General features: G+C 39.5%; 2 protein-coding genes and 1 non-coding gene across 3 annotated transcripts; 2 read left to right on the top strand and 1 right to left on the bottom strand.

The window, feature by feature from the left end:
- Positions 1-366,221: 366,221 nt before the first annotated feature.
- SOX8 (SRY-box transcription factor 8) lies at positions 366,222-373,653 on the bottom strand. Its single transcript, XM_043975097.1, has 3 exons — positions 373,200-373,653; positions 369,618-369,856; positions 366,222-368,589 (listed from the first exon to the last, which is right to left on the bottom strand). The coding sequence occupies exons 1-3, from the start codon at positions 373,646-373,648 to the stop codon at positions 367,853-367,855; spliced, it is 1,425 nt and encodes a 474-aa protein (XP_043831032.1). The 5' UTR covers positions 373,649-373,653; the 3' UTR covers positions 366,222-367,852.
- Positions 373,654-414,894: 41,241 nt separating this feature from the next.
- On the top strand, positions 414,895-1,125,745 carry LMF1 (lipase maturation factor 1). Its single transcript, XM_043976446.1, is given in 12 exon segments — positions 414,895-415,133; positions 469,464-469,773; positions 510,409-510,419; positions 657,961-658,109; positions 752,278-752,343; positions 948,503-948,670; positions 1,063,531-1,063,593; positions 1,063,595-1,063,715; positions 1,068,503-1,068,656; positions 1,078,525-1,078,708; positions 1,098,633-1,098,745; positions 1,125,500-1,125,745. Coding segments are annotated over 12 exon segments (1,725 nt in total). The 5' UTR covers positions 414,895-414,922; the 3' UTR covers positions 1,125,675-1,125,745.
- On the top strand, positions 909,413-909,524 carry LOC122737584. Its single transcript, XR_006354408.1, has one exon. It is a non-coding gene; the product is annotated as a U6 spliceosomal RNA (small nuclear RNA).
- Positions 1,125,746-1,153,433: the final 27,688 nt, after the last annotated feature.

Genomic DNA, 1,153,433 nt, shown 5'->3' with positions numbered 1-1,153,433 from the left:
TTTTCCCCTTTTATAGATGAGGAGACATAGATGTGACAGTGACTTAACCAAGATCATCACACAGTGAGTTGGCAGCAGAGCAGCAGAGGCAGGACCTGGTAGAACTCAAGCCTTGTAACTCCAAGCCCAGTCTGTGCTTATTTCCCTAGACCACAATATCTCTCATCCAGGAATAACTTGGGTACAAGGGAGATGTGATAAGGGTCATGAGAGAAACATAAAAGTGCCAATGAGGTTCAAAGGAAGACAAGGCCACTTTCAGCTGAGGGAATTAAAGTCTACTGTATTTAACAAGCATCTACTTGAACACCAGTGGGGAAGCTTTAAGAAGGAGAGACCATAGAAATGGTGTCTCAAGCATTTGCCAGCATGGATTCAATTGTGAAGTCATACACTATGCTGTGGGTGCTTCCTACACTAGCATGACTCCTCTGTATGACCCACCTAGTGGGTGGTTTTATGGGTTATTGTGGCAAGACAGACAGACAAAAAGGCAGAAACAGACAGAGACAGAGGAAGTGACAGAGAGACAGGGGTGGGAGGGGGGAGAGAGAGAGAGAGAGAGAGAGAGAGAGAGAGAGAGAGAGAGAGAGAGAGAGAGAGAGAGAGAAGAGGGGAGAAAGAAAAAGGGTAGAGAAGAGGAGAAGAGAGGAGAGAGAGAGAGAGAGAGAGAGAGAGAGAGAGAGAGAGAGAGAGAGAGAGCGCGAGCGCTCAATTCATCAATTCTGAATGTCTGTGACAATCTCCCAATTTATCTAGGCTGGTTCTTGACCCTGTCCATATTTAAATGAATTGCTAGTTGAGTTTGTGTTCCCCTGTAATAGCTTTTTAAAAAATTCATTCATTCATTCGTTTGTTTGTTTATTTATTTTGGAATAGCTTTTAACAAGAGCGGCATATAGTAGTGTGGTAAAGGGTTGGACTTGGAATCAGGAAGATTTGTGTTTGACCCTCAGGCTCAAACACAAACTGTGTGGCCCCCAGCCTGTACCTTAACCTCTCTGGGCACTCTTTTTCGCATTTGCAAAATGAGGGGGGATGGATTTAATTTAGCCTTAAAATCTTCTCCAACTCTAGGATCCCACAACCCAGTGTTGCCTACACAGCACAACAAGGCATTGGAGGATGACTTTTGTAGACGTTTAATATCCATGCATCCATTCATTCATTTCTTTGCTTTGCACAACACCTGCAATTTCACTGGGGTAGGAAAGTATTGGTAAGGAAACTCCCTCCGAGCATGCAAACTGGCAGGGCCACACCACCAGCATGTACGTGACAGCCTGGACCCTGAATCCAGGTTTTCCTAATTCCAGGCCAGCTCTCTATCCACCATACCACTAATAGATACATCCTGGAAATTTAGCCCTACTCATTCTTTTTTTTTTTACACTAACAAATAAGGAATGTCATTTATTAAGGCTATGCTTCAATAAAGAGGAAATTTAGGGGCTGTCTTAATCAAGACACAGAATCAGAAGAAGTGAGCAGGCTCTCTCTAGGAGAGGACAAGATATGTCTAATCACTGATGAGGTATGCATACATGTAAACACAATTTAAAACTGCTTGTTGGTCTTGGTAGGAAAATCGAACCGTTAAAATGAAATGCTGTGGCGTTAGCCCTACTCATTCTGTCCTGGATTTCTGGCTGGTTACAGTAGAGAGGGACCCCAGTTAGAGTAAGGAGTCCCAGTATAACATCCCAGAGAAATAGCATAGATTGGGATTTCTCTTCTATCACCAAGACTGACATTTTGAGAAGCACCCGCAGCTCCTCCAGGGTCCAAAAGTATGTGACAAATGGTTTATCAGTGTGACGTGATGAAAAACCTGCTGCCATCACAAACTGACTGGTGTTCACACCCCCCTCGCCCTTCCTCCGAGCATCCGTTGGTTTCTCTGCTCATTAAGATAATGAGAGAATGGAATTCATCTGCCAGCACCTCTGAATGGTGCCAAGTACCACTTTGTCTGGAGGAGAGGAGGCATCGCAGACTCACAGACTCTCAACACTGGAAGGAACCTGAGAGGTCACCTGGTTTGACCCTCTCCCTACTGAGTCACTCTTTTCTGTGGAATCCCTGAAAGGATGTCATCCGGCCTCTTTAGGAATGCTATCAGTGATGGTGAGCTCACTCCTTGAAAGTAGTTAGGCACTATGGGGGACAAAGTGCCGGGCCTGAAATCAGGAAGTTGTTGCTTTGTTGTTGTTCAGTCGTTTCAATCATGTCCGACTCTGTGACCCCTTTTGGGGTCTTTTTGGCAAAGATACTGGAGTGGGGGGGGGCAGCTAGGTAGCACAGTGGATACAGCACCGGCCCTGGATTCAGGAGGACCTGAGTTCAAATCCAGCCTCAGACACTTGACACTTACTAGTTATGTGACCCTGGGCAAGTCACTTAACCCCAATTGCCTCAACAACAACAACAACAACAACAAAAAGATACTGGAGTGGTTTGTTATTTCTTTCTCCAGCTCATTTTTACAGATGAGGATAAACAAAGCAAACAGGGTTAAGTGACAAGCCCAGAGTCACATAACTAGTAAGTGTCTGAGGTCACATTTGAACTCAGGTCTTCCTGATTACGGGACTGGTGCTCTATCCACTGTGCCAGTTCAAATCCAGTCCCAGACATTTACTAGTTGTGTGTCCTTGGACAAGTCACTTAGCCTCTGTGTCCCTCAGTTTCCTAAACTGTAAGATGAGGATAATAATAAGCACCTACCTCCCAGGGTTGTTATGAAGATTAAATGAGATAATATTTGTAAAGTGCTTAGCAGAAAGCCTGCTACATAGTAGGCACTTAATAAATGCTTGTTTCCTTTCTGCCCAATGCTCTTGTCATTAAAGAAAGGCACAATACCTGGCAGAGACAATGTACTTAATAAATGTTTGTTGAATGGAATTTTTAGTATTCACATGGTGCCCTAAGGTTACAAAGCACTTTCTTCCAGACAGTCATTACACCCATTTTACTTCTGGGGAAACTGAGCTTCATAGAACCTAAGTGACCTGCTCATGGTCACTCAGCCTTGTCAGAATCTGCCCTAAGATCTTTCCTGATTCCTGGTCTAGAGCTTTCTGTTGTACCCCATTCCCATTGAATGAATGAATGAACTAATGAATCAATGAGTGAATCAATGAATCAGGATGAATGAACAAATGAATCAAAATTATCCTTTATGCTGAGCCCAACGCTGCCTCTGATATTTTAGGAGCCTATGTTCTCTGTTTCATGTGTGCTAGCTTTGTCTCCCCCACTTGACTGTAAGCCTATCAAGGGCAGGAAATGGGCCTTCATGGGGGGCAGCTAGGTAGCACAATGGATAAAGCACCAGCCATGGATTCGGGAGGACCTGAGTTCAAATTCGACCTTAGATATTTGACACTTACTAGCTGTGTGACCCTGGGCAAGTCATTTAACCCTCATTGCCCTGCAAAAAAAAAAAAAAAAAAAAAAGGAAATGGGCCTTCTCTTTTTCTCCAATCTCCCACCCTAGGTAAGGGAGGTACTGATTAACAACTAAGTTTGGGCTGCAAACATCCTTCCTCACTACAAGCTATGTAGCAGTACATCCACTGTATCTAGGCCTCCTACAGAACAGACCAGAGACAATATCAGTGCTTTGTCAAGCTGATCCTCATTTATTTCAAAGGGGGTTTGAGACTCTCGGATACAAGGTGTAAAGTCCTGTTAACATCCTTATTAGTAACGGCTGCCAAGGCCAGGGAGCTATTTCAGATGAAACAAGATCTTTATTCAGAACATCCCCCAGTCACTGTTTTTCATAACTTGCAGAGCTCCCCCCGCCCCACCCCCGCCGGGGTGGGCTTTGCTCTTTTTTAGTTCCCCTGAATTCTCTCCAACCCTTGCCAAAACCTGAATAGGTAACACACTGCACATATGGGGATCCTACCAGTGTGGGAGAGGGTGGGGGACACAACCAGCCTCTGGAGTGGGGGAAGGCCTCCTACCAATGTGGTGGCTGCAGGAACAGAGGGGGAGCTGACATTTCATTAAAGGGAATAACCTTATAGAAAAATCTAAAAGGATCACAAAGTATGTCATGGGGTCAGAGGAAAGAAATAGCCTCCCTGACCAGAACAATTAGAGAGCGGACCCTAAAGAATGTGATATTTGAGTTGGACCACAAAGGTTAGGTGGGATTTCAAAATGTGAAAATTATAAAGGGAAGTTCATTCCAGGGAGGGTGACTGGTAAAAAAAAAAGCACCAGGAAGGCAAAGTGCCTGATGTGAAGTGGTGAAGTAAAGATGGATGGGTGAGAGATACATCTAGAAAGGGTGAATGACTCCAGATCAGGAAGGCCTTGCATGTCAGGCTAAAGAGCTAGAACTCATTTTGGTAAGCCCTGAGGAGTCACCAAAGGGTTTTGAGCAAGGCGGTGGGGTGGAGGTAAGATATCTTCAGAGCTGGACATCAGAAAGATTACCCTGGCTGTCCATGCAAGACTGATTAAAAAGTCAAGAGACTAGAAGCAGAAGGACTATTATCAGCAGCTTGGAGTATAGGCTGAAGGGGGTGATAGAAACAGAGAAGAGGAGAAAGATGACAGAAAGGGAATATGAGGCATTGGTACATTGGGATGCTGGAGATAAGAGGGGAGGAGATAAATGATCAAAGAAAACTGCTGTGTGTTCAGAGCAGACTCAAGCCTAGAAAGTCATAGACTCTCAATCAATCACTCAATAGGTAAAGGGACAAGTCTGTGGAGTTAGAAGGAACCCACCCTTGTACCTTCTACCAAAGGGCTCTACTTCTTAGACCAAATAAAGCCAATTTCTCTCCAAAGTGACAACCTCTGAAATATTCAAGGCCAATAATGACATCTCCCACCCACAAAGTCATCTCTTCTCCTGGCTACATATCCCTAGTTTCATCACCAGATCTTATTTACACAATTTCTTAACCATTGGGGTGGCCCTCTGGAGTAACTCCAGCTAATTGTGTCTTTCCTAAAGCCTAGACTTTAACACAATAATAACAATAAAACTCATGTTCCCATAGTGCTTTTTTTGGTTTTTGTTTGTTTTTGTGGGGCAATGAGGATTAAGTGACTTGCCCAAGATCACACAGCTTGTAAGTGTCAAGTGTCTGAGATCAGGTTTGAACTCGGGTCCTCTTGAATCCAGGGCCGGCGCTTTATCCACTGCACCACCTAGCTACGCCCCCATAGTGCTTTAAAGGTAATAAAAGTTAGGGGCAGCTAGGTGACACAGTAGGATTCAGGAGGACCTGAGTTCAAATCCAGCCTCAGACACTTGACACTTACTAGCTGTGTGACCCTGGGCAAGTCACTTAATCCTCATTGCCCCAGAAATACACACACACACACACACACACACACACACACACACACACACACACACACACAAGGTAATAAAGTCCTAGTGTCCCGACAACACGGTGAGGGAGATACAAGTATTATTTCTTTTTTTTTAGGATGAAGTAAGGTAGTGTGGTATGGTGAAAAGAAAACTGGCTTTAAAGTCAATAAGATCTGGGTTCCAGTCCTACCTCTGACCTCTATTGGCTGTGTGATGCTAGATAAGTCACTTAACCTCTCAGTGTCCCAGTTAATTCTCGAAAATAATAATTTTAAGAGAAGGTGACAACTTGCCTGGATAGAGGGAACTTCCCCAATTAGGGATTCCCTACACCAATGATTTCTGCAGTGCCTACCCCTATACCTTTACAATGCAGAATCTCAGTTCAGAGAGCATATATGTTATTCATGGACTTATAGCTAAGAAGTGTCAGGAACAGGATTTGAACCCAGATCTCCCCTAAGTTAAAATGATGTTACTATTTTGGCTAATTCTAAAAAATAACTCATTGGCATTGTGATTGATTTAGCATTAACTATGGGGACTAATTTGGGTACTAATATGATATTTACTATATTAGCATGGCTTAGGAATGAACATTGACTATAAATAATAATCCATTGTCCTTCTATTACTCCATGTTGCCCCTCAGATTTGTCCTGAACATAACAGAGATGAACTGTTTCTGACCTCTCTTTCTCTGGATCCTATATCTCTCTTAAAGCAGCCTATAATCACTTTAGCTTCTGTAGCTGTCATATCTCACTGTCAGTTCATTTTGAACTTAGCATCCACTAAGACCCTCAGACCCTTTTCACACATACTTCACCATACATCACCCATCCTGTACATTTGCAGACTATTTTTTAACCCAAGTGAGTTTGATGCCTTTTAATTTTCATATTATTACATTCAGTCCATCATTCCAGCCCAGTGAGTTCTTTTTAAATTTTTTAAAGCATAAAATGCATTGTGATTGTTTGTGCCATGCATAGAGAAAGGCATATCCAAAGATGGAGCAGGTATTGACAGAAAGCTCACCTTTCCCAATGACAGCACCTACTTCCTGTGTTACCATTCACCTCATCCTTCTTACGTGAAAGGCTTAAGCCAACACTCAAGAATTCACCATGCTGCTCTGAGCCCTTCAAGACACTTAGACTCTATAATCCCTGGTCCTCTGTAATACTGCTTTCATCCATTAATCACATGTTCCTTTACAATGTTTGCATGTCTCCATCGCATCTTCTGAGAAACTGTGAGCTCCATAAGAACAGGATTTCCTCTTTCTTCATCTCCCTCAGACTGTAAGCTTCCCTCCAAGAGAAAATTTAGGTGTGCTCTCCTTCTGTCTCCTTCCAGAGGAAGAACTTCCTCAGGGCAGGTCTACTTCTGTTCTCTCTCTCTCTCTCTCTCTCTCTCTCTCTCTCTCTCTCTCTCTCTCTCTCTCTCTCTCTCTCAGAGACCCTCAGAGATCATCTAGTCCTTTCCATTGTCCCACACTGCTTCCTCAGACAGACACAGACATACACAAAGACATAGACACAGACATACACTCACTCACACACACACACACACCCCTTGAAGGATCCCTCCAAACTTACAAAGATGAAGTCCATTAACTACCTGCCACTGTGTGGTACACAGAAATACTTTTTTAGCATGGTCAAGAGTGTCAAATATGGGCTGAAAATTGCCTGATCTGAAAATGAATGGAAGAGGGCTTAGAAACTGACCATGTTATCTGTATCTTTGTCCTGTCACTGTAGTCATTTGTATCCCAGGCCCCCAGTACTGACCAGCCCCACCTAACATAAGACCTTCCCCAGATATCACAGAGCCTTCAGAAAATTCCTAAATCCCTCCCTCTAAAGAATTCCTGGGAAATGTGGCCTTTCTCCAACATCACCACTCCTGTAGAGGTCTATCAGATATTTGTCTAGTTGTCTTGAGGGAGAAATCATTGAAACCTCACAGTGCCTCACACATAGTAAGCACTAATACATGTTTATTGAATTGAAATTTTTAAAACTTTGAGTGTTTGAGATCATGAGGACATCTAGCAAGACTGGGCAACAGGTTGGATATCTGGCGTATGTGAGTGAAAAGTCAAGGATGACACCGAGGTTGAACTCCTGGCTAATTGCAAGGATGGTGGTACCCTAAACAGTAATGGAGTAGTTTAGTGGAGAAAGTTGGGCAGGGGGCATTAATGAGCTCTGTTTTCGGATGTTGAATCTGACAAGTCTATAGGACACTGGTTCAAAATGTCCAAGATGTATTTGGTGATGCAAAACTGGAACAGGAAAGAAGTCAGAGCCGGATATGTATATCCATGAATCATCTGTATAAGAGATGATCACTGAACCCATGGAAATTGTTAAGATCAGCCAAGGAGGAAGATCCAAGACATACCATTAAAGAACATTCATGGTTAGTGAGTGTGACCTGGATCAAGATTCAGCAAAGGAGCCTGAAAAAGAACACTCACATAGTTAGGAGAAGAACCAAGAGAGAATAGTGTCACAAAAACCTAGAAAGGAGAAAATATCAAGAAATGATCAACAAAGACAAAGACTGCAGGGAGATCAGAAAGGATGAGGATTAAGAAAAGGCCATCAGATTGAGCAACCAAAATGATGGCTATCTTTGGGAAGAATGATGAGGTTGAATGATGAGGTTGAAAGGCAGTAAATAGACAAAGTTTAGAATCAAGTGACAAGAAAGGAAATAGAAGCATCTAGTCTAGATGACTTTCTCAAGGAGTTTAGCAACAAAGGAAAGGCAAAGGACTATAACTAAGGGATTGTCAGTTCAAGTGAGGGTGGGGGGGGTTGTTTGTTTGAAGTATGAAGGGGATATGGGTGTGTTTGTAGGAAGCATGCAATAGTAGGGGAGAGTGAAGATTAGAGAAAAAGGATGACAGAGACAGCAATCTGTTAGAGAAGGGAGAGAATAGGATCAGGAGTGCATGTGGAGGTTTGCCATGGAAAAGGACCAACCCTTTAAGTAAGATAGGGATAAAAGACATAGTGGAGGAAGACATCTGATTGATGTGGGATGAGCAGAAGGGGAGAAGAGGGAGCTCTTGGCAAATGGCCTCAAGTTTTTTTGGTAAAATATGAGGTGAGGTCCTTAGCTGATTAAGGTGGGGGGAAGATAATACCATGGAAGATAAGGAAAGATAAGAAGATTTGTCATAGCTTCCCAGGTAAGGAAATTCCCTCTACTAATGCAGATCAGCAACTTTCCACGAAATAATAGCTTTTAGGGAGTTGCAAAAGAAATTAAGAGAATTTAATTGTTGTTTAGTCATATCCAACTCTCCATGACCGTGGCAGAGATACTGAATTTGGCAGTTCCTTCTCCAGCTCATTTTACAATTGAGGCAAACAGGGTTAAGTGACTTGCCCAGGGTTATATAGATAGTAAGTGTCTGAAGCTGGAGCTGAACTCTGGTTCTCCTGACTCCAGGACCAGTGCTCTATCCATTGTACCTCCTAACTGCCCTTCCTATATTTCTTTAATTTCCATGTATTCAATATTCCCTATGGCTCTATGATATTATACTATATTTATATAATGCAATTTATTCAACCATTCACTAACCATTAGATGCATAATTTGCTTCCGATTTGTATAACCAGGTCTTTTTTTACCTCTCAATAATGTCCTTGCAATATAAGCATAGTAACTGGATCATTGGGTAAGAGGCTCTGAACAGTAGTCTAAATTCATATTGCTCTCTAAATTGGTTGAACCAATTCATGATCCAATCAGCGGTGAATTTGCACAGTGCTATTTTACCACTGCTTACAAACTCTGAATTCTTCTGTATTTGTCCAATTGGATGGATGCCTCAGAGGTTACAATAATTCTCGGATTATTCACTATTTTGAATATGTTTTCAGATGGGTATTGATAGTTTGCATTTATTCTCCTCAAAAGTCTATTTGACCACTCATCTTTTGGTAAATGGCTCTTTATTAACAAATTTGTTCCAATTACTTATTAATTTTAAAATTTTATGAAAAACAATTTAAATTTTTCCTCCTAGTCTTCTTATTTTATCTTTATTTTTTATTTGAAGCATTTTATTTTTATGTAATCAATATAAAATATTTGTCTTTTTTATCTTCCTCTATCTTGTAACCAGGCAGCTAAGTGGCACAGTGGATAGAACACTGGGCTTGTAATCAGGAAGACCCATCTTCATGAATTCAAATTCAGCCTCAGACACTTACTAGCTGTGTGACCTTGGTCACTTAACCCTGTTTGCCTCAGTTTTTCATCTGCAAAAATGAGCTGGAGAAGCAAATGGCAAACCATTCTAGTGTCTTTGCCAAGAAAACCCCAAAATGGGGTCACAAAGAGGAAGACATGACAGAAAAACAACATCTTATAGTGAGTGGAGAATTTTCCCCCATCCATACTTGTATTAAAAAAAGAAAGAAGCCTCCCATCTTTCTCTAATTAGTTCATGGTGTGACTAGTTATATTTAGATAGCTTTATATATGGAATTTATTGTGGTATATGGTATAAGAGTCCGGTCTAATACTATTTCTCCATTTGGAAGCTGATATCTAATTTTCCTGAAAGTTTTTGTTGGAATACATTCCTTCACCGGTAATTTATGTTCTTGAGTTTATTAAACTCTGTACTACAATGTGTATTTGCTTTTAAATCTTGTCTATCTAATTTATTCCGTGAATCTACTTTTCTATTTTCTTAATCTGATATCAGAAAGTTTTGACAAGTACTGCTTTCTAATTTAAAATATAGTAATATCACTCTCTTTCCTACTTCTTTTCATTGTTTCCTTTGATAGTGGTACTTGAACTTGTATTCTTTCATAAAAATATCATTATTTTGGCTAATTCTATAAAATAATCCATTGATATTGTGATTGGTTTAGCATTAAATATAGGGATTAATTTGGGTAACATCATATTAACTATGTTTGCATGGTTTAGCAATGTGAATATCTCTCCAATTATTTATATCATCTTTTATTTCTATAAACATTGTTTCATGGTTCTTTTTATGCATCATAGGTCTATTTGGTAGTTTAGCTCTAAGATATTTAATGGATTTTATTATTTTAAATGGCATTTTTTCCTTTTCATTATTCCTATCTTTCTTAGTAATATATAAAGGTGGTAATTACTTTTGTGAATTTATTTTATATTCTACTACTTTTCTGAAGTTGTTCATTAGCTTGATAGGTGTTTATGTTGATATTCTTGGATTTTCTAAGTAAACCAGTATAAAAGGTGTTTGACAAGTAAAGATTTTTTTCCCTTCTCTTTGTTAATGCTTATTCACTTTATTGTTATTTTCTTACTTCAGCTAGAATTTCTAGTACTAGGTCAAATGAAAAGATGAATAGTGAAAATTCTTGCTTCACTTTCATTTTATTGGAATGATTCCAATGTTTCATCATTGCAATTTTTAATATATTCTTATGTTCATCCTGAAACTTTTATTTAATATTAAGCATCAGTATTCATTAGTTATATTGGTCTACAACTCTCTTTCTCTATTTTATCTATTCCTGGTTTCAAAATTATGATCTAGGTTGTTTGTTTGTTTTTCATAGAAGAAGTTTGGTAGAATGCCTTCTTTAGCATTTTAAAAAATGGTATCTGTAACATAGGGGCTCTTTTTGCCTTAAGTGTTTGCTCAAATTCACTTGTTAATCTGGTTGGTCCTGAAGTTTGTGGTTTTTCTCCTGAGGCAGATTATTTATTTCTTGATCTATTAATCTTCTTGAGATTGGATTTATTAGATTATCATTTCCTGTTCTTATAGATTTTCATCCATCTCATTTCAATTTTTCTGTTTTGTAGGCATATAACTGCTTATAATAGTTTTTGGTAATTGTTAAATCTCCTTTCCATTTATTATTATTATTTTTCCTCTCTCATTTTTTAAATTGGGTCATTTTACTTTCCTCTCTTCCTCAATCTTTTTTTTACTAAATTAGTTAACAGATTGTCAATTTTATTGGTCTTTTAAAATACCAGCTTTGGTATGTTTTTAGTACAACTTTTTAAAAACTGTTTATGAGACTTTTAGTCTCATATTTTTTGCTCATATTTTCTTTACTGATAGTCATTCTTGATTGTCTTCTATGCTATAAGTGATAACTTTAAGATCCCTTCTCCATTAATGTAATAGTTCTTTATGCCATAAAACAAGATCAATTATTAGTCTGTTATATCCCTATAAAATAAGTACATTTACTAAGATTTGCATGATGTATTCTAATATCATGTTCAAATTTCTAATTTCTTTCTTTACTTTGTGATAAATTTGTTAAATTGGGATATTAAAGAACACTAAAGTTTCTTACTATTAAGTTCTTATTATCTAGGTCTTTTTTGCACTTTAGTTAATCTTTCCCTTAAGTTCTTAGTTGATACATATATAATTACTATTGTTATTGTAAGCCACACTATTGCTTATGAACTATCAAGCATAACATGGTTTCCTTGTTCATCTCTACTTGGACTTCTGCCTTATTGGAGATCAAAGTTTCTACTGTTGTTTTTTTGGAATCATAATAATTTTTTTTCAGATTCTTGCTAAATATCTGTATGTGTTCCTATAGTTTCCATGTTTCCTGAAGGTAAAGTTTCCTGATCCATTTTGCAACTCTATTCTTTTTTGTGTGTGTGTTGGGGGAGGGGAGGCAATGAGGGTTAAATGATTTGCCCAAGGTCACATAGCTAGTTAAGTGTCAAGTGTCTAAGGCTGGATTTAAACTCAGATTCTCCTGAATCCAGGGCTGGTGCTTTATCCACTGTAGCACCTAGCTACCCCCCCCCTCACCTTTTCTTGTGAGACAATAATGGTTAAGTGACTTGCCCAAGGTCACACAGCTAGTAAGTTTCAAGTGTCTGAGGCCAGATTTGAACTCAGATCCTCCTGAATCCAGGACTGGTGCTTTATCTACTACACACCTAGCTGCCCCCAACTCTATTCTTTTTTATAGGCATCTTAAAGCCTTCAAGATTGTAATGATTAAATTTCAGGTTTTTTCCATCGTATCTTATTATATTTATTTGTTTTAATACCACAAAGTTGTTTTGCTTTTATCAGTTCAGTTCAAGATTCTGGGCACATGCATGCATGTGCACACACACACACACACACACACACACACACACACTTTCCCACCATACCAAACATAGATATCACATGATTCTACTTTTACTGATATTATCTTCTCTAAATTTCCCCATCTTTCGACTAGTTCCAGATAGAAATATAGCTTAGTGGCTCCAGCTCTGTTAGTTTATAATTTGTCAGTGTCACCCAAATTCAGGCATAGTCCTTCCCCCCTCTTCACCATTCCCTTCTATGGGAATTCTCTTCAATTCCTAGGGAATGTTTCCTCAGAGACTGTCTTGCAAATTGGGACTTCCAAGAGAAAATAGCCTTTCTTCTCTATATGACATATAAAATCATTGTTAGCCATTGCTTATTCATTCCTTAATTAAAGGAAAAAAGGACTTTGCCATAATATTGTCAGAGATTGCCAGTTTACGTCACAATCCTCCTTTATTTCTAATATTATTTTAAGGCTATGGAAACTGGACAAGGGCCAGGAGGCATGATGGAAATCGAAAGGAAAAAATAAAAGGGGTAAGTGTGTTCATCTCCAGACTTCGCAATACTTAGAGAAAGGTTTTAATCATGGAAGAAGGTGGGCAATATGGTGTCTGTATTCTGAAAGTGGGAAAAGATTAATAGCATTCATTCAACCTAACTCATATTGTACTAAGGGATAGGAAAATAAAAGTATTCTCAAGAGCTGTCTGAGTCACACTTTTGTGCATCACTGGAGGGAGGTTATGAGGATATTAAAAGATACAGAAGAAGGCATATTGTCTCATCCAAGGCATGTGGTCCAGGATGTCTCATCCAAAATATGTAATAATACTCCTCCAAGGCAGCAACAATGATGGTAGTAACAAGAGAAAAGGTTGAAAGTAAGATAGACAGAGCCTCATTAAACTACACTATGGGACCAGAAAAACAACAGAGAAGTGGGAAAAACAGTGGAATGCTCCATAAGATGAATGACATTCAGCAAGTAACAACTATGGTAACAGAGCAGACTGTAACTAACAATAGATCATCGGATTTCCTAGCCCTAGAAGCAGCAGATGAGATCCTGAACTAAAATGCCACAGAGTTCCTCTACCACGCCAAGGGCATATGAAAGGTAGGGTCATGCAGGATCACGAAGTAATTTTCCAGTTGCAATGCAAGGTGGATCAATCAATCAATCCATAAACATTTCTTGAATGCTTACTATGGGCCAGGTACTTTGCTAAGCAGAGGCAAATGACACAAAGGCCATTTTATCCCAGAGCACAAGCTTCCTAGGGTGTTTCTTCCTCTCCCCAGTGGTGTATGATTCTGCAAGAGACTCTATACATTTATGTATGAGTACTGAGAATGATTCCATTGCTTGATTTTACACTCTAAGGATTTTGCTCTTTGATTTATAGAGTCTGCTTGGTCTGCTGAATAAACAAGATGGGGTCATAATCTGAATTTCCCATTGAACCCAAATAACTATGTGATCCAAGAGTTCAGTGATATACATACAATATTGCTTAGCGAATGCTTGTTGATTGATGGATGGATGGTTTTGCCACCTTGAGGGTTAGCTTCATGATTGGTTTGCATGTCAAATGCTCTAATCAGAATTAGATTGTTCTTTTCTTTTTAAAACAAAATTGTAGGAAGCTACATAAATATTTTTAAAAAAACTTCTCATGAAAGCATATATTGAGGTTTTCTAGAAAGAATTTAGGTACGATGGCAATCAATCAACATTTATTAACTGCCTACTCTGTGCCACGTACTGTGCATGGGGGGGGAAAGAGGGTGATGACGTCATCTTATAGACTAGGGGTCAGTAAACTACAGCCTATGGGCCAAATCCAGCCAGCCACTACCTGTTCCAGTACAGCCTGCAAGCTAAGAATGGGTTGTATCCCTTGTTAGAGACACTCTTTTTCCTTTTTCATTCTTGAGAAATGCTGCAAAATTGAAATTGATGCTGTTTGATATGGGGTTTGCTTCTTCCTAGCTTCTCAGAAAAGCTTCTCTCTTACTAAAGTTCTGGAGTTTGATGACTATATTGAATGAGTTAAATATGGGATTCCTCTCTAATAGGGCCCTTCATATTTTATCAGCATAATGCTTTCGCCAAACTATATTTTCAGCACTTCCAAGAAAGTTTCTTGTATAATTTAATAACATGATATTACATGATTTAGGGCTTTTTTTTAATAGTTTAGGTAGAAACCAATAATTCTCAGGTTATCTTGCCAACTCTTTCCTCTAGCTCCATTACCTTCATTTGCATGAATCTCAAATCCTTTTCTAATGCTTATCCTGGTAGGTATTTAATAAACATTTATTAATTGATCAATTTATTGAGTTGTATGATTTAATTATTTTTGTTATTTGTTCTAACACCTTTGCATTTTTGTCTTCCATCCAGACCATTCTAATCCTCAGAGAATCCACTGATTTATGAAGATTATCCAATAACTATTCCAAGTTGTCATTTCATGCAAATTTGTTTTGTTGTTCTTCTTTCATTGATGTATTGATCTGTATAGATGACAAATATTGCTCCATTTCATTTACTCAGCTTCTTTACCACTCTGAAGTTTCTTGTGGTTGGTCCAGTTTTACTTCTGGAAGTCTCCATTTTCATTATATAATTTTTTTTCCTTTTAGGGATTTCTCCTCACTTTCTTTTTCACCACAATATGTATTCATTGCCCATAATATGAATTCATTGTCTTTTTTTGTTTTCTACTCATTGTTCCAGTCTCTCTTTTCTTTTATCTATAGTGTAAAAGGGAAGCAGTGTGACACACAATAATTATTGCTGTATTTGGAAACAAAGAACCTAGGCTTGAATCCCAGACCTGCCATTTCCTATTGTAGAGACCAATTTTTAATTGGGGAGTGTTAGCTAAGCGGCTCGCTGCAATATTGGGGTAAGGAAGGAGACCGGCAGCCTCCCTCAAAACAGAACAGGATTTATTTTAACAAGAACGAACTTAAAAAAAAAAAACCCACAGACAGGATCAGTAGGATCAAGGTAAAGGAAATAAAATGGGGAAAGGGAAATTATACAACCTCAAAAGTTACCACCGCCCAGGAATCAGCTGAGAATACGCAGCAGACCTCCAGTCATTCCAGCATCCAACTAGAATGCCCAATTCTCCTCCCCCAATCCCAGAAAAACCCCACACAGCCCCAGCCAATGGGATGGCTGCTCTGACAGTCACGTGACTGCCCTCACTAGGCTTCCAATCATTATAATTTTGCCAGGCCTGTGTAGGCGTCAGGGAGTGGTGATGACATGAGGTGCCAGCGCCATGGCAACTGCTACAACCAGTGGGTGGAGCATGGTGCGGTTTGTGGAGCCCCAGGCCAGTGCGCACTAAGGCATAAAAACCTCAAATAACAATTAATTCTTTACACTATCTCCTTAACTTGGGCAAATCATTTGTCCTCTTTGGGCCTCAGTTTTCTCAAGTACAAAATGACGGTGTTGGGTTGGATAACTTCTGAGATCCCTTCCACCTTGAAATCTGTGATCCTATTCTTTTAGCTTTGAGAATTTCTTTCCATTCCCCCTTTTTTAATTTTTTAAATTTAATATATTTGTTACTTATGTAGTGATAGAGAAAGCTAATCAAGACATCTCTATTGTAATTGATTCCACAACCACTGTTTCCTAGTCAGTTGAAAAAATATCATAAAATTTAAGGGAATAGTAATAAAGAAAATGACATATCAAAATTGTAAAGAAATGTAAAGAGGTGTGTATGCCCTAATAAATAAATAGTATGTACTATTTTATGAGATGCAAAGAAGTTCTATGATCAAAATAAATGGAATCAGAAGAAGCTGACCATTGACTGACAAAAGATAGCTTCATCCCTAAGAACCATTTAATTATTATTATTTTTTATTTTATTGTGAGGCAATTGGGGTTAAGTGACTTGCCCAGGGTCACACAACTAGTAAGTGTTAAGTGTCTGAGGCCGGATTTGAACTCAGGTACTCATGAATCCAGGGCCAGTGCTCTATCCACTGTGCCACCTAGCTGCCCCCCCCCCCCAAGTATATATTTCTTGACTGAGTAAGTGGTATGACTAAAACTTGGTTTCTTTTCCTCACCTCAAAACATTGTTCCATACTTTCTGGGGTGATACCAGACTTGTACTAGAAGGTTGCAATTTGGATTCTTAGGGAAGTGACTACCTTATATTCAAGGTACTCTGTGTTTCTGCACTACAAAAGAATAGCTTATGAGCCCCCACTGCTGTGTATACCTTTAGTAATCACTCAATAAATATAATTAGCTCAAAGCAAAGGCATTTACTGTGATGGAATCTTTTAGACTAAGAGTAAGAAAACCTTCCCTCCATAAATCAGGGTCTCTCTCTCCTAGTGTCAGTGGGAAGAGTTGGCACATATGCACAGTAGGGAACACACCCTTAAGGAATGCGTGTCACAAAGGCAACTGATATCTTTGGCACTGATGCTTTATGTCCTTTCCCTTCTTGTAGTGTACTTATGCTGATCCCTTGGGCTCAGTTTTTCTTCTGAAAATGTTGCTCAAAGAGGTTCCCTGGGTCTGTTCCTCTCTTTACCTAAATTCTAATAGTCAGAGGTGGCTCTCGTTTCAACTCACAGAGGTTATATTCCTCAGATCTATCTATCTCCTGCCTTGACCCTCAACTTCTTGGGCCTCTTCCATACAATGTCTCCTGCTGGGTAAGCAACCCTATTGTGAAATGTTAAAGCCAATGGTGGTGGTGGTGGGGAAGGGAGAGAGAAAATCTCCGCACTCTAAGAGTTGAAGAACAATTCTGTCTCAAGGACTAGACTCTTCCTGCATAGCTGGTTCTCTTTTACCTAAAGTCATATTCCTTGAAGACACATTAGCATCTTCCTTGACTCTTTAAGAAGGTGCTTTTGTGTGTGTGTGTGTGTGTGTGTGTGTGTGTGTGTGTGTGTGTGTGTGTGGCAATTGGGGTTAAGTGACTTGCCCAGGGTCACACAACTAGTAAGTGTTAAGTGTCTGAGGCCGGATTTGAACTCAGGTACTCCTGAATCCAGGACCGGTGCTCTATCCACTGCACCATCTAGCTGCCCCTAGCGATAATATTTCACATTTATGACTGCAAGGCAAATCATTTGTCCTCTCTGAGCCTCAATTTCCTCATAAGCAGGAGAACAATAATGCTTGAAATACCTACCTCACGGTTTTTCAATCCATCAACAACATTTATTAAATGCCTGTTATATGCTGCCCTCAAGAAGCTTACATTCTATTGGGTAACACAACACATTCATGTATAAGTAAGCATATATGAGACATACAAAATAGAAATAAGGCAAGTTTGGGTGGGAAGGCACTAGCAGCAGAGGGAACCAGGAAAGGTCTTGTGTAGAATGAAAGGACTTTGTAAAACTTAAAATGATAGAGCTTGGATTTGTGATTTCACTTGTGTAAAGAACTCCCAGAAGAGGAAACTTCCTCTACCAATACAGGTCAGCACAATCTTTAAAACTTAGAGAGTTTTAGAGCACTGAGAGGTTAAGTGACTTGCCCAGGATCACACAGTCAGCATGTGTTCAAGGTGGGATAGGAACCCATATTTTCTTGGTTCTAATGCCAGCACTATATCCACTAAGCCACATAGCCTTCGTTGATCTTAAAATGTTGTAGAAATGTTTGTTTTTATTATTTACATAATATCTTATGGTTTGACAAAGAAACTTTATAACATTATCCCTACGAGGTAGGGAATAAAATTATTATTAAAGATGGGGAAACTGAAGCTCAGAAAGAGAAGTTATTTTCGTAACGATTGGAATGACGCCACCTGCTGGAGACTTACTGTAGGAAAGCTCCAACATGAGGAGAGGACCTCTGAGGGCAGGACCATGCATCTTTTCTTTGGCGTCAGGAAGTGATGTTTGCTTGTGGGAGGAAGAAGGGGGAGCCTGGCGCTCTGACTCTCTCTCTTTCCTATGGACTCTGGCGGAGAGCGGAGCTGGGAATGCTCTCTCCGTTTAATAGATAGATGAATCTAGGCCTTTCTCTCTTCACCAAATTCTTATTCTCCTTAATAAAGGCTTAAAAGTCTAACTATTGTTAAAGCTTATAATTTATTGGCGACCACTCATTAGATATTTTAGACAGTGTAGCTAGAATTTTAGCTCTCACATTTTTCTAAGATCACACAGATAGCAGAAAACAGATCTGAACTCAGGATTTCTGGTTCCAAAACCCAAGGCTCTTTCTCTTCAAGATATTTATAAATAGGGCAGCTAGATGGCAGAGTGGATAAAGCACTGGCCCTGGATTCAGGAGGACCTGAGTTCAAATCCAACCTCAGACACTTGCTAGCTGTGTGACCCTGGGCAAGTCACTTAACCCCTATTGCCCTAAAAAGAAAAATTAGAGCCTCCCAAAACTGGAAAGGACTGTCTTGGAGAGGAATCATCTCCCCATTATTAGAAGCCTTCTAAAGGAGTCTAGATGAAGCTCTCAAAGATGTTCCAGGAATCATGGACTGAGTAGGGAGTTGGACCAGATAACCCTTAGTGGCCCTTGCAGCTCTGAGGTTCAAAGAGTTTAGATTTGTTATTTTGATGACTTTGGGCATGGCATTTTCCCACTCTGGGTCTCAGTTTCTTCATCTGCAAAATGAGAGCTGGACTCCATGCTCTCTGAGGTCCCCAATTCCAGCCCTAAATCCTATGATCCTAAGATTCTTTGAGCCATAATCCACCTCGGCCAAACCCTTGGCGACATCCCTCTGACCATTTGCCAAGGTCCCAGCTGCCCCAGCCCAAGAGGGGAGGGAGAAGAGGACGGAGTTCAGGGAGGGACTGGCCCCTCCTCTCCTGCCTAATCTGCACCGACTCAGCTGATTTCATTTCTAATTTCCTCCCACATGTGTGCAAGCACAGCTGTGGAACATGAGCTGAGTCTGCAGAGGAAATCCTGAGCTTTGCACAAGCCCCAGCAGATTAGGAAAACCTGGAAAGTGGACAGATAACACTCATGTAGCAGACTAGAAACATGCTGAAGGGGAGAAGGGAGGGGGGCAGCAGGCAATTAAAACCTGCTGTTGCCTATAGAATATACACAGCTCCCTTCTCCCACCACTTTGAACTGGGGTTCTGAGTGGTTTCCCCAAAACTGATGTTTCCAGCCCATCATCTAGGGAAGGTGGTAAATAGGGAGATGAAAAAAGCATTTGGGAAAATTAGGCAAAAAAAAAAAAAGTGACGCCCATCCCCTGTTCCAGACCTAAGCAATCTTTTTCCTTCATCTGAAGCTGCCTCCAAGTCCTGGCTTATGTGAGCTTTGATAACTCTCAGTGTGACCCTTCCCAAAGACATCAAACCTGAGGGAGGTGAAAGGAGTCACCAAAATAATCTCACATTTTCCTAGCAATATATGTGTGTATACATATATACATATACATACATGTACATATATATATAGTGCTTTGAAAATGTGAGATTATTTATATATATTTTATATGTAGCACTTATATATATTCATTTATATTCATGTATATTCACATATTCATATCCTCTTTTTTTTGGGGGGGGGGGTTGCAGCATTTGGGGTTAAGTGACTTGCTCAAAGTCACAAAGCTAATAAGTGTCAAGGGTCTGAGGCTGGATTTGAACTCAGGTCCTCCTGAATCCAGGGCCAGTGCTCTATCCACTGCACCACCTAGCTGCTCCCTATATTCACATATTCATAACACATATATAACACTTACAGCAGCATATGGCTTAGAGAGGGAAGTTCCTTAAAGGTCACTGAGCCCAGGCCCCTCATTTTACAGATGACAAAATTGAGACCTGAAAAGGAATGTGCCTTGTCCAAGGACACACAGATTAAAAAATAAAAGAGGGGCGGCTAGGTGGCTCAGTGGATAGAGCACTGGCCCAGGAGTCAGGAGGGCCTGAGTTCAAATCCAGCCTCAGACACTTAGCACTTACTAGCTGTGTGACCCTGGGCAAGTCACTTAACCCCAATTGCCTCACCAAAAAAAAAAAAAAAGCTTGGATTCAAACTCATCTCCTCTGACTCCAGATCCAGTATTTTTCTGATGATACCAGCCTACCTTCAAGGCATGAAAATTTCCTCCCTCACAACAATCTTGTGAGGTAGGTCATAGTAATATGAATTTATGACCATTTTACTGATGAGGAAACTGGTCAAAGAGGTTAAGTGAACTTGCCCATGGTACCACACACATCTATTAAGTGTCAGTGTCAGGACTCAAATGCAGATTTCCTGACTCAGGGTCCAGTGTTGTCTCTATTGGAGGTTGCAAGTTTTATAACATACCTCAGGCTCTTTGCTGGGATAGATTGCTCCAGATTGAGAGTTTCCTAACTTCCCACACCCCACCCCACCCCACTCCTCATAGATCAAGAGTTCTTAAGCTTTCCTTTTGTTTTGGGGGTGGTTTGGTTTTTGCTTTATGGGTCCCTTTTCAGAATAATGTTTTAAATGCATAAAATAAAATGCATCAGATTACAAAATAAACTATATTGACATGAAGGTGTTATTTGTCTTTTCATGCAACTTTATAGACCCCAACAAATTCCTCCTCAGACCACCTGGAGTCCTGAGGAGCCCTTAAAGGTCATTTGAGCCATGGCTTCTCTTCCTTCTCTGCTCCCCTGCTTATATAGAGCATAATAGAAAGGGAAGCCCCTCTCTAACTCCTGAAATTTCTTGTGACTTGAAAGTGTTGTATAAGGAAGTGTTCTTTAGTCTGCCATTACTGCAGCCCCTTGTTTGACCTCAAATATTATAATATTCTATTATTATAATTATAAGAATATATAGTATATTATAAGAACATATAGTATATACTAATAATAATAATAATAGTAGTAGTTTACAGGACAGTGGTGGTTGCTGTGCTGAGCTGGTGAACAGGCATGTAGGGCTCAGACCCTCTTACTTCCACATTTTTTGTGGGCCAGGGTAATCTCTTTTCAGTTGACTTTCTCAATAGATGTTCCTTTCAAATTAGGGAGGGAGGAAATAATGGATACTTGACTAAAGGCTAGTGGGGTAGCTAACCATAACTGCTGACTCATTTACCTAGAGAAACCCCAGTAAAGGATTCTCTCTACTGTGGGAAGTTGCAAAATTGAATCAATAATTGGGCAGCTAGGTGGCGCAGTGGATAGAGCACCGGCCCTGGAGTCAGGAGTATCTGAGTTCAAATCCAGCCTCAGACACTTAACACTTACTAGCTGTGTGACCCTGGGCAAGTCAGTTAACCCCAATTGCCTCACTAAAAAAAAAAAAAAAAAAAAAGAATCAATAACTTTCTCTCCTTAACTCTGAGCCCCCAGAATCTGCTAACATAATAGCTTTTTTTTAATCTCTCTCTCTCTCTCTCTCTCTCTCTCTCTCTCTCTCTCTCTCTCTCTCTCTCTCTCTCCCTCTCCTGTCTCTATTTCCCTCTGTCTTTCTTCCCTCTCCTCTCCCCCTCTCTCCCTCCTTCCATTATTTCCAATCATCCTCCTCCTGTACAATCTAACAAAAACACATACAGTTTAGCAAGTATGGTTAGTTAACAGCTTTATCAAATGTTGCTGATTTAAGAGACAAAGTAGATTTGAAACACAAAGAAGTAAGCAAACCTTATGAAGATAAGCATCTGATGCCCTAGGGAAATGTCAGGTAAATTCATACCTAACCAGAATAGAGGGTAGGAAAACGGGAGGAAAGACTATAGAATCACCTTCTCCCTCTGTAGCCCTAACTGATGGCACTGGGATCTGGACTGGAGTCAATCATTGATGGCCCCAGACCTTCCCCTACTTCCATGGCGGGCCCCCCTCCACTTTCCACCTCGTTTCTTCCCTTGTAACTTTTCTCCTTCCCACAACCCAAAGAGTTGGACAAGGTGACCTTGTCAGCCAGTCAGACTCTCTCTGCCAGCCCCCAAATTAAGGGAAAACTTCCCAGTGAATCAAAGAAGGGGGCAATAGGAGATTTCTGCCTGAAACAAACAAGCATCTTTCTCTAGAGTCCTGACCTTCTTGGGATGGCTGGAAGAGATATGGGCAAGATAAGGCTACATATATATTGCATTACCCATATGGTATCCCCATAGGATCCTCACAACAATCCTCAGAGGTAGATAAGAAGAGCATCATTATTCCCACTTTACCAAACAACTGATTCCCCCAGCCCCCCAAAAATGATATTAAATACCTACTATGGGCTACTAGTTGCTTCAGTGGATAGAGCACTGGGCCTGGAGTCAGGAAAACCTGAATTCAAGTTCAGGTTCAGGCACTTACTGGCTGTGTGACCCTAAGCAAATCACTTAACCCTGTTTGTCTCAGTTTCTTCATCTGTAAAGTGAGCTGGAAAAGGAAATGGAAAACCACTCCACTATCTTTTCCCTCCCTCAACAAAGAATTGAATACAACTAAAATAACTCAACAACAACAACTATTTGCCAAACTGTTTTAAGAGCTGAAAATGCAAAGACAAAAGGGAGACAATCCTTTACTTCAAAGAGCTTATATGCTACTAGGAAGAAACCACATGGGAACAGAGAAGTAAGCATGGATTGCTTCAAAAAAAGGAGGGACAGGATGGGGGGGGGGACTAACTGAAAGAATTAAGAAAGGTCTCTTGGATGAGGACACACTTGAAATGAGCTATGAAGGGAGCTAAAGGGTTCCAGAGGAAAGATGAGGAGAAAGATTCCAGACATGAAGGATCGCCTGGGAAAAAGCAAGGAGGAAGGAGATGGAATGTTGTGTATTGAGAATAAGTAGGGGCAGCTTGGTGGCACAGTGGATAGAGCACCAGCCCTGGATTCAGGAGGACCTGACTCAGACACTTACTAGCTGTGTCACCCTAGGCAAGTCACTCAACCTCAATTACCTATTTTAAAAATAAAAAAGCAAAACAGCAAGTAGACAGGGGAGTAATGCATAATAAGTCTAGAAAGAGAGGCTGGAGCCAGACTATGAAGGGCTTTAGATGTCAAAAGAATTGGTATTTTATCCTAATACCAAAGAGGAAACACTGATGCTGATGTAGGAGGCAAAAAAGGGGTTAATAGAAAAACCTAAGACCCAAGCTTTAATTCAGATATTAGCTCCAAAAGGGAGTTAGTCCCCAGTTAATGGATAACGTACAAGTCAGGATGCTAGGTTATCATACCCACAGTGATCAGTACCCATAACAGGACCATAAAGGGTCAGGTCATATAAAAATAAGACACAAGACCGGGTATAAAAATTGTAATGAAAAATGTGAAACTAGCCATGGGAAGCAGAAAGAGACATGCGCAGAAAAGGCCCAATTTGTCCCCAGATTCACCTTATGACATGTAAACCTCAAAAACACACCTCCACTGAAAAGGGTACACACCTCAGGGGTTGGCTTAGGACCCCAGGAACTCCAAATTAGGATAAACCCTCCCCTGTACCTCCACAAGGTGGAGATTATTATAATGAGACTGATAAATCAATTTATCTATACTATAAATATAACTGTCTTTCCTTTCACTATTTAATAGTTACCTTTCCACTATTCTGGTTCTCTCCCCGTGGTCACTCACAGTATTGCAATAAAACCTGGGAAACTGAGTCACTGAGTCTTGTAATTCTTTTGGGACGACCCACGATCAATTTGACCCCAAATTCCACCCACATTATTTGGCACCCACATCAATGCTTCTTGTGCAAAGGAGTAACATGAGCAGACTCTCCCTTTAAGAATATCCATATGGGGCAGCTAGGTGGTGCAGTGGATAGAGCACCGGCCCTAGATTCAGGAGGACCTGAGTTCAAATCTGGCCTCAGACACTTAAACACTTGCTAGCTGTGTGACCCTGGGCAAGTCACTTAACCCCAATTGCCCTGCAAAAAAAAAAAAAAGAATATCCATATGGCAGCTTCATGAAGGATAGATTCTATTGGGGAAAGCCTGGATACAAGGAGACCATTTAAGAAAGTGTAAATCCAAGCGATGAGGACCTCTACTTCAGATGTGGCCGCATGAGCAGAGAGAATAGAGTGGCTTTGCGAGATATCGAAGATAAGAAATTAACACTATTTGGCAACGGATTGACTATAGGACATAGTGAGAATCTTATATAAGATGACACCTAGGTTGGGAGCCCAGATGAGTGCTCTCTACAAAAGTAAGGATGTTGTACAGAGAAGGCTTAGAGAGAAAGAGGCTTAATTCTTTTCAGGACAAATTGAGTTTTAGATGACGATGGGACATCAAGGTAAAGATGTTCAATAGCCATTTGGAGATCCAGGACTGAAGCTCAGGCAAGCAAGAGGGATGGATATGTATATTTGAGTCACCAGCATTGGGATGATAGTTGAATTTATGGGAGTTCATGAGATCACCAAGAGAGAGAAGAGAAAAAAGGTCTAGGACAGAGCTCTGTCACTCACACTGAGAAGGTAGGATATGGATAATAATCCCAAGAGAAATATTGGTCCAGCAGATAGAAAGGGACTCAATGAAACATGGCCATAACCACCTAGGGATGAGAAAGTATAAGAGGGGAGGGGATGGGCAACAGTGTCAAATAGTTGAGGGAGGGGCAGCTAGGTGGCACAGTGGATAAAGCCCTGGATTCAGGAGGACCTGAGTTCAAATCCAGCCTCAGACACTTGACATTTACTGGCTGTGTGACTCTGGGCAAGTCACTTAACCCTCATCACCCTACAAAAAAAAAAGTACTTGAAGGAGGTGAATAAAGCTGAAAACTGAGAAAAGGCCATTAGATTTAACAATGAAGAGATAGCTTTGCAGAGTACCATTTCTATCAAGTGGTGAAAATGGAAACCAGTTTGCAAAAACAAAGTAAATAGAAAGAAAGAAAATGGAGCCAAAACATAGGCTTGCTGGGAGAGATATTGGATGTTAGCTTAAGGGGATGGTAGTCAAGTGAAGTTTTGTGGCGGGGATATTAGGTGATAACTTGAAGGATAGTAGGGTCAAGTGAAGGGGTGTGTGTGTATGTGAGTGTAAGTTTGGGGATTTGTGTGGGGTTTTTGTTTTCAAGGGGGGGTGGAGATTGGGCATGCCTGAAGACAGCAGAGAAGGAGCCAGTGCATAAAGATGGTTTGTAAATTAGGGAGAAAAGAATGATCAAAAAGGTAAGCTGTCGAAGGAAAGATAAAATTAATAAAGGGCACAAGCTGAGAGGTTCTGTTGGCAAAAATAGCCACCTCTTCCTTGGATCCTGAAGCAAATGAGGAATGGAGGAGAGATGATGCAGAGACAGTTTAAAGTGTAGAATTGGCGGGTAAAATGAATTTGTGACAGATGGCCTTCATTTTTTTTTTCAGCAAAGTACAAGGCAAAGTCCCCTGGTTATATAGTATAGATAGCTGGAGAAGAGAAGACTTCGAATGAGCCATTGTGGAGAATGCAAACGAAAAGAGAAAAAAACTGAAGTTTCAGGAAGTGAAGCTCTCTAGCTAATCAATATCAGGGTTGGTCCTCAAAACCTGGTTTTCTGATTCCAAGTCCACTGCTCACACCACCAGACCAGAGGGTCTGAACTTAGATGACCTCGAAGGTCTCCTCCAATTCTGACATTCTAGGTTTTCTGTACTCACAGAGTCCCTTCCTGTTCTGTGCTCTGGTGAATTAAGGAAATGCTGATATCCTGAATACTGTGTTCTATGTTCCCTGCCAGCTCTGACATTCCAGGTTCTGTGATTTCTTCCCCTGCTGGTCTTGCTGAAAGCAGATGGTAAGCAACTGGAGAGCCATGGTAACATCTTTCATCATTCTGTGTCCCCACATCAGAATACTTAGGAAAGGAAATTAAACAGCAGGGCCTGAAATCTGGATGACTTAGTTTGGACATTTAACCCACACTTAACCCAGCATTCCTGCTCCCCTTATTTGCAAGTACCCACGTCCCAGGCACAGGAGGCAGCCAGGAAAGCAGAGCTTCTCAATACCTCGAGCATGTGGCCCATGGTCTGAAACATGCCCTCTGCTTCCCCCAGTGACTTCAGCGCATGGTTTGGCGGAGTCTCTCAAACCACTTTCTTAAGCCTTCTGGTGTGGTTACTAAGTCGAATAAAATCTCATTTTAATCAAGCTGTGACCATGAGAAATTCTAGATGACTAATATTAGCCAGCCAAGACCAAAGGCACTCTGGGAGAGAGACAGTCACAAGGGCTGCCCAGCAGTTCACAGAGTAATCCAATCCCTGATTCCCCTAGGCCCAGTTGTGCTAGATTTGTTTGCTACTTGCACTATTCCTAAGTGTCCCTCAAACCCCATTCTCCCTCTTTTGTTCAGTTTCATCACATGGGTTAATGTTGCCAGGATTGGGCACAGGCACCATCTGGGCTGCAGAGTTGGCACACATCCCAGATACCTACCCCCGCTCACATTCCTCCTCCCACCATCAGAGAGGCCCAGGTCTTCAGGCCCAGCAGTAAGGGGGCAACGAGGCAGACGAAGGGCAAGGACTCCCCTCCTCTCCCTACAAATGCCCACAAGGGTCAGGGAGGTCAAAAATACCATCCCTCCTTTTTAAGCTTTTTCTACTCCAGGATCATGCCTAAGTCACTAGCACTCCCACCCACATTATGGCCTTCCATTTGCCCTGCTTCTGCCCTGAATACTGCATTCTGGAGTCCTTGGCAGGGCTGGACATAGAACAGGCTGCCCACATTCTCAAGGAGGAAGACTGAGCAGCAATTCTTTGGGGGCAATTCTTTGGGGACAGTCAGACAACTGCTGTTTATTCCACCCTAGTCCCACTCCCCCGGGAGAGAGAGAGAGAGAGAGAGAGAGAGAGAGAGAGAGAGAGAGAGAGAGAGAGAGAGAGAGAGAGAGAGAGGAAGGAAGGAAGGAAGGAAGGAAGGAAGGAAGGAAAAAGAATAGGACTAGAATAGGGCAACTAAAGTCCATAAGTTGCAAAGAAGGCACTCACCTGCATTGGTAGCAGTCTCCTCATTTGGAAGTTGGAAGTTTCCTCTATCAATAAAATAACAGATCCAGTCTCTATCCCTATCCAATACATAGCAACAATCATGATACCATAATAATAAGAATGAGACTAATACAAATACTTTGAAAGAGCTACTGCATGAGTTCTTCAGGGTAGGGAGTCTCTCCAAAGACTGCAAACACTCCACATCTGCCCATTCTGTACGACTTTTGTAGAGCGACCTGAAAGGATTCGACCAGCATTATGGGAAGAGCCTTCTTGGATCTCCCTTGATGTTGAGAGGACACTAGGGAAGCACATAGGCTGCCCACAGTTATCCTTCAATCTCACCTCATGACTAGCCCATCTTCTTTGCTCCATACGTTTCTTAGATAATTTTCCCCCGTTTTTGCCACTCCTTCAGGACCCCTTGTTTGCTGCCCCATCACATTCATCATGTACTTTTCAGTTGCCTTTAGATTATCCACAATTTCAATTTTCAGAGACTAGAGTCCCATGGTCTGCATCCTTGCAGTAACTTCTAAAGAATATTGGTATTAAAAAATAAAGGATTTGTTTCAGGGAGAATCTTGTCATGGGGAATCCAAGGCAGGGTCCAAGTCAAAGTGACATTCCCAGTAATTGGTACTCTAGATATGCTTGTTTGAGGGAGGATGAGAGCAATCAGCCCGATACCATCAGGGAGCCTCTCGGAAGAAGAGAATCATAGTTAAGCCCAAAAGAGTTTGGCCTTACTATCGACATAAGAAAAACCGAGAGGACAAAGAATGTCGACCACCCTAACAAGAATATTAGGTTAGATCCAGAATGTATAGTCTATATCTATAGATCAGCAGTGAGTTGGACTCAATTGAAATAGGAGGAAATAAGCAGGTTGAATTGTCTGAAGACAATTCCCGAAGGAAACTGCAAAGAGTTTTTGTTGGGGGGGGGGGGGGGCTGTGGGGCTTTTATTTGTTTTTTAAATACATTTTATTTTTAATTTATAGACTAAAACAAGCATTTTCATGACATAGTGTAATAAAACTATTTAATAATAAGTATTCTTTCAGACTCTTCGTGACCCAATTTGGGGTTTTCTTGGCAGAGTAGTTTGGAGTAGTTTGCTATTTCCTTCTCCAGTTCATTCTACAAATGAGGAAATTAAGGTAAACTTTGCCCAGGGTGACACCACTAGTAAGTACCTGAGGCTAGATTTGAACTCAGGTCTTCAGGATTCCAGGCCCAACACTCTATCTAACACATCACCTTGCTGCCCTTGCCCTCAATTTAGTCATGTGCGAAATGGGATAACAATGCTTGTCCTACTTAACGGAGGTACTGCAAGGAAAAACACTTTGTAAATCTTAAAGCACTATAGAAATGTGAGCTATTATTGCTATTATGATTATGATTATTAAGTGTTGTAAAAAGGGCCAGAGAAAGGTCTGTGGATTGCTCCAACCCCAACCTGCAAATTTATTCTGCAGCCACCATCCCTGGAGAGGAAACGGAGTCCACACTTAATCATCTGAGAAACCAGGCACATCTGTTCTGTAAAGGTACCGGCAGCAATCTTTGCCAACATCGACCAGACAGTCTGCCCCTGTTTCTTCTCAAAATTAAGCATCTGAATAAACTCAGACTCTATAAGCCAATGGGGATATTTCTTTATTCCTTCTGTCATTTTCTCTCTGGGTAGAGCAAGGTTCAGAGTTCTCTGGTTTAACAGGGACCAGCCCAGTGGAAGAAGATCTTAACAGAATTATCAGAGACAACTCCCACCCTCCCTCCAGGGAGCCCAGATGCCTTAATTCATTTAGATCTCTGCCTTTCCAGTTTTCCTAGAGATCGGCTTGGGCTATGCTGTGAGCTTAGGTGTAAGCATCATCCGCTAAGAGCTCTCTCAGCCAGCCCCCCTGTCCTGTACCAAGATGGACAGCAAAACAAGGAAGAAGGGTTTGCAAAAGGTTAGCCCTGTTAGGGTTTGCAAAGGGCTTCCTTTTAGTAAAAAAAAGATAGCAGTCATTTGTGCCAACCTTCCCTCCCCACCCGCACCCCCTTTACCCCCATCCCCAGGGTCACACAGCTGGTAAGTTTCACTGTCAGGTCTCCTCACTGCCGGGTCCTGAGCTCCAATCCCTTGCAGGGGCAGCTGCCCACCCAGCTGTGCAGAAGAATACAAATATTCTCTCCTTTGGCTGTCACCACTCAAGGACTTAGAATTAAAAAGTCATCGAATGTCAGAACTGGAAGGGAACCATAGAAGTTTTCTAGTCCAGTCACACAGTGAAAAACAAAGTCACACAGAATGTAAGGAGTACATGTGGAAATCAAACCAAGGACTAGAGATATGACAGCCTCCCCTTATCCTCTTGATCTCATAGGGGTAAGGGTCTGGTGTTGTCATTGTTGCTCAGTGGTGTTCAACTCTCCGTGATCTCATTTAGGAGTTTTCTTGGCAAAGATACTGGAGTGGTTTGCCATTTCCTTCTCCAGCTCATTTTACAGATGAGGAAACTGAGACAAATAGGGTTAAGTGACTTGCCCAGGATCACACAGCTAGTATGGGTCTGAGGCTGGATTTGAATTCAAGTCCTCCTAACTCTTCTATCCACTGCACCATCTAGCTGCATGGGTAAGGAGAAGGAAGGTAAAATAATATTATTCCTATTTGATATGTAGAAGATAAATCAGGGAAGATTGATGGAGTTTTGAGAATGTTCTCTCCCTCTTCACCTCTGCCTCCTAACTTTCTTGCAGATTTAGCCCCCACTTTCTACAGGAGGCCTTCCCCACTCCCCCACAGCCCATTTATAGTGCCTTCCCTTTAAGAATACCATCTATCTTCTCAGCATATATTTTGTATGTAATTTTTTTTTTGCATGTTGTCTCTTTCATTAGAATGTAAGCTCTTTGAGGACAAGCACTTTTTTTTGCCCTTCTTCATGTCTCCAGGGTTTAGCACGGTGCCTAGCACACAGTAAATGCTTAATAAATGTTTCTTGCCTGACTAAGAGATGAGACTCTGATCAGGACTTCAATTGTATCTCCCTATGAAGCTTGTGAGGGATCCCCCTGACTCCTCACTGGGAAGGCAGAGGACAGACATCCTCTGGTACTGGGTACTTAGCAGAGATGTAGAACTAAAGAAGTCTCTGGAGGCTGTCCAGTGCAGAAGCCTCATCTTACAGCTCACAGGGATGATTGCCCAAGGCCAGGCAGGCAACAAGCAACAGAAAAAGGTTGTAAACTGAGGTCCTCAGACTCCAGAGCCAGGGCGCCTTCCATCGTACTCGGCCATCATCCACCTTTCACTGAGGATGTTTCTGGGGATGACTCGGGTGGCTCGAGCTATCGTGGGTCAGATCCGAATCTTTGCACGAGGACTACAAAAACCAGTTTTCTACCTCTTGGGAATATCCAGAGAGAGCTGAGCAACAGTCAGAGATTAGAGAACAAAATATTGGCATATAAAAAGACTGAGGAGGCAGCCAGGTGGCACAGTGGATAGAGCACCAGCCCTGGAGTCAGGAGTACCTGAGTTCAAATCCGACCTCAGACACTTAACACATACTTACTAGCTGTGTGACCCTGGGCAAGTCACTTAACCTCAATTGCCTCACTAAATATATATATATATATATATATATATATATATATATATATATATATATATTGGCATAGCTCCTTAAGGACTTACCACTCCCCCACCCACCTACCTACCCAGAAATGCAGAAGCTTGGGGGTTAGTCAAGAAATCATAGGAGCTCCTTGGACCCACCTATGGAGAGGAAGCCACAGAGACACCTTGCAGGTACACAACCACATTGCCCTACCTGTGCGGGCAGCGGGAGTCCCTGAACTCCCAGACTTTGGGGGGAATAGCAAGAGTTCTTGGACCCAGGACCAAGCTCTGTGGGTCTAGAGCTGGAGGAGCAGTTAAGGATCGAGAGTGAAAATCTGGCATCTCCCAAGACTGAGCGTGGCCTATGTAAACCCAGAGCATGGGGTACTGAGCCACGAGTCACATACAGATGAGGAAATTGAGGTCTCAAGAGGCAAAGCCATTTGTTTAAGGTCATGAGACTGGTATAAGGCAGAAGCAGGACGTTAACCAAAGTCTTCTTTCTCCAACTTCAGCAATCTTTCCCAATAAGATGATTACTGCCCAGAAGGGCACTGCCCCCAGGGAACAACCAGGGGAGAGGGCTTGTGTGAGCAAACATTGTGCAGGAAATCCCCAAGAATAAAGGGGAACTCAGCACTGGGCACCCTTCTCCCGCCCGAGAAAATCCAGCATACACAGACACCATTGTAGCCCGGGCCAAGCTGACAGCCAGTACGGCAGGTGGCCTGCCTCTGCCTGTGGAGTTAAAGCCTGTGCTGCCCACCATGCTGTGCAGAAGAGGAGACAACAGCAGAATAGTTAGCATGGTGGCCCAGGGAGGGGAAGGAGGTGTGGGGAGGGGAGGGGAGGAGATGGGGAAGGGGAGGGGGAAGGAGATGAAGGGAGGGGAGGGGAGGAGGATGTGGGGGGGAGAAAAGGGGGGGAGATGAGGGCAGGGAGGGGAGGGGAAGCTGGGGGGAGGGAAGGAGGGAGGAGATGGGGGAGGGGACGGGGAAGGAGATGAAGGAAAGGGAGAGGGGAAAGGGGGGAGGAAAGGGGAGGGGGAGATGGGGGAGAGACAGGACCCTGGCTCAGGCACAGAGATGACAGAATGAAAGAAGATTATTCTCCACATCACCAACCCCCCAGCCCCAAAGCCTAGCCCAGCAACTGTCAGGGGGACCATGGCCAACATCTGGCCCTACCATACTCAATGCTACAGCTGCATGCCAGACTGAAGCAGGTGCCAGCAGTGTGTGTGATGGATCCTGCAGGGCTTAGGGACTGTTGGGGGGGGGGGACATGGGGGGGGGTCAGTTAAAGAGGACAGGGAGAAGAGGAGAGGCTGGTTTCCAAAGATATGAAAACTAACTGCCAGATCTTTACCCTTTGTTGTTGTTCAGTCATTTTTCAGTCACATCCAACTCTTTGTGACCCGATTTGGGGTTTTATTGGCAGAAATGCTAGAGTTGGGGCAGTTAGGTGGTGCAGTGGATAAAGCATCAGCCCTGAATTCAGGAGGACCTGAGTTCAAATCCAGCCTCAGACACTTGACACTTACTAGCTGTATGACCCCGGGCAAGTCACTTAACCCTCATTGCCTGGCAAGAAAGAAAGAAAGAAAGAAAGGAAGGAAGGAAGGAAGGAAGGAAGGAAGGAAGGAAGGAAGGAAGGAAGGAAGGAAGGAAGGAAGGAAGGAAGGAAGGAAGGAAGGAAGAAAGAAAGAAAGAAAGAAAGAAAGAAAGAAAGAAAGAAAGAAAGAAAGAAAGAAAGAAAGAAAGAAAGAAAGAAAGAAAGAAAGAAAGAAAGAAAGAGAGAGAGAGAGAAAGGAAGAAAGAAAGAAAAAAGAAATGCTAGAGTGGTCTACCATTTCCTTCTCTGACTCATTTTACAATTGAGGAAACTGAGGCCAACAGGGTTAAGTGACTTGCCACATGTCACATAGCTAGTAAACGTCCAGGGCTGGATCTGAACTCACAAAGATGAGTCTTCCTGACTTGAGTCTGGCGTTCTACCCACTTCACCACCTAACTGCCCAGATCTTTGCCTAGAGACTCTTATAATACCAACTAGCATTTCTATAGCTTTTTAAAGGTTCACAAAGTGCTTTCGTACCAGGAACCCCATATTGTAGAAAGTAAAAGTATCCTTATTCTCATTTTATAAATGACAAAATAGGAATCACAGAGCTGCAGTAAGTAGCCTGCAGTCACACAGCTGTTGTCTATCAGAGGTAGGATTCATACCAAAGTCTCCTGAATCCAAGGGCAGCAGCAATCTCTCCATTACACCACATCACAACCCACCCCCACCCTCATGTTATTTTTTTTTGATGGAGCAATGAAGGTTAAGTGACTTGCCCAGGGTCACACAGCTAGTGTCAAGTGTCTGAGACTAGATTTGAACTCAGGTCCTCCTGAATACAGCACCTGTGCTTTATCCACTGAGCCACCTAGCTGCCCCCTAAAACCAATATAAATCAATAAACATTTAAGCCCCTCTGTATGCCAGACACTGTGTATACCCAATCCTTTGCTCTGCTGGCAGAAGACATAGCTACATCCCTCAGCAGGACTCATCTTCTATCCAGAGATTCACAAATGTGTAGTGACAAATGACATGATCTAAAAAAGAGACTTCTTCAATACTAGAAAGATTTAAGTAGCAGGGATATATCTCCTTCCACTGGCCCAGATCACAATGGCATCCATACTTGAGGAGACAGTTTTGTGAGTTTCTGTAGGCCAATAAAAATTCATCATCTGGCAGCCAACACAGCGAGGTTAACAAATAGCATTATACTGTCTTAAATCCTTTACATGCGTCTGATTTTATCCTCACAACAACCTTGTGAGGTAGGTGGTATTATTGTCCCCATTTTATAGATGAGGTAACTGAGGCTGAAAAAGGCTAAGTGACTTACTTGGGTGTGAATGATTAAGGTGGGATATGAACTTAGTCCTTCTTGACCAGAAGTCCAGCACTCTATGCACTGTGCCACCAAACTAACAGGTAATAGAGTTGAAGCTTCTCTATAAACTAGAAAGCTGTATGTAAGATGTAACCTATTAGCTGGATTCCCATGGCCTCAAACTGAACCCTAACCCAGAACCAGGTTAATTCATTACCCCTAACTCTGGGCATTAATCAACCATCTTGAAACATGTGCCATTGATCACAGAGGAGGTGGAGAAGAGAATGTAGCTGATGACTCAATGGGACCGAGCAGAGAGGTGGGGCCAGCCATTCCCACTCATTACCAATGAGGGAGTCATTGGAAGTAGTCTGATGGTCAGTAAAGACAAGCGGATTGATTCTAGGTGAGCCGGAGCATTCTTTGAATCCTTGGGGTGCTTTTCATAAGCGGCAAATTAGGATGCATGTGAGGATACCTGGGGAACTGCTGAACTCTCAGTGGGCTGCCTAGTGCTATGTTTTCCTCTTGTGTGAGACTGCATATCTATTTCACCGGAGTTTCTACTCACGGGATTAAAATCTCAGGGAGCTAGGGGCAGCTAGGTGGTGCAGTAGATAAAGCACTGGCCCTGGAATCAAGAGGTTCTGAGTTCAAATCTGCCCTCAGACATTTGACACTTACTAGCTGTATGACCCTGGGCAAGTCACTTAACCCCCATTGATCTGGGAAAAAAACAAACACAAAACCAAAAAATCTCAGGGAGTTGTTACATTCTGTGTATTTTCTGGAGAAAATCTATCTATAGGGAGAGATTGCACCGATTTCTGAATGTCTGTGATTAATGGGATTAAGCCAGAGACAAAACCCAAATGATCATGTTCACATAGGAGTATCATCCAGGGGTATACTGGCAAATGTTTAATAACCAGCTCTCCCCCCAAAAAGAAAAAAAATGTACAGGGGACATACTTTTTAAGTTTAATCTGCTAATTAGCATTTTTCTCCATCACTTTCTCAAGTCTAGAGAATCAACAAAACAATAAACCAAATCCTGATCTGTAGCATTTGGAGATTTCCAAAGTGCAAATGCTCACACTGAAAATTTAACAACCAGCTTTCCAGGAGCTGGTTTGAGCTAGCTCCAGCACACTCCTACAATCAGTTTTTAATGGTACCTGTCCCCAGGATTTACTGGGTAAGGGTGTGCCCAAGAATTATCTGTGGCTCACAATTCCTCAGGATTAAGGAGTTGAAGCAAGAAGGGAGGCCAACACACAGAAACTCAGTTGTGGTTGGCTGTGGTGGTTGTGCTCTCTCTTCCTGAGGGTAATCCTAGGGATCATGAAAGGTCTAGATCATCGTGATCCCCTTCTAGTGTCCCCTCATCCCCAGTAGCTAACCCAGGCAGTAGGACTTGACTGCTGCTCTGGGCCTGGACCCTTCAAGGGAAGGAGGGGACCCAAAGCAGACCAGTTCCTTCCACACTGGCCCCCTTGCCTTTCTTCCTACTCAAAACTATCCAAGTTTCTGACCTCCCTGCTGCACGTGGCTGGAGCTGACGCCACTGGCAGGGAACAACCCATGGTGGGGAGGATTCTGGGCTGCCTTTGGCATCTTGTTCTCTCCTTCTGCCTTGAAATGGGCGCACCTCCCCAGAACCCAGCACAGACTGTATCGCAGCCTGCAGGAAGGATCTGCCGAAGTCACCTTGTTAGCACCAAGCTTCCTGATCCTTTAGGTAGAATACAGCCTCTCCAATCTGAGGCTCTCTGAGGTGGAGGAGAGCTGGGTTACCTGTGTAGATCGCCCTTGTCCTTGGTCCAGTTCTCCCCATCCACCCTGGAGGGTCCCCCGTGTTTTCATGGGGCCAATGAACACAAAGCCTAGCCTTAAACCAAACTCCCACTCCCTGTTCCAGATAACAACAAGCAGCAGCCACAGCTGGCTAAGGACATCTGTGTGCGAGTGGATTCGAGTCACCAGAGCAGGACCAACCCAAGGCACAGCGAATCGCTTCTCCTTTGACAAAGACAAGGTTAAGCTACTTCACTGCAGCTTATCCAAATCCTTTTGCTGACTTTATAAGAGGGAGGGATGAACATGGAAATCTCCCCCCGCCCCCCCCCCCCCCGCTACACACACACACACACACACACACACACACACACACACACACACACACACACACACACACATATATATATATATATATATATATATATACAAACACACACTTCTTTCCAACACTGTAGCCAGAAGGAGTATATGCCCTGCTGAATCGACAACCCCAGAGCTCCCCCCACAGACCTTCAGGGAAAAGGATGCTCCTGCCTATTCCAGACATCAGCTGAAGCACCCAGCATTGACTGAACAGGGAAGGGGAGAGACCAAGAAAGGCACAAGGATGCTGGTAGTTGTGTGTTGGGAGGGGGGCGGGTTTGACTGTCGTGTGGCGGCCCAGTTCTTAGAAACAAAAGGTTTGAATTAATGGTATTTTAATGTACAGGATATGACAGAAATGAGATGCAGAAACAGTTGGCTTGAACAGCAGGATTCGAGTCAAAATAAAATTTGGCCCTCAGCCTACCGAGTTCCTCTGGGATGCCCGAGAGGGGTGTGAACATTAAGTCATACAGCAATTAGACTCAATCAGGGCAATGGCTCCAGTTTCTTGTGGCTCTAGTGCCTGCTGCCTCAGCCATCTTCAGCAGTCCCATTAAGGTTATCCTGATCACCAGATAAACACATAACTGCTTGCTCCATAGGACTCAATACAAACCAACTATGCTAGCCAAGGGAGAAAAAATGGAAACAAAATGGGTTCAAAACCTTATCTCTCTTATTTACTAGCTGGTTGACCTCGACTGGGCAATTCATTTAATTTCCCCACGTCTCAGCTCTTTCTCTGTGGAATAGAGAGACAATAATACTTGTATGGCCTACCTCTTTGTTTGTTGGGAGGTAAATTGTAAAAATTTTATAAACTGCAATGGGGATCTGTGTGTGTGAGTGAGTGTGTGTGTGTGTGTGTGTGTGTGTGTGTGTGTGTGTGTGTGTGTGTGTGTGGAGAGAGAGAGGGGGGGGGAGAGAGAGAGAGAGAGAGAGAGAGAGAGAGAGAGAGAGAGAGAGAGAGAGAGAGAGAGAGAGAGGAGACAGAGAGACAAGAGACAGAGAAACAGAGAGATTACATTGGGAGAGGCCTGGAAACTTGTATTCAGGTCCTAGATAGCTGTATGACTATTACACAAACCATCTAAACCTCTCTGAGTCTCAGTTTCCACATCTATAAAATGAGAATTGTGAAACCTCAAACACATGTTGTTAGGAAAGTCATTCGAAAGCCTTAAAATTGCAGTGTGTGTGAGTTATTATAGATAGAGAGACAATTATCTCTTTCACTATCACTATTCACTAGAAGAAGAAAACACACATGATTTCATCCTCGGGGTGCCCCCCTACATCATTACAGATCATAACCCTTCCATATTTCAAAAGATACTCTTTGTGGATTGTCATAGCTAAAGAAAGTTATGCCCTGCTGATGGATTTTCTCCCTGGTGAGGAGCTCCGCACACAGTACGGCAAGCACAGAGATATAGGCTCTCACCTCGCCCCTCCCTAGGTGCCTAGGACCAGCAGAGCCTGGGTCCTGCTAGCTAGAACAGCCTTCCAGACACTGGGGTAACTTCTGCACTGTGAAGAGAACAATGAAGGAGGATTTTTTTCTAATGAAAGATATCTAAGTCCTAGCTTCTTAAACTGTGGGTCTGTAACTGAATGGGGGAGTCACAAAAAATTTGGCAACAATAAAAGGTTACATATACCTATTTTATATACCTATATACCTAAGATTGCATAAAAATGTCTTGGTAGAAAAGAGGTCGTGAGCGGAAAAAAATTTAAGAAGCCCTGATCTAGTCTAGATGAAAACTGTAAATCCTTTCTTTTCCTTTCTCCCTTCTCTTCCTGAGTAAATCAGACATTGGATATTTTCTCTCTCCAGTGGTGCGACATCAGCCTCTGCTTCTCTCTCCTTCCCTCCCCACCTCCATCCTGTTCATGGAGCAGGGCCAGGCGGCCCTGGAGGAGACAGCTCCAGGGGGCTGGGCTGTGCAGGCTAGTGCCTCCCAGCATGCCTGGCGTACAATGCACTCTTGTTCAGATGACCCTCCTCACACAGAACAGGCGGAAGTTTGGGTGTCAAAGTGGGTGACTGTTCCACACAATTTAGGCTACCTAACCAAGCATGAAACAGAATAAAAGCCACCTTCTGGTTCTGACCTTCCCATCAACATCCATTGTTTGGAGAAGCCTGTGTGATTTATTTAAACTGCAACCAGGTTTGTATGCCACGTCTGTTCCAGCCCTGTTTCCTTGCCTCCGTCATCTCCCTCTAATCTGTCTTCATCCTCCCTGTCACCACTGGAGTAGAACCCCTCATTGCCACCCACCTGGACTAATGCAACAGCCTTATACAGTCATCTAGTCCAACCCCCAACTTACAAATGAGGAAACTGCTTCCTGGAAGAGTTTCCCACCTCTGCTTTCTCCTCCTGCCAACCTGTCCTGCACATGCTGTCACATTTCTCATCCTTATTTTTTATATCTGGTCATATTATTCCTCTGCTTAAAACCAAAGGATCAAAGATGTGAAGCTGGAAGGAAGGGACCTTGGGGGGGGGGCATGACTGAATATAACTTCCTTCATTCTACAAGTGAGGAAACTGAGACCTAGAGAGGTTGAGAAACTCGCCCAGATTCATACAGTGAGGACTGAGCTAGGTTGGGAATGCAGGTCTTTTTCTTAGTACCATGCTCTACTGATTACACCAAGCTGCCCCATAGCACCCCCAATGGCTCCCTGTTGCCTTCCAAGTAAATGTCAAACTCCTGGCATTCGTTCAAGTGCTTTTAGGATCTAGTATCACCCCACCTCCCCAAATCATTTCAAACCAATTCCATTCACATAAATCTCCAATCCAGTCGAAATGTACTCCATGATATCTGCCCAGTACAACCTATACTTGTCTTCTATCTATGTCTTAGCTTGTGCCCCTATATCTGCAATGCCACACTCTAGTCTCTCAATTCTTAGCCATTTTTAAAGCCTACCCCAAACGTCACCTCCTTCAGACAACTTCCCTGTTCCTCAGTCTCCAATCAATCAACAAATATTTTTAAATCCCTACTATGTGCCAGGCACTAGGGAAATGAAGAAAGAAGATGGAAGAAAAAAGAAGGAAGAAGAAAGAGAAGGAGAAGGAGAAGAGAAGAAGGAGGAGGAGGAGAAGGAGGAGAAGAAGGAAGAGACGGAGGAAGAAAAACAGAAGGAGGAGAAAGAAAAAGGAAGAAAAAGAAGCCATCTCTGTTCTCAAGGGGGTGACATTCTATCAGAAGAGACAACATGGATATGCCTACAACACTCACTAGTACAACCTAAACCAGATTAAAATGTAATTGGGGAAAAAACAGACAAAAATAGAATAAAATATAGGTAATATTACATTTTAAAACTAAGTCAATGTGCAGTTCACAGGGATCTTTACATTTGATTTAGTTTTCTACTTGACCCTATTATTATACAAGTATTTGCAAAAACCATACATGGGGGGCAGGGCAGCTAGGTGGTACAATGGATAAATCACCAGTCCCAGATTCAGGAGGACCTGAGTTCAAATCTGACCTCAGACACTTGATATTTGTTAGCTGTGTGACCTTGGGCAAGTCACTTAACTCTCATTGCCCTGCCCCCCCCAAAAAAAATACATAGGTACATGATAATGGGGAGAACACTAGCAGTTGCAGGGATGAGAAGAATTTCATGCCAAAGATGATGCTTGAGCTGAACTTTGAAGCAAACAAGGCAAAGGCAGAGGTAAGGAAAGAGCACGTTCCAGGTCTGGTAGACAGACTATGCAGAGGCAGGAAAGTGGGAAATGGGATGCCATGTGTGAGGGATGGCAAGAAAGCCAATCTGGTATGACATTTTGTCTCCAGCTCATTGGGCTTCAGCTCCCTCAGTTGTAAAATGAGGGTCTGGACTCAATGACTTCCAAGGTCCCTTCCAGCTCTAAATGTAGGATGCTAGCCTTCTCAGGACTCCAGGAGGCTAGGAAAATTACAAAATGGAACACAGTTGGCCAGGCCTGCTGATCGCTCACTGCTGATATACGGCATTTGGCTGAATGATGCCGTTCCCAGTCACTAAAGCCTCATTGCCATCCTCTACATGAGAATATATTCATATTTTCCTACTCTTCCAATTTTCTTCTTTTTCTTTAAATCCAATTTATTCTTAGAAGCTCAGCTCAAGTCTCACCTCTTCCATGGAGTCTTCCCAGACTGCACCAGTCCCTACTAAGCTTTGCCTGCTTTGATATTGTAATGATTGGAATGATGCCACCTGCTGGAGAGCTACTGTAGGAAAGCTCCGCCATGAGGACAAGGCGTCTGAGGGCAAGCCATGCGGTCAGGTCCTTGGCATCAGGAAGTGACATTAGCTTGTGGGTGCTGTCTATCAAGGCTACCAGCCAATTAGCTTGGAGATATGTGTGCATGTGGATGGGATGTTGCCAGTTTCACAGGAGGCTTGTGGGATGAAGGAGGTGTGGCTTGCTCTTTTTTGTCTGGATTCTCATGGAGAGTAGAGCTAAAATGTGCTCTCCCTTTGATAGATGAATCTAGGCCTCTCTCTCTCTCTCTCTCTCTCTCTCTCTCTCTCCCCCTCTTCACCAAATTCTTATTCTCCTTAATAAATGCTTAAAAGTCTAAACTCTTGCTAAAGCTGCTAATTTACTGGTGACCACTCATTAGATATTTTAGACAGACTAACTAGAATTTTAGCCCCTTATAATATCCCCTGTCATACAATAAGAGGAGGACCTGGGCTTGTGGTTTCCTGAGTAAAGGGACCTCCTAGAAGAGGAAATTCCCTCTACTAATACAGGTTAGCACCTTCTCAACATTTTAGAGAGTTGCCTAGGGCACTGAGAGGTTATTAACCAGCCCAAGGTGACAGAGCCAGGCTGTGTCAGAGATCAGACCTTCCTGGCTCTGAGGCCAGCTTTCTACCAATGATAACCCAATACCTCTTCTTCCACTCAATGTAGCATTAAATTATTCTAACCTAGCTGTCTTCTGGTTATTGGTCTTGTCTAGTCAACTAGACCACAGGCTTTGTGAGATGACTTTTCTTCAGAAAAGTTCTTTTCTTCCTCTAACTTCTCAGTTTCCCATTCTGAAAAATGAGGTGGTTGGTCCGGATGACCTCTAAGGTTTAATATTATGTGTTCTGTGGAGCAGGTACCACTTCTTGACACTATTCAGCCCACTTCAACAAAGATTTGTTAAATACATACAATGTTCAAGAAACTGCATTGAGTTCTAAAAATAGAAAAGCATAAATAAACAGCTCCTGCTTTCAAGGAACTTACAATCTACTCTTCCTTTCTAGTTATTGTGTTCCAACTGTAGAGGGAAAGAAATACCTCAATAGGGAATAATTAGATATATGCAATTAAGCCCAATCTAGGATTTCTCTAGAATAGAGATGATAGATAGATAGATAGATAGATAGATAGATAGATAGATAGATAGATAGATAGATAGATAGATAGATGATAGAGATAGGTAGATACATGTAGATACATATATACATACATACAATATTAAGTTCTTACTAGTGACAGGTATGTGCTAAATATTGGGAATACAAATACAGACAAAAAGCAAGGTGGTACAAGGAGCCTATTCTAATGGGATAAGACAATGCCTAAAAGTAGCTCAAAGAGGGAAAGGGGAGGAGAGGAGGTGGGAAGATCCAGGAGTCCAGGAAGTCAAGGGCTGAACCAGGTTTGGAGTAAATATTGCTGGTGTGGGTGTTTTCTCAAATGGAGTTTCAAGGACAAATTCATCAGCAGAAGAGAGATGATGAAGGTGGAGGTGATGCCAGCATGAAAAATGGCCACTAGGGTGGAGATCCAGAATGAATCTCTGTAGTGATAAGCTGAAACAGGCTGGCTTCCTCAAAGATTTGAACTGAAGTCTCTTGCCCAGGAAAACTCCCACCACCTACAGAAGGAAAAAAACAAAACAATAAAACAAAGACAGAGTGGGGGTTTCCAAAAGACCCTTCATCTCCCTATCCTATACAAAGACAGAAGTAAAATCCCTGTGATTTAAATTTCATAGAGAGTCACACATTTAAAAGTTAAAAAGTTAAAAAGAACAGTGGATAGAAACTGATACTATTGTAGTAGCCATGCTGTACACGTAGAACACTTAGATTTCTAACAAAGCTCTTGACCAAGTGCCTTGTGATGACCTTATGGACAAAATTAAGAGACTCGGGCTAAATGAGAATGCAATTAAGCAGATTCCAAACTGATTGACTGACTGGACTCAAATGGTAATATTAATGATTTGGTGTCAGCTCCAAATGATGTCTCTAATGGAATAACCAAGACTCTGCCCTTGGTCCTGTGTTGGCTTAGTCTAGATCAGAGGCATCAAATACAACCACCAGACTACCTTCCAGAACAAGGTCAGAACCATATAAAAATGTAATTGGGAAATATTGAACAAATTAGGTAAAAATACAATAAAACATAGATAATGTTACTTTATGATTTGGTTTTCTAAGTCAATGAAGCCAGGAGGGTTCCTTATATCTGATTTAACAATTCCTTTCTTTCTACTTGAGTTTGACACCAGTCATCTGAATCAGGGCTTCTTAAACTTTTTCCACTCGCAACCCCTTTTCACCAGAGAAATTTTTATGAGACCCCAGGTATATAGGTATATAAAACAGGTATATATAACCTTTTACTGTTGCCAAATTTTTCACAACCCCCACATTCAGTTATGAGACCCCATACAGGGTCATAACCCATAGTTTAAGAAGCTTTGGTCTAAATAATCCCTGAAAGTCTTTCCCAACCAGAAGTCTGCTGATAAATAACTGGCTCTCCAAAAAAATTCATGGCTAACAAACACACTTTTTTTTTTTTTTTGGTGAGGCAATTGGGGTCAAGTGACTTGCCCAGGGTCACACAGCTAGTAAGTGTTAAGTGTCTGAGGTCGATTTGAACTCAGTTCCTCCTGACTCCAGGGCCGGTGCTCCATCCACTGCGCCACCCAGCTGCCCCAACAAACACACTTTTAAGTTTAATCTGCATTACTAACATTTCCCCATCACTTTCTGAAGTCTAAATAATCAGCAAAACAAGAAACTGAGCCTGGTTTGTAGCATTTGCCAATTTCTGATACTTTTACAGCCATCTCTCCTGGACCTGTCCTAGCAGGCTTCAGCACAAACCTGCTCCCAACTCTAAGATTCTATGATTTTGTGAGTTTGTCTCACAGTGAAGCCCCAGACCAGTTCCAACATCAGCTTTCCTAAGAAGCACAGAAATTATATTCCCCCATGTTCTGTGGCATCATTTCACTAGAAGTGGTCCTGGTGGGTTCTCAGCCCCACCTTCTCTATATTTCTGGTGATGGCTTCCAAGAGGTATAATCAGCCATTTTGGGCATCATGCTGATATTAAATGTTTCCCATGCCTACATACTTGTCTTAAGAGCACAGACATAGAGCCAGAAGAGACCTTAGAAGTCAACAAGCCTAATTCCTTAATGTTGTTATTGTTATTCAGTCATTTCAGTTGTGCCCAACTCTTTGTGACTCCATTTGGGGTTTTCTTGGTGGAGATAATGGAGTGGTTTGCCATTTCCTTCTCTAGCTCATTTTACAGATGAGGAAACTTAGGAAAACAGAGTTACCTGACTTGCCCAGGGTTACACAGCTAGGAAGTATCTGAGGCCAAATTTGAACTCAGGTCTTCCTGACTCCAGGCCTAGCCCTCTATCCACTGTGCCACCTAACTACCCTCTCTTAATTTTACAATGGAAGAAACTGAAACCCAAAGAGAAGCAACTTGTGCAAACTTAAAGTTAGCTAGCTAATTGGTACAATGGATAGAATGCTGAATCCTGATTTAGGAAGAACTGAGTTCAAATCCTGATTCAGTTACTTGCTTTGCTGTATGACTCTGGGCAAGTTATGAATTCTTCCTCTCCTATTTCTATATCTCTAAAATGGAGATAATAATGCTACCTACCTCTCTCTTGTTGTGAGAAGAGAATGATATTTGTACAGCATTTTGCAAATCTTAAAGCACTATATAAATGTTAGCTCATATTAGCTATTTGATAGCTTGCAAGGGGCATTGACTGGATTTGAATCCAGGTTCTCTGATATCAAATCATATTCTTTCCATTGTAACACACTCATGGAATATCCTGATTGCAGGGGTGTACTGGTAAATGTTAAACAGATGGCTAGAAAGGAAGGAAGGAGGGAAGGAAGGAAGGAAGGAAGGAAGGAAGGAAGGAAGGAAGGAAGGAAGGAAGGAAGGAAGGAAGGAATAAAGAAAGAGAGAGAGAGAGAAAGAAAAAAGAAAGAAGGAAAGAAAGAAAGGAAAAGAAAAAGAAAGATTCACAACACACTTCTAAGTTTAATCTGCATTATTAACATTTTCTCTATCACTTTCTTAAGTCTAAACAATCAGCAAAACAATAAATCAAGCCCTCCATTGTAGTATTTGTGATTTCTGAGGTATAAATTCTCATATGTGAAATTTACCAACTGACTCTCCTATACAAGACATCTATCCAGCTCCTAACCCACACACCCCTGCCTAGTTCTATGCTGCTGTGTTAACTGATGACCATGTTCTTACCATACCTGGATGGGGAGGAAATACCAATCGATCAATTAAGTGTTTCATGCCCTTTGATAGTGACAAAGGAAATGTAGGCTTAGTTCAAGGGAAATGTACATTGTCTTCCTGACTCAGGAGAGATCTCACTCCAAAACTCTATTAAACTTTTCTGATGTCTCTCTAGGTCTTCTTTTTCCTTTGCTGCCAGGAAAGCTCCATCTTTCTGGGACATTTGGCCCAGCTATTAAAGTCCAAGACCGCTATGTATACAGATATTCATTGTAGAGAGAGAAAAGTCTGACTAGGACTACTTCAATCCCTCTTCCCCCCCAGCATTCTCCCCACCCCCACCCCCATATCTCAGTGGTGCATATTCTGCTTAATTCACTAGGCTCTGTAATAACCTGAAACCGAGGACAATTTTATCCATAAACAGACTAAGAAACCCCCAAACAGGTATTCTGGGAAGGAGGGATAGGCCCATCTGTCCACAAATATCTCCCCTCCAGTCTTCCTTGATGCCTGAAATGCCACGGATAGAGAATCATTCTTGTGGGTTAATAAATATAGTTTACATTTGTAGGGAGCCTAGTGATTTGGTTGGGAGGAAAAGTAGACAAATATTATAATCCCTTTTCAGTCTTCCCCACCTGGCCCCTGTGATTTGCATAGACCAGGCTTATATCTTGGGAGTGGAAGGTAGTTGAAAGGAATTATCTCCCTCTAAGTCAAATAATAATTTAGACTGAGAGACAACTCCCTTCTCCCCTAGAAAAAGAAAAAGAGTTCCAAAAAGAAAACTTGACTTAAATACCTAGTTAGCCTTCTAACTACAGTTGGCTTGGGTTTGAATCTCAAAAGAGCTGAAATAGCCTAAGGCTACTAATTTACCAAAAAAAAAAAAAAAATCTAGATCCAATATAGAAGTTCAACACAGAAGCTACAAGAGAGCTGAAAACTAGCAGATGGTAGAAGAGACTAGTGGCAAGCTTAACAGAGATCCCAGCAGAGTGCAACAGAGGACCATACAATACTATCACGAGAGGATGTGGTGGATCTGTACATTCAGAGGTATGGGCTATCCTAGGCACAAATGGTTCTATGTGTTTGCCCCTTCATATCTCTTCCCTAGTCACATGTATTCTTTGTGCATGTCCCCTTTTCTACATTATGGCATCCTGTGTGTATGAAGAATCTTTCTTTTTATTTGTTTGGTTTTTTGAATTTTTCCCCTCTACACTAATTACAATGCATTACAGATGTAGGGCAAGAAGAATGTAGTACATAGAAAGCATCTAATCCAACTCTCATTTTTCAGATTAAAAAAAAAAACAAACCTGAAGTATAGTGAAATTAAATGGATTGCCCAAGATCACACAAGGAGTCAAATGCTTTTTGTGCTTTGAATTGTGTCCTCTAGTTGAATGAATAAAAAATACATTGATGCAGACTGGTGAAGCTATAGTTTTAAGTCAATAATCACAAAGTGCTTTGAACTCAAGGAAGCTTTCCAGAGACCCTCATGTTGGAGGTAGTGGATGGAGGTGGATCTAGATGCTATTTGCCTTATACAGATTAATTGATTTGATCTTTCTCTAAACCCTGTGGTGTCATCGTGCAAGCAAGTCCTAGTATTTCTGTTTTACAAGATAAGAGAATTGAGGCTTAGAGATGAAATGACATAGTCACACATGAAATAAATAGTACATAGTAAGGACTTAATTAATGTTTTTAATTACTAATTGATTGGACTTGAACTCACGATTTCTGATTCCAATTGTTTCCACAATTCCTCTCTAACATAAAGCCTCTCCAAGAGGATCTTTTAAAAATGCAAAACTTCCTATGAGAATTAAGAAATTAAGCTATCAGCTCAAATTCTTGATGTCAGCAACAGCAGCAGCTTCAAAAGCTCTCAGCCCAGAGACAGTAAGGTGGTGGAAAAACTCTTAAGAAAGAGACCCTTTGCTGGCACTGGGTACAGCTGATACTCATTGGCATATCTATTGACCATACCCAGTTCTGGATCACAGTTCCAGGGAGAAGAGCAGCATTGGGGGTTGGTCACAAAGGAGCAGGGACATGGTGACAGTTACAAGGCAAAGAGAAGAGCTAGTATGTGAAACTGCAGGGAAACAGGGGCCCTTCCTGGGAGAAGACCAGGAGAACAGTGACCACACATCTCCCAGGACCATACCACCTTGGAAACATAGAAAACCTGCAGATTCCCCAGAATTAGTTCTGAAAACAGCAGCACAAAAATGTTTCAAGCTTGGGACAGCACCTCCCCAACCTCAGGTGAGCAGAGCACAATTTCAAAGCCAAGAAGTACGCTGGAGAGGGGCAGCTAGGTGGCGCAGTGGATAGAGCACTGGCTCTGGAGTCAGGAGTACCTGAGTTCAAATCCAGCCTCAGACACTTAACACGTACTAGCTGTGTGACCCTGGGCAAGTCACTTAACCCCAATTGCCTCACTAAAAAATAAATAAATAAATAAATAAATAAATAAATAAATAAATAGATAAATAAATAGATAAATAAATAAATAAATAAAAGAAGTATGCTGGAAAAGTGAGCAAACAACAAAAATATAATTTGACCATAAAAAACTACTATAGTGGCAGGGAAGACCAAGACATAAATTCAGAAGACAACAATGTGAAAACACCTACCAAAAAAGCCTCAAAGAAATATGCTAATTGAAGCCAAGTCAATAATAATTTCTGGAAGAGTTTAAAAAAGAGATTAAGAGTGGGGGAAAATTGGGGAAAGAAATGAGAGTGATGCAAGAAAATTATGAAAATAGACTTAACAGTCTGGTAAAAGATGCACACACACACACACACACACACATGCACACAAGAAAAAAAAAACCACTGAAGAAAATAACATCTTAAAATGCAGAATTGACCTAAGGGTAAAAGAAGTATAAAAATTCACTGAATAAAAAAACTCTTGAAAAGCAGAATAGAATAACCACCCCCCACCCCCAAATAGAATTGGGCAAGTAAAAACTAATGACTATAGGAGTTATTAAGAAACAATAAAACAAAGTCAAAACATAAAAAAATAGAACATGAAATATCTCATCAGAAAAATAACTGGGGCAGCTAGGTGGCACAGTGGATAGAGCACCGGCCCTGGATTCAGGAGGACCTGAGTTCAAATCTGACTTCAGACACTTAACACTTACTAGCTGTGCGACCCTGGGCAAATCACTTAACCCCAACTGTCTCACCAAAAAAAAAAAAAAAAAAGAAAGAAAAAGAAAAAGAAAAGAAAAAGAACTGACCAGGAAAATAGATCAAGAGGAGTTAATTAAATAATTATTAAACTACCTAAAAGCCATGATTTTTTAAAAGCCTAGACATTATATTTCAAGAAACCATAAAGAACTGCCCTAATATCTTAGATCAATAGGGTAAAATCAAAATTGAAAGAACTCACTTAGCATTTCCCAAAAAAGATCCACAAATGAAAACTCCCAAGAATATTATAGCCAAATTCCAGGGCTCCCAGGTCAAAGAGAAAGTACTTCTAGTAGCCAGAAAGAAATAATTCAAATATTATAGAAATACACAAGATTTAGTAGCTTCCTTGTTAAAAGAGCAGAGAGTTTGGAATATGATATTCTGGAAGGTAAAGGAGCTGAGATTACAACTAAGACTAATGTTCATGGGAGAGAAAGGATATTTAATGAAATAAAGGACTTTTAAGCATTCTTGATTTTTAAAAAACAGAGCTGAATAGAAAATTTGACATTGAAACACAAGACTCAAGAGAAACATAAAAAGGTCAACATGAAAGAGTAATTATAAGGGTCTCAAAAAAGTTAAGCTGGTTATATTCCTATACAAGTAGATGATACATGTCACCCCTAAGAACTTTAACAGAGTTTACATAGACAAAAGCTATGGGTGTGAGTCAATTATGTTGGAATGATCTCCAGAAAGAAAGAAAGAAAGAAAGAAAGAAAGAAAGAAAGAAAGAAAGAAAGAAAGAAAGAAAGGAAGGAAGGAAGGAAGGAAGGAAGGAAGGAAGGAAGGAAGGAAGGAAGGAAGGAAGGAAGGAAGGAAGGAAGGAAGGAAGGAAGGAAGGAAGGAAGGAAGGAAGGAAGGAAGGAAGAAAGGAAGGAAGGAAGGAAGAAAGGAAGAAAGGAAGAAAGGAAGAAAGGAAGAAAGGAAGAAAGGAAGAAAGGAAGAAAGGAAGAAAGGAAGAAAGGAAGAAAGGAAGAAAGGAAGAAAGGAAGAAAGGAAGAAAGAAAGAAAGAAAGAAAGAAAGAAAGAAAGAAAGAAAGAAAGAAAGAAAGAAAGAAAGAAAGAAAGAAAGAAAGAAAGAAAGAAAGAAAGAAAGAAAGAAAGAAGGAAAAGAAAATGAAGGGGTGAGAACAGGAAATGCACTGGGAGAAGGGAGAACTAGAATGGGACAAATTGTCTCACTCAAAAAAGGCATGCAAGGAAGAGCTTTTATAATGGAGGTGGGGAATGGGTATAGGGTGGGAATGGTGGGCAATATTTGAACTTCTTTCTCATCAGAATTGGCTCAAAGAGAAAAGAATATATATATTCACACTCAGTTGTTTATAGAAATGTAATTTTCCCAGTAGAGAAAAGGAGGGAGAATGGGCAAGAGATATGGGGGAGAAGAATAACAAAAGGGAGAGAGTTAAGGGAGGCAGTGGTCAGAAGCAAAATAAGACTATTGAGGAGGGACAAGATAAAAAGAGAAAAATCAGGATAAACAGAAGAAAATAGGATGGAGGGAAATATACAGTTCATGATCATAACTGTAAATGTGAATGGGATGAGCTCACCCATAAAACAGAAGCAGATAGCAGAATAGATTAGAAACTAGAATCCAGCAATATGCTTTATACAAGAGAAAAACCTGAAACAGAAAGACATACACAGAGTTAAAATAAAGTGGTGGAGCACAATCTATTGTGATTCAACTGAAGTAAAAAAGGTAAGGGTAGCAATCATGATCTTAAACAAAGCAAAAGCAAAAATAGACCTAATTAAGAGAGATAATGAGGGAAACTACATTTTGCTAAAAAGGTACCATAGAAAATGAAGTAATATCAAGAATTTTTATAGCAAGTTTCTCTGATAAAGCCCTCATTTTTCAAACATATACTGAATATACTGAGTCAAATTTATAAAAATAAGAGCCATTCCCCAATTGATAAATGGTCAAAGGATAAAAACAAACAGTTTTCAGAAGAAGTCAAAGCTATCTATAGGGTTTTTTTTAATGCTCCAAATCACTAATGATTAGAGAAATACAAATTAAAACTACTCTGAAGTAATACCTATCAGAAATGACAAATACTGGAGAGGATGAGGAAAAAATAATGAATTATTGACAGAGTAGTGAACTGGTCTGACTATTCTGGAAAAGAATTTGGAACTCTTTCCAAAGGATTATAAAACTATATCTAGCCTTTGAGCCAGCAATACCACTACTAGGTGTGTATCCCAAAGATATTTTTAAAAAAGGAAAAGGACCAAATGTACAAAAATTTTTATAGCAGCTCTTTTTGTGGTGGTAAAGAATTGAAAATGTAGGGAATGTCCATCAATTGGGGAATGGCTGAACAAGGTATAGAATATGATCCTATTTCTGTCCTCTAAAGTCTCATAGAATAAATCTAATCCCTATTCTATATGCCTTCAAATATTTGAAGACCACATTGAGTCTGCTTCTTCACTTATTGAGGTGAATAGCCCCAGTTCCTTCAACCAATCCTTGAATGATATCTCATCCAGCCACCACCTTTATCCCCAGACATCTCCTCATATGCCCCCTCCTTCCCTTTACCTAGAACAGCACCCTCCAAATCAGACCTCCAGTGACTACCTTCCCTAATCCTCTAAGAAAAAATAACCCAATCAATTTTGGTACTCCACCCTGGAACTCAGCTGAAAGCGAATGAGTGAATTCAAATATCTAGGGAGTCCCAGACCATACTGCATATCCCATCCAACTATCATCCATTCTGTGTATCCCTTCTATACACCCTGCCACAGCACACCCCACCTCTAATACATACAAAACACTGTCTACTGCTAGCCGTAGGAACAGTAATCAAAATAATGCGGACAGTGCTTTTGAAATGTGTGTGACATTTGACTATTTTATAGCCCCACTCACCATCCCCTGCCTCCCACATCTGAATTTGAGCTCCTTGAGAGCAGGGAGTGTCTTGCTAGTATCTATACCCCCAGCATCTAGTCCAGTGCTTAGCAAATGTAAGTACTTAATAAATTCAATTTCATTCATTCATTCATTCATTCATTCATTCATTCATTCATTGATGGTATGGCTTTGAACCATCTCACTAGCATAGTCATCCTCTTCTGGACATACTCTAGCTTCCAGGACCCCTCCTAAAAATGCAATACCCAAAAGTGAGTAACACACAAAAATTTAATTTAACTAACATTTCTCAAATACTTACTAAAAGGGACTTTGAGGAGGGGAGGTGGGGGCTGGGAGAGGAAGCTAAATCTAGTAGAGAGTAGAGAACATTGCCCTAGAGCAGGAGTTCTTTTTTTGTGTTTTCTACATCCCTTTGATAATTTGGTAAAGCCTACGCCCTTCCCAGAATAATGTTTCTAAATACATAAAATAAAATACACAAGATTGCAAATGAAATCAATTGTATTTTTTAAAGTTATCCGAAAACATTTTTCAAGTTCATAGATCCCCCCAAGTTAAGAACCCCTGCCCTAAAGGGATATGTCTGGGTGCCATACGGGGGGTCTCTGGACAAACAAGAGGGGATATAAGGTGAAGCAGATGGTACTAGAAGGAAAAACAGGAAAGCAAGACAGATAGGTTCATGTCTTCTCAAATTCTGTCTAATACTTCTAGAGACCTCTTGAGAGAAAAGGATGGATAGCATTAGTAATTGATAAATTACTGCATACCATCTGTGGAGCTTATGACCCAGTAAACCTCCACCACAAAGAAGAGGTCCCTGTGGTTGGAGGTGGCCAGGATACTAGGGGTAGGGGCGGGGAGAGGAAGGGTCTTAGGAGACTAGCAGGAGGTGAGGACAGGAAGAGTAAGAAAAAGGCATACTCTTTGAACAGACAAGGACCAGTAAAAGCACAGCCAAGGAGCAGTTAGATGGGATGCTGGTGGGAATCTTGAAGACAACAGGGTGCAGGATGGAATGGGGGGTGGGAAATGAAAGGGTTCTGTCCTTCGAGGCAGGACAAGCTGGCTCCAGCAGCTGCCTTGTGTCTGTCAATAAGGGATTTGCTGCCCATAACATGGTACAAATCAATTCCCTCTCAATTTCTTCTTGGGCCAATCCTGGACCCAGATCAAACAGGGAAATCCACAGTCAGCAGGAGTGGAGCCAGCAGCTTAATCCAGAACAAACTGACTCTCTCTCTCTCCTGGCTCCAGCAGCAATGGTTTCCATACATTTTCTATCAGGCCCGGGAGTGGTTGGTGTTTTATGCTTATATGTTGTTGGTTTGTTTTTTTTTTTTTTAAATCATGATCATTATTAGAACATAATTATCTCTATCTCAGTTTGTCACGTTTGTCACCTTGCAAGCAGCATCAGCCCTGACGGGTTCATCTCTGGGTGTGCCTTAAAAGCTTGATTTTGAGGGCTGGGGGTCAACAGATTTAGCTATTTCATCATGAAGGACCAAGAAAGAAGCAGGGTGGGGGAGCTCACTACTCTGATTAACAATAGAGCTGGGAAAGTCAATCTCTTTACTAGGCTAGGCCCAGGATATATCAATCATTTAACAAAGATATAATAAGCACCAAGACTATGGTCCCCAAATTATAGTCTTAGATGCCTGGGGCACTGATGGGTTAAGTGACTTTCCTAAGGTCACAGGGCAATCTATCAATCAATCAATAAACATTTATTAAGTATGTACTATGTGCCAGGCACTGTCTTAAGTACTAGATATATGTCAGAGGGATAACTTGAGCCCAGGTCATCTTGATTTCAAAGCAGGTCTTATCACTTAGACATAATATTCTTATAGTGAACTAAAATCTGTCAGCATAACCTTAACCCTTAATATAAATGGCATTTGCCACAAGTGTCAAGCCAGTGGTATAAAAAGGCAAAAGAGAGGGGGAGAGAGAGAGAGAGAGAGAGAGAGAGAGAGAGAGAGAGAGAGAGAGAGAGAGAGAGAGAGAGAGAGAGAGATCACTTAAAACCAGGCTAATTAAAGAAGTCTTTAGAGGAAGTAGGATGGGAGCTGAGCCTTGAATGATGAATAGGATTTTGATAAACCAGCCTTCAGGGTGATGAGGGGGAGAAAGATCTAGGAAGAGGAAACAGCTTGTTCCAAGGCAAAGAGGCAGAAAAGTACAGAGTGTAATTAGGGGGCAACAAATAAATGAATGTTGCTGGAGGGAAGAGATATTATCAGAGGGTGTAGATAGATGATAGATAGATAGATAGATAGATAGATAGATAGATAGATAGATAGATAGATAGATAGATAGATAGATAGATAGATAGATAGATAGAGATAGAGATAGCCAGTTGCGCTGTAGTAGAGAGCTGACCTTGAAGTCAGAAACCCCAGATTATGTCTTACCTCTGAAAGGTACTATTTCTGTAACTCTGGGCAAGTCACACACTGAAGTTAACCTCTCAGGGTCGTAGGAGACTCTATTAGCTGTGGAGGAGGTGCCAGCCTGCAGCCGGCAGACAGAGTTCCTTATACCGATGACATCACAGGTTCGATCTGTCTCCCTCTACTGTAAGATAGGGAGGCTCTAGCTAAAAGGGAGTATTAATTGATCTGTTAAATTTGGTCTTTATCCTTTAGGCAGGAAGGAGCTACTGAAGATATCTAAGTAGGGCAGAGTCATGAACTGGGAAGATGACTCTGGCTTATGGTGGAAAATAAATTGGAGAAAGACCAAGTGGAGCCGGCATTGAGGAGCCTACAATAACAATCCAAGGGAGGCATGATGAGATTCAGGGTGGCTAGGGTGGTGAAAGTGGAAGTGGGAATTGGGAAAGGAGCCGAGGGAAGAGATATTTCAGAGATAAAGTTAATGGCTCATTGACCAACTGATTGTGGTGATCCAAATAGAAGAAAGAATGGAACCTTAATATAAAAAAATCATGCTACCAAAAAAAAATTGAAGAAAAACAAATCATATACCTCTCACAGTTATGGGTAGAAGATGTATTTGAAATCAAACAAAAGATAGAATCAATTACAAAATATAAAATAGACAACTTTGATTACATGAAACTGAAAAGCCTCAGCACAAAGATTTGACTGTGGTCAAATGGAGGAAAAACACTTGTATAAAAATTTTCTGAAAAAGTTGGCATCCAAGATATATAAACAATTAGCATATATGTATATACATGGCATATGCATGTATATATACAATATTTACAAATATACATTTGTGTGTATATATGCCATGTATACACATATCATTATATGCATTTATATGTATAAAACCAAAAGCCATTTCTCAATAAATAAGTGGTTAAAGAATATGAACAGTTCTCAAAAGAAAATTGCAAATTATTAACAACCAAATTAAAGAATGCTTCAACTCACTAATAATAAAAAGAAAGCAAATAAAAATAATCTTAGTTTAACCTCACATTCTCACAAATTGTCAAGAATGACAAAAGATGGAAATAGTAGAAGCTCGTGGGGTTGTACAAAGCTATATATGCACACTAATGCATTGTTGGTAGAACTATGAATCAGTATGACCATTTTGAAAACCAATTTTTACTATGCAAATAAAGTAACTAAAATACCCGTGCTCTTTGACCTAGAGAGTTCACTATTAGTTTTATACCTCAAAGAGATTATTGATAAAAAGAAATTCCTCATATACACCAACAGTTAGCCCAGAATTGGAAACAAAGCAGATAACCATCAAGGAGAAGGGCTAAATAAATTGTGGTATATTAACATAATGGGATATTTCTGTGCTGTGGGAAATACGGTGAATACAGAGAAGTATGCAAGGTGAAGCAAGCAGAGCCAAGAAACCAATTTACACAAAGATTATAAAAATATAAGTAGAAACAATCACAACAACAAAAAAAATAGTGAATGATGCAAAACTACAAAGAAAAAGTCTGGTTCAAAGAAAAGACAGGAGAAAACACTTTTTTACCCCACCGCTTTGCAGAGACGGGGCAACTAGATGTCACAGTGGGTAGAGTTTAGGGTCTGGAGTCAGGAAGATCTGAATTCAAATCCAGCTGCAGACACTAGCTGTGTGACCCTAGGAAAGTCACTTAACCCAGTTTACCTCAGTTTCCTCATCTGTAAAGGGAGCTGAAGGAGGAAGTGACAAACTATTTCAATATCTTTGCCAAGAAAACTCCATATGGGGTCACAAAGAGCTGGAAACAACTAAAAACAACTGAACAACTACTTAACAAAAGTGAGAGTGTGGTAAATTGCACATATTTTCAGACTTCTTCAATGTGTTGATCACATGCTGATTTTTTTTCTTTTTGTCTTTAAAAATATCATTTGTTATATGGGATAGATTTTTGAGAGAGGGAGGAAGAAGGATGACAAAGGGAAAATATGTCTTTTTTTTAAATACCTTAATAAAAGCATATTTCTTTAAAAAAAAAAAAAGAAGAAGAAGAAGAAGAAGAAGGCACTGAGGATGACCCTGAGGCTAGAAGCTTTGACGATTCTGAAGATGACAAGACCATTTCATTGCTCAAGATAACAAGTGACTTTATTGAATTCCTACTTATATGATTAAGGATATCTGATTGTTGTTGCAGGCGCCCGGCTGAGGCTGTCTCTGATCCAGCTATGAAAAGTGAGTTTATTAAATAAATATATTTCTATTAATAATACATGAAGGGTGAATGTTTCTCTAATTAAAATGAAAAACTGTTTTCAACCCCCTCCTGGCATTACTTTATGACCAAGAGACTTACTCAGTGGTTGGGACCCTATATTTCTTTCAGAAGGTAGTATTTTGCAGAGAGGGGGAAAAGGGAAGAGGAGGTTGATCAGAAAACCTCAAGTCAATTAATTTCCTTCCAGTCAAGAAGGTAAAGGACAGGGGCAGCTAGGTGGCTCAGTGGATAAAGCACCAGCCCTGGATTCAGGAGGACCTGAGTTCAAATCCGGCCTCAGACACTTGACATTTACTAGCTGTGTGACCCTGGGCAAGTCACTTAACCCTCATTGCCCTGCAAAAAAAAGAAAGAAAGGAAGAAAGGAAGAAAGAAAGAAGGTAAGGGACAGGTAACAGAGGTAACTGGGGTGTTGGGGTCATAAACAGAAGTGCAAAGAAGTTTCTATATTTTGTTACTCCTTTATTAGGTGTGAAGTTCTTTAGTCAAGCTTGATAGAATTAGAGAGCAGCTAGCCACTGGCTGGCTAAAAAATGGTCCATGCTCCAGGGGGCAGCTAGGTGGCAGAGTGGATAAAGCACTGGCCTTGGATTCAGGAAGACCTGAGTTCAAATCCAGCCTCAGACATGACACTTACTAGCTGTGTGACCCTGGGCAAGTCACTTAACCCTCATTGCCCCCCCCCCAAAAAAATGTCCATGCTCCTAATGGACCTTTTAAAAAGCAAGTCATACTCTCTAAGATATGAGTGATTCAGGAAACAGCTCTGAGGAGTGAGAGCCCTATGAGGAGAGCCAGAAATGGAAGAATGGATGGGAGGGGGTATTTCTCTCTGTGTGTCTCTGGGTGTCTCTGTCTCTCTGTCTCTGTCTCTGTCTCTCTCTCTGTCTCTGTCTCTCTCTGTCTCTCTCTCTCTCTCTCTCTCTCTCTCTCTCTCTCTCTCTCTCTCTCTCTCTCTCTCTGTCTCTCACCTCTTGGCCATGGTATCTTGCATCAAAACTACTCACCCACTAGCAGACACTGAAATAAGAAGGGAAAGAATATTAGTTCTGGCCATTAGGCAGTTAAAATATGTGGAAGAATAGGCCCAGGACACTCAGCTGAGGGACCTGCACAGCCAAAAAAAAAAAAAAAACATGCCTAAGGGGAGCAATTTCAGGACACCATGAAGGAAAGGATATGAGGATCCTCAGTGCTGAAGGATTGGTGGCTGAATAGCCAAGACTCTGTAGGGCTGTATATACATGACCTCCTATTAGTGTATTCCATGTGTGTCTACCCTTCCCACTGATCTGTTTCTAACTCCAAGAAAGTACATCCAAGGTTTATGGTAGAAATACTGTTATAAGTAAATTATGTCAACTGCCTGACTATTAAAGATAAACACATCTGGGCAGAGAACTATTGAACAAGTATTGGAACATAATGATAAAAAAAAAATCTTATCACTTTCTTGGTGGTTTCCTGTGCTTGATCTTATGATCTATCAGGCAATTGATAGGATATTTTTTTGTCACCAGAGGCAGTAAGGAAAAGTGGAAAGAGCACTTAACATAGTAAGTTTTAATTCAATTCCCAGCCCTGATCTAGTTCGGTGACATTGGATAAGTCACTTGCTCCTTCTGGGTCTCAATTTCTTCATCTGTAAAATGAAGGGGTTAAAAGCCCCACATACAAGGGAAAAAAATACTTAGAACCACTTTGCATGTTAACAAAGAACTAGAAACAAAGTAGATGCCTATCAGTTGAGGGAATGTCTAAATTCTGATACATGACTGTAATGGAATATCAATGTACTACACAATAAATATTAAGAATTCAAAAAAGCAATTAAAGACACACATGAACTGATTCAGAGTGAAGTAAGCAGTCCTAATTATATGAATCAGTCAATCAACTAGCATTTATTAAGCACCTACTATGTGCCAGGCGTCATGCAAAGCATAATATAAAGGCAAAAAAAAAGTTCCCTGCTCTCAAGGATCTCACAGACTAATGGGGGAGAAAACATACAACAACTATATGCAAACAGGATATCTACAGATAAATTGGAGATAAGCAACAGAGGAAAGGCACTTAGTACTGAGGGGGAGTAGAGAAAGGCATCTTGTAGAAGGCAGGACTTAAGCTGGCACTTAAGGGAAGCCAGGTGGCAGAGATAACGACAGAGAAAATTCTAGGCCTGGGAGAAAGCCAATAAAAATGCTCAGACTGGGGGCAGCTAGGTGGCACAGTGGATAAAGCACTGGCCCTGGATTCAGGAGGACCTTAGTTCAAATTTGGCCTCAGATAGTTGACACTTACTAGCTGTATGACCCTGGGCAAATCACTTAATCCTCATTGCCCTGCAAAAACAAAACAAAAATGCTCATACTGAGGAGATGGGGGGGGGGGAGGAAGGAAGTGTCACTGGTTTGCAAAAATGGGAAGAGTAAAGTGAAAGAAGACTGGAAAGATAGGAAAGCATCTGGCTATGGAGGGCTTTGAAAGCCAAACAGAGGTCTTTATATTTGAACCTAGAGATAACATGGATCCACTGGAGTTTATTGAGTGGGGTGCTCATATGGTCAGAAATGTGCTTAAAGAAAATCAGTTTGATTGCTGAGCAAAGGTGGACTGGAGTGGGGAGGGACCTGGAGCATGGAGGACAACCGGAAAGCTACTGAAATGGATCAGGTAGGAATTGGAAGGGCCCTGAACCAGGTGGTAGCAGTATCAGGGGAGAAAAGGAGGCATACTGGAGAAATACTATAGAGGTAAAAATCAACAGGACCTGGCAACTAATTGGATTTAGGGGGTGATAGAAAGCGAGAAATCAAGGATAACACCTACCTTGCAAGTCTACATGACTTGCATGACTAGTGCCCTTTGTAGGAATAGGAAAATTAGAGAGAAGTTTGGGGGAGGGTAGGAAGATGAGTTCAATTTTGGACATTTTGAGGTTAAGATGTCTGGGATATCTGGTTGAAAATGTCTTAATAGGCAGTTGGAGATATGAGATGAGAAGTCAGGAAAGAGGTTAGGGCTATATCAATACATATGAGGATCATTAGCACAGAAATAATAATTAAATCCTTGGGAGCTTAGGAGATCATTAAGTGTTATAGATTGAAGCAGAAATTAAAAGGGCTCAGGTCAGAGCTTTGGGGATACCCAAGGGGGAGTAGGTGTAACCTAAAGATCCAGCAATGGAAATCTAGTGAGAGTGGTCAGATTGGGTGGGAGGAGAGGAATAGAGGAAGGATAGAGGGAGTGTCACATAAAACTAGAGAGAAGAGAATATCAAGGAAAAGATGATGATCTGCTCTAATTAAAAGAGATAAAGAAGGAAACTACATCTTGCTAAAAGGCACAATGGATAATAAAGTAATACCAATACTAAATAGGTATGCACCAAGTGGTATAGCATCCAGATTCTTAGCGGAGAAGTTAAATGAGTTACAAGAAGAAATAGACAGCAAAACTATACTAGTGGGGGATCTGAACCTTCCCCTGTCAGAATTAGATAAATCTAACCACAAAATAAATAAGAAAGAAGTTAAAGAGGTGAATAGAATGTTAGAAAAGTTAGGTATGATAGATATCTGGAGAAAATTGAATGGGGATAGAAAGGAATATACCTTTTTCTCGGCAGTACATAGAACATACTCAAAAATTGACCATGTATTAGGGCACAAAAATGAATCAAATGTAGAAAGGCAGAAATAGTAAATGCATCCTTCTCAGATCATGATGCAATAAAAATTACATGTAATAAAGAGTCATGGAAAGATAGACTGAACATGAATTGGAAACTAAATAATCTCATCCTAAAGAATGAGTGGGTCAAACAACAGATCATAGAAACAATCAATAACTTCATCCAAAAGAATGACAATAATGAGACAACATACCAAAACCTATAGGATGCAGCAAAAGCAGTGCTTAGGGGAAATTTTATATCTCTAAATGCTTACATGAATAAAAAAGAGAAATAGGAGATCAATTAATTGGGTATGCAACTAAAAAAGCTAGAAAAATAACAAATTTAAAATCCCCAATTAAATACTAAATTAGAAATCCTGAAAATCAAAGGAGAAATTAATAAAATTGAAAGCAAGAAAACTATAGAATTAATAAATAAAACTAAGAGCTGGTTTTTTGGGGAAAAAACAATAAAATAGATAAACCTTTGGTTAATTTTATTTAAAAAAAAGGAAAGAAGAAAACCAACTTACCAGTATCAAAAATGAAAGGGGTGAATTCACCACCAATGAAGTAGAAATTAAAGAAAAGAAGATGATCCTCAATGTCAAAGGTTACAGAAAGTTCAAGAAGGATAAGGCTTGAAAAAAGGCTGTTAGATTTAGCAATTAAGGGATCATTGGAAACTCTAAAGTGATCACAACAGTGTAAAGGGGGGAGGAATGAAATTCAAATCTGTGTAATAATATTAGCTAAACTTGGCCCCAGAAAAGAGTTGAGAAACCATACCCTGTCCACCCACCTTCTCTGCTGAGGTTAGGGAACTATGAGTTTGGAACATTGCAATACTCTCAGACTCAGTTGATGTGTTAGTTTTGTTGAACTGCCTTTTTTTTATTCTCTGCTACAAAGGATGATGTGATAGATAAGGATGTTTGTTGTTGTTCAGTCTTTTCGGTCATGGCCAACTCTCTGTGACCCCATCTTGGGTCTTCTTGGCCAAGATGCTAGAGTAGTTTGCCATTTCCTTCTCCAGCTCCTATCACAGATGAGGAAACTTGAGGCAAATAGGGTTAAGGGATTTGCCCAGGATGACACAGCTAGTAAGTGTCTACATTTGTATGAGGAAGAGGAATCTTCCTGACTCCAGGCCACTGTGCTACTTTAGCTGCCCAGATAGGGAGGAGGAAGGGCTATAAATGAAGGTGATGTAAAAACAAAAAAAGGCAATAATTTTTTTTAAACTAAAAAAAAAAATGAAAGAGTTGGTTCTCTTGGGTCCCTTCTAGCCCCAACATTCTGTGATTGTTTCTAAATCCTCAATGCAAACCAGCATTCTGGGTTGCTCATAACAATTAACCCAATTAATCACCAAACAGCCAGGCCTCTGGCACCCTCCTAGGGTTTTCTCTCCAGTGAAGACTGTCAGGGAGAAGATTTTAGCTTTCCTTGTCATGAGTGAAGCCAGTTTTCCAAGAGCAACCTCTGGAAGGCCTGGGAATGGCTGCTTGACTGGCCTGTAGTTAGTCCCACATGTCCCTGGGAAAGGGCCCCACCAGCTCTGAGTCATGGGCGAAGGGGCCATCCGAGGTGCCCTGAAGCTCCCAGCTGAGGCTGATGTAATCCTTTGCTTCTCTGCCTCCTAAATGCCTTCCAGCTCTGGCTGTCTTATCTGACCCTTGGGAGTCGTCCATCCTCTCTCCCACCCTCTTCAGCATCTTAAACACCCTGGAAGACTGAGAAGCCAAGGCAGCCAGCCAGGGGGAGAATCCCAGACACAGCCCAATGTCCTTTCCTTCAGGAGCTCTTTGGGAAGCTGACCCTGGGGAACTCTTTAGAGCTTTTTGGTTGGCAGAGTTCCAGGCAGGAAACCAAGAGTGAGGCAGCCAGATCTAAGCTCTGCTCTATACTGGTGGGGCAGCCAGGTGCACAGTGGGTAGAATTCCTGGCCTGGGGTCAGGAAGACTCATCTTCCTGCATTCAAATCTAGCCTCAGACACTTAGTGGCTGTGTGACCCTAGGCAAGTCACTTAACCCTGTTTGCCTCAATTCCTCATCTGTAAAATGGGCTGAAGAAGGAAATGACAAACTACTTGGGTATCTCTGCCAAGAAATTCCCAAATGGGGCTTTGACTGAACAAAAACAACAATAACAAGTATACTATGACCATGCTGTGTGGCCCATTAAAAGGATCTTTGTCCTCTCTGTGTCTCCACTGCTCTGTTTCTTTCCAGAGGAGGAAACAGCTAGCTTAGAGAAGATGCAGCCACTCAGGTAATAACAGAAGGAAGAAATCACTTGAAAAATAAACAAAATGTTGCATCACTGCTGAATCAGCAGCTCCCACCTTAACTTTCCTTATTTTTACATTTTTTTCCTTATTGCAATTATTAGACATAATTTACAGGTGATATATTATATTACCTCGGGTGATACAGTGGATAGAACACTGGGCTTGGAGTCAGAAAGACTTGCTTTTAAATCCTGCCTCTGGCACTTACTACCTCTATGATCCTGAGCAAATCACTTAATATTCTTCAGGCAATTCCTTAGGATGTATCTATTAAGTCATAGCCAGGTTGCAATCTGCACTGGTGGAGAGATTTTCCACATTCCCATACTAAGAAGTCTCTATGCTGATAGAATGACAGATCCTTCCTATTTCCCCTAAGAGCATGGATTCCTAGCCCAGGTCCTAAGGCCTCTTTCTAGTACAGCAAAGAGACTGTCTTTTCTCCCAGATAATTGAGAATTTGCCACAGTTGGAGGAAAGCTCTCCTGTTGCTATTTAAAGCTAGGATCAGTAGGAGAGGTGGTCTCACAGGTGACTCCAGGTTGATGAGGTTCAGCTGAGGTTCACACTATCAGGGGGTTGAGGGCAAATGGAAACATCCTTGGTCAGTGCTGACATTCAACCAGTTCCAGTAACTGCCACATTCTCCTTCCTAATTCTGCCTGCTGACATTACATGCATTTCTTCAAGGCCTAGTTCAAATAATGCCTCCTCCCTGAAGTATTTCCAGAATCCCTCTAACTTTTAATCCTCTTAAACATCTATTCAGTTCTCAAATGATTTTATTTTTATCTATGAACATTACTAATCACACCTGATATAGAATACGCCCTTGGGGGCAGGGGCCAGGTATAGATTTCTGAATTTCTCCAATATGGAATAGGGCAGTTGTACACACTTATACCAGCTAGGTGGTATAGAGAATAGCACATTTAAATCCGGCCTCAGATACTTACCAAGACTGTAATCCTAGGCAAGTCATTTAACCTCTCTTGGACTCAGTTTACTCATCTGTAAAATAATAATAATAGTAATAATAATAATAGTATTTATGTAGCACCTACTATGTGCCAGGAACTGTGCTAAGCAGTTTGCAAATATCATCTCCTTTGATCCTTACAACAATTGTGAGAGGTAGCTGCAATTATTTTTCTAATTGTTAGTGGAGGAAAGTAAAGCAAACAGAGATGAAATGACTTACCTAAAGTTGCACAGCCAGTTAAGTGTCTGAGGTCTGATTTGAATTCAGGTCTTCCTAGCTCCAGGTCCAGCATTCTATCCACTCTACCACGCAGCAAATGGGGATGCTAATAGCAATTATGTCACAGGGTTGTTGTGAGGATCAAAAATAAGAACATATGTAAAGTATTTTGCAAACTCTCCATTGCTATATGAATAGGAATCCAAATATTTGTTGGATGAAGGAATGAAATGAATGAACAATGATGGAAATGAATGAATTATACACGATTATTTAATGATAAATGACAATTGTTAATGAATAAAAGGGGAATGAACAATGAATAAGGAATAATACATGAAAGAAGAATAAAGAATGAATGTCCATGAACTCCCTTAAACTTCCTTGCCAGACCTTTCAATGTCTCCTAACTTAGTGTCCAGGACTGGGATAGCTTGGACTATTGTAGTTAATGACCCAGACTGAGGGATGCTTACTACTCCAAGGTAGTAATGGAAGAGAAAGAGTAGCCACAAGGCCCCTCCCATATACTCAGATGGTAGTCCAGGTACTATATAGGATTGCTGCCTGGAAGGGTTATTAGAAGAGATTTATTGTATGTCTAGTTATGAGTCAGAGGTTGGGAAATGTGATCCTGCCATGCTTTCTCCAACTCATTCCTCTTAAGGACACCACCTCATTTCCCACCCAAGCTGAGCCATTACAGTATGGAGGCCTGGATCAGCCTGTATTCTGAACAGCTCAGACCAGCTTTCCACAAGAAAGAGTTCCCCACACCCCACCCCAGCCTACCCAACCCTGCCAAAGGTCTCTGCTATATTGTTCCCTTGTACTCTGATTTCCAAGTCTCAAACCCGTTAGGGAATCAAATACTAGAAAAGGCAACGAAAGGAATAAAGGCAATTGTTATGAGCTGTCACTAGTACCTCCCAGCTGTCTGCAGTACTGTTGTCTACCTTTGCCCAAAAGCCAATAACTCATGAAGAATCAATATATGTGGTTTACCACATATTCTGCCAAAACAGAGGAAGACACAACCTGAGGACACAGAACTAGAATTCCTCAGGCTTACTTTCAGTTCTATTAATAAACATTTATTAGGCACCTATTACATGCTGGCCACTGTGATAAGGACTGGGGACATAAGAATAAAAGTGAAGGTATCTTTATCCTCAGTAGCTTCCAAGGACATCAATAAGTAAATACCAGATAATTGGAGGAGGTAGCCAGCACAAACTTGGGAGAAACAGGAAATAGATCCTATGGGAGGGGGCATCTGAGCTGACCTTTGAAGGAAGCTAAGAATTCTCAGAGGCAGAGGGAGTACATTCCAGACATGGAGCAATGTGTGCAAAGTTATAGCTGGAATGTAAAATCCAAGGAAGAGCTAGCAGACTGGAAAGTATCACAGACTAGTATAATCTATGGACTCTTTCTCAGAATAATATTTTTAAAGGCACAAAATAAATACATAGAATTACAGAGGAAACTAATCATATTGAAATTCAGTTACCAAAATACTAAACAAACAAACAAACAAACAAACAAAAACCTAACAACAACCCAACAAAAAACAAACCCAATTCACAGCTTAACCCTTGCAATAGGGAGTCTCTGAAAATGTTTGAGCAAATCTGTGACTTAAGAAGATTTTTTTTGCCTGCTACAGAGAGGAAGAGAAAAGAATGGAAGCAGGGAGATCAATTAAACAGCTATTTTACAATCATCTAGGTCAGAGGTGATAAGGACATTAAGCAGTAGATAATTGATTAGAAAAGAACTGGGAAATGGTGGGAAGGTAGAATTAACAAGACTATGATTGATTGGTTATGGGGGGTGAGGAAGAAGGGAGAGTTGAGAATGATCCCAGGGAACCTGTTCTACCAAAAAAAACCCTACCCCATTGGTCACTTTCACACCCAGTAGGGAGTCTTCATTAATGCCAACAAATAATAACAAATATCCTGTGGGCCTGGGATTCAAAATAACAGACAAAATATCCTTTCAAGGACCGACAAAGGATTTCCCACCCATCTCTAACACTACCTGCCTGCTAAGGGCCTGTTACAGGTCTTAAACCTTGGTGCTTTGGGAAGCCTTGAGTCCTCCACTAACGAACTTCTTTCCAAGGAGTTATTTACTGAAATACACATTTACTGATAGTAATCATTTTTGCAGTAGCAAAAAACTGTAAAAAAAGTAGGTGCCCATCAATCAGGGAATGGTTGAACCAATTATGGTACATGAATGCAATGGAATACCACTCTGCACACAAAAGAAATGATGAATATAAAGAATTCAGAGAAGCATGGGAAGACGTGAATTGATGCATTGAAATTTAGTGCAGGAAAATTGAGCAGCTATGGCAATGTAGAAAGGGGTTAAAATGAAATCAAAGGCTATGTGATAGTAATGAGTAAGTTTAGCCCCAGAAAAGAGCTGAGAAAATCCATTTCCCTCCTTTCTTTGAAGAAGAGGGGGTTTATGGATGTGCTACATTGGATGTTTGGTTGATGAATCGTTTCATTTTGATGAGTTGCTTTTCCCCCTCTCTCTCCAGAGAGGGGATGGGAAGAGATGTGGTCACAAAGGAAGGTGATGTAAAAACAAAATGTCAGAATCAGACTTGAAATTTCATTATTATTACTGCACGGAGCTCCCCATGAGAACTTTTTCTGCTAATGCAGGTGGGCACTTTCTCTGTGATTTAACAGCCTTAGAATTGTCTAACGCACTGAGGTGGGGTAAGTGACTTAGAGAGGGTTATATGGCATATGTTTCAGAGACAGGGCATGAACACAGATTTTCCTAGCTCAGAGACCAGCTAATCTAGTCACTGCTCCAGGCTGCCTGTTACAAAAGATGCTGATAAAAATTAAAAATTAAAAAATCACATGTTTACTGAGTAATTACCATTAAGTACTTTGCAGGGTCTGTTTTGGGCTTGGCTGGGGGTGATACCAGGATGCAGAAATGAGAGGAGGCATGAAGTAGGGGAAAGATCATTGAATCCAGTGTCAGAAGAACCAGGCTCCAGGTTGCCATAGTGACTGCCAGGCTCTGAGTCACGCGGAGCACAATCTGCCTTTGACGAAAGGGCTACCCAAGGACCCCTCAGCTTCTGGATGAGTTTGGGATCTGGATCCCAAGGGCTAGGCCAGAAGCAGGATTAGACCTTGTCTTCATAAATATAAACAAGATGTGCAGAAAGATGACTACTGTATAACTCAGAGGCAGAAAGGTCAATCCTCCCAATGGTGCTCTTTCTTAAAAGCTGAGGGGGGTCATCCCCAGCATTAGGTTTGGGGAAATGAAGAGTTCTTCCAAGACCTCCATCCCCTGGGCCAAGGATAGGGAACAGTTACAAAGAGGCAGCAGGAGTCGGAGGCCCTGGGTTTGAATCCCAGCTCTGTTAATGGCTGTGTGACTTTAGGTAAATCACCTTACCTTTCTGTGTCACTGTTCTCTGATCTGTAAAATGAAGGGGCTGGAAAAGAAGAAACTTCTATGGGTGACCCCTTCACTTCTGCTTCCTTAGTCTCTGTCTCTGCCTGCCCTGTCCTTCCTCTCCAGTATTTGGGAGGGGAATTGCGCTGCTTTGTTCAGTTTTTCTCTTTAGGGGGCAGCAGCATTCTGGGAGTGAGCTCAACCCTCAGCCATCGAACATCCTAAAACCTTTCTCCAAGAAAGGAGCAAATTCAGGAAGAGTCACAGGCTCAAATAAGGGCATCAGAGATCTGTGAAAAGCAAATTATCATACTTTTTGAAAAAAAGTCACTGGACTATACCTATGCTTGGATCCAGCCATACCATTACCTGAAGCAGGTCAAAAACAGGAAAAGGTCCCTTGTATAAAAATATAGTATTTTTTTTGTAGTAACAAAGAACAGTAAGGAAACTAGATTTCCCCCAATTAAAGAACAACCGGACATTTAAGCGGTCTTGAACAACAAATGTAATGGAAGATTATTGGGCCAAAAGGAATGATAAATTCAAAGCATGCACAGAACTTTAGGAAAGACTTATATGAATGGATGCAGCCTAAAGTAGGCAAGACCAGGAGAACATTTATGGAGTGACCACAGTGATGTCATGGGAAGCATCACTGAAAGATCGGGGAACTTTGATCATTCTAGTGATTTCAGATGACTGAAGCGTGCCTCCCACCTCTCTGAAAATGCACATTCAGACATGTCCCTTGTGTTCATTTGTTTTGGTTGACTGTGCTTATTTGTTACAAGGGAGAGTTCTTGGGGGCTTAGGGAACATTAGGAAATGCAAGAATGCCCCCAAAAGACTATCAATAAAATATTTTAAAAGAACATCACCCTGCTCTCCCCCCCACCAAAAAAAATGGATTAACCATCTGTAGCTTTAGTTTTGATAGGGATAATCAGAGACTTGGGATGTACCATTCTCTCCCATTATACCAAATTATAGTTGCCCTCTCCTATATCTCCCCTTCCCCAAACCTTTTTGAGAGTTTCACATACTTTCAAGAGGAAGAGTTTCTTCCAGGCCAGAAAAAGGAAAGGGCTGAGATTGAAGAATATTAACTAACCAGTTCAGCAACTTATTTTCTATGACTTTACCTGACTCATTTGCCCCTCTCTGGGCTGTCAGTTTTTCCATCTTTAAAATTAAAGAGAGGGGGCGGCTAGGTGGTGCAGTGGATAGAGCACCGACCCTGGATTCAGGAGTACCTGAGTTCAAATCCAGCCTCAGACACTTGACACTTACCAGCTGTGTGACCCTGGGCAAGTCACTTAACCCCCATTGCCCTGCAAAAAAAAAAAAATTAAAGTGGGGGGGGGCAGCTAGGTGACACAGTGGATAAGTCACCAGCCCTGGATTCCGGAGTACCTGAGTTCAAATCCAGCCTCCGACACTTGACACTTACTAGCTGTGTGACCCTGGGCAAGTCACTTAACCCCCATTGCCCCACGAAAAAAAAATTAAAGGATTGCATCTCAAAGGTCTTTTCCAGCTCTGAAAACTCTTTAGCCCTATGACTGGCTACACTGATTGTTCTTTCTGTATAATTATTCAACTTTCATTTTTCTTCAGTCTGTGTAAACATAGATTCTGTTCAATTAATTGTGTAGCTTGTTTCAGGTCATGTTAGTTACTAAGCAAGAGCAATTGACCAGTGGCCAACCCTATGTTATCATTTTCATTTATTATCAAATTATAATCATCATCATTATTACTAATATCTAGCCATTACATAGCACATTAAGATTTGTAAAGAACTTTACAATTATCTCACTTGATCTTCACAACAACCCTGTGTGGTAGGTGCTAAGATTATCCCCATTTTACAGATAAGGAGACTTAATGGCTAAAAAGCCATTAAGTGGCTCACCCAGAGCCATACAACTAATAATTATCAGAAGCAAGATTCAAGATCAGATTCATCCTGACTTGAGGTCCAGCATTCTATCAACTATGCCACTTGGCTGCCTCATTTTGATTGATATTTGTTATTAAGGAACTTGTAGAACATAACCCTAACTAGACTTAGATGGATGTCTCTATGTAAGTAGAGTAGAAGCCTAGCTATTCTTGGCCTACCCTACAGAGGGAACTGTTCTGATTGAAGGCTAAATGAGTGACTGATTAAAAACTCATGGAATCTATTACATCTACGATACCTGACTTCAGAACTTGCTTTACAACTATCAACCCCAGATATCTTGCCATGTTCCCTGTACCCACAAGGATAGTCCTCCCCACCATTTCCTGAATCCTTTTCACTCACATATTTACTGCCTTAATTCATGTTCTTATCACCTCTGACTTGGATTATTATAATAGCCCCTAATTTAATCTCCCTGCTTCTTGTCCCCTCCTCCACATAGCAGCCACCACCACCATCCAAAAAATTTTTTTCCTAAGGCATAGGTTTGACTATATATCACCTGCTCAAAAATCATCGGTGACTCCCTATTGCAGAGGTTCTTAACCTGGAGTCTTTATTAAGCACATCCTATGTACTAGACACTTTGCTAAGGGTCTCTATGTTTACCTATGTAGTTAGTTCCTCCACTGATACAAATTGTAACCCCTTTTAGCTTTTATAAAGGGTCTTTAAGAAATGCTCTAAGGGCAGCTAGGTGGCGCAGTGAATAAAGCACCAGCCCTGGATTCAGGAGGACCTGAGTTCAAATCCAGTCTCAGACACTTGACACTTACTAGCTGTGTGACCCTGGGTAAGTCACTTAACCCCCATTGCCCCGCAAAAAAAAAAAAAAAGACATGCTCTAGCCAAAAAACTATCATATCCAGCTGGCCCCAGCCATGTTCACTTTACAGCCAAGCCATCTCCTTGCCATCTACCCTACCACTGACCAAGAATACCTCACCTCCTACTTGCTTTCCATCTCTGGAACCATAATCAACCCAATATTCCATTTCCCCTAGAAAGGACACATCATCAATCTACTCTCCTATCACTCCATTCACCATCCCTGTGATTCTCCAAGCCAAAATACCTACTCCTTGGCTACCACTAACCTAGATGTGTTGTTTGTCCAGTTGAAATGTAATCTCCTTGCTAGCCCTTGAAATCTGCTGGTTTAGCCTTCAAAGACTAAGAGTTCCATCTTTTTTTTTCCCCCGAGGGGAAATGGGGGTTAAATGACTTGCCCAGGGTCACACAGCTAGTAAGTGTCAAATGTCTGAGGCCGGATTTGAACTCAAGGTCCTCCTGAATCCAGGACCGGTGCTTTATCCACTGTGCCACCTAGATGCCCCAAGAGTTTCATCTTGGCAACACAGGGAGACATAGGTGTCAGACTTCTGATCTTCCTCTAGTAAAGGGACAAGTGTCAGCACACAACTCAAATGTAAATCTGAATTCCCCTGAGAACATTAAGTCGGCATTGTCACCTAAATCAGTTGGAATTCAGGTTGTGTTGAGCTGATGCTTAACATCTATTTGAAAATGTGGAAGGGAGAAACACTGATTGTGGAACAACAATTATGGTACATGAGATGATAGAATATTACTGAAACCTAAGAAAAATATGAATATGAAGAACTCAGAAAAGCATGGGAAGATTTGTAAGGACCAACACAGAGTGAAGTAAGCAGAAACAGGAAAACAATGTATCTTCTGACTACAACGATGTGAATGGAAACAATGACCAAAAAGAAGATACCATCGTATTCTTCCCCTGTAATTACCACTCATTTATCCTTCTGCCGTGTGGGAACAAGTAAAAACATTTTTTTTTATCTCTCCCACATGGCATCCTGTCAAATATTGAAAAGTACCCCTTCTATCATCTCTTCCTTTTTATTATTTTTTTCTTCAGAGCCTAATGCCAAAAAAGCATATTTCCATGTACAAAGTAGAAGAAAAAGGAATCTATTAAATACAGCTTGCTTTATTTTTGAGGCATGCAATAAATTTATCCTTTTACTTTCAAAGCTATTCTGCTTATCTGTTTCTCCTTCTGAACTTCTTTCTGCTCTTTTGTGTACATTTTAAAATGTTTCAATGGTCCTCTTTCTTTTTTTACATTATTGCTACCACCATTTTCTCCTCTAAATTCCCATCTCCAACCGAAAGAAAAAGAATACAATAATGATAACAAGCAGAGTCGAGCAAAACAAACCCATATATTGTCCACATCCAAAAATTGCATTCTGTACCTCCAGTCCATCACTCTTCTGTCAGGAGGTGGGCAGTATGCTTTATCATTGGTCCTCCAGATTTGTGGTTGGCCATTTCATTGATCAGAGTTCCTAAATCTCAAAATTCTTTTTCTCTAAAATGTTGTTGCTACTTTATAAACTGTTTTCCTGGTTTTGTTCACTTCACTGCATCAGTTCATCCAAGTTATTTTAGGTTTCTCTGAAACTATCACTTTTGTTATTTCTTATAGGACAATTACTATCCCATCATATTTACATATTCAGTCATTTCCCCAATTTGTTGAAAACTCCCTTTGTTTCCAGTCCTTTACCCCTTCAAACAATGAGATGGTCTAAAACAACCAAGAGAGAAGGGGCAGCTAGGTGGCACAGTGGATAAAAGCACGGGCCCTGGATTCAGGAGGACCTGAGTTCAAATCCAGCCTCAGACACCTGACACTTACTAGCTGTGTGGTCCTGGGCAAATTTGCCCCACAAAAAAACCAACAAAAAAACACACACCGAGAGAGAAGAGGAAACCAGGACCACCACAACAATGAACCACTGTAACAATGAGGAGTCTCAAGCTGTTGTCCCCTTTCCCACTTTCCCCCACACTGTGCTTCCGAGGGCCTGGTCTTGTCAGAGTACACCAGCACTGAAGAAGTCAATTCTGGTGTGTGGCTCCAGCTGTCTTCTTCCACCCACATCTGTACCCATCACTAACAAACTATTTCTAAATGGCCCCAAGTCATGAAGAGATGTCGCATTTACCCCCCAGGAAGGAGAAACATGCAGATACCCCAGATAGAAAATCCAGGCCCCAGGTGTGTGTCAGAGGAAGAGGAAGTGGTTTGGCCTGAGGTATCTGGTTTGGCTGTACATGGAGCACAGGAACTGGACAGTGACCAGCTTTCCTCAGCAGTATGTGGACACGGCCGTTCGAGCCCATGAGACTGCAGGAGACATCACTTCAGGTTTCCACTGAAAACATTTCCTACGAGAACCACAGTTACAGCTTCAAAATAAACATCTCCATTTTGCCTCTAAGCCATTTGGGGAAAAAATAAAACGGTGAAGTACACATCCACACAAATCCACCACCCCAACAAGCACCCCCAAGCCCCGGAGAGTCAACTGGATGAATAAGTAATTGGCTGCTCTCCTTTCTCTGTCTCAGACAGCTCAGGAAAACCAAGATGAAGATAGCCGCCCAGAAGGAAGAGGTCACAGACATCATCAATCTGTCTCTCCCTGGCGACACTAGGCAGGTGCTCTGACCCTGGAGACCATCCATTCTGAGTTCTGGCACCTCTGTTTGATCAGGCACGCTAGCTTTCATGTCCGCTAATGACTGAATGATGAATGTCCCCCTAAGTTACCTTAACTTACCCCCCAGCCTAGGCAGAGGGAAGGGCCAAGGCTGGAATCTGCCAAAGCCATTTTTATTCGTGGCTCAGAAAGCATTCCAGTTCCCATTAAAATACAGAAAACTGGGACCAACTCAGATGAGGTTATGAGAGCTAGGATAAAACAACGAATACAAGGGTAAAGAGATCACTCAGCCTCCAGAACTGATTAATGGGACAGAATCAACACTGGGGCCTAAACAACCTCATTGATTTGCTCTCCTTTTCATCATGGAAACCAGACAACAGAACGAGAGGAATCTGATGAATGATGGCTATGCAGACAGAGCAAATTTAGGTGCGAAGAAGGCCAAAGGAGGTTAATTTCACTCTGAGTAACATATAGTAGAGGGAATCTTAGATGGGAAAGAGAACACAGCCATCCTTGATTTAAATGTTTGTTGCCTATTTCTACCTCCCACCCGGGGCAGGGAATCATGTATATGGTGCTCCTAACAGATGAGCATCCACCCTCTATTTGAAGACCACCATAATGGGGGAATCACTCCGACCTCAGGTTCCTGGACAACTTTCCTTGAGCTCTTCCCTATGTTGTATTAAGATTTGGAAGGGAAGAAGGAAACAAGCACTTATTAATCCCCCATGGAAGTACCAGGCACAGTGCTAGGCACTAGGAATATAAATATAAAGAAAAAACAAAGTCAGTCCCTGACCTCAAGGCACTTACATTATACTAGAGAATTCAGCATGTCCATAAGTAGGTTTATAAAATACAGGGTAGATACATGGTAGGCTAAGAGCCCAAGGCCTCCTGCTAAAGGTGACATTTGAGCTTAGTCTTAAAGGAAGCCGGGGTTCTAAGAGGCAGAGATGAGGACTAAGAATAATTTGAGTAGGGCAACTAGGTGGCACAGTGGATAGAGCACCGGCCCTGGATGCAGGAGGACCTGAGTTCAAATCCAACCTCAGACACTTGACACTTACTAGCTGTGTTTCCCTAGGCAAGTCACTTAACCCTCATTGCCCCCCAAAAAAGAAGAAGAAGAAGAAGAAGAAGAAGAAGAAGAAGAAGAAGAAGAAGAAGAAGAAGAAGAATTTGAGTATAGGGTTTAGCCAGTGCAAAGAAACAGGGAAGGAGCATTGTGTGTGAGGAACAACAAATAGGCCAGTATAGCTAGGCCATACAGTGCATAGAGGAGAAGACTGGAAAGAAAAGATGGATTATCAAGAGCTTTAAACTTCTTATGCTGCCCCACACCTCTCTTTGTCCCCAGATGTTTTTGTCCCAGGGGACAACATACCTAGACAGGGCTCTGCTGTTCCCTGCATCTGTCGTTGCGGACAGTCCCTGGAAGGCTTAAGTGACAAACTCCTATATCTACAATGGATCCTTCTAATCAATCCCCTCCCCATAAATTTCCATTATATACAGAGATATAAACTACATATAGGTACTTAGATTGCTATTGTTCAGTCATTTTCAGTACTTTCTGACTCTTTGTTGACCACATTTGGGGTTTTCTTGACAGAAGTATTGGAGTGGTTTGCTGTTTCCTTCTCCGACTCATTTTACAGATGAGGAAACTGGGTTAAGTGGCTTGCTCAGGATGATATAACTAATAAGTATCTGAGGCCATATTTGAACTCAGAAAGAGGAGTCTTCCTGATTCCAGGCCTGGCACTCTATTCACTATACCAGCTAGCTGTCCCGACATTTAGATTCATGTGCCCTAAATACTTCATGCTATATATGCAAAAAGGATGCTCTGACTAGCTATCCCAATCAGGATGCACAATTTCCCCTTAAGAGTCCTACAAGTACCACAAGAGGTTGAGGTAGCTTCTCTAATGCCATTGGCTTGAGTTCCAACTGGCTGTGTTAGTTGCCTCAGTTCTATTTACCTAATTAACATCAATTAGCTTTTAAAATGTAATATACCAGGAACAAAAGAACAAACATTTCCTCCCCTACCTCAAACACCTATAGAGGCATACTCTCCCCTATACCCTCTAGGTCTATGTGAAGAGCAGGCTCAGACTTAGCACCATTTCTACCTCAAGTTCATGTTCCAAGAGACTCATGATGGAAAATGTTTTCCACATCTAGAGAATGAACTATGGAGTCTGAATGCAGACTGAAGCATACTATTTTCACTTTATTTGTTGGGGAGTCGGGGGATTGTTTTTTCTTTCTTGTGGTTTCCCCCTTTTGTTCTGATTCTTCTTTCTCAACAGGACTAATGTAGAAATAGATTTAACAAGATTGTACTGTATAACCTATATTAGATTGCTCACTGTCTTGGGAAGGAGGGAGGGAGAAAAATTTGGAACTCAAATCTTACAAAAATAAATGTTGTAAACTATCTTTACAAGTAATTGGGGGGGAACACTATTAAGAAAAACAAAAACAAAAAAACACAAAGTGCCCCCCCCACAACTTTCAATAATAGATGCATTCCTCACTTTCAGACCGCCACACCTTTGTTCACAATATTTCCAATACCTACAATGCTTTGCCTCTCAGCTCTAACCATTGACATCCTTCAAGGCCTAGCCCAAATATTACTTCCTCTATGGAGCATTCCCTGATACCCACAGCCGCAAGCAACTTTTCCCTCCTTCAATCTCCAACATTTTTCCCACTCTTCTTGTGTTTTAATGTATATTTTATTTACCTGCATACAGGTCTTACCTTTCCTCCTCCCCAAATACCCTCCTCTCCCCGCTCTCCCCGTCCCCCCATATAAATGATTTTAAACTCCCTGAAGTCAGGACTGTGCCTCCCATATTTTACACCCCTCCCCACACACCCCCTTAACAGAAAGCTCCACATGTACTAGGCTTAATAAAGGTCTGTGGAATGAATGAGTGCTCTAATAAATCTCCTACTCTGTGGGATCTCCCAGGTCACAGTTACTCTGTCTTTCATATGCACATTTAAGCTGCCCCCAGGCTGTCCCTTTACTGCCAAGAAGAGGAGGGCAGAGAAAATATTCCAGAGAGAAATCCATCCCTCCAGACCTTTCTTTGCTATTCAACTCTCAAGCAGAAAATGGGTTTCTCACTGGAGTAATTAAAAGCCAACTGAGCCTGCCAGTGAAAAGCTATAACTTTCTGAAATGTTCCTGAAATTTGTCCTATTCCCTTACTTCTTCCCCTGAATTAATGTTGCTTTTCTAGTCTCACCTCCTCCACCTTTGTCTTTCTAAATTTTGGATCGGGATGCATAATCAAGGTATTCCTCTGTCAACAGCAAGCTCAATTTTAAAGGGGCTTCCTTACTTTTTTAAAACAGCAAGGCTACAGGATATTCCCTCAGGTATGCTGGGGACACCTACCTCATGTTATTTCTGCATAATTTGTCCATTCCCAGCCCAGATCTCAAATATATAAAATTAAATTAATTCCTTGGGACAGAACAATGTAGTTTAATGGAAAGCAGCCCCAGGCTGGAAATCAGGTGACTGGAGTCCTTCCTAGTCCTTTCTCAGCTATTAACTCTTTGTGTGACCTTGGGCAAGTCTCTTCCTTTTCGCTCCGCTTCAGTTCCTCTTTCTGTATAATGAGGGGCAGGGGTTGGAAATGGACTGTGATTTCATGGATTAGAGAGAACTGTCTGATGAAAAAACTCCCTCTGCCAATGTAGGAAGTCATTACCCTTCTTGCGCATTGGCTTCCTCATGACATTTTCATTACTATCCCTCACTCAGAGAATGGGGAAAACATTTTGTAAACTGTGAAACCCTATGCAAATGAGGTCTGAGTGTTTAAGATCAGTCTAGTGAAGTAGAAACTGGAGTTGGGCTATTGGGATTCATCAATACTGCAACTCTTTCTTGCCCTTTTATGGGGACTGGATTGTTTTGATGGGTTTAGTCCTTTCACTGAAAGCCAATGAAGGGGAGTAGCTAGGTGGTACAGTGGATAGAGCACCAGCCATGGAGTCAGGAGGATCTGAGTTCAAATCCAGCCTCAGATATTTATTTGCTGTGTGACCCTGATTGCCTCAACTGAGGCACTGAGAAATTAAGTGATTTGCCCCAGTTCATAAAGCAAATCTGTGTCTGAGACAGAATTCAAACCCATCTCTCCATTCACATTCCAGGCACAAAACCTGCCTATACAGAAAGAGGTGGAATTGAACTAAGGTCCCCTTCAGCCTCTGACATTGTGACTTCACAATCCTCTTTACAAGTAGAGATTGTTTTGTTCTTTATACTTGTACCCTCAGCTCCCAACACAATCCCTGACACATAGCTTGAGGAAGCACAGTTATCCCTTCCACATTGAAGGGGTTAGGGGCACAGCAACCCCTCGATCTCATTCCTACCAAGAAGTTGGCATTTTTTCATTTTCATTTATGGTGTTTACAGTACCTTACTGTAAAATCTGGCTAAGTATTTGGCCATGGGCTCTGTGTCATCCGCTGGCCTTCATATTTCATCTACGACTTCCACAAAACTCCCAAAAAATTCCCATTTAATTTCTTATGCCAACCTGCCATAATGTGTGGAAACCATTATGGGGAAAGTCTCAATGTGGAAGGGATACCTGTGTACCTCCCTCAGGGCTGCTAAGTGGAGCCAATAGAAACCTAAGATTAAAGGTGTTAAAGCTGAAAGAAATTTTAGTGATCATAGATTTAAATCTGGAAGAGACTTTAGAAGTCTAGTCTAATCTCATGTTGTCGTTATTGTTATTGAGTCATTTCAGTCACATCTGACTTTCCATGAGCCCATTTGGGGTTTTCTTGGCAAAGATACTGGAGTGATTTGCCGTTTCCTTCTCCAGCTCATTTTACAGATGAAGAAACTGAGGCAAACAGGACGAAGCGATTTGCCCAAGGTCACATAGCTAGTAAGTGTCTAAAGTCTAACTCTGAATTCAGGAAGATGAGTCTTCCTGACTCCAGGCCCAACACTATATTTCCACTGTGCCTCCTAGTCGCCCTCAATCTCATTTTTCAGAGTAGTAAAGTCATCTAGTCTACCACATAGCTGCCCTCTGAAACATCACATACAGGTAAGTGGTCATCCAGTGCTGTGGAAGAGCTTGGCTGATGTCACCATTTTGTTTTGTTTAGGAGTGGGCACAAGTAGGAATACTCAGCTTCCCCCTACCCACACATACACACCTATAAAACAAGGTGTCAGTTGAAGTATCCTCATTTTACAGATGAGGAAAGTGAGGCCCAAAGAGTGACTTGTCCAGGGTTATGAATGACAGAGGTTGAGTTTGAATGGACTCTTGTCTTCTGACCTCAAATCCTACACTTTCCCACTCTACCAAATTGCCTCCACTAGACCTGAGGAACTAAGATTTCCTTTGAAGATGTAGCACAAACATTGGGGATGGGACCCCCAACAGTATAGTTTTCCCCTAACTTCAGGATATCGGTCAAGCTCTTCCAAGAGGATGCATTTCATCCATAGAGTTCAGGTTTGAGGTGGGTTATGTATTAATTTCTCCTCTGTAGGAGAGGATTAGGTTAGATGCCTTTAAAGTTCCCTTCCATCTCTAAAACTGGGATCCTATGAGACTACAATCTCTGAGATCCCTTCTCACCCAGAGATTCACTGGCTCTTTGAAAGAAAGCAATCTATGCTACTCTACTAGACAGTCCCTATCTCAACTCCACTGCTTCTGTCCACATTTCTATTAAAGTTGGGGAAATTTCTACTTGCCTGAGAAAATTGGTACTTCCCATGAAAGGGGAAGAAACTGCCCTGTTTCCCCTCTTACTTTACCCTCTCAAAACTAGTCCCTCCACAACCTTGGAGAAAGTCTCAAAATGGGTAAGAAACATTGGACTCCTAAGGGCCCCAGTTGGAGCAATTTTCAGATGTTAGATCAAATCATTAAATAGCAATGTAACCCTTGGACAACGTATCCCTACATTCTTCCTTGATTCATACAGCTGTGCTCAAGTAACCATGGCAACAATTTGGGTACTAGCCTGTTGATGGGAAGAATATTGAAATAACAAGGATTTGATTTTGCTATGGCCCCAAATCTTATTTGATCCCGGGGCTGAAGTTTGCTTCTAGGGGTTTCAGCAAAGAATCATTTCTATATCCACCTCCCTTATTCCAATGCCAGTTAATTGTTGGGGGTGGGGGAGAAGGGAGGTGGGAGGAAAGGAAGAAGTAGAGGAGAACTGAAGAGGACTTATATGATAAAGTTATCTCCAGGCCTAGAACTGAGGGTAGGAGAGTGAACTGAGATGTCATTCATTCACTTCCTTCTTTTTTCTTTTTTGAGGTAATCAGGGTCACAAAGTTAGTAAATCTCTGAGGCTGGGTTTGAACTCAGATCCTCCTGACTCCAGGGCTGGTGCTCTAATCACTGTAACACCTAGCTGCCTCCCTTCATTGGCTTTCAGTAAAAGGACTAAATCCATCATAACATTCCATCCCCATAAAAGGGCAAGAAAGAGTTGCTGAATTGACACATCCCAATAGCCCAACTCCAGTGTCTGCTTCACTAGAGTGACCTTAAACACTCAGACCACATTCTCATAGAATTTCACAGTTTACAAAATGCTTTCCCCCATTCTCTGAGTGAGGGATAGTAATGAAAATATCATTAAATCCCCCTTATATAAGGAAGCAAATGCCCAAGAAGGGTAATGACTTACCCACAGCTAATGAATGGCAGTGCCTCACCCAAAGGCCAGGACTGCTTCCATTCAAATTAAATTCCAATTAAAGCTATTAGAGCTTAAAATTCCACTAAGGCTTTTGGTACCTTCTGTATAATACTTTAAAGTTTGCTAAGCACTTTACACACATTATCCCACCTGATCGTCACAATAACCCTGTCAGGTAGGTATGATAGGTAATATTATCCCCATTTTATAGATGAGGAAACTGAGGCAGAGATCAGTTCAATGACTTGCCAAAGGTCCCAAGGCTAATAAGTGGAATTTGAACCCAGATTTTCCAAACTCCAAGTCCAGTGACCTATCCATATTAAAAGTATGGAAATTGGGGCAGCTAGGTGGCATAGTGGATAGAGCACCGGCCCTGGAGTCAGGAGTACCTGGGTTCAAATCCGGCCTCAGACACTTAACACTTACTAGCTGCGTGACCCTGGGCAAGTCACTTAACCCCAATTGCCTCACTAAAAAAAAAAAAATAGTATGGAAATTGATGTTTTGATTTTGTCTTGAATTCCAATCTATGGAATTTGGAGGAAGCCCTAATAAGAAGGAGCAAGGATCAAGATGGAAAAGAAAAGGTGAGACAGACAGATGTATTCAGAGAATAAGACCATTGGATGGAAACAGGTCTGCTGGGAGCCTGAGGCATCAAAACCAGGAAGAGAAGGACAAAGCAGATAGAAAGCCGAAGGGTCTGTGTAGCCACAACCATTTAGTTATAAGGAAGGCAAAGGAAGCTCCCCCCAAAGAACCAGAAATTTCCCTGGGGAAGGAAAAGTGTCTGTAGAAATCTAAGACATTCGTTATAATACATAACCATCATTATGGTGTTTTTTGGGTTTTGGGGGGTTTTTTTGCATCATGTGGAAGAATCTAATGGAACACTTCAGAACCTTTTGGGAGAGTTTGGCTTAAAGGTTTATGTTAAAAATAGTCAAAGCCTTTTAAGGGAGGGAGAAAGTCATGTGCACATAAGGAGGCGACATATTGTAGTAGAAAGAACACCAGACTTTTAGTCAGATAATCTGAGCTGAAATCCTTTTTCTCAGGAATTCATAGACTCTTGGCCCTAAACGAGGCCATAACCATCACCTACCCCAAGTTCTTCATCTTACTACTCCCTAGCTCTGTGACTGAGGGCCAAGTCACCTCTTTTCTGAACCTCAGTTTCCTCACTTGGTCAATAAAGATAATACTAATACTCTTACTCACGTGATAGTTTTGAGAAAAGCCTTTTATAACCTATAATGCATTACAAATATGGGAGCTGCACATTCCCTGGTCAATGTTAGATAGGCTACAGAAAGATAGGTACACTAACATATTATTGGTAGAGCTGCAAATTGGTCAAATAATTTTGGGAAAAAATTTGGATTATATGGGGGGAAAGTGATTTAAATGCCCACATACCCCCAAGGTCAAAGGCTGAAAGTTCCCTTATACACCAAAATATTCATAGCAAACCTTTTGTATGATAACAAAGAACTGGAAACAGAAGCAGCCCACTGATTGAGGAATGGTTAAACATGTGCTACATGCATGGGGTGAATAAGCACGTACTATATGATAGACGCTATGCTAAGTACTTAACAAAGAGTATTATATTTGATCCTCACAACACTGTGAGGTAGATGTGTTATTATCTCCATTTTACAGTGAAAGAAACTGAGGCAAGCAGAGATTAAGTGACTTGTTCAAGGTCACACAGCAAGTGTCTGAAGTAGGATTTGAACTCGGGTCTTCCTGACTCCAGGTCCAGCATTCTATCTATTGTGCCACCTAGCTGCCTCAATGGAATATTACTATGCCATAAGAAGAATTCAAGAAAAGTATAAGAAGATTTGTATGAATTAATGCACATTAAGGTAATAATGATCAAATTTGGTCCCAGAGAAGAAGATGCACCTCGCTTTCTTATTTGCAGAGTGGAGAACTAAGGGTACAGAACCCTGCAAATACCTCCAGACTTGGTTGACATGTAGGTAAGTTTTGCTGAACTACTTTTCTTCCTCTGCTTTTTTTTTTTTATTCCTCATCACAAGGGATAGCCTATAAGGTAGAGGAAGGGGAGGTATATATTTGGAAAATAAGGTGATATAAAATATCAATTTAAAAGCTTTAAATGCATATTCCCACAGATATTCACGCTTCCCACACAAATTTTGAACCACTTTATTTGACCCGTCTGGACCAAATTTGAAACAAGTAAAATGAAGGTTTTAAGGTTAACGACCAAAAGGGGCAAAACATTTTTGACAAGGGAAGGTCAGACACAAATGTGTGCACATATGTACAAACACACATACACTCACCCCCAAAACAAGTGATCCAACCCTTCTGAAATGCCACATTTCTTTCCCTGTCACCTGTCTGTCCCCTAGCCGATATATTGCACAAAGGCTCTGAGCTCACGAGATGATTCCAAAGGGAGTGTGGATGCTCCCAAGCGAGTCGTTTGAATTTATGTCTCTCTCCCAAGCCTCCAGGGGGCTTCTGGGGGAATTGACAGCTCTGTCAGTGAAGCGCACTAATGACAAGATGGGCTGGGATGTGGTGTTTGGGGACAGTGGCTCAGGCATATGATAATGAGAAACTGCCACCTTTTTCATTTTCTTCCCTTAATGATGTTTTTTAATTCCCCTTCTTTCCCCCACCCCACCCCCCAACACCTTTGCTTGGCATTCCTCTTGGGAATTGATGTCACGGGAATGGATAGAATTTCAGTCCCTCCTAAGAGATCAGGTGCCTGGCATTGATGCCCTAGGAAAGAAGAACAGGGAAAACTGAATGAGGTGTGTTTTTTTTTTCCTTTCTAAAGGTCTCCCCCCCCTCCTCAGAGAAATTGACATGACATATAAACCCAGCCTGTTAACAGATATAACTGGGAGACTGGAAGAAGGAGGTACTTATTGCCTTAGCCAGTCACAGAGCCATAAAGTTGTAGACTACCAGAACTCAAAGGAATCCTAGAGGTTATATAGCCTCTAGCTTCTTAAACTATGGGTCTTGGCCCCATATGGGATCGCCTAACTGAATGTGGGGATTGCAAAAAATTTTGACAACACTAAAAGGTTATGTATACCTATTTTCTATACATATACTTCTCTACTTCACATAAAAATTTCTCTGGCGAAAAGGGGTCAGGAGTGGGAAAAGTTTAAGAAGCCCTGATCTAGACCCACTCTTTCACATTTTAGATCGGGAGATAGGCTTAGAGTTGACTCAGTGCCTAAGCAAGGACCAGAATCCCCTTTTCCTAATCAGACCAACAACTAGGGCTTTGCATCAAGGCTACATTTGTATTTCATCAAGTAGAAACAATTTAGCTTAACACCTAATTAGCAAAAATAATTAGCTAAAAGAGGAAGCAAGAATAACCTACTTCCTACTTCAAGGGAGTGAGTCCCACTCCAGACAAAGCCCCACTCAGCTACCTCTAACAGTGAATTCCTTGGTTTCTGACCCATGGAGATAGTATTCTCAGGACCTCTGCCCATCACCCCACTATGGTACTAGCTAGCATCTCTCTCCCCATAGAGTCTTGTGTCCCAATGTCTAAGATATCTCTTATTCTTCCATACACGACCACAGCACTACCTCAATTGAATTTACTCTGGGTGCCTGAATTGTTAGTTTGGATTCTACTCCTAAACTCTCAGTTCTTGCTTCTTTCCACTACCCCACAATTCTGAGATTACTAGCAAGAAATTTCCTTCCCAGGGGCAAGGGACAGGGTCTCACACTCTTGTCCAAGCTGCATAAACAGTCTCCCTGTTCTTTCTTTCATCCTGAGGTCCTCTTGGTTTCTATATCCTCACATGCTTCAGGAAACATTTCTTTTTTAAGAACATCTAAGAGTCCACTTCATCTCTAAATCCATTAGCCTATGTCCTGAGGGGTCAGGGTGGGGAGGGGGAGGAGGGGGAGATTTTCTAAAAATAGAACCAGGTCATTGCAAAGAGAGGTATAAAATATCTATCAGTGGGAAAAGGAGAGAAATTAAGTAGTAGAATTTAATTAAAGACTAGCTAATAATCAGATTCCTGCCTGAGACTCTGGCACAGAGAACAGCTGAGAACAATTTCTGTTTGAATTAGGGCTTGGCAGGAACCTGCTAATTGCTAATCAAAGGCAGCTGAGCAAAGTAGTTTCCCATTGGAGAAAAGGTGGGAAACCAGTGATAAATAAATGAAGCCTTGGACAGTGCCCCCAGAGTACAGTAAGCAGACTGTTTACCAAGGCAGTTAGCATAAGAGTTATCAGCAAAAGCAGCAAGGAGCTCACATACACAGCAAGTGTGGAGGTCAAGAAGAAATTTGGAATGAGCTCAGTACCTTCAGGGTTTGCTTCTGCCACTGGTGAGTAATTGCCACACAGAGGCATGGAAGTACAGGTTTGTTTCTCTACTAAGAAAGAAGGGGAAAGAATTAGTGGAGCAACTCTCTCCTCTTCAAAGTCCCAGAGACAATGAAGTTTTCCTTGAAACAATAATGGAAGAAGCGTTTACAAGAAAAAATAAAGGACAAAGGGTATGAAGAGGCTGATAGCACTAATCAATAGGTGAGAGTTTTGTCCCAGAAAGGAGGGAACTGTTCCTTTTCTATGTGAAGCTAATTGAGTATATTATAAGGAATTAGGATGTAACTTGATGGTTGCTATCAGGAAGGAAGTCATCAGATAATAGTCAGTAGAAGAAGAAACAAGAGGTGGTGGTTGGTGACTACCTGCTGAGGACCACAGAAATATTTGTTAACCAAACATAGACAATAGGTTCATCTTCTATCTTCCTGAGGCACATATCTGAGATGGGACAGAAAGCCTCCTAAGAAAGACCTGGTGACTATTACTAGCTAGGCCGAACAGTGGATAGAACAACAGGACCAGAGTGAGGAAAACCCAAATTCAAATGACTTAAGAAACTTGGGAGCTAGGTGACCCTGGGTAAGTCACTTAACCTCTATCTGCCACAGTTTCCACATCTGTGAAATGGGAGTTAAATAATAGCACCTACCTCCCAGGTCTCTGTGAGGAGATAAAGTGCTTTGCACAGTGTCCGGGACACAATAGACAATATATAAATACTTATTCTCTCTGTTTACAACATGTTTAGCCTTCACTCAATCAGGAGGGTATCTATTCTGTTTCCAATTCTTTATAATCATAAAAAAGAGCTGCTATGAAAATGTAGTATATATAAAGGAACTGTCTGGCACATAGTAGGTGGTTTAGTAAATGCTTGTTTCCTTCCTTCCTCAAGGTAAGTAAGGTGGAGACAAAATGATACCATTAGGAGGAACCTAGAAAACATGTAGAGGAAGTACGAAGACTGGGACAAGGACACAGGTGATATTTACATCACTGCTGCCCACTGAAGGTACATAGGGACTTCTGAAGAGGTGAGGATTCTTAAGGACTAACGAACTTTTTAGGAAGATAGTATGTAAGAACAAAAAAGGTTTCTTAACCATGGGTTAAAGGATAGGAGTGAATTAGCTCTTAGAGATGAAGGATCTAATAAAGGATGGCAAGAATATATTTTCTTGTGATTGTACATATATAACCTATATCAGATTGCTTTCTGTCTTGGGGAGGGAGGGAAGGGAGGGAGAAAAATTTGGAACTAAAAATCTTATGAAAACAAATGTTAAGATATTTTTACACGTAACTGGAAAATAATAAAATACTTTATGATTAAAATTTTTTAATTTAATTTTTTTAAAAAAAGAATGTATTTTCTTGATAGTCCTGTGAATCTGAGGGTGATGAGTCTAGGGAAAGAAGGAGGGGGAAAAGTAAGAAGGAGGGGGAAAATCTCAGGGTTCCATGACTTAAACAACCTGGCACTCTGAGTTCTAGGGCACCAGCTGCCAGAACATTCACCATCATGATTCCCTCAGACATAAGGCTGACTCTCCAGCCCAGCTTTGTACAAATGATCCCAACTCTTAAAGGGCCAAGAGTACTATTTCCATAAGCTGAGGATGGGACAACCCAGCAGCAATCTGGTATTTGGGCAGAGCCTCAAAACAACGTTTTAAACCTCTGGAGCATGATGAGCCCCCAGCGCATATTCCAAGAAGGCTTTTCCGCTTTGGTTTAAGACCCCAGTGCATGGCAAGCACAATGTATTCCATATGTTCCTGGCTCCCTTACACTGAACTCATGGAGATGTTCCACCCTAACAACTTGGGAGTATCAGGAAGCTCTTGTGGATGAAGGCTTACTGAATAAAGTCCCTTTTCCAGGTTCCCTAGATTCCTCAGGTTTTATCTCTGCACCTGTAGCAAGAGCAAGGCTGTTCCATCATTCCCAGCTACCTGAAAACTCCTCAGAGTGTCCTGTCAAGCTACAGACTACTAATGCTGGGACTTGGGTTGGCCATGACAGTCGTCCTACTGTGGCCCTTAGAAAAGCAATGAAAAGCCCTCCATAACTGGAGTGGGGAGACCTGAGTGCAAGTTCTGCTTTTGCCATTTGCTAGTTGGGTGGGCAAGGGCAAGTTGGCCACCCTTCCTGTACCTTGGTTCACTCATCTACAAAATGGGGGAAATGTTATTTGCAGTACTTTCATCACAAAGTTGTCACAAAGGAAGCCCCTTGTGAACCTTTATACTCAGTAATGATGAGGGCTAGCATCCTGTCTCTGACACTTGCCAGCAATGTGGCCTTGGATAAGTCTCTTCACTGCTTTGAGCCCCATTTTCCTCAGCTGTTAAATGGAAAATAATATTTGTACTGCCTACCTCGTGGGGTTGTTGTGAGAAGAGTGCCCTGAAGACCTGAAAGGCTCTGGAAATGTGTTATCATTATTGTTGTAGTTGTTGGGCAGCACTGCTAACGAGTCTTTCTCCTTATTCACTTCCCTTTCCCTCCCCCCTTTTGTTTAACTTATAAAAGTATTTTATTATTTTCCAGTTACATGTAGAGATAATTTTCAACATTTATTTTTTATAAGATGTCTAGTTTCAAATTTTTTCTCCCTCCCTTCCTTCTCCCCTCCCCAAGACAGCAAGTAATCTGATATGGGTTATATATGTACAATCACATTAAACAGATTTCTGTATTAGTCATGTTATAAGAGAAGAATCAGAGCAAAAGGGGAAAAACCTCAAAAAAGAAACAGCACCAAATAAATAGTATGGTCCAATCAGCATCCATATTCCACAGTTCCTTTTTTTTCTGGATTTGGAGAGTATTTTCCATGATGAGTCCTTTGGAACTATCTTCAACCATTGTATTGCTGAGAAGAATCAAGTTTATCACAATTGATCAACATATAATGTTGACGATACTGTGTTCAATGTTCTCCTGGTTCTGCTCATCTCACTCAACATCAGTTCATGTAAGTCCTTCCAGGTTTCTCTGAAATCTGCCTGCTCATTGTGTCTTACAGCACAATAGTATTCCATTACATTCATATACCACAACTTGTTCAGCCATGCCCTAATTGAAGGGCAGCCCCTCAATTTCCAATTCCTTGTCACCACAAAAAGAGCAGCTATAAATATATTTGTACATGTGAGTCCTTTTCCCTTTTTTATGATCTCTCTGGGGAAAAAGACCTAATAGTGGTATTGCTGGGTCAAAGGGTATACACAAATTTATAGCCCTTTGGGCATAATTCCAAATTGCTCTCCAGAATGGTTGGATCAGTTCACAGCTCCCCCAACAATGCATTAGTGTTCTAATTTTTCCACAGCTTCTCCAACATTTATTATTTTCCTTTTTTGTCATATTAGCCAATCTGATAGGTGTCAGGTGGTACCTCAGAGTTGTTTCTTCCCCTTTGCTTATCTTAAACATCCCTGCCCTGCTGCTTGTTCCTAATCCTCAGCCTTGCCCAAAACCAGGCACGGAAGACTCTCCACTCCTTTCCTTCATTCAACATTTCACTGAACATTTAAATACTTACCATGTTGGTAGCCCTGTGTTAGGCACTGAAAGATAGATATGGCTGTAGCCTTGCCCTCAGGGAGCTTACAATCTAGCAGGAAGAGAGATGTGTATACCAATAAATACAAGACAAAATAGAAAATGATAAGTACACAAGAAGACTTGACTGTTATGGCAAGAAGGCTGGGGGAAGGGGCAGCTAGGTGGTGCAGTGGATAGAGCACCAGCCCTGGAGTCAGGAATACCTGAGTTCAAATCTGGCCTCAGACACTTAACACTAGTTGTGTGACCCTGGGCAAGTCACTTAACCCCAAATGCCTCACTTAAAAAAAAAAAAAAAAAAAGGCCGGGGGAGAGGGAGACACCCATACTTCCAGCTGAAGTGTTGTTGTTGGTTTTTTCCAGAGGGAGGAAGTGCATTTGAATTGGACCTTAAAGACTGGGTAGGCCATCAAAAGGAAAAAGAAGAGACTTCAAAGGCTAGAAAATGTATGGTGTTTGGGGAGTCTGAGGAATAGTTAAGTGTGTTGGAGCACAGGAGCAGTCAAGAAAATGAGGATGAGAAGTCTGGAAAAGGAAGCTATTCCCATATTGTAGAGGAATTTTTAGTTGATTCCTCTGGGTGGGGCTAAGGGAGAGATTGGTGTTAGAGACAAAATGAAAAAGACTTGACCACTGATTGCACATGGGGTACAAGAGCGGAGATGAGCTCACCCAACGTTTCAGGGTAACTGAAAGAATAGCGATGCCATCGACAGAAATAGGGAAGGGGAAATGGTGGAAGAGGGGCAAATCATAAGATCATGGAAGGGACTTCAGAGGCCATTGAGTGCAACCCCCTCTCTTTTAAAGGAGTTAAGTGACATGCTCAGGATCACTGTTAGTAAGCATCCGTGAGCTTTGAACTCAGATCTTCCTGGCTCCAAGTCCAAAGGTCTATGGACAAGACCATTCTTCGTTGGTGGTGATTTCAAATCCTACCTCAAACACATATTAGCGGTGTGACTCTGGGCAAGTCACTTAACCTCTCTGTCTCAGTTTCCTCATCTGTAAAATGGAGATAATAATTGCACCTACCTCACAGGGTTATTGTAAAGATCCAATGAGATAGCATATGTAAAATGCTTAGCAAATCTTAAAGTACTAAATAGCACTATTATTATCTCTTTACTATCAATTAAACCACACTTAAATCCTCCTCTCCATAAAGCCACTCCCAGGTAGACTAGATGGCTGACTGTCTCTTCAGTCCACTCAGTGTGGGTATGGAATTCCATCAATGACATTCCCTGCTCTTCAACTTGGTCATACTCTTCCTGAGAAGCACCTCCTTTTCATTTGTAAGATTGTAGATTATAAGCTCCTTGAGGACAGGGACAGTCTGTCACCTCTTTGTATCCCTAGGACTGAGCCCAGTGCATGCTGGATCATAGAAGGTACTTAATAAATGTTTATTGAATAAATTGGATGGATTTGTATGTTCTATATTTGTATGTTCCACTTATTGCATATCTGTATATCTGTCTGGATATGTGTTGGTATCCCTCTTAGACTAAAAGCTCTTAGCAGGCAGGAGCTAGGTTGTTTTGCAGAGTACCACACACAGTTAAATGATGGTGGTGGTTTCCATGGGATTCCACAGCCCTAATGTGGATCCCCCACAAGACTCCCACAGTGGGGCACAATAGGGAAGAGCAAGAATAAGAAGGCATCACTATCTTTAGAAACTACCCTGGCATTGTGAGAAGCTGCGCAAATAATGTTCTTGGGTCCAACTACTGTTGGATCTCTAGGGAGGCAGTGTGGAATCGGTCCTAGATGAGAAAACATTTTGGCCCATTGACATCATATCTATTCTTCAAGACTCAGCTCAAATGTCACCTAGGTCCTAGGACTTAGACTTTATAGGTCATCCAGTTCAACCCGTTCATTTTTGGAGACCCAGAGAGGTTTTAAGTCACTTGCCCCAGAACACACAGGTAGTAAGTAGCAGAGCCACACCATGATATCAGTTGATAGAATCTCTGTAGCAGAATGGTGGCTGTCAGTGTGATTTTTCTAAGGTGAAAAAAAGGTTGCAATCCACTTCCCTTCTCTGGGCCTCAGTTTCCCCACCTGTAAAAGGACAGATTTGACCTAAATGATCTCTAAGGCCCTTTCCAAATATTATATTCTTTGAATCTAAAGAGATTTAGGGACTTGTCCAACATCTTACAGGTTCTAAGGAACAAGCAAGATTTGAATTCGCATAATCTGAGTTTCCTTTCCAATACAACATAGTGCCAGCACCTATCTACTCCATGAAGTCTTTCCTGGAAATCATCTTTTCTTCCTCTGACCTTTGTATGACACTTTGTACTCCTGCCATACAATTATGCATTTGAATGTGTCCTATCTCCTCCATTCCTTAAGAGCTGGCACCTCTTGTTATTAGAGTAGTTCAGTCATATCTGACTCTTCATGACCCTACTTGGGGTTTTCTTGGCAAAGACAATGGAGTGGTTTGCCATTTCCTTCTCCAACTCATTTTACAGATGAGGAAATGGAGGCAAAGTTAAGTGACTTGCCCAGGGTGACACAGTACGTATCTGAGGCTAGATTTTATCCCAACTCCAGAGCTGGAACTCTCCTGTGCCACCTAGCAGATAGATACATACATATATGTATTGTGTATATACATGTATGTGTGTGATGCCTCTCTCCCTGTAATGCCTTGTAGAATCAGAAGTTTAATGTGGTCTGAAGGACCCAGCCTTAATGTTTAAACTAAGTCCAGCTGGCTCTCTTCCAGGAATCCTCTACTCCATAGTTTAACACAAGCTTCCTGACTATAAATTCTAGATGGTTTTGTAGACTTATAAGTGAGTGGGAAAGAGGTACAGGGAAGAGGTAGGGAGCATGAAGATGAGAACACTACCATACTGAAGCACTGAGTCAGGATGCACAAACTTGTGACCAATACCCAAATGACACTTTTCAAATGGGACTCCAGGTATTCTTAAAAAGAAAATGAGAGGGGGCAGCTAGATGGTGCAGTGGATAAAGCACCAGCCCTGGATTCAGGAGGACCTGAGTTCAAATCAGGACTCAGATATGTGACACTTACTAGCTGTGTGACCCTGGGCAAGTCATTTAACCCTCATTGCCACCCCCCCCCAAAAAAAAGAGAGAGAAAGAAAAAAGAAAAGACAAGCATTGTCTGCTTATGATTTCTTAACCTAAGGTCCACAGACTTCCAAGTGAGCATGGATAGAATTCAGGGGGTCCATGTACTTGGAATGGGGAGGGGTGATATCTTTATTTCAAATATTTCCTTTATAATTCCATATATTTTATTTTACAGCTAAGTGGCATAGGAGGTAGAGTCCAGCCTGGACTTTGGTTGATGTCATCTCTGCCCATGTCCCAGAAAACCACTCACTCTGTTTCTCTCCCTGAAGTTCAACATTGAGGCAATCTTAGCCTACAATTCTCATCCTCCCTCTCCCCCTCCCCCTCCCATCCCATCCCAGAGAGCCTGCAGAGTTAAGAAGCAATGGTGGCTAGAGCTGGGTCTTGGCCAACCTCAGCTGGGGCCAATCACTGAATTTCCTTTTATTAGATTGGGGCTAACCCCCTGCTGGTATGGGCTTGGCGTCTGGAACTGCTGCCTAGGCCTGCCCTCTCCATGTCAGCAGCACTTGGAGAATGCGGTTGCTTAGCTATCTGGCTAATTTCTGTGTTTAATTAATGCGCATAATGAGAAGCCCTGTTTGTTTCCTTTGCTGGGAGGCCTTTACAACAAGACCCTTAAACATCCCTGTTGAGCTACTCCAGGCTGGGGCCTGGACCAGATGGCCTCTCTCAGGAGGTTCCTCCCAGAATTATTCCTTATCATCCTTTGGCCTCTGTCCAAGGTACCAGGTTAATCAATTGGCCTCGAAATAAAGGGTTTCTCTGATCATTAAAACTATAATTCATTGTATTGAAACAAAGTAGAAACAAGTTGCTACCATTCTCAAAGTCCCTCAAACCACAAAGATGTCCTGATTCTCCAAAGTGACCATCCAATTTTTAAGGGAGCCACAGTCATGTCTCAATGTCTGGGTGAGAAAAAACCAGCACAAAACTGGACTGACTCCCACGCTAGTCTCCCTGGTCTTTGTGGAAGACTTCTGAGTCTCTTGTCATGCTACCTAGTCAGTTTGAGATCAAAAAAGCAGTCACCTTTTTTCTTTTTTATATCACATTAATTTCCTAATATAGTCCTCACCAAGAGAGTCATCCCTGATTTAAAAAAAAAAAAAAAGAGGGGAAAAGGCTATTCATTCAAATCAATCTACACATCAACTGAGTTTAAAAGTATATGCTGCGTTCCACATCCATGGACCCTCTCCTCTGTGAAGAAGGGACAGAAATACATTTTCATAGCTCTTATTCAGGACCAAGCTCAGTCATTTAGCTAAGTAGTATATATGTTATATATTATATATTTAATAATACACATATATAATATTTAGCTAAATGTCATAGCTAAATAACATTCCGTTTTTATTTTCTTATGGTCGATATCCTTTCCATCGATATTGTAATTATTGGGTATATTGTTTTCCCGATTCTACTTCATTTTGAATCAGTTCATATAAGTCTTCCCATACTTTCCTGAATCCTTTATATTCACCATTTCTTATGTCATAGTGGTATACTATTAGTTAACCCATTCTCCATTTACTGCAAAATGAGCTGCTATAAATATTCTCATGTATATGGTACCTTTACTTCTGTCTTTGACCTCTTTGGCATACAAAAATGTTTTCATAAAGACACGAAAAAAGTTCATTAGAGGCTACCTATCCCAACTTCCCACCCAGGTCAGGAATTCAGTTATCATAAAATATTAGAATTATAGGGTAATTAGAGATTATAACCTCTACTTTACAGAAGAGGAACTGAGAACTTTCTGACATCCCTGTCAGGTGGCAGGAACTCTGTTTGAATATCTCCCAGTGGAGAACTCACTTCCTTACAAAGCCACCCCTTACATGGATTCTTGGGAGTGGTACCACCCTCAGCTTTCCAAGCTACATAGGTCTAGGTACAAGTCACTGGTCAATCAGTAATTCAATGACAGTTGGGCACGGAGATCAGAGATTTAGAACTCAAAGGGATGTGAGAAGCTATCTAGTCTAACCCCTCCCTCATTTCATAGAAGAGGCCCAGGTATTTAAATAACTTGGCCCAGGTCATATGGGCAGTAGGTATTGTAGAGAGAATCTGAACCTAAGTCTATTTCTAGAGACAGTGCCCTTTCCATTGAACCACACTGCCACCTGCCTATAAATAATGTCTTTCTTTTGGGTAGAAAAGGAGGCTGCGATATTCATAAAGTATCTATGCAGAGCTCAAGCTGATCTTAGCCATCACCAACCCCACCACCACCCACTCCCTGTGATGATGGGGCTCCCTAGTACCACATGTGGGTATGAAGCAAGGACAAGCAGGGATAAAGCCATTATTAAAGACATTTCTGGCTGTCTGGGTAATATCCTACAAGTTCCTTTAATTATGATTCTCTGGGGGGCAGCTAGGTGGCTCAGTGGATAAAGCACTGGCCCTGGATTCAGGAAGACCTGAGTTCAAATCCAACCTCAGACACTTGACACTTACTAGCTGTGTGACCCTGGGCAAGTCACTTAACCCTTATAACCCCACCAAAAATAAAAAAGGGGGGGTTATGATCTCTAACCAAATCATTCTAAGTCTCCTGCTGGATACCCAAATACATATGCAGGCAATTGTTTTAGACACCTTTAAGGGTCATAAAACATAAACCATTATCCAAGGTATCTCAAAAGTTTCAGTGCATTTTAAGCTAATACAGCTTAAAGATGGGGTGTCCCTAAAGTCTCAGTGTAGTGTTAAATTACTAAAGTTTAGAGATTTGGGGGAAACTTTGTATATTGGAGCAGGAAAGTACTTGAGAGGTAAAGGGAGGGAAGTAGCATAGTAGAAAGAGTAATAAATTGGTGGCCCTTGGCTCCAGTCTCAGCCCTGACATTTTTTTTTTTTTTTTAGTGAGGCAATTGTGGTTAAGTGACTTGCCCAGGGTCAGATTTGAACTCAAGTCCTCCTGACTTCAGGGCCGGTGCTCTATCCACTGTGCCACCTAGCTGCCCCAGCCCTGACACTGACTACAACTGATAAAGGAACACCATCGATAATAGAAACTGAGTACTTCCTTAGCCGTTTGCTAACAAAGACCTGTTCCTTGCCCGTGAATGCCTTCACTTTCAGAAACCACAGATCGTCACAGCATGCCAGACTGAAAGGAACCTTAAAGATCACTCAGTACAAACCTTTAATTTTACGTGTAAAGGAAGCTCAAAGGCTGACAAAGCTTTCCTGGTACAAATATATGTAAAAGGCCAAGAATGTAATTAGATAGAAGATAGTCAAAGATTGCCCCTTGGGCTTAGTTTTTGAGCTTGCTTAGATTCATTTTGTTTAATAGCTGGTATTAAGTGGGGGAGGGAATCCCCAAAGATATGGCAAAGAGTCAAACCCATGCAGGTCTGTGCTGTATCAGTGGCAAAGCCTTCCTCAAATATAGGATCTCCAAATGGAAATTAAATAGGGAGCCACACAGACTTTTCTTTTTTTTTTTTTTTTGGTGATGAAATTGGGGTTAAGTGACTTGCCCAGGGTCACACAGCTAGTAAGTGTTAAGTGTCTAAGGCCGGATTTGAACTCAGGTTCTCCTGACTCCAAGGCTGGTGCTCTATCCACTGCGCCATCTAGCTGCCCCCGCAAAGACTTTTCTAACCCTAAAATACATTTTAGTGTGAGAGAGAAGAATTCAGTGTCCCCAAAATACAGTTTAAAAAATAATTAAATGTAAGGACACTAAAAGCTGGGAGTTACCATAATCTGTGTCCCAAAGAACTTGACTCCTGAGGCAAAGAATCTCCTTCTGGAGATGAAAGCCCTTTCTAGTCAAGGCTCTGGAAAAAGACTCATCAATCATTTTCCTATGAAGGTTCCTCACCACCACCCCAGTCCAATTAAATCTCCTTTTTAAAAGGAGTCTCAGGAAAAGCCTCAGGGCTTCAAACTAAAAGGGCATGGCAGAGCCCACTTTTCTTGTAGTGAAGAAGAGATAGCACCCCAACTAAGACTCCAGCTGAACCTACATGCTGTAAATAGAGAGAAACTCTTCAACCATATGCCTAGCAGAATTGATCCTGTAAATAACCAGCAGCAATCATAGGACCAGTAGAGCAATACAGAGAAATAGCCATACAAGATGAACAAGGGAGGCAATGGCCAGCAAAGATGATACATCTGAAATAGACAACGTGCCACATGAGAACAAAGGGAAATGGATCTGGCAGGAGTGGCACAATGGCATTAATAGCCCTGAAGAGTTAGAGGTGTAAGTTTTCCCTCCATGTGTCCCTTCCAGGTATATGCTGTGGTCACATATATTCCCTCCATGTGTCTCCAATAACCCTAATGATAGCATGTATACTGGTGGAAAAGAATATTCTAGATATCTTGTTATGCTATTATAGTAAATATCTCTCTCTTGAGCTGCTCAACTAATAAAGGTACTGGTAAACACATTGATGAGAGCTTGTGATCTGTGTTTTTTTGTTTGTTTTTTTTTGCTTTTGTGAGGCAATGGGGGTTAAGTGACTTGCCCAGGGTCACACAAATAGTAAGTGTCAAGTGTCTGAAGCCAGATTTTAACACAGGTCCTCCTGAATCCAGGGTTGGTGCTCTATCCACTGTACCACCTAGCTGCCCCGTGATCTTTGTTTTTGAATGGAGATATATCCACAGAGTATTTTGCTGTTGTTGTTGGGTTTTTTTTTGTGGGGCTATGGGGGTTAAGTGACTTGCCCAGGGTCACACAGCTAGTAAGTGTCAAGTGTCTGAGGCTGGATTTGAAGTCAGGTCCTCCTGAATCCAGGGCCAGTGCTTTACCCACTGCACCACCTAGCTGTCCCTACCCACAGAGTATTTTGAACCTGGCATAGCATGAATGAATGAATGAATGAATGAATGAATGAATGAATGAATGAATGAATGAATGAATGAAGTGTGCTATAAGCACTTACTATGTGCAAAGCACGGTGCTAAATTTGGTGGATACCATTAGAAAATTAAGTTCCTGTTTTCAAGGAACTCACATTCTAAAGAGGGAGACAACACATGGAAGATTTTAGCTGCCTGTCAGATGGAAAGGTCCCATGGTCCTTATGAAGCAGCAGCAAAGGAGATGGTAATGCCTCTCCTTTAAGGTCATTTACACCGATAAAATCATATCCCTTTTTTTTTTTTTTGCGGGGCAATGGGGGTTAAGTGACTTGCCCAGAGTCACACAGCTAGTAAGTGTTAAGTGTCTGAAACCGGATTTGAACTCAGGTACTCCTGAATCCAGGGCCGGTGCTTTATCCACTGCACCACCTAGCCGCCCCCTATATCCCTTTCTTTTGTTGAATCATCTGATACTGGTCTGCAAGCACAACTATTCCCAATGTTCTTGGATTCAGGGTCATGGACTATCTCCATCAGGGTTTGAGGAGAAATGATGGTCAAGGTGGTGGCAACAGTTTGATTTAACTGGCACATGCTGCATTCTGTCTCCTCTCCACCCCTTGTGTGCCTTGCTGGATGAGCTAGGCTGGCTTACCTGCTAATGGTAGTTGCCTGGCAGTTGATAGGAATGGCTGGCCCTTTCTCCATAGAAGCTGCCTCATCAGATCATGGCTGGGAGGACTGGGCTGGAAGCAGCAATAGTGGTATACATCGAAACTGCCATTCACAGGGCTCCTGTACCTATCCACCTGTTAGCAGCAATTGGTCAGCAGTTGTTACTGGTGGGTCCCTTTGCCTCAGTGATTTTTCCTCTCAATAATGGCTGCAGAGAACAGGCTAGAAGTAGGGCTGGTAGCCTGGTAGATACTACTATTACCAGGGATCATTCTTCCCCCTCGGTTTATTTATTTATTTGGAATTCTTCCCCACCTTACATGTAAAAAACAATTGTAACATCGATTTTTATAACTTTGTGTTCCAAATTCTCTTTCCCCTCCATCCCATCCAAAACATACACACACACACACACACACACACATACACACACACACACACACACATACACATGCACCTTAAGAACTCAAGCAATATATAGTACTTTAAAGGGAGATTTCTTTACCCAGGATCTTGAGTTCAAGATCCTGGGCTGTTTCCACCAAGGTTTGTGGGGAGATGGTGATCAAAGTGATAGTGGTGGTAGGCTTGTCTATCAAATGCTGTCTGTTGTTTCTCCCCCCCAGGGAATATGTGGAGGGCTCACATAGAAGTTGGGACATGTCCCCAGGTACTACATCCAGAAGATGAATCTGGGAACCAGAAAAGGAAAGTGAACAACATGGCCTAGTAGATAGCATCAGACCTAGAGTCAAAATGACTTGGTTTAAACTGTGATTTTAAAACTAACTGATCGGGGCAGCTAGGTGGTGCAGTGGATAGAGCACCAGCCCTGGAGTCAGGAGTACCTGAGTTCAAATCTGGCCTCAGACACTTAACACTTACTAGCTGTGTGACCCTGGGCAAGTCACTTCACCCCAACTGCCTCATTAATAATAAAAAAAAATGGAGATCTAAAGTAAATAGATTTGCCTGAGGTCACTCAGGTAAATGCCACTAGAATGGGGCATTTTTGTTTTGGTTTGGTTTTGGTTTTGGTTTTGGTTTTTTTTGCCAGGCAATGAGGGTTAAGTGACTTGCCCAGGGTCACATAGCTAGTGTCAGGTGTCTGAGACTGGATTTGAACTCAGGTCCTTCTGAATCTGAGGCCAGTGCTTTATCCACTGTGCCACCTAGCTGCCCAGAATGGGGTGTTTTTTAAAATTATGGGACAAGACATAGGTGTAAGAGGAGAGAGAACATACATTCATGCATTCAGCTAAGGCTGAGGTGATTCCCCTCCACCCCATCCAACACACACACACACACACACACACACACACACACACACCACCACCACCACCACCACCACCAGTCCATGAAAACATCCGCCCGTGCTGCCATTGAGGAAACACGGATTTGGCTCCCCTGCTGGCCGGGAGGTAGAGATCAGTGCAAGAGAATGGGAGGGATGCAAGGAGGAGCTGGAGCTTAGTGAAATAAGTTTTCCCTTCCCACCCACCTTGGAACTCTGAAATCAAACAATGTTTGGCAAAAGGCATTTGGGTGTACCTAAGTCTATGCTAACAGTGAGAGTCAGGGAGAGAACAGTAGAGTAGGGTGTCATACTCTGCCCAGAAGCAGCCCTGCTGCTCCAGGATTTTCACTCTGTCTATTTAATTTCACATCATTGATGTACTTGAATCTCTCTTGAATGAGTAGTTCTGGGATGATGCTGACACTAGGAAAGAAAACAGGATCCAAAGTGATGAGGGCAAACATGAGTCAAGATAGTTATGAATGAACCATGATGGGGATTAATCATACCTACCCTTAGAAACCTGGGTAGGCACTGAAAGGAAAAGCTGGGGAGATACGGGAACCAAATAGGTCCTGTGATGGTGGGAGGGTCTGCTTGATTCAAAATAAAGAGGCTAGGTTAAAGTGGGGGAGGGATGGATAACAATGTATATTATGAAGATATACCCAAGTGAAGAAGTCCAATAACCAGAGAAGGGAAGCCCAGTGGAAGATATTTAGATGAAAAGAGATATGGTGTCCAGAACTAAGGAACAGTCAAACCAGGGCTGGAACATTTTTTTTTCACTTCTGGATGCTACATTTTGGGAAGGATGCTGTTATTCTGGAAAGTATCCAGAAAGTGTCTGGGCTAGAGAAGGATCTCAAAACCATTGCCGTATGATGATCAATTGAAGGCAACCAGGCTACTTATCCTGGAGAAGAGAAGATTTAACAGGGACTTGATAACCAACTTCAAGTGTCTGAAGGGCTGTCACTTGGAAGAAGGACCCGAGAGGGCAGAACTGGAAGCAAGGAGTAAAAATTGCAGAGAGGCAAATTTTGAAATAACTTCCTGACAATTTTAGACACCTCAAAATGTAATATGCCACATGAAGTTGTGGCATAGCCCTTGCTAAGAGTCTTCAAACAATGATTGGATGAATGTTGTGTTTGTCGTAGGGGGGATGTTTATTCAGGTATGGTTTGGACATGTGACTTCTGTGACACCCTCTGATTCCGATGTCATCTGTCTATTCAGTAGGGTTCCTAGTTCCCTCTCCTCTTGGCAAACAGGCTGGATTCAATTCAATCTTTTTTTTTTTTTGCAGGGATATGGGGGTTAAGTGACTTGCCCAGGGTCATACAGCTAGTGAGTGTCAAGAATTCAATCTTGAAGAAAGTTATTTCTAATAACACTGATACAGCTCATTTGTAGCCATCGACATGTCTGTCTCTGGTAACAGCTGAATGAGTCAACTCATTCCCAACTCTGCTCCCCAGGAATATTTGGTTCACTTGGGAGTAACAAACTCCTAATAAAGATATGAACATAAAGCATTCATTACAAATGGAACTCAGTTCCAAATCCTATTTTGATTGTTGTTTTTCAGTCATGTCTGACTCTCTGTGACTCTATTTGGGGTTTTCTTGGCAAAGATACTGGAGTGGTTTGCCATTTCCTTCTCCAGCTCATTTTACAGATGAGGAACCAAGGCAAACAGAGTTAAATAGCTTGTCTAGGGTTACACAGCTTGTAAGAGCCTGAGGCTGGATTTGAACTCAGGTCCTCCAGATTTCAGAGCTGGCACTCTATCCACTGTACCACCTAACTGCCCTAAGTCCCATGAGCAAGGGATAAAAGTCAACATGCTTGTCCTAGTAATATAAGCAGAGTTGAGAACTTTGACGAGGCCAGTGACCATATAGTCCCCTTTCCTTTGGGTTTCAAATGGCCTCTCCCAGCATTCACTGTCTTTTCCTGCCTTCATCTCATTGCCTGTCCTACTTGCCCAGTACATCAGCTCACCACTCAAGTCATTTCATAGCTCCTCGCTTGCCTCAAGTATTCTAGGCACTAGTGGGGTTGGCCCCACTATTTACTTTTCTCCCAGCTCAGTTTGCCTCCAGCTCATCCCCATATCTTAAGACCCTTCAGCAGGCAGATTGCTCTTTTCTTGGGACACTCATCAGCATATCATTGATATCTGTTGCTCCAGCAGCTATCACCTTATCCTCTGACCTCCAGTAAACCCAGCCATCCCTGATGTTCCTGCATGCGTCTTTCCATCTTCCCTTCAGCAAGCCCGGCTCTCTGGTGATAAGCCCCCTGTGCCTTGGGGCCGTGCCATTATGAGAAAAATGGTGTCTTTCCCTACTTTCCTCCAATTTGCTGAGATTCTATGATTCGGTGAAGGTGCTTTATAAACCTTAAGCTGCCTTGGAAATGTGAGCTAGTTATATGGTAAGGGGGACCTCACCAGCCTCCATACTCAGCCTTATAGTTCCTCTGAGTTTGAGCAAAAGAAGGAGGGAAAAGAATAGAAATAGAAGATAGGGAGAGACGGGGTGAAAAAACAAAACATCCTTAGAACATCCTGCTGAGCGTCAGTGGATTCCAATCTTCGTGCACAGGCCTCTCTGAGAAGCTCAGAGCCTAATCCACAGAGCTCAGTGAATGGCAGCCTGGGTAGAATTGTCAGAGCCAGAGCAGGGTCTCTGGCCAAAGGCACCCTCCCTGCCCCAGCAGGAAGGAGGCAGCCATGTGACACAGCTTAAGCTGGGATGTGTGTGGGTTTTCATTCAGTCCCAGCCCCGGCTGCCCCCTTTATTTCCCTTTTATGTTGTCCGTTTTTTCTTCTTCCCCTTCCTCTAAGCAGATGAAACTTGAACACTCTGAAAGACTCCCTGGCGGACCCTCCCCGGCTGATAATCTCCTTTTCTATCAGACTCTCTCCCTCAGACCTGCTGTGCCTGCCAGATCGATAATGTATTTGCTGTGCTTTTTCCCAAGCCTCAGTCCTTTGGTGAATAAACCTCAGCTGCTCCTGAGCCAGGGAATGCACATGGATCAGTGGCAACAGGAATCTGTTCCAAACCCTGGCATTCCCTCAGTCATGGACCAACAGGGAGAGTTCAGCCTCTCAGACGGCCCACTGGTGGCCCCTGTCCCTCAACCAGTCTCCCAGCTCTCCCTACCTGAAAACCAGACCTGCTTTGCTTCCCCTGCATGAGATAACCAGCTCCTCTGCCAAACACTAGGTAGAGGACACGGTATAAGGCATGGAAGAAGGCCATAGAATGTAGTGGAAAGGGGACTGAATTGGCATCAGTTAAATTCCCAGTTCTGTGACTTGCTTCCTGCATGACCTTGGACAAATCACTTTCCCTCTCTAGACTTTGGTTTTTCCTGCTATTAAAAGACATTGAATTCTTTGTTTGTTTGTTTTTGTGGGGCAATGAGGGTTAAGTGACTTGCCCAGGGTCACACAGCTAGTAAGTGTCAAGTGTCTGAGGGCAGATTTGAATTTGGGTCCTCCTGAATCCAGGGCCAGTGCTTTATCCACTGTGCCACCTAGCTGCCCCTATTCTTTGGTATGTTGCCTGAGGCCTTTACCCCCAAGCTATCATAGTGGGATTTTCCCCTCCCATATTTAACTTCTTCCCCCTTTTGTCCTTATGCCCCCCTTTAAGATTCCACTCTTAACTCCTCATTCAGTTGGATGGAATGCTGACTTGGAGTCAAGAAGATCTGAGTTCTAATCCTCTCCCAGACACTAGGTGTGTGACTCTGGGCCAGTCATGTGACTGCTTTCAGCCACAGTTTCCTCATATGTAAAAGGAAGATAACTGCCCCTCCTCCAAGGGGTCATTGTAAGGATCCAACTAGGTCATCCATATAAAGAAATTTGCAAACATTAGTCACACGGAGGCAAGAACAACTTCTTCACCCCCGGACAATCCAACACGTAGAATCACAGGCAACAAGCAGACTCAATATGATCACAGCCTTTGCCGGATTCCATGGCAACACGCTCTCAATGGAGGAAAAAGAGCAGGAAGGGAAGAATACCAAACCCTGGATATATCCCAATTCAGTCAGAAAGTGTTCCGAGATTAGAAGCCTCCCAAGACTAATCCCACAATGAAGTGATTCATGCACAAGAGTACAATGAACACAATGACCACAATAACTTAAAACGACAACACTAATGAGTAATCAATCCAATTTGGATAGAACACTGGGCCTGGAGTCAGGAAGATCTGAATTCAAACCTGACCTCAGACAATTCTTAGCTGTGTGACCCTGGACAAGTCACTTAACTTCTGTTTGCCTCAGTTTCCTCAACTGTAAAATGGGCATCATAATAGCACCTTTCTCCCAGAATGATGAGGATCAAATGAGATCATATCTGTAAAGCACTCAGAGCAGTACCTGGCACATAGCAACTACCGTATAAATGCTAGCTATTATTATATAAGGAAGATACTTATTGTAATGTTGATTGATATTAGGAGAGAAAACACCAGAATGGGGACTTGAGCTAATAGTTCATCAACCAGAATTTATGTGTTTACTCTATGCTGGGCACCATGCTAAGTGCTAGGTAGACATATAAAAACAAAAACACAGTGCCTACCCTCAAGGAACTCAAATCCTTTTTTTTTCAGGGCAATGAGGGTTAAGTGACTTGCCCAGGGTCACACAGTGTCAGGTGTCTGCGGCTGGATTTGAATTCAGGTCCTCCTGAATCAGGGCTGGTGCTTTATCCACTGTACCACCTAGCTGCCCCCAAGGAGCTCAAATTCTAACGGGCATGACAATATGTAGAAGAGTATACCACAGCATTCAAGAAGGTCCTTCTAACTCCCCAGAGACACCCCCAGAATTCTGAGGGAAAAGATGTAGACTGGGAGACCTGACTCATCAGTGAGGGAGGGGAAGAGATAAAGATCCCCAGGACTTATAAAGGCTACACGTGCACACAAGCACACACTACTGTGGTGTGCTGCGTAGAAATTTGCGGGGTTGTTATCTAGTCTTTGGTTTCCTAATTAACTGTGAACTAGTTTCTTGGTCTCTCTGGGTCTCCTTCTCAGCCCCTATAGAATAAGATTTAAACTGGGTGACTCTTCTGCCTCTGACTTTCCACATTTCACATTCCAAAATTCTATGTCCTCATGTCCCTCCAAACTGTCACATTGTGTTCTAAGACTCCTTCCTGGTTTGACATTCTGTCTTAGAAACTTTCCCTTTCTCCTCAAGCCCCCAACTTATCACCACCCTCTTGTATACTCTTTTTTTTTTTTTTGCGGGGCAATGGGGGTTAAGTGACTTGCCCAGGGTCACCCAACTAGTAGTAAGTATCAAGTGTTTGAGGCTGGATTTGAACTCAGGTCCTCCTGAATCCAGGGCCAGTGCTTTATCCACTGGGTCACCTAGCTGCTCCCCCACTCTTGTATATTCTTTCCTTTGATGATGTCATCCACTTCCACAGTTACAGCTATCACCTCTATGCAAAAGGCCTTGCTTTATATTTTCCTTTTTTTTCTTTTCTTTTCTTTTTTTTTTTTTTTTGCAGAGTAATGAGGATTAAGTGAGTTGCCCAGAGTCACACAGCTAGTAAGTGTCAAATGTCTGAGGCAATATTTGAACTCAGGTCCTCCTGAATCCAGGACCTTTTATCCACTGTGCTACCTAGCTGCCATATTTTCCTTAAATTTAAGCCACCCATCATAAGCTTTTTCGTCTCTTCTCTACCTCTTAGAACTCATGTCTTTACTCTCCCTCTTCTGGGGTCTCATAGGATGAGGTAGCTCCTCCTATCAAAGAAGTTACCTCTACTTGTACCTTAGATACCATTGCCAACCTCACTTGTTTTCTCCAAAATTCTCATTCTCATCCTCTCTCTCTGTCTCTCTCTCTCTGTCTCTCTCTCTTTCTCTCTCTCTCTCTCTCTCTCTCTCTCTCTCTCTCTCTCTCTCTCTCTCTCTCTCTCTCTCCTCCTCCTCCTCCTCCTCTCCTCCCTTCCCTCCCTCCCTCCCCTCTTTTCTCTCTCTCCCTCTCTTTTCTCTCTCCTCTCTCTTCTCTCTCCTCTCTTCTCTCCCCTCTCTTCCCTTTCCTCTCTTCTCTATCCTCTCTCTTCTCTTCTCCTTCTCCTCTTCCCTTCTCTTTTCTTTCTCTCTGTCTCTCCTCCCTTCATTACACTCAGCTTAAAAACGTGCTCAACTGACCCTTATCCTAAATTTTAAAAAAAAACCTTCCTTTTACCATGTCCTCTCTCAAACTATCATCCTCCCTATATTTCCCAATGACTTCACTGCTTAACTTATAGAAAGAGTAGTTTACAGTCACATTGTCAACTTCCTCACAACCCACACACTCATCAGCCTCTTGTAATCTGGCATCTCTCCCTATGACTCTACAGAAATGCCTCTCTCCAAAGTCTCCAGTGACCTCTTAAACACAAAATAGTCTTTTCTTGCTCCTCATCTTCTTTGACCTTTCTGCAGGATCTGACACTGTCAAACACCCCCTCCTTCGAGCTCATGTTATCTAATTTCTCTTCAGCAACTGTTCCAAACCTCCTCCTCCTCCTCTCTTCTCAAGACAAGAGTATCACCCCCATCCTCCTGTCTCTTTGCAGATGACTTCACCTCCTGCTTGACTGAGAAAATCCAGACCATCAACCTTACTCCCTAGACCCAATTAATTGCCAAGTCTTGTGGATTCTTCCTCCACATCTGTCAGCCATCCTTTTCTGTCCACCCACATGGTCACCACCACAATTGAGACCCTCATCACCTTTTGCTATTATAATAACCTCAGATTGCTATAATAACCTTGGATTTCTACTGTCGGTCTCTCTGGACTCCAATCCATCCTTCACACTGCTGCCAAAATCATCTTCCTAAGACATAGATCTAATTATGTTACTTGCTAAAAAACTTTCCATGGCTCCCTATTGCCTTTAGGAAAAATACAAATTCTCCAGCCACAATCTGGCTCCAAGTGACCTTTATAGTCTTGTTTTCATTACTTCCTTTTACACATTCTACATTATAACCCATGTAGATCTTATGTTTCTTATACTCAGCACTCCATTTTCCATACCCAAGCTTTTGCATAAGCCAGCCAGAAGTGCCTGGCATGCACTTCCTCCTCATCTCTTCCTCTCAAGTTATTGTCCTTGAAGGTTCAGTTAAAATGCCACCTTCTCCATGAAACAGATCTTATCTTCCCCTCCCCCATATGTTAGTGTTCATCCCCTGCTCAAATTATTTCATATTTACTCTCCAGAGACACAATCCATCCCTTAGTACAACGTACTGTCCTTGAGAGCAATAACTGGTTGATGTTTTGTTTTTTTAACCTTTTAATCTCTAGCATCTAACACAGTGCCTTGCACTTAATATGCAAATGTTTTGAGTTAAGTTGTATTGAGTTAATGCCCTCTCCACCTCTGACTTCAGTGAGACTATTCTCTCCTGTTTCTCATTCTACTTACATGACTATTCCTTCTCAGTCTCTAACACAAATTTATTTTCTTTCCCTGCCTCCAAAGTATATGTTCCCCTAATCCTATGTCTTGAGCCTGATTCTCTTCTTTCTCTATGTTTTCTTTATTCATGAGCTCATCAATTATCATGGCTTCAATCATTACTTCTTTGGAGATGACTCTCATATTAATATCTGCAGCCCTGGGGGTAAATTAGAGGAAGCAACTAAACTAGACTTTTTCAATATCACCTCAAAACAACTTTAAAATAATACCTCACATTATTTGACAAAAACTGCTGGGAAAAACAGTATGACAGAAACTAGGTATAGATGAACATCTCACACCATATACTAAAATAAGGTCAAAATGGGTACATGATTTACACATAAAGGATGATATCATAAGCAAATTAAGGGAGTATGGAATCATTTATCTGTGAGATTTATGGGCAAGGGAAGAATTTATGACAAAAGAAGATATGGAGAATAAAATTAAATGTAAAATAGATCATTTTGATTATATAAAATTAAAAAGCTTTTGCACAAACAAAACTAATGTAACCAAGATTACAATGGAAGTAGAAAACTGGGAAAGAATTTTTGAAACAAATATTTCTGATAAAAGCTTCATTTCTCAAATATATAGATAACTGAGTCAAATTTATAAAAATACAAGTAATTTCTCAACTGATAAATGGTAAAAGGATATGAACAGGCAGTTTTCAGACAAAGAAATCAAAGCTATCTATAATCATATGAAAAAAATGCTCTAGATCATAATTGATCAGAGAAATGCAAATTAAAACAACTCTGAGATACCACCTCAAATCTATCAGAGTTGCAAATATAACAAAAATGGAAAATATTAGATGTTGGAGGGAATGTGTTAAAGCTGGGACACTAATCCACTATTGGGGAAGTTGTGAAAAGATGCAGCTATTCTGGAGAGCAATCTGGAACTATGCCCAAAGGACTATACCCTTTGATCCAGCAATACCACTGCTAGGTTTATATCCCAAAGACACCCCCCAAAAGAGAAAAATACCTATTTGCACAAAAATATTTATAACAGCTATTTTTTTTTGGTGGCTAAGAATTGGAAATCAAAGAAATGTCCATCAATTGAGGAATGGCTAAACAAACTGTGGTAAATGATAGTGATGAAATATTATTGTGCTATAAGAAATGACCAGCAGGATGACTTCAGAAAGGCCTGGAAAGACATGTATGATATGATGTATTGTGAAGTGAGCAGAACCAAGAGAACATTATACACAGAGACAGCAATATTGTTTGATAAAGAACTGTGAATGACTTCACTATGCTCAAAAACACAATGATCCAAGACAATCCCAAAGGACTATTGATGAAGCATACTATCCACCTCCAAAGAAAGAACTGATATTGATGGAACAGTCTGAAACATGCTATTTTTTCCTTTTAATCAAGTTTCCTTGCACAAAATAACAAATGTGGTAATGTTTTACATAATCATACATGTATAAAAAATAATACCTCAAATCAAATTTCATAGTGGCAGAGTGAACAAAAGGTCAGAGTGACATGTTTTTCTGGTCGAAGAAAACTTGGGAGGTCTATAGGAGAAGTCTATAACACTAGTTTGGAGTACACAGAGACAGAAGAAGCAATAGCAGCTGCAACAGCAATAGCAGTTTGGGGAGCTTTTGGCCCAGAGATGGTATGGGGATTGTGTAATTTAAGATTCTAAATGTGGATTCTAATGTGTTCCCCCAGTTTGGGGGAAACTGACTAAAAATCACTGATAAAACGAGTTTAGGTTTTTAAGGGTTTATTGGAAAATAGAAAGAAAAAGATTGAGAACAGAATTCTAACAGCCTGGCATTCCTATCTTTCCTCAAATTTCCTGTGAAGTCCTCTGCCGCCACCACCATCAAGTCCGGAAGCCAAAAAAAGGCCAGCGCTCTCTGCGCAGGCTCCCTTTCCTCCTTCCTGTCTCCTCCCAGACCATAGGAGGCTCCTCCAGTTGATTGGCTGGTAGACTTGATAGACAGCACCCATGAGCAAACGTCATTTCCTGATGCCAAGGAAAAGCCACAATGCCTCTGAGGCATTTTCCTCATGGTGGAGCTCTCCACAGCAAGTCTCCAGTAGGTGGCGTCATTCCAATCATTACAGGATCAGACAACCAGTCAGAAAGATATTACAGGTGACCTGTTGCTGGCACAGGATGTAGCTAGCACTGATTGGCAACTCTATTGCCCATATGCATTTCTGGGTTACAGTTTCAGGGTAGAAGGGCATGCTGATGGTCAGTCACAAGGGGGTAGGGACCCTGGTCCTAGTTCCAGGGCCAAGAGGAGCACTTGTGGCTGCAAGAGTAAAGCCTCAAAGAAAAATACTAATTTGAATGACTCCCGATGAGTTCCTAGAAGAGTTAAAGAAAGAGATAAGTGATAGAGGAAAAACTGGGGAAAGAAATGAGAGCAATGCAAGAAAATTATAAAAAAGAGAATTAACAGGGGGCAGCTAAGTGGCACAGTGGATAAAGCACTGGCCCTGGATTCAGGAGGACCTGAGTTCAAATCCAGCCTCAGACACTTGACACTTATTAGCTGTGTGACCCTGGGCAAATCACTTAACCCTCATTGCCCTGCAAAAAAAAAAAATGTATTAAAAGAGAATTAACAGCTTTCTAAAAGAGGAACAAAAAGAATACTGAAGAAAAGAAACCCTTAAAAAAAAGAATCAGCCTAATGGTGAGAGGAGAGGGGTGAATCTACTGAAGAACTCCTTAAAAAGCAGATTAGGACAAATGGAAAAGGAGGTACAAAAGTTTTCTTAAGAAAAGTTCTTAAAAAGCAGAAAGGAAAAAAGAGGTGCAAAAGGAAATGATTCCCTAAAAATCAGAATTGGGCAAGTGGAAACTAACAACTTCATGAGACATCAAGAGACAAAGTCAAAAGAGTGAAAAAATTGAAGAAAATGTGAGGTATCTTATTGGGAAAACAACTAACCTGGAAAATAGATCAAGGAGAGAAGTATTAGAGTACCTGGAAGCTATGATTTTTAAAAATCCTAGCCATTATATTACAAGAAATCATAAAGGAATAATGACCCAATATCTTAGATCCACAGGGTAAAATAGAAATTGAAAAAAATCCACCAAATACCTCCTGAGAGATCCCAAAATGAAATCTCCTAGGAATGTTATAGCTAAATTCCAGAGCTCCCAAGTTAAGGAGAAAATATTACATGCAGCCAGAAAGAAACAATTCAGATATCATGAAGTCACAATCAGGATCACACAAGATTTACAAGTTTCCATGTGAAAGAAGCAGAGGGTTTGGAATACGATATTCTGGAAGGCAAAGGAGCTAGGAATACAACCAAGAATAACCTACCTAGCACAACTGAGTATAGTCCTTTAGAAGGGAAAAGGATATTTAATGAAATATAATATTTTCAAGTATTGCTAACAAAAAGACCAGAGGTAAATAGAAAATTTGACATTCAAACACAAGACTCAAGAGAAACATAAAAAGGTAAATGTGAAAAAGAAATAACAAGGTACTCCATAATGTTAAACTATTTACATTCCTATATTGGAAGATGACTCATGTAACTCCAAAGAACTAGGGCAGTTAAAAGGAATTTACATAGACAAATTATGGGTGTGAGTCAGTTATGTTGGAATAATCTCAAAAAAAAATAAAGGGGTGAGAAAGAGGGGTGGGAGAAGTACACTGGGAGAAGGGGGGAAGGGAAACATAGAAGGGAGAAATTTTTTATATAAAAGCATTATTCAAGGAAGAGCTTTTATACTGGAGAGGAAAATGGGAGAGGATAATGCTTGAATCTCATTTTCATTGGAATTGGTTCAAAGAGGGAAGGAATGTGTATACATATTCAGTTCAGTATAGAAATTTATTTTACCCAATAGGGAAATAGGTGAGGAAGAGAAGAGAAAGTGGGAAAGGGGCTAATAAAAAATGGATTAAGAGTGGCAGTAGGGGGCAGCTAGGTGGCGCAGTGGATAAAGCACCAGTCCTGGAGTCAGGAGGACCTGAGTTCAAATCTGGCCTCAGATACTTAACACTTACTAGCTGTGTGACCCTGGGCAAGTCACTTAACCCCAATTGCCTCACCAAAAAAAGAAAGAAAGAAAGAAGAAAGAAAGAAAGAAAGAAAGAAAGAAAGAAAGAAAGAAAGAAAGAAAGAAAGAAAGAAAGAAAGAAAGAAAGAAAGAAAGAAAGAAAGAAAGAAAGAAAGAAAGAAAGAAAGAAAAAAGGCAGGAGTGGCAATAATGATCTCAGACAAAGCAAAAGCAAAAATAGACCTAATTAAAAGAAACAATTAGGGATCCTACATTTTGCTAAAAGGTACCATTAACAAATGAAGTAATATAAAAAAAATTACAGCAAGTTTCTCTGAAAAATGCCTCATTTTTTCAAATATATAGAGAATTGAATCAAATTTATTTTAAAAATAATAAAAACCATTTCCCACTTGATGAAAGGTCAAAGCACATGAGCAGGCAGTTTTCAGAAGAAGAAATCAAAGCTATCTATAGTCATATGAAAAAAATGTTCCATATTACTATTGATTAGAGAAATGAAAATTAAAACAACTCTGAGGTACCATCTCATGCCTATCAGAAATGACAAGTGCTAGAGGGGATGAGGGAAAATAGGTACAATCATGAACTGGTGGGGGGGTAATAAACTGATCCAACCATTTCTGGAGGACAACTTAGAACTAGACCCAAAGGGCTATAATGCTATGCATACCGTTTAACCCAGTAATACCATTACTAGGTCTATATCCCAATGAGTTTTGTGGGGGTTTTTTAATGAAAAGACTCTGTGTGACCCTGGGCAAGTCACTTAATCCTCATTACCCTGTAAAAATAAACTAAAAAATAAAGGAAAGGACTTATATGTACAAAAATACTTATTTGTTGTTGTTGAGTCATTTCATTTGTGTCTGACTCTTCATGACCCTATTTGTGTTTTCTTGGCAAAGACAATGGAGTGGTTTGTCATTTACTTCTCCAGTTGATTTTACATATGAGGAAACTGAGGGGGAAAGGGTTCAGTGATAAGCCCAGGGTCATACAACTAGTAAGTGTCTGAACTCGGGAAGATGAGTCTTCCTGTCTCTGGCCCTGGTGTTCTATCCACTGTGCCATCTAGCCGCCAAAATATTTATATCAGCTCTTTTGTGGTGACAAAGAATTGGGAATCAAGAGGATGCTCATTAATTGTGGAATGGCTTTAACAAGTTGTGGCACATAATTGTAAGAGTACTATTGTGCCATCAGAAATGATGAGGGGAATAGTTTCAGAAAAACAGGTCAAGATCTATTGGACTAGAGCAAAGTAAGTAGAACTGGGAGATCATTGTGCACAGTAACAGCAACATTGAAATGATAATCAACTGTGAAAGACATGTCTTCTCTTATCAATACCATGATCCAGGGCAATTCCAAAGAACTCATGATGAAAAAATGCTATCTACCTCCAGAGACAGAATTGATGAAATGTGAGTGCAAACTGAAGTATAATTTTCTCACTTTTTTTTTGCTTTTTTATTGCAATACGGCTAATAGGGAAATATGTTTTGCATGATTTCACATGTATAATTGATATCATATTGCTTGCCTTCTCAGTGGGTGGGGGAGTGGGTGGGAAGGAAAGAATTTGAAACTCAAAATTTTAAAAGAAAATAATGTTAAGATAAATTAATAATATTTTTTAAAGAATGTCTCCAGCCCTGAACTTTATTCCCACATTTCTAATTTCCTGCTGGGCATCTCTACGTGGGTGTCCTAGTAGCACTTCAGACCCAACACATCCAAACTGAACTCTTCATCTTCCATCTAAAACTTCTCCTTCTTCCTCAATTTCTCCTTTCTGGTGAAGGTACCACCATCCTTCTAGTCACTCAGTCTCGAACTCTTAGAGTCCCTCCACTCTTCTTTCTCCTTCACTGCCCATATTCTGTGTGCCAAAGTCTGCCATTCCCCCCACTACAACATTTTCTGTACCCATTCTCTTCTTGCCCTTCCCTCTGCCACCACCTTTCAGGCACTCCTTAGCTCTTAGAGAAACTACTGTAACTGCTTCCTAACTGATCTCCCTGCCTCTAGTCTCTCCACCCACCTCTTATCCCTCACACAGCTGCCAAAATAATTTCATAACATATAAGTCTGACTATGTCACTCCTTTTCTCAAAACCTACAGCAGCCCCAGTTGCTTCTAGGATAAAATATAAATTCTTTTTTTTTGTAAGGCAATTGGGGTTAAGTGACTTGCCCAGGGTCACACAGCTAGTAAGTGTCAAGTGTCTGAGGCCAGATTTGAACTCAGGTCCTCCTAAATCCAGGGCCGGTGCTTTATCCACTGTGCCACCTAGCTGCCCCATAAAAAACATAAATTATTTATCCTGCCATTTAAGACCCTCTCCAATCCCCTCTTTACCTTTTAAACTTTATTTTACACTGTTCTTCTTAGAGACTCCCAAGTCCTAGCCCAACTAGACCTGTTCCCAATCTGTTCTTAGAGTTCTCCCACCTCTGGATGTGAACAGGCAGTCTCCCCTACCTGGAGCATATTCCCTCCATATCTCTACCTATTGTAATCCTTTTCTTCCTCCAAGGGCCAACCTGTGTGTTATATTCCTATGAAGTGTTCCCTGAATACACCCTCCTTCCTGCCCTCCAGCTGAAAGTGATGTTTGCTCATATTTCTTACAACCCTTCTTCTAGGTAGTCTGATCAAATTTTAGCTTATATACTCCTTGAGGGCAAATACCTGGGTATTTTTTTTTCATCTTTTTAGCTTAGTGCATTTCATTTAGTAAATGTTTAATTGAATTTAATTCACTAGAAGATTTGGGGTCCTTTCCATTAATGCCACTGTACATCTTATGATACAATGAATGAATAAGGTATTTTGCCACACCATAGATACGAAACTCAATTTGAATAAATGAATTAGAGATTAACCATTCTTCCAAATCTTTCCAATTCTTCACTCCACTCCTTCTATACAGAAGGCAGAGTTTCTCAATGGACACTGAAGCCCAGGTACCTACTGGGAGAGGAGATTTATAACACCCACTCGATTGGAATAAGATAAACTGGCAGTTATCTGAATTCATGCTCTTTTTCCCCTACCTGCTGATCCTCCCATTCTCCTTCTCTGTTCTATCCCCAGGATGTGTATCCTTTGAGTGTTAAGTCCCCAGGGATACCATGGAGATCAAGTGATTCTTAGGAGGAAAAAAATGCTTAATAGTGTCCAAAGATCTTTGCTATAGAGTAAGAACAGTACTGAGGCTCAGAAGGGAGATTTAGATACATTTAACACTTGGCTAATATATACCCCCCACAAAGATGACATGGCTCCTGCCTCCACAGAGCCATTCTACAGAAAAAGAACATAGACTTGAAAATGAAAAAATGTATTTTAGCATATGACATCAAGATTTTTCATTTAGTATTTTATGTTCCCCAATTAAATGTAAAACCAATTTTCAACATTTATTTTTTGAAATTGAGTTCCAAATTCTCTCCCTCCCTCCCCTACTCCACCCCCATTGAGAAGGCAAGCAATTTATATAGGTTATATATGACATCAGATTTTTTAGATGTGTTCATCAGTTTTGTTAAATTGTTTTGATCTTTGTCTTTTTTTTAAATTTTAATAGGGATGACACTCTGGGAGGTGGGTGGGATATAGAGAGAAATCTGGATGTTATAAAAACAAACAAATAAATCAACATAAATCTGGGTTTTGTTTTGGTTTTCTTTTTTAAAGAAAAAAGTATTTTTATCCCAACACGAGGAAAAGGGAATTGGGGAGAGGAATAAAAGCCAAGTTTGGCTTCCAGTCCACTTTTGAGCATTCAAGGTAATGGGGGAAAATCTTGGTCTCAATTACCTAGACCACAGAAAAACAACAGGATATGCAGATTAGGCACTGGATATGGTTTTAAAAATGGTTTTTTAGAACCATGGGGGAGTAGGGAAAATAATGTAGCTACTACTGTGGAGTTGAAATGTAACTGAGAGGCACAAGGGAGTCTTTCTGCTGTTCTCAGTAGCCCAGAAAGATGATCCACCGGTTAAGAATGGAAATATAACCATACAGGATTCAGGATTGACCAAACTGAATTTCATATCTATGTCATGGCTAAAGACCTAGCACTAGCCAATATCCACAGCAAGAGACAACAAATAGCAAGGAAATCCATGAGTTATGATTCTGTTTACACTTCTTTTGTAGAGGTAAATTACTTATTTCTCTAAGCGAAGTCTTTTCCCTCCCCAAAGGACTCTGACATTCCTCATATCTCTAGCAGTCTGTGAATCCATGGGATTTGGGCTCCATCTGACTCCACCTCAGTTTAATTTTAATTTCAGCCTTTCAATGTGATCTTGCAAAAGTCATCTCCTCTCTCTGGGGCCTCAGTGTCTTACTCTATAAAAAAGAGTTGGCCTAGATCAAAAGTGCCCTGCCACATTCCCCAATGTGGGAACCAGATTAAAATGTAATTGGGAAATAATTAACACAATAAATTAAAATGCAACGGAACATTGTTGTTGTTGTTTAGTTGTGTCTGACTCTTCATGACCCCATTTGGGGTTTTCTTGGCAGAGATTGCTGTTGTTGTTCAGTCGTTTCAGTCGTGTCCAACCCTTTGTGACCCCATTTGGGGTTTTCTTGGCAGAGATACTGGAATGGTTTGCCACTTCCTTCTCCAGTGGATTCAGTGGATCCATTTTGTCAGGCAATCAATCAGAGGTTAAGTGACTTGCCCAGCATCACACAGCCAGGAAGTGCCTGAGGCCAGATTTGAACTCACAAAGAATCTTCCTGACTCTAGGCCCAGTGCTCTATTCACTGAGTCGTCAGCTACCTCTTTGGCAGAGATACTGGAGTGGTTTACCACTTCCTTCTCCAGCTCATTTTACAGATGAGGAAACTGAGGCAAACAGAGTTCTGTGATTTGCCCAGAATCACATAACTACTAAGTGGCTGAAGTCAAATTTGAACTCAGGAAAATGATTCTTCCTGACTCCAGGCCTGCCAGCCACTCTATCCACTACACCACATAGATAATGTTAATATGTGGTTTTCTTAGTCAATATTCAGCCAGCAGGGATCCTTACTTGTGGTTCATTGGGCCCCATTTTCTACTTTAGTTCAAAACCACTGGTCTACATAATCCCTAAAATCCCTTCAAGCTATAAAATTCTAAGGACATTTTGAGGATTTGGGGAGGAGATTGGCTTCCAGGCTTCCCCAAAAGCAACAATCTTATTACTATAGGGACCCCCCACTCCCCAGGAATCATGTTTTTTGAATGCTAAGGATAAAGAAACAACGCAACACTCTAGTGCCTAGTGATTGACTGTAGTTAGAACTTGAGTCTTCCAGACATCCTACTTTTTCTTGCTGGGGGTAGTTATCCTTGAAAAGGCAGTGTAGGATCTCGGGACCCCCATCTCACGAAGCTAATATCCTCCTCCTCCTTGGCTCCCACCCCTGGTTGACAATGCTCTTTCCCTCAGGCACTCTGTGGTATACTTTCTTTTTTTGCAGGGCAATAGTAGTTAATTAACTTGCCCAAGGTCACACAAATAGTAAGTGTCAAGTATCTGAGGCTGGATTTGAACCCAGGTCCTCCTGAATCCAGGGCTGGTGGTTTATCCACTTTACCACCTAGCTGGCCACCAGTATACTTTCTTAAGACACAAAACTTCTAGTGAGAGTTCCCCAGTCAGAGGACCTGAGTGAGAATCTCCACTGAGTTACTTTCTCCACCTCTTTGTTTTAATTCTCTCTTAAAAATGGGTACTGCCCTAGATGATTACAAAGTTCTCTTTCAGCTCTAAATCCTGTAATCCTAGTCAACTGAGACCAAGAATCAGTACTTTGAGGGAGTGGGAGAGGGGCAAGAGAAAGATTCCTGGAGGAGAAGCCAGCAAAGGGGGACAAATGGAAAAGATAGGAGGGAGTCAAAGATAAGTCCACCTATTCTTCCCAAGTCCCTCTTCCAAATGATTCCATATTTTCCTTTACCCAAACTACTTTTGACTGGTCTTTTAAAATTCTGTTTTATTGTTGTCTTTTTTTTAAAACATAGACAGAGTTTCTACCAATACCCTCACTCTCCTTCCCCTCCGAAAAGCCATCCCATATGATAACTAATTTTTTTTCGGTGAGGCAATTGGGGTTAAGTGACTTGCCCAGGGTCACACAGCTAGTACGTGTTAAGTGTCTGAGGCCAGATTTGAACTCAGGTACTCCTGACTCCAGGGCCAGTGCTCTATCCACTGCTCTACCTAGCTGCCCCTCCATATAATAACTTATTAAGACAACAAAGAGAGGAACAGAACAATCAGCTTAGCCAATTGATGTATGAAAATAATCTGAAGATAAGTGCAAAATGTACAACATTGGAGAACCTCTTACTTCTGCAAAGGGGTAGAGTAAGTGTTTTCTCATCTCTCTCCTTTCAAGCCATGCCCATTCCTTATAATTTTGCTTCTGACTGTTCTTTACCGAGGTTTATCACCTTCTTCATACAGACCAGAAAAGTGGCGCCCAAGGTCATTGTTAGTAATTGCTTATCTCCCCCAAACGCTAAGCTGACCATGGGTTCCTTGGTGCTGCCCACCATGGTACTGCTTCAAGGGCTGAGTCCTTTTCTAGATCAGTCATTAGGGACAAGACCTTCTTTTTATCAGGTACATTCCAAGTTCTGCTCACTTCTAATTAAACACCTACCATGTGCCAGGCACTCTGCTAGGAACCTGGAATATAAAAATGAAACAAAGCAAGATGAAATGGCCCCTGCCCTTCTATTGGCAGGAAACAATATGTATACAGATCACTAAATAAAAGACAGCTACAAATAAATACAAAATAACTTCCAAGGGAGGGCATAAGCAACAAAGGTAAAGACCTTGAGTAGACAGTAGCCCTTAGGCTTAGCCTAGAAAGAATATAATGGGGGGGCAGCTAGGTGGCGCAGTGGATAGAGCACCGGCCCTGGAGTCAGGAGTACCTGAGTTCAAATCTGGCCTCAGACACTTAACACTTACTAGCTGTGTGACCCTGGGCAAGTCACTTAACCCCAATTGCCTCACTAAAAAAAAAAAAAAAAAAGAATATAATGGGGGTCAGCAGGTGGCAGTGGATAGAGCACCGGCCCTGGAGTCAGAAGGACCTGAGTTCAAATCCGGCCTCAGACACTTAACAAGTACTAGCTGTGTGACCCTAGGCAAGTCACTTAACCCCAATTGCCTCACCAAAAAAAAAAAAAAAAGAATATAATGACTGTACAAGGCAGACATTGATGAGGAGTGAGTGTATTCCAGACATGAGAGACAGACACTAGGGGCAAAGGCACTGAAAGGAGATGAGTAGTTAAAATGTCTGTATGTACATAACAATGGGGTTGAAAACCTCCATCTTGGCTGTGGTGCCTTGACCAGGTAAGAACACTATTTGATTGTATCAGACGATCAAAGTCGAGCATAACTGCCACCAGTACACCACCTCAAACCAATCAAATCCATCTTATATATAAGCAATTTGTATAAAAGGAAGGAGCTATCTCAAAACCAGGAAAGAGATCATTGAGAGTATGGATTCTAGAAGTTTGAGCAAACATGCTATTCCCACTATACCTTTGAGGACCAAAGGAAAGACAGAGCTGCCTCAGAGAAGGTCCCAGGGGGAAGGAAGTCCCAAGAAAAGGTCAGTTCTTTCCCCAAGGTCCCCTGCCAATGCTCGTCTATCCAAAGCCACTATCATATAATTGGTTATTGCATTACCCAAATGTTTCTGGTAAATTGAATTTAGTCTCAATTATAAAGAGGCTGCGAGTTAACTAGAGATAGATTTAAATATAAGGTTAGGCAAAGAGCCCAACCCCTGCCAAGGTGTTAGGAATTTTATTGATGGGAAGCTCAGAGCTCTTGTGATGGAACTCCAAACTTTCCATCTAAAATAAACTCCCTAAAGCCAAACTGAGGGAACTAAGGAAGCTAAGGAAGGAACTAAGTAGACCTTCAAGGGTTATCATATGGTTCCCTGGGCTGAAAATTAGCTAATTATTGCAACAGGGTATTACACAGGGAACAGAACATAGAACACCTAGGCTGGAATGTCGAATATAAAAAGGAGAACAATGTATGTAAGCCTGGAAAGGTGGACTGCAACCAGACTAGAAAAGGCTTTGAATGCCAGACAGAATAATTTGTATTTTATCCAGTGGCAAGAGGGGGCCACTGGAGTTTCTTGAGTAAGAGAGGGACATAGAGAATGCTTCAAGAACCTTAATAGAACCACCCATTTATAGGGTCATCAAGCTGTGCACACTAAAACTGACAGAGACCTTATTGGTCACCTCTCTTATGCTTCCACACCTGCAATAACAAATGATGGTATGATCCCCATAAGGACATCATGTGGCTTGTAGAAAGAGTCCTGAATTTGGAGTCAGGAAACTGGTTTTTCAGTTCCCAGCTTGGTCGCTTACTGCTACATGACTATGAACAAGTCATTTAACCTCCTTAGTCCCTCATTTCATTATCTGAAAAATAAGAAGCCTCTAGATGGTTATAAAGGTCCTTTCCAGCTCTAAACTCTATAATACCATGAATTAGAGATGCTCCTGATGACAACTGGAATGACGGGGGGAATGGGATTGATTCTAGATTATGGTGGCTCTCCAGTCTAGAGAAGCAAAGGACAAGGTTAAAATCTATAAAAATCAGGGCAGCTAGGTGGCACAGTGGATAGAGCATTGGCCCTGGATTCAGGAGGACCCGAGTTCAAATCTGGTCTCAGACATTTGATACTTACTAGCTGTGTGACCCAGGGCAAGTCACTTAACCCTCATTGCCCCACCAAAGAAAAAACTAAAAAACTAAAAATCACACCCCCCCCCCCCCCATTATACATTAGAGAAAACCAAGGCACAGAGAAAGGAGGAACTTGTCCAGAGTCCCACAATATGCTGGTAGCAAAGCTAGGGCAACTATCCACACCTCCCCACTCTGGACTCTTCCTACCACATAGTTGTCTCTCTCCTGTCTACTCATTGCCTAGCCTAGAAAGGAAAATTGTTATCCCTCCCCAGACACAATGCAGTAAATGTCATTCTACCAGATTAAAGTCATTGGATCAGAACGTCCCAGATCCAGAGCTGAAGGGGACCTCATAGGTCCCCTAGGGCAGTGCCCTCACTTTACAGATGAGAAAACCAAGGCCCAGAGAATTCAAATAACCTGCCAACCGTCATATTGTTATGAGTCGGAGGGAAAGAGTAATGGTTTAGGAGTCAGGTGACTTGGTTTGGAGTCCTAGTTGTTAGTGCTTATATCTCACATTTATCTGGCACATTAAAGTTTGCATATTTTATTTCTTTTGTTTGTTTGTTTTGTTTTGTTTTTCAGATATTTTATTTCAATGATTATCAGCTGTACGATCTTAGGCACAACCCTTACCTTCTACATTTCCTTATCTATAAAATGGATCTAATAATACAGACACTAGAAAAAAACAACAACAAAAAAACCCCCTGAACACCTTGTGATTATGATGACCAGGCTTGGCCCCTGGAGAAAACTTGAGAAAAATACGCCTTCCTCTCTTTTTTTTGTAGAGGCTAGGAACTTTGATCATGGAATACTGTGGTTGATGGGATGGTTGGTTTTGTTAAACTGGCCCTTTTCTTTCTCTTTCTTTCTTTCTTTCTTTCTTTCTTTCTTTCTTTCTTTCTTTCTTTCTTTCTTTCTTTCTTTCTTTCTTTCTTTCTTGTTAGAAGAGAATGGATAGAAAATGGCCTCACTGGTAGGAGAAGGAGGAATGTATTTGCAAATGAAGATGATGTAAAAAAATGAGAGTGAGAGGGAGGAGGGGGGGAGAGAGAGACAGAGAGAGAGAAGGAGGAGAGGGACAAGGAGAAACAGGGAAGAACAAAGAGGGAGAGAGACAGGGAGACAGAGAGAAAGAGAGACAGAGAGAGGAGGAGGAGAGGGACAAGGAGGAACAGGGAGGAACAAAGAGGGAGAGAGACAGAGAAAGAGAGATGCATTTGGAAAGAGTACTGGAATTGGAATAAAAAGACCTGGGTTAAATCCGGACTTTGAAACTTATGTGAACCTCAGTTTCCATATCTGTAAAATGAGCGATTAGACTAAATGGTCTCTAAGGGCTTCTCTGCCTTAAAAATCTATGACAATATACATTAAAGGGCTTTTGTGAGGGAAAATGCTTTGTAAATTACGAACTGCTAAGGAAATGCAGGCCAAGCTGATTGATCAGGTCCCAAGTGCCATCAACAGCGAGAAGGGGCCTATCCCACCAGGAACAACCCCACCCTTCTCCACTCCCCACCCCTATCCCACCCCACCCCCAGCTGGAGCTCAGGGGAAAGGACTCATGGAAAAACCCTCATGGCGCAACAAATGTGGGTTGTTTCTCCTTCCTCTGCCTTCTCCTCCTGCAGCCCCCCTCCCCTCGCATTCATGGGCTGTAACCAGCAATTACACAAGAAAAGCCACAAGTTAATGTATATAATCAATGTCCAATCCCCACAGCAGTAAACAGGCAAACGCCCCCTGCAGAAAAGGGTTTAAGGCTCAAGGCGCGTGGTTAGCTGTACCGGCTCCATGCAGATCCCGCGTCTTTCAGCGCTTGGGATTCCCAGAGCCGCACCCCAAGCCCGACAGGCCCCCCAAGAGGCAGATTCCCCCGAGCCCGCCCTGTGTGCAGAGGACACACCAACCTCATCTTCCCTCCCCGCTTTCTCGCTCCCCTTAATTAATTCTTGGCTCCCCTTCTCATTTCAGAGAGGACCCCCGGCTTCTGCGGCTCTCCTGCAGGAAGCCAAAACATTTCCCCCAGCCTGGTCGGCTAATCTCTCCCAAGCCCTGGGAAGAAGGACAAGCGCTACTTTCGGAAGTTGTAAGCTGGAGCCCTGAGGTTAGTGAGAGAGGGAAGAGAAGGAGGACGAGGAGGAGGAGGGGGTGGGAAAAAAACCTTTCCTAATTATAAGTGTGCAAAAAAAAAAAAAGTTTGACTGTAGGAAATGGGAAGATTACATGCTCAGAGAATTGGCAAATCGCTGCAAGACATACGATCAGAAATGAATTATAGCCAGGCCGAGAGACTTCCCACTTGTAGCTATTTTCATTTGAAATCCTTATTGTTCCTGTCTTATTTCTTCAGCCTTCCTGTCTTACAATTGTTCAGGGAACTCCAAATCACAGCCTGTGGAAGGAATAACTTGGAAATTCCCCATTGAATGGGGAAATGATGTGTTAGAGGGAAAACAGCTCTCGTTTCCAAGTCAAGCTCCTTTCCACATTGTCCTGAGGTTAAGAGGACCACTCACTTTGAAGGACAGTGGTCCCTAAGGGAATACTTACTGTGCAGGCCACCCCAGTAGGTAGTTTAGTGGCCCTAGAATGGTGGGTGGCCAAAAGGACAAACCCTGTTCAATACTCAGAATGGTCTAGGTCAAACTATGTATAAATATCTAGGACCAAATAATATCCACCTGAGAGTTTCAAAGGAACTCAACGATGTAATTGACTTTTAGTCAAAATTTTCAGCCAGTCTAAAGAACCATAAGTAGAGTATCTATCAGGTCAAAGATGTGGTCCCTTATCATAAGATGGGGTCCAGAGAAGATCCCAGGAAATTGCAAGCCAGTGAGTCTCAAGCATACTGGTGGAGTTGGTCATAAAAGATAGGATCATATGATTTTCACCAAGGGAAATCATTTTGGGTCTTAGGAGCAGAGAAGAGGAATACATATGTAGATAAATGGGGACTGGTGGGTCTAATCTTTCAAAGGCTTTGACAAAGTTTGATGCTAGAAATTCTCATTAAGTAAAATTGAAGTGCTATGGAATTGGGGAATGGAGAGGTTAAAGTGACGTTCTATAATAAATAAGTAACAAATTCAGAAACCAAGAATTTTGGATAGGGATAAATTCACATTTTTCTGGATATGAAAGGATAAAGAATACGGTTCTTTGGGTCATGGTACTGTAACATTATTATTTAACATCTTAATAAGTGTTAAGTTAATGGGAAGAAGTGCAGAGTGAATGTTTAAGTCAGTAGATAACCCGAAGTTATTCTGAGGCAGCTGGGTAGAACAGTGTGTAAGAGCACTAGATCTGAAGTCAGGAAGACTTGATTTCAAATCTCATCTCAGCCACTTACTACCTGTATGATCCTGGACAAGTCACTTAACTTTTTCCAGACTCCTCAGTCTCCTGATCTGTAAAATGGGAATGATAATAGCACCTACCTCCCAGGGTTGTTGTGAGGATCAAATGATACAACATATTGCTATTGCTAGCCTTTCAGGTTAGTGAGGTCCCAAACAATAAGGAATAGACTACAGTAAAATCTTATGATCCTGTATTCATGGGCAAAAAAGTAGGGCAAATATATCTTTGTGTGGACGAGTGTGAGAAAATACATTTGGTGATGATCCAAGATACATATACAGAGTAGGGCAGGGTCTAGAACATGGTAGGTACTTAATAAATACCTATTGTGGGGCAGCTGGGTGGCGCAGTGGATAAAGCACTGGCCCTGGATTCAGGAGTACCTGAGTTCAAATCCAGCCTCAGACACTTGACACTTACTAGCTGTGTGACCCTGGGCAAGTCACTTAACCCCCATTGCCCCTCTAAATAAATAAATAAATACCTATTGAACTGGATTAATTCTAAGTTAGAGCTCTTTGTGTACATGTCTTTTTCTCCTTTATTAGTTTGCAGGCTCCTTGTGGGCAAGAAACATATCATTTTTCACCTCTGTATTTGCTGGATCTAGGAATATGCTTTGAACATGCTAAGTGTAAAATTGAATTGACTCCATCCTTTTGATTGGTCTTAACCAAGGAAAGAATACTGGGAGTCATAGACACAATGACCCAATGAATTCTTGAGGCTAAAAGAAGGCAACACAATATTGGGCATGTTCAAGGAGAGTCCTGGAAACAAAATAGAGTATTATTTACCCTTATAGAAAACTGTAGAGTGTTTCTACCTGAAATACTTTGTGTAGTTCTAGTTACAGAACCTTTCAAAAGTGTCTAATGGAATTGAAGGAGGATGCCCAGCAGTGCTGATGAGTGGAAAAAAAACTTACTCTGCCACCAAGTCACTGTGAGTCCCTGGACAAATTTCTTCCCTTTTACAAGCCTCAGCCTCCTCCTCTGAGGGAGTTAGACCGGATGGTCCCTAGAGTCTGTTCCAGCTCTGACAGTCTATGAATTAACTATGGTATCTTGAAAGGAAAGATAGGGGTTCTGGAGACCATTTTTTTACTCTTCTCCATCAGGTTTTACCATTGACCTAGTAGCATAGGGTCCCTAGTTATATGCTGCTTGGTACCATACTGTGGTTGTTTCCTGTGCATTAATCTTTTTTCCCCAGTGACTCTCAAAACAATTCAAAGACACCAGCCAGATATTCTCCTGTCTGCCACTCCATTTCCTTAGCATCTTTTACTGGAATGGCTATCCAATAAACAAACAAATAAATAAATCCACTCATTAATTCATTCAATATTCATTGAATACCTAGCACTTGTGACAACAGTCCTCAGTTTGTGAATTAATTTATATACTAGTGAAGATGGAAGCCATCTTCTTCTCCAGTGAAAAGAACAGTGGAACAGCTATCACAAGACCTGGGCTCCATTTCCATTTCTGCTACTTCCTAGCCTGTGACCTTGGGCAAGTCACTTCCCCTCTTTGGGCTTTGGTCACTCTAATGTTTCTTCTTAGTTTCTCTAAGATCTCTTCCAGCTCTGACATTCTATGATTCTAAGTGAACTTCCCTCTCTGGGTCTCGGTTTCTATCTCTGTAAAATGTAAAGAATTTCTCAGTACCCTTCTAAATCTCACATTCTATAATCTAAGTTCTAACTTTCTTTGTTCTAAGGCTACTGCCCACCCCGACATCACAAATTCTATGTTCTAATATCCCTTCTACCTTCAACATTCTACAGTCTATATTTAAAATTTTTATATTTTAAAGTTCCTTTCATTTAAAATTTTTATGTTTTAAGGTTCCTTTCAGCTCTGATATTCTGGAATCCTATTACTCACCTAGAAAGAAATGGAAAACACTGTTCTCAGTTCATCTGGGGCAGGGTGGGGGGAGACTGGAGGAAGGAAGACATCCCTATTTCCCTACAAATTTTTTTGAGATTTCATAATGAGGCAGCACAGTAAACCCAGTTGCAACATGATCTCCTTTGTAAGCATCACTACCAGACTCCAAATGAAGAGATCGTGTTCAGTTGCCACAAGGGCCTGGTAACTCTATGAACTTCAACACGTGTTTGAAGAAAACAGACATTTCAGTTTCACTCTACCCGGAAACTTCTTGGAAATCCACATTGTTTAAATCCCAATTTCCAGACTTGGAAATTTGATCTTCAGGTGCTGAATGACAGAAGGGAAAATGGGACCCAAGGTCTGTGAAATGTTTTTCCTAATTAGAGTCCTTGCCTCTCAAAACGTCTGGAGTGTAGAGGTGGGCTTTGGGTCCCAAAATGGATCTGTCTGTCTTAGAATCTGAGTTCATATGGAAGCTCCAACCCCTGCTCCTCTTCTGAGAAAAACCACAATGGACAGGCCCCACTCTATGCACCTCATACAATTAGGCAGGCCATGTGGATGAGTGGAAGGATCCCTGAGCTTGAGTGCAGAGCTCTGCCACTTACTTGATAAGTCATCTCTAGTGATTTCCCTTCTCTGAGCCTGAATTTTCTGTAAAATATGTGGCTACCTCAATGGATAAACTATTCATTCCATAGATACAAAGCCCAAGTCATCTATGCCCTTTTATCCTGTGTAACCATCAACCGGGGACTTCCCATAAATCCCCTTCAGGACATAAGAGCTTATACCTAGCCCTCCTGACAGTTTGTTATTATCAATAGAACACATGGTTGACCACTTAATAGAACACAGGGGTTGGTTATCCCTTGTTCTCACCATGACAATGACCCATTGTATTTTCCAGTCATCCATCTCTCCAATGATATCAGTTATGCCACTTTTTTCAGACTTTGTTGTTGATAATGTTTTGCCTATTTATATCCACTGCATGGATCTCCATTGCCTTTTGAGTAATTCTCAATTTTAATTCTTGAAAAACTGTGGCATTCTATGACTTCTATAGCATTGCCAGAAGTCAAGACAATGCTTTAAATTTAGTGGAGGGGATATTATTGCAATAGGTTCATTGGAATTTTGAAGAAGGATGAACAAGGGGACTCACTTCTCACTCATCATCAGTTCATGCAAGTCCTTCCAGGTTTCTCTGATCTCCTCCTGCTCATTGTTTCTTACAGCACAATAGAATTCCATTACATTCATATACCACAACTTGTTCAGCCATTCCCCAATTGATGGGCATCCCCTCAATTTCCAATTCCTTGCCACCACAAAAAGAACAGCTATAAATATTTTTGCACATGCGGGTCCTTTTCCCTTTTCTAAGAACATAAAATATTGAATGTCCCACCAGGCCAAACTGTATTTCTCCATCGTGTTCCAGCCAACTTCTTCATTAGAGATTCTTTCAGCCCTTAAACCATCTCTTCGGGCCAGGCCAGCCTTCTCTTCATTTCCCACCAGGCTGCTCTCCCCAGCACTTCTCCATCATTTTACACACATACACACACACACACACACACACACACACACACACACACCTTTACAACCCACCTCCCTTTTTCGGCTTCCTTTCCTGTGTTGTCTTCCCCATTAGAATGTAAGCTGTTTGAAGGCAAGTCCATAGAGGATATGAATTGCCTCAAATCACACATGGAAGAAATAGCTTGTCCAGGATTCAAATCTTGGTCCTCTCTTGTCAATTCTAGTATTCTTTCCACTACACTACATTGACACTAAACTAAGAAACGTTCTTGCCCACATCATCCTTGCCCTTCCAAGATCTCTTTTTTCTTTTTAAAAAATTTGTATTGATGTCTTTTGTTTTTATATCACCTCCATTTCCAAATATATCCCTACCCTGTCTCCTACCCAGGAACGCATCTTCTATAACAAAAAATAAAAGTGAAAGAGAAAAACAAAAGCAATTCAACAAAATTGACCAATAACAATCAAGTTAAATAGCATATACAGTGTTCCATCCCCATAGTCTCCCACCTCTGCAAAGAAATCTCCTCTGGTTCTTTAAGATATGTGTGGTATGGGGGAAACTTGACACCTACCATATGATAGCCAAGGAAAAAGTCCCCAGTCCATGGCCCAGACACCATCACCAAACACCTGTTCCTGTCTCCATTCAATTAGTCACATTTTCTAAGTGCCCAGTCTTAAGAACTGCTTGTCTTAAGACCAATGAGTATCCTAAAGACTCCTTCTGTCTAGAGTTAGAAGAGGCCTTAGGAATCACCTAATGGTCTAACCCCTCAGTTAAGAGGAATAAACTGAAGTCCAGAGAGGAGTGACTTACCCAGGGTCACACAGCAGCAAGGTGGTGGAAAAATAGGGACTAGAACCCAGAGCTTCTGAGTCCCAGCCTCAAGTACCCTTACCCTGCCTTTCTGCCTTTTCATTCCACAGCTGGAAGGGGTAGAAGGTGGGTGGGAAGAAAAGGGTGGAACATTCCAACCTCTCTGGCCAAGGAAACCAACAGCTGTAGCCAGGAGTTAGGCTACAAACCCCTGGGGTGAGAATACACCTGGAAAGGCAACTCAGCATGGGCCATTCTCTTTCCTGAAGGGAAGCAAAGCAGCTGGAATGAGTTCAGAGAAGAGCCACAGGAATGAAAGTTAGGGAGAGACTGATTTATGGGGGAAGATTAAAAGAACTAAGTAGGTAGGGTTTAGCTAAGTCATAGGGAAAGAGACATGATAATAGCCTACAAGTATTTGAAGAGGATAATCCCCAGGGGAGTGATAGAAATGACTTATCCAGGTACAAGGGAAAAGAACCAGGAATCCGAGAATAAAATGCCGGAAAGGAAAGATGCCGACCGAGCCCCAGGCTGCTTTCCTGAGCTCTGGGTCCACAGACTGTCCCAGGGACACACGGGAAGTATGTTCAGCTCATTCTGGCTTGGGACGAAGATCCTTCACAGACGACTCACAGAGAGCAAAAGCTGCAGACCTCCACTGTTCTGCCTCTGGGGGAATCTTCCTAGCAGCCCTCTCTTCCCTGAATAACTATGAAATGAGGATGCTCTCTGTCCAGGGGGATCTAGTTAATGATCTCAGTCCGACCTTTCCCGAGCAAAGGCAGCATCTCAGGCAGTATTGTCATCACTAATAATAATAATTATCATTATTATAATTGACATTTATAAAACACTTTAAGGTTCTATGATTTTTCCATATCTTTCTTCTCAGATAGTTTGTACATACATAACCTCACTTAACTCATGTAATCCTGGATCCTCACGAAACCCTACCCTTTTTTTTTTGGTGAGGCAATTGGGGTTAAATGACTTGCCTAGGGTCACACAGCTAGTAAGTGTTAAGTGTCTGAGGTCGGATTTGAACTCAGGTACTCCTGAATCCAGGGCCAGTGCTCTATCCACTGCACCATCTAGCTGCCCCCACAAAACCCTACTCTTATACCCATTTTACAAATGAAGAAAATGAGACACTGAGAAATTAAGTGACTCAGCCAGTGTCACATAGCTAGTAAGTGTCTGAGGCAAGATTAAACCCAAGTCTTCCTAATTCCAGGTCCCATGCTGTATCTGCTGTGCCACCAAATAAATGTTGACCCAAGGGAGCTTGATGATCCAAATGAAGAGGCCAGACTAGTTATTCTCTAAAGCCTCTCTTGGCTTTTAATCCTCTGATCCTATAAGACCAAGAGGCTAGAATCAGAGTGTTTCATGCAGGGAGGATGCAGTCCAGCAACTTTATAGATGCAGACGGGAGCAGTAAAGAGTTTTGGCCAAGGTCATGGAAAGAGTCAGTGGCTGAGCAACGATGGGAACTAAAGCTCCCAGCTCAAGTGCTCTTTCTCTGAGGTATCACACTGCCTGTAAAGTGTTATCCTCTTTGGAGACTCTACCAAACAGCCCTTATAAATGCTTCTATGTGTCTAGTACTTGACAGGGCACTAGAGAAAGAAAAGTCATTTAAGATGAGTTCTTTGCCTACCACCTAATTCATAGACCAGCATCATGGACGTGTATGAAAGCATATGTGTCAGGGCAGCTAGATGGCACAATGGATAAAGCACCAAGCCTGGATTCAGGAGGACCTGAGTTCAAATCAGACCTCAGACACTTGACACTTACTAGTTGGGGGACCCTGGGCAAATCACTTAAACCTCATTGCCCCACAAAAAAAACCAAACAAACAAACGACAACAACAAAAACCATTCAAGTAGTAAGTTTTATAGAATTTTGAAGCTATAGAATGAGCTTTGGAGAATCACGTCATAGTGTGATGCAATAAGGCATAGTGGAAAGGACCCTGGCTATAGTGTTGGGAAGGCTGGGTTCAAGTCCTAGTTCTAATACTTACTCAACTATGTGACTGTGGACACATCACTGAACTTCTCAGAGACCTGGTTTCAACAACTGTAAAATGGAGACCATAATACTTGTACTACCCAAGGGTGGAAGGGTTACCATAAGAATATTATTTTGTAAACCAAGTGCTATTATAGAAAGTTATCATTCTAACCTATTCCAAGCCCCTCATTTTGCAGATAAGGAAATCAATGAGAATGGAAAGGATTTATACAGTTCTATATAGTTAAAGCAACATCCTCACACACACAAGCCTGGCACACAATAGATGTTCAAGAAATATTAATTGATGGATGTTGTGTGACATTATTTAACTCAATTATGTATATAACCCTTGTGTCCTATAGAAAAGGACCCAAGTACACTTTTTTTTTTCAGGGCAATGAGGGTTAAGTGACTTGCCCAGGGTCAAGTGTCTGAGGCTGGATTTGAACTCAGGTCCTCCTGAATCCAGAGCCGGTGCTTTATCCACTGAGCCACCTAGCTGCTCCCCCCCAAGTACACTTTGGGGACATCTTGTGTGTCTTTTCCATTGCCTTCATTCATATGATCTGGGAATTTCAGTCTCTAATACCCTCCCAAAGGTATTCACCAGCTCCCCTTACAAGCACATAGATTCACAAGACTCAAAATGTAAACAATTTTATTTGCAAGTCAGTGGAATCCTATTTAAGCTTATAAAAGATAACAAAATTTATCAATGAGCAATCTTCTCTCTCTTGCCCCCAGCTATCTGTATAGTCTCTATGACTTAGAACAGTGGTATTAAGCTCAAATAGGAACAGCTGTTAACCTGTACACAAGGATCCCTGCTGACAGATATTGAGTTAGAAAACAACAAATTATCTGTTTTGTTTTATTTTTATTTATTTTGTTAAACATTTCTCAATTATATTTTAATATGATTCAGACCAGACTCACAGCCCAGTCTTTAACATCTCTGACTTAGAGTATTGCCCCAGTTATGATTCCAACAGGGGGCAATCAAAATTTGATTATCCACATTAGTGCTCCCCTCCATCCAATGTTTGCTTAGTATTACTTGCTTTCTGAAACTCTCATCTCCTATTTTTCCCTTTTGCTCTCCCCAATAGCTCTCCTTCTTGTAGTTCTCCTTCTTAAATCTCTCTACTCCAAACAGAAAGCCAGCTTTGTTCACTTTCCAAGACCATTCTCTCTTCTTCAGACCCCAAAAGATCCCACTTGTTTTTTTTTCCCCCCCAGGAGACTAGCATTTAAACAACTAGTCCAGGTGGACTAGTGGATTTTGTACTCAGAATGTACCTACATTCTTCTCAAGCCTTCTTTTTCATATAGCTCCCAGAAGCCCAGACCTCATATTCAAGAGGTATATTGGAGCTATAGAATGTTCTCTTTTCCTATCTCAGTAGTAAGGCTTACTAACACCCTAAAGATTCATAGAAAACCATTGCTATTTGCCTCCTCTCTCCCTTGGGTGCCCTAGCAGTGAATCTCCAGTTAACATCAATGTTTTCTTTATCTTCTGTCTTCTCAATTGTTCCTTCATTACTCTCCTTAAGGCAGCTAGACCAAGTTATTCAAATTACTTGATTCTGCTTGACAAAAAGGGAGGGGAAAGAGAGATGACTTCTCCCAGAATAGGCACTCCTATAATAGGGAAAGGGAGATCAGTAGTGCCTGGTATTATATGTGTCTGTCAAGTTATATTAAGTAGATGGAGCCTCTGGAAAGATTGTGCCTAGCACACTTAATTGATACTTAATGAGTGATTGCCTGAATTGGATTTGTGCATCAGCCCCAAAATTGTTTCTATTTTTTGTTTGTTATTATTCTATACTTGATAAACATGATCAAACATAATCATCTTCATATACCTAGAAGCATAGAAAAACAGGATCATACATGAAACCACGAATCTCTATTACATCTATCTTGATTTTTCAAAATATATATATAATAAATTCAATGTGTTACTTTCAAAGCTGTCCTGTTTGTCTGTGTCTCCTTCCAAACTTCATTTTGTTAATTTTCTGTGCATTCTTTAAAATGCTACCAGGACTCTCTTCTTTTTTTTTCTTTTTTTTTTTACATCCCTCTCACTAGTTCCCCTTTTCCAAAATCTTCCTAATATTTTTAAAACCCTTCCCTTGTAACAAATAAGCATAGTCAAGCAAACAGACCCACACTCTCAGCCACATAATTCTTGAAAATAATTGTCATGGGGGGAGGCAATCCCCTACCTGTAAAGTCTTTCCCCTAATCTTTGCCTAGTCCAATGCAATGGACTTTTCACAGCTTGGCTCAGACACCACCTCCTCCTTCTTGGTCCTCCAATCAGAGTGACTCCTCCCACCTCTGAAATCCTCTGAACACCATTTTTGTTCCCTGTTTATGATATGAATCACAAAAGTGTCTTCTGCTTTTGCTATTTTATCTTTTGTTATCTGGACTGTCAACAATTTGAGGATGTCAGCTCTTCCAATTTTGTACTCAGTGCCCAGAATACTGTGTCTTGCGCATAAAAGGCATTCTTGGAATGTTTTAAATTGAAAGGTACCAGAGACCTACTCACTTCATGGGACAGTTGAAAGGGAAGATTTTTTTAAAATATATATTTTAAAGTACTATAAAAATGAGAGCCATTATCATCATTTCTCAAAAACTGAAAAGATTACCTTAAGGGGTTAATCACTAGAACTGTTTCCACCCAGGCAAAGTCTCATTTCATAACGTATCCCACTGGCATCTTAAGGAGGTGCCCTTCTTCCCCCTCCCTGGCCTGGCTGAGACCCACTCCCTCCAGGCTCACAACAATGGCTCATTGTGGGAAACCCATTGATGCCAATGCTGGTGTGTGGTGGGCAGTGCCCAGTCCCCGCCCACACCTCAGAGAGGAAATGTCAAGAGCTGTGCTTTTCAGCAGTACAGACATAGGGGCATTTGGCAAAGGGCCAGGGTCTCCTAGGCCCCTGGCATGGCTGAAAAACAGCAGCTTTGTTTGCAGTCTGGAAATCCATGTCCCTGCCCTACTCAATACAAGGATACAATACACCAACCCTGCTGAACCCCAGGAAGAGGAGGTTTCCACTGAGGAGAAGGGGCACAGAGGAGGCATTAAGGTAAGACTGAGGGCTGAACCAAAGCTGCCTCCCCTTAACTTTCTATCTCTAGGTACCACCCACTTTCAGAGCAAACCGGAATGTAAGTTCTATGAGGACAGGGATTGGATTTCAGTGTCTGGGCAGCATGGGATAGCCGGATTTGGAATCAAAGAAAATCTGGGTTCAAAAGTTGCCTCTGATTTATACTCGCTGTGTGACCTTGAGGATAAGAGGGTCCAGAGGGCCAGTCTTAGATTCTGGAAGACCTGGGTTCCAGTCCTACTTCTGACTCACACTACCTGTGTGACCTTGGGCAAGTTATAACCTTGCAATACCTCCAAGGAGCTCACTAAGACTCTAAGTCACTGAAAAGCTGTCCAACTTCTTTGGTAGGGGTAGTCTGACATCAAATATGAGGATAATTATGTCTATAAAAGATGTTACATGGGGTTTTCATGGCTTTGTCAACTTTCAAGTGCTAAATAAGTTCTAATTGTCACTATTTGAGCTATACTTTGAATTTCTCCAAAAGACCCAGCATGATGTTTTGCTCACAGCAAATGCTTAAACATTGTAAATATTTGCTGAATTGGATTTAATTTAATTTATTTTCCCAGGGATTAGTCCAATGCATGTAATCCAAAAGGCCATACCAAGTATATGATATAGCCAGTTCTTCCCATTTTATTCCATCTCTGGACTTCAGTTTTCCCAAATAAAGGGATTGGAGCAAAGAGTCTTTAAGGTCTCTTCCAGTTCTATGAAACTATGATTCTCAATCCCCTTCAGAGTAATGACCAACCACTCTCTCCATGACCCAGAGGAAGGTCACGTGTATGTTGTGATGTTTGGTCCTGGGAAGGAGGAAATGGGAATTGCTGACTTCCTACTGACCAAGGAAGCCCTCCACACTGCCCCTTCCTGCCCCCCTCTGGAATCCTTCAGGACTCACCTGAGGTTAAGGCTACTCAAAATGAAGTTGGATAATCCTGACAATGAACTAGCATCTGTTGAGCACTAATTATGCAGGAGTATGGGGTAAGCTTACCTCATGGAACTTAAAGCCTAGTTGGAAAGACAAGACACAGAGGCGTGTCAGGGTCACTTATCACACTAGGCAATCACTGATAAGAACCAAATAAATGGCAAAGCACTATGTGTTGGAGTGTGGAAGGGCACAGAGGCGGCTGGTAAGAACATTTGGTTAGGGAGAGCTTCTCAGAGGAGGTGATATGTGAGTCATGCCTTGAAAGCTGGGTAAAAAGCAAAGAAGTAGAGAATAAATGAGAGGACATGGGGAAGAGAAACAACCTTAGTCTCCTCAGCAAAGACAATATTGAAAGAGTGGATAGCACACTGGGCTAGGAGTTAAGAAGATCTGGCTTCAGTTTCTACCTCAGATGCCTACTAGCATATGGCCCTAGGCAAGTCACTTTAACTCTCTGTGACTCAGTTTCTTCATATGTAAAATGAGGGGATTGGCCTTGATTATCTCTAAGGTCCAGTCCAATTCTAAATGTATTATCTTTATTTCACCATGTCATGCCCCACCCCACCCCCAACCTCCTATTGCATTTCCATGCTTTTGCTCATGATTTTCTGTACACCAAAATGTCTTCCCCTTTTCTTCCCACCAGCCAAGCCCTGCCACCTCCAGGAAGCCTTCTCTGGCCACCTCAGCAAGTAGGCTCCAGCCTGTGAGATCCCCAGGGACCTTCACATTCACACTGCATGTCATGGCAGCTAGATTAGAGCACTGGCCCTGGAGTCAGGAGTACCTGAGTTCAAATCTCACCTCAGACACTAGCAGTGTGACCCTGGGCAAGTCACTTAACCCCAATTGCCTTAAACATCTGGGGCCATCTCCAGTTGTCCTGATATATATATCTTGCCCCTGGATCCAGATGGCTCTGGAGGGGAGAGTGAGGCTAGTGACCTTACACAGCCCTCCCTCACTTAAATCTAATTCACTGCAAGTCATCATATCATCCTCTTCAAGAACAAAGGATGAACAACAATAGCATGTGTTGGCCCTTCTATGTAAAAAGTCTTGCAACAATTGTTCTCTGTTCATTGTGTGTAATACCTGCCTTCCCCAGGCAGGGTGGGGACTGAAGATTCCTTTCCTCCACCTTCCCCAGCACAGGACTAGGCCCACAGTCGGTAGTCAGTAAAGACCTGCTTGATGGAGGGGCTGAGCCTAGAGGCCCAATAAACAGAGAAGTGTGCTCCTGCCCATAACCAACTTGTGTGTCTTTGGGCAAGTTTCTTCCCCTCTCTGAGCCTCAGCTTTGTCTTCTTTTTCATCCTCTACAGAATGAGAAAGTTGGGTTTAGATGAGCTCTATGATCCTAATACTCTGTTACTCAGCCTGAGCTTATCCCAGAGTATGTCAGTGGCTTGAGCCCTTTAAGGAAACACCACAGCCCTCTTACCCCCACCCCCACCTGAGTCCTGGGTCCAATCCATCCTTTGCTTTTGTCTTGTTTGTTTGTTTATTTTTAATTGCTCTGAATCAGCTTGGATGGGCAGGCACATTTTCTGTCACTGAGGTTTTCCCCCTCCTTGTAAAAGGATGAATAATTATGTCTCTATGAACTGGAACTAGCTCTGAGCCGCAGTTCTTAAAGCCAGGGAGTCCAGACTCCCACGCAGCCCCTCAGCCAGCTGCTGTGTACCCAGCCCAAGAGGGAGCATGGCGCAGCAGGGAGGGCCCATCCATTAGAGCATTCCCTAGGCTCAGGCTGGGGAGCCTAGATTACCGGGGTCAGTGCCCCCTTCTCTCCTCTCAAGCCCTCTGATGGGCAGCCAACTTCTCTGGGGAAATAAAGCTCACTCAGTCCTGGGGGCCGGCCAGGAAGCTCACTCAGGAAGAGTGAACATTTGGATCAGGGACTACAACCACTTTTCAGGTCTGAAAAGTGCTGAATTCAGGACCTCCGAACTTTTCCAGAGTGGTTTCCCTCTGGGAATAGAACAGATGGGTTTTTCCCTCAGTAATATGAAAGCAGGGCAAAATCAGTCTGTTCTTTGGGGGGAAGGAGGCGGGGAGGGGGGGGTAGGAAAGGGATTGCTGGTTTATATCACTGAGCATAAAGGGAGGTGATCTGAAGCTGCATTTGTGTAAGGCAAAGTGAATTTAAAGTGTCCTTGGATAGATCACTTCCCCTCTGGGCCTCAGTTTATCCATGAACCAAAAAGGAAGGTTCAAAATGATGATGATGACAACAATGATGATGATCTCTGGAGCTCCTTTCCAGCTCTGTGATTCTAATTATGAGTCTGTGCTTCTAATCTAGGCTGACAGCCCCTCAGGAGAAACCAGACCCACTGTGCATGTGCTGGTTTGAATATTATGTGGAGAGTTGATCAAAGGAGCCTGATGAGGTTACAGAGAGGTGAGCCTTTGTTTTCAAGTAGGATTGGGAAGATGAGTACTTGCCCATTACCACCTCTTCAGGAGTATTGGGGTCCTCTCCTGGGCCTGGGTACTTGCCAACCCATCCATACCATAGTGGGGATGAGCAACTGCTGATATGATTGGTAGAGTCAATTGTCCATTAGAACTACCCCCTTTGTATTATAGGTATACAAACAGGAACAGACAGATCACCACTGGCCTTGGGAGAGATCCAGAGAGAGTTTGAGACTAGCAGACCTGAAAATAGATTTTTGGTTTCCTGGGCTAGGGCGGGTTACAGCCTGTGTTCCCCATGGACCAACCACTCCCCACTCCTAGCCCCAGAGCTGGTAGCCAAAGAGAGACAATAAAAGAAGTTCTCAGGCTAAGTCTTGGTAGCAGCCAGAGAAGCTAGAATTGCTGGCCCTAACTGTGAAGTAGAGATGGTGGACATTCTAGTCCCCCAGACACAGGAACTGTGAAGACAAGAACCCCACATGGCCAGCAGGAGTAGTTGCTGAGTCCCAGATTTCTGCAGGAAAGTCAAGAGAAGACCAAGCATGTGGTCTCAGAGCTGGAAAAGAAGCTAGAGACTGAACCATGCTGAATATGGCAAAACTATGCCCCCATCCAAAAAAAAAAAAAACTTTGATGACCTCAGAGTTATTTAAACAGAGCAGGACCAATGGGAAGAGGTACCCCTCTGTAAGCAACCTCAAACCTGTTTCCTTCAAAAATGGGCATACTCCCCCTGAGGGAAAAACTGTAAGATGAGAAACCTGTTTAGATAGGTCCCTGGGTATAAAAGTAGGATTTATCAGCATAGGTGGGGTTGACTCTTGAAATTCCAAGTTCATTTCCTTCTGACAGTCAGGAAGGATTTATTAAGCACCTTTTATGTGTCAAGCACTATGCTAAATCCTGGGAATACAAAGAAAGGCAAAAATAGTCTATGCCCTCAAGGAATTCATATCCTAATGGGGGTTGAAAAAAACATGAAAATAACCAGTACATATAAGACAGACAGGCAGACAGATGATAGATACATAGATAGATAGATAATGAAATGTAATCTCAGAGGGGAAAGAACTAGCATCTGGAGGAATTGGGAAAGGACTCCTACAGAAGGCAGAATTTGAGTTGTCTTGAAGGAATTTAAGGAAGCTAAGAGGTGGAAATGATTGGGCAGAGATCAAATGCAAAAACATAGAAACAGGAAATGGAGAATGGTGTACAAGGAACATCAAATAGCCTGGGGTGGAAGAAATCAAAGCTATTTATTGCCATGTGAAAAAATGCTCTAAATCACTATTGATTAGAGAAATGCAAATTAAAACAACTCTGAGGTACCACCTCACACCTATGAGATTGGCTAATATGACAAAAAAGGAAAATAATAAATGTTGGAGAAGCTGTAGAAAAATTGGAACACTTATGCATTATTGGTGGAGCTGTGAACTGATCCAACCATTCTGGAGAGCAATTTGGAACTATGCCCAAAAGGCTATAAAGCTTTGCATACCCTTTGACCCAGCAATACCACTACTGGGTCTTTTTCCCAAAGAGATCATAAAAAAAGGGAGAAGGACCCATGTGTACAAAAATTTTTATAGCTGCTTTTCTTATGGTGGCAAGAAATTGGAAATTAAGGGATTGCCCATCAATTGGGGAATGGCTGAACAAGTTGTGGTATATGAATGTTCTGTAAGACATGATGAGCAGGCAGATTTCAGAGAAACCTGGAAGGACTTACATGAACTGATGCTGAGTGAGATGAGCAGAACCAGGAGAACATTGTACACAGTATCAACAACATTGTGTGTTGATCAGCTGTGATAGACTTGATTCTTCTCAGCAATACAATGGTTGAAGATAGTTCCAAAGGACTCATGATGGAAAATGCTCTCCAAATCCAGAAAAAAAAGAACTATGGAATCTAGATGCAGATTGAACCATACTATTTCTATTTTTTTTTTGTTTTTCTTTTTTAAGGTTTTTCCCTTTTGTTCTAATTCTTCTTTCACAGCATGTCTAATGCAGAAATATGTTTAATGTGATTGTACATATATAACCTATGTCAGATTGATTGCTGTCTTGGGGAGGGCGGGGAGGAAAGGAAGGGAGGGAGGGAGAAAAATTAGAAACTAAAAATCTTATAAAAACAAATGTTCAAAACTATCTCTACATGTAAGTGGAAAATAATAACATACTTTTATGATGAAAAAAAAACTGGGGGCAGCTAGGTGGTACAGTGGTTAAAGCACCAGCCCTAGACTCAGGAGGACTTGAGTTCAAATCTGACCTCAGACACTTGACACTTACTAGCTGTGTGACCCTAGGCAAGTCACTTAACCCTTAATGCCCTGCCTTAAAAAAAAATTGCCTGGGGTGGCTAGATCATAGAGTACATAGAGTGAGAAGTAAAGTATAAGAAGACTGAAAAGGTAGAAGAATTTCAAAAGGTTGAAGAACTTCAAATGTGAAATAGAAGAATTTCTATTTGATCATTAGTGTAATAGGAAGACAAAGGAGTTCATAGAGCAGAGGTGTTACAAAGTCGGGCCTGCTCTTAAAAAATTACCTTGGAAGTTGAGTGGAAGATGGAGCAAAAGTGAGAGACTTGAAGCAGGGAGGACTGTTAGAAGGCCATTGCAATATAATAAAGGCCTGAACTCAGGTGGTGACTCTGGGTGTAGAGAAGAGGATCTATACAAAAGATGCGAAGCTAGAAACAAGATTTGACAATAGATTAGATATGTGAGGTGAATGATAGTAAGATTTCAAGGATGACAGGAAGATTACAGGTAAGTTCTGAAAAGGAGAAAGTTTTGGGGGGGAAGGATATTGAGTCCAAACCTTTAGAGTAGTATTGTGAGGCTGGAAGCCTATAGAAGCCTCTGGGATAGAAAGTGAGATTGCTTAGAAAAATTAGGTGGATTGTATGAACTGTTGGTGGTTTTGCATTTTCTGTGGGGTAAAATAAAGGCTGTTTTGTATTTAATGTGTATTGCTGCTCTAAGTGTTTGCATGCATCCTAAGGACCTAGACATGACCTGCATAGCTTGGGATTCCTAATATGGGAGCAAAATGAGCCAAAGAGATATGATTTGGCTGGCATCTCCCAAAGTGAACCCAGGCTCTGTCAATCCAGAGTCATAGATTACTTCTAGATTATCTTGTTAATATGTATATCACGGTTTCACTATCAACACCCTAGCTCAGATCTTCATCACCTGTCTCACACCTGGACTATTAGGATAACTTCCTATCTGAACTTTTTGCCTTCTGTCTATCCTGCCCTAATCTATCCTAACAATGCTCCAAGGATCATCCTCCTAATGTCTAACTTTGACTATATCACCCCCTTACTCAGAAACTATACAGCTTGGTATTCAAGGCCCTCCACAATTTGGCTTCCACCGACCTTTTCAGCTTTGTTTCCCATTGCTCCCCTCCATATACTTTATGATTTGGGAAAATTAACCACTTCATGCCCCCTCAGACACATGTAACATTTGCCTAGCTTTATTGCATTTGCTCATGCTATTTATTATGCCTGGAATGACCTCCATCCAAGCGTAATCTTTGGCATCCTTCAAAATTCAGTCAAAATGCCCACTTTGTTAGGAAGTCTCAGAGGTCACTTCCACCTTAACATCTATGATCCTGGAGGCATTAGAAGAGCACTACAATGAGTTTCCATTCAAAATAATAAAAGGGAGAGAACAGAGCCAAGATGGCAGTCTAAAGGCAAGGATTTGCCTGAGCTTTCCCAAATTCCCCTCCAAACCACTTTAAAATATCACCTCCAAATGAACTCTGTAGTGGCAAAATCAACAAAAGAATGGGATAAAATAATTTCCCAGGCCAAGACATCTTAGAAGATCAACAGGAAAGGTCTGTCTCACTGGGGGTGAAAGTGGCATGCAATCCAGTGCAGGCTGCCCCCAAAAAGACAACAATGAAGCTGGAGCCTTGGCAAAAGCCAGCAGCAAAGCCCTTGGCCCCTACATCAGGCAGCCAGTAGCAGACCACACCAAGTAGCAGCAGGCCTTGGGGATGATTGAACAGGGAGTAGCAGTTTCCAGAGTTCTCAGCCCACTGACTATAAGGGAGTTGGACAACTAGTCAGAAAGACATTACAGTGGACCTTTTGCTGGCGGTGGGTGCAGGATTCTGTTAGGAGCACAAGCACACTAGAGCTCACCGCTGTAAGCTACAAGCTACAAACTGCAAAGGAAAGGGGAACCTTGGTCACAGTTCCAGAGGAGAAAAGAATGTTTGTGGACACTCACTGACCAGAAAAGCAGTGACCACACCCAGAGCTCAAAAAAACAGAAGCAAGCTTGGGGACAGTGGTCTCTTCATCCCAGGATCTGAGTTCAACTTTAACACAAAGTTAAAAGTCAATCAATAGGCTGGAAAAAATGAACAAGCAACAAAAGAACCTGATCATAGAAAGTTACTATGGTGACAGAGAAAATCAAAACACAAACTCAGAACAAGACAACAAAATAGCTTCATCCAAAGCCTCAACCAAAAATTGTGAATTGGTCTCAGGCTAAAAAAAAAGAATTCCTAGAAGAGCTCCATTTTTTAAAAATCAAATAAGAGAGATAGAGGGAAAATTAGGAAAATAAATGAGTTGCACAAGAAAATCATGATAAAAGAGTCAAAAGTTTTATAAAAGAGGCACAAAAATATTTTTAAATAATACTTCAAAAACAGAATTGGCTAAATAGTTAAAAGAATCCAAGAAAATCTACTGAAGAAAAGAACTCCCTAAAAAGCACAACTATCCAAATGAAAAAAGCGGTATAAAAATTCAAATCAGGGAGGGGAGGCAGGAAGGTACAGAAGTTCACCAAAGGGAATAATTCCTTAACTTAGATTGAGCAGTTGGAAGCTAATGATTCTATGAGATATCAAGAAAAATAAAACAAAATCAAAAGAATAAAAAAATAGAAGAAAATGTCTACTACCTCATTGGAAAAACAACTGACGTAGAAAATAGATTAAGGAGAGATTATTTAAGAATTGTTGGACTACCTGAAAGGCATGATCAGAAAAGAAACTAGTCATCATCTTTCAAGAAATTATCAAGGAAATCTTTCCTGATATTCTAGCACCAGAGGGTAAAATAAAAATTGAAAGAATCCACTAATCACCTCCTGAAAGAGATCCCCAAATGAAAACTCCCATGAATATTATAGTCAAATTCCAGCGTTCCTGGGTCAAGGAGAAAATATTGCAAGCAGCCAAAAAAGAAACAATTCAAATACCATGGAGTCATAGTCAGAATAACCATAGGTTTAGCAGCTTCTATATTAAAAAATCAGAGGGCTTGGAATATATTCTGGAGGACAAAGGAGCTAGGATTGCAACCAAGAATCACCTACCCAGCAAAATTGAGTATTATCCTTCAGGGGGGGAAATGGATATTTAATGAAATAAAAGACTTTCAAGTACTCCGGATGAAAAGACAAGAGCTAAATAGGAAATTTGACTTTCAAATAAAAGACTCAAGAGAAGCATAAAAAGGTAAACAGGAAAGAGAAATCATAAGGGATTTAATAAGGTTCAACTATTTGCATTCCTACATGGGAAAATAATATTTGTAACTCTTAAGAACTTTCTCATTATTGGGGCAGTTAGAGGGAGTATACATAGACAAAGGGCACAGGTGTGAGTTGATTATGATGAAATAATATCTTAAAAAAAATAATAATTAAGGAGTGAGAAAGAGGGATGCACTGGAAGAAGGGAGAAGGATGAGGTAGAACAGGGTAAAATATCTCACATAAAAGAGGCACAAAAGCTTTTATAGTGGAGGGGAAGATGAGGGGGTGAGATGGTAGACAATGCTTGATATATGATATAGTTGGCATCTCCCAAATTGAACCCAGGCTCTGTCAATCCAGAGCCTGGAGTTGTGGGTCATAGACTACTTCAAGATTATCTTGTGAATATGTATATCATGTTCTCACTATTTACACCCTAGTTCAGACTCTCATAACCTCTCTCTCACCTGGATTACTAGAATAACCTCCTAGCTGATCTTTCCCTCAATGAGTCAGAATTATACTCCTGTCTCATTGTGGGAAATGTTTTTAGGTTATGTCTTTAAAATATTTATCCCTTTATAAAAGCTAATATGCCATTAAGTGGTTAAATGGAGCTGGAGTGCTAGTTACTATGTCCCTAAAGTAGGAGGAACACAATTTATGAGGGTTCTGTCCAGTGGTAGAGAAGAGTCTCCCCAAGTCCAATAGGTTGCTAGAGAATAAAGGTGGGTCACAAAGGGTAACAGGCCTGTCTCTGAGAGAGTGGGGCCAGTGTCCATTATTCATCTAAGTACACATGTTATCATTGCCTTCTCCTAACAAGATTATATGAACCCTGAGGGCAAACACTATGTCCTATCAAGTAGTCAACACAGGCCTTTGCTTTCAGTAGTCACCCTAATAAATGAATGAATGACGGATAAATCATTTCCACATGCACCAAGGTATCAGTCTGAATAACCACAGTCCTTTGCCTCCCTGAATACAATGCCTTCCAACCTCAAGTGACTTAGTCAGGCACTTGGGGACACTCTGGATCAAAATGTTAGTTTCCACTCTGTCTGATTTTCCCATTCTGAGCACTGGTAAGGCACTTCCCTGATTTATTCCCTTCAGTTCTATTATTTATTGGGCATTTATGAGGCACAGGGCCCTGTGTTCAGAGTAGCAGGAAAGACAGATAAATAAGCTATTGTCCCTGTCCTCACAGAGCACATAGTCTAGTGGCAAAGACACATATAACTTCAGTATAAAGCAGGAGATCATTAGACTCCTGAAGGAGACTGCCGTAAGCATTCAGGGGAAACGGAGCCCTTCCGACACAGCAGGGACAGTCTTGGCTAGTTCCTGCTAGTATTCGGAGTGGAAATTCTATCTATTCCTCTTCTAAGGCCTCCAGGTTTCATTGAGCTAGAGCTGGATGGTCTCTCAGAGACCATCTAATCCAAAGATTCTTAATCAGAGGCTGGTGAACTGGTGGGTTTTTGGTTGTTGTTTTTTAATCATAAAAGTATTTTATTATTTTCTAGTTGCATGTAAAGATAGTTTTCAACATTTTTTTCATAAGATTTCTATTTCCAATTTTTCTCCCTCCCTCCCCCCTCCTATGACAAGTAAAATTAAATGTGGTTGCCTTATTTCTGTCCCAGGTGTAGGGAAAATTAGCTGGGGGTTATCATATATTTGTTACTTAGAAATTAGAAGCTTTAGCACCAGTTTGGGGGCATTGAACATTTATTAAAGTATATCAGATATTAGTAAAGAGAGAACAAGGGCAGCTAGGTAGCACAGTAGATAGAGCGCTGGCCCTGGATTCAGAAGGACCTGAGTTCAAATCCGGCCTCAGACACTTAACACTTCCTAGCTGTGTGACCCTGGACAAATCACTTAATCTCAATTGCCTCACCAAAAGAGAGAAAGAGAGAGAGAGAGAGAGAGAGAGAGAGAGAGAGAGAGAGAGAGAGAGAGAGAGAGAGAGAGAGAGAGAGAGAGAGAGGGAGAGAGAGAACACATTGAGTTCAGAAAGTTCAGAAGCCCTACATACCTAAAACCACATGCTTGCCCACCACCTCGGAATCTCAGGCCAAAAAGAGGAAGATCCTGTCCCTGTCAGAGCAGAAGCTACCTCTGGGTCCACGACTCCAAGCTAATTGGCCAGCATCACCCAAATCCATTGGTTTACTGGATTTGAGGGCAGTCCATGAGTAGAACATGCTGAGGTCAAAGTTCAGATCCTCTGGCAGGAACAAGGCTTTCAAGGTAGGTGTGGTTTTGAATGAGGTAACTTCCTGACTCTGGGCTGACCTTAAGAAAGGTCAGCCAAGCTCTCTCAGCAGGAGGGCCCCTGGAAGTCCCAAAACCCCTATTATTAATAATTTTCTCACACTCCCCAAGAAGAAAAGCAATCTGATATAGGTTATATGTGTACAATCACATTAAACATATTTCTGCATTAGTCATGTTGTGAAAGAAGAATCCAAACAAAAAGGAAAAACCTCAAAATACAAAAGTAGAAACAGTATGGTTCAATCTGCATTCAGAATCCACAGTCCTTTTTTCTGGATGTGGAGAGCATTTTCTATCATGAGTTCTTTGACATTGTCTTGGATCATCATATTGCTGAGAAGAGTTAAGTCTATCACAGTTGATCCATTGCACAATGTTGCTGTGACTATGTACAACGTTCTCCTGGTTCTGCTCACTTCACTCAGCATCAATCCACTTAAGTCTTTCCAGGTTTTTCTGAAATCTGCCTGCTCACCATTTCTTATAGTACAATAGTATTCCATTACATTCATATACCACAACTTTGAACTTGTGGTTTTTAAAAATAGTTTGACAAGGGGCAGCTAGGTGGCACAGTGGATAAAGCACTGGCCCTGGAGTCAGGAGGGGCTGAGTTCAAATCCAGCCTCAGACATTTGACACTTACTAGCTGTGTGACCCTTGGCAAGTCACTTAACCCCAATTGCCTCAACAAAATAAAATAAAATAAATAGTTTGACAGCTGTATTTCAGTATAATTGATTTCCTTTGTAATTGCCAGATCTGGAGTCAGAAAAACCTGAATTCAAATCTGGCCTCAGACATTTACTAGCTCTGTGGTCCTGGGTAAGTCAATTAACCTCTGTTTTCCTCATTTTCCTCATCCATAAAATGAGAATAACAGCACCTATCTCCCATGGTTGTTATGAAGATCAAATGAAATAATATTCATAATGTGCTTAGCACAGGACCTGGCACTTGGTAGGCACTATGCAAATGCTTATTCCCTTCCCTGTATTGAGTGACTACTAAATGGCTGATCCTCTGCTAGGCTCTGGGAATACAAGTACAGAAAAAGAAAGAATCCCTACTCACAACAAACTTGCATTCTAATGGGAGAGACAACAAATACATTCAAAAGTATATAAAATACAAATGCCAGGCCTGAGGTCAGGAAGGTTCATCTTCCTGAGTTCAAATCCAGCCTCAGAGCTGTTTAGGAGCAGAGACAATTCAAAGCTAAGTCCCCCTATTTTAAATTCTTTCTTCATGGAGCTTGCAGTCTACTGGGGTTGGGGGACAGGGGGCAGGCGGGGTGAATGACACAACTAGAAAAAATTATGATACAAAATAAGACATGATAAGCATACTAACAGGATACAGAAGAAAAGTGCATATTACACAGTGGTGCCTGGTATCTTGCATGCTCCTTCAGCATTTCCAAGAGCCATCTCAACAAACATATTCACTGGAAAGCAGGCTTTGCTGAGGTGTACACAGAATCAAATGGTAAATTGCCATTATAGTCCATTAGATCTCCAGCTCCAGTTTTAAAAGCTAACTGGGGGCCAATAAACTAGAAGTCAGAGTCAGAAAATGCCGAGTGAGTTTGTTTATGTGTCCCACCATCCCACCTCCCTTTGTCAGTGTGCTCCTACCTTTCCTCCCCTGCTGAATTGTAAATTCCTTAAGAGCAGAGACTAGGTCTCATTTAACTTTGTACTTCTCCCATCCTAGGCATCCCGTTCAATGCTCTGAACCCAGTAGATTTCTTGAATCTAATTTGTGGTCCTTTATCAGGTCTGAGGATCCCTATGCCAACTACCACTCCCACATATGTGGTCATTGTCATTTGTCCTTTGTTCTCGAAGAGGACCATGACAGATGTCATGACTTGCACTGATTTGGATTTTAAGTGAGGAAGGGCTATGCAAAGTCACCAGCCTCACTCTCTCTTCTGGAGCTATCTGGGTCCAGTGGCAAGATATATTATCAGGATGACTGGAGATGGCCCCAGATATTTAAGGCAATTGGGGTTAAGTGACTTGCCCAGAGTCACATAGCTAGTAAGTGTCTGAGGTGAGATTTAAATTCAGGTCCTCTCAACTTTAGGGCCAGTACTCCATCCATTATGCCACCTACCTGCCCCCACCCCCCACATGAGTTGGGATTTAAACAAGGCTATATCTACCCTCTCAGGGTTCAAGGAGGTATCCCCTGAATGGTTGGGGTGATTTTTCCCTAATATTATCAGCTTGAGTTTCTATTTCTGTGTTTTTCCCCAATAGCAATCACCAATGAGTATCACCTTTTATATCATTTAAACAATTAACTTTTTTTCAGGGCAATGAGGGTTAAGTGATTTGCCCAGGGTCACAAGCTAATAAGTATCAAGTGTCTGAGCTGGATTTGAACTCAGGTCCTCCTGAATCCAGGGCTGGTGCTTTATCCACTGTGTCACCAAGCTGCTCCCTAAATAATTAACTTTTGCAAAGAGATATTTACTGAGAAGATATCAGTATCAGAAAAGGAGTACAATATATTTCTTCCTTACACTTTTGGGGGCACTCTCTCCCCTATACTGCCTCAGTCCCTGGGGAGAATGGGCTCAAACTTAAATCTGTTTCTACAAAGCATTTGCTCCATCATGTCATTTCTGAATGTGACTTGGCTATTGTAGCTCCCTTTTGATTGCCTTTGGCCCATTTCTATTCTGGGTAGAACAGGCCACTGGGGACTTCACTACTTACCAGGTTAATATGTCTGAAAAATCTGGCACTGGAACTGACACCTAGTCCTCTTGTGGCTCATTCTCCAAAAATTTCAAAGTTTACCAGGTCCAACCATTCTGAAGAACAATTTGGAATTAGAGCCAAAGTGCAATCAAACTGTGCATACTCTTTGACCCAGTAATACCACTACTAGGTCTGTACCCCAAAGAGATCAAAGGAAAAGGAAAAGGATCTATTCATATAAAAATATTTGTAGCAGATCTTTTTGTGGTGGCAAAGAATTGGAAATTTAGGGGATGCCCATTAATTGGGGAACGGCTAGAAAAGGTGTAGTATATGATGGTGATGAAATACTATTGTGCTATAAGGAATGATGTAGGGGGTGGTTTCAGAAAAACCTCAGAAGACTTATATGAATTGATGCAGTGAAGTAAACAAAACCAGGAGATCATTGTACATAGTAACAGCAATATTGTAAGGATGATCAACTGTGAAAGACTTAGCTATTCTTATCAAGATGATGATGTAAGACAATTCCAAAGGGACTCATGATGGAAAATGCTATCCACCTTCAGAGAGAGAACTGATGAATTCTGAGTACAGATTGAAGTATAATTTTTTCATTTTATTTTTCTTGCTTCTTTTGCAATATAGCTATTATGGAAATATTTTTGCTTGATTTCATAAGCATAATTGTTATTACATTCCTTGCCTTCTCAATGGATAAGAGGACTAGAGAGAATTCAGAACACATTTTTTTTAAAAATGAACATTTAAAATAAAGTAATTAATACATTTGTTTTTAAAAAAAAAAACTTTCAAAGTTCATAAGGACAAAGAGCCAACACAACCAGAATAGAAGCAACAGCGGGATCATGTGCCCATGGTTCTATGTTAACCAAGGTGGCAAGACTAGGTTCCTGGCACCAGTTCTCCCCCCTCTCCACCTAGAGGCTTACATCAATCTTTACCTCCTCCTTCAAATGCAGCAGCACTCAGCCTCAAACCCTAGAGTCACTCTGCCCTGATTCTGCAATCTCCCCCCATACACACAATGTCTTTTGTACCCATCCTCTCCTTCCCCCTCCCTCTGCTACCACCCTTTCAGTCATTTCTTAGCTCTTAGAGAAAGTACTGTTAACAGCTTTCTAACTGATCTCCCTGCCCCCAAACCAATCACTTAGCACCACTTCCTCCTCACCATACTGTCCTGAGCAAAGAAAGCTTTTTGAGTAGATTAGTGGATCTTTCCCATTAGGTTGGATGGAGCAGTCTCAGAGTTCTTTACTTGCCCAACAGGCATGTATGCATGCTATATGTGCAGAAGCCAACTCTGTGACCAACCCATCAATCAAGAAGCTTTTTAAGTACCTATGGAATTCAGGCACCATATAGGCACTGGGGATACAAAGACAAATATGGAGTCATTCCCTGTCCTCAAGGAGTTTACAATCTATCAAAGGAGACAACAGTACACATATAATCAGCTTCTACTGATTATTCCTAACTCTGACCTTGGAGTCAAGCAGACAAACCTATTCCCTACTCCACAGGTGAGTCCTTCAGATCCTTAAAGATAACCCTACAGTTGCTCCTCACCCTTCATGATGCCTAGTCCCAGAGCAGGTTGGCTCCTTCCAGGAGAAGGAATAGGGCAGTTCAAAACAGCAATGAACTGGGAGTCAGAAACATGGGTTTGCCATGTGTGTGACCTTGGAGAGGTTATTTCCCCTCTCCAGGCTTCCGTTTATCCTCTCTAAAATGAACAATTGGTCCAGATGATCTCTGATGTCCCATCCAGTTTGGGGTTTCTTTTTTTAGTTGTTGGGAAGTTGTGTGTGTGTGTGTGTGTGTGTGGTGTGAGAGAGAGAGAGAGAGAGAGAGAGAGAGAGAGAGAGAGAGAGAGAGAGGAGAGAGAGAGAGAAAGAGAGAGAGAGAGAGATTGATTGATTGATTTGGGTCCTCCCTCTTCTCACTCAGGCAAGAAGTGCAGTGACCACTCATTGTCTAATCTTGGTCCTGATAGGGTTGTCAACAGAATCTTTAACCTGCTCTGCTTTCCTGTCCGTGGCTGATTTGCCCCTCCTTAGGCAGCCTGGTGGCCCTTTTCCCAGGAGTTCACCACACTGACGCTGGACTTAGCCCAAACACCCTATCAACTTCAGCCCTAAAGCAGTTCATAATTCCTAAACCCCAGGGATCCACCAGCCTCAACCTCCCCCAGTAGTGAGGCTTAGAGGTGTATACCACCACATGGGCTTCCATCCAATTGTGATAGCCCAGAGCCCTGAAAGAGCTAACACCCCCCCCCCCCCCCGACAAGGTGACTTCATCACTACATCATCCTTTGCAGGAGGATCAGGTAGTAGTAATTCCATGTAACATCTGTCTTATATTCAAGCCTCCCTTTCCTGTATCAGAAATACTGGCCTTGTGGGGCTGTTCCCTCTAGGTTGAACTTAAAAAGGAATATGACGGGGTGGTAAGTATTCAAGGTTCACAGGGATGCTGGCCAGGCCATCAAAGGGTCTGGGGTCCAATTACTAGCTCTCCCATAGGCTTGGCTCATAGCCTCAAAGAATCGCTTCCCTGTTCTGGGCCTCCATGCTCCATATCTCTAAAAAGGAGATTGCAGCGGCTGGCCCAGACCTCTTTTTTCCAGGATGTCCTAAGGATAAATGAGATGTTCTATGTGAAGAGCCCTGAACTCCTCAGAACAAGGTGCTATATAAATTCCAGATGTGGTGTTTAATACAAAGAGGAGGGTCTATCTAAGGGAGTGTGCCAGGGCCAAATTGAATAAGGAAACAAGACTTAAATGTGACTTTTCACTTATCTCCATGGAAGAAGGCGAGGCCTGATATGAAAAATTCTCTAAAAGCAATGATCGGAAGGTCTTAATTTTTCTTTCTTTGGAATCATCCACTGGATTTCTGTTTTCAGTGGATTTACCTTCTGGGGCTCTAACTATATTAAAATGAATTTGCATATCCAGGTGCAAATGTGGAATATTGGCTCGAGGATGGGCCCTCCAGTAGTCACAGAGGCAGATAATTGAGAGCTGACCATATCTTCCATACCCCTAGTGCCCTAATTCCAGGCAACCATTTATAAATGTCAGACAACCTATGAATCTGGAGGTGCCATACAATGGAAAGAGTAATCACTCTGGAGTAAGAAAAAAAAAAAAACCTGGGGTTCAAATCCTAGCTATGATGCTGTTTATGTGCCTGGTATAAAAAATACTTTCTAATTTAACTAACACCTTGGGCAAGTAACCTTAATCTCCCTGGGATTCAGTTAACTCATCTGTAAAATGAAGAGGTTAATAATAGCTAACATTTATATATCACTTATGTGCCAAGGTACTGTGCTATGGGCCATTATATTATTAGCTCATTTGGTTCCTCACAACCACCGTGGGAGGAAGGTGCTATTATTATTCCCATTTTGTTGGATTAAGGAAACTGAGGCAAACATGGATAAGTGACCTGACCAAGGTCAATAGCTAGTGAGCATCTGAGGCCCATATTTGAACTGGCCCAGATGGCCACCAGAACTATGATACTATAATGAAAGTCTACCTGATTGGTCATTCCTCTTAAGGCCAAAGTTCTTCTTGAGGATAGGACTTGAACACAGATTCCAGGTTCATGATTCTCCTTTCAATGGGGGCAGAGAAAGGAAGGCGGTCGTGACAAATCTGGGAGGCAGCTGCAGTCACAGTCGACACATATCAGGAGGAAATCAGGGACAACCCCTTGAATGCTCATCCTTGATAGTCTTGCAGTGATCCAGGTTTGGGGAGCGGGCACACTCATCCTGTGCAAGGCCTCTGGCTGGGGCTGACAGTTCAGGTATATTACAATGTGGGAACAGATCTCCTGAGCCATCTTCACACTCCCCACACTGAAACTTAGGCAAGCAGTTTGGTTTGGCTCTTTTCCAGACATGCTTCCTTCAGCAAGGGCTTCAGAGCATCTGAGATTGAGTTGTTCAGGGCCAGGTTAAATGCAAAAGTTGCATAATCGTCCTCTAGTGGAGGAGTTAATTCAGAGGCCAGACAGTTTGGGGAGATCTGTGCATCCCCTTCTCCATGGTGACAGTGACTTCTGAAGGCTTCTCTTCTCCATCCTTGGGGAAGAACAAAGTTTATCCCTGGTTTGCATCCATCGCTCTGAAAAACCTTCTAGTTGTACGGGAACGCATCCTGTCATCGTGGGATACATCATTCGAGCTCAGTACCCCTGGCTTTCCCAACCACCCCACCCCTCTGTAAGTCATTTTTCCACCCGGGTAATCTCCGTGTGCGCCCACACCCTTGGAAAAAGCCACCAGGAAACACCTAAAAAAAGAGCCAGAGGTCTAGTTTTCCCTCTGAGTAGCCAGGGCTTTGGTTAATGGAGAAACTGAAAGGGAAGCTCTCATTCTGTGGGAGAAAGGGAATTAGACCAAAGAGAAATTTAAAACAGGAGTCGATCTTATCGACAGCCAAGGGAAGCAAGCTGTCATGTGACGCTTGAATCAAGTGGAGCAGGATAGGGAGAAATTCAGCAGTTTCCTTTTTGTCCTTCATCCAATCCACCCTGCATGAGAATGGTCCTGCTCAAGGAGGAAGTCATTAAATGCTATTAGCCCATTCCATGGGGGTGACAACATTGAGAGTAGGGGCATCCTGAGCTCTTAGTGAGACACCCAACAGCCTTCTATGTGTCTTCCTGCCCCAGTTCTATCCTTCTTCTGCACAAATTTTCTCAAGTCACTTCCTGAGCTCAATATCCTTCTGAGGCTCTCCTTGCCTATTGAATTAAATCCAAACTCCTCAGCCTGGCTTTATTAATCCAAGAACTACCCTACATTACAGCTTTATTTCACACTGTGCCCTACCACAAGCTCTCTATATACACTGGCCAAATTGGAATATTAATCACCCTCTATTTATATATAATAGACTGACGGATCTACAAGTTGGAAGGGATGTCAAAGGTCATTTAGCCCAAACCCCTTTAATTTATAGATAAGGAAATAGAAGCCCGAGAGGTTAAGTAATTTACTCAAGGTAGGGCAGCTAGGTAGTGCAGTGAATAAAGCACCAGTCCTGTAATCCAGAGGACCTGAGTTCAAATCCGGCCTCAGATACTTGACACTTACTAGCTGTGTGACCCTGGGCAAGTCACTTAACCCTCATTGCTCTGCGCGCGCGCGCGCACACACTCACAAATAATTTACTCAAGGTCACACAGGTAGTAAGCAAGAGAGATGGGATTTGAACCCAAGTCCTCTGTACCCAGAGCCAGTGTTCTTTCTATCATGCCACACTGGTTAACCACTCTCTAATTCAATGCCTTTTGCTCACACCACTCCCTATTTCCTTATAATGTTCCTCCATAGGCCCTCATTTAGACCAGGTTGGAATTTCTACATCCTTCAAGGCTCACAAATAAAGACAAAAAATGGCACATCCTGTAGGAAGACTCACCAGTGTGTCTGGTGGATAATGTTCTTTCCCTGCCTCAGACCTGACTTTGTTTGCACCTCTAGGCTCACCAATTACACGGAGGGACACTTCAGGCTCTGGCTTTGCTAGAGGAGGAAGAGGAGGAGCAGGCCTGCTTGGCAACGCATCCTCAAGTGGACACGCAAAATGGGTCCAGGGCAGCCGCAGCCTTAGCGTCAATGCACTACCGAGGCCCCGCTGTCGTCATTGCGAAGGAGAGGCTGTGTATGAGTATTCACAGATGGGCTGCTAGAAATGCACAGTTAAGCAGTATTCCTGTTTTAGCCGCTGTGGTCCTGTGACCATTCCAGTCTCAGTGTGTGGCCGCTTGTGTGCAGTCTCCAGGTTTCTTTTCCCACCATATCCCACAGCCTCCTCAGCCCAGAAGATGCCTTCTTCACCACTGGTCTCCAAAAGCCTTCTCGCTCTTGAATCTCCATTTTAAGGAATAGTCCAAGATAGCCGTGTTCACCCTTTCATTCTGTGCTCCCAACTCTCCATGCTACACACACACACACACACACACACACACACACACACACACACACACACACACACCAAAAGGGATGGATCGAGTCTATTTCCAAAACCCATATTACATAATCCATCCAGGGCCGAGCCAGGCCAGCCCAGGAGGATCAAGAGCGGGCTTCAAAACCAAGTGGTGAAAGGGCAAAGCTTCCCCTCCCATGTCTGGTGGGATTGTGGAGACAAGAACTCAGCCAGTGAAACAGAGAAGTAAAGAAGGAACTGCAACAAACCAAAAACCATGCCCCCTCCCTATGGGCCCACAGGAGCAGAATGACTGCTGAGAGTCAGGGGCACTTGGGTCTGAGTGATGCCATAGGCATCCGGGCCACAAGTCCAACAGCAGAGGCAGGAAGAGACTCAGAAGGAATAAACAAAGAAAAGGAAAGAAAGAAGGAAGGGAAGTAAGGCAAGTTAAGAGAAGGCAAGGGAAAGGAAGGGGAAAAGGAAGGAAGGGAGAGGTAAAGAAGGGAAGGGAAAGGAAGAGAAAAGGAAGGGAAGAGGAAAGGAAGAGGGAAGGGAAGAGAGAGGGAAGGAAGCATCTTGTGAAAATAAGGGAAAGAGCACTGAAAATTTTGATGTCTATAATCTATCAATCAATAAGCATTTATTAATTGTTCATTACTAAGTGTCTAGCACTATGCAAATACCTACCCTGAGACACTTATATTGGATTGGTGGGAACAAGCTACACATATATAATTAAGTAGAAAATAGCTCCAAAATAAATCCAAAGTCACTGACGGGGTGGACAGCAGTTTCAGGGATCAGGAAAGACCTCGTGTAGGAGCTGTGGGGACTGCATTCCAGGCCAGAGGTACAGTCTGGACAAAGATACAGCCATAGAAGATGAAGTGTCATGTATCAGTAACAGCAAGCAGGCTAGTTCGACTGGAACATAGAGGAGTAACAGATGGGAGTAACAGGCGATGAGCCAGGAAGGGTCACTTGGAGGCAGAGAAATCTGCCCAAGGCCCATATCAGAACCAGGACAAGAACCCAGATCTGAGGCCCCACCTAATGCTCTTTACACAAGAGGCTCTAAATGCCAGAGGAGTCTGCATTTTATGCTTGGAGCAATAGTGAGCCACTAGAACTTTTGAGCAAGGGAAGTAACATGGTCAGAATTGCACTTTAGGAAGATCCATTTGGCACCTGTGTGGAGGATGGAATGGAGAGGGGAGAGGCCAGGATGGCCAGTGGAGTGAGTGGAAAGAAGGGTAGGATGCAAAAGACATGAAGATCAGATCAAAGGGACTTCTTGGCTAATTAGAGCTGGACTGTGAGGGTGGGGGAAGAGTCAAGGATGACCCAAAGATTGCAAAACTGAGTGACTGGAAAGACGGTGGTGGCCTTACAGAAACAGGGGCATTACAAAAAGAAGCGGATTTGGAGAGAAAAGATAAAGTTTTAGGGGCAGCTAGGTGGCATAGTGGATAAAGCACCAGTCCTGGATTCAGGAAGACCTAAGTTCAAATCCAGCCTCAGACACTTGACACTTACTAGCTGTGTGACCCTGAGCAAGTCACTTAACCCTCATTGCCCTGCGAGAGAGAGAGAGAGAGAGAGAGAGAGAGAGAGAGAGAGAGAGAGAGAGAGAGTTTTGTTTAGGATTTGTTGAGTTTAAGGAGCCTGACTCAGTGACAGTTGTTAAGTCCCTTTCCCTCTCTGGGTCTCAGTTTCTCCCTTTTTACAGTGAAGAGGTTCGACTAGGTAATAATAATAGCTAACATTTAAATAGCTCCTACAATGTGCCAGGCACTGTGCTAAGAGCTTCACAACTATTTGATCCTCAGAACAATCCTGAGAGATAGGTGCTATTATTATCCCTATTTTGCAGTTAAGGAAACTGAGGCAAACCTTAAGTGACCTGCCCAAGGACATACATCTAGTGCATGTGCGAGGCAGAATTTGAATGCAGTTCTTCCTGTTTCTCAGAGATGCTCTCTGAGGTCCCTTCTGGCTCTGGTACTGTTTGATTCTAGGAGAAGCAGGGGAGTGTGAGAAGGGAAAATGAAAAGGTAGAATGGAAAGTGAAGGGGAAGAAAAGTGAAGGGAGAGGTGAAAGATGATTTTTTGGAAAGGGAGTTCATAGTAGGAGCCATCATGTTCCTTTATTGGCTTGTCAGTTTTCTCCCAACCTGGGTTAGCATCCGGGGCATTCACACAGCACAGCTGAGCCTACCCAGCACACAGGAGTGAGAATGTAAAAGCTACTGCCTCCGCCCCCCCCCACCCCCAACCAGATTCCTGAGGAAGGCAGAGGGTGGAGGAGGGGAAGGTGCTACAGTGAATGAGCAGGAAGCCTTCTGTCTCCACCAGCTCTAATCTAGATTAAGACGAACTTCCCTTAGACAGTCCCAGTGGTAAAGCCCAAGTCTGGCTCTTCTCCATATCACTGGCCTCACCCCATCGCTGCCAAAAACACTTCCCACCTTCACTTCTAAACAGCATCAGGGCTGGGCCCCTACAACTGAAAGGTAGTATTAGGCCTGGGTCTGTTGGTGCTTTCTCAGGTCAAGTCCCACATCCCCTGTGAAACCTAACATACACTATGTGCTTAATAAATGTTGATTGATTGATTGATTGATTGATTGATTGATTGATTGATAACACCTACCTGGATAACTCCAGCCAGTACTGATTTCTCTCCTCCCTGATAGTCCAAGCCATATTCAGTGCCTGAATTACCTAGATTGCCCCGGATCTATGGTCCTCAATTAAGAATGAATATTACATTTTGTTTGTGGTTCGGTGGTAGGTGATCTCATACTATTGCCAAATTGTTTCTAAAGAGCAATTGTGGAATGGCTAAACAAATGTGGAATATTGTTGTTCTATAAGAAATGAGAAGCAGGATGATTTCAGAAAAACTTGGAAAGACTTGTATGAACTGATGTATAGTGAAGTGAACAGAACCAGGAGAATATTGTGCACAGAAACAGCAATATTGTTCGATGAAGAATTGTGAATGACTTAGCTATTCTCAGCAATACAATGACCCAAAACAATCCCAAAGGACTAATGATGAAGCAAACTATCCACCTCCAGAGAAAGAACTGATATTGACTGAACACAGACTGAAGCATGTTATTTCTCATTTTATTTCTTTCATTTTTTCTTTCATTTGAGTTTTCTTATATAAGATTCCTAATATGGAAATGTTTTACATACTTTCACATGTATATCCTATATCTGATTGTTTACCATCTCAGGGAGGGGGGAAGGAAAGGGAAAGAGGGATGGAATCTGGAATTCAAAACTTGAAATGAAAATGCTAAAAACAATTTTTTAAAAAGAACAATTGCATTTCTGTGTCTCATCCATCCACTGAGCCCAGACAATAGAGCCTGTCTTCTTCTGTCCCTGATCTAGCATAGGGCTAGAGGCTCACAAGAGGTAGTCAATGAATGTCAAAGCTAGAAGGGTCTTCAGATATCATTGGATCTAACCCCCTCCTTTATAGCAGAAAGAACTGAGACCCAGAGAAGGGGTCACTTGTCCAAGGCCAGTATCAGAGCCAGGACTGAAACCCACATCTCCTACCAGGTGAATGTTCTTTACACAAGAGGTTTCCAAGTATAATGTAAAATGCACTGAATTTGGGAGTCAGAAGACCCAGGTGTAAGTATCTCTAACACTAAGTGACTGTGTGACCCTAGGGTAGTCACTTCACTTCTATGAACTTCTGTAAAATAAATCTAATATTTATATTACTAGCTTCACAGATTTGTTGTGGGAAAACGGCTTTGGAACCTTAAAATATTCCCCACCACACACTCTTCAACCCAGTGACACTGGTCTCCTGTATTTTGTCCCTTTTTATATCCACAGAGGTTAGCACAATGCCTGACACATGGCGGGTGCTTAATAAATGCTTATTGACCAACTATAGAAATGTCTGCTACTGTTATTAGCGAATGTCACATTGCTTCCTGTCCCTTTCCCCTCCCTGAAGTCTGGAGACACAATGAAAAGAAAGGATAAACGTTGAATCAAGGAGATGTCTTTAACATCAAGCACCATATCCCTCAACTCCCACAGAATCTGGATAGAATGTACCCAAAGACTCCATGCATAATCACCTCTGATTTGCCCAAGTGGAGGAAATTTCTGCCTCTAAGCAGACAACCCAGTATGCAATTAGGAATTCTGGTACCTGGGGAAAATTTATTTGGAGCCCCAATGGATATCAGCAATATCACAGAGGCCAGACAGTCCCACCAGGAGAAAGGCTTCGAGAGAATCTTTCTAACACTCTTGTGGTGGTTGGGTAAAAGCCTTGGACGTGACAGCCCAGGAGGCCCAGGAGGCAAGTAACAAGGACAGTGGCACCATGGAAAAGAAACTTGAACCTCCAGCCCCCATAGATGCCAGTGACCTGGTGAATCGTTCGACTTGCTCCTAGTTATAGGTCTGCCATTGGCTTCTACTGCTCCTAAGTGCTCTGTGTTATTCTCCTGACTATATCCAAACATTCTCTCTAGAGGTTGGGCCTTCCTCCCACCCCCAAAGTATACCAAACAGATGATTAAAAACAAATGACCTAAGTATGCTAGATGTCAGCCAGTTGGATTTAATGGGTGAGTTATTGACTATTATTAGCTAAATGTCAATTAATGGTTAGAAATTAGTTCCTCCAGTTTTCAGACACTTGCGTTATTGTGTACATGTCAGGAGCCAAATCTGCGATTTGTTTTTAATGACCAGTGAGCAGAGAATGAGCAACTTGTTAAATTTTAAAAGGTCAGACAATCGTCTCACATTCAGGGCAAGATGCCTTTGTGACAACTTGGTTTGAAGCAAGGCGGATGGAAATATTTTCTAGGAAAGGTGTTTTGTTTGTGGGAGTTATTCTGGGATATGCTTTGGTTGTTTTTTTTTTTAATAGAAAAATCTCCATCCGGACTGTCAGGAGCAAAATAAACTATCTTACACAGAGGGAATGATTGTCCAAGGGGTGTTGCTGGCCTTAGGAAGGCCAGGTCTTTTGCCTCAGCTAGTGCTAAGATCCCAGACTCCACTCCATTGCCTCCTCCCCTCTCCTGACTTTCCCTACTCACCTTGGGAGACAGAGTTGGGGGACAATTCACCCACTGTCCTCTGCCACACCCTCCTTATCAGCCTGAAAAAATAAAGTTTGAATTGATGCAAACTTTCTATCTTAAAGTTTGACCAAAGGCCTTTAGGGCCACAAGACTAGCTACACACTTATGAAAACTCACGCATGTGACAAGAGTGGGTATTCTGAGTCTTCCTTGTATCTAGAATGAGGACAAGATTTAACCCACCCAGTTGTCCCACTGACTCTCTGTATAATCTTAGGGAATTTATTTAAAGTCTCTTGGCCTCCATTTTTCCATCTGTAAAAATGAGAGGTTGGATGAGAAAATCTCTAAGTGTGCTTCCAAATCTACCAAGTATCAGGATTCATTGCCCCCAGGTTTCCCTTTCTTCCCCCTTTTATCCAGCTCTGCACCAGCCCCTTCTATCTTTTTAGGCTTTCTGCACCGTAGCTTTGCCCAGGAATGCTGAAATTTTGCAGGCACAAACACTAATTCCATTAACAGCAAAGAAACCACTATACTAATTAAATGCCCCTCCTCCTGCCCAGCTGAGCTTGTTTGACATACTCTTTGTATTATTTTCTAATTATGAATTAGAAAGTTGACTTGAAGGCAAAGTTCGTGTTTTCACCCTCATTACACATTTTTGTGCTACTCATTAAAATGACCAGTCACAGCTCTATTCAGCACCCACAGGCTCATTGACTGACTGACTGACTGACTGACTGACTGACTCTACCTTTTCTCCAATCAAACCCTACTCTCAGAAAAGGCTCTGAGATCAGGCTTGATGCCTCAAGGTGAATTTAACTCACATCAATGTATTCCTTCTTCTTAGGAGTTTTTACTCTTTGAGTCTATTTTATAATTGGGAGGGCTGGGTGGGAGGGGTAGTTGTTTGGGGCATCTTGGAAAGGAAATTTAGGCAGTGGCCAGGAGGAGAACCTTCCCAACGCCTACAGTCACACCACTAATCTCCGTCTGTATGAAGCCAGACCAACTGGGTTCACTCCAACTTTAACCTTTGGTGGAACTGGGAGTAAGGGAGTCAGATGGGGGAACCTGACCCCCATCTGCCTCATAAGTGATACTAAGAGGATCCCACCATCACTTCAGAATCTCAGTAGAGGTCCTCTCCTTAAAGCTATTCCAAAGCCAAACTTGATTATTTTTCTGAGTTAGAACCAGGGAATGTCAGAATTGGAAGGAATTCTTAAGACTCATCAGTTGCCAAATCAGAGCTCCTCATAGATAAAAAGGGACCTCAGAAGTCATCTATTGGTGGTGGTGTTAGTTGTTGTTGTTGTTGTTGAGTCGTGTCTGACTCTACATGACCCCATTTGGGGTTTTCTTGGCAAAGATACTGGAGTAGTTTGCCATTTCCTTCTCCAACTCATTTTACTGGTAAGGAAACTGAGGCAAACAAGGTTGAGTGATTTGCCCAGGGTCACACAGCTAGGAAATGTCTGAGGCTGGACTTAAACTCCGAAAGATGATTCTTCCTAGCTCCAGACTGGGCACCACCTAGCTTGGGGTGCTTGGTTGAACTGAAAACATTTGAAGGAAGAGTAGAGATGTTTCCCTGGACTTCACAGTTAGGGATACAGAATGATGACACTTCTGTTCTTGCTGTATCTCCAAAGCATATTTCTCATTAAAAAAGTTAATTAATGTTAATTGTTTAAATGGAACTGGGGAATTATTCACTGATGGTTTAGAGTGGGGAGAGGACAGACCAGAATGGGGCTGAAGCTGGTAGCATCAGAGACAGGACACCATACTTCTCTTCAGGCATCCCCCTAGATTCCAGAGGAGACTTTGAGTCTCCCTTGCTCTAGGAATGTGAGTCCAAAGTATTTCACAACATACAAAATAAGCACAAGGGAACTGAGGGAGGGAGGGGAACCAGTATTAGGAGAAGAAAGGAAGCAAGTATTTATTAAGTGCCTACTATCTACCAGGCACCGTGCTAAGTTATATACAATTACTTCATCTGATCCTCATAACAACCTTGGGAGGTAAGCGCTATTATTAATCCCCATTTTTACAGTTAAGGAAACTGAGGCAGACAGAAGTTAATTGCCTTGACCAGGGTCATACAACTAGTAAATATCCAAGTCTAGATTTGAGTTCAGATCTTGCCGATTCCATTGTATCATCCAACCTCCTCTAGCTGGAGGTCTCTGTGGCATAATGCAAAGAGCACTGGATTTAGACTCAGAGTTCAAACCCTGACTTTGTTACATATTACCCATGTGACCTTGAGTAAATCAATTCATTTCTCTGGATTCAATTTCTTCAACTGTAAAATGGACTAGACTAGATGATCTCAAATGTTCCTTCCATTTCTAAATCTATGATTATGTGAATTAGGAAAAGCTTCATGTAGAAAGAGGCACTTAGGCAGAGTTTTGAAAGAAAAGAAGTATTCTAGAAAAGAGAGTACATTCCAGGTAAGGGAGACAGCTAGGGCAAAGGTGTGGAGGTTGGAGATGAAGTGGCTGGTGTGAGAAACATCCAAGAAGCTCAGTTTGGCTGGACCCAAGAGCGCACGAAAAGAAATCACATCTAATGAGGTTGGATAGGTAAGTTGGAGCCAGATTGCAAAGGGCTTTAAAAGCCAAGTTTTACTATTGAGACAATAGTCTATTGGAGTCCATTGAATAAGGGCAAGACATAGATTGCCCGTTAGGAAAATTTGGCAGCTGCATCTATATGCTATATTGGCCCCAGAAAGATCCATGCACCCCATACACATTTACCAAGCAAGACTAAAATACATAGTAAAAAGATTTGGAATCCGAGGGAATGGGCTACCATCTATTTACTATCTATATAACCTTGAGTAAGTCACTTAATCTGTCTTGACCTCAGTTTCCCCATCTGTAAAACAAAGAGGTAGTACCAGATAGTCTTTTTTTTGGGGGGGTTTTGGGTTTTTGGGTTTTTTTAGTGAGGCAATTGGGGTTAAGTGACTTGCCCAGGGTCACACAGCTAGTCAGTGTTAAGTGTCTGAGACTGGATTTGAACTCAGGTACTCCTGACTCCAGGGCCAGTGCACCATCCACTGCGCCACCTAGCCGCCCCCAGATAGTCTTTAAATTCCCTTCTGGTTCTAAATCCCATGATCCCATTGGGTTTGGGAACAGAGTGCTGGACTAGGCATGACAACAAAGAAAGAAATGGACAAGATGCGAGTCTTCAAAGAACTCAGGGTGATCTCAGCCATTCCCAGCACTTCTTGTTTTCCTTGCATATATTCTAATATGCATTATGCTTATTGCTATTGTTCTCTGACTACACACACACACACACACACACACACACCATGGAGGCAGTACAGCATCATGAGAGAAGCACCAATCTTGGATTTAGATGACCCAATCCACTATAACACCTATAAGTCTTAGACTTTTCACCTATGCATAATAATATAATAATAATATAGTCACTTTACATTTGCTAAAGTTATTTTGAAGAAAGTGATTTTTTTCTTTTTTTTTCTTTTTTAGTGAGGCAATTGGGGTTAAGTGACTTGCCCAGGGTCACACAGCTAGTAAGTGTTAAGTGTCTGAAGCCAGATTTGAACTAAAACTAAGGTACTCCTGACTCCACCTAGCTGCCCCCGAAGAAAGTGATTTTTAAAACTTAAAAAGTGCTATGGAAATGCAAGTTATGATTGTCCTTGCTATTCTTACTAGAAGGTAAGCTTTCTAGGGGCAGAGCTTGGGTCTTATTTTTTTTCATGCCCTATACCGGTTTGTTGGATCAATGAATCAATGAATCAATACATTTCAATACTAGCATCACAGATAGGGGAGAGGGCAGGGTGCTGGCTGGAAACTCCACAAGGTCCTCATTTACAGAGAATTAGAGGGAAGGTGGCACTCTCTTCTGTCTGGTTTAGAGCAATATTTTTGGTGTCTTGATCCCAAAATGAGCTGCAAATTTTAAATTGGACCATTTGTTCTGGGAGAGGCCAGATCAAGTTGTAACATACCCCCCCAAGGGAAACTGAATCATTTAATTGGCCTAGAGCATGGCACCATGTCCGAACAGTTGTCTGGCAAAAGGATTTCTGGCATCCGGGCTCATGCCTCGGCATGGAGAACTATTGGCTTTCTCCACACTTTTTTTTGGGTAAAATTCCTCACACATGCAAAATGAAATAGAAGCCAATATTAAAAAAAAAAAAAAAACAGGAACATTTTTATTCAAATGCTATGGGATTTCCACCATAGGGACAAAAGAAGGATTTGGACTTCTTTACAAAATAGAAATATGGTTTAAAGGGATAAACCTCCCAATTCCCTTCTGTTTTGAGGCAAGTCACGTCCCCTCCCCAGGCCTCAGTTTCCCCATTTGTAAAATTAGAACATTGAAATAATCTCTTATGGTCTCTTGCTAGCTCTGATAACCTAAGATTCTAATTGGGGCTGGGGATCGTGAAGCTATTTCAAGAGTTGTTCTGTGATTTCCACCAGAGGGTGAAGTTAATTGCCAAATACTGGGAAGCATACTAGGAAGCAAGTACCCAGATATACAGGTACACATGCACATATAGAGAAGCATTCTGGGGGATCTACACCCAGATTGGCACTGTTCTCAGCCCCAAAAAAGGGTTAAGCATTTAAGATCACCCCCAACATGGACTATGGAAAGCTGGCTTCCTTCAGCATACTGACAGATTTTCTGTAACATATTTCTTCTCCTTGAGGAATTCAGGAGGTTTTCTAAGAATTAGAGGGAATGGGAGGGGGGCAGAATTTCATATTTATCAATTTTCATTTCCATCTTCTCCATTGCCCTATCCCTGAGGGATGAGGGATACATCACTGTATCTACATACTTCAGAAATGTTTGCCTCCTTCATGCCTCAGCTAACTTTTCAAAGTGTTTTCCTGTCCAGTCCTCTCATTTGATCTGCACAAGCCTATGAGAAAGGCAGGGTGGGTAGGGATTATTCTCCCCATATTACAGAGGGGAAAACTGAGGCTCAGAGAGAAGTGGGCTCTTAAGATTGGCAAAGCAAGTTTGTGGCAGAGTCAGCACTTTAACCGGAGCTATAAGTAGCACAGCACAAACAAGGCTTGGCCTAGTGCACTAACATGAAGGGGAGTTTGGGAGGGAGGTGGGACTTCTGCCCCACAGTCAGAAGGTGGTTATTCCATGCCTTGCCTTGCAATCTTCTACTGCTCTGTATTTCAGACCTCAGGCTGTCACTCCTGGAGGCCCATCACCATGGTGCCCTGCTCCTAGGGCCCAGCTTCCTTCCTAACCCCAAAGGGGCAAGGGCCAGACTCTCTGAAAGACCCACACCCCTCTCCCATTATGACTGCACCTACAATTGGCCTGCCTTCTGCCTTTCCACTACCACATCTGTCACCCACCCCCACACTGAATTTGCCCCAGGCACAATGAGGGCCAGTTACAGCTGTGACTGAAACCCAGGTCTCCGGCCTCCCAGTTAATTTCCCTTTCCTCTGTCCTGCATGGCTTCCAGTCGCTCATCCATTCCCCCAAATTAAAAATGAACCCTTCTAGGGCAAAGGTTGCTGACCCCTGCTCCAAGGAGGAGACAGGCTTTTTGGCTTCCCAAAGCCTTATCTCTAAAAGATCTGACATGGACAAAGACAATGGGACTAACCTACTGTCACGAGCATTGTGTGACTGACCTATCCCCTTGTGGTTTTGTTCTTTGAGTTCCGTCTCTACCAGAAAGGAAAGCAGCTCAAAAACCATCCACAGTGTCTTCCTTGTGAGCAAGGGCACACATTTGTAAGATGGCAAGGCAGGGCTAGGGCTACATTCTGAACTTATAGATGTTTTTGCCGTGCAAAGCTTACCAGGCCACATGGGAACCACCCTGGAGCTGGCCTCCCTTGGTAACATGCTCTGGCCAACTAAACCCTAATCAGAGAATTTTCATGCACAACACTGATCATGAGGAACTACATTTTAAATGAGGTGACTCCTGAAGCATATTTTTAGGATTTATGAGCAAGGTCCTGTATCATAGTGGAAAGAGCACTGTAGTGCTAGCCAGGAGACCTAGGTTCCAAGGACTGTGTGGCCTCAGGTAAATCACCTAAACTCTGTAAAAATTCACTTACTTCATTTCTTTAAGATGTTATTGAGTCATTTTCAGTTATGTCTGACCCTTTGTGACCCTATTTGGGGCTTACTTGGCAAAGACACTGGAATGGTTTGCCATTTCCTTTTCCAGCTCATTTTATAAATGAGGAAACTGAGGCAAACAGCATTAAGTGACTTACTCAGAGTCACACAGTTAAGAAGTGTCTGAGACCAGATTTGAACTCACAAAGAGTCTTCCTGACTCCAGACCTAGCACTCTATCCACTGTGCCACCTAAATGCCCTCTTTAAAATAAGAACATTAGACAATGTTATATGATGACTCCAAAATGCCAGGGAATAAACTGGGTTTCTGGATTTTTACCTCCCAGTTGGCCCCAGAATCAGAATAGGAGATTCTGAGCAGGGAGCAGGGAGACAGAACAGAGGAACACTGACAAGATGAGATTCCCTTCTGATGTCCAATAGCCAATTTAACTGGGAAAGGAATCTAAGAGAAACTCACAAGACAGCGGGATGTAGTCAAAATATTCCTGGACAGGGAGTCTGGGGTCTGAGTATCATATCCCATCTTTGCCACTAACTCTCTAGATAACATTGGATAAATTACTTCCATTCTCTGAGCCTCTGTTTCCTTTGTAAAAGTAGGGGGTTGGATGATCTCAGAAGCGCCTTCCAGGCCTCATATTCTGTATTCTGTGTTCAAAGATCAAAGCATTTCCATCAGTAAGATCACAGAAGGAGGGTCATGAATGACTTGTTGTGAAATCTGAGCTTCCAGATTCTAGGGCACATGTCACATTATACTCAACTTTACTCTTTTTCTCTGTCACAGAGTCTATAATGGTACAGTAACTTACCTCTAAAGTTTCTATCATTTCCATTTGAGCAATAAGTTACTCCAGGATGATTATAACATTTCCCCTTGTCCTTCTAATCCTACACATTTTTGAAAAGGAAAATTATCATGAAGACAAGTTATAAATTTATTAATTCCTATGTTTTTGTTAAAGAGTTCCAGTAGCTGTCTAGATAGTTGAAATCCCCCATAACTCTAACATCATAATTCTACACTAGATTTGTGATGTTTCCCAAACTCCTCATCGAACTCCTCCTTCTGTCAAGGTGGTTTGTAGTCTACCCACACAACAGCATTCTTGTCTTCTCCACTTGTTGACTCTTAACCTAAATGCTTTGCACCAGATTTCCACGCACACCCCTTCCTATAATTCCTCACACATTTGTCTTCTTTCTTTCTTGTTTTTAAATGGGGCAATGAGGGTTAAGTGACTTGCCCAGGGTCACACAGCTAGTTATTGTCAAGTGTCTGAGGCAGATTTGAACTCAGGTCCTCCTGAATCCAGGGCTGGTGCTTTATCTACTGCGCCACCTAGCTGCCCCTCTCTTCTTAATAAACTATACTACTTCACACCCTCCATTCTCCTCCCCATCATTTTATCTAGGTGTTGTTGTTTTTTTAATTTTGTAAGAGATACCCTTCTAACAAAATATTTTCATTATGAATTCCATCTCAACAAGTGTCAGTGATACTTATAAAGTCAAATTTTCTTCCTTGTACAAGATCTAACATGCCCAACCAATTATATCTAGGTACATTTGTACCTAGATATAATAACTCCTGTATATTACTGGCCTTCTTTTCTACAATTTTTCTAATGCCATAGCTACTGTTCTCTCTTATCAGATTTGTCACATGCAGTTTTCTCCCTCCTCCTCCTTTGTAAGTTCAAAGCCCTTTGGATTCCATTGTTGACTTTGTTAAAAATAGGTTATGCTGAGGTAGCTAGGTGGCACAGTGGATAAAGAACTGGCCCTGGTTTCAGGAGAACATGAGTTCAAATCTGGACTCAGACATTTGTCACTTACTAGCTGTGTGACCCTGGGCAAGTCACTTAACCTTCGTTGCCCTGCCCCCCCCCATTTTTTATTTAATTTTTTTTTAAATAGGTTATGCCAGCTTAACTTAATTTGTTCTTTTTTGATAGGGCACTAGGAGTACATCACTAAAAGAATATTAATATTAAAAATACTTTTCACACAAACAAAAAATACTTTTCTCCAAGAAGCTGCTTGCCTTTATTACAAGAAGTTTATGATTTCCCAGAGGTAATATAAGTCTCATGTTTAATTCTGTGCCCAACTCATTCACCATATGCACCCTCTGCCCAAGATCTCTAATGGCGCTGGACTGACCAACAGGGAGCTAGTTCCTAAAGCATACACAGATATTTCTTGCTTGGTTTCAGTACAACAGATGACTGGGTGATTCAGAACTTTGTATTGTGTGAAGAAAAGTCTTCTAACTGGCTGAGGAACTAACTGGAAGAACTGATGATTCAAGGGTTGCTGAGCTGGAACTATGCGGGTGCACAAGAAAAGGATGACCTGCCCCTTTGTTACTCTGTCTTTTCTGGCAGCAAGTGAGATCAGACTACTGAGCTGCCAGGTCAGGAAGGAACAGCCAGCCACATTCCCCCAACTGGCCACAGTGGATCATTCAGCATATGTCCCCTTATTCTTTCCTGATGTTATAAGAGTGAATAGTCCAAGACAGGAGTGCCCCATTGACCCGATGAGTTCAGCAGTTCTAGAGGTTGCACCAGCAATCCCACCAGAGACTGGAGCCAAAAGCAGTGGCCAAAGACATTAGGAGGTGACTGAGGAGCAGGCTTGAAATGGTATTCCCAGGCAGTGGCTTTGTAAGCATTGCAAGGTCTGGAGAGAGTACAGGGTAATAGCTGGTATCTTCTCCCTCAGCATCTGAGCAGAGGCAAAGGATGAGAGTACGACCAACTAAAAGGTTCAATGCAGAGTAAAACTGGCCCATCCCAGGAGAGGAGAAGGCAGCTAGGTAGCACCATAGTGCATAGAATGCCAGGTCTATAGTCAGGAAGACTCATCTTCCTGAATTCAAATCCAGCCTCAGTCACTGACTTAATCCTGTTTGCCTCAGTTTGCTCATCTATAAAATGAGCTGGAGAAGGAAATGACAAACCATTCCAGTATCTTTGCCAAGAAAATCCTAAATGGGGTCACAAAGAAATAGACATGACTGAAAAGACTCAACAACAACAAAAGGAGAGGAGAGTCCTAGCCCAGCAGTAGATTGGCTCAGCCCAGAAGAGATGCTGTTTCTTTTTCTTTCTTTTTGTTTTTTTTTGGGGGGCAGGGCAACGAGGATTAAGTGACTTGTCCAGGGTCACACAGCTAGTAAGGCCAGATTTGAACTCAGGTCCTCCTGACTCCAGGGCCAGTGCTCTATCCACTGCACCACCTAGCTGCTCCCTCAGAAAAATTTAAGTTGGCCAATCACCCAAAAGGCAATGGAAGGACAGAGGGCAGGCATAAGCAGGCCTTCAACATATTAGCAACAAGGAATTATGAAGGAGAAATAGTATCAAGGGCATCATCCATATAATAGAAAAAGAAGTTGGGCTGGCCATAGGACTAGAGCAAGTGATAACCTGTTCTCCACTAACATCCTTGCAATATCAAGGAAAGTTGAGGAAGGCCCTCAGTACGTTGGGTGGACTCGCTGTGGCAAACTTATAGGAGGACATGTGTCATAGTCACACAATAGGAGCGTGAATGGGTTGCAAATGGCATCAATGAAGAGAATACAACCACACCCATGAGCCTAACTCCCAGTCTAGTCATACTCCACTATACCAATAGGAGACCCATCGGTGTATTGGAGTACAACCAGACTAGAGCAGGGTAATGTCATAGTCAGGGTATGCTCAGATTTCTGCAATGCACCAACAAAACCTCTAGTACTATCTTTATAGAAAGAGGAAGAAATATTGGCCAGATGATAGTACTGTTTTGTGGATTTGGAACTGGTTAAATGATCACTTAACTAAGACCAAATATTAACAGGTCAACAGCAGCTTGGAAGGAGCTCCAGAATGGATTGCACCAGAGATCTGGCTTTGGTCCTTTACCATTCAATGGTCTTGTCAATGACTTGGATGTAGGCATAGGTGGCGTGTTTGCCAGATTTTTTTTGGTTTTTTGGTTTTTTGCAGGGCAATGGGGGTTAAGTGACTTGCCCAGGGTCACACAACTAGTAAGTGTCAAGTGTCTTAGACCAGATTTGAACCCAGGTACTCCCGAATCCAGGGCCGGTGCTTTAACCACTGCACCACCTAGCTGCCCCCGCCAAATTTTAATATGATATGAAACTAGCACACTTTAGGGTAAATACAAGATCCAAAAAGACCTCAATTCATTAGAATGATGAGATGGATCTAAGAAGATAAAATTGAATAGAGATAAGTGGAAAGTCTACACTTGCTTGGCTGGGAGTCATGAAGTCCTGAGTTCAAATCTAGCCACAGACAATTACTAGCTGTGTGACCCTATGGACAAGTTGCTTCACTTCTTTGCCTCAGTTTCTTCATCTGCAAAATGGTGATAAAAATAGACTCTTACCTCCCTGGATAAAGTGATATAATATTTGTAAAGCTCTTTGGAAATCTTAAAGTTCTATATAAATGGTAGTTATTATTATCATCACTATTTAAGAAGAGCTCAAACAACCTTTTGTTGGGCCTGTTGTAAAAGGGATTGTTAGGCAGTTACCAATTGGATGAGACAGCCTCTGGCTCTCAGCTTCAAAGATTCTGTAATGTGAATCAAGGATCCCTTCAAAAAGATGGAATCTTCTGACCTCTGCCTGAATACTTCCAGTGACATAGAAATGTGGCAGCCAGTGATATGCTGGAACCAGTTTATACCAGCTCATGAAAGCAGATTGTTAAATTTTCAGTGTAGACCCACACACCTTGGAAATCAGCAAACGCTACAAATCAGGGTTTGATTAATTATTCTGTTGATTGCACTGACTTTTAAAAGTGATGGAAAGAATTTTAATAATGCAGATTAAACTCTAAAGTATGCCATGCATATATATGCATACATATACATATATCTCCCCCTCCCCAGAGAGCCAGTTGTTAAACATTTACCAGTACATCCCCCAGAGGCAGCCTACCTCATGGTTAGACAGCTCTTATTTTTAAGATGATTTTCCCCATCTTTAGTGAAAATGTCTTTTTCCTACAACTTCCACACATTGTGTGTAATTCCATCCTCCGGGGCCAAGCAAAGCAAGACTGATCCCTTTGCCCTTCTAGTATTTGAAGACAGCAACCATTCCCCTCCCCTTCTCAAATCTTTTCTTTTCCAACATAAACATGCCCAATTTCTTTCACCATCCCTCACATGACATTGTTTCTAGTCCCCTCGCCATCCTGGTTATGCTAATCCAAGTTCTCTCCAGCCTGTCAGTTTCCTTCCTAAAATATGGCACCCACAGCTGGGCACAGTCTTCCAGATGTAGTCTGAGCAGTACAAAGCACAACGGGACTATCACTTTCCTAGTTCTGGACAATATTGCTTCTATTACTGCAACCTAAGATAGCAATAGCTTTTTGGCTGTTAACTCATATTGAACTAAAACCCACTAAAACCCCTAGGTATTTTGCACATGAACTCTCATCTAGTTCTAGTCTGTGTCTCCCCAGTCCCTTACTTGGGCAATTAATTATTTTTAAGCTTAAGTATAGTGCTTTAAACTCATCCCTCTTAAATTTCACTTTTATTAGATTCTGCCCCATCATTCCTGCTGATGATCTCTTATAATCCCAATTCCGTCGTCCAACATATCAGCTAGCCCTGCCTTCCCAAGCTTCTTGTCGGCTGAAAATTTGATCAGCTTTCTATTTATGCCTTCATCCAAGTCATTGATAGCAGGGCTAAACAGACAAAGCAGAACAAGAAGAGAATCCTACGGTTCTCCACTAGGGACCTTTCTGTAGACTGACGTTCATCAAAGAATCCCCCACTTCTAAAACTGGCCTGTCAACAAGGTCCCCACCAACTTGATTCTTCAAGCCACATTGCTCTCTCATGGCCAATCCACCTACCTACCCCTCATTCTACTGATGAGGAAATTGTGACCTAGATTCAAGAAGTGACTTGCTGGCGATCACATAGTAAGTCAATGACAAAAACGAACTAGAACTTAGATTTCCTAAGACATAGACTCTGTTCATTTCCAGGAAGAAAAAAAAAGAATGCTCCCAAATGCAGGTTATACACACCTTAAATAATTGGATGGACATTCATCTATGATTATTACCTAAAACTGACCCTGCTCTTCAAAGATGCTATTGATCTCTTAATTCTCAAATCCAATGGTCTTTTCTCAATCTTCATCCTTTTTGACCTCTTTGCATGCACCCCTTCATGCTTCATCATCCTCTTTTCCCTGCTCTAAATTTTCAGGATTTTCCTCTTTCCTGGTTCGAATCCTACCTATCCAACTGCTCCTTCTCAGTCTCCTTTGTTGGATCTTCATTCAGGTCAGAACTGCTAACTGTGGGTGTCCCTCAGGGCTCTGTCCTGGGCAGTCTTTTGCTTTCCCTCTATACTGTTTTACTTAGTGATCTTATCAGTTCCCATGGATTCAATTCTCTCTATTAAGATGATTCTCAAATCTACATATCCAACCCCAACCTCTTTCCTGACCTCCAATCTCGCATCTCCAACTGCCTATGAACATCTCAAACAGGATGTCCAATAGAAGTTTTGCCCCCTAGCTCCTCCATCTCCCCAACTTTCCAATTATTGTAGAGGGCACCGCCATCTTCCCATGATCTAAATGTCATCATCAATTCTTCGTTCTCTTCTTGCCCCCCAATATCCAATCAGTTGCCAAATCCTGTCAGTTCTACCTTTGTAATACCTCTTGCATTCATCCTTTCATTTTTTTCTGAGATAGACACCACTGTGCATCCCCTGGTTGCAGGACCTCATCACCTCATACCTAGACCACTGAAGTAGCCGACTGATTGATCTCTTTGCCTAAAGTCTTTCTCCATTCCACTCCATCTTCCACTCAGTCGTCGAACTGCTTTTCCTAAAGTTCAGGTCTGACCATATCATGCCTTATGCAGTAAAATCCAGTGGATCCCTACTACCTCCAGAATAAAATATAAATTCTTCTTTTGGGCTTTCAAGGACCTTCAGAACCTGGCCCTTCCTACCTTTCCAATGTCCTTACATCTTACTCCCCCTTCCACAAACTCAGCAATGCAGTGACTAGACTCCTTGTATGTAATACTCTACCTCCTGACTTCATGATTTTTTTTAACTATCCCCATGCCTGGAATTCTCTCTTTCTTCATCTCCATCTCCTGGCTACTCTGGTTTCCTTCAAATCCCAGCTAAAATTTCACCTTCTATAAGAAGCCTTTCCCAATTCTCCTTAATCCTAGTGCCTTCCTTCAGCAATTATCTCTCTTTTATTATATGGAGAAAGAGGGAGAGGGAGGAGGAGAAGGAGAAGGGGAGGGAGAAAAGGAGAGAGAGAGGGAGAGAGAAAGACAGACAGACAGACAGACACAGAGACACAGAGAGAGAGATCTTTGTAAATGTTTGTTTGCATGTGGTCTCTAAACGGTGAGATCCTTGAAAGCAAGAGCTATTTTTTGCCTTTCTTTGTATCCCCAGCACTTAACACAATACCTGCATATAATAGATGCCTAATAAATATTTGTTGACCTGATATAAAATACACACACATAATCTCTGTTGATGCAGGAGGTCATCATTCCATGGTCTACAGTTGCTCATTCTTGATGCCCACTTCCCAAACCAAACTCTGAGTTGTACACAATTGTTTGCCATCTTGAAGTGATAAATAAATACATGAGTGCATACATATACACACATGCATACATATGGGGTATTCTCAGAAGAAAAGAACTAGCGGGGCAGCTAGGTGGCGCAGTGGATAGAGCACTGGCCCTGGATTCAGGAGTATCTGAGTTCAAATCTGGCCTCAGACACTTTACACACTTACTAGCTGTGTGACCCTGGGCAAGTCACTTAACACCAATTGCCTCACAAAAAAAAAAAAAAAAAGAAAGAAAGAAAAAGAAAAGAACTAGGACCAATAGAAGTTAAGTTAGAAAGACACACATGAGAAAGGATCTCTAAACAAATGGAGCTGTTTAAAAGTGAAATGAGCTGTCTTGAGAGTTAGATAGCTATCACTGGAAATGGTTAGTCCCAGGCTGGATGACCATCTCTCAAGGGATGTCATGAATGGTATTCCTGTTTCAGGTGGAGCAATGGATAGAATGCTGGGCCTGAAGTCAGGAAGATAGATTTTCATAAGTTCAAATCCAGTCTCAGACACTAACTAGCTGTGTGACCCTGGAAAAGTCACTTAACCCTGTTTGCCTCAGTTTCCTTATTGGTAAAATGACCTGGAGAAGGCAATGGCAAACCACCCTAGCATCTCTGCCAAGAAAACCCCAAACGGGATCATAAAGAGTCAGACACGAGTGAAACGACTGAACAACAACAACAACAACACTCCCTTCTTCAGAGAGAGGTGGGATTAGGTCTCTTTCGTCTCTGAGATCCTAGGATTCTATGCTAGAAGCTTGTCTTTGCTGGTATAGGCTCTTGGCACTATACTGCTTTACATCTTAGAGCTGCCAGACAGAGCATCATAAGGGTCATAAATTGAGAAATGAAAGGAATTGTCGAGGTCATGTAATCTTACCTTATTATACAGATGAGGAAACTGAGGTCCAGAGAAGTTAAGTAAATTGTCCAAGGGCACATAGATCTTACATAGAAGATCTAAGACTCAAATCTAGATTTCGCCAACTCTAAATCTGCTATTCTTTCAACTATATCACACAAGCCTCCTTAGCCTACCCTTTTTTTAGAGCAGATCTGTGGTTTATTAAGTGTGGGAAGATGCCAGTGAGTAATTCCTTCTATCCATAAGGATCAGCATCTCTGCAATGTAGAGATGTGACATACAGTAACACTCAGATTATATGACTTGCCAAGTCTCAAAGAGTCAGGATATGCCAAAGGTAGGATTTGAATCCAGATCTTCCTGACTGTAAGGCCTCTAGCCACTACGTTAGGCTGCCTCTCTATCCAAGAAATTAAAATAAATCACTTTCCCTTTCCTCTTAACTATAGATCATGGATTTGGAATTCTTGTTGAATAACAGATCTCACTTCTAAATGGGGCTGTTATCCTTGGAAATAGATTTAATCAGATGCTGGGAATTTTACATAACAAAAAAAAACCCAATAAATCTTCAGCTATGTTTTGTTCACCTGTCTGGAAAGCCAGCAGCATCAAAGGAGACCACAGGGTTACAATTAAGATAATTACAATAAATTAGATTTTTCCCCCCTTCACATAATGGCAGGTCATTACAGTTAATGGCTAGTATCACATTTGTACATGTCAGTAGAAAGTAATCAGGGCATCTCCCACCTGCATGGCTGAACTTCTCTTCCCCCAATCCCTTGCCTGCCTCTCAACCCCACCAAAACCATATTGTGATTGTTAATGTAAGAGTTTCCCTCATTGATAAGCCTTTCTTGTCACATCAGGGTGTGCGGCAATGGGCAAATCAAGTCGCCCAGTGAACAGGTCGCTGGGTGAGAAGCGTTCTCGGGAAAGGGTAATATTTCTTAGCCAGGATTATTTTTTTCTGAAAGAAGTTCACAGATGATAAAAGCTGGAAAGGACCTTAGAGACTACCCAGACAATCCCATCACATTTGCCAAGGGTGGCACCTGAGGCCCAGAGAGGGAATGATTCTTGCTCAAGGGCACACAGCAAGGCAATGGCAAAGTTAGGACTAGAATAGAAGTCTCCTTTTTCTAGGCCAGGACACTGTTCCTCTACATCGGACCCTACAGTTCCAATATTGAGGTGCACAAGGGTAGCAAGAGGCTTCACAAATGCCTCTTAGTTGCTTGGTTACCATAAACTTGGGCACTTGTAGGTGAGGCTCTCTTGCACCAGCCGCATTCCTGCCCTGTGACCTCCATTCAAGCTTCCTTATGATCTGGGGGGAAAGAAGACTTTCACAGCCTGATGAAATGAGTCTCTTGGTATAATTGAAAGAAACAAGCAAATATTTATTAAGCATTTGGTATATACAAGGTATTGAAATGTTGGGTTAGAGATACCAAGACTAAAATTAAAAATCCTTGTCCTCAGAGAGCTTACATTCTACTGTTATTGTTCAGTCATTTCACTTGTATATGACTCTTCATGACCCCATTTGGGATTTTCTTGGCAAAGGTACTGGAGTGGTTTGCCATTTCCTTCTACAGATGAAGAAACTGTGGCAAACAGGATTAAGTGACTTGCCCAGGTAGTAAGTGTTCAGATACTGAATTTGAACCCAGGTCTTCCTGAATCCAGGCCCTGAACTGTACCCACTGTGCCACCTAACTGCCCTATATTCTACAAGGGAAATACAAAATGCAAGCAGATAAGTTAATATGATGTTTATCTTGTGTCTCAAATTTGTTAGCTGTGTCCCAGGACAAATTGGGGATGGAGGGGCACGGGGCAATGAAGGTTAAGTGACTTGCTCAGGGTCACACAGCTAGTAAGTGTCAAGTGTCTGAGGCTGGATTTGAACTCAGGTCCTCCTGAATCCAGGGCTGGTGCTTTATCTACTGCACCACCTAGCTGCCCACCCCCCCAGGACAAATTTAACCTTTCTGAGCCTACATTTCCTCATCTGTAAAATAGGAATAAAAATGTATGAACTTATCTACCTCACAGCATTATGGAGAAAACATCTTGTAAGTATTAAAGTAACCATAGGAATTTGAGATTTTAAGGTAGCCCACAAGCAACTGGGAAGAAGGAGAGAGGAAAGGAGAAGAATTCTGCCAAAGGGATTTACCTGGCTCTTGGTATATCAGCTTAATGATAGACAAGCCCAGTCATCCTCCAGTAAAACTGAGTAAATTCAAAAATGGTATCCTTTTTCTTTTTTCTTTCCTTTCTTTCTTTCTTTCTTTCTTTCTTTCTTTCTTTCTTTCTTTCTTTCTTTCTTTCTTTCTTTCTTTCTTTCTTTCTTTCTTTCTTTCTTTCTTTCTTTCTTTCTTTCTTTCTTCCTTTCTTCCTTTCTTCCTTTCTTCCTTTCTTCCTTTCTTCCTTTCTTCCTTTCTTCCTTTCTTCCTTTCTTTCTTTCTTCCTTTCTTCCTTTCTTTCTTTCTTCCTTTCTTTCTTCCTTTCTTCCTTTCTTCCTTTCTTCCTTTCTTCCTTTCTTCCTTTCTTCCTTTCTTCCTTTCTTTCTTTCTTCCTTTCTTTCTTCCTTTCTTCCTTTCTTTCTTTCTTCCTTTCTTTCTTTCTTTCTTTCTTTCTTTCTTTCTTTCTTTCTTTCTTTCTTTCTTTCTTTCTTTCTTTCTTTCTTTCTTTCTTTCTTTCTTTCTTTCTTTCTTTCTTTCTTTCTTTCTTTCTTCCTTCCTTCCTTCCTTCCTTTCTTTCTTTCTTTCTTTCTTTCTTTCTTTCTTTCTTTCTTTTTCTTTTTTTTTTTTTTTGCAGGGCAATGAGGGTTAAGTGACTTGCCCAGGGTCACACAGCTAGTAAGTGCCAAGTGTCTGAGGCCGCATTTGAACTCAGGTCCTCCTGAATCCTGGACTGGTGCTTTAACCACTAATGGTATCCTTTTTTATGTCAATTCACCACATATGTCAAGAGGCCTATAGAGTGAAGCTCAGAAATGCTAGGTCGACCCCAGTCAGGAAAAGGAAAATCCTCTGGGTTGCCATAGTTTCCTTATCTGTAAAATGACCTGCAGAAGAAAATGGCAAACCTTCTCTGCTTCTAGCTACGGGTCCTAGCAAAGCCCCTGGAGCCCAGGGACTCCATCTCCATATTTGTACAAAGAGAGTAATGGAAAAGAAAGAATTGATTCAAGGTCACTAGTGGGTTAGTGAACAATCCAGGACTAGAGTTGGTGTCTCTTGCCTCCTGGCTCTAAGTTCTTTCTAAGAGACTAAGTGTGTCACAGTAAATCTCAGAAGGACCTAATATCATACCTAGCTTCATTAAAAGTTTTCATCATAAAAGGAATGGGAGTCGGGGGCAGCTAGGTGGTGCACTGGATAAAGAACTGGCCCTGGATTCAGGAGAACCTGAGTTCAAATCCGGCCTCAGACACTTGACACTTACTAGCTATGTGACCCTGGGCAAGTCACTTAACCCTCATTGCCCTGCCAAAAAAAAAGGGAATGGGAATCAAAGTTGATGAAGAGCATCATCCCTTCCCTACCTCCCAAAGCTATGTTCCATACAAAAAAGAGAGATATCACTCATACCTGGGGATCAAAGGAAGTTTCTTGAAAGCAATGGCCTTTGAACAGGGCCTTCACCCAGGGCAAGCATATAACATAAACTCTAAGGAACTACTCCTTTCCTTCCTAGAGTAAACAAAAGGACTTTCTTTCATCAATATCTTAAACCTTTCTTTATGAAGAAAGGGTGGCTTGCAGGGCCAATTTTCCAAAGTGGGGAGACAATTATGTGAAGAAAACAGTAGCTAAGTCTGGTTATCATCTTTGATTCATTTCCCTAAGAAAAGCTTTTATGTCCTCCACTTATCACACATCTTTCCAAGGGGCCTGTCCAGGCACTTTAGAAAGGGCTTTTTTTAGGGAAAAAATGTTAGCTTTTAAAATATTTCTAGAGAAACTAAAATTGAAGTTTTTGTTTGTTGGTTGGTTTGTTTAATATGCTTCCATACTTGAGAATTCTCACCATCTGGCTTCTAGCAAATCTTAGCATGAACTCGTCTCCCTGTTTCTAGCACTCACTATTCCAACCTATTGGAGCTCATAAAGTCACAGACATCCCCAAATCTCCTTCCCCTAGAACAGGAAAGAATAGAGAGTGTTCACAGGCCTCATGCAGGCCTTAGCTATGGAGAACCTCTGCCCATCCACAGGTTTCCAGCATGTCTCTCTCCCAGAAGAGCAGTCAGATAGGAAAGATTCTCACTTTGGCAAGTTAGTGACTTTGGAATGTTCCTCAGATCCAACTCAGCAGCCAATCAAAAGTCTATATGATTAAATGACCAGAAACTTGCCTAAGTTCAGGGGATAGAACTGTGGTTCAGGCCCCTGTTACCCAAAGACCTTGAGAACAATTGAATAGCCACTATCCTCCAGATACCAAACATTCTCCTTTGGATGGATAGGAAGACAGGCAATCCATGGAGGTTTTTCTTTTAACCACTAAACTTTTGAACAATATCTTGAGGTCATACGGTCTTAAACCAGGAGGGAGAAGGGAAATACTGTGGCAGTAGAATGTACTGGTTGGAGATGTCAAGAGCTGAACACAACACTCCAGATATAGGCTGAACAGGGCAATATAGAGGGGGACCATTGCCTCTCTAGGCCTATGAGGCCCCTTTTGAATGAGTTGAGTTTGAGATACCTATGGAATTGTCAGGTAAAGATGTTGCTTAGGTTTTGTGGGGCTAATTCCAAGGGCTAGAAATGTGATCAGACTCTCTAAATCACTTCCCAACATTTATTAACTAACGCTCTCTAAGGATTAACTTGGGTCAGTGGGCCCAGTGGGTTCATGGATAGATTTCAGGGGGTCCATACATTTGGAAGGGAAAAATATATCTTGATCTTCACTAACCTCTCATTGAAATTCAGCTTTTCCTTCAATTATTTAAGAATATTGTTCTTAGGAGGAGTACGCAGGCTTCACCAGAGTGCCAATGATTAAGAACTTCTGCTCTAAATGAAGTTATATAGTAATCATTGCCTCTGCACCCCTAAAGAGTGAGAGCAAAACCCAACACATGACTCACATATATTCTGCTGGGATTTATTGAAGGAAACAAGTTATTACAAAATCAAATTACAGCTGGCCAGACCTCAGATATATAGCAAATCCAGAGAGTGTGAAAGCAGTCAGCAACCTCATCAGGTGTTTCCAGATGAAGAGCTAAAAGCAGTCCAGACCAATAATTGGGGGGGGGAGCGATTATAAGCCCAAGCTAGCTTTCTCCATTCCAATACCAGTGCCATTATTCCTGTAAGGATCAAAGGATTGGTCTTCAACAGCAATGCTGAAGCAATGTCATTTGAAACTTGATCACTATTGCTTATATAGTAGAAAATTTTCTGCTTCCAACATGAGTCCTTCTCAGTTAGGCCCCCATTATTTAAGCATTCTTGAAGATTTAAGAGCATTAATTGGTCACGGAACACATACCTGAGCTTATGGACAGTATTTTCTGAGTGCTAACCGGCCTATTAGCTAGCCATCATTTATGAAGAGATTTATGATTTGTAAAGCACTTTATAAATATTATCTCACTTGATCCTCACAATTCTGGGAGGTGGGTGCTATTATTAACCCCATTTAAAGATGAAGAAACTGAGGAAGACAAGTTAAATGACTTGCCAAAGATCATATAGTGAATGGGTATCTTAGGCTGAATTTGAACTCAGGTCTTCCTGATTACAGGCCCAGTACCCTAACCACTGTACCACCTAGCTGACTCAACAATAGTCTACTTATACTTAAGAAAGGAGTCTCAAATTAGGGGGTATACTTGCAGCTATAGTAGATTATTATTATTTACATTGATAATAATGTACTAAAAATAATGTATTATTTGTTAATGATATATCTTAATGATATAATGTTAGGTATCAACATGCTAAATATTCATAACCTTCTAACTATGTAGAATGAAAAGTTTTCAAAATATAGGGGCCTTGCAGAGGAGATCTAACTTATGTGGAAACAGGGCAAGGTAGACATTATCCCATTGTCCTCTGTGCTACTAGAGTTGTTCCAAGGATGCTTACAGTGAGCCTATAGAGATTACAAAGTTGAAATCTAACACTTTTACACAACTATAAAAAGTAGTTATTTTATCTACATGAGCAAAGTCAATTTCTGACCTATTTGGATAAAATAATAGGACAATGACTTGTCAAGTTGTCAGGTTAATTTTCCTCATCAGTAAAATGGAGATAATAATACCACTTACCTATGAAATGATGTATTGTGAAGTGAGCAGAACCAAAAGAGCATTGTACACAGAGACAGCAATATTGTTTGATGCAGAAACTTGACTATTCACAAGAATACAATGATCTAATATAATCCCAAAAGACTATTGATGAACCATACTATCCTAAATCAATTTATAAGAATCCAAGTCATTCCCCAATTGAGAAATGGTCAAAGGATATGAACAGGCAGTTTTCTGATGAAGAAGTCAAAGCTATCTATTGCCAAATGAAAAAAAAATGCTCTATATAATATTGATTAGAGAGATGCAAATTAAAACAACTCTGAGGTACCACCTGACACCTATCAGATTGGCTAATATGACAAAAATGGAAAATAATAAATGTTGGAAAAGCTGTGGAAAAATTGGAACACTTATGCATTGTTGGTGAAGCTGTGAATTGATCCAACCATTCTGGAGAGCAATTTGGAACTATGCCCAAAGGGCTATAAAGCTGTGCATACCCTTTGACCCAGCAATACCACTATTAGACCTTTTTCCCAAAGAGATCATAAAAAAGGGAAAAGGACCCACATGTACAAAAATATTTATAGCTGCTCTTTTTGTGGTGGCAAGGAATTAGAAATTAAGGGGATGCCCATCGATTGGGGAATGGCTGAACAAGTTGTGGTATGTGAATGTAATGGAATACTATTGTGCTGTGAGACACGATGAGCAGGCAGATTTCAGAGAAACCTAGAAGGACTTACATGAACTGATGCTGGGTGAGATGAGCAGAACCAGGAGAACATTGTACACAGTATCGTCAACATTATATGTTGATCATTTGTGATAGACTTGACTCTTCTCAGCAATACAATGGTCGAAGATAGTTCCAAAGGACTCATGATGGAAAATGCTCTCCAAATCCAGAAAAAAAGAACTGTGGCATCTAGATGCAGATTCAACCATACCATTTCTATTTTTTTGCTTTTCTTTTTTGAGGTTTTTCCTTTTTGCTCTGATTCTTCTTTCACAGCATGACTAATGCAGAAATACATTTAATGTTGTTAAGGGCTAAAATTCTAGCTAAACTGTCTAAAATATCTAATGAGTGGTCGCCAATAAATTATAAGCTTTAGCAAGAGTTAGACTTTTAAGCATTTATTAAGGAGAATAAGAATTTGTTAAAGAGAGAGAAAAAGGCCTAGATTCCTATCTATTAAAGGGAGAGCGCATATTTAGCTCCGCTCTCCACCAGAGTCCGAAGGAAAAAGAGCCAGAGCGAGCGCCAGTCTCTTCCTTCCTCCTCCCACTAGTCCGCGTCACTTCCTGACTCCTGGTCTTGCCCTCAAAGACCTTCGCTTCATGGGCAGAACTCTTCTACAGTAAGTCTCCAGCAGGTGGCGTCATTCTAATCGTTACAATGTGATTGTGCATATATAACCTATATCAGATTGCTTGCTGTCTTGGGGAGGGGGAAGGAGGGGAGGGATGGAGAAAAATTTGAAACTAGAAATATAAAAACAAATGTTGAGGGGCGGCTAGGTGGTGCAGTGGATAAAGCACCGGCCCTGGATTCAGGAGTACCTGAGTTCAAATCCGGCCTCAGACACTTGACACTTACTAGCTGTGTGACCCTGGGCCAGTCACTTAACCCCACTTGCCCCACAAAAAAAATAATAAATTAAAAAAAAAACAAATGTTGAAAACTATTTCTACATGTAGCTGGAAAATAATAAAATACTTTTATATAAAAAAGAAACATACCATCCACCTCCAAAGAATGAACCAATATTGATGGAACAGACTGAAGCATGCTATTTTTCACTTTCTTTCATTATTTTTTCTTTTAATCAAGTTTTTTGTACAAAATGACAAATATGGTAATGTTTTACATAATCATACATGTATAACCTATATCTGATTGTTTGCCGTCTCAGGGAAGGGGTAGGGGAGGGAGAGAAAGAAAGATAAAAATTGGGACCCAAAACTATAAATAAAAACGTTTATTATTTTTTTAAATACCACTTACCTCCCAGGGTTGTTGTGAAGATAAATGAGATATTTGTAAAATGCTTAGAATAATGCTTAGAACATAATACTTGGGTTTTTTCCTCTTCCTTCCATCTTCTTTCCTTCTTCCCTTTTCTTCCTTCTTTCCTCCCTTCCTCCTTCTCCCTCCTTTCCTTCCTTCCTTCCTTCCTTCCTTCCTTCCTTCCTTCCTTCCTTCCTTCCTTCCTTCCTTCCTTCCTTCCTTCCTTCCTTCCTTCTTTCTTTCTCCCTTTCTTCCTTCCTTCCTTCCTTCCCTTCCTTCATGGTGTCATTTCTATTTATGCAAAAGTCAGTAAAACATTATGTTTAAAGGAACAATATTTCTACCCATGCAGTAGTCAGTCAAACATTTCAGACTATGCAAAAGTCAGCAGAAAATTAAAGGTAATAATGTTTCTGTTCAACGTGTGCAAGAATCAACAACACATTAAATAGAAGAGGATAATAATTCTACCAGTGCAATTGTCAGGAGAATGTTTCTACCTATAAAAGTCAAATACACGTTATACATAAAAGAATGATAGGACAGTACCTCAGGACCATCAAAAATAATGAAAAGAATGAAATAATAAAAACATTGACAGCAACAATACTATTGGCTTGATCTCTCGCTTAGCTTCATTTCTACAGGTAGAAATTCATATATCGGTATCCATTTTAACCATGAAGTGAGCCATAGTACTTGAAATAAGGTTTTGGCTAATGAAAAAAGACCACCTAGATGATGTCTAGCAGGCAGCTGATCGTGTGAGATGAGAGAGGAGGAGAAGAGAGGAGAGGAGGGGAGTGGAGGGGACAGGAGGGGATGGGACAGGAAAGTACAGGAAACGACCAGACAGGAGGGAAGGGGATGGGAGGGAGAGGAGATGGACATATCAATTTGGGAATCATGTGCATAAAGATGATAATGGAATCCACAGGAGCTGGACCTAGTTTGGAAGAGATTTCCCCCACTCGATAGATAGAAATATGATAATGATCCAGCAAAGGCAAAAGAAAAGGCAATAAGGAAGGAAGGCAGAGAGGGAAGGAAGGAAGGAAGGAAGGAAGGAAGGAAGGAAGGAAGGAAGGAAGGAAGGAAGGAAGGAAGGAAGGAAGGAAGGAAGGAAGGAAGGAAGGAAGGAAGGAAGGAAGGAAGGAAGGAAGGAAAGAAGGGAGGTTTGGTTCTGGGTCTCCTTATTTTGTGTTGTCATCATGGTGAGTAGGCATGTCCAGTGGTATCTAAGAATAATTCCATAATTAGAACTAAAAGGGGGCCAGCTAGGTGGCGCAGTGGATAGAGCACCAGCCCTGGAGTCAGGAGTACCTGAGTTCAAATCTGGCCTCAGACACTTAACACTTACTAGCTGTGTGACCCTGGGCAAGTCACTTAACCCCAATTGCCTCACTTAAAAAAAAAAAAAAGAACTAAAAGGAAGAGGAAACCAAGATACAGAGAAAAGACTTCCCTAAGGTCACACAGGTCATAGGGATCAGAACCAGTAATCTAACCCAAGTCCTCTGGTGCCAAATGCAGTGCTCTTTCCCTGATATCACGCTGTCCAAGGTCATAGCTCATGCTGCTCTGATCCAGTAAGCATTTATTTAGGACCTACTATGTGTCAGATAGGCAACAGGGATACAAATTGCCCTCAGGGAGCTTACTTTCTACATGGTGGAGAAGAGTGGTAAGTGTAAGATGTTCACATTTTATTTAAATTTTCAATAATTTTTTAATTTAATTTTTTAGAAATTTAAATATTATTAAAAAATAAGTAAATACAAAGAAATATGGGGAGCAGCAGAATAAAATAAATAAGGGCATCAGCAAAGGCCTCTGGCAGGAGGTAGTGCTAGGCTGGAGGCTTCAAGGGACTTTGGAATTCTTAGAGGTTGAGGAAATGAGGGAAAGTCTCCAGACAGGAGGACCAGCCCCATGGGCAGTGGATAAAGTCAGATCAACAAGGAAGACTCAGGGGCCTGATCCCATTTGAACTCCACCTCCCAATCCAATCTGATAACTTCATATAGACAAAGATTGTCAGAGCTGGAAAGGACTTTGGAGATCCTCTAATATGACCACCTCATTTTCGTTGTATTTTTGTAATTGTTTGGTCATTTTTCAGTCACTTCCAACTCTTTGTGATCCCATTTGGAGTTTTCTTGGCAAAGATACTGGAGCAGTTTGCCATTTCCTTCTCCAGTTCATCTTACAGACAAGGAAACGGAGGCAAATAGGGTTAAGGGACTTGCCCAGGGTCACACAGCTAGGAAATGTCTAAGGCCAGATTTGAACTCAGGAAGATGAGTCTTTCTGTCTCCAGGCCCTCGCTCTGTGCACTATGGCGCTACCTATCTGCCCTCCACCTTATTTTAAAAAGCAGTAAATGGGGGCAGCTAGATGGTGCAGTGGATAGAGCACTAGCCCTGGAGTCAGGAGTACCTGAGTTCAAATCTGGCCTCAGACACTTGACACTTAACTAGCTGTGTGACCCTGGGCAAGTCACTTAACCCCAGTTGCCTCACTTAAAAAAAAAAAAAGCAGTAAATGAAGATCCAGAGAAGGAAAATGACTTTTCTAAAGACATACAGGTTGTAAGATACATAAGTTTCAAATTGAGCCCAGGTCTTCTGAGCAAAAAGACAAGTATATTTGGGAGTCGGAGAACTTTTTTTTTTTGGTAGGGCAATGAGGGTTAGGTGACTTGCCCAGGGTCACACAGCTAGTAAGTGTTAAGTGTCTGAGGCCAGATTTGAATTCAGGTCCTCCTGAATCCAGGGCCAGTGCTTTATCTACTGAGCCACCTAGCTGCCCCGGGAGTCAGAGAACTTTGATTCAAATCCTAGCTCTCCTATTTCCCTCCACTGTGACCATGGACAAGTTATTTCACTTCTATAGGTCTCAGTTTCCTCATTTGTAAAATGAAGGGATTGGACTAAATGACTTTTAAGTCCTCTTGCAGCTCTTGATACACGATTCTCGGCTTGACCGGATTTCTTCCCCTTCCTTTTAATGTTCTACTTTCATGTCTGCACATTTTTGACTTAGGGAGAAAAATCATCTGTGCATTGGAATGCCTCTCGCAGACATTTGGCTATCCCAAACTATTCAGTCCAGAAATGCAACTGAAACCCTCATGAGAACAAACTTTCTTCTAACCTCTCCAGCAGTTCCTGCATTTGGCTGGTTCAGGGAAAGTCACGAGACTCCACTGGTAGCTCTCATTCTTAGTGTAAGCAAGGCCACCAACACGCACGGCAGTCACAATTCCTGTCACCTTTGCTCCAGCCTTCTACCCCTGGGATCCATTTGTAGTTCAGTAGCAGATTGCAGCTTAGTCAGGAAGATTGCAAAAGACCCTAAGCTTCCTCAGGGCAGGGCCTATTTCTTTTCTTTTCTTTTCTCTTTGTTGTCTCCATACTTAGCACAGTGCCTCCACATAGTAGACACTTAATATATTCTTGAACTTATTTGAATCCTGAAGGGGAAGATGCTTCTGGAAGCCTTCAGGACTGCTCTAAATAATCCTACAGGCATAGCTGTCGATTGCCACAGGTTCTTTGAAGGGGAGTCATCAAGGTCTCCTCAACTCTCATTCATTTTTCCTTTCCTGGCTATGCAGTAAGAAAAAGATGGTATTTTGTATTATCAATCAACCCTCATGGGCATATCATCAGTACATATGCATTTCAGCTGAATCAGTAAAAGCTTGAGGACTTTTTTACTGGAGAACTGTAGTTCCAGGTCCAGTAAAATCTAGTCAGTTCTTACCCAGGCCATTAACAACCAATGGGGGGGGGGGGCAGCTAGATGGTGCAGTGGATAAAGCACTGGCCCTGGATTCAGGAGGACCTGAGTTCAAATCCAACCTCAGCCACTTAACACTTACTAGCTGTGTGGCCCTGGGCAAGTCACTTAACCCCAACTGCCCTGCCAAAAAAAAAAAAAAACACCCCAACAACCAATGGGGTATCCCAAAAATCTTAAATACAATTTTAAAAATTAAAAATAAAAAAAAATAAAGAAGCTTAAATAATTTTAAACTGCACTGAGACTTTGGGGATATCCTGTACTTAACTTATTATGAGCATGTCAAAAAAAAGTTGTTCAGTATCAATTAAACTTAGGCACAAAATAGCAACCTTAGTTCTTCACTTGCCAGTTTCTATCAATACCAATTGTGTATGTAATCTGACAAACATTAACTACAACTAATCATAGCTTACATTTATGTAGATCCCTCTCCCTTGAGGTACTACCCTGCCCAACTAATGTACAGTTTGGGTATGGGGGGGTTGCCCCCAGGTTTAAGGTACTTTATGTATCTACAATCCTAAAAACTATATCTTATAAGCCCCTACCAGTGCACTTACCTTTAATAGTCAGCCAAAGAACATAATTAATTCAAAGCAAAAGGTATTTACTGAGATGGCATAGCATGAATAATAGTAGCAAATATTTCTCCTCATAAACCTGAGGTAATTCTCCCACAAATATACACCAGTGAGGAGAGTGGGAAAACATAGGATATACTAGAAGAAAGGTACACATGTGAGGAAGAGAGGAAACACAGGTGACTCAGACCTCCAGCACCACCTGATCCCAAAGTCCTTTCCCTTTCCCTTTCCCCTTCTCATGGTATCATGATGCTCCTTTTGCCTAACTCCTAACAATGGCCAAGGACAACTCCCTCTCTAATCCCAGAGCTGTTCTTATCTTATATTGTGACTCATTGGGCCTAGCCTACTGGGCATGGAGCTCTGCTGCAAGACTCCATTAACTAGCCATTCCCCAACAGATAGATGATCAAAAGACATGACATTTTCAGATGAAATAATCAAAGCCACCTTTAGCTATATGAAAAAAAATGTTCTAACTCACTATTGATTAGAGAGATTCAGGTCACAACAATTCTAGGTACTACCTCATACCTATTGGATTGGATAATAGGACAGAAGAGGAAAATGAGAAATGTTGTGCGGGACATGGGGAAAATGAGACATTAATACACTCTTGGTAAAGTTGTAAACTGATTCAAACATTCTGTAGAGCAATTTGGAACTATGGCCAAAGGGCTATAAAACCATGCATACTCTTTGACCTAGCAATACTAGGTTGGTATCCTAAAAGAGATTTTTAAAAAAATAATAATAATAATAAAGCTAGAGTCCTCCTCCATAACCCGTTCTCTTCTTTCCTGCCAGAAGTCACACTACACAGAGTCATCTCCTACAAACTACCCCCTAGAGTTGGCCTTACTTTTTTGTTGTTGTTGTTATTGATTTTTTTGGTTTGTTTGTTTGTTTTGTGGAGCAATGAGGGTTAAGTGACTTGCCCAAGGTTACACAGCTAGTAAGTGTCAAGTGCCTGAGGCCAGATTTGAACTCAGGACCTCCTGAATCCAGGGCCGGTGCTCTATCCACTGCACCACCTAGCTGCCCCCTCGCCTTACTTTTTAAAAGGTCTTAAGGGCCAACCCTTTGGTCTTCTGATGTCCAGTCCCCTCCAATTCCACCAGGCTTGACTGAAGAACTTCATAATTTACAAAGCGGTAACAGAGTATAGATACTTCTTTATATTTTTTAAAAGACCTTAACAGCTCATTATTTTTATTATCTCCCCCCACCATAACTTTATCAACTGAACTATAGGGAAATCAACTGTCTTCAAGTAACTGAAGGGTTGTCCTATAGAATGAAACCCCCAGAGGTCAGACCTGTCTGCTGGGGGGAAGTTACAGCTCAAGGAAGAACTTTTTAACAATCAGAGATGTCAAAAAATGGAACAGGCTGCCTTTACAGGTAGTGATCCCCCCATCTGGAAGTATTCAAGAAGAAGCTGGATAACCTTCTGTCATAAATGCCAAAAATTCTTACATTAGATAGGATATTGAAGTAGACAATCTTGGCATACTTTTCCAACCTTGGGATTAAGGAATACCTGGATTCTGTCTGGATCTAGGAATCAGTCAATCAAACATGTATTAAGTGCCTACCATGTACCAGACACTATTCTGATCACTGGGATACAAAGAAAAGTAAAAGACAGGCCCTGCCTTCAAAGAACTCATATACACATATACATAAACAAGGAATATTTACACATATACATTTATATACATATTTTTATAAAACTGCGACATCAAAAAATAATTACTATAAACACAAGTTTTAGAGAAGTTTATATTAATTTATCAATATTATATCAGATGACAATATTATACCAACTATTATATCAACATTATACCAATATCATAGCAATTAAGGGATTGACCACACGTCTCCCTAACTTCTTATGGTCCCAGGCTGCATGGTAGAGGAGGCTGAGAGAGATCTTCAGCATTCCAGTTAGCGCAAGCAAGAGAAAAATCCCCAAAAAGCTCCAAGTGGCATTTTCAAAGGGTTTTTAATCTTTTTTTTTAAATAGAGGTTGGTCATTATATATGAAGAAAAGCTAATTGGATCATTATACATCAAACAAATCTATTTGGTTAGCATTATTTAAATCTAATTGGTTGATATGACTTGAAGGCAGGTTATATTAACATGAAGTCCAAAGATGACTTCAGAGAAATGAATACAAGACCCCCACTCAAGTTGTTCAGGGCAAAGTTCATTCATCTGGGTGTGGTTTCATCTCATCAGTAAATCCTTAGGCTAATCTAGACAAAAAGATCAGTCTTTACCCTAGACACCTTTGTGAGTTTAAGTTTGACCTAGATAAGATTTGTTGAAGTCTCTCAAGAAGAACTTTTTGGAGTGGGGAGGAGAAAAAAACTTAAAAAGAGATCTCTGGGTCATCCCAAGAAATAAATTATTAATGATTATTTTCTCACATATATACAGGAAATATATAGCTCTATCTGTGAAGTTTCAACATTGATGTAATTTCCTAATCTGCTCTCTCTTGGTAGAAATTAGCTAAATGACATATTTGAAATGAGACCAATACATAAAAGAGTTTTACTGGGTTTCTGTTGTGATTATCATTGTTGAACTTTTACTTTAAAAATAGCTCTTAAATTTAGATCGAGTTTTGTGAACAAACTCTGGAGAAAAAATAGGTTATGTTGAGAAAGAAACAACAGTCATGATGATTTGATTATTTTCTTTCTTTTAGTTTTTCATCTTTTTATATTAGTAATAAATATGATAGAAACATTTTGTTGAAAAAATAGCCCTTATTTTAAATTGAAGGCAGTGTAGACAGGTAAAATCCTAGTTTAACTCAATGCCTACTTTTCCCCAATGGACTAAGCAAGCCAAAGTTCTATCCAGATTCTTAATATTGTAAAAGCAAAGAAAATGAAACCAGCATGGAGAGTGATCAACAAGAGAGTAGTCAGTCATTAATTATCCTAATAAGCAGAGGACCTGCCCATGTACTTAAATTCATCAACCCATCAAGATGGTAAGATACTAGAACTGGAAGAAACCTTGGAAATGAGCTGGTGCCCAACTCCCACCCAGTGTGACTCTTCCCCACGGTATCTAGAATAAATTGGTCAAGAGGCAGCTAGACAGACTCTGTTATGAACTGAGGATGTCCTTCCTTGTTTTGAGCTGAGATTTGTCCTCTCATAATTCCCTTAAGGTGCTAGTTCTCTAGGCAACTGGATGGCTTTGTGGGTAAGAGGGTTTAATTTAAAATTAGGAAGAACAGAGTTCAAATTCTAAGCCATTTACTCGTGGTAGTTAAGGTTTTGCTTCCTTTTCCTCATCTATAAAATGGAGATGATAATAACACCTACCTGGAAGGCTTATTGTGAGACTCCAATGAGACAATGTATGAAAAGCACTTTGTAAACTTTCAGGCCCTACATAATTCTAGCCATCATGACTGTTCTAAAGCCACACAGGAAAAAATCCTCTTCTTCCATAAGACAGCCTTTCAAATATTTGAAAACAGTGACCATATTCCTCCCACTCTATTCTTCTAGTCTCCAGAATAAACATCCTCACTTCCCACTTAAGAATCTTGTGACTCATTATACAGTGACATCAATTCAGAAGGATAGATCAGATCTCTCTGAAAGATACATGATCTTTCCAAAATACTAGATTCGTTATTGTTTTTAGAAATATTTTTATTTGCACAGAAAGAAAGATTATGAATAATGCATATTTTCCTTTTCCTCCCTAAAAGTCCTCTTTCAGTTTTTCATAGCCACATGGAGAGGACCCTTAAGTCTTAGAGGCTTTGCCAGGGGGAGCTCTAGATGGAGTTAGCGTGGTACAGTGGAAAGAGTAAAGACTTTAGGGGCAGCAAGGTGGCGCAGTGGTTAAAGCACTGGCCCTGGATTCAGGAGGACCTGAGTTCAAATCCGACCTCAGACACTTGACACTTACTGGCTGTGAGACCCTGGGCAAGTCACTTAACCCTCATTGCCCCACAGAAAAAAAAAGGGGAAAAAAAAAGAGTAAAGACTTTAAAGTCAAAAGACCTGAATTCAAATCCTTCCTTAGCTTACTATCCGCGTAGAAGCAATATGATAAAGTGGAGGCAGTAGACAGAGCATCAGAAGCTGTGGGCTCACATCCCACTTCTGACACTAACTACCTGTGTTCCCTGGGCCTCAGTTTCCTCATCAGCAAATGGAGGGCATTGGACTACATGGCCCCTGAGGTACCTTCTAGTTCTTTTTGTTTTTTGCGGGGCAATGGGGGTTAAGTGACTTGCCCAGGGTCACACAGCTAGTAAGTGTTAAGTGTCTGAGGCTGGATTTGAACTCAGGTACTCCTGAATCCAGAGCCAACACTTTAACCACTGTGCCATCTAGCTGCCCCCTGGTACCTTCTAGTTCTAACTAATCACCCTGTGACCTTTTAGGTCCTTGTTCACTGATGAGCTGCCCAGCCCCACAAAGTTTAGAGAGTCTTATGGGTAGGCTATTAACCACCAATTCATTTTTTTTCAGCCACAGCAACTAGTGAAATAACTAAGTCACAGAGTGATGGAAGGAAGGAAGATATACGTCAATGAAATCCTTGGATATTTGAGTTCTGTACTCTAAATCAGAATTACAGAATTAAGTCAGAAATCTAACCTCTACTTTCTATCACCTCTAAGTCAGAATCATATCATGTAAAGGACTTTAACCTTTGATTAGTCCTGCAGTGCCTGAACCAAGGGGTCTGTGAATGGATTAGAGAAAATCTGTGAACTTGGATGGGGGGAAAAATTACATCTTTATTTTCACAAACCATTGATTCCCTTTGTAATCCTCTGTATTTTATATCATGAATTTTAAAACATTATTTTGAAAAGGGGTCAATAGGCTTCGCAAGACTGCCAAATGGGTCCATGCATGGCACACAGAAGGTTAAGAAGCCCTGTGCCAGCCCAATCCCCTTCTCTTTAGAGATGAGGATGCTAAGATCCAACATTCCTCGAAAGGCCAGGATTTGAATCCATACTTTTGGACTCTAAGTCTCCCACCCTTCCTACTATACCACACATACCACACAGCCTTACTTGTTGTGAAATTAAATTCAGACTACCTCAGAGGTACCTGATTGTTCCCATAGGTTGAGAACTCAGTGATAATGAAAGAATATTCTGATCATTTCAATAAACACTTGGATTCCTTGGTAAAAAAAAAAATCATCCTAATTGACATTATTAAAACAGCCTCAAAATGCACTGTCCTCAGAAAGGAAACTCAAGTTATGCCCTTTGAGCCCACCCTTCAAGATTTGAAATTTAGGTTTGACGTAAAGACTTCCCAACCATTAGAAGAGTGCAAGGGTGGAATAGGAATGCCTGGGAAGACCCTCCCTCTCCACCCCTGCCCCCACCTCACTAGGAGTCTTCCAGCAAAGGCAAGATCATTTGTACTTGTCTGTTATGTTGTGGTTGAGATTCTTATTAAGGTACTGGATAGACCAGGTGGCCCCCTGAGGTCCCTTCCTAGGAGGGGGAGTGAGAGGATGTGTGTCCTTGTACAATGCCTTCCAGGAAGTCACAAGCAAATGCAGTAGGTGTGGGATAGTCCCTCCCACCCCGCACTCCAAACTGGCCCAGGTCACTGACCTTCAAGTCCCTACTGACTACTCAGGCCCTAGTGTTCTAACCCTGGGCCGGGCACAGTACTCTGGGTCCCTGTCCCAGTAACCAATAGCAATAACAAACAAAAGGCAACATAATCCCATTGTCATGTAAATTTAGCAACCATTCAGAAATGGGGACACAGCCACTCAGAACTCCCTTGGTGTCCTACATAAACAGAGCCATTTAACAAACTGAAAACTTTTGGGAGTCCACAAATTTTTCAGCATTCCTTTTTTTGGATACCAACAGGACTAATATTCATTCAACAAATCTTTGCTCAGCTCTCGCTAGATTAGGGCCCTGTGCTCAGTGCTGAAGGGGAACAGAGATGAGTAAGACAGGGAGGGCCCTTCTGCTCTAGAGGCTGGCAAACACTGGACAAATCATTCTGATATGAATCAGAATGCTTACTTAAGAGAGGTACAAATAAAATTAAATTAAATTAAAAACAAAAATTAAATTTAAAAAATTATTATTTTTTACATTTTTTAAATTTTAAATTTTAATTTTAAAAAAGAGAAAGGTATTGGGGCCACTAGATGGCGCAGTGGATAGAGCACTGGCCCTGGATTCAGGAGGACCTGAGTTCAAATCCAGCCTCAGACACTTGACATGTACTAGCTGTGTGACCCTGGGCAAGTCACTTAACTCCAATCGCCTCACCCCCCCCCCCCAAAAAAAAGAGAGAGGTACAAAGAAAGAGCTAGCAGTCCTAGGGAGGCTGCCTCACCTCAGGGAAGCCTTCCCTCCTTGAGGAGGTAGCATTTCATCTGGGTCCTAAAGTAGCATTTCATCTGGGACCTAAAGAACTTGACCTATTTCCACAGATGGAGATATGGTTTGCAATTTACAGTTGAGGAAACTGAGATCCAGGGAGGTCAAGTCAGGTATTTGGTGTCAGAGATGGGATTTGAGCCCAGGCCTTCCTTTTCTTTTCTTTTTTTTTCCAGGGCAATGAGGGTTAAGTGACTTGCCCAGGGTCACATAGCTAGTAAGTGTCAAGTGTCTGAGGCCACATTTGAACTCAGGTCCTCCTGAATCCAGAGCTAGTGCTTTATCCACTGCGCCACCTAGCTGCCCCCCTGAGCCCAGGCTTTCCTAATAAAGGAACTGTCAGAACTGCTGCTTTTCTGAGGGTCTAAGGTAATTAATTGTCTACTAAGATTTTTCCAAGTGCTACATAAAACAACAAGGAGAACCATAAATGCCCTTCCACATTGACCAAAGATGTCACATAAAACTGTGAGGCCTCATATCTATATATTTTCAAATTAAAATTTAAATCTTGTTCTATATTTCTCTATTTAGCCTAGTCCTTGTTTAAAATGTTATTTTTAATTTATGGAATAAAACAAGCATTTCCATAACATAGTACAATAAAAAGATGACTGCAAATGAAACTGCGACTCTACTATGCGCACCTTGCTTTTCCTTTCAAAAATACAACAAAATCATCATGTCAATTTCTTTTTTTTTTCTTCCCTCCCCTCTCCCTACCTCCTTAGAGGATTACTACCATTAACCACCATCGCCACACTCCCTAAGGGACCACCCAGGGCAAGACTTTGTCCATTAAGATGTTTGTTGAATAAAATGATTATTTTATAAAAGGAAGAAAAATTTCACCCTGGGACCAGCCCTGAGCCCATTTGCCCAGTTCTATGGTAGACCTATTTCCTGAACCAAAAAACAAAAGAAATCAATCCAGAAGACATCATCTGACAAAGACCATTCCTTTTTCAAAGCTTTATTAAAAAGTATATGTCCATTTCTGGATATCAGGACTGTCTCAGAAAATCTGGGTCACGTATTATCAGGGCACTTCTTCCCCAGCCTCCCCAACTCCCAACCAGAATAATGGAACCAAAGCAAAGGGATTAAAAAGAAGGTGTGAGGGCCAGGACAGGGTAACCTGAAATGCTTGCTAAGACTGAAAACCCAGGGTCAGAGATGACAGTGAGATAAAGAACCAGATGCTTCAGTGAAAATCCAATGTCACCAGACCCCTCAGAAATGTTTGCAGTGGCTCCCTCCAGAGCTTTGCAGCCTCTAAGAGCCTTGGGAAACTCCATCCTGCATTACCATCCAGACAAATGTAACTAGGCATTTGATACCAACCAGCATCTTTCATGCTTTCTTCCCCCATAGTTTTTCTCCTCTTTCTCTTTTCCCTTCTCTGTTTTCATCCTCCCGTTCTTCCTTCCCTTCTTCCTTACATATTTCCTTCATTTCCTCATCTTCCTTACATCTTTCCTCCTCATCTTTTCCCTCCTGTTTTCCTCCTTCTCTTCCTCCTCTTCTTCCTTACATCTTCCCCCTTCTCCTCCTTCTTTTTCCTTACATCTTTCCACCTTATCCTCTTCCTCCTTCCCTTCTTCCTTACATTTTTTCCTCTTTTTCCTTTCCCTCCTCCTCCTGTTTTCCTCCTTCTCCTCTTCCTCCTTCTCTTCTTTCTTACATCTTGCCCTCTTCCTCCTTCTTTTCTTCCTTACATCTTTCCTCCATCTCCTCATCTTCCTTACATCTTTCCCTTATCTGTTCCCTCCTCTGTTTTCCTCCTTCTCCTCTTCCTCCTCCTAGTCTTCCTTACATCTTTCCCTCTTCCTCCTTCTCTTCTTCCTTACATCTTTCCTCCTTCCATCTCCTCTCCTAGGTTCTCTCTGAAGTCTGCCTTGCTGGGCCAGTTTTCTCTCTGACTGTGTAACTACACTCTGAGGAAGATTTTAATTACCTTCTCTTCAGACCAAATGACAATGTAAGTAGAGCTTGTCATTTGTAGCTAGAGTATCACTTGAAAATGTAAAAGCCCTTGGCTTTATCCGGCTTAAAAGCTTTCCTGGAATATGTTCAAAAACTGCTGACTGGGCAAGATGAAACATCACATTGTTGAATCAAAGATCTCTGCATGTGGTATTCTTTTATTCCCCTGGGAGATCAAGTTAAACTGGGATGTGGTTGGAAATTTTTTTTTCCTTCTCCTTCCCCTTCCTCCTCCTCCTCCTCCTCTCTCATGGGGATGGCTTTCAGGTTGGAGCAATATGGATCATAAAAAGTGTCTGAAGCACAAGCAGATGGAGCTCTAAGATACTTCTGAAAGGCCAACACCGGCAGCAATTTGGTCTGAGTTGGACCCAAGGAAATGCCTTCTTTTGATTTGCTCTCTCCCCACTATGGCCATCACCACGGTCCTAGGCTGAGCCAGGCTGACAAAGAGACAAAGGAGGAAAGTGGGAAAAGCATTGGATTTGGAGTCAGAGGATTGGGTTTCAATCCTGGCTCCCATCACTGATTCCCTACGTGACCTTAAGCAAGTCACTTCCTGCCAGGACCTCAGTTTTCTCATCTATAAAACAAAAGACTTGGACTAGATCAGAAGTTTTTCGTGTGTGTGTGTGTGTGTGTGTGTGTGTGTGTGTGTGTGTGTGTGTGTGTGTGTGTGTGTGTCTGATGGACCCCTTTGACAATCCGGAGAAACCTCTGCATCCCTTCTCAGAATAATGTCTTTTAAATATTTTTTAATGCTCTATTTCAGATAGAGGTTAGTGAAAAGAAAGATGTAATTTTCCCCCATCCACGTATATGGGCTCTATGAAATCCACATTCACAGACCTTTAAAGGTGACTCAGGTGACCCCAGAAAGAACCCCTGGGCTAGATGCTCTATGAAAGTGGCTTCTAGGTCATGATCTTGTGAAGCAGGACGACAATCCCATGGGACAACTCCAAAGAGCAAAGACTTAGTCTTAGCACAAAAAACCTGCCCCAAAATTCCACAGAGACTGTGTATCAGAGCCAATGCCCCAGATAAGGGTTTAGCAAACCCACTGTGGAGGAGAGAGCTGGATGTTTGGTTTTGTCCAAATAAGAATTAATATTTATGCCGCACTTTACAAAGTGCCTTCGTAAGATCATGGAATTTAAAGTTGAAAGGGGCTTTAGAAACAGTCTGGTCCAACCCCATCCTTTTACAGAAAAGAATTGATTTACCCAAAGTCACATGAATAGGAAATAGCAGAGCAAAAGCCTCGGTCTTCTAATTCCAAATCCAGTGCTCATTGGCTACACCATGCTGTTTTTCTCACCAATATCCTTCAAGCTAGGTGGTGCACTCAATTATTATTATTTCTATTTCACGGATGGGGAAACTGAGGCTCAGAGACATGAGGCAAATGACCCACAGTCACATGATCAGTAACCTCTCCAGTCTTCTGACTGCAAGTACAGCATTCTTTCTGCTAATGCCAGGCTTCCTCTCAAGTGAGCTAAATGAACCATTTCCTCTGAGTAAATTCACTTAACACTTCACCTCTCCACTCACCTTTAGTCCTACTTAATGATGGCTTAACTGCAGTGTTAACTGACTGACTGACTTTATCAGCCTAGTCATGGATAACACTAGATAACACATGGACTTCTGTCTGGTTAAATGAAACTGGCTGTGTCCCTCCATATCTCTCCTCTCTGCCACTGTCCAGGAACCACTTCTCCATGAAGCTCCCAGTCCTAGGTTAAGATGATTCGAGAAAATTGAACAATTGCCAGACTCCACCCTCATAAGAAAACATAGAAGCTACAAAAATTAAGCACCTACTGTGTGTCAGGCAATATGGTGGCCCTTGAGAGACAAAGACAGAAACAAAATCTCACAATTGGATGGAATATTACAAGTTACCTAGCCCAACCCATACCAGAATAGCAATTCCTTTTTATAGTATCCTTGATGGATGGTCATTGACCTTTAGGTTAACAACTAAGTGATCTGAGGAGCTAATAAAATAGTAGAAAGTCTATAACTATTTTTTTACATTGAAGTACTAGAAACTTGTCATGTATGAAATTCTTAAATTATCTTCAACTCTTAGAATAAATAAAATATTGCTCATTTTACAGGCATGTTTTATGAATGATACCAAAAGTCAGGATTAAAAAATGCTCATCATTGAAAACATCCATTTTGCAATCTGCAATGTAAGGGAGTTCCAGTCAGGGATAGAAACTCATTTATGTTTTTCATTTATTTAAATATTTATCAAACATCTACTGTGTGCAGGGTTTTGTGTTAGATGCTAAAGAAGAGAAATCAATGACTAAGACTTAGTGTCTGAACTCAGGAGGCTCACTAGAAAGCAGGTTACAAGCTTTGTATTCAATATAATTCTCATTTAGGTAAAGGTGCTCCTTAGCAAAGTAAGCAATTATAAACTAGACTCCACCACTCTAATTTCCACTTGTCAATGCACTCTGAGGTCTATCTCAGGGGACTTAAGCCCTGTGTGTGTGTGTGTGTGTGTGTGTGTGTGTGTGTGTGTGTGTGTGTGTGTGTGTGTGTCTGTGTGTGTGTGTGTCTGTATGTGTCTGTGTGTCTGTGTATCTCCGTGCTTCTTTCTTGTGTCTGTGTCTGTCTCTCTCGTATCTCTCTCTGTCTCTCTGTCTCTTTCTGTCTCTCTGTCTCTCTCTTGTATCTCTCTCTGTCTCCCTCTGTATATCTGTCTCTGTGTCTCTGTCTCTCTCACACTCTCTTTTTCCCTTTCTGTCTGGAATCTTCCACCTTTGACTCAATATAGGAGATGCCATCCAGAATACACCTTTACACACACACACCCCAAACACTCACATATCACAAGCACATAATCTCCTCCCACATCATCATACTTATAGTGCCTAGACCTGACTTCATACAAAGCCATGCACCCCAGCACTTTTCCTACTTTCCAACCCTTCTAAGTACTGCGATGACACATAAAGTTCACTTCCCCTTGAAGTTTGACCCCTACCAGTCAAAGCAAATCAACAAACATTTGTTAAGTGTTTACTATGTACAGGGTACTGTGCTAAGTTTTGGGGAAACTAAGACAAGCAAAATATCCCTGCCCTCAAGGAACTTAAAGCCCAGTGGGGGAGACATCCCACAAACAACTAGGTAAAAACAAGTTATATACTTGATAAACCCAAGAAAATATCAGAGAAATTTTTAGCTGAAGAGAAATCTTCCCCAGAAAGAGGCAACACTTCATATGTCTTCCCCACTCAGCCCAGCAACGTCCCAAGCTCCTGAAACCAAGTAGATGGTGGTATCATTGACAGAAATAAAGAAGACCAGAGGAGGAATTGATTTGGGGAGGGAGGGAGGGAAGGGTGTAAGGGAAGCAGGGAAGGAAAAGGAATGCAAGTCTTTCTGGGATAGCTTTACTACAATGTGTCTAAGATGGAATATCATTTTGAGATTCCTTCCCAAACCAGGATATGACTGCATCTATTGCCAGGGGAGATGGGGAAGTGTGGTCTGGACCCACTACTTCATCCATATAGTATGTGGAACTCCTCTTTAGGAACTTCCTCTACTGATGAGGACCAGCAACTCACATCTAACTTTTAGCCTTCAAGCATTTTCTGGGACACCAAGAAAGTCAGTGATTATGGGACCATGGCATCATAGATGTTACCTTGGGAGGGACCTTACCCTTCATTCAATCTAATTTATAGGTGAGGAAACTGAGGCACAAGGAAGTCATGTGATTTGCTCAAATTCACACAAGAGGCAATTGGCAAGTGTGGGATTTGAATCCAGGGCCACTGACTCCAAACCCCTCTTTCTTTTCACCATGCCATATAGCTTCTGTCTCAACTCCCCCACCCCACCCCATGACTCACCCAGTAATGTGGGCAGTAGGTGTCCTCCTGACTCTAAGGCTGACCCTCCACCCATGCTGCCTCTTAAAACCAAATCTCTAAAACAGACTTCTAAAGAAGTTTCCACTCAAAATTTCTGGTACTTTCTGGGTTGGGTGGATTCTGACTTAGTTGCAGAAACACTTTTCTTAAAGTTCTCAAAAAGTTGTCTTTGGAGCCAAATTCCATCCAGGAAGTGCAAAGACCCAAAGAGCAGCAGCTTCACTGAAACACACGTGTTTACAGACAGGGGATGGAGAATGTGGATGAAAATTCATGGAAGATCTGTTTAAAAAGGAATTGTAATCTGGGGCAAGGAGGCACATACACCATTATGTCTGATTCGTCATCCACCATACAGGGGGAGAGACATTGTGATCAGCCAGAAGCTTCCTTCCTGAATATGATATACAGGAGAATCCTGAGGTGATGAAGAGAAGCAGTCCTGATTTTTTTTTTTTAAGCAGGATGGGTTTCCGGGCCCCTCCAGATCATCTCTGAGCTGTCCCCAGGGTTCCTGGGCTCCTCATGTTTAATACCAACAGGAACCATCTGCCTACTGTCAAATGGACACACTGTCTGTTACTTTTCAAATGCAAGCCCCAGGATCCTAATACTCAAATATTTTGGCCAAATACTTTGTCAAGGGATTATCTTTCAATATTTTTTTAAATCAATTTACAGGAAGAAGAATACTTTTCTTACCAAATCCTTCCCCCGCCAAACATCAATATCAATCTCTGTCTCACAAACTATGACCTTTGATTACCAATTTGGGGAAAACAATATCTCAGGGTTCTGCCATGTCTACTTGTTCCACCTGATTCTTTTCATCAGTCTGAGGTGGCAGTACAGGGTAGTGAGAGCCAAGGGTTTGGGCTCAGAGGACCTAGATTGAATTAGTGCTCTCTTACCTTCCTAGCTGTGTGACCTTGGGCACATCTTTGAACTTCTCTGGGTGTCATCCATAAAATGAGAAGGTTGGATTATATGACCTTAATGATCATTATGGTTCTTTTATAGTATAGGAACCCACTGGTTCCTAACCTACTCTGGAACCCTTCAATACCTTTGAGGCAATTGGGGTTAAGTGACTTGCCCAGGGTCACACAGCTAGTGTCAAGTGTCTGAGGCCAGATTTGAACTCAGGTACTCCTGATTCCAGGGCCAGTGTTCTATCCACTGCACCACCTAGCTGCCCCCTTCAATACCTTTTTGGTTCAGTGTATTCCAATCCACAACCCCAAGCCCCCATTCCAAAGAATTTCTATGACAGATTGGGAGAGCAAATGAAATAGCACATGAATTCAGAGAAAGGGGATGTTAATTAAAATAGTAAGGTAAATATACAAAGAGGCACACTCTCCTGCAGATTTCAGCACTGCCAGTGTTAAAGGAAATACTGCCTGGACAGCTCCCTATCCTAGGATTGTGTCTTGGCTGGAACATGTCTAATTGCTCAATGTACGTCAGTCTCTTAGCAACTCATTGTACCTTACTGCTGCTGCACTCTGCCTCTGATGTGGTCGTTCTTCTCTCCTCATGAAACTGCCACTGGCTACTTTTCTTTTGGGCTTCTGCTGTCATCTGCTGCTGGGCTTCCTGTGTTCCCATAAGCTACTGCTGAAGCTGCCTTCAGTTTCTGGAACTTCTTCCTCAAAATGAGTCTTATGTCTTTTGTCTTGGACAAGCCTATGGGTCAATCAACACACTTTCAACTCTTTTTTTTTTTTTTTTAGTGAGGCAATGGGGGTTAAGTGACTTGCCCAGGGTCACACAGCTAGTAAGTGTTAAGTGTCTGAGGCTGGATTTGAACTCAGGTCCTCCTGACTCCAGGGCCGGTGCTCTATCCACTGCGCCACCTAGCTGCCCCCTCAACTCTTTTGCTAGTCAGGGCCATTGACAAGGGCACAAGAGGCATAACAAAGGATCCTCAAGTCATAGTCTTTTTTTTTTTTAAGTCTTGCTCTCCCTTTTCAAAAATTCTTCTAGATCCACTTGATATTTTTAGATTAAGGCAGGGAGGGGTGTGCTAGAGCCAGCTCAAATGGCTCATAAGAGCCAATCGTTAAATTTTCAGTGTTCATAATTACACATCGGAAATTGGGAAACACTACAAATTAGGCTTGATTTATTGTTCTGTTTGTTTAGATTTAAGAAAGTGATGAAATGTTCACAATAGAATAAAGAAAATACATAAAGAAAAAAAACATAAAGAAAATGTCCATGATGAAATTGAATTTAAAGGTGTGTCCTGCATACTTTTTTTGGTGGGGAGAGCCAGTTGTTAAACATTTACCTGCACACCACTGCATCAAGCTGAGTAAATTCTTTTCAATTTCCATCCTATCCCTGGCAAGTAGAGCTAAGACTATGCAAATTACCCTGAGGCTCCAACAAACCTGGAGGAGACACTCAGCAATCCTGGAACTGATGACCTTCACCCAACATTCCATCTACTCTACCCAGGTCTCCTTTAACTTTATATTATGATACCCACTAGCCTCTACCATGCATGAAAAAGCAGACTTTCTTAAAAGCAAAGGGCCCCAGAATGTCTATTTATAGAAATGAGGGAGGGGAGTAGGGAGAGGTGGAGTTGGTAGGTTGGAATAACTTCTCCATGTCACAAAGAGGAACAATGATACCATAACTCATCAGGTTGCCACTACTATAATGCTGTGACCATGGTTATATGCTAGGTTTATACTTAATGCACACTCACACATACACATGCACACAAACACACACTCCCAAAGGATGGAGCCTGGAACCAGGACAAAGGAGAGCATATGGGAAAATATCTCATTTAAAACATTCTGGGCTTACTGGGGAGAAATTAAAATTCAATATATACTTATAAGGCATCTGCTGTAGGTACAATATTGTCCTTGGGTGTGGGGGGAGTTACAGAGGATCACAGATTTAGGGCTGGAAGAGACCTATGAGATTATCAATTCCCATTCCCATATTTTATATATGAGGAAACATATCCAGAACGGTTGCTTACACAGTTAGTGAGTTTCTGAGGCAGGATTTCAACTCAGGTCTTCTTCACTCCAAATCCAGTACCCTGTCCCTTGTACCATATTGCCTCAAATTATGCAATGTTGTCTCAAGATCCTTGACTCTATTGAGCTCTAGGTAGAGGGTACCTATATATAGTTGATGACAATACAAATTAGCATATAAAGAATGTTTTAGCAGTGTATGGAATAAAGTGCTCTGTGAATTCTTTATAAGATAAAAAATCATTACAAAATAAAGGGACCAGAGCAAGATTCCTATGAAGGAGGTGGTATCTATCTAAGGTGAGCTTTTAAGATAGATAGAATCTCAAGCAGCCAAGCAGTGAGGCAGTGCAGTAGAGTCCAAAAGACTCATCTTTGTTAGTTTAAATCTGGCCTCAGACACTAGCTGTGTTACCCTAGGCAAGTCACTTAATCCTATTTGCCTCAGTTTCCTCATCTATAAAATGATCTGGAGAAGGAAATGGCAAACCATTCCAATATCTTTGCCAAGAAAGCCCCAAATGGGGTCACAAAAAGTTGGACATGATTGAACAAAAAGAAAACCAAGCAAAGACAGGGAGGCAAAACACTCCAGTCATAGGAAGCAGTGTGATCAAAGAAATAGACATAAAGGTGGGAAATCCTAAGGTGTTTTCAGAGGGTACAAATTAGGCCAGTTTTGAACTGTCCAGAATTCAACTTACCAAGTAAAACAATCCAACCCAGACCAACTGTCCCCAAAATTAGCTTCTCTGAGAGCCTTCTCTGTGAGCTGTATGAAACATATACAAAAGTTTGGTCCCAGACCTAACAGAAAAAACCTCATGAACTCCTGTGGTTGAGGTTAGGTGCACTGGGAAAGAGTTGGTAGAATTTTTCCTGGATTCTTTCCCAGCTGTGCCTCATTAGGTTTCAGACATGACAATTCAGACCCAGACCAGGGCACTAAGGGGAGAGGAGAGAGGCCTTGGGGGCACTTCTAAGTATCTGAATTTCCTTAGCACTCCCATTCTCCCCATGACTCAAGCTTGAACCATCAGTCATGTTTCACTCCTCCTTCTCCCTCATCCCTCACAACCTATCTGTGGCCAAAATCCTACTGACTGTTTCTCTGTGTCAATCAGCTCTGTGCCCTCTTCTCCATTCCCACTGCTACCTGTTACTCCAGGTCCTCATTGTCACCCACTCAGGCTATTGCAACAGCCCCTTCCCAAGTCTTTTAGACTCCTCTGTCCCCTCTCCAATTCAACCTGCACACACTACCACACTATAGTGCCTCCACTATAGACACTCTATGTTCCAGTCCAAATTGGGCATTTCCTTGTCCCTATGCCTTTATGTATACTGTCCCCTCCATTTGAGACATTTGCTGTGCAGCTAGGTGGTGCATGGGCAGCTAGGTGGCGCAGTGGATAGAGCACCAGCCCTGGAGTCAGGAGGACCTGAGTTTGAATCCAACCTCAGACACTTAACATTTACTAGCTGTGTGACCCTGGGCAAGTCACTTAACCCCAATTGCCTCACTAAAAAAAAAAAAGTGATATGAGACATTTGCTACTATTCCCAGCCCAACCTATTAAAAGCCTAGCTATTTCCTAAGGCCCAGATCAAATGCTACATAAAGTTTTCCCTGATCTCAACAAGATAAAATCTTTCTTCCTCTAAACTCCCATAGTCCTTCTCTATAAAGTAAAATGTTTTACTTTGTATTATAGTTACTTCAGTGCATGTTTTAACTCTACTGGATGGTCAGAAACACCTGAACAACCATAGGTGAGGTGGGCCTGAAGAACAGATGACTCCCAGCAATCACAGGATTTAGAACTGTGAAGAACTTTATGGGTCATAGGGTGCTTGTTTTTGTTTTTAACTGATGAGAGGTCTGAGACCCCAAAAAGGTCAAGTGACTTGTCCAAGGTAACCCAGGTAGCGAATGGCAGAGCTGAACTTTGAACCCAGGACTTCTAACTCAAAACCCAAAGCTCTTTTTATTACCTTGTTCCCTTTCTCTCTCTTGCCCAGACAATCAAGGGTTCTGTATTGGTACCACTTAGAATACACTAGTCTCAATCCATTGTATTTCAAAGTTCCTTGATTTAGGAGATCAGCTAATGCCCCTGGTTTCCTCCTCCTCTCTCCCTTCAACCTGAAGTTTCTACCCTTCTCCAGTCTATATTCTTGATTATGACCCAAGAATTGAATCCTGGAATATTGTTGTTTGTCCTTCATTCTCAAAGAGAACCATGACATCAGGAGGTGATGTCATGACTTGCAGTGAATTGGAGGGAGGGCTGTGCAAGGTCACCAGCCTCACTCTCTCCTCCAGAACCATCTGGGTTCAGTGGCAAGATATATATCAAGATGACTGGAGATACGGGGCAGCTAGGTGGCACAGTGGATAAAGCCCTGGATTCAGGAGGACCCAAGTTCAAATCTGACCTCAGACACTTGACACTTACTAGCTGTGTGACCCTGGGCAAGTCACTTAACCCTCATTGCCCCACAAAAAAAAAAAGATGACTGGAGGTGGACCCCAAATCCTGGAATATAATATTACTTTGGAACTGGTAACATCCCAACCTTGCTTCCTACTTGGAACCTCTGTTACTTATGCTCTCCTACTACCATTGGCCCTTGTGGGCAGCTTTCCTCCCAAACTAGGTCTCTCAAGGCAACTTGCCTATTACCTAATACTCAGCAGTGAAAGGCAACAAGGACCATCCATAGCTTATTTAAACATTGTACCTCCCCAGACAACTAACACAGTGGTCTACACTGGGGGGTCCATAGACTTGTCTTTCTAAATATTTTGATAAATGTATTTCAATATAATTGGCTTTCTTTGTAATCCTATATTTTTTATTTTTTGAATTTTAAAACATTTTCTTTTTCCCCGTTAATTGTCCTATGGATTGTGAGCTCCTAGAGGGTAGAGGTCTTTTACATATGCACATAAATGTGTTTTCGGACTCTATTTCCTATTGTGCTTGAAGTTGAGACTGTCAATGAGGAATATTCTTTGTACTACATTTCCCAGAAGGCTGTGTACAGACCCACAGACAGCATTGTGATGCCACCTACCTTGGAATCTGATTGGATAAAGGCACTGTGTAGGTTGGAGACTTTTTTTTTTTAATGTGCCATAGTTTTGTATGAGTGGGACAGAAACATGGGACACTGGAGATGTGGGTGGCAGAGATAGGATTGGAGAAAAGGTCAGCAGCATGGAGAAAAAGAAAGCAATGTGTCCTGAGCCTTAGCATTTTGAACTCCAGCTTCTTCTTTGGTCCATGCTGAGGCAGCTGGTAAAGATGCATCGAAAGGGGTTTCAGTATTCATCTGACCCTGGCCCTAAGGACACAATGCTCTCCATCTTACCATGCTGAGATTGATGGTGAAGTCGACTGTACAGAGTAGCTTTGGACTCAGTTTCAACCCTGGTGACATGAATTTGATTTGACTATATTCCTCTCACTTTATATTGGGAATATATTTATATTCCCTGAGTCAAAAGCACAAGCATTTTTTTTGTGTGGGGGGCAATGGGGGTTAAGTGACTTGCTCAGGGTCACACAGCTAGTAAGTGTCAAGTGTCTGAGATCAGATTTGAACTTGGGTACTCCTGAATCCAGGGCCTGTGCTTTATCCACTGCGCCACCTAGCTGCCCCCACAAGCATTTTTTAATGATAAGAAAACTATTCTGAACAGCCTACCAAATATCATACCCCACTCTGGGTATTGTTACTGTCATAGATTCTCCACAAGTGATTGTTATATCCCATCTGGTATGAAGGAGAAAAGACACCAAACCCATTCATTGCTTCAGTTAGAATTGGCTAATAAAAAAAAAAAAAAGAATTGGCTAATGACACTAGCAGAGGGGCTAAAAACTATGACAGACTGGAAAGTTTGGCCAACTTTGGAACAAGAAGGACCACGGAGTCCATAAAATACTATTCCTTCATTTTAATAATAACTCTCATATCTACATATATGTATACATAGTATTTAAGATTTGCTAAGCTGTTCATACATATCAACTCATTCTAGGATGACAGAATGAAAAACTTGGAGGTTAAGAGGATTTAAATATGGGAGTGCACAACAACTCTGAAAACTGATGTTATGATTAGCCCCTTTCACAGATGCGGAAACTGAGGCTGAGAGAGTTGTGACTTGCCAAGGGAAATACAGATAAAAAGTATATGGGGGGGGGGGGCAGCTAGATGGCGAAGTGGATAGAGCACCGGCCCTGGAGTCAGGAGTACCTGAGTTCAAATCCGGCCTCAGACACTTAATACTTACTAGCTGTGTGACCCTGGGCAAGTCACTTAACCCCAATTGCCTCACTAAAAAAAAAAAGTATATCGGGGGGGCAACTAGGTGGTGCAGTGGATAAAGCACTGGTCTTGGATTCAGGAGGACCTGAGTTCAAATACAGCCTCAGACACTTGACACTGACTAGCTGTGTGACCCTGGGCAAGTTACTTAACCCTTGTTGTCCTGAAAAAAATAAAAAAAAAATTTAATTTTTTTTTTAAATGGGGGCAGCTAGCTGGGCGAATCACTTAACGCTCATTGCCCCACCAAAAAAAGGAAATTTTTTAAAAAGGTATATGAGGCAGGATTTGAATCTAGATCTTCCTGACTTCAAATTCAGCATTTCATTCTACCACACTGCCTCTCATTTTATAAGAAAACTGAGGCACAGAGAAGGAACACTAGTCAGTGGCACAGATCAAACAAGAACCCAGGTCTTTCAGTGCCCATCCTAGCACCTTTTCTGCTAGCCTCTCTCCCACCAATCCAACCAGCAACCACATCTTTGTGTTGACTTGTGAGTAGCAGAAACCTGGAAAGTTGCCATCCCATTACTGCAGGTCATAATTTCCATTTTTATTATCATTTGAATCCCAGTTTATGTGACCCTGGGCATGTCACCTCTCCATGTTGGAACTCAGTTTCCTCATCTGAAAAAAAAAGGGGGGGGGGTTAAACTAGGTGACCTCGAATATCCCTTCCAGCTTTGAATCCTGTGATCCTACTTTTCCTTCCCAACCCAGTACCCTGCCCACTGAATTTCTCTACAACCAAGCCTAATCTCTTCCCATCTGTCTGATGGTGCTCATTTGCATAGCTGGGTTAGGGGGTGGAGCTCCAGTACCATGCTGTCAAAGTAGCCCTATTCATCCTCCTCCGATATCCTTATCAAAACAATTCTAAAGGGAGCAGCAGAAAGTGCTACCTTTAAAACTTTCCAAGGGTGGGGGGAAGAGAATAAATACTTTTAATTCAAGAAACAGGAAGGCAGGTGGTTCCTCAAAGATGTTTTCCAACCAGTTAGTTTAATTTGATTTTCAAAATGCAATGAACTCTGATATTTGGGAGTGGGGGTGGGGGGACAGAGGGGAAGAAAAGAGAGAAGAGACCTTTCAAATCCTCTTTGGATGATACAAATAAATACTGCCCACCATTATGTTGGGTTTTCAAAAGAAGGCCCAGGACCATAGAAGTCATCTTCATTTTCAGGCCAATTTCCTATTGTTTTGAGTCCCCAAACAAGCAAACAGCAGCTCTGCATCTTCAACATCTTTTCTCTCTCTCTCTCCCTGGGCTCTCCCCCAAGCCCCCTCCTTTCCCCTCCAGTCTGAAAGTGGACCTTTTGTGTTTCTGGCCCAGAGAGGGTTTCCATGGCAACTCCCAGCTCTCTTCAATGAGGGCCTCCAAGCGAATGTAGCCTTCTCAGGGATATCACACAACAAGGCCTGTAAAAGCCTTTCATGAGAGCGCTCACCTCTGATGGGATAATTTTACCTATCGGATCACATAATCTCTTCCCCTGATGTCGAGCCAGGAAATGGGGAAGAAAAAAAAAGAAAGAAAAAAGGGGGGGGGGGAGAGACCCAGTGGTAGAGAGATTTGGGCCTCCAGTGATGACAGGCCTGATAATTTTGTCACAGCCAGAGCAAGAGACAATGGCAGAATTACTAAGTACATTTAGGGCAGCCTAAGATTACCATTCACTGGGCAAAAGAAGGGGGAGAAGAGGAAGGGCAGAAGACCAGAGAGGCCCACTGACCAGAACAGTTCAACACCACTCTGTCTGGACACTCAGAGCTAGTCTCCCTGGGGCGAAGCCCTTTTCTTTCAGCACCAAGGACCAAGGCTCTCTGGTTAACCCAAAGACAGAGGGAGGAACCATAGCTGGACTGCCTGGCATTTGTCAGCACCAGAACATTCAGGGCAAGAATGAAGGGATGAGAAACTTGGAGGTTAAGAGGATTTAAATATGGGAGTACACCAAAACAAAAAAAGTCTGAAATGTCAGCTGCTCACAGACCTTGATGAGACAAGTTACAGTGTATCCTTTTTCATAGGATTTTGAGAGGGGGGTAACCTAATCGGAGGGGAGGTGAAAAGAGATGAACAGAATACCAGGGACTCAGCTAACAAATATCTGTTCTGCGGATAAATTTGGGCAAAGAATACACCTGGCTGCTTCCATTCTGATAAAATACATCCGGAATCTCAACTAAACTCTTGTTAAACAGACAACTGGTTTTAAAAGAGCCGTGTTGTTAGAAGAGCCTACACGGGCCAGGTGCCAAACAGGAAACTGTCAGAGAAACTCGATTTTTCCTCCCAAGGGCAGTTTTCAAATTGATAATGACTAAGAGCTAGAAATATGGGGGAGGGGGCGGGAAGGGGTAACTTGTATTGTATAATACAAACAGAATTCTATGGACACCCAGAAAGCGTCTAGGGAATGTGGTATCATGGCTAGAATAGACATTATAGACCATCTACTCTAACCCCATGAGTGTACAGAGGAGGGAAACTGAGGCCGAGGAAGGCAAAGGAACTTACCTAAGGTCACACAGGCATTGAGGCTTCTGAACCTGTTTCACCTTTGCTCAACCAAAGGAGCTAAAATTCCTCAAGAGAGAGTCTTGGTGACCTAACCAGAAAAGGAATTGGAAAGAAACAAAGTGGGTGATTACTCACAAAACACCAAACTCCAGCCCTCCAAATGAAACTTCCTTTACATTTTGAATCGATAGAGCCGGCTTCCTAGAGCTAAAACTGACCACCTGTGGCCATGGAGACAGACACTGAGGAAGCCTTCTGCAAAACCGGGAAGTCAGCAAAGTCTTTAGAAGCCCCAAAGACCCCTGGTGTACTCATGTGACTCTGGGCCTCCTATTGAACAACCTTGCCAGGCTTTGGAATTCATCCAACACACACCTCCTCCCCCTTCCCCACAAAAAAATCTTCACATCTTATAGTCTCTCCCCTTCAGATCCTGCTCTGCTTCCCCAGACAACTGCTAACTAATCTGATAAATTATATCCCGTCTGATGTATTATGGGACATCCCCACTCTCCTACCAAACACACACTTTAACAAAGGCTTTGTGAAGATGATGCCTTCACCCAGAGGCATTCCCCTATTCCACACACATAGAAGCATACTAACTAGCTGTGTATCCATTGGCAAACCACTTGATTGTCTGTGCTTGAGTTTCCTCCTTTTTTTTTTTTACTTGAGGATAATAATTCTTGGACCACCTGCCTCACAGAGTTGTCCATTTTTATTCAGCAAGTATTTATTAAATGCTGACTGTGTGCAAAGCACTTGTCTAGGCACTGAGGGGGACAAAAGTTTAGATAACACTTGGTGTCTGCCCTCATGAAACTTTGTGTGTACATTTGTGTCTTATAAAAGACACAAAGGGGCAGCTAGGTTGCACAGTGGATAGAGCACCAGCCCTGGAGTCAGGAGTACCTGAGTTCAAATCCGGCCTCAGACACTTAACACTTACTAGCTGTGTGACCCTAGGCAAGTCACTTAACCCCCATTGCCTCACTAAAAAAAAAAAGAAGACACAAATATGGATGTTGTTTAAAAAAATGACAGGTTATCTCTACATGTAACTGGAAAATAATAAAATACTTTCATAATTTAAAAAAAATGACAGGTCCATAGACCTGAAGGACACTGGAGACCACCTAGACCAGCCCTCTCATTTGATAAAAGAGAAAACTGCATCACACACTGCTGACCAGAGGTGGGATTCAGTCCAGAGCTCGTAAATGTGCTTTGCACTGTCCCAAACTGTCTTTCTCATGCAAGTGTGAGTAAACATCATTACTGACATTAATAGTAGTAGTGAGATCTTACTAGAAGATGTATGACTATGTGCTTGGGACAATAAATAAGATGCCATCCCTGCCTTCAAGAAGCTTACAGTCTAATAGGGAATAAAACACATACATAAACAATAAATCATAGTGAGTCATATTGGGATCAGTGCTTCCTATCCCAGAGTTCTGACTCTTGTCTTTTAAAGACAGCTTGATAGGGCAGCTAGGTGGCACAGTGGATAGAGCACCGGCCCTGGAGTCAGGAGTCCCTGAGTTCAAATCCGGCCTCAGACACTTAACACTTACTAGCTGTGTGACCCTGGGCAAGTCACTTAACCCCAATTGTCTCACTAAAAAAAAAAAGAAAAAAAAAAGAAAAGAAAAGACAGCTTGATAGAATAACTGTTACTGAAGTCTAATAATGCTTAGGAATATAATTCTAGTAAACCAACAACCTTCTAAAGTGGTTTTCATGAGGCCTTCATCTTTTGTTAAGCTCCCCTTCCATTCGCTCCCAAGTACTTGGTCTTCAAATGTTGAGTGGTTATTTTTGAAGGCTGGAAGCTCCCAGAAGACCTTTATCTGTGTTTAGCTAGAGGGGCCTCCCACAGTGACCACATTCACTCCCTCTATTAAGAGCCACCTAGAGAATTGGAAGTAAATGTTCTTGCCAACTTCTCTCCCTAGTCATTCTTCATTTTTTGGTCTATAAAATAGTAATAGTGACCCCACTCCAACCAGACTATGACAGGTGAACAAATATAGTCTGGTACCATTTACTCATTAATGGATTACAGGGACAAGTGTGTTGATAAATGAAGGAAGAATCTCATTTTACTCTACATTTGGGTAGTGGCTTGTATAAATAAAGAATATTGTTCAAATTGGGGGGTAAAGGCACCTTATATGCCTTCAAAGAGCTCAAACCAGGGGCAGCTAGGTGGCACAGTGGATAAAGCACTGGCCCTGGATTCAGGAGGACCTGAGTTCAAATCCAGCCTCAGACACTTGACACTTACTAGCTGTGTAACCCTGAGCAAGTCACTTAACCCTCATTGCCCCACAAAAAAATAAAGAGCTCAAACCACCAGATTCAACCAAAATATATCCCATTGGGAAAAACTGCCAAATGTGCTTGTAGCCCTGGTCATTTGTCTTTGAAACACCATGGAAAATAGCAGAGATACCACAGGAAGACTAATGCATAAATGTTGTCCTTATTTTCAAGAAAGAGAGTCAATTCTGCAAGTTCAGCAAGGTAACAAGCATTCTTTAAGTACTTCAATTCCTGAAAAAATTCTGCAATCTAGCCAAATTGACCTTCTCCCTGTTGTTCACACATGATATTCCATTTCCCATCTCCTTGCCTTTGCAATAGCCATCCCACATGCCTGGAATGCATTCTCTCTTTACCTTTCCTCACAGAGTCCCTCCCTTCCAATTTGGGCTCAAGCACCATTTTCTATGTGAAGCTTTTCCTTGATTGACCTCAATAGCTAGTACCTTCCACCCAAAACTACCTTGTATATAATAACTACTTGGTAATATTTTTATTTATCCATTTTATGTTTATAAGTACTTCTTGTCTCACCCATTAGAATGTAAACTCACTTCAAGTAAGAATTGTTTCATTCTTTGTTCGGGCACACCAGTATATAGCATAGTAAGTGCTTAATAATACTTATTGATAATTTGATTGTCTATTAGTAGCCAGGAAAGGTAGAAGTGATCACTGTTTTTTCAAGAAGAGGTCATGCCATATTGATCTTACTTCCTTTATTGATAGGGTAATTTGATATATGAGGAGAATACGGTATTTATAATTAATATACTTAGATTTTTAGGAAAGCATTTAACAAAGTCTCTGTTGTCCTTAAGGGCAGGATGGAGAAATGTGTGGTAGAGGACAGTTGATTGAATGACCAGATCTAAAGAGTAATTGTTAATGAGTTGATACCAATTTAAAATGAAATCTCTATTACCCCAAGCATCTGCCCTCTATCTTGTGCTGGTGAACATAGTTAGCTATGACTTGGATGAAGGCAAAAAAATTGCATCCTTATCAAATCTGCAGATCATCCAAAACTGGCAAAGATAACTAGTATGATGTACAATAGAATCAAGATCCAAAAATATCTCAACCATCTAGAATGATGAAACAAATCTAGGAAGATGAGATTTAACGGAAATAATTAACTGCCTCCTTGTCTTCTAGGAATCTTCTTACCCTGCCCTGAGGCAGAGTTCTCTCCTATTTCAGGAATGCCTAGCCCTAACCTCCAACATTTCATGAGGGACCCCTGCTAACTTCACTCCAAGATCAACTCACTCTTTGGGCTTCTCTACCTCAACTGTACACAGCTCCAAAAGTCTCCTTCTCAACATCCTTCCTCCAACTTCCAGATTTCCCATACCCCTCAAATGTTGTCTTTCCTAACTAGAATATAAGCTCTTTGAGGACAGGGACTGTTTTTCTCATTTGTATTTGTATCTCCAATGGTCAGTACAGTGCCTGGTACATGTTATCATTCAGTCACGTCCTATTCATGACCCCATTTGGGGTTTTCTTGGCAAAGACACTAAAGTGGTTTGCCATTTTCTTCTCCAGCTCATTTTACAGATGAGGAAGCTAAGACAAACAGGGTGAAGTGACTTGTCCAGGGTCACACCACTAGTAAGTGTCTGAGGCCAGATTTGAATTTATGAGATAAGCTTTCCTAAATCCAAGCCCAGTGCTCTAACTACTAGACCACCTAGCCTGGCACATAGTAATGACTGAATAAACACTTTTATCTAGAATGATGAAATCCCACACCTGAGAATATAAAAACAACACAAATAAAAGATAGGGAAGAGTGGCTAGGCAATAGTTTGCTGAAAATATTCCAGAGCATTAGTGGACTACAAGAAGTGTGACCTGGCAGCTAGAAGAGTTATTTAGAATTTAGGAGAGACATTTTCCGCTAAGAGGGGAACTGATAATCCCACAATACTCTGTCTCAGTAGGAATATATCTGGGGTATGAGCTCTGCTCTGGGTGCTACATGTCAGGAAGGACACTGATAAGCTAAAACTCATCATGAAAAGGGTGATCTGAGAGTAAGGAGAACTTGTGGGAGGAATGAAAAATGTTTGGTGTGGCAGAGATTCAGCATATCATGGTAGCTACAATCTTCAAGTATTTAAAAGGTTGTCATCACAATACTGCTTGGTGGCACAGTGGATATAGTGCTAGGTCTGGAGTTAGAAAGACCTGAGTTCAAATCCAGCCTCAGACACTTATTAGCTATGTGACCCTGGGCAAGTTACTTAACCTCCATCTATCTCAGTTTCCTCAACTGTAAAATGATGATTATAATAGCACCTACCACACGGGGTTTTTGTGAGGATTGAATGAGATAATATTTGTAAAGCACTTCACACAGTGCCCAGCATGTAGTAGGTACCATATAAATGCCTTTTCCCTTCTTTTCTGCTTTGTCCTCAGAGGTTAGAACTAGAAATAATGGATGGAATATATCAAGTGGTAAATGTAAACTGGATATAAGGTGAAATTTCCCAACAATTAGAGCTGTCCAAAAATGGAGTAGATTGCTTTGGGATGTAGTGTGCTCCTTCTCAGTAAAGGCTTTCAAATGAAGATTCAATGCCCACTTATCAAGGATATTGTAGAAAAGATTCCTGTTCAGATACATATTAAAAGAGACGTTCCATCAGAGTCTATAATACAAAGAAGGCAGTGTGGTACTCATTTGATACTCCCCTTCCTCTCAAGATACCTCCTCTCAGTGCCTCTCTCTGCTTATTGATGAGTCTCTAGCCTAGATCACCGTATCATGTTCATTTCCCATTTCACTCTTTGGACTTTTCTACCTCCTTCACAACACCTTTGTCCTGTCCTCACTCCCAGTTTTCTTTTATATATTGACTTCCTTCATTAGAATGTAAGCTCCTATGGGGCAGCTAAGTGGTGCAGTGGATAAAGCACTGGCTCTGGATTCAGGAGGACCTGAGTTCAAATCCAGCCTCAGACACTTAACACTTACTAGGTGTGTGACCCTGGGTAAGTCACTTAACGCTTACTAGCTATGTGACCCTGAGCAAGTCACTTAACCCCCATTGCCTGCAAAAAAAAAAAAAAAAAGAATGTAAGCTCCTTGAGGGAATCAACTATCTTGCTTGAGTATCCTTGTATCCCTAGCACTTAGCACAACTCGTGGATCATAAGCACTTGATACATTCTATCTAGAAAGAGTGGGCCATTTGGAGTGAGAAGACATGGCTTTAAATCTTCAGTCTAACCACTTATGACATATGTGATTTTGAGCAAGTCCCTTAACCTCTGTGGACCTCAGTTTCCCCATCTGTAAAATGAGTGTTGGATAAAGAGAGACTAAGGCCCCACCAAGTATGGAGCTATGATCCTAACATCCCATGGGTAGCCATAATATAGACTTAGGGGAATGCAATATGTGAGCAGACCCCCAAAGAGGCATGACCAGGGGCTGGCCTGATTAGAAACACCCAGGTAGAGTAACATCATTCTCTTGCCCAGATTCTAGGCCCTTCTACAGAGCCATAAGGAAGGATTTTTACACACAGGACAACCACTACAAACCACACTCAGGGTAAGCAGCATGAAATGGGTCATTAGTAGAGAAGGGGGACAGCACAAAATTCCACGAAGGGAAACTGGCACAAGGCCACCGCTGAGGAAGCTTCCAGACTGAGGGGCACAGAGCCAGACAAAGGAAGAGCCCAGATGAAGTACACGGTAGCATCCTACTTTAACAGATCATTCTAGCAGATGTGGATGAGGGATTACAAGTGCTGGGAATGGCCTCTAAATTCTTTACCCTAGGACAGAACCCCAATCACTCTACCCTACTTGTGCCTGTGCCCTTCTGCACTGGCCAGAGAAGAAAACTGACCTGCCTAGAATGAGTGAAGCTTTCTTTTTTTCTCTAGGTATTATATGAGGTCAAAGCCAGCTTCCATGAGACTTCCCAGGGAAGACCCTACTCTCCCACCATTTCTACCCCTCCAGAAACTTGGACTCTTCTCTTAGATTCCCCAGCTCTAATTTATCTTGATGAAGCCAAGACTACAAACACTTCCCAGCACTGTCCTTCCCAAGCCAGCCTTCAGGTATCCTCCATCCCATCTTTATACTTTGTCTTCCTCTATTAGAATGGAATTTCCGAAAGCACTAACCTTCTTACTGGGTTATTCTATTTTGTATCCCCATCCCATTTAGCACAGTGCCTGACATATAATATTTTTTTATTCAGTTAATATATCTTACTCTCTACCTGTGATTGTTGGTTATTCTGCCCAGGCTAAATCACCCCTGCCAAGCGGCAGAATATCAGGAAAAGGGTAGATCATTTAGGGAATGATGCTTATATAACATCCTCATATAACAGAATAAGAAACTGAGAAAAAAGAAAGATTAGGTGACTTGTTCCTAACCTCACACAGAAAAGTTCAGGGGAAAAAAAAAAGGTTTCCACCAGTGCAGAGCTCAAGGCCTCTTGGGAGTAACAACATCATTCTGTGTTTTGTCCATGACCCCGAGCTACAATTAGTAAACCCAGGCTTGTTTGGGCCAGATGAGAAACACAGGACAGGCTATTGCTCTTTCCCACAGTTATGTCTCTGCCCTCCATATCACCCCCCAAAGCAAGAATTGGAATGCAGAAATTGTAATGTCACCCGGTTTAGTCATTGCCATTCCTTCACCTTCCTATTACCCAACAGAAGTCTGAGTCATCAGTGGGGATATTTACCCCTAGAAGTCATATTTAGGACAAAGGCTTACTTGGCTGTGGGCAATAAGAACAATGATTTGGAAGTTCACTGGAGCTAAGCACGGGGACTTAGGAGGAGAAACATCCCCTTTTTGGTTAAGTACACATTAGTTACTGCAGGGAATTCCACTTACCGTTTGGGGCCCATCTCCTCCTCTGCAACTGTGTTTGCTCTCTTCTTACAGGGAAATAACGATAATGGTGAGGTGCACACATTCCCTTGCCAAGTGAATTCCAAGGGTATTTTCCAGGCAGATCAGGAAGTGAAAGTGGCCACTGGATGACATCATCTGCTTCTGGATTCCTCTCTGATAGGAACGAATCAAAGCATGTTTTCTTCCTACTTAGTTCCTTTGGGAAGTGAATCCATGAAAGAGTCTGCATTTCAGGCAGTAGCTAAAAGATATTTCTGCATCCTCCTTCTGAATCTCTTCTTCAGGAATTACCTTGTTGGAGAAATCAGGTTATGGTTCTGCTAGATGCTAGACTTTTTTCCCTAGACAATGGTAATGGACCTTTGGATTTACAGGTCAATTAAACCCTGGAAAATCAAATAGCTTAACTGAGGATCAGGTGTGAACATGACATTACAGAGCATTTGTCAGAGGAACCAAGGCACCAAATCCTTTAAATATTTCTACAGTTAAGTTATCAGAGAGAAGAATAGAAAAAGTAGAGTAGAAAAGGCACAGAAGGTGGGGGAACAAAACTTCAGAATGAATTCTAGTTGACTGATTCCTTGCTCCCCTGAACTGTGGAAAGGGGGAATGTATGATAATTTGGTATCTTGCTTTCTGATTCTTCATCAGCAAGGCTATTTATTCTAGGAGTTACTAGAATACCCCATGCCACAAAGCCAACTCATCACTTTCTCTAAGTATTGTCCTTAATTAACCAAAGAAACAGTGAGCAAGCCTAGTCTACTTTAGCATCCTTACCTCAATCAAGAAACAAGAGAAGTCAGCCTGTGGGAGCAAGAAGGGAGCAGACACCAGGCTCTTTCTCATTCTGAGGGACCCTGTAGGCAGCGTATAAAAGGATGGTGGTTAGGATGATCTGTTAAGTGCAATAATGGAAGTTTGGGTGTTGATGTTGTTTGTCATTTGTTCTCAAAGAGGACAAGGTGATATGTTGATTCACGAGTGAACTGGATTTAAGTGAAACGAGGACAAGGTGATATGTTGATTCATGAGTGAACTGGATTTAAGTGAGACAGAGTGGCACAAAGTCATCGGCTTCCCTCTCTCTTCCAGAGTCATCAAGTCCAGTGACAAAACAAAAGTCAAGACAACTCACAATGGCCTGAGATGCAGTGGATGATTGATGTTTTTTATGTCTGTCCAAGCTCTAAGCACTCCACAATGCCTGCTTCAGCTGCCTTCATGGCTGTTGGAACACATTGTTCTCATCCACCCATTCCACTGGGGGAAGCCTTCACATGCTTGGGAAAGATACACCTCTAACTCACCAACAGGTTAAAGACCTGTCGGTTACCCTCAACCTGGTTTAGCCCATCTGCCAAGGTAGTTTTACCAGGGTGTGGCTACTACACGTGCTATTGCTTCTTGGAGCCATAGGTGAAAATTGAGTGACAAGTAAATACCAAAGGTGGATGAGAAGCCCCAAAAAGAACTCAGCAAACCCTCACACTGGAAATGCTAGTCCTTCTTGAAAGCCCCATACACCCCGTGTATTTATAGGGCAATGGACAAAGGGTTAAGTGAGACTCTTCATGAGAAAAGTGAAACTTTGAGTATGGCATCCTTGTGTGGCTTTCTCTTGGGGGAAAGGTATGCTGGGCTAGGCTGAAAACTGCCTGGAGTCTTGGCCACAGAAAACATTCAAGATTTGGACAATAACAACATTTCCCAAGGTCAGCAATAGCCAGATTTTGAACAATGTTCTGAGATCTTATCCTTTGTCTTAGCATTCTTACATTGGGTATTCCAAGGCCCTCATGGTCAGAGTTCAAAGGTCAACTAATAATAACATTAATACAGTACGTATGTGCTTTACAATTATTAGCTAAAAATAATGTTGTTTGTTCAATCATTTTCCAGGCACATCTGACTCCTCGTAACCCCATTTAGGGGCAAAGATACTGGAATAGTTTGTCATTTCCTTCTCTAGATTAAACTGATGAAAATAAGGTTCAGTGACTTGCTCAGGGTCACACAGCTAGTAAGTGTCTGAGGCCAGATTTGAACTCAGGGAGATGAGTGTCCCTAACTCCAAGACTGGCATTCTATTTACTGCCCCTAATCATAATAATAATAGCTAGCAGGTGCCTACTACATGCCAGACAGTGTATTAAGCACATTTATCTCATTTGATCCTCCAGGCCCATTGCTCTATCCGCTATACCAACTGGCTGTCCATCTTCCATGAGAACAAAGAAGGTTGAATTCAACCTTTATCTCCAGGTCTCCTTCTTGTTCTGTGCCTCCTTCCCTATATAGAGGCTGCATTGTATAATTACCAGGATGCTGGTCTTGATGTCCTGAATACTTGGGTTCAAATTATACGTCAGACACTTACTAGCTGTATGACCCTGGTAGAGTCACCTTAACTTGTCTGAGCCTTACTTTCTTTCCTCTATAAAATAAGGGCGTTGAACTAGTTCTAAATCCAATATCCTAAGATTCTTCCCCACCCTGCCCTACAATGCCAGGTTAGAAAAGGGTATCTAGGGAACTGGCTCACCCTCACCACCATCAAAGCAAAAGTCAAAAGCATCCAGGTTAAATCTATTTGTCCCCTTCATATAGTGTGCCTGTGATTCTTAGTGTGCTATGCCAGATTCACTGAGAAGCCCAGTTCTAGCACCTCCCATATTTGCCCTCCCTCTCACACCACTGGAAATTCCCTGCCCATCCTGTTTCCAGCATTAACAGTGCCACCCACCCAGAGAATATTAAAGGTCAGAGCTGGAAGGAATCTTAGAACACAGAACATAGGATGTCAGGGCTGGGAGATTGCCAGGTGCACCCCCACCCCACCCCACCCCAGGCATTCTCCTTTGGGGATAGGAACAAGGAGGTTCCTAGCTAGGCCAGCGATTGAGATAAGACATAATCAGACATGACCGAATCCCAAGGATGGTCATGAAGTACTCCATCCTTGTGTGTTCTAGGATGTGTTTTGGGGGGAGGGGGACAGGAGAGAAAATAACCAGGCCACAAGCCATCTAACCTTGCACATAGCCCACAACAACTCTGCTAAGGAAAGAGAGTCCAGTCAAGTGCCCCAGTGCTGTGGGCTCTCCCCAGCCTCCACATTCCTCCCAGATCATCCTCTCAACTCAAACTGAAATGCCCAAATGAAACAAACACATACTCACCACAACCACTGCCTCTCCTATCACACTTTCATGCTCATAGCACCCAGGTTAGCATCAAGCCACCTCCAGCCCCGCCCCATCACCAATCCTTTGCCCACTTCCTAATGCCCCCTTAAAAATCTCCCGTGGTACCATGCTCAAAACCACTGTCCCACCACCCCCAACAACCTCCCCCAGAAGATTGTGAGCTCCTTGAGGGCATCACCTTGGTTCTTTCTATCCCCAGTGCTGAGTATATACGAGCTGGTTAATAAATGCTCATTAACTTGAATTGTTCACTCAGTTGGAAGGGCCATGTCTGTCTCCTCCTCTCATCCCCCTGGCATCCCAAATCTCTTGGCACTTTTACAACCATAACATCTCAGACCTGGAAGGTCCAATGACCTCAGAGGTCATCTAACCTTTCTAAAAATTTAACCTTCCCAGCCTCAGTTTTCTAATCTATATAATGGGGATCATAACACCTATGGTATCTCTCACAGAGTTGTTGTGAGGAATAAATAAGATAATGTAAGTATTTTCTAAACCTCAGAGCCCGAAAAATGTCAGATTCTTGTCTAGTCTAACCCTATCGCTCTAAGTATGAGGAATCTGAGGCCCAGAAAAGGAATGTCATCCCATGTCGCACAGTCAGTAAATTGCAAAGTCAGGACTATAATCAATGTCACCTGAGTCCTAAATCCAATGTATTCCCTCCCACATCACAACAGCTCCCTTGAAAGACTAAAATAGTATAAAAAGAAAGAAACAACCTTCCCACTTTGTTCAATAAATTTAAAAATTATTTATTGTTATCCTTTGTTTTGTTTTTTGTTTTGTTTTTTTTGGTGAGGCAATTGGGGTTAAGTGACTTGCCCAGGATCACACAGCTAGTAAGTGTCAAGTGTCTGAGGCCAAATTTGAACTCAGGTCCTCTTGAATCCAGGGCCAGTGCTTTATCCACTGTGCCACCTAGCTGCCCCTACCCTTTGTTGATGATGCTAGTGAATTCTTAAATTTACTATGTAGTGCTTTGATTTAAAAAAAAACAACCTCTTTCTCCATCTCCTCCAACTCTCTTTCCCAATATACTGTGAGCTCTTTGAGAGTAAAGACTGGTTTTGCCTTTCTCTGTGACCTGAGTGCTTAGTATAGTGCCTGGCACATAGTAGGCACTTGATACATGTTCATTGACTGACTTAAATGATGAATATAACAAGCAAGTAAGAAAGATACCAAAGTCCTATGTCCAAACCTGAAAGTGAAGCAGGCATGGGAGACTGGAGCAGGTCCATGATGAATCCAGGGCACCCCCAAGAAGGTGCTTTTTGTTGTTGTTGTTGTTGTTTTTTGTTTTTTGGGGGGGGGTTTGGTTGGGCAATGAGGATTAAGTGGCTTGCCCAGGGTCACACAGATAGTAAGTATTAAGTGTCTGAGGCCGGATTTGAACTCAGGTACTCCTGACTCCAGGGCCGGTGCTCTATCCACTGCACCACCTAGCTGCCCTCAAAGGTGCTTTTAACAAATTTATTTAAAAAAATTAAATCCTAGAAGGAGACCATGGGACCTTGAGTTTATAGCCCTAAAGGACATTAAAGGGCCATCAGTCCAATCACCTCATTTTGTCTATGAGGAGACTTGGCTCAAAGAGGAAGAGATTTGCCCAAGGTCACACAACTCTTAAGTGGAGGAGCTGAAATTATAGGGAAACGAAATCCTCATTACAGTGAAGGTTCTCTACTGAGATACGTTGTGGTCACTGAAATGTTGATATGTTTAGTGTAGGAGCTGATTAGGTAAAAACAAACCAATCCTCTAACGTAATATAAATTCCTTGAAGGCAGACTAGCATGTTATTGTTATGGTGGTGGTAGTAGTGGTGGTTTATTCTAAGCACCTAACACAATGCCTGGTATACAGTTGGAGCTTGATAAATGCCAGCTGATTCATTGGCTTCCCCTTCCTCCCACTTCAGAATTTCAAAGCTCTGTGATTCAGCCTGTATGCTTAAACCTATGTGGCTTAAGACATTTTCCTCTAGAATTGCCAGGACCAAAAAAATCATTGCCATACAATCAACCTGGCAATGGGTCATTAGAGCCTTACCTCACTTGTTCCTAGGTGTCACTGCCAATCCACACCTGAGATTTTTGCAGCTCAGTTAGACCTTTCCAGAGCTCAAGGTCACTTCCACCCCATGATGAGACCTCAGAGAAAGCTTTTGGTGTGAAGCCTTCTGCCTATATATCTCTTATTCTCCTTGCTTCCTATCTCTTTATTCTAGCAGAGGCCATAGTGAAGAAGAAGGAAGAAGAGGAGGAGCATGAGGAGGAAGAGGAGGAAGAGGAAGAGGAGGAAGTGTAATTTAAGATTCTAAATGTGGATTCTAATGTGTTCCCCCAGTTTGGGGGAAACTGACTAAAAATCACTGATAAAACGAGTTTAGGTTTTTAAGGGTTTATTGGAAAATAGAAAGAAAAAGATTGAGAACAGAATTCTAACAGCCTGGCATTCCTATCTTTCCTCAAATTTCCTGTGAAGTCCTCTGCCGCCACCACCATCAAGTCCGGAAGCCAAAAAAAGGCCAGCGCTCTCTCCCCAGGCTCCCTTTCCTCCTTCCTGTCTCCTCCCAGACCATAGGAGGCTCCTCAAGTTGATTGGCTGGTAGCCTTGATAGACAGCACCCATGAGCAAACGTCATTTCCTGACGCCAAGGAAAAGCCACAATGCCTCTGAGGCATTTTCCTCATGGTGGAGCTCTCCACAGCAAGTCTCCAGTAGGTGGCGTCACTCCAATCGTTACAAGGAGGATGAGGACGAGGAGAAGGAGGAGAGGGGGTAGAAGGAGAGAGAAGGGGAAGGAACAAGTACAATCAGAAAGACAATTAATTCCTGCCCTCAAAGAACTTATATTCTAATGGAGGAAGACATCACATACAAGGAAGCTGAAGAGCTTGGGGGTGGGGGTGGGGGTGGGGGTGGGGGTGGGGATGGGGTGGGGTGGGGAATGAAGTTGCCTAAAGTGAGATCCTTCTAGAGAAAGTGCATGAGAATCAGAAGTACAGCCTGAAGAGGAACAAAGATATGGGGCTTGGGCTTTCTCCTTAAAATGGAGGTTCTGGGAGAAACCAACCCATCATGAGAAGCTCCTTCCTCCTGAATGTTCCACACCACCTCCTCCCCTCCCCACCCACCCCCCAACCTCCTGGAAAATCTGTGAAAACTGCTTTTTGTCTCCCCAGAGTTTAGCACAGTGACTGACACAGTAGGTCCTTGATAAAAGCTTACAGATTGATTGATCCTTCCCAGGCAGGTGCTTATACACCCTCAACTAGACCTCTCCCAGAATACTTCCTGCCCAAGAGCTGGTTGGGAAGGTGCTTTCCATTTTACAACTTCCTGATCTGGTCCCATCGAGCTTTTAGTGTGATACAGGCAGAAACAGCACGGGTCTAGGCACAAGAGGCCTGGATTCAGGCTCTGCCACTTATCGGTTGTGATGCTGAGCAACTCGAGCCTTCTTTCTGGGCCTCAAATGTCCCACCTATAAAATGAAGTTGAACTAGGTCAGAGGTTTCTAACCCAGGACTGTGATCTTATATTTTTAAATATATATTTTAATCATTTCCTTTGTCATGCTGTATATTTTATTTAATGCATTTTAAAACATGATTGAACCCAATAATGGTTTATTAGACTGCCAAAAAGGAAAGAGAGAGAAAGAAAAGAAGGAAGGAAGGAAGGAAGGAAGGAAGGAAGGAAGGAAGGAAGGAAGGAAGGAAGGAAGGAAGGAAGAAAGAAAGAAAGAAAGAAAGAAAGAAAGAAAGAAAGAAAGAAAGAAAGAAAGAAAGAAAGAAAGAAAGAAAGAAAGAAAGAAAGAAAGAAAGGAGGAAGGGAGGAAAAGAAAAGAAAGGAAAGAAGAGATTAGGGGAGAAGAGAAGAGAAGAGAAAAAAAAGAAAAAAAAAGGTTTAAGAACCCCTGGCCCAGCTGCTGGTCTCCATCCCTCCCAGCTCTGACATTCTCTGAATGGATGAGAACAGCAAAGGCAAAAATGTTCCTGGTTTTGTTAAATTCCTCCTCTTCAGAACATTGAGCATCTATCCTCTTCACACCTGCACAGCAACCCAACTCAGGGAATAGAGAAAGACAAATAAAAAAGGCCAGAAATGGTCTGGATTGTGAATGATGTCACCAGTCGTGACATGCTGTATTGGAGTGCCTTAGGCCTTTTTATTTTATCCCCCCCCCCCCTTTTTTGTAATAGGAAAGAAAAAAAAATGACAAGCGGTCAGTGTGAGTGGGGTTGTGACATCAGTACTTCCCTTGTGATTAGCTCTCATTCAGAATGTGCTAATGAGTTTGAACTCTGACCTCCCCCCTCCCCTGATTTACATAACTTCTATTCCATACTGGGGGAATCTGCCTGGGAAGAGGCCTAGTTATCTGTTTTCCTGAAAGCTCTGTTTGATTATTAATTGGTCCTTTTGCTTCTTGGTATCATGACACAAGCCAGCTGGGAAGAGGGCAAGGAGGCTGGCACCCGGGTCCCAACCAACACCAGGAACTAATAGATTAATGCAACAACTGTCTTGGGGTTAACTCTTTCCCAGCAGGTTGAAGTTAAGAAGAAGGCACTGAGAATCTTAATAGGGACCTTAGCATTCAATCTAGTCCAAAGGTTCTTAACCGAGGGTCCACAGACCCCTTGAGGATTTATGGATAGATTTTTGGGAGGGAGGGGAACCTGTGAGCTTGGACGGGGGAGAAATTAATTTTAATCTCTATTTTCACTGGCCTCTAACTGAAATTTAGCATTTTCTTAAGTTATTTTAAAATGTCATTCTGAGAAGGGGTCCATAGGCTTTACCAGGTTGACAAAGGGATCCATTCTTTAACTTAAAAAAAAAAGAGCCTCTTAGTCTAATTTTCTCATTACAAAGTAAGAAACTGGGGCAGCTAAGTGGCATAGTAGATAGAACACTGGCCCTGGATTCAGGAGGACCTGAGTTCAAATCCAGCCTCAGACACTTAACACTTACTAGCTGTGTGACCCTGGGCAAGTCACTTAACCCCAATTGCTTCACCAAAACAAAAACAAAAACAAAAAACAAAGTAAGAAACTGAGGCTTGGAGATGGGGAGTAATTTGCCTAATGGTGCATAATAAATCAAGGACAAATAATCAATACTAAATAATAAACCAAACACCAGAGCTGATGTTTCCCTGCCAAGAACTGTATTTCTGAAGCTCTGGGTAAGAGAGGATAGTAAGCCAGCCTCAGAGCCAGAAAGGCCTGGGTCCGGAGCACCAGCCTCAGGTATACACTTTCACTGGCTGTCACCTACCACCACCACCACCACCACCACCACCCCCACCAGAAAAGAGTACTGGGGACCTACAGAGATCCACAGACTTTGAGGAATGCAATTCTCTAGTCTAATCACCCCATTTTATTATTTGAAAATGGAGCTGAATGACTACTCACGTATAACTTATTTTGAATTGCTTGAGTTCTTGTGAGTGGGGGGTAGGAATGGAGGGGGGAAGAGAAGTTGAAACACAAAATTTTTAAAAAATTGATGTTAAAATTTTGTTATTACATATATTTCAGAAAATAAAATTCTATTAAAAAAAAGAAAAGAAAAAAAGAAAATGGAGATGAGGGTGAGGGTGAGGAAGGAACCCAAGCTCATACAGTATGTGATGGAACTGAGACTTGAATCCAAGTCAAGAAGGTCATAAGATTTAAAACTGGAGGAGATCCTGTAGTCCAAACCTTTCCTTTTATAGAAAAGGAGACTGAGGTCCAGAGAGAGCTGACTTTGTCAAAATTCAGTAAGAAATTAATATTAGGACAGCTAAGTGGCATAGTGGATAGAGCACTGGCCCTGGAGTCAAGAGTACCTGAGTTCAAATCCGGCCTCAGACACTTAACACTTACTAGCTGTGTGACCCTGGGCAAGTCACTTAACCCCAATTGCCTCACTTTAAAAAACAGAAAGAAAGAAAGAAATTAATACCACCTTCAGGATTTAAATTTCAGGCCCTTGGACTGCAAATCCAGTATTCCAGTACGACACAGTAGAAAGAACAATAACAGTGGAGTCAGAGGGCCTGGATTCCAAACATCTTACTGTTTGTGTAACTTTACGCAGATGACAACCTCCCAAGGTTTCAATTTCTTCCTCTCTAAACTATGGGAGCTGGATTATCTATCTGCTGAGGTCTCTTCTAGCTCTAGACCTAAAATTCTATATTACATACATGCTGTTGATTGTTCCAGTTCCCAATAGGGGCAGAGAGCACCAACCTCATAGACGCCTTGCCAGCCTTGGCCTGTGAGTAGCCTGGGTTGGGGACAATCATACGTCGACAATTCTAGTTCTTGCCAATAACCAGCCACATAGACAAGCAAGAGTTGGCTCTAATATAGCCTCATCCATCTTGGGGTCCTTGCAGTATTTGCTCATATCTAAAGGTGGCATGGGAGTCGGACTCCACACCACCCAAGAGATGTCAGCACCCGTCTCTCAAAGGGGCAGGTGGAAGGAAGATGGGGGTCTGAGTGCCGCTGGAAGGGTCCATGGTAGGAGAGGCCTCCAGTTCAGTCAGTCGATGAGCTTTTACCAAGCACCTACTATGCATCAGGCACTCTAATTCCCCACTGACTGCCAAGTAAGAAGACAGAAATCCAACAACCATAAACAATACTCACTCCCCTTTTCCCAGCAGCCAAACAAAATGGCCTTTCATTTCTAAACTGTCTTTTTCCTGAGCCCACCCTCATATCGGTCCTGCCCCCTTTCATTTCATTCTCTGCATTCACATTTTTTCCTTCAGTACTGTTTCTTTTCCCCCGTTGTCTTGCCTTTTCTTTTTTGTTCTGGTTTGCAAAGGTGCTAGTCTAGGGAACTTAAACCTCTCCTCCTTGTCTCCAACCTGAAGGCTTGACCTGGGGAATCTGCATTTCAGGTAGGCCATGAGATACTCTGTTTGGATCCTCTGGTAGGGAGATTTGCTTGGGGAAGAGAAGGGATATGAGTTGCTTGAGTTTTGAACAATGTCTCCCTCTGACCAGGCCTCGAGATACCCTGAAGTTCCCTTTCTGAAAGCTCCTTCTTCCCTGGCACCCTTGTCTCCAGACCTCCCCTCTCCTGGTGACCCTCCTTTCTGTTGAAGGCCTATGATGTTACCGCTGGCTGGCTGGGGCTCTGAGCATTCACCACGCCTGATTGGTCCGGTGAGTTGGAACAAGCGAAGAATGTGTGTTTAGCTGAGTCGGCCAGCAAGGCCGCTTTGATCTCTGCTGTCCAAGAGCTGATGTAACACCTGTCGAATTATACAGTAACAAATGAAAATGATCCTCTGAACAATTAAAGATCATCCAGCCTGGCTTTCCTTCTCTCCACAGTCCCAGATCAATGGATTCTTCTCTCCTTCCTCCTTGTTCCTCTTAGAAAGCTTAAGTTTACAAGACCTAGATGAGGTAGCAAGGGCAGAGATAAGGGCCTTGGCAAAGAAGATCACAGCCCCATTGCGGCAGGGTCACCCTTGAGGCCTAAGGCCAGAATTCTTAACCTTTTCTGTGTCACAGACCCCTTCACAGTCTGGTGAAGCCTGTGAGTGCCTTCTTAGAATAATGCTTTAAAATGAATAAAATAAACTACATAGGATTAAAAGGAAACCAATATTGAAGTATAGTTATCAAAAGAAATTTTTTTAAACAAATTCAGAGACCCTAGTTTTAGAACCTCTGAATTATAGGAACTCTAGGATCTTGCTTCTCCTAACTCCTATTTCAAAAGGGGTAGAGGGATCCAGACCAAAGTCAGAAGTCACTGTAGTCATATGAGGTATCATAGCTGAACCAGGAGTTGGGAAGGCCTGTATTCAAATTCTGACTCTGACATTTACTAGCTATGTTATCATGAATAAATCACACAACTTCATCTAAAAAAATATACCCATAGGACTTGCCTCACATTGTTGTGGGACCCAATTGAGAATATGCTCTACAAATGTTAATTATTATTTTCCATTAGTTGGTGGGTGAGCTTAATCTGATGCTGAAATGAGTTAAGAAGGAGGCAGAGCCAGGCTTCCAGTCAAAGGGCCAGGATCCAAAGCATCCAAGCCATGTATGTTCGGTGTGCTCTGACCCTTCACAGAGAGAAATGCTAAGGAGTCCAGCCACTTAGGGTGATTTGTAGCTTCTATCCATGACGCTTGAGATAGGGCAGAAGGAGAACTGGATTTTAAGTCAGGAGACCCAGGTTAGGGTCCCAGATCTCCCATGTACTACCTAGAGCACTTGTGTGAGAAAATTCCCCATGATGCCGAGGATCCCAGGTATACTTCTGTGACCTCTCACTTCTCTGGCTCATTTCCTTCAACCCAAATGAAACTTGAGAATTCTAATATCTAGGGTAGATATTATTAATCTTTTCTGTACCTCTTTGGTACTCTGTGTACCTTTCTCAGAATGATGTTTTTAAATGCATAAAATATGGAGTATTACAAAGGAAATGAATTAAATTGAAAGTTATCAAAACATTTTTTAAAACAAATTTGCAATCCCTAAATTAAGAACCCTTAATCTGAAATTTTTCTTATAAGAACCTACAAAGCTCGCAAGAAAAGGTTTTAGGTAAAGTCATAGAAAAGGTTTTACATGGAAAAGGACTTATACAATAGTGGGGTCAAATTCAAATAGAACTGGATCCCTGGTACCACATGTTGACTTAGAAAACCACAAATTACCATTATCTTTGTTGTACTGTATTTTTATTTATTTTTGTTAAATATTTTCTAACTACATTTTAATCTGATTCAGACTCCATTTGGACGTGTTAGCCAGTGGGCATCAAGTTTGGCATCTCTGTTGAACAGTATCAGAGTCTGAACCACTTGTCCTTCCTACCCCACCACCATCACTACCACCAAGAAACCTGGAGAGTATGACTCACAGTCCCACCCTAGGTAGGGCTTCCAAGGAGGAAGCCAAAGTTTGTTCCTCCTCAAGCCTCACTCCTGTAGATCCCCAGTCTTTTGTTCATTATTCCAACTTTCCTTCTGACATTATGTGAGTCCTTCTCACTTGTCTTTAACCCTAAGAATTGGTGTTAGCATTAAGATCAGGAGTTCTCAAGGTGTGGTTCAGGGACTAGGCAGTCCACTATTGCTGGTAGATAATTTCAGGGGGTTCATGAGGTCAAAACTCTTTTCATTATAATACTAAGGCACCTAAATATTGATAGCTCTAATTTACATAAATAAAAGATCTTTTAGGTCCTTAACAATCTCTAAGAGTGAAGCTAGGTGGCGCCATAATGCATAGAGAGCTGGGCCTGGAGTCAGAAAGACTCATCTTCCTGAGTTCAAATCCAGCTTCAGACACTTACTAGCTGTGTGAGACTGGGCAAGTCACTTAACCCTGTTTGCCTCAGTTTCCTTTTCTGTAAAATAAGCTAGAGAAGGAAACCCCAAATGAGGTCACAAAGAATCAGACACAATTAAAAAACAACTGAAACAGTCCTAAAACCAAAACATTTGAGACTCCCTAGCCTAGGTCACTAGCAAAAAACAATAAGATGACTGTGTAAGTGCCTCGAATGGCAACCTTTTAGCTCATTCCTAGCTCTAGGTAGCTGGTGGTGCAGCTGATAGAGCCCTGGGACTGGGGGCTAGAAAACCTGAATCGAAATCTGGTCTCAGACACTTACTCTGTGATCCTGGGTAAGGCCCTTAACTTCTGTTTATTTCAGTTAAATGGGGCAGCTAGGTGGAGCGGTGGCCCTGGAGTCATGAGGACCTGAGTTCAAATCTTACCTCAGACATTTACTATCTATGTGACCCTAAACAAGTCACTTAACCCTGAATGCTTTTAAAAGAAGAAAAAAAAATTACTGTTTTCTTAGACCTCAGTCTCTGTCCCCTACACCTAAAGTGTTTCTTCAATGACTTCAGGAACGCTTTATACTTGTTTTCCTTCATAGTCTATATGTTCTAATATTGGTCAGTTTGAGCTGTCTTAATTCTGTTTATCTCCTCCATCCCCTATCGCAGAGGTGATATATATTCTAGTCAGGGGTCATTGAGTCTCTCTAAGTCTCCCTCTCTCTCTCTCTGTCTCTCTGTCTCTCTCTCTGTCCCTCTGTCTCTGTCTCTCTGTCTCTCTCTCTCTCTCTGTCTCTCTAGTTCTGAAGGGCATTGGTACCCTATTTCTATTTGCCCTTCTACATTCCCTTGGGATAGGTACACCAAGTTATGCAAAATACCCTGCCTGGGCTGTTTCTCCTAGTTCTCTAAGAGGAATGAGGGAAGGGTTGTCAGTACAAGCCTGGATTACTCAGAAAAAGAAGGAAAAACTTGCTCCAACCATGAAGATTTGTGAAGTAATTACATTTCTCTGTGACCCTGAATAAGTCACTTTCTTACAATGAGCCTCGGTTTCTTCATTTCTACAATAAGAGAACAAGAATGGATCAGAGGTTCTTTTTTTTTCAAGTTTTATATTCTTTTCCAATTATATGTAAAACAATTTTTTAACTTTTTTGGGGGGGCAGGGCAATGAGTGTTAAGTGACTTGCCCAGAATCACATAGCTAGTTAAGTGTCAAGTGTCCGAGGCCAGATTTGAACTCAGGTCCTCCTGAATCCAGTGCTTTATCCACTGCGCCACCTAGCTGCCCCCAACATTTATTTTTTAAATTCTCTCCCTCTCTCCTTCTCCTCCTCACTCTTTGAGAAGGCAAGCAATTTGATATAGATTATACGTGTGCAGTTATGCAAAACATATTTCCATATCAGCTGTGTTGTAAAATAGTAACAGGCAAAAAAAAAAAAACACAAGAAAAGTAAAGTTTAAAAAAAGTATGTTTCAATCTGCATTCAGACCCCATCAGTTCTTTCCCTGGAGGAGAATAGCATTTTTCATCATAAATTCTTGGGAATTGTCTTAGATCATTGTGCCTCTGAGAATAGCTAAGTTAGATCAGAGGTTCTTAACCCAAGGTTCATGCCTGTAACCCAGGGAGGCCTGTAAACTTGCATGGGGAAGAAAACCACACCTTTATTTTTACTAACCTCTCACTGAAATTCAGCATTTTCTTCAGTTGAGAATATTATTTTTTAAAAAAAACTTATTCTGAAAAAGTATCCCTAGACTTTACCAGACTGTCAAGGGGGCCCAATGCACAAAAAAGATGAACTCCCCCTCCCCCCAATAGAAGACCATTATGGTCCCTTCCAACTAGTTCTCAATTCTGTGACTATACAAATAGAACAACCCATGAATTTTCCCAGAAAACGTAACTCCTCTAAGAACAAACTCCTCTCTTTCCTTCTAAAAAGGAGATCTTATTTCAGAATTAAGGAAAGAAAGTGGAAAAGTTAATTCCATCAGAAGATAACAGCCTCTGTCTGTGGTCACAAGATCATACATTTGACTGGAAGGGTTCTTATAGGCTATCTAATATAACTCCCTCAATTTACAAATGAGGAAACTGAGATATAAGAACTTAATTGACTTGCCCATATGGTAGGATTTTAATCAATCACTCCAAGTCCAATTCCCTGTCTACCATACTATCCCAAAGGAGAGAGAGCCTTGGCAAATAAGGATATGTTTACTTTAGGGCTAGTCTCCAGGATAACCTTTGAGTCACACCTGCTCACTTGAGCATCCTATGCACACATGCACTCTCTCTCAGCCTGGCCAGAATCATTGCCAAGTCAGAATCACATCTCCTTTCCCTATATCAGCAGAATCCCATCTGCACAGGTCTCCCTGGTGGATTTTTATACTCACTACTGATGGAAGAAGCAGAGAGAACAGGGATTGTTGTTTTTTTTCACCTTAACCCTAGTGATTCCAGGACATAGGGTGTGTTTTGTTGTTGTTGTTGTTGTTTTTTAAGATAAGCTATACCAGCAAACCTTACCTCACAATGAAGAAGGACTTTTAAAACATCTGGCCTAGAAATAACAAGTCTTGAATGATGAATTATTCACCAGGACTATCATGAATAATAATTCAATAAACATTTAAGTGCCTACTATGTGCCAGTCACAAAAGATACAAAGACCCCCCCAAAAAAAGAAAGAAAGAAGAAATGAAGGAAGGAATGTGATCAGTAAAATCTAATGTGTGTGTCCTTACCTGCCCCCCCGCCCCGCCCAGTATGGGAGTGGGAAACTAGCTAGGATTTACTTATAAATTATAAACTTCAGCAACAGTGTTTGGGCCTTAAGCATTTATTAAAGTATATTCGAAGTCAGTAAAGATAGAACACGTGGAGTTCAGAAAGATAGCCAAAGCCTATCTACCCTAGGGTTCAGAATTGACTCTTTCTTCTTCTTCTCTCAGCTACCAACCAGAGGTTTCAGAAAGAAAGAGGGCAGACCCAGGGAGCCAGCCTCCTTTTGTACTCCTGTCTCCCTCCCCTGGAAGGGGAGGCTGATTGGTTGAGGTTGGTCTCCTGTTGATATCATAGTCCACAGCCACTGAGAACAACACTCACTCAGGGCCAGCCAGGTGTGGTCTTGATTTAATCAACCTTAAGTAGGTTCTCAGTCAGTCTCACCCAATTCAATCAGTTCTAAATCTATCTCCAGGTGAAGCCTTTGGGCATCTGCCAAATCCCATTATTTTCGGAAGGAAGGAAGGAAGGAAGGAAGGAAGGAAGGAAGGAAGGAAGGAAGGAAGGAAGGAAGGAAGGAATGGTCCCTACCCTCAAGTGCCTTACATTTTATAGGGATAGTGTGGCAGGATATGTGACTTTATTGGCTTGCAGTGATTCTCAAACTTTTTTGGTCTCAGAACTCCTTTACATTCTTAAGGATTATTGAAAATGCCCCTCCCCCAAAGAGCTTCTGTTTATGTGGGTTATATCTATAGATATTTTCTGTATTCAAAATTAGAACATCTTAGTAATATTATGAAAATAATGTAAGGGTAAGAGAGACCCCCCCCCACCCCTGGAGTACCCAGACTACACCTTGAGAACCATTATTAGAATATATCAGGGAAGACAGTGTGTGTGTATATATATGTAGACACTTCCACACAATAAACATGAGGTATTTTTTTTTTGGAAGAAAGGGTCCTAGCAGCTAGAAAGAATCAGGAAAAGCTTCGTGTATTAGGTGGTGTTTGAACTTAGTTTTGAGGTGCCACTAGGTATCATCCAAGTCCCAGGGAATGCATTCCAAGCATTAAGGACAGCCAGTGTAACAAAATTAGATGATGGAATACCACGTGGGAGGGACAGTACAAGGGCCAGTTTGGCTCAGTTGTAGTGTGTGAAGGCTGAAAAGGTAGATTGGGGCCAAGTTGTTAAATGACAGAGGAATTTATTTTTTATCCTAGAGGCAATAGGGAGCCACTAGAGTTTATTCAATAGGGGAGGGAAATCATGAGACCTATGCTTTGGGGAAATCGCTTTGGCAGTTGTGTAGAGAATGAGAGAAAAGAGGCTTGAGGAAGGGAGATCAGTTAGGAGGTAAGAGATGGTAGGAACCTAACGTAGGATGTGAGTAAAGAGGAGAAGGTAGACTTGAGAAATGTGGTGTATAATTAATTAATTGACAAGACTTGGCCACTTCTTGGATATGGGGAAGTGACAGCTAACAAGGAGTCCAGGAAAATATCAAAGTTCTAGACCTGAGTATCTAGGAGAATGATAGTGCCATGTAAAGAAATAGAAACAGTTGGGAAAAGAGGAGATTTCAGATGAGAGATAACAAATTCTGTTATGGACATGTTGAGTTTCAGATGCCTATGGGACATCTATCAGGCTGAGGACACAGGACATGAGTATCAAGGAAGGGGGAGTCCCAGCATAACCCCGAGAAAAAGTTTAATCCAACCTGGCTAAGTGGTTCCTCTCTCTATGAGTTACAGCTGTGGCCCTAATGTAGATGTAATTAAGGATAGGGCCTTCCCTTTGACTCGGCTAGGCCATGAGATCACCTGGTAGAGTTTTTGAAGTTTGTTTTCCATATACTCTGCATTTCTTCAGACAAAAGCAAAAACAGTTGTAGCTCAGCTGTCCAACTAAGACTAACAGGATTGCCAGAAATCCTTCCTTTTTCCTTTCCTTTCCTTTTTTTTTTTTAAAGGAAGGCTCTCTGCATGTTTCTCTGCCCCAGACCACAGCTGCAAAAATCAGCTTCCAACATGAAGCTCAGCTTTTGGTGACCCCTCTCCATTTTCACCAGCCTGGGTCATCCGACCTTGAATCGATTCACCGTTTATTAAAGTGTGAAGGTGGGAGTGTGTCTGGGGGAGGTGGGGGTGGAGAGGGCCGCAAGGGGGAGAAACAGAGGGAAATGAAAACGAGGCCTTGGAGGGATGTTTTCAAACCATATGTGCTCCCTCGGTTAGCGTCCAGCCTGGTATCCTGAGCGAACACTCTGCTCTAACTAACACTTGTATTGTCAGACAGTTGGCCCTGGACTTCCCTGGTTCTGGGATTTCATTTTCTTTTTTCCTAAGAGGCAGTCCCATTCTTGGTGATTTGTGGCAGAGTTAATCCCGCACTAATTAGATTTCTGTGGGGGCGATGAAAGGGCCAGGGGAAATCATGGCTTGCTCTGCACATAATTTTAATTGTTTCATAATTAATCCCCAGAACTGTATGAGCTCAGAACAGATAAGGCAGTCACAAGGAAGGAGAAAAAAAATAACCTAGACATCTTTCAAAGAAAGAACTTCCCGCCCCCTCCTCTGGTCTGGTCTGGTACCAGGAAGGTTGTACTTGCTGATATTACAGCATCCCTCAGAAATGTGTTCAATGCTGTCTGCTTTCATTGAGTCAGGGATCGGAGCTATGCCGCCCCACACTTTGGGAGTTTTAATTCTGTTTGCTCTTGGCTAAACTCCATTCCTAATCCTATTTTCACCAGTTTCTATCCAATTTAATACAGCTTCTGTAAGTCAAAATTAATTACCCCATGTGCTTCCCAGGGCATGTATGGTCTCTCTACTTCATGGCTAACAGCAGCTTGTGCCTGAGCTCAGACAGCAAGAGCTTTAAGAAAGAAGAGGGAGAGAAAAATCAGAACATTTGAGTCCTTTTCGGTTATGACACTTCTGTCTCAGGGATTCTTTGTCCCACTATGCTGAAGGATGAAGGGCTCTACTCTTGTGTACTTTAAGGCCCAGCCCCAATCTCATGGTATCTAGAACCAGGAGGGGCTTTAGAGATTATCCGGTCAAACCCCTCTCATTTTACAGTTAAGAAAACTGAGGCCAAGAGCCCAAGGTCACATAGATAGTGAGTAAGCAGAGTGTTTGAATAGATGAAAGAATGATGAAAAATGCTGGATCTATTCAAAGGATGGTGAATAGTCCGGTATAGCTAATCCATAGAATATGTGAGAGGAAATAGTGAGAGGATGTCTAGAAAGATAGATTGGAACCAGATTATTGAAAGCCTTGAATGCCAGGCTAAAGAATTTGAATTCAGTAGGCAATGGAGAGCCAGTGAAGGGTCTTATCAGTGAAATACAAGCTAATATCTGTACAGGAAAGTTAAAAAAAATGTCACTAACTTTGTATGAAATATTCTTTTTCTCTTCCTGCTACCTGGATAATCTGACTTTAGCTATTATCCAGCCATGGCTACAGTCAAAAAATTGAGGCAATTTTCCCAGGCTTAAAATTTATATTATTATTATTATGTTAAATCATATCATTTATGTTATAATATATAGTATATCATATTATATCATATCATACCATATCACATTAGATCACATCTTATCATATCATAGCAATCATATCATAGCATGTTATATTATACTATGGTATGTTATATTAGTATTATATTCTATATTATGTATGTTGTATTTCTATATAATACATAGCACATAAATAAAATAATACACATATATAAATATATGTGTACACACTGATACATATGTGCATATATGTTGTACTGTGTATGCAGATTATATACAATGCCTATATTGTATATATTGTAATATACAATATTTGTTTATATAATGCATGTTGTATATATACATATTTAAATATATGTATGTATATACATATATCTAATACATACTCTATATAGATAAGTACTATCGATATATTGATTTTCAAGACTTTGGGTTTTCTTCTAACTCAAACAAAAGCAAAGCATGGATCTAGGCCTTAATTCGACTCAAAAGCCTCTGCTGAATTCCTACTATGTTCAAGGCTGGGGTACATATAAAGATCAATGTGAGGGGGCAGCTAGATGGCACAGTGGATAAAGCACCAGCCCTGGATTCAGGAGTACCGGAGTTCAAATCCAGCCTCAGACACTTGACACTTACTAGCTGTGTGACCCTAGGCAAGTCACTTAACCCTCATTGCCCTGGAAAAAAAAAAGCATAAAAAAAAGATCAATGTGAGACAGTCCCTGCCCTGCCCAGTAGAAGAAAAAAGACACATACAATAAACATCAAGTAAAAACAGATAAATAAGGTATAAAGAACTAAGATTTCACAGGACCGTGTATTCATGGGTATCTGGGAAGGCTTCCAGGAGGAGATGGCATTTAAACTGAGCCTTGAAGGATGGAGAGAATTTCAAGAGGCAGAGATTGACAGACAGTGGATGTTTCATAAGGCACACACTCTCTGTCATCTACCTAATGCTCTTCAGGGACACCTGGTCTTGAATCAAGAAATTAACCTCTTCCTACCTCCCCCCCCCCCAAAAAAAAAGATAAATCAGACATAAACATGCTGAAGACATCTAACTTCACAATATAGTCTTTATCATTAACCCTTTCTGAACATTCCCTATACAGTAGACACTTAGATGCAAGAAGACCTAAGGAAAGCAAACATGCATGTCTTTTCTTTAGGAGTAGCTATGTGAGAGTGAAGAGCTGGAATTGGAATCAGGAAGACCAGTTTTCAGATCCTACATCTGACACTTACTAGCTGTGTGACCCTGGGCAGGTCACTTGATCCCCCTACAGTCCCCAGCTCCCTTATTTTATAGATGATGATGTTTAGACTACATGGTCCCTAGGTTGCCCCCTCCAACTCCAAATATGTGATCATTGCTCTCTAAAATGGGTAAGCTAAGCAGACCCACGCAGGACCATACAGACATTAGAACATTTTAAGACAGATCCACAAATAATATAAGATTTGGGACCCGTACCAAAGTTCAGGCATACAACAGGTGATGTATGTTTAATGTGATAGAAATATATGGCCTAGGAGTAAGGGTTCTAGACTCACTTCTGCTGTTGTTTTGCTGTATGACCTTGTTTGTGCATATCCTGTCTCCTCTCAAGATTTCTGTTTTATTCCCATTCAATGAGGAAGTTGGATCGGATGGCTTCTGAAGTCCTTTTCTAGCTCTGATGTTCTCTGATCCCAGAATTCTTTTTCTCCCTAAATCTCTAAGCCAGGAAGCAAACTGGACTTTGAGTCAGGGTGCCAACATCCATGGATGAAGTTGGGGAGGATGTTTCCTCCCTATAGCAACCACTGTCCCCCACACCTCCCTTCTCTTCTCCTCCCCTCCCCAGCCTTCGGCCCATCTTGCCTTACAGCCCTGACAAGGACAAAGGCAAGAACCTTTAAAAGAGGATGGCTTGCTCACTTCCTAATGAAGCTACACCTACAAGAGTGACTGATCCCTATGCTGTCCCCTTTAGAAAGTCTTCATTGCAACCACTCACCCTCAACCAGTTGAACTTCACCCCAGATTAAAGAGATCTCTGGCTACATGCCACATGGAGTCAGAATTACAGAACTCCAATTCTGGAAGAGACCTCAGTGGCCTGCACCCAAAAAGGATCCCCTTCAAAAACAAACCTAGACAAATGGTCAGCCAGCCTCTGCCTAATCGTCTCCAATGGGATGAGAACTTTACCTACAAAAGCAGAGCACTCCACTTTGGGAGGGCTCTCACTGTTAGCAAGTTTTCCTTACATCAAGCAGAATTTTGCCTCTTTGGAATTCTCATCTCTTTCTCCTGGTTCTGTCCCCTGGGCCAAGTGCAGTAACTCTGATGCATCTTCCAAACCACAGCCTTTTGAATGGTTAGTGACAGCAACCATGACCCTTACTTGAGAGCATGCACCTCCAAGAACTTGGGATTTTCTCTTTTCCAGACTAAATATCTAGAGTTCCTTCAACTGTTCATTTGACCTTCACTATACTGATTGTCCTCCTCTGGAAACTTTCCAGCTTTAAGTGTTTTTCCTGAAATGGCACCCAAAACTGAACATGATGTTCCAGATATAGACTGCTACTTTCTGAGACCTGGATACTATGCATATTGATCAAAAATTGATTTGAGTTTCTTGGTTGCCATATAAAAAAACTATTGGGGGGCATCTAGGTGGTGCAGTAAATAGAGCACCTCCTGGATTCAGGAGGACCTGAGTTCAAATCTGGCCTCAGACACTTAACACTTACTAGCTGTGTGACCCTGAGCAAGTCATTTAACCCCAATTGCCCTGCAAAAAAAACCAAAAACAAACAAAAAAAACCTATTGACTCGTATTGAGCTTGGAAGTCCACTAAAGCACCCAATTCTTTCTTCAGATGAACTTTCATGTACCTATGTTTCCTATATCTTAAATAGGGGAAGCCCGTTTTTTTAAAACCCAAATCTAAGACTTTGCATTTTTCCTTGCAAAATTTCATCTTAGCAAGGCAGTTGAATATTCTTGCCCATCAAGATCCTTTTGAGTTCTGACTGTAACATTAGCTATTCCTCACTTCTTCCTCCTGGCTTCCTTTAAGTCTCAGCTAAAATCTCATCTTCTGAGTAAGTTCAAATCCTGCCTCAGACACTTAACAATGTGTGATCCCAGGCAAGTCACTTAACTCCAATTGCCTCCCCCCCAAAAAAAAGTCTTTTCCCAGTCCTCCTTAAGGTTAGTGCCTTGTTTCTGAGATTATTTCCAATTTACCTTGTCTACATCTTATTTGTACAAAGTTATTTGTGTGGGTCTCCCCAATTAGACGGTAAGCTCCTTGAAGGCAAGGACTGTTTTTACCTTTCTTTCTTTTTTTTTGGCAGGCGATGGGGGTTAAGTGACTTGCCCAGGGTCACACAGCTAGTAAGTGTCAAGTGTCTGAGGCCGGATTTGAACTCAGGTCCTCCTGAATCCAGGGCCAGTGCTTTATCCACTGCACCACCTAGCTGCCCCTTTACCTTTCTTTATATCACCCATGGTTAGTACAGTACCTGGGACATAGTAGGTGTGCTTAATAAATGCTTCTTGATTCCCAACTTTGTGTCATCTGTAAATCTAATAAGTTATCTGCACCTTGATCCAAGACCTTTTTTTTTTAAAAAATGTCTAACCGCCTGAGGCATTGAAAAGGTAGGATAATCCTGAGATGTTGCCGTTTGACACTAGGACCAGAAATTAATTTCAGCTAATATGAACTAAGGCAAAGTGAAATAAAGAGAAGCAGAAAAATAATGTACATGACTCTAACAATATAAATATAATGTTATAATATATTATTGTTATATAATATATATTGTTATAATATATAGTTATATAACTATAGATATATAGTTACATATACAATAAAAGAAATAGTGATTCAGGACCAGGAAAGAACAACCATAAAGCAATCAACATTGAACACTATTACATTTAATGACCCCAAAGAAGAGATACAAAAGAAAATGCAGAGATGGGAGACTTTTCAGAGATGGGAGACTTTGGACATGGTGCTGTAACGATTGGAATGATGCCACCTGCTGGAGACTTACTGTAGAAAAGCTCCGCCATGAAGTGAAGGTCTCTGAGGGCAAGACCATGCATCTTTTCTTTGGCGTCAGGAAGTGACATTTGCTTGTGGGAGAAAGAAGGGGGAGGCTGGGGCTCTGTTTCGGGTCTCTTCCCTGAGGACTCCGGTAGAGAAGAGAGCAAGAAATGTGCTCTCCCTTTAACAGATAGATGAATGTAGGCCTTTCTCTCTCTCTTTACCAAATTCTTATTTTCCTTAATAAATGCTTAAAAGTCTAACTCTTGCTAAAGCTTATAATTTATTGGCAACCACTCATTAGATATTTTAGACAGACTAGCTAGAATTTTAGCCCTTAACAGTACATTGCATGCAATTTAGATCTGATTCATGTGTTGGTTAGTATTGTTGAAATGTGCCTTCCGACATCCCCCAAAAGAATAAAAAGACCTATTTGTACAAAAATATTTATAGCAGCTCTTTTTGTGGTGGCTAAGAATTGGAAATCAAAGGAAAGTCCATCAATTGGGGAATGGCTAAACAAGCTGTGGTATATTATGGTGATGGAATATTATTGTGCTATAAGAAATGACAAGCAGAATGATTTAAGAAAGGCCTGGAAAGACTTGTATGAACTGATGTATACTGAAGAGAGCAGAGCCAAGAGAACATTGTGCACAGAGACAGCAATATTTTTTGATGAAGAACTGTGAAAGACTTAACTATTTTCAACAATACAATGACCCAAGACAATCCCAAAGGACTATTGATGAAACATACTATCCACCTCCAAAAAAAGAACTGATATTGATGGAACACAAACTGAAACATGTTTATTTTCACTTTCTTTCACTTTTTTCTTTTATTCTTATACAAAATGACTAATATAGTAATGTTTTACATAATTGCACATATATAACCTATGTCTGATTGCTTACCACCTAAGGGACAGAGACGGGGAGGGAGGGAAGGAGGGATAAAAATTGGAATCCAAAACTATAAATCAAAATGTTTATTACTTAAAAAAAGAAATGTGCTTTTCTTTTAAAAATTCTTTATTAGATGCCTCTCTGGAAGGAGTAGGGGGAAATATTGGGGAAAGTAAATGATGTCAAAACAAAAGATATCTTTAAAAAAAACTCATGGTACAGAATAAGCCATACATTTTCAGACATGGCCAACATGGACTCTGTTGTGTTTAATTATGTATATTTGGTGAAAGGGTTTTGTTTTGTTTTCAACTTTGGAGGAGTAGCTATAGTGTTACCCAAATGTTCCCAAAAATTAAGAAAAGAAATAAGAAAAGAGAGCCATTAAAGTTGAAAATGCGCAAAAGAGAATAGAAGGCAGATCAATAGGAAACAGAGGCAAGCAAGAAAGCTTTGAAAATTGAATTTATTATATTTTTTAGTTTCAAAAGGTTTGTTTTAATTTTTATTGGTTTAATTCTATTTCATTTTGTTTTCAGGTCTGAATCTTCTCTCTTCCCTACCCATTTGAGAAAGCAATAAAAATAGAACCTATTACAAAAATGTATATCCATGCAAAATAAATTTCCATGTTAGTCATGTTCCTCCTCCCCCACCCCCCCCCAAAAAAAGCTAGAAGAAAATATACTTCAATGTGTACTCTTCCTCCATCTGTTTCTATTTGAAGGTGGAGAGCATGTTTCATAATGAGTCCTTGCAATTGTGGTTGATCATTGTTCTGATCAAAGTTACTTAGTTTTTCAAAGTTGATTAACTTTATAATATTGCTGTTACTGTATAGATTGTTCTCTTGGGTTATGCTCACTTCATTCTGTATCAGTTCATACAAGTCTTCCAAGGTTTTTCAGAAACCCTTCATCATATCTTATAGCACAATACTATTCCATTCTATTCATATAGCATAACTTATTCAACTATTCCTAATTGATGGACATCCATTTAAGTTTCCAATTCTTTGCCACCACAAAAAAAAAGAATTGCTATAAATATTTTTGTACATAAGTGTCCTTTTCCTCTTTCTTTGATGTTTTTGGGGTTTAGAGCTTGTAGTAATATTGACATTAGAGGATATGGTCAGTTTATTAGCTTTGGGGGCATAGTCCCAAACTACTTTCCAAAATATTTGGACTAGTTCACAGCTTCACCAACAGTGCATCAGTTTGCCTTTTTTCCCACATGTCCTCCAATATTTGCCCTTTTCCTTTTCTGTCAACTTAGCCAATCTGATAGATGTCAGTACCTCAAAGTTGTTTTAATTTACACTTTTCCCAATATTAGTGATTTAGAGTTGTTTTAATTTGCATTTTTCTAATCATTAGTGATATTTTCATATGACTATTGATAGCTTTGATTTCTTCCTCAGAAAACTGCCTATTCATATCCTTAGCCCATTTATCTATTGGGAAATGGCTCTTATTCTTATATATTCTTATATATATATATATATATATATATATATATATATATATATATTTCAGAAATAAGACCTTTATCAGAGAAAGCTGTTACAAAGATTATTCCCAGTTTCCTGCTTTTCTGCTAAACATACCTGCACTGGTTTTTGTCTGTGTAAAAATGTTTTTAATTTTATATAATCAGAATTATCCATTTTACCTCCTATTAACAACTGTATCTCTTGAGTGGTCTGGAACTCTTCCCTTATCCATAGATATGTCAGGTGATTTCTTCCATGCTCCACTAATTTGCTTATGATAGATATCACTCTTTATGTCTAAATCATGTACCCATTTTGAGCTTATCTTGATATACACTGTGAAGTGTTGGTCTCTGCCTAGTTTCTTCCAGACTACTTTCTAGTTTTCCCAACTAGATCAAATAATGAGTTATTGCCCCAATATCAAGGATCTTTGTGTTTATCAAACATTAAGTAACTGTTTATTTGCTTCTGTATATTTTATACCTTGTCTGTTCCACTGATCAATTTCTCTATTTCTTAACCAGTACCATTCTGTCTTTCTGATTACAGCTTTGTAATATAGTTTGAATTTCTGCTAGATGCCCTTTCTCCCCCCACCCTTTTTGCATTGATTCACTTGATATTCTTGGTCTTTTGCTTCTCCAGAAAAGACATTTTAAGAATCAACAGACTCTGGATAAAGCACCAGCCCTGAATTCAGGAGGACCTGAGTTCAAGTCCGACCTCAGACACTTAACACTTACTAGCTGTGTGACCCTGGGCAAGTCACTTAACCCTCATTGCCCTACAAAACAAACAAAACAAAACAAAGAATCAACAGACTTCCTGAAAACCTTGACTTAAGAAAAAAGATTCTAGATATTATATTAAAAAATAATAAAACTACCCAAATCTATTAGAACCAATGGATAAGTAAAGATTGAAAGAATCCTCTGGTAACCTTCTGATAGGAAAAATTCCAAGAACATCATAATCAACATTCAGAATTTTCAAACTCTTAAAGAAAAAATACTGCAAGCATCCAGAAAGAAACAGTTTAAAGTACTGAGGAACCAGAGTCAGGATGACACAAGATCTGGAAGCTTTCACTAAAAACCACAGGGTATCTTAGAATACAGTAATCCAAAAGGCAAAAGATACAGGCTAACCACCATGAATAACCTACCCTACAGTACTGAGTATAATCCCACAAGGATTAAAATGATCCTTTAATGGAACAGAAGACCTTTAAACATTTCTAGTGAAAAGACCACAGCTGGGTAAGAACTTCAAAATATAAATTCAAGAGTCTGTAGAAACTTAGAAAGGTACATTTATTTGAGCAATTGGAAGGAGCTATATAACGATGTAATGATAACATTTTAACAAAGAGCAAAGAAATGTGTCCCCTCAGAACCATATGTCTTCAAAAAGCCATTAAAGGAATTAAATAAGAAAAAACAAAGGTCCTAGGGAGTAGATTGGTTCATTTCTGGGAGCTGAAAGGGGGAAATAGAAAATAAAATAAAAGGAGGAATAGTGTAAAAAAAAAAGAGGAAGAAGGGAGTGGAATATGCTGTTTCTCATTATTGAAATATGTGAGAAGAAAATACAATCATCATTTTATGGCATTTTTTTTGAAAGTATGTAGATGGATCATGTTGGGAGCTCTGAAGGTTACAGTCTTTCCTCTGTCATCTTGGCTCCGCCCCCCTACAATCATCATTTTTGTTGTTCAGTCATTTCTGTCATGTCCAACTCTTTGTGACCCCGTTTTGGGTTTTATTGGCAAAGATACTGAAGTGGTTTGCCATTTCCTTCTCCATGTTCCATTTTGCAGATGAGGAAACTGAGGCAAACAAGGTTAAGTCACTGGCCCAGGGTCACACAGCTAGTAAGTGTCTGAGGCCATATTTGAACTCACAAAGATGAGTCTTCCTGACTCCAGGTATGACACTCTATACACTGTGCCACCTAGCTGCCCACAAACATGATATTCAAACAATATACAAACAAAAATGGAGGGTGTGGGCATCAGATCAACCTTACTTATTCGAAACAGACAAAAGAGGGTTGAATATATGTATATGTAAGTATGTATATAAATATGGGTATATAAATGTGTGTGTATATGTGGACATATTTTTATATGTATAGTCAACAAACAGGGATGGGAGTGGGTTGTCCTAAGAGGGAAGATAATACCCAGAGGGAAGAATCCCAAGGGAAATAAACATCCTGGTTGAAAGGGAGGAAGAAAAATAAATAATTAGACTGTAAAAGGATGCTTTAAGATTAACTCTTAGATAATGGACAAATTATGGCATATGAATGTAATGGAATATTAATATGTTGTAAGAAATTACAAAAGAGATTTCTAAGAACCCTGAGTAGCACAAATTAACACAATGACACAATGAAGTAAGTGGAACCAGGAGAACAGTTTATAAAAGGACAACAACATAGTAAAGATAAACAATTTTTAAAGTGACACCTACCTCAAGACAGAAAAGTGATGGACACAAGGTGAAGAAGAGACATATATTTTTTAACCTGGCCACAGTGTGAATTCATTTCATTGACTATGCTCATTTTTGCAAGGATTTTTCCCCCTCGGTTTGTTTTGTGGGGTTTTTTTTGGTGGGGGGGAGGGGGAGAAACATGAGTGGGGGGAGGACAGTAACATAGTGAGGCAAAAAAAAGAGAGGGATACATTGCAATATTTCTTAAAAATACACAGAAGAGGATAGAAGAAAGCATAGATTACAGCATAGACAAGCAGGTGAATTTTGAAGAAATAACCAGTAGAATGTATTATATACTTGGGGGGGTGGGGCAATGAGGGTTAAGTGACTTGCCCAGGGTCACACTGCTAGTATGCATCAAGTGTCTGAGGCCGGATTTGAACTCAGGTCCTCCTGAATCCAGGGCCGGTGCTTTATCCATTGTGCCACCCAGCTGCCCCCAATGATATACTTTTTTAAAGTAAGTAGTATGAAAGGGAGATTTACAATTTCATATGGAATACTCTTTCTATATTCCGTTGTGGATATGGAAATGCTATTTTTATTGTTGTTTTTTAAGTCAAGAATTTTTTTCAATTTTTAAAGAAATTTAGCTTTGCTACTTACTCCCTGTATGCCTTCAGGCATTTCACTAGACCTCTTGTCCTCAGTCCTACCTGTAGAATGAACAGGTTGTCCTAGATAGTCTCTTAGATCTCTTCCATCTCTAGATCCTCTTATGCTATTCAATGCTGGGTCCAGTTTCTTATTCACCTGCAGTGCCTGTCCAAGACAGGCATATATTTCTTGATTTTTGCTGTTCATTTTTGCCTTGGTGTGATTTCAATGGTTTGGGAACTCCCAGCATGGAAATTTTTATCTATGCCTATCAGTAACAAGTCTGTCATTTATAGTCTTAGAGAGATGCCTCCAGTGACTTGCCCAAGGTCACACAGTCAATATGTTGTAGAGGAATTAATCCCAGGTCTTCTCGAATCCAAAGCTGTCCCTGTGTTCATTGTGGCATGCTGTCTCTCAGTCTTAAACCTAGGTGGCACTTAATTCTCAAAATGTTTTTTATCTATGTGATCTCATTAGATATTTTCCCAAGGGTATCCTGGAAGGGTGCCAAAGAATCTATCTAGTTCTCTGGGTTTTTGACCTTTTGATCCATCAAATATGTAAAAGATAATTATGGGAGCTGGAGTTATTTAATTAAAATTCAAGAAACACTGTGCAGTTTCTTTAGGTGTCTTCTATTTCATTTCTTTCTTTTGACTTTGTTTTATAGTTTCTTAATGCCTCATAGAGTACTTAGCTTCCACTTGACCAATTCTATTTTTTAAGGAATTATTTTCTTCAGTGAGGTTTTGCACCTCTTTTTTCCATTTGGCCAGTTCTGTTTCTAAGGAGTTATTTTCTTCAGCATTTTTTGTGCATCTTTCATCAAGCCGTTAACTCTTTCTTAATAATTCTCTTGCATTGCTCTCACTTCTTTCCCCAACTTTTCCTCTACTATTTTGCTTTCAAAGACCATTTTTTGTTCTTTTTATCACTTTCTTTAGCTCTTCTAGGAATTTTTGTTGGGCTTATGTCTAATCTGCATTTTTTTTTAATTTGAGGCTTTGCTCATAGATGTTTTCATGTCACTTTCTTCCAAGTTGGTATCTTGACCTTCCCTGTCATCATAGGAGCTTTCTATGGTCAGGCTCTTTTTTGTGGTTGTTTTGCTCATTTTTCTATCCTATGTCTCAACTTTGGACTTTATGTTAACATTGTACTCTGGTTACCTGGATGGGTGGGAGAAACTTCAGGTTTTTTCATGCTGTTGTTTTCATATCTAATTCTTCAGGTATGTTTTTGGTGCTTCCAAAGTGATGTGATCCAGGGAATGTTATATTCACTACTCTCCAAGTCTGGAGTTAAGCAAAGAGTTATTTGGGTGATGGAAATGCAAAAAGATCCAATGGAACTTCCAAGATTCAAAATTAATAAACTTAGTTTGTACTCTGGTCCTTACTCAGGTGGGGCCCCTACTCTCTCAATACCATAACTCTTCTCCTCCCTGGAACTAAAGCTCTTTGGGTAAGGGGCAATGGAGGTATCAAATGGTTCCTGGGTGGTCCTACACCCAGTGCTAATAAAGGGGTCTCTTGTAATTTCTTTCTGACCAAGTGTTCAAACCCCTTACCTTTTCTGGGTAGTGAGTGCTCCAGGGAGAGCTGCTATTGCTGTAGCCAAAGCCACTACCTCCAAGACCTACAGGTGGTGTAACCACCATGCTTCACTCTCTGCCAATCACCCATGCCAGTGCACAAACCTCCTCTTCCATCCTCCTAAGTTATCCTGGGCTGAAAAAAATTTCTTACCCCAACCTTTTATTGGTTATACCACTTTAGAATTCAATTCAATTCATTATTTTAAAGTTCTTTAGAGGAGAATGTTAGGAGAGCTCAGCTAGAATACTACCTTTACTCTGCCATCTTAGCTCCACCTTCCTCTTTAGGCATCTTCAATGAACATTTGATTCAAATAATTTTTTTAAATGTATTAAGCTAGGGCAGCTAGGTGGTACAGTGGATAGAGCACCAGCCCTGGATTCAGGAGGACCTGAGTTCAAATCCAGCCTCAGACACTTGACACTTGCTAGCTGTGTGACCCTGGGAAAGTCACTTAACCCCAATTGCCTCACCCCCAAAAAATGTATTAAGCATCTACTGTGTGCAGAGTCCCAGCTTGGACAAAATTCAAAGATCAATAGGGCATGGACCCTGCCCTTCTGGATCTTACAATCTAATAAGGGGAATAAGCCATGTACAAATAGCTACCACGCCAAAAGTATGATAATTAGATGAGAGACACAAAGTGCTATATGTGGTCCCAGTGGGAAAAAAATAATCACTCCACCTTGAGGTGGACAGCAGAGAGGAGTATAGGAAGTAGTCATGGAAAAGGATGCATTTGTGCTAGATCTTGAATGATAGGTAACATTTCAACTGGTGGAGATTTAGGATCAGGTTAAGAAGTGGGAAGGGTCTTCCAGGGATAAGGAATGATGTGAGCAGGTATGGAAAGACAGGAAAGCATGGGGCATGAACATCCCAAGTAGCACCTTTAGCCATTTGTTGGCTACATAAGTAAGTCATCCCTGTGCACTGGCCAGTGTCCAAACTCAGTACTAAGGGGACCTCTCATAAGCAGGGGCGGGGTGGGGGGGTAAACTAGACAGTTTCCAAGAGGCTACATTCATAAAGTGAAGGAATTGATAAATATTGCTTGCATATATGACACAGCTGAAGCACACAGTGTGTTGTGATGGAACGAGCACCGAATTTGGAGCCAAATGACCTGGGAACAAATCCCAGTGCTGCTACTTTATTAGCTGGGCGACCTTAGATAAGTCTCTTAACCTCTCTGAGTCTCAGTTTCTTCCTCTGTAAAATGAAGAGGTTGAATGAGATGATCCTTAAAGTTCTTAGTTCCACTTTTAAATCTACAATTCTTCCTGAGAGATTTGGAAATGGCGATTCTTATGGAGTGTGAACAAAGATCATTTTTCTTTCCGGTTAGTATCTCTTACATAGTCTAGCTGCCTATTTTACTTGATTCTACATGCTTCATAAATGCCCAGCCTAGACACAGGAATTATAGTGCCTATAATTCCACAAAGCATTCTAACGATATGCCTCTCAGGGGAAAACATGATCTGAGGGAGCTCTGTGGAGACGGGAATTACTTCTTGGTGCAAGACAGACTCAGGAATTTGCAAAGGTCCACAACTTTGTGCTTCTATGTTCACCCTTCCTTTTTTTTTCTTCACCCTTCCTTTTTTAGTGATCTCCTTTAAGGTGGTCAGTAAAGATAAGCCCCTACATTCAGCCAACAGCTTTTGGATGTTTTATTGTATAAGTCTACAAGGAAATTCAATGTCAAATAACCCTATTAGGCACTGGGACCATAAATTAGAGCTATTCACTGCAGTGACTTGAATGAGGGCTCTCTGTGTGAGTTGGAAGAGTTTTAAAATGAGAAAGAACTTGATCAGTTTCTCCTACCCGTTCAGATTTTTACCTTTGGAAGCAAAAGTTTTTTCGTATTAGAAATAATGAGGTAACTCAGGGGTCCAAACCAAAAAATGAAAAAGAAAAAAACCCAAACACAAAGCTTTTGAGTCCAAATGATAATCTATTAGTGGATATTCTTTACAGCCATCTAAAGATGGGAACAAGGTGCTATACTCCTCCAAATCTACATTCAAATTAGGGTGGGGACATGGCAGCTCTCAAAGATGGCTTCTTGGCCATCTCTTTTGGTACAGGAAATGTTTCATCTGTGATATGCATAAGGATGTTTTCTCTTTTTGAAAGGTTTAAGATGTTGATTGGTAAGGAACAAGGTATCATCTGTTACATGATCACTTCCAGATCCAGCCTTTGGGATCTTTGAGTAGAGGAAAGGTTAAAGGGGATAATAATATGGAATTGGAATGATTCCCAAATAACTCAGCTAAAAAAGGAGATGGGAGATCTTACCAACAATCCCAGGTGCTATCGGACCACTTAGGTCCAGGTGGATACTTTTCTATGAAATTATGATTGCAGAAACTATGGGAGACCCAGCTAGTTTTAGGGATGAGAGGAAAAGAAATCGAAGATCAGTGGAATAGAATAGATAGAAACAACACTATAGTAAATAACTATAGTAATCTAGTATATGATAAACCCAAAGGTCCAAGCTTTTGGAACAAAAACTCATTATTTAACAAAAACTGCTGGGAAAACTGGAAAACAGTATGGCATAAATTAGGTTTAGACCAACATTTCACACCGTATATTAAAATAAGGTCAAAATGGGTACATGATTTACAATCTTTTACCATAAGAAAATTAAATGAGTATGGAATTGTCTATCTGTCAGATTTATGGATAGGGGAAGAATTTAGGACCAAAGAAGACATAAGAGAATAAAAATATATGTAAAATAGATCATTTTGATTATATAAAATTAAAAAGCTTTTGCAAAAACAAAATTAATGTAACCAAGACTACAAGGCAAGTAGAAAACTGGGAAAGAATTTTTGAAACAAATATCTCTGATAAAGGCCTTATTTCTCAAATATATAAAGAACTGCATCAAATTTTTAAAAATATAAGTCATTCCCAATTGATAAATGGTCAAAGGATTTGAACCCAAAGTTTTCAGACAAAGAGTTATCAATATTCATATGAAAAATGCTCTATATCATCATTGATCAGAGAAATGCAAATTAAAACAACTCTGAGATATCACCTTACACCTATTAGAATGGCATATATAACAAGAATGGAAAATATTGGTTGTTGGAGGGATTGTGGGGAAACTGGGACGTTAATCTACTGTTGGTGGAGTTGTGAAAAGATTCAACCATTCTGGAGAGCAATTTGGAACTATGCCCAAAGGGGCTATAGAATTGTGCATAGCCTCTGATTCAGCAATACCACTAACTAAGGAGGTATGGTCATTGTTCTCCACCCACCTAGGTTGCATCCCTACTTTTATTAAATATATGTCAGAGCCTGGTGCCATATTTTAACCAGTGAAAAACTTTGCTGACTCCCTACATCACATTTGAGCCTTACAATAAAACAACCCTGTGAAGGAAACTCTAACAGTTCTTCTTATTCCCATTTTACAGATGAGAGAATCTCAAGAGAGATTATGTGACTTGCTCAAGGTCATGCAGTTAATGTGCCAGTTCTGAGATTTAAAGCCAGATTTTTCTTGATGCAAAATCCAAAACTATATCCATTATGCCATAGGGCTTCCCAATAATCTAGAAACCCACAAAGGCTTCTTTCCATAGGCAAATGTCACTTGATCCCTTGAATGAAGGGAGGCTTTGTAGCCTGGAACCTCTTCACTACACCAACCCATTCTCAACAATACAGAAATTGAGACCCACAAATTTTCCTGCTGCTTTTTCAGGATCAGGACTCCCACAACTCTAGGAGCTTCTTCCCTCAAAGGGAGCCCAGAAATTTCCCTAGTGTTGGCGCCAGAATGTCAGAATGGTGTTGACCTCTGCAACCACACAAAATTTAGTGGTTGCTGCATTTCCACAGTAATGAGCCTTTGGAAACCACCAAATGCCAACTGTTTTCTTCTTGTTTAACTCTTCTTGTGAAATCCATCCAAGCGCCACCACTCTGTCTGTCCTAGAGATGTCTCTTTGATGAGGAGGGGGTTGAATTGGAGGGTTAGGGCAGAATAAGGTGAGGAGTGGGGACCAGACAATTCCACAAAGTCCATTCCTACCTGTAATAAATCAGGTGCCCAGAGAATTGTGAAGAAGTTGGAAGCACTAAACAATTTAGATTTGACTTGCAACAAGTCTTGACCCTTTCCCAACAAGCTGTGTTTTGCTGAAGTGGGCTCCTTCTCAGTCTACCACATCATTTCTGGGGGCAGACTGATGGGGGATAAGGATAGCGATTAAGGAACTCTCCTGCAACCCCTGTGACCCAGGAAAAAGGGATAGTAGAAAAAAGAGAAAAAGACTAGGGGGTAGAGATGACAACAGGCTTGAAACTCAAATTTATTAGTTATTCTATTTATTTATTCATTCCTTTGCTTCATTCATTCATTCAGTTTAGAACTCCCAAAGTGGAAACTCCTTCCACTAATTTAAATGGGCAAGTTATCTTCACCTTAAAGATTAAGAAAGTTGCCTGGGCCACTGAGAGCTTAAATTACTTGCCCAGAATCACACAGCCTAAATACAACAGAGAAGGAACACCAATGCAATTCTTGCTAAGTCCACCACTGGCCCTCTGGACACTAATGCCACACTGCCTCTAATGACTGTTAATTCACCTAGATAAATGAACTGGGCTGCCTGCAATCTGAACTTTTCCGGCTCCAAATAGAAATTATGGCATCCTAAAATCATAGAATGATATATTTACAGCTGAAAGAGACCTTAGAGGCCATAAAACTCAATCCCTTAATCTTTTTACAGATAAGGAAACTTCACTAGAAAACTAGTCAGCTCTGTCTGCACATGAACACTTCATCATATCTGTGACTGTATCTGTGCGGGCTCTTTCTCAACTGACAGGATCTCTCCCATTGCCCGAGTGGACAATTTGCAGAGTTGCTATAACCAAAAATACACCAAATCATATGGCATTCAACCTTCTGATGAGAAGACTTGCAACATTTAGCCAGACTGATTCCCAGACAACAGACACATACCTAATCTGTCATGGGACCTATATTCAAAGCCTTTCCCGATTGGTAGGGTTCACCAAAACTCTTGCTCAGTTGACATAGCCATTGAGAACCCAGGGTCAGTGCCACATTCCAATGAAACATCTGAAGACTTGAGCAAAAATTCAAGTTACAATTTGCCCTAAATATGGACATGTACTTATGGGTTATCATTCCTATTTTATTATTAACAATAACCAAAGGCAGTTCATGGACCTAGAAGTTATAAAATTGGCTTGGGACTTAGGAAGACCCAGGTTCAAATCCTCCCTCTGACACATACTGGCTCTGTGATAGTCAGCTCTTTAAAACTGTAAGTTGCTCACCTGTGTTGATAAAGAAACTCCTCACAGCAGTTCCCTCCAGTGACGCAATCATAAGTTAAGTCAAAATGTAAAATAACTTCTACATTTTCATAAAGCTTTAAGATTTGAAAAGTGCTTTCCTCACAACAGCCCCATGAGGTAGGTAATGCAAATATATTTATTCACATTTTACAAGTGAGGAAGGTGACCTTACTTCCCAGGGTCACACAACTTAGATCTTTTGGAGGCAGGATTCCAATCCAGGGGTCTCCCAATCTCAGGGTCTCCACACTTCCCATTGTGCCTCAGTAGTGTTTCCCACACTAGGTCCTAAAGACCTCATTGCTAAGATCACAAGAAGCTAGCTATGAGGAGCCATGTCTATGGACAGGGTTTGCAATGAGGTCCTGAGGCTGATTGCCATTTTGAGTGATGGGTGATATCTCCAGTGAGTTCCATCCTTTTAGAGAAAAAGTTCTTTGATGTTTTTATTCCCAGTCTTCCAAGATCCTAAAATCACGAACTCAGTGGTCCCTTACTTTGAAGGGGGTTTACACTGATCTCTGTGGGACTTAGTGGGGCAAAGGGGTCATTAAAATACACAAAGACATGCATAGACATACACAAAACTTCCCCTCATGTGTGTCCTAATTAACAGCAACTTTGTCCCACATGGCCTTATTGACTTGAACTTGTACTCCTTCCTTTCAAAATCCCATGTGACTAGAGGCATCACACTAAGGCCTTTTCACTTCTCACAAAACTCCTCTCTTGTTCTGTGGGCCTGACGGTGCTTATTTGGGTGAATATAAGTAGTTATTGGAGATCCGGTTTGTCGTGGTAGAAAATGTTCTGGCCTTGGAGCCAAAAGAACACCAGATTAAAGCTCTATGGCATTAGGATTCAGAGCAGGAAAGACCCTTATAAGTCATCTAGTCTAACCCTTCTCCTACAGATAAAGAAACTGAGACCCAGAGATATAACCTGAGAGACCCGACAGACCAAGTCCCATTTCCATTCCTCTAACTTCAAATCCACTGCTCTTCCCATCACACCAAACTGCCTCAAGGAGACCTGTGTTCAAATCTTGGCTCAGACACTTGCCAGCTATGCACCCATATACAAAGAAATCACTTGGGCTATCTGGGTCTTACAAATATATGAATATATACAAATACCTATGTGTGCATGTAACTGAGGACTTCAGCATTCTATGTACAGTTTACTAAACCAGTTGTCTCATTTTATCAGAGGAAAGGAGTTTTAGACAGCAAGCTGGCAGAAGCCAAGATCACATTTCCCCCAAGGCAGCAGGAACTGGCTCAGGGCGGGGGGACTTGGCATACATTAGTCCTGACCCACAGGAGCCCCCCTCTCCTGAGCTGGCTCTGGAGTAGCAAGGTCCTCAAAGCTTGTATCACATGTTGCTGCCTCAGCCTCCCTCTCCCCCCAGCTACAGAGTTCAGGAATGTTTTCGAAATCCAGCAGTGGCTTCTCGGCAGCTGCCAGCCGCCCACGAGGGACTGACCTTGGACCCCCCCCCCCCCCAGCCTCCATTCCCCACCTCGGCATCTGCTGCCCTGGTTTGCAAAGAACAGAGGCCATCTTTTCAAGGGGAAGCTCCCATTCCTTCTTCCTCCTCATCCTCCTCCTCTCCCCACCCTCCCGAGGTAGGATCTTGGTCGGAGTTCAACTAGATGGCAGCAAACTGGCTCCTTTCCTTTCTCACCCCTCCAGTTTTCTGGATTTTCTTCAGAGTGCTATAAATGCAAAACCCAAGTCTCAACCTGGGTGCATACACTATAGATAGATGGTCCAAAGGAGGAGGAATAAGAAAAAGCTCAAGATGGGAGATCCCTGCCAAGGAAACGCAGTTATTGAAACCTCATCATTATTTTTGCTCAAAACCAACTTTGCTCATGTGTGAAATGAGGGGGCTGGACTGGACAGTCCCTAAGGTGCCTTCTAGCTCTGACATCCCATGATCCCTGTGAACTTCAATTAAAATAAAGAGGGGAAAAGAAAGAATCTAATTAAATTCACTGAAAAGTAAATTTTTTAAAAACACACACATTTTCAGTCTTGATTTCAGCTTTCTTTACTACTCAGCCAGCTGCAGGAGCTACTCACAAATATCACGGCTTTAGCAAGGGACATTAGAGGACATCCAGTCCAATCCCCTCATCCTAAAGATGAAGAACTGAGGCCCAGAGAGGTTGAGTGTTTTGCCCAAGGCCACACGGCAGATAAGTGACAGAGGGGCAGCAAGGGTACAATAGAATGAGCCCTGGATCTGGAATCACAGGACTTGCATTCAAATTCCAGCTCTCCCACTTAAGACCTACATGGGTGATCTAGAGAAAATCATTTAGCCTTCTTGGCTCTGTTTCCTCATCTATAAGATGAGGGGATTGAACCAGATGACTTGTGGGGTCCCCATCAGCTTGAAGGCTATGACGCCAGGTCCTCCACTCTGTTTACCCTTTAAAGATATAGGCTTCCCTATACCTTCTTCCCCCTATTTCAAAATCTAGCTCAAAAACTCACCTCAAGAACCATACACCACTCCCACCACCACCCCATAACCTTTCCCTTCCCAAAGTTCTGCTGTTTACAGGCCATCTCCCTACACTTCCCATCTGTAGTTCAGCTTGGCTTCAACCCCACAGAACAAGAGGTTCCACATGAGGTACTCCCTGGTATCCCCCTCCTTCCTGCCCCTTTCTAGCTTCCTTTTGGATACTGCCTTCCCCTGTTAGACAGTAAGCTCCTTGAGGTCAGGGACTCTGTTATTCTTCTTTGTATACAGTGCTTAGCATAGTGCCTGCCACATAGAAGGCATGTCATAAATGTTAATCGAATTGAAAATGAAGTTGAATGGTTTCTTGATTCAGCATCCTCTTGGACTTAAGTATTCTTTCTCTTGTCATCCTCTAATTAGAACCAGAGACTCCTGACCTATTAGAGCTGGGAAGGGCCTTTAGTAGTCACCTAGATCAACCCCCTTTCTCAGAGAAGAAAATGGAGGCCCAGAGAGAAGTGACCTGCCCAACTAGTTATAGTATAGTTGGGGGGAGAACCAAAAACTTTAAACTGGGACCAAGAAGGTCGGTGTGTAAGTCCCAGCTCTTCCATCAGCTCCTTATGTGACCTTGGACAAGGCATTTAATCCCTCTAGGTCTCCCTTAGCTCCTCTATAAAAAGGGTCCTTTCCATTTCTAACACAATGACTAGAATCCACTTATTTTACATCCCCTCCTGCCTTGTGTTAAGGTAATTTGAGTCCATGTCTTATATCTCCTGTTATACTGTGAATCCCCCTCGGGCAGGGACTAGCACTGTCACCTTGGACTCCCCTATATCTTCCCAGCCAGGAATATAGAAGGCTGCATACAGCATGTGCATAATGAATGCACAGTGGAGCAAAATATTCTCCCTTCCCCTCCCCGCCATTGCACCATCTTTTACCCCCTTCCTATACTTGCAATGTCCCAACTCTACTGCCCCTCTTCTATTTTCAGGGAGAGTGGGAAGGTCATTTGAGCTAGGGTTTCAAAAGTGCTCAGAGCCCCTCTGGAGAAAGATGCTCTGTACACACAGAAGTGTAATTTATGGACTGAGTGAGAGTTAGACCTTCCCATCCAGCATCAGTGAGCTCACCAGGGGTGGTAGGAATCTGTCACACATTCCATACCAGCTCCACTGAATGGAATCCCACGTGGCTGATCTAGCTGCAACAAAACCCAGAATTCATATCTCCCTCCCTGGTCCTCACCCAGCCTCACTCAAAGCCTCACCCTTGGCCCCACACCTGCTCTCAATCTCACCTCTGGCCCTGTCTGTGTCCCTGACCCCACATCTGCTTCCGGCCTATTGCTGTTCCTTCCATTGGCCCCAAACTGGTCTCCTGGCCTTTTTTGCTTCCTTCATCACCAGCCTTTTTTTCTCCTAGTGTTGGTCTCTTGCACAGAACCTCTCTGGGCTTACCTTCATCACACACACACACACACACACACACACACACACACACACACACACACACATCCCAGCCCCTAAAACCTTGTCCCCACCACACCACCACTGGGCATACTATTCAAGCTGAGTGAACTCAAGACCAGGTCTTGGTGAGGCAAGAAGGCATGTTCTTCTAAAGCCTCGGGAAAGAGAGACAGAGACAGAGACAGAGAGAGACAGTGAGACAGAGAGAGAAAGAGACACAGAGAGAGAGAGAGTGAGAGAGAGTGAGAGGGACTGACTCCTGGGCCACTTTGTCTGGGAAACAGCAATTGGGACAGGAGTTCCTAGCCCGCAAAGTTGTCAAACTATAAAGTTAATGAGGTAGAAATGAGAGTTCGGAGCAAGGGTCTAAAATTTTAGAATGACTCCCAAATGTGCTCCCGCCCCAGCAGACTCTCCCCCACAATCATGTTCACCTTCTTCTCTGGTTGCAGTCCCAATAAATGAAGTGACTGACTATGGTCTGGGGCTTGGCTCTAAGCCAGACAGCTCCTGCACTGAGCACTGTGTAGTTTAATAGACATACAGGCTCTGGTGAGGGAGGGGCCTGTGAGCCCCCACACTGGGAGGGGTGGGGGGGAGAGAACAAGCATCTGTTAGGACTTCGAGAACAAGCAAGGGACCTATGAGCTGATTTTGATTATGGAGAAAACATAGTCTCAGACACAGGAAACCCCAGAGCCCGGGCCTGAAGTTAGAGGGTGAAACTTGCTGCAACAGATTTGGTCTAGCCAGCTACAGGATGGAGTGGAAAGAGCCCTGAGCCTAAGTCAGGACTCTAATCATTTCTTCTCCTCTCTACCTCAGTTTCCTCATTTGTAAAACAAAGGGATTAGACTGGATGATCTCTAAGGTCCCTTTCAGCTGTGATTCTATAAAAATACTAAAGAAACTTGAGATTTTTCTGTAAAGGAAGAAGAGGGACTGAGGAGAAAGTTCTCTGAAAAGCAGGAACCTTACCCATTTGGGGAGGGAGGGGTTATGGACCTATGAGTTCATTAGTCACTAATTCATCTGCAACTTGGAGTCTTAATAAGTGGTATGGGACACTGAGATAAATCCAAGTGAGGGAGCTGGAGTGTGACTGAGGGGGAAAGGAAGTAGGTTGAAGACAGTACATAGAAGGTCATGAATGCCAAACTATTAAAATTTGAAGTCTAGATAATGGGGAGCCACTGAGAGCTTTTTATCAGGGGACTGATTGCAGAGCTATATTTTAGGAAGGCTAAGCATCAGGATCAGTCTCTGAAAGAATACATTACCGGGGAAGCTAGGTGGAGAAGTGGATACAGCACAGGCCTTGGATTCAGGAGGACCTGAGTTCAAATCCAACCTCAGACACTTGATACTTACTAGCTGTGTGACCCTGGGCAAGTCACTTAACCCCAATTGCCTCACAAAAAAAAAAAAAAGAATACATTACCAAGGGGATGCCCATCAATTGGGGAATGGATGAACAAGTTGTAGTATATGAATGTAATGGAACATTATTGCGCTGTAAGAAATGATAAGCAGATGGATTTCAGAAAAAACCTGGAAAGACTTACATGAATTGATGCTGAGTGAAATGAGCAGCACCAAGAGAACATTGTACACAGTATCAACAACATTTTGTGATGATCAACAGTGATGGACTTGGCTCTTCTCAGCAATGCAAAAAAAAGACGATGCCAAAAGACTTATGGTGGAAAATGTTCTCCATATTCAGAAAAAGAACTATGGAGTCTGACTGCAGGTTGAAGCATACTATTTTCACTTTTGTTGTTGCTTTTTTTTGTTATTGTTCTTGTTTATTAGAAAAAATAAATTTTCCTTTTGTTTTGATTAATGTAGAAATTGCTTACTGGCTTCAGGAGCAGGGAGGGAAGGGAGAGTGGGAGAAAAATTTGGAGCTCAAAATTGAGAAAAATTAAAATAAATAATTTTTAAATTTAAAAAACACATTACCATATATATTGATGTAATGTAATATTATTATACCTTAAGAAATGATGAATGTGAAGTATTCAGAAAAGCATGGGAAGGCAATTATGAACTGATACAGAATAAAATAAGCAAAATCATAAGGATGATGATATACACTAGAAGTGTCAATCAGATTCCATGAGACACATTGCCTGATGGGGGAACCAGATTAAAATGTGATTGGTAAGTATTTATTAGTTTTCTAAGTCAATATGTGACCCATAGGGCTTCTTATGTATGGCTTAGTGGTCCCATTTCTATCTGCTTCTGACACCACTGATATACACAATGATTATAGCTATATAAATGAAAAGACAGAGTCAACTAGGTGGCTCAATGAATAGAGCACTGGACCTGGAGTCAGGACAAACTCAGATACTAGCCATGTGACCCTGGCCAAGTCATTTAACCTCTGCTTGCCTTAATCCACTGGAGAAGGAAATGGTAAACCATTCCATTATCTTTGCCAAGAAAACCTGTCCATGGGGTCACAAAGAGTCAAATGTGACTGAACAGCAAATGAAAAGAGGGGGGGAAAAGACATAAAATTCTGTATAATTACAGTGACCAAGTTTGTTCCCAGAAAGAGTTGATAAGATGCACTTCCTTTTTCTCAGAGGTCAGAGGTCTCAGGGTGTGGTATGTTGCATATACTTATAGACTTCACTGATGTATTAAAATGCTTTTTTTTCTTCTTTTATTTTTCTTTGTTACAAGGAATGGATCACTGGGTAGGGAGAAGAGAGTAATATATTCAGAAATAAAAGTGATGTAAAAAAATCTTTTTAAAATAAAAGAACATATATGGGGCAGCTATTTGGCACAGTGGATAAAGCTCTGGCCTGGATTCAGGAGGACCTGAGTTTAAATCCGACCTCAGACACTTGACACTTACTAGCTGTGTGACCCTGGGCAAGTCACTTAACCCCCCCATTGCCCCTGAAAAACAAAACAAAACAAAACAAAAAGAACATATTACCACAACCAGGAAGGTAGTGGTTGCTACCTCTCACCCCAATAAATTGTCTTTCTCATTTTTTTCCCTTTCTGAAAATGTAGGCATTACACAGAAGCAGCAAGAGAACAAGCCTTTAGACTGGTGGTCCCTAAGAAGGGGTCTTCTAATATGGAGTAGGAGAGAGAGACAGGAACTAGACCTGATATTTCAGTGGTCTTGGGAATTCCCAAGTAACTAAACTCCCTCTGCCAATCGAAGTCAGCATCTTTTTTACAACACTCAGTCTTAGAGAGTCGATTAACACAGTGAGAGGTTAAAAAAACTGGCCCAGGCTCACCCAGCCCAGGGTATATTGGGGTAGGACTTGAACCCAGGTCTTCCTTCCCTCAAGGACTGCTCTCTCTATCTTCTCTTCCACGCTGCCTCTCCTACTTGAGTCAGGGCACAGATTCTACATCTGTTTTCTGAAGACCAGCCTAACTAAATACAGATAGGCTCAGCATCAATAGGCTAGCCACATGAGATGAATTCTTTGGCCATGGCAACCCATGCAACAAAGAAAAGTATAAAACAGCCCTCAGCCCTGGGAGGCCCCATTCTCTTTCTTCAGCAATGGTGGCAGGAGTGAGGAAGAGGGGGAAGAGAGTGCTAGGCATCACATCATTTGTATACTATCAGCACTAAGCATAATTGTTGGTGCTCCAAAAGTGAGAACCGACTCACTTGGTATCCTCTCCATCGATCAAAAGTTAATATACTAAAAATAAATAAATAAATATTTTTTAAAAAGTGAATAGACTATTACATCCATCTTGACCTTCCCACTAAGCATGAAACTAGGAGACAAAGGAAGTTACAACTAAAGGGAAGCATGGCTCCCAGGTTCTTCTCCCAGAGGCGGATAAAGGAATTGGCAGGATTAGATTTATTGTGCATCTAGAGGCAACAAGACACATCATTTTGTGGGACATTTGTTCATCTTGTATTGCCGTGTTCGTGATAAGCATACTAAAAAAAAAGACCACCATGAAGATCATTACAGCTTATGACCCCAACATATAGGGGCAGAGAATGGGGGAGTATAGAGAAAACCTAGAGAGAACATGATTAAAATCTCCCAAGTTAAATAAGTATATATTTTAATAATTGTTAATAGTAAGGCAAGGATGGTTTTAGGAGAAGATGAGCGAAAAAGACATTGAAAAAATATGATTTAGAAGAAATGAGGGAGGCAGGTTCACACCTATATACCATGATTACTTTCTTCAAAAAGAGAGTCAAGGGGACAGCTGGGTGGTACAGTGGATAAAGCATTGGCCCTGGATTCAGGAGGACCTGAGTTCAAATCCGGTCTCAGACAATTGACACTTACTAGCTGTGTGACCCTGGGCAAGTCACTTAACCCTCATTGCTGAGAGAGAGAGAGAGAGAGAGAGAGAGAGAGAGAGAGAGAGAGAGAGAGAGAGAGAGAGTCAGTAATATGAAGAATTCACAACAGCATAGGAAGCAGAATACTGAGAGGAGGCAGGTATACTTCATTATCCATTTTCCAGGCCTAAGATTGTTCGTCAAAATTCATCAGCATTAGATAGTTGTGATCATTTACATTATTATAGACATTTTGTATTTTGTCTTCTTGGCCTTGCTTTCTTCATTTTGAAAGCCTTACTCTCCTATGCCCATCATTTCCTTGATGTCTGCTTTCAGACATAATTGTTATATCACTTTGATATAACACAGTTCTAGCATTGCATCTGGGGCCATTGCCAGTCCATGCTGATCTATGTCTTGCCACTGGACTCCTATGACTGGAGGAGAGAGTGAAGCTGATGACTTTGCACAACCCTGTCTCACTTAAATCCAAGGGACTTGCAAGTCAAGACATCACCCTCCTGATGTCACTAGTCCTCTTTGAGAACAAAGGATGAACAACAACAACACATCACTTGGGTTTGTTTAAATGTTTTTCTTTGTTACAAGGAAAGGTTTGATGGAGAAGGGGGCAGGGAGCAGAATTTAAGTGAAAATAACTACATTGCAACACCAAATAACAAACTATCCCCATTTCCCAATAAAATTGAATGAATGTAATTCATTCACCACAACAAGGAGACCAAAAGATACTTGAAAATGACTTAGCAAGAATCACCTGATCTCCTTGCCAAGCTGAGAGATATAGTAGACAAGGGCAACACTGGTTTAGAATATAAATGTGTCTGGAAATTATACAAAGGAGGATGGTAAATTATGAGCAAAATCACCTAATAAAAACATCAAAAGGACTAAAGAGACAATCAAGCTTGGAGAGCAAGGTGTAAAAAGACCGGAAAGGTAGGAGGTGACAAGGTTATACAGGGCTTTGAATGCCAAAAGGAGCATTTTGTATTTGATCCTGAAAGCATTAGGGAGCCACTAGAGTTTATGCGGTGTTGTGTGTGTATGCACATATGTGATGTGTGATACATAATTGGACCTTTATTTTAGGATAATCAGAGTGAGAGGTAGCACCCTTAGAGACCTGCTTTTCACTGATGATGCTGCACTAGCCTGTCACTCAGAGCATGAATTGCAGACCTTGATGGATCGCTTCTCCCAAGCGTGCATAGACTTTGGCCTAACCATTAATCTTAAAAAGACGAAAGTCATGTGTCAGAGTGCTATGTCACCTCCATTGATACACATCAGTAGCTACCAGTTGGATATTGTAAGTCAATTCTCGTATCTTGGCTCTATTGTCTGTCAGTGACAATTTGTCACTTGATTCTGAGATCAATCAGAGGATTGGGAAAGCTATTTCAACCATGGCTAAGCTTGGTAAACTGACAAGACAAATCAAATTTGCCATCTATAGAGCATGCATCCTGAGTACCTTACTGTATGGCAGCAAAACATGGACTACGTATAATAGACAAGAGAAGAAGCTTAACAGCTTCCACATGCGCTGCCTTCAGCGCATCCTTGGCATATTTGGTCAAATAGGATCACCAACACAGAAGTGCTCCAACGCACACAACTTCTGAGCATCTACAAGCTACTGAAACAAAGACAGCTGCGCTGGCTGGGTCATGTGCACCTCATGTGCATTGCATGCAAGACAGGTGCATTCCTAAAGACCTACTCTATGGCAAGTTAGCCTCAGGCCAAAGACCTGCTGGACCCCCCGCCCCCATCCCAGCTTCACTAAAGAGATGTATGCAAGCGAGACTTGAGGACTCTGGGAATAGACATCGGCAGCTGGGAGGAGATGGCCAAGGACCGTGCCCAGTGGAGTTCAGTACTCAGGAGCAGCTTGCACATAGCTGAGATGGGCCTTCAAGCTCTGGAGGAAAAAAAAACGAATGAGACACAGGAACCGACGGGCAACAGAGAGCACAGTTTTCTGATGTCCTCGTTGTGGCAGGAGCTGCGGCTCCCGTATCGGACTTCACAGCCACACTGTGGCCTGTGGCTCTTCAAGGCACTGATCCATGGTCATCCACGACTACTATTTTAGGATAATCACTTTAGTAACTGAATGGAGGATGAATTGAAGTGAGGAGAGACTTGATGCGGGTAGATCCACCAGCAGGTTATTGCAATGGGCCAGGTGTGAGATGATGCACTAGAGTGGTGGCAATGTCAGAAAGAGAAGGGAGAATATTTAAGAGATGATGCAAGGTGAAATTGACAGGCCTTGGCACCATATTGGATATGATATATTTCAATCGATCAATATTGAGCAAGTACCTACTATGTGTCAGGCTCTGTGCTAAGTACTATTTATGTATTCATAGTATGTTCCCCACAGAATAATAATAATTAAAGTCCAACATGTTATTTGAGGAAAGGAATAGTTTTGGTTTTGTCCTTACATTCCCAGCTACCCAGAACTTTCACTTATACATTGTTGTTGTTGTTTAGCCCATCAGTCCTGTCCAATTCTTCATGACCCCATGAACCATAGCACACAAGTCTCTTCTATCCACCACTATCTCTCAAAGTCTGTCCAAGTTCATGTTAGTTGTTTCCATGACACTACTTATCTACCTCATCCTCAGCTGTTTTCTTTTCCTTTTGTCTTTAATCTTTCCTAACATCAGGGTCTTTTCCAATGAGTCTCCTCTTCTCATTAAGTATTTCAGCTTCAGCTGAAGTATTTGACTTCCTAGTGAGTAGCCTGAATTAAGTTCTTTAAGTATTGACTAATTTGATCTCCTTGCTCTCCAGGGGATTCTCAAAAGTCTTCTCCAGCACCACAATTCAAAAGTGTCGGTTCTGTAGCACTCAGCTTTCCTTATAGTCCAACTCTCATAGCCATACATTATTTTGGCAAAAACCAGAGCTTTGACTCTACAGACCTTTGTCAGCAAGGTTGATGTCTCTGCTTTTTAGCATATTGTCCAGATTTTCCATAGCTTTCCTATCAAAGAGTAAGCATCTTTCAATTTCATGGCTGCAGTCACCGTCTGCAGTGATCTTTGAGCTGAAGAATATAAATTGGTGCTACATCCATTTTTTTCTCCCTCTATTTACCAGAAAATGATGGAACCCATGGTGTTTAAAATCTATGTTGTGTGATCGCCTTAAATTAGAAGCTTCAGCACCAGTCTTTGGGCATTAAACATTTATTAAAGCATACAGGTATTCACATGGAGTTCAGAAAGTTAAGAAAAAGGCCTATATAGCCTAGAGTTCCAGCCTGGTTGGGTTCTTCCTCAAGTCCTCCTCCATGAGCCTGCTTTAATCAGGAACTCTCTAGCAAGCTGATTGTGGAAGCTTTTTATAGGTCTGAAACAGAGGCGGTCCTTACACACTGCTTCAAGCTGATTGGTTGGCGTCATCCAAATCCATTGGTTTTGAAGGTGTTCTCAAGTTGAGTTCACAGTCTAGCTTCTGAGAACAATACTTTCTTAAGGGATAGCCAGGTGTGATTACAATCCAGTTAACTTGAAGTAGACTAATCAGCAGTCAATCACTGTCACTTGATTCAATCAGTCTAGATTAATCTCCAGGTGGGTCTTTGAGCATCTGCTAAATCCCCTTATTTCATCACATCCCCCCCTTTGTTTCTTCTAGGAACAGATGTTCCTTGATGAAACAGTAAAAAAAAATAAATAATTAAGTCTTTTAAAGTCTTTTCTCAGTTCTCTTGTCTTCTTGGAGTGGTAAGATGTCATCAGGAGGAAGCTGGATTCTGGTCTGGAAAGCTGGGCTCTGGATTCTGGACTGGAAAGCTGGATTCTCTTCTTTAACTGTTTGAATTGCTGGATTTTTTTTTACTAAACCTTAGCATAACGTTGTCAATGATTAAATTTAATACATTCCATTACATTCCCTCCTTTATATAATAGAGGGTTGAGGTAGTTATGCAATCTATAACACTTCTTACCACCATGTGTCTGGATCAAAGCCAAATTTAGTAACGTGTTCATGACACCTGAAAATGTTATGGAAAGGTTATTATACCACATCTCATGGTTTCGAGACATCCAGTAATTGTGCTAGGCCACAGGTGAGTGGATTCTGACCATTCCACCAGACTTAGTGAAAGAAAAAGAAAACTTTTAGAAGGGAGAGGGGAAGAAACTGGACTGTGTCCAGCAATTGTGGTCTATATAGTTGCCATCATAAGCAAACCATGAACTTACATGTACCTGTCTCTCCTGTTGTATATATATTCTCTACATGGCCTATATCGAATTCATTGTAAGAGCAGTTAGTCTCTGAGATGATAAGTTTCCATAATTCATAAATCTCATATTAATTTCACCAAAGATAGCATGATGGTAAAAATGCATGTTATGCTGCATAACTGATGATATACTTGTAATATATACAATAATTCCAAACCATACCCAGAGTACACATAGTCACAATGACATGTAAATGATAAATGAATGTAAATGACTGATATTAGACATTATTACATAATCTTCTTTTAGCAAGTAAACACATTATCTTATACATGAATTCTCTATCTAGTATGACAGTAACAGATACTTAAAGTGATAAACAATTTATCAGAAAGAAATAAGACTCAATATTCAATGTCCATTGATAAATCAAGCAATAGGTTTCAATAACCCTTCTTTAAAAAAAAATAATACCATAAACAGACTCATTAAACTCATGGTTCTCTTCAGCTTCTGAGGCCCAATGACCCCACAGCATATACTTAAAATGTCTTTGAAATTCACTCAGTTTACAAGATTGAGTTAAAAGGAAAACAAAAGAAACAAAAATAAAAAGCAAAACAACAAAACCAGAACCCAAAACAAAAACAAAGACAAAAAAGCAAAAGGTTTGCTAAGTATTCTTTTGTGTTCATGAGGAAAAGCATGAGGAAGAAAAAATATTCAAACATGTTGCCCTTTAAAATGGACTGGTTTTTCTCCTGAAGCAAGGCTTTTAGAAGCTTAAAGGAAGGGAGATTAGGCAAATGAGGGGAAGTAAGTGAAAGTCCACCAAATTAGTCAGCTGGTGGCCAAACTAGGGAGGGTGGGAGGGTCCTTAAGATCCCTTCCTGGTTGCCAAACTGTGATGTTTAAAATCTATGTTGTGTGATCGCCTTAAATTAGAAGCTTCAGCACCAGTCTTTGGGCATCAAACATTTATTAAAGCATACAGGTATTCACATGGAGTTCAGAAAGTTAAGAAAAAGGTCTATCTATCCTAGAGTTCCAGCCTGGTTGGGTTCTTCCTCAAGTCCTCCTCCATGAGCCTGCTTTAATCAGGAACTCTCTAGCAAGCTGATTGTGGAAGCTTTTTATAGGTCTGGAACAGAGGCGGTCCTTACACACTGCTTCAAGCTGATTGGTTGGCGTCATCCAAATCCATTGGTTTTGAAGGTGTTCTCAAGTTGAGTTCACAGTCTAGCTTCTGAAAACAATATTTTCTTAAGGGATAGCCAGGTGTGATTACAATCCAGTTAACTTGAAGTAGACTATCAGCAGTCAATCACTCTCACTTGATTCAATCAGTCTAGATTAATCTCCAGGTGGGTCTTTGAGCATCTGCTAAATCCCATTATTTCATCACAGCATATTGTCCAGATTTTCCATAGCTTTCCTATCAAAGAGCAAGCATCTTTCAATTTCATGGCTACAGTCACTGTCTGCAGTGATCTTTGAGCCGAAGAATATAAATTGGTGCTACATCCATTTTTTTTCTCCTTCTATTTGCCAGAAAATGATGGAACCAATTGCCAAGACCTTAGTTTTTTCTATGTTAAGCTTCAAGTTTGGATTTTATACTCTTCTCTTTCACCCTTATCAAGAGGATTCTTAATTCTTCTTCACTTTCTGCCATCTGAGTAGTAATCATCTGCATATCTGAGATTGTTGATATTTCTCCCAGCAACCTTAATAATAGCTTTTGATTCATCCACCCTGGCATTTTGCATACTAGATGTTTAATAAGTGTTTGTTGAATCAAACACAATTAAATTAATTTGGATACAGACCTTATTGTGCTGACAAGGGAAATTCAGTTAAGATTTCTTCAAGTCATAGTGGGAAAGCTTTGGAGAATCTAATTATCTCAGTGACTTTACCTATGTGGCTATGTTTGTGCTCCCATCTGCTATGTATGTGATCAAAAAGCCTTTCATTCATCTGTTCCATAAGCTGCCTGTGGTCTTAGGTACAGAGAAAGACAAAAGGCTAGGAACTAATGCCTCTTTATCACAAGGATTACAAGATATCACAGGGTACAGTCAATGGAGAAAGGCCACCAATACCTGGCTCTCCATTCATAACCATGTGATGTCAGTTACCACATCAGTATCACATACAGAACAGGCATGCATCAAGCAGATTACTGATGTTACTCCACCATCAAAATTACTTCCCTTCAAAATTCACAAAGATACCCCTATTCCTTCACAGTCTTGCCCCATGCAATGAAGACCTAAGTCACCAAAGCCACTGCCCCCAGATACCAGCAGAAATAAGGAGGGGAGAACCAGAAGCAGACCAAGAACATGAAAGATTTGTTTTCTTTCTTCTTCCCAGAAGCCAACAGGCATTATTGGTTTCAAATTCCAGGAGAGGAAATGGAAGCACAAAGAAAAGTAATAAGACCTGCAGGGCCCCTCCTCAAGTGATAACATACATGTGAGTATTATCTTTGCCTCTATATCCTACAAGCACTGGTGGAGAGACGGTAGGAAGGAGACTAACAACAGACATGAGGATCATTCTAGACCCATATAATCTAGGAATAGAAGCACCCACATACAGCCCAATGTAAGGAGAGAAACATTGGATTTGAATGGAGAGGAGCTATGTTTGAGTCCCAACTCTACCATTTACTAACTGTGTGACCTTGAACAAGTCATCTTCCTGTTTGAGCTTCAGTCTCCAGATCTGTAAAATGAGGATAGTAATATTTATACTCATAGGGTTGTTTTGAGCATTAAATGAGGTCAATTTTGAAGAGTATTTTGGCAGTATATAAATGTTAGCTCTGATTATTGCTATACACTGGTAAAGACACCTAGTTCTGGAAAATCTCAGTCTTTAGAAAAGAGGGGGGCTCAATGAAGGTGAAACATAGGCCAAATGGTCTCTAACATTGATTCCATCTCTAAATCTTGTGCACAGTCCCATCATCCCAGACAGGGAATGCTTTCTAGAGGAGGACGAATGAGAACAGTTTCCATCTCTACTACAGCTTACAAAAAGCTTTCCTCACAACCCTCTTATAACATGATCACAAGATTTTTTAAATGGAAGGATCAAATGATCATAGATTTAGGTGGGAAGGGACTCTAGAGATCATCTGATCCACAGCTCTCATTTTATAAATGAGGAAATTGAAGCCCAGAGGGGTTAAATGCCCGGATCATATTCACATAGGTAGTCAAAGACAGAGCCAGGAACAGAATGTAGGCCCTCTTCAACTATAAAAATTCATTGTGTTTTCCAAGCTGCCTCCCTAGGCTCTTATGCTTCACCTAGGCCTTTTATAGATGAGGGAAAAGAGGCTTAAGAAGTTAAGTGACTTGCCCAGGATCACACCAATTATTCAGGCCTTCTGACTCCAGATCTTTTCCATTATACTCTATATGTGTAAGTATTGTTATGATTACTTTGTCAAATGGGGAAAGATGAATCTTAGTAAAATTAAGTGACTTGGCCAAGGACCTTTGAGGATGGGCGGGAAAGACGTAAGTAGAAGAGAGGAAGCCATGTGTATTGGGTGAAAGGAACAGTATGCTCAAAGTCAGGAAGTAGAGGCTGAGCAGTCTGCATTTGGGAGACAGTAAAGAGCCAGATCATGACATCTAATTATGCTATCTGCAGCAAATCTCCCACCAGCCTTTGGGCAAGATTAGGCATTTGTTTCCCTCTTCCTCTGAAGTAGATTGCCATTTTGGCAGTAAATCAGTAGAGCCTTTTCATAGCATTTCTCTAGTTTGATCCTTTGTTCCTGTTCCCATTTTATTTCAATGTGGCTATGTGGATATGACATCACATGTGGCAATGCAGGGGAGATGGGATGACAAGCCCTGTGCAATCCACTCTTTCCTAGTGACATAGACATCAACTGCAATGGGGAAGTAAGGAAGATTCATTTTACACCCAATTTAACATCAGGTTAGTAAGTATACCAATGAAACCCAGTCTGCTCAGGGCCATCTGAAGCAATTGCTTCCTAGTCCAAAGCCCAGGGTACTTTCCAATTCTTTCTCAACCATATGTGCTTACCATATTAACTCCTTCCTACCTGGAAATCTATATGTGCATGCATATCTTCTATAATCATATTACCCTGACTCCCTATTTAAAATCATTCCTACAAATTAAAGTCCAAACATATTAGCCTGCTGTTCAAGGTCCTTATAATCTGGGGGATGGTGCTGAGTGATACTGAGGTGTAGAGTAAGGGAAAAGAGGGAGCTCACAATGAATGGCCTCAATTTTTTTTCATATAAAGTCATTTCTCTTTTTGTGGTGGCAAAGAATTGGAAATTGAGGGGTTGCCCATTAATTGGGGAATGGCTGAACAAGTTACAGTATATGAATGTAATGGAATACTATTGTGCTATAAGAAACGATGAGCAGACAGATTTCAGAGAAACCTGGAAGGACTTGCATGAACTGATGCTGAGTGAGATGAGCAGAACCAGAAGAACATTGTACACAGTATCAACAACATTATGTGTTGATCAACTGTGATAGACTTGATTCTCCTCAGCAATACAATGGTACAAGATAGTTTCCAAGGACTCATGATGAAAAATGCTCTCCAAATCCAGAAAAAAAAAAAAAAAAGAACTGTGGAATATGGATGTACATTGAACCCTACTGTTTCTTTTGGTTTTGGTGCTGTTTTTCTTTTTTGAGGTTTTCCTTTTTGCTCTGATTCTTCTTTCACAGCATGACTAATGCAGAAATACGTTTAATGTGATTGTACATATATAACCTATATCAGATTACTTGCTGTCTCGGGGATGGGGGAGGGAGGGGAGTGAAGGAGGAAGAAAAATTTGAAACTAGAAATCTTATAAAAACAAATGTTGAAAACTATCTCTACATGTAACCGGAAAATAATAAAATACTTTTATTTTTTTTTTAAAGTCATTTGTCTGGCATTTAAAGCCTTTAACAACCTGGTTCCTTCCCACCTTTCTAGTCTTCTTGTTGTTGTGAGGCAATGAGGGTTAAGTGACTTGCCCGGGGTCACACAACTAGTAAGTGTCAAGTGTCTGAGGTCGAATTTGAACTCATGTCCTCCTGAGTCCAGGGTCGATGCTTTATCCACAGCACCACCTAGCTGCCCCCCTGTCTTTCTAGTCTTAAGCAGTATAAGATTAACTGCTGGGAAAACTGGAAGATAGTATGGCAGAAATTAGCATCACTGCTCTGATTTTTTCTCTTGTAACAGGATTAATGCAGAAATAGGATTAATGTTATTATGTGTATATATATATGTGTGTGTATATATATATATATATGTATATGTATAGAGATATATAGATATAACCTATATCAGATTACCTGCTGTCTAGGGGAGGGGGGGAGGGAGGGGAGGGAGGGAGAAAAATCTGAAATTGTAAAGCTTGTATAAACAAAAGTTGAGAACTATCTTTACATGTAATGGAAAAAATAAAATACCTTATACATAAAAAAGTATAAGAAGTATAAGATTATATCCACTATACAGTACAAAATGGAGCATGCACTGGAATGGCAAGAGTGGTGAATCATTTATACACATATGTATATACAGAATAGAGATGTACTCATTTCCCAGTAGCACTTACTATCTGAAGTTTTGGTCCTTTACAGGGTTTTGGCCATGAGAGACCTTGATAGCTGATGTTCAATGATGGCAAGGAGCTAAAAGGCTTCTCTTTGTCTCAGCTGGTCTGGTAAAGCAGACTAAAGACTATGTACATCTCTAACTGAATGTATCAGACAATCTAAGTTCAACACATCCAAAACTGAACTCATCTTTCCACCAAAAACCTCCCTTCTTCCAAACTTCCTAACTAACTTCCTAAAGATACCATTATCCTCCTAGGCACCTGGACTTACAGTCTGAGTGTCATATCCTCAACTATCATATTCTCATTCTATCTCATCCCCATGTCTAATCAGTTGCCCAGATCCTGTTGATTCATAACATATTTTTCAAATTTTTAAAAATGTATTTCATTAAATGTTTCCCTAAGTAAGGTTTTGAGGTTTTTGACACATGGTCACTTTTTGTGAGGGTGCCATGTACAACTAAGAAAAGGGATACTCCTATTTAATTCCACTCAGTTTTCTCCAAACATCTCATATCTAACTTTTAAAAGATTCTATTCATCTCCTTGACATCTTTCTTATTTATTTATGCTTAGATTTATTTAGCTCTAAGAGAGGAAAGTTGGAGTCCTCCCCCACTAGTATAGTTTTACCATTTCTTTCTGTAATTCATTTAAATTTTCCTTTAAGAATTTGGATGCTATGCCATTTACTACATATATATTTAGTATTGATAGTGTTTTCATTGTCTGTGGTTCCTTTTAGCAAGATATAGTTTTCCTGCTTATCCCTTTAAATTAGGTCTATTTTTGTGTTTGCTTTGTCTGAGATCATGATAGCTATCCCTGTCTTTTTTACTTCAGCTGAAGCATAATGGATTCTGCTCCACCCCCTTACTTTAACTCTGTGTGTGTCTCTCTGTTTCAAGTGTATTTCTTATAAACAACATATTGTTGGATTTTGATTTCTAATCCATTCTGCTGTATGCTTCTGTTTTATAAGTAAGTTCATTCCATTCATATTCACAGTTATATTGACTGTGCATTTCCCTCCATGTTATTTTCTGTCCTATTCTTCTCTCTCTCTCTTTCCTTTAAAGTCTATTTTGTTTCTGACCACTTTCTTCTTTTATCTGTCCTCCCTTTTATCATACATGCTCTTTCTCTTATCCCCTTCCTCTCCTACTTCCCTATTGGGTAAGATAGATTTCTATTCCCAGTTGAGTATGTACATATACTTTCCCTTTTTGAACCAATGTAGATGTGAGTGAAGTTCAAGTATTGCCCACTACCTACCACCATTTTCCCCTTTATTGTAAAAGCTCTTCCTTCTGTGCCTCTTTTATATAATTTTCCCCATTCTTCCTCTCCTTTCCTCCTTTCTCCTAGGGTATCCTTCTTTCTTACCTATCCTTTTTTTATATCATCCCAACATAATTGACTCACTCTGACATCCTCTTTCTATGTATACTTCTAACTGCCCTAATAAGTTCTTAGACGATGCAATTATTTTCTTCCCATATAGAATGGTATGAATGTAACATTATTGAGTCCCTTATGATTTCTCTTTCATGTTTACCTTTTTGTGCTTCTCTTGAGTCCTGTTTTTGAAAGCCAAATTTTCTATTCAGTTCTAGACTTTTCATCAGGAATGCTTAAAAGTCCTCTATTTTATTAAATATCCATTTTTCCTTGAAGAATTATATTTAGTTTTTCTGGGTAGGTTATTCTTGGTTGTAATGCCAGCTCTTTTGTCTTCTGGAGTATCATATTCCAAGCCCTTTGATGATTTAATGTAGAAACTGTTAATCTTGCATGATCTTGAATGTAGCTCCACAGTATTTGAATGATTTCTTTCTTGCTGCTTGTAGAATTGTCTCTTTAGCCTGAGAACTCCAGAATTTGGCTATATGTAATTTTCCTAGGAGTTTTCATTTGGGGATCTCTTTCATGAAGTGATCAATGGATTTTTTTTCCATTTCTATTCTACCCTCTCTTTTGAAGATATGGGGGCAATTTTCCTTCACAATTTCTTGAAATATAATGTCTAATGTACACAATGGATAAAGCACTGGTCCTGGATTCAGGAGGACCTGAGTTCAAATCTGGCCTCAGACACTTGACACTTACTAGCTATGTGACCCTAGGAAAATCACTTAACCCTCATTGCCCTGAAGGAAAAAAGAAAAAGAAAAGGAAAAGAAATATAATGTCTAGGTCCTTTCTTTGATCATGGCTTTCCATTAATCCATGTAATTCATTAATTCTTTTTTATTTTTTGGTGAGGCAATTGGGATTAAGTGACTTGCCCAAGGTTACACAGCTACTGTGTCAAGTATCTGAGGCTGGATTTGAACTCAGGTCCTTCTGAAACCAGGGCTGGTGCTTTATCCACTGTGCCATCTAGCTGCCTCCTAATTCATTAATTCTTAAGATACCTCTCCTCAATCTATTTTTCAGGTCAGTTATTCTTTTCCAATGAGATATTTCTTTTTTCTATTTTTTCCATTCTGTTGACTTTATTTCATTGTTTCTTGATGTCTTGTAGAGTCATTCACTTCCACTTGCCCAATTCTAATTTTTAAGGAATTGTTTTCTTTAGTGAGTTTTTGTACCTCTTTTTCCATTTGGCCAATTTTGCTTTGTAAGGAGTTATTTTCATCAGTGAATTTTTGTATCTCTTTTTCTATCAGGTCAATTGTATTTTTAAGGTGTTATTTTCTTCAGTATTTTTTTTGCCTCTTTTACCAACCTGTTAATTGTCTTTTCATAATTTCTTCCTTCCTTTCATTTCTTTACCTACTTGTTCCTCTATGACTTTTATTTGATTTTTTTTTTTGGTGAGGCTATTGGAGTTAAGTGACTTGCCCAGGGTCACACAGCCAGTAAGTGTTAAGTGTCTGAGGCCGGATTTGAACTCAGGTCCTCCTGACTCCAGGGCTGGTGCTCTATCCACTGTGCCACCTAGCTGTCCCTCTTATTTGGTTTTGAAAATCACTTTTTAGGGCAGCTACTTGACATGTACTGGCTGTGTGACCCTGGGCAAGTCACTTAACCCTCATTGCCCCTCAAAAAAAAAGAAAGAAAGAAAATAATGTTTTAGCTCTTATGAGAATTCTTGTTGGGCTCGTTCCAAATCAAAATTTTCTTGGAGGCTTTGCTTTTAGCTATTTTGACTTCATTGTCCTCTTTTGAGTTTGTGTCTTGATCTTTCCTGTCACCATAGTAGCTTTTTGTGGTCACATTTTTTCCCTAGTTTGCTCATTTTCCCACCCTATTTCATGATTTGGAACTTTATGTTAAAGTTGGATTCTGTTCCCAGTGTGAGGGTTGGGGAGGGGCCAGAGCTATTGAGCCAGATCTCAAGCTTCTGACTTTTTCAAATTGGTGTTTTCAAAGTTAGTTCTGGGGGTTTGGAAGTTTTCAGTGCTTCCAAGGTGCTGTGATCTAGGAAATGGTATGGTCACTGCCCTCTTGGTCTGAACTCTGATTCAGAACCTAGGAATGACCCCTTATCTCTTGGGATTACAATCAATATTGCTCTTCAGGGTCTCTGATTCCTTGGAGCCAAATCCCCTCAGGGCTTCCACTCTCTTTTGAACAAATATGCTTCTCTCTGCCCTTGACCCAGAAGTGAGTATAGACAATGTAGCCAAACATCATCTGGCCCTGTATCCAGTGCTAGCACAGAGATACCCTGTAATCTCTTTTTTGACCATTTGCCAGGTCCTCTCACCATCTCTGGCATGAGAACTCTCAATGCTGCTGCTGCTTCTATCATCAGCATCTACACCCACAACTGGTGTTTCATCCACTGGGTTCCAGGCCTGCCTCTTCCCCCATGTCATAGATGTCTCTTTTTGACCACCGATGTTGTCTTGGGCTAGAAGAATGCTTCACTCTGTCCTGCTGTTGTCTCTACATTACAGAATTCAATCTGAGATATTATTTTTAAATTGTTTGGAGGAAAATGTTGGGAGAGCCAAGCTGAGTGCTTCTCTACTCCACCACCATACCTCCACCTGTGCTGATTCATAACATCTTTATAGAATCTCTTATATGACTCTCCTTCTGTCCTCTGATACTATTCAATCAACTTCAGAAGCAACTCCCTGTTGCTTCCAGAATTAAACATCAAATGTATAAAGTCTTCCATAACCTAGACTCTTCCTAACTTTCTAGTCTTCTTGTACCTTGCCCCTCATATCTACCCCCCTGCCATGTATTCTGCAATCCAGTAATACTGGCTGCTTCTTAAATGTGACACCTCATCATAAAACTTGAAGCATTTTCATTAGCTGTCCCCCATGCCTGAAACTCCTCATCTCTACCTCCTCAATGTCCCTGCTTCTCTCAAGTCTCAGCTAAAGTCCCACCTTCTACAAGAAGCCTTTCCCACTCCTCTTTAATGCTAATGCCTTCCCTCGGTCAATTATCTCCAATTTATCCCGTATATTTCTTATTTATACATAATTGTTTATATGTTGCCTTCCCTATTAGACTGTGAGTTCCTTGTGGGGCAGGGACTGTCTTTTCTCTTTCTTTGTATCCCCATCACTTAGTTCAATGCCTGGAATGTAATTGGTTGTTGTTGTCTTTTGTTCTCTCAAAGGACCAAAATGACATAACTATGTTGGAGTCGAAGCATAATGTGTCCAACTGCGGATCATTAAATCCCCATGAGCTAGGAAAGCTCTACCACAGGTCTGACACAAATAGTCTACATGAACAGTTGGAGTAGAGATATCAACAGGCATTGAATAAATGCTATTGGACTAACTGTGCAAGCAAAAACAGACTCCAGGATATGGAAGCCTCCAAATACACTCCCTAAGAGGTCCAGGCTTGAGGGAGAAAGAGATTGATGTCAGTGGAGGCCAGTATCTATCTGGGTACTTAGTGGTTACAGAGGGCTGAAGCCTTTTTGTTTTTTCAGCTGGTTAAACAAGACCCCCACTAAAAAAAGGAGTGCCAAAGTTTAACATCCAAGGACATGCTACCAACATTTACCCAAGCTTAGCCTTCCCTTTATTCATTATGGAGGAATGAATCCAATCCCCAGAATCTAGAAATTAATGCATGTCCATCAAGGGCCTTTCACATATACAACTAATTTTATTTTAAATCAAGTCACAAGGCTGAAGTTAAGTCAGAATGCTGCAGCATACAGCACCCTTCATCCTAGAAGGAGGCAGTGTGGTGAGGTGGATGGAGCAATGAGCCTTGGAGCCCAGAGGCCCAAGGTCTGAACCCTAGTTCTTAATCCCTCGCAGCCTCAGTTTTCTTATCTGTAAAATGAAAATAATAAGAAATGCCATACTTATCCCACAGGGTCACTGTAGGGATCTTGTCAGTTCTACCTTCTCAATAGCTCTTATATGTTAATATAATCCCTTTATTTCCACTCACACAGCCACAGCTCTAGTTTATCAAGAGTCATCATCATTCCCTAGGACTATGGCAATAGACTTCTCCCTGATCTCCCAACTTCCAGTTCCTCCCCACTTTAATCCATCTGACACTTAGCTACCAAGGTAATACTTCTAACACATATGTCTGAACATGCTCTACCTGTGCTCAGTGATCTCCTGTGACTCCCTATTTCCTCCAAGATCAAATATAAAATGATCTATTTGGTGTTTACAATTCACTATACACTGGCCCCTTCCTACTTGTCTAGTCTTCTTTACTCCCCTCCACAAATTCTACCATCTAACAACACCAGCCCACTTAGACTTCCTTAAGCACAACATGCCATCTCTCCCTGGGGTCTCACATGCCTGGAACACTCTCCCCCCACACACCCCATCTTTGCATTGTAGCTGCCCTGCTTCCTTCAAGATTCAGCTCAAATCAGAGAAGCAAGAGAACTTCCCCAGGCCCCCCCAGCTACTAATCCCTTCCCTGTTCAGATTGCCTTCTATTTATTCCACACATAGCTTGTATATACCTAGTTCTTTACAGATTGTCTCCCTCCTTAGAATGTGAGCTTCTTGAGGGCAGGGATTGTTATTATTTTTCTTCTTATCCCCCAGCTGCACTTACAGCAGTGTCTGGCCCCATAGTAAAGGCTTAATAAATGCTCTTGGACTGCCCAACAAATGAAAATACTATGCATAAAGTTATTTTTAAAACTTAATGACAGTCAATGAACAAACATTTATTAAGTGCCTACTATGCGCCAGGCATTGGGGATACAAGTAAAGAAAGAAACCGTCCCTACCCACAATGAGCTTGCATTCTAATAGACAAGTACCTATAAAAATGTATACAGGGGCAGCTAGGTGGCGCAGTGGATAGAGCACCAGCCCTGGAGTCAGGAGTACCTGAGTTCAAATCCGGCCTCAGGCATTTAACACTTACTAGCTGTGTGACCCTGGGCAAGTCGCTTAACCCCAATTGCCTCACTAAAAAACAAACAAAAAAAAAATGTATACAGCATGAGGGTATAGACAAAAATATAAGTATGAAGGTCAGTTATTAATATTATCCTGTTTCCCAAAACTCACAGTCCTGGGGGGTAATAGGACTTCTACCCAAGGGATCCCTCGAAATCAAAAAGAAAATCTTTCCCTAGAGCAAAAGGTGCCTGACTGAGGGGACAGATTTCACTTTAGGACCCAGAAGGGAAAGCCCTTTCCAAAGCCAAAGGAACCTGGGGCAGAAGAAAACATACTGAAAAAGAAAAATGTAGATAGTCAACTGCCTCACTTTCCTTAAATAGTATGGGGGGGAGGCAATGTTTGTTTTGGGGTTTTCCCCCTAGGAGAACACCCCCCCCCCCATTCAGTCAGAATGGCCAGGAAGAATTTGATCTGCCTCCGGCTGCCTAGCCCTGTCATATGCATGCTGGGATTATATTGCAGATGTTGCCTGTGGGGAATGTGTAGGATACAGCAGTGTGGTGTCACAGCTGGCTGTCCCATTAATGTGAACAATATTAGCCCGGACTTTTTTTAATTGAAACCACAACTGTGTGAGGAACTAGCCTTTGCATATACATCCACATACAGATATATGTATATATACACATACATAGATGCATAGTCTTTAGACAAACGTGTTCCCTTCCCCCCCTCCCCCTTTCCCCTCTCCTGTCAAATGGTTATTACTTTAAGACATCTGGTTTCACAGTTTCACAAATACAGGCATATTTCCCCCATGTAGTTTCTTGCTTGTTGACAGGGTAGAATTTTTTAATATGGGGTTACTATCATCCAGACTTCCTCCACCTCTTCATTTATGTGAATGATACCTTTAAAAAGTCCCTCAGCTGCTCCATCTCCAGGCCCCTGGGCCAGTTTTATTAGCTCCCATACAAGACACCTAGATGTTTGATTTCCCCTGCCCCCATCACCCACCACCATAGCCCGGGTGGAAATTTAAATCTGGAGCCTGAACAGCATAAAAAAAGGGGGGTTATGGCCTGTGTGTGTGTGTGTGTGTGTGTGTGTGTGTGTGTGTGTGTGTGTGTGTGTGTGTTTCCAGAGGAAGTGACTTGGGATTTCCCAGGTTTCTCTCCTCGTTCCAGATTGGGGAACTCTGAAAGGTTCTCAGGTCAAGGCCTCAGGGAATCATGGACTCCTGGAGCCCCATAGCTAGAAGGGATCTTATCTAGTCACTCCTCTTTTATAACTGAGAAACAGAGGACCAGAGGAGAGAAGGGACTTTTCCAACTTCTACACTGAGTTAGTTTACACTGAGACTTTTCCAACAATTAGACACTGAGTTAGTGGAAGAACAGAGACAAAATAGGGGGTCTTCTGGCTGCCAGGCCAGTTTTCTTTTTCCCTTTTCACCTGCTGTTTCTTTGGCCCTGGTCAACCCAAGTCACACTATCTCCTTCCACTTCTTTATCACTCCTATCCTCATAGCTTGAAGCCATGCAGCTTTGTCTAAGATACCTTTGAGCTTCAGCTTCCTGGAACCACAGATAATTAACCCCAAGAAGAAAACCTCATGTCAGAAAACTCAAGCAGCCCTCAGTTCCCCACCTGCCCTATCTCTGGGTCTCATTTTTTTTTTTTTAGTGAGGCAATTGGGGTTAAGTGACTTGCCCAGGGTCACACAGCTAGTAAGTGTTAAGTGTCTGAGGCTGCATTTGAACTCAGGTACTCCTGACTCCAGGGCTGGTGCTCTATCCACTGTGCCACCTAGCTGCCCCAGTCTCATTTATTTTTAAAGCCCCAAACCCAACATTTTCTGTCTCCTTGCAATAATAAAATTAAGTCAATGAGTTACAGGGATCGATAGCAACCATACAGTCAACAGTCCTATTTTACAACTAAGGCCTAGAAAGAGAAAATCTTCTCTGGCTCTTGCATGTGAGAGTGAGAGGACCCCTGCTCTATCTACTACCCTGGGGAAAGGTGGGCTGTGGTTACTCAAATTTAGCATGTGATCAGTACTTGAGAAGAGCATTGCCCTTAGTGGAAATCTGAGCCCCAGGTGCCTAAAGCAGCAGCAGTTTCCTCAGCGTGGAGCCCACACAATCACTGCCTGCCTGCATAGACTCTGGTGATCCCTGCAGTTCTATTCCCACTGAGCTGACTCAACTCCTCCTCAAGGGACCACAGAAGACAAGCAAGGGTGGGAAACCCCCTGTGTTCCCAGGCAGGACTCTTCAGCACATCACCAGGAATTCATTCCCTCATCTCTCTAATCATCAAAACAGCCCCAATCCGGACTTTGCTATTGGGGGGGGTGGAGGGCATTCGCTACCATCCAATTCTAGATTGTGTAAGCAATCCCCAGCTCTGGAGGGAAGGAGGACTTGCATGAGGGAGTCTCCAATGCTATGAGACCACTAACTCAGGCTCCATGATATTCCTCCTCATCCGATGCTCCATCCAACCATACTATGCCCGTTATCCCCTGCCTCCAAGCTGCAGAGGCAGCAAATTGCCTGAGGAAACACCGTGCAATAGAATGAGAACTGAACTCGGTGTCCCAGGTCCTGAATTCAAATCCCCCATTCTGCCTATTTTGTATTCTTGTGACCTTGAGCAAGTCACTTAGTCCATTAGTCTGGGAGCTTCCTGAGAGCGGAGTCTTTTGCCTTTCTTTGTATCCTAGCATTTAGCACAGTGCCTGGATATAGCAACTGCCCCTCTTGGCCTCTGTTTCCTTATATGTAAAATTATATGGTTGGGCCAGATGAGCCCTAACATACCTTTTCTATGAGCCTATATAACCTTATCTGAAAGAGATGCAAAAGAAAAGTTGAGCTAAACTTAGCCACAATTTATTAAAGTTATAAAGACAAGCACCTTTCTAGTGAACAGTATGCAATGTTTCCACAGCTATTCTATCATTTATCTTTGCTGACTTTTTTTTATTCTAACTTTCCCCCCTGGATAGGCTGGCCTATAATTATATTTCTAAATGCTTCAGAACTTTCAAAACACAAGCTCCTTCCCCTCTCATCTTCCTACGTTACCAGTCTTAGGAGATTTCCATTTCCATCCATTATCTTCTAATCTTTCCTTTAAACTTCACATTTCACAATTGTACCACCCCCTTCTTCAATTTCTTTGGCTCCCATCCTTCTTCCTACTTCCCCTTGGTAAGGTTCATGTTCCTTCTCCCCATCAGTCACGACTCCACATCACAGCCCTCCTGACAGGTCTTTTATGGTGTCAATCTTGTCTCTGAAAACATTTCAGGCTGTGGTCGTCCCACATGTCCCAGTTCCAGCCCACTGAGAGCCAGGACCCCTACTTTCCTGTCTTGGTGGTTTTATACAATCCAGATGCCCTTTGGTTCTCCTCAACTTAGAGATTTCTTCATCTCCTCCCCAAAGTTTTGCCAATAGGCATCCTACCCTCTATCTCATCTTTCCATCTATGCCCCTCCCTGCTATGCACTATAGTTCTCATACTCCCCATAGCTTCAAGAATTCAAGCCAGGACTGGGCTAAACTTTACCTTTATTTACTTATTTCTTTTTCGTCTGTGCCTGTGATTTGTCTCTGATACAAATCAGCAACTCTGTGACTTGGAATCTTAAAAAGTCACCTAGAGCAGTGAGAGGCTGAATTACATGATCACTATCGCACAGCTAGTAAGTGTCATGGGCTGGATTTGAACCCAGGTATCCCTAACTTCAAGATAAGCTCTCCATGCCATGCTGCCTCTCACCTTCATTTATATCATCTATACCCCCCAAAAAAGATTTATATCAATAGTGTATTTAAATACAATTAATAGTCTAATTAATTAATAGTGTAAGTCAAGTGGGCTGAGGAGGGAAAGTCTACTTAAAAAAAGAAAATCATTACTATTTTTCAATGAAAAATCATAGGATGTTGGAGCTGAAAAGGATCTTAGAGGGCATCTCTAGTCCGTCTCCTATATTTTACAGATGAGAAAATTAAGCCAAGAGAGATGAAAGTAGTCATTCAACTAGCATTTATTAAGTTCCTTCTATATGCCAGACACTGTTCTGGGATTTGAACTCAGGACCTGTGACGCCACACTCAGTGCTCGATCCACTGCACTGTTTCCTCAGGCAATCAGTCAGTTAATAAATATTTATTAAGCACCTACTACAGGTCAGACATTGTAATAAGTGCTGGGGATACAAAGAAAGTAGAGAGGAGGGAAAAATAATAACAATCCCTGCTCTTGAGGAGTTCATAGTCTAATAGGGAAGTTGACGTGCAAACAAATGTGCAAAAAAGCTGTATACAGGATAAGTTGTAAATAACCAACAGATGGATGGCATTAGAAGTAAGGGGCATTGATAATGGACCCTCTCTGAATCCATTTTGTTTGTTTGTTTGTTTGTTTGTGGGGTTTTTTGCCAGGCAATGAGGGTTAAGTGACTTGCCCAGGGTCACACAGCTAGTAAGTGTCTGAGGCTGAATTTGAACTCAGGTCCTCCTGAATCCAAGGCCATTGCTTTATCCATTGTGCTACCTACCTGCCCTCTCTGAATCCATTTTTCAACTCATTTTTCAGGTGAGGAATTTTTTTTTTTTAATTTTAGCAGGGCAATGGGGGTTAAGTGACTTGCCCAGGGTCACACAGCTAGTAAGTGTCTTAGGCCGAATTTGAACTCAGGTACTCCTGAATCCAGGGCCGGTGCTTTATCCACTGCGCCACCTAGCTGCCCCCTCAGGTGAGGAATTTTAAGCCCAGAAAAGGGAAGTGATTTGACCAAGGTAATACAGCTCATGGGTGGTAAAAAAAAAAAAAAAAAAAAAAACACCTGTTCTGGAATCAAGTTGTCTGACTCCAAGTTCAGGTCTCTTTCTACTATCCCCTAATCTCAATGTAGCCACACTGATTTGTGGGTAATCTATGTTCTAGTTACAGATCATTATCAATTCACTAAATCAGGTCTGGCAGGGCCCCCCACGAGCCATCACTTTATAAGCCCCAAACCCAACGGAGTAGTAGAATAGTTTGGTAAAAAGAGCACTGGGCCTAGAGATAGGAGGTGTGAGTTGCAGTCTTAATTTTGCCACTTACTAGATGTGCAACTGTGGGCAAACTCTGTGAAGGCTCTAAAATGAGCATAATGAGAGTTACATGTCAATATTGTACAGCTTACAGGAAGTGCAATGTGTTGTGTTATTTCTCTAGGCACTTGAAAACCAAACACTTTTTTTTATTAAAAAACATCTGATGTATAGTCTTCCCTTATTCATACAGATCTTGTCCCTAGTGACTGAAGCCAGTCCAGAAGCATTAGACTGGGAGTTCCTTTAGAGCAGAGGTTGTCTTTTGCCTTTCTTTGCACCCCCAAGTATTAGCACAGTGCCAGGGACATAGTAGGTAATTAATAAATAATTACTGACTGGCTGACTATGTGTCAGACACTGTGCCAAGCCCTGAGGATACAAAGAAAAACCAAAACATGGTCCCTGCCCTCAAGAAGCTCACATTCTAATGGGAAAGGCAACATGCCAATATCTAGACATGTCCAGGCTAAATGGAAAGTAATTTCTTCTTTTCTTTTTTTTTTCCAGGGCAATGAGGGCTAAGTGACTTGCCCAGGGTCACACAGCTAGTCAAGTGTCAGAAGCCAGATTTGAACTCAGGTCCTCCTGAAGCCAGGACCAGAGCTTTATCCACTGAGCTACCTATCTGCCCTGGAAAGTAATTTCAAAAGAAAGGCAGAGGGTATGGGGTGTGATAGTGAAGCCGTTTTGCAGAAGGTGGGATTAAAGCTGAGTCTTTAAGGAGGCCAGGGACAGAGGTAAGGAGGGAGAGCAGTCTAGTCATGGAGGACACACAGTACAAATCCTTGGAAAGGGGAGATGGAGAGTTTTGTTAATGGGACAGCAAGTGTGCCAGTGTAGCTGGGTTGCATCATGCTTGGAAGGGAGCAAAGTATAAGAAGCCTGGAAATGTAGGAAAGGGCCAGGTTGTGAATTACTCAGGGTTTTTTCCTAGACTTCCCTTGACTCTTAAAATGTGAGGTAAGCGGGGGGCAGCTAGGTGGCGCAGTGGATAGAGCACCGGCCCTGGAGTCAGGAGGACCTGAATTCAAATCCAGCCTCAGAAACTTAACACTTACTAGCTGTGTGACCCTGGGCAAGTCACTTAATCCCAATTGCCTCGCCAAAAAAAAAAAAAAAAAAAAAAGTGAGGTAAGCCAGTATATTTTACTTTCTTTCTCTACAAAACAAAACATTTTGGATGACGTACAAGTGCTTGGCATAATGTCTGCCACATAGTAGCCGCTTAGTAAATGAGATTTATGGATTGATTGATATGATTGATGAGGCCCCTTCCAGCTCTAAACACAATGATTCTATGATTGGGGGGGGAGGGGGACAATTTTGGGTTTTTAAACATTCTAAGTTTCTCACATCTCCTTCAAACTCCATTTGGTTCCCCGTCAGACTCGCAGAATCTCAAGAGTTAGAAGACACCTTAGAGACCACCTAGCCCAATTCACCCAGTGCAGCGGCTGGAGGCAGCCGCTTCTAGGGCCCACAGGAGCTCAGGTTACCCATTTCTGTCCACTCTGCCCCAGCCATTTCAGTCTGCCCAGGGTCATTGTGGGGGAAGCCTGGAAAAGGCTCCATATTGGTCGCATCAATTTGCTCATCACCTCCTTCTCCTGTACCAGAAAAAAAAAAAATGATCAATTATAGAACTAGTCATGGGCTCAAAAATCTAAAGGGATTTTTCCCTCTTTCTGGTTGGAGGTAGGGAGCAAAAAAAGTACCCAATTTACACAGATACATAAAGTACTGGACAGATAATTTATTCCTACACTGCCTAGATGCAGATAAGTGGTTCAATGATGAAGAGCTGGGCCTGGAGTCTGGAAGACCTGAGTTCAAATCCAGATTCAGACATTTACTAGCTATATGACCCAAATGTCCCGAGTTTCCTTGTGGTTTGCTGAAATAGTGGTTGACCATGGCAAGTCGGGGAAGAAGGAAACCCTCAACATATGCATGAGCTCTAATCCCCTTTTAAAACATGACCAATGAAGTTCTTCTGCCCTCTGTTTAAAGATTCCCAGAGAGAGGAAATCCACTACCTCTGGAGGCAGTCCATTCTACTGCTAGATAACTTTTGGGGGGGAGCAAGGCAATGAGGGTTAAGTGACTTACCCAGGGTCACACAGCTAATAAGTGTCAAGTGTCTGAGGCTGGATTTGAACTCAGGTCCTACTGAATCCAGGGCTGGTGCTTTATGTACTGCACCACCTAGCTGTCCCTGGATACCTTTGATTCATAGAATGCTTTTATGGCACCTGAAACCACCTGCCTAGAGCTTCTATCCATTCTTCCTAGTCCTACCCTCTGGAGCCAAGCAGAATAAGTTTAAACTGTTTTCCCCAAATACTTAGTCTTAGGAAATTTTCTGACTTTCAACTCTTCTTCTTCCCCTTTCTGTCTCTCTGTCTGCCTATCCCTCTTCTGCATGATCTAATTTTCAAACCCTGTACCCTTTTTGGTTCTGATTCTCTTTCTCTGGACAGGCATTGACCCTCTTCGACCTCATTTCAGAAGGGGAAGTAGGAATATGAGACTTCTTCACTCGTTCTTCCCCCCTTTATTAAAATTATAACCTGAAAACCAGCGCCTTCCAAATGAAGTCTGGGTTTGTCATTCCCAGTTCTTTCCCCCGGGGACACCAGAGGCTACCTTTTCTTCTCCTATTGCATTGTTCTAGAAGACAATAAAAAGACCTGTCTCCTCAGAGACATGAGGCATCCAGACAAAAATAGCCAGATGGAACTCAGGTCGAGAAAAGCCAGGATTGAAAAACATTTGATGAGGTCCACTCTATCTCTCCTTCTTACCTCCTTCCAGACTCTCTTTTCAATTCTGTTTTATATCACCCTTTCAACCAAATATGCCCTAAGGAATTAAAGAGCTCATGATTACAGAATCACATAATTTCAGAGTTGGAAAAAAGTTCAGTAGCCATCTAGTCTCGCCCATACCTGAAAAAAAGAATCCCTTCCACTACATATCCTACAAGCATTCATCTAACCTTTGCTTGATAGGATCTCTTATTGGGCCTACTCTAGGCTTGCCTTTGCCCAAACCCTTCTCATTGTATTTCCTTTCTCTGCTGCCTCTAGAAAGGGTTCAAGTTCCAGTTATACTAACTATGTAACCTTGAGCAAAAGAAAAACAAATCCCCTTCTCTAAGCCTGTTTCCTCATTTGTACAAAAGAGTTGATAATACCACCCTGCCCATCTCACAGATTTGCTGAGAGAATCAAATGCAATCATAGTATTAAAATCCAATATTTAGAATTTAATATATTGGAATCCAATCATTAGAATTAGAAGGGATTTTAGTAAAGGAACCTTAGATCATTTAGCCCAACCTCTTCATTTTGCAGTGAAGGAAACAGGCCCAGCAAGGTAAAGTAGCTTGCCCAAGGCTACACAGAAAATTAGTGGCAGAATTAGGGTTAAAACTCAGGACCCTTAACCCTAGGTTCAATAACCTTCTCACTATATCCACTGACTCCTCTTTGTAAACATGCAAGTAATAGAGTAATACATTAATGTGTCATAAATTTTTTGTGCGTATAGAATCTTTTCCTTTATTAAAAAATCTCTTTTGGGGCAGCTAGATGGTGCAGTGGATAGAGCTCCGGCCCTGGAGTCAGGAGGACCTGAGTTCAAATCTGACCTCAGACACTTAACACTTACTAGCTGTGTGACATTAAGGAAGTCACTTAACCCTCATTGCCCAACCAAAAAAAGAAGGAGGAGGAGGAGGAGGAGGAGGAGGAGGAGAAGAAGAAGAAGAAGAAGAAGAAGAAGCAGAAGAAGAAGAAGAAGAAGAAGACGAACAAGAAGAAGAAGAAGAAATCTCTTTTGGGTATAGGCCTAGCAGTGGTATAGCAAGGTCAAAGAATATGAAATATTCAGTAACTTTTTGTGCATAATTTCAAATTGCTTTCCAGAATAGTTATGCCCATTCACAGGTCAACCAACAGTAAATCAATGTGCCTGCTTCCCATGGACCCTCCAATATTTGTCATTTTCCCTTTTTGTTTCTTTGCCATGAGGTGGAATCTCAGAATTGCTTTAATTTGCATTTCTCTAATTAGTAGTGACTTGGAGAATTTTTTCATATGGCTATAGATAAGTCTGGATTTCTTTCACTGGGAACTACCCATTCATACTCTTAGGATATTTATAAATTGAATAAGTTCCTTATACATTTTACAAATTACACCTTTATCAGAGAAAATTGATGCAAAATATGTTCCCCTTTCCCCATCTTTTTGTGATGGCAAAAGAAAAAAACCCTGGAAACTAAAGGGAAGCCTGTTAATTGAAGAATGGCTGAGTAAGTTTGTAGTATATAAATGTGAAGGAATATTATTGATTTGTAACAAATGAGGAAATAGATTATTTCAAAAAGACATAGAGAAATACATGAAATGACACAGAGTGAAATAAGCAGAAACATGGGAACAATTTGTACTACAGCATTAATATTATAAAAATGAAGAATTTTGAAGACTTTTGTAAACTGATGAAGAATGAAATGAGCAGGGCCAGGGGAAAATTTAGACAATAACAAAACTGAAGAAAACAAACAACTTTGAAAGCTGTAAAAATTATGATAACTACAAATACTATCCATGACTCCTAAAAACTGATGAAGAGACATCCTCTTCATCTACTGATGAGAAGTACAGAGATTTAAGGTACAGAATAACATTTTTTGTAAACAGCTGATTAAGGAATTTGTTTTTCTTGACTGTGCATATTTGTTACATGAAATTGATTTCTTTGCTTTTTTAATAGAATGGGAGGTGAGGGAAAATATATTTCTGCTAATTAAAAAACAAATTAAAAAATAAACAAGGGGGATGTTACATATATGAAATGTTGCATGCACTTTCAGGTGAGGTCACTATATTGTTAGTTTTACTTAATCATTTTACAACTCACTTGTAAGTATAAAAAATAAAACACATCAGTAATTTCTTTTTTAAAAAACATCAGTAGGTCAAGGATCTATAATTTCATTGATGTGGTGGTCCTTTCATCAGAACAGATGATAGAACTTCCATTTCATAATAAACAATATTCATGAATTTCTTTAGCAAAAATAAAATATATAGTAGTTATCCTTCTAAAGATAAGTTTCTCTGCATTTAGCTAGAATGATCTTTGTCAAACACTTTGTTAAGACTCTACTATGTTTTTTTAAGTTGGCAGAGAATAATTTTAATGGAGGATGTAAAATAACTTCCTATGTAACAATAAGACCTTTCTGAAAGTAGAATAGGATGATTTCATTGAGTTCTTCACCACCAGAAATGATTAAGCAAACACTGGGTGACCATTTGTCCAGATCATTGGAAAGGGATTTCTGACCACAAATATGTTAGACCAGATGAGAAAAGACAGTCTGGTAGAGTCAACAGAGAGAACTTTGGATTTAGATGTAAAAGACAGGTTCAAATGCCATTCCTGCTACTTTCCCCTTGAATAATTTTAAGCAAATCATTTAGCTTCTCTGAGTCTTAGTTGTCTATAAAATAAGAGGCCAGACTGTTCAATTCTTAGATCTCATCCTAAAGTAAGAGCATTCTGAGATGACCTGTATTCTGTCACTCTACCTCTAAGACCCCTCCCAGGTCTGACATTCCAAGAATTAAATGAGATAAACAAGTAATATGCTGAGATAGACAAACAGACAGACATGTACATACATACATACACACATATATAAGAGAGAGATAGTGGAAGAGTATTGTATTTAGAGTCAGAATACAGACACAGACAGAAAGAGAGATAAGTATAAGGCATCTAACTATATAAAGATATCTAGATATATAAAACCATATCTATATATAACTATATATGATATGTTGTTATTGTTGAGTCATTTTAGTCATGTCCAATTCTTCATGATCTCATTAGGTATTTTCTTGGTAAAGATACAGGAATGGTTTGCCATTTCCTTCTCCTGTTCATTTTACAGATGACGAAACTGAGGCAAATAGGGTTAAGTGACTTACCACAGATCACACAGCTAGTCAGTGTCTGAGACCAGATTTGAATTTAGGAAGATGTCTTCCTGACTCCAGGCTCAATGCTATATCCACTGTACCACCTAGCTGCCCATATATAGATACATGAATATCTATATATGATTTTATAGAGCTATATACGCATGTATTATTAATGTGTTATTAATAATATATTATTCTATTTTCTATTTGGAGTCAGAAGACATATAGAGTGACATGTAAGTTTATATACTTTCCACTATGCTACACTGGCCCACCTTTGTGGACTGCTTTGCTTATCCATCACTTATCTCCCCCATGTACCCATAAGTGTCCTCCACAGCTTTGTCCTGGGCCCTTCTCTCTTCTCCTTCTATATGTTCTTCTTTGGAGATCTCCTCTATTCCCAATGATTCAATAATTACTTCTATGCAATTTACTCCAGAATCTCCTAATCTCTCTCCTGAATTCCTATCTTGTGTAGAGGGATTACTGTACATCTTCACCTGGATATCTGTCTAGCACTTCAAATTCAACATGGCCAAACATGAATTAGTCATCTCTGCCCCTTTCCAACTTGTCTTGCCTCCAAACTTTGCCATTTCTTTCAAGGCAGGGTAGAGAAGACTATCCTTCCAGTCTTGCAGATTCACTGCTTCAGAGTCAATTTTTATTCAGCCCACTCCACCCACCCCACAAATCCAATCAGTAACCAAGTCTTAATGGTCATGCCTGTGCATTTTGCACACCCATCCCCATCTCTCCACTGATATAGCCACCACCATAGTTCCAGGCCCCATTGCCTGGACTATCAGGACAGCCTCCTAGCTGGTCTTCCTACCCTAAATCTACGCCCTTTCCATTACACCCTTTACACAACTACCAAAATAATCTCCCTAAAGCACAGGTCTGACTGTGGCACTTCCCTACTAGGGGGTACTTCCCCTACTTGCCTCTAGGGTAAAATGTTAACTTCTCAGCCTGGAATTTAAAGACCTCTGCAATCTGTCACCAACCTACCATTCTAACTTTATTTCAGACTAGTTCTATTTATTCACTTTCTATTCCAAGTAAAATGGACTATTAGCTGTTCCCTGAGAACAATGTTACTCTACCACCTCCATGCATTGACAAAAGCTATCTCTGGTGTCTGCAATGCACTTCCTGCTCATTATCTCTGCTTCTCAGAATTTTGTTCTTTCTCCAAGGCTCACATTAGGCTCCACCTCTTCTGTAAAGTTTCCTTAACCTTCCAGCCCACCCCATTCCCAGTAGTTAATGCTGTCTCAAACCTCAAATTTCATATGTGTGTATGTGGGTGTGTTCATATATGTGTGTGTATATAAACACACATGCATGAACACACACATACAGAGATGCATGTATTTATATGTGTGTGTTGTGTATGTGTGTATATATACACGTGTGTACATATGTGCATATACATATATAAACACACATACAGGGTGGGACAAAAGTCATGAATATTTAATAATTCCTTTTTTTTAAATTTATAATACCATAGCATCATATACAGTATATATATATATATATATATATAGGAAATGAATTTGAATTACATGTGAAAAATCTCATAAATGATGAAAAATAAAGAAAAAATAATTTTCAAAAAGTTATTAAAACATCATGACTGGGGCATCTAGGTGGCACAGTGGATAGAGCACCAGCCCTGGAGTCAGGAGTACCTGAGTTCAAATCCGGCCTCAGAAACTTAACACTTACTAGCTGTGTGACCCTGGGCAAGTCACTTAACCCCAATTGACTCACTAAAAAAATAAAAGAAAGTAAAATAAAACATCATGACTTTTGACCCATATACATATGTGTGTATGCATGTGTATACTTATCTGTATATAGCAAAACTCAAGAAACTCTAAATTCCTTGCAAATAGGCGCTATTTCATTTTTACCTTTGTATTTCCAGTGCCTAGTACGTTGCCTTGCACATAATTGTCATTTACTTTGTTTGATGATTCAAACCCCCTCAGAGAGGTTTTAATGACTTGCCTACAGTCACAGAATAGTATATAACAGAGTTGAGAAATTACTTACCCAAGTTCCCACAGACAATAGATAACAGAGTCAGGATTTGAGCCTGTGTTCAGGTGCTCTTCCTCTCCCCAATCTCTTACTACTTCCTTTTCTGCAAAGGACCCACCTTCACTCTTACCTACAAGATCATTGCTGTAAGGAAGGATGAACAGTGATTGCTCTGTCCTTTTTTCTCTTTTACATTTGACAAAATTGTGCTACAGGGGTAACTTTTCACTAAAGAAACCCAACATATTGTATGGGTCCAAAAACAGGCTACTGCCAGGCACTCATATGTATGTACAATGAAAAAAATAATATTGGTTCTATATAAGATTGGGGATGGTGTGGCAAATGCACAGAAAACAACCTTAGTTGGAAATCTTTTAAAAGAGGATGAATTCAAATCAATTCAACGAATATTAAGCAATTCCCTTGTATAAATCCCTATGCCAGGTTTAAAGATAAAATTAGGTTGTTTATGCAGTGGAGTGAACTAGAGCAATGATTCTCAAAATGAAAACCTTTCAAGGTCAAAACTATTTTCATAATAATACTAAGATGTTTTCAGTTCTAATGGAGTAAACATTAACAGATATGACCCACATAAACAAAAGCTCCTTGGAGTCCTCAGTCATTATTGAGACTGTAAAAGTCCTGAAATCAAAAAGTTTGAGGATGGCTAAACTAAAGAAAGCCACAGTGAGAAAGGCAGCATGATACAATGAAAAGAACTCTGGGCAATTCAGGAAAGCTTGGATTTTGTATGACTCGGGAACAGTCACTTAATTTATCTGTCAAATGGAAGTAATAATACTGAGACTTCCATCAGTAGCTGTGATAAAAAGATTTTAAAAGTTATAAAACTTAGAAAGAGAGGGACGGCTAGGTGGCACAGTGGATAGAGCACTGGCCCTGGATTCAGGAGGACCTGAGTTCAAACCCAGCCTCAGACCCTTGACACTTACTAGCTGTGTGACCCTGGGCAAGTCACTTAACCGCAATTGCCTCACCAAAAACCAAAAAAACAAACAAACAAACAAAAAACCCAAACAAAACTTAGAGAAATGTGTTAACATTATAATAGCTATTATTTATAAAGGGCTTTAAGGTTTACAAAACACTTTACAAATATTATCTCATTTTATCCTCAAAACAACCTATTTTATAGATGAGGTAACTGAAGCAGAGGAATGTTATGTGACTTGCCCAGGGTCACAGGTAGTAAGTCTAACCTCGAGTCTTCCTGACTCTAACTCTAGCTCTCCCAGCAATACCTAGGTTGTATCTGTGGTATACTAGGGTAAGAGAGGCAATGGTCTAGATGTAGCTATTGTTATTGTTGTTCAGTCATGCCTGACTCTTCCTGACCCCATTTGGGGTTTTCTTGGTAAAGATACTAGAGTAGTTTGCCATTTCCTTCTCCAGCTCATTTTATAGATAAAGAAACTGAGGTAAATGGAGTTAAGTGACTTGCCCAGGGTCATACAGCTAGTAAGTGTCTGAGGCCAGATTTGACCTCATGAAGATGAGTCTTCCTGACTCCAGGTCCCACACTCTATCCACTGCACCACCTAGCTGCCCAGTAATTCATAAAAAAGGTCGTTACCTCCACTGAGTCACTCTAGTGTAGCTAAACAAAGTTCCAAGGTAATCTTCATGGTGGGCATATTGGAAGCTGAAAGGACTTTATTCACTCTAATCCAAATATCAACTAATCCTGGAGGAGTTCCCACTGAGGAGTAATCAAAGTAATCAAAAAGACAAACTTGACTCTTTGTTGGCTGGGTATAGTTGTGGGTCTGACTCATAAAAGAGCTATGAACACTCTCCCATTGCTAAGAAGCATAGCCTGCCACACTTCTGGAAAGAAGCAACAAATAGCAATAGAAACTCAACAGGGAAGAAACAGGAGGCAGAAAAACATAGAAAATAACCCAGCAGATGACATTAATAACTCATAACTCAAGAAAGAAAGAAGCCCAGAAAATGCCATCAGTAGGCCTGCTGGGAACAAGAAGTGTCACTTTCAAAATTATAAAGGTATTCTATCTGGGGCACAAGCCTAGTGGAGTGAATTGTCCAGCATATAAATATTTCCCCTCCCACCTGTGGTATGAGAACCTTTGGAAAATTAGGACCTTCTATGTAGGGGTAAATGTTTTCCTTGCTATTCCTTGTTATTCTGTTTAATTAACTGTTTCTGCTTTGAATAAATATATGCCCTGTTTAATCTGGTAAGAGGGAAATGAGACCACTGATTTTGAGGCCATCCCAAAGTGTATTTAAAGCTGCATGTAGCTTTTCAAGAGGCACCACTGAGCTAGAATTGAAATGTTCTGAGCCTAAAATTTTATAACAATTTAGTATAAAATTTCAGATTTGCTTTGTTCTAAAAGAAATTAGGAGGTATTTGTTACTTTACAAAAAGAGTCTTGCTTTCTGAAATAATTCACAATACTTGTTGAATTGGATTTTACCTGTGAGACCCTGGTAACATTGACTTTAAAGGCAGGAAATCTGGGTTCAAATTCCTTCTCTTATTAGCTCAGGGATCTTTCTTCTTCTGTAAAACAGGGATAGTTACTTATACTATTTACCTCACAAGGTCATTGTGAATTTTAAATGGAATCATTATATTAACACATTTACTTGGGGCTTTAGAGCTTAAGATGCACTTTTTCCACTCTAAGACCCAGTGGCAGATACACTATGCATTATTATTACCATTTTACAGATTAGGCAATTGAGGCATAAAGCTAGAGGTGTGCTGGAGCCTTCTCTAACTGACCAGAGAGAATTTACACCTCAGAAATCTATAAATCTGGGCTTAATTGATTATTTGCTTGATTATCTGGGGTTTAAAAAGTGTTAATAATAAAGATTAAACTTAAAAGTGGGTCCTGAATACAATTTCCTCCCCAGGGGTCATTTGTTTAACATTTACCGACACGCCCTTGTTTAAAACAGTGGAGAGACTTGCCTGAAGTTATATTGCTAGTAAATGGCAGGCCCAGTACTTGATCTCAGGTCTTCTAGCTTTGAAAATGATGATCGTACCATTTCCCCTGCCCACTGGGTTTGGGTTTCCTTACCTGACAAATAAAGGAGTTGGAATCAAAGACTTGTAGGTTCCCTTCTAGCTCTGAGAATCTAGAGGCAGTCAGGTGGTTCAGTGGGTAGTGCTGGGCCTGCAGTCAGGAAGACAAGTTCAAATCCAGTCTCAAACATTTACTAGCTATGTGACTGAGCAAATCACTTAACCTCTGTCTGCCTCAGTTTCCTCAACCATAAAATGGGGATGTTAATAACAACTACCTCCCAGGGGTTGTTGTGAGGATCAAATGAGATAATATTTGTAAAGCTCTTAACACTGTGCCTGGCACATGGTAGGTGCCTCATATAAGATATTTTCTTCCTCTGATTTTGCAGGTTGCAATGAAGGCATGGTGGATAGAGTGTTGGGCCTGGAGTCTGGAAAACCCAAGATCAAATCCTGCCTCATATGCTTACTATGTGTTACTGAACAAATCACTTAACCTGTCTAACTCAGTTTCCTCAATTGTAAAATGGGGGTAATAATGCTTATGCTATATACTTTTCTAGGATGTAGTTAGAAAATCACTTGAAAATCTTAAAGCGCTGACATAAATGATGATGGTGATTATAATCTATGGAAGATGTAATCACACTCTTCAGCACCCTGGTGACCCGAAGTTGCTAATGCAATTTCCAAAGTTCTCTCTCAGAGGCAGGGAGAAGCCCTGACCTTGGAAGAATTAGCTCATGATTCTTTTCTTTTCTTTTTTTTTTCATGATTATGGTCAAAGTTCTTGAATGTTAAGAGCAAAACCAGCAAAAACCCTTTTTTCCCATTTTAAGTGCCTTAGCAGACTTGAGAGGAGGTGGGGGAGATGACCCAATGCGTTTTCTTGAGGGCTTTCTGCATCTCCCTTCCAGTTCAGTGGAAGAGAGATCAGATACACCCTATCATAGCTATTCTCATCTGGTTGAAAATGATGGGGGGGGGGCGGCTAGGTGGCGCAGTGGATAAAGCACCGGCCCTGGATTCAGGAGTACCTGAGTTCAAATCCGGCCTCAGACACTTGACACTTACTAGCTGTGTGATCCTGGGCAAGTCATTTAACCCCCATTGCCCTGAAAAAAAAAAAAATGATGTGTCACCAGTTAGTATGTTGGTTAGCATTTCTGAACTTATTTCTTTCTTCCTTTTGAAATCTTTATTACAAAGATGGCTCACTGGGTAAAAAAGAAGGGAGGACTGCATTCTGAAATGAACACTATATAAAAATAAGTTGGAAATGCCTTTTAATAAATAAAATAGGTTAAAGATTTTAAAAGAAAGAAACCTATTTCCCTATACCTTAGCTCGTATTATTCCCTAGGCCTACACCACTCCTCCAGTAATCCAGATTCACAACCACAAAGTCATCCTTTGACTATTGCCTCCTCCTCACTCCCCTATCCAAGTAGCTGCCAAGTACTGTAATATTGATTCTACCTCCACAGTTCTACCTCCTGTAACCATCCCCTTCTCTCCACTCATGTGGCCATTACTCTAATTCAAGCTGTCATCGCCTCTAGCCTGGACTGTGGTAATAACCTTTCTTAGTTGATCTCCTGGCATCCATTCTCTCCTTTCTCCAACATTGTCTTCCACACAGTTCCAAAAATAAAATAATCTTCCTAAAGCACAGTTCTGAACAAGTCGTTTCTCTGGTAAAAATAAAAATAAAAAACAAAGTCTCTTCAGTGACTCCCTATGACCTTTAGGGAAAAAAAAAATTTAAGATCATCAGTCTGGCACATAAACCCTCCACGATCTGCCTCCACCTACCCCATTCTAGCTTTATTTCCCTTTATCACTTTCCTTATTCTTCCTGGCAGGCAGACTCTTTCCCAAACTATTTCCCAGTCTTGTTTTATTGTTTTGGTTTTGGGGTTTTTTGCAGGACAATGAGGGTTAAGTGACTTGCCCAAGGTCACACAGCTAGTAAGTATCAAGTGTCTGAGGTCGGATTTGAACTCAGGTCGTCCTGAATTTAGGGCCAGTGCTTTATCCACTACAACACCAAGTTGCCCCCCTATTTCCCAGCCTTAACACAGGCTGTTCCCAATGCCAGGAAGTCTTTTATGTTTTTACTTCCCTACCTATAATACTTAGTTTCCTTTAAGTTTCAGCTAAAGTGACCCCTCCTCACAAAAGCCTTCAATGTCCCTCCCCTTCCCCACAGGTTGTTATGCTTTCTCCTCACCCAAATGACTTTGTATGTTGTTATCCCTAGAGCTGTTGTATAGTCCACCCCCAGTAGAATGCAAGCTCTTTGGGGGCCAGGGACTGTCTTGTTGTTTGCCTTTGTGCCCCGAAACCTTGCTCACCATACCCCAAATATGTTTGTTGAATTGAATTGAAAGAGGGCTCCAGGGGGCAGCTAGGTGGCACAGGAGTCAGGAGGACCTGAGTTCAAATCTGGCCTCAGACACTTAACACTTACAACCTGTGTGACCCTGGGCAAGTCACTTAACCCCAATTGCCTCACCAAAAAAAAGAAAGAAAGAAAGAAAGAGGGCTCCAGTCCCGACATCACTGTGGAGAGGCCTCATCCCAAACACTGCCTATTCAGATCCAGAGATCCATTAGACAGTTTACATTAAGTAGCTCAGAGGACCAGAACTCTCCTTTGCTTCTTTTTGTATCCCTAGTACAGTACTTGGCACACAGTAGGCACTTAATAAATGTCCCAATTATCTTAATAATAATTTGTACTCTTAGTAGGCTCCACACCATCTCTGCTTCCCTTCACGATGGCACCAGTGTCGCTGATCCCTCCATGTCATGCTTGGTTCCATTATTCTTACTCACTCATTTTGTTAGTATTTGAGAAAATGGTTTTCAAAGAAGTCTTGATAAATAAAATCAATCCAATGCCAAGAATATGTATTAAGCACCTTTATTTTTACTCTCTAGGTAACTAAAGACTTTATCTCCATGAAACTTAGTTTCTTCATCCATAAACTAGATATAATAGTAATCTGGGAGGGGAAGGCACTAGCCTATAGTCATTGAATGGGCATTACCTCAGCCAAACCGAGGCCTGGGAAAGATTGTAGCCAAAGTCACAAGAAAGGCCAAGCTCATCCACTGAATCTCAGGCCGCCACCAGTCATCTTGACTTTTGCTTTGCCTCACTGGACTTTGATGACTCTGGAAGAGATATTGAGGCTGAGACTTTGTGCAACTCTGCCTCACTTAAATCCAATTCACACAAAAGTCAAGACATTGTCTTCATGATGTTGTTGGTCCTCTTCAACAACAAAGGACAAATAACAACAGCAACAATAATAGCATTTATTCTCCCTAGCTTATAAGTTATTATCAGGAAAGTACTTTGTAACCCTTACAGTGCTATAGTAAAGTAAGTTTTATCATCACCCACCACCACCACCATCATCACCATAATGTGCACACTTTGCTGAATGGGAGGATAAAAATAGGTATTTAGACCTGTCTGAAAGCAGAGGAATAGACTAGTGAAACATTCTAGAAATATTCCCAGTCCATGATCAATAAAAAGAATGCTAGGGGGCAGCTAGGTGGCGCAGTGGATAGAGCTCCGGCCCTGGAGTCAGGAGTACCTGAGTTCAAATCCAGCCTCAGACACTTAACACTTACTAGCTGTGTGACCTGGGCAAGTCACTTAACCCAATTGCCTCACTAAAATTTAAAAAAAAAAATTCAATTTACAAAAATTAAAAAATAAAAAGAATGCTAGTCCAGGACCCAGAAGACCTAAATTCTAGACATAGCTCTGAGGGACAAATGAGACATAGATGCTCTTTGTGAACTTGGGAAGTCACTTAACCTCTCTGGGACTGTTTCTTATTCCACAAAATGAAGACATTGTACTAAATGAACTGGATTGCTTTCCAGTTCTAAAATTCTTTACATCTCAGTCCAACACCTTTATTTTACACATATAGAAACTGAGTCTCAGAGTCTCAGAGGGGAGATGACTTATAGAAAATAAAATGAGCAATAGAGATCAAATCCCTTACTCTACAGATGGTAGAGGGAATGAAGCCCAGAAAAAGTAGGTGATACTCTTCATTTGCAGGCTAAAATTCATCAAATCTGCATGATTGTTCAGAATTAATATCCCCATTTTACAGATGAGTGAACTGAGGCAGAGATAGTAACTCACAACATTAGGCAGGAATTCTAGTTTTCAAGCTTCGGCTTTTGTCAAGCAGAACTTGCACATCCCCCAAGAGCGCCCATTTGCTCACACTCTCGTTTTCTTTTTTTCTTTCACTAAACCAGACCAGCCAAATGTGAGGAAAATAAAATTATCACTCTCCATTTAAAATTCAAATTCCTTTTCTTTTCCCCCCAATTTATTGGCTACTGGAAAATAAGTTTTACAAACTATTTTTTTTATAAAGGACTTGTTTCAGCTACTCAATAAACAGCTATTGTTCACATAAAAGCTTAGCTGCCTCTTTTTTTCTCCCCCTTTAATACTTAAGGGAGGTATTTCTGGGTGAAATATATCTACATTGGCAAGACCTCATTCTGAGGCTAAAATGAACACAGTAAATTCTGAGAAGGAATTTGTTTAACCTCTGACCTTAAAGTAATAAGTGCAGTGCTAAATGTTTTGGCACACTCTGATATATTTTTATAACACTTGGCAAGACGACTGGGAAGGCTGAAAGCAAAACTTAAGATGCTGAGGAACAGAAGGGTTTGCTCCATCTCTCTGCTCTTAGAAAAAGTCCTAAAGCTGCCACTGGCCCACACAACACATTCATTTGTTCATCCATTTACATTGCCTACCCCAGGGCTGTCAATGTAAGACAGAAATGGGCTCAATGGCTGTGTTGGGCAGAAAGAATAGAACCTTCTAGCCTGTAACCAGTCTCTCACACCCTGCTCCCTAACCTCCCCTTGGGCTTCCACTAAAATGGAAGGGCTGGGCAGGTATCAAGAACTTTAATAGAGTAGGAGCTAGCAATTTTTGTGCCTGGGATAAAGAGCAAGGGGTAGGGAATGAATGAGAGAGGGACTGGAAGAACCTATCATCATACTGGAGGTAAGGCTGGGGAAGTAAGGAGTTCATGAAATAGTCTGGACCCTCTCTATTATCCTGCAACGATGGGGGGAGAAGTTTCTGTCTCTACATGCAAAGTTATGGTATCCTATAAATTCCCACCCCATGACAAAGTTGAGGAAGCCTAACTCTAGATATGGCTCACTTCCTATATGATATAACCACCACAATAACAATAAAAGCTGATATTTATATAACACATTAAGATTTTCAAAGCATGGGGCAGCTAGGTGGCATAGTAGATAAAGCACCAGCCCTGGATTCTGGAGGACCCGAGTTCAAATCTGACCTCAGACACTTGACACTTACTAGCTTTGTGACCGTGGGGCAAGTCACTTAACCCTTATTGCCCCACCAAAAAAAAAAGATTTGCAAAGCACTTAACATAGATTGTCTCACTCAAGAGGCAGTGTGGTATAATGGATAGACCACTGGACTTTGAGGAAGACCTGGCTGTGAGTCACTTAAACCCTATGGACCTCAGTTTATTCATGAGGAGTTTGGACTTATTGACCTCTATGATTCCTTCCAGCTTTAAATCTATGGTCCTCTGATACAACAAACTTTTATTAAATACTTACTGTGTAGAGCATCATGTCTTGTGCTTGGATGAGGTGAAAAGATTAGGAGAAAGAAAAAGAAAACCAAGCTCCTGGCCCTCATAAAGTTTACAATCTAATAATAATGATATGAGTTATACAAGATTAATTGTGAATGAATAAATGAATGAGCAAATGAATGAAAAGATATTAATTGGGGCAGCTACGTGGTGCAGTGGATAGAGGACTGGCCCTGGATTCAGGAGGACCTGAGTTCAAATCCAGCCTCAGATATTTAACAAATGCTAGCTGTGTGACCCCTGGTCAAGTCACTTAATCCTAATTGCCTCACCAAAGAAAAGAAAAGAAAAAATATTAATTAAGCTCCTTGTGTCCAGCACTGTGCTAAGCTCCAAGGATAGAAATAATAAGTGAGACTATCCTCAGCCTCAAAACTTCATTTCTAACCTATAATTTTTGTTTAAAATGCATGAAAATGATAGTACATGTATAACCTATATCAGATTGTTTGCTGTCTTGGGAAGGGAGGGAGGGAGAAAAATTTGGAACTCAAAATCTCATAAAAAATGAATGTTGAAAATTATCTTTCTGTATCATTGGGAAAAAATAAAATACTATTTACATAAAAATTAAAATAAGATGCACAAAAAACAAACAACAGACATGGCAAACAAAATACTATGCAAAGTTGGAAGAAGTAATGGTCATTTCTAATTGAGGGAATCCAGGACATTTATATGAAAAATGTCTCTCCGTGGAAACTGAGTTGTGGGATCCTGCAGGATTAATAAGATCAAAAACCTTGTTAGATCACAGATGAGGAAATTGAGACCCAGGGAGATGATGTAATTTGTTCAAGGTAACACATAGTAAGTAGCAAAGCTTGGATCCTGAACCAGGCTCTCTAACTCCAAGAAGGGTGGAAGTCACAAGGAAGCCATTTGGTAGAATCACAGATTTAGAACTGGAAGGGACCTTAGAGAACCCAACCCCTCATTTTACAGATGAAGAAACTGAGGCATGGGCCAGAGCAGAGGGAGGGAGTGTGGATTTGTTAAAGGCCATAGATGTAGAAAATGGCAGAACCAGGATTCGAATCCAAGGCTCTGACTCCAAACCCAGTATGGTTTCTACAGAAATTGTTATTGTTGTTGTTGTTGTTTTTCCTTTGCTTCCTTTCACTAGGCTTTTGGAAGGGTAGTGGTTAGCAGTGCCAGCCATAAAGTCAGCAAGTTCCCAAGGTCTAAATGGAAGCACCTATCGATTCAGAGAAGAGGTTCAAATTCATGCTGAGTGTTCCTGTCATTTTTTTTTAAGACTGCGTTTCTCTGGCATAGAAAGAAGTTTTCACCACCTCCTCCTGGCAGGCAAACCCACACCCTCTATGGATCATTGCACCTCTAGTCACCAGCTTTGAAATAGACATAAGTCACAGCCTTAGATGCTCAGTCTTCCAGGATGAACAACAGCTCAGGAGCCAGAACTTCACATTACCATCAATCCCTCCCTCTCTGGGGCAACATAATCTGTTGGCCAGGGGAAATAAAGCCCATCAGGAATTTACATTAACCTTCTGGGTCAAACGAGGCACCATTCAAGAGGCTAAAATGTCCAAATGCGATCACTCAACCAACAACAGCATGGGGCATACATACAGAGGAAAAATTATTGGAAGTGGAGTCAGAACACCTGGATTCAAACCACATCTCTGCCATCAGTTCTGCTTGTGACCTCGGAGAAGTCTTTTTATTTCATAGGATCCATGGAATTGAAAGGAACATTCCCTAGAAACCATCAAGTCCAGCTGCCTTATTTTACAGATGAGGAAACTGAGGCACATAGAGTTTAAGTGACTGGACCAGAGTCACAAAGATGGTGCCTGAGGTGGAATTTGAACCCAGGTCTTTTTTACTGCAAGTCCAGTGCTCTTTCTTTTTTGCCTCTCAATAATAATAGTTTGTCTATGTAGTGAGAACATATATGTATATATGTGAGTATAGTGCTTTAAAGTTTGAAGAACGCTTTACATATAAAGATCTCATTTGGATCCTCACAATTACCCTTTGAGGTAGCTGCTATTCTACTGTTATCACCACTTTACAGATTAAAAAAAAGGATACTGATAGAGGACAAGTGGTTTGCCAAGGATCACACAGGTAGTATCTGAGGCAGGATTCAGACTCAGGTCTTCCTGACTCTAAATCCAACAGTCAGCTACCTCTCAATTTCCTCTTCTGTAAAAAATAAAAACAAAGCCCCCCCAAAAAAGAACCCACTTTAAACTCAAAGAAATGAAAATACTCACTAAAGGTCACAGAGGAAGTAAATATCAAAGCCAGAATTCACAGCCTCTGTCTCCAAATCCAGCATTCTTTTGTTTAAATTTCTAAAGTCTTTTCCAACTTGGAATCTTATGACTTAGTAAATACCTAAATATGTACAAGGCTCAGTGTTACTGATTATGGAAGAGCCAGAAATGAAGGAGACCCCAGACAAGTCACTTAACCCTGATTGCCTCCCCACCCCCCAGAAAAGGAAGGAGACATAGTATCTGCCCTGCTCTCATGGAACTTACAATCTAACTGGGAATACAAGATATATGCAAGTGGAAAGAGAATTACAACCACGGCATTTGATGCTCAGGATCAAATGAAGGGTATAGGCAGTCAGAGTGGTCTGAGCTTAGAGGTGTCCTTACTATAATATACCCTACCAGGAATCATCCTGTGTCTGGTTGTAGACCTCCAGTAGTGCTGAGGCTACCAAATCTACTTTGGGACAGCTCTGATTATTAGAAAGTTTCTCCTGACATCAAAACTATGTAAGGAAGTAAAGGGTTAATTGCTCCATGGGTAGTATGACCATTTGTCTCAAAACACAGGGTACTCTACCCCTAATAAATATGAGAAGCAGCCCTGGGTCAGCAGAGTACAAATACTCCATGGGATGTTAGTATTGCCCAGTTCACCTCTGCCCCAAGGACATATCTCAGTTAGGTCTTGGGCTATAAATACAAAATTATTTCTCTGCTTGTAGGTTCTCCTGTCTATTGGAAACTTGTACTTACCAATGGCTAGGATACTACCATGTCTCTCATCTATATGGGACTTCAAAAGAGGTTCAATATCCCCTTCTCCTAGCTGTCCTTCACCCCATGCTAATCAAGGAGGGATTTCCCATCTCTCTAAAGAGATCAAAACCTCTTCCAGAAATCCTCCCCATGCCAGCACTAATCATACCGGACAAGGACTAGGAGTTGCCAAGTTGTTATTTTATCAGGGAGGATAAAGTAATAGCAATGAAAGTAGAATAAACAATGGTGGGGGGGAACAGTTCATTTGAATAGGAGAGAGTAAGCAGCTTTAACTGCTCATTTACAGAGGCAGAATCAACTTCTCACTTCAATTCTTCCCTTTGTCTGAAAAGAGGAAAGACAGAATGTGGATGAACCAGGCAGTTGATAGGATGCTTAGCCCTCACCTGGAGGGGCAGGGGGCCAGGAAAGGGAGGTACATACAGAATCCCCTGTTTCCTCACAAGACTTATCATTCCATCCTGACATATCAGCCAGCAAGAGTCTTAGCGCACTGGGGCCCACGGAAGATGGGGGAGGGTGGCTAGACATGCTCCCTGTATCACCCCAACCCAGTCCGCACTTCCTTGTGGTTTTCCAGATAAAGGTCTCTTCCCAGAAGCCTCCAAAGCTGGGTTCAAAGACCTCACGCAACTAGTAAAACCCAGTTGAGAGGGCAGCTAGGTGGCTCAGTGGATAAAGCAACAGCCCTGGATTCAGTAGGACCTGAGTTCAAATCCAGCCTCAGACACTTGACACTTACTAGCTGTGTGACCCTGGGCAAGTCACTTAACCCTCATTCCCCTGCTCCCCCCCAAAAAAACAAACAAACACCAGTTGAGCATCTGCCTGACTGGGTCTTCCATCTCCATAGCTACACTCCCAGCTGTTTTTTGCTTCTGACTTCCCTTCAAATACATGAAGATAGATTCCATCTTGGTCCCCACTCCCTTTAAAGACCTTCAGTCTTTTCTTCTCTGGGATAAACATTCCTAGCTCCTTCAACAAATCCTCATATGATATGGAACCAAGGCCCTACGTCCTAGTCGACCATCTCTGGATATTCTCTATCTCATCAAAATCCTTCTTAAATTGTTCCAGGAGGGCCTTGCTTGACTCCACATTCTATTCTGTTCCATTCAAGAAACAACACACCCTTTTAAAAAGCAAGAGTAGGGGCAGCTAGGTGGCCCAGTGGATAGAGCACCAGCCCTGGAAGCAGGAGTACCTGAGTTCAAATCTGGCCTCAGACACTTGACACTTACTAGCTGTGTGACCCTAGGCAAGTCACTTAACCCCAATTGCCTCACTAAAAAAAAAAAAAGGCAAGAGTAGTGTTCAGTTGATGGCAGTTCTCAGTGCAAGAGGTGGAAAGCTGAGACAGAATGATGCCAGAGAAAATGGCAAGGCCAAGAGGGAAACTACATGGTACTAGGAAGTGCCTGGGCATGGCTCTTCCTACCTGCGGCCATTGGAGGTCCAATTGCGCAGGGAGAACTAGCAGTGAGGAAAACAGCTAGGTGAAAAGAGACTGTATCATTCTGGGAGTGCCTCTTGGAGAATGTTCAGATACATTATAAGATGTGATCTCCATGTCCATTGGTTTTAACTGTTTTTCCTTGTTTTAAAGGAAGGCTCTCTGAGTGGGGGCATGGCACATCTGAAAACAACCATGATGTAAAAACAGAAGGCAATGATAATATTAATAATTCATTTTAAAAAAGGAAAAGTGCCTAGACCAGGGGAGCCTCCCCTGAGTCCAATCTTTTGAGAAGCAAAGTCTTCTTTGGGAATGAGAATAAGCATGCCTCATCTGAACTGTTTTCTCAGTTTGGTTTCTTGCGGATCTGGGCCCACTCTTCTTAAGGATCTGCTGATATTCATATTCCATAGTGTGAATGCCATCTGTGACACCAGATCTCCTGGATGGGAATATGATCCAGATCCCCAGTCCTGGGCTTTGTGCCCACCCCTAACACTTTCATGATGAAGGACGAGGAGCTGCTGATTCAGTAGGCGTCCCATTCCCCTCTGAGTCAATACCAACCCAATATGCACATGACAGGGGAGGGAGCCTTTGGACTGCAGAGGTGCAGGCTTTGAGCTGAGCCAAGGAAGCTAAATGACGGTCAAGGGAGCTTTTCCTACTCCTGAAGGAACCCATCCCACGTGCCCACGAGGAGCCAGAGCCTTCCACGCTGCTTCCACCAAACATTGTTTAATTGACCCTGCTCTCTTTTCCCTGCCTCCAAGAGCACTTTGGCTTCTCCACATGACATATGGTTTTCAGACTTTCCCCAGGAGCATGATGAGACATTAAGTTGAACTCTGTAAAGAGTCTGAAAATACCCTACACCAGACGAATGTTCCCTGCATTTACATTTGGAAAAATCATTCTTTTTCATGAAGTGGTCATTAATGACTTCTAGTGTGGGGAAAGTAAAGGAGGGGCGTAGGGACTAAAACACTGAACAAGTGTGTGAGACTCCCTTTTAATTTTTTTTCTTGTCCCAGTAGGCATTTCCAAAGAAGGGGTAGAAGCAATATCATGGATTAGGAATAATGTTTCCCTGCTCCATTCCCATATCATCTTCTTGTTTTGTGAATATCTCCCTTGGCCCCCTGCCCAATATCCTATAGGCATCTCAAACTCAACAAGATTGAAATAGATCTCATTCGCTGTCCTCTTAAGCCTACTTCCTGCCACCAAAGTCTGGAAGCTCAGAATCTTCATCAACTCTTTCTAGTTCCGCAACCCCTACATCCAATCAGTTATTGAATCTTGTTAATCATATCTCTACAACAGAGGTTCTTAACCTTTGGCAGTCTGGATCAAACGGACCTTTTCTCAGAATAATGTTTTTAAATGCATAAAATAAAATACACAGAATTACAAAGAAAACCAATTATGTCGAAATATAATTATCAAAATAGTTTTAAAAAAAACAACCTTGGTTTACAGACCCTGATTAGGAACACTTCTCTCCCATCTGTCCTTTTCTCTCCGCTCACAGTCACCAACCTAGATCAGGCCCTTGGCATGTTAACTCACCTCCAGTCTTTCTTCTCTCTAATCCATACTGACATGATTGCAAAAGTAATCTTCCAAAAGAATAGATCTGGGGGGCGGCTAGGTGGCGCAGTGGATAAAGCACAGGCCCTGGATTCAGGAGTACCTGAGTTCAAATCCGGCCTCAGACACTTGACACTTACTAGCTGTGTGACCCTGGGCAAGTCACTTAACCCCCATTGCCCTGCAAAAAAAAAAATAGAAAAAAAAAAGAATAGATCTGACTTCATCACTGACCTGCTCAATATCTCTTAGTGGCTCCCTATTGCCTTGAGAATAAAATATAAACTCTTCCTATGTTCAGCATTTAAAGCCCTGCACAATTCAGTTCCAGCCTACTTTCCCACTCTATCTTACATTATTCCATTCCCCAAACTACCATTTCCTATGCATGACATTCCATCTGCCATCTTTGGGCCTTTGCATATACTATTCCCCATGTCTGGAATGCTCTTCCTCCCTCTGCCCTTTGGAATTCCTAGTTCCTAGGAATTCCAAAATTATTCTGTATTTACTCAGCTGTGTCTGTTGTATTCCCCACTCAGTAAACATAAGGCCCTTAAGAGGAGAAACTGCATTCTTCCTTCCTAGCTCCATCCCCTACACATAGTTTGTGCTTATCCAATTAAATGGCATTTACATCCTACTTTCATTTGATCCCCATAAGAGCCACCAGGGGCATACAATCATCAGCAGCAACATTGTTCCCATTTTACAGATGAGGAAACTTAAACACCAAGAGGTTTGATGATTTGCTGAAGGTCATATAGCTAAAGAACGGGATAAGAATTATAATCCAGGTCTTCTAGTTCTAAATCCCAAGCTATTGTCCATTATGGAGGAGGAGCAGGAGGCAAGATAGGACGGCAAAGAAAGAACATTGACCAGGGAGTCAGGCTTGGGTTCAACTTCCAGCTCTCTGGTGTCTGGCCCTGACTTGCTCAATAACCGTGGACAAGTTCCTTCCCCTCTCCAGATGTCAGTTTTCTCTTCTGAAAAAAAAAAAAAAAAAACCTGAATGGGTTGAATTAGATTCAATTGGGGGGGGGGGCAAGGAGGGTTAAGTGACTCACCCAGGGTCATACAGCTAGTAAGTGTCAAGTGTCTGAGGTCGGATTTGATCTCAGGTCCTCCTGAATCCAGGGCAGGTGCTTTATCCACTGCGCCACCTAGCTGCCCCCTAGCTTCAAATTTAACAAACATTTATTAAGTACCTACTACGATGAGTTAGGGTTAGCGATAGAGATGCAAAAAAACAAAAACAAAAACAAAACACAAAGGGCATTAATTAAACAATTAAAAATACACCCCAAAATAGACAGTTCAAAAGGAAGCACAGGGGGGCGGCTAGGTGGCGAAGTGGATAAAAGCACCGGCCCCGGATTCAGGAGTCCTTGAGTTCAAATCCGGCCTCAGACACTTGACACTTACTAGCTGTGTGACCCTGGGCGAGTCACTTAACCCCCATTGCCCCTCAAAAAAACAAAACAAAACAAAAGGAAGCACAAATGGACCAAGTTTGTTCCTACCTTGCTAAATGTGATATATACTTTAGAAATGTACCTAACCACATAACAGAAATTTGCAGCTTCATACGCAATCCTCTTTTCTTCTTTGTTGTATTTGTTAATGACAGTTAAATTCAAAAGGAATTCAAAATAAAAGAAGTATGAAGGGAGATAAAGGATGGGGAAAGATCCGGGGGAAGACAGACTCTGGTGGGGAACCCCCATGCAAGCTCTTTGGTAGCCAAGGGCAGGGTAAGGACTTTGGGCATCCCAAAGTGGGGAGGGGCGGTACCATCTGGGAGGAGTCTACCAAAAGGAGAAATTAGAGATCAAAGGCTTGATTCGGCCCTGACACTGTGAGGCTGGAGCATCTATCTGCTTGTTACCTCACACTATGATAAATAGCTCACCTTTTCCATAGGTTGGATAAAAGGGCTCTTTCTTTCTCTCTCTCTCTCTCTCTCTCTCTCTCTCTCTCTCTCTCTATCTCTCACTCTCTCTCTCTCTCTCTCTTTCTCACACACACACACACACACACACACACACACACACACACACACACTTTTAGGCTGAATAACACCATCTGTGTGGGTCTGTCCAAGGGAGACCACCAGAGACTTATCCCAAAGAGACATACTTTCGGCTCCCTTCCTACCCCACTTTGAAGGTGAGTGAGTGAATAGAGATCAAGAGCTTCTGGAGATGAGTATCAATTAACAGGTCTAGAGAAAAAGTGCAATGGACCAGATCTTTCATTTGCTCATTCATCTTTTGTTTTTGCCAAAGGTGTGTTGGGGGGCATCCAAACTGATCTCCAAGGAGCTGAACATAAAGCTGAATTATCTTTAAAATCAGAAGGGCCAAAAGGAATGTGGTCCAGAGGTCTAGGTAGAAAGTCATGAATTATGTCTGTCTATGAGCAAACAGTTCAAAGCCAAAAATGACATCCACATGAAGCATTATTGAGGAAATGCCCTGGAGGAGAGCAGCATGAAGCATCACCAATGGATAACTTGTCTTACTCAAGGAAATATTCCTTTTTTTTTTTTTCAAGGAAATTTTCAACAGAACTCACTAGCTCCCAGGGTGAGCCATTCCTTTTTTGAATGGCTCTATTTAAGATTATTCTAGCTTTAAGCCTCAATCCAATTCTCTGTAACATCTACCACGTGCCCCTAGTTCTGGCCTCTGGGGCCAAATGGAGCAAACCCAGGCCTTCTTCCACATGATATGTCTTCAGACATTTGAAAAGAGCTACCATGCCCCTCTGGCCACCAAGTCTGCAGCCTACACATTTCCTTCATTTCTTTCAACTAATCCTCACCATCCTTCACCATCCAGATTTTATTTGTCACCAGCCTATATGTCAGACTCTCCATCATGCCCCAGAAAACTCTTCATCCTGCAAGACCACTTCAGCCCTGTATTTCATCCCCAGCAAGTCCATCAGTATCTTCAGCCCCTCCCTTTGATTCAATGGCTCTTCTCAGAACCTCACTTTAAGGAGGGCACCCAGGCCAAATATCTCTTCCTTTCATACCAAGCTGCCAATCAGACTCCTCCATCATGCACCCATGTTAGATAGCCTCCCTACACCCCCTTTCAGCTTCTTTTTATGTGCTGTCTCCCCCCCTCCCATTAGATTGTAAGCTTCCTGTCTTTACGCTTTATATTTGTATTCTCAGTACTTAGTACAGTGTCTTGCACATAGGAAGTACTTAATAAATGCTTGTTAACTGATTGAATTCTGGTTGCCCTCCTCTGGGTGGTCTCCAGCTAAAGTTCTTCTAAGATGCACTGCTCAGAATTGAAAACAATACTCCAAGTTTATCCATGTGTTTCTTTTTTTGTTTTTGTTGTTGTTGTTGTTATTGTTGTTTGGTTGGGGTTTTTTGGCAAGACAATGGGAGTTAAGTGACTTGCCCAGGGTCACACAGCTAGTAAGAGTTATGCGTCTGAGGCTGGATTTGAACTCAGGTCCTCCTGAATCCAGGGCCAGTGCTTTATCCACTGTACCACCTAACTGCCCCCTTATCCATGTATTTCTAAGATAGAATAAGTCATTTTGACTATTATAAATACCCAAATTAAATACAAAGGACATATGAAGGAAGACGCTATCTGCATCCAGAGAAAGGACTGATAAATAGAAGTCTGTATAGAATGATTTTACATATAGAGAGAGACATATAGATATATAGATACATATTTGTGTCTAATGGTAGCCATTTCTAGGGTGGGGTGGAGAGGGAAGAAAAAAAGAAATTTACATGATAACTTTATCACATATTTAAAAGGAATAGCAAGTTGTACATAACATATTTGCAGTTTCATGTGCAATCATCTTTTTTATTATACTATGTTATGGAAATGGTTATTTTATTCCATAAATTAAAAATAAATAAATAAAAATTTAGAGGGAAAAAAAGATATTTCAGGATGACAGAATTCTAGCTCTCCTTCTCAGCTGTGACTGTCCAGATGTGGAACCAGAAAGCTAGACTGGCTGCTTCATTAGACTAGAAATGCAACCTACCCTTAAGTATAGGAGACATAAAGCAAGAGAGGAAGGGAGACTAGACATGCTTCCTTGGACACATTCTTCAAAGCAAGGAAGAAGACTCAAATATTAAGAAGAGATACATAAATTTTAAAATCTTCAAATCACATAAATAATCATGTTTATGGAACATGGAAATGTTTCCAATGAGAGAAAAAGAAAATTTTTTAAAATACTGAAATAGAGTAATGGGTTTTTAAAGCTTCAAGGGACCTTAGAGATCATGCAATTCAATCTTTTCATGTTAGAGAAAAATGAAACCCCCAAAATGTAAGTGACTTGGCCAGTGTCACTCAAACAGCTGGTTAATGGAAGAATCAGGAGCAGTCATTAGGAAAGCACAAGATTTATAGTCAGAAGAACTAGGTTCAAGCCTCATCTCTGTGACCCTGGATAATTGCCTTATCCATGTTGGGCCTCAGTTTCTTCCTTTGTAAAATGAGGGCATTGAACTATACATTTTTTCCAGCTTTAAGTCCTGTGATTCTATGAGTTGAGATACAAACCCAGGTTTCCTAATTTCAAGTCCAGTGCTCTTCCATATCATATTGAATTGGAAAGTAACATGAATACTTTTTATTAGGTTCCTTAAAAAACTTCTTTCTTATTATTACATTTATGAAGTTTAGTCAAAAATGTCATTAGGTCAGTTGATCATTAGTCATTCGCTCAATAAGCATTTATTAAGCACCTATCATGTGCCAGGTGCTAAGAATATAAGGACAAAAATAAAACAGTCCCTGCCCTCAAGGAGTTTACATTCTATCTAGTTAAGTGACTTACCCAAAGTCATTCATGCACATAGTTATATACATCTAAATTTAAATCAATGTAATTGGGAGAAGGGAGATACTAACAGCTAGGGCAAGAATTCTTAACTTGGGGTGCACACAAGGGATCCACGGACAGATTTCAGGGAACCATGAATTTGAATGGGGAAAAATTTTCATCTTTATTTTCACTAACCTCTAACTGAATTTTAGTATTTCCTTCGATTATGAATGGAGACAATAAAACCTTATCCTGAGAAGGAGTCCATAGGTTTTGCCAGACTTCCAAAATGACCATGACACAAAAAGGGTTGAGAACCCCTGAGTGAGGGGATCAGCAAAGTCTTTATGTAGAAGGTGGCACTGGAACTGACCTTTAGAGGAAACTGAGAGGCAATAAGGGGACCATCAGGCAAACTGATCCATCTAAGAAAATGAAACCATCCTTAGGTGAAGCAAGCATTAAGCAAGGTGAGCTTCCAATGAACTAATCACTAAAAACAGGTTATAAGATAAATGAGAATTGATCATTAAGCATGTTAAGCATTATTTGAATTGCTTATCAAGGGAAATGGTTTCCCATGAATTGGCCCACTCCCCAGGAAGCCTGGGACAGACCAATGGCTGTGGGTGGAGTGTGACGCTCTGGGTGGAGGAGGGTTGCTATGGAAACATTCCTGTGCCAGCAGTCATGTAGTCAGCTGGCAGCTGGGACCCGACTCTCCCACTCATCCTGGCATAAGCCCCGTTGGAGGGGAAAATGTGGAGGGAAGATTCTTCTCTGTTCCACACCCAGCGGGGTGCATTCATCGCTAACTACTGCCTCTTCTGCTCAATAGAAAAGGTTAGAGCCATAAAGAGAGTAAAAAAAAAAAAAAATGGTCAGTCTCTTTGGAAAAGCTTGTCCACAAAGGCAAATTCCAAGGTTCTGGGGAAGAGCTAAGCCAATATCGTGCATGTACAAAAGAGGAAAATGAAAATCCAAAAGCTTTTCTGGGTCAGAGGATGGGGTCGGGGGGAGAAGAAGTTATTTGGTGATGAACAATATTAGTGGACTGTCCATACTATTCAAATTCACTGTAGCAAATATGCTGTGGTCCATTATCCCACAGCCAGGCGAACCCAGGCTTCTAGTATAGCCCGGAGAAGTGGGAGAGAGGGGATGTCACTTTCCTATTTGCTTAAGCCCCACTGGTTGTGTTTTCTGCACCGTCAGGTGCCAAGGACTAGTGCCCTAGTTCCACTTAACCACTTAACACCCGTTAGCATTTAGAAAAGGATATTTACTTCTAAGACATAACTACAAAAAGAGTACAAACACATCCCAGCCCAACAACTTGGGAGCATGCTCTTCCCTTTTCTACCTTTGTCTCTGGGGAGAACGGGCCCAGACTTAGTCTCTGTTCCTACTCAGCCCTGGTCCCGCCAAGTTCACATGCAAATGTGACTTCAATTCTTTGAGTCCTTATTTATCTCAGCTGCCACTGGTTTGCACAAAAAGTCACTCTGTGTTGCTTGCTACATTGATGCTGAGCTAGATGTAAACCCAGATGCCAAGATTTCTAGAGGCTGACTTTTTTGTCCTCCTGACCTTTAGAAACTCACCAAGTCAGAATCTCCAATCTCTTCACCTAGAACAGAAGAGAACAGATGCAGAGACAAAGGACTGAAGCCCATTTCACCACTTGCTGGCCAAAGAAAAGAGAAGGTCAAAGACTTCTCCCTTTATGGTCATATCTCTCACTCAGACCAGATGGAATCAGGAAAAGAGTCAAGACCAGGGAGACCAACCAAAAAGAATGGCCAAGACCATCCAAGGCCTTTTAAAGGTGTCTCTACTTCTGGCTAGGCAGACAATTAATAGAACAGAAGCAATTATGGAATATCTGCTTCCACTTCACTACAAGGCACTTCCATGACAATAACAATGGCCCTTGGGCAGCTAGGTGGCTCAGTGGATAGAGCACTGGCCCTGGAGTCAGGAGGATCTGAGTTCAAATCCGGCCTCAGACACTTGACACTAGTTTGTGACCCTGGCCAAGTTACTTAACCCCAATTGCCTCACCAAAATTTAATTTAATTTAATTTAATTTAAAAAACAAACAATGGCTCCAAGAAGCAGGCTCTCAATGGAATGAAAAAGAAAAATATGATTCAGAACCAATCTTCAAACTATTCAAACTAGTCCTTACAGCAGGGAAGACCATAAACCAGCCAATCAAATCCGGGGCAGATCTGGGGAGGAGAGTAAGCATTCTCCCCTGTGGTTCAGACAGTTCCCCACACCATCCCCCTTGGTATATAATATATACATATACAAATGTACATATAGTAATGAGTTTGGAGTTTTTTTCTCAAAGAAACAAATATCTTTTTTTTTTTTTTTTGGTGGGGCAATGAGGGTTAAGTGACTTGCCCAGGGTCACACAGCTAGTAAGTGTCAAGTGTCTGAGGCTGGATTTGAACTCAGGTCCTCCTGAATCCAGGGCCAGTGCTTTATCCACTGCGCCACCCAGCTGCCACCTAGCTGCCCCCTAAATATCTTGAGTATTCATCACTTTGTCAACCTAGATAACCTTGGCATTCTTCTATACCTTTCTCGTCCTGCCTTCTTTTATCTCTATGCCTTTGCAAATGGTCTCCTCCATGTCTAGGTTGGTCCCTGCCTCCCTCCTCCACCTGTTAAAAGCCTTTTCTTTCTCATTTATGAAAAACTCACAGAAAAGAACAGAAGGAAAACCAGAAAGAATCACAGACAAGCAGGACAGGTTTTAAAGGCAGAAGTTGAAATTAGTTTAAAAGAAAAGCAGGCTGTACATAATAGAGATTCACAGTTTCATGTACATTCCTCTTTTTCTATTCTATTCCATATATGGAAATGCGAGGCTTTATTTGGGGTTTAAATTCAGAATAAAAGAATACAATTTTTTAAAACACACAAAAGAAATCTTCCCTTCCTCCAAGACCTCATTCAGGTGCCATCTTCCCCCTGAAGCCTTCCATGATCAGTTCCTCCTCAAGTCTCTATCAGTCTTTGCCTGGGCCCTTTCTTTGCATTTGCATTTGCAGCATTCTGACATATATGTTGTCCTCATATGTCTTATCCCCTACTAGATTTTGAGCTCCTTGAGGGGAGGGATTGTGTCATTCATTTTTGTATTGCTCAGCACCTGGCCAAGAGCTTTGTCCATAACAAGGCGATCATTGGTAAGAGATTCCAAAAGGCTTACTTGAATAGCTGTACCTGCATAATGGAACATTCTTCTATGTGTCAATCTATTCTTCTGTAGTTGGACGTGTGGAAATGAGAGAGAACTCTGTCCAAATTTTCATCCAGAAAAAAGAAAGTTGTTTTTTTTCCCTAAACCACTTGGGAAAGTATTAAACACTATACAGATGTAACCTACTATTACTAATTTTATTACTTTGGGCTATGTGTATTACCTTGGAGAGAAAATGGCCATGTGTTGGCTCAACTTCAAATTTTATGCAGAGTAACATGCCTAAAGCCCTGTTCTGATACCTCATCATGGTGTGGAGTGATCCTGGGGGGTTTGAGGGTCATACTAATAGAATACAAACACTGGCAGATTCTACCAAGCTGGAAAGACTTCAAGGATGGGCCTGGCGACAGACTGTTGGCCAAGAACCAACCTAGCTAAGTGTGGAGAGGCTCATCACAAATAGGTTGGTAGACCAGTGATGATCTTTTTTTACTGCAGCAATTCTCAGAGACTAAGGTGTGGAGAGATGACCACTTGCCCTAATGACGGGTACACTATACCCACACTGGTGAAATCACAGATACCTGAAGTCATTGTTCGTCCTCTGTTTTTGAAGAGGGCCAGTGACATCATAGGTGATGTCTTGACTCACATTGGAATTAGATTTAAACGAGACAGAGTTGTGTAAAATCTCCAGACTCATTTTCTCTTCCAAAGTCATCAATATCTACTGGCAGGACAAAAGTCAAGACAACTGAAGATAGCCCAGGATGTAGTGGAAGACCTTGGCATATTCAATATCTGAGTATTGAAATAATAGGTCCCCTAATCCAGATTCTAGACAGCTATGGGGCACAGTAAATAGAGCTCACTAGATCTGACATCAAGAAGACCCAAGTTCAAATCTGTTCTCAGACACTTAGTAGCTGTATGACTTTGGAAAAATCACTTAAACTCTGTCTGCTTCAGTTTCCTGATCTGTAAGGTAGGTATGACAATAGTACCTACCTCTCATGGTTGTTGTGAGGATTTAAAACAAGGTTACATTTGTAAAGTGCTTTGCAAATCTTGAATTTCTATATAAATACTAGCATTTATTACTATTCTCATTCAATCGATACCATTTGTATAGCTAAAGTTACTGAAGAAGGGGGAAAAAAACCTTAATTTTGAAGTGCTAAAGGTCCAGTGGCATCCACCCTGCTATTCCAGATGTTTAATCACCTGGGCTGCCAATAAAATAAAGCAATTTCCAATCCACTTAAAGAGCAATATGAAAATAGACTGCTTTTCCAAGCCAATGTAACCCCAGCATTAGTGCAGCCGTCTGTTATTTCCCACACTCTCATTAGAAGGTGAACCTCCAGCCAAGGTGTACTTTGATTCATATTTCATATTCTCAAGCAGAGTTAATATAGGAGACACCATTGTGGTCATCAGGTAGACAGAACCCACAGGGAGACAACTGGGATTTTTATCCTATATATCTTTCCTTCCAGAAGTAGTTACCCAAAGAAGCCAACCTCTTGCCAAGGGAAGGTTGACAACAAGCCTTCATCTGAGAGATGTTCAAGTAGCAAGTCCTAGTGACTCAGTTGGGCCAATCACTCTGCTTAGCAGGAAGTGTTCCTAAACTGGAGTGACTGCTGACCTTCTGGCTTATTGAAACTCACAGTGTTCCAGAGGAAATCATTAAACTGGGGTGGGGCACCTAAAAATGTACTTAATATCACCTAGGAGAGGGAAAATATGTTTTAGAAAAAAAGGATGACTTCTGGGAGAATTGGATAGCCCAGACAGATTTCCATTATGGTGCTCCACATGGTTGGGGCTTTGCAATCAAAAAATAAAGAGGGAGCTGACATTCAGAGAAGCTCCTTTTTAAAAAATGCATTACTCAGTCAAATCTACTGTTAAATAGGGCTGTGGTAAACTTTATCCTGTTATTCTCAAAGGATCATATTTAATTAACCAAATTCTTCAAGCTACCATTTCCTTATGTGTGTGCATAAGATGCCTACCTTTTAAAAATATATATTATTTTCAATTAACGATCATCTATTTTCTCTCCTTCTTCTCCTACCCCCAATGGAAAAAGAAAAGAAAAGACAAACAAAACCCTTATAACAGATAAGCATACCTTCTGCATTTTTGTTTAGATTGTGGTATAGATCTGCCTGTCTGGATCCAGTGACCTCTGACTGAGAGGGTTCTATAACCTTCAACATAGGCTCACTCAATAGGACTGGGAAGGACTCCAAAGATGTTGTCAAGTACATAGCTTTCAATGACTTTATGGCATAAACCATTCTTACCCAGCCCTTCAGTGCTCTCTGAAAGAAAAAGACAGACAGAAAGGGGGAGGGGGGAGGAAGAGAGAGAAGGGGGAAGAGAGAGACAGAGAGAGAGACAGAGAGAGACAGAGAGAGAGAGATTCCAAACACAAAAAGAAACACCAAAAAAAAAAAACACACCAAAGAAACATGCTTTGTGGGTTTAGGGTGTTTAAAGAGAGTCCGATGCTATGACCAAATGTTAAATGTTGAGGAGGTGGATATTACTTTGCAACGGTTTGGTATTAAACAGAGAGCACCAAAGAATCCAAATCTGTCACTTGCTAGCTACCTTTGTGTCCTTGGTAGAGTTACTTCTCTTCCCTGGGTCTTTTTAGTGTCCTCTTCTATAAAAGGAGGTGATTGGGTCAGATGATCTCTAAGGGCCCTTATAAACCCCAGATCCAATAATCTGAAGATTCTGCTGAAGGCTTCCTTTTGTAAGCATGAGTTGCTGACCCTGGGGTTAAGGCCTGAGCTGAGTATTTCTGGCCATGCCTTAGCCCAACAGGAAAGCCACATCTGGGCACTGATATTTCTGCAACTAAGCAAGGTTGAGAGGGTTTAGCACTCCACCTCCATATAATACCATCATTACTGTCTCAGTTCATGATCGTGCCAGTGCCTACAACTGTTGTTTATGGTGTGGGCTCCCTGGTCTAGTCTCTCTGGCCTTGCCTCCTACAGAATTACCAACCTCAACCTCCAGGTGATTTTCATGCTGACATCGAAGGAAAAATCAACCCCTCCTTGGTAGAAAAGAAAATGGTTGAAATAAATTTTCCAAATTTTGGTGAAACTAGGGGGAAAATCAATGTTTGGGTAAGTCTGAGAGAGAGGAAATATGGTTTTGATTTTTTTTAAGAGTGCATTTGCACTACCATAATTCAAGCCCACTTGTTTGAAAGACAATTTTTTCACAGATTATTCATTCTCATAAAGACAAGATTCTTTGCTGAATTTGAATGTCAAAATGGAAATTTTCTGACTCAAGTGACTTAATTCTTATGGAGAAATCATCTTTCCTCTGCCCCAATAAATTCTCCTCCAGGCAGGTCCAAGGTCTCATCAGGCATCCTTAGCAGGATAAACATAGCCAATTAATATTTGATAATGATAATGATATCACAATAATTTCCATTTTTCAGTCCCTTTCTAATTAACAAGTATCTGTCCTCACAAGGGTCCTGTGAAGTAGGTAGTACAAGTGTTTATTATGCCCATAGGAAGAAGAGGAAACTGAGGCTCAATAATGGCAAGACTTTTGTCCAGGGTCACCCAACAAGCACGTGGCAGAGCCAGGTTACCCAGTCTTAAATCCAATCCTTTTTCCATGATATGTTGACTAAAGAGGATATGGAAGAGGAAAAAGAAAAGAATAAATGGGGGAGCAGTTCTCTGGCTACACAAGACCCCCCAAAGTTAGTTTCTCTGTTCCCTAAGCTTAGTATTTATGCATATAGAGACTGTGAATAAGCAGGCCACCTGGGCACAGATGAAGCTTATTTTGGGAAAGGATTATTAAAATTGAACCCACAGGAAAATGCATTCCACATAAAATCTTGGGGATTCAAAGATTCAGAAGGCAACAGCCAACTACTATCAGGAAGGAACTGAGAGGTGGCTAGTGCAGGAGAAATAGCCCCAGGCTAGGAGACAGGATACTTGAATTCTAGTGTTAGCCTTGAAGCTCACTCACTGTGGACTATGGACAAGTGAGTCATTTCTCCACTCATTTAACTCTGTAAAATTTATACTAAGGGGGCAGCTAGATGGTGCAGTGGATAGAGCACTGGCCCTGGATTCAGGAGTACCTGAGTTCAAATCCGGCCTCAGACACTTAACACTTACTAGCTGTGTGACCCTGGGCAAGTCACTTAACCCCAATTGCCTTACTTAAAAAAAAAAAAAACTGTATACTAAGGAGTTTGGATAGGAGGTGGGACTAGAGAGGTGAGAGGAGGGTTAACCCCACCCACTCTGGTATTGGCATATTTTGTTATATGTTCAACAATTCAAATCAAAAAATATTTGTAAAGTCCCTATGTGCAAGGCATCATGGTATACCCTGGAGGGACAATGATGAAAATGAAAACTAGTCCCTGTGTCCAAGGAGTTTATCTTTTCCTGGTCTAAGGTCCCTTGTAATTCTGATATTCTATTTTCCAGTTCTAATATCTTTTAATTATAACAGACATTTCTACAGGTCTTGAAGGTTTTATATGTTACTTCATTTGAGTCTCATTACAACCCTATGAAATTGGTAATATTATCATCCCCATTAAACAAAATAGGAAATTAAGGCCCACAGGGGCTAAATGATTTGTCCAGGATCGTACAGCTAGGAAATGCTTCAATGCAAGATTTGAACACAGATCTTCCTGATTTCAAGTCCTAAACTCCCTCCGAGACACCAGGCGGCCTCTCTTCTGTGTTCTGATGTCCCTGCCAGTTCTGACATCCTGTGATTCTATAAATTAGCTGCTCCCACAGGGTTTGACAGTCACTAATGAAACCAAAGAATTCGCAGCTAAGGAACCTCCAATCCCAGGGCACAATGGGGAACTTCCTTTAACCACTTTTTTCATTGAGAAAGAAAATGAGAAATATGTAGAGTCTAAATCAAAACCAGAATAATCTTCAACCACAGACAGGGGAGTTGGCTTTAATAAAGGATTTGCTTGTTAGGGGCAGGGTCTTTGCTACTGGGAAAATTTGAAAGCTTAGCCTTAGGCTCGGGGTGGGGGGATGTCTGCAGAATTGTTGTGGTTGGGATCCTCAGATAACAGAGCTTGAGGCTAAAGCGGTTCTAGGTTTTGGATAGGACAATTCTCAAAGTGTGGCCCTGAGGGGTGTTCCTAGACCCTTTCTGGAGGTAGATGAGGTCAATATTATTTTCATAATAATACTAAGACATCACATATATCATCCATACAAACAAAAGCTATTTGGGGTCCTCAGTGATTTTTTTAAAGAGTTTAATAGGGTCCTGAGACCAAATAGTTTGAGAACTACAGAGATAGAAGCCCCACTGAACACTATTTTATACATCTACACTCCAACCCCCAACTGTCAAGTTGGTTCTGTAGTTGGGGGAATGTAGCAGTGAGATGTATTTTCATGTCCATTTCAATTCAACTGAGTAAACATTTGTTGATCGCTGACTATGCATGGTACTATATTAGATGTAGCCTCACCTCCCTTTAGTCAATTGCGCTTCACCCCATTCCTTTTCTCTCAACTCTGTAATAAAAGTTGCTCAGTGGTAAATTGGGATTGCTTTGGGGTTTATTCATTCAACAAACATTTAATAAGCATCATTATATAATGTTTCCACTGCTCTGGGTTCAGTTGTAGTACTAGTACCAGTACCAAAAGCAGCAGCAACAGCATCATTAATAGTAGTATTGTTGGTGTTTTCAATTAACAAGAATTTCTTTTCTCTTCTTCCTATATCTCCACCCCTAAAAAGAAAGAGAAAGGAAGGGAGGGAGGGAGGAAGGAAGGAAGGAAGGAAGGAAGGAAGGAAGGAAGGAAGGAAGGAAGAAAGAAAACTATCACAACAAATATGCTTAGTTAAGCAAAACAAATTCCCATATTGCCCATGACCAAAAAAAGAGTGTCTCATTCTTCCATCTTGAGCCCATCATCACCTACCTCCCTGTCATGAGGTAAGTAGCATTCTTTATCACCAGTCCTCTAGAAACATGGTTAGATTCTTAAGTCTTTTAAAATTAAAAAGAGGGAGGTGGAGCCAAGATGGTAGCATAAAGGCAGGAACTCACCTGAACTCTTCCAACATTCCCTTCCAAATAACTTTAAAATGATGCCTCAAATCAAATTCCGAAGTGGCAAAGCCAACAAAAGATCAGGGTGAAACAATTTCCCTGCCCAAGACTTGGAAAATTTTACCTGACAGATCTATGAATAAGGGAAAAGTTTATGACCAAATGGGATAGAGAGCATTATGAGATATAAAATGGGTAATTTAACCAGTGCAGCCAAGATTAAAAGAAAGGCAGGAAGTGAGGGGGAGGGAGACTTATGGCCAGTTTCTCTTGACAAAGGCCTCAGTTTTCAAATATATAGCATATGAGTAAAATTTATAAGAATACAAGTCATTCCCCAATTGATAAGTGGTCAAAGGATAAGAACAGACAGTTTTCAGAAAAAATCAAAAGTATTTATATAGTCAAATGAAAAAATGTTCTAAGTCACTTTTGGTTAGAGAAATGCAAATTAAAACAACTCTGAGGTACCACCTCACACCTATCAGATTGGCTGATATGGCAGAAAAGGAAAATGACAAATGTTGGAAGAATGTGGAAAATTGGGATACTAATGCAACAATTTGGAACTATGCCCAAAGGGCAATCAAATTGTGCATACCCTTTGATCCACTACTAGGTCTGTATCCCAACAAGATCAGAGAAAAGGGGAAAGGACCCATTTGTACAAAAATAATACTTATAGCAGCTCCTTTTGCGGTGGCAAAGAATTAGAAATTGAGGGGATGCCTATCGATTGGGGAATGGTTGAAGTTGTGGTATATGATTGTGATGGAATACTATTGTGCTGTGAGAAATGATGAGCAGGATGCTTTCAGAAAAACGTGAAAAGACTTATATGAAATGATGTAAAGTGAAATGAGCAGAACCAGGAAAACACTGTACATACTAATAGCAATACTGTATGATGATCAAATATGAATGATATAGCGATTCTAATCAATACAGTGAACCAAGCCAATTTCAAAGCACATAAGATGTTTTTTAAATGTTATCCATCTCCAGAGAAAGAATTGATGGATTCTGAATGCAGACCAAAATATACTTTTTAAACTTTCTGTTTTTTTGGTCTGTGTTTTCTTTTGCAACATGGTTAACATGGAAATATGTTTTGCATGACTTCAAATGTATAATCTATATCAAATTGCTTGCCTTTCAGAGAAAAGGGGAGTGGAGAAAGGGAGGAAGAGAATTTGGAAGTCAAAAAATTTAAAACAAATATTTAAATTTACATATAATTGAGAAATGTTTAATAAAATAAATAAAAATATATTGGAAAAATAAAATTAAAGGGAGGGAAATGTCCTATATGTACAAAATATTGTTACAGCAAAGAAGTAGAAACTAAGGGAATTCTATCAACTGAGGAAAGACTGAATGAGTTATGGTATAAGACTTCAATGGGATACTACTGTGTCATAAGAAATTGTATAGAAGACAGTTTCAGAGAAGACTTGGGGAATCTTGTATTAACTGATGCAGAGTGAAGTGAGCAAAACCAGGAAAACAATGTATAGTATAATGACCCTGGACTCTTGAAAGCTATGCTAGCATCGTGTGAAGTCTGACAAGTGTTACCAAGCCAGAAAGGTTTCCAACATGGACACAAAGATGGATACTGTCTAAAGACCAGTACAACTAAGTTTGGAAAGGCTTATCACAACAAGGTAGTCCGATGTAATTAATTGAACAAGGATTTATTAAGTCCACCTCATAAGTGTTGAGGGGAATACAAAAGAAGGGGTAGACACAGTGCCTGCCTTCAGAGAGTTGTAGAAAAAAAATATGCACATATAAAACAACCATAAAAATGAAAGGTAATAAGGATGAATGTAAAGACCTAAATTTTGTTTTAAAAAAAATCAACTTACTAGCTGTGTGACCCTGGGCAGGTCACTTAACCCCCATTGCCCTGCAAAAAAAAAAAAATCAACTTAAGGACAAAATGGGAGGTGGGGGAGGAGACATAGCTAAACCAGTTGTGTAAAAGGGATGTAGGAGTTCTAGCAGGTGTCATACTGAACGTGAATCAACATGTGTGACATGGCAGCCCCAAAGCTCCTGCAATCTTAGGCAGCATCAAGAATGGGAAAGTGTCCAAAATAAGGGAGATTTTGCTCTATATTCTGCCCCTGCTGTACTACATATGAGATATTATATTCAACTCTGAGCACCACATTTTAGGAAGAACATTGACCCATTAATTGATGACTGGCTAAAGAAATTGTGGTATACGACTGTAATGGAATATTACTATGCTATAAGAAATTATGGACAGAATGGTTTTAGGAAAACCTGGAAAGACAGTGGAACTGATGCAGAGTAAAGTGAGCAGAACCAAAAGAACATTGTACATAGTAACAGCAATATTATATGATGATCCACTGTAAATGACTTAGTTATTCTCAGCAATACAATGATCTAAAACAATTTGACAAGACTCATGATGAAAAATGCTATCCACCTCCAGAGAAAGAACTGATGGAATCTGAATATAGACCAAAGTATGATAGTTTTTCATTCATTCATTTGTTTGTTCATTCATTCTTTTTCTTCCTTCCTTCCTTCCTTCCTTCCTTCCTTCCTTCCTTCCTTCCTTCCTTCCTTCCTTCCTTCCTTTCTTCCTTTCTTTCTCTCTATCTGTCTCTGTCTCTCTCTCTGTCTCTTTTTCTCCATCTCTCTCTGTCTCTCTCTTTGTCTCTCTCTCTCTCTCTCTCTCTCTCTGTCTCTCTCTCTCCCCCCCCCCCCGCCACTTTCTTGCCTCAAGTTTTCTTCCACAAAATAACTAATACAGAAATATGTTTAGGGGGTAGCTAGGTGGAGCAGTGGATAGAGCACCAGCCCTGGATTCAGGAGAACCTGAGTTCAAATCTGGCCTTGGACATTCGACACTTACTAGCTGTGTGACCCTGGGCAAGTCACTTAACCCTCATTGCCCCGCCCCTAAAATATGTTTAACATAATTGCACATGTATAACCTATATCAGATTGCTTACCATCTCAGGGATGGAGGAAGAGAGGAAGGGAGGGATAGAATTCAGAACTTTAAAACTTTTTTAAAATGAATGTTAAAATGGTTTTTACATGTAATTGGGGGAGGGAAATTTTTTTTAATAAAAGAAGGAAGGAGGTTGACAAACTGGGGATATTTAGAATTGGGCAATGAGAATGGTAAGAATCCCAGAGACTATGAAATATAAGGATTGGGTGAAGGACCTAGAATTGTTAAGGATTTAGGAGAGATATTAGAACCCACCAATAAATCAACAAGCATTTATTAAATGACTGCTACGTACCAGACACTAGCTGGATATTGGCACTACAAAGACAAAAATAAAAGTATCTCTTACTACAAGGAGTTTACTTTCTTCCTCTTTATTTTTAATTCATTTTTATTTTATTTTGAAGTTTCCATTCTCCTCTTTCCTCTTCACTTCCCCTATTGAGCAAGAAAAACAACCCCCCCCAAAAAAAAAACACGAAACTTGTTACAAACTTGAATAGTCAAGCAAAAAAAATTCATGTATTAGACATGTCCAAATATGTATGTGTGTCTATATAGACATGCATGTGTATATTTATGCACATAAACATACACGTGTATATATGTATGCTACTTCATATGTGTATTGTATGTATATGCTTAGATATAGGTACGGATGTGATATGGCTATAGATGGAGATGGAGAAAGAGACAGAGATAAAAAGGCAGACTGATAGATCAATAGATTGTCAGGGGGGCAGCTAGGTGGCACAGTGGCTAAAGCACTGAGCCTGGATTCAGGAGGACCTGAGTTCAAATCTAGTTTCAGATACTTGACACTTACTAGCTGTGTGACCCTGGGCAAGTCACTTAACTCTCATTGCCCCGCAAAATAAAAAAAAAAAGCTAGTCAGACAGACAGAAAGACAGACAGCTCAATCTTAATTCTGAGTTCAAATAGAGGAAGGTAGTATGTTTTATGAGTCCTCTAGAACACTGGTTTTCAATGTTTTGATCAGAGTAAGAAGTTCACTTTCTATCAAAGAAGAAAATGTGTACATATTTATAAATACATACAAAATAAACAAAATTTTGGAGAAAGGGCACTACTAGCAGAGGAATCAAGGAAGGCTTCATAGAGAAGGAAACACTCGCGCTGACTTTTGCACAAAGTAAGGAATTCTAAGAAATAGAGTTGAGAAGGAAATACATTCCAAGCATATCAAGAGCTTGTTCAAAGACACAAAGACAGGAGAGATGTTGCGTCATATATGAGAAGCAGCACAAAGTCTAGTATAACTGGACCACAGAACACACACACACAAAAAGAGTAATATACACCTAGCTTGGAAATGTTATATGACCATGTTGTAAAGAATTAGAGAAGGGGCAGCTAGGTGAAGCAGTGGTTAGAGCACTGGCCCTGGATTCAGGAGGACCTGAGTTCAAATCCAACCTCAGAGACTTGACACTTACTAGCTGTGTGACCCTGGGCAAGTCACTTAACCCCAATTGCCTCACCAAAAACAAAAAAAACAAAAAAGAATTAGAGAGAGGTCAAATAAAGAAGTTTCTATTTGATCCTAAAGAAAATAGAAAGCCTCTGGAGTTTATTGAGTACAGAAGTGACATGGTCAGATCTGTATTTCAGGGAAATCACATTAGCAGTGGTATGAAGGATGGATTATTAGAGTAGGAATAGACTTGAGGCAGGGAGACCAATTAGGATGTTATTACACTAGTCCAGTGAGTGGTGATTAGGTGATTAGGTAATTAGGGTGGTGACCATGTGAGCAGAGAGAAGAAAATGGAGTCAAGATAACATGGAGAATAGCAAGATATGCAGAAATGACAAGATTTGGCAACTGATTGGATATGTGGGTAAGGGAGAGTAAAGAGAGAAGAAAAAAACTGAGGTTGAGAATCACTTGGAAGGATGATGTTACAACACAGAAATTACATTCACAGTGTAAGTGGTAAGAATGATGGCCCTGCAAAAGATACTGAGAAGAAACAGTCAGGTAGGCAGGGGGAGAACCAAAAAAGGGCAGTCCCATGAAAACCAAGAGAAGTGAGAATAAATGGCCAGAAGGAAAAAGTAGTCATTGATGTCAAAGGCTGCCAAGAAATCCAGAAGAATGAGGCCTGAGAAAAGGTCACCAGCTTTGGCAATTAAGAGACCATTCATAATGTTGGAGAGACCAGTTGCAGTTGAGTGATGAGATCAGAAGCTAGATTGCAAACAGTTGAAAGGAGAGTAAGAAGGTGATAGTATTTCAGGGGTCATTTGTTTGGGGAAAGGATTAGACAAAGGTCTAATGTTCACTAACATGTTCACCATGTTCACCACCTCCAGCATTATCCTCCACTTTTTGCTCTCTTTCAACCCTGCCTTATCCAACCAGTTCCCAAGTCTTGACAGTTGTACATCCTCATCTCTCACATTTGTCCCCTTCTTTCTACCTATAGAGTCACCCTCGTCATTTAATCCCTCATCACCTCTCACCTGTATAACTAAAATTGTGTTCATTTCTATTCATCCTCCCCCAAGGTTACAAAATTGATATAACTCAGAGTGCAGGTTTCACCATGTCACTCCTCGATTCAAGAAGCTCCATTGGCTACCTATTGTTTCCAGGATAAAATACAAATTCTTCCATTTGGCATTTAAAGTCCTTCACAATCTTGCTTCAGGCCAACTACATTTCCAGGTTTACTCCCCTTCTTCTGATCTCCATTCCAACCAAATTGACTTACTTGTTATTCTTTGTACATGACATGTTGTTGCTTTTGTTCAATTATTTCAGTCATGTCTGACTCTCCGTGACCCCATTTGGGGGTTTTCTTGGCAAAGGTACTGGAGTGATCTACCGTATCCTTCTCCAGTTCATTTTACCCATGAAGAAATTGAGGTAAACAGTGTTAAGTGACTTGTCCAAGGTCACACAGCTAATAAGTGACTGAGACCAGATTTGAACTCAGGAAGATGAGTCTTCTTGACTCTAGGCCTGGCACTCTACCCACTGCAGCGCCACGTAGCTGTAGTGACATACCATCTCCCATATCCATGCCTTTGTCCAGGCTGTTCAGTAACTCCCTCTTCACCTCTGTGTCTTAGAATCCTTGGCTTTGTGTTAAAATTATATGCCATCTCTTCCACAAGGTCCTGATTGCTATCCCAGTTGCTAGATCCCTCCTCCATCCACTAAAATTATTTCATATTATTCAACTTTCATGCTATTTCTTCCAGTAGAATGTAGACTCCTCGAATAAATAAATGAATAAACAAATGAAAAATCATTTATTAAGTGCATACCATATGCTAATCACTAGGAATATCAAATAGAAAAAAATTTAAATAGTCTCTACTCTCAAGGAGTTCACTCTCTGACTGGGAAAGACAACATGTCTAAATGGTTACTACAAGGCAGATGGAAAAGCCTCGAAGTCCTTAGGGTGAAGCAATGAATCAGATGGCAAGGACCACAGTTCATTCATTAGGGTGTATTGGCAAATAAGATGGCAGTACCTCTTTGGGTGGGGTGACTAGAGGGCACAGTGGGAGAGCAGAGGTTAAGGCTTGGTGGCTTGCCATATTACCAAAAGGATTGCTGTTGTTGACTGCATTGTCCATTCTGCAGGGCAAGGGGCTAGAGAGGCCTACCCACCACTACTGGGAAATAGGGAGTAGGCCTTAGGACCAAGTGGATCAGTAGTTCCCTCAACAAGGGTGAGGATGATAGGACAGGAACCATTTTGGTTTTTGTCTTCATATTCTCAGTACCTAGCACAATACCTGTCACAAAGTTGCTGATTAATTAATGCTTGTTGGATAAATAAATGGCCTCAGAGTGGAGCAGAACTAAAAGCAATGGGTGGGAGTTTCAAAGGGATCAATGTAAAAACAATCTCCCTTACTAGGTAAAAAAGTCCCCAAGTAGGGGCAGCTAGGTGGCTCAGTGGATAGAGCACCGGCCCTGGAATCAGGAGTACCTGAGTTCAAATCTGGCCTCAGAACTTAACACTTACTGGCTGTGTGACCCTGGGCAAGTCACTTAACCCCAATTGCTTCACAGAAAAAAAAAAAGTCCCCAGGTAGAAAGACCTGCCTCAGGAGATAATGAATTCCCAATCCTTGGAGATCTTCAAGCAGAGAAAGGATGAGCACTTATCAGGGATGCTCCAGAAGACATTCCTATATGGATGTAAGTTGGACCAGATCACAATTCTTTAATTCTAGGCACCAGTTTTGTACCACTGTTGATAAGGGGCTGGAGTGTGTGGAGGCGGTGTCACAATTTAAATCATAATCTGTTATAACCTAGAGGGCCTAAAGAAATCATCAAATACAAGCTACAATTGGAATTGATGGACTTTGTGACCTCTAACATTCTATGAAACACCATTTTAAATGGTGGCCCCCTAGTGGCTTGAAAGAGTTATTGAATCTTCAATATGTGAGGAAAGACCTCCTTCCATCCTGAGAGAATGTAACGTCTCTGAACAAATCTGGGGTAAAAAATGTCTTTTAGCTATAGTTCCCAAATATTTCATAATATTTAACACCTAGGGATCTAAAGGCTGCTCCTCCAGGGACTGAGACTCACCAATCGCCAAGAATACTAGTGTCCTTGTAACAGCAGGCAGCTGTTCTAAAAGCAAATCAATTCATTTGGACCTTCTGGATCGATAGGCAGCCAACTGATCTGCCCAGGTCAGAAACATGGCCTGCTATTTGGGATCTGAGAAGTCCTCCAAACGTGGAAAAATTCACTTTCACGATCCATAAGTCATAGGATTAATTGATTTGTTTATTCATTTCTAAGTTTTTGCATCACAAACATTTCCTGATAAATAATACACACATGCACACAGGAACCCTCCTTTGTAAGAAAGAAAAACAGTTATGCAAAAAAAAAAAAAAAAGATGGCACCCATGTGAAAGCATATATAGTTACTATATACCATATTCAGAGACTCCTACCTCTTTTTTCAAGAAGAAGAAAGTGTGTTCAAATGTGTGCTCTCTGGGACATTTCCAATTAATCAGAGTTCTATTGTTTTCCAGTGTTGTTTCCCTTTATATTATTGTGTCATTGCATATGCTGTTCTGCTTCTGATTACTCCATATCAATTCATACAAATCTTCCCATGTTTCTCTGAATTCTTACGATGCAATAGTGTTCCTTTGCATTCACATACCACAATTTGTTCAGAAATCCCCCAACTGACAGGCACCCACTTTATTTCTACCAGAAACATGGAAGGTATTATTTTGCTTTCATCTTTGTATCCCCAAACTGAAGTATGGATTTAATCAATGTTTATTGAATTGAATGTTTTGCTGCCACAAAAAGTGTTGCTATGAATATTGTGTGTGTGTTCTGTTTTTTATAGATGATAGGTTTTACAGTAAAGAATCTTAGAGACAATCTAGTCCAATTCCCTTATTTTATAGACAAATAAGCTATCACTCAGGAGAAAGGAAATAATTTTCCCAAGGCCTTTCATAAGGATGTATCTCTGAATTTGAACTCAGGTCTTCAAACTCTGAAGCCATAATTCTTTCCACCACTGCCATCCATCTGACCCAAACAGAGTCATGTAGAAGGAACATAAGACTTGACATCAGAGAATTTGAGTTCAAACTCAGTCGCTGCTATTTACTACCTATAAGACATTGGGTAAATTCCTTCTTTTCTCTGGGCCTCATATTTTTTCCTCTGTCAAATGAAGAAAAACTAGACAACTTTTAAGATCTCTACTAGTATTAATTCCTGGGCTTCTCTAAGCCCTAAATGCTTAGTAAAAGGAGAAGGACACTGGCCAATCCCGGCCCCCTTTATACTTCTAGAGTCAGTTGGCCCTTCCATCATTGATAAGCCTTAGACAGACAACTGCCCACACTCCCCTCCCCACCAGAAACACAAACTTTCCAACTTCACAGTAGTAATGCGGCTGAGAAAAATTATGCAAATAGAGCTTATCGCTGATCAGAATAACAAGTGAACTTGATCTTGAATGGGCAGCTTTCCTGGGTAATGAGGATTATTTACACACTATTTCCCTTGCAAATCAAGAACAGGTTCCCAGAGTCACAGGGGCAGAATGGCTGCACCCTAGGTGCAGTTAGTAGGGGCCCAGCCCAGAGGGATTTTCACTAAGCATTTGCATGAAAGCAAAGTCCATCCAACTGAGAGGCTGACCTGCCAAATCTCCCTCTTAGGGGAAAGAGCTATTCTTTGGCCCATTTAGGAGATGAATTTTTCTCTCTTAAACTCTAACTATTCTAGCCTATACCTCCCTCTTCAGTATAACTAACAAGGGATCAGAGAGCCACAGACCCAATGCTTAAAAAAGGGATATTTTTAGTCATTTGCAGCTTGGCCAACAGTAGGCTTTCATTATGACCTACCAAGCTTAACCTGAAACATAGATATTTCCTGTCAGTTCCACTTGAAGTCACTGGTGGAAAGGACCAAACTGAAGCAGGTCAATTGTATTGTTACTATTCCTGTTAGTGCCATAACTAAGACAAGATAAATTAGGCTTTATTATTATTTATAATTAGGGTATTGTTATACACTAAATCCTCCAGGAGAAAGCAGCTCCTCCCTGGAAGAATAGCTTTCCTCCCCATGCCTTGTTTTGTGGTCTTCTGCTACTCTCATAGTCCTGTTGCCCCATTGCTCCCGGACCCTTCTTCCATCAATTTATGTGGAGGCAAGGGCCAGGACAATCCAACTTCTTGCAGGAATTCTCCAGTGAGGAGGAATACATGACTCTGAAGGGCACCCACCCCCCAATCTTCTTTTGGACAGTTTTAATTATTAGAAAGTTTTTCCTCATAGATAACTGAAATCAGCTTTTTTTTTTCTTTTTTCTTTTTTCTTTTTTCTTTTCTTTTCTTTCTTTCTTTTTTTTTTTTTTGAACTTCTACCTACTAGCTTCTTGTTCTGCCTTCTCAGGAAAAGCATAATATCAATACCACCACCATGGCCACCAGCACCACACACACACACACACACACACACACACACACACACACACAGACAATTCATTGCTAAACATTCCCATTTCCTTCAACAGATCAACAGATCGTGGTATGGCATCGTCCTCAGCCCCCTCACCATCCTCGTTATAGCCTTTTGGATATATTCTAGCTTGTCAATGTCCTCACTGTCAATCAATCCACAAGGGTCCATTACCCACCCACTCTGTCTGTATCAGGCACTGTGAGAGGCATTAGTGACACAAAGATAAAACATGAAACACCTCACGGAACTTACATTCTATTGGGGAGACAACACATCTCTATGTAAGAATGAGACCCATTTCTCCATTCAGAGGAGTTGGGGCTCTCTCCCTCTCTCTACTAAATGACCCCTCTCAGTCCTGAAGCTAAGTGGGTGTGAACCACGTTCAGTCCTGGGGGAACTTGGCCTCTAAAAAGAGAGGTAAAGTTTATTACTAAAACTCTCAGGTTCTTTATGCCCCCACCACAGATCCCTAAGGAAAAATCACTTAAAACTTGTTTCTGGTTCATGCCTAGGATCTCCCCCAAAAGGGGAGAGTAAATAGGTATTTGAAGTATAAGGTAAATCATGTATAGATTAATTATTTCCTCCACATAAGAAAAATGTTTAATTCACACACACACACAAAAAAATTAGTAAGTGCTTGTTAACAAAGACTTTAAAAAGCATCAGGGGGGCAGCTAGGTGACACTGGGCAAGTCACTTAACCCCCATTGCCCCGCAAAAAAAAAAAAAGCATCAGGAAGACAGCTGGGTGGCACAGTGGATAGAGTGCTGGACCTGGAGACAGGAAGACTCATTTTCCTAAGTTCAAATCTGGCCTCAGATACTTACTAGCTGTGTGACCCTGGGCAAGTCACTTAACCTTTTTTGCCTCAGTTTCTTCATATGTAAAATGAGCTAGAGAAGGAAATGTCAACCACTCCAGAAAACTCCAAAAAGAGACAGACACAACTAAACAACAACAAACCACCTATTACTGCTATATTATCCTGGACATTTTATACTTAAAATATCAAAACATGAAGCATTATGTGAGACAGCTGAACCAACACTTCACCCTCACTTCGTGTCTGTACTATCTAACAAAACCCTCCAGGTTCATGTTTCTGGTGAAGCAGACCAGAGGTTGGGCTCATCTCTTGCTGGCTGTCATCTTTTCCAAGAAGCGCTGAGCAATGGGAACTGTTTTTTTTTTTCTTTTTCTTTTCTGTCTTTCTTTTCTTTTCTTTTTTCTGTTTTCTTTCTTTAAGTACATCCAACTGGCACCGACTGGAGAGTCCAGGACTTAGGACCACTAGGATGTATAAGGTAGACCCCAAGGCTGGATATGTCCATCTCAGGATCACTATTAGGCCAGATCACTATGCTAGGGAGGAATAAATGTGGAAGAGACCACCCTTAGCACTTTGAGATCCGTTGCCTCAGGCTCACTCCAGGACTTTACCTTACTTTGTGCTCAGAGCCATCTGATCTAGGGTGAAGCTCCAAGACCCACCATGCTCTGTAGATGGGAAGAGAGATAAGGAGGAGGGGGTTAGGGGAAAAGGGGGAGGTTTATTCCCTTTAAAGTGAATTGACCTGCCTGCCCCACCTGGTCCAGTGGCCCATCATCTTCAACTGTAGATACACATATTAAATAAATACAAACTATATACTAAGTGAATTCAAAGTACCTAGGGAGCGTTGGAAGGCAGAATCCCACTGGCAGTGGCATTTGACAGAGTTTTGACGGGGAGTTAGGGCTTAAAAAAGCAGTTAGATGGTTAGTAGATAGAGTGCCCAGCCTGGAGGTAGAAAGACCTCAGTTCAAAATCCAGCCTCAGACATTCAGGAGCTGTGTGACCCTGGGTAAGTCACTTAACCTCTGTTTGCCTCAGTTTCCTTACCTGTAAAATTAGCTAGAGAAAGATATGGCAAACCACTCCAGTATCTTTACCAGGAAAACCCCAAATGGAATGTCATGAAGAGTTGGACACAACTAAACAACAATATGGAACTCTAAAAGGCAGACTTGGTGAAAGAGTGCCTTCCAAGCATGAGGGACAGAGATGTACAAAGTCAGGGAGATGGGAGATGGAATGTTGTATATGTAGAAGAACAAACAGGGTTTGGGGTTTTGTGGCTAAAATGTAGAATAATAAATGTAGAATATGCAATAAACCTGGAAATCTAAGCTGTAACCAGACTGTGAAGGGATTTAAATATCAAACATAAGAGTTTCTATTTTATCCTGTAGCTAATAGGAAGCAATGGGAGTTTTCTTCCCTTTTCCTTTTCTTTCTTTTTTTCTTTTTTTCTGTTTTCTTTCTTTTCTTTTTCTTTTTTTTAAGAAGGGTAATGACAAGATTGAGCCTGAGAATTAGGAATATCACTCTGGCAGATGAATGTAAGACATCTTGGGAAGAGTTTGAGAAACCGTAGGAAGGTAGACCAGTTCAAAGGTTCTGTAGTACCTCCTGAGAGATGATATGGGGCTGTGTGAGTGGAGAGGAGGGGCAGAAGATTTGGCCACTGATTGAATATCTGGGCTAAAGGAGACTGAAGAGCTGAGAATAACTCTTGAGGTTTCAAACAAACCTGGATATGGTGTCAATGGAATTTAGGGATGATTTGACTGGGCATATCTGAGGTTCGTCCTAGCACCTGGAAAAGGCAGTAGACAGACCTAGCTGAGTTCAGAGATCTATGGAGATCTAAACCCAGGCATATCCGAAATCAGGATGATCAGGGGCCTGATTAAGGTCAGGAAGGGCTGAGGTTAGAGGGGGAAATAGAGGAAGTCATTTTAAATGCAGCCGCAAAAGTGGTGTTTGGAAGTTCTTCAGTATAAAAACTAAGCAGGGAGTGGGGGGAAGATACTTCTTTTTTTATTTTTTCTTTCTTTTTTTCTTTTTTTGGTGGGGCAATGAAGGTTAAGTGACTTGCCCAGGGTCACACAGCTAGTAAGTGTCAAGTGTCTGAGGCTGGATTTGAACTCAAGTCCTCCTGAATCCAAGGCCAGTGCTTTATCCACTGTGCCACCTAGCTGCTCCGGGAGATACTTCTTACTGATAATAACAGCCCCACTGAGGTTCTATACTAGGTTTCAATGTGTTAGTTTTGGGGAGAGTGGGCTGTTTGACTTAACAGAACATAGCTAGCTGGATCTCACCTCTGTTCCGTCAGTTATAAAATCTCTTTGTTTTGTGAAGGGCCAGGCCTGGCCTTGAAGATAAACCCTCACCTACATAGTATAACATAAAGGGACCAAAAAGGGAATGTTAGATTTGTAGATGGAAGGGAGCTTAGAGATTGGATCTAATGCTTTCATCTTCCATATGGGAAAACTGAGGCCCAGAGAGAAGTCCCTTAAAATGGTCACAAATTTAGAACTGGAAAGAACCTTAAAAGTCATCTCATCCAACTCCCTGATTTTATACATAAGGAAATTGAAGAAATTAAGTGACTTGCCCAAGGTCTCAAAGGGAGCAAAGGTGGGATTTGAACCTGGGTCCTCCAAACCCATTATTCTTTCCACTTCACCCTGATGTGCACTGATTCAGAATACTTGGTAACTAACAGAGCTGAGATTTAAATCCAAACCCCACCCTATCTCCCTTCTCTTCTTTTTTCTTTTCTTTTTTTCTTTTTGGCAAGGCAATTGGGGTTAAGAGACTTGCCCAGGGTCACACAGCTAGTGTCAAGTGTCTGAAGCTGGATTTGAACTCAGGTCCTCCTGAATCCAGGGCCAGTGCTCTATCTACTATGCCACCTAGCTGCCCTTCTCTTCTGCTCTCTTCTGCTTTCCTTCCCCCACAATCATAGTGTCTCCAGCTTAGATCATGGATAGCCTTTCAGATTAAATACCCTTGATAGAGGGAAATGTAAGAAGATCTGACCAGTAATTAATGCTTCCTATGTGATCTTGGGGAAGTCATTTCCCCACTTTGAGGGTTTGCCTTCCCCTCTGTACAATGAAGGCTTTTGGAAGAGATGATGTCTGAGGGTCCTTCCAGCTCTGACATTCTTCAGCCATGTCATTTTAGGATTAGTTTATTAGATGTTCAAGGGACTCCAGAATTGGGAGAGGAACTTGGGAGAATGAGTCCCAAAGTACAAGGGGACCCAACAGATAAATGGAGTTGAATCCCTGGCCCAAAAGGAGAGGACCTACATATGCTGATAATTAGAGAGACAACTAACAGGAATAGAGGGCAATTAGGTGGTTCAGTAGATAGAACACCCAGCCTGGAGGCACAAAAATTCATCTTACTGAATTCAAATCTGGCCTCGGACACTTACTATCGGTGTGACCCTAGACAAGTCACTTAACCCTGTTTGCCTCAGTTTCCTCATCTGTAAAAATGAACTGGAGAAAGAAATGGCAAACCACTCCAGTATTTTTGCCAAGAAAACCCCAGATGGGATAACAACAGTCATGCACTACTGAAACAACTGAACAGTAACAACAGGAATAGGGGAAAGGAACTCCCTAGGGGGAAAAAAGGATGGATGGGCTGGGTCTAATGCATGTCTGAGGAAGTAAATTTAATAAGCATTTATTAAGCACCTTCCATTACAAGGCACCAGACAGTGAAGATTAGAAGACTAAAGGCAGACAAGGTGGTATATCGGAATCATGACAACCTGAGTTCAAATCCTGCCTCAATATGACTCTTTTGCAAGTTATTTAATTGCTCTCAGCCTCAGTTTCCTCATCTGAAAAAGAAAGATAATAATAGCACCTGACAGGATTGTTGTGAGGTAATATAGAGATATAAAATATGTAAAGTGTTTAAAGCCAATAATAATAATAATTAATAATAATAAATAGCTAACATTTATACAGCACTTACTAGGTGCCAGGCACTTTGCTAAGTGCTTTATAATTGTTATCTCACTTGATCCTAACAAGAGCCCTGAGAAGTAGGTTCTGTTATTATCCCCAGTTGAGGAGACTAAAGTAGAGTTGAAATGACTTATCCAGGGTCACACAGCTAGTAAGTGTCTGAAACCAGATTGGAATTCAGGTCTTCCTAATTATGAAAAGATAACATGAAAAACAGTCCCTGTCCTCCAAGAGCTTGCATTCTGTTGAGGGGAAAGCAACCTTTGCACAGATAAATATAAGGTAATCTTCTGAGGGAGCAAGGTCAGTAGACAGCATTCACAGGACAACCAAATCCCAGCCTATCTCCATTCATTTCACCACTCTGACTGCTTAAATTTTAGTTAAGCCCAGACTCATCATTCCCCAAACATCCAAGTAGTGGATAGGGGTGGGAAAGGCTGGAAAGAAAGCACTGAGTCTTCTTGGAATTCACTTCATTAACGTCCATTTAGGGAAGCTTGGAAATTGAAGAAGTTGGAGGCAGCACTGTTTAGTGGAAAAAGCCCTGTATTTGGAGTAAGAAGACCTGTGTTCAAATCCTGCCTCTTTCCCCTTGTCACCTTGAACAAGTTGTTTAACTCATCAGGCCTCATTCTCTTCATCAATCAAATGAAGAGTTTAGACTAGATGACACCGAAGATCTCTTTCAACTCTAATGACCCCAGGGTGGAGCCAAGATGGTGGAGGAAAGACATTAAACACACAGAGCTCCTGATACAACTATCCCAAAAACAGCAATAAAAGAACCCCTGTAGCAGAAAAATAAGGACTGAGATTATTCTCCAGCTATAGATAGATTACAGGGGACTGTGAGTAAAGTCCAACCCCATGATAGTGCCAACAGAGACCCCATCTACTCCACAGGAGGAATTTACCCCAGAGCCTCTGAATCAGCTACAGCACCAGCATCTTCTAGAACTGAGCGTGCGGTCGGGTGAGAAGGCTGAACGGCTGGCTTGGGGGGGGGGGGAAGTGCAAGGGTACCAGGGGGACATAGGGAGGAATTCGGCTGTCCCACCCCAGCAGGGAACCAGGAAGAAATCCTGAGCCTCAGAAGGCACAGGTGGGGGAGGGGCACAGGCTTGTCGAAGCTAAGAACCACACCACAGAAAGCTTTGCTGATTGGTTGTTTAGTAAGTAGGCTTGAGGTTATCTTTGGACCAGAGAACAGGCCAGGCGAGAGTAAAACCTGCCCTCCCTCAAACCAAAACACTGGGTACCCTCTGAAACTGGGAACAGTAGTGGAACTGAAAAACAGGTACCCCCAGGGGAGAGTTCAAAGTCTAGTAAAAGATGAACAAGCTTCTTCAGCGACAAGGAAGATCAAGGAGCACCATCAGATGAGGAAATCAACCACGGGGCCCCTACATCCAAAACTTCCAAGAAAAATATGAACTGGTCTCAGGCCATGGAAGCTCTCAAAAGGGACTTTGAAGAAAAAGTAGGAGAGATAGAAGGAAGATGTAGAAAGAGGGAGGAAAGAATGGAAAAAGAAATGAGAGCAATGCAGCAGAGTCATGAGAAAAAAGTCAACAGCTTGAAAAACCCAATGGAAAAGGAGATTAAAAAACTGTCTGATGAAAAAAATTGCCTAAGAATTAGGATTGAACAAATGGAAGCTAGTGACCTTATGAGAAACCAAGACACAGTAAAGCAAACCCAATTGAATGAAAAAATAGAGGGCAATGTGAAATATCTCCTTGGAAAAACAGCTGACCTGGAAAATAAATCCAGGAGAGATCATTTGAAAATCATTGGACTACTTCACCTCTAATGACCCTATGATCTTAAGTCACTTCATCTCTCTGGGCTTTAATTTTCTCCTCTGCAAAATGGAAAAACTGGCCTAGAACAAACTCTAAGATAGCACTGCATTTTAAGAATCATAAGGAATCATAGAATCTGAAAAGTTGGAAGGAACCTCAGAGATCATTCAGTCTCTTCTAAGTTCAAGTCCTAGATCCCATTCCTTACTATCTGTGTGACCCCTGAGGCAAGTCATTCAGCCTCTTTGGCTCCCTTTTCCTCACTTATAAAACAAGGAGATTGGCCTAAATAATCTGTAAGTTTCCTTCCAGTTCTAACATTCATTCGTAAGCTCCTTGAGGTCAGGGAATGTCTTTTGCATCTTTTTGGCAAAATCCACAGCATTTATCACTTAATCTGGCACATAGTAGGTGCTTTAAAAAAATGTCTATTGGTTGACTGATTACCATCGTATGAGTCTACCTAAATACAAGGGAGTTTCCCTCCCTCCCCACCATGGCTCTCATTCAGCCATGGTAGAATTGCTGGAGCAAAAGGATGAATATTGCATGAACCTCCTGAAGTGGTCAGGTCTCCTTGGTGCCCAGAACATGCCCACTGCAGTTCAGCTCTTTAAATACGTTATAAACTGGGACTTCATTGATTCACTTTCAAAATAAAAGTAGGCTTCGGTTACTTGATTTTCTTGGGGAATTTTATGCAAATGTTCCCTCTGTTCTGTGTTTTTCTGTTACAAAGCCAACTGGAATGGTAATGAGAACAGCTGAGAACTCCTAGATTCCTGATAAGGAGAGATGGACAGAGAGTAAGACAGACAGAGTTGAAGAGACAGCGATACAGAGACCAGAGACACAGAGAGACAAAGAAGAGAGACTTGAGAGAGACTGAGGGGCAAGGGAAGGGGAGGGGGAAGAGACTGAGAGAGAAGGATGGGGAAAGGAAGAGAGGGAGGGAGGGGGAAAGAGAAAGAGGGAGAAAGAGAGAGAGAGAGAGAGAGAGAGAGAGAGAGAGAGAGAGAGAGAGAGAGAGAGAGAGAGAGAGAGGAAAAGTGCAAAGGAAGAGAACAGGTGGTGAGGGAGGGTATGCGGGTGCGGAGACAAGGAAACAGCTAATCCCTCACTCCTCACTTAAATATCAAACTGCATGTGTGAGGGGAGCTGAGTGGGGGGCAGAGCAGGAGGAGGAAGGCGGGGGATGTCGGGGGGGGGCGGAGAATGAGGTGCAGCTCCTGAAATAGATTTTTGGGGGGAGGAAAGGCTCTCCACAGGGCCCTGTGCTTTTTGGGAGAGGATCTGCATTGGATGCCAGGAGGCAAAGGAAACCCATCCCGCCCCTGCCCCGCTTTTGTCCTCGCCCTGGACTTTTCTTTTTCTCCCCACGGCCAGCGGAGGGGGGGAAGGGGGAGGGGCGGGTCAGCGCCGACCCCAGCCCACCCCCACCTCCCTCTAGGGCGCATTCCTGAGAAAGGAGAAAGCTCCAGTCTCCGAGCTCAATCGGGTTCACAGGCGCTCACCCAGAGCCGCGACAGCCCTCCGCCGAGGGCGACTCGGGACCCGGGCGGCTGGGATTTTAATGAAAGGAAATATTTCAGCCAGCCGCGGGCAGCTCGGGTTACACTGACCGAGCCGATGAGGAAATGTCTTCGTATCTCTGAGACCTATTGCTTTTCAGCGCGTTGTTTGGAATCACTTCCCTGTCCAAAATCCGCCCTCGCCGAGAGGCTGAGGCTTCCAGTTCTGCCCTTGATCCCATCCTTGCGCACGGACCCATGGCCTGAGAGGGTGGGAAGGTGCCCACCCGGGGCTTCAGAACACTTGTGCCTTCCCACTACTTCCCCCCACACACACACACACTGCTGCTCACATCCCTCACATACATATACAACACACCACATCACACACGTTAGTCCAAAAACCCAGGACAGGGCATTTAATCTCACACCCTCAGTTCCCTCATATACAACTATACAAACACACAGCTTCCACATACAGGACAGAGCATGCACAAACTCCCATATACAACACACCATACCATATCACACATCACCCACACATAACAGACACAAACCCCCTGAACCATACACAACAGATGCATGGTATCCACACCACACACATACCATACTCTCAACACCCGCATACTATACATACTACACACATACACGAATCCCAAACACCATACACAAATCCCACATATATCATACATACAACATGCACATACAGCATACACTGTGCACAAACACCATGCAATTTACACACAATTGAAACACCTAGTGGGACGAGATTATTAAGTGGGAGGCAAACAATCTTTAATTATCTTTGGGTGTTGTCATTGTAAGGTGCTGAGCCCATCCATGAGGGGCAAAGAACTTCAGATATAGAAAAACATTGTTGGCCACTCTAATCTGTCTTCCTCTTAATCAGGATTGACCTTCATAGACTTCCTTTTTGAAATCGAGGTATTCTAGGGGTCAACAGGGAGGGACTTCAGCGCTGAAGAGAGTAGTAGTCCCCCCATTCCATCCCAATCAAGTGCTGAAAAAATAGATTGGGGATTGAGGAAAGAACAAAAGAGAGAGAAACTGTTTGGAGGAGGATTTTTTAGGGGTTTTAAAGTGGATTGGGAAGAGGAAGAGTTGGGAGAAGGGAAGGAAGGAGGGGGCGGGTACAAAGAACAAGGAGTGCATGAGGGAGAAAGAAGTAGGAGAAGCTAGGGAGAAAGAGGGACATCGGTGAGAGGGAAAAGGAAGGAGTAAGAGGAGTAAAGTAGGGAAGAAGGAAGGAGCCCTGAGAGAAGGGAGGAAAGAAGGAAGAAATGGATGAAAAAAGGAGAGACTGACAAGGGGTGCGAGGAGAGAGAAAGAGTTGAAGGGATAGTATAAAAAAAGAGCAGAGGAATGAGGGAGGAGGGGGGGGAGAACTGTGAGAAGGAAGGAAAGAAGGGGAAAATGGATGCATAGCCCATCTTGGCTTGGCCATGGAGCCAGAGCCAGAAATAGCAGGTTTACAGATGGAAGGAATGAAGGAGGGACAGATGGAGGGGGAGGAGAGGTGGGTCAGAGAGAGGGGATAAGTGTATGGGTTGAGATTTGCTGCATTTATGTAATGGAGAACAAAAGCAAGAGGTGACTTTACACATTGCCTTCCCTTTTTAACAGTTGATATGGAAAATGTCATTTTTAAGCTTCTACTTTCTTATTTCTCAGAGGAAATGTGAAAGCATAACTTTAAAATGTTAAGAGTCTCCCCCCTCCCCCCTCCTCCCACAATCATTTAAAGAGGTTGAAAGGATCAGCTAAATCTCAAATGGCAGAGACTTGTGGGACTTAGGGTAGGCTGTTCCAAAGATTATATGAAGATGGGAAATCTGTTGTTAGAGCAAAAGTCTGCCTCTAGTGAATGGATTGAAACCGCCTAGATTCCCACAGCGACTCTGTTCCATGCCTTTTAGGGGCAGACTTAAGGGGTCTTTAACATCAAGTTCCCTCCTGTCTCAAAGCTGATGCATTTGCTAGTTACAGACAATAGTATGAGTAGGGCCTGGGGGAGTAACTTCAGCTTGCCAACTCCCCACTCAAGCAGTGGTTGGAAGAGGGTGGAATCAAGGGTAGCTCACAATTAAGTGCAGAAATGAGACACCTATGGATTCCTGAAATGTCCTTCCCTCCTCCCCTTTTTTGATTATTGAATCTATCCTTTGAAATTCAATTCAAATGTCACCTCCTTTAGGAAGTCTTCCCTGATCCACCCACATCTTCAACTCAAATCCTTAGGAATAACTCCCCCCCCCCCACCTCACATGTCACTTTGTTTTGCACCTCTACTGTATTATAATTATCATTTGTCTTATTTGCTTACCAGATAGTGAGCTCTTGAAGGCAGGTACCCTGTCACCTAAACTTTGCTTTGCCACACAGATGGCACATGTCAGGGCTTTTTGGACTGGACTTATAATATCATAAGTATATGCTATCCCTTCAACTTCAGGCCTCCCATCTCCTACTGCACCCATCCTTTGAGGACAAAGGAGTATCACCCTCTACTTAACAATGAACATTCTCACACCTGGTCATGCCCTTCACAACCCAGTACTCAGAACTCCTGTAGATCATCATCTATACCCCATTTCTCTCTCTCTCTCTCTCTCTCTCTCTCTTTCTCTCTCTCTCTCTCTCTCTCTCTCTCTCTCTCTCTCTCTCACACACACACACACACACACACACACAACCACACATAACCCACCTTATTTCTCATTCCCATCATCTTCAACCTTCCCATCCCAAAGTTTCATCTTAACTCCACCTAGCCCTTTCACTGTGCCCTCTTGAATACCTGTTCCATAGGCAACAAACTTTCCTTCATCTTAAATCTATTCCTCTCCTATTTCTTCCATCCACTAGCTCTGAATGAAACCTGGCTTCCCCCCTAATAATACAGCCTTCCTGTTCGCCCTTTCTAATACTGGCTGCACCCTAACTAGTTCTCCTCAGCTCAAGGCATGGGAGCTTGAATATTCCTCACTCCCCATTGCCACTTCTAGGTTCTCTTCCGCCATCACTCAAGAACCTCTCTTTTTTTGAGGTTCATGCTATTCATATCTACCGTACAAAGTCCTAGTAACTTTTGTCTACAGACGCGCAGGTCACTCTCCTTCCTTTCTCAAAGAGTTTGATACCTGGCTTACAATTTTTCTCTCCTCTCCAATTATTGCCCTCAAATTAGGGGGCTCGAATATGCATATTCATTCTCCTTCAAATTCCCTGTCCATTCAGTTCCTCCCATGAGCTGCTCCTCCACTCCACCTCACCCACAAAGATAGTAATACCCTAGATCTTGCCATCAACCACAAATGTACCACCTCCATGTTCAGGAATCCTGAAATCTCCTTATCCAACCAAAATCTATCAGCTTTTTATCTCTCCACTTGCCTTCCCTCACATAACCCTACTCTTTATCTGCACTATGACCTACAAATCTGTTTCCCAGGCCATTTTCTCTGTACTAGCCATTCTTTCCTATTGTCCCTATCTTGACTGGTTGGTGAACCAATTCAACTCTACACTGTCCTCTCTTGAATCTCTTACCTCCCTATCGTAGCACCAACTACACCCAGCCATGTCTCAGCTTTGGATCACTCCCATTTGTCACCTTCACACCTACAGACATGCTGCCAAATGAAGGTGGAGAAAACAATTGGGTCCATTGCAAATTTTTGTTACTTAACTGAAACTTCAATGCTGCTAGGCAATCCTACAATGCCCACCCTATTAACTCACTATCCTGCTCTACACAGAGGCTCTTCTGAACCTTTTCATGCTTCCTCAAACCATCCATGGCTTCCTTTCCCCCTGCCCTTCAACAGAGAACCTTGTCTCATATTTTACAGGTGAAAAAAATGAGGCTATTTGCTATGAACTCCCTCTTCTCTCTTCTTACTCACCTCCTATAGGGCAGCTACGTGGTGGAGTGGATAGAGAACTGGCCCTGTAGTTGGGAGGACCTGAGTTCAAATCTCACCTCAAGACACTTACTAGCTGTGTGACCCTGGGCAAACCACTTAACCCCCATTGCCCTGCAAAAAAAAAAGGCTCATCTTTGGGGCACAGGGTACAGCCCTGCCTCACTTAAAAATCCAATTCACTGAAAGTCATGACATTCCCCCTGCAATCAATGTCATGATCCTCTTCAAGAATGAAGGGGGGGGGGAAGGGGCAGCTAGGTGGCACAGTGGATAAAGCACCAGCCCTGGATTCAGGAGGACCTGAGTTCAAATCCAGCCTCAGACACTTGACACTAACTAGCCGTGTGACCCTGGGCAAGTCACTTAACCCTCATTGCCCCACCAAAAAAAAGGAAAGAAAAGAAAAAAGAATGAAGGACAAGGGGGCAGCTAGGTGGCGCAGTGGTTAAAGCACCGACCCTGGATTCAGGAGTACCTGAGTTCAAATCTGGCCTCAGACACTTGACACTTACTAGCTGTGTGACCCTGGGCAAGTCACTTAACCCCCATTGCCCCCCGCCCCAATAAAAATAAATAAAAAATTAAATAATTAAAAAGAATGAAGGACAAGCAACAACAACATCTCCTATAACTCAAGTGCCTCTCCATTCTCTCCTCTTTCACCCACTGTTTCACAAGATGAAATGATCTTACTCCTTCCCAAGGCTAACCCCTCTGCATAGTCAGGTGATACTATTCCATCCCATGTCCTTTAACATATTGCCCCCTCTGTCATCCCCATTCTTTTACTTATTTTCAATCTTTCCCTCTCTAGTGGCTCATTCTCTACTGCTTACAACATGCCTATATTGTCCCTGTCCTTCCATCCCTGCTAACTGTGGTCCTATATCTCTTCTGCCCATTGTAGCTGAACTCCTCAAAAGACCATCTACAAGGGCAGCTAGGTGGCGCAGTGGATAGAGCACCAGCCCTGGAGTCAGGAGTACCTGAGTTCAAACCGGCCTCAGACACTTAACGCTTACTAGCTGTGTGACCCTAGGCAAGTCACTTAACCCCAATTGCCTCACCAAAAAACAAAACAAAACAAAAAAACAAAACAAAAAGACCATCTACAGGGGCAGCTAGGTGGCACAGTGGATAAAGCACGAGCCCTGGATTCAGGAGGACCTGAGTTCAAATCCAGCTTCAGACACTTGACACTTGACACTTGACACTTACTAGCTGTGTGACCCTGGGCAAGTCACTTAACCCATATTGCCCCATTAAAAAAATTTTTTAAAAAAGAAAAAGAAAGAAAGAAAACATCAAAAGACCATCTACAACTGGTGCCTCCACTTTCTCCTCTCACTTGCTTCTTAACCCTTTAAAATCTGGCTTCTGACCTTATTGACCCACCAAAACTGTTCTCTCCAACGTTACTAAGGATCTCTTAGTTGGCCTCTCTGCCACCTTTGACACTGTTATCACTCTCTCCTCCTTGATATTCTCTACCCTCTGGGTTCTCAGGATGCCACTCTCTCTCTCTCTCCTAGTTCTCCTCCTGCCTATCTAACCATTCCTTCTGTTTCCTTCACTGGATTCTCCCTCCAGATCCACCCTCTAACTGTAGGTATCCCTCAGGATTCTATCTCTCTTTCTCCCTCTATACTACGTCACTCAATGAACCCAGCAGCTCCCATGGATTTGATTACTATCTCTATAGTGATGATCCTCAAAACTACCTCTCCTCCCCCAAACCATCAGCTGACCTCCAATCTTCTGTCTCCAATTGTCTTTCAGTTATATCAAACTAGATGTCCAGTAGATATCTTTTTTTTTTTTTTTTTTAGTGAGGCAATTGGGGTTAAGTGACTTGCCCAGGGTCACACAGCTAGTAAGTGTTAAGTGTCTGAGCCCGGATTTGAACTCAGGTCCTCCTGACTCCAGGGCCGGTGCTCTATCCACTGTGCCATCCAGTAGATATCTTAAACTCAATATGTCAAAATGGAAATCATTATATTTCCCCCTAAACCCTCCCCAGCTCTAACTTTCCCTATTACTATAGAGGGCAACATCATCGTCTCAGTCCCTCAGGCTCCCAACCTGGAGATCATCCTGGATTCTTCACTATTTCTCATGCCCCAGGTCCAAGCTGTTGCCTGGCATACTCTGCCTCCTCCACTCTAATGATTGACCTCCCTGCTTACTTTAAGTCCCAACTAAAATCCCTCCTTCCCCAGGAGGCTTCCTCAACCCAGCTTAACTCCAGAGCCTTCCTATGTATTTGTTTGCCTAGTGTCTCCCCACTTTAGATTTCAAGATCCTCAAGGGCAGGGACCATCTTTTGCCTCTTTTTGCATCCACAGCATTTAGCACAGTGCACGGCACAAGGTCCTAGGGAAGAAAGCATCTTACTGATTTGGGGGGATGGAATTGGTAGAGGATCGCAGAAGATTTCCTGAAGGAAATGGAATTTCAGTTAGGCTTTAACAGATTGGTAGAGGAGGGATAAAGGGAGCATTACGAGCCATGGGGAAAGAATGAGCAAAGGCCAAGGGAAAGAAGAGCACAAAGCAGGTGGAAAGGTGACTAATCGAGTGTGGTTGGATTGTAAGGGACAGGGGTGACATGGAGGGGAATGGTAAGAGAAAGGGACAAGAAATAGAATGGCTCAGGGGCAGCTAGGTGGTGCAGTGGATCCTGGATTCAGGAGGACCTGAGTTCAAATGCAGCCTCAGGCATTTGACCCTTACTGGCTGTGTGACCCTGGGCAAGTCATTTAACCCTCATTGCCGGAGGGAAAAAAAAAGAAAGAGATGACTCGAGATTATTTAGAGCCTGAAACTTGAGTTTTTTGCAGGGTAAGGGAGAGGATAGAGAAGAGATTTCTCCTTTGTGACTCGGTCTCTTAAGTCAGAGGACCTAGGTAAGAATCCTGCCTCTACCACATACTACCTGTGTGACCTTGAGCAAATTGCTTGACCTTTCTGGGCCTCAGTGTCCTTCATTTATACAATGGCGATTGGGCTAGATGACATTGGAAATCACAGCTATAAATTGATGATCCTATAATAATAGCTAAAATAGGAGCAGCTAGGTGATTTAGTGGATAGAACACTGGCCCTGAAGTTGGGAGGACCTGAGTTCAAATGTCACCTCAGACACTTACTGGCAGTGTGACCCTGGGCAAATCACTTAACTCCAATTGCCTTAAACATCCAGGGCCATCACCAGTCATCCTGATGTATATCTTGCCACTAGACTCAGATGGCTCTGGAGAAAAGAGTGAGGTTGGTAACCTTGCACAGCCCTCCCTCCCTTAAATCCAATTCAGTGAAAGTCATGATATGCCAAGTCATGATCCTCTTCCAAAATGAAGGACAAGAACAATAGCTTAACATATGTATGTGTATGTATACAGCGTGTCTCAAACTTTTGGGAAACCATGTGTGTATATATACCCATATACATAAACACATATGTGTGTATTTTATATATACATTTTATACATATAAACAGAGATAGAAAAAGAGGGCGAGAGAGAGTTAGGGAGAAATAGACAGTCAAAGAGAAAGAGACACACATACAGAATATTTTTAATATTTAGAAAGCATTTTCTATGTATTATCTCATTTGATCCTTACAACAAAGCCTGAGAGGTTTGTTTTAATTATTTGATAAGAGTGGTGAGAATATGAAAATATAATAATATGATATAAGTGATGATATTATATTAACATCATCTCTATTTTATGGATGAGCAGCTAAGATTGATTAGAGGTTAAGTGATTTACCCAGAATCACACAACTAGTAAGTGTGAGAGGCAGGATTTTAACTCAGGTCTTCCTGCCTCCCATGCTAGAATTCCATCCACCTACCTTCTTCCACTTCCCTCTCAGGAGCCAGAATCTAAGAGAGAACATGGCTAGACATTTCTAAAATGCTTCCTGCAAGTTCCAAACTACATCCTTGCTTTATAAGCTATCTTGCAGAATGAGCTCTCTCATCCTCCATTTAGCAGAATATAAGCTGAGTGGTTTTCTCCCAGTGCCAGGCTGCACTCTCTCCCTCTCCCTTCCTTTCTCTCTCTTCCTTACTCCCTCTCCCTCTTTCCTTCCTCCCTCCCTCTCTCTGTCTCTGTCTGTGTCTGTCTGTCTGTCTGTCTGTCTCTCTCTCTCTCTCTCTTTCTGTCTCTGTCTCTGTCTCTCTCTGTCTCTGTCTGTCTCTCTCTCTTTCTGTCTCTGTCTCTCACAGACACATGTAAGATTACATGTACTTGTGAGACTGGAGACTTTTGTCTGATAGACATGCTAAGGGTACATCTCTGTACCCCTTCATTAATGTTTTGTTGTGTTGTGTTGTGTTGTGTTGTGTTTTGGTTTGTTTGTTTTTGGTTTTTTGTGGGGCAATGAGGGTTAAGTGACTTGCCCAGAGTCACACAAATAGTAAGTGTCAAGTGTCTGAGGCCAGATTTGAACTTGGGTCCTCCTGAATCCAGGGCTGGTGCTTTATCCACTGTGCCACCTAGGTGCCCCCATTAATACTTTTTTTTTGGTGAGGCAATTGGCGTTAAGTGACTTGCCCAGGGTCACACAGCTAGTAAGTGTCAAGTGTCTGAGGCCGGACTTGAACTCAGGTTCCTCCTGACTTCAGGGCCAGTGCTCTATCCCTGTACCACCTAGCTGCCCCAATACTTTTTTTTAACAATACTTTTTTAAAGAAGAAAATTGCCTAGACATTCACAAGGCTGCATCATATAGCTGGCCTTTTAAATACAACTTTATAAAAAAAGTTTTTCTTTTCAGCTCTTGTAAATGTGAGCACAGATAATATTATTTTCTCCTAGTTTGAACTGTCAAAGCAGCTGAAGTCTTCAGGGAGAAAACTGGGGTTGCTAGGGTACCTCCCTACCTGCTTTCTTCTCCTTCAGAAATGAAAGTCGGTCCTCCTAAATGCCTCTAAAATTAACATTCCCACCAAGGATTCAGGAGGCTGTCATCTGTTGACACTTACCTCTTCTGTGATCATACTTGACTTTCCATCATCTAAATGATTCATCTTGTGACACTTGGACTGCTGGGAAGAAATTGCAACATCAAGGCACAGATAACTGGGGGTATCCTGTTCTCTCCCTCCCAAACCCAGCTTGAGAGGCAGTGGGGTTGCTGACAGGAATACAGGATTTGAAGTCACAAGACCTGTGTTTGAATCCTGGCTCTTCTTCTTAAGCATCTTCCCCTCTCTGAACTTTATTTTCCTTGTCTTTAAAATGAGGGAATTAGGGGCAGCTAGGTGGCGCAGTGGCTAAAGCACCAGCCCTGGATTCAGGAGGACCTGAGTTCAAATCCGACCTTAGATGCTTGACATTTACTAGCTGTGTGACTCTGGGCAAGTCACTTAACCCTCATAGCCCCATAAAAACAACAACAATAAAATGAAGGAATTAAATGCTTTCTAGTATGTTGTTGGGAAGAGTTCTCAGTTTGGAGTAACAACAACAGGCAGCATTTAATAGTGCTTTAAGGTTGCAAATCACTTTATAAATATCCCCTTTGATCCTCACAATAACCCTGGGATATAGGTGTTACTATTATCCTCATTTTTACAGATGAGGAACTAAGGCAAACAGGGTGAAGTAACTTGTCCAGGATCACGCAGCTAGTAAGTGTCTAAGGCCAGATTTGAACTTAGGTCTTCCTTGTCTCCAGGTCCAGTGTTCAATCTACTGTGCCACATAGGTTCCTGGGTTCAAATCCTATCTCTGTCAATTGTTCATTGTAATGACCTTGGATAAGACCCTTAACCTCAACGGACTTCAAAATCTGTAAAACAAGGGGACTGGGCTAAATAGCATGCAGGATTCTTTTCCAATTCTAAACCTCTATGATCTGATTGATGATATTTGATCCAATCTCTATGATACAATTACTTCCAGCTTTAAGTCCCTCCTAAACTGCTTATGAAAGGAAAATGCCAGTCATAAAGGAAAAGTACTGAAGAACTGTGAGTTGTTAATAATCCTGGCTAACATTACTATCTAAAATAAACATGGAGGGGGCAGCTAGTTGGCACAGTGGATAAAATATTGGGCCCTGGATTCAGGAGGACCTGAGTTCAAATCCGGCCTCAGACACTTGATACTTACTAGCGGTGTGACCCTGGGCAAGTCACTTAACCCTCATTGCCCCCCATAAAAAATAAACAAACATGGAAATCTTGGTTTTCTCATCAAATTCAAATTAATAAATATTTGTCCCAATATATTTTTATGACTATTTATTGCTATTATAGAATAGCGCCTAATATGTATGAGGAAGTAAGGTAGCACAGTGGATAGAGTGTCAGGCTGGAGTCAGAAAGACTCATCTTCATAAGTTCAATTCAGTCTCAGACACTTTCTAGGCTGTGTGATCCTGGACAAGTCACTTCACCCTGTTTGCCTCAGTTCCTCACCTGTACAGTGAATCAGAGAAGGAAATGGCAAACCACTCCAGTTTATCTACCAAGAAACCCCCAATGGAGTTACAAGGAGTCAGATATAACTGAAATGACTGAATAACAGCAACTACTGTTTATTAGGCAGAGAAGATACAAAAACAAACGAACACGGGGCAGCTAGGTGGCACAGTGGATAGAGCACTGGCCCTCGATTCAGGAGAACTTGAGTTCAAATCCGGCCTCAGACACTTAATACTTACTAGCTGTGTGACCCCTTGCGCAAGTCACTTAACCCCAATTGCCCTGCAAAAACAAACAAAAAATCCTGCCCTCTTGTAGCATATATTCTACTGGAGAGAAAATACATGTACACAGTTAATTACAGATCAAACCATATAAACCATACACCAAATAAATACAAAATAATTTTGGGGGCAGGAGAACAGTAGCATTTAGGGACATTACAAAAGGCTTCCTAAAAGAAGTGTCACCCTGGCAAGAAGCTAGGGATTCTAGGCAAAGGTCTGGAGGTGGGAAATTTAATGTCGTTCATAGAGAATAGTCAGTAGGTTAATTGGACTAGAGAGAGCATCAAGTGGGCAGGGAGGAATCATGTGTAGTCTAGAAAGATAAGTAGGAGTCAGATTGTGAAAGGCTTTTAAATGTCAAGCAAAGGAGTTTATATTTTAGCCCAGAGGCAATCAAGAGCCAGTGAAATTTTTGAGCAGGGGAGTTATCCATAAGATGGAGGTAATACATGGGGATGTTGTGAGGAAAATACTTTGTAAACCTTAAATCGCTACACAACTATAAGCTACCATTATTTATAATTTAGGCCTCTTTAGCAGCTAACGAAACTCTTCCAGGGTACCATTCTATGGTGCATAGTCAACCCATTTCTAGATCCCTCGTAGACCCACTTAATTGGCTCTAGATTAATGATAACATTTTCCATATAGACAGCATGGTCTAGAGGAGAAAACATTGGACTAGGAGTCAAGATAGGTGAGGTCTGTAAGAGTTGGTTCAATGTCCTTTACACAGACTCTATTGAACTAATGTTCTTTATATGTATTAATGGTCTTTGTATCTACTAGTGTATTTTGGGTTCACCCCCACACTGCCTCTGAAACTTGTATGAGTGCATAAAACAGGATTAGGTGGGCAAATGAAATATGGATGCATGTAAAGCTGAGGTTCTGTGTAAATACTCACACTGGTTTAATAGTCTTCATCACCCATAGATGAAGCTATAGCCAATTAGTCCTTGACGACATCCATTTAAGAGTCCCCAAAATCTGGCTTCAGCTGCCTTTATGGTCTTATCTTCTGTTTTTCCTTCTCACGTAGTCTATATTCCTGTCAAATTGGAATTCACCATCCCCTGATTTCACCCTGCCGTCATGTTTTTCTAGTGCTTAAAATGAATTCCTTCTTCCCCCATACCCTCCCGTGTAAATTCCTTCCTCCTTTTTGGTGCCACCTCCTCCTTCCCTGACTTCTTACCCAGCCCTCCCAGCTAGAAATGATCTCTCCGCATTCCCAGTCCTTGTAGTCCATTGTGGCTGGACCTCCTATGCACTTATCAGTTTCTGCCTGGTATTAGACATTCATAAGCATATCATCTCCCCTCTTACGCTGCAAGCCTGGCAGGAGCAGAACTGGTACCTTATTCAACTTTGTATCTCCAGTATCAGGCACTAGACCTTACACAGAGGAGATGCTTACCATATGTTTAATGAATTGAATTGAATCCAATGTGGCTAGCACCTGATTGAGCCATTCCCAGGTGAGCCATTTCCTTACCACAACCAATGGAGACATGACTATATTTTGTAGAAAAATATAGTAGCTATAGTTTTAGGGGGAGGAGAGAAGAACCGGAGAATTCAGCATCAATTTCTCCTCCTCTGTCAATGAGGATTATTAGATTAGCTCGGAATTCTCTTATAAATTATTTATTTTTAATAGTAACCAATTTTTAACTTTCATTTTTTAAATTTTGAGTACCAATATAAAATACTCCCTCCCTCAAACCCCCTCCCTAAGACAGCAAACAATTTGATATATGTTAATGATATGCAATCATGTAAAACATATTTCATATAGTCATGTTGTGAAGAACAGCCAAACGACCCCAACGAAAACAATTTTAAAAGCAAAAATAGGATGTTTTGCTCTGCATTCCGACTCCATTAGTTACTTATTCTGGATGCTGGTAGCATTTTCCATCATGACTCTCTTGAACTTGTCTTGGGTGATACTGTGTACAATGTTCTCCTGGTCTCTGGTCACTTCACTTTACATCAGTTCATGTAAACCTTGGCAGGTTTTTCCATAATCTGCCTCCTTGTCATTTCTTATAGAACAATGGTATTCCATGACATTCATCTACTACAACTTGTTCAGCCATTCCCAATTGATGGGCATCCCTTCGATTTCTTTTAATTTTGTTTTGGTGGGGCAATGAGGGCTAAGTGACTTGCCCAAGGTCACACAGCTATTGTGTCAAGTGTCTGAGGCCAGATTTGAACTCAGGTCCCTCCTGAATCCAGGGCAGGTGCTTTATCCACTGCACCACCTAACTGCCCCCCTCAGTTTCTAATTCTTTGCCACCACTAAAGAGTTGCTACAAATATTTTTGTACATGTGGATCCTTTTTCCCCTTTTTTTGTGATCTCTTTGGGATACAGACCTTAGTAATGGTATTGTTAGATCAAAAGGCATGCACAGTTTGATTATCCTTTGAACATAGTTCCAAATTGTACAGCAAAAAATTCTTAAGAGGCTTCTTCTCTGTCATGAAGCTTTATGGTAGTATGAACCCCTTCTTGAAATAATGTTTTTAAGTACATAAAATAAAATCCATAGGATTGCAAAGAAAACCAGCTATATTCAAATACAGTTACTGAGGGGCAGCTAGGTGGTGCAGTGGATCGAGCACAGGCCCTGGAGTCAGGAGTACCTGAGTTCAAATCTGGCCTCAGATACTTGCCACTTACTAGCTGTGTGACCCTGGGCAAGTCACTTAACCCCAACTGCCTCACCTCCCCCCCCAAAAAAAAGGAAGAGGAGATGATCACTAGTGATAGCCATGCTAAAAAAAAAACACTTGGGGCAGCTAGGTAGTGCAGTGGATAAAGCACTGGATTCAGAAGGACCTGAGTTCAAATTCAGCCTTAGACACTCGACACTAGCCATGTGACCCTGGGTAAAGTCACTTAACCCTCATTGCCCTGCAAAAAAAAAACAAAACCCAAATACAGTTACAGAAATATGTTGTCAAAACATGTTCATGGGCCCCAAGTAAGTTAAGAACCCGTAGACTAGAGGGTCTCTGGGGTTCCTTCTAGATTTAAGATTCTATATTATGGTTCTATATATATATATATATAGGGCTATTGATGAAAAAAATTTTGTTTGTTTATTTGGTTTTTTTTAAAGCAATAATTCTCACTGATACAAATATCACAAGATATCTATATACATGGGGATTATCCACCAGCTAATGTGAATAATTCTAGACTGGCTTTTTTTCACCTGGGCCCCTTTCTCAGATGGTCAGGTCTGATATGACCAAGAAAACCAAATATGTGAGGTTGGGGTTTTTGGGGTTTTGTTTTGGGTTTTTTTTTTTTTGCTTTTAGTCAAAATAGTAGAGTGAGCATTTTGAAGAGAGCCAGGATCATTACATAACCCTCAAAAAAAACCAAATAGGAACTCCAAAAAGAATTAAAATTACTTTTAAACCACATAAGAAAATAACAACAAAAATCAACCAAAATGGAAAATGAGCAAAACAAATCAACATGCTACATAGGATTACAACACACACACACATACACACAATGCGTGCACACACACACACACACACACACACACACACACACACACAAGAACTACTGGGGAAAAAAAGAAATACCAAAAGCAACAAAGACAGAAAAGAAACCATGTAAGATATTCCAAGAGAGATCCCCAAATGGGTAAATGACACATATTAAAAGGAATTAAGGGCAGCTAGATGGCGCAGTGGTTAAAGCACCGGCCCTGGATTCAGGAGTACCTGAGTTCAAATCCGGCCTCAGACACTTGACATTTACTAGCTGTGTGACCGTGGGGCAAGTCACTAACCCCCATTGCCTAAAAAAAAAAAAAAAAAAAAAGGAATTAAGTAAAAATTGGAGAGAGTGTGGTGCAGTGAGAGCTGGCCCCAAAGTCAAGAGACGTGAGTGAATGTCCTGTTTCAGACTTAGATTGCCTGTGTGTCTGTGGCAAGTCAGTCATCCCCTGAAGTCCCCAGGCAGCTCTCTAGGGCTATTGATGGAAAAAAATTTTGTTTGTTTATTTGGTTTTTTTAAAGCAATAATTCTCACTGATAAAATATCACAAGATAAAATAAGAGCTAGAAGAAAGCATTTTTAAAACATAAGAGGGAACCCAAAACAGAATAAGAGATGCTAACAAATGAGAAGGAAAGAATGAAGAAAATGATCAATATGGAAAATAATTGAAAATCCTTGGGGAAAAATTCAGAAAACAAACAGTAGCATACTTGCTTTAAAAAAAAATCTCGAGGGCAGCTAGGTGGCGCAGTGGTAAAGCACCAGCCCTGGATTCAGGCAACCTGAGTTCAAATCTGGCCCTCAGACATTTGACACTTACTAGCTGTGTGACCTTGGCGAAGTCACTTAACCCCAATGGCCTCACCAAACAAAAATCTCGGGGCAGCTAGATGTGCAGCCCTGGATTCAGGAGGACCTGAGTTCAAATCCGACCTCAGACAACACTTACTAGCTGTGTGACCCCTGGGCATGTCACTTAACCCCAACTGCCTCACCCCCAAAAAAATCTCTGTTAGAACCTCAGAAACCATCCAATTTAAACCAATAAGAATCCTCTCTCTATCATACCCCAACAAGTAGCTATGACTTCTTTAATAGGAGACCTCTAATGATAGAGAACTCATTACCTCTCAAGGCAGTACATTCAAATTTTGGCTAGCACTAAGCATTAGAAAGTTTTACCTTACATCTGCCAGTTGCAACTTTTACCCTTACTGGAAGTGAAAACAAAATTGCAGACAACATAGAGCTACCATATATATAGGCTGAAAAGATGAAATAATTATCTAAAGAATGTGAAAACCTGCAGATTCAAGCAACAGACCTGGAAGATAGATTCCCAATACAATACACGCAATAAAGATGGACTGCTATTCCAGAAAAATTGAAAAGGGAAAAAACTTTAGAAATTTAGAAGAAATCTCTAAAGAAAATCTCCCAAAATTAGGGACGAAAGTAACCAGAAGCATGCAGGTAAATATTTAACAACTGACTCTCACAGAAGGAAAAAAAAAACACATGTACTCACAACACATTTTAAAGTTTAATCTGCATTATTAACATCTTCTCCATCACTGTCTTAAATTTAGACAATTAATTAATGATATAATAAATTTAGCCCAAATCTGTAACATTTGCTGATTTCTGAGATGTAAACACTCACACTGAAAATTTAACAATCTGCTCTTAAGAGCTGGTATAATCTGGCAGCAGCCACACCAACACAAATAGCAGGAATCACAGGAGGCTAACCAGGAAGACCCCAAGAATCATGTACCTAAACATATTATTGTTAAACTTCAACATACCACAATAAGCAAAAATACTTCAAGCTACTAAAAGAAACACAGAAATCACTTACTAAGGAATAATCAGAATCAGAGCAGACACAAGTATACAAAGAATACAGCTATAGATACTAGAATACAACATATTCAAAATTCTGCCTGTGGACCCTTACAAGCTGTGCAGAACCATGGAGTTGTATGAGCCTCATGCAACTTTTTTTTAATTTTAATTAGAATTTGTCATCTGCCTCAGTGGAAGGAACACCCTACAACATGCTATTGTCACATGGACCAGGAACCCTGAATTATCTGTCCTTGAAATGCCCTTAGATTTTGAAAAATTAACAAAGATTTTTGTTTTGTCTTGTTTCAGGGCCCTTGGGTCCTAGGGGCATACTCGCCAATAGTTCAATGTCCATCTTACTAATTGCACTAAACCCCTGTTAAATCTACACTCTTCAATAAACTAAATTTTACTGAGATAATCACAGTATAGTCTCCATACAATAACTCCAAAACAGCAACTTCATTTTCAATACTCAACACCAGGAAAAATCCCATCTACTGTGTTCCATCCTGCTAGCTCTCATTGTGGCTTCCAGCAATCAGCCCAGGTGGTAAAAGATTCTGTGTCTCCAAATATCAATATTGGGTCAAGATTTAAGTACAGGTCCTATCATTTCCAGGTCACCCAAACCTGCACTTCCTTCTTCAGTGGGCCAGGAGCTAAGAATGGATGAATAAAATAAATATTTATTGAGTATGTACTATTTTTTTAATTTAATAAGCATTTATATAATACCTTCTATGTGTCAGGCACTGTGCTAATGACTTTACAAATATTATCTCATATCATCCTCACAACAACTCTGAGAAATGGGTGCTATTGTTATCCCCAATTTTACAGTTTACACTAGCCCAGTGCTTGGCATTTAATAAATACTTGTTGATTGATTGATCTCTAAGGAGTTTTCCAACTCTTCGTCTTCTAACAATAAACATCTGACATTTATGTTGTTTGTCCTTCATTCTCAAAGAGGACCTGACATTGGGGTAATGTCATGACTTGCAATAAATTGGATTTAAGTAGAGAGGGCTGTGCAAGGTCACCAACCTCATTCTCTCCTCCAGAGCCAATTGGGTCCAAGATATACATCTGAAGATGGCTCCAGATGTTTAAGGCAATGGGGGTGAAGTGACTTGCCCAGGGTCACAGAACTAGTAAGTCTCTGAGGTGAAATTTGACTCAGGTCCTCCCAACTTCAGGGCCAGTGCTCTATCCACTCTACCACCTAATTGCCCCTTTACATTTATACAATACTTTGAGAAAGGCACTAGCGAAAAGAGAGCCAAGAACAGAACAAGGATATCTGGGTTCAAGTCCCGCTTCTGACACATACTTGTGACATTGGGCAAGTCCTTAACCCCAGTGCTTAGGCAACTTTATTAAGAAGACAAGTTGCAAGAGGAAGATGCTAACCTGTAGTGATAAGAGGGAGTTTCCTTCTCCAGGAGTTCCCTATACTAATTAAATCAGAGGTCCAGTCCCCATCTTTGAGGATTTCCCAAAACACTCTACATTTGAATTTCACCAAAATAAACTAACATACTTGGCAGATAAGTGCTACAGATATCATTATCTCATTTTAAGATGACAAAAAAGTAAGCCTTACAGAAGTTAAGTGATTTACCCATGGTCAAAGAGCTTATAAATCTTGGAGTTCATATCTGACCTGAATTCAAAGTCCAGCAATCTATCCAATGCACTGCTGTGTGAAGTGCTACAAATCCTTTTTCCTTCTATGGGCCCCAATTTCTCCTTCTTAAAATTAGAGACCTGGACAAGATGGTCTTTCATAGTCTTTCCAACCCTAACAGTCTGAGATTTCTGAGAAAATGTACAAATGATCCATTTAGACCCAGAAGACAAATCAACCAAATCAACTTGAGTGGTGCATTACCCAAACTCATTTTTGTTCAAATAAAGAATAATTAGGGAGATAATATCTGATGCCAAAATAAATCAAATTATATACTCTAAGCCAAATAGAAATTATTTCTGGACTATCCGTTGTGTTGAATTATCTGTAATAAGAGAGGTCTTTCTTCCTTGTTCCTCCCTCCTTTCTTGTTCCTTTTTTTAATTAAAAAAGAAATTCAGAATTGACTGCAAAAAGAAGCCCTCCCTATTTTCTGCTTTCAAGTCTTTACAATCAGAGATGTGCTGGTCAAATGTTTAACAACCAGGCTCTCCAAGTATGACACACTTTTAAATCAATCTGTATTAATCTGCAATCAAACAAAACAATAAAGCAAGGCCTATTTCTAGTTTCTAAGATATAAAGGCTCACACTGAAAATTTAACAGTTAACTCCCCAGCCATTGGAACTTGCTCCAGAACATCACTTAACAATTTCTACTCAACTCCACAATATAAAATCCACTCATTCCCATTTCTCCTCCAGCATCAAGTAGATGCCTGAAAGAAACTGCAACTAATGAAAATGAGGTTTTTTTCCTGGTCAGAAAATATGAAAAATGGCATTTGCCCCCCATTTCTTAGATCAGTGTCCCCTAAAAGGAACCTGAAGCCATTGATTTATAATATGCCATCACACTATCAGAGGCAGTGTAGTTAAGTGGAAAGATAACTTACTGGTCTTGGGTTATAAAAATCTGAGTTCTCGGTCCCAGTCTTGCCAGGAGAATCACTTACTCACTTTGAGCCTCAGTTTCCCCATCTGAGAATTGAGATAATAATTGTAAAGGTGTTGGTGGATTTCTTGTTCAAAGGAATGCAAAACAAAAGAGAAGTAAGACAAAAGCTCCAAATGGGGAGTCTTACAGTCTTCTTCATCCAGTTTCTACAATTTGCATGAGCCATGACTGGAATTATGTGAATGAAAAGGAGTCACAAGAAATGGAATCACTCTAAGTGAAGCAACATTTAGTTTGACAAAACCTGAGCAAGACAGATTTAGAATGCCTAAGGTCTTTCTCTGGCTACCTGACTGGGGTCTGCATCTCTAGAAGAGCTAAGATAGCCCAGGAGGTTGTAAGCTAAGGAGCTGGCAGACCCTTCCCCTTATTAGAGAAGAAATTGCATTGCTTAAGAGTGGCAGAGAGGGCAGCTAGATGGCGCAGTGGTTTAAAGCGCTGGCCCTGGATTCAGGAGTACCTGAGTTCAAATCCGGCTCAGACACTTGACACTTACTAGCTGTGTGACCCTGGGCAAGTCACTTAACCCCCATTGCCCCACAAAAAAAAAGAGTGGCAGAGACCAACTAAGAGCACACAATAACATCAGCAAAGGACATCAGTGGCATTGAAGACTCAAGCTTCCCCAAGCATGTATGGTTCCGGTTCTTAGTCATACATGTTACCTGTGCATGCACAGGGTAGGCCAAAAGTCATGACTATTAATAACTCTTTTATTTTTTTGTTTTTAATTTATAATACCATAGCACTGTATACAGTATATATAGCAAATGAATTTACCTGACATGTGAAAAATCAAATCTCGTATAAATGGCAAAAAAATAAAGAAGAAAATAATTTTCAGAAAGTTAAACCATCAGACCCCCTTGGTGACTTTTGGCCCATCCTGTATAAATACCCTTATCCACTCCTGGTTTGATAACCTGAGGGATAATATACCACTGTGTGTTGAAAGAGCTTTCTTTGTCACTTATTTTGATGTACAAGTTCACGAAATATCTTTTGCTTTGAACTAATTTGTACTGCAGTTGGCCTTGTCGAAATAAATCAGTAGGGACTCACAGAAATTGTTTTGAGTGGATACTGACTCACAAAGTACCTCAAAACTGAGGTAGTTTCTGAAGACCCACAAGTGGTCTCTGAATGTTAGATAGTACTTGCAAGATCTATATCACAGGGCTACGGTGAGATCAAATAGGATGATGTATATAAAGAAAGTGCTTTGTAATACTTAGAATATTATCTAAATGTCAGCTATTATTATATTATTCTTTGACCTACTTAGAAACAGTTCCTTACAGAGTACACTGCACCCAGGTTCAAATAAAGAGCTGTTTATTAAGAGAACTATGTCAATGTATAGTTATATAATGGGGAAAATTTAGAGACCTAAAGCCATATAGCCATCAGGGTCATTCCAGGGCAGGGAAATCCAACAACTTTGTGTCCACATTAAGTATAAAGCACACACACAAAAGGCCCAATTGAGCCCTAGCGTGTACACACTGTAGCTCAAAACAGAGACAAGATTAGCATGGTCTCTAAGAGCAAGAAGAAAGCTGTCAGAAATTAAGTTATCAGGGATAGCTTTAGAAGAGAGCTCAAGAAAAAGTGATCTTTATCCCCCGCAAGTCTTTGGGGTTCTAGAAAGGTGACGGCTGCATTTTAACAGAGAATGAATCTGCAGCAGAGCTGAATAATACACCATCTTAATTAACATTGGCTTTTTTTCTTTTGCTTTTTTTTCTAAGATGCTTCCCCAGCAGAGAACAGATTGCTCTCTGCTCTCCTGCCCATCAGATACTCAAATGGAATTCAATATCCCAGGGCCCTTCCTGTCTCTGGGTCTCAGTTTCCTCATCTGTAAAATGGCAGAGGCATTTGGCTAGAACATGTCTAAGATGCTTCCTCTAATTCTATTTGTTGTGCCACTGTTACTAGTTGGTGCTTCAGATCTGGATTTCCTATGTCTGCTATCTGTGGGTGAATAGGTCCCCAGGCCATAATTCTTCTGAACAGGCAATTTCTAAATAATAATGACGAGAGCACCACAACACACAACTCTGGCAGAAGCCCAGCCCTAGAGTCTCATGTATGCTGTGGGGGAGCCCTATGAGCTCCTGCCTGCCAACAAAATCCATTTGGCTGGCTACTCTGCACCATGCCACACCCGCCCCCACCCGCTGGGCCCCAGTACAGGGTGGGGAAGCAGTCAGCCCCCAGAACTGAAAGCAGCCAGCTTCCATCAGACAGCCACTGTTTTCTTTCTTTTGGGGAGAAGAGGGATAGGGGGTGGGGATGGAGAGGGGGGGGAGGACTGAGAAAGAAAAGTTGTCTTGACTTTAGAGGAAAACACACACACACATACACAAGTTGCCCCATCTGCACCTAAATATTTACTAACCGTTCTCACCACACACACACAAAAAATTAATAAAACTATTTGTCAGACAGCTTCAGTCCCAATTCTTTTGCCTGTGGAAAGTGAAAAACCCACTTTGTGCATTCTTGTGGCCACCACAATGACTGCAATAGCTAAATCGACAACATAATAAATAGCGTCACAATGCCCGCATAAAGGACTTTCTGGTAGTGCATACAAAATATAAACTGTGCCCTTCCATTATTATTCTGCAGGCCTCGAGGAAACAGTGCCAGTTGAAATTCCCACCCCCAATGTGCATCTAATCAGCCATTCAGAGCCCCTTAATGACTTGTCAGTTCTTTGCCCTGCCATTTTCTGTCCAATTAATTCTTTTATTGTGCACCGGATAAAGGGAGACAAAGGCCTTTCCAGGCAATAATGAATCATTAAAATTCAGCAGCTCCTCACTTGTGCACTTGGCTCCGCACCAGCGGCTCACCCTGTTTTGCATTCGTTATGTGTGCGGTGGTTAAAATTCACTCTACCTTCAAACAAGACCTTTCACAATATTTAACCCCTTCCCTGGTACAGAATTTCACCACGGTCAGGGCCAGAAACAACACACAGACACAAACAAGCACCCTCTCTTCCCTCTCCCCACCCCCTCACAGCTCAGAGGCAAGGGAAGTCCACAAAAGCTTCTTCTCCAGGTAATAGAAATATAAAAGGTTATAGATCTGTAGGATTCAGAGCTGGAAGGGCCTCAGAGACAAATCCTGTCCAAGCCCTTCAATTTACAGATGAGGAAACTGAGGCCTGAAGGGAGAAAAGGATTTGCCAAGAATGGTAACATTAGTAAGTGGTTGAGCTGGGATAAAAACCCACATCCTAAGGGGCAGCTAGATGGCGCAGTGGATAGAGCACCGGCCCTGGAGTCACGAGTAGCTGAGTTCAAATCAGCCTCAGACACTTAACACTTACTAGCTGTGTACTCTGGGCAAGTCACTTAAGCCCAATTGCTCCCCTTAAAAAAAAAAAATTAAAACCACATCCCTGGGACTCTAAATCCAAGAGCACTTGCCCCAGTACAGAATATATGTAAGAAGGCCTGTGTATTGGTCAACTAGTTTCACTATGAATATTCACAGTGGGTACTTGCTTTTCTTTAAGAAACCAAAAAAAAAATCTTCCTGGATATAATTCATTAGGAAGAATCTTAATGAAAGGGAACTTTTTTGAAATCATTACAAAAAATCTCACAAATTGCTGTCTTCCTTGGGAAATCACAGTGGTGCTTCTACTGACTATGGCACAGGGCCCTGGGGCATAACTAGGGCAGGGCTAATGGGGAAAGTGGCCTGGAAGTAAGCCAGAAGGATGCACAGAGCAATGCAATGCCATTCAATGCTAAAGTTCTTTTTCCACTACTCCAACCCCACAGGGGAAAAAAGTCCAGGAGAAAATGATGGGGAAGCCAGGAAAGTCCATGGGTGGAATGGGCAAATAGAGGGAAGATACAGAAGACTAAAAAGTATTGTGCAGAGATCAAGGTCAAGGTGAAAGGAGGGAAGTATAGTTCTTAGAATTTTCTTGGGTGTGGAAATCCCAATGCCTTTTCTGCAGACCAGATGAGAAAGCCTATGGATAATTGCTCAAGTCCCAGGCTATACCCAGCCCATTGCCCATTTCTACTGGATAGAAGGAAGTCATCAGGCCTGTGATAAAGCGAAATGAGGTAGAATGGAGTAAAGAATATACTACAAACTTTCCCTCTGCCTACCTCAATTTACTCCCACCACTACTCCACAGTTACCCAAGGTAGTATCTTTTAGGATGGGTTAAATGCTTTCCCAAATCCGTGCCAGCTTTAATGCCAGCAAAATGGATAAGATATTCTACTAAAGCAGAATTTATCAAAAATATTGGTCATGAAGAGTTTTGAAGGAGTCTCAGACTAGAGCCAAGAGCCCATGATCTTGTATACACCAGTAGGTACCCTCTCAGGAGGAGGGGAAGGGGTTCAGCCAGCACAGTCAGATCTGCAGCTCGACACTGAAAAGGGATTGCGGGGGCATCATTCACTACTTGGAAGGTCTGTGTCTGGACTTTAAAGCAACACATTAACACATTGACAGATTCACATAGACCACCCAAGTGACACAGACATCACTTGTACTCCTTGGTGCTTCTCCCAAAGAAGCAATAACCAGTCTTGTGTATGTATGTGCACATATACACATGTACATACACACACACATACATACACACAGAAGAGGAAAAAAACAGTACAAAACACCAGACCACAGCAACTATGCTGCTCCCGTGAATACTGTCTGGCTCCTGTTCCTTATACATTTCTCACAAGGTTCTCTCTGCAATTGCAATGACCTAGAGTTCAGTTTGGGTTCAACAGCAAAGAAAGTCCAAGTTCTTCCAGTTTAACTGGGCTAGTTGTTGGCAAACGCTGTCATCCTGGAAGAAAAACTAGTAACAATCCTTATCTTGCCACCCCTAGAGTTCAGCTGCCTTGACTTCTCTATTCTGCTAACAACTTGATGCAAACAGCAACAATGAACTGGTAGGCACATGAGTAGGTTGTATAGTCCCTCTATGTACTCCCTTAATTTTTTTTTGGTGAGGCAATTGGGTTAAGTGACTTGCATAGGGTCACACAGCTAGTAAGTGTTAAGTGTCTGAGGCTGGATTTGAACTCAGGTCCTCCTGAATCCAGGGCCACTGCGCCACCTAGCTGCCCCGCCCCCTTTAAATTTTAGAGTCCAGACTTCCATGACAACTGAGCATACCTCATGAACCTCCATACAAACAATTATGAAGATTAGGGCTAAGAATACAATAAGAAATATCTGAAAACTGGACAGTCATATATGGATATTTAGAGGAACCAGAAAAAGTATACTGTATATGTGTGATGGTGGGAGAACCAATGGGTGATTTTTTTTTAAACTGAGACTAAATACAAATGGCCTAAAGGAAAGTAGAGGGAAGGAGATAACAGATAAGTTCTTTTGAAGTTAAGGGAGTGACATATAGAAAACTGATTAAACCAGTCCAGTGCAAGAAGAAGCCAGATGGTACAGTGGCTAGAGTCCTGGAATTGGAGTCAGGAAGATCCAAGTTCAAATTCTGTCCCAGATATTTATTAGCTATGTGACATTGGACAAGACAATAATGTTTCTCAGCCTCATTTCCTCATCTACCAAATGAAGGAGGTGCTCTCTAGAATGCCCATAGCTCTAAATCTCTGATACAATGGGAGGAAAAATAGATCATTGCCTGATTATTAAAAGAATGGTAGTAAATGCTTCTGGGGTAATTATTAAAAGAAAGAAGAGGAGCAGCTAGGTGGTGCAGTGTATAAGCACTGGCCCTGGATTCAGGAGAACCTGAGTTCAAATCCCAGCCTCAGACACTTGACACTTAACTAGCTGTGTGACCCTGGGCAAGTCACTTACCCTCATTGCCCTGCAAAAAAATCATAAAGAAAAAAAACAAGAAAGATGAGGGGCCCCCACGCTTAGTGACAAATGTACAAGACTGGTAGTCGCTTGTCATGCCAGGCCACACAATCATAAAACACTAGATTTATAAGGATTTTAGAAGCCAACATACTTATGTTATAGATGAGCAAACAGAGGTCAGGGTGTGTCACCCAAGGACATACAACAATATGATGGTGAAGCCAAAGGGGAAACTGGAATCTTCTGACTCCCAGAGAGTTTAAGTATAAATTGTGAATGTAAAGGGAATGTCTCTGGATTTTAGGGTCTGTGTATATAATGTATTCAAATAAAATAAAAATAATAATAGCTTGTGTTTATAGAAGACTAAGAATCAATGTTGTTTTCTTTTTCTTAGATTTTCCTTTTGTTTCCCATAGATAGTGATAAAACTGATAATTGAAGTATCCTCATCAGGGCCAACCAGTTGACCTGAAAAGATAATATTCATTCACCAGGCAATCAGATTGTGCTATTTTTTCCAGGGTATTTCATGTCATGAAATGCAAAATGAAAATGCCAAATAGATTTCATCAAGGGAAAATCACTTAACTTTTCCTGTTTCTCCTTAGTTTTATGTGCCTTTGGAAATCAGGAAGTCTTTCTCAAGTGCAGTCAAAGGACACCATGCTCCAGCAGTTTCAAGACTCCTTTTTAAGACTCACTAAAAATGTAGAACGATGAAGAGAGACCCAGCTGCCCAGTGAAACAAAGTCACGCACTTCCCATTATAGAACACTGGGTTTTCTCACTCTATAAAATTGAACCTATTTGATAAAGTCAAGCTCATCCTCTGTGTTGTTGTAAGAATAACCACCACTTAAGTAAACTAAGTGTAAGAAAAGGGAAAAAATATAATTGTTGGGACAGCTAGGTGGTGCAATGGATGGAGCACCAACCCTGGAGTCAGGAGTACCTGAGTTCAATTCCGGCCTCAGGCACTTACCACTTACTAGCTGTGTGACCCTGGGCAAGTCACTTAACCCCACTTGCCTCACCAAAAAAAAAAAAATTGTTAAAATGATAAAACAGGCACTTTAAGTGCCCACTATTTTTCCTAAGAAAAAGTGAGTCCCTTGGGGCAGCTAGGTGGAGCAGTGGATAAAGCACCAGCCCTGGATTCAGGAAGACCTAAGGTCAGATCTGGCCTCAGATACTTGACACTTACTAGCTGTGTGACTCTGGGCAAGTCACTTAGACCTCATTGCCCCGCAAAAAAAAAGAAAAAGTGAGTCCCTTTGGGAAGTTTCAGTAAGCCTTTTGTAGGGCCTATGGTAAGATCAACATAGATGATCGTCTTGGCCACGTGGGATGGACCAGTTTTTCCCTAAAAGAAACGAAAGCCATATCCAAGATCTGATCAGTCCAAAGGACTGGGGAATGAGCCCTTGACACAGTTCTTGATCCCATAAGGCATATAAAGTCTAACTCACAAGGAATCTGGATCTCATAGACCTGATGCACATCCTATTGCCCTGTAAGTCAATACTCCCCTCTGACAAGATGCATTCATGTAGAGAGAATAAAGAAGTTCCATCTACCTGAAGCAGTATTGTAGACTAGCTAGATATTCTTTCCACAGGACTATTAAACAAACTTCCTTTCAAAAAAATGTTAGATGGTCTACAAATTTCTCTTTTTATTTCAATCCCAAGCCTGAGCAACTAGACCAGCCTGGACCAGTCAGGAACCCTGTCTTATTCTTTATGTCCTACTTCTTCCCTCCTCATCCTCCCCTGGCAGAGCCAAAAAGAAATATTTGCATATAGTAAGTACTCAATAAATGTGTATTGAATGAATGAATAAACTTTTAAAGAATTATTGCACTAAAGAAATAACTATTAATAAAATATTAAGTATATAAATTAATCTTAAAAAGAAATAACTATCCTGATGACAGAGAAGGATAGCTGTTTCCAAAGGAGTTTCATTTAGAATGAGTATGTCAAAAAAAAAAAAGAAAGAAAAAAAGAAAAATTAGGGGGCAGCTAGGTGGTGCAGTGGATAAAACACCAGCCCTCAGGCACTTGACACTAGCTGTGCAACCTTGGGCAAGTCACTTAACCCTCACTGCCCCACAGAAAGAAAGAAAGAAAGAAGAATGAGTATGTCATGGCCATATGCCTAATGATTGCCAAGGTGCCATGACCTCCAACGTGGAAGGAAGGAAACAAGAGAAAGTAATGATTATTTACATATGCCAAGCACAGTATTAGGCACTTTAGAAATATTATCTCATCTTATGCCCATAACAACCCTGGGAGGTAGGTACTATTATTATCTTTTCCATTTTATAGATGAGAAAACTGATACCAAAAGATGCTAAGTGACCTGACCAGTGTTACACAACTAGCAAGTGTATGAAACTGAACTTTAATTCACGTTTCCAACTCTAAACCCAGCACTTTCTCTACTGCACTACCGAGTTGCCTCTAAGGCATCTTTAAGGGATATCTCTGAGGGGCAAGGAGAATTTAAAAGGTATGCAGCCCACAGTCTAACAGGCTACAGTTGAGGTGTCACCTCTCTTTGCCATACCTGTCATCTAGAGGTAGTCTCATACTAGAAGAGAGATATTTTCATTAACAATAGCTAGCATTTATATAGCACTTTAAGGTTTGCAAAGTGTGTTATATATGGCAATTAATTTGATCCTCACAACAAACCTATGAGGTAGGTGCTGTTATTATCATCTTCTCCATTTTATAGGTGAAGAAACTGAGACCAAAAGATGTTAAGTGATTTGCTCAGGGTCACACAGCTATAGAATATCTCAGGCAGGATTTGAACTCACATCTTCCTGACTTCAGGTCCAGCTCTCTATGCACCATAATACCTAGCTGCCTCATTAGAAATATTAGCTATAGGGGCAGCTAGGTGGCACAGTGGATAGAGCACCAGCCCTGGATTCAGGAGGACCTGAGTTCAAATATGACCTCGGACACTTGACACTTACTAGCTGTGTGACCCTGGACAAGTCACTTAACCCTTATTGCCCTGCAAAGAAAAGAAAAGAAATATTAGCTTTAGCTGCTGTCTCACTGATCCCACAACTCTACTGTCCTGCTTCCTTTATGTTGACAATTCAGAGTAGCTGTCCAGCTCAAATGACACCTAGTCTAAGAAATCTTCTTTTAATGTTCACCACCTCTTCATTCCCCTAGTCTGTAATAATCTTACACCAGTAGGACTTTAGTTCTTGGTTGGGACTTCTCTAATGCATTCACCTGATGTCATTTGTATATTATCTATATTTGTGTCATACTAGATGCTAAGGTCCCAAAAGGCAGCAACCATGACTTATCTAATCTTTGTATCTCCCCCAGGTGCCTCAGACAGTGCTCTGGAAGAAAAAATAAATGTTTATTGACTGAATGAATGACCTTCATCCATGATAATGGAATGAATCCAATGTGATTTCTATCATTTTCTTCCCCATAGAGTGGTTGTAAGATGTCATATTATACTAAGTATTCTAAGTATCCCAAGTAAGACTCAAGTATCCCAGGAAAGTACTTCCAGAAAAGGGGTTGTTTTATAAGTTCTATAAAGTAATTATTATATTATAAAGTATGAAATAAACATCTACCAGTACAATGTAATGTAACAAATTTTGGTCAGTTTTTTTTTGAGGGGGGGGTTCTTTGCACAATCAAAGCTTGGGAGGTTTTTAAGTTTACTATCTTTTCAAATATCTTATAGATTTGGAAATATGTAATCAGATTCTCTCCTTTTTCATTCACATCTCTGAGGAGAAAATATCTAAATACCTACCACATCCTGAGCTAATCAATGCCTATATGCAACCAGACCACCAAATTTAGAGAAAAGGCAAAAATCAACACCAAATTAGGGATGAAAAAATAACACTACTAAGAAATTACAATACCCTCAACCTTACCAATTTAAATAAACTTTTGACTCTTAAAAATGGGAAAGAGATAAAGGTAAAGACATTGACTCTTATTATCACCATTTCTTAGAGAAGTTTCACAGATTTAAAGCAAACAGATGAGAGATGATGGAAAGATCATTTCCAGCTGGGGGAATCAAGAAAGAAGAGGGAATCTGAACTGGGTGAATGGTAGGGTCAATGGTATATTAAAAGACAGAAATGGAGTTGGAGGTGAGATGTTATTTCAATAGTAAGGAATAGCATTCCTTTTTAGCTGCCCTGTTGAATTCAGGAATGAGAAGTCTTTGGCTCCAGAGATAGCCTGTCCAGAATTCACTTATTTCTCACTTAGGGCCTCAGTTTCCCCCTCTATAAAATTATGAGAAAAGATCAGTGGTTTTTAAGGTACCTTTCAAGTTTGACACTCTACAGTTCTGAAGCCAAACTATTGTTGGGGGTTCAGAGGACTTCTGAGAATTTTCATAATATTTGGGGATGGGGATGGAAGAAGTAGGGTTAGAATGGGAAGGATGGGGGAGCTAGGTGGCGCAGTGCATAAAGCACTGGCCCCTGGATTCAGGAGGACCTGACTTCAAATCTGGCCTCAGACACTTGACACTTACTAGCTGTGTGACTCTGGGCAAGTCACTAACCCCCATTGCCTTGCCCCCCCCCCCAAAAAAAATTGGAAGGATTACCCTTCCCAGAGTAGTTGCTTTGAATGAAATGTTTTCTTTACCTTTTCCCCTTCCTCCTCTCATGGATGGCAGACATTTTGCATCTGAAACTCCCTTTTCTGGCCATAAACTTAATTCTGAACAGTATAATCTATTCGTTGAAAGTTGATAACGTTCCAGGAAAACTGATCGTGTATTAGTACTAGAAGGGACTTTTCCCCATCTATCAGAAATTGGGGATGGACCATAAAAAGCAATTTCCTCTTATTTCTTAATAGGGCATTCTATTCAGCTGAGATAAGTAGCAAACACTGTGCTCGGGGTAGAAAAAAGAAATGAGGAACTTTTCCACTGGACTGAGGAAGTCTCCCTCCTCAGCCACAAGTAGTTAAAAGTACACTGAGTACCTGAATTATTTGTGACTGGACAGATGGGAGACAAACTGCAGTAGGTGAGATCTGGGTTAGATAAAAAGAAGTACTTCCTGGCACTGAGGGATTGAGAAACATCTGAATGAATTACTAGGGGAATGGAGGAAACTGCTTCTCTAGATGGCTTTAGATATAAGATGGATTGATTTTCTTCCATAGGGGATAGCTTGATATTTGCCCTGGCTGAGGGGATCACTTTCCCTTCCTGTCCCTCAATTTCCCCATTTGTAAAATAAAGGTGTTGGGCTCAGGGTCTTGGTCCTTAACCTAGAAGAATCCATGAATTTAAAAAATATATTTTTGGTGAATATTTCAATATATTTGGTGTCTTTTGTAAGCTTGTGTATTTGATTTTATTCATTTAATGACATTAATCTAAGAAGGGTCCCCTAGGCTTCATTAGACTGCCCAAGGGGTCCATGACAAAAAAAGGTTAAGAACTACTCTACTACATAATTTCTTTTTTTTTTTTTTTTGTTTGTTTGTTTTTTGTTTTGTTGTTTTTTTGGCGGGGCAATGGGGGTTAAGTGACTTGCCCAGGGTCACACAGCTAGTAAGTGTCAAGTGTCTGAGGCCGGATTTGAACTCAGGTACTCCTGACTCCAGGGCCGGTGCTTTAACCACTGCGCCACCTAGCCGCCCCCTACTACATAATTTCTAATGTCCCTTCTAGCTCTTTATACAAAGAAGTCTTAGAGCAGTTCTAAGCTTATAATAACAGAAAAGGGCAAAAAAGACTTTTGGGACACGCTATATGCTATAACCCTGTATTCTTATATCATATTTATGGTGATGAGCTAAAATTTGCTATCTATATGTTTATCTATGAAAAAAGAGTTTGCCAAAAAATAGTAATGTTTAATTTCCTTAAGAGAACAATATGGGTTTTTCTTTCAGACTTTAGCCCATTAGCTATTGCTATAAAAATGAAAGTTGTAATTACAAATGAGTATTTTCTATTCATTAAAGCAGACCCTGAAGAACCTTCACATCAAAGCACTTTACAAGCTGTTAATTTGAATTATTCTATGTGAAGCTATTAAAATGGCATTAAAAATAATTGAAGATCATCATTCATTTGGTCTAGCCTCCCCCAAAGTGACCCAGGATTCACAAATTGATTAGAAGCTCACTAAGGAGAAGCTCTCTGGTTTCCCTTCCCACCCTCCCCATTGAACTTCATGAGGGGTCATATGTGGACATACCCTTTGTGTAAATGAAGCATCATGGGACCTTTAGAGGTCAAGATAAAGATTAATTCTTCCCTATCTGTGAAAGTATAACTTAATTGCTTCCTTCCCCACAGATGCCCATGATTCCTCCCATTGTTTTTTGGTTTTTTTTGATGAGGCAATTGGGGTTAAGTGACTTGCCCAGGGTCACACAGCTAGTAAGTGTCAAGTGTCTGAGGCTGGATTTGAACTCAGGTCCTCCTGACTCCAGGGCCTGTGCTCTATCCACTGTACCACCTAGCTGCCCCTGAGGGCAGCTAGGCAGCTAGGCAGCTAAGTGGTATTTTTTTTTTTTTAGTGAGGCAATTGGGGTTAAGTGACTTGCCTAGGGTCACACGGCTAGTAAGTGTTAAGTGTCTGAGGCTGGATTTGAACTCAGGTACTCCTAACTCCAGAGCCGGTACTCTATCCACTGCGCCACCTAGCTGCCCCCGCATTATTATTATTTTTTAAATTCTCCTTATAGAGACAAAGTTTTCCATTCCTTAGGAAGAGAACAATACATCCATAACATCAAAGTGGGACTAGGTAATTTCCCCCAAAGGGCAAAGGATCATGGTCCAAGAGAGGTTAAAAGTTAACCTGTATTATGTATAGCATTTTTTAATCAAGTTGGAACATAATGAAAATACAAATGGGTATTCATTCATATGTGTATAGTAGAAAGAGCCCAGAGTTTGGAGTCACAAGACCCGGATTCAAATCCTGCTTCTGAAATTCCCTGTGAGACTTTGGTCAAATCACTTAACCTCCCTGGGTCTCAATCTCCTCATCTGTAAAATGATATGGTTGGACTAAATAACCTCTAAGGTCCCTTCCAGCTCTAGAGCTATGCTCTTGTCATCAGTGAAGAGGAGAGATATCAGGAGTTGTAATTTTTAAACACAATCCAATGGCAAAGCATTATAGGGACATACTTGGCCTGTCCCAAGGAGGTCACCTAATCCAGAACTGCTAAGTTTACTTGAAGGTAAAGGCAATCAAGGTAAAGGAATCAAGAAAGGCTTCACGGAGAAGAGGGAATCTGAACTGGATAAATGGTAGGGTCAATGGTATATTAAAAGACAGAAATGGGGTTGGAGGTGAGATGTATAAGATCAGTTTCCTGATGCTTCCACACAGTACCTCCTTCGATGCTGGTTGGTCCTCATGACAAATAAACTGAATTTACCACCATGATAAAACATGAGGAGTTTGTCAAAGAAAAATAGAAGCAGGCTACAAGAGCCACAGCTGAGTCTTCTGGGAAAGTGTAACAAGATGTTGTCCTCATGGAAGTGGAAGTTAACAGGAGCCTTGCCCAGTGGGAAGAACCCTTGAATCCAAGTGGGACAAAGACCCTGGGAGAGCTGGAGAAAAAAGTCACCATTGAAGAAGTGGTGTGACTGTAGGTGAGTGGGGAGGACTTTGTTGTGTCCCGCTCCATATCCCTCTCCCTAGCACACCCCAAATACCCTGAGCATTGTCTAATGACATTGTCAGCTCACAGTAGTCGGATGCTCAATAAATACCTGGATTGGAGAGATTCTCTTCCTTTCATTTAACCTTTTGTTTAACTTTTAAAAACTGCTCAGATAACAGTAGCCTAAGTTGTTGAGGTTTTGGAGAAGGGAGAAGATGGGGGAAAAAGTGAGGAAGTGGAGGAGGGAGAGGGAGGGAGGAGGAAGGGGAGGAGGGGGAGGAGGAGATGGAGAAAAATAGGAGGAAGAGGAGGAGAGAAAAAAGAAGGTGCAGGAAAAGGAGGAGGAAGAGGTAGAGGAGGGAAGAGGGGGAAGACAAGAAGGAAGAGGAGAAAAAGATGGAAGAAAAGGAGGAGGAGGAGGAGAAGCAAAAGATAGAAGAAAAAGAGAAAACAGAGGATGAGGGAACCTGTGTGGCAGAGCTATGAAGAAAAGATTCCAAGGGGCCTCAGGCTCAGTGAGTCAGGCCGACCCTGTGACTCCATCAGGAGGGCTCAGGCAGCCCCTGTGAGTTAACATTCAGGAGGACTCGCCAACTTCAAACAAAACTGGCAAGTTTTGTCCAAGTCCTTGGGAAACTGGCAAGTCCCATAACCAAATCCCAGTGCTGAAAAGGAGGAGGATTAGCAAAAGGAGGATTGGCTTTGTCAGCAAGCCCAATGCCTGGGGTTTGCCTGGTTTCGAGGTTACAATATACAAGCTTTGTGAATCGGGTTGGCTGGCCCAGCCTTTTGCTGGACTTGGGACTGGCCCAGCCCAGGCTGGGGTTGATCCGGATTCCATGTGGTGGGGGAAAGGAAAAGGGAAGGGGTTTCCAATGGACGTTGTGTCTAGCTTTCACCAACCCCATCCCAAGACACTCATACAAACCCACTTGGGAGATTTGGCATACCCCAAACCTCACGGACCATCTTAAATCAGGCATAGCTCTTCCCAAACACTGTTCTTGGCAGAAGTAGGACTCCTGGGCCATCGTAATGTGCTTGTTATACAAAGTGCAGGAGAGAGAGATTCATCCTGAATAGCAGAAATGCCGGACACTGCATGCACTATTCCAGGAGATCATTACAGGGAGGGCCAGAGAGCTGAATGCCAACAACACAAAGGTACTTGATTATACTTGCAGATTTGACATTGTCCCTCACTTTTGTTCTGCTGGGGGGTTTTGTTTTTTTGTTTTTTAACCATACACAGCCGATTCCATGCCCTGCCTCTCTGGTGGGTGAGTGAAATACAGGTTGTATTGCCCAAAAAGGAAGATGCTTTTAAAGGCCAACTCCATACACTTCCTGGATGTAACGTGAGACGTGTAGGCTTAACGGGGTGAAAGACCAAGCCTCCTCCCGAAGAGAGGAACTTTGGCTTAGAACATAATAATGTCATATTGCCAGAACTTTTTGTAAATGTGAACTGGAGGAGGAGGCCTGGGGGCAGCCACTTTCCATGAGGCCCAGGCAACAAGCCAGTTTGCCAAACAGCAAATTTCATTTGGGATGGGGGTCATCTGCAATCTGGTTCGTTAGCCGTATTCAGCTTCTTTTCTTTTATCGTTATCATGTACGTAGTCTCCACCAAGCCACACAGCACCACTACACACAAGCTCCCATCATTTGGCCAGAGTAAACTTGATTTAAAACAGCAGTGGCAGCCACACACTCACAAAGACTCCTCCAAAAGGTCTTAGGAGTCTTTCCATCTATGCCTCAGCCTAAGAAATGGCACAGCTGCCTGGAGCCTAGTAGAGAGATTTTTTTTTCACACCATGCAAAGGTTGCATTTGGCATTTGGAGAGAAATACAATGTGGCTTCTCAGTGCCATTCACCTTTTGATTCTGGGCAGTCCCATTTACCCAAAAGATCCCAAAGGAAGGATCCCTGGAAGGGGCCTCCAGAATTCCTTATTAGCTTCAGAAAACAGAACAGACTTGAGATAAATTCATGCCTAATTCCAGAAAAGATCCCAATTTGGAAAGAATGTAATTTGACAAGATGGTTGCTGGAACCAGGGGAAAAAATAAGATAAATATATATATATATATATATATATATATATATATATATATATATATATATATATATATATATATATATATATATATATATATAATCTCATGACTTCTAGCCCTGGCTGGACCCCTGGCTTGCTGTTGGGAATTTGGGCAAGTCCCTTAGTCTCTCTAATGTTCAACTTCCTCTTTGGAAAGATGAAGATGAGGACTGTGAGTCTGTCTCCCACTTGTTTCCATGTGGTAAGGGTTAAAGAATACAAGCTTGCAAAGCCCTTTGGCAAAGGGCATTTGCTGAATAATTCTTTTCTGAGGGCATTTATGAGGGCAAAAGTCCCTTTAAAAACAGGATTTCTTATCCTAAGTCCCAATCCTCATTTCCAGTGCACAGGACTTGAAAAGCTACCACCAACAAAAAGACAGCACATGATAGATAAAAAGCATTTTTTTTTAATTTTATCAAATTGATCTGTACAAAAGTTAGCATTGCTTGGTCAGAAACTAGTGAAACAGAGCAGGTAAGTAACAGCTAATGTCTTTCCAAACTTTACACAGAAAAATAGATTGCATAAAAATGAGTTTGCGATCATTTTCCCCCCAGAAGGAAATAGGCAAAAAAATAATCTTAGAAAAAGGTAGGAAAAGTAGAAAAAGTAAAAAGAAGATAACCTCTCAAATGTATTTAGATTTACAAAGTTTTAAAGGCACACATTACCATAAAGTAGGTGGTTATTATATGCTCAGCATACAATGGAAGAAATAGAAGCATATCAATGAAATATTAGTCTAAACCTAAGTACCTACAAAAATTTAGTGGAGAAGGTTTTAGTTTCACAGTTCGACAGGTGACATCTGGTCCCTAAAAACCCAAATTAAAGTGTATCTCCAGCCCTCGTGGGAGAACTGCTCATTAAATTCTTCATTTCTAGCCACATGCTGCAGTACTTGCATCTACCAAATCCAGAGATGCCTTTGCCTTCCAATCTCGTTAAACACTTTGAAAAGTGAGTGGCATCATGACCAAATTAAAACAAAGGACCCTTCCCAAAAGCAATACCCTTTTCTTGACCTGTCCCCTCACCGTACTACTGAATTTAATTAGTCATTTTTGCAGCGGTCTGAATGAACTTCCTTCCCACACCACTCCCATTCCCTTGCTGACTCCAATCCAGATGTCAATTTTACTTCCATGACGTCTACACCACCTAGAATTCATTCCACTCCTTTTGACACTACTGCTGCAGTGGTTAAAATAGACTCATAACACCGTTTTTATTGTCCCATCGCCACTATTTAAGTCTCCAGTCTTTAATTTTTTTAATTCTACTTTTTTTTTGCACAAATTACTTCATTAATTAAAGACAAAATAATACAGAACATAAATACATATTTAACAGATTTCAAAAAAATCAAACACTTTTAAGCTCCCCCCAAAAAATGTTAATTACAGCCAAACCTCGTTTAGAAGAACTCTGACTAAAGCAAACACCCCCGACACTGAGATGGTTGGTCCCCAGAGCTGCTCCTAGGGATTTCCTCAAGACTGTTAAAAAAAAAATGGAATCGTTGGAATTTTATTCATTGGTCCCAGTAAGTTCTTGTCCTCAAGGTTGGTCCGTACTTCCGATTGCAGTAGACCCTTAAAGTCTTATACAACTTCCTTCTGATTTGTTTGTATTTTGCACTCACTGCAACACAAAATTAACATGTTCCTGTCAGTCCTCACAGAGGAGTCAAATGGTTGGCCTTCATTTATTTAAAAGGAATTAGCAGTCATTTAAAAAAACAAAAAACCAAGAAAATAGAATTCTGTCCATTTAAAGATGCTTGGAGATTTAGAAGCAAAAGGACATGCAGTCAAAAAAAAAAGTTAGTGTTCCCCGCAGACTTCAGCAGGCACTTCAAAAACTGGCATGGAATTCCTCTACCTCTTTCCTTCAATAGTGCATTTAGTTTGGAAGACCGCAAAGATTTCTTTTTTCTTTTTCGTTGGGGATTTCTTTGTTTTTGTTTTTTAAATTTTTCCTCTGTAAAGTTCTCTCTCTCCATCCTGGTGGCATTTCCTCTAAGGCCTTGTCAGGGTTGTATAGACAGGCTGGTCCCAGTTACTGGTGGGGCTGTGGGCTGGGGGAATAGATAAGCCATTGAGGATGGGGGTAGCATAGGGCCGGCGGGAGGAATGAAAATACGGGTACTGGTAAATGCTAGAGGGGTAGCCAGAATAGGGATTGTAGTAGTTGGAGCTCTGAAGGTCAGTGTAATCACACTGGGAGCTTGAGAAAGAGCTGGCAGCAGTAGCTGTAGAGGCTGTGGTCACGCAGGCCTGGGCACTGTAGGACCCGTAGTCAGAGTGGGTTGGGGAGCCATGGGACTGGTCGCTGTAGTGACTGGGGCTCAGCTGCTCGGTTTTAATGTGTGGCCTCTGCTGACCCGGCTCATTGGGGGATGAGGAGGAAGCTGAGGAAGGGCTCTTGTGAGGCCATACTTGGGGTCCACCACTCCCGGGTGCTGAATGGGAATATGAAGCACCATATGAGCCTGCTGTTGAGTTCGGCCCGGGGTCAGCAGGAATGGCAGAGTGGCCATTGAGGGGCAGGTACTGGTCAAACTCATGGACATCGAAGGTTTCCATGTTATTGATAACCTCACTGCTCAGCTCTGAGATGTCCACGTTGCTGAAGTCGATGTTCTGGCGGCCACTGTCCACCAGGCGGCGCCCTTCATGTTTCAGCTCTTGCTTGTTGCCATGATGTAGGTCAGTTTTAGGTGTGGTGGGTGGAGTAGGCGGTCCATGTGTCTGCCCTAAAAAAGAGAACAATTTCAGAAATCAGACCCTTGTTTCAAGGGAAATAATAAGATAGGAGGAAAATGGTGGGTTATTAGTTTTGCCATCAAAGAAGTTTTTAAACAAATACGTTTTTAAAAAATGCAGTGGGAATAAAGATGCATATGGAGTCAGAGGAAAGAGAAATCCTGGCTCTGCAATTCATTAATTATATTATGCTGTTTGCTTATAAATATCAGTTTCTCTGGGTCTCAGTCTCCTTATATGTAAAAAAAAAAAAAGGACATAAGATGGTCCCTCACGTCTCTTCTGGTTATAATTTACTGATTCTCATAAAACTCACATTAGCAACTTAATGCCTTTGAAATTATTTTCTCTAAAGTTCACAGAAATTGTAAGGATAAACTAGAAACTTAATTCCTAATTGGGGTAAATCCCATTCTTTATTAATCGATAGAAATGGTCTAGATTTTTCATTTAAACAAAAACAACTTTCTTTTCTCATGCACTTTTTTGCTCAGTAAATATATTAGAAATTTCTGTGGAGTGTGCTCCTGTGTGTGTGTGTGTGTATTCTCTATATCCCAACAATACAAATATAAAGAGAAGAATAAAATCCTTCAGACAGGATTTAAACTAGAAAGAACAAACACGTCTGAAGTTACAGGATGTTAGCAATTCTATTGGAATCTGTCAACACTTAAAGGTTGCCAATTCTGAGCTCTACTTTAGCATCAGGAATGGTTGTGATTGGACCCATTATGAAGGCCTTTCGGACTAACTTTCAGTCCATCTTAAAAGGCACAATTTAAGAATTAACCTCAATCAGGGGCCTTGATTAGTCCTATTTTGCTTCCCATCCTAGATTCTTTATGCTGGTTGTAAATTACTGAGGCTTAGCATCACCATTTATTATATTAGATTGTATTGGAATTTCCCTTCCCTCCCTTTCCAGTTTACAAAAGGGCCGCTGCCGGAGGATATACATCCTGGCTCATATTTCTTCAGAACCCAGCAGCTCTTAGTGAATTTCCTGGTCTCCTACCTGTATGATCATTATGATGGTGGGAATCTCCCAAGCCTCCGAGGCCTGAATCGGCCTTATACATGGGATTCCCTGGATGGTGGCCCAGCTCAGCTCCTGAATCTGAGTCACTCTGTCCAGTTTTTACACTTTTTCTTCTCCGAGGTTGGTACTTATAATCCGGGTGATCCTTCTTATGCTGGACCCTTAGCCTCTCAGCTTCTTCTACAAAAGGGCGTTTCTCATTTTCACTCAATAAGCTGTAAAAATAAAAACAAAAATTCAAGTTAAATGGGGAAGATGATAAGGGTTTGGTAATAGAGACAAATAAGTGTGTATATATGTGTGTGTGTGTGTGTGTGTATGTGTGTGTGTGTGTTCCCAAATGGTATTTGCATACTCCTCCTTTTAACTTTATGAAAATCTATTTTATTAGGAGTAAATGTCATCGTGGAGCTACAGTAAGATCTAAATAAATGTTTTCACTGTGTGATACTATCTTACAAAGGTCCTCTAAATCTTGGGATTTCCAAGTAGCCATGTCTTTGTGCAGGACTCTTCTCCACTGGTTGTAAGTTCAGACATTCACCACACGGTAAAAATGGGAACTGGGAGTTTCATGTTTCAGCCTGATTTGTGTTTTTGTTGATTTGCTTTCAAAGAAATAAGAACTGAAATAATCACCCAAACGTTTCATCTTACTTTTCCTGCTTATGTGTTTTATAAACAGCCCCACTAAAACCAACAATGATCGGAGGAGAATGTCTTTACTTTGGGCATCTGGGGTCAAGGCATTATGCTGTGAGACAAAAAGTATTACTTCCTGGGAACTGATGCACTGGAACTAATAGGACTGGCAGAGCTGGCTGCTCTTTGATTATAAATAGGGCAAAAATATTAAGGCAAATGTGATCAGCCATCAATTAGAAACATCACAAGAGTAAACTGGGCAACTCGATACTTATTGGAAACTTATCCTCAACTTACAAATGTGAAGCCTGTTAAAATGTAAAGAAACTTTGGAGCTGGGAAGGAGTTTTAGAAATCATAGACCAACCGCCTCTTTTTAAGGCTGGGGATGCTGGGGCCCAAAGGGTGGCTGTCAAAGGGGTAAAATGGGCGATAGGCTGAATACCTACATACATTGTGCATACAACACATTCAAAGCTGTCCAGACCCTACAGGATGGGCAGTAATCACTAACAATCTTCCCCAAACCCACTATCAGATGGTCATTCATTACAATTGCTCTGTCTTTAAAACCCTTCTCCTGCGACATAGAATTGGAAATCCAAATATTTTTGCAAACCCAAACTCTTGACAATTATTTTAAAAATCTAAATATATGCACCAAGTATAAAGGTTTGAAGACAAGCGGAAGGAACAATCAGAAGTGACAATGTCCATGATCTTTAAGCTCGGATTCAGAGAGGAGAAAGACAGCAATTCAGCCTCATTCTTATGAACTGAAATTGAAAAGTCCAGTAATTCTATAGCAAGGCCTTGTTCCCAAAATATCTACTCCTCTTCCACCTCGGTTCATTCATTCCACTGGTGTGGAGAAATGTGAGACAAAAAAAAGAAAGAAAGAAAGAAATGTTGGTGAAAACTAATTTGTAAAATACAAATCAAGCTAGAAAGACTAGGTCCATAGTCTGGACTATGTTTCGGAAAGACAGATTTAGGTAGGGTCACACAGAAACTCCAGAAAACTTCCCAAAGGAGAGCAAAAACTTTCTCTTTAAGGCCAAACTGTTCCAACAGTTCTGGATCTGTCTTGGGGAACTGGAGATGGTCACAACTCAATCCAGTTTTCGTGGTAGTCAAGAAGTCATTTTTACTTGGGGTGTCTGAGTATATCCCCAATGCTTCACTTCTATCTTTGTTTCTCTAGCACCTAGCCTAGTGATTTGTACATAAGTAGATGCTTAATAAATGTTGAGTTTAATTTAATGTAATTTAATTGGTACTGTGCTGGGTACCCTGGAGATCAGATGAAACAAAGCCAGTCTGTTTGGTGGCTTGGTGGGTAATGTAATAAATCAACCCCCCAAATTTAGCTTCAAATTCACTGAAGAGGTTTTTGTGCTGTATCAGCCCTGAATATATATTCAGAGTTACCAGATTTAGCCCTCGAGGCTTCTCTAGGGAGCAGGGTGTTTGGATACCTGGAGATGTTGTCAAAATATACTCAGACCCCCAAAGAACACAGAACTGCTTCAGGTCTTGCCAGAGGGTATTTTTCCACTCAGACCAACCCTATAAATTGTCCAGGGGAGCAGGGAACTCTGGTTCTTGGAATGGTTCCCTCACCTCCCCCCACCCTCCTCCTCCTCCTCCTCTTTGGATTTCAACCACAGTATCCCTTCTGTTCAAAATAAGGGTCCAAACTCTAGGTTAATAGAGCCATTGGATTTGCTGGAGCCAAATCCTCACCCCGGCAGAGTTCACTCGGTGGGGTGGTCCTATCCAAAACAACCTATACATATCAAGGTTCTATGGTACTACCTCTCCGTCCCTTTGCTCTTCTGGATCTTTTGAATTGTATTTGCTTTACCCAGGCTTAAGGATGCCCTTTTAAATTCATCCCTCTCACTGCCCCCTTTCCCCATGAAGTTTTAGTTAGGAAGACTCCGCTTCTCAGAACCAGAGTATAAAAGAGATTGGTTGTTTGGGGGGGGGGTTGTTTTTTGTTTTTTCTGTCTGTCTCTTCTGAACCACCTAAAAGAAAGATGCTTTCACTTACCCAGAGAGCAAGCATCCTAATATGCCCTCCCTTAAGCCCCCTTAATTATGCAAGTCTAACAACTACTCGCTCTAGCGTTGGGGGGGGGGACCAGTGTGTGTGTGTGTGTGTGTGTGTGTGTGTGTGTGTGTGTGTGTGTGTGTGTGTGTGTAAAGGTTACGGTCCTTTCAGTCTCTCAGAGCTGGGGCACCCTGAGAGCTTTGTGGACAAGAGCGCCACAAAAGCCAGCCCTCTAGGGAACAGGAAATCAAGTTGGTTCTCCTTTGGGCTCCCAGATCTATCACCTACTTGTCTTTTTTAGGGTCTAGTAACATTTGGGGGAAGCTGGAGGAGAAAAAGGACAAACTTTGCAGATCACCCAGAGGGAGTGGAATTCACATGCCCTTTTTAACGCTTGTCAGTAACTAAAAAGTGGCAAAGAGGAAGGGTGTCGGGACATCTACCATCAAGATATCCCCGAGGCGGTTTTACTAGGTGTTTGACCTTGGGCGGGTCACTTCTTTGGGCCTCATTCTCCCCATTTGTAAAACGAAGGAGTCGGTCTAGAAATGATCTCTAAGAGCCCTTCTGACGCTAAAGTCGACTACAGCACAGACTCTGTGATCCTGATCTCTGGATGGGTGAGATCCAGTTACTATTATCTTTGGATCTCCCTCAGTCCGGCACAGAGTCCCTTACACAGCAATTACTCCACCAAGCGTTTGTTAAATTGAATGTCTAATTACATCTCTTGGGCCGACTGCTTTGTCAGGAGTGTCCTCCTATCTCCGGATGCCCGCCTCTCCTCCCTTCTCCGGATCTAGGGGTTCGAGTCCGTGGCCTCCGACTCCCTCCCCGGTTTCCCCAAGGTCACTCACCGCCACAGTTTTCCCAGCGTCTTGCTGAGCTCGGCATTGTGCAGATGCGGGTACTGGTCTGCCAGCTTCCTGCGAGCAGCCTGTGCCCACACCATGAAGGCGTTCATGGGTCGCTTGACGTGAGGCTTAGCCTTGAGTGAGCCGTTGCCGCGCACGGGCATGGGCACCAGACTCCAGTCGTAGCCCTTGAGCACCTGTGAGACGGCGTCGCGGATGCACGCGGGGAAGCGATCGTCCACTTCGCCCGGGTCCACCTTAGAGCCCAGAGCCGCACCCCCGCCAGCCTGCCGGGGACCGGTCCCAGATGAGCAGCCCAGGCCCTCGGAGCCAGCCGGGGACAGCGGAGTGTCCGAGTCCGAGTCCTCCACGTGCGACATGGAGCTGGTAGTACCCGAAGGGCTGCAAGGCGGCTCCAGGGTCTTCTCGTGTTCTTCGGTCATGTTGAGCATTTGGGACGCGATAAAAAAAGGACGGCGCGGGCAGACGAGCGAAAAGAAAAAGTAAAGCAAAACAAATCTTGCAACTTAAGTGTAGAACTTTTAGGACTAAAGTCGTAAAAGGGGGGGGGATCACTTCGGCGGGCGCATTTGAGCAGACTCTGGGCTGCAGGAGCAGGGCTCGGGGTCTGCAAAGACCTTGTCCAGCAGGGTCGGGCTGGGTCTCGCTGCTCGTTCTCCTTTCTCCTCCTAGCTCAATGAGACTTGAGCCGCGGACCCCACCGGGGCACGCTGGGCAGAGCTCTCTTCCCCAGCTCTGGGATCTGGGATCTGCTCGCTGCACTTCTGGAGCCAGAAGAACTCGCGCCACCGGCAGCTCCTTCGCCTACGGGACCGCCCCCCCCAGATGGGTGGCAGAAGTGCCCTGCAGCTGTGACGGCCGCGACTGTCCCCACGGGCTGTGCCGAGGACCACCGCCGCCCCTCCCCCTTGTCCTCTCCTGGGTTGTGGAGCTAGGGCTGCTACCGCTGCCGCCGCCGCTGTCTCGGTCGCCAGTACCCGCGCTTCCCAGGAGCAGCCGCAGCCGATACCGATACTGTTTCAAAGCGCAATCTCCACTTCGCGGACCCTGCAACAAGTTTCTTTAAGCAGCGGGCGGGGAACCACGCCCCCTCCCTGTCTCCCAATTGGCCCTCGGGGCGATGGGATCATTTGCATAAGCAGCCCAGCTTTTCCCACCTACCAAACTCTTAAAGAAAGAGAGGTCCCTTTCCCAGTTCACTCGCAGACACCCCCGCCCCTGCCTTCTTGTTTTAACCACGTGAGATGAGTGTGTGTATGGATGGGTACGTGTATGTATGTATGTGTGTACGCATCCGCGCCTTTCTAAGCGTCTTTTTAACAGAAACTAAAGTCAAGAAGTTACCAAGTTTTTACTTTTATATATTTAAAAATGCGTACAAGATGCAATATTCTTTTTCTCGGGGTGGAGGGAAATTAGGAAGACGTCAGTGGAAAGATTTGGAGGAATAAAAAGGAGAGGAGAATTTTTTATTGGATTACCTGGACATCTCCCTTACAATCTTTTACAAAGATCATGGGATCGTAACTGAAGAGCTGGAAGGGACCTTAGAGGCCATCCAAGCCAACCCCCTTATTTTCCAGGTGAGGAAACTGAGGCTCAGAGATAGGTTGGGCAATTTAGGATGCGGATTGTAGTGTGTACTTTAGTAAGAACCCACCAAACCAGAATTGATGGATCTTCCGCAAGAGACTGACTGCTAAGACTAGTAAACCTGGGCTTTCCGACCCTTCGCGGGACTGACACGGAGTTTTTTGCAGCCGCAATTGTTAGCCGGGAAAAGAGCAGTGAGGGTTAGCTACCCGCCCCAGGATAAGAACTTAGTCCGTTTTCTTAAAATTCACGGCACCCACCCCACCCTTGTCCTTAAAGCCAGATTTCCGGGAGGAGCAGGAGGTAGGGAATGGGGGTTGGTGAGGTTTGATTTTTCGGGGGCTTCTGCATCCTTGCAGACCGCGCGGGAGATAACTGACATTCTTTTGCTTGCTTCAAGTTACATAGGATATGCAGGCATCAGGGAGAAGAGCAAAAAGACCGAATAAAACTAAAAATAAAATCAATAGTCCCTTCCCACCTTTATTCCACCCACCCAGGCTGGAGGGCTCCATCCAGTGCTTCTGCAGGGCGCAGGGGCTCCAGGGCTAGGGAGCGAGGTTTCAGGGGAAACGATACCTGCTGCTGAGGAGTCCAAGGAAAGAAATAGGAGGGCGCCGGAGAAGAAGATGGAGAGGTGTGTAAGTTCTGGGGGTGTAAAGGATGGCGGGTGCAGACACTAGTCTCGGAGGAAGGAAAAACCTCAGTAGGGAACTAGAGCAGAGCGGAGCTTAGGTGGCTGGTATGGATTTGTTTGGTTTGCCTTTTAAATCCCCCTTGTGGGAAGATGTGGGGAAGAGAATAAGCAACTTCCAAGCTCGTCTCGCCCCCAGACGACTTAAGAGAACTTGTGCATGCTGGACAAGAATAGGGACTGAGATGCGAGTTGATGAATTTAGAATCGCAGATCTGGAAGCTTCTAGAATCTTATAGGTCAAGGAGCCCGGCACCCTGAACCAGGCTAGATAAGCCCCCACCCCTCAATAACTGAGTGCCTCTAGGGTTCAGGGCAGAGGGAGAGAAGGGGAGTGAGACTAGGACTGACGTTGTTGTTGTTGTTGTTGTTGTTGTTGTTGTTGTTGTTGTTGTTGTTTGGTGGTGTTTTGCTTGCTTGTTTAGTTTTTCCTGGTGGTGGCGGGGCCCTTATAGGGTTGCAAAAGCCTCATTTGACCAGACAGTGACAGGTCCTGCTAGATTGACTTCCTTATTTTCCTGCTTACAAGCAAACCTGAAGATCTGATGCAAGTTGCAGGTGAGAGCCAAGGAAAATCTCCCCAGCTAAGATCGCAAGGGGTGAGTGAGCCTGTTACTCCTTTCACTCCCCCTGGCTGGGGTCTTTTCTGTTCACAGACATAGAACTCATTTCAAGAGAAATTAGCGAGAGTTGCATTTGCGATGCATGGTGAGTGTGTGGGTGTGTGGGTGGCAGAGAGAGAGAGAGAGAGAGAGAGAGAGAGAGAGAGAGAGAGAGAGAGAGAAAGAGAGAGAAAGAGAGAGAGAGAGAGAGAGAGAGAGAGAGAGAGAGAGAGAGAGAGAGAGAGAGAGAGAGAGAGAGAGAGAGAGAGAGAGAGAGAGAGAGAGAGAGAGAGAGAGAGAGAGAGAGAGAGAGAGAGATGGAGGTTGTAGTTCAGGGGCAAGAATATTTGTAAAAAGCCAGTGGGAGGGGGAGAGGGAGGCAAGAGGAGGAAAAGGAAAATCTACTTGTAGGAAAAGTACTATCCTTGTCTAAGAAAAGATACATTCCTTTTGGGAAGCTGGAATAAGCAATTTGTAAACGGTAAAGTGCTATATATGAAATGGATAATTGAAGATGATGATGATGTAGAAATCAATGACAGAATTGATAGTATGAGAAGAACCTTCAAAGAAGAACAAAGCTTAAGTCCAGGATTCACTAGAAGCAGCAGCTCCTCTACTTTCCCTCCCAACCCCTCAGTTTAAAAATAAATGAATAAACAGAGTGAGCACGAACCTCACTATAAGCCTAGCAAAAAAATTGCTACCCTGAGAGAAACTGAGGAATTTCTTCCAGGTTCCGTTGAAAGAACCCCACTGTTTCTAAAATAGCAATAATAACAAATAATATATTAAATAAATTTTAAAAAGGCAATCCTGATAGGTTTGTACGCCTTACTCGAGCCTTCCACGAAGTTTTGCCAATCCCAACCACACTATTTCCCAACTTAGGTCTTACGGACTTTTCTATGTACCTGAGTTGGGGGAAGGAGAGGAGTTGGGGTGGTTGGGGCTGCATTTTGGAATTCATTCCTCTCCACCCTCTTACATTCCAGACTTTTGCTTGGTGGAGAATCAACACGATTAAAAATCGAAAGGTATCAGAGTAAGAAAAGACGTACAGTGAGAAGCTTTATTCAACCTTGCCTTTTACACACACACACACACACACACACACACACACACACACACACACACACACACACCTGTCGCTGGTTCGCTTTGCGGATTTCCCACACCTTCAGAGTGCAAATGTAAATGGGGGTGTCCAGGGGATGAAGAAGAACAAGGAGCCCCTGCCCAGGCCTTAACGCCGGAGGCGATCGAGTGGTTGCAAACTTTTCCAAGTAAAGAGTACTGCCTTTATACCCTCCCAAGGCAACCTTCAAACACACTTCAGTGCTGCCATCGCCTCTGCAAGTCGCAGCGCCAGAGTTTTTGACGCCTAGCACACACTCCCCTCCCCGTAAAATAGCAGGCGTCGATTGAAGGCTGTGGGGGTAGACAGAGTGGTGCCTTGAGGCTCACCCTGTAGTGTGACTGGCTCTCGAGGTCTTCCTCAGGGCTGCGACTCCTCCCGGGCTGGTGGGTTCTGGGATAAGGGGAGCGAGTTCGTTGGAAAGCAAGCCGAGTAGCTTTCTTTCTCTTGCTTTCCCGGCCTGTGGCAAACGGTTCACACCCAACAGGTTGAGCAGAGGTGCATCCAGGAACCTCTGAGATGGCCTTACTACCACGGTTAGTGGTGACAACTGCATCCATCGCCCCAAGGCAAGACAGAGCTGGCTACACAATTGCTTGCTTTGGTTTGGATTGCGAAGACGTAGCTGGTGAGGAAGGGTTTTTCCTCCTCCCAGACAGTCTGGGTTTGGAGAGAGGCCGCAAACATTAAAGGTGGGGAAGGGGAGGTAAGGGCGGCCCACCGCACAGAAAGATGGTATTTCCAGAAAACGAACTGCTATGAACTGCCAGGATTAGGGATGAAAGGTTGTGGATTCCTTCTTTTGCATTTGTATATCCAGGTCCTGGCACAGTTATCTAGCAACTAGGTGCTTTAACAAATGCTTGTTGATTGCATCCTACAACTTACTGACACCTGAGTTTTAAAATAGGATCTCACCCTTTTCACCTTGCAGTTTTGGGGGTTTTACTTGTTTGTTTAATGGAAGTTCAGACGCAGCGGCCGGAAAGAGCAGCGCAGGGGAAACGCCGGCAATGGTGCCCGCAGCTCTGACAGTCCCCAACCACCTGTTGCCTTGGCGGCGGCTGCTTCCCAAGACCCTGAACCCTGTGATCTATCCCCCTACCATCTCCTTCCTCCCAACCCTTCGTGGTGCTGAAACCCCTTCGGGGGATTGATGCATAGGAGATTCTCTAGGGACTGAACACCGGAACCTGCGCCTCTTGCTCCTTCGAGGCGCGGGCATTTCGGGCTGTGCAGTACTGACTGCCGAGGCTCTCAAGCGCAGTCACCTCCACTCCCAGAATGTGAACTTTTTTTAGGGGAAAGCCTAGACTTCACCATCAAACCACAGCTGCCAAGAATCTGACCCCGCAGAATCTCCTTGGAAACCACGGAGGTTCGAGTCTTCTAGGCTTCCCTTCTGTCCTCCAACGTAAACCATATTAGGAAACTCCGGAAGGATCGGTGAGCTAGAGGGGGGCCCAAGGACGCCTACAGGATAGTTGTGTTCTGGGGTCATAGGCTACAAAGGTGATTAATTAATAATCTCGTTACTAAAGTGTTTGGGAAGATGCTAATTTATGTGCCACTGATAAAAATAAAATCCTGTGAGGGAAAACGTTCGCTCCTGTTTGGCGTTTTGAAAGTCACCAACGGTCTTGTTCTCTTTGCTCTAGGGAACAAAGTGGACCCATCAAAATATTCTTACGTCTTATCCTGCTGTTTGTCCAGAAAATGCAAGGGAAGCTACCAAAAGAATCAATCCTTCTCCTTTCTCTCGCTACACCTTCCCCCAGCAACTGACAGCCTCAGGAGACTGAAAGGCGAAGGTGGAAATGGTTTTTCTAGCTCATTTCCCCTTCCTAACGTGCTACTTCTTTATCTTTTTTTTTTGGTCTTATTTTTCTTTCTGCCGTCTGTCCTCTTTATTTCCTTCTGTTCTTTCCTTCCCTTTTTCAGGCCAGCAAGTCATTCCCGCTTCCTCCCTCATTCCCGGTGAGGAGACTCCTAGGGCTGCTTCGGGATGTGAGAGAGAATCCGGTCTGCCTGGGAGACAAAATAAAGATGCTCGGCTTCCCGCAGACCTGGATAGAGGCCTTTGCACTGAGGCCCTGAGGGAGAATCATGTGGAATGCTAAGCCAGTCAAGGCCAGTAAGGCAGAGATGCTGAATGAGGCAAAGAGGCTCGGACAGAGCAAAGAAAGAACCAGACAGGCAGGTCTGTGCTGAAGAGTAAGAGGCCTGCAGACCTCTGGTTTATAAGCACGTTCCCCATCCCCATCCCCATCCCCACCCCCCACTTCCCACCCCAAAGCTGGAGTCTGGAGAAGACAAGGGAGAGCCGAATGAACTTCTATTGGAGTCTATAGGCAGGTAAAGAAACTCTCCATCCATCTTTCCCTAAGTAACTTAAGACAGTCCTTCCAATTTATAGTACTACCCCGTGGGAGTTAATTGGAAGTCAAAAGATTGTTCCCTATTAATGGACCCTGCTTTTCCCGTTGGGTCATTAGAATATCGACTTCCCTCTCAGCACCTTCAGGGTCCACATGGCACTAAGGGTGAAAGGCATGGTCCTCCACTGAGCCGCCCTGTGTTTTCCTCACTGCCCAGTGCAGAGGATTTCCTGCCGCTGCTTTCTGTGTCTTCCCCCATCCCCCACCCCCATCCCGACCTCCAACACACACAGAGAGAAAGAGAGAGAGAGAGCGCGCGCGCCTACTCCACGATTTTTCTAATTGAATTTGGGCTTTCTCCCTTGCCTCCTTGCTTCTCTCTAGGGCTTTCTCCCTTGGCTCTTTGCCTCTGTCTAGGTCCAGGATAGGTGCACCCCCCTCCAAGCTACTTTCTCCCATCTGGCCCGCTGTTGCCTCCAAGTCTTGGGCGGTGTTCTAGTTCTCCCGCTGTGTTTCTGTAGCAGTTTCGGCGTCTCCAGCTGGCGCTGGCTCCTCGGTGTATGTAGTTCCCTGCAGGGGCCGAGCCTGCGGGTGTTCAGGCCTCTCCAAGTCCTCATGCTGCTTGAGCTGCTCAGTGTCGCTGTCTCATTTCTTGTAGAACCCAATGTTCCTGCTTACATCTGGAAGCCTCCCCAGGAGTTCCCTGTGGACCAAGGGGGTGAGGGGATTAGGATGGGATGGGGAGGGGTGTACCTGCATGCCCTCTACACTTTCCTCCTTTCCAGAGAGGGGCCAGAGGAGAATTATTATTCCAGGGGAAGGCCCAAAGTTATATCTGATTTTTCAGTATCAAAGAGCAGAACACAACTTTATTCTGATTTGGCCTGTCCTAAGAAATTCCCTGGGAGAAGTACGTACTTGCTCCAGCTATGGGGACTGAGGGGATACTGCTTTCAATCTCTTCAGAAAGCCCTAATTTGGTTTCTGTCAAGATGAATTCTGTGAAGCTTCAAACTGAAATTGCAGACAGTTTTTGAAACATTCTCTACCACCTTTTCTTTCCCTCTCTATTTTATTGGTTATGATTTCCTTGGAAATAAATCCTTTTTCACTTTCTCCTTTCTTAGTTCCTCTACTGGGAACTTTCCTTTAGCTGGGGAGTTTCAGCTACAAAACACACACCACCACCACACACACACACAACACACACACAACATTATAGAGCTTCCTTTTTCCAAGCACAGCATTAGCAAAAAGTAGTATGAACACATTTTTGGAAAGTTCAGTCTCTCAGGTTCAGCTCTGAGGCTCAGAGTTTTCTGGGAACTATAAAACAGGGCAGAGTAGATGGTAGTGCCAAGGGTTCCAGCTCCCTGTTAAGGTGATGTGGTGTTATATATCTGAATCCCTTCCCAGCTTCCACAGTAGGCTATAGCATTCATGGAAATACATGCTTGTCACCAGCTGATAGGGAAGGAGAGAATTCTGAGTCTCAGAAAAATGTACCTTTTGGAAAACAAAACAACAAAAAAAGCAATGTTAGTCGTTGTTGTCTTTTTCTTCCCCTAAAGACTGTCAAGTAATGTGAAATTATTGGGTTAAGCTGGAACCAGGTAGAGACCACAGGAGAAATTTAGGTTCTAGAGGCAAGACTGGGGGAGATTTCCTGAATATGAAGTTAGGGCATTAAAAGAATCTCAGACCCAAAACTGTACATAGATTGTAAGTGCTCCCAAGGTAAACATAGATCCAAGGATAATGAATAAAGACTTTGCTATGAGCAAGCTGCCCTGGGGGGTTAGACAGGGAGAGCTATTCAGAATGATGGGATGGGTAACTTGGGTTGGCAATTCACAGACACTGTCCTAGAAAGAAAAAGGGACAATATCTGGTGCTCCTATCCTTTTCTGTTTGGCATACCACAAAATACAGGCCCAAGCTGGCACTGGTCTTGATTGGCCCTGGGGTGTAACTAGATCATTGAACTAAAGAAATATAGATAACCATACACATACACATAAATGTGTTAGTAGTGACACAAATTACAAGATTAGATCCAAGGCAGCATAATTTGTAAAGTTTTATTGATATCTTTCATTTTAGCATCATATTCAGTTCTGAATATACCCCCTCCTGTTTCCTCTACCCTGTGTGCCTTTCCATATAACAATGATCTTTTTTGAAAAGTCATGTTGTCAAGCATTTAAGTATCTACTACAAGTCAGGCACAGTAGTAAGCTCTGGGGATACAAATAAAGGAAAAATAGTTCTTCCCCTCCAGAAGCTCACAAGGGAATCGGCAGAGAAAACATCAACTACGTATGAATAAGATATGTACAGGATAAATTGGAGATAATCTTAGAGGGCAGGCACTTATGTTAAGGAGGAAAGCATTCTTGTAGAAGGTGAGAATTTAGCTGAAACTTGAAAAAAGCCAGGGAAACCAGGAGACAGAAGTAGCTTAGGGAGAGAATTCAGGCATGAGGGACAACCAGTGACAATTTACAGAGTTGGCAAATAGAGGGTTGTGTATTTTCCTTACAACCACCATGTGAAGTCAGTAATGCAAGAACTATTATCCCCATTTCACAGACGAGGAAACAGAGGCCCAGAGAATTTATGTGATTTGTCCATATTTGCACAATTAATAAATGGAACTGAAACTCTTGACACTGTTTGATAGTCTTCTCATTATGGCACAGAGATAGCTGGGCCCTTTCTATTTTAATAAAATGATCTTTTTTTTTAAGTTTTATTTTTGTTGTTGTTTGTCCTTTGTTTTCGAAGAGGATCAATGACATCACAGGTAATATCTTTTCTTTTTCATTTTCTTTTATTCAAAGTTTTCTTGTACAAAAGTGACTAATATGGTAATGTTTTACTAACCTGCAAAATAAATAACCAAATACATAGAAGAAAGATATCCAGGTAGATAAATAAATGAATGAAGAAATAAACAGATGAATGAATGAATGAATGGAACACCCTGTTATGTTGACTCTCCAGAATTATTTCTTGTCCTTTCTCTTTGTGCCTGTTAAGAACCTACACCCCCTTATCCCATAAAGATGACACCCATAGTGATCTGCTTTTACTCATTCTCCTCTTCCTCCTCTTCATCTGAACTAGAAACGCAGAGGTCTTCATGTAGGACACTGAAGGAGGACCTGGGCCACATGGGCACTGTGGGCTGGGCAGCAGCCAGGGACACCTGGGCTGCCGACTTGGCCCAATTGCTTGTGCACATGTCCTTTTCTAATGCAAACATCTACATGGGTTTCTGGACAACACCCATGGGGTCTTCAGGAAGAGAGAGTGGCTGGCTCCTGGGCACACTTTTGGCAGTTCTAGAGAGAGAATCTTGAGGTTCCAGGGACAGCAGGCCTGGTGACCGGCTGAGGCCCCTGCACTGGCCATGGGAGAGAGGACTCGCGGGGCCTCTTAGAAGGCTGTGGCATGAGAGGCTGCCTCTCCAAACCCTGAAGGAGCAGGGCAGGGGCTTCCTTGCCTGGGGCCAGGTCATGCAGACCTTGCTTGTTCAAGTGTTTCACCACAGGCTTTCGACTACTCTCTCAGAGAAAAGCGCTCATTTTCCCAGCAGTTCTCATGAGGGGTGCTAAGGGCCACTTTACAGCTGGTTTAGCTAGCTTGGCTGCTGTTGTCCCTCCTGGCTGACCAGGAGTGGCTTTTACAGGGGCATCTTTGCAGGGGTGCTCGGGATCCCCTTGTGAAGCTAGAGCAGTTAGACAGAGCCATTCCAAAGGGGTCCTTCCTGGGTGGCTGTTACGGATTGATCAGGCTGACAGGGATGCTATTCCATCCTGGGAGGAGAGCAAGCCCACAACTCAGCATTCAGAGCCAAGATCGGGAGCCCCACATGGATTGTAAGTGAGCCGAATTGTACAAGTCTCATGCCTCACTCTCTCTTCCAGAGTCAACAAGTCCTGTATCAAGACAAAAGTCAAGACTATTGGAGATGGTTTGGGATGCAGTGAAGACCTTGGATCTTTGAAGTCTTATCAAGCTCTAAGTACTCACAGAGACAGCCTCAGCACTTCATGGCCCTTGAAACAAATTGTTCTCATCTGCCCATTCATAGAGAGAAGTCTTCACATGCTTGGGGTAGACAACCCCCGACCTCACCAAAGCATGTTGAGGCTGTCGGTTATCCTCAACCTGGGTTAGCCCACCTGCCAAAACTGTTCATTGGGTGTGGCCACTGTGCATGCTACAGCTTCTTGAAGCCACAGGTGAGAGAGTTGAATGCCAGGCAGACACCAAAGTGGAGTAAGTAGCTCTGAAAGAGATCTTCAAATCCTCAGAGGTGCTAGTCCTCCTTGAACACCCCATACATCCCTCTATTTTTGTAAAAGAGTGTGCAAGAGAAGAATGGATACCATCATATACCTTTTCTCATCTGCTTATCACATTATATCTTAAATTATGTATATAAGGGATGCTGTATAAGAGTGCCTGAGGACAGAGATTGTCAGATCCAAAGCTGGAAGAGACTTTATGGATATCTAGTATCCAAATGTCTCATCTTACAGTTGAAAAAAATTTCAGCTGAAGACATGAAAGCTAAATGATTTGTTCAAGGTCACTCAGTTAATGGAAGAGTGAAGGCTAGAATCTAGGTCCTAGGATTCCAATATAGTATTCTTTCCACTACACCATAGATCCTTATATCCTTATAATATAAACATCTATATACACTATATGCCAAATGTTTAAAAATATTATCTCATTTGATCCTCACAACAACCCTGGAAGATGGGTACTGTTATTATTATTTCCATTTTATAGATGAGAAGACTGAGGCAGACCGAGGTTAATGACTTTCTCAGGGTCACATGCCTAGTAAGTGCTTAAGGTAAGATTTGAATTCAGATCTTCTTAACACCAGTCTCATCACTCTATCCACCTTGACACCTAGCTGCCAACACCCAGCACAGAGTTCTGACTACAATCTCTGCTTAATGTCTTTGCTGAATCAATGAATGAAGGAAGCATGCTTATTCTCACTTCAGGAAGATCACAAGCATAAAAAGCTGCCAGTTGAGTAGATTGAGACCATAACTGAGGCACTGCCATCTGTTGTCCAGGTGTGATAATTGCAGGAAAAATACAGGATACAAATACAAAAATTAAGATATCCCTGCGCTCAAGGAGCTTACATTCTAATAAGAGGGGGAACACATACAGGAGATTTAGCTTCCAGACAGATAGCAGGGCCCTTCAGATCTATCTGTGACAACAGTAACATTTTGAGGGTCTCTGTGCTAGAGGTTGAAGAGTTAAATGAAGGAAGGTTAGGGTGGTTGGGGGCCGGGGGGAGTTCTGAAACAAAGTACAGTCCAGTCACAGGCTTAGGAACACTTAGGTAAGGCTCTGTCTGGATTGGCAACTATCTCAATATTTTGTATTTTTAAACCAATAGAGACAGGAAATGTCATTTTTCCTGGTTCCTAAAACATTCCTTTTTTCCCTAGAAAGTTGAGAGTCCCCAAGGTTTTTGGATAGAGCTGGAAATGAGTTCATACTCTTACTTGCCCAGAAGGGGGATGATGAGTCTTTGCTTTGGGGATCTTAGGGGAATCTCTGTAGGTGAAAAGAAGAGACAGATGGTGAGATTTGAGAGTTTCATCAGTCAAGTCTTTAAAAATGCAAATATATTATCTGGAAAGAGTAGCACATTAAACCATCACTCATTAGCACCTTAAATTATAATAGACTTTATCAGTATCCTGAATAGGCATAACACTGGTAGGTTTTATTGGGAAAGAGGTGCAGAGAAAACCCCAAAACCTGCAAGTATAACTAGAAGGGATGAATACAATACAGAAAATAGTATTTAATTAGTTTTCTTTATTTGATTTTATTCCTTGATTATTACAATTCAGTTCAATGGATTAAGAGGACTCCAGATTGCAGCCTGGTGAATGATAGCCTCCTTAAATGGAGGTTTAAGAAGGAACCATCAGATCAGAATCGAATTATACTATATCTAGAACTGGAAGTTCCCCTAAGGATCATCTCATCTATTTCCTTATTTTACAGATTAGGAAACTGAGACCTAAAGAGTTAAGCAACTTGATCAAGGTCACACAGATAGTAATTGGCAGAGCATGATTTAAACCCAGGTCCTTTGACTTCAAATCTTGGTTCTCTTTTCAACACATACTCAACAAATGTTGTGAATAAGTAGGAAATCATAGCAGGATGGCCCTAGGACTCCAGGAAACAGGAGGATACAGAGTTATTGAGTGGTCAAACCAAAAGGGAGTGGGGATGAAACAGCTCTCTTTCCTATTCCCTAACTTTACTGAAGCTTACACATACAAACACCCCTGCTTCTGGGAAAGAAGAGACATGAGAGGACTCAGAATTTCTGTCAGAAGTTGGGTCAGGGAGGGAAATAAAGAAATGAACTAAGGGAGCTCCGCAAAAGCCAAAGGAGAAGGGATAGATGGGAGTAGTCCATTAGGAGGGGTGTTGCAGGGGGTGGATGAAAGGGAGGAAGAATGAAGTGTCCAGAGAAGGAGAAATTCTTTCTCCAAGGTTTCCTGTCTCCATAGGAACAGTCTGTATACCTGGCTAACCCAGCTGCTATTAGTCATTTGTTTTTCTGACTCTACATTCATCCATTGATCTTTTTGTTTTCCACATGAATTCCTGCTTCACCATCTCCCTTGACAGCCAGGCTAAGAGTGTAAAATGACTACATCTGAGAAAAAATGATGGAGGAAAAGAACAGGCTGAATTCTCTCTCTGTCTCTGTCTGTCTGTCTCTCTTGAGACACCATATAGAAGAGAACATTGAGGGAATATAGGGAAGGCAGGGTGAGGCTCTGGCTCAACAAGCTCCCATTTCAAAAGATCTACATACCATTTTTGCCTCAAGACCAACTCCAGTAAATGCATATAAAAGTTTAGGAGAACGAGCAATAAAAGAATAGACATAAAAAGCTCCTGTCTTCCAGAGCACCAGAATAGCCTAAATTTTGGCTCTTTCTTGTTACCTCTGTTCTTCATTTTGTTTTCTTTGTTTACTTTCATGACTGTTACCTCGGTTTCAAAGACCTAGAAACTTGGATCTCTTTCAAGACGGACCAAAATTCTCCCCAATGTCTATGGGAAGTTCTATATATAGGAAGCCGAAACCTAATCACTAACATCACATGATTGTGGAAAAAACATGCTCCAATTATCTGATCCAAGCTATAGGATACTTGGCACCAAGTGGATGCCAATAGTACACAATTGGCCAAGTGTCCAAGTAGTAGTGTCTGCACTCCTGGGAAAGTCCAGGCCATTCATCGAGAGTCCCTAATGACTTGTTGCCATTCCAAATTCTGTTGGCATTAACTCTTGGACCATCGCAGAACTGCTTCTGAGATTAATTGAGACTGTTTAATTACTGGCCAATTTGGAGGAAATGAAATGTATAAAGGAAGGATGAGTAAGCACTGGCTGGAAAGAACTCATCTTTTAAAAACCAACTCCCATTCTGGTTCTTTCTTATTCTCTGGAGAGATTCATCATATCATCTATGGCTCCTAATGATCGAGTCATCTCCTGACCCCTCCCCATCCTGTTTGATGTCTTGACAGCAATTTTTCTTGATAAAGTCATTTTTGGATCCTCGGCCTGTTTATGAACTGCCCTCTGGAACTCCGCAGGCTGAGCTGCAATTTTACAGTAGCCACAGGCATACCTTGCTATCTCATTTTAATGATGCTTTATAGAAACTGCAATCAAGTCTGTGTAAGTGGAAGCTGCTCTTTCTAGAAGGTAAAAGAGAAAAGAGAGTTAAGACAATAACCTGAATGGTCAGGGGAAAAGGGTTGTTGTTGTTGTTGTTGTTGTTGTTGTTGTTGTTGTTGTAAGGATAGGGAAGACCTGAATCTTGGCAAGCAGAGAAGGAGCTAAGAGGGAAAGAGAGAGACAGAGAGACAAATACAGAGAGACAGAGACAAACAGACAGACACACACACACAGAATGCTATCAATTAATAGCCCATATTTATAATAGTAGTTCCTTTGCAACAACCTTGCAAGGTAGGTGATACAAATATTGTTTCCATTTTACAAATGAGGAAACTAAGGGTAAGAGAAGCTAAGCTACTCACTTATACAATTAGTAAGTGACAAAACCAGAATTTGAACTCAGGTCTTTTGACTTCAAATCTAACTCTCTTTTTAAATGAAACATGCTTCAAGGCATGAGAGAAGATGAGAGATGGAGTGAAGTTGTAGAGGAACTAGTAGAAAAGGCAATAATGGGTGAAAGGACTTGCCTTGGCCAGTAGGAGGTAGGATATAACCTCCCCTGAAACTGGAGGTAAATAAGATAGGCTAAAAGAAGACACAGAGAGTTTTAGAGGATTGAAGGAAGGGAATAGAATTGTAATTGAACATTTATTAGCTGTTGCCATTGAACTCTTATCTTGTCCCTCCCTAGCCTGACTCCATATCTCTGCCATTCTTTTTCTGCCCTAAATAATGTAGCAAGGAGAGGTAGTAGGAGAATGTTAGGTCCTGTATCTCACCTTGGAGGAACCAATGGAGTAGAGTTCCTCTCTCTTTGACTCTTCAGGCCTTCTGCCTAACTGCAATTGATTTTAAGTTGCTCTTATGAACATCTCCCTTCTAGACTATAAAACTCAACGAGGTCAGGGAACATGTCTTATTTAGTATGTACTTATCCCCCAATACTGAGACCTGTGTTCCACATATAGTGGGAGCTCAAAAATGTTTGTTGAAGTATCCATTACTCCACCCCCCACCCCTTGCCCAATTCTCCATGCTTTGCTTAGGCAATATACCTATGGTGAGGGGCAGTTAGGTGACCTGGAGTCAGGAAGACCTGAGTTCAAATGTGACCTCAGATATTAGCTGTGTGACCTTGGGCAAGTCACTTAATCCTGTTTACCTCAGTTTCCTTACTTGTAAAAATCAGCTGGAGAAGGAAATGACAAACCCACTCCAATATCTTTGCCTAGAAAACCCAATGGAGATCATAGATACAACTTAATAACTACAGTTATTGATGAGAAACTTAAAAGGAACCTGGAGCAGATTTTTGAGGGGTGGCCCAGGTTTAGCTATGGGCAACAAACAGCAAGTGTGGGCAGGTGTCTTTTATGTCATTTTGGTTACCCATCCTATACCTTAAAGGTTTATACTCATTAATTTATCCCAGAACCTGGGTCACCAGTTAAAGATTTGCCAAGATCTGGAGATTTAAATGAAGGTAGAAGAATCTTGTTAGTGGGTTCATAGACCATGAAGCAATAGAGCTTGGAAGGGACCTTACAAACAGCTAAGTAATACAGTAGACAGAGCACTAGACCTCAAATCAGGAAGATTTGAATTCAAGTCCTATCTCTTGGTACTTTCTAGGTGTGTGACCCTGGGTAAGTCTCTTAACTTCTGTCTGTCTCATCTGCCAAAATGGGAGATGATAATAGCACTCCTCCCAGGGTTCTTGTGAGGATCAAATGACATAATATTTGTAAAGTGCTTTGTAAACCTTAAAGTGCTATAAAGATTATAGTTATCATTATTACTACAAATAATCTAGCTAAACCTTGTTTAAAATAGAAGTAGGTATAGAATAATTTTACACAAACACACACACGTGTGTGTGTGTGTGTCTAATGGTAGCCATCTCTAAGGTGGGGTGGGGGGAGGAAAGAAAAAAATTTTTAAAAAAAGAAATTTTCATTAAAACTTCATTATATGGGGTGGCTAGGTGGCGCAGTGGATAAAGCACCAGCCCTGGATTCAGGAGTACCTGAGTTCAAATCTGGCCTCAGACACTTGACACTTACTTGCCGTGTGACCTGGGCAAGTCCACTTAACCTCCATTGCCCACCAAAAAAACCCCCAAAAAACTTTATTATAGATTTAAAAGGAATATCAAGTTATATGTTTAGATTTGCAGTTTCACATACAATTATCTTTTATTATAGTATGTTATGGAAATTACTTGTTTTATTCCATAAATTAAAAATAAAATAAAATGTTTTAAGTTAACAAATTTTATTTTAATGTAACTGAGCAATAAGCAAATACATAAACTCCAAACAAAGTATTTCCCCTGAGAGCCTTTAACATTAGTTAAAAGAAAGGTAGGCTGAATGCTTTAAGAGAGTTCTTTAATCCAACACCACACACACACACACACACACACACACACACACACAGATGACATATTGATATTACTAAAACAGAAACCTAACTATATCACTCCTCTGTTCAAAAAGCTTCAGTGACCTCTGGGATGAAATAAAACCTGCTCAGTTTAGCACTGAAAACTCTTCAAAATCTAGCTCCAACCTATCTTTCCAGAGTGATTTCACATTCATCCCCCTAGTGCTCTATTTTCTTTAACTAATTTTTAAATTATATTTTTTATTGTGAATTTAACCATCAGCAAAACCACTAACATTTTGATACACAAAGATCAAAAAAGAGGACTATATAAGAAACTGAGCTTCTGTTAAATACAGGTGTTGTTTTTTTTAAAAAGCTTTAATAGCTTAAACCTACACACTTTTGGAACATGTTGTATACCAACTCTAACAAGGTAGGAATGAAACTGTTCTGTTTCTATCCCCTTCTATACTTTTTCCTTTGTTTTCCCCTCCTCTTAAAGAATGTTTTATTAATGATTTTAAAAAATCAATCACTACCCACTATCACTACCATCTCTCCCCCTTTTCCTACCTCCCCCATAATCCTTTCCTGGCAAGAAATACATATATATATATATATATATGTATATATACATACACACATGTATATATATGTATGTCTGTGTATATGTATATTTCAGCACAACAAATCAACACATTGATTTTGTCTGAGAATTAATATCTGATTCTGCATCTCAGTTCCATTACCTCTCACCAAGAAGTATAAGGTATGGGGCAGCTAAGTGGTGTAGTAAATAGAGCACTGGCCCCAGATTCAGGAAGACCTGAGTTCAAATCCAGCCTCAGACACTTGACACTTACTAGCTGTGTGACCTTGGGCAAGTCACTTAACCCCAATTTCCTCACCAAAAATAAAAATATATTTTTTAAGTAGCTAATTTTTTAAAAAAGAAGTATAAGGTATGTGCTATCACATAGCTTTTTTTTTTTTGGCGGGGCTATGGGGGTTAAGTGAGTTGCCCAGGGTCACACAGCTAGTAAGTGTCAAAGTGTCTGAGGTCAGATTTTAACTCAGGTCCTCCTGAATCCAAGGCTGGTGCTTTATCCACTGTACCACCTAGCTGTCCCTTTTGAAGTCACCTTTATTCACTGCTCTGATCTGGGCTCTGAAATCTTTCAGAGTTCTTTTCTTTCATTTTGTGTAAATTACTCTCTTGGATCTGCTCATTTCACTCTCTAACACTTAGCACAAATCTTCCTAGGTTTCTCTGAATCTATCATTTTCATCATTTCTATTAGCACAATATTAGTCCATTATATTCCTACATCATGATGTATTCAGACATTGTTTGCTCTTTGCCACTGCCTCTTGGAATCCCTACAAGGATCAGGTCAGGTGCCATCTCCTACAAAGGCCCCTAGCTTTCTTGCTTTTCCAAAATGTACTTCTTAAATATTTTGAATTTACTTATCCATGGGCATATGATTTCTGTTAAAGTGAGAAAATTTATTCATTCATACCCATCCCACTTAAGGTAAGAGATAAGATGCCCTATAAGTCAATTCAATCATAGGCCTTAGACTAAGAGGGGGGATGACCAAATCAAAACAACCATGAGGTTCCATCTTACCACCTAAAAATTAGCACAGATGACAAAAGATGGGAAGAGTTAATGTTGAAGGGATTGTGGGAAGATAAGCACAAACTAGTGCATCATTGGTGGAATTGTGAATTAGAACAACCATTTTGAAAAGCAATTTGGAATTATAGATAAAGTGACTAAAATGTTTATATCCTTTGACTTAACGATTTCATTACTAGGCTTATACCCCAAGGAAGGTATTGACATACCCTATAGGATTTATAGTGCACATTTTATAATTGCAAAGAAAGTCAAAACTCATTGATTAGGGAATGAATAAACAAGTTGTTACTCATGAATGGAATATTACAGCACTGTAAGAAATGATGAATGTGGGGCAGCTAGGTGGCACAGTGGATAAAGCACCAGTTCTGGATTCAGGAGGACATGAGTTCAAATCTGCCCTCAGACACTTGACATTTACTAGCTGTATGACCCTGGGCAAGTCAGTAATCCTTGTTGCTCTACAGAAAGAAAGAAAGAAAGAAAGAAAGAAAGAAAGAAAGAAAGAAAGAAAGAAAGAAAGAAAGAAAGAAAGAAAGAAAGAAAGAAAGAAAGAAGAAAAAGGAAGAAAGAAAGGAAGGAAGAAAAGGTAAAAAGGGAAAAAATTATGAATGTGATAGAGAAAAGCATCAACTTGAATTGAGGCAGAATGAAGTAAAGAGACCCATGAAAGCAATATATGCAATGCCTTCAACAATTTAAATAGAAAAAAATGTTGCAAAATTATAAACAAATGTAGCTAAAAAGAATATGAGAAGACACTCCCACCCCACCTCTTTGGGGTGGTGGTTCCACAAGTGTTGTACACTGCAGATTTTTGTTGTTGTATTGATCAATTCTGCTTATTTCTCCCTTCTTTTTTTCTCTTAAAAATACTAATTGTTATATGGGGTGGCTGTTGGTGAGGGGGAAGGCATACTGGGGGAAACTACAGTGATATAAAAATATATCAATAAAATTTATTTTTTAAAAATTGTGGGGCGGCTAGGTGGCGCAGTGGATAAAGCACCGGCCCTGGATTCAGGAGTTCCTGAGTTCAAATCCAGCCTCAGACACTTGACACTTTACTGGCTGTGTGACCCTGGGCAAGTCACTTAACCCCCATTGCCCCACACAAAAAAAATTGTAATGATATTGTGTAAGAACTGTATAGAACTCTGTTCAGATAAGATAAAGAAATATGGGGGGCGGCTAGGTGACGCAGTGGATAAAGCACAGGCCCTGGATTCAGGAGTACCTGAGTTCAAATCCGGCCTCAGACACTTGACCCTTACTAGCTGTGTGACCCTGGGCAAGTCACTTAACCCCCATTGCTCTGCAAAAGAAAGAAAGAAAGAAATATGAAGAGCCCTAGGGATCATTTATAAGCTATCAAATGAACTGAAAAGAGATCCATTTGAGAACTTGAAGCAAAGGTGGCTTTTTCATACTTGTAAGGAGGAATTGCTTGGTGGGAGGGGATGGCATTGACTTGAAGACCTTTCACAAGTTAAAGGGTCCAGAGGATTTTAGACTTCCTAACTTCCCATCAATGTCCTATCTGCAATCCTGGTTGAGTTGATGGCTGTGTCTATATTGGGAGCCAATGCTAGAAGTTTGCAGATTCACCATGCTTTAGGGAAACTACATGAGTACCACTTCCCCTTGGATTCTGTATTTACTTGTTGGAGAGTCACAGACAATTAGTCTTATTGTACCACTTTAGTAAATATCTCTTTCTAAAATCTACCGAAGTCTGGTCGACTTAATTGATCTTCATGGAATAATCTTGGGGGAGGGGGAAGCATACCAGTGGGAGCTCAATCTGATGGCATTAGAGAATTACTACCAACCGTTAAGGGAACCCTGAGGGGCATATGTAGCCAAAGTCTGGGATCCTGACTGTTTGTTCATTGAGAGTGAGAGTTGGGATAAGTATTCTAAGAGCTTCTTGAAAGCAGAGACTTTCATTTATGTCTTTGTATCTTGAGCATTTAACACAGACTCTGACATACAAGAGGAACTTGAGTATTGAATTGTATTTTACCTGAATTTTATGTTGTTAAATGTTATCTTCATTTATGTAGCTGTAGGCAACTTGCGCATCAATCTTTCAGAAATGCTTTTTATACTCTGTATCACTTTGTAAAAGTTTTTTCCCTAACTTTCTTTGAATTCTTCATATTTGTAGTCCTTTATGGCTCAACCTCCTCTTTTTACAAATGAGGAAAACAAAGTTATAGAGGGAAAGTGACTTGCCCATGGTCACACAGAGAGATGAAGTGGTTGAACTTGGGACTAGAACCCAGATTTTCTGACTCCTGGATCAGAATTCTTCCCACTGGGTTTCCTTCCCCACACTGTCTTTCCAATAAGTGAGAAAGGTAGTCTGGGATCAGATTGTGGGTGGTGATTGTCAATTTCAAAGACTTCTCTTCCCCAGGCTCTCCATTGACCCCAGGCTCACCTATTTCTTTCTCTTTCTCTGAGATTTGGGCTTCTCCATCTACCCTACAGCATAAGGTAGTAGAGAGAACACTGGTTTTAGAGTCAGATCATTTGAGGCCAGGTGCTGACTGTCACTTAGTAATGGGGTGACCTTGGGCAAGTCTGATTTTACTCATCTAGAAAGTAGCATGAATACCTGAACTACCTATCTCTCAGGATTATTGTGAGAAAAGCCTTCACTTACAAAACGTTAAATGCCTTATGTAAATGTGAGCTATTACTATTATAGTAATTTTTATTTTATCTTTGTAACCCTAGTGCCTACATACTTCCTTGCACATGGCAGGCACTTTAGATAAATTCTTGTTGAATTGTATTGAATGAGGCACTTTATGTGGTCTATTCTTTAAAAAAAAAACTAGCCCAAAAAGATAGAGAAACTTTCTGTTCAGCAAATCAGTTTATCTGTATCCAGTTAGGCTACTGAAAACTATGTTCATCTCTTCAAAACTCATTTTCCCCCTCCAGGGACTTACCAAAGTCAGATGGAGCTAATAAAGGACATTGCCTGTAACATTCACCCTTCCTTTGTCCCAGGGCATCAGAATGATGGCTCCAGAGATTCTGCATCTTCTGAACTCTAAATACAGCTTCTTCCTTTAATTATAAGAGATTGAACAATAGCATTGGTTATTTGGTTTATTTAAACTGGTTGCCAGAGATTTTCAACTTTTTTTTGTCCTCCCAAACTGGGGCTCACAATTATTGTTTTAATTGTAACAGAAGGGCAAACAGTGATTAATGTAAACATGTCAAATAAGAAAATTGTTTCCCTTCCATGGGAGCAAAGCTATTACTGTCTACAGAGCTATTCACTGCCCTGAAAAGCTACTGAATTGGGAGATTCCTGTGACCAGCCCACAGAGATCATCACATATTTGTGCCAGAGGGGAATTTTTAAAAGACTCTGTAAGCTGATATCAATGGCCTCTGATAGATTAATTTTTTTTCTGAATATGGCTTGAAGAGCATTTAATTAATACCATCTTCTGAAAGAAAAAGATGTAGCATTCTTTTCAGAAGACAATCCCATAAATGATGCCCGTGAAGCTCCGTTTGTTTGGGGAGCCTGGTATAAAGTGTTTACAGAGGTGAGCCAGTATTTATATGCTGTGTATGTGGGGAAAATGTTACATTTGGGTACCTGTGTTTAAGTCCTGTCTCTGTGACTTACTACTTGGGTCAGCTTGAAACAGTCTTCTCTGTGTTTCATTATCTTCCTCTGTAAAATGATGGGGTTGGAAGGCAGGATGGTAGAGTGAGAATAATGCTGGATTTGGGTTCAAATCCTGTCTTTGATAATTTGATAATTCTGGGCCCCAGCTTCCTCAAATGTAAAGTGGAAGGAGATTAGACTAGAACATCTCTCATAGGACTTAAGCTTTAAATTCTTCAAGCTTTAAATGCTAGGACCCTATATCTGTTCAAATGAGCAAAACAGAAGATGGATCTAGACTGGTTTCATCTTCTGAACAACAGTTGGGCTGGGGCTTGCAAAGACTCCAGACTTGTGGGCAAGGATTCCCAGCTGATCAGGAATGGGATGTTTTAGCCCTAGGGATTGGGTGGAATGAGTATTTTTTGGAATTCTGAAAGCAAAAGAAAGAAAACAACCTGAATTCCCTGGGGATCGCTCTAATATGCAGGGTTAAATTGGAAACCAAACCCCACAAAGGAGAAATGAAACAGACTGTATAGAGACCAACATTAATTCCACAAGTCACATGCATTGAAGTCAAGGGCAATTATATAAAATTTAAGGGAGGAGTACGCATAGAATGATAGGATACACTTTTCACATTAACATGATACTCTGACTTTAAGTGGTTCCATCATGCTTTTCTTTCACCCAACATAAGAATGTCCTTTTCTTAGCAAAGGACTGAATGGATATAGTCATCCAACAAGGGGATCCTCATCTATATCGCCCTTGACTTGGTTGTCAGCAGCATTGGCCTCTAGCTGCAATTCTCCTACAGACTCACTGTTGCCCCGAGGCAAATCCTTTCATTGATTTGGTTCCTCTGCCTGTGGATAGATATCAGTTTTGTCCCTCTACCATCCAGCCATAGGAATATAGGGTTTTGAGCTGGAAGGGACCTCAAAGGTCATCTAGTCCAACCTCCTTATTTTATATATAGAGAAACTGAGGCCCGTGGTCACACAGGGAGGCAGGATCTGAAACCAAGACCTCTGACTCTAAATCCAGTGTTTTGTCTGAAGCAGAATTATCTCTGGACTTCACATCTCCCTTTTCTCCTAAATCATATAAGGCACAGTGGGAAACAGAAGGATTCATCCTGGCCAAGTTGGAGCATGAAAAGCTTCCTAACAATTCAATTCCATTCAACAAGCAATTTTAAAGTACAAATTGTCAGTTTTTAGAAGAAATCCAAACTATAGTCACATAAAAATGTTCTAAATGACTATTTATTAGAGAAATGCACATGAAAACAACTCTGAGGTACCACTTCACAACTATCAGATTGACTAGCATGACAGAAAAGAGAAATGACAAACATTAGAGGGGATATTTAAAAAATAGGTATACTATATATAGATGCACTGCTGGTGAAGTTGTGAAGTGGTCCAAACATTCTGGAGAGCAATTTGGAACTATGACCAAAGGGCTATAAAACTATGCATACCCTTTGATTCAGCAGGACTATTACTGGATCTGTATCTCAAAGAGATCAAAGAAAAAAAGGACTTTTATGAACAAAAATACTTTTAGCAGCTCTTTTTGAGGGGGCAGAGAATTGAAAAGTGAGGGGATACTCATCAATTGGGGAGTGGCTGAACAAGTTGTGGTATATGATTGTGATTGTGATTGTGATGGATTACTATTGTGCTATAAGAAATGAGGAGAAGGATGCTCTCAGAAAACCCTGAGAAGACCTATATGAATTATTTCAGAGTGAAGTGAGCAGAAGAAGGAGATCATTGTACCCAGTATGATGTAAGCAACAATGTAATCATGGTCAACTGTGAAAAACTTACCTACTCTGATTAGTAAAATGATTCAAGACTTTTCTGAAGGACTCGTGATGGAAAATGCTATCCATGTCAAGAGAGAAAACTAATGAACCCCGAGTGCAAACTGAAGTATATTTTTTTTCACTTTTTCTCCCAGCATGGCTAATATGGAAATATGTTTTGCATGATTTCATATGTACATCTGATATCATATTACTTGCCTTTTCAATGAATTGGGGGAAGGGCTGGGGAAGGAAAATAATTTAGAACTCAAAAATTTAAAATAAAAAAATGTTAAAAATAAATAAATGGGTGCAGCTAGGTGGCACCGTGGATAGAGCACCGGCCCTGGAGTCAGGAGTACCTGAGTTCAAATCCGGCCTCAGACACTTAATACTTACTAGCTGTGTGACCCTGAGCAAGTCACTTAACCCCAATTGCCTCACTAAAAAATATATATATAAATAAATGGCAAATAAAAACGGGAAAAAAATGTGCTGTGAGAGGTACCTTATCTGGTTTTGGGGATGTAAAAATAAAACAGTCTTTCCTCTTTTGGGGAGAACAACATGTAAACATAGAGAAACACAGATGCATACATTAATTATGTTACAAATGGGAAAACATTAAAAACATACAAAGTAATTCGACAAGGACAGGGGAAAGCAACAGTCACAGGAGAGATCAGGAGCAGCCTCTTCAGAAGGTGGCATCTGAAGCAGTCCTTGAAGATAGCTAGATATTCCAAGAAGTAGAGGGAGGGGAGGGGAGGGAGGAAAGTGTATGAAATTCTTCCCCAGAACCTCAGTTTTACTGCCAGTTGAGAAAGAAATCTTCCTGAATTCCCCCAGATCTTTTGTGACCCAGAAAAACAATGTCTCCATAGTTACAACCACCAATGCATGTCTCTTGGCATAATATAAAAAGAGTAATTGGGGGCAGCTAGGTGGTGCAGTGGATAAAGCACCAGCCCTGGAATCAGGAGGACCTGAGTTCAAATCCAGCATCAGACACTTGACACTTACTAGCTGTGTGACCCTGGGCAAGTCACTTAACCCCCATTGCCCCCCCAAAAAAAACCAGGTATACAAATCAAACATTTACTGCCAAATTTTAGGGGCAGCTAGGTGGCACAGTGGATAGAGCACCGGCCCTGGAATCAGGAGTACCTGCGTTCAAATCCGGCCTCAGACACTTAACACTCACTAGCCGTGTGACCCTGGGCAAGTCACTTAACCCCAAATGCCTCATTTAAAAAAAAAAAGAAAAAAAGAGTAATCTTTCAGACTTCCAAGGCATCGTCTGGTTTGAGCACTAGACATATCTCCAGGGCTCAGAAAATATCTGTTAATGGATTGATTATCTGATTGCTATTTCAATTTCTTAAGGAAATTGCCTTTTCTTATTCTAGTAACCCCCTGAAAGGCAATGAAACATTGGGTTACCTCAGTTGGTTGGAGCAAGAGGGTAAAAGAGGCCAGTTTGCAAAATTATGTATATATTAATATATGTGCGTATAGTATATACATAGTGTATAGTGTATATATAGTATATACTATATATACTTATATTCTTCCTACTATATATGGTAGGAGATATATATATATACACACACACATATACACTTCCTATCATATATATAGTAGGAAGAATGCATGTATGTATGTATATAGTATATACTATATATACTATCTCTCTATATATATATCCATCCACCCATCCATCTATGATCTATCTATCTATCTATCTATCTATCTATCTATCTATCTATCTATCTATCTATCTATCTAGTAGGAAGAAGACTGGACCTGGTGTCATGAGAGCTCTGGGTTCTAATCCTACTATCTAATCCTGATATTTTTTCACTGCAAACTCCTTTTTGAACCACAGTTTCCTCATCTGTAAAATAAGGAGAATATGACTTGTAGTATCTAATTCATAGTGTTTTTGTCAGAAGTAAAAAAACTTTAAAGCGTTTAGTACAGTGCCTGACACATAATAGGTACCTAATAAATGTTTATTAATTGATTGAATGCAACTGTTATTATATATTATATAGTTTTAGGAAGGAGGTCCACAACCTTACCAACCACACATTTAAAGAAAGAAATGAAATTGGTATTCCTTATTCTTTACACTGTCTAGAAATCATTCTGTCCATTGAGTAGTGTAAGGATGAAAATTCTAGCTATACTGTCTAAAATATCTAATGAGTGGTTGCCAATAAGTTATAAGCTTAAGCAAGAGTTAGACTTTTAAGCATTTATTAAGGAGAATAAGAATTTGGTAAAGAGAGAGATAAAGGCCTAGATTCCTCTATCTATTAAAGGGAGAGAACATTTGTAGCTCCCTTTTCCACCAGAGTCCTCAGGAAAGAGAGAGTGAACCAGCGCGCCAGTCTCCCCCTTCTTCCTCCCACAAGCAAACGTCACTTCCTAAAGCCAAAGAAAAGCCGCATGGTCCTGCCCTCAGAGGCCCTCTCCTCATGTTGGAGCTTTCCTACAGTAAGTCTCCAGCAGGTGGCGTCATTCCAATCGTTATAGTAGTTACTCCTTCCATCTTCTCTGTATTTCTCTTACATGAGTTCTTACTCATATCTGTAGTTTCCTCCAATAGAATATAAACTCCTTGAGGCCAGGAGTTGTTGGTGCTCTTTCTTTCTATCTCTAGCACAGTGCCTAGTGCACAGTAAACACTTCCTGAATGCTTGTTGATTAATTTATTAAATGATTTGCAAAGCAGTATGAGGCCTAAGACCACGAGGAGAGCAAAGCGACTGCAACTCTACCCCATGGCATGAAATTGGGGTAGAGAGTGCATCCTCCCCAACTGGGATCTTTGGTCTTCAATCCTATATCTCATGGTCCTTGCTGCCCATGGCTATTTGCATCTGCTGTTTTTATTTATTTATTTATTTATTTGTTTGTTTGTTTGTTTGTTTGTTTATTTTGCCTGGCTCTGAGGCACTTGGCAGCTAGGTGGCGCAGTGGATAGAATGACAGGCCTGGAGTCTGGATGACCTGAGTTTAAATCTGGCCTCAGACATTTACTAGCTGTGTGACCATGAGCAAGTCATTTAACTGTTTGCCTCGGTTTCCTTATCCATAAAATACACTGGAAAAGGAAATGACAAACTGCTCTAGTATCTGGGGTCATGAAGAGTCAGATATGACTGGAAAGATGTAACAACAGCTGGGGCCCTACCCCTGTGGGTACCATCACCATTGTACCTACCTTTTCCCATGACTAAGCCTCCAGATTACTGTCTCTTACTATCTCAGACTGATGGAGACAGCCTGGGGCCCTGAACCCTAGAGCCTGAGGAATAGCAGTGTCCATGAGGTTATCAGACCTGCTTCCAGCCCATATCTCACAGCCATCAGCAAAGGGAGAAATCAGAATGGAGAAGGGGCTCACCTTTTTCATATCAGTAACAGCTACTAGCCAACTGGGCACATGAGTGCAAGAGCCTTGGGGGTGGCAGAACCCCTTGGACCAGCAATTCTTCTGGTTCAGCCTTCACAGTCATTATCCAGAAAGGCAGCTGCTATGGAAAAGGGTCCAGACATCTCCACCAACTGCCAGCCAACTGCCACCCAGAGAAAAAGGCAAACCAGCCTGGTTAAACCAACAAGTTACCCTGAGGAAGAGTAGGGGGCAGGCCAGGCTACTCCTGCAACCACCACCACAGTTACCACCATCTCTCCTCAGACCCTGATGGAGACAGCACAGGACCCTAAAGTCCTTGGAAAAGCAGTGCTTCCAGCCCAGTATCAAATTGTTCAAAAGTAGAAACCGATATGATTTTACCAATGGAAAAGACATCAAAGAGGCATTACCATATGCTTTGCTGATGCACCCTAAGAATCATGAGATCTTTCTATCTTACTCAGAGCTTAGACAATCCATATATTTTGTTCCTCTCATTAGAATGTGAGTTGCTTGAGAGCAGGGCCTGTCTTAGTTTTCTATTTATAGCCCCAGAACTTAGCATTGTGCTTTACACATAGTAAATACTTAATAAATGCTTCATTCATTCACTTATGCATCATTCATTCATTCATTCATTCTTCTAGCCTACTTATGCATCCTGGGGTGGGGAGGAAATCTTCAACCGGGCCTTGAAAATCTGATTTCTAGACTCTAGCTGGGGCAACTACACCCCGTTGGGATCTCTTGGGATAGACTGTCTATTGCTCCCCTCCTTGACCTCTCCAAACTTCAATTGCTTTTTGCCCCAGGCACCAGATTTCATAGTATGGTTCTGCCTGGATTGTTCCCTTTGTAGAGTCTCAAACAGGTCACTGGTTAGAGAAAGACAGTCTAAGGATTCTACCAGAGAATTGAGGCTAAATTTCTCCGCTGTGAAAAAAAAAAAAAAGTTCTCTGTTACTGCCAGGCGGTAACAAGAGTTGGTTACAAGGCCCAGAACAAATGGCATGTGGCTGTTCGGATTCTGAGAGTATTAAAAGAAAAGGCCCCACCTGCCTTATCACCCCACTCTAGGTCATTTGGTGCTTGGGCAATTATTTAAGATACTCCCCCCAAAACAAAACAAATCAAACAAACCAAAAAAAAAACCCCAAACAAACCAAACACATTTTTTAAGAAGGAGGGGACAGATTTTAGCATAGACTTTTAATTATTATTTTTCCCCAGCATAAATTATCCTCAAGAAATGAAAAATTGGGAGAAATGAAGGGTGTAAGATTAGATTCAGGCACAAGCTGTGTCCTTTTGGGTGCCAGAGGCAGCTGCAGTAGCATGCCAGGGACAATTGGTCTGGGGTGCCAAGGAGAGCTAGGTTAGGATGCCAAGGGCAGCTGGATTAGGAACTCAAGGACAGCTGGATTGGGCGCTGACAGTAAAGGTTCATTCCTCTGTGATGCCCTTTTGCAGCTGCTGGGATAGCAGCCAAAGCGTGTCTGCGTGTATGTGTGTGTGTGTGTGTGTGCACGCGTGCGCGCACACGACCAGAGCTCTGGAAGAAGAGGGTCTACAAATTCTTTCTCTCTTAGAATTCAAGACCCAGAGCAAACCCCACATGTGAGTAGATTTCTTTCTGTTTCTCTCTCTTACTCCCCTAAAACAAAACAAACCAGGTACCTTTTTTTTCCCAAGCACCTCAAGAAGCTCAACCAATGAATTAGGTCAACAAATAACAGTGTCTAAAAATCTAGCTGTCCTCCACAGCTAAAGCCACAGTCTTACAGGATCATTGAATGTCACACCTGGAAGAAACTTTTTAGAGATCATATAGTTCCACCCCTCTTTTTTTTTTTTTTAAGATAGTAATTTATTTAGGGGAAGGGAAGGAAAACCAAGAGAAATCCTTGGACTTCTCTTGGGGAGAGGCTTGGCACAAAGCACGTGGCTTTGAAATACCAATCTCTCACCCCTCTTTTTATAGATGAGGGAAGGAAGACTCCAGAACACCCATCGAGGTTCAAACCTTAAATCCTTGTCTTTCTTGGAAGTCTTATACAGGAGAAATTCTAAACCTTTCCTTTTATAATCATACCCATAGTCTCATTTGATCCTCAGAGGTACTGCTTTTTCTGTCATATTTTTCTCCTGTCTCTAAGCATTGTCACTGTCACCTAATGAAGTCAAGTCACTCCCTAATCTCTTGAAATGGAATGTCATTAATTGCAAATTTGTCCTGTTCAGAAGACTCAAGATTAATTCCTTTGCATTGGTTAAGTAACAACAACAGTAACAACTCACATTTTTATAGCACTTTAAGGTTTTCAACTGTAATGGGGGGAAATGGGGTACGGGTTGGGTTAGGGGATGGGGTTCTTAGGAATTCCTCTTTAAAGAATTACACCCTCTTGCACACAAAAGTAGTTAGAATAAGGTGATAGTTTATTTAGGGCCAAGGGAAGGGAAGGGTGGGGGGGGGGGAAACCATGAAAGAAATCCTTAGACTTCTCATGGGGAGACAGGCACAAAGCACATGGCTCAGAGGTACTAAATCTCCTTGAACAGGAGACTGGAAGGTACTTTTATAGAGGACTGATGGGAGTGACCATCTGCCTTTAGTGAGGGAGGACCATCCCCCACTGGTGGTAGCCGGGGGAATTGGGTGAGGAGTGGAGGACCATCACCCACTGGTAGTGACTAGAGGAATTGGGTGAGGGCTGGCTACAGACCTCTCTTCAGGACACAAAGGCCGCAGCCATACCCAAATTTATCTCACCAGAGTAAGGGAGACCAGAATGAAGGGTAGGAATCCCAAGCTAGCTCAGTCCTATTTGGTTCACTTTATCTCTCTAGGCATTATCTGTCCTCTGGTTTAGTTTCTCAAGGAGAAGATTCCTCAGTGTGCCCCAGAGAAATTCTGGGGTGCTCTGCACCCCATGACACAATGTTCAGCTAGATGGCACAGTGGATAGAGTGCCAGGCCTGGAGTCAGGAAGGCTCATCTTCCTGATTTCAAATCTGGGCTCATACACTTACTAGCTGTGTGACCCTGGGCAAGTCACTTAGCCCTGTTTACCTCAGTTTCCTCATCTGTAAAATGAGCTAGAAAAGGAAATGGAAAACCACTCCAGTATCTTTGCCAAGAAAACCCCAAGTGGGGTCACAAAAAGTCAGACAGGACTGAACTGACCTAACCACAAACAACAAGGGTTTACAAAATACTTTACGGGTATTATCTCATTTGATCTGCTTCCTTGGCACAAGGGACTCCTGGCCTTTTGGATCCCTGAAAGGAAAAAGAGATAGCTGGCCTGTTAATCAAGAACTGGATCCAGTGTTCCCTCTGTCAAGAACTAACTGTGTGATCATAGTGTGGTCACTTAACTTCTTAGTGCCCCAGGCAATTCTCAGGTCTTGTATTTTTGCTTCAATGAGAGAGAAAGAGAGAGAGAGAGAGAGAGAGAGAGAGACAGAGACAGAGACAGAGAGACAGAGACAGAGAGAAAGAGGAGAGAGAGGATTTTTCTACAAGACTTGACACACAGGCAACTCTCAAAACCTAATAAGGTGATGACTGTATTGGTATGGAAGTGTTCCTCATCAGGAATTCTATTAAAGTATCCACAGATTTAATTTTTAAAAAATGTTTTATCAAGAAAAAGTGAACCAGAGCACATATTTTTAAAGGCTCAAGGATATACTCTCCCTCCCTGAATTCTCTGTCGAAATCCCTGCTTTTTCCTTAGTAATTTTCCCAATTACCCATTTTCTTTTACGGACATTGAGACTTAATGTGGAATTTGTTGTGTTTCATAAATATTTCACAAAAGACACCATTAGTTTGCACCCCGTGAAGTTTATCTATCAAACCCTGTGGCTAATCCAAAGGGAGAGATGGGAATATAAGGGAGCCTGGACAAATGGGCTATTTTTCCTTTTCTATACAATGCACCATTATGCACTTTTCTAAAGAGAACAATACAACCACTGGTGATGGGAAACCCTAAGACAAAAGAGGCTTTTATTAGGATTCCAGCTACATCCTGAAAAGCATTGAATAATGTTACACCTGACCTGATAACAGAGACTTACTCACAGGTCTCCTTTTAACCCAGGGCCCCAGTCCCTTTTATTTTATACTAGGGTTAAATATGTTTTGAAAGCTCTAGATTTGTAAAATTCAATTTTCGGAGTTGCTTCTGAAGCAGCTTTGTGGATCCTGTCCTGAAATGTGGATAAAGAGAGGTAGGGGCTCTGAAGCTTTTCTCTTTTTTTTCTTCTTTTTTTCTCTCACTCTTTTTTTTTTTTCCGGTTTAACTAAAATGCAGATAAAGAAATAATCCTTAATCCCATCCACCCCACCCCCAAACAGGAAAGGATGTGATATATGTTAGTCTTTGTTGATTGAGTTATTATTTCTACTTGTTAACTTTTTTTGCAAGTTTGGCTCTTTAACTGAAATTGGGGCCTCACAGTGTGGGAAAGCCATATACGGCAAAGGGATGGAGGCCAAGTTAAGCACTGAGTTTGAAAATGTTTCTTTTAGTCTCTAGCTCAGATGTCAACTTGGGTAGCATGCAGCTTGGTATGGAGGAATGGTTCCTTCCGAATTTGAAGTCAGAAGACTTAGGTTGAAACCCAGTGTGTAATTTAAGATTCTAAATGTGGATTCTAATGTGTTCCCCCAGTTTGGGGGAAACTGACTAAAAATCACTGATAAAACGAGTTTAGGTTTTTAAGGGTTTATTGGAAAATAGAAAGAAAAAGATTGAGAACAGAATTCTAACAGCCTGGCATTCCTATCTTTCCTCAAATTTCCTGTGAAGTCCTCTGCCGCCACCACCATCAAGTCCGGAAGCCAAAAAGGCCAGCGCTCTCTGCGCAGGCTCCCTTTCCTCCTTCCTGTCTCCTCCCAGACCATAGGAGGCTCCTCCAGTTGATTGGCTGGTAGACTTGATAGACAGCACCCATGAGCAAACGTCATTTCCTGACGCCAAGGAAAAGCCACAATGCCTCTGAGGCATTTTCCTCATGGTGGAGCTCTCCACAGCAAGTCTCCAGTAGGTGGCGTCATTCCAATCATTACAGTCCCTCCTGTTGTTCCTCAAGAAACAAAATGTTTCCTTGATGGAACAGTAAAAAGAATATAATAACTATTGCTAACTAATAATATGTGAAAATAATATAGAAAAGGAAGAGAGGAAAGTTTTGTCCAGAGGGGCGATTTTTTTTTTTTGTCCTCATGAACCGACGCTTTGACATTAGTCTTGCAAAGGGAGGGCCTCTGCAGAGGGTACATGTTACAGATGATGTATATTATAACAGAAAGGAGATAGTAAAAACTAACAAAGCAAAACAGTTCATATAAAGTCTCTGAGTTCTCTTGTCTTCTTGAAGTGGTAAGATGTCATCAGGAGGAAACTGGATTCTGGTCTGGAAAACTGGATTCTGGACTCTGGTCTGGAAAGCTGGATTCTCTTCTTTAACTGTTTGAATTGCTGTATTTTTACTAAACCTTAGCATAGCATTGTCAATGATCAAATTAATAAATTCCATTACATTCCTTCCTTTATATGGTTAGACTTGTAATAGAGGGTTGAGGTAGTTATGCAATGTGTAACACTTTTTACCACCATGTGTCTGGATCAAAGCCAAATTTAGTATGTGTTCATGACACCTGAAAATGTTATGGAAAGGTTATCATACCATATCTCATGGTTCCGAGACAGCCAGTGATTGTGCTAGGCCAGTAGGTGGCGTCATTCCAATCATTACACCAGCCTTCACTGTTAGTCTCTCTGTGCCTTGGCTCTCTCCTCTGTAAAATGTGGTTAGAATAGATGTTCTTCATGTTCTTATCCAGCTTTAAAATCCTGTAATTCTTTCCCTTGCTAGGCTTCAAGGAACTCCTCTGTATGATGAGGGGGTTAAGTTAGATGACCTTCCCATCTAATTCTGTTGTTGGTTTTTTTTTTAATTCTAATTTTCATCTAAGCTATTTCATTTTTTTTCTTTTCTTTTTTTTGCAGGGCAATGAGGGTTAAGTGACTTGCCCAGGGTCACACAGCTAGTAAGTGTCAAGTGTCTGAGGCTGGATTTGAACTCAGGTCCTCCTGAATCCAGGGCAGTGCTTTATCCACTGCGCCACCTAGCTGCCCCACCATCCAAGCTATTTCAAATGAATTTTTCACTTTCCTTGTGTACCCCTTACCCTATTTCCCCATGACACTTGGCTCCTATCGCTCACACCCTCCTTTCCTTTCCCTTATGTCATAATCATCCCTAGAAGTCAAGTGCTTTCCTGGCCTCAGCACTTCTTCTTTTAAGTCATCCCAAGTCCCTCTTTCCTCTGATCTTTCTTGGCTTCAAGTCCCCATTGAGTGTGACATGGGCTTAGAAGAAGAAGAAGTTTCTCCAGTGAGAAGCAAAACCAAAGATGACCAGGCAACAGGAAAGACATATAGAGGAATCGAGGGACTATTAAAGTTTAGATTGGCCAACTACATATCAGGACAGACACACCTAAGAAGTAAGGGAAGATAAAATTCCATAGCAGGAAAGTCACTTAGGTGTGGCGATTTGCTACCAGAGGGGAGCAAGGAGACAGATAACCCCAGAGGTCAGGACCATCATTCCAAATCTAAAATCCCCCTGACTCTCAGGAATATGACAAGTGTGAGAAATAGCATTCAAAAATTTCTGGGACCCCAGCATTGAAGATGTTTCAAAACAGCTTTATTTTCATTTTTGTGTGTGTGTTTGTGGGGCAATTGGGGTTAAGTGACTTGCCCAGGGTCACACTAAGTGTTAAGTGTCTGAAGCCAGATTTGAACTCGGGTACTCCTGAATCCAGGGTCGGTGCTTTACCATTGCACCACCTAGCTGCCCCTATTTTCATTCTTGCAAGAATGAATGGGCTCCAGAATGGAGGTTCCTGAGCCTTTTTAACCCTTAACTGGACTGGCCCCTCCCTTCTTCCCCAGCAACAATCTGCTCGCCAAAACCTGGCGCCAAAACCAACCAATCGGAACACAGTATAGCCAATGGGGGAGGCAACACAGGGACAGCCCCTCAAACTCCTCCCCCACACGACCAGCCCAGGCTTTCCCTCATCACATGATCCTGTTCACTGGGGGAAGAGCAGAGGCAGACTTTTTCCCAGGCTAGAGGGGGCCCAACCACCATTAGCATTTTGAGTACCTGCTTCTATTCTGATCAATTCCCCAGCTGAACCTGAGTCCACTTGTCAGACACCAAAATCACCTGCAATTGTTCCCCCAGACAACTCCAATCAATTTTGAGTGGGCCCACCTTTCCTCACAATAAGCATCCAAGTTTTCCCCACCCCACTCCCAAAAAGGAACTTTCCCATTGCTGTACTTACTCCATCTATCATATATATATATATATATATATATATATATATATATATATATATATACACATACATTTTTTTTTTGGCCAGGCAATTGGGGTTGACTTGCCCAGGGTCACACAGCTGGTAAGTATCAAGTGTCTGAGGCTGGATTTGAACTTGGGTCCTCCTGACTCCAGGGCAGGTGCTCTATCCACTGTGCCACCTAGCTGCCCCTATCTATCCTCTGTCAAAGCTTTTTCCTTCCTAATGTTCTGGGAGGAGGATGTTTCTAATTCACATTTTCCCTAGGGGTGAAGTCTTTGATTTACCCCTTGGTCACTTTCTCTAGCACCCAATAAAGGACCATTTTAATTCTAGTTGGCCTGTATCTGAGAGTATAATTCTTTACCAAGGAATACCTAAGGACCTCCACCTATTTCCCCATGACAAGTGCAAAATTCAATGTTTATAATTCCATGTGCTACCCTTTGATGTTATTTTTTAAAAGAGACTTATTTGATGCTTTTTATTCATTTATTGAACTTAGAGTTAGGAGGCCAACCTCCAAGCCTTGTTAACTGTGTGACTCTAGGCAAGCAGTAGTCAATCAGTCAATAAACATTTATTAAGCATATGCTATGTGTCAGGCAGTGAGGTGATGCTATGGAAGAGTTCAAGGCCTGACTCTAGGCAGACTCATCTTCTTGAGTTCAAATTAGGCTTCAGACGTTTACTAGCTGTGCGACTCTGGGCAAGTCATTTAACCCTGTTTGCCTCAGTTTCCTCAGCTGTAAAATAAGTTAGAGAAAGAAATAGCAATATCTTTGTCTAGACAACTCCAAAATGGGGTCACAGAGAGTCAGATATTACCAAAAAGGACTAAACAAATAACAATAAATGTATCAGGTACTATACTAGAGGTGGTAATACAAATACAAAAAAAAAAAAAAAGCAGTCCCTGCCCTCAAGTAATTCAGTGAAGACAACACACAAAAGAAAGCTGAAAAGGGAGGGGAAAAGGTACCCCAAATGGGGACATGACAGAGAAGTTCAAAGACTGAGTTGAGCCCCCTCCTTAAATGGAGGTTTCAGAGATCATGGCTCTGCTCTCAAATGGGAGGGGTGAGGGGTGAAGGTACTGATAAAGTATATCATGGCTAATCTGAATTTATAGGATGATGAGATTTCCCAATGATGAGGCTCCTGGGGTCATGGTGGACAACTCCAAAGCAATCCTAAAGGAGTATAGTCATGTGGGAAATGATGAGATGGCAGTTGTAGTACTGTCATAAAAGTGCGGAGATTTAGAGTTGGGTTTGAATCCTGTAATTGTTGTTGTTGTTGTTGTTGTTGTTGTTCATCCTTCTTTCTCCAAGAGGACCAATGATATCAGGAGGGTGATATCTTGACTTGACCTGAAAGCCTGGGACTTTAAAATTATGTTTTTAAAATTAAACATGAAAAAGAACATTTCTCTCTATATATAAAACCTATCATAAAAAGAAAATTGTATATGAAACTATGAATCTCTATTTTGTACTGCTTATTTAAAGTATATAATAAATTCTACACGTTATGGTCCTGATTGTGCTTCCTTCTGAACTTCCTTCTTTTCTCTCTTGTGCACTTAAAAATTGTTTCATTGGGCCTCTTTTTTGGCATCAGTATTGCTATTTATGCTCTCTATTTCCCCATCCCCTTTCCATCCCATTTCCAAAGAAAAAGAAAAAAAATTGTAACAAAGTCAAATAAAACAAATTTATACTGTGATTATGTTAAAAAAAAAAAGGGAAGGGGGAATACCTCTATTTAAACATTGAATCTATTACCTCTCTGGGAAGGTGTGGATAACATGTTTCATTATATGTCATCTGGAGCAAGGGTTGTTGATTCTACTAATCATAATTCTTAAAATTTTTCAAAATTGTTTTTCTTTATACCATTGCTGTACATGTACAAATTATTCTCCTGCTTCTGCTTCCTTCAACATTCATCAGTTCATAATACTCAGGATTCTCTATATTTGTCTCTTTAGTCATTCCTTATGTTGCAATAATATTTTATTACAAACCACATTTTGTTCAACCATTGGCCCTTCTTTAGAGGCTCTGTCTCATGAAGTTGTTGATTTCTTTAAACCCAGGACTCTCACTACTACTCCACATTTCCAACTGGTGTCTTGGTGCCTCCAGATCCATTTCCAATCCCTAACCCTCTGTTTTTGCTTTCCTTTTTTGTTTTTTAATTCTTCTTTCAAATTTGGGTAGTTTGTTTTGCTTATAGCTACTTCTTTCCTGTGGTATTGTTGTCCCTCTTAATACTTAATAATTATTAATAATTAATAATTATTAATACTGAATAATGTTGTCCCTGTCTATACCCATTGTTTTCCTGTTAAATTTGATATAGTTGAACACCAAACTGTCTACACATACTTAACCCTACTTTGTCTATTTCAAATGAGTTCATCAGATGCCCACTCCCTCCATCTCTTCCTCCATGTTTGTATACTCTTCTTCTTATTCACTCTAATTATGAAAAATAGTAAATTCTATCCCTTTTTCCTTTCTACCCTAGTATATTTTTTATTCTTTTCTCTTTCCCTTCTAAAAACCCTCAGAACAGAATCAATACATCCCTATGTCTTTTGTTTTTTTAAAATTTAACTCCCTTAATACTCTTTGAGGACATTAAGTTTTTGAAGGGACACTCATTTCTTTTTCAATTATTAGAATATTAGCACTATGGCGTCATACAGCCTATTCCAATTGCTAAAATTTCTAGGTTTCTCTTGATTCTTGTGTTTACATTTCAAGATTTTTCTTCAAATATGGTCTTTCCATTAAAAATGCTTTTAAGTACTTTATTCTGTTCAAAATTCATTTCCCCTCTTGTTGGATTATACGCAGCTTTCAGGGAAAGTTATTCTTAGTTGTATTTTTTGCCTTTTGGAATATACTATTCCAAGATCTTGTTTTTTAATGTTTGTTTTTGGTGAGGCAATTGGGGTTAAGTGACTTGCCCAGGGTCACACAGCTAGTAAGTGTTAAGTGTCTGAGGCCACACTTGAACTCAGGTCCTCCTGACTCCAGGGCCAGTGCTCCGGCCAGTGCTCCATCCATTGCACCACCTAGCTGCCGCAGGTCTTGTGTAATTCTGACTGTGGGTTTTAGGTACTTGAATTCCTTCTTTCTAGATGCATGTGGTATTTTTTTTTTATGGGCGAATTCTGGATTTTGATTATGACATTTTCGGGACTTTTCCTTTTGAGGTTTCTTTCATGAGTTTATCTGTTCAGTCTGTCCTTTGGTTCTAATAGGTTTGCACAATTTCTATTTATGATTCTTTGGATAAAATGCTTGGGCTTTTTTGCTTTGATTTGTTTTTAGTCATGATTTTCAAGGAGTTTAGTAACTTTTAAATGATCTCTCCTTAACCCATTTTTCAGGTCAGTTTTTACAAATTGTATCCGATATCTTCCATTTTCTTCTATTTTTTCAGTCTTTTGATTTTGTTCTAATATTTCTTGTCTTATGGAGTTATTAATGTCTTTTTGGTTTTTTTAAGAATCCATTTTTTCATCAAGACTAATAAACATTTCTTCTAAGCTCTTTATACTCCTCTCGATTCTTTCCTTGAGTTTTTATTTCATTGAAAAAAACCCTTTTCTTTCATTTCTTCTAGTTATTCGTGTAATTCTTGTAGAAAATCTTTTTGTTCCTTTCAGTCTCTGTTTGCAGTTATTGTGGAGTCAACATCTTTGCTTTACTCATCTTTCCAGCTTTAGTTTCTGAATTGGAACTTTGTGCTAGAGCCAGGCTTCACTCCCTGGGGCACTTTTGGGTAGGGTGACTCTGATTTCCTTCTAAGACCCCATTCTCCCTGACCCTATTGGTCCTTTGAGTTTCAGAGTTCTAGATATTCAGGGTCCTCTAGAGAGTCTCAGTTCAGAATGCTAGGGACTGGAACTTTACCCTCCCCTCTATCACTAGTCCTTTTCTAATGGTATTTGGAGGCTTCAGGGTTGTTTGCATCTTCCAGCACTGATTTTTGCTGGTGGTCTCCTTTCCTCTCCCCCCCCCCCCACCCTGGTTTTAGAGTAGAAGTCCCTTTCTATAGTTTCTCATTGATTTTCTTGATCATTATTTGGTTTATGGTGAATTTCAAGTCTTTGTTGAAGTAGGTGGTGGGACCCAGGCCTCCATTTAGGTCATCATCTTGGTCAGAAGTTCCATTGGAATTTTTAAAAAGATTTTTTATTGGTGGCTTTTGCTTTTAAATCACAGTCATTTCCTAGGGTAGCTAGGTGTCACAGTGGAAAGAGAGCTGACCCTGGGGTCTGGAGGACCTGAGTTAAAATTTGACCTTAGGCACTTATGAGCTGTGTGACCCCGAGCAAGTCACAACCCTGTTTGCCTCAATTCCTCATCTGTAGAGAAGGAAATGGCAAACCACTTCAGCATCTTTGCCAAGAAAACCCCAAAACAGGGTCAGGGAGAGTTGGACACAACTGAAATGACTCAACAACATTTCCAAATGTCCTCAACCAGTGCTCTCCTCACCCCCCATTATTGAGCCATCCCTAATAAAGAAAAAGTTATAGAAAACAAAAGAGTGATCAAGTATGATGTTGTATGAAATGTTCTTTGCTTGTCATCTCTCATCTTGTTACCAAAAGAAGAAATGCCATTCATTTTCTCCTCACTGAGCCTAAGATTGTTTCTTTTCTTTTCTTTTCTTTTTTTGCAGGGCAATGAGGGTTAAGTGACTTGCCCAGGGTCACACAGCTAGTAAGTGTCAAGTGTCTGAGGCTGGATTTGAACTCAGGTCCTCCTGAATCCAGGGCGGGTGCTTTATTCACTGCGACACCTAGCTGCCCCCTAAGATTGTTTCTTACTATCAATTAGAATTCATTTTCCTTTTAGTGTTCTTTTCCTCTGCATTATTGCAGTTATTGTGTATATTGTTCTCTTGGTTCTGCTTATTTCCCTATGCATCATTTCATAGGGGTCTTTCCTTGTTTCTCTGAATTGCTCATATTCTTAATTTCTTATAGTGACCTTTCATTGAATTCATATACCACAGTTTTGTTCAGTTCTCAATCAATGGGCATCTACTTTGTTTCTAGCTTTTTTGCTGACTTGAAACAGTGCTGCTATGAATATTTTGGTCTACATAGGACTTTTCTTTCTGTCACTGATCTAGGAATAAATGCTCAGTAGTGGGATTCCTGGGTCAAAGGATATGAACATAAATTTAGTGACTTTTCTTGAATTGTTTCAAATTGGTTTCCAAAAAGGTCGCAGCAATTTGCAGCTCTACCAAGAGCATATTAGCTCCTCCATAATTGACTGTTTTAGTCTCTCAGCGTCTTTCCCAATTTGTTGGGTTTGAATTGAAACCTCAAAATTATTTAAATTTGCATTTCTCATAATAACGATTTGGATATTGATAATTTTTCAGTTCCTAGTTTGAAAACTTTCTTTTATATCCTTTGGACATTCATCCATTTGTGGAATCTCTAAGGATTTGAACACCTTTTCCTATTTAGAGAAGCTGTCTGGCAAGGTTTTTTTGTTAAGTAGAATAACAAATTACAGGTATGCTCAGCAGACCTCGGTGGGAATTACTAAAGGGATGATAGAGGGTTCATTAGGGCATGGCGAATACAATCACCTCACTGAGCTGATGCTGGCTAGTTCTCTAAACCCGTTCATTCTGGATCAGCAATCCCATGATGGCCGTCGGTCCTTCATGCCACCAGTCTGGGGAAGGAATGCTCTGGCCTTATGACCTGCAAATAGAATGTATGAAAACCTCTCCCTAATAGAGATAATTAAGGATATCCTCAGCTGGTTCCAGCAAAGCTCTGAAATGCTTCTCTCCTCAGAGGTGAAGGTGAGGGCGGGGGGCAGGGGGAAGGGGACAACGAGCTCAATTTAATCCTCTAATCGGAAACAAATGTTTTCAACCAAATTCTTTCACCCTCAGAGTCCCCTGAGTTTTGGCAGGTGACTTTCTGCGAGAGCCGGGGAGGGTGCAGGCGGAGCTACCCACTGTAGCTAGGAAAGGGGAGTCTCGAGCCAGCCAACTGGGGTTTCAACAAGGGGAAGTGTGGAGCGGTGGATTCTGCCTGGGACTGACTGATCCCTCTTCGGCAGCTCTGAGGGGAGAGGGGATGGATGGCACGGACTGATACAGACAGCCGCCACTCTCCACCACCCCAGGGCCTTGTTTTCTCCACTTAGGGAATGAGCAGGTGCAAGAGGCAGGGAATCAATCTCTCTCTCTCTCTCTCTCTCTCTCTCTCTCTCTCTCTCTCTCTCTCTCTCTCTCTCTCTCTCTCTCTCTCTCTCTCTCTCTCTCTCTCTCTCTCTCTCCCTCTCCCTCTCCCTCTCCCTCTCCCTCTCTCCCTCTCTCTCTCCTCCTCCTCCTCCTCCTCCTCCTCCTCCTCCTCCTCCTCCTCCTCCTCCTTTACAGAACTACTGCCTTGTAGGGTGATCTTTATTTTTATTACAAGTAATCGTTAATAAATGATGCCACTGATTACGGAACGGGGTGGTATGAGTGGGGAGGGAAGCTCTGAGAGGGTTTTATACCGAAAAAGCAGGAAATCTTTGCGGCCTCATTCCCAGGAAGTAATTTGGCTCATCTAAGAAGTATGTAGGTAATTGCGGGTGGGGGACTGTGGAGCAAGGGCAAAGGCGGGAAGAGAGCTGATTTAGAAAACTCTTTCAGCCCCCTCACCTAACAGATGCTGCAACTTACAGAGGTAAATTACAACTTGCCCAAGAGGAACAAAAGTGACATTTCTGGGAATCTGAACTTAGGCCATAGATCTTGACAAGCCCAGGGCTCTACTCTAAATATTGCCCCACATTTCCAGCTGGGTCCTCTTCTAATCCTAACTCTCAGTACTCGCCAAAAGCGTTTGGACTCTGACGAAGCGAGGCCTTGAATGCCAGTTCTGCTTGCAATAAACCTTTAGGGTAACGCCGGCTTTTCTGAAATCAAGGCCCGCCCTGGAGGTGAGAGACATAGAGAGGACAGGGAGCAGAAAGGACTCCGGCTCCTCTCTTTCTGGCTTCGAGCTCCGGCACAGAGTCTTTGGGCGGGGCAAAAGCGAAGAGTGGGCAGGGCCTGGGAGAAGCGAGTCGGTAGGGGGCGTGTCCATGCCCGCCTCCGCGGCTTCCAGTCTCTTCGTTTTCCCGCGGTGGGCAAGCTGGCGGGCGTCCGTGCGTGCGCATGCGCCTCAAGAGCTTCCTCTCAGTTTCCCCGCATGTTATGGCTGCGCCCATGGAATCTCTGAGGAAGAGAAGAGGAGGGGGCGATGCTCCCCAGCCCGAACCCTTGAAGGTTCCCGGACAGGAGCCTCCGACCTGTCCGCCCCGTCTCCTGCCGGGCACCTTCTGGCTGACCAGGATAGTGCTCCTGAGGGCCCTGGCTTTCATTTACTGTGAGTCCTAAGCCGGGCTGAAGGGACCCGGAGCCGCGTAGTCCCCGCGTCGTCCCCGCCCTCTGAGGCCGCGATCTCCGCAGCCCTCTCCGCCCCGCCCCGCCGGTGGCTCCTCCCCTTCCATCCCCGGCTTTATTGCCCCCCACCCTCCCAGCCTTGGGATAGGTGAAGAAGACGGTCCCCATGCCCCAAGTGTCACCCGTGGGATAGTCAACCCCCTGCCCCGCCATGTCCCCCACTCGCCCGAGGACACGGATCCCTGACTCCCCGCTCTCCGGCCGGGCGGGTCACTACCGCTCAGGCACGAGGCCTCAGTGTTCCTAGCTGTAAAATGGGAGGGTGGGAGATGGGCTTAGATTCTAAGCCTTAGAAGATGCTCTCGAAGACCCTTTCCAGCGATAGCATTCTATGTGGGTGGAATACTGGGTTCTAGAAGAGGGATTCTTCACCTTTTTGGTGAAGCCTTTGGCAGAAGATCTCCTTTAAATGCGAAAAATGAAACTCATACTATTAGAAAGGGAACCAGTTATACTGAAATATGTAGTAGTAATGATAATAAATTAAAAGACCTCGGTTAGGAATTCTTGCCCTAATTCCAATTTTTTTACCCCTCTTACAGATGGGAAAATTGAAGTTGAGAAAGTATCTCAGACCTTAGATATTTTGTTCCTTCCCTCCCCGTCCCCTTTTATAGATGAAGAATTTGATGATAAAGTACTTAAGACTCCTGGGGGAAAAGGAACTTGGGGAGAAAATTTCAGAAAATGAATGTGGTCTTCTTGGAAGGGTATGCATTTCTGGGGATAAACCGGCCACATTTTTATTCCTCAACTCATTATATCAGGCTGGAAGGGCCAAAGTACCCCACTTAGAGGGGCTCCCTTCTCAGGACTTGGGCACCACTACTCCTTTACCTTCAAAAGATAGGTCTCCAGATTTGACAGTATTGCAAATGGGAAGGGGTCTCTTCTCCTCCTAACTTATGTCCCTCTGATACTTATATCTGTTTTGCTAGCTGTTGCCACAGAAACTCAGAATGTTTGCTAGAACTTTTACTGATATCTATATTTTCTGTTTGTAGGAGTTGGGATAATTTTTTTTAGAGATAGAAAATCTGAGAGGTTCAGGGGGTTGAAGTGACTGACCCAGGACATCCACGATGCATAATAGTGAATCAAAGCTTTGTTCTAATGGTTACCAGAGCAATGTTTCTCACCACTTTGTTTTACCCAAACCTATATATTTCATAAATAGTGTTTCTAAACAGTTGTTTCCATATGAGAGATTCCAGCAATATGTGGGTCTCTGGTGCTCTGAGATACTGTTGCAAGTATTTCATGTGTAATCACATTAAAACAATGTTAAAACCACCTTCCCACCAAAGTGATCTTTCTAGTTAAACATTTATTTCTGGACTAAATTCTATGGTTGTGTAACCTGGGATTTTAGGTAGATGAATCTGAATTCTGTAATATGTATTTAACAACTACAGTTGTAATTTATTAAATGATGCCTGTTTCACCAATTACCAAAAGTAATTACAAAGTTACTGTCATTGCTACCAAAATAAATCACTTATCATTCACAGTTTTTTTTGCCTTGTGGCAAAGTTGATGTCTGCCACCTAAGTAGAGGCCAAAAGGTGATCCAAGGTTTTTAAAATGTTTTTGATACAGAATAGCCTGAAACCAGAAGGCAAATTGCACAAGTTACACAATTGTGATACACAACTTTGTGAAACAAAAGAAAAAGACATCATAAGACAACAAAACATTCAATATTGTAACTTAAGACTGTTTCCTAAGTGAATAAAACACTTGAAGACTACTTAGGTTCATAGTTTTTTACTTGGAAAGTAGCTTAGAAATCATGCAATCTAATGCCCCACAGATTATAGATAAAGAAGCTGAGGCCCAAGAAAAATGAAAAGATTTGTCATTGTTTACAAAATTAGTAAGGGATAGAGTGGGGTCTCCAATCCAAGTCTTCTAGCAACAATTTTAGTCCTTTTCCCTCCTGTCACTAACTCCTTCAATACTAAACTGACATCATACATTTGTGAATGTGGGCATGGGTTTAAAACCCAGAACTTCAAAGAACCCATGATATTTTACCTTACTCTCTCATTTCCCTGATGGGTTCCTTTGTTCTTTTTCAATGCTACTGCATTTTATTTAGACTTCCCATAGCACATCTTTCATTATTTTTGTTTACATAATGTAACATAATGAGTTAAGGAAAGAACCAGAGACTTGGAGTATGGGTGTCTTTTACTGGCTCAAATGATGTTAAAGTAATTCTTTTTGACTTTGTTGAGTTGTTGAAACTAATGTTTAAATACCTTGGTGCTGAGGATACAAAGATGAAAATGGAAAGTTTGATTTTTGTCTCTGTCTCCTTAGTGCCTAGTTTCATAACTGGCACATGGGTGCTCATTAAATACTTGTTGATTGAATAAGTAAAAGAACTTCACAAGATAACCTGTCTGGAAATAATCCATATACTTTACAGAGCTATGAGAAGCTTGTAGGATCATAGATAAGAGAATTGGTGGGGCCTTGGTCCAATTCTTTTATTCCACACATGAGGAAATTAAGGCAGAGGGGTTAAGTAACTCGCCCAAGATCATACAGACTGCAAGTGTCAGAGCTAGGATTTGATCCCTACTTGCAACCCAGCATTCTTTCTACTACACATGTTGTCTCTCAAATAAAAAAATGGTCATGAAAAAACTTAGAAAAGAATAAAGCACTGTACAAATGTAAGGATATTGGAACTGAAAGAATCTTAGTGATCCTTCCAATTATAAATCTTTGATCTTATTATCATCTGAATTGATCTCTTCTTTTCAGAATTTCAAACAGGCCTGGGGGGAAGGTCACTATTACATAGTAGATTAGTAAATCAGATAGTGAATGGCAGAACCAGGACTCAAACCCAGGTTTTCTCACTTCTTCCACATTATCATTATTGATTATACTTGTAAAAAAATGAAAATATAAAACAATCTCAATTATAGTGTCTATTCCAGAGCTTCTTAAATTTTTTCTACTTGCAACGACTTTTCACTTGGGAAATGTTTACACAACTCCAGGGTATATGGTATATAAAAAAAGGTATACAAATCAAACATTTACTGCTAAATTTTTCACGACCCCCACATTCAGTTACACAACCTCATATGGGGTCGAGACCCACAGTTTAAGAAACTTTGTTCTATTCCTCAAAAACTATTTTCTATTTTCTAATCATACTCTCATAGATTTACAGCTGGAAGGGACCTCAGAGATCATTTAATTTTACAAATGAAGAAACTGAAACTCAGGAAGGTAGTGATTTGTCCAAAGCAATGAAGGTTAGTAAGTTGCAAAACTAAGATTTCACTTGAATTATTCTCACTCCAAATTCAGGGCACTTTCTACTTGTCCTTTTTAATACATTGTAATGTTTTTTTCCTCCCTGCTTTCTTGATTGTGTCCCCACTTTGCTATTCCACTCTTATCTTTTTCATCCGTTTATTTGAGCATTCCGTTTTATGTGTGTGTGTTTGTGTGTATGTGTGTGTATATTCACATATATATGTGAATGGATCAGGGATATAGATATGTGAGATTACCAAGTCTTGATTTGATTCTGCAATAATCTCATAATTGGACTCTGTACTTCAAGGTTTCCCTCCCTGTTACTATCCTGCTCAGTAAACTTCACTGGCTCCCTACCACTATTAACTTCTCTGTTTGGCATTTAAAGCCTGCCACAATCTGGTTCCAATCTCCTTTTCTAGTCTTTTTATACATTAGCCTCCTTCATGAAGTCTTCATGAAGTTCAGCCACTGAGTCTTTAAAGTTCCTCACCCAGAACATACAGCTTTTTCCTCTTTCCACATGTTATCCTCCATGCTTGGAAGGCTCATCCTTCTTCCTCATCTCTAAAGCAACATGAAGCTGTTCTTGATCTTGATCCTTAGGTTCCAGATGTCCTCATTCACCCAAATGCATACAAGTGGCAAAACTGAAAAGCACCACTTAAATGCCCATTGTTACTATTGCTCTTCTCTTTATCATTACTAGAAGTGGCCACCTTTAGTCATAGTGACTCCAAGAAGTACCATCAAACTCTGGAAGAGTGGCAGCTGGGGAATGGGAAGCGGCAGGAGATTGATAGGAGTTTGTTGGGAGACAGACAGACAGACAGTGGTGGCAGCTTATGTAGGACCTCTAGGGCCCATGTTCTCAGTCTGCACAAAAGTAGGAACTTCCTTCTGAGTTAGCTGGACTTTTTTGTTCATAAAACATTTGTTTCTCCCCATCATTAAATTCTTCTTCAGGAATGTTAATTATGCCTTTTTCAAATTTTGTTGATGATTTTCTTGAATACTAAGCTAAGGGTAATTGATTCTGATAGTCATTTACTATGGTTTTTCCTTTAATGTGATTTTCAAGTAACAGAAGCATCATGTGTACCCTGTAATTCAGTGGTTGGACTTAATGAGTCTTCTCATTCTGTTGTGGTAGGAGTTGGGAGGGGGAGAAGGAGTAGCTTAGATTATTTCATCAGCCCATGTGAAGTCATGACTTTTCACTTTAGGGATTTGGTTGGAATCTAGGTTTGATCAACTGACTAAACACTCAACAGTGCCAATGACAAGCTTGTGGTAGCAGAATGTCAGGAAAAGTCCTTTCTCATCACAGAACTCCAAAATTTCTTGACTGTTTTGGTGTCATGGGCCTCCCATTCTTTGCCACTCCTCCCTATTACTTGACCCAAAACTGGTTTGGAAGAGGACTTCTATTTATATTGAAAAAACATTAATAATGTTCACAGAAATTTTATATTTAATTCATACTTGGGAAGTAATTAAAGGCAGACTTGTTGACATTTTTGTTTCCCCTCCCCTTAAAGAGGAAAAGACGCTTCAGGAGATATTATGCTATTGTAATCCTAGCTGCAGATTTTGGTGCTGTGTAATAATTCCACCCCTAGACTGAGTTTACTTCAGGTCTAGTACTGGTGGTGACAATAGATATTTTTTCATTCCTTCAGTTTTTTTCTTGTACAGATTGTTAATCAGATCACTTTAGTGTAACCACTTAAAGATGGTCTGTGACAATTTAAGACTTGTGTGATTAGCACAACATCATTACCAAAGATAAGCATCTGGGGTACCTCTTCATTTATAGAGAATTTTTCTTCCATGGTGAAGTGTAGAAAAAATAAACTTTTTTGGGGGGTCTTAACTGACTTCATGAAATAGGAATTTTTGAAGGACACAACTGAACTGGACATTCTTTTCTCTTCCTTCTCCCTCCACAAGCACCTACATCGATTTTTCTACCTTTCTAAACTCTTTGAGTTGTGATTTTAATTTTTAAAAAGGTTTATGTACACTTAGTTTGTTGCTAATTATTTGTACTTATGAGGGAAGTGAGTGGCAAGAAAATCCAAAACAGATTACTATGGGCAATTAAAGAACAAAACAAAAACAAGTTTCATTTCTGTTACACCTATAAAAGATAGTTGAATATCAGTAGTCTTTTTGTGCTGATTTAAAATATGACTTCAGATTCTTACCATTTTATAATTTTTAAAAATTAAATAAAATTTTGCTTGTTTAACTCATCTAAAATGCATGTGCTATTGTATTTAACTACAAAAATCCCCTCCTCTATGTCTAATGGTAGTCAGCCAACATGTTTGTTTTCCACTTGCCCTGGTATTACTTTTTCATTGTGGAGATTTCATAATGGAAGCATTCTACAACCTCATTAGTGATAGTACCTACGTTTTCCATTAAGATGTCTAAATGTGAACACAAGAAATGAATCTTTCATTCTGTGTTTTATCCTATAAATTTGTAGTTTTTTAAAAAGGCATTGCTATTTCTTGGTAATTTTTTTGCCCCAGTATTTTGGTCACTCTATTTTATTTATCCATCCATTTATTTATTTACTTATCTAACTATCTATCTATCCATTCATTCATTCATTCATTTGTCCACCTATTTATTTGTTTGTTTCCTTATCTATCTGTTTGTGCATCCTTTCATTTATTCATTCATTCACTTACTCATTCATTTATTTATCTACTCATTCATTCATTCATTCATCCATTTATTTATTTATTTTTGCGGGGCAGTGAGGGTTAAGTGACTTGCCCAGGGTCACACAGCTAGTAAGTAAGTGTCAAGTGTGTGAGGCCGGATTTGAACTCAGGTTCTCTTGAATCCAGGGCTGATACTTTGGGCAGCTAGGTGGTGCAGTGGATAAAGCACCGGCCCTGGATTCAGGAGAACCTGAGCTCAAATGCAGTCTCAGATCCTTGACATGTACTAGCTGTGTGACCCTGGGCACCCACTAAAAAAAAAAAAGTTCGTTGTAGCTTCTGGAATGTTAGTCAACTATTCTTCAAAATGTTTTTCTTTTATCACAAAACATCCCCCCACCTCCCTATTTGAGAACCCTCAGGTATTCTATTTTTGAGTCAGTGACTCTTGGAAATTTATTTTTTAGGCAAATCTGTCCCTTTTTGATTTGTCACCTTGAAAAGTCCTTCATTAAAACAAGTTTATTGCATAATGATACTATCTTTTTTCTGGACTAGCTTACCACATTTTTTTTTTTTTTTTTAGTGAGGCAGTTGGGGTTAAGTGACTTGCCCAGGGTCACACAGCTAGTAAGTGTCAAGTGTCTGAGGCCGGATTTGAACTCAGGTATTCCTGACTCCAGGGCCAGTGCTCTATCCACTGTGCCACCTAGCTGTCCCTGATATGTTTTTTAAGCAAAAATAGCAATTTATTTAAGTGATCTTTTTGTTCTCTCCAGATTATAGGAACTGCAAGCTACATATGATAAGATCATATGTCCAACTTCTCATTAGTCTCAGAGGAGTCATACAGCACAATTGAAGGGTTCAAGCCTTATTCTTTTTTTTCTTGTGGGGCAATGGGGGTCAAGTGACTTGCCCAGGGTCATACAGCTAGTAAGTGTCAAGTGTCTGAGGCCAGATTTGAATTCAGGTCCTCCTGACTCCAGGGCTGGTGCTTTATCCACTGTGCCATCTAGCTGCCCCATAAGCCTTATTCTTGATCACCTATTTTATAATCAAAATGAAGTTATAAAGTTCATGAATTAGAGGAATAAAACTTTGTCTCTGAAATTTAAATTAGCTACCCACATATATAACAAAACTATTAAGATGATTGATGCACTTATAAACCATACTAAGAATTTGAGTAATGTATACCAATATCAACAAAGTACAAAACACTTGAGAAAATAAGATTAGAAATGATAATGATATTTACCGAGTGAAATCTGGCACACAATTGACCGAACAATTTGCTACATGTTGAGAGTTTTATTGCATAATGGAACATATGTGAACATATTACATCCTGTCCATTACATTCAACACATAAGCTGGAAATTCATTCAGCATGTAAAAACAAGTCAAATAGTGACTTCTTACTACCTCCACTTGATTTTATTCAAACCACCTTTTTGACTAACTCATATTGTATGATTTGTATCAAAATTCATGTACCGTTCATGGGCAGATGATTTAAAAAAATACCATTTGTATTTTTGAATTCATCCAAAAATGTACATATAAAATGCCAATAAATTTCCATATGATGTGTCTATGTAATTCTTTTAATTCAAGGCCCCATTTAAAGTCAGTTAATAATTTCTATACAAGTATATAATGTATTTTTTCTGAGAAAATAAGTATTACACAAATTATATAATCTCATAGTTTCTTAGGAGTCACCATGAGGAGTATCTCTGTTTTATAGAAGAGGAAACTGAAGTGTATCAGAAAAATGTGAGTCAATTAAGGTCCTTCAGAGTTAACACTGAAAACATATCAGGTTCTTATTTCTAATGTAGTTCTCTGTAGTATCTTCTAATGTAGTAAGTACATCACCTGTCACATAATCTGTAGATTGCTTCACTAGTATCAAGAACTCAGTGGCTATCTAGGCTTCCAAGCCATACCTGAGTAATAACATCCTTTGTAACATAACCAACAAATGGCTATGCCACTGGCACTAACTCAACATTTGTGTAAGAATTTAAACTGCCCATCAGAGACTTAGGTTAGTTTGTGTTGTAGGGATTTATTTAAATAAGAATGTCATGGAATGCCCCATTCTGTATTTCCAAAGCATACTTTGATTTCCCCCTTTCTGGGGGTAGAAGATGGCAGTGACTGGGCTGTTATTCCTTCTCTCTCTCTGTCTCTCTCTGTCTGTCTCTGTCTCTCTTTCACACACACACACACACACACACACACACACACACACACACACACACTCTCTGTCTCTGTCTCTCAGAGCTAGTATTACATATGTTACAATAAGATATTTGCATTTTAGGAATATGATGCTCTTTTAGGAGTTCAGGATAAAAGTTACTTTTCCTGGTAACTGAGGATGGGAAGTAGTCACATCCCAAAATGGAAATGTAAAAATTAGCTTACTTTAAGTGACATCTTAGCTTCTTTCCCACCAGGCACGTTACACAAAAGACACTCGGGTAGCAAACAAACACTTATCAAAGCAAGAAATATAACTGTAAAGTGAAGTTAGGGGAGGGAGAGGGAGAATTGTACAGATTGGATTAGGTAATAGAACATATGAGAGACAGGAAGTTCTTTGACTTCTTGAATGAGATGAAAACTCAGCCAAGGAAAGATCAGTATTACCTGAGTAGTTTGTTCTTAGCCTTTGGGGATGTAGAAACTAGAAATCAAGGAATGTGGTGGGGTTAGCATTCCCCATGTGCCTTGAGCTCTGGAGAGGTTGCCTATATATCATTCAGTATCCATGCTTTGTATCTCCCTGCTATCTCTTAGACTCAGTTTGAAATGTCATTCTTCATATCTGCATTGTAAGGTATGTGTATGTGTATGTATATGCATATGTTTGCTACCTCCCCCATTTTTCCCTCCACTGTAAAAGCTCTTCCTTGTCCATGTCTCTTACATGAGAAAGGTTTTCCCATTCTGCCTTGCATTCTTCCTTCTCTCAGTATATCCCTCTTTCTCAACTATTCATTTTCTTCGAGGTCATCCCAACATAATTGACTCAACTCATGTACTTTGTCTATGTAGACTGCTTCTAACTGCTCCAAAAATGATAAAGTTCTTTGGAATTACATGCATCATCTTCCCACATAAGATTATAAACAGTTTTACTTTATTGAGTCTCTTCTTTTTTTATGTTTACCTTTTTAGTGCTTCTCTTGAGTCTTGTGTTTGAATGTCAAATTTTTTATTCAGCTCTGATCTTCTCATCAGGAATGGCTGAAAGTCCTCTATTTCATTAATATCCATTTTACCCTGAAGCATTATACTCAGTTTTGCTGTGTAGGTTATTCTTGTTTGTTATCCTACCTCCTCTGCCTTCTACAATGTCATATTTCAAGCTCTCTGTTCCTTTTATGTGGAAGCTGCTGAATCTTGTGTAATACTGACTATGGTTCTACAACATTTGAATAATTTTTTTCTGGCTGCTTGTAATATTTTCTCCTTGACATGGTAGCTCTGGAATTTGACTGTAATATTCCTAGGAATTTTCATTTTGGGATCTCTTTAAGGAAGTGATCAGTGGATTCTTTCAATTTCTCTTTTATCCTCTGGATCTAAGATAGTGGGGGGTAGTTTTCCTTTATAATTTCTTGAAATAGTATGTCTAGGCTCCTTTTTTGATCATGGCTTTCAGGAAGTCCAATAATTCTTAAATTATCTCTCTTCAATCTTGTTTTTCCAGGTCAGTTGTATTTTCATTGAGAAATTTCATTTTTTTCTTCTTTCTTTCACCCATCCCCCATTCTTTTGACTTTGTTTTATTGTTTCTTTTTTTCTCATGGAGTCATCAGTGTCCACTTGCCCAGTTCTAATATTTAAGAATTATTATTTTTTTTTAGAGAACTTTTATATCTCTTTTTCTATTTGGCCAATTCTACTTTTAAGAAGGTTTTTTTTTTCCTTCAGTGATTTTTTTGCACCTTTTTTTTTTTTTTTTTACCATTTGGCTAATTCAGTTTGTTAAGGCATTATTTTTTTTAGTATTTTTGCTGCCTCTTTCATCAAACTGTCAATTCTCTTTTCATAATTTTCTTCTATTGTTCATTTATTTTCCCAATTTTTCCTCTACCACTCTTATGTTTTTCTTTAACTTTTCCAGGAATTCTTGTTGGGTTTGGGTCCAATTAGCATTTTTCTTTGGGATTTTGGTTGTAGGTACTTTCACATTGTTGTCTTCTTCTGAATTAGTGTCTTGGTTGGTCTTCCCTGCCACCATAGTAGCTTTTAATGGTCAAGTTCTATTTTTGTTGTTTGCTCATTTTTCTATCCTATTTCTTGATTTGAACTTTATGTTAAAGAAGGGCTCTGCTCACTTAGGGGTGGGGAGGCAATTTCCCAGGCTTAAAGCTTTTTCATGTTGCTGTTTTCAGAGATGGTTCTGGGGGGTCTGCAAATTTTCAGTGCTTCCAAGGTGGTGTGATCTGGGGAGAGGTGTGGTCACTACTTTCTGGGGTTTTGCCTTGGAAGGGCCCTAGATCCCCTACAGCTATAAATACTAGTGTTCTTCTTGGCCCTGGAACTGGGACCAGGGTCCCTGACCCTTGTGACTGAACACAAGTGCTCCAGTCTGCCCTGGAATTGTGACCCAGGACTGAGTATGGGCAATAGAGTTAGCAATCAGAGCAAGCTGCATCTAGTGCTAGTAAAGGTTCCCCTGTAATCTCTTTCTGACCAGTTGTCTGACCCCTTTGCTGTTACTGGATTAAGAGCTTCTGAAGTTGTTACTGATGTTGCTATCACAATTGCCTTCAAGGGTCATGGACAGGTACTGCTGCTGTGTATATCTGAGACTAGCCCCAACCCCAGTGTCACAGATCTTTTCTGCCAACCTCTTAAGTCATCTTAGGTTGAAAAAATATCTCGGCATGACCTTTTGTTGGCTCTACTTCTCTAAAACTTAATTTGAGGCATTATTCTAAAGTTGTTTGGAGGGGAATGTTGAGAAATTTTGTCGGGGTTGCTGCCTCTAATCCACCATCTTAGCCCCCCTATATGCATCATTCTACAGCTGTATCCCTTTCCCCTCTTTATCAATATGTGTTTACTTATCTTTTATCTGTAACAAGGCTGGTTATTGGAATTCTCTTGAGTTTGGCAATGTTTTGGTGTTGCTTATCATTTATGTCAATGGAGTCATTGTATAGTTTGTCTTTTGATTCTACTCTCTTTGCTCTCTGTTATTCACATAAGTGAACCCTTCCCTCTCTGGATAATAGGAACCACTTCCTGTCATTTTACCATATTCTCCCCACCCATTAAAGATTTTTTAGTTTGAACCCCCTAGACTATCTTTTTATTGATAAAGGTTGTTGTGAGGATAAAATTAAATATCTGTGAAGTACTTTGCAAACCTTAAAACACTATTTAAGTAGTAGCTATTATTATTGTTATTGTTATACTACATCTCAAACTATTCCAACCTTATTTTTCTAACACAAAATTGAAGATAGAATAATTTCTTATTTCTGAATTTTTTTGTAATCATTTCTACTTCAGTCAGCAACCTTATATTGGTGAAAATGAAGTCTTGTGTATTAGTTTCCCTCATTAATTTCTCTACCTTTTTTTCTTAATAAAAGTATTTTATTATTTTCCAGTTACATATAAGGATAGTTTTCAACATTTGTTTTCACAGGATTTTTAGTTTCAAATTTTTCTCCTATGCTCCCTTCCCTCCTTCCTCCCCAAGACAGAAAGCTATCTGATAAAGGTTTAATGTGCAGTCACATTAAACATATTTCTGCATTAGTCATATTGTGAAAGAAGAATCAGAGCACAAGGGAAAAAACCTCAAAAAAGAAGAGAAAAAACAGCCCAAAAGTAGAAATAGTATGGTTCAATTTGAATTCATAACCCACAGTTCTTTTTTCTGGATGTCGAGAACATTTTCTATCATAAAGTTCTTTAAAATTGTTTTGGATTGTCGCATTGCTAAAAAGAGCCAAGTCTTTCACCATTGTTCATCATACAATGTTGGTGTTACTGTGTACAATGGTCTCCTGGTTCTGCTCCTCTCAGTCAGCATCAGTTCATTTGAACTCAGGTCCTCCTGAATCCAAGGCTGATGCTTTATCCACTGTGCTCCCTAGCTGTTCCCTAAACTCTTATTTTGATCATGGTTTTCAGGTAGTCCAATGATTTTCAAATTATCTCTCCTGGATCTATTTTCCAGGTCAGCTGTTTTTCCAAGGAGCTACTTCATATTGCCCTCTATTTTTTTTTTATTCATTTGGATTTGCTTTACTGTGTTTTGGTTTCTCATAAAGTCACTGGCTTCCATTTGTTCAATCCTAATTCTTAGACAATTCTTTTCTTTCTTTAAATTAATTAATTAATTATTTTAGTGAGGCAATTGGGGTTAAGTGACTTGCCCAGGGTCACACAACTAGTAAGTATTAAGTGTCTGAGGCCGGATTTGAACTCAGGTACTCCTGACTCCAGGGCCGGTGCTCTATCCACTGCGCCACCTAGCTGCCCCAACAATTTTTTTCTTTAGAGAACTTTTGTATCTCCTTTTCCATTTGGCTTTTCAAGCTGTCGACTTTTTTCTCATGACTCTCCTGCATTGCTCTCATTTCTCTTTCCATTCTTTCTTCTGCCTCTCTAAATCTTCCTTCTCTCTCTCCTACTTTCTCTTCAAAGTCTCTTTTGAGCACTTCCATGGCCTGAGACCAATTCATATTTTTCTTGGAAGCTTTGAATGTTGGAGCTTTGACTTTGTTATTATCTTCTTCTGAGGGTGTATTCTTGTCTACCCCTCCCCCAAAGAAGCTCTCTATGGTCTGCTGTTTTCTTTGCCTACTCATCTCGACCTAGAAGCAGATGTCTGATTGAAATCTGATTCTCTATGGCCAGAAGCTTGGCGTGCCTGTGTCCCTTCCCCACTGTGCTACCACCACTCAATTTGACCTACTGGTTCAGAACCAAGGTGCTTTGCCCCAGTTCCAGCAGAGACTGCCTCCACTTCACCCTGGCTAACCACCAAACTCCCTCACAGGTCTGTGATCCAAGCCTCAGAAGAAGCCACTGGCACCAAAAATCCGATGCCCTGGAGGTGTGGTCTCTTCTGGACTGGGTATGCACTGGGCCCTGAGCTCCTCTCAGCTCGCATAGCAGGTGATCCCAGTTGCCATCTTTGGCTGGAAAATGGTCTCTCTCTGTTCTTATGTGGGTTTGGCTGCTCCAGAAGTTGTCTTATGGCATTATTTTGGAGTGAGTGGACGGGTTTATCGGTGATGGGGGGGGTAGTCATAGCCTTTCCTCCACCATCTTGGTTCCACCCCTCAATTCCTCTACCTTTTAAAGAATGACATTATCATTAAGCCAAATCAAGACATTTTTATTTATTCTCCTAAGAGACAAGAGACAGAAATAGGGAGATAGAAGAGATCTGGTTAGTTGAAGTCTATCAGACTCTAATTAGATATATTTCCATAGGTTTGTTCCATCTCTGGCCAAAAAGTTTTTCTTATATTTTAAGCTGTCAGAAACCCAAAGCCCATTCTCAGAACCTTTTTCTTGACTAACTGTCCACTTCCTAAAACTTCCTTTCTTTTCTGTAGCCCTTGCTTTTTGATCAGCAGCAATAATAAAAATGTTACTTAAGGTCCCCAAAGTCTTTAATTTCTGCCTTAGATTTGATAATCTTTAGCAATGCATTCTAGAGGCTGCTGGTGGTGCAGGGGAGTATGGGACCTGTAGCTAGGAAGATGTGAGTGAGATTTTTCCCAAACACTTAGAGATAAGTGCTTCAACTTCAAATGATCATTTCTTAGACTAAAAGAATGTGATTCAATGTTCTTTACCTATTTTTTAGTAACTGAAATCAATAGTAATAAAACAAATAGGAATAGATATTATGTAATTTGTTTTTATGTATTTGTTCCTTCATCATAACAAGTTCATTTGCAAAGCAATTAAATAGTCAAACGAGGTACTAAAAATAGTGACTTCTAAGATGAAAGAACCAATCAGTATTAGAGATTGCTTGACCTTGATAATTTGGTGAAGATACTGAGTAAATCTCTAAGTTGGCTAGCTGCCAGACAATTCTGACTGCAGACACATGACTTGTTTGAGTATGACTACATCCCAATGTTTTATATCTATCCAATTTAGATCATCTTCTGTACCATTTGGATTATGCTCAAAAGACACTATAGGAGGTGTTTGTCTAAAAATAGTAGGGTATATAAGCATTTAAGCCTTATCGTGGTATGAAAGCCTGCCCTGGGTACTTCTCGGTGTCTTTGCAGGCTTACCCCTGCCAGAGACCGACTTTATTGTGAAATAGGCCCTCTCTCAATAAACCTATTTTCTACAGCTTGGAGACTCGTTTTTCTTTTCTTTTTTGGACTTAGAAATTTTTGCAACAAAGACCTGAGTTCAAATATGGCCTGAGACATCTTTGTGAACCTGGGCAACTCCGTGAACCTCTGCTTGCCTCAGTTTCCTTATCTGTAAAATTGTGATAATAATTAACATCTGCTTCCAAGGGTTATGGGAATTTTCCTTTGCAAACTTTAAAGCATGATATAAATTCTAGTTGTTATTGTTATTATTAATAATTGCAGTATCATTGATGCCTACATGAGTCACAAGAAATGTTATAGTAGTCTAGTTTTTGACCAATCTCAAGAGTTTTATCATGTGCTGGAATATGCCTTCAGTTGATTTTAACTTTTTTAGTTAAATTGTTCTCTGGAAAAGTTGGACACCAAGGCTATTGGCATGAATGACAAAGAAGTGAGGAACTTGCTTCCAGAGGGTATGGAGAGCAGGGGATTTTTAAAAATTGTTATTGTCAGGATAGCTAGGTGGCGCAGTGGATAGAGCACTGACCCTGGAGTCAGGAGGACCTGAGTTCAAATCCAGCCTCAGACACTTGACACGCACTAGCTGTGTGACCCTGGGCAAGTCACTTAACCCCAATTGCCTCCAAAAAAAAAAAAAAGAAAGAAAGAAAAAGAAAATATGTTATTGTCAGGTGAAGAAATAGCTGTCTCTGTAACCCTTATCAGGGCATCACCATCAACTACTACTATTACTCTTTTCTTCCATGGACTCTTACTGGATGACATTTTACCTTGTGGTGCAAGTGAATCTACCTTGTAATTCTTTGGAGGACAAGTAGTTGCTATTCTTCAGAAGAAGAATGTGTCACATTCTTCCACCCTCTCCTGACACAGGTCATGATTCTTCATTGCTTCTTGAGATAATTTTTCTTTCTTTGCTTTTTACAAAGAATCCCTTCTTCTATTTTCCAAAAAAGAACACTTCATTTTCCCTGATAACCTAGAATGTAGAAGCTGTTTTTGAGCCCCTCCAACTTCGTTTCTAAGAGGGAAACCAGGCTCTGAGTGTTAAAGGACAATTACTTGAGGAAGACAAAGGTGCTTTCTGTGCTAATTACTGAAAAATTCTCCCCTGCTCTATTTACCATCAGGTAGCAAACTCCTCACTCCTTTGTCATTCTTGCCAGTAGCCCTTGTAGCCAACTTTTCTGGAGAACTATTTGACTAAAAAGTTTAATATGTTTGACACAAATGTGTTGTTTTGTCTGCATTTTGCTTTCTAAAGGAAAGAATTGTTCCTTTCCTCAGTTTTCTATAGTACTTATTTAGAGTCCTGTACAGAACAGGATTTTCCCCCTTACTGCCTAGCCTAGTGTCATTTCTCCCTATCTTTTTTCCTTCTGTGTCATGCTTAACACCTTATCTCAGATGATGTCAAATTATACTCATTGTGGAAAATTAGTCATTCCTTGACAAATGGGCAAACACAACTGCTCAGCTATTGAATGTGGTGGGTACTTATGTTGTCTAGAAAGTTGAGAAAACATACCTCATTGGGCTGATGGTTTTATTTTTCCCTTTTCGTCTATAATGAACATTGTTACAAGAGAAGGAAGTAGAAAGAACACAGGAATATTGAAAAGTAATTTGCCTTTGTTTGCTAAGTGTAAGTACTCCACAGTCACCTGCAACTCTTCCTTGGGAACTAAAGGGCTTGTCCTAAGGTGTCCCTGTTTTTGTTTCCCTAAATGTTCACTTTTGCTGGTCATTGATGTTTATACAAATAGATATTAGCCACAAAGTGGTTAAAATGGTTACGCTTACATTGATTATTTGGACTTCACTGGGCAGAAATAGCAAAACTATAGCTACAAATGTGCTAATAGAGCACATCACCTTTAGTATATGTTTTGGAGAATCACAAAAAAGGGTTGAGTCTATTCTAGAATTTAATTTTTATCTAGAAATCCTTGCTATGCTCCTTCAAATAAAAGTTATATTGTGATGGTAAGCTCTAATTTTGTTAACTTTTTAGAATTTACCTAATGATATCAATCCATTTTGCGAGTAGTATGTTCTTCTTTATAGTGGTACCATGCCCTTACTTTTTCCATTAGTAGCTCTCAAGGTCAGTTTGCTAGGTCTGAAACAAAAATAATCTCCATTATTTGGAATTTTGATTATAGTTTTCATTTGAGTTCTAGTGGAAGCAGAACAGAGAAAACAGACCATCGGGGATGAATTTCCTCTTTACTATTCTTAACCCATTCTTTCCTCTTTTGCTTTAGTCTGAGAGAGCAGAGGCTCTTCTTTTTGCCAAGGCTAACTTTCCGTACCTGTTGCCTTAGATCTTATGTCTGCTTGTCTTTTCTGGGAGTTTGCCCCGAAGGACATCTTTCTCTCATTTTTAATCTCTGATCATGTACTAGTTCCTTACCTACTGGCTATAAACATGTCCAAGTCTTCCCTATTCTTAAGTATCCTTCAATTTGTTCCTTCATTCCCTTCAGCAATCTTATCTTATTTATATCTCTCCTCCATTTCATAGCCAGACTCCTATTTGCTCTTGCTTTGACTTCATCTTTCACTCCCTTCTTCACCTGTCATAGACTGCTTTCTGCTGGACTAAAATAGCTGTTTCCAAGGTAAAATTTCCCTTAGTTGAGAAGTCTGATGGCATTTTCTCAGCCATCTTCTTTACTGATCTCTATGAAGCTTTTGACCCTGGTGACCATCCCCCTTCTCCTGACTATTTTTTCTTTCATTGATGTCTATAACTGTTCTGTCCTGGTTCTCCTTCCTTTCTGACTATTCTATTATCCATCTCTCACCCCACAAATGTAGGTGTTACATTTGATAATATTTTTAGACTACCCATGTTTGGTATATTCATTTCATGAAGACTTAGAATTTCTTTTCATCTAGGGAAATAATTTTTCTTTCTGATAGAAATTCTTATAGAATTTTTCTTCTTAAGAAGTATATGCTATTTTAAATTAAAGATTACATTGACTTTTATAATTGATTTTTTTTTTTTAGTAAGGCAATTGGGGTTAAGTGACTTGCCCAGGGTCACACAGCTAGTAAGTGTTAAGTGTCTGAGGCCGGATTTGAACTCAGGTACTCCTGAATCCAGGGCTGGTGCTCTATCCACTGCACCATCTAGCTGCCCCTTTATATTGACTTTTAAAATAATTTGTTTTCAAGGAATAGTTAAATTGCATTCACACATACATTCAATTGCTGTATATTATAATCTCATTTTGGAGACAGTTCTGAGGTCATAGAGCCCTGGGTTTGAAGTGAAAAGATCTGGTTTTGAGTATAATCTCTGACACTTAACTAGTTATGTGATTTCCTCTCTCAGGTTTCCCCATTTATAAAATGGAGATAATAATACTCAGACACTGGCTACCCAACAGGGTTGTTGTAGGAATAAGATAAGAAAATGTATGACAAGCATTGTGTAAACTGTAAAGTTGTATATAATTAATTGCTGTTATTATTTTGCAGTATAAAAAGCTTTTTTTGGTTGTTTTGTCAAAATGCAATTAGAATTCATTACTCAAAAGGAAAATTATACAGTAGAATTCCTTAGAACTCCTTAGAAGAATAGTAGGAGGATTTGAATTGATAAATCTGAAGGAAATTTTTTTCTTTAACCAATCACTAATGATGGACTTATGCTTTTATTTTATTTATTTGTTTGCTTCCTCAAAGCGGGCACAGATCTCTTTTGGTCAGGTATCACCCCTCTCTTGGTCAGTCCCTTTGTGTATCTAAAAGCATGAAGCTACAAGTTGACTGATCAGGATTAAGAATGCATTTAATGCTCATGGAATGGACTCATGCTAACTGTCCCAAGGGAATTTTATACCAGTTAGATAATGAAATTAACAGGGGTTTAAATGTTTGTAATCTTTATCATTTTGTGGTTGTATATTGCTGTTCAGTTTGCTTTTTTCTTTTTGTTAGAAATATTCATAATTCTTACATTTGATCATTTATCATGATCTTTCTACTCTTATAAATATTTTTCTCTCCCCTTCACAAAATGTATATTTTATTCTTAAATAAATAGAATGTATTCTCTTGACATAGAAATATTTGGAAAATAGTTTTCCAGGGCAGAGGGACAATTGATATATGACTTTATGCCATAAAAATACACATACATCCTCAAAACTAGTTTGGTTTTCTTATGAATGCTTTATACCTGTACTTAATTTCTTTTTGTGGTTTGGTCTAATGTTTAGGTTGAGACATAATAGGGAAAAAATGTGACCAGAAAGTTTTATATTTCACATCTTTGAGTCTTTACAGAGCATGAAGAATGGGATTCTCTCTCCTCAGTACCATGACAGGCTGTGGCTGGATTGGAAAATGGGAATAAGGTGACAGAGCAAAAAATATAGACCAAATAACTGCTGCTTTGTGATTTTGGAGGGTAATGTTTCTACTACTAGGGGTTATTAGTAACATATGGAGTAAGAGATTACATGTTCTGTTTGTTTCTATGTGATTAGAAAAAAGATGATGATGAGGCACTTTTGCAGGTGAGAATAAATCCAGTTAATAATTTACAAGACCCACATTTAAAAGATTAGCTTCCATGAGGTCAAGGGAAAAAACCTCAGTCTTAGACAATCTGCAAGCAGGGTTGATTTTTAAAGAAGTTTATGATTTATGAGTTACTGGGTATATGTGCTATATAAGTGTTGTTAAATCCAGTTTATAGATAAGGTAACTAAAGACTGAGATTAGCTCAGTTTATCAGATTTTCCATAAGAAATCTCGTCTCATTTTATCATTCACTCTTTTTTTTCATATAAATATTTTATTGTTTTCCAGTTACATTTAGAGATAATTTTCAACATTTGTTTTTATAAGATTTCTAGTTTCAAATTTTTCTCCATCTCTCCCCTCCCTCCCCCCTCCCAAGACAGCAAGTAATCTGATATAGGTTATATATATACAATCACATTAAACATATTTCTGCATTAGTCATGTAATGAGAGAAGAATCAGAGCAAAAAGGAAAAACCTCAAAAAAGAAAAACAACAACAAAAACAATAGAAATAGTATGGTTTGATCTGCATCCAGATTCAACAGTTCTTTTTTTTTCTGGATTTGGAGAGCATTTTCCATGATGAGGCCTTTGGAACTATCTTGGACCATTCTATTGCTGAGAAGAATCAAGTCTATCACAGTTGATCAACACACAGTGTTGTTGATACTGTGTACAATGTTCTCCTGGTTCTGCTCATCTCACTCAGCATCAGTTCATGCAAGTCCTTTCAGGTGTCTCTGAAATCTGCCTGCTCATCATTTCTTATAGCACAATAGTATTCCATTACATTCATATACCACAACTTGTTCAGCCATTCCCCAATTGATGGGCAACCCCTCAATTTCCAATTCCTTGTCACCACAAAAAGAGCAGCTATAAATATTTTGGTACATCTGGGTCTTTTTCCCTTTTTATGATCTCTTTGGGAAAAAGACCCCAAAGTGGTATTACTGGGTCAAAGGGTATGCATGGCTTTATAGCCCTTTGGGCATGATTCCAAATTGCTTTCCAGAACCCCTCATTCATTTTTTTTTTCAGGGCAATGAGGGTTAAGTGACTTGCCCAGGGTCACACAGCTAGTAAGTGTCAAGTGTCTTGAGGCCAGATTTGAAATCAGGTCCTCCTGAATCCAGTGCTGGTGCTTTATCTACTGAGCCACCTAGCTACCCCCATTCTTTAAGATTCAAATTGCTGCTTTAGGTTTTACTTGACTAAAATATGAAAAGCTTTAAGACAGATTTACATGAAGTTATGATTAGCAAGTATAATTTAAGCTACTCCTGTAAATACCGTCTGTATATAAATTGCATATGCCTATGCAGTACACATATATACTGCCTCATACTCAAAATACTCAAATGGATCTACAGTCTCATTGATTTGGAAGTTCTTGCCAATGATGAAGATGTAATCTATTCATGCATGCCCCTCCTGTGTATGATTCTTGTCCATGTCCTTCCATAGTTTCACAGCATGTGTTCACTCCAACATGCTACAAGCCTTCCTTGATTTCTCTTGACATTGGGAGAATACCATGGTAACACAGAATCATAATTTTAGAGCTGAAAGGGACCTTAGAGGTCATTGAACCCATTCTCATTTTACTGATGTCACATGGCTTGTTTGAAACAGGGTCAGGGTGCAGGACTTCCTGATTCCAAGTCTAGTCTTCTACAATATCATGCTACTGTACTCAACCAGGGGAATCACTCTTCCTGACCTTCTGCCATCCCTTTTTATGGCTACATGTCCAGCCCATCTCTTCTTCCTGTCTAACAGTTCTTTGATGATGTATTTTACTCCCATTTCTCAGAGTTCATGATTGGTTAATATGTTACAGCTTGCCCATATTCACTGTGTATATGTCCATCACTTTCTGGAATACTCATTTTTAATTCTTTGGAAGGGGTCGTATCCCATGTCTTGATGCCATATAAAAATAATGGTAGAATGTTAGTACTGCAAAATTAGGCCTTTAATTTTATGGGGAATTTGGGGTCAGTAAAGGAGTTTTGCAATTTCATGAAGGAAATCTAGTTTGCTCTCCTCCATTTTATCTCTGAGACTAATTCACTATCTATTTTTATTATTTGTTCCAAATGTACATATTGTGAATAAGTTTTATGGGGTATCTATTTATTGTTTTTGTTTTTGTTTTTTTGCAAGGCAATTGGGGGTTAAGTGACTTGCCCAGGGTCACACAGGTAGGAAGTGTCAAATGTCTGGGGCCAGATTTGAACTCAGATCCGCCTGACTCCAGGGCCAGTGCTCTATCCACTGCACCACCTAGCTGCCCCAGGGGTGTCTATTTAAATGTATGTTAAAATCTTGGCAATAGACATGCTTCATCCACTTAGTATTTCCTATATGGATGGACAGACTAGTCTCCTTTGAGTGAGTAAAGATTTTTGTCAGAAGTGATTCTGTTTGTTTGTTTTTTTTATAGTGAGGCAATTGGGGTTAAGTGACTTGCCCAGGGTCACACAGCTAGTAAGTGTTAAGTGTCTGAGGCTGGATTTGAACTCAGGTCCTCCTGACTCCATGGCCGGTGCTCTATCCACTGCACCACCTAGCTGCCCTAGAAGTGATTCTTTAATCTCTTCTGGGAGGCTTTGGAACATCCTAGAGCTTAATGCTATATTTTTCATAAACAGGAACATCTGGAATACCTCACCATCCACAGTGGGTTGCTCCTGGACTCTGTGCTAAATCTCTTATCACAAACCTATTTCTTTGTTTCATTCCTTGCTTGATGTTTATGATCAGGGTTATTTCTGTTGCTGTATCTCCCAAAGAGAAATTTAGTGGTTTTGAGGTATGAATGGGATATACTTTGTTGTAAAAGAACCTGTAAATCAGGTAGTGAATCACAATGAGATCTTATTTTCTTCATATTTTTCAGTTAATTGTGAAACAGTTAAGTTGTGGTTTATTGTTGAGTATTACTTGCAAAAGTCTTATTGTTCCCCATTAATATCCTCAGTGAGAATGTCTTCAAACCATAATTCTCATAAAGAATTTGTATAGATGGGAAAGTAGACAGTTAGGTCAATAGTTATTGATGTTCTCTTGTTTGCTCATGTTTTGGTATTGTTCTAAGTTCTAAGATTTTATTTTTTTTTACCATTCCTCTTGGAGTCTTCTCTCTCCTTAAGATACCTTAGATTTTGATCCCTCAATGCCCTCATGATGGTGTCAATATGGCTGTTTTTTCCATCTTTATTTTCTTCAGTGTCATTTATACTTCCTCCATAAGCATTTATGGAACTATGATATTTGGATACAAGTGTGATTATTCCATTGTCCTTGATGGAGAAAACAGTTTGGCGTGGTTTTTGTAATTCTTTCCCATTTTTCTTTTGTTTGTAGCCCTCATTCCATTTTTATCTTTGAATTTCCTTGAGATGATTTTGCTTTTGTATATATCATGCTAGATTTTCTTTTAATTGGTTTTTACCATCCTCTTTGTTTTATGAAATAATGTCATTAATTGGTCATCTTCAAGAATGAAGGAAAAACTATAATATGTCAATATTAGTAGCTGATGCACTGGGGACCCAATCAGCCAGTTCCAATTGGGCAATGCTGCTCCCTTCCTTCCTTCCCTCCTTCCTTCTCTCCCTCCCTCCGTCCACATGGGGAATCATGCACTTATATATAGGTGCTCTGCCCAAAGGAAAGCGGATTTCTTAGAATAGAGCTCTGGAAAAACCAGGTTTTGGTAAGGCCCATTGGGAATCAAATGGACTTGAGTATCCCTTAAATCCAAATCACTCTGGCTCTCACACTGATAGTCAATAATAAGTCCTATCCCAAGCCTCACTTGTTCATTGTTTGGATTTTGAGGGTTTAGAGTGAGTGTCAATGGCAGTTGTTTCTGTTCTGGCCAGAAAACCTGAGGGTCTTCCCTTCCCAGATTGATTTTTTTTTTTTTGAGTACATAAAATGGGTGTTGCCTCAGACAAACTGAGACCTGGGAAAAACATTAGCCTAAAAAGATCAAGGTCTCTCACTGCATCCAGAGCCATCTCCAGTCATTCTGATTTATGTCTTTGCCACTGGACCCAGATGGCTCTAGAGGAGATTGTGAGGCTGGTGACTTTGCACAGCTCTCCCTCACTTAAATCCAGTTCACTTGCAAGTCAAGGTATCGCCTTCCTGATGTGATTGGTCTTCTTCAAGAATGAAGAACAAATAAAAAGAAACAGTGCCATTCACAATCTCTCATCATACTTCATAAGATTTTTAGAGACAAATTTATATTCTAATCTGGTGCTACCTTTTGCAGCCATCTCTTTCTGCTTGCCAATGATTGCTGATGAAGGCACTTTCTGGGCTTGGTCTCATTTTTGGGTAATGAATTTTCATTGGTTAACTCTTGGAATCATGGATAATCAGTGCATTCATTGACCATAATTCTTGTAGTTTTTAAAGTTCTTTGTCTTTACAGTATTTTTAGTGTATAAATTATTCTCCTGGTTTTGCAAATTTCTTTCTTTTACAGTTTATAAAAATGTTCAAAATTGTTTGCTTTAAAAATATTTATGCATCAGTTTATGCAAATCTTTCCCTGTCTCTTTGAAATACTTTATTTTCCCTCCTTTCTTACAACAAATACATATATTACAATTTTCTTCCTTTTTAAAAAATACCTCTTTCGGTATGGCCTTAATAGTTGTATAACTGGATCAAAAGTCATATATACTATTTAGTAACTTTTTGTGTATAATTCTAATTTACTTGCCAGAATGGTTGTATTCATTGATAAATCCACCAACAGTATGTCAATGTGCCTAGTTTCTTGCAGCTCCTCAAAAATTTGTGATAAAAGATAACGCAGACAGTTTTAATTATATAAAATTGAAAAGTTTTTGTAAGAAACAAAACCAGTATAGTCAAAATTAGAAGGGAAATAGTTAACTGAGAAAAATCTTCACAGCAAATTTTTGTAAGAAAATATTAACTGCTATCTAATCTGTAAATTTATAACTATCATCTGAAAAATTAAAACTGGCCTGTAAGTCCTGCTGTGGTTGCCATTCAATGTAAAAAATATATAACTGGGCCCTAATCTGTAAGCTTCTGGCTGGCTATCTGATTGCTTTTAATTTAATATGGGAAGAACCAATTGGGAGGCTCCCCCTCTCCCCCACTGCCTCTCCCAGCCTGATAAGAAAAAGATTAAAAAACTTCTTTTCAATTAAAGCAAAAGGGTTTATTTATGAGAATAAACTTAAAGATAAGGATAAAGCAAGAAATAGGACCTGTGAATTTCTGCCCATGAACTCTCCACTTTCTCTTTTAACTTTCTTTCCTGCCACCACCTGCGCTTACAACCCCTGAGCCTCCTCTCCTTTCTCAGTCCTCTTACCGACCCCTTTTCTCAGTCTTCACTATGCCTTTCTCTGTAGCGTCTCTGTAGCCTCTCCCCCAGCATCTCTACCTTCTCACTAGCTCTCTTCCCTCTGTAGCATCCTCACTACCTTCCCCCTCTCACTACCTCTGCTCCTGAATATAAACCCTTATCTCTCCCTGAAACCAAGGGCCAGGCCGTGCCCACGAGCACGCCAAGCTAATTCGCTGGCTGCTCCCAGGGTAGGTATCCAAGGGGTTTTTCTGCAAACACCCTTCCAGCTGGGCAGAGGGCCCCGGGTGGGGCGTGAGGTTTTCCGTGCTTATCTCTGCTGAATGGGGAGTGGGCTGGGCAGAGGAAGCGCCTGCATGCCTCAGGCCTCCAGCTCACCTCCCAGCTGAGTGGGTGGTGGGCTGTGAGTGGCATGTGAGGCTGGTGTCTGGGGTGGTTTGGGAGAGCTATAGTGCTGGGGGAGGGGTGGTCCTCTTGGGACCAATTTTAGCTGCTCACATTTCTCTGACAAAGGTTTAACATCCAAGATAAATAAGGGACTAATTCAGATATATAAGAACATGAGATATTCCCTAATAGATGAATGGTCAAAAGATGTGATCACGCAGTTCTCAAAAAAAAAAGTCTGTTTATCAATAGCTCTATAAAGAAATGCTCTAAATCACTTAAAATAAAAATGCAAATTAAAATGACTCTAAGGTTCTACTTCATATGTATCAGATTGACTAAAATGATTAAAAAGGAAAATGATAATTTTTAGAAAGGTTGTGTGAGAACAGGAGCAATGGTGCATTGTTAGAATTGTGAGCTGTTCTAAACATTTTGGAAAACAGTTTGGACGTTTTACTCCCTACTTCCACCTTCATCAGTAAAATGTGCATATCCCTTTTTGGGGGGGGGGGCAGTGAGGGTAAAGTGACTTGCCCAGGGTCACACAGCTAGTGTCAAGTGTCTGAGGCCAGATTTGAACTCAGGTCTTCCTGACTCCAGGGCCAGTGCTCTATTCACTGAACCACCTAGCTGCCCCATACATATCCTTTTAACCAGCAATACCACTACTAGGCTCTGTAGAAATTGAAAAAAAGGGAATTATCAATATGCATACAAATATTTGTATCAGCATTTTTTTGTGTGTGTGGTGGAAACAAAGTAGGTGTCCATCAGTTGGGTATGGTTGAATAAAATGTGGTATATGAATATAATGAATGGAGTATTGTTATGCTGTAAGAGATTATGAGACAGAGGTAATTCTGAGAGGACTTATATGAACTGATGCAGAATGAAGTAAGCAGAACCAGGAGAACAATTATATACAATGACAATACCAGTGTAAAGGAAAACAGTTGTGAAATACTTATGAACTCAGATTGATGCAAGAACCAATCACTACAAGAAAATAATGAAGATTAGTAAAGAATTAATTAATAAATAAATGATGGCCAAAATGTGAGAAATTAGATGTGGAAACGAGTAGACATACAGGATACACATTAATGTGATTTGCATTGTTGGAGGGAACCACTGGGACAATGAGATCACAGATCAATTTGATTATTAAGATTAAAAAACACCTTATGTACATGGTTTCATTTGATCCTTTACAACTTCCCTGTGTGTAGGTAGTCTTAAGTATTTTCCCCCATTTTATTGTTAAGGAAACTCAAGGTCAGAGAAATGGTGATTTGTTCAAGGTCATATTTCTAGTATTTTGCGACATCTTATGACTCCACGTCCAGGGTCCTCTTCACTGTATGTACCATGCTGCCTTTTTACTATGGATGTTGGGTGTTTGAAAAAACATTTAAGATGCAGTACCTTATATCAAGGAATTTATACTCCTAGACAGTTTTGAGTAACAGAACCTGAGTGCCCTGTTCTCTCTCAACTCACTCCAATGTGCCCATTTTACATTTATCCTTATTCCAACTCTTTACCTTCCTCAGTTATGTAAATAATAATAGGAGCTAACATTCATATATTGTCTACTATGTACCAGGCATTGTGCTCAGCATTTTACAAATATCTCATTTGATCATTTGATTCTTTCTTTGTTTGTTTTTTGGTGGGGCAATGGGGATTAAGTGACTTGCCCAGGGTCACACAGCTAGTAAGTGTCAAGTGTCCGAGGCTGGATTTGAACTCAGGTCCTCCTGAATCCAGGAGTCACCTAGCTGCCCCGATCATTTGATTCTTTTTTTTTTTAAAGTGAGGCAATTGGCGTTAAGTGACTTGCCCAAGGTCACACAGCTAGTAAGTGTTAAGTGTCTGAGGCTGAATTTGAACTCAGGTACTCCTGACTCCAGGGCCGGTGCTCTATCCACTGCACCATCTAGCTGCCCCCATTTGATTCTTAAAACAACCTTGCAAGTTAAATAGTATTATCTCCATTTTATAGATGAGGAAAGTAGAGGTGAAGTGACTTCTCCAGGGTCAGACAGCTAGTAGGTGTCTCAGGCTAGATTTAAACTATGGTGTTCCTGACCCCAGACTTGGTACTTTGTCCACTGTGCCATCTGTCTCTCTCAGGAATACTGTATTTATTTGTAAAAGATCTTAATTGGAATTATGTTTGCTCATGGAATTAATGGACCTGGAAATGAAGGTACCTGCTACAGATTTGTTGGGTCAGCTTTGATTAGAAAGGCCAAAATGTCTCAAATAACATTTTTGTACTATTCTTTTCTTATTCCAATGTTTTGGGTCTTTGGCCAATTGTCTCTACTTTTTTTTTTTTTTTTTGGTGAGGAATTGGGGTTAAGTGACTTGCCTAGGGTCACACAGCTAGTAAATGTTAAGTGTCCGAGGCTGGATTTGAACTCAGGTCCTCCTGACTCCAGGACCCGTGCTCTATCCACTGCGCCACCTAGTTGCCCCAATTGTCTCTAGCCTTTTAAAAAACTAAATCTTTTTCAATTATCCATTTTTTTTTCCTTCTACCTCTTTCCCTGCAGAGTTGGGGAAGGGGAGAAAAACAAAACCTTAAGCATAGTCAAGCAAAACAAATTCTCATTTATCATGTCCCAAAACTCGTTTCTCATTCTGCTTATTAGTCTATTGCCTCTCTGTCTTGAGGTGAATAAAATTCTTCATTTTTGGTCCTCTGAAATCATAGTTGATCATTGTTCTTAAGTTTTCAGAATTGTTCATTTCTGCAATATTGGTGTTATTGCATAAATTATCTGTTCAGTTCATTCTTTATCAGTTCTTATGTGTCTTTCCTTGTTTTTCTGAAAATCAGTTCTTCATTTCTTACAACATTGTAGTACAGTGAGGTCTCTAATAGTATGAATGGTGGATTTCACCTTCATGAATTTGCCCTATTCAAATTATAATAATGTAAAATTATAGTTATAAGAAATTATAATTATGTAAAATATGGTAATTGGTTCCAGCCCAATGGAAATATGCATATTTGTATGCTACCACTTCAGAAGATTCATTATTTATACTGATTGGAATCTAGTCGTATTGAACTATGTTCTTATAGTATAGACAACTTTTTTTTGTGTGTGTGGGGCAATGAGGGTGAAGTGACTTGCCTAGGGTCACACAGCTAGTAAGTGTCAAGTGTCTGAGGCTGGGTTTGAACTCAGGTCCTCCTGAGTCCAGGGCTGGTGCTTTATCCACTGCACCACCTAGCTGCCCCCTAGACAACTTTTAAAATCTTTCCTTTACAGATCTAAAGTCACCTTTTAATTTATGAATATAAACTATACATGTGAGCACAGATGTATATGTGCATATGCATTCATTCCTAACTTTGGTCTCTAATAAACCTTAACTGTCTTCAAAGGTCATGGCAGGCACCATCTCCTATATAAGATCTCTCCTTCCCACGTTTCAGTTTCTATTTTGTATTTATTTATGTGTATACATATGTTGGTGGTGTTTATGTTACTAAATGGAAAAGTTACTTTGAGTGTTTCAGGAAAACTTGCAAAAAGTCTTGCATAATTTTGATTTTCCCTCCATTTAAAAAAAATTCCAAAAAAGGGATGAAACCCATGTTCTTTCAAGGCTTCAAACTTGCAGCATTTTATTTGTACTAGAATTTCTCCTAGGACTTGTAGTCTTTGTATATACATACATACATACATACATACATACATACATACATACATACATACATACATACTTTGTATTTACATACATGGATGTTTAAATAATAACTGAAGGTAGCATCTAGCTAAAGACAAAATGAAAAGTATACATAATAAATAAAGGGTTTGAGAGGAAGGAGAGAACATTGTGGTCTGGAATTGGCAAGGCAGAAGTACTGATGGAAGAGGGAAGATTCCTATTAGGGAATAAATAATGGGAATAGCTTTTGCTAGGTGGGTTTAAGGCAGATTTTGGAGTCCCTTGAATAACAGACTTAGACATTCTTTAGACAGCCCCTTTGTATTGAAGACTTGTGTTCTAGATAGTATTGTCTCAGTGTGAGTGCAAGAAGACAAGTATGATAGGAATGAGGCTACCTTTATGGCTTTCAGATGAAACTCTTGGTCAGCCCTAGCTGTATTCAAATTCTAATTGAACGGGAATACATTGAATAAGTGAAGTGAGTTTCTGTGCTGGTACAACTAATTATTATTATTAATAATACCAGCAACAGCAAATCTAGTATTATCCCTATTTAACAGGTGAGGAGATGAAGAGATTAAGTGCCTCAGGTTCCACACAGGCAGGCTTTTAACCTGTGCCACCTGCCCGCCTCATCATATAATACAATGCAGAGCCATGTATAACAATAACAATGTAAATAATAATAGCTAGTATTCCTGTAGCTATTACTTTTCTTTTATAACTATTATTAGTGCAAATTTTTAAGGTTTACAAAGTGTTTTATATATGGCAGTCAGTCAACAAATATTTATTAAATGCTTACTCTGTGCCCAACACTGAAGATACAAAAAAAGGCAAAAACACTGTCCTTGTCCTCAAGGTGCTCACGAGGAGACAACATGCAGAAAAATTGTACAAGCAAAGGATCCGCATTGTAAATAGAAGATATTTTCTTTCTCAGCACTCCTGGGAGAGAGGTGCTATCATTATACCTGTTTTATAGTTGGGGAAACAGATTGAGAAAGGTTAAATGACTTGCCTTTGGTCATATAGCTGCTCTGAGGCAGGGTTTGAACCTCAAGGCTTACAGACTCACTAAGTCAAACACTGTATGTATTGTGTCATCTAGCTGCCTGTAAACCATGTGAGTGGTATCAAAAGTGATCTTCAAATAAAGGGACTTAAGTGTAACTCTTGTGATACTCAGATCATTAATTATCTAAACATTCTTCCCAATATCCAAAAACCTTCTACTCAAATCATTTGGCAAGATACTGCCAGGAGAACAATCACTTTTTCTTTCATTCAATAAACATTTATTAAACACCTAGGTGTAAGGCACTTTGAGGTCCTGATATTTACCTTTAACTACAAAATTACTCCTTTAACTTAGCTTCAGGCTTGTCTTTCTGTTCTCTACCTTACCCTCCACTCCATTTGTATAAATAGATTGCTTTAGTTTTCCTTAGTGAAATGTAAAGACTTTTTAAAAAAAAATTGGAATCATTACCATTTTTTTCCTAGCAAAATTTCAAAAACTGGCAGATGGATTGATTGTACAATTGTTCTTTTTTGGGGGGCCCTGATGTTTTTCCCATCTCTTGCTAGTTGCAGCAGTTAATACTAGATTACCCACCTGGACTTTGCATTTTCTATCGTTCACTGACAGTTTTATCATCCAGGATTCAAGAGAAAAATACTGTTTTAATTAAACCCGAACTTGTAAATAGCAGATCTTTGAACACAGGGGAAGTTGTTGTCCTACAAAGGACACAGCTGGTAACTGAAGCTATGAGCACCTCTTTGAATAAGGCCATGTGTCCCAAAGACTGATTGAAAATCTATTAAAACAACCTGGGTAAGTGACTAAACCAAGGACAGATGTGGATAAATCATTAACCAGCACTAGCATTGAGGCAGAAAATGTATTAAATAAATTTTGTGACTCTCCTGGTAGGAAGTGGATTAACTTAATCTAGGATCATAGAGTTAGATGGTGAGGTCATCTAAGAGTATAACAACCTCATTTTACAGATGAAGAAACTGAGGCCAGAATGGTTAAGCGACTTGATCAAGGTTAAATATATAGTAGTAAATAACGGAGGCAAAATTTGAGCCAAGTTTAAAAAGGAGTGGGGGGGGGAGGGACTTTCTGATCATACTCATCTTCACTTAGGTAATAACATTTTCAGGGCACTGAAAAAACAAATCAGTTTAAATATGATCTGTCCCTAAACACTTGGGTTATCTTACTTACTGACAACCTGAAATAGATGGAATCTTTACCTTTCTCTAATTAGTAGATTTGGAACATTTCTTGACATGGCTTTTTCTTTCTTTTTCTTTTTTTTTTCCCAATGTGGTGAGGGGGTGGGTAATAGGGAGTAGAAAATAGATTTCTGTTAACTAAAAAAATAGAAAGGGTGCTCCAGTTGTGGAATGTTGCATGTACTTTCAGAGGAGGTCATTGCATTAGCTTTACTTATTTTACTTTGTTGGAGATCTCACACCTCTATCTGAGATTAGAAATACCACTTGATTAAATCCAGGTAAGTATTGCTCTTTATCTCTGTAGCTCAAAAAAATATGTTGTTGTGGCTATCCCATTTAGAGGCTGCCTCTAATAAGAGTAATTAAAGAGGCTATGAACAGTGGTTTTTGAGGAGTTTTTAAGAGGTTTATTTTTGTTGTTTTTATTTAGTACCATATATACACACACACACACACACACACACACACACACACCCTACTAGCGTGCAACTAGACCAAAAAGCACAATTTGGTCTTGGGGAAAAAAAAGACTCAGAAAAATTAAATAAATGTGTTGCTTGTGGTCTTCAGACACAGTAGAATGAGAGCATTCCTGAGCTCTTGAAAGTATAAGACTTAATTAATGTGTCTATCAATGCTCATCACACTCAACTCTGAAAATGTATCCCTCTGAGTTTCTTTTTTTATGTTTTATATATATATATATAATATACATACATATATATTTCTTCTAAATGGTTTTTTTTTCTCTCTCCTATCCCTCATTTTCTAATTCTTTCCATCCTTTCACTTCTATTATATGGAAATTAAAATATTTCTAATTTGTTCTGTTTACTGAATGTTTAATCTTCCTTTTTTTTTCTGTTGTTTTTACTTGGTGAGTAGGAGATTATAGAGTTGTGAAAAAGAGCTTTAGGCTAGGAATCAGAAGACCTGGGTTATAAATCCAGTTCTTATTGGCTATGTGACCCTGTACAAATCAATGCACTCTTCTTGACTTCATTTTTCTCCTTCTAATGAGTTAGATCAGGTCATCTTTAAGACTCCTGGTTCTAAAATTCTGATTCTCTAAGATATCCATTATGTTTCTTTCAATTTAGTTTGTTTTAAAAATAACTTTCTCCTTCTGTGTGTACCTCTTAATAGAAAAAAAATTCCTATCCCTGACTTAGTAGGAAACTCAGTTCAATAAATGGATTCTAATGGTCCAAACAAAACCTTGAACAAGGACATCATGATCATTGAGATTTTAATTCCCTCTTCTGGCCTCAAATAAAGGAGATTAGGACTTTTTTCATTATTATATAGGAAAGCAATGTAAAGACAGTATTGCTTTGAGTTTCTACAGATCATCCTACTTGTTCCCTAATTCCTCCCTTTTGTTTTTTTTCCCCTTGCTTTCCTTTTCTACAAAAGGGTTCTACAGCAGCTAGATAAAACTATACAATTCAAACAAACGATATTCAGACTTGCTGCCAAGCTTCAGGTAATGACATACCTGAAAATATAGGGTCATATTCTGCTCAAGAAAGAGCTCAGTTGTTTGGGTAATTGGATAAACTCCTAGTTAAAGGAAGGACATTACCTGCCTGGGTCTGCAGAAGTGATATCCAAATTGGGAAATCAATATAAACTAAAAAGTCAGACCAGCTTTGTACTAGGGTATTTTCAGAGTGCTGAAATTCAGGGGACCTAGATGAACAGGAAAATTCATTGCCAGAACTGAAATTCAGGTTGAGAAGTCCAAAGGAAACAAGGGGAAAAAAATTCAGAGAATTATAAATAGTTGACTGGCTTATTTTCTGATAAAATAGTGAATATGGGATGAAGTATGAATTTTTTAGGGAGTACCCATGTTGATGAGAGTGCTAATTTATTGAAGTATTGAAAGTGTCTTTTTTCCCTCTAGGAGTATTTTTAGAAATCTAAAGTTACTTTGCTATTCTGGGAACGTACATGCTCATAAAATATCTTGTATGGCATGCTACAACTAAAAGAGTAGCTTATTCAGGCAGTAATTACACATTTAATGATGAATTTTTCTTGTGAACATTTTCTCTGTTACAAATGGAAGTATGAGCTATTGAACTTTAAGCAATAAAACATCTATTGGACAATAAAATATGAATTTTCTGATTTATTATAAAATAAAGTTAATTTCATTTCTGGATTTCCTGCCTTTAGCACTGTCAGGCATATATAGAAAATGCTAATTTTTCAGAGAAGCAGGAGAAAACTTACTTCTTCTTAATCCCAAATACACATACATACTATAAGATACAGTTTTTGCCACATGGTACTTTGTCTACTCAGGCTTATATTCTAATCTGTCCCTATTAGTTTTTTCCATTTCCTCCTTTTTATCATATTTGTGGACCTCTGAAAATTGAAGGTTTGTTTTGATTGAGGTTTAACATTTTTACCTTTTCAGAAATTAGTATTTTTAATTTAGTGTATTTCCAAGCAAAACAATTGCTTTAACATGCTGCAGAAAGCAGACGAAATTGAAGCAGGGAAGAAACAAAGTCAGAGGCTGTCTTGTTGCAAAGGCCTTGGCAGCTTGTTTGGAGGAAGGCTATGTTTGGCAGAAGCCCAGACTGCATTCCTAGACCAAATATGTGAATATAGTTTGTGTTTTGTAACACTTGAGAGTATTTTTTCCAACATTAGTATAGTTTAAAAAAATAATCTGGTCAAATGTGATATTGGTGTATTGTTTATGTAAATTTCACTTTTCAAATATTGTCTCCAGGCTGCAAGAATTGGCTGGTGACAAAATTCTTCCAGATTTTTTCTTCTTAAAAATACATTTTAACTGATATCACCTACATTTCCCACTATGATTCCTCTTGCAACCCCATCCCAGAGAGCTATTGCTGATAAGAAAGAAGAAAAAAAGAGGGGGGAAAATAATTCATTAAAACTAACCAACAGGGGCAGCTAGGTGGTACAGTGGATAGAGACAGATAGATAGGCCCTGGATTCAGGAGGACCTGAGTTCAAATCCTGCCTCAGACACTTGACACTTAGTAGCTGTGTGACCCTGGACAAGTCACTTAACCCCAATTGCCTCACCAAAAACAAACAAACAAACAACCCCCCCGCCCAAAACAACTAACCAACATATTGAAAATGTCTGGTATTATATGAAGTGTTCCACACCTATATTCCCCTACCTCTTCAAAGAAGAGAGTGTGAGAGTTGGGGAAATGTCTTCTCAAATATTTCTTTTGGGGCCAAATTTAGCCATTAGAATTTCTCAGAATTCAGTTCAGTTATTTTGTTGTTCTTTCCATTTACATTATTGCAATCATTGTTTTTTTCTGGTTCTGCTTACTTTACTTTGCATCAGCTCATATGTTTTTCCATGCTCTTCTGCATTCATCATATCCACTGTTACTTACAGCACAGTAATATTCTACTAAATTCACATAGTACAATTTGTTTAGCAGTTTCTCTGTTAATGAGCAACTTTGCCTGTAGTTCTTTGCTATCACAAAAATGTGCTACTATAAATATTATGTATGTATAAGACTTTTCTGTTATTGACCTCATCGGAGTACATATCACTGGCAGTGGGTATAGTCATTTTATTCATTCTGCACAATTACAGAATGCTTTCCAGAATGGCTTGACCAATTCCTAGCTCCAGTATATATTTAATTGTACCCATCTTTCCACAACCTCTCCAACTTTGACTATTCCCATCTTTGCTAATTTTATGGGTATGAGGTAAAACCTCAGGGTTGTTTTGATTTGTATTACTCTTTTTTTTTTTTTTCGGGGCAATGGGGGTTAAGTGACTTGCCCAGGGTTGTATTACTCTTAGTAGTAATTTGGAGGATCCTTTCTTTTTTTTTCAATACTTTTTTTCATGCTATTTGACCACTTTTCCTCAAATGACTTTTGGTCTTACGTATTCCCATTAGTTGATTGTATATATTGGATAATCAAACCTTGTCAAAGATATTTGATATAAACTTTTTGTGCACTAGTTGATTACTTTTCTTTTTATCCTAGTTGTATTAATTTTGTTGATGCAAAAACTTTTCAAATACGTGTAATCAAAATTCTCTCTTTTATCTTTTTGTAATTGTCTCTATTCTTTATTTGGTTCAGAATTTAACTCCTAGCAGGATGATCAAAGGTATGTGAAATGCTTCTTTTCTGATTTTTTGATATTTAATATTTACATCACATACTCATTTTAAATTTCCTTTGGAATATGGCATGAGATATTGGTCCAAAATTAATTTCTGCCATATTGTTTTCCAGTTTTCCCAGTAATTCTTATTAAAAAAGGAAATTCTTTCCTATATAATTTATATTTTGGGATTTGAACCTTGTGTTACTGAGTTTGAATATTTCCTATTCTTCTTTGTTTGGTATATTCCATTTAACTACTTTTCCATTTTTTAATGTTTCTGATGATTGTTACTTTCTAATATAGTTTGGTATTAGAAACTGGTGTTTTCCCTTCAGTTCTACCTTTTCTCATCATTACCTTTGATATTCTAGATATTTTGTTTGCTATATTTGACTTTGCTGTTATTTTTATCTAGCTATGTAAAGCATCCCTTTGGTAGTTTGACATAGCATTTAATCTATAATTAATTGTTTAAATAGTATCATTTTATCATGTTGGCATGGCCCTACCATGAGCACTGAATATCCTTTCAGTTATTTAAGTTGTTCTCAACTTTTAAAAGTTTCATAGAATTCTTCTGCAAACCCATTTGGATCAGGTTTTTTCTTTTAGTAGTTTTTTTCCATCAATTTTTTTTCCTTCTTAAAGATATTGGATTGTTTCACATCTATATTTGGATTTCTATTAGTTTATTTTATATTTTTCAGTATGATTCTCAATTTTGAATTCTCAGGGGTTTTTGTTTATTGGATTGCTTAACACATTCTTATTTGCAGTTATGAGAGTTAGGTTTGTATTTTCATCTATTTGTGTCTTTATTATTTTTCAAAAAATATTGTTTAATTCTCTTCCACTTTTTATTCAATACTCGGTCCCTACAATTAGATTTGTTTAAACTACTTTGATGCAGACTTATTCTCATAGATTTTCTTCTGTTCTCACTCCTCACTTTCATTTGTCAATCCTTTCCCTAGTTTTAGGATTTCATTTATATTATTAATTCCCTTTCCTGTTTAAACATTTATTTAACTAGTTTCTCCTATTTTACCCCATATTCTTCCTCTTAGTAAGTGGTTGGTTCAAAATCCCCCTCCTTTCTTCCTCTTGAATTAATTATATTTTAGTTTTTCTCTGTGTCTTTTTCTTTTTTTCTACTTAGAATTTTTATTTTCCCAAATTACATGTAAAAACAAATTTTGACATCAAATTTTTTAAAACTTTGTGTTCCAAATTATCTTCCTCTCTCTCCCCCAAGAACTCAAGCAATTCAATATAAGTTATACATGACTAGTCATGCAAAACATTTCCACATTAGCCAGGTTGTGAAAGAAAACAGATAAAAAGAAAACTTAAGATAAAGGAACTAACAAAAAAAATATGCTTCAATCTGTATTCAGATACCACAAGTTCTTTCTCTGTACATGGATTGCATTTTTCATAAGTCCTTCAGAGTTGTCTTGGATCATTGCACTGTTGACAATATCTAAGTCATTCACAGCAGATCATTTTACAATATTGCTGTTATTTTGTATATAGTAAATTTCACTTTTCATCAGTTCATGTAGGTCTTTCCAGGTTTTTCTGATAGCAATCTGCTCATCATTCTTTTTATAGTAAACTATATTTATATAGTACTTTATTATTTTTTCTTTTTTTATGCGGGGCAATGAGGGTTAAGTGACTTGCCCAGGGTCACACAGCTAGTGAGTGTCAAGTGTCTGAGGCTGGATTTGAACTCAGATCCTCCTGAATCCAGGACCACTGCTTTATCCACTGTGCAACCCAGCTGCCCCTTATATAATACTTTAAATACTTTCCTTACAATAAACCCATGAGGTTGATTATTGTAATAAAAGTAATAGATAACATTTATATAGTACCTTATACCTGACAAATACTTTTCAATAGCCCAGCAAAGTAAGTACCATACATTTTTATTATCATTATGATCAATCAATCCTCCTCATTGTCCTCATCAATCAGTCATCAATCAATCCTCATCTTCATCCAATCATCATCAATCCAAGGACCAATCCATCAGTCCATCCATCAATAAATCATTCAATCCATCCATCCATCAATCCATCTGTCAGTCAATCAATCAGTCATCATCATCACCATCTTACATTGCTCTTGCCTCTATTTGAAATTTTTTCACAGTTACTTATGTGAGATACTTTATCCCATTTCACCTCTCCCTTTCCCTTTCTCCCAGTGTATTCATCTCTCACCCCTTAATTTTAATTTTTTAAAGATATCATTCCTTCATATTCAACTCACACCTGTGCCCTCTGTCTAAATATATTCCATCTAGCTGCCCTAATAATGAGAAAGTTCTTATCATTTTCTTATGTAGGAATGTAAATAACTTAACATTTTAATATCCCTTGTTTTCTTTTTCCTGTTTACCTTTTTATGCTTCTCTAGGGTCTTATATCTGAAAGTCAGATTTTCTATTCAGCTCAGGTCTTTTTATCACAAATGCCTGAAAGTCTTCTCTTTCATTGAATTCCCATTTTTTCCTCTGAAAAATTATAATCACTTTTGCTGGGTAGGTGATTCTTGGTTGCAATCCCAATTCTTTTGCCCTTCAGAATATCATATTCTGAGGATAAAATCATTGAAGTAGGTGATTGGTGGATTTTTTCAATTTCTATTTTACCTTCTGCTTCTAGAATATCAGGGCAATTTTCCCTGACAATTTCTTGGAAGATGATGTCTAGGATCTTTTTTTGATCTTGGCTTTCAGGTAGTCCAATAATTTTCAGATTATCTCTCCTGGATCTCTTTTCTAGGTCAGCTGTTTTTCCAAGGAAATATTTCACATTGCCCTCTATTTTTTCATTCATTTGGTTTTGATTTATTGTGTCTTGATTTCTCATAAAGTCATTGGGTTCCATTTGTTCAATCCTAATTCTTAAGTAATCATTTTCTTCAGAGAACTTTTGTATCTCCTTTTACATTTGACTTTTCAAGCTGTTGACTTTTTTTATGACCCTCCTGCATCACTCTCATTTCTCTTTCCATTTTTTCCTCTACCTTTTTTACCTTATCTTCAAAGTCCTTTTTGAGAGCTTACATGGCCTGAGACCAATTCATATTTTTCTTGGAAGCTTTGGATGTAGGAGCTTTGACTCTGTTATCTTCTTCTGAGGGTGTATTTTTATCTTCTTTGTCACCAAAGAAACTTTCTAGTGTCCTCATTTTTTTTCTGCTCACTTTTCCAGCCTATTTCTTGACTTTTAACTCCTTCTTAAAGTGGGGCACTGCTTCCAGGGCACGCTGTCCCAAGCTTCAAGGGGTCCCACGTGGTATGAATTAAGGAGAGGCACATTCTGCACTCCCCTGGCCTGTGCTCTGGTCTGTAAGTAACCACAGGCCTGCTGGCTCTTTTACCTGGGAACAGAATTCTGTTTCACTATGGCTGCAAGCTCTGGTGTGCCTGTGTCCCTCCCCTACCTGAGCTGCCACTCAAGACTGCTTCCTGGTTCTGAGCACAGGCAACCCAACAGAGTTCTACCTCAGTGCCAGCAGAGACCCCTGCAGTGTCCCGCCCCTCCCCCCCAGCCAACCAGGAATTGTCTTATGGCATTATTTTAAGGAATTTGGAGAGATTTTGGGGAGAGCTTTGAGGAGTCACTACATGTCCTCCACCATCTTGGCTCTACCCCTCTGTATCTTTTTCTAAGTTTTCCTTGCTTTGTTCTCTTAATTGATTCTCTTTCTTTCTGTTATATTCTGAAATTTTATTCTTGTTGTCTATATTCTTATTCTTTCTTTAATCACTTTGTGTTCTTCATGGAAACACACTTAAAGCTTTTACAGTATTGGGTTTGAGCTTTCTTTTTAAACCAATTTCTATAATATTGCTTTTAAAGATGTTTCTCTTTTGTCCCCCTTTTTCTGTTTTACTTCACTTTTAGAACTATCAAGTAATATGTACAGAAGCAGTACTCCATAACAGAAATTATCCTTGGTACTGAGTAATGTTTGAATTTGTTTTGTTTGACTATACACTTTTATTATAAGGGTTTTGCCTTTCTTTTTCTTTTTCTTTTTCTTTTTTTTTCATTGTGGGGGTGGTGTGGCAACTTGGAGGGACAGAGTGACTGATAAGAGATTTGCTAAAAAAGAAAAGAAAAAGAAAAAGAGGGTCATCAAAGTGCTGAAAAATGTATAGAAAGAAATGTAATTTCCTTGTTTATTGGTAAACATAGAAGAGAACAGAAGGAAGGCCAGAAGAAAATACAGGCAAGCAGGACAACTTGGAATGTTACATATTGAATTTATTTCATACCTAAATGGAAAAACAAGCTGTACATAATAGAGATTCATGGTTTCATGTATAATCTTTTCTCTTTTTCTATTTTGTATAAACAAATTTTCATTTTATTTGTTGCTCAAATTTAGAATAAAAAATAACAAAAAATAAACAACAAAAAAAGCAGTTACCCTTTCTGAAATCTTGTGGTCCAAATTTTATCCCCTATGTCATTATTTGGAGGTTTTTGGCTTGATCATGTTGGGAGGTGTGAGAGGTTATTGTATTTCCTCGCTATCTTGGCTCCACCCCACAACTAGAGGAGGGAGGGGTGAAGGAGGGACAGGCAGATTGGGGGAGGGGCAATTGGAAGCAAAACACTTTTGAGGAGGGATGGGGTAAAAGAAGATGGAAAATGGAGTAAATATTATGGGGAGGGAATAGGATGGAGGAAAACACAGCTAGCAATAGTAACTGGGAAAAAATTTGAAGCAGAGGCAGCTCGAACAATGCAAGATAAGGATGATGATGATGGTAATTACTTTGCTGGGCTTTTGTGAAGAAAATTCTTTGTCAGGTATAAGGTACTATATAGATGTTGTCTATTATTGTTGTTGCAACAATTAACCTCATGGGTGTTTTGTAAGGAAATCTCCCTTTAAAGTACTATATAAATATAGTCTACTATTAAAAAAAAAAAAGATGAGCAAGTTCATATCAGAAGAAACCTGGAAAGACTTACATGAGCTGAAGCAAAGTGAAATGTAATATATACAAAATAACAGCAATATTATAGGATGATCAGCTGCGAATGACTTGATTATTTTCAGCAGCTCAGTGATCTAAGACAACTCCAAAGGACTTATGAAAAAAAAAAAAGCAATTCATCTACAGAGAAAGAACTGATGGTATCTGAATACAGATGGAAGAATCTTTTGTTGTTGTTCCTATTTGTAAAGTTTTTTTGTATGATATGTTTTGCACAATTGCACATGTATAGCTTATGTTAAATTGCTTGAGTTCTTAATGGGGGTATAAGGAGGGAGGAAGAAAATTTGGAACACAAAGTTATAAAAATCATTATTACAATTTGTTTTTACATGTAAAGTGGGGAAAATTCCAAATAAATAAATAAATTGAGAACAGAAAAAAAAAATTTATCCCCTGTCCTCCCACCTCTTGAGTGTTTTCCATTGACCATACCGTCTCATCTCTGGATCCATGCCTCTGTTACTTTTCTCACTTGTAGCTGGGTCTAGTAGATTGCATGTATCTCCTTTTCGGCCAAGATATTGTGTTGCTCCACTGCATTAACCTCCTCCTTATCCCTAGTAAATTCATTATAAAGGCCCCATTTCATTCTGCACATATTTACTTCTTTCCTGAGAACTTTTCTTTTTGTCACCAGAGACATGTGCTACCGAGCTTCTTTTTTGGCTTTGGCACATTTGCTTCATTAGTACTGGAGCTGCTTAGAATTGTCCATCCACTCTTTTTTTTTTTTTTTTGGGTTAAGTGACTTGCCCCAGAGTCACACAGCAGTAAGTGTGAAGTGTCCTGAGGCTGGATTTGAACTCAAGTCCTCCTGAATTCAGGGACGTGGTTTATCCACTGCGCCAATAGCTGCCCCTCTATCCTCCACTCTTACTCAGTAGGTATTAAATGCTTTCTGACCTGACGGGCTTATCTACCTAATGTGAAGTTTAAAATCTAAAGTATGGTCATTACCTGTACCCCCACCCTTTTAGTTTTTTGGGAGGAAACTAGCTAAGATTTACTGATAAATCCACGCAAGAGTTTAGGCTTTTAAGCATTTATTAAAGAGTAAAGATAACACATGGAGTTACAGTAAAGAAAGAAAGCCTATCCTCCTTTCCTTTTTCTCCTGCCACCAACCTGAAGTTCTGGAACGAAAAGAGCGATCCTCAGTGCTTCTTCCAGAAGCCCCCTGTGAAACAGGAAGCAGGGAAGTCCCCACACACAGCTCTAAGCTAATTGGCTGGTAGCATTGATTGACATGACTTACAGGCGGTCTATGAATAGACATAACTAGCTTCCAGAAGCTAGTCACATGCTTTGTTTTCAGGGGGGTGTTGCCCTGGTTCTCACAATGTCTTTCTCAGCAGGGGGTGGCACCTCTACTCTCACACTCTCTCCCCCCCCCCCCCTGCCCGTGCTTCATGAAGAAACATCGTTTCCTTACATGAAGCAATAACAGGCTCCTGTTGGAGGACTTGAGGAAGAACCAGACCAGATTTTAAACATCACACTATGTTATCTCTTTTATCATTTTAATAATATCTGTGGGGTTTTCTTGGCAAAGATATTGGAGTGGTTTGCCATTTCTTTCTCCAGTGGTCAAAGGATATGGCCATCTTGTTCACTTTATTTGTATTATTCTAAATTACTTTCTGAAATGGTTGTACAATGCCCTAATGAATCACAACCCCTCCAACATTATTTCCATATTTTGTCATCTTGTCAATTTGCTGAGTAGGAGGTACAACTTTGGTTTATTTTGGTTTGTATTTCTCCTATTATTAGGTCATTTGGGAGTATTCTTTCATTTTTTTGGTTAATAGCTTGCAGTCCTTTTCAGAACTCGTTTTTCCCAGTCTTTTGGTCCACTTATCTACTGGGAATGGCTTTTGGTCATACATGCATGCAAATATGCTCCATAATTACATACAAAATATATTGAGTTAGTTGCTATAATATCTTGGTTACTCAAACACTTAGTTGAGAAATATGATCATTTTCCCCCCATTTGACTATTGCCATTTTATCTTAGATGCATTAATTTTTTTTGTGCAGAAGCTTTTCAGTTTTATATAACCCAAATTATAATTGCCTCTATTCTTTATTTGGTTAATAAAGGTACATAATCTGCTTCTTTCTAATTTTTATGGTGTTATTTTATTTTATTTTTTTTGCTGGGCAATGAGGGTTAAGTGACTTGTCCAGGGTCACACAGCGAATAAGTGTCAAGTGTCTGAGGCTGTATTTGAACTCAGGTACTCTGAATCCAGGGCCGGTGTTTAGTGTTCTTTAGTTCTTTAGTGTTAATTCATAATTTTTTTTAAACCTTGAGTCATATTTTGGGGGGGTTAGTGGATTTATCTATATTTGTTCCACATTTGGTGCAAAATTAGCATTTTTATGAGCCCTAGCTCAAATATCTGTACTGCTGTCTTGATGGTCAGATTAGCCAGAAGCTCCTCTTTCAAATTTTTTTTTTTGTTGTTGTTAGTGAGGCAATTGGAGTTAAGTGACTTGCCATAGTCACACAGCTAGTAAGTGTTAAGTGTCTGAGGCTGGATTTGAACTCAGGTACTCCTGACTCCAGGGCCAGTGCTCTATCCACTGTGCCACCTAGCTGCCCCCTCTTTCAATTTTTAAGAAAATTTTCACTTTACCTTCCTTTATCTATACTTGTAAGTAGAGTATTTATCTTATTTATATGGATTTGTGATATGTACAAGGGTACTTCCTCTAACAATATAGATTGCAAGCCATTCATACCTCATCTGTTTTTAAAAATATTTTTATTTTTTAAATAAGCATTTTTTATTTAAGGTTTTGAGTTCTAAATTCTTTCCCTCCCCTCTTTCCCTCCCCTCCCCCTTCCCTGAGGTGGTAAGCAGATATAGGTTATACATGTGCAATTATGTAAACCATTACCATATTAGTCATTTTGTATAAGAAAACTCAAAAATAAATGAAAGAATGAAAGTGAAAAATAGCATGCTTCAGTCTGTATTCAATCTATCAGTTCTTTCTTTGGAGGTGGACAGTATACTTCATCACTAGTCCTTTAGAATTGTCTTAGATCATTGTATTGCTGAGAACAGTTAAGTCATTCTCAGTTCTTCATCAAACAATATTGTTGTCACTATGTACAACATTCTCCTGGTTCTGCTCACTTCACTATGCATCAGTTCATACAACTCTTTCTAGGCTTTTCTGAAATTGTCTGTGTATGCCTTGTGTAAGTGAGTTAACAACCCTGGGCTTACTTTTCTCATTTGTGAAATGAGGCTCTTGAACTAGGTGACCTCTGATATCCCTTCTATTTGAGTTAAAATACTATGATCTTCTATACATTCTCAAGAGGAAAGCTTCCAAACCTGCTCTGGTCCATCTTTTGTGTCTCATAACATTACATGGGCACCAATGCAGTTATCTTTAGGTTATGTTACATGATCAGCCTGTGTAGTTTTCTGATTATACTTCTCTTTGATGGTATTTTAAAGCTTTTGTTGATGTCCATTTAATTCTATGTAGCAGCAACCTATTTATGTTTCTCTTCTTATATTTTTGTTACCCATTGAGTGATGTACCTAAGTTCTCAGAAGCTACACACACACACACACACACACACACACACACACACACACACACACACACCCCTATGTGTTTACTTTAAATCCAGGACATTTGATAAGGAATTGTATGCCAAAAGTATACTGTAGGATACATTATGTAGTAATGTAGTAACTATTAAAGAAATTCCTCTTAAAATCTTCATGTAGTTCTCTAGTTGTTTCTATACTTGTGATTGTATTAAAATCCTTATTTTTTATTGTGCTTTTTAGAGCTTTTAAAAATAACTCACCACCACCCTATCTTATCAAATTTTACTGTACAGTGTCACAGTTTTATTAAATGCATTTTGGCTATATGAATAATTTTTCTATGTCTTATAATTTTGTTTGCTTTTCTATAGATTTGGGAATGTCTAGCTTGATGATGTCATGGGATGAATAGTCTCTTGCAACAGTATGTTGATATTAATTATTCAGCTAGTGCATTTGAGTTTCTGCTGTGTTACAAGTACATTCATTATATTCTTCCATATTGCTTTCCTATTGTTTGTATTGTCAGTGCGCAAAGCAGATATTTACTACTTTTAATCTTCTTTAGGATTTTCTACATTTGACAATTAATATGCTATTTTAATGGTAACTCTTCTTGCCTATTTCATTATTTAAGTTAAAAATTGTTTTTAAGTGTCACCAAATTTGATTTCACTTTGCATGTCCAGCTATTTGTCTTCACATCCTGTGGGACTTTGTTCCTTTTTTTTTTTTTTAAAGTGAGGCAATTGGGGTTAAGTGACTTGCCCAGGGTCACACAGCTAGGAAGTGTTAAATGTCTTAGGTCGGATTTGAACTCAGGTCCTCTTAATTCCAGGGCCAGTGCTCTATCCACTGTGCCACCTAGCTGCCCCCTTTGTTCCTTTTCTAAAAAAAAATCATGGATTGTTTGATTATTTTTTGAAAAGAAAGAAAAAAAGATAGGCTTATAGAATGAATAACTGCTGGGCATGTGATAGGATAGAATAATTTTAGTAATGGAGTAGTTTTTTTCTTCTAGTGTACTGGGAAAGCCATATTGCTCAAGCACAACACTGATCAATACTTTTTTAATCTTCTAGTGTTATCTTGTCTACAAGTAGAATTGAGAACATTTTCTCTAAAGCTGCTTCTAGTATTTGGCTACTTGGGGATGTTGATTGGAATATACTTTTTAGTGCTGCTCATAGAGCAAGTGGATTTCTGGGAGATGGGATAAGAGTGAAATATATATATATATATAGAGAGAGAGGATGTTTATATCATAAATATATACATAAATATTTATGCATACATAATTATAATGTATAATTTAAAATGCTCCCAGGATATTTTCTGTATATAAAATCATTCCTGCAAAACCTGATCTGTATACTCATATACATGTATATGTATTTATATATTATAAATGCGTGATGTGTTAAATTATGTTATTAACATATAGACATTCATATATATGCATACACACAGTACACACATATAGTTTATATACACATAGACAAGTATGTATAATTATTTAAATTGTATGTAACACATGTGATTACATATCCTATATGATGCTATAGAATATACATATTTATATATGTGTATGTATCTGTATATTCATGTGTGATTGTACTTTATCAGATAGGAGAGATTTCTTAATTTGAGTAAACTCAGCCCATTGCATTTCTCATTATTAGTTCTGTCTTTTAATATTTGCCTGAAGAGACAGCTTGATGTAATGGTAAGAATACTGGACTTGGAGTCAGAACCCCTGGATTCTGGTCCCAACGCTGTTACTTATAAGTTATGTGAGTGAACGATGTAATTTGCATTCATGTTTTGAAGAAAGTACTTTATAAATCTCAAAGAACCCTATAAATGTGAGCTCTTATATATTTTAAAATAATAATAAATATTTTTATTTAAAATTTTGAGTTCCTAATTATTTCCCTTTTTCCCCTCTCTTCCTCCTCCCTCCCTGAGGTGGTAAGCAATCAGATACATGTGCAATGATGCAAAACATTACCATATTAGTAATGTGTATAAGAAAACTTGAATAAAAGAAAAAATGATAGAAAGTGAAAAATAGCATCTTCAGTTTGTGTTCAATCAATATCATTTCTTCCTTTGGAGGTGGATAGTATGCGTCATCTCAGACCTTTGGGATTCTCTTGGATCTGTGTTTGCTGAGAATAGTTGTAGATACAGTTTTTCATCGAACAATATTGGTGGTCACTATGTACAGCATTCTCTGGTTCTGCTCACCATTCACTACCATCATGCTTATATAAGTCTTTCAAGGCCTTTCTGAAATCATCTTTCTTGTCATTTCTTATTAGCACAATAATATTCCATCACCATCATATACCACAGCTTGTTTAGCCATTCCCCAAATAATGGGCCTTTCCTTTGATTTCCAATTCTCAGCCACCACAAAAAAGAGCTGCTAAAAATATTTTGTACAAATAGCCTTTTCTCTTTTGAGGGATGTGTTTGGGATATAACCTAGCAGTGGTACTGTTGGATCAAAGGGTATGCACAGTTTGATAGCCCTTTGGGCATAATTCCAAATTTGAGGTATTATTTTTATGTAAGATGTTTTATAACTACAGAATCTAGAGTTGGAAATTCCAAAAACCATCTCAGAGTCCATCTAGTTAAGCACTTACCTGAACAAGCATCCTGTCTACAGTATTGCCAATAAGTGTTGATCCTAACTGCTGCATACTTCAAGTGAGGACAGCCCCCTTTACTTCTGACTATTTAATTGTTAGGAAGTTACTTTTCTTTGTTTATTTTTAACATTAATCCTAAATCTATTTCTCCACAGCTTCCACCTGCTATTTCTCTCATTCCTCCCTATGGAATAAATCAGAACAAGTCTACTCTCTCTTTTATTCTGTATGACTGCCCTCCATATCCTTGAAGAAAGCTATCATTTTCCCCCCATCACCCCCCACACACACACACATCCCTGTGGTCACCTCCAACATTAGCCTAGTTCCTTCCAACTGTCTTTTAATAACATTCTCTAGAACTCTTAGACAATGAGGTGGCACAATAGTTAGGTGCACATGGGCCTGGACTCAGGAACACTTGAATTCAAATCTAGGCTCCTCAGACATTTACAAAACTGGGTGACCTTGGGAAAGTCCTCTTAACTTCTGTCTGCCTCAGTTTCCTCAACCTCCAAGGCTGTTGTGAGATAACAAGATGTTTGTAAAGTGCTCAGTACTGTGCCTGGCACATACTAGACCCTTAACAAATACTTCTTTTTTCTCTTCTTTCCTTTCCTTCCTTCCTTCCCTCCCTTCCTTCCTTCCTTCCACACAAACCATAAAGCATTATACAAATGTAAGTTATTAATTTTAATAAACTAAGAAGTATTTGAATATAGTTCTAGAAATATCTTACAAGTGTAAAATTTTTCATTATCTCAGATTGATGCTCCCTTTTTAGTTGTGCTGGTGATAGTCTATTTCAACGTCTACACAAAGAAGAGGATGGGAAAATATGCTGTTAGCATAGCTTGTAGGAGATCTTCCTTCTACCTTTAGAAATCAAGCATGTAGGGGGCAGCTATGTGGTGCAGTGGATAGAGCACTGGCCCTGGAGTCAGGAGTACCTGAGATTACAAATCCGGCCTCAGACACTTAACACTTAATAGCTGTGTTGACTCCTGGGCACGTCAACCCAATTGCCTCACTTAAAAAAAAAAAAAGAAATGAAGAATGTGATTCATTATTTGTGACCACTTTTGAGGAATACACAGAATATTTAAAGAAGGAACTTGGAGTACTTCTCAGGGCAAAAGGGCAGTTTTTAACATGTAAGAAAAATTACTTTTGTTATTGGTTCCAGGATTGTTACCTTTGTGGTTCCGTTGTAAAAGTGCTTTTTTAAAATTGTCTTTGAATGTGTTGCTATTTTTCTGTTTTGCTTTTTTGACCCAATGCTGTGATTCATGCGTTACTCTATATGCCAGTTTTATAATAATGTCTTTTCTTCTTCTAAATTGCTATGGCCCTGTGCAATATTATATGTCTAGTGTATACTTTAATGCATTTCCATAGTATATATTTTTTTCCAATTCACTCTTGTTTACATTGTATATGGCACAGGGGCTGATTTAGATTTTTCTAAACTGATTAGCAGTTATAGATTGTGTAGCATTTTGAGGGAAATTTGATTAGCACTTTTTGAAAATTGTATAGCTTATTTCCCCATTAATTAAGGTAAATTATGCCTTACCAGTGCTTTTTTAGCTCAGGCTTCTTTTTAAAACAAAACCAAAGAACAAGATGATTGAAGCTGCAAAGCCTACTTATCTCAGTTTACATGCATATTTGCTAACCTCTTAGTTGCTTTTTGGAGAGTTCGAGGAGAAAAATGGTACCAAAGGATACATAAAATGTTGCTTCATTTTATATTATTTTTGAGTGTCCATTGCTTCTTAAACTTTATGGGAAATTTGTTCTTTTCCTCTCTTCCAGTCCACCCTTGTTCTAATGAAATGGTCTGCTTGGTTTTACAAGCTTTTCTGTAAAATGCTTTTAGTTTATAAAAAAAAAAAGAGCAAGGGAGAGCGAGAGTAGCTGTACCACTTGAATATTGCTACAATATGTACCTTTATTTTATTTTTCACTATTTATAAGGCTTTTATGCCATAATGTAGAATTTTAACTGGGTTAAACAAAAGCCACTGGAGAGAGAACAGCAGTTCTGAGTCAGTCCTCTTTTAGTATTATAGCATTTATCTGAAAGGAGGAAAAATTTCATCTGATTCAATTACATTTTCCATGTTGAATGAAAAAAGGAAATCCTTATGGAATATGTTGATTTATTTCTAACTGAAGTTGAAATCCCTTTACACATCTTCATAGTAAGCCAGTATCACTTCTTTCTGGACTATATTTAATAAAAAGGTAGAGATATGTAATAGTTACTTACAGAGTAACTTGTCTGTATGCTCAGTGATTATCATTGTTTGAAATGTTCATTTATTCTTGTCTGTTCACAGCCATATTTATAACATGACTATAGTGAAGTGAAGAATAACCTTTTGATTCCATGAATTGAAATTTCACTGGTTTTCATATTCTTATATTTTACTTTGAGGTGTCAAATTTCCCATTTTACTTCCCACTTTTCTCACTCAGGTACATTTAAAAATGTAAAGAGCTTTTTGTTCATTTTCATGAATTACATCCTTAGCTTCTGAGTACAAAGCTTCCCGGGGTTAATATAGCTCTTTAAAATAATAAGAACATTTTGAACCTTTTTAATAAAGCATTTTGTGGTCAAATAATTTTCTTTCCTTCAAGTGAAGAGTGGTATTTTGACCCAGTTTACAGAGATCAGTGTACCAAAGTTTATATACAACTCCAAATATAATCTGCACAATTCACAAATTTTACTTTTCCAATAAAGTTTTTGCTTTAAAAAAATTTAGATTAGGGATTGTGTTATATAGAACACAGTAAGATAGAGTTGTATCTTAATCCAGTGGGAAATTCATCTGTGTAGCTGTTACTAATTAGAGCTGGGGTTGGTAAGTTTGATGACATTTGGAGGCTCCTCATGACAAGAATCACAACTGATTTGGAATAGGGATTCAGTGTCTTGTTCTGAAACTATTTAGTATTCCTAGAACATGCCCCATCATTCCTTGTCTTAGCATTCACTTGTGTCATTCCTTCTTATAGTGTCCTCCTCACTCACTTTCTCCCACACAATTCCTATTGGTCCTTTGGAGTTCAGTTGATATGTAATTTCTTCTAAGGTTTTTCTGCTTTGTCCAGCTGGTTTTACCCTTTCCCTCCCTGGAAAAAAAAGTAAGCCATTTTATATTTACAATATAGCAATTTCATATTAGACTTTGTATTCTAGTTATTTGTATCTTATCTCTCCTGGGCCATAAGCTCTAAATACTATTTTTTTTTTTTAGTGAAGCAATTGGGGTTAAGTGACTTGCCCAGGGTCATACAGCTAGTAAGTGTTACGTGTCTGACGCCGGATTTGAACTCAGGTACTCCTGACTCCAGGGCCGGTGCTCTATCTACTGTGCCACCTAGCTGCCCCTGGACCATAAGCTCTAACAGGGGAGGAGCTTTATTTATCCTCAACACTGTTAAGAGTAATATCATGTTTTCAGTTGTTGCTTGATAAATGTTTGCTGAATAACTGGCAGACTATATAATAACAAAAATAGTTGGATTTGGTAGCAGAAATTTCATTTCATGTCTCCATTAACTTGTGTGAATTACCATTAATTTGATGATTTATTCTGTTACACAATCATTGGTTTGTTATTTATGATCAAATTCTTGTTTATAGATTAGAAAATTAACGCAAATGTTGCTACTGGAGACATATTGAAGCTTACTGCAAGCCCAAAACCTGCTGACTTTGGACAAGTTATTTCCTGCTTTGGTCCTCAGTTTTCAATCTGCACAATAAGAGGATTAGACTAGATGATCACTAAGGTCCCTCTGAGCTTTAACATAGAAGTAACTATGACCTAACGGGGATTCTGAAAAATGTTAGAGAACCTAGGAGAGCACTCATTTTTTTCTTTGGCACATCAAATTTTAGCTTAGTGACATAGAATTAATTGAGGGTTATAATGTCTTTAAAAACTTTTGATGCTTATTTTTCGCTTGTTCAGTAGTTTGCTAAAGTAGAAAACTACAGTGACTTCTTAAAGTCACAATTTTGAAGACCAAATGCATTTTAAATTCCTCTGTCTTAAACATGCTTTTATAGGTGGATGACCCTGGAGACCTTGGTGGGTTGGAGCCAGAAACAGAACTGCTTGCTTTTACTACAGAAGTCTTTTCAACATTATTGGAAAAACAAATAAACAGCCTCTGCCCCCCCCAACTCAGTCCCCCCAAAACCAAAATACACAAAACCTTGTTCCATTGAACCAAATCACCAATTTTAATATGAGGTCTCTGTAGCTTTCAAAAGTTGGCTCACAGTATGAATCCGCATTTTTTGTTGGGGTTTGTTCTTTTGAGATTTAATACTATTTAAAGTAGGAACTGTTTCCCTTATACTAACTACTTTTTGCATTGAGAAATGTTATTACATATTGTGAATTTGTACTCATGAACATTAGTTTTGATAGGAACAATAAATAAACTTCTTATTTGGCTAAAGGAAAAGTCAGAAATATTTTATGTGGGAGGTTTGGTTTTCTAATAGGTGTGCCTTCTCCCCCCCCCCAGGCAATGGGGGTTAAGTGACTTGCCCAGGGTCACACAGCTAGTAAGTGTCAAGTGTCTGAAGCTGGATTTGAACTCAGGTACTCCTGAATCCAGGGCCGGCGCTTTAAACACTGCGCCATCTAGCTGCCCCTATAGGTGTGCCTTCTAATGGTCTTCTTATCTGAATCAGAGATGAGAATAGTAATAAAAATTAGAATCTAAGAAAGGACATCTGGGAGCAGTTTTGTTTTTCTCTGTTCCTAGGAACAGATATTTTTATGAAGTTAATTAAAAGCTAGATTTTGCATCACCTTCAATAATGTAATTCTAAATTGTCATGATTACTATTACACAGTCATATTAAGTAAAGATGTTAGAGTAAAGTAGGTAAAAATGAGCTTTGTATGGTAATATATTTATGCCATGTTTTCTAGTTTATAAAGTCCAAGTGTGGTTATCATTTTATGGATTAAAAAAAACCCTGAGGATAAGTGAAATGAAGTAGTTTACATACAATCAGCAGGTGTCAGAATCAATGGCAAAATACTGCAACAAAAAGCTATTCCTCATGCCCTTTAATTCTAGTGCCTTCCTTCTGTGATCATCTCCAATTTATACTTTATATATCATATTTATACATAATTGTTTTCATGTCATCTCCCCCATTAGAATGTGAGCTCCTTGAGTGAAGTGACTTGTTTTTGGCCTCTCTTTGTATTACCAATGCTTAGTACAGTGCCTAGCATATAGTAGGAGGAAGAAAACAAATATTTGTTAAGCACCTACTATGTGCCAGGTACTGTACTAAATGCTTTACAAATATCTCATTTGATCCTCAAAACAATGCTCTGAGGTAGGTGCTGTTATTATCCCCATTTAGCTTACTAAATGCTTGTTGACTGACAGAATTAGAATCAACAGATTTCAAGGAAGCAGATTTTATTTTATATGAATGCTTTTTTCTTCCTTTCCCCAGAGGTTTTGGCATCTTTACAGTAATAACAGCATATTGTGGAGATACGCTTTACTTCAAGATGGAGAGGTCTAGGCTAGATTATAGAATGGTTAGATTCAGAACAGACTGAACCTCCAATGGGTTGATATCTAGGCATAATCTGACATGGACTCCTTTATTGATAGAGGGGCTAATGGAGGTGTTTAATTCACGTGGAGGGTCTAATAGAGATAATACATAAATAGAAGAGCTATAGGATCAGCAGGGATCGGTTGGTTACTCAGTTTGCTGTGCAACGGGAGTGTTCCATAGAGATAACTATAGCAGCTTCATCGGTAACCCCGGGTACAATAGCACTACTGTTGCCTGAAACTACCTTTATTTCTTTGCTCATGTTCTACGAAGTGGGGGTAGGCACTGGTCTCTCAAAGGCCAGTGGGATCTGGTCTTTAAAAGATCCAGTCACAAATGTAAAGCACCTACTATGTGCCAACCATTGAACTAAGTGCTTTTGAACAGGTGTAGCAAGGGTGCCCTGTAAGTTGGGCAATTCCTTAGATGGTAGAGAGTCCCCTTCTGGATCTTTATGGTGGGATTAGTGGTTCCCTGATCATCCTAGCTCTGCTACTTAACTATCTGTGTGGGCCTGGGAAGTGAGAACTTATCTGGGCCTCAGTTTCCTCCTTTGCACATGAGGCAATGGGACTAGATACTCTTTAAGATCCCTTTTAGCTTTAAATCTTATGATACTGTAATTCAAACCCATGTCTTCTGATTACAAGTTCAGTGATCTTTCCTTTACATTGAGCTGCTAACAATAGTTTGTTTTAGGTAGAAATAGTTTGTTTTAGGTAGAAATCGCTGCCTATTGGTTATCTTAAACTGTATTTATATCTCTTAGACCCCCTCAGCCTAACATGTTTAAGATGAAACTCATTATCTTTCTCTTCAAACCCTCTCTTCTTCCTAAACTTCCCTGTTACTGTTGAGGATACTACCACCCTCCCAGTTACCCAGACTCATTAACCTAGGTGTTCTCCTTTACTCCTCACTCACTCTTACTCCTTTTAGTCAATTAGTTTTCTTATCCTGTCATTTCTACCTTCCTAACACCTGCCTTATAATCACCATTTTCTTTTCTTAAATCATGACCACTCTGGTGCAGGCCCTTTTCCCTTCATGCCTGAACTATTGCAGTAGCTCACTGATTGGTCTCTGCTTCAAGTCTTTCCCCATTCTAGTTCATCCTTCCCTCAGTGGTCAAAATGATCTTCCCAAAATGTAGGCTTGACCGTGTCCCTTTTCTGCCCATGTTGCTTCTCATGGCATGTAGGATCAAATATAAAATCCTCTGTTTGACTTTGAAAGTCCCTCATAACCTGGCCCCTTCCTACCTTTCCAGTCTTTTTGAATTTCCTATTACATATTCTGTGACCCAGTGATACTGACCTCCTTGCTGTTCCTCACACACGACATCCTGTTTCCCAGCTCTGGGCATTTTCACTGGTTATTTCTCCCATGTCTGGAACTCTATTCCTCTTCATCTCCACCTCATGGCTTCCTTCAAATCTAGGAATAAGCCTCATTTTCTTCAAGATTTCTCTGTCCCTCCTTAATCTTAGTGCTTTCCGTCTGAGCTTATCTTCAGTTTATTTTGTTGGCATCTCCTTTGTACAGTTATTTGCATGTTATTTCCCCCATAAGACTGTAAGTACCTGGAGAGCAGGGACTATTCCTCATCCTCCCTGCCCTTTAAAAAAAAATCTCCAGTACTTAGTAAAATGCCTGGCACAGAGTGATTGCTTTCTAAGTCATTTATAGACTACTCTAGTGTGTATACTACAATACATTGGGAAGATGTCATGAAATCCCCAGGGTAAGAAAGTGATTTTTGCTATAGATATGCCACTTTTGTTTGGGCATTATTAGAGATAGATTTAATAAAGTCAGAGAGTATAGTTACTTGATTCATAAATTCTGATTTATTATTAATTTTCTCTTCACAAGTAAAGGCAAACATAACTTAAAGATGTAAATAATATTGTAAGTTATACTGTCTTATAGAGCAGGCTTTCTTAATCTTTTTTGTGTTATAGAGACCTGGTGAAGTCTATGGTGTCTTCTTCAGAATAATTTTTTAATTACATGAAATTCAACAAATAGGATTACAAAGGAAACCAATTATATTGACATATAGTTAACAAAATATTTTTTAAAATTAATTTAATGGACATTTGGTTAAGAATCTCTGGCATAGAGTAACTCCATTGAACTTCAAAGGAAAGTCATCAAAATATCTTATGATGATGAATGAAGAGCTAAATGATGGAGTCAAAAGTTCTGGATTCAGGTTTTTCTGAATCCTCTTTTTTTAAAGGAAGGTGGCAGACCTTTCGATTGGGTTGTTTTCATTCAGGTAAGAAATTTTGGGAGCCCTTTCATATTCTTCAAAATACTGTTTTCTAAATGATAGATGAGTTAAAACATGGTAAGTCAAAAACTGTAGTTTATCTTCTTTGGAAAGAAGAACTTATTCACTCTACCATAACTTCCTACCTTACCTCTTTTCTATCTAAGATTTTACAAGTTCAGAATTCCTTAAAATCATAGACTAAACTCCTGACCAGTAGATTCTTTTCTGTTTTTCACTCACACAACATGGTTTCATTTACACACCTGAGCAATTAATTCTCATTAGATTCAAATAGCTGGTTTTAATTCATTTTTCATATTCACTCTTTAATTGTGTTTCCTTTACAGTTGTGGCCTTCTTGGTGGCTTATAATCAAAACAAACAGTTGATTGGAGAAAAGGGACTCCTGCCAAGCAAACTATACCTAACACAAATTCAGCAGTACTTCAGAGGTAAATCTCCCTGGGATTCCTTCACTTATTCTCCAACAATCATCTGGTTCCTGGATTGGTCACATATGAACTTCATCTTGGATTCAATATCGCTTCTTGGCCTAGGAGTTTCAGCTTTTATAATAATAACTAGTTGGGCAAATATGATTCTCATGGCTATACTCTGGATTCTCTACTTTTCGCTGGCCCATGTAGGACAGATCTGGTAAGTGGAATAAATAGCCCCTTTTCCCCAATTTGATCCTCAAATCTGTGATCTTTGAAAATTGCCACATTTCTGGTAATGTTTTACATAATCATACATGTATAACCCACATCTGACTGTTTGCTGCCTCAGGGAGGGGGGAGGGGAGGGAGGGAAAGAGGGATAAAAATTGGAACCTAAAACTATAAATAAAAATGTATATTATAAAACAATTAATAAATTGAGAAACGCTAAAAGAAAAAGAAAATCGCCATATTTCATGGTTCACTAATATGGTCTGCCACATCTAAGCTGAATTGTATTTTTTCTTTGTTGTGAGAGCCTTTCTTTCATTTACGTGCATGTTTAACTGTTCAGTAACCAGAGTTCAATAAGAGTTGCCATTTGAAATGAGATGAAGTATTTTCAGCTTAGTGTTGAAAACATTTTTCACTCTAGTTCCTGATGCTTCTTATTGTGACATGAAGAATGATCCTGTAATCTTAAAATCTGTATCAACAGAATACACAAAGCTGAAAAGCTTTACCACAAACCATTTACCTGTTGTTCAAGGAGCAGTAGCCTAGCCAAGTTTAGATTCAGGAACCAGGTATTGATTTTTTGTTCATAGGCAATCATTAAAACTCTACCAAGATAAGGAGATTGTATTCTGCATTGTTGTATTTCACAAGTACAAAATGGAGGAGATATGGCTAGGTAGTCATTTACTTTAAAAAAAAATCTGGGAGTTTTAATGGACTATAAGCCTTGTCTGAATTAGTAGGGTGATGTGATAACCAAAAAACCCCCCAAAACCCAAAACCAAACCAAAAACTAATATAGATTTAGACTATGTTAATAGAGACATAGTGTCTGTAATCATAGATGCCCTGGATTCTCTTCTATTTGGACCATACCTGATGTACAGTGTTCAGTTTTAGGCACCTCCTTTTATTTTTTTTTGGGGGGGGGAGAGTGGGGCAGTGAGGGTTAAGTGACTTGCCCAGGGTTATACAGCTAGTTAAGTGTCAAATGTCTAAGGCCAGATTTGAACTCAGGTCCTCCTGAATCCATGGTCTGTGCTTTATCCACTGCGCCACCTATCTGCCCCCTGGGCACCTCCTTTTAGAAGAGACAAGTGATAAACTGGACGGTTTCCAAAAGAGAGTAGCCAGGATAGTGCCTTAAGAGGATCAGGATGATAGCCTGAAGGAGAGAAGACATGAAAGGGACTGGGATATGATGGAGATCCAAGAATGTCTGAAGAGATATAATAGGGAAAGTGGAATTGGATTGTTCCACTTGACCTTAGATGGTAGAATGAGGAGATATGAGTGAAAGTTGAAAAGACTCACATTGAGATTTTATGTAAAAAAAATTTGCTAACAATTACAGCTATCCAGAAATGTAATGGTAGAAGTATTGAAATGGCCACTTGCTAATAATCAAACTTGCATCTGAAACCTCCTATGTGTGTTGCAGCTTCCTATTAGAAAGTGAAATCCTTGAGTGCAGAGGCTGCCTTATTTTTCTATTTGTAGCGCCAGTGCTTAGCACAACGTTTTATACATTTTTCCCATCTTCATTCATTCATGTTGAAGTGGGGCTCTTTATTCAGGTAAGCATTAGATACAGTGACTCTGAGGTTGTTTTCAACTCTGAGATTCTGTGATTATATGACATTCTATAGGAATCAAGTGGATGCGGTCACAGGTCCTTTTACATACTGAAGAAGTTGGAGAGCATAAATTCCCTCACCAGCACAAATTAGTTAACTCTTTTCAGAGTTATAAATATGGAAACCATTTTAGAGGTATAAATATAGAAACAGGTTTTTCCTATACGGTTGATGTCATGGTACCTTTGCCAAGAAAATCCCAAATGGGGTCATGAAGAGTTGGACATGACTGAAACGACTGAACAACAGCATCAAGGTACAGTGGATAGAGTGCTGAATTAAGAAGATCTGGGTTCAAATCCAGCCTCAGACACTAGCCCTGTGACCTTGGGTAAATCACTTAACCTGATTTGCTTCAATTTCCTCATCTGTACAATGAGAATAATAGTATCACCTTACCTCCCAGGGTTGTTTTGGGGCTCAAAAGAGATAATTGTTTTTTGTTTTTCAGGGCAATGGGGGTTAAGTGACTTGCCTAGGGTCACACAGCTAGTAAGTGTCAAGTGTCTGAGGCCCAGTTTGAACTCAGGTCCTCCTGAATCCAGGGCTGGTGCTTTATCCACTGTGCCACCTTGCTGCCACCTTGCTGTCCCCTTGAGATAATAATTGTAAAGCACTTAGCACAGTCTCTGGCACATATTGAGCACTATATTAAAGTTAGCTATGATCATCATCATCCCTCATGATCCTTTTTTTCATAATTCTATTCTGTTTTCATAAATAAGATCAACTTTTTAGTTGGATATGGTCATTAAATTAAAATTGTTAAAGTTCTTATCAGGTGTTTATATTTTTATAGGCCAGAGGAAAAACCACTCATAGATCTAGAACCATTTTAGTTTTTACTGTTGCCTTTTCTGATTGTGGTTGCCAAGCCACCATGACTGGCCTTTTTGAATTCGCCAGAGGCATAATAAATTTTGCTCCAGCCTCTCATTTCCTTGTATTTTTAATACAGAATTAGCATAAGGACCTTCTCCTCTGCCCCCCAAGTGCCTGAGTTAATTGTGTGTGGTGAGGAAGTCTGTTCTCTCTCAGTTATTGCCTTCATTGCTCATTCTTTATACCCCTCAACTGATCTCACTAATGTACCACACTTTTCTCCCCCTCTACCCTCCCCTTCAACTTTCAGTAATAGGCATATTACAGCAAAGGTGTGACCTTTTCTCCACAGGGGGCAGAGGTGTAACATTCTTCCAGAGTTACTGAGTTGCTGCCAAGAGGAAGAAAAAGCAGCATTTTGCAATATGTGCCAATTTAAAGGCTATCGAATGGCTACTGTTGCTTTGTTTCAAATGTGAAGAAGGTTGTTTTCTCTTGGGGGGTGGAGGGCAAACTTTTAATCTTTTTTTCTCTTAAGGTGATTTCCATTGCTTTAAAATATAATGAATTATGATGACAATTGGTGACATAATTTATGGGATTGACATTTAAGTCAAAATAGGATAAAGTTTTGATAACTTAGAATTATAAAACTTTTACAATCATTAAGTCAAAGTAATTTGGAACTGGAAGAGAACTTAAAGATCATTTAGTCTAATCCCTCATTTTACATATAGAGAAACTGAGGAGTAATCTGCCAAATATCACAGTACTTATTAATTCCAGAGCCAAGGATAGAATGCAGGTCTTCTGTCTCTTTAAGTTCTGTGCTTTTTCTACTACACCACACAAACTCCTTATAGTTGGGTGTTGTTTACTAATTTTCAAGGTATGGGCAAATTTTCTTTTAGTCTTTATTTTTCTTCATATCTCTGCTGCATGATATGGTGGAACCTTCCCCTCTCCCTCCTTTCCCAACACCTTTTCTTCCTTGAGTTTTCATGACACTGTTCTCTCTTCCTTTTCCTACCTGTCTGTCTGCTTCTTTTGAGTTCCTTTGCAGGAACATCTTCCTTGTCCCCCCTCTTGGGTATAGATTATCTCAGGCCTTTGTTCTGGGCCCTTTTCTCTTTCATTTCTACATTCTATTTCTTGGTGATTTCATTAGTTCTCATGAGATCATGAAGATGACCCCCATATGCATAGATCCAGCCCCATTTTCTCTTCTGACCTCCAGTCCTGAATTACTAATTGCCTTTTGGATGTGTCCAAATGGATACTTTCTAGGCATCTCAAACTCAATATGTCCAAAATAGAACTATTATCTTTTCTCCTCAACCCTTTCCATTTCCCAATTTCTCTGTCATAGGCACCACTATACTTTGAGTCACCCAGGTTCAGAATCTGAGAGTTACCAAGAATTCTTTCCTCTTCCAATTAGTTGCTAAGTCTGGTGGATTCCACCTCCATGATATTTCTCACATGCTTCTGCTTTTTTCTCCCACTCACATGATTATTATACTAGCTTAGGTACTCTTCACTACTTGCCTCATGGCTTAGGTCAGGTATATGCCAGCACTAAATACAAATTCAGGATCCAGGGAGAATGAATCAATGAACCAATTAATGAAAAATATTTTTAGTAAGTAGTAATACTCAGCAAGAACATATACTGACAAGTGCACCTCTGTAGGTCCTATGATGGTGGCACACAACAGGTTGATAAAAATAATGGCCCACATAGGAATAAACAGTCTGTCAGGTCTAAAGAGACCCCCTGCTTGATACTAGTTTATAAAGGCTTCATTAGAAAAGTAAGCCTTGATGCATATAGTCTATCTCAGCTCTGGGTTTCAGTGACTAAGTGCTATGCATATATATTGAATTATTAAAGCTTTCTGGCCTAGCTATTCCACTCCTTGGCCCCAGTCCTGTCCTGACTCCAGTGGGACCAAGCAAGACCATATTAGAAGCCAATGGTCAGGGCAGCTAGGTGGCGCAGGGGATAGAGCACCGGCCCTGGAGTCAGGAGTACCTGATTTCAAATCCGGCCTCAGACACTTAACACTTATTAGCTGTGTGACCCTGGGCAAGTCACTTAACCCCAATTGCCTCTCTCTCACACAGACACAGACACAGACACACACACACACACACACACACAAAAGAAGCCAATGGTCAATCACTCAGACCTCAGTTCTAGGTACTAATGAATAGTATTCCCATGAGGAACAATGACACTCTAAACAAACAAACAAAAAAGGAATCATAGCTAAAACTAAAACCTTTATGAGTAGAATAGTTGTGTGGCAGGATAATAAACCAGTCTGAATAGTACAGAAGAAGCTAAGTGAAGAAGATAAAGCCTGGAGGACAACATTGGGAGTGTAAAGCTTCTACAAGAACTGGAAGGACTAAAGGACATCTCTGCTCCGAAATGAGGTCAAATGCAGAAGCTGAAGGTTTATACTTCCCTGCCTTGCAGTGTGTCCCTTGGCCTGAGATAGCTTTTTTCCTTTGGCTTTACAACTTGTTCTGTATAATCTGAGCCTTTCTTGGCAACATCTACCCCTATGCAGATGAAATCACACTTTCTGGCCTAGGGTGGAATGATTCCAAATTTCTGTGGTGGTCCCATTGCCTATTCCTTGACTTTTATCCACATTTGAGACAGAAGGATTCACTGATGGTACCTTTGCCTTCCCTATATTCCACCTCTCCAACGTTGTCAGGGTCTTTTTTTTTTTTTTTAGGATTTAATTATATAAAATTCTTTAATCTTATGCCTTGCAAATACAGTTTACTACAGTCATTAGTCACAACAATTATTCAAGGAAGATAACAAAAAAGGAGACAAAATGCTTCAGAAATTTCCTTCAAGGAAGTATGGACAAGCTGAATTTAGATTGGGCCTGCAGGGAGTTTAAAAGTGGTTTGGATCACACTGTATGCATATCAAAAGTACAAATCATCCCTAGAAGAGAATGTGAAAGACCTGGTAGATCACATTTCTGTTATCTAAGGTTTCAGGGGGAATGAACTAATTTTTGAAATAATGGGAGAAATGCTTAAAGGAAGAAACAGAAAAAAGACTGTGAAGAGGCCAAAATCAAGTCTTACTTATGTCAGAAGGTTGTGTCAGAGGGGGAATAAATAAGATGCTGAGAAAAAAGGTAAAAAGAAAGCTCATTGAACATTTGGAGCTGTGTAATAGACACAATGGTCAGGGTCTTCTATCCATCACCTTTACTGCTTTTCTTTAGTATTTAGGGATGATTTTTCCCAAACCATCCAGGAAGGAAAGTAAACATAAGATTCAGGAGGAAATCTTATCTTTCTCCTTTTTCTACAGTTTTCAACAAAATTGATTAGGGACAAACAATTTTTTTTCCAGTGATCATACTGGTGTTGTGTTGAGCAGTAAAACACCGTTGCTATTACCACCTACCCCCTTTTCCCTGTAACTGGCATTCATTATAGAAGTGCTGGTCTGGGAAACTGTTCCAGTTACCCTCATCCCTCCACTTCCTTCTCCTCACCCCTAGCTGGCAGTGTGTGAGGGTAATCACCATCCCCACAAGGTAAATCAGTCATTTGTCAGTCAGGGGCCAAAAAAACCCCAACCTCTAAGAAGTCCATTCCAATCCTCTGTGAAGCCCGCTGCCTCAAGGAGATAGGCCAAATGAAAGTGCCAGGGGATATGATGGTATTTATCACAAACCTGTAAAATTCTATAGATGAATTAGGTCCCTTGATCAGAGAAAAGAATGGAGTGATCATGAAGAACAAATCTCTCCACATTATTCCTTTCGAGGGAGGGAAAATGTGGTCTTTGCTAAGTGCTGACATGGCCCACCTAAATAAATAAATAAAATGGTCAGTTTAGTTCTATATCACTGTCTATCAGCAAAGTTCTGTCACTGGTCTTGGTCCCACCAGAAACCAGTCCCCAATCATTTAGACCCATAGAAACACAAGAAGACTGGAGAAAAGATGATTTGATTCTTTTTTCCAGTTAGGGCAGCCTTACAGGCCATCCAAATGCCTTGAAGCTTGGTCTATTGGGACTATTGCTCAATTCCTGCCCTTGGGGATTAACCCAGGTTAATAACAACAACAACCTAAATGATTAAAAACAAGATTCTTGCTTCAGTCCTCAGTGACTAAGGAATATGCAAGCACTTTAAGTCGCCAATGCTAGGCAGAATGGCTAGCTCCTTAGGGCTCAAGGCCTGGGCATAAGGAATAAGCCTAAAACACTAGGCTTATTGCAAGATCCTCTTAATTGACCTCCCTGCCTCTAGTTCCTTCCCTCTTCAATCCATCTTCCCCATTTGCCAAACTGATATTCCTAAAGTTTGACCATTCAGTGATTCTTGTTCCTTTAACAAAATATAAACTCCTCTGTTTGGCTTTTAAAGCCCATTCCTCTCTGGCTGCAGCATCGTTTTCTAGACTTTTTGATCATTGTTCTCCTTCATACACTTTGTGGTACTGACTTTGTCACACTGGCTTTGTTTACCATTCCCAAACATGACATTTCTTCTCCCTTCCTTGTCTTTTTTGCAGAGGCCATCTGTGATTCTTGGAATGCACTCCATCATTACCTTAAAGAATCCTTAGCTCCCTTCAAAATTCAATTCCTATGCCACTTCATATATGAATCTTATTCTGATTCTCCTGGTTGATGGTGCCTTCCCCTGAAATTGCTAATGCTTCCCTCCTTACCGTTCAGTCTTTCTTAGATATGTTATACCCTTTCAGATTATTTCTGTGCCTTTGCTTCATGCCTGCCATGCATTCCTTCCTCACTGTGGCCTCTTAGAATCCCTAGTTTTCAGAAAAATTCAGCTCAAATTCTACTTTCTTTGAGACCTGTCCCTACATTCCTTAACTGTTGGTGTCTCCCTCCCTGAACTTACATAGTATATATTTTCATTTTTGTCTTTATTTTTGTCATTGATTCGTTCTTCAATGATGAAAATCATAACCCATTGATATCTTCCAGTCTTGTAAGACTTTTCTCCATGTTCTCTCAAAAGTTTGCTAAAGGGGGCCCACTTATCATAACAGAGACTTTCCTTCCTCTCTCCCAGTATCAGGATGGTGGAACACTTGGTAATCTACCTGTCTTCTCTTGTTCTTGCCCTATGATAGGTAGTCAGTCAATCTTTTCTTCCTGTCATATCCTTTGGTCCTTTTTTCTCTTGGAATCTCTCTATGGTTATGTGTTGTCTGCTCCCGCCCAGCATGCTTTTCTCCATTGCTCTCTATGTGATATTCATCTTTGGTTCTTCAGAGAGGAGTATTTTGTATTTTGTTGCCACATACATTGATAAAGTACTAGTATTGAAAGGATAGATATTTGCTTTCATGGGAAGTTGCTATCAGTAAAAGAGCCTTGCAACTTCTGAAAGCAAACCAGCTCTATCTCCTCCTCTTGTTTTTTGCTTGTTTGTTTGTTTTCCTCCTCTTGTTTAACTCATGGCCCAATTTGTTGTCTCCTCTCTTTCCCAGGTATACATACTATTGGATATGCTATATAAGGCATGTTGAAATTTCTGCAGTAAACATTCTTAATCCTTTTAGTCCTTCCTGTGTGGATAGACAGGCCACTCATTTGAGTGATTTTTAATGCCTTTAATGAAGATCTGCAGAGTTCTGGGCCTTGTTGCAGTCAGCACAATGCTGAATCCGAACAGAAGCACCTGAAGGACCGCACTAAAAGGGATCTCTTTTTGTCCCGGACTCTTGGGTCAGCACACAGCTCCCTCTTTTATGCCTGGTCTGATGTTTAGTATCAGAGGCTTTAGGACTCTTTACTATTAAATACTGTAACTACTGCCTTTCCCTGGTCTTAGACTGCTGCAAATAGGTATGAATTCAATTTATATTTCTTCTGTCCATAATAGTGACTCGTTCCAAATCCAAATTCCTAAGTATTCTAATTCAATGAAACAGATAATAAGTACCAATTATGTGCAAGGTACCACACTAAATATGGGGGTGTAAATATAGATGAATGCATACACAGTTCTCATGGAGTGTTCATTTTAATTTTGGAGGGGGAAGAATCTAGATAACTATGATAAAAAAGCTTAAAGATAAATACAAAGGAGGGGCAGCTAGATGGCACAGTGGTTAAAGCACCGGCCCTGGATTCAGGAGTACCTGAGTTCAAATCCGGCCTCAGACACTTGACACTTACTAGCTGTGTGACCCTGGGCAAGTCACTTAACCCCCATTGCCTGCAAAAAAAATAAATAAATAAAAATAAATACAAAGGGATAGATTCAAGAAAATTATTATGATTACCTTGAGATGGGAGTGATTATTTTCAACCACAGTGGCCTTTGGATTGGACCTTGAAGGAAGAAAGGTGAATGGAGATGGGGAGCTAAGTGGAGTAAATGTGAGGAATGGTGTGGTCAGAGGTATAAGAGAGAGAAGAGATAATGGAGGAGTCCACTGTAGTTGGAATGTAGAATACTTTTAGGAAAGTTGTATGAGCTGGACTAGTTGATTGGAATCAGATCATGGAGGGTCCTGAATGCCAAGATAAGTATTTCATATTTTATTTGGTAGGCAATGGAGAATCAATGGATATTTTTGTGTATAGAATGATATGACTAGAACAGTGCTTTCGACCATTACACTGTGCATATAATTTTACTTCTGTGAGGTCTATACTCCAGAGGGATCAAAGAAAGAGGAATAGGACATATGTACAAAAATATTTATATCAGTTCTTTTTGTTTTGGTAAAGCATTGGAAACTGAGGGTGTGCTCAATAATTGGGGAATTGCCAAACAAATTATGGCATTTGAATGTGGTGCTATAAGAAATGATGAAGGGAAAGAGTTCAGAAAAATCTGGGAAGACTTGTCTGAACTGATGCAAAGGGAGAAAAACCAGGCAAAAAATGTATACAATAACAAGGATATTATAAAGAGATCAAATTTGATGGACTTAGGAACTCATTAACATAATGACCCAAAGGTCTCATGATGAAACATGCTATCCCTCTCCAGAAGGAAAGCTGATGGATTCAGAGTACAGATTGAATCTCCTCCTCTCCTCTCCTCTCCTCTCCTCTCCTCTCCTCTCCTCTCCTCTCCTCTCCTCTCCTCTCCTCTCCTCTCCTCTCCTCTCCTCTCCTCTCCTCTCCTCTCCTCTCCTCTCCTCTCCTCTCCTCTCCTCTCCTCTCCTCTCCACTCCACTCCACTCCACTCCACTCCACTCCACTCCACTCCACAGGATATATAAGTTTAGTTGTGGCAGGCGCATGTAAAAGAGATGATTAGAAATAGAGATGATAAGTAGATGATTAAGAAAGCAAGAAGGTAGACACTGGAGGATTTCAATGAATAGGGAAGAAGTTAGAGAGAGCTCTATGTAGTGGTTAGTGTAGACTGCTTAGGGAAAGAGAATCATTGAAGGGATTTTGGGTTGTAAGGAAAATGGTGAGGCAGCCAGCTTGTTTTAGGAAATTGACTGGAAGGACAGCTTTGGTCTATAACCTGAGTGTCACATCCGGATTAACTACCAGAAATAGCTTTGATAGATTGTTAGATCTCAAAGAAATCAGTGAGATCAAGTCCAATCCTTTCATTTTAGAGAAGTGGGAATTAGGGCACAGAGAAGTTAGGTGACTAGCCCAGGGTCACACAACTAGATAGTGGTAGGGCTGAGACTAGAACCAGATCTACTGATAATCAGCCTTGGGTCCTGCCTTGTGATCTCTGTCCCTTTCCCCCCAGTGTGACTTTTTTTTGGGAGGGGAGGCAATTGGAGTTAAGTGATTTGCCCAGGGTCAGACAGCTAGTCAGTGTCTGAGGCCACATTTGAACTCAGGTCCTCCAGACTCCAGGACTAGTACTCTATCTACTGTACCACCTAGTTGCCCCTCTATGTGAGTTTCATAAAGCCTTGTAGCTAAGTTAATTCAGTATCTAGATTACTTAGCAGAGAAGCTGGGTGAAGTTAAGTAACAAAAACCAAATTTGTGATTTAGTTGGGCACAGCTGGACTTTGCAAATAAGCCGTATATATTTATAAATTGCCAGGCTTTGCATACTGTGATTCTTCCCAATATAGTAAAGAAATTCATGGACTCTATGGGATGTTCTAATGTCTCACTTTTGAGGATAGTTATGAATGGATTAAAATGGAAAGGTTTAAGTCTCAATAGATTTTCCTCATTAGGCTATTATCTCTGAGGCAATAAAAACAAACAAGACATATGTTAAGTGTGGGCATCTGCAATCAAACCTCCTGTCTTAGAGCAGATGTGGGAATCTTTCCCTCCCTCCTCCTCCTCACACCCTTTTTATTTGGGAGGAGGAATAAGTCTAAGAGGTGTCCTTTGCACATAGTGGGGCTGGTGAGTGGTAGAGCATGGAAGGAGTAAAGGATAAAGGAAAAATGGAAGAGAGAGAGAGAGAGAGAGAGAGAGAGAGAGAGAGAGAGAGAGAGAGAGAGAGAGAAAGAGAAAAGGAGAGAGAGAAGTAGGAAGGGAACAGGAGAGAGAGAGTGACAGAGACAGAGAGGACTTTGGGGGGGTTTGCTCTCATTTTGTGGAAAGGATACGGCAGCAAGTTTGTAGCATTCTAGAGACATCTTTTATTTATTTATTTATTTTTGCCAGAGGAACTACATGGATTGGGACTGGGAAACTATAAGGAATGGCAGAAAGTTGGAGAGAGGGAGGAAAACTGTTCTGTCCCTCATTCAAGTGACTGAGAACGTCAGGTGGCCTGTGCTGTAACAGCTGCCATATTAGGAAACACTACTCTAGAGACTGACAACTATCTTTGGGGCAGTTGCTCATTTAAGGGCCTCTTGTTTTACTTCCATTTTTCTTTGTATAAAACTCTTTTGTAATATTGTAAACTTCATCTTCACAAATAATCACTTTTGCATAATGGTTTCACCCAATTATATGTTAGAAAAATAGTTTTATTTTTTTCCTTTTGTTGTTGTTCATTTGTTTTTCAGTTGTGTCCAACTCTTCGTGACCCCATTTGGGGTTTTCCTGCCGGAAATATTGCAGTGGTTTGTCATTTCTTCTCCAGATCATTTTATAGATGAGGAAAATGAAACAAATAGGGTTAATTGACCTGCCTAGGGTCACACAGCTAGTGAGTGTCTGAGACTAGATTTGAACTCAGGAAGATGAGTCTTCCTGACTTCAGGCCCGGCACTCTATCTTTTGCACCACCAGCTCCCCATTTTTTTCACCCCTTACTTATTAACAGTTCTACCTTTCACCTTCCATGTTGTACCCAACACTACATATCCCATGTTTATTCAACAAATATTTAATAAGTGCTTACTATGTGCCTCCTAGTGGAGTGTAAATATGAAAGTCAAGGAGCCACTATATTTCTTTTGTTACATTGCACCTCCAAGTAGATTAACAGAAGAATGACATTTATGTAAGTAAATGCTGCATTTGATATTGAAAGTAAGCTTCTTCTACAACTTTATGTTGTGACATCAGTTTGCTACTTTTATACAGTTGAAACTAGGGCAATATGGTCTAGTGGATAAAGGCAGTTGGACTGAGATCATCAGGTATACCCGTTTTCTAATCATGACTTTGTCACTAAAAAAGTGAATAAGGACTGATTGTTTTTTCTTTCTGTGGAATGGTAAAATAAGGTCATTGTCCTATCTGACGGAGTAGAAAGAGTGCTGCAATTCCTAGGACTTATGGTTTGCACTCCTGCATCTTGTGGTTCTATGTGATCCTGGGCAAATAACTTCTACTTTTACCTCACTGTGACTCAGGCTTCCTCAGCCATAAAATGAGAGGGTTGGACTAGATAGTTAGTGCTAAGATCCTTCCGGCTCTAAACCTGTTGATCCAGAATTTCTAAAATTCTGCAGATACCCATGACTGTGAACAAAAAGTTGAGAAATAAAGAGGTTGAAAAGAGAAACATATCCCCCTAAAATTTTGTCATATCTTTATGTTTATATTGTATTTTACAATGTATATAAAGCAATTAACATCATGCTATATGGAGAATAATTTTGTAGTAATTCAATCAGTCAAAAAGATGTTATGTTAATCTCAAGTCCTCTCATTTTGGTTTAGTTTTACATGACATATTAAACAGGAAATTAGGTTCATACTGTGTGTGTGCATGTGTGTGCGTGTGTGAGTCAGAGTGACCCATTGCAACAGTTCATTCAACCATGGATGCATTTTTCATTAAATACTCTGCAGTGGGTCACTGGTTGGTCAAAAACACTATTATTGTGCAGGAACTATAACATTGAGTTGTATAAAAATGACTATTGCCTAGTAAGAAAGAAAATTTTTTTGGGGGGAAGGTGAAGTATGATTGATGCAAATAACAGATATTGAATAGCAGTTTTGTCTTAATAGCTTCTTTTTTAATTAGCTATCATATTTAAATGGACTTGACAAAGGACCGCTGAAGTAGTAAGGAGAACCATGATCCTTTTATACCCATTTAACCTTAAATGTTTTGATATATACGTGTGACAGAAAGGATCTTACCTTCCAGGTGATTATAATCTGCTCATTTCCATCAGGCTAATTAATATTCATTCTAAGTCTTATTAGAACTTTCAGTACCTATATTGATGTTAAACAAGAACCTTGAACATGGTTTTCTATTAGTCAAAGTAGTTGACTAAAGATGCTCATTGGTTGGTACTTTGAGATATTGCTGTTTCTTAATCTACAAAAGAGTTTAAATCACAAAAACATACTAGTTGTAACAACATGGAGTTATTTTCTGCAGCTGTTGGTTTTAGAAATCACTATTCCATCTAACTACAAAAGCACAGAGGACTCATTTAGTTTTTAAGTTAAAATAAAACTCTAGGATTGTGTTGTATGTAACCAGCAAATTTTTGGACACTGTTTGGAAAAAAAAAAATTTTTTATTTTAAAGTTATTTCCCAACCACACCTAGATTCTACTCATCAAAAAAGAAAAAAAGATTAGCCCCATGTGTAGTTTTAAAATAGCAAGAGCCAATCTTGTTAAATATACATGGCCAAAAATATTACACTTTATTTTTTTTTTGGAAAAATATATCTTTCCCATTTGTATATATCAAAAAGTAGCCAACTCATATTAGCTTAAACTTTCAAAAATCTAATATTTTTCTCAGAAATGATGGTTTTGGGAGTTTTTGGATGAAAAAAAAAACATTATTGGCAACTAAAAAAAGGCTTATCATAATATTTTCAAGTCTGAAATCTAATTTTATACTTGCATATGTAACATTATGTATATGATACAGCAATTGTTATTGTGAATTTGAGTAAATTTTCATAGTAAAGTGGAATGAATATTTTGATTATCTTCACCTAGCACAAGAAGATGGATTGTGTATGTGACATTAAATGGATTTTTCTTCATTATGTTTTTTTTCCTCCCGTTGTGGGGCAGTGGGGGATCAAGTAACTCGCCCAAGGTCACACAGCCAGCAAGTGTCTGAGGCCTGATCTGAACCCAGGTCCTCCTGAATCCAGGGCCGGTGCCCCATCCACTGCACCACCTAGCCACCCCCCTTCATTATGTTTAATACTTAACACCTCCCCCACCCCCACCCCCACCCCCACCCTCACCCTCATCCTGATTTGGATGGTTGTCTTCATATTAAGAAAAACTTGAGAGAGAGAGAGAGACAGAGAGACAGAGAGAGACAGAGAGACAGACACAGAATAGCAAAGACATTTCGGGGAAGTGATGACTGAGGAGAAAATAGATTTTTAAAAAATTGTTTCATGCTACCACATAATGAAAATGAAGCACAATTTATTCTTTTTATGTCCTCATTATTTTAATTTGAAGAGGGGAAATGTATTTGTTTTGGGTGCAAAGCTAGAGACACCAGACACTGCTGATTGAATGGTTCTTTCAACTCCTGCCCAGCTGGCTTCAACTCAGTATAAAGAGGAAGCTTCAGTGGAATAACGCTACCCTTTGAAAGACAGGAAGGTATTTATTGCAGGCGATAGGTATGTTTGATTTCCATGTCTTTGGATCTCAGTAACTTTGGAATAGGGTTGGGTTTCATGAGCTCTTCATGATTCTGTCATTGCATTATGGTAGAGATAATTAAGATTCTTCCCTTTTTGACTTACTTGATAATATTTATGAATGGGTCCCTGATCATCAAGGTTTTAATTTTGGGTCTCCTGATGATTTGGCTGATTGAAATTAGTACTTATATCATATTGTACTATAGCTTATGTGACTATTAAATTATTACCATTGGAATTTCTCCCTAACTTAAAGACTACTTTGGTATATTTTTTATCTCATCCCTGGGGTGCTCCATCTTGTGATCTAAATTTAACCCATCTTTATCTTCTCATCCTGTGGTCTCTTCTTGACTCCGTTTTCCAGGAAATCCTCCCTGAGGAGTCTACATGTGTTGGGGGCCTTTCTCTAGGTCTTTTAAGTAATATTAAGGATTAGTAAGGAATTTTGAGCTATGTGGAAGATATAATCTTTATAAATACAAAGCAGAATTCTTATTTTGAATTTATTTTATTTTAGTTCAAGCAATGTATTCAGTGATGAGTAATGCTATTTATATTTTAGTTTTTAGCAAGATTAGATTTCAGAAGTAGGACTAGGGGGCAGCTAGGTGGTGCAGTGGATAAAGCATCAGCCCTGGATTCAGGAGTACCTGAGTTCAAATCTGTCCTCAGACACTTGACACTTACTAGCTGTGTGACCCTGGGCAAGTCACTTAACCCCCATTGCCCCGCAAAACAAACAAACAAACAAACAAGAAGTAGGACTAATAAGTTAGTTTTGTATTTTATCCTGAGTTTTATCAAATGCTTCTGGGATAGTATTCCAAATGAAGTTTCAAAGTTCCTCTTGATTAGGTATACCCTGGTCCCAGCCCTTACTAGAAATATTTCTTATGACTTGTAAAGACAGATGAAAACTTCGTAAGTTTTTTCAGTGATTGTTATGATCACAGGTGCCATTTCCTCCAGTGAAGTCTTCTTTGACTTCCCTTCACAAATTCTGAATAATCTTTCACTCCTTGAACCTTTCATATCATTCTTAGTGTTTCTCTTGTGTGCATGATTTATTTTATATTTTGGTTATTTGGGCATGTATTTCCATTCCCACTTCACAATAGGTTATAGACTCCATTAGAACAGGCATCCTTTTTCTATGTTTTTATCTCCCAAAGTATGACACATAAGAGTCTGCAAATGGTAGGCATGATTACTTAGTTGAGTAGAATTTAATCACAAGTGCCATGTTGTTTTAAGGGTTTTCTTGAGTAGCCATGGCTTAAAACATCTATCAAGAATCTTTATTAGTAAAAGTTATATGTTTAGAATACATGAAGATGAGACTTGGAGCCTTTAAAAGGCTCCTTAGGGTATTTGTGTAGGTCTGTTAAGTTATGTATGTGATTGTGGCAAGAGATACCATAGACATTATGGACCAGACAAGGCCAATACAGAGGTAAGATTCAAGCATGAGTAAAGGATTTTTTTTTTAAACTTCATGGCCTGTCAAATTAGTAACGTTCCTAAGGTCTTTAACTCAAATTTCCTTCAGATCAGCACTGTCTTATTGAATGACTCATTATTAAGTTCTCTTTTTGTGCATAATACTGATTATAGTCAATATACATATTAAAATTTTGTACTAAGAAAAACCACTGGGCTGGAAATCAGAGATCTAAATTTTTACTCCCAATTCTGCTACCCAAATTGAGTAGAAATTGTTCTGAAACCAAAACTAGCTGTGTGACCTTGGCCAAATCACTCTAAGGCCCCAGTTTCTTTGCAGGTTCAATGAGATGGTTTTAAAGTTTTCTCTAGGTTGAAAAATATTTAAAATATGAGTTATCTTTAACTAGTTCCCTTGATGAATAAAAAAGCCTGTGTCTGAATTTTTCATGAAAAGTGAGTTATGCTTCTAACTACAAAAAATGCTTTTTCATATTAGGCTTAAAAATGTGTGATGGGAGAATATGGTTAGTTTTGCCTTTGGATGCACAGGGGACAGAGGATTTATTTCTGGTATTCATCTTACTCAAGATTGAAAATTAAACTGTATTTCCAGTTAGACAAAATATGGAAAGCATTGTATTGGCATTTAGAGTTTAGATGGTGGCATAGTTAAAACATCGTGAGTTGGTTAAATTGAAGTTGTATCCTGGGATCTTTTGCAACTTCTTCTTAGAAGGAAGAGAATAGGATGGATCCAGCTGTGACAACAGAGGGTGTTTCTCATCATTGTGGGGTTTTTTTTGAGAATAAGGATAAACAGTAAAATATGAATATTTCTAATTTCTTGTTGGTACAGATGGAATGTGTAGGCCTTAGAACTTGGGTATAGTTAGAGAAAACATATTCAGAATAAAATGATTTTAACTAGTCAGGTCATCCCGACTTGGCCTAAGTTGGCCAATGAAAAAGAAAAATAGATTCTAAGTTATTAAACAGTGCCAGTTTCTCTTCCTACACTGTTGGAATGCTGTTCCTGTTTTTTAGTGCTGCGATTATATGTGGACTTATTTGAATAGAAAAAGTCGGAAACTGTCTCCCTTCTGGATTAAACAACATAAAGACAATTTGGAGGGGAGGACATTTAAAATTCTGTTATGTTTCTTTTAAGATACTTTGTAAAGGTTACTGGAACTCAAGGGACTGCTATTATACAAGCCAATAAATATTAAATGGTCTATAGACAACTAAGTGGTTACAACATTCTTTTCAGTGCTTCTCCCTTGTGGGAAAAAAAGTTGAAGGAGCTACGTTAACAGAATGTTAGGATAATATAAGACCAAACAATTCTCTTCCTTCGTGAAATATTAAATCGAAGCTCATTTCATTCAAGTATTTCACTCTTGGATTGTTAGTCAAGTAAATACAGTTTTTACTTCCATGCTGGAATGGCCTTTCAGAGCCATTATTCCCAGATTGTTTTTCAAGTAGACTGCAGATGCTCTAATTTTGGACTAAGGTTTAGGGGAAGAACACGTGATAGTTTGTAACCATGGCCTGGGCCTTCTAATAGCATTTTGACATCATGAGCTGATTGAATATAATTTTAATGGCTTTTGATATAAGATTGTTACAGGGACAGAAATATTATTATATAGGTTGTAAAAAGAATGTCTCTGGGGGTGAATAATTAAGGGCAATTAAATTACTATTCTTGATTTTTTTTAAAGAAGAAAGGTGGATTTATTATGAGTTTTGTGATTTTTTACATCTTGTTAAAATCCATGTGACCTATGTAGGACTTTAATCATAGTCTGGTGCCTTCTAGCAAATAGATTGTGAAACTGGTTCAGGAAAAATAGCAGTGAGTGACTAGATGTCAGCAAGATGTGCAATGATTATTTTGCAACTAAAGATTGGCACCAGTTTTTTCCTTTCTCATGATTGTTTTAGAGAGACCAGAAAATTTCTCCTTTTCTTTTTCTTTCTTTTCCCCACTTCAAATTGCGTTTGTTATCTTCCCGTCTTTCAGGGGCAAGGAATGTCAAGGGGTGATCTGAAATCCATGGGAAGGGAGCTGTTGGGGAGCAGTAAGAGAAACCCAAGAACTTGTTTGGAAGAAGTGAATTTGTTTCCTTATGATCATGTGTACCCCTAGACAAAAGGAATGCAGCCAGATAAAATTTCCATGGAAAAGACACTCAATTCTAAAGGTGGAGAGTTTGGATTGGCCCTCAAGCATGCCTTTACTTTTCAGTAGCCTGGCAATTTATTGTATCACTGGATCTGAGTGCTGGGATGGGTGTAGTGGAGGCCAGTAGAGCAACCCTTTGCTTCCTTCCTCTCCCTAACTGAACCCTGTTCTTTTGCTTGGAGGCCCAGTCTGGCTCTGTTCCCAAGACCCTAGGGGGCATAAATATTTTGCCTGCCAGGGGAGTAGGGAGGAGAGAAGAGAGAGGGGGTAGGTTTAGACTGGCTAGAGAAGGAAGGAGAGTTAGACTAGGGAGTAGTCAGAGACATGTTATAATTATGGCATTAGGCTTCTAGTATTGAACTAATATTTTCTTTTCATGCTTGGCTGCAGTGGGGCCAAGATCTGAAGTGATTTTTTTTTCAGAACAAGTATAAGAATCCATGAAGCTTCTACTTTTGTATAACCTAGCAGATTTGCCTTGAACTTTATTCTTGATCCAGGAAAGTAAATACAGTAGCAAATCAGCAAAGTAGTATTGATTCTGCTGGGTTAAATGAGAGATTATGACATTGTTTTAGTTAGATATTGCATAATCAAATTGAGTTAGCAAGAAAGAAACTATTTAGGCATGTAAAAATACAGTATTAATTTGCTGGGTTTGATGTTTCTTTCTTTAAAAAAGAAAATAACCCCCCCCCCACAACAATAGAATTGCTTTGGGGATTGATTTTTTTACTCAGATTCTGAGCTAGAAAACTATAATGTGTCTTCAGTATAAAGACCTTGAAAAGTATTTTTTTTTAAATCCATTTTTGTTTGTGTATTGGCAAAAAATAAAGAAATACTGATGTGCCTAACTCACCCATCAACATCATTTTAGAGGTAGTAAGATAATATGGGATTCTTTCTGTTTTGTAGGTAGAAAAGCTTTGGTAGAGAGAATTTAAGGTTTTTCCACAGACCTATGGTTAGTAAGTACATGTAGTCATCAGGGGGCTTCCTTCCTCTTCCTTCCTCAGATTTTGTATAGTAGATTGGGATAAATGTTCTCTTGGTTTATTCTCATATTACAAGTTTTACCCTTGGCTTTGTGTCCTTTGGAAGGCCAGGTAAATGAAGGCTAGCAGGATACAAAGAATCACAGAATGATAGCGGTAGAATAGACTTGAAAGATTATTTAAGTCTAAGTTCCTTATTTCATTCATCTGTAATGAGAGTTTTTGTGGCTTTTAAATCTTGTTAAAACTTACTTGACCTGCCTCAGCCTTTTATCATATCTGGTAGCTTCTAGCAAATAGACTAGCACAGTTTTAGGCACATCTGGAGGAAGATACTGAGGTAAACATGATGGTTTTTGCCCTTAATGAAATTTTGTCTTAGTGGGGGAATAGAAGACTTCATGAACATGATTAACTATAAGAAAAAATGCATATGAGTGATGCAAATATTATTATATAAAAGTTTGTAGAAGAGGGGATGGGTCAACTTATGAGTAGTGTTAAAGCTAAAATTTTAGCTATACTGTCTAAAATATCTAGTGAGTGGTCGCCAATAAATTCTAAGCTTTAGCAAGAGTTAGACGTTTAAGCATTTATTAAGGAGAATAAGAATTTGGTAAAGAGAGAGAGAAAGGCCTACATTCATTTATCTATTAAAGGGAGAGCGTATTTCTAGCTTCGCTCTCCGCCAGAGTCCACAGGAAAGAGCCAGTCAGAGCACCAGCCTCCCCTCTTCTTCCTCCCACAAGCAGTCGTCACTTCCTGACGCCAAAGAAAAGACGCATGGTGTTGCCCTCAGAGACCTTCACCTCATGGCATTTCTATAGTAAGTCTCCAACAAGTGGCATCATTCCAATTGTTACAGTAGATTGACCGGGGCTTCATGGTGGAAGATTAGTATGGTTTCTACAAGCAGAGATGGCCTATAGTTAAATGTTTTGGGCATTTTTTGGGTTACTAGGCTTTTGTATACTCGCTTAGCAATTCAACCACCATATGTAACATCGTTTCTATGAGAAATACATTCTACATTCCAGACAATTTGACTTAGGAACAAAAATTTGGAATGCTACCTATTCATAATTTTGTACTTACCTGTGTGGTAAAAATCCCTGCAATTTGATAGAATCATTTATATCCTGGTTTAAAAGATAAAATCATAAGGGATCTTGGATATCATTAATTCCTAAAATTTTAGAGCTGGATAGGACTTCAGAGATTATCTTATACAACCTATTCATTTTACAGTTGAAGAAACTGAGGCAGAAAGCAGCGAAAGCAGTTGCCTCTTCCAGTTTAATGTGTTTTCCATTATATCATATGGTCCTTTAGTTCATAACATATATTAGAATATTAACCCCAAATTTATCAGAACATATAGCTGTTCAAGCTATATGTATATGCATACATATGTGTGTGTGTTTAGGTTGTTATTTTGTTTATTCTTTTTGACAAAATTGTTCTGTTCTAACTTCTTGATTATTATTTTTTTTTTTCTGTGAGGCAATTGGTTTAAGTGACTTGCCCAGGGTCACACAGCTAGTAAGTGTCAAGTGTCTGAGGCCGGATTTGAACTCAGGTCCTCCTGACTCCAGGGCCAGTTCTCTATCCAGTGCACCACCCAGCTGCCCCTCTTCATTTCTTTTGATATCAGCATTTCCAAGTCTTTCAAGCTTGAAAACTTGGAGTCATTCTTTTTTATCTAAAATTTAAAAAAAATCTTATTCTAATTGATGCCCTTTCTTCAGAAATTATATTCACTTTAAAATATATTCTCCTTTCTATCCCCAACAAGCCATCTCTTGCAAAAAAAAAAAAATTTAAATAGCTGTTCAGCTAAACTAACAAGCATGTTCCTGCTTAAGAGTGCCAGTGGTTCCCTTTTCTTTCCAGGATTAGATATGAATTCCACTTTTGCCATTTAAAGCTTTTTCTAACCTTGTTCCTTCCCAGCTTTCCAGTTTTCTCATACTTTATGCTCTCTTCCATTTTACTCTACAATGTAGCCCCATTGACCTATTTAAAGTTCACTGAAAACAAGCCTTCATATCTTGTCTCCAGTGTCTTTGCACTTGCTGACTGACTCCCATGCCTGGGATGCTCTGCTCCCAACATCTTAGTTATAATGGTGAGGATGACAACAACCAATATCTATATAGTGTCAACTCTACTAAGTACAAATATCTCATAGGATCCTCACAACAACCCTGGGAGGTAGGTGCTACTATTATCCCCATTTTTAATAGATGAGGAAACTGAGGTTAAGTGACTTGCCCAGGGTCACATAGCTGGTAAGTGTCAAGTGTGTGAGGCTGGATTTGAACTTAGGTCTTCCTGAATCCAGGACTGGTGCTTTAACCACTGTGCCACCTAGCTGCCCCTAACCCATTCATATTTAAGTTTAGGATAGGCTTATGTTTCTTGGAGTCATTCCTCACATTCAATCAGTTGCCAAGACCTGTCTGTTCTACCTCCAGATTATTTTTAACATTTGTTTTCTCCTTCCCTTGTTTTTTTCCACTTTCATCACCCTAATTTTGGTCCTTTTAAAATTTTTTTCTTGTACTATAGTTTTTATTATAATTATTTTAAATTGTTTTTTTCAATTATTAAGCATTTCCCCCCTCTCATTTCCCCCCCCCAGAAAAAGAAATACAAAACCCCTGTATAATCAAGCAAAACAAATTCCCACATTGCTCATGTCAAAAAATGTATTAATTATTATGCGTATTAGTCCATGATTCCTCTCTCCAGTGGGCAATATTCTTTATCTTCAACATGACAGCCGGTCTTCAGTTTCTTCCCTCAACAAGTTGTCCTTCACACTGCTTCAAAGATAATCTTTTATTAGAAATGCCCCAAGTTATTTATCTACTTTCAACCCTTTAGTTGATTCTCATTTTCTGTAAAAAACACTATCCATGGATTTGATGTCTTTCATAGTTGGCCTTCACCACCTTACAGTCCTAGCCTGACTTGGCAGTATTCTTCTTCACGTGTACTGTTCTTTAAGCAAATTGGTTCTCAGATCTTATCTTCCATATTACATGCCTTTGTGTGCACATTGTCCTTCCATTCCTAGAACAACATCTGCCTCAAACGCCATTCTCTGCCTATTGACTTTTTTTTTATGTATAAGGTATTTTATTTTTTCCATTACATGTAAAGATAGTTCTCAACTTTTGTTTATACAAGCTTTACAATTTCAGATTTTTCTCCCTCCCTCCCTTCCCTCCCCCCTCCCCTAGACAGCAGGTAATCTGATATAGGTTATATCTCTATATCTATATCTATATACATATAGATATATATATACACACACATATTATATATATATATACACATAATAACATTAATCCTATTTCTGCATTAATCCTGTTATAAGAGAAAAAATCAGAGCAGTGATGCAAAACCTCAAAATAGAAAAAAAAAACCAACAGCACCCAAAACAAAAGAAATAGTATGGTTCAATCAGCATCTATACTCCACAGCTCTTTTTTTTTTTTCTATTGACTTTCTTAACCTTTCCGAGTTGGATGCTATTTTCTCCATGATGCTGCCTTTCCTGAGTCTACTGACTGGAAGCAGTCTGGTTTTTCTTCACATTCTCAGGCCAATCTTTTTTTTTTTTTAATTCTTCCTGTGTTTTACACTTAAATGTATTCTAAGCAATTATTTGTGTACATGTCTTATCCTCCTACTAGGCTGTAAAGTCCTTGGAAGCCCAAATTGCTCACTTTTCATCTTTGTATCTCCATCATCTAGGACAGCTCCTTGGATATAGTGGATTATTACTGAATGCTTGAATTAGTGATTGCTAATGTGGCGTTAAGGTACTCAAAGTATTATTGTCTCAGCTCAGTGAGGCTTCCTGAGGGAGCCTGCCATTCCTGGTTGGGGGGGATTTCTATGATGAACCTTGCAGGAGGTTTGGGAGGGAACTTGAGAGTTAAATCAGGGACAACTCTTGTAGACTCCTAGAGTGCTATTGGTGCCAGTGATTGTGGTGGTTGCCAGGTTTGTACCCTAGAGTAGAGATCAGCAACTTTTCCTTATCTGGTTCAGTATTTGATGGTGTTGTGGTTGCCAGCAGACATATTGCCATCCTTCTCTGTGTACAGCCTCAAGTTTAACTACCTAGAGTAGTTACTGATTCATTACTCCATAATGTTCATTACATTATTAATTACTCTACATACACATGGCATTTGGTGGATTAGTCCCCATTGGCCAATATTTATCCATTAAATGATTCATACTTTGCTACTGTATAAAAGGTTTGTTTCATATTCAATTAATTTTCATCCTTCTGATTAAATATTCCAAGATCCTCAGCTTGTAACATAATTACTACCTTAGCTTTAGTTTTTAAAATTATCTTGAAGTACAATCTATTTAGTCCTGGTTTATTTTAATTTAAAAAAACAAACTTCAACTTCTCAGCAACACTAACCCCCACCCCAACCCCAGTTATCTTTGTTAAGTAGCAGCTTTACCAGAAAGCTGACTATTTTATTCCATTATCTGTGCTTTACTTTGGCAAGGATCCTAAGGAATTTCTTTGTTGCTATTTAAGATCACTGCCTAACCTTCCCTTTCTCTTCTTTACTTCCCTGATTCCCCTCAAAAAAGGAAGAAAAGAAAAGATTATCTCTAGAAACTTAAACCCAAAGTAGAGGGATCTCAGGGGGTCATCCTTCCTGTAGAGGAAGCTGCTTTTGGCACTTCCTACTCAGACAGAAAGAACAGAGTATCAGTTTCAAAGAATGCTGTGAGCAAAAGTGAGGAGTTGATATGACATATTAATGAAGCAAAGATTAATACCATGTGACATTTTGCTTTGCAATACAATTGTTGACTAATGATGATAATGAAAAACACATTTAAGTTTTGGAAATTAAATTTACCGATGACTTATGTCAGAAATATACCATTTAATGCTTTGCTTCTATGTTGATATTTTAGACATATTTGACATAATGATTGTTAAACTTTTAAAAGGATATTTCTGTTGCTTATTTTTTAATTAAGAATTTCTGTGAGAATATTTTTCCCTTAAAAAATTCTGGGCAGCAGTGACTATCTTTTTTTAATTTAACCTAATGCAATTGATAGATAGTTGTCTCTATCTTGCAAATAAGGTTTGCCTTTTCTTTTCTTTTCTTTCTTTTTCTTTCTCTCTCTCTTTTTTTTTTTTTGCAGGGCAGTGAGGGTTAAGTGACTTGCCCAGAGTCAAACAGCTAGTAAGTGTCAAGTGTCTGAAGCTGGATTTGAGCTCAGGTCCTCCTGAATCTGGGGCCACCTAGCTGCCCCCTTTGCCTTTATTTTATTTTATTTTTTTCTTAATTTTTGCAGGGCAATGAGGGTTAAGTGACTTGCCCAGGGTCACATAGCCAGTTAAGTGTCAAGTGTCTGAGGTTGGAATCGAACTCGGGTACTCCTGAATCCAAGGCCAGTGTTTTATCCACTGCACCACCTAGCTGCCCCTTGCCTTTATTTTTAAAAAGCTAATAATTGTAATAATGTACTATATACAGGTAAAATTATACTAGTAGAATACTCCAAGAAAGAGTCATATTGGTACCTCCATTTTATAGCTAGAGAGTGATTTAAATTATTCATAATAATCTTTCTATAAGTAAGCAGTAAATAGTATTGCTAAGTAAATGTAAATTCTGACAGGATCTTGGGAAGTTAATATCAGCAGTAAAGTTTTAGCAATTTGATCAAATTCTTTTAGGTACCTGGAGTTTATGGAAGTTGTAACTTTGTTCAGTTTATGTTGTTACCTCCTAAAATGGATTAGCATAGAGAATAATTGTTACATAGAAAATCAATAAACTCCAATAATCTAATTTTCCTATAATGTAATTCATTTTAGAAATCACTTTTCAGGTTTTGTATTTTCATTGGTGTTTAGAGTCTTGTTTTGTGCCTCTGTTAGTGAACTCTCTTAAGCTGGGAAAAAAAACTTACATCACTCATTTCCCAGTTACTCCATCCCTAGTCTTCTCTTATAAACAAAGGACATTTAAGCAAGGCAAAACGACACATTTGATCTTCTGATAGCATGTACCTCATTCTGTACCTGTGGTTTGCTCCACGTCTACCACACTAAAGAAGCTATACATCTCTTCAATAGTCATTTGGAGTCAGGGTTGGTTGTGAATGCATTGGTGTGAATTCTCATATCTTTTGGTCTTCTTTTCCTTTAAAATATCATGGCAATTGTATATACTGTTCTCTTGGTTTTGCTTGGCTATGTCAGATCATACAAGTCTTCTCAGGTTTCTCTGAATTCTTCATAAGTTTCATCATACATAATATTCTGTCACATCCATATACCACCATTGTTTCACCAGTCCTCAGTGGGCACTCACTTTCTTTCGAGTTTCTTGCTTCCACAGAAATATTGGTATAAAGATGTTGGTATATGTAGGAACCTTTCTTCTTTTTGGATGAAAAATACACAGCAATAGTATCATAGGGTCATATATTATGAATAAGTTAACTCACTTTCTCTGGCTGTAGTTGTTGTTTTTCTAGAGTTAACTCTGTAGTTCTTTTTCTTTATTTATATACTCTGAGAAGTAGAGGTAACATGGTATAATAGGTAGAGTGGTAGACTTAGAGTCTAGCAGACCTTAATTCAAATTCTACCTCCAACCCTTGAGATCCTTCTGCTTTGGGTTTTGGTTTCCATAGATAATCCACCTTTCTAACTTCCTTTGTTCCTTCCTTCCTTCCTTCTTCTTGGTAGGGGGAATCAGGGAAGTAAAGAAGGGAAAGAAAAGGATATACAGCATTCTTAACAAACACATTCCTTAGGACAGCTGCCAAGTAGAGCACAGATAATAGAATGAAATAGTCAGATAATTGGGATTGGAGGTGTTACTAGCAAGTGGGAGTTTTTTTATTAATATAACTATATTAATATAAAATTAATATAACAGAGTATATTACCATCATTGCTCTATCTTGGACAACTCCGTAGGACTTATCTAGTAAGTATAAAGTGGTTGCACTCTGAATTAGTGGAAGGTGTTTACACATAGAGAGTTCCGTAAACTGAAGAAATCCCATCCTTTGCACATTCATATATATTTTGAAAAGACTTGATTTACTGATATCTGCATACAAAAGTAGGAAGATAGGCTTTAGAATCAGGTTTCTTAAAACTTTTGTGTTACTTTTCATGTATCTATGAGTTAGCTAGGGATAAAAATGTATTGATTTTTAAATTAATAAAGATAAATGAGCAATTCATTACCTGAAAGGGATCATAAGAATTGTACTTTTGGTCAAATTTATCTATGGAGAGAATTAAAAAAACTAATTTTCTGTGTGTAGAATTCTCTGCATGAATCTCAAGTGTTTAAGCACCACCTTCAACTACTTCCCTTATAAAAAAAAGAATAATTTATTATCTAAAGGAATGTTTAGAATTCGATCTATGTTCAAACTCTATGTTTTATCTTACAAATTCATAATGTGTTCTTTATTTTTCTTTCTCTGACCTCTAGATCCCATAGCACTTTCTTTTTATTTTTCTTACGGTTTTTATAGTATTCTCTCTTGAAGTTCAGTTATTTATATTATGTTAATTATGCTCATTTTACTGGCAACAATAGATAAACCACAACATTTAGACTATCAGAATCTGTTGTATTATGTGAGGAAGTGGCATTTACTCTGTATCATCTGGAAAAAGTTTGTGCTTGATATAACAATTTTGTCTACCAAAGTCCTACCCTGCTTTCTTATTATGTTGGACAATCACTGGATTCTTGAAGACTGTGCCAGTAGTGGGAGTGCAAGCTCTGGTTGGTCCTACCAAGCTGGTAAGACACAGTGATGGACTGGGTGCCTCCCATAAGAATGTCAGACAAGCTAAGTTCAGAGAAGTTCATCACCGGGTTGGTCACACTGTGATGAATTTTTTACCTATAGAAGTTTTCAAAGATTAACTACTAAATTGTAGGGATTGCAGTTACTTTAGTGAAGGGGGAATACCCACATCAATCAAATCAGATCCTTAAAATACCGAGTATACTTATCCAAAGTATAATCAAAACTGTTTTGTTTGTCCAAGTTCTACTTGTAGAGATGGATATTTTACTTGTGAAAACACTATGAGTTCTTTCAGTTGAGTAGAGTTAAAGCAGCCTGTAGTCACTACAAACCCAGACCTTTTAGAGTTGTAGCTGGACTCAGCAAGATTTTGATGGACGGTTCTCAGGGGAGTCTTTCAATTTTTTGGAGGATTTGATTATAGCTACATGAACACATGCTTTAATTGAGGGGAGGAGAGTCCGACTAATGCCTAGATCAAAGCTGATGCGGTGCTCACTGATTCAGAGTCATATTGTGGAACAGAGTAATTTGAAAGTAGGATTCTGTGAGTTACCACATAAATTCTGGTTTTGGCACTGCTGTGATTGAACCAAAGCAAATTTAATTTGAAACTGGCTACTTTTGCATCTCATAAGCCAGGTTCCATAATGACTTTTAACTTTGGAAATGAACACAGACAGAAGACTTGGCTTAAGTTAGTCTTCAATTGCATAATTCAATTTTCAGATGATTTTTAACTAGTTCCTGGTTTGTACTCTCAGGGCAAAAAGTAAAAAAAAAGTACAATTTAGGTGTTGACGCTGCAAAATAATTCTTGTTACTCCATATGCATTTCGCTATGAAAATATAACATAAAAGCTTCAAGTCAGTAGTCTCATAGAATCCACATGCAGGAGAATACTTAAAAGAGCACTATTGCATTGAGTTTTATTTCTCGGCTTGCCAGAATGCTTTGCTTTTATTTTTTCTTCCAACCTCTTCTGCCTTTGCTGCCCCTTCTCACTAAGTATTCATCAGGAGAAAAAAACTTCCTTCGAGCCCATATTTTTGTTATTCCTTTTCCCTCCTTTTAAATGTGGACGTTGTAATTACAGAGCTCAGGATCCCAGTTTTTAGAGATCTGTGACCACAAGAAAGTGAATCCAGAAAGCAGACAAGTGGTTTCGTTTACTACAATTCTAGCTTATTTCCTTCCCTTGTGACCGCTATGGAATACTGAGGCTTGGCAACAACCAAAACCAGCTGTCAGAGATGTTACCTACCCCCACACTTTGGCCTAATAATGCTTTGTAAATTCATTTTTCTTAAAGGAAAATGGTTCTGCTGAATCATTGGTTGAACTGTTAACCTTGCAGGTAACCATACTTGAATTGTTAAAGAAATGCAATGGAGAATGTAGCATTTACTTTTTAAAATTTTATTTTTCTCTTTCAGTTTGCTACTAAAAAACGTCTGACACATATTACCAAACAAGAACCATATAATTATACAACAAGGGGAAAGTTTCAGTTAATCAAGCATTCAGAAATTCTTACATGATCCTCTTACATGTGACACTAGAGTTCTTACTGGCCTACTCTGAATCTGTTCACATCAACTACACAACTAACACTTATCAAGTAATAAAAAGCAGATCCATTAGATAATAGACCATATGTAAGTTACTCCATTTTTCCCCAAGAATTTTAGGGGAGCATCAATTTTTAATACTTAGTATCTTCTTTTGTTCCCGTATCCAGTACTTTGCTAGCATTTTAATACTAGTATTAAATCACATTTGTTTTTTATCTGAGGTATATAAAATGCTTCTCTAATAACCCTTTGAGTTAAGCAGTTCAAATCTTATCATCTCCATTTTGCAGATGAGGAAACTGAGGTTAGTACACTGACTCGCCCAAAGTCACATCGCTAATAAATGTCAGAGCTGCGATTGAGCTCTAGTTTTCTGACCCCCAAGTGTGCTGGCCTCTTCCAGTAACAGGAATGAACTTCAGAAGTTTTAATTTAATCCCTTATCTCCAATGAGTACTGTCTCACAGCCATCTAAGAACATTAATGAGAAAGCATTTTGGTGACCACTTAACTATATGGGGCAAGATTGTAAGAGATAAGGATGGATCTGAAGTTCTGAATCTTGGTGATGGGGAGAACTATGAATGTTTATCTAAATATGTCAGGAGAGAGAGAGAGTTGCTTTTGGTAGGAAGATGATGAGTATAGATACATTGAAGTGTTGTAGGACCTATAAATGGAAATATCCAGAAGACACTTGGGGGTTTGGTTTTAGAGCTTGAGGGAAATATCACGGTTAGGGATATAGATTTGAAGGTCAGTGGAATAGTAGTGATCAGTGAATTCTTGAAAATGTGTGAATTCTTCATGGCGTTGAAAAATATAAAGGAGAACGGATAGTCAAGAGCAGAATTTTGAGAGAGAGTTATATTTTGTAGATTGGAAGAATAAGGGAAACTAGTGCAGGAGACTGGAATTGTTGTTGAGGTAGAAGGGAGAACCAGGATAGTATAGTTTCAGGTAAAAAAAAAAAAGGGTGGGGGGAGAAGAGAATTTTCAAAAGAATTGGGTGGTCCATGGTTCCAGATCTTATGGAAAAGTAATGAGGACTGAAAAAGGCCTTTTGATTTCGTTAGGTTATTTGTGCCTTTTGAATGTATCATTTCAGTAGGATATTTAAGTGAAAGATTACAGAGCTTTAAGAAGAGTTCATTCTGAAAAAAATGGAATAACATACATATGGCTTGTTATCTAATGGATCTGTTTTGCGTTAGTTGATATATTTAATTGTGTAGTTGATGTGAACAGATTCAGAATGGGTCGATAAGGAAACAGAAAAATGGTATGTAAACTTTTGAAAAAGGAGAGAGATAGAATAATAGAGTACAGTAAGAGCAAGCAGAATCTTTTCAGTGTAGTATATTTTTTTTGTAGGCCATAGAGAGCCATTTGAGAAAGAGAATGGAGATGTTAACCAAAATAGAGGGAATAACTGAGGGAAACTAGATTCAAGGGGAAATGAGTAAATGAAAATGGGAGAACAGGTGGAAAGCAAAGGCATCTTTTTTATTTCTGAGACTGTAAGGAAGGGAGAGGAAGGGAATAGATATAGAGATATTTTGATGGGGATAGGTAAAATTGAGGCCATTCCCAACCACTGATTTTAGTCTTCTCTCTAAAGCAGGAGATGAAGTCTCTGTGTACAGTATGAAGGAGAAAGGGATCATATTGAAAGCCAAAACATATTGGAGAAGGTTCATGTTGGCCACTAAAGTATCAAATGAAAAGACTAATTATGTGCAGAGATAATTTACCAACAAGCATGGATTTATTTTGCTGAAGGAAGCAAAGCCTTAGGATTATTATGGAATATACATTTCTAGATAAGAAAGTTTTCTGGATAAGTTTGGCTGCTTTTCCTTTATATTTTTCTGTCTTAAATTCTTATAAGTTGCTGTTAATTTAGCTCTGATTTAAATAGATGAAACAGAGTTAAGTGACTTAGTTTGTTACCATACCACAAGTTTCTTCCCTATCCACCCTCAGCAATTATTCTATTCTTTTTCTCTTCATTGCTGCTTCTCTGCTTTCCTGTTAGAGATACTGCCCCTTCATTCTCCTATTATGATGAACCTTTTTTTTTTTTGTGAGGCAATTTGGGGTTAAGTGACTTGCCCAGGGTCACACAGCTAGTAAGTATCAAGTGTCTGAGGCCGCATTTGAACTCAGGTCCTCCTGACTCCAGGGCCAGTACTCTATCCACTGTGCCACCTAGCTGCCCCCATGATGAACCCTTTTTTAGGGATGTTATGTGTGTGTATGTGAAAATGCTAGTCTTTTATGAGCATTTCTCAGGGTTTCTTTATTTCTGTTAAGTGAGTTAACTATTTACGTTGACTTGGGCATAATTTTCTGGTCTAGTTCTCTGTTTTTTCATCCCTGTTTATACTGTTCAAAAATTCTTTTGTCTCTGGAGATGCTTTTTTCTTTACCTTTTTTACAGGTTCTGAGTCATTCAGGATTCCTGAGGGTATCAAAAGGTGGATCCTTGGATAGACCTAAATTTTACCATATTTTGTTGTTTTTCCTCTTTTCAAATTGTAATGAGTAATTGGCTTTGTTTTGATGATCATGATGAACTCACATTTTTATTTTCCACTAGTCTCTAATGTATATCCACTGTGCTAGCTGTCACTGTAGTCATTTCAGACCAATAATAATAGTAATAATAATAACTCACTGTTTGTGAGCCCAGCTTATCATTCAAAGAGGCTAAGGGAGGAAACAGGTTAGAAAAGGGCAGCCAGGATGTGTTATAGCTGGAACTCTGTGTCCTGAGACTATATGGGAGATGTGAAGACCTGTTGGGAGCTCTGAAATACTGGCCACTTGGGCCCTGGTGATACCACTGATAGGTTTAGCACCAGGGGTGTGCTGGAATCAGTACAAACAGGCTTAGGAACTGATTGTTATATTTTCATTGTGAGCATTTTTGCCTTGGAGATTGGCAAATTTTACAAATCGGGGCTTGATTTTTCCTTTTGTTGGTTGTCTAGATTTTAGAAAGTAATGGAGAAAATTTTAATAATGCAGATGAAGCTAAACAAGTGTGATTTTTTTTTCTCTCAGAGAGTCAGTTGTAAAACCTGTATCACCATACTAGTTAAATATTTACCAGGTTAGCACTCTGGGCAATGTGATGAAATTGGTCTTGTTGAATCTAAAAAATAGACAAGCTGGCATAGGCATGCAGGGTAGCTCTCTTAAAATCTATCATAACAGAAGATAGTAGCATAAGTGGTGTGTTTTTGTTTTCTGGTACCACTAGAAATCAAAGTATATCAAAACAAATCAGAAATACCAATATATCTCCTAATGGAATTGCTTCATTAGGGATATACTGACCACTGAAGTGGGTGAACCATGAGTATATACAAAGTGGAATGAAGATATGAATATTTTGCTTATGTGTCATAACAAAATTGGAAACATCTCATTAATTACAGAGAAGGGCTTCATAATTCTTTAGTCACTGGTGCCCTCATCTCCCAGTTACACAACAATGTATTGCCAAATAGTGCTGGGCATTCATAAACCTAAATTAGATGAAATAAGTGGTGAAATTGAAAAGCTGCTAAAATCTGAAAAGGGAAAAGTTGAAAACCTCACGTTCATTGAGAAATCTTCATTTAATGAAATTCCAGAAATTACACTTAAAAATGAAATGGATGACAGAAATAGTCCCAATGTCTCAAAGTATTTTTAAAAGGGGATGACCATACTTAGATTGTAATCATCAGAAATCCCCTTTTGAATTTGATGACATTAAACCAAGTAGCAGGTGAATTATACCAAAATAGAGTAATTTTAAAAGGTAGCTCCTATAATTATCATGAATGAACACACCCTCTAATAGTATTTGACAGAAAATGTACACATTTCAGGACCTTCATATATACAAATATGTGCATTATCCAGAGACTTGCAGGAAGAAAGGTTTATCTTCAAGGAATTACCCTAAGAATAGGTATCAAAAGGTACTACTGCAGAAGTAACTTGAATGAATCAGAAAATTGGATAAGTAGTGGAAAATTATATCAGTATTTTGCTGGTAGATAATTATATCAGTATCTTGCTGGCAGAAGATTGCCCAGTTAAAGGCAACAGAAAGAAATGTAGGGGGAAAGGAATCTGGAAAACAAAAGCACATCAGAAATTTAATATTCTCTTAATCAACACTTGATAACCAAAGTCAAAAGGTCTAAAATGGTACAAGAGGTCAAAATTGGAAAAGAATAAAATAAAAATTGAGTGTCAATAATTTGTTCACAGAGTCTTGATGAGTAAAGAGATTGAATAACCCCTGAGGAAGAAAAATTTCTGGTCATCTCTATGGTTGTGAGAGGTTCAACACAATGAAAATGCAATTTGGATTAAACAAGAAAGAGAAAGCTTGTGTACCATTATTGTAGTTAATGACTGTACAGTTATATCAGGGGAGGTGACTGAAATTCTAGCTGCTCTGGAAGGTAGTAAACTGAATAAGATCAATAATTCTTGGCTCAAATGCTTTGCAATGGTGCATAGATTACTGACAATATTTCATGTATTTCCCTCTTAGGCCCAGTTTTGAGCTTGCTTTACTTAGCAGAAGGCATCACATATCTATTATCTAAAAACATGGAGTGCCAGTGATGCCTCTATATATAGGTTAATTTCATGTTGATGTACCTTATACAAAATAGTCACTGCTTGTATATCATGAAAAAAAATTGTAATACAAGAAATCAATTGGCTGAGGAGCAAAAAGGGTGTGCCAAAAGTCTAAGGGGTATACAGAGCAACTTCCACTCATGAATTATTGAACAAACTACTTGAAAGTTTTATGAAATTTATATGCTTCTTTTGTTGATTATCACAAAGTCTTTGGTCCAGTTCTGCACCTATTGGCTTATTCATGTACTACAAATTTATAAAATAGACCCAGAGATAATGAGAACACTAGAGTATTTGATGTCTGCATGGAAAGCCGTTGTATATTTAAAACATGCTCCAAACACCATAATGTCAAGGACAAGTGATATAAAATGTGGCATTTTTTAGGGAGGCAATTTAAACCTATTATGCTTCTGTCTAGCTATTCACTATAATCTCTCTTAAATATAACTAAGCATGGCTTCCAAATTAAAGGGGCAGAAGTTATGCATATCATTAATGTAGGGTGTTAAAATTTAGCATATATGAAATATCTAGCAAGGTAAAACCTCGTCACTAGTATTATCCATGGGACGTTTGCTATTTTTCATGGATTGACAAATCATACTGCAAATACAGAACTCAAAATATTGTATAGAACTCAACTGATAAAACTCATTTGGAATTGGGCCATTATCACAGACTGAGTTATTGCCCGCAATTGCTAAGCCACAAATAAAAATTTAAGAACAATGTTTTATTGGTATAGATGTGACTATACCAAGTACTCATAATCTTCAAGCTACATGGGGGGAAAAACTTTCAAAATAAAGAGACATAGAACGAAGATAAAAATCACATGGAAACAGGATGAAGTGCCTATGGTCTCCATTGTGCTGTCTGCGACTAGAGTCATACCAAGAATGCTTTAAGTGAGCTTACAGAGGATGAGCTTATCTTCTTATACTTTTATTCAGCTACCAAAAATTATCCATTTTATTCACCTGTGCAATATAGTCCATAAAACATTAAATATAAAATAACTATGGCAGAATAGTAACTTGTCCTAGGACATTTTTATTTGAATTGCATAGAAAAATATAAGAAAATTATAATAATAACATGTACTTCAAATATATAAAATAGATACATGCATAATAAGCATGGAAGACTGTCCTCTATTTAAACATATCATTTACATAACAATGTCAAGAAAAATTGCTTATCTTCTAGAGAGACAATTTAAGTATGCTATGGGTCTGCCTCATGCTAAATCAATTATCATCACTCCTGAATAGACTGAACATGATTTTCAAGTCTTACGGAGTCATATTAAAGTGTTATATTAATTATTTGATGCACATGGATAGCTCCAAGTTATATGACTCCATTGAAAGGCACATTAGCTACAATGTCACCTCATGGAAACTTTCTCCAGTGACTTGAAAATGTAAAATTCTTAATGTGTGCCAAGTAGGCACACATTTGATCTTGATTCTGGAAGTCACATTGAAGCTTTGCATGAGGGCAATATGTCTTCTCTAGGTAAGACACATTGAGTGTAAAGCTATCCATGAGAAGGCTGAGGCTGAGTATCTTACAGTAAAAGAGACTGGCACTCCAAAGTTATAACTTATAAAACAAATATAAATGAAAAAAATAATGCATCTGAGGACCTCACCAAACCATCCAATGAGTAATTGCAATGCATGATGTACACAACAGTTTGGGACTTAATCAAAGGAAGCTTATGAGTTGTACTTACTAGGAATTGCAGCATTGTAAATAAAAACAATTGTGAAAGATTTAGGAATTCTGATCAATGCAATGACCAAATGGTTGGAATTATGGAATTATGGAATTACAGAGGACAGCAGATAAAACATGCTACCTGCTTCTTTGAAAGAGAGGTTATGGACTAAAGATGTAGAATAATATATATATTTTTGGGACATGGCCATCGACAGTTTTTTCCCCTTCGCAATCCATATTTTTTACAAGAATTTTTAATAGGTAGGGTTAAAGGGAAAATAAATGTTTGTTAATTAAAAATAATTTTATTGATCTTTTATTTTTAACATGGCCTTTATTTTCTCCTTGTAATCCTCTCTACCCTTCCAGAGAGCCATTTCATATAAATAGGAATTTTCTTTAGAGGAAAAAAAAACAAAAATAAGAGAAAAAATCAGCATAACCAATCATTATATTGAAAAAAAATCTGACAATATATGCAGTGGCTACATTGGGAGACTCCTTAACTTTGCAAAGTAGTTGAAGGTGTTTTCTCATATTTCTTCTTTCTGGCCAGGCTTGTTTTTTGGTAATTTTGTGACATTTGTTTTTGATCTTTCTGTAGTTATTAGTTTCCGTTTACATTGTTGGAATCATTGTACATATTATTGTCTTGGCTCTGCTTATTTTACTTTGCATTAATTCACTTGTCTTTCTGTGCTTCTTTGTACTCTTTGTACAAGATGACTTTGTACTCTGTACAATCTTTGAATGACATTCAATACTATTAATTTACTATGGAACAATAATATTCCATCACATTCATGTACTATGATTTGTTTGGCCATTACCCAGTTGACGGGCATCTACTTTGTTTCCTGTGCTTTGTTACCACTAAAAGTGCTTAAATATTTGTGAACTGAAAACATATCAAATTCATTTTAAGAAAGGAAAATGAAAAAAAAACACACCAAAAAATAAACTATTTCTGCAAAATTTACTGCAAGTTTCAATAATATAGTATCTACCAGATTCTTTGAAAGACATGTTCATTTGGCTAGAATTATATACCAGAAGGTCTTTCCACTTTATAAACTAACAGATGACAAATCACACTACTACAAATATAAACCCGAAGATATCTTTGAGAATTCAACAGTCTGTATTGGAGCCAGAGTCTCTTTAGAGACTGAAATTGTTGCTCACAAGCGTTCAGATCTAACAATGTTCCTTGAAGATTTAAGAACAACTTTTTTATACAGATATCCCTTTACTCAATGCTTATTATTTACAAACTATACAGAATGAAAAGATTTCAAAATATGAAGACCTAGCAGAAGAAATTAAAATCTTTGGGGAACAGGATAAGTACTGTTCTCCTTCTGGAATTGTCCTGAAAATTACGGTAATTTCACTCAGTCTACAAAAGACAAGCTTATATCCCACTATACTTATTAAATTACAAAAAAATGCAGTTATCTTATTCACTTGTGCAATAGTCTGCAAAAAGTTAAAAATAAAAGGAGAATAGCAGGATAGTGACTTCTTTTGGGATTGTTTCTATTTGAATGCCATCAAAAAGCAAGAAGAATGAGATGAGAGAGTTCACGATATAGCACTTTAAGATTTGCCTGGCACTTCATTATAAGACTCCTATTGAGGTAGGTGCTATTATCATTCCCATTTTATATATGAAGAAACCCAGTCTCAACAAGGTTAAGTTACTTGCCCAGGATGACCTAGTTAGTAAGGATCAGAGACAAGATTTAAATCCAGCTTTTCCTGATTCCATATTTGGTACAGTTGTTACTCTGCCTCCCATCAAATGTCTCTCATGCCAATTCTCGGTTCATTGCCTTTGCTCATTTAATTCCTCTTCCTTAGAATAAATTGTCTTTCCTTTATACCTGCCTAAATCGCTAACTACTCTGGCCCATGCTGATTTGAACAGTGTTTAATAACAGCTAGAATTTATGGAGTGCTTTAAGGTTTACCAAGCCCTTTACACGTGTTGTCTCATTTGATTCTCATGGCAAGCCTGTAAGGTAGACGCTATTATGGTCTCCATTTTACAGATGGCAGAACTGATGCTAAGAGAAGTTGTGACTTACCCAGGGTCACATAGCTAGTAGGTGGATTTGAGGGAGGATTTGAACTCAAGTCTTCTTGACTTCAATTACAGCACTATAATATCTACCATATCACCTAGCTGCCATTTTCCCTCTGAACTCTACAATATTTATAGTCTGTATAATAAAACCCAACATTTAATTTATTTTCCCTTATATTGCCCACTAACTATTTAATGTGTTAGTCTTGTCTCCACACTAGATTAGAAATTAAAATTTACGTAGTCATGGAATGTTGTTAGAACTGGAAGCGACTTTAGACAAGACCTTTAAAAAGCCAGAGAGCAAATACAATACAATAGTTATACTGTACTACTTCACTGTTAAGTTGTTATTGGTTTACTAGGTCTGGTATTTTGAAGTTGCTCATTGTCTGTCTTTTCCTGGTTGCTTGAATGACTTTCTAAGATTAAAGCTGTCTATGCAAAGCCCTCATGGACCTATGAAATTTTGAATATTAGTACATGAACACTACTTAATTAACTCCTAACACTAGCTCTTTCACCTCATGCTTCTGTTAATATGATCCTTCTCCATCCATATTCAGAATATGACTTGAAGAACTATTGCAAAATGGAAAACTTTTCTCCTTGGAAAGGACATGGGATAAAAAGAAGGATTTTCTCTCTCTTTTGTCCCCAACACCCTTACAACATTTCTTAATAAAATGTTTCTACTCAGTTAAGTTTGTGTGTGGAGAGAAAGGCAAAGGAGGTTTCAGAAAATGTTCCCCTCCCACCTTCCTTGTTGCCCCAGTTAATCCAGTAGTCTCTAGGTAAGAAACCCTACTGATTTTATTTGGTCGCTGAGAGAGCCATTTGCTTTTGTTTCTTTGGCATTTTTCATCATGAGCTTCTTCAGAGAAATAAATTCACAAGTGTTTGGCTGTCATCACATGACAAGTTCTTCAGTTTTGATTGATGTAATCAGCAACAGACACACGTCAGAAAACAATTTATTATTAATTCCTTGCTGCATGCTTCTTAAATAGGCCTCGGGGGGTTCCTTATGTCTGCCAAGAAAATGGAATAATTCTTGCGAGTTTACATTTAGACTGTACCATAACTGGAAGAAGTAGTAATGACTTTGGAAATGAGAGGGAACAATTCCACATTACTTTTTCTATGTTATACCATTTTAATGAAAATTATTTTAAACTTAATGTCCCATTCCAATCAAAGGTTTTCTCTAAAACCAGTAGCCTTACATAAAAAGCTTGATCTGTAAAATAAAATACTGGAAACAGCAGAAAACCGCTTAGGTGTTTAAAAAGTGGGCGATTTTCCAGCAGGATTTTTGCCAGCCTTCAGCACATTCTCCCCCTTTCATGATTATTTTTGCCCTCTTCAGAATGGTGGAGCCTAATGAATTGCCAATCAGGTAGAGTTAAACCAATGATATATGGAGCAAAAACATGTCTTTAAAATAATTTGATGTAATTTATTAAAATGGACCATTTTGGTAGAAAATTTAGGCTCTTAGGAACAGAGATGGACTTAAAGAATTAAAAAAAAAAAGTCTCCATGAAAGACAACATCTTGTAAAACAAGTTCCAGCTGTTGGAAAAAATAATATAACAAAAGCTCTAAAAATAATGAAGACCCTTTAGTTCTCCCCTCCCCCATATAATTAGATCCACCAGCCTTATTTAAAAAATCTTATATCAAGCAGTCTTGTCACTTAAAATTCAAAGCAGGTGAAGCTATAAAATAACATATAGGTAGAAAAATTCCTAGCAAATCTGATGAAAATAATTTAATGTTCTGTGTCACTTAATTACTTTTCTAAGATGTTTACATTTGAGTTGAATTTGATTAAAAATGGTAGGGTTAGTTTTGTCACCTGCAGTGGTGTTTCACAAATTTGTATATTCTGGCAGTTTGCCCTGATCAAAAATTTAAAAGTGTATTTCTAATGGTATAGTTTCTGTGAGATGAAAGTTTGATGGAATACTTCTGAAACTAACCTATCTCTTGTGCTGTTCAATCCTTATTAGAAACGGAAGTTGCTTTAAGTATTTAGAAGCTACCACACATGGCATTATTTTATGGTCATTCAAATTATTATTGTTATTTTGTATCAAAAGAGTATCCTTTTTGTTAAATCCTTGGAAGAAATGAAAGATACAGTCCTTTGTAACAGGTGTGGTAGTCTTCTGTTCTTGGGCCACATGTAGTAATGCTTTGCTTTGTAAATTCAAAGCCTTACAAACACTTATCTTTTTGGCATTTTGATTCTTTTAAAAGTTTGCATACTAACCTTCCATTCTAACAATATAAAAAGTAAATTAACACAATCTTAGTTTAATCTGAGGAACCCTTGTTTTCTAATTAGATTTGACAGAGATAGGGTACAGATCTTTTTCAAAGCATTAGAATTGAGATGACATGGGGCAGCTAGGTGGCGCAGTGGATAGAGCACTGGCCCTGGAGTCAAGAGTACCTGAGTTCAAATCCGGCTTCAGACACTTAACACTTACTAGCTGTGTGACCCTGGGCAAGTCACTTAACCCCAGTTGCCTCACTAAAAAACCAAATAAATAAATAAATTTTAAAAATTAAAAAAAAGAATTGAAATGACATCAATGTGTGTTTTTTTTTAATTTAAGCCCCCTTTTTTTTTATCATAGTCTGAGCAAGAATAGGGGTAGAGAAAAAAAAGAAACAAAAGAATAGGGGTAAAGGCATATCAGTGATGCACTCTGGAAAGTTTTTCAAATCCAATCAATATGTAATAACCTGCCTCAGAGTTCTGAGTGATTTTAAAGTGCAGCAGAATTCAGTTACAATATTCATTCACTTAATAATAGTGCTTCCTTAAAAAAATAATAGTGCTTCCTGTTCTCAAAGGCCCTATAGCCAAATAGTAGATAGTATGTCTCATCATTACTGGAATTTGGATATACCATAGATTGCTAATAATAATTTGTTGATTTTCAAGCCAACATCTAAGTAAGTAAACAAGTCAAAGCCAGAAGAAGATTGGGAATGGGGGAAAATGGAAGAGGAAGAAAGAAGTATAGTCCACTCATTTAGAGGAAAGATCTGGTTTTGAATCTGGACCCTTTTATTTACTAATTTTATGATTTAGAGAAAGCAAGTTCATTTCCCTGCACCTGAGTTGGGTTTTTTTTTTCATCTAATTAAAGGGATTAACTAGTTGGGACTGAAGGATTTGTAGAGTTCCGTTCATTTCTAATATCTGAGATTCTTTTGTAGGAACTGAGACTCTGTGCAGCTCATTCTGATGGGTAGAAAACACAAAACACAGACAACTGATAGTTTGATTCACAGAGAATAAACCAAAGCTGATATCTTTTTGTGTCATCATTGTGCTAGCTGCTCACATTGTTCCATCAGTTTTTGCCCTATAGCTGTTGACCTGGACAGTCACTTCCATGTGTAGTAAAAATCTAATAAAGCACGCACAATGTATACAGGAACTTCACTTTATTTGCATCTTACTTAGGGATGGCAGATTTTTATATCAGTCTAATATGCACAATAAAAATGATTGAAAAGTGAAGTTAAACTATATTTTAATGTATTTTTTCTATTTCTTTTTCAGGTATGCTTTCGGTAAGTGATTATAATTCAGAAAAACTATCTCTAAGAATTTACCTGGCAATCTATTTGGGGGTATGTACCTTGAGATGATTATATATTTTGTTTCAGTCTACTGCCTTTCAAAGACTTTAGTGAACAACTCTGTAATATACTCTATTTCTAAAAAACTCAGCTATTGTAATACCTTAATATAATATTAGGTGTTCAGTCTTGGAATCCTAATTTAGGCAGGCATCCCCCCCCCCCAATCTGAGAGTGACCAGCTAATGCAGATGTGTGAAATCATGAATTTTTCAGATCCATTATATGCCTAGAAATTCAATCTCTACCTTACTGGAATAGAATAAGTTTTTTGTAGGCATAGTGGTGACAGTTCAATTACATTATAATGAATACATCCACAGATATTATTATTCAACTTGATTCTCTGGGGTACATGAAAAGGAGATATGCACATTTATGCATGTAAAAAGGATCACAGAGGCATATATCATCTTTACACACCTTGGTGAGTTTTCTACAGCAAACTTAAGCTTCATGTAATTCTCAACATAAAGCTGAAATTTGCATGGCACATTCAACTCCCAAGTAGATTAGGCCAAGGGTGGTAGCTTGATACTCTATTCAACACAGCTGAGTAAAATCTGTGGGTTTTTTAACCTACTTTTTAATTTACTTTGTTTAATAAGAGACATTTATGTTCTCTGGATAAATGGAGCAGGTAGGACCAGCTCAGAGAGCATGCAGATAAATCCTGGTAGATAGATCCTAATAAGTCAATCTGGAAGAAAGTGTATAACTTTTACAAAGGGTGTTTGTGCCTTCTGTTAAGGATGCAAATTCAGATGGTTAGACTATTTGGTCTTGGTCTTGGAAGACTGAGGAACATTTGTGTCCTTGTACATGGTTGAAAATTATTAGGCCTCTAAAAGACACTGGAGGAAGGATTCATTCCATAGAAATGCCCACTTCAGTTAAGAACTCCGCTTTCCTCTTGGGGGTCAGAAAGAGAGAAAGGGAAATCTTGGTATTTTATTTGGATGAATATCTTTTACTATGGTACTTCTATTCTGCATAGTATTGTTTGCTTTGGGAGGGTAACAATATTGAGGGGACAGATGGACGGGCAGGTTCTTAGTAATATTGGTGGATTTTATTGCACAATCCCTGCTATATACTTCTCCTTTCTGAAAGGAGTATTAGACTTAATAATATTATGCTAGTGATTGTTTAATATTTATGAGTCTAATTCTTCTAGTGCCTGAGGCAGCTCGGATATACTATTAACTCTTTCAGGCCACTAACATCAGGACATAGAATCCAGAGTAGTTCAATGAATTTTTAAATTGCAATGGTCATTTTAGACAATGAGAAAAAGGCACATCCTGTATGGTCCCCTTTCTTACTTAAGATAAAAATCCCAATGCAAAATTTCTATTAAAAATATTTATATGCTAAGATGTAGATGGTAGTAGAATCCCTCTCAATAATAGGCTTCAAGTAAAGACTAGAATACAAATCATTCATGTGTTAGATGGGATTCTTATTCAGGAATGGCTTACATTAAATGACCTCTGGGGTCCCTTCCAACTCAGGTTCCTTGATTTTATCATTTGGTTTAGTTTAGTTTTGGAATGAGTTTAATAGTCATATACCCTCCTATTCTTTAAGCATTTATTGTATACAACTAAATGTCTCCCTGAGGTGAAATTTTCTTTTCTATCTCTGAAAATGTGATTAAAATCAGGGTTATTTTGGAGTAATTATCAAAGTTACTCTAGAACGTTTTAAACTTTGGTGATTGGAGAGGGACTTCCTCTGCCCGACTATCTTTCTTCACAGTTCAATGATATTTCTAATGGCTGCTGCTAATCCAGTCCCCTATTTAGGAAGAGGAACATTTATGCAGAAATCTTAACATTTATAAGACTCTTTTCTCCCAACATGAACACTGCAAAGGTAAGCAGACCAAATGTCCCATTAAATGATTATCCTTTTTGTCTTTGGGCACAAGGTAAAATCAACTCTGCCAGCTCTTTTGCTTGCTCTCCAAGAAGTTCAAACTTCATCTATGGGAAAAATGTCAATATTAATTTTGGTGTCATTGAACCAATATCTCACATTTAGAGCATGCAAGTACAAGAAAGATCTGTGATTTTATCAGCATGGGGAAGCTCCTGTGTAGGAATTCCCTTCACAAAACTCTGTGTCTATTAGATAAATCCAGGGGAATTAACTTAGGCACATAAATTGTGATTTTTTTCCAGGGTCACATAGACAGGATATTAAGCCAAGTCTTCCTGAATCCAAGCCTAGTCCTTTTTCTATGATTTGTATTTAGTATATCAGCTACTGGTATAATGGATAGAGAGCTAGAGCCTCAAAAGTAAGAAGTCCTGGGTTCAAGTTCTGCCTCTCATGCATACTGACTTTGTGTCCCTAGACAAATCATTTAACTTCTCCATGCTCCCAATATAAGTTTTTAGAGGGAGTTTCATCATCCATGGAGTACCTTGCAGAAGTGTCCAATTTATGGCCCTTCTGTTGCAAGCAGCCCACAAAACTCCTGAGGGAGGCCAGAACCAGGTTAAAATGTAACTGGGAAATATTTAACAAAATAAGTAAGACTATAATAAAATACAAATAATGTCAATATGTGGTTTTCTAAGTCAATATGGGACCCCCAAGGTCCCCATTTCTATTTGAATTTGGTACCACTACCCTATTCCATAGGTAGGTCCAACCCTTAGAGATAGCCCATAAACTGTATACTCCTTGGTGGTCATGGCTTTTTCTCTTGCCTCTCTAATATGGATGCTATATAAGCAAAATGGAATCATACAGGTCTGAGGACTGTTTTTTACTTTTCTTAGTTTCATGGGTTGTCATAGCAAAATAATTGATTGCCTACTGGCTTTCTTGGTGATTGCCAAACCCCTCTATACTTATCTATGATGGTACTCGGATAGCTGCCATAGTCTGTCACCAATGGCCGTACATACTCAAAGCGTTTCCATCATAGTGGAATCTACCAGAAATAGTTATCTGTTGGTGTAGCATTTGAGGGGTTCAAATCTATACTACTACTCTGAGAAATTGGAGTAGAAGCTTTGGGAAGGATTTTTATATTCCTTTAAGCTGAATAATTAAAACATTCAATGATTATGAAACCAGAAGGAAATCTACTATCTCTCATGCACTTTAAAACAAGATTCACAAAGCTATCTATAGTCAATGAAAAATGCTCTAAATCAGTATTGATCGAAGAAATGCAAATTAAAATAAATCTGAGGTACCACCTCACACCTATCAAAGTGGCTAATATGACAAAAAAAGGAAAATATTGGATATTGGAGGGAATGTGGGAAAACTGGGACACTAATGCATTGTTGGTAGAGTTGTGAACTGATCCAACCATTCTAGAGAACAATTTAGAACTATGCCCAAAGAGCTATAAGACTGTGCATACTTTTTGACCCAGCAATACCACTGCTAGATCTTTATCCCAAAGACATCTCCAAAAAGGGAAAAAGGACCTATTTGTGCAAAAATATTTACAGCAGCTCTTTTTGTGATGGCTAAGAATTGGAGATCAGAGGGATTCCCATCAGTTGGGGAATGGCTAAACAAGCTATGGTATATCATTGTAATGAAATATTATTCTGCTATAAGAAATGATACGCAGGATGATTTCAGAAAAACCTGGAAAGACTTACATGAACTGATGCATAGTGGGGTGAACATAACCAGGAGAACATTGTGCATATTCTTTGATGAAGAACTGTGAATGACAACTATTCTCAGCAATATAATGATCCAAGACAGTCCTAAAGGATTCAGGATGAAGTATATTATCCACCTGCATAGAAAGAACTGATATTGATTGAATGCAGACTGAAAGGAATATTCTTGTACAAAAGATCTGTTTTACATAATTGCACATGTACAGCCTATATATCTGCTTACTGTCTCAGGGAGGGAGGAGGGGAAGGAGGAAAGAAGAGAAAGACAGAATTTGGAACTCAAAACTTTAAATAAAATGTTTAAAAAATTGGAAAAAACCCCCCCATGATTCATGAGACTCTACAGAGTTCTGTGGATTTGATACAACTAGCTCAATATTATATAAAGGCAGCTAGTGGTACAGTCAATAAAGAGCCAGGCCTGTAGTCAGAAAAACCTGAGTTCAAATTTAACCTCAGACAAGGATAATAATAGCACCTACCTCCCAGGGTTGTTGTGAGGATCAAATGAGATAAAAATTAAAAAGCACTTAGCACAGTGCCTGTCACAGTAAGAGCTATATAAATGTTAGCTGTTGTTGTTGTTATAACCTAGACAAAGCAGTGTCATGAATATTTTAGATATAGTTACTCTTAGATTTCAGCAAAGTGTTAGGCATTTGCTTTCATTCTCTTCTTATGGACTCAAGGGAGAGATAAAGGCTAGATAATAAGGTTAAGTAGATTTGGAAAATAGAATATATTCATCTGTTGTAAATGAAGTTTTGTATTGTAGTTTTCCAAAATACCTCTCTTATTTGTAGAATTTAGGCTCTTGTTACAGACTGCCTCTTCTGCCTGGTATACCCACACCATTGTTTTCTGGAATCTGCTGGAAGTGTCTACACCTTATGCCTCTGCACGGACTTGATGTCCAATTTCTAGTATCTTTCTTCTATGATATCTGAGATAGGAAACAAATTGTTTTTTTTTTTTCCTATAAAACTCATGGCTTTCACCTACTTTGACATTACCCCAAAGTATACCCTAAGATTGTTCTGGTATGATGTTTGTTTTTTTGTTTGTTTTTGTTTTGCAGGGTAATGAGGGTTAAGTGACTTACTTGCCCAGGGTCACACAGCTAGTAAGTGTCAAGTGTCTGAGGCCGGATTTGAACTCAGGTCCTCCTGAATCCAGGCCAGTGCTTTATCCACTGCACCACTTAGCTACCCTGTTCTGGTATGATGTTGGCCCATTTTCCTAATTTGGATTCATTGGCTTTCTGTGTGTGTGTGTGTGTGTGTGTGTGTGTACTGTTCTAGTTTGGAAATACTCACTCAATATGGAGTTTTAAGTTGCCTTGGAGTAAAGGAGGTGTGGGACCTCAGATTGTTGTTGTTGTTGTACAATAATAGAGCTGATGAATCAGAGGATGCCAGAGAGGCCAAGTGTGTTTTTCCTTGAGGCTATTGTTGAAGTGCATACTTCTCCCTTCTGTGGCTCAGAGAGCATAATACCTGGCTACCCTGGTTATATGTTTGTTTTATTGCCTGTGCTTTATACATTCCACTCCTTCCACCTCCCATATACCTCTAAAGGCTTCTCTTATGTGAGTTTAAAATTGATTAAATAAAGACCCATTTTTTTTAGCATTGACTGGTTGGGCTGATGGTTGTAGAATCTCTTTCAAGAGCCAAAGCTAATTTAATGGACTGAGATGTGATAAGGGATAATGCATAAATGTTTCCAGGAAAATGGAATCAATGTGGCTAGAAAATATGAGGTCTTGGTTTTTTTTTTTGTTTTGTTTTGTTTTTAAATAATTCTATTGCCATACTTTCCTTGATTTGTTAGATCCTCAGTGGAGTTAGTGTGGTGTAGTACTGGGTACTGAGTTTGAAGACCTAGTTCTAAGTCTTAGGTCTTCTCAGCTTAGGAAGTCACATCATTAGTTTTAAGCTTTGGTTTCCTCAATAGTAAAATGGTGAGATCTGCTCTACCCTCCTCACAGGATGGTTGAGAGGAGAATGTCTTTTCAAGAATACAGTCCCATAAATAGGTGAGCTGCTATTTCATCACATACTTATTTTTCAAGATTAACTGGAAAACTCAGTCTTCAGGATGACTAAATGGATAAAGCATTTATTAAGTAAGTGCTTACCATGTGCAAAATACTATGCTAAACACTGGGGATACAGGTAGAAAAGTAAGACAGTTTCTGCTCTCAGGTAGCTTGCATTGTAATTAGGGAGACAATACCTAAGGAAGGTTTCAAATGTAAGTCAGCTAGAAAAGTACTATGGTTCTTGGGGTACACCAGCAAAACAGTGGGTCACTCCTCTTCTGGAATGTCATTACAGGATTACAATGCAGCATATTTCCCCAACTTCTCTATTGCAAACAATTTTGTTCTTACCACATATTTTTTTATTAACATTCTATTCAGTGATTCATATCTTTACCAAGTAGGCTTTGAGAAAAATGAATCAGTGTGTTAAGACATTCAAATGATTGCTTTAAGCTTTAAATGTAGAAGGACAGGCTGTCTGTGGAAAATAGTTTCCTTGGGGTAGACTGTTAAAGTTGGAGTGGGCTGTTTTCAGAGGACTTTTCACTTTTAACTGGTCTGAAGATAGGATTATTGCAATATCTAATTTCATTTTAAGAAGTTAATTATACAATAGTTAGAGCTTTTATTTGTATGACATCTTTCTCCTAAGAAAATCAACATATTAAATTTTTTAAATTCTCATTCGGCTGTCCAGAATTACTGTGGACAAACTAGAGATAGTTGTGCCTTTCATTTTAAAGATGTAGAAACAGAGTAGGGATGTCAAGGGCATTTACCCTGAGTTCCTATATGCTGATCAGTGGTAGAGTATGAACTATGGCCCAAGATTTCAGGTACCATGGGAAGTACTAGTTTACCCTTTTCTTAATTTGGCTAAAGATTTCATTTAGACACTAGAGGTTATAGTATAATTAGTCCATTTATGTTAAATGACCACTTTTCTCAAACATACTAGGTTGTGATAGATCTACTTTTATCTCCTGAATCAGTAAGTAACCTGCCACTGTTCTTCAAATTCTTTGTTCGCAGTAGGATTCCTTTAGTCCTGTTTTTAGATAAAATGCTATTGCTGAATAAGATGAATGAAATGTAAATTTGAAGCGACTTTGTCAGAACACAGGAAAACCACAATATTTTTGTTATAATATAGCTGAAACAACAATGCTGCCATCCTTTTCTGTTTTTGAAGAAGTTGCATTGAATATTGCTGGGCTTTGAAAGCAGTTACAGTTTGGTAACACTTACTTCAAAGAAGAATTTTAAAAAATAATTCATCGAGTAAGCTTTGTAAATGCTGACTGTTTCCTGTACCCCTGCAGGAAGTGTGCTTTTGGATATTTGTGAGGATGGCGTTTGGTAGCCTTCTGAGAACTGCATGCTGTCCGGGTGAATTTTAAAAGAAGGCAGAAGGCTGACAAAGGGTAGAAATAACAGCAAGCTGTTAGGCCAAATGGGATCAACTGGTAATGCCTTCGATTGGTTTTTATTCTTTGCCTTTAGGTGAAAGCTACTGAAAATTCTTCTCACTCAAGACAGTGAGTTATGAAATATAAGTGTAGCAGTTTGCATGCTACAAAGCTTTGGGAATTAGTTTTGCTGGTTTCTCTAAAGAGATGGAGGAATATTTTATAAAGTAAATCTTGTGCTTTCTTGCTTTATGGTGGTACAATTAGAATATGTGAAGGGCTATAATATTTAGCAAATGCTGAGCCATATTCTTTTTTTTTTTTTTTTGGTGAGGCAATTGGGGTTAAGTGACTTGCCCAGAGTCACACAGCTAGTAAGTGTCAAGTGTCTGAGGCCGGATTTGAACTCAGGTCCTCCTGAATCCAGGGCTGGTGCTCTATCCATTGTGCCACCTAGCTGCCCCAAATGCTGAGTTATATTAATTACTACAATTAACACTCTTCAAATGATTCTAAACACGTATGGATTCTTGAAGATCTTCTGTATCAATTATTCATTCAGTCAGCATTTATCAAGTGTGCTAAATGCTGGGGATAAAAAAAAGAGGCAAAAGATAGGCCTTGCCCTCAAGAAGTTTACAGTCTAATGGAGGAGACAACATGCAAACAAATATATACAAAGCAAATTATGTACAGGATAGATAGGGAAAAAATTGACAGAGGGAAGGCACTGGAATTAAGGGATAGGAGAAGGGAAAATATTGGAATTAACAAGAGTTGGGGAAGGCCATCTGTAGAAGGTGGGATTTAAGTTGAAATTAAAAGTCACTAGGCAGAGCTGAGGAGGGAGAGCACTGTAGGCATGGGGGATAGCCAGAGAGAATGCTGGGAGCTGAGAGATGGAGTGTCTGGTTTATGGAGCAGCTAGAAGGCCAGTGTCACTGGTTCAGTGGGTATACGTCAGGGAGTAAGGTGTAAGAAGACTTGAAAGGTAAGAGGAGGTTAGGTTTTGAAGGTCTTGGGGCAGTGGCAATGATCTGATGCCTGACTTCAAAGGACTAAGATAGGTTTAGTGTTAATATCATTTCAGCCTATTTGCAGATAGTACCAAAGTTGACTGATTTCATTTAGTCATAGACTCTCAGAGTTGGAAGGAACACCAGAGGTCATTTGGTTCAATTTGTACTTGAGAAGATTTCTATCTATGCCATTCCTGAATTGTAGTCATCCAGCCTCTTGAAGACCTCCATTGATGGGGAGGAGCCCCTACCTTCTTCCAGCCCAGTGTACTTCAGAAGCTATAATCATTAGAAAGTTTTACCTTTTATTGAGCCAAAATTTGTCTCCATATAGTATACCCATTATTCCTAGTTCTACCATCTGGAGCCAAGCAGAATAAATCTAATCCCTCTTTTACATGCCAACCCTTTAAATATTTGAAGGTGCTTGATAATATCTCTTCTCTCAGCTAAAGCTCTGTCTGTTTAATGGATCTTTGTATGATATGGTTTTAAGTTTCTCACCATATTAGTTGCTGTTTTTTGAAATGCCCTAGCTCGTTACTATCCTTCTTAAAATATGTTGCTTAAAGCTGAAACTAGTGTTCTAGATTTGGTCCAAATGTAATAAAGTACAACAGGACCCTACAGTTACTTCATTGTGAACATTATGCTTCTTTTAATTCTAAGATGGCATTAGTTTTTTGGCCACTGTGTAACACTGTAGACATATTGAGCATGCAGTCAACTAAAGTTCTCAAGTCTCTATTTTTTTCCCAAGTCTCTTTTATATGAAAACAATTCATATGAACTGTTCATGTCTCCATCACTTGTGCAGTTAGTTCTTTGAACCGAGTTACATTTCATGCCATTAAATTTGGCCCATTGTCCTAGCTATTAAGAACTTCTGGAGTTTTGTCCTTTTTCTTTAGATAGCTTCCATTTTTTTCCTTATTGAAGTCATTTTTTCCCATTGGAATGTTATTCGTGTGTGTGTGTGTGTGTGTGTGTGTGTGTGTGAATTGGGGTTAAGTGACTTGCCCAGGGTCACACAGCTAGTAAGTATCAAGTATCTGAGGCCGGATTTGAACTCAGGTTCTCCTGACTCCAGGGCTGGTGCTCTATTCACTGCACCACCTAGCTGCCCCATGGTATGTTATTCTTGAGAGCCTTCACATCCTTCTTGAATTGACTCTGTGATAGAATGACTGCCATGGGATCCTACCTCTTCATCTTAAATGCTTCATTGCTGAATGCAGGCCATGTAGCCAAGTGTGTTCAGTTTTCTATGTATCTATTAAAAAGAAAATGGATGTTGTTTTTCCATCTTTAGGATAGAAATATCTTTTGGGGAGGGTTGGACAAGTCTTTTATAGTCGAGGAGGATTAAACATGTGTGGATATTGATATTAGGGAAAATTAGGGCTGAAAAATATAAACATAAATAACATTGTAGAAGCATAAAGAGCCCTAGTTGACACATATTACAAATTGTTCTGCAAAGGGATTTCTTTTATGAAGGACATCTGTATTCTACTTTTTGTCTGATGTTACTTATCTTTACACAAGTGCAGGAACTCTGAATTTAACACTCCTTTATCTCTTACTTGTTGTTTCCATATTGTCTAATTGGCTTGACTTTTGCTTTTTATTGCCATTCTAACCAGTCCTTCTGATTGAATGTTTTTAGTTTCCTAGGAATCAAATAATTCATTGTATAGGACTTCTGGTATCTTGAAATTTTCTTTTTTGTGGGGCAATGAAGGTTAAGTGACTTGCTCAAGGTCACACAGCCAGTAAGTGTCAAGTGTCTGAGGCTGTATTTGAACTCAGGTCCTCCTGAATCCAGGGCTGGTACTTCATCTGCTTTGCTACCTCACTGCCTCCCAAATTTTCATTTTTATAAAGAAGGATGTAGTCTGTTGCTGGACCTTACTTAAAGGCTTCCCTATTGATTTCCCCATACTTCCTTTAGAACCTGAGGTTGATTCTATAACATGATGAAGTATTGGACTAGAACTTTAGTGGAGGTCTCTCTGCCTCTCATGTGAAGACCAGTACAACCACAACACAATACATTATACATTTATTAAGCACCTACTATTTGCCAGGCACTGTGTTAAGTCCTAGGGGTACAAATGAGAAAAGGACACACACTACCTGTCCTTAAAGAGCTTACAATGTGATGGGGAAAGACAATACACCAGAGGAAGCTGAAGAGTGGGAAGGAGGTGAAAGGAGATGGTACCTGGTACTGGGATCATGATGATGGTGGGGAGAATCCAAGAATCCAAGGAATGATTATTGTTTGGTTGTTTCAGTCATGACTGACTCTTTGTGACCCCATTTGGGGTTTTCTTGGCAAAGATACTGGAGTGGTTTGCCATTTCCTTTTCCAGCTCATTTTACAGATGAGGAAACTGTGGCAAACAGGGTTAAGTGATTTGCCCAGGGTCATACAGCTAGGAAGTGTCTGAGGCTGGGTTTGAGTTTAGGTCATCCTGACTCTAGGCCTGGAGCTCTATTCACTGTACCATGTAGCTGCCCCAAATCCAAGGAGTAAAGCTGGTGGGAATTAAAGAGTTGTTTGGTGCCTTCTGAGCCTTTTTTATATGGAGCCTTTAGTAGGAGTTCTTTTGCTCCTCCCTCTAGTCAGAGGGGCCAGTGAGGGTACTCATTAGGTGTAAATACAAAAGCTGATAAGCTGCTGAAGTCTCTATGACGATGAAGTTTCTTGGTGATGAGCTTTTCCTGGGAAGGGGAAAGGAGGATGCTGTTAGGATAGTGTTCGAGTCAGTGAAATCCAAGGAGTACATAGAGGCTTTTTACTAGAAAGTTGGCCACCAGGGAATAAATATTTTGTGGTTTGGCTGTAGTCAATTATGAAGGCTGTTTGCTTAATTATAGAGAAATTGTCATCCTTGTCTGAGGAGGAAGTATTCTTACTGATAAAACTATGGATCCTTGAGGCAGAGCAAAATATGAAAATGAATTTCACTTAGGCTCTCAAAATTCAGGGTCAGGAGGTGAAATTTCTATTTTCTAAATATTATGCTTCTTAATCTTTAAAAATGATGACTTTTGACTAGATGATCAAACTCTTCTGTTTGCTCCAGTATAGGTCCTAAAAGATTTTGAATACTGAAACTATGCTGGAGGAAAAGTATTATATAGGGTGGGTTAGAATTGGAGAAAGACTGGAAGCAGGAAGACCAGGTAGGATGTAATCAAAATAATTGAAGATTACAGTAATGGAAGTCTTGATATTATGTGGACCTATACTAGGAAAGTGGTTGAGATATTTCAGAGCAGTGTTCTAACAGAGTTGATACTAAAAATTATATTCCCTTTAATAGAAAAAGAACATTTAATCTTTTGCTGTGCTCCTAACTAAATATGAGAATAGAGTCTATAGTTCTTAAGAACTGATGGACACACCTCATGCTATTAGCAAAGAATATTATGATTGTTGTTAATGAATGGAACCTCAGAGTTTTTCAGATTCAATCCCCTAATTGAATGGATGAAGGAACTGAGATCCAGAGAAATCCAGAGACTTCCATAAGGTCACATGGGTTGTAAGTTGTAGAGTTGAGATTTGAACTCATGTCCTCTAACACCAAATCCAGCACTCTTTAAAGAAATAATGAATCATTCATTTGGCAATACTGAATTGCATAGTGGAGAGACTAATATGAATATGATAGGCCCATAATTTTAAAGTGCTGATGTTAGGAGCCAGGCACCCCCTCTATTTGGGGGCTGAGCCTGTTAGCAGCAAATGTTGCCATACAGATCTCTAAAATAAGGACAAATTTCAGGAAAAGAGTAAAGGTAGCAGGAAAACAAGAGAGCTGTTTCAGGGTCTAAATTGAGTTATGGTATGCCTGAAGTGTGTTTTCATTAAAAAAAAGCATTTGGGGCAGAGACTATAATAGACCTTGGTATGTTTAAGGAAAGTGATACACGGTAGTAGTTACTGCCTAAGATTGATTCCAAAACTCTTACCCATAATAATGAGAGAGAGGGTTTTTACATAGAAAAAGAATATATAATGAAAAATCCAAGATAATATGTTCTTTAGGATGCAGTTGTAATTTGCATTGATTTAATAAAACTAGAAATTATATGTCCATGACATTTGCATGGTGTGAGAGTTGTAGGCTATCTTTGAAAACCATTTTAGGCAAGATATTGACAGTTAAGGGAATTCTGTTTAAGTGGATACTGACCATTTTTGTTTTTTAACTAATGTTACAATCTTGTGTTTCTATTTCTCATGTAGAGTGGGAAACTTTTCCTTATGCCTTATTAAATCTATTTTTCAAACTGTCACTTAACTAGGTCTAGTGACAGAATCGGATGTTTATATGGCCCTGGACACTTGAACTCTGGTGTTTTCAATCACAACAGCACCTCTTGCCAGCCGTTGTGAATTAAATACTCCTTGCGACCTTTTACCCTTGCTGCTCTTAAATTCATGCTTTAAAAACAGCTTAATGAGGGGTTTACTGGCCCAATTGGAAGTTTTTATTAAAACCTATTAGTGCGCTAGAGTAGCTTGCCTGAAGGAAGCGATTAGCCCAGAGCAACTAAGCTTGGAGCTGGCCTCTAGCCACACCAGGTTTTCACTAAACTGTTTCCAGATTCACATTAACCCTAACACTAGAGTTTGCGTGGTATTCATATCCTCTGTTTTAATTTATAGTTCATCTAATTCTCTTCCCAGCCCCCCATGTTCTAGAAAGCAGTTTGTTTTAATTCAATTATTCTTACAGTCAGACGCAGCCTCACTCATCCAGGTTTGATTTGCTCATGAACCTCCATTATGCAGACTAGTCCAAATGTTGCATGCTGCTATCCCCGAAGAAGTTAAAAATAAGTCTGGAGCCTGTTTACAATCTTCAGTTTGTACTTCATAGAATCTTTCTACTATATGAAATGTTTTACATCATTAACGGAACAATAGAGAAAATTCCTCTAAAATCCTATATTGGATTTAAGGAAACTTAATATATACAAAATTCCTTTATGAAATAGTTAGAAAAATTAGGTTGGAACCATGTTTTATTCTAACTTCTGACATTTTTTTATGGTCAAGATGAGAATTTAGGTGGACTGTTCAGATTTTTTTTTTTTAGGGGGAAAGGGGTAAAGAAATTGTATATCCGTTGATAATCTACTTATTGCATGATGTTTTTCAGTTTTCCTTTTGAATTCCTGGGCTAAACTACCATGTGTTTTTAAATTGAATATCATGGAAATTCTGTCATTAAAGCTACTAGTTTATAAAGTAATCTCTATAGTAAGTGATGAAGTTATTCTAAGGGAAGAACTATCTCAAGCAAGTAGAGATCATTGTAGCAGACCTAGAATTTCCACAATTGAGAAAAAAAATGTTCTTTGAATCCTTTTCTCTGACACATTTTCTTCATTTTTAAAGTTGTTTGCCATATTAGCAAGGTATTAAGTTATGTATTTAGACTCTTGGACTGGGAATAATGATACTCATTTTTATTGAAATGTTTTTATTTTATTTTTTGCTTAAAATTATTATTTAATTTGTCTTTATATCAGTTACATTCTAATGTCCTTTACCTGCCCAGTGAGCTTTCCCTTGTAACAAAAAGTTTTTTAAAAAGTAAAAAAGAAAATCAGTTCATCAAAGCTAATCAGCATGGCAACTAACAGCATATTTATTTCCATTTATTAATGACTTTTCTTTGGTTTCTAAGTCCTATTACTGAACTAAAGCCCTCTTCTGATGCCTCCTTATAACACAGAATGTGGCCCATTGTCCTTAGAGACTATGCATATTCTCTGCTAGGCCCTACTAAGATAGAAAGGTTCAAGTATGTTGATCTTCTGAGGACCAACCTTGGCTAAATGTGGAGAGGCTTATCAGAATCTGCATTTATGGATATGTTGCCAAGGGAGGGTTTTTTTGATTCCATTCTTGTATCTTAGCTCTTTCGTAGACTCCATCTAGAGATGAACCATTTTCATGCACGTAACATATACCTGTTATTGGTGTAGTAATATAAGGAGGACGACCCCTCACATGTATCAGGGTGACTCAGGTTATTAACTCCTTCAGCCTGTTATTTTGTTTCCATGCTTTATCTTATCACCCCAAATTCTATGTTGATCTAGAGTTATGTATTCTCTTTTAATTAATAAAATTTAAACATCTCTCAATTAAGCTCAGATCTCCCATCCCAGTTAATCAAATAATATTTATTTAATAAAGATGGAGATATATTTGTTACTTATATCTCTCTACGCATATTAAGTGGGGAGGAGACAGTAGTTCCCTAAGGCATGGAGAATTTTGATCTGCATAACTGGAGGAAGTACACACAAATAAAAACCCGAGTCTTAAAGATTGAAGTTATTGAATTTTAACCTTTTTAAAGTTCAGATCGTTACTACCACTACTATTACTACTATTACTGATATTGTTACTACTGCTGCTCTTACTGTGAGGGCTTGAAGTGATTGCTGTGAATTTTTTCACAACTCAAATGTTAAACTAACCTATTTCCCCTTTGTTATAGAATGCTGTTAATAAATTATGTTTTCAGTAACTTATTTAAACCTAGGACTTTAAGAAACAACATATATAGATAGATATGAGTAACAAATATACCACTATTTTTATTTATTAGATACTTTTTCTGTTTAACTTCAGTTAGACTCCTCAGCTTGGTTGATTGAGAGATGTTTAAATTTTATTAATGAAAGTTCATATTTTATTAGCAAATAAAAGAATATTTAAATATACTCCCAGGTCAACATAGAATTTAGGATGATAAGATATAGTATGGGAACAAATAAAATTATAGGCTAGCCAACAAATGTAGTTGATAACCTAAGTAACTCTGTTATATGTGAGGGGTCATCCTTCTAATGTTGCTACACTAATAATAGGCACTTGTTGTTAAATTTATTGAATGTACAGGGTGGGCCAAAAGTCACAATATTTTAATAATTTTTTGAAAATTATTTTTTCTTTATTTTTGCCATTTATGAGATTTGATTTTTCATATGTAATGTAAATTCATTTCCTAGATATATGATGCTATGGTATTGTAAATTAAAAACAAAAGTAAAGGAGTTATTAGATATCAAAACCCCCTTGTGATTTTTGGCCCACCCTGTACATGAAAATGATTTGTCTCTGGATGGATCCTATGAAATAGGTAAGAAACAAGAATGAAATAAAAAACCCTCTATGGGCAACATATGCATAAATCCAGCCAATAATATGTTGATAACTGAGTGTCAAACAAATGGTTTAATCATACAGAGTTGTAGGAATAGAGGGATTTGTGTTGGCACTTCAGGAAAAGGTATTATCCCTTAAGGTGCTTAGATTTTTTGAATCAAGGTAGATTACACAAAGAAATGGTAGTAACTGTGCAAATCATTACTTCAAGGTGTTAAAACTTAGCACCAGCTGAATACCTAGTAGAATGTGATCTGGTGGCTAGAATTATACCTCAGAATATTACTATCTTTCATGAACTAAAATATGACTAATCACCAAGCTTCATAAACAGACTTTAAAATATCTGCAAAACTCAATCAATAAGGGGACATCTAGGTGGCAAAGTGGATAAGGCACCAGCCCTGGATTCAGGAGGACTTGAGCTCAAATCCAGCCTCAGACACTTGACACTTACTAGCTGTGTGACCCTGGGCAAGTCACTTAACCCTTATTGCCCCACAAGAAAACCCCAAACCCCAAAACCAAAAAATCCCTCAATCAATAAACAGTATTGGAACCAGACCATCATCATAGAATAAACTTACAATTGCCCATTGATTCCCTAAGGTTTTAATCTTAAGGACAGAAATTTTAGACATACCAAATACTCATGATCTTTAACCTGCATGGAATGAAAAGCCTTCAAAAATATGAGGACCCTGGGGCAGCTAGGTAGTGCAGTGGATAAAGAACTGGCCCTGGATTCAGGAGGACCTGAGTTCAAATATGGCCTCAAACACTTGACACTTACTAGCTGTGTGACCCTGGGCAAGTCACTTAACCCTCATTGCCCTGTCCCCCCTCCAAAATGAGGACCCCTCTCCCCAGAGGAAGTTAAAATCACATGAAAACAGGATGAGGTGCACTTCATTCCTGTTAGCGTGTCTACTACTAGAGCTATACTGAGAAGTTTCAGTGAACCTACTGAGGATGAGCTTGCATCATAAATATTTTTATTCAACTACAAAAAATCAGTTATTTTATTCATATGTTCAACAATCCATAGAACATTGACTGTAAAAGAATATGATCAGAATAGGGATTTATCTGAGATCCATTTCTACTGAATCCCTTTGGAAAAGGTGAAAAGAAAGAGAAAGATGATAATAACAATACTGTAACAATAAAAGGAAAACAGCAGGATGGTGACTTCTTTCTATCTAAACCCCATCAAAAGAAGATGAGAATGAGATACAGTGATAATAATAATGATATCGATACCTCACATTTTCAAAGGTTATTAAGCTGCTCTTTATCATGATCCATAAAGATCTTTTTCAGATCCATAAAAGTTTTGGGCAGCTTTTCTCCAGATTTCTAGCATATTATTGACATTTTTAATAGCTTCCCAATCATCAACAATTTAGATATTTGATTAAATTGTGCTTTCTAATCCACAGCATCATGTAACTTTGGAGGAACTGTGTAGTTTTGTACACCTGAAATGTAGTTGTTGAATGACAACATCAGCTTAGGGTTATAGAATGCCTTTTGTCCTGGTGATTATACAAATACTATGCAGATTCTATAGAAAAAAACTATTTTATTCTCTACCATAATGTAGCTCCCTCTGATATGAAATATGGTTAAATACTTAGAATCCATACACCAATAACATAAATATTTTGGTATATCAGGAAGCACAAAAGAGCTCATCCCATTAAAATCATGAGGGAATTTGGCCAGGATAGTTGTGCTAAGTAGCATGCACATTTGTCATTCCCACCAAAAAGCATTCCAATTTGGATCCTGAATGACAGTATGTGTTCTTTTCCTCTTCAAACTCTCCCGAAGCCAACCTTTCTTCAGAAGCCAACTGTCTTTCTTCAGCTATGGTCAAGCTCTTAGTATATGCAGTGCTCATATATTGCTTATGTTAACGTAATTAATCTGTGTCTCCAGTATTCTCCTGAATTAATAGTAAGTGCTGTCTCCTAAGTTATTTCTCTCTCTGCATAATGTCAACATCCTCCCTCTCAATGCCATTGATAACTGCCTACTTCTCATGACTATTTATGTATCTTAAACCACAAATATTTCCAGGCCCATCAATTTCTGAGCCTCACTTCTTTATTTTCTGTACCATCTAGTTCATTTTCTGACAGGATCCATCTAGATTCTAAAGGGAAGAGTTGTGTAGAAATTCCAAGTGTGTGAAGATCAGTGGTATAGGAAGGAGTTCAGAGGGGCAATAAGTGAAGAGAAGTTAGGATTGTAGATTGTGATTAGCAGCTTTGCTTTGGTAATTACAGGATTCTGTTTTCTAGAACAGTGAAAAGACTGGTATGAAGAAATCTGTTTACCTTAATCCCTATTTTATTAAATGGTTTTAAAAGGTCCAGATGGGATAAAGATCTTACTCATTAAGAAACCAACTTATATCATTTGTTTATAGGGAGTAGTCCCACACTTCTGTAGAGCCTTATATGTGCTGTACTATGACCATGCATGTATATTTCTTTCACTATTACTAGGCCACAGGCTCACTGAGAGCTTGGACCATCTTACACATTGTATATACCCCATAGCATGGTATGTTGTACATAGTAAAATACTCAAATATTTGTTGAATGCATGAGTGAATGAATGAATAATTAAACTGAATACTTATAGCTGATAGCCAAGAGGAACTATGAGAAGTTTTAATGCCAAATTGGCCTGACATCATGCAACCAGATTTACTCTAATATAGGATTTTGGGGCTGCCTTAACAAGGAACCGTCTAATAAAAATCTGGGAATAATTTAAAGTTTTAGATTCAATCAGGATTACCAAAGTTGTTGTTGTTGTTGTTGTACGTGTGTGTGTGTGTGTGTGTGTGTGTGACAGAGAGAGAGAGAGAGAGAGAGAGAGAGAGAGAGGGAGGGGGGGGGCTAAACCCCCCATATCATTCCAGAAATTGCTTTACTTTAAAAGTTTATCCTTTAGGAATCATCTTCCTAATAAGATAATGTTCAGTTTTAGCCATTTTAATAAATACTTATATTTTTGCTTTAAAAAGAGTGGAAAATTCACAAATTACAAAGTAAATTGCAGATGAAGCCCATGATTTCTATTTTGGACCATATAAATAAAGCAACAAACGGCAGGAAAAGTACCAAAACCCAGAAAATCTTTAAAATGCTGAAATTGCAAACCAAAAGTTATTAAGTGATGACTATATCACAATTATGCCATGCCTACATGAGTGTAGTTTAGTGAACATAATTTAACTTTTTTCTTAGAACTCAAGAGTAGTAATTATAATTATGGTACAGTCCTAAAGGTGTAGGATATGGGATATTGAACTCTCCATCCTGGTTGACATATCCTAAACTACTTTCTTGTCATGACTCAGAGGTCATCTAGTCCAGCCTCCTAATATTACAGATAAGGAAGCTGAGGTATAGAGAGGTTAGGTTGCTTATTCTAAGTATCTATAACATCCCTCAAAGTGGGGCAGGACTGGTGGAAATAAAGATAACTGATATCCCATTTCAAGGTTCCTTTGGGCTGGGAGCCATAATATTCCTAGGGGGAAGTTCTGGGCTTCCTGGACCTGACCCACATAGATTTCCTAGTTCCTAGAGGTGCCAAAGTTAGTCACCTTTGGCAGACTCCAATAAGGATCTTGTGAACAAATTCATCTATTGAAAATATAAATACCTCTGAAAGGGCTAACTTGTGTCATCCACCCCTTAGTTGAAATAAAACAATTAGAAGAGAACTAATTTTCAATGCATTAAAAGTGTGTGTGTGTGTGTGTGTGTGTGTGTGTGTGTGTGTGTGTGTGTGTGTGTGTGTGTGTCTGTCTGTCTGGGTGTTGGGGAAGTAGAAAAAGAAGGGTAATTTGGAAGGTAGGTCATTTGGATATGGGCAGGCCTGGATGGAATAAGGGACAACTAAAGGGCAATATTAGGGTACTGGACATATAGCAGTCAAGAGAAAAAGGTAGAAGGTTCACAAAGGGAGATAGGAGAGTACCAATAAAATTGTGATTATATTCCAACTTTTCTTGGCATAAAATGTTGGATGATTTCCTGAAAGCATTTCCTGAGAATTATGAGGACTAGTTCAGAGAACTGTAATCCTCAAATTTCCCCAGCTAGTCCACCCAGGCCAGGTTAGTCTAATTTACCTAAATGTTCTCTAGACTTTTCAGTTCAGACCAGTGCCCACCTATTTTAATGAAAATAATAATAATAATTCACATTTATATTTGTAATGCCTGCCACATATGTACAGAATTAAATTACAGACACTATTGACTGAGACTACAGATACTATATTGATATTGTATCTTTAAGAGTGAAATGGAATATTGTAGAAAAAGCACTTTGGGATGACAGTTTGGAGTTACAGTTATATCTTCTCCCTAAGACTCAGGGAGAATGTTTTCAACTCTTGCTTTTAAAACTTTCTATTTATATCCTTTGACCATTTATCAAAATTCATATCCTTTTTTTAAAGTTAAAGTATTTAATTTGTTTTAATCAGTCAAAATCTTCCTTTTTACCCACTAACTCCAGCTCCTTTCCCAATTGAGAACACAAGAAAAATAAAACACATTACAAATATGTATGGTTATTCAAAACACATTTCTACATTGGCTATGTCCAAATGAATATATGTCTCATTCTGCATTCTCAGTCCTTCACATCTTTATCAGGACAGGGATAATATGTTTCCTCATTAGTCTTTGGAATCGGGGTTGGTCATAACACAATAAAAGTTCAAAACAAATGTATTCTATCCCATTTATATACTGTAACTTGTTCATCCATTTCCAACTTATGGATACTCCCTCAGATTTCCTTCCTTTTTCACCTCAAAAAGAACTTGAAATATAATGTCTAGGGGGCAGCTAGGTGGCTCAGTGGATAGAGTACCAGCCCTGGATTCAGGAGGACCTGAGTTCAAATCTGACCTCAGACACTTAACACTTATTAGCTGTGTGAGACACAAAAACAAAACACACACAGAGAGAGAGAGAGAGAGAGAGAGAGAGAGAGAGAGAGAGAGAGAGAGAAAGAAAATGTCCAGACTCTTTTTTTGGTCATGGTGTTAAAATAGTCCAGTGATTCTTAAATATGTTCTCCTTGATCTGTTTTCCATGTCAGTTGTTTTTGCTTTGAAGTACTGTACCTTTTCTTCTTTTTTTCCAACCTTTTGCCTTTGTTTAAATATTTCTTATAACTTTGTGAAATCATTTGCTTCTATTTGGTTCCTTTTAATTTACAGGGAGTTTGTTGCCTAGGTAAGATTTTATACCTCTTGTGCCAAGCTATTAATTCCCTTTCCAATTCTTTATTCTTTACATCTCATTTCTTTTCCATTTTCCCCCTTTCCTTCAGCACTGGGGTGTTCCATGCCCTGAGCTTCTGCCTCATTCTATATCCAGTGTATGCAGACCTCCTTGTCTCCCTGTGCTGAATTGGGCTGGACAAATCACTGTGACTTTTCTGGATTCCCTCCTCAGGATTCTGTCTGGTGCATTTTCTGTATTTGTTTGGAGGAGTTAGTGGGGAGCTCACTGACCTGTTTCCTGTCACTCTGCCACTGTGACTTTGCCTCAAAATTATCCTTTCACAGTTTATCAAAAAATCTCCTTCCACAGTTTATCAAAACTCTAGCTAATCTTTTTTTTTATTTTTAGTGAGGCAATTGGCGATAAGCGACTTGCCCAGGGTCACACAGCTAGTAAGTAGTAAGTAAGTAACTGCCCCAACTCTAGCTAATCTTAACTGGGCCCTTACTATAACAGGGCAGTCTTACTACCCCTCCCTTATTGATTCCCTACACTGCTGACTACAATAGCTATTCCAAACCTTTTCTTCCTCAAACTTCCCTCGAGGCCACTCTCTCCTAGTTGTACCTGGGACTTGTCTCATACTTGACCACAAAATAAAAATAAATGGAAGCTATTCAATTCCATTCCTCCTCTTCATTTCATATCTCTCTAACATAGTTCCCCCCCCCCCCCCGCCCGCCACAACCTCCTTCACTTTGATGATAGGGAAGCCTTTATGCTTGCCAAGACTAACCATCTGCATGGTGACCTTAATCCCCTTCTGCAGCAGATTTACCCCCACCATCATCCTTTTTATTTCTCCAAAATTCAATCTTGCCCTGTCTACTGGAATCTTCTCTGCTGCCTACAAACATATCCAATCTCCCCATTCTTGAAAAGACCTTTATTAGATCCTACTTTGTGCACGAGCTATTGTCCTATGTCTTCCTCTCCTTTAAAATTACACCCATAATTCATACCTTTACCTCCTCTCCTCACTCTCCTCTGGCTTGTAACCACGTCACTCAACTGTAACTCCAAAGTCACCATTAACTTCTTACCAAATCTGAAGACCTCTTCTCAACTATCATTTTTCTTGACCTTTCAGCAGCATTGGACATGATTGGCTACCTTTTTAATGATAACCAAGAAATTACTTTTTTTTTTCTTTTTTTTCCAAGAAAGTTTTTTTTTTTTAAAATCAAAATAGGGGCGGCTAGGTGGTGCAGTGGATAGAGCACCGGCCCTGGAGTCAGGAGTACCTGAGTTCAAATCTGGCCTCAGACACTTAACACTTACTAGCTGTGTGACCCTGGGCAAGTCACTTGACCCCAATTGCCTCACTAAAAAACAAAACAAAAATCAAAATAGTCAAATTAGTAAACTATGTATAAAGAAATTTGCAGGCCCATAAAATAGGTAGTGTTAAAATATTTACATCACTATAATGTGAGTGTATATATACAAACATGCATATACACACACACACACTCTCTTGAATTGTCTTCATTTCTACACAAGCATAACTGTTCTTGGAAGGATACTAGTAAATACAATAGAGATGAATATCAAGTACTTTCCTAAAAGAAAAGGTTTAATAAGCTATCTTCCTTTCTAGAGCACAAATATAGCATCCCCATTTAATATTGGGAGAAATACGGTACCCGTTAGTGTGATAGTTTTTTTTTTTTTAATCAGAAAAAATGGGTTGCAACATCTTTTTGGCATATTGCTTCCAAGTCCTGTTAGAAAACTAAGGATTTATTTCTAAACCAACCAATAGCTAGTAGAAGGAAATTCTTGAGCAAATACAATCTCTCATCTCTACAAGTATTTCATAACTGGTCCAGGCAGGAAAGCTGAACATTATTATTTGTGCTTATTATGCATCTTGGAAGTTACTAGAGTGGTAAACTTTCACATCTCAGTGTAGCCATACCATTTCAATGTTTTAGTAACATAATGGAAAAGTGAACCACATGCTTCATGGTGTACAGGGTTTCTATACATTGCATAAACTCAATTGCATAAGAAATAAACTGGTGGTCTTAATGACTCTACCAGCTAACCTGCCATCTCATGCTTGTCTTTAGCAGTTGTAATCCATTGCCATGGCAATACTTACATAGCAAATTCCAACTTCCTTGGCAAGAACCACCTCCCACACTGGGGTCATATTGATAGGATCCCCCTGTTCTCCCAAATGTAGAAAATCAAACTTTCTGACTGATAATTTAAATGGGGTCTGATAATTAAAGTGTTATCATTGTTCTCTTTAAGCAGCATTTGGACCAAGGTTTTTGGAAATTTCTATGAGAATGTTTCTAATTTTAGAACTAAATGATTTAGCTATTAAAATAAGATGGTCCTACCATGTAGGCATGGCTGCTATCAAGAAAATCTACAAAAAAAAGAAAAAGAAAAAGAAAGAAAATCTACAGCCTTTTGATTGTCCTATCAAGCCAGTCTGTTCGATTCTTTTTCCATTAGCATGCATGGTCCGGTGGGAAGAATGCTAGATTTAGAGTTGGAGGATCTGAGTTCAGTTCTTATCTCTTCCACTTCCTACCTGTTTGATGGATGTGTCACTTTGTCTCTTTGACTTCTCAGTTTCTTCCTCTGCAAAATGAGAAACTTGGATCAGATGGCCACTTTAGGTCCCTTCCACTTATAAAGCTATTCTTCTAGGGGTGAAGCCAAGATGGCGGAGGAAAAGCTCTCAAACTCATGACACGATCACTCCAAAAAACATCCAAATAATGCCATAGGACAATGCCTGGAGCAGCAAAACCCACAGAAGAATGTGCTGAAATCATCTTCTAACCAAGAATGGCTTGGAAGGTCAGAAGGAGGGAGCTGCTGTGCCGAGACAGGAGTGGAGCCCAACCCCACAGTCACCCTGACACAGATCCAGTCCCAGGAAGGCCTCACCAGAGAAGGAGAACCCCAGAGCCTCCGAATCAGTTAAAGCGCCAATGTCATCTGCAACTAAGCTCACAGTTTGGTGAGAGGGATGAGCCCTTGGCAGGGGGGAGACTACAGGGGTCTATGCTGGTGCTGAGGCAGAACTTGGGTTTTTCACCCCTGCTGAGAACCAGGAGGTAGGCTTGAGTAGCAGTGGCCTAGGTAGGGGAGGGGCACAGGCTCGTTAGAGCTGACAAGCACAGCAAACAAAGCTGGTTGATTAGCAAGTTGGTCTGGGGTCATCTAGGGATCAAGGAACAGGTCAGGTGAATGAAGAACCTGATCCTCCTTAAATCATACCACCAGGGACTTGTTAAGCTTGGGATATTGCAGTCTGGAAACAGTGCCCCACTTTAAGGAGCTAAAAGTCAAGTCAAAGAAAGGCAAGATGAGCAGACAGAGAAAGATGAGGACCATATGAAGTTTCTTTAGTGACAAGGAAGATCAAGGTGCACCCTCAGAGAAAGATGTCAACATCAGGGCCCCTATATCTAAAGCTTCCAAGAAAAATATGAATTGGTCTCAGGCCATAGAGGTGCTCAAAAAGGACTTTGAAGATAAAGTTAGAGAGGTAGAGGAAAAAATGGAAAGAGAAATGAGGGTGATGCAGGAAAGACATGAGAAAAAAGTCAACAGCTTGAAAAGTCAAATGGAAAAGCTCTCTGACAAAAATAATTGCCCAAGAATTAGGATCGAACAAATGGAAGCCAGTGACTTTATGAGAAACCAAGACACAATAAAGCAAATCCAAATGAATAAAAAAAAAGAGAGCAATGTGAACTATATCCTTGGAAAAACTGCTGACCTGGAAAATAGGTCCAGGAAAGATAATTTGAAAATTATTGGTCTACCTGAAAACCATGATCAAGGAAAGAGTTTAGACATCATCTTCCAAGATATTCTCAGGGAAAATTGCCCTGAAATTGCAGAAGCTAAAATAGAAATTGAAAGAATCCACCGATCACCTCCAGAAAGAGATCCCAAAAGGAAAACTCCTAGGAATATTATAGCCAAATTCCAGAGCTCTCAGGTCAATGAGAACATATTGCAAGCTGCCAAAAGCTATTATTCTATGGCTTAATCTTCTTTCTAGTCGGTCATGTGTCTTGCTAAGTTAATTTCAGATGAGGATCCAATGAGATAATATATGTAAAGTGCTTTTGCAAACCTTACAACTCAATATAAATGTTATCTACTATTACATTTAATATGATTTATCATTTTCAAAGTAGCATTTATTATCTTTTTCTGATTTTTATAGATAACATATAGAAATGCTAATGATTTCTATGGGTTTGTCTTATATTTTATTTTGTGGAAGTTGCTTTTATTGAATCTCATGGTCTTTCTTAATAAATCATTATAAGCCAAAAATAGAAATATATATTAGCCTCTTTACACAGATTTTTTCTTTAATTTTTTCTTGCCCTCTGCCCATAGCTAGCATTTCTAGGATCATGTCAAAGAATAATGGTGTTATGTAGGAAAGTTAGTTTAACTATGGTTGTTGAACAAGAAAGTGGGGGAAGTTTGTAAATTTTCCCCATTACATTTAGTGCTAATTTATGTCTACAATAAATTATTTCTTCTTCTTGATTCGGCTTACCTTTATCTTTTGAGGTATTAAGTATATGAATGTTGAGAGGCAACATGATATAAAGAGTAGATAGATGGCCTGATTTAATTCTGGACTCAATTATGTAATTGCAATACTTGTCCCAAATATGAGTTTTGATTTGCCAACTCAATAAGGTAGCCATTAGTCTGAATTGTTTCTATGATATACTCTTCATTCATTTAGTTTTTCCTGTATTAATTTTTAGGTCAGTGTCTTTAGAATGTTCATGGATTTCATCAAGGAAGCCCTTGAATGTATCATGTGCAGATGAAAATATCTGGAAGACCTTAGTGCTTTTTTTTTTTTTTTTTTTTTTTTTTTAGTGAGGCAATTGGGGTTAAGTGACTTGCCTAGGGTCACACAGCTAGTAAGTGTTAAGTGTCTGAGGCCGGATTTGAACTCAGGTACTCCTGACTCCAGGGCCGGTGCTCTATTCACTGCACCATCTAGCTGCCCCAACCTTAGTGCTTTTAAGGAATCCCTCTTCCATTTGGACCTTGTACAGAAAAATGTCTATGTGAACGAAACATTTTTTTCAAGCATTCCTTGAAACCAAGGAGACCTGGGCTCAAGACCCCTCTCTTACAAATACAGACTGAGTGACCCCAGGCAACTCTTTTAATTTCTCAGTCCTCTAGGTAGCTCTCTAAAGACTATGAGATGCTGACCAGCATCAAGAGATCCAACTTTTTCACCTTTCAGTTCCTTATTCCAACAAAATGACACCTCCAGTCCCTATCCATGTTTTGTGTGACATTGATAATCAAAGTGGCATTGAACACAATTATTTTTGTGTTTTAATTTATTAAGTACATGATGGGGCAGCTAGGTGGCACGGTGGATAGAGCACTGGCACTGGAATCAGGAGCACCTGAGTTCAAATCCACCCTCAGACATTTGACATTTACTAGTTGTATGACCCTAGGCAAGTCACTCAATCCCAATTGCCTCTCAAAAACAACAACAACAAAAAAGTGTGTGATGAAAGAAGATAGTCATTGAATTTTTACTTTTTTTTCCATTTTGTCTTTTTGTTGTCTTTTTTACAGTTTCATCTATGAATTATTCTAGGGCTTAATTAGGCCTAACACGAAGCTTTCTGTAAATGTTTTTTGGTGGAATTTCTATTGTTTTTCACCCTTTTGTGAATTGATATGGCTTATAATTTTCTTTCTTTGTGTTTTACAAGTGAATTTGTATTCTGCATCTTTATGTTGCCCTTGATTTGCCATCTTTCACCGCTCTGCAGGGAGATTGTGTTTGCTGCCGGAGGCAGTTTCTGAGCATACATATCTTCACCATTGTGACTACTTTAACTGAGTTAACTTTTTGCGGGAAATGACAATAATCTTGATCAATATCTTTGCCTTTTTCTATTTCCATTTTTAAAAGCTATGGTAGTTTATTTTAATAAGTCCAGTTGGTGCTTTTGCATTCTTTTGGAGTGTCTTGTCATCTTTATTTCTCCTATAGTAGTTCATATTGGTTTGTAAGCTAAACCTATGTAAATGGTGTGTTATGATAGCCAAAAAAAAAATAATGAATTCTAATTCTTTCATGTCACATAGTGTCTGGGACTAGGGAGATGCCTGTCTGTTGTAGTCTCCCTTTGTCAGACCACATCTGGAGTTTTGTGTTTGGTCATGGGCACCACATTTCAGGGAAATATAAATAAGCTGGCAAAAGGATCCAATGGGAGGGTAGCCCAGATGATGAAGGGATTTGATTTTGTCCCATAGAAGAATTGGATGATGGAATTATGATGTTTGGTGTTTAGTGTAGAAGTGAAGACTTAGTTGGGGTATGATTGCTGTCTTTGAGTGTCTGAAGGGATTTCCTATGGAAGAGGGTTGAGGTTTGTGCTGCTTGGCTCTAGAGGGCAGATTGGGAAGCAATGAGTAGGAGCTGAGAAAAAGGAAATTTGGACTTAATTTCGTGTAAAAATTATAGTTATTTAAATGTGGAATGGACTACTCCAGAACGTAGTGGGCTCCCTGTCACTAGGGAATAAAGCTGGATGTCCACTTGTTAGGTGTGAGATAGACAGAATGTGGGACAGAAGGAAGAAATAGATGAGGAGTTTAGGAAACTGAAGACAAGCCTGTCACAGACGAATGCCAAAGTGGACATCTGCTGATGCTTTCTCTTTGCCAAAAGCAGAGTAGCTAATAATCCTTGGCTTTTCTTAATGAAAATTTCATCTTTCAAAAGGTAGAGGAAGTGATGAGGGACAAATTGCTATTTTAGACCTAATTCTAAACAAGGAAGAACTGGTTGCTGGGGTGGAAATGATGAGTAACTTGGACAAAAGTGTTTGCATCATTTTAGAATTTGTGATAGAAAAGCAGAAGAGAGCCAGACATAATATGGCAATGAACTATAGATTTAGTGAGATCACATTTCAAATGGTTCAGAGAAAGGATAGGTAGGATTCTATCGCCCATGATATATAGTAATCACTTGAAGTATGGAGAGTATGGAATTGTGAAAACACAAAGAGAAACATTTCTGATGAGGAGTTTGCTTAAGATACCAGTATGGATGCATAAGTTACTTATCAGTCAACTTGTATATAGAAAAAAGTTAGTACTTGCAGAATGATGGAACCAAGGCTAGATAGTGGGGAGTGAACACAAAAAATATGGCACAGTCCTGTAATTATACTGGTGGGAGTGCAAAATCTCAGAATGTGAGATTGTTGATTGAATGCTAAAGACAACAACAAAAAATATTTTTAAAGTACTGTAGGGGAAATGAGGGAACCAAGGAAGGGGACAGAATAATGCTTCAAATAGATGAGACAGTGATAATGAATACCAAACCTTTATATTGCTTCCATTTTTTCTGTCATGGGTCAGAACAAAAATGGTTGCTATTAACATGGTATATGGTGTTGAAACAAAATATAAGGGAAGAGATAATGAGAACACTTATTTACATTAGATAAGAGCCTTAGGCCCAGGAGAACTATATCACAGGGTATTGAAGGCACTAGTACATATGATTACTGAGCTACTGTCAATGAGCTTTGGAAGATTATAGAGAATGGGAGAGGTACCATAAGCCTAGAGAAAAGTATTTGTTCCAATTTTCCAAAAAGGGATGGGAATGGAGTCTTCAACATTCCAGAATGTATTATCAAAGTTATGGTTAGTAACATCTAGAAAAGTGAGTGGTGATCACAAAGCATTAGTATGTCTTTAGCAAGGGAAAGTCATGCCAAATATACCTCATTTATATGTTGTTGCTGTTGTTTTTTTTTTAACAGTTAAGTAGATTGATAGATCAGATAAATGATAGTGTTATATTTTACTTTGCAGAAAAAAGTATTTGACAATCTCTCATTCTGTCCTTATGTATGAGATGTTTAGAGCTATGTAAGATAGATCATATAGTAAGATGAATTTGGAATTAGGAAATTTCCATACCATTAATCATTAATCTTTGCTTAGCTCTGTGGTGTTTTACCTTTTTTTTTTTTTAATCAGTGACTTATAGAAAAGCATAGGTGACTCACTAATCAAATTTTCAGAAAACACAAAGCTGGGAGAAGTAGTTAACACATGGGGTTTAGAATCTTAAACGATGTCAGCCAGCTTGAATGTTGGATGGAGTTAGCAAAATGATATTTAATAGACATAAATGTAAAGTGTTACATTATTATTCAGGCTGCCAGGTTAAAAAGTATATGATAGGAAAGACATTCCTAGATAATTTTTTAAATGATCTAAGGGTTTTAGTGTATTATAAATTCAAAATAAAGCAACCATGAAATAGGGAAATTAGCAAACCTAATTTAGACAAAGGAAAAGCATTTATTGAATATTTATGTGCTAAGTACTGTGCTGGGTAATATAGATACAAAGACAAAAAATGAAAGTCCCTGCCCACAAGGAACTTTGATTCTCCTGGAGAGACCATACGTAATAAGCTTTAGTAGCTTAAAACTGTTCTAAGACCTTTGGGACACCCTGTAGAAGGGTGTACAAAATGTATAAAAATAGGATCATTAGTGTTTTGCTTCTGTCCACTGCCTCCTTCGTTCTATCAGCACCTCTCCCCTTCTTATTCCCTTCCCCTCACTTTCTTGCAGGGCAAGACAGATTTCTTTACCCAAGTAAGTGTATATGTTATTCCCTCTTTGAGCTAATTTTGATTAGATTAAGGTGCAAGTCCTCCCCCTCACTTCCTTCTTCTTTCCCTCCACTGTAAAAGCTCTTTCATGTCTCTTTTATGTGAGATAATTTATCCCATGATACTTCTCCCTTCCCTCTTGTCCCAGTGCAGTCATACTTCTTACCCCTTATTTTTATTTTTGTTTTAGATATTATCCCATCATATTCAACTCACACACCTTGCACTGTCTAATGTATACTTCTAACTACCCTGATAATAATAAAGTTCTTAGAAGTTACAAGTATCATCTTCCCATGTAGGAATGTCATCAGTTTAATCTTATCAAGTCCCTTATGATTTCTCTTTGTTTTGTTCAGTATTTTATTATTTTCCAGTTACATACAAGGATAGTTTTCAACATTTGTTTTCATAGGATTTTCAGTTCCAAATATTTCTCCTACCCTCCCCTCCCTCCTTCCTCCCCAGGACAGAAAGCAATCTAATATAGGCTATATATATGCAATCACATTAAACATATTTCTGTATTAGTTCCTGTTTACCTTTTGATGCTCTGAAAGTCAAATTTTCTATTCTGCTCTGATCTTTCCATCACAAATGCTTGAAAGTCCTCTATTTCATTGAATATCCACCTTCTCCCCTGGAGAATTATGTACATATATATGTATGTATATACACATATACATAGTTTTTTATATATATTATATTTATATATATATATATATAAATATGATATGGGGGAAAATGGGGGGAGGGGTTTGGGTTAGGGATAGGGGTTCTTAGGAATTCCTCTTTAAAGAATTACACCCTCTTGCACTCAAAAGCAGTTAGAATAAGATGGTAGTTTATTTGGGGGCAAGGGAAGGGAGTGGGGGGGAAGGGAAACCATAAGAGAAATCCTTGGATTTCTCATGGGGAGAGAGGTATGGAACAAAGCACATGGCTCTGAGGTACCAATCTCCTCGAGCAGGAGACTGGTAGGTACTTTTATAGAGGACTGATCGGGGGCGGGGTGACCATTTGACTGTGGAAAGTTCCTTTAGTGAGGGAGGACCATCCCCCACTGGTGGTGGCTGGAGGAGTTGGGTGAGGGGTGGCTGTAGATCTCTCAAGCCATCTCCTCCGGACACAAAGGAAGCAGGCACACCCAAAGTTATCTCCTCTGGGGTAAGGGATATCAGAATGAAGGGTGGAGGTCCGGAAGCTAGCTCAGTCTGATCTGGTTCTGCTTATCTCTCTAGGTGTATCTGTCCTCTGGTTTAGTTTCTCAAGGATAAGATTCCTTGATGTGCCCCAGAGAACTTCTGGGGTACTTTGGGCCCACAACATATATATATATATATATATATATATAGTTATAGTTATAGTTATAGTTATAGACACATATAGTTATTTACACACAGTCAGAGAGTTTCTGGGTAGGTGATTCTTGGTCATAATTATAGCTCCTTTGCCCTCCAAAATATTATATTCTAAGCCTTTTGATCCTCTAATATAGAAGCTGCTAAATCTTGAGTTATCCTGACCATTCCATGCTATTTGATAGCTTTTCCTGCTCCATGATATTTGAATTGTTTTCTTCTGACTATTTACAATGTTTTCTCCTTGACCTGGGAGTATTTCTGGGAGTTTTCATCTTGGGTTCTCTTGCAGGAGGTGATCAGTGGATTCTCTTAATTTCTATTTTACCCTCTGGTTCTGAGACAGTTAGGTGGCATGCTGGACAGCGCACTGGTCCAGGAGTCAGGAAGACCTGAACTCAAATCTGGCCTCAGACACTTGACACTGACTAGCTGTGTGACACTGGCCAAGTCACTTAACCCCAATTGCCTCAAACATCCAGGACCATCTCCAGTCATCCTCATGGATATCTTGCCCCTGGATAAAGATGGTTCTGGATGAGAGAGTGAGGCTGGTGACTTTGTATAGCCCTCCCTCATTCATAAATCCAGTTCGCTTCAAGTCATGATGTCACCTCATATCAGACTCCTCTTTGAGAACAAAGGACAGCTAAACAGTACCCTCTGGTTCTAGGCTATCAGGGCAGTTTTCCTTGAGAATTTCCTAAAAGATGATTATCTAGGCTCTTTTTTTGATCATGACTTTTAGGTAGTTCAATAATTCTTAAATGATCTCTTCTCATTCTATTTTCCAGGTCAGTTGTTTCTCCAGTGAGATAGTTCACATTTTCTTCTATTTTTTCATTCTTTTGATTTTGTTTTATTGTTTCTTGATGACTCATGGGGTCATTAACTTTTACTTGCTCAATTCTAATTTTTAAGGATTTTCTTCAGTGAGCTTTTGTCCTTTTGGCCAATTCTACTCCTTACATAGGTTTTTCTTCATTGAATTTTTGTACCTCTTTTTCCATTTGATCAATTCTGCTTTTTAAAGCATTTTTCTCTTCATTGGATTTTTGTGCCTATTTTACCATTTGACCTATTCTGTATTTTAAGGTTTTATTTTCTATAGTATTTTTGTGCCTCTTTTACCAAGCTGTTGACTCTTTATTCATGACTTTCTTGCAACCCTCTCATTTCTTTCTAAAATTTTTCCTCTGGCTCTCTTATTTGATTAAAAAAAAAAAACTTTTTGATCTCTTCCAGGAATTCTTTTTTCGGCCTGAGACCAATTCATATTTTTTTTTTGAAGCTTTGGATGTAGCAATTCTGCTTTGATCTTGTCAGTCACCATAGTAACTTTCTATGCTCAGATTCTTTTTTTTCAAGCTATTTCTTGACTTTTAACTTCCCAGGGTGGAGGGACACTGTTGCAAATGTTAAGATTTTTGTGCACTTCTTTTCAGACCTAGGTCTGAATGTCTGTAAGTTTTCAGGTCTTCCAAGTTGTTATGATCTAAAGAGAGGTGTGTTTACTCCTCTCCTGACCCATGCTCTGGTCTGTGAAGGATCACAAGCAGTCTTTTCCACCCTGGAACTGTGACCAAGTTCTCTACCCCTTTGCAGCTATATATACGTACAGGGGGCAGCTAGGTGGCGCAGTGGATAAAGCACCAGCCCTGGATTCAGGAGGACCTGAGTTCAAATCCAGCCTCAGATATTTGACACCTACTAGCTGTGTGACCCTGGGCAAGTCACTTAACCCCAATTATCTTAAACATCAGGGGCCATCTCCAGTTGTCTTGATCTATATCTTGCCTCTGGATGGCTCTGTAGGAAAGACCTTGCACAGCCCTCCCTCACTTAAATCCAATTCAGTGTAAGTCATGACATCAACTTTGAAGTCATGATCCTCTTTGGGAACAAAGGATAAACAACAGCAATCTAACTTGTCTTAGGATTGAAAATTATTTGACCTCATCCTTTTGTGAGTTCTGTCATTCCAGAATTCATTTCGAAGTATTATTAAAGTTATTTGAAAAGTAATTTTGGAGAGCTCAGGTACATCTCTGCCTTTTCTCCACAATCTTGGCTCCTCCTATTGTTCTTATTGTTGTTTTTGTTTTTTTCAGGGTAAGGAGGGTCAAGTGACTTGCCCCAGGGTCACAAAACTAGTAGGTGTCAAGTGTCTGAGGTTGGATTTGAACTCAGGTCCTCCTGAATCCAGGACCAGTGCTTTATCCACTGTGCCACACAGTTGCCCCCTATTGTTCTTATTGTGTAACTAATTTTACATTGCTTTTCATAGAGATGAAGCCAATTCACAGCCTTACTAATAAGTACTATCTTAGAATGCCAGTTTTTCCATAGCATTAGCAGCATTCAATTTTAGCTCCCCCTGACAAAGTCGAAAGCTTAAACTTATTTTAATTCACATATCTCTCAACATTATTGATTATGACTACCTTTTCAGATGGCTATTGAGAATTTTATGTGTTCTTTAGAGAAGTTTTTCATATTTCTTAATAGTAGCTAACTTTCTTATAACACTTTAAGGTTTGAAAAGTCCTCTACAAATTTCCTCTCATTTTATCCTCACAGCAACCTTGGGAAGCAGATGTTATAATTTTTTCCATTTTTCTGATGAGGAAACTGAGAGAGACAGGGGTTAAGTGATTTGCTCATGGTCACAAAGCTAGTAAGTATCCGAGGGCAGATTTGAACTCAGGTCTTCCTGACTCTAGGTCCAGCACTCTATCTTTTGCACCATATCGCTGTCTTTTCAGTATGTGTTGGAGATTGGCTTCTCTTCTTATAATTTGTCATTTCTTATATAAATTGTCGCTAGAATATAAACTCATTGAAGTCATGGACTGTATCATTTTGAACTTTCTATGCCAGGAGATAGTACAGTGCTATGCATATGGAAAGTTCTTATTAAATGCTTGATGAACTGAATTTTTTGTGGATTTTTGGATGTCTGGCTTTTATGGGTAATGTTTAACACAAAGATTTTTTTCCCCAGTTCATAATTTTTCTTTTTATTCTAAATCTATCTCTTTAATTGTGTAAAAGTCATTTCTTTTTCTATTATAAAATTAATATATTTTAAAATTATTCTTCAGGGCATCCAGGTGGCATAAATGCTTGAGCAGAAGTTAGGAAGACTCATCTTCCTGAGTTCAGATCTAGCCTTAGATGCTTACTAGTGTGACCCTAGGCAAGTCATTTAATCCAGTTTGCTTCAGTTTCCCCATTTGTAAATTGAACTGGAGAAGGAGGTAGCAAACCATTCCAGTATCTTTGCCAAGAAAACCCCAAAAGGGGTCATGAAGAATTGTGAAACAACTGAAGAATAACAACAAAATCTTTTTATTATAGTTTTGTTTTATGATTTTTTCACTAGACATATTCATGGAAGATCTAACCTTCCATTCTAATTTTTATGATTATTTATGTCATTTTTACATTTGGAATTTGTTATAGTATCTGTTATTAGATTTGATCTAGGGGGCAGCTAGGTGGCGCAGTGGATAGAGCACCAGCCCTGGAGTCAGGAGGACCTGAGTTCAAATCCGGCCTCAGACACCTAATACTCACTAGCTGTGTGACCCTGGGCAAGTCACTTAACCCCAATTGCCTCAGGGAAAAAAAAAGATTTGATCTATACATGCATTTTCATCTGTTTCAGGACATCTTAGATAATGTACCTCCTTCTACCAATACAGATATGCAACTCTTCTGCTACTAAAGATTTGATCGGAAGCACCAATGGTTAAGTGCTTTGTCCATGGGTACACAGCCATTATGTGTCAGAGACAAGATTTAAACTAAGGGACTAGTTCTCTACCCTTTATGCCACATTGTTTCTCCAGAATCCAGTCAATCAAAGGAACAAGGATTTAGCCTGGAGAAGATGCATAATTGCTTTCTTCGAATAGCCAAAGGTATGTCATGTAGAAGAGACATCAGATGTGCTTTCCCTGGGTCCCCAAGGCTAGAACTTGGCGTTGTAGAGATGTAGATTTTGGCTTGGTGAAGGTAAAAAAAAGACTTGTTCTTCAGAAATGGCATAGGCTGCCTTAGGAAATCTTGGGGTTCTACATCATTCAAATGGTTCAAGGTAGTGTTGTAGAGCTGATCTGCTATTTGGTACTTGTTTATGATCTAACCTTACAACTTTGAAATTCTTCAAAATGTAGTATTCCTATTACAACAAAGGCCGCAGATGGGAAAATCATGGAAGAAGTTGGTTTCTGGTGTTAGGAATTTGGTGCTAATGCCTAGTTTCTTTCTCTATAACTCTGATTATCATTTTGGAATCTCTTAATCACACTTGGGGAACTGTACAACTAGCATGCTGTGCCCTTTCATCTCATGTCAAAGTGAATTGTTTAGAAGTAAAGGGTTATAGGCAAAGAATTTGACAAAGGCCACATGCTTTTTACAGCTCTGAATGAGCCAAGACAAGGGGAATCATTATCTGGCAGCTGAGATCTCTGTTTCTAAGAGTCATAAAGGAAGCAATAATTCCTGTGTGGCCTCTGAAGCTACTTTAGTGGGGCCAATGCCCCATATACCCAAGAGTGACAGCCATACCATACCAATAAAACTCTCCAGGAGCTATATGGTTATTTTGGTACTGTCCATTCCTCAGCTCAGAGAATGGGTTTCTTTCAAAGTTGTATTGAGAAAGAAGTCTTGAAGGAATATCATTCCCAAGAAATGGTTGAACCATGTTTGAGGCGAGTCCTTCCTTTCTTTGTGTCGTGAGTAAGCACTGGTTTGAGAGAGATATATTATGTATTCTCTGTTACCAGGAAATTTTCCTTTTTGGGTTATGCTTGTTTATGTGTCTTAGTATGGAGCTAGAAGAGTTGGGATTTAGAGGCAGAAACTTTTGATGAAAATCAACCTTTCTCTAAGCTCATGCTAGAGTCTTGAGACTAATAAGTCTTGAGATTCCCATATTCAACACTGAAGAGAATAATTTGGGTAAGATCAATCTCAGTCACAAAATGAGGCTTTATTTTAAATCCGTAGATTTATAACAATATACATATCTGTAGATTTATAACCATATTTTAAAACCCTTTCTCTTCTATCACTACATTTTCAAAAACATTTTAAGAGCAGCCTGGGAAATATCTGTCTATTCAGCATGTGTAACAATCCATCCCAAGCAAGTGGAAATGAATACTGATTCATTAATTTTGCTACCAGTGCCCCTTCATGGGAAAACAAATTTGCTATATTCTCTGAACTGTGACTAGTCATTTAAAGGACAGAGCAGAGCGTTCATGGTTTCATCAGAGGCCAAATTCAACTCCTTGGCAGAGCTGGAATATCCAGTTTGGTATGCAAGTCCAGCAGCCATCAAGCATTTTGGCCCCAAATACTCCATTGTTGAATTGCAAGAAGGATAGAGTGCTGGTGAGCTTAACCTTTGCCAGTGAAAGTAACAGGAAGAGACATTGTTGGGTTAGCTCTGTAATAGCACATGTGTGCCAGTTTCTTTTATAAATGCTTTGATATTTTAAATCACAAATTTCAGGCTCGGGAACCAAACTGTATTTTTGTTGTTGGTACAGTTTGTCATTACAATAGAGTCTCTTGTTTGTGTGGGTGCACAGAATAGATATACAAATACTGATGAATTTTTATTACAGTAAATGCTTTATAACTATGTATAATAAATCTCTCCTTGAAAGTCTTTATCCCCTTTATCAAGGTTATTCAGGTTTTTTTAAAAGCAGAATTCTCTATATTTATTGCAGAGATATTAACTGTTCCCTAGATTTATATTCCTTTGACAAGTCAAAGTATCACTGTTTTTTTCATTTAGTTTTTTGCTTTCATGAATTAGACTGGCTTTTCAGTATTAAGATTTTGTGCAGGCATGATTTCTTGTAAATGCATTTTTGATCTTTCTTTTGGTGAAATATCCATTTATTCTTAGATGTTGGCTGATCAGTTTTGTTGTCTATTTCTTGAATTGGAACTTCCCTTCCCCTCCTCACTTGTCCCCTCTCATACCTGGGTAGGGGATGACTTGGGACCATGGCTCTACCCTGGAATGGGTTGGTTGGAGCTAGACCAGGATTAGACTGTCTTGTTGTTGAGTGGAAGATGGGGTAGTCCAATATATTATATTCCATTTATTTTCATTTATTCATTCACTTATTCAGTTGTTTTTAAGTACCTTTTATGTTTGAGGCCCAAATGAGACCTTTGGAAAATATGGACATGACTATGGCAGTTCTTGACCTCAAGGTCAAGAACTTATCATCTCATAGTAGTATATTAAAATAATATTATACCTAATTCTGGCTAAAGAAACAGTTAAGGAAAGAAACTACAGGAGATGAAAAGATGTAAGCCTGCTGACTGCCCTTGTGTACCTTTTTTTTTTATTTAAGGAAAATAAAGCATTAAGGAAGACTTTTATCTTGAGCATTCCACTCTTTTCCTTATTTAGAGGCACATATACCAGAAAATGCCAGTTGGATGGATTATTTTTCCCAGGGTGTTATATTGTGTCTTGTTGGACTGGGAAAGAATGACTTATTGAAGACTTTTATTTGCTTTTCTTAAGCAGTTGTTTTGGCCTAAAATTATTATTGTCACTAATAATAAAAGGATTTTGTCATAACATTTTTAAACTATATAAGGAAAGTCCTGGATAAGACTATTTAGAGCCAACTTTCAGAAAGCTTCAAACAACTGTCATCTGTAGGTTTATTCAGTTATCCCTAATTATTCTTAAACTCCCCAGGGCCATCTTCTCTGTCTTTCTTTTATCTTTAAAGAAAAAAAGATTAATCATATGTATTTTGTTTTTAACTTTCCTTAAAATTTATGTTTGCTAAAACTTCTTTTAAGTATGGGTTAGTCTTTTCTCTGATAGAGGTATTTCTAATGATAATCCATTTAAACAGACATTTATTGAATATATACTATGTGAAAGACCCTGTGCTGGGCAAAACTCCTTTGCAAACATAATTATTTCTTCTATACAGGACAAGAGTTATATTTTAAAATGTTGAGGTACTTCTTGGACCAGATTTTATTTTTGGTAGTTCTTAGTGGAAGTATTGTTCCCCAGTTGACTGTATTCATGATGAAAAGTCCCATTTTCTTTTCTTTTCTTTTTGTTTTTCTTTCTTTCTTTTTTTTAAATTGAGTATCATGAGGTTGACTAACCTGTAAGGAGAGTCATGTTTAAATACTGATTTGGTTCTAAAATATGAGGCATCATGCTTTTCATGAAAGATTGAAAAAACGTTATTTGTTCTTTAAAGTCTGGCTAATAGCCCTGTCTTAAGATTTACTGTCTTTTAAGGAGAGGACTTAAGAATTTAGTTGGAAATTTTTACAAAACCAGTTGCCTCCATACAGTTTTAGTAGACATACACTTTTGAATTCCTTTTTTTTTGTGGGGGGGACAGGGCAATGAGGGTTAAGTGACTTGCCCAGGGTCACACAGCTAATAAGTGTCAAGTGTCTGAGACTGGATTTGAACTGGTATCCTGAATTCAGAGCCACCTAGCTGCCCCTGACGTACACTTTTAATCCCTATTTTGTTTCATTTTAGATAAGTGTGTCATCATGTGTTCATAATCCATATATATCAATCCTTGGGTGGTGTGCATTCCTTTCTAAAAAGTATATATTTTACGTTAAATATATAAAAGATTCTTGAAGCAGGATATCTGAGGGATGTGTAAAACTTCTTTATTTTTTGAAAAGGTGATATACAATTGGATCTGTAGCTTTCCTAACATGGATGGAAAGAATCAATTGAACTGAATCCAAAAAACATGATTGCTTATATCCATGACTGTATCAGTGTTGACAGATTGATGCTTTTTCTTTGAGAGCGTAGATGCTCCAAAAGGAACAATAAATTTTCCATCTTTGTTTATGATGGGACTTTATGCTTCTTTAACATCTGTAGTATCTAGAATCTCTCTAAGCTCTCTAATAAATGTGTCAGGAACAATAAACCAGGTGAGCCAGCTAGAGTTGGGTTTAATTGCATGAAAATTTAAGACAGTAAGTGAAAACTAATATATACGTGGATGGTTAGCAATAGCAAGAATAAAATTCAAAGAATGTCATTGAATTTTTAAAAGAGAGAGGTACTGGGTGAACAAGCAAGTCATCTTTTTTAGAGAGTGTCTTTTTTCTAGATTTAGAAATATTTCTAAATTTAACTGAAAGTAATCTCTGATGCAGAATAAAAGTAGGAGAAGCCATCATGATGAGTTGAAGTTTCTATTCTGCCATTAATTGTGCTATTATTTGTTTATGTTGATCATATAACATGCCTTTGATTTATGAATGTCTGATGAATTATTTCACTGTTCTAATTCTCGTCTAATAAGATACTATATAAAAGCTTATGACAGTAATTTATAGACATTTTAGATTTTTAGAAGATTACATACCACCAAACATTGAGATACATACCACCAAATATTAAGAATGCAAGTTTTCTGAAAACTTGAGGAAATGATTACAGATTTCATAATTTTTGGCTTATAAAAACACTGACAAATATTAGTTGGGTAAATTTTTAAGTATTATTTAATGAATTTTTAAATTAACTCTTATACTTAGTTCTAGAAACTCTAAAACTGGCTCATTATATTGCTTACAAGGAAAGGAAAGAATGTATAAAAAAAGAGTATTAGAATATCTCCCTACTACAGATCTGGCAAAGCCTTATTTATTCACATGGGTAAAGGTGCGAATTTCAGAAAGACTTGAGTTAAAAGGGCTGTTAACACCTTTTCACTGGGACAGAGGGGAGCTTGTTTTTAATCAGTTCTAGTTGGTGGATTGCCCTTGCCTCTTAGGTGGAGGTTTCTTGCCTGGAGTAGGGTACAATGATGTATAAAATACTGAAATGTGGTGTACAGATGCACTTGACTTAATAAGGAGGTGCAGCTGGAAGAGAGTCAGGGCCCCAATAAGCAACTGCTCCATCATGGACAAAGCTTCCTTCCCCTTCAGAAATTTGTGGGAAATATTGTACCCCTTTAGCTCCCACACCTGCATCCCTTGGGTTTCTCTGTTCCATATTAGTCATGGCCTATCTGATGGTGGGTTGAGCAACACACAGGTCCCCCTGAACCAAAGATTTGCCTTCAGCTTGAGAAATTATATCTAACCACACCCATTATTCCTAGATGAAAGTTACTCATGTAAAACTAACTAAAGGATAATGAGATTTCTGTGCTTATGCAATACTTCCTGTGCTGTGTGCTGGAAATTCAAGCTTAATCTTTTTTAAAGAAAAGCAGACTACTTCAGTGCCAGGGGGAGGAAAAATTACTACTTGATACTGGGAAAAAAGGAAATAAATGGCTGTATGGATCCAAGTGAGCCTTCCCTTGCCAGTCTTAGTTATAGAATTTTAGAAAAGAATTCCAGCCATGGAAACCTCCTCTTCTTTATCTTCCCCACCTCTACTGGAAAGAAAAAATTATCTACTGCCTTCCTGATACCTTTAATCATTTTTTTAATCCCTCTTCCTACTTAAGTCAGGTTGCCTCCTTTGCTTTGACCACAGTAATATTATTAGAATACCATTCCACATACTGATATAACTTGTATTTTTTTTCCTTGAGAAAAGCATTGAACAATATTGGGTAAAAACAGAATCAAAATTAGTAGACAATGTCTTTTCTTATTCTTGGGGGAACAAAACAGTGAATCAGGAGAGAGGGAATTACTGTGTCATAACCTTCTTCACCCCATGACTCAAAAGGAAAAGGAGATTTTTGTACAAAAAGTATGACATTCTTACTCTTAGTATCAAAGCCTAACTATCTCAGTACCATAGGGAGAAAATATAGCCTCTGCTTAATGATGAAAACTTTAGAGTATTTTTTCTAGAACAGATTCTACATATAAATAGTATTTTAACTTTCTCATTCTCTCCATTACCACCACCTACATTTTTGTCTCATTCAAGAAAGAGTAGATTATAACTCAATTCACGGGTCTTTATTTCATTGTTTGTTAAATCATGTCATAGTACTTTTTTCCCATTTCCTGCCCACTTAACAAAAACACAAGCTATAGTTGTGTCATGGGTTGTTTTCCAATATCATGAATCAAATAGTATATTTTCTAGTAGCTACAGTCTATTTGAATACTATTGAATAGAATAATTGTCATCAAAGAACACCACAATGTATGTAAAATGCTTTGTAAACTTTGAAACGCTGTTAGATGTTAGCTCATATTTCAAAATTAGTGGAGAAGCCACAGCTCAATAAAAATATTGTATAATAAAAAGTCAGTCTTTATTGAGTACATGCTATATGCAGAGATTTTTGTGTGTGTGCATAAGGTACAATGGAAAGAGGTTACAATGGAAAAGATGTGTTATGGGGTTGGGAATTTGGGATTATTAAAGTTTAAACTGGCCAGCTAAACTAAAGGACACAGATCTGGGACAATTCTCCTTGAACCTAACTGAAGTATGAACACACCTTGAGAAGCAAGGGATGTAAGCCCATTAGGCATGGCTGTTGCCTGAGTGGTGCCAAGGGTACAGAGATAGCTCCAGAAATCAGAACAACTGCCCCTCACCGGACTTCTCTCAGCCCACCCCCAATAAGGGCTCAGGTTATCACCCCATCTATCATCTATAAAAGCTATGTATGGCCTTTCTCCTGTTTGAGGAGATAGGTATCTCAGAGAATCATGTGTCTGTGCCATCTCCCCTTGAGAGAAGTTTTTGACTTCTCTCTTCATTCTTCTTTGCTAGTGCCTAAATAAAAGATTATTTTTTTCTAATTGGATTTGTGTGTGAGAAGATGTAATTCTTTAAAGAGGAATACCTAAGGACTCCCACCACCACCCATTTCTTCCATGACTGATGTTATTCTTGTAAGTCTGCTTTTTATTACCTTTGTGACCTTGGTCAATTCACTTTTCTCTGGGTCTTGGTTTCTTTCAAGGATAATCCTTGAGGACCATTTCAAGTTTAAATCCTAGGAGCCTAAGATACTTCTGATAGGTTCATTGGAAGTCACAAGATTCGAGCTTTGTTGGAGGATGTGAGCCAAAAATAAATTTCTAGAGCAGAGACTCTAAGTAAGGAACTATCAAGGAATGGTGGGTGAGGGAGAATGGTAAAGTTTTAAACAGAGAAATTTGGATTTTATTTGATTGGAAGCTTACCTGCACTCAGTTGATTACAGTAAAGCACTAGAGAGGCCAAAGTCAGTCCTTCGGGTTCAATTACCTTTAGTAGGTTTTAATAACTGTTGTCTTTCATGTCTCTAGGCTATACCCCAATCTTTACTTGCAAATAAATGCCATTCATTACTCTTGGAAGTGCCTTGGATGGGCAATTGTATGTTCTTTAATTTAGGAGCAATAGAGGTGTAGTAGAAAGACCCGAATTCCTAGAATTTGAAGAAAAGCAGTTAAATTGGGGGGTGGGGATCTCTGAGGTAAAGGTCTGAAATACAAGATATGTAGGGAATTGACAAAAACTATAGAAGAATAAAAAGCATTCCCTGTTAAATAATTGATGAAAGGACATAAGCAAAAACTTTTGAAAAGAAGAAATGTATTTTATCAATACTCCTAATCATTAATAATTAAAGAAATAAAAATTAAGATGACAGGTTTTAATTCAACTATGTCAGATAAGCAAAGATGACAAAAGATGGAAATGTCAGAGGCATTGAGGGAGGACAGGCATATTAATGCATTGGTGGTAGAGCTAAACAGTTTGGAAATTATGCTTTAAAAGCCACTTAATTTTAACCAGGTCATATCACTATGTATGTACTCCAAAGATATCAAAGAGAATGATGCTTTTTTGTATACTATGTTTACAAAAGTTTATAGTAGAGTTATTTTTTTGGTGGTAACAAGGAACCAGAAACAAAATAAGTGCCCATCACCTGGGGTGTAATTAAACAAATTACTGTATGTGAATGTAATGGAATATTGTTTTGCTTTAAGAATATTGAGAATATGAAGAATTCAGAGAAACTAGAGAAGAAATGTATGAACTTTTTCAGAGAAAAACAAACAAAAGAGAAGTCCCTTTCTAAATAATTCTAAAATGCAAAAAATATCTGTAGATTGATCTATCAAGGTCTTGTATTTTGTTATTATTACGTAGAAATGCTCTTGATTTTTGAGGATGTATTTTGTAGCCTGTAACTTTGCTAAAGTTTTTAATAGTCTTAATTATTATGTTTAGTGATTCCTTAGAATTTTCTAAGTAAACCATCATATCATCAACAAATAAGGACCCTTTTATCTCCTTTTTTAAACCTATCTTGAGGCCTTTAAGTTCTCTCTTATTAAGTTGCTTCCATTTCCAGAACTATATCAAATAATCTTGGAATTACTGAACATCCTTTCTTCACTCCTGTGTTTATTGGAAAAGGTCCTAGTGTATCCCCATTGCATATGATGCTTGCTTTTGGTTTTAGATAGGTGTTTCTCATGATATTGAAAAATGTCCCTCTGAGCCTATGCTTTGTACAGTTTTTAGCATGAAAGTGTTGTACTTTGTCAAAGGTTTTTTTCTGCATCTATTGAGATGATCATGTGGTTTTGGATGTTTGATTGTAAATATGGTTAATTATGTTGATTGTTTTAATCACAGAACTTATTACCAAATAGCTATTAGGAAAATATGGCTAAGTATTAAACCATGTGCCTACTCTCCCATCTCTTTATTTATGGGACTAATTTACACTTGTATTGAGGGAATTCTTGGTGAATAAATGAGAACAGACAAGATTATGCAGATGTTATTTTGTAGCCAATTACATCTTTACAGGTACCCAATTGACTGAAAGGCATAGGGATATAATCCTATTGTGCTTACACTGTTTATTGACTAAAAAGGCACTTGATTGGGTAGAGCAGAATGTAGCATAAATGCATTTTTTAAACAAGGTGTTTCCATGGATTTGTTAAAATCATTCAAGATTCCTTAGAAGATATGAGTGAATTTTTGATGACATTCTAACTATTTACATTAGTCAGAGCATAAAACAGGAAGATATAATGTTCACCAAAGATGAACCACTATTATGGAGGATGTGTAGAGCAGACTTCAAATGGAATAAGGGATCCCTATTGATGGTGAGGTCTTTAAGTGCTTTCTTGTTGTTATTGTTTTTTAATTTAAAAATATTTTGTTTTTTCCAAATATATGAAAATTTTTTCAAGTTTTCTTTTTTTCATTTATTTAGAATTATTCCCGAAAATTATATGTAAAAACAATTTTTAACATCGATTTTTAAAACTTTGTGTTCCAAATTCTATTCCTTCCTCCCTCCCCACACCCCGTTAAGAATATAAGCAATTCAATATAAGTTATACATGCATAGTCATGAAAAACATTTCCACATTAGTCAGGTTGTTAAAGAAAACAGACAAAAACAACTTAAGAAAAAGGAACTAAAAAGAAATTATGCTTCAGTCTGTATTCAGACACCATCAGTTCTTTCTCTGGAGATGGATTGCATTTTTCACAAGTCCTTCAAGAGTTGTCTTGGATTATTGTATTGCTGAAAATAGCTAAGTCATTCACAGCTGATCATCTTACAATATTGTTGTTACTTTGTATACACATTTATTTCACTTTGCATCAGCTCATGTAAGTCCAAGTTTTTCTGATAGCATCCTGCTCATCATTTCTTATAGCACAATAGTGTTTGATCATAATCTCATCCCACAATTTGTTCAGCCATTCCCCAACTGTTAGGCATCTCCTCAATTTCAAATTCAACTTTTTTGTTTTTTATCTCTTTTTGGATACCGACCTAGTCGTGGTATTGCCAAGTCAAAGAGTATGTATGGTTTTATAGCCCTTTGGCCATAGTTCCAAATTGCTCTACAGAATGTTTGAATCAGTTTACAATTTCACCAAGAGTGCATTAATGTCTCATTTCCCCCGTATCCCCTACAACATTTGTCATTTCCCTCTGCTGTCCTATTATCTAGTCCAATAGGGATGAGGTAGTACCCCAGAATTGTTTTGACCTGCTTCTGTCCAATCAATAGTTAGAGCATTTCTTTCATATGGCTATAGGTAGCTTTGATTATTTTATCTGAAAACTTAATATCTTTTCATCATCTATCAATTGGGGAATGGTTCTTATTTTAACAATTTTGAATCAGTTCTTTATGTGTTTGAGAAATGAGGCCTGTCAGACAAAGTTGTTTCAAATTTTTTCACAATTACTATTGCTAACTGAATTTCCCTTCATCCTATTCCCTCTTCATGAAATTTACTCTATTTTCTATCTTCTTTTACCCTACCCCTCCTGAAAAGTGTTTTGCTTCTGACTGTCCCTTCCCCCAGTCTGCCTTTCCTTCTGTCACCTCCCCCCACCACCTTATCCCCTTCCCCTCCTATTTTCCTGCAGGGTAAAATAGATTACTATGCCCACTTGAGTATGTTTTTTATTCCCTCTTTGAGCCAATTCTGATTAGAGTAAGGTTCATTCACTCCTCAGGATCTCTCCTATCTTCCCTTCCACTGAATAAGCTTTTTCTTGTTTCTTTTATGTAAGATACTTTACCCCATTCCACCTCTCCCTTTCCCTTTCTCCAAGTGCATTCCTCTCACTCCTTAATTTTATTTTTTTAAAGTTATAATCTCTTCATATTCAACTCATACCTGTGCCCTCTGTATAAATATACTCCATCAAGCCGCCCTAATAATGAGAAAATTCTTATGAGTTACAAGTATCATCTTCCCATGTAGGAATGTAAACAGTTTAATCTTAGGTCCTTTCATCAAGAATGCCTGAAAGTCCTCTCTTTCATTGAATTCCCCTTTTTTTAAAGTGAGGCAATTGGGGTTAAGTGACTTGCCCAGGGTCACACAGCTAGTAAGTGTTAAGTGTATGAGGCTGGATTTGAACTCAGATACTCCTGATTCCAGGGCTGGTGCTCTATCCACTGCGCCACCTAGCTGCCCCTCCCATTTTTTTTCTGAAGGATTATATTCAGTTTTGCTGGGTAGGTGATTCTTGGTTGTAATTCCAGTTCCTTTGCCCTCCAGAATATCATATTCTAAGCCCTCCAATCCTTTAATGTAGAAGCTGCTAGATCTTGTGTTATCCTGACTGTGGCTCCACAATACTTGAATTGTTTCTTTCTGGCTGATTGCAATATTTTCTCCTTGATCTGAAAGCTCTGGAATTTTGCTATAATATTCCTAGAAGTTTTCATTTGGGGATCTCTTTCAGGAGGTGATTGGTAGATTCTTCTATTTTACCTGCTTCTTCTAGAATATCAGGGCAATTTTTCCTGACACTTTCTTGGAAGATGATACCTAGGTTCTTTTTTCAATCATGGCTTTCAGGTAGTCCAATAATTTTCAGGTTATCTTTCCTTCTTTCCTGGATCTATTTTCCAAGTCAGTTGTTTTTCCAATGAGATATTTCACATCCCTTCTATTTTTTCATTCTTTTGGTTTTAGTTTTGTTTCTTGATTTCTCACAAAGTCATTTTTCATTTGCTTTCATTTGCTCAATCCTAATTTTTTTTTGGAGGGGGGGGGTGAGGCAATTGGGGTTAAGTGACTTGCCCAGGGTCACACAGCTAGTAAGTGTTAAGTGTCTGAGGCCGGATTTGAACTCAGATCCTTCTGAATCCAGGGCCAGTTGCTCTATCCACTGCGCCACCTAGCTGCCCCTCAATCCTAATTTTTAAGCAATTATTTTCTTCAGAGAGCTTTTGTACCTCCTTTTCCATTTGGCCAATTTGGTTTTTCTTTTCTCGCCCCCCCCCTTTTTTTTGCGGGGCAGTGAAGGTTAAGTGACTTGCCCAGGATCACACAGCTAGTAAGTGTCAAGTGTCTGAGGCTGGATTTGAACTCAGATCCTCCTGAATCCAGGGTCAGTGCTTTATCCACTGTGCCACCTAGCTGCTCTCCAGTTAGACTTTTCAAGGCATTCTTTTCCTCATTGGCTTCCTGTACTTCTTTTACCATTTGGCCCAGTCTTTTTTAAGGTGTAATTTTCTTCAGAATTTTTTTGTGTGTCCTTTACCAAGGTGTTGACTTTTTTTTTAGTGATTTTCTTGCATCATCCTCATTTCTCTTTCCATTTTTTCCTCTACTTCTCTTACTTTATTTTCAAAGTCCTTTTTGAGCCCTTTTATGGCCTTAGACCAATTCATATTTTTCTTGGAAACTTTGGATGTAGGAGCTTTGACTTTGTTATCTTCTTCTGAAGGCATATTTTGATCTTCCTTTTCACCATAGAAACTTTCTAGGGTCAGTATTTTTTTTCTGTTTGCTCACTTTCCCAGCCTATTTCTTGACTTTTAACTCTTTGTTAAAGTGAGGTACTGCTTCCAGGGTGGAGGGTGCACTATCCCAAACTTCAGGGGGGGTGAGCAGCTGTTCTCTGAGATACTTCTAGGAATTTGTAAGTCCTTAGTTCTTCCAGGGTGTTATGATTTAAGCAAAGGTATGTTTACTACTCTCCTGGCCTGTGCTTTGGTTTGCAAACAACCACAGGCCTTCTTTTCTGCCCTGGAACTATGAACAGAATCCTGTTCTACTGTGGCTGCAGGCTCTTGTGTGCTTGTGTTCCTCCCCAGCCTGGGACCTTCCCCAAGACTGACCTGGATCATAGTATGGGCAAAACAACAGAGTCCTGCTTCAGTGCTAGCAAAGAGACCCCTGTAATCTCCCTTTGGGCAATTATTTGACCCCCTTACCATCTGTGAACTGAGTTCCAGAAGCAGTTGCTGTGGTCTTCTGATTCAGAGGCTCTTGATACCTGATCCTGGTTTGCTGTGGCTGGGTCTGGGTTTGCACCGGGGTTGGATCTGCACTGGCATGGCCTATGCTGGGGCTGTGCTCTACTCTCACCCTGGTACAACATACCTCTCCTGCCGACCTTCTAAGTTGTCTGTGGTTTGAAAATGATTTCACCCTTTCCTTTTGTGGGTTCTGATGCTCCAGAAATTATCTTATGGCATTATTTGAAGGTATTTGGAGGGGTCTTAGTGAGAGCTCAGGCAAGTCACTGCCTTTCTTCTGCTATCTTGGTTCCACCCCTCTAACATTATTTTTTTTTAAATTTTGAGTTCTAAATTCTCTTCTTCCATCCTTGTCCTCCCACTTCACTGAGAAGGCAAAAATCTGATATAGAGTATACATGATGAATCACGTAAAACATTTCCATATTAGTCATGTTGTAAAAGAAAACACATATCAAAAACAACACAAGAAAAATAAAGTTAAAAAAATGCTTTGATCTGCACTCAGATTCTATCATTTATTTCTCTGGAGATAGCATTTTTCCATCATGAATCCTCTAAAATTATCTTAGATCACTGTATTGCTGAGAATAGCTATCAATTATAGCTGATCATCATACAATATTGTTGTTATTGTATGCAATGTTTTTCCGAGTCTACTTACTTCACTTTGTATCAGTTCATGTAAGTCTTCCCAGGTTTTTCTGAAAGCATTCTGCTTGTCATTTCTTATAGTATGCCATCACAAATGCATACTACAACTTATTCAACTATCCCCCATTATGGCCATACCCTCAATTTCTAATTCTTTACTACCACAAAAAGAGCTGCTATAAATATTTTTGTACATATACAACCTTTTCATTAAAAAAAAAAAAACCTCTTTGGGATACATGTCTAGTACTGGTATTTCTGGATCAAAGGGTATGCACAGTTTTATAGCCTTTTGGGCATAGTTCCATATTGTTCTCCACTGTGGTTGGATCAGTTCACAACTCCACCAACAGTGTTTTAGTTTCCAATTTTCCCATATCCCTTCCAACATGTGTCATTTTCCTTTCTGTCATAATTAAGCAACTGATGGGTGTGGCGTGGTACCTCACGAATTTTTAAAATTTGCATTCTCTAATCAAAAGTGATTAGAGCATTTTTGTATGACTTTGATTTCTTCTTCTGGAAATTGCCTGCTCATATCCTTTGACCATTTATCAATTAGGGAATGACATATTCTTATAAATTTGACTCAGTTCTTTCTATATTTGAGAAATGAGGCCTTTATCAGGGAAACTTTTTGTAAAATTGATCCCCCTCCCCTCAGTTTTCTGCTTTCCTTCTAATCTTGCGTTGGTTTTGTTTATGCAAAACCCTTTTAATTTAAAGTAATCAATACTATTCATTTTATATCCCATAATTCTCTCTATCTTTTGTTTGGTCATAAATTCTTCTCTTATCCATAGATTTGAAAGGTACACTATTCAGTGCTCCCCAAATTTGCTTATGTACCTAAGAACTTTTATGTCTAAATCATGTATCCATTTTGACCTTGGTATGAGGTGTGAGATCTTGATTTATACTTAGTTTTTGCCAAACTGCTTTCCAGTTTTTCTAGCAGTTTTTTAAAAAATCAAATAATGAGTTTTAGTCCCTAAAACTTGCACCTTTGGGTTTATCAAACAGATTACTATGGTAATTTACTACTATGTGGTTGTTATTGCTGTTTGTCCTTCATTCTCAAAGAGGACCATGACATAAGGGTGATATCATGACTTGCAGTAAATTTGACTTAAGTAAGGGAGGACTGTGCAAGGTCACCAATCTCACTTCTTGATCTGGGACCTATGGAAATTGGCTATAATATTCCTGGGAGTTTACATTTTAGGATCTCTTTCATGAGGTGATCAGTGGATTCTTTCAAATTCTATTTTACCTTCTGGTTATAGGCTATCAGGGAAATTTTCCTTGAGAGTTTCTTGAAAGATGATGTCTTTTTTTTTTTTTTTGACCATGTCTTTTAGGTAGTCCAATAATTCTTTTTGTATTTTAATAAACATTTTTATTTAAAGTTTTGAGTTCCAAATTCTATTTCTCCTTACCACACTTCCTTCCCCTCCCCTCTCCTTGAAGTTGTAAGCAAACTGTTAGTGGAGTTGTGAACTTATCCAACCATTCTGGAGAATAATTTGGAACTATGCCCCAAACTGTCCATATACTTTGATCCAGCAATACCACTGTTAGGTTTATATACCAAAGACACCCCACAAAAGAGAAAAAGACTTATTAGTACAAAAATATTTGTAGCAGATCTTTTTGTGGTGGTAGTCTGATAATTCTTAAATGATCTCTCCTTAATCTATTTTCTAGGTCATTTGTTTTTCTAATGAAATATTTCACATTTAAAAAATTATTTTGATTTTGTTTTATTGTTTCTTAATGTCTCATGGAGTTTTTCAGCATCCATTTACACAATTCTAATATTTAAGGAATTATTTTCTTCAGTGAGCTTTTGTATATCTTTTTCCATTTGTCCAGTTCAGTTTTTTTAAGGACTTTTTCTCTTCAGTGGGTTATTGTGCCTCTTTTTACCATTTGGCTTGTTCTGTTTTGTTTTTGTTTTTGTTTTTGTTTTTGTTTTTGTTTTTTTAGTGAGGCAATTGGGGTCAAGTGACTTGCCCAGGGTCACACAGCTAGTAAGTGTTAAGTGTCTGAGGCTGGATTTGAACTCAGGTACTCCTGACTCCAAGGCCAGTGCTCTATCCACTGCGCCACCTAGCTGCCCTTTTTTCTGTTTTTTTTTAAGGTGCTATATTCTTCAGTATTTTTGGTACATCTTTTACCAAACAAGTGATGTTGGTTTTTTTCATGATTTTCATGTATCACTCTCATATCTTTCCCTAAATTTTCCTCTACTTCTCCCATTTGATTTTTAAAATTCTTTTTAGTGCTTTCAGGGTATAAGACCAATTTACATTTTTCTTTGAGGCTCTTCATGTAGCTGCTTTTATTTTATTGTCTTCTTCTGAGCTTATATTTTGATCTTCCCTGTCATCATGTTAATTTACTATGGTAAGGTGAGGGGTTTTGGTTGTTATTGTTGTTTGCTCAGTTTTCTCATCAATTTCTTTATTTTGAACTTTATGTTAAAGTTGGGCTCTGCCCCTTGTGTGGAGGGGGCTCTGTCCCAAACTTTAGGTCTTTTGTACTGTTGTGCTCAAAGCTAATTCTGGGGTTTTATAAGTTTCCAGTTCTTCTAAAGTGATATAATTTAAAAGGGGTGTGGTCACTGCTTTTCTGACCTGTGCTCAGATCTATGAGTGACCACAAGTTTTTGTGACCGTAGTCCCCACATCTATTAGTACTCTCTTTTTTCCCCTGGGAACATGATCTGGAAATGCATATGGGGAATGCAACAGATTCCTGCTCCCAGTTCCAGCAAAGGGTTTCTTTAATCTTCTTTTGAACACTTGTCTAACTCACCATCTATGGACTGAGAGCTTTGGAAGCTGTGGTAGCTGATACACAAACCTCCAACACCTGCTGCTGGCTTTCCAGGGGTGGCCTGCTCCATACCCCAGTGAAACACACCTTTCCTGCTGTTCTTTTGAGTAATCTCCGGCTGGAAAATTATTTTACTCCATCCCTCTGTTGGTATTTGCACTTCAGAATTCACTTTGAGGTGATATTTTAATGTTGTTTTAGGGAAATTTGGGAAAGTTTCAAGTAAGTCCCTACCTTTTATCCTTCATCTTGGCTCCATTCTTACTTCCTTGTTTTATGGCACAGAATGCGGGAGTGAGTGCATAATATCCCAGAAAGTCGCAAGGATTCTTAAATGAGATCCATGGCTATTCAAAGGAGTTTCTTTTACTATCCACACAAAGGAAAAAAAGAGGATAAGAAATGCCAGTTGTGAGACCAAGATATATAGCTGAATGGATAGAGTTTAGGACTAGTTGATTCGGTCAGTGCTATAAATATTTGGACAGAAAATGGATATAGAAAATAAACTGGACCCAGAGATATCTGAATATCAGGATGTATTTTAAGTGGGTATTATGTGGCATTTTTATTGATCTGCAACATTCTTCTTGAAATAAAGGTCCATTACAGGGCAGTCATGAGCATTCTTTGCATTGTAAAACTGGCCAAAGAAAATTATTTTTGTGAATATTAACATTTCTTCATGTGACGATGGAACTGTGCTGACCTAAGTGTTTAGATTACATTTCTGAAATATGGTTGCATTTGAAACATAATTCTACATGCTTCCTTGTGCAGAGTACAGATATAAATCTGGTCCTAGATGTGAGTGTATGCAGTCTTAATTTATATCCATTCTCGGAATAAATCCGTTCCTCATCTATGAATTGAGGAAATTGGAATAGATGATGTCAAAGGTTGCTTTCAACTCAAAATTTGGGGCATTACTGTCTATGACTTCTGTGCTATTTGAATAGCTTTCCCTTATACCTGGAAGACATTTGCCTCTCTTTGCAATGCCTCTCTCATAATCTTTGACTACTTAAATACTAATTAAATATTTCAAGGTAAAAATCCAATACTATTTCCTTTAGGAAACCTTCCATGGGAAGTTCCTTCCCCTTTTTCTTCCTGTTAGAAAGTGTTTCTATGTATGGAGCTTACATAGCTTTAAAAAAAAAACAAAAAACTTCTACTACTATCATGTTCTGTTTTTCTTTATGCTCTATTTATTATGTTTTGTAATTCCTTCTCCAGATTACAAATCCTCTGAGGGTTTGGGACTGTTTCTTTTGTTGTTTGTCTGTTGGTTGGTGAGGCAATTGGGTTAAGTGATTTGCCCAGGGTCACACAGCTAGTACATGTCAAGCATCTGAGGCTGAGGTCGGATTTGAACTCAGGTCCTCCTGAATCCAGGGCCGGTGCTTTATCCCACATGCGCCACCTAGCTGCCCTGGATTATTTCTTAATCTTTTCTATCTCTTTGAGCACCCAATATGGTGCTTTTACATTGTTGTTGTTCAGTCAGTCATTTTCCAGTCGTATTTTTACTCTTTGTCACCTTGTTGGGTTTTATTGGGAAAGATACTGGAGTAGTTTTTTATTTCCTTCTCTAGTTCAGTTTTACAGATGGGGAAACTGAGGGAAGGTTAAGTGATTGGCCAGAGTTACACAGCTAGTAAATGTCTAAAGTCAGATTTTAATTCAGGTCTTTTCTATTTTAGGCCTGGCTCTCTATCCATTGTGCCACCTACATGCCCAGCTTTATACGTGTGAGAACTTATTAAAGCCTCTTGATTTGGGCAGCTAAGTGATACAGTGGATTAAAGCACCAGTCCTGGATTCAGGAGGACCTGAGTTCAAATCTAGCCTCAGACACTTGACACTTACTAGCTGTGTGACCCTGGGCAAGTCACTAACCCTCATTGCCTAGGCCAAAGAACAAAACAAAACAAAAAGCATAGATGAAGACAATAATGTTCCTTTGCTTTTTTTCCCCCCTTTACCCCTTGATCAAGCCAAAGACCAGAAACCTGAATTTATGTCTTGGTTCTACTACTAATTCATTGTGTAGTATTAGGCAAGTTATTTCTTCTCTCTGGATCTCAGTTTCTCTTTTATGTAAAATCATGGGATAGTGGTTTTCTTTAAGGACCCTTTGAGGTATAATGTTCTAGTATTCCCGAGTTGTTTTCAGTTATTTCCTATGAGGAACTTGCCATAGGATCTTACTGTCAATAAATATCAGAGTTTTAATTTGGCCTCCTGCACAACTGCTACCTAGTGTCACTACATAGGAAATAAGTATAGCAAGGTACTTAATTTTATATAAGACAATGAGATAATGTCAGATTTTCAAAATAAACATGGTTTATGTAATATGAAGTGATGAAATCTTCTCCCCATCCTACTTGCTTAGCTTTAGTGCCTTGATTCAGAAGAGCTGGCACTTTAAAAAAGTCTTTTTTGGCAACTTTTTCAAGACTGGCCAATTCTTTTGTCTCCCCCCCCCCCCCCACCCCGCCCCTCTCTTTGGATTGAGCCAACATCAGCAGCCTACAGTCATAATCCACAATGAAAAATAGCCAATGGAAAATGTCAGGGGAAATGATAGGTAGCCAACAAGCATGTTTCTGTAAACCTGAGGGAAAAGACTCCACGTATTTATGGCAGGGTGAAGTGTAAGGTTATGAAAGAAATGAACATTGGAAAGATACTTTGCAAATAAAAATTTAACTTTCTTTGATATTTTTAGAAATGAATGAAAATAGTTTGCTATTTATTTCTTTTAGAGGCAGTGCTAAAAATCTACATATAGAAGCATTCCCACTGTTTTCCCATTTATTATTTATCATTGTATTGGCCTTTGTCAACTTATCAGTAAATGTCTTATTCATGTGTATTTCCTATATCAATTTTATTATCATAAAAATGCTTGCCCTCCTTTTTTCTCTTCAGGATCCTATATATATCTGCAGCTATTTCAGGGGCTTAATAATGTCTGTAATTGTCTCTTTGAGTCCATTCATTTAATTTGTAACTTTGATCAGAGAATGTTATTGGGGATTGTCAAAATATACGCCTTTATTTTCTCTGACCTTTAGGATGCACAGACTCAAATATTTGGTGCATTTTATATAGGAGCTGTAGCTAAATAACTAAATCAGTACAGTATGCTATTGACATTTTGCAAAATACACATGTGATTCCCAATTTAACATTCATCCACCCCCCCCCCACCAGTTCTGAGAAAGCTGCCAACTACAAAATACACTTCTCAGTCCAAGTTTTGTTTTGTTTTGTTTTACCAGTTCACAAAAACTTTAATCAATAACATAACTATGGGGCAGCTAGGTAGCACAGTGGATAAAGCAGCAGCCTTGGATTCAGGAGGACCTGAGTTCAAATCTGGCCTCGGACACTTGACACTTATTAGGTGTGTGACCCCCTGGGCAAGTCACTTAACCCTCATTGCCCTGCAATAAATAAATAAATAAATACATAACATAACATAACATAACATAACATAACATAACATAACATAACATAACATAACATAACATAACATAACATAACATAACAATTCTGAAGGATGTCACCATCAAATATACTAGAATTTGTGGTTCCATACTGTGATGTTTAAAATCTATATTGTGTGATCGCCTTAAATTAAAAAGCTTCAGTACCAGTCTTTGGGTATTAAACATTTATTAAAGCATACAGATATTTACAAGGAGTTCAGAAAGTTAAGAAAAAGAAGTCCTACCTAGCCTAGAGTTCCAGCCTGGTTGGGTTCTTCCTCAAGTCCTCCTCCACAAGCCTGCTTTAATCAGGAACTCTCTAGCAAGCTGATTGTGGAAGCTTTTTATAGGTCTGGAACAGAGGCAGTCCTTACACACTGCTTCAAGGTGATTGGTTGTTGTCCTCCAAATCTCTTGGCTTTGAAGGTGTTCTCAAATTGACTTCACAGTCTAGTTTCTGAGAACAATACCCTCTTAAGGGCTAGCCAGGTGTGATTACAATCCAGTTAACTTGAAGTAGGCTTAATCAGCAGTTAATCACTCTCACTTGATTCAATCAGTATAGATTAATCTCCAGGTGGGTCTTTGAGTATCTGCTAAATCCCATTATTTCATCACAATACTTAATGCTGCCATCTTATTCATGGTCCTATACTTAATGTTTTCATCTTGTCTTCTCTGATATGCTGTTGACTGTGCCCACAGCCTATTGAATCTTGGCTTTCTAATCCATTGTTTTGCTCCCAAAGATTCTAATCAATTAAATAGATTATGAGGAGTTACTAAATTTAGACTATGTAGAATATGTTACAGTCTATTGCTGGGCCTATACTACAAACCTTTCAGTTTGGTTCATTTCAACTAAACAAGTGCTTACTAAGTGGCTACTACATGTTAGCTGGGGCCCTAGAGATAAAAAAGACCAGAAACTTATAATCTTTTTGAGGATTAAATAAGTACATTTAGAAGTAAATACAAAATAATTTGAGGATGAAGAGAACACTAACAACTAATAAAATCATGCAAGCCTTGATGGAGGTAAGATAATATAGTTTAGTCAGTCAATCAATAAACATTTATTAAATACCTACTAGGTGCCAAACATTGTGCTACATGCTGGGGATACAAAGAAAAGTAATACAGTTCTTACTGTCAAAGAACTCACAGTCTGTTGGGAGAGACAACAGGTAATCAACTATGTACAGAAAAGTTATATATAATATAAATTGGAAATAATCCACAGAGGGAAGGCACTAGAAGTAAGTTTTAACAAGAAAGGCTTCCTGTAGAAGGTGACGTTTGGCTGGAACTTGAAGGACGGCAAAAGACACAGATGAGGAGGTGGAACATTCCAGGCATGAGGGGCATCCAGTGAAAATGAGAGTTGGGAGATGCAGTGCTCTTGTTTGAGAGAGAACAATATCATGAAATCAGCCTGTTACTTTTTGGAACTGTCCTGCTTGTCCGTGATTTCTTCTGGCCTTCTGTTCTGTTCATTTAAAAAACATGTTTCATTGACAAATTCAGAGGCAATTTGGTTCAAGAAGCATTGATCAAGAACCAGCCCTAAAACCCAATCTAAACACTGGGATGAGATTTAAAAAGGATTGAATATGAGATTAAGGGCACGCCTTGCCTTCAGGAACTTTACATTCTACTGGGGTTGGTGTAGGGGGCCATGATATTTAGAGTAACTTGAGGAAGGAGAGGACACTGACAGTTAGGGGATCCCCCCTTTAAGGAGGGCACCCAGGAAATTTATGTCATTATTTCCTACTCAGCCACTTCCCTGGACTTCATAATCTCCAGAAACTCATCATTTCACACAATGGAATCAACTTGGAAATGCTCACCTCTTCAGATCATTTCCTGTAGGACTTGGTGCCCCTTCATGGAGTAATGGTGTCTGTCTTCCCTCTAATTTCAGATTCTTTTTATGTGTTGATTCCCTTATTAGACTGTGAACTCCTTGAGGGCAGGGATTGTTTTATGCCTTTCTTTGTATCCTCAGCACTTCGCATAGTCCCTGGTATAGTATATTAGGCAACATTCAATAAATGTTTATAAAAATATTTATTGATCAAGAAAGGATTCCTTTGGAGGAAGCACTTGAACTGAGCCTGGAATAAAGCCCAGGATTTTAAGAGAGAAAGGTGAGAAGGGAGTGTATTCAAGGCATATAGGATACCCATACTTTGTTTATAGACACAGAGGTGCTAGGTTTGAAGAAAAACAGAATGGGGCCAGCCATCCTCCACAACTTCAGTTAACTGCTACCCGTACAGTAGGTCAGCTAAGCAAGATGAGGCAGCAAGACACCTCGCAGAAGAGATAGGAGGCATCACAGCCTAGACAACTCAACCCGCCATCACCGCCTTGACCATTCCCATCCCTCGGTAGATGAGGACCCTGAATCTAGGAGTTTTGGGAATAGCAATCCTTCCAGTAGATTGCCTGTCTCCATACCCCTGGGGTTAATCTGTATGGCTGCAGAGCCACAACCTTGTAAGCGCTGCATCAGGTGCCACAACGAGAAAGTTCTTGCCATGAAAATCAAAGGCAGTGCTTCCCTCATGCCTCCTTTGCTTTTCTTCTTCCTTTTGGGTGCTATTTTTCGCTCCTTTTAGGCATCTCTAGCTCTTATCACAGTACCTGGCCCATAGTAGGCACTTAATAAATGTTTATAGTATTGTATTATGAATAGTTCAGCATCACAAGCTGACAGAGGCATTTTTTGCTATTTTGCTGCTATACTCCAAGGGCCATGGGAAAGCTGACTTGCTTCCATTAGCCCATGAGCTCTTTGAGAGCAGGAAATGCTTTGCTTTTCTATTTGTATCCCTTTTGCTTAGTTAAGTGCTGTGGAAATAGTCACCATGTAATATATCTTTTTTTTTTTAATCCTTTCATTTCATTCATTCATGAAGTTCATTCAACTTCATTTTTCTTTACACCCTACTTCTCATTCTCTGGACTTATTTGTCCATCATTGCCCACAGGCTTCTATGGGGACCCCAAAAGCTATCTTTGCCACCATAATCCCACTCCTTCTCATCCGGAGAAATCTCTTTGTTGTTGCTGCCTTCTGAAGCTGGAAGATCCCTCCATCTCTGTGGCCTCTTCCTCTGACAGATTGTTCCCTCCTGGAACTTCTGTTTTAAGGAAGGATACTGTCTGTCCCCCAAACCTTCCACCCCTATCCCTGCTCCTGGACTTGGCCAGTCATCTTCATTTCTTCATTCCTCTCAGTCCCTGCTCTGAACTTCTTTCTGCATCATGCCCTGTGTGGGCAATGCCCTCCCCCTTCCCTTTTTGCATGGTCTTCATGCATTAAAATGTAGGCCTCTTGAAGGCAGGGAATGTCTTTATTTTTGATTCTATTTGCATCCCCAGTTCTTAACATAGTGCCCAGTGAATAATAAGTGCTTAACAAATTCTTGTTGACTGTTATTGACTGAGCAGTATGAAGTTGGTCCAGAAATATAGACTGGAACCAGATAATAAAGAGCTTTAAATTCTGAGATATTTATTGTTGTTCACCTTTTTTTAAAAATTTTTTACTTTTTTTTTTTTTGGTGAGGCAATTGGGGTTAAGTGACTTGCCCAGAGTCACACAGCTAGTAAGTGTTAAGTGTCTGAGGCCAGATTTGAACTCAGGTCTCCCTGAATCTAGGGATGGTGCTCTATCCACTGTGCCACCTAGCTGCCCCATCCTTTGTTTTTTAAGAGGACCAATGATATATCACAAGTGATGTCTCAACTTGCTTGTGAATTGGATTTAAGGAAGACAGAATTGTGCAAAGTTGTCAGAGAGAGAAATTTATATTTTATCTTAGAAGCAATAGACTATCACTTAAACTTTTGTCTAGGGAGATGACGTGGATAAACCTGAATCTTAAGATTGCCAGTTGTGTGAAGAACAAATTGAAGAGGAGGAAATTAGAAGCAAAGAATCCAATTAGGAGGTTATTGAAGGAATCCAATGGAAAGGTAATAAGGACCCCAAATGGTGTGGTGACTCTGGGATTGGAGAGAAGGAAATGAGCATGAGAAATTCTATGAAGTGAGAATTGATGAATTTCATTTTTGTTATGTTGACTTTGGGATGCCTAGAAATGTCCAAGAGAATTCTAAAAAACTTGAGGCAGGAACTTGAACTCAAGAGAAATTAGGACTTGATATGTTAGATTTGGCAGACATTTGTATAGAGATAAGAAGCTGAAATGACCCAGAAAGGATACTTAGAGAAAAAAGAAGGCCTAGAACATAGCCTTGGCAGCATACTCATGGCTAAAGAGTTAGGTGTGGGTCATGATACAGGGAAGGAGAATGAGAATAAGCAGTCACTGTCACAAAAATTGTGCTGTTTTGTTTTAAGGATGGGGAAAACCTGGAAAGACCAATAGAATTTATTTTTATGGGCATAATCTTTGGGAATACAGGATTGTGTTCAAACTATGTTAAAGCAATTGGAATTTAGTGCAGTAGGGTTTTCTATTATATTAGTTAGCCTAAGTTCATAGACCCTCATCACCAGAATGTTGGCCATCAGGTGCTAAAGTTTTTGACCTTAGTATTCTTGAAAAATGTTTACTGAGGTATATAGACTTGGAGGGAGTACCTTATATGGTAAAATTTATTTATGAACTAAGGTTAAGCTCTCAAATATCACTCTCAATAGACTAGCAATAGATCATCTAATTCAACCTTTTTATTTTACAAATAATAAAATTGGAAGAAAATCAGAAAAGACAAACTAAGTCCTAAGGTCTCCTGAAATTTTGTTTTTTATAATATTTTACTGCCATCAGTCAAATTTCTTATGGGGTTAAAAACTAGTTATAACTAGATCATAAGTATACCATTGGGAAGACTAATTTCTAACGTTTATGTTCATATATTTTTCCAAGCCAGTGTTTAAAATCCTCGGAGGAAGCTATAGTAGCTGATTTGGTGATTATGCCGTTTTCCCCAATAGAACTGAAGCTCCTTGGGGACAGGTTTTGTCCTTATCTCCTGTGCCAAGCATAGTGCCTGGTGCTTAGTAGGTCTTTAACAGACCTGGTTGATTATTGTTGGTTGAAAGTTAAATAATATTAAAGGTCTTTTCACATCAGATACATAGAATCTGGAAATTTTAGGAAGCTAATTGTTTTGATTACTTGAGATTGTTTCAAAGTATAGAATATTTAAAGAAGTCAGTTTAATTAAGGTCATACAGAATGAAAAGAGGCATTAAATGTTGTTGACAATTGCTTCTGAAAGTTTGATTTTCCTTCATTTTCATGATATGAAAATGCTTTAATAATGAATTGAAGGATGTGGAGCCATTGAAGAAAAACTAAAGAATGGAGAAATGTAAATAATCATTTGAATTTTATCTCCTTCCTATTAATTTGTAAACTCTTCTTTAGGCATATACCCAAAGTTCTTAGACAGACATAATCCTAGGAATTAGTAAATCACACTAATTATATTAGTGGCATCTATTAATAATATTTGGGAATGAAAAAGAACTATGGACCTTGATATTTAATAATATAAAGGGCTATTTCAGTGTGAGACATATTTGGTGAAATTGGCATCTTTTTGTTTTTAGTTATCATCCAACACTTTGTAGAATGCATAAACTTCACAATTACATTTTGTAAGACTGGAAGAGTAGTTTGTTCCTCTGAAAGGGAATTGTCTTAGATCTTTGACTCGACTCTTGGAGAGTTTTGAGCGGGGCTGAGATAGTCTTCAATTGATTAAAAGAATGAATCTGAGATAATTATGGATATAATAAAAGCTAGGGGAAAAGTACATTTAGTAAAATTTGCTGAAAACTGCAGTATAGTGTTATATAAGCTTCAACTGGGAAGTCATGAATAAACTTGCATATAAATGAAAGAAAACTCTCATTTCTCTTAATATAATCTTTGTAATCTGTGAAAATATACTGTGGGGTAGAGGAAGAAAGTAATTCTGGACCATTAATGGAGAATTAGATAAAACAGAAGTTTTGCTTTATCAAGGTTGAAAGGAAATACTGTATTTCCACCTCCATTACAGGATGTGGAAGTAGCAGAGCCAATAACTAGTTTAATAATGTAATGCTTGATAGAGAAGGGGAAATAGTTAGGGGAGTTCAGGGTAGAAAGAATTTCAGGGAGATTATAGAAACAAGAAAGATGAAAGGTAGAGATCAAAGGTTAAAAGATAAAAATGGTGTTTACTTATTAAATCCGTCTGATTGCTACACTAGTTTCATTTTAATTTCTATGTCTTTAACATATGGCTGTAATGATTTCTTTGGTATAAAGCATCTGAATTGTTGCACAGTGGTGGAACAATGGAAAGAAAAAAATATAATAAAGGGGTTACAGTCGGTCAAGTGGAGCTTAGCAGGGAAAATGAAGAGACAGAAATAAAAGCCCAAGTCACCTGACACTTGGTGGAGAGGGTCTTATAGGAGAGAATTAGGAATTTTGTTTGACACAGAAGACAAAAGGATACAGGGTTGATTCTGCCCTACAGCATCTCATACTTTTGTGTCTACTCCATTCACAGAGCCACTTGTCTATCTCTGGCACTTGTCACTTCTCAGTCGGACTATTTTAACAGCTTTCTGATTGGTATCCTTGTCTTTTGTTGTTATATCTCCCTCCCCTACTCATCTATCTCTATCATCCCCGCCCCCCCCCATCCTTTGTACACTTGCCAAAATAATCTTCCTAAAGCACCCATCCTATATGTCCCACCTTGTTACTACTTTGCTCAGAATCTTCAGTGGCTCCTTGTTGACTCTAGGATAAAAACAAGTTTTTACTTTGGCACTTTAGCTCCTGAACAATATGACTCCTATCTTTCTAGTCACAATTTGCATTACTCTACATGCTTTTTGTTCTATTCAGGTTGGACAGAGTATTAGATGATCCTAAAGAGACAGTTGTCTATCTAACGACTAACTGGAATAGAGACATGGCAGCTAACCAGGGAAAAATGGAAATTCCTAGTAGGAAGCAACTATTAGCTGTCCAATGTCTAATAGGGTGTTTAGCTTCTGCCCTGCAGGACAACCAGGTCTTTCATCCCCCTGTACATCCACTTGAGAGTGCCATAGTTATTAATCCTGGATTCTAAAGGGAGGGCTATAACTTTCACATTTCAACCTGCTCTTTTAGCCTCCTACTGTGCCTTATAGTCCTCCAATAAAGCTCTATATTCAGGACCACCTATCTCTGTGCTCTGTCTACCTGAGAGCTGTGGGTCAGCTAGGTAACACAGTGGATTGAGCAACTGACCCTGAAGTTGGGAGGACCTGAGTTCAAATCTTACCTCAGACACTAGTCATATAACCCTGGGCAAGTCACTTAATCCCGAATACCTTATACATCTATCTATCTATCTATCTATCTATCTATCTATCTATCTATCTATCTATCTATCTATCTACCTATCTATCTATCTATGAGAGAGAGAGAGAGAGAGAGAGAGAGAGAGAGAGAGAGTGTGAGAGTGTCACTAGAACCAGATGGCTCTGGAGAGGATAGTAAGGTTGGTGACCTTGCACAGCCCTCCCTCACTTAATCTGATTCACTGCAAGTCATGACATCAGTCATGGTCCTCTTCAAGATCTAAGGACAAACAACAACCTGAGATGCTAATGATTAGTAAGCCTTTCTCATGCAGAGTATATTAGAGTTCAGCTTCTCATTCAGCTTTCTTAGCCACTGGCTATAAAAGCTTCAGTGTTCAGTTCATATTAGACAGTGGCTATGAAGTTTTTCCTCATCCAGGATGTATCAAAAATTAGCGGAGTCCTAGAATTAGATCTACTCTTTGAACTCTTTTTTTTATTCTTTTCTAAAGTACTTTGATTATTCTTTCCTCTACCCATTTCTTGTGAGTCACTCATTTTAGTTGTCTTTAACATATACCCAAAAACCTATTTTAGTTCTTTGGCATGGTCAGGAGGTATGATATCCCCAGGTTTTTACTTCCTCAAATGGAAAAGGAACTGAGTTATATAGAGGTGAGGATATTGACTTCCACCCCCCAATCCTACCCATTATATTCTTCTGTTCTATCAAATAGAACAACTTTGCTGGCTAGAAAAAAGACTGAAAGAGCTGTTGAGTATTGTCCCATTTAATGCCACCAACACATCACAGCCTTCTCTCTAGCTGGTCTTTCTGCATAATTGTTGCAGCAGGAAAGAATTATTTTTCTTTTTTAAGAGATTAAGTGGATCAGATTACCTTGAGGTCAAGAAGACTGACACTATTTGAGTATTTCGGATTGTGAGGAGAACCATAAGGTTAAAAAAGCAATTAAGGACGTAACCGATTAAAAAAAAGTCTATACACTATCACTTAGGTCAATGTGGAGGAGCATGGGGAAAAAGAAGTAATATATGGATTATGGAATCTTATAGATGGAAATCACCAAAACATTCATTAGTCTAGTCTCTGCCTGATGTATGAACTTTCTCTGTAACATCCCTGGTATGGGGTCATCCAGGCTCTACTTGAAAAGATGTCCAGTGATGGGGAATATACTATTTCCTTAGGTGCAACTTTCATTCATAGACAGCTCTAATTTTTTGGAAGGTCTTCATAACTTTGATGATTGCCCTCTGAGTACATGCAAAATACATTTGAGCTTTCTTCCAAGTTATTGGAAGGCATCTCATGCCCCTTTAAAAGTTCTCCATAGTAAATATCTGTAGTTTCTCCGGCTTTCTTGTCTCTGGGTCCTTTCTTGGCTCATAATGAAATAGAAGAAGAAACAGTTATCTTGTATTATCTTCACCCTCTAAAATAATTGTGTTTACATGTGAAGTCTTTCAACAATATTTTCCCTAATTGTCAGTTTTCCTGCAATCTAAGTCTTTACTTATTTTTGTTTTCTTCTGTTGCAGTATATATACTGGTTCTCCACCTCTTCTGATAAATAGCTTAATGGGTATACTGTTGGAAAACAAAAAATTTACATTCAGTTGTTTCCATAGCAGTCATCTAATATCATCTGTTTTTGATACAGACTGCCTCTTTTAAAGAAACCCCAGTCCTTTTCTCCAGCTGCAACTGTTAAAATTATTATCCTGTAGCTAATGCACAATATTTTAAAACATAATTTTGACCATAAATGATTTTCACCTTCAGAACCTAACCCTTAGGTAAAATGTGACTCCCTTCTGCTTCTTATGCTGTTCACTCATCCTCTAATTAACATGGTTTGGTGGAAAAGAATACTGGACCTCTGAGTCTCAAAAGACCTGGGTTGCATCTCAGTTCTTACCTGTCTGATTTAGGTTAACTCTTAACATCATGGAGCCTGAGTTTCCTCTTATATAAAATGAGTATAATAATACTTGCACTGTTAATTCACAATGATGTTGTGAGATGTAAACTACTTTGTAACTGTAAACTCCTATGAAGATGTTACTACTAAAAGCCTTCTAGGAAGTCTTGTTATCTTATACCACTTTAATGGAAGTAGGCTAGACTATCTTAGAACTTATAAGTTAGCTCTTTTTTTTTTTTTTGGTGGGGCACTGACGGTTAAGTGACTTGCCCAAGGTCACACAGCTAGTAAGTGTCTGAGGTTGGATTTGAACTCAGGTCCTCCTGAATCCAGGGCTAGTGCATTATCCACTGCACCACCTAGCTGCCCCCTATCAGTTAACTTTTGTTAAAATAATTGAGGACTTTAAATTGATTATCATAATCATTGCATGACAGATTGAAAGTCTAGGCATCTAGATCTGCTCCTATACTTTTTTAAAATTAAATTTTATTTTCAAAGATCAGACTTCTTTCCCTCCCATTTCCCTCCAGCACACTGTGAAAGAAAAATGAAATGTCTCTTACAAACATGTATAGTCAAGCGAAACAAAATTTCTCTTTTGCCATGTCTTAAACCTCCCTTGTGCCCCCATCTTCAGTATAAGTCCATCATCTCTCTGTCAAGAAGTGGGCAGCATGTGTCATCATGAGTCTCAGGAATTGTGGTTGGTCATGTGTTGATCAGAGTTCTCAAGTTTTCTTTTTTAGAAATATATTTTGTTTAATTAGCCAAGATCCACCTCATCCCTCACTCCAGCCATTCCCAACCCCCCAGTGAGAATACAAGAAAAACAAAACTCTTGACACACATGTATGGTCAGTTGAAACAAATGTCCACATTGCCCATGGCCTAAAAAATATTTGTCTCATTTTGTATTCTGAGTCCTTCACCTTTCCATTATGAGGTGAGCAGCATAATTCATTGTCAGTCCCCTGGAATCCTAGTTCGTCATTATAGTATTTTGTCACATTTATATACCATAACTTGTTGATCCGTTCCCTAATTTATGAGTACCCCCTCAGATTCCTAATCTATGAAAACTTAAAAAGAACTATAAATATTTTGTACATTCTTAGAATTTGTTTTGCTTAATTGCCTACCCGCCCTCTGATTTTGTCTTTACCTTTTTTTTTTTTGGTGAGGCAATTGGGGTTAAGTGACTTGCCCAGGGTCACACAGCTAGTAAGTATCAAGTGTCTGAGGCCGAATTTGAACTCAGGTCCTCCTGAATCCAAGGCCGGTGCTTTATCCACTGTGCCACCTAGCTGCCCCTTGTCTTTACCTTATTCCCCTTCTCTCCTATTTCCCTGTTGAGTGAAATGTATTTCTGTACCTAACTTTGTGTGATATGTGTGTGTGCATGCACATGTGCACGCATGCATGTGCATGTTTATCTTTTGACCAGTTAAGATAGGAATGAGGTTAAATATCAGCTACTCCCCTCAACCCCCTCTTCATTTATATAAATGTCTATTTGTGCACCTAGATTATGTGAGAGTTTTCCCTAACCTTCCTTTTTCTCCCTCTACTAACTGGCTCCCTCCCCCTTTCCATTAACAGCCCCCACACCCCCAAACTCCCAGCCCAGCATATTTCTCTTCCCCTCTCTTTCCATTATTTTCCTTAAGACCACCAAGAAATAACAGAATCACTGCTAGGCCTTGTCTAATTGGACTCCTTCTATGAATGCTGATGATAATAGGAACCAGAGGGCATATGGGTCCTTTCCTCTTTTTTGAATGTCAGCAGTTTGTCCTTGTTTAATCCTTTATCATTGTTCATTTATGTTTCCCTTTTTATATTTTATTTCATTTCTGTATTTGTACTTCAAAGTGTTTTTTCCCCATAGCTCTGATCTTTTCTACAGGAATTCTTGGAAGTCCTCTACTTTATTAAAGATACATTTCCCCCTCCCCACCCCCACCCTCAGCATTATACTCAGTTTTGCTGGATAAGTTATTCTGAGCTGTAAGTCCTTTGCCTTGTAGGATATCATATTCCAAGTTCTTTGCTTCTTTATAGTGGTGGCAGCTAAATAGTGGCCGTTTTTGACTGTGACTCCTCAATACTTGAATTCTTTCTTTCTTGTTGCTTGCAGTATCTTTTCTTTGACCTTGATATTCTGGATTTTGGTTATGATATTCCTGAGAAGTTTTCATTTTGGGGTTTCTTTCAGATGATTGGTAGATTTTTTTCTGTTGCCAATTACCTATATGGTTCTAAAAGATGGGGGCAGTTTTCTTGCTTTCCTTCCCCCCCCCCAATTTTTTTTCTGCATTTATTGATGTAATTATATGATTTTTGTTGTTTTTATTATTAATATGGTCAATTATGCCTATAATTTTCCAATTGAACCTACATTCCTGGTATAAATCTCACATGGTCATAATATGTGATTTTTTGTGATATATTGCTGCAGTCTCCTTGCTGTTAAATGTTCAGTTGTTTTTCAGTTGTGCCCAACTCTCCGTGACCCAATTTGGGGCTCTTTTGGCAAAGATACTGGAGTGGTTTGCCATTTCCTTCTCTGGCTCATTTTACAGATGAGAAACTGAGACAAACAGGGTTAAGTGACTTGCTCAGGATCATACAGCTAGTATCCAAGGCCAGATTTGAATGCAGGAAGATGAGTTTTCCTGATTCCAGGCCTGGCACTTTATTGACCAGGCCACCTCCTACCTTAATCTCCTGAATCACCTTGTTAGTAATCCATTGAAAACTTTTGCGTCTGTAATTCATTAGAGAAATTGGTATAGTTTTTTTTTCTGTTTTTGCTCTCCCTGGTTTAGATATCAAGACCATATTTATATAATAGAAGGAATTTAGTAGGACTCCTTTACTTAATTTTTCAAATAGTATTTATGTAGTATTGGAATAATTGTTCTTTATATCTGGTAGAATTCACTTATAAATCCATCTGATCCTGGGAATTTTTTCTTTTTTTTTTTTTGGTCAGGCAATTGGGGTTAAGTGACCTGCCCAGGGTCACACAGCTGGTTAAGTGTCAAGTGTCTGAGGCTGGATTTGAACTCAGGTCCTCTTGATTCCAGGGCCAGTGCTCTATCCACGAATTTTTTCTTAAGGAGCTCATTTGATGGCTTGTTCAATTTCTTTTTCCAAGATAGTGTTAGTCAAGTATTCTATTTCCCTTTCTGTTAATCTGGGCAATTTACATTTTTGTAAATATTTATCCATATCACTTAGATTGTTAGTTTTATTGGTATATAATTGAGCAAAATAGCCCCTAATAATTACTTTAATTTCATCTTCATTGGTGGTGCATTCATCTTTTTCATTTTTGATAGTGATAATTTGGTTTTCTTCTTTTTTAAAAAAATCTAATCAAACAATGATTTATCTCTTTTATTTTTTTCATAAAACTAGCTCCTAGTTTTATTAGTTAAATAGATTTTTAAACTTTCAGTTTTATTAATCTCTCCTTTGATTTTCAGGATTTCCATTTTGGTATTCAATTAGAGATTTTAAATATGTTCTTTTTCTAGTTTCTTTAGTTGCATGCCCAATTCATTGATCTGTTCTTTCTTTTTTATTGATGTAAGAGTTTAGAGATGTAAATTTCCCCTAAGTACTTGGGCAGTTTCCTTTTAAGGACTTTTTTTGAAATATGTTTAGGCTCTTTTTTTTTTTTTGGTCATTGTATTTATATAGTCCAGTAATTCTTCAGTTGTTTTTCCCTGAATCTGTTTTCCATGTCAGTTGTTCTTGCTTTGAGATGCCTTCTATTTTTTCAGGGCATTTGAGTTTGTTTTAATATTTCTTGCTGTCTCATTGGCTTCTATTTGATCTGCTCTAATTTCAGGGAGTTTATTGATTGGGCAAGATTTTATACATATATTTTTTTAAGATTTTATACATCTTGGGCCAAGCTGTTAATTCACTTTCCATTCTTTCTTCCGTATCTCTCATTTCTTTTCTATTTTTCCCCTAAAGTATTCTAATGCCCATTTGTGTAAAAAAATTTAAATTAAAATTCTTTTTAAAATTCTTGCTTCATTTCTTCTGGGTTATTAGTGCCCCAGTGTGGGTCTCAGACTTGCCTGGTATGGATTTGAGACCTCCTCTTGTCCTGGTGCACAGCTCTTCTCCAGGCACTGGAGTATAAATGCTCAGTAGGCAGTGTGCTCCTAACCCATTACCTTCTCAAGAGTATGTAGTCTCCCTGGCTTTTTCCTTATGCTCAGCTTAAAGGGCTCACTCTGACTTTTTCTGGATCGCCTCTTCAACATTTGGTAAGGTATATGTTCTAGATGTGTTAAGAGGGGTTTATTGACAGGAGCTCCCCACCTTGCTTCCTATCACTCTACCATCTTTACTCCACCTCTTCTATACATTTTTAATAATAATGTTTTTTAACTTGATGTCTTTCATTTTTATGTCACTAAAATTTCTTTCTGTATCCCCCTCCCCATTCCCTCCCACAGAGTCATCCTAATAACAAAGAATTAAAAAGAAATGGGGGGGGGGAGAAAAGGAAAAATAGGCAAAAATCAATAAATACTTTGAAAATTTTGGGCATCATATGCCAATTTTTGCACCTGTGGAACTTTCACTTCTGTGAAAGAGTGCAGGGAAGATGTTTGTATCTCTTATTTGGGACCAAGCCTCCTGTTCTTTGTAATTTTGCCATATTCTTTTTTTTTTTTTTAGTTTTTCTTTCCAGTGACATTGTTACAGTCATTGTGACTGCTGTTTTATTAGTTTTTCTTTCTTTACTTTGAATCAGTTCATTTACTCTTTTCCATCCTTCTTTGTATTCATCATATTTATTGTTTTTTAGAGCACAATATTATTCCATCACACTCATGTAACCACAATTTGTTTAACCATCCCTTAATCAATGAGCATCTACTTTGTTTACGGTTTTTTTTGCTACTACAAAAAGTGCTGCTATAAATATTTTTGTGTATATGAAGCATTATTATTACTGTTAATCATTGATTTCTGTATGATACATGGTGAGTGTCAAAGGGTATGGATATTTTAGTTACTTTATATAATTCCAAAATGGTTATAGTAATTCACAGTTTCACCAACAATGTAGTAGTATGCCTGCTTTTTCACAGTCCTGCATATCTGATCTTTTGTCAAGATAATTTTGGCAGTTTGCTATGATATATACCCTCAGGGTTGTTTTGATTTAAACTCCTTTCATTAAGGGATTTGTAACATTCTTTTATGTGGTCTTTATAGTTTGCAGTTCTTTTGTGAACTGTTTATTCAAATCATTTGAACCATTCTCTATTGGAGAATGGATTTTGGTCTCACATATTTTTGTTAGTTGTATGTATGTATATGTATATATATATATATATATATGTATATATATATATGCATATCTTTTCTATCCTAGAAATCTGATACCAGAGTTTTATTTCTATTTGACCATTGCCTTTCTTATCCTAGATGCATTAATTTTGTTTGTGCAAATTTTTCAATTTCTTGTAATCAGAATTATGCATTTTCTCTCTTACAATTTCTCCTACCTTTTGTAGTTTGTAATTGTAGCTCCTCTTCTTTCCAAATGAGTATTCTTCTCCATCTTTTGCTAAGATGCCCTTTAATCCTTCTGGGTTTTGGCTTGCATTTTGGAGTTCTATTTTATTTCTAGGTAATATTCCCACTTATTTTGATATTTTTCTTTTTGTTTAGTATTTATAATAGTTTTTATTTTGTATTTGCAATATTTTTGTATGCCTTTGAAAAAAATTTTTTTATATTTTATGGTAACTACATGAATATAACTACAAAAAACTATGGAAAGAAGGATGGACCAAAACAGCTGGAGAAATAGTAATTATTTATGGTTAGGCTGAGACAACATAGTGAAAATGACAGTACTACCTAAATTAATTTTCTTATTAAATGTAACACCTATCAAAATACCAAAGGATTGCTTTATAGAGCTAGAATAAAGAACAATTAATTTGCAGGAACAAAAGGTCAAGAATCTCAAGGGAAATAATAAAAAAAGAATAAAGGGTCCAGTAGTATTAGATCTCAAACTATATTAGAAATCAGTAATCTTCATAATACTCAATACTGGTTAAAAATAGAGAGGTAGATTAGTAGAACCGATTAGTTACACAATATATAGAAGCAAATGATGTTGCTTACATAGCATTTGATAAATCCAGTGATTCTATTTACTGGGGTACGGATTCATTATTTGACAAAAACTTTTCAGAAAACTTGAAAGCTATCTGGCAGATTGGATTGTCACACCATGTACTAAGGTAAGCTTTTTTTCTCTTGCTTTTTACATATGCCAGGCCTGAAGTTGGGAAAACTCATCTTCCTGAGTTCATATCTGGCCTCAGGCACTTACTAGCTCTATGACTCTGAGCGAGTCACTTAACCCTGTTTGCCTCAGTTCTTCATCTGTAAAATGAGCTGGAGAAGGAAATGATAAACCACTCCAGTATCTTTGCTAAGAAAACCCCAAATAGGGTCATGAAGAGTTGGACACGACTGAAATGACTGAATGGATATATATGTATATGTACATACATACACGCACACATGCGTGTGTATAAAATCTCTATAATAAATAGGGACTGTGTTGATGATGATTGGTGATGAAAAATCCAATAGGTTTTAAAAGGAGAAATACTTCTATTATTTTCTTTCTCTTTTTTGGAGTATGTTGCTTGAGATACAGGTTAGCCTCTTACTTGGTCTTACGACAGTAATGGTATCTCTGAGTCTTTTAAGTGAGAACATTTATTGCTTGCCCTGGGAGTAGACATTTAAGATTTAAGTCCCTGGCTGTCTCTTCTTTTTGTTTCTTTGTCTGAGCACAGGTGACTAAATAGTAATACTGAGATGTATGATTCTAGCATTAGTGGTAACTTCATGAATTCAAGGGGTCAGGAATATTTTGGTCCAGATACTGACTGAATAGCAATAGATGATTCCAAAACAACTTCATTCATTACCTGGAGGACACTACAAATGAAAGTACTAAGAATACTCAGTGCACGTCATAAATTGCTAGGAGACCTACACTTATGAGCTGCCGGGGCTGCTCAGGAAGAGGTGAAAAGGAAATGCAGAAGTCTCACAAGTCTCCTTCATTAGGACTGGTAGGTTACCTTATCATGTTTTAAGTATTTGTTAATTCAAGCTTATGACTTTTTTATGTTTTAAGCATTTTTTCTGTTAAAGGAAATAAATACATGCCCTATTCCTGTTACTTATTACTTTGTATGTTAAAGAATTTTCTAGAAGAAACCTTGTTAATTCCTTTTGGGGAGACATTAGAGCTGAGCCATATCTAAGTTTTATTTGAGATTTCCCCTAGACTTCTACTCTGAGGTGGGGGTCTAATGACTATGAGAGTATGAGAAACTACTGATCCTGTCTTTTAGAGGTTAGGCTTCCTGCCAAGACTGAGTCTTGGCCTTTTGAGGGCAGAGATGGGGTCCTTGATGATAAGAGGCTGAGGGTCTCAAGTATATATAATACATATGTATATTATATTCATACCAAAGTGGATTGAATATACACATGCACATACATATGAAGGGAGGGGAAGGGAACAAGCACATATATACCATCACTATGTGCCTGTCACTATGCTAAGCAGTTTTACAAATATTATCTAATTTGATTCTGATGATGACCCTGTGAGATACTGTTTTTAATCCCCATTTTACAGTTCAGGAAACTGAGGCAAACTGGGGTTTAGGGGATAGATGTCAAAAGACTTGCCTAGGGTCATGCAGCTAGTAAGTGTCTGAGACTTGATTTGAATATAGTTCTTCCTAGACCATTCCAATTCTCTCTCCATGGTACCAACAGCTGGCTTATATACTAGCCTGTATGAATCGACACAAATGTAGTTTAGTTTGCTAACAGCACTGGATCGTAAGATTTGGAGGACTGTCCAGTATTTTACTAGAATATATACTAGCTAAGTCCTCTAGTCCTCTGATCACACTTGGTATCTGATATTTGATCTTGTAGAGCTTTGTGCTCTTCTTGTTCACTTAATAACAACAACAACAACAGCATATAACACCCTTTAACTTTCTTATCTCACTGATTCTTCACTGCACTGTGAGATAAATGCTATTATTATGCACATTTTACAGGTGAGGAAATAGAATCTTTGGGAGGTTAAATGAATTGCCCAAAATGACCTTACTAATTAGCATCTAAAGTGGGATTTATATCCAGGTCTTCCTGATTCCAAGTGTAGTACTCTGGCCATTGTGCCAAGCTTCCTTATTTATCATATTTGACTTTGTATTTATTAATTTCTATAGGAATAGCTGTTCTTCCTGAAGAGAGAGCATGGCATAATAGATAGAGTTGGTCTCAGAGTGAGGAAGACCCAAGTTCAAATCCTGCTTCTGACACACATTGACATGTGTCTGTTGGTAAATTATTTACAATATCAACTCTCTAGGCAACTCTCTAAGATTGTAAATTGCAAAACAGTTGTTGATCTGCATAGGTAAAGGTGATTTCTTACCAGAAGTTCCCTATGCCAGTGAAATTATAGGCCAGGACAAAATATTTCCTACCTTTCTCATGCTACACTAAGCTCCTTGGGGACCGGTCTTTCTTTCTTTTTTTTGAGGGGCAATGGAGGTTAAGTGCCTTGCCCAGGGTCACACAGCTAGTAAGTGTCAAGTGTCTGAGGCTGGATTTGAACTCAGGTACTCCTGAATCCAGGGCCGGTGCTTTATCCACTGCATCACTTAGCTGCCCGGGGACCAGTCTTTCTTACCCTTGTAGCTCCTCTGATGCCTAGCAAAATTTTCTGAACATTGAATTTTATGTTTATTCAGTGGGTATAATGAGAAGCAGCATAGGGTAATGGAAAATGAACTCTGTTTTGAACAAGAGAGCCTGCATTTAAATCCAGGCTTTACTTTTTCCTATCTAAGTGATCTAGAGTGCTTTCTTATCTTCTCTTTAAGCCTCAGTTTCCTCATTTCTAAAATGAGAGGTTTGGAATGAATGACCTCTCAGGTTCCTTACTTTTCTCAAACTGTGATTCTTTGATAATAACCTCTACCACCAGCACTTAATCATACTGTGTTGTTTTGTTTTTTTAATATAGTTGGAAGATTTGCATCAGGGAGGGTCTTATTGGATTCTAAGCATAGGGGTGATACACATATAATCTCTCCTCAGTAGTTGATTTCTGATATAATAAAATTCAACATATCTGTTGTAGGGAATATTGTAGGTTACTATGTCTTTGTCTTGGGTCGTATTTAAGCTTGTTAGTTTTTCCATTTTATTCTTTAGACACTGGTGAATCTTCTAAAATGTCCATGAAGAAATGGTTTCTAGATAGTTAAATAAGGGGAGTTTCTTTTGGTTTCTTGGCCCACAGCTTAAACATTTGTTATAATTTATGGTAGTATTTTACCATCTGTTTGTTATTATTAAATATGAAGCACTTAAGTTGCACAATCTTACCTCTTTGATTTATGTCCAAAAGAAAATGGTGTACATTTTTATTGGATACCCTTTAAGTATAACCTATGGTTATGACTAACATTCTGAACTTGCCTTGATCAGTGAAAAATCTTGACACATACTGCTCATTAAGGGTCAATGATTTTTCCTCAGTTTAAAAAAACACACAAACCAAGTACTTCCCTTGGTTCACATATTTAGATCATTTGAATGTTTTATTTCACCTTTAACCAAGGGTTGTAGTGAGCTTCTCCACATGTAGATAGGACTTAAAATTTTAAAAATTTTGGTCTATGTTCTCTTAATTAAAGATTTCACAGGATAAGATTCTGGCCTTGGGTACATTCACATGGATTTGCCTGTACCACTTGGCTACTTTCTGGAGAATCTGATTTAGTACTGCTATAAAATTATAGTATGCTGGAAGATATTTAATTTGGGTTGTGTTTTGCCCTCTTAATTTTAAGTTATCTCTTTTTATTGCATAGAGGTTTATAAGAAAATCTTTCCCAAAAGCTATCATAGGGACCTAAATCTTCTAATTTCTCATGTAGTGGGTTGTTGAAAGATAAAAGGAAGTCATGAATTGGTGATAGCTTTGTCATCAAGCTAGAGAAAGCAGAGTTTAGTGGAAAATTCTCTACTAGGAGTGAAGTGGTGTGAGCTCTACTCCTTCTATTGCCAAAAAATAAAAAATGAGGAAGTTAAACTAGGTTATGTCTGTTGCTGCTCCTTTTGCTATTAATGTTGTCATTTTGTCCTTCATTTTCAAAGAGGACTAGTGACATCACAGGGTGATGTCTTAACTTGCATGTGATTTGGATTTAAGTGAGGCAGAGTTGCACAAAGTTATCAGCTTCATTCTCTCTTCCAGAGTCATAGAAGTTCAGTGACAAGACAAAAAGGTTGTGGATAACCCAGTATGCAATGTATGGCCTTGGTGTCTTCGATGTCTGACCAAACTCTAAGCATCTCACAGTGCCTGCTTCAGCCACTTTCATTGCTATTCGGGCAAATTATTCCATTCCATTCCACCAGGGGAAGTCTTTACATGCTTGGGGCAGATATGCCCCTAAACTTACCGATAGGTTTGAAGCCTTTTGGTTACCTTCAGCCTGGTTAGCTCATCTGCCAAGACAGATTTACCTGGGTGTGGCTGCTGTGTATGTTACAGTTTCTTGGAGCCATAGGTGAGAGTTGGGTGACTGATTAGACACTAAAGGTGGATGGGCAGGCCTGAAAAGGGCTTGACAAGCCCTCATACCCAAGGTGTTAGTCTTCCTGAACACCCCATATATCCCACTAGGTGATGTCAATTCATAAGGGAAGAAAGACTCCAGTTTCTCTAGGTGACCCTGTGCTGTTTAAAATTTTGTCAGTGACTTAGATAAAAGCATTGATTTGATGATTATCTAATTTTCAGTTACTGCAGAGCTGTGAATGTTAATTCACATTTGGACTCTTGGTCAGACCACATTTGAAACATATCCAGTCTTGGGTACCCACAAGATTTTAAGAAGGACATTGATATCTTGAGAGCATCCAGGAGAGGGCAATGAATGAAGAGTCATCTTATTGCTCTGTGAGACTGTTTGAAGGAACTGTGGGTGTTTATCTTGAAGAAGAAAAGACTTAGGTAAGAACAGTTATTTGAAGGGCTGTTCAGTAGAAGAAAGATTAGATAGTCTACTTTGTCCCAGAGGGTAGAGCTAGAAACAGCAGGGTGAAAATTGTAAAGGAGCAACTTTAGGTAAATGATAGAGCCAGAAAGTACCTTTGAGATGATCTAGTTCAGCCCTCATTTTATAATGACAGAACTGAGCCCTAGGGAGTTTAAGTGACTGAAACTGGGATTTGAACTCAGTTCTCCCTGGTTCTAGACCCAACATTATTTTCACTGTACTGTGTAAGAAAAGTCTCCCTAACAATTAGAGTTATCTCATAGTTGAATTAGCTGGTTTGTAAGGTAGTGAATTCCTTTTTACTTGAGATTTTCAGGCAAAGATGAAATGACTAGTCAGGCAAGAAGAGGTGTCAAACTCATTGTCCCCCTGGTCTCCACAAAACCTGAGTGGAAGGAACTAGATTAAAATGCATTTGGGAAATGTTCAACTAACTAAATAAAAATACAACATAGACAGTGTTGCTTTATGATTGTCTTTAAGTTGGTCCACAATCTTCAGGATCCATTTCTATTTGAAGTTGACATGACTTGTACAGAAGTTTTTGTTTGTTTAATTTAGGTATAAGTTGAATGGCTTCAAAGATTCCTTCTATCCCTGACATTCCTACAGACTTACAGATCCTTTTACTTCTCTTGTCCTATGTTTTTGAATAATCACTAGCCCAAGGTGAAAATATAACCACTATGAATACTAGACAAATAGTAAAGCATATTAACTTAATTCATTAGTTATTTGTGTCCTTCTGAAGAGAGTGTATACCTCTTTGTTATTTTGTTGAGCTGGTAAATGTTTTCGAATTCATTTTCAAGTCCATTGAAAATGGTTATCATTATGCACACAGCTAGTAGGTGATTGGAAATACTTTCCCAGGCGTCTTATAATATGAAAGACAGATGTCATGCCCATACCCATCTATTTGTCTGATTCTTTTCCCTTCCCTGTTACAGAGCACCTGGAAGAAATGGTTATTCTAAGCATGCCTAGGCCTTCTGGCAGTTAAATCAATGAGGAGATGGTTTGATATCTTTCAAACAATGTTTTAGTTTTGGGCTTTGTTTTTGGTTTTTTGCCCTGATATGCTTTGTTCTACTTATCTCAGTCATGATTTTGAAAACCAGTGAGTTCACTGTATCCACAGTACTTAGTGCCTAGTGCTTAGTAAAGTTTAGTGAATGATTTGAATTAGAGAGTAATCAGTCTTTAAAACTGAGAATGATCCTACATATTATTTAGTCCAGTACTCTTATTCTGTGGTTGAAGAAATCCAGGAGGTTCAGAATGCTTTAGAATGTAAATTTCTTGAGGGAAGGAACTAGTTCATTTTTATCTTTGTATCTCTAGTGCTTAGTATATTCACTGATATATAAACACTTAATAAATATTGATTGATTGCTCAGTCACACAGATATTTGGTGACTGAAATGAGACTAGAACCCAGATCTCTTGATTTTTACTCCATTATTATTTCTACTATACTATTTGTTTTAAGGAAAAGATATTTTTTTAGTTGGGGTAGTTAACCAGAACTTGTCCACCTCCACCCCCAAACAAATACACTTCTGGAATAGAAGTGAACAGTGTATTAAAAATGCAGCATAATTTTCTATTCTGGTTGCATCTATGTCCATGCAAATAAGTTTCTCTTCTTTCTGTCCAGTGATACCTTTTCCTTTTCTTTCACATATTAGGCAAATCTATAAGTACATTTGTGTGCCTATTTAAAGGCATTTGAAGGCATAACCAAATTGCTGTATTTTATGTAAACTCTATTAAAATGGAAGCTTGTTGTTCCCGTTTAGAAAAAAATTGAATTATGATGAAAACAAAAGCCTGATTGACTGCGATGATGAACTTTGATCAGTATATTTAATAGGTAATAGAAATTTGATAGAAATGTTAAGTCATGCATTCAGATTCAGAAAATAAGTTTCAAAAGGACAAGATAGGGGAAACAGGGTTGTTTAAGCAGTTAATGAGAAAAAAGACTGCAGAGTTCTGTGGGCTACCTGTACAGTTTAGGAGTGCAGAGCATGAGTGGCTTCTAAACATCCATTGTGATCTTGGGCTACACAGGTAGAAAGCATTGCATCCTCTGCCTGGGTCAGACCCTCCCAGAAATGTTATACTTCATTTCAGTGGTCCCATTTTTGTAGACATCCTGAAAAGATGGAGCATGTCAAAAGAAGGGTGACCAAGGTAGTGAAGAGATTTGTGACCTTGTCATGGGAGGGTTCATCAAAGGAGTTTAGAATGTTTTACCCTGGAGAAGAGAAGACTCGATTATCAAATATTGGAAGATCTGTCATGTGGAAAAGAGATTAGACTTTTTCTGGGTAGCTCTTGATCATTGGTTTGGGGTTTTTTGCTTGTTTGTTTTTGTTTTTATTTATTTTTTTTTCCAGGGCAATGAGGGCTAAGTGACTTGCCCAGGGTCACACAGCTAGTAAGTGTCAAGTGTCTGAGGCTGGATTTGAACTCTGGTCCTCCTGAATCCAAGGCCAGTGCTTTATCCACTGCGCCACCTAGCTGCCCTGTTTTTGTTTTTAAACACACATTCTTTATTTTTAAACATGCATTTAAAAAAATTTTGAGTTCTGAATTCTTTCCTTACCTCCTATCCCTCCCTACCCATTGAGAAAGCAAGCAATGAGATATCGATTATACTATAAAATCATGCAAAAGCTTTTTCCATATTAGCCATGTTACAAAAAGAAAAGCAAGAAAAAATAAAGAAAATTTAAAAAATATGCTTCAATCTGTACTCAGAGTTCATCAGTTTTCTCTCTGGAGGTATGTAGTATTTTTATGATGAGTCCTTTGGACTTGTCTTGGATCATTATATTGATCAGATTAGCTAAATCTTTCATAGCTGAACATTGTTACAGTATTGCCAGTACTATGTGCAACATTCTCCAGATTCTGATCACTTTACTTTGTATCAGTTCACATAAGTCTTCCCAGGTTTTTCTGAAACTATCACTCTCATCAGCATAACAGTATTCCATCACAATCATATACCATAACTTGTTTAGTCATTCTCCAGTTAAGGGGTATCATCTCAATTTCCAATTCTTTGTTACCATAAAAAAATGCTATAAATATTTTTGTACATATAGGTCCTTTTCCCATTTCTTTGATCTCTTTGGAATACAGACCTAGTAAATGGCATTGCTGGGTCAAAGGATATGCATTGTTTTATAGCCCTTTGGGCATAGTTTCAAATTAGAAAAGTTGGTCCAGTTCACAGCTCCAACAACAGTGCATTAAAATGCCAGTTTTTCCACATTCTCTCCAAGATTTGTCATTTTCGTTCTCTTTCATGTTAGTGAAACTGATAGGTTTGAGGTAATACCTTAGAGCTGTTTTAATTTGCATTTCTCTAATCAACAGTAGATCACAGGCTTTTAAACTTTGTGTATTGGACTACTTTGATGATCTGGTAAAGACTATGGACCTGTTCTCAGAATTTTATTTTTAAATAACTGAAGGAAATGTTCAATTCAATTAGAAGTTAGTGAAAGTAAAGATTATATATATAAATATATATGTATATATATGTGTGTATATATATGTATATATATACACATATATTTATATTTATATTCCCATCTAAATTCATGGTTATAAATCCTTTCTCTCTTTTATAGAAGTAATACCAATGGTTGGAAAGTACAGAAAGACAAAATTTAAATTATCATTAGGATAATTTTCTTAAAATTTAGAGCTGGCCACCAATGAAAATAAGATACTTGTAAAATAGTGAGCTCTGCATCGCTGAAAGTGTAGATTACTGGATTGCTTTTGGAGGGATCATAAAAAGGATTCATTTGGAATAGGGGACCTCTGAAATCAGAATTTATTTTACTATGTGCCAATGTCCCTGATGAGTGCTAGGGATAAAAGGAAAGACAAAAAAAAAAAAAGACCAAAACCCAACACTGTTTCTTCCCTCAGGAAATTAAATTCTAATAGAGGAAATAACATGTAAAAAAATAGGTAATCTCTGAAGGAAGGGACTAACAGTAGGTGGTACCAGGAAAGGAGCTGAGTAAGTTGAAGTAAGTCAGGGAAGCTAAGAGGTAGGTGGAGGTGAGTTAGGGGAGCCTTTCTAGCATGGGGAATGATCTGTACAAAGGCACTGAGTCAGAAGATAAAGTTATGTAATAGGAAGTAGGCCAGTGTATCAGGATTGTAGAATGTGGAGGGGAGGAAATTGTAAGAAGACTAGAAATGTAGGAAGTTGGGAGGGCTTGAAATGATACATGGAAAATTTTATATTTGGTTCTGAAGATAATAGGAAGCCATTGGAGTTCATTGAGTAGAAAAATGATGTGGTCAGTAATTCACTTTGTCCACACAGTGGAGGATGGTTTAGAGTAGGGAGAGACTGGAAGAAGCAGGATCAGTTATATGGCTATTGCAATTGTCAAAGCAAGAGGTGATGAAGGCCTGTGTAAAGGTAGCAGCTCTGTGAATTTAGAGAAGGGGTGAATATGAGAAGTGTGGTAAAAACAAGATTTGAGAACAAATTAGAAATGTGAAATGTGAATGAGGGGTTAAGTGTGATACTGAAGATTTCAGCCTGAGTAACTGAGATGATGGCAATAGGAAAGCTAGGAATAAGGGAATGGTTTGCCTTGGACATGTTGAGTAAGAGTTGCCTAAGGGACATTCAGTCTGATAATGTGGGATGGATGTCAGGAGAAAGACTAAGGCTAGATTTATCGATCTGGGAATCATCTGCTTTGAGATGATAGTTGAACCTATGGGAGCTAGTAAGATTACCAAATGAGAGAGAAAAGAAGCGGGCCTAGCATGGAGATCACCCATAATTAGTGGTGATGTAGATAAAGATTCAGCAAAGGAGACTGAGAAGCTCTGGGATTGCATGATTTCATAAAATTTTAATATTTTTCTTTAAGTAGTGATAGAAGACAGAGTAGGTAGTAACTTTTAAAGCAAGAGTTAGAAGCAGTCTTCACTCTACCTTTATTTTTTACCCCAAAGCAAAGGTATTTAATAAAATTGCATAGCAGAAAAAGTAGCTACAGAACATTTCCCCATAATCCTTTCTCCTACAAATATACATAGTGACAGTAGGAAGGGTGGGAACACATTCAGAGAGGTGTGCACATAGGCAGAAATGGGTGGGCATGTGGAGGGATACACACAGAGGGAATATATATGGCCAAAGTCCATACATGAAGGGGCAGTTAATACCTCTGTCACTGCAGGAGCACAGATGCTATCTATTTGTCATTGTACTACTCCCATGAGTCACTGGCTTCTTCTCTGTGGTCATCACAAGTCTATGGTGTCAGCTGAACTCAGAGTCACCACTGCTTACCCTGTTTTTTAAAATTACTCTTGGGGGCAGCTAGGTGGCACAGTGGATAAAGCACCAGCCTGGATTCAGGAGGACCTGAGTTCAAATGCTGCCTCAGACACTCAACACTTACTACCTGTGTGACCCTGGACAAGTCACTTAACCCTCATTGCCCTGCAAAAAATAAAAATAAAATAAAATAATTCTCCCCCTAATTTTACTGAGACTATTGAGATGATATCCATAATATGATATAACAACCTGAGGAGAATACAGAAGATAGCTGCAGTAAGGACAACTTTGATCTCTTACCATTGCTGATTCTATGAGAGTTAAAAGTTAAAGAAGTGCCTTTATCTTCAGCAGTTAGTAAGACCATGTAGCCTTTTACCTTTTGGTTTGGTGCTGTTCATGAAAGCTTCTGTCTATTTCCTAGCCTGTGGGGAATCTAATTCTGTCTTGTGACTAGACAGAAATTAAGAGAAGACTATTCCATTAAAGCCATTATCAGCTGATGACATCAACATCACCTGATCAACAGCATTCATAAATCAAGTACTACAGTGGGGCAGCTAGGTGGCGCAGTGGATAGAGAACCGGCCCTGGAGTCAGGAGTACCTGAGTTCAAATCCTGCCTCAGACACTTAACACTTACTAGCTGTGTGACCTTGGGCAATTCACTTAACCCCAATTGCCTCACCAAAAAAAAAAAAAATCAAGTACTACATTGAACCCTTTTGGAGGTAAGGGCTGGAATACCACAGAAGTAGAAGGCATGGTTTCTGACTATCCTTGCAGGCTTTGTAGGCTAGTTAGCTTTGGGGCAGCTAGGTGGTACAGTGGATAAAGCATCAGCCCTGGATTCAGGAGGACCTGAGTTCAAATCTGGCCTCAGACATTTGACACTTACTAGATGTATGACCCTGGGCAAGTCACTTAACCCTCATTGTCCCACAAAAAAAAAATGAAATTGGGAAATATTCAACAAAGTAAAAACATAGGGGCAGCTAGGTGGCGCAGTGGATAGAGCACCAGCCCTGGAGTCAGGAGTACCTGAGTTCAAATCCGGCCTCAGAAACTTAACACTTACTAGCTGTGTGACCCTGGGCAAGTTAACCCCAATTGACTCACCAAAAAACCAAAAACCAAAAAAAAAAAAAAACATAGATAGTCTAGTTAGCTTTAAAAAAAATCAGGCAGGGGCAGAGCCAAGATGGTGGAGGAAAGGCAGTAAGCTCTTGAAGTCATGACATGATTGCTCCAAAAAACATCCAAATAATGCCATAGGACAATTTTTTTTTTGCAGGGCAATGGGGGTTAAGTGACTTGCCCAGGGTCACACAGCTAGTAAGTGTCAAGTGTCTGAGGCTGGATTTGAACTCAGGTACTCCTGAATCCAGGGCTGGTGCTTTATCCACTGCACCACCTAGCCACCCCCATAGGACAATTCTTGGAGCAGCAAAACCCACAGAAGAATGTGCTGAAATCATCTTCCAACCAAGGACAGCTTGGAAGATTGGAAGGAGGGAGCTGCTGTGTTGAGACAGGAGTGGAGCCCACCCCATAGTCACCTTGACACAGATCCAGTCCCAGGAAGGCCTTGCCAGAGAAAAAGACCCCCCCACCCACCCCAGAGCCTCTGAATCAGCTGTAGCACCAATGTTATCTGGAACTAAGCTCACAGTCTGGTGAGAGGGCTGAGTCCCTGGCAGGAGGAAGATTACAGGGGTCTATGCTGGTGCTGAGGCAGAACTTGGGTTTTTCACCTCTACTGGGAACCAGGAGGTAGGCTTGAGTAGCACAGGCTTGTTGAAGCTGACAACCACAGCACACAAAGTTGGTTGATTAGCAAGTTGGTCTGGGGTCATCTAGGGACCAGGGAACAGGCCAGGTGACTGAAGAACCTGCTCCTCCTTAAATCATACCACCTGGGACCTTCTGAAGCTTGGAATAGTGCAGCCTGGAAACAGTGCCCAACTTTAAGGAGCTAATAGTCAAATAAAAGGAAGGCAAGATGAACAGACAGAGAAAGGTTTCTTTAGTGACAAGGAAGATGGAGGTGCACCCTCAGAGGAAGATATCAATGTTAGGCCCCCTATATCTAAAGCTTCCAAGAAAAATATTAATTGGCCTCAGGCCATAGAGGCACTGAAAGAGGATTTTGAAGATAAAATTAGAGAGGTAGAAGAAAAAATGGAAAGAGAAATGAGGGTAATTCAGGAAAAACATGAGAAAAAAGTTAACAGCTTGAAAAGTCAAATTGACCAAATGGAAAAGGAGGTACAAAAACACTCTGACGAAAATCATTGCCTAAGCATTAGGATTGAACAAATGGAAGCCAGTGACTTTATGAGAAACCAAGACACAATGAAGCAAATCCAAATGAATAAAAAATAGAGGGCAATGTGAAATATCTTCTGAGAAAAACTGCTGACCTGGAAAATAGGTCCAGGAGAGATAATTTGAAAATTATTGGTCTACCTGAAAACCATGATCAAGGAAAGAACTTAGACATCATCTTCCAAGAAATTGTCAGGGAAAATTGCCCTGGTATTCTAGAATATAGGGTAAAATAGAAATTGAAAGAATCCACTGATCACCTCCAGAAAGAGATTCCCAAAGGAAAACTCATAGGAATATTATAACCAAATTCCAGAGCTCTCAGGTCAAGGAGAAATTTTTGTAAATTGACAAAAAGAAAGAATTCAAGTAATGCAGAGCCCCAGTCAGGATAGCACAAGATCTAGCAGCTTCTACATTAAAGGACTGGAGGGCATAGAATATGATATTTCAGAAGGCAAAGGAATTGGGATTATAACCAAAAATCACGTATCCAGCAAAACTGACCATAATCTTTCAGAGGAAAAAATGGGACTTAAAAGAAAAAGAGGACTTTCAGGTATTCATGATGAAAAGACTTGAACTGAATGGCAAGTTTGACTTTCAAATACAAGACCCTAGAGAACCATAAAAAATTGGAGTTGGGGGACATACCTGAGGTCATGCAGTGGGTGACTGTCTTTTGTCTGAGGAAGGGTTTTGGCTGGGATCCCCCTGGGTCCAGGATGGATGATTTGTCCACTGTGTCACCTAGCTGCCCCATGATGACATCTTTAGAGTTAAATTGAGGGGTAAGGCGAATGTACTGGGGGAAGGGGAAGGGCAGAAGTAGCATTGGGTGAAATCCCACATGAAAGAAACAGGAAAGGGCTTATGGAGTGGGGGAAGAGATGGGGGAGGACCAGGGCAGTAAATGAAGTTTACACTCATCAGAATAGGCTCAAAGACCTCAAACTCATCAGAGTTGCCTCAAGGAGGGATTAACACACACACACTCAATTGGGTAGAGTAATATATTTAATCTGGGCAGTAAATGAGCCTAACACTCATCAGAATTGGCTCAAGGAGGGAATAACATACACACTCAATTGGTTGGAGAAATCTGTCTAACCCTGCAGGAAAATAGGAGAGGAAGGGGATAGAGGGGGGCAAAAGAAGGGAGGGCAGATTGGGGGAGGGGACAGACAGAAGCAAATCCCTTTTGAAGAGGGATAGGGTAAAAGGAGATAGATAATAGAGTAGGTATCATGGGGAAGGGAATAGGATGGAGGGAAACAGTGAAGAATAGTAATCATGAAACAGAAAAGGGGGAAAATTGTACAAAAAATATTTATAGCAACTCTTTGTGGCGGCTAAGAACTGGGAATCAAGGGAATGTCCATCAATTGAGGAATGACTGAAGAAGCTGTGGTATGTGGGGACCAATTTTTAATTGGGGAGTGTTAGCTAAGTGGCTCGCCGCAATATTGGGGCAAGGAAAGAGACCGGCAGCCTCCCTCAAAACAGAACAGGATTTATTTTAACAAGAATGAACTTTAAAAAAAAAACAAAAACAAACAGGATCAGTAGGATCAAGGGAAAGGAAATAAAATGGGGAAAGGGAAATTATCCAACCTGAAGAAATACCACTGCCCAGGAATCAGCTGAGAATACACAGCAGAGTTCCTGCCGCCTTCTAGCTTCCAGCTAGAATGGCGACTTCTCCCCGTTTCACGAAACCCCACACAGCCCCCAGCCAATGGGATGGCTGCTCTGACAGTCAAATTACTGCCCTCACTAGGCTTCCAGTCATTATAATTTTGCCAGGCCCATGTGGGCGTCAGCAAGTGGTGATGACATGAGGTGCCAGCACCATGGCAATGGCTACAACCAGTGGGTGGAGCACCATGCGGTTTGTGGAGCCCCAGGCCAGTGCGTGCTGAGGCATCAAAACTTCAAATAACAATTCTTTACAGGTATGTGATTGTAGTGTATTGTGCTATAGGAAATGACAAACAGGATGATCCCAGAAAAACCTGGAAAGACTCATATGAACTGATGTATAGTGAAGTAAGCAGAACTGGGAGGACATTGTGCATAGTGACAGCAATATTGTTCAATGAGCAATTGTGAATGACTTAACTACTCTCAGTAATACAATGATCCAAGAGAATCCCAAGGGACTAATGATGAAGCTTACTATCCACCCCCATAGAAAGAATTGATAAAAAGAGCATTTGTGGATTGTACATATATAACCTGGTTGATGTCTTGTGGAGCGGGGAGGAAAGAGAGGGAGGGAGAAAAATTTGGAATTCTAAATCTTATGAAAATGAATGTTAAAAACTACCCTTTTATGTAACTGGAAAAAGTAAAATAAATGTTTGTTTCAAAGAAAAAAATCAGGCACATATGAAAAGAGAAAGTGAGAGAAAGCAAAGTGAGAAAGCAAAATGTCAAGAAGTGCATAACATTATTTTTTTTTGGTTTTTTTTGTTTTTGTTTTTGAGATATTTTATTTTTTCCGTTACATGTAAAGATAGTTCTCAACTTTTGTTTATACATGCTTTACAATTTCAGATTTTTCTCCCTCCCTCCCCTCCCTCCCCCCTCCCCTAGACAGCAGGTAATCTGATATAGGTTATATCTATATATATCTATACATATACATATAGATATATATATACACACACATATATATATACACATAATAACATTAATCCTATTTCTGCATTAATCCTGTTACAAGAGAAAGAATCAGAGCAGTGATGCAGAACCTCAAAATAGAAAAAAAAAAAACAACAGCACCCAAAACAAAAGAAATAATATGGTTCAATCAGCATCTATACTCCACAGTTCTTTCTTTCTTTTTTTTTTTCTTGGATTTGGAGATCCTCTTCTATCATGAGTTCCCTGGAACTCTTCTGTACCATTGCATTGGTGAGAAGAATATAGTCCATCACAGTAGGTCAACACTCAATGTTGATGATACTGTGTACAATGTTCTTCTGGTTCTGCTCATCTCACTCATCATCAGCTCACATAAGACCCTCCAGGTTTCTCTGAACTCTTCCTGCTCATCATTTCTTACAGCACAATAGTATTCCATTGTATTCATATACCACAACTTGTCCAGCCATTCCCCAATTGATGGGCACCCCCTCAACTTCCAATTCCTTGCTACCACGTAAAGAGCCGCTATAAATATTTTTGTACATGTGGGTCCCTTTCCCCCTTCCATGATTTCTTTGGGCAAAAGACCTAAAAGTGGGATTGCTGGGTCAAAGGGTATGCACAGCTTTATCGCCCTTTGGGCATAATTCCAAATTGCTCTCCAGAATGGTTGGATCAGCTCACAGCTCCACCAACAAGTGCATAACATTATTAAATGCAATATGTGTGTGTGTGTGTGTGTGTGTATATGTATATATATATATATATATATATATATATATATATATATATATATATATATATATATATATATATATATATATATATATATATATACACGACATGGTAATTTATGTATTTCCATATCAATTGTTTGAACTTATAGATGTTGCTTACTTGCAGATAGCATGGATAAGTATCTCTAGAATCTGGCTCATCCCTCTCTGAGGGTGCATGATTTCCTCTTTGAAAAGAGTAGGAGAAGAGCTGGAATTGGGTGTGTGTTCCTTCCCTTGCTTTTCTCCAGACGAGGATTGGGCTAAATTTATATAGAGTTGCATGTTCCTACTCCCATTATCACTGGTCTAGGGACATCATCATCTTCATCATCATTAGTTTACAAATAAAATCAACTTCCCTCGTTGCTCTTAAGGGGAGGGTAACTTCAAGTCTACATCTGCTAGGTTGTTTTTTCCCCACCAAATGCTGGTTACACAAAAGACCATCACAAATAGCGAATATCAAATAAAACCATTTATCCAAACAAAGAGCAAACACAAATCAAAGGAATTATACATATTGCAATCTGCTAGGAAAAGCAAAACAAACAAACAAAAAAAGAAATACAATCTCCCAGAAAATTTACAAGAGTGAATGACCTTTTTGCTGGGAGCAAAACGAGATCTTAATTCCAAACCAAGAGAGAGGCTGCAGTCTCACCCATGCATGTCTCTGAAGTCTTTAAGGGCTGGAAATCTGGGACATGTTGAATAGCTAGCTTTCCTTGTGTGTCTTCAGCTTCCAAAATCTTTTCATGCATCTTTCTTTCCTGAAGAGTGTCTAGAACCACGTGTCTCTTTCCTAAGAAGCTCTGCACCAATTTTGCTCAGCATTCTTTACATCAATTAGGAATTACACTTGCTTCCATATTGTTGTTGTTCAGTTGTTTGGTCATATCCAACTCTTTATGATCCTGTGGACCATATCATATCAATACTATTGATGAGCTTTTCTTTTCAAAGATGCTGGAGTGGTTTGCCATTTCCTTCTTCAATGGATTAAGTCAAACAGAGGTTAGGTGACTTGCCCAGGGTTACACAGCTAGTAAGTATCTCAGGCTACACGTGAACTTAAGTCTTCCTGACTCCAGGCCCAGTGCTCTATCCATTGAGACATCTAACTGACCCAATGGTTCCATATTAGTGGTGCAAAATGCTCCTGCCTTGGTTGGAATCTTGTTACACAAACATGTAATAGTATTGAGGAGTTTGGGAATTTAAAAATTGCCTTCATAGTGGGCTATCAAGGAAGGCTCCCTGCAGAATGTTAAATTTGTCAGAGAAGATAATTTCAGGCAGGGGGATTGGTATGAATTGAAGCATGGAAACCAGGATTAGCAAATTCTGTACAAAAGATGTCAAGAAGATTGGTTTCATGGGAATTAAGGATCTCTGTTGAGAAAGGAAAAGTGATTTGGGCTGGAAAGTGGGCATGGTATTGAGTCCTTTCCTTATCTCTCTCTGTCTCTCTGCCTCTCTCCCTTCCCCCCTCCCCTCATTAGCTTCTATGGATTCAGCTCTATGCACGTAGTTCACAAATTACCTATCTGGCTCTCATTATTATCTAGAGCTCTAGTCCACTATCTCTAACTGCCCAGTTAACATTTTCATCTAAACTTAACCCTATTCTTAACTCTTCTATTCTCTCAAAGCCACCACCATTCTCCCACTCACCTAGGACTGCCATATGAGTCATTCTTGATTCTTCACTTTCATTCACAGCCCATATCTAAGCAGTTGCCAAGTCTTGTCAATTTTACCTCCCCATAATCTCTCACATCTGTGTCCTCTCTGTTTATACCACAGCCACCCTAATCCAGGTCCTTAATGCTTTTTGCCTGGACTGTTACAATAACCTCCTAATTGGATTCCCTGCTTCCAATTTTCCCCCCTTTTAAACCACCTTTCACATGCCTGCCAAACTGATGTTTCTAAAGTGCAGGTCTGACTAAGTCATTCCTTTGCCCGAGAAGATTCAGTTGCTCTTTGTTGTTTCTAGGTTAAAATACAAGTTCCCTCATATGATATTTAAAGCTTTTCACATTCTGTCTCTAGCCTCTCTTTTTAAGATGATTACACCTTCCTTGCCCTCATTCATTCTGTGTTCCACCAAACCTTCTTGCTGGCCATTCCCCATATAAAGTATTCTGTTTGCTTCCTTTTGGCCTTTGCACAGACCATGCCCCATCCTTTGAACATGTCCTTCCTTACCTCTGTGGCTTGGAATCCCTAGCACTGTACAAGGCTAGCTCAAATGCAACTTCTTTTTTGTGACTCTTTCCTGATTCTGCTAGATGATAGTGTTCCTCCATGGGTGGAAGGACCCATGGGTGTTGCACCCGCTATGCATTCTTTTTCATTTTTTTGTATATTTCCTGTATTTCCTGAACATGTACACTCCTTGAGGGAAAAGGACTGACTCTCTTTTGTTTGTATCCCCACTGCCTAGCATGTAGAAGGCACTTGATAAATGCTTGTAGATTGGATGGCTGAATGAGGAGCTGATGTGATGTTGAATTACAACATGTCATTCAGAGCTAGTCCAGGGTCTTGAGTGTGATGATGAAAATAGTATTTCAGGAAGGAGTGATGTGGCAGCTCTGTGTAAGATTGGTGAGAGCAGAATCACAGAAACACAATTTCAAACTTAGAAGGAACCTTAAGGTTCATCGAGTTGATGTACCTCCATGAATGAGAATGACCTCTAGAATACCTCAATATAGTTTTTGGCTCTGGAAACTTGAGAAATGTCCCTTTTCCTTTTCAAATTCTGAACTTTAACAATGACATCTGGAAGAATTAAAATTGAACTTTCTCTTTGTTGGGTTTCTGTGCCTTCTTTTATGCAGGGAGATCTGCTAGATTTTCACTGTAAACAGGTGGCATAAATTGTCTAGAATCATGTTCCACAGGGTCCAGATAAAATAATTCTTTCACTTCTTTCAGTTTTCTTATTCTGTAGTCAATTTGTCTTGCAGACTCTGCAGCATAGAGAGAACATATAATACAGATCACAAGGATGTGGGTATTTATTTGCTCTTTAAACTCCCCCACCCATGACAACAACAACAACAAAATCTCAATTTCTGTACTTATCTACTGTCTTGTATATAAGGACTAATTTCATTCTTTTTTTTTTTTTTTTTGCAGGGCAATGGGGGTTAAGTGACTTGCCCAGGGTCACACAGCTATTAAGTGTCAAGTGTCTGCGGCCGGATTTGAACTCAGGTCCTCCTGAATTCAGGGCCGGTGCTTTATCCACTGCGCCACCTAGCAGCCCCCAACTAGTTTCATTCTTAAGGAAAATCATATTATTGTATCAGTTCTTCTTAACAACTCATGTTATGTTGGATGTAAAGTCTTGTAGGACTTAGAACTAGAAAAGACATTAAGAGATTAAATCCATCTTCATTTTATAGATGAGGAAACGGAGTCCCAATGAGGGGAAATAACTTGCCCAGGGTCACACAGATAGCAAGCGGCAGAGTCATCATTCAAACCCAGTCCTCTCGTTCCAAACCCAGCATCTGTTCCATTATGCTGGGCAGCTTGTATTTGCTGTGGGTTTCCTGTGATGAACCTGAAGGATTTCTGTGGGAAATTAGGACTTGGAAATATATCATAGAAAAGATCATGGAGACCATATAGTTTTCATCTTAGTACATATATCCCATGTCCATTTTCTTATGTATTCACACTCATGTTCATTAATGTTCCAAATATGTAGCAAAGTAAGATAGAGGATGCATGGATTTTATACACACACATATGTATATGTATATAACGTTACATTACTGTGCTTTTCTCTACTAAATATTTAGTAAATGTAGATGTGAGCAGTATCTGTGCCCTGCCAGAGGTCTGGACTGACCCTGGAGAAGCATAATGTTGCCACTTTGATGTCATCTCACATTAAGTGGCATAATGATGTCACTTTGGTGTCATCTAATAATGATGTCAATACACTATAATGAAACTCTCCTATAATGGCTGTAAACTGCTCTGTGATGTCATGTGGCTACTTGCCAAAAGTTAAAATCAAAGAGCTGGTGACTGTCCAAGCAAGCATGTGAGATCCAGTGTTTTTGACTCCCTTGAGTATCAATCAGCCTGTTTGCTGTCACCATGGCGCATAGGGCCAATCCAAAAACCTTGTTCCTATGGAACTATCTTCACCCCACCAAGGCTGTTTTGCAACCGAGAGAGGCCTGAACTCTCATGAAAATGTGCACTTGGACTTGACCGAGACTAGTGGTTTTGAAATAAATTGTGTTGTCTTCTATTTTTCAGGCATAAAGTACTCAAGATTTGTCTACTGCAATAAAAAAAATTCTTTGGGAATAGCTATTTTTTCTAGAATATTCCATTTTTGCAGATGTTTTTATATTGAACAGTTATATAATCAGTTACATTTTTCAGTTAGTAAAATGTATAACCTATTCCATTAAAATATATGAATAAAACTTTAAGTCAGTTTTCAGATAACTACAAAATGGGATGAGTAACATTTTCAAGGAGGTGAGGGGGCAATTTCTTATATCAGATGCTCTGTGTATGGAATACATTTTAAAATATTAGATACTTTATAGAGCAATTATTTTGACAAATAACACAGATGCCCCAGAATTGCTTTCAGTTCCATGACTCTATTTGAAATAATTTTAAAATAAAGGTTTTTTACCTTCAGGGACTATTAGTGTAAACGTACTGAAACCTCAGCTGAATGATAAATCACCAGAGTAAGTTTTGCTCTTGTTCAAACTGCCTCACACATGTTTCTAGTTATCGGTGTTGCAGCCCTTCCTTAGCTTTGCTGACAACTCTTCTATTCAACACGCCTCCAGTTTTGAAAGTTCAAAACAGAGTTGGGGTGCCTTTAACATAGAGTTACTTTCTTTCCCAGAATGATCAACTTGAGGAGTATATTTCTTTTCTTAGCTCTAAGAGTTTATTTCAGTAGGGGGGAAAAAGGTGTTTCAATGCTTTTTGATCTCTGGTGTTTTTATACTGAACTCCCATAGTGCAGGTGTGAATGATTGATTCATGTACAAATTATGAAGGACCCAGGTTCCGAAGGACCTTCTTCCCCTATCAAATAATCATGGAAAAAAGCATTATGTGTATTTATTTGTATCTACTTCTCTTACTTGGCTGAAGCTTCATGAGGGAAAATAACCATGTCATATCTCAACATCTTATTTACCCCAAGACTGAGCATAGTACTCTGTACATATAATATTTGTTAAATGGAATTTAATTTGTCATTTATGTGTCTTATATGACCCTTTATTTCTCTTATGTATTGTGTACATTTTTGTTGCTCTGGAAATCAAAATATTTAATGTTAGGAGGAATAGAATGAAGGCACTGACAAATGCAAATGGAAGCCTGCTAACTTACCCTGTTTTACCAACAATGTGGTCCTATTTTCCTTTTCATTAAATGATATAAATATTTGTTTATTCCTAAATTGAAGGAAATGTTCAAATTGTGAAATGATATCTAAATTATTAGCACCTGTTCTGCTCATGGCTTTACTTTCCTCAGTTATTTAGCTTGAATCTTTATCCTACTTGCACCTTCCTTCTCTAGATTGAGAAGCTGGAAATCTTTTCCTTAATTGTGAACTTAACTCTTTCACACAAGTTTATTTGTTCAAACCTTCCAGGGCAGAATTATCACCTTCTTTCTTTCTCCTGAGACCAGGGCATATACTTTCATTCTTCCCAAGTGCTTCATTTAGGTTCTGAAAATTACCCCCCCCCTTTTTTTTGCATCAGGATTTTGTTTTACAGAAGTGCTAATCACATTGGAAGCCTACTGAATGTGTGACTAAAAAAAGTGAGAAAGAGGGAGGGAGGAAAAGAGAGAGAGATAGAAAGAGGGCAAGAGAGGGAGAGAGTAAGAGAGAAAAAGAGAGGGAGGGAGACAGAGAGAGACAGAGACACAGAGAGAGACAGGGACAGAGACAGAGAAGGAGAGAAAGTGAAAGAAAGAAATAGAAATATGCAGACTTCTCTTAATATGCCAAAAGCCAGGTTCATGATCTCAGTCTTCTGGTACTCTTCCCTCGTTCTCCCTCAGATGTCAAGTTCTATGTATTGTACCTCTATGGTATTTCTTGCCTTTGACTCCACTCTCCAGTCTCATAGCCATCACCTCACTTAAAGTCCTCATCACCTCTCTGGATTGTTACAATAGTCTCCTCATTGATTTTCCTGCCTCAAATCTTTCTCCTTAATGTTCCTTCCTCCACACAGTTGCCTGAGTTACTGACCATGCCACTTCCTGGTTCTGACCACGTCATTTGATTGCTCAAAACCCCTCAAAGGCCCTCTCCTGCTTCTTGGTTAAAATCTCATCTCCTCTGATATTTAAAGCCCTTCATCATCTGGCTCCAGCCTGCCTTTTCAAGCTTATGACACATTCTTCCCCTTTATCCCCTCTGTGTCATCAAATTAATCTATTTGCACTTTCTCATCTGTGCCTTTCCACAGGCTGTGCCCCGTGTCAGGAATGCACTTCCTCCTCACCTCTGCCTTATAGCTTCCTTCAAGATTCATTTCAAGTGCCAACTCCTATCTGAGGCCTATCTTGATCCTTCTGCTTCCCCCCATCCCCAGCTGTTCATGTGATTGCCCCAGGAAATCACTTAATAATTACTTTATGCAGATTTTAAAATTTGCTTTTTTGTGTATATTTTGTTTTCCCCAGTAGAATATATGCCCCCTGGAGACAGAGACTTTTATTTTTGTCTTCATATCCTCATCTCCCGGGATATAGGCTTTAATGATTGTTTGTTGAGTGAATAAATGAAGGCATACATACTTTACCAGCATATGTCTTCTTGTCAATTATGACCATGTAGAATATGGAGACTGCTAGAAAGCACTTTCCATCTCTAAGTGTTGTGATAGTAATTGTTATGAATTATTCCCTCCAATCCTGCCCCCATTCCAACCCATACTGATATTTATCTTTTAGACTGATGGTTTCATCAGCATTCCAGCATACTGACGGAAACGAGAATTCAAATGATGACTGATAAAAAGTTGAAGTTACTGTATTAATTTCTGCAAATTATTTTTGCTTTGAATTCTGAAGTGAACAAAATCTTACTTGCATAGTAATACATTTCTGGAACCATGGAAATAATATGTAGCCAGAAAAAAAGGTTCTACATTTTACAATTTTTAAGACAGTCTTGATATTTATAAAGTCCTGGAGGGGAGCTCAAAGACCTTCTCAACCATCTCCTATCTGAAACAAGGCTCTTTCTCACAGTATCTCTGAGGAGTGTTTAAGCCTCCTTTTCAATACTTCTGATGTTTTGCATATTTGAATATCAGCTCACAAGGCAGTCCCTTTCATTGTTGGAAAACTAATTATTAGGATCTTCTTCCTTATTTTGTACTAAAGACTGTTCTGTTATGGTCTGCACTGATCTTAGTTCTTTCCTTTTGGGACAAATGGTATCAGCCTAATTTTTCTTTCACATGACAGTCCTTAAAATCAGATTGTGACCTCCTCCATTAGAGAGTGAACTCCTGGACCCCAGAAACATTTTTTGTGCCTGTTTTTGTATGACCAGCACTTAACACAGTGCCTGCTCCACAGGAGGTACTAAATAAATACTAATTTACTGACAGAGTGATATTTTTCTCAAGTGTTCTCTTTTCCAAGCTAAATAGCTTCAGTTTCTTCTATTTGGTCCTTGTATAGCATGGTTTATAGCATCTTTACAGTCTCTCATATTTAAGTTGAGGGAGAAACTCAGATCTTGACAGAAACTTTGATGGTAATTTAGGAGGTATATACATATACAGACCTTTCAGAAGGTATGTACACTGGCTAGGCATTTGTTTTTCTATTCACTTTCAGAAAAATTGTACTCATTTCTTCATCTTGCTTTTACCAAGCCTTCAGAGAGTAGGGTAGAATTAAGGTCCTTTTGCTACTGTCAATGTCAAGGAAAAGTATGACCCAGAAATAATATCAGTTATTACTTCTTACAGTTTTTTTTGACAAGTATGCAAGAGAAAAATACATTAATATTGTAAGGGCTAAATTTAGTATTGGGACAGTTAATTGGGTGGCTCACCATAATATTGGGGTAATAAAGGAGATTAACAGCCTCTTTTCAATAAACAAAACAGGGTTTATCAATGGGAACAAATTTGAAACACAAGTGAGGTTAATAGAGCTAAGGACAATGAAAAAAGGGAATAGGGGAAGGAAAAATATGACCCACAAACTCACCACCACCTGGAATCTGCAGTTCTAAGGAGAAGCAGCTGCACAGCGTATCTCTCCTTCTCCCGCGCGCTCCACAGTGAGCTCTCTCCTCCCTGGCTTTCTCCCAAAAACCCCCTCTCCCACATGAAACACGGCCATACACACACACACACTCCCACACCCACCCCCCCCACACACACACAGAGCCCCAAGCTAATTGGCTGACAGCCTTGATTGACAGAACTAACATGCGGCTCTACAAATGCAAGCCAGCCAGCTTCCGGACACTGAGACCACCTGACTTGTCCTCACTAGGCTTCTCATCATGGCAGGACTTCCCTACAGTATCTCTCAAGCAGGGGGCAGTATTTCAATTCTCACAATATGTAATATGTGTACTACTTTTGTCTTACATGAAGAATGGCTCTGTTTTTGAAGTAAAAGAAGCTATTACAAATAAACACACACATATGTAGATACTACAATTTATAATAATTATAATAAAAATCATTTCATAGAAAATATATAGCTTTGTACTATTTCAGAACCAGTTGCATTGCATCACACACTATCTGTTTGACCTAGGGAAAGTCCCTTACTGAACCTCAGTTTTCTCATCTGTAAAATGGGGATAATAATACAATATCTGCCTCCAAAAGGGAGTGTTATTAATCAATAAAACCATAGATGTTATAATGTAGCATATAATGAGATAATGTATATATTATGAAATTGTGAGTAATCAAAAATGTTACATAAATGTAAACTGATAATGATTAAGAAAGCCTGCTATAACTTTTTAAATTTATAGAACTGATAAAGCAAGGAACTCATTATTATTGCACAATCTCAAACCTTTTCTAACCTTAGGAATTTTCTGGGTAGAGTATACCTTGATGTTCCTTCTGATGAAATATGAGGCCACACCCTAGCTTTGCCACTAAATTTCTGCATAACTTTAAATAAATCACTTTCCTTCAGGTTTAAGTTTCTTCATTTGTAGAATGAGAGAATTGTACTAGATGATACTTGTGGACTTTTTAGTAAATTCAAACAGGAAGGTAAGGAGCAGATCTTCAGTTATGGGATCTTCAGTTATGGAGTTAGTATTTAGCAGAAATATTTATCACGTGCTAGGTTAGGTACAGGAAATGGATTCTTAGGTAGGGGTGTGTGTGTGTGTGTGTGTGTGTATGTGTGTGTATGTTTTGGGAGGGGGGAATAAGGAGACGTATGATTGAAGCTGGATGACAGATCTGAGAATGTGGAATGAAAAGTGAATTTCTTGGTGGGAAATAATACTCATAGCAAACTGGCTGTGCTACAATGCAGAATTTTTTTCCTGTGGCAATGTATCTCCGGATCTGTGCTTTAATAATTTTTAAAAATAATACACATTTTTATTTATAATTTTGGGTTCCAATTTTTATCCCTCCTTCCCTTCCTCCCCGTCCCCCTCCTTGAGGCAGTAAACAATCAGATATTGGTTATACGTGTACAATTATGTAAAACATTATCATATTAGTCATCTTATACAAGAAAACTTGACTAAAAGAAGCAAATGAAAGAAAGTGGAAAATTTCATGCTTCTGTCTGTGTTCTATCAACATCAGTTCTTTCTTTGGAGGTGGATAGTGTGTTTCATCAATAGTCCTTTGGGATTGTCTTGAATCTTGTATTGTCTCGAATAGTTAAATCATTGACAGTTCTTCATCAAATAATATTGCTGTCTTTCTGCACAACCTTCTCTTGGTTCTACTCACTTCACTATGTATCAGTTCATACAAGTCTTTCCAAGCCTTTCTGAAATCATCCTGCTTGTCATTTCTTATAGCACAGTAATATTCCATCACCATCATATATCACAGCTTATTTAGCTAGTCCCCAATTAATGGACATTCCTTTGGTTTCCAGTTCTTATGTGCTTTAATAATTAAAGTCAGTAGGGAAAATAGGATAAACTAACTTTATCAAAATTTATAGGCATCTTGACTGCAATTGATTTCATAAAATAAAGGTATCCTGTATTATTACCATATTGTATAAAATGCCATTAGTTCCTGTTTTGTATAAACCTAATTTATCTTCATCCATACAGTTGTCCTTGCTCCATTCTCCATCCTCCCACTGATGGATTCATCATTTCCTCTGCAATCTGAGAGATTTTATAGAAACTCTGACCTTTAAGATAACCTCCAGTATCAGTCCTAAAATGCTACTCTAAAACTAACTGGTAGCATGAAGGTGATTGTAGTTCTTGAGGGCTGTGCCAACAAGGAATAAGCTCAAATAGGTTTTACCAGGGTAGGCTCAGTGATAGATAGCCTAGTTAATTACAAAGAATTTATCACCAGAAGTTTGGCCCCTCGGTGGTTTTTGTTTTCATTTTTGTTTTTAACATGGAAGTCCATACATTGAATACAAATACAAAATAATCCTTAGTCCTGGGATATCTCTTTCCCTTTTCATAATGATAAGAATGGGAAAGGACAGAGAGAATGCTAAGTATCACACATTCATAGACCATTGATTAACATTATTTAGCTTTTAGTGCTCTAAATGTATCATTTTGTTTAATGGTCAACAAGTTGACATGCTCCTAGACTAGAGGAAATGTACAACTTCATTATAAGTGAAATCAGAATGAAGTATGGTACCAGCAAATGGAAGGATGACTTGCAGCTTCTTTTTCAAAAGGCAAAAGACATGGCAGAGTTGGTTTTATTTATGCTTCTGAAGACAATAAGACATAGAATTTCCTTGACTATTTCAATATCATGGCTTGTATTACATATATTGAGAGTAATGAAACAGACTAACATGAAGATAATTACAGATTGCACACCAACATCAATTGCAGATAATGAATAAGTAGAGATGTGGGAAGGGCTTGGCAAGACCTCCCAAAATAAGTCAATATTTTCCTTGGTTTTCAGTTATTTCCTTGCCAAAATAGGTAGAAGGGAGGATGGAGAACGTGATAATAGAAAATATGGTGAAAGTACCAGGGAAGTTTGGAGGAGGAAAAGCATCATGAGGCTTGTTTTAAACATGCTGAATTTGAGATACCCAGGGGGACATCCAATTTGAAATGTCCTAAAGGCAGTTAGTTGGTAATGTGAGAGGAGAGCTCAGAAGAGAGACTAAGGCTGGGTATGAAGATTTGGAATCATCTGATTACAGAAGATAGTGGAACCAATTGGAGCTAATTAGATCACCCAGTGAGATAGTATAGAGGGTCTAACACTGAGCCTTGGAGGACAATGGTGGTTAGTGGGTCTGACCTAAATGAAAATCCAGATAAGTAGTGGTCAGACAGATTGGAGGAGAACCAGGAGAGGTCAGTGTCATGAAAACCTAGAGGGGATAGGAAATCCAAGAGGAGATGGAGATTTACATTATCAAAGGATGCAGTAAGGTCAAGAAAAATGAGGATTGAATAAAGGCCACTAGATTTGGCAAAATAAGATCACTGACAACATTGGAAAATGCAGTTTTAGTTGAATTTTGAGGACGGAAGTCAGACTGCATACCGTTTAGAAGCATGGAAAAAAGAAGAAAAATGCTTGGTTACAAATTTAGCAGTTACAGGGATCAGTGTGCAATCAGATAATTGACTGGTTGCAGTAAGGATCAAAGTAAATATCAGATTTTTTTTTAAATAAAAAGGATCATGTTTAAAGAAGCTTTCATCTCCACCTTCCCAGAAAGGGAAATAAAAATAAGGACAGTGACTGTTGTTGCCATTTGTTAGAGAATTAACATTTAATCTCCAGAACAAGAGAGATATGGTAGCTAACTACATCATCCCTGAATAAATAAACACTATCTTCCCTACCACTATACCCTAAGGAATGCTGGGTCTTTCTGTCCACACTGCAGCCAAATCCTCCTTTCATGGGGTGTCCTTCTTAATTAAAATGTGATCTGTTTAAGAGAATGTTTTTGCTTTTCAGTAATTTACTTGGTGCATAATGAGTGTTTAATCAGTGCTTTTTTAATTCATTCAGTTTGTAACAAGAGCTCACTTGTAAAACATGGAGAGGAGGGGGCAGCTAGATGGCTCAGTGGATAAAGCACCTACCCTGGATTCAGGAGGACCTGAGTTCAAATTTGGCCTCAGGCACTTGACACTTACTAGCTGTGTGACTCTGGGCAAGCCACTTAACCCTCATTGCCCCACCAAAAACAAACAAACAAACAAACCATGGAGAAGGATGAATGGCTGAGTAGCATGGTAGAAAAGAGGTTGGCTTGGAGCCAGACTTCAGGTTCTGCATGGGACACATACTAGTCATGTGACTTTGGTTCAAGCCACTTAACATCTCATTGCCTCAGGTAACTCTCTAAGAATATAAGCTCTAAATGAGTTGTTGATCTGTTTTGGCTGAAGGAGTCTCCACACCAAGAAATTACAAAACTGAGGAAATTATAGAGCCAGACCCTTATTCCCTTCCCCCAAAAGAAGGGTGACTGCAGACTACAAAACATTATAAAGCATTGAAAAGAGGGTTGGGGAGAAAATGGAAAGCTAAGTCTGAGATTCAGCCAAGTTGGAGTATTCCAAAAGCTTTTATTAGTAAAGCCAGGAGGATAATGGACAGGAGTAACATATAACAAGTCTGCCATTTAAAAAAAATGAGTTGTGGTCATCATCAAATTAGTAAAACTGCCATCTCTGTACTCACTATACTTTATAAAGAAGTGACACTGATACTGAAGAATGAAAAAGTAAAGTCTTATAGGAAGCTTTAGACCTGAAAAATGGGAATAGAAATTTGTGTTGGATCCACATAGTTCTATATGCAGTGAGGTGTTGGTTTTTAAGATACAAAAAGAATGAAAAGTCCTATGGGTGATGATGAGGGGGATGAAGATAAGGATGAGGAGGAGTGTGTGTTTTAAATAAACTGAAGGGACATTGGTAACCATTAGCTCATTTGCTTGCTTTCTTATCTCCATAAAATCTTTGAGAATGATTAACGTAAGCACTTTATCAAAACGTGAGAGGGGAATAGATACAGTGATTTTCTATAAGGTACTCTGTCCATATGAGATGGTAATCTTCTTTATCTACACAAATGAGAATGGTAAAAAAAAAAAAAAAAGGCAGTTTTTCAGCTGATTGCATAGATCCTTGTTGGTGGATTTATGGGGACAGATGAACAAAAATTATATTGGTTGAGAATACAAATACACCTGAGAGGGTTAACATTCATTCATACTTTAACATGAATAATCTCAAGCAGATTACTTTCCTCTCTAAAAACCTATTTGAGGCTCTTGAACTGAGGAAGTGTAGGACTCTTTGTTGATGTGGGAAATTTGAGTAGTATCAGAGCATGGAGCATTTTGACGGGGAGGGCAAGATGGGTGAACTACAGATTTCAGAAGCCTAAGGCAAGATGAGGGCAGAGGGGCACTTGGAAGCCATGGAGGGTTTCAGAATGGGAGGTGGGCAAATACAAATTGGGTAGAATTCAAAAATTTGACACCAGTTGACCTTGCATTGAAGGGGGAAAAAAGGGAAGGAAACCTTCTTTCTCTTCTTTCTTGCTCTCAGGACCAAGAGAACTCAATCTTAGTATTATTAGTGCTCTAGTTTAACTAAATTATAGGCTTTTGTGGGTTGGCCTGGGAATTTGACCACCATGTATAACATTGTTTCTATGGGAAAATGCCTTTTGAGTTCCAAACAGCTGACTTAAAACTAAGTTTTGGAATCTTGTGCTTTCCAAAGCGGCTTCTGGCCTGTAGTTTAAAAATGCACATTTAAAATTACATAATTGCATTCCATAATTGTTAACCATGGATATTTTTCCTTTTTATTATATAGAATACTATAGTGTCCTGGGGAATTTTATATTTAACATATTTCTTTATTTCATAGGTGTCTATTTTTTTCCAGCTATGCCCACTAACTGGCACATAATAGGTGTTTAATAAATACTTTTTGATCGATTTTCATAACCCCTTTATCTCTAGTAGTCTTTCTTTGTGTGTTTTTGTGGCTGAAAAAATTTATTCACTGGTAGTTGAGCTTCTGGTCATGTGCTTCCTTTATCTTAGCCAGGCTTGCCATTGGATGACAGATACAGTCTATTTATGGGTCTTTGGAATTTGGATAGGACCTGCCAGAGCTTACTGTCCTTTCTATCATTTCTTATAGCACCACAATGTTTCATTATATTCATAAACTATAATTTGTTCAGCCATTCCCTAATTGATGGGCACTCATTTTGTTTCTAGTTTGGTCCTTAGAAAAACAAAACAACAACAAAAATGCTGCTATAAATATCTTTTTTGGAAAGAAAGATCCTTTCTCGAGAGGATTCTGGGAAGATGGCAGAGTAGGTCAGAGAATTTAAGGCTCTTCAAATTTCCTCCACAAAAAATGACACAACATTTCCTCTGAGCAGCAGAAATAAACACCAGGTAAAACATTTGTCCCCCTAAGACAATTTGAGAAGACCCCAGGAAAGACCAGACCTCCTAGCTGGCTCCACAGATTCAACAAACAACAAGCCCTGGGGGCAGAGAGGCAGCCTCCATGGGTTGAGAGGCAGACACAGCCTTGGAAGCTTTCATCTAGCAGACAGTATTGTGTTGTTGTTGTTGATGTTCCTCCAAAATGACCATGACATCAGGAGGTGATGTCATGACTTTCAGTGAATTCATTTAATACAGATTCACCAGACTCACTCATCTCCTTCAGAGCCATCTGGCTCCAGTGCAAGATATACATCAGGGTGACTGGAGATGGCCCCAGATGTTTGAAGCAATCAAGGTTAATTGACTTGCCCAGGGTCATACAGCTAGTAAGTGTCAAGTGTCTGAAGTCAGATTTGAACTCATGACCTCCTGACTCCAGAGCCACCCCATGGACTCTATCCACTGTGCCACCTAGCTACCCCGGCAGACAATATGTGGGTCTGATGGCTGAGTATGAGAAGATTGAAAGGCCTTCCACTGTCAAGGAACACTAAACACTTAAGGAAGAAAATAATTCCTTGAAAACTAGAATTGGGCAAGGGGAAGCTAATGACATTCTAAGACACCAAGAAATCATAAAACAAAATCAAAAGAATTGAAAAAATAGAAGAGAGTGAAACATCTCATCAGAAAAACAACTGCTCTAGACAACAGATTGAGGATCTTCTAACCAAGAACAGCTTGGAAGGTCAGAAGGAGGGAGCTGGTGTGCTGATAAAGGAGTCAAGCCCAACCCCACAGTTACCCTGACACAGATCCAGTCCCAGGAAGGCCTCACCAAAGACAGAGACCCCCAGAGCCTCTGAATCAGCTGAAGCACCCGTGTCCTCTGGAACTAAGCTAGCAGTCTGTGAGAGGGCTGAGCCCTGGGTAGGGGGGAGACTACAGGGGTCTCTGCTGGTGTTGAGGCAGAACTTGGATTTTTCATCTCTGCTGAGAACCAGGAGGTAGGCTTGAGTAGCAATGGCCTAGGTGGGGGAGGGGCACAGGCTCATCAGAGCTAACAAGCACAACACACAAAGTTGGTTGATTAGCAAGTTGGTGTGGGGTCATCTATGGACCAGGGAACAGGCCAGGCGAGTGAAGAACCTGATCCTCCTTAAACCATGCCATCTGGGACTTGTTAAGCTTGGGATACTGCAGCCTGGAAACAGTGCCCCACTTTAAGGAGCTAAAAGTCAAGTCAAAGAAAGGCAAGATGAGCAGACAGAGAAAGGTGAGGACCATAGAAAGTTTCTTCAGTAACAAGGAAGACCGAGGGGCACCCTCAGAGGAAGATGTCAACATCAGGGCCCCTATATCTAAAGCTTCCAAGAAAAATATTAAGTGGCCTCAGGCCATAGAGGTGCTCAAAAAGGATTTTGAAGATAAAGTTAGAGAGGTAGAGGAAAAAATGGAAAGAGAAATAAGGGTGATGTAGGAAAGACATGAGAAAAAAGTCAACAGCTTGAAAAGTCAAATTGGCCAAATGGAAAAGGAGGTACAAAAGCTCTCTGATGAAAATAATTGCCTAAGAATGAGGATTGAACAAGCGGAAAACAGTGACTTTATGAGAAACCAAGACACAATAAAGCAAATCCAAATGAATAAAAAAAAAATAGAGGGCAATGAGAACAGATTGATTAGCCATAATATAAGAATGGTTGGACTACATGAAAATTACATATAAAAAGAGTATCTTGATGCAATATTATAAGAAATTATCAAGGAAAATTGCTCTGAAGTTCTAGAACAAGAAGGCAAATCAGAAAATAGAAAAAAAATCCATCTATCACCACCTGAAAGAGATCCCAGGAGGAAAAATTATAGGAATATTATAGCCAAGTTTTAAAACTCCAAGGTTAAGGAGAAAATATTGGAAGCAGCAAGGAAAAAAAAAACAATTTAAATATATTGGAGCTACAGTAAGGATTGCACAAGACCTAGCAGGTACTATGTTGAAGGACTGTAGGTCTTGGACCAATTATAAGGGACTCAATAAACACAAATTGTTTTCTTCTTATATGTGAAAATATTAGCAATACCTTTTTGACTGTCATTATTATTTAGGTAGTTTGAAAGAAAAACTTGGGCTGAACTGAGTATTATGGGGTGATTCAAAAAAAATAAAACTGTAGGGAGAGATAAAAAGGAGTAATTATTTCATACAAATAAGGCATAAAAGGAGAAACTGATACAGAAGAAACTAGTTGGGGTGCAGCTATTGCTGTAACCTCCTCTCATTGGGAATGGATTAAAGAGGGAACAACAAATATATCTAGGAAAGTATAAAAGTCTTCTAAATTCAGAAAGAAATAAGAGGGCAAGGAGATAGGGTGAGGAGAGATCATAAGGGAGGGACTCTTAGAGGGTTGGGTAAATTAAGGAATAGGAAGGCAAGGTAAGGGGTAGAAGTAAAGCAGAAGAGTGAGGAGAGAGAGGCTGAATAGGATGAGAAGGAAAGTGAGGACAAATAGGAAGGAGGAAAATACACAAGTATTGTAGCTTAGAATGTGAATGGGATGAGTTTATCCATGAAATGGAAATAGCAGATTAAAAAAGTGAATTCAACAATATGTTGCTTTCAGGAAACATAAAAATGAGACTACACACAAAAGTAAAATAAAGGGCAGAGGTAGAATTTATTATGAAAAAAAGCAGGGATAGTAATCATGATCTCAGACAAGTTAAAGTTAAAATAGATTTAGTCAAAAGAAAAAATAGAGAAACTATACTGTCAGCAATAGTATTCAGTATTGTTTTAGGCCATTTAAAATAACTAGATAGTATAAAATACCTGAGCATATACCTGCCAATACAGACACAGGAATTATATGAACATAAGATACTTTTTATCCAAACAAATTCAGATTCAAATGATTTGGGTTTTTTTTTGGGGGGGGGGTTGCAGGGCAATGAGGGTTAAGTGAGTTGCCCAGGGTCACACAGCTAGTAAGTGTCAAGTGTCTGAGGTCAGACTTGAACTCAGGTCCTCCTGAATCCAGGGCTGGTGCTTTATCCACTGCGCCACCTAGCTGCCCCCACCAATATAGTTTTTAAAAGGAATTAAATTAAATTACTAAAAATTGTTTTACGGGGTTAGAAAAAATAATAACTTGGAAGAATAAAAGGTCAGGAACTTCAAAGAAACCAGGAAAAATATGTAAAAGAAGTAGACTCAGCAATATCAGACCTTAAACTATATTATGAAGCGAGAGCATTGTTGAAATGTAAAATGGATAATTTTTATTATTTTAAATTAAATTTTTCTTATATCAATAAAACCTATTAGCCTAGAATAGAAGGAATGAAGAAAATTTGGAAAAAGCTCTCATAATCTCTCAGATAAGATGTGATTGGGTTGGAATATTGCTGAGGTGAAGGAAATGATGAGTTGACTTGGAAAAACATGGAAAGACTTGGACTTATGAAGGAAGATGCTATCCATCCTCAGAAAAACATATCAAGTGGAAATAAGCATAGTATGGTCTTACATATATGAGCATGACTGTGTGTGTATGTATATGTATGTATGTATGTATGTATACACATACATATGTCCATGCTTAATTGTAGCCTTCTTTAGGGTTGAGGGGAAGGGATGGGGGGAAAAAAGTTTAAAAATGCACAGCAGAAAACAAAAAAGAACAACAACAAGGAAGTAAAGAAAAGCTGGGCAGCTTTGAAACTGATATGTAGTATTTATTATATTGGTTTTCTTGAAATGGAAATTTATCATTTTACATTAAATCCTCTCTTATGTTCTCCTGTGTACATGGCATTTTTTTTCTTTTCTCATTTTGCAAATAAGTTTAAAATAAATTTCAAAATCTACTATCTCCAAAATAAATATATACTACTTAAAATAAAAATAAATTTTTAAAAGTTAAGATCCTTTATCTTCTATTATTTCTTTGGAGGTATAAACCTACTAGTGAAATCACTGTACAAAATATGCTGTTTAGTGATTTTGGGGGAATAGTTCCAAAGTGCTTTCCAGAATAATTGGACCAATACAAAGCTCTACCAACAGTGGAATGGTGTTCCTCTTCTCCCATATCCCCTCCAACTGGTGTCATTTTCTTTTTGTTGTCATATTTGCAGATCTTTTGGTTTTAAAGTGGCATCTCATAGTTGTTTTAAATTTTCAATTCTCTAATTATTAGTAAGTTAGACCATTTTAGAAGGTTTTTGACAGCCTGACTTTCTTCTTTTGCAAATTGCCTGTTCGTATCCCTTTGACCATTTATCTATTGTGGAATGACTGTTATTCTTATATATTTATGCCAGTTCCCTACATATCTTTTTTGTTGTTGTCGTTGGGGCAATGAGGGTTAAGTGACTTCCCCAGGGTCACTCAGCTAGTAAGTGTCAAGTGTCTGAGGTCAGATTTGAACTCAGGTCCTCCTGAATCCAGGGACAGGGCTTTATCTATTGTGCCACCTAGCTGCCCCAGTTCCCTACATATCTTGGATATCAAACGTCTGTCACAGAAATTTGTAGCAAAGAAGACTTGTATGAATTGACTGAGACTAAAGTGAGCAGAACTGGGATAATAATTTATGACTATAATATTTGTACCCTTTTAAAGTCCTTGATAACCTGTCCCCTTCCTGACTTTCTAACCTTCTTACACTTTACTCCTTTTTGTACATTCTGTAATCCAGTGACATTACCCTTTTGTTATACAGGACATTTCATTTCTGACCCCATGCCTTTGTCCTAGCTTTCCTCCATGTCTGGAAATTGTTCCCTTCTTCCTTTCTTTTTTTTTAAACTAAGCTTTTTTTCCCCTGTTAAGTCATATCTTTGTTTTTATCGTATATTTATTTATTTAGTATTTTCACCACCTTACATATAAAAACAAATTGTAACATTGATTTTTATAATTTCATGTTCCAAATTCTCTTCCTCCCTCCCTCCCCCCTTAAGAACTCAAGCAATTCAACATAAATTATACATGTGTAGTCATGCAAAACATATCAGACAAAAAACCTTTAGAAATAGGAACAACAAAATATACTTCCATCTGTATTCAGATACCATCAGTTCTTTCTCTGTAGATGAATTGCAATTTTTTCCATAAGTCCTTCAGAGTTGTCTTGGATCACTGCACCACTAAAAATAACTAAGTCATTCACAGCAGATCATCCTATAATATTGCTGTTATTTTGTATACAGTGCATTTTACTTTGCTTCAGCTCATGTAAGTCTTTCCCGGTTTTTCTGATAGCATCCTGCTCTTTTTTTTTTTTAATAGTAAAGTACATTTATATAGTACTTTAAAGAGAGATTTCCTTACAAAACATCCATGAGGTTGATTATTGAAACAACAGTAATAGCCAAGATCCATATAGTACCTTATATCTGACAAAGAATTTTCTTCACAATAGCCCAGCAAAGTAATTACCACCATCATCATATTCATTATCCTCATCCTCATCTTATGTTGTTCTTGCCTCTGCTTTAATTTTTTCCCCAGTTACTATTATTGTGTTTCCCTCCATTCTATTCGCTCACCATGATATTCACTCCATTTTCTATCTTCTTTTACCCTGTCCCTCCTCAAAGGTGTTTTGCTTCTGCTTGCCTCTCCCCCAGTCTGCCCTCCCTTCCTTCACCTCTTCCCCCCCTCATCCCCCTCCCCTCCCACTTTCCTGAAGGGAAAAATGCATTACTATACTTGAGTGTGTATGTTATTCCCTCTTTGAGATAATTCTTATGAGTGTGAGGCTCACTCACTCCCCCACTCCTTTCCCAACTTTCCCTCCACTCCATAAGCTTTTTCTTGCTTCTTTTATGTGAGATATTTTACCCCCTTTCACCTCTCCCTTTTCCTCTCCCCATGCAATCCTCTCACCCTTAATTTTATTTTAAAGATGCCATCATGGGGCAGCTAGGTAACACAGTGGACAAAGCACCCACCCTGGACCCAGGAGGACCTGAGCCCAAATCTGGCCTCAGACATAAGACACTCACCAGCTGCATGACCCTTGCTCCCTTCTTCCTTCTCCTTCCTGTCTCTCCTGGCTTTCTTCAAGGTTTGTCTTAAATCCCACTTTCTGTAAGAAGCCTTTGCAGGGGACACTTCACCTCAGCCCAAATAGTGCCTTCCATTACACTCTAGATATCTTATATGTACGTAGCTATTTGGATGTTTTCTTTGTCATCAGAATGTACATTCCCTGAAGGCAGGGATAAGATTTTTACATTTCTTTGTATCCCCATACTAAGTACTTCATAAATGCTTGTTGCTTTGTTTTTTTTTAGGGGGGGGGGAGGCAGATGGGGTTAAGTGACTTGCCCAGGGTCACACAGCTAGTAAGTGTTAAGTGCCTGAGGCCGGATTTGAACTCAGGTCCTCCTGATTCCAGTGCTCTATCCACTGTGCCACCTAGCTGCCCCACTTTGCTGACTTTTGCTGCAGCTACTTCAAGAATTCTAGATTCATTCTTTATGGGAAGACTATACCATCTTTCTGCAGCCCTAGGAATTCATTGTCTCCCTGTAATATTCTCCTCTTCTCCAACACTTGTTTTTGTTCTTCACTGCCTGTTCAGTCTTTTTCTTTCTGGCTTTCTTTCTTCTTTTCTCACATGGCTTTGTAACAAACCAGTACATAGGACCTCAAGTCCTTTCATGAGTTTAAGCAAGGAGGCTGGTTTGCATTTATCACACACAGTTGGTTAATGCTTTAGGCAGGAAAGCAAACCCAGCACATTCTCTGTAGAAGATTGGAAGAGTTTCCTTCATTTCTGTGCCTCTGGGCTCTTGAGTCCATTTATAATCTTTTGTGGTTCTCTGTGGAAATTGTTCCAACATAATGATTGTTTGTTGTACCTATATTTGCAACACTAAATGTGACCTGTCTTTTGGCAAGCTCTTACTTGGATTATGTCCTGGTTCAGGTTTATTACTGGATCTTTGTTTTGTTTTTTTGCTTACCTCTAAGAAATTTTATTGGTGACCTTTGTCTTTATATAATGATCATTTCCCACCTCACCCCACATTAAACCTCCCCTAATGACAAAGAAAAGCAGTTAAGAAAAGCATTCGGGGCAGCTAGGTGGAGCAGTGGATAAAGCACTGGCCCTGGATTCAGGAGGACCTGAGTTCAAATCTGGCCTCAGACACTTGACATTTACTAGCTGTGTGACCATGGGCAAGTCACTTAACCCCAATTGCCCAGCAAAAAAACAAAAAAAACCAAAAAACAAAAACAAAAGTTAGAATTTAGATCTCTTTTAAAACTAGGGAAAACTAAAAAAACCAGTGGATAGAGCACCGGCCCTGGAGTCAGGAGTACCTGAGTTCAAATGCGGCCTCAGACACTTAACACTTACTAGCTGTGTGACCCTGGTCAAGTCACTTAACCCCAACTGCCTCACTAAAAAAAAAAAAGAAAAAAAAAAAGAAAAGCATTCGGTAAAAACATTGTATCTAACAATGTATATAATGCCCCATGTTCCAGGAGTCCTTCACCTCTTTCCATTATGAAAGAGGAAATATACTTCATTCTCTCCTCTCCAGGATCTTCAATAGTTTCTCCATTCTGAGTTAAACTTCTTTCTAATGATTTTTTTTTCGGTGAGGCAATTGGGGTTAAGTGACTTGCCAAGGGTCACACAGCTAGTAATTGTTAAGTGTCTGAGGCCTGATTTGAACTCAGATCCTTCTGAATCCAAAGCTGGTGCTCTATCCACTGTGCCACCTAGCTGCCCCTCTCTAATGATCTTTTAAACTTTGTGTGTTGTTCCTTTGGTTTTATTTATCTTACTTTTCATTGGTTTATGCACATATTCTCATCTTTTTTCTGAATTCTTCATATTCATCATCTTACTGCATAAAAACATTCGATTACATTTGTAAACCATAGTAGTTTTTAAAAATTTTTTATTAATAAAGTATTTTTTTTCCTGTTACATTTGTTTATACAAGCTTTACAATTTCAGATTTTTCTCCCTCCCTCCCCTCCCTCCCCCTTCCCCTAGACAACAGGTAATCTGATATAGATTATATATATATATATATACACACGCACACACACATAACATTAAATATATTTCTGCATTAGTCATGTTATAAGAGAAAAAATCAGAGCAATAATGAAAAACCTCAAAATAGAAAAAAACAACAGCACCAAAAACAAAAGAAATAGTATGTTTCATTCAGCATCTATACTCCACAGCTCTTTTTTTTTTCCTCGGATTTGGAGATCCTCTTCTATCATGAGTTCCCTGGAACTCTTCTGTACCATTGCATTGGTGAGAAGAATATAGTCCATCACAGTAGATCAACACTCAATGTTGATGATACTGTGTACAATGTTCTTCTGGTTCTGCTCATCTCACTCATCATCAGCCCACGCAAGACCCTTTAGGTTTCTCTGAACTCCTCCAGCTCATCATTTCTTACAGCACAATAGTATTCCATTGTATTCATATACCACAACTTGTCCAGCCATTCCCCAATTGATGGGCACCCCCTCAACTTCCAATTCCTTGCCACCACGTAAAGAGCAGCTATAAATATTTTTGTACATGTGGGTCCCTTTCCCCTTTCCATGATTTCTTTGGGAAAAAGACCCCAAAGTGGTATTGCTGGGTCAAAGGGTATGGACAGCTTTATCGCCCTTTGGGCATAATTCCAAATTGCTCTCCAGAATGGTTGGATCAGTTCACAGCTCCACCAACAATGCATGAGTGCTCCAATTTTCCCACAGCTTCTCCAACATTTATTATTTTCCTTTTTTGTCATTTTAGCCAATCTGATAGGGGTCAGGTGGTACCTCAGAGTTGTTTTAATTTGCATCTCTCTAATCATTAGAAATTTAGAGCATTTTTTCATATGGCAATAGATAGCTTTGGTTTCTTCATCAGAAAACTGCCTGTTCATATCCTTTGACCATTTCTCAATTGGGGAATGACTTGGATTCTTATAAATTTGATTTAGTTCCCTATATAATTTAGAGATGAGGCCTTTATCAGAAGTACTGGCCACAAAAATTGTTTCCCAGCTTTCTGCCTCCCTTCTAATTTTGGGTGCATTGCTTCTGTTTGTACAAAAATTTTTTAATTTAATGTAATCAAAATCATCCATTTTATATTTTATAATATACTCTATCTCTTGTTTGGTCATAAACTGTGTAAACCATAGTAGTTTTTATTAACCAGCAGAACTACTATTGATATTTTGATGTCTATGTGCCTGTCTGCCTGCCTGCCTGCCTGCTTACCTACCTACCTACCAGACCTTTGTTTCTGTCCTTGACTTCCTTGAGGTTTATTTATTTTTAAATGTAACAAACATTTTTATTTATAGTTTTGGGTTCCAATTTTTATCCCTCCTTCCCCCCCTCCCTCCCTCCCGCCCCCCCCCCCCCCGAGGTAGCAAGCACTCAGGTATGGGTTATACATGTATGATCATGTAAAACATTACTATATTTGTCATTTTGTTCAAGAAAACTTGATTAAAAGAAAAAAAAAATGAGGGGCAGCTAGATGACCCAGTGGATAGAGCACCGGCCCTGGAATCAGGAGTACCTGAGTTCAAGTCTGGCCTCAGACACTTAATACTTAACTAACTGTGTGACCCTGGGCAAGTCACTTAACCCCAATTGCCTCACTAAAAAAAAAAAAATGAAAGTGAAAAATTGCATGCTTCAGTCTGTTCCATCAATATCAGTTCTTTCTTTGGAGGTGGATTTCCTTGAGGCATATATCCATTAGTGGAATTGCTGGGTAAAAGGTTTGGACAGCTTAGTGACTTTCCTTACCTAAGTGTAAATTGAAATTCAGAGTAGCTGGAGTACTTCACAACCCTCCAACATCCCCTCCCAACATAGTTTCCACACTTTTCATCTTTGCTTCAGTGACAAATTATACTTCTAAAGTGATAACGAGTTAGTTACCAAGAATTTGGTAAGCATTTAATCTATGCTAGTTGACTCTAGCTAAGTGCTAGAGACATTAAAAGGCAAAAATCACGGTTCCTTCCCTGAAGGAGCTCACATTCTAATGGGGGAAAACAACATACAAATAAGTATGCACATACACAATATATGTAATATAAATGGAAGGTAATTTCAGAGGGAGAGCACTAGCCTTGTGGGCCTGGGGAGGCCTGAGAGAGACTTCAGAGGTAGGTGGGATTTGAGCTGTCTTGAAAGAAGCCTGGGAAGACGGAAGTTGGAGGTGAGGAAGGTGAGGATATGCATTATTCCAGTATTGCTAGAATGTATGCTATGTAGAGGGTAGTAAAGTATAAGAAGACTGGAAAGGTAAGAAGATGCCAGGTTATAAAGAACATTAAATAGTGTTTATATTTGATATTGAAAGTAACAGGGGGTGCAGATAGGTGGTGCAGTATGTAAAGCACTGACCCTGGATTCAGGAGGACCTGAGTGCAAATCTGGCCTCAGTCACTTGACACTGACTAGCTGTGTGACCCTGGGCAAGGCACTTAACCCCCATTGCCCTGCCAAAAAAAGAAAGAAAGAAAGGAAGGAAGAAAGGAAGAAAGAAAGGAAGGAAGAAAGGAAGAAAGAAAGAAAGAAAGAAAGAAAGGAAGGAAGGAAGGAAGGAAGGAAGGAAGGAAGGAAGGAAGGAAGGAAGGAAGGAAGGAAGGAAGGAAGGAAGGAAGGAAGGAAGAAAGAAAGAAAGGAAGCAAGGAAGGAAGGAAGGAAGGAAGAAAGGAAGAAAGGAAGGAAGGAAGAAAGGAAGAAAGGAAGAAAGGAAGAAAGGAAGAAAGGAAGAAAGGAAGAAAGGAAGAAAGAAAGAAAGAAAGAAAGAAAGAAAGAAAGAAAGAAAGAAAAGAAAAGAAAAAGTAACAGGGAGCCACTGGAGGGTATTGATTAGGGGAGGTGTCATAGTCAGAGCTGCACTTTAGAAAAATCACTTTGGCAGCTGAGTGGAGGATGAAGTGGAGGAGAATGGGGAAAGATTTGAAGAATGGGTACTAACCAGTAGGCTATTGAAATGTTCTGGGTGTGAGGTGATGAGGGCCTGTACCAGGGGTAATCAGGAGTATAGGTGTTGCAAATGTAAAAACAAGACTAGCAACAGATTGGATATATGGGGTGAGTGAGAGTAATGAATGGAGAGTAGCAGTTCCTTCCCTCAAAGAGCTTGAGTCTAAAGTGATTATAAGCCCATAAAACTTATCCAGTTTGTCATTTCTTAAGTTTCCTTCTCTTCTCAATTTTCTTTGGGGGGGGGGCAGCACCAGGAAAAACTGTTGCTGATTAGTTTCTAGCATCTAGGACATCTTACAAGATGAGTGATCTAAGAGAAGACTTGCTGGCTTTTTCCATTTATTTTCAGCTCATAAATTTATTGTGAGGATTTCAGTGTAGCTACAGTTGTAGATTCATTCAAAAAGCTTCCAAATAACAAAGAATCATAACTGAACATACTGAACCAATTCAGGTTAGGGCATATGTCTCACAATCTCTCCAGCATGGTGTCTTTAAAAAAAAAAAATTGGGCAGCTGGGTGGTGCAGTGGATAAAGCATCAGCCCTGGATTCAGGAGGACCTGAGTTCAAATTCAGCCTCAGACACTTAATACTTACTAGCTGTGTGACCCTGGGCAAGTCACTTAACCCCAGTTGCCTCACCAAAATAATAATAATAATTTATAGGCAAATTAGTTGTTCTGGTGTGATGGCAGTTATTAGGTGGCTTATCCAAAATATTAAATTGTTTTTAATACTTTTTCTTTTTATATTTAACTGTGATGCTTAAATAAGAGGCAAATAAGTGTCCCCCAAAGCAAAATCATTCCTGTTAAAGCATAAATAGAAAAGACGCGGCACTTAAAGATTTATCCTTGTCTATCACCTTGAGGCATATGGTACTTCTTTTCCCTTCAAGGTTTTTTGTCAGCAGACTGACATATCTTCAGAGAAAGCCCAAAAAGTACCTCTGATTTTCCTGAGATAAATGGGGTTATAATAGTCAGGTCAATTGCTGCCATTCCTATGAGAAGTAATTTGATAGAAGTTGGTAACAGTTTATGGAAACTGGTGATTTTGAAGTGGAGGTCCATTCTTGACTACTGTGTAGACATCTTGATAGTTGCTTAAGGAGTCATGCTCAGTTGGTGCTTCAGTACTAAAGACCTTAACTTTGGAATCTTTTATCTTTGATTTATTGTTTATTGTGAAAGTAGTTAATATCTGAAAGTAGCATTTCTCTTGGACTGTTTTTGGACAAAAACTATTGAACAAATAGTATTTAGGTAGATAAGGAGAACCACCATTCTTTTGAGTTATTGATAATCTTGTGCTGATTAAGGGAAATATCCAAGTTTTTTTTTAAGTTCCCTTGATATAGAGCAGAGGTGACAAACTAGAATAGAGATGGGACCATTCAGTCTTAGATAAGGATCCCTGAAAGTTACATGTTGACTTGGGGAACCACATATTAACTTTATCTATGTTATGTTTCATTTTTACTTCTTTTGTTAACTATTTCCCAATTACAGTTTAATTTGGTTTGGCCAGAGCAGCTGTAGAGGACTGGTGTTCATCCATCTCCTTTTGCCTTTGCTGCTTTATTTGCTGTCTTCTTAACCCTCTGCAATCTAACTTCCAGCCTCCTCATTCACCTGAAACTTCTCTTTCCAAAGTTAGCAGTGATCTTTTAATTGCCAAATCTAATGACCCCTTCTCATTCCTCATCCTTAAGCTCTCTGCAGTATTTCACACTTGGCCTCTTCTTCTGGACACTCTATCACCCTCTTTGGGTTTTGGGGGACACTACTTCCATTGATTCTTCTTCTACCTGTTTAACTGACCTTTCTCAGACTCCTTTATTAGATTATCATCCATGTCATGCCCCCTAATTGTATGTATACCTCAAGACTCTTTCCTGGGCCCTCTTCTCTTCCTTTTCCTTACTCTTTCATTTGATGACCATATCAGCTCCTATGGGTTTAATTATCATTCTTTTTCTGACAACTCCAATATCTATATATCTATATATAATTGGGAAATGTTTAACAAAATAAATAAAAATATAGTGCGATATAGTTAATGTTGATTTGTGGTTTTTCTAAGTCAATACACCTTCTATAGAATTCCTTTCTATTTCAGTTTGATGCCACTGTTACAGTAGATTTATTTTAGGGAGTGACCTAAGCCACTGAGAGGTTAAGTGAGTTGCTCTGGGTCTCACAGGTAATAAGTATCCTAGGAAAGGCTTGAATCCTGGTCTTCCTGGAGCATCCTGAAGGAGATGCAGGGAGACGTTATGTGCCAGACAAATTAACCCACTGTTACCACACAACCTCCCAGTAGACCCTGATGGGACAGCCTGGGACTCTGAATCTAAGAGCCTAGAGAACAGCACTGTCTCCCATACTGCTGGCCCTGCTTCCAGGCTGATCCCTATAGCCATCACTGAGGGAATCGATGCCTGTGGAGATAGGGCTCATCTTAAGGTCCTCAACATCATCAACACTAACCACTGACCAGCTGCCACAGATGGGCAAATAGGCCCCAAAGCCCAGTGATGCTAATATGCCTGGATTTCCTTCCTTGCTTCCAGTCCAGTCCCCCAAGACATTATTCAGGGAAGCAACACCAGTGAAAATATGACCTAGCAACTTCTGCAGGGGCTACAGCCTCTGTTTCCTCAGAAGCTATGGCCACTGAAGACTGCGAAAAGAAAATTCTTCCCACCGAAGTCCCTGGAACTGTCTAATAGTTCAACACCAGAAATGGGTAGGGTTTTATTTTTGGAAACAACATTAAAGAAGCTTCACTACCATCTGCTTTTATGCTGTACTCTAAAGATAATGGGGTCTTCCATCTGATTTGCTGGTGAAGTTTCCTCTATGTGTTTTCTGTTCCATTGGAATGTGAATTCCTTGAGATCAGGGACTGTCTCTCCTTTTCTATTTATCTCTAGTCTTCTGTTTCTCTCTCTCTCTCTCTCTCTCTCTCTCTCTCTCTCTCTCTCGCTCTCTCTCGCTCTCTCTCGCTCTCGCTCTTTTTTTTTTTTTTTTAGTGAGATAATGGAGGTTAAGTGACTTTCCCAGGGTCACACAGCTAGTAAGTGTTAAGTGTGTGAGGTTGGATTTGAACTCAGGTCCTCCTGGATTCAGGGCCGGTGCTCTATCCACTGCGCTATCTAGCTGCTGCAAAAGGTTTTTTTTGGGGGGTTTTTTGCAGGACAATGAGGATTAAGTGACTTTCCCAGGGTCACACAGCTAGTTAAGTGTCAAGTGTCTGAGGCCAGATTTGAACTCAGGGAGTCCTGAATCCAGGGCCAGTGCTTTATCCACTGAGCCACCTAGCTGTCCCCTGTCTACCATTACTTTAAATGGTATTTCTCTTTCTATCTCTTGCTTCTGGACTTTGTTGGTCATGTATAGAGATGCTGACGATTTATGTGGATTTATTTTATATCCTGCTACTTTTTCTAAAGTTGTTAATCGTTTCAAGTTTTCTTGATAGTTGGTGAAAAGGCACAGTCAGAAAATGTCACGTCCTGTGTGAGGAACAGCAAGTCGTCTGTTGCTAGATTATATAGAGTAAGAGGGGTTGTGGGCACCGGGGAGTAAAGTAGATGAGGCCTGGAAAGGTTGGAAGGGGTCAGGTGAAAAGCATTAAATGCTAGCAGACTTTATATTTGATCTTGTAGGTAATAGGGAGCCCCTGGAGGTTTTAGAGTAGGGCTAATGTGGTCAGACCTATACTTTAGGAAACTCACTTTGGCAGCTGAGTGGAGAATGGACCGGAGTGTGGAGAGACTCGATGCTGACAGACTCACCAGAAAGCTGTTGTTGTTCAGTCCATTCAATTCTGTCTGACTCTTCGTGACCCTATTTGGAGTTTTCTTGGCAAGGATACTGGAATGGTTTGCCATTTCCTTCTCCAGCATATTTTACATATCAAGAAACTGAGGCAAACAGGGTTAAGTGACTTGCCCAAGGTCACATAGTAAGTGTCTAAAGCTAAATTTGAATTCAGGTCTTCCTGACTCCAGAGGCTGAGTGCTTTCTACCACCTAGTTACCCAAGGAGGCTATTGTAATAGCCTGCTGAGGTGATGAGAGCAGGGTACTAGAATTTGTAGCACAAAGTTTAATACTCCTCAAAGGAAACTTTACTTTTCTGAAAACATATATTAGCAAATTAGAAAGAGAGGATTAATGAATTGGTTATACAGTCTTTAAAAAGAAAATTAATATTAACCCAAGAATAAAAACAGGTTTAAAATTAGAGGAAAAATAAAATTTTAAAAAGGGCTAGTGAACTGAGTAAACAAGAAACTAGGTTTTTGTTTGAAAATAACAAAATTAATAAACCATTAACCAATCTGACCAAAGAGAAAGAAAGAAACTTGTCAAAATAAAAAATTAGCAAGATGAATTCACAAGGAATAGAAAAAGTAGAATTATTTCAAATTATTATATGTAATTATTTTCCAGGACACTGGACAGTTTAAAGGTCTTGGATGATTAAGTGAAAAAATATAAAATACACATATAAATAAAGCCATAAATAGATATTATTCCAATCTTGGAATGAGAAACTCATCAAGCAGTAAATGAATTACTGAAGGAAGAAAATTTCTGGTCCAGATGTACTTACAAGGAAATTCTGTTAAACTTTTAAAAAGTAATTACAGGGCAGCTAGGTGGTGAAGTGGATAGAGCACTGGCCTTGGAGTCAGGAGTACCTGAGTTCAAATTCGGCCTCAGATACTTAACACTTACTAGCTGCATGACCCTCGGCAAGTCACTTAACCCCAATTGCCTCACTAAAAATAAATAAATAAATGAATTTTTAAAAAAGTAATTGCCACTTATACAATAGAGAAATAAGATATTCTTCCAAACCCCTTTTATGAGACAGATATGATTTTGATACCCAAACCAAGGAGGAAAAAAGAAGAGAAAGAGAACTATAGGCCAATATATTAATGAATATTGATTCTAATATTGATTGATTGATTGATTTTTTCGGGGCAATGAGGGTTTTAAGATTTCTAAAGTACTTTACATATACCATCTCTTTTTGTTTTTGTTTTGTGGGGCAATGAGGGTTAAGTGACTTGCCCAGGGTCACACAGCTAGTAAGTGTCAAGTGTCTGAGGCTGGATTTGAATACAGGTCCTCCTGAATCCAGGACTAGTGTTCTATCCACTGTGCCACCTAGCTCTCCCCATATATTTTATTTTTTTTTAATTTTAAATATTTTTAAAATTTTTTAAAATTTTTAAATTTAATTAAAAAAAATTTTTTTTAAATATTTTTTTCTCCAATTACATGTGAAAAGAATTTTAACATTCTTTTTTTTTTTCAAATTTTGAGTTCCAAATTATCTTCTTTTCTCCCCTCTCTTTTACTTCCCTTCCCACCCCATTGAGAAAGTAATTTGACATAGGTTGTTATACATGTACATTTTAATATTTTAAATAAAATCTTAGCAATGACACTTTAGCTATGTGTGTGTATGTTGGATTTATAAGGGATGCTAGGATAGTTTAGCTGTAGAAGAACAATTAGCAAAATAAGTCATCTAAGATTCTGATTCTTTAGGATTTTTTTTTTTAGTGAGGTAATTGGGGTTAAGTGACTTGCCCAGGGTCACACAGCTAGTGTTAAGTGTCTGAGGCTGGATTTGAACTCAGGTACTCCTGAATGCAGGGCCAGTGCTCTATCCACTGCGCCACCTAGCTGCCCCCTTCTTTAGGATTTTTAAAGTAAACTATCATATCATCAATAAATAGAGTAATTTAATCTCTTTGCGTATCTTTATGCTTTTAATTTCCCGTTATTATTTCTTTACATTTTTAAATTTACAATATAACAATCTTTCCGAAAGAAAGGTCAATTTGCATGGGAGCTGTAACAATTCATTGTTTATTTAATTAGGATCCAATGCCCACTGGATGAATAGTTATGTCAGTATATTACATATTTTGGTTCCAGGCAATTACCTCTTTGAGATAATTACAGATATGAAGCATATGACTTGAAAGAATTCATTTCTTTGTTTTCCAAATTATTTTTCCCCTTCTCCCCCTTGAATTTGTATACATTTTGGTTTCATGTGTATCCAACACTGTTATGATATGGCAGATGAGGATATTCAGTTTTTAATCTGAATATCTCATAATTTTTGCTTGCTTTAAGAGAACACAGGCATATGCTTATTCTTACATAGTCATTTTTCAAGAATGTAATTATAGAGTTTTGAGTTGATTTTAGATAAATATATACTGTTGCTAAGATGAAGCTAGGAATTCTTCATAACTTGAGAACTTGTAATTTCCAGGAATTTGTTTTATATTGTCCCAGTTAATTGTGGCTCCATTAAATTCTTATTTTAAATTAGCATAACAACATTCTTCACACTGAAAGTTAAAGCCAAATTTCTTTCCTTTTTTTTGAAACAGAGTTTGAAGATGTACTTTTTTTTTTTTAAAGAACATACAGCCGGGCAGCTAGATGGCGCAGTGGTTAAAGCACCGGCCTTGGATTCAGGAGTACCTGAGTTCAAATCCGGCCTCAGACACTTGCCACTTACTAGCTGTGTGACCGTGGGCAAGTCACTTAACTCCCATTGCCTAAAAAAAAAAAAAAAAGAACATACAGCCAAGGGGGCAGCTAGGCGGCGCAGTGGATAAAGCACCAGCCCTGGATTCAGGAGGACCTGAGTTCAAACATGATCTCAGACACTTGACACTTACTAGCTGTGTGATCTTGGGCAAGTCACTTAATCCTCATTGTCTTGGGGTGGGGGGACATATAGCCAAGTTCAATTTAGTAGATCTCAGTTGAAGCCTGTAAAAGTAGTGATGGTCACAAGTGTTTTACAAATTGGAAATATTATTTGGCCATTAAGAATGTTCCAAAATCACATATACACCGTTAAAGTAAAGAAATAGTAATCATTTTAAAACCAAACTTAAAGATAGACATGGCATGATAAATAGGAAGCTTGTTTCTGTCAGGAAGACAGATTCGTGTCTTGCAGTCAGCGCATATGGTCTCTGTGACCTCCAGGCAATCGTTTCACTTCTTTGTGATCCTGGACAACTTTCTTAGATAATAAATTGTAAATCCTGCATCAGTCTGTATTTGTGGAAGAAGTTTGTTTCCTCATAAGGATTTCCCTACTGGTTGAAATCAGAAATCGATGCCTTTCCTTCCCTGCCCCAGCCTCCACCCAAACAAGAACAAAGTGGAATTATCTTGATTGTCTTATAATGGTTGTCCCCTGTACCTAGTCCAGTACTTTGTGCAAAGTTCATAATTTATAAATATGCCTGTTGAACTGACACAGTTAGTAGAAGACTAAACCTGGAGTCAAATCCAGCTTTAGATACTTATCGACTGTGTCACCCTAAGCAAGTCACTTGACCTCTTTCTTCCTCACTTAAAAAAAAAAATTACACATATATGTATATGTATATATACACACATACATGTATACATATATACATACACATATACATATATAATTGGCAGGGCAATGAGGGTTAAGTGACTTGCCCAGGGTCACACAGCTAGTCAGTGTCAAGTGTTTGAGGCCAGATTTGAGCTCAGGTCCTCCTGAATCTAGTGCCGGTGCTTTATCCACTGTGCCACCTAGCTGCCCCCTTCCTCACTTTTCTTATCTGCAAAATAGGGATAACAGTAGCTGTGGGGAAAATGTAGATAATATTTGTACAGCACTTTGTTTCTGTTTTCACATAAGAAGAGTTCCCTGAAGGCCGCCTTTGCTTTCACCAAAGGAGAAGCTTCTTCAGAGTGCTTCCCCATGTCTACTTGCCACATGGAGAGGAAATGAGTGTTTCTTCCCTTTCATAGCAAAAGAATACCTTGTCCCAGGTTTTCTACTTCCAGAAAAAGAAAGCTTCCTAGCAAGAAGGAATCTGTTAAGTCTCAACTCTTTTGAACCCATCCAAACTCCCTTTGGCAAAAGGTACCATTCCCTCATCTCGCCACAGATGGTATCCCTTTCGAAAGCTGTTGCTCCTAGAACTTCAGAGGGTCCTTCCTTGAAGGGGGAAAAATGTCTGTTACTTCTCTCTCCAGTGGCTCTAAGTGGAGCCACGAGGGACTTTACATCATCTCAGGGCAGTCAAGGAAAAAAAAAAAAAAGATGGTACCCAGCTCATGCAGGGGACCATCCTTTGGGCTCAGACTCTATAGGCCAAAGGGCACTCTGGGTTCAGCAATGCCTGTATGATTATCCAGCTTCAAAAAAAGACATATATGACCTCAGTAGTGGAAAGAGGACTGCATCCTTCAGTTGCTTGGTAAACTGGATATTATGGAGGATCCTAACCTCATCTTAACAAGTCAACCATCCTTCACAGTGGTTTGCAGACCAATTCCTAGGCCACATGTCTATTTCTCTGAAGTAGCTTTCCCAAAACAAAACCAAGAAGAACATTAAGTGGTTCATCTTGCAGTCCAAAAGCAGAAAGTCCAACAAATAAGTTCCTTGTGTGTCTATAGCTAAACATTCAGTTCATGAAGGTTTCAACCCAGGACAAGGGAGCCAATTTTAGAAATAGACAGTCTGTTATGGTTATCTTTTGGTAAACTTCACCGCAGATTAATGAGCAAGAGAAACAAGATTTATAAAGCAACTCCCTTTCCTATGCCCAGTATTGGCGACTATAGCCATATTAACTAATCAGAGACAGCATCAATTGTTGCTCCTACTTCTTCAGAATTTGCATTTCCAGCTAGATCAAGGCTTCTTAAACTTTTTCCACTCATGACCCCTTTTCTCTTAAGAAATTTTTACACCACCCTGGGTATGTAGGTATATAAAATAGGTACACAAATCAAATATTTACTGCCAAATTTTTCACAACCCCCACATTCAGTTCTGTGAGCCCATATGGGGTTGTAACCCATATTTGAAGAAACTTTGACCTAGAGTATCATCTGTTATGATGTCCCTGGAAACAAATGTCAGTACCTAAGACAGTACTGAAGGCTTGGGGTTTGGACTTCATTCCTGCCAAGAGATATTCTAGGACTTAAATCAATCCAAGGATGGTATCAGTTCGATACTAAAGCATTCAAGTTGCTTGGTCACCATGTCACCTTCCTTCCCCTGGCTGCTACACCAAGAGCCTCTGGATCTGGCCAGCAAGACATTTATTCCAATCAGCTAAAAGAAATCCAGTTTTCTGAAGGAAGGGGATTTTGGCAGATCTTTTCAGAAACTTAGAGTGTCCGTTCCAGAAGAGTCTACACCATAGCACTCTCTGTAGCAGGACATACTGTTCATCTGCCCCTTCCTTCTCCCCAGAGCATCAGGTTCCAATAGAGTCGGCTTCAGAGAAGCAGCAGAGTTGGGCAGAGGGCTTCCATAGTTACTATGGTTCATGTTAGCTGTTTAGGTTTACCCCATGATGCGTGACTATTACTTCTGTAACTGCCTTTTTACTTACTGCCTTATGTTTAAAAAAGAAAAAAGCCTGACCCATATAGACATGCTAAACATGTCTTGAAAATGCACCATATTTCATGTAAAAAATGCAATCAGAATATGCTCAAGAAAAATAAAATCAAAGAAAGAAAATATTGCATTTTAAAACTAAGTCACAGGGATCCTTATGTACAAAGAATGGAACCCTGTTTCTATTTGCAGTGTGCCAGCACAGATCTACTGCAGTCCCCTCATTCTACATATGAGTACAGCGAAACACACAGAGTTTAAGTGGTTTCCCCAAGGTCAGTCACAGTGGCAGAGACAAGATTCAAACCTAGGGCCTCGAATTATAAATTCAGACATCTTGTTGGCAGTACTAATTGCTACCCATATCAGAAGAATAGATTGTAAATTAATGTCATTTTGTTTTTCTCTCAGTCTGAGGTTTTGCCACCTACTTATTTTTCTTCTTCGATGAGTTTTGCCCTACATTGCGTTTATAAACATTAGTCAGTGCTTTCTTTCCTAATAGTAGTCCCACCTAACCCCTACCCTCCTTGGCCTCCCGTTTATTCTCTGGACCTAAGTAACAGCTCTGATACTTTGCATTCCAAATAAAGAACCTCATTGCATTTTTTGTGAATATAGCATTGTTGATTTCTGAGCAAAGGCCTGCTTTTCTCATTTACCAAAGTAGCACCAAATACATGATGGTTGATGATGCTGAGAATGTGATTAAGATCTTAGTTTCCTGCTTTGGGAATTCAAGGTCCAGAAAAAGGTCATTTTGAATAAGTTGAGTCTTTAACAAGATACATGGTAAGGAGTGACAATAATAACATTTTTAATTATTCTAAAGTATACTGTAACCTCAGAATAGTTTTGATATACACACGTATATGCATGTATTTAAACAATTAATTTGGATGTTATTTTGAGAATTTATTCCACTATGCAGTGAGCATTGGAACTAAACAGAACAGCTGCAGAACCATATGATTGATAAATACTTCTTAAGATACTGGAGAACCTTGAGGAAAAATGCAGGCTTCCCAACTATAATGTAACTGTGTATGGTGTATGTTTTCTTATGGTGTCAAGGAGAAAAATCTCCTTGATTATTTCCTGTTCAAACGGAAGTTTCTGAATAATCCAGAAACTAGAAAAAAAAAAGTTTTGTAGTTGAACTCTGTGGCACTGAAGCTATCTAGAGGTACTGTTTGTGTAATTGCGTGAAATTTAAATTCTAACAATTGTTAGGTTTATTAGAATTTTGGCAAGTAATTTTGAGGTCCGGCAAGCTGTAACCTATTTTCAGGCACAGGAAATAAAAGACCAAGAAATGGTAATTTATCATGCCCTTCAGCCATATATATGTTAAATATTTGGAATATATTCATCCTAAATAGTCTGTGTTGCTAGGTCTAATTTCCGTTGAAGGGAAGCATTTTCATATTTATTTAAAACCAATAAAGTTAACCAAGGTCATTACTTTGAATTTTTTTTTCAGGCCTGGCTAGTGACACCTGTATGAATTTAAGCAACAGAAGACATCTGTGAGTAGGAAGTGTGGTTGTCATGGTAACTAAGTATTAACAAGTACCATGACAAAAGTTGAATGGACTTCAGGGTCATTGGAGTGGGTGTGTAGGTCACAGAGGTCATTTCCTGTTTCCCTCAAATTCTCAATGAGACCCTTTAAAAAAATTAACAATTTGCTAAATACTTCATAACTTCAAATATGCAGTTTTCAATAAATCTGCTTGAAGTGTGAATCCTTCAAATATCTCTTTCAAAACTACCTACTGTTGGAAGACATAATCCATTCTGATCAGGTCACCTGTTCAGATCTCTTGATGTCAGATGAATTTGAGATTGTGTATCATAATGGTTTGCTTATGAATTCTTTTCTAGACAACCAAAGTTAACATAGTGTTCATCTGTCCTCTATTGGTCACAAAGAAAAACAGCAGAGAATGACAAATGCAATATTTCTGACAGAGTAAGAATCGACCAAGGCCAGATGAGGTTGGGAATAGTTTAGCAATGTTGTTATGGTCAGAACCAGGAGACAGGAATTAACGAACTTCAATCAGCCCTACGAGATTTAAGGTACAAGATCATAATCATAATCAGGGACAGTGAAACAACCAAAATCCATAATTCATCTAATGAGATAAGAAAAGGCTTGAGCAGAGCAAATGTTGGTAAGAGTCAGCTGGCAAGGCAACACAGATAGTCTATTGTTGAATCAGATGGGGACTTCATCCCCTTTGAAGGCTGAATGCTGACTAAGTATTTCTTTTTAAAGGAGGATAAAGTAAGAATTTACCTCTGGCTGTTGTATCTCAGTTGCAAGCAATCTGATATAGGTTACACATATTTCAATCATGTTAAACATATTTCCACATTAGTCATGTTTTAAGAGAAGAATCAGAACAAAAGGAAAAAACCCACAAGAATAAACAAAAAAGCAACAAAGGTGAAAATAGTATGCATCAATCTGTATTCAGACTCCATAGTTCTTTTTCTGAATGTGGAGAGCATTTTCTATCATCAGTCTTTTGGCATTGTCTTGGATCACTGTATTGCTGAGAAGAGTTAAGTCTATCACAGTTATTTCTAATATCAGTTCCCTTACACGTGAAATGGAGAGAATATTTATACCGTGAAAGTCTTGCAATTGTTAATTAGTGACTATGTAAAGTGCAATATAAAAGAGAGCTATTTATCACAGGGAAAAGGTGGGGGTCCTTAGGTATTCCTCTGTAAAGAGTGACAGTCTCCCACACAGTCCAATGAGAATTAAAATTGTTTTATTGGTGTCTCTAGGGAAGGAGAGCTTAACAACATTCTCCTAGAACAGAAGAAAGGCAAAAGCTTTTATAGAGGATAGATGGGGTGCCCACCTGAAAATGGAAAATTCATTTTTGGGGTGGGGTGGAAAAGCCTGGACACTTGTCATATTCCTGAGAGTCAATCGAGATTTTTTTGAAATGATGGTCCTGACCTTTGGGGTTATCAAGTAGTAGCCACACCTAATTGACTTTCTTGCTATAAAATTTTATCTCCCCTTATTTCTTAGTCTGTCCTGATATCTAGTTGGTCAATCTAAATTTTAATAGTCTCTTGATTCCTTGATATGTTTGTCCTGTTATCTGGTCATCTTTGGTTTTGCTTCTCACAGGAGAAACTTCTTCTGACTTATCCTAAGCCTCATGTCATATTTTTAATAACAGTAATTTCATCTCTGTGTTTTCACTTGCCTAGTATCATTGGAATTCAGTAATGGTATTTTGTGCATGTGAGGAAGAATTATTAAAATGATCATTTGGGGGGTTGGTGGGGCAGGTTCCTCTCAGTCTAAGAAAGGGCTGCTTCCCCTCCCCAGCAAACTGAATCACATGATGAGGGACACCCAAGGCTGGTCACATGGGGAGGAGTTTAGAGAGCTGTCTCTGTGTCACCTCCCCCCATTGGCTACACTGTGTTCTGATTGGCTAGTTTTTGGCACCAGTGTCCTGTAACTTAGGAAGAAGGGAGGGGTGGGTCATGGAATAAAAGGGGCTCACTAACCGCCATTTTGTGCCATTCCATTAGGGAAGGGGCCCATTCTTGCGAGAATGTAAATAAAAGGGTTTTGTTTTTTTTAACATCCCAGCGCTGAGTCTCAGAGAATATTTAAATGCTGTTTTTCACAATATCTATCATCTTTTCTGTTTTCTTAAAGTACATCATCTTGTGACATATTACAGAGGCAGAAACAGGTGTTTTAGTAATTAATTTGGTCAGTATATTAACTGTGTGATGACAAATGTTTCTAGCAGTAACAACTTATCTGAGGCTGTTTTCTTAATAATAAAAATTGTGTTTGCTTTTGTTTGGTAACTTTGAATAGACAAAAGAGAGAGAATAAATTCATGGTGGATTTGCTGGGTTGGCCTTCTTCCAGCAAATGCCTTCAGGCTGTTGTTCCCACCTACATATTCCTCAAATCAGTTGGGTTTTAAGAGTAACTTTGTGACTTCCTGACTTTTGTTCTGAATCTTCTTTTTGCCATTACTTGCTTTCTTCTTTGTTCCTTGTGGTTAAGGCCGTGGGTGGTAAGGCTCCATTAGTCATCTTGACCATTCAGCTCTTTCTGTTAGAGGGGTAAAAACATCCAGTATCCAGCAAAGGAGTGAACTGGCCTAAAATGAAAGGAGAATACCCATTTCCTTACTTTTGACCTGAATCCCCAAAAAAGTAGTTTGGCAATTTAAAATATTGCCAATACCTACATTCCGAAAACCAGTATTGATTCCCCTTAGCACGTGCCTAATTAGGTTCAGTAATCGCTTCAATATGCCGAACTGCTTAAATAGATTGTCTTGTGTGCTGAGGTGTTTTTTTCTTTTAGTATTTTTAGAGTTCTAAAACTATGGAAAAATAATGTTTCACGTATAGATCTCTGATGGAGTGACATCATATCTATTTGAGCTAAATGACCTCTGATGTCCCAACCAATTTTGGGATACTGTGATTTCATGATTATTAACATTTTAAAATGTTCTTTAAGGAACATCAACAACAAGAGTAATCAGTAAAATAGCAGTAATTATGTTATGGGGAAATTGGTGGGGTTTGGGGTTGGGGTCCTTAGGAATTCCTCTTTAAAGAATTATACTTTCTTGCACACAAATCCAGTTAGAGTAAACTAATAGTTTATTTAGGTGCTAGGGGAAGGAAACCAAGAGAGAAGTCCTTGGATTTCTTTTTGTGGGGAGAAGGCATGGCACAGAGGCATGGCTCTCTGAGACCTTTCTCCTGGAGCAGGAGGCAGGCAGATACTATCATCTGACTGTGGAAAGTTCCCTTATTGGGGGGAGGACCATTCCCCACTGGTGGTGGCTGAGGGAAGTTGGGTGAGACGAGGCTCTGGATCTCTCAAGCCATCTCTGTCCTCCTCCTGTCACAAAGGCAGCAGCCACACCTAATGTTATTTCCCCAAGGTGTGGGGGAGACTAGAATGAAGGGTGGTGGTCCTGGAGCTAACTTAATCAGGATCAGGTGACACTTATCTCTTTAGGTGTGTCTGCCTTTGGTTTAGTTTCTTAAAGGGAAGGTTCTTTGATTTACCCCAGAAAACTTCTGAGGTACCTAGGGGCCTATAACAGTTACATAGGTCAGAAATTCCAGAGAATTAATAAAGCCACATATACAAACTTTTCGTCTCTACCTTAAGACTTTTATTTTAATATGTAGGCTTATACTGAACCTTATTAGGGGAATCTCTTGGGTAATTGTCAGTGAAGGAGACTGAATTCTTCTCCTTGATGGCTGAAGACTACATTTTACAAAAAATTGCAAGCTGATCACAATTTTGTCAAAATGTACTATACACACATGGGCAGAACATATATCATTTATCATTTTATGCAACATTTAAAATTTCTAACTAGCCTAAAACAAATGAGAACTCAGGATGGATTTCATAGAACTGGTATATTATGCTCTTGGATTTATAGCAGTAAGTATTTAAGCTACTGTTTTTATATAAATTTAGGTTTCTGGGTGATTTTCAAAGATGGTTTTACAATGAACCAAGGGTAGAAGTTATAGTACATGGTGAAAGGATGTGTTGGTCCTCTAAAAAAAAAGATTGTAATCCTGGTGGTGAAGACAGATAAAATGAGCTAGTCTTTGTTTCCTCTCCCTACCAAGGCATTAGGAGCAATGGTAAATTTAGGAAAATGTTAGAATTTGTCATTTATTTTTCTTATCAACAAAGGGGAAACAGGAAAAGGGTAGAGTGGAAACTTGATTTATTTAGTAATTTCTCCCTAATTTCTTAGTTGAATTGAATGTTTGTTTTTGGAGGAAGTATAGTGTGGTCTTTACCTTGAGTTAGAAAGACCTGTATTCAAGTATTTCAAGTTCCACTAATGAGGACAATAGCCCTTACGTCTATTTTGAAGGTCAAATGAGATAATGTGGATAATATGCATTGTAAATATTAAAACACTATTCTTAATCTTGTTTTGATCTTATGTAGTTCTTATTTTTCTTTTTCTTATCTGTAATTTATAGAGTTTAGTCTGTAGAAATAGTCCTGGAGCAAATGTCTACCATTAGGAATGTTCCTTGACAGTTCTGTCATTCCTCCTGAGTTTTATCATAGCAATAGTGACTGCATATACTGTTGTGTGAAAGTCCTGAAATATTTTTACACTTTTGGTTTGTGTTAAGCAGTTGGGACAATATATTGGTTCATGGATAGCAAATGTTAGCTTTTTTGAATTGTCTGATTTTGGTTCAGTAGCCTTGTAGTTAGATTCATGCTGACAAATTTTTAAATGACTTACTGAAATTCCAGTCTAAGCATGCTCATCTCCTCTTCAAAACCTAGGTGTTTGTTGTTGTTGGTTTTTTCTGATGCTTTTTTGTTTGTTTTGTCATCTCTTTTGTTATTAGGTAGAAATTCTGGGGTTTGCATAAACTGAAGATTTTCATTGACCTCAAGTACTTTAACTTTTGCCTGTTGAATCAATCAACAACCATTTCTTGGGTATCATTTCAGTCTTGGGAGATAGTCAATGCAAAGGCAGGAGATGGAAGGTTCACTTCAGCTCTTATTTCATCTAATTCGGATTTAGGGATGAAATTATTTCTTACAGTTACTCTGCAATGGTTTGCCCTTCTAAATTAAGGTCAAATAGCACCTTTTCGTTTTCTTGTTAATAAAACAATGGTGTTTTTTTCCTTCAGTTTTCCCTTTATTTGGATATTTGTCCACTACCCCAAAAGACCATGGGATCTATCCGATTTGGCAATTTTTTTTTCCTTGTAAGGGGCCCTGGGACAATAATAGTTGGGAATGACCTTGAATTGAGTTGGAATGGTAGAGCTACATCTGGGGGAAGCTTACACAAAGCCTGCCAACACTATGCCTGGCTCCAGCCACTGTTTTTCTTCACATTCATTAGCATCGAATGCACAAATGGCTAACTTGTGCCAGCAAGTCCTTACTTGTCCTTCAAAGACGACTTTCCTAGTAAGCCTTTGCATCTAGTCTGGTTTTCTGTCAACTTATCTTGCTCAACTTATCTTGATTAATGCCAAAATAACTATTCTAGCTAGATGGAGTTTGGAAAGGTAGAAAAGAAGAAAGACTATATAAGGGAAAATTCTAACTCACTTGGACTGTCACTTTTGTTTGCCAGCAACAAGATTTGCTTTACTGAGTCTGGATTTGGTTGGAAAATTCAAATGTTTGTCCTCACTAGGCCTTTCAAAGTTAGAAAATTTCAAAACTAGAGCAGTGGAAGTAGCTATTTAGATTATTCCTATATGAAATAGATTATAAATCCATAATTAATTAATTACATGACCACCTTTTAAAAATGCAAATTCAATGGGAATGACTATATTCATTTTTACTATGATTTGGAAAACTAAACTGTGATGGCTATACTCCTATTTTTAAGTTGTACATTTCCTAAGCACTTGAAAAAAAACCTATGCACATTGTATTTCAGCAACATTAACACTCTTTTGAATATCAGTGAGACAATTAAAAACATGGTAAGTTATATTGTGGGACCACTGGTTGCCAGAAGGGAAGAGAAAAAGCAGGAATGAAAACCTGTGTCTTTGTAGCTGACATTCAAGCAACATAAATGGATTTTAAAGTGCTTTTAGAAAATTATAAATATTAGGGATGCTAAGACATTGGAAAAAGTAATTAGAAAGTGAATTTCCAACCCAAGTAAACAATTCCAGGTGAAGAGCGGAGTATGAGTCAAAACAATGGGTAGACTCATTTCCTTGGAATATGGGTTGAGAGAAGTATGAATGTGGAAATGTTTCTGAATTTGCTGCTCTGAAATGTACATAATTCAGTGGTGAACATTTTTAATGTTTGGTTTCATAACTGTTCTGCTATCATCTTCCCACATCATTATTTTTGTTGTTAATAAATGCCATGCTGAATTCTGTGGATTTTATATCCAAAGAGTCTCTTTAAGGAGAAAATTGAAGTGGAAAATCATCACAGGTATGAGAAAGCAAGCTAGTCACTGCAGGGGTACAAGTTAAAACAACAAAAATTTATTTTACTTTTATCCCAGATTTTTTTTAAATTAGGGGACAAATTTAATGCCCTCTTTTTGTTTCTGAGAGGGGTTTTGCTCAGAGAAAATGTATAGAATTGCTGAAGAATAGTATTCATTATTTCCAGCTTTGATCTGTGTAAACATTTGTTTATGTATTTAGCTATCTAATACCATACATGCATTTAATGTAATTATGTATAAAAAGTCAGGGACAGCAGATGTCCTTGAGATAGTTTTTCAAATGGAGAAATGCTGGGTGAGCCATGTATACATGACAACTAACTATTCAACTTACAGAGTGGATCCCATGAGACTACAGATGGCCAGCTAAGAACATTAACTAGACTTATTAATCTGTCCATTTTTCATTCTCCCCTCAAATGAGAGGGAAGAATAGAAACAGGTCCTATAACTTGTGCATATTGACTCTCCCTCTCCTGGACTGAGTCTTATTATAAATAGATTGAATTACATGGAAATTAATATTAACTGGTAAAAACCAAATGTTATATAATAAAGAAAACAAATATGCAGTAAAACCTCATTATTCTGGACTCTAGTATTACAGACTTTGGGATAATTCACATAGGTGCAAGTTTAAAATTTATCTTTTCTTGGCAAATGGCTTTTTTGGAATTTATAGCATAAATAACTTTATAGGAAGATTATTTTAAACATTTTAGAACAAATTGTTTCTGACCACTCACTGGCATGTTAAAAAGAGGATGGATTCCAATGATAGGCTTTTTTGTTTGGAGCAAATTCTGTGTGCCTTTGGGTAAATGGTTTTGTTGATCTGGGCCTTAATAACCCCATCTATAAAATAAGGAACTTTGACTTGAATGATCCCTAGAGTTCTTTCAAGCTCTGACTTTCTATTATTTTAATGCTACTAATAAAACTCACATATATGTGTGTGTGTATCTATCTCTCTCCACACACACATATAAAAATATATATTTTATATATATATAATTTAAAGCATTTAAATCATATTCCTCACAAATATGCTAGTTATTAGAATTAATACTAGGCAAGGCAGGCAATAAATATTCATTATGTTGCAGGCACTGTGCTAAATGTGAGGGAGACAAAAGGAAGCAAAAAGAAAGAAAGTCCTTGTCCTTAAGGAGCTTCTGTTCTCATGGGAAAAGATAGCACCCAGAAGGGAATAGAAAAGTGGGGGGTGGAGAACAGGAATGAAGCTACAGGGATGAGGGCATGTTGTTGAAGTATAGAGAGTCAGAAACAAAGCTGAGGAGAATTAAGATGGGCTGGCCTGGAATACTCTGCAAAAAGGAGGCCCCCAACAGAAACTTAGCAATAGGAGGAGGCCACAAAGGGCATTTGTAGGGTAGGAAGGCCACAGGTGTAGATAGTTGTTCCAAGTAAGGAGATCCTGCAGCTGAAGAGTGGTATTTATATCAGAAGCATAGCCAGAGGGAAATATTATCTCCTAAGACTCAAAGAATTGCTTGTAGCTTTATAGCTGTAAGCATGGGAGTCAGGGGGCAGCTAGGTGGTACAGTGGATAGAGCACCGGCCCTGGAGTCAGGAGTACCTGAGTTCAAATCCAGCCTCAGACACTTAACACTTACTAGCTGTGTGACCCTGGGCAAGTCACTTAACCCCAATTGCCTCACTAAAAAAAAAAAAAAAGAATGGGAGTCAGGATCTGAACCCACTACTCTTTATTCTAGGTCTAGTGCTATTTCAACTATAACATTCTAGTCATCTAGAATATCTATTATCTAACCAAATAGAAATAATATAAGGGAATTATGATATTAAAATAGTACTAAAGACTAATTAGAAGTTTAAAAAACCCATAATATTGTGAATTAGGAAAGGCTTTTTGTAGGATGTTTCCTTTGAAGGAAGCTAGGAATTCTATGAGTCTATAGCACTGAGGAAGTACCTTCTAGATATGAGGGACTACTTGTACAAAACACATTGAGACAAGTGATGAAATGTCATGCATAGGGAACAGCTAACAGACTAGTTTGATTCAAATGAAGAGTGTCTTAAAGGGAATAATATGAAATAAGACTGCAAAGTTAGGTAAAAGTCAGTTTGTGGAACGGTTTAAAATGCCGGAGTTAGGAGTTTGTACTTTATCCTAGGGGAACTGGAAAGCCAATGAAAATTGGGGATAGGAGTGATGTTGTAATCTGTGCTTTAGGAATATCGATATGTGGAGTATGGTTTAGAAAGAAGTGATCCTGGAAGCAGGCAAATCAATTAGAAAGTCATTGTAATAGTCTAGATGACAAGGAATAAGGGTCCAAACTAGAATAGAGACTTTGTGGGTGTAGAGAAGGGGACAGATACAAGAGGTAGGCCCAATATGACTTGATAAATGATTGAATATTGGGTCTGAGGAAGATGAATGGGTTAAGTATGAGTCCAAGACTGAGAAGCAAAAATGGTGGTACCCTCAATCAAAATGGGGAAGTTTAGAGGAAGAATGGATTTTGAAGGAAATAAGGATTCCAGTTGAATTTGAAATGTCTAATATGCTTTATCTATATTCCTTGCAATACAGAGTCTGACTGATGCACATAGACTTGAAAAACTTCTGTATTGGAACTGAGCCAATCTAGTGTAAGTCCCATGTAGTAGGGCTAACCTCAGCTTCTAATATATTTCATCTGGTTACAGTGGATCAGGGTGGCATCCCAAATCCTAGTCCTGATCTGGTTCTATCAGTCACATTCTTCAGCCTAGATAGGAAGTAAATTGGTGTCAAAAGATCAAGTGTTATGTATATCTATTACCACTACCACCACCATCACGACCACCACTACTACAACTATTACTACCTAGCTAGCTGTTGTTTTTATAGTACTTTAAGGTTTGCAAAACAATTTACATATGTCACCTGATTTGAACCTTACAGCAACTCTGGGAGGTAGGTGCTTTTATTATCTCCATTTTATAGATGAGGAAATTGAGGCAGATAGAGAATTAAGTGACTTACTTAGCGTCACAATTCTGGTGAGTGTTCAAAGAAGAATTTGAACTCATCTTACTGACCCCAGGTCCACTATCCACTCTACCACTCTATCCACTCTCTATCCACTACCTCATGTTACCTAGGCATCAATCTTCCATTAATTCATCTTAAGAAATTCCTGGATTTTCAGTTAGGACTGCTGACTGAATTTTTGAACTTTGCTTAGACCACAGCTATTAGAACATTTCAAATGGCTAGAAGACAGTGCACATTTCTGCTTATGACTGAAAAAAAACAAAAACCCAAAAGTGCTACCAACACCAGTTAAATTAATTCTATATATGTGAGGTTCCTGTGGTATCATTTACCTAAAGGATTAACTTTAGGAGTAGGATGTCTGCTGCCTTTTATGAAAGAGAAAGCCAGACAGTTCTTTATATAACTGAAAAAAGGAGTCTGCTGGTTTTGATTTGAACATATACTAAAGAAAAATAGATTTTCTCTTTATTAAGAAAAAATATCCTGGGACAGCTAGGTGTTGCAGTGGATAAAGCACCGGCCCTGGATTCAGGAGGACCTGAGTTCAGATGCGGCCTCAGAAACTTGACACTAGCTGTGTGACCCTGGGAAAGTCATTTAACCCTCATTGCCCCACTCCCAACCCCCCAAAAAAATCCCAAATTTGAGTCTTGCTACCAAAATCTTAATTTAGCTGGTCATTAGAGAAAGTTCTAAAGAAGACTCCTGTTGGAATACTCAGCAGAATTGTTTTAATTGGATAAGCATTAGAATGTTGTATGAATCGTTTAACCACTGGAAGCAATAGGTATAGGTTGTATATGAGAAGATTTTATTTCAGTGTCAGGCAAAACCTCCCAATAACTAGAGCTGTCCAAATAAATAAACAAATAAATAAAAGAAATAGAGTGGGATGCTCTAAAGATCTTCAAGCAAAAATAGAATATTGTAGGTGCAATTCTTTAGGTAAAGGGTTGGATTAGACAGCCTCTGAGGTCCTTTCCGGTTTTGTTATTCTGAGGTCTGTTTAGAATGTGCATTTCCTATATTTCCCATCAAAGCAAATAGCCCAATGTTAAAACTTGGTATAGTATAAATTACCTTGGTGGCTACAGTAAAAACAGGGAATACCAATGAGATTATGCAAACATAGATGAAATTATTTTAGTTACTTAGAGAGTAATTAAATACAATATATACTGTTCTTTCAAAATGACAGTTGCCTGCTAAGGTGGAAACAGGAAATCCATTAACTTCATTATTTTTTAAAATTTAAATTCTCTCCTGATTCTTCTGTCACTTTAAGTTCTGAACACAGAGGAACTAATTTACTGCTGCATTAACTCAGTGATATCACCCTCTTGTTACCAAAGTGGTTTCTAATGACTACCCTTGAGAGCACTTGGAAGCTTTTAAAAGTTTTTATGTTAATTTTTTTCATGGCTCATACTTTAGGAAGAAAAGTTAAAAATAGCATTCCAAAATCTTTTAGTAATATCTTCAATGTGAAAAAGAGTAACGGTTGGTCATAGAAACTCAAATGATACCATTCTGTATCACCTTTTGGTATAAATAAGAAGCTCCCCAAATATGTGTTATCTACTGTATCTTTGAAATTTGCAGAGTAAATGACTCTTCATTCTCATGCAAAACATATCAACTCATTTGCCTGGTCTTGTCATTTCTACCTTCGCTGTTACTGTTCACACCTGTCCCTTTCTCTTCACTTACAAAGCTTATAACCTTAGTTCAGGTCTTCATCATCTCTTTGCGGTAGTCTCCTCAGCGATCTCCCTACTTCAGGTTTTCTCCTTCCCTCCTCTTGAATTCATGCTTCACACATCTGCCAAACTGATTTTTGTAACGCATAAATCTGACCTTCTATTCATTAAACTTCAGTGGTTCCCTATTACCTCTAGTATCAAATATAAATTTGCCTGTGTGGCATTTAAAACCCTTCATTATCTGACTCCAACCTACCTTTTCAGTCATTTTGCACATTATTCCTTTCTCATGATCTACAGTTGAACCAAACTGGCCTTCTTGCTGTTGCTCACACTCTACTTAATTTTTGGTTCTGTACCTTTGCATTGGCTATCCCCCTATGCCTGTAATGTACTTCCTTCTTCCCATTGCCTAGTTTTCTTCTTTGTTCAGCTCAGGCTTTACCTTCTACGTGAAACTTTTTCTAATTATATCAAGTACTAGTGGCTCCTTTTCCCCATTACCTTGTATCTATTTTGCATATACCTGTATGTGTACATGTTATCTCCCTTGGCTAGACTGTAAGAACCTTGAGGTCAGGAACTATTTTAATTTTAGCCTCAGTAGCTGGCACTGTTAATGTCACACCATAAATCCTTAATAAGTGCTTGTTGTTTGCTTATTAAGTGTTAGGAGTGGGACTTCAAAGTTGATGTCATCTTTAGGACATTTAGGTCTCTTTTTATTACCTTGTAAGGACTTGGGTTGATTTTTTTTTTCTTTTTCTTTTTTTTTTTTTGCAGGGCAATGAGGGTTAAGTGACTTGCCCAGGGTCACACAGCTAGTAAGTGTCAAGTGTCTGAGGCTGGCTTTGAACTCAGGTCCTCCTGAATCCAGGGCCAGTGCTTTATCCACTGCGCCACCTAGCTGCCCCACTTGGGTTGATTTTAAGACATGTTTCTCAGTATGCTGGGTTGGTATAATATGAATATTTCTCAATGTAGTAAGTATGCTAGAATGTATACGGAGCACCCTAAAAATAATAGCAACTGAGAAAGTCTGGAGCATCTGTTTCCAAATTTAGAAATTGGTATTTAGATTAGGAAGGGATTATTTTTAAGTGACATGCCTTTGGATTAAAAGCTCTGTGTTAGATAGTATGCTGACCCTCAGGTCAGCATGGAAAGGGGGAAGAAACCGGGCTTTGGAGTCGTAAAACTTGGTTCAACTCCTAGCTCTCTTGTTTATTACCTTGTGTGACTTTAGGTAAATAAGCTCTTCAGTTAGGGCCTGAGTTTCCTCCTTCATAACATTAGGATGTTGGACTACATTATCTGATTCCATCCAGCTTTAAAGCCACGTAGCTAAATCCAAGTAGCAACTTTCATATTGTCATGACTGCTACAGCAGTGTGGGAAGTATGGCAAAGTGAATAGTGACTTGGATTTAGAGCTCAGAAGACATGAATTCAAGGCCCCCCTCTTCTGACCCATAGTCTTTGTGACCCTGGAAATCATTTAACCTTTAAGTTCTCTAGGTTAGAGTTGTCAAATATGCTGTAACATTCCCAGAAGGAACCAAATTCAAATGTAATTGAGAAATATTTAGCAAAATAAGTAAAAGTCCAAGAGAATATAGGTAATATTAATATTCATCAATAACCATTTAAGCACCTACTATGTGCTAGGCACTGTACTAAGCAAATATGTGGTTTTCTGAGTCAGTGTGTTGACTGTGGGATCCTCATGCATGTCTGTAATATTTGTGACACGTGGTCAGCAAACCTTTAATTAAAGACTGCCAGTGATGGAAAAGCCATTACCTTTCAAGACAGCTCATTCAATTTCAGACAGTTCTAATTATTAGGAAATTCTTATATGCAGTCAAAATCTGTCTTCTTGGCCCAAGCAAAACAAATGGAATCTCCTGTCCAAACAACAGCCTTTTAAATACTTGAAGACAACCATTATATCCCCACTGTGTCTTCTTGTCTCCAGGGTAAATATCGCTAGTTCCTTCAACTAATCCTTATTAAATGATTTTAGGTTCCTTGGTCATCCTGGGTACCTTCCACTGGATGATCTCTTGCTTATCAACATTATTTCTAAAATAGAGTGTTCAGAATGGAATGCAGTATTCCATTCACAACCCAACCAGAACAGAGTTCAGTAGGACTAAAACCTCCTTAGTTTTGGACATAGGCCTGTATTGAATGCAAGCTAAGATCCTATTAACTATTATTTCCTTGTTTTTACCTGGAAGTTTCCAGTCTTCTTAATTTGACAGACTTTCCAGAATTGCTATAGTCCTCCAAAATCAGCATCTCTTTGTATAGTATTTCTGTAAATTCAGATTATTCTCTCAATCACGCGTACTTAAACCTTGGGGGAGGTAATCATATAATAATTTTTGTTTGTTTTGTTTTGTTTTTTGGTGAGGCAGTTGGGGTTAAGTGACTTGCGCAGGGTCATACAGCTAGTAATTGTTAAGTGTCTGAGGCCGGATTTGAACTCAGGTCCTCCTGACTCCAGGGCCAGTGCTCTATCCACTGCGCCACCTAACTGCCCCAATAATTTATCTAATATTTGTGTTGCTATCCTTAATAATATTTTATCAGTGTTCATGCTTCTCCAACTGGTACAGATTTTAACCCCTTTCTACCTCCCATTCTCATTCATGTTTTGCCTTAAATAGAGCTTCTACCTGTTTTTTTAATCACTGTAGTGCCTTCTTTCCTTTTCACTAGATGATCAACCTGCCTCCTTTTCTGACCATACACGTTCTCAGTAATGTATTTCACACCAATTCTTATTCATTTTATGTGACAAGACTTAAGTATGGTTAAGTATCTCCAGAATTGTTAGCTTATTGATCACTGGACAGGGATCATACAGTAAGAGTAACAATATTTATATTAATATTAGTAGGGTTTCCTGAAACTTTGTGTTTTTAATGTTTTCTGCTTCCTTTGTTTGAATAATGAAGATATTTTATTAAGTTGCATAGCAGAAGAAAGGAATTCTGGATTAAGAAAACCATGTCATTTAAAAGCTAATATAAAAAAGAAACAAAGTGAAATTATGGCACTGAGAGCTTTTATGTCTTTTCTCATATTCTACTCATCCTTAAGTTTCCCTTGTCTCCTCTCTGACTATGTTTTGCTATGAAGAGATTGAAAGTACAGCTTTTAGACTCTGATCATCAGCAAGTTTTTTCCATGTTGCAAAATACTGAATTAGAAGAAAGGCTACTCTCCTTTGTGGTTTCATACTAAAACATTCCTGGTAGTCTTTAATGGTCCTTAAAAGTCAAGACCCCTTGCCTTTCATGCAGCAAAAAGGAATGGTGGCGAAGCTTCACACTTTTTGAACATGGACTGGATTCTGTCAAAGGATTGAAAGAATACCTTGTTTCTCTTGTTAAGGGAAAAAAAGAAGTACAGTAGCTCAAAGAGATGTGAAGGGGATTGGCTTTTAAATATTTTTTCATTGAAAACTGTGTGTGTGATGGTCTATGTAAGCCTCTATCAATAATTAACAAGTTGGATGTACTTGGGATCCTGATCCACTTCAAAGAAATGTAACACTGGAGAGTACTAGATTGAAAAATAAGGTTGCTTTTTACTGTTACATGCTACATTTGACTTTATGGAAGAATATTAAAATAAAGATAAAGAGGAATATGCTATTAGTCTATATATCTGGTCCAAACACTAAATTCTCAAAGCAAGTTTAGAACCATGGCAATACCTGACCCTTCTTCCCCTAATACATATCATGAATAGTATCATATTTATTAAATGAAGGGAACATGTTGGTTTTAGAGCCCTTTCCTCCTTGAATATTTTCTAAATAATATTTATATAAAACCCAAGAAAAAATTATAGTTAAATAGTCAATAATCTTGCTTGAATATAAACATGTTTATTCCTTTTTTCTTCTTAGCAGCTCAAGGAAGAGTATATTGAATAATGTAATGATCAAGTCTGCTATCAGTAGTGTCATCATGATCTCAAAATAAGAGAATCTGATAATTAGAAGGAACCTTAGCTACCATTAAGTCCCATCTATACATGAAAGGAAACCCCTATAATGTCCATGACGTAATTGCCTGTTGACACTGACAAGTGTTGTTCTAGACTCTTGTTTTAAGATCTCCAGAGAATCCACTGCCTCTCAAGGAAGCCCATTTTTCTTTTGCATGGGTCCAATTGTTAGGAAGTTTTTCCTGACATCAACCCTAAATATGCATCTTTGCAACTTCTACCCATTGCTTCCAGTTCTGCCCTTTGAGACTAAGAAAAAAAGTCTGTTCTTTCTTTCACATGAAAGTTCCTTAAATGCTAGAACATAGCTGTCATAACCTCCATTGTCCTCCCTCCCACCCCCCCCCCACCTTCTCCTGGCTAAAGCTCCTTACTTCTATTTATTGTTTCTCATATGACAGGGATTCAAAGCCCCTTACTTGCTCTGCTTGCCCTCTTTCCTCCAGGCATTCAGTCTCCAATTTATTGATATCCTTCTTATAATATGGTGCTCAAAGTTAAACACAACACTCCAGATGGCGTCTGATAAGGGTAGATTATAGTAGCACTATCACTTCAACCCTCTTCCTTGATGCTGCATCTTGAGTGCATTGTATCTTTTTGACTACCACATTACACAACTATTTCATATTGAGCTTGCAATCTACTAAAACCCCAATATCTTTTTCAGAACAGTTGCCATTTAATAATACTTCTCCATCTGGTACTTGTACAGTTGATTCTTTGTACCCAAGCTCAAGACTTGACATTTATCCCTATTGGATTTCATTTTGTTAGAAACTAGCCTGTCACAATCTTTTTTGGATCCTAACTCTGTCATCTCCTGTTTTAAATATTCTTCTTAACTCTGTGTTATCTGCAAATTTGATCAACATTTCACCTATCCTTTCATCTAAGCCACTGAAAAAATGTTAAAAGGCACAGGACCAAGCAGAACTCTCTGGGGCTACTTCACTGGAGACCAGTTGCCCCTTGGACATTGACCAATTACTCTTTGAGTTAGGCCATCCAACCAGTCCTGGATCCATATGATCATATTCTTGATTTTTCTGATATCTGAGTAAAACTATATCCATAGTATTCCTCTCATTTCCCTTCTCTGGTAACTTGTCAGAAAAGGAAATGTGGTTAATCTGGCAAAACTCTTATTGATTAATCCATGCTAGCTGTTTGTAATCACTGCCTCCCATTTTAGATGTTCCCCAACCATCTCTTTAATAATTTTTTCAAGAATTTTCTCAGTTTTAAAAAACATTTTGTATTAATCTGCTTTTATGTAGTTATCAGACATTGTTTTCTTCCTCTTTTTGAAAGTCAGAATATCTCTTCTTCTCTCAACTTGTGAGACCTCTCTCATTTCTGATCTTTCTCATATCATTGACAAGTAAGTGGCACCTGAGTGTGTAGTTCATCTGAGCTAAGTGACTTGAATTCATCTAGGGAAACTAGGTGCTCTCTTACTATCTCTATTTATCTTGGCTACCAACTCTGTCATTTTGTTCCATCATTTTTGGTGTAAAGGTCATTTCTCCTTTGATGGTCTATGGTTGATGATTAGGAGAAGCAGAAAATGGCACTAATTTGGAATCTTTGATTATAATATTGGAGAAAGGCCGAAGGCTATACATTTGTACACATGCAACTGCAGACATCATTTGGGAAGTTCTACTCTTATTCTCTGTGATTTAAAAAAAACACCATAAAATTTGGTAACAAAAGTTCTGTTGAGCTTTCAGCAAAACAACTTTTTGAAAGCTGCCAACTCCAGAGATTTTATCTTGTTGCTGCCTTTAGTTAGTGCCATTAAGATTCTAAAAATGTCCCTTTTAAAAAAAAAAAGTTAGTTATATAATAGCTGAGTGATCATGTGCTGCCTGATGTCATATTCGGCTTTGGAACATCTTGTGAGGAAAGGCTCTTTGTTAACACACAACAACCTTTTTGCTCAGGGGCCTGGGATATTCATTAAGTTTAGGCAGATATTAAACATAGATTGAAATAGAAGCTTCAGTGGTAAAGATGGGGGTTCAGTTTAAGTAAGAATTTTCAGTTTTACAAATAATGTGATAATGTTACTTCTATATCTTTCATTCCAGGATTGTAAAGCCTTTTACCTCAAGTCAGCCTCATTTTACTGAGGTAATAAATTAGGAATTAGAGAGTGTGTCTTGTTTTAGAAGTATGCAAAGGAAGTCAGTAGTTCAGACATTCTTTTTTTTTTTCTAGTCTGCTAACTTGAGGATAAAAATAAAAAATTGTTATCCTGACCTGCATGTCAGGAAATTTGATGATGGTTTTTATTTCTTGTTTCTTCATCAGTGTTTTTGACTGTTTTGGGTGTGCCAATATGCAATAGGGTTTGTAAAGTTCTTCTCACACCTTTTAATTATTATTTGTATCTTAAAGTAAATGTAGTTCTTTCTTTACCTTACCAGCACATGTATATGTTATATACTAGTACATGCATGGTTGCATGCTGAGCTGTTACTCAGCTCTTCAGGAAATTTGGGATAAAAGAAGGGTGTCAAGGATAGCAGTTCACTTAATTGCATGTAATGACTAAGTCTGTTTTATATCACTTTCTCCCTTGTCTGCCTGCCACTGGCTATGATATCAGGGATACGACTTTCCTGTATGCTCACAGAAAGAGAGAATGAATAAGAGTGAGAGCAACAAAATTTCTTTTAAAATTTTCCTATAGTATTCATTTAAAATATATACATACTTCTTTCTAACTTCCCAGTCTAGCTTCTCCTCCATAATATTAGGCTTATTTTTGAAAGAACAATTAGGTCCCTGTTGTTGCTCTTCTCTTGATCAAAACCGAGAGGGGCTTGGGAGCACCCCTAAAAAGCCCCAAGGCTTGAGAACTTCTTTCTTCCATTTTGTAAGTGCTATTTCTCCACTACAGACAGGCTACCTTTTGCAGCTGGCTACGTTGTCCCTAGTACCGGCTGAGAGCCAGAGATCGGCAAAAGCTGCAGGTGCAGGAACTTAGAACTGTTCAGGATTTGCTCCCTTTTCCGCATGGCAAACATTATAAACAAATGGTCACTGATACTTCCCCTGGTTTTCTCATTAGGGATTAGGGATTGTGAAACCTTGGGTTGGAATCCTTAATGATATAATAACACCAAATAATATATGTCCTATTAGACATAATATCCTCTGTGGGGAATGTTAATATGAATAAGTCAGACCTTTCAAGAGCTCATTAATACTTAACTGATGAATATTTTTAGCCTAACAATACTTTCTTTAGTGCATCAGAAAAGAAATATCAAATATATACGTCCTTTCATGAAAGAACTAAATTTGTGGTTTGTAGTAGCGTGGCCAAAACATTTAATATTTAGGAACAATCATTTAAAATTGATGAAAATCAGTAAGTTAGACAAATGAAATTCTTTATAGCAGAGTATGTTTATGAAGTTGAACTCATTCAACCACTTCCCTTCTTCTCCTTTCTTTTCTAAGTCTGTGATGTTTTGCAAGGTGCTAAACTGATTTATTGGGTTGCAGCAATTTTTGAAGATGCAACTACCATTTCAGTATGTGACAAGTGCAGCCACTGAAAGTTGTGTCATTGGCAGCTTATTTATTTATTTATTTAAAGATTTGGACCCTTCCACCACCACACTGAGAGAGATAACAATGGCGCTCATTGTGTGAGCAATGCAGCTGCTGAAATTTGACTAGATCCAACCAAAGAAAACAGAAGCAGGTGGGTCAACAACATGACCCTTTCATTCCCAGACATATCAGTGTGCAGCGAGGGCCTAAGGGATCGCCATGCTGAGATGATGTGGCAGCTTCAGCCCCAACTTGAAAAACAAGCCTACAGCAAGCCTATGTCAGCTTCACAGAGTTGAGGATTTGGATTTCATTTGTAAGAGACCCTGAATGTTTCAGGCTTAATAGCATTTGTTGTCACTTGTTAAACCTGAATAGGACTAAACAAATCCAGATTACATTCATAAAAAGGCAGAAGTGCATAGGTATCCCTTTACTTTGTACATTTGCATTTTCAAGGTGAAAATTGTATTTTTCTTTATCTCCTACCTCCTCTTTTTCTGTCATTTAGATCAATCTCCTGGTTCTACCACTTAGTTTTTCTTTGGTGTCATTATCTTAAAAATTCTGTTTCTTTGCATTTGTGAAAAATTAGGTGGCAACTTAGAAGAGAGAAGAGTTCTTGGGTAATTTATTCCTCCTTAAAGCCAAGGTGGAAACTCTGCTAAACTTTAATTAAGAAATACCCCTTTGCCTGTGTAATTCTAGCATCTTTGGTGATATTTACATCCTTTTTTGAGCCTATGACATATCTAAATTCATAGTTTGTTCGATACAGGCTTTTAGGTTGAAAATGTGAACTATTGTTCCTAACAGTTTGCAATTATGGGAAATGGGAGCCATTTGCAAGAATCTGGTTAATGGATCAGAATCTTGCTTTCTACTCTCAGTTTACATTGTCAGCTTGAGATATAATACAATCCCCCTCCCCCCTTTTCCACCTTTGATTTGTATTTAAAACTTAGATATTTTACTAAAACATGATAAGCTTTATTTCTTAATCCACATGTGTCACCTTGGACAAGTCTATTCCCTTCTAGGACTCAGTGTCTTCATCTATAAATGAGAAAGTTGAATAAGATGATCTTTAAGGACCCTTCAGGGTCTATGATCTTATGATTCTGTGATTCTTTTAGCTTGAAGGCAAAGGCAAGGGACTATGTCATAATTATATTTGTATGCACATTCCCCTGTGTCTCACACAGTGCTCTACCTATAGGCACTTAATGCTTATTGAATGGATGAATGGCTCCAACAATTAAAATTACTTGAAAGTCACTATCATACAAAGTATTTATTTTACATTTTATATGATATCTTTTGGTCATGAAATTAATTTTTGTAGAGAAAATTATTCTAGAGTTTATAAGAAGTGAGTTTTAGAAAATGTTTTCACATTTTTAGGGGAAGAAAGTAAATATTGGTCCACTTACAAATAAACAATATAGGAATTTTAAGAAAGTTGATTTTTTAAAAAAAAAGTCTGAATCTCTACAGAAAAAAAGATGATGAAAAACTTCTTTGTTGAATAAGCAGTTAAAATAAACTTTCCTAAATTTTTAAGCAAAGGTGTGTAGTGTTTCCTTCCCATACATCTCCTCCCCGCACCCCAATATGGTTGTCAGAGGACCTAGAAGTATGCTAGGTGCTAGATGCTCTCTGAGGGTCTGGAGTTGTGCATTGTTGGAGGTACATGGGATGAGAAAGTACGTATGGACAGGTTGTGATATTCACCTTTGGAGGCAGTGTCCCTGTTGATGAGATCACAGACCTGTTGGAATTAGAAAGTTAGAAAAAAGGAAAGACAATACGAAGTCATCTGGGGATAAGTGGGAGGAGTAAAAAGCTGACCCTTTTCAAAAAGCAATTTTTAAGGTATGGAATTGTTTGATCAGTGGGTAAGATAAGTATCCCTGAACATATTAATTGGCCACCTTCTTTCAGATTGAGTCATACTGGCACACGGTTGTTGTGGGAAAGCATTTTATAAGTTAAAAAGCTCCATAGGAATATGAGCTATTATTCTGTGTAAAAATGGAGGTCTTAATAGCTATATCTAGCTAATAAATTCTCTAAGAATCTATGGTTCTTTCATTCGCTAAGTACCATTTGTTTCTGGACTAGAAGGTGGTGTGTAAGATATTTCCTCTCCCACCTGTTCTGGCTTTTTCTTTTAAACTTATAGCTTGCCACCTTTGTTTTTAATTCTTCATCCTCCTTTTCCTTCTTTTGCAGCTTACTGTGATTGCCATCTGTTTAAAACAGCTATGAGAGCTCTCTCCCAGCAGCACTTTGCCATTGTTGACTGTCTTTTTGCTTGTCAGTCAGACATTCTTCCTCCTTTGCACTTGCATCATCGAGACATCTCCTTTTCAGGCACCCTTCAGACTTGATTATACTTCTGGAATCATACCCAAGTGGTAGTGCCAGGGTTTGAACTTGTAGCTTCAGAATGAGTGGCACAGGTGCAGATCCCACTAACATTCCTTTTGAGGTGACCTAAGCGCCCAGAAGACTCCAAGACTTTAGGTTTCTTTAAATCATGATCCTTAATGCTGATCAGAATATGTAAGGAAAAAAAACCAAAACATGATTTTGTTGGGGTCGCTGTGTTCTTAAGTTGTTTTTGTGTTAATTACCAGAGAGAAACATTAATTATTTGTGTTGCCTCTTGTTACGTGTGATATTACTGCCCATGGAGGGCACATTAGAAAATGTAAAGTCTTGCACTCTCTCAACCACAGATCAAGCACGTATAGGATCTGTCTGGGAGGGAAGACAGTAATTTCCATATGAAAACCTCCATAACAGTGGGATTCTTGTGGAGGCTGAGGCTAACAAGATATACTACCACTTTGCTGCCAGTTAGACCAATAACTACTATTTGTCGCTCAGTTTAGTAACAATTAACCTTTCACATTCGGCATTAGGCATTGCTTTTCTGATGCAGCTGCTTTATAACAATATAATTCACTTCTCACCAAAGAAGGACTAATTTTGAAACTGAGGCTTTCAGAAAACCAAAGACTACATGGACATAGAATGGAGATTCTTTTAAAAGTTCCTTGAGTTTAATCTGTAAAGTGTAGGTTAATTTTGTAGACCTAATTTAATAACAACTTAATTAAAAATAAATTATACTTGATGAATGCAGATTTTTCTAATGTGACAGTTTCACATGAAAATGTTTCACCACTAGCTCCTAAAGTCTCTTGTCTTCTCCAAAATCAGAGTGAAATTATAGTGAAAATCAAATAGAAACAGATGAAAACTGCATTAAAAGAAATAAATCTAGTACACTAAGTTACTATTGAAACAGCTATACATCCTTAATTATATCCTAAAGGAATTTCATGTCGCTCTAATGAAGCAAGTATTACCAAGGTGAAGAAGATATAGTTATGTGACCTTAAGTGGAAAAATGATCAATAGTGGAACTCTCTATTTTATATATAATAGTATTAAAAAAGGAATCTTACTTTTGCCATTATCACCCACAGTCTCTAGGAGTGAAAACAAATACTTTTAGGCAGAAACTTCTAGGATTTTACACGCAAACACAAATCCTTAACAATTAAAAAAAAACTTCAGTGCCAAATTATAGCCCTACCCATTGAGAAGGCAAGAAATAACACACACACACACACACACACACACACACACACACACACACACACACACACACACACCAAACTTCATGAATATTTGACCCCAAGGAAAAGATACAAAAGGGAAGGGGGAGAAGAGACAAATTTGTTTAACTTCTTTTAGGTTTAGTATTGTTTATATTTTAGATCTTCTTCCTGATTTTTCTTTAGGCAATGATGCTACAACTACAGGAGGATTTCATTTTTAAGTCCCTTGAACTTCATCAGGGAACAATCAGTCAATTAAAAAGCATTTATGTTTACTGTTAAGCATTTTGCTAGGTGCTGGGAACACATCTGTACAGTAACTTTCCTTCTTTTAGTCTCAGAGGGACATATTTATTTACTTACTGGCTTTAGACAACTTCCTTCCCTCATGGTCCCATTCATTCATTTCATATAATCCCTGCTTGCAAAGAGACAACAGGCACAATTATATAATTAAATTGATTCATCATAAATCTGTATTAAAAGACACTTCTACCAGAATATATAGATACACATATACATATGTATGTATGTCTGTGTGTACATATATCCCTATCCCTATACATCCATATACATATACACACATTTATATATATACATACACACATAAATCTACATAAACATAAACAAATGAATTCTATAAATAACTAAACTCTATATAACTCTACATACACACACTAACAAATGCAAAGTGGTTAAATACTAGGTCATTAGAGATAGAAGGCATCAGCTGCTGGGGAAATTAAGCAAAGCTTCCTATGCTTGAGTTGAGTCATGAAGGAAGGAGGGACGCTGAGATGAAGTTGAGGAGGGTGCAGTTCAGGCCCAGCTAGTGGAAGAGATCTGAGATGAGACATGGAGTGCCACGTATGAGGACCAGAGAAAAGGTCAGTTCAGTGAAGAGGGGTTGATGTGTCACATTAGTTTGAAGACAATTGTGAAGGGCTTTAAAAGCTAAGAAGAGTTTATACTTTATCCTAGGAGGAGGCACTGGAGTTTGAGTAGAGGAGGGATTTTGTCAGGTCTATGTTTCAGGAAAATCACTTTGGCAGGTATGTGGAGGATGGATTAGAGTGGGCAGAGACTTGAGGTCAATTAGCAGACCAGTTAGGAAGCCTTTGTAATAGTTCAGATGAATGGTCATGAAGGCCTACACTGTGAGGAGGAAGTGGGTACACAAGATGTTGTGGAGGTAGTAAGAAAAAGATATAATAACAAAAGAGTAAGACTCTACTACAGAACTCAGTAACCTCTTTACCTGTAAGTCACTGATTAATCAATCAACAAGTATTTATTAAATGACCATGTGCCAGGCAATAAAAGAAACAGACTCTGCCCTCGAAGAGCTTTCATTTGATTGGGAAAGATCTGTCTGTCTGTCTGTCTGTCTCTCTCTAAACAAATACAAAATAAAATACACAAATATAAGACTTTGTGGAGGGAAGAGAAGGCACAGGTATCTGGAGGAAGGTAACACTTGAGCTAAGTTGGAAGGAATTTAGAGATTCTAAGAGGTAGAAGTGAGGAAGGAGGGCATTATAGGCATCCGGGATAGCCTGTGCAAAGACATGGGGGTAAGAGATAGAGTTTAATGTGTGAGGAACAGCCACAAGGCCCATTTGACTCTAGATTATAGAGAGTGTGAAGGAGAATAACGTGATAAGGTAGGTAGGATGGAGGTTGTGAAGGACCTGAAATGCCAAAGAGGAGTTAGTATTTTCCTTTGGGGGTCAGTGAACTTTAATTTTTTTTATAACTATATACTAAATATAAAGCAAGACAACATAAACCAATTTACATTAAGGCTATGAGTGCTCCCAAACTGTTACAGTATGCACAGTATCTTTCTTTTTCCTCCTTTTATCTTGAGACAGACACGTTTATTAACTTACTTGCATTAGGAAATTCCTTCCCCTACCCCCATCCACCTGCTCATTCATTTCATAGTTATGGGGAACTCCTGGTATGGAGCAACTAATTTGTAGTTTATAAGTTTATTGACTGTCCTGGCCCATTGGGACATTAAATGTCTTGCTTAGCTAAGGTTCATTTGGCCAGAAGAGGCTGGACTTGCCCATTCAGACCCAGATCTTCCAAACTCCAAGCCTGGCTCTCAGTTCCTCTCTACCAAGCTCTCTCTCTCTCTCAGGAATCTTCCTAGTAATTGTCCTGGTTTGACAGAATTATAGATTACACCATTAGCACCTTAATTTTCTTTGAAATGTCATTTGGCTTTTTAAAAAAACAAAACTTCTCTCTTTTGTGATCATTTTAGGATGGGAATTTCAACTCTTGGAAACAGGATTTTTGGGGATATTCTTGTGTCCTCTCTGGACTCTTTCTCAACTACCCAGACATACTCCAACATCCCACATTGTTATATGGGGATTTCGATGGCTTATTTTCCGAATTATGCTTGGTGCGGTAAGTAGAACATTTATACACTTTATTTTGGAAAACTTTCCAAGGCTACTTAAAAAAAAAAAAAGCTCTGGACCATGAAAATTAGAATTACCAACAACTTTATTCAGTCCTTTGTGAAAGAGAAACTCAATTTTTCCTGATCCATTCAGGTGATAAAGGGGATCCATCATTATCCCTGTAATAAAATGTGTAGCCTGGTAATAAAGAATCTTGTCTCTACTCTTTTTATTAAATTTGTATGAGTCTTTATTACCAGGCATTGCAATCAATCATGCATTTTATTTTAGAGGCCACCAGCTCCAGCATTACATCACTTAGGTATTTTCATTTTGTCCTTTTTTCTTTTTGGAGGGGGGCATTTCCTATACTTGTCAGTTATGTTATTAGATGGTTATGACTTACCCCTTTTTGCTCAAATTGAGATTTGATTCTCCCTTTGCCTTCCTCCCTACTCCAAATAACTCCAGTTCATTGGAATCTTGTTAACTTCTTTCACTGTTAGGCTTTCCTTCAATTTTTATTTCACTTGGATCCCTGTACTTTTGAAATCTTTTAAAGTCAGAGTATTTATTCTTTCTCTGGAATCTATCCATATGTATACTCATTGTCTCTGTGTAATGTAAAGAGAATTTTAAGAATACATAGAAGAATTTCATTTTTGTTTGTCATTCAGAACTCCACTGGAATGCCACCTGGAGACTTTTACTTAATGCTTTCCACCCCCAAATTACCTTGTATGCATTTTGCATATTCTGCATATGTACACATTGTCTCCCCCTCAGAATGCAAACTCCTTGGTGGCTGTGTCTTTTCTGTCTTTGTTTTCCCAGTGCATAGCACAAAGCAGATATATGATAAAAGTTTGTTGATTAATTGATTTAGAAGGAGAACTGGGAGACCCAATTGTTGCAGAAATCCAAGGGGAAGAGTATACAAGAATAGGGGTACTTGATAGTACTAAAAACTGAAGAGAGATCAAGGAAGATGTGGACTGAAAAAAAAAAAAGACCTGTATTTCTGCCCTCCTCTTCTCAGGCCTAGTACCTTGTGCCCAGGTACCTAATACCTTTGTGCTGCCTTGACTTGTCAACTAGATCACCCTATGTAGTCCTCTTCTACCATTCAAATTATTTCATGATCTGTAATTGTCTACTTCTTTTTCCTCTCTCATCCTAGGCAAGACACCCCATTTCTTATTGTTGAATTTCTCAGCCAGATGTTAGAGAAATGTAACCTGGATGAAGTAATTCACACTAACATTTCAAAGACTGATAGACTTTTAATCCTATGACAGGGATTTGTGTTTTTAAACAAGGATGCTTGTTGAGCAAATTTGATCTCTTATTCACCTAACTTAAAGCAATATATTAATGAAGTAAAACAGGATTTGGGAGGCTGGTCGACTTTTTTTTTGGGGGGGGGGGGTTGGTTGACTTCATCAGAGATATTATAGGGCCATTCTTTAGGTATAGGTTGGACTATATAGCTGATTAGATCCCTCCCAGCTCTTAGAGTCCAGTAAAACCCCCAATAGTGTTTAGATCAAAGCTTTTTAAACTGAATCCCATATGAGGTCACATAACAATGTGGGGGTCACAAAAAATTTGACAACAGTAAAATATACCTGCATATCCAGGGCTGTGTAAAAATTTCTCTGGTGAAAAGGGGTTGTGAATGGAAAAAGTTTAAGAAGCCCTGGTTTAGATGACCTGCTTTGTGTCCTCTTCTCCCTCATCTTGTGAAGCTAATTTTTTGAACCCAAGTATTAAAATGTATTGCTTTTAGGGGCTGCTAGTTGGCACAGTGGATAAAGCACCGGCCTTGGATTCAGGAGGACCTGAGTTCAAATCCGACCTCAGACACTTGACACTTACTAGCTGTGTGACCCTGGGCAAGTCACTTAACCCTCATTGCCCACCCCCACCCCCCAAAAAAAGATGTATTGCTTTTGAATTTCATCCTGTTTCATTTGACCTATGTGGACACATTCTTCTTAAATATTTGATTCTTCTCAAAGAATCACCCATACTGAATACAGGGTTTTGCACATAGTGGGTATTCATTATGCGATTTTGGAAAGAGACAGATTCTGACATAGTTCTTGCTCTTATTGAGCTCTCAGTTAAATAAAGAGAGAGAACACACACACACACACACACACACACGTAATTAACAAGGCAGAGTAGCATTTTAGTAGTCTCCTCCCTCCCTCTCCCCCTTAAAGATGGAATAGTTTTAAGTATAGGTATGGCTGACTCAATGGAAATATTTGGTAACTTGACTGATTTTTTTTTTTTTTTGAGGATAGAACTAATACCATTTACTGAGTTTTTACTTACACTAAATTTTTTTATCACAAAAGTAATTCATTATTTTCTAGTTACATGCAGAGATAGTTTTCAACATTTGTTTTTATAAGATTTCTAGTTCCAAATTTTTCTCCCTCCCTCCCTTCCCTCCCCCTTCCCCAAGACAGTAAGCAATCTGTTAAAGGTTATATTACATTAACTTTGAAGATAAGTAACTATATGGACAAAATATAAATTCTCACAAGTTAGAAAGAGTATAAAGTAAAAATCATATGTAGACTTTAGAATTCTACACCAGAGGAAGGTTTCCATTAAAAGTGTGGCTGTGAAGGGGGGAGACTTCTGTGTTATACTACCCAGAACAGTATAAACAGAAGTAACCACTGAGGTTCTAAAATGCAAATATTTATCCAAACTGGGGTGTAAGGAAAGGTCTACATGATATATGTAAATTGTGGATGGGTTGTGTGTTTTAAAGTGTGAAAACAAATAATATAGGAAGCTCATCTCAGAAGATAGGGACTAAGTTGTTATTGTTCAAGGTCCATTTTAGAATTTTTTCCTTATAGAAAAGTTTTTTTTAAAAAAGCCCTCATTCTTAAATGGATTAAAAATATAGCATTGTTTAAAAGGATGACATGGGAAAATGATTTCCTTTTGTTAATAAATTCCATTACATCTTTAAAAATATTCCTTGGTATTTAACACTTGTCACGCCCTTGCCTCTTTCTTTCTCTCTTTCTTTCTTTCTTTCTTTCTTTCTTTCTTTCTTTCTTTCTTTCTTTCTTTCTTTCTTTCTTTCTTTCTTTCTTTCTATCTTTCTATTTTATTTTGCTGGGCAATGAAGGTTAAGTGACTTGCCTAGGGTCACACAGCTAGTAAGTGTCAAGTGTCTGAGGCTGGATTTGAACTCAGGTCCTCCTGAATCCAGGGCCAGTGCTTTATCCACTGCACCACCTAGCTGCCCCCTATCTTTCCAACTAACTTATGAGCCAAAAAGATTTGAGTTCAGATCTTGCCTTTGACACATGATGGCTTTGTGACCCTGGCCAAGTCACTTAACCTTTTGGTGCTTCATGCAATTTTCAAAGACTATACACTGAAGAGGAATTGTGGGACCTTCTCTGGTAGAGGAAGTTTGGTAGAGAGAGTATCTGATAAACAATAAACAATAAAAATCACAGGTCTAGTCCCTTTCCTTGTCTAATTCCAACCTTCTTTCTTGTCTTTGATCTCTTTTGCTGTCTCACTCACACCAAATCTACTCTGTCCTTATTGGGACTCCCAGTTCCTTGAGCCATCTCTGTTTTTCCATTTTATAACATATACTCTAATTTCACTGGCCTCTGTTCTTCACCTAGACAACATGTCCTCCCATTGGAATGTCAAACTAGCTGCTGTCCTTGATCCCTTGCCCTAGTGACTTCTCCACATCCCACCTGCAAACCTTCATTTTGGATAAGCCATACAATCTGCTTTCTGTCTTTCTGTAATATGTTGATGGAAGAAATAAGGAAACCTTGTCCACTATTAGGTCTCTAAGTGCCAAAGAATGTGCCAGTCTGAATTGAAAGAGGAAGTTATTTCACTGGAAGCTCTGTTCACTAGTGAAATCACAGGGCTGGCAAATAAAATTAAATACCCAAGGGTGAGTTCTCTGTGCTGCTCAATAATCTTTTTAACTATGATCTTATTGACTTGATCTGGTTCTTCTGAACTTTTTCCCTCTCCCTCCCAATGCTACTTCTACTCCCACACCAGTAGGAGGTAGTTGACCTATCTTCTTCATTGAGAAGGTTGAGATCATTTGATATAAGCAATCTTATCTCCCTTCCTCTGTTCCTTAGAACTTTTCCTTTTTCTACCTTTCCTTTAGTCACAGAAGAAGGAAGGTTAACTAATCATAATCATGATTCCTCTACATCACTGATCTCATTCCCTCCTGTTTGCCCTAGGATCTTTCTTACCCCAGGAGTAATTGCTTTTTCTCTCACATCTTTTATCTCTTTCTGGCCTCTGATTCTTTCTCATCTGCCTAGACTTAGTGAGACTTCCTCAATCCTTAAAAAAACCATCCCTTGACTCTGCAATCCATCTAGCCACCATCTCATTTCTCATTTTCTTTTCATTGTTCAATTTCTTGGAAAAGTTGTTGATATTTGATGCTTCTATTTTCTCTGCTCCTTGGAAATTGCTTTCTATCCTTATTCCATCAAAGATCTAATTTTCAAATCTAGGTGTCAAGACTGTTTATTCTAATTGGTTAGAACACAACACTGATCATGCCAAAGTATTTGGATCACAGATTTGGAGTGGGAAGGGACCAAAGTCACACGGGGGGTAAGTAGCAGAGCCAGGTTTCCAACCTAGGTATTTAAACTCTCACTCCAAATCCATCATGCTTTCCACTGTACCAGGCTTGCCTTTCCAGTGTTCCCCACCCCCCCAGTTCTTGTCTCCCTTAACATTTTTGGTTTTGATGTAAGTTGACCCCTTTTTTTCCAATCAGGAACTCTTTCTCTTGAATTCAGAGAAATCAGTCTTTTGATTCTCCTCCTCCTTTGGGTTGTAGGATCGTAAGTTCAGAGACAGAGAGGGTCTTAGAGGTCATTTAGTCCAGCCCCCTCATTTTGCAGATTAAACAGTTCAGTCTCAAAGAGGTTAAGTGTCACTTAGCGCATCTCTGTCACAGGCCTAGGTCTTTCTGACTTTAAATCCAGGACTCTCAAACACTACACCAAGTTGCCTCTCAGCAATCCTTTGATGGGTCCTTGCTTTCTTTCTGATATATTAATATGGGGATTCCCTGAGGGTCTCTCTTTGGCTTTCCCCTCATTTAACATTTTCTTCCTCGGAAATCTTTTTCATTTCCACAGCTTCTACTCTCATCTCTATGTAGGTGTCTGTCCAGATCTGTATACATCTATATATCTCTGTCTCTATCTCTAATCTATCTATCTATCTATCCATCCATCCATCCATCTATCCTGCCCCTTTTGGGATACCAGGCCTCCTCTAGCTGCCTTTGGGACCCTTCCCTAGGGTACCTCCAATTTAACATGTCTGAACCTGAGTTCATCCTTCCCTCTAAATGCACTCCTTTCCACTTGGTTGTCTCTTCTTATGGTCCTACTTGGAGCCCTGGAGATGGCCTCCTTTTTAACTGTTCTTATCCTTTCAGTGCCTAAAGCCCTTTTGATTCTGGTTCTACAAAATCTCATGCATGCTTTCAAGTTGTCATACCCCTCACTAGTACATACCCTTATTACCACTGACCTGGACTACTGTAATAGCCTCCAAACATTTCTTCATGAATCACTAAAGAATTGCCTTCAATTCATGTCTCCAGTTCCTGCAAGAATAATTTTTCTTAGGCATAGGTTTGATACATCACTGTGTTGTTAAAAAAAAAATCTTCAGTAGCTCCTCTTTCAAAGGCCAAACTCTTACCAATCTGTTGAGGCCCTCCAACATCTGATGCTACCCTACTTTTCTAGTTTTAGCTCTTATCATTGTCCTCCTACACATACTCTCTGATTCATCTAAATTGCTGTATCCTGTGGAGTGTCTTCCCTTCTCTCTGTCTTTGCTCATGTTGCTCCCTATGCCTGCAATGTCCTTCTTCCCCTCTTCACTTGTGAAATTAAAAACTCAAACATTGCCTCCTCTGTCAGGTTGTCTGTCAGCCTCCATCTGTAGTGGCAATTCCTCCTCCAGTTTCACAGAACACTTTGTTTTGTATCCCCCAAAGGCATTTATCAGGTAGTTTATCTGTTATATCTTTCTGCATTGCTGTACTCTACTGGAAGGGCAGGTCAAGAGGGCAGTGCCTCGGTCATGGCTTAACTTTCTCTATCATGCAGTCAGTCCCTTGCAGAGTCCTCTGTGCCCATTAGACTCTTAAACATTTTGAAAATTTTATTTGTTGGTTTAACCTCTAGACATTCTTTTCACCCACAAGTTCTCCAAGTACACCTATCGTGTGTACTAATACTTGATATAATTTGTCCTAAAATGACCCTATTTCAAGCTTGTGAGTGGTCTTTAATCTCAGTGCTCATATAGCCCAGAGTACATCATTTTAGAGGTTTCATTTGGCCTGTTTTCCTCTTAGCACATTGCTTTTCACTAGGCCACATAGTTTGATTTGCTACTTGGCTACCCACTTACAAAACTTTATGAGATCTTTCTAAAGTTTTGTCCTTGTAAACTATTTTACTTTTTAGAAAAGCTTCAGCATGTTGGCACACTTGAAAATGTCTCTGTTACTTTTGTCTCCTAGACCTAGATCATTTATTGAAATGTTAAATAAGTATGGATCTAGCACTCATCTCAGAAAGGTCTCACTCTTTATATTTCTCTATTCATACATCTTTGTACTTTCTTTAGTTTAGTTTTGGCACTGTCTTTCAGTGACCTCTTAAAGTTTCCTGATGGAAACTTGTACCCTAAGGCATGCAGTGCCCATGTGCTATACTCTGACTCTCCAGAAATCCTCAGTAACCCCCCCTGCCAAAACCCCACACAAACTAAAGCATTTTTCCTCATTATACTATCCTCCTATCCATTACACACACAGTACTGATTCTCAATCTAATGTTATTTACCTACTCCTTCTTGCCTCGCTTTGCTTCATTTAAATTTTTTTAATTTAAATTTTATTTTTTAAAAAGTAAGCATTTATTTTTACTTTTTTCTACCCCACTCCATTAGGGAAAAAAAAGGGAAAATGGAATCCTTTTAATAAATACATTTAAACCAGAGTGATTGAGTGCTTATCCAAGGTCCCAAAGCTACTTTTTCCTCCTCTTTTTTTTTCTCTTCTCAAAACATTCATTGTTATCTCTTCCCAATAATCCTCTGTGATGCTACCTACCCCTTTCATTCAGAACCCCTTCAGAGTTCTGAAACCTTTTTTAAAAATAATTTTATTGCTATTTTGGGGTTTTATATCACCTATATTTCCCAATGTATTCCTTTCCCCACTCCTTCCCAGAAAGCCATGCCTCATAATAAAATAGAAAAAAGAAAGCAAGGAAAAAAAAAGATCTTCAAAACATCTGAAAAAATGTGATGTCGTAGGCCAAGGAATAAGGCCATTGCTGGGTAAAGGGTCTGGGAGCGAGGAGGTGCCCTCTGAAGTCTTTTAGCATTGTTTCCTTTATGTTATCCACAGCTAGTTTCTGCAGCATCTGTACTTGAACTCAGGTCTCCTGGTTTTGAGTCTAATGTTTTTTGTACTGTTGGTGCACTGCTTCAAGTTAGGTGATGCTGGGTATACTCTAACAGGAAAGCAGATTGAGCAGCAGAACTTCCTTCCTTCCTTCCTTCCTTCCTTCCTTCCTTCCTTCCTTCCTTCCTTCCTTCCTTCCTTCCTTCCTTCCTTCCTTCCTTCCTTCCTTCCTTCCTTCCTTCCTTCCTCCCTTCCTCCCTTCCTCCCTTCCTCCCTTCCCTCCCCTCCCTCTCTCCCTCCTTCCTTCCATACAGAAACTTGCCACAGACTTCCCACAAATCTAAACTAATAATGTCAAATTATTTTTCTTTGTCCACATACTTATTTTTGGATTTATAAAATTCTAGTTGATTATTCAGGTGTGAAATGTATCCTCACAAAACTGTGTTGCCATTAATCAATAGGCTATGCTTACTTAAGTATTCAGTAGTCTTATGGTTAATTGTGAATTATCTTCACAAAAAGTTGTTGCATTTACCCCCAATAAGTTGTATACACTTAAGTATTCAATAATATTTTGCTTAATTGCAGATTTTTACTGATTCCATAGAATCTCCTAAAGATCCATTCTTATCGATGACAGGAAAGCTATTGACACCAAAAACAAATCCAGAATAGCTTTTGAAATTCAGTTGCTTTTAGAGTTATTCTGATAATTCATTTGTAATTTAAACTATAATTTATATAATGGGAATTTGGACACTTAAAAGAATTAGATATTTCTAGGCCTCAGTTTCCTCATTTGGAAATCAAGGGTTTGGATTATTTCCAACTATGAGCCTATGTAGTTAGCTATTATATAAAGTCTATAAAATCATCAGAATTCTATATATCCTATCTTTCTCTTTATCCTCAATGCCAGTCCTACATCTCCAGTTTCCTTATATGTATTTCAAACTCAGTATGTCCAAGACAGAACTCATTATCTTTATCTTTAAATCCACCCCTCCTTCTACCTTTCCTATTTCTGTTGAGGACATGCCTCCTCTTCCCAGGTTCATAAACTGGGTCATACTCAGTCTGTACTTTTGATTCTATCCTCTATCCAATCACTTGTCAGATATCAATTTTATCTCTTCAGCATTTCTTTCATCTCTTCTCTTCTCTCTAGTTACATCCCAGCCTTCATCGACTCTTGCCTCAACTGTTGCAATAACCCTCTAGCTCGTTTCTCTGCATTCAGTCTCTTCCTCTCCATTCCATCCTCCATACAGCTGCTAAGCTACTTCTTGCTGAAGGACCAATCAGCCCTTTGCTCAAGAATTTTCAGTGGCTCCTCTTTGCCCTTTGGATAAAATACAAAATCATCCATCATTTTAAGCTTTCTACAGTCTGGCTCAAGCCTATCTTTCTAAGTTGATTATCTATTATTCCTCACTAGATACTTCATGTTCCAGCCAAATTGATTTGCTTTCTCTGTGGTCTCCCACTCCCCCATGCCTGGAATGCCAGTCTCCCTCACCTTCACCTTTTAAAACCTTTCACTCTTTTTAAGGCTCAGCCAAGTGCCGCCTCCTCTAAGAGGCCTTTTCCTGATTCCTCAGTTGTTAGTGTACTCTCATTATTGTGAGTTTTTCCTTCCCAAATATGTGTGTGTGTGTGTGTGTGTGTGTGTGTGTGTGTGTGTGTGTGTGTGTGTATTCTTCATTTATCTGTTAACATACTGTTTCTCCTCTTAGTAAAATGTGAGTATTTTGAGTATGGTGATTATAATTTTTGCAGTTGTATCCTCTGTGCTTGGCATATAGTACATGATTACTAAATGTTTGTTGCCCCTTGGGCTTAGAGAGAAATTTTTCATGTAGTTTTCATGAAAAATCTTTTTATATTCTTGAAGGCAGCAGTTGTTTCCCATTTACTCTCTGGTTGAACCACACATTAACAGCCCTATTTCCTTTATCCTTGTGATTTTTTTTTTTTAAGAGCTGGGGATGTCACTGTAGTAGTTTGGATTTTTCAGGCCTATTTTAAGTTATTTCTTCTAACTTGTTTTGATTGCAGTCAGGAAGGAAGCACGTGGAAAGGGGGAAAACACTGGACTAGGATTCAGGAGACTTACATTCAATTCTACCTGTAGGTCTTAGTTTCGTCATCTGTATGATGACAGGTTTGGACTAAAAGGTTTCTAAAGCCTCTTCCAGTTCTCCCAATATACTTTATGAGGCCCCTAACTTAAAACACTCCTCATAGTGACCTGCACATACATAATACTTTGTCTTTCTATAATACCTTTGTGACAATTTTCTTAAAAAAGGAATAGAGGCAAGGAGAAAAGGAAAAAGTTAATCATGACTTGATTATGAGTCGTTCAAAAATGTCAAGAAAAATCCTGGATTTTTTTTTCTGTTCCTCAAATCTCTTAATACATTTGTTCCTAAACAGTTCTTCCCCTATTCTTTGTTCCTCTTGATAATTAAATCGGTCATATCTTGAAGCCAGGGGATGTATATGCTTCTGGTCACGGCAGGAGTTTATGAGCAGTATTGCCTTGTAAAACATAAAAGTCAATGACAACCAAGTTGCAAGAAAGCCCGATGAGAGACCTAGTTAAGTTCAATCAGCCTAAGGGTATTTAAGGATGAGACTAGAAAGAAGACAAATGAATAAAGAATGAAAATAATTTATTAAGATTTGACCAAGGGGGCAGCTAGGTGGTGCAGTGGATAAAGCACCGGCTCTGGATTCCGGAGTACCTGAGTTCAAATCCGGCCTCAGACACTTGACACTTACTAGCTGTGTGACCCTGTGCAAGTCACTTAACCCCCATTGCCCTGCAAAAAAAAAAAAAAAAGATTTGACCAAAAAGAATCCCTCCCCCCCAACAAAATAACAAAATAACAACTTAACAACTATTTTCACCATCAGTTACAGTGGACTTACTATTTTCACATTTTAACCTCATTCCTCGTCTGGGATTTGTATCCTTTGCAGCCATCCCACAGAAGACCAGAGACTTCTTAGGTTTGCCATGTCTTGCTACTCTCTCTGTCCCCTTTCCTCTTCTTGCTCATGCTCAAGTAATTCAGCGAATGCTTGCCATTGGAAAAGCTGTGACAACTGTCTTGTGGCTCCACTCACAGTCCTAGTTACTTTCAACACCAGAACTCTATTTCCTGGGCCCCATTCCACTGTAAGTGTTATATCTCTCTAGTAGAATGTGTGTGCCTTGAAGACGGACTATCTCACTTTTGTATTGATATCCACAGTGCTGAACATTGTGTCTGGGACGTGGGAGGCACTTAGTAAATGCTTGTTCATTCATTTCTTATATGCTTCATGAGGAAGTAGAAAGATTTCTGGAGAAAATAAATATGGGCAGAACAGTTAGGCTGGATGTAGTAAAGAGGGATAATGTTCTTGTTAAAAATGAGAATATTTTAAGGATACTCCGAAATGATTTTCAAGATATTTGAGAGGATACCAAATTCTTGAAAAAAAATGTTAAGCTTTATTAGAAAAGAGGATCAAGAAAATATAGGATAGATACTGACTCGTATGCCTACTTTTCCATCTCTACAAATCTTTTAGTTTAGTTTGTTTTGGCAGGACAATGAGGATTAAGTGACTTGTCCAAGGTCACACAACTGATGTCATGTGTCTGAGGCTGGATTTGAACTCAGGTCCTCCTGAATTCAGGGCAGTGCTTTATCTACTGTGGCACCTATCCTCCCCTTTTACAAATCTTTTAAAAAATAATCTATACACATATTGAGGCTTGATGAAGGTATAAGAGGGGAGTAGGCCGACTTTTTTAAAAATATTTTTTTAATTTTTTTTATTTTAGTGAGGCAATTGGGGTTAAGTGACTTGCCCAGGGTCACACAGCTAGTAAGTGTTACATGTCTGAGGCCGGATTTGAACTCATGTACTCCTGACTCCAAGGTCAGTGCTCTATCCACTGCGTCATCTAGCTGCCCAAAATTCTACACATTACTTTTTTTTTTGCGGGGCAATGGGGGTTAAGTGACTTGCCCAGGTCACACAGCTAGTAAGTGTCAAGTGTCTGAGGCTGGATTTGAACTCAGTAATCCTGAATCCAGGGCCAATGCTTTATTCACTGCGCCACCTAGCCACCCCCAAATGAAAAACCTTTTCTTTTTTTTTTTTTTTTTTCCTTTTTGCAGGGCAATGGGGGTTAAGTGACTTGCCCAGGGTCATACAGCTAGCAAGTGTCAAGCGTCTGAGGCCGGATTTGAACTCAGGTCCTCCTGAATCCAGGGCTAGTGCTTTATTCACTAGGCCGACTTTTGTTAATGAGATTCTATAGCAGATTGTATCTTTGTGGTCTTTATATTTCTTCATATTTATTTTAACCAAAAAGTTTTCAGAATACAGTGTCCCAGGATAAATCTGATATACTATCCACATGCATTAGATTCAGTGGAACACAATGCCTCCCATGCATATATTAAAATCACACAAGAATCCTTGAGAAATACACCACCACCCTCTGATCTATTGAGATATAGAGAGGAGAGGCTTACTGCCAAAAGGATAATTATCTACTGTCCTGGAAGATATGCAACACCTTGTCCAAATCATTTATCATAGTGGGCCATTGATAAGCAGATGCTTGATCAATTGAATCTCCTGCTTAATCAAATTGTAGTGTGAAAGGTTCATCTGATGAGACAATAAATATGTTGTTAGGGTTTTGCTCCTATCAAAATACATGGTGTGGTCCCATTTGTACTTTGTAAAGTGTATTAGAACCTGAGTGACTCCCATCTTAAGCAGCCAGTTGGAAGATTGTTAAAGGTATGAAACTTGAAGTGATTCATTCAATTCATTCATACAAGAAGTGAAAGGAAATGTTTATTCTCATTTCTCCCTTAGGAGGCATAAAGAAGTTCCTCTACCAACCTGATATATTTATGGGGAAGTTAAGCATTGATTGACTAAAGGATCAGCCACGTTGATGTCAGCCTTTAAAGAAGAAGCTAGGAGTGTTCTGTGTACTCTAAGCAAGTCACTCCTGGTAGTTTAAGAAGAACTTATCTCATAAGGAGGGTTGTTCTGTGCCTTTTGTGCATTTTCAAGAACACACACATACATAGGTGGTGTGTGTGTGTGTGTGTGTGTGTGTGTGTGTGTGACTAATGAACAAATGAGAGAATCTCTTCTCCCTTCCTGTGGACAATGGTGCCTTGCAGGAGACCAGTTGGAGCAAGTTGCCAAGGAGCTGTTACACTCAGCACAAATCAGCTCTAGTGAATTTAGTTATAGTTTAAGGTCAGCACTCAGCTGAGATCAGGTCCAGGGGTACCAGTGGAGCAAAATGCCTAACAAAAATGCTTTGGCCAGAGGGTACAGGATGAGGACACCACAGGAAGAGGAAAAAGGAAATCAAGACACTTGAATGCCAGAGACATTTGGCCCTATGTGTTTCCTCTGTGTATGCCTCTCACCTATGGTTCTCTGCATGTGTGCAACTCTTCCATTTGATGCTGTGTGTGTTTGTGGGAGAATACATCTCAGCTTTTAGGGGGAATATTTGTTATGTTAGTGCTATGCCATTTCAGTAAATACTTTTTTATTAAACTAATCATGTCAAATGGCTAACTGTTAAAGGCAAACACACCTGTGGGTACTTGTGAGCTAAAGTTTTAGGAGTATGGACTCACAGAATACCTTGAACCTGTAGTAGTCACACCTCTGGTGATCTATCCTGTGAGTTCAAGTTGGGAGAAGCTCCAGGAAGAATGCTAGAAATAATTTTTTTCCAGTTATTCTTCAGTCAATGGACAGCAACTTTGATTCTATTTATTTTTTCTTGCAAAAGATACTAGGATTAATGTTTTCCTATGTGTGGGATCTTTCTTTTTGTATTTGATCTCTTTGGAGTATGAGCTTACTAGAGTTAACCTGCCATTCAAATTATCTCCCCTGGTTTCTTTCTTTAGTTTGGTTCTTAAAAAATATTATTTGAGGGGCAGCTAGGTGGTGCAGTGGATAAAGCCTGGGCCCTGGATTCAGGAGTTCCTGAGTTCAAATCCGGCCTCAGACACTTGACACTTACTAGCTGTGTGACCCTGGGCAAGTCACTTAACCCCCACTGCTCCACAATAAATAAATAAATATATTTAATTAAAAAAATATTATTTGTGATTTCTCCATATATCTGCCTTGGTCTTTTGGATAACTCATTTTTTTTTCATCAAAATTGTTTTTTATTTGCATCTGCAGATTTTAATTCTCAGAGCTTCCCATAACTCTTGGGCTGACGTGTCTTACAGGATTTTAGTCCATGGGAACCTATCTATCCCTTCTCTGGACCCTATGTAACATACTCACCCAAACTCTAAGTGTGTGTCAAAACTATGCTCAGTTTTTCCTTTCCTCCATTATAAATTCTAAAATGGAGTGGTCACTTCTATGTAGTTTTTCTAATTTGGAATCATTCATTGATCTTTATCCATTTGCTCTCTTCCAAGCCTACCCACTGTAGTTCCTGGACTTCTTCACACGAGTATATTTTATTAATACTCATCGGTATGTTTACCTATTCTCTATTTTTTGAGTAAGATTTACCTTTCCACAGTCAAATCCTAGTCATCAGTCATATTCTACCATATTTCAGTGACACTTATGTTGACAAATATTGATTCTGTCAAATTCGAGACCATAGATGGATTATAGCTTTAATGAAGTGTTTATCATTGTTGTTTTTAAAAATATTATAAGCATATATTTAGTTTCTTTAAAATCTGCCCTCCCTTCCATTTCATACTGGATAACATTTCTGGAAGGCATGTGGAGGAAGATTATTTTTAAAAGGAGATAGGATAGACATTTATTCTAATCGAGTTAAATAATAAATGGTCTGGTTTTTTGGATTCTTTTCTCTTAATTGTAGATCCTAACATACCAAGACATATGATATAGCTCTAGTTTACCATGTGCTATTTATATTCCATATGCTTTTTAAAACTAGTATTGTTCGAGACAAATTGAGCTGTATAAAAGGACAAAACAAATCATGAAGTAGTTAAATTTTCTAGTCTAGAGAACTATGAACTTTTATAAATCAATTTCTGTTTGCAACAGACATATTGGTTCTGTCAAATAATTTCCCCCAAATCTGTATGTGGGCTCAGAAACATTCCTTTTTCTCATAAACCAACGTGGCCCAAAGTGGTTATTTTCTGTCGCCAGTGGCCAAGACTGCTAGGAACATGCGAGTGGCCCTCAAATGAGTTAAAGATGTGAAGAAAACTTGGAATCATTCATCTGTATAATGAGATCCTAGATGTTTGAGACAGTGGGGGTAACTAGAGAACAAACTAAGGAAACATACATATGTATGTGCCTGTTAGTTGTGATATTGAAATCCATTTCTCCCTCTTGCTCTCCTTTACAGAATGTTTATGATTTTTTTTGGTCTTTGGAACATATTTGATAAACAATATAAGGAGTTGAAAGTGGAAAAAAGAAAAGAAAGTGAAACATTTAGGCAAGCTCACCTGTGCTCCAGCAACCATTTTGTTCATTCCTTTTAATTGTTTTATACCATGCTATATGACAATTCATCTTTCTTTAAGGAGATGGTATAGAAGCATGACTGAAATAAAATGTACCACTTAATTGCTTGATCTGAACTTGAATGAAACATTTACTTCAGGTTAAAATTTTAATGTAAATGTAAGAAGTATTTTTTTAGTCTTTGTCCTACTATGTGGTTCTTAGAATTACAAAGGGGGATAGCGTGTCTTAGTGCATAGTGCTGCATTTGGACTTAAAAAGTCCTGGATTCAGGTCTTTCTTTGGACACTAATATGAGTATGGACAAGTCAGTTAAACTCCCTGAGCTTCATCTGTAAAATAAGAATACCAATTTCTTTAATATCTACCTCCCAAGGTTATTGTGAGGCTCAAATAGGACAATGTATACAAAAAGGTTTTACAGTTTTTAAAGCAGAAATAAATATTAGTGCTAATAATAGTGATTATTATTAAGCAAAAGATCTCTTCATTGTCTTTGATTCAGTCACTTTTCTGTTATGATTAATATATTGTTGTTGTTGTTTTTCTTTTTTTTCTTTGGTGAGGCAATTGGGGTTAAGTGACTTGCCCAGGGTCACACAGCTAGTAAGTGTCAAGTGTATGAGGCTGGATTTGTACTCAGGTCCTCCTGAATCCAGGGCCAGTGCTCTATCCACTGCGCCACCTAGCTGCCCCTATAATTAGATTTTTAAGGACAGTTAACTTACAAATTGTTTAGTTATAGCTTACTAATTTCAGCATGCATGTCGATAATTATGGTGACCTTTCAACAAATTTTCTCTTTGCACCAGTAGTTTGAGAGTAAAGTCTGTTCACCTGATCTTATGAAAATGTGTGTGTGTATACACACAGATAGATAGATAGATAGATGTGTATATACATATATGTGTATACACACACACACACACACACGTATCTCTAGTTGATGGACTTCAGGGTAAAAATCCTTCAATGATGAAAATAGCATTGGTAGGTTGTGGCTTGCATGATATTTCTGCTCTCAAGCTAAGGGTAAATTTATTTTCCTTATGGTTGTTACAGCAAAAAGTCTTGAACTTGGTAGGGTGTTAAACTGTGTTTGTTATTGGTTTCTAAAATAAATTATTATCTTTTTAAATGACTACTTTTATGTACTGAGGCCCTAATAGAAACAATTAAAACAATTATAAATCAAAGAGCAGAAATATCAACATGGGTAAAGATACTACATATGTTGCTGTAGATAGATTACATTACATCCTTAGCGCTGGTAAATGCCCATCATTATATAGGGAGTCAAATTCATCCATATATCCTTAAGCTTGGACCTCAGCACTATAGGGACTATAGGACAACTGTTAAATTTATTAGCTTATATTCTAGTTGAGAAGACAAAACTTAAAGGCATAATGTAGACTATGAAGTAAAACAGTATATAAATATTTTCTAATTTGTTGTATTAAGTCTAAGTGCCATGCAGTTTAGTAAAGGGAGAGAGAGAGAGAGAGAGAGAGAGAGAGAGAGAGAGAGAGAGAGGGAGGGAGGGAGGGAGGGAGGGAGAACAGGAACAACATTTGGTGGGTTGGCAGGGGGAGTTTTTATGGAGGAGATAGGAATTGAGTGAGTCCTTGGAAGATGAATCAACTCTTGAAGAGGGAAAGAAAAGAAAAAGATCTATCCCATATGGGCTTAGGGAAACAACTTTATATGTGGATCTGACATTATTGGATGCTGATTATTAACTAAAATATATATTCTACTGGAGAAGTAAAGTGATTCCTGAGCATAATGGAAAAGTTTTCGAATAGCCATGTGGAAAGTATACTAGGGAATCAATAAAAAACTAATAAAGGAATTATAGCAATTGGATCAGCAATTCAGTTCCACATAACTTTCCCTACCAATATTCTGATATGTAGGAGCAGAGAGCATAGATTGTAGAATTGATCCAGGAAAGAAGATGAGAATAATGGATGATGAAACAAGTAAAAGAGTCGGGGGTATTGCTATGAGTAGCATTAAAGTAATTGATTATGGTACAGAGATTGGGTAACAACTTTTTGTAGTCAGGGAGCTAAATGGGCTAGATAAGATGGGTGAGTGATTACAGATCCTGGTGGAGAACAGAAGGTTGAGAGATTTCACAGTGTTTACTGATTCGCAAACCTATGTTACTGATCAGGTTTTCAGTTTGGAGTGAGCAGTTTTTCTGCATGATGCAAAGAAACTTCTACTACTCTACTACTTTGACTTTTGACATAGCAGACTTTCTCTGCTATGCTTAACAGAGCCAGCAAACATCTTCCTGTTCTATATTTTAGTGCAGGTTTCTAGGAACTAGAAATGTCATCTGAAAACAAATAGCCTAGAATATGGAAAATGCTTGAATAGAACCCATTCATTCAATTTGACCCCCGCCTGCTCTAGACAAAATCCACTCATCTGGGGCTTCAAACCCATATTATGCAGTAACTATGATTATGTAAAATATTCAAAAGATTACATCATTGTGACTATTAACATATCACTGAGATGATCTGGAATAGTTCCTAGATTTTCAATATAAGATTTGTATATAGTGCAAAAAGGAGAGACAAAATGCAGTTTCATTTTATGAGGTTTATAGTACTTGAGAATATGTAAAACATTTAAAGCTTTCCTAGTTTCAAACAATTATTCTTGTTTTTCATCTAAGTTAAAATTTACTTAAATCTAAGCACTTAAATGAGATAAATTGAGATAAAATTTGTAAGGTGCTTAATAAATGCTTTTCCCCTCTCTTTCCCCACTTAACAAGGAGTGATAACTAGTACAACTGAATTTTTTTCCAGTGGACAGCAGTCTGCATTGTTTCAGTTTAGTAAGGTAACTATACTGGATAATAGCATATATAGGTTTTGGCTTATACCCACCTAATGGTAGTCTATCTCTAATGACATTCTGTGGGCTGTCATTTAAGTCCTCATTCTGCTAAGTTAAACATAGCATATATGCATTTCATTATCCTGCCTGCATGGCAAATGTATTCTGCTGCAGGGCAATTTCGGTGGTATTATTTTTTTGGTGTGTGGCTTTTACCCCCAAGAGGCTCATTTCCTATTAATTAAATTGGGTTTTACAGTTTGGACAACAGTCCTTTACAAGGAATGGAGAACCTTCTATTAGCACATCGAAGAGATCAGTATTCTTTTATAATATATAGAGAGCTCTTTGGAAACTTTTAAGGGGTACATAAATGGCAAATATTATTATTAGTGCTATTAAAATAGCAGAAGTTTAAAACTTCACAAATCTGGACCCCATACTTTTAACTGTTGTTTCTTGTGTTGTATGAGATGATCAAAAAGTAAATATTTGGCCAAAATGTAACATACATATATTCATAAATACATTTGACATGCTCTTTTTAAAAAATAGTGTTAGTAAACATACACACATTTAGGTAAATGGATTGGTTTTTACTTGAGAATCTCAAAATATTTGTGTATATCCATACAGAAAGGTTTTTTTACTTGAGAATCTCAAAGTATATGTATGTGTCTGTTTCTCTCTTTATATATATATATATATATATACACACACATATATATCTATATCTATAAAATATGTTATTTATTTATTTATTTATTTATTTTTAGTGAGGCAATTGGGGTTAAGTGACTTGCCCAGGGTCACACAGCTAGTAAGTGTTAAGTGTCTGAGGCTGGATCTGAACTCAGGTACTCCTGACTCCAGGGCCAGTGCTCTATCCACTGTGCCACCTAGCTGCCCCTATAAAATATGTTTTAATAAAATTAAAATGCATTGTGCAGCTAACAAGCAACAAAAAGAACATCACATATTTCTGTAATGGAATTAATTGAAGTGGGAGAGTATAGATGTACACAGATAGCTATGATGAAAATGAAAATGTGCTAAGTAGAAAGTATAACGGAATTTGAGAATGAAGATGTTTCACAGTGTGTGAGAGTGGAGAAAGGAAGACTATAGAGACTGTGGCATTTGAATTGAACTTTAAAAGAACTAGAAAACTTCAGTAGGCAAAACTGAAGAAAATTCATTGAAGACATAAAATCATGTAAAATCATGGAGACAGGAGAGAGCAGAATCAGACCATGAACCAGAGAATATACCTATTTGGCTGGAACAGAATGAATAAAATGAAGTAGTAGTGGGGGCGGCTAGGTGGTGCAGTGGATAAAGCACCGGCCCTGGATTCAGGAGGACCTGAATTCAAATTCGTCGTCAGACACTTGACACTTACTAGCAGTGTGACCCTGGACAAGTCACTTAACCCTCATTGCCCTGGGGGGGAAAAAAAGAAGTAGTAGTGTCAGATAAGACTAGAAATATAAGTTAGAACCTGACTGGTGAGTTTTGAATGTTAGGATAGCCTTACATTTTAATTCGTTGGCATTAGAGAAGCACTCAATATTATTGAGTAGAGAAATGAGTTTGATTAGAACTGTAGTGTGACTGACAGATTGGAAAGGAGATATATTTTAGGAAAAAAGTCCAATGAGCAGGCTATTTACAAAAATATTTCCAAGAGATGGAATCCTCAACTTGGCTATTTATAATAATCTTTTCAAAAAGAGATGAGATCCTGAATTTGGGTGCTTGCAGTAGGAGTAGAAAAGAAGGAAAAAGAGATATTATAGAGACAGATTATTATTCAGTAACTAAATAAATGTTCATTTTTGGCAGGTATAATTATTTCATGATTATAGAACTAGCTCACCTTTCTAGAGCACTTTATAGTCTTTTAAGGACTTTCCTCACAACAACTCTGAAAGGTAAGTACCTTGGAAACTGAGGCTCAGAGGAGTTGTTATTGTAAAGAGCCTCACATCCATCAGATTGGCAAAGGTGACAAAAGAAGAAACATATGTTGGAGAAAATAGGCATGATACTAATGCATTATTGCTTGAGCTCTTAATTAGTATAGCCATTCTGGAAAGAAAAATGGAAGTTGGCTCCAAACCTTATTAAACTGTGCATACCCTTTAAGTCAACCATACCACTACTAGGCTCCTTACCCTAAAGAGCTCAGAGAAAGAGGAAAAGGACCATTTATATCAGCTCTTTTTATATTAGCCCCAAATTGGAAACTAAGGGGAGGTGCTCCCCCATTAAGGAATGGCTACATAAATTATGTAAGATGAATATAATGTACTCGTATTGTACCAGAAGAAGAAATGATGAAGCGGACATTTTCAAGAGAAATCGAGAACTCTATAATGAGAGTAAATTGAGCAAAAGAGAACAATTTATATATTGAATTAATCATAGAAAAGTATAGCTTTGAAAGAGTTTAAACCCCATTAACGAAATGTCTCATTCTGAATTCTGAGGACCAAAGTAAATCACACTATCTACTTCCTGTCAGGAAGGTGATAGACTTAAAATCCAACAAAAAGGGACACACACACATCTGGACATGGCCAATGAGGGAAGGATTTTTCATTTTTGTTTGTTCTGCTGGACAAAAGAAATAGGTCACATTAATTAATTGATTGATTGATTGATTAAAATGCCATCACCCTCCCCCCTGAAAATCCTAACTCTTCATCTGACACCCAAATTCAAGATACAGTAATTCACTTCTGTTGATATCCTTCCTTTCCTTTCCACAGTGTGAAGGGATTGCTGGATTTGTTGCTAGTGGATCTGGGTTCAAATTCCAGCTATTCCACTTATTACTTAGATGCTCTTAGGCAAGTCACTTAACTCTTTTTACCTCTGTTTCCTCATCTTTAGAGTGATGGCTCAGAACAGATAATCTATAAGACCTTCCCAGCTATAAAGCTATGATCCTATGATCCTTCTTTAGGGTTTTCTCCTTAAATTCCTAACTTTATTTCCTTGGTGACCCTCTTATAAGACAGGACTTCAAAGAGACAATAGGCAGAATAGTACAGTGGAAAAGAACATTGGCTTTGGAGTTAGAGGATCTGGGTTCAAATTCACCTCTGATGCTTACTTCTCTTTGGGCTTCAGTTTCTTCACCTATGAAATGAGGGGAATAGACTTGATAGTTTCTAAGATTACCTCTAAACCTAAATCTATGATCTTTTGTTCTCCTTATGGTTCAGAATCAAAGTTTTTACTTACTCATTTCTTACTTTAAATTGGTTACCTTAAATCCATATGAATGTTAAAACCTCTTCCCAGATCTAACTTTTAGAGAGAATAAGACATGAAATTCTCTGATACTATTAAAGTACCATCTTTTCGTGAATGAGTATGCTTAGTATGTCAAGATAGGCAAATTTTGACATTAAACCTGCTTTGTCTTGCTTTTCGATATGTCAGATTGTACTGTCTTGTGTCATTTATCATCCTAATTGAAGAGTCCTGCATCATTTGAACTAGTCCTTTTTCTTAAGTGGTTTATTTCTCTATAGACCCTTGTAAAAGTCACCCTTTGCTTCCAAAAAAAACAAGTTTTGATGGCTACATTTCTAGGTGAGTTAAAATTTGGACTGCTTTCTGATGGCATCCTGTGTATTCCATTGATCTGCACTTTGTTCTCTACTTTCACTTTTTCCAGGCATTTTTCTTGTATTATTTCTTTGAATAGATATTTTATACTTTATTTCTTAATGTTGTTTTTTTCTGGAAGGCCAATCATTTTTAGTTTTCTCACAAAGCTTTGTCCTTTGGCTCTGTTTCTTTCATTTGTGGAGATCCCAAGTCTCCAATTTTGCTATGTTTTATTTTGTTTTGTTATTTTTCTATCTCTTCATTTTTTTCTCCATCTGAGCCATTCTATTGTTCAGAGAACCCAATGTTTTATTAAGATTTTCCACCAAATGTTCCAAGTTGTCAAGTCTAATTTTTGTCTCTTTGTGTTTTTTCATTGGTCTTATTTTTATCTTTTTAGATTCCAGATCTTCCTGTGTAGCACTTACTGAATTTTTAACCACTTTGAAGGTTCTTATAGTAGATATATTTTTTCTTCCAAGGGTCCTATTGATTTTTTTTGGTACCTTCTGGAATTTTTCCATTTTATTTCATAACAATTACTTTTCTTGGGGCTTCTTTCTTTAGGATCTTTCTTATTTTTTTTTTTTCTAGGAGATTTTTCCTGTGAAGATTGCTTTCATTTCTCCTCTTCTCCCCCATTTTTTTTTTACTTTATTTGCCTTATTAATTGCTGTTTTATGGCAATGAATGGTAGTTGTGTTTAATCATGCCAATTCACTAGCCATTCTGCTTAAGCTGCAATTTGTAGGAATTAGAGCTAAAAGAAGGCATGGAGGTTATCTAATCCAAACATTTCATTAAATTAATGAACTATAAGCTGAGGTTCAGAAATGTTAAATGACTTGTTTAAGGTTATCTAGGTAGCAACTGACAGAACTTGAATTTAAAGCTAAATTCTCTTGCTTCAACTTCTTGGTTTTTCCCCCTCATTATATCCCATTATCTTTGACCAGAATATTTGGATAATCACTTAATGCCTACTATTACCTTAGCCAACTTGTTTTGTACCCTCCAAGCCCTGTGATCACTAATAATAAAGTCAAATTGGGGGAGGATTTTTCCTACTAGATTTGGAAACAGTGGTATGTGAATGAGTGACCAGGCTCTGATGTGGCTTAGTGTCGATAAATTATAGACTATTAACTGGACTATCCAATCTTTTGAATTATGCCACATATTTCCTTCTTTAGAACAGATAATTGAGAGTTGACTGTCATGGACACAGTATGAATGAACAATTTGCTTCTCATTTATGTGTGTAACTGAATGAACAATCTGCTTCCCATTCAGGTGTATAGTTTTCTTTTTATCATATTTAAATGAATAACAAAAGAAACAAAGCTCTAATATGTGCTGGGGCCCACATTTCAACCACTGTGTGAGATGTTGGGAGGAGAAGAGGAAACGGGCAGGAAGCTAGGAAGGGAGGGGGGGAAGAGTAAAGAGAGAGGAAAAAAGGATAAAGAAAGAAGGAGAGAGAAGAAAAAGAAGGGAGTAAGCACAGTATGTAAGAGTGTGGGCACTTGCCAGTTAGTCAACAACAGACTTGTAATAGAAATGCAGAAGTCTATTTATATAGTGGAACTTGTATTTGCATAATGAAAAATTAAAAGGAATTTATGGAGATATGTGTATTTAATGCTATTTATTTAAAAGAAAGGTAAATAGGAATATCCTCATTTTACCTGGGAAACTGAAACCTAGTAGTTTCAATGGACTAAAATGTTTTGCTTCTTGACTTTGCATTGGGAATATAGAAAGTGTCCCAAAAGTCTCTGTATAGTTTGTATTAAACAAAAGTTTAGGCGTTAAGGAAATGAAAAAAAAAATTACATGAAAGACTGAGATGACTTGTATTAAGATTTATAATTAATTTTTAACTTTAGAAGCTTATACCTATATGCTTAGTTATAAATTCTCAATATTAAATGTCTTATTCTTACATCAAATATGCTTGATGTATACAGACTGTTTGCTGAAGGAACTAATAATAAAGCTGTCTAGTGCATGTTTCCGTGTGTATCCAATACAATTAACATGGCAGAATTTAAAGCATTTGTATAGAAATGTGTTATTCTAAACTGCTGAAAACCCTACTGTGGAAAACCAAACTATGCAACATGGACAAGAAGACTTGGTTTCATATTCCTTCTCAGTCGCTTCCTAGCAATTTCACCCTGGACAACTCAAATAACTTTTCGGGCCATCAGTTCCTGATATGTAAAATGTTAAGGTTTGACTATGCAGCCTCTAAGTTGTTGTCTAGCTCTAAATCTATAATCCCAGAATGAATAGAGAAAAGAACAGTCTTTTCTGCATTTCTCCCAATTTCCTAAGAGTTTTCTTGGGAGCAGGTGGTTTTGAAATTTTTATTAATGTTATATATTAGTGCTTACTGACATGATTGTAAAATCCTACAAAATAAATTGTATGTGTGTATGTGTGTGTACTATGTATGTATGTACCAGGAAATTTATTGCCTATTTTGTGTTGCTTATATTTTTAAACCAACTGTAAATGTTGCATTTTTGAAGACTTGTTAAACTTGTCACATGAAGCTAAGCTTGCATAAAGTTAGTAATCAAGAGGTATATACTGTCTTAATGACTTACATAAAAATCTGCTTCAGTAAAGCCAGGGTTTGTAATTTTCTGAACTGCTCACAAGTTTAATGTATTAGAGGGTTGTTTTTTTTACTCCCTCCTACCCACCATTTTTCTTCTAGTCAATCTAATTAGATCTCACAAGGGAGATGCTACTGCTCATACCTGGAATTGACTCCAAGAATTTTCTGTTTAGCTTTATGCCAAGAATACAACTTAAGCATGTGTTCACAGACTGGAAGGAAAGTTTTACTTCCTTTGGATGCACACTAGCATTTTTACAAATCTCCCTTTACATTTTGAGTATTTAAATCCAAATTCAAGGCAGAGTATTAGCTAATGTTTTTAGGAGAGAAAAAATAACGAAAGTATTTTCCTTTTATTTCTGCTTATTCAACTTTAATGACTTCTTTGGCCCTGATGTATTTTACATAATTATTTTATGATTCAATTGCTAAAATAAGTAATGTGAGCAACAGTATTATGTTTGGGAGGGCAAAGCTTTGAAATGAATTTATGCAACTTTTTATTAAACATTATTTTTCACAACAAATTGGAACCTTACTAATTTAGAGTCATTGTGGACAGGGTGTGGAGGGGAAGGCAGTTTCAATTATAAAATATTTTAAAAGAGCCAAATGCCATATTGTGATTTGAACAAAACTAAAAGAATGTCACTAGGACACTTTCAAGATCTGAATAAATGACAGATAAGAATATTTTGTAATTAGTATATTAATCACATAAAATTGAGAGGTAGTAACACATTCAATCTTTTATGCATGATATACTTTGACCTTTGTTGTTGTTCAGTTGTTTTTGTAGTGTCCAACTCTTCATGACCCCATTTGGGGCTTTCTTGGCAAAAATACTGGAGTGGTTTGCCATTTCCTTCTCCTGCTCATTTTACAGATGAGGAAAATGAGGCACATAGGACAGAGTGATTTGCCTACCATCACACAGTGTCTGAGGCCAGATTTTAACTCAGGAAGATGAGTCTTTCTGACTCTAGGCCTGGCACTCTATCCACTGAGTTACCTAACTGCTCCTGTACTAAGAATGACAGATTAAAAATTAGCAGAGGCTAAATTACTTAAGTTTTATTGAAATCATAATATACTTCACATTTCAAAGGTGATATTTCTGAGCTACCAGCAGCAGAATATGTTTGTTAAATTCTTTGTAATTGTGGCAACCAACTTATAGTAGGCCAGTTCTCTTTGTGCAAGGCTCATTGCTTCCAATTCAAGATTTATTCATTTTCAGGTCTGGGGCTGTCATGGTGTTTTGACTTGTGACTGTGGAATGGAACAAATCTAACCTCCCTACAGATAGATCTTATTTAATATCTTGGGATTCTTAGCATCTTTCTAAAATTAAATTAACAAATATTTTCTCCTAATGCTTGTAGCTTTACTCAAGATGTTATTATGATAAAAAGAAGAACATAGCACTTTATCACATCCAAAATGAAGGGATTAGATAAGATCATCTGTGATCATCTGTCTCCCTGACAGGCTGTATGATTTTGTAGCTAGAGAGATAGGCAAAGTTATACCAACAGTGTGACTCAGTCTTATTTACTGAATTAAATGTAATTCAACAAGCATTTATTAAGTTCCTAATAGGTTTAAGGCAGCCTACTTGGCACTGAGAAATCAGATAAAAATGAAACAATTCTTATACTCAAGGATCTTGTGTTCTACTGAAAGAATGCAATACATATTTAGACAAGCAAATACAAAAAGCATATGAAGTATGTGCAGCATATTTTTTAGTTTGTGTGAGTACTAATAATTGGTTGCATCAAGAAAGGTCGCCTAGAACCAGTGGTTCTTGAAGGAAACTAGGAATTTCAAGAGGTAAATATCAAGAGGAAGAGGTTTTTAGATGTGGGATAGCTTATGTAAGGGATATAATGTCATTTCCTGGAAACAGGAAATAAACCAGTTTTACTAAAACTGAGACTTTGTGAAGGGGAATAATATAAAATCATTCTTGAAAGATATAAATTGGAGCCAGATAGTGAAGGGCTTTAAATATTATCCTAGAAGCAACAGGAACCATTGAGGCCTCTTGAATAGGGTAATAACTTTATCGGATCTTTGTTTAAAAATCATTTGGCAGATATGTGGAGAACAATTAGTAGGCAGTTACAATAGTCCAGGAGATAAGTGATAAACTCCTGAAGGAGAGTTATGGGCATATTAGTCAAGAGAATGAGATGGAAGTGAGAGGGTCAGTAATGGTAGAATGGACGAAACGTGGCACCTTTTTGCAGTGGAGTGTTAGCTTTGGATTCTATTGATTAAGTCTTAGTTGTACTACTTACTACCAGTGTGACCCTCAGCAAGTGATTTAATGTCTCTGGGATTCAGCTTTTTCATCAATAAAATGATGGACTTGGATAAGATGATTTCTGAACTTCCAGTTACACCTTTGGAATTGTCTATAAGCAGATTTCTTTCAGTGAGAATGGAAAGTGAAGATGACCAAAAGGAAAGTGGGGGGAGGGGCTTGACAGAAATAGGAACATTTGGAGGACGAGTGGGTTTAGGGAGAAAATGATTTTTATTTTGGAAGTGTTGGGTTTCAGGTGCTTATGGAACATTAAGGTGGAGATGTCTAGCAGGCAGTTGGAGAAATGGGACTGGTTCTGAGTAGGGCTGGATATGTAAATTAGGGGTCATTTGCACAGAGATGATAATTAAACCCTTGCGAAATGATCAGATCACAGAAGGCAGACACAGTCATACTCAAGAATGAAGCCTCAGTCAGAGATCTGCATTATACATTATATAGAGAGAGAGTGGGACACTGATCATGGTCCAACAAAGTATACTAAAAATTAATGGCCAGACAGGAAGAGAAGCAGGAGAGAATATCAGTGAGGAGGAGTGTCAGATACTACAGAAAGGTCAAGAAGGATAAAAACTAAGAAAAGGCTATATTGCTTTTAGCAATTAGGAGATAATTAGGGGCAGCTAGGTGGCTCAGTGGAGAAAGCACTGGCCTTGGATTCAGGAGTACCTGAGTTTGGATCTGGCCTCAGACACTTGCCACTAGCTGTGTGACCCTGGGCAAGTCACTTAACCCTCATTGCCCTGTAAAAAAAAAAATTATTTTAAGAGATAATTAGCTCATTGATAACTTTGAAAAGAGCAGTTTCATTTCAGTGGGGGATGAAAGGCAAGCTGGATTGGAAGCTATGTTGCAAGGGTTTAAGAAATGAATGTGAAGTGAGGAAGAACAGGTATTTATGATTTTAACTGGAAAAGATAACCTATTACAAATGAATTAGCGATTTTGTATTATTATGAGCTAGGGCAGGTGGGTGGTGCAGTGGATAGAGTGCTGGGCCTGGAATGAGGAAACTCATCTTCTTGAGTTCAAATCTGGTCCCAGACACTTACTAGCTGTGTGACCCTGAGTAAATCACTGAAATCAATTGTTTTTGGTTTCCTTATCTGTAAAATGAGCAGGAGAAGAAAATGGCAAACCACTCCAATATCTTTGCCAAGAAAACCCTAAATGTGGTCACAAAGAATTGGACCCGACTGAAATGATTGACCAATAAAATTATCATGAGTTGCTCATGTGGCACAGATGCTATTGAATTTATGAAGCCTAAGTGAGTTTTTTTATCTTCTTTCTTCACTTTTTCATTTTTTCCCACTGTTTCTGGACTTATGACTACTCTTTATACCTGGCCCACCATCTTTGAATAGGATTTTTATTGCATTATAGTCTGACAAGGATGCATTTAATATTTTGGCTTTTCTTTTAGGTCTCTATGTCCTAATACATGGTCAACTTTTGTGAAAGTATCATGTACCACTGGGATGGTCTACTTCTTTTTGCCATTCATTTTTTGTTTGTTTTTGGTGGGGCAGTGAGGATTAAGTGTCTTGCCCAGGGTCACACAGCTAGTAAGTGTCAAGTGTCTGAGGTCGGATTTGAACTCAGGCACTACTGAATCTAGGGCTGGTGCTTTATCCACTGTGCCACCTAGCTGCCCCCTTTATTGTCATTCATTTTTAAATAGAAGTCTATCATATCTCACTTTGGTAAAGTTCTATTCATCTCCTTAAATTCTTTCTTCTTTATTTTATGGTTAGATTTATCTAGTTTTGAGAGGGGAAAGTTGAGGTCCCCCACTAGTATAGTTTTATTTTCTATTTCTTCATGTAATGCATTTAACTTTTCCTTTAAGAATTTGGATGTTATACCATTTGGTGCATATATATAGTGTTGATATTACTTTATTTTCTATAGTACCTTTTTAGCAAAATGTAGTTTTTTATCTGTTTTAATTAGGTCAATTTTTAGTGTTGCTTTGTCTGAAATCATGATTATTACCTCTGCTATTTTTTTTAACCTCAGCTCCAGCTTAATAGATCGATTCTGCTCCAGCCCTTTACTTTTACTTTATGTATATCTCTCTGTTATGTGTTTCTTGTAAACAACATATTGTTGGATTTTCATTTCTAATCATTTCATCTCTCTGCTTCTGTTTTATGGGTGAGTTTATCCCATTCACATTCACAGTTATGATTACTGTGTATTTCCCTCCATCTTATTTTTTTCTCTGTTTATCTTTCTCTTTTTACCCTGTCTCTCCTCAAAAGTTTGTTTTGTTGTTTTTTTTTTAACTTTGTTTTTTTTTTTTAGTGAGGCAATTGGGGTTAAGTGACTTGCCCAGGGTCACACAACTAGTAAGTGTTAAGTGTCTGAGGCCGGATTTGAACTCAGGTACTCCTGACTCCAGGGCCGGTGCTCTATCCGCTGCGCCACCTAGCTGCCCCAGTTTGTTTTGTTTTTGACCACTGCCTTCCCTTCTATCAGCCCTCCTCCCTTTCTCTTGTCCCCTTCTCTTCCTTTTTCTCTGGATGGTAAGATAGATTTTTACATCCAGTTGAGTGTGTATATTATTCCCTCTTTGAGCTAATTCCAGTGAGAGTAAGGTTCAAGCATTGCCCACCCCACCCCCATCTTTTCTTTCATTGTAAAAGCTGTTCCTTTCACTAATCTTTTGTGTGAGATAATTTTCCCTATTCTTCCTCTCCCTTCCCCCTTCTCCTAGTGTGTCCTTCTTTCTCACCCCATTATTTTATTTTATTTTATTTATTTATTTTGGGGGCAGGGCAATGGGGGGTTAAGTGACTTGCCCAGGGTCACACAGCTAGTGAATGTCAAGTGTCTGAGGCCAGATTTGAACTCAGGTACTCCTGAATCCAGGGCCGGTGCTTTATCCACTGCGCCACCTAGCTGCCCCCATAATTTTATTTTTTGAAATCATCCTATCATTATTATCTCACACCCCTGCTCTCTGTCTGCCTATACTCTTTCTAAATGCCCTAATAATGATAAAGTTCCTACAAGTTATATGTATCATCTTCCCATATAGGAATGTAAACATTTTGACCTTATTGATTTCTTTGTGGTTGCTCTTTCATGTTTACCTTTTTATGCTTCTCTGGACTCTTGTATTTGAAAGTCAGATTTTCTATTCAGCTTTGGTCTTTTCCTAAGGAATGCCAAAGGTCCCATATTTCATTAAATATCCTATTTTTCCTCTTGAAGAAACTTACTCAGTTTTGATGAGTAGATGATTCTTGGTTGTAATTCTAGCTCCTTTATCTTTCAGAATATCATATTCCAAGTCTTTCTTCCTTTAATATGGAAGCTGACAAATCTTGTATGATCTTAACTATGGCTCTACAGTATTTGAATTGTTTCTGGCTTCTTGAAGTATTTTCTCCATGACCTGAGAGCTATGTAATTTGTTTTTAATATTCCTCTGAATTTTTATTTTGGAATCTCTTTCAGGAGGTGATATTGGATTCTTTCAATTTCTACTTTATCCTCTGGATCTAAGATATTGGGGCAGTCTTCCTTAATAATTTCTTGAAATGTGATGTGAAATATGACAAATACAAAATGTGACATATGAAATATGACTTTAAAAATCATGGCTTTCATGTAGTCTAACAATTTTAAAATCTTTCCTTGATCTCTTTTTCAAGTCTATTATATTTCTAGTGAGATATTTCACATTTTAAAAAATTTTCATTCTTTTGATTTTGTTTTATTGTTTTTTGATGTCTTATGGCATTATTAGCTTCTACTTGCTCAATTCTAATTTTTAAGAAGTTATTTACTTCAGTGAGATTTTTTACCTCTTTTTCCATTTGGCCAATTCTACTTTGTCAGAAATTCTTTTGTTCAGTGAATTTTTGTACTTTTTTTCATTCTTAAAGCGTTCTGCTCTTCAGTCAATTTTTGTGCCTCTTTCACCATTTAGTCAGTTTTATTTTTTAAGATGTTATTTCTTCAGGCTGTGTGTGTGTATGTGTGTGTGTCTGTCTGTCTGTCTGTTTGTCTGTCTGTCTGTCTCTTTATACTAAGCTGTTGACCCTCTTTTCATGATTTTATTGCATTACTCTCATTGCTTTTCCCAATTTTTCCTCTACCTTTCTTATTTGATTTTTAAAATCCTTTTTGAACTCTTCCAAGAGTTTTTCTTGGGTTTGTATCCAAAGCCATCTTGGAGGCTTTGCATGTAGCTTCTTTGATTTTTGTCATCTTTTGAGTTCATGTTTTGATCTTTCCTGTCACTATAGTAACTTTCCGTGGTCAGGTTCTGTGTGTGTGTGTGTGTGTGTGTGTGTGTGTGTGTGTGTGTGGTTTGCTCATTTTTCCACTATTTCTTGACGTATAACTTGGTGTTAAAGTTAGGTTCTGCTCCTAGGGTGGAGGGGGTATTGTCCTAAACTTTAGACCTTTCATGCTGCTGTTTTCAGCTAGCTCTGAGGGTGTGCAGGTTTCTGGTGCTTTCAAAGTTTTATGATCTAAGGAGAGGTGGGGTTACTGTTTTCCTGGCCTATGTTTTGGTATTTACTCAGGAAGGGACTAACACTCCTCCTGTCCCTGGAACTGTGACCAAGTCCCTTGCTCTTATACACCTGCAATTCGTAGTGCTTCCCTCTGTCTTGGAATTGAGAGCAGAGTACTTGTTTTCCTGCACTTCTTTCTACCCTAGGACTGCAACCAAGGGCCTTGGTCCCCTGAGGCCAAAAGAACTACTGCTCCTTTTGGCCCTGGAACTGTAATGAAACAGGGTACTGAACCCAATTCCAGCAAAGGATCACTTGCATTCTCCTTCAGCCAATTGTTTGACACTCCCCTCCTCCACCCCACCCCCTCACCCTTCTGCCCACCATCCATGGACTGAGGGGACCTGAAACTACCTGCTGTTACTGCCAATGCAGCTACCTCCAAAGTCTGCTGCTGTCATGCTTAAGTATTCTTTTCAGTGCTCCAACCCCTCCCCAACACCACCTTGGTGAGACAGACATTTCTTATGAATCTCTTAAGTTATCTTGGGCTGGAAAATTTTTTCACCAGACCTTTTGTTGTTTGCCACTTCGGAATTCTATTTGAGGCTTTATTTTAGAGTTATTTTGAGGGGAGTTTGGGAAAACTCAGCTGAGTGCTTCTCTATTTTACCATCTTGGCTCTGACTTTCCTGTTCTCATTTTCCAATTTAATAAATTGATGTAATTCAAGATACTCATAAGTGATTGAAATCACTTTGCACAATCACAGTGTGCCACCATGAAATATTTTTTTGAACAAAGTTGGACTATCCCTCCTTTAGTGAGTAATTTCTAGATTAGAATTTCTAAGACAATATGCATATTTCCTTGGAAGCGCAAGAGAACAGAAATGTGGGTGGTTGTTGTTTTTTAAACTATACACCCATATTTAACTTTTTATATGTCACTTTTCTGTTTAAATTCACTGGCGTTCAGGAATGTTTTTATTCCATTCTTGGGTTCTATTTCTGAAAGTACCAGGCTGTCTTCAACTATAATAGAGGTTTCTCAAATAGCATGTCTTAAATGTTAAAGAATAGTACCTATCTTAGAGCGAAAAGGTCATTAAAATTGATCTTTTAAATGTGAACACAAGAAAGTACAGGTGTGTGATTGGTAGTTCCTTTAATATGCTGGTGTTCTTAGACATGTACATTTCTTTCTGAATTAGGATAATAAAGTTGATAGTTACTTGAAGGTGAATCTAGTACATGAAATCAACAGCTGTTACACCATATTCTGAATCTGCCCATATCAGTGCTCTAGAAGGAGTCCTGAATTTGGAGTCAGAGGATTTGCCTTTAAGTTTTAAACTAATTGTACTTGCTAACTATATAACCATTGACAATCACGTTATCTTTCTGGTCCTCAATTCTCCTTTTGTAAAATGCTGATATTGGAGCCTATAAAGTCTCAACTCTAAATGGTTCAGTCAGTGACTAAAATAGTGAAAGATGAATGATTTTCATGGATATGATTAAAAATGATAGTATTAGCAAAAAAATTCCTTTTGTTTGCTATAAATTTGTTACAAATTAGTATTTTCTTTCAAACCGATAAAAGCTGACCTACTTTTGCTTCTGTTTTTACTATTTTTTAAAAATACCTTTTTTAAATTAGAAAATAATCACCCTGTAAATTGACTGTTCATATGAAAGATAGCAATAAGAAACAGTATAGTACACTGGAAGGAGCACTAAACTTAAAATCACTTTGAACTTATGTTTTTTCTTGGTGAGGCAATTGGGGTTAAGTGACTTGCCTAGGGTCACACAGCTAGTAAGTGTGTAAAGTGTCTGAGGTCAAATTTGAACTCAGGTCCTCCTGAATCCAGGGCCAGTACTCTATCCACTGTGCCACCTAGCTGCCCCCACTAAACTTAAAATCAAGAGACTTGGATTCAGATATTGCCTCTGATACTTAACAACTTTGTTACCATGGGCAGGCAAGTCATTCCACCTCTGTTAGCCTCAGTTTCTTCATTTTTGAAATAGGGATGATAGCATTTCCGGTCCTTACTGTACCAGATTGTCTAAGAATGGAATGAAATAGTATATGGAAAGCACTTTGCAAATATTAAATTGCTATATAAATGCCATGATGATGACAATGATACAATTGGATTATTAGTTGGGACATCTGAACTCCAGTTACAGTTCTGTCATTGATTCTGTGACTAGGGACAAATTAATATCCCTAGAAAAATGTTGATACTGCTTGTTGCCCCCATATTATCTTACTTCAATAAAGGACAATGAGAATGCACATTGAGTACTATCCATTATAATTAACTTTAGGGCTGGGCATGAGAGGTGGGGCAGGGTGGGAACAGTAAGGTATCTAAGGACTTTATTGCACTGGATTTTATCTTTTTTTTTTTGATGAGGCAATTGGGGCTAAGTGACTTGCCCAGGGTCACACAACTAGTAAGTGTTAAGTGTCTGAGGTCAGATTTTAACTCAGGTCCTCCTGACTCCAGGGCCTGTGCTCTATCCACTGTGCCACCTAGCTCCCCCCCCCCCACTGGATTTTATCTTAATGATTATTTCTATTATTTTTAGTACCTTTTCTGGGCTACTCCCCTAACTTTCAACTTACTGGTGGGTGCTACCTTGAGTTATTGGTTATATATACTAAAATTAATAGGCCCCCTCCAGGGTGCTTCCCATTAACAATTAGCCACCAGACACAATTAGCTCTTAGCACAGGCATTTTCTAAAATGATATAGTAAAACTGGTAACTACAAAAGTTCTTCCCATAAACCTGTGACACAGTCTCCCACAAATGCAGTGTCCATAGGTAGAGTGGGCTCAACTTAAGAGTTCAGTGAGGTACATGTATGAGTTCTCTTTAGCTCCATTTTTAGTGGCCAGTGCTAGCTCTCTCATGAGTCTTTAACCAGATCTGTTTTCCTCTGCAAGGAGTCTTAGAATTTGCTTTTTCCTGCTAGTGATTGGGGTTTTTTTTGTATCTATGTTTCTCTAAAGCCTTTGTTTCTCAAACTCAAATGAATGTACTCTGGAACTGTTGGGTGGGATATTTTCCTATGGGAAAATCACATGTTGACACTGTTGGCCAATAGGGAAGGAAGGAGAAAGAAGTCTCCTCCCCTGCCCACAGGGATTTCTTTCACAAAGTCCTCTCCAGCCCACTGCCCTTCAAATTCTCAAACTATGAAAATGATTCAAGGCATAGTTATATAAAGCCTACTAAACATATCTAGTTTTTACTTTTCCAGTGAGCTTATTTACATTAATTCTGTCAAAAGAAAGGGGTTCACACTTCATAAAAGGATCTCTGGGTATGGCCATAATTTTACAGTTAGTTTAACACCTTATTACTACATTAAAATTTCATCATCTGTGACAAAATGCAGTGACTACATCAACTGAGTTAAGTAGGGAATCACATCACCTTTCTGTTAATAACAATCATTTTAGAAGTGGATACATCCAAGGTCACCAGGAGGAAGAATGGAACCAAACCCAGCTATATAATCCTCATCTTGAATTCTAGGCATGGACACCAAAAACAGAGATTTTATTTTAGAAGTAGAGTTCTCCTCCTTCCTGCCTTACTCTTAGAAAGGAAAAAGCAAACTCCTACATAGGGACTAAATCTCTTACTATGTATAAATTTTTTGATTTTTCTATTGCCAGAAACTGTCTAGTTTTCCTTCACCAGAGCTTTCAATCTATGGGAACAATCTGTTCTTGTGAAAGTGCCTTTGATGTTATGTTGGAAATTAATGGGAAAACAGAATTTGCTTCAAAGATATGAATTCTATCAGAGTTGGCCATAGAGTTAAAATTCTACAAAGTTCTATTAAAGGGGCAGCTAGGTGGCACAGTGGATAAAGCACTGGCCCTGGATTCAGGAGGACCTGAGTTCAAATCTGGCCTCAGACACTTGACAGTTACTAGCTGTGTGACCCTGGGCAAGTCACTTAACCCTCATTGCCCCCTCCCCCCCCCCAAATAAGTTCTATTAAAATGCATTGAGCTCTTGGGAAGGAAAGTGGTATAAACCCAAAATATTTTACATATTTATCACCTCTTTACTCTTTCATATTACATTTGGAAAACACTACATAGCATTTAGTGCAATGGTCTATTTATGTTCCTGCTTTAATATCATAAATATTTGGAAACCTGGGTTCACTAACCCCCCAGTTTTCTTAGTGATGTAGAGAGAAGGGTCCTGTGCTCTTTGTGGACACGTTCTAGCCAAGTCATGCACATATGACTCATCTGAAGATTATTTTTTTGCTAAAAATTATATTGATTATTACAATTTTTTGGTTGTCACAGAAAGTTTTGAAAATCACAAAAATAAAGGATTTTCCCCCCCTTTTATGACTGGGAGCTTTTTGACTGAGTTTAGAGCTAGTGTATCTGAAGTACTAAGGACTTGCCCCTCTGTGGCATATAAAATTATATCGGGTTGCCCTGTTTCTGTCCCAAGTTTTAGGGAAAATTAGCTGGGGTTCTAATATGTAGCTAATTAGAAATTAGAGGCTACTGTACCAGTTTGGGGCATTAAGCATTTATTAAAGCATATTAAATATTAGTAAAGAGAGAGAGCACATGGCTCAGAAAGATCAGAAGCCCTATATACCTAGGATAGAGGGGAGAGAGAAGAAATGGGCAATGTGGCTGCTCCTTCCCCTCTCAGCACCAAGAGCCAAGAGAGTGTGTGTAAGCTTCTAGTGTTCAGAAAGAGAATCCACCCTCACACACTGCTTAAAGCTAATTGGCTAGCATCATTCAAATCCATTGGCTTAGTGGACTTGAGGGTGGTTCAGTGCTACTATAAATGCTGATGTCAGAATACAGAGCCCTCCAGGGGAATCAGCCTTCAGGTAGGTGTGGTTTTGAGTGAGGTAACTTCTATTGTCTGTATTCACAGTCCAGAGTTCAACTTGACTGACTCTGGGTCTTAAAAGTTGGGGGGGGGGGGGGGGGGGGGGGGGGAAGGGGGCAGAGATGCCTCTGGGAGTCCCCAAACCGCATTATCATCCCCCTCAAAGAAGCTTTAGAATATTTCAGCATGATCTTTGGTTGTCTTCTCTTGGTATTAATATGTTAAGCATATTAATAGCAACTTTCCTTCTTATCTAAGTTGCATTGATTTTATTAGTGCAAAAGCTTTCATAATGTCATGTAATTAAAATTATCTATTGTATCTTTTGTGATCACCTCTTTCCCTTATATGGTTTTACCTCCTAGTAATTGCTTTGAAACTTACGTAGTTCATTTCTAGTTTTTTAGTGGTTTGACCTTTAACATTAGGGTTCTATATGAATTTTGAGCTCATTTTATTTTATTTTATATTTCCCTGAACTTAACTTCTGCCAAACTCCTTCCAGTTTTCCTAATAGTCCTTGTCAAATAGGGAGTTTTCTCCCTAGAAGTTTATGTGGTTGAGTTGATCCAACATTAGGTAATTGTATTTGATTATTACTAAAGTATGTTCCTCTGATCTAGTTTACTTTTTTAAACCAGTGCTAAGTAATTGTGATGATTATTACAACTTGATAATATAAGATCTGTAAGTTGTAAGGGCTAAAAGTCTAGCTATACTGTCTAAAATATCTAATGAGTGGTCGCCAATAAATTATAAGCTTTAGCAAAAGTTAGACTTTTAAGCATTTATTAAGGAGAATAAGAATTTGGTGAAGAGAATGAGAAAGGCCTAGATTCATCTATCTATTAAAGGGAGAGAGCATTCCTAGCTCAGCTCGCTGCCAGAGTCCACATGGAAGAGAGTGAGCCAGCACCAGCGCACCAGCCTCCCCCTTCTTCCTCCCACAAGCAAACGTCACTTCCTGACGCCAAAAAAAAGATGCATGGTCCTGCCCTCAGAGGCATTCTCCTCATGGTGGAGCTTTCTTATAGTAAGTCTCCAGCAGGTGGCGTCATTCCAATCGTTACAAAGTGTTATTCCCCTTTCATTCCTCATTTTCTGCCACTTTCCCTTAAGATTCTAGATCTTTTGTCCCTCCCAGTGAATTTTATTATTTTGCATTACTACATGAAGTATTCCTTTGGTAGTTTTATTTATAAGGCACTAAGTTTTTACATGAACTTAGGTGTAATGTGTTCATTTTTATAATATTGGCATGGCCCAACTAAGAAGGAATATTCCTATTCCTCCAATTGTTATTCCTTATTTCTTTCAAGAGTGTTTTATAATTGTATTTATATAATTCTTGGGCATTCCTTGGCATATTGACTTCCAGATTATTTTATATGTTTGGTAGTTATTTGAATTCAACTCACATGGCTCCCAGTCACTTAAAATGATAGCTTCCACAGTAGAGATATTCTTAAAATGCATCATTCAATAGTACAATCTAACTGTAACAAAATTTTTGAAAATGACTTCAATTGGTTATATTAATCTTGAAATGTATGAAATGTTTCTGAGGGTCTTCATATTGTATACTATTTTATATGGCAGCTTATTTAGCAGATTTCATTTTTCCAGGGTAGCTTTCTTTTTCATTTTATTTTCTTTCCTCTCTTTTTATGTTTTGTTGGTGTTCTGTTATTTTTTGCATCACTGTCTACTTCTCATTGATTTTTCCTTTATAACAGAGAAGCATAGTTATTAAACAGTTCATCATATTGGCCATATCTGACAGTGTCCAAGATAGTTTAAGTAACTGCTTAGTAAAGAGCTGTCAGATTGTTTTATAGAAGATACTGTGTGCCAAGAGTTGAAGACCTCCTCCTTTTCCCCCCCTTCCCTGTCCATTGTAACTGACATAATTCAGTGAAGATTAACACATTCTCAAGGCACCTTTTTTGGCATTTTGATTGACTGTTAGTACCAGCCACATTGAAAATATCAGTGATGTTAAAAGGCATAATTACTTGATTTATTCTGCATGTTGGATATTACTTATCTTCCATTAGTGCAAAACATAAAGATGGAGTTGGTTTGATAATGGAGAGCAGTAGCAACAGAATCAGACCATTTATAAGATAAAAGAAGACTTTAGGCGAGGAGTAATGAAAACAGACATTTATACAGTTGACCTCTTAAAGTTCTATTGAGTGGAAGTTTGCATAATTATAAACCAGACTATCTTCTACTTCTTTTACAACATAATGAATACAAGCCATTATTTATTTTGTTTGCTCATTTCCCTAAGTTAGAGTGACACTATGAAAAAATAACTTCTAATTTTTTTAAACTACACCTTCCCATAAAACAAAAACCTCTAAATGTGCTATGTTCTATATGCTCAAGTTATACTTACAGTTCCCATGAATGGAAATGTCATTTTTTAAAAGAATTGTTAACCAAACATTTTTAAAAGGAAGAGTAACAGTGAGAGTAGGTCAGTTAAGATGACCTAAAAAGTGAATTTAAGAATGCTTTAGGAAGAAGAGAGAGGTAAAGGAAGGAGCTATAGCAATGTTCCATCTTTTCTTTAACCCAAAGACAAATGCTTATATAGTTAGTACTTAATCGTTTTTCTTTTGCGTTTTCAGGATTTAGCAACCAGGAAACATACAAATCAAAGTTTTCCCAAAGAGAAGCAACAGCCTTAGGAGTCACCTAGGGAGATAAGGGCTAGTACAACAGTTTAAGTTTAAGGTTGGATCCACCTCTCCAAGAAGCAGGTACTACAAGCTCCATGTCAATGTAGGAACAGAATAAGAATTTTAGAACTGAAAAGACTCTAAAAGGTTATCTTGTTAAACTCTTCCATATTGCAGATAAGAAAACTGAAGCTTAATTTGGAAGTCAGTGGAGGAGAGAGATTTGCAGAAATAACTAATGTAAAAAAAAAAAGACATCAATAAAACCTTTTAAAAAAAATATGGTGGAAAATTGCATCCAATTAGATAGAGGCAGAGCCAAGACTAGAACTTGGGTCACTTGATTCCTAATCTAATGTAATTTTCACTCTGATATAATGCTGCCTTCACATGCCATAGTGTGTATTTTCCTCCATCCTATGCTCTTATACTTTCTCTTCCATTTGTTCTCCACCCCTGGACTTCATCATGTTCCAGAAAATTTTTCATCCTGGAAAATCACTTCATCCCTGGAATTCACACATTGGAAGGACCCTTTGGCCCCTTCCCTGATTGGACGACTCCTTCTAGAACCTTCATTTAAGGAGGGCACCTAAACTAGCCATTTCTGTATTTCTCAACAGATTGCAATTTGGATTCCTTCTGTATATACCCCCCCCCAAACCCCCGCCCAAATTCCTTCCTCATTTGTACAAACTTCTATTTATACTCCTTAATTATGTGAGACAATAGCTTTCCTTATCCTTCTTCCCCTTTTCTTACATATGATATCTCTTTTTTCCTTCCCTTTCCTTTCTTCTTTTAAGATGATTGAAACATAAAATCAATCCCAGACTCTGTCTTATCTCTCCCTCTGACCTTGTTGACATTAGGTTTCTGAAGGGACACTTGTATCATGTCTTCCAATTAAAATATAAACACTTACTTCTTCTGTGGTTGTTCCAATTACACATGTATTTAAATTTGTACATTTCTCTTGACTTCAGTGTTTATATTGCAGTATTTCTACTTAGCTCTGGTCTTCTCACCAGAAATACTTGGAAGTCCTCTATCTCTGTATTTTTCCTTTATAATATTATGCTGTTTTGTTGGGTAAGTTATTCATGATGGTAAGGTTATATCTTTTGACTTTTGGAGTATTATTTTCCATGAATTTTGGCCCTTTATGGTGTTACCTATAAAATCTTGTGTGATTCTGACTATGGTTTATCAATGCTTGAACTCTTTCTTTGTTGATGCTTGCTATCTATATCTATCTATCTATCTATCTATCTATCTATCTATCTATCTATCTATCTATCTATCTATCTATCTATCTATCTATCTATCTATCTGGCTATCCCATGACTGGAAATTTTCATTTTGGCATTTCTTTCAGGAAGTGATTGATAGATCCTTTCTGTTTTTCCTTTTCTTTTCCCCCTGCTCTGCCTGGGCAATTTTTGTTCACGATTTCTTGAAATACAGTATTCAGGTTCTTTTTTTTTTTTTCTGAAAAATCAATGAAAAAAAATAATGGGCTATGAATGGAGTGAACTTTGAGAAGGGGAGCCCACTTCCCTGCCATGGAGCAACTATTAGAGCTATATAATAGTTTTGAAGACAAAGATTCTGATGTTCCAATTGGTTATTTTTACCTACCAAGGAATCAGAGAACTCAACCAAATGTATCCCCAAAACAAGAGAACCCACATGCAGACAAAGTGAAGGATTGATCCCAAAAGTACCTCCTGACTAACCTAATAATAGTGGTCGCAGAGGCTTCTTGGGAAAAGAAGGTACACTTAATAGGCTATGATAGCCAGCCTGAGGCATCCAATGAACTCAGAATTGGAATTGTAGGGAAGCATTCCTGTGGATGTAAATAATTAACCACCCACAAAGTCAGGAAAGCATGATAGAAGTGCCAGGACTATTTTGTTAGTGAAGAGAATTAGAATGGTTCAGGAAAAAAAGAAGTGGTTGCTCATATAGCCAAATGAAACCCATCAATGGACTTAATGTGCTTCATCATGCATCGTGTATTTGCTATCCAGTCATGTTGCAGTAATGTCAATACACTTTGCTCTGCATTACACTACTGACAAATGTTTCTGTGACATATATCCTAGTATGTGGTACTATGCATTTATTATTATAGTAAGTGCAGGAGCAGGTAAATGGCACAGTGGAGAGAGTGTTAGACCTGAAGACAGGAAGACTGACTCATTTTCCTGAGTTCAAATCTGGTCTTAGACACTTACTAGCTGTGTATCCTTGGGAAATAACTTTAACCCTGTTTGCCTCAGTTCCTCATCCATGACATGACCTGGAGAAGGCCACTCCAGTATGTTTGCCAAGAAAATCCCAGATGGGGTCAGAAAGAGTTGCACATGACTTAAACGATTGAACAACAGCAACCACAACAGCAAGCATGATCCGTATTTCTGTGTGTCTTTCATGTATTTGGTTATTGTATCCAACTCTATTTTGTATAACTATTTTGTAGTGAATGTGATTCACAAATTTACTGGCTAGGTTGGCTTAGATATTCATGGAAGCATATTAATTTCTGGATGGATTTTGCTTAGTAGACAATGTTTGAGCCTCACCAAGTGGTTGGAGAGCTGTTCAGAATAGGGAATATAGATGAATATGCCAGAAGCACTCTGATTCTCAGATTGATTTGCTAGGAGGAGTATGTGGGTGGGACACAGGATAAGGAGGTTGGGGCACAATTGGAGAATAAATCCCTGATTTTCTAGTCACCCTAGACATACAAGGGGCAAGTAACATATACCATATAATATGATGTTAAAATTTTAAATGAAGGACAAAAGGAACTATTTATTTATTTATTTTTAGCTGTGAAGAACTTGTCTTTGGTGGAAACCGAGGATCAGTTTGAAATGAGCAGGTAGAAGATTAGCCAAGTCATTGGTAGCCTTTAAAAAACTAGCTTTTCAGCTCTGGAGAGTCAAAACAAGAAATAGCCTTTGGCAATCAAGACAGGAGGACTTCTTTTGGAGGAAGAACCCAGATCTTAAGAGGGAATTGCTTATTCACTTTACCTTAATGACTCTATCAGAAGAGAGTGGAGGAAGAGGTGGAGTTAGGAGGCAGTTTCTCTCCCCACTTAGCCCCTCATTTGCCATGTAGCTTTGCAGAGTGAGTCACAGAGAGTGGAGATAGCTCAAAGAACAGTGAACCTTGGGGGTATAGAAAAAAAAAGCCAGCTATATATTAAAAAAGGAATTAATGCTGGTTGGCAGGAATTGAACTACAGGGAAGAATAGACCTTATATCCCAACTGAGCAAATGTCTTGCAGATATATAACCACAGGGAAGCAGCATGAATCTTCCATGAGAAAAGAAAGGACAATGAGGCCCTAGAGTGCCAGAGGTGTGAGTTGCCTTAACCTCATGTGTTCCTTATATATGTCCCTTTATGTTTCTGTGTATATACTCTTTTCCCATTGATGCTGTACTTGTTGGTGGCTATACCCCAGGTTTATGAAGGAAATCTTTTTTTCTTGGAAAATGCCTTTTTTTTTTTTTAGCTAATTATGTCTATTGGCTGTTAAAAGTAAGCGCAGCAGTAGAAGCTTATGATCTGTAGTTTGGGGAATGCAAACCCATAGAATATCTTTAAACCTGAAGTAGCTGAGACTGAGTTGGCACTGTAGGCCAGAGGGATCCTACAAATATTAACATGTTTATAAAGTACATTCTAATGTACAAGGGGCAGCTAGGTGGTGCAGTGGATGGAGCACTGGCCCTGGATTCAGGAGAACCTGAGTTCAAATCCAGCCTCAGACATTTGACACTTACTGTGTGACCCTGGGCAAGTCACTTAACCCCAATTGCCTCACCAAAAAAACAAACAAACAAACAAACAAACATTCTAATGCACAAAATATTTTCCTTACAACTTGGTGAAGTAGATGGTTGTGAGTATTATCATGAAGGAACTTAACCTTAGGGAGGTTAATTGACCTATGTATGATTTAATACCTAGTATGAGACCAGGGCTCTCAAGTTCAGTACTCATTAATTTTTAAACAGCCTATTTGTGTGAGGTCCCTTGAGAGATAGACATTTAATGTCTTTTCTACGCAGAGAAAATACAGATGGGAGTGATTGTGATACTTTGTGAAGGAAGTCAGTCACTGGATGAAGAAAAGAACTAAAGAGTTTTCTTTAAAGTTAGTTAATTAGGGGCAGCTAGGGGGAACAGTGGATAAAGCACCAGTCCTGGATTCAGGAGGACCTGAGTTCAAATCTGGCCTCGGACACTTGACACTTATTAGCTGTGTGACCCTAGACAAGTCACTTAATCCTCATTGCCCTGCCCCCAAAAAAAAAAAGAAGAAGAAAAAGTTAGTTAATTAGACCAGTGATATCAAACTCAAATAGAAACAGGGCCATACATAACAATATATAAGTGTCCCTGCAGGCCTCATTTTGAATTAGAAAACCCACATATCAATATTATCTATGTTCTATTGCATTTTAATTTATTTTCTTAAATATTTCCCAATTATATCAGGTAGCAATAGAGAATGTTGTGGGCTACAATACTGCCTGACACTTCTCATCCAGGCCATGCTACCATTTTTAAGTAACTTGGTGAGGAAGAGGAAGAGGGAGAGGAAGGCTAGGAACCCAATTTCTTGGGTTTACTTGATTTTGTTGTTGTATATAAGTCTGGGCTCACATTTGTCTTCCATCTCATTCTCATACTACCATTGCTTGCTATCATCTTCCCTGGCATATCCCTGAAATTGCAACAAAAATCCTTTTCTCCTTTGCCACCCATCCCTGAAAGCACTGGAGCTAGCCTTGTTGGCAGCACCATTTAAAAGCTAAGGATAGGCCACTCTGGGCTTGGGATGACTGGTGCTAAAACCAGCGTGAAGATGTCATCATTCCTCTGTGGCCTGTAATCCACTATATGACAATGAGAAACAGACTTGGATTGCCCAAACGAGCCCTACTCTCTCTAAGCTTCTTGAATAGAGAATTGCCCATATTTCTTTTGATTTTCTGCAGATCAAATTGGTCTCTCTTGATCCAGAACATGCTAAAAGTTTGCTACATTGTGTTTATATATGTCTGTATTTCCACTGATTATTAGCAAACAGATGGCTCCCCTTTGAAGTATATGGTAGCATTTTTCATACAACTTTCCAGCTTTTTTGTTTGTTTTAATTCACCTAGATTTACATACTGTCTAGCTTGAGAAGCATTTTCCCCCTTTTCTGGAAAATGGCACAAGGTTTGGCAGACCAGATTATTGTGTGACATGCAACTAGATGACCTTAGTGACTACTATGGTGATTCTATTACTATCCAAACCTGGGATTTTGTAGAAGAAAGGTATCTGTAAATAGCTGTCAGGAACTGGGATCCAAGAGAAGGTTTTAAATACCTATCAATTCTTACTTCTTCCCCTGTCTTTTTTTTTCAATTGTTGTTTAAACCTGCTGTTTTCTCTGTTAATCAAAACTGTAGTCCTTAAGAGATTGATACACTGTGCAAAGGATTGTGGGTCCCAATTTACTTCTTGCTAATATTTGGGAATTGAGCCAGTGTCCCCATTGCTGGGAATTCTCAGACCTGGACAATACCAAATGGGAGACCATTTTCTTTCTTTTGCCCCCAGGAGAAATGGGGAACTGACAAACATGCTCCTCTTTGTCCCCATATGTGGACTTTGCCACCTTGGCAGGTAACATATGTGCAGATACTTGTAGGTGCTTATATTCTTCCTCTATCAGAGATACTTTGGCATGAGCAGTACCCCAAAATGGTATGAAGACAACAGTAGGAAGGAAATAAGCCTTTATTAAGCATCTATTTTGTGCCATCCACTGTCCTTAGCATTTTAGAAATATCCCATTTAGTCCTCACCTAAACCCTGAGGTAGGTTCTATTATTATTTTCATTTTAACAGTTGAGGAAACTGAGGCAAGGAGAGGTTAAGTGACTTGCCTAGGTTTACACAGCTAGTAAGTATATACAGCTATATTTGAACTCACATTTTCCTGATTCAAGGCCCACTATACTCCGTGCCTGTCCTATACAGAGAAAGCAGAGAATATCTAAAAATCTGCAGTGTCAAGATTAAAACATGGTAATAAAATACATTTTAAGATTATGAAAAAAGTGGTAAACATAGCAATGAGGCCATTATTGCATTTATAATCTTGAGCTTCATCTGATTGTCATAGTATTGGAGTTAGAAAAGATCTCAGAGGTAATCTCACCCCTCATTTTACAAATGGGGAAATTGATGCATTAGATGAAAAAATGATTTGTCCAAAGTCATGTAGTTAGGGAATGGCAAAGCCAGAGCTAGAATGCCAGGCATCTGACTCTGGCCAATACTCATTTTATAGCAACATAATAATTCATCTTTTATTAATTTACTACTACATTGCACTAAATTCCCAAGCTTTTATGTCAGTTCTTATGAATAATAGTTTACTTAATGAAAATGGCAGAATAAAATGGAGGAATGGTGATTGTCCCATTTGAATTAAACTATAGTGTGGAGATATGATCAACAAAATAGTGGATAAGACATTTTCTCCAGTCCCAACTAATGGAAGGAAGGAAAGAAAGAAAGAAAGAAGGAAGGAAGGAAGGAAGGAGGGAGGGAGAGAGGGAGGAAAGGAGCAAGCCCCCCAAAAAGGAATTCATACCAAAGGTAGAGCCATTACACTTTTCTCCACAGGGTAAGAAAGCAAAAACCTACCAAGATGAATTAAAAGTTGAGAACACAAATCCATTATGTGCTCACTCCACACAAAACCCTTCTCCACAGAATGGCAGATTCTATAATTCCAGTGACAAATTCTATAAATGACCGGGAGAAATATAAAGGAAATGAAATGTAAATAACGCAAGACTATTCTGCAATTACTAGTAACCATAGAAAGAAATGGAATATATATTACAAAGAGGAAAGAAGTACAACATGCAACTCAAAATGACATACCCTGCAAACTTGAGTGTAATCATCAATGAAAAAAAAATGGGCATTCAGTGAAAGAGAGGCATTTGAAGCATTCTTTTTTTAAAAAAAGGCAGATGTGGGGGGCAGCTAGGTGGTGCAGTGGATAGAGCACCGGCCCTGGAGTCAGGAGTACCTGAGTTCAAATCCGGCCTCAGACACTTAACACTTACTAGCTGTGTGACCCTGGGCAAGTCACTTAACCCCAATTGCCTCACTAAAAAAAAAAAAAAGGCAGATGTGATCAGATTTTTTGAATTGTTATTGGCATAACAGTAGAAATACAGCAGAGATAAGTAAAATACAACTACCAAGAAATGTACAAGTTAAAAAATACCTAAACTGTAGAAACTAATAAAAGAAGAAAAACTAAAAAGAAGGGAAAAACTCCAAAGTATTGGGTTAAAAAGGGACTATTAAGATATTTTCCCCCTAGAAATACACAAGAAGATTAAGCTAAAAGTGGGATTGAAAGAAATTAGAAAAGTGATGGAGGAGCAGAGCTGAACCTTGTAGTTCCCCAGAGATTAAGCACTGGATTTTGTTAGATTAAATTGCAGAATAGGAGAGTGCATAAAAGGGGAGAGAGAGTTGAGAACTATCTTTACATGTAACGGGAAAAAAATAAAATACTTTTATTAATTTTTTTAAAAAGGGGGAGAGAGGAAGTAGAAGATGGAGGAGAATGTAATGTATCTCAATCAAGTCCACATGAAACAGAGAAAGATAACCCTTCTCATGAAGAAAAGTTACCAAAGAGAGGGATTGAAACAGGGGAAAGGAAAAGGAAGATATCTACTCAGTGGTGAGAAAAGGACTCCCATCTGGGCAGAGATATAATATGAATTGTGAGAAGGGGACCTTATAATGGGTCTATTCTTTTTATAAGGAGTTGTTATTCAAGTAGACCACTTCTTTTGAAAGAATGCTCTGCTCCTAAGGACAACATCCTGGATCAAGAGAAAGGAAATCTCATTTCCTGGAGCAACTCACATTGAGAAGGGTAGTATAGAGGAGATTTCATGACAAATGGGAAAGAAAATGATCATGGAAAAGAGGGATAGAATTGGACCATATAATTTAAGACATTTGGGATATTTCTATCATGGGGCAATGCTTCTATCCTCATTGCCTCCCTAATGAATTGATACTTCTAAGAATGAGGTACAACAAGAAAAAAAAGTTCCAAATTCTATCCCTCTCCACCCTCCCTCCCTGAGATGGTTAACAATTAGGTATAGGTTATACATGTGCAATTATGTAAAACATTTCCAAAGGAGTCATTTTTTTACAAGAAGAGTCAAAAGAAAAAAAACTGAAAGTGAAAAATAGCATGCTTCAGTCTGTATTCAAATAATAATATCAGGTCTTTCCCTGGAGATGGATAGTATACTTTATCATTAGTCCTTTTGGATTGTCTTGGATCATTGTATTGATGAAAATAACTCATTCTTAATTCTTCTTCAAACAATATTGCTGTTACTGCATATAATGTTCTCCTTGTTCTGTTCACTTCACTGCATCAATTCATGTAAGTCCAGGTTTTTCTGAAATCACACTGCTTGTCATTTCTTATAGCATAATAATATTCCATTAACAATCATATACCACAGTTTATGTAGCCATTCCTTAATTGATGGGCATCCCTTCAATTTCCAATTCTTTGACACGACAAAAAGAGCTGCTATAAATATTTTTGTATAAATAGGTCCTTTTCCCCCTTTTTTGAATATCTTTGGGGTAAAGACCTAGCAATGATATTGCTGGATCAAAGAGTATGCAGTTTATAGTCTTTGGGCATAGTTCCAAATTGCTCTCCAGAATGAGTGGAACACAGTGCTTAGCTCATAGTAGGCACTTTAATAAATGTTTGGTGACAGACCTCAAGTCCCCTTGAATACTGTACTCTTTTTCCCTTTAAAAAATTGGGAACAGGAGGCAGCTAGGTGGTGCCATGGATAAAGCATCAGTCCTGGATTCAGGAGAACCTGATTTCAAATCCGGCCTCAGACACTTGACACTTACTAGCTGTGTGACCCTGAGCAAGTCACTTAACCCTCATTGCCCTGCAAAAAAAAAAAAAGTCAGCCCTGCATTCCTGGTATGAAACCCACCAGGTCATAGGAATGACTTCCTTTACTTAAAGAACTGGAAGATATAGTACCATTATTCCAGAGAATCCATGGTTATCCCAAATAAAACATACTTAATGTGAAAATTCTATGAGACCATGTGAAAATTAGAAATCAAACATTTGAGTAATTAGGACAATGAATTTTTCTTATATTCTCCAGTACTACAGAATACTCTCTTATTTTCAGAAGTACAATAAAAATGGAGCACTTTGGAAATCTATTAGAAATATAGGCTAGAGCCTGGGAGGGAAGAGGAGAAAAAATAAGCCTAATGACAGTGTGCTAAGCAGCCTTTGTGAAGGGGATGTGGCTGAGCCATCACGCAGGACATTGGGGATATACTGAGAAATGAAGTTATTGAAATGAGATAATCTCTCTTGTGTATGGTATCACAGAATCACAATGCCAACATGTGTCAGAGGCTGTATTAACACAAAAATTGTTATTTTGAATTATTATGAGAATGAGAACTACCACCTCCCATGAACTGTTTGCTTTTCCAAAACACATGAAAAGAGAGAGCCACAAGATGCATATGGAAATCTAATAACTGGCAGGGTCATTTCCCTGCTTCTTTTCTTTTCCACCTGTTCTAATTACCAGTTCATTTTCCTCATGTATCGAAGTCATTTTCATTTTGAATAGTTGCTGAACCAGTGATGAATACTTTGCAATGTGAGCTGAGTTGCTTTGTACCTTAAATGAGCCCAGGGATATGGGCCTGTTTAAACAGCAAATATACAAATTGATCCCCTTGATAGGAGTTTAAACTTGAGAAAAGGCATTTCAAGCAGTCTATGTTCACCGAAATCAACTACATATCAAGATCCAATGTTTTAAATATATAGTATATAAAATGACTAAAACAGTCAGCAGTGCTAGTTAAGAAACAAAATGTTAGCTCTTGTTAATGATTCATAACTCTTGACTCCGGGGATTCCTGAGTGACATGTGCAGCAGGGGAGTTATTGAACATGTGACCTACAAGGCAGATTATAAGAGCATTAAGTGGAAAACTCATAGGCAAAGTAATTGCTGTGTATCTAGTACTGGAATTAAGGCCTTGTAGGCAGAAAGATAGTGTTCCTTTTTATTGCCTTCAGTAAAAAGAGATGTTGGCACTATCAAAAATAATGATCTTCAGGTACAAGGATAGGATTTAAATCAAATGGAATTTTTCTTTTAAGTTTTAAAGTATAGTCAATGACAAGAAACTTTTACTTGAGGAGATGAACTCTCACCATATCAAAAAATGACAAGACTATTTTATGAAATAAGACTTTGAAATAAAGTTATGTCTGCAGTACTGATCCCTCAAATGACAACCTCTACAGGGTTAAATCTTATGCTTTCTGTCTTGAAAGACATCTCCTGCCAAGGAATCTTTTATACCTTGTGCTTCTCTGTCCTTCAAGACTTCCTTTTAATGATGCTGTCCTGGCATAAATGGAATGGGTTGTGACCCCTCTCAGAATCCTCTAACACATCTTATTTCATTTCCCTTGTATCTGTACTGTTAAAAACTCCCATAGGATTTTGAGCCCAAAGGTCAGAAGGATCACTGCTGAGAAATGATCTTTTCCATAAAAGACGAGAAGCTCTGTAGAAAGATCAAGAGTTAAGTAATGCTTTTATGCTGGCTGGTGTATGGTATTGTAACGATTGGAATGATGCCACCTGCTGGAGACTTACTGTAGAAGAGTTCCGCCCATGAAGGGAAGGTCTTTGAGGGCAAGACCAGGAGTCTTTTCTTTGGCATGAGGAAGTGACGCGGGCGAGTGGGAGGAGGAAGGAAGAGACTGGCGCTCAGTCTCGCGCTCTTTCCTGGGGACGCTGGCAGAGAAGGGAGCTAAAAATGTGCTCTCCCTTTAATAGATAGAAATCTAGGCCTTTCTCTCTCTCTTTACCAAATTCTTGTTTTCCTTAATAAATGCTTAAAAGCCTAACTCTTGCTAAAGCTTATAATTTATTGGCGACCACTCATTAGATATTTTAGACAGACTAGCTAGAATTTTAACCCTTAACAGAATTAACCATGAATCTACTTAGAAAAGGAGGCAATATTTGGGAAAATTTGCTGGACTAAGAGTCGTGAAACTTGGATAATAGTTGAACTGTACTGTTATAATTTAGTGTATGATTTTGGACAATGAGTTTTCTCTCTTCATGCTTACTTGTCCTACTTCCCCCTTATTTAAAGACCCTTGAAATCTCATTCCCCAGAGTCTTCTTTCATTTACGGAAATAGTGTGGGTATACATCTCATCCAGTATCCCACCCTCTCTTCCCCAAAGCCCACTTAGAGATAGAATAGAATATTGGAAAATATAAATTGATCAGACTGCTGTGACTTAAAAAACTGTAATAAAGTTTCTCTAATGTAAAATCTGTAGATCATGAACTTGTGAAGATAATTATTTTTGAAAGGCAGTGTATTATGGAAATAGCACTGGATTGAGTGTTAGGAATCCCAGACTATAGTCCTGACTCTGTCACTAACTAGCTATATGACCGTGAGCAAATAATTTTACTTTTTGGGGGGCATCTAGGTGGTACAGTGGATAAAGCACTGGCCCTGGATTCAGGAGGACCTGAGTTCAAATCTGGTCTCAGACACTTGACACTTACTAGCAGTGTGACCCTGGGCAAGTCACTTAACCCTCATTGCCCTGCTAAAATAAAATAAAATTTTAAATTTTACTTTTTTGGACCTTCGTTCATCCATTTGAAGAAGATAATCTTCATAGGTCCCTATTAACTCTGACTTTCTATGGCCATACAGCATAGATCTAGGTCTGGAATAGATCCTCCAAGCTAGAGGTCATAGAGCATAGATCTAGAGTTGGAAGAGTCCTTTGAGGTCCACCCTCCAAAATCAGAAACCATATCTAGAAGGAGACAAGATACTGGGCTCACACATCATGGTGTCATTTGGCCCCATCTTTACCCTGGCCATTTCATACCTGCCTTTCCTTCTTCTCCTCTTGTGACCCCCTTGTAACTTTCTACTTCTTTCTCTGAAAAGGGTAAGCAGTTGTCTTTGGAAAGAGTATCTTAATGGACGACTCTTTTCTTCTACCAACTTTATAACTTCCTTCACCATACTCCTTCCTCTGTATACCACTCTCCCCTATTAGAACAGTAACTGCTTGAGGCTAGGGACTGCCTTCTTTTTATATTTGTATCCTTAGCACTTAGCATAATACTGGGTACATATTAAGCATTTGATAAATGCTTCAATTTATTCATTTATTCACCTAGTATAAGTTCATTTCACAAATGAAAAACTGAGGCCCAGAGAGGTTTAGTGATTTGTTCATGGTCACATAGCTAATCAGTATCAGAAGCAGAGTTTGAACTCCTCCTTGTGAATTCAGTTATAACACTCTTTTCACTGTGCCAGGCTGTATTATCTGACAGTGACACTAATATTTTAGTTCTATTTTCCCCTAGGTAGAGATGATTTTCCCTTAGTTAATGGAGTGAAGTAGGATATTAGATTGGTAATGGTGAAGTTAGAATATGGAAGATGTTGAAATCCAAGCAAATGGGACTAGACTCGATGGTCCAAGAAACACAAAACCATTTTAAGTTCTTGGGCATGGAATAATGTGATGAAATGGCTATTTTAGGAAAGTTAATCTGGCAGCCGTGGATGATGTGCAGAATGGATTGAGGAAGGAGAGACTAGAATCAGAGAGACAAGTTAGGAGGCTATTGTGGTAATCCTTTACCCTATTAAATCAGACTAAATGAGTAAATATTACTAAGTATTGGAAAAATGGCATTCATATTATAAGTAAATTGAAGGGGATCTGGAATTTATTTTAGGATAGCCTCAGATAATTGAATATTTAAATACTGAGATTCTAAAATTGCTATGTATAGCGATTTGTGTTTATAAATATGCATTAAAAGTATATTTTTTCTTAACTAAATGAAAATCATGAAGTTACCATAAACTTCTAGTAACGTGTGCTATGTAGTATTTCATTTTTAAGTAACAGGGAGTTTGTTGTAAATGCTCTTAAGTGTGAGTATGACATATCTTGCCAAGAATAAGCTATATTCTCTAAATACACAGACTTAAGGGTAAACAATGTTCCTCTTTTTCTGTTGAAATTTGCACACCATTTGTGTGAATAGACTGTAGACACAGGCACCTTAATTTCAGAGTTTCAAATGGAGCATATAGAAAGCAAAAAAAAATCAATACAGTGACTTTGTAAATAGGGAGATTCTTAGAAATTTTCTGGCAGAAGGAATAATGAAAGATTTCTGGTCTATGTAGTGTACAATGGAAGCACGTTTTCTATTTGTGATTGCATCAGATGAGAAATTATTCGATTCAGTAATGCTCAGGAAAAGGAGACATATTGCAAAAAGCCTGAGAACAATCATCAGTTTCTTCTATTAAGACCTCCCAATTTTTCTGACCATATTTCTCCATATCCCCAACCCCCATTTTCTATAGTTGAGACATATTTTGGATGAAACAGTGCTTTTTGATTTCAAATAGGTAACTCCATTAGTATGCATGTTAATCATTACTCTTGTTAGATAGGATAAATGACGACTTTTCACTAAATGAAAGACCTTGACTTATTTTAAAAGCTGTTCCCATGTTAATGATGCTAAAATCTTGAGTGATTTCAGTTCTGTGGGACTGAGTTCTGTGGGAAGTGTCATAATGTGGGTGGCATTTAAAGGTTACTGAAAAGGGTGGAGATGTGATTAGCTAATAAGAGAGATGAGCAATGTAACAAAGAACAAAATCAGGAGACTTTGAAGTGAGTGTAATCTTGCTTGGAGTCTGAGTGCCTGTAGGAAAATCTTATTAAATGTAATGAAATAAATGTTGGAATGCAACATATCCTTGTAAATACCCAAATCAAACGGATGTAGTTGTCATTTCATTGACAAGCGTGCCCTCATCCTGGGCATTATAGCTCTGAAATTGAGAGTAATTATTCTAATTTGTTTTATTACATTAGCGTGGGTAGAACTAAAGAAAGGAAGCTTTCTTTTATGGCTTTATCATTATTCATACAAGAGAACTCAGAAGGGACAGACTTCTGACTCTTGCACTGAGGCTTCATGGGAATTTTTGGAAAATGATGTCTACAATGTTCTGACCTTTGACCTTCCAGCTGCAGTCCTCCTCCACTCTGCAGGGATCCCATACTTGACTCCTTAGCAACCTCCTTTGTGCCTCTGATCTCTATCCATTTGTCTAGTAATAGCCCTTGGCAGGAAGACTTGTTGTTCCTCAGTGGCTTAAAAAGGCATAGAGCCGTTAATGCCAAGTACTTTTCAAAATCCCTTTCACCCACTTCTTACAGCTACTCTTCAAAGTCAATCAAACGCTGGTGCAGTCTTGGTAATTTTCAAAGGATCGCTAGGATAGAAAGAAAAAGATAAACTAAAACAAAACATAAAAAGCACCATCAGTAATTTTTCTTCACAATTTCATTTTTTAAGCCAAAGGATTTTTCTGTAGGCAGCTCTGGTACTTTATAGATATTTTGATGGTGACTTTATATTCAGTGGCACTTTGTCTGTAAAAAGTGTTACAAAACAAAAACTTTCCAATAACTCTAGGTTTAAAAAAAGTATACTTATGTATTTGTATACACAAGTACATAAATTATATATATACATATATGTATATATACATATATATTTCTACACAGACATGTAGGTATACCACTAAATTCAATCATTTCTCTTTTTTTTTTTGGCAGAATTTAGTGAACAGGTAGAAATGAGGGGGGATCAAAATATATGCCTATATGTATATACATATATATATATATACACACAGTCCATATATTTATATGTATATGTGCCCATTTACATGTATATATGTATATGTATATATTTATCTTTATAGATATCTATATATATGCATCTATATCTATATGTATCTATATAGAGACACAGAATATATGACTATACCTTTCTGTACTCAGTCATTGTTCAGACTCTGTGCTTCATAGTGAAGAACTGTTAACCAGTCTGTTACTTTCACATTTCAGCATGTCATTGTATTCCTGGGATTTCTAAAGGATAATGAATCATTAAAGAATCACTGCAAACAAGGTCAATACCCATAGGGTCTGTAAGGGGTTGGTAAGTCAGCTGTCAGCCTGTCCCTGGAATTAGTCAGGCCAGCCCTCCTTGACCAGTTTTGTGCAGACAAAGGAGGCCTCCTGTGGCCAGGGTCCAGAAGCAATGGAAGTGGCACCTTATGATTAGAATTTGAAAAGATACTATAGATGCAGTATTACCTAGGCCTTTGTCAAAGGGATCTCAAATCCTAAAAACAGCAAGTCTCTACTTAGCCTGCTTTTTAAATAGTTTTCCTTAAGACCTTGCAGCCAACCCATTTTAAATTCATCATGTCCCAAACTGAACTTATTATCTTTCCCCTAAACTTTTCTCCAAATTTCCTCATTACTCCCCATTACCCAAGATGATGACATAGAAATTAGATTTGACTTTTCACTCTTGTTCACCCCCAATATCCAATCCATTGCCTGGTCTTCTTGATTCTACCTGTTCAACATCTCTTACTTTGGTCTCCATTCTCTTATCCAGACTTATTATACATTCCTTCCCTTCTCTTAGCCAAATTGGCCTTCTGTTCCCAGAGTGCCTTTGAACTCACCATTTGCCATGCCTGCAATATATTCCCTTCTCACTCCTGATTCAAAATTTCTTACTTCCTTCAAGATATAACCCAAGCACCATTTTCTACTGCCTTTCCTAATTCCCTTCCCTTAATTAATAGTGCTTATTCCTAACTGCTTTATTCTGCATATATTCTAAGTGTACACACACCCACAAACACAAAGGGTGATTGAATGTAACCTCCTTGACAGTAGGATTTTCTTTATTTTTTGTATGTTTCCCCAATATCTTGTGTAATTCCTCTCACATAGTAGGTACTTAATAAATGCTTCTTTATAGATTGATTGATTCTTTGCATTTATAACACAGCCATCCTTATTCATACCCTCATTACTTCTCATCTGCACTATAATAATCGTTTCCTGAGTGGTCTCCTTTCCAGTCAGATCCTTGCCTTTCCATTCCATCTTCTTCACAGGTACCAAATTCATATTTTTGATGTTCAATTCTTGACTCTCACTTTCTTGCTCAAGAAGCATCAGTAGTTCCCTCTTGCCTCAAGGATAAAATAAAAACTCCTATGTGGTATTTAAAACCCATCACAAACTGGTTCCAGCACACCTTTCCAGATGGATTACATATGACTCCACCCTACAGACTGTATGTTTCTTCCACCTTGGCCTGTTAATTTTTCTCAGTGCAAAACTTTCCATTCCTTCTCCCTATCTGGGCCTTTGCACAGGCTGTCTCCACACACCTACAATACTCCCCCTGTCTCTGCCTTTTAAAATCTCTTATTCGAAGCTCATGTGACCTCATTCAGGAGACTTTTCCTAATTTCCTCTTATTGATGTCCTATCTCTGAAATCACTTTCTATTTAGTTTATATCTCCTCTATATTTACTACTACTACCACCACCACCACCACCACCATCACTACTCAGTCAGTGAGTAAATATATTAAGCACCTGCTATGTGCCAGGCACTGTGATAAGTGCAGGGGATACAAAAAAGAGGCAAAAGATGAGAATGATGATAATCACTAACACTTATGTTGTTTTTTTAAAGTTTTCGAAGTGTTTTACAGTTATCTCATTTGATCCTCACAAGAACCCTGAAAGGTATATGCCGGTATCCCCATTTTTCAGATGAGGAAATTGAGACCAAGGAAGGTTAATTGACTTGCAAATAATCATGTAGCTAGTTAGCAAGCTGGATTTGATCACAATTCTTTCTGACTCCAAGACCAGCGTTCTGTACACTACTCTATATTGGTTTTCCTCATAGTGAAATGTGTTGTCAGTTCCTTGAGAGCAGGGGTTATATTGCTTTTGTATTTGTATCCCTACTGCTTGGTATAGTAATTGGCATGGTGAGAGTTTAATAAATGCTTGTTGATTGATTTCATTGTGTTGGTTTATGGAAAAAAAAAACCCCAACAACCTTATTTCTCTCTCTGTGGTTCACTCTTTTAGCTTACAATCCCCTCTTAGGTATTATCTTCACTGAGGCTGCCCACATTTTAATTCACAGTCAGTCCAAGCCATTATCTTGTGTGGTTGGTATCTCTCATATAGCCATTGAGCATATACAACTTTTTCTAAAGATAAAGAGAGTAGACCTACATCAGATAAAACAATTAAAGAACCTAGAGAGGCTGACTTTAGAATACATATGCTAAAATTGGTCTGTTTTCAAAACAATGGCATTTATTTCATTCCTAGGTTTCCTAGGTTTTAGAGCTGGAAAGTAAAAGGGATTACCTAGTTCTCTAGTTGAATACACCATTTTAAGTACCTACTATGTGCGACTACTATGTCAAAAAAAGTTTAAAACATAATGAATTTTGTTAAAATAAAATGAAATCAATTCATTTCTTGAAAAAAAATCTATTAAATCTAAGTTGTCAGGCACCACAAATTCAATGGTCGATTGAATTTTTCATCTTTCAACCAGTTGTTTTGACGTTGTATAGACACAACCCAATTTGTGCACAGCTTTCTGCATTCTCCAACTGGCACATGTTGCTTTCATGGTAGATAATTGTTTAGTCTCAGTTTCCCAGGGTGCATCGGAACTAAAAAAAATCCCCATGTCGAGCCAACATTTAGAATATTTAGTTACCACTTCTACTACCATGCTGTCTTTCTCATTTGCCTGTTTGAAATTTTACCCTTTGCAGAGCAAAAAGGGTATGAGAAGGTTTAAATGCTATTGCTAGCATTATAATTGGGGGAGGGGTAGAGGATCTAAACTTAGGGATACACAAAAAGGAACATTGTATCAGCAAAAACTGATTTTTATATGAGCAGAGCAAAAGGGAGGAAAAGAGAAATCTTGAGAGATTCTTCAAGTAAGTATATATGTGCTTATTTCAAAATGAGAAGTTAAAGTAATGAATCTTCAACCCAGAGATTTCTTTGTGAATTACAAACATTAATTCTACCTCTCAACAGTCCTTGTGAAATAGTTAGACCTATTCTCTTTTACAGAGGAGAAGTTGGTTCACAAAGACAAGAAGTGGCCCGCTGCCTCTGAGTGTGGCCTCCAGCTGGGCCTTAACCACTAGCCCATGCTCCCACCCCAAGTCATATTGTAGTATTCTGGGCTACTAGAGCATAATTGTTCAGTTGCTGAACAGATTCAAATTGCATAGATCTTTATATGATGTGCCTGGGAGACAGGACTTGGTCTGCATGATTAACTAGGGCTTTTCCTTTTCAAAAACTTTTTTTATATAGACTAGTGAAAATGATTAATTAGAGATCATTACTCTGCTGTCTACAAATCCCTTACCACTTTTTACCCCTTTTTTGGGAAAGGGAACAAAGTCTAAAGATTAATTCCTCTAGCATGATAAACTGTGTTTTTAGAAGAGAGAGGAAGAATTTCCAAAATGATCAAGCAAACTACAGAAAATAATAGATACAAGTAGGGCAAAATCAGATATTTGAACCGAAATACTTAAGGAACATTTCTTTTCAATGTCAGTTTTCATTTGGAGTTCTTTCAAAAAAGATTTCATTTATAGACTTCATGGAGACCTTGTATATACCATATATGTAAAGATTTCTTTTCCAGTGATTGAAATCTGTTAGTGGTAAAAGAATGAAAAGCAACAGGATTCATTTTGAAAGGAAGAAATGGCATAGCTTGATGAATGTGATGGTTCACAGGCTTGTCAGCCACCTGAAGTTTGGCACATGTTATCAGGCATCATGCTCGAGCACTGCTTCCTCAGACCTGCTTAAAATCCAAGCACAAATTACATTTTTCTTTTGATTTATTGTAAAATGAATAGTGCATTATATTGAGCGAGACCGAGATAGAGACAGAAAACAAGAGATACAGGCAGAGATTTTGTCATTAAATGTCTGAGATATTTGTTTACCCCCAATGTGGCATAATCTGGTATATATTTATTTCATTTTTCCACTTAATTGACTTTTAAGCAGTATGTTTTATGTTGACATCACTTGGAAGGGAATTGCCTGAGCTGAAAATATTGCCCTCTTTTTAACTGTTCTCTTCACCTTCCCAACCCCCTCTTCTGACCCCAGTTCAGTTAAGGCACATTAAAACATCTTTGGATGGGCTCTAAATTTATAACAATCCTGGCATGTTCCCGCTCTTACTTTCCCAAGCAGATATCAATAGCATTTTACAGACATAGCTTTAGGTCACTCAGCTTTCTTTGGGTCTGGTGTGCTATTGGCCTGTCTGTACCATTTTTTCAGAATTAATTTTGGGCTGAAAAAGGCTCAAAGACAGCTTTGTTCCTTTGACACTCACTCTGGAAGAAAAAAATCCGTGGAAAATCTGACATCTGCATTGTAGAGAAAAAAATCAATAGATAGGGAGGAATATAATTATCCCCCACTTCTGAAAGAATTTTTTAGATTTTTAAGTGTCTCATATCAGCTTAGAACTTGAATGACATTTTAATTATTTAGGATTTTTTTTTTTCTCTCCTGGTTTGAATCACCAAAGAGTATAATTCTTAGATACTGAAAGGATACAGACGGGTTGAACATAGAAGATAACGAAAGAACTTCATCTGCTGAAATGCAACTTCTTTTTCTCAGTTAAAAGTTATGTATATGAGAATCAGAAACCAAAGCAACAAGGCATTCTTAATGGTCTACTAGATGGTTTTATGTTGACAGATAATCATCTAATGAATTATGAGTATTTCTTTAGACCTCATGTAAATAAGGACACAATTGGTCTTACTAAGAGGTTTTTTTTGTTGTTGGTTTGTTTTTTTTTTTTCTGGCACAAAAGATGAAACTAAAACATTTACAAAAATGACAAATTCTGCTTTTTGGTATTTTTATGGTCATGTTGTAATTTTAGCTGTATGAAGATTTACCCCTGAAAAAAATTCACAGATGATTATTCACCATAAAACAAGGCTTCACAGAATTTCTTTGAAAGATGAGCACTCCTGGCACACTGAAAATATTACCAAAATGCTATTTTTACACACATTTTAAAGGAGCATATCTAGTATGTAATGTAATATACACAACTCTAGAGATAATTGTTCTGTGATGACACCCAGTCTTAAAGGGGGTCTGTGCCTTAATATCAGTGTTAAAATTTTCTACCCAAACATTCTTTTGTTTGTAAAGCATATGTAGTGCTGATAAGAAAAAATAAAATCATTCCTTGCTTATTTTCAGGCTCTACATTTCTTTTCTTTTTTTTTTTGGTGGGCAATGAGGGTTAAGTGACTTGCCCAGGGTCACACAGCTAGTAAGTATCAAGTGTCTGAGGCCGGTTTTGAACTCAGGTTCTCCTGAATCCAGGGCTGGTGCTTTATCCACTGCACCAACTAGCTGCCCCCAGGCTCTACATTTCTTAAAGTGAAATCTTCATACATTTTAGTAGTACCATTTAAGATTATATTATTTTATCTTATGATACCTTGAAGTGTTGAATGTTAAAAATCACTTCAAGATTTATTTCTTTACAATAGGTAGTAATAATAGCAAGAACTGTCATTTAAAATTTGTAAATTACCTTACATCTTTATTTAGGTAAAAAAGAGAAATTGGAGAGAAGAAGGCCTTGAATGCCAGGTTAAGGAATTTGTATTTTATTAAATAAACAGTGAGGAGGTTTTTGAACAAGGAATAATGGAGTCAGAAGATTACTCTGTCAACAGGAAAAATAATTGAAGGAAAAAGGAACCAGAGGCAGAGGCAGAGAGACTAGTTAGGAGGCTACTATGGTCATCTAGGTGACATGTCCAGAGGGCCTAAATTAGGGTGGTATCAGGATGAGTAAAAAAGAGGGGGCTGATGAGAAAGATATTGCTGAATTAAAATAAGAGGAAGTTTAATAGAGCTAGAAGGGAGTTTACCTGATTTTGTAGATGGGAAAATTGAGCCCCAGAGAGGTTAAGTGGGCTTGAACAGAATCAGTAAGTAGCATTACCAAAATTCAAACCCAGGTCCTCTGACTCCACCTCCATTTAACATCCACATCCAGTGCTCTTTCTACCATGCAAAAGACAAAATATTGGAATCTGGGGGGGAAGTGAGGCAGAGGGAAGAGTCAAAGATGAATCAAGTTTTGCTCGAATAGCTTTAAATACAGGAATATCATTAATGGGGTGAAATGGGATATAGGCAGGGAAAGGAACTTTGCAGTTTCCCAAATGCAATTCAGTTCCTCCCCTCCTATTTAATTCTAAGGCTAGGTCTTTGTCTCTCTGTAGTGCTTGTCCAAAATTTGCCAACTCAATGGACTGGTCATTCATTGGCATGCCAGTCTGTAAAGAGGCATTTTATCCATCTCTTTAAATTTTCCTACATGGATTTTTAGGTAGATTTCTTTTGAGTAACCTTGGATCTTATTGAAGAGGTTCTGTAGTGTTCTGTGGGTTGACATAATTGAAAATGGGCATTTCAAGGTTGAATTACATTCAGGAAGTTATCCAGCATTTTTGATAATCCTAGACTCCTCCTCAGTGCAAAGACCACCTTTAAACAGAAAGATTGTCCCAGTGAATCTGTCATTAAAAAAAAAAAAAACAACTCAAAACTCTACAACTTCCAACGTGGCAAAAAATATGGATGACCCAGAGGACAATGGAGAGATAGATAATGGGCAATGAGTAGACTGCAGTATTCTTTCAGCGATCAGTTATGTGCAATAAGTATAAGGACTATATAACAAGGAAATATATAACCATAAAAGGAAATGGGCTCTCTGTATGTGTTATCTCTCACTCTTGTCACATGACCAGCCCAGCTGCTGCACTGGTACCTAAAATATATAGAAGGTCCCAGAAGAGGGCTTCTGGCATCCAACCTCTGGGAGAATACATAGGGGAATGTAGACAAGAAATACACAAGATAAAATTTTCCTAGAAAATCTGCCCCAATGGAAAGGAAAAACCATCTTGATGAAGTTACAAATCTATTGATGTATTTGAAGTTATTCTTAACTGGGGAAAAATTATCTATCATCTATATGCATTGATAAAGATTTTTTGAAAGAATGAGATTGATTTTACAGATTTTAGCAAATGTATAATTTGGTATGTTTTCTTAAATTTGATATAATTATACATATTTCTATCAAATTTGCAAAAGAATGTATATGTAAGCATTTTAGGCTATCCAAATCGAAAAGATAATTGTTTTTGGCTTTTCTTCTTAATGATCTCTTCAGATAGCTTTAACCTTTGCTGTAACTGAGCACTTTAAGAAAAAAGCTGTATTACTATGGGCAACATGGATATGGAAGAAAGTCTCTTTGCTTTGAACTTATTCATTATATCATTATATAGAATACTGCTCCATAGATTGGTTATCACATATATCATGCACTCAAAATTGAATAATGATAGTTTATGCTTTGGATATGTAGGGTGAGTGATGCTTCTTGGACTGGTTTTTGCTTGACAACTTTCACCTATACTTTTTGTAATTGTAAATCCCACTTGTATTAATTAATTTACTTTTTTCATGTTTTAGGTTTCTTGCTTTCTTTATACCACTCTGGGTAATAGTGACCACAAATGAAATATTGAAAAAATTCAGAGCCCTTAGCTCCATCTATCTATCTATCTATCTATCTATCTATCTATCTATCTATCTATCTATCTATCTATCTATCTATCTATTCATCCATCTATATCTATCTATTCATCCATCTATATCTATCTATCTATCTATCTATCTATCTATTCATCCATCTATCTATCTATCTATCTATCTATCTATCTATCTATCTATCTATCTATCTATCTATCTATCCATCCATCTATCCATCCATCCATCCATCCATCCATCCATCCATCCATCCATCCATCCATCCATCCATCCATCCATCCATCTATCTAATGTTCAGTTGTTTCAAAATAGCAGCAACAACAATAATTTTTATGTCGCTCCCCATATGTGTCAAGCACAATACTAAACACTTTACACATATTATCTCATTTGATCCTCACATCAACCCTGGGAGGTAGATACTATTATTATCTCTATTTTAGGGATGAGGAAACTGAGGCAAACAGAGGTCAAATGACTTGCTCAGGGTTACACAGGTAGTAAGCACCTGAGATCAGATTTGAACTCAGGTATTTCTGACTCCATGCCTGGAACACTACTTGCTGTTCCATCTAGGCGCTCCGTTTCTTGAAAGACTTTGGAGGATATGGTAATAATGTCTCACTATTGAGTCATTATGTACTTGGTATCTTTCATTTAATGATGTTCAAAGTGTTTCTCATGAGAACCTTGAATTTCTCTTCTAGGTATGAATTATGTATCTCATTTGGAGTCTTGTCTTTCTAGGCTATCATGAATACCCTTGGATTGATTGAGTAACAACAATTTGCTATGAAACAGATGATATAGAAGTATACTAACTTCTAAGTTCCATCTAAGGTTCTTCTACCATTCAGGAGTCATTAACCTGGGAGCTTTGGACTTTTTTTTGTGTGAGGCAGTTGGGGTTGAGTGACTTGCCCAGGGTCACACAGCTAGTAAGTGTCAAATGTCTGAGGCCAGATTTGAACTCAGGTACTCCTGACTCCAGGGCTGATGCTTTTGGACTTATTTTTTAAATGTTTTTATAACTTTTAATATTATTGTTTTCTTTTGTAATTTTGGGTTTTTCATTTAATGCATTTAAAAACATTCTGAGGGGGCAGCTAGGTAGTGCAGTGGATAAAGCACCAGCCCTGGATCCAGGAGGACCTGAGTTCAAATCTGACCTCAGACACTTGACACTTACTAACTGTGTGACCCTGGGCAAGTCACTTAACCAAAAACAAAACAACAACAACATAATAACAAACATTCTGAGAAGAGGCAGAGGATTCACCAGTCTGCTAGAGGAATCCGTTACATAGACAGAGAATACACACATGTTAAGAACATTTGGTATATGGAATTTCTGATGGGGAAATTCTCTTTACTGAAGTAGATTGTAGTAGATTCTGCAACTTAGATTTTAGAGCTATATGAGGCACAGAGAGCTTAAGTAACATCTTCAGGGTCAGTTAGTATATATCAGAGGTGAGGATTTGAACCTAGGTCTTTTTGACTGAGGCTGGTGTTCTCTATTCAATACACTTCACTGCTTCTGCTGCTTCTGCTGCTTCTCCTCCTCCTCCCCCCTTCCTCCTCCCTCTTCTTCTTGTTCTTCTTTCTCCTCTTCCTCTTGTTCTTGTTCTTATTGTTCTCTCCTTCCCCTTCGCATCCCCTCCTCCTCCTCCTCCTTTTCCCTCCTCCTCATCCAGCAGCTAGGTGGCCCAGTTGATAGAGTTAAATTCAACAAATTCAACAAAAGCTTATGAAGTGTCTATTGTGTACCAGGCACTGTGCTAAGCACTGGAGATATAAAAAGAGTTAAAGGACAGTTCCTGCCTTCAAGGAGCTTACAATCTAATGGAGGAGATGATATGCAAACAAATGTATACACAGCAAGCTATATCCAGGATAAATAGGATTGGAATTATTTGGGGTTAGGGAAGATGGGATTTTATCTGGGTCTTAAGGGAAGCCAGGGAGGTAAGTAGTCAGAAGGAAGGGCAACATTCCAGGCATGGGTGATAGACAGAGAAAATGCCTAGAATGTAGAGATGGAGTGTCTTGCCTCAGACAGGGACTCAGCTGTGTAATCCTGAGCAATTCACTTAACCTCTGTCAGCCTTAGTTTCCTCATCTGTATAATGGAGATAATAATAGCACTTATTTCTCAGGGTTGTTGTAAGGATAAAATGATATTATAAAGCACTTTATAAACCTTAAAGCACTATTTACATGCTAGTTGTTACTACTACTACTACAACTGCTACTGCTGCTGCTGCTACTACTACTACTACTACTACTACTACCACCACCACCACCACCACTACTACATTTATACAACTGTCAAGTAAGCCTGAGAGTCATGGAAGTGGAACCACCTCCAAACCAACAATTGTGGTTCTAGCCTCTAGCCCACAGCACTCATCTAGGGAAGCAATTCCTATGAAGAATGTACTAGGCATCATCACCAACTGTTACCAATGGGGTAGGAAAGCCAATTTAGATGAAGCAGCAAGTCATTCTGAGAAACAGAAGGTAGCATATGCTAGGCAAGTCAAGCCACCACCACCTTACCTCAAACCCCAAGGGAGATATAGGCCAGGACTCTGATCCCAATAGCCTTAGGAATAGCAATGCTCCCCAGACCTGAGCCCTGAAACCATTTTTTTTGGGGCAGGGTAATGGGGGTTAAGTGACTTGCCCAGGGTCACACAGCTAGTAATTGTCAAGTGTCTAAGGTTGGATTTGAACTCAGGTACTCCTGAATCCAAGGCCGATGCTTTATCCACTGCACCACCTAGCTGCCCCTGAGACCATTATTGAGGGGAGTCACTACTATGGAGAAGGGATTCACCTTTCTTACACCAAGACAAATATCTGACCAACTTGCTACCAATAGGCAGGTTAACCTAAGAGTCTCATTAATCATAGCACTTCCCTTACCCCCTTACCCCAGACTACCAGTCTTGCTTTGAGTAGAACCTCTGCAGATATCATCTAGAGAAGCAACCCCCAGGGAGATGTGAGCTGGCAACTGAATCTGCAAGTACTGTAGCCATAGCTACTGAAGACCTAGAAAAGAAAGTTCTTTGACAAAGTTCTTGGCACTGTTGAATGAGAAGTTAATGATTTTTTTCAATGGAAATTACATTAAAGAACATATACTATCATGTCTTTTGATACTGTACCATAACGACCATGAAACCTTTCAATCTGGCTGGTAGCTCAAACCTTCTATATTTGTTGCATTCCCCTATTAGAATGTGAGCATGTTGAGAGCAAATACTGTCTGCTTTTCTAGTTGTATTCCTAGCACTTAGAATTGTACTTTCAACATAGTAAAACACTTAATGAATTCTTTTTCATTCATTCATTCATTAATTCATTCATTCACTCACTCACTCACTTATGTGCTTTACCTCTTGAGCAATTTTGGGAATTGACCCCTTAATGTCCTCAAAAGAAGGTAGTACTCTCATCTTTATTTTCATTGGTAGCATTCTATCTTAAGAGGTCTCATTGGTGCGTTTTCCAATTACACAACCAGTCACAATAACACCATTGAGATTTTATCCATGAACCCATTTACCACATGGTAAAGCAATACTTTTGCTAATATTTACTTAGTATAGGGCAAGAACATGAATAACATTCACTCAGTAGCAGGAAAGAGGAGAAATAATCATAATATTTACTCACTAGAATAAAAAGCAGGAATAATCAAAATATAAGAGTCTGTTCATTTTTTCCCCACCATTATAAACAGAAACTTATCAAGTAGGCCCATGATTAGGGAAGTCCATGTATGTAGGATGATTTACAACTCTGAATGCCGGGCCGTAATGTCTTTTATCTCTTTAGAGACCACTCTATGCAAGGTGTCACTTGTTTGGCAAAACCACTCTCCAACTGTTTCCATTCTGCCCTCACAACTCCCTTCTTGGGAGATGTTGTTTCTTTGATATTCTTGGACCACAGAAACAGTAAAATGCTCTTTTAGTACCCAGTGACCCTTGGCACGGTGCTGAGAAAGTATTGTGCTCTTTCAGCAACAAGCTGGTCTTTTAAGATAGAGAACTACTAAGCTCCTCACTTCTGCTCCATAGATTTCAGGTTGTTTATCCATCCCAAGGTGTAGATAGCAATAAGACATTTCAGCTTTTCCCCAGCCAACTCATCACAAAGCAGATTTTGTTTTATCTAATCAGCTCTCACCAAAGTCGTGCCCCTTTCTCAGAAAAAAAAAATACAAAACCTTTTCTTCCCCTCTTCTTTCCCTGTCTTAAGAGAATGGAGTAAGGGCTTTCACAGGTACCCCTGAGAAGTTCTTCTCCCAAACTTTAAACCATAGATAGTGCTTGAGGGCCATCCTGCTATCTTTCAGCCAATCAGCTCTCAGCAAAGCATTGTTTTCCTTCCAATCAACACAGTTCCCTACAAAACCTGTCTCTGTTCAGCTTTTTTCAGCTTTTGTATTGTCTTCTGTAAGTGGCTCCTCTTTTCACCTCTTCTGTTTTTTGTCCCCCACCTCTTTCTGTGCTGAGCTTCTTCTCTTGCTTCTATCTTCATCTGGTCATTTCTTTCTCTTACTCCATTATCCACCCGGCTTCTATCTCTATCTTTTGTTATAAAGCTCAAAAAGTCCTCCTTTATGTTACATATGACTCCAACAGTCCTTATAAAATCTTCTCATAGTCCCCAAACAGTTATTTGATTTATAGTTTATCTTTATTTTAAAACTCTAGGGGAAAAAATCACATGCAAATAAACTTATGGACTACTATGCCCTGCAGCCACCATTACCTCAGTAATTACCTCAAAATTACCTCATTCTGCTTTTAAACAGAGCCTTTCAATTCCTTTTTTCTAAGGGGAAACTTTCCCTTAGGTCCACAGAACAATCTGTTCTTCTCTTCAGCTTTTTATCTAAATGGCTGTTTCTTTTCAAGCTAATGCTAACAGTTTTCCTTACACAAATTTCCTTTTTCTATCCCTTTCAGCAACCAAAATGCCCACCTATGAAAGGAAAAGTCTCTTGCACATAGCACATGGGGATATAATGTATGCATGTGGATTGAATACCATGTGAAATATAGAGGAAATGTATGATTCAAAAAATAAGTGGGATGGTTTTCTAGTGGAGAACAAGGGGATCACAACTGAACAGCCTGATGCTTCACAAAATGGGAGAGGATCCTAGAGGGATTCCTTTAGTGTCTTGAGTAGGTTCTCTTTAGAAGATTTATGGAAGCACATGGAGAAAAATTGCCCAGAATAAAGAGGCATGACTCAGTTACTATGTACATTGTTGGTAGAAGTACTTACCTTTATGAGATTGTAAATGCATGAGAATCTTAAAGAAGTATGTATGTGTGCACATATTGACCGGGGAGATTTGCCATGTTTTAGAAAGGCTTCTAGACAAGCCATTCTAGAACAATTTCTTGCAGGAAGGAAAAGATCTGACTTTCTTAAGGAGTGAGGCACTATTATATGTCCAAATAAATGTTTTGTCACAGGAGAATTCTAATCACAAAGCCATAGAAAGTTAGAGTTAAAAGGTGTCATAGAACTCACTTAATATAATCTGCTCCTAAGAACTCCTTCTGTAACATCTTCTACTTAAGTAATAATTCAGTCTATACTTGAAGACCTACTTTCATTAGAGAAGCTACTACCTCCCCAAGGTAACATTCCATTTTGGAGAGCTCTAATTTTGGGGAAGTTTTTTTTGTTTTTCTCCTTTATGTAGAACTGAAATCTACCTCATTTTACCTTCTACATGTTACTCCTAATTATATGGTTCTTCTGATATTTGGAGACTACTCTCATAGCTTCCTTCCCCCTAAATCTTTTCCAATTTAAATATCCTCACTTCCTTTAACAGCTGATCCATCTATTAATGGTTTTGGGTCCCCTTGTTATATCCTGATTACTTTCCCCAATTGTGTTATAGCTTGTTTGTGCCCTTTCTAAAATATAGTGTCCAGATTTGAGACACTATTGCTATAGCTTCCTAATTAGTCTCGTCCTGGTCATTCTCTGCTCTAATCAACCCTCCATCACTACCAAATTAGTATTCCTAAAATACCCTTTTATGCTTCTGATGAAAAAAATTCAGTAACTAGAATATTATACACACTCCTCAATCTGGAATATAAATCTCTTGACAGTTGGACTCTAACTACCCTTTTAGATGCATTTCATACTCCTTCTTGTAGGAAATGTATTTATCAGATAAAGTGGCCCATGGTCTGTTCCCAAACTCAGAATTCCATTGCCCATCTCCTTGCCTTTGCACAGGGTGTGTGGTCCATGCCTGGACTCTGGAATGTACTTCCTCTTCACTTCCACCTCTTGGAGTCCCTCACTTTCTTCAAGGTTCAGCTAAGTTGACACTTCCTTCTCATCTCCCCAGTTATTATTGCTATCTCTGTCCTCCAATTATCCCCTAATTACTTACCTGTGTATAGCTTGTGTAACTTCTCCCTACCCTAGTTTAATTTTGTATGGTCTTTTATGACTGGCACCAATTTTTTTTTGGTCTTTGTTTCTGTATCCTTAGTGCCTAGTCAAGCACCTTTTACATAGTTTGTACAGTCATGTCCAACTTCTTGTGACCCCATTTGATGTTTTCTTGGCAAAGATACTGGAGTGGTTTGCCGTTTCCTTCTTCAGCTCAATTTTACAAATGAGGCAAAAAAGGGTTAAGTGACTTTTCCAGGATGAAACAGCTAATAAGTGTCTGAGGCTGGATTTGAATTCAGGTCTTCCTGACTCTAGGCCTGGATACTCTATCCACTGCACCACCTAGCTGCCCTTCTACATAGTACCAATCAATCAATCAATCCATTTGGGGGGGCGGGGCAGGGCAATGAGGGTTAACTGACTTGTTCAGGGTCACACAGCCAGTAAGTGTCAAGTGTCTGAAGCTGGATTTGAATTCAGGTCCCCCTGAATCCAGGGCCAGTGCTTTATCCACTGCGCCACCTAGCTGCTTCAATTAATCAATTTTTTATTAAGTGCCTACTATGTGCTGGGCACTGTGCTGATCTCTGAGGATAGAAAAAGAAAAAAGACAGTCTCTGAACAAAATATATACAAAGCAAGATGTATGCACAATAAAGAGATATGAACAGAAAGAAGCATTAGCATTTAAGAGAGGTTAGGGAAGGCTTGCTGTAGAAAGTGGATGTGGTACTTAATATGTGTTTGGTGTTACTAAGCAAGAGGGCAGTACTTTCACCCTGGAGGCAATGCTTTTGTAAATACAGCCTGAGATTGGTAAAGGGACTGTTCCCTGGGAGAGGTTACAGGGATAGGGCTTGGACTGGGATCATGGGTAGTCATCTGGCTCTATACCACATGGTCAGTCAGGGCCTGAGGGAGATGACAGCAAGTGCTTAGCACTAGTATTTGGGGCTGCCTTTACTTTCTTCTGTGTAGAAGCAGGACTCAGATGATAGGGGTGTAGGCATTTGGCCATCTTTTACTAAAATATAAACATGTGACATTTAAATATACCATGCAGCTTGATGGAGCTGTTGTTTGTTGCTTTGGTCCTGTAAGACTGTATCGTGGCATAGTTTCTGAGCCAAAGAACCCATAATACCTTGCTGGAGTAACTTGCCCTTGCATCCAATTAGCTGAATTCTGAATGTGACTCTACTTCAGGCTAGCCCAGTTAATTAATTGAAGTTCAAAAGTTGAATAAGCTGTCTGGGAATGTAATGAGTGCTTTCTCTCTGGAGGTCTTTAAGTGGACCTCTAGTCAGTAACATTGCTGCGGTGGTTCCTGTTTCAAGGATCATCTATTTCTTGGGTTCTTTGATATTTCCCACAGCCCTGATGGTTTGGAAGCTGTGCATGAATTCTAGAGTTGACATGGCTAATGCAGTGAACTTTCAGACCTCTAGGAAAACCTTGTGTGATATAATTTATCCCTATCTTAATGAATCATCCAAAGTGGGTATTGCTGGTCAGGTTTGAAAATCCTTAGGAGATTCTCCGCCCTGTCTTGGATCCATACCCTGGAAAGAGAGCAGATCTCAGGAAACTGCCTGGCACATTGTAGGTTCATAATCCATGTTCATAGGCAGACCTCTTTGTTATTAAGGTCAGGTCAATGAATAACTGCCTGCATGCCACTTAGTACAAGTGTCACCAACTACCATACTCTTCATTTCTTCTATTTCTTCTTAACTTTTAAAAATATTTTATTGATATATCTTGTTGCTGTATTACCTTCATTTCTCAATATATCTCTCCCCCACATGGTTCCAGAGAACCATGCCTTATAACAAAGAATAAAACACACACACACACACACAGAGAAAAACTAAAGGAAAGGAAAGTCACACATCAAAAACATCTGATGGGGGACAGCTAGGTGGTGCAGTGAATAGAACACTGGCCCTGGAGTCAGGAGGACCTGAGTTCAAACCTGGCCTCAGACACTTAACACTTACTAGCTGTGTGACCCTGGGCAAGTCACTTAACCCCAATTGCCTCACCAAAAAAACCAAACAAAAACAAAAAAACACCTGATAGTTTATCCTGAAGGAGCCTTCTTCTACCTCTTATTTGGGGGTCAGGCTTGCTCATTACAATTTCTCATCATTTAGTTTCAATTGTTCTGTTGTTGTTTTTCCAATTATCTTGTTGTGGTCCTGGTGTATATTGTTTTCCTGGATCTTATGGACTTCACTTTGCATCAGTTCATCCCATAATTCTCTTCTTTTCTTTTTCTGCCTTCTTATCTGAAAGACAGAACATTATTTCTTAATGTGCACAGAACTATTTTTCCCAATCATGTTCTAGTTTACACCTTTATAGGAAGAGTTTTGCACAAATATTTCCAGGACAGTTGGCATAATGGATTGAGCACTGGGACCTGGAGTAAAAAACCAAAACAAAACCTGAATTCAAATCCAGCATCAGATACTTCCTAGCTAACCAGCTAGTAGTGACCTTGGGCAAGTCACTACACCTCTATCTGCATTGGTTTCCTCATTTGTAAAATGGGGATAATAATAGCACCCATAGAGATCAGATGAGATAATTATAATAGTAAAACACTTAGTATAGTGCCTGACGCATAGTAAGCTCAAATAAATGTTAACTATTATTATTCTCTTATGAGATTGAGACCAACTCACACTTTGTTCCATGATATTGGCAGAAATGCAGACCTAGCATATTCTTTACAGGTCATGGGAAAACCCTTCTTTCTCTTCCTACCAGTGTGAAATGTGCTCTGTAGTCCTTTGTCTTCTTTTCCTAGCTCTTTTGGCTAACCTTGTTGACCAGCGATTGTGGCAAACTGTCAGTTAGCAAGATCAAAGAATTGAGAAGCAAATAAGAGATTCACCCACCTCATTTTGCCTTACCATTTTGTTACACACTCCTAACATCTGCTCTAAACACTAGGCATTCTGGTCCAACTTGATAGGCCATACGGTATAGTAGATTTAGTTTACTTAGCAAATAGAAGCAGATAAGACACAAGATAGAGGTGAAACAAAAGCCAATTATCTGATGAGACCTAAACACCTTGGATTCTAGGATTCTTCCCAGATTTACCCGGCATCATTAGGAAATGAGTTTGACAAAGGCAAAATTCCTATGTAAGCTTCCCTTTCTAAGTGTCATAATTTTTGAAAAATTGATCATTTTTGATGGATATTATTCTAAAAATGGCTGACATACTTCCCTACTTTCTTAAATAGAATATGTGGAACATGATGGTCCTGAATCAATTAAGAAAAAAATAAATGATCATAGCCATTACTTATGGTACTGCATTGTAACAGCACTCCTCCTCAGAGACTATTGAGATGAAGGCTCTTGTCCCTATTCCAAATGGCTCCTGCCCCACCCTGTGCCTGCAATTTTTTGTGTTTTGTTTTGTTTTTTGCTTTTTAGTTTTAGTTTGTTTTGGTGTCAGGCTGTTTTAGTTGTCAAGGTCCCAGCTCCCATTGCTATCCTACTGTTTCTGATCCTCTTTAGAATGGGGGACCAGATATTCAAAGTACTTAGGGTACAAAGCTAAAATGAGCACAGTCCCTTCCCACAAGGTGCTGACAATCTACTCTTTTTTTTTTTTCCTATAATACCTAAATATAAGGTAACTGTTCCTAATATGACTATAACCAAAAGAAAACAAAACAGGGAGAGGGGTTTACAAGGAAGTTAGCTACTGAGGTGAAGAGTGGATTATAAAATGCTTGAGGGCAGGAATTATTTAATGTTTCATTTTTGTTATCCCAACATCTAACATGATTCAAGTTTCCTTGGAACCAGTTGCTTTCTTTTCTGGGTTTAAATTTCTCCCTCTGGGGGTGGCTAGGTGGTGCAGTGGATAAAGCACCGGCCTTGGATTCGGGAGTACCTGAGTTCAAATCTGGCCTCAGACACTTGACACTTACCAGCTGTGTGACCCTGGGCAAGTCACTTAACCCCCATTGCCCCGCCCCCCCAAATTTTTTTTCTCCCTCTGTAAAAGCAGGGAGTTGAAGTCCTTTCTTTTTTTTTTTTTTTTAGTAAGGCAATTGGGGTTAAGTGACTTGCCCAGGGTCACACAGCTAGTAAGTGTTAAGTGTCTGAGGCCGGATTTGAACTCAGGTACTCCTGAATCCAGGGCCGGTGCTTTATCCACTGCGCCATCTAGCTGCCCCTTGAAGTCCTTTCTTTACTCAGACATTCTGTGCTTCTACATCATGTAAAATGTTGCTTACATATATAGTGTCCCAAAAATCTTAGTGCAGATTACTAACTACCAGTAAATACCATTTTGCATATTTAGTAGCAGATTGATTTTTATTTTCAATAAAATACTAATTTTTAGAAACATTTTGGTTCCAACCCCTGTCCTAATCTCATCCCTAAGGGATTAAAACTCACTGCTGTGAATGAATGCATAAGCATAGAGAATTATCTATCCTTCTGGGTTTATTCTCAGAGGAGAGACTATCCGTGTTTTATTGTGACTCTAAAAAAAGGTCCTGTTTGGGGTGCACAGAGGGCAGCAATACCCTAGCAATTTTCCATTTGAGGTAGGCTGCTTCTAAGTCAATAGCAATGGAATTGGAAAGAAGATTTCCCTCCCATCCACATAATTATATTATGTTTTCTCTTGTGTGTCCTGAAAGGAGAGAACTCAGCCCAATTAATAAATCAGCATTTTCAGCTAATTAGTTGCAAGGTCCACAAGTATTTACTGAATAGCTGGCCTTTTCCTCTGAGGGAAAAGTTCAGAAAAGTGTCCCAGAGTCATAGAAATTATGGCAGCCTAGAAAAATGCTAGAAGGTTCTCACAGGTAGTTTTTATTTTAAGTGGAGGTTGTACTTTTGGTCGATAGATTAAAAATAGAGCAAACTCATTATAACCCTCTCTAATGGGAACTAAAAAATATATTAATGCTATTCTGCTATCGAATTCTTTCTTTTATGATTTTTTAACCACCCTGTCATTAAATACATTAAATTTGGACCTAGAAGGCTATTGGCAAATTTTCTCTCTTTATTTCAGTGGTTCTTAACCTGGGTCCATGAACTTGTTTTAAAAAATATTTTGATAACTAAATTTCAACGTAATTGGTTTCCTTCTGTCAATAGGCAATCACAACCTTAACCCTTCACAAACCCATGTATTTTATTTTCTGCATTTAAAAATGTTATTTTGAGATGAGATCCATAGATGTCCACAGACTACATGACACAGATAGAGTTAAGAATCTCCTCTTTAGCTGGCCCTAAAATTTCCTAATGGGCCTTTTAGGTAGCCAGGTACTATTTGGAGACCATTTTTTCCTCTCACAGTTACAGTGGTCACATGGTTTAGAGTCAAGAGGGACTTTAGAAATAATCCAACCCAACCTGGTCATTTTACTGGGGAGGAAACGGATACCCAGAGAGGTTAATGTGACTTGGCCAAAGTCACTCACCACCAGTAAGTCAAATGTTACACTGCTCAGCCTGTCAATGATATCACATAGTCTGCAGGGAAGATATGAACAGAAATGTTGGGCCTTACTTTAGAAGCATAGCCAGGGCAGTCTAATCTAGTCCAAGGCCCTTGCCTCTTGATGGGCCCCACACAACCCACTGATGCTTGTCCAGGGAACATTTCTACTCACAACTTCTGTTAGTTTTCACTACTGCCTATTGCAGCCCTCTCACTTTCATGGAAATGTGGGCCAGGAAACAAACAAACCAACCTAACTAGAGTCCAGGTTCTGCATTTGGTTATCATAGGATCGGGTCTCATTTTCTTGTGATTTCCTGTGTGTGGCTGCTGGATTTCACCTCCCAAAGGGCCAAAGGATGGCTCTTTGTGAAATGATTGCTCCATGTGTCTGCTGTTGCTTTTTGATACAGCACTTTTTAGATGAAAGTGTTCTTCGAAGGCGGACTAGTATTTCCTACCCCACCTCTCCCCCAGTTTAAGTTCACAGTACGCTGTTGCAGACAAAGTATTTTTTTGGTCCCTTAAAAATGTTAAAATTCTGTATTTTATTGAATGGGGAAAAAAAAGTAACTTAAATGTGATTTTCTTTCCCTTGTGGAAAAAATGATGTTGGCAAATTTAATGCATCTTAATTGTGAGGAACTGAGAGCCCTGAAGGTTGCAGTTCCCAAAGTGCAGGTGCGACTGCATTTTCCCCAGTTCCCCAGTGTTCCTCAGTTGTGCCCTAAAGGGGCAGTTTAGTGGGGGAGAGGGTATTGAGAACATATTTCAGCCTCAATCCTAATTCAATCCAGGGTGGCCATTTGAGAGTTTACAAGCCAACAGCAATGTCATGAGTACTCAGTATTTATAGAAGAATCCTAAAATAAAGGCAACTGCAAATTCAATTGCCAGGAATCTTGCCTCTCACTTTTTTGAATCAGACTTCAGAACTTCCCTGCTTTGTCCTTCTTGGACTGTGGAGAGAGCATCCAAAATGATCACTTCATTGCTTTCCAGCCATCTGATTAGTATGAATTTAATAATTCTGCTTAGATCTGGATTCAAAGCAAGGTCACCCAGGTGAAAGGTCAATGACTAGTTCATGTAGCCACCTGTTTCTTCCTCTTAGCTTTGATTTAATTTCTATTCCTGAATACCTTTCCCCTCTGATGGGCGCTGCTTTGAGGGTTTCTTTGTCTGGATACAAACAGGACTATTCCTCCTCTATCCCTTTTCCCTCCCTTTCTTCACATCATGGGGACTTGATGGGTGAGAACCTCTGACGTTTCTGCTGGGGGAAGAATTGCAAACCTTTCATCCAGCTCAGTTCATTTCTGCATCAGATTTGTAGAAAGAAGAATTATACTTTCCATCCCGAAGATAAATGTCCTTTGAAAGTGATTTTGATTCTAGTTAATAGGAGTGAAACTCAGATTTGCAAAAGTAGTTTGAATCACCGATGGAAAAAGAAAAAACCCAACTCTTTCCCTGGTATCTTTTTTCACAATCTCACTACAATGCATTTTTTTAGTTTCAAGAGAGTCTAAGTGCTTTTATTTATTTATTTGGCAAGGGGCTAGTGGGTAAGGAGAGGCTGCTGTCTTCTAGGAATGCTGTATTAGTTTATATCACTCTTTGGATTGGGGAAAAGTTTTAATCAAGAAATAATTTAAGTTATCTTGTTTTCCGAGTGAATATTTTTCAGTCAACTAGTACAACAAAGTTATAAATATGTAAAATCAAGGTCCAATATTCAAATCACTGCTGACAACATAATCCATATAAGAATGCCCTAATATTCCACTCTAGCATCAGAACACTTTAAAAAGGGGGGAAACAGTGGTCTTTACTGCCTTTAGATGTGGTACTTAGAACAAAGAAAACATAACATTTGCCTATCATTTCCTTACCTAGCAACTGCAGCTAGTTAACCAGTAAATGAAAGTTGACAAGGAATTTTTAGTGTATCAGGCAGTCAATTTATCTAAAGTCAATAATAGTCAGACCTGTAAATACTCACCCACTGGTTAAGACTAACTACAAATAAGTAGCACAGGTGTTATACCCTTGGGAATTTTTCGTTTGGCTCCATTGCTATGGAATCATTTGAATCCATGCTATGCATGCTTTCTAAGACTTAACCTACTTTCCACACAGTTGTGAAAAATTCTTTTTTACTGTTGAATATTTTGATTGTGTTAATAGTGTCATAGGCACCATGGAAAAATAAAGAATACCCAAGATTAAGGAATGATTTCATGTAAATATTTGAGAGCAAGGATACCTTGCCCATTATTATTAAACAATTCTGCAGAAACTTGGCATTAGATGAAATGAAGTTGTAGAGAGCAGTTGGTTCTTTAGGGATGGTGACCTCCACATTATTGCCAACCATCTAATTTGCATCTTGCATCAATAACAGGGTTTGGTGATGATAAAGTTTGATTTTAGTTATAGTGTATTAATAACAGTAGTAGTTTGCTTAGTTTTTTAGGTTTACAAAGCGCTTTTACTTTAAAACTCAGGTAAATAGTATGATTTTTATTATCCTCACTTTACAGATGACAAAGTGAAGCTCATTTAAATTGAATGATTGGATCATGGTCACAGAACTAGTAAGGCTAAAGCCACAATTTGAACCTAAGTCTCCTGTTTCTATCCATACTGCTTCTCATCGGCTCCTAGTGATGAATGGGATTTACTTATTAGCTTTGGTAGCTATTAGTCAACATCATATGATGGGACTTCTTTTTTCCCTTTTCTTATGCAAAAATACCACACACAAACGGGAAATCAAGCCACATACACAAAAAATATATATAAAAATAATACTTAGCGGTCTGACTCAAAACCACAAAGGCAAGGAAATTGGGTTAATGTTTAAAGTTCTCAGTTGACGAGCTCAGCATAACGTTGTGCAGTTTTGTCTTTTAAATTATTTTCAATGTTACGAGCACAGAAGGGAATCTGTCTTATTCATTAAATTTAGTAGAACTTTTGGCAAAACTAAAAATATTATTGATGAAAAAATTTTCACACCTAATGCAAGTGGATATAATGTATCTTTTCAGCTCCAACAAGTTGAATTTTAGTGATTTTTTTTCAATATCTGAACTGTATCATTGTTAGATCTATGCTGAGATCTTAGACTAATAATGTAGTAAATGCCTGCATCATAGTAGTAACATGGTTTTGCATGATGCTGTGTTTTTGCAGAACAGATTAACAACTTCTGGCAGTGTATTTGAATTGCCCTGGTCCTATCTACTTTACCTTTGAACAGAATTAGATCGATTTCACAGAGAGTTAAAGTTTTTGTAGGTATTTGCGCCATTCCATTCACCTCACTGTTTGACACCCCCTTTCTTGGCTTCTTGGACAAAGCTTATACTCTCAGATTGGGTGAGTGACACAGCTATGTTTGGTGGGTTGGCAGTTTGGGAATCAGCATTGGTTCCCAGGCTTTGATCTTTGTTATGGCAGGGTAATGTGCTACAGCTGTGAGGGGTAGGCCAACCCAGGATATACTAACAAGACTTGAAAATTGAAGAGGAATTGTTAGCAGATTGAGAGAAATTGGACAGGAACAACATTCAGGCAGATGGAATGATTCTTAGAGTTCTTCACTTTTTACACAGGAGCAAGTAAACATCCTAGTCTTGATTTTGTTAAGACTTTCCCCATTAAGATTTTTTAAAAAATATGTAAGTGTGACTTCAAGTTTTAACAGTGTTATATGAACAGGTCAAGTAGCTCAGTGGGACTCCTCTGCAAGTTGTCTAAGAAAGCTCTTATCTTTTCCATTTAAGTGAGATAGTAAATTATTAATTGGTAATCTCACCTTTAAAATAAGTTACACAGAAAATCAGATTTTGGCCCACTTTGTAGGTGATCCCTAATCTTACCCTGACCCAAATAAACTTGTTCAACATTGTACAAAGTTTAGTTGTTTTTTTCCTCTTGAATTTACAGTTGAAAACATGCATATGACTCCAGATAATGTATATTAGATGCATAATAAACATGACCCAGCAAGCTAAAGCAGATTTCCTAACTTCCCCTACATGTACCTGGAAATGGTATCTCCTTTTAGACTTTTCCTGAGTCTTCATGTTTTAATTAAGGAGCAGTTAGCTCCCTAAAGGTCTCATCATCAGTATACTTACCATTAATTTATGGTAACCAATTGAAGGACAGTGGGAGTGAGGGAAAAGAGAAAATGTGTTTACTTGCAGTACAAAAGAAAGTGGATAGAGCGGATCAAGAAGACTTACCTTCCCAAGTTCAAATCTGGCCTCAGATACTCTGGGCAAGTCACTCATTCTTGTTTGCCTCAGTTTCTTCATCTGTAAAAGGAGCAGGAGAAAGAAATGGCAAACCACTCCAGTATCTTTGCCAAGAAAACCCCAAATGGGGTTATGAAGAGGTAGCATGACTTAAAAATGCCTGAACAACAAAAGAAAAAAGCATGTTTGTGGCAGATGGGCCTCTAGCTGATTACTAAATGCATGTCTAGGTTTCTAAATATATTTCTGAAAACATGGTAGCACCAGATTTTACTGAACAGCCAACACAGCATAATGGAGAGAGTCCAGGACTTTGAGCCAAAACTTGAACCTACATTTTCTGATTCTGATCCCATACTTTCTTTCCTACTCCTGTGACTAGATTCACCAGGCCTTACAGAACCCATATTTTTTCCAGCTGTAAGCTCTGGGTAAAACTTGTACCAACTACCTCACAAGGTTGTTTTGAGAAGAGCACCTTGTAAGAGGTAAAGCAGTATAAAAGGGTTTAATTGCTTGCCAAAAGATCTGTGACTTCATCACTGTGGGTGCTACTTCTTCTGATATAGACTCCAGCTTGTCACTGTCATAGGAGACAATTGAACAGTTTGCTTTGGCCAAAAATTTTCATCATCTATTGACCAACCTACTGATAATAAGGTGTTCCATACATAATTTGTTCTCATTTGCTGGCTCTTACCATAATTTGGTCAAAGAGCCAATGAGAAGAGAATAAATGAGAACCAAATTTGGTTGTCATTTAACTGGAAGGCATTTTCTAGGCAGCCTTCTGGCTTGTTGGGACCCGTGATGGTGTGACCTTCTAGAGTTACTACTTCTGGTGGCCTAGCCTTGGAAATAAAGTTCTAACATGGCCTGCAGAATTCCAAAGTGCAAGGGGAATCAGATTAAAATATTATTGGGATTTTTTTTTTTTTTTTAGTGAGGCAATTGGGGTAAAGTGACTTGCCCAGGGTCACACACAGCTAGTAAGTATTAAGTGTCTGAGGACGGATTTGAACTCAGGTACTCCTGACTCCAGGGCCAGTGCTCTATCCACTGCGCCATCTAGCTGCCCCCAGAAATTTTTAACAAAATAAATAAAAATACAGCATAACTTATAATATTAATTGGTGTTTTTCTAAGTCAATATGCAGCCCTCAGGGATCCATTTCTTTCCTTTTTTGTTTTTTTTTGTTTTTTGTAGGGCAATGAGGGTTAAGTGACTTGCCCAGGGTCACACAGCTAGTAAGTGTCAAGTGTCTGAGGCCGGATTTGAACTCAGGTACTCCTGAATCCAGGGCCGGTGCTTTACCACTGTGCTATCTAGCTGCCCCCTTTCCTTTTTTAAAGTAATAAACATTTTTATTTATAGTTTTGAGTTCCAATTTATATCTTTCCCCTCCTCCCTCCCTGAGGTGGCAAGCAATCAGATATGGGTTATACATGTAGGATTATGTAAAACATTACCATATTTGGTCATTTTGTACAAGAACACTTGAATAAAAGGAAAAAAAAGAAAGTTAAAAATAGCATGCTTCAGTCTGTGTTCCATCAATATCAGTTCTTTCTTTGGAGGTGGATAGTGTTTTGTCAATAGTCTTTGTGGTTGTCTTGGATCATTGTATTGTTAAGAATAGTTGTCATTCACAGTTTTCATCAAACAGTCTTGCTGTCTCTGTGCACAACATTCTTTTGGTTCTGCTCACTTCACTATATATCAGTTCATACAAGTCTTTCCAGGCCTTTCTGAAATCATCCTGCTTGTCATTTCTTATAGCACAATAATATTTCATTACCATCATATGCCACAGCTTGTTTAGCCATTCCCCAATTGATGCATATCCTTTGATTTCCAATTTTTAGCCAACACAAAAAGTGTGGGATTAAGTGATTTGCCAGGGTCACATAGCTAGTAAGTGTCAAGCGTCTGAGGCCAGATTTGAACTCAGGTACTCCTGACTCCAGGGCCGGTGCTCTATCCACTGCGCCATCTAGCTGCTCCCTACTACAAATATTTTTGTATAATTAGGCCTTTTTCTCTTTGGGGGGATATCTTTGTGATATAAACCAAGCAGTGGTATTGCTGGATTGAGGAGTATGCACAGTTCTATAGCCCTTTGGACATAGTTCCAAATTATTCTCAAGAATGGTTGTATCTTTTCACAACTCCACCAACAGTGGATTAGCATCCCAGATTTCCAACATCCAATATTTTCCATTTTTCTTATGTTTGCCACTCTGAAAGATGTCAAGTGATACCTCAAAATTGTTTTAATTTGCATTTCTCTGTTCAATAGTGATCTAGAGCATTTTTTCATATGATTATGGATAGTTTTGATTTCTTTGTCTGAAAGTTGTCTATTCATATCCTTTGACCACTCATCAATTGGGGAATGACTTGTATTTTTATAAATTTGACTCAGTTCTCTATATAATTGAGAAATGAGGCCTTTATCAGAGATATTTGTTTCAGAAATTCTTTCCCAGTTTTCTGCTTCCCTTGTAATCTTGGTTACATTAGTTTAGTTTATGCAAAAAATTTGTAATTTCATATAATCAAAATAATCTATTTTATATTTTGTTTTACTCTCTATATCTAGTTTGGTTCTAAATTCTTCTTCTGACCATTAAAAATTCCTTGCTCTTTTAATTTTCTTATGGTATCATCATTTATGTGTAAATCATGAACCCATTTTGACTCTATTTTAGTATATGGTGTGAGATGTAGGTCTATACCTAGTTTCTGCCATATTGTTTTCCAGTTTTCCCAGCAATTTTTGTCAAATAATGAGTTTTTATTCCAAAAGCTTGGACTTTTGATTTTATCATATACTAGATTACTAGAGTCACTTACTATAGTGTAATTTGTACTTGCTCTATTCCGCTTATCTACCTCTCTATTTCTTAGCCAGTACCAGATTGTTTTGATAATTACCCCTTTATGATAGGGTTTGAAATCTGGTACTGCTAGACTACCTTCTTTCTTACTTTTTTTTCATTGATTCTCAGGGATCCATTTCTATTTGAGTTTGACACCACTTGCATTGCCTAGGAGCACCATGGCATCAAGACTGGGACTTGGAAAGTTGTTCATTGAAACTTTAGGATTACTACTGCGGAACAAAAATAACCTTTTTGATATTTCCCATAGCTTCTGATACCTCTTCTTGTCTTGGATAAAGTCCTTAGCTATAGGTTTTCCTTAGGGACATGAAGGGGACTCATGGAAAAATTGTAGAGCAAGGTAGGGAAACAGAGGTTTATGAACTAGAAGGTAAGCAATATGGTTTATAGCCCTTTCTGTAAATATATCACTAGGTAAAAATTAAATTAAGGAGATTTTTGAAATTTAAGTTGGACTTGGGTTTTTTCCTTTGTGTCTCTGTTGTTCCCTTATCTGCATATGTGAAGAAACCAACCCCATTCAACAAGACAGCCTCACTTATATGTCACTTTTATGAAGTGATTTTTTTCTGTCTTATTATCATATTAGCAAGACTTTTATATTTCCTAGCATAGGGCTCCTGTTAGAAGATAACAAATTTGATCTCTTATAAATAAGATTTTAAGTTATCATAGGATTTGGGACTGCAGCTTGCTACAGTTCATTCATGTCAAATTAAAATAGAAATGGGGGCCACTAAACTGTATATAAGGTTCCCTGCCAGTTTCATATTAGCTTAGAAAGACACATATTAAAATTATCTTTGTTCTCTTGTATTTTATTTATTTTGTTAAATATTTCCCAGTTACATTTTTTTTTTTTTGGTGAGGCAATTGGGGTTAAGTGACTTGCCCAGGGTTACACAGCTAGTGTCAAGTGTCTGAGGCTAGATTTGAACTCAGGTCCTCCTGACTCCAGGGCCCATGCTCTATCCACTGCACCACCTAGCTGCCCCCCAGTTACGTTTTAATCTAGTCAGGGCAGCATGACCAAGTGTTTGACACCTCTGCTGTAGTTCATGAGGTCATAATAGAAACAGTCCTTGGAATCAAAAAGACATAGATTCAAGTTTTGACAAACACATACTGAGTATGTGGCAGATCACTTAACCTCTCAGTATTCCCAGGTGAATTTCTTTCTTTTTTTTTGGTGAGGCAATTGGGGTTGTAATGATTGGAATGACACCACCTGCTGGAGACTTACTGTAGAAGAGCTCCATCCATGAGGTGAAGGTCTTTGAGGGCAAGACCATGGGTCTTTTCTTTGGCATCAGGAAGTAACGTTTGCTTGTGGGAGGAAGAAGGGGGAGCCTGGCGCTCTGACTCGTTCTTTTGTGTGGACTCTTGCAGAGAGCGGAGCTAGAAATGCGCTCTCCCTTTAATAGATAGATGAATGTAGGCCTTTCTCTCTTTACCAAATTCTTATTCTCCTTAATAAATGCTTAAAAGCCTAACTCTTGCTAAAGCTTATTATTTATTGGCGACCACTCATTAGATATTTTAGACAGTTTAGCTAGAATTTTAGCCTTTAACAGGGTTAAGTAACTTGCCCAGGGTCACACAGCTAGTAAGTGTTAAGTGTCTGAGGTTGCATTTGAACTCAGGGACTCCTGACTCCAGAGCCGGTGCTCTATCTACTGCACCACCTAGCTTCCCCAGGTGAATTTCTAACACACTAAGTTAGAGAAGACTTTTATACAGCAGGAATACACCTAGAGGTTATTTAGTTCAACTCCCCCATATTATAAAATGAGGTATCTGAGGCCCAGAGACAGTAAATGACTTGTCCTGGGCCACACAGGTAGTAGACTTAGATTAAGATCCATTAGGAATTTGAATCTAAGTCCTCTGATTCCAGATACCTTTCCAATGTATCACATTGCCTCTCCAAAAACAAATCCCTTAGAAAGGTGAAGGATGCCAAGGAAATAATAAAGGCTGCTGCCTTAACTCTTACACTCTGGTTTGGAAAACAAAATATAAATATGCAAAAAATTAAATACCAATACAAGATTTAAGTGATCAGCGACAATAACATTAAAGGAGCTATCTCAGGGTAATACATATCAATGCAGGGCTTCCTTGTACTACTGATACTATTCATCTTACTGGAGCCAAATGAACTGGCTCTACTAGACCAAAACCCTGATAGTGTCTGTACTTGGCATCCTTTTTCCCTATTTGAAAGAATCTCTGTGATTTTCTATGTTCTCTCTATATTGCCTACTCATCAGGAAAACATGAGTTTCCATCATGTCTGCCTTCTAAACAACTGAGAAAACATTGTATTTTGCTCTCACCAAAATGATGAGGGATCAGATCTCTGGTTTTCACTTTTCATTTGCCCTGGGCAAGAAAAGAGTTCATACTAGCTTTATTTTTGGTAATGCCAATAGTAGTTATAAATACCAGGGAAATTGAGATTTCAGTGTAATAGGTAGCCAAATAAAGTATTTTTAAAAATAAACTAATATTCCTATGATTTAAAAAGTATTATTAAATAATGATTTGCCCCCACAACACCCCCCCATTATTTCAGGAGATAGTGGAGAGAGGGGCTTGAAGAATTAAATTGTATTCTTTTTAACTATGGTAACCATCATAGAGAATTGGCGTGGTTTCGATGTAGACTCATTTACATATTTTCTTCATTTAGCTGAGCTATTTGAATTGAAGGCAAACCCACATGCAATAGTTATAAAGTGCCATTGTTCACTGAGTCTGACTTTTTGCATATACTGATAGGAGGAAAAATATCTGGCATCTTAACCATCTCCTTCACTGAGAAAGTAGAAGAAAATCATATAAAGATGACTACAGAAGTACAATAATATCTCAGTTTTCTGTCCCACTTGATCTATCTTCCCCATTAGAATGTGAGCTTTTAAGGGTAGGGGCTCTTCCAACTGTCACTTATGCTGGCAGCTGGGTTCCCCAGCTCATTCCCCTCAGTAAATAGGAGTAATCCTCAAAGATTTGGGAATATCTTTCTCTAGTACTATCACTTACAAGACTCTATCTAGTGTGTTCCCTCAAATATCTTTTGTTTTTGCAGGACAATGAGGGTTAAGTGAATTGCCCAGGGTCACACAGCTGGTAAGTGTCAAGTGTCTGAGGCTGGATTTGAACTCAGGTCCTCCTGAATCCAGGGCCTGTGCTTTATCCACTGCACCACCTAGCTTGCCCTCCCTCCAAATATCTTTTAACCTGTTAAACATTTAACCAATATCAATTACCACTTGGTATTTTCCCACTATCAATTAACCTGTTCAAACAGGAAGTTTTCAAAAGAAAAATCCAAGATATCAACAACCATATGAAAAAATGCTCTAAATCACTTATACTAAAAAGAATCCAAGTTAAAAAAAACCTTCTGTCTCATGCCCATAAGACTGGCAAAGATAATAAAACAGGAAAATGACAAATGTTGAAGGGAAAACAGGCAAACTAGGTATGCTCTTGGTAGAATTGTGAATTGATCCAGGCATTCTGGAAAACAATAATAAGATGTTGGTTTCCCAAAAGTATATACCCTTTGAAAACAAACAAACAAACCAAAAAGTATATACCCTTTGACCTAGCTATTCCACTACTGTACCCATGACCAAAGATATAAAAGAAAGAGAAGATTATATAAATAAACATATATGTATATATAGTTTGTGTATGTGTATAGCTGCTTTTTTTTCATGATAGTCAAAATTTGGAAACTAAGGGGGTGTCTTACTACTGAGGAATATCTAAACAAATTATGGTAAATGAATATAATTGGATATTATTGTGCCAGAAGAAATGGAAAACTGAACAGTTTGAGAGGAAAGTGAGAAGACTTCTATGAACTGATGCAGGTTGAAGTGAATAGACTGAGAACATTATAGAAAAGAAAAACCACTTTAGAAGACTTCAGAACTCTGATCAATGCAAAATCCAAAAGAAAAAAAAGATGAATTATGCCACTCACCTCCTTGCCAAAGAGGAGATGAACTTAAAATGCAGAAAGAAATAATACATTTTAAGACATGACTCATACGGAGATTTGTTTTGCCAGACTATGCATGTATGTGATGAGAGCTCTATTTATTTATTTATTCATTGATTTAATTTACTCAATAGAGGTGAAGGAGGTAATGTGAGGGACAGATTAATAAAAGGAAAATCAATCCATTGCTATCTCTCCAGTATCAGCTAACAAGTTAACATAAATTTGTTTCACAAATGGATATTTACAAGAAAGATAAAGCAAGACCCAGTGTACAAAACCTTCCAGACTGGGAGTCCGTTTTCTTCTGTCACCTCAGTTCTTGGAGAGAGTAGACTTAAACATTCTCCCCTAGCCCCCACCAAGTTCAACTCTTGATGTGGTATTGGTCTGGGGTTACTCTGAGTTTTTCAAGTTTACAAGATTGTAATCGCACTCATTGTGTCTCTGATATTCCTTCACCTAAAACCAAGAAAGAATAAGCAAAACAGGAACAGAAAAACAAAAACAAAATACCTGAAATCCATGCAGATGAGTAGATGAGGCAGTGGCCACAGTCCCTGCCACTGATGCTGATAATGTTTTTCTCCCAGCTCAGAGTTCTGCAGCATTTTTCCTTTTCATACAGAAAGCACCAGGGAGAGAGGTGGATTTTGTCTGCCTTTTGTAGGCACATTCAGTTTCTGGGTCAGCAGTCAGTTAACCATAAGCCATAACCATTAACCATAACAAACAGCTAGGATAACTGTGCAAGTTATGAAGTGAGGAAAGGTCCCCTCCAAAATGCATTCCCCAAAGCAAAGTCACCAAGCTTCCATGTAGCTTGGTACCAAGATAGTACATACTACATTTACTCTAAGGATTGGCACCTCCTTGGCCAATTCCCCTCTCTCCCACTACATTCATATTCTCAGTACTGTTACAAAGTAAACACTTAATAAATGTTGGTTTACTCACTTGCTTTTGTTGACTTTGAGATCTTCAAGATGATAGGCATACTATGGAGAATTAGAAAGAAAATTGGACATAGAACCAGAAGACCTAGATGTAAATCCTGGATTTGCCATTTCCCATCTATGGGACCTTGGTTAGGCAAGTTACATCTCTCTGGTCCTCAGTTTATTCATCTGTACAAAGAGAGGGATGGGTAGGCTATCTCTAATCTATATGAGCTTTGAGCCTGTGATATATGCTAATCGGTAGCATATTTACATGGTTTTCTGGTCTGCCATTTGTTTTCACCAAAGACAGAAACTCCTTTAATCCTGGGTACACACAGGAACAACTGCACCTAGTTTCAATTCTGCCTTTTTTAGTTGCATGAACAGTCTGTCAATTCTGAGACATCGTTTATACAAACGTGGAAACTTTGCACTGGATAATAATGTTCAATGTTATTTTAAGGATTGTAAAACTTGTAATCCATGTGATATTTGTGGCTACTGGTTAAATTTGTATTTATTTAGAACCTGAGAAAAGTAGATTAAACATTTGGTGACTGGATTTTTAATAATTTTCCCACTATAACTATCTCCCTTTTATATCACATTTTGTAAAATCTGAACCAGATTAGAATGTGATTGGGAAATATTTAACAAAATAAGTGAAAATACAATACAACATAGATAATGTGTTTTTCTAAGTCAATATGAAGCTGCTGGGATCTGTTTCTGTTTGAGTTTGGAGTCACTGGTTCAGTATTCTTTTTTTTTGGTGAGGCAATTGGGGTTAAGTGATTTGCCTAGGGTCACACAGCTAGTAAGTGTCAGGTGTCTGAGGCCAGATTTGAACTCAGGTGCCCCTGACTCCAGGGCCAGTGCTCTATCCACTGTGCCACCTAGCTGCCCCTTAGTATTCTTTTTTTTTTTTTTGGCTGGGTAATTGGGGTTAAGTGACTTGCCCAGGGTCACACAGCTAGTAAGTGTTAAGTGTCTGAGGCTGGATTTGAACTCAGGTCCTTCTGAATCCAGGGCCGGTGCTTTATCTACTGCACCAGTTAGCTGCCCCTTAGTATTCTTATTAAAAGACTTTGGATTTCCCTCATAATGCTTACAGCTTCTGATTCCTTTTTTTGCCTAAGGTCTCTTAACATAAAGTATGGCTACAGGTTGTTAAGATGCTCTTTCTCCTTTCCCAGTGTGACAGCCTTCTTGGATACAGTCACTTTAACATAGCCTTTTTAAAAAAATTGACAGTGTTGTCAGCCCACAGCACATCCTGAGAGATGCTATCAACATATCCTGTAATTTTAGCAAAGATTGGAGGGCCTGGGGAGCTACTACTGTTTAGGAAATGGAGGCATTGTTTATCTCCAATGCAGTCTGCAATTTTTGTATTTGTAGACACGGTTCTTCTCCTTTCTTACCTGCCAAGCTCCCAAATTGAGAAGAAAAAACAAACAAACAAAAAATGTAGATCTGGCCTTAACTTAAAATCATAAATTCAAATCATGCCAGAAAAAAGTTTTCTGTAATTCCCTTTGGTAAACTCATCTACATCATATACTGAGGTGGATAAATCTGTGAACTTTGGAATTGCAACGAGACAAACTTAGGCTTGTAACATTTAGAACTCCAGGAACAGAATGGGCTTCTTTAAGAAGTAACTGGTTCTCTTCTATTAGAGGTCTTCCAGAAAAATACTGAATTGTTGTTCTGTTCTGGGTTGAGCTAAATGGCCTCTGCAGTCACTTCCAGACCTGACACTCTGTAATTCATTGATGTAGACATTCCTCTTCTTACCATGTGTCACGCTTTCCTGTTCTTCCATGTAGACTTCACAGGAAATTCACCCCACAAGTGGGATCTTGCACTAGATCTCTTCAAAATGGCCTTCCCATTGATGCTTCATTTCTTATTTCCTCGTCTTTGTACTGGTTGTGTTCTCTTGGGCCTGGACTCCACTCCCTCCCCACTTCTGCCTCTTGGAAACAAATTCCTTCAAGATTCAGCTCAGATGCAAGAGACCCTTTTCTAGTCCCCTCAGTTGCCAGGGCCTCTCTCCCACCCTTAGGTTATATATTGTAGATACTTGTTTAACCTATCTTTCCAAACATTTTTTTTTTTCTTGCAATAGAAAGTAAGCTACTTCTGGGCAAGAATTGTTTCATTTTTGTTTTTTTTGTTTTTTGTTTTTTTGGTGAGGCAATTGGGGTTAAGTGACTTTCCCAGAGTCACACAGCTAGTAATTGTGAAGGGTCTGAGGTCAAATTTGAATTCAGGTCCTCTTGAATCCAGGGCTGGTGCTCTATCCATTGCACCACCTGGCTGCCCCAGAATTGTTTCATTTTAAACTTCCTACCCATAGCACCTAACACAATATGTAACACATAGTAAGGACTTAAATGCTCATAACTCTGTATAGATGCCAGTGGAATATATAAACTAACCATTATCATCTTTGTTCTCATTGCATGACTAGGTCACCTCTGTTTCCAATCATACATTTCTCTGATGCTTTCCTTTATGCCCCTTCTCCTACATATTTGTACATTGGTAAGATGCCACTGCTTAAGCATATGCTTCTTAATTGTCCTTTGGTGACATACAACTTAATTTGGGGGGGGGGAATTGTGGAATTCTATGACTATATTTACATTTTCATTTCTATATGCTTAAAATACAGAAATGTGTCTGAAATTCATTGTGTGAATGTATGGTACGTTTTCTAATATCATCATGCTAACAATAATCGTGCTTTGCCTAAGTACTCTGCCTATAATATATCATCCCAGTTTTGTAGTCAAGGAAATTGAAGGCTAGAGAGGTGGAGTGACTTTTTCCAAGGTTATACAAGTATTAAATGTAGGTTCACATGACTTCTGATTTCTTTTTCCCCCTTTATGCTATCTTTGTACTATGTTGCTTCCAAAGGAGTTGATTCCCCGCCCCCCAATACTATTGAGCATATTGCCTTTTTAAAAAAATTGATTAAATAATTGTTTCTGGACCTTTCAGTGAATTAGAAATTTTTTTGACAATAATAGGAGATAACTTTCACTCCCTGAAAGATGCCATTAAAATTTTTTTTCTTAGAGTGAAAGAAAAGGAAGATAATTACTTGTCTTCAGGAACATTCAAACATTATTTATTTATTTATTTGCTAGGCTTAAATAAATACCTCAGAAAGTGTTCAATGTCTTCTTCTTTTCTTGAAAATAAACCAAAACTCTAGTCTAAGCTAAATAATCATTTAGTCTTAGACATGGAAGTGATTTCAGAGGTTTTCTAGTCCAGAAGCCAGTTTCTAAAACACATTTTAGGAATCTTTCAAAGTCTCGTTAAAAAAAAAAATCCCTAAATGAGACAATGTATGCAAACCATTTTGTAGACCCCAAGTGCTATATAAATGTCAGCTATCCTTTGTATTATTTTTGTTATTGTTATCAGTCCTGAGATATGTTTATAACTGATTTTTATTTAGACCATACTTTTGCTACCCCCCCACATTGAGCTTATAACACCACCTGTTATTTTTTTTCAGTGTACATACACACAGTTTTTACTTTCAAAGAAATTTCGTTTTAGGCATCTGGCTTATATTCGAAAGAACAGCCTCTATGTGGATTGAATATATAGTATTATTTAGCCTCGAATTAAGCTTTAAATTATTTCATTATCAGTAATATAGGGTTCCTTTTTAAAGTGGCTATTTGATTGCTTTTTAAACTGTACTTAAGAATGAAAGCACATACTAAATGTTAGAGATTAGAATGTTTAAAATTGTGTAGTGGAATTTCATTCACTTTATAGATTGGGAAACTGAGGCTAAGAAAGAATCTGATTTCAGGGTTACACAATTAGTTCATAGCAAAGCTGAAACTAGATTTGGGTTAAAGTTATGTTCCCTGATTCCTAATTTCTTACTCTTTATATGATATGTTTTGTTAGCTGAATTTGCCCTATATTTAACTCACTTATGGAGCATTTTGAATAAAACAGGCCCTTAATAAGCATTTGCGAAATTGAATTGACTTATAACAAAAAGTGTGTGTGTGCGCGCGTGTGCGCATATGCACGTATACACAGACCCCCCCACACACACACACACAGTTTTTTGTTTTTTTTTTTTAAGGGACACTAGAGTAGTCAAAATGATAGCTCACATTTCTGAAGTGTGACTTGCAGCACTGTAATTAAAGTTTGCAAAACACTGTTCCCTCAAAAGCCCTGTGAGATGAGTGCCAAAATTATTGTCTGCCTTTTACACTTAAGGAAACAGATTGTCAAAAGTAAACATAAGGGGGCAGCTAGGTGGCACAGTGGTTAAAGCACAGACCCTGGATTCAGGGGGACCTGAATTCAAATCCAGCCTCAGACATTTGACACTTGCTAGTTGTGTGACCTTGGGTAAGTCACTTAACCCCCATTGCCCTGCAAACAAAACGAAACAAAACAAACAAAAAAAGTAAATGTATTTGCTCAGTATCATACAACCAGCAAATTTTCAGGTAGGATAGAAACCAAGCTCTCCTAACCTCATCCAAGTCACCTGCTCTCTCCACACTCCCTTGGCCTGTCTGCAATATAGGAAGTTAGAGTTTAGTCCGAAGCATTCCTAATAAGTGCAATTTATCAAAATCATTTTTCTTTGAAACTTGCATGAAACACTCTAGTCCAGATAGGGCTGGCAGATGGGGAAATGTATTATAATTGTATACAGAGCAAAGGGCCTGGCTTGGTCTTTTGACTAGTGGAGCTTTCTTCAGTTTGATGACTGTGATTCTAATCAGAGCCCTTTTAAGCATACTTCAAAGCCCAGCATAGGACCCAGCACATACCTTCAGGCTGCCGTCCCTGCTTGATTACACATCCCTCTGTTAGCAGCCTCATCTTTGGCCAGGTGTCTTTCCTGCTGTGGACGACTGATTCCTTTTTTCCTCTTCATTGCTTAGACAAAGAAATGTAATACAGATAGAACTGCCATCCAGAGAAGAAACCCACTGGTTTGGAAACCTCATTCTATTGTACATTGAAAAACATAAATGCTGGTCAGTCTCTGCTTCTGTTAATTTCACAGCCAATGAAAGAATGTGGTAATTAGTACCTTTTTTAAAAAAAAATTTAAAAGCACTCACCACCTGCCTTTTTCTTCCCTAGATTGTGTTCTTAAATTGCACTGCACCCCTCATTTTAATTTTAAGGTGAGTTTTGTGGATGTGTGAGGAAAAAACCCCCCTATCCTAACTTCCTATGATCATAAGTTTTAAAGTTGAAAGGGACCTTTAAGATCACATAACCCAGTTCTATCATTTTACAGATGGAATGTAGCTTCACAGAAAAACTGAGTCTTGCATATACAAGGGACTTGCTCAGACTATAACTATCACAAAATGAACCCAGTAACTTCATTTTCCCAACTATGTTCATAGATTTCTGCCAGAGATTATTAATATGTAACCTATGAATCTTTTCTTAGGAGTAAAATAATCTTTAAATGGGGGGGATATTTTATTTCATTAAGTGATTGAATCATGAAAACGTTTTAATAGAACCCCTCTCCTGGCCTATATGAAATACTTCTTTCTTTAAGAAAGTATGTTTGCTGTCTTTGGATCATAATTGGTTCTAGATATTGTTAGCCCCAAAGATACCATGATGGCCAAGAAGAGCTTAGCTGGATTCTGTTATACTTCCTGCATTTGTCAGAGCGTCTAGTCAGAGAAGCCCTGGCCACTATAGAGCAGACACATAATGCAGCTGGATTTTCAGATCTCAGGCAAAGCTTTTAGTGTCAGCAATGAGAACAGTCACTTTCTGACATCCAAATGGAGTCTTTGAATCTGGAATTTACCAAAAGAGAATAAACGTGATCTCCCAAGTGTCAGATTTGCACAAAGAATGTTCATTACATTTGCCAAGAAAATGGGCAGACGCCATCCCAGCCTTACTTGTCTCAGCATATGATGTTGTTTTGAAGATTTTATTGTCTAGTGTTCACCTGAAGCCTAAATACCCTGGTGAAAGCTGGTGAGAACCATGAGAGATCAACTCATTTCCCCATCATATCTTTCCTTTTCCATTCAAAGTTCTCTGAAAGAATCCTTAAAGTTTTCTGCCACTGATAAGGCATTATTTCAGCTATACAATCATGCCTATTTTATCCTCATCAGGTTTACTACTTCTGAAGTAAGAATAATAATTCATATTTATTTTTCTGACATTTAAGTTTCTCTTGATGCCTTCTATTTTTGTTTTACCTATGTAACAAAGTTAAGCAAAACCAACTGACAAAGTGACCATTTCTCTTTGTGTCTGCAGATTCAGTGACCAGGCTCCCCCATCATTTTCCTGAGTAGCTCACCTTTCTCTAGTACTTTATCTTTTTTTTTTTTTTTTTGGTGAGGCAACTGGAGTTAAGTGACTTGCCTAGGGTCATACAGCTAGTAAGTGTTAAGTGTCTGAGGTCAGATTTGAACTCAGGTCCTCCTGACTCCAGGGCTGGTGCTTTATCCACTGCGCCACCTAGCTACCCCTCCTCTAGTACTTTAAAAGCACTTTTCTCATAACACACCAATGATTTAAGTAGTATAAGGATTAGTTACCACATGAGGTAACTGAGGCTCCAGTGAGTTAAGTGGCTTGCCCAGAGTGACAGGGTTAATAAATATTAGAAGGAGGCTCTAACACAGTTATACTTTTAAGTTCTTTTTCCTCTGTAGCACACTCCATACCTGCTTCCATTAACTTCAGATTTTCTGTTTGAGACCTGTAAACCCAGTTCCAATTTTATACCTGTATTTTCTCTCATGCTGTTTGATTAAAGGAGGGTGGGCAGGGAGAGAGGTATATGAAAATTCAGCTTTGGCAGGAACTGTTGCATATCATTTTTGATAAACTGAATGCATACTGTGGTGACAATAACAAAAGGCCAAGAGTTTCTCTTTTGTTCTATATGTTCAGCAAAGAAATTAGTAGCTGTCTTGTCTGTGCTCATCACAGTCTGCTATTATTGCTGGAGCATAAATGAAAAACTGTTGTCTTTTTAAAAAATTTTAAAATTTACAGAAACCCAAAGAAATAACATTAATAATAATTGTTACTAAATTCACCAAATTGAAATATAATACACAAAATTATGTTTAAGCTGAATAACTCTTAGACTTTTTTTTTGGGAGGGGCAATGGGGGTTAAGTGACTTGCCCAAGGTCACACAGCTAGTAAGTGTCAAGTGTCTGAGGCTGGATTTGAACTTAGGTCCTCCTGAATCCAGGGCCAGTGCTCTATCCACTGTGCTACCTAGCTTCCCCACTCTTAGACTTTTAAATAAATTATGTTTAAAAAACTGAATATAGTTAAAATGATTTCCAACTGATTTTTCAAAAATACATTAACCTAAACAGTATTAGAAAATGTTTTCCCATAGGCAGTGTTTCTGCATTCATTTGCTTCCTCCATTTATTTTATGTCTGCCTTGTGTAAACGCTATTCCAGGGAATGTACAAAGATAAACACAATGATCATTGTCCTTATGGAGGTTACAATCTAGCAGACACATGTGATAAGTGATATGGTGAAAGGGAGAGAGCACTGGATTTGGGAATCATGATCTGGGTCTAAGTCTTAGCTTTGTTATCTTTTACCTGTGTGAACTTGATTGAGTGACCTAATCTTTGTTCCTCAATTTCTTCATTTTGTAAAGTCACAGTTTGTACCCGATCATGTCTGAAGTACTCTTCAGCTTTAGATCCTCAAACCCTCATTTAGTGAAGATGAGCAGATAGATGCTTAGGGAAGTGAACGAACGGTGTTTTGACTCAGCTGCTTCTTGTCTCAAGTGACTAAATGAAGGCATAATATGGATTAGCAGGACCTGCTTAACAATATATTAAATATGTTCTTGTAAGACTGCTTTTTTTTCAGGGCATCATTATGTGGGGGGTATGACTATCTCTAGTTCTTGTAGTTTCTTTATTCATTTTTAAAAATTTCATATTTCTACCACTTTTGTTTTAACCTTTCACTAAAGGTCTTTGTGCTTTCATTTAGTTTTATCTTTATACTTTACTTCTAGTGTGAAAGAAAAGCCATTGCTGGACAACACATTTCCATTTATAATGAACAGTTTGGGAGAGGCATCATGTGTAGTGGATAGAAGAGGGCTGGCTTGAGAGCCAGGACAACATGGGTTCAAGCCACACCTCTGACAAATAATTGACCCAGGATGGGTCACTTAACCTCTAGGGGCTCCAGGCAGCCCCCTAAGAAGCCAGGTTGTTGTGCAGAATGGAAATAAGCATTTCCTTCAATTCCGTGTTTTTGTTTTTGTTTTTTAAAGCACCAAAACACATGATTCTGAGGTGTCTATAGACATCCTAGCTACAAAAAATGATTAAGAAGCCCTACTCTAAGTTTAAAAGTTGCAGAGGAGGTGATGGCCTGCATTGTTCAAGGAAACTCCCCACCTGGAATTCCCTATGTGATGAAATTGCAAGTCCAAGTCATATATCCTTTGGTTAGGTTTATTTTAAAGCTGTAGAGATACCTTTTTTTTTTTTTTTTTTGCCTTTTCCTGAGTTTACTTTGTTTGGGAGAAGAGAGAAGAGTCATCCATGTGAATCCATCTGCCCTTTTCTGTCATTAACACCTGTTCTTTTACTCACATAAGAGTGATTTTAAATATTTGCTCTTAATTTTGCAGGGCCTGATTAAAGTGAGGGGAGATCGATGCTGGAGAGAGCTAACCTGTATGGACTATCATTATGAGGTAAGTTAATTACAACAGATTTACTCATCTGTTTGCCATATTGATAAACCTGATTTTCAGGATCTTACCCAGATGATTACATTTTTCTGTATCTGATGCTATGACTTTCTATCTATGCTATGCAGTTCCAATAGAAGAACTCTGAGGCTTCTTCCCTTTGCCTGGGAGCTTCATTTGTATTTTCTAGGATGACTTTGTCTGGAGTGAGTAAGTAGCAGAAACAAACAAAGCCAAAGACTATTCACCTTTAGGGCCTTACTACCAACTCTTTTGAAGGATTATGGATTTCAGGGGAAGGTCAAGCTCAGGAAGTTGTTGTTGTTTGTTGTTCAGTCTTTTGTTGTTGTTGTCATCGTCCCTGGGTTTTGGTGACCCCATTTGGGGTTTTCTTAGCAAAGATACTGAAGTGGCTTGCCATTTCCTTCTCCAGCTTGTTTTACAGATGAGGAAACCGAGGCAAACAGGATTAAATGATTTGCCCAGGATCACATAGCTAGTTTCCGAGGCTAGGTTTGAATTCAGGTCTTCCTGATTCCAGGGCTGGTGCTCTATCCACCCCACCTCCTAGCTTTGTTACTTTCAGCTAAAATGAATGTGAATTTTAACTAAGCTGAGTCCTCCAGGCACAGGGAAAACTGTCTCTATTATGAAACCCAAATTTGGTTTTTCAAAGATGAATATATGCATAAAACTTAGCGATCAGCAAACCCAAAGTCATGTTGAATTTCTGTTTGTTTTTTTTTTTCCCAGAGTTTCTATTGGATTTACCAGTTAGATTATAATTGTTTTCATTTTGGTTTCTGATTCTGTCACCTTTTAGGAAGAAAAAGAGGTATAATCAAGCAATCTTAAATACTTGTTACCACAATTACACGTTTGGATTTTGTAGGAATATATGATAGCCATAGAATTGGATAACTAATTATATTGATGTATCACCTGTAAGACAAAGAAATAACCTTTCCCACCTCCATTCCAATGGGAATAAGCATACTCACGTGAGCACTGGAATTCTCATTGTCACTAGCAACATTCTTATGAAATCACTGAATTTCAGAGTTGGAAGGGATTTCATTAACCATCTAATCCTGCCTGAATAGGAATTCCCTATATAGGATATCAGACAAGCTTTTCCTTGGTCACTTTTGCTTGACTAGGATTTTGCCTATTCTGCTTAGCCCCACAGGCCGAGAGGCATAAGCATAATCCTTTCAGGTGTCAGTCCTTCAAATTTGGGAAGATATCACCCCCCCTCTCCCCAAGATTTTAAGTCTAAGAAACTCCATTTCCCTCACCTTATCCTCAGAGATGACAGAAATGGACAATAACAAATGTTAAAGGGATTACAGAAAAATAAGCACATGAATGCATTGTTGTTGAGGTTGTGGATTGGTACAGCAATTCTTTGGAATTCTGTCCAGAAAATCACTGATAACTATGTATGTTGTGAGGAAATGGGGAATGGTCTCCTCTCAATAAGAGTATAATAGTCACCATTTAAATTACACTCCTCTGGACCTGTTTGAGGAAAAAGGTCTCCTTCCCATCCTCCCTCTCCGGCAAACAAAATCAGATGGTTCAGGGAAGCCCTGAGCTGGTCTCAATTAGGCCCGCTCCTGAGCTTTATCCATATAAAGGAGGATTGAAGAACTGTCCCTGTATCACCTCCCCCATTGGCTAAGAACCCAAAGAATAATTATGGAAATTAGGGTTAGGAATACTTCCTTCTGGTTAGCTAGTTTTGGCCAGTAGATTGTAACCCTTGAGTAATCGAACCAGTGATGAAAAAGAGGAGGGTCCATTCAAGTTAGGGACTAGGGTTTAAAACAGGGCCTGTGAGCCCCCATTCTTGCACCCACCAGCTGCACACTGGGTTGCCCATTCTCTCGAGAATGACAATAAATAAACTCAACACTGCTGAGTTCCAGAGAATTATTGAGCAGGAGTCATTTACCTCACATATGCCTTTCGACCCAGTAACACCTCTACTAGGCCTGTGCCACAAATACCTCAAGGAAAGAGGGAAAGTACCGGTAGATAGACAAATATCTGTAGCAGTTCAACTCATCCTCACAAAGCATGATCTTGAGGCCATTGACTCCCATTATTGTCTAATAGATGCTCTCCAATTTATTGTTGTTCCTCTTAATTTTGTGTTCTTTGCACATTTGATAAAGATACCATCTGTACTTTTATCCAGGTAACTAATAGAAATAAATGTTCAATGTCATAAGCACAGATCCCTGCCGTACACCATTTCTACATCTCCTTCCACTGACATCAAAGCGGAATGACTTTACTTTGTTACAGGCTATTAAACAGTCCCCCATATGCCTAAATACTATCAGCTACTGCTGGATATTGTCCATGTAACAAGCATGAGAGTCTTTGTAGAAGTAGAAGGTTTTCCTAAGATCTAGGAAAACTATATCTCTACAACATGATTTTCATTTAGCAGTCTGGAAATGTGATCAGTCTGGTATAACCTGCTGTTAGTCACTGCTTCCTTTTTTTTTTTAAATTAATTAATTTTTTTTTAGTGAGGCAATTGGGGTTAAGTGACTTGCCCAGGGTCACACAGCTAGTAAATGTTAAGTGTCTGAGGCCGGATTTGAACTCGGGTACTCCTGACTTCAGGGCTGGTGCTCTATCCACTGCACCACCTAGCTGCCCCACTGCTTCCTTTTTATATGTTTAGTAATCAGCTCATTAAACAATATGTTTTAAAATTTTTTTCTCAGGAATTGAAGTTACAGTCACTCATTTCAACTCTCTCACTACTTCAGTTTGACCTCTACTTCCCCCATCAAACTGATCTTCCTAAAGTGAAGATCTGACACTCTCTCTCTCTCACCTCCCTCCACCCCTGTCCCATTCAAAAAAACTTCCTACCTGTATAGTCTTCTTACAGCTTACTACCCTCCACATACTCTGCAATCTAATGACACTAGCTTCCTACTTGTCCTCCCACAAGGCACTATATTTCCCAACTCCTGATATCCCCAGTGCCTATAATTCCATGCCTAGGATGCTTTCTGGTGCTCGCCTCCACCTCCTGATTTCTTTCAAGGTTTAGCTAAAATCACTTCTTTCCAATTCTCTTAATGCTTGTGCCTTTCCCCTGTTGATTATCTACATTTTACTATAATCATCTGCATAATGTCTCCCGCATAAGACTGAGCTTCTGGAAAGGAGGTGCTGCACCCCCATTCTTTGTATCCTTAGCACGGAACACAATGCTTAGCTCATAGTAGGCACTTTAATAAATGTTTGGTAACAGACCTCAAGTCAGCTTGAATACTGCACTCTTTTTCCCTTTAAAAAATAGGAACAGGGGGCAGTTAGGTGGTGCAGTGGATAAAGGTCCAGCCCTGGATTCAGGAGGACCTGAGTTCAAATTCTACTTTAGACATGTGACACTTACTAGCCGTGTGACCCTGGGCAAGTCACTTAACCCTCATTGCCCCGCCAAAAAAAGGAAAACAAAACCAAAACCAAACCCAAACAAACAAAAAACCCAAAGGGAACAACCTTTGCTCATCTCCTCATTCTTGGAATGTTTTCTCTCTTCATCTCTACCCTTCACAATTCCCACCTTGAAGGCTTAACTAAGGTGCTACCTTCTCCATAAAACTCTACCTGATTTCTTCAGCCAAATGTATTTTCTCATCTTCTTAAAACTCTTACTGAGTTTTTCTTTGTCTTCATTATGCCCTGCCTTGTATTATACCTGTTCGTACAGATGTATCACCTCCCCCAATAAGAATGCAAACTCCTTTTCTGAGATAGTAATGTGCATTTAAACACATACTTTTTCATTATGTAGACATGTATATATTAGATTACCAGAACACTCTGTTTTCTTTGCCATATCACTGAACATTACCTTTTCTTTTTCGCTTTCAAGAATTATTTTTGGTGCTTGATCAGATGCGGTTTCATATTTTTATAAGAATTCTACTGAAAATTCCTGTTTTTGAGAAATTCTTATAAAAAATATAGTGAGTTAAGGAAGTATTTTTATTTTGAGATGATAATAAGAAGCCTTCATTGCTTTCTTTCTTTTTCTTTTCTTTTCTTTTTTTTTTTCGGGGCAGTGAGGGCTAAGTGACTTTCCCAGGGTCACACAGCTAGTAAGTGTCAAGTGTCTGAGGCTGGATTTGAACTCAGGTCCTCCTGAATCCAGAGCCAGTGCTCTATCACTGTGCCACCTAGCTGCCCCGCTTTTTTTTTTAGTTTACTTTTTTAGTATATTTTGTGATGAGAGTGACAGAGTGTGCTCAGGGCTTTTCTTTACAAGATACTTGTTAAACACTAAAAGAAGAATAAGGTTCAGGGTTGAGGGAGAGGAGATTTAGTCGAAGATTTTGTTGGGTTATAAGCCTTTCTCTTCTTGGTTCTCATGGGTAAACTATAGGTACATCCTCATCTAACACTGTTGATGGAAACATAGCAGGTGAATATATAGCAGTCAGAGCAACATGGGGGACTGGGGAGTTGGTTCCAGAGGAATGATGTTACAAATAAATAGGCAATTGACAAAATGTTGTGACAGGAGATTTTAGCAAAGCATTTCTATGAAATTACTGTGAAACAACATTGAGTGAGGCACTCTTATGGGAGGTGTGTCTGAGACTTGTTTCTTTTAAATTGCATTTTGGATAGCCTTTATCTACAAAGGGCAATGGGGGTGGGGATATGACTGTTTGAAATGCCAGGTGTCATGGATAGACTAGCTCTCAGACAGGTTTCTGATATTGCTGTGACCCTTAGGACCTCTACATCATAAGGAATATTATAAAGCTTATTGTGTTATGAGGTCAGTAATTTGCCTTCTGAATTTAAAGGACTCTACAGAGAGAATTGAGGGTAGTGGGGTTATAATCACACATGTTTTACAAAGGATAAAACCCATTTTTGCATTTTGGTTCTAAGGTGTGATTTCAGCATAATTTTCAGTAGTTTGGTTTGGTTTAATTTGATTTGTTTTTCAAAGAACTTTACTTTTCATTCTAAGGGAAAATGGGTAAGAAAGGTTTAAAAATAGTTTGTTTGTTTTTTTTAAAAAAAGAGGGAAACTTGGGGCAGCTAGGTGGTGCAGTGGATAGAGCATCAGCCCTGGATTCAGGAGGTCCTGAGTTCAAATCCGACCTCAGACATTTGACATTTACTAGCTGTGTGACCCTGAGCAAGTCACTTAACCCCAATTGCCTCACCAAAAAAAAAAAAAAAAGAGGGAAACTTGGATATCATACTACTTTGGGAAAAAACAACAACAATTTTTTGATGGCAAACTGTAAAGAAATCAGAAACATATGAGTTAAGTTTCCCTTAATAAAATACAAATATGAAGGGGAAAGGATACTCCCAAATATCTTTAGGAGTAGGTTGAATCTAGTCAGTTGACAAACAATTTGACAAGTTCCCCCAAACCTCCCACCTCTTTCATTCCTGGTCGTTTCACCCTTTGCAAATATGTGAGCTAGCAGTAAGATGAGCCAATGAAGAGATATTAATCAGAGTGTTTATCCAGAAATGACAAAATCCAGGCCTTTGCCTACTCTGGGCTACAGTCAGCACCCCCAAAATTGATCAGTCATATGTATTTGATTTTTCAAGGATTGCTTATTGCTAAATCTGTATCTCTGTGTGTGCACATGTGTGTGAATTACTATAATTAAAATAGCATCACCTGAAAATGAGTAAAACCATTCCCTCAAATACTTTTGTTCCAATGTTATTAAAAACACCCAGGGGAATAAAACTGCTGAACTTTAAAGAGGCAAATCAATGCTAGCTATAGTGCAGTAATATCTCACTTATCCAGAGGTCACCAACACCTACCCTCTGAAAATCTTACCTATCCAACAAGAAAACAGAAAGGACATCTCAGCTGCCAAAAAAAAAAAAAATTGTAAAGCACTGTATAGTTTATGGAATACTTATATATATGTATATATATATATGTATGTATATATATATACACACACATATATACATACACACATATATATTATATATGCACATATATATGTATATATATATACATACATACATACACACACATATATTTTATTTGATCCTTATGAACTCCTTGAGGTCAAGGACTATCTTTGGCTATTCTTTGTAGCCCTAGTGCTTGGCACAGGCATGGCAAGTTGTAGGTGTTTAATAAATGCTTATTGACTGACTGACTTTGAGAAGTAAGCAGTAAAAAATATCATTATTCTGTTTTTATACATGAGGAAACATGTATGCCCTCAAGGTTACATGGCTAGAACATGACAGATTCTGGACTAAAACTCGGGTCTTCCTTCGGACTCTGTCACATTCTCTCTTTGATTGTTCTAGAGTTTGTAGGCTTAGAGACCTTTACTTTGAGCCTTTTTACTCTTGGTTTTGGCACCATTCTAACAACCTTGCCCATCTGGTTTCCTATACAACAGCCTATCAAAAACAATGGATTGCTATGGGCAGGGAGTACAGAAAAGAGGGAAGGCTAGCCAAACCAGACACAATGGCAGCACTGAGAGGCCATACCTGACACCCTGACAGTGACGAAGGAGACAGAAAAACAGGAGAAGCACCTTACTAAGCACAATAGTCTGGAAACATGGATCCCAGAAGTAAACAGTCATACATCCCTACGTAGGTACTGGGTAGAACAGAGTTGTTATGGGGATAGGACACCTGTCTGAAGTAACTTTCCTTGAGAAGAAAGACACACCTTGAAGCAAGAGAGATAAGCCTATTAGGTATGGCCGCTGCCTGAATGGCACCAAGGGGACAGAGATCACTCCAGAAGTCCTCTCATTCAAGCCTACACTCACCCACCCCCAAAGAGAACTTTCCACAGTCAGATCCCATCAGTCCCTCCACAATCCATCCTCTATAAAAGTTTTTACCTTTTTCCTGTTCAGGGAGATAGGTATCTCAGAGAATCATGTCTCTGTGCCATGCTTTCTCCCCATGAGAAAGGACTTTTCTCATGGTTTCTCTTGGTTTCCTTTCTCTAGAGCCTAAATAAAATATTATTTTATTCTGATTGGATTTGTGTTCGTGTAATTGTTTAAAGAGGAATACCTAAGGACACCAACCATTTCCCCGTGACAAAAGTCAGGTAATTTTTTCTCACTACTGATGTTCCTCAGTCAGCAAAATGTTTAAGTTATTTGCAGTCTTCTGTATGGTAAGAAAGGAATTTAAATTATATCTCAAAAATCTTTCCAGATAGATTCATCTGGAAGATTTACTTAGGGAAAATGTCTAATTCTCTTATGTTGCTAGAAAATTGAGACTTTATTATACAGCTAAAAGTTATGAGAAGAATGTAATGGATATATTTGATCAGCAGTTAGTGCAGCCATCACCATCTTTACTAATAAAGTTCATGTTCCTCAACCTGTTGCTCAAGTAAAGAAAGACCCAACTAGGAATCCTGGCACCTGGGACAAAGTCTGTTGGAGTGGGGGGCTGAGGTATGTTCCTTCCTATGCTTGGCTGAGCTAGACTAGAGATAGAGGTTATGAGAGTTGAGCAGCTGGGGGCCAACATGCTTGAAGGGGTAGAGAAGACAGATCCAAATACTGAACTTGTTGAGGAGGAAGACTGAACTAGAGATTCATATATGATAAGAACAGGGATCTGAACCAAATGGAGTGAACTTTAAAGGAAGAGGGGAACAGGAAGTGTGGCGGCTCTTGCTTCTGGCCAGATGTGTGTCAGGGAATGAGGCAGCTAACCTGGGAGAGGATGCTGAGAGGTAAAGCTTCAGGAACAAAGCTAGGTTTCAGTAAGCACCAGAAAATGGAAAGAATGTGAGAGGCAAAGATGATAGAGGTCATCTGATCCAAAATACTTCCTTTTATAGATAAACTATGGTCCAGAGAGGTGACCATATTAGTGTCAAATATAGCATTCAAAATCAGGTCCCCCAACTCTACATTCAGGGCTTAGAGCTATACTTGGCACATGATAAACACTTAATAAATAAATGTTTTTTTCATTTATTCATTCATTTCCCTATATTATAGTAGAGAGGAGATCTGCCTTCAGTGGAAAGGGAAGTCAAAGGTAGATAAAGACTAGGGGAGGGATTATCACTGATTGGGATGGGGGAAAGAAGGGCACCAGCAGTCCTTTATCCTTTTTGTCACTCAGTCCTTTCATCTAATTTTGGGGTGATATCAATGCCTCTTGTTTCAGGCCAGTTGGCCAGGATGTGGGCAGTCTTTGCCCTAGAAGGAAGATGTCCAAGGAGAAGGACATACCACCACCAAACTCTGGAAGCTCTGGACTCCAGCAAGCAGAGGAGGGAGCTGATATGGACAGTTCTGGACCCTTTCCCCTCCCCTCAACTACACCCTAGTAATTATGCTAGTTGCAGTTTCAAGCAACTATAGGATCTGGCCCAAACTTGCCTTATCTCTCATTGTTGTTGTTTAGTCTATTAGTCTGTCCAATCCATTTGGGGTTTTCTTGGCAAAGATACTGAAGTGGCTTGCCATTTCCTTCTCCAGCTCCTTTTACAGATGAGGAAACTGAGGTAAACAGGGTTAAGTGACTTGCTCAGGGTCACACAGCTAGTAAGACTCTGAGGCAGGATTTGAACTCAGGTCCTACTGCAGGCCTAACACTCTATCCATTGCTCCACCTAGCTGCCCACTGCCTTATCTCCCCTTATTCCTTTTTTTATGCTCTATGCTCCAAACAAATTGTAATGCTTCCTCCTTAGCCTGACCTGAGTTTCTGTTATATTCCCCACCCAGGTCCTCTTCCTCCCTGAGTATCTGTCTGGTCCCTCTCCTTGTCAACATCTCATCACCCAGCAAGGCAGAGTCAAATGCTACCTTCCCTAAGAATCCTTCCCTGACCTCCCTTAATCAGAGGAGACCTCTTCCTCCTCTGATCTCCCAGGGCAATTTGTCCCTCTCATATATGACACTTAATACCTCTTCCCTTCTATCAGAGTTATGTGCTCTTTCCTTTAAAATCCTATGGCCTCCTTCCCTCCTCCAGAAATATGAAAGGCACAACACAGAACTCTTAGACTTTCTGAAAAACCGTGCTCTACAGAAGTTGCTTGAGTTTCTCAATCAAACCTGTTAAATGTGGTGTTCTTCTATTTGGGGATCTTTTTGTCAGTGGACAATAGGATATCTAATGGGTTGAGTAAATTTGTTCCTAAATAGGAATACCAGGCACACGGGCTTTCAAATAATTAAATTCATTAAATGTTTATTAAACTTCTATTATGTGCAAGGGAGTATCCTAGTCACTGGAGTTATAAAGCTAAAAATGACATATTTATACTGCGGGAAGGTGGAATACAACATGAACTCACATAGAAAATTCAAAGGAAAATTTCTATTGTGTGTGTGTGTGTGTGTGTGTGTGTGTGTATTTGTTTCTGCCACTAGAAAGTAAGTTAATTAGATGGAGGGACTATCGTGTTTGTATTTATATCCTTAGTACCTATTGCAGTGCTTACACATGGTAAGTGCTTAATTAATGGGTCAAATCTATCTCAATAACAAACATACAAATCCATTAAAATGGATTTCTTTTACTTATATTTATATTTCCTGGGCTTAGCACAGTGCCTGGAACATAGTAAACACTTAATCAATGTTTATCGACTTGAAAATAACTTTAATAAATTGCAAATATAGTTATTGCTAGTAATCCTAAAGATATATATTTTTAAAAGTATTCCTGTAGGGGCAGCTAGGTGGCACAATGGATAAAGCACCAGCCCTGGATTCAGGAGTACCTGAGTTCAAATCTGTCCTCAGACACTTGACACTTACTAGCTGTGTGACCCTGGGCAAGTCACTTAACCCCCATTGCCCCGCAAAATAAAAAGTATTTCTGTAAACAGTCTGGAATTAGATTATTTCTCCTGGGCTTTACCTTGCAATCACCTTGACACGTGGCCAGGTAGATTCCCAGACTCCTAGAAGAGAAAGAAACTGCTGCATGTGCTTTGGATAATCAGGTAGAACCTGAGAGAGAAAATGAAGAGCACTTACTCCATCTTTAGGCTTCCCTCAGAAGTATCCCTTCCCTAACCTGCCCTACCCCAATTGAATAGTAGCCCTGCTCCCTAATCTGTCTAGGAGAAGACAGAGGTTGCCAGTCCAGAAGGCAGAGCCTTCAGAAGACCCTCTGTAAGCTCCACTCACTACTTATGGTTTGGTCAGGTTTCCATGCTAGAGTATCCATGTCTACTTCCCAGTTGAAGGCGACATTATAACTTTGGCAGTCAAAGTTCTATGGCAGGTCTGAGGACCTCTAGAGAGGACTCATTGCCCTCCCTGCCCTCCCTCCCTTTTCCAAGGATGTCAGTTTTGAATAAAGGATGTTCAACTTTGTTAACAGAAAGTCCCTCCTCAATCTAGTTAAAAGGCTTACTGGAGCTCACAGTTACCGACATGATCAGGCTACAAAGGAAACTGAAAAGTGGTCAGATGAGTAGGAGGAAAATCTGGAGGGAATAGTGTCAGAAAAATCCAGAGAGAAGAGGGGATATTCAAGAGGAGGTCAGCAGTGTCAGACGCAGTCCATAGATCAAGACCATCCATTTTGGCAATTAAGAGATCATTAGTAACTTCGGAGAGAGCAATTTTAGTTGAGTGATGAGGTCAGAAGCCAAACTGCAAGGTTTGAAGACTGAGTGAGCAGAGAGGAAGTGGGGGCATTGAGTACAAATAGCGTTTTCTAGGAGTTTGACTGAAGTTGGGAGGAGAGAGAGAGGACGATAGCTTGAGGAGAAGATAGAGCCTAGTAAAGAGTTTGGGTTTTTTAATTAATTAATTATTTTTTTTAAAGGATAGGGGAACGAGTTTGAGAATAGTAGAGAATGAGCCAATAGATAGGGAGAGGTTGAAGATTCAAAACTGAAGTTACAATTCATGATTGAACTTACAATCTGCTGGAGAAAACTGGGATGGGAGTGGGATGGGGTCAGGGGCATATGTCATAGGTTTAGCATTGACAAGAAAAAAGGCCATTTCATTGTCCAAGATTGGGGGTAGGGGGAGGAAAGAGTAAGAGATGCTCTCAAGGGGTTTTGACATGAAGAGAAGAAGAAAATAGTTCACATCAAATGGTCTCAATTTTCTCAGTAAAGTAATAGGTGAGGTCTTCAGGGGAGGGGAAGAAGAGAAAAGAAGCTCTGTAATAGATTCTGTGGGGAATGAGATAGAAAACCAATTAAGGAGGAATAATAAGATGTCTTGCTTCGGAGAGGGTCTAATTGACATTGGATAACATAAATTTATAATGTACCTAGTCAGCACAATTGTGTGACTGCCTACTGCTCCATTCATCAGAATGTGAATAGAAGTTGAGGAGGCAGATGGTGAGTTATCCTAGAATTTGACTAGATGAATGAGACAAGAACTCCAAGGACTCTATAGAGGTGACTAACTATAGAATGGAGATTGAAAAGGGAGGGTAAGTTAGGGTAGGCATAAGAGGCTGAGAAAGTACAGATGAGTGGAGTGAGGAGGTACAGAATCAAATATGCAAATAATTATAGTGATTGTATTTAACCTCCTCTAATTTTCTGGTTTTAAATCCAGTTCACAGAAACATGTTGTTCAGTTGTTTCAGTCATGTACGAATCTTCAAGACTCCATTTGGGTTTTCTTGGCAAAGATATTGGAGTGGTTTGCCATTTACTCCTCCAGCTCATTTTACAGATGAGAAAATTGAGGCAAACAAGGTTAAGTAACTTGTCCAGGGTCATGCAGCTAGGAAATAGCTGAGGCCAAATTTGAACTCCACTGTGCCTCCTAAATGATGGATTCAGTATTGTGAGAAATAATTATTAATAATCAATATTTTGGGGGACCCAGAGAGCTCTCATTCTTTCTTAGTCCTTTCCCCCTCCCCCACTCAAAGTCTAAGTTCTCTTTGAAAGTAAGATTCATCTAGGTCAAACCAGACCCAAGCTTACAAAGGAATCTTGGATGGAGATAGATCCTTTTTGTCTAGAGAGTCCAAGGATGTTACTGATGAGATTAAACCACACCTAGATGGAAACTATTTTGCCCTCATCTGCATGAGTGGGGGTCTCTCACGTCATCCCTGGACTTTATTTTAATATAATCCACCTCCAGTCATGTCAACTAATTAGATTTGAATGATTTTAATCAATTAGATTTAATTGCTGTGTGATGGACCTCCTACAGTTGGAAGGATATAGGAACCAAGATCCAGCTTCCATGAAGGGTCTTTGGTCTGAGAGAGACAGCCAAAAGACCTCCTTTTATTAATATCATGCTGGAATATTAACAAAATGATTAAATTACCTAGAAACTCATATTTTTAATCATCACAATATGCAAAGTGAGACATATTTTTGGACATTGGCAGTGTAGGAATTTGTTTTGCTTTAATATGCATATTTGTTATGAGGTTTGTTTTTTAATTTGGGGTGAGAGAGGAAATAAATGGCTGTTATTTTGAAAAAGTAAAACATAAAAATGCCATTGGTCTATAGTTTTCTTTCTTTGCCTTTTCCTTCTCTGCTTTTCCTCCTCTGTGGGCTCCTATCCTTATCCTATTTACGTGAATCTTATTCATGCAAATTTTTTTTCAATTTCATGTAATATTCTAGTGTTTATCTTTTGTGATCACCTCTATCCCTTGTTTTCCTTAAAAATTCACCCCTTAATTCTGGAGAGCAATTTGGAACTATGCCCAAAGGGCTATAGAACTGTGCATCTCCTTTGATCCAGCAATACCACTGCTAGGTTTATATCCCAAAGACATCCCCCAAAAGAGAAAAAGACCCATTTGTACAAAAATATTTATAGCAACTTTTTATGGTGGCTAAGAATTGGAAATCAAAGGAATGCCCATCAACTGGGCATTGTGGTATATGATGGTGATGAAATATTACTGTGCTATAAGAACTGTCAAGCAGGATGATTTCAGAAAGGCCTGGAAAGACTTGTATGAACTTAATAGAGGAGGCAAAAAGGGGTTAACAAATAAACTGAGGCTTGAGTCCTTACCAATAGTACCTAAAAGAGTTAATAGAGAAACTAAGGTTTCTGTTCTTATCAATAATACTGTAACCAAGATGGTTCAAATCCCTATCAACCCTTACTATTAACAGAGACAGTAGCCAGGGATCATTAACCATTAATAGTCATTAATATTCCTAGATGACAGGACACCTAGAAATCAGATCTTAAGTAAAGAGATATCAAAAACACAGAGACCCTCTGGGTCTGACAAGTTTTAAGCATGTCTTTTAGGAACATGTGCAGAAAGGAACAAATGTGTCCTTAGGTTCACCTTATGATGTGTAAACCCCAAAAACACATCTTCAAGGAAAAAGGTACCCACCTCAGAGGCTGTCTTAGGACCCCAGGAAGACCAAATTAGGATAAGACCTCACTTGTACCTCCTTAAGGAGGAGATTAAGATATGAGAAGATAACCTACTTTTTTCTCACTATAAATATAACCATTTCCATTTCCCAAATTGAGACACTTCTCTGGTGCTCTCCCTGTGGTCATCAGTCTTTCAATAAAACTTGGAAAACGGAATTCCTGAGTCTTGTGATTCTTTGGGATGCCTCAGGATCAATTTGATCAATTAAATCCATCCCCCACATCAGACTGATGTATACTGAAGAGAACAGAACCAAGAGAACATTGTGCACAGAGACAGTAATATTGTTTGATGAAGAACTGTGAAAGATTTAAATATTTTCAATAATACAATGATCCAAGACAATCCCAAAGGACTATTGATGAAATATACTTTCTACCTCCAAAGAAAGAACTGATATTGATGGAACACAGACTGAAGCATGCTGTTTTTCACTTTTTTTCATTTTTTACAAAATGAATAATATGGTCATTTTTTGGTTTTTTTGGGGGGGTTGGTATTGTTTTATATAATCATACATGTATAACCTATATCTGATTGCTTACCACCTTAGGGAGAGGTGAGGGGAGGGAGGGAAGGAGGCATAAAAATTGAACTTGAAAGTATAAATAAAAATGTTTATTACTTTAAAAACCACAGAGAATATCAGAAAAAAAAAAAGAATTCACCCCTTCATCATAGCTGTCAAAAGTACTTGACCAGATTCTCTTTTTATTTATTTATTTATTTATTTTGGAATGGCATGATCATTAATATTCATGCCACATATCCATGTTAGTGTTGGGGGGGGAGGTTGTATGTAGGGTATAAGTTATTGGTCTAAAGCTAGTTTCTTCCCTCTTCTTTTTAATTAGATTAGCTAAGGATTTATCTATTTTGTTTATCTTTTCGAAGAACTAGCTTTTCATTTTATCAGATTTATCGTTTTATCAGTCTTTAGGTTCCAATTTATCTAATTTTCAAAATTATAAAATCTATCTTTCAGAATTTATCTAATTTTTGCATTTGTGATTATTTAATTCACCTTTGCAAATGCTCATCTCATTGAGTGACTGTTAAGCTCATGATTAAGAAATAAAATTTAAAATAAAATCAAAAGTATTTCCCTCTCTATGGAGAAAGGTGACTGACACCAGATTGCTTCCAAATTACTAGTTACATAAAATAGTCTTACAGGTCCTGTGAAAGTGTAGTTTTCCAGACAAGAAGGTTTGATTGGATTTTATCAAGTACCATTACAAGTAATGTAACTGTTATTGTTAAAATTTAATGTAAGGGAAATCTAATTAAACATTACTTTTTAGACTCCACTTAGCGATCAAATTGATTGAAGTTATTGAAACTCAAACTCTCTCAGTATTGATGAGGGTTTGTTCTTCCAGTTTTTTTGAAGTATGTTTTATAAACTGAAAGTATTTCACTATTATCAAACAAAACAAAACAAAACTAATGAATGAAGATTTAACAAAAGTAAGCACTATAATAAATCATATTAATTTCCTTAAGAAAAATGTTAAGCTCAATATCAACTCACAGTTTACCTATAATATATATGGTCATTTTGTCATACTGCCATTGACACCTTTATTTTGATCATACAAGGGGAAAAGTGGTGGGAGAGAAAGGGATGTGAGAAGAACATAGAAAAGGATAAGGAACAAGAATAGGGGTGAGGAGGGGGTAGGGGTGAGGAGGGGGTACTTTGTTTTAAGTTCTTCTCCCTTCCCCTTGTTTTATGCTCACATTCACATTTCGTCAATTCCTGCTTCTCTGTACTTACTGCCTGTGAACAGCCTCTGGAGACACTGAATATGCCCATTTATGCCTGACTTTCCAGTTATGTAAGGCCCAAAAGTTCATTTGTTCCATTAAAAAAAAAAACAACACCAAAAACCTGTTATTTAGCTTGTGAATTCTAAAATTTCAACTTGGCAAGTAATATCTTTTCTCAGAATCATAGAATCTGAGTTAAGGAAAAATCTTAGAAATCATCCAGGCCAAGCCTACCTGAAGTACTAGTCACAGTATCCCTGCTGAGTAGTTGACCAGTCTCTGATAGAAGATCCTAGTTTTCTTGACCCTGCTATCCAAAGATTATTGACTTTTAAAAAATCTCCTAATATATCAGTATTCTCCCCCACTGATACTTTCTTAATTCTTGAATCCTTACTACACCCTTATGGATCTCATCTTTTCCAATACCTTTTTCTAAACCTCTTGTTTGAACCTGAGACTTGCTGTCTTAGATTCCATTGCTTGATCTCTTCTCTTCACTTTTCATTGGGTTAGTAGCTGTCATATCAGACCAGCCTTCACCATTATTAAGTATCTAACACAGTGTGGTATTTTCCTAAATTATGTAGTGTGGGAGTCAGAAAGAGACAGCAATTTATAGTGAAAAGAGTACTGAACTGGACTCAGAAAAGTTATGTAAGCACTTCCTTTTCTCACTCACATGCCGTGTGACATTCAGCATCTCTCTTTGAGTCTCTGTTTCCTTGATTGTAAAATAAGGATACAGTGCCTTCACTGCCCACTTTCATGAGTAGGTATATGTGTGACTCCCTTCTTCCCATCAGGTGTCTTGATCTGCTTCTGCGAGGGGAATTCCCACATCAAAGAAGTCACAGGTCCCCAACATGTTGATGTAAGACCCAAGTGTGGAAGATACAATGATATTACCCACAAAATGTAGCCTGAAAACATTTGAAAAGTGAAAAACGGATGGAAGTACTATGTAGTTTTATGATTTATTTGCTTATGCCCTTCAGCTTAATTTTCTCCAGACTCTAATTTTCTCTGGAGCAAGAAAAAAATGTCTTCAGACTGGTACACTTGATTGTTCTGTTCCTCTTACAGGGATGAAGGAAGCTTGTCTTTTATGAAGTTTTGATGGAGAGCCATGCTAGTGATATTAGCAATTGTGTAATGGTCTCCTCTTCAATTTTTGCCTAAAGGTGTTTTTGCCTTTTCCATCTGAATTTCTTTGCTACAAAATTCACTTTAGAGATTTTGATAGGAGAAAAGGGCATATAGATAGAATTAAACTGAAGTGGGGGAAGGTGTGGCAGTACAGTCTTAACTTTAAAATGTTTCTGGAAGAAAGAGAGGTTCAGAAAGCTGCTCGTAATTAGAATGATAGCACTGGGTATTGGAGCCACTCTCTCATGGAGCCTGGCCAAATTTAGCTTGCATGATGTATGTTGGCCACCCTGCCTCTGATTCCTAGCCTGTATTCCTGTCCAAAATCTACACTCATTTGCCAAGAGAATTTAATAAAAACACATGGTATACATTTCTTACATGTTCAGTTTGTACTGTACTATTTATTTGTAGTAATACAAACTGCTTTGCTTTTGGAAAATAGCATTTCCCCTTATGTCGGAAATCATGTGTAAGATAATAAAATGTAGTATGGTTTGGGTAATTAAAAAGTGTGCCTTTCTCTATTTTTAATGAAAGGGATCAGAAACCAAGGCACAGTTGAGAACTCTGTTTAGGATTTCAGCTTTTACCTTTAGACTGGAAAAGCACATTTTAGCAAATATAAGGAGGGAAAAGCAAGTTTAACTTTTGTGTTTAATTTCTATAAAACAGATTTTTCCCTCTCTTTTAGCACATGATGGAACACTCTTTAGGCAAAGACTTTGAAAAATAGGTAGTACTGACTAGTAGAATGAATAAAACATGTAACCAGAATATGAATAAGCTGGAAAATATCACAGATCTTCTAGTTACTATTTCAAATAATCTTGATTTGTTTACATTAATTAAAATTTCCACACTTCCCTTGTATTACTTTTCTAAAAGTTTTATTGATGCTTTAATTTTTTTACATCACTGTAATTTCCCTGTGACTCCTTCTTTCCCCTCTCTAAAATAATACGCCTTTATATCAAAAAAGTATAGTCAAACAAAACCAGTCAACACTTTGGCTGTGGCTGAAAATGTATGCCTTGTTCTAAACCTATAGTCCACCACCTCTCTGCCAAGAGTGAACTTGTTATTTGTGTTATCAATGATACATTATACAGAAGGCTCTCCTGGATAGGAATTATGATATAAATAACAAAGTAAAATATTTTAAATTTTGATTTAAATTCTTGGCTTAAATTCTGTTTAATTTCTTTAAGTGTATTCTATTTTTTTTTTGTAATCATGGTCCTAATTGCCAGTGTTGTTTACAGAATTTATTTATAAATATAATGTACATTTATTTAATAGCAAGCCTTTCAATAAACCCCTAAACTCTAGCAGACGTTTTCACATAATAATATTCTTTGTATAATGTAGGTAAAAGACAATGTTTGGTCCTGGAATCAGAAACTCTGAGTTTGAGACCTTATTTTGATGCTTTATGACTGGCCAAGTAATATAACTTTGTGGTGCTTTGCTTTCTATCTGTAAAATGGGGATAATAATATATATGGTATCTACAACATAGGATTGATGTAGGGCTACGTTATTGGGTTGTTATTATTTTAATATTATTATTATGAATAAACATTTATTAAGCACCTAGGATATGCCAGGCACTGTGTAAAGTGCTGGGGATACAAAAAGAGGCAAAAGACATCCCTACCTTCAAATATTATTTTATGCTGAGATTGAATTAGGAGAATAATAATTTGCCTTCATAGCAGTTAGGAGACTCAGTAGATAGAGTGCCAGGCCTGGAATCAGAGAGACTCATCTTCCTGAGTTCAAATCCAGCTCCAGATACTTACTAGCTATGTGACCCTGAACAAGCCACTTAACCCTTTTTGCCTCAGTTTCCTCATCTGTACAATGAGATGGAGAAGGAAATGACAAAACTACTCCAGTATCTTTACCTATAAAACACCAAATGGGGCTGTGAAGAGTAGGACACAACTGAAATGACTGACAACAAAAAAAAAATTTGCTTTCAGGTCATATGATAGATTTACATGCAGTAGTATCTCTACTAGTAGGCTATCAGCTCTGAAAAGGCAGAGGTTTTGTTGTGTCTTATTTATATTTGTCTTTGAGGGCACAATGCTCTGCATAGAATGAGTACATTGTAAATCCTTATTGAATTGAGCTGAATCTCTGGAAATCTCCTGCCCTAAGTGCCATAGTCCCTCAGTCTATGCTTTATGCAGTGTTCTCCCCACCCTTCTCACTTCTTCTGTTTAAAACTATGATAAACTATTGGTTTATAAAATTATATAAGATCATAGACTTAGAGCTAGAAGGGATCTTAAAGGTTCTCCATCCAACCTCCTTCACCTATAAAGGAGAAAACTGAGGTCCAAAGACTTTAAGCGATATACAGATGTTCTGTCCTGTTCTCACCATTCCAAGAGCCACCACTCTAATTTATGTCCCTATCACCTTTTTCTTGGAGCATTGCAAAAACCTTCTGATTGGACACTGAGTTTCCAGTCTTCTCCCTAACCTGTCCTTCTGACAGCTGCCAAAATAGCTTTCCTAAATCAGAAATTTGACCTTGTCACTCCCCTATTCAGAAACCTATTTCATCTAGGATCAAACATAAATTCCTCATTTTGGCACTTAAATCCCTTCACAATCTGGCTATAGTTTACTTTTCCAGGCTTATTGCACATTGTTCTTCTTCACACAATATGTTCTAGCAATATGACCTTCTTGATGATCCAGGAACTGGACGTTCCATGAATTAGACTCTGATCCTTTACACAGACTCTGGTCCCTCATACCCTCAGAGTGCTCCCTCTATACTTTTACCTGTTAAAACAACAACAACAGCAACAACAAAAACCCTAGCTTCCTTTAAGACTTGGCTCAGGTGCCACATTTCCTAGAAGGGAAGCCTTCTCCTGATTCTCCCTGCATCCACAGTTGTTAATGTTCTCTTCCCCTTCTCATGTACATACTGATCTATTTGTATATTGTATCTCCCCAATAGAATGTAAGCTCGGTGAGGACAGGAATGGTTTTTTTTTCTTCTTGATATCTCCCACAACTTGCCTTGCCCAGAACATCTAGGATCTAAATAAATGTGTATTAGAATGTATTGAATTGCCCATCATGTCACAACTAGTAAGTAGCAAAGCCTGAATTAGTACCCAGTTCCTTCCACCACAAATACAGGGCTCTTTCCAGCAACACACTTGCCATAAGATCTCTCTACGATGCCAAAGCTTGCAGCCCTTCATTTGTGAATTCACACTTCACTTTGCCTATAAATTGGAAGAGGAGGAAGCAAAGTGGCTGCCTCCTGGGTATGGGCTTTGAAATGGCTTCCTTTCCATCTCTGCAGCCAATTAGCCCTGTAGTACACACCAGTGGAGGCTGCTGCTTATGCCTGCACTCACTCTGTAAGGAAAAATAGAACCCCAGCATTTCCAGTATATGATTCTTTTTTTTTTTTTTGCTGGGCAATTGGGGTTAAGTGACTTTCCCAGGGTCACACAGCTAATAAGTGTTAAATGTCTGTGACCAGATTTTGAATTCAGGTCCTCCTGAATCAAGGGCCAGTGCTCTATCCACTGCACCACCTAGCCACCCCTCCAGTATATGATTCTAAAGGGTTGATCTCTGGAAAGGGTTTCTAGGACTCTGGGGTACATATGTCCAAATTCCAATTATTTTTTGCAAATTATTTTGCAGCCATTTATACTGGGTCAAAAATGATTTGTGACAATACCCCTAAAATAAGCATTTGTATTGTATTCTATTGAGGCCTTCTTTGTGATTTGTTCCATCTGCTTCAGTTGTTGTTTGTTGCTTTCCTTTGGAAGTTCACATTGCAAAATGATTTGTAAAATGACCCCTTTTGGGGCAGCTAGGTGGTACAGTGTATAAAGCACTGAACCTGGATTCAGAAGGACCTGAGTTCAAATGCAGCCTCAGACACTTGACACTTAATAGCTGTGTGACTCTGGGTAAGGCACTTAACCCTCATTGCCCCACAAAGGAGAAGGAGAAGGAGAAGGAGAAGGAGAAGGAGAAGGAGAAGGAGAAGGAGAAGGAGAAGGAGAAGGAGAAGGAGAAGGAGAAGGAGAAGGAGAAGGAGAAGGAGAAGGAGAAGGAGAAGGAGAAGGAGAAAAGAAAATGACCGTTTTGTAGGATGATAAGAAAAAAATGGCAGGGTTGTTTTATTTGGGTTTTTGTTTGTAAATAGAGTATGTAGACCTAAAAAGAGCCTCCCTAAAGTTTGCTCATTTTATCCATACAAATTCAACCAGAATTAATTAATTGCCTACTGTATGCAAGACACTATATCCTGGGTACGATTAAGGGGTTTGCATTCTATTAAGAAACAATAGGGGCAGCTAAATGGTTCAGTGGTTAGAGCGCTGGCCCTGGATTCAGGAGTACCTGAGTTCAAATCCGGCCTCAGACACTTGACACTTACTGGCTGTGTGACCCTGGGCAAGTCACTTAACCCCCATTGCCCCACCAAAATAAAAAAAAAAAAAAGAAACAATAACATTTAGATGAATAGATAGCATTTAGATAGATAGAACCCTAATAATTAGAGGAATCTAAAAAGGATTTTTGCAGGAGGTGATACTTCAACAGAGCCTGGAAGGAAGTTAAGGTTTCTAAGATTCAGAGGTGCAAAGAGAATTCATCCTGTCTATGTTGAACAGTCTGTCCAAAGGCATACGGACAGGAGAGGGAATGCCCAGGGCTTTAGTGTCCAACCAAAGAGTTCTCATTTTCTTCTAGAGGAAATATGAAGATTAGTGAGTTGGGAAATGAAGTGATACAACCTGAACTTTAGAAAGATAATCTCACACAACTACTGGTCAAGTCACTTAACCGCTGTCTGCCTCAGTTTCTTTTTTTGTTTGTTTGGTTTTTTGGGTTTTTTGCCTCAGTTTCTTTATCTGTAAAGTGAGGATAATAACAATCTCATGATTGTTGTGAGGACCAAAATAAATTTGTATTTGTAAAGTCCTTTGCAAATCTTAAAGAGCTATATAATTGGCAGCACTACTGCTACCACTATCACCTTCCACCCCCCATGTCCCTTTGTCTCATCCAAACAATTCAATGAAATAGAGTTGGAAAAGATGATATGGTTCTTCATCTCTTCTGGGAGCAGGGAGGGAGTGCTGGCTAACCTACTTTGTCAGACAAGCTGCTACTTAAAAGACAAGCTGCTGCCTTAAAGCTACATAATTATTATTGCAGTTAGGACCTGGTAAGAGAGGACCACAATAAATCCAGCGTTTGCTTACAGGCACATATAGACACTTAGTTGTAGGTGCTTCTCATAAAGAAGAGGGTCACATGGTCCAGTCCTATTCCCTAGTCCCTGGGTGGCTCTGGGTGCCCATGAATGTGGGCCCTTCTTGTCTGAAGTATCACAAATTATAGATATTTCTAAATGTGGGAAATGAAAAATGTTGGGAAGAAAAAAAGCTTCTAGAATCCATGTTTAAGATAAATAAGTAAAGCAGAGAACAGAGAAGTAGGAACAGTCTGTCGTAATGGAAAGGCCACAGGACTTGGCAGTAGAAGATCTGAGTCTGAGTCTTGGCTCCCTCACTTCCTAGAGGTTAACTAGGTAATTCACTTGAGCTCTCTAGACCTTGCTTTCTTCATCTGTCAGATGTGCTCTTTGTGTTTTCTTCAAAGGGTTGTTGTAAGTCAAATGCTTTGAGCTTTCTGATCATGAGAGGCTATAATTATGACCCTAAATTTCTAGGATAGCAGAGTGAGGAAGACTTATCTTCCTGAGTTCAGATTCAGTCTCAGACACTTAATAGCTGTGTGACCCTGGGCAAGTCACTTAACCCTGTTTGTCTCAGTTTTCTCATCTGTAAAATGAACTGGAAAAGAGAATGGCAAACTACTGTAGTATCTTTACCAAGAAAACCCCAAATGGGGTCACAAAGGGTCAGACATGATTGCAAAACAACCTAACATGTGCCAGGTACTGTGCTAGGCACTAGGAATACAAATACAAGGAATAAAACAATCCCTACTTTCAAAGAACTTACATTCTATGGAGGAAATAGAGGGAAAGACACAAATCCATTTGTCAGAAGTCTTGTAGTCTTGATAGTTTCACATCAAATTTTTAACTTTCTCAATATAAAATTTATTTCCACACAAGAACATGGTAAATCTAATATGATCACAGGAAGAGGGGGATGGGGAAGTAAAAGTTTCTATTGACTTTACCAAATGAATCTTTATATAAATAAACTCTGTCTGGGCATGGGGAGGACACCCCCAAAAAACCCTATATAAAGACTTCCTAATTGCCTATGTGACCTGGTTCAAAACTGAACATTTTTTTTCCTTAAATGTCTACTGATTTTATTTTTAAGAAAAAAAATTTACCATCTTAAGAAAAAATTAAGGTTCCTTTTGGATTCTATTAAATAAAGTTCAAATAGGAACCTGCAATTTTGTCTTGCTTTTATTGCACTACTAAAAAGTCTCTCTCTCTCTTTCTCTCTCTCTCTCTCTCTCTCTCTCTCTCTCTCTCTCTCTCTCTCTCTCTCTCACACACACACACACACACACACACACGCAACAATTGTTTCCTCACTATTTTGAATTGTTAGCTTTTTATAAACTATAATATATTAATTCCAAACCAGCCAGTTTGACTATGCTAATGTTAACAACTTAAAATTTTTACTTTAACATTATTAAGACTTTATTATTTTTCACATTCTCTAAAGAATCTATAAGGTGTTTTTGTTCTTTATATATTATTACTATTTTGTGTCCATTACTTCTTCAGGAGGCCTTTACATCAATATCTCGGACTTAGCAGGTATTAAATACTAAAGAATCCCAAGTAACTCACAGCCTTTCTGCCAATTGTGAGATTGCTTGCTGTTTGACCAGGGAGCCAATAACGATGAAACACAAGATACCTGTAAGTTATAGCTTCTATCTTCTCCAACTAGTTTTCTTGCTGCCCTTCCTGTATTGGAAAGAGACCCACCCCAGCCTACCATTGTTTGCTTTTTTTATGGTGTAGTTGTAATTAAAGACGTGTGCGCGTGCAAGAGTAAGAAAATTATATACTGAAGTTCTCACAAGCAGATCAGGATTCCTTATATTGAAAACAGCTGTAATCTATCGGTGATAATTAAGGACCCTCTGAAGACCAGAGATCCAAATTCAGACCTGAATTTGAAAAAGATTTCAATCTTAGTTACATACTTATGGAAATTTAGAAAAAATGGTGCATAGTAGGTTTTTTTTTAATTAAAAAAATTTTTGAGGGCATGATCTGTAGTAGATTTGAGGGGGCACAGTGTTTTCATGTGAAAATAGTTGTGCATTTTGAATAGCATGAATATCCCTAGTTTGTGATTGTTATTGAATTTAGAAAGATTTTTTTGGGGTGGGGGGGGAAGAAAATAGATGTATGTGAAATCATATGAGTGCCACAATTACATGAGTGCAATATGATGAAATCAATGGGGCTTGTGAAGAGGGCCAATGAAACAACTAGAGCATGAAGCAAAATCCCGAACAAGTATACCTGGACATTTCGCACACAAACCCTTCCAAACAATTTATGAAATATTATGAGGAATGAATGCATATTTAAGCACTATGAAGGTTCCTGATGGCTCTCTAGTATTATGCTGGCTGGCTTGCGGGGGGGCGGGGGGCGGCGGTTATTGAGTAAAGTAAATTTTTATTTGAATGATTAAACGTGGTATATGGAAATATGGAGCAGGGGCTCTTAACCTGACATGCACAGGCTGTGGATAGATTTCAGGTGATCTGTGAGCTTGGTAGGGGAGGGAATTGTAGCTTTCTCTTTACAGACTTCTATATGAAATTTAGCAATTTTGTTTCAATTATTAATGTATTATAATACTACCACAGTAGTTTTAGCTGTAGCTTACTTGCAACAAATAGTAATATTAGCAATAACCATTACTTTATTACAAAGAAACCACAAATATTTTTATATCATTTTACAGTTGTAGATATTTCAAAATATCACTTAGGCTCCTCACTACTCAGAAATTATTATAGTTATTACAACTGTTCCTAGGTCTGACATGATCACAGTTCTGTTTTTAATCTACAAACTTTATTTCCATATAATGGTTTTCTTTGTAATCTTATGTATTTTATGCAATTAAGAATATTCTGAGAAGGGGCTCATAGCTTTCACCAGACTGCCAAAGGGGTCCATGACATATACAAAAAAGAACCCCAGGTATTGTAGAAAGGCACTAAGGTTGGAGTGAAAAAACAAAAAAACCAAACACCCCACCCCACCCCCAGGTTTAAGTCTTGGCCCTGTCACATTCGATTTGACAAACACTTAAATGACTACTTTGTGTCCAGGCACTTAAGCTAGAAACTAGGGATATAAATTCAAGATTGAGAAAGGCCTACCTTCAAGGAACTTACATTCCAATGAGGGGGAGGAGATCCAGCTGATTCAGATAAGCGTCCATAGAAGGTCTATACAAAATAAGCCTACCCAATAATTTGGGAAATCACATCCCAGGGAATCAGGAAAGTCCTTTTGGAGGCGGTGGAGCTGAGCTGTTTCCAAGGGAATCAGGGGTCCTAGGAGGCAGGGATGAGGAGAGAGAGTATTCAGGCATGGTGGAGTACAGAGTCATTGGGGTAGAAGAAGGAATGTTTTCTACAGACATTCTCTAATAGGCCAGTTTGACTGAATATAAATAAAGTACGTGCTGGAAAGTTATGTGAACTTAGGCTAGAAAAGTAGTTTGGAGCCAGATTGTGAAAGACTTTGAATGCCAAAGGAATTTTATACTTTATCCTAGAGGCAACAGGAACTTGCTGAAGCTTCTTGAGCAAAAGAGATCCATGATCAGACTTGTTCTTCTCATTTAGAAAGCTGTGTGAAAGAGGAATTGGTGAAAGAGATTAATGATGCATGATATCTATGTGGCTTTGGGGAAGTCAGCTAATGTCCTTGAGGCCTAGTTTCTTCACTTGTCCAACCCACCTCACTGGCTTGTTGTGAGAAAACTACTTTAGAGTGATGTTTAAATATGAATTATTATTATTGACATCAGAATAAATAAATGTGACTTTGTGCGTGCCAAACAGTAGCTTCAGTTTACTGAGGGAACTGCTTCAGACAAAAGATATAAAGGATCTGTTTAATTAGTCAAAAACAACTTTGGAGAGAAGACTGGGTAATTAATTACATTTCTTCTTAATTTTTAGAGGATGGGATTTCTGAGAAGGTTGCAGGGAAGCAGAAACTCTAAATGAGGAAATGAACAAAAATTAAAATGCTGTATGTAAATATAATAATCTAAGATTACATTTCTATAACATTTTACACAGTATATGAAGTTTTAGCCTTAAAATAGCCCCATAAAGTAGGTAGGTAATACAAATTTTTACCCCGATTTAAAGGATGAGGGAAAACTGAGCTGTAGATAAGTGATATGCTAGCAAAAGACAAAACTGGGATTCAAACCCAAGTCCTTTGTCCTATTCAAGTGCTTTCAGTGTTCCTGCCAGCCTCTCAAATGAAAGAGAGATACTGACACTGCAGTTATTGTTCCAGTTACTGGAAGTAACGCCTGTTCTTCCCTCTTCTGGTTATTGTCTGCTCAAATAGATAACTAAAAAAGTCACCTGTCTTGGGTCTCATTCAGTTAAAGCCAGAGTCGTTTTGATAAGAGAAGGAAAGACCCTAAAGGAGTGTGTTTATTTTGGCTTTATTGTGGAAAGAACCACATTTGTGACTTTGTACTTGAGTGCCACAGCGTGGAGCAGTTCCAGGCAACACCATCTGGACAATGGGGTGTAGTGGGAAGAGCACTTGATTTTGCGGCATAAGACTTGAGTTCAAATCCTTGCTCGACTTGTTTGATCATAACATTTCTGGGCCTCAGTCCTCATTTGTAAACTAATTGGGTTGAACAGATTAACCTCTAAAGTTCCTCACCAATCCTGTGGGTGGATAGATAGCATGGAAGTTATAGCCCCATTTCTCAGTGGATAATACTAATGCTCTTAAGAGATCCCAATCAGAATTTTGCAATGTGCTTTATTTTAAAACTCTTGTTCCCAGACTGACATTGTTTAGCATTCTGTAACCTTCTTAATTTTAACAGATAACCCTATTTGTAGTTTGCATTTTAGTTGCCAAGGTGATTCTTTTTCTTCTTTATGGCTGCTCAGGTCCACTGTGGTGGATACACTGGTGTTGACAGTTCCCATGTTGGAGCTCTCAGTGGAATAATCTCATTTTGGAAGCTCTGTTTTCTGTGAACTATTGTTTAACTTCCAGGGATAGTACAGGGCCCCTTAAAAAAAAAAACCAAAAAAACAAAGCAGGGGATATTTTGCTGATTAATATACAACTCAGTGACCGTTCTTACAAATAACCAAGTGAATCTCTTTTGGATTGTGTTCCCAGAGGTGTAGGTTTGGGATGCAGATTTGTAAACAAAATGTTAAATACAATGGATGACATATGGGAAAAGTAAAGAATGCAATCCAATATTTTTTATTCAAGATTTAAAATACAACTATTTGAACTCCTTGTCTGTCAAAGGCTAATATAAGTAGTTATAAATAGCCCAAATGAGTCTATTACAGCATAAAATCCATTTTGGTTAGTTATATTGCCGTATAGTAGACTGCATGTGTTTGTATATGTGCATAAACACAGAACACATACATGTTGCTGATATGCCTGTGAAGTTGTTTCTAGGGAACTATTCCAGGGAACAGAAATAGCCTATGAGGTAGAGAGGGAGGTAATATAGGTTATTAACTATGTTTTAAGGATGAAGAAGGGGGCAGCTAGATGGCGCAGTGGTTAAAGCACCGGCCCTGGATTCAGGAGTACCTGAGTTCAAATCTGGCCTCAGACACTTGACACTTACTAGTTGTGTGACCCTGGGCAAGTCACTTAACCTCCATTGCCTACAACCCCCCCCCCCCAAAAGGATGAAGAACATTCAAGGCCTACCTCCTTCTCTGACTCCATCAGCTGGAATTCAGTTTTCCATTGTTTGACATAATAGTTTATACTTTTCTTATGCACATAGCACACCCTAATCTGTGCACACCTCCTATCCTATCCCTTACTGGATTGTAAACTCCCTGAGGGTAAGGACCTTGTTTTATTTATCTTTGTACTTTCCATAGTGCCTAAGTGCTATGTCTTACGTAGTACACAGTAATAAGTGTTTCTTTTTTTTCTTTTTCTTTCTTTCTTCTTCTTCTTCTTCTTCTTCTTCTTCTTCTTCTTCTTCTTCTTCTTCTTCTTCTTCTTTTTTTTTTTTTGCAGGGAAGTGAGGGTTAAGTGACTTGCCCAGGGTCACACAGCTAGTAAGTGTCAAGTGTCTGAGGTTGGATTTGAACTCAGGTCCTCCTGAATCCAGAGCTGGTGCTTTATCCACTGTGCCACCTAGCTGCCCCCCCCCCAATAAGTGTTTCTTAAATGAATCATTCCAATTGAATGTGGTGACTTATTTAATGTGAGGTGTTACAAAAATCAGGGTTTTTTCCAAGCATTAAAATGCAAGCACGGACTGATTCTTAATTCAGAATTGAAAAACCAGAGAAATGTGATGGTCTGATGATAACACAAGTCTTCGATCCAAACCAAGGCTACTGACATGAGGTTTTGGTTGCAAACTTGCTAGCAAATGTTAGTGGGGCCAGACCTGATGGCATTTGGGAGAATAAAGTTGTTACCGCTAGTTTTGTCTCATTGAAATTTAGACATGAGCGTGTCCAAAGATGCCACATTCCCCCAACCTCCGTAGTGTTTTGTTGCAATTATTCAACAATTTAAATGATTAAAATGAGCTTTCTTTTGGATGTATTGAATTTGGGTGCTAGCAGAACCATATTTAGGAATAGAGCTAGTCTTGGAATCTATGCTTAAAGAAACAATACAGGCTAAAGACATAAGATCTGAAGAGAGGTTGTCAGTACTGGATACAGATCTGCTTTATTCGCCTGTTGCCAAACCAGATAATATTCTTTCCCTTGATGATTCTGAATATGGTGGGCAAAATAGTAATGTTTCATACTCTGAAAAAGAGATTCTTCAGATTAAATCAACATTAACCCATCTTCTTCTAAGTGTTTTGGATGTTCATCCTAGAGGAGAAAAGAGTACTGGATTTTGCATTTCAAATTCCACCTCTGCTACTTAATCCCTTCATGACCTTCAGTGACTCACTGATCCTCTCTGATCCTCAGTTTCCTCTTATATAAAATGAGGAGGTTGGATTAGATTATATCCAAGACCCCTTTTAGCTCTAAACTATTATGATCCTGTGAATCTTCACAAAAGTTGTGTGAGCACAGTTAACAGGTTTTTTATTCTATACAAGATTAGCTTGTACCATTCAAATTTTTATACAGAAGGAAATAAGACAACTGCATTGCAGTTTTATGATACATGTAGGTTAGTTGAAATGTGGCTAAGTAACATTGGTTTTTGTTATCTCTCTGGACAAATCAATCATTTTAAAGACATTTTCCTGTCTTTGTTCTATTGGGGTTTTATTTAAAGAAAACTTTTAGTCAGAGGTTGAACTAAAGTCTCAAAACTATAGAATTCTTGGGAAAGGAGAGAAAAGAACATTTTTTTTGGAGTAGGACAGATTTATTTTAATTTAATTTTTTCAATGGAAAGAAAAATTTCTTTTTTCTTCTTTGTACCTCTCCCCACCAATTGGGAAAAATGGAAGCAAAACCTTTATAACAAATATGCATAGTCAAGCAAAAACAAATCCATTAGCCATGGTCCAAAAAGCTATGTCTTAATCTGAACCCTGAGTTTATCACCTCTATGTTAGGAGATGGATAGCATTTTTCACGATGAGAAATTTGTAATCATCATTGTGATGATGAGAGTTCTTTAGTTTTTGGGACTTGTCTTTATAGTGTTATTGTATAAATTATTCTGCTGGTTCTATTAATTTCCCTCTGCATTAGATCATATAAGTTTCCCTAGGCTCCTCTGAAACTATTGTCTTCAAACTTGTTACCACATAATAGTATTCCATTACATTCATATGCCACAATTTATTCATCCAGTATTAAATTGATAGACATCTCCTTAGTTTTGCTACCATAAAAAAGAGCTATTACTATAAATGTTTTTGTATGTATTGGTCCTTTTACTTTTTCTTTAAATTCTTTGCATATGTAGATCTACTAATGCCATTGCTGGGTCAAGGGATATTTACATTTTTATTATATTTACAGTAACTTTATGGGTATCATTTCAAATTGTGTTCCAAAATAGCTGGACCAATTCATAGTGCCACTCATAGCACATTAATATATCTTTTTTTTTCCCCTCAGAAGCCCTCTAGCATTTGTCATTTTCCTTTTTGATCATCTTTGCCAGTTTTGTTGGGTATAAGGTGAAACCTCTCAGTTGCTTTAATTTACATTTGTCTAATCATTTGTGATTTGAAGAATTTATTCATATAGTTCTTGATAACTAGGATTTCTTCCTATGTAAACTGCCTCTTCATATCCTTTGACCATTTATCATTTTGAGGAATGGCTCTTATTCTTATAAATTTGGATCCATTCCCTATGTATCTTGAAAATAAGATCTATATTAGATACTGCAAAGACCCTCCCCCCCAATACCTCATTCTCTTCTAAGTTTAAACATTTTGATTTTGTTCAGGCAAAACCTTTTAAAGTATATATAATCAAAACTGTCCATTTTCTCTTCCATGATCCTATTTTTCCTTTTTTTTTGGTTATGAAGTTTTCCCCTAGTAATAAAGCTCAAAGGTAATTTCCTTGCTCTTCTAAGAGAAAAGAATATTTCTGAGAAGTAAATGTAGTTTTTTTCATACCATCTGGTAAAATTATGCTGGAACACACAATGTCACTATTAGCAGTGGATGTGAGACAGAGAAACAAAGCTGGATCCACATGCCTGTGATGAACTCTGGCCATGCTGCCTGCATAATTTCATTTGTATATAAGGGAGTCAGTACTTTGAGAGGATCAAGATTGAAAAATAGAACTTGTGTATAAACAACAAACTGGCCAACCTGTATTGATCCCCCCCACGTCGAGTATAGATATGAGAAGTGTACAGTCCTGTGTAACTGTGGGGAATGGAGGAGCAGGGAGAAGGCCTCACTTACAGTGTTCCAGTGCTCCTTCCTTGACCCTCTGCAAAATGCAGTCAAAGGCTCCTGGGAGGTGTCTTTGTTCATGAGTGTCGCTGTGAGAGTGGCTTCAGGGTCCTGGGATACAATGGAGCCCAGGCACAGGATACCACAAACTGGAGATCTGAGCATCGATATGTGTCCCACATTGAGCCTAAGGCAGAACGTCTGTTCTCTGATCTTTGCTCACTGACTGCAACCCCATGGCCTTAGCCTGGCCTTCGAGAAGGGGTGCCTGGTGGTAAGGCACCAGGGACATAACCCTAATTTTCCCACTTTCTTTCCATAAAATTAGTAAAGATAAGTGGAATAAAAAATTAAAATCCAAGTGATAGTGAGTAGTTGCCATCCAAATTTTGAGGGGCCTTGAGGATAAATAAATACTGAATGTGATGCACAATTTTGAGTTAGCAACCTTAGGCATTTTACTAAAAGAAGAATCCCTTAAGCAACAGTAAAAGAACTGACACATTTTTTTTCATTCTAAAAATTGTCAATATATTTGAGCTTTTACAAAATTTGTCCAAAGATTGCCATTATTCACTGGGAACACCAAGAAGCAATCATTACAAGAAGCATGCTTATAAATTCAATTCAGCCCATTTAAATTCAACCAGCATTAAGAGTCTACTATATCCAAGGCACCATGCTAAGCACCAAGTCGGGATCAGGATGGGGAAGGGAGATACAAACCTCCAAAACTGATCCCTGCTAAGAAGGAGCTTTCAGTCTATTAGGGAATCTGACTTTCACAGAGATAAATGAATGCAATATAATTTGTGGAAAGAGAGCATGCTACTAGGACCTTCAGGAAGGGCTTTCAATAGTTGAGCCTTGAAGCATTCTAAGTAGAGGAGGAGAACAAGGATTATATTCCAGGCATGAGAGTCATTCTCTGCTCAGTATACCTCACCTCCCTTGTGAAGAGGGTTGCAAAGTTCAGAGAATAGCAAAATAAGCCTGTTGGCAGAATGTCCAAGATGTGATGGCGCGGAAAGTTAACTGAGTCAGGGAAAGGGAAGCAGGAACCAGATCGAAAGGCCTTAAAGCCAAGGTGAAGAAATTTGCATTCTATCCTATAAGCAAAATAACTTTGAAATGTTTTATACTGAGTGGGAGCTTGACATAGTAAAGGAAAGATCTGGGTTCAAGTCCCACTACTGTCAGATTCTTGCTCTCTGACCCTAGGCAAATCACTTGCCTAGAGCAAGTATGAAGATCATAAGCATTAGAGAAGGGGACAGTCTGCATTTCTTGAGTAGGGGTCTGACATGCTTTAGGAATATTGTTTTGGTTTCTGTTTGGAGGCCAGATTGGAAAAGAATCAAGGACACTTGAAAGGAGGCTGTTGTAGTAGGCCAGGCAGGAGTGTTAAAGACTTGAACTAGAGTAGTAGCCTAAATAAAACTCATTTTGAAATTTCTCCTTTAAAAAAAAAAATCAATGTAAATTGAAGATGTGAATAAGGGAAGATATTAATAAATATTGGATACAGCTCTGCCTTATTTGGCTTTTGGGAAAACCAGATGTTCTTTCTTTTGATGCTTCTAACTTCTAACATATATATATATACATATTCTAACTTCTAACATATATAATATACATATATATATTTAACATTCTGAAAGGGGTATTCTCCAGTGTATGAAAATATTATTCCATCTTCTGCTAAGTATTCGACTAGATTGAAATTGAGGTTTTCAACATCAGTTTTAAAAAGCTCACATTCTTTATAACTGAATTTTCCCGATATTTGTTTAATATGTATTCTGTTTAAAAATTTAGATTCCCACACACGATGGCATAAAGAAATTCATGTTACCCTTGACTAAGCAAATGCCCAGTCATACTTTTCTGATTTCCTCAGGTCTTTTCTGTCATTTGCATGATTTACCAAGTCAGTCAATGAATAAGCATTTATTAAGTACTTAGCATATACTAAGCACTGGGGATGCAAAGAAAGACAAAAATATGGTCCCTGCCTTTAAGGAACTCACATCTGAATGAGCAACACAACATAAAAACAGCTTTGTACATAAAACATATTTACAGAGGAGATGGAAAGCCTATAGCATCTTGATCCGTCCTCTCTCCTCTCTCTCTCTCTCTCTCTCTCTCTCTCTCTCTCTCTCTCTCTCTCTCTCTCTCTCTCTCTCTCTCTTTCTCTTTCTCTTTCTCTTTCTTTCTTTTTTCTGGGGCAATAAGGGTTAGATGACTTGCCCAGGATCACACAGCTAGTAACTGTCAAATGTCTGAGGTTGGCTTTGAACTCAGGTCCTCTTGAATCCAGGGCCAGTGCTTTATCGACTGTGCCACCTAGCTGCCCCCAAGCATCTTGGTATTTCTATGGAAAATTCACTTGATTTTAGTAATTTACCATTTCTGCTTACCTTTTTGTGTAACTTGAATTTGGAATATACTATAGCCTTGGCCAAATCTATAAAATCAAAATAAGAATTAGTTCTCAAACTAATGACCTGATAACAGCTTGTGAAGAAGGCACTAGTTCTTAATATATTTCATATATCAGGTTTTTAAGTTTTTGTGAAAAGATTTAGATTCCCTTACAAATGCCTTTCCCTACCAAATCCAACACATTACCACACCTGTGTTAATCAGTCAAACAACAAACATGTATTAATTCTCTACTGTATGCCAGGCATGGTCCTAAGCACTGAGGATATAAAGGAAAGCAAAAACATGGTCCTTGTCCTCAAGGAAATCACAACCTGAAAAAACTATGTTCATGTCAAAGATGATGGATGGATATGTGTGTGTGTGTGTGTGTGTGTGTGTGTGTGTGTGTGTGTGTGTGTATATAAGAAGAGGGGGGCGGGGATGGAAGGGGGGAGGGGAAGGAAGCGGGAGGGAGAGAGGAAGGAAAGCAGGGAAGGAGGGGCAGAGAGAAAGAGAAGGAGCAAGAGAGAGGGAGAAAATGGTAGGCATTCTCAGAGGTGAGGTACCAACGGTCTGGGATGGGGAAGAGCCTCTTTAAGAAGGTGGGATTTAAACTGAGTCTTGAAGGAAGACATGGGAAGCCCAAGAGTTAAGGAGTTAGAGGTGAGCATTCCAGGTGTGGAAGACCATAATGGAAAAGGCACAGAAGTGGAAGATGGAATGTTAATAGCAAGGAGGCCAGGGTTAAATGGTAGAATACACAGATGGGACTGACGTGATAGAAGTAGGAACACTTTGCTTCTTCATGTCTGAAAAATGTTGACAAGTTCTTTGGATATGGAAGCAACTTTAGGATATTTCAGTCTGGATCTGCACACCGTGAAGCAGTGTGGTGTGGTGAAAATAACATTATACTTAGAGTCCAAAGGCCTATTTCTTGGGCAAGTCACAGAACCTTCCTGACCTTTGCTCAGTCTCCTTACTTGTAAAATGGGAGTTATGATGCCTTACTAGCCACCTTACAAGTGGCTTGGTAAGTCAGAAGATTTCCGCATACCTGTGATTACTTAGCATTAATGAAGCCACGATGTCTCAGGGTTTCACCCTGAACTCCAAATTGGATATTGACAGAAGGATGTCAAGTGAATACAATCTAATGGGGTATTATTACCTTCTGCTTCAGAGATGGATAATTTTGTCTTTAGAACTAGAATTGGCTCTTGTTACTAATCTCTGTCTTCATCTGAGCCATCTTGGAAGCTCACTGATATAATCTTACCATCTAGTTCCTCTGCCTTTCTTTTAAATTTCCTTATCAATGAGCCAAAGCTTAGAGGTAGATAGTGTATTGGAAGGAGTGCTGTACTTGGACTCAGGCACCTGGATTAGAATTCTGACTCTAACACCTACCAGCTGTGTCACCCTATGCAAACTACTTCATTGCTTTGAATTTTAGTCATCTATAAGATGGGGAGAGCAATTAATAATTGTATTATCTTCCTCATAGTGGTGATGTGAGCAGAGTACTTTGTGAACCTTAAAGCATTATAGAAATGTGAGCTGTTATATTAACTCATTAAAATGTTTCTCTGATTTTTCAGTGGCCAGCTTATTTTACATTCTTTTGTAGGGTGACTGCTTTCTGGTACTTTAATCCTTTCAGTCAACTATCATGTAGAAAGAGTCATTTCCAAACAACTCATTTAAAACCAAATTCTTTGTCTTCCCCAGGAATGAGTCCCAGCTTGTAACTTCCTGGTTCTCCTTACTAACCAGACTGAGTCTTAAAATAACCTTTTATTCTCCTCATACATCTACTTTACCAGGTCCCATGAACTCTATCTCTGTAATGACTTTTTTAACTGTCCAGCTATGCCCACTATATCAACCTTCATTGAGGTCCTGATTCCTCACCTCTTTCCTGAACTCTTACCTATTTTGCTATCCCTGCTCTACTCAAACTGCTGGCTTCCCTGGCTCCCCTGCAGTCCCAGATATAATCCCACCTTCTACAAGAAGCCTTTCCCAACTCCCCTTAATTCCAGTGCCTTCCCTCTGTTCATTAGTTCTTATTTGGCTTGCATTTGGCTTGCTTTGTGTATATATGTTTGCAAGTTGTCTCTCCCTTTAGATTGTAAGCTCCTTGAGGTCAGGAGCTGTGTTTTGCCTTTTCTTGCATTCCTGGTACTTATCACTATGCCTGCCACATGATAGATGTTTAATAAATGTTTATTGATTGATTGCACTTAGGCTGATCCTCTTCTGACAGAACCCAGTCTGTTACTAACAGACTTTCTAGAATGGCAGGACCAGTCAGAGATTGTACTCAGAGTCAACAGTCACTTTCATAACATGATGAATTATTGTAGAACTTAAGGTAGCCTTTTTTAAAGATGTGGCATAAAAACTATTCTTTTTATTCCATTGAACTTTGAAATGTAGTTTTCAAAGGCAAAACACCAAAGTTAGAAAAGTAGCAAAGTTTTGATAGAACCATATTCCTCAGGGAGTTTCTCTAGAACCCTCTTGAGTATTCTAGAGAATAAGGAAATTCTCTTTGTTCTCTACATCAATCCCTGAACTGTCCATCAGTGGGTAGGAAAGCATTGGTAATATGCCAGTTGCATTTTCAGTAGTAATACAATTCCAGCTCCTGGATTCCTTTTTGTTTTCTTAGGATTGGTTTTAATCTTTGTGAAAGCTTCCTGTACAACTATTAGATTTCATCTTTTCATTTTGCTGCTAGTAGCCTACTTCTTTTTAGACCACCCAAGCCTACCTTGCATATTTTCCCCCTTTTCTACAACCCCCCCCACTTTATTTTTTTTTACAGGATTTCTTTAGTCCTAATAAGGTTAATCCATTAAACCCACTTCACAGACACTCAACTGGCTTTTCACATTGACACTTTAAATGGATTTTGGCTTGTTAATCTGACACAGAACCTAGATACCTGGTCTCTTGGTTGTCCACATAGAATATATGGAAATTAGCCACAGTTCATGGTCTAGCCAGGAATATTTTAATTATTTTCAGAGTTGCAAAAAGAGTTTGGGGAAGAATAAAAGGAATTTTCATTATGCATTAAAGGTACAATTTTAATAATTAGCTCAGCATTTTCTTTGTATTTGAGAAGATACTCCCAGTCTTGTGGTTTGATATTTTGAATCCCAATGAACGATTAAGCACAGTGCACCACATATAATACAGAATCATAAAACCTCAAAGTTGGAAGTGACTTCAGAGGTCATCCATTCAGACCCCTACCTGAAACATAGATCACCATTAAAATATCCCAGGATAATGGGCATCCTGCTTTCTCTTGAAGACATCTAGTGATAGGGAACTCATTGCCTGCCAAGCTAATTTTTCAAAGTTCTGATTGTCAAATTTTTCCTCATAGTAAAATGAAATCTGCCTTTCTGCAACTTCCACAAATTCCAACTTTTGCCCTCTAGGGCCAAGAATAACAAGTTGGAACAAAGTGTAGAAGTTGTAGAGAAGCAGATTTCATTTTACTATGTGGAAAACGACTTGTCTATTCTATGTTCTGATCAGACCACATTTGAAGGGCTGTGTTTAGTTCTCAGTTCAACGTTCCAGAAGAATACCGACAAACCTATCCAGAGAAGAGTCACTAGGATTGGAAAGGAATTAGAAACCATGCCACTTAAGGATACTTTGAAAGAAAGAAAGAAAGAAATAGATGGATAGATAAATAAATAAGCAAACAAATAAATATATATACATATATGTATATGTATACACACATACACACACATACATACACACACACACACACACACACACACACACACACACATGAAAACTTAGGAGGAATGACACCCCTTCAGATATTGAAATCAGCATTCATGTGAGAACAGACTGAAGTGACTGGTGATTCTTCTCCTCTGTGTTTAGAATGTGCTTATCTCTTTACTGCCTCTTCTTAGAATCTCTAGCTTCTTTCAAAGCTCCGCTCAGAAGCTACCTGCTCTAGGAAAATGTTCTTGCTCTCCTCTCCATGCCTCCAGTTATTTATTAGTGTTCTCTCAATTCAAATTCAAATTTCTATTATCTTCTCTTCTTATGTGTTGTATCCCCCAGTATGGTGTAAGGTCCATAACAATAGGGACCTTATTTTTTTTCTTTGTATTCCCTATTCCTTAACATAATACTTAGCACATAGGGGGTGATTAATATATATTTGAATGGGATTTTACCTGTCATTATATTGGCTGCCTTGCCAGCAAACTAAATATATAACCAAGCTTGCTGTCAAGCTTGCCTCAGACTCAAATTCTTGTAACCTAGCTCTCTTTCCCTGTTTGTAGGCCTCCTTGATTAGTCTCTGATCTCCCAGGTATTCTGAGACACAGGTTACAGGCAGTCCTGATAATTCATTGAATAATTAAACACAGGAATTGAAAGAGCTCTTAAAGATTTTCTAGTTCAAACACTGAATTTTACAGAGGAGGAAACTGAGTTCCAGAGAAAATAAGTGACATATAAAAGCAATAAATCAATATTTATTAAATGAATGGAAAAGCCAGTGAGCCATTTCCTATTTCTCAAGTAGGGAAGAGAATTATTGCTTGGTAAAGATTTGTCCACTGCATTTATTGACTGAGATCTGCTCATGTTTGGAGCTTAATAGATCACCTACCCATCTATTCCTTTAACTTCTTAAGCATGTCTTTCAAAGAGACACACTTAGAAGAGACAGGGCTTTAGAGAATGAATATAGACTCACTCTTCATTCCTGATCCAGCCTTTGAAGCTTTTTGAGCTATTCTGTAAATAAGAATTATAAAATTACTTTTATTATCTAGGCATTTTTGCAAAATAGGTAGTTGTTACTAAAGTAATGCCTACAGCTGCTATGTTAATAATTTTTAGAACCCTTGTAAAGTAAAACTTAAAATAGGTAAACCAGAAAGGAAAAGACCAGAATGGAAGGTAGATTGGGTGGGGAAGGAAATTGACAACCCATATTTAGAAAGGAGAACCAGGAAATTAGTGGTCTGCCATTTAAAAATAAAGATGGGTTTACATGTGAGTAAGCAAAGACTGGGGAATGTTAAACACCAACCAGTATTGAAATTAAAATAGAGACGAGTTGATAGGGGTGACCATAATTACAGCATTTTGCTCAGAAATTTTTAGCAACTTATATGTAAAGATCTCAAAGTTTCAATTAATTCTATCTTTTAAAACTTTGTTAAAAAGCTCATTATTTTCTCCAGTGCTTAAAAAGTATCTTGTGAATACCTTGACCTTTTTTACACATTGGAACCATAAAAAAGGTCAGGGTATTCATAGGACACTTAGATTTTAAGCATGTCACTTACCAAGAACTAGAATTCAATGAAGTATTAATAGAGATCCATAAGAATGTAAAAAATATCTGGTATAGTTTGGGAAAGATTCTTTATTGGACTGCAGTAAAATCAACTATTTGTTGATTGCCTATGCTCAGGGCACAATTCCTCCAAGGGCATATGCTCTGCTTAGGTAACATAAAGACATGGAAAGTTAACTGTCAATAAAATATTGTAATAACCTTTCTGATGCCAACCCACTGAAACTGTATAGTCCTGGACAAGAAACTGAAAAACTTAGAGGGTACTAGTAGTGTGGATATCCCGCTGTTGTTGACTGAAGGAAGTACTTTGACAAGTTGGGGCCCAAAATGAGTCTTTCAAGGTTATGAGGGGAACTCAAAACTATGACATGTAAGGATCCATTAAAGGAATGGGGGAAATATAATTTAGATAAGAGAAGACTTGTTCTTCACTTAGAGAGCAGAACTAGAAGTGGTGGGTAGAAACTGTAGAACTTTGCTTCCAGTTTTGCTATCCTTCAGGTTGCTACTTCCACTCTTGTGGGAGCTGGGCCCACCTGACAGTTCTCAGGTACGTAAATTATACTTATAATTCCTGGAAATCCTACTGCAAGCTGACCATAAGTGGGGAAATATAGACTTTATTCAGTTCAATCCAATTTAGATTTAATTTAATTTATTCAGTTAAATACATCTAGTAGCACAAATGAGACAATTTTAGATGCCCCAGGAAAGACCAGAAAATACATGATGAAAGATGTGCCATGAGACTACTAGAATGGCAGAGTCATAGAACCTCAGATGGCATCTAGTACAACCATACTACCTATGATAAGAATGCCTTTCCTAAACAGGTATCCCTGATTAAGGCCTCATTTCTCAATACATAGAGAAATTTATAAAAATACAAGTCATTCCTCAATTGATAGATGGTCAAAGGATATGAACAAGCAATTTTCAGACAAAAAAATCAAAGCTATCTATAGTCATATGAAAAAAAATGCTCTAAATCACTATTGATCAGAGAAATGCAAATTAAAACAACTCTCAGGTATCACCTCATACCTATCAGAGTGGTAAATATAACAAAAAAGGAAAATATTGGATATTGGAGGGGATGTGGGAAAACTGGACTCTAATCCACTGTTGGTGGAGTTGTGAACTGATCCAGCAATTCTGGAGAGCAATTTGGAATTATGCCCAAAGGGTGATAGAAATGTGCATACCCTTTGATCCAACAATACTACTGCTAGGTTTTATATCCCAAAGACATCCCCCCAAAAGAGAAAAAGATGTATCTGTAGAGAAACATTTATTGCAGCTCTTTTTGTGGTGGCTAAGAATTGGAAATCAAAGGAATGCCCATCAATTGGGGAATGGCTGAACAAGCTGTGGTACATGATGGTCATGGAATATTATTGTGCTATAAGAAATGACAAGCAGGAAGATTTCAGAAAGGCCTGGAAAGACTTATATGAACTGATGTATAGTGAAGTGAGCAGAACCAGGAGAACACTATGCACAGTGACAGCAATACTGTTTGATGAAGAATTGTGAATGACTTAACTATTCTCAGCAATACAATGATCCAAGACGATTCCAAAGAACTACTGATAAAGCATACTGTCCATCTCCAGAGAACGAACTGACATTGATGGAACACAGACTGAAGCATGCAATTTTTCACTTTCTTTCATTTTTTTCTTTTATTCAAGTTTTCTTCTACAAAATGACGAATATGGTAATGTTTTAGATAATTGCACATGTATAACCCATATGGGGAGGGAAGGAAGGGAAAGGAGGATAGAATTTGAAACTCAAAACTTTAAATAAAAATGTTTATTATTATTATTATTTTTTAAAAAAGAATGTCCTTCATAGCATCAACAAGTAGTCATACAGACTCCACTGGAAGACTTCCTCTAGAAAACAGGGCCATCCCAAACCAGAATGGGTTATTTGTTACTTCAAAGAGAAATCTGCTGCTGTACACTTTCTACTCACTGTTTCTGGTTTGGTGCTCCAAGATCTAGAAGAACAAATCTATTAAATCTCCTTCATTTAAGCTCTTTGAGTATCAAAGACTGCCCTAATGCCTCCTCAGGTCTTCTCTAGACCACATATACCCCATTCCCTGCTCCAAGAGAAGGTTCTGATGAATGGACATGCACATATTTGATGTTGTCAGGGACCTGCTTCCCCATATCTAAATACAGCTCAGGGAGGTAATCCAGTGCCAAGGAATTCAAGTAGTCAGGATTTTAAAAGAAAAGAGAATTTGGTAGAATTCTCATTAAATGGGTTTCTACATGCTGCTATTTGGTCAGTGTTTCAGGTAATAAAGAAAATAAGAGCTTGGTTCATCATTTCTTAAAGTTGTACAGGCTTAAAAATATTAAAATATCTATATTAGAATTTGGTCTTCAATTCATTAGTAGTCAAAACTGGAATAACAAAGGCATTTTCGAGAGGTACAATTATAACTCCCATAGTCCTGAACACCTGACTGGCAAAAGTCCCCTAAAGTACATATACTTTCTCTTCTCCATGCCCAGGTTGTCCTGGGTTGAAGGCACCATCTTTGGTCCAAGTAGAAAACTGACTCAATGTGTCTTCTTTGTTGTTTCCTTTCTTCTTATTATTGTAAACCTACCAAGTCCTTCTTTCCTATCTTATACCACTTATATTGACCATAGAATTGCAGATATAGGACTAGAAGATCCTTAAAAGTTCCTCTAGTTTAAACCCCCATTTTTCAGCTGAAGAAACTGAGGGCTAGAGAGGTAAAGTGATTTACCCAAAGTCACATATGTAGTACATGGCAAAGCTGGAATTCAGAGTAAGGTCTCATGTTTCCAGGTTCAAGCTCTTTACCAATAATCTTAAATAAGATTACATTCCCAAAGATGAAAAAAAAAAACACTCTGCCCACCTTACTTTTACACACAGAAATATACAGATACATATAAGTAGTCAATGTTAGTAGGGATAGGAACAATTTGGCAGTTTGGTTCAAATAGGACAGAGCTTGTTTGCCAGTTTAGTTCAGAAGATTACTTCAATAAAAATAAGTAGTTCTTTTCCTGGCTCCGATATACCCAGGTCTCTTGGATCAGACACTCATAAGGACATATTTATAATAGAACTTAAAGTACAATTGGTCTTTAACACTACTTTAACAAATCATCATAATTGTCTACAAGATATTCTTACATTGGACAAACTTTAAATTAGCAGCAAAGATTTCCCAAAGTCTCATTTTGCAGATGAGGAAATTGTTTCAGAGAAATTAAGTGACTTGTCCAAGGTCACACTTGTAGCATATAGCAAAGCCAGAATTCAAATGCAAGTCCTCTGACTCTAAATTCAGCACCATGTCTAACATATTTTTATGGTTTGGTCCATCCTCAAGTCCAAACATCCAATTTATAAGTGAACTTTTGTATATCAATATGAAAAACATAGTGGAAAGTATCATTGAATTACCATCTAAAGAGCCCCACTCATATTACTACTAGTAAAATGATAGTGAAGCACTCTACGATATGTAAACATGCTACAAAAATGCTTTTCTGGCTACTATGTATATAGTTGAACTGTTTAGATCAGTGAAACAGTGCCAAAGTTTACCATGAAGGAATAATGGCTCACATTTATATAGCTCTGGATAGCTTACAAAAACACAACAAACTAGGAGGCAAAGAGCTCTCAGGGATTTTATGAATTGCATTTTACAGGTGAGGAAAGAGGTTCAGAGAGGTTTAGTCATTTTTCTGTGGTCCCAGGTGGTAGGGCTGGGACTTGAACCCATGTCTTCTCACAGTGCTTTTTCTAGTAGACCAAAGAAAGTTATTTGGGATATTAAAAATATATTATATTTAATCCAATTTTTACCTGAAATTTGGGCACATTTTACTAAAAGTTAAGCTAATTCAAATGAACAAAGCAGTTGTTAGTGGTTGTATCAGTTACATGAAATGACTGTGTGTTTTCTTCTTTTCCTTGACATACTACCTAAAGCTTGTGAAAAATCAATAAATTGTAGCCTATACATTTTTCCCCTCTTTACTCTTCAGGGGAATTTTATTTGTAAGATTTATATAAGGAATTGTTCCTCATCCAAAGCTATGTAATAGCTTATGCTGTATGTCTGTGAAACTGCAAGCAGGATGATAAAAAGACTTCAGAGGAATGGAAGAGACCATAACCACATTCTTAATTGAGAACAGTCTTAGGATGGGATGGCAAGGCAAGGTTTTGATTTATAAAATATATGTCTTGGGTTGTAAATGAGTAAAAATTTGAACAATGGCAAGACCATATGTCTTAGTCTCAAATTTCTGCGCTTTATCAATAGCTTGGTATAGATGTTAGTTAAGGGCTCTTTCAAAATGTTATTAGGGCCACTTTGCAATAACAAAAAAAAAGTAAAAAACACTTTCAAAGCCAATATCTATCCTCTCTAGAGAACATCTCTTTGGAAGTATTAAAAATAGATTTTAAGAAAGTTTCAAGTGAGAGTATTGAATCTCAGAATTTCAGTGTTGGTAGTTGCCTCTCAGCAGCTATGTAATTCATGACACCCCATGCCCAGTCCAAATACCTTGTATCATATACTCAAGTGGGCATCTGGTCTTAGCTTCAAGATCATCAATGAGGGGGAAACACATGACTTCTTGAGCCGTCATTTTACTTTTGGATAGCGCCAATTTGGGGGAGTTTTTCCCTTAAATCAAACCCAAATTCATCTCTTTGCTACTTTTAGTCATTGCTCATTGTTCTGTACCTGGTGGTCAAACTGAACAAATAGACTCTTTCTTCTGTATGACAGCTCATCAAATATTCAAATCAGATATCATGTCTCCCCTGATTCTTTTCTCCAGGTTAAACATCTCCTTTTCCTTCAAAGGTCACGTGGCACAAACTCAAGGTCCTTCTTTATCATTGCTCTCATGCCTCCTAGAATGTGGTGTCCAGAAGTGAATGCCATTCTCCAAATGTGATTTCTCTAGAGCAGAGGATAATGAGTAAGATGACTACTTCCTTAATCACTGAAGTGATGCCTTTCTTAATTTAGCCTGAGATGGCATTACTCTCTTTGGCTGCTGTGTAACACTACTGATACTGATGTTGCTGTCCATCAAAAAATCTCAGATATTTTTTTTTCCCCAGAAAACTACCATCTCTGGGGCAACTAGGTGGTGCAGTGGGTAAAATCCCAGCCCTGGATTCAGGAGGACCTGAGTTCAAATCTGTCCTCAGACACTTGATACTTACTAGCTGGACAAGTCACTTAACCCTCACTGCCTTGCAAAAAAACAAAACAAAAACAAAACAAAATAAAACTACCATCTCACCATTTCCTCAGCTGCAGGATTGTTATGAAGATCAAATGACATAATATTTATAAAACACCTAGCACAGTGCCTGGCATTTAGGAGGTGCTATATAAATGCATATTCTCTCCTTTCTTCCTTCCCCCTCCTCATCTTATACTTATGAAGTGAATATTTTTAATCCAGGTATACTACTTTATAGTTACCTTCTATGAAATTCATCTTACTGGGTTCAACCATCTATTCTATCCTGTCAATATATTTTTTCTGTCATATTTTTCATCTGAACTTCTATGATCTTACCTCTTTCTTCCTGCTTTATGTTGTCTGTAGATTTGATAAGCATGCATCTATTCTTTTGTTTTTGGTTTTTTTTTTGGTGGGGGCTTTGAGGGTTAAGTGACTTTCCCAGGGTCACACAGCTAGTAAGTTTTAAGTGTCTGAGGCTGGATTTGAACTCAGGTCCTCCTGAATCCAGGGCTGGCGCTTTATCCACTTTGCCACCTAGCTGCCCCAGCATGCTTCTATTCTTTATACAGTTATGTATATATTTTAGATAGCATAGGGCCCAACAAGGGTCTTTGGGGAACTCTAGTGGAGACCTCTTTCCATGATCACATTGAAGCAGTTAATAATTGTTTTTTGGGTCTAGCCATTCAACCTAGTTTGAATCAACCTATTTTGTGCTATTGTCTAACCCACAGTCTTTTCTAGAAAAAAATAGCATCAAACTTTGTCAAATGCTTTACCAAATTGATGTAAATTATATCTGTAGCATTCCCTTGATAAGATCATTAAGTAATCTTGTTTAAAAAAGTGATATGAGACTCCTCTGGCATGACCTATTCATGATGAGGCCATGCTGACCTCTTACAATCAATGCTTCCCTTTCCAAATGCTCATAAACCATCTCCTGAATAACATGTTCTGGAATTTTTCCAGGAATTAAAATCATGCTCACCAGGCTATAGTCTAGTTCCATTGTCTCCTCTTTTAAAAATATGAATATTTGTCCTCCATTCCTGGTTACCTCTCCCACTTTCTGGTCTTTCAAATATCATCAACAGTGGTTTAGCAAGTATATCTGCCAGTTCCTTCAGTACCTAATGATGTAGTTCATATGGGCTGACTCATTTGAACTAATGAAGAGCAACTACGTGCTTTCTTATGACATTAATCAAAATGCGTTAATTGTTTCATTCTGTCTTTAAGTTGGGTAGCAATTCCCCATTAGCCAGTTTTATTCTATTATTTTCATTTCAATAGCTGTTCTTCAGAGCAAAAAACCAAAAACAAACAAAAAAACAAACCCAGAAAAAAATTAAAAATTGAAGCTCCGTCTTCTCTATAGTCAGTTATTGGTCCATTCACCTTGATTAGTGCCCTTTTCCCTTCCTTGTTCTTCTTTTTCCCAGCAAAGGTAGAAACCAAACAACAGCCTCAACTACCAGCACAACAAAAACTTCGTTGTTTTACTCAGGTTTCCTCACTGGCCTTCTTAGAGCAGTCTCCCATGCTTTTGTAACTATCCTCCATTACCTTCCCTAACTTTCATCTTCTGAATAAGTCTTTTGCTTTTTTTAGATACATTTTCTTTTTTTTGTTGTTCTCAACTTAAACACCAAAAAGAGCATTTCCGTATACACAGCAGAACACACAAATCCAATTACATATGAAACCATGAATCTCCATTTCCCAACCACTTACTTAAAAAAAATTTATATAGCTCTACATATTATTTTCAAAACTGTTCTGCTTGATTATACTTCCTTCTAAACTTCCTTTATTTCTTCTGCATATTTTAAAAAAGTTTTTACAATGTACCTCTTTTAGAGGGCATCATTATTGCCAACCCTCTCTTTCTCTTGAGCCACCCTACCTATTACTAACTGAGAAAAAAAAGGGAGAAAAACCTTGCAACAAATAAGCATAGTCTATTCTCAACAATACAGTGATCTAAGAGAATTCTGTAGGACTCATAAGGAAAAATGCTATGCAATTCCAGAGAAAGAACTGATGGAGTCTGATTGCAGATTGAGCCATACTTGGTTTTTTTGTTGTTTGTTTTTTGCTTTTTTTTAAACTTTATTTTTTTAGTGTTTTTATTGGGAGGGGGTGTCTGTGTTTTCTTTCACAACATGACTAATATGGAAATGTTTTTCATGACTGCATATGTATAATGTATATCAAATTGCTTGCTTTTCCAATGAGGGTGGGCGAGGGGGAAATGGTAGGAGAGATTTTGTAACTCAAAATTTTAAAAAATGAATGTTAAAATTTGTTTTTATGCATAGTTAAAAAATAAAATATTTTTAATGAAATATAAACATAGTCAAGAAGAATGAATTTACCCAGTGGCGATTTCCAAAAATCTGATAGATCAGGAGGTAGATAATGTGCTTCATCATAAGTCTCCTCTGAAGACCTTATTGGTCATTGTTTTGATCAGAGTTCTTAAATCTTTCAAAGTTGTTTTTCTTTACAGTGTAATTGGCCTTTTATAAATTGTTCTCCTGGTCCTTCTCACTTGACTGTGCTTCAGTCCATGAATTTCTCATTGTTCAATAATGTCCTGTTATAATTCTATACTAAATTTGTTTCCCATTTCCCAATTGTTGAAATGAGGGAGGGAGACCAACCGGAAGGCAATAGCCTAAAATGAAGGGATAAGGGCCTGCACCAGGGTGATGGCATTATCTGAGGGGACATGAAGATATACACAAGAAATGTTAGGTACAATGGACAGGACTTAGCTGCTGATTGGATATAGAGGGTAAAATAGAGTGAGAAGTCAAGGATAACACCTGTATACCGTAGGAAGATGATAGTACTCTCAAATATAATAGGGAAATTAGAAAGAGGATGGGGTTTTAGGGAAAGATAGTTTCCTATATTCTTGAAACTAGTCCAGGCCTTTTGTTAGTACTATTATTCTGGTTTTCAGGGAATCCAGTGATTCTTAAATTATCTTACCTTGGTCTTTTTTTTTTTTCAGGTCGGTTGTTTTTATTATTATATACATTAGATTTTCTTCTGTTTTTTTTTTCCAGTCTTTTGATTTAGTTCTAATATTTCTTGCTTTCTCTTGGAGTTATAGATTTCTGTTTGGTTCACTCTAGCTTTCTGAGATTCTGTTTCTTGAAGAAGGTTTACTGTTTTCTTTTCTAAGCTATTTCTTTCCTTAAGAACTTTTATTTCATTTTATCTCTCTTGCTTTATTCCTTCTAGATATTCTTGTAGTCCTTATTGAAAACCTACATTTTGTTTTTTTTTTTAATTTAATTTTTTTTTTTTTTTTAGTGAGGCAATTGGGGTTAAGTGACTTGCCCAGGGTCACACAGCCAGCAAGTGTTAAGTGTCTGGGGCCGGATTTGAACTCAGGTCCTCCTGACTCCAGGGCCGGTGCTCTATCCGCTGCGCCACCCAGCTGCCCCGCCATTTTGTTTTTAATCACTGCTTACAATTGATTTAGAATTAAATTTGCAATCATTTTTTATATTGGTTGGGGTCTTCTTTGACTAAATTATCTCTACAACTTTAGTTCCTGAATTTGTTCTTTGTTCCAAAGCTAATCTCTTCCTTTTGCTTTTTTTTTTTTGGGGGGGGGGTTGGGGAGGTTGGAAGGAGGGAAGGGTTGGCCCTTGTATTGTCTTGCCCTAAGACCCCTGGGTTCTTGCTCTGACTTCTACCTCCTATAGTCACTACCTACCCCCAGTCTCTGAGGTTCAGATTTCTAGGTCTTCAGGGCCCTGTCACGTCTCAAGACAGTATTAGGGACCTCAGAACTCCTGAACTTGGAGTTTTCTTATCTGTGTCATAGCTCTGGTCCTGATCATTGCCTGCTGCACTTCTAAGGTCCCTTCTGACTACCCTAGAGCTTTCTCATGGGAGCTTCTACCCTTGCTACACCTCGTGGCCTACATAAGAAATATGTCTGTTCTCTTTAGCACTCCCCCCTCCTTGCTGCTTCTTTTCCTATTATTCATAGACTTTTGGCTGACTTTTTGTGCAGTTCTGGGGCAAAATATATCATTACTGTAGTTTTCACTAAATTTCTTAATTATTATTCAATCTTTTGTGAATTTGGGGGATTTGCTGCTCTAAATATGTGGGAATGGTTCAGGCAGCTATTTCTGCCAGAAGTACTCTCGTACATGTCTTTTCAAACCTCGATTGGTTGGTGAGATTCCTTTGCATTCATATCCATCTCTTCAGATAAATCCTCTTTTCATTTTCCTTTGGATCATTTTTCCTGTGCCTGTAGAATTTTATTATTGAAAAATTCCCATTCCTCCTGGGCTGATTTCCCCTGTTGATTTTTAATCCATTGATCCCAATTAACCTTTCTCTGAACCCTTTGAAATCTGGTCTCTCCAGTGTCATGGTATGTGTTAGTCTGTCCCCAAATTTACTCCCTCAGATAATAACAACTACTAGCATTTTGCAGCACTTTAAAGGTTTGCAGAGCACCTTACAAATATCTTCTTATTTTATGTTCACAACAATTCTGGAGATAGGGACTAATATTATTCAGACTGAGATTATGTATGACTTGTCCATGGTCACACAACCTGAGGCCAAATTTGAGCTCAGATCTTCCAGACTCCAGAACCAACAAGATCTATGCACTGTGCCACCTAGCTGCCATGTTCATTTTTCTCAAAGATGCCCATTATTTCTACCCCAGCAATCGGTTCCTCACAAATAAATGAGGATCTTGTTCAGAATAAAGTTTTGACACTTATTTTGGATAATAAACATTTTTATTTAAAATTTTGAAGTCCAAATTCTATCCTCTCCTTCCCTCTCCCCTTCTTCCCTCTCCCCTCCTCTCTGAGGCAGTAATATATGTTATACATGTGCAATTATGTAGAACATTACCATATTGTAATTGTGTACAAAAATTTCAATAAAGTGAAAAATAGCATGCTTCAGTCTGTGTTCAATCAATATCTGTTCTTTCTTTGGAGGTAGATAGTATGCTTCATCATTACTTCTTTGGGACTGTCTTGGATCATTATATTGCTGAGAATAGTTGTTATTCACAATTCTTCATCAAACAGTATTCTTGTCACTGTGCACAGTGTTCTCCTGGTTTTGCTCATTTCGCTATACATCAGTTCATATAAGTCTTTCCAAGCCTTTCTGAAGTCATTTCTTATAGCACAATAATATTCTGTCATAATCGTGTATCACAGCTTCTTCAGCCATTCCCCATTTGATTGGCATTCCTTTGATTTCCAGTTCTTTGCTACTGCAAAAAGAGCTGCTATAAATATTTTTGTACGAATGGATCTTTTTCTCTTTTTTGGGGATGTCTTTGGGATATAAACCTAGCAGTGATTTTGCCACCTTTTAAAAGATCAAATTATTATTGATAAGTCAAGAAAATATTAGCTGTTCAGCTAGAGATTTTGGTTATCTGTATAATTTTATTCTCTCATAACTACTATATCAGGTCTTTGTGTTCAGACTGTGATCTGTTTCTCTTACTCATATATTTTCTATTTTAAATTAGGAGGCCTGAAGAAAAGACAATTGCTTCTGTTTTTGCCTCGATTGATCCTTTACCCAGATGTTCTCTACCACGTTTTCCCCACTTTGGTTTTTGCATTTGTTCATATGAATATATAGTTTAAAGATAAAATGTAATTCTTTTCACTTTTATCTATCTTGTTTCTTTGAATAAGTGCTGTTCATCCAGCACAATATCCCAATCATTGTTCTCATCTCACCAAATCTTAGTATACTTGTGGGGGGTGCAATAGCCTACTATCTAGTCTTTTTCTTGGCTTTTCTCTCCTGGGAACTTTTGAGTATCTCTAATGTCATTCTTCTTCCTTCTTAGTGACTACCCTCTGTGGTATGCAGTTTGATAGCTATATATTGACAATTCTCCATCATCAAGGGGAAAGACTTAAAAATCTTTATAAATCAGTTAATAAATATTTTATTATGTATGTGTAGGATGGTGTCTTACACATAACAAAGTAAATGTTTAATAAGTGCTTCTTGAATTAAATAGGATATATGTATAATTGATTCAAGAAGAGAAACTTGAGGCAGGGAGATCTGATAAGAGGGTTACAACCATAGTCTCTCTCCTGAGCTATTGTATACCACATCAACTGTTTATTAGATATTTCCAACTGGATGTCTGGTAGAACGTCTTAGATGTCTTTAGAATTTAGCATGTTCTACCCAGAACTAATTATCTTTCCCTAAACTCTCTCCTCTTCCTTTCCCTTATTATATTATATTATATTGAAGATACCCTTCCAGTTACCTGGATTCATAACCTCATCATTGTGATTCCTGACATATCATCCCTGGCATTTGGGTCTCTACAAACTCTTTTCTATTCCTGGAATGTATTCTTTCTTCTCCACTGCCTTGTGGAATCCCTAGATTCCTTCAAGGCTTAGCTCAAGTGCTGCCTCCCACATGAGGCCTATCCTAATCTTTCTGGTTGCTGGTACCTTCTGACTTGCCTAATGTTCCTAATTAGATCACAGAACATATAATAGGTATATGTTCTGCCAAACATTCTTAATTAGGTCTCAGAAAGGAACATTATAAGAACAGTAAGTATAAGAGTGGTCAATTCTATATGGAACATTTTTAAATGGGTGAGGAGTTGAACAGTGTTGGGGGAAAGTGTGACATTCATGGTAAAATTTTGTTATAATGTATTCAAAGCATGAATGTTAAAGTGCCATTGGTTGGGAAAGTTACGTCATGTGTTATATGTGCAAGTCATATATGATAATTTTCATATATAATTACTTATAGAGAGAAATAAGATGGCAGAGAGGAAAAACACTGTCTTTGGGGTTCTCAAGGATTTTAATATCTCTGGGCCTAACTTATGTGTAAAATGAGAGGATTGAACCTAGACAACTTCTAAGGTTCCCTCTAGATCTAGATCGCACAACTTTATGCACTAACATTTCTTTAGAGCTTTAAGTTTAAAAAATGTTTTTTCTTACAAGCATCTCATGAGCTCGGTAGCACAAGAATTATTGCCCCCTTTTTACATAGAAACAGTATAATAGAAAGCTTCAGTGGTTTTACCCAGTTACACAAATTCCAGTTTTGAAATCAGTTGTCATCCAAGTCCATTGCTCCTTCCCTTCTATATTTGTGTATGTGTGTATATACAAAAACTGTGCTTCTCCTCCTTCTTCCTCCTCTTCCTTTTGCTTCTCCTCTTTCAGCTCCCCCTAGCCAACAGATTTTTTTTTCCAAATGGGGATGGCACTCATAAGAATAGCCCTATGCTGACAATTCAACTCAAGCTCTCTGAACATCAAATACTGCTGGACTATATATACTATTTCCCAAGAACTGAAAGATATTTTTCCCCATGTAGAAAGCATGATTTTGTACATTTCAGTTGGTTTAATTATGTCCTTGTCTAGAAGGCAGACTTCATCTGGTACATATCACCCTTCATCTTAAAAGACTACATTTTTTTCTCTTTTGCTGAGTGGAAGATAATAGGAACTCCTTCTATCCAAACTCTTGGATTGAATATTGCTAGTTTATCTAATATGGGCCAAACATTACAGCAGTCTTGAATTGTGACTTCAGCCACTTAACTTTTTCTTCCCTTATTTGCTTTTCTGTGAAAATTCTACTGAAATTTTGAGTCCAACAAATAAACAAATAAGATAGAAATTAATTTCTAACTTCTGAATATATTTGTTTAATGGACCAATACTGCATGTAGCCATTACTAAGTATAACTTGTTTCCTTATACTTTTCTTACTTATTACTTTAGAATTTCAGTGCTGTTTTAAGAGGGAATTGTGTTCTATATGCATGATTTGTCATTACCACTTTATTACAGTACATGATTGAGTAGTCAGTGAATGAGGTCATGACATTCATTTATAAACCAGCATTGTCTCTTTCCTTGAATATCTGTTTGACCTCATAGTCATTGTTTATGAAAATCTTACCATCATTACATTTTTGGCGTTAGATTTCAGCACATTCACTTGGTGACTTTCCCTGCAGTGTAGCCATGGCAAAGAAAACGCTAGCTTAGTAAATCAAATGTCAGAATTGTTACCTTGGAAATAATAGACAAGAAACAGCTTTATTCAATAAACTAATGGATTCTAGTAAGAAAGATTGTTTATCATTATAGTCAGTTGATTTAAACATTCTTAAAGAAATGCTCATAGGTCCTCTGTAGTTTTCAGATAAGTAAAAGAAAGAAAAATGAATATAGTTTATCTGTTAGCAGTTTTATGTTCTGCACAATTAGCTTAAAAAGATGTAATATTCCATTTTTAAATGAAAGAAAACACATTTTCACTTCAAAATGAGTCTTTCTTTGCTCTTTGGGGCTTAATTAAACTTTTAGCTTCATATCATGGAACTTTGAACTGAATCAGATTTATATTTTGTGTGTTCCCTGTATGGATGCGGTAACAGATGTTGGTCAATAGAAAAAGTTGTTTGTCCCACAAATACACAAGTGACTAAAGTATAGTTGTGTCATGTGTATGTTACTTGTCACAAAGCTGTCAAAAATGTGTTTTCCAGTTTAATTTGTTTTCCCCACATTCTCCCAAATTTGAAAGGAGGAGCAATTCTATTTGTAACAGACACTTTCCTACAAGTAAACTGGGCTTGAAAACATTGTGAATCTCCATTATTGCCCTGCTTAAAAAGTAAAAGAGTGGAGGGGCCACTGCCAGGCGCGTTCACGAATGAGTTCATGGAAGTTTAAGCTCAGTTCTTTGGCTCCAAAGTCGTGTGCACCAAGCTGACCTTTAATCTGGGGATATAAATCACTTTCCAGTCCTATTATTTGTAAAATCCTACAGACTTGCAGTGCACAAAAGGAACCTTTGTCTCTTATTAATTTAATTTATAAGTTAGAGTTTCAAATCAGTGACAAGAAAAGCTGATTTACAGGTCACCTTAAAAAAGGAAATCTCAGAAGAGTTTGTATTTACTACAGAACCTAAAATCTGAGGCATGTAGTTAGGGACTAGAGTAATTTAAAAAATTGTATATGATTCTATACATATATATACATATATACATATACATGCTGATATGGATACACATTAATACACACATGTTTTTACGTACACATACATAATACCCATACATGCATTGCAGCATAGTGGATAAAGAACCGACCTTAGAGTCAGAAAAACTTAGGTTCACATCCTCCCTCTGACCTACTTTTTGTGCAACCCTGACCAAATCACCTAACTTCTTTGTGCTCTAAGCAGCTCTTTTAGACTCTAACTTACAGGAAAGATATGCACCTTCACTGGGAGAGACAGTTTACTCATCTGGGATGAGTGTACCTACAAATATAGCTCTGTCTTTACATATGTACCTTAAATATGTACCTGTGTGTGTGTATATGTGTGTGTGTGTGTATGTGAGAGACAAAGACAGAGAGAGACAGAGACAGAGGCAGACAGACAGACACAGAGAAAGAGAGACCATAAAATTTTCTTCAAGGATATGTGCTCTGAGATAAACTGTACAAAAGAAGCATCAATGACAATTTTTTTTAAAAAAAGGCAGCTACACATACTCCAAAAAGGCTATTGACCTTAACCTTGAGAATGAAGCTGAGTTGATTTGAACCTTTCAGCTCCCAACTCTTAACAGGAAAAGGGGAGAAGGTAAGGGAGGCAAGGAAGGAAAATAATCATTTTTATAACACCTATTATGTACCAGGGACTGTTTTGTACAAATATTATCTCATTTGATTCTCCCAACACACCTGTGAGGTAGATGCTATTATTATCTCCATTTTTTAAAGTTGAAAAAACAGAGGTTAAGTAACTACCCAACGTCACACAACTAATAAGTATCTCAGACCAGATTTGAACTTAGGTCTTCCTGGCTCTAGGCCCAGGCTTCTCTATCCATTGTACAATTGTAAAAAAAAAAAAAAAAAGAATACCCTTTGAAAACCAAATATAACAGATTCTTGTTTTCCCTCTCTCCCTCTCCCTCTCCCTCCTTCCCTTCCTCTCCTCTCTCCTCTCTCTCCTTTCTTCCCTCTCTCCCTCTTTTCTCTCCCTTTCTTAACTCTTTAAAAACCTGAAACATCCCACTCTCTGTAATAAAGGTACCTTTAAAGGACATTTAGGAGGAATTGAATAAAAAAATAACTTTTGGGGGGAAAAAAGAAAAAAAAACTTTTGGGACTTTAAGGAGTAGTTTTCTTCAAGTTTGATTGTGTTTAGAATAATAGAATGCTAGATGGTCAGAATTGTAAGGCCTTCAAGTAGTATCTCTTTGAACCCACTCATTTTATTAGAGAAGAAGAAATTGAGTCCAAAAGAAGGGAAGGGATCTTTTATAACACAGAATTTTTTGATCCTTAACCCTTGTGTCCTTTTCATTTTACTACTTTTGAATTGTAGGCTCTTAAGTAAAAATGTTCGCATCTTGCCTAGTTTTAACATAGCACTCTGGTAGGATTATTCCTTTTATTGGCCCCTAAGCTGTTCAGGGATGATTGGGAACTAGTTACCCTCTACAGATTAGCTGTTTTTAATTAACTCATAAAGCTGCACTATGGCCTGGTTGATAGAGAGTCCTTTGACTCTGGCAAAAATTAGCTGTAGGACCATGGATGGGCAAATCATATAACCTCTTAATATCCCAGGCAGCTCCTTAATATCCAGAATTAATAGCTTAGTTGCAAGTTTTTGTCACTGAAGGAAGTTTCCATATTAGAAGTTCCTTACACTGTTGAAATCGCAGGTTTAGAACCAAAAATTACCTTTAACAAGAATTACAGGAATATCATATATAACATCATGCTCACCACTATTGTTTCACAATCCCATATTATAACATCTTGAAACCCTACTCACTTTAACAGCTAATGCAGTGTCAATCTAATCACCTGAAATGAAAACGGAATAATTGGCAGTGACCCAGGCTACACTTAGACCTTGGTGGTAGTAACACTTTTGGGGGGGGGGGTGTAGTAACATTCTTGAACATCATTGACTTTTACCACACCATTTATAACCACTTTTGGGGGGAACTAACTTCCTTGTTTGATGTCATTTTCTTTAATGGCATGCTTTGGAAGAATTAATTAATAATATTAATTGAAAAATAAAAGTGTGTAGCCCATAGGAAGAAAAGAGGGAAAATACAAACTGTTTTCCTCTGTTTATAACTAAGATATTTATGTAACTTTTAGTATAATAGCTCATGGATAAATTGTGCAGGAGGCAACTGTTTGCTATTTTATTGAAAAATGCTTTCTGTGGGGTAGAGCCAAGATGGTGGAGTAGAGAAAGCACTCATCTGAACTTTGCCAACATTTCTCTCCAAATAACTTTAAAATAACATTTAAAATCAAATGCTGGAGTGGCAGAGTGGACAAAAGGTCAAAGTGAGACATCCTTCCAGCCCAAGATAACATAGGAGTTTGGAAAACATAGGGGGGAAGCTGATCTGGAGCCCACATGGATGAAAACACCAATGGTGGGACTAGATGGTGATGACAGAAGCAGCTTTGCGAGTTCTCAATCCAAATATAAAAAAGGGACCTGGCAACTTGTCAGAATGAGATTGCAGGGGACTCTTATATTAGCACTGGACATAGGATCAGACACTGTTTGGCACTTCTGATTCATAGTTCAGGAACAGAGAAGAGTACTTTGAATCAAGAAGACGTGGAAGCCCTAAGGGATGGATGGTATAACTTCACACCTCAATGGATCAGGGGCTGTGAGGAACATTATTGTTTTGGATCCCATGGGAACAGGGTCCCTGAGAAGCAGTATTGATTGTAATCCCAAGGATCAGGGGCTCTTCATGGAAAAGGACCAGAATGCAGGCCAGTAGAGCAGTGATCACACCTGTCCCCAGATCACTCCACCTTGAAAACACCAAAGGCATTCAAACCCCCCAGAAACACAGCTCACCACAAGGAACAGAATCCAACATTAACATGAAGTTTCAAATCAAGAAGTAGGGTGGAAAAATGAACAAACAAGAGGAAAAAGCCTAAACATAAAAAAGCTATTATGGTGACAGGGAAGATCAAGACACAAATTCAGAAGAAGACAATGAAGTCAAAACAGGTAAAAGCAAAGCCTCAAAGAAAAAATGTGAATTGAATGCAAGCTAAATAAGATTTCTTGAAAGAGCTAAAAATGATTTTCAAAATGAAATATGAGTAGTAGAGGAAAATTAGGTAAAGAAATGAAAGTAAAGGAAGGAAGTTATGAAAAATAGCAGCTTAGTAAAAGAGATACCAAAAATACTGAAGAAAATAACACCTTAAAAAAATAGAAATTGGCCAAATGGAAAAAGGGATAGAAAAATTCACTGATGAAAGTAACTCCTTAAAAAGCAGAATCTGTCAAATAAGAGAGGAAGTACAAAAGCTCACTGAAGAAAATAATTCCTTCAAAATTAGAATCAGGCAAGTGAAAGCTAATGCCTCCATGAGATATCAAGAAATAATAAAGCAAATAAATAGAAAATATAGAAAATAGAAGGAGATGTGAAATATATCTTTGAAAAGACAACTGACCTGTAAAACAGATCAAGGAGCAATAGTTTAAGACAGGAGTACCAATCGTGATCTCTGAAAAAGCAAAAGCAAAAATAGGGATAATTAGGGAAATTACATTTTGCTAAGACAATGAAGTAATGTTAATACTAAACATATATGCACCAAATACATAGCATCCAAATTCTTAAAGGAAAAGATAAATGAATTATAGGAGGAAATAGAGTATAAAATTATATTAGTAGGGGTCCTCAACCTTCCCTGTCAGAGCTAGATAAATCTAACCATAAAAAAAATTAAAAGTCAAAGAGATGAATAGAACTGACCACCTTCTGGCCCAGTCAACCAATCAATTTGAAGAACCTCACATTTCTGGGAGGGGACAGGAAGGAGGGAGCAGAGACTGCACAGGGAGCTTGGTCTCTTTTGGCTGGAGAGATGGGCGTGGCAGCAGAAGACTTCACAGGGGAGTTAGGAAAGCTAGGATTGCCAAGTTATAGGAATTCTGTTCTCAATCTTTCTCTTTCTTTTACTATCTTTCAATAAACCCTTAAAAACCTAAACTCGTTTTTCAGTGATTTTAGTCACTTTCCCCCCAAAACTGGGGGGACAGATTAGAACCTACATTTAGTAGAATTAACAAATTACACACTACTAAATTCCTTTTATGACATATAGTTTTAATACCTAAACCAGAGAGAGCAAAATCAAAGAAAACTAGTGAACAATTTCCCTAATGAATATTAATGAAAAAATGTAAATAAAATATCAGCAAGGAGATTACAGCAATATATCACAAAGATAACAAACAATGACCAGGTGGGATTTATGCCAGGAATTCAAGACTATTTCAGTATTAGGAAAACTATCAGTATAATTAACCATATCAATAACAAAATAAAAAAACATACGGTTATCTCAATAGATGCAGAAAAAGCATTTGACAAAATACAACTCCTATTCCTATTTAAGATAGTAGAAAGCATAGGAAACAGTAGGTCCTTTCTTAAAATAAGTTTTATATATTTACAACAAAGAGCAGGAAATATTTGTAATGGTCACAATCTTGAAGACTTCCCTGTATGATCAGTAGTGAAAGAAAGTTGTCCACTATCACCACAATTATTCAATATGATCCTAGAAATGCTAGCTGTATCAGTAAGAAGAAAAAGAAATTGAAGGATTAAAACTAGGCAGTGAGGAAACAAAACTATCACTTTTTGCAAATGATATGAAGTAGACTTAGAGAACCCTAGAAAATCAATTTAAAAACTAGTCGAAGCAATGAACAACTTCAGCAAAATTGCAGGATTTAAAATAAAGCCATATAAATCGTCAGCTTTTCTGTATACTATTAACAAAACCCAGCAGCAAGAAATAGAAAGAGAAATTCCATTTAAAATAATTACAGAGAGTATAAAATACTTGGAAGTCTACTTGTCAAAACAAACCCAGGGATTATATGAGAACAGTTACAAAACATTTTTCACACAAAGACAGATCTATAGAATTGGAGAAATGTTGATTGTTCATGGGTAAGCCAAGCCAATATAATAAAAATAAAATTTTTCCTAAGTTAATTTATTTATTCAGTGCCATACCAAACTACCAAAAAATTATTTATACAGCTAGAAAAAATAGTAATAAAATTCATTGGAAAGAACAAAAGGTCAAGAATATCAAGGGAATCAGTTTCTAAAATGTTAAGAAAGGCTGTCCAGCAGTTCTAGATTTCAAACCATATTACAAATCAATAATCATAAAAACAATCTGGTACTAGCTAAGAAATAAAATGGTGGATGAGTGGAATAGATTAGGTACACAGAAGAAAATGACCATAAGAATCTAGTGTTTGATAAACCCAACGATCCAATCTCAACATTTGACAACAATTTCTGGGTAGAATAGAAAGAAGTTTGACAGAAACTAGGCACAGACCAACATCTTACACTGTATACTAAGATAAGGTCAAAATGGACAAATTATTTAGACATAAAGTGTGATATAAAATTAATTAAAGGAACAAGGGTAAATGTACTTGTCAGATCTAAGGATAAAGGAAGAGTTTATGACCAAAGAAGAAATAGAGCGCATCACAGGATATAAAGTGGATAATTTCGATTATATGAAATTTTAAAACTTTTGCTATTTTTTTTTTTTTTTTTTTTTTTTTCAGTGAAAACAACTTATGTTTTATTTACAGCTGGTGTTACAAAACACAAAAACCTGTAGCCATCTCCCTCCCCCGTATTCATTTATAAAATGTCTCCCTCTATGCCAATGGAAGTCTTGCAGTTAGAAAGGAAAACATCATTTATCAGCCAGACTTGACATAGTGTAAATTGTTCTCTAAAGCTTCATCCTGAGCTCTGATATACCTTTACACTTAAAAGTACCAGGTCTCAAAATACAAAAACAAAAAACAAAAAAGGGGGCAGCTAGGTGGTGCAGTGGACAAAGCACTGGCCCTGGACTCAGGAGGACCCGAGTTCAAATCCGGCCTCAGACACCCGACACCCACCAGCTGTGTGACCCTGGGCAAGTCACCTATTGCCCTGCAAAAAAGAAAAAAAAAAGGTACCAGGTCTCTGCCCAAGTCATTTTTATTCATGTTTCCTATGAGAAAAGGTAATTCCCTACACAGAGAGGAGAGAAGGCTTCCATATCCCTAAAGTGGGGAACTTCATTGCCTCCTTCTCCTTCCTAGAAGGAAAGATCTTTGGGGAGTCACGGTCATACATGGAAGTAGGGTATTGTCATTCAGGGATTGGAGAAAATCACTCTGTGAGGGCTCCCCTTGATTCCCTCTCCCCAAATCTTGGAGAGTCTTTGTGTGGAGGGAAAAAGGGGAAGGGAAGCAGATACTGTAAGAGAAGAGGGTCATAGCTTAAGAGGTAGAAAGGACCTTAGAGGTCTGCATGCCCAACTCCTTCATTTTACAGATAAGGAAACAGACACAGAAGAGGTTACGTGACTTGCCCAGGGTCACATAGCTAGTAAATTTTGGAGGCAGGATTCAAATCCAGGTCCTCCTGATTCTGAGTCCAACTCTACCCACTACATTAAATAAAAGTATGGAAGGAGGGGAATATGTGGGACAGGGAGGAAGAAGAGAATTATTATGACTAAGTAATCAACATATTCCCACTCAGATACCTAGAAACTGGAAGTGTCTTGGCCTCTTCTTCCCACTTGCTGTCACCCTGGCAGGATGGGGTGCCCCAGAATATGCGGTCAATTGACCAGACCATAGGGGCAATTCTGAATATTGCTGCTTGGAAGCATGGGAAAAACTCTAGTAAGGCATCAAGGATTACATCTTTCTTTGAAAAACCTGTCAATGGATAATCACCAATTTGGTCTTTAAAAGGCAAAGAAAAGTGGGCTTTGGTTTTTTATTTTTCTGATTGTGGAGAGGAGGGGCAGAAATGAAAACTTGATGGGCCTTTCAATTTTTTGCTGCCTCCTCCCTCCTTTCCCCAAATCCATTTCTAAACTTTTGCTATTTTAAAAAATGCTTGTTGACAGACTGGAAAAAAACAACAACCTTTGCACAAATAAAACTAATGCAGCCAAAATTAGAAGAAAAACAAAGTTGGGGGAAATTTTTACTGGAATTTTCTCTAATAAGAGGCCTTATTTCTCAAATATATAGGGAATTGAGCCAAATTTATAAAAAATAAGAGCCATTCCCCAGTTGATAAATGGTCAAAGGATACAAGCAGTATTCAGAAGAAGAAACCAAAGCTATCAATAGCCAAATGAAAAAAAAATGCTCTAAATTACTACTAATTAGAGAAAAGCAAATTAAAACAATTCCAAAATAGCAGCTCTTACCTGTCATAAAAAGGACACATGACAGAAAAAGGAAATAAGCAATGCTGGAGGGGATGTGGAAAAATTGAGACACTAGTGAGTGTAGTATTTGGTGGAGTTGTGAGCTGATCCAATCATTCTGGAGAACAATTTGGAACTGTGTCCAAAGGACTATTAAATTTTGCACACCTAGACCTAGAAATAGCTTTGCCCTAGAAATACTAGTACTAGGTCTGCATCCCAATGAGATCAAAGGAAAGGGGAAAGGACCTTTTTTTGAGGTGGGGTGGGGGGTAAGGCAATTGGGGTTAAGTGACTTGCTCAGGGTCACACAGCTAGTAAAAGTGTCTGAGGTCAGATTTGAACTCAGGTCCTCCCGATTCCAGGGCCGGTGCTCTATCCACTGTACCACCTAGCTGCCCCCTATTTGTTTTTGTTTTTAATTATACCAGCTCTTTTTGTGGTGGCAAAAAATTGGAAATTAAGGGGATGCATATCAATTGAGGAATAGCTAAACAAGTTTTGGTATGTGATTGTAATGGAATACTATTTTGCTATAAGAAATGATGAACAGGATGATTTCAGAAAAAACCTGGGAAATTTATATTGAACTCATGCAAAGTGAAGTGATCAGACAACAACATTGCATACAGTACAGTCATGTACTGTACAGTCACAACTGTGAAAGACTTAGCTACTCTGATCAAGATAATGACCCAAGACAATTCCAAAGGACTTATGATGAAAAATGCTATCTACCTGGGGTGGTGGTGGTGGGGGAACTGATAAACTCTGAAATTGAAGCATACTTTTTTTTAAAACTTTTTTTATTGCTTCATTTTGTTTGTGTTTTCTTTTGTGACGAAGCTAACATGGAAATATGGTTTGTATAACTTCACATGTATAATCAATATCAAATTTCTTGCCTTCTCAAGGAAGGGGGAGGGATAGAGAGAATTTGGAACTTAAACACTTTTTAAATAGTTAAAAATTTTATAAGTAATTGGGGAATATTTAATGAAATAAATACAAATAATTTTTAAATGCTTTCTGGGACAATTGCTGAAATTCATCTCATTTTGATTCTTTTGGGATTCCCTTACTGCCAATGTCTACTCCATCAGTGCATACATTTCTTGGTATTTTGAGCAGGAATGGTATATGACCATGAGGGTTTCTACATAGCCTGATCAAAAAGAGGCTTGACCAAATTGAACTAGATCAGTGCAATTAGATGGAGACAGTCTTATATTTCTTTCTGTCATATTGAATCTATTTCAGTTTAACTCCTAACATTAGTTTGTGAGCAGCCATGCTTACATGCCTACTACATATAGGTAAAATTCATCTGTATCTGCCCCACTGTAATGAATAACAACAAAATGCAGTTGTTTATCATTTTCTATTTTAGTTGAACATTAGAGTGTGCAATTTTTGAGAATGGGGAAAAATGTGCAAATCAGTCATTTTACAGGACTTCAGTGTTTGGGTCAAAGAAATCAAGTCATTAAAGGTGATATGAAATAGTTTATATCTCAACTTTATTAAGGAAAAGAAAAAATGCAAGCATACCTCAGAGATATTGCAGGTTCCGTTTCAGACCACCACAAATTTTTGGCTTCCCAGTACATATGAAAGTTATGTTTATACTATATTGTAGTCTAATAAGTATGTAGTAGTAATATGTCCAAAAACCCAATGTATATACCTTAATTTTAAAATACTTTATTGCTAAAAATGCTAATCATCACCTGAGCCTTCCATAAGTCATAATCTGTTTGCTGGTGGAGGTTCTTGTCTCAATGTTGATGAGTACTTACTGATCAGGATGTTGGTTGCTCAAAGTTGGGGTGGTTGTGGCAATTTCTTAAAATGAGAGAACAATGAAGTTTGTCACATTGATTGACTTTTCCCTTTCATTTGAACACTTAGAGGCCATTGTATGGTTATTTATTGGCCTAATTTCTTTCTTTTTTTTTTTTTTTTTGCAGGGCAGTGAGGGTTAAGTGACTTGCCCAGGGTCATACATCTAGTGTTAAGTGCCTGAGGCTGGATTTGAACTCATTTCCTCCTGAATCCAGGGCCGGTGCTTTATCCACTGTGCCACATAGCTGTCTCTGGCCTAATTTCAATATTATTGTTTCCCAGGGAATAGGGAAGCCTAAGGAGAGGGAGAGAGATTGGGGAACTGATGGCCTACAGAGCAGTCAGAACACACACAACATTTATTGATTGTGTTCGCCATCTTATAATGGACATGGTTCATGGTACCCCAAAACAATCATAATAGTAATATTAAGGATTGTTGATCACAAATCACTGTAATAGAAATAATAATAATGGAAAAGTTTGAAATATTGTGAGAATTACCAAAATGTGACACAGAGACAGGACGTGAGCACATGCTGTTGGATAAATGGCAGGTTTGCCACAAATTCTCAATTTGCAAAAGATACAGTACTGTGAAGAGCTATAAAATGAGGTATACCTGTAGTATCCAATCCATTTCCTTATAACACTGCTCTGTGATAGGCAGTTTAAATATCATTTTCAACATTTTACGTAAGTGGAAACTTCAGTCCAAAGAGTTTGTGACTTATCTGAGTCACACAACTATTAAATATCTGAGCTGGAATCCCAAACCTCTCGTTAACCCAAAGTCCATGTTCCTTTCAATACATCATGATGCCTTTTCAGTGTATTTCAGCTTCTGGTTCTGATAGAAAATTAGTCATTCTTTTGCTATTTGGTGTTAGGTAAACTTCATTAATTTTTACTCATTTACTTAATTGATTCTCTTTCATAAACTAAAATTATATTTTATTTCTCTAAATACCCTAAGTATTAATTTTATGGTATAGCAGAAGCAATACTATACTTCAACACATGAGACTTGGATTTCAGGCTCTGCTCTATCACATATTTAGATGCTGGCTGACCTAGAACGTGATTTCACTTCCCTGGGTCTCAGTTTCTTCATCTGTAAGATGGAGATAATAATGATTATACTACTTATCTTATAGCTGTATGGCATTAACTCTAAAGTACTTTCAAACATGAGGTATTATTATTTTAGTAATAGTTTTCCACAGTACTTAAGTGCTGTAGAAGGGGTGAGATTTCACCAGCATGGTTATTCTACACAAATGCAGGTGCTACCCCTGCTTTAGTCTTCACTAGACAGTTTCAATGAGTGACTGTGACCAAAAGGAATCATCTTCTGGTGGCTAACCTTCTGGTCAGGAGACTCTCCTGACTGAGTTAGACTGGTCCTTAAATGATAACCCTTAACTGGACCTAGGTTCACAGGATTTACTGCTTGGTAGGACTTCCCCAAATCTTTTGTTCCAATTGCAGAGCCTCTAAGAAAACAGGGTCCCCTTTACCATCTCATGAGCCACTGAAGTCATGTTAGTAGACAAAACAGACACAGAAACATAGATATGCATATATGTGTATATTACAATACATATGTGAGTATTAATATATTTTTGGAGGCATTGCAGCATAATGGATAAAGAGCAATTTCAAAGGTAAGAATGCTTGGCTTCAAGTTCTGCCTCTGTGTGATTTTTTTTTTCAGGGCAGTGAGGGTTAAGTAACTTGCTCAAGGTCACAAAGCTAGTAAGTGTCAAGTGTCTGAGGTCGGATTTAAACTCAGGTTCTCCTGAATCCAAGGTTGGTGTTTTATCCACTGCGCCACCTAGCTGTCCCCTGTCCCTGACCTTTTATACATAATTACATTAAATGTATGTATGGTATTAGATAGCCAAATACATAAACAAATGTTTGCACAGATCAAAGCTGGCAATAATTAATTGGAGTCAGGAATGCAAATTCAAATTTTCCCTCAGACACTCTAGTAGCTTTCTGATACTTGGCAAATCACTGAAGCTCTCAGCCTTAATTTCCTCATCTGTAAAATGGGGGTAATGATAGCACCTCCCTCACAGGGATATTGTGAGGAACAAATAAGATAATATATAAAGAACTTTGAAATCTTTCAAAGTTATATAAATGCTATCATTATTGTATTAATTGTTATTATATTATTATTATTCCCATCTCATGGGGGAGCAAAGTGAGGTTTAGATAGAAAAACTGATTTGCTCAAGGTCATGTCTTTCATCAGTGTTGGAGTCAAAATTTGAAGTAAGATTTGTTGACTACAAGTTAAATGAACTTTCCACTACACCAAAAGTATCACCAAATTTTATTTAAATCCTAGGTTTTTACACATATTATTTTTACTCCTACTTCTGTGGTGTTGAATGGTGCTGGAGGAAATCACACAACTGTGTTGACCTTGGATACTACAAATATATATTTTCTAATTAAAATTGGACAGCAAAGCAATTTTTTTCTCCTCTCTTATTGATTCTAAATTGCTCTCTCCATAGAGGCTGTTCTAAACCTTCTCTTCTCTCATCTTCCACACCTCTATTTCTTCAGCTCATCAGAAAACCTGATTTCATACTTTACTAATAAAATGCAGGCCATTCACCATGAGTTACCTCTTCTCTCCTACTCCATACCTCAATGACCCTTTGTACCATCCCCTATTCTATCCTCCTAATTTAATTTCTAAAGGATAGTCCTTCTTGTGAAAATCAATCGTTCTGTCTGCACTCTTCATCCCATCCTCTCCTTTGGACTCTAACAAACAGCTTCTGTAATTCCACTTCTAGGCTTCATTTTTTCCCTGTCTATTGACTTATCCCCTATTGCCTACAAACACAGCCAGGTTTCTCCTATTCTCCTCCTCCTCCTCCTCCTCCTCCTCCTCTTAAAAATAATACCTCCTTTGACCTTGCCATCCCCTCAAGCTGTCATCCTGTATCTTTTTTTTTTTTTTTAGTGAGGCAATTGGGGTTAAGTGACTTGCCCAGGGTCACACAGCTAGCAAGTGTTAAGTGTCTGAGGCCGAATTTGAACTCAGGTAATCCTGACTCCAGGGCCAGTGCTCTATCCACTGTGCCAATCTAGCTGCCCCCATCCTGTATCTTTTTGTTGCACTTGTTGTCTCCACTTGCCCACCTTTTGTTCACTTCTCAGTACCTTACCATATGTCTTCTGATTTCATCAATCAACTGAAAGTACTCTTTCCAAACAATAATCTCTTAATTGAAAAAAACCTATTGACCTTTTGCCAATCCTCAAGGTCCTTGACCTCTTTGCAGCATTTCATACTGTCCTGGATATCATCTGATCTCTGGGTTTTCATGACTGCTTTTTGTCTTGGTTTTTCATCTACCTCCCTAACCCTTCCTTCCCTAGAATAGTCTATCTTGTGTTCCCTTACTGCTGGTATACTACTCAGCTTTGATCTCAGTTTCACTTTGTTACTCAGATAGGGCATGCATGAACCTTAGCTTTGAAAAAGTTCTTAGTTTCTTTAAAATCCTCCGTAGAGCTTTGTCAGAGATATCAGTCCACTGTCCCCTTTGGCCAGGTAGGTCCCTGCTTCTCGCCATACTCTAGCTTGGGCTTGGACTGCCCTTTTCCCTTGAGTAATTCTGCCCTTGCTCTATCCAGCTTCAGGGAAAGATCCTGGATGGTCTAGATGACAGCAGCAGTGGCAGTACCGACTGAAGCTCAGAAAGATATGTGGACAGGAGCCTAGCTCTTCTTAAATGCCAGCTGTCCCTAACCTAGACACGTCCTCTCATCTTCTACCAGAAGCATTTCCCCTTAATATGAGTTTCTTCCCTCAACTGATTATCTCTAGTTTACTATAGTTGTCCCATTAAACCATAAGCTCTTTGTCCTTTGTCCTTTGCCGTTCCTTATATCCTCACTACTTAGCATACTAACTGGCATATAGTAGGTCCATAAATAAATGCTTGTTGGTTGAATGACCCTTGCCCTGTCCCTTTTTCTGGAACCTTCCATAATATATTCTTCTTGCTGGAACCCTCTATGCTTTATGCTTGCTAATCAACTCCTGGAATCTTCCTGTCTGTGAAATCATAGGTGGAAGGACAACTTGACATACCAGAATGAGACCTTTGCTTTCACTTAAGAATACTTGGTCCTGGATGGTTTTGTCATTTTTTTTTAATAGGTGGCCTGCCCTATATAGGGCCTGTTCTATTACTGGCCTACCACCCTAGTTTGAGAATCCCTACCTACATAGGTGGTCTGTGTACTTCTCTGAATGGACTGTTACTAGGTTAAGAAGACTTATTAGGGAAAGAATTACTAGGAAAGAAAGATTTTTTTTTTTTTGGCAGAAAGAAGGCTGGATTTGGAGTGAGAAGGGAGTGGATGTGAGAAGACCTCTTAGGAAGCTATTACAATGGTCCAAATAAGTGGTAATGAGATTCTGAATTAGATTAGCTGCTCTGGGAATAGGAAGGAAGTAGCAGGTGTGAGAGAAAGCAGGGGCAAAATAAGGAAACAGAAGACCACTGAGACTTGTTCAAGGTCACAATGACAGTTGGTAGGGGAGCTGAGACTGGAGCCTTGGTCTCTTCATTACTTTTCTACTATGCTTTCAACTGCACTACACTGTTTTATATTGGTAAAAGAAAATATTTGTACATCAATATGCAAAGGATAGGGACCTCCAGCTGCCTTAGACTTATAAGTTGGCAGATAATTCCAGGCAGCTGCCTGAGGGAAGCAAGAAGTTAAATGACTCACTCATGGCCACCTAGCTCCTAAATATCCAAAGTAGAATCTGAACCCAAATCTTTCTTTTTTTCTTTTTCTTTTTCTTTTTTTTTTTTTTTTTGCGGATCAGTGGGGGTTAAGTGATTTAGCCAGGGTCACCCAGCTAGTAAGTGTCAAGTGTCTGAGGCCGGATTTGAACTCAGGTCTTCCTGAATCCAGGGCTGGTGCTTTATCCACTGCGCCACCTCGCTGCCCCTCAAATCTTTCTTACAAGTCCAGCATTGCATGCCCCACACCAAACTGCTTCTCTGGTAATAGAAATGTGTGTGTGGTTTCCTCCCCCCCCCCAATATTCTTAACATTCCTTTGAAAATAATGTTAGAACTGGCTTCCAAAGCAAATGTGAATTCAGAAAAACAAAGGACTCAGTGTCTGAAGACAACAACAAATGCCATTCCGTGGAGACTATTCATTGTCCGTGCTATGTGACATTCTGTTCTTTCCTTTAACAGTCTTTCTCATCTAGTTTATCTGTTTCACAATAAGGAAAACATACAAAGGCTATAACACTATGATATTTAATTCTTTAATGTGGAATATTCATCTCTCAATCACATTATATTGTGTGTATACACACATATAGGGGGTATTTTTTTCTTCATGATAAATCTTCACACTAAGTATAATAAAATTCATCATGTTTCACAAACTATATACTGCACTCTACAGTAGCAATAAAGCAAAAGATAGTTTTTCTGTATTATTTACTGGATTTAGAGTGTAAATAGGGTGAAAAACGTACATTTGAATTAAAAGGCTAGAACATCGAGTATAGAATCGACCTCAGAAGTCATTTAGTCCAACATCCCTATTTTATAGATAGGGAAAACTGAGGTTCAGAGAGAAGTGATTTGACCAAGGAGGACCCAGCTGTCGTTGAATATCCAATGTATTTTCCCCAGCTATGATCATTTGCCTGTGACATTTCCTTTATGTATTGCCTGGAGTGGTAAATATGTGAAAGCAGGAAGTTCCCTTCATGCAAACACATGGGGAAACAGAGCAAGAAAGGTCAAAGTGAGAAGTGGGGGAACAAATTTCACAAACAGGGAAGCATTCATTTTCATACCCAGCCACTATTTCTCCACCCATCAGAAGTAGCCAGGACTTTGCCCTTTTCTTGGTGGCTTTTACTTGTCCCTTCCCTTTTGGCCAATCCATTCAAAGAGGAAATGGTTTGTGGCAATTTGGCAAAGGTGCTCATTTTCCATTCTCCTGTGTTCCTTTATTTGGCTTGACTGCCTTTTTAAAGTGCTATGGGTCATACAACTAGTAAGTGTAAAATATGTCCTCTTTCTTTCATCCAATTTCAAAGATAGTGTATTCAGCCATCTTCACCCTCATCGAGTACCTGCAGCAGAGGGGAGCCAACCCCAAGCTATGGAATGACCCACGAAAAACCCATAGTGGGGGAGTGGTCACAGGTCTGGAAACCTCTTTTATTTTCTGCTACTCCTCAAGGTGGCTTTCAATGTACAAAAAGAGAGATAGGAAAGAAGAAAGTCCCATGATCCTGGTTCTCCCCTTTTCCCTACAACTTTCACCCATCTCTCCACATGGTAATTTTAAAAATCAGATTGCCAGTTTAGAGCAAGGATTCATGAAGAGCCAACCAGAGTAACTCTGTCCCTTCATGATTATAGAATTTTTGATGTATGAAGAAGAAAAGGGAAAAGGACCTATTTGTATAAAAATATTTATAGCAACTTTTTTGTGGTGGCTAAGAATTGAAAAAGGGATTCCCATCAATTGGGGAATGGCTGTACAAATTGTGATATATGATTATGATGGAATATTATTGTGCAATAAGAAATAAGTAGGATGATTTCAGAAAAAACTTGGAAAGAGTTACATGAACTGATGCATAGTGACATGAACAGAAGCAGAACATTGCACATGGTAACAGCAATACAATCATCCAAGACAACCCCAAAGGACTAATGATTAAGCATACCATCTGCCTCCAGAGAAAGAACTGATACTGATTGAATACAGACTGAAGCATGTTATTTTTCACTTTCCCTCATTTTTTTCTTCTATTCAAGTCTTCTTGTACAAAATGACTAATATGGACATGTTTTTCATAATTGCTGGGGCAGCTAGGTGGAACAGTGTATAGAGCACCAGCCCTGGAGTCAGGAGGACCTGAGTTCAAATGTGGCCTCAGACACTTAACACTTACTAGCTGTGTGACCCTGGGAAAGTCACTTAACCCCAATTGTCTCACCCCCCGCCAAAAATAAAATAAAATAATTGCCCATGTATAACCTGTATCTGACTGCATACCATCTCAGGGAGGTGGGCAGAGGAAGGAGGGATGGATAAAATTTGGAATTCAAAACTTCAAAAATGTTTACAAAAATTTTTAACTCTCTCATTACTATTAAGGTCTTTATTAACACAAAATGTAATATTGTTGACACAAAAGAGAAGGTATTTATTGACACAAAATGTAATATTTTTAAAAGTTCCCTCTTACCGACTCAATATTTGAGTCAGGGATTTTTAGATTTCTATTCTGTAACTTCACTTTCCAATAAATGGAAAATATTCTAGACTTTATTAGCATTCTTTGCTGAATGAACTATACAGATTAAATTTATTATATCATCCTCTCCCCTACCCCCAAACTTCATCAAAAAGACTGGATGCAGAAAAACAGGAATTTTTCTGGACTACCACTCCCACAAAGCCAGCTATCTATGTCATTTCTCTTTTCAGAATCCCCCTGTGACTCCCTAGTGCTTCTTCAGTCAAGTTCAGACTTCTTTGCCTGGAATTCATGGCCCTTCAAACTCTGTTGCCACTTTGTTTCCAGCATTATCATAATTATGTTTCTTCTCCTTCTTGTGTTCTTTGTTCCAGCCACTCAAAAGTACTTGCTTCCTTTCAGTCATGCCTTATACTTTCTGTCTCCCTGCCTAAGTTATTTTCTCTCTTTTGAATATTATTCTTATCCTTGTCTTCTCCTTTTGCATTCCAAACCATCTTTTAAAGCCTCCTTCAAGGAGTTTTCTGTGATCCCATCGGTCTATAATACCATTTCTCCTGCTGGCTTCACATAGCACCTTGAACTTTTCTTATAGGCATAAGGTGTTTGGTTGTTTTTTTTAATATTGTAATGGTATCATATCTGTATACTATACTGCAAACTTAATGAGCAGATGGATTTGTGTAAAATGTAAATTTTTCTCCCTGTGCCTGCCACAGTGCTCCCCATACTCTGTGTATTTCAATAAAGGTGTGTTGAATTAAATCTGTAAAATGAAGAGGTGAGGTTAGATCTCAAAGCTACTTTCCTAATGATTCTGATTCTGTGATTTTAGAAATCCAACTTATCTTTCATGAATTCTACTTACTCAACCACAGTTCATTGGTCTATTCCCCCGTGAATGGACAATTACTTTGTTTCTTATTTACTAATACCAAAAAAGCTGCTACAAATATTTGTTACATATGATACCTTTCTTTCTTTCTTTGATGTCCAAATAGTGAGGGGGTATGTTATCTAGTAGTTGGATCTCTAAACATGTGGGTTATTTTTCTTAGCATTCCAGTTTTTTCCCCCAATAATTGAATGAGTTTACAATTCTGCCAACAGCATTTTAATATGATTGTTTTCCCACAAACACCACAACTTTGACTATTTCCATCTTTTGTAATTTTTGCCGATTTGCAGGGTATGAAGTGAAACTTGGTTTTGATTTGTCTTTCCATTTTTTGAGGACTCTTCATATTCTTTGAGCACTTATCTATTGGGGAATAGCTTTTGGTCTTATTTATTTGCATTAATCTCCTAGATATCAGATTCTTATCAGAAATATTTGATGCATAGATTTTTTTTCCCCAAAAGGACTGCTTCCCTTCTTATCTTACTAGTATTAATTCTGTTCAGGCAAAAGCTTTCCAATGTTATGCAATCACAATTGTTTATATTGGTTAATTTTTTTCTAGCCATTGTTGTGTACTTTATTTGATTCTCTCCTTCTCTAATATGAGACCATGTGGTTTTTGATATTTAGATTATATGCCATATCATAGATTTAGAGCCAGGAGAAACCATAGAGTTGATTAAGTCCCATACACTTATTTTACAAATAAGGAAGTGAAGATCTCTATTTGCTTATAATCTCATAGGTAATAAATATCTGAGAGGGTGATTTGAACACAGTTTTCCTGATTCCAGGTCTAACACTTTACCCACTATTCCATGCTGCCTTACCAAAGAGCCTATCCTTGAAGATAGGACATGCAGAGATAATTTAAAGAACATAAGTCTCCCAGAAAAAGAATACATTAAAAACCTGAATCTGAAATCACAGCAATGATACAATATAATGGCCCAGAACTTTTAGATAGAGTCAATAAAGTACAGATTGATCAAATCTTCCAAATAGAAGAAAAACATCAGCCTTGAAACTCTAAGACATAAGTGTTTCATTTCAGAAGTTTAATACAAAACACACAATTTTTCTTGTATGAGGAAGAAAATCATATATGTAGTAAATTTGAATAGCCTAGAATAAACCTTTAGGCTTAATAAAATGGAGGGGGGAGGGTAGGAATGGAAAAGAGTATTTTAAAAGCTTAAGATGTAACCTAAAATAATGTATCCTGAAAAGTTGAGGCTAACCATCAATAAAAAAAGATAAGTCTTCAACAAAAAAGAGGCATTCCTGCAAATACACACACAAGGGAATATGAGCAGAACACATAATTTGCAAATGCTTCAAAAAAGATAAATACAAGAAAAACAGATAAATTATATTATATAGTATACAGTAGGGGACTACAACAATGTAAATATGGGATATATTGATCTTAAGAACAGTGAGTGAGTATGGTATGGTCAAGAGATAAAGTCAACTCTCAGGTATCAGAGTACTGAAAATATCCCTATTACACATCATCACTTTCTTCATTAATTGATAATTCCAGATGGGAAGCATAGCAGAAGAAACTCATGCCCTGAATAAGACATAAACAGAGACACAGAGATGGACAGAGACAGACAGAAGTGAGAATGGGGCTGGCATTAATATTGCAGTTACATGAAAATAGGTTAGATTAGGGAACCAAATTTTGGTATTCAGAACCTATATTTCCCATGAAAGAACTCAAGAGAGTTTAGAAAGAATTTGTGAGATAGCCCATAAATGGGAGATTGGAATTAGAATAGATAGGAAGGGAATAAAAATTAAGGTCAGAACAAAGCCAATGGAGACATTATGAAAAAGATGCCAAAATGGTTAATGGCCAGGGAAGAAGGATTTTAAACTACATACTCTTCTGAAAGAATAAAGGGAAGAGTTTAAAAAGTGAGGTTATTAATTTATGTACATTTTAAAGATTTACTTAAGTTTAATGAACTTGGGTTTGGGTACATGAACCAGAATAGGGAACTTTGGGGATATACTTTTGGGGGAGGGTGGGGCAATGGGGGTTAAGTGATTTGCCCAGGGTCACACAGGTAGTAAGTGTCAAGTGTCTGAGACTGGATTTGAACTCAAGTACTCCTGAATCCAGGGCTGGTGCTTTATCCACTGCACCACCTACCTGCCTCCGGGGATATACTACTTTTAAAAGTGTAAAATAAGAACGCGGAGTAAAGGCAGGGAATTGCCTGGAGTCTCCCAAATTCCCCTCCAAACTATATTAAATACTCTAACAAGATAAAGGAAAATGGCAGAATGTGTTCATGTGTTTATATACACATTCACACAAGGTTAAGAATTTTGTAATACATTCACACTTAATATTATGTTTTTGGTTTTGGTTTGATTTTTTTTTGAGGGGCAGTTGGGGTTAAGTGACTTGCCCAGGGTCACACAGCTAGTAAGTGTCTGAGGCCAGATTTGAACTCAGGTACTCCTGAATCCAGGGCCAGTGCTCTATCCACTGCGCCATCTAGCTGCCCCCACACTTAATATTATGAATACAACCCCCCCCCCAAATCTGATGCATGTAAGAATAAAGAACTATCACCCCCAAAATGAGACTAGAATTCAGAATTTTCAGTCTCAGGAGTGAAACTAGAAAGGGATAGAAATAAGGAAAGACAAAATAAATCAAAAGTAATTTTTTTCTTTTTTAATATATTTTCATTTACTTTACTAAATATTTCCCAGTTACATGTAAAAAAAATTTTTAACATTCACTTAAAAATTTTTTAAGTTCTAAATTTTTCTCTCCAAAATCCTTGAGAAGGCAAGCAATTTAATATTGATTATACATATGAAGTTGTAGAAAATATATTTCCATATTGATGAAGTTGCAAAAGAAAACAGACAAAAAAATAAGAAAAATAATCTGTTTTCAGAGTTCACCACTTCTTTCTCTGGAGGTGGATAGAATTTTTCATCCTGGGTCCTTTGGAATTGTCTCAGACCATTGTCTTGATCAGAGTGGTTAAGTCTTTCACAATTGATCATCCTTACAATATTGCTTTACTATGTACAGTGTTTCCCTAATTTTGTTCCCTTCACTTTGCATGAATTCATATAAGTCTTCCCAGGTTTTTTCAAAATCAATCTTGCTCATTATTGCTTGTAACACAATAATATTCTATCATAGTGATATACTACAACTTGTTTGGCCATTCCCCACTCCTTGATTTCTAATTCTCTGCTACCATAAAAAGAGCTGCCACAAATATTTTTTAAAAATAGATCCTTTTCCATTTTCCTTGATCTCTTTAGGATACAGAATATTGATCTCTTAGGGATACAGTATTGCTGGGTCATTGGGCATACATGGTTTTATATTGTTCTCTGGGATGGTTGGGCTAGTTTACAAGTCCACTAACAGTGCATTAGTGTCCCAATTTTTCCACATTCCCTCTAGTATTTGTTATTTTCTTTTTTCTGTCATGGTTAGCCAATCTGAAAGATGTGAGGTACTATCTCAGAGTTGTTTTAATTTGCATTAATTAATTTGCATTTCTCTAATCAATAGCAATTTAAAGCATTTTTTCTTGTGACTATTGATAGCTTTGGTTTCTTCTGAAAACCAGTCATATCATTTGAACATTTATCAACTGGGGAGTGGCTCTCCTCCTCCTCCTCCTCCTCCTTCTCCTCTCCCCCCCCCCTTTCTTCCTCCAATGAGGGTTAAATGGTTTGCCCAGGGTCACACAGATAGTAAGTGTCAAGTGTCTGAGGCTAGATTTGAACTCAGGTCCTCCTGAATCCAGGGCCTGTGCTTTATCCACTGTGCCACCTAGCTGCCCCACAACTCTTCTTTTTATAAATTTGGTGTAGTTCTATATATATTTGAGAAATGAGGCTTTTCTGCCAGATAATTTTTCTGTAAAATATATTTCTCTGTTTTCCTGCTTTTCTTCTAACTGTGAGTGCATTAGTTTTGTTTGTGCACAACCCTTTTAATTTCATGTAATCAGAATTCTCTTTTTTCCATCCCTTGATCATTTCTATTTCTTGTTGGGTGAGGGGCAGCTAGATGGTGCCGTGGATAGATCACTGGCCCTGAAGTTGGGAGGGCCTGAGTTCAGATGTGATCTCAGATACTTACTAGCTGTGTGACCCTGGGCAAGTCACTTAATCCCAATTGCCTCAACCATCTGGGGCCATCTCCAGTCATCCTGATATATATATATATATATATATATATATATATATATATATATATATATATATATATATATATCTTGCTGCTGGACCTAGTTGACTCTGGAGGAGAGAGTGAGGTTGGTGACTTTGCACAACCTTCTCCACTTAAATCCAATTCATTGCAAGTCATGATATCACCCCGATGTCATGGTCCTCTTCGAGACTGAAGGACAGATACAAAGAACAATTTCTTGTTGGGTCATAAACTCTTCTCATATCCATAGATCTTACAGACATTTTTTTCCATGCTCTTCTAATTTATTTATGATACCACTTTTCATGTCTAAATTTAAATGGAAACTTATTAGAAAAGGTTATTGGAAAGACTGATAGTTAAGCTAAGAGTTTGGATTGGGAAGTAGTGAAAAGGGGGATAAGGAAGGATTTTTGACCATACTGCAGTACTTAGCAATATTAAGTGCTTAATAAATGCGTGTTTATTGATCAGTCTGAGAGAAGAAAGGTAATGACTGAAAGAATGGAAGATGAATACAAAGAAAAAGAAATTAGCAGTTTAAATAAATTCAAGGTACCTGGGCAAAGGTAAGTACATTTGAATCCTAATTCTACCACTTATTTCCAGTTTGACCATTCCTCTCTTGTGAAATGAAGGGGATGGACTGTACCATTTCTAAGGTCTTTTCCAGCACTACATTGATGATCCAAGATATTTTTTTCAAGCTAAAGCTCTCTGTTCTATATTATATGGCTCAGAATACTGGGAGTTTCACTCAAATTCTTATGCTACTAATATTTGAGAAGACTCTGATCTCATAATTAGTCTACAAGCTTATAACCATACTGAAATTGACTTTTCTCAATATGTAAGAAAAGAGTTCAGAGACTATGTTTTTTTGTTTGTTTGTTTGTTTTTTGTTTTGTTTTGTTTTTTTTAGTGAGGCAATTGGGGTTAAGTGACTTGCCCAGGGTCACACAGATAGTAAGTTTCAAGTGTCTGAGACTGGATTTGAACTCAGGTACTCCTGACTCCAGGGCCGGTGCTCTCTATCCACTGCGCCATCTAGCTGCCCCAAGACTATGTTTTCAAATCAAATAAGTTTACTTTTCTAACATCTGGCAGCTAAGGCATATACATATGATATATATACACATGTACACATATACACATATATACACAATATATACATATACATATGCACATTTGTGCTATCTGTAGATGTATAAATATGTCTGTATATATGCATATGTCTGTATATAGCTATATACACATATATCTATATGTGTACTGTAATGATATATAAGAGGATTGGGTTGTGATCTATTTCCTGCTCAAAAGCTTCTCAAGACACCTGATATTTGAGAAAAGTGGTCTAAATAATGGACCTATTTGCTATGCATTTCATTAAATTCTCATCTCAAGTCCATGTGTTGAATTAGGTCATCAGAAAATATGCCACCTTGACCATATTCTCTGAGTTTCCACTGAATAACTTCCCCTGAATTACAATTCAGAGTTTTGCACTCTGTGTCTCTAGAGGGATTAGACAATAATCATTTATGTAACAGACATTTATTATGGAACAAATTTGTGCATAGTAACTGTGCTCGATACTGCAAGAAATATGATGATAAATAGGGATTCTTGAGTTTTCTTCAGGGGGCTTATAATGTAGTATAGGGAGATGAAGCACACATACACAGATAAATATAATTCAAAGTAAATTGTAAGCGTACAAGAGGATACCCAATGCTCAAAATATCCAAAAATGTTTTACATTTTATTATATCTTTTGTTTTGCTGGTTTTCTTCATTTCTGAATATATCCCTCCCTTCCTACCCAACAAGCCATTCCTCATAATAAAGAATAAAAAGAAGGGGAAAAAGTAATTCAATAAAACTACCCAACACATCACCCAACTCTGATAGTATATGGAGTATTCAACACCCTTAGTTTCCTACCCTTGCAAAAAAGGGAGATAGAGGGGGCAGCTAGGTGGCACAGTGGATAAAAGCACCGGCCCTGGATTCAGGAGTACCTGAGTTCAAATCCGGCCTCAGACACTTGACACTTACTAGCTGTGTGATCCTGAGCAAGTCACTTAACCCTCATTGCCCTGCCAAAAAAAATTTTTTAAAAAGATAAAAAGGGAGATAGATTTTCTCTATGGCTAAACTTGGTCATTATAATTACATAATTATATTTTCCTTTTTAAAAAATTTACCCTGTTGTAGTCATTGTAAATATTGTTTTCCTGTTTCTGCTTACTTTTCTTTATATCAGTTCATTTTAGTCTTTCATTACTTTTGTGAATTTGTTTTTGTAGTTTTTTTATGGTGAAGTAATACTTGATTGCATTCTTGTTTAGTTACCCCCACAACTAGTAAAAGGTCATCTACTTTGCCTCCAATTCTTTAGGGAACAGGGATAGGGACTGGGCTTGTGATTTCACTGGCATAAAGAATTCCCAGGTGATAAAGCTTCCTCTTTCAATGCTCCTCAGCATGTTCTCTACAAATTGTGGTTGTAGCAAGTTCCCGACAACCCCGAGAAGTTAACTTTACCAGAGTCAAACAGCTTGTCTTTGTCAGAGACAGACCTTGAATTCATCTTCTTAGCTTCAAGTCCAGCTCCATATCTCTTATACCATGCTGCCTTTCTAATTCCTTAGTTCTATGCAAAGTGCTGCTATAAGTATTTTGGTGCAAATAGGGCCTTTCAGTGTTTTACTTTCTCAAAATCTGCTCTTAGAACTGGGGTCTTTGAGTCAAAGGGTAATGGGCATTTTAATCACTTTCTTAATTTCAAATTGCTTTGAATTATTAGACCATTTCACAGCCCCACAAGTAGTGTATTAATTTGCCTTTCCTTTCACAACCCTGGCAACATTGAACATTCTCATCTTTTGTCATTTTTGCCAGTTTTCTGGGTGTGACATGAAACTTCAATTGTTTTGACTTGCATTTCTCCTATTATTAATGATTTGGAGAGATCTAACATGTGACTTCCAATATGTCTGACCACCAGTGAATGAGTCTTGGTCTTTCACACACACACACACACACACACACATACAGGGAGCAGCTAGGTGGCACAGTGGATAAAGCACTGGCCCTGGATTTGGGAGGATCTGACTTCAAATCCAGCCTCAGACCCTTGACTGTGACCCTGGGCAAGTCACTTAACCTTCATTTTTCCGCAAAAAAAGACAAAAACAAATATATATACACATATATACATACATATGTATGTATGCATGTACATATGTACACAGACAGACACATACATTGTTATGTCCTTTTGCATCTTGGATATCAGGGATAAGTAAGATTTATTTTTTTTTTGCCTTAAGGGACTGCTTTCCTTCTTTTCCTAGTAGTATTGATTTTGTTTGTGCAAAAGTTTTTTTTTTATTTCATGTAATAAAAATTATATATTTTCTCTTTTATGATGGCTTTTATCTCTTATTTGGCTAATAATTTTGCCTCTAGCCATATCAATAAAAGATTATTGGCTTGGTTATCTTCTCTTGTTTTTATGGCATGACCTTTAATATGCATTTCATAAATCCATTTGAAGCTTCTTATATTACAGCCAGTACTGTTATTTTAAAAAATATGAACTTCTTCCAATGTCATTGATATGTTAGATAAGTTTTAACATGACAAATTTTAAATTTGCTTCCACATTATTTCTTCTGTGAGAAACAGTTGAAACAGTTGAAAATGCAGAAATTGTACCATTTTATAATGACTCACAAGCTGCAACCTGCTCCCTTCCACAAGCAAACTTCAGGGGTTTTTTCAGGATAAATTTATAGATAGATAGATAGATAGATAGATAGATAGATAGATAGATAGATAGATAGATAGATAGATAGATAGATAGATATAGATATAGATATAGATATAGATATATTGTATATATATATATATATATATATATATATATATATATTGTATATCTTCTGGTGCAGTAAGAATTGTGAGTGGTGAATAGCTAGGCAATACCATGTGTAACGATTGGAATAACGCTATTCCAATCGTTACACATGCCTATCCACACTCACTTCTGCTATGAACTCTTTTTTAGTAGGAGTGTAGCCCTGGCCAAAGTAGAAGCCTGAGTTATTGTAGTATTTATGTATTTTGTAACCATTTAAGATGTATTAAAGTATGCTACTTTAAAAAAAAAATTAGGTACCTTTTTTTAATATGTCACAGATGAAATTTTTGACTGTTGTGTCCCTTACCTTATTTCTCCTATAAATGGTTTTAATTGGGATTTTGCATAGCACAGTGCTTTTTGTTATAGCAGAACTGACTCTCTCACTGTCTGTCTCTCTGTCTGTCTCTCTCTATATATATACATACACACACACATATATGTATGTATGTGTATGTATGTATGTGTGTGTATATATATATATATGGTGTGAGGTGTTGGTCTATACCTGATTTCTGACTAACTCATTTCCAATTTTTCCAGCAGTTCTTGTCAAATAAATAATTTATGATCTTGGGTTTATCAATCGCTAGATTATTGAGTTTGTTTGCTTCTGATTCTTCCTTACCTAATCTATTCTGCTTACCTGTTTTTCTAGTTTTTAACCAGTGTTGTTCAATGTATTTTAAAGACCCAAAGAATAGATTGTAATTTCAGTTAAATTGGGGGGCGGGGTTAGTCTCTATAGTGTAAATACATTCTCTTGTGCAGATCTTATTATGCATTTTTTTAACCCATAAGCTGCCTCAGGTTCTCTCTTTTTTTTTTTTTTTGGTGAGGCAATTGGGGTTAAGTGACTTGCCCAGGGTCACACAGCTAGTAAGTGTTAAGTGTCTGAGGCCAGATTTGAACTCAGGTCCTCCTGAATCCAGGGCCAGTGCTGTATCCACTGTGCCACTTAGCTGCCCCCTGCCTCAGGTTCTCTTGGAAGCAGACAAGGTATAAGTCTTTTTTTTTTTTAAGTGAGGCAATTGGGGTTAAGTGACTTGCCCAGGGTCACACAGCTAGTAAGTGTCAAGTGTCTGAGGCCAGATTTGAACTCAGGTACTCCTGACTCCAGGGCTGGTGCTCTATCCACTGCTCCACCTAGCTGCCCCCAAGGTATAAATCTTAATAGGAAAAAAGTCCCACCATCATGTAAAAGAACTTGTTTCTGTTGATGGTAATGAGCTGTACTGAGATATCTGTCTGTCTGTCTATCTATCTGTCTATCCATCCATCCATATTTCTTCATCTTGAGGTTAATAACATGCTCTTTGTACGAGAGTGGCCAAAGTCATGGGTGGTATCTACAGATATAATGTGTTGCTGAGCCTTTATCTGCCATTTGTGAATAATAAATTCACATGTGTCATGGTGGTTGTAGGGATCAACTCAGGGAATATAAAATGACGTCTGACATTAAAATAGCACTTTATCGTCTGCAAAGTACTTTACATAGATCATTCCATTAGTTGTTGAAAATTGCTCCACTATTTGGTACTCAAATAGTCCAAAGCTGCCAGAAACCGTACTGCTCACTTCACTGTATCAGGAAACAAGACATGATGCACAGAACTGTAGTCCAAATGTTTTGATTAAGCTAGAAAAAGAATTGGGAAATAATTGTAGGTCCCAGTTGACTAAACTATGAAGTATCCGTAAAGTAATCCACAATCTACCATCCCTAAAACAAAACTTGGAGGAATCAAAATATTAATGGTATGTGGCATTTTGTTCTAGAAAAATAAGCACATTTTCATACATTAGTCAGTTTAGATTTTTTGCTATCACAAACTGGAGTTGTTGCCAATTAATAATAACATAGCTGGGGCAGCTAGGTGGCACAGTCGATAAGGCACTGGCCCTGGATTCAGGAGGACCTGAGTTCAAATCCAGCCTCAGACACTTGACACTTACTAGCTGTGTAACCCTGGGCAAGTCACTTAGCCCTCACTGCCCCTCAAAAGAAAAAAAACTTAGCCAACACCAGGAATAAGCATTACATACTTGCCTTAGGAAAATCTTTTCATTTTTTGAGATATTTGGGGTGGAAGGAAGAGATTGGTATGGTATTTTTATTTCTATCTAGATTCATCATCCTGTTTCCCCTAGTCCTGGGAGCAACACCACCTTTGAATATATTTTTACCTCTCTCATAATCCAGATTTTTTTCTTAGCTGAAATGTACAAGTTAGGGCAGCCTAAATGAGTATGTAGTATTATATCACATGGGAAAATGTGAGAATAAAGAATATATTTTCTTAAGCAACAGCTATAATTCCTTAGTATAAACCTGAATTCCTAATGTATTTGCAAGTTGATATTCTGCTAAATTCTCTGTGATTGCCCGATATATATTTTCAGCCATAACTTTGGTTATCAATAACATGACTGTTTCTTAGATAAACTGAAAGGAGTGGTTTTTGTCAAGTCAAAAGTTGGGCAACTGAACATAGTTCTTTGGGCCTGCTCTGATATAATACTCAGAATAAACATGATTACCAGATGTATTGGCACTTCCTAAAAATAATTTAGTGAAGATGATATGATTTTGCATTATTGTTGAAGGCAGTTTTTGAATGTGAAAGTTGCTAATTTTTTGAAAATACAAATAGCTTTATTTTTTCTTTCTGCATTTGAAACATTACTTATATTTGCAAAGCATTTTAAGGTTTGCAAAGTGCTTTCTCCAAAAACAAAAACACAAACAAAAACCTGTTATGGGGATAATACAACTGTTAGTATGGCAGCTTTCCAGACGGGAAAACCTAGAGCAAGAGATTATTTTTTTAGTTGACTTACCCTTGATCACACAATTAATAAGTGTCACAGTCAGGGTTTGAACCCAAATCTCCTTACTCCGAAGTCCAAAGTTATTTATTTGGCACTAGAGTCTCAAAATAGCAGGCATTGGTTAGTGTTGGAAAGGATTTCTCATTGTTTCTTTTGTTGATCATCAGTACTGATTTCATAACTAGTGACTTCTTAAATTTTTTTCATCTTTTCAACATATTACAGGAAAAACAGTATCAACCAATCAACCAGCATTTATTAAGCACCTACTATGTGCCAGATACCTCCCTAAGTTCTGGGAATCGCCCCCCCCCAAAAAAGGCAAACCATACATAACCCCTGCCCTGAAGGAGCTGACAATCTAATGTAGAGAACATATTTGAAATATTCACTAACCCAAGATTCATCAAAGTTGTACCATACTAGCAAAAGGGTATTCAACTAAGGGCAGAAAGGGTTTCTATTAAACCAAAACTGCACTCTATATAATTTTAAGCAAAAATTTCAGAAAGGTTGTGGTATGGTAGAATGACACCTGACTTGTAGTTCTGGTTCTGCAATTTGCTATCATGTGATCTGAAGTGAGTCATCTGGGCCTAAAGTCTCCATATGTAAAATGAGAAACTTGGATTAGAAGGTACAGTGAAAAGAGCACTGGGTTCAACTGCCACCTCTATGACCTATATGCCTACATGACCTTGGGAAAATGAGATAAATATTTTGGGCTACAGTACCTCTGCAAAATGAGGACTTGGTATATTCCTTCAAACTATAGTTTTGTGGACTCTGAGTTCCCTTTTACTCTGACATTCTTTGGGTCTGTACTGTATGTTAATTTGCAAAACAAACAAACATAGAGGAGAAGATTCTCTTTTATCTCCACCTATCCTAGAGCAAAGACTCTTTGAGCAATGCATAAGCTTTGGTAGGAAACTAGCATTTGTTCTACTCTGAAGAGTGGGAAAATGAAGAAGCACAGTTTGGATCCTTGCCCTCTCCTCCTTCCCCCTCCCCCCTTTCCTCTTTTGTCCCTTACTGTTTCTCTTCATTTTTTAATTAATTTATTTTTTTAGTGAGGCAATTGGGGTTAAGTGACTTGCCCAGGGTCACACAGCTAGTAAGTGTTAAGTGTCTGAGGCCGCATTTGAACCCAGGTACTCCTGACTCCAGGGCCAGTGCTCTATCCACTGAGCCACCTAGCTGCCCCTCCTGTTTCTCTTCAAAGGAGCAGTTGCACCGTGTTGCTACTATTCATCTATATATGTTTCTAGCCTAGATTAGAAAGAAAACTCTGAGATGAAGGGTTACATAATGAAAATAGTGTTAACTGCTTCACTTAATTTTTTTTCTAATAATGGCAAAAAACTGACTCTTGGAAAGAACAAGGATGAAAGGGGATTGTATATGACATGAAATAAACACGTTCTGCTGTTTTTACTGTACTCCTTTGTCAAGCGTAAAGCTTTACAGAAGTCTGAGTCATTATTAGTCTTAACTGTCAGAAAAGAAGCATAGGACAAGTTTGGGAAATGGAATGAGTGTGGCCTTAGCTGGGAACATGTCTTTAGATGAAAATACACTGTGGAAACACAAATGAATCCATTTCATCAATCAATCAATAAACACTTATTAAGCACCCATTATGTGCCAGGTGCCGTGTTGAAAACTGGGGATACACAAAGAGGCAAAAAAAAAAAAAAAGTCCTTGCTCTCAAGGAGCATGTCTGTCTGTTTCTCTTTCTCTTTCTGTCTGTCTCTCTCAGTCTCTCTCTCATACACACACATCGAAAGGCAGTAGGCTATAATGAAAAAAAATACTAGACTTGGAATCAATACCTGATTTCAGATATCTACCAGCAGCAGTAATATGCTGGTAAATATTTAACAACCAGTTTTCTGGGGGCAAAAAAAAATGTTAACTAGACTGCTTTTAACTTTAATCTACAATATTCACATTTTCTTCATCATTTTTGTAAGTTTAGACAATCAATAAAATATTAACATAAGCTCTGATTTGTACTCCTTGCAAATTTTCAAGGTATAAATATTCACATGGAAAATATAGCAGCTTTCTCTAACTGATAAGAGATGACTCCAATATATAGCCGAAATACCAGCTGTATTACTTACCTTGGGTAATGTATTTCACTTTTCAGAGTTTGTTTCCTCATCTTTAAAATGGGAATAAAAATACTTAGATATTTTGCCTTTTAGGGTGCTTATGAATTATAAATGCTTTGTAAACTGTAAAGATCGTTATAAATGTCAGTTATCATTACTGCAAATACAGTAATTAATGGTTATTTTCAATCAGTCTTTGGAATTCATCAGCCTTTTCCCTAACAAGAACTTGAATATTACTTGTTGAGGTATTTATTATAGGACATGTTGGAAACTTTGTCATCATTCATTTTGTACATTTTCACAAAGTAAATTGTAGCCACATCATGAATTTGTATAGAGAAGACACCAGATGTTTTTGATACAAGATAAAATGTCTTAAATTATGTCTCAAGTAAATCAAACACAAATTTTGCAAAACAATTATACTTACTTTCTTTTAGTTGGAATTTAATTCTATTGCTAGAGATTTGGGGGAAATTTAATACCATTTTTTGGTTCAGAAGAATGGAATAACTTCTAACCCCAGCATTCTTCTGCCTATATGAAGTAGATTTTCCATTCCAGGCCCAGAAGAGCAGACAACTTGCCAAATGTCAGTAACTTTGGCATTCAGAGTTTTGTGACTGGTTTTTGAAGTTGGGTCCAGAATGTGCTTTAAGTTTTGCTTTGTGACAGACAAGATCTCTCTTTTTTGATTTTTCTATTGAAAGTATTCCTTGGTCAAAATGCCAGCAGAGGCTGACACATCGTGACTCACTAAGTTCTTTAAAGATTTGAGGTTTGTGTCTTTGGAAGGTATATTTATTCAATAAGGAACACAGGCCTTATCTTTACTGAATGAAAACAGGTCTGAGATAATGTGTAATAATAGTCAGCCTTGGGAGCCTTAGATTATCACCCGCTAGACACATACAATCACTGTGGTTCATTGTGATATATTGTCCGTTATGCCAAGAATCTTTCACTGCTAGATGCTAATGCAGACAACTTCAAATAATAGAAATTGGGACCAAATCCAAAGGCTCATAATCAAGGATAGAGGCATAGCTACAGAAAAGTCAGGATGGATTATGGGATACAAGGCTTAAGTCTCAAAGGAAACAATGAAGGTAGAATCTGAGGAAACAGGAATATTGCAGAAGTAAAATGGGATTATTTTCAAGAAATGAAATGACAATGAGTCATTTTCTAAGAGATTAGGAGGGGCAATCCCTCTGTTGGTGGGAGACTATGCCCCCAAATTTGGGAAAGAATCAGTTTATTACAAACTGTTCTTATAACTACTTAGTCAATACACCTAACTCAAAGCTTATTATTCTGTCTGGCTCATAAGCAATGAAAAGCAGAACAGTGAGCACTCATGAGCCCCCCAAACATTCAGGGTTACACCCTAGAACTTTGAGGGGAAGAATAGTCAGATGCCTTCTGGGCACACAACATGTTAGTACAGGTTGGAGTTAGTAAAATGATCCCCAAAAGGGGTTCTACTATAGAAACTAATTAATTCTCTTGTAGATATTAATTCCTCCCAGTTCACTCAATAAACATTTATTACGGGTCTGCTATATGCAAGGTTCTGGGCTAGTAGTTAGATGACTGGTGTGCTACTTAGAATAGCATCCTTGAGGTAAACAGTGACTCCTCTTTAGAGTCAGTCTAACATCTGGGCTTATTCCAGGCACAAATTAATGGCCATGAGATCAGATACTGCCTCTTCCATAGTTTAACACAGATACTTTTTAATTGATTGAACCATACATATCCCGTTCACTTTTCCTTTCTACTTAGAAAAGCCACTTGATGTCCTAGTTAGATCAGGGGCCAAAAGCATAGTGTCTTAAAGACAAATCAAGTACTCACCCTTCTTACCAGTAAACTATTATGTCATATGCTTATCTAATTCACTTTTCTACCTTCCTTCTTATCTTTCTCTTTCTCTCACCTGAATTTATAGCCCCTGCCCTTTGCACTTAAAAAAACAGTTGCTAATTAGCTCTTTTGTACTAACTAACCAATTACTCTTTGAACACCTACTAATTACTGCCTTCCTGATCTTATCTGCCTTCCTTGCTTGAAAGATACCACTCCATTTCTCCTAGCCTAGGGCATTCTGAGTTAACAGGCTACACAGAATTCTCTGCTCCTGTCAGTATTCCATCTTCCTTGAAGCAGGACTGTATATGCTTCTTTGCTAAACAGAGTGAGTGCTATATGGTTGCCTCCCTCTCCCCACATCTCATATGTATTTTCCTGTATATACAATTAATAGCTCAGCTCCTGTTTCTCCAAGGTAACAGGCCACATGGGGGGGGGGGGGCGGGGAATGAAATAAACTTTTTAAAGATATTAAACTAAACAAAAAAAGATTTTAAACTAAACTATATAGTTTTTGTTATTTATAGTATCATATTAAGAGCTGTGAAAAGATACAAAAGATACAAAAGATCAAAGACAGTTACTTCCTTTGAATAACAATCAAATTGGGTGAGAGGAAAGAAATGAAAATTACTCAAGAACACTTTCAGAGAAATTCACAAGTAAGTGCAAAGTAATTGTAGTTGTATAAACCTAGGATATATAAATTCATGGGGTTAGCCAAATTGAATGCTGAAAAGTGATTGACTGTCAACTTTGAGCAAGTTATTCTCTCTGGTACTTAGTTTCCCTATCCATATTGTGAAAAGACTAAATTTACTCTAGCGTTCTTTCCGGCTCTGACATTCTAGAACCATATGAATGGATGATAACAACTGAGTAGGGACAGCCGGGGAAGGCTTCCCAGAAGAGGAATGTTTGCAAGTAAGAGGTCACTATTAATTTTGGAGACAACAGGGAAAGACATGCGTTTTATTCCATTATGAGTGGCAAGTCCAAACTAGGAAATCATGAGATGGATGATTTGTGGTAATTAGTGGAGAAAGGAAAGAATAAGATAATCTTTCTGACAAATTCCTATCTTTAGGCGCTTTGGTAGGCAAAAGAATGATCTCATCAGATTAAGTTTTGTTTATTGCCCCCCTTTTTGTTTAAATGTAAAAAGTTAGGATGACTTTTAGCATTTGGTCTTTGTGTATTTGCTGTAGATTTAAGGGGTCCTGGTTGCCTCTTCACACATTCTCAGAAAGCTCTGAACTGAGTTGCTGTTCTAATATCCCATCAACCATGTGAAAAGGTACACCATTAAACATTTGCTTCAGTTCACTACAAAGTTGTTTGGCCTTATCCCTGTGCTTTCTTAAAATCATCTCTAAATCTGAAACAGGTCAGAGCATTTTATTAAAAATCTCAACTAAGTGATAATGAGGAGGATTGATTGATGATGGTGATGACAAAACGTATGGTACTTTGCTTGGCTATTGTGAAGAAAATTCTTTGTCAGGTATAAGGTACTATATAAATGCTATCTATTACTATTGTAATAATCAACCTCATTGGTTTATTGAAAGGAAATCTCTTTAAAGTACTATATAAATGTAGTTTACTATATTAAAAAAATGATGAGCAGGATGCTATCAGAAAGACCTGGAAGGACCTCCATGAGCTGATGCAAAATGAAATGTACTGTATATAAAATAACAGCAATATTGTGAGATGATCTGCTGTGAATGATTTGGTTATTTTCAGCAATGCAATGCTCTAAGATAACTCTGAAGGTCTTCTGAAAAATGCAGTCTATCTCCAGAGATAAAACTGATGGTATCTGAATACAGATTGAAGCATAATCTTATTGTTAGTTCCTTTATCTGAAGTTTTGTTTTTTTCTGTTTACTTTCACAATCTGGCTAATGTGGAAATGTTTGGCATGACAGCTTATGTATAGCTTATATTGAATTGTTTGAGTTCTTGGTGGGGCGAGGGAGGAAAAAAGAGAATTTGGATCACAAAGTTGTTTTTTTTTTTTAAATGATGTCTGGGCAGCTAGGTGGCCCAGTGGAAAAAGCACTGGCCCTGGATTCAGGAGGACCTGAGTTCAAATCCAGCCTCAGACACTTGACACTTACTAGCTGTGTGACCCTGGGCAAGTCACTTAACCCTCATTGCCCCACAAAAAAAATGATGTCAAAATTTGTATTTTACATGTAATTTGGTAAAATAAAATTCTAAATGTAAAAAAAATTGAAAGAAAGAAAAAGAAATGCTCCCTGGGACTCTGGATGCCTGAGGTCCACTGAAGACTTCTAAGCAAATAAAACAAACCTTAACCGTGGACTGAAAAAAAACAACAACCCCAAAACAAAACAAAACAAAAACTCAACTAAGGTGGGGGTAGCTCGGTGGCACAGTGGATAAAGCACTGACCCTGGATTCAGGAGGACCTGAGTTCAAATCCAACCACAGACACTTGACACTTACTAGCTGTGTGACCCTGGGCAGGTCACTTAACCCTCATTGCCCTACCAAAAGAAAAAAAGAAAAAGAAAAAAGAAAAATAATTATAAAATAAGTTTTTTAAAAATCTCAACTAAAAGATTTAATGATAGTTTCCATTTGTATGTCACTACTGTTTACAAAAAGTTTTCCTTATAGTATCTCTCAGATGATAGTTGACAAATATCCATTTTACAAAGGAGGAAACTAGATGTCAGAAAGACAAGGCAGCTTGGCATCACAGTGGATAGTGGACTGGACCTGGAGTCAGGAAGACCTGAGTTCAAATCTTGCTTCTAACACTTATTAGTGTGTGACCCTAGGCATATCACTTAATCCCTCTCTCCCTCTGTTTCCTCCATTGTAAAATGGGGGAAGTAATTGCACCCATGTTTGTTCTGAGGACAAAGTGACATAATAATATTCATGAAATATTTTGTAAACCTTTAAGTACCACATAAATGTTGTTGTTATTGTTATTATTTTTAACTTGTCTAGATTCATACTGGGATTTACCTGGGGCTCAAAGAGATGAGATGCCATGTTCAGATTCACTTTTCAAATGAGTTGCCAGCTTCTTGTAAATCCATTAAAGGTATCATGATTGTCATTTACTTTTCACTTTTTTAAAGGTACAAATAAGTTAGGTTGAAAGAATCCATCTTGTATACAGGACCCTAAGCATGTTAGTTAGGATGATTATTATGCATAGTGCTTTTTCTCACTTTAAAGAAAGTTCCTTTTGTCCCTCTTACTCTGGGGGCAGTCAAACCCTGAGCTACAGGGAAAGAAAGATCTTTGACCACCTTAGTTCCTCCCAGCTACACTGCCCTATCCCCAATCATTCCTGGGCACAGTTCATTATTTCTTTTCCAGTTGGCCCTGACCTGCAAGCCATGTTCTTTCTACTTTAGGTCACCAGTTGGAGGCAGTGAGTAGTATTGTGGTCTGCTATGACCATGGGATCAGCCTTGTAATCAAGAATGCTAAAAAAGTGTCCTAAATACTTTACAAATGGAATTGGATTAAATTTTGCAAAAATACCACAATTTTTCTTCAGGAGGTTATAGCCATCTTCAAAGGTATATTGAAGCCAAAATATGTAATTTGTTCTCTCAGTTGAGCCATGAATCTGGCTCAAATTTCAATATCAAAGCAATACCCCCTCACACACACAGAGTTTACTTCATGATTTTTGCTAACATGCTTTATGTTTGTTGTAGTATTGAATGACTTTATATCTAGCTGAATGTCTTTTTGTCTATGGATGACCACGTCAGTTGTATTTTAGTAGACTCATAGAGGAAAGAAACTTTATCTTTATTATAAACTTTCCATAGCACAGGATTCATTACTATATTGAGAACTAATTTTCCAAAAATTGATATTTTGAATATTGTATTTATGAAATTTATAGTGCTTCAAATATTATAGCATGGTTTTCTGTCCTTTAAGGGTTTTTTGTTTGCTTTTAGGTGTTTTTTTCTTAGAGGTGTGCTAAACTGTTAATTTTCTTTTTTTTCTTTTTTTTTGGGGGGGGGCAGTAAGGGTTAAGTGATTTGCCCAGGATCACACAACTAGTAAGTGTCAAGTGTCTGAGTCTGGATTTGAACTCAGGCCCCCTGAATCCAGGGCAGGTGCTTTATTCACTGCGCTATCTAGCTGCCCCTCCTTAATTATCTTTTACAAGAAATGTGACAAATTTGATGCTTTTAATTATAAATGTGGAATTTAGATGGAGTCTAAAGACCTAGTGCCCTTTGAATTTGCTGAAAATCTATTAAATGGGGAGGAAAGGCAGTAAACTCTCAGAACTCATGACATGATCACTCTGAAAACCATCCACATAATGACATAGGACAATTCCTGGAGCAGCAAACCCCACAAAAGAACAGGCTGACATCATTTTCCAGCCAAAGATGGCTTAGAAGGTTGGCAGGAGGGGACTGCTATGCCGGGGTGGAAGTGGAGCCCAACGCTACAGTCATGCTGACACAGATTCAGTCCCAGGCAGGCTGAGCCTCTTAATTAGCTGCAGGCTCAGTATCATCTGGAACTAAACTCATGGTCTGGTGAGAGGGCTGATCAGTTGGCCAGGGAGAAATGACAGGGGTCTCTGCTGGTGCTGAGGCAGAACTTTGGTTTTTCACCCCTGATGGGAACTAGGAAATAGGCTTGAGTGGCAGTGGCCCAGGTGGAGGAGGGGCTCAGGCTTGTCAGAGCTAACAACCACAGCACACAAAGTTTTGCTGTCTGGTTAATTAGCAAGTTGTCCTGGGGTTATCTACGGACCAAGGAACAGGCCAGGCAAGTGAAGAACCTTCCCCTCCTGACATCATGCCACCTGGGACCCCCTGAAGCTTGGGACAGTGCAGCCTGGAAACAGTGCCCCACTATAAGGACCATAGAAAGTTTCTTTAGTGACAAGGAAGATTGAGGTGTACCTTAGAAGAAGATGGCAATGTCAGGGCTCCTACATTCAAAGTTTCCAAAAAAAAATATTAGTCTCAGGCCATAGAAATGCTCAAAAAGGACTTTGAAAATAAAGTATGAGAGGTAAAGGAAAAAATGGAAATATAAATGAGAGTGATTCAGGAGGGTCATGAAAAAAAAAATTCAACAGCTTGAAAAACCAAATTGGCCAAATGGAAAAAGGAGGTAGAAAAGTTCTCTGAAGAAAATAATTGCCTAAGAATTAGGATTGAACAAATGGAAGCTAGTGACTTTATGAGAAATCAAGACACAATAAAGGAAATCCAAATGAATAAAAAAAATAGAGGGCAATGTGAAATATCTCCTTGGAAAAACAGCTTACCTGGAAAATAGATCTAGGAGAGATAATTTGAAAATTATTGCACTACCTGAACACGGTGATCAAGGAAAGAGCTTAGACATCATCTTCCAAAAAATTGTCAGGGAATGCTCTGATGTTCTAGAAGCAGAAGGTAAAATAGAAATTGAATGAATCCCCTGATCACCTCCTGAGATCCCAAAAGGTAAACTCCCAGGAATATTATAGCCAAACTCCAGAGATCCCAGGTCAAAGAGAAAATATTACAAGCAGTTAGGAAAAAGGAATTCAAATACTGTGGAGCCACAGTCAGGATAACACAAGATCTAGCAGCTTCTACATTAAAGGATCAGAGGGCATGGAATATGATATTCTGGAGGGCCAAGGAACTGGGTCTACACCCTAAAATAACCTACCCAGCAAAACTGATTATAGTGTTTCAGGGGGGAAAATGGGACTTCAATGAAAAAGAGGACTTTCAGGCATTTGTGATGAAAAGACCTGAACTAAATGGAAAACTTGACTTTCAAATACAAGACCCTAGAGAAGCATAAAAAGTTAAACAGCAAAAAGAAATTAAGAGGGATATTAAAAGGTTAAACTGTTTACATTCCTACATGGGAAGATTTTATATGTATATGTATATGTATATGTGTGTGTGTGTGTGTATATATATATATATATATATATATATATATATATATATATATATATATATATATATATATATATATATATATATATATATATATATATATATATATATATATATATATATATATATATATAACACTTTCTCAGTATTAGGGCAGATGATAGAAATAAATTTAGACAGAGGGCACAGGTGGGAATTGATTATGAAGGGATGAAATCTGTAAAGTATTTATTTTTTGTTTATCTTTTTTGTGGGGTGGTTGGAGTTGGGTGACATCTCTGGGGTCGCATAGTGGGTGAGTGTCTTGTGTCTGATGATGGATTTGGGCTGGGATCCTCCTGGGTCCAGGGTGGTTGCTTTGTCCACTGTGTCACCTAGCTGCCCCATAATGACATCTTTAGGGTAAAGTTGAGGGGTGAGAGGAATGCACGGGGGAGGGGGAAGGGGAGAGGTAGAATGGGCCAAAATCCCACATGAAAGAAACAGGTAAGGGTTATGGAGTAGGCAGAGAGATGGGGGAGGAGCAGGAGAAAGAATGAACCTTACAATCATCAGAATAGGCTCAAAGACTTTAATCTCATCAGAGTTGGCTCAAGGAGGGAATAACATACACACTCTTGGTTGGAATAATCTAACCCTGCACAAAAGTAGGAGGGGAAGGGGATGAGGAGGGAGGGGTAAAAGAAGGGAGGGCAGATTGGGGGAGGAGGCAGTCAGAACCAAATCCCTTTTGAAGAAGGATAAGGTGAAAGATGATAGATAGTAAGCCTCCACCAGTCGAGGACAACCATGGATCAGCGCCTTGAAGAGCCGCAGGCCACAGTGTGGCTGTGGAGTCTGATACGGGAACCGCAGCTCCTCAGTGACTTATAACTGGTAACTGCCGCATCCTGTGTTGTATCTACCCCATGAGGAGTAGCTGGATTGTCCTCTCCAGGGCGCTGGCCTGGGCGGATCAATATAGAAAACAAGCTGTTGCCCATGCAGCAGGTTTTCCCTCTCCGCGACATTGGTAGATCCAAAGGAGAGGCAGAGCCAATACAGTTTGGCACCAGTGCGGCCGTAGGAGTTGCCAGAGGGATGTGATGTCCAACATCCAACTGCCTGACTCCGACTCCTGATTTTTCCTCGGGGTGAACTCCCGAAGCCTTTCCCATATATGGGTATAGCCGCAAGGCAGCGGAGGTTTAAAATCAGGGTTTCCTTTCCCTAGGTGGGTTGCCTGCCAAGGCTAATGAGGCCCACTTGCCCTAAGTGACTGGTTTTTAAGGGAAGTAGTTAACAATAGTAACTGTGAAAAAGAGAAAAGGAAAAAATGTACAAAAAAGGGAACATTTATTAAATGCTTAGACAAAGTCTAAAACATTGTGGTGGGAGGGACCCATAGCCTAGGTATTAATTATTCTTTAAAAGCTTGTCAGGATTCTCTTTGTAAAACCATTGAGACCAAGATTATTGTTTGCTTTTGGTAGTCCCCTTACTGCTAGTTCTATTTGTTTTTATGAGATTAGATAATTTAAGATCTTTTTGTGATGTTCTATTAGTTTGTGTTTTTATTTGAGTCCTAAATTTTGTTATTCTTGTTGATTTGAGTTAGGATTTTTTCCCCCTTCTTTTAAGTCAACACATTGTAGCTATGATTAGTTTTATTTAAACTACTTTAAAAAATCCTATTCCTGTAGGTTCTGTTCTCTCTCACACACACCCCAACCTCATTTGTCAGTGCTTAATCTAGTAATCTAGTTTTGTAATTTTGTTTTTTTCTTTTATTTAGTTATATTATTCTCCCCCTCTTTCTTCTCTTCTTTCTTTGTCCTTTAAGAGGTTATTTCAAAATCCTCCTCACTTTTCTTTTAATGTCTTTTGCTAAGTTTTTTGTTACCTTTTTCTAAGAAGGATTTCTTTACCTTGTTCTCTTCATTAATTCTCTTTTTTTCTGCCTGTTCTAAATTCTATTCTTTGATTCATGGTCTTTATATTTATTTGTTCCTTCCTTAATGTCTTTCTGTTCCTTATGGAATTAAAGCTTCTAAAGTACCAAGTTTAAGTTCTGTTACAGCCTAGGAACCTGTCCTGTTATTCAAAACCAGTCAATTGTTCAAGTAGCCTGATGCACAGCTGCCAGATAAGTGAAGATACTGCTGTGAGTTTAAATGATCTCTAAAAATGGTCTCTTAGCAGGATACTTTATTCTTTGATGGTTCAAGGGTTTAATCTCACTTCTCTATTATTTAATAAGTCACAAGGAACCTTGATTTTGGAGTATATGAGATGATTTGAGTAGATGTGGTGCTAAGTACATACATACGATTTCCTTGAGTAATGGGCAAATTTTGAATAACATGACAGATTCTTAGACTGAAGCATTCTTTCAAGATATGTGGTGGGGGTTGGGATACAGCCTGGAGACAATATCTGCATTGCCACTGCACTTGATGCTGTCCACAAGAAAGTTCTCAGTTTGCAAGTAATGCTTTGGCTCACTCTTTCCCAGATTTTCCTTATATTCCCATATATTCCTTATATTATATATTTCCTTATATTCACATGTTAAAATAGGGTGGTGATACAATGGGTAACCCACTTTGGAGCTCTGTATAAAGTGTTAAACACATCAGGGAGGTGTGTAGAAAACACAATTGTTGGTGGATCAAATAAAAATCTTTTTTTTTTAAAGTCTCTTCTAACCTCATCACAGTTTTTTGTTTTTTGTTTTCAATTTGGGAAATGTAAAAAGAACTAACTCCCTATAAGTTAATAAAAACCTGTGCAATCTGGAAACTTGATAATAATGTGTTCCAGTTGTAAAGTAATAATCATTCTCCACCTCCTTAATACTTTGGGGGCCAAATTCCTTACCAATGTAGCCTTTCCCACTAAGACTGCTCAGCATGTGTATAATCTTCTTTCCCTAGTAAATGTAATGTTGTCACAAGGAGACTGGGCTAATTAAACTCCGTGGTCACTTGTGTCCTGACACTTTTGACTGAGTAACTATAGTAATTCATGTTTAAACGTAAGAGGCAGTCCAGCCTTATTTAACATAAGAGACGTATTTCATGCAGCAGTAATGAGCCACAATTTCAGGTATATTTTCTCTTACCAGTCCTTCCCTTCCATGGTCAGGGCAGGAGCACTGTTTACACAAGGAAATGAAACCCAGGAGTGTGCGTGCACAATTTTATGTATTTTTAAAGGCACAACATGTTGAAAACAAACACCTCCTTTAACAGTTCCAGTTTGTGCATGGGTAATTTTACTCTATAGGCTACAACAGAATCTTCCTCGCCCCCCCCCCTTCCACATTCCCAATCCTACATCAGTAACCAGAGAGGAAACATTTCAGCTTGGGGTATTAGACCAGGGGAATCCAACTTTTAATTGTGAGGGCTGAATGGATGCTACTAACAGTTTTGAAATGTAATTGGATGAGGGTCACCAGTTGCCCTTATATATTTCACTCCACCAATCTGGGAATCATTTGTATCAACTTTGCAACTGCCAGTAAGAGCTGTAAATGTTGATTTTCTAGAAGCAAGCAGGTTGATAGTTGTTTTTGATTTGCTTTGTTCGCTAATGATTTGAGTAATTTGGGAGAAAATTTTAAAATGTAACTGACTTTGATATACCTGCCCTCTTACATATATTTTAGGGTAAGGCAAACAGCATTAGTTTCATGTGAAAGATAATCACATCGTTGTTCAAATATTCATGAGGCCCCAGGATGGGGAATTGGTCTTGAGCCTCCGCAGTGCTTACCATAAGATACAAATATAGGGAACCAAGTGCCTGGGAGTTGCTCACCTATGAGAGAGGCTGCATGGTGTGAGGCTCTGTAATTTTGAGACTGAATTGTATAATAGAAAGGGGCAGTTTGGGATGGTAGCATAATACAGTATTCTCAGGACTTTGTCATCCAAATGGACGATCTCGGTTATCCAAATGGCTGCTGGAACACTGGGCCAAAAGCAAAGTGCATAAACATTTTTTTTTTATATTTGCCATAATGATTGTTTTCATCCTCTCAAAAGGTAGAGGAAAGGGGCAGCTGGGTGGCAAAGTGGATAGAGCACCGGCCCTGGATTCAGGAGGACCTGAGTTCAAATCCGGCCTGAGACACTTGACACTTACTGGCTATGGGAAAGTCACTTAACCCCAATTGCCTCACCAAAAAAAAAAAAAAAAAAAAGGTAGAGAAAGCAACAAGGGAAATCTGATTCTTAGCCAACAAGGATCAACTGGTTGCTGGGGTAGAAATGATGGAAACTTTGGGGGGAAGTGACAATTCCACCTTAAACATTTGTGATAGAGGGAAGGATACATATACTAGATTTGGAGAGAACAGATTTCACGGGATTCAAAGAAAGGTGGGGTAAGGCCCCTTAGACTATAGTTCTTTGTGAGGCTAGGAAGTTCTCAAAAACAAAATTTAGGAGACAAAGAAGCAATTACAATGAGGGAGAAAAAGTGATGTTGTATCCATGGGGAACTCATCAACCACCGTAGACTATAAGGGGCTAAATATAACTGGGAGTGGCATGCCTATAATCCTTGCTACTGGGGGATGCTAAGACTGGGAGATCATTTGAACTATCCTTTAACAATCAGGTGTCCACCCTAGAGCTGACACCAATATGGTAAGCCTCTGGTGAATTGGCCCAGGGCTTAAAAAATGGGGGAGGTCAAAATCTCCATGTCAATCAGTATGGAGATCAGGCCTGTAAGTGACCACTCTGCTTCCAGTCTGGAGGAGATAGGGAGACCCAGTCTTTATTTTAATTAAGAAAACAAAACAAAAGTTATTTACAGAGGCTTGAAGCAAAAAAAAAAGTGGCAATGGAATCTGACTATGCCAACATAGCACTGCCCAGTAAGAATAGTGTGAGGCTTCATATTGGGAAAAACTTTATTCTTCCTTCCATTTAGAGTTATCCAGAATTGGAATGGATGACCTCTGTAGGTGCTAGAATCCTCCTCCCCAGAAGTTTTCAAGTAATGTCTAGAATGATTACTTGTCAGCTAGCTATGTTGCAGAGGGAATTGTTCAGAAATTGTTTGAACTAGAGGTCTTTTTCAACTCTTAGTTTCTATAAGTATGAGACTGAATAACATGGTGGGAAAAGTGCTGAACTTAGAGGCAAGAGACTTAGGTTGGAATATTGCCTTTGATATTAGGTGTGCAACCATGAGAAAGTGAGTTTCCTTATATGAGGCCCGGTCTCCTCATCTAAAAAATGGGTTTCAAACTTAAGCAACCTATATCGCAATGTTGTTGGAATCAATCCATCAATAAGCATTTATTGAGCACGTAATATGTTTCTAGGCATCATACTAGGCACTGGGGATACAAACAGAAAAAAATGAATTGCTACTCAAAAGGAGCTTATATTCAAATGAAGGAGACAACAAATAAAGGAGAATATGCAGGATGATGCAAAGTAGTTAAATATGGGAGGGAGGGCACTAGAAATGTTCAGGAATGGCTTCATGTAGAAGGTAATACTTGAGCTGCATCTTCATCAAAGAGAAGAATTCTGTAAAGCAGTGAGAAAGGCGTGAAGGAGAACCAATGCAAAAGAATGGCGATCATAGACGCCATTGGTAAGAAACAGAGAAGACCAGTTGGGCTAGATTGCAGAGTTTGGGGGGGGGGGAGGTGGAGAAATGGCCAGTGAGACTGGAAAGTTAGATTGGGGCCAGGTTATGAAAAGTTTTTTTGTTTGTCTGTTTTGTTTTGTTTTTGCTTGGTTGGTTGATTTTGTTTGTTTGTTTACAGCTAAACAGAGGGTTTGTATATTTACCCTAGAGAGAATAAGGAGACTTTGGAGTTAATTGAGGGCTGGGAGGATGCATTAAGATCTGTGTTTGGCAGCTATGTGTAAGATGGTCTGCAGTAGGAAGAGACTTGAGGTGATGACACCAAATGGGGGCTATTGAAGTAATCTAAGGCTGAAGTAGTAAGGGCCTAAACTAAGGTAATAATGTTAGAGAAACTTCTATAAACATGAGCTCCTACTATTGCTATTATTAACATTCCAAATGGCAGGTGAAAGCCAGGCAGAGAGACAAGGTCATGGAGACTTCACTTTCTATTACTATTCATCCCCTCCCCCCCCTTTTTTAGTGAGGCAATTGGGGGCCAAGTGACTTGCCCAGGGTCACACAGCTAGTAAGTGTTAAGTGTCTGAGGCCGGATTTGAGCTCAGGTCCTCCTGAATCCAGGGCCGGTGCCCCATCCACTGCGCCACCTAGCTGCTCCCATCCCCTCCCTTTTTCAAAACCCCAAAGAGCAGCACTGATGGCCATGGCTGCCAGAAAATCTTAGGGACAATGTTGTCTGGTTGGAACCACATTATTTATTTCCTTCACAAACATTTATTTTAGCCTAGAAACTAGAGAATGCAGAAAGTTTAAATAAGACACTGTCCCTGCCCTTATAGAGTCTGTAGCCTCACAGGGGGATAAAATACATGCACATAATTATAATACATATTACATTATAAATATATTTAAAAGTTGTAAAATATCTGGGAAAGTTTCCTGGACGAGATGTTATTTGTGGTTGTACTATAAAGAAAAGTGTATCTTTATCGTGTATAGGAGGTAGTGATAGGAGGTAAAACTGGAAGAGTAATATGGTGGAGATCCTTGAGTACTGAGCAAAGGAATTTGAACTTGACTCAGAAAACACTGTGGAATAATTAAAGATTTCTTAGTAGATGATTGAAAAATGTGCCTCATTGTCGAATCTCTGGAGACCCTTTGTAACTCCAGGGAATCAAGGAAGGCTTCAGAGAAGAGGTGCACAAGATCTGTAAAAGAAAGGAAGGATTTTCACAGGTCAAAGATAGTAGGTTAACAGCTACTTTTAAGTGCCTGCTATGTTCTGGTCCCTGTGCTAAGTGCTGGAAATTTAAGTACAAAGAATGAGGCATTTCCTGCTCTTAAGTTGCTTATAATCTAATGGGGGAGACAAGTACTTATATGAACGTATACAGCCTGAGTATAACATGAATAAAAATATATGCAAGGTCATTAAATATTGCATAGTTTGAGAGGAAGGACACTACTAGCTTGGAGGGATCTATTGGGAAAAAATAGCAATTTAGGCTTGGGAAACAGTGCACAGGGTCTGTCTCTTATATTGGCCTCTGAATTCAATATGTCCATTATATATGCCTGACCTCTGGTATCTTATATCTTCTCTCTGCTTACAGAGACATCACCCCAAATCAGGTGGGTCACCACCTTTCATCTTGTCTATCAATTGTGGTGTCTTCCATAGTCGTCTCCCTGCCTCAGGTGTCTCCCCCTTCCAATCAATCCTCCACACAGATGTCAAAGTAATTTTTCTTAAGGAGAGGTTTGATCATGTCATTTTCCCACATTCAGCAAACTCCAGTGGCTCCCTATTACCTCAAGAAGAAAATCTAAACATTTCTGTTTTGCTTTATAGGCCCTTCCCAGCCCAGCCTCGACCTGTTTTTCCAGAATCCCTTGTTTCATATTTATTGCCTCTTCCTACTCTTTACAGTCTGGGCAAACCGGCCTTCTCTCTATTCCTCCGTCATAGAACTCCATCTTTCGTCTCTTTGCCTTTGTGCTGACTATTCCCCATGCTTGGAATGTTTTCTGTCCTTAGTGCTGCCTCATGGAATTCTTCACTTTCTTCATGATGACTCGACTACCATCTTCTATATGAAGACTTTCCTGATCTCCTCTGCCCCAACTACCTGGCATTAAACTACTTCGTAGTTATTCTGTATGGATGGATATGTTCTCTTCCTCTCTTTTCATCCTGAACAGAATGTAAATGTCTACAAAGCAGAGGTTATTTAAATTTTTTTGGATTTGTATCACTAGCACTTATCATACTATGTAGAACATTATAGGAACCTAGTAAATAGTTGGTAGATATTTAAATATATACCTATAAGAATTACATACTCATTAGGGTTTAGAGAAGCAGCAGTAGGGAGTAGAGTCAAGAAAGTCATAACACATGAAACACGTTTCTCCCAATTTCTTTTTACTCCACATGGGGCGGGGGGAGAGGAGGGGTGGGGTACCTCGCCAGGAACTTAAGGCATTAGCCTTTAAGATCCACCCCAAAAGGAATTGTGCAGTTGAACATGTGCAGGGTAAACTGTGACATATGTTTGAAAATGCTGCAAGCAGATAATCTTAGTGATGAGCACTTTAACACAAACAGAAAAGGGGGGGGGGGGGGAAAGTGAATGTAATGTAGAACTCTCCTAACCAAAACAAAAGGTCTCATTTCTAAGGATCCTAGGTGGAATCATTGAACAGGACAGGTGATAGTACCACTGAATTACAGCTAAAGCAGTCTTCCTTTCTATTGAAAAGCTTGTATTCAGCCAGACCTAAGTACTGTTACAACATGACATCAGTCTGCTTCTCAAAATAATTTTCTGTGGTCTTGGAGAATCCCCTGAGCTTTGCAGTTTAAGTACAATCCAGACCTCAAATGAAAGCTTTGTGAGGCTTAGGCAGTTTGAGTTGATAGTCTCTCTGGTAGAGTAGGGACCTTCCCCCTTTTCCCCTCGTCCTCCCCCAAAGCAGCAGAATCATTGCATTCTCAATTTTAAAAAAGATCCAGGACTAGTAAGTTTACTGAACACTGAACCTCACTTATCACTGACCCCATTTCCTTACCATCTCCCACTCTGATAGATTTTCCTAACCTGTGCATGAACGAGTAAGTGATAGTCCCTCATTGTCTCCTTTTTTGCTCCAGTCTCTGAAAAAGCCTTTATTTGCCAAGGCCAACTCTGATTCAATTTGTACCCCTAATCACACCCCCTCCAATCTCCTCTGGTAGCTTTCCTTTGACTCTGTCTCATTTTCTCCATCTGTCTGTCCCTCTCTCCCTCTTACCCCCAAATAAGGAAACAGAAATCTTCATTTCCTTCTTACCTACTTCCTGCTTTTTCCACATCCCTACAAACTATCCACAAATATGCCTGTTTCTCTATCTCAATAAAAAACAACAACAAAACCTTACTTGATCTTGCATTACTGGCACCTTTCATTCTATATTTCTTTTCTCTTTTACAACCAAACTTCTAAAATAAGTGGTTTATATTCATTGCCTCTGAACTCCCATCTCCTGCTTCTCTCTCAATTCCTTGCAATCTAGTTTCTAATGCTGCCACCCAACTGCTGTCTTTAGTACTAAACATCACAGGCTTTCCTCAATTCTTATCATACATGACTTCTCTTTAGCTTTTGATACTTTCAACTACCTTCTGGATACTTCTCCTGGATATTCTCTTCAATCTTTGTTTCCATGACTTTGCTTTTTCCTAATTTTCCCCCTGTATGTCTGACCATTTCTTCTTAGTCTTCTTTGCTCCCACTTCCTAATTTGGTGTGTTTCCCTAGACTCCATCTTTTTTTCCTCTTGGTGATAGCACCTACTTCCATGGTTTCAGTTATCATTTCCCTACAGATAACTCTGAAATCTGTATATCTAGAGCTAATCTTTCTTCTAAACTTTAGTTGTGCATTACCAGCTCCCTGCTCAGCCTGGTTTTCCCATGAGTTTGTGATACTCAGCATTTCCCAAATAGACCTCATCATTCTCTCCTAACCCACCTCTCTTCTCAACTTCCCTTTTTCTCTTGAGGATACCATTATCCTTCCAGTCATACAGGCTTACAACTTGAGAGTTATCCTGGATTTTCCCCTCTCCCTTATCCTTATATCCAGCTGGTTGGCAAGAACTGTCACTTCTGTCTTCATAATATTTCTTGTATCCATCCCCTTTTCTCCACTCACAGTAGTATTCATACTATCCCACTTTATGACTTTTTGCTTAAACTATTACAATAGCTTCCAATTTGGTCTTTGTGCTTTTAGTCTCCCCTCTCTAGGCCATCTTCCACATAGTCTCCAAAATCATTGTCCTATGGCATAGATTTAATCATGTCACCCCTGCTCAGAAGTCTTCTGTATTTCACTGTTGCCTCTAGGATAAAATGTGAACTATTCATCCTCATATATGAAGTTCTCCATAACCTGGCTCCCTTCTGGTTTTGCAGCCTTATTTTTATATTACTCCTCATCAGGTACTCTTTGTTTCACTCAAACTTGTCTGTTATGGCTGCTGTCCAAAATCACGATTTCATCTCCCATCTCTGGGTCTTCATAAAAGCCTTTGTCCCTCATGCCTGGCATGCTTCCCTTCTTCCTCTCTGCCTCATAGGATCCTTAACATCTTTTGTAATAACAATAATTGACATTTATAAAACATTTCTGTTTTTGTTAATGTACTTTTATATATGCTAGCCCATTTCAGCTATTACTACTGGTATCATTGTTTTTGCTCATTCTTCGTTCTCAAAGAGGACCAATGTCATCAAGAAGATGATATCTTGATTTGAAAGTGAATTGATATTACTATAATATCTACTTGACTTTCCCATGGTCATAGTGACAGTGGTAATTAGCATTAGAAACCCAGCTCAAGTTTAACTTTCCTTCTGAGGCCTTTGTCCCCATTAGTTGTTAGTTTGTGCTGCTTTAAATTAAATTGTGATTTCCTGTTTGTAAGAAAGTTTGTTGTCTCCCCCTGCACCACCATCATTAAATATCTTCTCCTTAAGGACAGATACTAATTACTTCTTTTTTGTTTGTATCCCCACCTAGCATGATGACTTGTAACAAGTTTTTATTGAATATTAACAAAATTTTTGCTAACAATTACATCACAACCTTCTGCAAACCAGTTATTAATATTAATAAAATAATAACAGTGATGAAACCCCACCTATCCTTTAAAGCCCAACTTAAATTCCTGATTCCATCCTCATCAGTCAATCAATAAGCATTTATTAAGCTCTTACCACATGTCACTTGAGGCAGCTAGGTGGCATGGTGGATGGAGCACCAGGCCTGGAGTCAAGAAAACTCATCTTTCTAAGTTCAAAACTAGCCTCAGATACTTCCTAGCAGTGTGACCCTGGGGAAGTCACTTAACCCTATTTGTCTCCATTTCTTCATCTGTAAAATGAGCTGGAGAAGGAAATGGCAAATGATTTCAGTATCATTGCCAAGAAAACACCAAATGGGGTCATAGAGCCAGACATGACTGAAAATGGCTGAACAACATGTCATTCACTGTTATAAGTACATGAGATACAAAGAAAAATAAAAGCAGGTTCTGCCTTCACAGAGCTTACATTGTAATGAAGGAGATATATAGAAATCATAAATCAGAACCTACAGAAAAAATACAGAATAGATGGAGAGTAACCTTATTACAAATAGCACTAGGAACTGGGTGAGTGGGAGGGGCAGGAAAGTCCTTCTGGAAAAAGTGCTTCTGCTGAGTCTGAAAGGAAGCCACAGATTTTCACAGTAGGATGTTAGAAAGGAGAACATTATATGCAGGATGAATGCCTCCTTTGCCAAGGCAAGGAGATGGGAAATTAAATGATATATGTTAGGAAGAGCAAGTAGACTACAGAGTGACTCAGAGTGTGTTGAGGGTGGTAGGTTGTAAGAGGACCAGAAAAGTCAGAAGGGCTAGGTTGTAGGAACCGTAAGGGCTAGACATAGGGATTTATACTAATGATCTGGGTGGTCATGAGGAGCCATGGAGGTTTGTTGAGCTGCTTAGTGACATAGTCAGGCCTGTGCATTAGGAAAATCACTTTGGCAGTCAAAGATAAGGATGGATTCAAGTAAGGAGAGACTTAAGGAAGAGAAATGAACTGGAAGATATTGCAGTGATTTGAGAAGTGATGAGGTGAACCAAGTAATTCATCAATGACGACCTCCCCTTTTAGACTTCACCAAGTGTTTTCTGTCACAGGGTTTTAATGGGCTTATGTAATATTATGCACTATATTTAGGTGTGTTTGTCTCATATACTCCTGAGAGATTTTAAGTTCATTGAGGGTGGAGATCATTATGATTTATTGACACTTGGTTGCTTACCTATCATTTAGCAGAATGATCTGTGCTTGTAGGGTACAGGCACAGGGTCATGGGATCACAGATTTAGAGCTGGCAGAGACTATAGTATGACCTTAGTATGTGTTATGTAAATGGATAATAGTAGTAGTAGGTTACCTTTATGTAATACATACCCACTAGAAAGCATTTTCCTATGATCTCTCTGTGAAGGGATAGTACAAGCATATTGTCCTCCTTTGAGGCCCAAAGAGAAGTAACTTAGATTCACAGGGCAAGTACATGATAGATTTGAGTCTTGAATACAGATCTCCAAGCCCCATTGCTCTATTTATTACATAGAACTGCCTTCAATTCAGTAAACTTATATTAAGGATTTAATAGGCCAGGCGCTGGGGATGACATAAAATTTACATAAGCTAGCCTATTCAGACAATACAAAAAATTCCAGGAATCATTAGGATATGAAAAAATAATGCACACTCTTTTACATTTTATTTCAGTAACATTAGGCTCTAAAGCCAATCTTATCCCCAGCTGTTGGTGTGGATGATACTTTTTTTTTTTCATAGAAGTGTTTAGGACATTTATTTTATTTAAAATAAGTGACTTGGAGAGGCAGAGCCAAGATGGCAGAATACATGCAGCAGCCCAGCTGAAATCTCAACATTCCCCTCCAAAAAACTTTAAAATAATGCCTCAATTCAAATTCTGGAGGGATGAAACCAACAAAAGGTAAGGGTAATACATTTCTCCAGCCTAAGACAGCTTAGAGATTAACAGGAGAGGACTGTGGCATTGGAGTGGGAGCCGACCCAGAGTACATGTGGTGACAGCACCAGTGGTGGGCCTTGGAGGTAACTGCAACAATGGCAGCTAGGTGGTACAGTGGATAGAGCACCAGCCCTGAAGTCAGGAGGACCTGAGTTCAAATCTGGCCTCAGACACTTAACACTTACTAGCCGTGTAACCCTAGGCAAGTCATTTAACCCCAATTGCCTCACCCCCCCCCAAAAAAAAAACCAGAAACAAACAAACAAAAAAGAGATTATAGGGGATCTTTGTTGACACTGGGGGCAGCTGGCCCTGACTGGCAATTTCGTTGCCTATAAACAGTTATAGGTCACAGTTCCAGGGCAAAGAAGAGAGCTTGTGGTCTATCACAAGCAAGTAGGGGCCGTGGTTGTAGTTCCAGGATGGTGACGAGCACTAGCACTTGGGAGCACAGAAGAGCAAGGGACCTAGTCACAGTTCCAGAGCCAAAGGGAACACTAGTGCTTGTAGCTGCAGAACAGCAGGTACTTTTCCTGGGTGAACACCATAGCACAGACCAAGAGAGGAGTGACCACACCTCTCCCCAGATCATACTACCTTAGAAACACTGAAAAATTTTAGATCCCTAGAGCTATCTCTGAAAACAACAGAATGAAAAAGCCCGAAGCTTTCAACAGTGCCTTACCATGCCAAAGTAAGCAGAACCCAACTATAGTAAAGTTAAAAGTCAAGAAATAGGCAGGAAAATAAGAAAGCAATTAAAAAAAAATAACTTGATCATAAAAAGCTACTATGGTGGCAAGGAAGACCAAGACAGAAACCTAGAAGAAGGAACTAATGTGAAAACAGCTACAAGCAAAGCCTCAAAAAATGCTAATTGGACCTAAGCCCAACAAGAATTCCTAGAAGAGTTAAAGAAATAAGTGGTACTGGGAAAAATAGGGAAATAAATGAAAGTGATGCAAGAAAATTATGAAAAGAGAATTAACAATTTGGTAAAAAGAGGCAAAAAAAATACTGAAGAAAACACCTTAAGAAGCAAAATTAGCCAAATGGAAAAAAAGATACAAAAACTCACTGAAAAAAATAATTCCTTAAAAATTAGAATTGGGCAAGTGGAAGCTAATGATTCCATGAGACATCAAGAAATTATTTTTAAAAACAGAAGAAAATGTGAAATATCTCATTGGAAAAACAACTGACCTGGAAAACAGATTGAGGAGAGATAATTTAAGAATTATTGGACTGCCTGAAAGTCATGATCAAATGAAGAGAAAATTTCCAGGAATATCGTTTTAGCATTCTCGCCTTCTCTTTCCTGGTGTTGGAAATTTTTGAAATTATGTTTCAAATGAATATAAAAGCAGAGTCAAATTAGTCAAAGAATATGTGCATCTGAAGTGACTCTTCTGTACTGAACTGGCCAGGGTAGCTATCTGTGTATATTTTTCCCTTTCAGCTATAAGGAATAACAGCCAAGGGTAGATAATAGAAGTAAAGTCTAGCACTGTGAATAGTTTAGGAAGTTTAGAGTGTTCTTGGAGAATAATTAAAGGGAACCTTTCTTTTGCTTTTCTTCATTGCAAACAATAGTAACTTCTTGCCTGGGTGAATTGTTTAATAAAACACTTGAAAAGAATAACTATACCCCAACTCCAATCTTAAACTTGATTATTTCACTTGGAGTTTTATAAAGATTTGTGTTGATATTAAGGTATTATTAATGTTCAAATTAATAAATTTTAGAGTTCAATCATAGCAGGTTTCTTCATTGTTGACACAAAAATAATAGATGGATAGCCTCATTTGGGGGCTTATTGTAGGGAAGTTCTCAATACTGAATTACCCTTGGCAAGCAGAAAATCCTGGCCTAGAGGAATTTTCATTTTAGGGATTACTAGTTACTTAATGCACTATAATAGAAAATAGAATACATCATTCAATTACTACCATTTATTATTAATCCCTATAACCCCAGCCTGGACGTAGTTTACAATTATTCCTGTGGTTTATGGTTTATTACACGCAGGATCTTAACATAGTGATGCAGATACTTTATTAATATAAATCTCTTTAGAAATAACCTAGGGGTATTGAAGGAGCTAAGATGGGAATTCAGGTTGTTTTTGCCTAATTTTATACTTCAGAATACGTGTAGTTTCATTGTTGTAGTGCCTCTCCCTCCCCGTGCAGAATTCAACCCTTCAGCGATTTTGTAGGCCCTCAACTTAAGTTGTCAAAAGTTCTCCACCTTTTTGGCCCTTTCCATGATTTTCTCCAACTCTTTCCATACCTAGGCTGGTACCAAGATGACAAACATTCAGTTGATCTCTATGGTCTGACTCAGAATCCTTGAGCTTATTTGGACCTGCTAAGTCTGTGCATTGCTAGCACAGCCATGGAGAACCTAGGGTCACCTCAGTGCCATTGCAACACTGTTGTTTGACTTTGGTGGAGAGACTAAAAAAATAATTAGATAGAATAGCTTAATGAAAGGAAACAGTCAGTCAACAAGCATTTAGTAAGCACATAGTGTGTGCCAGGAGCAGCTAGATGGTGCAGTGGATAGAGTGCTAGGACAGAAGTCAGGAAGACTCATCTTCCTGAATTCAAATCTGACCTCAGACACTTACTAGCTGTGTGACCCTGGGCAAGTCACTTAACCCTGTTTGTCTTAGTTTCCTCATCTGTAAAATGAGCCAGAGAAAGAAATGGCTAAACCCCTCCAGTACCTCTGCCAGGAAAACTGAAATGGGGTCACAAAGAGCTGGATGTGGCTGAAACAGCAAAACAACAATAACAACAACTATGTGTCAGGCATTCACTGTGCTAAGAGCTGGGGATACAAAGAAGACAATCCCTACCCCCCGGGAGTCCATGTCTAATGGGGGAGACAACATGCAGATGCAAACAAGAAATATGCAGAATACACTGGAAATAATCAACAGAAGGAAAGCTCCAGCATTAAGGGGGATCAGGAAAGGCTTATAGAAGGTGGGATTTTAACTGAGGCTTGAAGAAAACCGAAGAGGGAGAGACAAGGAGAGGGAATGTTCCAATCATGGGGGACAACCAGGGAAACTAGTCCAGCTAGGAGGGTTGGTTGCATTGACACATATGTAGAACTAAATATTCACTTTCAATGCCTACTCCACCTTGTTTGTAGTTTGGAGAATGACTTCCTGCAGTGCCCCATTGCACACAACAGTGATAACAAGAGTAAAAGATAGCAATGATAACAAGTAATAGGTGAGGGCGCCCTGAGGAGATGGAAAATGGATGGGCTGATCTGCTGCCAGGAGTCCACAAAGAACACAAATGTCTCTTCTCTGTTCTGACCCCATCCTGATTAATAGGAAAACAGTTTGATGCTTACCTGAAGATCTTGTTAGCTCCAAAGCGTAAGTAGTCAAAGGATATAAAGAAGCAGTTTTCAAAAGAATGGTAAACTGTTAACCACATGAATGAATACGCTAAATGACTAGGAATAGGAAATGGAAATCATAACAAGTCTGAAGCTTCACCTCATACCCTGCAAATTGGAAAGATGCAAGTAGTTCATGTTGGAGGGACTATAAAAAGACAGGTACGACATCACACAGTCGGTAGAACTATGAGTTGGTCCAGGCGTTTTGGAAAGCAATGTGGGATTATGCTAAGAAAGGAACTAAAAAGAACATACCCGCAGATTTCATTTCTAGGCAAATATCCTCAAGTAGGTGAAAATAGAAAGGAACATCCAGTATGCATCAGAACGGTGGCAAAGAATTGAAAATAAAGTAGATGTCATTGATTAGAGAATGGCTAAACAAATTGTGGTACATGAATTTGATGGAATATTATTACAGCACGAGGAACAATGAATATGAAGACTACAAATCAAGGCCTAATAACTTTTGGATGTTTAAGTAAACTAATGAGGACGTCATTTTTTTTTTCCATTGGGCTTTTAAAAAAAAAAAAGAGTTTAGAGTTTAGGTCAGCGGCCCTCAATATTCTCATTTGTGAAATGGGATGATACTAACATTCCCTGCCTCACCAGGTGGTCATGAGGAAAGTGTCCCATGTACCTTAAAGTGCAATATAAATGTGAGTTACTGTGATGATAATGAGGATGTGGAGTCTGGTTCAGAGGTTTTAAAATTATGAATATGGTGTAAAAACCTTTTACTCTTTGTTCTAAACATACCACCAAAGTCTGTCTCATGTCACTGGCTAAAATAACCCACCATTTGTGTATATTCGGATAGTCAAAGAAAAATGATCAGGAGAGTATCCTCTTTTTTCTTTTTTCATAATATGACATTGGAAAACCTACTCCAAAGACCAGGATTAGCCAGAGGCTGTTCATACGGAGGGAACAGTTTAGAAAGAAAATGTTACTTTTATTCTACAGAAGAGCTGGGTTTGGTTGTTGACATATGTTTCAGGTTAAAAGAACAGAACTCTAAATCTCATAGAACAAAACTGAAATATATAAATTCCCATCTTTTAACATTTAAGGATTTTAAGACATGATTTTTGACATGGCTTCTATAGTATGTGGTCATTCTGTTTCTGGTATATGATTTTTATTTAAAAGCACACAACAAATTGAGATTAAATAAACTTTTTTTAAGCCCGGAATTAAATTTTGGGTATAGAAATTAACTGTGTAAGATATAGTCTAGTTTTATCATTACACATATCGACATATACACACATGGACATTGATATCTATATAGAGAGAGATCTATATACAGAAATATATACACTTAGATATGTATCTATGGGTATGTGTTTTTAAATATTGAATAATAATGCATGCTATATTGGCACATACCAATGTTAGTATATTATAAAGAATACTGGATTTAGAATCAGAATACTCAGGTTCCATAAGAATAAGAATATTAGGAATTTCTGTGATTTTAATAAGCCCTTACAAATATTATCTCATTTTTATCCTCAGAACAATCCTGGGAGGTAGGTGCTATTATTATCCCCACTTTAGATAAGAGGAAACTGAGGCTTATAGAGGTTAAGTGACTTGCCCAGGAGCTATACACACCCAGTAAGTGTCTGAGGCAGGATTTTGTTATCAGTTTTTCTTGAATCCTGGTCTAGCCCTACCCACTGCACCAGCTAACCGCCTCTAATTCTTTATGGTACTCTGAATACATAATCTTACTTGATACTTCTAACAATTTCATGAGATAATATAGATATTAGTATCCTAATTTTACAGATGAGGAAACTGAGGCTCAAAGAGATTGTTATCTTTCCCAAGGTCACATAGCCAGTAAGTAGCAGAGCTTAGCATCCTGTGGTCCATAGAAGGAAGGCTATCTAGCAAAGCCCCAAATATCAAAGAGCCAGATTCCTTGGCAAATGACCTTTTAGCTTCCAGGAGGAAGAATCAGGATCAGGGAAGTTTGGTTTTCCTGCCCCCTAGACTGGCTCTAGCATTGAACCAGGACCTTTCAGATCAGGGATAGCTCAGAGCCAAGCCAGTTGAACCTAGGATTATTCTAGTGTCACTTGCAGAGCCCCCGGGCCTCCCTTGCTTATCTTGAAGTTGGGAGAGGGGTAAGGTGATGTTTTCCAGGGTGGCATAACTACATGACATTGCCCTTGGATCAAATTAGGTGGTTTTGGTCCACAGCCTTCAGAAACATTGAAGTAACTGATGTCCTTTCCTTCAGTGGAGCTCTCCAGCTGCCAGCTGGAAAAACCCAGGCCATTTTGCTCCTGGAGGCTTCTTCTTTGCCCTGCCAATTTCCTGTTTTGCCAGCCTGGGTGGACAGAATGGTATGTGATGCTGAACAGCCTTAAGGGAGGAGGCATGATTGTTCTATCTCCCTGCTTTAAGGATACCAGCCCAAGGGCTGACATCATAGGGAGGGAAACGAATTCTAATTTGTGCAAGTTTGCATTTTGTAAATAGACTAAAAGACCAAAAGCAATCAGGGTATTTGAGGTCTCATAGTCTAGCGCAGAGGTCTCAGGGTCCTCAGGGGTTCTGTGAAATCAAAACTATTTTCATAATAATAGTAAGATATTTTTGTTTCTAAAGAGATAAATAGAGATAGATATAATGTACACAAACAAAATATCTCTGGGGTCCTCAGTCATTTCTTTTTGACCGGGCAATGAGAGTTAAGTGACTTGCCCAGGGTCACACAGCTAGTAAGTGTCAAGTATCTGAGGCCGGATTTGAACTCAGGTCCTCCTGAATCCAGGGCTGGTGCTTTAGGTGGTGCACCACCTAGCTGCCCCCAGTCATCAGTAATTTCTTTTTTTTACCCTGATAAAAGCATTTTATTATTTTCCAGTTACATACAGAGATAGTTTTCAACATTTTTTTATATAAGATTTCCAATTTCAAATTTTTCTCCCTTCTCCCCTCCCCTAGATGGCAGGTAATCCATCAATAATTTCTAAGAGTAGAAAGGGGTCTGAGACCAAGATACTTGAGAATTGCTTGTCTAATGAATAGTACTAATATTAGAAGTATTGTTGTTCTTGTTTAGTCATTTTTCACATGTGTCTGACACTCTGTGACCTCTTTGGGGGTTTTCTTGGCAGAGATACTGGAGTGGGTTGCCATTTCCTTCTCCAGCTCATTTTACAGATGAGGAAACCGAGGCAAACAGAGTTATACATGTACATTATTTCAAGGAGCTTTGATTCATTAGTGCTGGGTACTTCCCCCACTGATTCTAAGTATAATAGACCATGTCCTGTCTCCATCCTTTGCAGAGGCAGTCTATGATTCTTGCAATGTACTCCCTCCTTACCTGAGCCTAAGAGCTTTAAGCTTTACAGGATTTTTTCTTCACAATAATCCTGTGAAGCAGATAATGTACATGTATTTCTACTGTTTTACAAATAAGTAACCTAAGAGAGGTGAAATTACTTGCCCAAGGTTGTAGGTATTTGAGGCAGTATTTCAAAGCAGGTGTCCTGACTCTCAATTTTCAGTGTTGCCTCCCATTTACCAGGTGGCCTTTCATAGTAGGAATTAGAAAAATTTGCCTGGATTCTTATTGCTGCCAAGAATTACCATAAAAGTGTATGCAAATAGATTATACCAAGTCTGCTGAATGTAAATATCCAGGTCCGCCATTTTGACTAAACCAACTTCAGAGGTCAGCTAATACAACATGTAATAGGAATTCCCTTTATAACATCCTATTAAGTGATCATTCAACCTTTATCAGAATACTTCCATTGAAGAAGAACTCATTACCTTTTGAAGCAGCCCATTCCACTGGTTTTTTGTTTGTTTGTTTGTTTGTTTGTTTTTTTGGTGAGGCAATTGGGGTTAAGTGACTTGCCCAGGGTCACACAGCTAGTAAGTGTCAAGTGTCTGAAGCCGGATTTGAGCTCAGGTCCTCCTGAATCCAGGGCCACTGCTCTATCCACTGCGCCACCTAGCTGCCCCCTGTTTTTTTAAGTAATAAACATTTTTATTTATAGTTTGGGGTTCCAATTTTTATCCCTCTTTCCCTCCCTCCCCTCTCCTCTCCCTGAGGCTGTAAGCAATCAGATAGAGGTTATACTTGTGCAATTATCTAAAACATTACCATATTAGTCATTTTGTACAAGAAAACTTGAATAAAATAGAAAAAAATGAAAGTGAAAAATAGCATGCTTCAGTCTACGTTCCATCAACATCAGTTCTTTCTTTGGAGGTGGATAGTATGTTTCATCAATAGTCCTTGGGGATTGTCTTGGATCGTTGTATTGTTGAGAATAGTTAAGTCTTTCACAGTTCTTCATCAAACAATATTGCACACTATTCTCTTGGTTCTGCTCGCTTCACCATACACAGGTTCATCCAAGTCTTTCCAGGCCTTTCTGAAATCATCCTGTTTGTTATTCCTTATAGCACAATAATATTCCATCACCATCCTATACCACAGTTTGTTTAGCTATTCCCCAATTGATGGGCATTTCCAGTTCTTAGCCACCACAAAAAGAGCTGCTATAAATATTTTTGTACAAATAGGTCTTTTTCTCTTTTGGGGGGATGTCTTTGGAATATAAACCTAGCAATGGTATTGCTGGATCAAAGGGTATGCACAGTTCTATAGCCTTTGGGCATAGTTCCAAATTGCTCTCCAGAGGCCATTCCACTGTTAAACAACTTTGTTAGGAAGTTTATTTAATTCTTATTTAAATCTTTCTCCTCTTCCCTATTACTTTTGAGGTACCACCATGCTCCCAGGTATCCAGGTTCACAATCTCAGCATCATCCTTGACTCCTCTTTCTCCTTCACTCTACATAGCCAGCGTGTTGCCAAGTCTTCTGTTTCTACCCTCATAGCATCTCTTGTATGTCTCCTTATGTCTCTTCACACAGCCTCACTCCTGGTTCAGGCTTTTATCCCCTCACACCTGGACTCTTGTGATAATCTTTTGGTTGATCTTCCTTGTGGTAGGAAGTCTCTTTATTACAATCCATCCTCTACTCAGCTTTCAAAGGGATTTTCCTGAAGCAATGGCCCGACCATGTTACTCACACTACCCCCTTCCTGAATAAATAAACTCCAAGAGCTCACTATTCCCTCTTGGATCAAATATAAGATGCTCTATTATATAACTCCACCCCTTCCTATCCTTCCAGTCCTTTTATACTTTCCTCTCTATATATGCTTTACCGTGTAGCAACACTTACCTTTTTGTTCTTTGCCTTTCTTCTGCAATTACCACTCATCTACTCTGTATGTATTTTATAAATATATAGATGTTTGAATGTTGTCCCTCCCATTAAAATGTGAGCTCCCTGAGGTCAAGAAACATCTTCTTGGTTTTCTTTGTTTATTTCCATTTCTTAATACCATGCCTAGCACAGAGTCAATACTTAATAAATACCCTTTGAACCAAAATCATTACAGTTCTACCCATTTTGTTTAGTTCTACTTTATTCCAAACTTTTAAATACTTGAAGACAGAAATTGTGTCTCTTCTTTTGTGACTAAGCATTCTTGATTCCTTCAACCAACCTTTTTCATATGTAAGGTTTGAGTACCCTTATTGTCCTGGTTCTCCTATGAACCTATTGCAGCTTGCCACGTTTAACTTATGCCTAGAACAAAACACAATACTCTCAGTGTGATGTGACAAGGGTGCCCATCACCTCCCTTATTCAGGACATTTTATGTAATATGAATTTAGTTCTTTTAGCTGCTGAGTCATACCACTGTTCATTTCATGTTGCCAGTCTATTCACCTTTTCTGTTGTCTTTTCACATGTAGTGTTGCCTGTTTTTCTGATGCAGAGCATCAGATATGTTCTATCCAAGAAAACAAGAAGAGATTAGAAGTTCATGCTATTATTATGTAGCTGATGATATCCTAAATATACCATATGGAACATTTCAGTGGCATTATGTCTTTAAATGAAAGAGACATTTGTACAGAGCATCATGGGAGACTTCACCCCTAGGAACATGTAAGGACAGCATTTGATTCATAACCTGTTCCCTAGGATGACCTAAGGAAGCTGGATGGAAATAATTCCTCTCTGTTATATAATTAAAATTATAGTGTTATTGATTGAATGAATGAAATCTTTCCGCCTCCCTCAGTCTCAGTTGCTGCCAAGAGCCTCAGATCTGAATGTCCTAGCTCTAGCACCTATAAACTGTTTCATCATTATGGCAAAGTCATGAGATTAGAGAAAACAACCTCAAGCTACTAACCAAAGCAGAGTTCTTGGATAACTACATTCAAGATTGCTACAAACACAAAATGTTTTTAATTATTTTAAATAGAAAAAAAATGCTTGCATTATCAAAACCATCTACATTCAACTGGGATTTCTGTTATAAAGTACCTTATTAATTACTTTTGAACTATATGTTCCAATCTCTCTTTCTCTTTGGTGACTCACTAATTAAAACCTTTATTTCATTTTGATAATTATGTTGAAGCCATTGGGAATAAAAATAGCATTCCTAGCTCACCTCTTTATATTTGATTGCATATGGACTCTACATGAGAAATAGCTTTTATACTGGGAGCAAACTGAGAGTTTAGGAATCTTGCTTGGGAATGAATTGGGCCATTTCCAGTAGAAGATTCTGATGAAACAACAATCGACTTGGGTTGAGGGAAGAAGTTAATCTTCAAGTTGTGCTACCTGTCATTTGTTATGTCAGGTTTATTTCTTTCCACACATGCATATGTATTCCTTAGTCTCAGTCTGGGGTAGGAATTATACTTCAGTTGTTCAGCAATAAATTATTAAACACCTACTATGTGCACAGCACTGTAGGCGGTGAGGGAGATTCAAAGTTACACAAGATAGTCTCTGCTCTTGTAGTGCTCCTAATCTAGTTGTTTCAGTAGTAATACAGATAAGAGCTCCCACTAATATAGCAATTTAAGGTTTCTAAGACACTTTTCATATTGTGTTTGATCCTCCCAGAAATAGGTGTTATTATTATCTCCATTTTACTTATTAGTGAACTAGGGCTGAGAAAAGCTAAAAGCCTTGTCCAACATTGCAGCTACTAAGTGTCTGAAACAGGATGTTGCAAAAATTTCTAAGTCCGACAAAGAAAAAGAAACAGCAAAGTCTCCAAGCCATAGAAAACAGGCTTATTGAGAGAGAGTATCTGTCTCGCAGTAAAGCCGGTCTCAGATCTAGGACCCAAAGAACCTAAGTATATGGCTCCCGGTGGTTTTATACCCCTATGGGATCCTCCATTACACCCTCAGAGAATTACAAATTGTACAGAAAAGAATACATTAAAACTTGAACATGGGGCAGCTAGGTGGCGCAGTGGATAGAGCACCGGCCCTGGAGTCAGGAGTACCTGAGTTCAAATCCGGCCTCAGACACTTAACACTTACTAGTTGTGTGACCCTGGGCAAGTCACTTAACCCCAATTGCCTCACTAAAAAAAACCAAAAAACAAAAAAAAACCCACAAAACTTGAACATTATCTTTAGTGACAAAGGCCATCTAGCCAATTAGTCACAAGAGGGAAACAACTAGTCCTAAAGCATATTTCAAAAGCAACATGGTCATGTCTTTCATCCTGAAGCATACTTCTAAAGCAACAGGTCATAAGTCTCATTGCTGATTGGTTCTTTCAGTTTAGTAGATACTCAAGTTGTGGTTAACCACAATGCACCTTTTGAAAAGGGACATCACTACAAAGCTGATACATGACCCTTAGTTGAACATGTAACCACAATGGAGAGGGACAATGGTCAAGAGTCAAGTTTACAAGTACTACATTGGCTCAAGCCCCTAAAGAATACTTATATTACATTAAGAACAATTTACACAATATCTATGCTCTGTGCTAGAATCTTAAATTCCAAGAGACTAGAGAACACTTAAGATTAAGTAAATCACCATTTGTAGTCTATTATACCGATTACTATCACAGTTAAATTACTTATATTTAAGAGATGGGGAAAATCTCACTCACAAGGATTTGAACCCAAGTTCTCCTGCCTCCAAGTTTATGCCATGCCAACCCGAGTGGGGAATAAGAAACCAATACAAATCCCAAGGCAGTGTGGCATAATGAAAGCGAGGGGAAGTAAGGCACATTGGAAAGAGTTCTGAATTTGGAATTTAAGGATCTAGATTCAAAGATTAGCTCTGTCAATCAGGCAAGTTATTTTACTTCTCTGGACTCCAGTTTATCTTCATTGTAGAGGATGGACCAGATGACTCTTAAATCACTCCTAACCCTAAAGCTATGATCCTTTGATCCATAAACATGCAAAGGCACAATAGTACATAAATGCTTCAGGAGATCCAAAGCAAAGTGCTATGTGTAGCCAACACATCTCCCTTTTTAGTGGCCATCATATCATTCACACTCAAAAATATGAACCAGCCAATATGAAAGATCATAACCACACAACAAGTAAGACATAAATATGGAAACTCTGAGGGGAAAAAAAATCTGAGCTACTTTTATGACAAATTTCATTAGAAAGGGATTTTCTCAGGAGTAGTAAAACCACACTGCCTAGTTTACAAACAAAAAATTCCATTGCCTGGGGGCTTGGGATGTTCTGTTTTGCCAGTATATTGTTCCTTACTTTCTTCATCAATGAGCTTTTTGATTTAGGGTTACATTCTAATCTGCCACATTTTACTACTTTCAATTATGGTTGTTTGTATTTTCCTCTTTTTTTTTTTTTCTGTTTCCAGAAACCTTTCTTTTTCCTTATATGAAATCACTTTGACCAGATCTCATTTGGGATGGGAAATTAACATAAAATATTCTCACAGAATATGCTCTAAAAAGAAAGAATTCTGAGTGTGTGTTCCTTTTGTTTAACATTCATTCTTTCAACAAACATTTACAAAGTACCTACTATGTGCAAGGTGCTTTTTTATATAAAAGTTAAAGATGAGATAAGGTCGTTCCAACCCTCAAAGATCTTATGGTCTAATTGGGGGCTGGGAGAAGATTCTATGACATACAAATAAAAGCCTATTAAAAGGTAAAATATAGTAGGAACAAAAAGAAATCAAGATAATGTATAGGAGGAAAATTTGAAGAGGGGAAAAAATGTTTTAGGCTATTGAATTAGGGAAAGCTTCCAGTAGGAAGGTGGCAACTGAATTAAACTTTAAATAAAGAAGAGTTCAACTAGATTTCAATATTCTAAGTAAGGGGAGTAGGGTCCATAAATACATGGAAGTGGAGGAAAACAAGAAAATTGGGGACTAGATAGTCACCCAGTTTGTCCAGAAATTACAGTGCACAAAGGAGAGTAGTACTAAATCAGAGATGTTGTTTATCCACAAGAAGATTTGGTACAGGGAGGGAAATTATGCACAAGAAGACAGAGAGAAGGCACTAAATTTTTTTTTTGCAGGGCAATGAGGGTTAAGTGACTTGCCCAGGGTCACACAGCTAGTTAAGTGTCAAGTGTCTAAGGCTGGATTTGAACTCAGGTCCTCCTGAATCCAAGGCCAGTGCTTTATCCACTGCGCCACCTAGCTGCCCCCGAGAAGGCACTAAAATTAAGGAGTACTGGGGAAAACTTCTTGAAGATGGGACTTTAGCTGAGACTTGAAGGACAGGAAGCTAAGGAGGTGAGGATAAGGAGGAAGAACATTCCAGGCATAGGGGCCAGCCAGTGAAAACACTTGGGAGTTGAGACAGGACAGCAAGAAGGCTAGTCTCACTAGATAGCAGAGTTTGTGGGATATAGAGTATAAGAAAACTGGAAAGGTAGAAGTGGGTGCAGTATCAAGATTAGCATGAAAAATCCCTGCACACTGACATTTAAAGACAAATTCAGTTGCTCTGGAGTAGGACATTGGGATAGAGACCAAAGCAAGAGGTGGCATAGTTAAGGAGAGGAAGTATCCAACAACTATTCAACCATTCTTCCTAACTAAACATCCTACCTAAACTCAGTTGCACTACTGAATGAATGTACCTACTATCAACACTTTATAAATTTTGACCTTTGGGCAAAACTCAGGTTGCCCCAGCCTAGTTATGGTTCTGATTCCACAGGTAGCATGGTAGTTATTCAGTGATCTCTCTGCCAGGTGAGGTGAATACATGAGAATTCCCTTAATGCTCCTCGATTGTTCTCCCTACCAGACTCTTGTTGTTGCTCTGAGGAAGGGTTCTGCAATATCTTCTGTGAGGGAAAAATCCATCCTCTTCTCAATAATTCTCAGGAACTCAGCAGCGAAGTGACAAAGGCTCTTTATTTCATTCTCATGAGAAGGAGGCACCCTAGTGTGCAGCTAGTGGGGTGCCCAGAAAGGGGGCTCACAGCCCCTGTTTTATACCCTAGTCCCTAACTCTAGTCCCTAACTCGAATGGACCCTCCCCTTTTTCATCACTGGTGGGGTTACAATCTACGGGCAAAAACTAGCTAATCAGAACGCAGTATTCCCACCCCTCTTCCTTGTATGGGCATAACTCAGGAGTGGACCTTATACTTTCTTATATGGACACAACTCTGGAGTGGACCTTATTGAGACCAGGGCTCCTTGAACCATGTGACCTTGCTAACCTGAGGGGGAGGAGGGGATCTGAGACCTTTGTCCTACAAACAGGTCAGGGGGAGTATGACTGACTGTTATATCCACATTGAGAGGAGACAACTACCCATTTCTCACATCTTCCTATCAGATAGATGAGAGCGATTGGCAGACATTTTTTATCTCCTTGTGTAGGATGTTCATATTAATATTACCATTTTACATAGTAGAAAGCAGAACCTAAATATTTTTTACATATGCTGAAAATTAGTGGCAGAGATAGAGTCAGTTCCCTGACTTCCAGGCCAGTGGGCTTTAACCACTTATCACATTATTACCCCAAAGGCCCTTGAGTTGTTGGCAGAAAAATGATTTCTCCCACATCTGATCTCAGTATTTTGTACTGCTCCCTTTATTCTAATTTGTATTATATTTTATCTGTGTATGCCTATTAGATTATAAGCCCTTGAGGGCAAGTCCTAGATCTTATTTGTCTGTTTCATATAGAAAGCCCTGCTCATAGTAAACATTTACTAAATGTTTGTCCAATGAATGAATGAATACATTTCCTAAGAACTAGCAGCCAACAGCATTCATAAAAGAAACTTACTCTCTTCTTCCTCTTGGATCTGCTTTTGGTTTATGTGAGAATAGGCGTCAGTTGAGGGGAGGAGAAGCTTATAGAATTATTTCATAAAAGGCATCATTCCTGGAGATCAGTGGAAGGTAAGTATATCATAATTAGTCGACATAGCTGAGCCTTTGCAGACTTCTCCATCCTAGTTGTATATTTTGTCATCTAACAGCCAGAGTCCTATATTATTAAGTACTTACTTGTGGGCCAGACGCTCTGCTAAACACTTTACAAATATTCTCATTTGATCTTTGCAACAACCCTAGAGTTTGGTACTCTTATTATCCTCCATTTACAGATGGGGAAACTGAGGCAACCAGAGGGGTGCTTTGCCATGAGTCACACACTAAGTGTCAGAGGTCAAATTTGAATTCAGGTCTTCCTGACTCCAAACCCAGCATTCAATCTACTGAGTCACCCAGCTGCCTGGCTGACAGAAATTGTGCTCTCTTTCATATTAAATATATAAACAAGCAAACTTGTATGCTCACTAAAGCATGAAGGTGAAGGGGGGTAATGCTTTTCTCTAGTCATTTTAATAGGATGTAGGGAGGAAGAAGAGAGGAGGATGAAACAAAATTCCTAAAACCAACAAACTGATTAATTTCCCCAAAGATCTGTTACCTGCCATTTCCTTGAAGTCTTTGCCACTCTTCCTATTTTCTTCCTATTTTTTCTTGGTTTTGCTATGTTTTTTTCTTTTTAGAGATACTGTAATACTCAAACATTATTACTGGGAGGTTGAAATAGGATGAATACCAAGAAGTTCAGATCCTAAAGATTTTTTGATCATCGATTTACTTTGCTTTGGACACATCATTACTACTCACTAAATGAGCCGTGAAATTCATGCCTAATACTCCTAGACAAACTGACTATCCTATGCTGTTTGGATAAACATTGCTAAGTAACCCAGCAGAGTACATTTTGAAAACATTTAGCAGCACACCAATGTTTCAATTACGGTACTTTATAGGGTGTGATGTTCCAGTCACCACTTTCACATTTTACAACCAAATTTTATGTCATGATGTTTTTTTCCAGCTTTAGTGCAAACAAAAATAAAACTCTGTCGCTGGATCTGCAGGGGGAAAGAAAAGCACAGAGGAGCCCCTGCTTCATAAGCCCAGATGGTCCCCCATAAGAAAAGAACTTAAGTCCCCCCCACCCCCGACTTTTGAATATCGCTTCTCAAATGCAGAGCAGCCTTGGTGGCAATTACATTTTCCGCCATAAGATCAGTTCATAAATTAAGATATGAACACATTTTCAGCCAGTGTGTGTGTTTTAGTATGAATGTTATAGTTAGCCAAGAAGCCAAGTGACTTTGGCCAGAGATGGGTTATATGCTAAAACAAGACCTTTCTGTCAAAGAGTGCCTAAGTATTTTATGGATAGAGGATTGATATTACTGCCCCCATTTTATAGATGAGAAAAGTGAACCACAGAAAAGGTAAAGTGCTGAACATGGCCCACGTCCAATGGTAATGTATGGCTTGAGGTAGAACCCAGTGGTTACCCTGATTACTACATGAGCCCACATATCCATTTTTGTAGTAGCCTCCAATTTTGCTCAACTTTCCAATATCTGTTCTGTTACTGAACATGGTTATTAATAAAACATGATAAAAGTGTGAGTTATTTTTACATAGATTTAAAGGAAATTTAATATAAGAAAAGGAGCATCAGACCTAGGTAGAGTTAGAAGAACTAGATTTGAATGCCACCATTGCCCCTTTATTCTCTTTTGAGATGTATACAGGTCACTCACTGTTGACAACATTTTCCTCCTTGATACTCTTTCCTCTCTGATTTTCCAGGTCCCTGTTCTACTTCAGTCTCCTTTACTGATCCATCTGTGTCATGCCCACTAAATGGGTGTAAGCCAAGACTCTGCCCCAGGCCCTCTTCCCTTTTTAATCTGTACTCTCTTGGTGACCTCATTAGATCCTGTGGGTTTAATTAGCTCTATGCAGGTGATAGCCAAATCTATATATCTAGTCCTGTTCTCTCACCTGAGCACTAGGACCGCATCAAGCACTTCTCATTGGACGTTTCCAAATGGATGTCCCGGGGTATCTCAAACTAGAACAGAAATCATACCCTTCTCCATGATACCAACCCCTCTTCCAAACATTTTTGAATAGAAAAGTTTCAGGAGGGGGCAGCTAGGTGGCAGAGTGGATAAAGCACTGGTTCTGGATTCAGGAGGACCTGAGTTCAAATTCGGCCTCAGACACTTGACACTTATTAGCTGTGTGACCCTGGGCAAGTCACTTAACCCTCATTGTTCCACCAAAAAAAAAAAAGTTTCAGAACCATCACATCAAAAAAGCAGAAATTAAGAGCCATAAGGAACCTTAAGAGACAGAGGAGTTGTGACTTCCCCATAGTCCCACAGCTAGTAAATATCAGAGGTGAGATCTAAACCTAGGCCTCCCAGCCTCCATGTGTGCCATGCTGTTTGTCACAGCACACTGTCCACCTTTTAGCCATCCAGGTTTGCTGTCTCAATGTCATCCTCAATTCCTCCCTTATTCTCCCCACATCTCCAGCCAGTTGTCAAATCTTGTTTTGATCTCCCCAACATCTCTTGCCTTCTCCCCTTCACTAACACAGACACCAGCCTAGATTAGGCCCTCAACCCCTCTTGCCTCAGTAGTCAATGAACAGCTATTAGGTCCCTACTATGTGTCTGACACTAAGCTAAGTGCCCGGGTGCTACAGTCACTTCCTATTTTGAAGTCGTTTTCCTACTACAATCCATCCACATAGCTGCCAGAATGATTCTCCTTAAGTTAAGGTCTGTTCTTGTCATGCCCGTACTCCACAAACTCCTGTGGCTTCTCATTGCCTCAAGTATCCAATATCAATTCCTCTCTTTGACATTTGAAGTTCTTCACAACCCGGCCCCTTCATACCTTGCCTGTCTTCTTACCTTATTCTCTTCCTAGCTCTCTGCAAGGCCAGCCACACTGGCCTACCTGGTCCACACTTGATGCCCTATCTCTGTGCCTTAGCCCTGGGGGATCCCCATTCCTAGAATATACCCCCCTCCTGTAATCGCCTTAAGGTTTAACTCACATGCCACCTTCTTCCGAAAGATTTTCCTGATCCTCTCAGTTGCTATTGCAGCCCTTCCCCAAGCTATTCATTTTGTATGCATTCTTTATAAACTCCTGTGAATACATTTTCTTCCCCATAAGAATATTAGCTCCTTGGGGACAAGGGTGCTTTCCCGTTTTTGTTTTTGTATTCCTAGTACTTAACACAATGCCTGACATATAGTCATCACTTAATAAATGTTTTTTTTGATCAGTTTCCTCATCTGTAAAAATGGGGATCATAACATTTTCACTGGCAACATCACAGAGATTTTTGGAGAAGGCTTTGTAAACTATAAAGCAGTACAGAAACATGAGATGTTGTTTTATTTGTCTTTGAATTTTGTTCAGCATCGTTTATTTACATGAGCCATTCTACCTCAGGGCTTTTGTGGAGAACTTGAACTAAATAATAAATGTACCTGTAATAATATTAGGTGCTATTTCATTTTCATCATGTTGGACTAGACTTCTTAGGACTTCTTAGGTCCCGTTCTAATTCTGAGATTCTCTGTCTTTCCTGTGACATGATGGACAACATCACAATGGTAGACTGGGCTCAGTATGACAGAACATGAAGCCAGTGGGGACATTCTGTCAATGAAACTATTCCTCTGGCTCTATTTCTGTTCAGTGATTTGCATATTGGTGGGGGCATTTCATTTTATACTCCTTCCTCTAAAACTCTCTTTTCCCTTAATTTTCACTTGGGAATCTCTAGAGGGAACCAAAAATTATCAAAATGATTAGTTCGACTTAGGTAAGACTTCTAAACCTTTAGACATCTTCTTGCCCCCAGTTCCCCAATTAGAATGCCTTTAAGAATGCTACTTGGGAAATGGCCAGGATGTTGATTTGTTTTGCTTAGTTGTATTTCTTTGTTAGAAAGGGAGGGTTCTATGGGGAGTGGAAGGGGTAGTCATTGGGAAATGTCAATGATGTCATGTTTTGTTATTTTTTTTTTTAAAGCATCAATAAGATATTTATATCTTAAAACTTTTAAAACTTCTTCCTGGAAAAGTGTTGTGCAGAATGGAAATAGCACTGGACTGGAGTGAGAAAATGGGGGGCCTAAGCCCTGGCTCTGATGTATTAACTGTGGGGCCTTAGAGAAGTTTCTATGCCTCTCTCTGGGCCTCGTTTTCCTTGCCTGTAAAATGAATGTCATAGATTTAGATCTGGAAAGAACATTAGAATACATCTTTTTTCCAACTCTCTCATTTTTCATATGAAGAAACTGAGGCCCAGAGACATTGAGTGACTTGCTCAAAATCAAACAGGCAGTAAGTAGGTGAGCTAGGATTGAAACTTAGGTCTTCGGAGTCCATATTCAACACTCTTTCCGTGGCATCGTGGTGAATAATAACACTCATTATCTAGCTTAGGGGGTGTTTTCTAGACTGTTTAGCACAATAGGAATGTCTGCTAAGATTTTCTCTTGAAATCATATAGAATGCATCTTCCTTTCATTGCCTGCCAGACTCAAGTCTTGATACTTTGAGACTCAGATTTGGTTTGTACTTAACTGCTAACTTCTATGCATATTAAGTAGGCCATTTTCCCGGAGGCAGAAGTCAGCTCTAATTCTAGAAATGTGCTTTGCCTATAGGAACATCCAGGTATGTTTAAAAAAGAAAACTCAAGGGCCCCCGCACCCATGAGCCATGATTATGTTTCCCCCAAATTGCAACCAGTTTATTATTGCATTCTCTACATGACTAACAGCAGGAAGCAACAAAGACAAGTTTCCTTATTTTTGTTTGCTGAGCATGTCATGGGAGGATGATAAATTTGGGTAGAAAGGTAAACTAACCCTGCTGACTCTGAAGTGTAGACCAAGCAACTGTGAGAATGTGCAGTTGCTATCTCACAAGACCTTTCCTTTGTTATATTTTATTTGACAGCTTTTGGTGATTGCTCAAAATTTTCACTCCACTTCAGACCCAAATTGTTTATTTCTGTTGGAAAACACTTAAAGATTTCAAATTTGTTCTTTCTAAATAATTTTCCCTATTTTTTTGTCCTCTTCCCACTGTACAGAAAAATTTAGGAGCTTCATACCACTCTCTCCTTGCCACAAAATTAAATAAATAGTTTGGTTTCTCTCCATGAGTTCCAAGTTAGTTCTGTTTATTTTCCTTATTTTTTTTTAATATAGATTATGCAAGTAGCAGGGACTGCACATTGTAGAGATTCATTTGGTTAATTTCATCACTGATTTATTTGGAAGTCATATGATATGAAGGCCTAGAATTTGGAGACAGCTGAATGCTGTTGATTGATATGATTAGTGCCATTTAAAGGCATGGTAAATTAAATTATTCTCCTACGAAAAGGGACTCATAAGCGCTGCCACAGCTTCTGAAGAAATGAAACTGTGATCCAACTTTGGTCGAAACAGTTACATATGGTAGAAGGATAGCATTTCTGAAAATTATCAAATATGACTAATTGGTAAAGTCCTTTTTTTCCCAAGGAATGATAGTTGTCACCTCTCAAGCATCCAGTTATCCAAAGCCCAAATCATGAGAATTGCTTGTACATAGGAAATTGAGCAGAAGCCCCCTGCTTTTGCTTTTGCTTTTTAAAATCCCAGTTATTATCTTGCTTGGGTTTCCCCCTTCTTTTTTTACTTTCTTTCTTTTTATTGTTTGTTATTGTATAACATACCATCCTGTTTAAGATCACCATAGTGTAGTCCTGTCACTAGCTTGTAACTGTGAACAGTAAAACTTCATCTCTTTCTCTCTCTCTCTCTCTCTCTCTCTCTCTCTCTCTCTCTCTCTCTCTCTCTCGTGTGTGTGCATGTCTCTGTCTCTCTCCACACATACACCCATATACCCCAAATTGATTTTTCAGAGAGGGTCTAACCGGACATAACTTTTTATACACGTCTGGCACAGACCTGAGCCAAAACAAAACCCCAAAAGTATTTTTATTGCTCAAGTCATTTCATACTCATTAACCTTAGTCCAGGCAATTCAAAAAAGTTGAAGAAAAAGAAATGGCAGCTTGTTTTCAAAAGAAATCTCTGAACAAGAAATGCCAACCATTTCCCCAACATTTGTGACAGAGCTAACCCGTAGTGGTGAAGCATTTGTATTTGTTGAGTAAAGCTTTTAATTAAGTAGAGGAGTTTTTTCTTCACTCCAAGACTCATAAATGTAGGTGGGTAGAGGGCAAAACAGCTCTTTTCACTTGTTCAGGGATACAGGGCATTTGAAAACTTTCTGGCAGTGGAGAAAGGCTATTGGAAATTATTAGCTAAGGCATTAAATGCCAATGTCAGATACATGGTATTTGTTCAGGTCTAAGAAAAGGGCCACACCCCAGATCATGTTGTTATTAGGTGCAGGGGTGGGGAAGCCACTTTGAACAAATAACCACAGGGAAGATGAAGTGAGGTACAAAGTTTCTCTGACATCTGCAATAAATGTGGTAAAAATCAGAACCTTTTTTCTTTTTTTTTTTTTCAAAAAGGAGACAGTGATAATGCCAAGGTGCCAAATGACCTTCTGTAACTGGCAGTATGCATAGATCAGTTGCCTTGGGTCAGTGTGGTACCCAGCTGAAGGCTGGGAGCTAGAGGTAGACTAAATGTAGCATGAAGGCATATGCTAAAACATCCCCACAGGCAGCATGGGGAGAACTTGTTGCCATTAGTAATGCCATCCATTACAATTACAGGTACACCTTTCTTAAAAAGCTAATGAGAATGGGAAAATGGAGCTAGGTAATGGTCCCAATGTGTTGTTTTATTTCAATATTCCCAGCAAATAAGCTAATATCTACTGAGTGCCTGGAGTCATATAGAATTAGATTAAAAGTTTTCATCAGCTCGTCTTAATAGAGCCAGATAAACCAAGCTAATAGTCATGTGTTGAGTTATTGAAGGGAAGTTCAGGTAATATGCAGTCACCTTTAACCCCTGGCTTCCTCAGACCTCCTGCCTGGTAATTGTTTGTCTGTGGTGTAAACCATAGTCCAGTTCATAAATTATTATGCAGACCTACTAACCTTAATGCAGTACAGGTTTCTCAGCACTTCCTTTGGTAGTAGTACCTAGTTCTAACTATACTCATGATAAAAACTGGATCATTAACTCTTTCTTGAACATTGAGCTATTCTAAAGAGCTTATGGATATTTGTGTGTGTGTATTAAAATATCTAACTGCATTTCATTATGTAGAGTTTTTATTAGTGCATATTGCTGCTAATAGAGCTATATGGCTCTGTGTGTGTGTTCATTACTAGAAAAGTCGTAGTCCAGCTGGGTTTTTAAAAAGTATAATTTTTGTTTCTGAATTCAAAAATTGATATTCTTCTGATTTTACAGGGATTCATTTCAGATATCATTCATAAAGTGTAGCTTTTGCTTTCTGGTACAAAAGATGATGGGGAAAAGATTAAATATTCAACCTATTTCCAAAGTCAATTAGTAAATGAAAGGACTCAGACAAGGAAAGTCTTCTACTAATGCTAAAGAGTGAGTTTTCTGCTTGCTTTCTCTGATAGGAAGAAACCAAGAAAAGGTTCTAAGGACCTATTTTCTTCTGGGTAGGAGAGAAAATTAAACTAATTCAGAACTCAAATCTGATTTTTTTTTTTTAGGAATTTCACAAATATAACTCCCTTTCATTAACTAACATTTAGAGATCTCTTTTCTTTACAAAAGTGGACTGATAAGTCATCCTTCCAGCTTATCATTCTACTTTTCTCTTTTCCTGTCAAGCACAATTAAAGAATTATTTCATTTTTAAAAAATGTTACACTAAGACAGTGTAGCTTTAGAATCCTTGAAAATGAAAGATTTTGTTCCTAATATTTTGAACTAGAAAATATAAACGCGGTTTCAGAATCTTCAGTCTGAGAGTTCGTTTATTGACATTATTAATGCCCTGATTTTTAAGATAGCTGAACCATGCAACACTGCCCTCTTTAGGAGATCAGACTAGCAAGCTAGAAATGCTCTTCTGTATCTTTGTGTTTGGAGATAATAAAGGGCTCTAAATGGACTCATGTGAATATGCACATCGGTAGGAAGATGTATTTAATTAATATTTTGAATTATATCAGTTCTCTCCTCTATCAATGCATTGGGTGTATTTAGAGACCACGAAGAGGAAACTGTTGATGTTTCTATCACATAGATCATTTTCTCCAATTCTAGCATCAGAAAAACAGCATACTGACTTTTATCTACTGTTAAAATGAATTACAAATGCGTCATCCCGTTTAGCCACGAGGAAATATAAATTGCTGTGTTTTAAATTAAGGATTTATGGAGGACTAACATATACACACATATGTATATACATATATACACACATACATATGTTGAAGGGGGAAAAAAACCCCAAACTGTTATTTGTGTGTCTGCTTCTTTGATCTTGAAGATAACAGTTTGTCACCATGGACCATACTGAACAGTTTGAATTTATTTTATGTTTGCATAGCTGTCTCCACCTAGAAATGGCCAATTCCAGATTGTTCATGTTTTCAAATGGCTGCTTCAGATGACTCAATAACTCTGAAAGGGATTAGCACCATCCCAAAGAGTTTCTTTCTTAGCTGTCTTTTGGGGGTTGTCTTCCCCCATTCGAATGGAAAGCTCCTTCAGAGCAGGAACTGTCTTTCTTTTTGCTTGTATTTGTGTGCCCAGCACTTAGTATGGTGCCTGGCCTATAGTAAGTACTTAATAAATGTTTGTTGCTGTAAGTCATCATAATGCTTGGCATACTCAATGTACTTAAATACTTTTAGGTTAAATATTTTTTGCCCAGTAGTATTCAAGAAATGCTTCTCCCTGGATGTGGTTTGTGTCCTTCCTTTCCTAAACTAAAGCCATAATTGGAAATATTCTATGTTCCCCATGCTTAGGATCCTGCAAGCACCATCTGAAAGACATGGGGGGCAGTCTTTCTTTCTCAACTTTTTCTTACACTCAGGAATTTTGATGATCAAGGCTCTCATATATAGTCATGATTGTGGTAGAAAAAATGATCGACTCGTTATCCTTTTTTTTGGTAGGGCAATGAGGTTTAAGTGACTTGCCCAAGGTCACATAGCTAGTAAATGTCAAGTGTCTGAGGCTGGTTTTGAACTCAAGTCCTCCTGAGTCCAGGGCCAGTTCTTTATCCACTGTGCCACCTAGCTGCCCCCATGACTCATTATCCTTACAGGACAAAGTTCTGTCCATGAAAGGTATACAGATCTTGTGTAACTTGCCACTTACATATGTTGAATCATTTCTGACTTGCCCAGTGACTCAGACTGCTTTTCAATTTAGTTCAACAAATGTTTATTAAGCTTGTTAATTCATATTAACAAAAGTTGATAATGCTTCGTTAATGCTAATACCTTCCCTTATTATTTCCAATTTATCCTGTCTGTATCTTGTTTGTGCAAGGTCGTGTGCATGTTGTCTTTCCTATTAAACTATGATCTCCCTGAGGGCAGGCACTGTTTAGTAGTTTTTATTTTGGGTTGGTTTATTGAGGGAAGAGGGCCCTTTCTTTGCATTCCTAGCACTTAGCATAGTGCCTGGCACATAGTGGGCTTTAATAAATGCTTGTTAATCTGACTTGACAAAGAATCTACTGTGGACTTTTTTGCAGGGCACTGAGGGATAAGTGACTTGCCCAGGGTCACACAGCTAGTAGGTGTCAAGTGTCTGAGGCCAGATTTGAACTCAGTTCCTCCTGAATCCAGGGCCGGTGCTTTATCCACTGCACCACCAACTGCCCCTGGACTTATATTTTTTGCAGGCTAAACCCTGGAGTATTAGCAGAAGAGCACAGTAAGGCCACATACTTTAACAGACACACACTGCCTCCTATTCTAATCTCAGCTTATTCTTTTCTAGTCACCTACTATGGCTCTTTGATCTTGTCTGACTTCTTCTAAATCAGGTTGTCCTCGGTTCCCTTGTGCTTTCTCAGCCAACCATGTAGGCAAGGTTTTTCTACTTCTTTGCCCTACTTGAAAAGCAGCATGATATAATAGGAAGAACACTGACTTCAGAAGACCTAGCTTCCAGTCCAAGTTATATTATTTATTCCAGCTATATGATCCTCAGAAAATCACCTAATCTCTTTGAGCCTCCGTATTTGAACTGTCCACTTCATCCTTTTTTGTGTGTGACAAAAAGCTTAGTAAACTAAAATTCCAAATGAATGTAAGTCACCATTATTCTCTCAAACCCAGGAAATACTTTTTTGTTCCTGTTGACCTTCTTGTGGACCTTCAGTTCTTAAAGGTTTCAGAGGTTTAAATTTTTCTAATCTTTTCAAAGAGTTTCCCAGGTCTGTAGCCCTGGTGGACTAATGGTAGATGTGGTTTTTTGACATCATCTTCTGGGATGGCTTCACCTCCCAGCTCTTATCCCAGGCCAGCAGCATGAAGTTTTTCTCCAGAGTACTTGTCAGGGTTTTTGTTGTTCATTGTCATCCTGTGTCTGCTTCTGCTCATTCATGCTCTTCTGATGGGTCAGTTGTATTACTGTATAGCAATAGAGAAGACCTCAAGTCTAAATGTCAATACTCGTTTTTAGAAAACAGGTGAGGGGGTCCCTAGATAGCACAGTGGATAAAGCACCGGCCCTGGATTCAGGAGGGCCTCAGACACTTGACACTTACTAGCTCTGTGACCCTGGGCAAGTCACTTAACCCTCATTGCCCTGCCAAAACCAAAAACAAACCAGGTGATTCTGCATTAATTCTGGGGCTTTTGAGGTACTAGAGACTAGGGTCTAGTATAGATTCCAGAGTAGTGTCTTAGGGTTGCTAGCTGGTGCTGTGGATGGAGTACCTGGCCTGGAGTCAGGAAGACATGAATCCAAATCCAACCTGAAGTCAGGAAAACGCATTTTCCTGAGTTCAAATCTGACCTCAGACACTTACTAGCTGTGTGACCTTAACCATTCCAGTCTTTTTGCCAGGAAAACCCCAAATGGGGTCATGAAAAGTCAGATATGATTGAATCAACTAAAAACCACCACCATCACCACCACCATACCACCTCCACCAACACCACCAGAGAGTGTTGTTTCTCAAGATCCCTATCATGAACTGTGAACAGCTATTACACATGGTAGGAAGGTACTTTAAAAAAAGACATGTCCAATAGTTTTATTTAAAGTTAAAGAAAAGTAAAATTAATGATCAATGCCAATAATTAAGATGCACAGAGTAGGGACAGGAAATATATTCACACACCAGGGCCTTTTGAAAGAAAAAAAAAGTTTCTCATGTAAAGATAATAAATACTTAACTAATTTTGAACAGAAAAAAAGGGCAAAATCTTGTCCCTGTCTAATTCAGTGAAAAGTTGAATCTCAGACTATGCATATAAAATTATAGTTTTCCATGACTAATATGGAAATGTTTTGCATGATTACACATGTATAACCTCTGTCAAATTGCTTGCCTTCTGGGAGGGGGGAAGGGAGATATTTTGGAAGTCAGTTTTTAAAATGAATTGAAAATTGTTTTTACATGTAATTGGGGGAAATAAAATATTAAATTAAAAAAGTATGTCTGAAAAAATATATAGTTAAGTGGCTTGGAAATAACGTAAAAAATGCTTTCAACTATCCTTCCCGCTCATGTAAAACAAATATAAATGAGTACTAATAAGGAAGATGAAGATTATATTATATAACCAGATGTTGAGGTCATTCACAACAGATAGACACTCCCTGCTCTCTCAAGAACTTGGGTGTTAATATTCCTGATATCCCCTTTTGGGCTCAATGACTTGCATTTTTTGAAATTTCACTCTTCTCTCCTATCCCTTTTTCGACTAGTCCTATGATCTTAAGATTTCCAGAAAATCAAAAGTAAATAGCCATCTCTGGGAGTGTTGGGAATTTCCATTGGCAACACATATATAATCCAAACCTCTTCCTCATTTTGAATCATATCTTCCATGTCAAAATTATCTCCAATTCTCAGTCAATGGAGTTCAAATTAATGAAGTTTTACTGTATTGCTAATATGAAATCACCACATTCTTAATTGCTACTATAGAATTCTTCTGGTCTTTTATAAAGCCTTAGAAATATTTTTTTAAAGTTATGTAGAATGAACATATACACCAGCTTTGAAATAAGTTTCTGAAGCTCGAAATTTTTCGAAAATACAATTTGATTTTAAAATCGTAAGCTTATATAAGGCGCAATTTTAAAGTCATCTTGCTGTTGTGATAAAAATGACATGTCATTTATGTCAAATAGCAGATTAAAACATGAATGTTAATTATCAGATACTTTCCAGTTTCTTCTAATTCTCTTCACAAATGAGGCATAAAAGAAAAAAAAGGCTGGTTTAGGATTTTCGAACTTTAGTCATTGTCTTCGCTCAGTGACTTGGGAGATGATCCTGGACTTTAGGTTTCTCATTTCAATCATATAAATTAGATTAGATAAACTATAAGATTCCTTCCATCCAATAAAAGTATATGATTCTATCAATGAAAATGGCTAAAATCAAATGAGGATTTGATTATCAAGATTATCATACATACCAGATACTAAATCCTTTTGTGTCAGAAATAGAGCATGAACCTATTTTTAAAAAATTATTACAAATTGTTCCCATTTTTTATACTTTTAAGTTTTTCTTCTTTAAATCTTATTTTAGTTCAAAGTTTGTAATTCAGCCTGAGTAGAAGATAAAGATGGGCCTTAGGTCCTCTGTATCTAAATTATTTTCTGTCCTTTTTTTTTTTTTTTTTGTAGTGAAAGTACAGCTACAAACCTATCATCCTTTGCAGGGGCTGTCCTTTTACCGCCCCCCCCCCCAAACAAAACAAAACAACCCTTTAGGTTGCTTCCACAGGTGACAGATTAACCCCAAAATTTCAAATTATTTTGATTTTGAAACTAAGATTCTCATGCTACTCGATGAGGCTGGGAGGTTTGCTTTAGTTTCAGTGGCTTCAGCCCTAACTGAAGCTTAGGATCCTGACTGAGCCAAGCCCTTTTTTCTTCCAGTTTCAGGTAACACTTCATTCTCTATGTGCACGAGATACTTAGAATCATAAAATATCTGAGCTGTAAAGGACCTCAGAGTCCATCTAGTCTAACACTTCCTCAAAGAAGGAATCCTCCCACAGCATCACAGACCAGTGGGCACACAAGCACTACTACAAGTCCTCTAATGATGATGAACTTAGTACCTACCCAGGCAAGCCATTCCATTGTTGAACAGCCCTAATTATTAGGAAGATCCTCTTTATATTAATATAAAATTTGAAACCTACCTCCCTAAAACTTTGTCCCATTGGTCCTAATTCTACCCTCCAGTATTTGGGGATAAGCAGATTTAATTTAACTGCTATTTGGAATGAAAGAAGGAAGGAAGGAAGAGAATGAAGGAAGTAAAAAGGGAAGGAAGAAGGGAAGGGAGTGAGGGGAGAGAAGGGGAGGTGTGTAAAGGAAGGAAGGAAGGAAGGAAAGGAGTGAGGGGAGAGAAGGAGAGGGGTGTAAAGGAAGGAAGGAAGGAGAGAATAGGAAAAAGAAAAAAAAAACACTTATTAAGCATATACTTACTGTGTGCAAAGCACTGTGCCAAGTGCTGGCAATACAAATAGAAAGAAAGAAAGACAGTCCTTGCTCTCAAACAGCTCACATTCCCCAGGATAGCCCTTCATAACTATGGAGATACTGACTCTTGAAGAAGCAAGATGGTACAGCAGAAAGAGCCAGGTGACCCAGGTTCTGGTCCTGGTTCTGCAAATAGTTAGCTGTGTGAAATTAGAAAAGTCTCTTCTTGGCTCTGAATCCCTGTTTCTTCATCTGTGTGAGTGAGTCAGACTAGATGATTTCTTTTGGCTTTAAAATTGTATAATGGATTATAATGGATAATAAAGCTATTATTTAATCTTTAAAACCTTTAATAGTCCAAGTTCCAACTAGAGTCATCCAGCCACAGATCCCTCACCTCCACTTCCCATTCCAATGGGAACAAAAGTTTAATTCCCATCCTCCCCCAATCTAATTATCACTGTGAAAAATGTGAAGGATCAATGCCCCTGGGCTCCTAGTGTCCCAAGACAATGGATGCCTCTTCCTCTGCAGCTCTAAGTATTTAGCACAAGATGTTTATTAATAAATTACATTAGTTCAGAATAAATGAGCCGTCTGGTCTCAGGGCATGCTAACGTAGTTCTCATGGTCTCTGTTGTGACCCTATTGTATCCTAAAATCCTGACCTCCAAATCCCAGTCATGCCTGAACCATAGCAGTCAGTTGTCTTGCATTGGCTGCACTCTAGCTGTCATCACAATGTTATTTTAATGATTTTATTGGAAGAATTTAATAAAAATTTTATCTGCACTGTTTTATTAAGAGGCCCCATCATGACTAATAGGAGATAAAGTGTGTTGCTAATAAAAAGTTAGACAACTCACCTAAATTTTAAAAATCACAGTCTCTAGTAGTGTATTGGTGCTTGTGAAGGACATTAGAGATGTTCAGAGCAGAGCAGACCACCCTCAGCCACCCCTTTGGTGAAATTTCAGGCAAGCACTGCTAAAGAGGAGACTAGACCTTTGTGATGCTGTTGAAATGTCCACTTTTTATTTTTTCTTCTCTGGATCAAGAAGATGTTGGTTTTTCCATATCCACCAAGAACCACACTCGTTAAACCACACTCCAAAGCAGACGGGGTGGAGGGAGCCCCAGTGTTTTGCACTTACATATATTACCATCTATCTTGGAGTTAGGATGAGTTTCAATGAAAAGAAAATTCTATCTTTTCAAGTCTGATGTTGCCTTTTAGGAAAATCACTAAGAAGAGAAAACTCTTTTTTAAAAGAATCTTGCTCATCTGTCTCAGGACAAACATTACTTATTGACTTCTGATGTGTATTTCCTATGGAATGTTGGCAGGACTGAATTTGTCATAGGATTAAAAACTGAAAGAGGCCTTAGAGATGATCTAGTCTATTTCCTCATTTTATAAGTGAGAAAGCAAAGCCCAGAGAAATGAAGAAGGGACTTGCCCAAGTTCACGAAGGTATAAAGTAACAAAGTAGGGATTTTAATCTAACATGTTGACTGTGTGTGCAGTTACTCCTTTTCTCATGCAGAGTTTGAAATAATACAACATCCTTTAACCCTTCTGGAATAATACAACTTTGGGTTATAGACCCCACAGACTGGGGCTGTAGTGAACCTTTAGAACCCAGCAATTTTTCCTCCCTTTTTGAACCCATATTCCCTGAATAGCTAAGTATCACCTACATGGAAGATTGGGGAGGTTTCAGAATACACAAGGAAAAGATTCAAACTTTATTGTAAAGATTTTCCTCATAGCTAACCTTTATTCTTATTATTTTGTCCCAAGATGAGTTGGACAGTTATCCTTATCTATGTAAAAATAATTATTTTCTCTGGGATTAATAACTCCAATTATAAGAAATCTTCTTTATAGCTATGTAGCATTTATTTCTGTTAGTGTCATCCATACCAACTCATTTCTACATCAACTTACTTTTCCACATATCCATTCACTTGTAAAATGCTGCACCAATCTTAGTTTTGATTAGGGCAGAAGAGACTGAGATGAATTTGTGACTATATGTATCTATATCTCTATATCTATATAATTCATTTAATTTTGCAGGGCAGTGAGGGTTAAGTGACTTGCCCAGGGTCACACAGCTGTCCGAGGCCAGATTTAAACTCATTTCCTCCTGAATCCAGGGCTGGTGCTTTATCCACTGTGCCACCTAGCTGCTCCAACACCATTTATATTTACTATGTACTGTATTTCTGTCTGGTAGGAGCAATATATCTTCCCCTTCCTCTGTATAGTGTAGGCTAGGTTTTTTGTTTTTCCCTTTAAAGTTATTGAGATATTTCCGAGGACTTGGTTGACTCTGAGGACAAATGGTTCAATCATCTATTGATGTCACTTCTTCATCAGTCCAAGTAGAAAGCAGCCATAAGAATCTGGGAGAAGGATATTCATGATATATAATAGCAGGCAAGGTAACTTTGCTCAGGTGAATCAACTTGAGATGTCCTTAATGCGTGTGCTTGTCAAATATCCTTCTTCTTTGGCTAAGGCAGTCTCCTTTTGTTAACTGCTGAATGACTCAAATGTCTTATTTTGTTCCAATATCTAACCTACATTATTGTTGGGACTGGCTTGAGTCAGGTCCCACCTAGAATATCTTATTTCTTATAACTTTAAGACTTGAAGAAGCTGTGATTTTTGTCAGTATAGATGCTCCTCTACTGATGCAGATGGCAGCCACCTAGGCTTAGTAAGTGGTCTTTCAGAGCTGCTAGAGCCTAAAATGTCATCACCGTACAATTGACCAAGTGATGAGTCTTTTTAATTTAACTAGACTTGTCCTTGAATGAGAAGATATATATTATTAGATGCATACTCAAAACCTTTCCAAAATCTTTTGCTTTTGCTCAGTAGGCTTATGAGAGCCTCATACCACATCATGATGAGACATAGGAAAACTTTAGTGGAGAAAAACTGATATGTACTCGTGTCCATGGCATTTGTTGTTGTTGGTAACTGTGACACCACAGGGAAGAAACTGGCTCAGTTTCTGGTCAATTTGGACTCATAAATCTTGCTATTCAGTGCTTATATAAACCTAGTCATTTTTTGTGCAATTTAGTTTACCTTCATTCCTGCTCTTACCTCTATTAAAGTTGACCTTTGGGATACATTTCTTACTTTTTTTTTTTTTGGCGGGGCAGTGGGGGTTAAGTGACTTGCCCAGGGTCACACAGCTAGTAAGTGTCAAGTGTCTGAGGCCGGATTTGAACTCAGGTACTCCTGAATCCAGGGCCGGTGCTTTATCCACTGCGCCACCTAGCTGCCCCCATTTCTTACTTTTAAGTGCCATCTACAGACTTTCTAAATAAACTCCCTAATTCATTGTTCAAGTGATCACTGTAGCCATAGAATAGTCTCGGGACTAGATTTCCCTAAAGAATTCTGAACTTCACAGACTCAGTGAACTTTAGATTTAGAAGAGCCCATCTAATCCAACCAATAAGTGATCAAGAATCCCCTCCACATCTGATCATCCGGCTTTAGCTTCAAGAGCTACTCAAGTGAGAGAAGACCCACTTACTCCCAAAGCAGTCTATTCTATGTTTAGGTGCTTAACAAATGCTTGTTAGAGGTCAGGTCTTTGAATGTTTAAAGACTGTTTACATATTCCAGTAATTTGTTTATGAGCAAGATAATAGGATCAAAAGTCTTGGGAAAGTCTCTCTTTATCTAGTTAGGTTTTGATTTGTTTATATTAATGATTTTTCTCTCACCCGCAGAGATTGGAAGTCATTATTGGCAGAAAATTGGGGTCCTGGTCTCTCTTTGCTTTGTAAGCTCCCTACAAATAGCCTCAAAGTAGATAGGAGACAGATGCTTTTAGCGCTATAGGAAGCAGTATCTGCCTCCCTATTTTCACACAACTTAATTACCTTAACAGCCTCCCTGATAAAAGATGAGATTTGAACCTATGATTTCTGACTCCCAAGTCCAGTGTGATTTTTTTCTTTAATTCCATTTTTCTATTTGAATACCTCCATATTTCCCTGCTAGACACTGTTCATAGCATGTCTGCAATAAGCTTTTTGACTTTAAGAGGATTCCATTTTTTCAGTGCTGGGCTGCACAACATATTAACAGCTTCCAAATATTGCAGGAACATTTGCTGATGATTTTTTGTTTCTTAAAAATGTTTACTTTAGGGGCAGCTAGGTGGGAGCACGGCCTTGGAGTCGGAGGACCTAAGTTCAAATCTAGCCTTGGATACTTGACACTTACTAGCTGTGTGACCCTGGGCAAGTCACTTAACCCCAATTGCCCCGGCCCCCCCAATGTTTACTTTAAGTAAAATAGAATCTCCTACTAGGTAAAAGCACTCACAAGGGGAAAGGATTCTCATGAGTCCTTATGAATTGCTAGGCCAGTAGAAAATATGACAAAGTGGATACATTATCTCATCAGAATGAAACTCTTCTACCACTATTCTCTATTTTCTTTCTTTAAATTCTTCACAGAAGTTCTACCCAACAAACTTCCACCTTTCTTCCAATTCTTTCCATATTTCATATTTCATGAGTTCCCATTCAGTACCTGAGCTACCCATCCCCTCATCCTGATGCCATGACCAACTGATGCCATTTTTCTGTCATACATGCCCTTGTTAATATTAACCTTTCATGCTTTTTTAATTACCTGTAAGTCATTGTTATGTTGCTACTTACTTATACCTGTCATAAATGTTTCACTGCCCTTTGGGTAGTTCCTCTCAAATATTAGCATAATTTCCAGCCATATAATCATGCAAAAGAATATTGATAAAAAAGATACAGCAGTGAGCAGGTTGGGATCATTAGAAGTGCTGCATAATTTTCCACATTCTCCTTTTCCTTATTCAATGCTATGCCTCTTTCATTATCCATATGTAATGTGGTCTCAATACATGATCATTCTGGAAGAAAAAAATGGAAATTGGCAGTTTACCCCAATAATTTTATTGTAATAAAAGAGTATAAAACTATATCTGTTCAGATAATAATGGGAGATAAAATGTGCTGGTATTTTTATTTCCTTTATTAATTAATTAGGATAAACAAAAGATCAATAAAAATCACATACCTAGCTCATAAGCATCATTCAACTTTTAAAAATAATATCTTGGGGCAGCTAGGCGGTACAGTGGATAAAGCACTGGCTCTAGATTCAGGAGGACCTGAGTTCAAATCTGGCCTCAGACACTTGCCACTTACTAGCTTGTGACCCTAGGCAAGTCACTTAACCCTCATTGCCCCCCCCCACATCTTTTGTAATATTAACATGTAACATAGTGTTTTACAAAAATGGATAGGCTGAATTTAATAAAATGAAAGTTAATAAGGATAAACATAATGTTATATGCTTGGGTTAAAAAAACAACACAAACCAAACACGTACCAGAACAGGATGTGACTAGACAACAGTCTATATTGGGGTGTGGGGGGCGGAAATCTAGGGAAGTGGTGAGCTTAATATGTGATGCTGCAAAATCAATAGCTAATACTGGCCCAAGATTCATAGAAATTTATGGTACAAAACAAAGAAGATAATAGTCCCATCATCCTCAGCCCTTTGCAATCAGTTTAATAGAGTATCCCAGTTCTGGTTGCCATATTTTAGGAAGGATATATATGTACAGAATCAGAGATTATGAGAAGACTTAAACTATGATATACAGGACCATCATTGAAGGAAAAGAGGCAGTGAGATATAATGGTAAGAGTAATGAAGTCAGCATAGATGGATTTGAACCCTGTCTTACTATCTATGTGACTATCGTCTAGTTTACTCATCAGTAACAGGAGAATAATTATACCTATAGTATCTATCTCACAGTGTTGTTCTAAGGATCAAATGAGATAACGTAGGTAAAGCACTTTTTTTGGAGGGGGACAGGCATTGAGGGTTAAGTGACTTGCCCAGGGTCACACAGCTAGTAAGTGTCAAGTGTCTGAAGTCACATCCAGGACCAATGCTTTATCCACTGCGCCGCCTAGCTGCCTCCTGGTGAAGCACATTTTAAACCTTAAAGCATTGTGCAAACTCCAGATTCGTCCATTTATTTATTTCCTTGTTCATTGTTTAATGCCAACATAAGGAACAATTAGTTTATCTATACTTTGTCCATACAGAGACATCTGGTGGCTTAGTGAATAGAGCACTGGGCCTGGAATCAGGATGACCCGAGTTCAAATTCAGCCTTAGACATTTCCTAAGCTTGTGACCCCTGGGCAAGTCCACTTAAAAACTCTGCTTGGCAAAAATATCCACTGAAGAGGAAATGGCCAAACCACTCCAGTATCTTTGCCAAGAAAACCCCATAAATAGCTATGCCTATGGGGTCATGAAGAGTTGGACACAACTGAGACAACAACCAAAGTTTGTCCTATGGGCAATAGGGAGCCTTTGAAGGTTTGGGGGCAGTTAGTGACCCAAACACATCTGTATATTAGAAAAAATTACTCTTGCTTATTTCAATTTTTCATTATAAAGGCCATCCAGAGCCATTACAATGAAGAAATGTTTGTGTGTTTATTACATGTCTATATGAATATATACATACATACACACATATATATGTAAATATATATGAAGCCTACTAAACTAAGTTAGGATGTGTATAGAGTAGCAGTATTCATTTTTTTTTTCATTTTCTAGGGGCACTCATGATACTGCAATAATGTTTTCATCTTTAATAGTTCTTTATAAAGAGAATGGCTTATCATGCATCACTTCTTCCCTTGACTTGGCAACAATGGTCTCCCATATAGTAAGGGAAAACCATGGGGGGGCTGGAGGATCTACTTAGTATCCATAATAATGTCGAGAGACAGCAAGATGTGTGGGCGTCGGGAGGGGGGTGTCATTTTCTCAGATTACTCTATTGCTTTCTGAAAGGATTATGGACGGTCTTGTTAAAGCTTCACTTTCTCCTTGATTTAAGTACAGCTGGAAAGGTAGCTTTGAGACTGTATTTAATAACTAGTCCTTCAGCTCAGGGAGGTGTAGAAAGTAATTTGTCCCTCTGCCCAAAGCCAAGAAAGAATGGGCATTTTGTTCTTTACTTCACGGTGATTTTACCTGCATGTATTATGGAAAGAGGGAGAGACGTTACTACTAGTTACTCTACACGCTGGGTTGATTTATTGAAATTGGATCCTGAAAATGTAACTTACTAGGTAACATTATGACATGGAATTCTAGGGGAAATATACAATTGGTCTGGTTATTTTTTTTCTCTCTCCAGGTTTGGGCATCCTTCCAGAGTTTTACATTAAAAGAAATAAACCTTTTAAAATTAGTTCTGAATTTTAATATAATGCAATTCACACCCTTTCTTTCTTTTAATTTTTTACTAGAAAGGCATCTGAGCTCTAGATTCCTGAAGCTGTGTTTCATTTTTTTTACAGCTTTCCCTTCATGGCCTTATATCCATGATCATGCTTCACAGTCCAGGCTTTACTCTGTAAGAGCACAAGATTACTTACCGAAACACTTCATTTAAGGTTGCTTTTTTTCCTATTAAAAACTAATTACAATGACAACAAAGCAAAGCTATGATATATGTGTGATTACATATATATGTATTTAGTTTTGCTCTAGTTTAGCAATATACAAGGTGTCCCAAAAATAATCAGTTCAGTTTTAAACTTTAATAAGCTTTAATAAGCTTCAAGTTACTTTACTTTCCTATGTCCCTGTTCCTTATCTGTAAATTTGTATAAAACAGCTTGTGATTTAAAGTAAAAACAAAAACTTACTTTGCTGCAAATGCCTTAATAAACTAAGACTACACTAAAGACTTTTAGGAAACCCTATATATATAATGAGGTTGGGGATTTCTCGTCCCCAAAACATCTTTTGGCACTGAGTTCCACATGGTAGGAACAAGAAGGGCAGCTTTGTGCATGCCCCTACTCCAACCCTATCTACCCATACAAAGACATTCTATTCAGTCAATATCATTTGCGCAAAGATATCTATGACCTGATAAATCTGCATCACATCTCCAATCCTAGCCCACTGAAAGAGGATGAGTTTTGGGGGAAGTTGCCTATTTTAGGAGGAAGTTAGACTAGATGATCTCTTCTAACTATCAAACATACAAAACATAGGGATTTGATTTTTTTTTTAAGAAAAGGGAAAATATATGAAAAAAGAACTAAGTTGCATGTAAACAAACTGTTTATTTTTAATAAGGCCACACTTAATCCCTGACTTGAAGGCCAAAAAAATGGAAAATAGGTTTCAGTGTCGTTTACTGATGGCAAATATGGAAATCCAGTAGCAAAGGACCCTTTATAAATAAGCAATGTAGTTTTTTAAAAAAGTATATTCTCTGAAGAAAGCAAGCAGTATGTTGTTTTTTGGTTTTTGTTTGTTTGTTTTTTGGTGAGGCAATTGGGGTTAAGTGACTTGCCCAGGGTCACACAGCTAGTAAGTGTCAAGTGTCTGAGGCTGGATTTGAACTCAGGTCCTCCTGACTCCAGGGCCAGTGCTCTATCCACTGAACCACCTAGCTGCCCCAAGCAGTAAGTTTAATGAAAAAGTAACTTACTCACGTGATCTATTGTCAGTTTCCTTCCCCCCTCCCCCATCTGTTTTAAATATGTAGCTATTTGCTATCTGGACATTTAAACATGCAAACATGGGGTAGATATATCTCACACTGACTAGTCTGACCTTTCTACTCTCTGTGCATACAGTTAAGCAACTTCAAGAAATGGCAATCAGCTGATTATCTCATTTCAACTATGTGTCATAAATATTGCAGTAGATAAATAGTCTTCCTATGTTAATTGATTTCTTTGGGGGGGCGGGGCAATGGGGGTTAAGTGACTTACCCAGGGTCACACAGCTGGTAAATGTCAAGTGTCTGAGGCTGGATTTGAACTCAGTTACTCCTGAATCCAGGACTGGTGCTTTATCCACTGTGCCACCTAGCTGCCCCAATTAATTGATTTCTAAATAGATGAACTTTAAGGAGTACTCATGGTTTCCTGATGCTGGAAAAACTCTAGCCATGAAAAGGAGGGATTGGATTTTATGTTGTTGTGGAATTGGCATCATATCTATATGTTGAAGTGACAGTAAGATGAAGGATTCAAATTCATTGTTTGCATATTAAAGATATACAGAGGATTAGGATCAATGGATTTTGAGATTGGAGGTTATTTAGTCTAATCCATTCTGAGGCCTAGAGCAAGGAAATAATTTGTCTAAGGTCACATAGGTAGCAAGTCACAGCCAAGCTCTGAGTCCAGGTCCCCTAATTCCAAATCCAGGGCTGTTTTCAACAGTTTACCTACTGGTATAGTTAAATGACTGAAGAGAAAAGTATTTAATTTATATTTACAGTGTGGGAAATGTCAGGAGGGGTTAACCATTTATACATTCTCTACATGCCCCCTTCATCTCCTTTCTTCTAAATATCTTTCTGCATTTTGTAAGCAGACAGTTGGCACCAGGGTGTACTAGGACCCAAGATCTAGAATCATATGATCCACATTCGAGTCCTACCTCTTCCACTCACTTTTGTATGACCCTAAAATAGTCAATTCTCCTTCCTTGCCCCCCCCTTTGAAAAATAAGGGGATGAAACTAAATGAGAGTCAAGATCCCCTCTAAAAAGAAGAAACCAGTCTTAGGTCTTAAGGAGTTGCCTAAGAAACATGGAGGTTTAATGATATGCTGCCACCATCACAGAACTAGTAAATGTCACATGAGATATTAGAGCCCATGTCTTCCCATGTCCAAGGTCAGAACTGTGTCCATCACATCATTCTGCTACTAGATTTCATAGATGCTCTATCCTCTTGGTACCTTCACAGTAGAAGCAGAGTGGAGTAGGAAATAAATCCTTGTATGGAAACAAAGTAACTTTTTTATTTTAAAACATTAAATTACAAGTTGCCTTAAATCCAGTTTACAGGTAAGGAATTAGAATTCAGAAAAAGCAAGTGACTTATTCAGTGTTATAGAGTGAAACATTGGCAGGCTTGAGAGGAGAAGATGGGAACAAGATGAGGACTCGGAACTGTATTTGTCCCAGGTCCCCACCTGACTTTGGAGAGTGAACATGCTCCAAGGACATAAGGTCCCTTGGTTTTGGATGATTGGCCAAATCTTTTTTTAAGTAGAGGAAAGGCAGCAGGAAGGGGCTGCTTTAGTATTTTTTGTTTGAGGAAGAAAACCACATAAAGCCTAGGTAAATCTCCAAGGAATAGAGGCTAGCTGGAGAATGCTAATGCCTGCTTGGGAATCGAATTAAAACACTCCAGGTTCATATATGAGGAGCAGGTCCTCATCTTGTCAGCCTTCGTTTATTCAATTATCTCTAAACCATTTCAGTGTCTTTGGTGTGCACAGGAGAGACTGCCACAGCTGGCCCTCATAGGGAGGCCCTGCATATTAGAGCTTGGAGTCTTGTATAAACCACCAACATGAGACTCAGTTCAACAGATAGTTGCTAACATCAAGGTCCTATGCTAGGCGTTTGGATGGAAAGACAGAAGCAGCAGTCTCTTATCTTGGAATTAAGATTAGAGTACAGAATTAGGTTCTGGAGTGAGGAGTTCAAATCTGGCCACAGTCGCTACCTGTGTGATCCTGGGCAAGTCACTTATTCTCTGCCTCAGTTTTTTGTTTCTGTTTTTTCATTTGTAAAGTGGGGATAATAATCACTCCTACTTCACAGGGTTGTTGTGAGGACTAAATGAGATGATTTTTGTGAATGGTTTAACACAGTACCCAGCATGTAGTAGGTACTTAATAAATATTTCCTTCCTTCCTTCCTTCCTTCCTTCCTTCCTTCCTTCCTTCCTTCCTTCCTTCCTTCCTTCCTTCCTTCCTTCCTTCCTCCCTCCCTCCCTCCCTTCCTTCCTGACATTTCAGTGGTCAGTAACATTATACATTCTACCAGTACTTAACATTCTAGTTCCTCATTGGAAGTGGCTTAGAATAGCTCCCCTTTAATACAACCTGGTTTTGATTAGATTCCTGAATGCAGGCCAAGTTCTCAAACAAGGTACCATCATTTTGTTACAGTGTGCTAGTGACCAAACCCTTTTTCCTTCTTCCTGGTCCACAGAAGATTCTAGACATGGAGCTAGTGTGAAGGTATGGTTCTACCATATTGACTTCAGTTGGAAACTTGGCATCATCTAGTGAGCCCAGTCACTTAGGTCTTGTAACTAGAAGCCCAACATGTTATCTCTTCACAGACCCCATTTTGCTTGCCCTAGTATACAAACATTTAAAAGGTGTACTTCAGTTGCCTTATAGTGCTTTGCTTTGGGGGTCCTCTGGACAGTTTACAAGAAGGCAGTCTGTTCAACTGAGTGGAATTGTTGGTGAATAAGGATTCTTTTTTTTTTTTTTTTACATATAAGGTATTTTATTTTTTCCGTTACATGTAAAGATAGTTCTCAACTTTTGTTTATACAAGCTTTACAGTTTCAGATTTTTCTCCCTCCCTCCCCTCCCTTCCCCCTCCCCTAGACAGCAGGTAATCTGATATAGGTTATATCTATATATCTATATACATATACATATATATATATATACACATACATATGTATATCCATAATAACATTAATCCTATTTCTGCATTAATCCTGTTATAAGAGAAAAAATCAGGGCAGTAATGCAAAACCTCAAAATAGAAAAAAAAAAACAACAACAGCACCCAAAACAAAAGAAATAGTATGGTTCAATCAGCATCTATACTCCACAGTTCTTTTTTTTTTCTTTCTTGGATTTGGAGATCCTCTTCTATCATGAGTTCCCTGGAACTCTTCTGTACCATTGCATTGGTGAGAAGAATATAGTCCATCACAGTAGGTCAACACTCAATGTTGATGATACTGTGTACAATGTTCTTCTGGTTCTGCTCATCTCACTCATCATCAGCTCATGCAAGACCCTCCAGGTTTCTCTGAACTCCTCCTGCTCATCATTTCTTACAGCACAGTAGTATTCCATTGTATTCATATACCACAACTTGTCCAGCCATTCCCCAATTGATGGGCACCCCCTCAACTTCCAATTCCTCGCTACCACGTAAAGAGCAGCTATAAATATTTTTGTACATGTGGGTCCCTTTTCCCATTCCATGATTTCTTTGGGAAAAAGACCTAAAAGTGGAATTGCTGGGTCAAAGGGTATGCACAGATTTATCGCCCTTTGGGCATAATTCCAAATTGCTCTCCAGAATGGTTGGATCAATTCACAGCTCACCAACAATGCATTAGTGTTCCAATTTTCCTACAGCTTCTCCAACATTTATTATCTTCTTTTTTTGTCATTTTATCCAATCTGATAGGTGTCAGGTGGTACCTCAGAGTTGTTTTAATTTGCATCTCTCTAATCATTAGAAATTTAGAGCATTTTTTCATATGGAAATAGATAGCTTTGGTTTCTTCATCAGAAAACTGCCTGTTCATATCCTTTGACCATTTCTCAATTGGGGAATGACTTGGATTCTTATAAATTTGATTTAGTTCCCTACATATTTTAGAGATGAGGCCTTTATCAGAAGTACTGGCCTCAAAAATTGCTTCCCAGGTTTCTGCCTCCCTTCTAATTTTGGATGCATTGCTTCTGTATGTACAGAAATTTTTTAATTTAATATAATCAAAATCATCCATTTTGCATTTTATAATATACTCTATCTCTTGTTTGGTCAAAAACTGTTTTCCTTTCCAAAGATCTGATAGGTAGACTATTCCTTTGTCTCCTAATTTACCTATGGTATCACCTCTTATGTCTAAATCATGTATCCATTTTGACCTTATTTTAGTATAAGGTGTAAGATGTTGGTCTATGCCTAATTTCTGCCATACTATCTGCCAGTTTTCCCAGCAGTTTTTGTCAAATACTGAGTTCCTATCCCAGAAGCTGGAGTCTTTGGGTTTATCAAACACTACATTACTAGTGTCATTTACTACTGCATTTCCTGAGCCTAGCCTATTCCATTGATCTACCACTCTATTTTTTAGCCAGTACCAGATAGTTTTGATGACTGCCGCTTTATAGTAAAGCTCCAGGTTTGGTACCGCTAACCCACCTTCCTGTGAATTTTTTTTCATTATTTCCCTGGATATTCTTGATTTTTTGTTTTTCCAGATGAATTTTGTTATTATTTTTTCTAGCTGTATAAAATAATTTTTAGGTAGTCTGATTGGTATGGCACTGAATAAGTAAATTAATTTAGGCAGTATTGTCATTTTTACTATATTAGCTCTGCCTATCCATGAGCAATTGGTGAATCAGGATTCTTACAAAAAGAAATGTAACCCAACATTTATTGAAACAGTTGGGAAGAGCATCTGGCTTAGGTGAAGATGGGCTTTCTTGTAGCCCTGTTGTAATTGTTGAATAATTTCAAATTTATTTTTCCCCAAGTAAAAAGATTTGCTCTCCTTTTACTCTGTATAAAATGAGTGGTAACCGTTAGAAGAGGACTATGTGGGAGAGACTTTAGAGCTGATGGAATGTTAAACATCCCTGAATTCTAGCTGTTTGAGTGGTTTTTACCTTCCAAGCAACTAAGCAAATAATTATCCAAGGAACATACTTGTAAAAATTTTGAATATCAACTCTGGAAAAATGATGTGGAGAAGTCTTTATGTGATGTGTTAAATATCTGATCAAGGGCATGTGAGAAAAACTCTGTTCTTTGAATCTTTGGTTTTTCCAACCTCTTCCCCAGCTCAGCCACTCAGTTTTAGGCAGGGTTGTGAAGGCACTTGTTGCATGGGGAGATAGGAAAGGCATGACCCTGAAAGGGTTAAGTCTTGCGCAGGGTTTCTAGAAGAGTTCAGTTGTTTTACATTAGGACAGGGCGGCCCTGGCTGCCTTATGTGTTCTGGGACTCAGGGGCCGAGTCCCCAGTGTTAAATCTGCGTAACCAATGCCGTACAACTGGCACCAGCCTCAACCACAAGTGGCCGTTAAAATAAACATCCCAAGGCTTAACTGACAGGCAGAGTCAAGGAGAAACAGGCCTGCATGACGGGGAATATTAAATACTCTGCAAGAGCCTAACTCCCTAAGACAAACAATTCCACCTCCTCCATACTATAGCACCCCAGCCTTTTGGCCTCAATGAGTGCACTGTTTGGGGTAGGCGTGTGCCTCTCTCGTGGGGTTAGGGTCTGGTGCCAGTGGTGGGGGAATATGCTAGAAATTCAGCCCTGAAACCAGCTCAGTATAAACATGGGCACGAGCCACTGGAATCATTGGGCAGTTTGGCTACTGTGATTTCAGCAGCCCGGAGGAGGAGGAAAAATGGCCAAGGGAAGGGGGCCCTGTTAAACATGTGCAAAATGAAGAGAGCTTTCAGTGAGGAGGCCAAAACTGAGCTGTCTATAGAAGTACCACGAGTTTATAGGAATCCAAGAGTCCAGTTCCCTTATCTGCTTTTTCACGTATTTATCCTAGCTTATTAGTGCTTGCAAAGACCCCAAGGGTCATCTAGTCTATCTCTTTTATATCAGAGAGAAAAATGAAGGCCCAGAGTGGGACAGTTTCTTGCCCAGGGTCACAGACAGTAAGTGGCAAAGCCAGGAGTCAGACCCTGATCTGGTGATTGCAAGTCTGGTGCCCTTTCTTGCAAGTGTCCAGGCACACACATGCCTTTCATATACAGATAGCACTGAATGCTTGGCTATGTCAATCAGCTGGTTTCTCAGCTCACCGCTTAGGGAATTTTCCTTAAGCAAGGAGGTAAAAAGACTTTACAGGCACCACACTGTGGTGTGATATGTGAGAATGGCAGGCAAGGCAGGGGGTAGCAGGAACTAAGCTAGCCCCCATACATAGTAACCTTCCTGTTTCCCAGTGACAGGTTTCTGGGAGATGGCCTCGCAAGATCAAATCAGAAAAAATATTAGGTGGGGAAAAAATGGAAATGGAGCTTCAATGCCTTGGATAGGGAATCTGATTGTCCTAGGAATGTTCCTAAATCATAGGAACTGCAAAAACACATTAGAGGTTATGCAGTCCAATGCCTTTTTTATTTTTTTGGGTGGGGCAATGAGGGTCAAGTGACTTGCCCAGGGTCACACAGCTAGTGTCAAGTGTCTGAGGCCAGATTTCAAATCAGGTCTTCCTGAGGACCCGAGGCCAGGGCCAGTGCTTTATCCACTGTGCCACCTACTGCCCCTAATGCCTTCTTTTTTATAGAAGAGGAAACTGAGGCTCATAGTGGCTAAATTATGTTCAATTAAATTTTTTGGTAAAATTATCAAAAAAAGATTTTTTCAGAGAAACTAAAAAATTTATATATTACATGCATATAATTATGGATGTATTGTTATTTATGTCCATCTTGCACAATGCCATTGTCAGTTGGATAAATTTGGGATTTAATTATTTGTAGAACTGTCTCATATGAATAAAAGTTATAATAAAATTTAATGCATCTATACCATACCAGTTCAGTTGAAGTTTATTCAGTACTAGAGTCAAAGAGGTTTGCTGTTTACAACTCTAACAGGAATGATTTTACTAAAATTATTCTGTAACAATGAGGGAGAGACAGAGAGACATAGAGGAGGAAGAGAAGTAGAGAATATATCTATTTGTTCCTGAATCAGACTAGAGTCTTTAAGTCTCAAGGTTGAAAGAAATCTGAGAGTTCCTTTAATGCAGACCCTACTGGAAGTATTTTCTCTATGACATTCCTGACAGCTCCTCAGCCATGCAGACTCCACTTTCACATTTCTAGTCATGCTGAGATCCCTACTGTGGGAGAGAAAAAAGAGCCCTGGATTTGAAGTCTAAGGACCTGGATTCCAATTCTGGCTCAGTTACTACCTGTGTTGATCAGGGACAAATCATTTTGATCTTGGTAGTAGATCTGTGAGATAGGTTTCCAGATGGGAAAACTGAGATGCAGAAGCAAAGTGACTAGATAAAGTTCTTACAGATAATGGCTTAGCCGGGGGTAAGCTGGCAAATTTAATAATAGGCTCTCAAAAAGAAAAAAATATATACTCTCAACACACTTTTAAGTTTTATCTGCATTATTCACATTTTCGCCATCACTTTCTTAAGTCTAGAGAATCAACAGAGCAATAAATCAAACCTTGATCTGTAATACTTGCTGATTTCTGAGGTGTAAATGTTCACACTGTAAATTTAATAATCAGGTCTTGTGAACTGATTCAAGCTGGCTCCAGCACTCTGCTGGCCTCAGCCAAGATTGATACCCACATCGTCTAACTCCCTATCCACTGACTATTCTTTCCACTGTACCATAACTAACTAAACCTTTTGATGGGTCTGGCTATCAAAAAAGAACAGGTGTGGATACTAGTAAACATTTAGTGGTATAGGGCCTGGATTTCATTATTAGAGAATTCGCAAATGAGGAAAATCCCTCTACCAGGGCAGGTTGGCATCTTCTCTGTAACTTATAGGGCCCTGAGAGGTGACTTGCCTAGGATTTCACATCCAATATGAGACGGAGCTGAGACTTGAACCCAGATCTTCTTGACTCCAAGACCAGCTATGTGTCCACTAGACCATGCTGCCTCTCAAGCACATGGTAATTGACTGCTAAATGATACCTAGGAAGTATCTGAGAGTGCATTAAGGCATTGTATATTTCATAGATTTTTTTACCTGAATGGGCACTAGTTCAATCCTTTCATTTTACAGAAAAGAACTGAGTCCTGGAAAGGCTAAGTGACTTGCCTGCCTTTAGTTATGTAAGCCAGAGGGGCAGCTAGGTGGCGCAGTGGATAGAGCACCGGCCCTGGAGTCAGGAGTACCTGAGTTCAAATCCGGCCTCAAACACTTAACACTTACTAGCTGTGTGACCCTGGGCAAGTCACTTAATCCCAATTGCCTCACTAAAAAAAAAAAAAAGTTATGTAAGCCAGGTTTGAAAAGCAGGTCTTTCTCTAAACCCAGTGTTCTTTTCTAATATGCTGTGCTGCCACTCATTAATTATGGTAGTTTTTTTCCCCAACCCTAGAAAATCTATTTATTTATTTATTTTGTGAGGCGACTGGGGTTAAGTGTCTTGCCCAGGGTCACACAGCTAGTAAGTATCAAGTGACTGAGGCCGGATTTGAACTAGGTCCTCCTGACTCCAGGGTTGGTGCTCCATCCACTGCGCCACCTAGCTTCCCCTGAAAATTATTATTATTTTTTACCCTTTCCCTGTTTCTTTTCACACTTTATCTCCCAGTGGTAGCTTTGGAGCTTATACTCCTTGCATTCCATCCTTATGACACCCTCAGATACATAACCCACTTATCTGAGCTGGTTAAATTGATACTAACACAGCTTTCCCTCAGCAGGATTTTTCAGAGGTCTAATAAAACATTAGCATGCTGGTATGCCCAGCCTTTATCAGCCAAATTTCTGAAGTGACCTAAGTCCCACTTCATTCTCTGTTACATTAATTCTGTCAGACCATCTCTTGTACTGGAGCTACACTAGCCCCAATACATAGTGGTTCTTCCATTTCATCATCCTCAGCTTCAGGGAGGTAAAAGGTTTGGTAGAGAAGAAAGAAACTGGAAATTCACTGGACTGGGTCAGGGATTATAGTGAATACAGTTGCTTGACAGGCAAAAAAGGAGAACTTGGCAAGATGCCCTCAGAAAATGGAGCACAGCCCTGTTTCCTCTTGGCTTCATCAGGTATGACAAAGGAGAGACTATACTTTGGTGGATCTATATTCTCGTTGATGTGGGCATTCGTTGTCTCTGAATGAGTATTCCATGCATCAAAGGAGGCAGAGTAGTGAAGACACTATTAAAAATATTGTAGATTATTTTTTTTTTCATGAATGGGGTAGGCAAGTTTCTGGGAAACATTTTGGGGATCCTATTGATACTTTAATCCCAGATTGAAGGACACTTTTCTTGCTAAAAGGCAAGTAGCCATTTTTGTTTTGTTTTGTTTTGGGGGGGGGGTTGCAGGGCAATGAGGGTTAAGTGACTTGCCCAGGGCCACACAGCTAGTTAAGTGTCAAGTGTCTGAGGCCGGATTTGAACTCAGGTACTCCTGAATCCAGGGCCGGTGCTTTATCCACTACGCCACCTAGCTGCCCCCCAAGTAGCCATTTTTAAGTATTTAGGAATTGATCGGCCAGTTTATAGATTATCTAGGCCTCTTTTACTTGTCCCTTTTCCTTTGTCATTGGCCTTTTTGTGGTTCCTCAGCCCTATAGAATGTGCAAAACCGAATCCTATCAGTTTTACCACTTATTAGCAACTTGTAAAAAAGGCATGGCATAAAAGAGTTAAAATGAATTTCTAAAACAATATTATGACATTTTTCATTTATTCACTTCTTCCCCATGCATTGTTAAATGAATAAGCCTGTGTTGGCTATATTTGGTCTAAAATTGTAATGACGATTACATCCCTGTAGCATTTTATCATTAAAGCACCTTTTTTACAAGAAGAAGCCAAGGCTCAGAGGTGAAAAGACTTACCTGCAGTGACAGTGCAAACACATGAATCCATGGCTTCTAAAAGAAAAATCTGATGACTATTCTGGCCAACTAGACAACATGTGATGAAGAAAGATCTTTGGGTTCTTTTCATCTCTCCTGAAATACACCAATTTTCAATTCTATCTTCAAATCCATTGCAGTGTATTATTGTCAGCGTCTGGGACAAGGAAGACATTCTCTGTCACTTGTTGTGTTAACCTATTCCTCCCACTCTTATTTTCTCCTGACAGCAGGTAACAGGTTAGAATTTCTGCTGTCCTGTGTGATTACTATGGTACTGAACTGTGCCATCAGCATGTTCTGTGTTCTTTTTATCTTGTTGCAACATTATGGGAAAGTTTGTCACGAAAGAAGTATTCCTCAAAATAACAATGGCCTGGCTTCCCTCATAGTGGTAAGGTAAAGTGTAATGCAAGGGCTTGCACCACTTCTCAGCCTGGACCAGCTCTATATGTTCCTTATTGTTAGCCAAACAATGCGTAGATTCTGGTAGTTTTACCCTTGCCAGCCTCCTTCCAAGTGGTGTGAAAAGCTATTTCATATTCATACCTATTCCAGGTCTGTTTTTAATTTAAGACTTGATAGTTTTATAGAAGGCATAATAGGAGTTCCCTGCACCAGTGTCTCCAGCTGGTGTTAGAGCCTCCACTCTAACAAATAGAAATGGTGCTAGTCAATGCACTCCATTCTTTATAATAAAGCCTTGGGGGGGGGGGTTGTTTTGTTTTAAATCTTATCTGTGTGATTGCTAGTCCCTGTAAATTAGGGTTGGATTTGAACCTGGACTTCTGAGGTGAAATCCAGTCTACACTTTATCTGAAACCCTTTGTGAGTTTGTGGTTTTTTAGGTGTTTGTAAATGTTACAATTTCCTGGTTTTTTTCCTTTGCCTAACTTGAAGACTCATTGCTGCGTTCATGTGCTTGTGGATATATATGACATAGCTGACCCAGTGGATAATGAAGAATTCCAGCATGTATTTCTTTTAGACAGACCCTTATTTTCTTACAGTCATTTGGAAATATTGTTTAAAATACCATCTACTGATAAAAGATAAAATGAAATGATTTGTGTAACGGAACTATGTAGCATCCATGTTATTTAGTTTTAATGTGTTGATTTCATTCATTTGAAAAGTTAAAGCTAGACAGAGTACAACTCAAAGGGTGGTTAGGGTGGGTGGTGCTTACCCTCCTCTCTCGCCTTTTCAGTTTGATTTGGCTTAAAGCTAAGTGGTGTTCCAGTTTGGAGAATTTGAATGTTCAACAAGGTAGCAAGTTCCTAATGACACAATTTCGTCTTTATGAACACACTTTATGAAAGATCCCACTGTTCGTCTTGATTTTGTAACCCTTCTGTGTAAAAGCCAGGCCTCAAACCAGTCTAATCTAAACATAGGCGCGAGCCGTAAGCTTTCCTTAGATACACTGCCCCCTGATTTCAGGGCTGTGTTCTTTGGCCTGCTGTGTGGAGCGTCACATTTATAAGTATGTGAGAAAAATAATTATAAAGGTGATATGGTTCCAATTTTAACACTGCTGCATATTTTCTTTATTGGAAAATGCAAACTCATTCTGTGATTTTCCTTGAGGTAAATGGTCCCAGTAGTTCTGCGTAGGTTAAATGCCAGACCTACATGAGATGTTCTCCAAAATGCCCTCCCAGGGTAGAAGAAATAGGTCTTGTAAATCAATATCAACACCAGTAGTTTTAAAATTGGGCTGTTAGATAAGACAGTTTATTAACTTTCTTGTATCTCTGTAAGATATTTGGGGATCATTTCTTCCCCAGAAAAAATATCCAGCAAAAAAAGGGTTTGAATATTTGGGTTCTCTTTTGATATGTTTTATACATACCACCTTAGGTTAACAGTGAACTATTTTACTTTCTCAAATTATAATAATATCATTTATACTTCTAATTTGAGAGAGGCAGCATGTCATGGAATCTTCTGATTTATGTTCAGGTTCTCCTCCTGATGGTTATTAACCATTAACAGGTTTCATAGCTTTCCTTTACCCCAGGAAGTTCTCTAAGACTAAAGTTCTCTAAGACTAAGTGGCTGAGGGATTAATTGTCACTCTGCATGAGTGGAGCAAATGTCCCCTGCAGTGGTTCCTTGTGCTGATGAAATCACAGATCCAAATGAAAATAATTTTTTAAAAAAGCAAAACAATAATCTTGGTGAAGCTCACCTCATCTTATCCCTTTATTTTAAAGATGAAGAAAGTGAGGCCCAGACAGAGTAAGTGACTTGCCCAGTTAATTAAATAGCCAAGCTGAGTTTTTAAGCCAGGCCCTCTCGCCTCACATACAATGTGCCTGCTACTATTGGATCCTCATCAAGGATGATGAGGGTTATTTATTTATTTTTTTACTTTTTTTTTTTTTGAGTCTCAGGGACTCAGTAAACATGTAGATCATCTAAGTGCTGTGTTATTTTTCCTAATTCATTTTCTTCCCATTAGCATTTTTACTGTATCTTCTATAGAATGGCATAGCCTTTAAGAACCACCCATGGTCACCTCCATGCCATATGGAGGCATTAAAGTAGGACTTCTGTGGAGGTGATAAAAATTGGCCTAGAGAAACCAGTTTGCTAACTGGCAAAGATGAGAAGACATTGTTGAGATAATATATACAGTTTGAAAGTAAATTACCTAGATCTAGATCTGATCTAGAGTCAGGGAGACCTGAGTTCACATCTAACCTTGGACACTTACTAACTGTGTCACCATGAGTAAGTCACTTAAAACTCCTGCCTGCCTCAGTTTCTTCATCTGTAAAATGGGGATAAGAATAGTACCTACCTCACAGCATTGTGGTGAGAATAAAATGAGATATATTTATAAAGCACTTCACAAACTTGAAAGTGCTATAGAAACGCTATTATTTTTGTTATTAATAATAACAATAGCATTCTTATTATTCACAATAATAGCATGATCTTATAATAGCATTAAAATAACCTTAACAACAATAATAGCATCATTATTGTTGTTAGTAATAATAATTGCTGACATTCATATAACATTTACTATGTGCCAGGCATGATGATAAGTGCTTTATAATTATTCTCTTACTTGGTCCTTACAACAACCCTGGGAGGTAGGTGCACTTAATTTTAGTTGTGAAATATTAACTCATGAATACATGTGGAACAAGACACCAAATAAATAGGCCCCACTTCTAAGAGAATTTCCAAGACTTCACAAAATAGAGCTGTTATATTTAAATAAAGCCCATGATGGTGGTTTTCACTACTCTTAGTAACTAAGTTAGAAATCATTCCTTATGCTAGCCAAAGAATGATGAAAATGGGCATAGTGAAATCCTTAAGTGTATAAAACTGAAATTGGGAAAATATCAAAATATAATAAAATGGCCTTTAGAGGAAACACAAGGACATTTTAAGCAAATTGGAAAATATTGCTTGTTGTCAAGTTTGGGTAGTGTCTCATGAGATGGAAGAAAGCTCAGCACGTTATATAAATTAAATTAGATTGCTTAAAAGATTAATGAAGCATTTCGTATATGAAGAGGACCATCTAGGGAAAACAAAATAATTGTGTAAATTATTCCCAACTTACAAGGAGTAGACTTACAGTGGGTATTGCTGCATGGTGGTGGGAATTTTAATTAGATGACCACCAAAGTCCATTCCAATTCTAAGATTGTAGCATTCCATGATTTTTAGGCACTCAGCATCAAGAGAAAAACCCTAAGCCAAGATATTTTTGCTGAAGGATTATAGCAAGACCTCCATTAACACACCCCTTGGGAACAAAACTCCTTTTAGAAAAATTGGCCTAGAATTTGGAATTATGCTATAAGAGCAAGTAAAATGTTCATACCCTTTGACTCAGAAATGTGACTGTTAGTCCCAAGAAGGTCAGTGACATGTATACACCAAAACATTTAGTACAGGTCTTTTTGTAATAAGAAAGAGCTGAAAACAAAGTAGATAATCCTCAGTTGGGAATCACTAAACAAACTGTAGTACATTAATGTAATGGACTATTAGAAATGATGACTATGAAGCCTAGGAAGACTTACAAGAACTGATGCAAAGTAAAATAAGCAGCATCAGGACAACAACACACTGACAACACCAGTCCAAACTGGGGGAAAGGGGAGTGGGTGGGATGGAAACTGAACATTTTGTAATAATAATGATCAAGCTTGTCTATAAAGAGTTAAGAAAGTATCCTTCCTGCAGGGATAGAGGACTGTGGGTATGGAACATGTATTTACTATCAGACTTGATTGAAAAGTTGGTCAGTTTTGCTGAATAGTTTTTCTCTTCTCTCTTTTTAAATTTTTTTTTATTCTTCAAGTGATAGTTTTCCAGGTGGTAGGGGTTAAGGGAAAGACTATATTTGGAAATGAAGATGATAGGGGAGAAAAAGATAATAAATTTTTTTTCAAGTTGATCTGAGTATGTGGAGTTTGGGAAGAGTTCCAGTTTCTTCAATACTGGGTTTGTGACAGTTATAACTTTCTTTTTAGATACATTCCTCTAATATATAGTTATCAGAGACCACATGTGGCTTGCAACAAAGCAACATGGGACCTAAACCAAATGTAATTGGGAAATATTTGACAAAAGAAAACAAAACATAGATAAAGTTAATATATCATTTTCTAAGTCACTATGTGGCCTTATGCCTGCCTTACTATTTGAGTTTGACACTAATGCTCTAATTGATAGGCCAGGCAGGACCCAACTAAGGCAAGAGCCAGTTTCCTAGTTCCTTCTCAACCTGGCCTGATGAAAAAGGGGAGAATAATAGTTTTAGAGTTGGAAGGGACCTGGAGAGGTCACACAGCTCTGTGTAAACTCAATGTCAGTGGGTAGAGGACTGACCCTGGAAATGTGGGGATGCCAGCCATACCACACCAACAGCTGCAGTTTGCCGTGCCTGAAGGGGAGGGAGGAAAAGGAAGGAGGCAGTTTCATTTCAAGCACTCATCCTTGTACCACTTTTTATTTCTACTACTGGTAACTGCATTTCTGACATCAAAGTTTGTCATAAGAACACATCTTCTTTGTGTCTGCAACATAGTAAGCACTTAGTAAGTCCTCATATGTTCATTTGTTAATAAAAGCATTACTGTGTCACCATAATTTATGTAGCACTAAAATGATCAGAAATCCCTATAGTTTAAGGTCAAAATAACAAGTCTATTGGGAGTATACAACCCATGCTCATGTTTATTTTGAAATCAAATTTTTGCAAGATTTTTTTTCCCCAAATACTAGAGTCTCTACAATTCCTCTTTGAAATCACAGTTGTTCTTTTCTTCCATGCTCATGTATGTGTGTATGTATAGCTTTTAAAAATATAGTATTATAGAGGAGCACAAAAGTGGATGGGACCTTAGTGTTCATCTAGTGTAACTATTCATTTTGCAGAGGCAGAAACTAAGATGCAGAGGGAAAGGAACTGCCTTAAGATTACACCGCCTATAAGCAGCAGAAATGGTGAAATGAGTTGGCTCAGGTCACAAAGGTAGCACTTGTTGGCACTAGGATTCGACTTTGGGTCTTATGACTACAAGTCCAGAGCTTTTCCCCCTACCCCATAGCAGCCTGTTTTTAGGAGTCACCTTTTTGCTAGGTTTAAGGGCAGCTGGAGTTACCACTTTGTTTCTGAAGGGACCAGCACAGCCAAATGAGTCTGGGACCATGTGGTTGGCATCTCCATCCCTCTCGTGCCACAGCTGAGGACAGCCCCTCCCCCAACCCCCCAGCCTTTATAACCCTGAGCCAGAAGCACTGAAACTCAAGCTTTCCTGACTCTTTGCCTTCTTGTTGTTTAAACCCCCCATGAAAATGCGCAGGGTTCTTAACCATGCAGAACAGTAATGCCTGCAGTGCTCATGCCAAGTGTGCAGCTGTCGCCACATGTGCCTGTCACCCTCACCTCCTTTTGTGCGCAGGGGCTTGGACAAGTCAATAAAGCACCACCACCCCCATTCACAGCACTTATTTAGAACATGACCAGTTAGAACTCTAGGAAAAGGGCACCGCTTCTTCATTTTACTTGGGAATAAGTTCCTTTTATGGTGCTTGGTAACTATTACTTTATTTTTATAATTCAGCTAAATTGGATATCAACTTATAACTATAAGCTTCAGTGACCTCCTAATACCAAAGGGAACTTAGAAATCATGTAGCCCAGCCTTCTCATCTTATAGTAGAGGTTATTAACCTGGGGGAGGGGGGGTCCATGAACTTGTGGGTATTTTTTGTTTTGTTTTTTAAGAATATTTTGATAGGGGGCATCTAGGTGGCACAGTGGATAGAGCACTGGCACTGGATTCTGGAGGACATGAGTTCAAATCTGACCTCAGACATTTCGGGGGGGCAATGAGGGTTAAGTGACTTGCCCAGGGTCACACAGCTAGTAAGTGTTAAGTGTCTGAGGCTGGATTTGGACTCGGGTCCTCCTGACTCCAGGGCCAGTGTTCTATCCACTGCGCCACCTAGCTGCTCCTGGCCTCAGACACTTAACACTTACTAGCTGTGTGACCCTGGGCAAGTCACTTAACCCCAATTGCCTCACCAAAAAAAAAAGAAAAAAACAAAGAAAGAAATAGAGTATTTCAATAACTCTTTCAATATGATTGGTTTAATTTGTCATCCTATATATTTTATTTTATGCATTTAAAAATATTATTCTGGTGCTTGCTTCGGCAGCACATATACTAAAATTGGAACGATACAGAGAAGATTAGCATGGCCCCTGTGCAAGGATGACATGCAAACAATATTATTCTGAAGATCCATAGGTTTCACTGCCAGTGGGGTCCATGATATAAAAAAGATAACCCTTGCATTATAAGAGAATAAAACTGAGACCTAGAGAGAAGTACCTTGTCCAAGGTCAAACAGGCCATGAGTAGCATATCTGTTTCTGGGGTAGAAGTGCAATGGAATGCTGAGGAAGTGATCTCTGAAGTCCCATCTAGCTCTGACATTCTGTGGTCCTAATTTTCCAGTTGACAACTACAGTTTGCTAGAGATGCCCACCTCCTCATTATTATTCCTCCCCAAACTTGGGGGTTGTACCTCAGAATCATGGAATGTTAGAACTGGAAAGGATCTTCTTTTTAAAGAATAATGTACTCCAACACCCTCATTTTATAGAGGGAGAAACTTGGAGCTAGGGAGAGGGAAGTGACCTTGACCTTTACCAAGGTGACTCAGGATGAATAAGTGGCCAGATCTAGAATGCAGAACTCCTGATTCTCCTTCCAGTGTTCTTCCCATTCACAAATATATGAACTTTTGTCCAAAGGAGAAAAGAAAGACCAGAAAAGCTTGTGGTGAAAATTATACTTAAGATTCTGCTTCTAAAAATACCAAATTTGGCATCTAGGATCCTAGCCTCTTAGAGGAAAAAGGACCTCAGTAATAATCCAGTCCAACCCCTCACATTTTACAGATGAGATCACTGAAATATAGAATGACAAAGTATCCAAGTTCACACAGTTGATAAATAAGTAGAAGAACGACTTTCTTTCCACTCAGGACCTCTGACTCCCAAGTTTAATGACCTAACACATTGTTCTGACCAGATAGACTGAGTCTGTCTTTGACATTTAAAGTCCCCTCTCTCAAGGTCACCACTTATTTATTGGTCCTTCATTAATTCAAATGTGTTGCCCATAAAACTGTCATAACTAACATTGATTTGAAATAATGTTGCTGTCCAATTCTTAAAACCAGACCTCACTTTATTGAGCATTTGGGCAACTCTGGTCCCTATTCCTTGCAGGTACCTGGATCCTCACGTAGCTCTACGGAACTAATTTTAGCCAAAGTTATGTTTTCTTGGAATCAGCTCATAACATTAAGCAATGGATATGCCTATCAAGTGTGGGGTCATAGTAGCATTTCTTCTTTCTACATTGGCATGTTTCTTGCTTATCTTTATCTTAAGTGGCATCAGTGACTGTCACAGACCTTTGCTAATGTGGTGCAGTGGAAAGAGTACTGAATTTAAACTCAGAAAACCTGAGTTCAGATTCTGGCTGTTACTTCTGAAACCTCCGTGAACCTGGGCAAATCACTTAACCTCTCCAGGCCTCAGTTGCCTCATCTGTAAAATGACAGGGTAGGACTAGATGGGCCTGATGGTCTCTTCCTCCTCTGAGTTAGTGATCCTGGTGATCCTGATTTAGAATCGAAAGAGAAGGGGGGCAGCTAGGTGGCACAGTGGATAGAGCACTGGCCCTGGATTCAAGAGTACCTGAGTTCAAATTCAGCCTCAGACCCTTGACACTTACTAGCTGTGTGACCCTAGGCAAATCACTTAACCCCAATTGCCTCACACACACAAAAAAAAGAATCAAAGGATACAAAATCCAACCAGTACAGAGTGTCCCTGTATTTGTGTTTTGAGAAAGAAAATAACCTTCAGGGAGTATGAAAAAATGTACTTGTCATATCTATGGATACAGGAAGAGTTTATGACAAAACAAGAGATAGATAGGATCATGGGAAATAAAATGGATAATATTGATTACATAAAATTAAAAAGCTTTTGCACAAACAAAACTAATGCAGCCGATGAGAAGGAAAATAGGAAACGGGGGTGGGGGGCTACAGCACGTTTCTCTCATAAAGGCTTCATTGTTCAAAAACATAGGGAACTGAACCAAGTTTATAAAAATAAGAGCCATTCTCCCATTTGATAAATGGTCAAAAATAGGAACAGGCATTCCCAGAATAAATCAAAGCTATCAAAGTCACATAAAAAAATTCTCTAAATCACTAATGATAAGAGAAATGCAAAATAAAATAACTCTGAAGTGCCACCTCACACCTGTTAGATTGACTATGATGACAGAAAAAGAAAATGACAAATGTTGGAGGGGATGTGGAAACATTGGGACACTAAGGCACTATTGGTAGAACTGTGAACTAGTCTGACCATTCCAGAGAACAATTTGGAACTATGCCTAAAGGGCTATAAAAACTGCATACCCTTTGATCCACAAATACCACTACTAGGTCTGTATCCCAAAGAGATCAAAGAAAAGGGAAAAGGATCTATTTGTACAAAAATATTTATAAAAGCTCTTTTTGTAGTGGCAAAGAATTGGAAATCGAAGGGGATACCCATCAATTGGGGAATGGCTGAACAAGTTGTGATGACTGTGATGTAATACTATTGTGCTGTAAGAAATGACAAGCAGGATGGTTTCAGAAAAACTTGGGAAGACATGAATTTATGCAAAATGAAGTGAACAGAACTAGGCCAACACTGTACATGATAACAGCAGTAATGTGAAAGATTTAACTACTCTGATCAAAACAATAATCCAAGACAATTCCAGTTATGCCTGATGCAAAATGCTGTCCACTTCCAGAGAGAGAACTGACGAATTCTGAATGCAGATTGAAACATATTTTTTAAAACTTTCTCAATTTTTCTTGTTTTTTTTGTATCATCTTTTGCAACTTGGTTAATATGGAAATATGTTTTGCATGACTTCATGTGTATAACTGATATCAAGTCACTTGCCTTTTCAAGGAAGTGTGAAGGAGGGAGAGAATTTGGAACTTAAAAATTGGTTGACTGCCATTTTTAAGATCCCCACATCCAGCACCACTTTCCAACTTAAGAAAGTTGGGGGAGTTGATTATTCAAACTGTTGACCAAAAATGCAATTTTCTAAAAGAGATGAGAATATATTTTAGCCTAGTCTGTTTTTAAGGTGTTGTTTTCTTCAGTATTTTTTGTGTCTCCTTTACTCTCATGTTTCTTTCCATTTTTTCCTCTACTTCTCTTACTTTTCTTTTTTTTAAGTGAGACAATTGGGGTTAAGTGACTTGCCTAAGGTCACACAGCTAGTAAGTGTCAAGTGTCTGAGGCTGGATTTGAACTCAGGTCCTCCTGACTCCAGGGCCAGTGCTCTATCCACTGCCACCCAGCTGCCCCACTTACTTTATTTTCAAAGTCCTTTTTGAGCACTTCTATGACTGGAGACCAATTCATATTTTTCTTGGAAGCTTTGGATGTAGGAGCTTTGACTTTGTCATCTTCTTCTGAGAGTGTATTTTGATCTTCCTTGTCATCATAGAAACTTTCTAGGGTCAGCATTTTTTTTTTCTGTTTGCCCATTTTCCCAGCCTATTTCTTGACTTTTAACTCTTTGTTAAAGTGGGGAACTGCTTCCAGTGTGAAGGATGCACTGTCCCAAACTTCAGGGGGTTTATGCAGCTGTTTTCAGAGATACATTTAGGAATTTGTAAGTTTTTAGTTCTTCCAAAGTGGTACGATTTAAGGAGAGGTATGTTTACTACTCTCCTGGTCTGTGTTCTGATCTGCAAGCAACCACAGGCCTGCTTTTCTGCCCTGAAATTATGAACAGAGTCCCACTCCACTGTGGCCACAAGCTCCAGGTTGCTTGTGCTCCTCCCCCCCTCCTGGAACTAGCACCCAAGACTGTGACCCGGATCTGAGTATGGGCAAAACAACAGAGTCCTGACTCAGTTCTGGCAAAGAGATCCCGGTAATCTCCTTCTGGCCAATATGTTTAACTCCCTTACCATCTGTGTGCTGAGTTCCAGGAGCAGTTGCTGCTGCTGCTGATTCAGAGGCTCCCAAGGCCTACTACTCCTGGTTTGCCGGAGCTGGGGCTGCATTGGCACTGCCTGCGCTGGACTGTGCTCTACTCTCACCTTGGTACCACAGACCTTTCCTGCTGAACTTCTACATTGTCTTTGGCTGGAAAATTATTTCATCCTGTCTTTTTGTGGGTTCTGCTACTCCAGGAATTGTCTTATGGCATTATTTGAAGGTATTTGGAGGAGTCTTGGGGAGAGCTCAGGCAGGTCACTGCCTTATCTAAACCATCTTGGCTCTGCCCCTCCCCTCTTTGGCATTTAAAGCCTTCACAATCTGGCTGCAGCCTCCTTTTCTAGACTGAGTATACATTTCTCCCCTTCTTATACTCTACTTTGGTCAAATGGGCCTATTTGTGGTTGCCAGGAAGATGCATTCTCTCTCCCCTCTCTGTGCTTTTGCACCGGCTGTGCCCCACACCTGGAATAAACTCCCTTTTTACCTTTGCTGCTTAAGAGTCCTTAGCTTTTTTCTCCTCATTCTTTTTTTTTTAAGGGGTAGTGAGGGTTAAGTGACTTGCCCAGGGTCACACAGCTAGTATGTGTCAGGTGTCTGAGGCCGGATTTGAACTCAGGTCCTCCTGAATCCAAGGCCAGTGCTTTATCCACTGTGCCACCTAGCTGCCCCTGTCCTTAGCTTTCTTCAAAGCTCAAGTGAGTTTGGCTGGCAGAATGTAGCACTGATTCAGTGCCTGACTTTGGACTAATTACTGTCCCTCTCTGGACCTTGTGTTTTCCCGTTTGCCAAGTGAAAGGCTTGGACTTGTTAATTGCTAGGTCAGATACCGTATGTTCTCTGAATTAGGAATCTAAATGTAAATGCTCCTGTTCCACCTTCTTTATTTCAACATTTGTCTCTTAAGCCTATTTGTCTGGGGGGAATGCCACAGACTCTTACTTTAAGCCACTTCGGTATGTTGGGAGGGGGTGAGACTGGTTTCTTCAGGTTTGAAGAGAGAAAAAGTTGTAGGAAGAAAAAATCCCTGAAAATAGGCTTTATCAAAGCGGTGGTAGCAGTTGTGATTTGAAGTGAGGAAGTAGATGATTAGCCTGGATGGCTTTAGCAAGCACCAATCCTTTCCTTACAATATAGAGCATCCCCAGCAGAGCCATTTGCTCCTTAATGACCAAGAACTGGTGCCTTGTCATTTTCCTTGGGTTACTAAATAAGTATATCATTAAGAAATCCTGTTTGTAGCCCAAATCATTTGTCTAATTTGTTACTTTTTCTCCATTTGCAAGGCAGCACTTTAAACCAGAAATTCTTAGGTTACTTGGGTTTTAGCTTCTTCCCTAGAGAAAACTCATTCATTAAGGATCAGTGATTTCACTGGGATGGGAACTCCCTCCAGCAACACAGATGCAAACCCACCTGAAATGTAGTAGATCAATCTTTGAGAGCTGCCTGGAGTTTAGAAAGGTCAAGTGACTTGTGGTCACACAGCTAGAGTTTAAACCCGGCTCTTCCTTACTTTAAGCCCTACAATCTGCCCATTACAGACTACCTCTGTTTGTTTACTTAAGTTGAAAATGATGTTCATTTCAACATGTATTAAGTGTGTACTATGTGCTGAACATTTTCTCCCTCTGAAGAACATATATTTTGAATTTTCCATACTAGTCAATAGCATCTGAATGGCAATTAGATACAGAGCCAAGTGTTAAGACAAGGATGGACTAGCTATTACATTTTTTAAAAAAAACAGGACTGGGGCAGCTAGATGGCACAGTGGATAGAGCACCGGCCCTGGATTCAGGAGGACCTGAGTTCAAACCCACCTCAGACACTTAACACTAGCTGTGTGACCCTGGGCAAGTCACTTAATCCCAATTGCCCCACACACACACACACCCCAAGGGGAAAAAAAACTTAAAAGCTTAGAAAACAACACACACACACACACACACACACACACAAACCAGGACTGACTTCAAGATATTATAATTAAATTTGAAGAAAAGAACAAACAAAAAAAACCCAATAGCCAGGCATTAAGCACTGATTTTGTGAAAGGTTGCTGGTTGTGGTTGCTGGAGATACAAAGAAAAAAATGAGAGTCCCTCAGTAATGGGGGAGGGAAATGGGGCACAACATGTAGAATGATAGGCAAATGCAAAGAATCCACTAAATAATTTCTAGAAGGAGAAAGCATTAACAGGTAGGGGACCAGAAGATCTCTCACATAAGAGGTAGCATCTTAGCTGTCCTTTCAAGGAAACTAGGAATTCAAAGAAAGAGAGCTGAGTAAGGAGTATATTTTAGACATGGGAGACCACCTGTGTTCAAGGCATAGAGGGAAGAGATGGAATGTTAGGTCTGTAGCACCCCTTCTGCAGCTATTTCCCCACATCCCACTAGCACTGGAAAGTTGAAGCCCTACAGTGCAGCTAACTGCTCCTCTCTTCATAGTTCTAAGACTAACTTTGAAAGGTTGGGATGTCTAGTGCTTCACTTATCAGCCCCCATCCCATGTGCTTCCTATTAACAATCAGCCAGACTTAATTAGCTTTTAGTAAGGGGTATTCACTAAAGTGGTATAGCAAGAATAGTTGGTATGAAATATTTACCTCTAAAAGCCTAGTCTACACTCACCCATAAGTACACGCAAATTCCGGGGGGAAAGTAGGCTTAACTTTGGAGTATGATGATAGATTCATGTACAAAGATTTTGTGTAGCAGGAGGGTAAATTCACAACACCTGGTTACTAGAAAGCCTTCCTTGAATCCATTACCAGCATTTTTTTTTCTGGTTTTAGGAGTGCATTGTACATTGAAGCTATCTCCTCCCTCACATGGCTATCCTTATGCATTGTCTGTGTGTATGTTCTTCATTGGTATGTCTTTCTCTTCTCCCAATTGGATGCATTCTCTTGTTCCAATCTCTCTGATGACTTGTACCTCCAGTTCAGGTGAGAGGGTATGCCTTTTCAAGGCATTCCTGAACCAGAAAACTCTCAGAATTTTACTACTTTGATTGGGAAAAAAAGATGGGAAAGGTAGGTGGGAATTAAGTTGTGGAGGGTCATAATTGCTAGACAGAGGGCTTTGTATTTTATTGGAAAGGTAATAGGAAATTACTAAAAAAAATTTAGTAGAAAGTGACATGGTAGGGGAGGGAGGGAGAAAAAATTTGAAATTGGAAATCTTATGTAAACAAATGCTGAAAGCTATCTCTACATGTAACTGGAAAATAATAAAATACTTTTATTTAAAATTAAAAAACAAAAAGAAAGTGACATGGTTTGAATTGGAGAAGGGAGAGACCAGAAAGTATTATGGGAAGATTAATTAATTAAGCACCTACCATGTGTCAGGCATTGGGTTAAGTGCTTTACAAATGTTATTTCATTTGTTAATAATTTGTATTTATCTGTTTTGATAATATTTGTAAAAAAGGCATACTGGATTATAAGTTTGGGGATGGGATGACCAGAATTACATTGGTCCCAATTGTGGGAAGATTTCTAAAAAGAAGAATAGTTTATGTGTTAAAAGAAGTGAAAGATATAATTTAATGGAAGAGGGAACATTCTGGAAGTTCAAGCTGTCATATGCAAGTAGTAGCATAATCTGATTTCTTTGAGCAATAGAGAATGCAGTTGATTCCAAAAGTCATGTTATATTATTAAAATTGGCTGTTTAGGGGCAATTAAGTGGCACAGTGGGATAAAGCACCAGCCCTCAATTCAGGAGGATCTGATTTCAAATCCAGCCTCAGACACTTGACACTTACTAGCTGTGTGACCCTGGGCAAGTCACTTAACCCTCATTGCATCGCAAAATAAATACATACATAGAATTGGTTGTTTTTAAAATTCACAAATCCACTTAGCCCCATCTGAAGGAAAGACAGCATTTGTAAGTATAATCAATAAATCAGATATCTACTGAACTCTTAATTTATAGCCAACAGTACAGTAAGAAAAGTATTTCATACAAAAAAATCATAGATTCATATACTTAGATCTGAAAGGGGAATTAGCTATCATCTGTTTCAAACCCCCCTACACCACTTTTTTTTTTTACAAATGAAGAAACTGAGGCCCAGAGGAGTTAAATGACTTGTCAAAGTTCAGACAAATAGTAATTTTACATGAATCAGGATTTGAATTGAGGTACAGAACTCTTTTACTACACCATTGTTACTGCCCTAAAGGTGGTTGGACTTGAGCTGGACATTGAAAGACAAGAAGGGGGACAGCTAGGTGGCTCAGTGGATCAAGCACTGGCCCTGGATTCAGGAGGACCTGAGTTCAAATCCAGCCTCAGACACTTGACACTCACTGGCTGTGTGACCCTGGGAAGTCACTTAACCCTCACTGACAAGTAGGATTTAGAAGATTGTAAGAGAAAAAAGAGCCCACAGATTGGGGGATGGGTAGAGAGCATTGTAAGGAAAACAAGCAGCAGCAATGCTCTTAGTATATTCAGTGTCCAGTGAGGAAGGCAAGCTAATGAAGCAGAAAGTACATGATAGGGAATGTGGGACACAATACTGAGTAAAATGAGACCAGATTAAAGAGACCGTTGAGGGCCAAGCAAACCTTCTAAACTTTATTCTGTAGGTAATAGTGAGTCATTACAGGTCCTTGAGCATAGTAATGGGGCTTTTAAAAGAATAGCCTAACAGCAATAGACAGCATAATTTGGAGGAAGATCCTGTAAGAATCAGAAAGTAAGGTGATAAAGACCCCAGGGTTGTAGGAACAATGAATGGAAAGAAAGAGCAAATTCTTTTTTTCCCCCACACAAACTTAATAATATTTTACTTTTTCCAATTATATGTAAAAAATTTTCAATATTCATTTTTATAAGATTTTGAGTTCCAAATTTTATCCTTCCCTGCCCTTCCCCCTCCCTAAGACAGCAAGCAATCTGATATGCTATACACATACAGTCTTGTTAAATATATTTTCACATTAGTCATGTTGTGAAAGAAGAATCAGAACAAGAGGGGAAAACCACAAAAAAAGAAAAAAACAAAGTGAAAAGAATATGCTTCGATCTGCATTCAGACCCTATGGTTGTTTTTCTCTGGATGTGGATAGCATTTTCCATCATGAATCTTGAAATTATTTTTGACTATTGTTTTGCTGAGAAGAGCTAAGTCTATCATAGTTGATCATCACACAATGTTGATATTACTATGTATAATGTTCTTCTGGTTCTGCTCACTTCACTCAACATCAGTTCATGCAAGTCTTTCCACGTTTTTTTTTCTGAAAATTGTCTGCTCATCATTTCTTATAGCACAATAGTAGTTACATTCATATGCCACAACTTGTTCAGCCATTCCCCAATTGATAGGCATCTCCTCAATTTCCAACTCTTTGCCACCACAAAAAGAGCTGCTATAAATATTTTTGTATATGTGGATTCTCTTGCCTTTTTTATGATCTCTTTGGGATACAGACCCAGTACTGGTATTGCTGGATCAAAGGGTATGCACAGTTTTATGGCTTTTTGGGCCTAGTTCCAAATTGCTCTCCCAAATAGTTGGATCATTTTACAGCTCCACCAACAATGCATCAGTGTCCTGATTTTTCCACATCTCCTACAACAATTGGTGATACTTTAGATTTGTTTTGATTTATATTTCTCTAATCAAAAGTGATTTAGAGCATCTCTTCATGACTGTAGATAAATTTAATTTCTTCATCTGAAAACTATCTATTCCTATCCTTTAACCGTTTATCAATTGGAAAATGACTTGTATTCTTATAAATTTGACTGAGTTCTCTATATATTTTAGAAATGAGGCCTTTATCAGAAACGCTGGCTATAAAAATTGTTTCCCAGCTTTCCACTTTCCTTCTAATATTGGTTGGTTTTGTTTGTGCAAAACCTTCCTAATTTAATGTCATCAAAATGAACCATTTTGCATTTCATAATGTTCTCTATCTCTTGTTGGGTTATAAATTCTTCCCTTCTCCATAGATCTGAGAAGTAAACTATTCCTTGCTTTCTTAATTTGCTTATGCTATCAACTTTTATGTCTAAATCATTTACCCATTTTGACCTTATCTTGGTATATGTTATGTGATGATGGTCTTTGCTTAGTTTCTTCCATACTATTTTCCAGTTTTCCTAGAAGTTTTTGTCAAATGGTGAGTTCTTACCCCATATGCTGGAGTCTTTGGGTTTATCCAACAGGAGATTACTATAGTTAGTTATTCACTACTGTGTCGTGTACCTAAAATATTTCACTGATCCCCCACTTCATTTCTTAGCCAGTACCAAATAGTTTTGTTAATTGCTGCTTTATAATATAGTTTTAGATCTGTTATGGTTAGGCTGCCTTCCTTTGCATTTTTCCATTAATTCCCTTGATATTCTTGACCTTTTGTTCTTCCAGATGAATTTCGTTATTATTTTCTCTAGCTCTATAAAATATTTTTCGATAGTTTGGTATGCCACTGAAGAAGTCAATTAACTTAGGTAGAATTATCATTTTTATTATATTAGCTTGGCCTTACCCATGAACAACTGATATTTTCCCAGTTATTTAGATTTGACTTTATTTGTGTGAAAAGTGTTTTGTATTTGTACTCATATAGTTCCTGGGTTTATCTTGAAAGAGCAAATTCAAATGATAATTTGAAAAAAGAATTGATATGGCTTAACAGAGTAATAGGAGATGAAGGAGAAAGATGAGTCTAATGTATCCAGCCTTGGGACACTAGAAAAATGGTCAACAGACGACCTTAAAAGGGGATATTGGGGGGCAGCTAGGTGGCGCAGTGGATAAAGCACTGGCCCTGGAGTCAGGAGTACCTGAGTTCAAATCCGGCCTCAGACACTTAACACTTACTAGCTGTGTGACCCTGGGCAAGTCACTTAACCCCAATTGCCTTGCTGGAAAAAAAAAAAACCACCACAAAAAACGGGGATATTGGGAAGGCACTGATTTGGGAGGGGTCATGGGAGCGTTGAAGCCTAAGTTTAGTTTGAGATATATTGAATTTGGAGCGATGATGAGACAACCACGTGAAAATATTGGTAGTTCGATGTGGTCAGAGCTGAAGATGAAGATTTGGGAGGCATCCACTTAAAGGTGAAAATGAAGCCCATCCAAACAGATGAGGTCCCTGAGGGACAGAGGGGGGCCCTTTCTCTAAGGAGAGTGAATTGAATGGGATGCAGAACCGATTCATCTCTTTATTCAGCCAGCCTTCTAAAGTGCCAACTCTGTTCACATCTTATTTAGTACTAGAATGTCTCTGACAGTTCCTGGATTCTCTACCCAGAATACCATGTACAGGTGTACAATGAGCCCAAATTCAGGTACATAAGTAAACACTGCTGTTATTTTGAATTATTGAAAAATTCCCCCAGTTATTTTTCCAGAAGGATGTTGTGAAAAATAAGATCAGTATTCATAGTATCGCGTAGCATTTAAAGTTGTTTCTTGTTTGTTTTTGTCTCCCTAGCATGAAGCACAGGGCTTTGCAAATTTGGGTTTGGGCGGGGATGGGGAGCCAGGGACCAGACCTCTAATTTCATCAGTGGTCTGCAGCTGCAAGGAGGGACTTTCTCTACCAACGTACATCAACACATTCACTGCAATCTATGGTCTGAGAGAGTTGCCTAGAGGCACTGAGAGGTCTGGTGACTTGCCTAGAGTTATACAGCCTGTATATGGCAGAAGTAGGATGTGAATGGGAATGGGGGCATTCCTGAATCAAAGGCCAGTGACTATTCCACACTGCCTTGCAAATATTAAGTATTTAATGAATGTTTGTTGCATGAATGAGCCATAAATATTATCTAGTTGGGGCAGCTAGGTGGCACAGTGGTAAAGTACCGGCCTTGGATTCAGGAGGACCTGAATTCAAATCTGACCTCAGACACTTGACACTTACTAGCCATGTGACCCTGGGCAAGTCACTTAACCCTCATTGCCCCAGAAAAAAAAATCTAGTTAACTCCCTTATTTTACAATTAAAGAAACTGAGGCCCAGAGAGGTGCTTAGGGTCACCTGGGTGACCTTAGAAGAAGCAGGAGTCAAACCCAGGTTCTTTAATTCCAAATCTAGTTCTAATCCATCTTGGTTGAAGTGATCACCAAATCCATTCCATTTTAGAATAGGGCCTAGACCCACCCACTAAGTGGTATTCTGATGATATCCCTCTGCTGTTGCTTCTGTGAATCATCTTAGTGTGGAGGCCAGGGAATGGAATGAATATTGTAAATATCACCATCACACAGTACATGAGTTGATAATCCCCCTCCCCCCATATCTTTGTCTATGGGAGATAGGTAAAGCTATTCTCTGCATCTCTGAAGAATTTCTTTCTCCTCCACTTACTAAGTATGTTGAGAACAATAAGAAATTGAACTATAATTTATCCTTTTCTTTTTTCACCTAATATATTAGATGGAGACCTGAGAAGTAGGTAAGCTTGGCCCACAAATCTTTCTCTATTTTCTTTCAGAAGCTGTTTTTCTAAGATATCCCACTTTCCACATGCCAGCTGGACCTGTACCTCTTCTCCCAGCCCCCTTTTTGGGCCATGGAACATAGTTTCTTGGGATTTCACCATTATTTTCTAACCCTTTCTGGCAGCCTGGTTGGCACATGTCAAGCTGGGCATAACTATTCCATGTTCTTTGTGGTCTCGGTGTGTGTTGTGTATTTAATGGGAGAGGAGATTAAATGTGGAGGGGAAAATATTGAAAATTGCTTATGCCTTAATGACTCAGTGGATAAGTCCACTTAATGCATCTCTTTTCAAAAGAAACATTACTGATGGTTAAGAATAGATTGAGATCATTCACAGCTAATTAGTGCTGCTTTTTTTTTGCCTTGCCAGTAAGCAATGGAAAATTATGCTTGAAAACATAAAATCACACATGAAATGTTCAACTAAGTATTTCAAAGGAGGTTTTTGATTGTTGGAGCACACCATAAGCACAACAGAGTTGACTCTAAATTCAAGATCTGCTCATCTTCTCTATTGTGATGCTGTTGTGATGAACAAGGCATGATCAGGGAGCCTTTTTTTTTTTTTAAATCTGCCTGTGTCCCAACAGCACAGCCTCACATTTCCTCTGAGAGGCAGAACTGTTCAGTGTGGTCATTTCTCACACACTGTTGTTGTTGTTGTTGTTGTTGTTGTTGTTGTTGTTGTTGTTGTGTGTATTTGTGCATGATGGTCCCTTTCCCTGATAAGCAAAGTGCTAGGGGGAGAGTGTGTGCCCATCTTAATTTTTTGGTTCCTCTGTCTGACTTCAAAGCTCAATAACTGGAAAAAAGGAAACAGGGAAGATGGCATCTGATCACACAAAGCAGGAGGAATACCCTTCCTTTGCTCTTCCACAAAAGGATATCAATAGTATATTCATAGGCTATGTAAACAGGGCAGAGGCAATCAGAGTTTGAAGAGGTGCTAGAATATCCAAAACTGAACTTGAGAGCTGAGAGGGTCTTTAGAAAGTGGAATGTCAGAACTCTCAGGCACTTTTGTTTGTTTTTGGTTTTTTGCAGGGCAATTAGGGTTAAGTGACTTGCCCAAGGTCACACAGCTAGTAAGTGTCAAGTGTCTGAGGCCGGATTTGAACTCAGGAACTCCTGAGTCCAGGGTCGGTGCTTTATCCACTGCGCCACCTAGCCACCCCTCTCAGGCACTTTTGAAATCCTCTAGGCCAAAGTCCTTATTGGACAGAGGGGAAAAAACAACCCAGATGTACATTGAAAGAAGAGCTCCACTTATAGATCTTTACAGAACCCACGCCCCATTTTGCTTGCCTTTAGTCCAGATCATTGATAGGAAAGAAAACTGCATAGTAGTCCTGCTTATCCTACCAGACAGAGACTATCCTCGGCGTCACTCTGTGCAGTGTTTGAGGCAGTATTTGGTCTTTATGAAGGATGATGAAAAAAGTCGAGTATAGAGCAGCAGTACCCCTGCGTGCCAGCAGGACTAGGAGGCAGCCCATTCATTAGCGGGCTTGAAAACCCTTCTGTTCATGTTCCAAAACAAAATTTAGTCTTGATCATGATAAAACATCAAAAATGAGTAATGAATCTTTGGCACCAAACATCTCTCTGCCATTCCTTAAAAACAGAAAATGGAGGTAACATGGTTTTTCTATGAACTAAGCAAAGGTATTTTCTAGCTGTCTAGTCTAGTGCTTGGTATCATTTTTCTCAAGGATTACATGGGCTTTCACCTCATAAATTTTGGCCTGGTTTAGGTCGTTAATCTTTCTTTACATGTTGCATTGCGTTTTTAGAGTCTTGCCACCATCTGGGGTCACATTTTAAATGCAGTTTCCACTCAGTACATTTCTTTTTTATGAAACCCACACAGGCACAGACAGTATCAGCCCTGATTGCTTTTAAATATTCAAGTCCATTTATAAAGGCTTACTGTGTATAGAGGGAGACACTTGTTTTTCCTAAGAGGAAGTCCAAACCGTCACTGAGAGATATTAAAAGCCCATTTTTAGTTCATCTACCTGACAACTTTCAAACTGGATTTAAATGGAGAGATCAAGTTTGGTGAATATTGGTCCAGGATATAAGCCTCGGTTAGAATGATACAATTGTCTTTCTGATGATCAAGGTAGAGTCAACTGATCATGAAACATATAATAATAATATTATTAATAATGATAACAATAACTACTATTTATATCGCTCTTGTTGTACTAAGTACTTTACAATTATTATCTTACCTGATCCTCAGCTCCTCACAACAACCCTGAGTAGGGGAGGGGAGGGCTGTGCTATTATTACTTTCATTTTACAAATGAGGAAACTGAAACAAACAGGGTTAAATGACTTGCTCAGGGGTCATGTAGCTGGGAAGCATTTGCAGCCACATTTGAACTCAGGTCTTCTGGACTTTAGGCTTGCTCTCTATCTATGGGTTATATTTCCATAGCTTTGTGATGTGGGTAATCCCAAAAATCACACAATACATCCGTACCTGCTCATCCTGTGTGACTCCTGTATGTATTCTATGATTGCACCAGAGATGGCCCGTATACTGTGCCACACACTTTCCTAGACCTTTTGAATTTGTGTAGGCTCCAATGGAATACACAGGCTACTTCAAACATGGTAAAGTGTTACTGAAATCAACTGAGCAGGCCTAGAGCTATCTCTATGACGTGTAAATTTTTAGGGAAGAAAGCAACAAAAGTATGGAAACAAAATTCTGTGGGTATTGAGGACAGATAGAAATTTTGAATAACAAATTACTAGGTATAGTTCCATAGAAAGAAAACTGAATTGGGAAATATGAGACCAGGGGCGTAGCTCTGAAACACCACTGTGTGACTTGAGGTGAGTCTCTTCCCACCTCTGCTCATTAGTTTCCCCATGTGTAAAATGTGGGAAATCAGACTAGTTGGTCTCTAAGCCCCTTTCAATTCTGATATTCAGTGAATTTCAATTGACTGGTTTATAAATCTAAAAAGTTAAGTTAAAAAGTATAGCAAAAATGGTAGGCAAACTCAAAGACTTACTACAACCAGTAGCCCTAGTGAAATCATTGAAAACTAGCAAGTAAGAGGCACAGTGATATCAGAGTTGGTGAGAAAAATGTCTCTGTCATAAAGATATGGAGCAGAGCACATGACTTTCATTAGATGTTCTAAGAAGTTTCAAATCTCAGAAGACTCTCACCAGATAGGCTGACTTAAACTCCAACCGAAGCCCATTAACACTGTACAGATTCCAACTGCGCTTGGTCTTTTCCTCTGAGAAATCCCTCCTCCTTTTCTACCTTCACCCAAGAGTGAGGACCAATAGAACTCCCATAGATTTGACTGAGAAATGGGATTTTTTAAAAAAATCTTTCTCCAAATTGGGGAAAAAATTGAGTTGAACAAGCAGCATGTTGAATGAACATAACCCTCTGTGGTTTCTCCAAATCTCTGCATCCTAGAATTGAAGCACCCCCAAAGCAGCCCTGGTTTATTCTAAAAGAATTCTGCCAAAAGAAAATCAGGTGATTACATCAGTGGCCCCAAGTGTAATTTTAGTGCTGCATCTCTCCCAGAATATACAGAATAAATAGATTAGGTTGTAATTCACTCACAGCTCTATGTATAGCCAGTGGCTGTGGGACTCACGCCTGCAGACAGGACTGTCAATAAACGTGTTTGCTGTGAACCATGGAAATGTGGTCTTTATTAGATGGGCAGGAAAATTTTGACCATTTTAGCAGCCTAGGTAGTACTTCAGGCTGGAAAAGAAAACAGTTCCGATATACGGTTGATCAGCTTCCGCCCCTCCCATTTCAAATCTATAATTTAACTGTACCTGGGAAAATATAAACATATGGGAAAATGTCACCGTATCCCAGTATCAAACACGGCAGTCCGAAAGTAGAAGAACCTAAAAGCCCAGTGCTGTGAAAGCTGAAATTTCCCCCAGGAAATAGTCTGAACTCTGAGGCAGAAAATGGCCCTGCCAAGCAAGGGAATTCTTTGAGACTTGCCTTCCCTCAAGTATTTTTATCCGCATGTGTAGCCATCATTCTCCAGGAAAACAAATACCTAGACGTGAAGCATTTCTCCAATTTTGCACGCTTTTAACTCTCTGTCTCCAGGGGTCACTAGGAGAGGGGCAGAGGGGGAGGGAAGGTAGCCCATTACTTATTTGAAGACCTTTTTTGCATTAAATGCTGGAGAAATGGGTTAAAAATGAACTAGCACATTTCTTTCTCTCCCTCTCTCAAGTAAAAATATATGTTCTCCATCTGAAGTTTATTTAAGTCCTTTGGGAGAGTGGTGCGGCATAGAGTCTCTAGTAAATTGCCAACGTTTTATGGTTACGCTGGCACCAAGTCAAACACACATCTCCTTGGCTTATGTTGCTGTCTTGAAGGAGGCAGATTCCAGTATGTTTTTCTATGAGCTGAATATTACTATTGACTGGGCAGGGAAAGCCCTTCCCAGCAAGAGCTGGTAGGTAACGGGGTTTTTTTGGCTTTTAGAGATCTATGGGGATTTAATTATTTTGATGTCACATTACTAAAATAAGCCTCTCCTCTACCCCTTCTGTGCCACCACCATTCCCCCCTAAATACACACACACACACACACACACACACACACACGAACATCCATACTGTTTCTAAAATGTGAAAGCAGAAGGGTTTTATTTTGATGGTTACGTTTTAAATAATATAATAAGAATAATTCTAATGATTCCAACATTTCCAGTTTAAGGACTGTGATATTTCCCTCCCACCTGCCCTGTCTCTAACTCTTTGAAAAGAGAAGTTCTATTTGATTTCATTTTGGTAGCTTCAGCACCTGGTACATACAGAGCTCTGAATATAGTAAATACTCAATATATGTTGGTCTAGTTGAGATTATTGAATTAACCACAGGAATTGATTGCCAAAAGTAATGACCATTTGGGTTTTACTGAATCCTGGAGTCTTATTTCTTGGTCAGTCTTAAATTATTTCCTAATGTACAGATTCTAAATTTTAGTTTTGTTCAGGGTTGAATGACTTAAGCATTGGGTATCTACCATGAACTTTTCTTAAGAAGAAGAATGTCAGTCACTATTTTATGATTAGCTCCACAGGTTAAAGAATGGGAAGTGGGTTTTTTTTGTTGTTGTTCTAAGAGATAGTTAGAGAACATATCTAAGGTGCTATATGCAGTAGTTATTCCTTAATTGTGTCCTATATGTCTAAATAAAGCACTAGGATTTTTTTCTACCTCTGAACATTTATTCACATTAGCATGTTTAAGCCTCTAGTTAGTTGGAACAACTCTATACCGTCCCAATCTGATTTTATATCATCAGAGTGGATAAAAGTTCTGTCACCTCTAATTTTGTCCCTGTTATCATAAACTATAATAAGAAGTCAGGTTTTTCATTGCTTTAAGGTATAAAAAGCACTTGATATACAGAAATCCCATGTTGTAAATAAAGTGAATGTTTTTTATCTCCATTTAATAGAGGAGGAAACTGAAGTTTAGAAAACTCATACAGCTAGTTAGTGTCTACGTTAAAATTTGTACCCAGACATCTTGACTCCTAGTCTAGTGGGTCTTCCCATTGTACAGTGCTGTCTTTAAGGCTGTAATAGTCCTTAGTTCTTTCCTTGTAGATACCTTCTCTTTCCCTCTTTCCACCACCTCCTGTCATTTCCTATTCCTCATCATTCATTCTCTGGCTACACTTCCTAATAATGTAGCATATGACATCCAGAAGAGAAGGCAATAGTCTGGAAAAATCTTTATCATATGTTTAGGGTCAGCAAGTTATATTATACTTTCTTTGCAAGTGTGAAAACAGGAAAGTATATGTCTATAAAGTGTTTTCTGGGTCAAGTTTAGAGTTTCTTCTTTCAAATTTGATAATAGGAAGTCAAGCTGTCTGTCTTCTCTCTTGTTAGCCTCATAAGGTTAGTGATGTCAGACATGATGGTGCATACCTGTAATCCCAGCTACACTACTTCAGTGGCTCAGGTTGGTGGATTTCTTGAGTCCAGAGGGAGTTGGTGATCACCAGGTTTCTTAAGGAGGCCTGAACTAGCCCAGGTTGGAAATGTGGCAGGGCAAAACTTCTGTGCTGATTGAAATGGGACTGTGCCCATGAGTAGTGCCTACAGTTCCAGTCTGGGTAAGATGGGGAAAACCAGTCAGGAAGGGACAGAGAGATTTGGATGGATGGATGGATGGATGAATAGATAGATAGATAAATAGATAAATGAATGAATAAATAAATAAGGATAATGATGCACTTCCTAGAAAAAGGCATCTAGTATCTAGTTTAGCTAAATCTTTTGATAATACCATGTTTTTATCCTCTTAGTTATATATTCTTTTACATTTTCTGGGCATTGTAAAAAACACTAGTACTTTTTTGTTTCAGTCAGTCTCTTTCAAATTTCAAGAGATTCCATCTCATTGTAGTTTTCTAGAATTACTGCTTCTCTATTTTCTTTATGATATAGACATATCACATCTACCACACCCTGGTATGGACACAGAGGTAGAGTTCTTTCCTAAGGAGGAGCAACACTTGAGGAGAGGGGCAGTGGCTGTACCAAAGGATAATTCAATTGTGAGTGCTTTTGCTTCAGAAGATAGTGTTGCCCTTTCACCGGCGAGTCTTCCCCACCAGTGAGATGGGGGACTGGGAAGGAGAAGTGCAGGATCTAGGACAAAGGCGTTTGGGAACAATTTCTCTGATGATGACAAAGCAAGACATGGGGATATTAGTCACTGAAGGGAGAAATCAAGTCCCCATAATATCAGTCCCATGGGACAAATATGGATTTGTCCAGGAGAGTTGTTGTTTGTCCTTCCTTCTCAAAGAAGACCATGACATTGGGATGATATCATGAACTGCAGTGAATTGTATTTAAGTGAGGGAGGGGCTATGCAAGGTCACCAACCTCATTGTCTACTTCCAGGGCCTGGGTCTAGTGGCAAGATAGATATCAAGATGACTGGAAATGGCTCCATATGTTTAAGGCAATTAGTTGGGGTTAAGTGACTTGCCCAGGATCACACAGCTAAGTAAATGTCTGAGATGAGATTAGAACTCAGATCCTCCTGACTTCAGGGCCAGTTCTCTATTCACTAGCCACCTAGCTGCCCCCCAGGATAGTAACAGCTCTGGATGGAGGTATCACTGAGTCCCTAAGAGATAGCTTTTACAATTCATACCTAAATGAAAAGACTTTGAATAAAGATCCAGTGACCTTCTGCTCTCTGAAACCCAGCCTAGCTCATTTCAGAGGCTCATCACCAGAAGGCTGGCCACCAAGTGATTCATCTTTCTGGGCAGAGCACCCCACAAATACTTTATACTAAGTCATGGAGGTATTGCAGTCTTTGTTGGTGGAAGGAGTGATGACAATGATGAAACCATTAATTATTTGTAATATTTAAATCATTTCCCTTTTTATGACCCCTTTCATTTTCTTATTCTTGTATGTCTTTCTTGGGATGAAATATGTGGCACTTTCATTTATAAAGCACCTTCCTTAAAATAACCTTGTCAGGTAGGTAGTACAGGTTTTATTAACTGGGGGACAATAAGGATAAGCAACTTCCTTATACAGAGTTATTTTGCATCTATAGTGTGCCATAGCCAGAATCAGAATTTGAGTCTTATGGGTCCAATTTTAAGGCTCTAGCCACTAAATCATACTGGTTCCATGTGGTGATGTCTTTGTAAGGGATGCAGAGAACAAACTTGGCTGTCTGGAGCACTCATGCTTCAGACAAGCCATGGCAGCACAATACAACTAGAGGAGCACTAAGTTCAGTGCTAAATGACCTGGATTCTGTCTCTACCTCTGACCCTGCCAGTGTGGCTTTGGACAGGTCAAATGACCTCCCATCTATAAAGTGAAGGGCTGGACCAGATGGCCGTCCCTAGATTGATGGTGTTATGGTTTTGTTCAAGGATGTTTTTTTTTTTTAATTTTGTTTCTAATGCACTTTTTGAGGATGCCCAAAAGCTGTTTGTGGGCTGTGAAGCACAACATCACATTGGGCCAATATCATTCATATAAAGGGGAAATGATACAAGAAAACTGAATGGTGTCAAATTCCCTCTGATTCGGGGCTGAGGGCTCGAGTTGGGAGGTAGTTGATGTTGTGTGCACTGCCCTCTCTTGGTATTGGTTGGGACTACAGTGACTAGGTCAGACAGACCCAGTGAGTGGTTCTTTCTAAATCTTATCCTTGTGAAGAGGAGACAATTCTTCAGTGAGACAGACATTTTAATTAATAAGATGTAAAACTGGCCTAAGATTTCTCTATTATTCAAAGTTGATTTATTTTTCCCTTGGGAAGATTGAAATATGAAGTTACAAGGAAATTTGTTTTTCTTCTTTTGTTCACCGACATTGCTTTTCTTTTCTCCTCCCCATTTCACTGGCTCTAAAAGGAGAAGATCCTGATCTGCCTCAAGAGAAGACTTTCCTTGTATTAAATTCATCCTGGGCAGAACCAGAAAACACTGGGTATCTGTGGGAGAGCTTTGTCTATCCATATACTAACCCCATTTTTAACTACAAAGGGATTTGGGACATCAGAGATGTTTTCCCTTTTGAGGATCTTAAAATTACTTCCCTCCCAATTCTGACACAAGAACAAGGAACTGCTCAGAAAACTATACTGCAGGAACAATGCAAGGTCTCAAATTGGCTCATTCTAATAATATACATATGTCAGGATGCCTTGTGACTCCATTGGCCTAAGGTTTTTCCTCATTTTTATTTATACATTCTACTTCAAAACAGCAATCTGATTCTCTAGGCCATGCATTTTTAGGAGATCATTGCCCATCCCAAGTGGTTAATCTAATTTGGAATTCTGCCTGATAACATACCACCTAAGGCATGTTATAATCATCAGGAAACGAGGCCTATCCTGCCTGACCTGTTACCTTTGCTTTCGGCCTCATCTCACCGTTTATAGTGGAAGTAAAGAATGGACTAGATTTACTTATTTTTATTTTCTTTTATTATTTTCTCCCATAGAGTAAAGCAACCCACTTAGTTGTTGGGGTTTTTTTTAATGTATTTGCAATTAAATTGATGTGTGAGAAGTGCTATTCTAGTAACTAGTCTAAATAGTTCATCACATCTATGGAATTAGGAAAATGTATTTTCCAGATGCTTAAATTGTCAAAAAGAAAATCATCCCACAAGACAGAAGCAGTTTCTGGGAATGAGCTGGCATAATTGTAACTAGGGTAGGATGACTGACTGAGCCTTTGCCACAGGATGCTAATATCCAGAGGACACAATTCCTCCCGTGGGAGTCCACAGATTTAGAGTTGTCTGCAAACCTGTACAATGTAATCCCACTTCCCTTTCCCACCTCAAGACACTACTCCCAGAATCTGTAGCTATAATATCACTTTCCTAGGGCTTGCTTTGCCCCATCAGTCCCTGTGGAAGCATAAACTGGATTCTCCTAAAAATGGCTCATCTTTTGCTGGGCACAGTTATATCCATGGCTGAACTGCCCTTTGCACAATTGTAGTCACTGCTGTCCCCTTCTCTCCTCCTGCCAGATCTATTGTTTTTGCCCTAGGTTAAAAAAAAATCCTAGTTAGAGCTTTGTGGCCTGGTAACAAGTTTATAGTCTAGATGGAAATAAACATACATTGATTAAACCTTAAAGGTGCTGATTGCACTTGGCATAAATCAGATAAGGAAGAATGCTGACACAAAATTCCGAGCCCATTTGTAAAAGCTAAGCCGAGAATCTTGGAAATGTCTAGAGAAAGTTTCCAAAGGCCTAGTTTCACTTATGCTTGGAATACCAAGAACGTGTTTACTGTCTTGTCTTTGGAAAGCTTCAGATCTCAAATATGGCTGAATCCAGAGCTTGTCCCTTCTGCAAGATTTTTTTCCTTTAGGTTTCTGTTTGTGGAGCTATATTGGAAACCCACTAGAAATGCATTCAGGGGACATGGTTTCAAGTGCCAGGCTTCCACCACTTACTATGACATTGAACAAGTCCCCTCACATCTCTGCGCCTTGATTTCTTTATTTGTAAAATGGAGAGAATATCGGGGCAGCTAGATGGCTCAGTGGATGGATCACCAGCCCTGGATTCGGGAAGACCCGGGTTCAAATCTGGCCTCAGATACAACACTTGCTAGCTGTGTGACCCTGGGCAAGTCACTTGGCCCCAGTTGCCTCAGAAAAAAAAAAATGGAGAGAATAGTCCTTACCCTTCTTCATGAGGCCACTGTGTGGAAACAGAGAGCTAAGGAATGTGTAGCGCTTTATAAACCATCAAGCACTGTGCAAATATCACCTGTTAGAATTACATTCTCCAGCCCCCGACTTCCTTGGGCCATTGCAAGGCAGTAGGGGGCTGAAGAGATGACCAGCGAGGGTGGGGGTTTTTCCTTGGCCCCAGCACCTGTGCCAGCCCCCCTGTGCCATAGAATTACATCCCTAAAATGTTAAAAGAGTCTAGCCTTTCTAACTCTGAAAATAACATCCCTAATTTAGCACTGGCATCAAAACTTTTGTTTCAGGAAAATTGTGAACTCTTCTATTCATCTTAATGGACTCAATTTAAAGACTAATTTACCTAATCTTCAGTAATCAAAGATACCATAAAAGAGATCCACGTGATACAAAGAACCGTAGACATTAAGAACCATGAATAGCCAGAGCATGCAAATAATATGGGAAGTTTCGGGGCAGCTAGGTGGCATGGTGGATAAAGCACCAGCTCTGGATTCAGGAGGACCTGAATTTAAATCCTTCCTCAGACACTGGACACTCACTAGCTGTGTGACCCTGGGCAAGTCACTTAACCCTCATTGCCTTGCAAAAATAAATAAACAAACAAACAAATAAATATGGGAAGTTTTGTCAAATATTTATTCATATTTTTAAGGCATGTTCAGTGTGCAAGGCACTATGGTCGATGCTGGGGATACAAAGGCAAGAACAAAATAATCCCTTCTCTTAAGGAGCTTATGCTCTATGGGACAGTCTTAGAGCCAGAAGGGGCTGGGCAGCTCTAGTCCAATCCCCACATTTGAGAAATGAGGAAATTGAGAGGCTAAATAACTTACCTGAATCACACAGTGGTGGAGACAGGCTTGGAACCTATGCTCCAAAAGCAGCTCTCTTTTCACTTCTCTGTGCCGCCTTTCCAATTAGACATTAATTAGAGACAGGAGAGAACCCTAACATCTATAGGAAGGGGCTAGTACTGGAGCTGAGCTTTGAAGAACAAAGATTCTGATAAGCTGAGAGATGAGAAATGGAATGTTGAGTTTGGGAAACAGTGCAGTTTGGCTGGCATATTGTGAATAATGTGTTGTTGTTTTTTCATTGAGGAGTGGAGGCCTTTAAATATGAGATTTATCCTAGAGAAAATAGGAAGCCACTGAAGATTTTTTTTTTTAACAAGAGAACAATGTGGTCAGACCTGTGCCTTGAGATTATTTTAGTAATTATATTGATTATGAATTGGAGTATGAAACCAAGACCAACTAGGAAACTGTTGCAATAGTCTAGTCAAGAGGAGAGAAAACCCTGAAATAAGCTACTATCTGTGTGAACGGAGAGAAGGGGACATATGTGAGACCTGGGGTGGAAGTAAACTTGACAAAGCTTGGAATAGAGGATGTGGGTGGTGAGGGGGAGGGGTAAATCCTAAATGATATGGAGATGATGAGCCAGGTTGGCTGGTGTCTCCAGTGCCACCAGAGTCAGAGTATTGTAAAGGCTGTAGGAAGAAGTTCCAAGAAGGAAGAGGTACTGACTATTGTCAGTGTACCGGAACTATTCCACCATCATGGTCAGCATCCTAATAGGGATGATGATCGTTTATTTCAAAAGTTTAAAATTTTGAATATTGTTTCAAAGTAGAAGGAACCAGCTTTTATTGTCAATTTAAAATGAACCTATGGAGAATGATCAGTGATTCCTAAACACAACGTCTTACACAAAATAGGGCTCCATAAATATTTATTGGCCTGTTTTGACACCCCAGTGTGTGGCCAGTTGTCCCAAGGGGCTTACTGGAATTCCCCAAACAAAGTTATTTTAATTCACCTAGTTTTGAAAATGTTTCTCTGCCAAACACTACCCCTGGTTCTGTGGAAAAGATGGTGTTTTCAAATCAACCCACCAACCTCAGAATGTGGCTCTTTTAAAAAAAAATAAGAATCACTGGTTTAAAATATTAAAATTCATAAAACATTCTGTATTTTTAGGAAGAAAAACTTGAATGCTCCAGAAGGCTTGTGGGGTTTCAAATACCTCTTCAACAGCATTTTTGTAATGAGGATAAATGAAACTAAGCTACAAATAAATAAGCCCAGGCATTAAAAAATCGTGGGATTTAAAAGCATATTGCTGAATTCTCTTTGGGTTTTCTCACCCTTCAAATTGTAGAAATCATCAGAAGTAGTTAGATTTCTCCCCTTCCTAATTCCTTCAATCACCACCATAATTAAGCCATTCATCCTTTGTCCTTAAATATCTTAACCAAAGCTGTATCAGCTAGTAGGTCCTCAGCATCCTCAGTGTCAACTACACAAAATATGGATAAGTTGAACCAGGGATCTTCATGAAATGAGACAAATTTGGCTTCACTGAGGCTTGTTAAGTTGGGGCACATGACTGGAATATGGTTCTAGAAGGGCATATACCTAATCCAGGTTAGATAATGAAAGGGAGGGGCAGCTAGGTGGCGAAGTGGATAGAGCACTGGCCCTGGAGTCAGGAGTACCTGAGTTCAAATCCGGCCTCAGACACTTAGCACTTACTAGCTATGTGACCCTGGGCAAGTCACTTAACTCCAATTGCCTCACTTAAAAAAAAAAAAAGATAAAGAAAGGGAAGGGAGAATAGCAGTGTGTATTAAGGAAGATACACTCAAGTGAGGAAATCCAGGAACCAGAGAAGGGAACCTTCATGAGAAGGATTTGGGTGACACAATGAGACATCTTATTTTAAAAGTTAGCAAATTTTTCTCATCACAAATAATAGCTATCAAAATCTTGATTTTTAGGCAGAACACTGATTTAAATATATAATGCACTATAGCTGAGAGTTTTAAATAACTTATAGACACTACTAACTGTACTGTCTCATAGCTCACTCAAAGCCTTGATTCTTTTTTTTTTTTTTTAGTGAGGCAATTGGGGTTAAGTGACTTGCCCAGGGTCACATAGCTAGTAAGTGTTAAGTGTCTGAGGCCGGATTTGAACTCAGGTACTCCGGAATCCAGGGCCGGTGCTCTATCCACTGCGCCATCTAGCTGCCCCAAAGCCTTGATTCTTAATTTAAATGCTGGATTGTTCAAATGCTGGGTTGTACATATAGAATTCATAATGTACAGTGAAATTAGTTATTAGAGCATGTGCAGATTCTATGTTGCATATCTTGTTTTTCCAGACAGGAAGATTTTGAATAAAATGTCTTCTAAATTTAAAAAAAAAAAAAGGATTTGGTTGAAATATCAATTGAGACAAACAAGAATGGAATTTTCATTTGAACATGCTAGGGACTACCTGGACAGAAGGAAGAAATAGATAAATAATTTGGAAACCCATCATGAGCCCAGCACGGAGAGCTGCTATAATAGTCATATCAGATTTCAATTCTCCATCCATGTGCTAAGGCATTCTCTTTGCCCAAAGCAAAGCAGCTAATAATTTCTTGGCATGCTTTAAAGCTAATTTCATCCTTCAAGAAGTGGGAAACAGTGAGGGGAAATTTTGCTCCAGATCTGATTCTTACTAATGGGGATAGACTTGTTGGAGTAGAAATGATGGGAATCTTAAAAAGAGTTGATCTCTTGGGGGCAGCTAGATGGTGCAGTGGATAAAGCACCGGCCCTGGATTCAGGAGGACCTGAGTTCAAATCCGGCCTCAGACACTTGACACTTACTAGCTGTGTGACCTTGGGTGAGTCACTTAACCCCAATTGCCTCACCCAAAAAAACAAAACAAAACAAAACAAAAACCCCAGAGTTGATATCTTAGAATTTGCGACTGAGAAGAAAAAGAAAACTGAACATAATCTGGCTTGAACCTTGGATTTTTGGAGGTCCCTATCATTCTTCTGGTCATTAAGATTCAGATTCACCTCAGAGTCATCCTTGATTCATCACTCTCCTTCAACCCATATATCAAATCACTTGCTAAGTCTTGCCCTTTCTGTTACCATGACACTTGTACATCTGACCCTTTCTCTCTATTTACATAATGATTATCCTAGTAAGGCTTCTAAGGACTATTGCAGTAGGTCTTTCTTTCTTTCTTTCTTTCTTTCTTTCTTTCTTTCTTTCTTTCTTTCTTTCTTTCTTTCTTTCTTTTTGTGGGGCAGTGAGGGTTAAGTGACTTGCCCAGGGTCACGTAGCTAGTAAGTGTCAGGTGTCTGAGACCATATTTGAACTCAGGTCCTCCTGAATCCAGGGCCAGTGCTTTATCCACTGCACCACCTACCTGCCCCATTGCAGTAGCTTCTTAATTGGGTTCCCTTCCTAGAGTCTCATCCCTATCTAATACTTCTCCCATAAAAGTACCAAAGTGATCATTCTAAAGCATAGATCTAATAATGTCACTTCCCTCTTTGGGGGAATCCCTCACCAAACTCAAGTGACTTTAGCTCTAGAATAAAATAGAAACTCCTCTGTTTAACACTTAAAACCCTACACAAACTGGCTCCAACCTACTTTTCCAGGCTTATCATGTTATTCCTTTCAAGGTAGGTAGGTGGTGCAATGAGTAGAGGGCTGGGTCTAGAATCAGGATGCCCTGAGTGGAAATCACTTGGCAAAGTACCTGACACATAGTAGGAATTTAATAAATTCTTGTTGCTTTCCTTTTCTGCATTCTGTGGGCCAGCCAGGCTGCCCTTCTTGCTTGTACATAATTCTTCATCTCCCATCTCCACACCTTTAGACAGTCATGAAACATAATCTCACCTCATCTCTGCCTCTTAGAATCCCTGGTTTCCTTCAAAGCCCAGGTGAAGTACCAGAAGTACTCAGGAGAACAAAAAAAGTTTGGGGAAATAGGATGATCAAAGAAGGGATTATACCATTGCTCATGGTGGATGGATGGATGGATGGATGGATGGAAGGAAAAGCATTATTAAATGCTTACTGTTTACCAAACATTGTACTTAACATTGGGGATAAAAATTTAAAAAGCAATAGTTCTCTGCTTTCAGGGAACTAATGCCCTAATTAGGAGAAATGACATCTATACGAGGTAGCTCAGCCGAGGGGTAGAAGGGAAGGCTCAGGAGTTCTAAGGGGTCATCAGAGGGGCAGATGGTGAAGCCCAGGAGTCTTTAAGGAGTTTAGATGGCAGAACCCAGGGTCTAGATGGAGTAGAGTAGGCTTTCTTTTACCTGGAGCCTGGGAACTTTTTTATTTATTAAGTTTCCTTTGTAATCCCACATATTTTGTGTATTTAAACACAATTAACCTGAGAAGGGGTTCAGAGGCTTCATGAGACTACCAAAAGGGTCTATGACACACAAAAAGTTAAGAACCTCTAGAATAGAAGTGGGGCAGATGGTAAGGCCTGGAAGGCCTTCATCTTGCTACAAGTTAGTGAATCTCTGGTCATCAAATGGTGTGAACAACCATATTTTATTCTTGGGAGGGGGGAAGGTGTCAGGAGGACCCCCTCCTACCACCTTTGGGAAGTAGAGATGAGACTTGAGAGTCTGAGTACAATGGGAATTCTGGATTCCCTCACACAGTGGTGGGGATGGGATGAGGTCCAGCTGCTGTGCGGTGAAGAGAAGAGACAGGGGATTGGGAGAATTGTCAGGAAGGTTGGGGCAAGAGACAGCCTGTGCCTTTCACCCATCAGGCTCTCTGATACTTGGATGAATTCTGGCTGTTGGCAACCTGGAGCAAGGACAGAAGAAGGAAGAAGAATTGTTAGCCAATTCTCCTGCCAATGCCTGGATGAGCTGTGTCATTGGCCTTGGATAGGTGCAGTGGTAATTGATGGCAGAACTATTCAGCTAATATTTTGCTTCTGTTTTCTCAGCCAAGGAAGATAATTGTGTGACTAGAAAGGATAGAATTTAAGAATGACTGATAGAAAATTGAAGATAAGTAGAGGGACAAGAAGAGAGCACCTAGCTGCCCTTGGTGGGTTCAAGAATTCTAGGCCCAGATGGTTAATCTATTCTCCATGATCTCGAGAAATGCTGAAGACTGGAAAAGCATCCTGATTCTAGACCCAGCCTTCTACTCATTGCACCACTTGCCTACCTTGAAAGGAATAACATGATAAGCCTGGAAAAGTAGGTTGGAGCCAGTTTGTGTAGGGTTTTAAGTGTTAAACAGAGGAGTTTCTATTTTATTCTAGAGCTAAAAGGTAGTCACTAGAGTTTGGTGGGGGAAAATAAATAAAGCCAAGATTCAGGCTTGAGTCTTCCAATTCCAAATAAGTATATGTGTGTGTATACATATATGTATATACACACATATATATATATAGTATGTATAGAGTATATATACTATATAGAGTATATAAATACTACATAGTATATATAGTGTATATATGTAGGATATTCTCTCTCTATATATATATATATATGTAGTGTATATGTGTGTGTATGTATGTGTTTTAGTATATCATCTGGTCTGCATTCTTTAGATCAATCCTCTTCTGATGCCTCATTGTAACACAGAAGCATCCACTGTACTATGGATTCTCAAAGAGTTTTCCAGCAGAGTCCAAACTCTAGTAGCCCTTATGAACCTAGAGAGGCTCAAAGCACAGGCCCCATAATGGACCGTGTCTCATGTCTCTTAGAAAATGAACTTTTTGTTCATGTTGAACCTACAGCAGCATTGCTTCTGGACATGCTGATGTACAGCAAATAATACCAAGAAGGAAAACAACATCCATATTTTGAAGGCTGCTTAAATGAAGTAGCAAAGGGTAGTTTACTTGCATCTCTCCCCGCTGTGGTTCTTGGAAAAGCTGTGAACAAAGGGTGAGAAAGATGGAGAGCTACCATCCTTTTACTTAATCTTACCGAGCCATTGTGGTTTCATGTTTCTTTATGAATTCCAAGTATCAAAGAAGAATCAAAATGAAAATAGAGAAATTCTGTAGCTCTTAGGGCAACCCCAAGTCACAGAATGGGTTCCTCCAGTTTTGAGTTATCCTGCATGTTCTTATCTACTCACATCCATTATTCATGAGCCTCCACCAGTGCATTAGTTATTACTAGTAAGTCAGAGTACATAATGAGTTGAAAATATTAGCACTGAATGCAACAACATAACAACAAAATTAGCAATAAATCCTTTGCCCCAATAATTCCACAAATACATACACAATCAGTAGAAAGAGTAAGCACCTATAGGAGACCTGTGTCAAAAGGCACACGTGTAGGATCACACGTAGAGAGGCACATGGAGAGAACACATGTAGCGAGGACACAGGTAACAAACATGTATGGCTTAGATAAATGAGAAACATGCCATTGATGGTACAGGGCTTCTTATGTCTTCTAGCAATGTTTTTTTGCTACTCCCAACAGACCTGCGTGTCACAGGTCTTTTATGTTTTATAATCTCCATAAGATATTGCTCCCTACTGGTTTTACATGGTGTTATTCCATTACGGCCACATCCAGTGCTGGTCACTGTCAGATCCAACTCCACTGTGCATATTAGGTTGTAGAGTTTCTTTCTGCTCCCCAGCTTCTGATTTCAGCTGAATTCTTTGTCTGGGGTTTGTCTTCTTCATAGGAAGATAAGTAGGTCCAGCCATGTTCTTTTTGTTTTAAGGTGCCAGGGCTTTCTATAGGTCTTTTAGGAAGCAGAAACTTGTAATGCATGTAGCCATTATACTAGAAGAAAAATCCTTCCTGGTGGTTTTTTCCCCTTCTTTCTCTGTGGAGTAAATGGTTTATATGCTTCTTTCAGACCGTTGTCTAAAACTCTCCAGTAAACACGGGGAAGAGTTGCTCTTAGCTAGCTAGTGACTCAGACTTACTTCTTTTAATATCATTTCCTGCTCATCTGCTATCACTCTCTAGCTTAAGGTTTAGCTGGCAAGTCTATGTGGCTCCCTGCTTAATTCCTAACAGATAAAGCTATACCTAGTTATCCATGTAGAGGTTATCCTTCCAGCTTACTGCCAAGGGCACTAGGGTTTGGGGTCTCCTAGAGTCTCAATTCTAAAACTCTTTTTCTCTTCTTTGCACATGAATAAGGAAAAGCTGGGACTGTGGAAACTGGAAGAAAATTGAGCCCCTATTTAAGGTCTTTATCTTCTCTGGTCTAGCCACATTCCTGCCTTTATTATGTATAGTACTTTAACTCCTTGGGGGGGGGGGGATGCGAGTACACCTGCCACTTTTTCTCAGGCATCTTGTACATAACCATAGCCCCTCTCAGTGGTGCATTTTTAAATAGTGGGACATTTTTTCCCCTTTTATCCTTAGCCTGCAGAAGAGCCAGATAGGTGGCACAGTGGATAGAGCACTGAGCCTGGGGCAGCATGAACCAGAATTCAAATCCTGTCTCAGACACTTACAAGCTGTGTGATGTTGGGCAGTTCACTTAACCCTGTTTACCTCAGTTTCTTCATCTGTAAAATGAGCTGGAAAAGGAAACAACAAACCACTCTAGTGTCTTTGCCAAGAAAACCCCAAATGGGATCATGAAGAGTCAGACACAACTGAAACAACTCAGCAACAATAATGTACTATAGAAGAAGCTAAGGCTTTCTTTAGGAAGGGAGCATAATGGAGTAGAAAGAGTTTGGGAGTATTTATAATCAAAGGGCCTGAATTCAAATCCCTGTTTACTATCTTTGTGATCCCCAGTAATTGACTTAACCTCTCTGGCCTCAGTTTCCTCATTGGTAAAATGTATTGGCTAGGACTAGACAATCCCTAGGTTCCTTCCCAGCAGTGAAATCTTATGCTATAACAAGAAGATGCATTATTTTAAAAACAGAATTTACACAATATAAAATGGGAAACAAAGAAAAAATCCTGAGATTGTTTATATTCCCAGAGAGGAAAGTTTACCTTTTCTATAGCATTGAGTTTGGCAAAGTGGCTTATTCATGGGTCATTGAAGATCTTAGGATCGGAAATGTAGAGCTAAAAGGGATTTCAGAAGTCACTGAATATACATGTACACATACACAAATGTGCACACACATACATACACTCACCAATGAATACACACACACTCTCTCTCTCTCTCTCTCACACACACACACACACACACACACACACACACACACACACACTCACACACGCACTTTATAGCTGGAAAAAAATGTCCCAGGAAGGGGAATTGACTTGCCCTTTTTGCCAACAGGCGATATGTGACAAAGCCAGGCTTCAAACCCAAGTCCTTTGACCTCAAATCCTATGGCCTTCTTCCTATCAAGGAACCATAAAATAAAGTATTTTGTATTTTAATGTCTACTCACTTTGCACATAACTGATCCATAAATACCTTTAAGAGAAAAAGACACTTTATTTTGTATTTTTAGAATTTGTAACTAAGCCTCATAAAAGCCTGATATGTAAATTTGAGAGCAAGTTACAGTGGGTAAGTCTGTTCCCTACATAAAACCAAGAAGCCTGTAGGTCTTTAACAGTCAAAAATTTCCTTTGCCACATTTAATTTCACAAAGCTTTTGTTGGCCACCAAGAATTTTGAGCAGGAGTGCTTATGACAAGAGAAAGGGTGTGACAGCATTGTGTCCCAGGATAGTAGCTCATGTACTGGTAATTGAGAGTTACTGTAACCTCACTAAATCAATCAAGGCCTCTGCTTACTCTCATCTCCAGTCAAGCGACCTACTGGCCTAGAACATATGCTGTAGCTCCTAATGGCTGGCTGGCTGTTCCTTTCCATCCCCACCCACCCCACCCCCCAAACTGCATCTCTATCTCTCTCATGTATCTTAAATTAAAGTGCTTTCTTGAAGACTTTCCAGAGCATATCAAGTTAATTAGCCAACCAGGCAATTGAGAGAGACTATAACAACCCCCCAAATTGCCCATCCAAGGCAACTGGATTTTTTTCACCCCCTTCCAATGATGGAGACAGTGAGGCCTATTCAGAGCATTTTGCCGGAAACAAATGGAGTGGAAAAGTACACAAAGTACCACAATTATGTAATTTTGCAGTTTTCCCCTCTTAAAATAAACTCTAGTGTGTGCCTTTTCCCAACCTCAGCTATGCTACTGGGAGAGCTGCAGGTCAGAGCTGGAAGAGAAGGAAGCCCTCTCCTGTGCCAACAGGCCACTGTTGACTGAACACGTTAAGGAAAACAAAAATTTTCCAGCATCACAGGTGCCTGTAGGTTGGGGATGTTGGGGGGAGCCTTAATTCACTAACCAACTCAGCAAACAGAGTTTACCTCAATGCTCTTTATTGAGTAAACAGTGTATTCTCACTGGGAAAACTGCATCACACAACTCCCATGTTCTGCCGGCATATGGAACCCATTCTGAAGGAACACACACACAGGCAACGCTGTCTTAACTTTGCTTCTCTTTTCATTCCTCCACGACTCCCCCTGTTCTCGGATGATTTAGTAGGAAACCAGTTACATGCTGGGCATTCGACCTGCATTTTCACTGAAAAGTGACCATTTTTGGTGCTGGGACTGCAGCAGTCATGTCGTAGCTATGAAGGCAAAAGCAAGAAGGAAAAAAGGCTCTTGTTATAGTGGAATCCCTGTTAAGTCTAGTAAGAACAGATTCTCTCTGCTGATTGCTTTAGAACCTAATCACTTGGTTCTAGAGTTCAGTCTTGGCCATTCATGAACACTGTTACCATTTAGATTTGACATTGCCCCTTCCTTAAGAATTGGATCTACACTCAGGTAAGTCTTCTTAATAGATACCTTTCATTCTATTCCATTGCTCAGGAACCCACCAAGGTTCAGACTCCCTCCACAATGTGATTCAAGTTCCCCTATCCATAGGTAAGTCCCTTTACTCTATAACAATGATCTTCCCCTTCCAGACAACCTGGTCCACTTACTGCTCCTCCCTTCCCCACTCTTCTGCCTCTCTATGCCAGTGTTCCTATTAGCCCTCTCCCCACTACCCAATCTACAATGCCTGTCTGCTTCTCCACCAATCCAAACCTTCCTCATTCTCCAAGGTTCAACTTAAGTCCTACTTTGGCCAAACTACTTCAGGACATACAGTGTAGTGCTGCTTTCTGTCCCTCTGGACACCTATTCTTATTGTCCCCAATGTACATTACATCATGGCAAGTGCAAGAGGAGAGATAAAGTTTAGAAAAGACCAAACCCCCGTATTGTTCAGTTGTTTAACCAATATAAGTTCAGATAAACATAGGTCCTAGCCTTATGCATCCTTAGGCTCTGGAGCTGGCAGGAAGCTTAGAGATCAACTAATTTAACCCCCTCAAATTCCACATGAAGAAACTGAGACCCCTAGAAGCTATTTAGGTAAGTTTAAATAAAATATGGTCACATGCCCCCTCTCCTCATGACATTTTTATTTCTTTTAGCATTCTTCTTTTATATGTGTGTGTGGTTTTTTTTTTTTTTAGTTTTTTTTAACCCCATCTCCTTGCAGACTGACCATGTCTTTAATTTATCTTTGGGAGTCCTCCATAGCACATACTACAATGGCAGACACACAGGTACTCAGTAAAAAACTTGTTAACTAAAAATTATTTCAATCCTTTTGTTTTTGTTAGAGAGTCATAAAACTCTTTGATACTTGGTTCCAGAACCTAGTCGCTTTCCCAAGGCCTAATCACATTTGGGGCTCTACTGCCCAGTGGACTTCTTTTTGGAGCATGGGGCATGGAAACGAGAATGGGCAGTTTCTTGTTTTCCTAGATATAGGCCTGGCCAAGCCCTCTGATTCAAAAGTATTTGGTTCCTTTAAAATTTGCTAATATCCTAAAAGTTCCCATCACTGGAATATTGTCATACTTATCTATCTGACCCTGGAGATCTTTGAGAACTCTGAGAAGAAACTCTACTGTTCCTGACATCGGGAAAATTATTATGTTTATGCCTAGCAGAATTTCTTGTTCCTATTGGATGTTCACCAAATGTTCCTTGACAGTAGGGACTGCAGACTTTTAATGAGAAGAGGGATATTAGTGTGTGAAGAGTACTAGTTTGGAAGGCAAAGGACTTAGTATCAAATCCCTACTCTGTGACTTATTTCCTCTCTCTAGGTTTCACGTTCCTAATCTATCAAATGAGGTAGTAAGTGATACTTGTGTTTCTTTTTAGCGATAAGGTTTATGATCTTATGGAATGGTTTAGTGAACTAAGCACTAGACTGGGCAACAGGAGACCTGAAGTTCTAGTAATCGAGCAACTTTGCTGTATGACTTTTTTTTTTTTTTTGGTGAGGCATTTGGGGTTAAGTGACTTGCCTAGGGTCACACAGCTAGTAAGTGTTAAGTGTCTGCGGCCAGATTTGAATCCAGGTCCTCTTGACTGCAGAGCTGGTGCTCTATCCACTGCGCCACCTAGCTGCCCCACTGTGTGACTTTTGACAAGTCATATCCCTTCTCTGGATTTCTGTTTCCTTCTCTTTAAAATGGAGAATCTGGATTAGATGACCCCTAAATTCTGACATCCTATGTCAGATTCTTTGCTGAATGATTCTCATCTTCACATGGGCTCACAGCTGGAACCAAGTGGCTGAGAATTTCTAGAATTAAACTTGTTGGGTTTGGTTTGGTTTTTTAAAACCAGCAGCAATAACATACATACTGAAGTGGGCATAGTAATATATTTTTCCCTGAGGGAAAGTGGGAGGGAGAGGAGATAAGGAGGGGGGGGAGGGAAGGAAGGAAGGGCAGATTGGGGGAGGGAGCAGTAAAAAGCAAAACACTTTGGAGGAAGATGAAGATGTTCTGCATAACTGCATATGTATGACTTATATTGCATTGCTTGATTTCATAGGGAGGGTTGAGGAGGGAGGGAGGAAGAAAATTTAGAACACAGAATTAGCTCAAAGACCTTAATCTCATCAGAGTTGGCTCAAGGAGGAAATAACATACACACCTAACTGGGAGGAGTAATCTATCTAACCTTGCAGGAAAGTAGGAGGAGAAGAGGATAAGGAGGGAAGGGTAAAAGAAGAGAGGGCAGAGCCAGGGGAGGGGCCAGTCAGATGCAAAACACTTTTGAGGAGGAATAGGGTAAAAGAAGATGGAAAATAGAATAAATATCATGGGAAGGGAATAGGATGGAGGGAAACAATTATGATGATTAATTATAATGGTGAACTGTATGGTACCTACTTTGCTGGGCTATTGTGAAGAAAATTCCTTGTTAAGTTTAAGGTACTATATAAAAGTTATGATGAACAAGATGCTATCAGAAAAACCTGGAAAGACCTACATGAACTGAGCAGAGTGAAATGTACTGTATACAAAATAACAGCAATAGTGTAAGATGATCTGCTGGGAAGCACATGGTTATTTTCAGGAAGGCAGTGATCCAATATAACCCTGAAGGACTTATGAAAATTGCAATCCATCTACAGAGAAAGAACTGATGGTATCTGAAAACAGATTGAAGCATAATTTTTTTTTATAGTTCCTCACTCTGAAGTTTTGTTTTTATCTGTTTTCTCTCACAACCTGGCTAATGTGGGGATGTTTTCCATGACTACTCATGTATAGCTTATATTGAATTGCTTGAGTTCTTGGGGATGAGGGGTGGGAAGGGAGGGAGGAAGAGAAGTTGGAACACAAAGTTTTAAAAAATTGATGTCAAAATTTGTTTTTACATGTAATTTGGAAAATAAAATTCTAAACAGGAAAAAAACTCCAACAGCAGCATTTTTGTACATCCTTCCCCCAAAAAAGTCCAAGTGAAGGCTTGATTGAAGTGAAGTCCAAGTGAAGACTTGAGTGAAGGCTTCGATTACTGTGCCTTTTATCCAAATCAGTGCCCTTTCCCCTCCTTCCCTTCTACCTTATAAAAATCATGGTTAGCCAGTGGGGATTCTTTCATAGTTCTGACAGAAAAGGCTTTGATGGCTTTGAGTGATTGATTGATTGTCTCCTCCAATCTAATCTCTTCATCCTTCACCTTCCCCAGAATAACGAACAGGCTGGTCTCCCAATTAAAAACTGCCTTTCTTGTCAATTTGCATTAACTGAGTAAGCTGGGCTCAGAAAGCCAAAAAAAAGCAACCCCCCCCAAAAAAAAACCCCAAAAAACCAAACCAGCCCAAACTAAAGCTTTTGAGCTTACAATTGTCTTTTTAAAAAAGCAAACATTATTTCATTGAGGAGATTTTTTAATAATCAGTGGAATTGAGACTTTTTTTTTACATTTATCACTTTACAAGATAGTAGTGAAATGAGGGGATGAAGTATCCTGATCTTACTTGGTCTCCTTGGTTTCAGCTGCCTGCTCACACTTCTGAACTATATAAATAACCCTTTCCCCCAGCACTTAGGGAAGATCACATCTAGTTCCATTTGTAATCTTTTCTGCCTGATTCCTATTTTCTATCTTTCTTTCTTTCTTTCTTTCTTTTTTTGGGGGGGCGTGGGGGGGCAATTTGGGGTTAAGTGACTTGCACAGGGTCACACAGCTAGTAAGTGTCTAATTTCTGAGGCTGGATTTGAACTCAGGCCCTCCTGACTCCGGTGCTGGTGCTCTATACATTGTGCCACCTAGCTGCCCCCCAAATGATTTTCTTACATACACACACACACACACACACACACACACACACACACACTCACACTCACACTCACACTCACAGCAAAAAACTATCTCAAAACAGCTTTGGGATTGTCCTAGAAGAGTTTACAGAGAGGGGAAAAAAAAAACAAAACCCTTCCATGTTCACTTGAAACAGTTTCCACCCAAGGAAAAGCTCTCCGGGGCATTTTAGACCTTTCACCTTCTTGACCCAGGAAGTATGAAGACCATGACCTCCCACCTCTTTGTTGAAATGGACTTGGCAGAACTCCTTGACCCCTTGGGTTGCTTCTTCCTGTCCCGGTGTCAGAGGAAGGAAGGATGCGGTCTCTTGTCCTTAGGGGTTACAGCAGCCTCAGACCCATAGAAAGAAACAGCTTTATTAATTCCAGCTTTGCTAATAAGGAATTACAATAGTTGTGGGATTTGGCAGTACAACCATAGTCAATTGCCATGCATAGTGCAATTTTCTCCTGTATTGTTTGTATTTTTGATTTAGCTACAAATAATTTAAAGATGTGTTGTGTCTCCTCCAATTAAAATGGATATTTTCAGCTTTTATGCTGTCAGAGTTTTAAAACAAATATAATGAATTCGAATTTATATTAAAAAGGGGGAGTGTGTGTGAGTGTATACACATACATGTAATGCTACAGTTGGTAGCATTGTGCTATTTAAATTGCTATAAACTAATCCTATAACCCTAACAATGCATAATATATTAACTGTTATTATTTAGAGTTGTTATGCCTCTTAGTCATTTTTTTCTTCTCTAAATTATAAATTTTGGAGGCTTACATATTAAACAGAAAGTACCTGGAGTTTAGAAGGTTCTGATTTAAATGAGGATAGACAGCATAAGAAATATATACTATAACTCATTAGTTAATCTAGAATTCTTGGGAAGGATTCAAACAATTCAGTTTAATTCATTAATCAGCAATTAGACTGAAAGACACAGGACCTGAGCTTGGAACTCAGTTCTATTACTTACTTGATAGATGACTGACATTGGGTAGATCACTTTCCCATCTCTGAGCCTCAGTTTGTGACTATGTTAAATGAGAGGGTTAGAGTAAATTCCCTCTCCAGGCCTTTTCAACCCTAGAGTCCTATGAGCCCATTACAAATCTAACATTCTAGGGTATGTGCAGTATGGTGTATAGGTAACACCAGTGACTTACATACCAAATGGCCCAGGGATCCAAGCTTTACGAGCTTAAAACTTCACTGAGATTCTTGGGGCACCTTGTATAACAGGTGCTCAAAAAATGATTATTGGATTTGATGGTAGAGGAAATACCACTGGATCTGCATTCAGATCTGTCCCTATATAAAAGTTCAAAAGGCCATTGCTCCTTGAGAATCCTCAGTTTTGTCCTCTGTAAAATGAGGAGGTTGGCCTGGGTGGGTGGATCCTTGTAATCCCTAAACTCTAGGAGGCTAAACCAATCCCATGTCCTCATTTAGTCCAGCACAATATGACGAGCCCCCATGGGAGGCCACCAAGATGCCCAAGGAGGGGTGGATCAACCCAGATTGGAAATGAGCTTCTTTGTTAATCAGGAGTGGGATCAAGCCCATGAGTGGCCACAGCACTTCCTACCTGTATGAGATAACAGACACTCAGGCTCCAAAAAAGGGAGGCTATGATTTGAACTCAAATGATTTTGAGACTCCTTGGGTGGGGACAGCTAGATGGCGCAGTGGATAGAGCACTGGCCCTGGAGCAGGAGTACCTGAGTTCAAATCCAGCCTCAGACACTTAACACTTACTAGCTGTGTGACCCTGGGCAAGTCACTTAACCCCAATTGCCTCACTAAAAAAAAAAAAAAAAGACTCCTTGGGCTCTGACAACCTGGGACTTTTCTTTCTCTGTGAATGACTATTCACCATAAAGGATTTTGTCACGCTAATCCAGTTAGTTAATGTAGACACCTTGTACTCTTTTTTTTTTCCCCACAGACCCAGCCTGTACCTAACCCTATTGCCTACTATTTGCATCAGTCCCCCTGGTGGTTTCACCAATTTGAGACCTTGAGCAATCATTTCATCGAGCTCCTGGTGCCATTTTTTATCTTTCTGGGACGCCGCATGTGTATTATTCATGGAATTCTGCAGATCCTCTTCCAGGTGAGTTTTTTTAGTATGCTCTCCCCTTGTTGGTGCTTTTTCAAAAAGTATGGAAGCAACCTGTTATTTTTAGAAGGAGTCTCATTTCTTTGGTATGGAGATCGGTAAGTCAGAGGCAAGTCTTGGTTGCTGTAGACTTGACTTACACCTGACAGGCAGGCTCCTTCCTGTCTCTTTGGGGCCTCATTTCCTTTCTGCAGCCATCTTCCCAGAGTTCTGTGAAGAATTGGGAAGGAGTGACCCACAGCCTGCTGAAAGTTGTCCTTTTCCTTAGGAAATATCAAAGGAGCTGGAGTTGAGGGCCAATGAATTCTTCCTGGCTGTTTGTTTCCCTTAGCTTTTGGCTAAATGGTGGCTTAACGGCATCCTCAGATGCTTTCTTACCTTCCTTGGAATGAGGGAAGGACCCATTTCCTTACAGAAAGGTCTGGCCAGGACTTTTAAAGATGCCTCGGGCCTCCCTAGAGAACAGGTCACTATGGAATACCTCCCTTGGGTATGTGGATGGGAGTGACTTTCTCCAGAGTTGTCTTGCAGGCTGGCAGCTGTCCAGGGTGACATCACACCCCTGAAAGTCAACCTTGAGAGTTGATTTGAGCTCTCTGGCTAGAGCCTTGTAAAAAGGACTTCAGAAATAAAAAATTCAAATTGATGTTAGGGAGGCCTCTAGGGATTTGCTAATGGATACAGGACCTTTCACGTCTAGGTCATCAGTTCAAATCCAGCCTAAATTGCTAGCGACTGAAAGTCATCACTGTGTGATGGTTGGAAGGGGAAGCCTGTATGAAGTGAGTTATTGATGTCAGTGGTGCTCCCACCAGGCAGTGGTCCCCCTTGTAATTGACACTAATTGGCCCCCTGGTTGGCAGACTCAGCTCAGGGATGGGGGTGGGGGCAGGGGGAAGAAAGCAGGTCTGCCTGCACCGTGGGGACCATGCTGCCTCCTGATCCTCAGCACGAGCCCTCCAGGTCAGTAGTGAGTCCTGAGCTGGGAGGGACGCTAAGGTGGAATGCTCAGCCTTGGGTCTTCCTCCAGCACCCCGGCCTGGGGACTCAGAAATAGAGGTATTTCATTTCCAGGGCTGTGGAAACTAGCTCTTTCCACTAACCTTAAAGATGAAACAACAGGAGGCATATGAAGGGGGGGCGGGCGGAGGAAGGCAGGAACAATCACTCCTTGGGCTTTTCTTTTGGAATCCCACATCCTGTCCTTTGTCAGCAGGACATATAGCACAGCACATGGACAGCCCTGATCTGGCAGAAAAGCAAAGACCCTGCCGGGCACTGGGTTTGATTTTTCTTTGCACTCACCCTGGTTCATGGGGAGCTCCGGCATTTATTACCATCTCAATGTGGTTTTCTGTATGAAGCAGTTAAGACAAAGGGTAAGAGACAAATGCCAGACCTGCTGTCCCACAGAAGGCCAAATGGTACAGAATAATTTCATGGTAAATCCAAACAGTGTAGCCTGTAGCCAGCTACTCTGTGTAATGCGAGCCCAGACCTTCAGGTGATCCCTACATTTCAAATACTCAGGTGATTATGACTGCCAAGCAGATTTGCCCAGTTGCTGGCACTGACGTTGTTCCCCCTTTCTAAATGCAATTTTTTTCCTCATATATTTGTAGTTTAATGCTTCACTTGCCCCATCAGCCATTTTCAAATGAGTGGAATTGTAACCAGCAATAGCCAATGAGCTCGTTTATTTATTTAAAAAAAATTTTTTTTGGTGGGGTAATGAGGGTTAAGTGACTTGCCCAGGCTCACACAGCTAGTGAGTGTCAAGTGTCTAAGGCTGGATTTGAACTCAGGTCCTCCTGACTCCAGGGCCAGTGCTTTATCCACTGTGTCACCTAGCTGTTCCTTAATGAGCTCATTTCTGAGCACACAGTTTTGTGAAGGACTGGGATGGATTAATGTCAAGGATATTGTGCTATGTCATTTACCCCAGTTGTTTTCATCTATTTATTGCCATTAGAGTCATATTATTGTGCCTGGTGTCTACTGCCTGCAGTATGTCATAAATACAGTAGAACATGTGGATAAAGCTAAAAGGTTTTGCCAAGAAATTAACTCTGTATTCTTGATTGTGACACTCTCATTGAAGAATACTTTTTAAAGTAAATTGAATGGGGGCAGCTAGGTGGCACAGTGGATAAAGCACCAGCCCTGGATTCAGGAGGACCTGAGTTCAAATCTGGCTTCAGACACTTGACACTTACTAGCTGTGTGACCCTGGGCAAGTCACTTAACCCCCACATTGACCCGCAAAAAAAAAAATACTTAAAGTAAATTGCTTGGGGGCAGCTAGGTGGATAAAGCACTGGCCCTGGATTCAGGAGGACCTGAGTTCAAATCTGGCCTCAGACACTTGACACTTACTAGCTGTGTGACCCTGGGCAAGTCACTTAACCCTCATTGCCCCACCAAAAAAAAGAACCAAAACAAAACAAAAACTTATTAAAGTAAATTGCTTAAGGTTTTTGGATTAGGTACAAAAAATGGATTGGTAGTTTTTCTTGCAGTGTAAGTCACAGTTATCAGTTGTAGGATACATGCCCAGACACTGTAAGGACAAGTATGGAGAACGAATCACTAAAAATTATTGGGTAGGAGACGAGAAGTGAAATTGAAGGGGGATGTGCCATCATTGGGGTTTTGGGGTTGCTGAAGGCATGACCTTGGGTGTCATCTTCATTTCTGGCCACTTTCATCAGAGGCCCATCCTGCAGGGGGTTAGGGCCAAGGACTCTTCACCAGAAAGGTCCCTGCCAGCCTGCTCTACTGCAGATGGGACAGTAGGACGAGGGTCTAAAGGAGCTCCCTGGCAACCATAGGCCAGAGTACTCTTTGGCCCTTTCTGTTTCTAGCCCACCATGCATGGGGCTGGGAGAGGCAGGGGTAGCTGCTGAGGGGCCATTCAGTCCCACAGCCCCCATGCCTTTTCTCTACCCTTGGTCCCATGTAGGGAGTGTGTCCTGAAGTGGGGGTTGGGGAACTTAAGACTATGGTTGGGAGGTGCAGGAGCCCTGAGTTATGTTTTGCTTTTACCTTTGGGAGGCCACAGAAAGATTTAACTAATAATTAGTGAGCTAATTATTTATTACCCTCTCCTGGGGAGGTAACAAATTATTTATTAAAGAAGGTTTCACTACTTTAAAATCATTAGAATATGCATAATAAGCTTATATTTTGATAGAAAAACACTTCATAAACTGTGAGGACCTAACAAGTGCCCTGTGTTGCAATCCCCATTTTATAGAGGAGACAACTGAGGCTAAGAGAGAGAAAACATGACTTGTTTACACTTAACTGAGTCAGAGATCCGGGATCTTCTGACTCTAAATCCATGGTTCTTTTCACTTTCACGGAGGTGCATTTGAACAAGCTTATTTAAACAACTGTCCTCTAAGGACATTTGCTATTAGGCATTATTCAGCACTTTGAGAAACTTGGAAAAGGCCACTAAAGAGTTATGGAGAAAATTTCCATTTTGCTTCTACTTCCTTCTCCTGGGATGTCCCCTTTGGTAAGAGTAGGGGGAGTAGAGGGGAGGAAAGTTATGGGGGAAGGGTTATTTGTTATTTTATTGGTGTGGTGACATAATGGAAAGAACATTGGTTCTGAAGGCAGAGGACTTAGGTTCAAACCTTACCTATCGCATTTACTACCAGTGTGTCCTTGGGTAAACAACTTGACCTCTCTTGGCCTCAGTTTCCTCATCTGTAAAATGAGGGGGTTGAAGTAGATAGTCTGCAATGTCTTCTGGATCTTTGATGATCCTTTCATTTTTTACACCATTTATTTCTCTATCTACTTATGCCCTACCCAACTGAAAACTACTCTAGCCCAAGCTGACCTACAAAATGACAGTACATATGACTTTCTGCATCTTCAATCCCCTGTATCTTCACTTCAGGAGTTCTTAACATGGGCATCTGTGAACTTCTTTGTAGAAAATATTTGGATAACTGTATTTCAATATAATTGGTTTTCTTATAATCCAAGGCATTTAAAAACACGATTCTAAGGGGTCCATTAGCTTCAACAGACTGCCACAGGGACCCAGGACACAAACTAGGTTGAGGAATAAAGTAGGTTTTCCAGAACCAAGATCAGTTTTTGCAATTAATCTGAATTCACAATTCTGATGCTGTCTTCCTTTACATTATTATAGTAATTGTATATTGATCTCTTATATCTAAATTCTTCATTCTGTATCAGTTCACATGAGACTTACCATGTCTCTCCAAATTCCTTGTAGACATTATTTCTTGTGGTATTGTTATTTCTTAGTCTCTTTCATTTCTAAATAACAATTTGTGCAACCATGCCCATTTAATGGGCACACTTTATTTCTAGTTTGTTAACTTCCCCAAAAAGTGAAGCTATGAATATCTTGGCCCACATGGGATCTTTCTTTCTGTCTTTGACCTTTTTGGGTAGAGGCCCTAGAGTGCAGTCACTTCCTGAGATTCCTTTAGAGATCATCAAGATTTCCCCAAAGAAGTAGGAAGTGGGACCAATAGCATAAGTAGGGAATGGCATTTCATTTGGATGAGAGCATTTTCAGTTCAACTTAAAGTCTCCAAAGTCTAGATAAAAAAAAAAAAACAGATTAAAAGTATCTTTTGAAAGCTAGGCCTTCCGCGTCAGCATGCAAAGGGGGTGGATTGAACCTGTCCAGCTCAGTCGGTTCCTCTGTTGTTTGGCCATTGACAGATGGTTTGCTTTCCCTGTTCTAGGGCACAGAATGAAAGAAAAGCACTTTCCTCATGGCCTGCCAATTTTGACTTTGTGGCAGTTTTGAGGTTTTGCATCATGATATTGTTTCTGTAAATGTTCTAAACATGTCAAATTGTGGCTACAGCTTTTATCCTTTAAATTTAAGTCCTAAATCAGATATTCCCTAAGAGATGGTCTGGGGTCATGGTCCAGGGGCTCCATCTAAAGTGACAGGTAATGCCCTAGACTGTCTATCCCACAGACCTGGCTTCCAGGCCCAGATCTGCCCTTGCCTTCATTGCTCCATAATCATAGGTAGACACGTGAATTTAGCTTCGTCAGTTTCAGCTTTATTTGTCTATAAAAAAGAGATGAGCTCCCTTACGGAGCTCCTAAGTACAAGACAGTACTTGGTCCATGAGTGGCTCCAGAGTGTTAATTCACCTCCCCAAGTGGGCATCTTATGCCCAGAGAAGGATTTGGGCATGCAGAGCCTCCATGACATGTCCAGCTGGGCAGAGAGAGGAACCTTGCATGAATTTCTGCTGGAAGCCATGCCTTTAAAACTGAAAGCATGCTTTGTGCAGAGCAGATAGGAAACAAAGTAATGTGATCCTAACTGACACAAATAGGAACAAACCATATAGAACACAAAGGATTAGGAAGTCTGTCTTTTTTTTTATCATAAAAGTATTTTATTATTTTCTAGTTACATGTAGAGATAGTTTTCAACATTTTTTATAAGATTTCAAGTTTCAAATTTTTCTTCCTCCCCCCTCCCCAAGACAGTAAGCAATCTGATATAGGTTTTATATGTACAATCACATTAAACATATTTCAGCATTAGTCATGCTGTAAAAGAAGAATTAGAGTAAAAAGGAAAAACCTCAAAAAAGAAAAAATAGAAATAGTATGGTTCAATCTGCATCTAGATCCCACAGTTGTTTTTTTTTTCTGGATTTGGAGAGCATTTTTCATCATGAGTCCTTTGGAATTATCTTGGACCATTGTACTGCTGAGAAGATTCAAGTCTATCACAGTTGATCAACACACAATGTTGTTGGTACTGTGTACAATGTTCTCCTGGTTCTGCTTCTCTCAGTCAACATCAGTTCATGCAAGTCCTTCCAGGTTTCTCTGAAATCTGCCTATTCATTGTTTCTTATAGCACAATAGTATTCCATTACATTCATATACCACAACTTGTTCAGCCATTCCCCAATTGATGGGCATCCCCTCAATTTCCAATTCTGTGCCACCACAAAAAGAGCAGCTATAAATATTTTTGTACATGTGCATCCTTTTCCCTTTTTTATGATCTCTTTGGGATACAGACCTAGCAGTGGTACTACTGGGTCAAAGGGTATGCACAGCTTTATAGCCCTTTGGGCATAGTTCCAAATTGCTCTCCAGAATGGTTGGATCAGTTCACAGCTCCACCAATAATGCATTAGTGTTCCAATTTTTCCACAGCTTCTCCAACATTTATTATTTTCTTTTTTTGTCATATTAGCCAATCTGTTAGGTATGAGGTGGTACCTCAGAGTTGTTTTAATATGCATTTCTCTAATCAGTAGTGGTTTAGAGCATTTTTTCATATGGCAATAGATAGCTTTGATTTCTTCATCTGAAAACTGCCTGTTCATATCCTTTGACCATTTCTCAATTGGGGAATGACTTGGATTCTTATAAATTTGATTTAGTTCTCGATATATTTTAGAAATGAGGCCTTTATCAGAAGTACTGACTATAAATATTTTTTCCCAGTTTTCTGCCTCCCTTCTAATTTTGGATGCATTGCTTCTATTTGTACAAAAACTTTTTAATGTAATCAAAATCATCCATTTTGCATTTCACAATATTCTCTATCTCTTGTTTGGTCATAAACTCTTCTCCTTTGCATAAATCTGAGAGGTATACTATTCCTTCCTCTCCTAATTTACCTATGGTATCCCCTTTTATGTCTAAATCATGTACCCATTTTGACCTTATTTTAGTATAAGGTGTAAGATGTTGGTCTATGCCTAGTTTCTGCCATACTGTCTTCCAGTTTTCCCAGCAGTTTTTGTCAAATTCTGATTTCCTATCCCAGAAGCTGGAGTCTTTGGGTTTATCAAATAGTACATTACTAAAGTAATTTACTACTGTGTCTCCTGTGCCTAACCTATTCCATTGATCCACCACTCTATTTCTTAGCCAGTACCAAATAGTTTGGTGGCTGCGGCTTTATAGTAAAGCTTCGGATTTAGTACAGCTAGCCCACCAGGGAAGTCTATCTTACTAGTAAGCCACTTCCCTTTCTGGCCCTAGGGGTTTGGATTATACATTATGTATTTTTATTGATAAATGTTTAAACACAACATACAGATGCCCATTATATTCCCAATTGACTCTTTTTTTTTTTTTTATAGTGAGGCAATTGGGATTAAGTGACTTGCGAAAGTCACACAGCTAGTAAGTGTTAAGTGTCTGAGGCCGGATTTGAACTCAGGTACTCCTGACTCCAGGGCCAGTACTCTATCCACTGCGCCATCTAGCTGCCCCCCCCCCCCAATTGACTCTTACACTATAAAAATCTCTCAAACAGTTCAACAAAATGGTTGTGAGATAGGGTGGAATGAGCCCTGGATTGAGAGTCCAAGAACCTCCTTTGGAAGACCCTCTCTACCATTTATAGTCATATGGCCTTGGGAAAGTGTTTTTTCCCTCTCTGTGCCTCTGTTGCATCATTTATATATATATATATCACGGGGCAATGGAGGTTAAGTGACTTGCCCAGGGTCCACAGCTAGTAAGTGTCAAGTGTCTGAGGCTGGATTTGAACTCAGGTACTCCTGAATCCAGGTGCTTTATCCACTACGCCACCTAGCTGCCCCCTGTTGCATCATTTATAATATAAGGAAGTTAGTATGAATGGCCACTAAGCTCCCTTACAGATCTGAATCTGTGATGCTATAGATATTGAAGTGATTGTAACTGATTATAATGCAACTTTACACTTTATTATTTTTACATTTATTTAAAAAAAGCATTTGTGCATCATAAATCAATGTCATCCAGTTTTTGTTATCTGTTTGGCTGCCATTAAAGTTTTATTTAAATAGTTATGGTAATTGTATATATTGTTCTTGTGTAGATGTTTTGTTCATTCAATATTACTTCATATGTCTTCTATATTTCTTTGAAATCCTTTTGGCACAGTACTTTTCCAATGTATTCATAGGCCACAAATTGTTTTGCCATTCCTTAATCATTGCTAGTACAATAGTGTCTGCTATAAATATTTTCAGACTGATAACTTTTTTATCTTGTCAGTAACTTCCATGGAATATAAAATTAATAGTGAGATCTCTGGGTCAAGGGTATGATTTTTTTCTAAAAACATTTACCTAAGTCCAAGAACCTTTCCAAAAGGATCCATAGCCTTCTTGAAAGTGAGATGATCTGTTTTTCTACATCCCTAACATTTTAATCAATTTAATGCACACAAGGGAATAATTCAAGATAGTTTTAGTTTACAATTTACTATTATTCATGATTTTGAGCACTTTTTAGATGATTCTTTACAGCTTAGGTTTCTTCCTCTGAGAACTTCTGTGTCCTTTATCATCTATTGGGGAATGGATTCTTAGAGACTTGTGTCAATTCCCTATAGAGTTTTTAGATGATCTTTAAAAGTCCTTCTAACTCTAATGATATGCCTCAAATTCCAGACCCTGTTAGCTCTCTGAGATTATTTCTTTTGTGCATAAATGTGCCATTAGTCTCTGAGAAACCTGTCCATCTGCAGGCCAGTTTCCAGTCTTGGCACTGCCTATGCCACCTCCCGAGCACCCAGTTCCAAGCTTTGCTTTTGGCCACTCACCTGGAACCAGATTCAGATGGGGCCCAACTTCCTTTCAAGGTTTTCTGACATAGCCAGCCAGACATTCTTCCCAGCAACCCCAGCGACCCTGAACGATCAATGCAACTGTTTGCTGCAGGGGGAATGAAAAAGAGACCAATTTAGGAAGGTGTAATGGTGCTGGAGGAAAAAAAAAAATAGGAAATTCTGCACTTCATAAAGATGTGTAATGATATATTGATTGTAAATATGGGGATCCAACTAGCTTTTCATTGGCATTTTATTGATACTGGGCAAGTGACTGACTTTATTTCAGTCCGATGGGGGAGTTTGCAGAGGAGAAAGGGATCCAGTGTAGTGTACAGCTCTGGAATATTTATGGCATTTCAACTCCAACTTGTTTATTCAGTATTTATGGCTGTTTTCTTCATTCTGAATGACTTTTATTGACAATAGGCCGACTCTGCAAAGGAAGCAATAAACTTTAATGTTGATATGCCACTTAATTTTTGCTTTTCATGATTTGAATTGACATTATATGCCGAGTTTATTAGACATTTTATAATTGTTATTGGAGTCACGGTGGCTAGGCTAAATACGTGTATTTTTCCAGATTACTATTAGTCTACAAGAGTATGGCTTTGTCTGGAGTCTCTGAGAAGGCACAACAGAAAGAACACAAGAGTGTGAACTTTCTTTTTTGACCATTACACCTCTGTCCTGAAGTCCTAACCACATTTACACCTTGGGTTGGGGGTGGGTAATAGCTAGAAAACAAGGAACTGTAAGCAGTTGGTGGTGGAACTTTAAGGATGATACAAATGGAATATGATGAAACCCTTATGTGTAGTTTTACTGCATTTGCCTTCAGTCAGCCAGCATATGCTGAGTCCTTACTATGGGCTAGACATGGTATCAAGCATGATCAAAGGTAAAAGGAAGATTAGGCTCAAATGATTTTGTGTATGGGAAATTTCTTTAAAACTTGAAAAGGACTACATAAATGTGATAGAAAGCCATAAAAAGTCAAAGCAAGAAGGGACTTTAGAGGTCATCTTGTCTGACCCCTCATTTAATGAGGAGAAACTGAAGCACAGAGAGAAGCAATGGCATAACCATGGCTATACGGCCTATTTATAAGATGTAAGTAAGTCAAAGAACTGTGATTTGGGCAGTTTGAGACTTTTCTTTACCAGAACAGATCACAGATAGTGGCCCATCTATCACTTAGTAGATAGCCTTAGAGAACTGTCTGAGGGTCACAGAAGTTACAAGATTTGCCCACAGGGACGAGAGAGCAGAGATGAGATTTGAACCTAAATCCATATAACTCCCAATTTGCTGTCCACGACGTCATGCTGCCTATGGTGATGATGATGACATTCAGGTTTGTTGACTGATGAATATGGTATATACTGAGGCTTCAAAGACCTTATAGCTTTTTTACAGATAGAATATACACATGTGAAAAGATTAATACCACCCAGCAGAATATACTAAATGCCCTGTGGAATATATAAACAATGAGCAGGAATATGTAAACAATGTAGCAGCATTCATGTGTATGCTATAAGGTGTGGTTCCCTTATCGGGCTGTTACTTGTTACTCATTCTTATTCTACCCAATTCTAAGGCAATCTAAGGATATTTAATATCTTTCCTGATTGCTAAAATTGTAGCCTTTCTTGTTAATCAATAATTTTGCTCTAAGCCCCCACCCCAAATTATTAAATGTTTAATTGTTAAGTATTAATTACTTAACTGAAGACTGAAGACATCTCTTTTCCCATAAGCAATTGTTTATCTCTATATATAACAAACCCCATAATCTCCTGATCTTAAAATTATTTGTAGGGTCACAAATAATTTGCCATTAACCATCTAGCTCAGCATTCTCTTTTATTCAGAATTGCTATATAATGAGGCAAAGATAAAACAAAAACCTCTTTTCCTGATACCATTCGCTGCTATCTTATTACTATCTAACCCAGGCCTACCTAGCCTGAGTGCAGCGGGGAAACGGGAATATTCTTCCTACTTCCACACACTCCAAAAAAGCATAGATACAAAGAGATAGTCACCTAAGGAAGAAGCAGCTTCAAGAAAAATGATTCCTGGAAGAAGAGAAGAAAGTTAGACTTATACAGAGAGGAACACATCTTGGAACTCCAACTGATCAACTTGCCTAGCAGAGATGTTGCATGTAAGGGAAGCTGTGTGAGGACTCTAGAAAGAGCAAAATGACTTAGAGGAATTATGAGTTATTTGCCCTTGCCACACATGTAGCCTACAGCTATGCCCCACTATCATTGATCTTTAAAATGAAGCCCACTTATTTACACTCTATGTATTTGTGGGACATTGTTCCCCAGGTTTGTGGGAGGGATAGTTTGAATCAGCTGTCATCAGAGATTTATGGGGGCTCATGACTTCCGAGGTAGGCTAATAAACTAACCTAGAAGCTGTTAGAGTAGCAGCCATCATTTGTCAAACCAACATTAAAGTTTGTGTAGAAGATGGAGCATTGACCCAAAGGGGGTACCGTACATAGAGAAGTAAGAACAAGATAATTTGAGGAGGAAGAGTATTTAAAACTGGGAAGATCAGGAAAGGTTTCAGTTACTTGAGCTGAGTTTTAAAGGAAGCCAAAGATTGTAAGAAGCAGGGGTGAATAAAAAACACACTCCAGGGAAGGGGGTAGCTTTGCAGAGGCACACACGGGATGTAATGCCAAGTTTGGAGGTAAAGTCTGTTTATCTTGAATGGGATATCCATTAAGGGGAGTCATGCAAAATAAGTCTTGGAAAGTTGGTTGGAACATCAGATTGTGCAGGGTTTGAAATAGCAAACTCAGGAATTTTATATTATCTTAGGGACAATAACAAACCACTGAGAAAATTTGAGCAGGTGAATTACATGGTCAGACGTGTTGATTGAAGAAGAAAAGGGTGGATACAAGGAAACCCATTGAGAATTGTTGTAGTAAATGCAAGTGACAAATGATCATGCCTTTAACTAGTGTGTTGGTTGTGTGATTGGAGAGTAGGGGAATATGTTAGAGATATTGTGGAGGTAGATGTTACAAGATTTAACAACTATTATCAATTAAGATCAATCAACAAGCATTCGTTAAGTACTTAGATGTGGCACTCACTGTACTAAGTTCTGGGGATACAAAGACAAAAGTGAAATGGTCCCTACCCTCAAGAAGGTTACATTCTTATGGGAAAGACTTGTACATATATAAGTACAGTGCACATTCTGGGCTCACTCCCAACTAATATTCACTGGGGACAGTTTTGGTCCCCAGAGGGCAGCTACCACATCTCTCCTTGGGGTTCTAGGAATAACCCTATGAGGTTGTGACTTCCTGATATTATCACCTGCAATCTTCCATCTGATATACCCCCAGTACAGATGAACCAGTTGCTACCTCGCTAATGTCAATGAACTAATTACTATCAATTAGCTAATAATAATAATTAGATAGCATTTATATGGGACCTTATGATTTACAAAGAGATGATTTTATCTCTTTTCCAAAGAAATATATAGTGAATAGATATAGTAAGGACTGAAATATAAAAATATCTCTTCAAAAGTCTGTGATACCATCTCCCACAATGGATAGAAAAGTATGTGGAAGGGAGTAAAGTGTAAGAAGACAGGAAAGGTAGGAAGGAATCAGATAATGAAGGTCTTTAAAAGTCAAACAAAGGATTTTTATATTTGATCCTCTAGGCAATTGACCACTGGAAGTTATTTAGAGTGGAGGGTGGAGGGATGAAGAGGTGACATGGCCAGAGAGTGGAGTGGATGGAGGAGACTTAAGACAGGGAGAACAAGCAGAAAGCTATTACATGAGCCCAGACATAAGGTGATAGAGATCTGTACCAGGATGCTAGCAATGCCAAAGGAGACCTATACCACAGATGGCAGAAAGGGAGAATCAACAGGACTTGGCACCACATTCACTATGGGGGTAGAGGAGAAGATGATAAAGCCTTTAGAAAGATAAGATAAGAGAACCTAGAACAGATGCTTGAGGAAGACCCATGGTTAATGGGGGCAAGATAGCAAACCAGTAGAGGATGTTGAATGGTTAGAAATAGGAGAACCAAGAAAAATTCAATGTCATGTAAATCATGAGCAAAGGAAGGGTTGGTTAACAGTATCAGAAACAAACTGTAAGAGTGAGAGGTCAAGTAAAATAAAGACTGATGAAAACACATTGGATTTAGCCATTAAGAAAATCAAAGGTAACTTGGAGCTTTCATGGAGTTAAGAAATAAGTCAGAAATGGGGTCATGAAAACAAATATAAATGATACGGCTGTAATTCCCCTTACACTACAGAAGCCTAGAAAGATTTCTCCCTTTATAGTAGCCCTAAGCACTGAGAAAGCTAACTTTGTTGAAGGATTTCTCAGTATAAAGTAGATCTCAGTAAGTGATACAGTGCAGAGGAGTATGTGCCTAAACTTATTAGTCAACCAACAAGCATTCATTAAGTGTTTACTATATCCTGGAAGTCTATTTCTGGCTTAGCTACTAATTAGTTTGTGTGACCCTGGGCAAGTCACTCTCTGGGCCTTAATTTCATTATCTATATAATTTTGGATTTGACTAGATATGTGAGGTCCCAGACCAAACATTCTCTGATTCAAAAAGCTGTGAAGGACTCAGAAAACCATTCAAGATACATTAGGAAAAGTTTATCTTATTTAAAATTCGAACAAAACAACATTTCTAATGTATGACCAAAGGTGTTGGTTTGCTAAGGCTAATGCACATTAAGTTATCCCCAATGAAATGATAGTGCCCAGATTACATTGTTCAGGATCAAAGGTGAAGCAAGAGAAAATGTCAGAGGAGTTCAGAGCAGCCAACCCTCATCAGCAGTTGATCCCCATGGCCAGCTCAAACTGCTCCTGAGGCCTGAGCACAGCTGCTCACTGCTTCTGCCAAAGAGCCAGGTGGCTCTTCTGGGATCAGATCTTTCCCCAACTTGGCAATGAGATCCTGCATTGCCAGCCACACTGATGTATATTTGGGGGCAGGAGAGGAAGGGGAGAAACCATGTCCTTTAGTACTACCTACTACCTTTGGCTGCTGAGAAAAGAGTTAAGGGAACACCAGTGGTCTTACTGATGGCACATTTGTGGATGTGGCCACTTGGAAACACATGGGCACCATAAGTAGTCAGCAGGAAAATAAACATTGAAAATAAAGCAGTTGGTTTTTGTTAAGGAATAATCAAAACAGGGGTTTGGGTCTTTTTCCAAGTACTTAATTCTAACTAGCATAGAGGGCCATGGGGAATCACCTCTTTCAGCAGTTCCCATATAAGGAAAAGGATACAGCATATCCCCATTTGTTACCTTCTTTCATTGTTGTCCCAAGGAGGGAGGGAAGACCTGTGCAGCTCCATATAGGGCTCAGCAGCATTAACAGATTTCACCTGTCATTTGTCTCTATAGAAATAGGGCAGCCAAGTTGCCCTCTAGTCACTTTCTGCTTTTTTTTTTTAATTTAATCAAGCAGTGTTTTGCTTTGGGGACAGGGATTGGTTGGATTCAAGAGCCATAGTGAGTTAGGACAAGTGACTTTTGACAAATTCAGATCTGAGCACACCCTGAATGGTCCCATCATCCTCCAGTTTCAGACCACTTGTCCAGGGAAGCAAAGGGTGACTTCACTGATGGAAAAAAAAATCATTTATGCTATGAGATAGGTTTTGCTTTGGGGTGTCCTGAGAGGAAAAGGTCAGTACACCTATACTGCCCCACCTGATTCCTTTGTAATTCTGACAGATGATCTTTGTGTTAAGGTAAGGGCAGAATTTACTGTGTTTGTGACATAAACTACTGCCTATGCCCCTCCCAAAGTCTCTTTCTCTCCACTTGGAACCCAAATTCCAACCTAGAGAACCCAACTACAAGTATAAAGCCAACTGGAATTGACAGTGTTGTCCCTAAAGCATGGTTTGAAGCATTTACAATATGTAGCAATGTTGACCCCAAAGCAGAAATAAAATGAAATAGATAGTTTAACTTTTCAACATCATTAGGAATTTATTGTAAGCAGGTGCCAGACGCGCAAATTGTGGCTGCCAACAGTAAAAATTGAGCAGAGACTTTTAGACTTTTAACTCCGTCCCCAATCCACTCTGTAGTGCACTTGAATCCCATAAAACCAGTGACCTCAAATAAGAAGAAAACTGTCATTGTAGGGGCACAGGGCCTGGCACCTAGTCAGTGCTTAATAACTGTTGCTTCGTTCATTCACCTGTTTTAGCAATTTTGCAAATAGAGTAGCTGGAAGTTGGGAGGGAGAGCTGGTACCCTCTCCTTTTCTCTCTTACTGTAACTAGCCGAAGGAATGGCGGAGTCCCAGCCTGGGTTCCATGGGGGAATCAACAGCAATGAAAACCAGCCCTGCTGCTTTGTGGGTGTCGTCCTTCCTATATATCCGGCTCCCAGAATCCTGAAGCCACATGTTTCTGAGTATCTTAGCTTGCGTTAGCAAACACGGCTCTTGGCTGCCTGAACTGACCTGTAAAATTATACCACTTGGCAAGGCTTTTGGGAAGAGAAGCAGAAGGAAAACCCAAGGGGGAGGAGGGGAATATGGCCTTGTCCTCCCAACCACTGTGTGCTAGCTGCTCTGATTTCAGGCAGGGGAAATGCCATCACGTTTCTCCCCCTCCAGTTGGGTTTCTAGCACCTCCATGGTCTCAGAACTCCCAGTTAGCAGGAACAACAGCAACATGGTTTGGTCAAGAAAAGAATAGACTGTCCTACAGTCCTGACCCTACCACTTGCCATCTGTGTAATTGTGTGCTTGTCCTTTCTCTGTGTATGTCCATATGCTCATCTGTAAAATGAGGGGTACTTGGACTAAATGATGACTGAGTTCCCTTCCATTCTTGGCATTCTATATTCTGAGTATATTTACAGATCCTAATATTCTGTGTTCTATATTCTGGGATCCCCACCAGCTCTGATCTCCTCTGACCTCCAAATAGCATGGGAGAACACAGCAATAGGATTTCTTCAACAAACAGGCTTCTCTTTAGCTCCAGAATAAAATTATAAATTTCCAGGCTAGAAGGAACCTCAGAAGTAATATGGTCCGGGGCAGCTAGGTGGCACAGTGGATAGAGCACCTGCCCTGGAGTAGTCAGGAGGACCTGAGTTCAAATCCGGCCTCAGACACTTAACATTTACTAGCTCTGTGACCCTGGGCAAGTCACTTAACCCCAATGGCCTCACCCCCCCCCAAAAAAAAGAAGTAATATGGTCCTACCCCTAACCAAATCATGACTATTATCTCCAGTCTCCCCCAAAAGTGGCCAAACAACATCCATTTAAATACCCAAAGTGATGGGAATAAAGACATAGTTGCTGAAACAAATACACTGAGACTTAAGAATGAAGTGGAAATCATAGAAGAGCTTCCTCCATAGACTTGATCCAGTGTTACATCTCGGCTTCATTCACCCTAAAATAGGCCTTGCCCTCATGATAGGTAGGGCTCTGAAACATCAAGGAGAAGGTATCACCCCCATTTCTCACCTACCTCATAAAAAGAAAGGTTGAAGGAAAAAAAATTCTCCCCCAAAGGCTAACACTTATTGGGTTTTGTTTGTTTGCTTTTGCAAGGCAATTGGGGTTAAGTGACTTGCCCAGGGTCACACAGCTAGTAAGTGTCTAGTGTCTGAGGCCGGATTTGAACTCAGGTCCTCCTGAATCCAGGGCCGGTGCTCTATCCACTGCGCCACCTAGCTGCCCCAAGGCTAACACTTATGAAGCCAAAGGGAGGTGGGGTGGGAATAAATGAGCTCATATTGCCAATGGAGAAATCAGTTGGAGGAGATTTAGACAAAAAAGCAGACTGAAGACCCCAACAGATATTGAGACATGGTCCTGAGTAGAAAGTTTGAGTAAGTCCCTTTCTGTGCCCACCCAGGAAATTGGGGTCCAGATGTTTATTTAGAATGTACATTTGGGGCTTAGCTGTCACCATGGAAGAGAGTCATAAAATCACCAGCAAAGCCATATGCTCACTCTTAGGAAGTGCAACTGGAGTTAAGCTGTAGGAGCTCGGGCAGATGATGAAATGCACACCCCAACCCAGCCCGGGTTCCTCCACCCTGGTAGGAGGGATTATAGAAATAAATTGGCCGTCTAGCCACACACACACAAATTAATTCAGGCTGTTACTGTGCCACAGCTGTGGCGGATTGTGTTGCTCACCGAGAGCCAGCATCCATCTGAATAGCAGCCAAGAAGGGGGGGAGGGGGGGGAATACTACCAAGAAAAATGTACCCACTTAAAAAATGTCCAGATCCAAAGAAACCTGCTAATTAATTTCCATGCTAAATATTAGGAAGCTTGTGTGTATGTGTGTGTTCATATACCTCTGAAAAGAAAAGTTGCCCCATGGCTTCAAGCTCTTTCCTCTTTCTTTTCCCCCCTTCATTAAGGACAAGTAACTTTTGTTGCCCTGATTTTAGTATACTGCAACCACTCATCCACTGCTGTGCAGTGAGGTTGCTAATCTGCCTGGAGGTGAAATGAGTGTCTTCCTCGGGAGTTATAGAATTCGTCATAGAACCCAAAGCTAGTTCTGAAGTGTACCTGAAGTGGAGTCACCGTATCATGTCTTTGTCACAAGGGAGAGTTCAGTCTAGCATGGGGGTAGTGGCGGAATGACAGATGTAAAGGCAAAACAAACCAGCAAGTCATTTTAGAAACAAAGTAAAATGTACTCGAGAAGATTCATATTGGTGGATGAGAAAGTGAGAAGCCCAGCCACAATTCCTTTTAAAAAAGAGATCAACAGCAACAGCAAGGAGGAAGTGCCACCATGTTCCAGCTATAGATTTTCCTAAGATCTGAGCTTGGGTTTTGAAGACGAGCAGGCCCCGAATGCCAAATACCACTGTTGTTCTCAGAAATCAAGAGCATCCCTCAACAGCCTATGCACTGGCATATCAGGAATCATTATTCCCTTTCTTCTAATTTCCCTCCTCCACCCATCATTCTTGGCCCCTAGCCTCTCTGTTATGGGGCTCTGAATCTTCTTTTATTAAAGCTACTTTGATTTCTTCATTGTGATGAAGTTACTTGGGTCCAGCTTCCCTATTTAGATTTTCTTCTCAATGGAAAACATCAATTTTGTGAATGCCACAAAGCTTGGATAGTTAATATATCGAATGGCAGAATCATGTACTCAAAAAATCACAACCTGGGATGATTGGATTATTTTAATAGGAGAAAATTTAAATGAGATAAATGTAAGTCCTCTTCTCAGGTTCCAGAAATCTACTATGCAAGTGCAAGAATGGGGCAGATGTGCTACAGAGAAGTTCCTGAGAAAAAGATCTGACAGTTTTAGTGAACTATGAGCTCAATGTAAGTCAACACCGTGATATAGCATCGAGAACCAAAAACAACTTTGTCTGTATATAGTGTCCAGAGGAAGAGAGGAGGGGAGGGAGTTGTGAATGATTGTCCTACTGTCTTTTGCCCCAGTGTGATCCCGTCTGGGTTATTATTCTCAGTTCTAGCAGGTTCCTTTCTCTTCAGATCATTTTAGGAAGTACATTGACAAACTGAAGCTAATCTGGAGGAGAAGGGTGAGGGAACTTGAAACCATGACATAGGAAATGGAGATGATTATCCAGAAGAGTTGAGAACACACAATCACTTCCATCAGATATTTGAAGGCTTGTCATTTTGATGTTGTTATGGAAGAAAGTCAGTTTGTTCTCCTTGGCTTGTAGGAAAGAAATTACTATTCTTGTTGAAGACACCACCATTCTTTCAGTCACATGGGTTTCCATCACAGAAGTCCTACAATATACCTTCCATACAGCTGCCAAATAGAAATCCTTAAAGTATGACCACGTACACAGCTTTTCCTCAAAAAGTTTCATTGACTCACATTTGACCATAATATAAAATACAGGCTCCTCTTTTTTTTTTTTTAATTTAAAGTCTTTCAAGATCTTTCTCCAACCTAATCTTCCTAGGCTGTTCACACATTACTCTTTTGAGCACCCTGCCCTTTAGCTAAACTGTCCTGCTTTGCTGTTTTCCATATGTGAAATTCTAAGTCCTTGCCTGTGCTTAGACTACAACACCTCTTCCATGTCTGGAGGTGGAGTACACCTCCCAAATTCTTTTTTTTTTTTGTGAGGCAATTGGGGTTAAGTGACTTGCCCAGGGTCACACAGCTAGTAAGTGTTAAGTGTCTGAGGTCGGATTTGAACTCAGGTCCTCCTGACTCCAGGGCTGGTACTCTATCCACTGCGCCACCTAGCTGCCCCCCAAATTCTAATTACAGAATTGTATAACTCCCTATGTTTTCCTAATTCTGCCTTTCAGAACCCCTAACTGTCTTCCAGTCTCAGCTCAGTGCCACTTTCCCCCCAATTCCTTCCAAATCACTGTGTATTTATTTTAAATCTGTCTTTTAATTAGTCATGCATGGATACTGTATTCTTCTTTAGATATTTCTAAAGCTTCTTGAGGGCAAGAATTGTCTGGTTTTTGTATTTACAAACTCCCTGGCCTTTAACACTCTAGAGTACTAGCAAAAAGGCTTGATAAATGTCTGTGTAGTTGATTGGATGTCAGTAACTAGAAGGCAGATTTCAGTTAACTAAAAGGAAGAATTATTTAACAATTAGAAATGTCAAGATGGCAGAGTAGAGCAGCACTTGGCTAAGCTCTCCCAACATTCCCCTCCAAATAACTTTAAAATAGTACCTCGAATTGAATTATGGGGTGACAGAACCAACAAAAAATCTCAGTGAGACATTCTTCCAGGCCAAGACAACATAGGTGATTAGAAAGAGAGATCTGTGACATGGGGGGAGAAAGCTGGCCCAGAGCTCATGTAGATGAAATACAATGGTAAAAGAGGCACAAAAACCAAAGTAACACCTTAAAAAACAGAAATTGGCCAAATGGAAAAAGAGATAGAAAAAAATCACTGATGACCCAGGAGTGAGTATAGGCAATGGCCAAACAGCATCTGACTCAATGTCTAGAGGTTGCACAGGGGTACCCTGTAATCTCTTTCTGACCAGTTGCCAGGTCCCCTAATTGTCTCTGGCTTGAGAGCTCCTGAAGCTGCTGCTGCTTCTTTCACCAGCATCTAGTCCCACCACTTGTATTTCTTCCTTTGCTTTCATTTCTTTACCTATTTTTTTCCTATATTACTCTTATTTAATAATGTTGGGATGATGAAAAACTGGATAGGAGAGAAAGAGGGATGCCCAGGGAGAAGGGAGAGAAAGGATAGAGAAAATTATCTCACATAAAAGAGGCACACAAGAAAGAGTTTCTATAGTGGAGGGGCAAATAGTGTGGGGAGGGGTGGACAATGATTGGACCTCACATCTAAATTGATTCAAAAAGGGAAAATAAATATGCATATTCAATTGGTAATAGAAAACTATCTTACCCAACAGGGAAGTAGGAGAAGGGGATAAAAGAAAAGGGGGATGGGTGATAAAAGGGAGGACAGATTTAAAGTCAGTGGTCAGAAGCAAAACAGATTTTAGAGGAGGAGCAGGATAAAGAGAAGGCTAATTGGAAAAAATAGGACGGAAGAAAATGCACAATTAGTAATCATAACTGTGAATGTGAATGGAGGGGGCAGCTGGGTGGCACAGTGGATAAAGCCCTGGCTCTGGATTCAGAAGGACCTGAGTTCAAATCTGACCTCAGACACTTGACACTTACTAGCTGTGTGACCCTGGGCAAGTCACTTAATCCTCATTGCACTGAAAGAAGAGAAGAAGAAAAAAAAGAATGTGAATGGGATGTCCTTACCTCTAAAATGGAAGCATATAGCAGAACAAATTAGAAACTAGAATCCAACAAAATGTTTATAAGAAATATACTTGAAACAGAAACATACAGGGTTATAATAAGGGTCTGGAATAGAATCTATTAGGCTTCAACTGAAGTTAAAAAAAGATGGGTAATAATCATGATTTCAGACAAAACAAAAACAAAAATAGATCTACTTACAAAGGATAAGCGGGAAAAATATATATTGCCAAAAGAAACTGAAGACAATAAAGTAATATCGATACTAAACATATTTGCACAAAATAGCATAGCATTCAAATTCTTAAAGGAAAAGTTACATGAATTGTGCGAGTAAATAGCACAGTGATACTAGTGGGGGCCTCAACTTTCCCTTCTCAGAGATAGATAAACCTAACCATAAAATTAATAAGAAGTCAAAGACATGAATATAATATTAGAAAAGTTAGATACAATACACCATACTAAATGAATATAGTAAATTTGTGTTTGACAAATATAAAGATTTAAGCTTTGGGGATAAATATACACTATTTAGTTAAAAAAAGTTATTGGGGAAGCTGGAAAACAGGCTGGCAGAAATTGTGTATAGATCAATATCTTATACCATTAACCAAGATAAGGTCAAAATGAATATATGAACTAGATATAAGGAAAGATACCATAAGAAAACTAGAAGAACACATTACTTGTCAGACATATGGATAGGAAAAGAATTTATGAATAAACAAAAGAGAGCATTTTGAGATATAAAATGGATCATTTTGATTACATTAAATTAAAAAGGGTTAGTACAAATAAACCAATGTACCCAAGATTAGAAGAAAAGCAGAGGGGCAGCTAGGTGGTGCAGTGGATAAAGCACCGGCCCTGGATTCAGGAGGACCTGAGTTCAAATTCGGCCTTAGACACTTGACACTTACTAGCTGTGTGACCCTGGGCAAGTCACTTAACCCCCATTGCCCTGCAAAAAAAAAAAGAAAACAGAAGGAAAGCAGAAAATTGTGGGGTGGGGGGGGCAGGATTTATAGACAGTTTCTCAGATAAAGCTTTGTCACATATCTCATATCTATAATGAACATTGTCAAATTTATAAGAATGTGAGTCATTCCTCAATTGGTAAATGAAAAAAAATATGAACAAGTATTTTTTCCATGAAGAAATTAAAACTATATGTAGTCCAATAGGGCAGCTAGGTGGCACAGTGGATAGAGCACTGGCCCTGGATTCAGGAGGACCTGAGTTCAAATCCAGCCTCAGATACTTGACACTAGCTGTGTGACTCTGGGCAAGTCACTTAACCCCAATTGCCTCCCCCCCCCAAAATAAAGAAATGTAAACTTGAAAAAAAGTAAGATATCATTTCACACCTATCAGATTAGCCAAAATGATAGAAACGGAAAATGACAAATGTTGGAAGGAATATGGAAAAATTGGAACATTAATACACTGTTGCAGAACTGTGAACTGATCTAATTTGGAATTATGCCCAGAGAGTTACAAAACTGTGTATACCCTTTGACCCAGCAATACCACTGTTAGGTCTGTTTCCTAGAGTGATCAGGGAAAAAGGAAAATAAGCTATATCTTAAAAACATCTCTATCAGCTCTTTGTGGTGGCAAAAAACTGGAAATTGAGGGGATGCCCATTAATTGGGGAGTGGCTGAACTGACAACTTAAGTAAAATGGATGAATATTTGCAAAAATATAAACTTTCCTGATTAACAGAAGAAGAAACAGGATATTAAATAACCAAATGTTTTTTAAAAGAAAGAAAGAAGAAAGAAATCGAACAAGTCATCAAGGAGCTGCCTAAGAAAAAATCTCCAGGACCAGATAGATTTACAAGTGAATTCTACCAAGCATTTAAGGGACAATTAATCCCAATACTATATAAACAATTTAGAGGGGGGAAAACGGTAAGGAAGGCATTCTGTGAAATTCTTTTTTATGACACAAATATGGTTTTTACACCTAAACCAGGGAGAACAAAAACAAAGAAAGAAAAGTATAGACCAGTCTCTCTAATGAATATCAATGCAACATTTTAAAATTAAATGTTAGCAAGGAGATTATAGCAATATATTATAAAGATCATAAACTATGACCAGGTGGGATTTATGCCAGGCTACAAGGCTGGTTCAGTATTAGGAATACTATCAACATAAGTGACCATATCAATACCAATAACAACAAAGATCATATGATTATATCATCAGATGCAGAAAAAGCCTTTGACAAAATACAATACCCATTTCTATTAAAAACACTAGAAAGTATAGGAATTAATGGAGCCTTTCTTAAAATAAGTAGTATCTATCTAAAACCAAGAACAAGCATTATCTGTAAGGAGGATAAACTTGAAGGCTTTCCAGTAGAATCAGGAGTGAAGCAAGGAAGTCTATTATTACCACTATTATTCAATATTGTACAAAAAATGCTAGCTATAGCAATAAGACAAGAAAAAGAAATTGAAGGAATAGAAATAGGCAACGAGGAAACATCACTCTTTGTAGATGATAAGATGTTATACTTAGAGAACCCTAGAGACTCAACTGAAAAAATGGCTGAAACAATTAACAATATCAACAAAGTTGCAGGATACAAAATAAACCCACATGAATCATCAGTATTTCTATATAATACCAACAAAACCTAGCAGTAAGAGATAGAAAGAAAAAATCCATTTAAAATAACTGCAAATAATATGAAATACTTGGGAATCTACCTGCCAAGACAAACCCGTGGATTATATGAACACAATTACAAAACACTTTTCACACAAATAAAGACAATACTACACAATTGGAGAAATAGTGATTGTTCATGGCTAGACTAAGCCAATATAATTAAAAATGACAGTTCTACAGTGGCTAATTTACTTACTCGGTGCTGTATACTAAGAAAAGGTCAGAATTGAGAAATAATTTAGACATAAAGGGTGATATAAGTAAATTAGGGGAGCATGGAAAAAATGCAGTTTTCAAGTCTGTGGACGAGGGAAGAATTCATAAGCAAACAAAAGATAGAGATGATTACAGGAAGTAAAACAGACCATCTTGATTACATGGAACTAAAAAGCTTTTGCACAAACAAAACTAATGTAGCCAGAATTAGAAGGAAAACAGCAAACTTGGGCAGGGGATTTGCTATAAGTTTCTCCAATAAAGGCCTCATTTACAAATATATAGGGAACTGAAGCAAATTTATAAAAATAAAAGCCATTCCCTAACTGAGAAACAGTCAAAAGATATGAACAGGAAGTTTCCAGATGAAGACATTAAAGCTGTCTATAGTCATATAAAAATGTTCTAAATCACTACTGATTAGAGAAATGCAAAGTAAAACAACTCTGAGGTACCACCTCATACCTATGAGATGGGCTAACATGACAGAAAAGAAAAATGACAATTCTTGGAGAGGATGTGGAAAAATTGGGACACTAATGCACTATTGGTAGAGTTGTGAACTAGTCCAACCATTGTGGAGAACAATTTAGAACTCTGCCCAAAGGGCTATAAAACTGTGCATATCCTTTGACCCTATAATACCACTGCTAGTGTATCTGTATCCCAAAAATATAAAAGAAAAAGGAAATGAACCTATTTGTGTTTTCTCTATCTTAATAGTATTTAAATTTTTTACAATTACATATAAATATAGTTTTCAAAATTCATTTTTGTAAGATTTTGAGTTCCTAATTTTTCTCCTTCTCCTCCCTAAGATAGCAAGCAATCTGATTTAGTTATACAGTACAATCATGTTAAACTTATTTGCACATGTTATGTTGTGCAAGAAGAATCAGAAAAGGGAAAAACCATGAGAAAGAAAAAAACAAAAAAAAAATGAAAATAGTAGGCTTCAATCTGCCTTTAGACTCCATGGTTCTTTTCCTGGATGTGGAGAACATTTTCTACCATGAGTCTTTTGGAATTGTCTTGGATCATTGCATTGCTGAGAAGAGCTAAGTCCATCATAGTTGATCATTGCACAATGTTGCTGTTATTGTGTACAGTGTTCTCCTGGTTCTGCTCACTTCATCAGTTCATGTAAGTCTTTCCAGGTTTTTCTGAAATCCACTTGCTCATCATTTCTTATAGCACAATAGTATTCCATTACATTCATATACCACAGCTTGTTTAGCCATTCCCCAATTGATAGGCATCCCTCTCAGTTTCCAATTTTTTGCCACAACAAAAAGAGCTGCTCTAAATATTTTTGTACATATGGATTTGGAAAGGACCTATTTGTACAAAAATATTTAGAGCAGCTTTTTTGTAGTGCCAAAGAATTGGAAATCATGGGGATGCCCATCTATTAGAGAATGACTGAACAAGTTATAATATATGATCATGATGGAGTACTATTGTACTAGTAAGAAATGACCAGCAGAATGGTTTCAGAAAAACCTGGGAAGACTCATATGAACTCATGCAAAGAAGTGAGCAAAACCAGGAGAACATTGTATGCAGTAATAGCAATATTGTAAAGATGATTAACTGTGAAAGACTTAGCTACTCTGATCAAGACTGATCCAATATAATTGGACCAACCATAAAAAATGCTGTCTACCTCTAGAGAGAGAAGTGATGAATCTGAATGCAGATCGAAGCATACTTTTTTTTTTTTGTGGGGCAATGGGGGTTAAGTGACTTGCCCAGAGTCACACAGCTAGTAAGTGTCAAGTGTCTGAGGCTGGATTTGAACTCAGGTACTCCTGAATTCAGGGCCAGTGCTCTATCCACTGCGCCACCTAGCTGCCCCGAAGCATACTTTTAAAAATTTTTTATTTTTACTATTTAATTTTGTTTGTGTTTTCTTTTGCAACATGACTACTATGTAAATATGTTTTGTATAATCTCACATGTATAATATAAATCAAATTTCTTTTCTTCTCAAAGAGAAAGGCAGAGAGGAGGGAGGAAGAAAATTTGGAACTCAAATTTTAGGTGACTATTAAAAATTTTTACATGTAATGGGGACATATTTAATGATATAAATAATAATAATTTTTTTAATTAAAGCTATCCAAACAATGAAATGTAATATCCTGTGGGGTAATGAGCTCCCTATCACTAGATGTCTTTAAGCAGAGGCTTGATGATCATTTTTCTAGGATGATATAGAAGATATTCATGCAGTGACTTCTGAGGTCTCAGCCAACTCTGAGATTCTGTGATTTGGTCATCAAGTAAGTGTGTGTGTGTGTGTGTGTGTGTGTGTGTGTGTGTGTGTGTGTGTGTGTGTGTGTGTGTACACATATAGATTTATTTATTTTAGTTTCACTTAAGCTATCCAACATTAAATACTCTCCTAACTATAGGCAATGTAACTTCTATAGGTGAAATCCAGAGTGTCTCTCAGAATTTACCCAAGAGGGTTTGATTTCAAATGGTAGTGCCTCATGAGATCTGATTCGAGAAAGACATCTCATATAGATAAGTCTGAGCCAATGCCAGCCACAACTAGGTAGGAAGCTTTGAAATCTAGTAGTGAGTAATTACAAACTACATTCTTACACTTTGCAGTAGCAAGAATGACCCAGAAGCACTCACTGCTAGCCATAGCAGTGCATTTAATTAGCTTCTGATTCAGACTGACTTTAAAAAAAAATAATCATTATATAAAGTGTCAGCCCTATCCAGTGCTATAAACTCTATTTTGATTGTGGCTGCAATAACCCCTTTGGGCGTCATTCAAATTGCACTAAACAGTTTCTTGAGAGTACTGCTTTTTCTCAAAATAAACTGAAGCTCAGCTTTGACAAGCTCTAATGAAAAACAAATTGTTATATTACTTAAAAAAATAATTTGAAGGAAGTTTGAATTAGTAGTAAAGGTGGAAAAGGTTCAGCTACTTGAAAATCGAATTTTGGAAGGTATTTATTTTAACCATTAAGTGAGTTGCCTTGAAATACAGCTTTGTTTGTTTCAGAATGCACTTAACAAGAGACATGAATCATACAGTTGATCAGTATGTGAACCTGATTAATTGGAACTAGGTGCCATCAGAGGGTCCAAAAACCAGAGCAGCCTGGCAGTCTTCTGAAACACACGGCTTGTAAGAGGGTGAGACTCACCATTGGCCCAGCAGCTTAAGCTTTAAAGCAAATGTTATAGTTTAGACATACACACCTAAGGGATTGATGCATGAATAAGATGGTGGCACTTTGGAAAAGATCCCATTCAACATGAACCTCGGGTTAGCATCATTCCCAGTCAACAACCTACCTTTGCGGCCTGATTTCCTGTTATTCTTTGACTAGTAAGAATGGTAGGAACCACATTCTATTTTTTTTCTCTGAGATTCATCTCTGAGTAATTGAAGAGTTCTCCCCTTTTACCAGTGAATCTGAGGTCATGGTGCCTGCCCTAGGCCACCCAGTGAGTCAGTGACAAAGCAGTATCTACAGTTGCTGATGGCAGGGAAGTATTCCCAGTTCCATGCCTGGGCCACATGCCCTTCACTATGTTTGCAATCGATTTATGAAAATGTCCAGCTTCCTGCCAGGATGCTAAGATGGCCATGACAGAAAGGAACAAAGTTCTAAGTTTTAGGCTCTGTCCTGGGCAAATAGAAGGAGCTTTGAGGGCTCACCCAGCACTCTACCTGCTCGCAGACTGTCCATCTGATCAACTCACACACTTCCTTAAAAAAAAACTGATAGGAACAACACTTAAATCATGAATGATCTACCTATATTTGGTTTCATTCCAGAAACATGAATCTGTATAAATTGTATGATCTATCAGTATTTCTTAAACTAGGAATAAAGGTCTCCCTAGAGGTTGTGGTAATTCCAATGGGCTGAAATAACTTGATCTTTCTTCCTCATTATTGGTAGCAATACAGAATAGGATCATGTCACATTTTAATTACATGAGTCAAAATGAACTTATGAACACGCAAATTCCCACTGAATCCCAATATATCCCACAGCTTTGCTCCTTAAAATCCCATAAACCTGAATCTACATGTCTCTCTAAATCTTGATAAACTTAATCCAATAAATATTTATTAAATGCCTGCTATGTACCAGGCAGTGGGGTTACAATGAATAAAAAGAAACAGTCCAGTCTGAAAATAGATGCGTCTAGAGAGCTCTGGTCCAACCCACTGAGAAGTAGATATTACACCCTCCCCTCGGCACACCTGGAAGTCTGCAAGCAGATTGTGACATTCTTGCTGAGATAAACATTGCTGATATGCCTAAAACCAATAAATATCTTTAAAAAAGAAAAAAGAAGCAGTCCCTACCCTCAAGGAGCTTACAAACTAAAAATTAAACTTAATATCAGCTCTAACTCGTTCAGGTCTTCATTTGTCTAGGTGCCCAAAATGTTGATGCCCAAATTGTTTGAAATGGATTTCATATCCATTTCTTGTCTATGCCTAGTGCCATCATTCTGATCCAGATCCTTAATTCCTTGAACCTTAAATATTGCAATATCCCTTTTTTCTGGATTCCCTGCCTTCAATCTCTCCAATCTCCAATCCATCCTAAACATTCTGCCACATTACTCACCCTAATGGGAAGCCCTGTACTTTACCCCTTTACCTTCCACAACTCACCATTGCCTACATGATAAAAGTCCTGACTCTTCACCCCACCATCCAAGGCTTTCAGTAATTTGACCCCAACTTTTTTTTCCAGCCCTCTATCTCTTAGTCTCCACCCCAATATGAAACAGCTAGAAGCCCATCTCCACATTTCCATCCTCCCTGGAATTCCTTTGTGAAGGACAGTATATTTTGCAGGCCGAATCTCCTTTATTGAATTAACTTTTCAGGTCCTGTCCTGCCAGAGTTATTCTTTTCCTTTATATTCATTCTAGTTCCTGGTTTGGTTTCCTTTTGGAAAATCTATTGGGAATGCTTTCTTCTGGTTCTATTCATATTAGTCTCTTTTTTTCAGCTCCTTGGTAGTTTAGGATGTCAGTTCTATTTGCTGTCTGCCTGGTATTCAAGTAGTGTGTATCCTGTTTATATCATCATCTCCTCCTGAGTTTTGGCATCGGGGTACACCCCTACTTTTTCACCATTTGTCTTATCAGTCCCCATCTTTCTCCAAGTTTCCTGGACTGGGTTATTTAAGCCACTCTTTGGCTTCACAAAAGATCACCAAAAAGTAGGGGGAAAGAATGAGGCGGTCCACTGCAGGCATAGGTACCTTTGTAGGTTAGTCTCCACTACATTTATTAAACTGATTTATGTAAAGGGTTTAAACTACTTAGAGGAAAATTCAGTGCCTATTCCATCCAGCCAACATGAAAAAGGGACTGGTGTGTTACCTTCTTGGCTTCTCCTTGGGCCTCCTCAAATGCCAAAAAACAGAACCTTTGAAAACAAATTTGTTCTGTTCAGGCCACTATTGAGAATTAGCTTCAAAGCTGCTTTGAGAGACTAATTATCAGGCATCTATTTAAATGGATATCATCCTTCCAATAAGTGTGGTCAAAATTGTACAGGTTCTTTTGTTTTGGTTTGCTTTTCAATGATTTTATTTATTCTGGTGGTTGTTGTTTGTGTATGTGCAAACGTGGTACATTTGCATTCATGTGCACAAGATGGGGGAATGGTAGGTGGAGATAAGGATATGAGCATGCTGTCTCAGATACCTCCTCCTACACTAAGTTTATACAGCTGTATTCTCTCATTCCCCCGAGGCCAAAAGATACATTATCTGTTTGGTGAAGCAAACATTGGAAACTACAGGAAACCTATATCATTCACAACTTTCATCTTTCTATGGGAAGTAAGGCACTGTGGACCCAAAAAAAGAGAATTTCTGAGAATGAGTTGGTTAGTATGGGGTGAATTTTTGCTTCATTTTTGACTGAGTTCTTTGAAGGGGTTGCTGGTTTTCCCATAGACTATAAAATTGTCCCAGATGTCATTGTTTTGTGTTGGTGTGCACATACCTGCTGGAAACAGAGAAAGGGAAAGAAAGATGGATCCCCTATTACAGAATATGGAGAAAAAAGGGGTTGGGAGTTACACAGGATAAGAAGGTGTTCCGGAAGAATATCGTATATATCTGTAGAAGGAATATTTCCAAATAAAATGGCAAATCATCTAAAGTATTTTGACTCATCAGCTTTCATATACATCTGATGTACTATGAATCTTTTTTTCTAAAGTAAGTTATGAAATGTGAGTGCAATTCACATGAATTGACTCAGCAAATATTGTGAAGCATGATGATCCTGAATTTCAGTCAAGGCATATTTTTAGTATCTACTATTTGCCATCACTCTGTTAAGTCCTGGGGAGAACACAAGGATCTTAAAATTTGAGAGCTAGAAGGTACCTTTAAGCAGAGGAAGAAAAAAAAAATAACCCCTGTCCCTGAGGAGCTGCTAATCTGGCAAGATTTTTGCACAAGTTAAAACACTACTTTTTTTTAGGGGGGATTTTTTTTTACTGATATTGGGCATCAAAGAAGGCTTTCTAGATGAGGTGACATTTGACTTGGTTTTAAAAGATAGGTAGGAATTCACTGGGCAAATTGGAGAGAGTATTCCAGGAACAGAAGATAACAAGAGGCAGGAAATAACCAGCAGACTCAGAGGACAAAGAATAAGTCCAATTTGGCTGGAGCATAGAGTGTGTAAAAGATGTTAAACAAAGACATTCAAATTTTACTCAGTAGGCATTGTGGATGGGGAATAATTTTTTGAGCCGAGAAATGCACAGTGCACGTTGACTAAATTTGATACATGAGGATATTATTTCCCATCTCATTTCTCATCTAAAAATTTAGCAGAACCCTTAACAAGTAGCATATTATTATCTGATTGAGTTTTACCACCTTTCCTTCTTCCCAGTGCCTAAAAGAAATAAAAGGAGGGAGGAAATACCAAAAGCCTGGTAGATAGTCCACAAATTATATAACATGAGCCCTGGAATAATAAAAAGTTAGGTGTATTAAAAAGACTCCTAGACTTAAAGAAATCAGTGCCCAAAACTTGTTCAATAGGGGTACTTTGGGACTTGGTAGAGAATGATGATAAGACTTAGAACCCTTTTTCATGACCTCTTTTCTAATTTAAGTATTGCTCCTTTCATATGTGAATGGTTTAGTTGTTGGAAGGAGGAGTAAAAGGAAATTTCAGTTAAGGAAAAACAACATAATCAACTTGTGAAGGAACATAGTTTCTCATATTAGGAGGACTGGATAGAGCATTGCTACTCAGATGAATATACTGAAAGAATCTGTTTGAAGGCAGAGATAGACTATGGCTGCAAGGCTTTGTGGTCCCACTGCCCATTTGCATGTGACTATTTTTAGAGTTTTAAAAGTCATAAGTAAAACTTGTAAATAAAATAACCATTTGTAGATTATGGGAAGATTAAATAAGGGTTGTCAGGTTCTTAATTGACAGAAACATGGGTTTCTTGAATCTTACTTTGGAAGTTAAAGATGTAACTGAACAAAAGGAGGCTTTGTTTTGAGGAGCATGGAGAGTGGTTTAAAAAATCTGTGAAGAAGGTAGTAAGAGCAATACAGTAGTGAAGAATTGCTAGAATAGTGATCTGACAGGAAGGCTTCAGTTACTATGCCTGGAGTTTGCTGATGGGCTGGAGAAAGGCCCAAAACTCATTGAGTTTATTGTCCTCCAAGGCTATCTTCATCTTGAGAGAGAATAAACTTCTTCACAGGTACCTGAGGATTCTACTTCTTTCTATAATATGTAAGAGAGAAACAGAAGGGGACAGATAGGATTTGCATCTGCTTTACTATGAGAAGATTCTTGAAGCTGATTGAACAAAGTAAAATTGAGGGGCAGCTAGGTGGCGCAGTGGATAGAGCACTGGCCCTGGAGTCAGGAGTACCTGACTTCAAATCTGGCCTCAGACACTTAATACTTACTAGCTGTGTGACCCTGGGCAAGTCACTTAACCCCAATTGCCTCACTAGAAAAAAAAAAAGTAAAATTGAGTGAAGAGCTGACTGTGCTTGTCTGCATTGCCCAGAAAGCTAGTCTGAGGAGTTTTGCTGTGAGCTCTACTGAACTGTCATAGGATACTTGGAGATGATTAGACAAAGCAAAATCTTGTACTGGTTGCAAAATCCTGTATTAGTTATGGATGAACTGAGGATCTTAATCATTCTTGGCTAATAGGAACTACCATGTCACTGAAAGAGTATAACATTTTTCTCAGTACCCTGTTGAATATGACTGAACAAAAAGAGCTTGTTGCTTCACCCATTTCCTATAGTAGAAAAGGCGTGACTTTAAAGTGGCTTTTAGAAAACGTGAGTGATGGGTAGCAGAAGAGGATCACCTAGAAGAGAAGCAGTTTTGTATGGAGCCGACTTTTCATGAATGATCAAGGACATAAAGGCTTGAAATCCAGAGCTGTGAATCTCCCTGAGCACATACATTTCCCCACTCATGTACCTGCATATTAGATTTCTATAGGTTTTATTACAAGTCAGTCTCTGATATTTTTATTATTCCTACATTTGCCTTACATTGAGTAACTAAAAGGTGGTAGCTATTCTTGTTTTTGTCATGTTGTTAAGTACATGTTTTAGGTCTAACAGTTAGCGGTGACTCTTTTCTTGTCAATAGGAAGCGCATTGGTACTAAGTATCTCTACCCATTCCCCTATTCCTGCCACTGTCAACAAGGTTATCTGTAAGACCACGAGTGTTTGAGTTGTAGCTTCTCTCAGTAACTTTAGATCTGCCAGTCTAAGGAGAGGTTAAAGCAAGGAAGCCTGCTGGGTTAGGAGAGTCAGGGTAGAGGTCGCCACATCCCATGGGAGAGCTACACTAGGACTCCAGCCATAAAGAATCTTTACTCTAAAGCAGTGTGAAACATTTTGTTAAGATCAAGAATAGGGACTTTGGCTTTGTTGGGCCTTGAGAGCCACCCTTCAGCAGCAGTGGTTAATTACCATGAGTTAAAAGGAAAGAAGGAAAACAGGCAGTGTGATGCCTGGAAAGGAGTTCTGGATTTGGAGCCAGACTCGAATCCCAGCCCTGCTACCTGTGCAACATTTGGCAATCAAACTCTGGGCCACAGTTTCTTCACCTGGTTTTTGGTGGGTTGTTTTTTTTTTTTAAAGAGTGAAGTACCCTAGATCATCTCTAGTTTCTTCCAGTTCTAAATTCATGAACTGAGACCTGAAAGGGAAGAAACCCTGTAGATATTTAAAATTCTCTGGAATCCTCAGTAATGTATTTTTTTAAAGTCCTGCTCCTATGTAAATAAACAGGTAAATGCTAAATACCTAATGGCACTGAATAAAACATCTGAGTTGGAAGTGTCTTCCTGTCATTGTTTGCACAATGAGATTAAGGATAGGAAATGAGACTTTGGGGAAATCATAGTAGGAGGACCCTAAGACTAGGAAGTTAAACACATCTTTTCAAAGAACAGCTTGAAAATATTTACCTCTATCCCAGGGGGGAAATTGCAGAGACCTTAGTTTAGCAAAGTTCAATCTCTCATCTGATCTATAAATCTTCAGAGTAAGGATGGGAGACTTGCAGTTGTTTGGATATCTCCAACTGTTTTCCCAGTGGTTTAAGTTTGGGAAAATACATTTTGCCAGGCTCTTTCCTTCCCTTATTTAACTATTATATTTGAGATAGTAAGGAAACTGGGGCATTGCTAATTCATTTATATTTAAATGTTCAGAAGAGGACTGTGCAAAAGCTTCTCAATGTGTCAAGATCTTTTGAGTGGGGGGGGAATCTTTTTGTTTTTAAAAACAGAAGAAAAAGAGACTGAAGAGAAGGTTTTTATTCTTGCCATGTTTTCATAAAGTCAGCCTAAGTTTTGTTTCTTGGCATTTTCCTTTTACTATAATATAAACCCCTTGACATCAGGGATTATTTTTCCTTTTGCTTTTGCATCCCCAATATCTAGCACAGAACCTAGCATAAAGTTGGGGCTTAATAAATGCTTATTTGGTTGGATTATTTAAGACCCTTACTAATTCAAGAAAAAAAATATCATTTTCATTCAGAAAATACTTATTCAGGAAACTAATACATAATAAGAATCTGTAAAGCATTCTCTGAGCAAATTCATGTAGATTACTGTTGCGTTTCATAATCTGTTTTAAAGAAAAATAACGGCTCCAGATTATGGTCTCTACTTCTAGAAAATGTTTCAGTGAGGGGGGCAGCTAGGTGGCACAGTGGATAAAGCCTCGGCCCTGGATTCAGGAGAACCTGAATTCAAATGTGACCTCAGACACATGACACTTACTAGCTGTGTAACCCTTGGCAAGTCACTTAACCCTCATTGCCCTGCGCCCCCCCCCCCAAAAAAAAAAACAAACAAAAACCAAACAAACAAAACAAGAAAATGTTTCAGTGAAACCATTCTCTGCATAGTCATTTAACATATGTTTATTGTGTTGAATTGATTTTTACAAAGTTCATAGACTGATATGCCCAACTTTTATGGCAATTAGAACATGTTTGATAGTATCTCCTGTGCCAAAAGCAGAAACTAGAGGAACTTGGGGTACAATTCTGTAATAGAAAATCAGTTAACCTTTTCCAGTAAAGAACCCATTGATGAGGAACAAATGAGATTAACTTCTCTCTCCTCAAAGCCAGAGCCATTGAACCCCTTCTTGCTTTTAACATTGGAAGAAATGGAACTTAAACAATAAAGCCCCTCAGCTACTTCAAAGATCTAATGGTAAATAAAACTGTAGAAAGATCTGAAATCCATGTCATTTCCATGTTGATTACCAATATGCTTGGCAGTGTTTACTAGACCCATTGGAGCTCATCTAGGAAAGCACTGGCAGATGAAAGGATCATTGTGAAGTACTGAAAACCTTTTCTCCTTGAATAAGTAAAAGGAATATTGCCCCATTAAAATTATCTTATCATAAGTTATTGTCCCTCTTTCCCACCTTTGCTATACATGCCTTTCTGCCTAACAAACATCAAATAGGAACAATGATCTAGCTGAGCTTTAGCTCTACCTTTATAGTTAGAGTCTTTGAATCTCATTGCAGACTTATATTCATTAGATAAAAGCCAAGAATGCTTCCACAAGAGATGGTTATTATACCTTTGGGGAAGTGGAAAAGACTTAAGTAGGTTAGGTAATAGGAGTATCAGTGATTTGTACAAGGGGGGGAGGGAGGATTGTTAGTCACATGACTGATCCATGGTGCATGAGAATTTAGACCTCCAGGTAAGTAGTACTGTCCTATTCACAGTCAAAGGAGGAGGACGTACATTTATTTCAATGACAATGTGATTATTCAGATAATTCCTGGATTTCGCTTTAGAAATGGCCCTAAGGGGCAGCTAGGTGGCACAGTGGATAGAGCACGGGCCCTGGAGTCAGGAGTACCTGAGTTCAAATCCGGCCTCAGACACTTAATACTTACTAGCTGTGTGACCCTGGGCAAGTCACTTAACCCCAATTGCCTCACTAAAAAAAAAAAAAAAAAGAAATGGCCCTAAAAAGTTAATGGGACAATCCTTTGAAGAGCCCCAGTGGTGACAAATCTTGCTCTGCAGAGAGGGTATTTATTTTTTAGAACAAAAAACAAACTTTAAAAATGTTATCTCATTTAATCCTTACAACTTTGGGAGGTAGGTGCTATTATTCTCCCCATTTAAGAGATGAGGAAACTGAGGAAGACAGAGATTAAGCAACTTGCCCAAGGTCACACAGCCAGGAAGTATCTGAAGCAGGATTTGAATTCTGGCCTTCTTGATTCCAAGTCCAGAGCTTTATCCATTGGATCAAACAGCTTAGAATTCAAAGAAACCTTAGATTTTAGGGACCAGCAAGGTGGTACAGTTGATAAAGTTCTGGGCCTGGAGTCATGTAGGCCTGAGTTCAGATTTGGTCTCAGACTCTTCCCAACTGTATGACCCTGGGAAAATCATGTAATTGTTTTCTGCCTCAGTTTCCCCATCTGTAAAATGATGATCATAAAATAGATAATATTTGTAAAGCTCTTAGCACAGTGCCTGGCACACAGTATATGTCTATATGTTTCCTTCCTTCCTTTCTTCCTTCTCTAATGAGGAAACAGGTGCATATAGGTGATAGAACTCGTTCAAGGTTTCATGACTATTAGAATATATAAGTGTACATGTTCTGGTATATTTGTTATCAAGTTGGTTACACCTCATTTTAAATAGTATTAATAGTAGCCTCTTGAGTCCATAACATTTTTTCATTCTAACGCAGACTTCAAAAGACCAGGTATAGTGCCCTAGAAAAAGATGCATTTATCAGTCTATTAAACAGAGTTATAGTCAAGAAAAAAAATGTCCCTAAGTTTGTACCCCAGCCTTGGGTTAATGATCAGGCTGAAAGTCCACCTGCTATCCCCACATGTGTCCTCCACAAGACTGCAGTAAATTAAAGCACAACAGGGAATTCTCAGAAACACATCCTCTTCCTTCTTGGAATCATATTACCTCGACCTCAGAACATCTGGCTGGAGTGTCTCCTGGGTTCCCAAAGATTCTGCCATATTCAAGGTTCATCTTCCTTTGAAACTCTCCAGGGTCTTCCCCTCCTGCCTGCTTTTAGTTCATGGGTACTCAGTGTGGTTGGCTTCAGGTTGGGTTGAGGTTTCATTCTAAGCATTTCAAATGCACTGTGGTCTCATTTTAGGCTCCACTTGCAGTTGGCAAACATGGATAGATAATATTTCTCAAAGGAGATGAGCTTCCATGAAATTTGGCTAAAAAGAGACAGAAAAGACAAAATTCCCTCTGAGTTTATCAGGTGGCAGTATGTTGTGAGTTACAATCAGTTACTAGAACATGAGGAAACAGTTGAATTGTAAAAAAATCTATACTGAATGTGGATGGTTATGGACAAATAACAATTTATATCCACCTGGAATAATAACCTTGTCAGCCTGGATAAATTTGTGAATTAGCTCCTTGTAGACCAGTCTAATGTTAATAAAAGTTAATGAGTCAACATCCATACTAGTTTAGTTGAAGTTTATTCCATGATAAGATTTCATAGGTCAGAAAGATTTACTGTTGATTTAATAGGAATAAGAATATTTTTGTTCATTAAAGGAGGGGAAAACGTGATCTTTTTTCTTCAGTAACCATATTAGAATCATAGAACCTCAGACTTGATAGAATTCCAGAAGTCATTCAGTTCAACCCTTGCCAGAAGCAAGATTCCTTTCTACAACTCCCCTGAGAAGGGGTCATGCAGACTCCACATGGACTTTTCCACTGATCATGAGCTATCATGTTTTTTGGGGAAAGGACCCAGGATTGGGACTCAGAGTTCTTGAGTTCAAATCCTGGCTCTGCTACTAGTACCTATTTGATGTTAGGTATGTCACTTAATCTCTTCAAAAACCTCTGTGAGGTAAGAAATGCAGGTGCTGTTTTTCTACATTTTACACATCGAGAAATTGGATTTTTGCAAAATTATTTGCCTGAGGTCCTACATCTGGTAAGTGACAGAGCAGACTTTTGAAGTCGGGTCATCCAACTTTAAATTCCAGTGTTCTTTCCATGACACTATAACTACTGGAAACCCTCTGAGGAAAGGGACTGTGGAGTCAGCTTCTCCTGTAGTAGCATTTAGCTGCTCCAGTGTGACATTAGAAGCAAGGCTTCTAAAGTCTTTGAGATTTCATCAGAGGAGACTCTTACTTTCCTAGGACTGATACATGGAAGGACACTTAAAGATCATCTAGTCCAATTCCTCCATTTTACAAAGGAAATTGGAAGCCCAGAAAAGCTGTGATTTGCCTAAGGACAAGGCATATTAAGTATTAGAACAGGGATTCAAACCCAGGTCCTTTGCCTATCAGTGCTGTGTATTTACCATGGTACCAGACTGTTTCTCAAGTAAATCAAGCCTTTTCTTTCTCATCTTGTTAATATTAATCATTAGCTGAACAAATCATTTCTTTAAGAGAACACAAAGAGAACTCAGCCCAGATCCTGTTTGAATGATTGTCATATTAGTAGCACTATAACCAGTGAGTATTTACTATGATTTCAGTTCCAGGTCTGCCTGTCTTAGAGGTTTCTCTTCTGTTTATCTTCCCCTAAGAAACAGTTCTCCTTGGATGCCTCATAATGTATGCAAGTAACCCCAACTTCCCAAAGGTCTTTTCAAAGGAACATCAGTTCTGTGGCAGGTTGATGGCTTTGAGTTCAAAACCAAGTGCATGAGCCAACCCATGTGTGTGGTCTCAGTAACAGACTAAGCCTGGGACCAAAAGACTGACCCCCAGGTGACGGGTATTTTTATCCACAGTGGTCCATGAAACTTTTTTTTTTAAAGCCATCCTCTGCAACTGTGAAAGACGAATTGAAAAATGGTAATAGGGTGCAGAGAATAACACAGATCAGTCAGATACTAAGCATTTATTAAGCTCTTATTATGGCTCAAGGCACTGCAGATGCAAAGACATAATGACAAATAGTCCCTGCCCTGAAGAAACTTATATTTGTAACAGGTTGATGCCCACCCCCACACACACACACACACATACAAGTGTTTTCTGCTTGTAGGAATTTGTGTTGTGTCTCTTGTAGAAGGTATAAAGGATAGCTAGCCCAGATTGTAGAGTGATCACTTCTTTAGAGGCTGATTTGGCTTGAGTTTGGCTCCCTTTGCCTCAAGGGCTTATCTCAGTGAGGTTTATGGATATATGAACATGGAACTATATTATTTTCTCTCTGCTTTTAGACTTTTCTATTTATGTAAAGTGTTTGCCTAAGTATAGTATTAATACACTTCCCTTGCTTGTGGACCCTCCACATAGGATTAGTACCTGCTCCTTCTCCTCTCACTTCTCAGCTATGTCAAAGCAGGAATATGTCTCCAGTCTCTACAGAGATCAAAAACTTTCCCCAGATCTCTACTGGCATCATTAATTTCACAAGACAAGGATTTGGTGGACACTGGATTTTCTTTTCTATCAAGGGGGAAACAGATTCCTAAGTAATGACATTGATAAACAATTGAGAAATCATTCATAAGGAAACAATTGCCTTGAGCTGCCTCCAATGAGGAATAGAATATGCTTCTTCCCCTAATCTCTGCCATTTCCTGGTAAAGAAGGACCAGAGGGGCAGCTAGGTGGCGAAGTGGATAGAGCAACGTCCCTGGAATCAGGAGGACCTGAGTTCAAATTCAGCCTCAGACACTTAACACTTACTGACTGTGTGACCCTAGGCAAGTCACTTAACCCCGATTGCCTCACAAAAAAAAAAAAAAAGGACCAAGAAAAAATAGACCACCAACTTAATGGATATAAAAGCTTTGAACTACTCTCCCTTGAATAGGCAAAGAAGGAGAGATGGTGAAGCAGAGCTCTCTCCAGCTGCTCTATAATCTCACCAGTGTGCCTGATATTCAATCCTAGGAGGAGGGGAAGGTAGCACACTGAGAAAGATCACTCCTCAGCTTCCAACACCCATCATATGACAGGAGTTTCACAGCTATGGAAGAAGTTAAGTGGAAGAGTCAGCACCTATATATTGGGCATACCTCTCAACCCTGTGGGCTTTATTTCCTCCCCATGTGGTACAAACCTGCAAGATATATAATTCTCTTCCAGAATCTTTTCCCCAGAAAGCCTCCAAAAATAATTCCTGAGGGTCACGTTTGAAGATGTCACCAAATTGGTAAACTCTGGAATAGATCCTACTTGAGTCTCTCTATTTCTATACCATCTCTTGTAATGCAGGTGCTACCCATTAAATGAGGGTACTATAACATGTGAACAGATAAGTATGTGTGTGCTAGTTTGAGGAATAGGGAGAGAACACTAATAAGTAAGGAGATGAGCAAAGGCTTCCCTTGAAAGATGGCCCTGAGCTGAATGAGTTTAGAGACAATCCAGAGACAGTGACTGGTTGACTACTTGAAATAACTGTTCCAATGACCACTGAGTAGATAAACCTCTAGAAGTGTGCTGCAGTCATATTGACAGACTCACTATAAGTGAAACCAGAAAACTTAATGTAATTACAACTAAATAGAAAAATAACTTGGAGGATCTTTTTAGAGACTTGAATGAAGGAATTAGAAGATTTGCTTTCACTGTGTACCCAAAGGCAACAAGAAATATTATTTCATGGAATACAAAGATAGGACCATTGTTTTAGAGCTAGAAAGTGCCTAAGAAGTCAACTAATCCAACCTCATTTTCTAGATGAAGAGATACCAATCCAGAGAAGTGATCTGCCCAAGGTCACACAAACAGGAAGGAGAACTAGGATTCAAGCGCAGGTCTTCTAACTCCAAATCTAGCACTCTTTGATCAACAGCATCTGATCTTCTGGTGCTCAAAATGAGTAGGAACAAACAACCACCATGAACGTGATTGCAGTTACTCTCCAACATCAGCTGAAAAAAATGAAGAAAACTTCAATGAAGAAAGTGGGACAGGTCCTCAAACCAAGGCCACACATACTTTAATATAGTGACTTCAGTATGAAAGTGGACCTTGGAGAGGACTGTGAAAACTATGCTGGAAATCATGTTTTGGGATCAAGGAAACTGAAGGCTTGTGGACTTCTCAGAAGCCTCACACCTACATGGCAGAAAGTCCTGGACATGGCATGAACCAAACAGAACTATAAAGAAAAAAGAAATTACATCTTAACTGATAAAAAAATAACTGGTTAGAGATGGAATGAATGGTCCTTGAATTAGTTGTCAGTAGGCAGTCGTGAGCCCGTTAGAGCAGAGGTCAAAGTAAATGCCAAATTAGGAGAAAGGATAAACATTCAGTACATTGTAGCTCTAAGCTGATATTTAAACAAGTTGTCAGTTCTAAAAAATAAGGAATGGAAAAGGACATTGGCTATCATCATTTCCTAGAGAAGTTTAGTTAAAACAAAACAGTTGTCAAAGAGAAGGTGACAATATTCAGAAACCACCTCAGCCAGACACATTCTTTCCTTGTTAAGAACAGAGACATGGGAATGAAGGGCAATACCAGTCTAGAATATGAGTTCATATACAAGACATTATGTAGGAGGTGGGGAGAAAATTTTGGCTTCTTGCACCCCTCCCCAACAGCAAAAAACCCCCAAAACAATAAAGGAAAACTATGCAGTTTTGGCTACCCCCAACACAGCAAAAATCAGTTACGGAGAAAATGAACCTACAGAGAATTGGGTGTTCAGCTCAGCCAAATCATCCTGAGAGCATTTGAAAATTAAACTGCAAGGAGGACAACAAAGCCAAAGTATAACATATCTGTCAGCAATATCACACTGATGTCTTTTCATCTGCAGTGATACTAAAACTATCACATTGGAACTCTACCAAATTAGTACTTGATATGCTCTGTGAGAAAATGGAATTGGCAGAGCTGAGTACTTAAGATGAAATGAACAAAAATGTCTAAACTTGATGACGTGGATACAAAATAAATACATGTAGGACACAAGTGTAAATGTAAACAAGTCCTTGAAAAAGGGCTTCAGTATTGTTGGGAGAGCCTCTGTCAAGGATCAAGGATAGAAGATCATGGCTGAGAATCACACAGATGGATGAACGTTATCTGTACTGACAGAAGGAACACTGACAGCATGGATCCGTAGTGGATTCATTGACCCATTGAACTATCACATTTGGTGGAACAAGATGAAGCCTTGATATTCCACTTCAGCCAAGGTTTTTACAACATATACATTAAAATTTTACAAGACCATCACAGATACAACTACAAAAGTTACTTTGTTGAGTGAGCCTCTCAGCACCGACACCAGGCAAAATGAAAAGCAGGGAAATGAGCCTTCATCTAGTTGAGTTATCTACTCAGTACTTATTAAGTGCCCACTCTGTGCAGAATATCATGCTAGGCACTAGAGAAAATGTAGATAAGATGTAGTCTCTATCCTCATGGAACCTGTAGTCCAGCAGTAGGAAAGATAAAGACACAAATTACCATGCACAATATTTCAGTGAATATGTTTTCTTATTAAAGTATGTGCTTCTTCCAAACATATGGATAGCAATAGATTCACGCTCTTTTCATGACTCTTGTCCATCTCCTCCTTTAAATATTCAGTAGGGATTCCATCCAGCATGGTAGGGGGCCTTCCTCTAAGTCTTTTAATATTACTTGGGCACCAATGGATCATGAATGTTGTTCGCTTGTTATCCCTAGATCTTCTGACATTAGCCTTCCAAGTCCTTTTGCAGTCATACATCTTTATGAATTTCTTTTGCACCTTTTCTTGCATGGGATTAGTTGTTGATAATGTGCCTCTAATACTTGTCATGTGTCTCTATTGTGCTTTGGGGAAACTGTAATTTTGATTCTTCAGAGATGGTAGTATTCCATAATTTGTAACCATGTGTCATCACTGAAAGAATGCCGAGCGTTTGTCTTAAGACTTGGGGCTTTTGAAAACACTGCAGTTTCCCGAATACAACCCATCCCACTTTCTTCCTTCTGTTCATTTGTGGGCCTAGTTAATTGTTGATGTATAGTGTATGCCTAAGATATATGTACTGATGGATCACCTAAATGGGCTGGCCATCTAATCCTATCTCATAGTCTGGTCCATGGACATTCTTGATTCACTTAACTTTTCCTGTGTGGATTGTAAGAATGAATTATTTTAGTGGTTGTGGGTTTCATTGAGAGGAGGCAGGATCCACAGTGTTCCAGGACTTGATGTGATCAGCAAAATGTCATTTGCAAACAAACATCTGGAGGACTCCATGATCTATAGGGAATCCTTCTTTCATTTGGACATCTTCCATGACAGTAGCAAACACCTTTGGCAAGCACATGCATTCCTCAGCAGTTCTACAAAGTTCTCTCTGTTGTTGCTCTTCCAAGGGATCTTGTATAATTTTAACATATGCACAAGAGACACCTTATTCAAGAAGAGTCTTTAAGTCATTTTTCTCTACCAAATTAAATGCTTTTTTATAGTCAACAAACAATAAGCACAATGGGACCTTATATATTCTCTGCACATTATACATACCTATATAGTCTGCTGTATATCATTTGCAAAAGCTTACCTTATTCCCTTCCCATAGTTCCATTAAGGATGTCATTGATGTGTGCACAGATTGTTCTCATAAAAACTTAATGGCAGGTGCAGCTAGGTGGTGCAGTGGATAGAGCACCGGCCCTGGATTCAGGAGGACCTGAGTTCAAATCCAGCCTCAGACACTTGACACTTACTAGCTGTGTGACCCTGGGCAAGTCACTTAACCCCAATTGCCTCGCAAAAAAAAACACAAACAAACAAACAACAAAAAAACCAAAAAACTTAATAGCAATGGCAAAGTTAGTATTAATTTCCTCTCAATCACCTTTTTTGGAGAAGGGATAATATTATTTGGGATGTTTTCCAGTCATTCATTATCTTGAGAATTAGAACTCTCACATGTGTCACCCACATACTAGTCTGTTCCAATTGTGCTAATTCTCTCTCTCGCTCGCTCGCCCTCTCCCTTCCTGCCTCCATGTCACAGTATCATATCCATCAGGGATTGTAATATGAATCCAAATGTCGTGGCTCCACTATAATTGATGAAGAAAATAGTTTTTATAGAAATGTTAACATATCTTTTCCATTTTTTTTTTGCTTTCCTACTTTCATTTTCATTTGTTAAATGCTTTAGGATGAGTCGATTTAATTGTGTCCCATGTCAAGCTTTCTAAAAACTTATTTTTTAATCTAATGTTGATGTTTTTAAGTAATTAAATAATCTTCCATTATATTCCTCCATAAAGCTTTGTAAATAAGTTTATATTCTAAACCTAGTTTACCCTTGACTTTAATGTCTCTCTATTTAGCAAAGTATCTACTAGCTAAGGTAGTTTCTAGATTCTTGGCCTCAGGGTGATTGTTTCATATAAATTAAACATGCAAAGAAAATTATTATAACCATGTTGATGGTCTATTCCTTTATTCAGGTCCTATTTTGTCATCAATTTGTTTTCATTTAATTTTATATCTTCTCATTTTAGTCTTCTACATTTATTTTTTTTACTTTAACAAGTCAATACTCTGTTAGAAATAACTGATTAAAAATTACTCCCACATAAGTAATCAGTTGTTCCTAACTTTAAAATAAAATGTTTCATTTTGTTATATTGTTCACCATATCTAGCATCTCCCAATCCTTTTATTGAAGAAAACGTTCGCATTTCTGTGCATGCTATAGATATTTGGCTTACTTAGTGTCTTAATTCTGAATCATCTTTTCAACATTTTTCACTAGTTTCCCCATGTCCACCTTTACAATGAATTCACTGATTATTAAAGACATTGAACTGTCATATGGAAGTCTTCATAGAATTTCCCTACATCCCCATTCTCTGCAAAAAAATGTTAGGGCATAAGTTACATTTATTTTCATGATAGTCTTTTTTTTTATGCTCCTTATAAACACTTTGTAGGGTTTGGTAACCAAGTAATCCATTAGATGATGTTTCTTTTTGCCTTTGGATGTATAATAAAACCAATTCCACCATTTCATTTGCTTCTTCAAGGTAAGTTATCCTTTCATTTAGCTGCAACTTTATTTTATCTTGTGATTTCATTTACACTGAGAATATCAACATTGATATGATTCCATTCTTCCAATTGACTTGTTGACCATTGGACAAGGATATCATGTTGACAGTAACAGTAGTTAAATTCAGATTAATAGGTGGTCTAAAAACTGTGTAATTGTCAGAACTCTCTGTCTACTTTTCCATTATTTTGTCACCTTTATTGCAGAAGGAAAATCAGGAAGTGGTACAGAACTCATTTTTGTGTTTTGTATTCTTTGTCATTTTTATACAATATTATGTGATAAGTACATTATTTGCATAAGAAAATGCTATGTGAGGTCAGAGGACAAAGTCGTTACCAACTGAGAGAATCAAAACAGGCTTCATGGAGGAGATAGCATTTGAATTGGATTTTAATGCATGTTTAGAGAGGTTCAGTAGGTGCAAAAGAGAGTCTAGTTTTGGAGGAACATATAGAGTACCTGGACAGAGATCATATGAAATAAGACTGGAAAGGTTGGATGAGACCAAATTGTCCAGGACCTTGAATGCCCAGCAAAAGAATTTGAATTATTATCACAAGGCAACAGTGAGCCAATGAAAATTTTGAGCAAATAACACCAGATCTCTATGTAAGGAAGAGTATTCTGGTAGCTTTCAAGATAATGGAGGAGGGAAACATTGTTACATTATTGCAATAGTCTAGATGAATGACAATAAGATCCTTTATTTTGATGGTAACAGTGGGAAATAGAGATATTGTGCTAGGAGAATCTATAAGACTTGGTAAATAATAAGTAAAAGAGAGGATGGAATGAAAGATGGTACAACATACAGAAAACTCTAAATGAGGATCAGGTCCAGAGGTAAAACAAAGTTTTTTCTTAGACATGTGGAGTTTGTGAGCCAGCCATCTATAGGTGGCACATCATTAGACAACTAGAGAGGTGGATTTAAAGCTGAATAAGCTGGCCAGATTTGTGGCAGGGGAGTATTGAGGGCAGAGAGACAAAAAGGTCAAGGAAATTGGGGGGAACATCGACATTAAGAGGTTGGGATCTCATTATAGACATAGACTATGTTGGCAGAACTGTCCTCAAAGCCTTAACTACTCAAAAATCACTCAGAGCTTGGTTGGATATACCAGCTTGGCATGGCCTTCAGGAATTCAGAGTCAAGTCCATAGTATGATGAAGCATCAGAAAATGACTTTGGTTGAGACATATTGTTCTTAAATTGACTAGGTTGCGGAGGCAGCTAGGTGGCACAGTGGATAAAGCACTGGGCCTGGATTTAAGGGGACCTGAGTTCAAATTGGGCCTCAGACAGACACTTGACACTTACTAGCTGTGTGACCCTGGGCAAGTCACTTAACCCTCATGGCCCTGCACCCCCCCCCAAAAAAATTGGCTAGGGTGAAGGCTAAAGTTCTTTCACCAAAAGAAAACCAACTCCCCTGCCCCAATCAAGACAAACTATAAAAACCAATATTACAAATACAGTTCTGACTAGGAAACAAGGAATTTGACTTGTAAAATGAGAGAACCGAATAACTTTCAAAAACCCAAAACAGGTCCCAAATTTCAGTAACGATAAGTAGAAAAGCAGGCCAAATTAGAGAATTCATTAGGGGCTATGACTCTTACTATTAATCATAAAGGAAAAGATTATGAAATCTCTTCTTAGAGCCAAAGGAAATAATATTCTGCACATGTACAGTGCTGTGATGAGACACACTCTCTCCTTGGCCAAGTGGTAGCTGTGCTCAGACGCACTTGTGACATCCAGCAGATGGAACGGGATCTGCCGCTGAATGAATCAAAGCTCCATATGGCAGCTCTGGAGCCCCTGTTTGCATGTGTCTCTCTAATCAACATTGTGGGTGAATTTGATAAATGTTAGTGCTTGCAAAAGCAAGAGGCTTCCAGCCAAGCTGACTATGCAGAGGGGTGGCATAAGCTTCCCAAAGCCCTCGATTTTCCCAAGAATACTCAATTTCACTGCATCACAGTTTGGAGCCCAAAATGAGAGGAAATCTATGGAGCATGAATATGCATCCATCACCCTTGACTTCTCTTTAGCCTCTGCCACTGTGGCACACCCTTCTCAGATGTTCTTTCTGTACTTGGGTGACACACATCTCTGGTTTTCCTCCTACTTCTAGAAGTGACTGCTCCAGGGCAGCTAGGTGGCACAATGAATAGAGCACCGGCCCTGGAGTCAGGAGTACCTGAGTTCAAATCCAGCCTTAGACACTTAACACACACTTACTAGCTCTGTGACCCTGGGCAAGTCACTTAACCCCAACTGCCTCACTTAAAAAAAAAAAAAGAAGAAAAAAAAGAAGTGACCGCTCCTTCTTCATCTCCTGAAGGAGATGGATCATTATCCATATCACAGCCCTTACTGAAGACTATTCTCCATAGATTTTGTTATAGGCCCTCGTCTCCCTCTGCATGCTATCTCTCTTGGTAATTTCATCAGCTCCTGGGGATTTAACTATCTTATCTGTGCCAATGATTCCCACACTGACATGTCTAGCCCTACAGAGTCCCTTTTCTGAGTTTCAGTCCCATATCACCAGTTACCCATTGAATATTTCAGACCGGATGTCCCAGAGACATCTTAAACACATGTTGAAAATTAAACTCATGATCTTTCCCCTAAGCTCTCCCCTCTTTTTTTCTTTTTCTTCTTTTTTTTTTCTTTTCAGGTAACAAACATTTTATTTCCTCTCCCATCTTCCCCTAATTTAAAAGGAAAAAAAAAGAAAAACAAAACCCTTGTAACAAATATGCTTAGTCAAGCAAAATAAATCCCCACGTTGTTCAAGTCCAAAAGTATATCTCATCCCTATTTCCCTAATTTCTCTCAAAGGCATCACCACCCCTTCTAGTCTCCCAGGTTCATAACACTAGCTTTATTCTTATTTCCTTACTTTTATTTCCCCCCATGTATCCAACCAGTTGCCAAATCTTGATGTTTTTCCCTTTATATCTATCATAGCTGATCTCTTTTCTCCACTAACCCTGCCATCATTTTAGTTCATGCCATCATCTCTCACCTAGATTTTTGCCACTGTTGTTGTTCACTTGTGTCCAACTCTCCCATTTTCTGTGCTTTTTCTCATGTTTTCCCTTGTACCTGGGATACCTTTTCATGCTCTCTGTTGATACCATTCTCTTCCTTCATGGCATGTTTCAGGTATCGCCTCCTCTGCTTAGTATTGAAAGCCCTGTACAACCTGTCCCCAACCTGTCTCTCATGGAACCTTCCCAGATCCTTCCCCTCCTTCCCATGCATTTGGAAGTGGCCACCTCCTTCTCCCTTTTCTCTAGAACTTTACCTATCTCTCATTCACTTATATTACACTTATTTGTGTACAGATCCTTGAGAATAATATTTGTGCAATAATCTGGCACATGCATATACTAGGATACGGCTCACTACCCATTGGTAACTTAACTAGATACAAATCCTCAGAAGGTTCCTAAGGCACACAAATGGAAAGCAATATGTCCCAGATTACATGCTAGTAAGTGTTAGAGGTGGATATTTCTGAACCAAGGTCTTCTTATGTCCAAGCCCCTCAAAACTCAAGGCTGTCTCTATATCTTTGGTGCAGTAGGTATTTGGAGTGGGTGGCGGGGCAGTGGGGGTTAAGTGACTTGCCCAAGGTCACATAGCTAGTAAGTGTCAAGTGTCTGAGGCTGGCTTTGAACTCAGGTCCTCCTGAATCCAGGGCCGGTGCTTTATCCACTGCCCCCTGGTGCAGTAGGTATTTAATAAATATTTATTTAATTGGTTTAATGTATCCTTGCTATGCAGAAGAAATTGGTTGATGTTAGGGCTCAAACAAAAGTCTTTGGTGCCTCAGGAAGGGCATGTCCTCCTCCACACTCCATATATTCCTAGGTTCTCACCCCACCCTCCAGCAAGATGAAGACAGAATTGGCTGCAGACATGTCGTAAAGGCTTCTCCTCCCCAATCCCTTTCCCCCCTTCTCCCTGCCATATAACACTCTCTGCTACTTTGAACTATGATAATTTCATCTCCTGGGATATGAAGAACAAAGCAGTAACTACAAATCAGATCTCCACATACCAGAATCAAAGGAACACTTCCTTTGACATTTAATAGCTACATAACTCTGGGCAAGTCACTTTTGCTTCTGTTTGCCTCAGTTTCCACAACAATAGGAACAATAACAGCCCCCACCTCCCAGAATTGTTGTGAGGATCAAATGCAATAATATTTGTAAAGTGCTTAGCACAGTGTCTGGCACTTACTAGATGCTACATCAATGCATATTCCCATCCCTTCCCTTCTCTACACTTGGTATACAGTTAGTTGCCTTCCTATCCCGGCACCTATGATGTATAACCATTTAAATGATAGGGTTTCTGAGGTTAGCACTGGATGATGGTGGTTAATGTGGCTTGGCCTTGCAGATTTGAGATTAGAAATAAGAAAGGGCCACAGGGTCTCACATGATTATTACATAATCTTAAATCATTTTAAAAACCCATGATTTCATGGATGTTGGTACTTTATCCATTGGTGCGAGTTACAAACCCTTCAACCCTTTACCACCCAAGCTACAATTTTGAGTAGGTGGAATTTATGAATTGCTGTGCCACCCCTCCCCCCAGGCCCCAGTCTTCATATGCTGGCCAACATTAAGGGGATGAACTCCTCTTAACGAACCTAGGCTCGTCCTGAGTGTGCAAATACACAGTTTTATGCCATGCGATACTCAGAGCCTTTCTACCTTACACTAGTGGCCAGCCTTAAATTGTTATCATCCTTTCTGGACTTGCCAGGCTTGTTCTCAGATAACAGACAAATATTACTTTGTCAGGCCCGTTCTCAGCCTCTAAAACCAGCCTGGCAGCCTTCAACAATGCGGGGATCACCTCCATGCCACAGGGAGGCTAGAGGGAGAAATCAGGCTTATTACCTGACCTTTAAGGAATGTTCCATCCGGAATGTCCCAAAGAATTCCAAGCAGTTTTACAGTTTTCATTCCATTTACTGACACAACTATCTTAGGAGGCCAGTTTACAGATGGGGAAAGTAAGTGACAGACAAGTTTCTTGATTTCTTCAGAGCTAAACAGTGAGCCATAGCTCTTTCCTACACATAGCATTTGATCAAAGTTCCTCATGAATAGCTGACAGACAATGGGTTTTGGTCTTTTCCAGATCAATGCAGAGTAATTACTGCTGAACATTCAAACAATTTAAAACTTAAAACTTAAAACTACACATGGCGGGCAGCTAGGTGGCACAGTGGATAGAGCACTGGCCCTGGAGTCAGGAGGACCTGAGTTCAAATCTGACCTCAGACACTTAACACTTACTAGTTGTATGGCCCTAAGCAAGTCACTTAATCCCAATTGCCTCAAAAAAACAAACAAAACTACACATGGGAGGGAAGTATAAATAATGGTGTGACAACTTGTCAGAGGATCCTTCCTCATTCGCTCTCTGCAGTGGTGCTAAATACTTATCACCTCCTAATATATGCACTCTGGAAGGAAACTCATAGGTAATTAATCTAATCTAACCTTTTCATTTTTCAGAAGAGGAAAAAGTGACATAAAAAGGACACATAGGGACAGCTAGGTGGCACAGTGGGTAAAGCACCGGCCCTGGATTCAAGAGGACCTGAGTTCAAATCCAGCCTCAGACACTTGACACTTACTAGCTGTGTGACCCTGGGCAAGTCACTTAACCCTCATTGCCCCACCAAAAATAAAAAAGAAAGAAAGAAAGAAAAAGGGAACATAGCCATAGCTCATAAGTTGTAGAGCCAGGACCTGAACCCAAGTTTCTAGATACAAAATCCATTTTCTCTCCATTAATACCAGAAATAGTTGATATATTAAATTTTCATATGTGTATATACACATAACATGTGTAAATATATGTGTTTTATATATACAGGCACACACAGACTCACATGTATGTATTGTGTGCGTGTTAAAATTATAAATCAAGTTAGAAAGGACCTTAGAGATCTTTGAGTTCAATGGCCTCATTTTCCAGAAAAGAAACTGAGGCCTAGAGAGGGCAAGTGACTTGCATCAGATCAACAAGTCGCAAAAAGTGGAGTCAGACCAGGACCAAGGTCTCCTGATTCCTAGGCCAGTGCAGATTTCCTTCTTTCTTTCCCCTTCATACACTGAGGTGGCAGGTAGGTCGTTGTGCAAGGATAGCTGTGCAAGTACGGCTGACCACTTCCCACAACCACTGGTGGCAGGACAACTGTGGTACCACCACGAGACTCCAGAAAAAAAGTTCCTCTGACCACAAATGCCTACGTGCTTTTGCCATGAAATATCTATGTGGCATTTTATCCAGAAAAAATTCCAAGGAAGACTGTAATTTGCTGCTTCATTAAACTTTTCCCTCAGTCATCTCTTAAATGTTCATCCATCTGTCCTAAGGAGATATTTCAAAAGAAAATCACTCATTGGAAATGAGTGTGACGTGGTGTGCAGTGCCCTGCATCATGTAATTTTGCACTAATGGAGTGATGACTGTTCTAGGAAAAGAAAGCCATAGTGTTGAGCACCCCCTTCCCTCAGTTTTTCACACTGATGTATGGTTTGGTTTTCAGGAACATCTTAGAAATAAGCTACTCTTCTTTATTCTGTCAGTGCTAGGACCAGAGTGCTCCCAGTAATATAAGAGTTCCAGCAGATTCCCACAGAGCTTCCTTGTCACAGAAGACCAGGAGGCAACATTGTTTGGTGGAAAGAACGCTGAATGGAGTCCAAGCTCTTGAGTTGAGTCCTGGCTCTGCTATTTACCTTGTAACTTTGGGCAAACCACTTAATCATTCTGGGACTCAGTTTCCTCATCTGTTAAATGAGAGCAGTAACCCAGGTGGTCTCTAAGGTCCCTTCCTTGGGAGGAGGTTGTTGTAGTAGAGAGAGCCCATTTCAGAGACAGGAAGATGGAAATTCACATCCAGGCTCTGACAAAGCCTGGCTGTGTGACTCTGGAGAGTCACTAAGGCTCAGAACTCCCAGGAAACTCCCATTAAGACTATGAATTGTAGATAAAATGCCCATCTGCACATTGGGAAAAGGAAGTTCCTCATAGGGAGCCCCTTACACTCCTATAATTACTGGTTCAGCTTTAAGAAAATAAATGTCCAGCTCCAAATCCTGTGAACCTTTTACACAATGAAGGTATAACCTCCATCTTCAGACACCCCCGGAAGGAGCGGAGCACAGGATCCTGGGAAAGCTCCTTTGGACTTCCGCCCTGGCACATGGCTGGCCGGCCTGGCCTGGAGTTTCCCAGATGCCTGGGTGCAGATCAGAGAACTAAAGTCCCCCGAGAGGCCTGGCTCCTCCGTTTGATGTGGTTCAGCTTCCTTCAGGCCTTGTGACAGACAAGTTTGCCTTTTTCTCTCTTTGAAAGAGTGGTTTTCCCCTCCTTTCTGGAAAGCAGAGACTCCTTTGACAATTTTTTTTTCTTCCAGTGGTTCAGAAAGTCTCCGCAGATAACTTTAATGCCTTTAGAACAATGGGAAAACAGGTTGTGGTTGGCACTTGGTGTGGATCTGGTATTCTCTGCTGGTTGCTTCCAACCCCCACTCCCCACCCCCCTCCTCCAGATTGCATGTAATTTGAAATTCCATCAGTCACTTGATGAAGACGAGTCATAACCCTTGGAGCTCCTCTCTGAAAAACTTCATTCCAACATGTTTACAACAGGGAGAACATTAGATGTACTGGGACTCTCTTGTGTGGTCCGGGGCTCTTTAGCACCATGTCCTAGAAATGTCCCCAGTGGGATTTCACCAGGATTTACTCGTTAAACTAAGTGATCCTCTGCAGCACTCACTCAGTTCTGTTCATATCATGTCTTATATTGGTGCCTTGACCTATATTCTCTGCATTTCTTTCACCTTCCTATGAATTCATCTACTGGATTGGAATGAGCACTGGAGGACAAGCATGAGTCCGAGCAAGACCCAGTGACAGGCATATCCCTCCAGTCCCCCAATGCCACTCACTGGGTCTGTGAAACAGGTAGTGGAAAGAATGCTTTACTCCAAGCCAGGCCACCTGGATACAGATCCCAGGCCCAGTACTTATGGCCTTAGGCAAGACCTTTCCCCTCCCTGGGCCTCAGTTTCCTCCTCTATGTAATGAGGGGGTTGGAACAGTTTTCTAAAGTGGAGGCTTTCTAGCTCTCGCTAGCTATGACCATGATTTTGTGAATAAATACATGATACATTAAGGAGAGCAGTTAGGGACATGGAAACAATGTTGGTTACAGAAAATAAGGAGGTGATAACTAAGCTCAGAGCAGAGGATCTAATACATCTTAGACTTGACTGCAAGCTCAGCTTATTGTCAGCTGTCCCAATTGCATTGGGGGGATAGGCTGAGTGACGTTCCATGTAGCAGGGTGTTGTCCTACTTCAGGAGGCTTGGTTAAACTGACTTTTTTTTTTTTTGGCCGGGCAGTGAGGGTTAAGTGACTTGCCCAGGGTCACACAGCTAGTAAATGTCAAGTGTCTGGGTCCAGATTTGAACTCAGGTCCTCCTGAATCCAGGGTTGGTGCTTTATCCACTGTACCACCTAGCTGCCCCTACACTGACTTTCAATACAAGACTGGTTGTAGCAATGTTATAGTGAGGTAAGGTTGCATAATGCTCATCTCATTGACTTAAGAATATTTTTGAAGTCTAGATTGCCCAATGAAAACAGCTAGAAACCCCTTCGAAGTTCATTTTAACAGGCCTTAGCTATCTCAAGGCATATTGACACCTGCTCTGTCATACCTCTCATAGCTTCTTAGACTATAAAATGACAGCTCCTGGTCCTGTCTCCATTCTAAATGAGGAGGGATAGGAATAAAGTATAGACCTGTGATCTCATTTGTGTATGGAACTCTTAGAGGGTGAGGAAAATGTTTGCTACTGTAGGTCTGCACCACCTTTGTAACTCAGTCTTATTTGCTTCACAGTGGTATCAAACAAATAGAAACAGATCCCTGTGCACTGAGCATCACAGTGACTTTGTATAATACCACAAAGTAACATTGCCTATGTTGTATTGTATTTTTATTTATTTTATTAAAGATTTTCTAATTACATTTTAATCTGGTTCCAACCCCACTGGAAGTTGCTTAGGAAGTTGCCACGAGTGTGATAATTCTAGCCTGGAGCACTGAAAATGACTTGCCCAGGGTGACACAGTCAATATGTATCAGAAGCAGGAGTTTGAACCCAAATCTTCCTGGCTCCAGGGCCAGTTCTCCACCCACTACATCACACTAAATAAAATAAACACAGTAAAAATAATCCTGGGAAAATGATTGTTTATATCGCTTTCACTCTGGCAGCTTTTGTCAAGCCCTAGTAGGTGGGGATAATCACTGAGGTGTAGGTGTACTGGGTCAAGGTAAAGACATACAGATTAAATCAGGGTGGGGGTAAGCAATTAATCATCATCATAATAATAATGATCCATGTACAACATTTTATTCTCATACTACCAGGAGGTAGGGGATATTATTATCCTAATTTTAAAGATGAGGAAACTGAGGGTCGTATTGCTAATCTGAGACCTGATATGAACTCAAGTCTTCTGGCTCCACCAATGCTGCATCTGTTGAACCAGTGCTATCTATATCTAGCAAGGTTGGGGTGGGGAAAGCAAAGATTCAGGAGTCAAAATCTTCACATTTGAAAAGATGAGAAACAGGAGTGTCCAGGCAGGTGGGTAGAATCAATCGTATATAGCTGAGAGCTCAAAACCAGAGTCCCAAATGACAGAATCTGGAGAAGTGGTACAGAAGCCAGAAGTGTGTGTGTGTCAAACAGTCAAGCAAAAAGCAGATGGACAATTGTGACCCACAATTTGGTGGGAGCTTGGTTATGCCAAGGACACCCCTTTCAAAAGGGGAAGCTTTAGTAAATGAAGGGCCTTTATTTTCATTTTGTGTCCTGAATATGTTATTAGCTGGAGGAGACTTCACTAATGTTCGCTGAGAATTGGTTGCTGTAATATTGATAATGTCCTTAATTTAGTATCTTTTAACTAGGGATGGGAGCATTAGTTACTCCAAGGTTGGAGCAGGACTTCATAACTTACTGTGTCTGGTAGCATTTTGCTAGAAACTCACTGCCCTGCACCCCTCCCCAACAACCCTGATTACACCACGGAGACCCCTGAGGATTCAGAGTATCGGAAGTTCATCAACAGTCATAGTGGAAAACCAGGAATATTCCAACAAGTATTTTATTCTTGTGCTTTTGTGGCCTTTGTGGTAAGGGAGGGAGGTTGTGGGATTGAATTCCTGCTGTTACAATTTTTTTTTAATGTCTTTACCCACACACATATGTTTTAAGAGCTTATGTTCATACTAAGTCATAATGGAGAAAACCTAACTGGCATTTTCACCACAGACAACTAGTAGAAAGAGAATACGTTTCATAAAGCACTGCAGCAACTAAATGGGTTTTTGAAGTTTCTTTGCTTTATTCTGCAGCTCAACTTTTTTTTAGTACTTTGGCCAAATTCATTTGTAGCTTTCCCTCTTTTTTGCCTTTTATCATTGGAATTCACCAGGACTTCACCAAGGGAAACAGGACAGTAGGAAAACATTTCAGGCAGAAGAAAACAGTATAAATGGTTGAGAAAGTCTATGTAACAAGAATAGGATGGTCTGAGTAGACCTCAGGCTCGGTAAAAATGAACAGGGTGATATTAACCAAGTTAATGGTTGTGAGAAACCAGCCAGCGTGGGACTCAGGAGCTCTTTTATCTCAAACCCCTGGCCCTTCCTTTCTTCCTCAGTTACAATTTGCCACTCAAGACACTGGTGCCAAATGCTAGCCAATCGGAATGCAGTATAGTCAATGGGGCAGCCCTCTATAAACTCCTCTCTTCTTTCTTAGAGGTGAGGAAGGAACAGCCACGTGACCAACCTTGGGTCTCTCTCTCTCTCTCTCTCTCTCTCTCTCTCTCTCTCTCTCTCTCTCTCTCTCTCTCTCGCTCTCTCTCTCTCTCTCTCTCTCTCTCTCTCTCTCTCTCTCTCTCTCTCTCTCTCTCTCTCTCTCTCTGTCTCTCTCTCTGTCTCTCTCTCTCATTATGTGATCCCGATTGCTTGGGGGGGGGGGGAGGAAAGGAGCTATTAGTAAATACCCTTCTCCCAGCTGAAATTCACCTCCCAGACATTAATTGTTCCCCAGACAACTTCAATCAGCTTTTGAGGGGGGGCCCATGTTTTCCCACAATGGTCATAAGCACTATTAAGAAAAGCATAGTATCCAGAAAAAGGGAGATTCTGCCCAGAGAAGGTCACATCCTAGTACTGTGTTCAATTCAAGGTACCACGTAGTAAGAAGGATGTTGACAAGCTGAATCTTGTCCAAAGGAAGGTATCCAGGATGGTAAGGTGTAAGAAAACTATACCCTGTAAGGAACAAGAGACTTAAGGGGGACATGATAGCTTTCTTCAAATATTTGTCATGTAAAGAGGGATTAAAATTGTTCTTGGATTTACAGATCAGGGCAAGTGGAGGCAATTATGGAGAATCCGATTTCAGCCTGGGATTAAAAAACAGAAAAACTGCTTACTTTTGTAATGGTGGGAAATGGGGTACGGGTTGGGGTTCTTAGGAATTCCTCTTCAAAGAATTACACCCTCTTGCACACAAAACGTAGTTAGAATAAGGTGATAGTTTATTTAGGAGCAAGGGAAGGGAAGGGTGGGGGGAGGGAAACCATGAAAGAAATCCTTGGACTTTTCATGGGGAGATTTGGCATAAAGCACATGGCTCAGAGGTACCAAATCTCGAACAGGAGACTGGAAGGTACTTTTATAGAGGACTGATGGGGGTGGACCATCTGCCTGTGAAAAGTTCCTTTAGTGAGAGAGGACCATCCCCCACTGGTGGTAGCTGGGGGAATTGGGTGAGGAGTGGAGGACCATCCATCCCCCACTGGTAGTGACTAGAGGAATTGGGTGAGGGGTGGCTACGGATCCCTCTTCAGAACACAAAGGCCGCAGCCACACCCAAATTTATCTCCCCAGGGTAAGGGAGACCAGAATGAAGGGTAGGAATCCCAAGCTAGCTCAGTCCGATTTGGTTCAGCTTATCTCTCTAGGCGTTATCTGTCCTCTGGTTTAGTTTCTCAAGGAGAAGGTTCCTTGATGTGCCCCAGAGAACTTCAGGGGTGCTCTGCACCCCATGACACTTTTAAAGCTCTCTCAAAGTGAGAAATGGTACACCATTGTAGTGAAAAAGATTGATCTTTTAGTTGGGAGACCTAGATTAAATTTCTACCCCTATACCTCTTACTCACTACTTTATCCTAAGCAAGTCACTTAAACCACTCTGTGCCTCAGTTTCCCCCTCTGAAATGGAGATAATACAACTGATGATTGGATCATATCTTTAGAACTAGAAGGTACCTTAAAGGTCATCTGGTCCAACACCTTCATTTTAGAGATGAGGAATCTGAGACTTGTAGAGATTATGCAATTTAACCAAAATCATACAGGTCGTAAGTAACAGAACCAGGGTTTGAACCTAGATTTTATGACTCAATCCCTTCCATAAGAAAGGTTCTTGTGATGAAAGTGCTTTGTGTTTTTTGTTTTTGTTTTTGTTTTGTGGGGCACTGGGGGTTAAGTGACTTGCCCAGGGTCACACAGCTAGTAAGTGTCTAGTGTCTGAGGCTGGATTTGAATTCAGGTACTCCTGACTCCAGGGCCGGTGCTTTATCCACTGGGCCACCTAGCTGAAAGTGCTTTGTAAACTTTAAATAGGTAGTCATTACTCTTTTGTGCTTGCATTTATTTTCCTATGAATAAGCATTTGTTTTCTCTCTATTCCCATTCCCTGCTCCACCCCCTCCCCAGGAAATGGAAAAGAAAAACTAAAACTCTTGTAACAAATAGGCATAGTCAAGCCAACAAATGTTCATGTTGGCCATGTCCAAAATAATAGTCACATTCTTCATCTTCAGTGTATTTCCTCTATCAGGAGGTGGATAGTACATTGTTATCAGTCCCCTAGAGTTGTAGTTGGGCTTTGCAGCCACCAGAATTCTTAAGTCATCCAAAATTGCTTGTTTACAGTCTTGTTATGGTACAAATTGCCCTCTCAACTGTCCTCTCACCCTACAGTTTCATTTAGTATCTGGGACCTTCTCCCCCTGAAAAATTCCTCTACCATACCCTTCTCCCACTGGTGAGCTCTTTTCTGGGTCTCCATTTTGGGATTGGCAGGCCCTCCCTGCTGTTGTGCTTCTAATCCTATAAACTTTGCCACTGTTTCTCCCACATGGGTACCCCTATAACCTCAAGTATTCCCCAAATCCCATTTTTGAGCTTCTTTTTAGGTATTGTCATTCCCCTATTAGAATGTATGCTCCTTGAGGTCAGGCGCTTTTTGCTTATATTTTTATCTCCACTGCTTAGCATAGTGCCTGGAACATAGTAAGTGCTTAATAAATACTTGTTATCTTCTATCCTGGTTCTGTTCACTTCACTTTGCATCACTTAATACAAGTGTCTCTCAAACCATCCCTTTCATCATTCCTTACAACCCACTTGTATTCCATGTATTGATATAATCATTTATTCAGCCATTCTTTAATAAATGGTTACACCATTAGTTTTCAGTTCTTTACCACCACAAAAACATGCTATAAATATTTTTGTACATATGGATTATTTTACCTTTCTTTGTTATCTTTAGGCTAGGAAGGATATTGCTGGGTCCAAGGATGTGCACAGCTTAGTAACTTTTTTTTTTAATTTTTTTTTTTGGAGGGCAATGGGGGTTAAGTGACTTGCCCAGGGTCACACAGCTAGTAAGTGTCAAGTGTCTGAGGCTGGATTTGAACTCAGGTACTCCTGAATCCAGGGCCGGAGCTTTATCCACTGTGCCACCTAGCTGCCCCAGTAACTTTTTAAACAGTGTTCCAAATTGTTTGCCAGAATGGCTAGACCAGTTCACAACTCTACCCCACCACACCCCATTCAACATTTGTTATTTTCTTTTTTTGGTCAATTTTGCCAATATGATAGTGTAAGATGGAACGTCATAGGTGCTTTAATCCACTATTTTCTAATTACTAGTGATTTGGATTTTTTAAAAATATATAAGGCTTTGTTTTCTTCCTTAAAAAACTGTTTTTTCATGTCTTTTGACCATTTCTCAATTACAAAGGGACTCAGTCTTCTCAATTAGAATCAGTTCCTATATAGCTTAGAAATTAGAACAATAGAGATTCTTGCAAAGGTTTTTCCCAATTAATTTTTTCCCATCTAATTTTAGCTTCATAAGTCTTGTTTTTCTTCTGCTATCCTCTCCATACCTTGTTTTGTCATGAATTTTGTCCTTTGTCATAAATCCAAAAAGTAATTTTTCCTTGCTGCTCTAATTTGCATCAACTAGAACTTTTTGTGTTCAAATCGTTCATCCATTTAGAGAGTATCTTAGTGTATGGTATGAAGGGTTAGTATAAACCCAATTTCTGCCAGGCTGTTTTCCAGTTTTCCCAGCTATTTTTGCCACATCATGAGTTTTTACCCCAGTAACAGGGGTCTTTGGGTTATCAAACACTAGACTATTGTGTTTGTGTCTATCTATATGTTATCTAATCTATGTCACTGATCAAGCTTTCAGTTTTTGACCACTTTGATGATTATGGCTTTACACTATAGTTTTTTCATAATTTTCCTTGAGATTCATGACCATTTGTTCCTCCAGATTCTAGTTCTATAAAGTAATCTTTTGATAGTTTTGATTTGTATGGTATTGAAAATATATATTAATTTTATTATACTTGTCATTTTATTATATTGGTTTAAGCCTAATCACAAACATTATTTCCCAATTATTTATGTTTGTATTTATGTAAAGAGTATTTTATAGTGCTATTCATATAGTTCTTCTGTGTGTTTCATATTTAGACTCTGGAGCATTTTATACATTGTGTTGTTATTTTAAATAGAATTTATCTTTCTATCTCTTCCTGTTGTGTTTTTAGTAGTATATAGAAATGCTAATGATTTGTGTTGATTTATTTTATAGTTCTCTCTCTAGAGTTCTAGTTAACCACCAGATCATCTGCAAAAAGTGATCACTTAGTTTCCTCTGCCTGTAAAGCTTATTCTCTCAAATTCTTTTACTTGGTTTCTTAATATGGTTAGTAATTCTATCACTATCTCATACAGTAATTGTGATAACAGATAACATTGCTTTGACTCTGATCTGATTTGAAAGACATCTAGTTAATCCTCATTACATATAATGTTGGATTCTGATTTAAGATAATGCTTACAGTATTAAGAAGAAATCCATTTATTTATATGTTTTCTTTATTTGTTTTGTTTTGCTTGTTTGGGGGTTTTTTGGGGGGGGAGGGACAAGGGTCAATGAGGGTTAAATGATTTGCCCAAGGTCACACAGCTAGTGAGTATCAAGTGTCTGAGGTCGGATTTGAACTCAGGTCCTCCTGAATCCAGGGCCAGTGCTTTATCCACTGTGCCACCTAACTGCCCCTATTTCTATGTTTTCTAATATTATTAACAGAAATAGATATTATATTTTGTCAAAAGTTTTTTATCTGCCTTTTGGCATGTAATCATATGATTTTATTGTTCTTGTAATTAATATGGTCTATTATGTTGATAGTATTGAACCAACCCAGTATTCCTCATATAAATCCAATCTGATCTTGGCATGTAATATTTTTGATATGTTGCAGTAACATCTTTGTTAATGTTTTATTTAAAATTTTTGATTCAATGTAAATTAGATATATTGGTCTATAATTATCTTTCCCTATTTTAGGTATTAAAACTACATTTTTATCATTGAAAGAATTTAGTAGAATCCTTTCTTTTCCTATTTTAATAAATGGTTCATATGATATTAGATTTAGTTGTTCTTTGAATATTTGATAGAATTTGCTCCTAAATCCATCAGAAACCACAGTCTTTTTATTTGGGGATTTCATTTATAACAGGTTCAATTACTTTTTCTAAGATTGGGTTAACCCAAACTCTCTATTTCTTGTTCTGTTGACACATAGCTGGTCAATAGTTGTTAATCATTTTCTTTATTCATTTGTTATAAATTCTACATTTTAATTTTTGATGCAAGTAATCTCTTTTCCTTTATTTTAAAATCAAATTAGCTAATGATTTTTCTATTGTATTTTTTAAAAATATGCTATAGTTGTATTTATTAATTTAGTTACTTTTTTGTTTTTAATTTTGTTAATCTAATATTTTTACAATTTATATTTTGATATTTGAGTTTATAATTTGTTGGTTTTATGGAGTTTTTAAGATTACATATATAATTCATTGTCCTAGACTTTCTCTTTTGTTGATGCAAGTGTTTAGACAGAGGAAATTTCCCCTAAGAATTCCTTTGGCAGCATCCCAAAAATTTTGGTATGTTGTCTCATTGTTTTCATTATCTTTATTAAAATTGTCTGTTGTTTCCATGATTTCTTCTCTGACATTCTTTAGGATGAAGTTATTTAGTCTCCAATTAAAATTTTGATCCTTTCTTCAATAGCCTTTTATTTAATGTATATTTTATTGCATTGTGGGCGTAAAATATGTTTAGTATTTCTATACTTGTTTGCAAAATTTTATGCCCTATTATATATTCAGTTTTTATAAAAATGCCATTGCACAGCTGAGAAATGTGTAGTCTCTTCTCTTCTTATTCAATAATTGCTAGAGATCTATAATACCTAACTTTTCTAAAATGCTATTCAAGTCCTTAACTTCTTTATTTTTGTTAGCTTTGTCTAGGTCTGAAAAGACTATAATGAAGTTTCTCACTATTACAGCTTTGCTGTCTATCTTTCCTTATAACTCATTCCCAGCTAGTAGTATTACTTTTAAAGGTGGGATGGGATGACATGAAAGGTAGTGAAATCTTCAATTCTGGAGATCTTCTAGCACAGCCCATCACATCACTTACTGGGAATATAAAGGATCCCTGTTTTGAGTCTAAATATAAGTCTAAATATACTTGGAAGGTTCTTTTGATTCTGAAATCCTGTGATTCAGAACAACTCACATTTATGAAATTGATTGTCACAACAATTTTCCAGCATAGTACGAATGAAGAAACTGAGGTTAAATAGAGGTGAACCAACTTCTATTAAGTGAGTTTGCAGAAAAGTTTGGGCTAATTCCTTTCTGGAAGCAGCTAGGTGACTAGAGCGCTGGACCTGGAGTCAGAAAGACCTGACTTCAAACGCCACCTTAAACACAGGCTAGCTGTGTGATCCTGGGAAAGTCACTTAACCTTGTTTTCCTTACCTGTAAAATGGATATTATAATAACAGAGTATTTGTAAAGTGCTCTGCAAACCTTTTAAACTATATCAATGCTTATCATTATGACCTTATCTATATAAAATTAACCAGAGAGCTTTGGGGTCTATCCAAAATGGGATACAACTAACCCAGCATTGGTTGTGACTCATATTTTGAGTGCTAGATTGCTTTATATTGTGTCTTAGTTGGGGGAACAGTGTGGTAGTGGGATTTGTTCTGTAAAATTCTGATGTCTGAAAATAACTTTTTAGGGAACTTGTGCTTTTAAACCTATTTTCCAGTAGAGTAATGAAGTTGGGCTTTGAGAAAAATGGGCACAGGCACTTAGACAATCCTACATTTCATTGTTAACTCAACACAGACCTCTACAGAGGAATTTATGTTACCGACCGTATTGTTTCCCATCCAGCTTTTCCCATGATGACAGTGTATAACAGTTTGCTCTTAAAACTGACCAAACATTTGAAATTCCTAGGTGAGACTTTTCATTTAATCATAAAGCTAGCTGAGGTGACACTCACATCATGTCAAAAATTGGAAACTTCTGTGTTTGTTTCTATCTCTGACATTCTATTTTCTAAGATTCCTTCTAGTGCAGACATTTTATATTTGAGGGTTTCTTCCAGTTCTGACATTTGTGATTCCATGGATTTAACGAATTTATTTACACTGAGAATAGTCAAGTTAAAACACAGCTCAAAGGAGATGCTGAATGACTTGTGTGAGGATAGTAGCTTTGCATAGGAAAGGTTAGCTAATTACTTCTTAGCTAGCTAGAAGTAATTCTCCCCAGTGATTTAGTGATCTTTATCAGCATAGAAATCACAAGAATCCCACACTGGGTCACTACTCTCCAAACAGTTATCAGAAAAGGTACTGAAATATTTCGTTCCAGTGAGGTGACCTTACTTAGTGAGTACAGCCATGTCATTTACTTTCGTAAAAAGACCAGGTCCCCAACAACTTGAATTCAGACTTAAGTTCTTTAGGGAGTTCATTTCATGCTGATTTCAGATATGAAGTTTAAGTATCTTTGAGAGATGTCATCGAGTAGCTCTTTTTTTATGAAGTAAACCAATGTATATGTTAGAAATTGAATGTGGCAACACCCTGTAATCACCGCTAATGGCAATGCCTTTTTTTCTGCACCATTTTAAGGGCTTATGTAATTAATGCCTCTGTTCCAATAGTATTGATGTTAAGAGACCATATGCGTATCACTGAGAAAGAGATGAAGATAAATAAAGCTTGGGTTTTCAGAGATGATCTCTAAAATCTCTTCACACTCTAAACCCTAAGAAAACATATTTGAGGATGGATAAATCAATACCAAATCTACAGATCATGGAAAGCTTCTGAGAGGAGACAGTAGCATTTAAGCTGGGACTTGAAGGAAGGGATCCGCTGAAAGTGAAAAGAGTAATCCATTTTAGGAGTGGGGAACACTGCAAACAAAGGCAGGGAGGGAGGCAAGCATGAGGCAGCAATCATAAGCATGTTACCAAAAGCATATTATTCATCCCCTGAAATCTTTTTAATTTGAAAGTCAGAGGACAAGTACTTTTTGCCCTCTTCTGGAGATGGAGAAACTGAGCTCTGAGGGTGAGACAAGATAACTTGTAGCCCCAAGTATCTTTATTTTCAAGTCAGTTCATTATCTATTAAGCTAGAAGTATATCCACTTTGGCTCTGAAAATTAGTATGCTCTTTAATAATAATCTTAAATAAGGAGAGAGGAGAAAAGGATATTCCACTTTAAAGTAGTCAACAGAGCTTATCATGGGGCTAGATAGGAAGGATCTCTCTGCTGTATGCCACCACTATTTTTTATGTGAATTTGTCACTTTCCTGCCCTATTTTTAGTCACTCAAATAGCTGCTCTTAGTGGAATACTGGAATACCTTTTTTTTTTTTATTAGTCTACTAAGCTGAACCTCTAAAGGAAGGCTTCATATGTAAGTGATCAAGATGGAGACATAAACAGGAATTTCATTCCAGTAGTGACCTTAGTAGTGGGTGGAATTTTTCTTCTTCCTTTCTGGAATCTGTGAGAAATGTTTTTCATGTTGTCTCACCTACCACCACCCAAATCTATGTTATAAAAAAAACTGGAGCTTCTAGAAGTCACCACTTCTACCACCTCCCAGAACCTTGGCCTCCAAGTAAGAGACCTACCATCAACCCTGAGAGAAATGGCTTATGGAAAATTGCATGCTTACTAAACAGAGCCTCTCTGCTTAATGGACTCATCATTTTATCTGGTCTAATAACACCAAAATGAGAAACCTAATTTGACTCTGAAACCTTGTTTATAGGAGCTTGTAGCTCAAAATGTGGTTCTGAAGAGATTCATTTGACATCTGGCAGCCAACAAATATTTATTAAGCACTAGTTGTACAATGTATTGTGCTGGGCGCAGGTATGAATAAGATTTAGCTATTGCCCTAAGATAGCTCACAGCTATCAGGGAGATAAGACACAGATAAATATGACACCGAAAAATGAGTTTTAAGTTGTAGCCTGCTTCCACTATTTCATTCTTTGCAATCCATGTGACACAAATTATAATAAATGCTATGAGGATACAGTCACTGCCTGACCTTCCATGATCATGCTTTCTCTTTTTGGACCACTATCGCCACTTTTTCGCCAACCGAATCTTGGACTCTCCCTCCATTCCTCTACCTCTCATAGATGAGTTTTTGCTTTACCTTGCTGGGGCTCAGGCCTCTATTACATTCCCTGGCTATCTCACCATGCCTCTTGCCCACCAAAGATCTCAGTAAGCTAGAATGGTGGACCAGATCTAGTGAGGTGAAATATAATACGAATAAATGTTAAGTCCTACATTTGAGTTAAAAAAAATCAACTATACAAGTAAAGGATGGAAGAAACAGCTAGACAATAGTTCATATGAACATGGGTTTTAGAAGCAAGACATGGCAGCCAATAAGACCTAATTCAGTCACAGGCTGCATTAATAGATGTATAACAATTACAACCTGATCCTGGGCCCAGGGGCCTGAAAGCAATTAGCATCTCTGTTTATTAAAAGGGCCTCCAGACCTGAGTTCAAATCCGGCCTCAGACACTTGACACTTACTAGCTATGTGACCCTAGGCAAGTCACTTAACCCTCATTGTCCCACCAAAAAAAAAAAAAAAAAAGCCTCCACTCAGCATAGTCCTATACAAATAAAGACCTGGGGAAGCCTGGCCTCTAAAGGGAGGGACCAAGCTCCTTTTCTCATATTCTTTGGCCCTTTATACCTTACCAAGGGAAAATTACTTAAAGCTTAGGTTTTGGTTCATGTCTAGGTATCTCAAATGAGGTGGTCAAAAGGATACTTCAGTACACACTCTACTTCAGGTATAGGACAGCTATTTATTTCCTCCCCACAAAAGGATGCTAAAAACAGAACTCACAAGTGTGTATTGATATATATATATAAAAGGACATGATAACTTATAACTACTGTTATACTCTCCCAAATAAAATAGTGTATGCGACTACTGATAGGCAATTTGTGTTTCACCTCAGCTCTCGTAAACCCAACTAGGAATTAGATCATCCTCCAGCCAGTGGTTGTCTCCTCTTCCAAGGGCATTCTAGTAGATAAATGGGGGTTCCAGAGAGTTCTGGGACTCAAGAACTCACAAGTGACCTTCAAGATTGGACACTGGGTTGCTATTTGCTGCCAATACTAGAAGAGGCAGCTAAGGCTTTGGGATCTGGTCTCAGTTTTGGCTAAGACAAAATAGCTAGCTAGTTGGAGCATTTATTAAATACTTGCTATATGCCAGGCAGTGCAAAGTGCTGAGCATGCAATAAAGCATGCCTTGCAGTCCTTTCCCTCACGTAGCTCACACTGCAACAACAGATATCCAGGGAGTGCTGTAGAAGCCTAGAACTGCACAAGATGAGGCCAAAGACGGCCTATCAAAGCTCAGAGTCCAGTTTTTCAGAGGAGAGGGAGTAGAGGTGATAATGGCATAATTGTAAATATCCAGAGAAGACATGGGCTTTATTTAGCTATGTGTTCCCATCTGCCATGCAACTGGGGTGGGGAAAGGGCATGAATAGTCTTAATGATCTATATTGACTGGAAGAGAAGGGGAACTGGGGGTAGGGTCACTCTTTATAAAGATTCACTGAATTAATGGCTTTTACTGCTCAGTCATCAATAAAAGTTTTGCCTCCTCTTCTCAAAGTGCCAAACTTCCTTGATCATATTCTGTGGGATGGCCCCATAGGCCCACTTCCACACATGCTCCATGGGTTCAACCTCTGTCAAAGAAATATAATTTTATTTACAAGGACTATAATTATCCTGATCTACTCTATCTTGGTGAAACTATATATAGAATATTGTCTGTAGTTTGGGATGCCATGTTGGGAGGGAGAGGGGAAGGGAGGAAGGAAAGAAAGAAGGAAAGAAGGGAGGGAGGAAGGGAGCATTTATTAAGCACTTACCACATGCAAATCACTGGGGATGAAAAGAGAAAAGTGGACACATCCCCTTCTCTCAAGGAACTCCTGTTCCAATGCAGGAACAAATAAATATATAAGAGATTTTGGCTGCAAGTCAGATGGAAAGGTTTCAGTGTCCTTAGGGTAGAGAAGCAAAGCCAATGGTAATGCATCATCTTTAATGTCATCTCCACTGATATCATATCCATTTCTGATATTGAGTTATTTGACAGGGCCAAGAACTTTGGAGGTGAGAACTGCCTTTTCCAGGTCTTCTGTAGCTGTGGTCACCAGTAGGCAGTGGCTGCAGAAACATATGGCAGATCATATCTTTACAAGGGTTAATTCTGTAGGTGGTCTGGAGGTTACCACCACTCCTTGGTCCCTTGATCTTACCTTCCTATAGGTGGCAATTGGTTAGCAGTCGGTATTGATGCTAGCAAGAGAAGTAGACACTGTCTTCACAGCAAGGCTTCTGTGTCCCAGCTGGGATGCTGTTATTCCCAGGGCTCTTGGATTCAGGGTTCTGGACTGTCTCCAACATGGTCTAAAAGAAGACATTGACAAGCTGGAGCCTGTCCTGTGGAGACTAACCAGGAGATTAAAGACACTCAGAAGCCATATCATACTAGGCGTAGAATGAGGGAATGGAAATGATTCTCTTGGAACAAAGAAGACTTGTCATGATCAACTAGATTGTGGACAAGTGCCCAAAAAGATATGGAAGAGCAGAGTGGTTCTGCTTGAGCCTAGAAGGGTAGAACCAGGAGCAATAAGTGGATATTGCAAAGAAGCAAAGGTCATATTGAAGCCTGACTGATGATAGGATAACTCAGAGTAATTCATAATGCTTAATAGTTCATCAACAATATGGAAATGTAGATCCCTTTCTTAGAGAACAAAGCTAAATAAGAAATGTCACTTTCCACTCAGTTTCATAAGTACCAAACTACTTTCTATCTGCGAGATTTAGATCCTGGCATCATTTAGAATTAAGGAAATCTCTTTGGCATAGATTCCTAGGTGTTATGTTCCTTGCCACATAATAATATAATAGAAAGCACACAATGCTTGGAATCACAAGACCCGTTTTTCAAGTCCTACCTCCTCATCTTACTGACTTTGCGACCTTGGGGAAAGTTACTTCCCCTTTCTGAATCTGCTTCCTTACCTGCAGAATGGGAATAAAATTAAAATGTTTTTATGAGAATCAAATGAAAAAATTAAGTTGAAAGCTCTGCATGAACTATAAAGCACTATGCAAAAGGTTATCATCATTATTAGTTTATAACAACTATAATTATTAATGATATGTTATATAATTATTAGTAATTATAATAATGATGATTATTCTACCTCCTCCAGACTTTCCCATTTATATTACAGACACCACAATCACACAGGTTCACAAGCTTACTGTCATCTTTGTCTCTCCCTTCTTACTTCCTATAGCCAGTAAGGTGCTAAATCTAGTTAATCCTCTTTGTACAATATCTCTCACATCCACTGATTTCTTGCCACTCAGCCTCTCTAGCTCTGGCTACAATCACCTTTCACCTAGACTGTTGCAGAAGCCTGCTAATTGGTGTTCCAGCTTCCAGTCTCTTCTCCCCTATAATCCATCTTCCCCCAGCTGCCAAACTGATATTCCTAAAACCACAGGTCTGATCATGCCACTACCTCACTCTGAAATTTTCAGTAGCCTCTAGAATAGCAGGCTTCCTTCAAGACCCAGCTAAAATCCTACCTTCTATAGAAAGCCCTTTTTGATCCCTCTTAATTTGAGTGTCTTTCCCTCTGTGGATTCTCTCCAATTTATTCTCAGCGTAGCTTGTTTGTATATAGCTGCATGTTATTTCCCCCATTAGACTGTGAACTCCTTGAGATTAGGGACTATTTTCTACATTTCTCTGTTTCCCCATCACTTAACACAATACTTTGCACAAAGTAGGTGCTTAATAAATGTTTGTTGACTGATTCCGTATGGTATTTAACATCCTTCACAACTCCCACTGCCCTTTCCAGCCTTATTTCACATTATTCCTTTTCACACACTCTCCATTCCATTTTAAATGGCCTTCTTTCTGTTTTCATATCTATATGTATATGAACGTCTGTATGTATTCCATCTCCAACCTCTGTAGCTTTGCACATGTGGTCCCCTATTTCTGGAATGCACATTCTCCTTTCCTCATAGAATCCTTGGCTTCTACCGTCCACCAAAGGCCTTTTCCCAAACTCCCTGGTTTGTTTCTGCTCTCTAGCCATTGAAATTACGTTACCCTGGTTATCAGTGTGCATTCTGGGTCTGTCCTTCCAGCAGAATTTTAATTTCTTAAAGGGCAAGGACTTCATTGTTGTCTTTTGTGTGGCTAGTACTTAACAGGCCTTATACATGGTAGGTGCTTAATAAACGTTTGTTAAATTGAATTTTAACTCTTTGAAACTTATAAACTTTGTATTTCTGACACAGTAGACCTTTAATAAATGCATATCCTACTGAATCATTCTTATTATCATTACCCTATATCTATGAGATCAGCTTGGAGACTGCTACACTGACTCTCCTTCCCCTTCCTGCCCCTCCTCCCAGCCTCTGCTCCATCTCCTATCTCACCCAGCCCTTAAGAAATACCTTCCTCTTAGATCACCATTAAGCTAGTGAAATGCCTTCAGCTGATCTCTACTGCTGGGTTTTTGTTGAAGATCCGAGGAAATAAGAGTAATGATAACAGAAAGTTCAGGAAACCAGTCTCTTTGTTTGGCCAATGCAGAACACATTGCTTCTCTGACTACTGCCATGAAAGGCCTTTTCTTCCCTTCTCTTTCTGTTCTTAAGGCCCTGGCTCTTGGGATACTGGCAAGGGGACCAGGAAGGGAGTTCCCTTTGTTTTGGTATCAGGCCCCAGAATTATAGGTGCCATTCGGAAAGCAATCTCCAAGGGCACCCGGTACTACCACTCCTGGCACCCACTGCACTAAAAAAAGACTTCATGTTGACATCGGGAAGATTCTGTTCTTTTATTTCTTTTTCCAATGCATCTGAAAGTGGTCCACATTTACAGTTTGTGGTTTTTAGAGAGAAAGAAAAGGGAATTCCTTCTGTCATCGGTTAACTGCAAAGTAGACAAACTAATGAGCTCGAGGAGCAGAGAGCTGAATCATAATGTTAGTCGTGGGACCTGGAGCTGAGTACATGGTGTAGAAAAGACTGCGTTCAGCAAGCCTGCCCATGCTCTGAGACCCACGCGAAGCCAGAAGATTCTGTGTATAATTTATTGGACCCCAGATCATCCGATGAAGGCTGGTATTAGCACGGTTGATAAATGCCAGAAGCATAGTGAGACAGAATCCTCATGCTCCCACTTGGCTACCAGAAAGACTGCTCTGCTCTAGAGCCTGGAGGAGGAATGGGCCAAGAGTAGCCAGCCCCTTGTGGAAGGGCCCCCACTGCAGCCCACGGTCATCACTGCAAACATGACTCTCCTAAGAAGTCGTCAGAGCCACTCCCTGCTGAGTAACTGCTTCGACAGCTCCATGGTTGTCCACTTTTTGCTCAGCTCCATCACTTGCATCTTGTTTCAAGGGAGTGGATGTAAGAGTCAGGATTAGAGGCCCAGCTTGCTATTTCCTCACCATGTGACCTTGGTCCAGTTAATTTTACTTCTCTGGAACGTTTTCCAAATCTTTCTAGTGGGGAATAATAGAAACCTAAAAGGACAATTTTATAACATTCTGAAGTGTAGAAAGTACTCACCTTCCCCAAACCATATGCGGTAGAGAGCGTACAAGGAGTATCCCTATGAGATCAGTGAGGAAACTGAGGTACACAGATGTTAAATAATTTGACCAAGGTTAGAACATCAGTAAGCTGTTAGCAAATGAGAATTTGAACCCAAGTCTCCTGATTTGAAGTCTAGTGTATGTTCTGCTATACCATGATACCTCTTTCTGCATACAAATGATAACTTATGTTTCCATAAAATTTTAAAGGTTACAAACTGCTTAACTTCTAACAATCCTATGAGATAATTCATACAAGAGCTATCATCCCCATTTCTAGATAGGGCACCTCAGGCTTAGTTAAGGTTGCCCAGGGTGACATGCTAATAAGACTATCAACCTTACAGGGCTGTTGTGAAGAAGCACTAAGAGACGCAAGACAGTGTCATCTATACTATTATTACCAGCTGCAGATTGGTAGTTTGGGGTTGAGGCTTTTTGATTGGAGTGAGTATGAGGAATAGTTGGGAAATCTTAAGAAGGTTTCTAGGGTAATCCTTCTCCCCTTCCCTAGCCCAAACTGTAGCACAAATGGTTAACAAGTGGACTAGTCATCTGTCATCATTTTCAATTGACTTTCTAAAAGAATAGAAGGAGCTGTGACTGGCACCAGTTGAGTTATGTGTTGAAAGGCTAAAGACTCACATGAAATCAAGTTATCTGTGTGCAGCCTGCCCCAGGCAAGTGGGAGCTACCTCCTTGCCAGAAACATTTGGCAGAGTTTCAGTTAAGGTGCTGAGTGACAAAATTTCCAATTGGCCCAGCATCCCAAAACAAGTTCTTTACATTTTTTGTATGTTAATTTAGCCTGCCTGCTTTAACAAATTAGACTTTTTCCAATTTGATTCCAGGTCAATGTTTTTTTTTTAATAGTTTAATTGATATTTCATAATACTAACAAGACAAAGGATATCCCAGCTGTTTCCCAGAAAGGTGGAGAAGGTGTCTTCTCAAATAGAGTTGAGAACAACTATTCTTCAGTGTTGCCAATTATTCCTTAAGTCATTAGGTGATGGACTCTGTTGGCTTCTGGGAAATCTGCACTGGCTTCTGGGAAATCTGCACTGGCTCCTCACACCCTGCCCATCCTTCCTCTTCCACCATTCTCTAGCCAGTATCCCCTCACCCCACTCCTTGTGAGGGATTCTTGTGTAATCCAAGTCGGACTAAGCCATACCCACAACTCTAAGATCCTGGACCTCTTTACTTCTGTACCCAACTCAGAAAACTCTAGCATTCGCTTTGGGCAAGCATATACTCTGAATGGTATCCGTAGTGCAGTCCCACAGAAAGCAAGAAAGACATTTTCTGATTTCTTTAGTCTGATTCGTTCTGATTTCTTTTTGTCCTTGCCCAAATAATCCATCCTTTCCCAGATTAAGATTGTTTCAGGAAACATTTTCTACTGTTTGTACAGTCATTTCATGATTATATTGATAAAATTAGGAGATTTTTTTCCCAGTTTTGCTTCAACTTTTCCTTTCATTTAATAATAATAATAGCATTTATATAATACTTTAAGGTTTATAAAGTGAAAGCACTTACACAATCTCATTTATTCCTCACAACAACCCTGGGATATAGGTGCTATTATTATCCCCATTTTACAGATGAAGAAACTGAGCAGATAGAGGTTAGATGATTTGCTCAGGGTCTTACAACCTAGTATCTGATGCAGGATTTAAACTCAGGTCTTCTTGACTCCAGATCCAACATTCTATACGTTGTGCCTTATCACTATGGTTGTACTTAATTCTTTTTTTGTTTGTTTTCTTTTGTGAGGCAGTTGGGGTTAAGTGACTTGCCCAGGGTCACACAGCTAGTAAGTGTGAAGTGTCCTGAGGCTAGATTTGAACTTAGGTCTCCTGACTCCAGGGTTGGTACTCTATCCACTGCACCACCTAGCTTCCCCTTGTTGTTCTTAATTCTTAAAGTTTTTTCACCCTATTGAATGATTAGTTTTGGAATCACAGGAGGAGAACTTGGGTTTGAATTCCAACTCTGCTCTTTCTACCTGTATGACCTTGAATTATGACCTTAAATGCATTAGCTTCAGTTTTCTCACCTGTAAAATGAGGGGGTTGCACTAAACGGATTCTAAAGTCCCTTTTAGCTCTAAACTTATGACCTCCAGGTTTATCAAGGAAACAGTAGCTCGCAATAGTTCCATTGAACTTTCCAGCGGGCAAAGTACTTTTCTCACAACACCCAAATGAGGCAGGTGGCCCAAGTATAATTATCTCCATTTTTTAGATGAGAAAACTGAGGCTCGGGGAGATAAAGTGACTTCCTATCACTACTGTGTCAGAAGCAGGATTCACAACCAGATCTCCTGGTTTTCCAGGCTGCATCTTTAGCTTTGATCTGCCAGTCAAGTGACTGCTCAAGGGGCAACACATTTGGCTGTTTTTCCTTAAGACCAATTTCATCTACCTTCTCATAGAACTTGCTATAGTTTTCAGAGTAAAAAGCTGTTTAACCAGAGGTTCTCACTAGAATATAAAGGGAAGGTGGATATAGAAGTTGCCTGAGACTTTGGCTAGATATGGGGACCTGCTTAGCCAAAAGCCTGAATTCCAATGGGCTTTGGCACAGCATGATATGCTCACCAATACAACTGAGGGCAGGAACAGCTGGATACATGCTAGCAATCAATAGCTCACTCCTTGGGTCTTCTTTTTCAAAACTCATTACAATATTGCCTTCAACTCATCAAAATATTATAGAATTGGGGCAGCTAAGTGGCTCATTGGATAAAGCACCAGCCTTGGATTCAGGAGGACTTGAGTTCGAATCCAACCTCAGACACTTGACACTTGCTAGCTGTGTGACCCTGGGCAATTCACTTAACCTTCATTGCCCCTCCCCCCCCCCTGCAAATTACAGAATTTAGGGCTGAAATGAACTTTTAGATCATCTGGTTCAAGTCTCTAACTTTGTAGATGTGACCTTTTAGGCCTTCAGAAGTGACTTGCCTAAAGTCATACAAGTATTAAGTAGCAGAGCTGGAATTCATAGAATGATAACAATTTACAATTGTAAAGAAGAAGAAATCTCATCCATGCATCCCTGAAGGTGGGCATTCAGTGTCTCTTTTTTTTTTTTTTTTTTTTGCAGGGCAATGGGGGTTAAGTGACTTGCCCAGGGTCACACAGCTAGTAAGTGTCAAGTGTCTGAGGCCGGATTTGAACTCAGGAACTCCTGAATCCAGGGCCGGTGCTTTATCACTGCACACCTAGCTGCCCCCCTCAGTGTCCTCTTTAATACCTCTAGTGACAGGGAACATTCCCCTCACAAAGGAGACTATTCCATTGTTAGCACTGAGTGTTAAAAAGCTCTCTTTAATTAGCCTGAAATTACCTCCCTGTAACTCACTCCAGTGGTATTCATTTGTTTTTTTTGTTTGTTTTTTGTTTTTTTTTTAGTGAGGCAATTGGGGTTAAGTGACTTGCTCAGGGTCACACAGCTAGTGTTAAGTGTCTGAGGCCGGATTTTAACTCAGGTCCTCCTGAATCAGGCCGGTGCTCTATCCAACTGCACCATCTAGCTGCCCCCAGTGGTATTCGTTTGAACCCAAATATCCTTCAATTCTAAATCTTGTGCTTCTTCCATACCTACCAGGGGGGAATGAGGAAGAGACTGCCAATGAGCTTTGAGATTCCTGGAGCTGCCTCAAGGTAGGCAACTCCACAGTTAATAAAGAGCAGGTTAATAAAGAGTAAATCCTATCAATGTCTAATCATTGTCAAAACTGGAAATGAGGAGTCTTCACTTGGAAATGAATTACTAACATGGCAGGGAACTGGAATCTAGAACTCAAACACTCACTAGCTGTTTAACTTTGGGCAAGTTCCCCTTCTGAACATAGGGTTTTTTTTTTTACCATCTGCGAAATGAAGATAATATTCTTAGATTAATTGCCTCACATTTTTAATGAAGACAGTACTTCATAAATTCTAAAATGCTGAGGCTACTATTAATTATATAAATATATTAGTAATTAACACATAGTAGCAATAGAATAACATTTGCCCACATTAGCCAAATTGCTCAGTGTTAATTGATTGCCTATGATGACCTCTGAAAACTTTTCGTGAAAGCCAGCGACAGTGAGAGCACCCAAGAGTAATTGATTCATCTCCGAATTTTTTTTTTTTTTGTAAGACCAGAAGGCCTTGTAAACACCGCTGAGGCTAGAAACCTAAAGATGATTAAAAGGGGCTCGGGCACCCTTCATCCTATAAAGAGATAAGTAGAAGGAAGCATTTCCTTTAGCAGATGACAATAATAACATGAAATTTCCATGACGCTTCAAGGTTGCAGATGCTTTTCTCACAGTAACTCTGGAGGTAGATGATGCAAGTGTTATTGTCCCCATTTTAAAGATGAAACTGAAGAAGTTGAGGTTCAGTGATTTGCCAGGATCACGTAGCTAGTAGCACCAGAACCAGGAATCATGTTTTATTTGTCCCCGTGTCCTACTCTCTGGGCATGTGGGAGATTTAATACCAACAGGGAAAAGATAGGTAATTTATCACGATGATGAAATGATTAAAATTAAATATGAGTAATTGTTCAAACAACCAAGTTCTGTTGAATGATTTCACAGCAAGAAAATCCAACATACCTCCACAAAGAAATCAACCGTATACATACCTACACACCATGCATATGCATACTTACATACCTGCAATATATATACATGTGTAAGATATTTGTATACATATTTCCACAAGTGCCGACACTATGTGTATTGTACACATGTATGTGTGTACTCGCATTAAATTTCCAATGGGGGAAAAATGATAGATAGCTAAAAAGGACCTTAGTGGTCATTCAATTCAACCTTGACTTGAAACATATGTGGTTCTACGATATCCCTGTCACAAGTAGTCACCCAGCCTTTACTTAGAGATCTCTATGACAGGGAGCTCACTACCTCAAGAGTCAGCACATTCCATTGCTGGACAGCTCTGTTCATACTGATCCATATCTGCCTCTCTGTAATTTCCCCTCATTGGTTTCAGGGCCTAGTAGAATGTCCAAATCCTTAACCATATGGTATCCCTTCAAATATTTAGAGATAGCTAACACAACCCCTCAGAATCTCTTCAAGATATAACATGCTCAGATCCTTTGATCTTTGTATGATGTATTTCTCTCATTACTTCCATGACTCTACAATTGATGCCCCCTAGTTTGTAAAAAAAAAAAAATCCTAAAATGCAGCAACATATTTATCTAGACATGCTTTACTCTACTGAAATGTGGAACCCCTCAGCCTGCTACCACCCACTAACCTCCTGCTGAACTAAATCAGCCTTTTTAGTTTGTTCTGTGAAATTCTGTGTCTTATGGAACTTACTCTTTACAATCACCAGACCATGCCTTATTGCCTTCAGGCTCTGAATCCAACAATCACAGTACTTAGTTATAGCCCAAGTGAGATTTGAGTATATCAGAGACTCCATAGGCTCAATAGGATTTTGAGCTAGAAGGAAAGCTCAGATATGATGTTTCAAACTCGAGGCCACTTGTTGCCCACAAAACCAGATTAAAAATGTAATTGGGGGGGCAGCTAGGTGGAGCAGTGGATAAGCACCGGCCCGGATTCAGGAGTACCTGAGTTCATATCCGGCCTCAGACACTTGACACTTACTAGCTGTGTGACCCTGGGCAAGTCACTTAACCCCCATTGCCCCACAAAACAAAAAACAAAAAAATGTAATTGGGCAATGCTTAATGAAAAAAATACAATACAACATAGATCATGTTCATTTGTAGTTTTCTAAGTCAATATGCAGGGATCTCTTTCTCTTTGAGTTTTGATACTGATGGTCCAGTCAACTCCAACTTTTAAAGCACTCTATAAATGTTATGAACTGCGCTATGTGGGAAACTGAGGTACAGAAAGAGTAAGAGATTTGCCCCTAGGTCCCACAGTTAGTAAGTAGCAGAGTCAAGATTCAAAACCCATGTCCCCCTCTAGTTCTAAATTCAGTACTCTGTCCTGATGTGTTTCCCTCCATGGGGGGGACATGGGGGAAAGAGGAGGAGGGGAATTACTTGTTAAAAAAAAATGGTTTCTGGATCTTATAACTTTCTACAGGCCAGCAGCTCAATCACCCATAATTGTTTTCTGAGTCTCTACACGAGTCTCCCTCCGGCCACCCACAGCAAGCAACCTGTATCACCTTCATTTTGACAGTTTTTATTACCATAAATTTGCGCCTTATGGAAAACTGTGACAGCCCATGAATAATCACAGGGCTGGGATTTTTCCCTCTGAAAGTCTTGATATCTGAATCTGCAGTGAACCACAGTAGGAAGGAGGAGGGAAAAAGCCCTCAGCTGAATATTCATCAGCAGGGGTTGCCCGGTGTCTCAGTGCATTGGGTTCTACCTCTTTGAAGACCTTCATAAGGAACTTGTTTGGATTAACCTTTCTGGTTTGGGAGCCATTTTATATTTGTCTGTTGAAATATTTTGAATGACATTCTATCTGTATTGAAAGTAATGAAGGTTCTTCCATGAGGTATTTTAGTTTCTTTCATTTGACAGTCATTTTTAAATGTGTTAGCCTGGTCACATTTAGGGGACACTGAGAAGTCAGGGTCGCATTAGGGCCATTCTCCTTTCCTGTCACCTTGACTGCATATGTACAAGACTTCTCTTGCCTCCCAGGGAAACTGCTCAACTGGGATTTGGTGCCCCTTGGCACGTTTTGCCAAAAGCCTCTCTTTTTTTACTCTGTAAAAGCTCCTCTGTTAAATGTTTTTGCTGCTCAGAGGTTGACTGCAGCTGGATCGGCTCCTGTGGCTGGTGTATTCTCTTAGTGCTGTCAGATGAAATGAATTGGATTTGCAGGAAAACTGGGCCTCTATTGGAAGACAGCCTGGGGATACTATTTAGAAAGAGTCAATGTGCAAATGGCCCTGATTAGGGGATGGGTGGGGAGTGAGAGTGGGGGGGAAAGAGGAGAAGGGAGGCTCATATCACCATCCACCCATTTACCCTGTTGTTCACATGGATTTTCTTTGGGAACTGAATTCATCAACAAGTCTTCTTTGAGCACTAAGAACATATCCCTAAATTAGGCACTTATGGCCCTGGCAGGGTTTAGGAGGGTGGACTGAGGGAAGTGTTACAAGAGAAGTATAAAATATATTCATGTCCTCAAGGACCTTTTAAGTTGGGTAAACTGGTGAGGTGCTGTGGAAGCTTTACAAGATTCCTTCCTTCCCCCAGCTTCCAATGACCTTCCCTTGTGTCATTAATGGTTTCATCAAGTAATATCATTTATTGTAGTTACTTGCTTTTCCAAATTATCCTCCTACCTGGCTATAAGTTCCATGAGAATTGGGACTGTGTTTTATCTAAAAGTACCCACCCCATTCTCTGTACACATTAAGTAATTAATAAATGTCTATAGAATGAGTGGATAGATGGATTAAATTAAATGGAAGGGGCAAGATTTTGCCTCTTTGATTGTCCTGCATCCAACCCCAGTTCTAGGCTCACTCCTATTAATAGTATAACACAGAAAAGTGAAACAAATTACCTCCACTTTCAACCACTAATAAACTGTACAACCTATAGTGAATATAAATGCTCTTCTTGACCAAAACCTAAAATACCCCCAATAAGGAGGAAGGGTTTTCTGTTAACTTCATTTATGACTTGTGCTTGAAAGAGAATTGTCAGCAGAATCATTATAATTATTCCTTGAACTCTCTTAATCAAGTCAATATATTTATTGAGCTTCTGTCATATGAAGGACCCCATGTAATGCTCCAGAGAAAAAGACAGAGATGAGACACTGATGAGACTGTGTCACTGCCCTCAGTTGAGGAGACAAAGCATATACATTCAAAAATAGTTAACTCTATTGGTATAGCACACATGAAATTATTTCACTGAACTTCATTAACATTGATGTAGCTAAAGCATCATAACCAAACTCTACCATAAATATTGGAAACCTCACATTTAGCTGATTTTGCATTTTATATATTTCCTATAGAATTAACTTCATATTCTAATATTGACTCACCAAATACTGTTTTCCCAGAACTAGTAAAGTATTTCATTCAGTGAATCAATAGGCATTCAATAAGTACCTGTTGTGTACCAGAGACGCTGTGGAGAGCACTGGGGACACCACAGACAAACATTCAGCATTCTCTGCTCATTAAGAGACTTGCATTCCATCACAAGTGCACATATAAGTAGGGAAGCAAAGGGAAGGAAAGCAAATATCGGATATTAAGCATCTAATAGGTCAGGGCTTCTTAACTTTTTCCATTCCACCCCTTTTCTTATGAGAAATTTTTACCCAAACCAGGTATAGAGGTGTATAAAAAGTGGTATACATAACCTTTTCTTGTTGCCAGATTTTTCACAACCCCCCCCCATATTAGACCCCCATATGGAGTCAACTCACAGTTTAAGAAGCTTCATAATAAGTGAACAGGCATTGTGATAAGGGTTTTACAAACATTTCACTTGTTCCAAGTAGATACAAAATATATACACATGAGGTAATCTTGGTGGGGAGGGAGGAGGTCTGGAGAGAGCCCTGGAGGAGATGGCAAGAGCTAAGCTTTAAAGGAAGCTAGGTATGTTAAGAGGTAACCGTGAGAAATGAGAATATCTTTGTACTAGGAAGTATGAGTGGTATAAATAGTTCACCGGATGAGGAGAGATACCTGTGGGTGGGATGGATCAAAGAAGGCTTCCCTTGATCTGGGACTTTAACAATATGGAAACAGAAGGCAGGGTATCATTAGATGGCTTGAGCAAAGACAAAGATTAGGAATGTACAACTTTTTTTTTTCTGGACGATGAATAAACAGACCAATTTGGTAGGAGCAAAAGTTTCATGTAGCAAGATAGTAGAAGATAAGTGCTGGAAAAGTTGAATGGGGTCAAACTGTGCAATATATCAAAGAATGTTAGGCCCAAGGAGCCTCTAATACCAGAGATTCTAAACCTGGGGGTCCATGGATTCCCAAGGCAAGTGTGGATAGATTTCAGATGATCCATAAACTTTGATGGGGAAAAATGCATCTTTCTTTTCACTAACTTTTGCTTTTCTTTGTAATCCTATGTATTTTATTTTATGCATTTAAAACATTATTCTGAGAAGGGATCCATAAACTTCATTATACTGCCAAAGGAGTTCCTGACCAAAAAAGTTAAAAATCCCTGCCCTGGGAAAACATGTTTAAGAATGCTTAGATGCCTGATGTAGTAGTTAAGTTTCACCAAGGAGGAAACAGGAAAAGACGCTACTCAAAGTGGAAACAGTAGGAAGATGTTTTTTAGCGTAAAAAAATAAAATGTGGAACTGATGGATATATACCATTTATAAGCCTGCAGTTCTATCAAGTCCAAGTTTTCCCTCCATCTGAAATGGAATATATAGCAGTCTGATGTCTCACAACCCTGCAGAGAATCTTGACAGCTACGTTAATACAAAAATCCCAAAAGTAACAGTCACTGTAGCATGATATTCCTTTATAAATGTAATTGCTTCACTCCCACAGAAAGCATGCTTAGATTAGGTGCAAGTGGAAGGCTGGGGAGAGTTATACGTTTGAGAACATTGTGAAAGCAGGTGAGTTAAGTATCAGGAAGAGATTAGAGGGTCTGACTGCAGAAAGGTTAAAAGAGGGACATCTAGAGCTGAGCTGGAAAGAACTTGTAGCTTTGGGGCAACCAGCAAAAAGAAAAAGAGAAAAGAGAAGGAAGATATGGAAGAGAGCCAGTCACCTTACAGGTATCTTGGAACAGAAACTTAAGTTAATGCAACAATTGTACCCACCTCCCCAAAAACTGAGGAAAGTTCCAAGAAAATGTCTTCTCTTTCCCCTACTTCTTCTTGTGTTTATTTATCAATAGACAATGCAATATACTCTGTTGTTTCTTTCCGCAAACATTTCTGATAACCTGAATTTTGCCTCAACCACAAAGAAGCCATGCATTAACTAGCAATAAATATAAATGTAAATTAAGGTAGTCCAGTGATTTTCAAATTTGCTCTCCTGGATCTATTTTCCAGGTCAGCTGTTTTTCCAAGGAGATATTTCATATTGCCCTCTATTTTTTTTTATCATTTGGATTTGCTTTACTGTGTCTTGGTTTCTCATAAAGTCACTAGCTTCCATTTGTTCAATCCTAATTTTTAGGCAATAATTTTCTTCAGAGAGCTTTTGTATCTCCTTTTCCATTTGGTTTTTCAAGCTGTTGACTTTTTTCTCATGACTCTCCTGCATTGCTCTCATTTCTCTTTCCATTCTTCCCTCCACCTCTCTAAATCTTCCTTCTCTTTCTCCTACTTTCTCTTCAAAGTCCCCTTTGAGCGCTTCCATGGCCTGAGACCAATTCATATTTTTCTTGGAAGCTTTGTATGTAAGAGCCCTGAGGTTGCTATCCTCTTCCGAGGGTGCACCTCAGTCTTCCTTGTTGCTAAAGAAACTTTCTATTGTTCTCAACTTTCTTTGCTTGCTCATCTTGCTGTTTTTTACTTGACCTTTAACTCCCTCTTACAGTGGGTCCCTACTTCCAAGCTATACTCTCCCAAGCTTCAGAGGATCCCAGGTGTTTCAGTTTGAGGGAGGGCAGGTTTTTATCTCACCTGGCCTGTTCTCTGGTCCAAAGGTAACCTCAAGCCAACTTGCTAGTTAACCAGCCAGCAGAGTGCTGTGGTGGTTCTTAGCTTTGACAAGCCTGCACCCTTCCCCCATCTGGGCCTTCCACCAGCCAGGATTTCTTCCTGGTTCCCTGCTGGGGTGGGATAGCCGAATTCCTCTTTGGGTCCTGCAGACACCCCTGTATTCCGCCCCCCCAGCCAGCCTTTTAGCCCTCTCACCGACTGTAAGCTTAGTTCCAGAAGCTGATGCTGCAGCTGATTTGGAGGCTCGGGGGTAAGTTCCTCTGGTGCAACATGCCTGGGGTCTGTGTTGGTGCAATTGCAGGATTAAACTCTGATAGCATAGTTTTATTGTCTGAATTTTACAAGGGAAGAAATGAAGGTTCTGCAAGAGTGTGAGAATTGGAGCACCACCAACCTGCTGAGAAAGATATTGCAGGGAAGCTCTGCCCTGAGGAGAAAGCATGAGGTGACCTTTCTGGGGTTTCAAAGGTCGGATTGGTGTCCGGAAGTTGTGTCTACTGCCTGTGGGTCGTGTCAATCAAAGTTACCAGCCAATTAGTTTGGAACTGTGTGTGTGGATGGCCCTACTTCCTGTTTCACAGAGGGTTTCTGGGAGAAGCAGCGTGAGAATCAGGGTCTTTTGGTTCAAGAACCAGCTGTTGGTGGGAGGCATTTTTCACTCTCTTTAATAGCTAGGTGAAAGTGACTTTTCCTCTCTTGCTCTCTTCACTAACTTCTAATACATTTTAATAGATACTTAAAAGCCTAAACTCTTGCTGAGTTGATCAGTAAATCTTAGCTCATTTCTTCCCCACACTGGGGTCAGGTCAGGTGACCATACATTAGATTTTAAACATCACAGCTAGAATTTTAGGCTTTACAAGAGAAAATGCCTTTCCTTAGGGTCAAGTAGCTATAAAGCATCAGAGTTTAAGAACTGAACCCAAGCCTTCTGACTCCCAAATCTAAGGCTCTTGCTTGTCAACACATGATACCCTCCCCTATTACCCCTAGACTGTAAGCCCTATGAAGGTAGAGACTGTATCTCAATTACTTTTCTGGGTTCCCAAACACCTGGCATGGAGCTTAGCTATTCAAAAGGCCCTTAATTAGATGTTAATGACTGAATGGATGTGTTTCTGGCACACTACCTCAGTTAATTACTATGGTGCTAATCAGGTCATCATGTATTTGATCTCTGCTCTGGGTCAGTTAGTTTCACTCCATTCCATTGTTAAAAACTGTTAACCTGGGTGGCAGCTAGGTGTCACAGTGGATAAAACACTGACCCTGGATTCAAGAGGACCTGAGTTCAAATCCAGCCTCAGACATTTGACACTTAATAGCTGGTGACCCTGGGCAAGTCACTTAACCCTCATTGCTCCACCAAAAAAAGAAAAACAAAACCTGTTAACCTGGATCCTAACCTCCTCACATATGCAAGCCTTGGGTCACAAGGGAGGGGACCTGAGCAGGTGCAAATCCATCACCACTATTGTAGAAAATTAAAATATGTGGCCTAAGAAGAGTGGGTCAGTAGCTCCATATTTATGTCTGATGGAAAGCATGTGCATGGAACATGGGGAACAGCTGTCCTCCAAAGTCCCTAAAGAGGAAATTGAGAAAGTGGGCCTGAATTGCAAAAGAAGGATCTCAGATAGGAGACCCTGGGCTCCATGACTATGGGAAGTGGCCAAGAGCCCATTAGGATTATGAGAGTGACCTCTTGAGGTCTGGCCCAAGCTTGATGCTCTATCATGGTCCAGTTTTCTGCCTCTGTCTATGCTGGGACTTTGAGTGTTATGTCTTCAGGCCCTGCTCCCAAACAAGAACTGAGTAGTGCAAGAGTGCTGAACTCAGAATCAGGATGCCAAGTTCAAATCCACTACTGATATTTATGACTATGTTTTATAACTATGAGCAAGTCATGTCGCTTCCTTAAGCCTCATTCTTCTCATTTGTAAAATGGGAGTGACAGTAATAGTTGCATCACCTACCTCAAGACTTGCTGGCAGATCTTTGTATATCTTAAAGCATTACAGCTAGGCTTAAATCCAGAGAGGCTCATCACTAGATTAGCAACAAGGTGACACATTTTTAGCTACTGTAACTCACAGAAACCATCTACTAAGATAGAGGGGAGTTAAGTTCTACTTTAGTGAAGGGGATACCCACACAGAGAGCACAACATCCTTGACTTCAAGGATGACTTAAAATAATATGCACAACTATACTCAGACATAGCTGAGAACTTAGCCTGTTATTGTTTTTCATTCTTGAAATATTTCTTCTACAAAGAAGTCTATATAATGATTGAGTAATTATGCCATATTGTGATGGTTTAAGTGTGTAACTGATTTGTTATTTAGTAATGTTTAGCCCTGGATTGGGAGGCTCGGCTCTGCTACTTACCAGCTCTATGACCATGAGCAAATTAGACAAATTTAGACTATGTTTTCCTTAATCATAAAATGAGGAGCTTAAAAATCTCAGAGGAGCCTTAGAATTCTAAAGCCTATGTCCCTTTGACCTCCACCATATCTATCTCCATTACTGAACATCTTCGATTATGGAGAACACTGCTCAAACAGGCAAAGAAACAAAAACAACCAACATAAGAGATCATGAAGCCCACACACTAAACCTTATGTGCTTTAGTCAGAGAAGAACCCCTTGGGTCTTCACTTTGAGTCAACTTACTTTTATCTTATACTTAATCAATTTAGTGATCAAGTCCCCAAGTCCATCACAGATTAGAAGCAGCAAACTGAAGACAGGAAAAAGGCTGTTTGTAGAAAGTACACAGGCAGCAGGAGGAGGCAGAAAAACTAAAAAAAGCACAGCTGTTTAGAAGCATTTTTATACTAGCAGCAAAACAATAGCGCCCCCCCCATACCACAACATCATCTGAAGGTAATAATATGCTATAATATGGGAGGATAATTGGCATTAATTATGAAGACCTTGACACTTCAGAAAATAAAGGTTAAATTATATTCAGTACAGACTGATTAGAAGACAGTGAGGTAGAATGGAGGGTTCTGGACTTGAAGTCAAGAGATTTGGGTTTGAAACCTGGTCCTAACCTTTATTAATCAATCATGTGACTTGGTCAAAAAAGTGATCATTCTAGATCTGAAGCTGAAAGAGATTTCTAGGGGTTCTTTACCTGAAAGTCCATAGAACTCCATGGGATCCTTGAGTAGAATAGGGAAAATGCATCTTTATTTTCACTAACCTCTATCTGAAATTTAGCATTTTCTTCTGTTATGAACATAGGCAACAAACCACACTAATATTAGCAGGACCTATAACTTTGTCACCAACAGAAATCAGATATTTTCATTTTATATTGTTGAAGTAAACATCTCAAGATATCATGTCTTCTCATCACTACTTAGAAATTACCATAGTTATTAGATTATGGTAATTTAGACATAACTGTATACATTAGATAGTTATATCACAATTTAAAAAATATTTTAATAACTGGATTTCAATATAACTGGTTTTCTTTGTAATCATATGTATTTTATTTATGTGTTTTAAAACATTATTCTGAGAAAGGGTCCACGATATAAAAAAGAGCCCCTGATATAGACCAACCTCTTCATTTTACAGACAAAGAAACCTTAGGAGTATTAAGTTATTTGCTTTAGGTCACATAGATAATAAGTGTCAGAAGAAGGATTTAAACCCAGGTCATCAATCTACAGAAGCAGTGCTCTTTCCACTGTACCACACAGTTTTCCCATCTGTCAAATGGGGATAATGATGCATGTGCTGTTGATACTCTATGGTAGTTGTGAGAAAATTACTTTATAAACCTTCAAGGACAACATAAAAATGGATTGTTATTAAAGAAAGCAGAGGACCATACTTTTCACCTTAGGAAACTCTCCACCCAGAATGGTTAAGACTAAAAGACGTTACAGTGCTAAAAACAAAAACAAAATCTCACCTCTTCAGAAAGATTGAATTCCTGAAGGGTTCTGAAAACCAAGTAGAATTCCCCGACAATGCTAGATGGACACGGATGACCTGAAAGGAGGAGGAGAGAGTATTTATTTTCTTGTCATATGACTTCGCTTTCTACTGTTCTAGCTTTTACAAGGGCAATTCTTCTGCAAAATGTTTTATAGGGAATATAAACCCAATTTGTCGCAGCTTGCACCAGAAACGTCAAGGGTTGACTATACAGAAAATTTAGCATAGCAGTTACAAAGGATCAGTTCTGGTCAGATCATATCTCAGTGAGGATGTCTTAATTTTTCACTCCAGAAATTACTTCTTGGAATATAAAACTTACATGATAACAATAATCTGCAGCAGGAATTCCTCCATCTTACACTCTTTGTACCAATATAATTTCATAAGAACTCAGTTTTATGTGACAACCAAACCCCACTGGAACATCCTTTGGCCGACCACTGAAGAGGCTGCAGGATGTGGTGGAAAGAGCCCTGTGCTTGCGAGACTAGTTGTATGACCATTAGCAAGTCATTTAATTTCTCTGGGCCTCAGCTACCCATCAGTGAAAACAAGGGTTTGAGACCATATTATCCTAAAGGTCCCTGTGCTGGTTAGTGATGATCTGAGGTAGTTCCCTCAAGTATTAACCTGCTAACCATCAACATGGTGCTTATTATCTTTACATAAACATTGTTCATGTGGAACTAACTACTCCCAGTAATGTTGTTTCATCTAATATTATATTAGAGTATTCCCCCTATATGTGTAAATTTTCTTTGTACATACAAAATGTATTTAAAAGGAAGTTGTTTTCAGTTCTCTTGGTTCTATCCTAATATGATCTGTAATAGGGTATAGTATTTTCCATACTTGAAGTGCAAAGCAAATATTCCTCAGAAACAAAAGTATGTTTTCACATTTCCTTGTGAATATCAAGGTGTTTGGGGTGAAAAATCTGAAACCAGCCAAAAGTACATATGTATTGCTAAGGGGTATAGTTTCAAAGCATTGCACAAGGGATTAACCACACGATTCCCATTAACTTTAATTGGAGTCACACTTCTAAATCTTTTCACATTGCATTTGATATTGAGGAGTAAGCTCAGTGTCCATAATGTATCTTAGGACCAATTCCAGTCACTCAGGATGGGGAAGGAAATGAAAAAGATCAAAGAAGGGGAAAAAGAGATAACTTTTTTAAAAATATCAATTTATTCCATAGCTAAGTCAACATGGGAAAAGCAGATTGGTGGGCAATAATACATTGGTTTTTATCTTTCTCAGTCCTGACTCTCCTATGGCAGTTAAGTATAGCAGAAAGATAGAAAAGGAAGACATGGAGTCAAGAGCTGGGTTCAAGTCTCAGACATTCCACTTACTAGCCACATGACCGTGCACCAGTTTACGGGTCTCCCAGAATTTTAGTTTCCTCATCTGTAAAATGGGTGTGATAAGATTTATACTACTTACCATAATACATTATGATGAAGAAAATGTATAAATTTTAAAGCACCATAGAAATGTTGGCTATTGTTACTAACACTAAATTACAGTGATACTATACTAAATTGAAAGCTTCTTGAGGATCGAGGTCACATCATCTCCATTTTCCAAGTCTCTGCAGTTAATAGTTTCTTACATAGTTGGGGGCTCGAACAGTGGTTGTTGATCTTACTCACAGGGGCACACATAAATAATATTGCCAGGTGTGGTTGGAATGGCCCTGAACACTTGTTTAGTACTTCAAGTATGTGTGGTTTCAGTGGGGTGGCTATTCCTTCTATTGACACAAATCACACCACCTCTAATCCTTAGTAGATGGTGCTTCATAATCTGCTGTGATCAAAAGAGTTTGTCATTTTCTAACCTTAGGGTGATGAATCTTTCTATAATCAGCAAGGTTAGTTTGGGGATGATCTGGTATCTGGCGCTCGACCCTTCCTCCAAACTTTCCCAGTTTTGTAGGGCCTGCCAGAGAATGTACTCTGCTAGCACAGCCTTCAGGAACCCAAGGTCACGTCCATGCCATGATGAGGCATCAAAGGAAGATGTTAGTGAAGGGGCTCTGTATAATTGTCTCCAGTTTTCCACAGTATGGAAATGATTATGAAGCCAGTCTAGAAGTCAAAAGCTTTTTAAGCTCCCTTGTTGACATCTCTTCATTGTATCAAAGTCTGGGGGCAGGGGGCGGGGTTCTTTCTACCTGTAGCTGCCCCACAGGCTGCCTGGAATCCCCTAGTGTTCCAGTTATTCAGCACCTGTTCTACAGGTAGCTACTGAATGGACAAAAATGTCAATAAGGGCTTCTCAGAGCAGGAGGCAGAAGTGACAGCATCTGAGTATTTCCTCAGAGAACTCATGTGAGGGGAACAGTAACATCAACTAACAGAGCCCTGGAAATCTCAAACCTGAAATAGCATTCTTTTTAGTGCTCTAGAGACAGTGAGGGGGCTAGAGTCAGAATGCATGATGTGAGTACCCTTTGGCTACCCAGTAGCTGGGTAACTGAACAAATCACTTCACCTTCCTGACCCTCAGTCCCCTTATCTGTACAATGTGGCTAATAACTTCTCTCCTTCCTACCTCCTGAGGCTTCATAAAACTGTAAGCTCAATGGATATGTGGGCTATTATCATTATATAAATATAATAGTCTTTCAGTAAGTATTTATTAAGTGCATACTATGTGTCAGGCATTGTACTAAGCACTGGGAATACCAAGAAAGACAAAAGACAGTCCCTGATCTCCAGGATCTCACAATCTACTAGGGGAGATAACATACAAACAACTATGTAAAAACAAGCTATAATATAGAGAATAAATTGGAGATAATCACCAGAGGGAAGGAACTAGAAGTAAGGGGGAATTAGGAAAGGCTTCTTGGAGAAGATGGGATTTTATCTGGGACTTGAAAGAAGCAAGAGAAGGGGGGAGGCGGTGATGAGGAGGGTGAGCATTCCAAGCATGGGGAACAGCCAGTGAAAATGTAGAGTCAGAGATGGATTATCTTGTTCCAGGGATAGGAGGGAGGCCACTGTTACTAGATCACAGCATACATGGGATGGTGTAAGAAGACTAGAAATGTAGTAGGAGGGTGGGCTATGAGGGGTTTTGAACGTCAGACAGCATTATATATTTGATTCTAGAGGTGACAGTCAGACACTGGAGTTGATTGAGTAGGGGATGTGGGGATGGATAAAATGGTTAAAACTGTGCTTTAAGAAGATCATTTTGACAGCAGAGTAGAGGATGGACTGGAGTGAGAAGAGAAATGTGACAAGGAGACCAATCAGCAGGTTATTGCAATAATTCAGGCATGAGAGGATAAGTGCCCACACAAGGGTGGTAGCAGTGTTGGAGGAGAGAAGGGGCATATGTGATAGACCTTAGGACAGGATTGGCAATAGATTGAATTTGGGATTGGGGTGAGAGAAAGTAAGGAGCTGAGAATCACACCCATGTTTTGAGCCTACGTGACTAGGAATTTGATAGTATCAGTAATAGGGTAATTAGGAAGAGGGCAGGGTTTGGCCATGTTGAGTTTAAGATGTCCAATAATCAGTTGGAGATGTGAGACTAGAGGTCACCAGAGAGGTTAGAGTTTGATAAGTAGATTTGAGATCCCCAAATGACATTGTACAGAGGGAGAAAAGATCCCAAGGCAGAGCCCTGTGGACACCCATGGTTGGCAGACATGACCTGATGAAGACCCACCAAAGGAGATTGAGAAATAGCAATCAGGTAGGTAGGAAGAGAACCAGGAGAGAGTAGGATTATGAAAACCTAGTGAGAAGAGATTATTCTACATTCTACATAGTGGGCTTTGTGGAACTTTACACCGGTTGACTATACCAACCTTGACCCCTTTCTAAGGACTACTGGTCTATTTCCTTATCAATTCTCTTCCTTGGTTTCTAAGGCAGTCAAGGAATATGTCTTGATATGTTATCATAAACTAATAAAAATACATAGTCATTGTCATCAACTAGTTAGCTCTGACTTTCCTACCCTAGTTTTTAAAAAAATAATTCTCTTTACCATAAACCTTCATATCTCTCTCTCTATATATATATATACACACACACATATGTATACACATACACACATATATATGAAGCTATGAATCCCTCTAATCTCATAGCCTTAAACAGCCATTAATCATACTAACTACACAGTTTATCAACAATATAACAAATAATCCAAAGACATATTTAAATATTTCAACAATGTTTCAGCTATGGGAAAAATCACAACCAAAGTCACTTCTAGCTTTCAACTGCAATTTACTTCTCCACAGACACTAATAATCTTAGTTCCATCACTCCTCTATCTCAGGATGGAAATTCAAGTCTCCTAAGAATTATTTTTAGGGTATTTTCTCCACAGGATAAGAGTTAAACTCATTTCCCTCAAGAGATGTCTCTCTAGATTCTTTCTCCTTAACAGCTAACATACTCAATCTTTCAGGAAAGAACTCTTATCCTTTCTCTCTGTGAATCACACAGTCTCTCTCAGCCATGACAGTTAACTATCTCCAGATGACAATTAAAAAGCCTGTCCCCAAGATCATATTTCCTCTTAAAGATATAGTAACAGTAACCATAGTCTCTGTGGGAAGGACTCCCCAAACTGGTATTACATATAATAAAGAGTCAACTATCAATTACCAGTAAGAGTGGTGGAAAATAGTGACATTTGTAATCCAGAACATCAGATAAATAAAAATTCATTTCCATTTTGCTTTGAAATGGGTCCCATAGTTTGTTGGTTTGTTTGTTTCCTGCTTGGAGAGTTTGGGAAGGCAGTAGCTCAGTGGTGGGGACCCAGTCTAGAACTAAGCCTTTGCCACAAATAATATACCTGTGTAAAACAGAAGTGACTTTGGCCCTGGAGTCCATCTGCTCAGACATTGTTACATTTGTTTATTGTACTTGAGTCTCAGTCCCTTACAGGTGCTTCACCTCTAGAAAATAAGGCTCCCTTACTTTCCTGCCTGCATCTGTGTTCATGGGAAGGCACAGATTCCTGATCAGTTTTATAACAGGTTAGATTTAAATATTATAAGGGAAAACATTCTCCAAACTCTGAGAATCTATGATTCTAAGCACATGGTTGTGCCTAAACCAGAGCTGATTCCAGTCTTAGGTTGTCAGCCTCACAAATAATTTGTCTGGATAATAGTATCAGAAATAAGACATGCCAAGTGATGTTCGTTTTGCCTGAGCAATTTTACTTAGTTACTTGTGTCAGTAGGAGACAGGTAAAATTTGAATAATTAGAAGCTCAACACTTTTTTTTTTAATTTTGAGATTTAATTTTTTAAAAATAAATGACAATTATGTAAATATATCTTTATAAAAATAGTCCTTTCTGGAACCTCCGAGCCCAAGATTGAGGCATTCGTGGTAACAGAGAAAACCAATTAAAAACATCTAATAGCACTAGACAGTGCATACCTATTCTGCCCTAATAGTTTTCTACCTCTACAGTATGATGGGAGAGAGGTTTCATTATCTGTTCTCTGGGACCTTCACTGGTTTTTTCAGTTACTCAGAAAGGGCTTCCTTTTCATAATGTTTTCATTTGCATGGTCAGAGAGCATGGGGCCATACAGAAAGGAGGTAACAACATGCCTACTGCCCAAATTGACTGATCCGCTCTTGAATGAACAGAGGCGGCCATAAGCCTACAGCTTCTTTTCAGCTGGTGTCCTGGAAGTTCTCATGACCTTAGATCCACAAAATCTCACTGTTGAAAAAGCTCTCAGGCGTCATCTAATCCCATTGCTACCTGGAACATGAATCCCCTCTACAAGACCCCTGACAAGTTGCCGCTATTTTCTCTGGCCTGCATACATGTCCTCAGCTACTGCATAAGGGAAACGAATTTAAAAGAAAACATTCCTACATGGTGCTTCTCTTTGCATGCTCCTGTGAGAGGGAGATTAAAGCTTCTCATAAGTAGAGAGTCAAAAAATGAATGAGATTAAATGAGTAACAGAGTCAAGTTAAGTAGATCTACCATTGTTATTTATTGGGACTTTTTTTTTTTTACTTTGCCTATAGGAACTCTCAGGAAATACTCCATCTATAAGTATTTTTCAAACTAAAACCAGATGGTGAAATCATAGCCAGTTTTTCATGGTGGGAGGCTGGGTTTTCATGGTACGCAAGTAACTGGAGGCACATTAAAATCAAATTGGACTTTTTCAGTTTGTCCTTCCTATCTCTCAGCAATGGTAATGTGTTGTGGTATGGCTGACCTTTTTTGAAGTTTGGATTTAGAGTGAGTAGGAAGAACTAGGGATAATTTTTTTTCCTTGAGTGGAAGTTCTTCATAAAATGAAGAAGAAAGAGAACTACTTTGAGGTTAACTGGCTATGTTTGCTTCCTCCCGGTACCACAAGCTGGATCTGTGACCAAACTTGGCATGGTGGTATTCTAGAAAAGGACTGTCTCAGACATTTTCTTCAAGACTAAATCTCTATCGCTGCTGCTATTTTTTCTGCTTTGTGCTCTGACACAATCCTCCACTAGGATAAGGTCAGAGTTTAAAAGGTCAGCTAGTCCAATTCCACTTACTCTGCAGGTGAGGATACTGAGGCAGAGTGGCTTGCCTAAGGTCATAAAAGTAGTAGATTTGAATTATTATCCTTTGAATCCACGCCATCGAGAAGGAACTAAAGGATATTTCAGCCTGGAGAAGAAGAGACTTGGACCAACATTATCATCAAATACCTAACATTTATATAGGCCTTTTTAAGGGTTAGAAAGTGATGTGTGTGTGTGTGTGTGTGTGTGTGTGTGTACACACACATACCACATCTCTATAATATACTTTGTGTATAAACTTATTATTATACACAAAATATAAATATTTATATACATATATATATATACACATACAGACACACATATCATATGTATATATTATCTCATTGATCCTCACAATAACCCTGTGAGATAAGTGCTTTTAAATACCCACATATAGATAAGAAGTGTTTTGAGACTTGCCCAAGGTTACACTCTAGCCATTTTGCCACCCAATTGTTCATGATCTTATAATTGTGTATTAGAAGGACGGTTCTAACTGGTGAAGGGCGCAGAACTAGAATAAATAGGTAGCAAGTGGAAAGAAACAAGGTTTAAGCCTGATATAAGGAAAAACTTTCTTGTAGTTGGAACTGAAGCCCAAATGGACAGGACGAAGACAGTGGTAGATTTTTCTCTCCCTCTCATTGGAGATCCTCAAGCAAGGACTGAAAGCTGGGTGACCCCCTCCCTCATGGAGTGTGGGGTTGCATATTCTTTTTCTTGCATGTGAACCCCTTTCCAATTCTGAAATTCTGTGACTGTGACTCTAGAGCCAGAATTCTTCCCATTTGGCCTATCTGTAGACACCTAAGGAGGTTTAGTCACCCCACTGCCTCAGCTTTCATCTTCCCAAGCCCTCAACCTCCTGAGTCACTGCTCCTGGCTCAGGAGAAAGGGGAGAAGACAGGAGACGGGCGCTGTGCTGGGTTTTCTGAATATCCTAAGCCCTGCAGAGCAATGCCGTCCACCCCTATTCTGATTGATATCTCAGGCTGATACTGAGAGGAAATTGAAACCATTTGAATTCCATCACCAATAATTGGGTAAGGAGAGATCCAAACTTGATTTGCCATTTTGAACTTCCAGATGGTGAACATGGTTAAATCTGCATCCTGAAGATAGATAGTAAGAGGAAACTACTTCAGCTCTTCCATCTGCAGAGACTGGTTCAGACCACAAATGTAATTGCAAGCAAGGCCAAAGGTAGTACAGCTGCAGAGAGCTGAGAGAAGATGACTCTCACATGTCTCCAAGGGAACTGAGTCATATTACACCTCAGCCCACGCCCCCAAACCGTAGCACTGCAGGCTTCCCTGAAAAATAGAAAGCTTGCCTGGCAAAATGAGGCTGGGCCTTTTTGCCCTGAGTCCAGTCCAGTTGAAGAAGGACATCACTTGTTTTGGGATGATACCTTATCTGGTTAAACTGAAGTCTTAAATCAGTAACATAGAAACCTGAGTCGGATGTATCAGTGCAACAGCCTGCTGGCCTATACCACTTAGAAGCTATTCCTTCACGTCTCACTGGAGACACGTCAGTGCCAATGAGCAGGCACTTTGAAAGCCTGCAGGTAGATGCATTGAGAGGCAAACCAACCCAACATAAGGAATAGGGAAAAGAGGTAAGGGGGAGGGGGGAGAGTAGCTGTACCATTTTTCTGGCCCAGGGCTTTGGTAACAGTGCAAGGGAGAGAAATATAAGGAATAATTGTTTTTGGGCTTAGAACCAGGAAAACTAGTTTTCCAAATTAATCCAGCGAGAGCCATGAATCCACAGTATTTCATATCACACTTCATAAAACTCCCGTCATAATCCATAAAACTGACATTATTAGATTAAAAGCCTGGGCTCCTCCTATGTGGAGTTCGCTCATTAGACATGCTGTAGTTTTATAACCTTAAAATTCCTACCCAATTACCATGATTAATACTGTGCCTTAATAAAATCCAAAAAGCAGGGCAGGTACCATCTGTTTGTTATAATTGTGTGTTTCAATTTTGCCCAGCTAAAAAGAGATGGAACCTTAGCAAAAAAAAAAAAAAAAAAAAGCCAGACTAAGATGCAGGATATCAGAATGCATTGGGATGGGAAATACACAGTGGAGACGAATGACTGTTATCCTTGTGAATCCCTCATACAAGGCTTTGCCAACAGGCCAGTTTCCTGTTTCTTGCTTAACATTATAGAATATATATTACACGTATGGAGTATTCTATCGTCATGCTATTTAAATATTGCAAGTTGCAGTTAGGGTGCTAGGCTGAGTAGTTTTAATACACAAATTCAGCTGGAGAGGGATAGTTCTTTCTGTGAACATTGCTTTGCACTGTTAATGAGTTGAATGGATGGATGGATGAATTGGTGAGGCAAATTCGGCTTACTTGAAACATTTCTGATGGTGGTTTTTAATTGGATTATTTAATGCATATTTTCTGAAGAATAATAGGGAGCTGAGATGGACTTCTCTTTAGGACTAGAAAGTGTGGGGGGCAAGGAGGAAATTAGGAAATTGCTGAGAGAAAGGAAGGATTAGATAAATACTCCTTGCAGGCCAATGTAAATAAGAAACTGATTCACTGCAGATCTACTGGCTGGAGGGTATGCTAAACTCCAGAAGACAGTTGGTCTTCAACTAACAAAGCATTAGCCTTAGTGTTGACCACACAAATCTATGGAATAAGATTAACTCTTTAAAGTATTGACTGAGAAAGTGATCATTTGAATAGCTAGCTATTCCCCCCCAAAATAACCAATTGGATGGAAGATATACCCCAGCTTCAAGTGCTGTTAATGTGAGTTGTTAACTTGCTGGTTTAAGTAAGTGTAGGTCCATTTCCCATATAGCAGTTGTCAATGAGTTATTTTATACTGTAAGGGGCTAAAATTTTAGCTAAACTATTTAAAAATCTAATGAGTGGTCGCCAATAAATTATAAGCTTTACCAAGAGTATTTAAATGTTTAAGTATTTATTAAAGAGCATTAGGATCAGAGAGAAAGGTAAAAATCTAACTATTTCTAAGAGACCCTATCATCCAACCCACCATGGTGAGGTCAGGAACCAAAAAGAGAGAGAACCCCTCCGCCAGTGTCCACTTCCTACTTCATGTCCCCCTCCCAGAAATGGGTGGCTCTTCAAGTTGATTGGCTGGTAGCCTTGATAGACAGTACCCACAAGCAAACGTCACTTCCTGACACTAAGGACCTTGACCACATGGCTTGCCTTCAGAGGCCTTCACCTCATGGCGGAGCTTTTCTACAGTAAGTCTCCAGCAGGTGGCGTCATTCCAATCATTACAATACCATGGTCACCAGGAACCAGCTCAAACAGATGAGTCAAGTTTCTTTCAGGTTTTTATCATTTATGACCACTGACTCAAATGTGTATTGGTTTTTAATCCCCAGATATGGAGAACTAGTATAAGTGACATCTTTTGTTATAATTATATCCACACTTTATAAGGGAGGTAACTGACTACCCAGATAATTATGATTGAGCTATAAAATGAACTTGTATGAAATGAGCCTAGTTTTTTAAAAAAATGTTCTCATTGTAACAGTTAATTCAATTGGAATCAAACCAAAAGAAATTCAGAATTCCATACCAAAAATGTCTTAGAAACCAGGAAACACAATAGCATGACTTTCTGCTAATGGGCACAGTTATAAAGCTTCTGGTCAGTTCATAACTTCAGAACTCATGAACCACTGTGTTGCCAGCGATATCAAATATGCATGTAATTCTGTTCTGAGATCTTCTATTTATTTATTTATTTATTTATTTATTTATTTTGTGCAGGTCAATGGGGGTTAAGTGACTTACCCAGGGTCACACAGCTAGTAATTGTCAAGTGTCTGAAACCAGATTTGAACTCGGGTCCTCCTGAATCCAGGGTTGGTGCTTTATCCACTGCACCACCTATCTGCCCCCTGTTCTGAGATCTAGTTAATTATTCAATTCTATGGTTGCTCAGCAATCAGCATTATTATAGGATGGGGTTTTTCTGGTTTGTTTTGAGGCAGAGGTAGTCTGGCCTTGTGATTTTATCAGTGTACATACGGAACTACTGTGAACTATGGTTAGCAAACTCTTATGGAGGTAGATAGATAGGCAACTTTCCTCTAAGAGAGCATCAGAGGTTAAATGATTGACCTAAAGTCACCCAGCCATTAAATCAGGAGTGGTCCTTGAACCCAGGTGTGACTTTGAAGTGCACTCTCTATTCCCCAGGATGTGTCTCTTTTATTTTAGTTTTGTGTTGAATTACCCAGACCTTTGTAGATGGGCGGGATATCCACTGTAGGATCTCATGGCACTTCCATTTAAATGTCCTGCCAAATCGCGCTTCTCAATGAAAACATGCCTGCGTTTGAGACACAAGTATGTGATGAGGTATTTTTTTTAAATGGCAAGAATGAATTCTTCTTTAATTGCATGCCAACTTAGAGACCTCAGCCCAAAATTGTGTGCTTACCATGGAAATTTATACTGTTGAATAGCCCATATTTGACTTTTTAGAGATAGCCAACAATTCTGTGGATTGAAGTCTCAATTTGATAATTAAATGTGTGACATTAGGAATTTGTGCCCCCCTTTTTTGGTGGGGCAATGAGGGTTAAGTGACTTGCCCAGGGTCACACAGCTAGTAAGTGTCAAGTGTCTGAGGCTGGATTTGAACTCAGGTCCTCCTGAATCCAGGGCTGGTGCTTTATCCATTGTGCCACCTAGCTGCACCCCCCCACCCCCCCGCCAAAATTTGTAGTCTTAAAAATTGGATTAGGTGTGAACACAAAGTAAGGCATAATGGTATAAGGAGAGGGGAATAATGAATAGAGATGAACCATGTTCATGAACATGTAGAGCATGTTCAGATAATTACCAATGAGATTCAGATCTTCCCACTTCTTAGCTATCAGCTTAAGGCCATCCATAGGTTAAATGCAGCTGGTAGCACCTGTCAGAACTTCTGCTGAAGTTGGCTTTTGGCCTTGCTTTCATTTATTCCTGTTGCTTCTATGTCACTAAAAGTATGAAGTGGCTGACAGGAATCTTAACTCCCAAACGTCCATCTGCTGATGCCATAGCTATTTCCAATGTGTCTTACAATTTACTCATTTTCCTCATAATATCATTGTGAGGTACATAGTGCATGTGTATTGCCAGCATTAGAAAGGCAAAGTGACTTGTTTACAAGTCCCAAAACTAGTGTCATGAAGACTGGAACATATATCCTCTGTCTCTAAGGTCAATGCCTTAAAAACTCAGACTAACCTAGAAGTTGCCTTGGAAAAATCTGCCCTCATTGATAAGAGTGCATCAAACCCAAAGCTAGAGTTTGGATTTCCTAATCTTGGAGTTTGTATTCTGACTTCAATACAAATCATGTAGACAAATAGATTCTCAGGAAGATAAAACCCAGCTGTGTGCACAGTAAAGGCATAGTTAGAAAATAATGGAACCAATCAAAGTTACTGCTTTCAATCTGACCTGAGTGTGGAGGAAATTCTCATTAGTTGGTCTCCGTCTGGAAAATAAATGACTTGATTACATCAGGGGCATTATTTTTCAACGCGTAATCCATTAAGTAGACTTTATTACCTTAATTTTTTATGGTTAAGATGGTAAGTCCGTTTTTGGTGGCATTCAAGTAGAAAAAGAAATCAGCTAATTAATCTAACTAGTCCCAAATCCTAAGAAACATGACTAACTAGGTAAGAATCCAGATCACTCTCAAAACACAAACAGCCTTGAACAGGGATCTACTTTTTCTCTGTAGAATCCTCCACGCTGGGTTATGCCAGCATGTTAAATCATTTATAGCATGTTGGGTTTGAGTAGTAAAGTGGCTAGACTGTTCAGTGAGGCAATCCCTTCTACAAAAATCCAGATGCGTCTTGGAACTCACCCTGCTGGGATTGTATCCATGTCACATGTGGCTTTTGTTGCATGCTAGTGAAAGGGCAACACCCACCCATGATGCCTCAAGGATTATAGTCCCAAGAGAGAATACTGTAAGAGTCCTCAAGTTAATCACTTTGGATACTGGCAATGAGTCTTTCCTGAATAATCAAAAGAGTCAAAACATTCTGAGAAATTGCCTTTCTGGCCTGAAGCAAGGGAGGCACCTCAAAGAATCAACAGAATGCCCTGCTACAGGGCCTCAGCAGACCTGGGTTCAAAGCTAGGCTCTGCTACAGTTGTGTCACCTTCAGCAAGTACATTCCTCTCTGGGTGTTAGTTTCATCTATAAAGCTAGACTCGGTGATTAATAAGGGCCCTTCCAATTCTAGGATCCTAGGATCATATGACAAATTCTAAAATCCTATACCAAGACTTCAAGAAAGGTACCTTTCTGGTTCAACTGCAACCTGGCTGGATGTGGGCAGAGAGGAGTTTTCTCCTTTTGTCACTGGCCCTTATAGTGCTGGGCTACATGGGCAATTCTGTAATACCCCAGTTAATGGGGGAAAAACCCCTACTTTATGAAGTCAGAATATTAAAAAGAAAATAAAAAATACTTCATTGATCATTCAGAGCAAAAAAGTTGAGATTCACAGCTGTATGACAGAAATATGTCCGTTTTTCAGTTTCCATTTGGCAACCTGCTCAAATGAAGGCCATCTCTAGGCAAGTGTATCAAGCCTATGGGGTTTTCCTAATTTCCTTTTGGATTCCTTTCTCCTTCTCCTGGGTGTTAATCATTATCCCTATTTCTAGGATCCTCCTGCCCTTGAACTGCTTCTCCCCTATCAAAATAAGTGGAAAAGGGAGAGAGGGAGAGGGCAGAGAGGGAGGGAGAGAGAGAGAAGGTTGGAACCCAATAATCAATCTCTACAAATCTGTTTATTCATTGACTGATTAGTATGAAGGAATTTTAGTTAAAGTACAAGGTGTTCTTTCATTCTTTTATCTTTCATTTTTCTTCGAGTTTATTTTGTCTTCCACCAATAGTTTGAATGGACCAGACATTGATCATATTGGGAAACTTCCTTTCAATGATGCCACTCTGTTCTCTGTTACCAAATTAACAGTTGTCTCTTGATGATGCTACATGGCTCTGAGTTACTTTGATCTCAGATACTACTGACAGTATCCTAAAGTACAATACAAAGATTATGGTGGAGATAGACTGTAGAAGGTACCACTGATGACTTGCATGTTTTATAAGTCATGACTGGGGACAGGTGCTTAGAAAAAGATGGGTTTATCACATAGCAATAGAAAGTTGTATATTGGTTACAAAGCCCAAGTATTGTGCTGTTATCCACAAATTATTGAAAACCCAACTAGAAGGGCTTCCAATATAGTAGATGGATTATTATGGAAAATTACTAAAGCACATGAAAAAATCCCATAGGATGAGAAGTCATTATCCTTTAAGAGCAGGCACTTAAAATGTCATATTTACTGTTATACATTGTGATATTTACTAATTATAACTGCTTATGGAAAGTGTGCACAAACTGAGGTATGGAAAGCATCTTTCATTCTGAAGTAAAAGACTTTGTCCTCTGTTAGAAGAATTGAGGGCATCAGCAGGCATAGGGGAGGTTGAGGATGAAGAAAAACAATAACCCCACAGAGCTAATTAAGCAGTCAAGACGGTGACATCAAAGTTTCTAGCCACTACAGTTCTTCTGACAAAACCTTAAAAGTGTACCATAGGAAACAATGATTTAAAAAGGAAAATGTTTTCTATCCAATATAGAACTGGACAAGAAGGTGACCAGAAGCCTATGGACATCATGAACAAGCACACGCCAGCCAAATCGCCTGTAAACGAAGCAAGAAGCCAATGGGTTATTGGCCCTGGGCAGTTGCAGTCACAACAGGGGAGGGAGCCAGCCCCTGCTGTGTCAAATGTGTAAGGAGCCAGGACTGAGCAGTGCATGCTCACCTTGAGGCCCTCTAAAAGGTCTTAAGCCAGTACTTCTGGTGGAGCCACAGCAGAAGAGAACCAGCTATCACTGATTGTCAACACCTAAGTAGTCCAAGCCGGAGAGCCCTCAAAGAGGCCTTCAGTATGTAGACAGGGTTTATCAGGGTGCCAACGAGAGAGAGACTTCCTGGTTAATGACCACAAGGAGAAAGCAGAAATTAGACGGAGGCAGACATCTATATGGAGCCTTCAGGACATGAAGGCAGTGGGAAGGAACTGGTCCCATCCAGCCTTCCCATGAAGAAGTAGCATCCATAATAGAGAGGTTACAGAACCAGGCAGGATCTCCTAACCTCAACTAAAAATGTAGCTCTAATCTGGGCACTGAGGCTGCAGACATGAGTAAACAGAAAATTCTAAGTATAATGAAGAAATATAATGGGTTAGCAAAGTTAAACCTAGAAGTGGAGTAATTCTATAATAAATACAAAAAGAAATTCAGGGTGTGGGGGGGTATCTATCTTGCCCAAAGAGTAGCTGGAAGAATTTTTTTTAAAAGAGAAAAAAATGAGATTAGAGCTCCTGAGGATAAAATTTACTAATAGAATAAGAGGATGAAAACTTTACCCAAGTAGTAGACTCCATTAAAAATTTGAATTGAGCAAAAATAGAATTCAGGTATTCCATTAGACAACAAGAAATATTAGAACAAATCCAAAAGACTGAACAGTTAGAACATTTAATAGACCCACTACCAGAAAGAACTGGCCAGGAAAACTGGCTGAAGAAAAATAATCATCAGACTCCATGGAAATCATGACCAAAAAAAAATCTGGATACCATATTTCAAGAAATAAAGCTTCACAGATCTGTCAGAATTAGAGTGCAAATTGATTAGAACAAATAATGTCCTAGACAAAATTCAAGGCTTCTACATCAAAGAAATAATACACCAAGCAGCCAGAAAGAATTCGAGTACCAATGAGCCACAGTCAGAATTACACAAGATTATGCTGCAATGATTATACAGAAAAGGAAATGCTGGAATGTAATTTCTTTTTTGGTAAGGCATTTGGGGTTAAATGACTTGCCCAGGGTCACACAGCTAGTAAGTGTCAAGTGTCTGAAGCCAGATTTGAACTCAGGTATTCCTGAATCCAGGGCAGGTGCTCTATCCACTGCACCACCTAGCTGCCCCAAGTGATATGTTCATTGCCACCAGCTTTAACTTTTTTTTGGGGGGGGGGCAGGGCAATGAGGGTTAAGTGACTTGCCCAGGATCACACAGCTGGTAAATATCAAGTGTCTAAGGCCAGATTTGAACTCAGGTCCTCCTAAATTCAGGGCTGGTGCTTTATCCACTGTGCCACCTAGCTGCCCCCTGGAATGTAATATTTCAAAAGGCACAAGGTATAACTTATCCTGAAATGAATATAATCTTCTGAGTTTTAAAAAAAATGGATCTTTAACAAAATTAAGTACATTCAAGCTTTTTTTTTTTTAAAGACCCAAGCTGGATGGAATTTTTGAAATGCAAACAGAAGCAAGGAGACTAGAATGATGAATACATTAGATCAATAGAAAGAGGCTAAATGATGAGTACTTGCATTCCAAAAAAGAACAAGTGTTGGGGGCAGCTACATGGTGCAGTGGATAAAGCACCAGCCCTGGATTCAGGAGGACCTGAGTTCAAATCTGGCCTCAGACACTTGATACTTGCTAGCTGTATGACCCTAGACAAGTCACTTAAACCCCCATTGCCCCACCAACAATTTTTTTTAAAAAAAGAACAAGTATCCATTCAGAATCCTAATATCTTTAAGACATAGAGAAGTTTAAGAAGATAAACACAGAACCTGTGGTTGATTTTGTTCTGTTTTGCTAATTTTAAGAGGCAAAATAAAATGGAAGGAAAAAAGAATACTTTTAGAAGTGTTTCACATGACTATGGTAGTGCAATAATGAAAAATATAAAGATGGATGAAGCAGTGGGGGGAATGGGCATCTCCTGAGCCTCCCTCTAATCTGAATCAGGCAAAAGGGTGTGTGTGTGTGTGTGTGTGTGTGTGTGTGTGTGTGTGTGTGTAGAGGAAGAACATTTACATACAAATATAGTAAACTACACAAGGAAATACACAGGAGAGAGAATTTAAGAGGGAACATAGAATTGGAAAGTCACAAGCAAAACACTATTATTTGGGGGTGCTGATCTATATTTTTTCCTTTGATTTCTTATAACAAGAAGTAATCAGTCCTCTTATTCTGATTTACTTACCTTGGAATTTGAACGATTTCTTTTGGTGTTCTGTGGATTCTTTTGATCTGTATTTTGTTGCTGGCTTCCTATATTTCTGGGCAATTTTCCTTTATGATTTACTGAAGTATGTCATTCAGGTTTTCTTTTTCAGCCATTAATACATTATCACCAAACTCTACCATAACATTTGGAAACTGTTGAGCTAACCAACCAAAAGATTCACATCATATGGCTGGTGACAGTTCAGTCTAGTGTTTGAGCCCCAACAGCATTAACTCCCATGACCATCAATGTATTGGCTGTCCTACTTGCAACATTCATAGTTCCTAGGAAGCTAACTGTCTCAGGTAATGTTTCACCTCCTCTGCTTTCATGGACCCAACTTATAACATTAAGTGGGAGGGGATTCTATTTATTTGTTATAGTTCCAAGATGTATTTTTGCCATACAAACCCACAAATAATGTTGCAGGTCTCTGCCAACCCCAAAGAATCCATTTCTCCCATGAAATAGTTTAATTCATTTCAGATTTTTATTGTGCTATTTGCCAGCACCATTGCTTGCCATGCAGAGTAATAGCAATAAAATCCAGACTTGCTGTCTCCCACCACAATTATTTCTTTTTGTTCCTTTCCTCCAGAGAACAGGTTTACTGAATGTGGCAGCAGATTCCCTCCCTTGCCTATTGTTAGGAATGCCTAGTACTGTCACCAGAACCCTTCTTTAGAATTAGTTCTGTCGGTATGATTCAGACAGGTAGTACTCAAATGGATGTGACTTTTATCTTCATCATTGCTTATTCCTCCTAACAAGGGCACATTCTGTTTATGTGTGAACTCAGAAGTCATAAAGATAATGGTTATAAATGGTTTTAAATTTACAAAGTGCTTTAAGCTTTACAAAACACATTCCTCATAGCCATCCTATAAGAAGTACAAGTTTCCTCATTTTAAAGATGAGGAAACTGAGCCACAGAGAGGTTAAATGAGTGTCCCATGGTCACACTTAATCAAGAGCAGAGCTGGGAACATAGATCTCACCTGACTCTAAACGCAGTGTTCTTTCAATTATAGTACACCACCGCTCATAAAAATGTAAGGTACAAGCTAGACTGACATAAATGCTCATTAATATCCACACACTCACCATAAATAGAACACAAGGGGATGACACACCTAACTAAACACCGGGGATGTCACCGTGGCCTCACAACTCTCAACCTCTTTAGTCTCTTCCCTCACTCTTCTCTTTTCTGGCTGACTGAAGCATGGTTTCTAACTACCAAGGCTCATCTTTGCCTACCAATAAACCATCTGTACAACAGCCTGCTTCCTACTTCCTTATATTCCTTAGTACCACAGCAGAAGTGCTGGCTCAATCCACAACTCCTCACATTGGCTAGTTGAATTATGTAGAATATAACAGAAGGGAGGCAGCTAGGTGTCCCAGTGGATAAAGCACCTGGCCTTGGATTCAGGAGGACCTAAGTTCAAATCCGGCCTCAAACACTTGACACTAGCTGTGTGACCTTGGACAAGTCACTTAACCCTCATTCTCACACACACACACACACACACACACACACACACACACACACACACACAGCATATAACAGAAGGAATTCTCTCCTGAGAACCTTACTCTCTTGGCATCTGTGCCCCACCCTGTTTACCAGTGTCTTAGCCCAAAAGTCTCTGCTTTTGTTCCTGGAGAGTGAAGGGAGAGAATGCAGTCAAATCCTCAACCTTTATATGTTTAACTTTCACTACTTCAAGCATTTCTGTGGGTTTTATTAGTAATCTCATTTTCACTCTTCTGTTATTCGTGCTTATGTGCAATACAACAAATATGAACAAATTCCCAAGATTGTGCCACTCACAGTTTCCAATCTTGAAGGTTGGCTTGGCATAATTGACCAGCTAACTAGAGACACTGAGTCTGGTGATCTCATCATCAATTGCAGCTTCAAGATTAAATGTCAGTTTACCTGTGCTGTGTTCCCATACTCCACACAGGACCTTTAACAATCTCAATTGTGCTTAGTTTTTGTTTTGTTTGGGATTTTGTGTGTGTGTGGTTTTTGTTTTTTGTTTTTTTGGTGCGGGGCAATGAGGGTTAAGTGACTTGCCCAGGGTCACACAGCTAGTAAGTGTCAAGTGTCTGAGTTTGGATTTGAACTTAGGTCCTCCTGAATCCAAGGCCAGTACTTTATCTACTGTACCACCTAACTGCCCCCAGACCCTTAACAATCTCAAATGGTACATGAAGCCATCATCACTGATAGATTATTTCAAGCTGGTGCGCCCTTCACAATCTCCAATGCCATCTACCAGCCATGAAGGACAGAGTGTTGAAGGTGATGCTGAGACCTCACCACTCTTGGCATCTTCCAGTAGCAGCAACTCAAGTCCCAGCAACCTCTCCCTTGGTTTCAGAGGGCCACCAAAGTAGCGAGGTTTACAGCAGTAGAGCATGCAGTACAATACCCTCACACTGCCATTTGACACAGTGGAAAATAAGATTCAGGTTAAAAAAAGTTTTAGTTTTAAGAATTTTATTTGCTGTACAGTATTTATGGTATTGTAGATTCCATGTGTTATGAAAAGTGAGTATTATCTGGTCAGCGTTATTTAATTGAGATATTAGTAGATAAATTAGGAGAGGAAGGAGTACTTTACCTCTCAGATCTATGGAGAGGAAAACAATTTATGCCCAAACAAGAGATAGAGAATATTATGAAATGCAAGATGAATGACTTTGATTACATTAAATTAAAAAGGGTTTGTACAAAGAAAAGCAATGCAGCCAAAATTAGAAGGGAGGCAGAAAGCTGGGAAACAATTTTTACAGCCAGTATTTCTGATGAAGGCCTCATTTCTAAAATATATAGGAAACTAAATCAAATTTATAAGAATATAAATCATTCCCCAGTTGAGAAATAGTCAAAGGATATGAACAGACAGTTTTCAGATGAAGAAATCAAAGCTATCTATTGCCATATGAAAAAATGCTCTAAATCATTATTGATTAGAGAAAATCAAATTAAAACAACTCTGAGGTACCACCTCACACCTAACAGATTGGCTAATATGACAAAAAAAGAAAATAATAAATGTTGGAGAAGCTGTGGAAAAATTGGAACATGAATGCATTGTTGGTGGAGCTGTGAACTGATCCAACCATTCTGGAGAGCAATTTGGAACTATGTCCAAAGGGTCAAGGGACTGTTCATACCCTTTGACCCAGTGGTACCACTGCTAGGTCTGTATCCCAAAGAGATCATAGAAGAGGGAAAAGGACCCACATGTACAAAAATATTTATAGCAGCTCTCTTTGTGGTGCCAAAGAATTGGAAATCGAGGGAATGCCCATCCATTGGGGAATGACTAAAAAAGTTGTGGTATATGAATGTAATGGAATACTATTGTGCTGTAAGAAACAATGACCAAGCAGATTTCAGAGAAACCTGGAAGGACTTACATGAATTGATGCTGACCGAGAAGAGCAGAACCAGAACATTGTACACAGTAATAGCAACATTGTGTGATGAACAATGGTGATAGACTTGATAGACTCAGCAGTGCAATGATCTAAAACAATTTCAAAGAACTCATGATAGAAAATGTTTTCAACATCCAGAAAAAAGAACTGTGGGTTATGAATGCAGATTGAACCATGCTGTTTCTACTTTTGGGCTGTTTTTTTTTCCTTCTTTTTTGAGATTTTCCCCTTGTGCTCTGATTCTTCTTTCACAATAAGACTAATGCAGAACTATGTTTAATGTGATTGTACATATACAACCTATATCAGATTGCTTTCCGTCTTGGAGAGGAGGGAGGGAAGGTAGGGTGGAAGAAAAATTTGGAACTAAAAGTCGTATGAAAACAAATGTTTTCATGTAAGTGGAAAATAATAAAATAATTTTATTAAAAAAATAATTGAGATGTTAGCAACAAAAGGACAAAGAATTCTAGAGAATTTCTAGGAAGAAAAAATATTTTGCATGTCACTAATTATATTTTGTGTACTTCATTTTACAGGTTATTTCATGGTTATTATGTTAGGAAAACTTCATATTATCAGAATTGATATTTTGTTATAAAGAATTGTATGCAAAAAAAGTGTATTTTCAGCAATCTCTAGCAAAAGTTTACAGTTTTTGATGGTCCCAGGAATGTAACCCCCTATTTTTCATAGATTCAATGTATCAATATTTGAATTTTTTAACTTTTGCACTTTTTTCTTTTTAAATAGTTTATTTTATTATTTCTAATTACATGTAAAGATAATTTTCAACATTAATTTTTCTAAGATTTTGAGTTCCAAATTTTTCTCCTTCTCCCATCCCTAAGACAACAAGCAATCTGACATAGTATACAGTACAATCATGTTAAGCATATTTCCACATTAGTCACGTTGTGAGAGAAGAATCAGAACATAAGGGAAAAACCACAAGAAAGAAGAAACAAAAAACAGCCAAAAAAATAAAAATAGTATGCTTCAATCTGCATTCAGACTCCATAGGTTTTATTTTTTTTTCTGGATGTGAAGAACATTTTCCTTCGTGAGTCTTTTGGAATTGTCTTGGATCATTGTATTGCCGAGAAGAGCTAATTCTATCCCAGTTGATCTTTGCACAATTATGTTGTTATTGTTTTGCACTGTTTTCTAAAAACATTACCTTTGTGAAAGGTTGAGGATTGACTGTACCAAGTCTATCCAGTAATTAAATAGTAAGAAGTAGTCATTATATAATATATAATAATATAAATATAATATATCATAAAATGAGTGGGACCAAATGGAAATCTTTGGAATTATCTGAGCTGTCCCATGAAATTAATATCAAACAATATTGGCGTAGAACCACAGAGAGAGGAATGTGGTCTACCAGGTACCCCTGGCCTAGCCTAGCCTGGGTAGGATGGGGTTATCTTCTTCCCCAATGTTTTGTTCTCTATTCTTGTGGCTATCATACCAGGAAACCCAACAGGCCTATCAAGGTACCCCAATCTCCACTGGAGCAGGGGAGTGTTGTAGATCAAAGACCACCAATGGGTATCATGATCTCTTATGAGTTGGTACCTATATGGGTCCTTTCAGCAACCTCTATTTGGGTTTTTGTGAATAGGGCCAAATGTATATGTATACGGAAATTTTCCCAGTGGGCATTTTAAACTGGATGTCCTACAAGCATCTCAACATCAACATTTCCAAAATAACTCATTATATTTCTTCTGAAGCCCACTCCTCTGAATTACCCTATTTCTATTGATAGTACAACATTCTTGCAGCTAAATTTACAGTTACTCCTCAGAAATTGGTCATTGCTACAAATCAGAGCTTGAGATAGTTATTGGTCAGTTGCAACCAAGATTAGAAAGAAAGCAAAAAGCTGGGAAACAATTTTTACAGCCAATGTTTCTGATAAAGGTCTCATTTCTCAAATATATAGAAAACTGAATCAAATTTGTAACAAGTCATTCCCCAGTTGAGAAATGGTCAAAAGATATGAACAGGTAGTTTTCAGAGGAAGACATTAAAGCTATCTATAGTCATATGAAAAAATGTTCTAAATTATTGTTGATTGGAGAAATGCAAGTTAAAATAACTCTGAAGTTCCACCTCACACCTATCAGACTGACTAATATGACAAAAGAGGAAAATGATAAATTTTGGAGAAGATGTGGGACAATTGGAAAATTAATGTATTGTTGGTGGAGTTGTGAACTGACTCAACCATTCCGGAGAACAATTTGGAACTATGGCTGAAGGTTAATCAAAGTGTGCATACCTTTTGATCCGGCAATACCACTGAGGATACAATAACTAGAGCACTGGATCTGGAGTCAGAAGACCTGAGTTCAGTTATGGCCTCAGCTCTGTGACCCCGGGCCTCAGTTTTCTCATCTTTAAAATGGGGATAATGATAGGTTAGGGCTAGCAACCTCTCGGGGTTGTTGTGAGGCTAAATATTGGTGAAGCATTTCACAGACCCTAAAGTACTAAATAAATGTTAGCTAGTAGCTAGTATTCAAGAGCCCAGGGTGACACCACCTCCTCCATATCATGTCGAGCTACCAGAGCAAGATGTTAATAGAGAATTACTGTGAATTGTAGAAACAATAAATGCCTATCAATTAAATGTCAAATCTCACTAATTTTAACCAGTCAAGAAGGGAGAGATAAGACCTACCTACAAATGGCGAAAACCTTGAAAGAGAAACCAGTTTGAAGGAAAACTTGTTTATTGCTTTTTAAGTTTATTAACTCAAAGGAGCCTAAGAAATTCTTTTTACCCAGTAGAGGTCTTCATGGGATCAAATTTCATGCATAGATAGGAATGATTTGTAATTACCATAGAAATTAGGAACGTGTGCTTCTTAACACTTGAAGGCAAATTGAAAGCAAATACTTATTTTTTAAACAATTTCCTTAAAACATATTTTCAGTCTGCACTGTCTGAAATATTCCAAATTAATGGAGTCTGAATTAATGAGGTTTTACTGTTTCCTTGTCTGTCAGAGAGCCAAAAGACATCAATTTTTGGCTGATCTTAGTGCCTTCTGTAGCCAAGGCAATTCCCATGGGCAAAGATTAAATTCATGAAAACCCAAAAGGGAAGCTTCCATTTAAAGGGATGAAATTGACTAGCCTCATATTTCTCTTTGGTTGGTAAAGTTTAACAAAAAATCAAATCATACAGCGCATAGAAGTCCAGAATTTTTTAAACAAATGTTCTTCTCTACGACTAACCATCTTACAGCCTTAACCATCCGAGAGGCTAAGTAATATGTCCAGTCACACCATCACTACATGTCAGGGGGAGACTTGATTTTAGGTCTTCCTGGCTCCGAGACTTGTTAGCTCTTTCTCTAAAAACCAGTGTCTTTAATGACAAATAATAAAACAGTAATGATTTTCATTTGGAATTCTTTTCTTCATGAAAACCATGCTCTGATAATATAAAAAGACATCTTGGGGTAGCTAGGTGGTGCAGTGGATAAAAGCACTGGCCCTGGATTCAGAAGTACCTGAGTTCAAATCCAGCCTCAGACACTTGTCACTTACTGGCTGTGTGACCCTGGGCAAGTCACTTAACCCCCCATAGCCCCGCAAAAAAAAAAAAAGGACATCTTAATGTCAAGAATTTTGAATTAAGAGTCAGGACACACAACATGGCTAATGTGGAAATGTTTTGCATGACTGCTCATGTGTAACTTATATTGAATTGCTTGAGTTCTTGGGCAGGGGGGAGGAAGGAAGAGAATTTGGAACATGAAATTTTTTTAAATTTATGTCAAAATTTGTTTTTACATGTAATTTGTTAATTATCATTTATTTTTTATTTACAAATTACATGTAAAAATAAATTGTTCTCATATAAGAGTCAGGACATCCACATCTATAACCTAGCCCTGCGACTTCCTAGCTATGTGATCCATTTAATCTCCCTCAGCCTCCTTTTCATCATCTGTAAATTGGGGAAAACAATACTCACATTGGTCACCTTGATATAGGAGGCAAAAAAAAGGGGTTAACAGAAAAATCTAAGACCCAAGCTCTAATTCAGATATTAGCTCTAAAAGGGATTCAGACCCCAGTTAATGGATAACTTACAAGCCAGGATGCTAGGTTCTCTTACCCATATAAGTCAGTACCCATAACAGGAACATAGGGAGCTAGGCCATGAAGACCTTAGACTATAACAATGATAAAATGACAAGCTATAGAAACTCAAACTAAGAATAAATGAAAAATGAAGATATGTTGTAACTAGCCAAAGGAATCAGAAAGAGACATGCACAGAAAAGGCCAAATTTGTCCCCAGATTCACCTTATGACATGTAAACCCCCAAAACACACCTCCACAGAAAAAGGTACCTGCTTCGGGGGTTGGCTTAGGACCCCCAGGAACTCCAAATTAGGATAAGCCCTCCCCTGTACCTCCCCAAGGTGGAGATTATTATAATGAGACTGATAATCAATTTATCCATACTATAAATATAACTTTCTTTTCTTTCACTATTTGAGAGATACCTTTCCACTTTTCTGGTTCTGAGTCACTGAGTCTTGTAATTCTTTTGGGACGACTCACAATCAATTTGACTCTAATTCCATCCCACATCAACCTCACAAAGTTATTGTGAAAAAAGCCCTTAGTAAACCTAAAAGAATTAGAGACTCATTAATTGTGAAATAATCATCGAATTGAAGAACTGGAAGGACTCATAGAAGTCATCTTGCATCCCTACAGCTTCCCCAACAAGTTTGGTCATAGTCTTCAAGAACTCATTAACTCCCAAAGTTGGCCATTCCATTTCTGGAGAGCTTCAGTGGTAAGGAAGTTTTCCTTGAGATTAAGCTGAAATCTGCCTCCCAGTAATTTCTCACTATTAGTTTTAGTTCTGACCTCTAGGGCGACATAGGCCAAGTTTAATCCCTTCCCTCCATAATAGCCTTCAAGACTTTGACCCCTGACAATTGGGGAGAAAATAAGGAGTATCAGTTCAGTCCTTTCTCTCTCCTCCCCCCCCCCTCCCCCCCACTCCAGAAGGTTCTGCTCTTATCTGGGACAAGCCCAAGGGAACAAAAGAGATGGAGATTGATTCTTTTGTCTAGCTCTGTGAGCTAATGGGAATTAAACCACCACTCCTAGATATTGGACTTCACCTTTGTCCAAGGGTCTTTTACATACTTTCCCCTTATGTCACTGGTAGAGTTCATTTTAATTTAGACCACCCTTAAGTCATGTTAACCAATGATAACCAATGATGCTAACCAATTAGCTTTGATCAATGTATAATGATCCGCCTCTATCAAAAGAGGATAAAACCCTTGACTACTACAGGGTCTCTCTCTTTACTGGCTCTCTTGGCCCTGAATGCTGTCTCTTGGTGCTCACTCTTTCTCTTAGGACTATGTAGGTATGAAGGCCTGAGACTACGAGAAGTTAGGGAGATACATGGTCAATACTTTACTGATGTTAATTAATAATAAATGCTTGGGGCAGCAGTCTGAAGTTTTGGGAGTTTTTTGACTGTTTTCTCTCACAACCTAGCTAATGTGGGAATATTTTCCATGACTACTCATGTATAACTTGTTTTGAAATGCTCGAGTTCTAGTGGGTGGGGGGTGGGAATGGAGGAGGAAGAGAAGTTGGAACACAATTTTTTTTTAAATTGATGTTAAAATTTGTTTTTACATATATTTTGGAAAATAAAATTCTATTCAATAAAAAAAGAATTAAAAAAATAATAATAATAAATACTTGGGGGGCAGCTACGTGGCACAGTGGATAGAGCACCGGCCCTGAGTCAGAGTACCTGAGTTCAAATCTGGCCTCAGACACTTAACCCTTTCTAGCTGTGTGACCCCTGGGCAAGTCACTTAACCTCAATTGCCTCACCAAAAATAATAATAATAATAAATGGCTTACTGCCAAAATGGGTACAATAGCAATTAATATATAAATAGCAAGCATTAATTTATAAAATACAGTAGCCTTGATTATTTTTTAAAAATACAATAAACAAATGAAAATTTGGGCTTCTTCTTATTGAGATCAGTTTCATAGCATCAGTGGGGGGCTTCATTTCTCAACAGCAATAATACTTAACATACTATCTATGCCATCTAATTTGTAGAGTGGGGTCAGGAACACTGTTATGAAATGCATTTGATTTTTCTTTAAGTTATTTCTTTTACCATCTTCTTTTTTTAATTTTTTTTTTTTTTTTTTGGTGAGGCTATTGGGGTTAAGTAACTTGCCCAGGGTCACACAGCTAGCAAGTATTAAGTGTCTGAGGCCGGATTTGAACTCAGGTCCTCCTGACTCCAGGGCTGGTGCTCTATCCACTGCGCCATCTAGCGGCCCCTTTAAGTTAATTTCAATGATATGAAAAGATCAGATGTATTTTAATTTCATGAACGAGGCTTTTGGCAGCATAAAAAAATATTGGTTTCAACTCCCTTTGATTATGATAGTCACAATGTCCCATGTTTAGGAATGTTCCTTAGGATACAATTTTATATGAATATTCAAAGGGCCAGTAATTCCATCAGTATGGAGAACTTCTGACTTGAGTTTACAATTAGGTCATTGTGGAAACTCCTTATATGTTTATAGCACTAGTGTATGACTTCGAAGAGAAGTCTTAGGAGAATAGCATGAGTCACATAGAGGTTAGATTACTTGCCAGTTAACACATTTCAGAGGCAGGATCTGAACCCACATAACCTAACTCCAAGCTTAGCTTTCTATCCACTATGTCAAGCTGTCTCACATATAGCTTTACTTGACTAAAATCAAATAGATTTTTCTTCAGCTATAAAGTTCTGAAATACTATTATTGGTTACCTTGTGTAATAACTTTTTTTTTTAATTAATTAATTTATTTATTTTTGCAGGGCAATGAGGGTTAAGTGACTTGCCCAGAGTCACACAGCTAGCTAGTAAGGGTCAAGTGTCTGAGGTCACATTTGAACTCAGGTCCTCCTGACTCCGGGGCTGGTGCTCTAACCACTGCACCACCTAGCTGCCCCTTTGTGTAATAACATTAAAAACTATGCCAGATCATTGTGGACAGCACTTGCAAGAAATATCTAAGCTTTGTTTAGCTACCGTTCAATTGTCCAAGCTGGAGATAAGTATTAACTGCACAGTTCAAGTCAAAATGATCCCTGGTTTTAGAAATGACCGATGATCACAGTCATATTATCCCAGAATCAAAGAATTTGAGCATTGGTAGGGATACTAGCAGTTGTCTAGCTTGCTACAATCTTTTTGGATCTCGACTGTATCATTCACAGAGTTAGTTATGCCTCCAGTTTTGTGTCATCTGTACAGTTAATGAACATACCATCCATTCCCTAATCAGAATCATTGACTAAAAATTTTCAGTAGCTTAGAGACAAGCACAGATCCCTGAGTACTCCATAGGAAACTTTCTGCCATGCTGACACTGAACCAGTAACAATTATTCCATGGCATTTCCCTTGTTTACTCTATTGGTAATCCTGTCAGAAAAGCAAATGGGGGGGGGGCAGCTAGGTGGCACAGTGGATAAAGCACCAGCCCTGGATTCAGGAGGACCTGAGTTCAAATCCAGCCTCAGACACTTGACACTTACTAGCTGTATGACCCTGGGCAAGTCACTTAACCCTCATTGCCCCACAAAAACAAAACAAAACAAAAAAAGAAAAGCAAATGAGATTAGCCTGAATGGGATCTGTTCTTAATGAAGCCATGTTGGCTCTTTCTAATCACCTCTTCCCATTCTAGTTATTCACCAAACCATCTCTTTAATGATCCATTCTAGAATTTTCCTAGACCCAGATCACTGGACTATACTTTGCAGACTCTGTTTCCTTTAATTTTTTTGAAAACTGGAAGAACATTTGCCCTTCTCCAATCCCGTGGTGCCTCCCCTATTTACCATGATCTTCCAAATATCACTGACAGTGAATCAGCTATCACATTTGCCAACTCTTTTAGGACACAAAAATATAGTTCATTTGGGCCAACTGAAAGAAATACAGCACAGCAAAAAGAAATACATCAATTATAACTACCAAGAGGTCCTGAAGAGTAGTTGAGAAAATCCATCCTCTCCTTCTCTGCAAAAGTTGAAGGATTTATAGGTAGGGAATATTACATACACAGTCAGACCAGGTTTATGTCTTGGATCATTTTGCTGAACTACTTTTTCTTTTTTTTTTAATTTCTAATATATAAAAATTTTTCCCAATTACACACTAAAAACGATTTTAAAACATTTTTTTTAAGTTTTGAGTTCCAAATTCTCCCACTCCCTCTGCTCCTCCTTCCCTAAGGTGATAAGCGATCAAATGTAAGTCAGACATATGCAATATTGTAAAACATTTCGATATTAGTCATTTTGTACAAGAAGACTAGAAGAAATTGGAAAATAGTTTGCTTCAGTCTATATTCAGACAGTATTGGTTCTTTCTCTGGAGGTGGAAAGTATGCTTCATCATTAGCCCTTTGGGATTCTCTTGGATCATTGTATTGCTGAGGATGGTTAAGTTATTTACAATTCTTCATTGAACAGTTTTGCTGTCACTGTGTACAGCATTCTCCTGGTTCCGTTCACGTCACTATACATCAGCTCATGTTAAGTCTTTCCAGGTTTTTCTGAAGTCTGCCTGTTTGTCATTTCTTATAACATAATAATATCCTATCACAATCATATACCGCAGCTTGTTTACACATTCCCCAGTTGATAGGCATTCCTTTGATTTCCAATTTTTTTTTTTTTTTTTGGTGAGGCAGTTGGGGTTAAGTGACTTGCCCAGGGTCACACAGCTAGTAAGTGTCAAGTATCTGAGGCCAGATTTGAGCTCAGGTCCTCCTGACTCCAGGGCTGATGCTCTATCCACTGCACCACCTAGCTGCCTCTGATTTCCAGTTCTTAACAAGAAGAGCTGCTATAAGTATTTGTGTACAAATAGGTATTTTTCTCTTTTGTTTGATGTCTTTGGGATACAGACCTAGTAGCTGTATTGCTAGGTCAAAGGTATACACAATTTTATAGCCCTTTGGGCATAGCTCCAAATTGTTCTTCAGAATGGTTGGATCAGTTCACAATTCCACAAACAGTGGATTAGCATCACAGTTTTCCCACATTGTCTCCAACATTTATCATTTTCTTTTTTTGTCATATTAGCCAATTTTAAAAAGTTCTTTGTTAAGCTATGATATATGATGGCTATGGAATATTATCATGCTATAAGAAATACAAGCAGTGACTTCAGAAGGCTGGAAAGACTTATATGAACTGATGTATAGTAAAGTGAGCAGAACCCTAGAAAACATTGTACACTGGAGACAGCAATGCTATTTGATGAAGAACTGTGTATGACTTAACTATTTTTCAGCAATACAATGATCCGAGACAATCCCAAAGGATTAATATGAAACATACTGTCCACCTCCAAAGAAAGAACTGATATTGATGAAACACAGAATGAAGCATGCTATTTTTCCACTTTCTTTCGTTTTTTTCTTTATTCAAGTTTTCTTGTGCAAAAATGTAGTCATATATAGTAGTGTTTTACATAATCATACATGTATAGCCCATATCTGATTTCTTATTGCCTCAGGAAGGAGATGGGGGAGTGAAGGAAGGAGGGATAAAATTTGGAACTTGAAATTATAAGTAAAAATGTTTATTAAATTTTTTAAAATAAAAATGAAATAAAATTCTTTGTTACAAGAGCTAGCTGACTGTGTAGGGAAAGGAAGAAGGAGGGATTCAGAAATGAAGGTGATATAAAAATAAAAGATATCCATAAAAATTTTAAATAGGAAAAAATACCATCTGAGATAGACCTACTTTTTCTGAAGCTCATATCACAGAATCTAGAACTGCAAGGGACCTTGGGTAATTTTAGCCTAAATGCCTTATTTTGCAACTGAGGATACCGTGCAAAATCAAATGAGTAGATAGGAGCAGAGCTGGAATTCAAATCCATCATCTTCTGGCTGCAAATCTAGCCCTCTTGCTAAACCACCACAATCTATCCACTACAGTGGAGACCTTCCTTTGATTCTTTTGGTGGATACCATTGTGGAACCTGGGCTATCCATCTGTCATCCCTTGTTCTTGCTACAGGACAGGCTCCCTTCCATTTCCTGTTACCACACGTCTTTAACGATTCCTTTTACATTACTTCTCACCCACAGGTCATCACTGTTAACATGCTACAGCTTTTTTACAGCCATCATGCATCTCTCCATTGCCCTTTGGGTCACCCGAAGTTACGATTCCTTTGAGATCGGGGTGTTCCACAAATCACAGCCATTTTCAAACCATAAAATGACACAGAAATAGGAGCTATTCCTTGTTATTCTGGTTTTCTCTCCTGGGGTGTGTGTGGGGGGGGGGTGGGACTGGTCCATCAGCTAGGAAAGCTGCTTGTTAGAGGGAACTTCTTTCACTACATCATTTTCTTCCTTTTTGTTCACTTTAGGTGATTCTTATCATTAGTGGAAACCTGAGCTTCCTAAACTGGCTGACCATTGTTCCCAGTATTTGCCTGCTTCGACGATGCTGCCTTGGGGTTCCTGTTTAGCTCTCGGCGGGGAGGGGTTAAAGATCGAGTCCACAAAATACAGCTTGAAGAGGCAAAGGAGAAGAAGCCCCCTGTGAGATATGGTAAGTTATTTCCCAGGAAGAAATAAGTCTTCAAAACAATGGTCTCTACCAGGCTTTCCCAAGGGCACATCCAGGTATAGTACAAGGAAAGGGATGAGGGCAATTTACATGTGATTTGCATTTGCCTACCTGGAGGGCACGGGCTGTGCATCCTGTCAGGCAGCCTGTACATTAGAATGCTTTCTAGCTCTGTGGAAGGATGTCATTTCTTGAATTTTCTCTTCTCAAATCCTATTTGCCCCCAAACTGTCACGGACTATTGCAGCAGTAAGAGTCCTGGGCTGGGACTCAGGAGAGAGGAATCTGTTCCTAACTCTCAAACTGATTTACTGTATGATCTTGACTAAGTCACTTCCCTCTCAGCCTCAGTTTCCCTTTCTATACATGAGTGATGGAGGGATAAATGAAAAGAACTCTGAAGTCCCTTCTGATTCTGATATATAATAAAACTTTACTTGTAGGACAAAGAAGTGGTGGCATCCAAGGAAGAGAGACCTAGACAGGGAAGGGGATTGGGTGATGATGGGGGTTCCCAGGAATTTGCCTTAGATACAGTTTAGAAAGCATTGTTGTAGAAGAGCCATCATATTTGTGTCTTGTAGGCATAGTACACTAGCATTTGGGATACAAATACCTATCCATGACCTTGCAGACAGAAAAAGAATGTGACCCATTACCTATTAGCTGTGTTAACTTCTCTGGGCCTCAGAGTACTTGCCTGTAAAAGAAGAGGTTTGAATAGCTGCGGTCAGCACCGTGGTCTCTGGTACAGAGCTTGCAGTATATGGGCACCACAGTGAATAGAGTGCCAGGGCCTGGAGCCAGAAAGATCTGGGTTTCAAGTATGGCCTCAGACACTTACTAAACTAAATGACCCCAGACAAAGTCACTCAGGCCTCTCTTTGCCTATTTCTTCAAGTATAAACAGGATTGTAGAGCACCTACCTCACAGAGCTATTGTGAGGATCAGATGAGATAATATTTGTAAAGCACTTAGCACAGTGTCTAGAATCAGTGCTATATGCTAGCTATTGTTATTATTATTATTATTATTATTAAGTAAAAAATAATACCTACCCTGTCTTCAACAACTTGAGCTTTCTTGATGATCACAGAATCAAAGAATCTCAGAGCTGGAGGAAATTCAGTAGCCATTTGGTCAATCAACACTTTAAAAAACAATTTCTTCTACTCCATACCTGACAAATGGTCCTGCAGTGAGGGAGGAAGAGGAGCCAATTTTTCAGTATCTCATGGTTAGGGAATGTTCCCTTCCATCAAACCTCAATCGACCTCTTTGCCACTTCTAGCGATTATTCATAGTTCTACTCTCCTGGGCCTAGCACTACAAGTCTAATCTCTCTCCCACATAAGAGCCCTTCAGATATTTGAAGACAAATACTATGTTCTCCTGCTCTAAGTCGCTTCTCCAGGCTCAACGACCCTAATTGTTTGTTTTCCAACCAATTCTTATGTAGCATGGTTCCTATTTTATTCCCTTGGTATACTAGTGCGGCTTGCCAATCTCACTCTGAATTATGTCTTTCCTAAGATGAGGCACCCAACCTACTCTAGATATCTTATAGGATAGAACTGCCCTCTCCTTGTTCTGGACACAAATTTTTTAGTAATGCAAAGATTGCTCTCTTGGCTGCCATATTTCACCACTGATTCATGTTAAGCCTACAAGCCACTAAGACCTCCAGGTCCTTTTCACATGAATTGCTTTCTAGACATTTTAGATGTCTAGATGAAGGAACAGGCTCAAAGTGGTTGTCATTCATGCAAGGTGATACAGTAGCTAATGGATGAACAAGGGCTAGTACCAAGATATTATTCCCTGTTAGGTGTTCTCTGTGTTCTACCTCAAAACCTCCTAGCACAACATTCAGCAATGACAACACTACCTACTCTGCGTAAGGCACCACAGCTGAAGCACGCCAGTCTAGTCATCATCATGAACATCCAGTGGTAATGTACAAGGCAATGGGCATAGCAGTAGAAGTAGGAAATTGGAATGGCTCCAGGGTTTATCCTACCCATAAAAGTTCCTTTTATGTGGAAAAAAGAGACATGCTCTGACATGGATTAGCTATATAACCTTGAGCAAGTCTCTTCCCTTCTCTAATAATAAATTCAATTATGTAACATTTTAAGATTTGCAAAGTGCTTTACATATGTTAACTCATTTGATCTTCACAATAATAGGATGAGCATAACAATATTTGACTCTCAAAAACAGTGGTTGTGGAATAGAGGTGTTATTATCCCCATTTTATAGATGAGGAAACTGAAGTAGAGAAATGTTAAATGACTTACCCAGGATTCACATAGCTAGTAAGTGCCTGAATCAAACCCAATAGGAATGAGGTGTTATTATAAGGAGATACTAGCTATTTGTTTGTAGCAGTAATAAATGTATTTAAATGTAAAACAATATTGATAATAAATATGTGGTACTAACAATGACATTCACATGAATATTTAAATATAAAATAATATGAATAAACAAATGGTGTTAGCTTGTGTGTGTATATTTATAAGTCTATATCTTTTTCTTACAAAATTAAGGGGTAGAGATATTCCATTTGTTTGGATTTTCTGCAGCTTTGCATCTGGGACCAGCGGGTGTTTAGGGTTGTTGGCACATGGTGCGAGGCTCATTTTGGGGACTGAGAAGTTAAGTCACAAGGTTAGATGAATCAGTCCTACAAATGCCTTCTTTTTAAAAGCTCAGTGGGGAGCCAAGTCCTCCTGTGTACCTCATACTTGCAGTTTCCCACTATTTCCCACTGATCCCATGGCTCAGCTCTGATCATCTTTGGGGAATTATAATAGTTTAGAACATACATGCTGGACCCTTTGCTTCCTTAATTAAGCAAGTCATTAAATGGGCACTAACCTTAAAACATGCTTATCTTCATTTCTCCAGCAAGTACGGATCACAGGATTAGGGTATCACACTAAAGGCGAGAGCTGGAGGCCTATTGGGGAGTGTGAGGGCTTGGCTGTGAAATTTGAACTTGGCATCACTATGCTACAGATAATCATGAAAAAGGAAATAGGGGATTTTTTAACCAAGAGGAGAAAGGCCTAATTAAGCATGGGCTGATGTGCACCTACCTCCTTCATCACCTAATTTCAGTCCCAGGAAGAACTTGTTTCACACACCCAGGGATTTCACAAGGAAACAGCCCAGATATCAGGGGAGAGAGGTTCTTTGTATTCTATTTCTTACCAGTTTGGTACTTCAACATCATTTACATGCCTTGTTCAACAGCAAGAAGTGCTCACACAATACACCAATGCAGAGTTCTATGCCAGAAGGTTCACTTCATGTGAAATGTTAGTTTCCTGTGATATAACATTTCAGTATTGTAAGACTGGATTTATTTCAGATTTTTAACAGATCAGAACTCTTTAATTGCTGCAACTTGACAGATGGAATAGTGAGACAGAGAAATCTTTGGAGTAGGTATAACACCCCACACATCTGAAGGGCACACTGTGGAAGGCTTACTTTTGTTGTTGTTATTGTTGTCATTGTTTGTCCTTAGTTCTCAAAGAGGACCATGACATCAGGAGGTGATGTCATAACTTTCACTGAATTGGATTTAAGTGAGGGAGGACTGTGCAAGGTCACCAACCTTACTTTCTCCTCTAGAACCATTTGGGTCCAGTGGCAAGATTTTATATATCTATATATCTATATCTATATCTATATCTATATCTATATCTATCTATATATATATCAGAATGATTGGAGATGGCCCTGGATGTTTAAGGCAATTGGGGTTAAGTGACTTGCCTAGGGTCACACAGCTAGTAAGTGTGTGAGGTGAGATTTGAACTCAGGCCCTCTCAGCTTCAGGGTCAGTGCTTTATCCACTGAACCACCTAGCTGCCACCCCATTGTCTTCCAATAACCATGTGTCTGCAAGAAGTCATTGGGTCTTGGTTCTCTCTTCTTTAAGGTAGTTCATACCATATATCAAGATAAGAATCAAAATGGGTACACGATTTAGATATAAAGGTGATATCTTAAGCAAATTAGGAAAACATGGAAAAAATTACCAGTCAGGTCTATGGATAAGGGAAGAATTATGACCAAACATGAGGTAGAGAGGATCATAGCATATAAAATGGTTTATTTTTGATTATATGAAATTAAAGAGATTTTTCACAAACAAAAACCAATGTAGCCAAATTAAACAGAAAGCAGGAAATGAGCGGGGGAGGATTTTACAATAAGTTTCTCTGATAAAGACCTCATTTTCAGATATATAGAGAACTGAGCCAATTTATGAAAATAAGAAGCCATTCCCCAGTTGATAAATGGTCAAAGGATATAAAAAGGAAGTTTTCAGAAGAAGAAAATCAAAATTATCAATAGTCATATGAAAAAATGCTCCAAATCACTCATAACTAGAGGAATGAACATTAAAACAACCCTAAAGTACCACTTCATACCGATAAAATAACCACATTGTTTGTGATATGATCATTAGAAAATAAATTAGCCTTGAAAACATTTGAGGTAATAACAATAGCAACCATGCACATTTCTATAGTATTTTAGTTTCCATAAATAATTTCTTCATAAAGTATTATTATACCCATTTTACAGAAGAGGAAAGAGTCTCAGGAGAGGACCCACCGGTAGTAAATGGTAGAGCCAGGACTTGAACCCCTGTCTGCAGATTGCCATTTCAGTATTTTCAGTCCAGTGTTTGCTCCATCACGCCAAAATGAAAATTTTAGCTCATTTCTCTTTCTCTTATTTACAGGTTGTTTGGTTCGAAGACTGGTAAACATCTCTTTAGGTGTCCTGATTGCCTACCTAAGCATTCCTGTGATTATGAATTTGCTTAATTCCAAACAAGTTATGAATACATCATTCAACCCTCTCAGAATAGTCAACACTTACGGGGCATTTGGAAGGTATGAATCACTTCCAGGGTGAATCCATATTTATCCATATTTATCCTTTTATTCTGGTTTTATTTTCTGATTATTATCTTTCCATCCTTTTCCATCTATTTTCCATGAACTATTCAATGAATCAGCCTTTCTGAGTATCCACTGTGAAGTAGGTACATGGGAATGAGGAGGCATGATGCCTGTCCTTAGAGGTCACTGCGTAATAAACTAGATAAAGTAATATATACACAAATAAATAAAGGGACCTATGATTTTTGTCAGTATATGGAACTCTCTGTATGGGAGTTTTTCCTACCAGTGCAGGGCATAGCTAATCTAACAAGGTAAATAAAACATGAGGCATACAGAAAGTGAGTGATTTAGCTGGGTTTTACATCAGATCCTTCTACATTAGTGTCAGAGGCAGGATCTGAACTCACAGCTTCCTGACTTCAAGCCCAGAATTCGTGATGCTTTGCCACAGGTTATTAAGAAAACCTATTCATGTAAAGAAGTCTAGGAAACACAGTACAGAATATCTCAGGAAAGTTTAACAGGCAGTTAAAGAAACAATCTTGTCACTGGGGTATACTGTAAACTAGACAGAGAAAATAGATGGGATATTTCAGAAGCAGTTTATAAGCCAGGCAGAGAAATACAATTGATAAAATTGGTGTTGGGAGATGCAGAACTGGGCCTTCAATTATCTGGATAACTCATGGATTCCTCCACTTCCCCCCAACACCACCCTTTCACATACACACATAGCAGAACAGCTAATAATTTCTTGATTTGCCTCAATAATAATTACCTTTTTCAAAAAATATAAGAACCAGGGGCAGCTAGGTGGTACAGTAGATAAAGCACTGGCCCTGGATTCAGGAGGACCTGAGTTCAAATTTGGCTTCAGACACTTGACACATAATAGCTGTGTGACCCTGGGCAAGTCACTTAACTCTCATTGCCCCACCAAAACCCAAAAACAAATAAAAAAAATATAAGAACCAAAAGAGGAAGTTCTAGTCTGGATCTGATTTTAACTAACAAATAAGACCTAGTTCCTGAGGGAGAAAAAAATGGGGAGGAACCTTGGAGGGAAGTGACCACTCCATTTTAGAATCCGTGATAGAGAAGTAGAGGAACATTGTGTATAGTTAAACATGTACCCTAGTTTTTTGTGTTTTTTTTTAGTAAGGCAATTGGGGTTAAGTGACTTGCCCAGGGTCACACAGCTAGTAAGTGTTAAGTGTCTGAGTTCAGGTACTCCTGAATCCAGGGCCGGTGCTCTATCCACTGCGCCATCTAGCTGCCCATGTACCCTAGATTTTAAGGGAGCTGATTTTGAGGATTTTAGAGAAAGTGTAGGTATGATCTTGTGGATCTGAGTTCCATATAAGACATCAGGCTCAATGAGACAGGAAATGCCCAAAGGTGAAATTCTGAAGACTAAAAGAAAAACAGTTATGGTGAGATAAAAAGAAGGGATTGCTCTAAAGAAGCCAATGTGGATGCATAGGAAACTCACTAGTCAACTTAGATTTTTAAAAAGACATGTCCAGAAGATGGAAGCAAGGGTAAATTACAGAGGATGCCTATAAAAGCATGGCCTGGGCCTATTGTAAAAATAGTGTCAGAAGTGTTAAAGTTGAGAATGAGCTAAGGCTAGCAAAGAAAATTAAGGACAACAAAATGAGAACTTTTTTTTCAGCTAAGTTGGATAAAAAAATTGAAGAGAATAAAAGATCACAATGCTTAGAATGAATGGGACAATAATTAACAATGGACAAAGGGTATTATTTTGCTCATGTTATTTTGCTTCTGTTTTCTCTAAAAAGGGGAATATTCTTTGGACTGGAAAGGACAGAATAAGACTGTCTAATAAGGAGTTATTAAACAATATACATAAAGATATGATAGTAAGAGAGCATCTAGCTTTTCTTAGTGAGTGAGAGTTATGTGCCCCAAACAATCATGTTAGCATTCTAAAGAAAATGGCAAATGTGATGGCTAGGACACCATCAGTCATCTTTAAAAGTTTATAGAAAACAGTTCCAAAAAGTGGAAGAGAATCTAATCTATTAACTGTAAGATCAGTGAGTTTGTCTTTGACTCATGGCATAATTCTATAATACTTTATTAAGTCAATGGCTGATGAATATCTACAAATGGAAGTGGTGATTACAAAAAGCCAGCAAACATTCATCAAAAACAAGTTATGGAGGGGGCAGCTAGGTGGCACAGTGGATAAAGCACCGGCCCTGGATTCAGGAGGACCCGAGTTCAAATCCAGCCTCAGACACTTGATACCAGCTGTGTGACCTTGGGCAAGTCACTTAGCCCCAATTGCCTCACACACACACACACACACACAAATACAAACCAGGTTATGCCAGGTTAATTTTATTTAGATCTTTTTTGTTTGTTTGTTTGGCTGTTTTTTTGGACAAGAGTTGTAAATCAAGGAAGTAACATAGATTTAGTTTACTTAGATTCAGTAAAGGATGTGACATAGTCTCTTGTACTTTTCTTGTGGAAAAGATAGAAAGGTGTCCAGTACTAGGTGATACTATAGTTAGACAGTTTGGAGCTAGTTGAATAGGTGGGATCAAGGTAATGTAGAGCAGTGAAAAGAGAACTAAACTTGGAATCGCACAACATGAGTTTAAATTCTGCTACTGCTGTCATATATGTGAAGTTCAGCTAGTCATTTACTTCTCTGGGCCTCAGTTTCCTCATCTCTAAAATTAAGGGGTTGTACTTTAAAGCCCCTTCAGGCTTTAGATCTAAGATTTAAAGAACTCAATGGACCAGCCTTTCAAGCACATATCATAGTATTCATTACAAGTTTGATGTCAACTTGGAAGGCAGTCTCCAGTGGAGTTCCCTAGAAATCTGTGCTTGGCCTTCCTATATGTAACATTTTAATTACTGGCTCAGATAAAGGCATGGGTGGTATGTTTACCAAATTTGCAGAGAACACAAAGCTATACAGGATAATTAACACACTAAATGACAGAATCAAAATACAAAAAGATCTTTCTTTAGAGGCTAGAACACTGGATCTAATCTAGAGATTAATAGGGATGAATATCACCTTAGTCTTTTTTCTTTTTTGTTTTTTTTTAGTTTTGAACCTGAGTTCAAAAACTGAGTTTCTCAAGTACAAGATGAGGGAGGCTTGATCCCCCAGTAGTTCATTTGAAACAAGGTCTGGGCGTTTTAGTGCACTAGAAGCTCAATATGAGTCAACCGTATAATACAGCAGCCAAGAAAACGCTCAAGTGGTCTAAGGCTGCATTAAGAGATGGACAGTGCCCAGGGTTCAGTATTGTGTTCACTTCTAGACAACACATTTCAGGGGGGACTTTGGTAAACTGCAGACTCACCTAGCAAGGGTAGCCAAGATGGTGAATGGCTCTAAGTTGATGCCCAGTAAGGGGGTAGGAGGATCCTGGGAAAGGAAATGGCAATATTTAGGCTGGAGAAGACAGGAGGAGGTGCAGAAAATATGAGTTGTCTTCCCCAAAAGAGCTGTCTCACAAAAGAAAAATAAGGTTTGTACAATTTGACAACAAAGGACAAAAGTAAAAGTCATGACTAAAATCATAAAGAGGTAAATTTAGGCTTTATTTTGGGTGTTATACAAAAAGCATAATGGTCTGGCCCCAAAGGTGGTCCCGTGGGTTCTTTCTTTCCAGAAGTTTTCAACATAAACTGGGTCATCACTTGTTAGGTGTGTTGTACAATGGTTCCTTATTCAGGAATAGCTTGGACTAGAGAGCTTCAGAGTAGAGCAGTGACTTACAAAAGAAATCATGCCACACTTACGTACACTTACACACTGCGCGTTCATGGCTCAGCCAAGCCTCAATCTATGGTTCCCTGGCACTGAGGCCAGTGATCTTTCCACTACACTAAAGAGAATCAAAGGAACAGCATTTATAGCCAGAAGGCCGGGTTTTCATTCATGTCCAGCAACTCAAATTCTACCAGAATCACCAAAATAGCAGAAATATTCACAGCCTCCAGCCTTCACTAAACAGATTGGAAAAAAAAAAAGCAAGTTCATATTAGCAGATAGTGAAGTATCAAATCAGCTCTAATCAAAATTGTCCACAGAAAAAATGGGGTCATTTTCAGCAGTATTTTTAATGCTCTCTTTTATTTTTATATTGCCTAGATTTTCTACTGTCTGCCATCCCTTCCCCCTCCCAGAAAGCCATCACTAAAACAACCAAAAAATTTTTTAAAGAAAAGAAAAACCCCAGTAAATTAATCTGTTGATCTATTTTTAAAAATCTGATTTCATATGCAATTTGGCACAGCCAGAAACCACTTCTAGCCCCACTGCCACAAAGGAACAAGGGGGTGGTATCTTCTTATCACTCTTGTTTGGGACCAACCTACTTCCTTATAATTTACTATATTCCTCTAAGTGTTTTGTGGTGACTGTTCTTCCCCTTTCCATTGATGTAGTCATTGAGTTTACTCTTTTCCTGTCTCTGCTGATTTCATTTTTAAGCAGTGCTTTAGAAGGGGATGTCTGCATCTAGAGGAATAGCTTCTGGGCTTTTTCTAGTCAAGTCATTTATTAAGCATCTACTATGTGACAGGCACCCTGCTTAACACTCTCCTTCACCTCATGAGTCAGATGTCAAATCTTGCCACTCCATTACTTCTTTCACAACATCTCTCACACCCAGGGCCTTCTCCCTGTTCATGTAGCTACCACCTTAGTTAAGGCCCTCAATTATTGCAGCAGCCTCCTGATTGACCACTCTGCTCCAGTCCATCCTAAACACTGATCTGACCATGTGATTCCCTGACTCAGACAACTCCAGTGGCTCCGTGGGGCCTCTAGAATAAAATATAATCTCCTTTGTTTCACTTTTAAAGCCCTTCCCAACCTCTTTTCTCAGCCTCCTTGAACATTATTATTCCCACTTGCTCTTTCTGCCATACAGCCAAACCGGCCTTCTTTCTGTTATTCACACAGGATAGTCCTTCTTTTATCTCCATGCCTGGAATTCACTCCCTCCATCCCTTCAGCTTGGAGTCTCCCATTAAGAGGCAGCTCAAACTCCATATTCTACATGAAACTCCATAACTATTAATGCCTTCGCTCTCAAAACTGCTTTGTATTTAATGATTTTGTAGTTGTATCCATTCTCGTTATATTTATGCTGTATATATTTTTATCTGTACCTCTTATCTTTCTCATCACGTATGTAAATTCCTTTCAGAGAGAGATTGTTTCATTATTTGTACTTGTACCCCCAGTACATGACACAATTCCTGGCACATAGTTAGTACTTCTTTTCCTTGGGGATCCTTCTTCCCTCTGCTGTATCATTTCTGTTTGGAAAGTGAGGTTCTGCTGACTCAAATACTTCCATAATGTTTGGATTATTCTACCCTATGTCAATCAATAAAAATGATTCTAGCTCATACTGAACATTCAAGGGTATGAAAATCGAAATTTAGAATACATGGTAGACACTTTATTAATAGAAATTGTTGCTCCATGTTTCCACAGTGTATCTAACCAGTGTGTAGCTCATCAGGACTCATAATTCAGCCTAGGGCATGACTCAGTCATGCAGTCACTTTTCATTTGACAAGACTTATTACATATGATATGCAAATTCTAAAAATCTGTTTGGTGAAAGTGACCATGACAGGATGAAATGAGCACAATGATCTATCTCCCCATCAAGTGAATTCTCTTTCATTATTGAAACCTTTGAATCTCTAAACAAAAGAAAACAGAGAGAGGATGATAGGATGGAAAAATGCATTTTGTTGTTTTTCAGACATGTCCAACTCTTCATGACCCCCTTTGGGTTTTTCTTGGCAGAGATAGTGGAGTGATTTGCCATTTCCTTTTGCAGATCACTTTACAGAGAAGGAAATTGAGGCAAACGGAGTTAAATGACTTGCCCTGAGTCACACACAGCTAGGAAATAACACTTAGGAAGATGTGTCTTCCTGATTCCAGGCTGAGCACTCTACCCATGAAATCACCTAAATACCCCTAAGAAAAATGCATATGATTCCAAAAAAACTCAGTGTGAGTGTGTGTATGTTCTGAATACCATTCAGTTATTTTAATTGCATGCATAGAAGTATCTGATTTTGTCACTTAAGCCCTGTCTACAAACAGGACTCTGGTGGCTCTCTTCTCCCACCTACCTCTTCTTGTCTCCCCCAATCTTCATTCTGTACTCTGCTCCAAGCAAACTGGAGTCCTTGCCATCTCTCTAAGTCCCTGCCCCAATCTCTATGAGTATAAGTTCAAGGCCTAGGCTGAAAATCCACCTGTACCATAAAACATCCCCAGAGCCCACCAGGCAGAAGTGATCTTTCTTTCCTCAAACCTCAGATAACACACTCTTGTCCTATTCTAGTCTGCACTGTATCTGCATAATTATTTTTATCATATTACATATTTTCCTTTCCTATTCCCCTCGTAGGCAGGGGACCATATCTGATTTATCTTTGTAGCTCCCTCAGTACTGATTATATCATTGCAAACAGTAGGTAGTTACAAAATGCGGAATGAATACCTGAAATGCAAGTAACATGCTTGTACAGAACACATGTGTTTGCTGTGTGGCATCCTAAGGACATATATGGGGCCTGCTTAGGGGCTATCTTTCTAACCCTCTCTGTACTCTTCCAATTAGGTGCAATGACTTTGTTTGCACTTTCTGTTTTCCTTGGCACAGCCCTCCCTCCTCCTGCCCTAACAACTTACCCTTACGACTTCTACTCCCACCCCCAACTGCTGCTGAGCAATGGCTTTGTGAGACCCATTTCTCAGCCAGAATGGTGCCATGCTTGGATGCCTTCAGACAGCTGTTAATGGGGCCCCATGAGTCAGCTATTAATGGGTGTTCTTTAAGCACTGTGTCTGGGATTTTCTCAGCTGACTGGAGGCCAGACACTAGAACAGACAACCAGTCAGTAACTCGTGGAGAGAGAGAGAGAGAGAGAGAGAGAGAGAGAGAGAGAGAGAGAGAATATATATGTGTGTGTGGGGGGCCATCATTATACCACAGTAGAACTAATACACCCCATTGGTTCAAAGACAGTAGAAATAAGAAATTAGAGGGAACCTTACAACTTTCTATCCTGCTGATGGAGCCACTGTTCTGCTGTGCTTGTCTCAGTTACCATTGCTCAGTCACCAGGTATTTCTTGAGTGCCTTCTATGGGCTAAACTTATTACTAGTACCTACTAGACACACTATTTTTTTTTAATATAGACTGTGTCACTTGCAAGAATCCTGATACTGAGTGACTCCCCCAGCACCAAGATGATCTAGTTACCATAGTAACTACCTCAACCTACCAGCAACCCAACATGAAAAATTCTCTAGGTCAGTTCACAGCCAACAACACAATATGAGAGGCATAGCAAGAAATCAGCAATAAAAATATTTACAAAGCATTTCCTTCACCATAGCCCTATTATTTACCCCCATTTTGAAGATGGGAAAACAGTCTCAAACAGGTTAGGTGACAATATATTGTCACATATATTGTGACACAGTCACAAATCTTAGAAGGGCCAGAGTCAGAATTTGAACCCAGGTTTCTGAGTTCTCATTCCACTGTTCTTTCTACTTAAATTATGCTGCCTTGTGATAGATACATTAGCATAATTTGTAACTATGAAAAACTAGAAACAACTTTAATGTCAAAAAGTTGTCAAATACCTGAATAAAGTAACTTCCATTCTCTGGGAGAGACTAAAACTTTTTATTCAGGAAGGTGGAACGACAATGACTAGACGCTGGGGAATTCTGTCCAGCTGTGTCATCATGGAGCTTTACCAGGCTCACTCCATGGCTGCTATCCCACTCCAGATACAGCATTGAACTATAAGAATTAGAAGATTCTGGACCTAGCTAGAACTAGAACTTGGGCAAGTTGTCAAAATGCTGAAAGCCTTACTTCACCACAGACAAAATGGGCAGCAATAACTCTTTCCCTTGCTGACTCCCAAGGCCAGGGAGGCCCAAGGTCATAATTTAGGGACCAGTGTTTAGAGTTCCCTTTTAAATAGGAGCAGAATAGGGTTATTGATAAAAATGGAGTGGTAGACTAGCAGGCTACGTGCATACAGAAAGTCTGTGGAACCCTGAGCTTGCAGTCTTGAAACTGGTCTCAGGTCTTGGCTTTGCCACTTAACTCATATGTGACCTAAAGCAAGTTGTTCCCCTTCCCTGAGCCTTGGTTTACTCCTCTCTAAAATGGACGGTAATTATGGTAATAAAATGGAGGTAGTAATACCTCCTCACAAGGTTGTCATAAGAAAAGCGTTTTGTAGACATAACAGGCTATAGAAATGTGAGCGGGAGGGAAGTCTCTTGAAAAGTAGGAGCTCTGTCCTCTGGTGAGAGAGGGGCAGAGAGCCCAAGTGGATACCGTGTGGGAAGCAGAGGAGGTCTGGAGCCCCAGATATGCGGAATGAGTTGCTGCCCCAGCACCCCATGCCTCCTACTGGTCCAATGGCTTCTGACTCCTGGGCATGTCTTGGGCTTCTTCTTGGCTAGAGTCCAGACCAAAGTCAGGCTGACTAACCTCCCCTGGGTTGGGGACTAGGGCATTCTTGTAGCCTCCAACTTGGGTGCTGTGGAATTGTGGGAACTGGACAAGGACGAGACACTCATTATCAGCAAGTTCTGCAAATATGATCATGATGGTAGCGACCACCGTCAGGGTCCTGGTCCTCGGCACACAGGCGGCAAAGACTTTTGCATAAAAATTTGGCACCTAGCTCAAGAGAAAGTGCTGAACTCCTATAGTACTCACTCTGGCCAAGTCTACTGTGTTGCTGCTTCTCCCCACAAGGACCCTGTGCTCCTGTCATGCAATGAGGACAAGAGAATTTTACTCCAGTGCCCTAAGCCAGCAACATATTGGCATGATGGGAAGTGCCTCCCATCACCCTCCTACTTTACTGACCTGACAATCTCAGAAAGGCAATTTTGGTGATAAGAATGACACCATCTCCCTTCCGGACATCAAGAATCCTGGCTCTATCCTCTGTTCCTCCGTGTACTCCCAGAGCCTCCCGAGGCTGGTGTCCTTCAGTCTACTCAACCACTTCCTGCTCACAGCTGTGGTCTGGGACCATTGAGTCTTCCACCGTACCATGCCCATGAAGCCAGTTACAATTCTTGATCCCAAGAGTACCATCAAGTAGATTGGACTTGAGACAAAAAAGGCAAAAACTCCTACCCACAAATCTATACTCTCTTATCCCTTGGTTTATGAAAAGACAAGTCCTGTATGTTTTTTTTTAAATGTGAGCTGTGGTGATTATTATTACTGGTCCAGAGCCCCAGTGCCATTGGGCTTGCTGTAGAAGCCCCATTTGAAGATGAAATAGGTAGCTCAGGATGACATAACAGAGGAAGTTTGCCTTGGAGCGTAGACTGAGCTGAATTCCAGACAAATCTCACTAGTCAACAAAGAAAAGGAAACAGGAAAGAAATACTAGACAGAGCAGCAGGCCCCTACCCAAGAAGCACACATAGGTATGAATTCAAATCCTGGCCCCACATTTACATGTCTGTAGAATATAAGAAAACATTATGAATCTCAATTAACTATATTTGCTTTGGGGGAGGAGAGGAAAATACGGTAACCAAGGATGCCAGTCCTAAAGACAGTGAGCTGGGGAGGCCAGTCTAGCAAGAAGCCAAGAACCTTACTTAGCTTTGCCAAAAAACCTCTCTCAAAAGCCAAAGGAAGCTCACATCCCTGGAAAAAGCCAAAGGTACTCAAGTCTCCCACCAGTAGCAAAATGAATCAGTGAGGGATTTAATGACCTATCACTTTGCAGCCTGCCTTAACTCTCTGCTTTATTTCCCCACAGCATCACCAAAGAGAGGACTGAGGTCATTATCCAGGGCACTTCCAGCCTTGAAGCCAATGATTCCACTGCAGTATGGGAGGAATATGAGTTCAAATGTAAGCCTGGGGACCTGAAGAGGAGACCTTGCCTGATCTCTCCATACCACTATAGGCTAGACTGGCTCATGTGGTTCGCTGCTTTCCAGGTAAGGCATCCCAGGAAAATTGGGGTTATCCAGATGACAAAGCCAATGACACATAATGGGCCCTTTTTTCTCCCCAGAATGAATGAATAAAAAAGGATTTATTAAGCACCTGATGTGTGGCAACCCCTTGGGATACAAATGCAAAAGCAAAATAGTCCCTGCCCTCAGGGAGCTTATATTCCACAGGAGAAAACAAAACTTATGCAGGAGTGGCAAACCAGGGAGGGATGTTTGATTTGGGAAGCCACTGGGAGAGCTGGAGGAGAGTGGGTTGGTAGGCCCTTTCTGGTGGCAGGAACAGCACTGGTTTGGTTATAGTTCCAAAACTAGAAAAAGGGGAGGGAGCGAGGGAGGTGGGGGTGTGCCAAAAGAAGTGGGAAGGAGGGGGCAGCTAGGTAGTGCAGTAGATAGAGCACCAGCCCTGGATTCAGGAGGACCTGAGTTCAAATCCAGCCTCAGACACTTGACACTTACTAGCTGTGTGACTCTGGGCAAGTCACTTAACCCCAATTGCCTCACCCAAAAAAATTAATTTAATTTAATTTTTTAAAAAAATAAAAGAAGCGGGAAGGAGGAGGAGAAGTACATGACCACAAGGTCAATGGTGCAAGAGATAGAACACTGGGCCCTGGAGTCAAGGAAGACTTGGGTTCATATCCAGTTTCAGGCATTTCCTAGTTGTGAGACCATGTATAAGTCAATTAACTTCTTTCTGCTTCATTTTCCTCAACTATAAAATTTGGATAATAGAAGCACCCACCTCTCAGGTTTGTTGTGAGGATCAAATGAGATCATATTTGTTTAAAAAAAAAAAAGCAGCTTAGCATGGGACCTGGCACGTAATAAGCCCATAATCAATGCTTATTCCCTTCCATCTCCCAAGGAGGTGGCTAATAGATATATGGTGGATGGTGTGACATACTCTCAAGACAATACAACCTTGTGGGTCATGGTTCCAGATATGATTAAGACACCACCACCATTCCTAGGACAAAGTTTCTGGCAATTCAGTGGTTAGGAAGGTGTAAGGTCAGGCAAGGTAGACAGAAAGAAGATGGCCAGGGTGGAATGTAATAAAAGCATAGGCAGAAGGCACCAGGCCCTAAATCCAAATTCTCTCCCTTTATCCAGACCTGCCATCACCTGAAACTTTGGAGGCAGCATGGCAGAGGAGAACTGGATTTGGGGTCAGAAGGCCTAAGTTCAAATCTTTTATCTGCTACCCAGCACATGTGTGACCTTGCTTGGGAAAAAAGAAAAAAAGTTTCTTTCAGCTTCTCTTTCCTCATTAGTAAAATAAGTTTGGATTAGACGATCTCTAAGAGCTTTGAGATTCCATGATTCTGTGATCTTCCAATGCAAAGATAATATCATGATGATAATAGCTGACATTTCTATTATAGTAGAATAGGTGGGGGAACACATTTTCTCTAAATTCTGGCATCTCTATTTTATGCCCATGTTGCTGTGCTTTAATATACACTACATAATACTTCATACCTCCTCTATTAATACACAAGGGGTTCAATTATGGTTCGAAAATTTGTCATGGAAAATAATATCTAGGTGGTCTAATTTTACAAGCTAGGAATGGGTTTAGATGGGATTAGCCCTTCCATGTTTTCTGTTATATGTGCCCAGGGAGTGCTGTGTTGCAATGTCACTGTTTTTCTTCTTTTTAATTCCTGTGCTTTTATACTGTAAGAGAATTAACTTAATTGATCTAAAGTAGTTCTTCGGCAAGAAAGGGCTGTCATGTTGATGTCTGTCCATTGCTTACTTGTTTGTACTTTTACCCAATATACCACCTTTTCTGGCCATGTGAGCAGGATATTATTAAGTAACAGTAATCATAGCAATAGCTCATACTCCTATAGCATTTTGAACACTACAAAGACTTTCCTCATAAAAATCCTAAGAGGTCGTTACTGTAAGAATGATTGTTCTCCATTTCACAGATTTGAAAACTAAGTTCAGAGCAGTTAAGTGACAAGGAATGGCATGGTAAGACATGCTGCTCATCTCTGCTACTGGGCAGGCTGAGGCTCGTGGGTCACTTGACCTTAAGAGTTGTGCCTATTCTTTTTTTAAAAATTTGTTCAACTTTATTATATTTTCAGTTCCAAATTCCACCCTTTCCCCCATCTCTTCTTCCATTGAGAAGGCTAGAAATACAAAACTCATTACAAATTTGAAATCATGTACTTACTTTTTGCTCATTTTTACCACAGAAGTTGTTCTTTGATAGGAACCATAGAACTGTGGGTCAAAATGAGCTGCAGCCACTATCACTGAGGCCTCTATGAAAGGCCCAGAACATAGGTGGACTGGTGTCACATCAACATGTGGATCACTTACCTGCAAAGGTGTGATTATGCAGTGACTTAACAATGGAACCTTTAAGAACATTCTCTCTAGCATTTATCTTTCAGCTGCCCATCTTAATGGCTCAGCAGAACCATAAAGTAAGGGAAGCAACAATTCTCTAGTCACCCCAACTGCTAAACTTGGTGTCATCAACCTACTATTCTAACACAGAGAAAGCTTCTCAGGATGGTTTCCCTATGCTGATTAAAATATTATGTTAGTAACTCTTCTCAGCAATACAATGATCCAAGCCCCAAAGGACTAATGATGAAGCATACTATTCACCTCTGAAGAAAGAACTGATATGGATGGAACAGACTGAAGCAGGCTGTTTTTCATTTTATTTCTTTCATTTTTTTCTTTTATTTGAGTTTTCTTGTATACAATGACTAATATGGTACTGTTTTACATAATTCTATATGTATAATAACCTAGAAAAATATTGTTAGCTAAAAATGGGAAGAGATGTCCTATATGACTAAGGGTACAACAAAGCAATGTTGAACATGATCATTGCTTTTGCGTTTCCATTTTGGTATGTGCCACAGTGATTGTTACAGTATAGTTAGTCAAGAATTATTTCATAGCAATGAAAAATTATTGTGTTGAAGGCCTGTTCTTCCTTTACCCATTTTAATGGCCCAGGCCATATTTTTTCAGATCAACAAGAGTAGCTGAACTTTCCATTTGAAATTCTCTTTTGTCAGAATATTAACCATTCTGAAGCATTCACAACCTTTTGGTTTTAGATTGCTTAGCACATGGAGGAGGTCGTTAGTAAATATTATGCTATAGAATTACATCAGCATAATTCTAAGGTGCCAATTATATTTTTGCCCTGATCAGACCAAGTCTATAGTGGGTACCACATTTTAAGAAAGATGTTTCCAAACTGGAGCATATTCACAAAAAGACGTCCAGGATAGGAAGAGAATTTGAAACCATGAACAGAATACTCCAGATGTGGTCTGACCAAGATAGAGTGAGTACAGTATGATTCTCACCTGTCTCTTTTTGCCTAGACACCTCTATTAATTCAGCCTAAGCTTTAGGGTTGTTTTTGTTTGTTTATTTGTTTTTGCTATATCACCTGTGTCATAAGAAGGTTGGCGGGGGGAGCAATGAGGGTTAAGTGACTTACCTGGGGTCACACAGCTAGAAGTGTCAAGTGTCTGAAGCCAAATTTGAACTCAGGTCCTCCTGAATCCAGGGCACCACCTTATCTGCCCCACATAGGAAGATTGATTGAAGAAACTAGAGATGGTTTTTCTTTTATTTATTTTTGGTGGGGGAGCAATGAGAGTTAAGTGACTTGCCCAGAGTCACACAGCTAGTAAGTGTCAAGTATCTGAGGCCGGATCTGAACTCAGGTCCTCCTGAATCCAGGACTGGTGCTTTATCCACTGTGCCACCTAGCTTCCCCAAAACTGGAGATGTTTAAACTAGAGCCCAGTTTCTTAAATGGTGGGTTGCAACCCTATATGGGGTTGCGTAACTGAATGTTGGTGTCGCCAAAAATTTGGCAACAGTAAAAGGTTATGTGTGCCTATTTTATATACCTATACACCAGGGGCTGCATAAAAATTTCTTGGGCAAGTGGAACAAGTTTAAGAAGCCTTGCTCTAGAGAAGGGCAAACCTATAAGCTTTAAGAAATTTGGGGCCATGTCTTATATTATTTTCATCTCTCCCAAAACCTAGGACAATCAAATGGGGAAAGGGGAGTATCCAGAACCGTGCTATTACTGGTATAGAGAAATTCCAGTAAAGAAACCCCTTCTGCCAATACAGATCAGCAATTTCTAGTTGTAGAAAGTTGCCTGAATCACTGAGAGGCTGAGTTACTTGGACAAGCCAGTATGGGTCAGAAGCAGAACTTAAGCTTATGTCTTTCTTACTCCAAGCCCAGGTTTCCATCTACTATTCCTCTTGATCCCTAATAAGTATGTATTTGCCTCAGATTGAATGAATTCAAAGAAAAGTCACATAGATTTGTATTTGATGAATGAAATATCAAGGTTGTTTAGCTTTGGATCAATCTGTGAATCAGTGGTTAAATCTATTAAGCAATGACTACATGCCAGGCAGTGTACTAAGTGTTGGTGATATAAAGAAAGGCCAAAACAGTCCCTGCCTTCAAGAAGCTCACATTCTAATTTGAAAGACATCAAATAAATATATGATACATCCAGAGTAAATGAAAAGTAAGCTAACAGTTGGTGAGAGCTCTGGCAGCAGGGGCTGGGGGTGACGAGGAAGGGGGATGATCAGAAAAAAGCCTCCTGCGGAAAGCAACATTTGAGCTAAGTTTTGAAGGAAGCCATGGGTTCTAAAGAGGTCCAGGCAAGCAGGGAGAGCATTCTAGGCATGGAGGACAGCCAGTGCAAAGGCACAAAGATGGACAATAGAGTATGCAAGAACAGGGCTAAATGTAAGGGAGTAAAATACAAGTAGAGTAGAAAAGTAAAAAGGGGTCAGGTTATGAAAACTTTTAAGTGCCAAGCAAAGGACTTTATATTTGACCCTGTAAGTAGTAGGAAGCCAGGAGGGAAATGTGGTCAGATCTACTCTTTAGGAAGATCACTTTGGTATCTGTGTGGAGAATAGATTGGACTGGAGAGAGACTTGAGGCAAGGAGCCCCATTAGGAGGTCAGTGCAATATTCCAGACAGAGATAACGATAACTAGGATGGTGGTTGTGAGTAGAAAGGGGCATATACAAGAGATATCATGACAGTAGAAATGACAATATTTGGCAACTGATTGGATCTATGGAGTAAGAGTGAGGTGTCAAGAATGACACACCTTCAAAATCTGGGTAACTAGAAGGATGTTGACATGCTCTACCCTAATAAGGAAGTTCACAAGTAAGAAGGGCTTGGGAGACAGGGGAAAATAATGATTCTGTTTTAGCATGTTGAGTTTGAGATGCCTTCAGGCATCTCTTTTGAAATGCCCAGTAGGCAGTTGGTGATGTAAGACTGGAGCTCAGAAGAAAGACCAAGGCTAGATTTCTTCCTTCTTTATATTTCTGAGTAACTGCTGTCAATTGGCAAGTAAGCCAAGGAACTCTGGGAGTGGCAGAACCCCCCTGCCTACTAGTCCTGCTTCTAGCCCACACCCCACAGCCAGTATCTGAGAAAGCAACTCCAGTGGAGAAAGAACCAGCAGTCCCCACCAACTGCTGACCCACTGCCACTTAGGGGAAAATTAGCCAGTTGTGCCTGGCTAAAGCAGCAAAGCTCCCTGAGGGAGAGACAGGAAGCAGTCTGTGCACGTCAAGGCAAACCACCACCACTACCTCGACCACTACCTCACTTTCCCAAGAGCCCTGGGGATATCAGTGCTTCCAGTCCAGTCCCCTTGTTCCTACCCCAGGCATCAACTTGTTGTGAAGATGCAGCCTGGCAACTGTTTCTGCTGGTGTTATAACCACCACTACAGAAGACCCAGAAAAGAAAGTTCTCACTACCAGAGTCCTTGACATTGATAAAAGGTTCAACACGAGAAGCTGATATGATGTACTTTACCACTGATATGATACCAATGATATCATCTACTTTACCACTGCACCTTAAAGACCTGGGAACCTTTCTGTCTTACTTGTAGCTGAAACCTTCTGTTTCTGTGGTCTTCCCCATTACAGTGTGAATTCCTTGAGCACAGGGACTATCTTACTTTTCTATTTGTATCTACAGGTCTAAAAATAATGTTTTGTACATATTAAGTGCTTAATAGGTGCCCATTCATATATATATATATGAATCATCTGCATAGAAATAGCGATCGGACCCATGGGAACTAATGCACTTACCAAGCAAAACAGTATAGAGAGAAAAGAGAAGAGGGCCCAAGAGAGTCTTAGGGGCAACCACAATTAGTGGGCATGGACGAAGGTTTAGCAAAAAGAGACCAAAAGGAATGGTCAGAGAAGTAGAAGGAGAACCAAGAAAGAGCAGTGTCACTCACATACATGTGCGTGCGTGTGCGCGCACGCGCGCACACACACACACACCCACACACCAGGCAAGGCTGTCCACAAGAAGAGGGTGCGGAAGGATGAGCAATAAGAAAAAGGCAATTATGGAATCATTGGTAACTTTGGAAAAAAAGTTTTGTTTGAATGATGGTGTCAGAAATCAGGATGCAGAGAATTTAGAAGAAAAATAGGGGAAAGGAATTATAGGTATTGAATATAGTGCCTCTTTTTCACAAAGTTTAACTAAGAAGGGGAGGAAAGGTGTTATGAGCAAAGGATGTTTGGGGTTTTTGTTTGTTTTTTAAGGATGAGGGAGACTTGGGCATGTTTATAGGTAGCAGGAAAGGAGCCAGGATGGAGACAGAAAGAGAGAAAGGAAGAGAGTAGGGGGGGAGAGGCGGGGGGGGGGGGGGGGGGGGGGAGGGAGGGATGGAGGGATGGAGGGATGGAGCAGAGCTCATAGTGAGCATGATCTTCTGGAGAAAAAATAGATGACAGAATCAGAATCCAGAAAAGACCCTTGCCCGATAGGCCAGAACAATGGGCCTACCTTTGGTTTTAAAAATAAGTTCTACAAGTACAGAATGGGGAAAATATGAACCAAACATTGGATGTGGCACTAGAAATCATAAAAGCCTAGGCAACATTGCTAAAGGCAGAAGGCAGAAAGAGGGAGGTGATTGGTCAGACCATACTTAGCTTGAGGATTGCCATATTTTGTTCTGAGTAAGCCATTGGAGGAATGACATTGGCTTCCAAAGAAAGATTACCAACACTGATTGTGAGGAACCTTGATATTATGCCATACAAGAATCTGTTAAAGAAACTGGGAATGTTGCCTTTGGAAGAGAGAATACTGAGGAAGAACTTGATCAATGTGTTCAGGTATTTAAAGGGCTGTTATATGGGGTTACATGTGTTTTGCTTGGCACCAGAGGACAGAATTAAGAGCAGTGTGCCAATGTTTACAGAAAGGTAAGTTTCAACATAAGAAAAACTTTCCTAATGGTCAGAGCTGTCCCAAAGGGGAATTGACTGTCTTAGAAAGCTATGAGTTGAGCATCACTGAAGGTCTCCGGTTAGCCACTTGGACAAGCAGAAGGGTAAGAACTGAATTAAATGGCCTCTGGGATCCCTTGCAGTCGTGAGATTCTATGAGATTGCTAAATCAATGGCAGGGTGGAAGGGAATGACCACCCTGCCTAGAATGAGTACAGTGTTATAGACACTGCTATGTAAGAAACCTGTGACCTGGGGCAATCAGGTATTAGTTCTGAAAATCATATTTGATTGGTACAACCAAATAAATGGCAGTCTCCCCTGGAACCCAATTTTGAACTAAGTATTTAATTTCCCTGAAAAATCACTTCATTTTTCCTAGGAACAGAAGCCAGTAGGTGATATTTTCTGAACGCAAGCCACTCACTAGAGACACAAAAGGCTAGTGACCTAAAACACAGGCATAGCACATCCTTCAGTAATGTAGGAAGAGTTCAAAAGTTGCTATGATTCTAAGCTCTGCTTTTGTCTCTGGCTTTTTCCTATTTGCTATCAGTTGTTTTTGAGATTCTTCTGCAGTGACATAACAGGCTCCCCTGGGCCATGGTTTTTTATTTATCCCTCAATGGAATTTCATTTAATCTGCATTAGGTATGCTTATCCCTCTCCTACCAGGCAGCAAAGATTGTGGCTATAGCCAGCTCTTCACACAGTTTGAAATAAAAGAGACAGTAGGTCTGGATGAAGCCACTCGCTCCAGGATCACTGACTGTCCTTGGGTCAGCAGGGCAGGAGCTGCTTCAAAAAAAAAAAAAAAAAAAGCCTGTATCACCCAAGAAAGCTGCTTTTTCTGGTGCAAACTGTTTTCTGCACCAGAGTCTTATCTATACTGTCTGGCCAGTGTTCCTTCTCTGTTTCCTTATGTCAGCTGCCCTCGGTGCCCAACTCAGAGCAGATCTGGAAGATTGTGTTCTCTATGGGTTCCATATTTTAGGAAGGGTGTGGGACAGACTGGACCATATCAAGATAAAGGTAAACCAGCACATGCCACAGGATGATTGGTGGGAGGAACTGTGGGTGTGTAGTCTGTAGAAGAGAAGATTTCAGAGGTGATATGAGAGCTCTTCAAAAGCTGGAAGGGCTGTCATGTGAAAACCATCAGCCCTGATTTGCAGAGCCCCAGAGGGCAGAATGGGCAGCAGTTGGTGGAAGTCAGGACACAGATTTCAACCCTTCCCAACGATTAGATCTATCTAAAAGTGGCAGAGGTTGCTTGGGAAGGTTTCAAGCAGAGGCTGCATGACATTTTGGGAGAGGTGTAGAGGAGCTTCCTACTCAAGCATGGCTGTATTCAGTGACCTCTGCAGGTCCTCTTGAGTTCTGACTTTCTATAGGTCTTCCCTAAGCCTTTATGATACACACATCTGGAGACAAAAAATGTGGCATTTAGATTCAGAGGCTCAGAGCAGAAGTGAACGCTGTTCAACCCCCTCATTTGACAAAGGACCAAAGCTTGCCTGGCCTGGGCCAGGATTGCTTAACGAAGGTCATTCTTTAAAGATGAAAAGTAGTTTCTTCTTAATATAAGGTATCCCCAAAATCTTAGTGCAGTTTTAAGCTTCAATAGTTCAAAGTAGTAGACATGCTCTTGATGTTTAAGATTCACTGGCCATATTTAAAAGGCCTTTGTTTCAGTCAGAGTAGTGATTGAAAGGAAGGGTGATCCCTTGAAGCTTTGCCATAGCCAGCTGCTGACAAGCTGCTGTCAGCTTACACAAATGCGGGGAAGATGGCTGCCATTGCTTTTTGGCTCCTGACAGGTGACTTTGACATTTTATTGCCAGCCGCCAAATGCCCAACATTTAGTCACAGAGAAATTTCTCTAAAAATTCTACCCTGTGAGAGAGTTGGGGCAAACTCAAGGAATTATGCCCTTGAGAGATGCATGCCTATTGAAATCAGCAGGCCTGGAGCCTGTCATGTCTGTCATGGGTATCTTTGGATCCCAATTTCTAATAACTCAAAAATTGGCTTCTTGAATTTGACTGGTTTGTGAGAACCACCTGATTACTTACCAGGTCAGTGGCATTTAAGATCATAATAGTTCAGAAATAAATGATTATATTTTTCATTTTCTTTTCTAAGGATTGAATGTTTTCTTTTATCCTTGTTTACACACACAGACACACACACACACTTCTGTCTATATCTGGTTTCTGGCTTCTCTTGGGACTGCAGCTCTGAAGTAGGTAGGGTGTTATTCAGAAGTGCTGGCAGAGCTGGAGAGCTAGGTAATATGATGCATGTCTCCCTTAATAAGAGTAATGATAACCCATATTTCTAGAGTTCCTTGTGCTTTATAAAGTCCTTTAGTCAGAATGATTTTTCATATTAGGTAGTACAGACAAGCAACCACTATCCCCGTTTATGGATGAGCCAGAAGCTCAGAGAGGCAGTGACTCAGCCATAGTCACCTAGGTGGGAAGTGTCGGAAACAGTACTCAAAACCCAGATGACCCTATTCTAGGTCCCTATACACTATATGACTCTGCCTCTGTCCTTGGGGAAGGGAAACATTAGCCTGTCTTTTCACAGACATCCAAAAAGGCCCCATCTACTTTCTTCCAGTGAACAACTAAATACAATTGTCTTATGTATGTAAGGCTGAGAATACAAAAACAAAAATTATTCTTCCCTTCTGATTGGTAGAAAGAGTCTCAGAGGTTTTACATGGACTCTGTACTTGTTCTTTGTGAAAGGGGGCAGTAACTGGAATGAATTTCCACACCAGAAGGAGTCAAGGCCATAGTTTCAAGGCCAGGTACTGTGCTAAGAGCTAGGGATACAAAAAGAGGCAAAAGACAGTCCCTGCCCTCAAGGAGTTTGCAGTCTATATGAGTATTAGAGCTTTAAGGTTTCCAAAACACTCCTTGTGTGATAGCCCTCTGGGATTAGTGGCATAAATATTATTGTCCTCATTTTACGGATGAAAAAACTGAGGCCACACGGCTAGTTAATTGTTGGGGCAAGGATTCAAACAGAGGGCTTCTGACTTCAAATCCCATTCTCTCTCCTGGTCGGTGGGTCTCTTTATGCAAGGGTTGATGATGGCATTCAGGAACAGGTCATCCCCACTAGAAATTACAGAAGGTTTATTCTTCAGGAGTCCAGAGAGGGACCAATACCAATTATGCAAGGAAATGGTAGTAACTGTGCAGGACATCAGTGCAGGCTACAAATAACTAGCACTTACAGAGTGCCTGGCATGTCATGACATGATACCTAGAATTACACAGCAGTCCTTCAAGGACAGACAGACAAGTTTCCACACTGCAAATACAAACCTCAAAATATCTTTGATAACCTCAGCCAATAAACTGTCCAGGATTCATAGCAACATCATAGACTAAAATGTCATCTACGATCATCCAGGCATAATTTTGATTAAAAAAAAAAAAACCTTGGGGGCAGCTAGGTGGCGCAGTAGATAAAGCACCAGGCCTGGAGTCAGGGGTACCTGAGTTCAAATCCGGCCTCAGACACTTAACACTTACTAGCTGTGTGACCCTGGGCAAGTCACTTAACCCCAATTGCCTCACTAAAAAAAAAAAAAAAAACCAAAAAACCCTTAAGAACAACTTTTTAAATAGATCAGTCTTGTTATTGCACCAAATATTCAGAATCTCCAGGTGTATGGACTAAAAGCCTTTTAAATACTGAGACCTAGCAGAAGAAATCAAAATCATGTATATTGGGCTACCATATTAAGTACCAGGATGAGGTCCTCATTATCCTCTCTGCTACTGGAACAGGACCAGTGATGCTTTCAGTGAGTTTACAGAAGATAAGTGTGTGCACCCTAATACTTATTCAAATATAAGTAGCAGTTACTTTATCACCTATGTGATAACCAAGAAAACATAAATTGTGAAAGCATTGCAAGATAATGTCTTCTCCCAGAGAGGCAGCTGAACAGTGGTTCAGTGAACAGAGCACTGGGCATATATGTATATGTGTGTGTGTGTGTGTGTGTATCTATATCTCTCTATCTCTCTATCTATCTCTCTATCTATCTCTCTATCTATCTATCTATCTACCTACCTATTTAAGGAAGACCTGAGTTCAAATCCAGCCTCAGACGCTTGACACTTAATAGCTGTGTGACCCTGGGCAAATCACTTAACCTCTGCTTGCCTTAACCTACCAGGGAAGGAAATGGCAAACCACTCTAGTTTCCTTGCCAAGAAAACTCCATGGGGTATATTGGTGTGATATAGTCTGCAGGGTCACAAAGAGTCAGGAACGACTGAACAACAACAAAATCTTGTCCCAGAACCATTGCTATCTGAATTTTGATGAATGAATTAAAAAGTATTTAGTCGGGGGCAGCTGGATGGTACAGTGGATAAAGCACCGGCCCTGGATTCAGGAGGATCTGAGTTCAAATCCGGCCTCAGATGCTTGACACTTACTAGCTGTGTGACCTTGGGCAAGTCACTTAACCCCCATTGCCCCCCCCACACAAAAAAAGTATTTAGTAAGCACTTACTATGTGCCAAGCACTGTGGGAACAAATACCAAAGCTAAGAGGTTCCTTCCTTCAAGGGGCTTACATTTTAATGGAGGAGAAAACATATAGAGAGAAGGGTGAGCAGGGAAGGATGTTTTGGTCTAGGGAGTCACAGGGATGAAGAAGTCAATTGCTGTGGCTTTCTAGAGGGAACGATAGTGCTGATGGGATCAAAACCCAGATAAAGGAGGGAGAAGTGGGAAGAAAGTCAGATGAGGAAACACGGTCCTAGGGAGTACAGAACAGAGCGGTTTGGCTTTTCCCTGGCACGCCAGTCTTGTGGTCTGCTAGGGACAATGTAGCAGCAACAGGAGTAGGATTGACTGAGATGACAATAATTTTCTTTTTTCATATATTAAAGTATATTTCATTTCAAGGTCAACACATATTTTCAATAGAACAAATAACAAAACATTTTTGTACCTTGTGTAATAAAACAAATGCTGCTGAACAAAGCAATTTTGGTAAAAATTACAATAGCTTTTTTAAAAGCTGCTTTCAAATGGAGGTGGCAACCGTTTATTTTAACCTTACATGCTACTTTTTTCTTGTTGATTATTTTCTGTAACTTCCCCCATAGTCTTTTTAACAAACTAAGATGATAACCTACTTAGAAGTAACTTATTTTGACTAGAGACAAGAGTACTGGGCTAGGTTATGTTTCCCCTGATGGATAGAGAGGAAAAAGTTTGATGAACAACAGAAATTACATCAGAAACAAATAAATAAATAAGCTTAAAGGAAACCAGTGATTCCAAAACAACTAACTAAATAAATGAATGGATGCATACATAAATGAATGAATGAATGAATGAATGGATAGATAGATAGATGGACGGATAAATAACCGATGAAATAGGCTTAGAAAGTTGTTCACTAAAACTCATGATGGAAAATGCTCTCCACATCCAAAAAAAGGAATTGTTGAATCTGGATGCAGATTAAACCATACTGTTTCTACTTTTTTTTTCTTTTTTTGAGGTTTTTCCCTTTTGTTCAGATTCTTCTTTCACAACATGACTAATGCAGAAATGTGTTTAATTTAATTGTACATATATAACCTATATCAGATTGCTTTCTGTCTTGGGGAGGAGGGAGGGAAGGAGAAAAATTTGGAACTCAAAATCTTATAAAAACAAATGTTGAAAACTATCTTTACATGTAACTGGAAAATAATAAAATACTATTTAGAGTGGAAAAAAAGAAAGTTGTTCACCTCATGAGAATTAGAGGAATCTCCCCTCTATAGATGAATTAACTATTTACAGAGAAATTTCCCAAATGGATGACCATAATTGTCAATAATAAAAACAACCCCCTTTAGTGTCTAGTATATGCCAGGTGCCATGGTAAACACTGGGGATACTAAGCCAAAACTGCAACAGTCCCTGCCCTCAAGGATTTTACGGTCTAACAAGAAAAAAAAACTGACTCCAAGGGAGCTAGAGGAGGGGGAGGGGGAAGCGTGGAGCAGGTGGGAGGGTCAGGAAAGGCTTCCTGTAGAGGGCGGCACTAGGACTGGCTTAAAGGAAACCAGTGATTCTGAAAGGCACATCAACAGTAACTACAAACTCATATTTATATGATGATTAAAGCTTTACAAAGCACCCCTCACAATAGCCTTAAGAGGCCAACGAGGCAAGGATTGTTTTACAGATGGAGAAGCTAAGGTTCAAGAGACTCAGTGACTTGTCCTCAATCACAGAGTTTAGTCAACTGGACTTTTAACCCAGATGTCCTGACATCTTCCTGCTGTATCAAGAGCTCATCAGTTTTTTGGGTCACGGACCCCTTTGGCAGTCTAGTGAAGCCTATGGGTGGACTTTTTTTCTTAATTAATAATTTAAGGCTGTGCTAAATTTCAGTTAAGGGCTACTGAAAATACTTACCTTTTGTTTCTACTCCATCTCCCAAAGTCTATCCACAGAACGCCCATTAATGTACCATGCTGCTATGGTTTACCTATTATCCCTTCATACCTAAAGATTCTAGGATTATTTTGCAGGTGCCAAGGAAGGGATTTTTCTTCATATTGATCCATTAATGAGGCCAGAAATCAAAGACTTCTACATGTGCTTATATATCTTATTATTATTATCCCTTATCATTTATTATCTTCCCTGTTAGCGTATAAGCTCCCTTAGAGTAGGCATTCTTTCATTCTTTGTATTTGTATTACCAGTGCCTTGTGCATAGGTGTACTTAATAAATGCATTGATGCATTCAATGATTCAGCTATGTGAGAAATGGGTAATTGTCTCCTCTCAATGTGGATATAACAGTCAGTCATACTCCCCTGACCTGTTTGTAGGACAAAGGTCTCAGATCCCCTCCTCCCCCTCAGGTTAGCAAGGTCACATGGTTCAAGGAGCCCTGGTCTCAATTAGGTCCTCTCCAGAGTTCTGTCCATATAAGGAAGCATAAGGTCCACTCCTGAGTTATGCCCATACAAGGAAGAGGGGTGGGAATACTGCGTTCTGATTAGCTAGTTTTTGCCCGTAGATTGTAACCCCGGCCAGTGATGAAAAAGGGGAAGGTCCATTCGCGTTAGGGACTAGGGTATAAAACAGGGCCTGCGAGCCCCCTTTCGGGACACCCACTAGCTGCACACTAGGGTGCCTCCTTCTCATGAGAAGAAAATAAAGCCTTTGTCACCTCGCTGCTGAGTTCCTGAGAATTATTGAGAAGAGGATGGATTTTTCCCTCACAAGCTATTAGACATTCAACCCCCTCTTTACTCTTAAAATATAGTTCACATTTAAGGAAATAAATGGATTATGCTATGCCAGACCTTGAGCCAAAGAATTTCTAAACTGGAAGGGATCTTGGAGGTCATCCAGTCTAATCTTCTTTTACAGAAAAGGAAACTGAGGAGGCTCAGAGAGGGGAAAGTCACATAAAAAGTGATATGACCTGAACTCAGGCCACTCAATTTAGGCACAAAGACCATGTCTATCAGTTTCTGAGCAGAAAACAAAGAGCACAGGTGCCCATCTTCCTGTGATCCTGGGACCCTTGTAGCACTGATCTCAAGTGAGAAGAAATCTCAGAGTCGCTATTAATTGACCCCAGGACTTCCTCCCATAGAAGTACAATCACTTAACAATTCCCCCTCTTTTCCCCCCAACTGAATGGCAGGTCGCCTGCAAATCACAGGAGATGATTGAGACCTCAGCCTAAAGGCATACATCATTTTCAGGAATGGTTTGATCGATCCCTTCTCCGTGACCTGCTTTTCATTCATTCCTCTGTTGAGTTTTCTTCTGTAGTATGCAAGACTTTTTAAAAATAATAACAATAGGGGGCTGCTAGGTGGCACAGTGGATAGAGCACTGGCCCTGGATTCAGGAGGACCTGAGTTCAAATCCAGCCTCAGACACTTAACACTTACTAGCTGTGTGACCCTGGGCAAGTCACTTAACCCCAATTGCCTCACTAAAAAATAAAAAAAACAAAATTAAAAACAAAAATAATAACAAGGCATTCTCATAGAAGCTTGATGACTTCTCTTCCTCATCCATGTACAAATCATTGAGCATCATAGTTAGGAGGACCTCAGATATCTAGCCCAGATCCCCCATTTTTCAGAGAAGGAATGGGAACGCAGCCGGAGAAATGACTTGCCCAAGGTCCACACTACAGACCCAAGATTAGAGCCTGGATCTTTGAGCATTAAGTCCAGTTTTCTTTCTCCCTACCAAAGACTGCTTCCAGTAGTAGCCTTTTTTATTTTTGTTTTTATTTTTGCAGGGTAGTGAGGGTTAAGTGATTTGCCCAGGGTCACACAGCTAGTAAATGTCAAGTGTCTGAGGCTGGATTTGAACTCAGGTCCTCCTGAATCCAGGGCCAGTGCTTTATCCACTGCACCACCTAGCTGTCCCCCTCCAGTAGTAGCCTAAGGACCACTAGAGTGGTCATCCTGTTTGTTTTCTAAGGGCTAACTCAACTGAATGAACCTGGGGTCACATTGTTGGCATCTGTCTTCATCTCTCTTGTGACACTTCTGAGCATAACCCACCCTCTATCTCTGACTAGTAGTCCTAAAACTCAAGCCTCTGCTGCTCTTTGCCTTTACATCATTTAAACCCCCTCAAAATGTGCAGAGTTCCCAGCCATGCAGAACAGTAATGCTTTCAGTGTTCATGCCAAGCGGCCAGCTATCACCACATGTGCCTGTCATCCTCACCTCCTTTGGTGAGCCAGGCCATGACTACACATTAATAAAATGGCAGCTATGGCTAGAGCACCAGCCCTGGAGTCAGGAGTACCTGAGTTCAAATCTGGCCTCAGGCACTTAACACTTACTAGCTGTGTGATCCTGGGCAAGTCACTTAACCCCAATTGCCTCACTAAAAAAAAAAAAAATGGCAGCTAATTCACAGCACTCATTTATTACCTGACCTGCTAGCAGTGCTTCATTGCTCTTGGGAACAAGGTCCCTTTCGTGGTACTTATCAACTACTACTTTATTTTTATAATTCAGATCTTTTTGGTGTCAACCCATTAATTGTACAAGGTCCAGTGGCTACATGGTATCATAGATCATAGGGTTTCAAGCTTGAAGAGATCTTAGAGATCAGCTAGCCCAAACCCTTCAGCAGAGCAAAATGAGGCCCAGAGAGGAGAAGGGAACCTCAAACATAAATCTAAGCTAGTTCCCCCCTTTTACAAAGGAGGAGACTAAGACCTAGAGAGTAGGGACTTGGCTAAAGTCATATACTGGTAAAGTCTGGACTTAAGTCCATGTCTTCTGACTCTAAATTCATTGTTGTCTCCATTACACCATGCAAGAGAAAATAACCCTCTCAACCTAGTCCTTCTGTGTGGTGTGTGTGAGTGTGAGTGTGTGTGTGAGAGAGAGGGGGAGGGGAGGGGGGAAGGGAGGACAGAGAAAGGAGAGAGAGAGAGAGAACAGAGAGAGGCATTAATGTCACCATAGTTTTCTCAGAGTTTTAGTGGAAGGCACTGGGCTTGAAGTTAAAAGACCTCGGTTCAAGTCCTCATCTACTAGTTATGTGACCATGGGCAAGTTACTTTCCCTGTCTGGGTCTCAGTTTGCTCAGCTATAAAATGAGGGTAGCTCTACTTGTACCATCTACTTCACAGGACTTTGAGGAGGAAGGCGTCTTGTAAACTACAAAGTGTCATAGAACCAAGTGCATCATCTCTCTTGTTACTGTTGTTATTAGCAGCCCAGCTTTCATCCACATTCCACCAAAGTCCTAGTTCACACAAAAAGGAGAAATTTTCTTCCCCAGCCTGTGCTGTTGGGACAGACATAGTCACTAACCAGCAGCTAAGCACATCCACCTAACGCAATAGAAACCTTGAAGTGGCAGCTTGAGCAAAGGCTACTTTGAAAACCCCAAACTTGGCAAGAAGGAACATGTCCGATCTCAGGCAGAATGTAGGCCAAAGCCGGGCAGATCTGCCATTGTGTGAGCCTCTCTCTCCTCAGCATTTGGCAGCTTCCACTCACTTCTCTTTCTGTTTCCCATAGCAACAGAGAAAAACAAACTCTCCCATTATGAAAGATTTGCCTAGTAAACCCTTGTTGTAATTGATGTTCTAGATTAGTTACAGTCTGCAGGTACAGCTGCGGGGTTTAGCTCTCCCACAGTGTCCCCTGCTGTTTACTTGCAAAAATAATTTGGGAAAAGGAGGATATTTTGTGGGGAAATTGAAATATCTGGGGCTTTTATCTGAGATGCATTTCAGTGAAACAGTGATTCTGTACATAGTAGGTGCTTAATAAATGGTTACTGAATGAACAAAGAAATCATCACCCAGCTTCAGGGGTCCTGGGGTGTGTAAGATCCATGAGATTTTTTTTTTGTTTGCTCAGTGTGTAGGACGAGCAGTATAGTTCTACTGAGAATGCTGTCTGGTGGCCTGACACTGGAGACTTGTCTGTCCACCCTACACACACTCCCAGAGGTTGTCCTGCCTTGCTTAACATGCCTTGCTTAACCTCTGGAGTGATACTCTTGGCAGAGACTAGAACTTAAAGAATGTCAGAGCTGGAGGAGATCATGGAGACCGTCTAATCATTTTACAGAAGAGAAAATTGAAGGGCAGAGAGAGAACAGGATTTGCTTGTGGTCACAAAGTGTGGTAATGGCAGATTCCAGTCTAGAATTTGGGTTTCCTGTCTCTCAGTCTAGTACTGTCTCTACCACATCACACTCTTATGCTTACACACTTAATCTTCAGAATCATCATAATATGCATGAGTTATAGTCCTCATTTCCTCTGAAGAGCCCCGATTCCTCTTATAAGTATCATCCCATTTTTTCTTATCTAATCCTGCGAGGTGCAGCAAGGAAGATCAGTGTCCTTCCTATTTAACTGATAGAGAAAATGAACCCCAGAGAGTTTGAATGAACTGTCCACAGTCAGGGGTCAGCACGAGAAGCCAGCTCTTCTGATGACAGTTTAGTCCACTCACTTCTGCTGTCTGGGAGGCTGCTACTCAAAGTAACAGATGAATCTCAACCACATCCCAAAGGAAATTGAGCCTAGGATATGCCAGCACATGCCTTCATGGTGCCAGGTGGGATTGTGTGGAAAGGTTAAATCATTCCTTTCTCTCATCTCCGAGAGAGCTGGATTTATTTAGCACCATGAGGATGCTTTTGAGGTGACTTCAGTTTCCCCAACCTGGAACATCCCATTCATCAAGGACACAGGAAGAGCTACTCTGTACTACTATGTACTAGGTAGAGCCCTCTGCTAGGTCCTTGGCAGCTGGGAAATGGGCAAGGAGAAAGAAGAGATCGGGAGATGCCAAAGTGATAGAAGACACAGAGTCCCTGCCCTTCAAGAATGGACCGAACCAAACCAGGAGAACATTGTACATAGTATCAACAACATTGTGTGATGATCAGCTGTGACAGACTTAACTCTTCTCAGCAATATAATGATCCAAGACAATGCCAAAAGACTTATGGTAGAAAATGCCTTCCACATTCAGAAAAAGAACTATGGAGTCAGAATGCAGACTGAAGCATACTGTTTCCACTTTTGTTGTTGCTTTTTTGTTATTTTCCTTATTTATTCTTTCTTGTGTTTTTCCCCCCTTTGGTTCTGTTTAATGTGGAAATATGTTTAACATGATAGTAATGTATAACCTCTATCAAATTACTTGCTGGCCCGGGGAGGGAAGGGAAGGTGGGAGAAAAATTTGGAACTCAAAAATATCTTTACATGTAATTGAGAAAAATTAAAAGAAATGAAAATACCCCCCCCCCAAAAAAAAAAACTGAAGCTCTCAGTTTTCCATGCAACTATCTAATGCTAGGAATTGCAGAGCAGTTGCTTATCTCATTGGTAGAGAGATTTTCCTCCCTAGGACATCCCTACATCAGTGAAATCGCAGGTCTGGCCACTGAGGTCCCTGCTCTCCCTCCAAAATGAAAGCTAGGACACATGTCCATAAATGAATACAACTTAGATCAATGCAACTGTAGATAAATACAAATAATACAAACTAGAATCCCTTCTTTTAAACCATAACACCCTGAGGTCAGAAACCATGTCCTCTCTGTCCTTAGATCTCCCTAGACACTTAGCACAAGGCATTATGTGAGAGGCCCTTCAATGGTTCCTGAACTAAAGCAGGGGTGTGATCAGAGGAGGGGAGGGATCCCAGGGGACTCAGGGAAGGTTTAACATTGGGTCTGGAATCAGGAAGACCTGAGTTCAAATGTGGCCTCAGACACTGACTATCTGTGGGATCCCGGACAAGTCACTTAACCTCTGTCTGCCTCAGTTTCCTCAATTGTAAAATGAGTATCATAACAGCAGGATTATTTGTGAGGATCAAATGAGATATTTGTAAAGCACTTAGCACAGTGCCTGGCGTATAGTAGGACCAGTTGTGAGAAATCTTTGCTGATGAATTGAAGGCACCCTAAATTTCGCTAGTACAAGCCCTGACAGTGATGCTGGTGATTGTGTAGGCTTCAGCCAACTGAGACTGATGGCTTTTGCGTGTTTCCTTCCTAACAGACCTATGAGCAAAATGAATGGATATTCCACCTGGCAGGCAAGCTCTTAGCCAACGATCCAGAAGCCCTGTCCCTGATTGCATTCAATCCGTTCGAGGGCAAAGACCCCCCCAGGTAAGCTACTTCTCAGCAAGACAGGTATCTCATATTTGACTCTCGGAATGATCAGGTTCCCTTGGACAGGAGACTTTCAGGATAAAAATTGAAGAAGGCCGTATAGTAGAGTGGTCTTCTCTCTACCCACCCAGTAATGAGGCCCAGGAGGCTCACCGTAGAGTGATTTTTTGGCAGGACCTGAGGTAATGAAGCCAACCAGTTGACATGACAAACTCTGGACTAAAACTCAAGAGACTCGAGTTCAAGTTGAGGTCCTGTGTGCATCATACAGTGGGAAGGGTCCTGGTTTGGTGTCAGAGGACATAGGTTCAAATCCTTTCATACCCCTGTGGCCTTGGCATAACTTCTCCGGCCTTCGCTTTCCTCCCCTCTAAAACAAGGACAGCCTTGGATTTGAGAGCCTCTAAGGTCACTCCCAGCTCCAAATCTGATCTGAGACTCTGAGTGAGTTCCTCTCCCTGAGCCTTAGAGTCTTCAAAACCCTCTCTGGTTTCTACCATTCTGTTGGGCTTTCATTCCCTCTGATCACATGCCTGGTAGTTAGGAGTCATTTGATCCTGATGTCAGGAAAAAATATGCAGCCAAGGATACTGGTGCCAGTGTTTATTCCAGTTGTATATGTCCTCAGGCTCTGAGTTCAGTGGTTTATTAGTCCTACAGGAAATAAGTTTGGTAATGACAATTAACATCAATTACCTACACAGGAAGCAATGTCTAGGAGGTAGGGTTGCCGCTTACATGGTGATTAATGCTTTCTATCTTATCCTTTACTTCCCAAAAGAGAAAGATGTCAAAAGAGAAGTTGACTATTAAAAACACAGTAAAGAAAGAACAATTAGCAAATTCCCAAATTGTGTTTTGGTATAGTTTCTATTACAAAGAATAATACTTAAGTAAAGGATTTGGTTACTGTTACTTACTGCTAGTAAATGAAAATGTGCTTGGGTTTCATCAGTCTTGTGCTTCATATCAAGAAGCCAGTTCAGCACATGTATTTTCCTGTGCTAATAGCTCTGAAAGAGGCAAAATCCTTTATTTTAACAAATAATTTGTCTTGGGAATAGCTAACCAGAAGCACAATTAATTATTTTACAAATTATTCTCCCCTTACTGCCCATATTAACCAACATTTGGACTTCAGCCATATTGTAGGTACCATAACTTCACAATGAGAGTTTGTTTGGATCAGCCTGGAATAATCATTCCTCCTCTCCTCCTCTTGCAATCCTGCCACTCATTCAAAGCCCACTTCAAATCCCACTTCCTCCATGAAGCCATCCATGTTCTTCCCTAGGAGGAAATTATTTCCCAGCTGCCTTGGACTTCATATAACACTTTTTATGCATTTATCTATTTTGTATTGTAATTATTGGTTTATGTGTCGTTAAGTCTCCTAGTCCAGTTTGAGCTCCATGAAAACAGCAAATGTGTTTTATTCAGCTCCAACACTAGCACGGGTCCCTTTATGAAGTAGGTGCTTAATAAATGTTGGTTGAATGAACAAATTCAAATGAAAGCAAAATGATCAGTGAGACACTAAATTGCATAATGTTCTCATTCCATATCATTACTTTACCTCCTTATTGATGAACCAAATATGGTTTTATTCTGTTGAATTTCAATATCAGTTAGTCACTAAGCATTTATTAAGTACCTATGATGTGCCAGGAAATGGGTTAAGCATTGGAGATACAAAGAGAGGCCAAAGATCATCCCTGGCTTTGAGGAGTTCACAGTCTAATGGAGACAACGAGGAGTCCAAAATGGACAAACAAGCTCTCTTCCCCTATGTTTCATAAAGAAAATGACAGCCATTTCATCTAACGCGCCCTTCTCTTCCCTCCTTTGCCAGGCAGTCAGGGCCCAGAGCCCACAGGTCTGTGATACATAGTGTATAATCCATTGCCAAGAGACTCACAAACAAAACCAAGGCCCATAAATGCCCATTTATTGTCGAAACTGCATTATTGGCTAATATTGTACTTTGCTGAGTTCTCCAATCAGGAGATCTGTTACACCTGGATAATGACATGCTGGCTAAAATCCAAGTGGATTCTTGCAGGCCTTCTATTAATTATTTCTAGAAAAGCCACTCTGGGATATGTCAGCAATGTCCCTTGCTGATGAAGGATACAGCTTTAATAATGTTTACAGAGAGTTCCCGAACCTGATTAGTTCGGCCTGTGTTATTTAGACAAATAGGGCATTGAGGATTGATGCTGGGGGCTTAATGGGGTCTCCCAGAACACTAGTGTGCTGTAGGGAACAGGCTTCCCTTGGCAGTCCTGTGAACTGAATGATATCATAAAAAGATTTCAACTCCATCCATAGTATCCTAGAGCTTGGTAGCAAAATGTCCTTATGTGAGAACCAGAAGGGCCCATAGAGCTCATCTAATCCAATCCCTTCATTTTATCATTAAGGGCCGGTTTTCTGACTGCAAATTCACTACTCTTTCCACTGCCTTATGCTGGCTTCTCTGGAATCTACAAAGCATAGAATGGTCCTGTGACCTCAGAAATACTGATAGAGAATAGCAGCCATTTAATGTCACTTTCTGGCGCACCCTTTTAATTTTTGTGGCCTTTTTTTCCTGAGATTCTTATCTTGAAGGTGTAGAATTTGAGTGTCCCTGACCCCCATTCCCAGGGGGCTGTACTGCTCACTAGGCTTCAAAGTCCCGTCAGTGCCCATCCTCTACCCTCACCCCAGACTCCTTATCTGATAGCTGCTGGTAGGAACTAAGAGACTGAATGCAAACCAGGTTTAATTCTGACATTACATCTTAGACACTGAAAGTACCAAGGGGCTCTGTATTCATAGAAATCCTAAAAAGCAGCATGTCAGCAAAAGCATGACCTTGGCGTCCCTGGAAGGTTTGGTACATGCAGGCTAAGAACCATAGTATGGAAGCTGTAATGGGGACCTTCCATTTACTCATGTGCTGGGAGCTATCCCCAGGAAATTCTCAGCTTGCTCTCAGGGAGCCATCAAGTCCCACAGGCTCTCTTCTACACTGTGTATGTGTGTGTGTGTGTGTGTGTGTGTGTGTGTGTGTGTGTGTGTGTGTATGTATGTATGTATATATTGATGCTCAAGCTTCACTTCAGCTACATCCTTGAAATTGGGAGGAAGTACCAACTTTTCCTGAAGATCATTAATATCCTGACACCACCCATATCTGTGCTTTTCACAGGGGGAACTATATAGGCTTCCTTTTCTTCCCTCTCTAGGTACAAGTATCTTCTAAGTGTTACAGGGCAAGAACTAGAAATCTGTTGGTTTTTTTTAATTAATGAAGGGCAAGGTGACCCTTCCCAAAATCTTAATTTGAGAACTCAGAGGTGAAGGCATGATGTAAGGCTTTTATTCACATAATGAATATTTGCCAAGTGGCTGCAGTGCTAGGTTATGCCAAGGAAAATACAGCAATGTATAAGACAGAGTCCTTGTACCTAGAAAACCCACAATCTAATAGAGGGAATAAGATAAGTATATAAATAACCATGACACAAAGGAGATTATGATGAATATCATAAGAGAAGGACACTATGTTTTGCTAGTTTAGAAAAAGAAGAATCTTTTCCAACTATAGAAATCAGGGAAGGCTTCATAGACAAGGGGCATTTGAGTGGGTCTTAAAGGATGGTTAAGATTTTTTCAGGTAGATATGTGAATGGGGAAGATGGCATCCCAGAAGGAAGGGACTATCTGAGCAAACACAAGAAAAATGTGGGAAATGAGGCTAGAAAATGTTAAGGGCTAAAATTCTAGCTAAACTGTCTAAAATATTTAATGAGTGGTTGCCAATAAATTATAAGCTCTAGCAAGAATTAGACTTTTAAGCATTTATTAAGGAAAATAAGAATTTGGTAAACTGGGGGAACAGATTAGAATCCACATTTAGAATCTTAAATTACACAAAAAGAAAAATAGGACCAAAGGGTGGGTGGGTGTAGAGGGTAGTTTGGGAAAGACTTTGAATACCTGGATGGACTTCATTCACTGATGATGATGAAGAAGAAGAAGAAAAAGAAGAAGATACCTTACATCTGTTAAATACTTTATCAGTTTATAAATTCCTTAACATACACTGTGTCTTTTGATCTCCACAACACGTATATGATGTAAACACAGCAAATATAATTACACCTACTTTTTAGAGATAAGGAAACTGAGTCTCCAAAGGGATAAGTTGCTTGCATTAGGTGACATGTCAAGTACTTCTCAAAACTAGGACTCAAACATAGTTCTTATAATTCCATGCTCTTTTCCTCGTGACTGTGCTCCCATAGATAGGAAGTAGGGAATCATTGCTGTGTTTTTGAAAAGGGGAATAGTGTGGTCAGTCCTATGCAATAGGAAGATGCTTATTAGTTGGGATGTGTTGTGTGGTATAGTGGAATGTTCTCTACAATCTGACCTTAGCCTGCTTTTCTAGCCTAATCTCCCATCACTCTCCTATATATTTTCTATTCTTATTTGCTAATATTATTAAGAGGTAGCTGGAATAAAGGTATAGCTACACTTGCTCATGTTTTGAAAATAACACAAAGATAAGAGAAATTGCTAAGACAATGGATGACTATCAGGATCTAAAAAGATTTTGACAGTCTGGGATATTGGACTGAATCTAATAAGATGAAACTCAAAAGGGATAAAATCAAAGTCCTACATTTGGGATCAAATAATCAACTTCAATTGTCCAGTATGAGAAAAATGGTTAGATAGCAGTTGTTCTGGAAAAGATCTGGGGGTTTTAGTGGACTGCAAGCTCAATATGAGTCAACAATGTGGTGTGGCAGCCAAAAAGGCTGGATCAAAGAAAATCTTATTAATAATAATCCAGTAACATGCATAGAACATACCATAGGGGAAAAACCTAGTAGGAGGTCTCATGATATACTAGAAAAATCAATGGATTTAGAGTCATAGACTCTGTTCTGTTCTTTGCATGTGACCCTGAGCTTAATACGGGGATGAGAGGATGAAGAGGAAGTCTGGTGATAAGAGCTAACTCAAAGAGTTAGCTCCTTTTTCATATTCAGGGGTATTTCATGCTGTGCATACAACCAGCAGGGCACTGCCCTGAGCAATACTCAAAAAGAGTCAAGACTTCCAAGAAAGGTTCGATAAAGTATCGACAGTATCGCCCATCCAGGGAGGCCATATTTGTGACTCCATTCTCAGGTAGCAAAAGTAGGTTTATTAAGCATTGAGTTGGGAGGTGGCCCAAGCAGAAAAAACTGCTTGAGAACTGGGACTACTTTTCACTTTGTCTTTATAACCCCAGCACCTTACACAATTCCCTGCACATAAAGGCTTATTGGATCAGATTAGGTGGTGTGTGTGCACACACATGTGCATGTGAAATGAAAAGCCATGACTGCTGTCTATAACAGGTTACACAGGTTAGTAGCTTCACAGTAGCTTCATCGTGACAATAATTTCAGTGTCCTGTCTTCAGGCCTAAGCTGTGCCTCGTCCTATGACACATTGCTCTGAGCTATCACAGAATCATAGACTTAGTTCTGGAAGAAATGTTTGAGGCACCTAATCCAACGTGGCCAAGCTGAAATTAAAAGCCAGGTCCTTTGACTTCAGACTGTGGCTCAGTCTACTTTACCATGTTAAGTGTTGTTGTCTCCAATCCTGTCTCATCCAGCTTTTCCTCCTGGACACTAAGGCCAGTGACGTGCTCCTGTGACAGCTTTCTCTGGCCTCACCCCGTACACTTTCTGGGATGGATCATCAAAATTAACCTCTATCTTAGGAAGGCTTAGGATGACACCATGCATACAGTCTACCTCTTATCAAATATTTTGATGTTTTGAAAAATAGATGATCTCACTGGTGTTGGGAACACCGGTGTCATTCCTCCATCGTTGAGGACTTTAATCCATCTATGTGTCATGATTTGCCAAAACTTTTATCTGGTGATCAAATAGCTGACAATGGCCATCTTGGTCTTTGTACAGCAAGAATCCAGGTTGCCCTCCACACCACCCTGAGGCAGCAGAGGAAGCCTTTAGCGGGAGACCTACCAAGATAAGATAAAATCAGATCTGTACTTCTAGAAGGGGCCATATAAGAGCTTTCAATCTGAGCCCCTCATTTTACAGAGAGAAAACTGAAGCACAAAAAAGGGAATTAGCTTTTTCAGGGTCAATTAATGAGTCAAGCACATGGCTGGGATTAGAACCCTGACATAGCTAGTCCAGCCCAATTTCCATGTGACAGATGACTCTTCTTCAGAATTTTATCTCTAGCTGTGAATTACCATGGCCCATGGAGGAATGAGGCAAGATCCATCCTTCACAAGATATGAATTCTAGCCTTCCTTTACTCCCAACACCTTGCCATTAAGTGTTTTGCCAACATCTCCTAGTGCTGTCAGTAAGGTATGTCTGAAATTATGATTCATATGGGAAAGCCACCTGGTATTTCACTGATACAGATCTCTGTGACTTGGTAGATAAGGATGAGGTTCTTACTTGAAACCCATAAAAGTGACTTTCCCAGGGTTGCAGGGCTAGTGTGAAAGGTCACATGTGAACTCTGGTCCTCCAGCATTCTGTCATACGTGCCTCTTTAGCCTCTGATAAATGATGAAAAATATCAATGTGTGAAGCACGATTTATAATTTTGAAGCCTTTATTGAGCCTTGCCAATTCCTACCACAGACCTTCTATCTAGTATTAGTGTTAACAATGACAGCTCCCATTTTTGTAGAGTATTAAGATTTACAAAGCACTTCCCTCATATTGATCCTGTGAAGTAGATAAAGGAGAGTTTCCCATTTTACTATTAAGGAAACTGAGGCTTAGAAAGGTTAATTAGGTTGCCCGGGTCATACAGCTGCTAAGGCCTGGAGGTGTAATTCCAGCCAAAGTTTTTTGACTCTGCCTAATGTGCTCTTTTCACTATACCCAACTGCCACTCCTTGGCTCAGGATGGTCCTGTTTTTCAGTAGCTAAGTAGAAAAATCTTCATTTCCCCCCTCGATGCCTTTCTAAAAGGGGATTTTGAGGCTTAATTATTTTCATTCCTTGCTAGACTAAATAATTAGGGGAAGGGACTGTTTCCCATAAGGATGTGAAGTTCCGACTTCATGGATTTTGTTCTGCTAATGGAAACTCTACACCTCTGATAGCCGAGGGACTTTCACAATGAGTTAATGCCTCAAAATGAAATTTCTTAGGCTGATGTTTGTAGCTTTCTTTACATCTTAAAAAAAAAAAGTTAACCTTTTTTTTTCCAAGTGTGATAAACTTAAAATGAAAAACAGGTGACTGATTAAAAATGAGAACATTGTTGAATGTGCGGCTTAATTGGGTGTGAGCCTGTATTTGATGGAAATGGATGTTTATAGATGCTAAATGTGGCCAACATCCAGTGGATAAGATACAAAACTGTTACCCATCACAGATTAAACTATTACCATCTTCACTTAAGAAATGAGGATGTGCTTTAGAGTGTTGTACCAGCTACAAAGGAAAAACAAAGTTTATTTGATTTTTTTAAGCCTTTATTTCCACCTAAACAGTTAGTTATGTACATGCAATGCCCTTAGAGAGAAAGGATGCTAGGGGTGCTCAGGCTGTTGAAAGCTGGGACACTGCCCATCAAAGCATTAGATTTAGAGTAGAAAGACCTGGGTTCAAATCTCAGTGTCTTCCAGGTCTCTGCTTGGCCTTGTGCTATTTGGTATTGGTAACCAACAACTGGGTTAAAGGCAAAGGTGGCATTCTCATTGGATTTTCAGATGACATGAAACCAAGAGGGCTAGCTAACATAGTGGGGGACAGAATCAACATCCAAAAACATTTGGACAGGCTAGAGTTCTGAGTTGGATTGAGTAAGATGTAATTTAATTGGGGTTAATGGTCAGTTATACATGGGTTCAAATAATCAGCTTCATAAGTATAGATGGGAAAAACTTCTTAAGACAGCAGTTTATCTGAAAAAGATATGGTGGTCTATATATTCATATTGGCCTATCAGCCAAAATCGCTTCCAGGAGTGAGATGGGAAGAGTCCTCTTGTTCTGCCCTGAGCAGACCATATCAGGAGCACCATGTTCAGTTTGGGCACCCAAGTTTCAAAAGGACACTGATAAGCAGAAAAGCATTTTGAGGAGAATAACTAGGATGGTAATAGCCATTGCATCTATGCCATGAGAAGATGAATGGGAAGACTTGGGGAAGTTGAGCTTGGAGAAGACTCAGGAGGATTGTAATAGCTGTTGTTAGGTATTTCAGAGGCCATCACATGGAAAAGGGATTAGCTTGGCTCTCTTTGTCCCCAAAGGGCCAAATGAAGAGAAAGGGGCAGAAGCTGAGAAGTGGCAGATTTCAGCTTGATGTCAAGGAAAGCCCCCTAACCACTCGGGTTGTCTCAAAGTGGAATAAGCTGCCTCAAGAGATAGTCAATTCCTCCTAACTGGAGGCCTTGCAGAAAAGGCTGGATGACTGCATTTCGGTGTCTGGTACTTGGGGGTTCCTTTTTGGTGTGGGCTGGCCGAGATGCCCCTGAGGTCCTTCCACACTCCCAAAGTTGCTATGGTTCTGTGATCTCCACTCTTCTGATTCATTACCTCTGTGACTCTGAGCCTGTCACTTAATGTCGCTGAGCCTCATTTTCTTCATCTATCAGTGAGGGGACTAGAGTGGATGATCTCTAAGATCTCTGGCAGCTCAAAAGTCTTTGATACCAAAAGCATGTTTGCGAGGGGGGCCACTTCCACAGAGTGTTAGCTTCTTCCAAATGGCCCAAGTCATGGCTCCCTGCTTATTGCTCTCCTTGAGTTCTGAAGTATGGGGCTGGGAGCTGCATGACAAAAGGGCAACAATCTCTTAGCTAAACTTCATCTCTTAAGAATAGATATCCTGCAGAAAGCAACTGTTCTTCCTTTCCGTATCTTCCAATGAAAAGAGCATCCAAAATAAACGTCCTGTAGCATAGTGCTGTTTTCAGGAGGGCTCCTGGATGTTTAACAGCCTATAGTTGTGCAGTACCTGATGGTTTGCAAAGTGCATCACCATTCTGTGCATTTCAAAGAAGTGAAGAGGCTTTCCCCCTAGTCACGTGGCAGTAAGTGTCAGAGCTAGGATTCAAACATAGGTCTCTTGACTGCCAGGCCAACATCTTCCTCTTTGATACCATGCTGTCACATAGGGGAAATTGTGGAAAATGGAAGAAAGCAGGGAGAGGTGGTTGGTTCAACACAGAGTCCTGATCTCAGGCCCTGAGACTAGCTTCTGAGAGTTTTCTTAGCTACAAAAAAAAAGCCAAAATTCGTATGGGAACAGGCTAAGAAAATAGAATCCTAACATCATAGCTCCAGAGCTGGAAAGAATTCTAGAGGTCATGTAGTCCAGTCCTTTCATTTTAGAAGGGAGAAAACCAAGGTCTAGAGAAGTTAAGTGACTTTCTTAAAGCCATATAGATAGTAGGTGGCAAATTCAATTTCTGAATTTGAGTCTTCTGACTCCAAATATGAGCCATGTTCAATTCACCACCTTACAAATACATTTGTACTTGCCATTCCTGAGGTTTAATGTGAGACTTGGGTTCTAATCCCCTTTCTATCACTTGTTATTGTTATTCTTTAGTCATTTCAGTCATGTCTGACTCTTCCTGATCCCATTTGGGGTTTTCTTGGCAAAGATACTGGAGTGCTTTGCCATTTCCTTCTCCAGCTCATTTTACAGATGAGGAAACTGAGGCAAACAGGGTTAAGTGACTTACCCAGGATCACACAACTAGGAAGTGTCTAAGGCTGGATTTGAACTCAGGTCTTCCTCACTTCAGGTGCAGCCTCTATTACTAATCCTTGGATAAATCACCTTTCTGAATTTCTCCAATGAAAGGGATAGATAAAATGATACCTAGAGTCTCATGGTCATTTGACTATCCAACCTCATCAGGTTATTGTGAAGCAGAGAGTAGATAAGGAGGCTCAAACAAGTGATTCTATTGGCATAGGGAACTCCCAGGGGAAGAAACTCCCTGTACCAATGCAGGCTAGCCCCTTCTCTGACATTTATCATCTTGAGGAGTTGACTAAGATGTTAAGTGGATGGCCAGGGCCCCACAGCCAATATGAATCAGAGACAGGACTTGAACCCAGGTCTTCTGACTCCAAGGCTGGCTTTCTCTCCATTACCCTACAATGCCTCTCATAGCAGCATAAGGAAAATGCTGATAAAAAACACCTTGGTTTGAACACCTTGAAGGACTAGAAAAACGTGAGCACTTGTTATTCTGAATCTATAATTCAGAATTTCTACCAATTACCCTTAAGATAAAATACAAATTCTTCATCCAGACACTATTTGGATCCACCCTACCTTCATGCCCTTATTTCATGTTATTCTTCTTCATGCAGTCTGTATTTCATCCAAAAGGACTCCTCACTGTCTGTTCCTTCATCTCATCCTGCCTTCTCCTACCTGGAATGAACTACCTCCTTAGCTCCATCTGCTGAAATTCTTTTCTTCCTGCAAGGCTCACCCCAAGAGTCTTTTCTTAGGGATCTGCTGCTCCTGTCACTGTATCCATCAAGTAAAAGTGATCATTCTCCCTCTGAAATAGGTTTTTAATTGTGATTTGTTTGGATCTCTCCTTTACACTTCTCATGTTCTACTTTGTATCATACTTGTATCCATGTTTCATCCCCTACTAATTAAAAGCTCTTTGGGACCAGTGATAGTATCTAATTTACCTTTGTATCTCCTGCAGAGCCTTGCACGGTGTAAGCACTTAATAAATGAGAGGATGTAGTACCCTGAGGTATTTGTTAGGTATAGGTATGGTAGAACCTGAGAAGGGCAAAGGAGAAATCAGGTGAGGCTCCTTAGATGGACCTGTTGTTTAGAGTGAACTGTGCTAAGTCCTCAGGAAATAACAAGATTTAGATAAAGTCTAGGAGGGTGATAGGACACAAGTAGCTATAATAAACATTACATGATAAATGCACTAGTTGAGAGATAGTGTGTATTGGATAGAGCCTTGAAGTCATGAAGAACTGGGTTCAAGTTATACCTTTGAATCATACCAGTTGTGCTTGTTTTTTTAATTATTGATAATTTATATAAATAATAATAATGATCAAATTATTTTTTTATCCTTAAATTAGACACTTAAGTTGAAAAGATGTTTTCACTTAATATATAGACTATATTTAGTGTATATATCTATCCATATCGCTCTCTCTCTACACACACACACACACACACACACATATATAGTTAAAGAGAAAATTAAAGGCTAGGACATGAAACTGAATCTCTATGAACATACAGCTTGCTTTTCCCTTCTAAGTATATAATAAATTCAGCATGTAACTTTCAAAGCTTTCCTGTTTATTCCTGTTTCCTTCTAGCCTTCTTTCTGTTCTTTTTTTTGTGCTTTTTCTTTTAAAAAAAAGCTTCAGCTACCCTCTTTCTCTTTTTTATCTTTCATATGATTTTAGCTAGTGGTATCACAATTCTTCCTTCTGTCACTCCCTCCCCACATTGAAAAACAAAGAATGAAATACAAAACCCTTATAATAAATGTGCATAGGCAAACAAAATAAATGCCCACATTGGCCATTTCTAAAAAGTTATACTTCATTGTATTCCTTAAGACCATCACATGTTGGACAAGAAGTGGGATTCTTCTAGAATCATGATTGGCCATTGCATAGATCAGAGTTCTTAAATCTTGCTTTGCTTGTCTTTACGTTTTGGTTATTACATACATATACCATTCTTTTGGTTCTGCTCACTTCCTTCTCTAGTAATTCCTTCATGTTTGCCTACAAGTACAAGCTGCCTGAACACTACACCACCTGGGCATGGGCTGCCCAGGCATTGAGCTGACTAGGCACTGGTCTGGGCCTGTTTCCTCTTCTGGCTCAGGCCAGCCAACACTGGGCTCCTCTGTGGTCCTGTCTCCTCCTCTAGGTCCTGCCTGCTTCCTACTATGCCTCCTGTCTACCCTGACTTGTTTCTGCTCAGAGTCTCTGCAGGTGCTCTTCTTGTGAAGTCCTGGACTTGATGGAAGATCTCATATCAATTTCTCTTTGGTTTTCTTTTTCATTGTTTCTTCTGGCACATTTTTAGAGCTTTATGAGTGAAACGGGTTCTTCTAGGTCCTAACACCCCACCACCTTAGCCAGAAGTGGAGTGAATATAGATGGATTATGTGACCATAGGCAAGTGACTTAATCTCTCAGTGACCCTTTTCAACTCTATAAAACTATAACTTGACTATTTGTATCAGTGAGAGAGCACTTTCCTTATATTAATAAAATCATAGATCTTGGCAAAAAAAAATGCTACCTTAAGGTCTGAGGAGAAAGTTCTATGCTAAATGAGAAGTCCAAGGAAAGCTTCCTTGAGAAGGTAGCATTTAGGTTGGGTTTTGAAGAACTGGTAGAGAAAATGAAGTCCAGCTTATTAAGTTATTCTTGAATATATTTACTTATATGGGAAAAGGGCACATTCTAATTTTAATCTTCAAACCACCCCCAACCTCATCAGAACCAAGGACCTTGTAGTCTCTTCTTATTTTGTAAGATCCACAATGTCTTTATATATCAGACACTCCATCTCACACTTCAAAATTTATCCCATGATTGAGATTGACCAAGCCATTGTGTTAAAGGTCCTTTCCTTACCTAGCCTGGCTAACTAGCATCACAAAGAATTCCCAAGGAAAAGTCAGGGAAACCTATTGTCTTCATTAATCTCAATTTCTTAACTGAAGACTGGACAGTATTGGATTATCTGGATAACAGTTGTATCTTATGAAATTCCATGTAAGCATGCAAGCAGAGGCTGGTTAATAAGTTATTTCAGTAACTCAGAACTGTAATTCAAGACCAAAGGCATGCCACAAAAGAGGCTTCAGCATTATTTCAGCTCTAGTCGCCAAGTTTCCTCTTTGCTTGTCCACATTCCCTCAGTTTTCCCTCGTCTTATTGCTGTAGCTAGCATTTCTGGCATTATGTTAAAAAAAAAAGAAGTGTGATCATGGACATCTTTGCTTTATCCCTGATATTCTAGTAAAAGCCTCTAGTTTATCAATACTACATATATTTATTGATCTTGGCTTAAGAATGATGCCATTTACCATATTAAAGAGAGCTTCATTTATTCCTGTGCTTTAGTGGGTGGTTATTGTTGGTTTGGTTTTGGTTTTTTGTTTTTTTAAAAGAAATGAGTGTTTTATTATATCGAAAGCTTTTTCTCCAACCATTGATAGATCACCGTTTTGATCATTTTGATTGATTTGGCCAATTATAGTTTTCCTAATATTGAGCCAACCTTGCATTCCTGCTGTAAATCCTATCGTGATGTATATGTTAAAACTAAACAAAATCTTGGGGAGATACTAAGCAGCTGGGCTGCTTGGAAAGAAACTACAGGGTTCTAAGAGGTAGAAGTGAGGAAGAAGTACATTCCAGACATGGGGGACAGACACCTGAAGAGCACAGAGACAGGAAATGGTGTCCATTGTGAAGAACCATAGGAAGGCGAGTCTAGCTCAACTGTAGTGAAGGGGACTGGAGAGGTGGGTCAGTGCCACGTCGTGAAAGGCTTTCAATGCCAAACAGAAGAGTCCATACTTGATCCAAGAGGCAGTTGGAATGACCTGGCCAAACCTGGGCTTTAGGACAATCACTTTGGTAGCTATTAGAAGGAGTTGAAGAGGGGAGGAGATTGAGACGGGGACAACAAAGGAGAAACCACTTCTGCCTTTGGAGAGATTGTGGATAGCTTCATGGAGGCAGCAGCTTCTGAACTAAGCCGTGAAGGGTTTTTCCTAATCCTTTAGATTGTTGTAGAGCTTTTTTTTTTTTTGGTGGGGTGGTGAGGGTTAAGTGACTTGCCCAGGGTCACACAGCTAGTAAATGTCAAGTGTCTGATGCTAGATTTAAACTCGGGTCCTCCTGAATCCAGGGCCGGTGCTTTATCCACTGTGCCACCTAGCTGCCCACTTTGTAGAGCTTTGTACCTGGCCTAGTACAGTCTTCTAAAATAAGACATCCATCTATTGATGCTATAATGCCACGCTAACCTATGGACTTCCACAGTCCCATGAAGATTATAGTCTGTTGGGATAGGTGAATCCCAGGGTACTCTTCACACCTGCTGCTGCTGGTATAGAGGAGTGATCATTGTACCACCAGGCAATGCAGTGCTGTTTACAGAAGCAGGGCATCTCTACTTACTCTAGTTTTCAGTGGGTTACTGATGGAACTTGAAAGCCATCCTGAGTGACTAGGAATGGACCTCACCTCTAAGCCTCCCAACAAATGGAAAGAAATTAAATAGTCATTGTTCTTCATCTTAGATACCCATGAAAGGAAGAAGAGGGAGGGTGGGGGTAGTATTTTTATAACCCATTAAACCCCCATGCTTTTTAGACCAGCCTGGAACTGGGATCATCCTCAACAAGAGAAGGCTCTTTTCTCACATTTGCTTCTTTAATGAACTGTTGCTTTCTAGTGATCTCTTGAATCTTTGAATTAGAATTAAGTAGAAATGCAGAAAGAAACAGAGAGAGAGAGAAGAGAAGAGAAGAGAAGAGAAGAGAAGAGAAGAGAAGAGAAGAGAAGAGAAGAGAAGAGAAGAGAAGAGAAGAGAAGAGAAGAGAAGAGAAGAGAAGAGAGAGAGAAGAGAGAGAGAAGAGAGAGGGAAGAGAGGGAAAAAGAGTCCATACTTTGGCTTATACTCCTCCCCTGTCACCCTGTCAACCATTAATTCTGACAGAAAACACGGTTCCTGTTTTTTCCCTCCAAAAAGCTCTCAGCTGTTAGCAGGAGACAGCTGCGCCCTCTGGAACTAATTACAGCTGTCTGAGAGATTTAGGCTCTGATCGTAACAACTCGAATATTGCTGCTAATTTTTAACACGTACAGTTGGAAGACGTCATAATAGTCTGATATATGAGAGAATCACAAAAGTTCAGTGGTACAGCTGCTACTGGGCATCTGGCAGCATGAATTGGGGGATATTGATTGAAGAAATGGTGCCTATTATTCTTAGAGCTTTCTTTCCCAGTGACCACATGATTTCATGGAGCTGATGGGGCAGGAATGATGGAGTGTGTGTGCCCCTACACCCAGGGAACAGCTTGCCTTATGCAGATGGTATTTTTCTGCCCCTGGCACTCATGTTCAAGGCCCAACCCCTTTCCTCAGCCTCTAGGCTGCCCCTGTACTCCCAAGTCAGCAGCCAGAGCTGAAATAATACAGGGAGTTCCCCCGTGGCATGCTTTTGGTTTTGAATTCCAGTTCTAGAGTTACCAAAATAACCCACCCTCAGCCACCACTGGCACACCCACCCTGCATTTCATTAGATAATGCCATTATGCAGATAACCCAGCCTTGTCCAGGGTGCAGCCAGGAAATCTTCCATCTTCTCCTAAAGCAGGAGGGGATGAATCACCAGGACCATGAGGCCTGCTGCTGTTTGAAGCCACGTTTCATCTTTGCGGCGGCACTTTGCTAAATTACTCAAAATTATTTATCATTTGTATTTCCTAGTGATCTTCCCCCGGGAGAAGCATGGCTATCATTCAGTCTGCTCCCTCCCTGCTCCGAGAGTCCTTGGCTTCAAGAAGAAGCCATATGGTGAGGGTCAACAAGGAGGCAGAGCCCATGTGTAAAGGTTTCTGGAGTCGTCTGGTTAAGCACAGAATACGGTCATTTAGAACAGGTGAGGAGTCTGCTCCTCTGGGAAACCCGGGTGAGTTAAAACCACATGAGATTCATTAACTCTCCCAGAGCCCCCAGGACCATTGGGCAGCTGTGACCTATCTTGAGCTAATGGCCTTCTCATGTTATCAGTAAAGCACCGTTTGTCCACCTAAAGATCTATACTTTCCACTTATTCTTTTCAGTCCAGCAAACATTTACAAAGCATCTACTGTGTGTTTAACACCATGTTGGGCCAATGGGCAAGATGCAGGATAGAAAGCAGTCACAGTCTGTGCCTTCAAGGAGCTTATACTCTATTAGGGGAATATGCCACTTACACAAACAGGAGGTGAAAATGTTAAGAGTGGAGCAAGCAAAGTACGACCAAAGTGCCAGAGGAAAAAATGTCAGTCACAAGCGTGGTGCTAAGGAAAGACACCCTGGACACAGTGTTTGTGACAGGCTTTAAAGGATGGGTAAGAACTCTAAAAGTAGAGTGGTAGAAAGAGCAGTAGAGGCTTAGGGGATGGTCTGAACAAACACACAGAGCCTCTGTTGATTTTTCTTAATTTTGTTGATTCGCCAAAATCAGGATCATCATTTGTGGAAGCAAAGGTCAAATGACCAATTCAAGTTTGCTTATCGCAAGATCCTCAGGCATTCACTCAATGTTTGTGTCATATTGAAAATAATCAGTCAGAAGGAAGCAGTTGGAAGGGAGATCTATAGCAACCATTTTGGTGAGATATCTAAATAGAGATACATACACGCACACATTTATACACCTGCACAAATGAACATTGATGTACATTGTATAATTTATGTAATACATAAAAAGTGTACCACGGAAGAACAAGCAAAGTGATATGTGAAGTCCAAAGGGGAAGGGATGCTTTTCAAAGAGAAATTCAGGAGGAAGCCTCCCAGAGAAAGTGGCATTTGAGACGGGCTTTAAAAGATAGGAATTAAACAGATGGAAGAGAGAAGGTATTCCAGCCAAAGACAAGAATGTGAATAAAGGTAGAACAAATGGGAGCGGGGTGATGCAGGGGAAAGAGCAGAGAACTTAAAGTCAGGAAGACCTGGCTCAGATACTTGCTGTGTGACTCTGGGCAAGTCACTTAACCTCAGTGTTCACCTCAGTTTCCTCATCTGTAAAATGAGGATAATTATAGCACCTACCTCACAGGGTTATTGTAAGGCTCAAATGAAATTATATCATAACATTATTATTGTGGTGGTGGTAGTTGTTGTTGAATTAGAAAAATCACAAACAATGGATAGTAGATGGCACCCAGTTGCAAGGTAAGAGTTTCCAATAGGGATAGGCCATAAGAAGCCATTAAAGGGGGTAGCTAGGTGTCACAGAGGATAAAGCACCAGTCCTGGATTCAGGAGGACCTGAGCTCAAATCCAGCCTCACACACTTGATACTTACTAACTGTGTGACCCTGGGCAAGTCACTTAACCCTCATTGCTCCACCAAAAAAAAAAAAAGCCATTAAAGGATTTTGTGCAAATCAGTGACATAAACACATCAATACATAAGGAACATGTGTCCTTACGGTGGTATAAATGTGAGCTTCAGATGTCAGAAACACGCAGCTTCTTTGCTTCCAGAGCTGCAGGCAGATTGGCAGCTGTCCCCATGCCCCAATCTCTACCTGTGAGGAAGAGGGATTGGGAGTTCTGCAAGCTCTGAGCCACTGGGGGGTGGTTCCCATTGCTAGGGATTGGAGCTCCTCGTGGAGTTAGGGGGGTGGAGAAGGGGACAAGGTAGAATTTGTCTGAGGAAAAATTGGAGAAAAGGAGCCTAGGGCAGAAGCCTAAGACCTCTTACCAGCATAATATCCCAAGAGACACTTATCGGTGGAGGACAGTGTCCTATTACTTCCTTACTCTTCCTATGGGGCCTCCAGATACCAGCTAATTCAATTCAACAACCATTTATTGTGACTACGTTGTACCAGGCACTAGAGATACAAAAACAAAAACAAGGCCTCTGCCTTGGAGTTTACACTGGAGGGGAGAAGGGGGAGAACATGGACCTAAGTCAGCCACTGAATGTCTGATTTGGAAAGGACTTTCGAAGTTCTGTTGTCTAAGATGAGGGAACAGAGGCCCAGGAAAACAATGATTTTTCAGAGTAGTGGGCCAGCAGAGGGCAGAGCCAAGCCCCCTCCCCTCCATCTTGCCAGCTTCTCTTTGCACTGATTTGGATCGGAGCTTGTCTTTCTCATGCCCACCACAAAACCAAACCATCTTGCAGCAAGGGCCACAGCTCTCTGAAAACCTCCTCAGAGTTTTTACCATAGGTAGCCATGGAAGGCACAGGGAGCATCTCTCCTCTGCTCCCCCTTTTTTTTTGTGGGGCAATGAGGATTAAGTGACTGGCCCAGGGTCACACAGCTAGTGTCAAGTGTCTGAGGCTGGATTTGAACTCAGGTCTTCCTGAATCCCAGGCCAGTGCTTTATCCACTGTGCCATCTAGCTGCCCTGCTCCCTTTCTTTTTAATCCTCTTGAGGGAAAAACAAAGGCATGTGCAGGGGATCATAGTGGGTCTCTGGGCACATCAAGCATGCAAATGAGATTCATCTATATACATTTCAGAGGGAACTCTAGACTCAGTGAGTCCCCTAAGCATTCCTTTGATAGAGTTAAGGTAGTAGAAAGACAATTGAACTTAAAACCAGGTGAGACCTGAGTTCAACTCCCCTCTGCTAATATGCACTATCTGTATAACTGAGCAAGTCACATAATGTATCACTTTGCCTCAGTTTCCTCATTTGTAGAAGTGGGATAACAATCACACCTACCCCCAGCATAGATTCTAGGAGCATGTATGTAAAGCACCATATAACTTTCTGGGACATGAGATAGCATGTGAAAATGAGGGTAGAGTTTCTGGGCAACAAGGGGTTTAGGTATATGGAGATGGGATTGGTATGAGGTGGAGGGATATGCGGACACTGAGAATTCCACCAGTTACACATGTGCTGAGTCTAGGGTAGAAGCCCAGTTAGGGAGGAGGGAGGAGCAGCAGCTAGACGGTGTGGTCATTACCAACCATGCCACCAGAAATGGACCAGCACTGAGACCTGCCACTTCCAAGTGGAAAGGAGGGGAAAGAGATTCCCCGGAAGCATGGGAGTCCCACTGAGCTCAACACTAGGCAGGAGTTTGAGGATGGAAGTGTGTATGTCAATTAAGCCCTGCCTTGACTGGTCACGTATCTATCAGGTTACACTATCCCATGCCTTGAGACTGCTCTCCAATACGCTGGACATTTCCATCTGTCTTTGGGCTGGACCTTGTAGACAAATGATAATTTAGTCTCCCTCCAAAATAGAAGCCCTGCTTGCCAAGGGTGGCTGCAGCTAAGTCAGAGATGCCCCAGGAGGCTTCAGAGAGGCCTCTCCCCCACAACCCGCCCTGCTATAGCCTTTATCTCCCCCACCTCACAAGGGCTCACTGGGCCTCCTCACTTTGAAAACATGCTGGCTCGAGACTTGCCTTACTTGTTCTCAGGCCCAGATCGAAAATCTCTTGTAGGAGTGAGTGTAGATCAACTTATCTGTTTCCCAGTTAGAGGGTGTTGAAAAAAATGATAGTGTTTAAACAGTGTCAGGTGCACTTCTGGGTTACCAAACTTATGGGGAGAAAAATGTTAATATTGTGAAAGCCGAGATGTGAGTCAGTTAATCTTTGGTGTGAATTGGTGATGAATTGTTATTATTGGGGGGAATATTTTAAAGCAGATGAAATATTTAAAGTTTATAAAACTGTTCCAGAACATGTGTCTTCCTGTCATTTCTTTTCATATGTGTGTTTTACTTGGCAGCCAGAAAACAATTGCGTAGTGAAATGGAATGTGCCCTTGACGGCATTATCTTTTTGGACTCAGTATCTGTTTCAGCCCTGGCCCTCAAAGTCTTCTCCCAGCATGCACCCATTCTCCCAGGACCTCTGTGTGACAATGAGATCATAGGGTCCTCTCTTGAAGGAGAAGGAAGTGATGTTTAAGAGCAGCATAGTGTGGTGGGAAAATCACTGGACTTGGCATCAAAGCAAAGGGAGGCACCACACCAGGAGTCCCCTAAACAAAATCACAAATGCCTCCGATTTTTTCCTTTCCTTGGGATCGTCATCATCCACCTCAGAAATAATCATTATGATTATGTAAGTATAATAATAAATGATAGCTAACATAATAGCTAATAATGTGCTAAGCATTTCACAAATATTATTCATTTGATCCTCACCACAATCCTGAGAGGTAGTTGCTATTAGTATATTTTACATTTTATCATCTTACAGATGAAGAAACTGAGGCAAAGAGATGCTAAGTGACTTACCCAGGGTCACCCAGCTAGTAAGTGTCTGAAGCTGGATTTGAACTTGGGTCTTCTTGACTCTATCTCCTGCACCACCTAAACTGCCCCTGAGCTAGCTGGGTTCCAGATGATACTTTGGCATTTGTGTTTTGTCCAGATCTGTGATTTTATCCATAGGGGGCACTCCCATTGTGGAAACTCCTTTTCAGGATAAAATGAACAACTCATCCCTAATTGAAGTTCTTGGTGTTGAAGAGTACCTGGGGACTTTGAGAGGTTAAGTAACTTTCCCTGGGGTCACACAGAGTAGGAATTTACTTTTTGACACAGTAGTTTTCCTGAAGAGGTATATGTGTAAATCAAATTTCTGTTTTTTTTTTTTTTAAAAAAAAAACCTGCCACATTGTCCTAGACATCAGTCATAGACTGTCAGTGCTGGAAGGAACCTAGAGGTCATAAAAGGCCACTTCTCCCTCAATATACAGGGGAGGAAGTAGAAGCCCGGCAAGGCCAAGGCCTTGGAGTAGCTCAGATAAGCCCCATGTTACGTAGCAGAGACTCTCTAAATAACTAAGATGTTTTTAATTCTAGGAGCATATGAGCCAAGAGTTTCACTATGAATCCCTTTGTTTCTGACTTCTTCTCACTCTTCCGCCCGCTGTGGCTTTTGGTCAAAAAGCTGCTGTCATCGATTTCAGTTTGACTCGGTGCAGGCAGGGTGGTGCCCGCTGATTCAGCAGCGTCACATTTAGTGATCACAACATCCTCTCCCCAAGCGGCCATCGGCCCAGCCCCCAGAGCCAGATCTCACCCCCCACCCCCTGCAGTGCCAGAGCCCAGAGGCCTCTTCCTGGGACTGCGGCCAGACCCCATGGCCCTAAGGACAGCTCCTCACCTCCGTGCCACCTTGCTTTCTGTTGTGGGCTTGGGACCACCAAGCATGAGAACTTGCTTCTGCTGATCAAGTCTTCTCTGCGAGTCCCACTGGAGGAGATGGGGATCTAGCCTTTCCCCACTGGTCCCAAATCTATATAAGTCCTTCTGTCTCAGCCCAGGTTTCCAGAAGAACGTTCACTTCTCAAGGGCAAGGACTGTGTCATTTTGGTCTTTGCATCATCATAGTTAACACAGTCCATGGCACATGGTAGGTGCTCTAATCTGTGCTCATTAAACTGAATCTTCTTACATAGAATGGGGAGAAGAGGGACTTTGGTTAGAATTTCCTGTTAGAAATCAAGAGTTTCTTGGCTTGGGTGGAGAATACAGGAAGGAAAACGTCTCTCAGAGACATTGAGAATTCTGCCATCCTTCCATGCAGTTGTCTGGTCATCTCTGTTCAGCTGAACGCATGCTCTGTATCTGAGCCCTGGGACCTTATCTCTAGTAAGGGTCACAGACCCCTGGGTAGGGCCAAAATGAGCCAACATCACAACCCAGTGTTCCTCGATCCCCCACCCCTATCCCAAACTGGGGCCCTTTTCTTGCTGAGACTAAAGGTTATCTTGCAAAATTCACAAGGGTGGAATTGGTGGGGGGAGGGGAAGGGGGGAAAGATTAATAAGAAGTTATTAGTTTCAGGTGTACCGAGCCCACAACAAACCCAGTCACATGCAGCCTTCACACCCTGTTTTTTAGATTTTTAGAGCCGAGAATAGAGAGAGTACAATAATAAATGTGATGCTGACAAATCATTTTTCTAAAGCAAAGCCACCACCTTGGTCAGGCTTTATAGGACTTCCACATTCTGACCTCACCTTGGGCTCACTCTCCTCTCCAATTTGAACATGCCCTCCCTTCCCTGTGTCCACACACATACACACACACACTCACACTCACACTCACACTCACACTCACACTCACACTCACACTCTCCCTCCCTCCCTCCCTCCCTCCGCTATGCCTGGAATGCCTCCACTGAAATCCCATCTATCTTTTAAAGCTTTATTCAAATGCCACCTCCTCCATGAAGCCTTCCCTGATTCATCCCCCATCAGTAATGATCTTCCTCCTCACAGTTCACATGAAAATTTGTTTTATGCTTCTTTAACAAATTCATCACGTAATCTTTTGCATTACTGTTATTTGTGCTTGTTTCTTTTTCTTCTTTTGAGAGATCCTGTTTTATCTAATTTGTTTACTTCCTCCAATTCCTAACTTAGTGTTCTCCAGACAGTAGACCCCTGATAACTGTAAATAATAACTATGATAATAAAAGAACATTTCAATAAAAAATTTAGATGAAGTGACTATTTGCCCAGAGGAACACAGGTAGAAAGCGGAAGAGGGGAGAGTGGAGTCCAGCTCTTCTGACTTGCTATTGCATAGATTCACAGCTTATGAGGAGGAAGGAGCCTTTGGAGTATCTGTCTCACCCAAACCCCTCACTTTACAAGAGAAGCTGACTGTGAGGTGTTCAAAGACCTGTCCATGGTCAGATAAGTGGAAGGTGGCGCAGCCAGGATTAGCAACCAGGCTCTTGGACTCCAAATCCAGGGCTTTTTCCACTAAGCCATCACATGGCCTGCCCCATGAAATAGTCTTCTCTGCATTCCAGAGGAAGCAGATGTGCTGACCCCCAAGCCCGACTCCCTCCACACACTTAGCTCACATTTGACAAGAACAACATACCCTCCCTTCACATTCCCAAATCTTGATCATCTGGGTGTTAAGAAAGGGTGTCAAGAAAACACCAGAGGAGGGGGGAAATGGGAACAATTGACTTAAGGGTCTGCCCCCACCCTAATACATACATACTGAAGATAAAGAAAACCGCTTAAGGCGAGACCTAGCTGTGATTTAAGCACAGAGTTATTATTTGACATTTGAATTTAGCCACTCTCCTCATAGAAACAGAGCTTTTGTCTGATTAATTTAGAGCTCACAGGGTTTAATTTTATCCAACATAACTTTTTGATGATAAATATTTAGTCAGAAAAGGAGGGAAATCACCACAGGCAAGCCAGAGGCAAAAAGAGAATCAGACAGTTTTCCTTTCAAGGGCTGAACAGATGACCACATAGAAGCTCCATCACGAGTCTCACCGGCTGCCAAGGTAATTTGTGTTCCTTATTGTCCAACACAAGTAGGTCACTAAAGGGACCTTGGGAATAGATTGTCTAGTCCAGCAGTTCTCAGAGAGTGGTCATGGGGTCCCTGAGACCCTTTCTTGTGGTCTGTGAGGTCAAAACTATTTTCATAATAATACTAAGGTGTTCTAACTTCTAACATGGTCGATAATAATAACAATCACTTTATAAATATAACTCTGGGAGGTAGGTGCTATTATTATCCCTGTTTTACAAATGTGGAAATTGAGGCAGAGGTTAAATGACTCATCCAAGGTCACACAATGATTCCATGTCTGAGGCTGGACTTGAAATCAGATCATCTTGACTCCAGAGCCAGTGCTCTAGCTACTGCACAAGCCACATAAACCAAAGCTCTTTGGGAAGAGGGGACAAGGGCCTGAATCATTTTTAAACCTGTAAGGAGTCCTGAGACTACAAAGTTTGAGAATCTAGTCCCACTGCCTCATTTCCCAGAAGTGGAAGCAGCCCCAAATTTAGGGAAGCTTGCCCAGGCTTACCCCTGGGCCATGGCAGAAGAAGACCCATAGGCCTTGGCCTGGGGTCTCCTTGGCAAGCTGCTGCCCTGCTGGTTGGCCAGGGGTGAGAGGAGAAGACATCTTCACACCATCCTGTGGGAGACCACAGATTATAATGGAAAGGGTGTTAGGCTGGAAAGCAGAACACTTGGGTTTGAATGACACAAAGAGTTGTGTGACTTTGGAAAAGTCCCTTGACCTTTGGATGCCTCAGGCTTCCTTGACTGTGAAACAGGAATGATCATGCTTGTGGGGCCTCTTTTTAAATCTGAAAATGCAACACAAACAAGAAGTCTTGCTATTGCTCTGATGAGAGAAAGTGGAAAGGGCCAGCCTGAGCTTCTCAAATACCAGGACCTCCGCAGCCCTCTCCACCACCCAGTTATCTCAGGAAAGAGCCTGCAGGCCACCTGAACTCACATCAACTGAGCTCTGTAGTAACACTTTAATTATTAACAGGAAACACTCTGGGAGTAACACTTCACCCCTGAGTTGACTTTTATCAACGCAAAGAACTCCTGACTATAATTAAGCCACAGCTGCAGAAGGATCTCCTTTAGAGTGATAGAATCCAGGTTTTCTGAACTAACCCACTCAGATGGGTTGGCAGGAGTGGGCAGAGGGGCCAGGGAGATATTAAATGTATTTAGAGCAGCAAGCTCCCAGGGAGAAGGAAGGTGTAGTCAAGTAGATTTCTGCCAAGGCCTCGCTCACACATGGACACCCCGTCCCCCCCCCCAAACACACACACTTTACAGCTTTGACCAACCCCAGAGGTGAGGTCTGCAAGGAGCTGTGGAAAAGGAAAACCAGAGAGGGAATTATATGGGGAGCAAAAAAGAACTAAAAGGGGGGGGGCAAAAAGACAGAGGGAGGTGTGACAGTGGCCCTAAAGAAAGTGAAGGAGGTTAAAAAGTGTGAGAGTATGTGAAGAGTCCCAGAAACAGAAGCCGTGGGGATAAAACCTCTCCCTGTGTCCGCAGCAAATGAGTCTTTTGGGCACAAAGACACATGAAGCCACAAAGGACTTTAGTGGAACAGATGTTATTTTTCTATATTCAGTCAGGTGCCAAATCTTGTCATTTCTGTCTCTCGGGCATCTCTCCTACGTGTTCGCTTCCCTCTGTGCACACAGACCCTTCTTACTTTTCCCGGACTATTGGAACCATCTCCTCCTTGGTCTCCCTGCCTCCAGACCGTCCTCCACACAGCTGCCAAAGGGATTCTCCTGATGCCTCAACCCCTATTTAAACTCCAATAGCTCCCTATTACCTCCAGGTTTGCCACTTAAAGCTCTTCACCACCTGGTCCCTCCCTATCCTCTGCACTCCATGCACTCTGTGACCCAGTCACACTGGTCTATGTGCTCCTACTCATAGGTGCTGCTCCCCTTCCCCTCTCCTGTCCCCTCTTCCTGCAGTGCACCCTCTCTTCACTTCAAATACTGCCTTCTGTAGAAGGCCGTTTCCTCTAGATGACCTTCCATCCGTTCTGTATCTGCCGTGCATGTAACTGTTCATGCACTTGTTGTCTCCCCGTTAGAAGATACACTCCTTTTAGGCATGGTCTGTTTTCACCTTTTATTGGTATCCCCAGAACTTAACACAGTGCCTAACACATGGTAAGAAATTAATGAGTGCTTGTTGATTGATCTGTCTTGAAAGGAGTTCACACAACATGGAGTCTTAGGAGAGGTAGTTTGGTGTTGCAGAAAGAACACTGAACTTAGAATGAAAAGGCCTAGGCTTAAGTCCCACTCCTGACCTCAGTAGCCGTGGGGCTTTGCTTAAGTCACCATCCCTCTCTGAGCTACAATTTCCTCACTCCACACTGGCTTTGCCTCTGAGGATCCAGGCCCTGTTCTATGCCTTGATGGCTTCAGCAGCGGAGGAGGACATTAGTGGGGCAATGCAGACGTAAATCTTTGGAGGAGCCTCGGTACCACTTGAGACTATGAATCTGGCCCAATGCCCATCGCTTTGATTTGAATTGGTAACATTTCCCCTATCTTGCGTAAAGCTGGATGACATCAACACCCTGGAGCGGGCAGATCACTACTAGAGCAGGACAGCCAGCAGACACTGTCTTTTTCCACTGGTGATCAATGTCCTGGTTTGTCTAGACTGGAGGAGCGGCCCAGATCGAAGCCCGATTCTGCCGGGATTGTGTGTGTGATGTTTAGTAGCTGAACAGAGCAATTGTAAATGGATTGTGCTGTAATAGAACTTTGACATTTTTATATTGCTCTTGACCTTATTGACTTAGCCAGCCAATAATGCAGAGTGCTCCAAAATATCCCAACTCCGATGCAGAACACAAGGCTGTATTTCTGGCACTTGTCGGCAGTGCCGTACATCAAGGAGGAAAGAGTAGGGCAGGGCTGGCTAATGGCACCCCATGCGTGCCTTGGAGGGTGTTTCATGTGACTGATGAATACTTCTTTCTACACTTCCAGAAATCTACATTTCTGTCAGCTCTTTGCGCAGGCCAGGAACAGATGCTCTCTGAGGAGGGCCAGAGGCTGCAGACTAACCAGCAGCCACTCGTTAGTGGGGAGGAGCCGGAGGGGCAGGAATGGCCAGCACGGCACAGAAAAGAACACCTTAGCAAGAGCATTAAGGATGAGCCGTTTCAAGCCACTTTTGGCCACCCTGAGAAAAATGGCTCGACATGAGTATGAGATTGCAGAGAAGTTGAATTTTCTTTCCCATTCCCGTGAAAAGGGAAGCCTTGCCTCACCTTTGCCACCGACTAGTTGTATGATCTGGGCTGGGCCTTCCACCGCTCTGTGGCCCTCGAATTCAGGGATGTTATGATTCAGTGTCACATCTGGGATCCCATGGAGAATGGTGGCCGCAGTCTGGGTCAGAGAACTGTTTGGTTGCCAGAGACCTCGTGAACATCCTCCTCTTGGGAACCATCTCAGCAATGAGTCTGAAAATGAGGCAGGCATTGGCGGGGGGCGGGGGGGATTTCTCCTAAAGAAATGGGCATGGAATCTGCAGTCGCTTAGTCTGCTGGGTTTTTTCTAAGGATCAGTACCATTCTCCTTACAAGGTGCCACTTTATTGGCTTTCAGAAGCTGAAAAAAAGCAGAACTTTCTGTTTTGTCTTTCAGGTGGATCAGAGGAGAACACTACAAATACAAGTTCAGCCGCCCGGGGGGAAAGCATGCTGCCGAGGGGAAATGGTGGATCCGGAAGAGAATTGGCCCCTACTTCCCTGCAGTCAATCTCAAGGGGCTAAAGGATTTCTTTAAATCAAGGGATTGGCCTCACCCAGGACACAAATAAAAAGACAACCTTCCAAGTCTTCTCGTTATAATTCAAGTTTTACTTTTCAATAAAGCCCAGAAGCCACCCTGCATTTGACTGCTCATTTTGTAGGGTCACAGAACGCCACATTGGAGCTGGAAGGAACTTTAGAAACCCCCTAACTCAGCCCTCACATCTTACACAGGCTATCTCTTAGTCACTCTATAGGCTTTGCGGACTCTTTCCCAGCACTGTTAGCTGCCACCACAGCCACCCAAGTCCACTGAATCCCCAGTCCTGGAAGCACATGAAGAGTCTTGCATGCTTCTGGCCTCTATTCCTGGTTCTCCATGTCCTCCCTAGAGATCTTTATGGTCCACATGCAGATTTCTGTGAAACATTAGACTTGTTAGAGTCCTGGTGTTAGGGCAGGATGGAAGAGGGGTTTTTTGTTTTGTTTTTTTGTTTGTTTGTTTTATGATGATTAGAGTTCTCATTGCTGAGTTCTGGTTGGTTGGTTGGTTGATTTTATCCAGAACCCACTAAACTTCTTTTGGAGCCTTGATCTCCATTCCCAGGCCCTCCTCGGCCAGGTTGGCCTCTATATATTAGTCCCTGTAACCTACCAGCTAACACCCCTCCATCTGACTTACACCAGATGGAGATTCTAAATTGGCCTCCAGGCCTTCTTGGCCTGTTAAGAAAGGGGCAAAGTGGGGGGGCAGCTAGGTGGCGCAGGGGATAAGGCACCAGCCCTGGATTCAGGAGGATCCAAGTTCAAATCCAGCCTCGGACACTTGACACTTAGTAACTGTGTGACCCTAGGAGAGTCACTTAACCCTCACTGCCCCACAAAAGAAAAGTCTCCAAGAAGCCCTACACATTAATTTTAAGACTGTCTTTCCCAAATGGCTCATGCTAGGCATCCCCCCATAGAAAGAATGCTGGACCAGACATCAGAAAAACTGGGCTCAAGTCCTTGCCCTTCCACTAGCTTATTGTGCCGATCTTCCCCACTCTTGTCCTCAGTCTCCCCATTTATAAGATGAATGGAGATTAGATCAGATGATCTCCCAAGCTCTTTCTAGCTCTTATACTCAGCTCATAGCTTTTGTTTTTCCTTGCCAGACTTGTAGTTTCATTGGTTTAAGGAATTCCCTATGAAGAAACTCCCTCAACCAATGCCCATAAGGTACTTGGGCCTTGGACACTGAGTTTAAATGGCTTGTCCAGGGTCACACAGCACAGATCTGAACCTCAGAATTGGAATTGGACCTGGAATCGGATATACCTAGATTCAAACCCCACTTCTGATACTTGGGCATATACTTAAATCACTTATCCTCTCAGAAACTCAGTTTCCTCATGTGCAAAATGGGGAACATAAGTAGTGTAGTGCCCACTATTTCATTTTTTATTTTTTGGCAGGACAATGAGGGTTAAGTGACTTGCCCAGGGTCACACAAGTATCTGAGGCCGGATTTGAACTCAGGTCCTCCTGAATCCAGGACTGGTGCTTTATCCACTGTACCACCTAGCTGCCCCATGCCCACTATTTCATAAAGCTGCTATGAGGCAATAAATGAAATAATCTAGATTGGGTGTTCCAAAGGTTTCAATGGAGTTTTAAGCTTTAGCAACTTAAAACTCCACTAAGACTTTTGAGACACCCAGTACAAGGTGTACTGCAAACCCTAAGTGCTATATAAACATTAACTATGATTCTTTTTACTAATTATTATTGCTTCCCCAAGAATAGGTAAAATTGGAGTTCAAACTGCCTTCCCAGCTCCCCTTACAGCCTTCTCTTCCCTGTGTTGCAGATGCAGCCAACCCCTCCCAGAGGTAAGGGAAGGGATTAACTTTGACAGAGTGAAGACAGCATTCGTTTTCTAGTTGGATTTTTCGGGGAAGTTCATTCCCACAGCTCCCCAAAGCCCTTCTCATTGACACTTTCTTCCTTGTATTTATGCCAACTTTTATGCCCCAGTGTCCCTCTCCAGATGGAGCCGAAAGGGCTCCTTTCTAGGGCTCCCCATGGACATTCTTCACATCGCTGCTTCATTCTCAGTGACTGTGGAGACCGAGAGCTACAATGAAAGGCAATTACAGCCAACTCCTAATTATCTGGGCTAATAGGGACAGGGGGATCCTGGGTAACTGAAATTCACTGAGAATTCTTAAACCTCACTTCAGCTCGGTTACCTCCTCCCCCACTCAACTATTTACCAGAGCTTTGGTTCACAAAGAACAACAGGGCTGGGTTTGGAATCCATATTTTTCTTTCTCCAGCCTAACCTCTGGAGTACAAGGCCAGAGAGTGAAGGGTGGGAGATCAGGCAGGAGGAAGAAGGGAAGTGAGATGCTTGATGAACTCACAAGTTAGACTGTCAGTCCTTGAATAATAGAGAGTTTCTTCTCTCTGGGAATAAACAAATGATATATTTTTTTTCTTAATCTATTTTTTTTTAGCCAATTGTGCCCTGCTTTTTATAAGCTGCAAAACAGTAAGATCACAGCTCTCTTCTCCTTCACTTCCATTCCCCCCCTGAATTAGGAGAGGCAGGCCTGACTCAAAACTGGGAATGTTCTCCCTTAGCTTCACTGTTGTCTATATTGAACCGGAAGTACCTAAAAGAATGGAATTTAGAGCTGGAAGAGACCCAACCTCCTTCATTTTCCAGATGAAGAAAAAGAGAGGTTAATTGATCCTCTTTTTTGTCCTCCATGGGGGTCATTTGTACTTATTGTCAGAATTCCATTGTCTCCAGAAGTCCACTACTATTCCTCTTGGGCCCAGAATGAGCCAGTTGTCAACCACACAGAAGCAACAAAAAGAACTTTTATTAGTGTCACGCTGGGGGCAAGAGGAAGATCAGAAAAGAAAAAAGCCCAGCAATGGGAATACAGAATTATGATGACAACTGATGTTTGTGAAAAAGGAAGTCAACTGAACTCTTAAGCTACTTCTGTGTTTTCTTCAAAAGAGAATTGGTCGGGGGGGGGGGGCGAGGGAGGCAGCTAGGTGGTGCAGTGGATAAAGCACCAGCCCTGGATTCAGGAGGACCTGAGTTCAAATTCAACCTCAGACACTTGAGACTTACTAGTTGTGTGACCCTGGGCAAGTCACTTAAACCCCCCATAACCCCACAAAAAAAAAAAAAAGAGAGAGAGAATTGGTTTTTGAACTGAGAAGGATAAGACAAGCATGGTTAATAGGGAGGAGGAACCCAAAAGAGGCAAGGAGGGAGTGAGAGAGCATTTGTCTGCTCTCACTAGGTTAAAGTCATCATGACCAGATGAACTACCTCTAAAAGTAGTGTAAGAACAGAAATGTGAATGGTAGTGTGCAGTTGATAGTGATTTTGGAAAGATTGTGGAGCCCAGAAGCCTCAGGGCTAGAGAAATGGCCCAATTTTCAAAAAAGGAAGAAAACAAACTGCAAACTACAGACCAACAACATTAGAAAATGTACTTGGGAGCCTTTAGGAAGGGATCATGAAGAACTAAGCTGGCTTCATAACAGCAATGTTTTGTATACAGCAGGCATTTAATAATGTTTGCTGAATCAAATCTTCTTGACATCAAGTAACAAATACTAAATAACAATGGCAGTTATGATCAATTAACTAATCAATAAACATTAAGTGCCTACTATGTGCTAGGGACTTAATGTGCTAAGTGCTGGGGATAGAGAGACAAAAGGCAGCCCTTGTCCTCAAGTAACTTACAATTTAATGGTCCTAACTGGCATGTGTTTTGTTAAAAAGAAAAACTCTTTCTTTTTAAAGACACAGAGACCTTAGAGTCCTGATGGGCCCATCACAGGTTCCCTCCCACTGGGACTGTTTAAGATTCAGCTTGTTCACAATTGGCTATATTCAGTAATATTACTGAATATAATATTACTTGCTAATATTAGCAAGTCAAAAAAAAAAATGAAGAAAGAAAAAGCTATCTTGTTTGCCAATGTATTTAAATCCAAGGAGTGGTGGGACATACATAAAAAGTATAAAACAAAACCATCCTTTAAAATCTTGTGCTATTCTTGATAGAAGTATAAAATAAGAATGGAATTCCATAAGGACAGTCAAAATTTTATCTTCATATGTAATTCAATATGGTACTCCTTGATTGCCATGTTGTTACACATCTGACTTATCCTGCTCAGAGAATGATATAGAGAAATACCTCTGTTAACTGGTGTGAACTGGAAATGGTATGCTCAAGTTAAGAATTTTCTGACTTGCTGAGAGTTTAAAAATACCCTTCTGTTGATAATTGCAAAAATGCAACATGCCAAAAAATGTTTTGTTTTTTGTTGTTTTTTTTTTAGTGAGGCAATTTGGGTTAAGTGACTTGCCCAGGGTCACACAGCTAGTAAGTGTCAAGTGTCTGAGGCTGGATTTGAACTCAGGCACTCCTGACTCCAGGGCCAGTGCTCTATCCACTGTGCCACCTAGCTGCCCCACTAATATTCTTTTAAGAGAAATCCATGTCACGGAGTTGCCTCCCCATGAAAAGACCCACACCTGGTCCTTTCCAGAATTAGGCCATTTGCCTAAGGAGAAAATAATGAGATAAAATTTCACAAATGCCTATGATCACAATCCACAGTTAGGTTTTTTTGTTTGTTTATTTTTTGCTGGGAAATGGGGGTTAAGTGACTTGCCCAGGGTCACACAGCTAGTAAGTGTCAAGTGTCTGAGGCCGGATTTGAACTCAGGTCCTCCTGAATCCAGGGCCAGTGCTTTATTCATTGCGCCACCTAGCTGCCCCCTCACAGTTAGGTTTTTAAACACCCTGTGTAATTAATTTTATACCAAACGTTATACTGTTCTCATGGAAGAAGTCTAGTGGAATTCAGTTCAAAAAAGGTATTTCTACTTGGAAAGGTTTTTGTATGTATATAATAATATTCTGATTGCAAAAACATTGCAGAATCTCCAAAATAATATTTTTAATCATTGCCTTAAATATCCACACAAGAAAAACCAAGTGGAAATGTAGAAGAAATTACCTGTCAGGTGTATGGATAGGGGAATATTTCATGACCAAACAAGAAATAGGGAAGTTTATAGGAGGCAAAATGGACAATTTTGATAATATGATATAATGGTTTTTAAAAACTTGCATGAACAAAATCAATGTAGCTGTAATTAGAAGAGAAGCAGGAAACTGCGAAGAATTTTTGCAGCAAGTTTCTCTGATAAAGGGCTCATTTTTAAACTATATGGGGAACTGAGTCAAATTTATAAGAATAACCATTCCCCAATAGATAAATGATAAAAAAATATGAATAGGGAATCTTTAAAGGAAGAAATCCAGGCTATCAATATTCATATGAAAATGGTCTAAATCACCAATAACTAGAGAAATGAAATTTAAAACACCTCATATCCATCAGATTGGCAAAATTGACAAAAAGGAAGAATATCAAGTATTAGACAGGCTATGGGAAAACATACCTGAACGCACTATTGGTATGACTGTGAACTAGTCCAATATTCTGGAAAGCAATTTGGAAATATGTTCAAAAAGCTATCATACTGTGCATGCCCTTTGACTCAGTGATACTGATATACCTAAAAGAAATTTAATTCAATAAACATTTATATTATGTACCAGGTACTATGCTAAGCACTGAAGATAGAAAAAGAGGCAAAAGACAGTCTCTGCCCTCACAGAGCTTACATTCTGGTTTTTGTTTGTTTGTTTTGTTTTTGTTTTGCAAGGCAATGAGGGTTAAGTGACTTGTCTAGGGCCACACAGCTAGTAAGTGTCAAGTATCTGAGGCCAGATTTGAACTCAGGTCCTTTTGAATCCAGGGAAGGTACTTTATCCACTGCACCACCTAGCTGCCCCAAGCTTACATTCTAAAGGGGGAGACAATATGCAAAGAAATATATACAACACAACAATACTATATACAAGAATTTTGTAAGTTTGAATGTCATATGACTTGGAAGAAACCACCACCACCACCAAAAAATGGAATGTGAATGAACAGGCTTCAACATACTAAAATGATAAATTACACAAGAGAGGTTATATAAATGTAATCAGAGAAATATATAACTTTTTTTAATGAACCTGTCATGTAGCTGGAACAACTGAAACACAACCTGTTTCTCCATTGATATGAAGGCAGTGTCAAGAGAACATGAAGAGTCAAAACAGAAGAGTAGCAAGGACAACTGAACTCTACCCCACAACTCTTCCACACAGATCTAGAAAATACAGCAGATCAATCCCGATTAGGAAATCCAAGGGGGAAAAAATACAGCCCAGGTCATCAAAGAGAGATAAACAGAGGGGCAGCTAGGTGGCACAGTGGATAGAGTACCAGCCCTGGAGTCCGGAGGACCTGAGTTCAAATCCAGCCTCAGACACTTGACACTTACTAGCTGTGTGACCCTGGGCAAGTCACTTAACCCCAATTGCTTCACCAAAAAAAACAAAAACAAAGAGAGATAAACAGAAAGGTTTCTGGACACTGAGGACAGAGTCTAGCCAGAAACAGTCATGTGGGACATTCCAGTGTAGGAAGAGACCATGTGCCTACAAAAGAAAAGGTCCCAGATCAAGCACAGCAGGGCTGGCCTTGAGTAGGTGCAAATATGTGTCAACCAGCAGCTCTGTCACTCACTACCCAGGTCTAGGTCACAGATCCAGAGCAGACTGAGGGGGAGACATGTACCTCAGGGTGATGTTCCGGTGTTAGCAGCAGTTTTGGCCCAAGTCTGGATACTGAACATGGAACAAGGTCAGAAGTAAGAAGCAGCTTTGTTACTCAGACACCAGGAACAGAATGGAATCTTAGTTCTAGCTTCCAGACCAGTCTGAAGCCTACAGCAGAATAATGAGGGCAGGAATCCCAGACCATAGTGGAGCCTGCAGTTCTGTGACTCTGAACTAGAAGAGCTTTCCAGTTTGCTGATAATGGCTAAATCTGGCAGCAATCTACTAGAACTTCAATTGGGGAAAGTCTACAGGTATGTTCCCCAGACCCAAAAGAAGGCCACGAACTTGTAGAGCTCAAAATGGGGAGGGTGATCATCAAACTTTTCTCTAGTTCAGACCACTCTGGGTCCCCTTGAAAGTTTTCAGGCCCCAGCATGAGCTGTGCCTAAGAGTCTAGAATAACAACCAACACCCCAAGAAAGCAGTCACAGAATCCTAGACTATACAAGCTCAGCCTAAACATTCTCAACAGAAGTATATGGAAGAAGCTGGCTATAAGATAAAGTATGACTCGGGCAGCTAGATGGCGCAGTGGTTAAAGCACCGGCCCTGGATTCAGGAGGATCTGAGTTCAAATCTGGCCTCAGACACTTGACACTTACTAGCTGTGTGACCCTGGGCAAGTCACTTAACCCCCATTGCCTGCCCAAAAAACAAACAAACAAAATATAAAGTATGACTCAATAAGTAGTCTAGAAGAATAAACCAAAAAAAAAAAATCTAACCATGAAAAGTTATTACAGCAACAGGGATACTCCACCCACCCAGAAGAAGATAATTACTCCAAAACATTTACAAGCAAAGTCTCATAGAAAAGCACAGCTTAGGCACAAGTTCAACTAGAATTCCCAGAAGAGATAAAGCAAGAGTTGAAAAATATTATTCAATGTTTTATAAATGAAATGAGGATGCTACAGGAAAAAAATGAAATAAGAATTATGGAGAAAAGAATTAGAAAGGAAATTAACAGCTTGGAACAAAAGATCCAAAAACCTTACCCAAGTAACAAATGATCAGACAATTAGAATGCACTAAATAAAAGATAATGACTCCATAAGACAAGAAGTAATGTTAAAAAAAAAAAAAAAGCTAAAAAATACAGAAGAAAATCTAGGCTATTTTATAGCCAAAAAAAAAAAACTAATGGAAAAAATATAAAAGAGATGATTTAAGAACCATTGGACTACCTGAAAGCCATGAACAGAAAAGAGCCTAGATATCACATTATAAGAAATCTTAAAAGAAAACTGTCTGGTTCTCTTAGAACCAGAGGGCAATGTAATGATAGGAAGAAGCTACCAATTACTTCCAAAATGAAATCCCCAAATGAAAACTTCCAGGAACCTTATAGCCAAAATCTAGAGTTTCCAGGTCAAAGAAAAAAAAAATACTGCACATAATCAGAAAGAAAGAATTCAAGTACTGAGGAGCCACAGTCAGGATTACACAAGATTTAGTAATTACTACTATGAAGGAACTAATAGCTTAGAATACAGTATTCTAAAATATTAAGAGATACAGACTTACAATCAAGAATAACAACTAGAAAAACTGAATGTAATACTGCAGGAGGAAAAACTGACAGTAATAAAATAGATTATTTCCCAAGAGAAAGACCAGTATTGAATAGAAACTTTGAAGTACTAACACTAGAGTTACATGTGCAGACACGTGTGCACATACACACACACAGAGGTAAATATGAGCAAACAATCATGAGACCAAAGAAAGTTAAATTATTTACATTCTAATATGGAGAAATGATACATGCGTCTCCTAAGAATCTTATCATCAAAAAAAAAAATTTTTAAAGAATCATCATCAGAATAAAGGAGGAAGCATAAGTGGGAAGTGGGCACCAAGTGAGCCTTACTCTCATCTCAGCCAGTCAAAGGAGAGAAGAATTATATACACAAAGAGTTGGGTGCATTTCACTCAACAGGGAAATGGGAGGAAAAGGGCAGAATGGAGAGGGAGGGATAAAGGGAAGATAGTATTAAGGAAGGCATTAGTCCTACACAGAACAAATTAAAGGTGTACAAAAATATTTATAGTACATCTTTTTATGGTAGCAAAGAATTGGAGTGTACACATCATTTGGGGAACAGCTGAACAAGTTGTGATATATGAATATAACAGAAAGATATTGTGCTCTAAGAAATTATGATGGTAGTGGTTTCAAAGAAGCCAAAGAAAACTTGTACGAACTGCTGCAGAGTGAAGTAAGCACATCCAGAACAATGTGTAGGATAACAACAATAGTGTAAAGACAAAGAACTTTGAAAGGCTTAGGCATTCTGATAATTACGCAGACCAACGTGATTCCAGAGGACTGATGATGCAACATGTTACCTATTTTTTGACAGAGGTGATGGACTCAAAGAGCCATTTTATATAGCCATAGATACCATAGATACAGATATATTTTGGACCTGGATAATCTGGGCATTTGTTTTGCTTTACTATGCATGTTTGTAACAGAAGTTTTGTGTTTCTTTCTCAATGTGAAGGATGGGAATTTGGGGGCTGGGAGAAAAGGCAGGATTTCATTGATTAAAAAAAAGAAATCATGAAGGAGACCCCATTATAATCGGGTGGGCCCACATGGTGAATTTATGAGAGACATAGCCAAGAGTCAAAAGGAAGGGGCAAGCCTGGATGTGTTGTAATCTGCATCTTTGGAGGAAAGACTTATACCAATGAGAGCACAGATTTATTACAGTGTTGGAGTATTTATTCCTTAGCATTAAGAAAAGAGAATCAATCAATAAATTCAACTTTTTCTCCAGATGGCTTTCAAATTCAGCAAGTGTGGCTCTGACAAGATATGAAATTCCAAGTTTCCTGACTGTTAAAAACTGACATGAACATGTCAGATCCCTAGAGTGATTTCTGAAATGTTTTTCCTTTGCTTAAAGCAAAGACATGTGCCAAGGACCCCTTTGGTGGTCCTCGAGCAAAACCTCAAGATCCCTCCTTAGAATAATGTATTTAAATGTCAAACATACAATATATAGACTTGCAAAGGAGGGAATACACAGTATATTTTATAATAAATATATAATAACTACAATACAATAAATTATATATTAAAACACAATTATAAAAAGATTTCTAAAAACAAATGAACAGATCCTAGCTTAAGAATATCAGTCAAAAGCTTCAGACAATAGTTTGAGTATGGACTTTGTTTGGCACCATTATCCCCAACTAGAACTTGTGCCTTCCAAAAATTCCAAGTACTTGAATTCCAGTTTCACTATGCTCTTTAGGGAAGAAAGGTTACCTCTTTTTAAGACTGTGAGGCATGGGCACAACTGTAATGAATGTGAATAGAGCAGAGTTTAATGAGGTTTTTTTGTTTTTATTTTTCAGAAGAGCTCTATTCCAATGGATGCTAGACAACTGAATGACCAACTCAGTTATAAATAGTAAAGAAAATGCCCCTGGGAGGGAGGTTCCTACATCTTTCTCCCCGTCCTAAGCAAGCTGGTGGAGAGCAGAAGGAAGAAATATTGTGGGGAAGAGAAAAGAACACTAGATTCAACTGAAACCTTGGCTTTAATATTTACTACTTGTGAAACTTCAGGTAAGTCACTTCTCCTCTCTGAACCTCAGTTTCCCCATTGGTAAAAAGTGGAGGATTGGCTAGATTATCTCTGAGATCCTCTTTTCCCCTAAATTCTATGATCTGAGAAGGTGAATTGTGCCCAGTCCCATCATCCCTGCCCACTAGGTGAGTCCAGGGAGTACTTCTCCAATAGGTACACTCTCTCAAACAGTTGCCATGCTGTGGCAGGCTTCAGGGTAGTGCTGGCTAATTATCCTTATACCGTCCAGTCTGCCCCAATAGCCAAGTTGTTTTCCTTGGCTGGCACAGGCCAAGAAAAATTAAGTTCAATCCTCCCCAAGCTTTCTGACAGCTCCAAAAAGCCTCCTGACCCCAGGACTTGATGAAGTTGCCCGAGTTGTGGGCACAGCAGAATCATTCTGGGGCCTGGCATAGGAGCAACTCAAGGTGGGGGCAAATAAAACCCTGGGCTGGGGAACCCGCCTCACTTCCTGTGCTGGCAGAGATGATGTAAGAGGCCTTTGTCTGAGAGGGACAGCCTGGCCGCCAGGAGGGGCTTCCAGAGACATGGGGGCTTTGGGGTTCCTAGGAAGACTTGAGTGTTTGTGTGGAACAAACAGGAGTTTTTTTTAAAGTAGTTGGAGTCAACAAGTCTGACTCCAACCTCATCAAGTTAAATAAATTTGGCGTGCCCAGAGTCCTGGCCCAGCCACAGTGACCTCACTGGGCTTCTCCTTTCCTATTGATTTAACCTGAATTTTATTAGTAGCCTGGTTAAGGGTAGAAAGATGGGGAGAGGGGAATGAACAAAATGGGGAGCATTTCTGCATTGTTTAGGTTGAATCCACCTCCCCTCCTCCCAATTCAATGCATCCACATATAGCAACTTGCTTATAGCTAACATTTATATAGAACTTCAGGGTTTGCAAATACTTCACAGATATTTTCTCATTTATCCTCACAACAAACAACCCTGTGAGGTGTTATCATTCCCATTTTATAGATAGGAGAACTGAGGCTTCCCTGTGCATAAGTCAGTGAAGCCCCTTTGTTGGTCTTTTCAGAAATTTTTTTCGGGGCAGTGAGGGTTAAGTGACTTGCTCAGAGTCACACGGCTAGTAAGTGTCAAGTGTCTGAGGCCGGATTTGAACTCAGGTCCTCCTGAATCCAGGGCCAGTGCTTTATCCACTGCACCACCTAGCTGCCCCCCTTTTCAGACATTATTCATCCAATTTAAGCAACCAGGGAAGCATGATCAGTTTTCCTCCTAGAGTATCCTCATTCCACTTCCTTCAAGTGAGGACTGGAACCCTCCACTGCCACTGTCCGAGCATGACAGATAACAAAGAGCAGTCCAGAACGTGTAAGAAACATTTGGAGGAGAGCCTACATTGTGCTCTGCTCAATCAAGTGCTTTTTTATAATCATCAGAAAAAGTAAGATCATTTTCGATTTCTTGTACCTTCCAGTTAATGACATGACTGGGAAGATGACACCTGCTGTTAGAAACTGCATACAGAGAGAGGCCTGCCTGTTCCTTCCTCATATTATCTCCAAGTATGTGTTCTTTATGTGTGAGGACAATCAGCATATTTTATTGAGATGGAAATGTAAGTATGTGGGGCAGTTGGTCACCATTAAAAAAAAGTAACGGAAAATTAAATTCAACCAAGATTTCTTCAGACACCTGGAAGGCCCTGTGTTTTGTAATGGGGACACAAGGACAAAAACCAAAAACAGGCCATGCTTTCAAGGAGTTGATAATCTAGTGATATCTGTTTTTTTCTATCATCTTGTATCATTTTCCTGAGATAGCCCGATAATTTATCCCTTGGAAATCAATTGGTAACTTGAAAATAAGCTGAAAATTAAAAATGGCAGGTTGAGCTAAAAGTCAACAGAAAGGACTTCCAAATCACATTACTAACAAGATGAAGCACCACCTCTCTGAAGTGGGAATTATGTGCCAAATATAAAGCAATTTCAAGCTTTCCCTAAGGTCTAGGACACCAAGAATCCAAACAAGGTAAAAATCCAACGAACTAACAGCAGAGAAGACCAATATTCCCTAAACCATAGCGGTTGCTCAGTTACCATCCCCTCACCCACTGCCCACCACACTGCTCTGGCAGCAGGACTGCAAGGCTATAAGAGACATCATCTCCACAATCTGAGACCACCTACCTTCCTGGGAGCAACTGACACTCAGAAAAGTGGGAGGGAATGGACCCAGGGAAGAGATTTTTGAGGCAAATATGGGGAAAAAAATGGCCAAGGGGAGGATAAGGGTTAACAATGACTTACACAAGCAAGGACATAGGATGGATCCTACCATAGGGTAATATCCTCTCTAAAAGTCAATGGAGAAATGCATGGCCAAAAACCAAACCAAAACAAACCCATGGGACCTGAGTTTGAATCCTGGATCTGCTGCTTAGGAGCTCTCCATCAGAAGGTACTGCATCTCTGGTCACTCTCTCCAATACTAAATATACCTTCCTTCATGCCTGACACACCGGACCAGGAGACCATGTTCCTCACCGCCACTTCTAGGGCCTTCACCACTCAGCAACCTTTTTTCCTTTAAGGGCCACTCCATTCTGATATATCACACTTTCTAGATCCCATTGGCCCCAAATCCAGGTCATTATCCTTTCTGAAGGAGTTTCAGACTGTGGTAAAAATTATTTGTGGTAAAGATATAGAGAATCCAGCTTATTGGAAGTTTTAGCTGAATCATTTGAGAGATTGCGCATGCTACTGAAGCGGCTTTTGAAGGACCTCCTTTTCTGGGGAAGAGAACGCAAGGAATTTCCGGTACGCAAACTTAAAAGTGAGGGCAGGAATGGAAGTTGGCATTCTCTGGCTGTTAAATTCAGCTGTGGTGGCGTGCGCGAAGGCGAGAAGATTTCAAAAACATGTAGTTGGTGTTCGGCTTTGGGTGTGCTGGTTCTTGGCCTGGTGGGCAGTTTGGGATTTGGTGAGTTTTATAAAGGAAAATAGACTAAGTTTAGATCTAAAGTCATTCATCTGTATTTCTACTTCCGTATTTCTGTAATTGGTATCACCTTTTGTTGTCTAATTAATTCTCAAGCAATAAAAACTAATCCCTCACAGATTAAAGCTCAGAGGCTTCTTTTTCTTAGTGGTCTGGGGGATATATATACATATATATACACATATATATACATATATACATATATATGTATATATACACATATATGTATATATACATATATATACACATATATACATATATATACATATATATTCCCATATATATATATATATGGGAAAAGTTAAAAGGGGGAGTTTAATGTTCTGTATATCCAATTTTGAATCTCACAGTTTTGGCAACCACAAAGGGATTTGTTTCATTTGAAAAATGAATGAGTTTGCTCAATGAAACAAGACCTAACACATAGTCTTCCTCTATTACCCCAAACCCTACCCCTGTGCTTAGGAACTTCACCTTAAATGTTGATGTCCCCCCCCCCCATGGCTCCCTGCTTCCCAGTTCATCAACCTCTGTGACTCTTACAATGCTCTTCAGTCACCCATAGAGATGGTCATGCCTTTGATTTTGTCATTGCCCACAACTGTTCTACCTCTATAACCCATAACTCTGAAATTCCACTCTCTGACCATAACCTCTGTGGTAAAAAGTGAAAGCTTTTAACAGTTAGGATAACTGAAGGACGCCAGTTTTTGAAGGACCACCCTTTAGCGTGGTCCTTGGTGATTGGCCTGGTCCTCCGTAATAGCACGTATTTGACGCAGTTCTCAACCTCAGAGGTGGCTTTGGGATTTTGGTGAGTTCTATATGGAATATAGACTAAGCTTAGATCTAAGACTATTTATTTGTATTTCTACTTTTCTATCTCTCTAATCAACATCACCTTGTTTTGTTGGCTAATTAATTCCCAAACAATAAAAGCTCTAACTAAAGCTTAGAGGCTTCTTTCACTTACTGGTCTGGGAGATATATAAGGGAAAGGTTAAAGGGGAGTTTAATACTCTTGTATCCAATTTTAAATCTCACACCTCCCCTGTGTCCTCCATCCTCACTGCTTCTGGGTCATCATGTCTCCTCTGCCTTCAGACCACATGCATCCTTAAAAAACCTTCACTTTAGCCTACCATCTCCTCAAGCTACCACCATGAATTCCCTCTCCCTTTCATAGCCAACCTAGCTATACCATCTGTAGTGGCTGCTGCTACTTTCCAATGTCCCACCCTTTCCTTGACTTCTTGAAGTCTAGTGGTTTCCTTCTCTACCAGTCAATGGAAACTGCTCTCACCAAGATCACTGGTGATCTCTTTCTTGCTATATTCCATGGCTTAATCTCAGTCCTCATCCTTCTTGACCTCTCTTCAGCCTTTGATAGTGTTAACTATCCCCTCCTTCCTCATTCTTCCTCTGCCCTGGGTTTTCATAACACTGCTGTAGTGTAGTTCTCTGCTTACCTGTCTGACTACTTTAGTCTCCTTTGCTCTTTGTCCCACCCTTTCTAGATGGATAGACCCAAGAATTCAGTCCTGCACCTTCTCCTCTCCTCTATTAGTCTCTTTTAATGATCTCATCAGTTCCCATGGACCTAACTATCATCTTTATGTAGATGATTCCCTAATCTACATATCCATCCTTCATCCTTCTGTTGAATTCCAGCCCCATATTCTCAACTACCTACTAGGTAGCTATCTTTACATGGGTGTCCCACAGGTATTTTAAACTCAATATGTTCAGAATAGGATTAACTTTTTCCTAAAATGCACCCCTTTTCCTAAGTTCCCTTTTATTGTCAAGGGAACTACCATTCTTCAAGTCACCCAGGTTTGCAATGTAGGAGTCAACCGTAACTCTTCATGCTCATTCACAGCAGTCCTAAATCCAATCAGTTGCCAAGATACCAACTTCATCTCCTCAACATCCTCACATCTTACCTCTTTACTCATACCACAAACACTCTGGGTCAGATTCTCCTCACCTCTCACCTAGACTATTACAACAGCTTCCTGCACCTATACACCCTGAATTCAATCTCAACAAGCCCCACCAAGCTGCCAAAGTGATATCACTAAAGCACAGGTCTGCCTGTGCCACATATATTCAAGAATCTTTTAATGCTTCCCCATTGCCTTTAGGATAAAATATGGATCCCTCTGTCATTTAAAGCCTTTCCCAATCTGGATCCAGTCTATCTTTTGAGGGTGATCACAAATTACCTCCTCTCATACACTCCTACAGTTAAATAGCTTTACTTGCCATTCATTGCACATGCCATTTACTCTCCCATTCTCCTGATTTTGTCCAGGATGTCCCCCATGCTTCTCTGCTCTCTGTCCTTATGTGTTTCCCTTAGTTCAAAGCTCAGACCATACTTCATCTCCCTCAAAAGGTCTTTGCCAATTGCCCCAGTTGCTGGTGTACCCCTCCATCACTGTGCGTTTATTTTGCCTATATTTTCTTCTTACTTATTTGTGAACATGCTGCACCTTCCCAGCAGAATATTAGCTTCCTGAGTACAGGGACTATCTTGCTTTTCACTTTTCTATTTGTATCCCCAGCATCTTGCCTAGTCCCTGCATAACATTTAATAAACATTTGTTGATTAATTTTGTTGGCTGTATGACCCTGGTAAATCATTTAATCTCCCTATTCATTGTTATTTCAGGCATTGTTTGGTCATGTCTGACTCTCTGTGACCCCATTTGGGGTTTTCTTGGCAAAGACACTAGAGTGGTTTGCCATTTCCTCCTCCAGCTCACTTTACAGATGAAAAAACTGAGGCAAATGGGTTAAGCAGGGTCACAGAGGAAGTAAGTGTCTGAGGCCAGATTTGAATGCAGGGAGATGAATCTTCCTTACTCCAGGCCCAGTGCTCTATCCACTGCACCACCTACATGCCATTTTAATCTCCCTGGCTCTTATGTAAATTATTTAGCCTCTGTGGCAAAGTATACCTCTCTTCCTCTCCAGGGCACCAAAAGAAACCAGCTCCCTTCTATTTCCTAAATGTTTGGGGGAGTATCACTGGGTAATTTGAATAAATCAGTTGCCCCCAGGAAAAGTGGGGAATGAAAAGACAATCAAGGAAAAGAGTCAAATGCTCATCCAAACCCTTAGACTCAACAGGAAGTACTGACAAGAGTGAGAGATGGAGGTGCTGAGGGGAAAAGTATACAAATGGAGGTCACTGTGAGAATACATAGAGTTAGAGAGGGAAAGACATGTGACTTGCAAGGGGATATTGCTCTCATAGTCTCTGAAAGACTTCCCATGTGACACCTGGGGATACAGGAACCAATGTCCAAAAGAATGCTTAAAGATAATGGAGATGTGTATAAACCCAAAGTATCCATTCAATATGGGCCAGCTGGTAGAGAGCTGGTCCCCTGAGAAATGAAATCAGCACCACCCACTGGAGACTGTGGAGAATGACAGAATTCAAGAAGGCAACAAATGGATCTACCAATAACACAACCATAAGAAAATGTGGGAGCAGCAATAGAAAGGCCCACATCCTAGAAAAGGAGACCAGTGAAGAACTGCAGAGGGTGGTGAACTATGAGTCTCATAAGCTAATGAGAACGGAGGAAGGGAGTGATAAGGAACTGCAACATGAAACAGAGACCTGCTGAAAGAACCTAGATGTGAGAGCTGCTAAAACAACCACAACCACAACTACAAAATTGTACACACAGAAGGGCCAGAGGAGAAAGCACTAATGTGGAAGAGCAAACCCTCACCCCCCACCAGCCCTAGGACAGTATTACCCAGGACAACACTCACTGTCACTTACTGAGACAGTCTTCAGGTAACTTTCCTGAGGTAGGACTGCTCATTGGTGGGGTTTGATACTTTCTTCAGGTTTAGACTGGGGTTTTGTTTCCATGAACTTACATGTAAACTCTACCTATGTTGAGGCTAGCAAACCTATAGATTATAAGGGAAATGGTAACTACATTTGAAGGAGGAGTCAAAGGGAAGAGTATAGGATATTGACGTTTCCAGATTATCTGGGGGGAGGGAGGGAAATAACCAGAGAAAAGTGAGAAATTCCCCAAAGGGTATCCTGCTCCTTGGGGTTAGGAATATACCCTGGACACAAGTATTACATGTAAATGAGGGAGGTTAGACTAGATGAGGAATTTTCAACCTGAACTTTTTTTTTTAATATCAGGATAACTTTTTAGGTAAATCTCTGTATCTTAAAATTATTCTTATGTAGTATTTTTTTGGTTTAATAAAATAAATGTGAGGATTTTTTCCATTGAAAAAAGTACTTATTAATAATGTATTTATCAAGCATCTACACTGTGCTAGGCATCATGCTAAGTGCTGGGGATACAAAGAAAGAAAAAAGACTCTCAAAGAATTCCCAGTGTAATAGAGAAGACAACATGGAAAGAGCTATGTACAAACAAGATCGGTGCCCGAAGGCACAAAGATTAAGGAGAACTGGGAAAGGTTTCTTGCAGAAGATAGATAGGAGCTTTGCTGAAGCTGTAGGAAGAGATCAGGAGGGAACATTCAGGTGTGAGGGCCAGCCGGAGAAAAGAATGGCAAGGTCAGCATCACAGTATGTGGAGAGGAGTAAGGTATAAGAAGACTGGAAATGGAGGAAGGTGCCGGGTTCTGAAGGCCTTTAGAAGTAAAGACATTTTGGGGCAGCTAGGTGGCACAGTGGATAGATCACCGGCCCTGGATTCAGGAGTCCTTGAGTTCAAATCCGGCCTCAGACACTTGACACGTACTAGCTAGCTGTGTGACTCTGGGGCCAGTCACTTAACCCCAATTGCCTAAAAAAAAAAAAAAAAAAAGAAGTAAGGACATTTTATATTTGATCCTGGAGGCAACAGGTATTCACCGGAGTTTACTGAATAAGGGTATGCTATGGTCAGACTTGTGTTTTAGTAAGATCAGTTTGACAGCTGAATGGAGGGTGGATTAGAGTGGGGAGAGGCTTGAGGCAGGTAGAACAACATGCTATCATTTCAGCATATTTGTTCAACTTTGTAATCCTACAGATTTTATTTAATTCCTTTTAAAAAAATACATGATTCTGGGGCAGCTAGGTGGTGCAGTGGATAAAGCACTAGCCTTGGATTCAGGAGTACCTGAGTTAAAATATGACCTTAGACACTTGACTTACTAGCTGTGTGACCTTGGGCAAGTCACTTAACCCTCACTGCCCTACACACAAAAAAATACATGATTCTGAGAAGGGACCCATAGTCTTCAGCAGATTGCCAAAGGGAACCTTTACACTAGGTGATCTGTAAACTTTCTTCACACTCCTAATCCTGTGCCAGTCACTTAACCCCAATTGCCTGGCCCCAAACTGTTCTGTGTCTATGAGTGTGGAGAGATGCAGGGGACAGTGAGGTGAGAGATGCTGGGGAAAGAACAATAGATTTGCACACAGGTTAAAATCCCAACCCTGCTCTACCTGGGTCACCTTGGGCAAATCATCTATCTGTCCTACTCAGTTTTACATGGATTGTTTTGGGGCTTCTAAGGTTCCTTCTAGCTCTAAACCTATGACCCTATGACAAGCCATTCACATGCCCTCCATAAGGTTTGCTAAGTATTGCAGAGAACCTGAATCCGAGTTGGAAGCAGGCTAAGAAGCCATCTAGTCTAGTCAACACCAGAACAGAAATCTCTTCTATCACATCCATCAACAAGTGGTGATCTAGCTGCTTCTGCTTGAAAACCTTCAGCGAGGCAGAGCCCACTACCAACTGAGGTGCTCCCCTTGACTTTTCTTTTTTTCTTTTTTTGTGAGGCAATTGGGGTTAAGTGACTTGTCCAGGGTCACACAGCTAGTAAGTGTCAAGTGTCTAAGGCTGGATTTGAACTCAGGTCCTCCTGACTCCAGGGCTGGTGCTCTATCCACTGCACCACCCAGCTGCCCCCTCCCCTTGACTTTTTTTTTTTTTTGGTGAGGCAATTGGGGTTAAGTGACTTGCCCAGGGTCACACAGCTAGTAAGTGTCAAGTGTCTAAGGCTGGATTTGAACTCAGGTACTCCTGACTCCAGGGCCAGTGCTCTATCTACTGCGCCACCTAGCTGCCCCTCCCCTTGACTTTTGAACAGTTCTCTTTTAGGAAGCTTCTCCTTACACAAAGCCAAAATCTTCCCCTTTCCAGTTTGTTACCCACTATTCCTGGTTCTGCACTTTGGGGCCAAGCAGATCAAGATTAATCCTTCTCACAATAGAGCCCTTCAAATATTAGGTGACACAGTAGATAGAGCATCTAGCCTGAATTCAAATCCAGCCTCAGACACTTACTAGCTGTGTGACCCTAGGCAAGTCACTTAACCCTGTTTGCCTCAATTTTGCCATCTGTAAAATGAGCCGAACACGGAAATGGCAAACCACTCTTTCCCAAGAAAACCCCAAATGGGGTCATGAAGAGTTAGACACAACTGAAACGCCTGAATGACAACAACCACATCTTCCTTGGATCTTCTTTGCCTCAGGCTTAACATAACCCTATTCCTTCAATCAGTGCTCCATGTGGCATGGCCTGGCATCCTCTCCCCACCTGGACTGGAATCCTCTGAATTCACTCCTGTTTTGTATTCCTAAAATGTGGCACTCAAAGGATTTAAGCCCCCACAGTAGAATATAGGATTTGACCTGTCACAAAATAAACACCCACAAGCCAAACAAAGAAAGTGAAATTTCTATCCCCGTTGACCTCTTCTGAATACTGCACCCTATTCCCAGGCCTAGCATTTACTTTGTGTGACACTGGGAAAGTCATTTAAACTTTCTGGGCCTCAGAGCTTTCCTCATTGAACTGAGAAAGTGAGTACTTTGAATGTAGATGAAGCATTGCCTGTAAAAGCAGTAAATTCGAATCAATAATACCAGCTAATTGTACTTGGTTTTAGACTCCCTTTGGCATTCAGGTATTGGCTGGGTGCCTTTCTTGGGTAGACCAGCCATGGCTCCTCCTCATAATTTTTTCTCCCCATCTCGCTGCTTGGCTCTTGGGACTTGAATACATGGGTACTGATTACATAGGACATATGGGACTTGACTGAGAAGATGTGGACAGTAATGGAAACCACACAGAAATGGCATTAGAAGTCCTGGGTTCAAGGGCAGCCAGGTGGCACAGTGGATAAAGCACTGGCCCTGGATTCAGGAGGACCTGAGTTCAAATCCAGCCTCAAACACTTGACACTAGCTGTGTGACCCTGGGTGAGTCACTTAACCCTCATTGCCCTGCCAAAAAAAAAAAAGTCCTGGGTTCAATAATTCTAGGACTAGCAAATCTTGATTCCAATATTTACTAGCTGTGTGACCTTGGGCAAGCAATTTGACCTCTCTGGATTCTTTTTTCCTCTTCTATAAAAGGGAATTAATAATCCTAGTTAATAACAGAGTCAGGACTCAAACTCACCACCTACCTCACGAGGAAAGCACTTGGAACCTATAAAGTACTACAGAAATGTGCGCCATCATTATTTCATGATATTCTTAAATCTAACCTAAAGAGCTAGGGGGAATTGAGCTAATTCAATGACCTTTTGAGCTTGGTACAAAATCAGGCATTACTCAGAACTCAGTTGAACGGTGCTGCCACCCTATGGCAGATCAGGGATGAGCACCCAAAGAAAAAAGCCCTATGAGGATGTGGACAGACTGCTGGCTTCCCCCACCATCGCCTCCTCCGCAGGCAGGGGTGGAGAGTGGACTGGGAAGGCATGAATGCCAAATCCTCTGCTCCCTAGGGGAGCCATCCCAGGGCCAACATCAGAGATGCTAGCAGGGCCACGGCAGGGGGTGTGTGTGGGGGGGTACACCGTCCAGAGAGGAAGTGCTCTGTGAGGGGAGACCCTGAGTCTGCAGAGGACCAGGCCAGCACCAAGTCAACTCCATTCTAGAGACTTTCCAGATTTAAACATCCAGACTGTCCTGAGAAAATAGAACAGACATGATCTCAACATACACTCCGCCTCCTCCCCCCCACCCCATCCCATGAGCTGGGTCAGAAAGGCCAGAGGAGATGAGATTTTTACATAAGCCAGGTATATTTTAATAAAACCAACGCTGATCACTTTCTTTCTCTTTAGAAAATAGGGATTGGTTTCCAGAAAAGAAAAAAGAAAAAAAAAAAGATCAATTAGAAGAAACACATTGAAAAACTAGAAGATTTTTTTTCCCTTTTAAAAAATATCAACCATTCTACCATGTAGAAAACTATGAACCATACATGCATTCCCTGGGGTTGGAAAAAACAAATGCCACAAAGGTTCCTAATTTCTAGATTCTAGTGGGTAGAAGTCACTGATGGGCAATTTTTAAATATCTGAGTTTTATGGAGCTTATTTATGTGAAAAAGGAATGTACGGCATCACATTTCTCCGATGGAGGGACATAACCCTCCAGGCCTTTCTCTTCCAATATAGAAAGCTGATGTCTTTCCCCTCCTCCATTTTTTCCTTGCATTTTTTTCTGTCTCTTGTCCTTATCCTCTTTCCTTCTCTTTCTGCTTCACTAAGCCTCTTCCTCTTTTTTCTTTTCTTCTGCAAATCCTCTTTTTCTTCTGCCTCACTAATTTCACCTCCCTTTTTCAATTCCTGTCTTTTATCCTCTCTCCTTTCCTCTTCTCTCCTGCATGGTGTTTCCTTTTACAGAAACAGACTCTGCTTCTTCTGCAAAACCCATTATCATCTCAAGTGACCAGGCGCACAGCTGTGCAGTGTTGTGCTCTGTGCCGCCCTCAGTCCCCACTGGCTGGGGAGAGGAGCAAGAACTAGCCAATTGCGGGCAGTGTCTAGTTGGGAAACGGAAGCAGCCCAGACAAACAGTGATCATTCTCTGAGTGTCAGCGCACAGGCCTTTGAAACATACTCATCTCCCTTCCCTTAAATTGGAGAGGACACAGAAAGTTTTTTTCCCTCTCCTTGTTTTGTTTTTAGACTGTCAAGGGAAGTAATAGAGACCCTCTCCTATGACTGAGGGAATGAACAAGTTACATGTGAACAGAGGGCTGGAACGCACTCACTGGGGAGGGAACGGACTGTTTAACATCTCAGGAAACTGTACAGGGTTGGGTTGGGGGTTTTGGTTGGGTTTTTTCTTCTCCCTGGGTGTCATGTGTATTATTGGGAGCAGGGGAGTTTCTTGCTCTGGAAACCTGGCAATGCTGTATAAATGTGATTGATTATGATAATAATCTTGGATCTGGTTCAGTTATGGTGGCATCTATCTCAAATCACTTTGACTCATGCCCATCCATTTGAATTTGGTTCATTTCTACATCTTGTCAAATTTACTTACAACAAGCAAATAAGCATGGACCACAGAACAAGTTTATTACACACAATAAAGAATATTTTTAAAAAAGACACACCCCAAAGTAGTCAAGAAAGCTTTTTCTTTCCTTGATTCTCCCATTTCTCCAGGGTTTGGTATCGATTCCAGATTTATTTGTTTTTCTGTCATTTTCAGTTGCGTTCGACTCTTCGTGACCCCATTTGGGGCCTTCTTGGCAACAGTACTGGAGTGGTTTGTCAATTCATTCTCCAGCTCACTTTACAGATGAAGAAACTGAGGCAAACAGGCAAGACGAGTCTTCCTGATTCCAGAATTATAGCACCATCCAAAAGTTTAGGTTTCTTCAAGAAGGTAAAAATTCTGGGTTGCTGGAAAGTCAACTTCCCTCTCCAAGATTTATACAAGCCACATGATGCATGGTACCAGTGAAGGGAAAGCTCAGGTTTGCTCTTCTATGATATGGCCACAACTCATTGCTCAGGTCCAACAATGTCTGGCTCAAACCAGCATCTCCTTAGGTTAGCGGAAGGACTCATCTGCTGCTCTATTCCTTGCATTCCTAGGTTAGGCCAAGGACCCCTCTTGCACTCTCCTGATCCTGCTGCTGCTCTGCCCAGTTTCTGTTGCCTCTAGAGTTCCCACCACCAACTTCTTGGCAAAATGAAACAGCTCATTTAGAATGGGGTGCTCCAGGCCAACATGCCTCAGAACTAGTCAACATAGTTCCAGTTTGGTTCTTAGTAAGGCTTACAGCCCTACCTGCCTTGCACATAATGGGGACACTTAGGCAGCTAACAAGACCTCCTGATTCACCTTTCTATGATCTGGAGACTTCCAAGAAGCTCCAGCAGTCTCAGAGCCTCCTTTGCAAAAAGGATATGAAAATATTTTCACTGCCTACATCACAGGGTTGGTCTAAGGATGATGTGAGATAAAATACATAATAAATTTTGTAAATTGCTATTTATTTATAAATATCAGCTATTGAACCAAAACAGGGAAGGAGAGAGAAGAGATATACATATTGCAGAGTCGGGAAAAGGAGACAGAAGCAATAGTGATTGGCCAAGGAACAATGCAAGGTAATCAGAAAAAATACTTTAAAAAACAAAGGACTCAGAGGGCAGGTAGGTGGCATAGTGGATAAAGCACCGGCCCTGGATTCAGGAGAACCTGAGTTCAAATCTGGCCTCAGACACTTGACACTAGCTGTGTGACCCTGGGCAAGTCACTAAACCCTTATTGCACCCCCCCAAAAGGATTCAATTTGACAAACATATGAAGCAACATCTGTAGGATACTGTGCTAGGTTCTGAGATCTCAAAGACACTTAAAACACAGGTTCGGCTCTCAGAGAGCTTATACTATAATGGAGGCATAGGCAAGTACACAAAAAACTATGATATAAAGGAGCATGACATAAAAACAAAGGCCCAGGAAATTGTCCCCTACATAGGAGCTGAACCTAACACTCTAATCATAAATTACACAAATTCATTAGGCAGTTGCCCTGTTGGAGTTAAACTAATGGCTTAATGTGGGAGGAATGAACTAACTAAATTGTCCCTGTGTCTGAAGAATTAATTGATGTGGATACATGCCTTGGTCAACAATCTTCATCTATTGCCACTACCCATCCACTCTTCCCCCCACTAATATTAATCACCTGGTAGCCAACCTTATAGTGATCTGCCTCATCATTTATGTAAACTGATTCTTGGATGACAGGCATATATAATCCATCTCTGAATCTACACTTAGAATCGTAGTATTTAGATCTAGAGGAGAGCTTAGCCATCATCTCCAACCCCCTTATTTTATAGATGAAGAAACCAAGAATTGGAGAAGGTAAGCAACTTGCCCAAGGTCACACAGAAGGTAAGTGGTGGATGAGGTACTTAAGGTATCAACTTCAAGTACCCAGGGCCATATGATTTTTTAGACTGCCAACATGGTGATTTGTTTTGTTTGACTGTGTACTTTTGTTGTAAGAGTTTCCCTCCCCCCTAAGTCGAGGGTAAAGGAAGGTGGCAGGAAGAGGGAGCGGGAATGTAGGCAGTAGGATTATAGTGAAGGAAAAATGGGCTTAGAATTAGAAAAATAATACATAACCAGCTCTGAGGCAATTTTGAGTAGAATTTGTAGGAAATATTGAATAGGATTTACTATCCAGCCTCTCCCTGACCCTTTTGGCCTTAAATAGCTTAGAAGTTGTTAATAGGATGGGGGGTGGGAGATGATGATCTGAAGGACAAGGTAAATGAAATAATTCCATGTTGCTTTTAAGGGGCTAGCCTCTGCTAATCAAAACTAGAAAAACCCAATGGGATGCAAGGTCAGAAATTAATCAAGATGAATGCTTTAATTATGTAATTTCAAGCAACTTCTCCCTTGGTGATTCCATTTACCCTAAAGACAACACCAAAATCTAGATCTCATAGTTCCAGGGTCATATCTCCAACTACCTACAGGACATATCTGTCACAAACATATACTTGAACCTCAAACTCAACATGCACAAAATTGTGGAGAGGGAGTGGTCCCTGAAGGCAGCTAAGTAGAGAAGTGGATAGTGTGCTGGACTTGGAGTCAGGAAGACTTGTCATCTTCACAAATTTAAATCTGGCCTCAAATACCTACTAGCTGTGTAATGCTGAGTGTGATGCTAAGTGTGACACTTAACCCTGTTTGCCTCAGTCTCGACATCTGTAAAATGAGCTAGAGAAGGGAATGGCAAGTCACTCCACTCTCTTTGCAAAGAAAACCCCAAATGGAGTCATAAAGAGTCAAACACAACTGAAATGAGTGAGCAACGACAACAAAGTAGTCCTCGAAAGCCCAGGATCTAAACACAACACATGGGGCTGAAGACAAGGTGTTAAAGTAACTGTAAAGAGGGAGTCACCCTCTCCCATTTGACTTCTCTATTTCTGTCTCCACTGCCACCACTTGTCCAAGCTTTCGTATTTGCCACTGTGGCATTATCTTTGACTCTTGCTCCATATATAATTCTTGCCTGTGTCCCATTGATTCTGCCTCTGTAATAAATCTTGTACCCGTTCACTCCTCTCCATTCCCTCTATCATTACCCTAAAAACAAGCTCTAACCGCCACCTCATGGACAATTGTAATATCTATTAAAAGTGGTTTTCATGCCTCTATACCCTCCTTACTCCAATCTATCCCTTATAATACTGCCAGACTAATCTTTCTGTTTAAAAACAACAACAAAAAAAACTCATTGTCTCCCTATTTCCTAAGTGGAAATCCCAATTTGTTTGCTTGGCATTTGGGCCCTCCATAATCTAGCATGGCCTTATTATACATGTTACTCTGTGATATACACTGTGCAATCCAGTCAAATTTGACTACTGTCTCTCAGATACGCCTCTTCTTCCCCACCTTCATTCTTTACTCCCAGGAATCCTGGAATAGGATCCTTCCTAGCCCTTTCTGCCTACCCACTATCCTTTTAAATTAAACTACAAATCCCACTTCCTCCATGAAGCCTTCCCTGATTGCTCCCAATCTGGACCAACTTTTTGCACCCGCAGCATACCCATAATACTTTGCTTTGCACCTTTCTAAGGCATACTTCTCTTACTTGTGTTTGTGGTTTATTCCACTACCAGATTACAAAATCCTTGAGGGCAAAGAACCTTATCTTAACTAAACTTTATATTCCCTTGCCCCCCTATACTTAGCTTGGCAGATAGCACGGGCTTAATATTGTTTTCTTATTGTTTGGATGGAGAATACAATCCCACGTAAACAAACCAAAAGCTTAGTTTATGACAAATTGTGTTTTCCTAAGTATTCAACATATTGCTAAGCCAATGCTATCCACAACTTCTTACAGCCATAGGTCTCTTCCAATTCTGAGATTCGGTGAATTAATTCAGTGAACGAAAAGAAATTTTCCTCTTACTTTTGTCATCCAGGCTGAGAGTGGGTCAATGGATGCCACCAAAAACAAAGATTGGTCGTATTCCCCACTTCACCTAGTGGGTGAGTATTTATTTCTCCATAGCTTGGAAGCTATAATATGACTGCTCATTTGTAATATGGTGTAGTCTCCCCTCTTTCCTTCAGCCTGGCATTCAAAAGCTGAGCTTGGCCTGGCAGATTTGTATTCTGGATCAGCCCAAGTCATGACCATCCCTCCCCAGCTTAACTAAGTGTCCCACCTTTGGCATTTCATGGACCCAGTACTTTTCACCCACCTTTCAGGTCATGAAATAATGCCAGGCCCCTTGGTGCACACCCAGGTACCGCCACATTTGCTGTCGAGAAACATGGCCTGCGGAAGGCTTATTTTCTTGTGGAACTGGGAGTTGAGAAAGAAATGGCCTTGCTGTCCCTCCCCCTCTTCAGCCTCTGCTCCTACCTCCCATATTCTCAGCAGGTCTAATGCGAACAAGATGTCCCCCGGATAGGTGCCCCACCATCATCCCATTCTCCATCTGTCTCTTTGATTGACAGTGAGACATCTAAGAGAGCGTTACAGCAGCAGATGTGTTCGAGGGATCTGGTTCACTGCGCATCAAGAGAACTCTTCCTCCTGGCAGAGCGGAGCCCTTTCTGGGAATGTCATTTTTATAAAATCCAAAAACGCTCCTGCCCTTTGTTCAGTGTGACTGACAAGTCCCACGGGCAGAGCGCGCGTTCGCAGCCTCATTACAAGCATTCTCCATTTTTATTATGGGTGTTTTTTTAAATTAACTTCTTTGGGTTGCCAACCTCTGGGTCAGGGATAATGGGACCCAGACTGTCATTTTAATTCCAGTTTGCTGCGCATTGTCCTTGCTAAGCTCCCTAAACCATTTCGGTTCCACTCCAGTATAACGGCTGCAAAATAATCTATATTCAAAGGCTGTAGCAATAGGCAAGTTGGAAAAACTTTCCCCAAGACGAGGAGGACATAAAAAAAGGAAACCACTTTTGGGTAAAGTTTTAGGAAATATGAACCATACTTTATTATCTGCCAAATCTCAGGATTACAAATCACCATCATCGTCACAGCACTATAGGGATTTACAAAGCACTTACTTCACAAGAACCCTGGGAAGTAAAGTAGAGCAAGATTTACTATCCCTTTTTTAACAGATAAGGAAACCGAGTCTCCGAAAGGCACAGTCAAGGTCATAGAGTAAGTGCTGGAGTTGCAATTCAAAAACCAGA

This window comes from Dromiciops gliroides, chromosome 1 (assembly GCF_019393635.1).
Source record: "Dromiciops gliroides isolate mDroGli1 chromosome 1, mDroGli1.pri, whole genome shotgun sequence".
Classification (NCBI taxonomy): domain Eukaryota; kingdom Metazoa; phylum Chordata; class Mammalia; order Microbiotheria; family Microbiotheriidae; genus Dromiciops; species Dromiciops gliroides.
Note: the sequence above shows the minus strand (reverse complement) of the source record. Positions and strands in the feature narration are given on the sequence as shown.

Coding starts and splice junctions, on each gene's coding strand:
- SOX8 (XM_043975097.1), bottom strand. CDS start 373,648: ATGCTCAACATGACCGAAGAACACGAGAAGACCCTGGAGCCGCCTTGC. Junction 369,857..373,199: donor ACGCTGGGAAAACTGTGGCG/GTGAGTGACCTT, acceptor TTATTTTTACAG/CTTATTGAGTGAAAATGAGA. Junction 368,590..369,617: donor CCATCATAATGATCATACAG/GTAGGAGACCAG, acceptor TCTCTTTTTTAG/GGCAGACACATGGACCGCCT.